This window comes from Phasianus colchicus, chromosome 6 (assembly GCF_987193195.1).
Source record: "Phasianus colchicus chromosome 6, bPhaCol1.hap1.1, whole genome shotgun sequence".
Lineage (NCBI taxonomy): Eukaryota > Metazoa > Chordata > Aves > Galliformes > Phasianidae > Phasianus > Phasianus colchicus.
This window is the reverse complement of record NC_143441.1, coordinates 6,781,631-7,907,108: the sequence shown is the minus strand read 5'-3', so window position 1 is coordinate 7,907,108 and position 1,125,478 is coordinate 6,781,631. Positions and strand designations below refer to the sequence as shown.

The 1,125,478-nt window shown below is 41.9% G+C and overlaps 14 protein-coding genes and 5 long non-coding RNA genes across 76 annotated transcripts; 8 read left to right on the top strand and 11 right to left on the bottom strand.

Annotated features, from left to right (window-relative positions):
* Positions 1-18,437: 18,437 nt before the first annotated feature.
* Positions 18,438-40,381, bottom strand: NME8 (NME/NM23 family member 8). Of its 9 annotated transcripts, none has more exons than XM_090142327.1 (17): positions 38,184-40,380; positions 37,035-37,264; positions 36,375-36,411; positions 36,212-36,269; positions 35,253-35,359; positions 34,577-34,648; positions 33,612-33,728; positions 33,008-33,074; positions 32,042-32,121; positions 29,870-29,962; positions 27,945-28,102; positions 27,122-27,300; positions 25,942-26,086; positions 25,170-25,277; positions 24,384-24,535; positions 19,244-19,388; positions 18,438-18,660 (listed from the first exon to the last, which is right to left on the bottom strand). In XM_090142327.1, exons 3-17 carry the CDS (start codon positions 36,405-36,407, stop codon positions 18,438-18,440), a joined length of 1,737 nt encoding a protein of 578 aa, XP_089998453.1. In that variant the 5' UTR covers positions 36,408-36,411; positions 37,035-37,264; positions 38,184-40,380. The 9 variants fall into 9 exon arrangements, with proteins under 9 accessions (XP_089998453.1, XP_031446297.2, XP_089998456.1 ...); XM_031590437.2 differs by lacking the exon at positions 38,184-40,380 and adding an exon at positions 38,039-38,106; XM_090142330.1 differs by lacking the exon at positions 38,184-40,380 and adding an exon at positions 38,039-38,106 and having other exon boundaries at positions 36,221-36,269.
* A 29,654-nt stretch (positions 40,382-70,035) lies between these two features.
* On the bottom strand, positions 70,036-74,554 carry LOC116226984 (putative G protein-coupled receptor 141). Of its 2 annotated transcripts, XM_090142325.1 has the most exons (3): positions 73,985-74,554; positions 73,339-73,479; positions 70,036-72,544 (listed from the first exon to the last, which is right to left on the bottom strand). In XM_090142325.1, exon 3 carries the CDS (start codon positions 72,527-72,529, stop codon positions 71,654-71,656), a length of 876 nt encoding a protein of 291 aa, XP_089998451.1. In that variant the 5' UTR covers positions 72,530-72,544; positions 73,339-73,479; positions 73,985-74,554; the 3' UTR covers positions 70,036-71,653. The 2 variants fall into 2 exon arrangements, with proteins under 2 accessions (XP_089998451.1, XP_031445889.2); XM_031590029.2 differs by lacking the exon at positions 73,339-73,479.
* A 12,191-nt stretch (positions 74,555-86,745) lies between these two features.
* On the bottom strand, positions 86,746-114,514 carry GPR141 (G protein-coupled receptor 141). Of its 11 annotated transcripts, none has more exons than XM_090142315.1 (5): positions 106,990-107,550; positions 97,366-99,170; positions 96,265-96,423; positions 89,999-90,310; positions 86,746-89,911 (listed from the first exon to the last, which is right to left on the bottom strand). In XM_090142315.1, exons 4-5 carry the CDS (start codon positions 90,305-90,307, stop codon positions 89,363-89,365), a joined length of 858 nt encoding a protein of 285 aa, XP_089998441.1. In that variant the 5' UTR covers positions 90,308-90,310; positions 96,265-96,423; positions 97,366-99,170; positions 106,990-107,550; the 3' UTR covers positions 86,746-89,362. The 11 variants fall into 11 exon arrangements, 8 of the variants coding, with proteins under 8 accessions (XP_089998441.1, XP_089998434.1, XP_089998437.1 ...); XR_016467642.1 differs by lacking the exons at positions 86,746-89,911; positions 89,999-90,310 and adding exons at positions 91,587-92,217; positions 95,125-95,206 and having other exon boundaries at positions 106,990-107,566; XR_016467641.1 differs by lacking the exons at positions 86,746-89,911; positions 89,999-90,310 and adding exons at positions 91,587-92,217; positions 95,125-95,184 and having other exon boundaries at positions 106,990-107,566.
* LOC149917404 (uncharacterized) lies at positions 109,672-130,842 on the top strand. Of its 8 annotated transcripts, none has more exons than XM_090142323.1 (8): positions 109,672-109,750; positions 116,616-116,729; positions 117,297-117,399; positions 118,152-118,184; positions 118,886-118,942; positions 120,639-120,698; positions 121,181-121,239; positions 130,106-130,842. In XM_090142323.1, the coding sequence occupies exons 2-8, from the start codon at positions 116,668-116,670 to the stop codon at positions 130,107-130,109; spliced, it is 378 nt and encodes a 125-aa protein (XP_089998449.1). In that variant the 5' UTR covers positions 109,672-109,750; positions 116,616-116,667; the 3' UTR covers positions 130,110-130,842. The 8 variants fall into 8 exon arrangements, with proteins under 8 accessions (XP_089998449.1, XP_089998450.1, XP_089998447.1 ...); XM_090142324.1 differs by lacking the exon at positions 130,106-130,842 and adding an exon at positions 125,045-125,323; XM_090142321.1 differs by lacking the exon at positions 130,106-130,842 and adding an exon at positions 122,666-123,149.
* A 60,462-nt stretch (positions 130,843-191,304) lies between these two features.
* LOC149917403 (uncharacterized) lies at positions 191,305-197,585 on the bottom strand. The gene is made up of 3 exons (XR_016467640.1): positions 193,844-197,585; positions 192,932-193,018; positions 191,305-192,078 (listed from the first exon to the last, which is right to left on the bottom strand). It is a non-coding gene; the product is annotated as an uncharacterized LOC149917403 (long non-coding RNA).
* On the top strand, positions 197,580-493,561 carry ELMO1 (engulfment and cell motility 1). 19 transcript variants are annotated; one of them, XM_031590444.2, is made up of 23 exons: positions 197,580-198,228; positions 198,825-198,895; positions 243,874-244,023; positions 254,890-254,930; positions 255,831-255,903; positions 269,109-269,159; positions 278,504-278,673; positions 290,222-290,257; positions 297,162-297,261; positions 302,411-302,562; positions 303,453-303,531; positions 306,455-306,505; positions 308,193-308,315; positions 309,588-309,719; positions 329,898-330,002; positions 342,872-342,980; positions 389,716-389,852; positions 465,944-466,107; positions 471,296-471,408; positions 478,712-478,819; positions 481,895-481,977; positions 487,852-487,929; positions 492,228-493,561. In XM_031590444.2, exons 3-23 carry the CDS (start codon positions 243,946-243,948, stop codon positions 492,426-492,428), a joined length of 2,184 nt encoding a protein of 727 aa, XP_031446304.1. In that variant the 5' UTR covers positions 197,580-198,228; positions 198,825-198,895; positions 243,874-243,945; the 3' UTR covers positions 492,429-493,561. The 19 variants fall into 19 exon arrangements, with proteins under 19 accessions (XP_031446304.1, XP_089998426.1, XP_089998427.1 ...); XM_031590446.2 differs by lacking the exon at positions 197,580-198,228 and adding an exon at positions 198,441-198,568; XM_031590448.2 differs by lacking the exon at positions 197,580-198,228 and adding an exon at positions 198,463-198,524.
* A 1,592-nt stretch (positions 493,562-495,153) lies between these two features.
* LOC149917402 (uncharacterized) lies at positions 495,154-496,813 on the top strand. The gene has a single exon (XM_090142299.1). It carries the CDS (start codon positions 495,638-495,640, stop codon positions 496,712-496,714), a length of 1,077 nt encoding a protein of 358 aa, XP_089998425.1. The 5' UTR covers positions 495,154-495,637; the 3' UTR covers positions 496,715-496,813.
* Positions 496,814-512,755: 15,942 nt separating this feature from the next.
* On the top strand, positions 512,756-581,884 carry AOAH (acyloxyacyl hydrolase). 5 transcript variants are annotated; one of them, XM_031590457.2, is made up of 22 exons: positions 512,770-513,508; positions 513,738-513,892; positions 524,323-524,418; positions 527,884-527,944; positions 529,024-529,123; positions 535,053-535,112; positions 540,081-540,151; positions 541,272-541,332; positions 541,840-541,910; positions 542,176-542,224; positions 542,663-542,711; positions 542,983-543,077; positions 550,053-550,144; positions 552,503-552,585; positions 558,932-558,968; positions 559,940-560,014; positions 565,348-565,520; positions 567,866-567,924; positions 568,005-568,064; positions 569,615-569,711; positions 572,663-572,739; positions 578,514-581,884. In XM_031590457.2, exons 1-22 carry the CDS (start codon positions 513,036-513,038, stop codon positions 578,640-578,642), a joined length of 2,223 nt encoding a protein of 740 aa, XP_031446317.2. In that variant the 5' UTR covers positions 512,770-513,035; the 3' UTR covers positions 578,643-581,884. The 5 variants fall into 5 exon arrangements, with proteins under 5 accessions (XP_089998424.1, XP_031446317.2, XP_031446316.2 ...); XM_031590456.2 differs by having other exon boundaries at positions 512,975-513,529; XM_090142297.1 differs by having other exon boundaries at positions 513,459-513,504.
* A 1,586-nt stretch (positions 581,885-583,470) lies between these two features.
* Positions 583,471-609,999, bottom strand: ANLN (anillin, actin binding protein). 2 transcript variants are annotated; one of them, XM_090142294.1, is made up of 25 exons: positions 609,882-609,999; positions 605,100-605,253; positions 604,479-604,763; positions 603,758-604,104; positions 602,830-603,052; positions 601,864-602,057; positions 601,620-601,727; positions 601,017-601,137; positions 600,205-600,321; positions 599,434-599,660; positions 598,711-598,862; positions 598,275-598,422; positions 597,620-597,755; positions 597,036-597,218; positions 594,997-595,123; positions 594,304-594,352; positions 594,168-594,224; positions 592,798-592,836; positions 592,428-592,449; positions 591,358-591,470; positions 589,725-589,778; positions 587,725-587,811; positions 586,143-586,250; positions 584,080-584,252; positions 583,471-583,687 (listed from the first exon to the last, which is right to left on the bottom strand). In XM_090142294.1, the coding sequence occupies exons 1-25, from the start codon at positions 609,897-609,899 to the stop codon at positions 583,564-583,566; spliced, it is 3,366 nt and encodes a 1,121-aa protein (XP_089998420.1). In that variant the 5' UTR covers positions 609,900-609,999; the 3' UTR covers positions 583,471-583,563. The 2 variants fall into 2 exon arrangements, with proteins under 2 accessions (XP_089998420.1, XP_031446318.2); XM_031590458.2 differs by lacking the exon at positions 589,725-589,778.
* A 7,572-nt stretch (positions 610,000-617,571) lies between these two features.
* MATCAP2 (microtubule associated tyrosine carboxypeptidase 2) lies at positions 617,572-643,225 on the top strand. Of its 2 annotated transcripts, none has more exons than XM_031590460.2 (7): positions 617,572-618,163; positions 624,904-625,583; positions 634,696-634,839; positions 636,368-636,500; positions 637,501-637,806; positions 638,261-638,358; positions 640,496-643,224. In XM_031590460.2, exons 1-7 carry the CDS (start codon positions 618,139-618,141, stop codon positions 640,655-640,657), a joined length of 1,548 nt encoding a protein of 515 aa, XP_031446320.2. In that variant the 5' UTR covers positions 617,572-618,138; the 3' UTR covers positions 640,658-643,224. The 2 variants fall into 2 exon arrangements, with proteins under 2 accessions (XP_031446320.2, XP_089998418.1); XM_090142292.1 differs by lacking the exon at positions 617,572-618,163 and adding an exon at positions 623,066-623,293 and having other exon boundaries at positions 640,496-643,225.
* LOC149917401 (uncharacterized) lies at positions 618,367-628,871 on the bottom strand. Of its 2 annotated transcripts, none has more exons than XR_016467638.1 (3): positions 628,468-628,871; positions 623,194-623,409; positions 618,367-619,876 (listed from the first exon to the last, which is right to left on the bottom strand). It is a non-coding gene; the product is annotated as an uncharacterized LOC149917401 (long non-coding RNA). The 2 variants fall into 2 exon arrangements; XR_016467639.1 differs by lacking the exon at positions 628,468-628,871 and adding an exon at positions 623,487-623,589.
* A 3,725-nt stretch (positions 643,226-646,950) lies between the features above and the next one.
* On the bottom strand, positions 646,951-707,417 carry EEPD1 (endonuclease/exonuclease/phosphatase family domain containing 1). The gene is made up of 7 exons (XM_031590459.2): positions 706,236-707,417; positions 673,268-673,319; positions 657,814-657,924; positions 654,722-654,856; positions 653,415-653,547; positions 647,992-648,186; positions 646,951-647,450 (listed from the first exon to the last, which is right to left on the bottom strand). Exons 1-7 carry the CDS (start codon positions 707,087-707,089, stop codon positions 647,254-647,256), a joined length of 1,677 nt encoding a protein of 558 aa, XP_031446319.2. The 5' UTR covers positions 707,090-707,417; the 3' UTR covers positions 646,951-647,253.
* A 5,924-nt stretch (positions 707,418-713,341) lies between these two features.
* On the bottom strand, positions 713,342-754,693 carry LOC149917400 (uncharacterized). Its single transcript, XR_016467637.1, has 5 exons — positions 751,855-754,693; positions 751,512-751,709; positions 750,361-751,047; positions 716,146-716,508; positions 713,342-714,410 (listed from the first exon to the last, which is right to left on the bottom strand). It is a non-coding gene; the product is annotated as an uncharacterized LOC149917400 (long non-coding RNA).
* Positions 754,694-756,101: 1,408 nt separating this feature from the next.
* SEPTIN7 (septin 7) lies at positions 756,102-818,037 on the bottom strand. 2 transcript variants are annotated; one of them, XM_090142293.1, is made up of 14 exons: positions 818,019-818,037; positions 815,142-815,244; positions 781,988-782,094; positions 776,184-776,284; positions 775,561-775,695; positions 772,783-772,900; positions 770,839-770,931; positions 769,521-769,617; positions 767,917-767,968; positions 766,897-767,022; positions 762,692-762,712; positions 760,025-760,160; positions 757,660-757,799; positions 756,102-757,131 (listed from the first exon to the last, which is right to left on the bottom strand). In XM_090142293.1, exons 2-14 carry the CDS (start codon positions 815,149-815,151, stop codon positions 757,092-757,094), a joined length of 1,176 nt encoding a protein of 391 aa, XP_089998419.1. In that variant the 5' UTR covers positions 815,152-815,244; positions 818,019-818,037; the 3' UTR covers positions 756,102-757,091. The 2 variants fall into 2 exon arrangements, with proteins under 2 accessions (XP_089998419.1, XP_031446323.2); XM_031590463.2 differs by lacking the exon at positions 762,692-762,712.
* An 8,481-nt stretch (positions 818,038-826,518) lies between these two features.
* On the top strand, positions 826,519-835,748 carry LOC116227253 (uncharacterized). 3 transcript variants are annotated; one of them, XR_004166515.2, is made up of 5 exons: positions 826,519-828,088; positions 828,374-828,531; positions 829,285-829,404; positions 832,597-832,758; positions 833,440-835,748. It is a non-coding gene; the product is annotated as an uncharacterized LOC116227253 (long non-coding RNA). The 3 variants fall into 3 exon arrangements; XR_016467636.1 differs by having other exon boundaries at positions 828,627-829,404; XR_016467635.1 differs by having other exon boundaries at positions 828,374-829,404.
* A 3,791-nt stretch (positions 835,749-839,539) lies between these two features.
* LOC149917399 (uncharacterized) lies at positions 839,540-863,520 on the bottom strand. Of its 2 annotated transcripts, none has more exons than XR_016467431.1 (7): positions 861,710-863,520; positions 854,813-854,938; positions 850,108-850,176; positions 846,655-846,768; positions 846,259-846,332; positions 844,633-844,729; positions 839,540-841,494 (listed from the first exon to the last, which is right to left on the bottom strand). It is a non-coding gene; the product is annotated as an uncharacterized LOC149917399 (long non-coding RNA). The 2 variants fall into 2 exon arrangements; XR_016467432.1 differs by lacking the exon at positions 861,710-863,520 and adding an exon at positions 860,178-860,670.
* Positions 863,521-864,878: 1,358 nt separating this feature from the next.
* Positions 864,879-885,324, top strand: HERPUD2 (HERPUD family member 2). Of its 3 annotated transcripts, XM_031590467.2 has the most exons (8): positions 864,881-865,331; positions 871,988-872,065; positions 875,231-875,344; positions 877,342-877,499; positions 881,679-881,801; positions 882,116-882,439; positions 883,235-883,349; positions 883,823-885,322. In XM_031590467.2, the coding sequence occupies exons 1-8, from the start codon at positions 865,185-865,187 to the stop codon at positions 883,982-883,984; spliced, it is 1,221 nt and encodes a 406-aa protein (XP_031446327.2). In that variant the 5' UTR covers positions 864,881-865,184; the 3' UTR covers positions 883,985-885,322. The 3 variants fall into 3 exon arrangements, with proteins under 3 accessions (XP_089998417.1, XP_031446327.2, XP_031446328.2); XM_031590468.2 differs by lacking the exon at positions 871,988-872,065; XM_090142291.1 differs by lacking the exons at positions 871,988-872,065; positions 875,231-875,344 and having other exon boundaries at positions 864,879-865,331; positions 883,823-885,324.
* Positions 885,325-914,461: 29,137 nt separating this feature from the next.
* LOC116226986 (uncharacterized) lies at positions 914,462-928,159 on the bottom strand. Its single transcript, XM_090142289.1, has 6 exons — positions 927,509-928,159; positions 925,310-925,432; positions 924,012-924,147; positions 917,714-917,820; positions 916,234-916,531; positions 914,462-915,481 (listed from the first exon to the last, which is right to left on the bottom strand). The coding sequence occupies exons 1-4, from the start codon at positions 927,635-927,637 to the stop codon at positions 917,795-917,797; spliced, it is 414 nt and encodes a 137-aa protein (XP_089998415.1). The 5' UTR covers positions 927,638-928,159; the 3' UTR covers positions 914,462-915,481; positions 916,234-916,531; positions 917,714-917,794.
* Positions 928,160-1,080,934: 152,775 nt separating this feature from the next.
* TBX20 (T-box transcription factor 20) lies at positions 1,080,935-1,118,093 on the top strand. The gene is made up of 8 exons (XM_031590469.2): positions 1,080,935-1,081,998; positions 1,083,272-1,083,506; positions 1,084,676-1,084,840; positions 1,089,789-1,089,897; positions 1,094,441-1,094,599; positions 1,097,668-1,097,744; positions 1,108,860-1,108,969; positions 1,112,774-1,118,093. Exons 1-8 carry the CDS (start codon positions 1,081,872-1,081,874, stop codon positions 1,113,112-1,113,114), a joined length of 1,323 nt encoding a protein of 440 aa, XP_031446329.1. The 5' UTR covers positions 1,080,935-1,081,871; the 3' UTR covers positions 1,113,115-1,118,093.
* Positions 1,118,094-1,125,478: the final 7,385 nt, after the last annotated feature.

The window sequence follows — 1,125,478 nt, the reverse complement described above, 5'->3', positions numbered from 1 at the left end:
ATGGATGAAAGCAATTATTGTACCTATTCACAGCTGAAATATTAGCAAGCAAAAAATTGTAGTGTCAAGTGCTTTTACTCAGTATTACAGCTGCCTTCCTAGTGAGGGTCTTGCCTCTTTTTTTTTCATATAAAATAGAAATGGCTTGGGACATTGAACAGATGTTTCTAGTGAGTGTCTTGCTACCTCCCACACATATGTAGCCAATTTAGTAAGAACTACCATTGAATATTTTTACTGAATGTTCTAACCTCAATTCCAAATGGAATGAAACCTGAAAAAATATTTGTTCTAATTGTGAATAATTGGCTTCATTTTAGAGGGGCACTGTCAATGCAAATCAGAATTCTTAGGAACCACATTAAAAAAAAAAAAAAAAAAAGACAAACAAAACAAGAATAAAAAGAAAGCTAAACATAACCTCCCCTCCAACAGAACTTGAATGACCCGGTCACTTTAATTCAATTCAGCGTTGTAATTTTATTACTTTTGTCCAGTCACTGCATATAACTGAGAAATACTTCCTGAACAAACAAAAGGAAGATTTTCTAGTCCAAAATACTCAAACAGCTCTTAAATTATGTTCTTTGCCGTTGTAACCTAGATTTCAAATGAATGGAACCTGAAAAAATATTTATTGCAATTATGCACAATTGACCCACATTTTTTGGTTGTGCTTAGTAGCTGGATGTAAAAGCACATCTGAAAATGTTTCCTCAACCACATTTTTCCAGTAAACCACATCAGCTCCAATTGACTTTGTTGATAAATACATCGATATGAGTCAACAGTTGTTTTGCCATTGATAGTAGAACGAAGTAGCTTACAAGAACCTGCAAATGAGTATTTCATTTCTATAATGGTTCATTACTTATAATTAAATATAGTCAAGACTTTGTGGAAATACTACATTTAATTTCAGTTGCTGACATTGCATTTCTTGTAACATCTCTAAAATTGAGCATCAGCCTTATTACAGGATGAAACAGGATTTTGAGTTTGCTTGTTGGATATGCAGGAAATCGAGGGCATTCCAAATAACCTATTAATGTCAGAGCTCTTTTTACTGACAGCAGACTTCTGGATCAAACTGTAGAGTAATAAGCACAAAGGAAAGCACCTGAACAGGAGGACATTCTTTTTCTCCAGATGAGAATCCTGAAATCAAAACATAACCGTATCTTACATCCAAAATGCCATATATTACCGATAGACAGTTCACAAACATAGGAAAGTGATGAAGAGATGCCCCAAATAGGCCAACATGTGGGTATTTTGCTTCCTTCTAGTTACAGTTTGATGAAAACTTTCGTTTTTAGATACTTAGATGACATCTGTATTTATTCTCTGAGCAAACTAATCAGAAAGCTGATTATTCACTCCCAAAGAATTGTGGATATAGCAAGACCTGACCTACCAGTGTACCTCCTTCACCAGTCAGAGCAAAGGAAAACCAGTGCAGCTTATTGACTCCATCTTCATGGCAAATAAAGCTTTCTTCCCAGTTTCCTTATTTTATTATACAGAAGTGCAGTACAAATACTAGAATAAGGCATACTAAGGCTTCTTAAACAGTATTGTGAGATGTAGATCTTGCTTTTTTATAATTCTCAAGTGAAACAGATCTTCAATATATACTTAGTTTCAAATTATGATTTCATTGAAGCTCCTAAGCAAGGAAATATGTGGTCTGTTATGTAACTAAACATGCCCTGTTGTTCCAGTTATCGCCTGCTGGGATAAATATCTGAAAGATAATCGTGTTATCTTTTGTTATTGCTGGAAGAATTTTGTCCCATTTCTGCAACACCTAATTCTACAGAGAGCCACAAGACATTATCTAAATAAAGGGTTGTGGCAGTCACATTCTAGCCACATCACATTTTGGCCATGACAACTCCAGGAAACTTTACAGGCTTAGGGCAGAATGGCTGGAAGACTGTGTAGAAAATGAATCTGGAGTTGTTGATTGACACACAATTGAACACAGGCCAACAGTGTGCCCAGGTGGCCAAGAAGGCTAACGGCATCCTGGCTTGTATCAGAAATAGTGTAACCAGCAGGACAGGGAGGTGATCACCCCTCTGTACTCAGTTCTGGTCAGGCTGCACCTTGACTACTGTGTTCAGTTTTGGGCCCCTCATGAGGGGTATATGTACATATGAGTAGGAGTACTATATGAATACAACGCCTAAATGTCGAGATAAATTTTTAGAGACAAAATGTCATGCTTCTGAATGTATGACATTCTGATAATTCTATAGAAGTCTGTATCTCAGAGACACAGCCTTCATGAATCTGAATCTCCATCAGCTAACTTTTACTGTTTTCAAACATATCTTCTAAATTACTCCTTTCCAAAGCTGCTGAAAGACCTTGCAATCACAAACATACTTAGGAGAAACAAATAAACATCAATAAATTAAATGTTCTAATATTTCAATTTGAGTTTGAAATCTTATGCAATCTATGCCTAATATTCAGTAGGCTACATTGAAATATTATGCAAAGATTGCACAATATTTCAGTGTAATCTGTTGAATCATTTTAACCAGGCACAAAACAAGGATCGTGACTGACACACATTAATATATGAACACAAATAAATACAGTCCTTCAGTGGCTAGCAGTTGAAACATACAGAAAAACAAATACTATATTGTTTGAGAGTGATGTAACGGAGGATGAAAAGTGATGGTTAAACAAGCAAAGTGATGGTTAAACTTGGTATATACAAATATATCAAAGTTAATCATGCAGAACTAGCGTAACCCTGTAACTGACAGAAATTTCTAAGACTAGTATGATAGATAATCCACACTATTCAAAACATTTGTAGCATACCTATAAAATATTTTCTGTTTGGTTGTGAACTTCTATCAGAAGTTTTGTAAACTTCTAGAAAGACACAAATACAGTTTGCTGTTTCAGCATTTCTGGTCCTGTAAAAAAATAATTCCATCTAAACTTCCAGTGTTATATTTGTGGTAGACAAGCCACTCAACTATAGCAAAGATCTTGGGAAATAAAATGAATTGACATGACTGAAATCATAATATTCAGGCCTTTTCTGGAACTGCTTCTTGGCTTAAAGTATAACATACCAGCACCCAAAAGATCCAGAGCACTGGAATAATGTGAGGAAGAACAGTCCTAATTGGTTTTTGAAGTAAAAAACAAGCCAAAGAACATATGGCAGTTCTGAGGAATGCTTCTCAGAAGTCAGCTCACTGAGGTGAGATATAAATTCTGCACTAATCAAAACTTCCTACCGGCTCACCTCAAGTAGAGTTTATTGCAATAAAGAAGCTGTAGGTGAAAATGGGCCACCAGGAGAATGCTCAGTCCAACTCCTGCTAGAGGAATGTCTATAATAACAAATTAAGAAATGCCCCATCACAACAGAAATATTTGTCAGGAAGTTCTTTGGAACAGCTAGCTACATTAAATACTGTAGGAGCAGAAGGGAAAGTGTGAGAAGACTTCATTCTTTCTGGACTTTGCATTTATAATCAATGCAATAAAGTAAACCATTAGTTGAATACCATTCCTTAATATCTCAAACTTCAGCAGACTTGAACAGCAAAAGTGAGAAAGCATCAGCTACTGAAGGATAGCTTCAGAATAGCCAACCAAATTAGACTGGAACAGGATGTTAACTCATCAGTTTGTCGAGAATGTGTATTTCAAGATTAGCTGTACATAAGGGCTGACTTTATACTTTGCTTCATCTGATCTTTTTGAGTAAGTTGGCTGGAAAGAACCATCTAGCTTATTGTCCTCTCTGTGACAGAAACCATTAGAAGACGATAAGGAGAAGGATAAATAATACAATTGTTTGTCAGGGCCCTGAGGGATTCTATAGGCCCTGATAGCCCTAAGCAGTCTCTCTTGGGGTTCGCAGCCATGCTGTCTGCTGCGGATGAGACCTGGGCTTAATCCCAGCCTGAGCAATGTTGTACTACTCGTCCCTGGCTCCCTTTCCTGTTGCTCCTGACAGGACACTTGAGTGGGTGTTGGACTGGGTTCACAATCTGCCTTGCCTGGACTGCTAGCGGACCTTGTTCTGCCAGGATGAGGTGTTGCTAATCCACCAGTGAGGACACAGCCTGTGCTACATTCATCTTTGGTTTGAGGCCCACTCTTGCTTGTGGAGTTTTCCCACACTTGCTAATGTCTTCTGTCAGTGTTGTAACTGCAACCCAAGACCTTTCAGCATTTCTCCTTTATAGACTGCACTAGCTAGCTACCTCAAGGGTTTTCAACCTTTTGGTTTGCCTGGACTGCATTAAATAAAGAAGAATTGACTTGGACTGCATAAAAAAATACATAGGTCCCACCAGAAGTAATGTCTCCCATTTATTTTCATACAAACTACAGCAGATCAAAGGGCATAACAACTTTTTGAGTTTAGCCAATATATCAAACAGCCTAATACTGTTTACCATATCTGAGTCAGCACTACCCTGTGCCCTACTGGTTTCATTCCAGGCAGATCTGGTTGCATACTGCTGTGTATTTGCTGTGAGTGATGGGTGCACGAGAGGGGTCAGGCTGAGGCACTGGAGGGGCAGAGGTGCCACCATGACAGTGCAGAGTGGGGGGCAGCCACAGGGCAGGCTGAGCTGGTCTGTGAGTGGGACGTGGCTGTTGGAACTGCTTCTCAGTGCCACCTAGGGAAGGGCTGTCATTTATTTTAAAGGAAATGTTTTGCTTTAGTTATGTGTTTGTCCTGACAAATGCTTATTTTGTTTTTCAGTTCAAGTGCCTGAATTCTTTAAGCAATCAGTTGTGGAGAGGAAGTGAAATACTGTGAGCATTCTGATTCTGCGGAACTTTTCCACAGTCAAAAGGGGATCTTGACTATTTTCTTGATGATGTGTGTGTGTGTAAGATCCTTGTCACGTAGCAGAGGGTGCTGAGGCAGGGCAAGGGGACAGCCTCAGTGTGTGTGCAGTGCAGTGGCTGTTCCTCGGGCTGGCAGTGAGGGCAGCGTGTCCTGCTGCAGGGTACGTTCTGTGTGCGGGAGGCAAGGAGGGGGCGCGGGAACCTGCGTGCAAACTCGAAGCTTCCTGAAGCAGAGAGACAGTCAGTGGTTGTCTTTTTAAAAATGAAAAATTGTTTATTTAGTTTTGTTTTTTACTTCTTTCTCATTTTGAACTGTTAATTGTTGATGGACCAGTCTTGAAGAGAAAGTCCAAAGTCTCTGGACTGGATCTTCCTTCTGAAGTTCAGCACTTCTTCCTGTCTGATCCAAAGTCTGCTTCAACATAGAAACAGGAAGGATGGGCTCATGGGACCCTTACCTGTCAAGAGAGAATTGATGCTCCATGAGAGCCCATGGGCTGGCTTTGAGTTGGGGCTCTCCCTCCCATATAAGGGTAAACTTATGGGATCCTCACACCCCTGCGATGTTCGAGGCCCCCGGCAGTTGAGGTCCCTCCACCAGGCTCGTCCCACTACCCCGGCACAGCAGCTCAGAGGATGGCAGTCCCTGCCCTGCCCTCTTCCTCAGGATTGGTAAAGAAGAAATGAGAGTGATGGAGGGGGGCTTAAGATTCATGAAAATGCTTTCACAAACTGGGAAAAATAAGCTCTGCATAGTTATCAGAAAGAGGAACAAACATGAGGAAGTTGGGATGTCACCAGCAAGAATCGGTTTTTGTGGCGCAATCTGGGCCAGAGGTGAAGAGCCAGAGTGAGGAAGACAACTAACTTCATCCCCAAAGACCACCAGCAGGGACCCTCACTGCACACAACGCATGCGCCAGGGGGAGGGACTTCATGTAAATGAATTCCCAGAAAATTAATGAATATGTAGATGGGCTCCAGGAAATCTATTGAATACGCATGAGCTTGACTTACAAATATGCAACACTTCTGCTTCCTGGTATACAAGATAGGCAGAAAGATCCCGTCTTGCATTTTGCGTGTGTACTGCTGAAATAAATGTATGTGCTCCTGTAAACTACTTTGTGGTTATGGAGTCTGAATCTGGCGGTCAATTTGGCACCCCAGATGGGACCATCTCTGTCTGGCTGCAGGACCAGCTGAGAGGGGGGACGCCTTTGGCGCGCCCCGGGATTTCTTGGAAGGACTCCCCTTTCTCACCTGATCACTGCGGGGATAGACAAGGACCATCTGTCGGTGGATCAGGTATGGGTATGGAAAGGAGAACCTGTAAGTCATGAGGAGACATCCTATGTCAGGTAAGAAGGAGCATGTGTTTTCACCCCCTGGGTGAGTGAGCTCACAGGTTGAGTTGGTTGCTGGCTGGGGTAGGAAAACTCCTTGAGGAGTTCCTACAAAGGGGACCCTTAAGTCATACGCAGGGAAAGTGCAATAGCTCTTAGGTGATTGGTAACACCATTTTGTTAAATAACTACGTGGATTTTTGTGGCCATAGCAGTGGGAATCATAGGCCTTATTATTGCTGTTACGATCTGTTGTAAGTTTTCGGTACCATGTATTTGAGTTGTTGTTATTGAAACATTTGAAATACTGTCTTGAACTCAGATTTTGATTAAGTCGGCATTGTGTGTATGATTGCTAGTGAGTGTGTTGAATACTTGAGATGCAGTGAGTGCGGAGTATAACAGTGATTGTCGTCTGACTGTCTGTCTTTATGTTTTGTCATCAGAGAATTGATAGCCTCATTAAGAATTAAATGATATCGTGAGTTGTTACAGTGGTGATAACAGGAGTCCTAGGTTGTTTAATCGTGATTGCCATTTGTTGTAATTGCTCGATACCGTGCGTATGAAATGCTGCTAATGTAAAATGAAATGCTGCTAATATTAAGCCCAGGTAGAATTAGGAGTTGTAGATTGTAGAAATTGGGCGAGTAAATGATAATTTTGGATTGGGACAAGGAGAGTGGAGAACTATTTGAGATAGATTACAGTGAAGGGCCTGAAGAAAGTTGCCTAATTCATAGAACAACAAATGCTGTCCATTTTATTTTATACTCTGTTTAGATTGTAAAGAATTATATTGAGGAGTCTGGTAGGACTCGTGCTATAAATGCAGGCTAGAGTGGGAGAATGAGTTCTGGGAGTTACTTTGGGGAAATTTTAAGGTATTAGGGGTAAGCTGTGGGGACGTTAGAGGAATAACAACTCAGCAAGCCCGTATAATGGGAAATAGGCAAGGAAAAGAAGTACCAAAGAGGACACCACTTGGGTGTATTTTGGCACATTGGGGGGACATTGCCAGAAGACCCGAGGGTAGTCTGAGTAAGAAGGCTTTGATAAAATATTTCAGTCAGTGGTGGTTACTGTACAAATTGTAGGATGGGAAAAAATGGTCCCTGTATAGGACTCTGAATTATAACATGATCTTACAATTAATGTTGTTCCGGGGCAAGAATGAGGACATAAATGTCATTTTCCAAAGCAGGACCCTCACTGGGATGTGAATAAGAGTGCAGAAAGGGACCGGCTAGTAGCATATAGGGAATGGGTTGTAAAAGGAATGGAAAGGCTATCCCGAAGACAATCAGTCGGTCTGTGTTGTATGCTCTAAGGCAAGGACTGAAGGAAACTCCTTCGGAGTTTCTGCAAAAATTAAGAGATACCATAGAAAGTCCACTTCTCTAGACCCAGGATCAGAGATAGGTATTCAGCAACTCATCATTATTCATAGGACAATCAATGGGAAACATAAGACGAAAGCTACAGAAAATGAAGGGTTTGGATGCACGGAATTCAGAAAGTTTATTAGAGGAAGCATGGAGGGTGTTTAGTAATTGGGAGGAGAAGAAGGAGAACCGCTTGAGAAGGACCAGTGCGCCATCTGCAGGAAAAAAGGACATTGGAAGAGGGAATGTCCACAGAAGGATCAGTAAAAATGTGGGGCATGGGTTAGGATCCAAGCCCCGGTGGAAATGGATTGACGGGGATCTCGGGAATCTACCCTAGCGAATTCTCCGGTTAAAATTAAGCTAGGGAATGAACAACGGAATGTAGAATTTTTGGTGGATGTGGGAGCTACTTATTCTGTTTTAAATGAATTTTTGATGCCATTAAGCGAAAACTTTGTAATGGTAAAAGGGTCCACAGGTCAACCAGAAAAGGCATATTTTTCTAAACTGCTAAAGTTTAAGTTCAGAAAACAGGGGGGAATACATAGATTTTTGTATTTGCCAAATTCACTGAAATCTCTCCTAGGGTGGGACTTATTGGAACAATTGAAAGCAAAAGTAAAGTTTGAGAAAGGGGAAATAAAGTTTAAAGTAAAGGAAGAACCTATAATAAAACTACTCAGTTTGGCCTTAATACCTACCTCCCAAGTATAGGGATCCCAGAAGAAGTAACAGATTAGATTTATCCACGAGTATGGGAAGTCGAAACCCTAGCCGAGCTAAAAATGCACCCCCTGTAGTAATAAAAATCAAACTAGGGAGTTGGCACCCAAGAATTAAACAATATCCCCTGAGGACAGAAGATAGAGAAGTGATATAACCAATAATTGACTGATTCAAAAAGCATGGCTTGCTGAAAGAATGTGAATCAAAATATAACACACCGATATTACTGGTGAGAAAGCCTGATAGAAGTAATGGGGTGGTACAGGATCTGAGAGCAATTAACAAAATAGTAGAGGAATTATATCCTCTGGTAGCTAATCCATATACTTTGCTCACCCAACTATCCACTGAACTAACATGGCTTACTGTTCTGGATTTGGAGGATGCCTTTTTCTGCTTACCACTAGCCTCAGAAAGCCAGCTATTATTCGCTTTTGAATGGGAGAATCCTAGTACAGGATGATAATCACAGCTTACATGGACTGTTCTCCCACAGGGATTTAAGAATAGTCCCATGATATCTGGGAACCAATTGGCTAAGGACTTGGAGCAGTGGGAGCATCCGTCTGATGAAGGGGTATTAATACCACATGTGGATGATCCCTTGATAGCTACAGAGACAAAGGAGGCTGGAGTGGAAAGTTAGTTTCCTGAATTTCCTTGAATTTAATGGGTATCAAGTTTCTCCACAGAAAGTACAAGTGGTTCAACAGCAGGTGACATACCTGGCATACGAGATTGCTGCCGGGATGCCGATGCTGGGGACCACCCAGAAAGAGGCTATTTGTCAAACCCTTACCATGCACATCTAAGGAGCTTCAGACATTCCTCAGAATGACAGGATGGTGCCATTTATGGATACCTAACTAGGGAATAATGGTAAAACTGCTCTACGTGATGTTAAAATCTTGCCCAAAGGATCTGATCTGGGATGGGGAGGCTAGAAGAGCATTCTGGCAGTTGAAACAGGAGCTGATGAAAGTCCTAGCCTTGGGATTACTAGATGTCACTAAACCCTTCCTGTTATTCTCCTATGAAAAACAGGGAATAGCCTTGGGAGTTTTGGCCCAGAACCTTGAGCCATACCGGAGGGTGGTGGCCTACTTTTCTAAACAACTTGAAGTAAGCAAGGGGTGGCCTGCATGCCTGAGGGCTGTGGCTGCTGTGGTAATTACCATCCAAGAGACACAAAAATTCACAGTGGGGCAGAAGATAACTGTATTGGTATCCCACATGGTCTCTACAGTGTTAGAGGTAAAAGGGGGACATTGGCTCTCCCCTCAGGGATTTTTGAAATATCAAGCCATTCTAGTGGAACAAGATGACGTAGAAGTTAACATTAACAAATATCATAAACCCAGCTGTCTTTCTTAGTGGAGTCACGGGAGAACCTGTGTCTCACGATTGATTAGAGACTATTGAAGCTGAATATTCTAGCTGCATAGACCTAAAAGGAGAACCATTAGAGGATGCAGAAGACACCTGGTATATGGATGGAAGCAGCTTTGTTTGACAAGGAATTTGTAAGGCTGGGTACGTGATAACAACTGTTGAGAAGATAATAGAGGCCAAAGCTCTGCCTCCGAACACCTCAGCACAAAAGGCTGAATTAATAGTCCTCACAGGGGCTCTAGAATTGGTGAAGGGAAAAAAAAGATGAACATATGGACTGATTCAAAATACAATGCCTTTAGTGTTGTACATTCTCATAGAGCAGTATGGAAAGAGGACTGTTGTCAGCCCAAGGGAAAGTTATTAAACATGCCAAAGAAATACTTAGAGTCCTGGAGGCAGCACAGCAGCCAAGGAAAGTAGCTATTATGCACAGTTGATCCCACCAAAAAGGAAATAATGCTGAAGAAATGGGAAATGCGCTGTCTGACAGAGAAGCAAAGCAGGCGGCAGAGGGCAGTGGAGGGTTCCTTGATTCCAGATGGTAAAATTCAGGTGGATGGAGAGCCAAAATATTCAAAAGAGGATTGGAATTTGATAAATGATTTAGAAGGATGGGTGGAAGAAGAAGGATGGGATGTTACACCACAAGGGAAAGTAGTTATTCCAGCAGCCATATTATGGGCTGTGGTGATGGCCAAACATAGGAAAACCTGTTGGGAAGCAGAAGCATTATACAAATATCTGATTGAATGAGTAGTAGCCCGAAATTTGTATACTACTATTAGACAATGTCATGGTTTTGTGATTATTGGTTATCAGTATTCCATGTCATAACATCATGTAGTGCACTGGGACTTAAAGCCTTAATGCTCCAGTTCTGGGCACCTGTCCAGAAGAGAAGAATTATATTCCCCAGGGGGTTTTGCAGTCAAAGAGGAAATATAACCCCTGGAAAGGTCACATTCTTCGTCAGCTCTTCGTCATCTTCCTGCTGCTCAATCAGACTGCATGTCTGACCTCAGCATTATAGTGAGGCCTATCCACCTTTTGGATGCACTCTCTCTCATTATATTTGATTCATTAGCTTCAATTCTAATTATATTGTATTATAGTGCGTTATTTTGCAATCAGATCGTTGCTGCTTTTTTCAGTTATTTTGGGGTCCCCTGTTTCCCTTTTCCAGAGGTGTGGATTTTGCAAAATCCCTCCGCCTGCTAGTCACGGAACAGGGCCGAACCAGCCTGTAAACCATTGACAGACAAGTAACCCAGCAATGTGAAGTCTGTCTACAAAGTAATCCTAGAACAGGTCACACAAGGTTCAATAACGGCAAATAGGGAACGGAAATCATCCAGGGCAACAATGCCAAGTAGATTTTTCAGAGCTCCCAAGAAAAGGAGGGTATAGATACATGTTAGTCTTAGCAAATTCCCTTTCAGGATGGCCAAGGCATACTTTTGCAGAATTAATAAGGCTACAGAAGTAACAAATGTTTTGTTACAAGAAGTAATTCCGAGGTCCGGAGTATCAGGGGAAATTTCCTTAGATTGAGACCCACATTTTATTGCTAAAATAGTCCAACAGATCAGCACACTATTGGGAATTGATTGTCAACTACATACCTTATAGGCCGCAGTCAAGTGGCCAGATGAAAGAGATGAATCATTTGATCAAGTTGCAAATAATAAAGCTTGGCCAAGAGGCTGGGATTCCATGGCCTCAGGCACTGCCTCTGACACTTTTAAGAATTTGGACAAAACCCTGAACCAAGGAGGGATTAAGCCCATACAAAATCTTTTACGACCTTATATTGTACAAAAAGGAATTTCTATGCAGGTGGGGGATGAAGTATTGAGTAAATATGTGATTAGTCGAAAGAAGCAATTGAGGAAAATTGAAAGAACAATATTTGGTACCAGAGCACGGGGTCTGGACGATCCAGTGCATGATGTATTTGCCAGGAGATTCTGTGTATGCTAAATCCCTCTCAGATTCCCCTCTGGAGCCACGGTGGGTTCCAGGAAATCTATTGAATGTGCACAAGCTCGGCTTGCAAATATGACACTTCTGCTTCCTGGTATGCAGCATAGGTAGAAAAATTCACCTTTGCATCTGGCATGTGCACCACTGAAATAAACATAAATGTACCTGCTCCTATAACTGCTTTGTTGTTATGGAGTCTGATTCTGCAAGTCAAGAGGACTTGGGAAGGGACGAGGGAGGGGGTCGGGAAGGAAGGGCTCGTAGGAGCCTTGGCATGAAAAGAAGAAGGACCAGGCAATGCAGGCTCAATGCGAGCCCGCAAGATGGCCGTGAGCTGGGGCTCTCCCAGGTAAGGGCAAACTTACAGGACAGGAAGATCAGCACCGGCGTCGAGGCGGCCATTTCACGGGAGGTAGATGGATCCTGGCGCGACCTCTTCCTGGTTGGCCTGGCAGCAGCAGAGGGATGGCCAGTGTGCCCCGATGGAGGTGGATCCACTTCCATCTGCTCATCTTCCACAGGTGGATCCACCTCCATGGGCTCTTCTTGGCTGCCAGGCAGGTCCACCTCCATGGGCTCTTCTTGGCTGCTAGGCGGGTCCACCTCCATAGGCTCGATATCATCATCCTCTTCCAGCAGCCGCCTCTTCTTTAAGGGTGGCTGCTCCATCCCGTTCTCCGAAGTAAAGAGAAGTAACAAGAAGTAACAGGTTTTCACTTGCAGAGCAGTAGAAAGCTTCCGCTGAGTCACCTCAGCAACTGCAGATGAATGCAGTTTGGTGCCTACAACGACAGGATTCTGAGCACTAGGAGCTGACCCAAAGACGGTGGCTGCGGTCCCAAAGTTGGGGCCTGCGGCCATTTCTGGGAGGCAGTGGCACGAATGTAGCAAGAGGGTCAGTCGGGGCAGAGGCTTCTCAAGTACCCTGCAGCTGCGTGGGATAGAGGAGGAGCAAAGCATGGTGACGCCCCACAGGCAGCCGAGGGAGAGGCAGTCATTAAAAACAGTGGAGTTTCTGTTGTCGTGTCGGCTGTCCTTTGCCATCCCTCAGCTCTGGCCCTGGAGCGTGAGAAGGTGGCATCTCTTCTGCCCTGATGCCAAAGCAGAGGGGTGTGGAGGAGAGGGCCTGGTGTCCTCTGGGCGGCCGCACTGGGACTGCAGGGGGTGCGTTGGAGGGCCTGTGAGGTCCTTGGGGCCTGGTGCTGGGGTTTTGCACCCGGAGGATGGGAAGGCTGATCAGGGGCTGCTGTCCTCAGCCTGTTCTCTCCTTGGCCATGTAACAGGTGGTTGAAGGTGAAGCAACCTTCCTATGTAACAAAATGAATGCATCCAAGAAACTCAACTAGGTATTATTTTTAAATGAAAACATAAAAAAGAGCAACAAAAACATGGAACTGGTGGGACATCCTACCTTGTTTCATCCAAAAAGCGATGAGATGATTAAGACATTACTGTAAATTGAAAGGTGGTTCTTTCCGGGCAGATGGGGTTCATAAAGGTCTGACCTTTGGTCAGATTGTTGAGTTGCATGTCTGGTTGCAGCTCTGCATATTCCATTTGGAAATTTGCAGAGAAAGCATTTATGTCATTTGAAAATGGAGTTGCAACTGCAGCAAAAAATGTATGGTTTTTCCGGCACTTTTGAAATCTATTCTCAAATTCCTTTATCAAAACACAGAGCACAGCTGTGTATTTTTTGCTGTTCAAAGGACTGTGTTTAACCAGTGTATCAAACTGCACACCATTATTTGCCACGATAAGTACAAACAAGTTCTGTCTTCTGGTTTTTAAATGATGTTCCTAAAGTGTTGAGGAACTTCAGGTGTTCAGTACTAGAGAGTTGGTATTTTCAAGGATGTGTAATGCAGAAGTGTTGGTTTCCTTTGGAATCTGTTTCCATTTTTGAGAACATGTCACAGGAAGAAAAAAGAATGATTTGGTATTTCAGTGGATAGCCTGTGTTCGAAACAGACTATAGGTAAAATATTATGGCTAATCAGTTTATTAGTGTATTAAACGTACCTTAAAGATTTGTTTTGAAATAAGCCTTAGAATTGCCAACAGCCTAAAGAGAGATTCATAGTTGGGTAAGGATTTTCTGTAACAGATGTTGCAGAATTCTTTCACGTAATTTCTTGGATATTTGCCTTTGTGGGTAACATTTGTCTTTGGTACCTAGTGTTACATGTCATTTTTAATCAAGTCTAACTGTTGTAAGTACCGCAAAGAAACTAAGCTACAGTTGGATCCTTCTGGGTGCCTTCTTTAGAAGGGAAGGTTCTGCTATAGCATTTACCCAAATCAGAAATTCTAGTCTGTCTACTGTATTGATAGAAGTGCCTTAGTTGTAAAGATTGATCTTCAGGGTTTGTGCATTCTTTTCTCTCCCAGCTCCTCCATGTAAATCTGCTTCTGTAGGGGTTACAGGAAAGAGCAGTGCTTATGTTGAAATAGCTCTTTTGTTTTTTTGAAAACCAACTATGTCTTTAGATTCTTACAACAGGTAGAAGAATTCTTACTATGGAGTACAGGCAGCAAGACTTTTGTCATTATTAATTTAATAGGAGAGAATCACATGTATTTAACTGATAACGTAGAAATTCTCTTCAGCAAAGAAACACTTCCAAGCACTCAAAGTAGCAGATGGTTGGAGCCTGAGGAAAGTGAGGAGAAATCATGAAGACACAGAGCAAAGCTTCTAACAGCATTCAGAAAAAAAGTTTCCTGTCTTAAAACCGGGTATTTTTGCTTTCCTGGAGTGACAGAGCTTAGTGGTGTTCCTTGGCCACCCAAACTCTTCATGTTAGTAGATTTACTTTTGCCAAAATGTCCCTGTACCATTAAAGATTGCTTTGTGCGTAGAACTTGTACAAGTCCCATAAGTAATAGTCTTATGCAATATTGAACATCTTTTTGGTCTGAAATTTGTTTTACAGTGTTTTTTTTTGTTTGTTTTTCTTTTGTATTTTGTTTGTTTTGTTTGTTTTGCAAACTCTTTAGAAACTTTGAGGAGAGCACATAAAATATGCATTATTTTGGGATTGGGTTCTGCTCTTGCAGAAGAAGAGAAGTGGTGCCTATTAAAAATGTCAAGCTGTATGACAGGCACTTCAAATTTTTCAGATCTGATTTATTCTTTCTTCTAGGAAACCCCATTTGAGGATAGTGTAGGCGAACAGCTACAAGTTTTGTCACCTACACGAAGGTGCAGCACTGAGAATAAATTAATCAGGCGGCATTTTGTAGTCTTCAGCTCTGAATCTGTCAGGTAGAGAACAGGTTGGAAGGCTGTTAGCAACCCCTCCTGTTCTGTGCATGTTGTGTTCAGATGAACATTATTTTCTAATTCCTGAACTGCTTGCATTTAAAGTGAATTTAGAAAAAATGAATCTCTCTACATCTTATCTGCCGTGTGTCTGTATTAGAGCTTCATGTTCTGCTTTTAGGAGTGATGTTTTGATTTTGAAGCTGTCTTTTCTATTTGCAACATGCAGATTTAGTTTAACACCAAAATTGGCTATGCTAAAAAGTAATGCCAGCATTTGCTCTGAGGACTGAAGTGAATTTGTAGCTGTCAACCTTTAATAGTAAACCACAGTTTGACCTCTCTGCTTGTGAATGCTTTTAATGACAATATGTTACATATGTCACTTGTATGTGTGATAGGAGAGTGCTGTGTGATAGATGTTAAAGGTGATGAGCATAGTCCTTACATCTGTCTATCTCACCTTTTGTTGCGATGTGTTCCTGAGTCATCTCTGAAATTCAAACAATTAAACTCTATAAGCATTTCTTCCTGTCTGAATGCACCAGGTGTTGGAACTACCACAGATGGTTTCTTCTGCAGTGGGTCCCAGTTGTTTGACTGAGTTACCTACAGGTGCAGAGGTTACGGCCCTTTCTCCTCACGTTTCTGAACTTAAGTACCTCCTCTTGTTGCAGTTTATGGATAGTGACTTCCAGCTAAATAGAATATGTTTTTGTAACAAATATGTTTGTTTCAAAATAGATTATCAGATTCACTGGAAAAAAAGCGTGAAAACTGGATACTCAGGGTCAAGCCAAGGAATCCTGGGATGAAAGAACAGAAGGACTTGGGGAGGCTAGGTAGTGAAGGCAGTAATGAGTGGAGGAATGCTATTACTCCGCAGATGTCTTTGATTCGTTGTTGATATTTACATTAAAGGAACTGTTCAGTGTTCCTTTAAAGAGATGGTAGTAACTTCTGCAGTTACGATGAGAGTTGTAACATCAGGTCATTGATACATCTCAAACGTGTACTGTCGTGATCACTCGCTTCATCCTTTCTGAAACATTTGGCCAGAATTTCTCTTTGGAGCAATGATGCAGTAGGTGCTGAAATTAGCTTCATCCTGCCCACTCCCTCCAATATTTATTTTGCAGGTCTTGTTTTGTATGTGATGTTTTCCCCCCAAACAGGTTTGTGCCTTAAGTGGTATTTAATTTGATATCATATGTCATTTAGGCTGTTGAGGCTTTTCTTGGTTGTATTCTTCTACAGCTGCTCCTGCGTGTGAGTTGCTTCACTTTTATAAGAACACAATTTGTGAAAAAATACTGTCTGCAAACTGGTGGGGAAACTTACAGAAACAGTGTTAAGAGTTAAGACTTCTTTTCTCCTTAAAATAAATAAATAAAATAAAATAAAATAATAAGCCAAAGCCCAAGATTGGCTGTAGGCTCTGTTCATATTTACACTGTGGGATTTCACAACTTAACTGTTTCGTTTTCTTTAAAATTGCTGCTCATATCCAATCATTAGAAATGTTTTGAAAAATAAAGTTTGGCAGTCACAAGGTATGTGTGTGTGTGTGTATGTCTGAGGCTGTTCCTTGAAGTGTTCACAGACCTGAGGGTTTCTGTTGTCCTCGTAGTTGATGAGTTTCCTACATTTCTGCGTTCATACTTGTATGGGAACTACTGAATCATGGCCTGAACCTCTGATTGATCACCTGAGGCAAGTAATGAGTCAGCCACAGGAGCACAGGTGAAGGCAATTCACCTGTGCTGCTAGAAGGGGTGTAGCCTGGCTCCACCTCTCCTAGACCCATTTAAGAGCTGACTACCACTGAGGAAGGATCTCTTCTGGAGGTCCCTTCTTTGGAGTTTTGCAGGGAGTCTAGGATGTAGGTCAGTATTCTATCTATTCTCTTTTTGTTGTTATAACCTGCTTAACAAAACTCTGGTTTATTTTATAACGCTTCTCCTGGTTTAGCATCACATGAGCACAATGTTATTTAATATCTTTATTGGTGTTATGGATGAAATGTTACTGGCTTGGAACAGAGGCTTGTGGAATCCCATGAGTGGCACCAGGGCAATGCTGGAGCCATGGAGACTCCCCCACCCAACAGTATGTTTGGTCATTGTGGGACATTTGTAGGGTCACTACGCCACAGCCCTGCGATCTCATGAACCACATTCCTCCTGGACCACTATAAATACATGGACCTGGAACCCAGAACCTCTTTTGCTCTTTGACCAGCGCCTTGACTGCCAGAGCCTTCTGATGGAAAGAGCAGCATTTGAATTCCCTTCCTGTCTGTGGTGAAAGCTGTGATGAAGGGGGATGGATCCTCCTCCACTGAAGAAATGTCGCCTGCAGGAGAGCAGCAGCAAGCCAGAGCCCACAGAGATTGATTCTAGGGAGAGCAACGGCAACGTGGAGCTGATGGAGGTGGATCCATCTCCATCACAGCTGGGTGTCCACTATAAGATCATGCTTGCCCATTGACGTTGCCACATCTGCGAATGGTGCTCCAGGGGCTCTTGCTTTTCATCTGGGTGTTGAGGAGTCACCATCTACCCAAGAGCCCCCGCTGCTGCTCCCTGCCCCTCTTCCTACCCTTCCACCTCTTCTTCCCCAAGCTCTGAGGAAAAGGGAAGGACTGGTACCAGCACCGCATCCCGAGCTGCTGCACTAGGACAACAGGAACGACCTCCCTGTGGCCTCAAAGCGAGCCCTGAGGAAGAGGGCCAGGCCAGGACTGCCAGCAGCTGGAGGATGGCGAAGGGCCCTATGTTCCCTGCAAGGCAATAGTCGCAAAGGAAGGTTTGGCAGGCGCTGCTTGGATATTAGGAAAAGCGTTTTACTGGGAATTTGACATGGCGTAGTAATCTGTTACTTGGATGTAGTGAAATCTCTATCTTTGGTGGATTTCATGACATGATCAGGAAAAAGCCACTGCTGTCCTGATTGATTGTTGGCAGTGGGTCCATGTAAAGCAGGAGGCTGGGCTAGATGATGTACAGAGATCCCTTCCAATCATCTTAACCACTGTTCTATGTCTGTCATTCATGTTTCTGGTCAAATTCAAGGCAAAGAACTCTTCAGTGCTATAAATGTAAAGCTTTGCAAAGCCAATTAAGTTTGGTTGAAGTGTTTACAGCAGGTGTATCATAGCAGTACTTTAAGGACCTTCCTTGATACTGTTTTTAAGATAATTATACACAAAACACATTAGACTCTTGGGCTATTTGAAAAACATGCATTTGTTAAGTGATGAAAACAAACAAAAAAATATATATCAAACATGAATAAATCACTACTAACATCAGTTTTCTAGTACTTGTTACATAGATATTCCTTGTTACACAGAAATGGGCTTATAACAAAAAACAGATGGAGGAAAATAGGTGTGTGTACATATAAGGTTAAATATAGGTGTCTAGGTAGACAAATGTATCTAATGACTTGACTATAAATTTCAAAAAATCAAATACTAATTGCTCAATCTATATCAATCTCACCAAAAACATACTCAATGCTTTCCAGTGCATGTTCTCTAGTAGATGATCCATGAACAGCATTAGACAAAATATTTTGTGCAAACTGAGCTCGAATTGATTCAGGACAGCTCTCTTTTGCCACTTCTGGATCTGTTGGACCCATTAGTTTCCTCCACTCTTGGACAGCATTTTCCTTTGTTAAGACCATCACCACTGATGGGCCCCTGTAAAATCGACAAAAGGAAGTTCTTCCACTGTTGTGAGATGCAGATTTAGCTTTAACTTCAGAGATACTGTGAAGACTTATGGCAAACATTATGTTGTCTGAATAATGTTAAACTGTTCAAATTTTCAAATGTCTTTCTGGAGTGTTTTGTTTAAGACAGTATAAACCTACTGATGCCTATATTTGAACACCACAAAGCTTTTTGGATTTGGACTTCTTGTCTTTAACAGACTCTCACTTAAAAATTTCTGAAGCAGGACAATGAACACTTATATTAAAAGTTATATAAAGATACTACAATAAAAATATTTTACTTGCATGAAATGAGTTCTTTGAGGAAACAAATCCAAAATAATAATTACTGTTCATAATTTTGGAAAGAGTTGTAAATTTTCATTTTAAATGAAGGACACTTCATGCTAAGAAGTCTTCATAAAACACTGAAAAACTGATTGAACTCGCTAGAGAAAGTAACAGTATAAAATCCTCAGCCCACATAGGGAACTGTTTTGTTGGGTCTATATATTCAAAGACATGATGTGTACTTTACGTACCTCAGTACTGTATAGCTAGTTACTTACTCAGTCATACATCCCACCAGGTCTTCAAAAAAGGGTTTTCCTTCGTGATCCTTGTAAAACTGTGTAGCCATTTCACGAGTTAAAGCTGCTTCTTTAATTTTTGAGATAGTAAATCCAGCATCTTTAACCTTTTGCATAATTTCATCTAGAAGAATAAGAAGTAAATTCACTCATGCTTGTTTAAAGTAGCTAGCTCAAATGAAAAAGGAAAAAAAAAATGATGCAAAAAACCTCTTTAAAAGTTTCAGAAGACATTGCATCTACTCTTTAAAATAACACAAACCACCAGTATCTATTAAAATTTTACTTACAGTGTCAAGCAATAGCCGACAACATTACAAGCACTTTAAAATTTCCCTAAAATGTAATAAATCACTGTCATAGAACTAAACTATCTCTGTGCAGGTGACAGACCTGTATTGTTACTAATTATACTAGTAGCATTCATTGCTATTTCTGACACTTGACAGAATATGGAATGTAGTTGTAATGCTACAGCACACATCAGCTGGCCTGATAAAATAAATCTAGATTGTTACGGGAGGGGAAGAGAGACCAACAAAGCCAATTATGAGTTAACAATTGGAAAGACTACTGACCTTACTAGGAAAGAAAAGAATGCTAACAAGAGGCTTTGGTGCCAGAGGTTTAAAAAAAAAAAGTAGGAACAAAAACCTTAGGCAAGATTGCAAATATATGGTGTTCTTTTTACTTTGACCTTTCCTCCTCATTCTCTGTGTCTGAGGGCAAGTTAAACCAAGGGCAGAACAAAGAAAGCAATAAGTAGAATTGCAAGCCTGAACTTTAGGAGAGCCAACTTTGACCTCTTCAAGGAACTACTTGGAGGTATCCTATGTGTTAGAGCATTGGAAGACAAGGGGCCTCAAAGAGTTGGTTGACATTCAAGCACCGCTTATTCCAAGTTCAGGATCAGTGCATCACTAAAAGTAAGAAATCAGGCAAAGGTGGCAGGAGACTTGCATGAATGAACAAAAAACTCACGAAAAAACTCCAATGGAAGATGAAAGTCTATGAAATGTGGACAAGGGGTCTTGCCTCTTGGAAGGAATATAGAAACACTGTCAGGGTTTGCAAAGATGTGACAAGGAAGGCTAAGGCCCACTTGGAATTAAATCTGATGAGGGAGGTCAAGGACAAGTGTGGTAGTGAGGGTCTGGCGCCCGGAAGATATCGCGTTGTACGGGAAGACAGGGTCCCCCTCCCGATAGCCAATAGCGTTCAGTGCCCAGGTTATATAAGGCTGTTTTTCCCGCCAATAAACGCCATTTGCCATCCACCACATTGGTGTCAGCGAGCTGATGGACCGAGCAACTTGGGATAGGTCGCCACGCCTACGATAGGCAACAAGTGGTGCCGAAACCTGGGACTGTCGCCTGGATGGGTGAACGGCGGCTGGAGCGGCAGGACCAGCCCGGCGGGAAGGACGCTCCCGGACCAACAAGGAGGATGGAAGTCCTTGTGAAGGTCGTATCGCAGTTAGATAAGCAGTGGGGTATGATTGTAAGCCCAAAGATTTTACTCTCGCTATTGCGAGGCTTTTGCGAATTGGGGTCATTGACCAGCTGGTGGATATTCTCCACCTCGAAGTGTGGGATAAGTGCACTAAAGCGTTAACTGAGGAGACGAGGTCCTTGGGTTGTGGGAGAAGCCTAGAGTCGTGGGGGAAGTCATGCGGGCCCTGCGCAGGGCCATGCAGGAGCGGGAGAGCTGGAGGGCGGCAGAGAGCCGTTTGTTGGCCATCCCGGGACTGGGAGTCGGGGCAGCCATGTGGACTTTGCACCCCTCTGACGATGACGATTACATGTCCTCTCAATCGAACCCCGACCCGCCCACGGAGGGACAGAAACGTGCTAAATCCTTCTGGGGTGGGTTAATCGAGGAGGCCAGGGCTGCTGCGGAGAAATCAGAGCCTGAGGAAGTTTGGGCTCGACCGCCCCCCTATGCGCCCCAAGATGGCGCCGAGCCAGGAGAGGGAGGGCGGGAACATCGAGGAGGTGTTAGATAAAGGCGGTGGGAGCAACCAGGAAGGTGAGGGGAGCGTGAGTGAAGGGTGGAAAGCCAATCAGAGCGGCCGTCTGAAGAAATGCCACTGTGGGGTGAACATCCTGCTGGGCAGAGGGCGGGACGAACCAAGAGGGAGGGAACGGCCTGCCCGCAAGGGAAGCGGGCGGGGCCGGAGCCTAACAAAAAGGTACGTGAAACCGGAAGTGGCCAATCAGTCGGGCTCTGACTCCGGATCAGAGACTGGCTGCGATGAGTGGTTCGCAATTGACTTAAAATCAGAGGAGGAGGAAATGAATATGAACAGAGTTAAGAGCCGAAATATTCCCATCCAAATTAAAGAGAAACCGCGAGGGGGAAAAATCCCTCTTACAGACTGGAGGAAAATAAAGATTGCATGTGCTGACTGGGCCCCATCGGCCACACTAGTGTTCCCGGTCCGGGTGATGGATGGGGGACAGAGGGTCCACTCGCCGATAAACCCGAGGGATATACAAGCAATTGTTAAGGCAATTGCAGATAAAGGGCTTAACTCAGCTATGGTCTCCACCCTTATAGATGGTGTTTTTGGGGGAGACGATATGCTCCCATTTGACATAAAACAAACCTGTAGACTAATTTTTGACGGAGCAGGGATGATTGTTTTTAAACAAGAATGGGAAGATAACTGTGCAAGACAACTAGCTCAAGTAACTGGGGCGGATCACCCGCTACATGGTTCCAGCCTGCAATGGCTGATGGGTACAGACCCAACAATGATTACCCCCCAAGCACAGGCCCTGGGCCTCCAGCCCCATGAAGTTATGACAACTACTTGTGCGGCCAGGGATGCTATTCGTACAGCCTCTAAAGTTATTGTTAAGCCATCGCTATGGTCCACCATAAGACAAAATGAAAGTGAGAGCTTTACACAATTTGTGGGCCACAGCCCATCCCCCTTTCTCCTCTGATTAACATCATGTTGGTAGAGCACCAACAACTGTTATAAGAATGTTCTTGTTCAGAGCACCTTGTTTTCTATTCGAGTTTTCTATTGAAGATTGTTCTATTCAAGTTTTCTTTTGAAGGTTGTTATATATTGTTATATTTTACCTAATTTAATTGTGCATAGGGAGGGGGGATATGTGGTAGTGAGGGTCTGGCGCCCGGAAGATATCGCGTTGTACGGGAAGACAGGGTCCCCCTCCCGATAGCCAATAGCGTTCGGTGCCCAGGTTATATAAGGCTGTTTTTCCCGCCAATAAACGCCATTTGCCGTCCACCACATTGGTGTCAGCGAGCTGATGGACCGAGCAACTTGGGATTGGTCACCGTGCCGTTCCCAAACCAGGTCGCCATGCTTACGATAGGCAACAGACAAGAAGAAAGAATTCTTTAATTGTGTAGTAGTACAAGGGAGACGAGAATATTTGGTCCACAGCTGAATGACTTGAGTGCCCTGGTAACGGAGTAGACTGGGAAGATGAAGTAACTGAATGCCTTCTTTGCTTTGGTCTTTGGTGCTGAGGCTGCCTCTCAGGAATCTCAGACCCTGAAGGTAAGAGAGAAAGTCTGGGTAAAGGAAGATTTCCCCTTGGTTGAGGAGGTTCTGGTCAGAGATTGTTCAGGTAAATGGATCTTGATGGGAGGCACCTGCCATAAGTACTGAGGGAGTTGGCAGAAGTGGCTGCCAAACCACTCTCTTTGAAAAGTTGTGGAGTATGGGAGAGCTGCCTGAGTACTGGAGGAAAGATAACGTCACTCCAGTCTTCAAAACTGGCAAGAAGGGGAACTACAGGCCAGTAGTCCCTAGGAAGGTGATGGAACAGCTTTTTCTGGACATCATCTGAAGCAACGGGAAGAGAATAAGGTAGTCTGGAGTAATCAATATGGATTCTCACCTAGGGGAAATCATGCTTGCCCAATCTGGTAGCTTTCTCTGATATCATGAGTGGCTGGATGGCAGCAGTATATACCTTGACTTCAGCAAGACTTTTGGCTATCTCCCGTAACATCCTCATGGGTAAGATTTGGAGGTGTGGGATAGACTAGAGAACAGTGAGATGGACTGAGAACTGGCTGATTGGCAGAGCTCAGAGGGTTGTGATCATTGGTGCAGAGTTTAGCAGGAGGCCTGTAGCTAACAGTGTTCCTTAGGAGCTGGTGTGGGGTCCAGTCTTGTTCAACATCTACATCTGGATGTAGGGATAGAATGCATCCTCAGCAAGTTTGCTGTTGACACATAGCTGGGATGAGTGGCTGACACATCAGAAGACTTTGCTGCCATTCAGTGAGATCTGGACAGTCTGGAATCTTGGGCAGAGAGGAACCTGATGAGGTTCAACAATGGCAAGTATAGAGTCCTACATCTGGGGAGGAATAGCTACGTGCACCAGTACAGGTTAGGGGCTGACCTGCTGAAAAGGAGCTCTGCAAAGAAAGACCTGAGTATTCCAGTGGACAGCAGGTTGGCCATGAATCAGCTGGGTGGTGATAAACTTGAACACAGAAAGCTCCATATGAATACAAGGAAGAAATTTTTTTCTTTGGAGGTTACAGAGAACTGGAACAGGCTGCCCAGAGAGGTTGTGGAATATCCTTCTCGAGATATTCAGAACCTGCCTGGATGCTTTTCTGTGAAACCTACCTGCTTTATCAGGGTGTTGGACTAGATGATCTCCAGAGGTCCCTTCCAACCCCTGTGAATCCTTGGTACTATGATACTATGATTGTATAGGAATGAATCTAACTTTGCAGTGGCTCATTTTGAGTCAGTAGAGAAAACTGTCTGAAATCAGTAGTGTAACTTAGGAAAACCTCTCTATACTTAAAAGAACACTGGACAGCTAGTTTGGAAGCGTGCCTGGCTTTTAAACTGTTTAACTTAGCTAAGAATTCTCTCACTTCAATTCACTAGAATTCTTGTGAAGAAAGAGCTGTAGGCTACTTAAGAAAGGAAATGTCTCATTTGAGACCTCAATATGAATTGTGCAAGCCCTGTAAAAGCATTTATCTGCATGATAAAAGCATCTCATAGAAAAAATGTAATGCACCTGGCATGGTTTACTGCAGTGTACATGGCTAATATTTTGTAAAAATAACATATGAAGACACAGCCTATGCTTTCTGGATCACTTACCTTTGTGATTTTTAGCAGCATCAGGTTTGATTAATGCCAAAGTGTGCTCCTGAGGGAAGAAGAACTCTAATTCCTTCTGAGCATCATTAAATGAAGAACTACCATGCAGCTGATTAATAGCTAAGTTGTCGACTGCATACTTCGCACGTAAACTAAGAGTATTAAAACAGTGAAAATATTAAAGGGAATAGTTATCTTGAGCTTTAACTATGACTAACCTTAACCTAATGTATTGAAATTGATCTGGCAAATTAAATGCTCTGTGATGTCTCTGGAGGTGTAAGAATCTGCCTACAGAAAGAGCAATCAAATTTTTAATTAACCACATGAAATACGATCACTTTCCTTCTTGTCATCTTATTATGTTTCCTAGGTAATACCAGTTTTTGCTTAATGAAACAATGCTTCTGGCAATAACAAGTAAGATGATATCATAGCAGCTTATTAGAACAATACTGCAAGCAGGTGAGAAAATAAGGTGTTAATTCATAAAATAGGTGAAAGAAACTCTGTCACAAATAACATAATCCACCAATGAAATTTTTTCTTAATCTAAGAAAACAGGCATTTGGTTTAAAAAATAATGATGCTATTTCAAAACAAAAAATTGAATACTAGAAGTGCTGTTACTATAATACCTTTTATCCGATAAAACTGCAGAAATATACATCAGCTTCCAGATGATGGCACTATAGTTATACCAGTTGGAATGTGATATTCATTGAGATGAAGAATATGAAGGTAAATTAGAAGCTGAGGGTGACAGTTTACTATTTTGTATACTACCTGTTTGGATTTTTCTTCTTTGCCTCTTCAATAGTCTTTGGGCCTAATAAATCTCTCCAGTGTGCTATAGCATTTTGTCGTGTTAGAGCAAGTACAAGTGTTGGACCACTGCAAAATAGAAAATTGGCATCCAAAACATCAAATATTAAACTCTGTGTAACTGGCAAGAAGAATTTGATCACATGTGGATGAGGCAAACAAAGCTTACTACTGAAGGATTTTCAAACCAGTTTCTTTTTAAACAGCTACAGCCTGGTAAAACCTCATGGAGTTTAAAAGAATTTAAATTTCAAAGTTACTGTTACCAAAATGGCAGGAATGTTACAGAATTGGGCTATATCTTTATTATTAGACACAAAAATGCTGATCAAATACTAAGACTTTGTATGCATCCCAGCCACGTTACAACTTCATTGAAAGACAATATCCAAATATGATTGGTTTTTTTTTCCACTCCAAAAGCCCAGCACACAACCTGAATAAAGATTACTCCTATAGACAATCTAAGTGCTGTTTTCCAGAGCATAACTCAACTGTTTTCATTCAAATCAACCAAACTGACCAACATCCTGCAGTTGTGAAGTCGCTGGTAATTTTTAAAAAACTTATTTTTCTACTTGGTAATTATCACTTTTTCTGCAATTGTCTGATTCTGTTTTGAATTTTACTAAACTCTCAGATGTGATGGCCGTGAAATATTCAATTCAATTATTTGTTGTGAAAATTTCAGTCTCATTTATAAATCCACAGTCTCATGTTTCATTCACCTTACCTGGTCATTTGTTCTAGCAGTGCTGGGAAATAGTCTTCATTTTCATGTTCTTTATAAAATTCACGTGCTTGTTCTTCAGATAGGGTTATTTCCTTCTGCATTGCTACCTCAAAGCCATCATCTTTTATGCTTTGCATAATGGAATCTGTTTAAATTATTGAAATAATGCTAAATCACTATCCACTCATCAATTCATACTCTTGCAAAGAAATGAAATGGCCTTCCAATAATAATGTGAATAAGAAAAATAGAAAGCTAATTTTAAGCAACTGCTAGATGTTTTTGGCAGCTGCCTGGATGCTCATAAAGCTGATCCTCACTCTCTTAAGGTTTTCTCTCACTTTAGAAATCTCAGTAGGAATTCCTGACTGAGAAATTTGATATGCGCTGCTGTAAATAAAGGAAGATACGGAGAATTTGTATAGGCAGATATTCATTTAACCAAGTCTTACAAGAACATGCTTATAAATATCAGGCACAAGTCAAAAGTCTGATTCTCTATATACAGAACTGTAAAATGATTCTTCTTAGCAAAATTTTCTTGATAGTAATCAAGAAAATAAATACATGGGAAGATCAAAATTCTAGTTTTACAAATCTTTGTGTTTATGTCAATTCCAATATGGGAATTCTTGAATTTGAATAAGAAAGCTAATTATGATCTACCAAGAAATACAAATATATGTAAGAAACTTGTTTGGATGGAGCTTCATACTAATGGGGTAGATTTTCTGATCCAATCTGTACCTTGTCTGTAGAAACATATTTGTGTGCAGCAGTGTCTTATGCAACATAGCACATCCTGAATCTTATTTTTTTCACACTTGTCATTGGTCTACCCTGGACCTGGCAGTCAGGGACAGTATCAGCTACTTTATTATGGTGGGAAGTATGTTATATTATAGTATACTTTGAAAATCCCAGCTTCTCAGAGATATTTTCCGTAAACATTATAAAGATAGTCTTAAAATATCAAAGGAACAAAATGGTTTTGACATTTGTATTCTAAATATATCAAACACACGAGCCATGTAGTTTTTCCTGATAAAGATTACTGCCAACTTAATGCTGAGCAGAAAAGATGATCTACCTCTTTTCCATTAGTAGAGTTAGAATTCTTGAATTCTAGTATGAGACTTTTTATTTGCTCTAGATGGAAAACGTAGTTACTAAAACTTACCCCGTCTTTCCCTTAGGACACAAGGTCTAATTAAGGCCAGCGTCTTTTCAATTTTTTGTTCTGTGCTCTTTCTATCAAAATTTGGGAAGAAGAAGGCGAGTTGCCTGCTAGCATCTTCTAAACTGTCTGGCACATCACATATATTTGATATAGTCTCATTTTCTTCAGTTCTTTGCAGCCTAGAAAGACATAGTTATGCCACCTTTTAGGCAGGTTACAAGAAGTTATTTTTTGACACTATTATTACTTTGACATTTTTTGACATACTTGACATTAGAGCAAAACAGACATTCCAAGATATCATGAATGTGAACAGCAAATCCTTGCTATCTACTTAGGTATCTCAGTTAAAAACAAACAAACAACAGCAACAAAAAGCCACCAACCTGCAACCTCTCCCACTTGTTTGCTGGCTTTTACACAGTGATCCCAGGGAATACAGCATACTTCAGTCACTGTCTTTGTGAACTAGTATGAAGTGGAATTGCATGGACTACACTAGCTTTGAGGTACAGCACTGTTCCTCTTAGAAAACTCATTCAAGTCCAGTTCTGAATTAGCAAGAAATCAGCGCCCTTTGCCTGTTATCCTGGGAAGCATGGAGTTAGTATGTTCCTCAAGAAGCATATCAGATATTAATGTACATATGTACATACCAATCAGAGACGTAATGATGGTCTTGTGGAAGACCAGGTAAAGAACTCTGACTGCTCCCTGAGTCCCATTCACATAGGCATGCAAAAGTATGTAAGAATAACTCTTTGTTTATTGTTTTTGGAATACTGTAACTTAACCACATATTCCAATTAACAGTGTTATTTACCTGTCTGTCTCTTCAGCCTCAGCCTCACCAGGCATGCTTTCACTTGTTTCATACAGTTCTTTCCAGAGAGGAATAGCATCCGTTGCTTTTTTTTTAGTGATTATCAGAATATGGCACGGTCCACTCATCATAAATTGAACAAAATCATCAAAATCAGGCTAAAAAACATAATTTTTGTTTTGCCATGAATTTCACGAACTCTGTCATCAGAAGTGAAGTCATACTTTGTTAAGTAACAACACTCCAGTTCATAAAAGGCATTAGTATTGATTATTCAAAACCCAGTCAAGCTGTTTGAAAGACTTTTTATCAGTCATTTGAGGAAATAAAACTAAAAAAAGTCTAAAATGCAATTAATTGAGATAAATGAAGTAATAAAAGTAAATTAAGCAAGCACTATATATTACTCCAGTTTAAAGTGCAGATGACAAGAGAGAAAATGACTTAGAAATTAATCCAACTTGATCAGATGCTATGCTTGCAGTAGCACTTACCACATGCTGCAATACAATTTCATGCATAATTTTTGAAACTAAATCAACTATCTCATAGGAAATATAGAACAAAATATTTGCAAGAAATTTGTGTGCTTTTCCATTGTTGTCTTTACCAGATTCTTTCCACTCTTCCAGCTTCAATCATGTGAAAGACATTTTAATCACAAAATAACTTTCCAGGCTCTTGTGATTTTCTTGTACTGGGGGCCAATGACAAATAATGTAACAGGCTTCTCAACAAACACGGGGCCTTCTGAACTGCTCCTGATGGTTCATAGCAGTTTTCTGTGAACCTGACTATTCTAATATTAACTGGGATTTACTGCAGTCCAGTAGTGCTGTAATATATGAAGCACTGTATGCTTTCTCTTTGCCTTCCTCCTGTGTCTCCCCAGTGCATCTAACTAATCTCAATTTCGGCTGCTGTTCTCATGAAGACAACATATACCTGTATTTCAAAACTGCCTCTGTCCATCTAAAGTAGAATCCCAGGTTGCAAAACCATCTCTTCATAATTCCTCGCATGCTCAGCCTGTTACTTCCTTTCTCTGTTTTTCTTTCTTTCTTTGTTACTTTTCTTACTTTGTTTTCCCCTATGGCTTCAGTATGAACAATCTTATTTCACTCCCATTCACTTCTAGCACTGCAGGAACATTTTCTCAGCTTCTTGTTTTGATTATATCAACCCTTTATTTTTACTGTGGTCCCTCTGATAATATCAAACAAACTAGTTGTCTCCTTATAATTCCAGACTACCTTATACACATTTTAAATAGAAATAAATATTTACTCAGATGCACTAATTTTTGTTGTGATACAAACCCTTCTGTATAGTTAACTTTAGCTAACTTCTGCCAAATATCCAGTTGCTTCTTTGCTAAAACATTGTCATTTGATGGTAAACAACATCACTTCATTGATTCCTTGAACTATCTGCAATTTCCCCTGGTATAGGGTAGAGACAGAAAAATAACCTTTTCTGGAGATGTTTTATCTTTCTGCCTGTGCCCGTGCTTATTGCCAGTACTGTCCAGTGAGAAAAAATTGTGAAGGAAAGAAAAAGCAATTCATGCTATCACTTATTTCCTGGCTGGAAGACATAGGCCATGATTAAGGATCAAGCACATTCTGATAAGAGAAAGAAGTAATAAAATATTTTAGTTTTTAATTGGAGTTTAATATAACCTAGAAGAAATGTCAGAGTGCTACCAGGCTATATTTGTAATAAGGTCGGTAAGAAAAAAGAGAGAGAAAATTTTCTTTTTCTCTATGTACTAAATGTCCACTGATTCAGTTCTTCACCATATTAATAAATTATAGTCTAGACATCTAAAAACACATACAGCCACACTGATATACCCTACCCATTCCTTTTGTTCAGGTTTTTTCTTTTGTTTTTGTTTGTGAGTGGGGTTTGTTTTTTCCTACCTGTTCTCTTTTCTTGTTGTAGAATTCTCTGATTTGCTCTTCAGTTAGCATTTTCTCTTCTGATGCTGCAATGCCAAAGCCTGCGTTTCTAATCTGCAATTATTCAGTCATTACTCAGTGGCATTTGATGAAAGATATATATAAAATCCTATGTAACTCTAGAGATGATTGATTATGGATGCTATTTTAAATCTGAATTATCTGAAATATTCCAAATATAACATTATGTTTGCCTAAACTAAAATCCCAGCTTTTCAAAGCCCTTTACTGAATTCAGGATAACAATATTCACCATGTTGAAGTTTTTTAAAAGTACAGTGCAGTGCAATGTATGCATTCATGCAGTGGTCAGTAATCCTTTTATTTAACATCAAATTTTTTTTTTACTATTGTAAATGATGCAACTGCTTCTAAAAATCGGTTGTAATCTGCATTATAATCACAGTAACCATTGAAGTGAGTGTTTGTCACTAACTGTTGCAATACAGACAGGCTGAACTTTTTGTTTACTAGACATGAGGAACAGCAGATATCAAAAATAAGAGGAACAGCAGATATCAAAAATAAAATGCATTTTACGATTAACTGTTTTTAATTACATTACTGCACTAAATTCAATATGCATTTGTGTGATCTGTATCAAAATTCATAGTCTCACCAATAAGAGATTTATACCATATATTTATATTGAAACAAAGACAGCATTATTCAGTCCCATATGCTGATATACAAACACTCTGCTCTTTAAAATCCCCTATGATGCTGTTGAGTTTTCACATTGCATTGCAAAGTTTGTAGGTGGAAACCATAATGGTACACATCTCATAAGGCAACATACAGGTAGAGACAACCAACAGCTGCTCAGCTACATCTAAATTGCCTTCAAACACTGCCTGCTCTTTCTGCTTTTATTGAGCCTCCTATTTTTCTGGTTAAGATGGAGAAAGTGCAGAAACTGGGCATAAAGCACTGATTTTCCTATTTATGTCACACTTTCTCAAAATACTTTTTCAAATTGAAATGTTATCCTGGTATATAGTGTTATGAGCAACAAATTTTCTGTTTGTTTGTTTGTTTGTTTTGCATAGATATTCAAATAACTATAGGAATAATATACATATATACTGTAATACTACAGTATTATATTCTGAAAGGAAAGAGAATTTCTCTTTTCTTGTGTGATGACTTAAATAAATGCAGAATCCTTTGATGTACTGAGATTCTTATTAGTGTCCAGTGTCTGATTATAGTAATTGCTAGTGCACACAAATCAATTTACAGGCATATGCTAAGTCATTTACATGCCTATACACACTATGGCACAACAGGCTGATTAGTTGCTCTATGTGTGCTTACAATTCTTAAAGATGCTGTGCAGTCAGGAAATACACCTTCTGCACCTGAAAGGATTAACTTCACCACTGCAGTTTCTAGATCTCATTTCTATTACAGTATGAGAAAAAAAGGCACCCTTCTGCTTGTGGATCTCATGTGTCAGTGATCTCCACAGTATAAATCCATGTCACAGAATCACAGGATTGTGGGGGCTGGAAGGGATACCTAGAGAATATTGAGTTCACCCCCCTGCTAAAGCAGGCTTCCTACAGCTGGTTGCACAGGAAAGCATCCAGGCTGGTTTTGAATATTTCCAGAGTAGGATATTTCACAATCTCTCTGGGCAGCCTGTTTCAGTGTTCAGTCACTCTGACAGTAAGGAAGTTCCTCTTTGTGCCCCTGTTTCTGCCCACTGCCCCTTCTATTATTGTTACTTGCTACCAAAAAGAGTCCACTCTGCTTTGACTTGATTCCTGCACTTATAAACAGTAATTAAATCCACCCTCAGCCTTCTCGTCCCCTGACTGACCAGTCCCAGCTCCCTCAGCCTTTCCTCATGATACAGTTGCTCCAGGCCCCTCATCATCTTTACATATATGTATATATATATATAATATGTCATACGTTACTTACTGGCATAAAATATTAAAGCAACAGTATCAATTCAAATACTGTATTATTTCAGGGCAAAATTAACTTGCTTTTACTATCCTTAACAGAGACGCATTAATAAGCACTGCTGCAAACCCTGGAAATAAATCAGGATCAATTTGATCTTCTATCTTACTGTGTCACCTAACTAAAAATAGTGAATGAATCTTTTCAAATTCTGCCTACCTTTTGTTTAATTTCCTCTACACGTCCCTCCGAGACATCATCAGGTTTTATAATTCCAACAGAGTACGTGACTTCTTCTTCTGGAAAACACAAAAAATCATGTAGCAATGAATACGTATATCAAAATAAATATATAGCTAAATTTTCCATTACTTACAAGTGACTATAAATACATCACTATTTTAGTATTGAGATGATCAAAAAGTTTTTCCAAGAAATAAGTGACTCCAGCACATAAAGCGTATCTTAAAGTCTGGGGCAGTCCTTGGTCATCTCTAGAATCCACATTCCTGGTGAATTTTGGTTTTTTTTGGGTCATATGGTAGAGAAATGTTCTACATGCAGCTAACTGTGGTGCAAAATCTACAATTTAAGATGAATGCTTTCTCTAGAAATCTTTCCTATGAGCAGGACTAAATGTGAAAAGAACAAATACTACAGTGAAAATCTCCTATAATTATTGGAGACTTCCAGTAAAATGCACATTTCTTGTTAGTAGATGTTGATTTCCTTTGCACTGTGTCATTTGCCATAAATAACTGCTGAAGTAGCACCTACTTGCTAGCACAATCTAACATTAACACAAGAGGTGTTCCTGCTCAGACATGCTATTACAGCATCTGTAGCATACACATAACTGCAAAATTAAAGTGTTCAGAAGAAAATAGAAACTGTATCTTTGTAGAAAGTGAGGTTTACATTTAAGCATTAAAATGTAATTCAGTAAGATTTCAAACATTGCAGAAGCAGTTAATGACAGCTCTAATGGAAACACAACACAAAATTTGTTGCCAATACTAGAAAACACTCAAAGGCACCTGCACATGCTAAGCAATGTATTACAGCAGAGTACTAGTGCTTCAAAGCTTCTGAAGGATTCCTTAACCTGGAGCTGAATCCAAATTTAAACTCTTTGCCCTGCTTTTGTTCTAAAATTGACTTCTAAAATAAATCAAATATATTTACCCTCAGGTACAGTCTCCTCAATAGACTCTTCTGACAGTTTCTCTTCTAGAAAAACAAGTTCATCCACCTAAGGTAATTGTGAAAACAGAAGTAAATCACCATTGTGAATCTAAAATTACAAAACAGCATTAGATCTTTACAACGCTTTTTTTTCTTAAAGTAATAATATATTTGCTACCCAGGAAAGCCTGCAATTTGAAGGAGGACTTTGGGCTAGCCTGATTTTCTGTAAGTGATCTATAGTTTGTTTGAAGTTTCTTTTTACTGAATATGGAAAAAAAAAAGACTTAAAAAAATAAAAAGTTGATGAGTTTGACTGCTTTATCTGCTAGTGACATTTCGTTAGCAATCCATCCCTCCATTTGTCTGAATAATATAGCAATCTATAATTTTCCTCCAGTTCTAAAAAGTAAAGGGATATTTCTAAAAAAAACAGAAAAAAAAGAAAAAATCCATTTACTACAAAGTAAAGATTTTTTTAAAAATTAAGCATTACAGAAAATAACAGGCATTGAGAGAAACCCATAAAATGTTGTAAAAATACTCATTTATTTATTTGTTTGTTTGTTTGTTTGTTTGTTTGTTTATTTATTTTTGTGAGTACCTCGGGGCGTTCCTTCTGTCCAGCCAGAATTTCCCTCTCTTCTTGTACTAGTTCTGTTACTTTCTTACTTATAAGAGGAGCATTTGCACCTCTCACTATTGTAATGATTTTGCCATTCTGTGAAAGAGGAAAATAACACTCATCGTCAGTTCTTGTCTCCTCTTTATGCATTTACTTCAGTTTGGGAACATGCTATATTTTGTGAGTTTTCTGGTTTTTTTAATTTCCCCAGAAATATCACCACTTGTGCCCAGTGAAGTGAATACAAAAGACACTAATTTCTTTGCTGGTTCAGAATAAATCTTTTTCATCTTCACTTTATCCTTTCTTTTTTTGTCTAATTCTATGTTTGTTTCCAGATTTACCAAAAGAAGTAAAAAATAAAATAAATGCAAATAGCTAGCTCACAATTATAAGGGTCAGCCTTTTTAAAATGAAAGAGAGCAGATTTAGATTGCATATAGGGAAGACATTTTTTGTGATGAGGTGATATGACAGTAGAACAGGTTTCCCAGAGAAGCTGAGGATGTTCTGTCACAGAAGTTTTCAAAGTTTGAACAGGGCATCAGTCAACCTGATCTAGTGAAAGATGTCCCTGTTCTTGGCAGAGAGGCTGGAACTGGATCATCTTTAAGGACAAAATATCCATTCCAGAGTAGCTAAATGTTGGCCGTTTATGTGAAGCAACCCCAGAAAAAAACCTGATCTCTCAGTCACAAACTACCAAAAATGTGGCTACCACAAAGCTGTGCTGGTGCTACATGCAAACACAACAGAAATGTGCTCAGGAGACACAGATGCAGACCTGGTAAAAAGCCTTAAGTAAACAACATCTGGTAATAAAATCCTATCTACTGTAGAGTGTAAAGACATGACTTAGACAGTTTTATATTTATTTCTAATCTACTGAAAAATTAATGCAAAAATAGTTGATACATTAATAGAAACAGATGCAGGGTACTCACAACACAAAAGAGAAACACGGGTTCACATTTATTCCTAAATGGTTGCAGAGTCTCAATGCTGTCAGCTTCTGCCTACAGTCAGATGAAGAAAATTACGTACGTACTTGTTTGTATCTATGCATATGTATATATGTACGTAAAATCTTTTCTGCTTGGAAGAAAACTGCAGCCATATAACATGTTACATCACCTCAGTAATGTTTTCTGCCACTTGCTGGTGATGAAGAAAGAACTGGTTTGGTCATGTGAGGTTGGCCTCCCTTCATATTACAGCAGGTACTCATGGAAAAACGTCACACTAGCACTGTTTTTTCCATGTATAAACATACAGAAACATGGAAGTGGTACATGCAGTCTTGACAGAAGAAAATATCCACCTTACTAAGCTCTTTGTGATGCGGTCAACTGAGTGAAAAAGCATTTCAGATTAGAAAATTTGGGGAATATTAACTCTCCTTCTACGATAATTTTTTTCCAATTGTAGTACCATTTCTAATCTGCCTCTGAAGAAAGTCTTATAAGGATATTGTGAAGAAAAGGCAACCAGGCCAAAATTGCAATGACTTAATTGATGGATGTAAGGAAAGCAAAACGAAAACACTGTACATACAGACAGATAAAAAGATGCATTTATCATAAACTATACTTAAGTTCTCTACAGAATTTACATCCTTACCACTGCAAAATGCAGCACATCATCTTCACTAAAGTCATTCTTCAGTTTTCTGAATAAATTTGCCACAGCTTTGCAAGGGCCACACCAAGCTTGATACACATCTATTACTAAAATATAATGTTTTGAAGTTATAAACAGCTGACTTAAGAAACTTTTAAAATTAAACGTACTTATGAGTGTGTTGGAATGGGAGAAGAAGATAGTTACCTATACCATCCAGTCCTCTTCTAATCAATAAGTACTTCATGTATATATTGAGTGGATACATCATGGTTTCCTCTTTTATTTCTATTACTTTTGACAGGAGAGATCTACTTTGCAATACTGTTCGTGATGATTAATCCAAACAGCTACATTTCTTTCTTATTTCTTTTTCTTTTGATGATTATTTTTCCCCCCACTGTTGCTTTTCATTCTTCTCAAACTCTTTATTCTACATTTCCCACCCCAGGAGCTCGTGCATATAAATCCTTTCCCATCATTGCTTTTCTGTATGTACAATCCAATTTCAGATTTGTTCCCTGTATACCCAAATACAAACCCTCAAAGATCCAGGAGATTTTGTTATTGTTCTCAGAGTACTGGAAAAATACAGAAGATGCACTCTGAAAAATGCTGACTGATTAACTGATGAGTATTTCTGCATGGTATTAATTTAGCCCCCATGAGATTTTAGGGAATACCTTCCACAGAAATGCCCTAACAGTGATCATAAAAAAATACTTGAAATGGCACTTACTAAACATAAGTATATAAAAGTGGATAAAGTAATGGATAATATGATTTGTAATGTATTTATTTATTATAAAAGACAACATTTATTCATAAACACTATTTATATTTAAATATATTAACATAATTATTGTTTAGGAGATAGTATGGCACTAGTCTTAGTAGCTTTCTGTATTAGAGATGGGACGATATATGCAAAACTATCAGAAAGCAGTAATAGTCAGTACCTACTACACCTTTCATCAGCAACATTTCATCCCACTCATTTTGGTTGCATATTGTCATCTGAAATAAAATGAATTGACATTTTAACATCTTTGAAAGACAACAAACAAACAAACAAACAAAACTTTTAATGTTTAGAACCGATCGTGTAATTAGAATTTATACCTGAAGCTGGATTTCTTTCTTCTTGCCTGCCATCTCCCTGTACAGGAGGGAATTACAGGAAGCACATCAAAACTTGAAGAACATTTAATAATTTTAAAGAAAAGTGAGCCACATCTGTGACGTGTAGAACTGATTTTTTCAACTTAGCACTGTATTCTGATTCCCTTAAAACTTAACTTCTCTGAAGCTCCTATAATGGTGGCAGTTTGAACTTCACATCAGCATTGTGTGGAGCAATATGAGACTTGCTAGCAGAACCAACACAGCACAGGAAACTGAATAAAAGTTAGCTTCTTAATCTTTTAGGATCTTTAGTATTCTTTGGCCTCAAGCATATTTCAAATTCATAATTGCTCTGATAAGAATGACCGAGGAACCCAGGATGAGATGACAGCTGCTGTGACAGTGAACCATTTCAGAAAACTAATGATTAAAGAGCTTCAACTAAAAATGTCATTAGATCAAGCTCCTTGTCTTCTGGAATATATGTAAAGCAATGATTTTCATGTGTCCCACAACTGAACTGCCAAAATGAATCATGATGCATTCATCGTTCCCATCGTTAATAAAACATACCCTTCTCTCTCTCTCTACCTCCCCCTTTTTAATAGATATTTAACTTCGATCTGAGTGGAAAAAACTATCTATTAAATTACATACTTGGATGAAGTTTGATTTCAGTTTGCAGACGGATGTTGGCTGAATGATAAGTGTGTCACTGGATCAGCAGCAGAAGTGGAGGTTTTCACAGCTCTTGGTTAAGATAGTAGACTTTGTCATGGGAAAAAGGAAAGTGCCACCATGATTGTCACCTCTGTTATCTGTGACAGCTCAATCAGCAAATGAGTCCAGAGGTAGAAGTATCCTGTCATTCACACTGGAGCTGCTCCCTTCAGAGCAAAGACAGAGGCATAGAGACCAATGCAAAAGACAACTCTTGCCTGGTGCCTCCTCTGACTATTTCACACATGAAAATAGACCTGGGTGCACACTCATGTACCCTATCAAAATGACATTAAAAACACACGATCTTTGCATACACACACTCAATACCTTAGCACAGACCTTCATGCACACATATGGGAATGTTCTGGGTTTCTTCAGTCTGGAGAATAGGAGCCTCCAGGGAGACCTTATCACTCTCTACAACTACTTGAAAGGAGAGCGTGGCAAGGTGTGGATTGGCCTCTTCTCCCAGATAACTAGCAATAGGATGAGAGGGAATGGCCTCAAGTTGCATCAGGGGAAGTTCAGGCTGCACGTTAGGAAAAATTTATTCTCAGAAAGAATGGTGAGGCATTGGAACAGGCTGCCCTGGGAGGTGGTGGAGTCACTGTCCCTGGAGGTGTTCAAGAAAAGAGTAGATGTTGCACTGAGAGAGGTGGGCGCTCAAGGGTTGATGGTTGGACTGGATGTGATCTTTCAAACCTTACTGATTCAGTGATTCTGTGATTCTATTATTACCAAGCACTTGTGAGATCAGGCCGTGCCCCTGTGCTTACAAACAGGCAGACACATACATAGCAGCCTGTGCATTGGATCTTGTGTATAACAGCAGATCCCAGGTAACAACCAGCAGTTTAGGACACATACCTCACCACACAAAGCCCCATGTCCACCCCTCATCACACACAGTGCCCAGAGCACCCACATCTCTGCCTCACCTAAGGCCACCTGTCTGCCAGCACCTCCCAGTAGCCCTAATGGCCACCTGCCCACCCCTCCTAACGGCCCTAACAGCCACTTGTCTGCTGGTGCCTCCCAGTGGCCCCTCCCAAAGCCCAGAAGATGAAGGTTAAAGGCAAGTACCAATCTTTGTGGAGCTACAGGTTTAAAAACCACCACAGGTCTAAGCATCTCTAAGCTACACACATCTCAATCTGTGTGTTTTTCCTGCTTCGTGAAACGCCGGTGCTTTTAATTTCCTCCTGAGGCCCTGTCTGGGCACACTGAGTGCTGTGATGTGCTAGCACCTTAAGAACACCTAGTTCTGGTGAATTGCTTGTCACTTTACATAAATCTTTAAAGACTGATCACCAAAGCATGACTTGCAAGGCCCCTTACTGAAGAACTCATTTTATTTCTTGAAACTAATACGAAGAAAAAGGTAGGCCAGTGTCACGTAAAGGTGCTAGAATGGAATTTCTGTCCTAAAGCAAAGTCATCCCAAGCTGAAGTGTGCTCATTTCACAGCAGAGGGAACGAGGCAACTTTTCCACAGAGCTGCTGAAGTTTTCAATGCTGAGACTGTGCTGTGCCCTGACACCTTGGATTACATTGATACTATTTTATTTTATTTTTTTTCCAGTGGAAAACTCCAGCACTGAAACTGGGATAAATTCTGCATTGGCCTGCTTGGAAGTGGGGGAGTGCACTTACATAGTCTTTCTTTCTCAGTGTGAAGTGGGAAAAAAATCATAATAGGCTTACAATATTAGAGCTACACAAAAAAAATGAGAGATTAAACTCACCCTCTAAGCAGAAGTTTAAGCTCCTAAACATAGGATCTGTTTTTGGAGTTTCCTTTGCAAACTGCTTACTGCTCTAGCCAGACCACTTTCTTCACAAGCACATAATTTAAATTATATATATATACACACTAAAAAACTAGTGTTGAAGAGAAACATTAGAAAGAGGTTCTGATGTGTGTTAAAAGGCTGATACAGCCTGTTCTCTACCCACTCAGCTAGAAAGCATTAAGTTTTGGGTATTTTGGATATCACATAATATTTAATGCAAAGGAGTGTCATTTGTAGATTTGGTATTTTAAAATGTTTACCTCAAAAGAAGAGGCTGATGCTCATCCTATTCATTTGCAGAATTTAGAAGCAAGAAGTAAATGAAAGTTTGAGTTGAGTTGTTTGCTGATCTGCAGTGAACCTCTTCCTCTTAGATCTCGTGCAGTAGAACCCTCATTTCTTAAGACTGTCAACATTTTTGACGAGCAGTTATGTTTACATAGTACTGCCCACTAATCGCATGGTTGAAGGTTTGGTGGGATAGGGAAAGGGAAATTAAATTTCAGAGCTTTGGTTATGGAAAAATATTTTCTCCATGTTTTTATCTTTCTATGCTCCTCATTATACCATACTAGTTAGAATTTATTTTTGGAATAACAGTCAATGACTGTTTCTTTTCTTGATCCCTTGGGAGATGATTGTCTACACAGACCTTGATTGAAGGTTGTACCTGATTTCTGTGTCATGTTTTTCCCCACGGGAGATATTTTATTCAGTCAGAGTGTTTTAGCTGCCAGCTTATGCAGTTTCAGTACAGTTTGTTGATTTTATGTGGTGTTATTCAGTGATAAACACTCTTAATAGACTGCAAATCTTCACTTTTGGTGGGACAAGTATAATAAAAAGATGCCTCTTTAGCTTATAGCTTAGAGCTCTGTAGAAGTCTCAGAGAATTTAATAATGACATGCTTAGCTTAACCAAACCAGAATTTTTAGTGGTTGTTATAAACAGCAACAGAGAAAAGGGATTAGGAATTTGCTGTCTTTTTTTTTTCTTGACCAAAATGATTCTGAAAATGTGCTGAAAGTATGTAGTGGATAAAACAGAATGGGTTCATGATGAATGACTGTGCAATTCTTTTGAGTAACTTCACAGCTATTTCACTCCATTTTGAGCTTACCAAATGATTTGTGTGCTCTTTGTCACGAGATATCAATGCCCAGAGTGACACAATTTCAAATGATGAACATTCTTTTACAAAGTAGTGAAAGCTATTTCTAGGCATTGCTGAGATCAGCAAGTAACCTTTGAGATTATTCAATCCATGCCTTTTACTTGATAGATTTCATGGATTTGTGCTGTTGTTCCTCTTTTGCCTTCGTCGGAATTCCCTCGAGGATTGTTAGTAATGAGAGAACCTCTGATCTTCTCAGCTCTTGTGCAGACCTGTTAGCTTGGCAATATAGCAGAGCATGATGTTTGGAAGCTCTGTATGTGTTTACTGTTTTGTTTCTGCTTTGCCCACTGGTAGGTTATGGATCTGAAAGCAGTGGAAGAGCTTTCTGGTTTCTTATTTCCCTTCTTCTTGGAGAATACAGAAAGAAAACATCTGAAAGAGTGAAGATTTTAATATCTTCAAACTAAAAACAGTGATTTTGATTCAGAAAGCTGCAAAATTGTAAGAAACTGCTGCATGCTGTTGCATGTGCAGATCTGCAGTGCACAGCTTGTTGCGGATATAAAAGTTAGAACTGTAGGAGGTAGAACCCTATTGATGAACAATGAAAAACATAAAATAAATGAGCAATCTAGGAAATTCTGCATTAGGACTTATTGTAACATATCAGCATTTCTTTCTCAAGATGAGAGACCAGATGACTTCAAAACCAGGTACTTAGCTTCTAGTTAGTAGTCCAAGACTACTTGTATGTTATAGTTGTAAAGGTTTGAGGGGTAATTAATATTAGTTTCACCCACAGGTGGTAACTAGCACAATGCAATTAAAAGCTTGATTTCAGAGGCTGATGTGGGTCTGTTACTGATAGGTGCATTCCCCTGAAATGCCCTGAAGGCAACATACAAATGTCCTAAAGGATATTGCTAATACCTTTCAGTTTGAACCACAGAAGAGATGTTCATGAATACCAGCATGGAAAATATATATCTTCTATATATGGGCATTAATCCTCCCAAGTAATGTGGCTGTTGTCTTTGGGACTTGATGCCCTGCATCTAGAAAAATCAGGGATATTTTATTCTACATTACCCTAGAATCTCAAAATTATGTGAATGACAATATTAATAGCTGTAAAATAGCAATGTAATTTTAAATTGCTGCTATTTTAGAAGTTTTTACTTAGTTTTGGTCATTCACATGTAAATATTCTGATGTACTTGTCATTCTTCATTTGCAGATCATCTTGTCTTTTGATTGTATGAAACATAAGCAACATCTTACATAATGATTTATAGATTCCCTCCTCTTTAAATGCTCTCTTCAAGTATTGGAAGGTCTCCCCAGAGCCTTCTCTTCTCTGAGCTAAACAATCCAGTTCCCTCAAGCTTTCCTCATAGGAGAGGTGCTCCAGCCTCTCCTATGATCATCTCAGTGCCCTCCTCTGGACCCACTCCAAGAGCTCCACATCCTTCCTGTGCTGGGGGCCCGAGGTCTGGATGCAGTGCTGAGGATGGGGCCTCACAAGAGCCGAGCAGAGGGGGACAATCACCTCCCTCTCCCTGCTGGGGGAGGAAAGTAAGGGTAACATAAAGAAAATGGAGGAAATATAAAGAAACAAAACCAAAGCCAAGCAACACAGCAGTGTTCGTCATCCTAGGAAAGAGCAGAATGGGCTCTAATCTTCTGTCACTAAGTGTAGCAACTAACAGCCAAATGAGGTTATACAGGTACACTGACTACTACTATGGATCAGAATGCAACTGTCTTTCATAGGTCACTGACATCTTTGTGTGCCACCTCACGCCACAGATATCCACACCTTATGTCCACAGGTGATTTTGGTTGGACAGATGCTGAATCCCAGTGGCTGGAAATTTGTATATGAACTTATAAAGGCTTTCTGACATCTTTTTGCTCAATTTACTTACACCTTTTCATCTTCATTAATTTTTGGGAAGAATATTTAATGTCTTCATATCTGGAAGATCTTGTCAAGAACATTTAAACATTTTTTTCTACATCTCACACTGAAGCACACCTGACCCTGCCACTTGATCTATCTAGCTCGCTTTGCCACCTGATCAGTTTATGGAGGCATAGAAAGAAACCTAATATTTTTATGCAGGTATGAGGAAGACTTGAATACAGAATCACAGAATCATGAGGGTTGGGAAGAACCTCTGGAGATCATTTCAAATTAACCCTCACCTAAGAAAGTTCTAATGAGTAAATCTGATCTGGGTCATATCCAGGCTAGCTGAAAACAGACTAATGATTTACTTTCTGGCAGTGTGAAATACACTGATTCACCAGTCCTATGTACAATTTTCCCTCTTACCCGTGTTCTGCTAAGGGCTTTGCTAAAAGAGAGATAGAGAGGACTGATCTTTGGTATGAAATCTCCAAGGTTTACATAAGTGAAGTGAACTCAAAGTAGCTTCCTGCATGTTGCGTAACATAACCCATGGTAACAAGTAACAAAAATCAGATTCACAAAAACATTTTAAATCAAGTTTAACTGATAAAGATAAAAAGATTTCTGGTTTATCTAACAAAAAGATTTTCAAATCTTGTTTTAAAGACCTTCATAATACCTAACGCATCTTTGATGTATTCCTCTTTTGACTGAGAGATTTCATCTGCACAATCTGAACGGATATATGTGAAAAATATTAGTATATTTGTGATTGTAAATCTCAGATGAGTGGAAAAAAAAATAGGGGATCAGACAATCACATCAACTTAACACATTGAGGTGAGAAGAAAAATGTAACTGAGGAAGGGTTTAAGATGTTGGAGAACACCAGACCTGAGAATATTATGGAAATTTATATGACTATTTGAACTGTGATGTAGTCAAGGCCAACTATCTTGCTACTTTCCTGTCATGACACAGGCTAGTATCTGCACAGATGTACTGAGTGGAAATAATAAAGCTTATGAAAGTCTGTTCCTTAAAATGATAAGAGTGGAAATTAAGCAGCATTAAAACAGCCACTGAAAACTTTGCCAGAGACTAATTGAAGTGTTTTTGTGGATATAATATATAAAATAGTCAAGCAGTTGGAGCAAGATTTGGCTGTTTTAAGAATTTGTGCTGGGGTTGTTTTTGAATTCCCTACTAATTGGCACAATGTGGTCATCTAAAAGAAAAGATAGTGGGCAATTTATAAGTAAAGAAAACACAACAGATCAGAGAGAACTGAGCAGGTCACAGTAAGAATAGCACTTAGGCGACAGTAGCTTTAAAACATACGTCAGTATGTGGAAGACTGCTGGTTAGAAATCATGGACGTCAGTGTCACATTCAGAAACATTTTAAGTGTTTGATGCTGTTTCAGATACCACTCAAGACTTTATGGTAGCTCAACTTGCTTAATGGATGCCAAGTTCTGGTTTGTATGCAGCATGTATCTGCATATAGTAGTGTTGTCAATCGTCAAGTTTTAGCTGGCACAGGCCACACTTTTTTTTACTGAGGACTTAGAGGGATGAATGCCATGTGCTTTCTCAGTATATGACAAAAAGATGAAATAAACCACAAGTGGTCATTCCTGTCATATATTCCTGTGGATGGGAAAAGGAAATCTGGATTTTCATCACCATGATCATATATCAAACCTAGTGGTCACTGGGAGAGAGAATAACAGTCACTTTTTAGCAGCCATAAGGTTTTATGTGGCTAGAGATGTATTTTTGTCCATAGATGAGGGGTCCTTCTGGAAAAGGGTGATGCGGTGCAAACCCTTGGCTGGATGACTCACTCTGTGAGCTGCAGCTTGGGTTTATCCCTGGTTTTCCAGTATAGCCTCAATCAAGACAAACATATGCTAGAGGATTAAAAATCACCTTTGATTCTCCTCAAAACCATGCCTACTTTTGCTGTCATGGTTTCCTTCCTGTGTTCTGGCTGAAGACAGCACACACTTCATGTGCATATGAGATGCTTGCAATGATGAGAACTGCTCTTGCAGGCAGCCCAGGTGCCAATGGACTACACAGTCCAGAAGGCTTAACACAGAATTTTGGGGGGTTACAGAGTTGTTTCTGCAGTACTGATCTTGAACATGTAGGCAGACAGAAAGCATGCATACACTCTCTGCAAACTCATGCATAAATATGTATGCAGAAATTACTTGTTCAAAGTTTGCTAACAGCTCTGCCATCGCATTTGATATTCTTAGTTGAGATAGTAGCATGTTTGAACAATTTTTTCTGAAAAAAAATTCTAGTGGAAAATGAAATAAAGGGATAGGATACTGGTTAGGAAGCTAGAGATATACATTTCAGACAGGCTGCTTCTTTTTTTGCTCATTCCAGAGAGTTACCCTCACTGATCAGATTCGATAAACTCCAGAACCAAAGCTGATGAATTTCAATCTGAAAACAAACTGAAAGTTTATAACCTTTTCTCTTTCAATATGTGCTTTAGTTCTAAAGCTCTGTGTGTTATTGATCCAATGAGATAAATGCAATGATATGGCCATCCTGCCTGCTAATAATTTGTTTTAAATTATTTCCTCTCATTTTCTGTATTCACAACCTCTATAGCACTGTAAGCAACTGTTTGATATTTGTATGAGAGAGATTCAAACTTACTGTGATGAATTGTGTAGAATCATAGAATGGCTTAGGTTGGAAGGGACCTCAAGGATCATGATTCTCCAACCCCTCTGCCACAGGCAGGGCTGCCAACCTTCACATTTAATACTAGACCAGGCTGCCCAAGGCACTTCTCCAACCTGGCCTTGAACACCTCCAGGGACGGGGCATCCACAACCTCTCTGGGCAGCTGTTCCAGCACTCACCGTTCTCATAGTAAAAAACTTCCCCCTGACATTCAACCTAAGTCTTCCCTCCTTCAACTTAAAATCATTTCCCCTTGTCCTGCTGTTATCTACCATTTCAAAGAGTTGACTTCCCTCCAGTTAGTAGGCTCCCTTTAGGCACTGAAAGGCTGCAATGAGGTCACCCCGCAGCCTTCTCCAGACTGAACAAGCCAATCTCCCTCAGCCTGTCTTCATAGGGGAAATGCTCCTGCCCTCTGATCATCTTTGTAGCTCTCCTCTGGACCCTGAGTATTGGGGAAGATTAGAGATCTGCCTGCAGATGTGAGGCAATATGAGCTTAGTCAGGAAATGTGTGATAGCAGATGGAAGTGTGGAAGAGGGGAGTCTGCAGTGCTTCCTTGACCGAAAACCTCCTAGTGCAACAGCAGCAGGCAAAAATGCTGCAGCCAGATTGTCTGCTGGCAATCAGCTATGGACCACGTGGACCTCTGCTCCATGCCGTGGCTGGCACCAGGATGGAAAGCACAGTGATGTGCCAGCTGAAATTGACTCTGGCAGGCACAAAGGCTGCCTGTGCAACCCAGATGCACCAGTCTTCCTCTGCTAACCAGCAGCATGTTGTAGCACTTTAAAGAATGGTACCATATGCCTGCAATACATCACACATTTCTCTCACGCATTCCTGGGAACCATGAGCAATAGTGACAAGAATGACCACTGAGCTTATGCAATGCCCTTGAGTGTAGCAAAAACACAACAGAGTCCCTTTCCCAGCACTCACTTCGATCTTCTAACAGTTTCACCCCTTTACCCCATCTGAGCCCATGACTACCCCAGGTGCCATAGTCTGTCTCTTCTTCTTTTGCATGTGAGACTGCCAGGTCTTTGCCATATTCTGGAATCTACCTCAGATAAAATCCTTGGTGGCACAAAGAAAGGGGTTAAATAGACCAAGATGGAATGACATAAGGAATTCAGTTATAAGAAAAATCTGGCTGCCAGGGGAATGCACATCTGTTATGCAGTGCGGAAGGAAAGGTTGCAGGCAGAGAAGGTATAGGTGAAGGTCTGCACATTGGCAAGCACAATTTATACAAGGTCTGTCAAGAGTGAAAGACAAATCTAAGCATTGTAAAAAATGTTAGTAGGATGGCTGCAAGGAATAAGCAGATTCATGCTGTGTTTTGAGTGCTGCAGTGAAACTAGCCCTGGCTTGAACCAAATGCACATAGATGGTTTCATCCACTCTCCTGTCTTCAGGTCTGGGAGACTGGTGGGGCTGGGCTGGGCTCCCAGGTGTTGGAAATCCCATTTTATCCACTGACATTTTGCTATTAAGCTGCTGACAGTGCACAAGCTTTCCACAATATTGTCGTCCAGCCTTTGCCTCAGAGCTTATTGCTTCATGATTATATACATCCAAAGCTGTGGCCTGCTGCATCCATAAAAGTAAAGTCAATGAAGTAGGATTTAATTAACATCAATTCAAATACAGGCATGCTAATATAATGTAATTGGTAATAATATACAATCATTTCTGTACCCAATGATCCAGTAAAAAACACTACTGCAATCACTAGAAAGAGGTGTCAGTGTTCCTTATGTCAACCACACAAGGCTCCTGCCTTGATCTGTTATGCTTGCTACCAAAGCATTATGAAAGTTTACTGTGTGAACTGCAGTTAGGAACCAAATGTTCTTTATGTATCAAATGTCCTTTGTTATGACATAGAATCTATGCTTGGAATAAGACCAAAGATTAGAACTGGCCCGATTTATCACTCTTCTAAGCACTCCTACCACAGTGATTACTACTTCCCTAAATGGTATACCTGTATCCAACTGCACAGTTTATTTGCACAAATATGTATTTCTTCATGGTGTGTGATTCCTGCCAAATGATGGTGAGGCACAGAGTGGTAGTTCATAAGCAAAATCTGCTATAAAATGAGAATCAGACTTCCCTCATACAAACTTCCATCTGTGAGGAAGCAAAGGATGCCATTTCAGCCTTGGGAGAGCATTCCATTCAAACAAGCAGAATGGTTTATATAAATGCTGGCAATGTCCATGAATCTTCCCTTATAGCCCCTGAGGCTTACAGCTATAGCCAGAAAAATTCCTTGCATTTAATGTTTGACTGATTCCTTTCAGATAGCACCAAAATGAAACAGGAATCACACTGAGAGCCCCTGCCCAGTTGGAGGGGTACACTGAGCAAAAGCATGATCAGTCTTGATAGCATGGACTTGAGTGATACTCTCTGTTGTGTCATGGCCTATTGGATTTCTCCTGATCAGTTGTGCATGGGTCAATAAGAGCCAGGACTAGCAAGAGACCAGGAAGTTAACAAACTCTTTTCTCCACCAGGGCACCCAGAATGTGATGTCTGGCATGCAGTGCAGCCACATCTTTGCCCATGGCCCCCATAGCTGACTTCTCACGTGGAGATCACTGTGGAATCACTGGCAAGAATAGCTAAGTTTGCATTTTATGTAGAACTCACTTTTGTCACTTCATCCCCCCCAAAATACATTTATTCTACTCATAAAAAAAAAAAAAAATCAGATTACATTGAAAATTTTCTGAACAAATCCATTACCACATGGCACAAAACTACATAATAATGATCTGCAAGATACTGAAATCTGCATCTGCCATGAGAAGAACAAGTCATTTACCATGGGTCAAAGATGTTTTCTTCTTTTCTAGTTAGTAGAACAGTCTCACTGCAGAAATCATCTGAATTCAGTTTCAAAAAGCCAGGAAATGTGCTGAGCAGTAAGATATAGGCATGGAATATTTTCAGTGACTTAAAGAAAATACATTCCTGGAACACTATTAATTGCTTTAAAATCTTTGTCCCTTCCCTCCTCCTCTCTCCTATTACCTCCTCTCCCCAATTTTTTGGTTATATTGTTCATTAGGTAATCAACTACGTTGTCTTTTTTTTTCCTGCTGGTCAGTGGGATTTTGACATGGTATCCAAGTTGGTATCCTTGATGTATTCCTTGACATATTCCTTGAATCCCTTTCAGAAAAAAAAAAAGCTTGGCTTATAAAAGATAAGATAGAATGTACAAAGGAAATGTAGAGCTTGGGGTAGTGTCAGTTTTTCACTTCTATCCGTGATCAGAAACAGCAGGTAACTCCAAATCAGTCAGTAAGAAACCTGTCTTAGCAGTGCTGTCATTCAACACAGACCTTAGCAGCTGCAGCAGAGCAGCTTATATAATCATCAGCCACAAAAGCAAGCACTATTTCTGTATAAATTTGAAGCTGCATCTAGGAAATACAACTTCCTCCGTGTATCATGAAAATTCAAATGATTTCTAACCCACTGTTGATTGATTTTGTGATTGGTATTAATTACTGCGTGGTAATTTTCTAATCTTTTATGCAAGAAATAAGGGCTTCAGGCAGTTTATTTGCAGCACTGCCTAAAGATCTGACAGTCATGGTTAGTGTGCACCATCTGTAGAATTCACTGTTGGGTTCCTCCTTACTTCAGGCAATCATTTTCTTGATGTCTAGTGGAAACTTTCTTAGTGCAACAACTAAATGCCTGGAAGAAGAATCCAACGATTCATCTGGCTTTAAAAAAAGGCCCAAAGGATGTCATTTGTATACTTCTGAACCAGAACAGAGTAAATGGACAGAGGACAGATTACAAGTGAAGTACTCATTTCTCCTCTCGAGGTCTGCTTTCCCTCATCTTAGACCAATTAGGACAAGTTGTAACAAATGGCTCGCTTGTTTGTTTTGATGAGTTTTTAAAATGTAGTTGGTTTATAAACTGAAGTAACTCAAGGTTGCGTTATATTTTTAGTTTGCAACTTACTTCATATTTTGGCTTAGGCATTTGTTTTTCAGAATCACATAGAAGTGTTTCATGAATTTTCTTCCATTTTAAAAAATGCCTCTGTTGAGTTTGTTGTTGTTCTTTTTTCTTTTTTTTTTTTTTTCCCAAGAGGAGACATTTTGCTTTATTTAGTAAATTCAGTAATTGACATAAGAACTGATTCTTTGGGCAGCAAGCTGTGGAAAACTTGATGCATAGTCAGTTCTGCAATTGCTAAATGCTCTTTTGAGATGCTCTGAAGGTAAACTTGCCTTGTGCTTTTGTTTTTATAAGTTTCCTGTGGATAATTTGTTCTCCTTTAAAAATATATGGAACTGACTATTGCAGACGCTGAAATTCCCAGCTTGGTAAAAATTGAAAATGCTGCTCTGGTTCTATTTTGGAAACAAGAATCTGTGACAACTCTTTGTTCTGTGCTTTCCTCTTGACCAATTGTTTCTAATTCTAAAGTTACTAAATAAATGAATATATCAATATATAACAGTTTATATATTAAATCCCTACATAGCTGCTGGGGAAAGGAATAAATCTCAAATAAGATTTTGTGTAGTACACATTGCCTTATTTGAAATAAAGTTCTCAGTGCAAAACAAGGAGGCCGATTTAACTACGATCAAAATTCATGACAATCTGAGGTACTTCGCAGCTTGGATCTCTTCTTGCAGAAACAAAAAATGCACATTGCCCTTTTAAATACAAATAGTGCTCATGAGTGGGGCTGCTCACAGAAGTGGTGCTTCCTGTATGTAACTGAAGCATTTGTGTTGAAGGTTAGACAAATCCATGAACCTCCAGAAGTGAAAGTCAAGAGCAGTTAAAGGAAATTCAGAAAGGTAAATAAATGCTTCTTAGTGCCCATTGAATGCTGGGAACTTTGATTTCATGTCAAGAGAAAAAAAAATCATTTTTCTTTTAATGGAAAGTTGTGCATTTATGAGACTCAGATGTTGTATAAGAATGATTATTCACTGTATTATTATGTCTCTTCTTTTTTTTTTAACCTTAATTTGCATATGTGGTGAATAGAATTTTTTTTTGCATGGGCAGTTATACCATCAGTATTTTTGATCTCCTTTTGGTTATATTTGCCACAAGATACCACTACAGCTCATGACAGCAGAACCTAGAAACACCCGGCTCTGAATACTCATAGTACTGTAATGACATTAACCTTTTACTACATATTTAAAAAGGCAGATTGTTTTTTTTTCATTGACAAGCAGAATATCTGTAGTTGAAGCTAAGATACATTGTGAAAGCTCTAACAATATAAATGTATTATTCACAATAGCAATGCAAAAGAAGCTTGTATATGAAACATCTGTATGTGTGTACAAAGCCAGAATGTAAATCTACAGGAAGGAAGACATGATTTTTCAGCATTCAAAATTAATTCAGAGTACCAGCCTTGAACTGTGTAAATTTTTCAGTTATGTCACGTTCCTGAACTTCTTTTCTTTTGCTGACTGCTGGCTTTCATTCCCCCTGCCTTGTCTCTTGCTGGAGTTGAAATAAAAATTATTGCTCTAGTGAAATCATTTATCCTGCTTGTTTCCCAAGCGTGCTCTTTGAAATGATTAGGAAAATTGGATGTACACACTTTCAAATAGCTGCTAAAATGTTGCCTTTTGAAAACCTAATGTCTAAACTTACCAAGATATGCCAGCAAATCTTGAAAAGGAATTGTTTGCAACATCATTAACTTGGGGTAAATACACATATACTTTTAAGAAAAAAACATCCTGGAAAACATTTCAAACTTTTCTCATGCCAGAGATCAAAAGTAATCATCTTGGATACCCTTATAAATAAATCAAATAGAGTCATTTCCTATCTCTTAGATAGTGTTCAGATTGCGTTGCACCACTTGCAAGCTTCCTCTGTACATCAATCATTATCCATCAATGATTTTTGAATAATTGAGATTTTTATCAATAACACTTTCTACTTATGAAGTAACTAATCCAATTAAAAGAGCCTCTTCTGTCTTAGAAGGAAGGTAGATACGTTTCGATTGCCTGCTCCCACGGCGGTTGTCAGAAATGCTGGAGATGACTGGAGCACTCTGCAGCAGTTCAGCTGCACAATGTATGAACCCTGGGTCCACTGAAAATGTGTAAAGGTGTCTTTTAAGAGCAGTTTTGTGGGGATGGTGCTTATTATTACTGCAGGTTTGTCACAAAGTTCAGCTATACCACCATAAAGAGCTATGAAGGCATACTTTGAAAATTTCTTCTTCTTGGTGCTAAAACATCGCCTAGCAATCCCCAAAAAAGTGTTACAAAAGCATCAAATTGATTAAGCAGTCAATAGACAAATGAAAAAGTTGTGTCAACCCCAGCATTAAAGTCTTTGCGCCTTCAGATTAGATGTCTGATATTCTTGCAGGATATTTTTGTTCTTTAAATAGTAATTTTCTGTCTCTATTATATATTCAGACCTTTCTGACCTCCTCAAAAGAGTTGGAAGCTACTCTGAGATTTTGCTCACTACTTTAACAATCTTTCAATGTGCTCTCATAACTCTGGCAATTCATTCTCAGCCCTCATGGACAGTACAGCACTGAACCAGATTACATTACTGTGCTATACCCTATTTCTCACCATGGATTTATGAAGAAATCTATTAAAGAGTGGCAAGATTGATTTGTCATCTTGAATCTGGAGAAAGATAATAATTCTCGTTGGGTAAGGGATCTCTTGAAGATTCTGCCAAAGGTAATCACCTTCCATACTCTTTGAATGTGTCCATTGTTGACCTCTCTGTGATATTAGCATAGGAGGCAACAGTTTTCTGCCATAAAGAACCCTATGAGAAGACAAGAGTATATTCTCAGTAAAAAACTATTGAAAGGCAGAAAGACAAGTTTACTCCTAGTTGCTTTATCAGTTAAATAAATATATTCTTCAGTTACAATGCCTTCACTTGCTGTAAAGTGAGAATCAAAATGCTTCATCAAATATGTTCTGCATTAGCTAACATTTGAGTGATGGCAGATATTTCAGTATCTTTGTGTTTTCATCTACTGATTGCTTATCCTTGGTCTATGTCTTCGTCTTTATATCATCCTGTGAGGCTTCATGTTTATATTCATACTCTATTCGTGTTCTTGCATTAAACTCTCAGCTTTGCAATAAGCTGTGCACTCAAAGGTTGCTGCTGTACCAGCAGGAAGGTGTGCCTGATGTTCTGTACAATTCGTTGAGTTACTAAGCACTAGATTATGTATGTCACATCAAAATTAATACCTCCTATTTCCATGAAAACTACATCAGATACAAAGAGCGCAATAAAACTATTTGATAGAGAAACTGTGCTCACATCCACTGTTTGGTCTCCATAAATGTTCACCAAGTGTTGATGGATGACATTGGGTGTCATTTTTTTTCTGCATGGAGGAATTTGATTCCACACCTTTGTTTCATACCCATTTCCATGTCAGGAAAAACACTTGGTCAGACTGCCCCTCTGCTGCCATCTGCCACACAGCTACAAAATGTAATGGAATACTGATGAGAAGGCTGAAACTCTACTGGCATACCACCAACATCCACCCCTGATACTGTGGCCAATATAATAAATTAGAATGTATTATTTTTGGAGCTGCCCTTATACATAAAAAAGCTTCTCTTCTTTCCAAATTGAAATAATTTCAGACTTTTGCTATGCATTCAAACTGTCCGATCATGAACTCATTCTGAACTGTGACATCAAACTGTCACTGAATTGTCTTGGTGCACTTCCTCAAAATTACATGATAGCAAAGATACAAGCCTGGACCTGGAAAGAAGAAATAAACCTGTTGTTGTTCCTCTTTTCTGCCCCTCTCCCTGCTGTCCAAAACTACTTTACATTAAGTTTTTAAAGATTATTTCCTTTCATACTTTGGAAATTTGTCACTCTCAGTGTTATGTTGTTGTTCTTCTTGGTGGGGGGCAGGGGGGAGGGCTTGTTTGTATTGGTTGTTTATTTTGTTGTTTTGTTTTTCCTACAGATGCAGAAAAGCATTCTGTGCTCATGGAGGTAGTACCCTAGGCAACAGCACCAAATCTCGTGTTTCATCTCTTTGCAGGACCTGTATGCATTCATTAGTTAGGTTTAGGACAGTCAGACTGCAAGGAGTGATGTTAACCTTTTCTGCTCTGGAACAGTATTGTTTCCTTTCGATCAAAGCTCTCCATTAAGTTCTATGGTCACTTGTGAGTACAGGTGAACCCTTCTTTCCATGGGACAGAGTCATAGCAATTTCGTGTCTGCCATTGTGTCCCTGAAGAACTCACATCTCAGCACAATTCCCTGACTGAAACAACAAGTTCTCTATTAAATTTCTACTGCTATATCATGAAAAATACACTAAAAAGTGCCATAGTATAAAATGAAATATTTTGCCTATTGCTGCCCCAGTTGGTCCTGCCTAGTGTTTGCACACTTGGTTTTTGCTGTCAAAAATAAGAAACAGTAAGATCAGGAAGTTTCATGATGCTGTTAATATCAAAGCCTCATAGATATGAATCATTTCAGCAGGTTTTTTTGAAGTGGATGTACTCTATCCTGAGCAACTCATACATCACGTCAGTGCCCCAGCAGGATCGGATCCTGAAGAGAAATGTGAATGGCAGAGGAGTGCAGTCAGGAAATGGTGACAGCTGACAGATCAGTAATGAGTTTGTACTAAAACTTCACACTTTCTCATACAGTTCAGAGTGAGAGACATGTGGTGCCATACAAACAGCCGAGTGGCAGTGTGATTGTCAGCACTTCTCCTTTCCCACAGTCACTCAGACTCTTTCTTTAGAGTTGTTTTGTCCTTAAAAAACAGAACCAGCTGGGAAAAGAAAGGAAAAAATGATTGTTGGTTTTTTTTTCTCTTTTAGTTTTCACCATCTAAGTAGGTTCTTCAGATGTGCCTTGTTAATACCTCTTGTTAAAAACCTTTATTTTCACCATGAATAGTTGAATACACTTTGGAATAACTTCTTCAGTGGGACCTCCTTTGGACTTGCATGTTCTGTCATGCTTTCTTCTCTCCCACTGGTCTTGTCCTACAACTGTAGACGTTTTGTCCAGACACATCTAATATAACACAACTGTTTGGGATGGTTTAACGAAAAACTAGCCTGTTTGCATGGTGGTATTGATTTCAACCACCAGGCTGTGTATTGAGACAATCTGTAAATGTTAGGTGTTTCTTTGGAGCTCTAATTTTATCTCAACACCTTTTAGAATTAGAATTCAATAAATTAGAATTTATTGAAGCGAGTAGGATTTGCTGAGTTTATTCCCCAGAGCTCAGAGCTGAAATCTGTAGTGGAAGCCATAAACCAGAAGGTGGCATTAAGTGCATTGGAGGAAAGGATCAGAGACTGTTTCCTTACAGGCAGAAGTTGTAGGAACTTGCAATGGACGTTTTTCATAAACAGGTTGTGCATGATGATATTACAGTGCTTTGATACATACTTTGTGGAAGTCACTCCCTTCTCTGGCACAATTAAAATCATCCTTTCAGCCAAAGACATCAGAGGTGAAATAGAATATGTTCTTTCTTGTACACAAAATCTCTTTTAACACTCAGATTTGAGAAAAAATCACAATATTTTCTATCTACAAGGAAGCCTAGGCGTTTTTTCTTTCAGATATAAGCACAGTAATTTTTAAATAAACTATACAAATAATATTAAAAAAAAGAGATGTTGCTACTGCGCAAACCCACATTCTTCTCATATTTCTTTATCTTGTCACAAAAACAAAAACCATAAACATTCAAATATTGCTTCATGAAAGCAAAAAAGTTGTCACTGTGTGCATAATTTATTTTGTGGGGAAACATTTCTTCTCCATTTCTAGCTTTTTTTCCCCCCAGTCTGTATGTTATGTTTTACTCACATTTTGATTATCACTCTGTTCTGGATTTGGATTGTATCCAAATTGTTTGGAATTGGATTGTATCATCCTTTCATACCTTTAGGGCACTGGAAATCAGGCTGCTGCACTGGATTTCAGTCTTCGTAGTTGCAGTTCATGAGTGTCTACTTCTTGTCTTGAACTTTTGTTTGAAGTAGAAGAATAAGTCACAGCTGAAAAGACGGGTTTGCTTCTTAAAGAAAATTGATTTACAGCCAGTTTCCAATTACAAGTTCTATTTTTCATTTAATTCTTTATTCATGACTCACTGAAATGTGTCTTTTACTAGTAGCTACTTTCAGCATAACCAAACTTTCTGTCATCAATCACATTGTCTGTTCAGCCAGCAGGGAAAAATGTAAAGAATGATAGTGTTGCAGTAGCACTGATGTGGATTCTCAGGGCTTTAATGGAATAAGTGTCAGTACAGATGCGCTTAAACATGAACTACTGCAGCAAAACTGAAAAGTGAAGGAAGAAGACAGCCAAGTTAGTTGACACTTACGTATCTTTGTACAATCTGCTTAGTATTTGCTCTCAAGTGAAAGCAAAAGTGGATAAAGAAGAAGATTATGTACAGCAAAGATCAGGACTCTGAAAACATCACTTACTGAAAATTATTAGTGGAAGACTACCTTTTTTTTTTTTTTTTTTTTTTGAGGAAGGACAGAAAGACTAATGTGGATATGAGAAATTGCTGTGTACTTTCCTAGTGGATGATCATCTGGGCAAAAGATGGGTCAGGGAAGGAATAAATTCTTGAAGTGAAGATAATGCATGAAGCAGCTCAATTACTTACATCTCACCTCTGATACTGGATTTGATGTTTGTTTTTGTTTTTATATGCAATGATGTTTCATATTACACTGGTTTCAAGTATACCGTGCCTCTTGTGATATACTGTGATTAGTGATTAATGTTGGAGAATATATAACTAGATTACACCTCACTATCAGCTTCAATATTATGTAATTAATATTGCTTACAGGTTCTGCGTAGTTCCTTTAAACGAGCTCTGATTACTCAGAAAATTATTGACAAATTCAACAGCATGACATGCATCACGACATGTTAGGGGCTGATCTGCTGGGAAGAAGCTCTTCAGAGAAGGACCTGGGATTTCTGGTGGGCAGCAGTGTGCCCTTGTGGCCAAGAAGGCCAATGGTAGCCTGAGGTGCATTCAAAAGAGTGTGGCCAGGAGGTTGAGGGAGGTGATCCTCCCACTCTACTCTGTCCTGGTGAGGACATATCTGGAGCACTGTGTCCAGTTCTGGGCTTCCGAGTTCAAGAAAGATAGGGAACTTCTAGAGAGAGTCCAGCAGAGGGCCACAAAGATGGGGGGCCTGGAGCATCTTTCTTATGAGGAAAGGCTGAGAGACCTGGGACTGCTCTGCCTAGAGAAAATCAAGAGGAGACCTTTCTAATGTTTATATGAAAGCTACTCCAAAACCAGTGCTCCCTATTTTATGTCAGTCCACAATATGAGAGGCAGATTCTGGTGGTATGGCTGAAGAGGTTGAACCTTCCTGCCAATATTCCGTAACATTTTGTTATTGTGCAACAGATGGCAGTGGAAGAGCAGGCTGACAACATGGTGTCTGACATGTAAGTGACTATGAAGCAAAGGTGAGTCATTTTAATTCCTCCACGCAGAAATAATTGCACCCATTAACATCCACTGATGCTTGCTATACATTTATGGAGACCAAACATTGGATGTGAGCACAGTAAGGTGGTGAGTGGTACATTTCAGCAGCTGTGATAACAGCATGAAATACCAGCCATATTCTAGACAGCCATAAAAATTTTTACAAACATGACATGCAGGCCCTCACTCATCGCTGGTGAAAATAATTGTGGTGAGTATATTGAAATATCATGTTTTGTAGGTGAGAATTTTCTCTACAAAATAGTGTTGTTGTGCTCTTTGTATCTGTTGCAGTTTCCATGGAGATGAATAGGAGGCATTACTTTCAGAGCAACCTACATAAAGAGCTAATGACTGGGAGTCAAGTGGATGGGAACAGGATCTTTTCAGCAGTGCCCAGTGACAGAACAAGGGGCAATGGGCAGAAATGGGGTCATAGGAAGTTCCATAAGAATAAGAGGAAGAACTTCTTAACTCTGAGGGTGGCAGAGCACTGAAACAGGCTGCCCAGGGTGGTTGTGGAGGATCCTTCTCTGGAGATATTCAGAACCTCTTGGACACATTCCTGTGTAACATACTCTAGGGAATTGGCTTTAGCAGCAGAGTTGGACTAGATTATCTGCATCTTCCAAACCCTGTGATTCTGTGATTCTGTACTAGGCAATACAGCTTGCTTACTGCAAGTATTTCCAAGAGATTATACAATTTTATTATTTTATTATACAATATTATACAAAAAGACTACAATTTTTAAGACCTATCAGTTTGGTTGTTAGAGTCAAGTCTGGACAGAGATCAGTTGGGCAAAAGCTGATTTCCCTTATATTGTCAGCAGTATGTGTATTTTCCTCAGCTGGTTTCCAGAAGTTAGAAAGAATAAAGCAGATATCTGGAATCTTTCAGTATATCAAGATAGAAGGGTGCCTTCGAATTTTAATTTTCCTGCTTATCTTGAACAGCTATTTTAGAGAAGGTTAGATTGCCTGCTGGAACTGCCTATCTCTTCAAGGCTGGCTAAAACTGTACAGCTAACTTTTGGGTGGCCACAGTTAGCTGCAGTGAGTGATTTTGTGACGAATGGGAAGTTTAAACACTGGAAAGACGAGGAGAGATAACACCAACCACAGTGTGATTCATTACCACCAAAAGGAAAAAGCTTTTGTAAGCTTTTCTAATCTTTCTCAAAACACTCTGTTAAATGTTATGCACTAGTATGCTTTTTCAGTGAGTGCTTTTCAAACAGAAGATAACCTGACATAATTGTTACATGGTATGAACAGCACTCTAAATTCAAATGTATTTTAGTGGCTTTCTTATCTGACTAAGTACGTGAGGGGTAGCAAACAGGCAGCCAGTCCAAAGGCCATCTTGGATCACTGGTGAGGAACCAGACAGACCTGGACATTCAAGAGGGACTAAAATGTAGGAAGCACAGAAACTGCCCACACAAGTTAAATAATGTCATATGCTGCCTAGGATAGTGCTGGGGAGGAAACACAGCTGCAAGTGTGCAAGAGGCTTTCCTACGGTCTGATGTGTGGTCAGATACATCCAAAAACACTGAAGAAGGATGAGAAGACAGCACTGATGAGTGATTACTCCCACTTGGATCCCACTTGAGTCTTGCATGGCACTGACACCAACAAAAAAGTGCCACGATACCATCAAGTATCGCAATTCTGCTGGAGATGTAGAGAAGAAATATGCCAGAAAGCTTCTGATGGTGGCACATTTTGAGTCATCTAACACAACTGATTATGGTATCAAGCATTCAAAGCGGTTATTGGAAAATATGTCTGAATGACTTGACTTAATAATTGCATTGTTATGAAAGCTTCATAATGTGGCACTCTTCCTGCTGTCACAGCTATTGCCTATGCACATACAACATTCTGCACAAAAAAATGAGCATATCTCTTATCGTGTCAAAGCTGAAGACTTTTTTTGATGTGACATTACAGGAAAAACGACTTGATAAAGCAGGACTCAAGTCAGAAGAGAAAAAGCAGTTATGTGACTCAATTTCCAGTTGTTAGAATGGTCTAACCTATCTACTTTTTAAATCAAAGAACAAGTATGATCAGGTGCCTACAAGAAAGTAGGCTACATGCTAGAGAGCAGATAAAACCAGAAGTATCATGTTATCTGCTGGAGATTTGACATAGGGCAATAGATATTTCTTTGGCACTGAAATTATTGTGGTGGGAGGGAGTTTGCTGCTACCTTTCGTCTTCATCAGTAAATCAAACAGTGTTGGCACTACTGCTTTTCTTGTTTGTATTGGCAGAAATAAAGTGGTTTATAATACATGTTGAAATTTTAATTTCCAGCAGTATAACTGAACTGCCTTTTTTCTTCCTTAGACTTGGTACATTTAACTGTGCTTTATTCAATCTTCCATGTTGGTTGTTTTTTGTTTTTTTTTTTCAGTCATCCAAACATGCTTCAGAAAAGATGCAAAGTTACATTCTGATGCACCATCATGGCTTTGGCAGTTTTATAGCTGGAGATAAGCCACAGTTCTGTTAGAGTGCAAATGTAGCCTTCTGATTCTGATGGAGTTTGACACTTTTGATGGCACGTTTCGTTTGTTGTACAAGGAGAGCACACATCTGAAGAACTCGTAGGAGAGTCAGTATCTTCTATAGCACAGACCCTGCTGCACAGATAACCTCATCATTTTCTTCTTTCTGCTTATGTAACCAGTAATGTGAGGATGTCTTTCTTTTTCCAATATGCTGTCTTTCTCAGTATTAACCAACAGTCTCAATAGTCACAACATGTCTTGTGCTCACAACTGTCCTTCCATTTCACAGGCACCTGGTGCTGATATAAGCCCTATTTGGATTCGCACGTGAAGGAGATTACAACATAAAATGCTATCAACCCATGTGTTTCTTCTGCAAGTCTCACTTTATTTTTCAGGTTCTGGGGATAGTCAAGAGAGTTTTGAAGTCTACAGATCTAAGCTACGGTTTCATCTGTTTATAATTATTTTTACCTCCAAAGTAAGGTCTGCCTTCAGATGGCCCCAAATCTCATCTAAAAAAATAAATGAATTTGTATGTGCTTTTTAAGGTGTTTGTTCATGTGGTCTGCTCTTGGATGTCCAGGAATGCTGCTTGGGTTGAACGGTGCTTTCACATACCCTGAACTGCAGCACTTCTTTCTCTGTAACAAGTAGGTAATCAACAACCTCTGCCACAAGGGTGTCGATAGTCTGCTGGTTACTGTATGTGAAAGCATTAGAGAAGGCCAAAGCCAAAGAGTGGTAGGGTTGCTGTTTGAAACTGGAGTTTCAATTCTCTGTGGGAATTTGTTGGTTGATGCTTCATATCTTTGTAACTTTCAGAAAGTTCTGAAATCGTTTTTTTCACTACGAAAATCCCAGCAATCTGTTCTAGGTGGCATTACTCAAGTAGGTGGTGTAGACCAGATGACATCCAGAAGTCCCTTCCAGCCTCAGACATTCTTTGATACTATGATTTTTTTCTTGCCAATAAACTCGATAGAAGTGTACTGGGAGTCAGTGGGTGTCATGACCCCATCATATCAGGGTTGTGGAGGTTTTGAAATTCCCTCAGATTAAATTAAGGTGAAACAACAACAAACAACTACTTAAATGCTTATTTATTTCCCACTGTGATATTTAGCACAAGATGCTGAGTATGTATATATTTACATATCTGTATCTTACTGGCAAAATGCTATGATTGTGTTACTTCTAATATAACTTGACAAGAGAAAAATAAAAAGAGAGAGGGGGGAAGGGGAAAGGATTACAATGACTCTTCCCTCCAACTGTGTTGGGAGTCATGGAGACCCTGTTCCTTATCACGTAGGTCATGTAGGAATCTCTTGCAACTGAGAAATTGGGACGTGGGGAGAGGAAGGAAGTAGGGATGTCCATCCTCCAATGAACTCTCCACCCTCTTTGGCAAGCACTTTGGGTTCCCTAATTCCAGCTTCAAACTAAATGCACAATTTCTCTTCCTTCTTTGCTTTTAAGCAATGCGCCAATGTTTGAGACCTAGAAACATTTTTAGAGATTGTTCTCAGAACTTTAGATTGGAATAAGTTTAGTTAATCCTTCGTGTCACTTACTCATTGCTGACATCACCAGCACAATTACCAGATCTCCCACCAGTCTCTTCCTTCCTAATATAGCTGCTGCAGGGATATGAAATCTAATCCAACCAGTTTGCATCTATGTCTGAGACACGTAGAGAAACAGCTGCAAAACGTCTATCTTCCCTCAACAAGTGGAGAGAGGAGCTTTAAGCATTGAAGACGAAAAATTAAAGAGGAATTGAAATAGGGCCATTTTCCCCACTGCTGCAACAGAATTATCATTCATCTAGAACTGTTCAGGCTTTGGTGTGTGCTGAGGTAGTGCTGAGATATGCAAAGTAGAAAGGTGTGATAGTAGTGCTGTCATATTGCAATAAAATCCATGCCTAACAACAGTCTTCCTCAATATCATTTAGAATCAAACTGCTACTATAATGCTAATACATGACACAGGAGATTTGGCAAGAAAGGAAGAGGGAAATTCTCTACAGCTGTGATGGATGGAGACAAGAGATGTTAATCCTGTAAAGTAGTCTTAACCTTTAACTCCTCTGAGTGTCTTGAAGATTGATTGTATGTGCATTTCCGTGCTGCCCACTCTTTTATCTGAGGGCATGCAGCACCATAACAGGACTCCGTTTAAGTACAGTGAGTCACAGAGTGACAGAATATTGACATGGTATTGTGACATGGCACAAATGTTCCTCAGTTCAGTGGTTAATGATTTCTTTCCTCTTAAGTCTAATGCATGTTCCAAGAGGTGTGTCCCTGAGCACAGTTGTTTAATGATCAAAAAACTGATCTTTTGGTCATTACTGAGTCTATTTGGAATGCTTTATTAGTACCTTTCTAAATCTACATAAACCTTTCTCAAGTTACAAGATAGATTAATGGCATATTTTGACTGCTTGAAGTCTTACGATTGTATTTTTATGTATTCACATAATTATTTTTCTGACACATATTATTTAACTCTCAGACAGTGTGTTTTGTTGATTCCATTAGCTGCTTAAAAACTGATATTCCCACTGTCCTTCTCAGGAGCAAATACCCAACTGTATTCCATGGGCAACACCTCATAAAACGCTCTTACTGCAAGGATAGTTATTCACCAGAACACAAAGGTTGGGATTACCCTTAGCAGAAAGGAATGATGGATATTCTTTTCTGGTTTTGCAGGAGGAACAAGTCTTGGTGATCCAAAATTGCTGGATAAAGTCCTTTGGACTCTCTTCTAACTCACAAACTCATCAGAAAGATCCAATCTGTACCTTACCTGCCTGCATCCGTGCTCTTTTCCTATGGCCTCAAGAGGTTTTGCAGACACTGAGGCTGCAATCAGTCACTTAACAAAGAAAGCACAGTCTCAGGCATGAGCCAGATTCCCAGAGCAGGCAACATCCTTCAAGTATTGTATCCACTGTTGTGATTTTTTTGCAGTTTCATACGTATCTTGAGTAACTTTTCTAAACTTTTCTAAACTTTACATTTTCTGTCTTTCCCATCTAACAATTGACAGAACCAGCAAATATTAGATGAATTCTGATTTAATTGGATGACATCTAAGGGCCTTATCCCTCTCTGGCTCCTCACTTTGCTCCTGTGACATGATCTCCCAGGCAGAGGTATTGCAGGCATATTGCTGCACTGTGTGGTTGTACTACAAAGGGACACCGCTGAGATGGAAGTATCTCCATAATACTTCAGTGGTAGTGCTCTCTGATGACAGCAGCACAGGGAAACCTCAGCATGAGGAGACAGTACAGCAGCTGAGAGCCTATTACCTGTTGGCAGACAAGGCAGGATACTTTGATCAGACTCCCACTGGCTTATGCCACCAGTGTGAGTAGGAACAGAAGGTGAACTGAGAGCTTTCTCCCAAGAGCTATTTTGTCAGAAGCTAGCTACTGAAGAAATATCTGAAAATGAGTTGCTTTCTTAGTAGAATATGGGATCTAATTAAACAGATTTTATTCCATCTGATAATGACAGAAGAGCTTTCCTTTTTCACTGAATTCCTTTTCAAGATCTGTGAGCAGTAATAAAAGAATAATTATAGAAGAAAGCTGATGGTATTGGGTATGCTATATTTAATGCTAGAGATATTATTCTGATTTTAGGTGACTTCAGGGAGCAGTTCAACTTCTGCAGGTGTAATCCATGACTTTGGTCTACTTACATTCTCCTGAAAATGCTTTGAATTTTTTCTTAACAGTCAATCTTCTCCACTACTGCTAATTATTACTTACTTCCTGCTTATTTCAGTTGCTTCTGCTTATCAGTCAGCCACGGTCTTTTATTTTGAACCATCAGATTTTGCTAGCTTGCTTCAAAAATATTTTTGGGGTTATTTCTTTTGTTTCTTTACCTCTTTTTATATGTATTTCTCTCTTAAACTCTCTATAAACTTCATCATTTTAAATAACAAACAAATCATTATGACTTGTTTCCTTCTCCTTCCACTTTCCCTTGCTTTGTTTCGTTTTGGCTTATAATGATCTGTGTTTTGTAATTGAGCAGATTTTCTTTTATAAAACATAAGAGGTGGGTTTTCTTCTGTTGTCTCATTCTTTCAGACTTCTCAAAATTCATTCATTTCTTCTTGCTCCAATGCTTATCAGGCAGATACTAGTATGTGAAATTATCTTGTAAATGATTCTTACATTTATAGAGCCTGTATTATCAGAGGAAGCAGCCATCAACATTGTCCAGAGATTTAGATAAAAAGCCCATGCTTCTGCACAAAGATTGTCCCATGAATCATGTCCTTTGCATGTACGATATGGTTCTTAGTACAAAGTTATATAGGTAGGGCATTTCCATGGTGGGAAACTTCTTAAATGGCAGAAGTCCCTGCATGCCAGCAGATACCAGGCTTCAAGAGTTTTCTTAAATTAATAAGCTTTTACGCTGTTCAAAGTTTCTGAAAAGTAATTGTAATCATAACATAATTTTGGTTTAAGTTTTCAAACCTTCTATTTTCTGTCGTCTTCATGCCAGAACTAAATTGGCAACAAATCAAATAAATGATGTTAGAATTATTAATATGTATCTAGAAACCTGAACAAATTGTACTGAACATTCTGGTGCTGAGTTAGCTATCTCACCCATCAGCAAAAAGAAAACAGAATCTGGCTATAAAAATAAAAAGAAAAAAAGACGAGGTGAGGAACCACATATCATGTGATGCCCAACTGGACCTTTCTTTAAGACTGAGAGCTATCCAAAGAGCTATTTACAGACCTCCACTCTGGTTTCTTAGTATAGTCACTGACCACCTTGCTTTTCAGTTCCTGCCCAGTTTGGGATTATTAAATCAGAAAAGTATGACCTCCTGCTGGTAACCACAGCAGTTGACTCTTGTCCTGCTCCCTTCCCTGCCTCAAGCTGCTGCTCTACTGGCTGCTCCAGCCAGCTGTCCTACTTCTGCTCCTGCCTCTTGCTATAGCAGCTCCAGTACTGCTGCCTCATCTGGATGATAGTTGTCACTCTGCTATCAGTGCCTCCTACTTCAGCAAAGAGTACACAACTATGCACATGCACGTTCGTACTCTTAAGTACACACCTGCTTTTTCAACTTGGATTCTCATCTTGCAGTAGACCCTTAACATCTGCTATGCATTTTCTTTCAACTTCTGTGCTTTACTTCTGTAAAACCTAGCGTGATCTCTTACTCTCATGTATGGGAACTGCTGAATCACAGCCTGAACCTCTGATTGACCACCTGAGGCAAGCACTGAGTCATCCACAGAAGCACAGGTGAAGGTAATTCACCTGTGCTACCGGAAGGGGTGGAGCCTGGCTGCACCTCTCCTAGATCCCATTTAAGTGCTGGCTGCCCCTGAGGAAGGCTTTCTTCTTGGAGATCACTCCTTGTGGAGAATATTGTGAGCCTACAACATTGGTAAGCATTTTTCATTTATTATCTTTCCACTGTGGTAATCCTACTTAGTTTAAACTCTGTACGCTTATTGATTGTACACTCTTAACTCAAGCACTTAATCCATACTTTTACATGGTTATCTGTTTCCTTTATTATGTGGATGGCTACTCTACTCTTACCAAAGTAGAAAGATGGCTGCTCTACTCTACTGAAGTAGAAAGCCTTCCTAATGAATAAAAGCTAATGTGCAAATTAAGCTTGTACTTCTGTACCTTGTTCCCTTCTACCTATCTTGCTCTCTTCACCAAATATTAATGGAGAGCTCTTCATTTTAGGACTTCCATCTTCCTCTCTCTCAATCATGTCCTGGTGCCAAAGTCCATATCTGTTTAACAGAACAAAAAGTGGCCTTGTCACATGCTAGGGATGTATTCTGTGTTCCCTTCAGTTTGCTGTTGGTTGTTAAAAACTTCAGGAAGATGTAGTAATTCAGGTGTAGCTTTTGCTGATGTTATTCTTCTTAGAGAGAGCAAAATGGTAAGATTTCAAGGGAAAGGGGGGTTTAGGATAAAAAATATTGTCAGTTTTCAAGACCCATGTTTCTGAAAAACGTATTTCTTTTGTCAGAGTTCTAGGACTTAAGAGGCAGGATTGTTACTAATTAGGATAAGTGCCTTTTTATGCTTTTAGAGTAACTGTAGAAGCTAACAGCAAAAATAAAACAGGGGTGTGCCTAGTTACTTAAGTTCTATAGCTTCTTCATGGGAGAAGGCTCCTTTAGTCTGTGTACCTACGTTTCATGTTTCTATAGCAGAATCAGAGGACAGAAAGGGAGAAACTAGGAGCAGCAGAAGAGTCATAGAACCCTAGAGTCACATCTTAGGTTGAAAGGGACTTTAAAACCCATCTAAAACCCCTTGCTATGGTCAGGGTTACCTCCTCTAGATCAGGCTGCCCAGGGCCTCATTCAGTCTGGCCTGGAGCACCGCCAAGGATGGGGCATCCACAGCTTGTGCCAATACCTCCCCACCCTCATCATGAAGGATTTCTTCCTTACATCTAATCTAAATCTACCCTTTCAGTATACAACCATTACCCCTTGTCCTGTCGCTACATCGTGGTTGGCAGGGTATTCATAATTATGGAAAAGTTTTTTCCTGAATTAATTTCTTCATATGCTCCATCCACAATATACAGGAAGGCACTTGATTAGTGTAAGCTTTGGGAAGGGAAGCTGGTATGCCAGTGCTAGGAGTGAAATAAAGCATGGTGTACAGGATCAACGTTACCCCTCTCTGCTTCTTAAAAAGTCTATAGTTCTCCTACCTCTCTGTTTTACCAAGTTCAGTGGCTCTATAAAATGCTGAGACTGGAAGTTGCCAAGTTCCAGTTACTCTTATAATCTAAGGTGAGTTTGGTTGCTTTTTGTTGTGGTTTTTTTTCCAGTTGTAGACTTTTTCTCATTAATCTGCTTGTTTTTCATTGCAAAATTTAGATGAGTTTTTCCACTGAGAGGATATGAAGATGAAAGAGGAAGAATTGCTATAGGAAGAGGTTTTATTTAAAAAATATAGCGGAAGGTTTTTTCATCATATCTTTGAGTAAACATTAGTAGGGTAGTGACAGAGGATGTGTCACTGGATTTATTTAGTGTAAGACAGTTCTGCTGAGTAAAGTATCATATGAAAGCAGCATCTTTTTTTTTAATATAATGTAAACGGTAAATTATTACAGTGACTTTATTTTCTTTTTGTTTGATGGATTGTTGCCATTTGTTGCCACTGAGTAATGGCACCTACACTGTGTTTTACATGACAGTAGAATGTCTTGGGCAGCATAAATCAGCCTCACCAAGTGTTTGAGAGAAATAATGAAAGAAAGAACTGGCATGTAAGGCAAGTGCCTTCCAGTTTGTCTCCTGCAGCCTTCCTTCCTCTGAAACATTCATCATCTTTCTCTTAGTTTGCTGGGATCTGAAATCAGGCAGATATTTTGTTATTAATACTGAAGCAGGGTGTTGAGAGCTGCCATCACATCTTTCTTTAGCTGAGAGAAAATTACTTCGGCTAAAGTTCAGCTATCTCCTGCTATTTCTAAGTCTAGTGCTTCAAAGCTGCATTACCTGGCTTGTATGCTATGTGCACCTTGATGATTCTACATGTTTTATCATAACTGATCATATAGAATTATATACATATTCTTAAAGCAGGAGAGACTCTGCAGGCTGGGATAGAATCTCAGTCCCAAACAGGTCAGAAGCTAGGAGGTAAGGGGTGTGCAGTGCATCTAAAGGGGTAAGAGACAGCCAAGAAATAGAAGGTACAAAAAACAAGGCTACCAAGTAGCTGAGTTTGTGGAGCAATGAATGTATTTGCTGAGGACTTCGCATCCTTTTGGAGAGAATATCCTGGGACTGGTTGTCAGCATATAAGATGAATCAAAATGTGAATCCTCTCAAGAGTTTGCATAGAAAGCATGAAATCTAATGATTCAGAAATAGAGCTGCTCAAGGCACTTGATTTTTTTTTTTGTCAAACTTTCCTTCTCAGAACTCTCAAGAGTTTGTTGTCTATCTGTTCAGCATAAGGAATGTTTTTACTGCTAAGGAATTGGTAAAGCAATTTGCTGGCAGATACCTTGCCTCTTGTTCTGCCCAGATAATGCCAGAGCGTAGATCACTATGAGCAATTACAGTCATCAGTAACAGAATTTAGAAATGGCATTTCTGCTGTTAAACCATTACATTTAACTTCTACAATGCAGATCTTTCATCTGGTACAACATCTTCCTCCTTAGCTATGCCTCCTGCCCTTTCTTTGTCAGTCTGGTTCACCGAATTGCTAGCTGATGAACAAATACTCTGTGTATGACAACAGGAAGTTATGCCTAACTATTTATTCATTACAGCCCTTAACCAATAGCTGAAAATGATGTAGTAAAGAAAACATGAAGAAATGTTGTTTTCTGATGGCCATTTGTAGCTTGAGGGGGAGGCATTTTATTGCTATATTTACATATTTAGTAAATTTAGTAAATTCATTTTTCATATTTCTGTGTTTGTTTTCATCTGATATCTATTCTTTGTGTAACGATCGTTGCTACAAATGCAGCCCTCTCAGAGATTTGTGTAAAGTCACTGTTGAAAACACAAAGCCTTCATTTATGGATAAAAGTAGTTTTTAACACAAAACCCCTTTCACAGGTTTCCTCATGTGTGGTTATACTTTGTGTGCCAGATCACTGCTCCCTGGCTTAGGCTTTATAAAATGCCATGGCACTGAGACCCCAGGATGGATTATATATAATAAAAGGCAGGGACTGTAGTGGGCCTTTATGTATGTGTTGCAAGGGAAAATATATGGTTGTGAAACCTGCTGTTCTGAACAAGGACACCCTCCTGTAAGTGAATCCTTAGTTTGGGGACCAACTCCCTCATATCAGAGTCACGCTGAAATATGGTGTATCAGAATAGCCAGGAGAAGGAATACAGACTCAGACAACGAAAATTCAAGACACCTTCTTTAGTTCTTACTTGTGAAATTCCAAAGGAAATGATCTTCATCTATTGCAGACAGCAGAATGGGCAATGTAAATAGTAACGAGCATCCTGCTGTGAATGAACTTGGCAGCTGAGCCTGTCTGAGGCAAATAGCATTACCTGATTGTGTTGTTTTCTCCACCAAAATCTGTTAGTGTTCAAAATACTAATGCTCGTGTGGAGAAGAAAAATAAAGGAAGAGGAGGGCTGTGGTTCCTCCTAATGAATCTGTGCCTTCAGCTTGTTTACAGTGAGGGCCATTCTCATCTGACAGCATCATCAATATGACCTTACTGTATAAGCAAGCAGAAAGAATAGATGCACACAAAGGTAATAGAGACTTTTTTTCGTTTAGTATTGTCATTCTGGATACTAGCAGATATGAATCACAAAAATATACCCCTAGTGCAGTTTGCCTGTGAGTGGGCTCACGTCACCCTCAGCTCTTTTAAAAAGGAGATGTCTGAGCCAGGTATGAGAGGCCAGCCATTGTAGCACTGTAGCTGTGACAGGAGGGAGTTCCAGAAATGCTCACAAACATTTGGGCATGTGAAGTAAATGAATTTTTTTTTTGTTTTCTACATTTCCATTGAGATGTCCAGAGTGATTTTACTACGGAAGACAGCATTTATACTCTAAGTGTTCAGAGGAACCAAGGCTGATGTGAATGTAAACTGATAAAACTTCCTATTTTTCAAAAGTGCCTGGGCTGTGGTCTATCAGTTCTTCTCTACTATAGCAGAGAAAATAATCTACTGTGTGTGTGTTCTCCAAGCACATTTAATCAGAGAGAATGCAACCTCTGGGAGAGTAAAATATGTACCTAGAGTCCTGTTGACAAATTCTTGATTGTAAGAATTCTCTTACTCTGCCTACGGATTTCTATTACCAAGCTAATTTAGGAAGTCAAGGTATACAAATATGCTTTGGGTTTTCTTTTGTTTACCTGTTCTTCTCAAGCACAATTTCATGCAAACAGCAACACCAGAAGGTGCATTTAGTAGTTTGATGTTCTTTCCTTTAGAAAGTCTGGGGATTTTCCCGATGTTCATATGAAAGCATTAAAAATGAATGGGATGACTAAATGGTTTATAATTTTATATACTCAGTTAACATGAAAGCAATTACTAATGTGTATAATTATCTCCAGAATTACTTAGATTGTATGAATAGCATTCAAGCCGACAATTTTAACTGTTTTCCAGGGAATGTGTTGTTACGTAATACATAATAAGAATAATCTTCTACAGTCTGAACTCAGCTTTATTGCCCTATCAGAATTTACTTCTCAGATTATCTTCTTAGAGAATGATGAGTATGATGACTTTTTATTTTAACCAGTATTCAGAATGCTCACAGATTTCAGTGGGTGATTGGGTTTTGTTTATGGCCTGTATAACACTGAGTCTCAAAGCTAATAACACTGGTATCAATGCTCAAGCCATTGTTCTCTGAATTAAGGGAGCCATATTGAGATCAGTGAGTGGTTTGACCTTACATGGCTGAGCTCTAGTCAGTGAGAGCAGAGACAGAGAAAGTGGTCAAGTATTAAAAAGTGGCTCAGGTTGAAATATAAGGCCAGATAGATCGGTGGTGAAGATTAAGAGATAGGGAGGAGTGTTATTCATGGTCAGAGTGATGGCCAGCTATTGCCAGTCAAATGCAAAGTGACAACTTTGCTTCAGAATCAAGCCAAGTTGAATACAGACATTGTACAAAAGAATGTATTAGCAATTCAACTCCTCAGATATAGATGGATATGAAATTCATAGTGTGATCAACATTATACCAATACAAGGAGCACAGAACACTCCTGATCTTCTCATACCTTCAACGAGGTACTTGCTGCCCCATCCAGGGCTTTGCCAGTTTTCCTAAAGACTTTGGCAGATCCAGCTTAAAGTAACCATTTCTGGTGACAGATATACAAACAACTTGTCTGCAGGCCCTGTCTCTTGCTAGTTTTCATCAAAATTGTCCTGAAGTACCAAAGCTTTGTTCAAGCTTTTTCACCTTGAGAGTCCCTGGGTCTCTTATGAGGTATGTAAGGAGCATCCTACTTAGAGAAAGATTTCAGAAACTGCTATTTTGGGAATCCTCTTTAGAATCTGTCCTTTTGCATTGTATCTCTGTTGTACTCTATTGTATTGTAGCTCTAACTGCTCTCTTTGAGAATCATGGACTGAGAAGACTGCAGTGAGAATGGGAGTGGATCTAGTATCACTAAGGGAAGTATGGGATTTTCAGAAGGCTTTGGGTCTTGCTAATAGTTCCCCGGACTCCCCTTTTTAAAAAGAGGCAGAAAAGATCCTGGAACCAGTGGGAATTTCAAACGAAATTTTAATGGCAATGATTAAAAGTAAAAATATCTTTTCAGCGTTGGCGAAGTCAATGCTTGCTCTTTTGTTAAAAATTCAAAATGCCAGTCTGAGACATCACTGGCATTACTTGATAGGTGTAGCTCTTTAACCCTCTCAAGTCAACTATGGGCCCTTTTGAATCCTGGCATCATAACAGTTCTGTAGAAAAAATAGCGTATGAATTCTGACATCTCATGGTGCAATGAAGAAGGAAATACTGTCTTGGGTCAGTCTGGGGTATCTGGGATGGATGAAATCTGTCCTCAGGCTGTTGTGATGCAGCAAATGACAGTGGGGCCTTAGAAGGGTTAGAGACCTTCTACATTGAGCAGAACAAGCACGCATGGAAATAACTTACACATAATGAGGAGAAACAGACGTTTCCATGATGGATGCAGTTCCTAAAAGAGCAAGACTCAAGTGTTTAATTCCACTTTTCAAGGTCACGAATAATATAATCCATCTAATGGAAAAAATATACACTCCATCGAAAGTTTATATACACATGCAGGAACATATGTTGAACTGATTAAACACAGTTCAGTTAGTTTATTCTGGTTTTGCTTTGTTACATCTATAAATGGAAAAATATGGCATCTGATAATAAATAGCAGGCAAATAAAAGTGACCAGACATCAAAGACTTTTTCTGATCAAGGATTTTTTGAAGTCTGATAGAATATTTCCCCATGTCAGAGAGCAGCTGATCCTTCAGCAGGGTATTGAAGCCACCAGTCTTGAATTCTAGCTCCAGTTATGGGCAGGGAATGATAGTAGCTGTGATAGACTTAGGGAATAACAGCCACCAATTCAGTCCTGGTGGGAGATTAACATAAAACAGTGTGTTGTTTGTTTTTTTTTTTTTTTGAAACCTGTGACCTATTCAACTCTTGCTAATTCTAAAGGTATAAGTACTGCAATTCAGGGGGCTGCTTGTGTTTTTTAAATGAAGCAAGTAAAGATGAAGTTGTTAGATACTTAAATGCTTTCATTTGGTTTAATATACACTTTGTAGAGGTGAAGAAAAGAAGCTTCTTCTAAAATACTCTGCTAAAACTTTTAATCCATGCCCCGTTTCGTGCCTTGAATATGGTTTTTAGTACAGTTTACGTCCTTGTTATCTAAAATCCCTTGTGGAAAAATACTGTAAAGAAATGTCTCTTTTCCTCTTCCCTTTGGCATCACAGCTGTCAAAAGACATTGTTAGGTTTTCACAGTGGACAATTTATCAGACACAATGGCTTGTTACTGAGATGCTCCGAGGGGAAAAAAAGACAAAGGGATGGACATAGTCGTACTGCAATGGTTGGAGAAAGACAGCTGAGGAAAATCTTAATGAAGATTCACAGCACAACATTTAGGTCAAAGTCCAAAGTAAGGTTCATCTGTCTGCCTTCAAGGAAGAAGGTGAAAAACAGTAGCTTCTGAAAGATGTATCTTTCTAGCCTGTAAAAGCCAGAAACTAGTACAACCCTATGTGGCTATGCTTAACACTCAGCAGTCTCCCTGGCCCAGTGAAGTCCTGACACAGTTTTTTCTGCCAAGAGCCAGTACTGGAACTGTTAGTTGGATTTCCTGATAGTTCTTAGTTCAGTGGGCTATGCCTGCTATGAAGCACAACATATCCAAGCAACACATTGATGTTAAAGCTAAAAAAATTTCATTGTATGTGAGAAGTTTATGGTCTTTATCCAGGTGGAAGTTTTGAATATAATATACTCTGAATACATGATGAGGTATAAAACACACTATTGTGACCAAGGTGAAGAAGAAACTCTTTGCCTGAGCCCTGAATTCAACATGGGAGTTGATGTCAGGCCAGTATTTCACAGTCAGTCTGCACATCACAGATAACTGGATTATAGTGAGCAAACCACAAACTGCCAGCAGAACTCCAACCAAGCAGTAGTTTACTACCACCATGGGCATCTCTTTCATCTCCTGCTGGAACTGAAAGCATTGAGAGGAAGGGTATGCTCTAGAGGTGCCATAGTAAGAGAGAAAAATGGGAGCAATCACCAGAGCTCCTAGCATCCAGACAGCTGTCACCCAAATTGTAGTGTAGCACTTGTTGAACTCAAGTTGAAAGAGACGTATTACGATGATAGCAACGTAGAAGGTGAAGGTAGTGTACATATGGAGGTAGACGGTGGCACTTACTAGCTTGCAAGTGAATGTCCCAAATTTCCATTCCTGTGAAACGTAATAGCTGAGGCGGAAGGGGATGCTGAGTAACAGAAGGGTGTGCAGCACTAGGAGGTTGATTATGATGATAATCATTGCAGATTGGGATCTCCTTCGAAACAACTGGTGAGACATCACAAGGACACCAAGAGTTCCCCCAGCTAGATCAATGCTGTACAGGGTTATGAGAATAGAGCGAAGCCTGTCTGAGGTGTCCGGCACTGTCCTGATCATAGAATGATTCTGCTGGGTTAAGCTGCTGTTGGACATCCTGCTAAGCATCTCTTTTGGAGGTTACTGAAAAAGAAAAAACAGGAATTAGTAAAATAGACATGTTTTCTTTGTTTCTTTGCTCCTAACAATAAAGGAACTACTTTAACTACGTTAACTACAGGAATGTCACAGATTCATGAAGTAATATTTAAGTGGACTGTTTGACACTATCTTGCATATACATAACCTTAAAACAGTTCTCATGCTGCATATGACAGCGATAAGCTGCATCTCTTAGTGTTAAAACATTGTTTATAATAATGAAAGTGTTTTCGGTAAGCTGCATGACAGGAAATTTTTTTCAATTATTTGCCTCTATCAGCCTTCTGAAATAATTAAGACACTGGCTGTTTGAAAATTCTGCAAGTTTAATTTGCATCTAAGATTGAAGGAGGGGAAAACAATGAAATGTAAAGAGACTGCACATACAACTTATGCATAATTTATGAAGACACCAAGGCCATATTTTTAGCATTTTGCTGGATGACTGCAGGGCACCCGTAAGGCAGCAACAGTTTCTAGATTTGTAGAGCACAATGATAAGGATCTGCAGATGAGAAGTCAATTTCTTCTTGCTTTGTTTCCAAAACTTTTTGCTACAAAATTTTCCTTGCACTTCTTTATTATGAAAAGTAAAGAGAAGTCAAAAATAATTAAGGATTTTTTTCAAGGAGAAAAACCTATTGGCACCTGTTGAACATAGCCAGATACATCCGTGTTCATATTTAGACATAAGGCTTGCACAGAGTTCTGTTTGCACAAAAGTATATGGATGGTAGCATGCAGAGTATGTGAATATTTTGCTAATGAGGTCTCACCTTATAGAGAATATCAAAAGAAAATGTAGTAATGGCTGAAATATGGTGTCTCGGAGAGGAAATGGTTTCACTCTCTGATTACTCTTGTTTGTTATCAGTAACGTGGCTTTAATCTGCAATCCTTAATTCTGTTGCACTCATCTGTGAAATGATTATAAAGCACATTTCCATCAATTAGGGTCACGTTTTTCCCAGTAATTGATTGTAACCGAAGAACATTTTCAGAGAAAATTCTTACTTTTTTAAGCACCAGTCAAAGCATCTTTAGAAGTATTGGAATACTGTGTCCAAATCTGATCTAAACCATTTCTGTTCTTTTAAAATGCATGTTCTAAGAAGAATTTGAAAGAATTTAAAATTTCTCATGCCCACTAATATTTTTGAGACAGGCATGAGAAATTTGCTTCACTATTGACTTTGCCATAAGAAGTTGTACAAGGCATATGAAGATGACTTTCCATTCTTGGTGTAAAAGAACTTTCCACTATATGTTAATATTTCAAACTGGCTTTAAGTAGGAACAGTCATTTTTTTAAATGATTAATAAATGGTATAATTATAGCCCAGACACCAACAGTTTATGTTACTCAGAAGTAGATTTGCTTTTTTACTCTATTTATAGAAGTAAAATTATTAATTTTTTTACCTTGTAATGTCTTAGTTTGGTGATTCCTCCTCCCTTTATTGCCATTTCATGCATCCGTAGCATACAGCACATATAATCAGTGTGGAAAAAAAAGAGCCTTGATAGTTGCTATTCACCCAAGAGCAACAGAAGGTTTTCTCAGCCCACATACAGGAAGGAAGAAGTCATATTTTAATTTGCAGAGATAGCGATCAAGTAAGTTCAACTTCCAGTATTACTCTATTGTTCACGCAGAAGGAAATGCTGTAAGGTTGCTGAGCTGTCAGAAATTATCACTATAGTTGGGCATGTAGGACAGACTGACTTGGCAGGACTGCTCCTGCCCACACTTGGTCAGTCTTAAGCTGGGCAGTGATTCCCTCAGCTGAACAACTGTTACAAGGTACTGGATTTTGACATTTAGTAAGGAAGTGAAGAAATGCGCATCTGAGTAAGGGATTTTTCATTATAAATGTATTTTATCCTGCACTTGCTCTATATTTAATAGTTTATAAAATGTGCCAGAATAACGAGGTGTTTAGCAGAGTTAAAAAATAGACATCACTTGGACATTCTGTCTTCAAGAATACAGAGGTGGTTCCTCACGGCTTAAGTAGCACGAATAAAGTAAACTTCATATATATAAAGCAACTTAAGAGTTTCTGCTGTTTAAAAAAAACACTGGCCAAGACCAGCAACTACTGAACTACGTGAAGGCTGACCCCAAGCCAAAGCATAGCTGTAAGGCAAAAAGGAAAGCACTGAATCAGGGATTCTCCACAGACTGTAGAAAGCAGTTTATTGATTAGAAATGAAAGAGAAAACAAAATATGTGGTGATTTTTTTTTTTTCAATTAAATTTCTAAACTGCAGTCAGAATGGTCAATATTCAAATAAGAAAGATTAATATACAAAGTCTTGTGAGCACTAGAATAAAGCCACTATTCCAGCAGGGCTGAACTAGCATCACTTCTGCAATTGTAAACAGTCATCTTCTGTGGAATGTGAGGGTAGTTTCCTTTGGGCCACTTCTATTACTAAGTACAGTCATTAGGAAGAACTGGATAGACAGTAAGTACAAAGACACGTACACAAAAACAAGGGCACTGAAAGTCAGGGAGAAAAGCTGAAAGAGTTTTGAGTGTGAGCAAGAGCACACGGGACTGTTATGTGGGACATTCTCAAGATAAATTCTGAAAGCTTTGAGAAAACAGTTAACATTGCATTTAGACAAGGATACAGAGCTAGTGGAAACCCTGTTTTGGAGACTGCATGTATTGGTGGCTTGGGGGTAAGAGAAATGAGTAATTGCTCCAACAGACAGAGTGAGAAAAGAAAACAGCTGTGTGAATGATACTCACCAGGTATGGATCCAGCTGCTTAATACCACATAAGGACAGGCTGCTTCCTGATGTAGTAGTAATAAGGTTTGGGCATCAGAATGATTGGTTGGGTCTGCAGAAACATATAGAGGAATAGGGAGCAGCATGGGTGTCAGACACCAATGCTTTTGGCAGGTAAAAGTGCCTGTGAAGCTACCTACATTCACAGCCTCTGGGTAAAGCAGGGAAATGCATGCAGCCTTGTGGTCTGTCTACAGACAGCATCTGGAACAATCCACATATTGAATCACCAAGTAGCACTGAAGAAGGGAGATGAAGAAAGTGATTTGTTGAAATGACAATTGTGTAACAGTATATGCTCCAGGCAGAGCCAAAGCCAACTAGAACATCAAAAGCTTTGCGTATTCTCTTGCCTTACCCAATCAAGTCTGAGCTCTTTGTATGTATAATAATTCCAAAAACTACAGCCAAAGGAGCACCTTTGGATGACATTGAAACAGATGTGGGGCAGAAACTGAACTTCTGAATTGATGTTTCACATCCCTGATTTGCTATGTCCTCAAAGCATATGATGAAATTTCAGTGTTCAGTGTGTTAAACTTTTATCTTCATGTTGTGCTTAGAAAAAAAAAAAGGAAAAGAAATATAATGTGCTTAGCAAAACTAGGTCTTATATTTTAGGTCAGATTCCCACTAGGGTATAAAAGGAAATCGAGTCATCTCAGCATGTACAAATGAACCTTAAGATTTTATTTCTGCTTCTTTCTTGTAGCATAGTTTGCCAGTGGTGAGAATTAAGACTGAAAGGGAAATGCACATATACATGTCAGAGATCCAGGTCAAGACTAGTATCACAGAATTTAAGGAGGGAAAGAAGACTTGCTGAATGTTCAGAGACTGGATGAGTTCCTCTAAGCAGTAGAATTCTATGTATTTATTTTATTTCTGTAGGATTGCCTTTACTTTCAATGTCACTGTGTAAGAGAATGTGTTTACTGGTCATTATTATAGCAATTATAGTTTGACATGTGAACTCAAGAACTCCTATCTTTATAGTATCTACCATAAAGCCATGCCACTTTGTTTTACTGGATAGATTTTCAATTTTATCTACTTCCAATTTAGTGTCGTAATTACTGGCCATTTCAACTATTTGTTAATACTAAATATTCTATAGCTAGTTTGCTATGGAAACTTAGCTCCATATATGCCAACCATAAACAACATCAGAAGGACAGGGAATGACTGTGTTACATTCCAGCTTACCAGTTTTTCTGTGGTTGCAGCAAGTAGTTCTTGCTGTCACACTCCCAGTCTATCAGAAATGGGTCATCACAGGTACTGGAAAATGAGCAAACCGTATTCCAGCATTTTAGGATAATTGCTTTAAACTGCAAATCACACCCACTCATGCTTCATGAAGAAATGTATAATTTCAGTAAGTGATAAAAAAAAAAATCAGATTTCAGATTCTTAGACTAATCCTCTATTTATTTTGAGAAGTTTCTCAGGCTTTGTCATGATGGAAGAGACTACCTGTTTATTAGAAATAATAACACAACATAGTTGCCTTAGTCGTGCCTATTTAATATGCTTCAAAATATTAAGCTTTACATAAGAAGAAAAAAGCACGTCGAGGAGTTCTACAGAGGAACTTGACAAGGTATATCAGATGAAGGTTACATCTTGCTTTTTGAAACAAAGCTTGCTTCTTCAGTTTGAAGTATGGAGATTATATTCATTATTATAAGCAGAGGAACTTGTGGGCATTATTCTCCTGAGTGGTAAATAGCAGTTCAGTAGTAAGATAGATGACTTACAAAATAGTCGTGTCCTGTTGTTAGCTCTAGTTGTTCTCAATGCTTGTAAAGGCAATTAATGTTTTCTCTGCTTTTTGTTGTTCTAGGAAATTGATAATATTAGCATTAAAGCACCTTTCAAGGAAACAGCTGCAAAGAGCCATGTGTGAGGAGGGCTCTGGCACTGACAACATAACCTTTCCCTGGCCCAAACTTCTTTCCTTTCTGTTGGAACATGCTGCCACTAATCCTCCTCATTACAATTGATTTCTTCCATTTAGAGTCCTGCACTCTTTCTCAGAAGTCTGCTTTTCGATGGCCACCCTCAATACTGTTGCACCCTTTTTCTCTCATTCTTTTACTTGATAAACAGTCATACAGCCACAACAGCAGTGACTTCTGATAGCAACATGCAGAATCTCCAACCCCTCTATAGGGGGTAAATCTTGTGAATTTGTGTGGCACAGAGGCAAATAGAAAGAAAACATAAACCATGTGACTTATTCCAGAAATCAGAGATCCTCATTCCATGGATAGAAGTTTTAAAAGTATTACAGAAAGCGTGGGCCATGCTCAAAACAAAGATGTTGTACTTTCCAAGGCAGGCTATGCTATCAGTTTTGCACTTGTTTTATGTATTAAAATTTACTTTTATATGGTACTTATTAAATAAACACAGTGAGCATTTGGAAAAATAAACCAAAACCACAATGTCATTTCTATTGTCGTCTTATTAATTGGGAAAGTTTCATTACCCATGGTGTTAGCAGGAAGAAGTTAAAATGAATGCCATGCCATATGTCTGTTTATACCCCCTACTCTCACTGCATTGTAAACAGAACATAGGCAACAAATCAAAATTCTCTTTTACTAAAATGATCATGATCCTAAATATCATCAAACTGTCTACATCAGTGGATCCAATAGCTTTCACAATTTCATTGTTTTTTCAGTTCAAGGGTTTGAGAAATTACTGTAATTATAAGAACATTTTCACCCTCAAGCATAGATGGGCCATGCAGCTAATTAACATACTTTAAGCTAACTCTATGAAAATGAAATATGTGATAGGTTCCAAATGAATCATTTAGCAGGATCCTGTTGGACTTATCTTTCCATGCTGACAAAAATAGATTGTAGAAAAAGAGAATGGAGGGGGATGTTAAAGTGATTTAGTGATTAACTTAATTGCTTTTCTTTCAACCACTAGCAGTTCCTAGATGGGAAGGATGGGAAGGCAAAGGACACTAGCCTTTTTTTCTTTTTTTTTTTGGTTATTTATTTTTTTTGCACATGCACCAGGAGGTTACTTTTTCTATAGGTCTGGTTTTCTGTACCTGCTAATTTTGAATGACTGCAAGTCAAATGAATACAAAGTGTCACTAGCTCAACACTTGAATGATTAAAGGCATCAGCTGCTAATTGATCAGAAGGTAGCAAGCAAGTCTAAACCAAACACCTCTGATCCATGTTTTATCCCACTGTAGTAATTTGTCTTGGCTAATTCAAGAAGTTGATAGGTGAACATATTTGGGTCCAGGAAAAGTATTGAATAAATAACATCTAGTGCAAATACAACACTTGCTAGTGATGTGCTACATTCCCAAAGAATAGAGGGAAAGACTGAGGTCTATTCTCTGGAGAGCATCTGCCAGATGCATCACTGTTCCTGAGCCCGAAAGGAGGGATCGAAGCCACAGGATGTTTAGAAATGGATGGGAATACTTGGCTGCAGGGATAAGATTGAGGAGTGAGGATAGAAAAGTTCTTAGCATTAGACAAGACAGATGATAAAACAGTTTAAAAATAGAAAGTAAATCAAAATAAAGTGATATTTTCATTGCTCAAGTAAGTGAGAGAAAATGAGAACTTTCCCTCTTTTTTATCCAGATATAGCAGGAGTTGGATTTGACTGCGCTCATATTAGATTGCTGCAAGTCTGAAAAGGCTTCCATGGTAGTACTACTTCATCCTCAGAGCAAGTGCACATTCTGGAAAGAACTGAAAGGAGAAGCTTGTGGTTCTTTAATTGTAGCCATTGGGCTACTAAGATCCTTGCAAGTCTGCCTAGATAATCTCCTATTTTGTACAGTGACAGTGTTGTCAGTTGGCTTTTCATCCTTCAGGATCTCAGAGGGTCCAAAGCTTTCTGAAGGGAAATGCAGTCATTTGAACCATGAAATAATTGAAAAGGCCCAAAGTCCTTGATCAGCTCCCATTTTAAATAAAAGTGACAAAATGTAATGACTATATTTCTTAAACCACCTCAGGTTTTATAAATCACAACACTTTGACTACCAGTATTCTTCTGAGATAAACAGTAGCCAAAAACTAGCACCTGTGTTTCTCTGCCAGCCTTGGCATCACATGCCTTCCAAGTATGATGGGGCTGGTGGCTGCTCCCCGTGGTCATCACCGACCAATGTTTCCCCAAGGTTTTCTTCTCAAAGAATTTTACTTTCAGTATAACTACAGCCACACACACTTGCACAAGGTGCTAATGCAGGGCAGCTTCCCATGGTCCAACTATCATGTTCATTCACCTTCTCCAAGCATGTGTAACAAACCTTCAGCAGCCATTCACTTGCTCTGAGAAATAATTGCATGAAGGCTTTCCTTACAAGAGGTCCTGTTTTTCTCCTAAATAAATCCTGAACTACTGGAAAATTTATTTTTCTTGCATCTGAGAGTGAAAAAGTGTCTTAAATGTGATTAATTGATGTAAAATGCAGGTGAAAATCAGGAATGGAGTTTATCTGCAGGTTTCAAAGATTTGTGTGCAATTCTGTACGTACTGTATTTCTGTACATCTTTAATGTACAGAATGGCTGCAGTAATTGTGGTAGAAATAACTCTCTTTAAAAATGTTACATTCGTTTGTAAAGCTGGAGGCCTAATTTATCTAAAAATACAGTTACATTCTTTTGCAATCAGAAGATGTAAGGTCTTAGACATAAACCCAGGGATTCAGTCATCAGTTCAACGAAAGACGGTGAGAGGCAATTAATGATCTTGCTGCTATTTTTTTTTTTTTTTTTGCTGTTTGCCTGTTTGCTCTGTTTTATTTCATTTTCTGTAGGTTTTTTTTTTCAGTAGGGATGGTTTAGGCATGACTTTCAAAGCTTTGTCAATATTATTTAATTGTTAGCTGTTAAGGGCTGAAAATTCATTAGTTTAAAAGTTTCTTGTGAAAGCCTTCTGATAATTGAAAAGCCACCTGATTAAACTATGAATATGTAATATACTTTTCCTGTTTGATCTTTTGGATTTTTTTTTTTGCTTGATATGCTCAAATTTATCCATTTGAATAAAAGTATTATTGTATTGAAATGCAATTAAATTTTCTAAACTAAAGCTCTTTGGACTTGGTGCAATCCAAAGCACTGATTTAAAAAGAAAAAATACAGCATTTTAATGCCTTGTTTAAAAATGTAGCTTAATTTTGGAAGTGTAGTATGTTGTCCCCAGCTGGCAGCTGAATTTCCATCCAGTCAGTCAGAGAATCACCTCCTGCTGTGGGAGAGGAGAGAGAACTAGATGAGCAAAACATATATATATGTATATATAAATCGTGGATCAAGATGAAGACAGCTTTATCTGTGAAAGAAGAGAAACAAACAAAAAAGTAAATCAGTGATGCACCAGCAGGCCGATATCCCACTAGTCTTTGAACAACATCTACTTAGGAAACAGGCTTCCCCCTGCAGTTTTATTGCTGAACATCACGTTGTGTGACACGGAGTATCCCTGTAGTTACTTTGGTTCAGCAGTCCTGCCTGTGTCCTCACTCCAGCTTTTAGCCCAACCCCCAGCCAGGATGTCAGATGTGAGGTTCAAGCGTAGCATTGGAAGACCACTGAATGGGATCAGATAGCAACAGGTGGCAATTAACTAATTGCTCCTCAGTGCTGGTTTTGATAACCTTCAACATAGCACAGGCTTTTTAAAAGGAGTTAGCAGCACGACCTTGTGATGTGGGATTATACAGTGCTACATTAGCCAGAGCATGGCTAGGAGATGGAGGAAACTGGGTTTAACCAGGAGAAAGAAGGACCAAAGGCTAAGGGTGTAGCCTAAGGCTAGGCTAACTGGCTGCTGCCTTCCTGTGCATGGAGAAGACAGAGCTAAACTCCTTCAAAGTTAAATGGTGAAAAGGACAAGAGGTGAGTCTTGAGTTGCAGCAAGGGAAAGCCCGAATCTGAATGATGTACAAAAAGAATAATAATGATAATAATGTGAGACTGTTCCAGCTATGGGTCAGCAGCACAAAGGAAGTCTTTGGTGGTTTCTCTGTCTTTGGAAATTTTGACAATGCAAGCGGAGTCCTGAGCAGCTTCATCTAACTCTGATTTTAGCCTTACTTGACTAGGGAATAGAACTACAGGAGCTCAAGAAATCTCTTCCAACCTATTTTTACTATGATTCTGTAGCTTTAACTGGTCTCAGTAAGACAGAGAACTAAGATAAAATTCCTTTCCAAAGGTTTTCTTTGTGTTCAGAGCTTTGTGAGGTTTCAAGATACAAATTATAGTTACTGAATTCACTAACTTGCAGTAATTATTAGCGTGGAACATTTATTAACATAAAGCTAAGTTAACATTTGCTTTTACACACGTTCTGACCTCCAGAACAAGATTTTGTCCTTGCTAATATTTCATCAGTTTGTGGTTCTTTGGTTTTGCTTTTTTTTTTTTTTTTTTTCTGTAATGATGAAAATAGCTTTTAGAAGGTGGAAAGTATTTTAGGCCAACAGATATATATATCACAACATATATATGTGTGTGTGTTTAGTTCTTTATTTTTACTTCACCAGTAGCTGCAGAGGCTTCACACTCCTACACTCTTTAGTAAAAGATATTGTTATGGTGATGTATTTCACACGCTGCATTTTTGCATGTGCCTCCACTACCATTTTGTTATGTCCCTCGTGCAGTTAAATAAGCTCACCTGTGATCAGTTAGGGGGAATTTTGCCAAGGAACAGCTGGCAATTTTCTTTCAGATTCGTTTTTGTCTTGCAGCTTGGCTTTGCTTGTTTGTTTGTGAACTGCTTGCTGCCTAATTTCACTTGTCTGGTTTTTCATCTGTTCTTGCAGTTTTGCTGCCTCATGTAGCTCACATTCACAGGGTGAAAAGTTTGCTGTTATTTTTTTCTGGCTTTGTTTATTCTTCACACTCCACTGTTGCATTGCAAAAAGCTTCATCTCTTCTAAAGCACCAAAGAATGTTCAGCCTTTCAAATTGCTTAATTATTGGAACGTTAATACTGCTCAACCAAAGAGGTATCAGCTCGGGTTTGCAGTCTGCTGTTAGCGGTGGAATGTTGTGATGTAACCACATTAACAGAATGAAAACAGCACCCTCCTCTTGTGGCTTTTGGTGTTGTTTTCTTCGTGTGTGTGACTGAGTTTGCAGGTTACTGTTGAAGTAAAAACAAAATTCACACAGCAGCTCTGGGCTGAGCATATTCTTGAATATCAGGAGAGTTCTATGGGAAATAGTCTCGTTTGTTTTAAGATTGCATAGAGGGAAGATGTAGCAGAGATACAAGAATGTGCATGTGTATGGTTACATTAGTGATGAGAAACAGCTACGTTAATTAACTCCCTCATGAAATTAAATTCATTCAGTAAAATGCATTTAGAATGAAGACAACACAAAACAATACTATATCAGTTTCTGGTTCTTTCAGAAGGCAGGGTGACATGAACTATATCATGATTATGTATTATCTTGTAACGTAATCACTGGTAAAGAGGAAGGGGAAGTTTCTGTTGGTAGACTGAGATTGTTTTAGTTTCCACCAAAGAAAACAATAGCTGCCTTCCTTACCTGCTTTCTCTCCTTCAGTCATACTGACTGTTAAGTTAGTGAACTGTTACTCTCTCTCACTTTTAAGTTAATTTTGGAGAAAAAAAAAATCTTGATAAATTAGCACATGTAAAATCTTTGTAAGTAATGTAAGCTCAGAACCTAAGCTTGGAAACATTTTTTCTCACTGAGCTAGCAATTATTTTTGTGATCAATACAATTGTGATGAGGGCTGTTGGTGACTTTATTTTGCTCTGTAACATTCCACTTGGCTTCCTTGATGGTCCTTTGGTCAGTCTGAGAGAGTCACGTTGTCTCCATCGCTGCCAGCTGGATGTTGCCTTGGCCACACGCTCTTTTCTTGGATGCTGACCTACATTGTTCAGCTGGGCCAGCCTGGTCTGCCTGTGCTCTTTTGTCCCGCTGGTAAAACAGATGGGTTTTGAAGGCTGGGATGCCTAACAGTTGTGCCCTGGACTTGGTCTCTGCTGGCAAAAGGCTACATGTCTTTAAGGTCTATGTGAGTGGAAGTTTCAGATGCTACGGATGAATTTCTCCTAATGGAGACCTAGATGAAGGCTCTGTAACAGCCTCTGCTTTGGTGGCAGTACCATTGGGATCCTTTGGATGTGCTTTGGCTGTTGGGATGGATGGTGCAGCAGGAACAGTCAGCACAGAGACCAGGTCCTCCTCAGTCACTGAGCAGCTCATCACATCTGATGTAAGAGAGGTCAAGGTGAGCTCACATCTGGAGCCTGCTCCAAACAGAGCTGAATATGGTGAACAGCTCATTCTTGAGTGGTGACCTGAGTTCTTAGAAAACTGCGCAAAGCAAATTCCCAAAGAACAGTTCTATTCATTATAGTCTAACGTACACCTAATGAGCATTTGACTTTGAGACTGTCCTGGTTTTCCATGTACCAAGCTGAACTGAGACCACAAATATTTCAGTTCTTGTATGACTTCATTAATTAATCCAATTCCATCATGACCCTGTAATACTACTGGAGCTCCAAAAATTAAAAAGATGTTGAGAAACTGCAGAGCAACCTCAGCTCTTTTGTTATAGAAGTGGATGGAGAACACAAAATTTTGGTGACACCATTATCCACCTCAAGCTGTATAAAGTCATAATTGGCATATGAATATAGTCAATTTGTCCTGTGCTTAGTGCTCCTTGTTTAAAACAGATTGTTCAGCAAACCATTCAGCCAACTGGTTCTTTCGTCTTCCCTGAAACACTCTATAGCTGGTTTGGAAGAGCTCAACATCATCTGATGATGTTTGCATAGGCAGAGGATGAAAGTTTTCTGACACAATCACTGCCATCATGGCCAGTAGCCATATGTCCTTTTTTGATGATACTGAATCTATTCTTGATGCTCACATAATGGAAGATTCCTCTTTTTTTCTGCCTTCCCTTAATCAGCTTCTCAACGTCTCCAAATTGTAGAATTTCATATCTGAAATGAGGGAAATAGGAAACTGTTCCTTCTCAATAAAGTTGTATCTGAAGGGGAAGAGGTAGCAATGTACACGTTTTTTCTTTTTGTTTGTTTTTAAATAAATCCTCCATACTTACTTTGCAAGCAGATAGTATTCACATCTTGACTTTGATTTAGCATTTTGTTTTACCTTTTGCATTGTATTCAGCTTTTGGAATCATGTACTTGGAGTATTTCTTATATTTTTGTAAAGTTCTTCTGTAAATTACTTCAAAGTCCTGAGACACTTTTTAGATAGCGAGTGGAGAAATCTGTTTGACTACTTATTTTATGTAAACTGCTCTTGCACCAGTTTCTGATATATGCTATAGCCACATAGTGAAGCCAGTCATTTTGCAAAAGGACTAAAATCTTCAAACATTTCTCAAAATTACTTCCAGTTATTTTGTAAAATGACAGAAAATAGTAGAAAAGTATTATAAAAAATGATTTATTTCCCAGACTGTTCAGAAAGGCACAATAGATCACAGAACAAATGCTGATTTCTATAATAGAGACTATTGTGAGGTAATTTCTGCTTTGTAAAATTTGGATCTACTTGTAACTTTTATCTTGGGTGATATTTGACCTCCCCTATTAGAACCATACATGTAGGCATTTCATTAAATGCTAGCTGGAATAGATTGCCCAAGGAGGCTGTGGATGCCCCATCCCTGGAGCATTCAGTGCCAGGCTGGATGTGGCTCTGGGCAGCCTGGTCTGCTGGTTGGTGACCCTGCACATAGCAGGGGGTTGAAACTGGATGGTCATTGTGGTCCTTTTCAACCCAGGCCATTCTGTAATTGTGTGACTAGATATTTCAGGTGGTCCCCAAGTAAAGCATGGAGCATAACAATGTGGCCAGTATTTTCTGGAATGATTTATATCTCCAGTCCCTTTTCTGTAATAAGTGGCTGAAACAGGTATTCCTTGAAGGAACTGCAAATTTATTTTTATTTTTATTATTTTTTTTCAGAATGTCTGCTTCCACAGTACCATCAAAACACAAAGTTTATGTTCAATGTGGGTTTAAACTTCCAAAGGCAATTTACTGTAGGGATGACTTTGTTCATGCAAAATGAATTTAGTTTACAAGCCATTTTTTTCTTACATCAGGTGATAAGGGTCTGGGTAAAACTGCCTGAAAGAAAAAAATTGGAGCCTGAGAAGGATGAGACAAGGAGGACTAAAGTCTGATAAATACCCTAAACCAGCATTACTACAAGAAAGCAAGCTTGTCGTATTTATCCTCATATTAACATGATTTTTCATGGCTCACTGGTGAACTACTGGGGAGATTTATGCAGCTGAAAGGATGATGTAGAAATAGGAACAAAGAGTAATGGAAGTTTAGCTTGCTCTTGTCAGTGGGAGTTCCACTTCTTGGCAGCTTTAGGGGTTTGGTAAACAGCATGAGATGATGTCCAGAGACAGTCTATTACCTTGTGTCTGTATGGAAGAAACATGCTTATATTCTGCCTTTCAATCCTCTTCCCCACCACCTTCTGCAGGGCCTGTGCCCTGTATGTCCTGCTGTAATGGAGCTCTTTTTTTGCTGCTGTTCTTGTGTAGTTGTTTTCTAACCTCCTCTGTAACAGAAAGTTAGGAAAATCAGAGTGTCTTTTTAGGCATTGGTGCCTTTGACCAAATAGTTGGTGGTAACTGGAAATTCCCCTTTTCTCTATGGACTGGCTCCTTGATGTTTGCAGCTCCTCACTGCTTCTTCCATCATCACTGTTCACAGGAGCTGCTTGGCTACATTTCAGATGCTGTTCTGGCCCTGTCTACATTTTAATTTTCAGCAGCTTTTCTGACTTCTCCTTCCTCAGCATTGCCTGGCAGCACATCCAATCCCTCTTCAACCCTCCCAGGGAGAGTGGACAGGAAAGGTGCCCAGGAGGGTGGGACAGAGCAAGAACAGAGACCACCACTTCTGTCACCAGCTGGCAGGGCGATTCCTGATAGGATTAACAAGGACTTCCTTCTCTTTGGGCAAGGAGAGACTTTCTCTGCCAGACTCACAAAGTGAGATGAGTGGCTGATGTGAAGTTTGTCAGACTGTCCCATAGAAATCTTAACACTGTATTGACTAGTATTGCCAACTCAAATCATGGAATTGCATCCCCTTAATTCTGCTCATTGGCATCATGAATTAACATTACAATTATTAGCATCAATTTCTATTTGAGAAAAAAGCACCTACTGTGTGGTATTTTTGTGATGCTACGGTATTGCAAATATATTTGCAAAAATTGAACTACTCCCCATTTTAAGACATACAAGATTAGTTAAGCTGTATGACCAGGATGTATTGTTTGAAATATATACTTTATTTTTTTTAGCATAAAACTATTTTCTTTGATAAAAAAGCTTTATTATATAAAAAGATTTATAAGATAGAGTTACAAAGATGCAGTGCTTACAGAACGGACATAATATATTTTTCTTCACCAAAGATGTCACTACAAGAGGAAACAGGAATGTACCATAGAATCACAGGCTGTTCCTAGTTGGAAGGGATCCACGAGGATCACCAATCCAACTCCTGGCTTCACACAGAACCACCCAAAATTTGAGCCCTGTGTCTGAGAGCATTGTTCAAATGCTTCTTGAACTCCAGCACTGGAAGAGGGGTGCTGTGACCCAGGTGCAGAATCTGGTGCTCTTGTTAAACTTTGTGCCATTAGTGACTGCCCATCCCTCACATTTGTCAAGACTTCTCTGCAAGTCCTCTGTACTCTCAAGGGTGTCACCAGCTCCTCCCAGATTAGTGTCACCTCCAAACTTTGCTTAGTATGCTATCAAGTCATGCATCTGAATCATTTATGGAAATATTGAAGAGAGCTGGCCCTAAAATGGAGCCCTGCAGAGCCCCAATAGTGACTGGCTGCCAGCCTGTAACCCCTTTGAGCCCAACCTGGTATATCTGTCTTCTCTGCCTCTATAGGGTAATACAGTTTTGTTCATGTATTTGTGAACTAAATATGGGTCAAAGTAGTTTATTTCTTTTTTGATGACATAAAGTTAACTGGCAGTCAGCGAACTACACTTTCAAGCTGACTTTTTCCTTGTTTTAAACATCTCTGTAGTTGCACTGTTTAATATGGCTGGTGGTCCCCTTCCTCTTTAGCACGATGCTTTTGTGGCAAACACCTCAAACAGTTCTGTCTCAGATTCACACGCATTGCAGACTCTCACAGTTCTCTCTTAACAGCTGTTGTGATCCATGCAGTTTGCTAGGAGTGGGCCATGTGAGCATCGCCATGTCTCCCTTATGAACTTCAGTGATTTCCAGATCACAAATATTCGTTGTCATGTAGCAGCACTCAGACTGACCTGAAAATAATCTCATAGTCACATCTACTGAGAGATGCAATAGAGCTTGAAGCAGGAAGGAAGATAGGGAAAGAAAGAATTTGGAAGAAATAGGATCTTGTGATGTAATCATCTTGGACATCACTCTTTGATGGGATCAAAAGCAATGTAAGATAGCAGTAAGATTGCACAGGTACAGGAAGATCCAACAGTTATTATTTGATTGCTGTATGGTGAGAAAGAGAAGAAGAAGTAGCAAGAAATAGAAAGATTCAGCAATAGGATAAGGTGGATTTCAGCAGCATCATGAGAGAAGACTTTGACTGGAAATTAATTAGCCGTTAACCTATTTGTCAAAATATCAAGATATTATTCCACTGACTAAATTAAGAAGCTGACCTTTTACAGATGTCAAGAGGAAGAAAGATAAATTAGTCATTGCTGTCTTGTATTACAGCACTCAGAATTTTATAGTCTTTTTTGGGATACTGCAAAACAGAAGAGCTGTGAAATCCTAGATGTCTTCCATAGAATTATTTTGCTGATTTTTTTTTTTCCTCTTTTCAAATAGAGATTAATTCTCTCTTCAGAAATAGCAATTCATGCTGTGTCACTGAGATATAGTAAGATTTTTAGATAGACCAGGTTCATTAGCTTTCTCTATCCCTCCAATCCGAGCAGTATTGTTCTAATTTCTTCAACTAGCCCAGGGTACAACATTTATAGAATTGATGTCAAAATGACCAAAAAAAAAGTAATTATGTACAAACTTAGAACTGCACAAAATCAACACGAGTGGAAAAAGAAATGCTTTACATTTACCTTGGAAACATAAAATATTTGTCTTTTTAAGAGAGGACAACTGTTACCCAAATGATCTAAATAAAACAATTCTCAACATTAGTATTTCTTGAAAATTGAACAATTTTGTAGCTTTTAGTCTATACATACAATATTCAGTGATGATGTGTAATTTTTCTGCTGGAGATGTATGGGATAGAGAAGAACAAAACTTTTTTCTGTTGTAATGATAACATCTCCCAGAAGTGATTCTGAGAAAATCTTTTAAAAAAATAAATAGGTAGTCATAGTTTGTTTTTAAAGAGTTGTTTGAGTTGCTCAGTACATTTGGAAAGTTACACTTGTCTTCACAATGAAGTAGAAGACACATTTAAGTGGAACAATAGCTTCATCAATATTTTATGAGAGTTTGCAGGAAATAAATAAGATACGCATGTGGAAAATGTTATGGATCTTTACATTTCAAAACTCTGTCCCAAAATCCATTTAAAAATTACATTTTTTTTGTGTCTGTGGTTTAACACACTCTGCAAATTCTCTTGAGTTTCATTGTGGTGCTTTAGAGTTCACAAATCTTGATGTAAAAAATAATAATAATAAGAAGAAGATTGAGGCCATGCCCTTTCCTCCAACTCTTCAAAGCATATCCACTCCTCACTAAGCAGGGCTGTAAGGAAATCCCAGGCCCCCAGTCAACCATGGGAGATGTGATAGGTGGTTCACCCCATTATTTTGGGAAGCAGGTTTATGTTGTTTCCAGCGCCCGCTCTGACGTGCTGAAGAGTGGATGTGCCATGTCTCTCCAGCACTGAGCTCTGCCAGATTCCAGGTCCCCACACAGTCAGAGCTAGCAGCAGGACAGCCTGCTTCGAAGCATGCCAACCTTTTGTTTGAAGAGACGGCTTCCACTCAGCACAAAGAACAGCAGGTCCAGGCAGCTGAGGGCAGTCAGGCTCAAAAAAACTTCGTTGTAGCTTTCTAACTTTTCACTGTCACTCACATACTTTATGTAGTAGGCTCTAAAGAGGTGATAGGGAAGGAAGCAAATTATGATGACACAGATGAATATCAAGTTCTTCACCTGGGCCCAGAACTCTTGGTGTGACCAGAGAGAAGCGGAGAGTTTTCTTGAAACTTTGACCAGAATAAAAATCTGCAGGCCCAGGAGAACAGAAGTAATTAAGGCGACAGCTGCAATGGTTAGGTAGTTCAGGACTTTCACACTGTCCTGTTTCAGCTCCTTGTGGAATTTAAAGCATGCTTTGTCATCATAGTTCCCTGAGCGTCCATACTGAATGTAGAAGAGTGGCACCATGAGGACGATGACGATGACCCACACGGCGACGCTTGCGGCAATGGCATGTAGCTTCCTATAAAACTCTACCTTATCCTTCCACTGAAAGAAGATCAACCACCGGATCACCAGTGTGATCACGTAGAATAGGAAAGTCAGATACATGTGGATGTGCACCATAGCACTCACCATTTTGCAGAACGGCATGTGGAAGATCCACTCTCTATTGATATAGTAGTGCAGACGGAAGGGGACTGTGAGGAGGAGGAGACCATGTACCACGACTAGATTAATGATGGCTGTGGTGGTCACAGACAGACTGTTCATCTTGACCAGCACAAATGACATTGCAGTGGAACCTATCCCACCTCCAGCAAAGGCAACGGAGTAGACGGTAATCAGGATAGCTCTTGTGGTGTTGGTGTGGGCAAAGGCGGAGAAGGTGTCATTGCTGGCTATGTTCTCTTCAGTAATATTCCTGAAATCTTCCTTGTACATATTCTAAAAATGAAAGAATACGTAAAGACTGAGATAAGATGAGAATAACAGGGAACCCACCTGAAAAGCCAGAAGAGCTTTCAATCTGGTTCTTACTTGAGAGATAATGGTGGAATCTCACACTTGGAACAAGCTGTGATGGTTATTCAAAAATCCTCCAGCCTAGAGAAAAAGGTTGAAAACCTTGGGAGTAGAACCTGCGTTAGATTACAACATTACAAACCATCCTCTTAAAAACAAGCATGATCTTGTAGTAAATGCAAAAAAGAGATCCTTAGAGAAATCATGATTGTGGTGGTTTTGAACTCTACTACTAGTTCACCTTTTTCCTGAGCATCTGAATGTTTCCTTGGTGAACACCAGATACACTGAATTCTGCTAGTCATTCATCCGCTTGTTCATCTGCAGCACAAATCTGCCTTTCCCAAAGCCAGATAATAACCACGTATTTTTTAAATCAAAGCTATACATTTTGTTTGCTACTGTATGCTGAGTTTTATACACACTGCAGTCAGCTCCTTCTGCATCTGAATAAGAAATTAAGTATGGATACGCAGGCTCCATGGAGATCCTGCTCAGATCCTGCCAGCCTGAGCAACGTGGGTGATGCTGGTCTGGTGCTCAGGGCCATTTCACATCTAATACATGGTGTCAGGGTGTTACAAAATAGGATGTTAAAAAATGTTAGGAAAGGCCATCCTGGGTTATAGCAAATAAGATTTCCTGGCCAGATCTGATGGAGATTAATGGAAAGTTTAATAAGTATGCTGTACATTCTTAATATAATGTCATTTCAAAGAGAGATTAAATAGAATTTTGAGAAGTCTAAATGCAAATTCTGTTAGCATTTTTAAGTGTTATAAAAGTACGTGAAAGAAGTAGTGTTCAGGTAGGGCATCCTCCTGAAGCAAGAATCTGTGGAAGTATCAAGAGGATGTCCACATTAGTGTCACAGAAGGAAAGCTTGAAAAACTGAACAATGCTGGGCACAGTTGTACTGCTAACACAACCTGAATAATCTAATTTAAAACTGGTGTGAATGTTGCAACAGAAGGTTTTCTTCCTGGATGAGTTTTTGGAATCTTTTTTCTTTTGATACTTCACGATGAAGTACCTGTATCTCTTTGTCTGGTTGGTATTTCAGGTTGTTTTCATAAATACACTGGGAGGGAAAAAATTATTTAGAAATTCCCTCTCCTGTGGAAAATCTAGGTGGTTTTATATCTATATAAATATCTATATTAGTTTTATAAAGTGGTTTTGCTTACAGTGAGGTGACTATATCTGTAATGTCTCAGATATTTTTATTTTTTTTAGCAATGTTTCTAGAAATTCCCCTCTACAGTAATCAGTATCTCTTTACACACTGAATAATCAGGCGTTCTCTAGTTACGACGGTGATGCTAAGACTTCAGACATTTTATTACATTCAACATAGATAGAACTCCTATTCCTCAAAATCACATGTAGTGTTGGTTGGCACATACTGACCTTTTATGTTAGAAAGTAAAACCAGACACAAAAAAGACCTTCTTCTTAAAGGTACTGCTAATTGGCATATCACACTGTAACTTTTGCATCAGAAACCATAGCAGTTCCTTCCTGTTCTGTTCTCATTTCCGAGATGTTGCATTTCAGCCTCAGTGCCAGGCAAGCCAGAAGACATTAGCAATAGCAACTCATCAGTTTTCCAAGCTGTTCAACTTTAGTTTGAGAAGATGTCTCTACAAAGTGGCATTATCACACTGTTTTAATTTAAAGCGCATATTTAATGTTTAAAAAGTGTCACGGCTCTAAAGGCAACAAGCTGCAAGTGTGGATAGATGTTAGCAGCCCCAGCAGCAATGCTGTGCTGTGAGAGGAAGGACCTCTCGTGGTCACTTGTTCAGAGTCCAGCAATGAAATCTGATCTGAAAGAAGGAAGGAAAAGATGAGCAGAAGTCAGATGACTGACACTATCCTCATACCTATATATTATCCTATTAAGTGGATAGATAGAGACTCCTTAGTGCCCACCTAGTTGCTGAAATATAGAATTTTGTAGTATTGCTAACTTCCTTTATTGTTAGATTCTGCTGGAAATCTCATTTTCTTTAATATCAAAAAAAAAAAAAAAAGGAAATTTACCACCTAATAGGATATATTTAATAAGCTTATGAGCTCCTCTCTGCTACGAGCATCCAGCTGAAGTATCACTGTGTGATGAATACAGAGTATTGCATGATTCGGCGAGTTTCAGAGAGGAAATGCTGCTCTGAGGTAAGATGAAGCTTTCTGTTGTGCTGGCAACCACATGGCTACATCCCACTGATGTGAATTACAACTAGAAGTTCCTTTGGCCAGCATTTTACAGGAGGTACATGGAATGAGAAATGATGCAGGTCTTACAAGAGAGCAATTTCTTATGCGTAGCTGTTAGAGCAGGTCCAGAGGAGGGCCATGAAAGTGATCAGAGGGCTGGAGCACCTTTCTTATGAAGAAAGATTGAGGGAGCTGGGTTTGGTTAGCTTTAGAGAAGGGAAGGCTCTGAAAGACCTCATTGCAACTTCCCAGGACTTTAAGGGAGCTTACTGACTATCACAGGATCTGATAGTGATACGACAAAGGGGGAATGGTTTTAAACTAAAAAGAGGATATTTAAATTAGATATTAGGTGGAAATTCTTTACTCAGCAGAGGTGAAGCACTGGAATGTGTTGCTTGGAGAAGCTGTGGATGCCTCGTCCCTGGAGGTGTTCCAGGTCAAGCTGGACAGGGCTCTGAGCAACCTGATGTAGCTGTAGGTGTCCCTGTTCATTTCAGGGGAGTTGGAATAGATGACCTTTAGACATCCCTTTCAACTCATGCAATTCTATGATTCTTTGACTAGCCATGAGGAAATGATGACAACTACTTCACTTGAGTGCTATAGCAGTTAGAGATCTGCTGGTACCAAAGGCTCAGGGATACTCTATTCTGACAAAAGAGATAACTTGCAAAGAGGCCAGATGCTGGGTACTTTCAGAAATATGATCAGCAAAAAGATTTGTATGCTTTCAAGAATCATCAGTTACCAGTGTGGGTAACACCGTTACGTTCATTTTGTGTTACTTTCTGCACAGAACAGTCCACAGAACTTCCCTGGGCTGCTCTGGTCAGGTTAGAGCATGTTGTTTATACAAATGATTCAGTCTCTTTCAAAAATTTCCCAGGAAAAGCATATTCATTCCAACCTACAGGAGTTTATTTCTCTTCTATCCTATAGTTAATCATCCTTCCTACTGTTTAAAAAAAAAAAAGAAAGGTGAATCATATTTCTGGACAGAACGTTTAACTTTCAGGCATAATATATGCTTATGCTTTTGCCTTTTGATTTAAAAACTTTCGTCAAATCTTTGTTTTCCCAATACATAAGTAGAGATAAGAGATTCTTATCCTCTCTTTATTCCCATCATACTTGTGGGTCCTCAATGAGCTGCCTGTATGTCATCAACACTGTGCTCCTACTCTTTGCTTCTTAGATGAACATCTTTGCATTTCACACTAGCAAAATGCATGCTGTTAGTTTGCCCCCAGCTTAGCAATCCAGATCAGTCAGTCACTGACTTGCCCTCTTCGCTGCTTACTGTTTTCCCAGGCAGGTTCAGCAGTTACCATTATGTTGAATCAACATGATATCAGCTTATCCGCAAATAAATAAATAAAGCACATTTCTCAGCCAAGATGACAGTCCTACGGTCTCTGCCAAACAGTGAGCTCTACTCTCTGTATAACAAGTGTCAGCAAAAGCAAGCCCCATGTATACATCTGCTGAGGGACTGGAAGGCTTCACACGGATTTTCATGTGTTCTGACAGTTGGATTATGCAGAAGAAGCTTTTGCAGCCTGTATTCAACCAACTGAGAAGTTTGACTTAAATTTGCAGAGGGGAAAAGTTCAGTTCAGAAGAAAGACTTCTATTTTTGACGTACTTAACAAAATGGGAAAAGAAACGTTTGTCAAAACTGACATCTCTGCAATAAATCAAACTGGGTTGGTAGCGATGCAAAACACAAATACTGCTTCACAAAAGCCTGCTTTAAATGTGCATTTGTTTCACAAACATCCTCATTTAGTCTCAGAGCTGCTCTCTTTTGGGAGCTTTGTAATTGCTTTTCGATTTGCTCGAATTCCATGCTGTGTCGTGGTAGTGCAGGCTATGTCACTAGAATAATTGCAGTATTCTCTTAATTTCAAAATAACCACACACACCTGAATTTTGAAGCATGGATGTCTGCTTAAAAGGAAACATTACACATTAAAAATAGGATCTCTTTTTTTCTTTTTTCTCATAGATTTTAGTGATTCCTCTAACTTATTCTCATCCTCTGACTCTTATATTTGTGTGTTGTAGGCTGTCATCGTTATCCTGGCCTTTTTTAGTTTAAGTTCAGTCTACTGAAGCATGAATAAGATGGAAAAACATGTTGAGTCCTCTTTTATTTGCAGTTTTCATTGTTTATACACAAAAAGTGGAAACTATGGAGTCTTCCTAATTATTTATCATTCACGTTATTGAAGAGAACAAATTTACCCTTCCGTTCTTTTCTGAGGTTGCATGGTAGCAAACACATACACATGCAAACCTGAAAAAATTAAGAACTACTGGTTATCATTACAAAAAAGGCTGAAGCAATGTCTTCCTGTACTAGGAAATTACAAGTGATGAAAACAGTTGTGCAGAAGAGCTTTGAAAGAAGTTCAAAATAACACTAGCAAATCGGGTTATTTTTAAAGCTGCAAATTCATTTTAAAAGCATTGCCAACCAAGTCTTTTGTTCATTCTGCGTATGCTTATACCTCAGCATTTATCTCCACTCTTCAAGCGTTGTTTACTTGGCTCTTCATTTCATGTTAGCTCTAAGAACAAAAAGGAGAACACCTGCAATTTTAAAATGCCATTGCTTTACTTTGAGCCTACGACAGAGCAGCAACCATGAGCTCAGCTTTGTGAGGGCAAGGCTATCCATAAGCACTCAGCCTCAGGAGAAATATTGGTTGTGTTCTCAGTGACAAGTTCATGGGGAGAAGAAATGGTCTTGTGGCTTACACTTTACTATCTCCTACCACTGATGTGATGTCTTGTCAGAACTGGTTTTTAGGGAATTTAACACGAGGTCCCTTAATTTACAGCCATTTGTTAGCCTTTGGGAGTCTTCAAAGCCTCCTGTTTCTGAGCAGTTCTGTTTTTCTACTGCCTGAAATAAACAAGTTTACACACATGTGTAAACCCCATAGAGATGATTGTTTGGAGGGTTGCTCCTAGGGTAGAAGGGATCATTTGAAAGAGTGTTTTGATTAAAAAACAGCAGTGGTACTGCATCTGACAAAAGAGTGAGTCTGGATATGCTTAAAGGATAGATATCCAAATAGATAGATGCACTTTGAGCCACATCTCATCCATGCTTTCTGCCAAGATTGTTGCTCAGCATTTATCTCTCTTGGGACTTTCTGTCACTGCTACGTGTGTGCAGTGCTAGAAAAATCTGACTAAAAGATTTTAGTAAATAAACATTAGCTATATCAGTATTGAGATCTTATTGGGAGCAGTGGTTGTGGGGTGCGTGTAATAAGAGATGACTTAATGCAGGACTGAGCCTCTGTTCTGAGTCTGAGCAAGGTCAGCTTTGCCCTCCTGCAAGCTTTACTCGTTCCTGTCAGAACACACAGTTATATTTGGGTACAATGCTTTTGAAAGCAAGGGTATAAACATCCAACATTTAGATATAGTCTTATGTAAGAACACTTTAACTGACTACATCCTATTGCTTCACACTGGTTAAAAAAACACCAAGGACATCTGTTCTGTGGTACTTCACAACAGTCTGCTCTTGTGAGAGACCTTCTTTTTCACATTTCGTGGTTTTAATAGTGACCAACAGCAAAAGAGGTACAGATAGTAATAATAAAGTGGTGATAATCCTAATAACCAGCTCTTACCTAATGTCTTTCTTCATTTGATTTAAAGCCCTGTTAAAACATACACGTATAATTCTCTCCATGCTACAGCTGAAAAGCAGAAACCATTGTGGCAAAGCCAGATATAATGCTAGGATATCCTTAGATCAAGTCCTGTTGTCTTTGCTCCTCTAAGTCTTGCTGTAGAACAAACACATGACAATAACAGTGGTAAGAAAGCAATGATAACATTGCAATGATAACAGCAGGTAGTATTTAAAATTTTTTTGATGTTTTATAATATTATTGATTCACAGAATAAGCGAGTGAATACATTTATTACTGCTGACATTTATAATAATTACATAATGTTTGAGTTATATAATATTGCTGATACGTAACGGCGTTACTTTCCTGAGTGATTATCACAAATGGTACTTCCCATGTTAAATTATTTATGCATTGTTTGCACTCTGCAACAAATTTTCAATTCTCTTACTACTCAAAGTGAAAATAAATACTGAATTACCAGAGTTTGCTCTGGGACAGGCATCATTATCTTTGTCTCTAAGTTGTAGTTAGTGTCAGCTCTAGGTAAGAACTTACCTAGAAATCAATATGCATAATTGCAATTCACTTTCCCTGCTAAACCGATGTGATTTTGCTCAAGATTTTATCAACAGAACGTTAAATTTCTAGAGTGTGTTTCTCTCACTGCAGTTCAAATAATAGATTTCAGGCTGACACATTCAGATTTTCACCATTACTATTCTAAGGTGGTGAGAAAATGTGATCATTATAGAACATCATATATCAGCTGAATTTAAACACACATGCTAGAAATGTATATACTCTGTAAGATGTAATTAATTTCTGAGGGTCTGAGCAATATCCCAAAATGTGAAAGGATTACGATAGCAGTTTTGCCTAGTCTCTTTATGTCACCTGTATGAAGCCGCCAACTAGTTTAAATTTGCATGATAGGAACAGATCCTATATAGTTCCTAAACAGTTGAGAGTCTGGCCTAGATTTCAAGGACCACTTGTCCTGAGCTCCAAGTAGCATCAAGGCTCCTTTGCTCTGGATCGTTTGAAAGATCCTTGAGAAATGAGAGCTGTTTGCTTTCTGCTCAGGCGTAATACCTGCAGTCGATGGTTTTTTCAGCTGTTCTGAACTTGGAGATGTACACAGAATAACCATGGCAACCCAGGAGTTTTGATTTTCTGCAGTTATTTTGTCAGAACTCAAGATCAGGAGTACTAATTCAGAAGTAGACAATACAGTGTGGTGGGAAGTATGCAGGTGTGATGGTTTGGTCCTTTGAAAAACTACTTTCCTTCACTTACACAGGTGGCAGAAAGCAGAATATGATTCACCCGAACACCTAAAATTCACTGTGGGTAACCTGACTTAGTTACTTGATGGTAAAGATGGAGTGACATTTTGGGAAACACTGAGCTGATACCATGCAGAGAATCTGGGCTCCAGAGGGGATCCCTAAGCCAGAGAGAGAGTGGTTTCAAAACATTACGTGAAGAGCTAAGGTTGGTTTTCTGTGTATACAAACTTGCTAGACAGATGAGGAGACTTTTGCTGGCCAGAAAACTCTATTACAAGTAGCAGAGTATACCTTAATTATACTGCTAAATTTTACACTGGAAGAGCTAAATCCTTTTGCCTTGCATTCATGAAAGCATCAGGGCTTGAATTACCAAAAACCTATTTTAATGCTTGACACCTAGCCTTCTATGTCTCTGTATATATTCAGAGCCAACACTTCACCTGCATTTATACTAAGCATGTGGGTTGTTCCAAAAGTAGTGCCTCCTATTCATTTCCACAGAAATTGCAACAGATACAAAGAGTACAATGACACTACTTGGTAGAGTAAATTCTCCAAAACACTATTTTTCAACACACTCACGATCATTAGCTCTGCATTTTTACCAGAGATGAACAAGAGCCTGCTTGCCACTCAGTTAAAAATCTGCTCCAGTGGAGGTGACCCACTGTCACTGTCACCACTGCTGAAACACACCACCCACTGCCTCGCTGAGCTCACATCCACTGTTTGGACTCCACAAATGTTCAGCAAGTGGTGATGAATGTCATTCATCATGTCAGTGGGTGCCATTTTTTCTGCATGGAGGAATTCAGTGACACACCTTTGCTTCACACATACTTCAGACACCATTTGGTCAAACTGCCTCTCTGCTGCTATCCGTCATACAGCAACAACATGTAATGCAATATTAATGGAAAGGTTCACCCTCTACTTCCATATCATCAACATCCACCTCTGGTATTGTGGTCCGACATAACAAAACAGGAGGAATTACTTTCAGAGAAGCCCTTGCATAAACTGAGGCATTGTCCCATAGTGGCTCGCTAGTCCTGTAATAAGCCATGAACTTGATTCTTCTCTCTGCTATATAATTTTAATTCAACGTGGTTCCAGTTTCACTGACGGTGCTGCTGGTAGAACGCAGTGAGACAGCAAATTAAGGTCCCGCTTCTTCAATTTTCCCCTTGAGTTATGCCTGAATATAAATCAGCAACTATGGCATGAAGACAGCTTCCTCTGAAACCACTTCCAAAATCCTGCAATAGAGATACCATGGAACTGTCCAGATAAAACAAGGTTTAGTTTCTTGACAACTGATATGATTTTAATCTATCCTCTGATAAACTGGGGGAAAAAATTGCATTTCCATGTATGTTTGATTGAAAGAGCTGGTTTTAATAGACTTCTCTGTAGGATGACAAATCCCAAGCATGGTTGTGTTCCACACACCTTTTCTTATGATGAGTCAGAGCAGTGTCCTCTACAAGGGTAGTGTCTGGTACAAGGATGACGTGGGGAAAGCATCTTCTGCTGCATCCTCCTTACTCAAAGCTGAGATCTGTTCAGAGTCTGTCCTATGCCAGATATGGACCAGGTCCTACTCTGTAAGAACTGGCTGAATCAGTAATTAAGCTCTAATTGTGACAGGTTAATTGCAATTTATCAGTAAGCAAAAGATCAGCTGCTAATAAGAATAACTGAAATTTCAAATGCAGTTAAATTAACTTTTAGTTGCTACTAAGACAATTACATTTCTGACTCATATTTCTCATGTGCCTTATTACTTCAAGCACCTGAATAGAAATATAATAATTATCCATGAAAAGAAAAATGTTCAGTATCAGTATCAGCCAAAAACATTTTGTAGGCAATAGGTTTCTTAAAATGTCTCTATCTGGGTTGTGAAGAAGTTGTGGTTTATGGCTGTCACCCAGGTGGTATAAAGCATCCTATGAGAGAGAAATACTGCCTGTGACACATCTGAAAGAACATTTTGCAAAAAGTATAAGGAAGAAAATGTGACTTGCAATTCCTCATTTCGCACATCTTTGCACAGCAGAGAGATAAACTCAAGCCCCTGTGAGAAACAGAAACACGTCTGGGTTTTCCCTTCTACTTCCCTTTTCTAGAAACAAAACATTCTGCAAGATATTATCCCCAGGCATCATTACTCAACAGACATTAGCTTAAAAATACCTGAGCCAAAGTGGTGTAGAGAAAGACTGCTTCACCCTCAGTCTCTCTCATTAACTTTCCCTTCTTTGCGAGCACTGAAATTGCACCTCACTCCGTGTTGAAGAGCAGTGTATCAGTAAAACTGTCTCAAATTTCTGTTCAGGTCTTTCCCTAACCCAGATCTCTCACTAGAGGACTACAGCAACGACAGCAACAAAACCAAATCCATATAAAAATCTGTTGTACTACTACTTTGATAGTGCGGGGAAGGATCTCAAACCTAGAAAAAAAACCTGTTGTAATTATAATAATTTGCCTCATTTTCTCCATACCTTATGTTTTCTGTTGGCACTCTGCTTTGGCTACAGTGTTTGTTGCCGAGGAAGGCAAGAGCCATCAGAACTACAGACAAAAGCCATCTGTGCTAATTCTGGTCTAAAGGGGTCTTTACAGAAGCTGTGTGATTTATTTTTAATAGCTGCACTTTTCCAGTAGTCTATCACCAGCTTTAATATCATCTTGTTCTGCAGGATTTTACCAGTTCACATCTCTCACATACCAGTAGCTTTTTCAGTAGATTCTTCTTTCATAGGGAATCCAGCACAGGAATTCACTTATCAGAGCTTTTTCTCACCAAGATTTAAAATAATAATAATAATAATAATGGAGGGAGGAGCTGATTGACAAGGAGATGCACTACTCTTGCCATAAGGTTGACATTAGACTGCAGAGAATGAAATCACATGTGCACTGCCATGCAGATCAAGTACGCATACATGTCCTTCTGAGAAGAAAAAGACATTCTCTTCACCTAAAAATATAGTGCTTACTCTAAATGTGTTTGAATTATGTACTAGCCTCTTGCTAACTGCCTGCTAAGGCAGGAAGCGTGCTGTGGGGAAGAATATTTTTTATAAATATACAGCACAAGTCCATTGCTACTTGTCCTGAAGATGTTTCCTGCAATTTCTAGTACTGATTTATTCTCTGATCTTTTGTTTCATTTGATTTCTGACTGCAGATATGAAACAAATGCTATCATAGAATGCAAGAAAGAAGAATCATTACAGTAACTATCCCTTTCCTGATGAATATCTACATATATATAGATATAAAATTAAGCATACTAAAATGTGCTTTCTAGTTTGGCAAAGGAACATACCTCCCTACATTAGACAATCCCTAGATTGTCTGCATAATGAAGTACCAAAAGCAAATCTTACTGCTAGTATTGTTATTTTGATATTAAAGATGCTTCCCCTACATCAGCAGTGAAAGGGAGTACTTCAGTACTACTACTGGGTAAGACAGGAGCTTGCAATTTAGGAATTTAGTTCTTTGTATATCTTTCAGAAATGAGGAATGTACTGTGAGTGAATTGTTCTGCACTGCATTCAAGAAGTATATGTATTTGCAAGAGCCTTTCCTGGCCAACAAAAGTAAGGGTTGTGTAATGAAGTGAGGCACTGTGTGCATGCAACTGCTCTAATACATCGACTTGTTTGGGCTGAAATGGCCCATTTTACTATTAAATCTAGGGACTTCTAATAATAAGCATGATGTATTTGCTGAAATGTGATGCTAATTGTGATAACAGTAAGCCCATTAATTAAGAATTTTGAAAGACTTTTGCCTATTTGAAGTGTGGCTGAAATTGCACAGAATCACAGAATCACAGAATTGCAGGGGTTGGAAGAGACATTAAGAAATCATCGAGTCCAGCCTCTCTGCTAAAGTAGGTTCCCTACAATAGGTGGCACAGGTAGGTGATCAGATGGGTCTTGAATATCTCCATAGAAGGAGACTCCACAACCTCTCTGGGCAGCCTGTTCCTGTGCTCCATCACCCTTACCATAAAGAAGTTCTGCAGGTCTGTATGGAACTTCCAATGTTCAAGTTCTAGGTTTTAGGCCATTGCCCCTTGTCCTATCACTATACACCACCAAGAAGAGCCTGGCCTTGTCCATTTGCCTCCCACCTCCCTATAGATATTTATAAACATTAATCAGATTCCCACTTAGTCTTTTTTTCCCCTAGTTGAGCAGGCTCAGGTCTGTTAGCCTTTCCTTGTGGGGGAGATGCTCCAGGCCCCTCATCATCTTTTTGTCCCTTCGCTGGACTTCTTCTAGAGATCCCTGTCTATTTTTAACTGGGGATCCCAGAACTGGACAAAGTATTCTGTGTCTGAAGGTGTCACCAGGGCTGAGTAAAGGGAGAATATGCAGCTATGGTGCCCAACCAGGAGCAGATGCAGAAACAGCTAGCATAAGAGTTACTGTTTTGGACCATGGGAAGTGTAACCACATCTACCTTTCATCCCACTGTACACCTAATTTGTGTTTCCTGAACCTTTCTTTCCATTTCATTGACACAAGAATCTGAAGAAAATCTTGGGCCATGCTGCTTGTGGCCACAATGCTGTTTTACCACTTGTGATTTGTGTTTCCAAATCTGTTTGGTTTTGGAGCTCTGCAGAGCATAGGCTGCTCTGTGCTGTTACACACAGCATCATTCTACTGCTTCCTTTTCTTGGTTGTTCTTAAGACATCTCTCTACAAAGTAGAATTAAAAACAAAACATCAGTTAACTTCCCTGCATAACTTTCTTCTTTTCATTTCTTATAGGTTTTTTTTTGTTGTTTTTGTTTTTGTTTTTTTTTAATGTAAGTACTGCATAGATTGTCAGTTGCTGGAAAGCATATGCCAAACATTTTAATTCCTTATTATATAAGTCATATGAGCTCTTCCTAAATGAAGCCAGACTGAAGAACAGTCAGTATGTTATTATGAGCCCTTTGAGATAGACGTGAGAAAGAAAGAAAGAAGGAAAGGAAGAAGAAAAGAAGGAAAAGAAGGAAGGAAAGGAAAGGAAAGGAAAGGAAAGGAAAGGAAAGGAAAGGAAAGGAAAGGAAAGGAAAGGAAAGGAAAGGAAAGGAAAGGAAAGGAAAGGAAAGGAAAGGGAAAACCAATGAAAGTTAATCCATCTGGAATCAGTGGAATGTGGTGGAGAGAAAGCACAAATGATAATTTGCTACAGCATGCCTACTGTAGGAGATAGCCCATGTCTACATGAACTGAACAGTATTTGTTAGACTGGACATAACAACATGATTCTGTAACTCCATTGTATCTTGTTCTCAAGTTAGTAAATTAAGTACTAGTCTAAAGACATCCCAGAAGTAGTTTCCCTGTTGATTTCAGTGGTGTTAAGGATTCAAGAAGATAAGGAAAGTTAATGTTTTTAACTGTTCTATTAAATTGGAAATGAGAAGCATCAACTCACTGAGAAGGGATACCCATTTTTTCCCAATCCTTCTCTCTTTGCACCAGGAAATCAGGATCGTTACTGGAAGTGATTCAATGACTTCTACAGCTCTCATGGTGAGAGGTCTCATGATTCACTGTGAAGTATCATTAACACAATGCAGAGTGCAGATACAGCAGTGCCTTCTGAGTGTCCATTGCAGACTTTCTGTTATGCCTCCCTTACCTTGGCTGAAAACTTTTCCTGCTTTCTTTCACTTAAGAAAGATTTCATTCCATTCAGTGAGCTGACAATAATATAATGAATTCAGTATCATGAGCCATCTCCACTTTATTTTCAGATTCACTTTTCCCTAGACGACCTACTGGACATCTCAGCTCATCTGGTGATCAATCCCTTCTCTCTCCTAAGATTATTCTCACATTAACTTAATTTCAGCTGTGTGTAAGAGAGCTCTTCCAGGTGAGAAAGAAATCAGTTAGTTTAGTGAGAGGTTCCAGCATTATATTTTGTTATGATTTTTTTGAAGTACTAGTGCTGCTCCAAAAGTAATGCATCCTATTTTATTATGTTGGCCCACAACATTCAAGGCACACGGTGGTGGTATGGCAGCATAGGCTGAACCTTCACGACAATATTCTGTTACATGTGGTTGCCATGTGACAGATGGCAGCAGAGTGGCAATCTGTCCAAATGGCATCTGTCATGGAAGTATATGAGTCAAAACTGTGCTATTGAACTCCTCAGTGCAGAAAAAATGGCACCCATTGACATTCACTGATGTTTGCTGAATAGGTGTGAGTGCAGTGAGGTGGTGAGTGGCACGTTTCAGCAGTGGCAACAGTGGGTCATCTCTGCTGGTGCAGATTTTCATGAGTGCAGCATGCAGGCTTTTGTTCATCTCTGGCAAAAATGCATAGCTGCTAGTAATGACTACATTTTAAAAAATATTGTTTCTGTAGCTAAGAATGTGTACTATAAAATAATGCTATTGTGCCCTTTGCATCTGTTGTAATTTCCATGGAAATAAATAGGAGGTGTTTCTTTTGCAGCAACCCAGATATTTTTCCCTATACTTTTTTTTTTTTTTTTTTTCTGATAAAGAAACAGCCTGAGCATTTTGTTCCAGTGGCAAAAGAGCAAAACTCATGCAATTGTTTGATATGGCAACAGAAGATATATATTGTAGCATGTGAGTCTGAGGTACGCACACAATTCATAATGCAATGCTATGCAGAAAGATCTTCAGATAGATAACTGGTGGTAAGCCTATGTTGTTGTGATCTTCCCTCTGGTCTAACTTATTCCAGTTTCCTAGACCTAGGGGTTATAGTATATTTAATGCTTCAGGTAGGCTCTACAGAACTAGTCTATGTGCCTCTACGTAACACTGCATGTATGCACATTCAAGTTCCTGGCTGTTGTGCCTGTAGAATCATAAAAACATTTAGATTGACAAGGATCTCTAAAGACTGTATAGTCAAACCCCCTGTTGAAAGTAAGGCCTTAGAACAGATTCTCCAGAGTCCCATCAAACAAAGCCTTTCTATTTCCAACAGGGGTGATTCCACCACTTTGTATTTTTCAGTTTGCTTTGAGAAGGAGACCTGCCAGTCAATCCCCTTTCTTCCCAAAACTGTGGACTACTCTGTCCACAGCATAGGATTTTACTACTGCCTTTGCTAAACATGGTGCAATTCTTGTTGATCTGATCTTTCAGCCTATCACAATCTCCCTGTTTGGTGACCCCTCCTTTCAGCATTTTCCATCTTCCAGTTTGGTGTAACCTGCAAACTTGCTGAGGATGCATTCAAACCTGTCATCCTGAATTTTTATAAAATTGATGATAGTTTTAGCCCCAGTATTGACCCCTGAGGAACTCCACATGTTATGGCTGCCTGTTAATCACAAAGCCATTACCCATCACCATTTCAGCTAGCAGTTTAGCCAGTTTTCCACCCATTTCACAGTCAGTCTGTCTAGTTCATATCTTGTTAGACTGCCAATAGGATGCTGAGGATGACCATGTCAAACAGGTTGCTAAACATCAAGGTAGATGTTGCCCACAGAACTCTCCTCACCTACTTAGCAAATTGTTTAATCATGGAAGGCATTGCAGAAAGACAAATAAAGACATTGCAGTGCTCCTTGTAGGCTGATAGATACTTTCCTCCAAAAGAAATCATTTTAACATCAATCTTTTCACCATTTGATAGCTCTTGGCCTCAAAACTTTCTTCTAATAGTGTCACTAGCACTGCTAATGCTTCTTATAACCTCAAAAATGTAATGGAACAGAATTCCAGCTATTTTATCCAGTTACTGGTATTGCTAGATTTTTGACATATAAAATGGCAGTCTCTATTTCCTTGTGACAACATACTTAGAAGGCCAGAAACTTTACATACCAGAATGAATTGCAAGCACGTAGCATAGAATCATGCAACGAGACAAGGCAGAGTAGCCAACCATGCACAGCACCACTTTTCAACAACATCATGTCCCTACAGCAGTTTTCTTGGCAAGATGAGCCTGTGCTTGACTCACAACCTGCAGAGCAGCCGACACAGATTTTTTGGGCCAAATATAAACAGCATATTCAAAGGGGAGATTCCTTTCTGTGGGTGCTAACGAGGAGATTTAAGCTGACATGTAGTGAGAAGCTCCTGGACAGCAGCAGGGTACTGAGGGGTATATGTGGTGCCATTAAAGTTTATAGCGTAGTTTTCCCTGATGGACATTATTTGTGTGCTTCTACTGGTAATGTTGGCACAAAGATGATACAGTTCAAAGTGAAAGGTGAGAAAATAATCCTGCTAATTCCTGTCTTCTCAACTGTGGGTTTACAATAAGGGTGGGAAAAAAAAAAAAAAAAAAAAAAAGCTGCTACTGTTTGTACAGAGGTAAAAATCATCAGCCTGGTACATGATCAAGCAGCAAAGTTCCAGAGTCCAGGCAAATTACCTGAATTATACATGCATTCATTAGCCAACATTTAGTGACACAGGTCACTTTGCTTGTACCTTCTGATTATTTTTCTCTTCTTTTCAGCCACACCTCTGTTCTATGTGATCTATATGCATCTCTCCATTCTTTTTTTTTTTTCCCTATTCACAGAAGAAGGCACTTAGCTGCTCTTCCTGGCTAGAGAGAAAGCTCTTCAACATCAATAACATGGAAAAAACTGCCATCCACGATTCCTTTGTTGACTTCCTGATGGCCTCTTGCACGTACTGAACAAGAGGAGCAGAGTGATGTAAAATTCAGCATCAGAGCAGATAAATCAGCTACCCAAAGATCAGCTACCCAAAGTCCCTGAGGAAGTGGATGCTAAACAACTCACTAGCCATTCTTGTGGGGCTGAATAAGTGTCTGAAAGCATCAGGGAAGGTGTCCAAAAGCTACACAGAGATGGCAGAGCTTACAGCCCTGTGACTGTCAGGGAGAGTTGGGATTCTCAGCAACTGAGGTGATTGTTTTCATCAAAGCCAGTCAGAGAGCTAATAGAAGTAGTATGGAAACTTCCTTCTTGTTCTTTGTTTAAAGATTACTTGCTGAAATTACTAACAATACTCTTGTATTTCCAGGTTAAGCTTCCTTTTAATAAGTCAATCTGGGGAAAGTGTTTTGGAGGTGGATATGTTGCTTAAAAAGGATCCCAGATGCCTTTCCCTGATGAACATAATACACATCTAACTGTATTGTGCTTTGTGTCAAAAAATCGCACAAAATCTGACATTCACAACTGCCCCAGAGAAGTAAAAACCCAAAGCACTTCTAACTTTGATCCTATAAATTTTCTCCCAGCTTAAAGTTTAAAGCATTAAGCTTACCTCCCACCAAGAACCTTTACGGTCCACCCAGATCTGCAGCCTTCTCATCTGATTTTAACACCATTCCCCTTCTCCAAGGTGAGGGAAGAAGATTTCCCTTTCTGCATATCTAACTTCAGTACCTCTGCTGAGTACCTTTCCAGCACTTACCTGCAGACTCTCCAGTGGCGTAGCAGGAGACTTTCCTCACTCTGCACATCTCCCTGACTTCACAGAAAAGTGTTGTTAATGAGGAACTGCTTTTGCAACAAAGCTCTTTCTTCTTCCTGAAATATCATCCACTGCCCATAAACCACAAGCGTGCTCGGACCAATTGTGTTTGTTTGGGTTTTGTTGTTGCTGTAGTTGTTTTTTCTATAAATTATTCTTGTTCTGTTCAGTGCATATTAGATATTACCATTTAATGTGAAATGTATCTGCTTGTAAGCCATTACAACAGCAGGAAAGAAAGAGCACTATTAAGACTGAAAGTGAAAAAATGCATGTACAGGAATGAGATTATAAGCAGGTATGTGGACTTATGGGTACAGACATCTCTCCTGTGGTGTGAAGGTCATTCAGCCTCTCCACATTCCCTTTGTTGCTCAGATAACACTTGAGTGTCAGCACTAAGATTTTCTGCATTCTGAGGTCTGAGTGTGCCCACTGTGATGACACAGCCCCATATGCAGGATTGATATTGTGTCAGTGGTGAACATATTGACCTGAGAGTCCTTGCAGGCACTTTCTTTATGATGCAGCAATAAAGCATATGTAGTAAACACGAAGCAGGTTCAATGCTTTCCGGAACTCTTGAAATATTTCTGTCTCATTCTTGAATGATAGAGTCTTCCAAAGAGAGAAGTTCTAATGTGCTGTATGTACGCTACAGTCTTTTTATTAATGAAAAATATCGACTTGTTTATAAATGAAAAATAATGTGAGGAGAAGGAGGTTTTGGCAGGGAATTACTATTATAATTTCTCTCTCCACTATACACTATTGGTGATATTCTTAACTGTATTCAGTGCATGTATCTGTAACCAAAAATCTGCCAAAGCAGCAGAGGTGCATGCAAAAGCCTGGAAGAATTCCTTCACCCTCTTTAATTTATGAATCTTGTATCACTGCTGCAGCAGAGTGTCTGCAAAACCTGGCTGCATAGGAAGGAGCAGAACAAACACACTCCTCTTCAAATCTGGAACATACAATCCCAGGAGTTTCAGTATGAATAATAAAAGTATTCAGAGTAAGGATTTCTCTTTCTTCCAATTAAGGGGATATGCTTGGGGACTTTTAAATTCAAAAGCTCATTAAATGTTCTGTGCTATCCCTTTGTCAAGATTTTCTGAGATAAAAAGTAATAGAGTGGGAAAATAGCACTATTCCTAGCAATGTCTAACTCTTCTTCTTAGTTTTAATAAGGAAACTATTGCTCGAATTACTGGTTGAGCTTATAAAATATTCTTGTAAGATTTCAGTGATCTGCAGTTTAAAACTTAAAATAAATTCAATATTAAAATTTAGTGAGGCTTCTCATAAAATAAGAAGTACAGCAATATTTTCCACTACATCTAAATGCAAAAATTCGAAACAATGTTGAATTTATCTCAACTGAGTAATATCCTACTAGTCCTATGTTAGATGTTGAGAAGGTAAGGCATACATAGATCAAACGATTTCTTCAAAGTCACACAGCAAATGTGCTACTGAATCAGGATTAGACTGTATCTCCTAATGCTGTGCCTTATGCTTTTGAGCATAGGCTGCGTTTTGCCTTTCTGTAACAATCAGAAGGGCTTCCAGAACTAAACTTTTCACATTAACTTGTGAAATACAATAACCTGTTGTATTCATGGGTCATAAAGCCTGATCCATGTTCAGAACACTAAGGTAATACAGGATATGGACTTCTGGAGGTCGTTTATTTTAACTTATGGCTCAAAGTAGGCATGTCAGGTTGTTCAGTGCCAGTTCAGTAGTTTGAATAACTCCAAGGATGGAGTGCATATCATCCATGGGCATTTGTTCCAATATTTGATCACTCTTGCAGTGAAAATACTTTTTTTTCCAACATGTAAGTGAAATTTCCCATGCTGCAGCTCATATCCATTGCCTTTTGTCCTATTGCTATGTAAGGCCGGGAAACATCTGGAGATAAAGACAGCAATAAGATCTACCTGTACTCGTGGTAATGCAGCCCAAAATACAGTTAGCTTTTTTGTCTGCCCTGGCTCATGTTCATCTTCTTGTCTACCAGGTACCTCCTGATTCTTTCCTGCAAACCTTGCTTTCTAGAATGATAGTGCACAGCCCACAGTATTTCATGAGTTTATTCAATCCCAAGTTCAGAGACTTGCATTTTCCATTGCTATCCTTTGTGATGTTCCTTCAGCTTTATTTTTCTAGTCAGTCCAAATCTCCCTTACTGACCTTTAGTCTTGCCCTTGAGTGTACCAACCACCTGTCTAATTTGGCAACAGCCTCAAACTGACTGAGGTGCACTCCATCCCATTAGTCATCTCATTAATGCAGATGTTAATAGTATTAACCTAAATACAAGCAGAGGAATGATACTACTTGTTTGTTGTCCTCAGTCAGTCCTTCCTGAATAGTCCTAGATCCCGGTGATCCCTCAATTTCTGTGAACCTGGATACTGCTTCCAAACAGACTTACTCTATAAGTAATTGGTACTATCTTCCAAAGATTGTTGAGATCAACCTTATAATAGTATGAGGAATCTTAGCAACATGAACATCATAATAAACATAATGTCCCGTGGATCGGACCCTGTGGAACATGGGACATGAGAAGTCAGTGATGTCCTTGGTGAAGGTGTACACAAGATGGGTGTTGGGCATAGAACCTTATGGAGGTACCCACTGTTTGCATCACAAAGGCTGGCTACCCTGAGAGGCAGCTTCCATGCAGGTACAGTAGCATCTATGCTTCTGATGATGTAAAAGTGAAAAATAGGCAGTGAAAAATATAAAAGTGAGTAAACAGCTTTTGCTTATCTGCTTTATTTTGGAAGTAATTTGTCTTGGTGGTTTGAGCATGTCCATCAATAAATCACACCAGAAATCTGAAAGACTTCAACTACATGCTTAATCTTTACGAGGAAGAACGGTCTGATTCATGCTGTCATTTTCCAGAGAAGCAACAGAACTGTTTCTCACTATCTACAGAACCATGAAGAGAGACAAAAAAGTTGAAGCAAATATCTAGTTAATACAGCGTGTAACTTTCATGGCTTAACTCTTCTATGATGGTCTCTACTTGCTGTCTAGTTCTACTTGGTGCAAATAGAATCTTACAGTATTGCAAGATAGAGGAGTGAGATAGAGAATATGGAAGATCTGACGTATTGTGACAAGCTGTCTGATGTATTGTAAGTAAAATACTAGCAACATTGATGATTTCCAGGACACAAATGGCTTGGGCCAGCCAGTTTTCAATCAAGTTCTGCTTCCTGCTGTGTGCAGTACAACATCTCTATGGGGACAGTTATCAGTTGCATCTGATGAAAATGAAAGTTGTAAGCATATCTCCTGGGTAAGTTGCTGAGAAAGTTCATTGGGCGTTTACTCTTTGCTTCTGTCTCTCATCTTGAGCAGTGAAGAGAAGGACAGTGGATAAGCCTTTGAGAGGCTCAGCTGGTACACAGAAATCACCTACTACGATTTCTGTCATCCCAGGAATGTTTTGCTAGTGAGTGAGTGACACAGTTCGGACTAGATAGGAGAATACAGCAAGAAGACTGAACTCCCAAGAGATGTCCTCAGCAAATAACATTACATTTCTGTACGTTCGTAGGTCTCATCACACATTTCTGTACGTTCGTAGGTCTCATCACACATGTTCAGTAAATACAATAGATGCTTGATGTTAGCATTAATCTGTGCTATTTTCTCCATTTTTTTTTTCTTACAAATTAAAGATGATTGATAGGGAGATAACTGAATCGTGGGCAAATTGTTTGAACATTGAATAGAGTACTGAACTTCTTCAGAAAAGCCAATGAATTGCCTTCTTAGAGGAAAATGTGAATGATTTCTGCAAGAATAGGACACAGCTATTTGAGCTGACCTTTACTAACCAGAAGAGGCACGGGTCTGTTTTACAAATTTCACATTATTTTCCTCGTTCATAACAAGTCAGAAGTGAAGAAAAGGTAGCGGACACGAGCTGATGCTGAGCCTTGAGTTATCCACCTTAGTGATGAAACCTTTGAGGCTGTATCTTTCCTGTGGTGAGCGTGATATGTCTTTTGCTGCAATGCCTGAAGAACAGCATTGGTTGCTTTTGTGGTTCAGTGCTGTGCAGAAAATGAAATAGAAAGCGTACTTCGCTTTTTATTACGGTTGCCATGTTTGGGAATAGGCTTGCCTACAGGCAGATAGAAACAGTTCTGAGGCAATGACAAACTATATTCTGATGTTTGGACTTTCCAGCACAACTATCAGTGAAACAGTCTTCAGTCAGTTAGGAGAAGGAAGCAACTCAGATATAAGAAAACTCACTAGAAGCAGTGAAACCACTCAGAGAAAGAGGAATGTAAAGAACTTACAACATCAGCTCCTTTGCAATGAAACTGAGTGACTTACTTTCCTAAGGCAAACTGGAAATGTAAGGAGCTGAAAAGCTTTTTGTGATGCAGTCACCTTCTGTTTGTCTCGTCTTCTGGAAGAACCACAGAAGTCTTTGGCTTCTGGGAGGGTTCATCCTCCTCAGCACTCATTCTCTAGCAATATGCCACACCTCTGGTTACCATTTGAGGTGAAAAGCTAATCCAAGGAAAATATCTTCACTTCTATCACAGAACCACAGAATATCAGGGATTGGAAGGGACCTTGAAAGATCATCTAGTCCAATCCCCCAGAGCAGGAACACCGAGATTACACCACACAGGAACATGTCCCAGCGGGTCTTGAATGCCTCCAGAGAAGGAGATCCGACAACCTCTCTGGGCAGCCTGTTCCAGTGTTCTGTTACCCTCACAATGAAGAGGTTTTTTCTAGTATTTATGTGGAACGTGTATGTTCCTACTTGCACCCATTGCCCCTTGTCCTGTCTTTGGATGCTACAGAGAAGAACCTGGCTCCATCCTCCTAACACTCACCCTTTACATATTTATAAACATTAATGAGGTCACTCCTCAGTCTCCTCCGAGCTAAAGACCCAGTTCCCCAGCCTTTCCTTGTAAGGGAGATGCTCCCAGTTCAGTTTCTGGCATGTGGTTATCATGGTCGCCAAGTCTAGTTTAAGAAAAGAATATTATAGGAAAATAAGTCTTTCCTATCACATGGAAGGAAAAACAATATTCTTTAAGCACTGCATCTGCTTAAAACAAGTTGCACGTATCCACTACGAGCATTCATGGCAGACGTTCTTTTTTGCGCAAGCAGACTTGGAAATAACAGGGATTTTTTTTTAAATATCATTTAATAAATAATGAAAACTCACAGTAGATGCAGAATAATGATGAAATCAGATTTAGGGTTACTTACCCATATCCCATATACAAGCAAGATGGATAAACAAGATGCAAATGACCATTCAGCTGCTGTAATAGGACAGACAACTGCACCCCAGAACAGTCAATAAGCTTGCCTTCATGCAACTGGAAGCCACAAGATTTCACCTCCCTCTGGAGGAAGCAACAACAGTTCTGTGTGTTGTTGTGGGTGGCAGCTCAGTACTTTCACAGAATAAATAAAGTGTATTGTCTGTAAAAAGACAGTGATGTTACAGAAAGAAAATAGCCATAACGTGTAAAGGAACACAAGGCAGAAAATAAGAAATTAGAAGTAAAGACATGAAGTCAAGAGTATGACACCACTGAGACTGCAAAATCAGGCGCTCAGAAATCAGGAAAGGGAGAAAACTGAGCAGAAGTTTTGCTCTCCCCATCTGGATTTGTCTGAGTCAGATTCCTCTGTTTGAGATAGAGCATTTTTAATTTGCTAAGTACTAGAAGGATCGAGAAGCAGGGAGAGATGACACTACAGCTACCACAAGTTGCTTGAGCTACCCAGATCAGTATGGGATGTGCAGTCTGAAGACTGTATCTCCCTTACCTTCATATTGTTATGGTGACAGTTCTAGGAGATCTGACAAATGGAAAGTTCGGACTGGTGCTTTTGCTGAGCCGCTTTCAGTTATATGCCACACTGAACATTCAGCTTGAACATATTTTACTTCAAATACAATAGCTAAAATTGAAATCCTCACCTACAGAGGGAGGAGCATTACTTCCCCAGCTCCATCTTCCAAACCACCCGCTCAAGGGGTGTGTGAGGAGCAGCTGCAAGTGAAGACTGAGGCAAAATAGTTGTTGAGTAGCTCATCCTTCTCCTTGTCCATTGTTATTAGCCTGCCTGTGTTGCTCACTACAGGGTGGTATGCCTTCTTGGACATTCCTTTTTGGTTGGTGTAACTGAGAGGCCTTTCTTCTTCACACCCCTTTTGCCAAGCCCAGTTTCAGATGGGGCATTTCTGAGCCCATCCCTACACAGCCTAGCAGCATCCCTATACACTTCCCAGTTACCTGTTCCTGCTTCCAGCACATATGCGTTTTCTTCTTGCTCTCCAATGTGACCAACAGGTCATGGTTCATCCATGCTGGTCTCTTGCCTTCCTTTCCTGACTTCTTACGCTTGGGAAAGGAGAGCTCTTGTTCCCTAGCGAAAGTTTCCTTAAAGATCTGCCAGCTCAGCTTTCTAGCTTCCATTTTGAAAGTAGACTTTCAAAAAAGACTTACTACAGTGCAGCACACTGTTCCTAGAATCTCACATGGAGGACATCTCTAAAATGGAAAGGGGCACAAAAGCAGGCTACATGCTAAGTCTAAAATAGCAACAGTAACGACAGCAAAATTGTTCTTCTGTTTAAAATGAATAATTCACCTGGGGACTAGTGAAAATAATGCCAGCTTCAGCTGATCTGGCATGGACAGAAGCAATAAATTTGTTCAGGTTATTAAAATCACACGCATTAGCATGTAGCACTGCATCTTTCTTTACTATCTGTAGTTCCTCAGAGACCCTGGCTGAAAAATAACAGCATAGCTGGGTTACTCACCGCAGTCCTTTGCAGTAGCATGGCAAATGAAGAAGTGAGCCAGTACCTTGCCACATGAACCACTCCAGCCACAGGGCACCACAGCTTTTGTCCATCACACAGCTTTTGTTGAAAGAGCTGAAAGTTTTTACATTGCAGTCTCCTACTATAGAAGCATGTGATTTAATCTTTGAACTCACTGGGGAAACAGTTTACACTGATTAGAGTGTCTCTGTTAGTCTAAGAACAGTTATAAAATTACTAAACCATAAGAACTCATTTGCAGGTCCATGAGCACTGAAGACTTTTTTTTCTGAGCCCACTCATAGCCTTCATCTGTGTCAGAATAGCTTCAGCTCTACAACTGTGTTATCACTTCTAATCACTATCTTTAGCTCTATCTGCATAACCTTGGAGATAATGTCCTGGCTTTCTTTCTGTTTCCTGTTTCAGTCACTCAGATGTACTTTCTGCTGGCCCTGTTTTGATGCACACAAGAAATCTCAGAATTAATGTGACATCAAAGTACTTGGGTTTTAAATTCCACGAAGATTGCCTCAGGGGAGGAAAAAAACCTCCTTGTTTGTTCTTTAACATATAGTCCATTTGTTCATTAGAAGCATTTGTCTGGTTGTCACCGAAGTTCTGGCACGGTGCATTTTCTGTTTTGCAAGAGTTAGCAGGGGCAAACCAGCAGTTTTGATCTTTGCTATAGTACTACAGAACACAGATTTTTCAAGGCCCTGTCTGCCTCTTTTTACCCTTTTGAGAAAAGAATGTCCAGGACATGTATTTGTTAACTGGTGCTTGTAATGGAATAGATTAATGATTTGATTGTCATGATATAAGACCAATTCTGAAAGTGCATTATTAACTTTAAGCATTAATATTCTCATTCAAGTCAGTCATAATTCCTTTGCTTTGTTGAAGTGGGTCCTGAATATGAGGCAGCCCCGTGCTATAAAATTAATTTTCTGAATGCCTCTCTGCCCCAAGGGCTTAGCTGCTTTGCTAGCAGAACCAGCACAGATACATTATATACACCATGCACAATGAGAATTAGTAGCACAGCTTGACATGACAGCTGCCTGAGAGAATGACCAGCAGGGGAAAGGTTTCAGTGTGAAACTGAAAACCTAACAAGCCAATGAACCTTACAACTTTTTGTGGTCAAGCCTAGTGAGCTGATGAAGGCTGCAGCCTCCGAGAGCAAAGTCCTGCACTGTGGAGTGCAGGGTGAGAAGATCAGACTATGCTGGGGCTGAGGGCAGCTGCCCTCCATCCTCATGGCCCTCAGAGCTCTGCTCACGTGGCAAGAAACCCCAGCAGTGAGAACACGTGGCTGCAAGGGGGAAAATGCCTCCTGCAAAGGATGCGGTGGAAATCAGCCTACCTGCTCCAAAGCTAGAGCTGCAGAAGCCAAAGCAAGTTTCAGATGGTCTCAGTTATAGGTCTCTAATGCCATCAGGATGTAGGTGGGCTCGAGGACAGGATGGTGTGCAGGTGTTGAGGAGGATTCTGGTTGCTTTTTCTGTTTGTTTGCTTTGTGAGCTCTTACCTGGTTTGTAATTCTGATTGCTTATTTCACAGGGAGAGTTTTGATGAATTCTGGGCAGGGATGATGCAAACATCTCTCACTCCCCTGCCCTTCCACTGCTTCCCCTCCCCTCCACAGTGAAAGCATTTACAAGCAAATACAGTAAACAAACTTATGGAAAAATCTAAGGTTGTCTCTCTGCCTCAGTGGCCAAATTGAGGAGATTGAAGGCTGCTTCAATGGGGGAAGAAGATGTGGTATTATTTTCTTCCCTAAGAGCAAAGCGTATGAGTTAGAATTGACTAAGATTGTCCTGCGTTTTAGAGAGTATTCACATGGGCAGCTTTTCCAGATCTGTCCCTCGGTTTGCATCTGACTTATCTTGTCATGAAAACCAGAGGAAGAGCTCAATCCCTTCACTGTTGTATGGGAGCTATTGAATCACGGCCTGAACCTTTGATTGACCACAGGAGGTGAGCAGTGAGTCAGCCCTGGAGCACAGGTGAAGGCAATTCACCTGTGCTATTGAAGGGGTGGAGCCTTGGAGCCTTGCTCCACCTCTCCTAGACCCCATTTAAGTGCTGGCTGCCACTGGGGAAGGATCTTTTGGAAATCACTCTTCTTGGAGTCTTTTCAGTAAACCTAGGACAAGGGTAAGCTTTCCATTTGTTCTTTAGTGTGATAACCTGCTTAGTGTAACTTTCTTGTATATTTCTTAATTATAACATCTATATGTTCATTGGTTATACAACTGTACAAATAGAGTAGCAGAGCCATCCCAGAGAAATGTCTCCAGAAGATCCCTTCTTCTAACAATTGAAGTAATAAATTTAACAGTTTCATTATTAAGGCTTAAAATAAAATTGAAACCAACAGATTTTGTGTTTGCCTTCTGTAGTTTCATCACAAATACAAAATATGTTCTGTTTTATATTTTGTTGCTTTGTTAGAGCTTGCTATAAGGGCTATTTTTCTACAAGCCCATCTCAAATCTGGGGGGAAGAAAAAGTAGCATTAAACACACAAGAGGCTGCTGTGAGGCCTGTCAGACAGGAAGAATTTGGAAGAGGACATCATATAGTCCACCTGAGTATCTCAGTCCAGCTCTGTAGGAGATGAGGCATGACACAGTGTTTAATGCAAATCAACTGATTTTCCTGTGCAAACACTTTTTTAATGGAAACATACCGTTTTCAGATGTGCCCTTATCTATGGAAACTAAAAAGGGGCAAAGACAGACCTCAGCAAGATGGATTCTAAAATTCATGCAGAAAACAGTCAGCCTCTCAGTGAAAACAGGCATTTCACGAGGTAAGTGGTGTTTGAACAGGTGTGCTCATTACTGTGTCTTCCAAAAAAAAGTGAAAAGCAAACAACTTCTAGAGCATTTAGCATAATAACATTGTGAGATAGATGTTTTCTGGCATTACTGCGGCCTGAACGTAACCCACGTACTTCCCAGTACACTAAGAAACTGGGAAAACACTATTTCTTTGAGACTTTATCCAGTTTCTTGTTAGGCTAAAATAAATGTGAGATAAGGTTGTTTCCCAGATATTTTAGTGCATGTACTTTCTGGTTAATCCAGATAATAAAAAGTGTGGAAAAAGATGAATGTGAAAAACCGTTCTGGGGTGTTCATCAAAACATTTCATCAGTCAAAAATGGGATTAAGCTGGTGTTAGCTTTAAAAAAACAAGTTATTAAAGCAAAACTGTACAAAACACCCATGTTAGGTGGGGGAGGGAGTAGAGCAAAAGGTGTAATGTGGAGTTTGAATTTGGATTCTAATGTTCACAGTCCTGCCTTGCCCTTATTCATGTAACCAGAGCAGTCACCCAAGCTGTGATCCCTCAGCTGTCTCTGTGATTTTTGTAGTTTTCAGGCATCATCTGTGTCTCAAAGGATGGAGATGAGAAATAAAGATCTGGGCTCCACTTTTCCAGAGGTCAAGAGCGATCCAGAGCGCAGAATGAACAGAGTAAGGCATTACATGTTGTAGGAATCTCCTTATGTATCTGTGGGCCAAGGACATGCAAAGTGTGGTGGTTCCTGCAGCCAGTTTACGGCGAGGCCATGATCAAGTTGCTTATATTCCCTTGGTATTGTTGCAGTTGGCAGCATTTCTCCAAGTGATTCAAAGCGGATTTCAACCTCTGTATCATACTTAGTGAGAGCACTGCGATGAAGCACAGCTTGTAAGGTCAGGGATATTCTACTTCTAATTATAAAGAAGCTAGTGTTCTGGAGGAAAAAAAAAGCTATTTGTGCTCTCCAAATACTTCTAACTTCCAAACAACTAAAGGTAACCTGAAAATATGACCAAAATATACTTTAAAGTATTTGAGGACTTACCTTGAAAACAGCCTTCATCTTTCTAGTATCATTGCATGACTCTTGTGATCTTAATATTCCAGGCATCTTTTGAAAAGGAAATTATGTCCTTGATTGAAAGCATACCTAAAATAGCAGTTTCTGCAGTGGCACATTTTCAGATATTTTCATACTTCGGTTTCATTGTATTTCTTAATGAAGTCTTACAGGGAATCTTTGTCATTTTTAACAAAAACATAAATCTATGAATAATATATATTTATGAATAATCAAGAACCCCTTGAATAAAGAGAATGGAGGAAAAAAACTACTTCCCACTGCACTGTTTCTTCAGACAAATTTAATTTTTATTTTCCATTTCTTGAACTGTGGATGTATGCACATGGTGAGCGTCAACAGGTTCCTTGTTTGGAGTGCAGAAATCATTTCAACGTAAGTGATCAAATAACATATCTTGCCATTAATCATTTGATAAAACCTGTAGTATGCACACTTCACATTTTGACTTGACACACAAATGTTCAAACCAAGACATCAGTATTTCCTAAGGTCTGGTTAACTTGCACAAGAATATATTTTTGGGGGAAGAAATCAGGTGAAAGATACCCTGATTAGTGATAAAAACAGAAGTGAACTGTGGTATGCAGGGTTCTTAACCAGGATGGCATTTGGTACACTAGGGATTTTTCACACAGAAGAAAAAAAATCCTGTTTCTCATCTAAAGTCTTTGCAGTTTAGATACATGCACAAGAGTACTTGAGACCAGAATTGCTGCTGGTGGTAAAAACAGGCAAGAGGCCTCATTTTTTCTGTTTAGCTGGCTGTTCTAACAGTTCCTACGTGTAACTGCAGTATGGAGACAGTTGTCAGCTGAATGCATGAATAGGCACACACGCACACTTCCTCTATCTTCCTTTGACTGTAAAACATTCACAAATAACTGCCACAGGAATTATTTGATTTATCATTTTCTAAGAGGAGTTAACATTAAGAAAGCTTACAGATAGTCAGTGAGATGTGCAGAGCTCACAGCACAATGTGTGTTCTGTTTCCCATCTTGCCAAACCCACAGCTTCTCCCTCTGTCTCACTTTGCCCAACCTCACCCACTCTTAACATTTTTCCTTTGACAGACGTGCTTACAAGAGCTGGTGCAAATGATGGAAGAAATGGAAAAGGCCATCATAAAGGTACCAAAACGCCCTTATGAGGAAAGAAATTGTCATGAGTTGCAAAGAAGAGTGTGAGAGTCAACTTACAGTTGTTAATAATCTTATAGTATGGACTTCCATCAGAGCACTGAAGACCATGTCAGCGTACCTCTGTGATGCTCAACTCTGTCAAGACATAGGCCTACCAAAGATTTTGCTGCTATGACAAAGAAAAACCCACAATATTGCTGTCACTGATACAGGGATGATGTAAAACCTGGCTTTCATATGAGTTGGAGTAACTTTATGAATTACTGAGTCTCTGTGGTCTCTTCCAAAGCTGCCCTAAGTGCATCGCTAATTAATTGTTCCTGTGCCATAAAGAGATGCATATGGTGTATGCTCTCATGGATATCAGTGTATTTTGTGGGCATAATAGTGGCCCGTTCCAGTAGCTTTTTCTCCTATTTTGATTCTGAGCAAATATGAACGCTTGAGTAGTTAATATCTTGGTTTGTCCCTCCAGTGAACAGGGCATTGTGTTTCTGAACATGAAGCTAGGATCTGAATCAGCCTCTTGGAAATAAAATCTATGTTCCATCGATCATCATAAGACTTTAAAAAAGCACATCAGTAAGCAACATAGACTGCCTTGATTTATAAATGCCTTTTCCTGCCTTCCCTTTTTGACTGGCTGATAGTTTCTTACTGCTCAGTATGCATAAAAGGATTATTTTTTTTCCCAGCAAAACAATTAAGTGCAAGCATTTGTTGTAACAAGGTCTCCAGCAAAGTTCTGAAGTGGTGCATCTGTCTGTGATTTCATGCTAAGTTACAGAAGAGCAGATGCTTTACTTAGGAGGGGCCTCCATAAACCAAGGTAACTTGATTTGTGAGTTAGCAGAGCCGTGAGATCACAGAATAATACAGGGACCTCGTGCTTAAAGCTCAATCCAGAGTGCTCAGGGTTGTATCCAGATGAGTCTGCAAAGCATCTGAGGATGAGGCCAACACAATCTCTAGATCGCCTGGATAATTATCTTGGGAATTCTCTGATCTTGCTCCAGCTCAGTGACATGCATCATGTATTGAGAGCAATGCAGTGTGCACATGTGGTCTAACTAGTGTTGAATAGGTATGGATAATCTCTCTTCAACCTATTGGGCCGTGCTTCTATCCATAAAGGCTGCTGGCCTCCATTGCTGCAGGGGCATTCAGGTGGCTCACACTCAGCTCCCTACTGGTCATCCCCAAACTGCTGTCCTCCTGAGGATGCTTTTATGATTAGGGCATTCTGCATCTCACCAGCTACAGACTCCACAATCCATGTGTTTCTATTCGTTTCCACTGATAATGAGAAAGAAATCATTCCACTGCCTGCTTCTGCATAGAACCTCTGGGGTCTGCTAAAATAGTTCTCCTCTCTCAAAGCACTTATGTCAGCATGGACATTGGTTTCAGCTTCTGCCTTCTATCCCATTTCCTGTTTTTACCAAACATTTCACTTCTACAAATTTCCCTTCGCTGTTGATATCAGCCACAACTTCTAGGGTTGAAAAGACTGTCAAATATACAATGTGTTCACGTAATCCTCGCTCCTGCTGAATACTGGATTAATAGAAAGTCCCTGGTTTTAGCTTTTTACTAGAATCTATTTAAACTTGGAAGTTTAGTCGGTGCTACTGTTTTAATGTTGATGCTTTTTTCCTAACAAGTTATTTTGTTTGTTTTCTAGGAAAAAAGTGAAATATTGAAAGAAAGTGAGCGAATTATAGAACAAGACAAAATCATAGAGGTAAAACATCCCATTATGTATCATGGTACCTGCTCTTTCTTTGTTTAGATCAGTATCGCTCAGTGACAGCCTTTTACTAAATTAATTACAAGGTTGTCAAACAAGCAATAGAGTGAAATACAGTACAGGCAAGCGTGCAGGGAGTCAGACTGCTGGTAGGTAGCTTCAGGAACACAAAAATAATGCAAATCTGTAGTTTAAAAGTTTTGTAGTCCAGAGCCTGCAAACGAGCAAGCACACCTTTAAAATCAGTAAGCTTATGTTATCTGGAACATAAGTCATCGAGAAAGTTGCTCTAAGACAAAATAATACTGTGAGGGCAGATTCTTTTGGATTCCTATAATAGCCAGCTTGGGAGAGGAAATAGAATATTTTCAAGGGCAGCACTGATACTGCTCTCACGCTAATAAACTGTGACTTCACTTTTATTACGCAACAGACTGATGGACTAATATTGTTTCCTTTTCTTTTAAACTTTTAAGGGTATGCAGAAAAAAGTAAACGAATTCTTAGGAGTGCAGAACCTTAAATTTGTTGAGTTGTAAGTATTAATAGTGCCTTCTATTCTGGGTTTATTATTTTATAGTATCCATAATATTTCCACGTCAGCCATACCTGAAGCATGTACTATTGACTGTAAGTTAATACTGTTACACAAAACCAAACAAGTTCCTCAAGTTTATGTAGAATAGCTTCTTTTTCTGTCACCTAATCATCCAGCCAAAGAAATGCAAATGAAATTTAGATGTGGAAAGTCTCATCACACTCTCAGCAGACACCAGGAGCAGTTTATCTTTCCCTCAGAAAATAAAAGTTGAGGGGCATATCCTAGATATTTATTTCAATTCTCTTTCTTTATAACCTGCACCAGGTTCCTATTATTAATTTGTGGAATGAAAAGCAAAAGCAACAGCTCGAACAGGAGCGGTAGATTCTGCAACCACACAGTTATTATCAGAGCAACTTCTCTCTTTTGCTGGCCAGAGTTCAAATTTGTTAAAACCGTGTCCCCTCACCTCACTGCTGGACTGTAGTTTCCTGTATGTAACAAGTCATATAAAAAAATCTCTGAATTTCAAAACACCACATGCTCTCAGCATGATTGAAATACAAAGACCATCTCAAGCACTGAGCTTTTCTCTCTCACTCTTCCCTTTCTCCAATGTTCAGAAAGCCTCTAAATTCAGTAAACACAAGGGGATTAGGTATTCCTCCTGGCAATCACTCCCAAATTAAGCACCAAGTATGAAGTGCTGGCACTGAGTATGAGCCCTGCTTAAAAAGTCCTCTTCCAGTCATGTGGAGTCATTCAGTTTTATGTTCTCTATGTTCTGAGGAGCCACTTAATGACATTATGTATGCACCACATGAAATGTAACAACAAAGGCTGAAATGTAATTTCAAGTTTAAAATAAGAGTTTTCATCTCCTGAGCTGTTTGCACTGGTAGGGCTACTCTACAAGTAATGTATGCCTCTACTTTTATTTATTGTAGCGTCTCCATCAGGCAAAGTTGGAGGGTATCATAAAAAAAAATACCAGATCCTTCTTGCGAACTTGCTGCCATTTTGTCATGAGCTTGATGTTATTGATACAGCAGTACTAATGCTCTCCTCCAATATAATAATCAAAAAAACGTTCTCTATGCCATTGGTATCCGCTTTTATGACAGTGTGGGTTTTTCAGAATTGCAGAGTTTTGCTAATTATCCCAGACTGGATGAACCATATTGTTCCATACAATAATTCATGTTAATTACTACAGAAATCAAGGAGTTTATAAATACTGATCTAGGAGTTTATAAACACACAAGGGACAATATTTCAGTCAAGAAATCTGAGACTCTCTGTAAATGATTGTATAAAATGCAGCAGGAAGATATATAGCACAGCAGTCCCGAAATGACTCTGAGCACAGCTAAGAAGATGGAAATCACTGCTTCTTTTTCTGATTTCAAGAAACTTTCAGATCAATTGCAGAGAGAAGTCTTAGGAGCAGAAAGCAGGCAAAGAAGAAAGGGAGATGAAAATGAATACACAATACATGGGGTTTGGTGGACGGAGAAGTTTGAGTAGTCTGAGTGACCAAAAACCAAAATCATCAATTCAGGCCATTGGCTCAGTCAGCTGACATCATTACTTGGCCTGGAAGTTCAGTGTGTGCCTCTCCTCGTCTCTGCTTTTGCTCCTGAGGGTTGACTCTGACCTGGGAATCCTTACTGCTTCCCCACTGCCCAGATGGCTGTTGGAGAGAAATGGTTTTGGGAATCTGACTGCCCGTGAAGCAATGCTCTTAAAGGCTTTGCTCATAATGAGACGAAGTGGAGTAGAGAGATCATGATCAGCATGAAACGTGATATGTCCTTTAAGAAAAGAAGAATCTAGCTGAACTTAGACACAGAAGACTTAAGATGGAGAGAAATGGAAGGGAGGGAGAAATAAAACATTTCTTCTGAAGTTTTCAAACTGCTTGGCTTTGTCATCAAGCTAGACTTTTTCTTTGCACGGTTTCTGCAACGTTTTTTATGAAGTTGTCTTTGAAATGAAAATCAGTAAGAAGCATCTCTTTGTGGGGATGCATTTCCATTTAAATCCATGCATTTTACTGTCAGGAAACTGTTTCCAACAGTACAGGGCATTCACCTGTTGAAATAATATTCCAAAAGGAACAGTTAGAAACACGTCGGGTTTCTTTGAACAAAACAATGGAGAAGCTATATTAACCAAGAATAATGCTAGGCTGAAAATGAATGCTACGCATTTCACATATGACCCTCAGGCAAATTTCTTCCCTCTGGGCTTCAGTTTCCTACATGTAAAGTTACAATAGTTTTCATTTTCTTCATTTGGGTCTTCCTCATGTGCTCACATCACAAAAACCTTTGGTGGCCAGAGTTGCCATTAAGTATTAAGCACTTGCTAGTGATGGACTCTGTGGTAATATTGCTGGCAACAGGAAGAAAGGAGCCTGCTTTGGTCAGGGCAAAGAAATACAAGATTAGATAAACCAAAAGGATTTAATTGTAATAGAGTTGTGCAGTGTCTCTACTTCTTCTCTGTGCTTTTGTCTTGTTGCAGGAACTATCTGTGGCTGTTTAGCAGGCCCTTAAAATTGTCTGTCTGCTATTTCATCGCACTGCTGTTGTTTTATAAATCCTTACATGTTTTGGCCTGGCTATGTCTTCAACTGAGTAACATCTACTGGCACTACCTACCATGTGAATATCCATACTGATGCAAGAGGATTTGAAAAACTGGCCTTTAGTGGTTACTGTATTGCATCTGCAGAGACAATAAAGCAAAGTAATTCTTAAATCATTTGAAAATGTCTGTGAGAGCTATATTAGACCCTCAGAGGAAGAAACTTAAGTACTGCACATCTCAGGAAGAGAGAGAGTGCTTAGGTGCAGTCAGTCGTGTGCATTCAGTCTGCTTGGGGTGGATCCGAGATGCAAAAATTGCTTCAGCTTCCACGTTCTGATTGCCCTCAAATCCGTAACAGTCCTGCCCTCATCAGCACAGGCATGAGTGCAGGAAATCTGTAATTACATCTAGGTAGGATCTTCTGTCGATGCAAATTGAAATGACCCCATTATGAGTGGTGCAGAGATAATTGATGGGAGCTGAAAATCTGTTTTTAAAAAATGCTTCTTGCAGACAAGCAACCACCATACTGCCTAACCACAGCAGACCTGCAAATGGCTGCTCTTGTATATATATGGCTATATCACTGCACACCCACAGCACTGTCACAAAGGATATGAGGGTGCCACGTTTGCCTACAGTAGAGCTTCTATCTGCAGTCTGTGGCAAGCCTGGGTGTGCTTAGGAGGTGTCTGCCTTGCACAAATCACATGTGTGACAAGATTTCAGATTTCAGATTTGTGCATGTTTCCTGTGTGCTCCACTGAGCGGCCAGGCCAGTCCCATCCATCAGAGCACACAGGAGGCTTCAATCATGCTCAAGTCTCTCCTGCAGGACAGTTCTTTGTGGATGCTTAAAGAAGACTTCAGTACAACTGTCCTTCTGGGCTTGGCTCCCTAAGGATCCTCTATGTCCTAATTTCCACTCTATAGAAGGATATTGTGCACCCTCTGTCCTGGTTTTGAAAAGGATGTGTCAGTGTGTCTGGCTGACAGCAAGTTTTCTCTGCATCCTCCTGGTTCACCACTCACCGCCTGTCTGAAAGCAGCAGGAAAGAGTCCTGCCAGCTGTGGTTACTAAGTCATGCAGCAGTGAATTAGAGCTGCTGAAGATCAAAATACTCCAGAAAATGGTTTTAACTTCCTTCTCATGTTATCTCTTGCCACAGCTATTTTTGCTCTATTTTTTTTTTTTTTTTAACAGATGAGGAGAAGCATGAAAACTGCTCCCTGAAGAGACATTGTCTTACAGGGCTGTCTTGTCATGCACCCTATTGCCTTTCCTGGAAAGTACCTGATGTGCAAAAGGAGCTGAAACACCAAAAGTTGGGAAAGTAAACACACACGAAATGCTTATGACAGAGGGAAAAGTTTGCTGAAAGCAAAACACGGCGGCAAAACTTCCTGTTTCTGTGTAGAAAATGGTAGATTTCAAACTTGAAAAAGAAAATTCATTAAAGCCATGAGAAGGAAATAGGACTGCAGGGACTCCATTTTATGAGACAGATCATCTGTGGGAACTGGTATAGAGCCTTCGTGCGAAAATATCACCTCTCTGACATGAGACATTACATTTTAGACACAGTAATCCTTATGGATCCCTTCCATCTCATGGTATTCTACGGTTCTATGATTCTTCGGTATGTTTTCTGGTGTGTTCTGCTGTCCTGCATCCAGATCACAGTGTGCTTTTAACACAGGCACTCTGTCTGGCACTGTGCTGGCCTCGTGTAACCTGGGGGAAATCTGGAAATGTGTCCTGAGATGAACATCTGTTTGTTACTCTCTCAATTCAAAAAAGCTATTGTCCTAAGCCTACATTATTCCCCGTAATTGCTATAATCCACAGATTGTGATCGTTATGAAAGAAGTCATTAATAGAAGAAAGTGCAGAGGGGAATAATTTTAGTACTGTTGTTCAGCTTTGTGAGTGTGAATCTTTGTGGTCAATTGACCACAGAGTTTAAAATGCAAGAAGAAAGCAGCATGACACCTGATGGTGATACAAAGGAAAAGAAAACGCATTGAACGGCTCAGCTTCCAACTGTGCTAGGTGGAATGAGTGGAGGTTGCTGCAGGGAGGGCATGTGAGGGCAATGGTACAGCACAGGAGAGAGCAGTTCTCTTTTTGCTGATAGAAGCCAATGTAGCCATCCTGTCTGATCGAATGACAGCTGTTCTTTCTCTCCCTGGAAAGGAGGAAGGAAACTCTGAGTAAGCCTCACGATGCCATGCTGCATAGGATGCATAGCAAAACTCTTCAGGTGATGCAGTGGGAATGATGGTGATGCAGGGAGTGTCCTTTCAAACCCCAGTAAATAGCCACAGAAGCACCTGCCTTGATTAAGTGGGTCTGCTAGGAGGGCTCAGTTGGCTGGACCAGGGAACAACATTCTTTTAAATATAGTCATATTTCTTCTGGTGACAACAGCTGTGGCTTTACTTCATGTTCCCTGCACCGTCATCTTTGTGCCCTCCATGCTCTTGGTGTGATCAGGGGCACTGATGTTTGTGATCTCCTTTATAAAGTTTTGTTCTTTCTCCACTTTTTCCACTCTTAGGAAGAAAAGCAGGATACTAAAACCAGATCTCAGCATCTTGAAGGATGATGTGGTCACCTGAGTTCAGACTGAATCACCCAACAAATCCTTCCAAATTTCAATTCTGCTTCTATCTGAACCAGCAGAACATATTTAAGGATTTTCTTTATATACTTCAAACACAATGGTGATGAATACTCATAGTCCCTTCTTGGAGGATCTGGGGGAGGTGTGAGAGGAGTAAAGATGTATAACTAGGCACACTGCATAGCAGGGACCTTTTCCTAGGTGCAGTAGAGCCACCCAATCATCAACACACTTATGGGGCCCCAGACAGTTAGGACAGTTATAATTTCTCTCTTCCTTTGCTGTAGTTGCCCTAGATGGTTTAAAAGTAGGTTAAAAGAAGGCCAGTTAATTGAGCTTTACTACCTTTGACAAGTGCCTATGTAGATGCTGTTCGCATGACCCAGCACAACACAGGCCTTCCAAATGGCTTTCCCTGCCCTGCAAAACTGAGTTTAGGTGGGTACAAAGAGCTTAGACATATTTGTGTCTGAAAGCCTGAATAAGTAGCTGGAAGAGCAACATCTTGAAGATGACTAAATAAGAAAGCACTGAAAGTCCTGTGAGCTGAAAATAGCTGGAAGAAAGCAGTCAGGGGAAGTGCCATGTATTCTTTGTCCTATTCTTATTTTTCCATGGGTCTCTCCTTATAGACACTATTCTAATACACATTCTGCATATTAGATACATTTATCAGTCCTGTCCTGAAAAGGATTGATTTATATGATTTATATAATACCACCTCTGGAGATGGGCTGCCCCACAGGAGTGTATAGACCACCCTGCATGCTGGCCTTATGGACACTGTGGACACTTTGGTCAGCCCATCCCCACTGGTGCCATGGTGGAAGCATGCTGCTCAGGGTGCAAGTTTGTGCAGCAGTAATCTTGCTACAGCTCCTTTAGGTGGATCTTGGAGCATCAGTGATAAAGCCCTCGGGACTTTAGTCAGCAAATGAGCCTACTACAGGTGACACAGTGGGGATGCAGCACTTTCATTTATTCCAGTGCATCTAAGTAGGCATGCTGATGGCTTCCAGTTTAGATATCTGTGTACATTGCCTGTGAAGGTACCTGCAGGCCTGGGAAAATGAGCAGCAGTGATTTATCAGATCTTGTACAAACGCAGCCTTTGTGTTGGCAGGTGAGGATACTCAGATATTAGCAGTGAGAAGACAGAAAGGATGAGTTTGAATAAGTAGAGTCCAAAGAGGAACAGGAAGCCTGTTCTCCTGTGATTACAGTGGGTTACATGTCCAGGCATTTGCATGCATTATCTGAATTATTCGGGAGAAGCTTGAGGCTACAGGAGTTAAAGCCAACGATTTCCATATCAAAGGGCTTTTTGAGAAAGTATCAGCACAGACATTTCTCTCTCTAAGTGTTTTGGGTGCTTTTTTTTCCCTTTCTTCCAGACATCAGACAGAGTAACGGCTTAATCTTCTCAAAGAAGCCTTGATAATTTGTTAAGCAAAAATTTGGCTTTGGGATGAGGTTCATAACTTACAGCCATTGGTGGCACACCTTGAGCAAACAAGAAACGTTCAGACTCAGAAAAAGGAGATAGTTTCTGTCGTTTTCAGGGGGAAATTGTCTAACGTCTTCTAAAATAAATTATACTTTCCGCATTAATTATTTTAATTGCTGAAAACTAAGTGAGCTATACTTTAAAGTCTGAGCCACACCATCTGGTTCTGTCACTTCTCAGTGCCCTAAGCATTTGTCCAGACAGAGCACATTTCTTTTCTCCTTTCTTCTCTCTCCTTTTTTATTCTGCCTGGACTCATTACCTTAGCTTTCCTTGCACTGAATCTATGTGCATAAGACATTTGTTTGCCTTCTGTCTCAATCTGTCTCTGTGATTCTGAACATCACCTACGCTGGACTGGCAACTCCACAGTTCACCTTGTCAGAAAAATTATTCACCTTAATTCATATTCATTCTCCTTAATCATGATGTGTAAGGAATAAAATTGGTCCTAAGGATGCTCATAGTGCCATTTTACCGCTTGTTTGTCATCACCAAGGACCATTTTCATGTCAATTTACTCTTCTGTTTCTCGACTCTCGTACAGAGGAATTACGGTGATAAGGTAAAGCTGTTATCTGTTGATAAAAATGGTTTAGAGCAGCCCTTGTATACACATTTTTTTAACTGCATGGTGCTTCATTTGAGTGAATCTCCTTGAATAAGTCCTTTTTTTCTTGCTGAACAGCTTGAGAAGCACTCCAAAGATCAATTTTTTTTTTGCAAAGACCCCTCACTTGTTCTGTTCTTCAGGTGAGGATCCACAGATACCTCTCTGTCATTGAAAATAAATTAACTTTAGTGAGAAGATGATACTGCTTCACCAATTCTTGTCTCTTGGCTGTCTTGCTGAAGCGCTGTGTTTCCAGCTGTGAACAATTTCTGAAGCCAGGAAGAAACGAAGCTTAATGAAGCTCCAGCTGCCTAATTCTTGCGGCAGTCGTAGTGATGAAGATATTGCCAGCACTGTGCAGCTCATACTTCCATCAACAATCCTTGTTACTTTCTGCAAAGACCTCACTGTTGCAGAGAATGTGGTTAATACTCCTCCCTGTGCTGTGCACAGCTTTCATCTAGGTTTATATCTGGACATGAGGCATCACTGCCACAAGATTCTTATCCAGTGCAGTTGCTCATAGATCATAACACAGAATCTGCAGAATTGCAAGCCACAGTGCTGTATCAGAGGAGGTCTGCTCACAAGTTAGTCTGTTTCCATGGAAAGCAGTTTGGTTACGAGAAGTTAAACAGGTCCTGTACAGCCATCTCACCAGCAGAAACTGGATATTCTCAGTTCTCTTCCTATCATCCTTGGCTAAAGAAAAAACGGTTTTCTGTAGCCCGCAGTAGTCCTTACTGCAGTGATATGTCCAAAATATGGAATCTGAATCATTCTTTTTGCTTCAAGTGAGTCGCTGTGGTGGTATTTCAGTTTTACTATTAATCAATACAGCTCAGCAATATGCAGCAGCGTGAGGATATGTCCTCAGATGATGTGGTATGTCCTTAACAGCAACCAGGACTTTCTTGATAAAAAGGTGTTTAACCTGAATTGGCTGTCACAGACGCAGTAGGACTTCACAAAATTGCAAATGAATCAACACATGGTACAGGCTTGATGTTTTCATTTGACTTTCATTGGTGAAAAAATCTAAAGGCTTGGAAGAGAAATAAACCACCCCAGCTTGAACAGAAAATACAATACAACTGCTCAGTAGGAAAACTGCAGAGGCAGCCTACTGCTCTCAAGGATGAGGACAATTTTGTTGCCTTTCACCAGGAGCGCAGGGAAAGCTGAATGCTGCTGGGAGAGCATTAGCATTACTGGCTATTTTCTATGCAGTGTTATGCCTGCAGTAGGGAACAATAAAATCAAAGCTGATGTCCAACAGAACAGCCAGGAGTATTTCATCTCCCTGGTACGGAAAATGCTGTGTTAAATGTAACAAGTACAAAAGTTTATTTGAAGGAAGGGTGGTCTTCAAGTGAGAGTTTTGGCTTGGCAGTGCAGATATATCAAGTGTCTTTCTACCTCTGCCTGATGCCATGGGCAAATCACTTAGTATCTGTGACCTTGTGTGTCATATCTGTAAAATTCTGACCTTATTTATTTGTTCTGCTGTCTTCAAAGGTGAACAGGAACTTCCTAATTCTGAAATACACAACGCAGCAACAGATTCACCGTGTGTTTGAGAAGTGCCCTAAGCAACTGCGGTACACCAGTGGGATAGCTGTCTCTAGTGAACAAAAGAAGAGAAAACCTCTCCAAAATGAATAATCAGCACCTTCCTGGAAGACCTGTGGTTCTCCCTTTGGCTGCAGAGCAACTGAGGGCCACCACAGCAGTGATGGAGCCTGGAGCCGTGGTGCCTCTCCATAGGCAGACTGCAGAAACGCTGCCTCCTGACATTTGCTTTTCCCAAATGACTGTGGAAGAAGAGAGAAAAGTACCATTTTCATCTGTGTTGCAATTTTTCTGCAAGAAACTGGTATGTTGCAGCCCAGCTCTTTGGCCCACGTAGGCTGGCTGTCACACCTGGTGTGACAAGCACGTGGGCAATAGATTGCCTCCCTCTTCCCATCATCCAGAGATGGCAGAACGCTCACCAGAGTCTATCCTTGCTCCATGAGCATCCCAGAGAGCCCTCACGGTCCAAACAAAAGGCTGAGGCCGTGAAAAACACAGCAGATGCAAAATGCCTTCACTTCAGTCAGTTTGGTAAATTGCTTCTGTTTTGATGGCCATGAAAAATATCTTTTTATGCTGGAAAATTATTAACTGAGTTGTGAGTTGCCATGGATGCAGCATTTGGTTTATTGCAGACTTTGTCTCGTACTGTGCAGGACTTCATTCTCAGCACTCTCCTGGGCTGATAAATATTGAATAAATCGGCCCACTCTTTCTCAAGAGTCAGAGGCAAAATTGCCACTCATTTAGACGTGTGGACTCAAGCTTGTTATATTGCTTTCCTTTTTATTATTTTTTTTACAGCATTGATCACCCCTATTTTGGCAGTATCCTGATTCTGTCTGGCAGGTCAGGCTTCCATTCAGGTATAAACAAATCTTCCAAACAATTTAAAAAAAAAGGAAACTTAAAAATCTACCTGTCCCTCTGTAAACCCACACTGAAAGCCCTTCTCCCTTAGAATGGTTTTGGCTGGGACTCCATGGCGAGCACTCTCGTGAGTATATGGAAAACTGTAGAGAAATTGTCTCTGCATTGCAGTGAGGTATTTGAAGGAATCAGAGTGATCTGCATATCTTGTGTTGTTTAGCTGCAGTAGTTTTCCAGGCAGCCACAGTGTCAGGAGCTGAATTGATGGTGCTGACAGATAAACGTTTGAGAATTTCTTGGACTGACGATGGCTGCAATTACTGTAATGAAACAAAATTTGTCTCTGGCCCTCTCAGAAGTTATTTGCAAATAAATAGGTAGGGACGGGGTATAAATCTGCAAAGCCAATTGGCAATATTGCTAAAAAAATTATGGAAATTGCCTAATACTCAGTTTCATTCTTCTTTCTTTCCAGAGGAAGGAGCTCTGCGGATGCACAGCCTTTTGTATAAATATTTTTTCTCTGCAGTTAGATCTCAAGTGTTTCTTCATGATTAGACCACAAAAAAAGAAAAAGACGCTCAGCAATTTGGGGACACTCTTGAATTTGCAGCTGCTTTTCCTGGGCTCTAGTACAAGCTATCAGACTTTAATTCTCCTCCTTATCCACCTGAGCAATTCCAGATACACAAGGACAGCTTGGACTGCAGTAGAGCATGGGAGCTAACCAGAGCAAGACCTGCTCTGTGAGATGTTCCACAGTGGGAAGCCTGGGGCAGTTCTCATGTAGGCCTGCTTCTGTGCATTTAATAAGATGTCTTGTGATACTTTCAATGGTAAAAACATCTCACCAGAAGTCCTCATTTTCTCAATAACTTTGAATCTGTCTGCAGTGTCCCCCATCCTACTCAACTGACTTTTGCGTGCAAAATTAAATGCCTGAAGGAGAGAACAAGGATAACACAGTGACTTGGCCAAAGTTGCTCTAAGTAGTGGTATCCATCGATACTATTATTTACTCAATTCTGACAGCTTATTTGGCTTATTTTAACAAGGACACAGAGGAAAACATTGCATTTCAATCGTCCTCTCTGACTACCTCTGTAGGAGTATACTGTGCGCAGTGCACAAGCGCTAGGAAATACCTGTGACCTGTTCCATCCTATAATACTTACTCTATCCCAGCAGGATGTCCTTTGCAAGAGCCAGGATGAAGAATCTGGACTCACAGCTTCATGTGATTAAGGTTTTAACCCTTCAGATCCTGCTACACTTTCTTTTTCTTGACATCCTTCCAAAGGCATGCTGTCCATTGGAAACTGGGTATCTGAGTCAGAGAGAATGAGACAGAAGAGAGAATGAGGCAGAAGCTCAACACTGTTTTTTTGCATCTTGGACTTCTCAAGCAAAAAAAAAAGAAAAAAAATCTTTGCAAACTGGAAGGTTTTTGTCCTGCACTGGCAGAAGTTTTTCAATAGTGATTGAAATTTGGGGAGAAAAAGTGGATTCAGGAAGAGAACAGCAACAGCACACAAAGGGCATCCCGAGGATTACTGGACCATACTGGGCTCAGGGCAAATCAAAATACTGTAGACGAAGAGCAAATGCCACCGGACAAAAAAATGGTGTGGGTTTGACTTTAAATAAGATTTCATAAATCCAGGCTTTGAGAAGTGAGAGAGAACTGGGAGAATGAATCATCCCAAGCAATTTCAAGGTAGTTTACATAGTCTGACACTTTATGTCAAGCACCCAGCTCTTCTATTTTTAGTATAACTAGAGATGAGTCCAGAATGTGAGGATTAGCGGTAATACTTCCCAGCATTTGCAGATCTTCGGATAGAGATTTTTGGCTCATCTGTCAGCAAAGATTAGGTGCTTTTGCAGAGTTTGGAAGCAGAAGTATTTAAGGTTTTCTCCAAGGTTCAGGTTGCATTGTGCTTCAAGGCTTTGGATCAGGAAATTTTTGACAAATCAAAACCGTAAGTATCAGAATTGTGAGAACAAAGAATGAAAAGATTTGCACCTGATGATAGGTTTTCTGTTATTCAGTAAAATGCAAAGACAGGATTAAAGCTACCACGTGAAGTCCTGGGGCAAAGAAGCAATTAGCAGTATACCGTTCTTCTTATTTCCTAATTGGGCTGTACAATAGCTACATTTAATTACACCAAAAGTTTGGAAGTACAGAAGAATTTTCATAAGTAATCCCAGTTTGTTTAAATGCAGTTTAATTTTATTTCTGTAAAAGTTCAGTTGCTCAAACTCTCATGGCCTTATCTTAGGCTTACTTGGATTTGAACGGAGATTTCAAACACCCCAAGCAATATTGATTCTTTCATCAGTAAGACCTTGGTCTGCCATGCACGGCCAATGGCTTTCACTGCTTTTCCCATTCTCTGTCTTCGAGTAAAAGAATCTAACCTGTATAAATGAGATAATGTGAAGACTGGTTCATATCTGAAGACTGGTTCAGGGAGAAACATATTTTGTTTGTTTTCTCATACATGTTTTGTCTTGTTTTGCTGTGACTTGAGTTTTTATTCCTGAGAGAGCTGGTTTTTCATGGCGTGAAGTAAGAGCTGGTGTCCTTGACACAAATGCAGTTCGTACTATCAAGGATTTTGCATGGGAGCATTTTCTATTCCTCTTATTAAGCTGAGATGGCACAGCACAAATGCCAGCCCGACTATGGTGGTCACCTTTTGCTGTGGCACCCAAGCATCCTACTTTATGTTACCTGTGGGAAGCCAGGCTGCTCTTTCAGCTACAGAAGGGAAAAGTACAAGTAAAGGGCAGCAGCCACTTCTGGCATCCCTGAACCAAATGACAGGCTTCACCCACGTGCTAACTAGAGAAGATGACATGGGGTAATATAATCATACAGAAATTTTTGGGAGACCAGTCAGGAAAAAAAAAAAAAAAAAGAGTGTTTCCTCCAAGGTTCTTATTCAGATGATTTTACAGTCATTTCAAGTAATAACAAGGCTCCTTTAACCTTGACTTGATTAAATGATTTCACTCCACTGCGGCTATACTCTTAACAAGCACATGTGTCAGAGCTGATTACATTCATACCCACTAAGTGAAGAATAAGTTCAAATGTATGGAATTTAATGAATATCCAGTTTCAAAAAGAAAAAAAAAAAAATAAGAAAGAAAGCAAAAAAGAGTAAGGAAAAACAACTCAAATCCCAGTTTGTGGCTTTGTCTGGGAGTTGGAGTATCTCATACATCCACGCATCTAGAACAGCAAAAGATTAGTTTTGACAGTATTTTAGCTCTTCTTTATGAACGTTTATGGGGGGTGATTGCTTTTGTATTGGAGGGAGGAGAAATTTACTTTTGGCACACTGTAAGGCATGGGGGATTTAAATGAGAATTACCTGGTTAAGAACCAATGGTCATGAGAGTCTCTGAGGAAAAAAGTTCTTCAGTGCCCTGTTCACCACTTTCTGAGATGGTTGTGTTGCCCACAGAGCGAGTAACATGGGATTAACACCAGATATTGTATAGTATATAAAACCTTTAACTGCTTTTAAGGAATTTATTTGTTTTAATAAATCAGCTTCTTCCAGTAGCAGTTCTTCAGGGCAGTTTTTTAGCAGGGAGAACTGCAGGAGTTTGTCTGGAGGCCCCAAAAAGAAGCTTGAGAAGGAAACTCCCAACAAAACGGAATGACCTGTTCTGAGCATATTCCTCCCTGGGAACAATTCCTACAAGGATGAATTTCTGCTAGATTGGCTTTACACTCCCCCAAGGCTATCTCAGCAACATTTTCAGAGATAAGCAACAGATAACCTGCATTTCATGCTACAAAAGAATTTCCCTCTGAAATGTAACAGCACAGGCCCCCATATTCTTACGGGCACTTCAGCTGGAAAAGTCTAATGCAAAATAATAATTGTGTCTCAGAGCTGCAGAATTGTCATACAGGGCCCAGAGGATCTGCATGTCTTGCTGTTACCCATGTGGACAGTGCTGCCTCCTATTAACAACCTATCTGCTACCCACTCACTGAAGCAAGTGCACTTAGAAAGGTATCTGCAACCTTAAACAGTGGGAAACCACAGAGTCTTTTATTATAATAACAATCATTACTGTAACTATTTAACTGATTTCTATCCTTCAGCACCTATTATGGGGGTTTTGGCACGTGTGATAGCAAGGATCTATTTCATTGCTATATTTGCCAGTCAAAATATATTGAGGATGCTGATATTTAAAGTCAAGTGTGTAAAACTGTCATCATCTGTCTAAATTTAAGATATAGGTATATTATGCAGTAAATATTTGCAATCAGTAGAACTGAATTCTTGAAACTGAATCTGATGCCTTCTTTTGCTGCCCCACAAGATGACTCTAGTACAAATTAAAGGGTTGGCCAAAAAAAAAAAAGAAAGCAAGACATATTCTTTGTCACTAAATATAGGAAAACCCATGCACTAGCAGTCTAGTGGCTGAGGTTTGGCACGTTGAAGTATGTCAGGATAATTCAAGGTTATGGTTCCCTCAGCAGCAGTATTTTAGTCACAGAGCATGTATGTAATCAGATATAAAAGTTAGCGTCTCATACTGTGATACAAAATGCTACAGATGCCCAAGGGGCTTTGAGTTATGATTTTTGCTGGAGTTAATTTGGTGCTGTTAGTGGAGTGATTCCTTTAAAGATGCAGTCAAGGTAACATTTTACTTTTGATTTCCCCATTGCCATTCTCTTAGGCCTTGTCAGCTGTAAGAAAAAATCGATGCTGCATAAATCTACGGTCGTGTAACTGGGTGGTAACATTGGAAGATGCACAGCAGGGGGGGCAGAAACATGACTTAAAATACTTAAAACTTGGAGCTTAATAATATGTTGTCTTAAGCATCTCTCTTCCCTTTCCAGATGCTTAACCTCGACTGATGGAAACGTATGAAAAGAGAACTTTGGACAAAATAGAGAGAGGCAAGATAGTTATTTGCCAAGTCTAACCATCAGTTTTTTCTGTTGTTGTCTGACTGTTTCGTGGTTTCACTTTCCAAGAGCCTTCTGACATTTGTCACTCTCTAGCAAGCTATTGTCCATACAGTAATACAGAAATACTTTTCAGGTGATAGAATTCATAATGTGGCTTAAGTAATTGTTCCATCTAGGGAAGAAATACCTAACCACAAAGCCAGGGGGAAGCACTCTAACACTAATGTAGCTGGCATTATTGCCCCACGTTCAGGATGCTGTAGACTGGTTTCTCACTTAGCGATAGACTCCTAGTCCTTCTTGCTCTCTTTCCTTACTCTCCCTCCCTCTTGAATATAATGCTGATAGTAACTGGAATCAGGAAAATCAAATAAGAACGTATAGCAATAGGCTGAGAAAACCTGTTTAATGTAGTCCTTCTGATTGGTTGTTTTATATACGTGACAGATGTACTCAGTGTAACGACCCAGACATGAGCGCATTTCTCAAAAAAGCAACAGGATCCATGCAGTTTCATTAGCAGAGGCACAACAGATGTTCTGTGAAATTTAGATTTTTGAAAAGCAACTGGGATTTCTTGGTAAAGCTCATGTTTCCAACTGATAGAAGAGGACAGCAAGCCTCCTACCACTACTGTACAATCCTTCATCTGTTGCTAACCGTAGCGGCTGGTGTTTTACATATTGCATTTCATCCGCAGAGCCAAACAGCAGTGGGTATGAGTTACTCTCTGTAGTCCCAACTCAATGCATGCAGTAAGTGGAAAGCAGTGGTTCTATAAAACTGAAGACGGAAGCCTGTCTTTGTGGACTTCACCAGGGACAAAATATCATGCCCTACTTAAACAGCTGCAGCTACATTTTCACATGTGTATTACAGAGGCCTGTTTTCTTGTTTCCAAAAAAAGGAGCAAGTTCACACAGACCTACTGGGAGCTGCAAGCACTTGATGTCTTTGGAAAGTAGGTCATTACTATGTTTGTACCTAATCTGAGGTAGCCAAGGCTTCAGCACTGCCCCGATCGCTACAGCAAATACTGTGCAGCAGATAAGTGAGAATACCAGCTCAGTATCCCACCTTCCGGTCCCTGCCATTGGTAACCTCATGTTTTCTGTGGGATACTGATGCAGAGAGAACCTGAACTGACTCTTCTTGATTTTTCTGTGAATCAATATATGTTTTCTCCTTAAGAAAGTACCTAAGCATTACTGCATCCACGTTGAAAGATGGTTTAATCGTGCTTCTGCTCAGAGCACTATCACAACCACAGAAACAGAAGACATTCCTTTTTTGTAATGAGGATTTTGTGACTCCTTTGTCTTCTCCCATGTCTGTCCAATCTTCTTGTTATCTGAGGTGGTGAGTCTCAGCTGATACAGCAATTGCTGTGTGGGTCCACTCTTACCCCTCCTTCTAAAAGCATTGTTATTCTGCATCTGCATCTCTCCTCTATCAGTCTGCTGCTCACAGCTTGGGAAATTCCCACTGCACAGCAGTCCTGAGGCACAGATTTATGAGAAACACAGAAAATCCAAAAAGAGCAACATATGCAGTGATACATTTCTAGAACTGAGTCTCAAAATGAGGGTTGAACAGGATTTTTGTTCACAATTACAACTGAACAATTATCAACTCTCAGGTGTGGATTCACAAAGAGGCTCTGATTATAATCAGTGCAGAGATACAGACTGCATCTCAGCTGAGAGGTCAGCATTTCCCACAGCATACCTTGGGAACACAGTTCTATGAGCATCCAGACTACTGTGTTTTTGGCACATGCTGCAGATCTCTTTTAGCCCATAGACTCGAGCTTCTGTCTAGAGAAAAATGTTGGTCAGGGAAACACTGGGCCAGAAGCAGACTAATGACATAAGAGCTATGTTGGGACTAAGGATGTACTCAAATATTGAAGCTCAGACAGTCCTCTTCAAAAGGCAAACAGGCATCAAAATCTGTAGGCTTCAGCTCAAGAAGAGAGAAATCCGAGTGCTTTTCTGCAAGTAACCCCCATGCCTAACTTGGTCAGCCAGCTGAGGAACACAAGCACATTTTACTTCTGTCTTAGGACTGGGGCTTAAGCCACCAGGAGATATTTAACCAGTGGTTCTTTGGCCCTACCATAAAGCCCAGTTGCCAAAATAATTTGAAATGGAGAAATATCTCTAAATCAATTTAGCCAATTAAGTGCTGGTTCAGCTAGAGGTCAGCGCCTCGTGTAAAAGATACACAAAAACAGGAGGAATTAAATGAGTCATAAAAGTATAAAATCTGAGAAAGAGCGTCCAAGTGAAACCCATGTGTTTGTGAAGCCATTTCTTTTGAGATATTAGCAGGGATCAACTGAGAACCAACAGGAGTAGGGTGAAGAAGATTGTGGCTATTTAGCTGTACGGCCATAATCGTGATGAAGAGCTGCTGCACCTTTTTTGATTCCCTCTGTGTACTGAATATCTGTGCTGTAGCCCAAGGATGAGATGGGCTCCTTGCAGCTCTGATGACCCTTCATCCGTCTCAGGTCACCAAGAGGACCCACTATGCAGCTTCATCCAATTTTATAGAACAATACAGCAATATAAGGGCTCTTCTCAGAAGAATGAAATGACTTTCAGTGCCAAAGGAAGAGCATGGTAAGCAATGTGAGGATGTGTCCTGCCAGCCTTCTGTGCTCAATGGAAGCCAAGGTGAGGCATTAGTAGTCTTGGGTGTTGAGAATCTGTAAATTATCCACATTCAGATAGATGAGAATTGCAGCCAGCATTGCTAATGCTGCCAAGGGCAGGTGCATGAACCCAGTCAAAGAGTTTGTGCACTTCATTTGTTCATGAGCAACAATGGAAGAAAGGCCTGCAGGCAGCAGGCCGCAGAGTTCCCATTTGCTGTTAGCACCTAATGCTGCATTATCTGCTTCTGGTTACTTCAACCTCACACAGTGGTAGTGCTGAACATCACAAGCCTGTGTGCTTGGAGAATTCGGGGTTAGGAAATTGTTTAAGAGCAAATAAATCCAGTGCACATGAGGATCTCGTACCGTGGTGTTTTTTCACAATTAATTACATTTTGCTTAGTGAAATTTGAGCAGGGAAATAAACACTTCACACAGCCTTCATTTATCGCTGAATATGTAGTCAAAACCTAAAAGCGGTCAACCAACACAAGTTAAAAAAACATTATGACATATAAAAGAATACCTATCTCATGAAAGTTATTTGGCAGCGGTGGGAAATGTTTCTCCTGAGTCCTTGGAGACATGGAAACTAGCAGGGGGGTGGGAGGCATTGCCAAAGAAAGGAGTGGGACCTACTGAGAGACTCACAGAGCAAAGGGCAGCTTGTAGGGAGTTTCTCCCATTTGTCAGAGATTAACAGCAGAAAGCAGGGGGGTGCTTGTTAGAAAATCCTAACAAAAAGTAAAATGCTCTTCTTTGTATGTTACGTTGCCAATATCCCTACCTATCCATCTCTCTGTCTCCAGGCAACTGCTGCAGACAAAATGTGCCAGCAATTTGCAATTCAGAGCTTCATCCCTCAGTGACCACAGACTGGTAGTGGTGATGACCTGAATGGTGACCAAAAAGGACAGACAGGCATATTGCAGGACTGTTGCTTTGGAGGAGCTGGAAATAGGTTTTGAGTTCTGGAATTCAGAAGTATTTTGGAAAAGGATGTTGGTGTAGGACTGTCAATATTGTGGGTGTCTTTGCAACTGCAGGCAGCCAGTTTTCCAGAACCTGATGCAGGCAGACTGCTGGCATTCCTGAGCTAGGTGAGAGGCAGCTGAATCATTTGTGCTGTGCACTGTGGTTGATAGAGTACTGGATATTGACCTTGAAGTCAGACATAGTTCTGCCAATCTTTCTATGACACATAAGAGAAAAAGGAATTCAAGAACATCGGGGACAGGAGTGCTAAAAGTAATAGTGTTTCTGTTGCTGCAGCAAGAGAAAACAGAAGGTTTCTGCTGTCAGTTTTCATTAAACTGCAAAGCAGTATTTTTGTGCACTCTGTAAACATGAATATTTTTTCTTTTCTGCCTGTGGTCTATGAATAGGTATAAAACTTGGGTAGATCAGTTCCCAGGAGAGATACAGTCTAAAATATTTTTCCAAGAAACATCAAAAAAGTGTATTCAATAGATGTCCTTCATGGTGTACATACACATACTGGGGTGAAAAGCAGGAATTTTAGCCCAGGCGTGTATCCTGCCTGTGCTGGAAAATACTGTAGATTAAAAATTGCCTGAGTACTCTTCAAAATTTTGGGCTTTTATGGAGTTCTCCATTGCATTTATTCCCCACCTACACCACTCAGGACTCTTCTTGCTACTTCTTTGCTGGTTGCTCTTCTTTTAAGGGATATTGCCTTGCCCACTGATGCCTTCATTGAGTCTGACCTATAGTTTGCAGTGGGCTGTGTGAAACTGGGACCTGCTGTGCAGTCAATGCTCTGGAACTGGAATCCCTGGAGACCCTTTTGAGTCACCAACCGTCTCCTCCTCTGGCTGCACCAGAGGACAAACGAGGCCACCAAACTTCCTCCTTCCACGTTTAAGCTGCATGGAAATGGAGTGCTCCATGCCACATAACTTACTGTGAAATCTCCCTAATGTGGCTTGGAAATCTAGGTGCTCCTCTGAAATACACTCCTATCACCAACGATTTTGGTGCAATGCAATTAGTTCTGAAGAACTAATAGTGACTCATACAAGGGCAAGAGGGTTTTCATTTCCTTTGGTCCTGCACCTCGCCTTATGCTTTGGATGTTTATGCTGACATGGTTTGTTCAACGTGACCACATTTCCTCCCAGTTTGTACCAGTTTAATTGAGGTTCTCCACTGTAAACTCCAAACACCATGGACACTGCCACTGATTTTAGTGACACAGGTGAAAGGCTGAGCCCACTTTTGAAAATGTAGTGTCACCTCCTGCTTTCGGCATCAGAGACACCATTTCAGAACAGAGTATGACATTTATCCAACCAAGCAGAAGTGGGATGGAGCAAAAATGAGAAATTAATGTAACACATATGGCTTTATTTTCCCTGCAAATCATGTTCAATTTAGGCCATAATGATTTATTTTAAAAGTGCGTTTAACTCCAATTTGGTTCCATGTAACAGAACAGATGGGGGAAATCCACAGAGCTGTGCTTTTTTGCATAAATAAGAACGGTTGCATTCATATTCTGATTCTTTTATCTTTTCCTCTCCCTTGCACACAATCTTCAAACATTTGATTTTTGAACTTTAATTCAAAAAAAAAAAAAAAAAAAAAAAAGACAAATAATTCATGTCCTGAATATATGCCATTTGGGGAGGGAACAGAGGGATGAGTTCTCAAATTAGTACATAGCCATTGTTGTGCAAAAACAACTTTGTCATTCTTCTCTTCCCCCTTCCTCCCCTTGTCCTATATTCCCACACAAATAACATTGTTAATATAGGGCCTACATTGTTTTGTGTTCTGCTTGTGAAGAACACACCGACCAGTGGAGAGAGAGGGATTACGTGTATTCCCACAGCTGTGCTGGCACAAATGGAGATGCTGGTGCATCAGCATGGGAGCTATCAAAACAAAGGCAAACAAGGCTGCATTGTTTCAGTTTCATTGAGGAAAACAAGAAAGATTATTTTCTTTTCCAGTCTTGAAAAAAGGAAAGAAAAATAGAACGACTCGTCTTGTGTTATTTTCAGTTAGATTGATCGACATCTTTAGGAATTTCTAGAAAAAGAAAAAATCTTACCTTGAAAAATTAAGACCAAATCAAATACCCTGCAGCTTCCTCTTTCTTTTCTACCCATTTGCCAGGACTTGCTTCCCAGGCCAGCAGCTCCCAGGCAAAGCATGGCTAACAGCAACTGCCTATGCTGGTTCTGTCAGTGCTGCTTCCATCAGAGCTGTGTGTAGGTATCCATCCCAGTGTGGGAACTGCTCGTGCCAGCAGCCTGCTCTGACTCTTTCCAGCAAACAATTTTACTGTCCTGGTAATGACTCTGGGCTGGCAAATGACATTATTTTTATGGTCCATTGCCTCACTGCAGCACTCCGCTCTATATACTTTAAAGTAATGTGTCTTTTTATACACTGTTTTACCACCCTGTTATCTCAGCTCTTTATACAAGCATCCTTCCACAAGCAGTTTCTTACCATGCTGGCAACATGCCTTGACAGCAGCATACATTAGCTTCAGCATCATTCTCTTGGGCTCAGCAGACCAAGGGCGGTCTGCTTGGGGGACAGATGGGAGGGCAATTAACAGGCCTCTGCAAGAGGTTTCCCTCCCTCATGCACACTTACATCCTTCCCCAGTCACTACTAGAACTGCACTTTTGGCTTGTGTCCACAAGTTTCATTGGCCTTGCATCATTTCTAGTGGTCCCTTCAGGCTCTCCTCCCACCCAGAGTGAAATGTAGGCTCAGGTTGGAAAGGGAATGTGCACACGAGAAATGGGAGGGTGAGTATAGCTGGGTTTGGTATAGTTGGCAATGCTTGTTATGGTCTACAGGACTGAGATAACTAAAGGTTATAAACTGAGGTTATTCTTGTTTTTAGGAGAAGAAATCTGAATTCCAAAAGATCAGTGGTTAATTTGCCTCTCTTACTTTACAGAGATCATAAGTTCTTAGCCATTCCTCCACGGTTATGCTGTGCCAAAATTGCTGATAAATGCATAGCTATGCCTTTCAACTCTCTTCAGAATTCCATGAGCAAATTAGGAGTCCAGAAATCTGCTCTTAGAACCCAGGAGTCTTTCTGCAGGAGTCCAGGAGTTCTTATTTCCAGAAGCTGATCCACTAATCCCAAAGAGTAAACTTTTCAGAGGTTCAAAAGTGAAAGACAGTACTGTTGGATGCTTTTAATTACTACTTCTTCCACATGGAAATTAAATGCAGCAAAGTCACATAGAATAACGAACACTCTGGAACTATTAGCTTTATTAAATTTATATTTCTCAGTCAATAGGAAAGGAAAAACAAACGATCAGCTGCTACAGGCTTCTACTCTGGTTCTTGGATCCACTCAGCAAAGTTCTTTGCAGAAATTTACCTGGCATTAGTATAAGTGAAATTACATACTGAGGATATCGGCTCAGCTTCTTTCTCCTTTTCTCTTGGTTGTCCCTAAGAAGAGGAAATTCTGTCCCATGAAAAAGATCTTGACACAAGATGCTACATGGGCCAAGAGCTTGGACTTCATGTCCAACTCTCCCATTAGGGAAAAGCAGTATAAAGATTAATATTGATGAGCCCAGGAAAGACTTAATAGGTTGTAATTCATTCATTACATTGAGTCCTCTAAGTATTCAAAAGTCTTTCTGCATTTTTGACTTGTTTTCAGGCCTGTCCCAGCTGGTTGTTTCCTCCAACTGCATCCTCAGCTTCCTTGATCTCAATTTCAAACTACGTTTCTTCCTGTTCTCTCTTACCCTCCTTTTCTTTCCCTCTCACTCTTCTTCTCATAATTAACCATCTCCTCTAGCTCTGCCCACCCTAATTTCACAAGCACACTGGCCTGACCTGTGCTAGGTTTCCTGGACTGCCTTTCTTGCTGCTTGGCAATTGTTAGGCACATCTTTGCTGCCCAGCCTCTTGGAGAACCATAAGATGGTGGCTTTTCTGCAAATGAAAATGCCACTAAGCCACAGGCTTCAGCCAGTTATGGGAAGTGGTAAATAAATCCAAAAATGATCTGACAGGAAAAACAAATTAGTCACCCCAACCAACAACTCTCCTGTTTCGAGAAAAACAGAAATTGACAAAAACAGCAAAGACTGTTGTGGACATGGTGGCAACAGTACTGAACTGGTGCAGCTTGATGAGTATGCTCCAGAGCATGTGCTCTGGATGCCAGAGTGTCTCAGAACACCGAAATCACATGGACAAGCTAGTGAGAAATAAATGCATTTCATTCTTCCATCAAACCAATTGTAAATCACTTTTATTAAAGACAAAATGTCCTTTCTTCATTTGTCTCACAGAACTGTGAAGAACAGGTACTTTTCATCAAATAAATGCAAGTGAAGTAAAAGAAATAATGATTATTCATCATTGGTGGTGTTGTGTTTTTTTTCTATTAATTTTCACTGGAGTTCCTTTAGGGCTCCTGGCCTATACTATAACATACCTATTGCAAACTTTTGTGGTCCTGGCCCCTTCTCCAGTCTCAAGGCGATGTGGCAGGGGATTGCCCTGGAGTTACTGACTCGATCCCAGATCAGACAACTACAGTTCTTGGATTGTATATCTGCATGTTGTCATATCTGGAGGACACTGAGTTTGCAGACACGTCTCCATGTGTATTCCATTGCTGATAGACCTCTAAATTAAGAATCACGTTCACATGCACCAAACTAACTTGGGCATCCATATAGTCCTGTTTTGATCCTGCAGGCTAGAAAAGGTGTGACTACTTGCATGCCCTGGGGCAAAAATAGCCCAATGGAGAAAGAGGCGGACTTCACACCTTCATTCCTTCCAGTCATGGCTGGTAGGATGTACATCTGGGACAGATAAGCAGGGAGCTGTGAAGGGAATACCAGACATTCCTCAGAGGCCAATATGCAGAAGAAGTGTAGCTTCAAAACAGGAGTGTTCCTTCACTTTCAGAGACCTGCCAACAATTCACTAGCTCAGTTATGGATTCTAGTTCACATGCATGGAGTTTGCATCCCAGCAAAAAATTCAGCAAAAGGGGAAAAAAGAAGGCTAAAATATATTACTGCTTGAAAAAGAAGTTGGGATTTGTCAGGTTTTTTAGGGTTTGACTATCTATTCAAGGAGGATAGTAGTTGAAAAACAAAGTTAGTAAACAGTATGAGAAATACAGAGATAAAAGCAGCATTCAAAATCTCACATTTGCGAGCTCTTCATACAGAATTTGAAATAGTGAATGTATGGAATGAATGGAAGGACTCCAATCCAAAAAGCTGTATGTGTGTCTGATCTGGATATCACGGGGACTGTCCTGTGGTTTGCAGTGTACTCCATTTGCTCCACTCGTACTTGTTCCTAAATGTCTTCCACTATCAGAAACAACGATTCCTGAAAATTGTTAGGAATCCAGGACTGCCGTTTCCTGTCAAACATCTGCATAGAGCTTTGTTCAGCTTCAAAGCTTAAGTCAACTGTGTTTAATATCTGAATTTGTCTCTGAAGCAGCAGTAACAGCAACTGACAGTAATAAAACCCTACAGGAAATAAGCTCAGAGTACAGCATATGTGAGCCAGGTCTTGGTTAGATCTATCTTAAAAGCCAGGATAAAAGGCAAAGCAAAGAGGACTCTGCATCAGCAGGTTAAAGCGTGGTTGCCAATTGCTTGTTGGAATTAAAGGATCTTCTAGAGCTTTTCTATTCATCCCTCTCACACAGCGACTGCTGGGTGTTAAGTCAGCCAAGGGTCTGATATTCCTGGCTATTTTGGTGCATTCTGAAGTTGTTTCTATTCTTAATACTCTGTAGCCATTAAATTACAGCCAGCTGTGTCCTGTCATTGACATTTTTTGCAAACTGTTTTTAAAATGTGGTGCTTGCAGTTTGTAGATTTTTGGTATCCTGGAGCAGGATAGCGCAGTAGAACAGAAGGCAACCCATAAGCTTGCCTTGAAGTATTTCATAATTATTATGAAATGCAGTCAAAGTGGATAAGGGATGAGATGCTGCAGAAAACCCATCATGAAAGGGGTTGTATGGGAACTGTTGAGTCACGGCCTGAACCAGTGATTGATCACCTGAGTCAGCTATGCAGCACAGGTGAAGGCAATTCAGCTGTATGACCAAAGGGGTGGAGCCTGGCTGCACGTCTCCTAGACCCCATTTAAGGGCTGACTGCCACTGGGGAAAGGTCTCTTCTGGAGATTGCTCCTCCTGGATTTGTTGGTTTTGGTGTTTGTTTGTTTGTTTGTTTGTGTGTGTGTGTGTGTGCGAGCCCAGGACACAGGCAAGCTTTTCCATTCATTTTTATTATCCCTTTTCAAAGTGATAATCTTTCCAGCTATGTGCCCTCTAAATATCAGCTTAACCACCCTGTATATTTGTTGATTATATAGGTGTATAAGACATAAAGGAAATTAAAGCTCAGACTGATTTTGCTTAAATGACCAGGAGTGATATTTTTGATGTGGCATTTAATGTTTCCCATATAGCTTGAACTAGAGCTGATGTGAAATCTTTCAAAACATTTTACTTGTGTGCAAAGTGACCCTTTACAACAGAAGGAAAAAAAAAACAGTGTAAAATTGTTGGACAGTTAAAACCATTCTAATTAAACAGTTTATCTGGCCTATGCACCTCCCAGGTAAGAGGCTTGAGGTGCTGCACTGAAAAGACTGCTGCTGGCCTGGGTCTGCTCATTGCAGGGGGATGCTGAAAGGATGAGTTGCAGCCCATCCAAGGCCTGATCCTGTGCTTCAGGGCAGCTTATCTGCTCCTGGCTACATCAATCTCATTCATGGTAGGTGGCTGACCACACAAAGGTAAGGACTTTTTTAAAATGAACTTCTGGCATTGGGGATGTTGAAGTGCCTGCACACCAAGCTTGCAGTGCTCCATGGTATCGTGATTTTCCTGCAGTTTGGTGCTCTGCATTTTCTGGAGATGTGGCTCTGAGGAGTTATGGTGTGGCTGGCAGACAAAGCAGCCCATTGCCTCTGTCAATCAAGAGCTCAAATAAGTGATGACGGGGTCCTGAAGTCTGGCAATTTCTTTTTTTCCTCTGCATCAAACTTCCACCTAAAGCTCAGGTTGCAGAGCAATGTTGTTTGAATGGCACTGCATGGTGCCTGTGTCTCTGGCGCCTTGAAGGCAGCCTTGAAGGCAGCCTTGAAGGCAGCCTTGAAGGCAGCCTTGAAGGCAGCCTTGAAGGCAGCCTTGAAGGCAGCCTTGAAGGCAGCCTTGAAGGCAGCCTTGAAGGCAGCCTTGAAGGCAGCCTTGAAGGCAGCCTTGAAGGCAGCCTTGAAGGCAGCCTTGAAGGCAGCCTTGAAGGCAGCCTTGAAGGCAGCCTTGAAGGCTGCCTTGAAGGCAGCCTTGAAGGCTGCCTTGAAGGCTGCCTTGAAGGCTGCCTTGAAGGCTGCCTTGAAGGCTGCCTTGAAGGCTGCCTTGAAGGCTGCCTTGAAGGCTGCCTTGAAGGCTGCCTTGAAGGCTGCCTTGAAGGCTGCCTTGAAGGCTGCCTTGAAGGCTGCCTTGAAGGCTGCCTTGAAGGCTGCCTTGAAGGCTGCCTTGAAGGCTGCCTTGAAGGCTGCCTTGAAGGCTGCCTTGAAGGCTGCCTTGAAGGCTGCCTTGAAGGCTGCCTTGAAGGCTGCCTTGAAGGCTGCCTTGAAGGCTGCCTTGAAGGCTGCCTTGAAGGCTGCCTTGAAGGCTGCCTTGAAGGCTGCCTTGAAGGCTGCCTTGAAGGCTGCCTTGAAGGCTGCCTTGAAGGCTGCCTTGAAGGCTGCCTTGAAGGCTGCCTTGAAGGCTGCCTTGAAGGCTGCCTTGAAGGCTGCCTTGAAGGCTGCCTTGAAGGCTGCCTTGAAGGCTGCCTTGAAGGCTGCCTTGAAGGCTGCCTTGAAGGCTGCCTTGAAGGCTGCCTTGAAGGCTGCCTTGAAGGCTGCCTTGAAGGCTGCCTTGAAGGCTGCCTTGAAGGCTGCCTTGAAGGCTGCCTTGAAGGCTGCCTTGAAGGCTGCCTTGAAGGCTGCCTTGAAGGCTGCCTTGAAGGCTGCCTTGAAGGCTGCCTTGAAGGCTGCCTTGAAGGCTGCCTTGAAGGCTGCCTTGAAGGCTGCCTTGAAGGCTGCCTTGAAGGCTGCCTTGAAGGCTGCCTTGAAGGCTGCCTTGAAGGCTGCCTTGAAGGCTGCCTTGAAGGCTGCCTTGAAGGCTGCCTTGAAGGCTGCCTTGAAGGCTGCCTTGAAGGCTGCCTTGAAGGCTGCCTTGAAGGCTGCCTTGAAGGCTGCCTTGAAGGCTGCCTTGAAGGCTGCCTTGAAGGCTGCCTTGAAGGCTGCCTTGAAGGCTGCCTTGAAGGCTGCCTTGAAGGCTGCCTTGAAGGCTGCCTTGAAGGCTGCCTTGAAGGCTGCCTTGAAGGCTGCCTTGAAGGCTGCCTTGAAGGCTGCCTTGAAGGCTGCCTTGAAGGCTGCCTTGAAGGCTGCCTTGAAGGCTGCCTTGAAGGCTGCCTTGAAGGCTGCCTTGAAGGCTGCCTTGAAGGCTGCCTTGAAGGCTGCCTTGAAGGCTGCCTTGAAGGCTGCCTTGAAGGCTGCCTTGAAGGCTGCCTTGAAGGCTGCCTTGAAGGCTGCCTTGAAGGCTGCCTTGAAGGCTGCCTTGAAGGCTGCCTTGAAGGCTGCCTTGAAGGCTGCCTTGAAGGCTGCCTTGAAGGCTGCCTTGAAGGCTGCCTTGAAGGCTGCCTTGAAGGCTGCCTTGAAGGCTGCCTTGAAGGCTGCCTTGAAGGCTGCCTTGAAGGCTGCCTTGAAGGCTGCCTTGAAGGCTGCCTTGAAGGCTGCCTTGAAGGCTGCCTTGAAGGCTGCCTTGAAGGCTGCCTTGAAGGCTGCCTTGAAGGCTGCCTTGAAGGCTGCCTTGAAGGCTGCCTTGAAGGCTGCCTTGAAGGCTGCCTTGAAGGCTGCCTTGAAGGCTGCCTTGAAGGCTGCCTTGAAGGCTGCCTTGAAGGCTGCCTTGAAGGCTGCCTTGAAGGCTGCCTTGAAGGCTGCCTTGAAGGCTGCCTTGAAGGCTGCCTTGAAGGCTGCCTTGAAGGCTGCCTTGAAGGCTGCCTTGAAGGCTGCCTTGAAGGCTGCCTTGAAGGCTGCCTTGAAGGCTGCCTTGAAGGCTGCCTTGAAGGCTGCCTTGAAGGCTGCCTTGAAGGCTGCCTTGAAGGCTGCCTTGAAGGCTGCCTTGAAGGCTGCCTTGAAGGCTGCCTTGAAGGCTGCCTTGAAGGCTGCCTTGAAGGCTGCCTTGAAGGCTGCCTTGAAGGCTGCCTTGAAGGCTGCCTTGAAGGCTGCCTTGAAGGCTGCCTTGAAGGCTGCCTTGAAGGCTGCCTTGAAGGCTGCCTTGAAGGCTGCCTTGAAGGCTGCCTTGAAGGCTGCCTTGAAGGCTGCCTTGAAGGCTGCCTTGAAGGCTGCCTTGAAGGCTGCCTTGAAGGCTGCCTTGAAGGCTGCCTTGAAGGCTGCCTTGAAGGCTGCCTTGAAGGCTGCCTTGAAGGCTGCCTTGAAGGCTGCCTTGAAGGCTGCCTTGAAGGCTGCCTTGAAGGCTGCCTTGAAGGCTGCCTTGAAGGCTGCCTTGAAGGCTGCCTTGAAGGCTGCCTTGAAGGCTGCCTTGAAGGCTGCCTTGAAGGCTGCCTTGAAGGCTGCCTTGAAGGCTGCCTTGAAGGCTGCCTTGAAGGCTGCCTTGAAGGCTGCCTTGAAGGCTGCCTTGAAGGCTGCCTTGAAGGCTGCCTTGAAGGCTGCCTTGAAGGCTGCCTTGAAGGCTGCCTTGAAGGCTGCCTTGAAGGCTGCCTTGAAGGCTGCCTTGAAGGCTGCCTTGAAGGCTGCCTTGAAGGCTGCCTTGAAGGCTGCCTTGAAGGCTGCCTTGAAGGCTGCCTTGAAGGCTGCCTTGAAGGCTGCCTTGAAGGCTGCCTTGAAGGCTGCCTTGAAGGCTGCCTTGAAGGCTGCCTTGAAGGCTGCCTTGAAGGCTGCCTTGAAGGCTGCCTTGAAGGCTGCCTTGAAGGCTGCCTTGAAGGCTGCCTTGAAGGCTGCCTTGAAGGCTGCCTTGAAGGCTGCCTTGAAGGCTGCCTTGAAGGCTGCCTTGAAGGCTGCCTTGAAGGCTGCCTTGAAGGCTGCCTTGAAGGCTGCCTTGAAGGCTGCCTTGAAGGCTGCCTTGAAGGCTGCCTTGAAGGCTGCCTTGAAGGCTGCCTTGAAGGCTGCCTTGAAGGCTGCCTTGAAGGCTGCCTTGAAGGCTGCCTTGAAGGCTGCCTTGAAGGCTGCCTTGAAGGCTGCCTTGAAGGCTGCCTTGAAGGCTGCCTTGAAGGCTGCCTTGAAGGCTGCCTTGAAGGCTGCCTTGAAGGCTGCCTTGAAGGCTGCCTTGAAGGCTGCCTTGAAGGCTGCCTTGAAGGCTGCCTTGAAGGCTGCCTTGAAGGCTGCCTTGAAGGCTGCCTTGAAGGCTGCCTTGAAGGCTGCCTTGAAGGCTGCCTTGAAGGCTGCCTTGAAGGCTGCCTTGAAGGCTGCCTTGAAGGCTGCCTTGAAGGCTGCCTTGAAGGCTGCCTTGAAGGCTGCCTTGAAGGCTGCCTTGAAGGCTGCCTTGAAGGCTGCCTTGAAGGCTGCCTTGAAGGCTGCCTTGAAGGCTGCCTTGAAGGCTGCCTTGAAGGCTGCCTTGAAGGCTGCCTTGAAGGCTGCCTTGAAGGCTGCCTTGAAGGCTGCCTTGAAGGCTGCCTTGAAGGCTGCCTTGAAGGCTGCCTTGAAGGCTGCCTTGAAGGCTGCCTTGAAGGCTGCCTTGAAGGCTGCCTTGAAGGCTGCCTTGAAGGCTGCCTTGAAGGCTGCCTTGAAGGCTGCCTTGAAGGCTGCCTTGAAGGCTGCCTTGAAGGCTGCCTTGAAGGCTGCCTTGAAGGCTGCCTTGAAGGCTGCCTTGAAGGCTGCCTTGAAGGCTGCCTTGAAGGCTGCCTTGAAGGCTGCCTTGAAGGCTGCCTTGAAGGCTGCCTTGAAGGCTGCCTTGAAGGCTGCCTTGAAGGCTGCCTTGAAGGCTGCCTTGAAGGCTGCCTTGAAGGCTGCCTTGAAGGCTGCCTTGAAGGCTGCCTTGAAGGCTGCCTTGAAGGCTGCCTTGAAGGCTGCCTTGAAGGCTGCCTTGAAGGCTGCCTTGAAGGCTGCCTTGAAGGCTGCCTTGAAGGCTGCCTTGAAGGCTGCCTTGAAGGCTGCCTTGAAGGCTGCCTTGAAGGCTGCCTTGAAGGCTGCCTTGAAGGCTGCCTTGAAGGCTGCCTTGAAGGCTGCCTTGAAGGCTGCCTTGAAGGCTGCCTTGAAGGCTGCCTTGAAGGCTGCCTTGAAGGCTGCCTTGAAGGCTGCCTTGAAGGCTGCCTTGAAGGCTGCCTTGAAGGCTGCCTTGAAGGCTGCCTTGAAGGCTGCCTTGAAGGCTGCCTTGAAGGCTGCCTTGAAGGCTGCCTTGAAGGCTGCCTTGAAGGCTGCCTTGAAGGCTGCCTTGAAGGCTGCCTTGAAGGCTGCCTTGAAGGCTGCCTTGAAGGCTGCCTTGAAGGCTGCCTTGAAGGCTGCCTTGAAGGCTGCCTTGAAGGCTGCCTTGAAGGCTGCCTTGAAGGCTGCCTTGAAGGCTGCCTTGAAGGCTGCCTTGAAGGCTGCCTTGAAGGCTGCCTTGAAGGCTGCCTTGAAGGCTGCCTTGAAGGCTGCCTTGAAGGCTGCCTTGAAGGCTGCCTTGAAGGCTGCCTTGAAGGCTGCCTTGAAGGCTGCCTTGAAGGCTGCCTTGAAGGCTGCCTTGAAGGCTGCCTTGAAGGCTGCCTTGAAGGCTGCCTTGAAGGCTGCCTTGAAGGCTGCCTTGAAGGCTGCCTTGAAGGCTGCCTTGAAGGCTGCCTTGAAGGCTGCCTTGAAGGCTGCCTTGAAGGCTGCCTTGAAGGCTGCCTTGAAGGCTGCCTTGAAGGCTGCCTTGAAGGCTGCCTTGAAGGCTGCCTTGAAGGCTGCCTTGAAGGCTGCCTTGAAGGCTGCCTTGAAGGCTGCCTTGAAGGCTGCCTTGAAGGCTGCCTTGAAGGCTGCCTTGAAGGCTGCCTTGAAGGCTGCCTTGAAGGCTGCCTTGAAGGCTGCCTTGAAGGCTGCCTTGAAGGCTGCCTTGAAGGCTGCCTTGAAGGCTGCCTTGAAGGCTGCCTTGAAGGCTGCCTTGAAGGCTGCCTTGAAGGCTGCCTTGAAGGCTGCCTTGAAGGCTGCCTTGAAGGCTGCCTTGAAGGCTGCCTTGAAGGCTGCCTTGAAGGCTGCCTTGAAGGCTGCCTTGAAGGCTGCCTTGAAGGCTGCCTTGAAGGCTGCCTTGAAGGCTGCCTTGAAGGCTGCCTTGAAGGCTGCCTTGAAGGCTGCCTTGAAGGCTGCCTTGAAGGCTGCCTTGAAGGCTGCCTTGAAGGCTGCCTTGAAGGCTGCCTTGAAGGCTGCCTTGAAGGCTGCCTTGAAGGCTGCCTTGAAGGCTGCCTTGAAGGCTGCCTTGAAGGCTGCCTTGAAGGCTGCCTTGAAGGCTGCCTTGAAGGCTGCCTTGAAGGCTGCCTTGAAGGCTGCCTTGAAGGCTGCCTTGAAGGCTGCCTTGAAGGCTGCCTTGAAGGCTGCCTTGAAGGCTGCCTTGAAGGCTGCCTTGAAGGCTGCCTTGAAGGCTGCCTTGAAGGCTGCCTTGAAGGCTGCCTTGAAGGCTGCCTTGAAGGCTGCCTTGAAGGCTGCCTTGAAGGCTGCCTTGAAGGCTGCCTTGAAGGCTGCCTTGAAGGCTGCCTTGAAGGCTGCCTTGAAGGCTGCCTTGAAGGCTGCCTTGAAGGCTGCCTTGAAGGCTGCCTTGAAGGCTGCCTTGAAGGCTGCCTTGAAGGCTGCCTTGAAGGCTGCCTTGAAGGCTGCCTTGAAGGCTGCCTTGAAGGCTGCCTTGAAGGCTGCCTTGAAGGCTGCCTTGAAGGCTGCCTTGAAGGCTGCCTTGAAGGCTGCCTTGAAGGCTGCCTTGAAGGCTGCCTTGAAGGCTGCCTTGAAGGCTGCCTTGAAGGCTGCCTTGAAGGCTGCCTTGAAGGCTGCCTTGAAGGCTGCCTTGAAGGCTGCCTTGAAGGCTGCCTTGAAGGCTGCCTTGAAGGCTGCCTTGAAGGCTGCCTTGAAGGCTGCCTTGAAGGCTGCCTTGAAGGCTGCCTTGAAGGCTGCCTTGAAGGCTGCCTTGAAGGCTGCCTTGAAGGCTGCCTTGAAGGCTGCCTTGAAGGCTGCCTTGAAGGCTGCCTTGAAGGCTGCCTTGAAGGCTGCCTTGAAGGCTGCCTTGAAGGCTGCCTTGAAGGCTGCCTTGAAGGCTGCCTTGAAGGCTGCCTTGAAGGCTGCCTTGAAGGCTGCCTTGAAGGCTGCCTTGAAGGCTGCCTTGAAGGCTGCCTTGAAGGCTGCCTTGAAGGCTGCCTTGAAGGCTGCCTTGAAGGCTGCCTTGAAGGCTGCCTTGAAGGCTGCCTTGAAGGCTGCCTTGAAGGCTGCCTTGAAGGCTGCCTTGAAGGCTGCCTTGAAGGCTGCCTTGAAGGCTGCCTTGAAGGCTGCCTTGAAGGCTGCCTTGAAGGCTGCCTTGAAGGCTGCCTTGAAGGCTGCCTTGAAGGCTGCCTTGAAGGCTGCCTTGAAGGCTGCCTTGAAGGCTGCCTTGAAGGCTGCCTTGAAGGCTGCCTTGAAGGCTGCCTTGAAGGCTGCCTTGAAGGCTGCCTTGAAGGCTGCCTTGAAGGCTGCCTTGAAGGCTGCCTTGAAGGCTGCCTTGAAGGCTGCCTTGAAGGCTGCCTTGAAGGCTGCCTTGAAGGCTGCCTTGAAGGCTGCCTTGAAGGCTGCCTTGAAGGCTGCCTTGAAGGCTGCCTTGAAGGCTGCCTTGAAGGCTGCCTTGAAGGCTGCCTTGAAGGCTGCCTTGAAGGCTGCCTTGAAGGCTGCCTTGAAGGCTGCCTTGAAGGCTGCCTTGAAGGCTGCCTTGAAGGCTGCCTTGAAGGCTGCCTTGAAGGCTGCCTTGAAGGCTGCCTTGAAGGCTGCCTTGAAGGCTGCCTTGAAGGCTGCCTTGAAGGCTGCCTTGAAGGCTGCCTTGAAGGCTGCCTTGAAGGCTGCCTTGAAGGCTGCCTTGAAGGCTGCCTTGAAGGCTGCCTTGAAGGCTGCCTTGAAGGCTGCCTTGAAGGCTGCCTTGAAGGCTGCCTTGAAGGCTGCCTTGAAGGCTGCCTTGAAGGCTGCCTTGAAGGCTGCCTTGAAGGCTGCCTTGAAGGCTGCCTTGAAGGCTGCCTTGAAGGCTGCCTTGAAGGCTGCCTTGAAGGCTGCCTTGAAGGCTGCCTTGAAGGCTGCCTTGAAGGCTGCCTTGAAGGCTGCCTTGAAGGCTGCCTTGAAGGCTGCCTTGAAGGCTGCCTTGAAGGCTGCCTTGAAGGCTGCCTTGAAGGCTGCCTTGAAGGCTGCCTTGAAGGCTGCCTTGAAGGCTGCCTTGAAGGCTGCCTTGAAGGCTGCCTTGAAGGCTGCCTTGAAGGCTGCCTTGAAGGCTGCCTTGAAGGCTGCCTTGAAGGCTGCCTTGAAGGCTGCCTTGAAGGCTGCCTTGAAGGCTGCCTTGAAGGCTGCCTTGAAGGCTGCCTTGAAGGCTGCCTTGAAGGCTGCCTTGAAGGCTGCCTTGAAGGCTGCCTTGAAGGCTGCCTTGAAGGCTGCCTTGAAGGCTGCCTTGAAGGCTGCCTTGAAGGCTGCCTTGAAGGCTGCCTTGAAGGCTGCCTTGAAGGCTGCCTTGAAGGCTGCCTTGAAGGCTGCCTTGAAGGCTGCCTTGAAGGCTGCCTTGAAGGCTGCCTTGAAGGCTGCCTTGAAGGCTGCCTTGAAGGCTGCCTTGAAGGCTGCCTTGAAGGCTGCCTTGAAGGCTGCCTTGAAGGCTGCCTTGAAGGCTGCCTTGAAGGCTGCCTTGAAGGCTGCCTTGAAGGCTGCCTTGAAGGCTGCCTTGAAGGCTGCCTTGAAGGCTGCCTTGAAGGCTGCCTTGAAGGCTGCCTTGAAGGCTGCCTTGAAGGCTGCCTTGAAGGCTGCCTTGAAGGCTGCCTTGAAGGCTGCCTTGAAGGCTGCCTTGAAGGCTGCCTTGAAGGCTGCCTTGAAGGCTGCCTTGAAGGCTGCCTTGAAGGCTGCCTTGAAGGCTGCCTTGAAGGCTGCCTTGAAGGCTGCCTTGAAGGCTGCCTTGAAGGCTGCCTTGAAGGCTGCCTTGAAGGCTGCCTTGAAGGCTGCCTTGAAGGCTGCCTTGAAGGCTGCCTTGAAGGCTGCCTTGAAGGCTGCCTTGAAGGCTGCCTTGAAGGCTGCCTTGAAGGCTGCCTTGAAGGCTGCCTTGAAGGCTGCCTTGAAGGCTGCCTTGAAGGCTGCCTTGAAGGCTGCCTTGAAGGCTGCCTTGAAGGCTGCCTTGAAGGCTGCCTTGAAGGCTGCCTTGAAGGCTGCCTTGAAGGCTGCCTTGAAGGCTGCCTTGAAGGCTGCCTTGAAGGCTGCCTTGAAGGCTGCCTTGAAGGCTGCCTTGAAGGCTGCCTTGAAGGCTGCCTTGAAGGCTGCCTTGAAGGCTGCCTTGAAGGCTGCCTTGAAGGCTGCCTTGAAGGCTGCCTTGAAGGCTGCCTTGAAGGCTGCCTTGAAGGCTGCCTTGAAGGCTGCCTTGAAGGCTGCCTTGAAGGCTGCCTTGAAGGCTGCCTTGAAGGCTGCCTTGAAGGCTGCCTTGAAGGCTGCCTTGAAGGCTGCCTTGAAGGCTGCCTTGAAGGCTGCCTTGAAGGCTGCCTTGAAGGCTGCCTTGAAGGCTGCCTTGAAGGCTGCCTTGAAGGCTGCCTTGAAGGCTGCCTTGAAGGCTGCCTTGAAGGCTGCCTTGAAGGCTGCCTTGAAGGCTGCCTTGAAGGCTGCCTTGAAGGCTGCCTTGAAGGCTGCCTTGAAGGCTGCCTTGAAGGCTGCCTTGAAGGCTGCCTTGAAGGCTGCCTTGAAGGCTGCCTTGAAGGCTGCCTTGAAGGCTGCCTTGAAGGCTGCCTTGAAGGCTGCCTTGAAGGCTGCCTTGAAGGCTGCCTTGAAGGCTGCCTTGAAGGCTGCCTTGAAGGCTGCCTTGAAGGCTGCCTTGAAGGCTGCCTTGAAGGCTGCCTTGAAGGCTGCCTTGAAGGCTGCCTTGAAGGCTGCCTTGAAGGCTGCCTTGAAGGCTGCCTTGAAGGCTGCCTTGAAGGCTGCCTTGAAGGCTGCCTTGAAGGCTGCCTTGAAGGCTGCCTTGAAGGCTGCCTTGAAGGCTGCCTTGAAGGCTGCCTTGAAGGCTGCCTTGAAGGCTGCCTTGAAGGCTGCCTTGAAGGCTGCCTTGAAGGCTGCCTTGAAGGCTGCCTTGAAGGCTGCCTTGAAGGCTGCCTTGAAGGCTGCCTTGAAGGCTGCCTTGAAGGCTGCCTTGAAGGCTGCCTTGAAGGCTGCCTTGAAGGCTGCCTTGAAGGCTGCCTTGAAGGCTGCCTTGAAGGCTGCCTTGAAGGCTGCCTTGAAGGCTGCCTTGAAGGCTGCCTTGAAGGCTGCCTTGAAGGCTGCCTTGAAGGCTGCCTTGAAGGCTGCCTTGAAGGCTGCCTTGAAGGCTGCCTTGAAGGCTGCCTTGAAGGCTGCCTTGAAGGCTGCCTTGAAGGCTGCCTTGAAGGCTGCCTTGAAGGCTGCCTTGAAGGCTGCCTTGAAGGCTGCCTTGAAGGCTGCCTTGAAGGCTGCCTTGAAGGCTGCCTTGAAGGCTGCCTTGAAGGCTGCCTTGAAGGCTGCCTTGAAGGCTGCCTTGAAGGCTGCCTTGAAGGCTGCCTTGAAGGCTGCCTTGAAGGCTGCCTTGAAGGCTGCCTTGAAGGCTGCCTTGAAGGCTGCCTTGAAGGCTGCCTTGAAGGCTGCCTTGAAGGCTGCCTTGAAGGCTGCCTTGAAGGCTGCCTTGAAGGCTGCCTTGAAGGCTGCCTTGAAGGCTGCCTTGAAGGCTGCCTTGAAGGCTGCCTTGAAGGCTGCCTTGAAGGCTGCCTTGAAGGCTGCCTTGAAGGCTGCCTTGAAGGCTGCCTTGAAGGCTGCCTTGAAGGCTGCCTTGAAGGCTGCCTTGAAGGCTGCCTTGAAGGCTGCCTTGAAGGCTGCCTTGAAGGCTGCCTTGAAGGCTGCCTTGAAGGCTGCCTTGAAGGCTGCCTTGAAGGCTGCCTTGAAGGCTGCCTTGAAGGCTGCCTTGAAGGCTGCCTTGAAGGCTGCCTTGAAGGCTGCCTTGAAGGCTGCCTTGAAGGCTGCCTTGAAGGCTGCCTTGAAGGCTGCCTTGAAGGCTGCCTTGAAGGCTGCCTTGAAGGCTGCCTTGAAGGCTGCCTTGAAGGCTGCCTTGAAGGCTGCCTTGAAGGCTGCCTTGAAGGCTGCCTTGAAGGCTGCCTTGAAGGCTGCCTTGAAGGCTGCCTTGAAGGCTGCCTTGAAGGCTGCCTTGAAGGCTGCCTTGAAGGCTGCCTTGAAGGCTGCCTTGAAGGCTGCCTTGAAGGCTGCCTTGAAGGCTGCCTTGAAGGCTGCCTTGAAGGCTGCCTTGAAGGCTGCCTTGAAGGCTGCCTTGAAGGCTGCCTTGAAGGCTGCCTTGAAGGCTGCCTTGAAGGCTGCCTTGAAGGCTGCCTTGAAGGCTGCCTTGAAGGCTGCCTTGAAGGCTGCCTTGAAGGCTGCCTTGAAGGCTGCCTTGAAGGCTGCCTTGAAGGCTGCCTTGAAGGCTGCCTTGAAGGCTGCCTTGAAGGCTGCCTTGAAGGCTGCCTTGAAGGCTGCCTTGAAGGCTGCCTTGAAGGCTGCCTTGAAGGCTGCCTTGAAGGCTGCCTTGAAGGCTGCCTTGAAGGCTGCCTTGAAGGCTGCCTTGAAGGCTGCCTTGAAGGCTGCCTTGAAGGCTGCCTTGAAGGCTGCCTTGAAGGCTGCCTTGAAGGCTGCCTTGAAGGCTGCCTTGAAGGCTGCCTTGAAGGCTGCCTTGAAGGCTGCCTTGAAGGCTGCCTTGAAGGCTGCCTTGAAGGCTGCCTTGAAGGCTGCCTTGAAGGCTGCCTTGAAGGCTGCCTTGAAGGCTGCCTTGAAGGCTGCCTTGAAGGCTGCCTTGAAGGCTGCCTTGAAGGCTGCCTTGAAGGCTGCCTTGAAGGCTGCCTTGAAGGCTGCCTTGAAGGCTGCCTTGAAGGCTGCCTTGAAGGCTGCCTTGAAGGCTGCCTTGAAGGCTGCCTTGAAGGCTGCCTTGAAGGCTGCCTTGAAGGCTGCCTTGAAGGCTGCCTTGAAGGCTGCCTTGAAGGCTGCCTTGAAGGCTGCCTTGAAGGCTGCCTGAAGGCTGCCTTGAAGGCTGCTCTTGAAGGCTGCCTTGAAGGCTGCCTTGAAGGCTGCCTTGAAGGCTGCCTTGAAGGCTGCCTTGAAGGCTGCCTTGAAGGCTGCCTTGAAGGCTGCCTTGAAGGCTGCCTTGAAGGCTGCCTTGAAGGCTGCCTTGAAGGCTGCCTTGAAGGCTGCCTTGAAGGCTGCCTTGAAGGCTGCCTTGAAGGCTGCCTTGAAGGCTGCCTTGAAGGCTGCCTTGAAGGCTGCCTTGAAGGCTGCCTTGAAGGCTGCCTTGAAGGCTGCCTTGAAGGCTGCCTTGAAGGCTGCCTTGAAGGCTGCCTTGAAGGCTGCCTTGAAGGCTGCCTTGAAGGCTGCCTTGAAGGCTGCCTTGAAGGCTGCCTTGAAGGCTGCCTTGAAGGCTGCCTTGAAGGCTGCCTTGAAGGCTGCCTTGAAGGCTGCCTTGAAGGCTGCCTTGAAGGCTGCCTTGAAGGCTGCCTTGAAGGCTGCCTTGAAGGCTGCCTTGAAGGCTGCCTTGAAGGCTGCCTTGAAGGCTGCCTTGAAGGCTGCCTTGAAGGCTGCCTTGAAGGCTGCCTTGAAGGCTGCCTTGAAGGCTGCCTTGAAGGCTGCCTTGAAGGCTGCCTTGAAGGCTGCCTTGAAGGCTGCCTTGAAGGCTGCCTTGAAGGCTGCCTTGAAGGCTGCCTTGAAGGCTGCCTTGAAGGCTGCCTTGAAGGCTGCCTTGAAGGCTGCCTTGAAGGCTGCCTTGAAGGCTGCCTTGAAGGCTGCCTTGAAGGCTGCCTTGAAGGCTGCCTTGAAGGCTGCCTTGAAGGCTGCCTTGAAGGCTGCCTTGAAGGCTGCCTTGAAGGCTGCCTTGAAGGCTGCCTTGAAGGCTGCCTTGAAGGCTGCCTTGAAGGCTGCCTTGAAGGCTGCCTTGAAGGCTGCCTTGAAGGCTGCCTTGAAGGCTGCCTTGAAGGCTGCCTTGAAGGCTGCCTTGAAGGCTGCCTTGAAGGCTGCCTTGAAGGCTGCCTTGAAGGCTGCCTTGAAGGCTGCCTTGAAGGCTGCCTTGAAGGCTGCCTTGAAGGCTGCCTTGAAGGCTGCCTTGAAGGCTGCCTTGAAGGCTGCCTTGAAGGCTGCCTTGAAGGCTGCCTTGAAGGCTGCCTTGAAGGCTGCCTTGAAGGCTGCCTTGAAGGCTGCCTTGAAGGCTGCCTTGAAGGCTGCCTTGAAGGCTGCCTTGAAGGCTGCCTTGAAGGCTGCCTTGAAGGCTGCCTTGAAGGCTGCCTTGAAGGCTGCCTTGAAGGCTGCCTTGAAGGCTGCCTTGAAGGCTGCCTTGAAGGCTGCCTTGAAGGCTGCCTTGAAGGCTGCCTTGAAGGCTGCCTTGAAGGCTGCCTTGAAGGCTGCCTTGAAGGCTGCCTTGAAGGCTGCCTTGAAGGCTGCCTTGAAGGCTGCCTTGAAGGCTGCCTTGAAGGCTGCCTTGAAGGCTGCCTTGAAGGCTGCCTTGAAGGCTGCCTTGAAGGCTGCCTTGAAGGCTGCCTTGAAGGCTGCCTTGAAGGCTGCCTTGAAGGCTGCCTTGAAGGCTGCCTTGAAGGCTGCCTTGAAGGCTGCCTTGAAGGCTGCCTTGAAGGCTGCCTTGAAGGCTGCCTTGAAGGCTGCCTTGAAGGCTGCCTTGAAGGCTGCCTTGAAGGCTGCCTTGAAGGCTGCCTTGAAGGCTGCCTTGAAGGCTGCCTTGAAGGCTGCCTTGAAGGCTGCCTTGAAGGCTGCCTTGAAGGCTGCCTTGAAGGCTGCCTTGAAGGCTGCCTTGAAGGCTGCCTTGAAGGCTGCCTTGAAGGCTGCCTTGAAGGCTGCCTTGAAGGCTGCCTTGAAGGCTGCCTTGAAGGCTGCCTTGAAGGCTGCCTTGAAGGCTGCCTTGAAGGCTGCCTTGAAGGCTGCCTTGAAGGCTGCCTTGAAGGCTGCCTTGAAGGCTGCCTTGAAGGCTGCCTTGAAGGCTGCCTTGAAGGCTGCCTTGAAGGCTGCCTTGAAGGCTGCCTTGAAGGCTGCCTTGAAGGCTGCCTTGAAGGCTGCCTTGAAGGCTGCCTTGAAGGCTGCCTTGAAGGCTGCCTTGAAGGCTGCCTTGAAGGCTGCCTTGAAGGCTGCCTTGAAGGCTGCCTTGAAGGCTGCCTTGAAGGCTGCCTTGAAGGCTGCCTTGAAGGCTGCCTTGAAGGCTGCCTTGAAGGCTGCCTTGAAGGCTGCCTTGAAGGCTGCCTTGAAGGCTGCCTTGAAGGCTGCCTTGAAGGCTGCCTTGAAGGCTGCCTTGAAGGCTGCCTTGAAGGCTGCCTTGAAGGCTGCCTTGAAGGCTGCCTTGAAGGCTGCCTTGAAGGCTGCCTTGAAGGCTGCCTTGAAGGCTGCCTTGAAGGCTGCCTTGAAGGCTGCCTTGAAGGCTGCCTTGAAGGCTGCCTTGAAGGCTGCCTTGAAGGCTGCCTTGAAGGCTGCCTTGAAGGCTGCCTTGAAGGCTGCCTTGAAGGCTGCCTTGAAGGCTGCCTTGAAGGCTGCCTTGAAGGCTGCCTTGAAGGCTGCCTTGAAGGCTGCCTTGAAGGCTGCCTTGAAGGCTGCCTTGAAGGCTGCCTTGAAGGCTGCCTTGAAGGCTGCCTTGAAGGCTGCCTTGAAGGCTGCCTTGAAGGCTGCCTTGAAGGCTGCCTTGAAGGCTGCCTTGAAGGCTGCCTTGAAGGCTGCCTTGAAGGCTGCCTTGAAGGCTGCCTTGAAGGCTGCCTTGAAGGCTGCCTTGAAGGCTGCCTTGAAGGCTGCCTTGAAGGCTGCCTTGAAGGCTGCCTTGAAGGCTGCCTTGAAGGCTGCCTTGAAGGCTGCCTTGAAGGCTGCCTTGAAGGCTGCCTTGAAGGCTGCCTTGAAGGCTGCCTTGAAGGCTGCCTTGAAGGCTGCCTTGAAGGCTGCCTTGAAGGCTGCCTTGAAGGCTGCCTTGAAGGCTGCCTTGAAGGCTGCCTTGAAGGCTGCCTTGAAGGCTGCCTTGAAGGCTGCCTTGAAGGCTGCCTTGAAGGCTGCCTTGAAGGCTGCCTTGAAGGCTGCCTTGAAGGCTGCCTTGAAGGCTGCCTTGAAGGCTGCCTTGAAGGCTGCCTTGAAGGCTGCCTTGAAGGCTGCCTTGAAGGCTGCCTTGAAGGCTGCCTTGAAGGCTGCCTTGAAGGCTGCCTTGAAGGCTGCCTTGAAGGCTGCCTTGAAGGCTGCCTTGAAGGCTGCCTTGAAGGCTGCCTTGAAGGCTGCCTTGAAGGCTGCCTTGAAGGCTGCCTTGAAGGCTGCCTTGAAGGCTGCCTTGAAGGCTGCCTTGAAGGCTGCCTTGAAGGCTGCCTTGAAGGCTGCCTTGAAGGCTGCCTTGAAGGCTGCCTTGAAGGCTGCCTTGAAGGCTGCCTTGAAGGCTGCCTTGAAGGCTGCCTTGAAGGCTGCCTTGAAGGCTGCCTTGAAGGCTGCCTTGAAGGCTGCCTTGAAGGCTGCCTTGAAGGCTGCCTTGAAGGCTGCCTTGAAGGCTGCCTTGAAGGCTGCCTTGAAGGCTGCCTTGAAGGCTGCCTTGAAGGCTGCCTTGAAGGCTGCCTTGAAGGCTGCCTTGAAGGCTGCCTTGAAGGCTGCCTTGAAGGCTGCCTTGAAGGCTGCCTTGAAGGCTGCCTTGAAGGCTGCCTTGAAGGCTGCCTTGAAGGCTGCCTTGAAGGCTGCCTTGAAGGCTGCCTTGAAGGCTGCCTTGAAGGCTGCCTTGAAGGCTGCCTTGAAGGCTGCCTTGAAGGCTGCCTTGAAGGCTGCCTTGAAGGCTGCCTTGAAGGCTGCCTTGAAGGCTGCCTTGAAGGCTGCCTTGAAGGCTGCCTTGAAGGCTGCCTTGAAGGCTGCCTTGAAGGCTGCCTTGAAGGCTGCCTTGAAGGCTGCCTTGAAGGCTGCCTTGAAGGCTGCCTTGAAGGCTGCCTTGAAGGCTGCCTTGAAGGCTGCCTTGAAGGCTGCCTTGAAGGCTGCCTTGAAGGCTGCCTTGAAGGCTGCCTTGAAGGCTGCCTTGAAGGCTGCCTTGAAGGCTGCCTTGAAGGCTGCCTTGAAGGCTGCCTTGAAGGCTGCCTTGAAGGCTGCCTTGAAGGCTGCCTTGAAGGCTGCCTTGAAGGCTGCCTTGAAGGCTGCCTTGAAGGCTGCCTTGAAGGCTGCCTTGAAGGCTGCCTTGAAGGCTGCCTTGAAGGCTGCCTTGAAGGCTGCCTTGAAGGCTGCCTTGAAGGCTGCCTTGAAGGCTGCCTTGAAGGCTGCCTTGAAGGCTGCCTTGAAGGCTGCCTTGAAGGCTGCCTTGAAGGCTGCCTTGAAGGCTGCCTTGAAGGCTGCCTTGAAGGCTGCCTTGAAGGCTGCCTTGAAGGCTGCCTTGAAGGCTGCCTTGAAGGCTGCCTTGAAGGCTGCCTTGAAGGCTGCCTTGAAGGCTGCCTTGAAGGCTGCCTTGAAGGCTGCCTTGAAGGCTGCCTTGAAGGCTGCCTTGAAGGCTGCCTTGAAGGCTGCCTTGAAGGCTGCCTTGAAGGCTGCCTTGAAGGCTGCCTTGAAGGCTGCCTTGAAGGCTGCCTTGAAGGCTGCCTTGAAGGCTGCCTTGAAGGCTGCCTTGAAGGCTGCCTTGAAGGCTGCCTTGAAGGCTGCCTTGAAGGCTGCCTTGAAGGCTGCCTTGAAGGCTGCCTTGAAGGCTGCCTTGAAGGCTGCCTTGAAGGCTGCCTTGAAGGCTGCCTTGAAGGCTGCCTTGAAGGCTGCCTTGAAGGCTGCCTTGAAGGCTGCCTTGAAGGCTGCCTTGAAGGCTGCCTTGAAGGCTGCCTTGAAGGCTGCCTTGAAGGCTGCCTTGAAGGCTGCCTTGAAGGCTGCCTTGAAGGCTGCCTTGAAGGCTGCCTTGAAGGCTGCCTTGAAGGCTGCCTTGAAGGCTGCCTTGAAGGCTGCCTTGAAGGCTGCCTTGAAGGCTGCCTTGAAGGCTGCCTTGAAGGCTGCCTTGAAGGCTGCCTTGAAGGCTGCCTTGAAGGCTGCCTTGAAGGCTGCCTTGAAGGCTGCCTTGAAGGCTGCCTTGAAGGCTGCCTTGAAGGCTGCCTTGAAGGCTGCCTTGAAGGCTGCCTTGAAGGCTGCCTTGAAGGCTGCCTTGAAGGCTGCCTTGAAGGCTGCCTTGAAGGCTGCCTTGAAGGCTGCCTTGAAGGCTGCCTTGAAGGCTGCCTTGAAGGCTGCCTTGAAGGCTGCCTTGAAGGCTGCCTTGAAGGCTGCCTTGAAGGCTGCCTTGAAGGCTGCCTTGAAGGCTGCCTTGAAGGCTGCCTTGAAGGCTGCCTTGAAGGCTGCCTTGAAGGCTGCCTTGAAGGCTGCCTTGAAGGCTGCCTTGAAGGCTGCCTTGAAGGCTGCCTTGAAGGCTGCCTTGAAGGCTGCCTTGAAGGCTGCCTTGAAGGCTGCCTTGAAGGCTGCCTTGAAGGCTGCCTTGAAGGCTGCCTTGAAGGCTGCCTTGAAGGCTGCCTTGAAGGCTGCCTTGAAGGCTGCCTTGAAGGCTGCCTTGAAGGCTGCCTTGAAGGCTGCCTTGAAGGCTGCCTTGAAGGCTGCCTTGAAGGCTGCCTTGAAGGCTGCCTTGAAGGCTGCCTTGAAGGCTGCCTTGAAGGCTGCCTTGAAGGCTGCCTTGAAGGCTGCCTTGAAGGCTGCCTTGAAGGCTGCCTTGAAGGCTGCCTTGAAGGCTGCCTTGAAGGCTGCCTTGAAGGCTGCCTTGAAGGCTGCCTTGAAGGCTGCCTTGAAGGCTGCCTTGAAGGCTGCCTTGAAGGCTGCCTTGAAGGCTGCCTTGAAGGCTGCCTTGAAGGCTGCCTTGAAGGCTGCCTTGAAGGCTGCCTTGAAGGCTGCCTTGAAGGCTGCCTTGAAGGCTGCCTTGAAGGCTGCCTTGAAGGCTGCCTTGAAGGCTGCCTTGAAGGCTGCCTTGAAGGCTGCCTTGAAGGCTGCCTTGAAGGCTGCCTTGAAGGCTGCCTTGAAGGCTGCCTTGAAGGCTGCCTTGAAGGCTGCCTTGAAGGCTGCCTTGAAGGCTGCCTTGAAGGCTGCCTTGAAGGCTGCCTTGAAGGCTGCCTTGAAGGCTGCCTTGAAGGCTGCCTTGAAGGCTGCCTTGAAGGCTGCCTTGAAGGCTGCCTTGAAGGCTGCCTTGAAGGCTGCCTTGAAGGCTGCCTTGAAGGCTGCCTTGAAGGCTGCCTTGAAGGCTGCCTTGAAGGCTGCCTTGAAGGCTGCCTTGAAGGCTGCCTTGAAGGCTGCCTTGAAGGCTGCCTTGAAGGCTGCCTTGAAGGCTGCCTTGAAGGCTGCCTTGAAGGCTGCCTTGAAGGCTGCCTTGAAGGCTGCCTTGAAGGCTGCCTTGAAGGCTGCCTTGAAGGCTGCCTTGAAGGCTGCCTTGAAGGCTGCCTTGAAGGCTGCCTTGAAGGCTGCCTTGAAGGCTGCCTTGAAGGCTGCCTTGAAGGCTGCCTTGAAGGCTGCCTTGAAGGCTGCCTTGAAGGCTGCCTTGAAGGCTGCCTTGAAGGCTGCCTTGAAGGCTGCCTTGAAGGCTGCCTTGAAGGCTGCCTTGAAGGCTGCCTTGAAGGCTGCCTTGAAGGCTGCCTTGAAGGCTGCCTTGAAGGCTGCCTTGAAGGCTGCCTTGAAGGCTGCCTTGAAGGCTGCCTTGAAGGCTGCCTTGAAGGCTGCCTTGAAGGCTGCCTTGAAGGCTGCCTTGAAGGCTGCCTTGAAGGCTGCCTTGAAGGCTGCCTTGAAGGCTGCCTTGAAGGCTGCCTTGAAGGCTGCCTTGAAGGCTGCCTTGAAGGCTGCCTTGAAGGCTGCCTTGAAGGCTGCCTTGAAGGCTGCCTTGAAGGCTGCCTTGAAGGCTGCCTTGAAGGCTGCCTTGAAGGCTGCCTTGAAGGCTGCCTTGAAGGCTGCCTTGAAGGCTGCCTTGAAGGCTGCCTTGAAGGCTGCCTTGAAGGCTGCCTTGAAGGCTGCCTTGAAGGCTGCCTTGAAGGCTGCCTTGAAGGCTGCCTTGAAGGCTGCCTTGAAGGCTGCCTTGAAGGCTGCCTTGAAGGCTGCCTTGAAGGCTGCCTTGAAGGCTGCCTTGAAGGCTGCCTTGAAGGCTGCCTTGAAGGCTGCCTTGAAGGCTGCCTTGAAGGCTGCCTTGAAGGCTGCCTTGAAGGCTGCCTTGAAGGCTGCCTTGAAGGCTGCCTTGAAGGCTGCCTTGAAGGCTGCCTTGAAGGCTGCCTTGAAGGCTGCCTTGAAGGCTGCCTTGAAGGCTGCCTTGAAGGCTGCCTTGAAGGCTGCCTTGAAGGCTGCCTTGAAGGCTGCCTTGAAGGCTGCCTTGAAGGCTGCCTTGAAGGCTGCCTTGAAGGCTGCCTTGAAGGCTGCCTTGAAGGCTGCCTTGAAGGCTGCCTTGAAGGCTGCCTTGAAGGCTGCCTTGAAGGCTGCCTTGAAGGCTGCCTTGAAGGCTGCCTTGAAGGCTGCCTTGAAGGCTGCCTTGAAGGCTGCCTTGAAGGCTGCCTTGAAGGCTGCCTTGAAGGCTGCCTTGAAGGCTGCCTTGAAGGCTGCCTTGAAGGCTGCCTTGAAGGCTGCCTTGAAGGCTGCCTTGAAGGCTGCCTTGAAGGCTGCCTTGAAGGCTGCCTTGAAGGCTGCCTTGAAGGCTGCCTTGAAGGCTGCCTTGAAGGCTGCCTTGAAGGCTGCCTTGAAGGCTGCCTTGAAGGCTGCCTTGAAGGCTGCCTTGAAGGCTGCCTTGAAGGCTGCCTTGAAGGCTGCCTTGAAGGCTGCCTTGAAGGCTGCCTTGAAGGCTGCCTTGAAGGCTGCCTTGAAGGCTGCCTTGAAGGCTGCCTTGAAGGCTGCCTTGAAGGCTGCCTTGAAGGCTGCCTTGAAGGCTGCCTTGAAGGCTGCCTTGAAGGCTGCCTTGAAGGCTGCCTTGAAGGCTGCCTTGAAGGCTGCCTTGAAGGCTGCCTTGAAGGCTGCCTTGAAGGCTGCCTTGAAGGCTGCCTTGAAGGCTGCCTTGAAGGCTGCCTTGAAGGCTGCCTTGAAGGCTGCCTTGAAGGCTGCCTTGAAGGCTGCCTTGAAGGCTGCCTTGAAGGCTGCCTTGAAGGCTGCCTTGAAGGCTGCCTTGAAGGCTGCCTTGAAGGCTGCCTTGAAGGCTGCCTTGAAGGCTGCCTTGAAGGCTGCCTTGAAGGCTGCCTTGAAGGCTGCCTTGAAGGCTGCCTTGAAGGCTGCCTTGAAGGCTGCCTTGAAGGCTGCCTTGAAGGCTGCCTTGAAGGCTGCCTTGAAGGCTGCCTTGAAGGCTGCCTTGAAGGCTGCCTTGAAGGCTGCCTTGAAGGCTGCCTTGAAGGCTGCCTTGAAGGCTGCCTTGAAGGCTGCCTTGAAGGCTGCCTTGAAGGCTGCCTTGAAGGCTGCCTTGAAGGCTGCCTTGAAGGCTGCCTTGAAGGCTGCCTTGAAGGCTGCCTTGAAGGCTGCCTTGAAGGCTGCCTTGAAGGCTGCCTTGAAGGCTGCCTTGAAGGCTGCCTTGAAGGCTGCCTTGAAGGCTGCCTTGAAGGCTGCCTTGAAGGCTGCCTTGAAGGCTGCCTTGAAGGCTGCCTTGAAGGCTGCCTTGAAGGCTGCCTTGAAGGCTGCCTTGAAGGCTGCCTTGAAGGCTGCCTTGAAGGCTGCCTTGAAGGCTGCCTTGAAGGCTGCCTTGAAGGCTGCCTTGAAGGCTGCCTTGAAGGCTGCCTTGAAGGCTGCCTTGAAGGCTGCCTTGAAGGCTGCCTTGAAGGCTGCCTTGAAGGCTGCCTTGAAGGCTGCCTTGAAGGCTGCCTTGAAGGCTGCCTTGAAGGCTGCCTTGAAGGCTGCCTTGAAGGCTGCCTTGAAGGCTGCCTTGAAGGCTGCCTTGAAGGCTGCCTTGAAGGCTGCCTTGAAGGCTGCCTTGAAGGCTGCCTTGAAGGCTGCCTTGAAGGCTGCCTTGAAGGCTGCCTTGAAGGCTGCCTTGAAGGCTGCCTTGAAGGCTGCCTTGAAGGCTGCCTTGAAGGCTGCCTTGAAGGCTGCCTTGAAGGCTGCCTTGAAGGCTGCCTTGAAGGCTGCCTTGAAGGCTGCCTTGAAGGCTGCCTTGAAGGCTGCCTTGAAGGCTGCCTTGAAGGCTGCCTTGAAGGCTGCCTTGAAGGCTGCCTTGAAGGCTGCCTTGAAGGCTGCCTTGAAGGCTGCCTTGAAGGCTGCCTTGAAGGCTGCCTTGAAGGCTGCCTTGAAGGCTGCCTTGAAGGCTGCCTTGAAGGCTGCCTTGAAGGCTGCCTTGAAGGCTGCCTTGAAGGCTGCCTTGAAGGCTGCCTTGAAGGCTGCCTTGAAGGCTGCCTTGAAGGCTGCCTTGAAGGCTGCCTTGAAGGCTGCCTTGAAGGCTGCCTTGAAGGCTGCCTTGAAGGCTGCCTTGAAGGCTGCCTTGAAGGCTGCCTTGAAGGCTGCCTTGAAGGCTGCCTTGAAGGCTGCCTTGAAGGCTGCCTTGAAGGCTGCCTTGAAGGCTGCCTTGAAGGCTGCCTTGAAGGCTGCCTTGAAGGCTGCCTTGAAGGCTGCCTTGAAGGCTGCCTTGAAGGCTGCCTTGAAGGCTGCCTTGAAGGCTGCCTTGAAGGCTGCCTTGAAGGCTGCCTTGAAGGCTGCCTTGAAGGCTGCCTTGAAGGCTGCCTTGAAGGCTGCCTTGAAGGCTGCCTTGAAGGCTGCCTTGAAGGCTGCCTTGAAGGCTGCCTTGAAGGCTGCCTTGAAGGCTGCCTTGAAGGCTGCCTTGAAGGCTGCCTTGAAGGCTGCCTTGAAGGCTGCCTTGAAGGCTGCCTTGAAGGCTGCCTTGAAGGCTGCCTTGAAGGCTGCCTTGAAGGCTGCCTTGAAGGCTGCCTTGAAGGCTGCCTTGAAGGCTGCCTTGAAGGCTGCCTTGAAGGCTGCCTTGAAGGCTGCCTTGAAGGCTGCCTTGAAGGCTGCCTTGAAGGCTGCCTTGAAGGCTGCCTTGAAGGCTGCCTTGAAGGCTGCCTTGAAGGCTGCCTTGAAGGCTGCCTTGAAGGCTGCCTTGAAGGCTGCCTTGAAGGCTGCCTTGAAGGCTGCCTTGAAGGCTGCCTTGAAGGCTGCCTTGAAGGCTGCCTTGAAGGCTGCCTTGAAGGCTGCCTTGAAGGCTGCCTTGAAGGCTGCCTTGAAGGCTGCCTTGAAGGCTGCCTTGAAGGCTGCCTTGAAGGCTGCCTTGAAGGCTGCCTTGAAGGCTGCCTTGAAGGCTGCCTTGAAGGCTGCCTTGAAGGCTGCCTTGAAGGCTGCCTTGAAGGCTGCCTTGAAGGCTGCCTTGAAGGCTGCCTTGAAGGCTGCCTTGAAGGCTGCCTTGAAGGCTGCCTTGAAGGCTGCCTTGAAGGCTGCCTTGAAGGCTGCCTTGAAGGCTGCCTTGAAGGCTGCCTTGAAGGCTGCCTTGAAGGCTGCCTTGAAGGCTGCCTTGAAGGCTGCCTTGAAGGCTGCCTTGAAGGCTGCCTTGAAGGCTGCCTTGAAGGCTGCCTTGAAGGCTGCCTTGAAGGCTGCCTTGAAGGCTGCCTTGAAGGCTGCCTTGAAGGCTGCCTTGAAGGCTGCCTTGAAGGCTGCCTTGAAGGCTGCCTTGAAGGCTGCCTTGAAGGCTGCCTTGAAGGCTGCCTTGAAGGCTGCCTTGAAGGCTGCCTTGAAGGCTGCCTTGAAGGCTGCCTTGAAGGCTGCCTTGAAGGCTGCCTTGAAGGCTGCCTTGAAGGCTGCCTTGAAGGCTGCCTTGAAGGCTGCCTTGAAGGCTGCCTTGAAGGCTGCCTTGAAGGCTGCCTTGAAGGCTGCCTTGAAGGCTGCCTTGAAGGCTGCCTTGAAGGCTGCCTTGAAGGCTGCCTTGAAGGCTGCCTTGAAGGCTGCCTTGAAGGCTGCCTTGAAGGCTGCCTTGAAGGCTGCCTTGAAGGCTGCCTTGAAGGCTGCCTTGAAGGCTGCCTTGAAGGCTGCCTTGAAGGCTGCCTTGAAGGCTGCCTTGAAGGCTGCCTTGAAGGCTGCCTTGAAGGCTGCCTTGAAGGCTGCCTTGAAGGCTGCCTTGAAGGCTGCCTTGAAGGCTGCCTTGAAGGCTGCCTTGAAGGCTGCCTTGAAGGCTGCCTTGAAGGCTGCCTTGAAGGCTGCCTTGAAGGCTGCCTTGAAGGCTGCCTTGAAGGCTGCCTTGAAGGCTGCCTTGAAGGCTGCCTTGAAGGCTGCCTTGAAGGCTGCCTTGAAGGCTGCCTTGAAGGCTGCCTTGAAGGCTGCCTTGAAGGCTGCCTTGAAGGCTGCCTTGAAGGCTGCCTTGAAGGCTGCCTTGAAGGCTGCCTTGAAGGCTGCCTTGAAGGCTGCCTTGAAGGCTGCCTTGAAGGCTGCCTTGAAGGCTGCCTTGAAGGCTGCCTTGAAGGCTGCCTTGAAGGCTGCCTTGAAGGCTGCCTTGAAGGCTGCCTTGAAGGCTGCCTTGAAGGCTGCCTTGAAGGCTGCCTTGAAGGCTGCCTTGAAGGCTGCCTTGAAGGCTGCCTTGAAGGCTGCCTTGAAGGCTGCCTTGAAGGCTGCCTTGAAGGCTGCCTTGAAGGCTGCCTTGAAGGCTGCCTTGAAGGCTGCCTTGAAGGCTGCCTTGAAGGCTGCCTTGAAGGCTGCCTTGAAGGCTGCCTTGAAGGCTGCCTTGAAGGCTGCCTTGAAGGCTGCCTTGAAGGCTGCCTTGAAGGCTGCCTTGAAGGCTGCCTTGAAGGCTGCCTTGAAGGCTGCCTTGAAGGCTGCCTTGAAGGCTGCCTTGAAGGCTGCCTTGAAGGCTGCCTTGAAGGCTGCCTTGAAGGCTGCCTTGAAGGCTGCCTTGAAGGCTGCCTTGAAGGCTGCCTTGAAGGCTGCCTTGAAGGCTGCCTTGAAGGCTGCCTTGAAGGCTGCCTTGAAGGCTGCCTTGAAGGCTGCCTTGAAGGCTGCCTTGAAGGCTGCCTTGAAGGCTGCCTTGAAGGCTGCCTTGAAGGCTGCCTTGAAGGCTGCCTTGAAGGCTGCCTTGAAGGCTGCCTTGAAGGCTGCCTTGAAGGCTGCCTTGAAGGCTGCCTTGAAGGCTGCCTTGAAGGCTGCCTTGAAGGCTGCCTTGAAGGCTGCCTTGAAGGCTGCCTTGAAGGCTGCCTTGAAGGCTGCCTTGAAGGCTGCCTTGAAGGCTGCCTTGAAGGCTGCCTTGAAGGCTGCCTTGAAGGCTGCCTTGAAGGCTGCCTTGAAGGCTGCCTTGAAGGCTGCCTTGAAGGCTGCCTTGAAGGCTGCCTTGAAGGCTGCCTTGAAGGCTGCCTTGAAGGCTGCCTTGAAGGCTGCCTTGAAGGCTGCCTTGAAGGCTGCCTTGAAGGCTGCCTTGAAGGCTGCCTTGAAGGCTGCCTTGAAGGCTGCCTTGAAGGCTGCCTTGAAGGCTGCCTTGAAGGCTGCCTTGAAGGCTGCCTTGAAGGCTGCCTTGAAGGCTGCCTTGAAGGCTGCCTTGAAGGCTGCCTTGAAGGCTGCCTTGAAGGCTGCCTTGAAGGCTGCCTTGAAGGCTGCCTTGAAGGCTGCCTTGAAGGCTGCCTTGAAGGCTGCCTTGAAGGCTGCCTTGAAGGCTGCCTTGAAGGCTGCCTTGAAGGCTGCCTTGAAGGCTGCCTTGAAGGCTGCCTTGAAGGCTGCCTTGAAGGCTGCCTTGAAGGCTGCCTTGAAGGCTGCCTTGAAGGCTGCCTTGAAGGCTGCCTTGAAGGCTGCCTTGAAGGCTGCCTTGAAGGCTGCCTTGAAGGCTGCCTTGAAGGCTGCCTTGAAGGCTGCCTTGAAGGCTGCCTTGAAGGCTGCCTTGAAGGCTGCCTTGAAGGCTGCCTTGAAGGCTGCCTTGAAGGCTGCCTTGAAGGCTGCCTTGAAGGCTGCCTTGAAGGCTGCCTTGAAGGCTGCCTTGAAGGCTGCCTTGAAGGCTGCCTTGAAGGCTGCCTTGAAGGCTGCCTTGAAGGCTGCCTTGAAGGCTGCCTTGAAGGCTGCCTTGAAGGCTGCCTTGAAGGCTGCCTTGAAGGCTGCCTTGAAGGCTGCCTTGAAGGCTGCCTTGAAGGCTGCCTTGAAGGCTGCCTTGAAGGCTGCCTTGAAGGCTGCCTTGAAGGCTGCCTTGAAGGCTGCCTTGAAGGCTGCCTTGAAGGCTGCCTTGAAGGCTGCCTTGAAGGCTGCCTTGAAGGCTGCCTTGAAGGCTGCCTTGAAGGCTGCCTTGAAGGCTGCCTTGAAGGCTGCCTTGAAGGCTGCCTTGAAGGCTGCCTTGAAGGCTGCCTTGAAGGCTGCCTTGAAGGCTGCCTTGAAGGCTGCCTTGAAGGCTGCCTTGAAGGCTGCCTTGAAGGCTGCCTTGAAGGCTGCCTTGAAGGCTGCCTTGAAGGCTGCCTTGAAGGCTGCCTTGAAGGCTGCCTTGAAGGCTGCCTTGAAGGCTGCCTTGAAGGCTGCCTTGAAGGCTGCCTTGAAGGCTGCCTTGAAGGCTGCCTTGAAGGCTGCCTTGAAGGCTGCCTTGAAGGCTGCCTTGAAGGCTGCCTTGAAGGCTGCCTTGAAGGCTGCCTTGAAGGCTGCCTTGAAGGCTGCCTTGAAGGCTGCCTTGAAGGCTGCCTTGAAGGCTGCCTTGAAGGCTGCCTTGAAGGCTGCCTTGAAGGCTGCCTTGAAGGCTGCCTTGAAGGCTGCCTTGAAGGCTGCCTTGAAGGCTGCCTTGAAGGCTGCCTTGAAGGCTGCCTTGAAGGCTGCCTTGAAGGCTGCCTTGAAGGCTGCCTTGAAGGCTGCCTTGAAGGCTGCCTTGAAGGCTGCCTTGAAGGCTGCCTTGAAGGCTGCCTTGAAGGCTGCCTTGAAGGCTGCCTTGAAGGCTGCCTTGAAGGCTGCCTTGAAGGCTGCCTTGAAGGCTGCCTTGAAGGCTGCCTTGAAGGCTGCCTTGAAGGCTGCCTTGAAGGCTGCCTTGAAGGCTGCCTTGAAGGCTGCCTTGAAGGCTGCCTTGAAGGCTGCCTTGAAGGCTGCCTTGAAGGCTGCCTTGAAGGCTGCCTTGAAGGCTGCCTTGAAGGCTGCCTTGAAGGCTGCCTTGAAGGCTGCCTTGAAGGCTGCCTTGAAGGCTGCCTTGAAGGCTGCCTTGAAGGCTGCCTTGAAGGCTGCCTTGAAGGCTGCCTTGAAGGCTGCCTTGAAGGCTGCCTTGAAGGCTGCCTTGAAGGCTGCCTTGAAGGCTGCCTTGAAGGCTGCCTTGAAGGCTGCCTTGAAGGCTGCCTTGAAGGCTGCCTTGAAGGCTGCCTTGAAGGCTGCCTTGAAGGCTGCCTTGAAGGCTGCCTTGAAGGCTGCCTTGAAGGCTGCCTTGAAGGCTGCCTTGAAGGCTGCCTTGAAGGCTGCCTTGAAGGCTGCCTTGAAGGCTGCCTTGAAGGCTGCCTTGAAGGCTGCCTTGAAGGCTGCCTTGAAGGCTGCCTTGAAGGCTGCCTTGAAGGCTGCCTTGAAGGCTGCCTTGAAGGCTGCCTTGAAGGCTGCCTTGAAGGCTGCCTTGAAGGCTGCCTTGAAGGCTGCCTTGAAGGCTGCCTTGAAGGCTGCCTTGAAGGCTGCCTTGAAGGCTGCCTTGAAGGCTGCCTTGAAGGCTGCCTTGAAGGCTGCCTTGAAGGCTGCCTTGAAGGCTGCCTTGAAGGCTGCCTTGAAGGCTGCCTTGAAGGCTGCCTTGAAGGCTGCCTTGAAGGCTGCCTTGAAGGCTGCCTTGAAGGCTGCCTTGAAGGCTGCCTTGAAGGCTGCCTTGAAGGCTGCCTTGAAGGCTGCCTTGAAGGCTGCCTTGAAGGCTGCCTTGAAGGCTGCCTTGAAGGCTGCCTTGAAGGCTGCCTTGAAGGCTGCCTTGAAGGCTGCCTTGAAGGCTGCCTTGAAGGCTGCCTTGAAGGCTGCCTTGAAGGCTGCCTTGAAGGCTGCCTTGAAGGCTGCCTTGAAGGCTGCCTTGAAGGCTGCCTTGAAGGCTGCCTTGAAGGCTGCCTTGAAGGCTGCCTTGAAGGCTGCCTTGAAGGCTGCCTTGAAGGCTGCCTTGAAGGCTGCCTTGAAGGCTGCCTTGAAGGCTGCCTTGAAGGCTGCCTTGAAGGCTGCCTTGAAGGCTGCCTTGAAGGCTGCCTTGAAGGCTGCCTTGAAGGCTGCCTTGAAGGCTGCCTTGAAGGCTGCCTTGAAGGCTGCCTTGAAGGCTGCCTTGAAGGCTGCCTTGAAGGCTGCCTTGAAGGCTGCCTTGAAGGCTGCCTTGAAGGCTGCCTTGAAGGCTGCCTTGAAGGCTGCCTTGAAGGCTGCCTTGAAGGCTGCCTTGAAGGCTGCCTTGAAGGCTGCCTTGAAGGCTGCCTTGAAGGCTGCCTTGAAGGCTGCCTTGAAGGCTGCCTTGAAGGCTGCCTTGAAGGCTGCCTTGAAGGCTGCCTTGAAGGCTGCCTTGAAGGCTGCCTTGAAGGCTGCCTTGAAGGCTGCCTTGAAGGCTGCCTTGAAGGCTGCCTTGAAGGCTGCCTTGAAGGCTGCCTTGAAGGCTGCCTTGAAGGCTGCCTTGAAGGCTGCCTTGAAGGCTGCCTTGAAGGCTGCCTTGAAGGCTGCCTTGAAGGCTGCCTTGAAGGCTGCCTTGAAGGCTGCCTTGAAGGCTGCCTTGAAGGCTGCCTTGAAGGCTGCCTTGAAGGCTGCCTTGAAGGCTGCCTTGAAGGCTGCCTTGAAGGCTGCCTTGAAGGCTGCCTTGAAGGCTGCCTTGAAGGCTGCCTTGAAGGCTGCCTTGAAGGCTGCCTTGAAGGCTGCCTTGAAGGCTGCCTTGATTATTTCCAACTTATGTTCTCCTTCCTATATTCCCCATCTCCTGTCCTTTAGGAAACTACTCTCCTATTTAACAGCATTCCTATAAAAGCTAATGTGCTATACTGTCACATTAACTCATGGTGAAGTATATCACAGAAGGCATTTTGAAAAGGTGTTTTCTGTTAGAATCAGCAACTTCAAAACAGCGCAAGTAACAGTTCAGATCTCTTTCACTTGAAAGCCACTAAATAGTAAAGCTAAGTGATACAGAATCATGAACATGCAAACATCCCACAGTACATTGACTGAAGAGCTATTGCTGTGGGACATAAATCAGTTGCTGAATAATTGCCTCACTTAGTGCTATTCAGATTTTATTCTATCCTACAGCTTACTACAAATCAAACATTACCATACTTTCTTTCCTTAGAACTACTCTAAGGTACTCTTAGAGTACCTTACCTTGAAGGCTGCCTTGAAGGCTGCCTTGAGTGAGAGCTGTAGCCCATGTTACAAACTCATGCTTCTGGCAAGATTAAAAGACTGCAAGAATCAAAGGATCTTCAGACTGTGTGAATTGGAGGGGGGGGAAAAAGCACATACTTATAATGCTGAAGCATCAGCTGACATAATTTGTAATGAACAGCTATAAAACAACTCCATCAGGCCATAAGTCAACATTGCTGTGCCTGAGTCCCCTCCAGTGTCAGAGATTGCTTAATATTGATATTCTTCTCATTTTACTCCTATGTGAGTCATGCACTTGGCACGCTTTCCTCCCTGCATGCAGCAGCAGTTGGAGCATGTTCCTGGCCAGGCTCTGAGGGCTTGCTGCCAGCTGCAAGCATGGCTCCTTTTGCAGGAGGGGTTTTACCAATTGCTCCAGAGGGCTCATTTCTTATGCCCTTCGCTGAAGATGCCGAAAAGCAGGCACAGTCTGAGCTCCCTCCCTGAGGAGGTGGGGAATGAACTTGCTCCATCGGTGCAGTTCTCAGGATGTCCCTCATGGTGCTTCACTGAGTCTCACCCTTAATTATGTCACTGATGGAGCTGCTGCTGCTTCTCTGCAGGGATTATGAGTCCTTTTAGCTCTTCACAAGAAATTCTTCTGGACAGCATCCTCTATGATGGGAGAGAAGTGCTTTTCTCTGCAGCAATGTATTCAGGGTTATGGAGAATGTTGGATGCTTTCATAATTTGTTTATGAACAGGCTGCAGGATTTGCTCTGTGCACTGTATTGAGTTGTGCTGGAGGTATGGAGGATTGCTTTCTACCTGGGAACAGGGAAATAAGGGAGAAAATACCTGAAATGCCATTAATTTGTGAAAGCGTGCTATCAGCAGTTACCAGGCATCACATGTCCAGGTGGAGTGCTGCCTGTTTAGGTGGGAACAGTGGTTTGGGAGTGAGAGAATTTCCTTTGGGAACAAAGGAATGTTGATAGCCCTAGTCTAGCTGTGTGAATATCCAGTTCATTTGGTGGACATCATCCCATGTCCTGGGATTATGATGCCCCGGTGGGGTTACAGTTCTGCAGTCAGTGCTCAGACTCAGGCATCTGTGCTCTCCTTAGGTCTTTTGTCACCTCTGTGAAGCCACAGCAGCACAGCTTGGAAGAACATAGCAGGAGACCTGGTGGGAGATGGTGGAGGTTGGATTTTCGTCCCATGCAGATCTGTGCATGGCAGGAGGAAGAGGTCTCAGATACCATGGAAGAACCTGCTGGTTTAGAACATAGAAATGTGGAAATGAAGGCATCTTTCTATCAGCATGGTTTGACAGCAGTGTGTAACTCAGTGTGCTGTCATCAGGTTATGTGGACTGAGATATGCTGTATTTCTGACAAAAGCTGAATGCACTGGACACAGCCACTTCTATTGACATTACTCACCTGTCAATAGAGTCCTCAGGAGCAACTGAGCTCACTTGGGCTCAAGGATAGACGTCAAAAGGAGGGTGCTAAAAGCAAAGGTAGGACTCCATCTTCCAAAGGACTTTTGGCTACAGCTGCTTTCTGGTGGTATTTAGGGGAACTGTGCCTTGAGCTGAGATTTCAGCTACTAAGAAGTGGAAGTCTTCCTCCTGAGGGTGCTGCTTACAAATCCAGGATAAGCCAGTATTGGAGGTGGGACACAGGACAGAGCGTGGATGAATGGATCTGAGCAAGTGATGCCCCTACAAGTAAGAATAATGTAACAAGAGCCGGAGGAATGAAGAGCAGTGAAGACAGCCAGAAAAGGCCTCTGGAATGTTAGTGCTTAGTTTACTGAAGAGAAAAAATAAATAAATCTGTAATCTTGCACAAATGCAAATAGAAGGCAGGCAACTTGGCATAACCCATGAAAAGAATGGGAATGAAGAAAGGGTGTTGAGTAAGAGATGAGAAATTGTGTTAATTTATTATTATGGCTTTTAAGGGAATTTTTCTGAAGCAATTTTAATGAGTAAATTAGGAGATTAGAAGTCATTCTAGAAAACAGCTCATAGAATCGCATGGGGAATCACAGAAAGGCACCCAGCTAACCTGCAGGAACAGCTGAGGAATTTGAGTGGATACCAATAATACATAAGTGCCTGGAAGAGCTGCCCCAAACTCAGTGCCCTGGGACCATGCAGTTGGTCACCTGGAGTTGGTGTCCTTTCCACCATGCAGAAGTGTTCTCCACCAACAGGACATGAGATCTGCTGTGATATGGAGAGCATAGGTTGTACTGCTGGACACCTGCAGTCTGTCAGACCTACCAGGGACAGAGAGAGGACTAGCCTAGGCTCAGTTTCATCTTCACATATATCCTCAGTTCCTGCAACTAGGAGCCTAACAGGAGGGATGCTTTGCGCTGTGTTCAGAATAGAGGAAAGTAAACTGCTTTTCTGGTGATTTCACTTTGCACCCAGAGCATGTGCAAAAGCAGGGATATGTAGTGTTATGTCATTGTTGCACCCTTCTGCAGACCTCTGTGTCCCCATTAGTTGGGGAGAAGGTCTGAGCATATTGGGAAGCAGACTGCTTGATTGTTTGTTTGTGGTCCTCATCGTGCACCAGGCAGGAAAGACTGCTCACTTTCTTCAAGGAGCGCTTTATGGCATCATACAGAGGGTGCTTGTTGCTTCTCAAGACAGAGAAAAGGAATTTGGGATGCAGCTGGGTTGTAAGTACTATTCTGCCTCTCCTTGCCACTTCTGTTTGCTAACAATGGGTTGCCTGTTTCAAATAAAAGGTGATTTTTAGCAAGTTGGCAAACAATGGTATGTGTGATCTGCTGCAGTGCATGAATGTACAGGTGGGGAGGTAATAATCCTGGGAGAGATGCTCTTAGCTACTTAGACCCAAAATCTGAACCCAGACTCACACCTGCAAACAGGCAAGCTATGAGGTCTGTGGAAAACCAGTAAACTGATGATTTATGATCAAAAGAACAGGACCTGCAAGTATTTCATAGACATAAGCAAGGCTCACATTGATACCATTTGGTGGAATGTTCCTGGAGGAGGATGCACTGTTTTCCAAGGAACGTTTGGCTCTGTAGGAGATGGAAATCTGGGGAGAAGAAGGGTGGCCTATTTGCTACGGATGTTTTATTGACTGTGGTCTTTTTTCGGGAGAGCAGCAAGTCGTATTGATGGCCGCCACCCCTCTGAAAAAACATGCCAGTTGATGGGTTCAGAGGGGCTGTTTTGGGATGGGTTCCACCAGCTGCACTTTGGGGTCTGGTTTGGGCTGCAGCACCAAGCTGAGCAAGCGATGCTGTTTTTGTCTGGGGCCTGCTTCCTTCCAGGCTGAGTGCAGGGACTGAAGGAGAGTCTTCTGGCAAGGAGCACCGTCCAGCAGAGCTGCCTGTTCCAACTATGCAGCAAGATAAACACATGGGCTGTTTCCTTTTCCAAAGGACTGTGTTTTATAGGTGTCTGCAGGGCAGACATTTGCACTAACAGCCTGCCACTCAAATCACAGGCAGCGTGCTGTAAAGGTCACCCTGTCACTTATAGGAAGTGAACCAGAATAAACAGTCTCTCTACCAGGCTTTATTTTCCAGCAGGCTGCGGAAAGCTTCAGCTCTGCTCTCCGAGGGAAGTTGCCTGCCGCGAGATGTCTGGGGATTTATCTGGCTGCGGCTCAGCTCACTTGCACGCTTGGTCTCCTCTCCCACATCTGCTTCCTCTCCCACCTCGTGTTTGGCACCTCCTGCTTCTGGCTGTTGAGCACAGAGGCTCCAAAAGCCAATCTGTTGCTCTCTGAGTTCAGATGAAGACTGCACTGGCTATGTAATCTCAGACTGATTTATTCCAGCATTTTCCCTCTGGGAAATAAACCTGTTAAAAGCATCTCACTCCTCTAGGCAGGTTCCCAGTAACTCATGGGTTGCTGTGTACAGCGTGTTTGTGATTTCAGCTGTTTTTTCAGGAAAAGCTGGGTGTGGAGGGATGAGGATAGCTGTATCTTCCCTTGTTCCATACCCGAGGTGAGTGTGGTACTGCTTGCTTGAGCCCTGAGAGCTCAGTGATGAGCTGCATGCCAGAACATCTGCACAGGAAAGGAAACAGGCCCTTTTCTCACTTCCCACTCACTAAAACAAAGGCTTGTTCTCAAGGTTTCATGCCTTTTCCTGAGCTATTTCTCTACAGATGACTGCTGCAGACCAGCATGTACTGATAGCATCAAAGTTTCCCTTGGAAATGCTCCAAGGTGTTCAGCTCTCTGGACCACATGGTTGCTGTTCACACCCTTTGGGAGCTACTGATCTGCCTGCATCAGACTGGACTTTTCCTTTCTGTGCCAATGACTTCAGCTTTTCTCTAGTACCAGAACACGATGAGCATTTCTGATCCCTAGAAGCTGAAATGTATTTATTCTTAGGGCTTTGTGTACTTGGTATGCACACACTTAACCTAAGTACCCACATAACAATGGTACTTTTCTCTAAGACTAAACTCACTGCTTTTCTTTATAAGATGTATTAAACTGTTGCGTGCCCCAGTCTAAAAGGGAAAATTTAGGTGAGAGTCCAATAAGAACCTCTAAGATTCACTGTGGGTGAGATCACCCACCTCCAGAAAGATGTGTCAAACACCCAATGGCTGAACAGTCCTTGTAAAATAGTTTAAGCTATCCTTGCCTTTCAGTTTCAATAGATCTCTCTGTGGTGGCTCCTAACCTAGGGCTTTCTCCTAATTTTCATTGGTTTTGAAGTTCTTTAAGTGTTTTTTCCTTCTTCCTTTGCTTTTTTGGGGATTGGAACTAGATGATGCCTAAGGTCTCTTCTCACTCAAACCAATCTGTGATTCTAAGCCATAAGAAGGGTGGGGTGGCTTGTTGAGTAAGCATCTTTGTGTGCTTTTCTGCTGGGGTTATCTGATGCTCATGGTGGTGTAGGGCTCATAAGAGGAATTACCATTTTTGTGTCTCATCAGTTTCTAGGTCTGTGCTCTTACCCCTTGCTCATGCAGTTCACAGGTCAGCAGCTGCTGAGAAGCAAGAGGGAAGTTTTCCTGCCTGGGCTCTGGTTGCAAAGCAGGCATTGTTCATTGCCCAGAGCAGACAGAACCTATGCTAGCTCAGGCTCAAGCTTTGAGAAAAGTCTAGTTTTTATGTGTGTGTGATTTTACCCTAATGGGACTGCTATTGGGAGAATCCACTTATCTTGGCAAGATTTTTATTTGGCATTTTGTATCACTCTTTTTTGGCAGAAGTGCAGAGTCTGAGAAATGGCTTGGTGGGCCCAGGTGCCAAAGATTCTCTGCTGAGTGAGCATCAGTGGCTGCTAGAGGAGACAGTCATTGGGGGGAGATCAGAGCGCTGGGGCATGGCCAACCCATGGCAGGGTTGGTAGGTGCTTTTCCCTAGGAAGCTGTTGATATCCTATTTCTGTGCATGAGGAGGGAAAGCAGCCTAAAAGTGGTGCTCCTGCCTAAGTTTTGAGCTTGTTCATACCCATTCTTCACTCCAGCCTGGCTTACACCACGCTAAAAACAGTTATGTATTTTTCACTGTATTGTTAATGAGGCCTTAAGTGCTCAAACAAGTCTATTGTAGTTAAGATCTCAGCATGAAGGACTTGAGAAAGTTTGTTAGGAAAGGGTTATTCTGTTATGGACAACTTGTTTAGCAAGTATTCACACAGCAAGTTTAGTTAGTCCTTAAAGGATTAACTCTCACAGAAGGAATGTGAGAGCAGTATCTTGTGGGGAATAGGCTCCTTTCAGTGCACTCTTGGACTGTAGCTTGAAGAAAACAGTTCCATCTAGATAATGTGATAAAGCTGTAATGAAAAATGTGTGCTGGGGTGTGACTGTTGCTACAGTTGTTCTTATTTCTAAAAGTGTTCTCTTGGCAAAGTGTGAGCATCCAGCTCCAGCCTTCTGTCACTGGCTCATGCCAGTGCCCTGGGCACATCCTCTCATTACACTGAGCCCTTGTTTCCAAGTCCTGAGATCCATACAGGCACTGCCCCATACTTACACCAGGCTGTCTGTCACATCCGAAATCAGATGCTCATTCTGTCTTCCTCCTTCATGCCTTCCTCAGCCATTGAGCTGCATTAATTCAGTGAAGCTGCTCATTGTGATGGGGTTTCTGTGGAGTCTGCAGTAACCAGCCTGAGCTTGGAGATGCGTGGGGGAAAGGCACAGTGTCATTACCAACAACTAATTGTGTTAAGTCCATTACTGTTTCCTGCTGGAAGAATCAGTATTCAGAGCCTGATGCACTCCCACAAGAAATCAGTGGGATACAGGGTTTGTATTCATTTTTCTGAGAGCTCAGCTGATCCTTAATGAAGACAGTGAAGGGCATAAAATGTTACTTAAGAAGTGGTTACTGTGCCCACGTAGGAACAAAGTGCATCTTTTCAAACAGTGTGGTTTTATTTCTCTCAAGCAGCAAAAGCTCACAGCTCTCTTTTCCAACAGCTATCTTTAAAAGAGCTTAAATACACTTGAACCTTAACTCCTGTGTGCACCACCCTCCCTCCTTGCCTGCAGCGAGCATCTTCCCCACTTACATTCCTCTTCTCTTTTCCCCTCCCTTCTTTGACTCCTGTTGAAATAAGCAGTTCCAGGCCACATCATCCTCTGCCCAGATTCTGACATTTTTTTATTAATGTTTGGAGATGTAAATTAACATTTTCATTATTCATCAGAGATAATTCCAGCATAGAATACTTATCCTTGTTCCAGCTGCCCTGCAGAGGAACAGCCAGTTCTTAGATGGACAGGAGGGGAGGCTGCTTTATTCACTTCAGCTCTGGTATGCACTGCTGTATTTCTGGTCCTTCCCAGCAATTAGGAAACTTGCCATAAGGATGCCTCACATCTAAGTGGCTGCAGCCCTTTTTCCCAGAACGGGGCACGCGTGTCAAAACTTCCCTTTTCTCAGTAAAAAGGGGAGGCCAGTCACGAACAGTTGGAGGAACTAGAAAAGCAGTGCTTTTTCCGCCATCACCAGCACTGTAAGATCTTCTCTTGCTGAGACCTCACACTTACAGATAAAACCAGCTCAAACCTCACTGAAACATGGTTCATGTGCAGACATCAGTGATTCTACCAGGGACTGGTAACCTCATCGATGCACGTAGTCTCATAGACTTGTAGAATTGCCAAGGTTGGAAATGACCTCTTTTAGGTGTCTTCCTGGTGTCATATGCAAAGTTGCTGAGGGTGCACTCAGTCTCCTCATCCAGGTCATCAGTAAAGGTTGGGGTGACAGGCCTGTAGTTCTCTGAATCCTCCTTATGACACTTCTGGTAAATGAGAGTCACTCTGACAAGCCTCCAGTCCTATGGGACCTCTCTGGTTACCAGGACCGTTTACAGGTGGTGGAAAGCAGTTTGATAATCACCTCTGCTGGCTCCCTCAGCACCTTTGAGTGGATGCCATCTAGCCCTGTGGCAGTCCAGGTGGAGTAGCAGGTCTCTGACTGTTTCCACCTGAATAGTGAGGGTTAATTCTGCTCTGCATCCCAGACTTCCAGGTCAGCATGTAGAATGCCCCAGAATAATTGGTCTGACTTTTAAAAACAGATGTAAAGAAGGCTCTAAGAAACCAATTCTCCCCTCACCCCCTCCTCCTGACTTCACCAAGAATAGAGCACTCTACCATTTCATGGTCGCTCAACCCAAGACAGCTCCTGACTGCCATATCTCCCACCAGTCCTTCTCTGTTTGTGATCAGCAGGTCTAGCAGGGCGCTTCCTCTGGTAGGCTCTCTTATCAGCTGCATCACAAAATTGTCTTCTACACAATCTAGAAACCTAGACTGCTTTCTCTGTGCTGTATTACATTTCCAGTGTATATCAGGGAAAATGAAATTTCCCATGAGAACAAGGGCTGCCGATTGTACAACTTCTGCCAGCTGCTTGTAGAATGCCTTATTTGTTTCTTCATCCTGGTTAGGTGGTCTATAACAGATCCCTACCATAATGTCTGCATTGTTGGCCCTCCCCCTGATCCTTACTCTCAGAGACTCAATCATATTATTGCAGCCCCAAGTTCAACAACACTGAAACACTCTCTAGCATAGAGAGCCACACCACCACCCTTCCTTCCTTGCCTATCCCTTGCAGCACTTCAGTTGTGGGAGAGATCCCACCATGTTTCTGTAGTGGCAACTAAGTCATAGTTTGCCTGCCACATGATGGCTTCCAGCTCCTTCAGTTTGTTGGCCATGCTGCATTCATTGGTGTAGTTGGACTTCAGCTGAGCCATTTGGCTCACTCATTGCATTGTTCTGCCGGGCTTATCTCTAATGAGCTTCATTTTATCCCCTTCCCCCTTCATACCTGGTTTTAAGCCCTCTCCATAACTCACCATAACTCACTAGTATTCAGTTTGTCTTTCCTTAAAGTAGCCAACGGAAGGTGCAGTGTTTGGGTTTGATCTTGTAAACCTTGCTTGTGCCAGGCATGTTGCTGTGCTGGACAGGTGGTTATGCAGTAATCATAGAATCACAAAATGGCTTTGATTGGAATGGACCTTAAAGACTATCCAGTTCCATTTCTTTGCTGTTAGGAACAAAGTTCTCTAGAACTATGGTGAATAATCACACAAACAGGACTGATGCAAAGCTGGGCTTCTGGGGGCACAGGATCAGAAGGATCATTAGCAGGGACCAATGTAATTTCTCACCATGGGAAAGCAATACTCGCTGCTGCCATGTGATATATGTTTTTGCTCCTTTTTTTTCTAAAGCATCTATCCTTTCACTGCTAAGGAGATGATGTAGGATACAGGAATGTTATAATTTCCTATAATATACCTTCTTGATATTTCAGAGAATATAGCATCTCTCCTGATCTGATTCCCCATTGCATTTTTATAATGCAGTCACACTGACAAATACTGCACATTCATTAAACTAGCAGGAGTAGAAGAAGCTTATAAGTATCTTTATTAACTGTGTTGTTGTTCTGCAGCTGAGTCTTTCTGGAAAGAAAATGATCAGAGACAAAATGCGAGTCCGCTTTGCTTCCTTTCCTGGACAGCTTTATTTATCCAGGGTTCATGTTTGCCCTAACCATTCTGGAAGTCGTAATTGGCAAAATATGTGATTCAACCAAGCTGCTGACAGAGCAATTTCTAACAGCAGTCCTTGAGATGGGACACAGGCAAAGAGCTTTTGTTATCTGTGGACCATTGTTATTGGTTCCTGGCATTCAGGTATATAGGAATCCCTAAAAACACTGCTAACGAAAATACACAGCTGATCTTCAAGGTAGAACTATGGATCCCAGCTTACTAGCTCTGTGATAGGAAACTTGATATTTCTCTGTGAATTTTTGTTTAGAGAAGAGAAATTCTATCAATTCATTCAGGATCAAATGGAGAACTTCAAATGATTCCCTCATGTGAGACCTGAAGATAGGTGTCAGGAAGTTACATTTGTTTCACTCACAGGATGATGGAGGAGTAACGACAGTTTGTGCTTTGCAAGTGCATGTGTCCGTTTGTTTTAAAGCTGTAACACTTTAATCAAAAATAAGTCAGAGGAATGAAAAAGTTCTGGAGGAGCAGTTACTGCCCCTGTGCATAGCTACACCAGAATGATGATGTGCTTTCATATCAAATGGAAATTGGAAACAAGGATGGGCTGAAGCACTGTGCTGGCTGCAGGCGTGGGCATCATCTCCTGGAGCACTGCAAAGTAGCTGTGCAGCCTCCATGTAATGCTACTCAGAAACAGCAGCGAGGTGGGCATGGAGAGATCCCACCTGTGGCTTGTAGGACAAATCCCCCAGTCAGCAGCCAGCAAGCTGTTATTTTGACAGGTTTATTGTTCCACTAGTTCTGCAGGGAGAGATGGGCTGAGAACAGGAGTTGCCCAGGGACATTGTGTGCTGCTGGAACAGAAGAAAACTCTCCAAACAGACTTCTAGTTGTGAAGCTGACATACTGCAGCATGCTGTGAGCTCATCCAAGCATTAACAAAGGAGAAAGAACAGTTCCAATAACCTTAAATTTGCCACTGTTGGCATGAAAAGTGCAACTACACCAGATGAAGTTCTGCCCCTGCTCAAAGATAAGACATCCAGAAAATGTACCTCTCTGCCAGTGAAGCGACTCTGGATTTTCAGTAGAGCACATAAATACCAAACTCAGCCCATTGTTCTCTCTTTTGTTCGTGTTTCTTAGACACAGAATAAAACCACGTTCTGTCCAAGCAGCAGCTCCCAGCTGTGCTATTGTACAGGGCTGTGGCACTCAGGGACACACTGCTGGCACTTGGAGGTGTCTCCAGGCAGACATCAGAAATCACAAGCAACTTTCAGAAACGCAGCCCTGCTAATGATGTTAGCGAGGCTGTGGCAGTTCTTGTCGAGATTATTAAATGAAAAAGTGTTTTCATTAGGATGGAAATTCTGCCCCTGCTGAAATCAGAGGTGAGGGTTTAGTTAGGCTGATTGGAGCCTGCATTCCTTATTCGTGTTTTAACAGCTTCGCTGCTCATTCTTCAGGAGAAAAAAAGAAAGCAAATTTTGGGGGAACATTACATTTGCCTTTCCAAGTGATTCTTGTCCCCTCTAGCTAGCAAAAAATCTGCATGTAGATCCCATTTTGTGGGTTACGCTCTTGCCTAAGGAAATAAATGGGGAAAAGAAGAAAAGGGCAGAAATCCCTTTCCATTGCCTAACAAGCAGTTGTGCTTCCAGAGCCAGCAAACCCAGTTGCCTCAATTGAATGAATAACGTTTTTCCACTATTCCTGATCTTCTGTAAATTAATTACTAATTGTTTTCAGTAGTACCCATCTGTGACAAACATGATCAGGAGACTGAGATCACTCTGAACTTACACCAATGCAACAAGAGAGAGGGAACAGCTGTCACAGGGTTTTCTGATGTGAAGTGAAAGGGCTTTGAAGCTGCTTTATGTCCCCAGGTGAGCAGATGTACAGTGCAAAACCATCTCCTGTGAATCACATTGTGTTTCTCAATTGTCTCACTGATGGGCTTTGCAGAATAAATCGAGTTTGCTTTGGTTCTTTCATCCCAGTAACCTTGCTAAAAACTATATAGCCACTTCCTAGGGGCTCTTAGGTTCCCTATTTTCTGTTCCTTTTTTTTCTTCTGCCTTTTCCAGAACTCTCCTCAAGGTTATTCTTTCATTTTAAGGTCTCCTTCTATCTCACATAAAAGAGATGACTGCAAATGCAACACCTCAAAAGGATCTGGCTCTGAACTGCTCATCACCTAGGGAAAATGTACTAAAAGGCTCTTGAGAACAAACTGCAGAGAGAAATTGGCAACTGTAGAGCTGATAAAACTGTGCAGGTACCACGAGTACATTGGGGTTTGTAAAACATGCTGTTTTCAGAAATTTCAGAAGAGAACTGCTACAAAAATGTGACCCTTCTTTGTTACATATTGTACATTTTAGGTCAATAGTGTGCTCTGTAATCCTTTCGTCCTGAGAAAAGACCCCAGAGATTGAGTCAATAGGCTTGGTTGGGAATAATACAGTTTCTCTGATCCTGTGGAAGCGTTCCAGTGTTCTGTTTTTCTTGCAAACACGTACAGCCATCCCACATCAGATAGGTCTGTTTAAGACCTGTGATTGCAGCAGGCAGCCAAGCACCAGACCCTCAGCTGGAAAAAAACAACTGAGGCCCCATGATTTTAATGGGTGGCTGCAGAGTCGTGCCACTCTGGCACCCAGCCCCCTCATCTTGGGATGCAACTAATTACAGCAAGTAATTAGATTTCCTTGTCCCCTCCAGATTGACTCTGTAATCCATCTTTACTATTCTTGCAACAATAGGCTGTCTGAAAATATCCAGAAGCCCCTGCCCTATAGTGTTCCTATTAAGAAAGTCATTCCTATTTCCAATCTCATCATCGTCAGGCTGAAAAACAAAACAAAACAGAACAAAACAAAACAAAAGAATAAGAAATAAATCCCCATGGTTTTATTTGTAAATTCTTCAGAGAGGGAGAAAACAGATTTTCCAGCACCTTCATATTTCACACAGGGCCTTTGGTGTTCCTGTTTTTCTTTATAAAAACTGACTTTGCAACGAGAGGAGAACCTGAAAGAAGCATGCTGACGATGGGACTGTACAAAAGAATAAGAGTCTGGTAACTCTTTGCTTAGCCCATCTCTGGAGGAAAAGTAATGCCTTCCAAGAACAAGCGGCTGCCTGCCCCACACCAAGCCTTAATCACAGCACAGCTGGCAGCACTCGGGTTCATGATCCAACTGCACAGTGCAAATTGGTGTGAACGCTTCCTTCCCAGTCCTCCCAAGGTGTCTGTGTTTTTTGACACACGTACGCTCCTCGTTTTGATACTGTGATTGTATAAAGCAAGAACCAAAAGCCAACCCCTCGGAAAATATTTCTGAAGTGTTTCAGTGAGTCTCTTTTCCACTGTATAGTTTGTAACGGGCTGTTGAGGCAGCTTAAAGGAGAGAAAAAGGAACATTTGTTGTGTCAGATAGCACACTTCGATCCTATGAACATGCAAGGTGCAAAGAGGGCAAACAAGCAATAATCTTTCCTAAAGCACTGAGTGCTGGAAAGATTCCCAAACTAGTAATGTTTGATCTCCTGAGAGAGGATTGTCCAGAGCAGTGGAAAAAAAAAAAAACCAGCAGCCACTGGGGCTGGTTGTTTTAGCATCTGTGAAAGAATTTGCACTGCAAAATCCAAATAGCAGTGCAGAGGACCCATCACCACAGAGTATGAAGCTCTTACAGATGCATAGGGTGAGCAGAAAGATACATTTTATCAGCTGGAGAAATAGGACTCAACTGGGTTTTGCGTTGCTGTGCCTTCATCTTGCTGTTTTATTGATGAGGGTCAGTGTCAGAACCCAGGAGCTGAAGTAATGGGATGGCAACAAGACATGGGAAAGGAGATACTGGGAGAAAAAAGAAATGAAATCACTTGGCTCTTATCTAAATATCTCTTTGATGATGAGATAGGTGACAGAAGAGACAAGGGGGTAAGGCCACAAAGCTGCTGCTGTTCTGTGATCAAATAAGCCTCCCACTATCATCCCAAAACCACAAAGCCTTGGACAAATATGATGACTAAGAAAGAGAGAAAGATGACCTGGTGGCTCATAAAGTACTAAGATGAGCAGGTCAGATAGAGATGAAGGATGAAATACTGAGAGGAAGTATAGCGAGGGAAGTGCACATAAACAAAAAGGAAAACTGCCACCAATATGATTGGGAATAACACTACCAAGGAGGTGAGTGGCAAAAGAATGAGGTTCATCTGTTTTGGGGGACCTCCCAAGTTGTATTTAATTTCCTGCTTACAGAGACTGCAGTGCTACTTTAGAAACTCTTTTGTCTTTTCTCACCAGCAGCTCCAGAGAAATGGGGAAAAAAAAAAAAAAAAAAAGGAGCAGAAATGTGTTTAAATCACCTCAGAGATGAGGCAGACCTTTATAACACTGAGAACCAGCCACAGGGAAGTGAAGCCATAAATATTGTCACACTAAACCGACTGTAAAGAGGCTCACTTCATTCCTCATGATCCAAAGATATTTCTGGGGGTAAGCAGTGCAAGAAGAAGGAATGACATTGAGGCATTCACTGAAGGAGAGTCAAGTGCATGAACATGACACGTCAGAGAAGCAGTGATGAAAGAGCCAAGCAACACAGTTGGAATAAGCAGTGAGGTAAAGGTAGAGAAAGCTTCTGGCCTAAGTACAGTTGAACAAATGTGTTCATTCCATCAGCTTGTTTTCTGCTGTTGTTGGGCTTCTGTTATGCTAAAGGAAGTGCAATTTAGTTACAATCTCTGAAAATTACCAAGACCAGGTCAAAGCTACCAGATTCTGCTTCAGTATCTTTTTTTAAGATTAAAAAAAAACCCTACAAACCAACCAAGAAAAATTCCCACCCTCCCCCTACCCCCAACAATCAAACCTGCGATGTCTGAAATGTTTGACTAACAATACAGGACTCAGAATGAAGTCAAGGCTAATCCTGCCAAAGGAAGTGTAGATAATAATACCACCATTAAAACAAGATATGGTGACATTATGAGATAGAATCACAGCAAGGGGTGCTAGGTTTCCTTTGATGATCAGTTTTTCTTACAAACAAATAACTAGCTGATTTCTCACAAAGACCAGTAGGGAAGGTGCAGAGGAAATTTCAGCCACAAAAAATCCTCAGCCCAGATAAGTGTTTCAGGCTAAGATGTGAACACCCATGCCTGTAGAGTGACTGATATTGAAGTATGTGGACTTGGGACTGCCACCTGAGAATATCCCTCTTGTGTCATGTTAAAACCTACCTGCTACTAAGGGGGGATGAGCATTCATCAAATCAATTTGGAAGCTGGAAGAGTCCAGCTCCTAGCTGGGACAGAGCAGAGTCTCTGCACCATCTCCAAATGGGTGGCCTAATATGGAAGGGCTGTTTACTTCTCAGAGAAAGCTCCTCATCCTTTCTTTTCTCTTGCCAGTGCTTTAGGCCCTGTTTCCCCATAGAAATCCAAAAGTAGTCAAGACCATGTTCACTTCAAGTCAACTGCCAAACCCAGATGCCAGCAGCGCACCCAACATAATACAGGGAACCGAGAGCTGTTCTCAACGCATGTACACCTCACATGCATATAGAAGGACAAAAACTGTGGGAGAAGAAATAAGCAAAACTAACCGAAAATCAAATAATGCCTAGCATGATCAAGCTTTCTGTAATTCAGCCAACCTAAAAGCCTATGGGAGGGCAAATTTCCCAGAAAAGTTTCCGAGGAAACAGCATCATCTAAAAGATGTTCGAAGGGGGAGGATGGGTTATACTGCTTAAAGGCTTAAGAAAAAGAATAAAAAAGAAAAGATTTAACTCTGCCAGTAGGAATATCTTCATTGTTTCCTTTAGAAAGTTTATCTTACTCTTAATCAACGAGTGTACTGCACTGATGTCCATAGGAATAATTCAGACTCAACAATATTGTCCCTTTGAAAGTGGGCAGGCTTGATACATTTAGCAAGTTTTTTGGATTTGCTGCACTCTTTTCCAGTGTTCCATCTCCCACATAATGTCACAGCTGGTGTATAAGAACATATTTCCTGAGAAATTGATCTGAATTGATAAGCTAATTAATAAAAGCTGGAGAGCGGTCTTCTTGCTGTTCTGATGCTGCACAAATTTTTGCAGCAGAGGATCACAGCACTGATTTTTATCATAAATCATAAATCATTGTTGCTTTCTGTAAAGTCTTTGACAGCTTGCTTCGGGTAGTGTAGAGGAATATTCTACACGATGACAAAGCAAACATATGTTCAAGGATCTGTTCAAGATGCTAATTGCAACAGGGCGTGAGGACAGGTGTGGGAACACAGCATAGCAAGGTACTTTCAGTTACAGAGATGATCAGATTCCCCATAGGTTTTTCTGAAGGTACTCTGTAATACTATCAGAGACAGGAATGAGAAGAGAACGCTGAACGGGCAGCATTTTAAGATATTTTACACTACTGCAAGACAGTTGGGAGCCCTGGTTCATAAAGTCAGTCAGTGTTATGGTTTCTTCTCTTTGAACACTCACAGCCAGAACAGAAGCTTTGTCATCCTGTTCCTCCATCTGTACACTGGTTCCGAATGAATCGCCTGCACTAGTGGATGGTGAAGAGAGTAAGTGCTTCCACAAAACAGTGCTTTTTAAAGAAAACCTTTAAAATAAAACCATGGCCATCTGTCAGGGGAAAGCACAGATATGCTTTTAACCTCCAGAAAGCTTTGCAGACACTGACTAATTAGTCCTTGCAACATAAGAGGGCTGATTTTTTCCCAATTTAGAGTGGGAAGTCAGCAGGGGCATCTCGTATCCCGGGGCAGGAATTAAGGCTCCCCGTGAGGCAGGGATATTGCAATCTTTTTGTAGTGGCCAACAACACTTCCAAGTGGGGTGTGTGAAGTTAGGCACTTCTAACCCTGCTTACAAACTCCTGCTAAATGAAAGGCTTGGTTTTTTTTCCACAAGTGCTGCACATCCAGATGCTCCCATTGATTTTATAAATACTAAATGTCCAACTTGAAAAGGAGTTGCAGGTGCTCAATCCTTTGAATATAATGCCATTAAAAAGGGTGTGAATTAGAGCTACTCAACTAAAGTGTCCATCGATTTGTTAGCTGAACTGGAAAATTCTTTCCATGCTCTAAATATTTTTGAGTTGATCTGAAAAATGTTTTCTTTTTAATCAAAATAACTTCTTCTCCCATGCATTTTTATTCTGTGTTGAATCGAATGTTCCATTACATTTTCTGCAGCACTTTAAATGACAAGAACTTTAGGCAGCTTCAGTCTTGAAAAATCACGAGATTTCCTCTATCATTTAGAATTGCCAGATTAAAACCTTCCCCTCTTTACATATATATAGAAATAGATTACCTAAAGCATCCAATCAAATTCATTAATTTTGAGTACATGAACAGTTTTTGTTGACTCAGAACTCCACATTCCAGCAAATAAATCATTCTCTTGTCTATAACTGTAGGCTTGGAAACCATACTGGTCACATTGGCAGAGTGATGGTTGCTCTCCGGTGAGAGCTTTGGATTCATAATCTGCTGGGGCAGCTCAGGACCCACAGGCACTCTCCATTGCCCCTTTGCTGTAGGTTACCAGCTCTGAAGCAGAGATTGTTTGCTGGGGGAAAAGATCACTGAAAACAGAGATAAGAATTCGTAAAAATGGAAAGTAGAAGAAATGTAATGCAGTGCCCATGAAAAATATATATATGGCCCATAACTTCCACAAGGCCTTGACACAGGTAGTTGTTGAATAAGCTGATGATGGCAAAAAGGAAAAGCCTAAAGGAGGTGTGAAAAATGGATGATATAAGTGCCCCCAAGAAACACATTGACACAGGAAAGTACAAGAGTGGTTCATCCCTCCACTGGGTTACAACACATCAGGATATTCCCAACGTGAACTCAGCTCTTCAGAGGAACATAAATGAATCTGCAGTCCAATGGTGATGTAATTGAACATATTACTTAAGTCCTTGCAATTTCTCTGAAGAGTCACATATATTGAAGTGGATTCTTTTGAAAATTGCAGTCCAATTTTGTGTGTGTTTGTCCTAAGTGAACTAAGTGAAAGCTATTTAGGATACGGAGCTAAAGAATATATGTTCAAGGCTTAGGATGTTCAGATGAGTTTTTTGTAAACAGCTTTGAAGCCTAATGATTTTACTTATTTATTTTGCATGGGTAAGAAATGGTTTTCAAGCACGAACACTGCACGTCAAGAAATGTGCAAACCAAAGTATGACAAAATATTTTATAGGCAAAGTGACTTTTCATAATAATGGAATAATAAATGCAGAAAAGGAAAATGCTAAGTGCAAATGCTGGAATGTATTCAGGAGTGCATTGTACAGCTTCTGCAACTGCTGGAAAGCCACATACACGTGTGAATCCATCACCACATTAGGAAAGTGGTCATCCAGGGCACCTCTGAGCAGTGAGCTTGTGCTCTTCCTTACCACTTTGCTGCCAGCAATTGCTTTTGATCAATTACTATTAGGAAAGGATTAAAATGGAAAGATAGAAAGAATAGTCTTTTATTTGCAGCAAGAAAGTTACAAATCCATCAAAAGTTTTGTGAATGAGTCCTTGTGAGGGTTTATTTGTGCAGTATTCTTTGCACTTCAGTTTGGGACAGGAAGATTTGGCCTTGAATAGCAGCAAACCACGCTGTGCTTTGCTGGAGAGGACGTTGTGTTATTTCTGTTACACTCTGTTTTCTGTTGCCTGTTTTCCCTGTGTGTTAAAGCCCATGTTCAAGAGATAGGAAGACATTTACTAGCAGTTTGCATGGTGGTCCATAGCTTTTTGCAATATAAATGACACTGCTGTTACTCAGGAAGATGGAAATGTTTTTTGATATTAAAGATCTGTAGTGAAACGTGTTGTGGCTAGCATCCCTCAGACTTCAACTGCACATACAACACAGCTGCTCAATTGATTAAAATAGGCTGCTTTTATCAAATATTAATCCATGTAGAGCACAAGCTGACTAAAATCTGGTGAACATTAAAGGTTTGCAGCATGTTGAAGGAGTGAACAGCCCCTCAGTTTTGTGCCTTTTCACATTTTTCTATGGTTTATGCACTGTCCAGTGATGTGATAACCTGCAAATCAAACAGAATAGTAAAGTGGTGAAGGAGCAGAAACTTCAATCAAAATGTGCTGAGTTTCTTCACAAGGTTAGGATTATTAATAGTAATTGTGCTGCAGTGGTATCAAGAGACCCTACACAAAATTGGAGCTGAAATATGTGTTACCTACAAATAGAGAGAAAAAAAATATCTTAGAGAAGTTATAGCTTAGACTAACAAAGCTAAAAGAAAGTTTAGAACAAAAGGACTGCAAAGAGCAAGACAGGGTAGGAAGTGCATTCCTAAAGCTGCTATGGTTCACCCACAATTGTATGGGGGATTAAAAGCTCCTGGGGAAATTCCTCAAGTGTCCAGCTCTATCTTTTCAAAAGGAGGAAAACAAGATGAGTAGGAAAGATATTAATCCTTAAATGTGGTCAAAACAAGTAGGAGGCTGTATCATAATATGTTAATCTGATGACAGACATAAGGAATGTCACTGCGTGGCGGAGAAGAAACACGACATGCAGAAAACAACTCTGTTATGTCTTGAAAACGCGATTAGAATTCCTCTTCTGTTCTCTCCAAGGACTTCTTTTACTGTGTCTCCTTTTAGCCAAGTCCTGTCGGGCATCTGAACTTGGAGCTACAAAGGACCCAAGATCCCTTGTCACCTCTGTGAAACTCTCCTCACTCATTACTGCTGGTGTTGCATAGGGCAAGGGGCAAGTATCTGCCAGCATCTAGGGGTAGGTGGCTGCAGCATGTCCCACTCACAGGCACTGATGGAAGTGTTCTCCTGGTAAGGTTCAATGTCATGGGAAGTCAATGGTCTGTAACCTAAGATGATTGCTAATCAACCATAGGTCAAGCACCAACCACTTACCAGTGTTAGCTGAAGATGATCCAGCACTTTTCCTACAAAGAGGGGCCTGTGCTGGTTTCTTGTGTAGAATTATCAGGATCAGAGTCACTACAAGGGATAAATAAATGACAAAGTTATAAAGTACTGCTGCAGTTCTTCCATGCTGTAGATCATCAAACTCAATTGAATTCCTGTTTAAAGTTGTAGAAGTGCTTTAGCTTAGCCCAAAGACACAGCAAAATGCCTGATCTGACTTAAACATTTACGGTTAGGACCAGCTTATGACAGCTTATGACAGCTTATGACACCGGACAGCTCTAATGAATGACTGTTCTCATTGAATCACAGAATCATGGAGTGTCCTGATTCAGAACGGTCACACAAGGATCATCCAGTCCAGCTCCCGGCTCCACACAGGACCACCTATGTCTGACAGCATTGTTCAAATGCCCCTTGAACCCTGGCAGTTTTGGGCCATGCCCACCGCCCTTTGGCTAAGAGCTTTTCCCTAATCCCAAACCAGGCCCTCCCCTGATGCAGCTCCACGCTGCTCCCTCAGGCCCCTCCGCTCCCTGTGAGGAGCTGCAGCCGCCATCAGGCCTCCCCTCAGCTGCTCTGCTCTGCACTGAGCAAACCCAGGGACCTCATCTGCTCCTCATACATCTTGCCCTCTAGATCCTTCCCCATCTTCGTAGCCATTCTTTGGCCACATTCTAACAGTTTTATGTCCTGTTTGTACCGTGGCAATTAAAACTGCACACAGTACACCAATGCAGTGCAGAGCAGACAACAGAAGAGAAGCTGTCTCCATCTGCAGCTTGCTAAGCTTCAACATTGCATTGCTGTTTGTCTCATTTTTAAACCTGTCAAAATTTTTGATTTTCCCAAGCTTCTCTCCTTCAAACAATGTGACAAAATTACCTCTAGACTTACCTGGTGTAGGGAACCTGCTTTGGCAGGGGGGTTGGACTCGATGATCTCTGGAGGTCCCTTCCAACCCCTACAATTCTGTGATTCTGTGATTGTTCATGAGTTCCTGAACAGGTACTTCATAGGCATGCAGAAGTGTAGAACAGCAAGAGAACGCAGTCAGAGCAGTTTGTGGAGATATGTTTATACAAAAGCACAGTAGGTCACTGGCATGACAACTACGAGAGCCACTCTTGGCCTCTTCATTTTCCTGCTTTTATATGCTTGGATTTCATAATTGGTGTGATGACTGTAAATATTACAGCTTCCCTATCGTAATTCTTAACAATTTATTTTATTATAAATCTGCCCAGATGAGATGGTAATGAATCCATAAAAAAATCTAAACTGCTCGTTAGAAAAGCATTGTTCACAGGTTAATTAAAACATGTCTTCTATGTGAAGTATTTATTTCTTCATTAAGCTGGCCATTCTGCAAAGTCTGTCTTCTTTTCCATGTTTTATACAGATGTATATCCAACAACAGATTTACAGGTTGAATAGGTACACTAAACTCAGTCATAATAACCCTCACATCATTAGGGACCTTGAGTACTCTTTGCTAGATGTTCATAAGATGAATATATAAACATAAAACTACACATACAGGCCTGCGAGAGCAAACTGCTGACTCTGCAAGAGCAAACTGATGACTACAATTTAGGACTGGGGTATGGAGATCTGTGAGCATACTGCAGCTTAGAAAAATAAGCTTGAATTTTCTGATACAGTCCATTTTTATTGATGTCACTGTGAATTTAGGTCAGATCTTCAAGACCTACATAGAAATATCTGACAGGTCATGATTGCGTGTATGCATGCAAACATAAATGCCCTCACTTGGACACAAGAGATAGCTAATCATAATAAATCATAATAAAGGAAAATTTAGCTGTGGCTTCTAAAAAGACCAAATGCAGCAGTACTTCATATCGCAGCTGGCACCTTGGTACGCTTTAGTGGTTATAAATAAGATTCTTTAGTAATCGTATTGCACACAATTAAAATACTGATATTATTAAGGATGATGCATAGAGCCCATAAGCACAATATAATCCATCCATCCTTGCCAATGAGCTTAACAGAAGCCATCTTAGATAATCAGTGCCTCAGGAAAGCTTGGCCAGAAATACTGTGACAAAACTCTGCTTCTTCCAAAATTGTCAGGAGCTCTTTCATCTCAGGATCTAAGGTTTTCATTGGCAAAAATGACTAACGGCTGTGATGCTCTCTACATTTTGGGACAGCCACACTGAGGTTACTCCAGGCTGGGTTTCAGCAGGTGATTGGCACCCCCCGTGCTATCCTGACACATTCCTGTTGTCAGAGAGCCAAGCAGGACACCAGTCCTTCCTGGATTTACTTTTTTTAAGGCTGCAGCTGAAATAGCCACATCAATTAAAATGCTTAATTCTGGGTGTTTTCTGTTCCTGCACTCCCTCTTCTGGCTTTCTAGAATTATTTAGCAAACTTCTTACGCTCACAACATCAGAACAACTCCAGTACGTTATGACACAGCATACAGTATACAGTTATAACGACAGCACGTGTTTGGCAGCAGACACCATGGGAAGGACTGCTATTAAATAAATTAGAACATGTCCACAGCATCCACACACTTCTGTAAATATACATTCCAAGCAAGTTTTGGAGATATATACTGCTACTGGAGCAACAGTTGCAATGCTGTCCATGGGTGAGCAGGGGGCTTCACTGGGCTGTGTGCACTGATTCTCTTGCTTGCTGTCTCTCAGGAACATTCAGTATAACAGTGCACTTACTTTTGTCCCCAGAAACTGGAAAATACTTCACATATGTTCTTCTAAACTGAATAACAATAGCACTGTTAAATAAACATTCTCCCACACTGTTTGAAATCGAAATATTGTAGTCATGTACAACTCAAATTGATTTTTTATGATTTTCATTGATGAACCTGAGAGACAAAAGAGGAAGATCAGAAATGTGGTGTTAAAGGTTTGAAATATAAAACATTTAAAGTACTGTTCATTCTTAATATTCTTCCAAGCATCCCTCCAGCTACATGTGCTCATTTTCACTGCTGATGCTAACTCCTAAGAGAGGACACATAGAAACAGCTCCTGCACCAACAGTGGAAGGTGAGGTAAACAAAACTTTCATACATCTCACTGTGTATTCACAATGTCCTTTTCTAAGCTGTAAACACAGCCTGTTTTTATTTCAGGAATATAATACAGGTAGACAGACACAGAAAAAATGTCAATATTACATAGTCCAGCTGCACACTGAACAGCCAGCCATCTGCTTGGGACTGCTCCTGTCCTTCCTTCAGTAGACTACATGTGGTTATGAGGAACTCTCGAGACGGTTTGAAAGTGGCTTTGTTACACAGAATCATGGAATCATTAAGGTCGGAAAAAACCTCCAAGGTCATCTAGTCCAACTGTCAAACCATCACCGATATTGCCCACTAACCATGTCCCTCAGTGCCACATCTACGTGTTTCTTGCACACCTCCAGGGATGGTGACTTTACCACTCCCCTGGGCAGCCTGTGTCAGCACCTCACCATTGTTTCAGAGAAGATTATTTTTTTTTTCTAAAATAATATCTATGTGGACCTTGCATTTTCAGTTTCAGAGTTCTGCCTTAACAAAGCAGTGTAAGAGGATGCTTTGAAATGTGTATTGATCATAGGAACCAACGCATCTCAGTTTGGGTAATGTCTGGCTTCTCTGTGGATTTTACCACTGGGGGAGGTCCCAAAGCCCAGTAGTTCTGAAGAAGTGCCTCATAACTGTGGGGAATTCCTGCCATGGAGATGTCTCAGACGTTATGCAGTCCTATAAATACAGCAGCGCGTGGCTCAGGTGAGTCATGCCACTTTCTGCCTCATGCCCAATTAATTGCTCAGAGCTCGTGTACCGTTACATGACACGTTGCAGCCTGCAGGACTCACTTTTGCCAAGTCCTTGTGCCGCTTGTCCTTCTTGTGACAGGTGCAACCCTGTGTGGTGCCTATGGTGCTGTAGGGCCAGGAGCCCCTGAACACCGCTGTATCTCACTGCCAGCTGTGGTCTGAGGGACTGGGCTCTTCAGGGATGATTTCAAAGAAAGCAGTGGAGCTGTAAGTGTGCAGAGAGCTGCTCTTATGTGAAACTATTGGAAGGATTAGTGGTTTGTTGCACTTGGCCTTTGTATGTCACGTAGTACTTTTGAAGTACAGTTTCTTACGGCAGAGAATCATAGAATCGTTTGAGCTGGAAGGGACCTTTAAAGGTCCAACTGCCCTGCAATGAACAGGGACATCCACAGCTCCATCAGGTTGCTCAGAGCCTGTTCCAGCCTGGCCTTGAATGTCTCCAGGAATGAGGCTGGGCAACCTGTTCCAGCACCTCTTATAAAAAACTTCTTCCTTATGTCCAATCTAAATCTCTTCTCTTTTAGTTTGAAACCTTGTCCTATTGCAATGAACCGTGTGAAGAGTCTGCCCCGTTCTTTCTCATAGCCCCCCTTTAGATACTAAAAGGCTGCGATTAGGTCATCTCGGAGCCTTCTCATCTCCAGATCCAGCTCCTTCAGCCTGTCCTCATAGAGGAGGCGTTCCATCCCTCGCATTGTTTTTGTAGCCCTCCTCTGGATGCACTCCAACAGGTCCACATCTCTCCTGTACTGAGGACTCCCCATGTGGACGCAATACTCCAGGTGAGGTCTCGCAGGACAGAGGGGCAGGATCACCTCCCTCAATCTGCTGACCACGCTTCTTTTAATTGCAGCGATTTTAAAAAGAGAAGAAATTTGACTCCTCCGCTTTTCCAGCGAGTGGCACCGCTGTCAAACCTCGGGGGCCGGCGGTGCGGTGCGGGGCTCCCAGCCGTGCCACTGCCGCCCTCTCCCGGTCGGGCCGGGAGCGGCTGTGCTCGAGGCGCCCGGTGCCGGGCTCGGAGCCGCTCGATAGGGTCGGGGCGTAGCGGCACGCGTGGCAAAGTGCCCGCCGCGGGGCCGAGCGGCGGTGCGGGTTCTGCTGGTTAAAGGAACTAAACTAACCGTATTGTAAAGGCAGCGAGGACGGTGGGAGCTCTCCGCAGGAGCCGTGCGGGAGGAGCCACGGCCGTGACCGGAGAGAGGCGGCCGGGCCCGTCCCGTCCCCGCAGGTGCCGGAGCCCCGCGGGCTGCACGTCGCGTCCCGGCCAGCAGGAGGAAGGAAGAGGAAGTGCGAGCGGCGGCGGCGGGGGACCGCGGGTCCGGGGCCGCGGGATGGGATAGCGCCGCTCGCCGCGCTCCGAGACGCCGGGGAAGTGGGCACGGCGGCGGCTGGATCCGCTCGGCGGCAGCGCGCTGCGGGCACGGGGCTGCCCGCTGTAGGAGGTAAGCGGGCGGGCTCGGGGCTGCGGCGGCGACGAGCGACGGGACGGGGCAGGGCGAGGCGAGGCGGGCGGCGAGCACCGCACCTGCCCGCAGCGGAGCGGGCACGGCGCCCGGGGGCCGTCGCCGCGAGGAAGAGGAAGCGCAGCCCGCCGGTGTCAGAGCGGCGCGGCCTCGGCCGGCGGCCGCGGGCGGGGGGCGGCCCGGCCCGGCCCGAGAGCCCCGCCCGCCGCCCTGCCCTGCCCTCACCGCCGCGGGCCGCCCCCGGCGTTCGGAAGCCGGCAGCGCGGGGCGGCGGGGTGAGTGGCGAGCGCGGGAGGCGGCCGGAGGAGCCCGGCAGCAAGTGCGTGCCGCGGGAGGGGGGCTCGGGGCGGTACGCGGCGGGGCAGCCCCTCCTCCGCCGCCTCCTCCGCCGCTCGGCTCCGGGGAGCGGTGGGGCCGCTGTTGCGAAGTTGCGATCCCGGCGATAGCGGTGATGGATCCCGCGGGTTTCGGGCTGTGCAGCCCGGTAGGGTGGGTGGGTGTCGAGTCCCGAAAGCTGTGAGCGTTCCTGGCTCGGAGCCTTCGCAAGGTTTATTTTGAATATCTTTTCCTTGCAGAACTGAGACAACTGTCCAGCTCTCCCCTGAGAATGATACAAAGTAAATATAGGAGTTCCTGAGAAATAACAGTGAGTATATTTCGAATCAGTGCTGTTTTGTTGTTAACTTTATAGGAATAGCCCGTAACCTGCCGGTGCTCGGGGTGTGAGTGCCAACGATAATAAGAGCGCAGGAAGCCCAGCGCGTGTTAATTGCCTCGGTATAAACATGGTTGCCTGTAGGCTGCGTGTCGTGATACACCATTCACAGTGCAATTTCAGGATGGGGATGTTTTTAGATACGTTCGTAAGCAAGTGGATTCTCTGTGGCTGTGTCCTCAGCTGCCTGATCGCCCCCTGTTACAATATTTATCTTTGGTGGAGAGGGGAAATTGAGTAAGAACTGCACAGAGCTCAGCGCTGTTCTGTGAGGACGTGGTTTCCTTCTCTTCCTCCGAGCTGCTCTCCTCCTTCCCCAAAGGCACAGACACGCGTGCCGTGCCTCCTCAGCTTCATTATGTAACTGTGTGGGCATTTATGGATCTGTCACCGTTCGTGTCCCTTCCATCCTCTGTGCTGTTCCTGCCTGACTGAGGGAGTTTGTGAAATATTGCACAGGAAAGAAAAAAAAAAAAAAAAGGTTTAATTTTCATGCAGTTCCTTCAGTTAGAGCGGCAGGTTTGCTTGCTTGCTTTGAAGGTCGTCTCTCCTTAATTACCCCTTCCCCCTCCTTTTCTGAAGCTGTATAAGTAGGTGGTAGGCAGCTAATCTGATGGCCGGCACCCAGAGAAGGAGGAGGAAGAGCAGCGGTGGTTGCTGGCTGGCAAAAGTCCCTCTCGTGTGCTGTCAGGAAAATACCATAACACACATTTCACAGAGCTATTAGAAGCACTGCAGCAAGTTTAACAACTCGCCATTCAGAAAACAGATTCATGCTAAAGCATGAAGCGTAACAGGTGTTGGAGATGCTGCTGTCAGCATAGTCTGTGGGTTCCTGTGTGTGGATGGAACATTTGGAGATGTACCTGGTGGGCAAGTGTTCCTGCTGGGGAGGCTGCAGGAGTCAAGTTGGTTTGCTTTTGTCTCTTGTAATCTGTTTGAAAGTCACTATGCTCTCTTCTCTAGCTTGCAGCTTAAGTGTGTCATTGAGTGTTGTAAAAAGAACAGGAGGGAAAAAATGAGGTGGTTTATATCCTTACTGTTCTGCTTCCCTTCCCCTCTCCACCCCCCCCCCAGAATGTTCTGCACACGCCAGGAAAAACTTTATAGGTATACAATTCAAATGGATTTTGAGTGAACAGGAAAAAATCTTCTTACCTACTTATTCTGGAGCGGTCTTATGAAAGTATCTGCAGTTCAGTAGTTGTGATTATATAAAGAAGTACCCTGAAAAAACCTTATAATGCCACATAGCTTCTACATGAAGGTGTAACTGTTGCTGAACCGCTGCTGTGTGCAGGGCACTTCCTGACAGCAGAACCACGCTGCTGCAAATTGCAGATGGAGAAACGCCGTGCTCCGCCCTTCCTTCCGCCCTTTGTTTTTTTCTACCTCATAGGAGCCTCTTTGATTTTGAGTTTTGGGCCCACAGGCTTTCTTTTGCACAGTGTCCAGCCTGCGAAGTGAAGTTGGTCTGTGTTCTGTTTTCCATCTTGATGCAGAGGCAGCAGGGTTCTCTTGTTCACAAGATGTGTGGCTTTCTTCTTTCGGTGCCTCAGACGGATGCGTTCAGTGGCGGACTGAGAGGTTTGATGCCTGTAGATGTGGCTGGAACAAGGAAAATAAACTTTCACAGAGTTGTGCCAGTACACCTGCATGATGACACGTGGTACATCCTGGTCCATTGTCAGGCTTCTTTGGAATAGTTTGCCAACCACAACTTTTTCTAATTCTCTGACTTTCAAACAAAGATGTGCATAGGGTTTTGGTGAGGCCATCGATTTTTCCTCTTTGTTTGTGACTTTACTATCGCTTGGTTGTTGATTTTTTTCTAGAAGTAAATCATCTTCTGTAAAGCTTGGTAGGTGTTGAGCTGCGGTGCAGACATACAGCTTCTCATTCTAAAAAATGCCTGTAGTAGAAGCTGGGAATTTAGGTACCCTGGAGACTACAAAACACTGTGTACCCATAGAGCTGGCAGAAGTAACGCTGTCCCTAGTGGTTTATTCACTGCACAGCCATGCTGAGGTCCAGCAGGCTTCCTTCCCTGCTGCATCCCTGCGCTGCTGTGGAGTTGCAATGCTGAGGGAATAAGGCTTTCCTCCCCATCCTGCTATTATTCTATATAAAAGGAGATTTTGCAAGGATGCTTTCTGATTATGAAGTCACTGTTGTTTGATCACTTGTGGCTTGGAAATAGAGCACGATTGGTAACTGACTTTGTAACAACCATCAGACCAACGCTCAGTGTGTTTTAAATATTTCCCTGCTTTGAATGAGATTTTCTGAAAAAGATTCTTGCATTTGTGGCAGCAGGAATGTGCCAAGTACACGTTGTTAAACTCGTGTCAATTTAACAGCACAACTGTTTAAAGGATTTCAGATTACTTTCTTTCTATTGGAGTCAGACACTTTTTTTTTTTTTCTTCCCTTTTTTACTTCTTTTCAAATATAATACTGGAAAAGGAGAGAGATGCTAAAATTGATGGGCAGAAGCCAGCAAGTTGACAAGCACTTGATAGCAGGGATCATCAGAGGTGATTATGCACGTGATACTTTGCACAAAAGAGGCCGTATACTGAGGGTGTTAGAAATTTGCATTTAAGAGAAGAATGGGAGAAGAATTGCAAAATCATGGAGCTGTCTTTCAGTCCACATTTTTGCACCGAGATATTTGCAAGGGTTTGGTTTTGTGGTGTCACTTTTCATTATTGCAACCATTTCAAGACACAGAGATAGACTGAAGGCTATGTGACACCCTTTCTGCTACTTTCCTCCTTTTCCTGGTCACTTACCAGCTAAGAGGGAGTCAGTGAGAAGTATATGCCCCAGGGGATGGCTATCTGGTTGCCTTTCATCTCCATTTACCCACGATAGAGGTAAACTCTGCTGGTAGCACGGTCTCAGCCTGGTGCCATATATGTAGCACCCATCAGTAAGCCACTCATGTTTCCAGTTGCTGAGTAGGTTGGTTTGTAAAGGATGTGCTTGTGGTTAAGAGCAAGGTGAGCAGTGATTCACGTGGTGCTTGTTTGCATGGAAAAGCGTCAGTATATTTCTCCTCATGTGGTTTTCCACTGTGAGGCTTTGGGTCTGACCATGCTGAAGTTGTTTCCAGTGGCTGCTGGGAGGGGAGGTTGGATGTAGAGAGCAGGGCTGGACAAGCTGTTCTTCTGTTCAGGAATAAACCACTCTGTGAAGTGGCTGAAGCCATGACTGTTGGGGGTAACCCTAGAAAGGTGTTGTAGCTTGTGTGCAAATGAGCCTACTTTGGTACATTTCTAGTGAGCAGCCTTTGGAGTTCTTTAATGAACTGAGTATATTGCTTGCAGACCTAATGCAAACATGGCAGGTGACCCCTTCTTACTGCTTTTGAGGACATAGGCCTGCTTTGCTTACTGCTGTTGCTGCTGTGCCCCATTTGCAGTGAAAATAGAGCCAGCAGTGTGAGTGCTGAGGGCAGAGATTGCCCCTTTCAGGTTGAGAGAAGTTTATCTCAAGTGTTTGTGAAATGGCATATTCATTAAAGCGGCTAAGAGGGAGGAAAAAAAATGTTCCCAAACAGGCCTATTACAGCATAATAGCTTATTGTACGTGTTTTTTGGACTTTTGTTTCTGCTTTTCTTCTGGTTTTTGTTTGATTGTTTCATTAATATTTCTCCTGATCGCTCCTTACTGCAGATTTCTCACTCCTATTGTGATCCTTCATACTTTCATCTTTGACATGTTTATTTACATATTTATTTATTTATCCCCGTTTGCTAATTTCACCAACTCTGCCCTGTCCTTAAATTCTTTCCAGACTTCCCATAGCTTATTCCTCATTTAATTCAAGATTACAAGATTTGCAAGACTGTGGACTGCAGTGTCTGTCACCTCCTATGTTCTTACGAGCTCAAAGTGTTTATTGTCTAGTCCTAATTCATGGAGACATACAAAGCGTAAAGCTGTCTGAAATACTGTGTATATTACTCAGTAACTGAGTAATTTTTTGTAGCAACATGAATACTAGTATGATGAAATCCAGCTTTTTTTTTTTTTCCTTTGTTGTGTTTTCTCCAACTGATAGGGAGAATGGGTCACTGCTTCCAGGAGAACTTCAGATTCTAGAGATGTGATGATTTTAAACTGCCATTCTTTAACAGAGCAGGAAATGCTTGCTTGAAGCTACTCTAATCTGAGAGCTTTTTGCAAAACAGAGCCTCTGTGAGTATGAACGAAATGGTCCATCTGGACCTTTTTTCCTTAATGTATGAAGCTGACAACTTGTAGATCAAGCACATTCAACATTTTGACATTAGGCAAAAGGAGGGATACTCAGCGTATGTCAGCAGGCTCAAATAATGAATGCTGACAGCTTTTCAGCCTTCCTTCTTCAGATGAAATTTTAGGTACGGCTCCTGGGTCTAGATGCTTCGTGCTGTTAAAAGGCGTTTTTCTTACTGCTTGTTGTCAGCTTGATGGTAAGAAAGGAAAGAGCTGGGGCTCCTAACTTATTCCATTAGAAACTTACCAAAAATTGAGACCATGATGAAAGTTGAATGTATGTTTTATGTACTTATTTGCTGTCTGTATCTGTTTCTTCTGATGTTGATGCTAACTTCTACATAGTAACAGAAGATGCTTAAATATTCTGAAAGTAGGAGAATGGCTGTGGGTTTTTGTTTGTTTTTTTACATGATGTAGCTGGAAGAATTTTTGCTGTGTTTCGGAGTGATTGGAAAAAGAACTTATTTTTCAGTAAACTACAAAATCTGGATGGTTTGACCCTCTCTTCCATGGATATAGAACTATCTTAGCTCACTATGTATTCTTAGAACGTGCGTGAGTTTTGTTGCTTGAATTTGTAGTCAGTCAAAATAAGACTTACCTGTCCCCTTTCTCTTCAGCCGACTTACATACACTGTGTTGAAGTGTCCAGAAGAGATGTTAGGGCTGTGTGAGTCTTGGCTTAAATGCTTCCCATGAAGCATCCAGGCTTTTGTCTGGCTAGACTGGCCATCTACTGGACAAGCTGTTGTCTCTCACTGGATTGACAGCAGTGGGGGTGACTTTCAACTGCTGCTTCATATTTTAACAGACAGACTAATCTGTTGAGGTTGAGCAATGAGGAATTTATAAACATTCACATAATACCCTCTGGCCAGACAATGCACTTGATTTGCACATTTCTTCCCTAATAATAAGGAGAAAAATCTGCTTATGACACAGGTTGGTTATAATACATTTTTTACTGTTAGTGCCAATGCATATATTTGTTGCATTCCAGTACAGTCTTTTTCATTTCTTTGCTTTCTGGAATACAATTGCACATTTAGTTTTCATAGCAACAGTCGTGGCTTCAGCTGGAAATTGAAACCTGATAAATGCTGGCTCAGTGCATGGACTGTTGGATAAAGTCTTTCACTAATTCTGAGCCAAACCAACTTTAAAAAAAAAGCAAAAACACAACAAAACTTCCCCAAACATAAGTACTGGTCTTTACATTTTGGAAAGGATGTTCCATTTGGTTGCTGGGGTTTTAAAATGCTGGAGTACTAGCCTTTTTTTTTTTTTTTTTTTTTCCCTCCCTTCATGTTTTCTACTTTTTTTTTCCTTCCTTCAAGCACCAGGGCACTCAGCTGATGAAGTTGTGCCCCTTGTGGTTCAAGTGCATTCCTGGTATCAAACTTTTTCACCCCACCTCCCTCTTTGCACATACTCTGATGTCCCTTCTGATAACCAAACCCACAAAGTTCAGTTCTAGATGTGGAGTCCAAGTCTGATCTCTATGTAATGTAGGTCTGTAATCTCTTATCCCATAGATTTGAATACAAGTTTCTTGTTGTGTTTAATCTTCTTTTCTTGGTGGGGGGGAAAAAAAAAGGCAGAAAATTGGAACAAATAAGAGCTTTCATTGGTCAGTGTGAGACTGAGCGTTTGGTGCTGATTCTTAACTACTCAGGAGAGGTTTGTAAAAGAGGAAAAAAGATCCAACTAACTAAAAAGCCTACAAAACTGAAAGAAAATGTAAGTTCTTTCCCACTTTGGACCACTTAATGCAACTTTAACCATATCTGTGGCAGGCAATTAATGATTTAACAGCTGATGCCAGATCCAGAAATGGAGGTATGGTATAAGAAAAACAGCCTACATCTTGAAGAAAAAATACCACAGTGGTTTGTTTAAAATTGTAGCTTGTGTTAGAAGTAGGTCAGACCTTTTTGTGCGGTCTTTTTGAAAAGACTAATTTTCATATTTTGTAGCTCAAGTGAAATTTTTACGGAATTGCATTTGTGGAAAGCAGCATATCAAATTTGGAAAGGGAAAAATTATATCTTCTGCTCTGTGCTGGCCTGAGCCCATCTCTCTGTTCTGGCTTTTTTGTTGGACCTGACTTACTGAATCTTTTGCCTTCATTTAAAATACTGTGTAAAATATCACTCTACGTTTCTTGGTTTTCCTTTAGGAAGTAACACAGACATGACTATATAATAAACTTCTATAATAGGCAGTGACCTGTGCTTTTATTTCCTGGAAGTCAGCTGTTTTTTTCTTCAGCTACCGTAGGAATAAAGCTTGTTGGAACTGCATATGTTTGTTTTTATGCCCAGCACAGTGTTGGGGTGGTGTTCTCGAAGGCAGAGATTTTGAAGACTCCATTCCCTGCAGCTGTGAATGAGTCAGAAAACATATTATGGTAAAGAGGATTTGTGTGGAGAAAGAAGAGAAGAAAATAATCTACATAATTTTAAATCCAAGTTGCAAGTTCAAGTTCTATTTTAAAACAAACACACAAATAAAATGGTCCAGGGCTGTTTGCAGTGGAATTGTAAATTGGTTTCCTGGTCCATATGCCAGAGGGATCAAAGCCTCCACAGTTCAATGGTGGTAGTGCGTGAATTCTAATTAAAATGATGTGTTTTAGGATATATTTTTTTTCTTCTGTTCAAATTTAATGATTTTATAAACATTTCGCTCTAGAAATAGCGTGGCTTTTTGACTATGAATTAATTTATTAATTTAATCTGTAATTAACAGTATACAAAGGTTGAAAAAAGCCCTTGTGCTAGCCTACGGGCTGGTTTTCTGTAATTGAAAGTATGATGACAAAACAGAGAAGAAAAAGGGGAGAGCAATAGTCAAGCTTCCATCACCTTCATCGGTAAATAGAGAACACCAAACTAGACTAGAAAATCGGACCTAAATCAGCCTGCAGATCCTTTGTTTCCAACTAATTGTTCTGGCTGTGTTCACTGGTCCCAATAAGCTTGCCTAAGGGGATAAGCCTTGCTTTCCTGTCTCGAGGCTTTTCTTTCTTGATCTATTGAAATTCAGAGGAGGGCCCCCTTTAGAGAATGTCCTGTCTGTAACAAAGGGGCTCCAGCTGTGGCCATGTGGATTGAAAAGGGAGGTAGCCTCCCAGGCAAGTGATTTGGTGTCATTTAGGAAACTGATGTTCAACCTTGTTTAGAAATGGGAAGACCGACTCAGGGCAGTTTTCAGGCTGTTTATGTTCCAGCCTGAATTCAGGAGGTGCTTGCAGCCTGGTCATGTCCAGTGTGTTCTGCTACAGATTTAATGTCTGCAATACAGAGTTGTAATTAACTGCACTATTAGTGTTAACCAAAGAGAAAGAAAACTGTGTGTTCTAAGCACCCCAATCCAAGTGTATTGCCATTTCACATGCATACTGAATGAGATGGAAGGCATTACTTTCAAGATAATTCTTGGGAGAAAAGTATCATTGAACACATCCAGATTAAATTTTTTGTCTTGACAGAAATATTACCATCGAATAATCAGTTTTAATTCTATTATGAGAGCTGCGACAAGGTCTTATAATCAATAGTAGTCATTAAGGGCAATAAATTCATCTATATATCAATATCTATATATCATCAATATGGCTTCTTGATCCTTGTCAATTTCATGGGGAAGTTAAGTGGGAACAAGGCATGGGTGCGTTCTCTGCTGATAGCCTGAATCAGTTAGAAAACTGCAGACTTTTTGACAAAGTTCAATTAAATATTCAAGGAGAGATAATGGATAGAATCTAGACGCTGTGGGATATATTTGCAAGCTATTTACTGAATTAAAGAGGGCAATTTGCCTTTTCCAGGGAAACCACAGACAGTATGCACCTTCTTTTCTCCTAATGCTTTCCAGACTGTGATGTGAAGTTACTTTCGTAGCTGTGGTGCCTCAGTGAGCTGCTCCAGCCTAACTGAGCAGTTTGCTTCTACCTGTATCTGAAAATAATAGGTTGAAGATCTTCTCTGCTCCATCTACTGAGAGATGGTAGAAGAGCCTCATGGAAGGCATGGGCAGCTCATTTAGGTCCAAGTGTCCGCAGTTTGTACTGATTAAATCTCTGTGTTAAGTGTAAGTAAAAATTCTGGAACTCTTCTAGTGGATGCTGTAGGCAAAGAGAAGAGCAGTGGAGTTCAGCTGGGGATACCTGCTGGTTTGTGCTCGGTTTTTAATCTCGTGCTGACATGAAGTCAAAGAAAAAAGGACTTTCTGGAAAGTACAGATGTGAATGATGCTAGGTAAAGTGCTAATGAGCCCCTTGTAGATCAGCCTCTTGAAGGAGCGTACCAAGGGACCTTATGGAACTGTCTGGACTTTACAAGGGGCAGGCATCATTGGCTCTGTCCTTACTGAAAAGGAGCTGTTCTTTCCAGCAACCCTGTGGGCAACTGCACTGTCTTGTGGTCAGTGTTCTCTGTGTGTTACTGAAGGTTGTCTACAGGCAAAAATAACGAAATAGCAGTGTGATTTAATTGAAAAAATGTTCTTTCTGCTTTCCATAATTTTCTGGTTTGTTTTCATAGTGATTTCATGTCTGGATATCTAAACTTTAAACTAAGTAATTATTTTGCAGAAGAAGAACTTAATCTGCAACTCTTTTCTGGCTTCATAGAGAAAGCTGTTCAGGGAGTTGTGTTGGGCTCACATGATGAAAGCTGGGAGTACTGTACCATAATTTTTCTAATAAAGATGCTAACTCAATAATCCTGAATTGTTGGCGTGACTCAGTTCCTTCTGAGGAAAAACCCATTCAATCCAGTGGATGATTGAGCTTGGCCTTTAGAGGAGGAAGGAAGAATGATCTCAGATGCACAGTGTGGTAAGCGTTGGCTTTTCAGTTGTGAGTGGTGTGTGCCTCACTGTGTAGGAAACAGGGCTGTGCATTCACACCTCAGCATTTAAGTGTTAAATGAAGATATGAGTTCAGGGAAAGGAGGATGCCTTATGAGAAGTTAATGCTGGCCATTAAAATATCCACAAAAATACTTTTTCCTTTATGTGCTCTGGCCTTCAGCCACATCTAATCTCATGGAGGAATTCAAGAAATCAATAGCAGTTGGTGGCTTGCACTGTTCAGCCATCAGAAGAAGGGCAAGGCTGTAGTGGGAAGAACCAGCAGAAGTCATAGCATTTGGCCTCACTTTTAGTTTCTGCAGTAATAGGGCAGAGTTGCTGGCTGGCTATTTGACCTATGTGAGCGTATGCATTTCACAGTGTAATGGCTTTTCCTTCTTCTCCGCAGAGCATTTCTGTGTAGGTAAGAGGAGCGGGTGCTCACTGCTAGCGAGTGCCATTGTAAGCTACCTGCCATTTAGGAAGTGGAAAAACATGGTTTTTCTTCTATTTCAAAACTGCCAATGCTAGCAGCGTGGTTGTTATTTTTTTTCTTTTATTCTCCTTTATAAAACATGATTTTGGACTTCCTTATCCTCTTGCAAAACATGGGTTTACTCGGTGTCAGACTCATTGCTGGAGCTGTGCATTACATGTTCATCAGATAAATATTCCCCAGTAACACCTCATTCCTCCTTAAGCTTTAATGCTGGCTTATTTTTATATAATGGATCGTCCGATCAGGTGCAAAATCTTTAGCTGGTGACAGGAAAAAGCCATAACATGTTCTTAAGCAACATTTACATCTTCACGGGGGGTGGGAAAGGTGAAGCCCTGCTGCAACTCAGATTGTCCTACAGGTCAGGAAATGTACATAATGGCCATTTTTTGAGACCTATAACTCTGGCCTTTGTTATTATTATTTTTTTAATCTCCTCCCAGTCCTTTCTGTCTGCTGTTGCAGAGACTGACTGTGTCCTCAGCAGGTGGCTCTGTAGGCAATCTATCACCAGGATGCAGTGGGAGTAAGAAAGCTCTTGAGTTAAGAAGCTCTTGAGCTTTTAAGACCAATCTTAGATTATTCTGAGTTTTCTGATGTAGGTAGGGGTGTGTGCGTGTCTGGAGGTGGGAAGCATTTTTATTCCCTTTAGATTAAAACGAAACATGCTTAAGCTTCATGTCTTTTTTTTTTTTTTTTTTTAATAATTTTTTTGATTCTTCACAAACCAAGAAAAAATACGGTAATAAATATATATTTTCAGTATATGCATGAATAATGATGGAGAAAATGAATGAAATGAATGCATGGGTCAGATCAGCTGAGTGGAAATTACCCATCCGTGCAGTTATGCTTCCGACAATAGCTACTTTCTAAACATCTTGGAAAGTTTTGCTATGAAGATTGTTACTGTGCAGGGGGATGGAGATGATAATTTACATTCAAGATGCATTCTTTAAAACTAAACATTTGGCTTTTATATCCATGGACACATGTGCGTTGTGCAAACAGAGTATGACAGCGGAGCAGGGCAATAGAATCTTATTTTTTTTAATGGTTGTAATGTTTAGAAATTAGCTATTGGAACTGTAGGTGGAAGTTGAAATCCTGCAAATTTAATAGGAATTGTGGTTGGAGCATCAGATGGTTTTCATCTCATGTCATAACCTTTGGCTCTGAGAATCTCGTATGGCTATTATCCCTCTAGTTGATTATTTGCTATTCATTTCAGAATGCTAATGAAACATGGTTACATTGTGCTACAGAAACCACAAAGCCTGTCTGGTGATAAGGTGAGACATCGTGCAGCCAGGCTGCTCCTGGGTCCTGTGAGCATGTTGCTAGCTTGAGGTTCTTGGAGGTTGGTAAGATGGGTCTTGTACCTCCCAGAAAGTGTTGGCTGTTGAGTTTTGTTTCTGAAGCATCTGTTGGAGGATCTAGTTTTAAGGGCTGAATATGAGTTGTATTTGAGGGATAATAGTGTATTTTCTTGAAAGCTGAAAATGAATGAAATTCAACAGGCATGTGTATGGAGAGAAGAATTTTAAGTTCTTTATCCTCTTCTGATTTCTGCTTTACAAAAGGGTGATGCTATCAGGGTAGTAGACAACATATTTAAATTTTTTCTCTGTTGTGTGAGGGCTATGGAAATGAGTGGGTCCCCAGACTGTTAAAAGAGAATTAATTTTTATTGTTCATCATAAAGCTACTGGTAGAGCACGAAAGTTGCACTAAAGAAAGATGAAGTTTAAAATTTAAACCAGCCTGCCTGCAGTGATCTGTGTAAATAGATCAGTGGAGGTATATTTCCTCTGAAATAAGCATCTTTTTATTCTGGAGGACAAAGAGCAGTGAGTTACTGTTTAGAAGAGAATTGAGCTGATTTTGGATTAACCTGGGGTCTCTTCTCATGCTCACTCCTGAAGAGGAGCAGCACTGATTTAGTGATGTGCTGCATGCTTATGAATTTTACCCTGAAGGCAAGCTAAAGCAGAGAGAAAGCAATAACTGTTTGCTTGTATGACTTGTTGTCTAATAGGAGTGGTGTGTGGGGGGGTAGAATCAGAATCCTTAGAGTTGGAAGGGACCTTTAAAGATCATCTAGTCCAATTCCTCTGCCATGAACAGGGATATGCATGGATCAGTCAGGTTGCTCAGAGCCTGGTCTAGCCTAGCCTTGAATGTCTCCAGGGATGGGACTTCCACCTCAGCTCTGTGCAACCTGTGCAGCACTCTCACTATAAAACACTCCTTAAGTCCAACGTAAATCTTCCCTGTCTTACTTTGAACCCATTTCCCCTTGTCCCGTCACCACAGACCCTGCAAAAGATTCCATCCCTTCTTTCTTACAGCCACCTTTCAGATACTGAAAGGGTTACTGGCACATCCCTTGAGCCATGTGCAGGTTTCTCAGCTCGTGGCCACCAGTGAGGCAGCAAATCCCCAGTGACTAACCAGTGGGCCCCGTGACACCAGCACAAACCTTCTCACCTCTCTGACATGCATTAGCACTCACTGGGTGTTAATAAGCCACGACGAACAACAAATATCTTAAGTAACCTCTCTGTCATTCCACTTAGGCCAAGTGCTCCTTTCATAAACTATACCTTTTTTTTTTTAATCTACTAAAGCCTTTTATTGTTTGAGGCATGAAGCTGAAAACCAGAGAAATGAAAACTTGTCTGACTTCAAGCTTACCATAGCAGGGGCTCTGTACCCCCTACTTCTCATTTTCACCCCCATGCTTGATGATGTGGTGAAACTGAAAAGCTCTTGTCTGCAGCAGTTTTGTCAGTGCAGTGATGTGGACAAACCACACAGTGTGACATATGAATTTTGAAGCCTTGGATGCAAACTCTGTCTCCTCCCCGGAGGTTCACCAGTCAGCAGCCAGTTTCCATTGAGGACAGCACCCATCCCATATGGCTAATTGAGTCAGATGGTGGTGACTGTAATTTCTTGGGACCTCTGTAGCTCCTTTACAGGAGTAGGCCCAAGTTGCTTCACTGTCACCCCACCAACATGAGCCTTTTCCTTTGATTTCCTGTCCTCAATTTGTCTGTGGATTTACGCAATTGGGAAAGATGAGGTCAGAGTGAGAGCAGCTATGCGAATAGTTGATGGGAATGTAACAACAGCAACAGCCACAGAATTGCTTAATTGCTTTGGATATTCGCAGCATAGCCAGGCAATTGAAAGAGGTGATTTTCCTGCTGTATTTAGCCTCAGCGTGGCCTCAATTTAAGTGTTGTGTACATTTCTGTGCAGTGGTCAGACACTGGAACGGGTTTCCTGCTGGGTTGTTAGATGTCTCGTGCCTATCTGTGCTCAGGTCACACTGCTACAATCCTCTCATGGATGTGCTTTAGCCTCTGGTTAGCCCTGGTATGGTCAGGCAGTTGGACTGGGTGATATTCATAGGTCCCTTCCAACTGAACTGCTCTATTTACTTTAAAAGTTCAGAAATGCTGAGGATGGTAATAAATGCTGCATTTCACTGAGACTGGGAGGTGATCTTTTGCAACAGAATGGAAGTGCTACCTGAAATCACATATGAATGCCTCAGATATAGCTAGCTGTCTTTGTTACTTGATGCTTCCAGCATCCATCAGCCAAAGCTTTATATACTTCTGCTGGTGAAATGTGCTGCATGGAGAGCAAGAAGAGCTTCCCTTTCAGAAGCTGGGTCATTCTCCTACCCTTTCATTTTTTAATTTGATCTGTTTAGAAACAGCTACAGAGTGTGTTGCCTCTGTGTATGGGATTTGTCTCTATTTTCTCCTTTTTCTCTCTAGTAACTTTTGAACTGTTGGCTGATTCAACAGCAGAACAATAAAGGTCCCTAAGATACAAAGTTCAGACATTTTTTGGGAAAGTAGGAAACTGGAGCAGAAACTGCAAGGGAACTTTACTGCAAGCCTTATTAAACAGCTGAAAATGTACAGCAGGGATTTGGGTCAGTTTCCCTTAGCCCTGCTTCTTGCAGGGAAGACGTTTGCTTTACTTGGTTAGACAGATGTATGAGAAAGGGAATCTCTCACTTCTCTAAGGAAAATGAAATGCAATGCTTGAAAGCCAAACCTTGTGCTAAAAACAGATTGCCATCTCATAGCTTACCTGGCTTGTACTCTGAAATATGTGGGATGTGAATTTTTTTTTTTTCTGCAAAGACTTGCTGTCAGACTAGCTATAAAGGGGCTTCAAGTTAAGCAAGATTCAGGGTTCTCTACAATTTTAATCAGTTTTTACATAAAAATATTTGGGAGACTTACTTTAAACATAAACTTCAACACTTTCATTAATGCTCTCTTCACTTTCAGACAGTTCTATGCTGGTCATACAGTGAAGGAGTAGAACTGGGGAATGGTATTGCTAACAAAGAAGAATTAGCAGAAACATGAACAAAACCTTACTGCGTATCCATATGGGATAGTGCTGTCCAGATGGTAGACAAATACAAATGAAGAGTTATAAAAACTTGCTTTGTTTGGGGAGCTCAACTAAAAAGTAACTTTTTATTGCCTGGTAAAGATGAATTACAAATTATTTTTATGGCCTTGATAAGGACTCTGTTGGAACTTAATTACCCTACAATATGAACACCTTGCTGTTTAGTTTTCCTTAGCTGTGAAGTCCATAGATAATATTTTTTTTTTTTGTTGCTTCCTACAGGGATGTGGAAAGGAAGTAAATACATCCCTGCCTGAACATGATGGTTAAGGAAAATGGGATGTTAATTGTTTCCAAATGCTGGCTTGCTCGTAAGCTAGAATTTATTGCACATCTCCAACTGGAGTAGCCATGTGAATTTGGATGGCAAGCAGTTTGCTAGGGATCGATTCTGGTGCAGCTTTTTCAGTGCTGACTGAATGGTAACTTCTGTCTTGGCTTTCCTCAGGCCTCGTTTTGTGGCTCAGTTCTTCCTTTTGCCCAGCATTTAGCCAAACCTGGTTGTCTTTTTCCAGCTGGAACTGTGAGAAAGAAGAGTTTTGTAATTCCTTCCTTCCAGTAATAGCATTGCTTAATTCTGGTACCTGTTCCTAGGTGAAATGAATGGGAGCTGGAACGTAACATCTTTTTATTTATTTACTGTTAGCAATGACCTCCCTAAGTTAGCATAAATGCCTTTTTCCATTTGAGGAAAGTGCACTTCCTTGATATTTCATGTGTCTCTCCATTCTATTAAGTTTTTGGTTATACTTTTCTTTTCTAAGCCCCTATGGCATAAAGACTTGCGGAGTGTTATAAACTACATCCACAGATTGAATTGCAGTTGTCATTACTGGCTGTGTTTTAGTCTGCTGCAGACCTCACTGTCTTTTTTGCTCTAGTCTCTGAGGTTTTGGTCTATTCTGCCCTAAGTGTTTAAATTCTCACGTGTCTGTTTCATTTACAGTTCTTAAAATCAGATTTATTTTCAAAGTCCTTTTTGAGAAGGAATGTGTGGAAATGTGTGTATAAACCATAAAATGTTGGTCTTCTGGGAACCACATCGTTTTACAGTCTGTATTCCTACTTACTGATGTCTTTAACTAGGCCATGCTTTTCTTTCCTTCCTTATCATCCTCTCTTGGGGAACACTGTTTGAGGTGAACTTTCTTCCTTTGGGATTTTGAATCCTAGTCAGGAGTTCCAATAGCAGGATTAATCATCTTTTACAGATGTTAATTCTGAATTTTTGCTTCTGCAGCCATCCTGCATATTATATGCCTCTTCTGGGCTTGTGGGTTAATGTTAATTTAATGCAATTGTTTTCAGCTGCTGTCTTTTCCCTTTGAATCCTATGCTGTGCTGTTGTGGTGTATGCTGCTGCCTCTCTTGTTCAAGGTACTTATAATGCAGAATGCACTAACAAAGATCTTCCTGTCAGCAGAACATGACAGTTCATAACGGCCTGCAAGATTTTTCCTCTTCTGAATACTTTTTTTCTTGGCTAAATGCTCTTTTTGCTGCTTCCTTCCTTCCATTTGGAATTCTCTTCTTTTGTGCATTGTTGGTTTTAAAAAAAGAAAACAAATCTTAAATATTGTCAAGTGAATTGCTGATGGTATAGTAGGAAGGAGAGTAAAACTCTCTGGTCTGCTGTTTCACCTTTCCCATTAGTGCAGATTAGTGCTCTGAGTGTCTTTTATGCTTTAAGAACTGGATGCCTGGGATGGTGGAAGTCGTGCCAGTGCTTTACTGTATGACACCTGGATGGTGTGTTGTGGGATAGCTGTGGTGGGAGAGCTCCTGGTGCCATATTGCAACAAGAATTGCTGCACTCTCAGGGCTGGACTTTGCAGATGAACTAAAAATGCCCACCTGTGTGAGAGGGTGCAGGATTCAGCTTGAAGTCAGCAAGATGACTTCACTGCTGTATCATGTAGGAGGAGAGGATTCACTGCAAGGGAGGCAACATATGTTTAAACTTAAATATCGTATAATTAGCCAAACTGGCAAAAGAAACTGTGAAAAACATAAGGAATATGTATTAAGTCCATTTTATGATGTTTGAAGAGTTTCCCACTGCAAGAACCCCTACTCTAATATTAATATTAAAAAAAAAAACAACATTGCTGCCTGCTAATGGATACATTCATTTCATTCAGCAATAGTAATGGCCTTGTTTGCTCCTCTTCTTCCTAAAGTGTGTACATACACCTGCTTGGCTGGGAATAAGCTCAGCTGGGGAAGGGATCCAGGTTAAAAATAAATTGTTTGTTTTTCTTCAGCTGATTTTTCTGCTCACTTGAGGTTTGGACCAGCTCCTTGTGTCACACTGCACATAGTTTGCCTATTATTGCCTCGTGTGATTGAGGGGCTCCACTGAAGGAGGGAACAAAGTGGGAGAGGAGTGGAAAAGGAGAACAGTAACTGAAAACCCTGGGAGCACTGTGTCCCTAAATAGACCTTGAGGGGAGATTGTGGGCGTCAGTAAGAGTACAGCAACTTGTGAATGAGAGCATCATGCTGCTCTTCCAGCTGTACGTATTTTTAAAGAATACTAACAGGTTTAACTATGTAGGTATTCATTACTGATTTGAAAAGATGGGTTTATTCTTGGCATGGCAGATCTCAGTAAAATCAGCCCTTCACTTTCACTAAGGTGTGATTGAAGCCTATAGGCTGTTGCTTCCCAAACACAGTGAAAGGTACTCACTGCCCAGAAGATGAATTTGTGCAGAGATGGAGAAGAATAATGGCACCAAGAAAGAAAGCAGCATGGCCACACTGATAGTGGGATCACAAAATCACTGAATATCCCGAGTTGGAAAGGACCCACAAGGATTGCTGAATCCAGCTCCTGGCTCCATACAGGACCACCCAAAATTCAAACTGTATCTGAGAGCATTGTCCAAATGCTGCTTGAACTCTGGCAGCTTGGGGCTGTGACCACTTCCCTGGGGAGCCTGTGCCATGCCCCTCACCCTCTGGGGAAGAACCTTTTCCTAATCCTCAACCTGAAAAAGTGACTCAGTAGCTAAGTCAGGCCAGGGCTCCTGCAATTGTCTGGCTTCCTACTCCCATCTGCACGGCGCTGCCAAGCTCTCCAGCTTTCTGCAGTAATCCCTTCATTCTATAGAGCTGGGCCTGTAACCGCTGACACATGGGGGAGTAGAGGGAAGAAGCAAGGGCTGTTACTAATAAACTCCCTGAGTAGCGTTTGATGTCTTGAAGTTCACTCATTCTGGATGTGACATCAATTTGTGTCAAATCAGAGGCACGCGTGTGTTTGGCTGATGATACCAGCAACAGCTGCTTGCTTGGAGCACACGTGTGAGGTGTCAGGATGAAAACACTTCATCAGAGTGATCCTGCACCTGCCTGGACTGAGGGCACTTGCAAAGCACAGGGGTTGAGCCTGGCAATGCCAGTGCTTGAATAAGATTGGATAGCAAATCCTCGTCCTTAGTGTGAGCTACGCCACGTGTGCACATGTAATGGAGTTCTGATACTGCAGCCAGACTTGGGATGAAACAGTCATTTGTTTGTCTTGTAGTGAAAGCGTTGCTTCCATATGAGATCTTTATGCTTGTTTGCATCTCGCTGTTATTTATGCAAAAAAGCCAATCTGGAACTTCTCAAACTGATTCTGTTTGTGTATGGGTGCAGTGGAACCACCTGATGCCTACTGTGCAAAGAGCTGTGTGTCTGTTCTGTCAGGTCAGCCTCATGCTGGACCTTCACACTTCCTTATTAGGGGGGTTATTCTGTTGCTTTTAAAGTTTTTGCACAGTTACTGGTAAGCGTTGAAGAGCTGCAAGAAAAGCTTTGCAAAAGACTGGGGACAGAATTTTCACGTGAAGGCTTGTGTGTAGGATGGCCTCTGATAGCCATGTGCCACCTTGTTTTTTGGAATCATGAGACTACATATGAATCACATTTTCATATGGGTCTAATTTATTCAGTAACTACACTCTGCTGTCATGTGTCAGAAAAAGTATATCGTTTCTGAGGTTACTCACAGAATGCTGGCACACTGAAGTGTTTTATTGGGGAAAAAAATACAACACCCTGTACGGTTGCCAGAAGTGTATCTGCTGTCCTTTTCACTTGGAGTACCACCAAGTGGAGAAAAACTAGTCTCCTATCAAGTAAAGAAAACAAACAAACAAAGTCCTATTTAGTCTCACATTTGTAAGTGAGGAGAAGGGGGAAAAAGAAATTTGAGGGCTTGTATGGGTTCAGAATTTGGGAAGAAAAGGACGCTAAGAAAACAAAAACTGATTTGTGTGAAGCCCATCTGTGACAGCAGTGTTTTATATTGCCAAAGTAACTCTTGGCTAGCACACTCACAAACTTTTATAAAAAGATATGACACATTTGACCTCTAGTAATGAACATGCTCCAAAGGCTTGAGAGGCAAATGCCTTAAAAGAAATTACTACTCATCCCTTTTTTCCCTGCTTGCTCTAAACAGCCAGGTACTAAATTCCTTCATCACTTGCCTTCATCAGGTGTGTCTCCAGCTCTTTCCAGACTACTTACTTAATCCTCATCCTGCCTTTGGCTTTCTCTATGCTACTGCTGTGTCTGAGATGCCTTGCCAGTAGTCTGCTCTGAAACACTTGCCCACGTGGCAGCAAACTTGCAGCTAGAACTCCAGCTCAGAGGTGCTGGCAGGAAGCAGTCGAATGCAAAACAAAGTATTCATCCTTAATCAGGGGTATCTCACCGCACCTTGTCTCTTCCCATTTGTCAGTTAATCAGTTTCCTAAAGAAGACAGAATTTTTTATTTAAAAAGAAATAGCAAAGATAGAAAAAATAATAATTCCTATGTAAGAATCCATTTTTACACAAATCACGTACTTGTCTTTTCTGTTACCTATCCCAATATTTCTTCCCAACTTGCAAAGCAGAGTTTACACACTGAAACCTGGCATCTGAAAACTGTATTTTGAATCAGACTTATACATAGATTATATTGTAGTTCCATTTTTTTTGTTGATTTTTGTTGTTTTTTTCCCCTCCATGCGTGCTTTTCTTGACTGGTTATTCCACTGAGGTTAAAGATAGTCCAGTGCTGCCTGGATGGTACTGCACCTTACATTCGGTAGCTCATTAAAACTGTGAAGCCATCTGTTCAGTGTGGATAAACTCAGTCCCTTCAGGATAGCTGCTGTTGGGGAGCTGCCTGATCTCCCTGCCCTTATCTCCCACGCTGTGTTATGGCATTTCTGCCGCTCTCTAATCGATTTGCTGTCTGCTCTCTTATTCTGTGGCAGCCTGGCTCAGCTCTTGCTGTGAAAAGCCTTTGGGAAGGAAGGTCAGCCCACGCTGAACGGGCCAGATCCAAGCTGCATGGCAAGTGTCTGGGCTCTGAGTTTAATCTCAAAGTTTGCATCAGGAAAGTGGGGCAGTTTCTTGTTTCAGGGGAGGTAATTAGTTCATGGGGTTCAAAAGTGCTCCTGATGTGACAGAAGAACTCACAAATACTTCATTCTCTGCAGCAAACAGTTGTGGCAGCATCTGTTGTAGGTTATTCTGCATACATCCATTAGCTGTGTGAGATACTTATCTCTGTTTCGCCAAAGTTTATGCAGTTATTCCAGATTTATGATTGAAAAAATAAATTCCATTTCTCTAGGTTATTGCCTTGCATATGCTCAGTTAAATTGCATATTTCTATCCTCGTTTCACCCCAGATTTAGTTTCTGGTTGTGTTTAATAAGCATGGAGTGAATGCACTTCACATTGTTTGAATCATCTACACATTTTGTGGGGAGTTGTGTCTTTCTGACCTCTCCAACCCAAAGTCATTCCCACGAGAGCAACCAAGATTCAGCCTTGTATGTCACAGGAGCATATAATGAGTTTTGTTGCTTTCTCCTGAACCTGAATAAACTTCTACCTCAGCTCTGTTCAGATGCTGATCTTGCTCCTGTATTTTATGCTTTTTGTACATTTCCACTGGACATGTTTAGCTACTACGTTTTTGTTGACTTAGTAGTTAATGCTGTCTGGTATTGCTATCTAAGGGAAATATTGTGAGAATAAATATGTTGAGTTGTGAGACATTTAATTCTATAGTAATGGTCCACATGAGAATTTAGTGGGGAAACAGATTATTTGCATCCGTTAGGTAAAATATTCAGGAACTCTGGGACTTGCAAACAGTAGAGAATACTTAGATAATGAAAGTAGCAAAAAGTCAAGTATATTGCTGCACATTATTTTATGGATATTTAAAATAGATCTATAACTTCAAATAAGTGACTGAATACATCCATAAAAGATATATCCTAATGTTTGGGACACCTAGTGTGACATATGAAGTAACAGCAAAGCAGTGATGAGGCATTTTAGAATGCATTTAAGTGAGAGATTTACTTGAGATGTTGCTTAATAAAATATTGCGTTCTGTTCTAGATTACAGATCTCTGCTATATAAAAATTTTCTGTGGAGGTGGCTGATAGGAGTGGGATGAGATGCATTTCTGGTTTCATCTGTAGTCTTGAATTAACTATGAAAAAGGGTGGGTTCTTAATTTAACTAACTTAAAATAAAGTCTCAGTGAAATCACAGTTCATAGTCTTCTGCACAAGCTAACAGAGTGAGCTTCAGGCCGTAGAAGAGTCTCATTTACTTTTGCATGCTGACTTGTATGAATTATGCAACTTGTTTTAATTTTGTATGCATTTTACTTTCATTAGTTGAAAATATTAGGAGTGTGTTTTTTTTTTTTTAAATTTCACAATAATATCGAGCTGTCATTCATCAGTTCCCACCACTTTCATAGCTGGGTCTGCTTACCTTCTCATTCAGCTTTGGCTGCTGACCCATTCCCCATTGGATGTGCAGGAGTGTTCTGCCATGTCAGTAAAGTCTGGTAGAACTCCTATGCTTAGTTTCAGGTCTCATTTCACCTGTGGGTGATGTTATCTCACTGTAAGTCAATGGATAGGCTCGTAGTGGTTTGTTGTTAGTGGGCTGAATGCAAGACCTGACCTACGAAACGACTTCTGTGGCTTTTCTGCCCTGGGGTGGAAAGGCAATGTTAGAAAGAAATACATTTCCAGCTGTGGTTGTACACTACCAGATGTTCAGAACTACAAGCCAGAGTATTTCTGTGTCTTACAAAGGAGTTTGTAGACCAGTGGCTGGCTGTTTTACAGACGGGCCATCTTGGTGGTCATCTCATACAGCTGACTCATCTTGGTGAAGTGCTTCACACCTCCTCTTTGTGTGTGTGAGGAAGCTTTGCACACAGAAGAATCAGCCTGCTTCAGTGCCCTCCAGGAACCTCCTGCAAGACATCATCTAGGCACAGGGAAGTCTGGAATACTGATTCTGCAGGAGGAGCATTTCAGTCACGCGAAGTGAGCGCATCTACGTGAAGTTAAATGAAATAAGCTAAAATCAAACCCTCCTACAGAGAGAGTGGTGAGGTACTGGAACAGGCTGCCCAGAGAGGCTGTGGATGCCCCATCCCTGGAGGTATTCAAGGCCAGATTGGATGGGGCCCTGGGCAGCCTGGTCTAGCATTAGGTGGGAAGGTTGGTGCTCCTGCATGTGGCAGGGGGGTTGGAGATTCATGATCCTTGAGGTCCCTTCCAACCCTGGCAATTCTGTATAGCTAACTATCAATCTTGACAAAAGGAAATGAAAGATGAAACGTATGTGAAATCTTCCCTTTGGATTTAAGGGACAGTAAAACTGAAAGGTCTTGTTGAGACTGAATTTTAAACTTTTTTTTTTTTTTTTTCCTGCAGGCAAATGATCAGTAATCTCCATCTATGATGTTACATATAAGGTAGTTCCTCTTTGAAAAAGTGACCTTTAGTGCATGCAGAGGCCTTGTCACAAGACAGAATAGTTTTTCCATGTTAGTACGAAGACGTTCTTTGGAAATGAGATAATTAAAATTACACTGTACTACTACACAGGAGCAGAAATTAAGTGGTTTTATTTTATTTACTTCCTCAGTGAAGTACATTAAATCAAATTAAAAGCAGTTAAGTTTTACGTGAATCACTATAAAAGTTTAAAAGCAGATTACTGAAATTACGTGAGTAACATTTATCTGAATTCACTTAAGTTATTTTCTTGTAGGCAAATGGAGGCATGCTCAAATGAACAGAAGAGATTAGCTAGTTCAGTGTAAATTTGTAGCTCCTATTTCTTGTGCACTACCTTGGTCAGGTTGACCAGTTCTCTGTGCTTCCCTGTATTATCCAATTCAGTCCTCTCTCGTTCTCAGATCCCTTGTTAGTAAATTGGCAATAATGATTTTAACGTCTTTGAAAAGGAACTAAGAATCCTCCATGTGAGAAATGCTAAATAGCAACTTTGTAATAGTATTTGATTAGCATCTGAATGGAAATCTAAAATTTGGTTTTGGCTTTGTTAGTGTAAAGATGAGGATGGAACTGGGGAAACCCAATGATTTATACGACCTTTGCTGATGAATATAGCTTTTTTTTTTTTTTTTTCTGTAAAATTATGGCAGATGTGAGCAAACTGTGGGTTTAAAGTATGAGGAGTCAACGCATTTCTTTTGCTGGATCAGGCCTACTTTATTTATGTAATCATAAAATGTGCTTGTTTTCTATATTTTTTTTAAATATAGATATTTCCACGAGGGAAGTATACTAGCATTACTCAACGGCTGGTAAATACAGGCTTTTTTTTGCCCATAGAGAAACAGAGACAAAGTGAGAGAAACCTCACCTTGGCTGACCAGAAGCTAATACTCTAGAAGCTGGTTTGCAAAATGGCAGCAGTGATTTCAGACCTTTCAGAGGACACTGCCTTTGCTTCATTGTTCAGGGCTTGATGTAAATCCAGCGACATGGGCTACTTGAGAATAGTAAATGTTATGCACGGACGAGAATGAATGGCTTGAAAGTTTCATCAGCAATTACTCATGTTGGCATTGCAGCACGAGGGCTGTATGATGCTGCTGTACGAGCAGACAGACAGTGATTGTAAGTGCTCCCTCTGAACCTGCAGCATGGTGATTTCTGCCGTGTATTTTTCCTGTACGTGACAACATCTAGCAGTGGGCAGTTGTGACATCTGATGATCTGAATTGCCAAACGATGCTTTTACACTCAAATCCATAATAAACCAACCTTTTCCTCTCCCACCCACGGCCCCATTGAGAACGAAACATACCGAGTTGCAAGAAGTATGCCAGATATGCATTTAAATGGCTTGCTTCTCTGACGTTTCATTCGATATGTGACTTTGAATCATAATAGCACATTGTCTAACTCCAGCAGTTTAGGACAGTGTTTGATCTCGGCTGAACAAATGTATTGTTTTACTGCTAAGCAGAAGACATTTGGAATAGGAGAATTCTTTTTATACGTTTTGCAAATGAAACCAGGATATAGCTGTAATTTCCTTTTTCCTGTTGGATTTACAGCCGTATGACAACAAATAAGTAATATTCTCTCAACCTCAGGCTGAATTCATAAATTCTGTGGTAGTGCTGAGCCCCCGAAAACACAATTATTTTAACCAATAATTTCTAAGGTTCTTTAAGTTTTTCTTTATTTCTAAGTTATCAGTAGTTCAGAAAACTGAGATCCTTAAAAACAGACATATTTTAATGACAGTATTGGAAGAGTAACTGTTGATATGAATCACAGAATCACTCAGGTTGGAAAAGGCCTTAAAGATCATCGAGTCCAACCACAAGTATGCTGGTGTTATGGAACACCTAGACTGTATATGTGAAAGGAGGGGCTTGTGGCTTTGCTTACTAAAATGCTTCTGTAATATAGCAAAGGTGAGAACAAGACAATTCTTAAGAAGCATACTGTACAAATACCGTTCTGTGCCAGTAGCCTTACTTGCCATCTTCTGGCAGGACTTGAGAAGTGCTTGCTTTTAAATCATGAGGCATCAGGTGTGGGTACAGGTGAGTCAGTGATACATACAAGCAGATGTGAAATACTCTGTACATAGCAGTAATTCAGAAAATGCTGGCTGAAAATGGCCTTCTGCAAATCTGCAGCTGATGTCATCTAGAAGTGAGATCTGTTGGGAAGCTCTGAAAAGAGAATTTTTGCCCTAAGATCATAAAATTTACCTTCTTTTACTTCCTACTCTCCTCTCCCCCACTCTCCCCTCTAGTTTTTATTTTAATTTTTTTAAATTTTCTTAAATAATTCTAAATTTCAAGATAACAGATTGGCTGGTATCCCTTGTGGATGGCTCCTGGCTGTACACTGTTAGGTAAGAGCATGAGCAAAATGTAAATTCTGTGATAACTCGACTCAAGATACTACTTCATCACAGCTGCTATTTAATTTTTGCAAAAGAACCTCCCACGCTGAATGTTCTTTGAGTTATTTGGGGTAGATTTTTCATGAATAAAATTCTTAGTCATCTTCAGAATCTATGGAATATCTTAAAGAAGTAAAGACTTTGCACATTTTAGTAGTTAGCTGGTCTCCTTCTGTATCTCCTGCTCCCCACACTGCTTGCTGTATATGTGAGAAGCTGCCCTTACAGCTGCAGAGTAGCCTTGAATTAAGAAGCTGAGTGCTAAAATCCTTCCCTCCTGGAAACCAGTGGCAAAAAATAGTCTCATTCCAGCGTGCTATCTCTGCCAGTAACTTTCTGTGTGACCTTGGCGGAAGTCTTATCATCTTAAGCAGAGTTTATTGGATCTGGGTCTGCCAGGACAGGAATGCACTGTGGGCTGCCACATTGTGAAGTTGCCTACAAGTAGATGATGTCTTGGCAGCTGCTGAGTTCCTTCTCCTATGTGGTAGAATTCCTGAGGATGCACAAGGCCCTTCGTGTTTCATTAAAACCTAGATAGGCTACCAGGTGAACAGACATCTTCACCTCAGCTGCAGGTTTGTGCCCTGAACCTCTCTGCTCCTCGACCGTTCAGTTGACACCAGTTGATGTCATGAGGGAGCTTAGGTCAGTGATTTTTGTGACCTAAGGGAGCACTGGAAAGTTGAGCAAATCAGCTCTTCAATTGCTGCAATGAGCACAAGCCCATGCACAAGTCACAGAACCAGTTATCACCTAGGCAGTAGTTCTTATTTGCATGCTTAATGGTACATGCCAGTAATGTGTGAGCTGGGAAATTCCAAAACATGGCTCTGAAGGACTCTGAGGTCGCAGGAAGTTAGCAGTCATAGCAGCTCCTGGGGCTTCACTGCAAATATCAACTCGTGATGCTGTTCTAAAAGCCTGAGCTCCTGAAGCTAAATGACTGCATTAAAAAAACATTTCTTCACGGAGGTAATAACTCTCCTTAGTCTAATTGGTGTAGCTGGAGATGGTAAACAATTTTAGTTGCAAAAAATAGTTCTTGGTCATGAAGTGCAAGCAGCAGACTTCAAAGCTAAATTCTACTTAAGAGAAATGGATCTTTGAACGTGCGTAGGTATGTGTCAATGTCTGACAGGAAAGGGTAACTGCTGCCTGCAGAGTAATGGGCACGATGATAAAGTAAAAGAGGAAAGAAGGCTGTCAGCTATGGGATGGCATGAGTCAACAAAAGGTCTGTAAAACACGGAGATATACCTTATAATGTGCAGTAAAACCAGCACCTCTGGACTTTGAGTTTTTGTAATGCGTTACATAACATTGCATTAAACAGGGCTTGTTTCTGGAGCTTTGGGTTTGTTTTGTTTGTTTTAATCTCCACAGATAAATGGTTGTTTGTATAGGTTTAGTTTTCACTGGTTGCCTATCTGAGTTTGCTCTGGCACATACCAGTATCCATTTAACTCCATCTCATATTGCCATATAAAGCTATTTCATGAAACAGTATGTGTATTTATATATGTGTGTATATATTTGTAGTGGAAATGCTAAGTCGTGGCTTGAAGGAGTGATTGAGCACCTGGTGGGAAGGCAGGACCAACCCAGGGGAGCTCAGGTGCATGCAATGTACCTGAGTGGCCAGAAGGGGTGGAGCCAGGATCCGTCCCTTCCCAGACCTCATTTAAGGGTTGGCGGTGGAGGCAAGGGTATCTCATTGGAGATCCCTCATTATCTGAATTCTTCCAAAGGTAAGCAGCTCTTTTCCTTTATTTCTGTGTCCATGATTGCTGTATCTGGGCTTGTCTTCATTTTCTGCAGCCTAGGACTTTACCACCCTACTGTTATTGCTGTGCTTTCCGTTGTGCTATAGCATTACAATATGAAGATGTAAAAGCAGCAGGATTTAAACAGTCATGGCTGTAGTTAAGATGATGCGTATGGTTGAAAAAAAAAGTAGTTTTTGGTTTTAGGTTATATACTGGGGGCAGCAAGTTGGAATTAGGTTCCTCTATAACGTAGCTATCTCAGCAGAGTGGAAAGAAGTCTGGAAAGCTCTGCTGCAAGATCTGAAAAGCTTGCTCTTTCAGGCTGCTGCTGTTGTTTACTTTTTGGTTAAGCCTTAGGATAACTTATAGTGGCCCAGTGAACTTTGAGACTTCGTACTTTGTAGAGCCACGTGCCTGTTATGTACAGAATGTATGAATGTGGCTGTCTTCTATTGTGTGTGCACATTATTCTGTGTGGTGGAGAGGTATAAAGAACACTCTGATAGGGCCTTAGGGTTGGTTGTTTTTTTTTGCTGGTTTTTCTTTTTGATGGTCCAGATTGAAATGAATTAAAAAAATGAATAAAATAGTAGAAATTAACTGGGCTCCAAGTCTTTTTGTTTCTTCCCTCCACTATAAAGATTTGGGAGTATGAAGGCATGGCCTTTAGATTGGTATCTTGTAGGTTTCTGTATCATTGCAATTGTGGCTTATTTTCTCTTTTTCCGCTTCCCTATGCTGGCTTTAATGCAAGGGGACACGTTGTGTTTAGTTAGGCTCTTTCCTTTGCAGGGTTGGTGTTCTGAGGTCACTCTTTAATCATTGAGCTTTTTGAGTGGTGTGGCTGTGACACGTGCGCAGGATATTTAATTGCTTTCTGAAATGCAGTTTTGTTTTGGTAGTGATGTGTGTTCCTTCTTAGACACCTCCCTGGTGGCTTAGTGTTTTGCTGGGGGAATATCAAAGTGATTCTGTCTAATACTCCATATGGAATAATATAATCTGTACTTGCTTCTAAGAGGTGAGAATGGAACTGAGCAAGCTTAGGGAATAAAAGTTCAAATAAAGCTGTAGTGACTTGAATATGAATTTTCTTTTTGATTAAAAGCTTGGTCACTTAAAATCTGAGTCTATCTTTGCTTTGAAGTAAGGTTTTTGTTTGTGATGTAACTAGGAAGTGTTATTCCAGCAGATGAATGTTATTGTTACAGCTGTTTTTATTTTTTTGTAAATGAAAAGTAGAAAACCTTTTATTCTTACTGTGAAAAGCCAATTACTGTGTTATCAGTAAAAGTTTTAACTAAAAGCATTAAAGGCCCTTGCTCGCTTAGTGAGAGCAGTATCAAATGAATTCCCTACACACAGATCTATAGGGTGATGCATCTTAGATGGAGTTATCTTTAAAACTTTGATTAATCTTGTGTTCTTTATAGTTAGTTAGTTCTGACATTTATTTCCTACATCAGGAGAAATATGGAATATTCAGTAAGTTCTTTTTTTCCTATTAGGAGAACTTTTTTTGTCAACTCTCTGTAAAAAGTTAAGCTATATCCTTTAGAAGTGAGCATATGAATAAAAATAATTAATGAGAAATGCCTTTAATTCTTAAATTCTGAAGTTGGCAGGGCTTCTCTTCATATTAAGAAGAGGTTGGGTAGGCTGGGACCGAGCTTGTTTTATTTTCACGTTGTGGTATGTTACAGTTTTAGTTTAGTGTTATAGGATGCCAGAGGCAAATTAATTGCTGTTGTGGTGCAGAGGCATGTAGGAGTTTGAAGAGTTACGGAGTTTACGTTGTGCTGAACTGGAGTGATGAAGTACAGACAACAGGCCGCAGCTGTGGCCACAAATAAGGCCTCTCCAATGTGATGCTGAAAGTATTGCGTTATAATTGCTCCTCTAGGATCGCCATGTGGAAAGTCTGAATCAAAGCGGGTTCAAAATAAGGAAACCAGGAGCATGTGCTGTGGCATATGCTTGCTGGGGCTTTGCTGCTGCCAAAGTAAGGTGGCTGCTTTCCTAGCTGCGCCCTGTGCTGAGGAGCTGGCTGCTCTTCTCGTGCTTCCACTGATTCCTATGTGTCAGTGTTTCCTTAGAGCTCTCAGAGCTCCTTCATCAGCTGGCCCGCACAGCTCAGGGGAGGTGAGGGCTGCTGTCCCTATTGCTGCTCTCAGACCACCCATGGGTGTGTTAGCCACGTTCCTGATGTGGGATAGGTCAAGAGTCAGGAGTGCGTAGGGTTTTTTGGGAAGTGTCTGCCTGTCCTCCAGACCTGCACAGCTGTAACTGACTCTGATGGGAGTTGCTTCAGCCTGTGATGAGTGGTTTCCAAGATATAACCTGGCAAAAAGAGTCTCTCTCTTCTTTCTGCTCCCTGTTTTTAATGCTAGTTGGCTTGTCTGAACTGGCTGACAGGGAGTCAAAGGGTCAAAGTGGTACAGACTGCAGCAGCACAGCTCTGCTTTATTTTACAAGAACACTTGCAAGCATTTTTACAGTCAGTGTTCAGAAAACAGGAGCGGTGTTCTCAGCAATATGTAGGTAAATGATGCTCCATCATTTTTATAAGAGCTAAGTGTTAGTAGCTACAGGATTTGAGCAAAACTTCAGGCTGCCTTCAATGTGGAGTTGTAATATTTTTTTTTTTTTTATGTGGATATTGCTTGTATGTTTGTCTTCTGACTTTAGAAAGAGCAAGTTAAAAGAGGTAGCAGACTGTGTGGATGGGAGATTCCGTGACCTGTGCTTTCATGCATTTGTATGCATGTATTTAGGTGTATGTTTACCAGATAATATTCTCACAGGATTCCTAGAAATACCTTTATAGAAGCATATTGAAACTACTGTAGACTGGATGAAAGCCCAGGCATCATGATACCTTGAGGATGGCCTCACTTAATTGGCAGGGTAACATTATTGCATTTTTCTAAGACTACATCTGGAGAGAGACTGAATTAAATGCTTTTCCACTAGAGCTGTGAAACTTGTCACAAGAAAAGTTCTTGTATTCTGAAGCTCATTTATGGGTGTGCTCAGTGGATGTGCACTGGAGTTAGAATCATAGAATCACCCAGGTTGGAAAAGACCTTAAAGATCATAGAGTCCAACCACAACTCAAACATACTACCTTAACTCTAACAACCCTCAACATACAATAGTTGCTTCAGGAAGGTGCATTAGTTTTGATCCAGCTGAAGTACTGTGTATAGATCTTCAGAAATGCTGTTTAAATTAAACATTTGGATGGTTCCCCCCAAACTGTTACTGTTGTAGGATTTTAATTTTACACTTAATTATTTTTTTCCTCGTGAGGAAACACAAAAGATTAAATATCTTCATTTTCTGTTGGTCTCCTCAGCATTTTTACATTGCTTCATATAGTCAAGCAGTAGTGCCTTACTAGTAGAAATGCTCAAATACAAAACAAACAAAAACCAACCAACCAGATAAATCCCCCAGATATATAGGCCCATTATCCTGTTTTTTCTTTTTTCTTTTTGGGTTGATTGGCAGACAAGCCACTACTTAAGAATGCAGATGGTTCAAAATCAAGAAGATGAACTGCAATGGACTAGTTGAAGTTGTCACAACTGTCCCGTGGTTGCCATTTCCTATGAATTTGTGTGAGTCATTAAATTCTCCATAAGCCTATAAAAAGAAGGAACAGCTCTGGCCAAGTAAGGGTTGTAAGTAAACTTCATTTCTCTCTCAAACATCAACTGTGTTTAGCATGGGGACTGGAACCAAGAAGACTCTGAGTAATAAAAGGATGACGCCTTGCAAGGTGCCCCCTTCTCAGGTGATCTTCATCAGTCAGTGCAGTTCTTTCCTAGCTTAAAACTTCACTGTCATTGCTTTTGAGCTGGGAGTTTCCTGAATGCCCCACGAAAAGAGTGACACGCTGTGGAATGGGACTGCACTGAAAGGATGCCACCTCTTATTGCATTGTGACTTTTAATCTCGATTTGTATTCCAGCTGAAGTCTGTGGTAGGGAAGATGCTTGGAACATGAACCTTGCAATGTAAGGCACACGGTTGCTCCGTGATTTGAAGATTTTTCCATGCACAACTTGGAATCAGTCATTTCTGACCTTTTCAGGGGACTGCTGCCTCTTTATTGGTAGTACTGTAATATCTCTCAAAAGCATTTGGCATTTTAGTGAATTGATAGATGACCAAGCGATGTCTGCGTACAGCAGCACAAGCTATGTTGCATTTGGGATGTGGTGTGTTATTTTCTGCATTAGCCTATTTTTGTGACTTTCATACTGGAATTCCCATCTGGTCCCTGACAATTATAAATGCGTGCTTTTTGAGAGAGGAAGTAAGATCGATGGCTATTCTAGCATTTGCTGTATAGGACTTTCATGATAAATTGTTTTCTACTGACTCCCCTATTCCAGATTACTTTCATAATCTTGAAAAGCAAAAACATTAATAAATCAAAGTGGGTTAGGGAACAGGCATGTGGTTTTATTTTAATAAGGGATTAGGCTGAAATCTCACTGAGTGTACATTGTTTGCCACTTGTTCTCTGGGACATATGAATTGGTCCCTTCATTACTGCTCTCCGTGTTACTCTTGGTCCTTATGCAAGATTTGTTCAAATTTAATATATGAAAAAAATGCAAGCCTTTCGTGACAATGGGAAGTTACCATTTCAGAGTACGTTCGCTTGTTAGCTTTATATCTGGCAGCAGGAAGGGGATTTTAAGTAAAGGCATAGTAAGCCTGCAATCTAGAGAATAAGGTATAATTTTCATAGTTATCCCTTAAGTGCAAGGGACATCTTTTATCGAAGGATTCAGGGCAAAAGGTGCTTTGAGAACTGTTTGTTGTTTGTGTAGGAAGAAAGGCTGCAGGAAATAAGTGTTTTTCCTTGCCTATTGGTTAGGAGACAGGACGGTGTGCCCAGAAAAGGGTCAGATCAGAGCCTGGTGAAAGAGGGTGAATTAAAAGTGGGATAATTAAATCTTTGTAACCCATCGTCTTATTCCTGCTGCTGCTGTATCTATACATACACTTACTTCTTGGCTTTTTTTAATCCAAATTACTGAAAAGAGGCTGCTAAATGAAAAAACCAGCTTTCCTTTTGAACTTTTAACCTCTGTGAAAGCTCCAGTAATTGGCTTCTGCAGAACACAGATTAGTTGATGTTTAAAAAAAGAAAAAAGAAGAAGAAATCATGAAAAATGAAACACCAATACACACTTAAAAGTTGCTGGTGGATATCTTGTTTCTGTATCCTTCAAAAGCCTCAGAAGAAGGGTGGAGTGTCCCCTGGTGCATCTCAGCCTCTTGTAGTGTCAGGATGTGCTTGGGCTGAAGTTGGTTTTAAAGAAGAAAAAGCTTCATTGGAAGTGCTTGGATGTATGAGTGTAATGTTTGAGAGAGGGGAAGAAGGCTTGAGGAATTGGTCATGTCAAGGGGAATAAAACACTTCCACGAGAGAAAAGAAAAGAAAGCTGACAAAGGTGAGAGAGAGGGGTTGTACTGCCTGGACTGGAGGTGGGTGTTGTGCTTGGATTTTTTTTTTTCTGTGGATGAGTGTCCTGTTTAACAGTAAGTAAATAAGCTGATGTTTCAGTGTTTCCCCACTGTTGTCCTTGTTAAAACGAACATGGTGGAACTCCTGACAGTTTCTACGCTTTCTGAGGGTTGGTCGTGTGAAAGTTTTATATACTAAAAGCAAAGGGAAGCACTTTAAAGTCTAATCCCTGCTTACTCTACTGGGTTTTAAAGCTGTCATCGCTTAGTTGTACAAAAGCAAAAATGGTGTCTGAAATGCAGTTGACTTTTTGCCTCTGATGACTTTTTAGTAGACATAAATAAATAAAAAAAAAATCTAAGAGCAGATATAAGTTGACTCATGTTCTAATGACATGGTATCTAAAATATTTGAAAGCTGCTTTCAATTCCTTGCTTTTTCATCACTATAAAAACATATTCTTTGCAAGCTTGGGGATGTCAGTTCAGAGGGATGCAGTCTGACAGCAGAGACCTGTATCTACCTTCCCACATATAAACTAACAGCTGTGATGTGCACATCACCACACAGGTGGCTGTGCAAATGGCAAACGTGCTCAGCAGGGCTTTGTAGTTCCTGGCTGATACAAGAAACTGCATGGTTGAGCTTTCTTAACAGAAAGCAGCCATACATATCATAGTTAAATTGGTTGGGGACATGCAAAAACTTGCCTTGTTTTTTGTTTGTTTGTTGTGTTTTTTTTTTTTTTAAACTTGATTCTTCTTTCGTAGTAAGGTTGGCAATGAACTGGAATAGATAGTGGTGAATGTACGAAAAGAGCTGTTCAAACCAGGCAGCTCCTTTGTTTGCCAACAATAGTTTAGTTTGATTTGCTAGAGTGCAAGAAGCCTTGGATGTTTTTCCCCATCGTCTCGCTCAGAAAACTGGGATTCTTTGTAGCTGTGGCATTTTTCATCTTGCAGTCACGTTATGCCTCTTCAAAGCGAGAGGCCAGGGTTTCCTGTCATGCGCCTGACTCTTAACATCTGTATTTCCACTTGAGCAATTAAATGGCTAAAAGCAAGGGGGGGTGTCACCAGCAGCCATGTGTTAATCTCACTGTGTAAAACTACAGAAATTATTTGGGGCCAGTCAGAGGTAACTGTCACAGGACAGTGGTCTCTTCCTGTCATGTGTAAGTGTGGAAAACAAGGCAGTTGCCAGGAATGGCTGAACTGAAGAGCCAGACGACAGATTATTTCTCAATTGAAGACACCTTGAGTTTTCAGAGCTCTAAAACCACAGCCAACGGTGTTTTGCAAAACTGCTTGAACTCAATGGTGAAGGCCTGGAGAAAAGGAAGAGCGTGGTACAGAGATGAGCAGTGGTTGCTCACTGGGCTGTTTCGGGGTATTTGCATTTTGATTAGCTCTGAAGGCGTTCGTGTGTGTGCCTCTGGGACTCTTCAGGTGAGGAAAAACAGCTTTATATGTAAAGAAAAATGGCAGTGAAACTTCAGGCTGGTTCTTCACTGCATGTTCTGTGTATTTTCTGAGTTTCTTCTCTGAATATAATAGTGATGCTTTTATTTTGCCTGGGAAATGAGTTTCCCTCGCTAGTTTGTTTTAAAGTAATCCTTAAAACATATTTATCATTTTGTGCTGGTAACAACAGTTCTAATGTGGCAGAGTGAGAGTTAGAAGGCATTGGCTAATAAATACAGCCACAAATGGTTTGCCCCTTTCTGTTCCGAGCCCAAAGTCTACTGCTGATGTTCTTCTGAGCTGCCCTACCTGAAAGGTAACAGCAGCAACGCGCTCTGAAATGCAGAGAAGCACCGGTGGCTTCTGTTACACTGAAGACTCATCTTCAACTTTTACCTTTTTTTTTTTTTAATGTCAGTGTAGTATTCAAATTAATTATGGTAGCAAGAAATAGGGATGTAAGCCAGTCTGTTCTCAGGACCTTGCTGGTTGAGAAGGTTAACATACAGAAAGAACTGGATGAATAGTCTGTCCAAGCGTGTGAATAATAAGGCAGCTGCCTGTTCTGGGTAATCTGTCAGTCTGATTTAGATACACACCCCTGTAGCCTCTAAATGCCTCTCAGCTTCTCTGAGGAAATGTGGTGCCCCATTTTAGAGTTGTAGGTTGGAGACACGGAGGGCCAAAGGGCATGGACATGGCCACACACAAAGCCTTTGAATAAAAGAAAATTAAACACAAGTGTTCTCGGTCCCAAGTTTAACATCACAGTCTTTGAAGCAGACTTTCTGTTCATTTTAACAGCGTAATTACCTATGTGTAGTATGGGCTTTTTCTCTTTAATCAGTGCTGTGGGGAAGGGGAACTTGGTTGATAGGTCTGTTTGCAAGCTCTTTTTTGTCTTTTTGGTTCTTTTTTAATTATTTTTCTCTGGTATATCTTGCACTAGCGGCTAGTGAATTGCCAAGATTACATTCTCTCATAACATGAAGGTCGAACAACAATCTGTTTTTTTTGTGTCTCAGGAGGTTTGTTTTGCAAATGTAAAAATAGGTTTTTCTCCCTTGTTTAAGTGAGAGCATCAGATTTTGTTCTGGGCAATTATGCAACGTGAACTTTGGATACTGCTTCGTTAGAATTCAAGTCAGACCTTCTACCTCACGTGGAGTTAATGTCGTCATTGCTAGGATGGAAAGAAGTTAATGAGATAGTGGGCGAGACCAGCAAGGTAAGAGAGGAAAGCTGAAATCCATCTCATTCTTTACTACGTAACACCCCAGGAAAAGAGCTTGTGAAAGTGTTGGGGCTGGTAGAAATCTGCTCCATTGTTTGGGAAATGGCACATGCGGAAAAGAAACTTGTGAAACATATTTTCCCATGTACGACGCAGTACTCTTGTTTCTTCCTGATAAGGCCACACAAAACAAGTGGGAACTGTATGTTGTAAAGAATATGACTTAGAGCCCTACACACTAGGGTAATCTTCCAAGCAGGATAGGTGGAGGTTGCATTTTACTCAACAATGCAAAATCCAGTGTTGGGTATCGAGATGTGGAATACGGATGGGATTCAGCTGGTGTTTGGAGATGTGGAATCTATCCACACAGAGAGGCTTCTGATGGGCCATGTGAACAGGCCTGCTAGCACAGCACGAAGTCTGCACGGATTTAACTTGGAGCATCAGCGGGCTGCAGGGAGGAATGGGTCGGGCCAATGACTTTTAGTAGAGATGGGCACTACTGCTTTCTGGAAGTGCTTATGCTTTCAATGTATGATTTGAATGTCACTTACTATAGCATAAAGTGAGAAAGTAACTAAGTTCTGTGTTCACGGTTTTCACTATTCTAAACCTGTAAAAGCTGTTTTAGTTTTCGTGGCAGAGCAGAAGTGCCTTACTGAAGGGCAGAAAGAGGAATCCGTTCTGTTTTTAAAGCAATTTATAGATAATCACATTGATAAATTGCTCGAACATTAGAAATCTACTGATGTTAAATTACTCCTGAAAGCAGATTAAAAGCGTGGCAGAGAGGCTGTTTTGTGCTTTGTTTTAATGTTGGCATTTTCACACAAAGGCCTTTTCAGCCAGGTGTTGGCCCTATAGGAAGTTCCAAATTGTGAATTTCAGTTGACAGTTTTATTTGCAAACACTACTAACTGTGTCAGACTGAATTAGGCATTTAAGTGAACAGTGATTTTATTTTTTTTCACCCCTCACCCCCAACTGCACTGACAAAATGTAATTTGGAAACATTAAGCGAAGATGATACAACAGTGGTTGTGTTCACAGGAGCTTTAATGAAGGGCTGTTAGTTTATTTGTGAAAATTATGAACTCTGGCTATCAGCAGAGCATTAAAAATGTACTTTGATTTTTATCCAAACACTTTAATCTTTTAATGTGTGTTACAATTATAAAGGAGCTGATTGAGTTAATGAAACATACTGTAATGAGGTGGTAATTATATTTTACATCATTTTCTGCTACTAATTCACCAAAGTGAATCTCAGCTGTGTGCCCTGAACTCTGCACAGGTGAAATCAATCTGTTTTTTAAGGCTAAGGGTGCTTCCATGACCATTTAAAACAGACAAGTTATTCTTGCTTTCCTTTTGTCTTTACACATACTCAATGATGGGCTTGCTGATGCTTAGGCAAGTGAGTGGGGAGTGATTTTAGTGGGCTAACTTGGCTGCAGATGTGTTGCTTTTGTTTTGTTGGGTTAGTTTTTTTAGCAATCTGTCTTTCTCAGAACCAGTCTGTTGGCCAGGAGTTTGTGCTGGTACTGGAGAGCAGGAGGCCAGACAGTGACACTGGGGTGATGGAGATGTACATTCTGCTAGGGAGCTGAACCTTGAATGGCAGAAGCTGAAGTGTTTTGGAGTAAAAAGATTTCAGCTTAGCAGAAAGCATACAGAGCATGGCTCAGGCTGTTGCTGTGTATTACAGTATTTTTGACGTGGGACAGTTGTGAGGATCTATTTTAGCTATATAGTTAGTGACATGCACATTATTATACAGCAAAGGCATTGTGCCCTTTTGCCTGTGACTGCCAGGCTCTGCCTGTCCTGTGGCTGGCGTTTCTAAGTTCATAGTTGACAAAATACTTGGCAATAGCTCTGGTGTGGAATCAAGAGAGTATTAATACATGAGGCACCCTGTTTGTTGTTATGATAATATAAAACAGCATTGCACGGCAAGTGCCAGTTCATTTAGAATGAGTATTTTGAAAGAAGCTGATTGAGTTGCAGCAGTAATCAGTGACAACTGATGTCTAGTTCCCAAGAAGGAAACTTCCACGAGTCATTTTGCAGAATAATGTGGCTGGCATAGTTCAGTCCTCAGCGTGCAGATGGTGCTGGTTGTGTTGTCTCTGCATGTTTATTATGGGCTGATTAAGCACTCAATTTTTTTTATTAGCCAGTTTGGATGCAGGGAGTGTTCTACTCATTCTTGACATTGTGATGTACGTTCCCAGAGAGGCTGGAGTGGGAGCTTCAACCAGGGTAAGACAGAATAACACAGCTGTGCCATCCTGATCTTCTGATGGTGAGCATTAACTGGAGCCATCTGGGGAATCCTAGAGAATCTTTGTAGTTACAGTTACTTAAGAAACAGTAGTCAGATACCTGACCTCTTCAATTTTTCTTTTTCTTTTCATAGTCTGGGATAATAATATAGATTCAGGGGGGTTTTAAGTTCATAAATGGGTTGTAATTTGGGTGTGAACTCATCAGCGAGAGAAGTTTTCTCAATTGTTGTTGGAAATAGTTACATCTTCATCTTTAAGATCTTAGTTCAAGTTATAAGAGGGTGAGATCTCTTTTGAATGGGTGCTCTTAGATTGCTGAATGGAAGGAGTTACAGAAGCTTGTTCTGAAGTTGTAATAGACAGTCATTTTTATTTTATTTACAGAATACTACCATGACATAGGAAGCAACCTGCTATAAAGCCTGCCATTTTGCTCACTGTATACACATCTAATTGCACAAAATACATAATGTTTGAACGTGGATGGGCCGACTAAGGCTTCAAGATACCTCAGGTTCATTACATCAGTGTACTCAACAGAATGATAGAATGGCTGAGGCTGGAAGGGACTACAGGAAGTTGTCTTGTCCAACCACTCTGCTTGAGTAGTGTCACCTGCTACTCACCAATTTGCAGTACGCATGAGCAACTGCTAATCTGCTGTTTAAAATCCCCGGACTTTCATATATCAGATGTCATGCTTAAGACAGTTTGTGAGGATTCATGCAAGGCTCATCACCCCTGAAAATGGGTTGAGTGACAGAATGTTCTTACGGCTGTTACCTTGTAGTCACATTACTTCTGAACATCTGCTCATCACGCTTCCTAGCATCCCTTCAAAATACCCACTGCGTTCTGTTTAAATGAATCTGGAGCTTGCCCTTAGTTTTTATGGGTTGTGACTGTGTTGACGTTTCCATCCTTAGCATCTCTGTATTTCTGTTTCCAAACAGAGTTTTCTAATATCCACTTAAATGCTAGATTAGTCTTGGCAACTGCTTTTGATAGGAGATAGCCTCTTTAATACAGTGCAGCTCGAGCTTTTTTACATGTTTTAGATACAAACAAGGGCTGTCTTAATTGTTGTTGCTTTTTTTCTGGATGGCTATGACTGTGCTTTCCATGTTCAGTCTTACTGTTTTGCAAAATGTCCTTTAGAGTGCAAGCACTGAGAAGTCCCCAGGTGTAAGGAGCAAAGTGTTATTTGCAAATGCGTGTTAATGGCAGAGGACAAAGAGTCTTGCTACAGGAGTAAATGAAGGAACTGAAGTAGATGGAGGAAGTTGCAAACTAGGTGAGATGTTTTTAGTGTGTGTGTGTGTGTCTGTTAGCTGTTTTGATGCACTCATTTCAGGAGATATGAGAGAAACAGTAGTGGTAGGAACACCTTTGTAGATAGAGCTGCAAGATTGACAGGTGTGTTTGGTGGTTTTTTGCTACTTGGAAGAGCAGTGTCAGTGCCTGAAGCAAAAGTCTGGTGTCTTAAAACTTTTGTGTCCTTGTTAGACTCATAAATTATAACTAGTATATTGTTTGCTGTTTCTTTCTGATGAGCATGCTGATGAGCACTTGGCTCTGCTTATTCACTGTGGACTATTAGTGTCTCTCTTTTCCACTCCTTTGTTTTTCTTTGCAGAACAATTTCTTCAGAAAAGTATTGTTTATTCCACCTTTGATATCCTGTCTGTGTGCTGTCAGCTGACTTGGTTATTTCCTTTAGTATTCATGCGTCTCTGTCCTTTCTTCCTCTCTTCCTCCTTTTGACTACTAACTTCCTGACAATGACATTAGTTCCTCCATATGTCACACACCTTTATAGGGTAAAAAAAAAAAAAAAAAAATCCTTTTTTTGTTTTCTCTTATTTTATATTACTGACTAATCTTGTTCCAGCATGATTTAGAATTCTTCCCAACCTTGAGCTTACTTGTATCTGTTACCTCCTTTGGGAGACAGCCAGTCATCAAGGCCTTGATTCACCCTCTGCTAAAATGAAGCAATAAAATGATGAAGATGCTCTTTTTGTGTGCTCTTTCTTATTCCTTAATTTATCAAAATGGCAGGAAGAGTCCAAGTACCACAGCCAAATGGTGTTAGTGCTGGAAAGGACTGTGATATTTTGTTATTTCTTTACTCTTAGCCGAATCCCATTCAAAATTGCTTTCCTTGATCACAGAACTTTTGATGAACTTTCTCTGTTCAGCCTCTTTTTTTAATGTATTTTCAACCAATCTGTAATGAACATATTCAATTTGTTGTTGTTAGACTCCTTTGGAATTTTTTTTAGCTTAAACATTTCAAAGTCTACAAGAAATTGCATTTATATTGCTTTGCTTCAATTATTAATTTTATAGTACCAATTCCTATTTTTCTTCTCCCCTCAACTTTCATATTTCTGAAAACTTCCATTTTGTTCTTACAGACCTGTAGGAGCAGCAACACTGAATGTAACTGAGGTTTCATCTTCTCTCCATTGCTTGTATCTCTCAGGTTGTTAGACTACCCTGGGAGACAGGTCAAGAAAATTTGCATTTAGCTGGATTTTAGGAGAGGTGGTTGTTGTTGTTGTTGCTGCTTGCTTCAATTTAGAAACATCTGGAGTTAAAGACAAATGACAAAAAACAACCCAAAGCTAACCAGCAAGCCCTGATAAACTGTGAAAAGTTTAGGATGTCTTCTGGATACCTGCCCTGATTGCATGTGCTGGGCAGGTACTCAGCATCTTTTAAAAGTCAGAGTTTTTGTGAGGCTAAATGTGACATCATTAACCACCAGGTTGTAATTTTTTTTTTTTTCCTCGTGGTATAGTCTTTTGAATACTTGAGTGAATGGTTTGGGACTTTCCTGATCTCTAGCCTCAAGAGATTCTATGTTAACATCCTTAATATAGAGAGCATCTTTGGCTGGCTGGATGGTATGTAAGTATTAAATAAATTACCATGGAAGTTCAGATTCCTTCAGTAATCGCAACCAAATTTACAGCACTCTTTTCCTCTAATTATTGATGTTAAATAAAAGTGCCTTAGAAGGAACGTGGTCTTCCAAGAAGCAGAGAAATTCAAATTAAGCAAGTAACTATATTTTTCTGGAATGCTTCAGCATGTGCTCTAGAAGCAAAATGCGACTTGTGTTCCAAGTGCATCCAGGCTGCTTTGTTTTCCTCCACCTTTTCTTTTCAAGCACGCTTTAAAGCTCTTTTTGTTCTACGGTTTTGAAGAGATTTTTTTGTTTATTTTTTTGAAAGCGTCAGCAGGACCTCAAATACACAAACTGTTTCTTAAGGAGTGGAACAGCAGTGCTGTGGGGAAGATAAAGTACCTGGAGTACAGTTGTGAAGAAAGGTGATGGGAATGTGAGAAACAGGCAGGTGATAACCACATGAATATTCAGTATCCTTCCTGTGTGGATTTGCACTTTCCTGCTTTTCACATCCACGTTTCTAAGATCAATCCCAATACTAAATTTTCAGGTGTTTATGAGAGGAAAAATATTGTGTTTAAACCTGGTGGATCCTAAGATTGTGGGGTTTTTTTTGTGACAGTAAGTGGTGTTTCCTGAACTAATTATGTACTGTTGGTCGAGTGCTGCAAGTTAAGAATCAAAGAAATGTTCCCCTTAGGAAGGCGATGGGCAGATGTGAGAAACAGAATTCTGTTGAGTGGCATTAGGTCTTCCTGCAGCATCAATGGGTCTGCTGGGCCTTTGTGATTGCTGTCTAGTTTGAGGTACGTGACGCTGAACCTATAACAAAGAGAAGGCAGCATGAAAGCCTCTAAATGTCTACCAAGTCTACATCCAGGCCCTGCACCTTGTTTCCCATCCTTGAAGAGATGGCAGGATGTATTTACAGCTCCTTGTGCATGGCTGCTCGATCATGCAGTCGAACTCCAAAAATTACTGTATTAGGGATGTTAATTGAGCATTGGATTGCCTTTCTAAAATGGTTAATTGGATGCAGTTCCTAAGGGACCTTTCAGCAGAGCTTGCCACCTGGTTCCCTCTGGCCACATTGCTGGAGGAGGCCTCTGAGGTCTATGACAACAGTTATGTGTGAGCACCAGGCTTTGGGCAGTGGATTTACCCTGATTGGGTTGGATTTGGCCCATAGCTGGCAGGAGGGCCTGCCCATGGGGAGCGTAGACTTGTGCCAGCCTCAGGTTGTTCCCACGTATGCTTCCTTTTTTCTTTTAATGCATTCTTCTGCTTGTTCTTAAGTCATCAACTTTGCTAATTCTGCTGTTCGTGACCTGGTTCTGTGTTTCTGTAAAAGAAGAAATGAGTTGTTGTGGACTGCTGCTTTCATATATAACTAAAACTTCCAGTCACATAACTCCACATAGCCTTCATTTCTCCTCTTGTCTATAGAGTAAGAACACAGTTAATTTTTTCAGAGACGTCTTCTGATAGCTTTAAGTACAGAGCACTTTGAGAACCTTGTATGCTAAGCGGCAGGGTGATTGCAAAACAAGTTTAAAACAAAACGTGTTCTATTGAGAAAGCTATTTCGTACTCCTGTTTTCACATGAGTGTGACATAAGTAGAAGGGGAAAAGTAAATATATTTTATTAATATATGTACTGAATTTATTCCTCAGAGTCAATTAGGTAAAGTGGGAATTTGATGCATTTTTGTAGTAAATTTAACACATTTTGATTTCCAGCTTGAGTGTTTATTACTCTTAGACTGCAGAGTGTGGTTGAGATGCAGAAGTATGCTGTGTGTGGTAATGAGAGTACTTGCAGAATTTGCACTTTAACAGGGTAATCTGTCATGGTTCTGAAAACTGTATCAACGTTAGAAGGAATACTTCTGGTGCTTTTGGTTGTGTAGGTTTTTTTGTTTGGTTTACCTTCAGATTTAAAATAGCATGCTGTGTTACAGCTGCATTGCATGTACTAGAGCAAATTATGGGAGCTTTCCTTTCCCTCCCTTCCTTCACTTCATGCACTCATGCATTGTGTTGCCTTTTGGATTCTAAGTTGAAAATAAATGTAAAAATAAGTAAAGTTGTTCTTACGTATCAGTGCTTCTGAAAAAAAGAGTTGTTCTTGAATAAAGTCTGCAACAGGACCCTTCAGAGAGGTCCTTAGCCTTTTTGCTATTTGACTGCTACTGACATAACAAAAAGCAGTTGACCTCGGTTCTAGTTCTTCATTCACATCGTGTGAAATGCTTCCACTTTGGTAAGCAATTCTCACTAGGGACTATACTTTTCCTTCTGTATTAGGCAATGTGTATCAGTGGAAGAAATAGTTGATAATTTAGAATTTTCAGCAGAGTGTAGTATTTTCTTTGTGGCTGTTAATTTGTGATGAAGACCTATTTTGACTAACAGTATAAAATTCTGATATTGCCACATAGGTAGAACAAACCCAGATTATCTTTCAGGTCCTGCACTGGATTCGTAAGATTAAAATGTAGAGAAAACATCTGTGCCCTTTTGACTGGTCTGCTAAGTAACAGAAACAAAAGTTTGTAGTGACTATTTCATGTATGGTTTTCACCATTCAGACCACATTGATGCTTATGAGTTGTCCTTCTTCTAGTGGGACAAGTTGAACTATCATCCATTTGGTTAAAGAGTTGTCATTTTGCTTTGACTTTTGTAACTGTATAAGAATGCATATATTAGTTATAGTTATGTAGGAGATCTTCAGTGTTAGCCTGCAATAAAGACTAGACACATTGAAATTGTCTTCTGAATGTTGTGAGAGAATTCAGTTGTGCCATGCGTTGGAATGGGAATACTCATAGCTGAATGCGATTAGTTTCCAACCCGTTTTCCTTGACTGTTCTTTCTTAAACCATTTGTCTCCTTCCTGTGTGACTTGTTAAGATGGACCACAACTCACTAAGGGAAAATGAAGGCTAACACCTGCGTTTCTGTGTAAGAGTGGAAGTTTTCTGCAAATATATTGCTGTGTGATGTCATTTTGCCTTCATACTCATGGCCAGTAGTTGTGACTCGAGGCATTTTTTCCAGCATTTGGTGAGCTGTATGGTTTGCTAACATCCCAGAGGACAGGTCCTGTGTCCCTCATGCTGGGGAATCCTCTGCTTTTGTGAGTACCAGGCAGCCCAAGTGGCTTAAGCTTTGCTGACGCTTTCATACCAAAACGTTACCAGATTGAAACTACTGAGGACTGTTCTGCTGTGGAGGTGGGGAATGCTATCACTGTAAGTGTGTCAGCAGAAAGGCACAAGGCTCTCAGTTTCATTTTACTCCCAAGGTGGATCAACAGCTCATTGCTCCTCCCAGCCAAGTTGTGCCACCTCTGGGAAGCTACTTTAAAACATGCCAAAAGCAGACGACTGCATTTTGTTTTCTTCTTTTTTTTTTGCTGGTGAGTTGTTAGTGTACTACACAGCAAGGGGAACACTCATGGGAGATGCAAACAGTGAGGGTGAAAGATATTGGGGGAGAGCTGATGGGGCTTTGTACCGCTTGGGCTCTGATAGGGAAGCTGCAGCTGACAGTATGACTGTTCTTGATCCTTAGCAAGCTAATCACTTGCTTTAATTGTGTTTAATCCTGGTCCCTGGGATATCTATCAAGAGTTTCTGTGCGTGTACCAGTGCAGACAATATTTCTTCATTTCTTAATCATGGTTTTTTTTCCTTTCGAGACATTACCCGCAATGCAGTCTTATTTATAGTCCCGCTTGTTGTCTTACTTACTGCCTTCCACTTTGTTTTGTGATGATGTGTGATGTTGTCAGCATCAGAATTGCCACTGTTGGAAAAAAATTCCTGGTGTTAAAGTTCATACGTAGTTGTTTCTTTTTATCGTATATTGAGAACCCTATGTAGAATGCAGCAGGGATGGAAGTTGAGGAGGGCTGACCATTTTCAGAATGGAGATGAAGACACATGGGTGGAGCCATGTGCATGAAGGATGGGCTGGCTCCCACTTACAGATAGTAGAAGACGAGGTTACAAAACTTCTCAATACAGGGATGGTTTCATGGTTTTGCTCAGGCTGACTGAGTCCATGCTCTGGTGCAGATGGGGAGAGCTCTATTGATAGGCTGAGCTGAGTTGAAGCAGTAGCAAAAGGTGGTCAGAGACTTTGTTTCCCAGTACATGTTTGCGGCTCTTGGATGTCTGGTATGTTCTGACAACTCATCTCTTGCCTTAGCTCTTTCAAGGGGTGTATGTGAGAGCATGTGGCCCATTCGTTAACCACTTCCTTCTTTTTCTGCTCAAAAGAAGAGCTGCACCTCTGGGGATGTCTGCAGCTGCTTTTGCTGTGCTCTATGCGGTTGTGTTCTGCTAGGTCTCAACAAAAGGCATGGCAAACACCATGGTCTGGGATTTAGACTCTGTGTAGAGGGCTTGGTACAGCAGGCAGTACCTGCATGAGTTACTGTGCCTGAGAGCTGCAGAGCTTTGCTACTTGGGTGGCTGTCCTGCTGCTGATGAGCTGGGAGAGGAGTGAGAAAGAAGGAGGAACCTCCAGGAAGTACTGCACTGCTTTGCAAGTTGCATGTTGTTATTGCAAGGTTGCAAACTTCAAGGAGCTTTAAGCTCCTTAGGGACAGAACTTAAATTCTGCAAGCCTAAGGATTTGGCTCTTCCTCTTTCCTTTCCTTCCCCAAAATTCACAGCCTGTGTTGTTTGACATGCAGTTCTGTTGATATTCGTGCTCTTGCAGAACCATAATGTCTTATGTAGCTGCCTGGTGATGTTGTTAATGCATACCATATCTTTGTGTGTTCTTCTAAGATTTACCACAAATCTTTGACTCGGTTAGGTGAGGATGTGTGTGTATGTATGTATATGTGGAAACTGCTGCGTTCTGCCTTCTTCCTGACATCCTGGTTGCTATAGTGCACTGATCTATTTGTGAACACATAGAAGATCACTGCTATAGTTAAAAGAAACAGTGTTTCCTGGCCATGACTTCCTGGGCAATCTTCTTCTGGAGTGCAAGCTGCAAGTGATGCCATCACATTCCCAGGGACCTGAGGAGTGACACCGTAATAACAGCTTCTTCTAGTTTGTTGCTTTTCTCTACCACCGTATTCGATAATATTTAAAAATAGTTTCTCTATTTAAATCTAATGCTTGCCTGTTATTCACTGTACATTTCTGTGCTTCAGCCATCTTTCGAACAGATTGGCTGTGCAGTGTGTCGTGGCATTGTGTCCTATGCTTGCTTTTGTAATATGTGCAGTTCTTGTGCTTCTGCATATGCATATACACAGATGTTTTCATGCACCTGCCCAGCCAGGGAAAACACAAGAAACAAAGCAGCATTAGTGGAGTTCTGTCTGAACTGCTGTTTTTTTTTTCTTCCCCCCCCCTTCTCCCTGCAGGTGTGAATGAGAGAGGCTCTCTGCAGTATTTAGTGTCCAGTTGTGCTGGCTCCGAAGAACAGCAGCATCGCGATGCCCCCTCCTGCTGATATAGTGAAGGTGGCAATCGAATGGCCGGGTGCCTTCCCCAAGTTGATGGAAATCGATCAAGTAAGTGCTGTGTGTGTCTGATCCTATGGACCTAGAGAGAGAATGTGTACGTGTGTGTGTGTCTGTCTCTGGATCTCTGTTTACTTAGATGCACACGTTTCTGTGAGTACATATGCAGTACAAGGTGCTTTTAGCAGAAGGGGTGTAACCCTCTTCCTCTGTGACTGCTTAATTTTTTGATGTGTTCTGCTATGTTTTCAATTTGCTTTTTCTTTTTAAACAGCTGCTAAACTGAGGCATTTACTCCCTATGTGCCCCACTTTAACGCTTCTGTGCCTTAATTTTGTTCAACTGTAAAACTGTGGTAATGTTGTTACCTCCTGGCAGAAAGTCTTTGCAAATTTTTACAGTCGGTGCTTTGCATTTGTAGTGTGATCATGCTGAATGGCTGCAGCAAGTGCAGATATTAGAACTTGAGCAGTGGCACATTCTGAGCAGGGGAGTCTTTGTGGGTATCTCGTGGGTTGTCCTGTTCCCCTGCTTGTTTCTGTTGCAGTGGCTGCATGAACAGAATTGATTTGAGGCAAGGTACAGAAATGAATGAATTCAAGTTTATGAATTAAGCTCTGTAGGTATTTGGGGGAGCAGGGGGTGACAGATTAAGTTATACAAACGCTATGCTTTGCTCTGGACTTCCTAAAGATTGGTGGTGGTTGTTTTTTTTGTGGTACATGCATTCACATTTATGAATTAAACTATAGGTTATTTGTAGTGTTAGGAGAGTGATTAAGTTATACAAGTGCTGTATTCTGCATTCTGGACTTCTCTAAGATTATTCTTTTGTGGCATATGCATTAATATTAAAAGCAATGTCTTTAATATTTAACAGCTTCCCCATAATGTACTGAAAGCCTACATCATGCTACTTGTTTAAAATAATTATTTCTGTAAATAGTATTCAGAGCAAAGGAAAGCTTGCAAGCCTTTAATAATGTGCTTATAACATAAAGTATCTAGGGGCTGAGAACATTATGAAACTCTATGAAGGAGAAAAATCTGAATTTGTGCTGAGAACGTTTTACTGAAATAGGATTCAATTTTCTTTGTGCAGTGCAATCAGTTTCACTTCTAGTTAACCCCACAGTGGTGTGTGTCTAGTATTGAGCACTTTGTACCTTATTTTCCAGACCTGCTGTGCTTCTGCATTTTCACTTGGTGAAATTTTTTAGTAAGCTTATCTGTGTAGATACAAATCTCTTGCCTTCTGGAGTGAAGACTGACTTTTTTTTTCTTCTTACATAACGAATGGCAGACACTGCATGCTATTTCAGAGGAAGATGCTTGTTAGTCATGATGAACATCAGCTCATTGCTATGGAGTACATTGGGGATGAAGATTGAGCATTTTTCAGTCTGCTTTCAAGCACCAGCAAAATAATACCAAAATTATTGCTTTTAATTTACAAAAGGGCTTAAAATAACTCTACAGCCACAGTACATGCTTTCCGCTCTGGAACTTTGTCTTAACTTCACTGTATAAGAATTAGAACAAGAAGAATGAATGCTGACTTGCATGGAGTAGCAGGCAGCTTCCCCATGCCTCTTTGTGGAGAGGGGAAGGAGGAAAATGAGGCTGCTGGAGGAAAGGCTAACAGTGGCCTTACTATTCATGCAGTGACAAGAGGGGCGATGAAAGCTAAGGGGCTCGTCTCTTTTCTTCCTGACATGGAAAATACAGATGTAGTGACAAGAAATGAAGATGGGAGAGTTGTATCGCTTTCCCATACGCGTAAACACAAACCTGCACGTTTACCTTTGTTGAGGATGGGAGAAAAGTGGATGTGAGCCTTAAAAACAGCTCTGCTTTTGCTTCACTTAGTGCTAACTTTTTCCTGATCCGTTTCCCTTAAGATGTGTATTCAGTAGAAAAGTTGGTCTGAGATATAAATCAATTGCTCCACAGAATTGTAAACAGTCAAAAAGGAAAAGGAAGGCGGAAAAGTGAAGTGACTTGACCATTACTGACCAAGCACTGCAACCAGTGTATGTTGCTTATCTCCCAGTTGGGATCTGCTCAGTCAAGCACCGTATGGCACTATTCAGAAACCACCCAAAATTTTATCTTCCTTACCTTTATCCTCCCCCTCTGATCCCTTACCAGAAAGAAAGCGAGCATTTAAAAGAACAGCACTGTATTATTAGCTCCAAGAACAACAGAAGAATAATGCACTGTAGCATAATGCAAGTTCTTCATCTTTCCAGGTACTGAAACTGTTCCAAATACAGAATTAAAAATACCATGGAAAAGACTAGAGGAAAACTTGTATTTTTTTTTAAGATGCTTGTTGGATATTCTTGGAAGCATTTATAACTCAGCTGTGCAGTATCCCTGTTCACCTAACTGCGTATATGAATGTTTTGCTTAGCAGTGAGGAGAATAAGATACTTTCAAAATAGGACATTTTACTGTAAAAACCATATAATTGTCAGTAGGATGTTGGAAGTTGTTGGGCCTGAAAAGAGCTCATGAGTACTTCATTTCCTCCAAATGCTGGTGAACCTTTTTGAATACCTCCCCTTCAAGCACATGATTTCTGATGACATGAATTTGGAGTCACAGAGCTTTTCTAGTTGATGCTTTGTGCTTTGTTTCTGTAGGATTGTTGGCCTGGGTTCATCAACAATGTTTTTAATATTAAGCAGACAGAATTAGTCTCACTGGGGAAGGGGGGCTCTTTGCCTGCATAACATATAATTAAGTGCTTTCCTTAACCAGCCTCTGTGCCTAACCTTTCTTCTCATTCATTGAAATATGCTATTTGATGTCAGGGCTTTGAAACTGCTTGTTTTCTGGAAAGTTGCTTCTTAAATAAGAAGGGAAAAAATGCATATTACTCGCATCCTCCTCTCATTAGAAGGGGTTTCATTAAGTCACACTAAACCTAGCAGCTGGCAGTTGCCTGTATGTGTTAAAGCTCACTTGAAAGCGTGAGCAAACTAGTGTACTTTTCTGCTGTCTCTGAGAGAGATAGACTTCAGTGATTTCAGTCACTCTCTTTCAGAATGTTTTGGTTTTGTCACTTGGGTTTCTTTCTATTCCCAACGTATCCTCAATTAAAAACTTTGGAAAAACTGTATAGAGACTTGTGCTCCTCTGAAGTGTTACCTGTATATCCATCTTGTGGCAGTTAGTACTGTTGTGAAAGTTATTTTTCAATGAAGAAGTTTGATTATGATTTATAGATATAGGGCTGATGATCATTTAGGTCTTCCTGTTATGTAAGCAGAGGAAATGAATTGGTGTCAGATTTTGCATTGGGGTCTTTGGGAGTGACTTTTGGGGATGCGATGTGGGGAAGAAAGGAATGTGTAGGTGCTGACTGCCTGTTACCTTCATCTCCCAATCTTCTGGTTTATTAATCTCAATTAAATCTGGAAGAAAATAAGAGGATGAGGCCATGCGGGCTCTGTACAGGTTAACTGGGATGTTGACAACGTTCTCCAAGATGCAGAGATAGCCTCTTGTATTATGATGTTATTTCTTGCGTTCATATGCACATTAATGTGCTTGAATTTGTGTCCATTATATATATAATGATTCTCAACAACCTTTTTTTAGTGCTTAAATTATTTCTGATAAAGCCAGTGCTAGTTTTGGATAACATGTGTATTCAGGTCTTCACGGTGTGAATTCACAGCTCCTCTCTTCCTGATGCTGGGGAGGCAACATCCAGAAGAGGCACAAGGTAGATATTTGAGGTTGATAGCAGGTTTTGCCTATTTAACTCATGTTTGTGTGGTAATGCTGTGTACTAAAACCAGAGGTTCTTAAAACTCTGCGGTGACCTTCCTGACTGCTGGAGGTAAACATTGTTCCTATGTAAGGAAACAGTTCATAATTAAACTTAGTTGTGCAGTCTCTTCCTCCAAGTTAACTTTTATCTACCAGATCATTAAATTTAGATAGAATTAGCAGATGTGAATCTATAAAATTGGTTTTTTTTAAAAAAAAAAAGCCCCAAACACCACAAACCAAAATCGAAACAAAAAACACAGCTGGGTTTTGCTTTTCAAAGCACAATCTTTACCTGGTAGGCAAAATTAATAGGAGTGCTATCAAATGACAATGTCTTGTTAAAACACTGCAGTGTATCACATAGGGGGTAATCGTAGGCTGCTTTACGTTGATGCTCTCTCTAAGGTTTAGATTTTATCCACAAACTTTTTTTTCTAAGAATGTCTTCCAAGTTACTGTTGTCTCTTTCTTCTTCCAGTGTATAAGTGCCATTTCAATTGCTGTTTTTTTTCTTTAGAGAAGTCATTGCACTTCGCTGCATATTGAAAGGAAACCAAAGAAATCTTGAAAAGGGACTTCTCAGGTAGTTTTGGATTTCAGACCTGAATCTTTTGGGTTTCAGACCTAAATCTGGACACTTGGGGAGTGGTAATTGATTTAGCTCAGCGTTTCACAGATTGTGTGGGGAGACATAGTTCAAAAGCAGTTGTGAAATGCTTAATTAGAGAAAGGAAAGTGGCACTTCACTTCTGCAATGTCTGTGGACTAAGAATAGCTGTAGTTCCTGCGAGTGCTGTCACCAGTATTAGAAGTATAGCAGTACAGTCCTAGCAGTACAGTCCTAGCAGCACGAGCACCAGAATTGCCCAGGTGATGAAGGAGGAAGGAATGTTGAGGTCTGCTTATACAGGAGGCTGTACCCTGAAGCATTGCTCCCTATCTTTAGTGATGGCTCCACATATCATCTCTCTTAAAATCAAGGCAAAGCAGCTCATGGTTAATTTTTTAGAGTGAGGCTTTGTATACTTTTACAAGTTTGTGGAAAGGGAGCAGCATCTCTTTTCCTTTATACCTAAAAGTGAGAAATAGGCCGATGGATGAGCCAAAAGATTGCTGACTTTTCCAAACAAATGAAAAAACCCACTTGACTAACTTTAAGCCAGTAAGCTGAAGTTAGGGTTTATTCAAAGCCAACTTCCATGTTTTAAACAAAGACTGACAATCGTATAGATTTATTGCTTCCTGCTGTAACTGTCAATACTTCAATTTCATAAAATGGAAGATGAAACTGCTTATAGTACAGATAGTAATCAGGATATCATCATAGTGGATGATATTATTTAGCATTTTTATTGCCAATTTAGTTTTATAATTAATAGATTAATTTGTAATTAATAGAACTGGTAAGGAAATCATATCTACTAAGTTAATGTACCATTTTCTTTGTTGGGATAGTGAAAGGTCTAGATTTTATGTTACTGAAGAGCTTTTATTTATTTTCTAGAAATAAGAATAGCATTGGAAGGAGTAATGCAGATTATTTTTTTCAATGCATTGAATATATATATTAATATTATATTATTGAATATAATTTGGTGCACTAAGATGTGCATATGCACGAACAGTACTTTGTTAACATAATCATTGTTAATTGCAGTAGATGGTGAAAAATATGGTTTCTTTTCTTGTGGGACCATAAGCCTGGGAACAATCATCGTGACAGCTTCAGTTCTCTGTGGTGGCAGGCAGCCATCATGGGTAAAAGTGTCATTTGTGTGTTATGATTTATTAATCTGGCTGTGATCTTCTCTGAAGCTGTGCTGCTACTGGTAGATTAGAGTCTTTCAAGGCTGTGAATATCATCCCAAGCTGAGTGGCTGAAAACAGATCCTGAAGGCACGCTTGAAGTAATGTCCCTCTTACAATCATGAGGAAATAGCATCTCAGTATTCCTGATCCCTGGCACAAGGGGTGTGAAGGAAGAGCTTCTTAGGAAACAAGTGGAGAATTAATATTATTTCACCTCTTTTGCCCTGAGTCTGATTTTGTTGGCATGGTTTTTGATGTCTTCAGCTGATAGCCTTCTGCAGGGTTAAGTTTTCATTTGTTTTTTTTTTTTTTTTTGGCTGTTGTTGAATCTTGTGTGGTTGGTTCTTTTTTTTTTTTTTTTTTGAGACAGCAGTAATCTCATCTCTTAAAAGTTAATTCTGCTATATTTAAAAGAAATGTTTTGTGTAAGATGAGATTCCTGCAGTTGCACACCACTTGAATTAATTGTGAGGTACCTCATTCACATTCTGGCCAACTGGAGTATCCAGGAGTACTTTATAATTCAATTATATTCTTCTTCTGGGACTCCAGGATTATACTGCAAAAGAGATCTGCAAAAAAAATCTCTCAGAATAAAGTTTTGTGCCTTAGTGTGGAGTTTTTTGTGCTGGTAGGCCAGCAGTGTGTCAGTCATGAGCTGTGGGCTTGCAGGGTGATTTAAATTTGGTTTTCAGAGGTATCTTCACCTACTAAAGTGGTTATCTGAAGAGCCACATCTTAAAGCCTCACTTCGTAACGCTTGTCCTCTGAGTGTTATTTAAAATATGTGGTGCAAGTATATTGCAAGTGTGCTGTAATCCACTGGACTGTAGGTCCTTAGGTGCTTTATTACCTTTTAGTGCTCTTAACTGAGGCTTTTGTGTCCCTAAGAAGTCCTTGAGGAAGCAGGAAATAATATAGCTTATTAGGATCCCAGCATGTGAAGTAAGTTGTAAAATTCAGTTTTGCTTGTTTTAATAATGTTGTTTTTCACTCCAGAGCACTGCTTCTTTATTTTTACAATTGAGTTATCATCTTAGTATGATCTCTGGAGCAATGCTTAAATGTAGTGAAATAGAGATTTCAGTATTACTGTAGCCCAGTGCCTGAGGAATGAGTCAGGTCTCACTGTAGTTCAATGGCACTCAGTGGAGGGAGTGGATTCCAGCAGTGGCTCAGATCAGAGCAGGTAGGCTGGGCAGGCTGAAGACCACAGCTGCCCAGGACCTTCCCCTTGCACGAGGTTGTCTCTTATACTTTGAGAAATCAACAGCAAGGTGAATCCAGGAGCCAGGCCTCCTGGTGCCTGGCACACTATAGTGGGCAGTCCTGCTGCTGCTGCAACTCATGCAGTGCAACAGGAACAGGTGAAGCCTTTACAGATCAGGAGAAGAGGTATTTCTGTTTTGTAATAATTCATAGAAATGACTTTCACACGAAAAGATTTGTTAGCAGAATGCTAGCGTTAATTACAGACAGAATGGTCTGTTTACTGGCTTGAGATTCTCTTTTTTTTTTTTTTGACAGATGTGTAGATCAGCAACAGAAGTTTGACACTGGATGTTTTCCACTAACAGATGTGATGCATCTGCTGTTTTTTGGCTTAACAGCAACGAGAGTTAAGGTTTTTCCTCTTCTCTCATTAGAAGGTGTCAGGCAGGGAAGGCAATATCCCAATCCTTGTCCAAAACAAACAAACAGAGCTATTTGAAAAGGAAAGGTATTTAGCCTTTGGCCTAAAGGAAGCCATCTGGCATAGCATCGTGGGAGTGCACCTGAACTGCACCTGTAACACAGGCTTCTAAACAGATTTGGGCTTCTGTCGTCTTCGTGATGCACACAGACACTGTCTCTTTGATTTGGAAGTGTTTTAAGCCCAGGTTCGTGTACTTACGATTGAACCTAGCTTGGTCAGCATTAGTCTGTTTGGGGCTTTTGCTCATTCTGCAGTCTCCTTAAAAGAAAACGTTCCAACCAACATGCCCATACAAAGTGCTGCTTGTTTGGGTGGTTGCCTCTGTGGGGAACCTGAGGTGTAGGCATGAAAGGATTAAGCTGGTGGAGAAATAGGGGGGAAATCTTGACCCGTGCTCTTCAAGGTACCACAGAAGTGGTACAAAATACTGCACAGGCAGCATCCTGAGTAGTGCAGGGTTGTGCTGAAGTGGACCCATGTTTGGGATCTGCATGTACCTTAGTGCAAGCAGCCTGGAGGTGTGTCCTGAGAGGCACACAGCTGAGCAGAAATGCTGACTAGAAGTTGCTGCCAGACTACAGACATCAGTATGAGGTGTCAATGCAGATTAAGTTTTACTGGGTGTGCAAATTCTCATCAGTTCTAGCACTGCCTGTACTTAGTGTTCCCTGTGTCCGTGCAGACCAACAACTCATGAAGCTGTATTGTCCTGTTATTGTTTCCCATCACGTTCTAGCTATAAATTTAATATCTACACTAGGGTAACACATTTATACTAACTGATGTGCTCAGTGCAGCGATATGTTAGCTGACGGGGTTATCTCCTAATAGGGAGCATAAGATTTGCTTTTGTCTGTGTTATTTCATGCATTAAAGCTACAGCTTGATCTTCTTAAAGCTTTAAGAAGATCACTGCAGCGTGTGTAAAAGCACACTTCATTTTTGCTAGCATAGGAGAGGACATAAAGGCAAAAATATCCTATCTAAAAACACTAGTACGAAATCTTCACTTAGATGAAGGGAATACTTTGAAATAGTTTTGGTTTATCTGATGATAAGGAGTTCTTTGAAATATGTTAGGTAATAAAGTGAATTTTATTTATTTATTCAGAACTGTAAATGCAACAAAGACCATGTGTGCATTTCCATAGAAATAATTGTGAGAAGATCCAACTGACCAAAACATCAAGCCGTTTTTCTCTTTGACGGCAGGCAAATATTGACAGCTGCACCAAAATGAAACCTGCAGAGAGTGGAGGTAGACTTTTACCTCATCTTATTTGGCTCATTAAAAAAAAAAAACAAAAACAAAAAAACAGCAAACCAACAAGCTCATTGCTCACCCTTTTCCCACTTGTAGAGCAAATAACACAGCAGTGCCTGTCCTACAGCAGCCCTTGTGATGCTCACAGCTGGGAGTTCCTGTGCTGGTGGCTTTTGTCTGCTTGGTGCAGTAGGGGAAAGTTGTGTCTACAGTTACGTGTAGGGGGAGTGGAGCCCGAGGGATTATTAGAAGCAGGAGCTTATTAGGATTGCAAATGTAAACTATTTTACATTCGTTAATTTGTAAAGCTCGCTGTAGTGCTATCAAACTGCTAATGGCAAGCTTTTTGTATCCCAAAAGATTTGCACTTTTTTTTCATTCTGTTGCTGTGAAGTGTGTTTAGTCGCAGTACGGTGCAGTGGTGCACCAGCAGTATCCTGAAGGGCTGCAGGCCGTGTGTGGCCAGCAAGTGAGCCTTGCCCAAGCTCCAGGAAGCCCCGTGCTTCTCCCTTAGCGGGGTAGTTTTCTGCTAGGGATAGAAGGAAGAGAGTAGTTGAGAGCTGGAGTTGATCACACAGGGTTGTTGTTTGTTTCCCTGTGTGTGCGTTTTCTCCTCCGCAGGGAGATGTGATTTTTTGCTGTATGAGGAGAAGCTAGCACTGCTGGAAGCTGCAAAATGCCTCAGAGCGGCGGGACAGAAAGTCAGAGCAACCACACGTAGGTGATGCAGTACTTCAGCGTGAGGAACTGATGAAGTTGATCACCTGTGTGGAGGAAAGCCTTTCTCTCGTGCAGCTGGCTTGGTTTGGCTCCATTTGTGCTCACACAGGTGAAAAGGTGCGTGCTGGTTGTAGCAGAGGAGAGTACTCTCACACTTCTTTCCTTTTCTCTCATGTGCTGGCATTTGCTATTCGTTTAGATAGACGTAACAGGTCAGATGAGGATATGGATCCAGAGGAAGGCTGCTTTTCCTTTTTACTACATCAGTTTTTAGCTTGGTCATGTTCCCTGGTGTCTCATCTGTGTGATCACACAAAAACAATAGTGGCAGTGAGAGAGATGGGAAGCAAGGGTTCAGGGGGTCCAGTAAAGGGGTGCAGGATCCTTTCAGCAGATGCTTTCATTCAGCTTTGATTAAAATGCTCGTGTTATGTTTCTGCCTGCTTATAAACAGACTTAGCTGATTGGACTGTTGAAATAACAAATCCTACCTGAGTTTGACGTGAGCCCATTCCCATTCCTGATTTTCTGTTTGGGCAGTGGTGCAGTTCAGAAGACAAATCCAAGAGGAAAAGCAATTCTCTTTCCCCATAACGCATCCTGCTACTGAGCTGAATTTTAGCCTGATCGGTTTTCCATAAACACTAAAGGGAGACTGCATCTTTTGGCAACAGCGTTGGCTTCGGGGTTGTTTATGGGCTGTTGCGTGTTTTAGTTTATTTTCTTCTTTTTAGTTAAGAATTCGGCGAACTGCATTTGTTGAAAGCAGAGAGAAATCTGCTTTGCTGTTTGAGTGATTTGGGGAGTGCACACAAAACAACAGATCTATGTGATAATGTGTGGTCGCCCGGTCTTGGAGAAAGAAGAGCCTGCAGTTATTCAAAGTGATATTTGGTCTGTTTCATTTTGCCGTGCAATTTCATCTATATTTTGAGTAAAACCCATAACTTCTTTTTCTTTTAGCCACCAGTTTCCCAAAAGCATTTGTATGTGTGCCCTGTATTTGTAGCAATGTTCAGAGCACTGTGACCAGACCAGTCTGCTCCTACTTCTTTGAGACCCAAAGCAGCAGGGCTGTTTTCACCCAGTCCGAATTCTTGTGCCTGCAGATACAGAAAATAAAACAGAACTGATACATCTGAGATCTTAACACCTTCTAGCTAATGCTTTAACAGAGAGGAGCCTGTATATGCATACTCAGTGAGGATTACTGTCATCGTATGAATGATAACTGAAAGGAACAAAAGAAGGTTTAAAAATATTGAATGTTTTTTTTTTGCTTTAGACATCGTTCCTGGAAAATGCTCATGTTGGTATCTGAATGTTCTGTTTCTGCTGGGCAATGAGATGCAGTACACACAAAAGACCTTTTGATTTCTCAGTGTGGAGAAGCTGTGTGGGTTAAAGATGCCAAAAAGGACTGATAATGTCATCAAGAGTGTGCTTAGAATTGCTGTCCTTATAGCTTATGAGACCAAAACACTGAAAAACTTTTGGACCCTTTTAAGCTTAATGTTGGAAAGAAAACAAGGTAGTACTAACTTGTTTTTTCTCTTTGGAATCAGTGCTTTAGGAATTATTTTAATACCCAGGCTATTACAACCCAGTGATATATATATATTTTTCTTTTTTCCTTAACCAGAAAAAGCCATTGTCCTCTATAATAAAAGAAGTCTGCGATGGGTAAGTTCTGCCATATACTGTGGTGTAGATACTGTATCTCTTTCAGTTATTAAATCAACACGAAGATAATAACTATCTGTAGAAAATTTAGGTATTCTTCGTTACAAGTCATTAGGTTATTCAGCCTTGTAGTAGTATGATCTTTGGACTTTGAATTTATAATGCATTTTGGATCAACCACCTGCAAGATGAGGCTCCAAACAAAACATTTCCATCATATGAGAGCAGTTCATTTAGTTGCTATTCTACACAGAGATGCATTTTTTACCATCCTCACCTAATAGTTCTGGTCCCTGCACCTCATAGGTGAAGGAACTGCTGCCCTGGCTGTGGCTTGGATTTTCAATCACTGCACAAATATTGTTCCAAGAAATTGCTATCATAGAGAAGAAGCCAGTTTACATTTACCAAATTGCTGAATTAACAAGGTGGTGGTTTGAGCAATGTTATACATTAGCACTACAGACATTGGGTATTGTAAAAGTCAGCATAAAATCGTGGCACTGTAAATGTTTTTAGTAATCTAGTGACATAACTATAAGAAAGGAATTAGACCTATTTTTTTTGTTGTTGTTTTTAAACAGATCTGGAATGAATATCAGATACTTATCAACTTTTTTTGGAGCACTGAAGTGTCACTGTATTGACAAAATAGGGCTTTGTTTCAGTTATGCAAAGGGGAAATATCTAATTTATGGGATGTATTTTTACTGAAGTTTTCCCTCTATAAAAATGCATGCTTGCTTAAATTTTGGAGCATATCATTTAGAACTATAAATCAGTATGAGAAATACATGGGAGGGGCAGGCATTTATTTGATCACAGTCAAGTTATGCAAAGGATATTTTTTTTAATCTTTGAAATTTCATTTTGTAATTAATTTATTTTCATCTTTTTAAGGTGGTCTCTTGCAAATCATGATCAGTTTGCACTGCAGCATGCTGATAGTTCTAACTTCTACATCACAGAAAAGGTTGGTAAATCATTCAGCACAATTCTTGCAGAGTCTACTAAAATATTTGCTACAATTTATTTTAAGCTAACACACAAAAAATAGTTTTTTTTCCAGAATGTGATACCAATGAGGGTATGTGTACAGAGAGACCTGGTCTAATGATTTTGCACTGATTTCTTTTGTTAGGAAAGTTAAAATAAAAGGTTGAATGTGCAGAGGCCTTCATGTCTATCAAGTTTAATCAATCTTCAGCACTGAGATCTCAACTTTCATATTTCTTCATGTTTAGTATTCTGCCGAAAAGTTTGTGCAGGAAATTGAAATATGTAAAACATGAAGGGCTCTTTGATGTCTGAGGAGAACTTCAGTGCATATTGCTTTCTTCTTTGGCTGCTTACGTGGAAATAAGCTTTGACTGTGTAATATTTGCAACTCCTTCATGCCTGCTGCTTTGTCTCTTTCCTTCTGTGTGTATTCTGTTGCTGCCTTTTTTGTCCCCAGATAGCATGGCAGTGGATGATTCATGAAGTGATGCAATGATTTCAGCACTGAGTAGTGAAATGGCTGTAGATGTAATAAAAATGGAATGTCTAGTCTGAATAAATGGGACATACTTGTATGAATGAGGCGAAGTAGTACATTCATTCCTAGCATCACTGCTAGAAATGTTGAAATTACACACACACACACATGCACATACGTGCATATGCACAGTAATTTGTTTGGGAGGTTGCACAAGGTTACTGCAGAGGATGTGTGCTTGCAGCCCAGAAGGCCAACCGCATGCTGGGTTGCATCAAGAGAAGTGAGACCAGCAGGTCAAAGGAGGTGATTCTGCCCCTCTACTGTGCTGTCATGAGACCCCACCTAGAGTATTGTGTCCAGTTCTGGGGCCCACAACACAAGAAGGATGTGGAGTAAATCCGGAGGAGCACCATGAAGATGATTAAAGGGCTGGAGTACTTCCCCTGTGAGGACAGGCTGAGAGAATTGGGGTTGTTCAGCCTGGAGAAGAGAAGGCTCTGGGGGGAACCTTACAGCAGCCTTGAAGGGGGCCTACAGAAAAGCTGGGGAGAGACTTTTATAAAGGTGTGTAGCAACAGGATGAGGGGAAATGGCTTTAAACTGATAGAGGGTAGATTTAGACTGGGTGTTAGGAAGAAATTGTTTTCCATGAGGGTGGTGAGACACTGGAACAGGTTACCCAGCAAGGTTGTGAATGTCCCCCTCGGAGGTGTTCAAGGCCAGGCTGGATGGGGATTTGAGCAACCTGGCTTTGTGGGAGGTGTCCCTGCCTGTGGCAGGGGAATTGGAACCAAATGATCTTAAAGGTCCCTTCCAACCCAAACCGCTCTGTGATTCTATGACAAAGAGTGTGATTCAAAAGCTACTGATGTCACCATGAAGATCCCCTCTGAGTTAGAGGCTTTTGAACTAAGTAGACCTTTTGAACTAAATAGACCTTAGATATAGAGAAGCTGGTACCTCTTAAACTGCTTTGTTATCAGTTCAGTTTTTGCTTGCTTTTAAACTGAGGAGTGATTTGGTTTTGTTTTGTATTTCACTGTTGTTTAGGAACTGCTAAACTCAGCTGAGACGTGAATTGCAGCAAGAGAAAAGTTAGTTCTTATCCCCACCCAAGAAATAAGGGGAACTTAGACACAGTGGAGCATTTAGAAAAACTAAATTTAGCAAGATTACTAGAGCAGTTGCTCATAAGATAGTTCTGCTTTTATTTATTTATTTTTCTCCAGCAGTTCATTCTTTCATTTAACTGTTTGTCACCCCAGACAACCTTTTCAACGTGTCATAGTCTGTTCTGGGGTCTCTCCCTCTTCGTTCTTTTTTTTAATCTCTTTTTTCAAGTTTCAGTTGACAGACATTCCATGACAAGGAGAACTACTGAAGTAATTATTCTCTGCTGCATTTTTCCTTTATCCAAATTAAACATTGAGGCTGTTTTGCTAATTTTCCTGATTTGTGATGCAACATTCTTCAATAAGTTAGGCACAGCTGAACTTGTCTGTTGGTGTTTAGACTCTGGATTGTACTGTATATGTTTCCAAGAAGAAGGGTTGAGCAAATACTCGGATTTTTGAAGGAATTTGTCCTGATACAGTCAGAGGAGCCTTTCAGGCTTTGCCTCCACCTTTGGTGAGTAGGATCCCGTGGTTTTGGAGAGGATAGACGTTTACTGTCCTGCATAAAAAGAGGTGTGATGCCTTTGCCAGTGTTTAACTTACACTAAGGGTGGAAAAGGGTGGTCTTCTAGAAGAGGTTTGATCGTATTGCTGAGAGGACTTTGGGTTTGTTTATTCCCTACTGAAAATATGCAGCGGCTGAGTCACATAAATAAGAGAGAAGAGCTCTGAATGCCACCAGTATTACTCAGATGTCTGCGACTTTTATTAGATATTGCTCAATGTTTATCTGTTTGTTGGATTGTGGCTGTAAAGAGAGGCTTATATAGGCTGTCACCCCTTCTGCAGACTTTCCTTCATTTGTGTACAGTGAGATATTGTTGCTTTCTGAGTTAAAACATGAGAAATGCTAGGTATGAGGACAAACGCGTGTGCTTCAGTGAAGCTACAGCACTAATGACTAGGCCATTAAAGAAATGTTGCTTTAATTTACCTCTTACGAGGAGACCAGCAGCTCTTTTGCTACAGCTTCTGGTAAGGAAATATTTTTAAGGCTCTCAGAGATTAACATAATGGCACTATGCATAAGTCACCTTACTGCAGAGCCTGGGTAACTCCTAATTAGAGGCCTTGAAAATACCATCATGTTTAAAAATACCAGAAAGAAAAGCAGTTTAGTGAAATGTTGTACGAAGTAACTGGAAACTTGAAGTGAAAATGCTATACAGTGTAAGGCTGTCAGCACATGGCTTACAATTATTTATGTTTTTGGGTGGCAAACAGCGCATCTGTGTTTTGGTTGTCATATGCAGAACTCCTTATCTTTTGTAGCTGACCTATATTTTTCTGATTATACTGTACATAAATGAAAATAACACCCAAACAGTTTTGTCTCTTACTTTTTATTTATGGCTGTACTTGGAAAAATGCCTCTACAGGAGTAGCAGTAACTCCTTCAGACTGCTTAAGGGCAGTCTCCTAGCAAATCTTGAGTCAGGCTGTGTTTCTTCTGGAGGTTGGTCTTATCACAGGAGATGCAGTCTGGACAGCTTCTCCAGGGTTCTGGTTTGGCCAAATCTGTGAAAGGGCAGTGGAAAGTGTTAAGTATTTTTGGCAATTTTTTTTTTTAATTAGAAAGAAAAAGTTACATGAGCAAGATAAGTAAGTAGGCAGAGCTCCTAAGCTTGAGCCTAGCTGGTGTTTTAATCAAAATGCGTTTGACTGTTATGGTATTGTGATGTGCATCTCTTTATAAAATGCCCTTGTTGTCAGGAAATGCCTCTCTGAGACAGGTCAGACATCTAAAAGCCTGACTCCTGAACCAGGATCTCATTGTGCTAGGTGCTACATAACAGAGAATAAAAGTCACCTCTGCCTAGTTCTGTCCAGGTTGTAGTTGAGCAGATGCTCGTATGCATCAGGTGGAATAACTTGGGAACGCTGTAGCAAGCTCAGTTTTAGAACAGAAAATGCTATACGAAGAGTAGAAAATGAGTGTATAATTGTGCTATACAGTTTTCTGGGCTGAAAACCTTAACTTGGATTTCTGCCCACTGTACTCGTTTGCTGGCAGAACTGAGAATCCAGAGATGGATAGCTGAGTGGCTCCATGAAGTGCATTTCAGGGTGAGCCTGATCTTCACATCTTAGGATATGGACATAAGAGTGTCAGAGAGAATGCAGAGAAAGGCTAGTGAAATGATCAAGGGATTTGAGCAGCTGCCTCACAATGCAGGGCTTCCTTTAACATCTGCAGCACAAAAAAAGTGAATGCTGAGGAAACACGAGGGGAACAAAAGCAGTCAGATCATGACCCTGAACAGCATTTGCTACTCTTACAGCTGGAGAAAGAATCTGAGGTTAGATATGACAATGGGCTGACTCAGTGGCAAATGACTTAAGTTCATTTTTAGTCACTAAAAATTTTAATAAGGTGTAAGTTAAGAAATGTAGGTAATCATCAACATCGTGCTTCTTGGCGTGACAGGACTGTACTATTTTAGAAGAAATACTGAGGTAGTTAATCTATAGTAATGTTTATTTTCAGACAGGGTGCTGGAAACAGGGAGACTATCTTATGGATTTTGCTTCAGAATTTAAGGATAGCATTTTCTTTGGGGGGAAAAAAAGCATTGACATTTTGGATGAGTGGAAGCTTCCTGCATGCTGTTTACCTATCACTATTCAGATTTCTGAAGATAGCAAATAAAGCAAATTATACCCATGGTATGGAAGCAGTATGTACCTAATGCTGTCCAACTCTACAATCTGTAAACGGTGCAGTTTTGCATATAACCTTCTAGTGTGGGAGCTACCAATGCTTCTGTTACATTAGATCTGCAGCCGTTCAGCAGCATGATCAGTCATTTAGTCTGAAAGTTGGCTGTTCCTCCTCACTTCATTCACAAAAAAAAAAAAAAGAGAAACAAATCCAGAGCTTTCTTTTGTCATATCCATGATTGGAACTCACCTTCCAGCCATGCCATTACTAGGATGCTAAGGAATGGAAGGCAGTGAAGAAAGAGGTGGGGGTGGAAAGAAAATTCAACTACGTTTTTCTCTGGAAACTTACAGTCGCTTTAGCTTGAATGCTGGTGAAACCAGAAGCCACATCCTAAAAAAGTCCATGCTTCACATTATTTACTCATTTTCAGGTAGAGTCACCTGCAAAACCACCATCATTAAATATCACTTGCTGCGTAGAGCAGCAGTGCTATTATGCTATGAGCAGACATCCTTCTGATGGATTAAAAAAGAAAAAGCAAAAGTTATTTTTAACCTGCGTCAGTTCCCCAAATCAAATAACCACAGACGGTTGTACCCATAACACGGAAGCGGGAGGCAGATAACAAGCAGCACCATCGTCCTCTGAAAACTTAGATCATGAGAGCAGCACCCTGCAAACTAAACATCAGGAAAGACAGACTTAGCTGGGCACATCCTGTTCTTGGTGAGATCATGTGGGGAAATCAGAACAAGGAAGTGAAATGGACAGTAAAAAAAAAGTGAAAGTCGTGTTGAAATTAGTTTTCTGATGCAGTTCAGCCAGTGCATTCGTGCACAGCACCCCTGAGGGCCAGGACAGGAGCAGTGGCTCCTTATCAGATGCTGTTGCTAAGAGAAATAGATAAAGACCTAAGCTAGGATGATGGTTTGCAGTCACTTTTGACAATTGGAATCATAGCTTGTTACGATAAGGTGAAGCCTTGCTTTTCAGTCTCTTGTTCATTCCTACCACCGTTTCTGTATGTGTAAACAGTTGTAGAACTACTGAATGAGTCAGTAAGGGAACTAACCCAGCAGAAAACTTACCGTTTTGATGAATTTGTGATGGAGAAGACAGAAATTACTGTTACAGTGTAAACAGGAAAGAGAGGCAGCTCATCTTGCAAGCAATAAATGCAAAATTGCTCTGAGGTTTGTTTAAGGGGAAGCCTGCAGGTGCTTGTATTTCTGTGATGTGGGCGTCGTACTGCTCCTGCCTTGCTTGTGCCCTTCTTCTCAGACACAGAGTCTGTAAATGAAGCATCCCTTCTCCATTTGTTATTACAGTCAGATTTTGCCACAAGTTCATTCCACATCAGCCTAAGGTAGTTCGATGTCCAATTGATGGACATAGGAGGTCCTAGCTGTTTTTTTTTTTTAAAGCCAAATTTCATTTCTCTTTCCATGCTTCCATTAACTTCTCCTCCCCAGTGCATTCTGTGACAAGATTCCAGGGTCCTGCCCCACACCTTACATCAGATCAGGCAGACTCTTGGTTAAGTGAATGTAATGAATTCAAATGGCATGAGATGATTCCCTCTTCCCACACCACCTGGAGAAGTTGTCCATTAAAAGGTTGTCGCCAGTATGAAGGCAGTGGCAGGATCTCCTGGAAAATGGCAGGAGGAATTAGGACTGTCCCTGTTCAGTGGTGAGCTCTGATGATGGTTCACTGCACCTTATAAAACCATCCATCTTTCTAAATAGGTTCATATTCAAGGATGAAGAATGTTTAAAGAGCATTCTTCTGTCAACCAGATCTCATACAGAACTGCTTCATATCAGCTGAACTGGAACAGTTGCCCAGTGTCTGTAGTGTGATGTGCTTACATTCAAGTGCTGTAAAAAAAGACAAGTATTTTCAGAGCCTTTCCTTCTTAGTTAATTATTTGTGAGGCAAATTTAGGAATTGATTTCAGAAAAATAAATATATGTTCTAGTCCCTCTGTATATATAGCAGTTTGACAAGACAGAATAATTTTCTTTGGAACATTTAGCTTGAACCTGAATTCTTGAAAACCTGGAGTAGCTTGCTTGAGAAGGATGACCGCTGTTCTTGAAGTCAGCTCTAGAGAAGCAGGATTGAAAGTCATATAAACACATGCATAGTCAAATTTTGCTTCTGTCCACTGGAAAATTCACTCATGTCCTCTGTTTTTTGGAGTTTGCAGGGCAGTGTGTTAGTAGCAACCATCAAGCAGGTAGGAGCATGACCAGTCTGACACTGTGTGCTACCTGTAGTGTTAGCAGATTCTGCAAGGCTTTGCAGGTGCCACAAAATAATAAGTAGTGTAGGAATGTGAGGGGAATACTGTGTCACACTGATGGTAGAGAAAAGCAAATGCTGGACACTGGTACAGTTCAAATCTGGTCTGAAATCTGCCATTTATGTATCGTTACTAATGAGTATATTTTCATAAGTATATTTTCATGAGTAATGCTGAGGGGTGGGTAAAAGGAGCAGGTCACTGAATACATTTCTTTAATTCCCTGCTTTTGTGCTGCTTTCCATTCTTATTTTAGGAGTACCTTCAGTGGTTCAGATACCTTCATTATTAAGTCTTCACTGAAATTCAGTTGATCAATGAAAACAGTTAAAATGCTAAAAATGTGAATGAAAAAGCCTTCAAAAACACTCAGCTTTACAAATGATTCACTTCTTGTCCTGCTATTTGCATATACTCCCACACAAGGAGCCTTTAGTGGCAAGATGGAATTTCACATGAATATACAACTACGAGTTGTAGTCAGCAAAAATTCAGTCACGAGCAAAACCACCTTTGAGAATGCACAAGCACCCGTGGCTCCAGACTGCTTCCCAGCTTGGGGAAGATGAGAATTAGAAGAATTTTCCATGCGTAAGTAGAGCAAGGAGCTGAACAATGACAGCAAGAGCAAGGTAGAGGCAGGTCCCTTTGCAGAACAGCACAGAAGTCTCTCAGAATAAATGGAGGTGTCTTAGTGTCTGCTCTGCTCCGTTTCATGCAGTGAGCACATAAGGAGACAGAGGTGGCAGGAAAGAAGGTAAAAATCACAGGGAATCTTGAAAGGCGTCAGGTTAAAAACAAACAAAAAATCCAACTTAAATAACAACTGAATAAAAGTGGATTACAGTCAATAAGCTGTCAGTGAGTAAAATTTAATTCAGCATTTTAATTTGAAACTGTGGCACCAGTATCATTGTATGCTGGGCATATCCTGATGCATGTCACAAAGCTGGCAGCAAGCAAGCTAGTATTTGATTCCTAGTAGTTGCTCTGATGCAGTTTCACCACATCCTTGCCTTAGCAGCAAAGTCAGCATTGACAGCGTTCTTCCTCAGCTCCACACCCTTCCAGTCCCCTGTATTGCTGTTTATCGCACCTTCAGATCTGACAAAATAACCATTTCTGAGCCTGTGCTGTGAGCTAAACAGTGATCCAGGTCCTTTGCCGTCTTTTTGTTCTTAGAGGCCAAGTTTGAGCTAAAAAGGGTTCCTCTCAGACACAGGGCCCGTGGTGGGCAGTGCAGACACACAAACAAATCTAGAGGAGGCAGACTGTGCCTTCAGGGCCAAGATTAAGCAGAGTTAAGGGACCACACGTATGACTGCATGTTCTTATGTCAAAAAGAAATGATGCTCTCTGGTTGGTTTAAAACAGCACTACTGATGGTGCCTAGCATCAGCTGGCTGCTGCAGCGTGCTGAGTCAGTCCTTTAAGAGAGACCTGTCTTCTCCTGAATTGTAGCTAACTCTAGCACCAAGTATATTTCATAACTAATTTTTTGTTGTGTCAATTCGGAGGAGGGTACAGTAAGATAATAGAAGTGTGAAAATAGGGAAGCATCAACTAATGATGTAAATAAGTAAAGAACTTTGTATTTCTTTGCAGTTGTTAGCGTGGTTAGAGATGCCTGTGAATAAGAGTGGGCAAGGGTAAAAGTAGTGCTGAGCAGGCAATAAGCACAGAAACCAATGCTTGTAGGTTTTCCTCAAATATGTTAAGAAAACGTACAACTCCAACCAATTGTAGTGAGCTGAATTATGAGATATTTTCCTGGATATAGCAGGTTATTATAAGACAAAGACATGGCAAAATAAACTTCAGTGTTGTGTGATATTTTTTCTGAAGTGTATCTGGCACAATTGTTTTGGTAGCATTTTTTGAAAACAAACATACGTACCTTCATCCTCCCCAGGGTTTGGAGTACTCTTAATGTTCTATTAACTCTACTGTTTACATGCAAGCCTGTTGTATGAGTTTTGAGCAACTCTGACTACGGCACAATAAAAGCAACATTTTGAGAAGCGACAGAATCTGGTGGAAGATGATCTAGGTTTGTGTTGCTTCAGCTGATGGACTTGGAAGTTAGAAGTTCCTAAGAAGAGAATACAAAGCAAAAAGTCCAGGTATCCTCTACTCTTGCAGTTTTGTAGTTTTTTATATTGTTTATTTGCATGTTGAAAACTCAGCTTGGAAAGCATTGTGTAGGGCTGTGGTGCTTGGAAATACTATGTATTCAGTTACATTCTTGTGAGTGTAGTCTCTTGCTAGGTGTAATACTGCAAGTGGGGCTCATTTGTATCCATAGTATGACTGTTGTCTTATTCCTAAGCAGTGTTTATAACAGATCTGTCTCCTTGTCACAATTTCCTCAGGGGCAGGAACAAGTTACACAGGAATAAGCTTTCTTAATACATATAAACAGCATGAACCATGTCTGCAAACCTTACATACAAGTGAGAAACAGAGAGATCAGAAGCATCTTGGAAGAGCTGCCCCCTAACCCTGCAGGTGGTGGTGCACCCTGTCCTGAATAGCTGCAGTGCAATTGCCAAAGCTAGGCTGCTGAGCTGGAATGACGTCCTGTTATTGTAGAAAGGCAATCCGCAGGATGCTGTCCTTAATGCTAAGCAGATTAACTGTGTATAAATGTTGCGATTGAAATTAGCTGGCACGCTGAATACTGCATCACACAGTTCATGTAGGAAATCCTCTTGGCTTAATTGTGCACTTAAAGGCTGTTTCCTGGTAGGTGCTTAAGTCATTAGTTAGTATGGATAAACAAAATTGGATTTTTGATTGGGGAGCAACAAACCCTTTGCATGTTTTGGCTAGCTGGCTGCTTTAAGAACTTGATGCTTTGGAAACTTTCCGGTAGAAGACTTGAGCAGTATTCCTTAAGCCTTTGTCTAAATCAGGAATTGTAGAAAAACTGGCTATCTCTTGTGGCAACAGTGACTGAGTTTACAGTATAGGACAGGAAAGACTGATGTACTTTGCTATGAGCGAGACATGATTTGAGAAATGTCTTTGCTCTTTGTGGGCTGTGGGCTCTGACCTGCAGTTTTGAGTCTGAAACCTTTGGTATCTCAGATTTAGCTTGGTAAATAAACAGGCCCCAAATAAAAAGTCCAGGGATGCTTTTACATACTGCATGTGCTCTTATTCCTTTGCTATTTTATATAGAACCTGCTGACATCCAGTCACTAGAGGATAGTTTTCTCTTGTTTGTCTGTATGTGGTGTCTGAGCTTCAGCCAGGATATCAGCTTTCCTTTTTACTCTTGTTTTAAAATTCTTCTGACTGCAGAGACTTTTTCACTTGCTAGGTTAGTTGCGGAGTCAGTCTATCCAAAAGAAGTGCTCTGATGTAATTAGAGGTTTGTTTCTTAACCTGTGTGCTTGACTGGACAGAGTGTTTTAGGTTGAGCACAACTTCTTACAGGTTGGGGTTTCAGCTTGTGACAAAACTGTGGGTGAACAAAGTGTCAGGCATGCTTTCAGACTGAAGTGATGGTAAAACAGTGTAATTCAGGTTGTGGTTGACAGCTTGCTTCTACCTGAAAGGGAAGGTGTAATTTCTTCCCCGTGTTTCCCTTGTTCTTTCCCCTTTCCCCCCACAACTCTTTCATTTCTCCCAAATATGTGTTTTCACCAACTTTTTTGTGTTAGTGCTGGTGCTGAGCCCTTGCAGAGCTTATTTCTGTTTATTAACCTGACAGAAAGCTCCCTTTCTTTCTTTTCAAGTCCATTTTCTGCCACTTAATGAGGTGATGAGACTGACCTGTGAGCAGAGCTGCCCAGCGCCAGAGCTGGTGTGAGGTAGACAAGGGAGGATGTATACAGGAGAGCTGTGGGGGAACTCCTCACTCCATTTTATAATGGTCAGTGGAGTCCTCAGGTCTCCTGATATCACAGCGATTGCCTCCTCACACAAAGCCCAGCATCTTGTGTTTGCAAAGGGCTAAGAGTGTTTGCACAGGTGATTGTTGTGGCCCAAAGTGGCTTAATTTGTTACACCACAAGCTTGTTGGTGCAGCTCATTTGATAGTTCGTGTTAATTACAGCAGGAAACAGGAGAAACTCTGTGCTTAAAATTCTGCTGAAAAAATAAGTTTGTGTCAGTGCTCTTATGTTTAAGAACAGTCTATTCACTTAGCTTCAATGCTGTCAAAATAGTATTAGTGGACTAATAGAATCAAGGTCGTCAAGTCCTACCATCAATGCAATGAAACTTTATCAATTCAAACCCTGTCCCAAAGTGCAGTGTCCACACACATCTTAAACATCTCCAGGGGACTCACCACCTCTCTGGGCAGCCTGTTCAAGTGCCTGATGACCCTTTCCATGAAGAAGAATTCTTCCTGATATCCAATCTAAACCTCCCCTGCTGCAACTAGACCTCATTGCCTGGTGTTCTATCGCTTGTCATGTGAGAAAAGAGATGGACACCTCTTCACTGCAGCTTCTTGTCAGGTTCCTGTGGAGAGTGATGAGGCCTCCCCTGAGTCTCCTCTTTTCCAGACTGCCTCAGTTCCCTCAGCTGTTCCTCATAGATCTGACTCCAGTACTGAGCCTTGGAGAACACTACCACTGCTGATCTGCCAGCTGTATTAACCTCCATTGATAGCAACCTTTTTCAGCTCTGCCACCCAGCTGGTTTTTTTTACAGTACATCCACCCAAGCCATGAACAGTTTCTCCAGGAGAATGCTTTGGGAAACAGAATCAAATGCCTTTCTAAAGTCTGCAGCCTTTTCCTTGTCCACTAAGCTTGTCACCACCCAAATGAAACTCCAAACGAAACTGATGTGACTCCATGCCTGCATATGCACATGACCTAACCCAGCTGAGCTCTGGAGGTTTAGCCTAAGCTGCTGATGGAGGCAAAGGTAGTTGACACTGGCTCTCAGTCCTGAAGCAATTATTTTAATTCAGTTCCCCAAACCAGGAAGTGGTAACACTTTAAGCTGCCTTGAGCGTTTGCAAAGTGAGCTTGTTTCAGCACTGATTGAGATTCAGCCACACAAATGCAGCCTTGCCACTTCATAGAGATTCCTTAGGTGTGAGGAGAAGTATAGCTGGATCTGATACTGTTTTTACTACCGGAGGAGCAAATTTGGCACTTTGTTAGTGTTATCTCTGTTGTGTATTTAGCGTTTTTTAACTCTCTAAGGAGTAGAATCTGGCTGGCATCCCTGGGGCTGCTCTGGCAGGAAGGCGATGACACTATCAGGAGGAGACTGCTAAGGGCTGAGATGAGTTAGCTGCATATGTAAGCAAAGATGCCATAAAAAACGTCTCCCTTGTACCCGCTGTGTTGTCTGACACTTTAAGTACTTCATTTAGAGTGAAGAAGTGGTGTGGGTGGACGGTGATCCTGCGGGTAACTAGAACCGATCCCACAGAGGACTGACATTCCAGGAAAGAGACAATGTGCTGGAGTTTTATTTTGGGACTGCTTGTCCTGGTTTCAAGCAAGATTTGTCCTGTTTTTAGCTTTTTGGATTTGAAATGCGTCTGATTGTGAGTTGAGAGAATGAAATGAAATTGGGGGAAACTGGCTGAGAAGAAATGCATCTTAATTTGTTTGGTTAACCACCGGACTGCAGAAAACCTGCAACAAGGTGTTTAGAGCAAAATTAGCTTTTTTCTCTTAATCTATAAGGGATTCCTCAGATTCCTTTGACAACTTAGGGTATCAGAGGAACCATAAATGCAGCTGTGAGTATGCACTGCTCTTGCAGATATGGTCAGTGCCTGTCAGTACACTCACAGTTCTAGGAACTGTGCACTGGTGTTTTGATGGTACAAGAGGAAGCTTGCTGTAAGAGGAGCAGGCTCCCCTGTGCTAACCACACCATGCATTGCCCACAAAGCTGTGAGGACACTGTAAGTGTACCCTGTAGCTTATGCCATGGTAACTTTGATCTACCCTTAGTTTTAGTTTAATTGGACATTTTATGTGAGCTTAACCAAAATAAAATGTGTAATACCCCCCTCTTTCTGCCAGCAGGGCTAGGAGAATGACTTACAGCATGGTTGAACTTTAGTTACTGCTAACAGCAGGGCTTTTTTTACTTGGAGGGAGAATGCAAAGTCGTGGTGGCAGAGCTCAGCGGTTGGTTCCAGTGGTTTAGGTCAGCATGTTCTTGTTGTAGAAAATAGAGAGCCAGTGGGATAAAACTTAAGTTCTGCAGATGTTTAATGACAGGTTTCAGCAAACTTACGAACTCTTTAACTATGTAGCACAGTATCAGAGCCAGGCACTGTGGACAGTACATTTCAAATAAATATTTAGGAGTTGCCAGTGGAAGCTAAACTTTGAAGAATATGAAATAATTCTCAAAAGAGTTCAGGTTTGTTAAAGCTACCAATTTCTTGAAGCTATAACAGGGAAAACACTGCATACGCATTAGCTCACGTGTCAAAGAGGAAAGCTTTTGCATGCAAACAAGGGAAAATACTGTTGCTATTTCAGTAAGACATTTTGTTCAATGAACGTTTCATCTGTTTATATATCATAAAGGGAACTCTATTTTCTTTCTCTTTCAGAATCGCAATGAGATAAAAAACGGAGCAATCCTTCGATTAACAACGTCTCCAGTGAGTTATTGTTCTGTTCCTCTGTCCCTTCAATGTAAAGATTTGACTAGTACAATCACTGTGAACTGCCTTATGTATTTTCAAGCTTTAGGCACACTATATCCCCCTGCATAGGATGGTGATTGTGTGGTTACTAGATAACTTGTGTTGATCTTCTTTTCTTAATTGAGGGGGCAGGGGCAGTGTCTATGAGCGAAATTTTGTGATAGTTGACACAATTGAGTGGGTTTTTTTTGTCTCTCACTTCTCTCCCATTGAGAACACCTTTCATATCTGCTTCCCTGCTGCCACTGCAGCCTCACTCAAGTTCTCTTGTCCTGCCTGAGAGCTCAGAGCCAAGAGAAAGGCTTGTGGGTTGAATCTGGAGAGCTCTTTTGGGCAGTGCAGGTCAGAGCTTCCCCGCTGTCTGGGCTTTTATTGAGTGATCAGCAACTGTAATGTTGAGATATTACTGGTTTTGCTTTATTTTTTTTCAATGCCATCTCCTATACAGCTCCTCAAAATCATAGCAGTTACTGGTTGCCCTTTAGTAGCCTGTTTTCATGCTGTGTTGAGCAGTACCATTGCCACATGCTGAAAGCATCTATTAGTCCCAGAAGATATATTTCTCTGGCAGCAGCAGTCACATTTCCTTACTGACAAACACAGTGTGCCATTAAAATGGTTTACCTCTTTGTGGTGGTGTTGTAGCCTCTGCAGATTCAAAGCAGTCTTAGGGCCAAAGTCTGTGCCCATGTACTGCAGCTCATTTAAGCATGCAAGATGGAGCTGTGTTGGTTTAACCTTTTGGCTTCTGTTGAATCTATTAAGACTGTGGTCAGTTACTGCCATCAGATGTGAAATCATGTCTAGCTAGAAGACGCAGAGAGATCATGGACACTTTTCAGCTTGTAGGGCCTAGCCTCAAAGTAAAGGAACAGAGAAACGTATTACTACAAACTTCTCAGGTCTTCCAGATATCACACTTCACCAGATATCACATTTCACCAGATTTCCACTCTTCCCCTGCCAGCTTAATTTTTTGGTAATTTATTTCAGACTTAGGTGATTAAGTTTGCAGCTCAGGTTTGTGTGTAATTGGAAAGTAAATAAGTAAATAAGCCAATATGAAAATGGATGCATACTGCATTTTTAGTTAAATGTGTGCAATATCAACCAACAGAAGTGTGGCTTAATAACAGAAGGCACATTGAAGCAGCAACCACATGGACAAACCCAAGAGATTTGTATTATCCTTCATGTTTTTAAGGGTCAAATGCAGGTCTTTATAGCTGTCGGAGTAAGCAGGAGCTTAAGATTATGTCTGTGTCAGAGTCTCTGTGACTCAAAAGCCTCTTGCTCTTTATGTTACCACAGTACTTCGTACATGAGAAGCCTCTTACTTGTAGAGTAAACCCCTTCTGGTGGAAATTCCTCAATAATAGAAAGCCCCAGCACCAGTTCCTGGCTTCTGGACTTGTAAGAACAAATATCCACTCCATTGAAAAAGGGCTGTCTGTTGTCCATCTCGAGAAATTAAAACATCTGTGGTTGATTGGGGGTCAAAGTGGTCCAGATGTATTGCATCATTCTTCTCCATGGAGTGACAGCATGAGATGACTCATGGAATCTTTCCCTGTCTAAAATCCACAGCGAGTTGCACCATGCAAAACTGAAAAGAGGCTGTGCTGTGACTCATCTGTGCAAATGGCTGTCTGTCATCATGGTCACTTGTGAAATTGAAAATATGACCTTCAAAGAGAAGGCAAATTTGGGATTTATAGCACTTTCTACTAATAGCTGTGGGCAGAAGGGTTGGGCCTTGCTTAAGACTCTGTTTCTTTGGTAATCTGCCTTAGGTTCGTTCAGCCAAGAAGGGCTCCTTAGGATATTGGGCTTTTGCCTGCTTTCTGCCAAGTTATGGACTATGCTGGCACAGGCCTGCAGTTGTGAGTGACAAAGAGATCCTAATCTGCCATCCTATATTGTGTTTCTAGAAGGCCAGTCTACTGTCTAGTTGTGAGCACTGACCTTTAACCCTAAACTGGATACTTATTCTCAAACATCTTCTGTTTTAAGTTTTTGTTAACTTTTTCCCATAATCATGGCAGTAACTTGGATGGAGGTTTTGAAGGACTGGATTAATTTTGACTGATTAAAGAGCATTTGCATTCTTTAAATAGGGATAAAATAAAGTGCTGCGTATTCTTGCCCTGGAACAGAGCTTTTAAGGTACTGCTGAAGTGGTCATCATAGAAGTACCTAAAATAGATAGATTAAAGACTTCTGAGCTGTGGTTTTTTGACCGCTGACCCACACAATGCTTGTGTTTTACCCTGAGATGCTAACAGGCCATCTGTTTCCATTTTTCCTCTGAAATTCTATATGAAAACAGCAGTAGTGAGGGAGATATTGTGATGAACAGCCTGCAAGGTGTACTTCTGCAATACGGAGAAGATATTTTCCTAGCTGCTAGAGCTGAGTGAAAAACATTTTTCTCATTGTGTGATAATACTAAGGTACTGCATCAGTATGAACCTGAAACTACCTCCTCCTCCCCTGCTGTAAGAAAACCGTAGTGAAAGCGCTTTTCTCAGAGGTGTGGGAATTAGAAAGGAGGGAAAGGAAGATTAAAAGAGTGAAGAGGAGCCACGTTACAGATTATCCAGTGCCTGGGATGTGCCCGTGTAATTTCAGAGAGATCTGAGCTGCCTACTTCCTGGCTATTGTGGTCAGTCCTGAACTTCACAAACCTTTTGAGACTTTCTTTTTTTTCCTTTGGAGAGTTGAGAGGAATGGTTGCAGCCAGTTCTGAAGGCTGCAGGAAGTTCAAATGCTTTTCCAGTTCTTAATTTTTGTGCAGCCTTTTACCATGAGAACCAATAGTCCGACTATACCCATTCACAGTTGCATACCATGAGTCACTGAGACTTGAACAATAAAGGTGAGATGTGATCTTCTGAGTTCTGCTGCCATTAGTCTCAAATTGTGAGTTGCTCATCTATCCAGAGCAGGTACTGTTGAAGATTAAAAGGAGAAAGCAAGGAAAAAGGCAGTTTCATCTAAGAGAAATGCAATAGCATTTTTGGACTGGCTTCCTTAATGTTAGGATTAGAAATCCAGCTCCCCAAATCTTAAGTTAGTGTTTTCTAATCTGAAATTTGGATAATTTTGGGTGCACGTATTAGAGCCTCTTTTTCTGAAAATCACTGTTAATATTGCAAGAGCAAAACCACCATTCTGGTGTGCTGCTAAATCCATTCTAAATGTTTGCCTTCAGAGATTTAGAATGTGTCTATTTTAAACTTCTGCGAGTTAGAACTTTGTGAACATCAGTCGTCAGGCCTGGTGGGAATTTGAACTGCCTCTTTGTTTCTGCAGCTCTGTTTGCTAAGTTTGTGTGATTCTCTGAAAGGCTGTTTTTTTCCTAAACAATGCTATTTTTTCCTCAATAAACTACTCAGCATACAGACACTCTGTTTCCTAGGTAACTTGGGTACAGATTGAATTTCTCTCATATTATCTTTCTTCCAATATCATCTGTCTTATTTATTTTTACCCTCCTATCAACTTTCTTAACAATTCTTCACGCTTTTGTGCATTTTTGCTGTTCTCTGTGACCTGTTTGTCCATTTGCATTTCTGAAGGGACTCATCCAAAGTTTCTTGTGTCTGTATTTGAACATGTGTGACAGTTGAAATGCCAGTTTGCTATTGCTTATTTTTGATACTCGCATTCCAGTGGATGATGGGTAGGTGTATAAATGACCTATAATTGCTTCTGAGTGTGAGACTGTTCCAAAAGGACAGCACTGTCCTGCAGCACAGCAGGAGGAATCCAACCTTCTACTGTCTGCAGCTGTAGCTTTCTTTTGATCAGATCCTGCAAATCCTCCTCATTACAACTAATCATTTTGAAAGGTTGCTAAGACTGGGAAAACTAAGCTAAGAAAACTGCTTTTTTTTTTTTTTTTTTTTTTAAATTTTAATGGTTTTCAATCAGAACTGATTATTTGATCGCAGTTTATTTTAAAGTAGCTCCTTGGGTATTTAGGAAAACAGAGCTTGCTCATAAACCATATGCCTTTAATGTTGAATCAATGGGTTGCCTTTTCTAATGAGGCATTTAGAGTGCCTAATTGTTTGCTTTTGTCACATGCTTTTCTTTGTTTCCCTTGTTGGGGTTCAGCTGAGCCCTTCAACCTCATCCTGGTGTTCTCCCTGAATGCTTTTACAGATGTGAGTCTTGTGTGTTGGGCTTTTTTTTTTCCCTTTTCTGTGATCTGTGCAGATATATATTAAAGAATCATAGGGCTTTTCAACCAGTTTTTACTTATGCATCTAAATACTCAAATGAGTAGAAGTTTGGGGATCTAATCTCTGTGTTCAGTTGACTTAATGATCTTTAAGTCTGGTAGATACATAATTATTTAAAGATCAGTGGTGGTGATTATATTTATCATGTGATGATGAATTCATTATTAAACTCTATACCAAGAGCACTGAGTGTAGAAGTTGGTGAGCTACTTTTATATCTATCTGCTCATAATGTAAGAGGAAGGTTTGAGATGTGGAATTGTTTTCTATCCCTTTGTAGATAAATGTTCAGTCTTTTGTTTTCATGTTTCCAAAGTAATATTTTAAGTAGTAAGAGAAAATGGTTATTTCAAATGCGGGGGAAGGAAAAAACAAACATTACTTCTCAAACATGCATAAGTAGTTACTGATAGCTTTAATGTCTTTTAGGCATATTTGCATAATACGTATGGCTTTGCATCTCTAATGCTTTTATCTTTGATTTAGTACACTACTCTAGATGTGGCCCTGCTCCTCTGTTTCTGCCTTCATAACAACATGTAGCAGTTGCACAGGACTACTCTGTGCCTTACAGTTGTACAGTGCTTCAGAAACAGAAATTATACTTGCTGAGCATTTGCATAAAAATGTCAAAAATTAATATCTTTTACTAATTAAAATGGGATCTCATTGCCTACCTAGCATCAAATGCTAGTCAGGCTCACTGAGGTTGTTGAATCTGGCTTGCGTACAGTGATGGTTATTTAAACATCTGCTCCTCCGTTGCTTCCTGTGAATATTCACTTGTAGGTGAAGTGGAAGTGACGTGCCAGGAGAAGGTAGCAGCTTAAACCAATACAGAGTTTCAACATGTGTTGATTCAAAAGAAATCACAGAAGTGCACATTTGGTTTGAAAAAAGCTGCATTTGGTAGTTAATGAAGGTCTATATGTCCTTTTCTAGCAGAAAACAATGTGAATAATATCTTCAGAGAAGATGAAAGTACTCGTATTTGATTTTATTATTCTTTTTGTAAAGAAGAAAGAGGAAAAATGATCAAGTAATGATAAAACAGCTGCAGAGAGTTTTAATCAATAGAGTCCAGATTTCTTCCCTGGCACACTGATCTTTGGTGGTTGTGTTTGGAATCTTTATCTTCCCTTCTGCCTTGGCTTGCTGTATTTTATATTCTGTGTGCATATGTGTAATAACTTGCTTTCAAAGTTTGATGCACAAACTCTTCAGTGCCAAAAAAGTGATAATTTGTTCAACAGAATCCTTTGTTAAGATGATCTTGGGATTCTTAACCTCCAAGTGACTATTTGAGTCTCTAAGCAAGCCACATCTTGGATTTGGGTCATTAGTTTTTCTTTTTAATCTGTCAATCTCATCAAGCTGTTCCTTTTAAGCACTGCATCTCTCGAAGGGCAACCTTTCTGGCTGTCCTTGGAGCAAGTTGTTCTAGACTAGACATGCAGCTTATTCCTCTTGATAACCTTTTGAAATGCATGGGCTTCAACAGCACGCATTCTACGAGTTTTCTCTCTTCCTGCCTTTCTAAATAGGAGAGCAGTTAATGCTGTCTTTCATTTACTTGACCAGATGTCTTTCTGTTAATTCTCTCATAATAGTTCTCAGTTGGGCAGATTTTATGTGTTTATTTATTGTTCTTACTTGAATGATATTTCAGTAAGAGCAGAGACATGGCAGCTAGTTGTGTGGTTGCTTTAATGAGCTGCGCTCTCCTGTCCATCCAATGATGGGCTGTAAATCATTGAAATATCTCCCTGGTAAGTAGTTAAAGCATATTTCATCTGAGTTTCATTTTGTAATGCATTCATAAATGAACTGTATGTTCCATAAGCATGTATGAATGCTATGGCAACAAGGCCTAGGTGACCTGAGAGAATTGCGTGGTATTCACTGAAGTAATGTTCTCACCCATCGGGCATTTGTAATGACAATAGCCAGCACTCCTTTTGGCCATGTTTTCACTGAGACACGTGCTAGTATTTTTGCTGACAGAAATATTTGTTTACCTGTTTAATCAAGATCTGCTCTGTCATTGCCAGTTCTTTTCCGATGCTAGATGGAGTAAGGTTTGTTGGATGTAAAGCTTGTTCAATATACATCAAGTACAGCTGTGTAGAAACTTTGCTGATGGGACATATTGAGCATTGGTATAGTCTGATATAGACTATGGCATTAGTAAGATCTCTTTTATGTGGCAGGACTCAACCACATTTGTGACAAAGAGACATTGCATTATAGATTTTGTGCTCTGTGCAGGAGACTACGCTGTCTCAGATTTAAGATTGTTTTGGTTTTAGTGTTGTGAATTGCAAACTCTCACCATCTTCACAGAACCCAGGGCTAACACATCTCTGTTGAAAGGCTGGTCCTGCTGCTGTTTGGCAGTGTAGGTGAGCTGTTAACTTGCATTGCTATACTGATATTCTCAGTTTTGGTGAGAGAGAAAGTTAACTTTTTTCCCAGATTCGTGTGCAATGGAAGTCTAGAACTGGAAGCAGCAATTCCCATCCTCAGGTGGCTTTGATTGAAGCAGGGTTTCCCCCCACAAGTGGAAGGGGGAACTTGGCAATTAATAAGCTGCTGTTAATGTGTATGAAGATGAGGGGTTGTTTATTCAGCAGTTACAGCAATGATTCCTCCTGGCACTATTCACATATACTCTCTTGCTTGCTGCTATGCTATACATGAGGTCACCATACCCACTTATCTGGGTCACAGCTCTGCAGCCCAAGTTTCAGCCCCTCCAGTTTGCTGGTTGAATGCTGCTTAGTCACAGTGAATCTGGTGTTTTGTTCATCTTTTTCAATTTCTTTTATTTTCATGAGGTCCACAAGCCTTCAGAAGACCTTCCCATAGAGAGCTGGGAGGACTATAGACTTCAGCAGGCAGGACTCAGTAGGCAGGTAGTGAAGAATTAGGGGTGGTAGTCTCCCAGAACTGTGACAGATGGTGGAAGATGTGCACTGACCTTAATGAGTTGAATAATTTAAGCAACCTTTTTCAAAGTCGGAGGAGGGAAGCTCCTAGGGCAATACTGAGGACTTTCCAAAGTACTTCATTTCTGAGGTAAAGGGGAATTCAGGCGTTGCGTGTATTCTGAGAATGAGAACATCTTCCAGTTATTCTGGGGAGTCCTGAGAATAAATAGCTTCATAAAGGCTTCTTTTTTTTCTGTGAGGTATGAGCTGGCAGTTGAATGTCACTTCGTGCAGTACTAGTGGTTGCCCTGAATTCTTATAGGTGCTTCTACAATAGTACTTCATCAATACTTCCTTACCCACTCTAAAGAAGAAGATTCGGAGGTAGTATTTTGTGAAGCTGGAAGTTTAGTGGAATCTATTTTTATTTTTTCTATAGGTTTTGGCAAATGATCTAGCCTATCAGCTGCTTATGTGTGATTACCATTCAGACAGCCACTGTCATTACAAAGAGAAGGCCATCATTTCTCTACTGCAGTTCAAACCAGTTGATGAGAGTAGCTAACTTAGGTGGCCGAGAGTCAGTTTGGATGACAGAATTCTGCCTTGTTATGGGTAATGTAACTGCTGTGGCTGTACCACCTAGTGCTTAAGGAATAGAATAGCCCAGGACTAAAGATATTCTGTTTCCCTTAGCTGAAGATGCTAACCACAGTTATCTTAATTAGAAGTTATTTCTTCCCTGTACATGGCTTCTTTTCAGCAGATAGGTTCTGACCAAAATCTGTGTGTAGGCAATACATTAATTTTTGTGTAAACAATGGGAAATAATAAATTTTTCTGATCTGGAAGAGCATTGGGACGTTTAATTTATTAATATTTGTAAAGCAGCTAAGATTATGTTGATAGGAATTTTCATCTAGAACAACACCACTGTTTTTTTTGTTTTTTTTTCTCTGTTCTGTTTAAATGTCTAGTATCTGAGGAGAGATCATCTCTTGGTTATCTTGGAGGGTGTATAAATTCCTTGAAAAGAAAATGAATTATCTGTCAGCACAGCCTTTTTTTTTCCCCCTTTTTCATTCTTCTCTTGCTTAGAAAAAATAATAATCTCAGGAAAAATAATTCTGAGCAGAATTTACCATTAATCTGGTTTTCTAACAACTCATAGCTTCTCATTTACCTTTCAGTGCAGATAAGAAGTGAATTTTGGAAAACAGAGTTTCACAAGTATCTGCATATAATGTGGAGGGTGGCTAGATGTATGGGCTAGGCTAGCAATTAAATGATACTTTTGGATACTGTGTTCAGGTAACTGAAAACATCAAATGGAAAATGGGAGATGTAAAGTATTTGTACAGCTCAACAGGAAGGCAATTTAATACTCTTCATTTTCATATCCTTTAAGCTTTTTTCACATTGTCAGTTTGGATTTTTTTTGTCTCCCCTACTGTATTGAAAGAGTTAATGGACAAAGTAGCAGTAGATATTGAACTAATAGTAGTAGTAGATATTAAACAAAGATGTGTGAATGGTAACATCATAGTATGTGAGAATTAATCATTCCTATGCTCCTTGTAGAGAGAATTCAGGGTTTAAAATGGGTGCTGGACAAATGGGAGAGAACTGAGGAGCAGAAGACTTAATGCTGGGTTCTATTGATATAACCTGATTAGGACAGTATGTGGTCTTTGTTACTAAAGGTCACAAGAAGTACATAAACCAATGTTAAACATTCACAGAAAAAAAATGCTGCTGTTGGTATACTGATATTGCCTGATCTGATGTATTTTATTTCTACTTCTATTGATATGACGCATAAGCCCCTCAAGCCAAAGGCTGTTTTGTCTTCCATAATGCTTGAGTTTTGCCTGCCATAGTGGGATATCTGTCCATTGCTCAACTTATCATTTTGCAACTACCCAAATAATTATACATATATTGGTGAAGTAATAAATGAATAATACAATTTTGTAAAAATAATATGCATTTGAGCTACTTGCAAGTGTTATATATCATTAATGGCCATCATTCCTGTTTGTGCTAACATTTTATTTATTACTACCACTGTAATAAACATTACTTTGTTTTTATTTTATACGTTTCATTTTTCTTTTAGGCTCAAAATGCACAGCAGCTCCATGAGAGGATCCAGTCTTCCAGTATGGATGCAAAGTTAGAAGCATTGAAAGACTTAGCCAACTATTCACGGGATGTTACATTTGCCCAAGAATTTATAAACCTAGATGGCATTTCTCTCCTAACACAAATGGTTGAAAGTGGCACAGAGTAAGTATTCCATTCAAATTGTGGTATTTTTCCTGTATGAAATGTGGATTGGCTCTCTCTTGTTCTGATTGCCTGAAGTATTTTTACATACAACTTTTAAGGTGGCTTAAAATGAAAGATCTATACAGTTCTCTGCTGCTAGGAGAGTATATTCATTTTCAGTGAGAATGCATTATGTACTTTTAATTTTCCTTAACAGTGGGCTGGTGGGAGAAGGGGATGAGCAAAGTCGCAAGTACCTACTATGCTGTAAAATACTGAGGAAGGATGTGGTCCTACTTTCTTCCCTTTGAAATTGATATTCATCATTGACAGTATCTTTAAATGGTGATATTTAAGTGATGTGTGAAAACTGTGTTTTAAATTTAATGTTTCTCAGAACGTTGTAGTCTGTAACAGCAAAACTTAGCATCTTATTTCTATTTTTATTACTTCAATTCTGGCTAAGGTTTCTCAAAGGATAGTGACTTAATGAAATTGAGAGCTGACATCTGAAAATATCATCTTTATGCTTTACTGAAACATCTTACCAATTTTCACCACTGGTGAAACTTTGAACTGTGGTTAAGACAACTTTCTGTTGTCTTAATGTGGATGCTACTGCCAGAAATATATCAGATGAATTGTTGCACTATTAAATTATGTTCTAACAGTTAATACTTCAAGTAGACTTTTGAATTCAAGTGAGAGCTTTTAGTGCATTGCAGTGTGAACCTCTGTTACAAGTGAAGAAATCAATAATTCCCTCACATTCTGCTGAGAGAAAGTAAATACTCTGAAAATAGCCTTCTTGTTCATTGAGGATATTCGGTCTTGTGGACTGGACATCAGAAGCCAGTTGCTGCAATCAGTCTAAATCTTTTCAAATGTGCTTGTGTTTCCTTAGGCTTGAGAAAGTGAATAATAAAGGGAGTAAAGCAAAAGTAGTGGATGGGCTTTGAAATATAATCATCTGTTATGATCTCAGCAAGATGTACTGGAAATTTGTCCCTATCCCCCCCAAAAATATCTGCAATCTAGTTTGCTATTTTGGAAAATATAAGAGCATACTCTTGCTGATCACTGCCTGTTATGTTTACAGTGATTCATTGGACTTTGGAGTTAGGCAGTGAGGACTCAGTTAGTTAAACTCCAGTAGTATCCTGGAGTTTGTCCTGGTTTCATCTTGGGTTTATGGTCTTATTTTTGGCAATGGTGTGGTCTGTGGGACATACTATGTTAATTTAGTATCTAGAAGCCTTTTTTGTCCATACGTCTGTCAAGTTGTCTTATGTTCATATACTTTGTGTTTCAGGGCCAAATTAAATTAAAACTAAAGATAGGCTTAAGTTAGTAAAAGTACAAAGTTACGTCCACCACTTCCCAATGAACTAATACCAAATGACATGGAATGGCATGTGCAGTTATTCCTATAAACATCACAAGCAATTTAAAAATCACTGTATCTGTAGTTTGTTTTGTCATGGATTCAGTTAAATGGCTCACTTACTCCACTGCTGAAGGTGTTTAGATGACAGCATTATACTTGATACTGAAACAAAAAACATTTTTTTAAAATTTTTGTTATGTTTCTTTTAGCTGCATCAAGGCTAAAGCCCTCCTCACCCTTTAGACGTATCTGTATTATTGTTTTGTAGCTGAGAGCTAGGCCAAGCTGCACCATACTGTTCTGGATTAAAAATAACATTCTGGAAGGAAAAACTACTTTAACCCAGCACTGATATTGAAAGAAGCATGCAGCAACTTGTCTAGTAACAACTCCTGCTGAGGGCACATGTTTTGGAGTACATAGGAGGCTGGTAGGCTGCACTAGTCCGTTGCATTACTGTTGGTGTTTTTTAAAAGTGCCTTTCATTTGGAGGAATTTCAGATTCTTCCTTTTAACTGGTGTAACGTATCACCGAAGAGGCACTGATCAATGTTTGTCTAATCTATTTTTCAGCGTTTCTGCCTGCGTGGAGAAATGCTGTCTAGTTCAGGCAATGAACAAAGATGCAGATAGTAAATATTTTGTGTGTTGGTGAGCAGTCAGTGCTGACTTTTCCATGCTTACCAACCTAGACATTCTGCAGATTCTGAGTCGTCCATGCTTCTGTATTTTAACCAAGTCTCCTTTTGTGAAGGGACGTCATCTGTGCTACACTGTGCATTCCATTACACTTCTGTGCTTTGCATCACTGTCTGATAAACATGTTTAACAGTACTTGAGATTTAATGAAAGCAGCAAATGCTGATACCAAGAGATTCAGTAACCTAAGCCAGCTGTGGTACTACTACTTCCCTTTCTGGTTTGACTTCAAGCTATTGATCCTGACCTCCTACTTTAGACTCAGTCGTTCATTGGACTTTTGATGTTTTAGCACATTAAGCTGATAGAGAAAGTACTTCCACAGGAGAATCCTTAATAAGTTCCTTTTTTTTTTTTTTTTAACTTGGTTATTACAACAAAAAAGCTTGTCAGAATGACCTGTGAGCAAACTATGTGTGGGACATAAAGAAGAAAAAATATATGGAGAAGAGGGTTGAGCAAACAGCCTTGAGTATTCTGGGCTAACAAGGAAAAGCAAATGGAATTAGTATAATGTCCTCATATGTTCTCTAGTCCTGCTTTTGCTTGGCCCTGTTACAGTACTGTTAAGATGTCCCTCAAGATGCTGGCCAAACTGGATGGCCTGGCTGAAGTCCTCACACCATTAGGTCGTATGCTGGGCCTTCTGGGCTATGCTGCTGACCAGATCGTGGGAATGCTGCAAACCAGAAAGCTCCCTTTTCCCTCCCCCTTTTTGTTCCTCCCTTCCCCCCCTTTTTGTTCCTCCCTTCCCCCCCTTTTTGTTCCTCCCTTCCCCCCCTTTTTGTTCCTCCCTTCCCCCCCTTTTTGTTCCTCCCTTCCCCCCCTTTTTGTTCCTCCCTTCCCCCCCTTTTTGTTCCTCCCTTCCCCCCCTTTTTGTTCCTCCCTTCCCCCCCTTTTTGTTCCTCCCTTCCCCCCCTTTTTTTTTTTTCGCCCTTCCCTATCCCAGTACTTGCCACTTTTCTCTAATGGTATTTTTAGCTGGCCATAGGCTGGCTTACCCAAACGATTATGTTAGCATAATGCAGTGGGGGCAGTCGTGGCGGAGGAAGGAGCAGACAGAAGTTTGAGGAAAGGACAGAAACTTCTTTGGCTGTTTCAGAAGGCCATGTATTTATTTTGTAAAGATACTCTCAACTCAGTATATCATTACTGTGCAGATATCTTACCCACCACTGAGTTACTGTTAAGTGAGCCTTGACTGAGACTACAACTCAACCGTATGGCTGAGGAATCCTGACAGTTTGATGCTGCTATGAGTAGTCCAGCTGGTCCAGCTCCAGGCCCTCTTCTGTGCTAATCCTTGCTCTCCAGAGCAGCTCTTCTGCCTACCTTGAATTGATTCTGCTGTCTGGATACTTCACAAAGCCAATACAGCTTTTTAACTTGAGAAATATTCACTTTGGTTTTGCGCAGATTTTGAGACTTGCAGCTACCACAAAGGAAAAGGACGTGAATAAATGCAGAAAAGATGTATGCGTTTTTGTTTGTTTGTTTGTTTGTTTTTCCTCTTTCTTCTTTGTCTGCTCTGGTATTAGAGCCCAGCGATTGGCATCAAGTCTCTGAGGGGTCTCAGGGGATGAGTCTGATGCTGTTCTGCGTGCAGCCTCTCTTGTGTGCTATCCTGGCTGCCTGTGAGTTAATGCAGCTGAGGAGAGCCCTGTGTTGGAAGAGCCCAGGTTGAGTGAGGCCTCTGTTCATGGTGTGGTGCAGCTGTGCTAGAAAATGATGAATTTTGTTAATTCAAGCTTTATTCTCTATTTTCCCCAAAGGGGCAAACAGTGCTCATTAAAAGTACGATCATGCTCAGTGTAAGGTTGCTCTGAGGTTTTCTTTGCATGTGGAGCTCATGTTAGGGGCAGCTCTTAAGTTATAATTTGAGCCTGCAATTAAATTTTAGAGGGCAGCCTCTGGAAATCAAGACTGCAGCTATAACTTTCAACAAGAGGCCTATGCTGTATTTATAGTTGACTTTATTTATTGTGCTACTTACTAATTATTTCAGCAAAGCTGATCCCTATAAAAGTACAGTGGCCAGAACAAGGGAATTGAAGTCCTGAGTTTTTAGTATTTTGCTGGTGATTTTCCATATGTTATATCCCTGAATATTGAAGGAAGCTAGAATGTATTAAAAAAAAAAAATAATCTTTCCGGTTTGTTGATAATGAAGATTGAAAGATAAACAAACTGAGAGAGGTCTTTTTAGATTTTTTTTAATAATTAGTTATTTATTGTGTATCAAAAGTGCTATCAGTGCTATATGTAGCTACGATTATTTGGGCCAGGTCTCCTTGAGTGCCTGCTGCTTAGAGCAAAGGAACTGTAGGCATGGTGTGTGCTGGGACAAAGCCATAGGGATTGGTGGTGAGCAGATTGTAGGATGGATGGGGCTCATGGGAATTTGAGAGAGCGTCTTGTCAATGTGGATATATTCATCTTATCAGAAAAGCAGCGTGTCTCAAACTGTCCACATCCATCTTAATCCTGCTGGTTGAGGTGGCTCATTTTTGTTTTGCCTTCAGGCTCATTCTTGTTTTTAGAGTGTGTTGTGAGTCTCTTATTAAACAATAACAAAGAAGTTTGGTTTAGGTTGATTTTTGTGGTTCATGTGACCTCTAAGTTATAGGAGAGTCTGCAATACGAGTTAACTCATGAAGAACAACTAAATGCTGATTTCTTTTTATAATTATCCATGATGTTGAATTTATCTCTTAGACTTTGTGCATCCTTATCACAAAAGGGGTGTGTATACAAACAGTTATTTTCCTTAGAAGGGACTTCTTCAGAAACAGCTTTCCATAGCACTCCTAGCACTAGTTTTCATTTGAAGCCCAGTTCCTGCCTGTTTGAAGGAAGCTGAATGTGCTATCTGGTTGGATGTATAGGTAGTGTAAAAGGGAAGGCTAGGGGCTATATTTCTTCTGCTCCTCTCACAGAGTGCAATGCACTAAAAAGGGAGAAGGAAAGCAATGTCAGGGGCTCCTAAGTACTGCACTGACTGATGAAAAATGCATTCAGAGGAGCCAAGCTGGAAGAAATGATCATTTCTTTTTGCTACCCCATCTGAGATAATGTAGGTCACTTAGAGAGATATTCCATAGTCTAGTCCAGAATTGATATTTTTGGAAAATTACAGCTGTATAATCTTTCTGATATTACAGACTAGTAAAGATGTGGTGTTTCTTTCCTTGATGTATCAGATGAGGTGTGTAACTGGAACAGAGTCAGCCTTCCTTAAAAGGCCGAAAAGAACCCCACTGGTTCCCTATAAAATAAGATAAGGAAAATTTAAGTCACAAACCATAAATATTGGAAGACTGGTGTAATGAGAGGAATCTGAATGTATTCTTGTCACTACCAGTAGTAGTAATAACAATAATAATCATCATCATCTCATGACTAGGAAGAAAAAGCAAGAAGAGCTATGCAGAATTTTCAGTACTTTTTTTCTTTTTTCTTTGGCAGTGTTGCTGTCTCTGTCACTTGTCGTTTGGCTGAAATCATGGGCAGTTTTTGCCAAAAAGCTGAGCCTAGCTGAGGCTATGCAAAGCCTGGCTGTCTTGACAGTAACCAGAATAATTTCTGTTGCTTTTGGGAAGGAAGTTCTTCAGGGATCTGCTTCATAGTTGTGGCTATACTGAGTAGCTGTATTGTAGCACAGCAGTGTCATAGCAGTGTGCTGATTGATGCTGCTCGGACATGGTTCCACATTGTCTGGTTTTAATTTTAAGGGAGATGCAGCTGCTTAGTGCACAGATCAGAGGGGAAAAACTTGCTTCAAATAGTGGTGGTTTTTGTCATCACACTACTGAAATGTTATGATAAATGTAGCTGTATCAAATTCAGGTAAACTTTTCAGTAAATGTGAATTTGAATAGGTTTTTTACTTCTCAGCTAAAGTGAGTCATCTATTGAATGGACACATGCAATTGTGAGTTGGCTGCTCTACAACTAGACATCATCAAGATGGCAATGGTGCATACCTTAAAGGACAAATTATATTGCTCAGTGATATACTAGCTCTTGGCATGTCTTACAAAGATAATGCAGTATACCAGTCTACTGGAAAATGGAATGCAGGTTGGAGTTATTCTGACTTTAACACACTTTTTGGGACAATTGCTCATACCTGCTAATATATTTTTCCATCCCAGTCTGATGAGTATTTCAGTACTGCTGTCAAAACACTTAAGCTGCCTTTGCTTGCAGCCACTTGTTCCTGTCCTGCTTTGTCTGGAAAGTCATGCCAATGCTATTTATTGCAAGACTAGAAAACTGGTCTGGATTATTAAGAGTAACAATAAGGTCTACATTTAATAGAATATCCCTTGACCCAGTTTAGCTCCTTTACTGAGCTCATCATGTTGCCCCAGAAAACAGTCATACAAGCACAACTAACTGTCTAAGTGGAAAATGAGTTTCTTTTTCAGAAGATGTGCTCAGTGCTAAGCTAGTCGGTCTTTGCTAAATGAAATAGTCCTTTTCTATCTTTCCCTGCTGCTGACTGCACAGTCCCTGCTCCCTCTTTTGATCATCTCAACACTTGGTCAGCTCCAATGCTCATCTGACTCCTTAGTGTGCCAATTCAGTTTGCTAATCCATTGGAAAATAAGCCAGCCAATGGAGGGAGGAAAATAATTTTTGCTTTTGACAGCACTGGGCTGTTAGGCTCAGTCATTACTGTGAATCTTCACCTGGAAGCACAGATTACTTAATCTGACATTGCTGCCAACATTGATTCCCATCCAACAGGGACTTTGTGCAATCTTCATTTCTTACCGCTTCTGTAATGTCGGGAGTGTGTGACCATTGTCTGTGAGGCAGAAATTCTGAGCAGCATATAAAAATCAGGTTAAGCTGTTATTCCATTGTGTAGATATTAATGATGGGAGAATGAACCATCACACCTTTGGAAGGAAAATGAGGAGAACTGTTGCGGCATTCCTGCATTCCCCTCATCCTACATGGCTTTACTCCAGGATTCCTTTTCTTACTTGACTTGAGCTTAAAAATATTAACATTTAAATGTCCCCAGATAAGTGTTGATTTCAACACCTTGTTGACAGAAACAAGGGAGAAGAGAGGAAACAGTAATGTTGGTTTTGGTTTGGCAACCGCTTTTGTGAAATGTAATTAAAAAGAGACATTCTGCAATGGATTTATGTTTCCAAATATTCTTCAGAGTATCAAGGGGCAGACAAAATACATCAATTCTTCATCTTTTTAAAATTCCATATGAAAGTGCTTTTTTTGTTGGTGTGGGTTTTCTGTTTTTTGTTTTTGAGGAAACAGCAAAAAATAGGAGGAAAGCTTAAAATCTCCACTTCTGCAACTTTTCCAGAATGTTTTTGTCTCGAGTTGTGTGGCGGTGGGTTGTTGTTGTGGACGTGAGAAGTGGGAGTGCTGCTGCACTCCTTCATACTTATTTTGCAGGTTTCATCCAAATAATACATTTTAACCCCCGGCCACAGCAATTCCCATAGACTTTGTTTATGTGACAGCCACACCTAATGCAGGCAGCATCCACAAATGAACTCCTTTGTATCTGTCGTCTTGTGATTCTTAAATACTGCCTCTTACCCAGGACAGACGCTTGTTTGCCTGAAAAGCAGTAACCAAATACGGATTTAATGTTGTTAACAGATCCTTCATCCATTATCCACTTAGTTTTTGTTCTGTCCAGGAGCAAGATCTCATGCATTTCTACCCTTGCTAGCAATGGTCCTCACAAGGAACAGAACTGCATGGAAAACTTTTATGCTCAGTGGTATTGTTCTCTCTCTCTGCATGTATTTAAACAGTGCAGGTTCAGATGCTTGGTTGCAGCTAACTCCAGTGAGTGTGTAATGAATACAGAATTTTTAGCAGTTTCCCCCAAGTGCAGACCAGCCTTTATTGTACAGTGCGTGTTACCCCAGCTCAGTAAGATTTGGGATATCTTTGGTCACTGTAAGTGGGGTTTTTTTTGCACATGAGCAGGTAGAAGTTGATCCAGACAGCTCTTGCTAACCTGGTCTCAGCTGGAAGCAGTTTTTGACATAATGTAACCCGCAGTGCAGTGTGAGTAAGACCTATATGGCTTGGGGAGGTCCGAAGGGAACTGCTGCTCCTTGGGATTCAGCCAGAAATGTATCACAAAGTTCCTCTGAGGCCAAACAGGGAACGTATTATTGTAGCGAAATGTCTAATCCAGTAATTTGTCGTTAATGTTTATTTTGCATTATGTTGGCATTTGCTTTGTTACTTCTCCCCGTATTAAAATTGCTGTCTGCTTTTATGGCTTTCACCACTTCACAAATGCTAGTTAATTTGCCCTCGTAATGTTTATGTTTGAACTGTGGTTTTATTCACATCTGTGCAAGTGCAACTGAGAGACAGCTTCTAAAAAACGATAAATGTAGGCATCAAGTTCATTGCAGTCTTTTTCTAGATCACCAAGATTTTCAGCATTATTGACCATGCCTACGATAAGTTACCCAGGAAGTGTTTTGCAGAACTGGCTGGTTGCTACTGGGAGGAATAGCAGTTGTGTCTATATAGGAAGAAGAAATCTCATGGAGGTGGTAGGCTGTACTTGTTCCTTTCTAGATTGCCTTGCTGGAAGAGTTGGTTTGATTACCTCTTGAGCATTAGCTTCAAGTGTGGCCTATGGGTGACCATGAGCAGAATCCTTTTAATACAAGTTCTTCTACTGTAGGCCTTCAGTTTAATGATGGGCTGAAAATAGCATGCACTCCTTTAGATAATGACCTCCACTAGTTTTGTGGTGAAATAAGTGCATCTGTAACCATCCTGTACAATATTACTGCAGCATTTGATGTTTTTGATCGCTGCTACATGCACAAGGAACAGAGATTGATAGAAATTGTTCACTATAATATGATTATTTTTCCTCTCAAGTCAAAATATACTTCATGTTGCTTCATCAGAAAAGACCTATATAATTAAATTTTCTCCGTATTTTTCTTTTGTATTGTATATCTTCTCACCTCAAGTTAACTAATTGCCAGTTGACTCAAGGTGGGGAAGGATTCTGCAAATGCTAAGAAAGACAATGTCTAAATGTTTTGTTCTAGGATTAAGATATTTATTCTTTAATTCCTGAATTTAGTCATGGAGAAAATGTACCTGATTATAGCCTGTTGTGAACAAAATTGTGCCTGCCTTTTGAAGTTCTACCAGTATACAAACACCACTCTTTTTTTCTCTTTGATGTCAGAAAGACACAGAACCAATTTTGAATTTACTTGCCACGTATCTTAGAAGGATGCAGTGAAATTTTGTTGGCATGTGCTGCATAAGGTTGCTTGGATGCATGCACACTTGGGAGCTGACAAAACACATTTGGGATGTTGTTCTTGTTATGGTTTAGCATAGCCTCCTGCAGCAAGGAAGCAGTCCCTTGGCAGAAGCACAGGAAGGACATTCTGCTCAATTTGGGCTCTCTTATTACATGTAATACTTAGAGCTTTTATGTTACTAAAGCATATTGAGGGGGAACTTTCTCCCCTTCTTACAAACGTATGGTTCTCATGTTTCTTGTTTGCTGTCATTAGTACTAGCTACACAGATATCTAGGACAGAAGGAAAAAAAAAAAAAGCCATGAAATCCAGTAACAAAATCCTGTCATTTTTCTTCTTTGAGCTAGAATAGCCCATTCAGTGCTGGAATACATGGTAACCACTTCCACTGTTACTTGAGCTCACAGCTAGCGATGACTGATTCCAAGCTGCTGTACCTGTGATGCTGTATTTTTGTTTTCTCCATCCACAAAGCTGCCCTCCCTGAGGGCACTTCTTCCTGAAAAGATGTTACGTACATGTGTACAGCCTAGATAGAAAACACAGCATTGCTTATGCTCAAAGGGAATGGAAAATACAAGGTAGAAAGAGCTGCTGTACAAAAAGAAAATAATCTGTTCAAGTTCTGGGAAAGCAAAAGGAATTAACAGTTGCAGAGACTGAAGTCTTTGAGCAACTGTGGACTGAATGGCAAATGCGAAGGGAAAGACGTGGGAAGAAGGTGATGGGGAGGAAGCAGGGATCTCCTTGATCTCTTCTGGGGCGCTGGTCTGCCTAGAAGCTGCATCTGAATGCCTGAAAGAAACCTGTGAAACAGATTTAGGAAATAAAGAAATAGGCAAAGTGTGAGACTGATTTATTTTAATTGGTATAAGCGATGTTTTAGAAGTTAGTCACTTGTGTTGAATGCCGTTTTTACCATTGGTTATCTCTTTACTTCAGTTTGTTTAGCATTATCAGCAGTTCTGAAGCCAGTTAATAGCAGGAGGTTGACTTGCAAACTGTGATTAGTGGATTAGAGCTGACTGAGGGAAGGAATTTTCCTGCTCTATGCTCCTGTGCAGCTTTAGGCACCCCAATATAAGGACATAGAGCTGTTGGAGATCATCCAAAAAGGGCTGCGAAGATGGGGAAGGGTCTAGAGTGAAAGGAGTACAAGGAATGGTTGAGTTGCTGGGTTTGCTCAGCCCAGAGCAGAGCAGCTGAGGGGAGGCCCGATGGCGGCTGCAGCTCCTCACAGGGAGCGGAGGGGCAGCGCTGAGCTCTGCATCAGAGGGTGGTGGGCATGGAAAGGCTGCCCAGGGCAGTGGGCAAGGCCTAATGCTCTCAGACATAATTTTGGGTGGTTCTCTGTGGAGTCAGGAGTTAGACTTGGTGGGCCTCATGAGTCCCTTCCAACTTTGGATATTCTGATTCTATGAATCAAATGCACTTTTTCTCCCTTCCTGTATGGCCTCTAGTTTCCCAAATACAGTGATATATTAGCTTCTTGTTCACTGTATCAGAAAAACCAGGAAATGTCTAAATAAAAAGGCCTTTTAACTGAGGTACATTAAGCCTTACTACAACTAGGAACAAGTTGTTTTGAAGCTAGTAGGGAAGTGACAGCATCGTGCTGAAGGCTGGCAGTGCAGGTGAACATTCTCATATCCGAAACAATAAGTTATACTTTTGTATGGATCGCTGCCTTTTCCAAGTGGGTTGATACAGCACTTCGGGTCTCGGCATGTCCTATTCAACTCAGGCCATTCAATGATTCTATGTCCATCATTCTGTGAATTAAAAGAAGTGAGTTGACACACACTGTTGGAATAAGACTGCTACACGGTAGCTAAGTGTTGTGGAGGTAGTGCAGATGGTTTTGAGCTGCTGAATAAATGCAACTTAATAATTTAAAAGCTATTTTAGAGAAATGTTTATTGTTTTCACCCTATGAGCAGTCTGTTTTCTTTTGCTTTTTTATTAACAAGAAACATTCTGAACAAATATTTAAAATTAATTTTGAATGTAGCTTCCTATAGCAGATACTGAACTACTGTTCACAGGAAATTGTAATTTAATGCCTCCTACTGTGTCTTTTGAATGTTATGAATTAAGTGTGTGTGTCTGTATGCATAGATAAATAGTATGCGGGTGTTTTAAAGTGTATCTCCTCACGTGCAAGTTTTAATTTTACAGACGATATCAGAAATTGCAGAAGATAATGAAGCCCTGGTAAGAACCTGATTAGATCATCACCTTGCACACTTCCTCTTCTTTTGCATGAGTGAGTTCAGGCCCTTGCGCTAATCTTTATATGTAAATTCATTTTGCTTATTATCATTATGCTTATTCATTCAGCCAATCTTCAACCTCTGTTTTCTGTTCTTTGATACTTATCTGATGCGGCCTTTTTTGCTTTGCTTCTGGAATGGGTGCTTTAATTCTATACCTTCTGCAAGGACTTTCACAATTTCCTAACTAAGGTGCTTTTTTATTTTCATTATCTTATTATTTGAGCAATCATTCTCCATGTTCCCCTTTTAAATTTGTCTGACTTACTTGATCAATTTAAGACAATTCTAACTGTTTATATTAATGAGATAAGGGTCACTGTGCCAATTTGGATTCCAGTTATTTTCTGGTCCCAGTTGGTTTTATTTATTACAGATAACTGCATAAAGAGAAAATACAGTATTCTGAAGGGCTTCTTATTAGGAGCTTCTAGGGCATGTTTGGTTGAATTCTTCTGTATGCTTCAAGTTAGGCGCACACTTCATAGGCTTTAATAAATTGGGATCCCAAGGGATGTTGTTTAGTATACTGATTGGCTTGCAATTTTGTCACATCAAGTATAGCTGAAACCCAAGCAAGCAAAAGAGTAATTAATCAATTAAGTGTGCATCTGTCACTCTGATGTGGCTTATCATGCAGGAAATGCAGCTCCCCATCCAAATCCATGTTGAATCATGCTTTCACAAAGCTGCTGAAACGTTAATCATTAAATCATTGCCTAATAAATTAAACAGTAGCAATAAATTTGGCAGAAACCTTAAATCCTTCCTCTACATTCTCTTCCTCAACCTAATGTGGAATAACGTTTCTTAATATAAAAGTTCAGATTCTGAGAAAAATAATTAAAATGCCATGAGGCTTTCAAAGTTCTTGGCAGCATTGCTTCTGCTGAGATACCTCCTGTGCTGTTTTTTTCCCCTCGATGTGAAAGTAGGGTGGCTTTTTTGTGTGTGTGCAGTAGTTATACTCCATCAGCACCACTCTGCTCCCAAATTCTATTATCCTATATAATTTTTTACATTCAATAATACAATTGTCCTCTGAACAGTCTCAGGAAAGTTCTGAAGTGCTGACTTAAAGTTGCTTTGAGCCCTGGTCTAAGCATCTGGCTATGTGATGACCTGAATTAAGTTGTGGGTTTTTTGGTATATTTTGGTCACGTTTACCCAAGGGAGCAAGGCCTTACTAACTCTTCTGGAGGATACTTACTGATCACTGTAGATACAGCACATCAGTGAACACGGTAGAAATGAATGTGTGTGTGACTAAAGTTTATTTAACTTTGAATGCTAAATGGATGAGGTTCAATTTATATCAGGGCACACAGTTTAATATGCTGATTTCCTTGAATAGCAAATGAAACGATACAATTAAAATCACAGTTTTGTGATTGTACTAACGTACCAGACCCACTGGGCAGGCCATGAAATCAGTAGCTTTGGAACTTGGTTTATTCATAACCTTTGAAGGTAAAGAGACACTAGTGATGTATGATTGTTGTCACGCATCTTAAATACTTTTCACCATGTATTAATGGGAGAAAGATTGATGAAAAAAATACAAAAATGATTTCAGCATGTAATACAACAAACAAAACATTAAAACTTTGCAGCCTCTAGCTGCTGTCTTTATTATTAGTTACTCTGCAGAAGCCAAATGCTAATTGAAAGAAAAAGTTACTTTCGATTTACAGGAGGGGATATTTCATAAAGCACAAGTATTTCACGTTATCTCTGGCAGCTTGCACATGCTGACCTGCAGAAGATGACTTAATTAAAACCTCACTTATGTATAGAGGACATGTTTAATACCTTTTATCCACTGAAGGAAATTCATATTCTAAAATGTGAGTTTCTTTTCTCTCTGTAAGCCCTTTTAGTCTTACAGATTCCCATTATGTTTCAGGATTTCCTTTATCTCATACTGGCTAATGTCGGTTTAAAAGAAAATTCCCTGTGGAACAGCTATATCAATTGACTACTTAATTGTAGTCAAACCATGATGACTGGAGAATGATGCTTCTGCGTAGATCGTTATTCTTAGCCTGTTAAGAACAGTGTATCTTTTTATGGAAATTACCATGAAATGAGCACAAACATGAGCTTAAAAGATGGAAAAGAAGAGAAAAAGTAACTCTAATCATCTGCCTGGAGAGCCAATATACAATAGCTCCTCTGGGCTACTTTTCTATGCTGACAATTGCTTAATGTACCTAAAAGTGGATTAAGTCATACCTCATAATAAGAGTATCTACACCTCAATTTATTCAAGAATAGTTAAGTTCTCTTTAAAATTCAAAGCCTGTTTTTGTAATCGGAGTTAATTCACAAGCTTACAGAGGCTCTAATACCAGGGGTACAAAGCTATTTCAGTTTTTTTGGGAATGCAGTTAGTTTAAAATCAGCAGGGTTGATCCTTTGTAATGAATGTAGTGAAACTGTACCAACAAAAATACTTGAGTAGTGTTTGGTGCATTGCAAAAAGAATGATCTGTGTCAATTGTAGTGTAGCAGTTAAGTGCATTTTCTGTCATCACCTACAAAAACAGGGGCAGCTACCTGCAGGTTGTTCAGTTGTTTTATGATGTATAGAGTAAGTAGCAAGTCGGTGTGAATTTGCCCCTAGCCTGATGTGGAGGCTTAGCTTTACCTTTGGAAAGGTTACTTGGAAAAGCAAGGAAGTGTAGAAGCAATGAAGAAGAATCATAGCAATGAAAGAGATTCACACTGTGCTTGCAGAGTATCCTGCTGCATCACTGAGCTTCATTTTAGGCTGAGGTTCTTGCCCTCAATGGCTTTCCCAGAGCCCTTGTCCTCTTATGGTTTAGATAGATTCAGCTTCCCTCTTCAAATTTATTTATGGCCATTTCTACCTGAAGAGTCTCATTTGCAGGGCTGTTTTTACTCTTTGATGTTAATCTCCTTGCAGTAAGGCCCTTTCAGCTGCCCAGCATTGGGCTGTGAGCACAGTTGCTAAATGACAAGGGATTGGAAGTTAACCACTTCCTTAACCCTGCAGCTGGCAGTAGGCTGCATTTCCCTTCTTGCCTCCTGCCCAGTTAGTGTTTCTCTTTGATAGCTTTCCTCTGCACAATTAGATTTGATCCAGAAGTGGGCTTCTAATCCTAACGGGCTGGTAGATGCATCCTGTTCAAAGACATCTAAGGGATTTTGCTGCTCACGTCCCATTAATTTAATTTGAAAAGAAATTAAAATTGCTATAGGCATCTTTCAGGATATCAGACATAGTTCTCTCTATATAAATATATCTCCATATATCTATATCTGTAAACTGCACAGCACAACTGATAAAAACATGGTTGTCCATGTACAGTTGATAATTATGAAGGCAAGTGATAGACACAGTGGTCAGGCTCACATGCACATTCCTTTTCTTTTTAGGAAAGAAAAAATGATATAAAAAATATATGGAATTCCTCAGTTTCAGAAAGTAAGAATGCAGAAAACTCTTAGGAACGTAAATCAGCAGGTGCTGCCTTGATCTTTGCCTAAGACACGCAGGTAAAATAATTTGAAACACAGCTGCAAATTTGTCCCAGGAGTTGAGGTGCTCAGGCCTTGGATTGGAGCAGTAGGCATTCCATGCTGGAATGGCTCACACTGGGTTGGTTGATGGCCTTACAGACCACAGCTGTTTGCTTCTTCTCAGACTTTGGCTGTGAGCTGCCATGGGTGAGGAGGTGTCTCGTCAACAACTCACCCATATCTGCAGTGATTGGGGCCACGTAGCAGAGAATGGGAGACATCATCAGCTGTCCCAGCAGAAGTACACAAGCCAGAGCCCTGGAGAGGGATTGTGCAAGCAGTTTAATGACACAGATCATTAAAACGTCAGCGTTATGAGAGATGAAATTGCAGTTACACAGTGTGTCTTTCTGGTCGCTCTTCCCTCTTGCTGCAATGATGTGCATTAAAAAGCACCTTCATCAGGAATTGCTGTCAAACCATTCGGTCATTTTGCAAGGGTAGCAGGGGCTTGATATTTACAGAACTGTTGTGCCCTGTGCTGTGTGCTCTCCAGAAAGATTTTGTGAAGCAAGCCCTGACGTTTTTCAGACTTCTTGTATGACCAAAAGAATTGCTCAGTGAGATTCTGAGTTAAACAGTGCCGCTTATTTTCTAAGATTGCTACATTTTATGAACAAGCTTTGACTCCCCTGAAATTTCCTGCATCTGCTCAGTCTGCCACTCAATAGTATGAATGTGTCTGCATGTGTGTATTGAAACACAAATGCTTGGAAGTCTATTTCTACCTATCTGCTTGTGTTTAAATACGTATCAATGAATCAACACCACTCCCTCCTACTTTATCTTGCTAGTTAGCCTGGAGATTGTTTTCATGTCTTGCTGTGCTACACCTAATGCTTATCCTTTAAGCCTGGCTTTTAACTTTTGCAATGCTCTTTAGCGTATACATGTGTGTGCCTGTGCCTGTGGATAGATAGATATTTTAAAAACTTGTGCTATGTATATGTGGCGATGCATAATATATGCTTGATTAGTCCCAGTGCTGCACCTCTTTGCTCTTAATAATTTGAAAAATGTCATCGTAGTGACACCCACTGGGGCAGCCTGCCTTGTTTTAAGTTGGAAAGTACTTTCAGTGTCTGGATCCCAGACAATCGTGCCAGTGGTACATCTGCTAAAACCAGGCTTGTATATTAGGATTTTCAGCTCTATTAACCTCGTTTCACATTCAAAGATGTGCAGGGAGATAAATAATTGACTGGATTAATGAAGAGTATTGGAGAGAAGAATAAATGAGTCTGCTGAATGTAAAGGAATTTAACTAAACTGAATTCCAGCCACTGCTGTTCTGGAGAAGAATATATATATGTGTAGGTTTAATACTAAACAATCCCTCTACTCTATACCCATTGCTAATAGGAGTTATCTTTCATTTACAGTTAGTTTATAGAAGAATATTACTATGTAATAGTAATGTTTACTAATAGTAATGTAAGATGTACAAAATACAGATTAATTGACAAAATTTGTAAACAATTCAAAAGAAAATCCAGGTTAGATAAAGATATATCTCCCAGTATTAAACTAAGCAGATAATTTATCTCCTTTTAATCTTATACAACATTTTTCCTAATCCGTGTGTTGTTTTGGTTTTTTTTGTTTTTGTTTTTTTTTTGTATATAATTTAGTCTGGCCTTATAAAATTCTGACATTCCATATATTCGTAGAAGTATTCTGGCACAAATATCCATGCAAGTTTTTTAAAAGAAGCTCTTTTTCCAAGGGATGCATTTTCATTTAGACATTCATAAATAACCATTATATGCAAAAAGAATGGGCTGGGGAGAATGAGAGGACTGGAGCTGATTATATTTCCTACAGAGCAGTATTGTTTTCTTTTTATGAAATCCTTGGTTATTTGGAATGCTAATGATGACATTTTAAGCCTAATTTAATTCCTAAAAGATTTGTTGAATTAAAAGACAAACAGTCATGTATGGCTGAACAAAGTATTCCTTGTAGAATTACAGTGGTTTATTTTTTTTTAAAAGACACTGTTTTTCTTGTTTACTCTTTGATATGACTTTTTCATTTTGTCATAAAGAATCAGACATGGTAGATGCCCTTACTTTGGAAGGGAAGGTGTGTGTATAGTTCATTCCCAACCCAAAATGTCAAGAATGGCAAGTTGCATTTTAGTGAAGGGTTTTGCAGGGTTTTGATGAACTATCCTGAGGGAAGGGGTCACTACAGGTTTTTTGGGTTTTTTTGGTGTCAAGAAGCCTTAATGCAGATTATATCAAATCTGTAAAGAATGGCTATTGGAATTGCTACATTTAAATTGCTTTCCTGCTTTATTCCTTTGTCCTGCAGTGAATGCCTTCCCTCTGAGTGCATGTTCACTAATTTGGTTGGGATGGTACAGGACAGTAGCAGATCAAATGACACAAGGATTATTGAATGCCTTCCTTAACTGCAGCTATTCTACTGTAGACTCAGTTTTCCAACATACTGAGCATTGTAGTTCCAATCTTACAGGTTTTAATTTTGTCTTTTTATTAGGTAAGCTGCTGCATTAAAGTCAGTGGGTCTATTCATGTTATTTAGCTTGATTGCATACTTAACCTTGTAAATGGCTTAGTGACAGAGCACCTTGCAGGCATTTTGGCATGCCCTTAAAGGTAATACACTGCTGCTTTTAGAGCTCTGTGCACTGCTTTTTCTATTGACTAATTAACTCCTCGAATGGTTTCATTGAAATCATTGTGGCTTGGCTGCTGACCGTTGGGTACCATGAGTATATATAGAAATGAAGGTGATCTATAAAAGTTGATTTTAACGTGGAAAATCAGTTTACAGCTAATCAATTTTGAGCTTGTTCTTTATGATGAGTTTAAACCTGTGTTGAAATAGTTAATACAAAGATGCACCGAATCTCAAATTCACAGGTAATTATGCAGTGTAGTGGCTCACAAACTCTGAGCAATTTGAGCTGTGTTCTTGAATGAACAACTGGAAAAAAAACAACATTCTCTCCTGTTAGTTCTAAAATTCTGAATTAGATAAAAGAAGTTCAGTTGGACTGTCTGATTTCCTTGAGCACTGCATGTGGTGTTTTCCTAGGACCTAGCTCTTCTCTTACCAAATTGCTTTCTTTCAAGTGATTATTCTTGATGTCCATGCAAAATTGCTTTGGAGACTATTTGTTGCATGGCCTCTCTTGCTCTTTTGCTGCCTTCTAGTCCGTGTTTGGCTTCGTTTTCCTGCCTTTTTGAAAGCTTCCTGCTACTTTATTCCCTCGGTCGTTGCCATGCTGCATAACTGGTAACTGTAGTCACGACTCCTATCTCTTGCAGCTTTGGAGATATGTTGTCCTTTACACTGACTGCATTTGTTGAGCTGATGGATCATGGGATTGTATCGTGGGATACATTCTCTGTGGCATTCATTAAAAAGGTAAATTTGTGATCAATGCTATGTGTTCTGTACAAGTTTGCTTCTACACTTTAAAGTTGTTGAGGTGAGTTGTGCTTTCTCTCCTTCAGGTGCATTGTTTTAGGTGATTGCTTGGGCAAAAAGGTATATGAAAATGAGATTAATGTCCTATTTAAATGTACAAATACTTGTAACTGCAAGATCTAGCCCAACGTCTACTGAATTCAGTGGAAGTGAAATTGGATCAACACTATGTTAGGCGTATTATATGGGCTGCTGCTTGCTCAGTTAGAGTGTGACCTCCTTGTGCAGATACCAGGCAGCTAAAGCAGAAAATAGTATTTAGATTTAATGTAAATTAAAACGGGTCATAGTATGTATCTTGAAATAAAAACAGCACTGAAATGTTTCCTTTGAGGATAGGAGAAGAAGAGAAATGAGTTAGTTTAATAATTTCAATTTGTAAACTGAAATCTCCTGAGTTTATTAAGCTGCACTCCAGCTCCCTGAATCCTGTGACTAAGGTCTAAGGCTTTGAAAAAGACTTTTCAATGATCTGCAACATTTTTCTTCTTTTCTTGTACGTAGTGTATGCACAAGAGCAGCAAAAACAGCAAAGTACTCTTTAAATGCAGAAATGTAACGGATGTTAGAAAAAAAGATTTTGTTGTTACTGATTTAACCATTTTTATTTATTCTTATCTTAAATATTGGCAGATTGGAAGCAAATAAATTGGCTCTTCTGTTTACAACAAAACCAAAAACTCTTTCCAAGTATTTTTTTTTCAAAACAGGTTGAAGTTGGAATGTATCTTAAATCAAAGAGCATTTGAATGGGTTCAAATGATATCAGAGTCCACTCACTGTAATGATAACATCATCTGAGGGAAAGATATCTCTCCTTTTTAACAAAATATGTCAGACTCCTTGTTTAAATTTGGTTGGAAAATTATTTCCATCTCAAGGAAGCAGAAATTTACATTTGTTGTCAGAAGTGAAAGAAATAAAGTTATGAATTACGTCTTTAAAAACCATTTGGATGTGGTGCTCAGGGACATGATTTAGTGGTGGGTCGTTAGGGTTAGGATAGTACGGTTAGGCTGGGGATGGGCTTGATGATCTTGAAGCTCTTTTTCAACCTGAGCAATTCTATGGTTCTACGAAAAGAGAGCTAGATTTTTATGTTCGATTTTGGTCATTAAAATGATAGGTGTTATTTATGAGAGAGATTAATATTACGTTTTGGACTTTTGTTTGTTAATCTTGTAGGCTAGGTAGATTACGATGATGATCTTAACATGGCAAAGAAGGTAATACACCTGTGTTTTAACTCACTTTGTGAGACTGAAAGTCCAGCCTAGAATGTGTTATTTGCTGGGGAAGCCTACTAACACATATAGGCCACTTGAGGTTGCTGATGGCTAGCTCAAGTGGTTGATGGCAGAATGGATAAGAGTTGAGATAATTTTCTGCTAGCTGAATCTCTGCAACCCTGCTTCAAGTGCTTCTGCCCTTTGAAGCTGTCTTTCTTGTCAAATGGAAGCCGAACTGGAATGGGAATGCATTAAGTTGAATAACTTTTTTTTTTTTAATATCTTGAATCAATAATTTCCTAACTAGAAATGTAGAAGTTGGAGGAGATCTCTAGGGAGCCTCTGAATGCTTCAAATAAGTAACTAGATGGTGTTGAAAGCAGTCCTTCTCCCATCCTGTGGGTATGTTAAGACTTCTAACGACTGCAAATAAGAATTGACACCTTCAAGTAGGGCTTTGTTCCTTATCTTCAGGGAAAATATAATTTGAGAAACTTTCTTACAACAGTATCTCTCAAGGCTCTTTTCTTCCTCATGACAATAAAGCTTGACTGAAATTCCACAGTAGCCTAAAGGATTTGGCTGCCAGCTTCTTAAAATGTGTCATAATAATTTGATATCAAAATAAAATATGAAGATTTGGAACTCTTCGATTTCTACAAGAGGATAAAGAAAATAAAGGCTTGCAGTGTTTGTTGAGGTGTTCTTAACAATCTCTTAGAATTACTTATGTAAGTGCTGTTTCATAACTGTGTGAGGCAGAGTCTCAACCCTGATGAATTGCTTACTCTGCCTTCCAAAATGTGCTGTGCAGGAAAAGTGAATGGCAGTGGGAAAAGTATCTCTGTGTCTCACAGCTGACAGTTGTTCCTTCTGTAGTGAAGTGCAACTGTAGTTCCTTATCTGAAAATGAGATTTGTGCTTGAAAACTTTACTATGCGTTAGGAGTTGACAGAAACAAAACTGCCTTGGATTTTCCTGTTATTTTCATTTACAGACATCAAAATGGTCCAGGCATCTCTGAAAATCAAATCTGTTTCCTTCAGTTATTTTTGCCGTGCTGGATGTGGCAGTTTTTGTTTGTTTCTTTTTTTGTTTGTTTGGCTTGTTTGTGCTTTTGTCTTTAACTTTTGAATTCTTTCCTCACTTTAGGTGATGCTGAAACAGGAAGAGAGCTCAGAATATGTAGTTTAGCTCTCTCTAGCATTCCTACCTGCTTTTACTCCATGTGTTTAGGTCCTGTTTCAGCAGAGCTGAATACGTAAGGGCATTCTAATGCTTCATTTCCCTTGAAACTGCACCCAGTCACTTCTATTAGGTGAGGCTACATAAGGCTGTGCAGATAGCAAGGCTACGAACAAATGATTTTATCCTTAGTGACTCACATCTGTGTGCCAGGTTTTCATGTGAAAGTGTAAAACAATTAGGTTGCTTGTTTGTGGAGAGAAGGCTCTGTTCTTGTGAGCATGCATCATTATTTATCATCAGAAGTTTTGATAAATGAGTTCAGGATTATATTTGGATGTTGAGAGCCCTCCTGGCACATGGTGCTTGGTAAGCAGAGTTCTCCAGAGAACAGCAATTGACACAAATTTGAACTCTTATTGATTCCTTTTTTTTTTTTTTTTCACACCCAGAACTTCAAATATGGGAATATAAATAATTTTAAATGTTATTTTGTGCCCTATGAAAATTGCATGCCAAGTTTATCAGGGTAGACTTGCCTGGACATCTTTTCTAGACATATATTATACTTCAGCAAGGTGGTTTTGAATGTACATAGCTTAGCATGCAAATTACCAGCAGATGCTTTGCATGTATGTTCTGTGTGAGGTGTCACAGCTCTCTAAACACACAGGCTGGCTTCTGCAGTGCCTTGAGCTTATGTTTATGTTAAAAAGACATTGTGGCCCAGGATCAGAAGAATAAATGTGTCTGAGGCAGCCTTTCTTAGCTGAGGTTTCAGCTATCTGTAATTAGATCAGTGCAGCAGGCCCCTGGTGGGAATATGTTATATTGCAGTGAGGCTTTCACACCAGCACTTGAACTATTGAGGGAAAGAGGTGCTGCACAAAGAGTGATTCATGTCAAGGCTTCTGAAGAGGATGAACAGTAGTCTGACAACTCGGAACACATTCTGGGCACATTGCATCCCTGCTGCACAGTTGATCCACGTGTGCCTGGTGACTGAGACATCCAGAGTGCATTTCACTTGTGTGAGCAGCACAGAGCTGATCTCCGCATGCCCGCTGTACGTGCTGTGGGACTTGTGGACATCTGGCAGCCCTGACACAGTGCATCAGAAAACAACTGGATTAGCGTTAGCAGAGCTAAGGTAGTACAGAGCTGAGATGCAGCTTGTCACCCTAAAACAGCACTGTGCATGATGTACTAATGTAAATAATAATTGCGCTGAGGACTTGCGGACAGCAGATATTGAAAGCCCAGAGTAGAAATAGTCTCCTCTCCACCTGTTCCCCATGTATGCATGGGTTGGTTTTCTATTTTTTTTGTAAATCCAATTTCTGGTTCGTGAACGGAGTTGCATTCTGCACAGCATGTTCTTGCTGCAGCAGTGCAAAGCAAGTAGCAGAGCAATAAATGCCAATGCTGTAGAATAGAAGAAAAAGAAATCCATCTCTTTTCACAGTCTCCAACCAAAGTTATTTTTAAAAAGTGGGAAGGGGAGAAGGCAGGAGTTTGCTGCTTCATCATTGCACAGAACGTCACGAGGGCATAAGTATTGTTGTGCATGTGTCAATATTGTGAATTTTACAGTTGCCTAGGCAGCTTTTCCAGGCACTTAGCATGCCTTTCTTCCTTGAAGAAGGAAGATTATACGAGGGTCTAAGTGAGCTTCCAGTATCAAAACCGCATTAGTGTCCTGAAGTGTGACTACTTGAGAATGGAAGGACTAGAGGTTTTCTGGAAAGAATGTATTTAATAGGCTGCAGTGACCCCGTCTCAAGTCTATTACTTGGCTACAAAAAATAAATAACTGGTCACAGGACTTTTTTTTTCTGTTTGTCTGTACTTCCTCGGGTACGTTTTTGCTTGTCTCTGCTGATATTGCTACATCTGAGGAAAACCCAAGCAGTTCTGTGTTCCTTTGTCAGCAGAAGATGAGAGTCTTCCCTGGGAGAAGGCTGTGGAGCGTGCAAAGGAACGCATGCTGCCACATGGTTTCTACCAGTGTGCCTTTCCTTCATAGCAGCTTTCAGTAGGAGTGACAGAAATGAATGCACAAACAGCAAGACTAGATTGTATTTAGAGTTACACAATCAAGTGTGCCAATAAATGGTAATCAAGTGAGTTTTGTAATTTGTAATTTGTAATCTGGAGAGAGCTATTGTTGGTAAAAAGAAGAAAGAAAAATATAGCATATTTTGCTGGAGATGCGTTTTGCCAGAAAGTTAGATGTGAATTTTTCTTTTGCAACCATTGCTCTGAGCCGAGGAGCTTGTTTAGAGAGCTCAGGCTGCACAGATACTGGAAAAAAATGAGCAGAATTTTTGTTATCCTTTCCAAAGTTTCCCTTAGAAAAAAACGCAGCATCTATCGTTCTTTAATGCTGATTTATCTCATGCATAACTTAATACAGAAGCATATATTTTGCGGGTATTAGTATTGACATAAATCTGAGGTGATTCATGCCAGCTGAAAAATCTGCTGCCACCGTGTCCTCTGAAGGTTCCTGCAGTGCCTGGCTGACTGCTCTCAGGTATTAACAGATGCCTGGCATGTCGTCAAGACTACTTTTACTCTCAACACTGTTCTGAGCCAACTCTACAGTTTGTTTCTTCCTTTTTCCCGGTTTTATCAGAAGACTTAAATTCTCTAAATGTCTTAATTTGTAGATAGCAAGCTATGTGAACAAATTTGCCTCAGACATCTCTATCTTACAACGGTCACTAGCAATCCTGGAATCGATGGTGCTCAATAGCCATGACCTGTACCAGAAGGTGGCACAGGAGATCACAATTGGGCAGCTAATCCCTCATCTCCAGGGGTGAGTATATTCAAATGCCACTTGATATGCTGTTGTTTTTTTTTTTTTCATTTTTATTCTTCCAAATGAGCACAGCATTTAGAAAAGGATTGATATAAAGACCAGAAATCTCCTGCATAACTTCCACATCTGTTGTAAGTGGCTGAATGGCAAATAGCCAGCTTTCTGGAGTAGCTTGAACGTAGACTTCTAGTATTATTACTTCTACTACTAATTTAGTTTTTCTTAGTGCAAAGCTGCCTGTGTGGTTAGAAATGGGGAGGAAAAGGAGAGCACCTAGTATTGGCTGTGGTTAAATGCTTAGCACCATCAGCATAGGGATGGTATGGTTTTGCCAGTCAGCCTCTGGGAAACGTGTAAGACAAAACCTGGTCAACTTCTGTTGAAGGTACATTTAGAAAGAGACAAGTCTTTTCTTTAACAATAATGCACTGCTATTCAGTGCATGGAAACCACTTCCTTTAGCACTTTATAATGCATTTTAAACTGGTATGCATACCTCCTGGCTGAGGCATTTTCTACTCACCTGGAAAGCTTTTAATATCAACAAGGGTTTCTTCAGAGCCATTTAGAGTTTCTTCTTCCCAACTGTAGCTGGGGCATCTGGGCATCTGGCTGGAGCTCATTGTCTGAGCTCCTGCTGTAATCAGTGGAGGATTAATGGCACTTTGAGGTTGTTACTCATTTCACCTTTCTTGAATGCTGAGCATCATGTTTCTCTTACTAATAATAGAGAGAACCTGAATGACTAATTACCTAACTTTTATATGAGTAACTCGAAGTGCAAACAGTCCCTGAGCTTCTACTAATAGTAATACAACTGGAAAATCAGTTTCTATAGCTTGTGTGTTCGTGCTCATATCTCATGTTTATTATTTTCTCCCAAACAGGACAGACCAAGAAATCCAGACGTATACCATTGCAGTAATAAATGCTCTTTTCCTTAAAGCCCCAGATGACAAGAGGCAGGTCAGTTGTTGGGGTTTATATCCATGTATTTGTAGGAAACACGCTATATTCATACATGTAGTTGTCCCAGTCACTACTGTCACTGGTGAAATAGTATTCATTTTAGTGGATTACCTCTGTCTTGTACCAGTATTAGGAAGGGTTAAGCATTCTTCTGCGATTCTGTAGTTCCCTGTAACCTCACATGAACCATATTGACTGTGGCTGGCTGTAGTATTTATTGTACTGAACTCTTTGCCAGCACAGCTTGTAAACCCAGGCTATTTTTTGGTAAGTCATTTCCCCCTCCAGATTTCTTAATAAGAAATGTGTTCCTTTTGATAATGGGACTATCTCGGCATGTAAGCATTTCATGAATGTCAGTGCACTATTTTAAGTTAACTTTAGGGCCAGAGATCAGAAGCTTCAAAAGGAAATACTTCAAGATTGCTAGCTGATGCTAAACGATTGAATGTGATGTGTTATGAAATAGAGGAGTTTCATCCATGTTTATCAAGTAATTAGCTTGTGTCAAAACAGAGTTAGTCATTTATTTATTTAGTATTTCCATCACCAGGAACCATGATGATAGTTCTTGTGGTGACCAAAACGAGGTCATTGAGAGCTGCTGATAAATCCTCATGAGGATTTGTCTTAGACTTATTTGCACTTTTCAACACTGGAGAATGTTGAAACGAACACTAACACAAAATATAAATGGAAATAGAAACTGTGGAGTAAAAACTTCACTTGTGCAAAACCTTATTCCACAAGAGCATGTGAGAAATGTCTGCAGATTGCCAGAACTTGAACAAGTTCTGTACTAGTCCTGCACCAAAATGATGCAAGGAGGCACCCTCTCTGCTTCCATGCTCGGGGGACTGGTGTGATGTGAGTGACTGTCTTGCAGTTAAGGAAAGGATTTAAATTCACACTGGTATCTGCCTTTTCTTTACTTTTTTTTTTTTTAAACACTTACACGCCCATTTCTGTAATGCAAAAAGCCAAGAGATTCAAAGTTTTTCTTTTTTAATGAGGATTATCTTGTTGCCTTGCTTCCTCTGCCATTGTCAAGGACTAAATCATCTAGAAAAAATATAGGTTACTTAAAAATGAGGAAAGAGAACTTCATATATTAGAAAAGAGATGTGCAGTGAAATGATACTGTGAATGTTTGAAGAGCTTTTTTGCCCCCCCGCTTGTCTGCATTTTCACGGGGACATGTTGCTATGGAAAATGAGGTGGCAAATTCTGTCACATAATTTTTGTTCTCCTCTGTTACTACAGTACTTTTTTTTTTTTTTAAGAAAAGACAGCTCATCAGCTGCTAATAGCCTTGCAGACAAAGGTGGTTTTGCTGTGGTAATAGGCTTTATGAATTCTTGTTGATCCTGTCACAGTTTTTGGTTCAATGGACAAAAATGATATTCTAGTAACAGCATTTTAACTTCCACATATACGAATCAAGTAACACCTTGATTGTCTCCAAAAAGTGAAATAATTTTTCAGTTTTAGTCTTGAATGCAAAATAAATAAATAAAAAAGAACACCCTATCTCATTATTTGCCTGTCCATCTTTTTGCTGGGTATAGATACACATTAACAAAGCCAGTCTGTGCTGTGCAACATGAGTTATATCATGTTCCTGGCACTCCCCCTGCAGTTCAGTTGGGCATTTCCATAGAGGATTGATGCATCTGTATCATTCATTCTTCAGCTGTAATGTGCAATTGAAAGCAGCTTTGCCAGAAAAAAAAAAAAAAGCTTAAAAAACTATAAGCTGAGATTCTCTTGGTTTTGGTCCCTTCTTTCTTCCTCATTATTCCTATGTGAACAAAATTTTGATGTGATGCCAACTGTACCAAATGATAGTGCATTCTAAGAATGTCCTTAAGCAAGTGTCTGCATTGATTTGCTGTGCTGTATTATGTAGGACTGTGATACACTTATAGATCATTGATTAGAAGTATGAGGGTAAGGTTTGTTATTAGCTGTTTTATTCATGTAAGCAAGCAGTACCTAAATAGCAGAGTGCAATACATTACCCACATTAACCAAATTCATACATTGTACATTTTTCAAATAGGAATTTAAAAATACATGCATGGTAATTTCTAAGTGTTAGTTGCATTGATGTATGAAATACATATGTTAGTGTGTGTTCACATCCATGCAGACACATTTCTATATACATGGAAAATGTGAAAGTTAAAAACAGGATACGTGCTTGTTAGGCACGATTCAGGAGACCAGGCTCTCATGCTTTATCAGTGTAAAATACTCTCTCCTGTGCATTTTAGGGTAGTTTGCAGCATGGTCAGCCAAGGCCAGATGCCTAAGAGAGAAAGTCAAAACATCCTGGCTGATAGGGACTTGGCCGTTACTTCTGGAAAAAGAAACTAGTTGGAGGCAAAACAGTGGACCAGTGCCAGCACTGCTACCAACATACAGGGGAGAAGTATTAGTTACTATGAAAAAACAGCATCGAGTTGCAATCTAAAAATTAGAAAATGTGACTTTGAAACAGTCAAAATATTAATATAAATGTGCATGTTTTTTGATGTCTGATTTTAAAGCCCTGCCTGACAGATTGAAAGGTGTTCATGCTATGTTGTTGAGGAATGGGAGTTGTGAGGGGGGAATTGTGCTTGAAGAGATGTGTGGAAAAAGCACTGTTTAACCTACAGAAGTCTCCTCTGAGATCTTACTGGATCACCAAAGTCTTCAGCTTGATGTACCTTTCACTCTGTCCCCTTTTTCACAGCGAAGTAATCTTGAGTTTGTGGCACCAAAATAACTCTTAAAGTTGTAGTTGATAAGCTGCTTCATTTTGCTTACAAGAAACACTGAAGAAACTTAAGACTTGAACCTTATCAATTGGTATGTTGCTATAGGAATAGCACTAAAATACCTGTTTCTGTTTATTTATTTTTTTCTAAATCAGGAAATGGCAAACATTTTGGCACAAAAGCAGCTCCGCTCCATTATCCTAACTGTAAGTATATCATTTTCAACATTGCTTTTCACTAGCAGGGAGAAAAGCTGGATTGAGTTTTTATGTGCATAGGTTTTATCCTCATGTATTTTAATTGCTCTTTGGATTTTGATACATTTGGAATCCTTTAATGTACAAGATGAAGATCTTGTTATTGAGTGGGTACAAAACTGATGATCTGAAATGGTGTTCTTCCAGCCCAATAAATTTTTATTTCTTCATGACAGTACAGTGCAGAAAAAAAAAAATAGTATCTCAGGGATTTTCTTCCCATTGAGAGTGTGAACTTATGTGTGAAGTCTAGGGAATGTCTGAAGGATGTGTAGTAAGTCCTTTGTGTTAAGTTTTTGACCTGATGAAAACTATGCAAGCCGCACAGGGCTTTCCATTGTGCAAAATCAGCCTCTGTGTTTTTTGGTTCTACAGGTGACTCTGTATCTTGATATCAAATTGCACACAATTTGTTGCCACTTGCACAAAGGAAGCAGAATATATGTAGCCCAGAACGAAGTTAATGAATGTAATATAAAAGCCTTACTTAAACTATCTTGGGAAATCATAGGGATTTTGACATCAACCTTAGCATAGATTAGTTCTTGAAGGGAATAAGGTAAACTTCTTCATAAAAAGAGTGAGTTCAGTATCTGTTGTGAGTTAGTGGGCGATAAAGCAAAAGCAAACAGCAACAAATAAACAAACCTTTTCCCTTTCTCACTCACTGTCATTATTTTAGTGATACATGCAAAAGAAACAGCAACAACAAACTCATACACAAAAAAAGACAGGGAATTTGTTTCATAAGGCATGGTTTTGCTTTGCTTGTGATCGTAAGAAATTTGGTAGAAGCATATGGATAATATTCTTAAGTGTTCATTTACTGTCATAAAATGCTACATCAGTAGCTTTTGGCAGATAGCTTTTATTTTTTTCTCTGAAGCTTCAGTGAAATCCAGTTTCAGTTGTTGTACTCATCTCCTACATGACTTTCCTTATGTCTTCCCTACTGTGTTTGGTAACTTGGGTCTGTTTTCCCTGTGGCTGTTTGGTTTTAGACACAACAGAAGGGATTTTTAAATTACCCACCAGTTGGTAACTGCTTTGTGAATGGGGTAATTCTGTATTGTATGCATAGGCTATTGTATGCTAATGCATTTCTAAGCCATCTTCCTCACGTAGATCACATCTGCTAGAGGTGAGATTGCCATATGACGTTAGCTCTGACAGCAGCAGAAGCACTGTTGTGTCACTGTAACTTTGTGTTGGCATCTTAAGTACTTTTCTGCTGAGGGAGCTACTCTCATAAATGTTTTTGAACATGCTCACTTCTATGATAATGCACATCTCTAACGCTCTTGGTAGGGAGTTAACTTTTCTACAGAGTGGCTCCCTACTATTTTTCTTCTTTGTTTTATTTTGTTTTGTTTTCACCACTTCTCACTGGCTCAGTGTAGTGGCTTAAAGGAGGAAGCATCGGTGCATTGTTAGTGTAAAGTCCCATTCCTTAAAATTTCTTATGAAGCCTATATTTCATCTGAATACCTAAACCGGCGGCAGTAGTCTTGGTGTATACATATTCCAGAAAAAAATTAAACCATTACCTATCAACACATACTTGGAAACACCCGAGTCCAACTTATGTGATTTCCTGATACAGTGGCATTCACTGCAGTCTATCTTTCCTTTACAGCATGTTATCAGGGCACAGAGGGCCATCAATAATGAAATGGCACATCAACTTTATGTTCTCCAAGTACTTACGTTTAACCTTCTGGAAGACAGAATGATGACAAAAATGGATCCACAGGATCAGGTAAGTATCTAATATGATCTTATCAGAACAGGAAGAAGTTAACTACTCATTGCTGTGTCTAAATCTCTTTATGGAGGAGAAGACACTGCCAGAAATGCTTGCATAATCTCTTTCAGGATATGACGTTCAGTTGTGTTTTCTGTATGTCAAAAGATGAACTGACTATTGTATTACATGTACAGAAGTATAGCAAAATGGTCAGGCCTTTCTCTTTAGTATGTTGTTTCATGAACTGAATTTGCTTTCATCCTGATTTAAAGCTCTGAAGTGAAACTTTTCATTTTTATATTTGTCAGAACCAATGGAGATGCATAGTCCATAAAAGTACTCCAGTAAGGCAAAAATGGATGTTTAAATCTAACACTCTAGGACTGAACTCAGCTGGTGTTACAAGCAAACACATTTTTGTTGCTGTGAACCTGTGCAGTAGTTGTTCATCTTATTACTCATTGTGTCCACACACCAGCTTTAATGCTATTCATTGTGCAAAATGAGACTTCCCAAAGAGGTTCAAGTGTTGCTATAGAATCAGTGAGAAATAGAGAAGATGAGTTCTGTTGATTTTTCCTTTTTAAGGCCATGTACGAAGGGGAAGCTGTTTTCATTTTTAGGAGGGAGGTGTGTCAAGACTTACTGATGATTTGAAGAAAAGGAGATGAGAGGGAAAGATGAAAACATAAACTTAAATAACATCGTAATTTTGCTCTTCCTGTTTCTTTAGTTTGAGACAGGAAAGTTTGACTCTTAGGAGAATGTAAATGTAGCTACCTAGTGCATATCTCAGTAGAGGAATTGAGATAGCATTGATGGTAGGGTAGTTACGTCTTGAGGCATTTCCAGTTATGTGTAACTGCAGCAAGTCCTTTCTTGCCCATTTCCTTGCCAACAGAAATGGACAGTCACCAAAAAAGTCACGGAGTGTTAAGCCATTTCAATGTAAGTCAGCAAAGTAAGCAAAGCCCAAGTATCAGCTTAATTTGAAATGGTGGTGATCTCTTGGCTTCTGTAGTTTCATGGCTGTGGTTAAAATGAAATGCATAGTTAGTGACCTTGCTAACATGAGTCCGACTTCCAGAAATCAACATTTAAGCATCTCTGCATGTGAGACCTTCCGAAAATAAGAACCACAAAGTGATTCTTGTTGACAGTCTTTGAGAAACAAGTAACAATTTCAGATTAAGGTTTGAGCTGTTTTGAAACAGTCTTTGTGGAACTGATTATTAAAATGAGAGTTATTTGTAACAATCGTTTTTAACACTTGTTTTGACTCAGGCTCAGCGGGATATCATATTTGAACTGCGAAGAATTGCATTTGATGCAGAATTGGAACCTAACAACAGTAGTGGCAGTATTGAGAAACGCAAATCTATGTATACTCGAGACTACAAAAAACTTGGATTTATTGTGAGTATTTTAACCCGGAGTGATCATACATTGGAAATGGCTGAATGCATCTGTTGCAGTACATTCTCTAATCAGTCAAATCTCTTACTTGATCTTCTGGCTGTTGCCAACAGGAGATCAGCATAATTTCTTCGTCTTTTTGCAAATCTTTTTAACCTCAAATGATTGCTTAGCAGAAGTTAGAGTTAAATGGAAGAAATAACCATCTGAGTTTGAAGCACAATTTTGTATATCATACCATATTTAATTTAACTTCATGGAATCTTTGATGAACACGCATTGTCTAATGGATCTGTGGCAGACCTGTTACTGTGCTCTTACTAACAGAGTGTAGTGATGACCACAGTAAATCAAAGGTAGCTCTCTTTTATGGTATTTACTTGTAGGACCTTGTGTTTTGTTTGCTTGAACTCCTTTCATCTGAGGGTAGGGTTATGGTTAGTATGTGATTTTCTTTCTCCATAGATGAAATTGTATGCTTCACATCTTGCATGATTCATTACTTTGCTGTTGGCATGACAAATATACACTGAATATAGTACAGTAGCCACAGATACAGATGGGGTGGTTTTAAGCACTGGTGCAAGCACACTGTGCAGTTTATGTGCTTTGCTCAGTTCTGGCTCAGGCTGGGGCTGAGCCTGGGGCTCAGTATTATCCAGTTTCCTTGTGGTTTTGGGACGAGATTTTCTGGGTTCTTGTAGTTGTTTTCATCACTGATGAGTGAGGAAAAAATGCTTCTGTATCAGTGCTAATGCATCTGTAAGGAGTCTTAAGTAAGTAGAGGGAAGGGAAAGAACTTGGCATTTTAGAGTTGTAAGTATGGTTGTAAAATCAGTGATATGAGGAAGCTTTTGAATCTCAGTGTGGGCTTTTTTTGTCATTGTCAGTCAGTCTGTTCTCACCTCCTGTGTTACAGAAGATCATTGCTATCTCAGCTTCTAAGCAATTCATGTGTGAGATGAACAGAGGACTTTGGGCCCTTAAAGCCTGAAGAAAAATGCAGGCCCTGGTTTATAGATGTATGAGCTGGATGTAGACTTTCTGCCTGTGATGAATAAGAACAAAAATGGGGCCACACAGACCTTATATTATAGGTAATGGAAAATTAACCACTGGCAAAGAAGGAAATGATGACAAAGCTAGATTAGGGATGGGACAAGAGGGAATGATGAGGTGTAGTAACTTCACGGTGGAAGATTATGTACAAACAGAGATTATGGCATATAGAAAAATAAAAGAAGTCAAATTTAAAACAAGTGTTCTCTAATTGTGGCTGATCACTTTTGGATATCTGCTGTGCACTCAAGTTTTATCAGAGGATGAAGATGCACAGCTCCCACTGTCACTGGAATCTCTTCAGCGTCTTGCACCACTAAAAGCCTTATCTTGCCTTGTTGAAGTTGGAGCTGAAAAACTATGTAATAAAGCATCTGATACAAGCTGCACCAAGACTAGCACGCACATTTTCTGAATTCTATTCCTGTTTCCCTCCTGTTTAAAAAGACTAAATATCAATAGGATTGCAGGCCAGCACTTGTTCTTCCAATGCTTTTGTTTGTCCCACGGGGTATCTGTTGATTCTGCAGAGCTGAAGTCATCATTAACAACAGTGCATTTGAACTGATACCAGTTTGAAGGAGACACTTGCTGTGAACCAAAATGTGTTACTGCCTTGTCTGAGTTTGCAGGAGCTCTTGCTGTGTCTGTGCAGCAGGGACTTTTCTTCATTATTCTCATTTGGGCTGTTCATTAGGAAGCCTACAGAGATCAGCTGTATTCAAGGGTTACAGCAGCAATGTTTGCTGTGCAACTCTGATAGCCATCCAATGGGGAATGGGGGTCAAACTCTGTGAGAGAATGGGAGCTGAAATACAAGCAGGTAAGAAAACATGGAAGGAAAAAAAAAAGGAAAGCGTAACGTGAGATAAGAAATATGGGAATGTGAGCTTTTCAGGGCACCATGACAAGGATCCCAAGGGAGGGAGACAACAGAATGATGAAGTATAGAACCTTAACTGTAAATTGTGAGGGTGGTTACTCTGCTCTTGTACAGAAATTTTACTTTGAGCAGAGAGTACAGGTTACATGTTATATATAACATTTCCCAGAGCTGAAAAGGAATTGAACTTTCACGACTGGGGAAGAAGGGCCTGTTGTGGAGTTCAGGCTATGAATCTGACAACATCATACACAGGATATGCCTGACTAGTCTTTAGTTAGCTTGGCTTCCTTCCCTTTCTCCTTTTAACTCTGTTGCTAAAGTGTCTTTTGAAAATGTAGGTAGGATACATTAGCAAATGGAACTATTCTGTGAATACCAGGGAGTTTCTTTCCCCCTTGTTGTAGCTGTTTAACCCAAGAAGAAAACCAATGAATTGAGTGGCTGCCTTTAAATGCTGTCTTCATTTGTTCCACTGGTAGTGGTGATCAAAATAATTTCTTGAACTGATCAAACGTTCTTCCTGAGTGAGAGAGCAAAACCATGGTCTAGCCATTTGGCTGTTCTTGGACTGCTTGTTCTCTTTCTGCATGGGAAATGCAGGAATTCTATTTATTTTTCTCAGCCACATCAAAAAGTTTTGCCACATTGCAAATGTATTGTCAACAAAAGAGAAAGTCCAGGTTTAGTTTCAGAAGTTCTCAGTGCCATTTGTAAAACTACATTCTTAGAAACCTATATTCAGTTAAAGAAACCACAGGACCATTCCAGATGGTTGTGATGACTTGTGTGAAGTTTATTATGGACAGAGATTTTCAAAAGAGACATTCTTGAGGAGATTTACTAAAACACTGACGAATACAAGAGAAGATGACTCGACTAGGAGATGGAAGCTGCTCTCCATCCTATGAAACTATTTTTCTGAGGCAAGAGCAAATTAAATAGCCTGAATTTCATTTAATTTTGTTTTGGTTTTCTTTTCAATCTTAAAATCTCTTTTGCCAGGGGATTCCCAATCAGTATTTATGTATGGCAGTTCTTATATTAAAGTAGAGGTTTGTAGACTTGCTGATAATAACATAATTTTATGTTATTTCAGAGATATCTGAAAGACGTCTCAGAAAGAAGTTGTAGTGAATGCTTTTAAATTTAGAGGCAGATCTGACCAAATTCAAAACAGTGTAAGAAGTTTAAAAAAAAACAAACTGTTCAAGTATTTTTTTTTTCCAAGCTTGCATTGTGTAGAGCTTTTTTGTTTTTCTTTTTGTTTGTTTGTTTAGACTTTGGTAGCATATACATTGTTTGCATGCATGCAGAATGGAAAATGATTTCTTAATTGTGCCATTTGCTGTGCTGGAATTTATCGGTGTAGAAAAATATAATGAGTACAGGAGATAGGAAGCCAGTCTGACAAAAAGATGATAATTAAAAGGGAAGTTTAGAATGGTCAGAAGTTCTTATAAAGACAGACATGAGCTTAACGTACAAAAAACTAGTGATGGTGCCATAAGACTGAACATATGCTGATGAATTCACCTGATGAAGCAAATGAGGGACACATCAACAAAAGAATCACCTGTCCTGCACAAATGAAGTGACCTTTTGAATCAGAGCATTAGGAATGAAATATTATTCAGTGGTACAAAGTGTAAAGGTGTTAATTTAGGACTAGTGCCAATAATTCCTTTGACAAGCAGGTATCTATTGGAAAAGGCAAAGATGAGAGATTGTGCACCATAGTTACTAAAAAAAGTCAAATGTTAGCCTAGAATATATCTGGAAGTATAATTGAAAAGCAGATGAATTCCTAAGGCCATTTAATATGTTCTAGAGAATTCATCCAAAAGACTATTATTTTAATTACCTATGTAGTGGTTTGTGTGCAGATTGAATTTAGGATGAGTGCAGAGGGCAAATGAGACTTGTGACATGATTAGAGACATGTCTTAGAAGAAGTGACTTAAAAAGACTGGCTTGTTAAACTTACCAGGCTGAAGGCTCTGCAGCTATCACATTCATAAATACTGAGATAAAAGAAGTCATAGGTAAATTAAAATGCAGCGATGGGCAAGCAATTCAAGAGTTTGCTTTTTTTGATTGGATTGATAGGGACAAATTTCATTACTATAGAGGTTGATCCTTTATGAAAAAGAATTATACGTTATGTTTGACAGTGGTGGATTCAGGAAACAGAAGACATTCTCAACTAAAAAATACTGTCTTTCAACATAGTCGCTACCATTAGCTATGTTTTTTTGCTAGTGATGAACAAGAGCCTGTATCTGTGCTCATAAGCATCTGCGGCCAGCAGGGACAGAGAGATGATTTATCTCTCTCTGCTCTGCCCTTGTGAGGCCCCATCTGCAGTGCTGTGTCCAGGTCTGGAGCCCCCAATACAAGAAAGACAAGGAGCTGTTGGAAAGGGTCCAGAGGAGAGCCACAAAGATGATCAGAGGGCTGGAGCATCTCCCCTGAGAAGACAGGCTGAGGGAGCTGGGCTTGTTCAGCCTGGAGAAGGCTGTGGGGTGACCTCATTGCAGCCTTCTAGAACCTAAAGGGAGCCTACTAACAGGAGGGAAGTCAACTGAAAGAGTAGGTAATAGCAGGGCAAGAGGAAATGGTTTGAAGTTGAGGGAGGGAAGATTTAGGTTGGATGTCAGGGGGAAATTCATTACAGAGAGAGTGGTGAAGTGCTGGAACAGCTGCCCAGAGAGGTTGTGTATGCCTCATCCCTGGAGGTGTTCAAGGCCAGGTTGGATGGGCCTCGGCCTGGCCTAATATTAGATATGGAGGTTGGTGGCCCTGCCAGTGGCAGGGGGGCTGGGAGATTCATGAGGTCCCTTCCAACCCAAGCCATTCTGTGATTCTATGATCTGCACCAGTGGGGGTGATCCACTGACACTGAAATGCTACCCACTGTCTTACTGTGCTCATGTCCACTGTTTGGTCTCCATAAATGTTCAGCAAGCATCCTTAATTGTCAATGGGTGCTTTCTCCATGGAGAAATTCAGTGACTCACCTTTGCTTCATATGCACTCTATGTCAGATGCCACTTTATCAGTCTGCCCCTCTGCTGCCATCGGTCACACAGCAACAAAACGTAATGGGATACTGGTGGGAAGGTTCAACCTCTACTGCCATACCACCAACATCTGCCTCTGACATTGACAGCCAACATAATAAAACAGGAAGCATTGCTGTTATAGTTAATGTATATAAGCAAAAACAATTCTTTTAATTGTAAATATTTTTTCTTAAAAAAAGAGGGCAACTAAAACATAAAATCAGTGGGATACGTGACCTTGTTTTTGTGACACTACCACATCACCCTGGTTTGATAGGAGTGGCAGCTGTTCTCTTCCAAGGTGTTCATCAGAGTTTTTTGGAGAAATTTTACTCTTCCTGTACTTTATTGCTGAAAACAAAGGTGCATGGTATCAAACAGTGGTGACATGAATAAAATGTGACTGTGAAGGGTGGGGTATTTCTCTCTGGTCAGATGAGGCTTATAAAGGTCTGGAAGAGAGACAGGATCAGATATTTGAGGTGAGTATCTAGCTGCAACTCTACACGTTCCATATAAAAATTTGCAGATAATATATTTATGTGAACTGAGAATGGAGTTGCAAATATAGCAAAAAAATATTTGATTTTTTTTTGCCGTCTTGAAATATATTCTCAAATTCCTATATCAAAACACAGCAAGGCTGCATGTTTTTCACTGTTCACAGGACTGTGTTTAGCCACTGTATCTAACTGCACACCATTATTTCCCATAATTGAGTCAGCACTACCCCGTGTCCTCCCTGTTTCCTGATGTCAGTCCAGGAACTGCTGACTGCACACATTGTGTGGTGGTTGTGAGTGGTGGGTGAGTGTCTGCTCAGAACAGAGCCACTGCCATGATGCAAGCTGGGGCTGTAGCATAGACTGAGACAGGCTGCTAGAGAGACATGGCCATGGTGAATGTTTCTAGCTACCGCCTAGGGAGAAGCTGTCATGAATTTCAATGGAAATATTTAGCTTTAATTATGTGATTGTCCTGATGAATGCTCATTCTTGGTACTTCAATTCAAGCATCTCTATTAACCAGTCAGTTGCTGAGAGGAAGTGAAATGCTGTGAGTTTTCTGGTTCTGTAGAACTACCTTTTCTGCAGTCAAAAGGGGCTCTTTTACTGTGTTCTTGATGAGGTGTATGTGAAATATCCCTGCCACATAGCAGAGGGTGCTGAGGCAGGGCAAGGGGACAGCCTGTGTGCGTGTGCAGTGCGGTGGCTGTTCCTCGGGCTGGCAGTGAGGGCAGCGTGTCCTGCTGCGGGGTACGTTCTGTGTGCGGGAGGCAAGGAGGGGGCGTGGGAACCTGCGTGCAAACTCGAAGCTTCCTGAAGCAGAGAGACAGTCAGTGCTTGTCTTTTTTAAAATGAAAAATTGTTTATTTAGTTTTGTTTTTTACTTCTTTCTCATTTTGAACTGTTAATTGTTGATGGTCCAGTCTTTCTTTTCAAGTCCAAACAAAGCCTCTGGATTGGATCTTCCTGCTGAAGTTCAGCACTTCTTCCTGTCCAAACTGAAATCTGCTTCAACACGGGAGCAGCTGCGTCTGTGACTTCTTTTTATCCCTTCTCTCCCCCTGGGTAGGAATGAGGGAGTGGGACATGAAGGATGGGCTCATGGGATCCTTGGCTGTGGAGGGAAGGATTACCAGAAAATAGAGTCTCCACGTGAGCCTGTGGGATGGCTCTGAGTTGGGGATCTCCCTCCCAGCTAAAGGTAAGCTTACGGGATCCTTGTGCCCCTGTGATGTTTGAGGCCCCCGGCAGTTGAGGTCCCTCTGTCAGACTCGTCCCACTGCCCCGGCACAGCAGCTCCGAGGATGGCAGTCCCTGCCCTGCCCTCTTCCTCAGGACTTGGTGAAGAAGAGATGAGAGGACTTGGGAAGGGACGAGGGAGGGGGTGGGGAAGGAAGGGCTCGTAGGAGCCTTGGCTGTGAAAAGAAGAAGGAGCAGGCAATGGAGGCTCCACGTGAGCCCGCAGGATGGCTGTGAGCTGGGGCTCTCCCGGGTAAGGGCAAACTTACAGGACGGGAGGATCAGCGCCGGCGTCGAGGCGGCCGTTTGGCGGGAGGTGGACGGATCCTGGCGCCCCTGCGATGGCATTTGGGGCGCGACCTCTTCCTGGTTGGCCTGGCAGCAGCAGAGAGATGGCCAGTGTGCCCCGATGGAGGTGGATCCACTTCCATCAGCTCATCTGCCACAGGTGGATCCACCTCCATGGGCTCTTCTTGGCTGCCAGGCGGGTCCACCTCCATGGGCTCGATGTCATCAGCCTCTTCCAGCAGCCGCCTCTTCTTTAAGGGTGGCTGCTCCATCCCGTCCTCGGAAATAGCAAGAAATACAAAGTATCTCTTTCTGAGAGTAGAGCTGCTGCTGCCTTTGGCTGTGTCAGCTCAGGGACTGGGGTTGAGGGCAGTTGGGTGCCCATGGCAACAGGATTCTGAGCAGCAGGTGCTGGCCCAAACATGGCGGCTGGCAGTTGGGGCCTGCGGCCATTTCTGGGAGGCAGTGGCACGAATGTAGCAAGAGGGTCAGTGGGGCAGGGGCTTCTCAAGCCCCCTGCAGCTGCCTGGGGTGGAGGAGGAGCAAAGCATGGTGATGCCCCACAGGCAGCCGAGGGAGAGGCAGTCATTAAAAGCAGTGGAGTTTCTGTGGTTGTGTCGGCTGTCCTTTGCCATCCCTCAGCTCTGGCTCTGGAGCGTGAGAAGGTGGCATCCTTGGGGCCTGGTGCTGGGGTTTTGCATCCAGAGGATGGGAAGGCCAATTAGGGGCTGTTGTCCTCATCCTGTTCTCTCCTTGGCCTCAGAATGAGTGGTTGGAAGTGAAACTAGGCCTTCCAATGGCAGTGCACAAAGAACAGCTGGATATCAGTCACTCCTCCTGAGAAGTAGTTTGGACAGATTCAATCTCTGCCCTGGAGAGGATGGACATTTGCAGCCTTTCTGGCTGCCTGTTCCATGTCTGAGCACCCTGGCGTTGGCAGTTCTTTCCTTTTGCCTGACTGGGAGTTTTCAGTGCTCTAGTGTGAACCCAGTGCCTCAGGTCCTTTCAGCACTAAGCACCTGGGAGAAAAGCCAGCTTTCACCTTCCATGCTCTCAGTAGGCAGCTGTCATTTATATTTTTGGTCAAATTCCATTGAAAGAATTCTTCACTGCTACAAATGCAGTGCTTTGCAAGGCTTCAAGTCCTATAAAAAGTTGGAACATTTAACTCGTTATCCAGCCATTTGGCTTGTCTTGATTGCATTGAGTGAAGAGAGTTATGGAATCATAGAATAGCACAGGTTGGAAAGATCATCGAGTCCAACCACAACCTAACCATACTACCCTAACTCTCTGCTAAATCATGTCCCTGAGCACCACATCCAAACAGATTTTAAACACATCCAGGGATGGTGACTCAACCACCACCCTGGGAAGCCTATTCCAGCGCTTCACAACTCTTTCTGTGAAGAGGTTTTTCCTGATATCCAACCTAAACCTCCCCTGGCACAACTTGAGGCCATTTCCCCTCATCCTGTCACCAGTGAGAAGAGACCAACCCCACTCTCGCTGCAATCACCTTTCAGGTATTTGAAGAGAGCAATAAGGTCTCCCCTCAGCCTCCTCTTCCCCAGACTAAACAGCCCCAGTTCCTTCAGTTGCTCCTCATAGGCCATATTCTCCAAGCCCTTCACTGGCCTTGTCCTTCTTTGGACCTGCTCCAGCACCTCAGAAATTACCTTGTGTACTAAATACATAGGTCTCTCCAAAATGAAGAGCTCCTATTTATTTTCATGTAAACTAGAACCAGTGCAGCGAGTTCAATAACACTATTTTATACAGCACTTTCTCAGCTAAAAAATACTATTGTTCAACAGGGGTATCTTTTTTTTTTTTTAATTGAGAATGAACTGCATCTTCAGCTTCAGTATCTGAGAGAGAAGTGAAGTTATTGAAGTGGGGTCTATAGTGTTAGGTTGGTTTTTTGTTGATGTTGTTTAGGTTTTGTTTCTTTTGGGAGACAACAAAAAATCCAAATCATCTTACTCCAACAGTAAGATCCTGTTACTGTGTACAATTAAAGAATCCGGAGGGATAAAGAACATTTGTGTCAACAGTGTGCTTTTTAAAGCTTACTAGCCTTTGAATCAAAAAATAGTTACAAACTTTCTGTGGGGAATTGTTTTAAGAAAAGCATTTAAAAGCAGAATACAACAGCAGAATGCTTTGGAATTTGTGTTATTTATAAGCTAAGAAGCTACATTCCCAGGTGAGCAACCACAAGTAGGGGTACTGAAACCTGCATTAAGAAAGCAAAACAAACAAAAAACAAACTTAAATTCAAAGAAAATAGAATAGAGGAAGGAAATATAAGTGAATGATTGATGATACCAAGCATACAACTAAGGGTATTACTACTGCGTACTAATGCTTGGAGGAGCTGCAATTGATAAGCCCAGTTGTTAATTTTATAGTTAGAATTCCTGAATCATTATGGAGATGATTTAGTCTTTTTTTTTTTTTTAATTTCTACTTAAAAACAAGCAAACAAACCCAAACATATCCCCATTACAATTGTAGAAAAACAAAGGAATATTTAAATTTTATTAGCTTAATATTCTAGAACATTGTACAGCACGCAGCTCTGCATTGTAATCCCACAGAACATTTTCTAAGTGAAGACTTAGATCTTTTTACAGCAGTACTGACTGTCTGTCAGGACTGTTTTCTTTAGTTTTCTTCAGTACTAAATATTATGATATTAAATCATCACCTGGGGTTATAAATCCTTCATTTGCTGTGCTTATATGGCGTGACATTCTTTGGAATCCACTGAACCTCGTGTATTCCAAAGAAAGCTGCTACTGAATTTATAGAATCACACAGCAGAGGGCAATAGCATCCTACCAAATGCAGATTGTTCAGCAGCTTACTTTCATAGCATCACTTAGAGAATCATTTCAGCCTTAGAAATACTAGAAACCACTGTTTTGTAAGTTCCCATTTCTGAGTTGAATGCCAGCAGCTGGATGCTGTTTAGCCTAAATGATACCTTGGGGAGAATGAAGTTCTTTTTTTTTTTTGCTTGCGTATTACAGTTTCTTGTAAAACTATAAGCACAGTTTCTTTTTGGTTTACCACATACCGATATTTTTTCCCTTTGAAGTATTAGTTTGTTCCTGTGTCCTAGTGTCTATGCAAGACTAATAAGCACAAAGATAGGGATGCTTTCTTGCAATCTGGATTTCTTTGTTTCCAGCAATCTCTGCAGATCTGTAACACGTGAGATTTTGAACGTAGCTAAAGAGCTAATCACAAATAGGTCTGATTTGCAGAACATGGCCTGAGCTGACATTGAGATCAGCACAATAAAATATCACTGTCACAGCACGTGAAAGCATAAATAGTGAAATCTTTGAGTCTTTGACAGTTTTAAGTTTACTGCTTACTGTATGTAACAGGGGCAGATACTGTTCTTAGCCCAAGTGCTTGCAGTGTTGGGTGTATAATGGAAAATGATCAGAATGTGAGGTGGCTGATGAAAGCCATGAGTTGATCAGTAAATCTGAACAAACAAACTGTTTGCCGTGCTGACTGTGTGTGTTAACAAAGATATACAAGGGAATTACTGCAAAGTGGAGGCATGAGACTTAGTAAGGGGAATCCTGACGAATTTTTTTTAAATAAAAAATTATTCTGTTTTGTAACCAGAAAAGTCTGACCTTACGATGTACCCAACGCTTGATATCTCCGTTTGAGGGGCTATTAAGATTATATAAATGTAGTACTGATGGTCTGAGGCAGTAATTCTACAGGAAGGGGTGCAGGGCTCAGTCATGCTGACCAAGAACTGGGACCAGCAAATCCATATGTTTAAAGCATTGTTCTTGTTTACCATGCAGCTGAGTGCAATTTACCAGAATTGTTAGTCAGAGGCAATGGATATCTAACAATTTGCACACTGTTAACGTGAATAAGCCAGCCTTTTTACCATGTACTGCTGAATTCTCCATAGCTTTAGTTCTCCCAGAAGAGAACAGCTTAAAAAATTGTATGTAATATTGGTGGGCTGCTGGGCTGCTTTGACCTTTCTTATTATCACTATAAGAATGAAGTTAAAACTAATTGGAATGAAGTATCTGTAGTTTTAATCTGTGCGAATGAGTCTGTATGATCAGACTGCTACTATTTTTTTTTTAGTTCTTTTTGGATCATTTTGTACTTAATATAAATTTTAGTTGGAGGAATTGTCCTTTAATCCATTTCTTAATGATAGATAGAGGGCAAAAGAGGGTTTTTTTAGGTTTGTTTGTTTGTTTGTTTAACTTTACTATATTTTTAATTATGAAGAAGTAAAATAAAGGTCTTAAAGTGCTTCTGATTAAAAGAATGTGCCTGTCCTGAAGAAAATCAGTTTAAAAAAGTACATGTCCTAATGTAAAATTAGAGCCAACAGAACATTGCATTTCTTGCATATGTTTATACTGTCAGGAAATCTTGTTTGTCACTCACTTACTGTGAATATCAGTTATCAACTCCTGGGGGCAGGCAAGCTCCATTAATTTGGATGTGGTGGTGGTAATGAGTTAAGAGTGTCATGTATGTGTATCGTTACAGAAGACTTATCTTACATTTACTGTTTTCAACCCCCTTCTCTTAGAGGTGGATCTTGTACTTCTTTTTCCTGATACTTTGTACTGCACATCCCTTAGAATTTGCGAGCAAAAGAAATAAGCTTAAGAAGCAAGCCTTCAAAAACTAATCAGATATAATGAGGTTGTTTTTCTTTGATAGAATGGACATTGTCTGGTTCCCCAAGGTGGCTGATTGCACACCAAATGCTAGCACAGTAATAATGTTAGCTTTGTGAAACGTTGTAAGCTTTATTTAACATTAATCATTATCACAATCATTAATATTTAATGATTGTTACTACAAAAGCTCATTTTTCTTTAAAATTATACAATTTTCCACTGTCTGCATGCATGCATATAAACGTATATATTATTTACATGTACATACTGCTTTACTCTTCTCTTATCCCATTCCTCATGCCTTTTGCTTGATGTAAGATTTAAGAGAACTAAACAGTAAAGCACACAAATTATTTCAACTTTGTTGACTTATGTAGAATTATATCCTGGGTAAGAGATTGTCTTTGAATGTGCGGATTCATTAAGTTAGGCCTGTAATAAATTAAGAGATAACGAGGAGAAGAACAACTCATTTGGGAATAATTGCCTTTTTTTTTCCCTCTTTGAGTTAAAACCATTTCCATATCTGAATTATGAATCTTGTGATTGTTTGGTGTACTTTACTAGTTACATATCCCCTACACTAAAGGTATTGGTATGTATTCCTTTAAAAGCCCCCTAGTTATTTTAATCTTCCTCCATTTCGATGCAACTCCATTCTCTTTTTGGTGTTGATCTGGAATAATTTAGAAGTGTAGCAGAAAAATGCTTAGGCCAGGCAAAACTTATATTCATTTTTTAGAGTGCAGCTCCAGCTCTTCACATTTCCCATTCCTGTTGAGAAATGCAGAAGAAAATGAAAGTCTGGTGAACTGAAATTCCACAGCATAAGGATCTAGTCTTTTTTTTTTCAGTTGCCTCACTACTGAGGGCAAATGAGATATGCTTCAGTATGAGCATACACTAACATTGTTTTAAGACAGAAGCATAGACTCAAAGGTTTTAAAAAAGTATTGGCCTTATTTTCCAGATCCTTCTCTTTGGTATCTACAAAGCCTGTTTGTTTGTTTGTTTGTCGGAAAATTTGGCTGTAGAAAATCAGTTTGCTTATGGGGATTTAGGTTCAAAAGCAACTAAAATATCATAGGTGCTGACAGTTTATTTTACATAGGGTAGTTTTTGGCTTATCTCTGTAGTCACTGAAAGGTTGATCTGGTCATAGATGATAAAAGAAGGGCCACAGAGCTCTGTAGCAGCAGCAGTCTTTTTTAAAATTGTTGGACTGTGGGTCCATATGCCTGGCCATGGATGATGTTGCAGCTCAATTCCCTGGTTTTTAAGTTTTGATAGCTGTTGTATCTGGCTGACAGGCAATAAATAAATTCGTGCGGTTGATTCATTTTGAAGTGGGTTTTTCTCAGACACAGAGCTGCCTTATCTCTCAACCCTTATTTGAACTAAACACAGACTGTCCCCTTTCCCCTTCACATGGCAACAATTTTAAGTAGCTTGCTTGGAAAAGAAAAATCTGAAACCCTTTTACAGAAAACCCTAAAAGGAGAGCAGGATCTCTCCCAACTTTATTCTGAGGTACTTGATGCTGTGTTTAGGTTCCTGTCAAAGTTCACTGTTCTCAAACACCACAGCATGTCAGAAAGCAGTGATGCCCACCAAGTTCTGCAGGAAGTGTAATTCACTTGAGTGCTCAAGGTGGAGCACCCATCTTTTTGTCCTGCTGTTCTGCTATTCCTCCATACCTGGTATTCCTCCATACTTGGTATAAGCATCATATCCTTCACTGGAGCTGATTGTTTTTGTGGTAGGTAGGATCTCATTCATCCTTTCATTCGGGTATTCTGAGTGATGATGTATAGGAGAGGCAACTGCAGTAGTTAAGTCAGCTGATGCCACGTGGGTTTCCCCTCGATACACAGCCTTGTAGTGATTATTTTTACCTTGATTTTACTTAAATTGTTATAATTTAAGTAGGTTTTCTTTCTCTTTTAAGGGAACCAATACTGAAAGGTGTTTCAATCAGTCTGCCTTAATCTCAGAGGCAAATGCTACATCAGAAAGGTCAGGTTTAGATAAATTTACCAGAAGTGTAAAAAGGTGCTCTTGTCATAGTCTTATTCTTAAAAGGCTCTGACTCAGGAGGCCCAAGATTTGGCAGAACGTGGCTTTAAACCTTCCATTTCATTTAATAAAAAGGTCTGGAGATTCTTTTTCTTGTTGCTAGGCTATGGAACTTGCATGTTTTGGCCATAAGCTAAAATAAATATTTATGTACAATTGTTAAACATTTTGTATCATTTCATTAACTTCTAGACAAAATGCCTGTTAAAAAGCTCTGAAATGTTCCTTACTAAGTAGACTTTGAAGCATCAGTCAGGACCATTCATGCTTGTACATCAGCATATGAACATCGGCAGCCATTGTGCTTAAATAATAAGTCACGATGTACCATACTTATCAGGTGTGAAGATTTCTGAGCTGAATAAAGGCTTTTCATGCCTAAATTAGACTTGCCAACATGAGGTGTAAGTAATCTACACATCTCATAGTGTTTGCAAACAGATAGAATTACTCAGGTAGATTTTGTTTGTGCTGCATCTGGCTCCCGATTAGCTGAAGACATTTAACATGTAGTTATTTTTAATTGTCAACTTTAGATGCTTTATCATTATTTTGCTTTGCTACTAGCACTATTCACAGTATTTTCCTATGTCACTATCCTCTTACTAGTTTGATAGTTGTTGTGTTGGTTAGGATGATTATGGTAAGATTAAACCAGTCTGTCCCCATAAAAAAAAGTTCTGAGGTCATGAAAAGGCCCGCATTAATAATAGCATTTCTGTCTAAAATGGGTATATTCCATACCCATTTGTCCCAGTATACTTCCTGACTGCTGTGGTTTGATTAACACAAAAATTGTTTATTGGCCAGGATATAGGCAGTATACTTGCATTATAACTTTAGGAGAACTGGAGCTGTTTAAAAAATTGTTTCTCTTGGTTGCAGTGCATCTGCCTTGCTGTAGGGAAATGCACTCTTTCAGATGAGCCTCCAGAAAGTCTCTTGTGAACAGTCCCAAATTCACTTGAGTGAGAGCTCAGAGAGGTTGTGGATGTTGCCCAAGGAGGTTGTGGATGCCCCACATCCCTGATGCATTCAAGGCCAGGCTGGATGTGGCTCTGGGCAGCCTGGTCTGCTGGTTGGCAGCCCTGCACATAGCAGGGTGAGGTGATTGAAACTAGATGAGCATTGTGGTCCTTTTCGACACAGGCCATTCTATGATTCTAACTGGACTAGGTCATGCAGTATCCAACAGAAGTTCTGTATGAAGTAGACTGACTTTGCCCAAAAGAATGAGACAGGAAATCATGCAGTGTCCACACAGGGGTCTGCTAAATGCACTGGCAATCTCAGGGTAGAGTAGCAATAAACTACTATGGCTTTTAACTTCTCAACTCCATTTAGCAAGTGGATGTTTGACTCAGTTTTCAGTTATACTGAAAACATAATGGATGCTGGGACATGATGTGGTGCTAATTTCCCATGCTGAAAAAAATCCTATTGAAATGACCAAGTCCCACTGATTAACTTTTAACATCCCTGATGTCTAAAGTGCATAGCCTGTTATCACTTGATAACTTTGTTTGCCCAGAAAACATGAAGGAGTCAGCCTTTGAAGTGCAAAACATCTGTCCAATATTAAGTGTGTCATTGTTAACTAAGATGAAACCTAAAAGGAAATTGTCCTGCATTGGATGAGATGTGATTACTCAGTGTCATAGCATTAATTTCAGATTCTTTGAGGCTTTCAAACTATTTGCATTCTCCACAGGGCTTAAGATCTTGGAATCCAAAGCATTAGCTCCATGTAACTGTAAAGCTGCTGTATATATGCTTATAAAATACCAAGGATTATGCAAAAACTTTATGTCTTGCTCACAACATGTAATTTATTGATGCCTGCAAATGTGAGTGCATGTCTTTTCCCATGCTCTGTTAGGCATTATCAGATGATATTAGCTGACTTTTTTATGCCACCATAACATTCAGATTTTGTTAGCTCTGACCACTCTAGATTCAATTCATGAAGCCTGGGGCAGGCTTCTAGTGGTAACATGTGGAGCAGTGGTGCTTTATGTTAAATTACCTAGTAGCTTAGTGAATCAAGGAAATACAATATCAAATTTTGATTATTTTTTTGTTGTTGTTGTTTAGAGGACAAATGATGGGCCGGTTGCACTTACTATTTTTCTGCTGTTGAGTAGGTGGGTCAGTTTTGTATTGGTATTTGATCTTGACAAATATGATTTGTAAGTTCTGTGAAAATTATATCCAGTAGAAATATGCTGGAGTTCCTTAAATGTGGAGAGGGATGTGTTTGGTATGTGACTCACACTGAAATTATCTTAAAAGAGTTTCTGTATATACTTTAAAAGATGTAACAGCTGCTGAGCTTGCAGGGATCTAACTTGAAGTATATACTCGTTTTAGTGTATATATGTGTATATGTATACATATATATATATATATATTTTTTTTTTTTTTAATTCAGAGATCATCGAGACATAATTTTGTGTTGGAAAATTTAAAAAGCTGACAAAAAATAATAATAATAATGATCAGAATATATGCATATTTATGTAACTATCAAGGGGAAAACAAATCTTTGTCAGTTCTTGCTTTCCCCAAATGGGTAGGGGTTGGAAATTCCCAAGTCACTGTTAGATCTCATTAAATTAAATGATGGAAGTTGTGTGCATCATCTCTTTGAATACAGTGCTGTTAAATAAAATGAGAAGATTACTTCCCCATTAAGAATTTTAGCTGACTAACTCTAAGCATTTTTAATGTGGTATTTTTTCATATTTGTAATTCTTGTCTAAATGAGCAGATGGGAACCTTTTGTGTGGAAAACTTCAGGAGCATTTAGGGAAGGAGTAAATTATGAGGTTGTGTACTCACTGGTTCTAACATAAGTTTTTCAATTCATGTTTCAGTGAAAATATAATGTAAAATGTTTCTTCCTTCCTAATTCTGAATTCAGATTGAGCAAATATCCATGTCTGTATTGCTGTAATTTATTCCTATGACCTAAGGGAGATTTATTGTACGCAGTCCAGTGGTTTAGACCTGAAGAGACTGATTGCTTTCCTTCCTAGCCCACAAAACAGTGGTTTAGATTCGGGGAAAAAAAAAAAAAAGAGGAAAATAAGAAAGTGCAAGTAATTAAAGATGGGAGAATGTGATCACTGTCCTTTGCACTGTCTTCATAGAAATATATATATTTTTTTTCTGAAGTTCTCATATCATTGGTTCTTCTACAATCTACATTCCTCCCTGCGAAATTCTGTAGTGTTTTTGTCATACAAGCCTGCAGAAGGAAGATGCACAGAGTGGTGTTTAACCTGAGCTACTTTAGGATTGGGAACACAGACGTTTGCACTTGCATTGAACAGAGATTACTGTGTCTAGCAGTGGCTACAAGCAGCATTCAGGACTAATTAGCATAACCTGGCAACTGATTTACATAGCTGAGCATAGCACTGATGAATAATTTCCGATAGGCTGTCAATATCTGTCAAGACAAAAATAAAAGGTTTGTAACTTTAGTTGTCTGTGGTTACAGGTAAAGAAATGGTTTCTGCCTTTCAGCATATAAATGTGAAAGATACTGTTAGGATTAGTACAAGGAGCTAGGGGAGCTTATTCCATTAGCTGTTATCTACAGACAGTACACCATTACTGTGATTAAGAATCTCAGTGTGAGCACACATTCTTACAACTGAAATCTATACATCCCTCAGAGATTGCCTTGGAAGCCAAGAGTAAGACAGTGGAGCCATTCAAGACAGATAGAGAGGAAAGCTTTATGCAGCTAGGACTGTGTGATAATGCTAAGTTGTCTCATTATAATTCCTACGCTGGAATTTATTCACAATAATGCTAATCTTGTGAAATGTGCTACTTTATTATTATTATTTATTTATTAATGGCATAAACAGACTTGATTTTAGATTTGCATCTTGTCCAGAAGACTGAATTTTCATACCATCCTAAGTTGGCTAATAAATTCTTGGTGGTTTTGGTATGCTAACATGCACAGTGTAAGAGAGTAAGCTGTTAAATACTGCTCAGACCCTGAGGCTGAAAGATAGATTTTACTCAATCTAATGGAAAAAAATAAAAACGACCTGAAAAATTGTAAGGGCAAACCTATCTCCTTTGTATTTCTTGGCTTTTTATAAAGAGACAAATGCAATAGACTTTATACTAAACAGATGTAACTAATTTGCCTGGTTGTTTTCCATATATGTAATAAATTATGTTGTAGGTGGGGGTGTTTGCATACTTTTCAATTATTCACTACGGCATTTTAGATAATTTAGCTTTACATTGCATTTCTAAACCCACTCTCAATCAGTTAACATTTCAACCACAAACATTCAGTGTGTTAAGAAAGAGGTGATTTTAGGAGGGAGGGAGAAAGAAGGAAACACAACAGCTTGCCTTCCTTTTATTTTTGAAGAGTAATTGAAGATAATGTATTGTTTCAGCAGGCATAGCTCCAGCTATTTGACTTAATAGAGTTTTGAATATCAAGTCCTAGTTATCTCGGGATCCAAAGTGACAGAAACTTTGAAACAACTGAAAATAACTGGATATATAGATTTGACTCAGGAAAACATAATGTGTTGATGATGGCTTTTCCAATTGAACAGATAAAAATAATGATGATGGTAAGAGACCAAATGAGCCCTTGTTACTAAATGCAATGAGATTTCTCTTGCCCCCGTTTGTTTTTGTCAGTGTTTCTGCTTAATTTGAGATGCTAGAATGCAATGAAGGAAAGAGCTGTTCAGTCAACACTGGGTTAGATTTTTTTGTTTGTTTTTCACTATACTGCTTTTATTTCAACATTGTTTGAGAATACAATTGTGAAGTGAGTGCTAATGTTCTAATAGCTGCTTAGAGGCAGCTGGGTCTTTGTATTCTCTGCTCGCCAGTATTTATCCAAATATATGTCTGTGCTGTAGCATGGCAATGAAGAGAATACGTGCAGCACAAACCTGAAGTTCTACCTGGAAATGGTATTATAGAAATGGAGCCTGTGAGGTTCTGTGTTGACAGCTTCTCAACAGCTTTCCCACAGAAATGTGCTCATGGTTAGGCTCTACTGGTGTTCCCCAGGACTTCATGCCCGAAATGTGGAAGACTTCAAACGTGTAGGAGTCCTACCAAGTTGTTCATGCTGGGATTGACAGGAGCTGGGGTAGCATTTGTGTGCCTGCCAGACCCTGCCTCTCAAAAGAAACACTTTCTGGAATGCTTGAGAACGTCAGAAAGGGAAATTTTTTTCCCAGAAGCTGAAGTCTGTTGTGCTTGTCTTCTGTGAGAAATGGTCATAAAAGTGTCCTGGCTCATAAACGTAACTTGTGAAAAATGGAAGGTTGAACTGGGGAAATAGCCCTAAAGTACTTCTATCCTCTTCATCTGAGTGATGAACTGATACAAGTTAAAAGAAAGAAAAGCAAGTGAGTATTTCGGAAAACACAATCAACTCAGTAAGCATTTATTTTCCAGGTTTGACTTCTACTTTTCTACTGCATAGCTATTTACCCCATAAAAATCTAGGATTGGAGAATCTTGATTCTCCATTATGAAGTAGTGAGCTTATCATTGTATTGCTTGTCCCGCTGCAGGGAACTAGTGTACATGTAAAATTAATAAACTGTGCATGCTATTCTGATCCCCAATTAAATTTTTAATTCCATCCCTTCAAAAGATCAGTGATGTTAATATGCTGAGGAAATGTGTTTTTGCATGTAATGTGTGAAAGTGAACACTTGAAACTTGTATGCATGTGTGTGGAATCTGACAAGTCTTAGTTATGTTCGGTGTGTTCATTCAATAATTCCATACTTTCTTTTCATAGATTTAGAATGTAACAAAAATTCACCTGAATTCAGCATGTTGAACCTATCTAATTTCTTATGCTTTTGTCTGAGACCCTTTCTGTTCAGGACTCCACAATATCCAATAGACTTAATATAGCTTTTGAATTTAGTAACCACCTCCCTGGGCAGCCCATTCCAGTGCCTGACCACTCTTTCAGAGAAGTAGTATTTCCTAACATCCAGCCTGAATCTCCCCTGGCACAGTTTGAAGTCCTTCCCTCTAGTCCTATCACCAGTTACACGAGAGAAAAAAACTTGGTTGAGTGCCTTAGAAGCATAAATCTCCTTTTAGGAACTCCATTGCATAGTTACAGAAGTGAATGGCTGATAAGCCTGTCTCATAGTGTTTACATTTGGATTTGAAGTTCTTTGAAGCAGGGCCTGTTTCCTTGTTACAGTTTTTCTGCTCAGCAAAAAGTCTGTGTTGCTGGACTCTGGCACAGCATGCTAACTTTTTGCACATCGTAAATCACAGGGATATGGATTATTTATGGAAAAAATATTTATAGGGTGATCTTGTTATCTTTTTTGCAGAATCACGTAAACCCAGCCATGGATTTTACACAGACTCCTCCAGGAATGCTGGCCCTTGACAATATGCTGTACTTTGCTAAACATCACCAGGATGCTTACATACGGGTAAGACTTCTCTTTAAGATCTGTGCCAGTCCCTGTTCATGCTGATTATGTCCTGTTTATGGTTCACTTTGAAGAGGAGGCTCAGAATCCCAATACCATTAACAAGAACTAGCTCTAAGAAGGCAAACCATGTTACGCTAAAGCATGTATCATGTCTGTAAAAGCTGAGCCAAATATTACAGATAGCACTTTTTGCAAATACCCTTTTTGCTTAAGCCTGCAATGAGAAGGGAGACGTGCATTTTTTGGATGCATGGTGGATGTCCATAAGGTCAGAAATGAGTATCTGTGCAGAATTCCATCCTGTGTCTACCAAAACTGTCAAGGTTTTCTGTGGAAAGGAGGACTTGACTAGCAAATACCTTAATAACTGGCTGACTTGGCAGTATCCTGAGTGTTAAGATGCTCCTACTAAAATAACTGCTGTAGGTGAGGTAGTGTTTGTAGAAAAATAGGTAAAAACCATAATGATTCATTTGTATGACCTGTTCTTGCCCTCTGCCCACTCTACTTCCTACATTTATTATTTCAAGAGTAGTTAAAACAAGCTATAAGTTGCATCCTTACGTGAAAAGGATACAACAGAATACTACTGGCAGAATAGGGCAACTTTTAGTGATCTGTGCTGAATTTGAATAATTGCCATGAACGAACCTATTTAGCTCCTATGGGAGCAGAAGATGATTTAACCTCCCTCAAGAAGGTGTGCACGCACAGACCTGCGTAAGGAAGGTTGTTTATGGAGACAGCAGACAGATACATCAATTGTTTCAGTTGAACAGTGAGTGAGCCTTTAATATGAGCTTTTAATTGCTCTACTGTGTAGTTTTTTGCTCAGATTAGAATGATGTCAAGGCTGTAATAGGTTTGTAAAGGGAGTACTGATATCCAGGCCAGAATGATCCATGGGCATTAATGGAAGACCTCAAGATTGTATGTTTTGGTCTGTAAATATTTCTGCTTCAATCTCAACATAACAGTAGCTGTTAGAAGAAACTGTAAAAGCACACAGTACAGCAGTAGCTATTTAATTCCATCAACCCCTGAAATTAAGGTTATTTCCTGTACCAAGCAATAGTATTTTTTCAGGATAAACTATACTGAATCGTGCTTTTCTTTACAAAATACATTTGGATACATTTTCTCATTAAAATTTGGATTTCTCTTTTAAATTTAGTTAAGATCTGTATGGTGTTACTTCATAGACTTCATTTGAAAATTATAAATGCAAAGAATGTGCCTAGTAGAAGCCAGTGTCCTAAACGAGAGACACATGTGTTTTGAATAAATCTGAACAAATTTAAAGAGGACAGAGACCTTCTTGAAAAGGAGCTTTCATTGTCTTTTCAATTTTTTTCTTAGATTGCATTTTTGTATTGCAGATGTTGTTTTGAAAGGTTGATTCAGTGTAGCATGTAATCAGCCACTTTTTAGAAAGGACTTTGGTGCTGGCTCAGCTTTGCTGATCTAATGCAGTATTTTTGCTCCTGCGTTACTGATGATTTGTGTGGTTATTTTGTCTTTATTCTTGTATGATTTATCTTACAAGACTGTTTGAGTGTGCCTCATGTTTTCTCCACTCCTGACAGAGGAAGTGTACACTAGAAATGCCACACCAAGGCACACTTAGATAAAATTGCTTGCCCAAAGTTGTGCTGCTAGCACACCTTGGGAGTATGTTAGCCTACCTGTCATTCCAGAGTCCCTCTTCATGCTCACCCCAGCATTTCTGGCATGATAGTTCCCTTGCTATAATGGCCATTGTAGCATGCTAAGAGCATGCAGAACACATCTGAAGTGCAGGGCAATGCACAGCTCCTACAGTGCTATGAGGCTTTGATTGCTAAAAACATCTCATCTGCTTGACTTGCTACCTGGTGAATGCTGATTCTCTGTGGACTCAAATCTACCTGTTTCCTTGTTTTGAATTCCTTTTCACACCTAACATTATTTAATTTTTCTTCATGTCCTTTGCCTTCCAAAGCTCTCGTAGCACCAGTTTTCTCTACTCGTACAGACTGCTAATCTCACTTAATGTTTTGGGGATGCATTTATATTCTTTTGTCTTAACAGAAATAGTCTCTGCACTCAAGGTGAAATTTCCACAAAAAGACTGTTAGCCATACAGACAAATAATACTTGCATACTGAACAACTTCTTTGACAAAATCTCTTCTCCTTTTTTTCATTACTGATAGTAGGAAACTATTTGTTTCCCAGGAAGAGAGATTATTTCCAACATGGTCTTTTGCAATGCCATTAATTGCTGTACCATAGGTCAATTCCTAAGCCCCAAAATGAGAAAATATCTGTGCTGTGGGATAATTAAAATGAGATTGGAAATCAGCATTGGTTTAAAATGGGAAATACTAAGTTTCTCCTGACAGAATATAGTCTATTAAATGAAGACAGTATCAGAAAACTGTGATGAATTCACTGAGTCCATCACTGTTGCTACATGTAATGGGCAGCACAAATCTCTGTAATCTGACCTCCTAGTTTCTTAAGATGCCCAAGCTGCCAGGCCCTTAGTAAGGTACATTGTATTACTGAAAAAAGTGGATAAGGAAAAATGAGAAGGCAGGCAGAAAGTAATCTCCTTCCTGTTGTAACTGATTTTGCTTATAAATAATTTGCATAATAAATGGATTAGTTAGGTGAGAAGAGTGAATAAAGCTGAAGTTTCCTTCAACATGCAGAGGCAGTGGGGCTTCCAAGACCATTACCAAACAGAAATACTCATAGCATCAGTAAATATGTTTGCAAAGTGTTGAAGAGCATGGGTATGAAGACAGTGGAGCAGATGGGGAACTGCATCTAGAAAGCAGAAAGCATTTCAGGGTGAAAACATGGATGTCACACATTGGAAAAACAAAACAAAAATAAGCAACTTTTTCCTCTCCTATGCGGTTATTCTTGATGTTACAGTCATACATTGCTTTGGGTTTATTGTTTTACTTAATGTTGCTTTTCAGACAAACCATGTTGTTTTTATTTAGATTTTGAGTTAATTGTTTTTTAATATCACTTTGTCTGCTATATAATATGATTGGTGCTTCCAGAAGAAAGGTTTTTATACTGGAGAGGAAAAAATAAGACCAGCATTTTTTCTTTGATTATGTGGTGTCCTTAGCTGTCATATGGATTTTTCCTTTTTAAATTCCTGTTGAATTCATCTTTTATTGAATTAGCTTCTCATTCTTGGGTTTTTTTTTTTTTCATTCTATTAAATGTTTGGTGCTATCAGTGACTTCAGTAAAGTGCATTTCATTTTTTTCATGTTCCATTTAAATAATCAATTGCTATCATCAGGGGCTTTGCTTTTAGAACGTGGTGACATATGCTATATGGAATGCATTGATGGAAGTAATGTTGAACCTCTGCAAGAAACTATAAAAGTTTCCACAGGAAAAAACTGGCAGCTTCCCAAGCTACATAATTATAGGACAGTCAGAGTGTATAATTAAAGATAACAGTGAAGAAAATGATTGGAATAAAGCTTTGTGACAGATAATCTTTTTTTGTTCTTTTGGATCAGACACATCTTCCCCTCTCCCCCCCCCGCCTGGTTCTAATTTGTTCTTTTCCAAAACTACTTCAGTTTCAAGTTCTACTAATTTTAAAAATAAAATTATAAGTTAACATTTAAAACAGACTGTATTCAATGTAGACACCTTGAGATTTTTCTTGCTGGCAACTTGTAGCAGTGTACCTTTGAAACTTTTGTAAAATGAGTTGTAAAATGAGTCTGATGAAAAATCTTTGCATGGAAATCCTCTTATGCCATCATTGCTATCAGTATCTCAACATATTGATATTCTGTTGTTGATTTGTTTGGGAACTCATGATGCAAAAGGATTCAGATTCATTTTCTTTTTAAGATACAATAAGAGGTATAAATACCTGAAACAAATATTTTCTATGCAGGTGTTTGTAGGTATGATTTGTCTGATTTTCTTTTTTTTTTAATTTTTTTTCTTTTAATAGAATCATAGAATGGCTTGTGTTTGAAGGGACCTTAAAAGTGTTCTAGTTCCAACCCTCTGCCATGGTCACAGTTGCCACCATCAGATCAAGCTGCCCAGGGCCCCATCCAAGCTAGCCATGAGCACCTGCAGGCATGGGGCATCCACAGCTTTTTGGGGCGGCCTCTGCCAGCACCTCACCACCTCTGAGTAAAGAATTTGCAACTAACATCAAGCCTAAATCTCCCCTTTTTTAGTTTAAAGCCATTTTCCTTTGTACTATCTCTATCAGACCATGTAAAAAGTCAGTCTCCCTCCTGCTTATAAGCCTCCTGCTTATACTAGAAGGCCACAATGAGGTCTCCCCAGAGTCTTCTTCAAGCTGTGCTGTTGTAAAATAATGAGATCTCTGTAGTTTGTTGTGGAGAGCAAGCTAAAGGAACCAAAACGAAAAAAAACTTGTCTTTATAACCAAGACAAACTTGATAGTTGCTTGTTGTCTTGTGTTTAAGTCTGCCATATTTATGCCTAGGATGTTTCCATAGATACAGTAAGTTTGCAGTTTTAATAAGCTGACTCCTACAAGTGTGGTCAATCTTTGTTTAGGTGTTGTTGATAGCAGGTAGCAAAAACAACACTAATTCTCCTGTTGTGAATGGGGTGCTATTTATCTTGGATCTCGGCTAATTCAAGGGTTTTCAGGCAGAAGGAGAAGATGCCACAGGGTAACTCAATTCAGAGAAACTCCACCTTGCTTTTAAGGTACAACCATTGAAATGCTCTTCCATTCTGTATTTTCCTCACAGACATCTAAATATCGTGGTAACCTGTACCTGGAATTTTGCTAGAGGTTATTGTGTTTCACAGAAAGTGAGTCTCAGAGAAGTCATGTACAGCATTGCCTCTGGTGTGGTCCACGAGTCTCATTCTAAAGAATTTACTTTAGACAACTTACAAGTTGGTGACTTGTCTACATTTTTCCTCCTGGTCTTACAATGAGACATATTCTAACAGATACTGTCTCCTTCCTGGAGTGAGATTCTGCCTTGAGAACAGTCATATTGTGTCTCCTGTTTCTGTGTGAGCACAAAAGATTGGTGAGAAACCACAGATAGATGTAGCATCTCCAGGTCTGAGCACTGGCTGTCCACCTGCTTGGATTCTGCTTAGTTGGCTAAGTTTGCACTCCATTATCTGCCATCCATTAACCTGATGAGCAGGTTCTTCATGGTACAAAAAAATAAGTGTTCCATCAAAAGACATCATCTTACTGTAGCCTGGAATTCAAGTGCCACTTCTGTAGAAGATGTTTCTGCCCTTCTCCTAACAATTGTATCAATTTCATGCAGATATTGGTTAGATATTACATGTAAAACTGGCAGTATAAAGTAATGTCAACAGGGTGGGAGAACAATATTGAAATCCGTTCTGCCGTGTTGAGCTCATTGATCCCATGGTAAGTTTTGTAGTGAATTCATTGCCATTATGTTTTTGTGAATAACGTGCAAGATACTGAGGGGTATGTTACTAAATTTTCTGTTCTTGTATTTAAAGCAACATTGGACTTTGAGCTGATAGTTATTTTGATGAATTGAAAATTAGAAATTGAGCCTGTTTAGGGTCAGAAATAGAAAATCCCTCTGTACCTGCTGAGCTGGAAAATCAGTTATTCACACAGCTGTGATGCAGAGTTGCTAGCCCAGCAGCTATTTGAGCTGCTGCTTTTGAGGTGGTTGAAGCTCTCTTCCCCTGAAGCTTTCAGAAGTCACGCTGGAGGAGCAGGTGCTATTTGTGAGCCCCCGTGATGCAGGCAGGAAGATTGCCCGCGTGCTGCAGAGACCTTTTGGAACTTTAATGGGTTGAGTCACAGGCAGGCTGCGTGCCGGATACTTTCTAACCCATGCAGTTGTTGTATAGGAGGCTGCCTACACATCCTTCCGCCAATTCACAAAGTCTCTTCGTGCCTACTCATTCTATCCTGATCAGATATGAGTAGTCTAACATATAATTTCAGCATTTTCTGAAATAAAACTGAGCCTGATTTCTGCCATGCTTTTTTTTTTTTTTTTTTTTTTTTGCCAGAAATGACTGGAAGGGAATGTAATTTATTTCTGTTCCTCTAACGGCAGTGAGAAAGGCGAGCTTTGTTCTGTGTGTCTTCCTGGTGTGCCTCATGAGACAGTATAATTTTCCACCAAAGGCCTAATCGTCTGTACCTGGTGATTCCCAACTTGATAATGTGTGCTTCTCTTTTCTCTGCTATACCTGGGGAGAGAAGAATAGCTATTTAGTTGCACAATTTTTTCTCATTTGCTCTGTTTGAAGCTCTTGAGATGCTGCGGACCTCATGGATGTGAGATGAGGTTTGAAGCTTCTCGCATGTATCCATACCACAGTAACAAAGCACTAGGAGGGCTTTTCTCTCACTGTGGGGGAAAGAAACAGAAGATTAGAAAAAAAAATTTGCTACATTAAGCAGATACTGTAGGCTCTTGAAAAAGGAGAAGGCTGGGGAACATGCTATCCTGTCACATTTGCACGGGGCATGGAGGAATACTCGGTGTTTAATGTCAAGATGTCAAGCCTGGGCCTGTGGTATGTGAAGACCATACCCTGATGCAGCTTCTGAAGACAGTACAGCAAATGAGCCTTCCCATCCTTCTTGATTCTTGCCACCGAGCAATACTGTGGTCTGGTTATTTTTTTGCAGGGAGTGGCAAAGGAAGAAGGAGGCTATACAACTGTTTAGCTTTTTATAGAAAATGTAGAAACACAATTGTGCTTTACGTTAAGGTGTTTACATGAGATTCAGGGTTGATTCCTAGGTGGAGCTGCTGCTCACGTGGAGCAACTGCAGAACCATCTACATTTCACTTCTCATAGTTTGGCACTAACTTTTGGAAGGGGAAAACTCCAAGATATTATAGAAGAAAACTAGTTGTTGGAAGTAGCTATCTGTGTTAGAAGTACTTTATGGCTGCTGAATCAAACATTGGCTGTAAACTTACCAGGACAGCTTGAATTCACCCTGGTACCTATACATTGCTATACAATAACATAATTTGATTCTCTACCTTTTTTACCCATTTCCCACTCCCAGTATGTCTCAGCTCATCTCTCAAATCCTGGCTTAACAAATGGCAAATCTAGTTCCTACCTGAGGAGGGCAGGTAGAATTGTTGCTTTGTTTTAGTTTTGCTGTGAGGAATTTCCGATCTCCCTCAGGAATCTGAAAGAAGGCTGAAATAAAAGGGGAGAGGAGAGAGAGAAAATTGAAAATAAAATAATGAAGATAACAGAAGGAGGTTGGAGGCGACAGTGCTGAGCGAAGGATCTCAAAAGAATGCTGATGGTGAAGTTGAGAAAGATGAATTGCTGCCTCAGGAGGAAAGCAAAATGGAGAAGAGGATAAATTCAAAGTAAATCTGCCTGCAGCAGAGTACCTTATCCTCCTCAGGAAGCATATCCTTAGGATTTGCTTCCTAGAGTTACTTACGGTATCTGAATGAAATAGGAATGGTAAAGCCTGCCACATGCGATATGAAAGCTTGGGGGAAGGAAAAGCAGTGTCAAAAGTAAGGAAGAGCATCCATGCAATTTTTTTTTCTTTATTAAATAAATCAGATAATTCATCTTGAGCCTTGGTAGAATTTTAGCATATTTAGTATGTAGGTCTCTGAACCTCTTGATACTAACCTACAGGCTGCTAGGAAACTTGGTCTGTGTTAACACAGAATTAATGTAGAAACAGTACAGTGGGATGGACTTGGGGAAATGCTCCTTTTTGATAGTTCAGCAATGCTGTCTGAACTGTCTGCTGTGGGACTTATTATAAGTATTGCTGCAGCTATAGCATACCATGTTGTCTTTTGCTATCTGTATTTACTTCCCAGTCGTAATGAATCTCTATTCTATTGCCAGGCTCTGAGGTTGATTCGGGAATCTAAGTATTTCTTCTGCAGTTGCTGTGGGCAGTGTATTCTGAGTCATTTTCATCTGTAATATGAGAGATTAAGGGGTTGGCTAAGTTGATATTCCCTGTGAAGGAGTAATATTTATGCTTGGTGGTTTCATCTTCCAGAATTCTGATAAGGAAGCTTTTGACTGTTATACCTTTCTTTAAAATTTTTTCATCAGGCATTAACTCTTAGTTGCAAGCATTAACTAAGTTATTGAAGGTGATGCAGGTTTTTAAGTTTGTGGTAGTCAAATATGGAAAATTCTTCATTTAGTCCATTACCTCCCTGAGGAATCTGTTTTGTGCTCCCAAGGAAGTGATGGACTCGATGAATAATTCAATGGAAGATCATAAAGAAACAATGTGAAGCTTTCTGCTGTAAAGTGAGGAAAACTTCTGATTGTGTTTCATTCTATTACTGGAGATTTTGCATTATTTTTCTGTGATGTTGGCGTGGCATTTGAATTTATTTTTTACTCTTGACATGTCACTAGCATGTACCTTGTATAGACTGATAAGCTTTCCCTCAGTGATGCTGAACACCAGTAATTATAATACGAGGGTAGGACAAAAAAATTGCATTTTAAAAATAAGTCAAACATATTCTGTAAGGAGGAATATTCTTTATCTTTCTAAATGTTTTGTTGGACTATTGGATGCTGAAAGAATGCCTTCCACTTTTGGCTTCAGAGGAAACAAGGGTACTTCAGGTAATTCAGACGGCTAAATCCCAAAAGAAATTCAGCTGTCAGCAGCAGCTAACCAACACTGCCTGAAATGTCTACCTTGGGGACAATGCTAAGCCTTCCTTTCTCTTTCTGATCACTTTGTTGTTATTTTTGTGTGTGTTATGTTTTTCATTTAGTTGTTTTTAATAATTTCTTCTACTTGGGAAATGATTCCCTTCCACTTACAACAGGAAGTTGTAAAAGAAAGGAGAAGTGCAAAGGTAGTAATCTAAAAATACTAAGAACTGTACAGACTCGTGTTCTACTACAGATGTTTTCAAATTCCCATGCCTTAACTGGGTACAGAGTTTCAATTGTAGAAATACCAAGTACGTGGGTAACACTGGCTTTCCTTTAAAACTTCAGCTCCTTACATTTAAAAAAAAAAAAGTTATCATCTTTTTTCCCCTTCTACTATTCAACACATCTCATTCTTCTTGCAGTATAATTTTGTTCTCTGTTCTCATTCTATATATCATATCTCATTCTTGACTTGCATGTTTCTGTTTGGTTTTGTTTGTTTGTCAATTATTTCATTTACTTTGTTCTTCTTTCTCATGTCCTGTTCCTTCATATCATTTCCTCACTCAGACTTTCCTTGGCTGCTCTCTGGGTAATATTTCTCCCTTTTCCATTACTTGAGATTCTTGGCTTTTTTTGTTTTGTTTTTTTTCTGTTCTTGGTTTTTTTGTTGTTGTTGTTATTGTTCCCTAACAATATTTTTTCTTTTTTTTTTTTTTTGCCTGTTACACATATTTATTTTCTGCTTTGCCGTATTTTGATAGGCAGTATAGCTTAAAGGAATGGAGAAAGTGAAGATGGCCTGCAGCAATTAGTACTCCTGAATTGTGAGAGGGTTTTGGATTTTGTCTGTGTAACATCTAGTATATTAAAAGTCATATTTCCATGTTGCTTCTTCTCAAGGAAGCTGGCAGAAGTAGATGCCTAATAACAAAGTAAATGCTGCCTAGCAGACCAGAGTCAAGGGAGCATTGAGGGAAGATGGTTAGGGTGCCAAGAGTTCTTCTGCAATGTCCATGGTTTCTGTCTTTAAGGATTTGTTTCCCCCAAAGCAAAACTTAACAACTGTAAATGCCCACTGTGAAGTTTCTGGTAGATCTACAGCTCACTGTGCTGGATTTGTGAGGTGGGAAAAAGGACAAAGATAATAGGGTATAGGCACTTTATGAGTATAAATGATAGGCCTCCATTTGAATGAAGGTTAGGTGGGTTTGGTGAATTTCACACTACTTTTCTTTGATCCAAATGTGTACTGATGATGACTTGATTCACAAGTATTTTCAGTCTAGAGCTCTGTTATGTTTTTCCCTACTACCATTTCCACCAGTATATGGAGAAAACATGTCTATCCCCTGCTTATTTCTCCTCCAGATTGATAAAGGAAAGAAAAATAAAATCATGCAATTACTGGCTATATTTATAGCATTTTACTTTGGAACAGGATATGAGTCGTGAAGTCGTGAAAAGAGTATTACAAATATCCTAATGAGTGCTGTAAATCTGTTGCCAGGATTAGAAATGGTTTCTCCTTAGGTATGTGTACCAAGAAGCTTTTCCTCCCCAGCCCTCTTTTACCATTGCTCTTGCTTAACGGAAGATCCATATCTGTCAAATTTACCTAAAGATATTTAAATGTAGTAAGGGGCATTCCATCTTCCTTTCCTGCAGAAATGTAATATGTCAGCTCTGCTTTGTTTTGCAAAAACAAATTCTAAAAAGATGATACTTAGAGAGTCTGTGAGTGAGGATCATTTCAAAGCTGCTTTACATACTCAAATTGCCATTTAATTTGCTGTATTGCAATATGCAGTTCCTTAACTATTTCTCTGGCATTCTTATTGATTGCTGTAATTCTGCTTTACATTATATGCATATATGGTGTCACCATTAAATATTTATGTGCTCATGAAATGTTAATGTGTCGACTTAATGTGAAACTCAACAAAATGCATTTGCCAGAAGCCAGCAGGCTTGCTGATCTGAATGCTTCCCTTCCCCTCCCCGTTCCCCTTTCATTTTGCCTCTTCACTGATTTTATTACCAGTGTTTCTCTGTTGTACCTAAATCTGTGTCAAAGCAGCCCCCTGCTCCAGTATGCAGATTTTATGTTTTATTATGTGAGAGATAAAATGCATAATAATAAAAGAGGAGACGTGATCCCAGGGAGGTGTTGAGACACAGCCTTGCACTGCGCGTGTGCCAGTCTGTCACCGCTCCTGCATTTGGGTTTAGAAATGTAGCACTGTCCTCCATGAAAGAGACTGGAGCAGGATGACTCATCCAGAATGCAAAGTCGTATTCGCACGTTCCTTGAACAGTGGCTGCTGCAACGTGAAATGAAAATTGCAGGGGTGTTTCTTTGATTTGATACAGCTGTTGCCCAGATGTGATGTGGAGCAATCAGATTTCATTTGAGCCAAAAATTTTACAAGGAAAAGTAGGCCCTCTTGGCAGAGTGGTGAATCTGAGTCTGACACCACCCTGCTGGGAAAGTCTAGCAAAAATTGGCAGGGTCAAATATTTATGAAACCCCAGTAACTTTCTCAGCTTCTGGTGGGAAGTCTAGGTGATAAATAGACAAAGAACATCGAAAAAAACAAAGCAAAGCAATTATTCACTCTCACAACACAAAGAGCAACATTCTTTTCACATCCCTGAGGGTGTTTTAGAAGCAGAGTAACAGCAAGAGGTTGCCCTTTGTACAGAAAGACTGAAATAGATACTTTTGCATGAAAAGATTTGGGCATGCCATGCGAAGCAAATAACTTTCCTATCTGGATTTGGCTTTTCTCTCTTTTGCACACTTTTACTAATTTCCTGACGGCAGAGGTTTGTGCTCATGAGAGGGTATGGATATGTGACAGTCACTACTGAGACCTGGGGAAGTGGGAAAGGTTTTGCTGGCATCACACCTGCTTTCCATCACCAGGTTGTTTTGGGCAAAGTTCCAGCCTTGGAGCCTTTTACAAATCAGGATTTAGTAGGGGCTCCAGGATTTCTAGAGAGGAGCACAGCTGTCATGCTGGGAAGCAGAGGTGTTTTACCTTTTTGGGAAGCTTTCCTTGCTGACATTCTTGAAAGATTAAAAAAATAATTACATGAAAATAGGAGCTAAGGAGACAGGAGGAATGCAAATCAGAGAACAATGTCTAAACACTTGGTTGGAAATAAAATTTAGAGAGCTTCTTTGGTGCTTGGCAATATATCTTACCTTTGAAATTCTTTTTTTTTTTTTTCTCTCTCCCTCACTCCCAAGCTGTGCAGCAGCTGTTTAGGTTGTATTTTTTTCCTCTTTTGAAGCCAGTAGCAAAGTTTGTTACTGCAATGACAATTCTTATTGCAAATTGTTTTGATATATATATTTTTTTTTCTCCAGCCCCTATTTTACTTTCTTTTCAGGTTCACGCCGTCAGTGAAATCTGTATTATTTTCATAACTCATCTTTCACCCACACTGTAACCTCTTTTTTAGTTGTAGTGCTGAGGAAGGATTTATTCTGAATGATAACTGATAGAGCAGAACTTAATGGTGCAAAAATATCCAGGTAGTTATTTTTTCCCATTTCTTTTGACTATCATTCAACTGGGAATACAAATACTTTCCTTGAATTGTTTTTGCTGTGTTCATTGCTTGATGCAAGAGTGATAGTTTGCTGAAACGATTTGCACACAAGTGCAAGTTTCTTCTCTAATGGAGAAACTGAGCACATTGGCTTGAGCATGATTTTTGTCACTTGGATCTTTTGTGGAGCCTGAATCCAGCTGTGTGTCTTCTGTTACTTATAGTTCCTTTTAGGTATACTCATGACTCTAAATCATTTATCTCATTTCCTTTAACCTGCACATTTGATACGAAGTTATTTCTTTCTCTTTTCCTTCTCTTTGGTTTCTGCTGCAATTCATTCTGCTGGTGTAGAACAACAGTGTTGCATAGGAATGGCAAAGCATCTGAATCATCCCTGGAATGGCACCGCTTCTGTGTTGCAGCTTTGGGCACAGGGAGGCAACATTTCTCCTTTAAGACATTTTTTTTGTGTGTTAACTCACTTCTGCCATTTAGCTGGGGAAAAGATTAAAGCGTATGAAAAATTTACTAAATACAGCCTGGTAAATGTTTTGTAAATGTTGGATGTGGAGGACAAAGCTTCAGCTGATGGATTCTTCATACTGATTGTTTTCCATTTTGATTCTTACTTCAGATTGTCCTGGAGAACAGTAGTCGAGAAGACAAGCATGAGTGCCCATTTGGCCGAAGTAGCATTGAGCTCACAAAGATGCTGTGTGAAATACTGAAAGTAGGAGAGCTACGTAAGTTGGCCCGTTTATTTGACCTCTAAGAATCACGGAGTGAGTTCAGTGGTACATGAAACAATAATTTAATTCTTCTCAGTATGATTATATATTGAACACAAACGTTCAAAATGAGTATACCTGTTTTTCCATGTATCATACTAATTTGCAGACATTCCAGGAATGGGAGTGGAGTAGGGGAAAGGGGTATCCTATTTTTGGATTTCTTCTGAATGAAACAGGGCAATGGCATAATTTTCAGAGTGATCAGTTCGTGTCCCACCCAGTGACTTGGTTAACCTCAGTGGAGGAGACCTCTTTCTCTTACCATTCCGTGGGCTTATCTTTAGGTTTATTATATATTATATAGGTTTAGTTTTATGAATAGTACAGTCGTTCATTTTGAGATTGCTTATCTACTCTGTGTCATTTATTCTAACACTGAGAAATGAAATACTGTATTTTGATACAGAGGGAACGAGCTTCTAACTTCTGGAGATACAAGTATTTGTGTTCTAACCTCTTTGTTCTCAGAGTTTTGAGTTGGGGGTTCAGTTACTGTATAAAGAAAATATGAAAGTCATTCTTGCTACCTTAATTTTAGAAAGAAAATTATATCTTTTTTTAGAGTAACTGTACAGTTTGAAAATGTGAGGACAGAAGAAAAACTGAAAATTTTCCCAGAAATAACTCGGGCTCTGGCTGAGGGAGTTTGCTTTTAAATGCCTTAGTGCCATTTCCTTTGGTGCTGTTCAAGCTGCAAGTCAGTGGTTGATGGGTGTGCTTGTTTGCAGCAGGTTCCTGTGGTGGTGCCTTTTCATAGCTCTGTGAAGTAAAACAGACAGGTTTGATGTTGAGAAATGCACTGGTGCTTCTGGTGATAGAAACCAGCTGTAGCACCAGTGGTTTCTGTGAAGTCTCACTAATCCACACCTCCAGATCATCTGTTTCTGAATGTGGCAGTAAGGTTGCATTGTAGCTTTATATTCACAGGGGATGGAGCTAAGGTTACTTCTAATTCATCTTGATGATTCTCCTGTTCACCAGTGTGCTTCCTTAATGGTTTTGTTTATGTGGAATTCTATCTGTAACTTACAAAGGCTGTGAAAAGTACACTTTTACCATGATATACAGGAAACAGATTTTTTGAAAATTACTATCACAGATGTGCATCCTAAGTGACCTGTGATCAGTAGTATATTTTGTTGAGAAGTGCAAACTAGAACTGGCATCTTAGGAAAATGTACATTCAGGTGTTTGCAAATAAATAGTGTATTGATGAATGGGATTGGACATCTTAAAAATCATCAGCTACGGTCTTGGACTGAGGTGTCTCTGCTAGTTCATAAGTGTTGTGTTTCAGAATATGCATTTAAAGCTGCCAGCGTTTCTTTAGATATTCATAACTGGTCATTATTGTACAGGGATATAAAACTTGTTTCTAATAGTTTCTGAAGTCTATAATTTAAAAGCCACAATAAATTACCTTTGACTCATGAAATATTCAACAGTAAAAACTTCCTTGAAGTGCAGAGTAGATAAAAGCTGCCAGACTGTCCATTATTTATGAAGAGCACTTTAATGCTGATTATATTGCCTTTACTCCATTGCATTAAATACCTTTAGGCAGCAGGAAGACATTTTACCATTTCTTTTGGTCCTTTCAAGCACTGCATCCATCTTAGCAGAGGATTAAAGCTGACATCAGACAGTCACATTCTCACCCCAGCATTTGTTCTCATCCCCCTCCTACAGGGTAAGGTTCTTTGACACTCCACAACTCTGATATACTGACAAATTTGCCAGGAGCAGGCCATTTGTATTTCCCCCTTAGTAGCTATGAAAACTAAGGTAACCTCCATCACGACATATATGCTTCAGAGAAGAACATCTTCTCAACAGACACTTGGTTTTATAGGCAGACGGTAATGCTGTAGTTAAATAATAACAACAAAAAAAATTTGCCAGATTTTAGCTGATGGATGAACAGTAGATCAGTGATGTGTGCAGACAGGCAGCTGTCCTCAGTGCTGTCACAGTCTGAAGATGTTTATAAGTCAATATCATTGCATGCCTGGAGTTATTCTATAGTTAAGGCAAGTGAGACTGAGTATGTTTGCTGTATTTTTTGAGCAGGACGCAGATGTTGAACTGCTTATGTTCCCATGTGATTGTTTTGATGGGCAGTGTTCAGGGGATTCTGGAAAATCTGCACTCAGACTTTGACAGACCACGGGGGTCTATGCCACATGTCGGAGATAGATATTGTTCTAAAGATTCTGTCAGATAACATCTTCTCCGGGTATTCTTGCTTTTTTATTGTGGAGAATTTAATTTTCACGGGCTTCTGTTTGACTTGATTCATTTATAGGTCATTTTTCATCAAAAGAAAAGATCTAAATGCCAATAGATTATAACTCCTTTTATGCTGTTCACGTATGTTCTTGCTATAGATTTCATTGCAATTATTGCCCAGGTTGCAGAATTGAAATGGGCATCACTGTCTCTTTTGTCAAATAGAACGTGCTGGGTATTTAGTAGGTATATAGTAATGCTCATGGTTGTGCCTGCTGAGATGAAGGTAATCAAATCTCATGCTTCGAGGAGTAAGCTGATTGCTGCAAGGGCCAGGAAGTTTTTTTCTGCTTTGCACAATCCACAGTGTGCAGTGTAGGGTTTTTTTCTGTTCTGTCCCTGAAACCATATTGGTCACTGCATGATCAGCATTATACACTTGAGGGCATGCCTGGGTTGATTTTTCATTTTGCTTCAGCAAATCCAGTATTTTTATAACTGAATGTCATATTTAATTTTTTTCCCCTTTCTTGAAAGCTAATTGCCTTTTCACCCTCCTCCTCCTCCTCCTCTTAAATTTAAATAGAGAAAAGCCCCAGAAATAGTAAATAAAATTAGATAAGGGAATTTTTAACGTTCTCATGTTTCTTCTTGCTATTTCATCTTCTGGAGACTATAGTATTTAAGGAGTCAGGAGGTGTTTGTTAGGAAGCTGAAAAACTTCTCTTACCAAGGAGGTATTTTGTAAAAGATAGCAATTTAAAAATAGCAATCTCAAACTTTTAATCCTATCCTTAATGCATAATAAAATAGTTAAAAAGAAATTTTAACCTCCTTTATCATAGCTTTTTAGCTGATTCATTCTTACATATACACATAGAATAGAATTACAGAAGCATAGAGTCCCTAGAGTTGGAAGGGACCTTTGAAGCTCATCTAGTCCAACTCACCTGCAATCAACAGAGCTAGATCAGGTTGCTCAGAGCCTGATCCAGCTTGAATGTCTCCAGGGATGAGGCTTCCACCTCATCTCTGAGCAATCTGTTCCAGTCCCTCACCACCCTCACTGTAAAAAGCCTTCTTCCTTATATCGACGTCTTTATCATCTTGCCCAAACAATCACATCTCAGATAACCCTTAGTTGTAGCAAAAGTTCAGCAGATCTTGAGTGAAGGCCACATGGTAAAGACCATTCAGTCAGCTTTGGAAACGATGTCAGTAATGGGGGGAAAAAATCTGAGAGCTATGTTGATCTTCAGTTTTAAGGGTTACTTTGGAAGCATTACTAGCAAATTCCATTCCAGGTATAGAGACATTAAATATACTCACCCTTCTTAATGCAAAATCAATAACTTGTGAAGTCATCTGAGTTATATTTTTGTGTGTTATCGAATTCTCATTTTATCAGACATTCCTCCCCTCCTGTTTGGTGGCACAGTCCCTCAGGAAAGAGAAAATGAAACTTCTTTTTTCCGCAGGAGATCTTCCTTTCTTCCTCTCTTCCTCTCTTCCTCTCTTCCTCTCTTCCTCTCTTCCTCTCTTCCTCTCTTCCTCTCTTCCTCTCTTCCTCTCTTCCTCTCTTCCTCTCTTCCTCTCTTCCTCTCTTCCTCTCTTCCTCTCTTCCTCTCTTCCTCTCTTCCTCTCTTCCTCTCTTCCTCTCTTCCTCTCTTCCTCTCTTCCTCTCTTCCTCTCTTCCTCTCTTCCTCTCTTCCTCTCTTCCTCTCTTCCTCTCTTCCTCTCTTCCTCTCTTCCTCTCTTCCTCTCTTCCTCTCTTCCTCTCTTCCTCTCTTCCTCTCTTCCTCTCTTCCTCTCTTCCTCTCTTCCTCTCTTCCTCTCTTCCTCTCTTCCTCTCTTCCTCTCTTCCTCTCTTCCTCTCTTCCTCTCTTCCTCTCTTCCTCTCTTCCTCTCTTCCTCTCTTCCTCTCTTCCTCTCTTCCTCTCTTCCTCTCTTCCTTTCTTTTTTGATTCTAATTAACCTTTTCTTAATCTAAAAACTCATGATCTCTTCATGTCTGTGGTAAACTTTGGCGTTCCTACAGAACATCCACTGTAATCCTTAAGAATGTGAGCAAAGCTGCTGCAGGCACCTTTTGAGCAAGATCATTCATTGCTACCTCCGTCCTTAGGAACAGTGAGACCAGTGAGATGTTGGAAGGTTTCTTTCTGCACATGGCACTGTTGGCCTCAAAGTTAATACAGTTGCTGGGTTAGTCAACGAGGCAACCCACTCATGTTTTTTTTCCTACTGTCTACAGCTATACATCTCCTTTTTTCAGTCTTTGATCTCTTTGGAGCAAGGACTATAATTTGATTTGTATTGTGCAAAGTGCTTAAGCTTCTCATGTCCCAGATGCAGAACTCCATAGTTCCTTTAAAATTACATTTATTTATTTTTCTATAAGCATGGAGTGGGGAAAAAAGAAAAATCATCACTTTACGGGCAAGAAAGATTTGTGGATGTGAGGGAATTTCTAGAAATTGATTCACTTCTCCAAAGACAACAAGAGGTAAACTTGACTAGGTATGGAGAGCTCTTTCATCTGGCAGTGACAAGGACAGCAAGAACCAAGACCTGGATGTAAAAGCCTGATAAATTCGAAGTAGGAATAAAGTACAGGCATTGTCAGTGAGGATGCTGAATTAGGGAAGTAGCAGAACAAAGCTGCAAAATGATGGAAAGAAAAAGAAACTATTGATTTCCCGTGATTAGTGGGATCTATGTCTTTGGCAAACTTGATATCGTGGTAGAATAAAGTCCATAATTTGTTTTAAAGTGGTCACTGGAAGCAAATTCTAGTATTATTTTTAAAAACTACAATGAATAATGTAGTAAATAGAAGTCTGGGCAGGTGTATGACAGCATACCAGATGACATGGGTAAATCTGTTGGATTATTGCTGAAGGCAAAACCAACTGATTAATGATAATCTTCTGTTTCATTTTGAAAACTCTGCATTTTTTCTAAGCATTGAAGAACTATTCAGGCTTTTGAAGTTCCTGTCTGGAGGTTTGCGTGTTCCTTCACACAGCTGACATATAGCCAAAAATTTGTTTCTTATCTGGAAACATTTGTGGACACTTTGCTCATTGTTAATCCTGAACAAATTGAATGTAAAAGAAAAATGATCTTCAGTCCATTGTGAGCCTCCTTATTTTACTCCCTGCTATTATAATATTGATTATAAGTAAATGAAGACTTCTGTACTTTGTCACAAGTTGTGCTTCTGCTCTGCAGTAACATCTCATGGTTTCACAGCACTTCCCATGCAGCAGACTGGAAATTTTGCAATTGCTCTGTTTAAAAGAGGCGTATAGTTGCCAAATTTATTGTACACAGAATTGAGCAATGTTCAAAAACTCGGCTCGGTGTTGTTTTAGTAGCAACTTTCAGTTGTATTTTATATGTTGCTTTGTGTACTTCAGAAATGCTTGTGTAGGGAACACTAAAGAATTTTTAGGGTGGAAATAGAAAGTTGTGAAAAAGGTGAAAAAGAGGAACTCAACGTTTTGGAAACCCAGAAAGATTTTGGGGTTAGAGGACAAACCCATTAGTAGTCTGCTAAAATGAAAACCAGCTTGAACAGTTTCCTGTGTTTCCTGAGACAAGGCTGTACTTGCAAAGGCTAGAAAAAGTACAGAATTCTGGGAAATGCATAAGATTTTGCAGATGACATCTCTTTTCTTGAGCAAGTGAAAATCCCTTTAACAAGCCCCTGCTGATTTGGCTCTGAGGTAGTTCAATGTGCCACAAATTGTCCCAGGTGCTTCCTACACATGCATCTTCTTGGATGCTTTCATGGCACTGGAGGCATTTTTGGATTGCTGTTGACTGGGCAATCAAGCCCTCTACCAGAAAACTTTATTCTCTTAGATTTTTTTACCTTTGTTTATTCTAAGTAAAAACGAGATAACTTGTCCCTCCTTATTTTTTAAAAACTTTTTTTGCCTCACAGTAAATATCTTTTTAAAAATTGAATCTGTGAGGGGGACTTCAGAGCTTTAAAAGTATTTAAAATCCAACTGGGTTGCATTTTGCTGTTTCATGATGAAGGATTCAAAAAGAGAATAAAGCCACCCTTGTAAAGAAGTGCAGCTCCTTTAGCTGTACTTATCTGCTCTGCATGTGGCATTCTCCATGGCTGGACTAGCAGAAACTTTGCTGCAATTTTAAGGGTATATATCTTTATACATGTCGAGGAAGTTAATTGCTTGTTTTATAACATTTTTGTTGAATTTGATCAATTTTACAGCTAGCTTGTGTAAACCAAAAAATAATTTCAATGTGATTTCTAAATATAAAGCTTTAATGCCTTCTAGTAGTGGAGAGGAAGGACAATTCTGAATTTTGGGAGACGAATTCCAAATAACCTGCAGAGTTGGCTTATGGTACGAAAACAAATGTAAACATGGTGTAATGTCAGGGGATGGAGCTAAGGCGAATCCTGACCTCCTCAAGATGGGGTTGTATTTCCTCAGTCAGTTACAACCCGTCTGTTTACTGCCTCTGTTCTCCACAGACTTAAAGCCATTCATTTTATAGCTAGCATCACTAAAACTTTTCGTGATAGTTTTGATGAAGGATGGCTCTAGTTCTACTCAAGGGCATCTAATTTCTCTCACATTTCTTTCCCTCATCGTACTGGTAGGCCTATCCACACTCTCATGATAGACCCTCAGAAGCCTGCCCTAAGTTCTTCTCACCAGTTTTTTGGTGAAGTAGAACTGTGCTCCTCATAAGCACTAGTTGTGTGGCTGGATATGCTGATAAGTGATTATAGTAATGTAAGTGTGTGCTGCCTACTCCAGCAGCTTGTCACAGGGAGTATTCATTAACAGGGAGATGTGCATGCACAACCCATATAGACTCCTGGTCTTTGTCTTTGAAACCAAGTTGCTGTATGAATTTAGGCTCTCATAGTTCTTAATATTGTGTACTGGGGACATCTGAACAAATTAAACTCTTTGTGGGAAGTTATTAGATGTACAAATGATTTTTTGAAGATCGTTACTTGTCCTCAGATATCTTTCAGTGTACTGTGCTGTGCCCTTTTGTTGTAGAGAGTTGTGACATTTTCCTGGATCTTTCCAAGAAAAAAAATCATGGCTTAAGTTTGAGATAACCTTGTTATTTCTTGTCCTTGAGTCTTGTTCATTACAGATGCATGTACATAGGCTTTATTCTTCTTCCAGCTTCAATTGCTGTGTCTTAACTCATTCAGGACCAAGCATTTTGCTTGGTTTTCCTAGGCCTTTGTATTTCGTATTTACATAGCTTACCAAGCTACTTGCTAATGATGTCCCAAAGTGGCTGGTGGGCTTTTTTTTTTTTTTTTTCCTCTAATTAACACTACAGAGTGTCAGTTTAATTATTCTATTGAACATCTAAGAAAGGACTCATCATCCCCACTTCACATCAAAGACCCACTTGATGTCAGACAATTTAAAAAAAAAAAAAAGCATTATTATGCTTTATATTAGCTAAAAGCATGTATGAAGTGACTAGGAGCTTAAGAAAAGTGTTAGAAACTTTGTTCATCTGACGTAGGTTGTCCAGGCTTGAAATATAATTGATTGTTTGTGTGCATACGAGTACTAAAGAGATTGTTGACATGATCACAGAATCACAGAATTGTAGAAGGAACTTCTAGAGATCATTGAGTCCAACCTCCCTGTTAAAGAAGGTACCCTTCAATAAGTTGCGCAGGTAGGCATTCAGACAGGTTTTAAATATCTCATAGAAGGAGACTCCATAACCACTCTGGGCAACCTATTCCAGTGCTTCATCATCCTCAACATAGAGAAGCTCTTCCGCATGTTATTACGGAACTTCCTGTGTACAAGTTTTAGACCGTTACTCTTTGTCCTGTCACTACAGACCACCAAGAAGAGCCTGACCTCATCCGTTTGCCTCTCACCTCCCTTTAGATATTTATAAACATTAATCAGATCCCTGCTCAGTCTTCTTTTCCTCAGGCTGAATGGACCCATGCTACTTAGCCTTTCCTCATGTGGGAGATGCTCCAGGCCCATAATCATCTTTGTGGCTTTCCACTGGAGTCCTTCTAGGAGATCTCTGTCTTTTTTGAACTGGGGTGCCCAGAACTGGACAGAGTATTCTGAATGTGGCCTTACCAGGGCAGAGTAGAGAGGGAAGATGACCTCTGTTAACCTTCAGGCTATGTTCTTTGTAATGCACCCTCGGATACCATCGGCCTTCTTAGTCACAAGGGCATACTGATGGCTCATGGCCAAACTGTTGTCCATCAGAACATCCAGATCCTTCTCTGCAGAGCGCCTCTTCAGCAGATCATCCCTTAAACTGTGCTGATGGATGTGGTTATTCCTGCCCAGGTGCAAGACTCTACACTTGCTCTTGTTAAACCTCATCAGGTTCCTTCCTGCCCGGCTCTCCAGTCTGTCTTTGTCTTGTTGAAAGGTAGTACAGCCTTCCAGTGTCTCAGCCACTACTCCAAGCTTTGTATCATCAGGAAACTTGCTGAGGATGGACACTATCCTTTCTTTCAGGTCATTGATGAAGATGTCAAGCAAGAGCAGACCCAGCACTGACCCCTGGGGAATACCACTAATTACAAGCCTCCAACCAAACTCTGTGCCACTGATGACAGCCCTCTAAGGTCTGACAGTCAGACAGTTCTCAGCCTACCTCACCATCCACTCATCTGTCTCAGACTTTCTAAATTTCTTAACAAGGATGTTGTGGGAGACAGTGTCAAATGCCTTGCTGAAGTCAAGGTAGACAACATCCACTTCTCTCTCCCCATCTACCCAGCAATGATGACATCATAAAAGATCATAAAAGGTCATACCAGATTGGCCAAGCATGATTTCCCCTTTGAATCCATTTTGACTATTCCTGATAACCTTCTCTTCCAATTGCTAGGATAGGGTATCCAGAACAAAGTTCCATTACCTTTTCAGGGATGGATGTGAGGCTGACTAGCCTGTAGTTTTCCTTATCCTCCTTCTTGCCAGTTTTGAAGACAGGAGAGACTTTGGCTGTTTTCCAGTCTTCAGGCACTTCTGTTCACCTAGACCTTTCAAAGACAATAGAGAGTGGTTTAGCAATCACCTCTATCAGTTCCCTCAGCACATGTGGGTGCATCCCATTGGGGCCAATGAATTTGTGTGCATTGATTCTTTGGGATATACCAATCTTGAGCTCGGAAAGAAGTGGTGTTTAAGTGTCAACCAGCTCTCATGGGTCCCCTTAGCTTCTTACACTCTAGCCTATGGGATATCTCCAAGTAGATCTTTAAGAGGTCAAAATTAGCTCTCCTGAAGTCCAGGGAAGCAATTCTACTTATTACTTTGCTGCTTCTACTTAAGATCTTCAACTCCACTCTCTCATGATCACTGCCCCCAACTTTCACATCCGCTAGTAGCCCTTCCTTGTTATTAAGTACAAGGTCGAGTAGCATATCCCTCCTCATCAGCTCCTCCACCACCTTATATTTACTTTAATAAGCTTCTCACAATAAATCCTGTGTGTAATGAGTCCTTGGGTTGATTGGTTGCTTTTCAACTGGATTACTTTCATTTTTAAGCTTATCTCAGCGCAGACTATAGCTGATATTTTTGTAGTAAAATTAAAAATAAGACCTCTGATAACTTGTTCTTTGGGCTTCTGTAAGCACTCAATAAGAATTAAGCACCAATCAGCAAATCAGAAAAAAGTGATCAACCTAAAACCATACATTTTCACGTGTTCACCTTTGAGAATATTTGTCCTGTGTAATAGCCCATTTGTGATTATGTTTTGTCATGAGGTTATAATCTGGAAGAGAACAGAGTATCATGAGTGTACAATAGTATTTTGCTGATGTGCTGTATTTAAAGGCATTGCAATTGTTGAGGATTATTTGTGAGCTGGTATTGTGCTTTACAGGCAGATGTTTGGAAGGAAGTCCTGGAGTGTGTAGCCATCAGATGTCCTTTCCATTTCCTTCCTCTTGTACTGTAAAGGATACTTCTAATAATTCATTCCTTGCATTTGGAAATTACATGTTCTGATTTTTGTGAGCATTTACCACATCTGCAGGAATTTCAGTGCAACTGATCTAGAACTCAATCTGTTGTATTCCCTGACTGTACTTTATTTGTGCAATGCTGATGTGCCATTTAATTTTCTTTCTTTTTAAATAGCACACCATCATGTTTTAGGAACATTTGAGTTGCATTTTCAATCTTTACCCTAATATTTGCATATTAATAAGTCATTGAAAAACATGTAAATTTTATATCACTGTGAATATGTTATCAAATCAAATGGCCTTTAAGGGTAATTGTAGAAAGCTACTATCAAATGGGGAGATGGAATGTGAGCATGTTTAGCTTTTCTCTTTTCTTATACCATTAAGTACCAAAGTCTTGGAACCGATGTAAACATTTCAGAAATGCCAGTAAAATGCTGGAGGGTGATTTCTCCTCCCTCTCCCTCTCTTTCTCTCCCTCTTCTTCTGTTCTCCTTCTCCCTCTCTTCTGTGAAGTTACAGTTGGATATTTAAAACTATTTTGCTTTAAAGGTCTGGTTTGTTTGCTCCAACTGGGGAACTATTCCAGTCTCTGCGTTCTGCAATCTAAAACAGGAACAACAAAAAGTTGTACACAAAAAGTGTTGCCTTACCAGACAATTCAGAACAAAGAGAAGAGGCAACCTTCCTACAGCATTCTTAAATTAGGAATGGACATCCTAAGACTGATTTTAAAACCACGTAATCTCTCTTATTTGGCCCTTTTTAGACATCTGTTTTTTTTAGATACCTTTCTCTGCATGTGTTGGGATGAATTTAGGAATATAAAATAGAGGTTCTCAATTTTCAACAGCTCTCAAATGTTCTTTTGATTGCAGTAGATTGGATGGAGTTTCAAGGTGACACAAAATAAGTGTGACTTTTTTTATAACTTCTGGATTAGGCATTAGAAACAGTAGGTAATGATGGAGATGTTCAACTGAAATTTTCAGACATCTTCATGAGTGTTAAAGTTTAAAATCTCATTGATTTTATATCCTTTACAATTTCCTGTTAGCTGTAGTAACAAGATCATCTTGCATTACTTAGCTCTGAAAAAGCTGAGCTGACCCTCAGACAGACAAATTTACACATCACTTCAGTGCACTGGAATGGCTATTTCTGTCTCTGCTCCCTGACAATGAACAAATAACCAAGCATTTCCATCATCATCAGTTTCTTTCCTCCTCTTTTCCACCTCCAGATTCCAGGGGTGGGTGGTGACAACTTGAAGTGATTAGATATATTTTCAGATATCTATTCATTTTGAATTTTTTTTTTTAAAAAAAGGTTTCTCCTTGTCACTGCTAAATTATGAATTTTAAAATGTTTTTATAGATGTTTGGTAAAGCTGCCACAGTTACTGTTAAACAGCAACGGACAAATTCAGGGAAAAAAACACCTATTATTCACTCCTGTTTAAAAGTTCTTCTGCAATGTTCGTGTTCCTTTTATTTTCCCATTAAATGAACTTCTGCAAAATCCGATATTATGGTTCAAGTATTAATGGAAAGCAAAGCTTCACGTGCATGAATGGTCATACCACAAGTGGTGTTTTATTGGAGATTGGATTTCACTTAATATAGCTGGGAACAGTACTCCCCAAATGTCTTGCTGGAGCTTTGACACAGAGGCAGTTGTAAAGGATGCAGAAAGCTTTGAGGTCCCTCCTCAGCAGTAGGTTATACCCAGCAAGTTTGTGTACACAGAATGTGCTCTTGCATAATGGCTAATTTGCTCAGATATTCTCACTTCCCTTAGAAATTCAGAGTTGCAGTAATCTTTTGTAGGATTTCTTACAGATTTATAAAATGTTTATCCATTCAGAAAAGAGAAGCAGTACCATATGATTAGCATAAGCAGTTGAATTGCAGTGTATGTGTCAAGTATTTATGATCCCACCACGGTTAAGCAAAACCTATGTATTATTTTTGAAGAGCAAGATGCACTTTATTTTTGCATAGATTTTCTTGTACCTCCTTCCTCATGGGAAAGAAGAGGAAAATATAGGCTGAGTTAACCTGAATTCAGGTACAAACAGAAAAGCATTTGGAGGTGTACAGCTAAATTTCTCTTGCACTCTTCATATGGGCACAATTATGTGAATATTGATGTGTGTCTCACTACCGTGGCTCATTCTCACCAGGCTAAGCAGCCCCAGTGGAGGAAGCCTTTATGTTGGTACAAAGAGTTCAAAATTGCTGTGTTGTACTGGGTTTAAGAGTCTCTTTTCAACCCTCTCTGTGTCTCAATGCTCTTAATCTTCTCCCCCAGCAAGACAGCTTTGTACAAATGTGTCTATAATATCATAAGTTTTTACAGCTGAAATGTCTGTAGTTTACCGGCTTCCAAACTTGCTGTCAATAGCGATCAGCAGTGTGAAGGTTTGTTGTCCTGCATGTTCTTGTGGCATCAGTTCCACAGGAAAGAAAGAACACATCAACAAACCAGGTTAAAAGCTAGGTAGTTAATCTACGTATCTCCTATCAGAATTAAGGATTAAGCAAAGACAACGTTGTGTGCATTAAGGTTTAATGCAGATGCCATCTGAGAAAAGATACATTCCCAGTACTTTTTTTGAGAATCTTTTCTTTGTACTTTGCTGAGATCTGATTCCAGTTCCTTTCCTCGTTTTCTTTATGAGTCTAGCTTTCCTGTATCACCCTCAGTGTCTGATGCACAGAACACTGACTCTTGGAACCACAAAACACATCAGGAGGCAAAAAAGGAGGCCGGACTTGTGCCCTGTGACTTACAACATCTGGTATAGCAACGTTAAAAAAAAAAATACAGTTGTATTTGGGGAAAAACTGCATATAGAGGAAGCCTCTTTTATTTCTTTTTTATCAAGCATTCATTTTTAAGAGTATGCTTCTGTAAATCATCTCATTAGTGGGAGCCCATCTGCTCCCTTTTCTTCCAAGTCAGGCTCACTTTGCTGTGTGCTTGCATACACGCAGCACTCCAAATTCCAGTTCCACTCAGCGCTGACTCCCTGTAGACTTCAGGCAGGAGGAGAAAGATTAATGATGTGGGAAAAGAGAGAAAGTTGCATGCACTTGAAAACTTGTATGAAGTGGTTTAGTTTTTCTCCCTGAAATGCCAGACGTGTATGAGTAATGAGAAATTTGCTCAGTTAAGCTATGGTAACAATACTTCTTATTGGTTGTACCTGGGCTCCAGTGCTAAAGGAAAGCAAGGTTTGTTTTTCATATGCTTACATATCACATACTTTTTGATCTTGTTTTCATTTGTGCCCTGCTCAACATGGAGGGAAACCCATGAAACATACAGAATATTTCAAAGAAAATTTTTTCTACTCTCTTGAGTCTTTCAACATTTCTATCCAGATAAGCCATTCTACAGGTCACCTTGTGGCAGTGTCTATTTTACTGCAATGGAGATATCTGCCCGAGATGTGAGAGAGGGATTGTTTCTCCCTCACTCCTGTCTCCGAAATGAAAAGAATCATACAGCAGTAGAACTTCTGTTTTCTGAATTTCATTTTATTACTTAGGCATTTCTGAGCTGATGTGAGCTATGACTTGAGAATTCCCAGGAGCAAGACTTCAGCTTTTTTCCCATTACCACCTGCATTTCTCATGTGCCAAAGGCTTTTATTATAGCCTGATCAGAAATCTCAGGAGTACCATTCACAGGGAACAGATTGATGGTGTTCTAAATCTTGTGGTCTTACAAATGTATGTTTAATCTTATTTTGGTGCATATATAAAAAGCTAATTGTGGTTTTAAGATGTAAAAGAATCAATTTAGTGACAAATCTTTAATGCTGATAGACTACTTGCATTTCTCACAGATGTATTATCTTTTCATTCTAACCTCTTCATTATTCATTACACCTGGAATTTCAAAGGTCAGACCAAGGATGTGTTCAGTGTTCGTTGATACTACTGAGACCTAAGGAGGGAAGAGAAAGAGAAGTATGGCATATATGGAACTATTTCTCAAAAAAAATCGTCTGTCTTCTGTCTGTCTCACGTGTCAGAAATGAGAATGATGGCTGTCATTCCTGTTCTAACTGATTTGTGTTAGTATTGTGTTAGCAGCAGCTCTGCAATGGGTTATGCTAGGCTTTTTCAAGATTTCATATGCACTGGAAGCTATGTTTATTTTTTAATGGAAAATAAAAGTGGCTTAAACTAGGGGATGCCTTTTAAGTGTAGGCATGGCCACATCATAGCAAAATTAGCTAGGGATTAGGCAGTGGCTGAGGCTTTGTCCAACAGTGACTGGTACCTTTGAATGCCTCAGCTCTGGAGTGCTGTGAGCTCAAAGTCCACAGGGCTCCATTTTCTGTGTGCTGAATCACCTTGTCAGAAAGCAAGACCTTTACTGCTCTTTACCACCCAGAGGTAGAAACTCCAGAAATTAACTTTTGAAAGCCGAGATCAATGCACTCAGTAGAGATTTTTCTGCTCTTGAGACACTGACAGTTTCTTTGAAATACACTGTTTGAGTGCAACTCTCTCCATCTAGCAAAAGTGTAACGCTGACAATATTAAGTATGATGGAGTCATTGCTTCTGGAGGTGAAATATCACTGTTGTACCAAAGTGAAAACTTCTGCTTTCTGGGAAAATACATGAGCCTGTCAGCATCTCATTTCATCTCAGTGAGCAGGGAATGCAGCCTCCTGGAAGAGAGAAGAGTATCCCAAGGAACCAAGTATACAATGTATTTGGAGGGGAAGAACTGCAGGAAGGGGAGGTGTGGGTGTTAGGTGCATGATATAAGCAGTGATATGGACTGCATGTAGCACTAAGATCGTTTTCCATGAAATTCAACTTTTTCTGTCCTTTCCTGTCTCCTGTATTTATAGTCATCCTTTTTCAAAATGGTCGGTTGGCTTACAGATACTGATTTCTCCAAGCCACTTTAGCTTTTGTGTTGATTGAAGATGAACTTGAATAGATACATGGGGCTAGAAAAGGAAAGAACTGATGGATTTTGTCATGGCAGGAACAGAAATCAGATTCTTTTGTGCCACTCAGAGGAACAGAGTTGAGCAGGTGTGATAGTGGACAGCTGAATGAGTATTTAATACAAGTGTGGCTAAGATGACAAAAAGGATGAACTGCATTGTGTGGAAAAGAGTTTAGTCTTCCTAATGTTTGATGCTGTAGGCTTTCACTAATTTATTAAATGATGTAGATTTGCCAGCTTGAGCTCACAAATTTCATTCCACTAATGAAATCTAATTTTTCAGTGCGTGACTTCTAATTGACAGGTTTACAGCCTGCCTATCATTGGCATTCAGTGGCAGAAGCCAGATGTTGATGAGGGAGGTGTTGCAAAAAATTCTTTCAATTGCTATCTTTGTTGTTCAGTTTTCACTGAGCAGCAGCTTCATTCAGCTGAAGCACGTTTGAGAAAGATGCAGTGAAGCTTACATCTACCTAAATATTTTTGTAATAAGTCTTCCATCTTTTTGAAAACTTTTAACTATTTGCAGTGAAATTTTTAATTAATCAGTGGAGAGTTTGTTTGTTATCTTGGGGATGATTCTTGATGGTTTTTTTTTCTTGGTCTTCTTTCTTAGGGCTTTTAGTAAGACATACCTTAATAACTTTAACCCAGTTTCTCTGGAATAACTCATTAATTTACCCAGCAACCTATCAATTGCCTGTGCCAAGGAAGATGAGTCTACAGTTGGGTACTGAGCTAGATAGTGTTGCTTAAACAAAGCTTGGCAGCTTCAGGGAAGAACTGATGTTGTCATTGAAAATATTGTTGACTGGAGTTGTGCATGTTGAGAATGGTGTCCACATGTGCTTGCTGGTGCCATCTGCTTCCTGGGCTTGAAGGTTATGTCTGTTTCGTGGTTGACATGTATTGATGGCACAGTCAATATCCCAAAGAACTGGAGCACGTTTTCATTTTGGCTCTTCCAAATGACCAGTGATGTTTTGTCACTGTTGGTGTTTTTGAGGTGGATATTGACTGTATTCAAGGTTTTCATTTGTTTTTCAATTAAAATCTGGATTTTGTATGTGTGTATACGTGCATGTGAAATTTTCTATTCTCATCCAATTCTTAGGTTAAATAAATCAGGTTACAGGACTATATTGAGTTAAGTTACTATAATAATGGTCATTGTTATTTCCACTATAACGTTATGTACAGTACTTTATATCAGTAAACTACAAAGCTTTTTATAAAGAAGAGTTCAATATTATTACTGTGATTTATAGGTCACTCTGTTGGACATAATAAAGCTAATAATAATAATATCTAGGCAGTAGCCTCCTAATGCTGCCAGTATCACTAAAGTCTTAATGCATTATTGTGTGCTCAAAGTTTATAATGATGCACAGTGGAATGAGAGCTCACAGGTGCTTTTCTCTGTTCTTGGGAGCCTGATTCTGATGGAACTAAATGACCTACCTTTAAGGTCCATTCCAACCCAAACCATTTGGCAACTCTATGGTAAGATTCACAACTAGGTAAAAGTCATGTTCTATTTATGGTGATTAATTTTTTTTTTTTTTTTCCATGACTTAATCTGGCTGTATGGTGAGATAAGAGGGGGATTTGTGTTATGGAAATTGTTTGTTTGGCTACACTTTGGAGATACGTGTGGAATTAAAAAAAAAAAAAGAAATTGACATCTTGTGAGGAAAGGAGCTGAATAGCAATTTACTCTCTGTCTACTGATACTACCCAAAGTAATAGACTTGAATCTGTAGCTGCAAAGAAGTGAAACAATTATAACTACTTTGCATTTTTAAGGGCAGGAAAAGAGGGATTTTTTTTCCCCCAACCTTAAGGTTAAAAAAAAAAAAAAAAGAAAAGAAAAAATAAAAAAGAAAAGAAAGCTGGATTGCTTTTCTTGTAGAGGTTGAGTGAGCGAAGAACTATCCTAACTAGTTAATGAAGGCAAATTCCCTAAAACTGCTATATTTGTGCTGTGTTTGCTTTCTGGTACGAATGTGAAAAGCTTCTCTTTTAATTTTCCCTGCTGAAAGAAACTTGAGAGTGCTAATTCAGCAAAGGCAGCTTGCCTCACTGTCTAACTGTATTCCAGAAGACTTTCTTAAGTGAAAGCATGATTAGAGTCTATTCTCTTATTCTAATTCAGGGCTAGCTTACATTTTTGAAAGTATGTAAAACATAATTAGGTTTGGTGCACCAAATTTAGGCACCTGCCTGATATCTCTATGTCATGCACCTTTCAATTTTCGTTAACCTGTAGTTACTATCGTAACCTTAACAGAACAGATGGTTCTTTGAAAAGCCTTCAAGGAGAATTTCTACCTCTCTAGTTCAGACTCTAAAGTGAAATGGGCATGCTTAGCCCTCCAGGAAACAAAGGCAACAGTTCATTCTTTCATCTAAATACAAAAAGAGCATATAGAATTATTGTAGGAGGATTAGTTCATTAAGCACAAAAAATTTAGGTAAAAGTCAGACACTGAAGTTAAATGAATCCTTCCAATGAATCTTCAAACTTGATTGTTGGCTTTGTTTTGTTTTCCTTTTCTCTATCATGGCTGCTTCTGTATTCTGTAAATTTCCAGAAAAGTGCTGTCTTTTAGCTATAAGAGCTATCATTGCAGTGTATTTTTTGCGTTGCACAAATACGTGGTCTGTGTGGGGACGTGCAATTGAACTTGCTGTAGCAGAGGCAAATTGCCATAGTAGCCGGGTCAGAGCCATCATCTCAATCACCAGACAAGAGTTAAGCTCACGTGGCGATGCCTTGAGAATGGCTCTTCTCTCATTAATAGTCTGATATTCAAATTTTATTGAGGGAATCTGATTCACTGTTGTGAATTTGAGCAGTGCTGGCAATCAGGGACATGCAAAATTCCCCATGAATTGATAACTAGAGGGGAAAAATGGTTACAAATCTAGTGATTCTCCAGATGGTTTAGGAAATGTAGAGGAAAATGGTGACTAATGCAACAATCAGTTCTAGTGAAATCACAGTCCACTTGAGTTTGTTCTCTTGGCTGCTTATTTGAAGTGCTTTTAAGAGGAAACATGACGTCAGTGATAATGCCTTATCACAGTTGAGAAAATGCTAAACTACAACAACAGGCCCTGAACTCATGGTTATTCTATGCTCAGAACACTTGTAACATGGTCCCATGGGCTGTGTCATTAAATTTGAGCTGAGGCATTTAATTTCATCTTAGGTTTTGTAGGAGTGCTTGACAGAGCATGATGTATTGTTATATTGCATGGCTATTAGACTTCAGTGTATCTTCTGTTATGTTCATATATTACATACAATTTAATCACCGGGTTTGCTGGTATCCCTTTAGTTAAAGCATTGAGATATTTTAGGAGAAACTGTTCTATTTTGGTCTTCAGAGCTCACTACTGGCACTAACAAATGCTTTTCTACTTTAGTGTGTTAGATGCTTTGTTTCAAAGGCATGGAAAAAAGTGAAGAAAATCTCTCTCAAACCAAAAGATGTCCATAAATCACTACAGGCCACTCAGTAGTGTTCAGGAGTACTGTAATGCACAGCTGACCCACTGGATGTTGTCTTTATGGTGACCTGAAATGGGACTTGATGCGGACAGAAAAGGATGTTCAGGGCAATTTTTTATGCTTAAAGACAAAGGAACCAGCATGGCTTATACATCACATGCAGGAAAGCTTGCGTAGAGCTTACGAGTCCTATACAGCCTGTTTCCAAAACTGAAGTAAGGCGTGCAGTTCTTCTGTCACTGTAGGAAAATGTGTAGGATCTCAAATACTTCTCTGTAGAGCAGCAACAGATACACCTCAGATGTCAGTGCCTCTTGCTTGTACACCAGCACAGTCATCATCATACTGCCTTGTCCTAAATGCAGCTAGGAGACAGCTGTGAGAAAGCTCAAAAGAAAGTACTGTTTAAGCAATGGACATTGGAACTTAATCCTTCTTTACTCCCCTGTGTATGAATACTGTGATGCTACCAAAGCTTGGTATCTATGCCACAAAAATATTTTCTCTCTATAAAATGCATAATAAAATGTGTTAAATTGCCATCATTTACACAAATGAAAAAAAAAAAAGAATGAAGAATGCATGCACACTGTAGAATGTGAGATCACAGCCCGTGTTTCCTACATATGTTGGGAGGCTTTGCATTGGGTGAGTAATGCAGAAACCTGGATGCTTAGCCGAGAATACTGCAACTAAGCAAGATTTAAATAGCAGTTGAGAGATGAACATAGTCCGTGAGCTACACAAGCATTTTACTTCATTGAACTTCTATCTTCACTGAATTTGTAGCTCAGCGCTTACACTTCTGACAGGGAAGCGTGGATGTATGCAGCCTACTTTTGATGAGCGCCTTTGTGTGTTAACCTTTTGCCAAATAACTCTTACTATTTTAAAATAGTCATTTTAAATGTGGTTTGTGTCTTTTTTGGGCCTGTTCAAATGAGTCAACTCAGACATTTTATAGCTGCTCCCAAATTATGTTGCAGTTTTAATTGTCTGCTTATGAGAAAAGAAAATGAAGCCAGAATTGTTTATATATATATATTTATATAAAATTTGTAGGTAGTACAACTGCAAATATGGAAAGTGAGTAGGATGATAGTAATTTATTTGGGATTCTGTGCAACTTCAATGCATTTTAATGAATTGATGCTTTTCACTTTTCATACGAAGGTTGGAACAAATGAAAGGCCAAACGTGTATCTGATGACCTTACACTACTTAACAATAAAATAAAATATTATTTATGTTGCATCCTAAGGTGCTGGCAAGGCTCAAATGCAGAATCTTTAAAAAATAACAATTAAAAACAATGAATACTTTAAAAACAACATGGCTAAATATTTAATATTTGTGCTGCTTTTTATAACAGTGGTGTATGAAATGTTCCTTGGAGTCTGTTTGGTGTTGTCCCATATCTTACAGAAGGAAAACAGTTACAGAAACTGCAGGATTTCATTTTACAGGGTTGGAAACAAAGGTGCCATGCAGAATTTCATTTGTTGCAGTCCTGAAAAGCTTAAGGACTACTTGCTGATTTAGGGTTCTATTTAGTATTTGGCTTTGAGACATCCAAGATGAATGGATCTGAATTATACAAAAGACAGCCCTATTTAATACTGTGGAATATATTTAACTCATTTGAATTTACATGTAAAGTTCATCCATTGTCTCAATGGAGATTACTTTCTGCTTACTCATGTTTGCTAGATATGTCTTACTATGTCTGAAATAAAAACAGACTTAAAAGCCTCTTGTTGATCTGTTTGAAGAATAGCTCGTTGACTTAAAATCATGGAAGACCTGCAATACGCAAAGCTGCTTTTTCCCATTAATTTATGAAAGAATCTTCTTTGCAGTTAGTGAGTTGATGGTTTAAGCCCATTTTTCTAATTTGTTATATCTTGATTTTGCTGTATTTTAAGCAGATTATGAAATTAAAAAAATAATCTGGACAGACTAGGGATCTCAGCTGCGCAGAATGTTGTTTAATAGCTCAGTGGGTATAAATATAAAGTCATCTGTTTTTACCTTTCAGAGCAAGAGCTTTCACTGCCATCTGCAAGTTTAAAAATAACCTTTTGATTTCAGAGTAAAGAGACAATGGTGCCATACTAAAGGATAAGAGGTAGCATGAACTGTGAGAGAATCAGCACTCATCAAGCTAAGATTCTTACAGCTGAAGAAAGAAACCAGAATATGGGACACTTGTTTTTTTGCTTTAGTAATTTTGTAGTGTGAATATGTTTCCACTGTTTTTCATCGTGGATAGTCAAGTGTTGTTGCATTCATCAGCTCCTCTCTGACAACCCAAGAAACATCTCCCAAGATTGAAGATTTTCATCAACTGTCTAAGTCTGCTTCACTGGCATGTTTTAATCAACTTCACCTCATATTGCAGTACTTTAGAAAACACAAACTCATGTCTCCTGCTACTTACGTTTGCTTTAAGTTATAAGGCAGCTTTAAATCCATGGTGGTTGAAAATAATTCTTTGTGTTGGCATTAAGTGTTGGCTTTTCTTTAGACTTTCTTGCCTTCTCATGTTTCAGCCTTTCAATTTCCTATTTTTCAATTTTATTCGTCAATTACAAAGGCAAGGGTGTTTTTTTTTTATGGTTGTTGTTGTTATTTTTAGTCTTTTTTCTTAAGAAAATGAAGCAAATGTGATCAGATTGTCTCTGCGTACCTGTCCCTGTCCTCAATACTTTGAGTATGAGTCATTTTCAACACAGTTTGACAATGTGGCAATGGAGTTCTGAGAAATTTAGAGGAGAAAGCTTTCTGAATACCTGATTCACTGTATTCTCCTCACTGTAGGGAGAATCACTGTAGTAATCTCACACTTCATTAGATGTCAGCAGATCCTTGTTGCATCTTGTGGATCCAAGTGGACACTTAAATGCACAGAAAGACAATTCTCAATGATGCCACTGTTCATTGAAAAAATAACTTCCACCATGCTTAATTTTTTTATACCACTGACTTTTGATGTGGAATTACAGATGAAAGGTCAGCATTGTTGCCATCGTAGACCAAGTAGATCTGCTGGTTTTTTTAAAGTGATCAAATCAGAGCAGTCTCCCTGTCACAGGCATGAAGTGTAAGTCAGTTTCTTGCTATTTGGCATACTCCTTGTCTATGGGCTCTATCCACTTCATGAGCCTCGAGGTCCAATGGATGTGGTTTCTAACAAAAAACAAAGATGGATAGTAGAGTACATGAGGTGGGTAATGGACTGCAGGTCCTCTGTGTGAAAAGCATTGGAAATAAGAGGTCTTCTGAAGAAGAGACTGTTGAGATAGGGTCAACAGAGTTAGTGTTAACAGCGAATGTCAGAATTATTAAATGCTGACACAGGATAATGGTCTCCCACTGGCATATCAATGAGAAGACATTTTAGGGAAATTAATGTCAAAGCCAGGCAGAGAGGTTTGTGTTTGAAGGAAATATTGATCCTCTGGTACTGTACCAGCATACAATGTCTTTATATCCCTTGTATCAATTGATTGAGGTGCTATCAAGTATTTTATCTGATGGATGTTGGTGCAATTAACATTGACAGTTGTTTTCTTTAACATCATTAAGTTGTTTACTTCACTACTATTGATCATTTCAGTTGGTTTAGATCTGCTCTATTATAGTCCACCATGTACTTTCACATTTAAAATGTACAGTTTTTAGTGCAAGAAGTTTAAAGTAATTCTGTGCAAAAGAAGCCCTGTCTAAACACTTAATCACAGGAAATATTTGTGCTTCTGGAAGGAAGTTGCTCCTGTTGTCAAATGGTTCAATATAAATGGCACCATATAGAAATCTGTTTTTGTATGATGGAACACAGAAGGGAAGATCTCACTATTATCTTTGGTGCAATGCAGAGGAAAGTATACATTCCTTTGGGAAAATCACGTACTCCAGCCTGACTTGCATCCATAGAAAATTATTGATCTAGGGGCATAGGAATGCCCTCTTGTAAATTTGAACTGACAAAATGATTGATGGTAGCACTTGCAAATAGCACTATAAGGCTGGGCAAATTTAGATAAAGTGAAGTCTGTTTGATCTGGATAAAGTAACCTGCTGAGCACTCCCCTTAGATGGTGAGGGACCAGTTGAGCCCTATTTAGACTCCAAAGACCTGCCTTCCTGCGGTGCTCTTTAGAAAGTGGTTTGACCTTTAAGGAGTCATGAAGGGCAGCAGTCTTTCTAGAAGAGGTACACATTCTAAAATGATCTAGAGAGATCTAGAGAGCAGGCCTCCCTACTACATGTTCATGATAGATCTTGAATTCAAACAGGTGAAGTGCACTTTTTTCCTTCCTTTACTCTTTTATGGAAGACACACTTCTGAAAGGTTTCTAGGCCAAGTCAACCTGTGATAAATAAGGTCTTCACAAAGTTTAAGCTTATGGCTACATATTGACAAATTACCCTCATCAACTTTTCACTTCTTGTCTTCCTCTCGGACACAGACAAGGTCAGAGATTTTTTGCATCCTTTCTTCTTTTGCTGAGTGCTGTTGGGATCTTTTTCACAGTCCCAGCCATCGTGTCAGACTTCTATTTCCAGAAGAAAATCTGCACCTTGTCTGTTTTTAAACAAACACAAAAAGCAATGCTGAAATGTATGGTCTTAAGCAGATGGTAATTAGGTAATTGCAATTAATTCAGAGTATGTTTCACATGCTTTTATTCTCTGAAAAAAAATCTCTTTTTTCTCCGCTTTCAAATGTTTTATATTAAATATTGTGGTGGCATTTATGTTTAGCTATTTCAGAAAGACAGTTCACCATCATACGTAGGTTAGGCAATTCTTGTTCAGTGAGATCTGGTTTGCATTTTCTTCCTCTTGAAATGACCTAAAAAAAAAAAATTAAAAGCTTGGAAAAATGGAAAAATTGATTAATTTTTATTTATGATAATAGAAGAAATAATTCATGGAAAATTAAAAAGTAAATTTAAGTAATTTTTCCCTGAAAATGGTATCATGGTTAATTCTTCTCAGGTCATAACCTGGGGCATTTTAAGAAGTTATTCTGTAATCTTTCATGTGTTAACTAAGATACCACTTACTGTATATTGGTTTGGAAGACTTTTCTATCTATAATTTCACCCTTTCTCTGCAGACCAGATCATGGGACTCCTCTCTCATCATTTTTAGCGAAACTTATTCCTCTGCAAATAAGTGAGTCAAAATCTAAGCCTGTACAATTTGACTTGTATTGCCACAATTAGTCCCACACATTTAAGAAAGGTCTCCAAAAATACTATAATAAATCGAAGGCCTTTAAAATATCTGACTGCTATCTAAACGAAGGTTATTCATCTTGTTTGTTTACTATGCAGAAACGAAAAAGCCAGTACCTAAAGCAATGTTTTAATGCAGTTCTTCAAACACTATTTCTAAAAGGCTTCTTGACCCTTGTCGGTTTGCATGTATGTGCAGGAGCAAAGTTTTTATGTGAATTGTCTCTTTGGTTTCTGATGCTAGCTCTTCAAATTAATCAGAAGAAATTTCCTCTAGAAATATTTCCAGGATATACTCTGTCATGAGATTTATTAATCCTAATAGAACTAGAGAAAGTACGTAGGTACTCCTATTTATTTCCATGGAAACTACAATACATACAAAGAGCACAATAACACTATTTGGTAGATTAAATTCTCAGCTACAAAACAGTATTTTTCAACACAATCACCACCTTTAGTTATGAATTTTCCTCAGAGATGAGCAAGAGCCTGCATGCCACAATCATAAAAATCTTCACCAGCAGAGGTGATCAGCTGTTTCACAGCTGTTTTGCCAGCATTGTTGCTAGGAAACTGTTGTCCACGCAGTCTATTTTTCATCAGTCCAAACAGATGAAAGTCATAAAAAGCTAAATCTGACTTTGCAGTGATAGGACAGTCCAGCCAAGATGGGTGATGTGCTCCACAGTCTTCAAACTGGTTTGGGGCCTGGCATTATCATGTTGCAAGAGAAAGTTTTTCTTCTTCTCTGGCCCAAATCTGGAAGTTCAAGTCTTCTGCTTAGTCAGCATCACAATATAGTGGTCAGAGTTGATGATTTGTTGGAGTTCTAGGAAATTCGGAAAGATTTCTCCTTTTCTAAAAGGCAGTGCACATCACTTTACCTGCTGAGGGCTGTGTCCTGAACATTTTCTTCATTAGGGAATTCACATGTCACCACTCCATGGACTTTCCTTTTGCCTCCAGCTCATTAGATGTGACGCCATGACTTGTCGCTGCTAGTGATGTGACCCAGGAAACCATCATCTTCAGCCTCATGTTGGTTCAGTAGGTCCTGACAAACTTTTATACAATGTTCTTTCTGTTACTGTGTGAGCATTCTTGGGACCCACCTGATGCTGACTTTGCAATATTCTAACATTATCGCTGTTGTTTCCAATGCATCGAAGCCAATATTCAACACAGTCCCCTGGTTGTAATTTGCTGATTCAGATATATGGGGTGAGTGGGAAGAGGAGCCTGAAGACCTCATGGTGGCCTTCAGCTCCTCATGAGTGGAGCGGAGAAGCAGCACTGAGATCTGCTCTTGGTCACAGTGGCAGGACATGAGGGAACAGCATGGAGCTGTGTCAGGGAGGGTCTGGTTGGGGGTTAGGGACAGGTTCTTCATCAGAGGGTAGGCACTGGAGTGGGCTCCCCAGGGCAGTGGTCACAGTCCCTGGCTGCCAGAGTTCAACAAGTGTTTAGGCAGTGCTAGCAGACATAGGGTTTGAATTTTGGGGGATCCTGTGTGGAGCCAGGAGCTGGACTCAGTGATCCTTGCAACACAGGGTGTTCTATAGTTCTATGCTTTTCTGGGCTATTATTATTATTAATCTGTTGTGTGTGCTTGTTGTGACTAACCCTGAATTCTCTCTCACATGACTTGGAAAGTACCTGGTCTACATTAATTACAAAGCACCCATCACTTGTACCAGCAATGTCCAGTGTTTCAGCCAGTCCAACTAGCTCTGTCTGAGTTTGATCTAATCTGCATTTAAGAGACATTTTCCATTTTGGCTGTGGATAAAGTACCATAACTACCACAAAATGTTACCCTTACTTATTCTCTACCTTCACAGCACTTGCAAAGTTGCTGGTACTAGTAGTAATGCAATTCAAGAATCTGTGGTTCTTCCACTCTTGGCTTTAGTTGGTGTTCATGTTAAAACGTAATTCCTCTCAAGAAAAGAGGAGGTTCTGCAGAGATGTGTCAGGAGCTCTGTGAGAGGTTCCTCCCTTGGAAATGGGGGCAGTGCAATGTGGCCTGATGTGTCACAGAAATAAGGCTCACTGTGAATTTCAATGCTTTGTTTATACCTTCTGGTATTATCAATAGATTAAAACTGCTGTTCGTTGGAAGTAGTCGTTATCATTCTGCACCGCTGCCTTCATTTTGTTTCTTGTTGAAAAGGAGATATCGTGGTCTGGCAGGAGTTTCATGTTCTGCAGGCCTTTTCAGTTTTGTTTTAAATTGTGCAGTGTTTATGTCCTTTCCTGGGGAAGAATGTCTTGGTTTGATAGTATTCCTTATAGCTAAGATGTTAGTCTGTACATGTTGCGTTAGAAAAGACATTTTTGTATTTATTAGAAGTAATATTTTTTAAGCAAACTCATGCAATGAGGGGAAAAGTTTGGAGGAGATAATCAGATAAGCTTTTAAAAAAAGCTTGCCACATTTTTTAAATTATATCAGAAACAGAAAGAAGATGCTTTCAAGCATCCAGGCTCTGCCTGGAGCTTAAATTTTCTTCTTATTCTTTCAGCACTGTTCACTTGTTCTAATAGAATTGTCTTCCCACAGTTCTTCCTCTGCTTGCATATTAGACCTCTGACAGCTCTATTAGTGCAACATGTAAGATGCCACCTTGGAAGTCAATAATGAGAGAGAGAGTCAGTATTTTGTGTCATAATGGTGAAGCTTGAGTCATTAATGCTATGTTCGTTATTATCAACGAAGTGTACTCAGTAGCAGGCATGCTAATGGACATTTATGCTATGATTCATGCAAAATGTGGATCAGCACCATTCATAGTCAAAAATTGTCTAGAGGATGTTTCAAAACAAATAAATAAGCTTCCCCTGTGATACAAATAGTGGTCTTTTTTTGGTCTTGTCAATGAACCTGCCATAGCTAAATTACAAGGGCTGCTCTGGAATTAATCCTTCTATTTTATTATGTTGTCCTACAGAGAGGCAGAGGCAGATGTTGGTGGTACAGCAGCAGAGTTGACCCTTCCCACTAATACCCCATTACATTTTGTTGTCATGCAACAGATGATAGCAGAGGGGCAGTCTGACCAAATGGGGTCTGACATAGAAGTTCTTCTGAAGCAAAGGTGTATAATGTGTAATTGAATTCTTCCACGTGGGAAAAAAAATGCACCTATTGACATTCACTGCTGCTTTTCTGGATGCTGATGGAGACCAAACAGTGGATGTGAGCACGGTGAGGCAGTTGGTGGTGCGTTTCAGCTGTGGCCACAGTGGATCATCTCCACTGGTGCAGATTTTTATGATCATGGCATGCAGGTTCTTGTTCACTGCTGTCAAAAACACATAGCAGTGGTGACCATATTGAAAAACAGTGTTTCATAGGTAAGAATTTGATCTATTAAATAGTGCTATTATGCTCCCTACAAAGTAGAGAGATTTATCCTATCTGCATGTGTTGGACTGTTCCATTTAGTTCTGCCTCTGGTTCAGAGGCAGTGTGTTCACCTCATAGCTCTTCCAAAAATGTTCATATTGAGCAGATGTGGATTTTTTGCACTCTGTTAACAAACGTGTTTCTCATTTCTGATTTTATAAGGCTACTTGCTGTGATAGTTTATCTCAAATGCTGCTCAGACTTTTTTAGGACTGAAACTGTTTTGTTCCTCCTTCTCCTGAAATAAGTATTGTTAGCATAATTCAGCTGGCTGAAAAGAAGGTGATGTTTGGGTAACTTGTAGCTGATGAAAGTGGAATTGGAGATGCTCAGGAACAGCATTGTTTAAGGAGAAAGGGGGTGGTTTGAAACAGTAAGGAATACCTCAACAAAGCAACAAAAGAGTTCTGCTTCTGGTAGATCCAGCACAAAATTGAGCAGCTGCCATCATTGTGTGGTGCCTGGCTGGAACTGACATTTCCCTATGTTTTGATAATTTGGTAATTTAGAGATTTGTGTTCAAAACTAAAGCACTCACTTTCAAAATCCAGCAGTATTTAAGAAAGGTGACTATGAAGACTTTCTGCAGTGATTTATCAGAGAGGTAATCTCTTTAATAAGAAAAATCTCAATCATCTATTTGGTAACATCGATTAATCTATTTAATAGTAAAAAAAATGTTGCCTCATTTCTAAAGCCTGCTCTTTTTCTGTCAGTGAGAGTCTAAGATGTAGTTTGATTTTACACCACCTTTCTGGAGCAATGGAAAGAGCAGCTGAATGTGCCTCCCCTGGTCAAAGCTGAATTGAATTGTGGATGCCCAAGGCAAAGTTGTTTCTAACATTCTGGTAGATTTATCATGAGAAATGAAACACATTAGAGCATTTAAACAATCACTCTCAAGGGAAGAAAAATACTGTCATTATAGTACACGCAGGGAAACTGAATCCCTGGGAAACTGAGTTTGGTGGTATTATTCTTATGCTAAGAAAAGGAGTTTACAAAGTTCAGTCCTCATTTCTACATCCAAGTTCACAGTTTATGTACAAAGCTTACTGAAGACCGTTCTGTTTGGTCCATCCCTACAGCAGTTGCACTGTGGAGTGAATGAATGTGGGCTTTGCAGCGATGCCCATTAGTCTATGGCAGAGTCCACCTAGAATTCCTACTGCTTTATCTGAGAGCAGAGCGCGGATTTCTAGAAATACACAGTCTTTACATATTGGCAGTTTCTTAGATGTGTGTATGAAGTAAAAAATTTAAAGTGGAAAAGGAGAAAAAGTAACACTGCGGTATTTGTAGTCATTATGGGACTGTTGGAAAGTATGTTTGTATGAGTGCAGGGCGTATGCCTTAGTTTACTTTCTCATTTTATGCATTTATGTGTGTAAGCAATTATCCTTCAGTAAGATAGCCGTGTCATAATGATTGTTGAAGTATTTTGAACCATCCCTGACTTCTCTAGTGCTTGTTCTGACCAGGGATGCAGCACCATCACTGGTGCAATTTGTAGTTTCCAGTAAAGGATTACTAAGTTTCAAGTAAAAAGGCTTCCTGCTGTCGTGCAGAATGAGCAACATCCATTTCCCAAAAGACAGTGGGTTTTTTTGTGTAGGTAATGTGTATGGTCAGTAAATTTTCTTATTGTAATTTCAATAGATGAATATTATTCAACTTGAGATTAAAAGAAGAAGAAGAAGCAGTAGTTCCACACAGCAGCCAGTCGCTATAGGGTAGCTAGCCTAGGCTTAATGATCTAAATGCAGAGAACAGTGCAACTGCAGAACTGAAAATGAGGACTCAAACTGGATCATTGGCCTTTGCAAGTAGCCAAATCATCTATCGCCGTTCATGGATTTATTGAGCTCAATCCATATACTAGTTACTGCTCTTCTCATGTGTGCAAGGGTTGGAAACCTATTAATTTCCAGCTCAATATATTCAGCATGATTTTCAACCTGTTTATCTTTGTGCCAGCTTTGTTCTGTGTTTTAATAGCTCACTTCTTTCTGCTTCTCTCACCTCCCCCATATATTGATATTATTTCATTTCAGCCTTTATCCTGCTAGATTAAATGAGAGTCATTTCAGCCCATTCAAATGTTCTTCTCCATTTTCTGATGGTTCTAATTCTTTGCACTTTGTTCTCAGTTAAGTCCTTTATCATGTGTACAGGTGACCAGAATTGGAGGCATTATTCTACCCATGCCTCATATCGTGGTACTGCCACTTCACTACTTGTATTAGAAATTTCTCAACAGTACATTTTAGGATTAATACTGGTTTTCTTGGGATTTTTGTCAGGGCTATAGCTCTGTGTACAAGGTGCTTTTTCTCTGCTGTTTTTTGTAACTGGTGAATCTCAGAGTTATGGTAGAAATCTTTTTTTATTACTCAAAATCTTTCACTTGTTTCTATTCGGTTTTGTACAATTCCAATTTCTAGGGGTCTTTAAGTTCTTCCTTTATGGCACACTGATAAAATCAGCTGTGCCAATTTCTTTGAGCTCCAGCAAATTTTGTGGAGATACTCCTACATTTTGTGTTTATAATGAAAGTATATTTTAAAAGAGTTCAAAACTAGCACTGGAGAAATCCCAGTAATACAACTCTTTGCTCCATAACTTCCCCCCTTCCTTTTTATTTTTGTCATTTCCATATTTGGCCAGCATCTCACCCACCTCGCCATTTCTTATATCAAATCCCACTTTCTCCAGATGAACTAATGATTTTCTGTCAGGCACGGAGTGTTATATCAAAATATTTTTTTGAAACTAGTCAGGTGCAGGAGAACTAATCTGTCTGCAGCACGGATAAAGTCCACCACATTTTAGTCCTGAGAAACAATACTTATTTTGTCAAAGAAGATTAGATGAGTCAGACTTGATCTCTTCTTAGTACACCTGTGCAATATTTATTACAATCTCTGTCCACCTCAGTGTTCTTTTATTTACTTTCTTTCAAAATGTGTTCCAAAGCTTTGCCTGCTTTCAGAGTAGCTCTGACAATAACCAATTTCACCTTTCTGCCTGCAAACTTCCTTTTTTTTCCTTCTTTTTTTTTCTAAGATGTAAGCCTTCTGTTTGTGTTCCTGTTCTCGAAACATCCTCACACAACAAATGTATTAAAATCTGCCCCTACATGCGAGGGGGGAAGGGCTTCATGAGATGGGGATTAGCCATTCCTTCCACCTGTGTTGAGCACAGGCAATCCTACATATGTTTCTTACTTCAGATAAAGCTTCTTCTCTGCTGTTATTTTCATCCTTTCAGAGCCATCCAGTGTTTGCACCCATGTCCAGTACCATCAGCTCTTGTGAAAGCCCTGGTAGTGGCACATGGTATAGGAGATATTTAATGTAAAGCAGAATCTCCTGAACCTTGTGTAGAAGTTTCATGCATAACTGGATGTCTTCACACGGGTACCTGCAAAAACTTAAGCATCTGTAAGACGAAGTTTTGTGAATGTTCAATGGAACTGTGGTTGTTTCCACATTTAAACACTTTAAAACATTTGGTTTGAACTGTTGGCAAGATGTGAGAGGCCCACTACCTGTGTGAACATGGTGAGCAGTGTAGGCAGTGAGCCAAGGATGTGCCAGGCCAGCAGGCACGTTATGGGGACAGTCTGCAGACTTGTGGTCACCTGGGTGGTTTTATTCCTTAAACTGGGAGCTTCTGAGAGGTGACAGAAACCCCTCATCTGCTCAGACAGAGGTGCTGCCTCGTTTGGGTGAGCAAAGGGGCATTGAGCTCAAGCAGTGCTCCAGCTTGTGAAAACCTCTGGTATTCTGAACTTTTTAATAGATACGTGTGCCTTGCAGAAGGCAGATGTGCACTATGAGACATGCCCCCAGGGTTACCAGCACAGTCTGCAGCTTGCAGGTCATTTTTCTAGAAAAACTAGCATGATTCTTTGTGGGAAAGGAGAAATCAGAGCTACGTCTTGCCAGTGCCCAGAAGGAGCTGTTGGCTGTGGTTACCTTCAGCAGGAGAGAGAAGCTGGCACTGACTGGGTTTTAGTTCCTCACATTCGGTAAATCCCAAGTGGAGACAGGGTGGGATCCATTTTCAGCTGATCTATTACTCTGAGCTGCTAAGGTCAGTAAACTTCCAAATTTTGTGCCTGTCTGTGCTCAGCAGAAGTTTTCTCAGTAATGAACCAAGTTGGAATTCGATTTGGGGAAAAAAAGTCATGTTCTGAATGGCGTCAATTCCAACTCTCTGATTCCTTGCTGGGGAAAATTTCGTGCTGCTGAATTTTAATCTACCTTAACAAAAGCTTCTGCTGCTTCTCTCAAGGTGTAACGGGGGAGGAATTCATGTTTTATTTTTCTCATAAAACCAATCTGAGGCTCCGTTTGCCTTAGTGATTTTGAAACCAGCATTTCTAATCTTTCCTACTCGTGGTGGAGAAATTAAACCATTTATCCCAAAAAGCGTCTGAAATCTCAATTGTTTCCTGTTGAGTCCTGTAACTTGTCACAAGGTGGATTACTTTACGATTTGTAAACAGATGCAAATAACCTGTATGTACAGATGTCTGATCAGATTCATTCAAGATCCATTCAAGAGAGAATTGAAGAATGCTTTCTGAAGGCATGATGATGGCTTTTGCAATGAATTGATGTTGTTTAAGTTGTGTTATGAACCAGTTTCTTTCAACAAAAGCAAGGGTGTTACATTTGTCTCTTATGCAGTGTCTCTTGAGACGTGACTGGGATAACGCCTTGTGAAAAAAACAACTAAGCAATAGTCCTAAATTTTGTGAACTAATTTTAAATTTGAATGCAGGAGCAAAAAGAAGTCTTGTCTGAGATGGTTTTTATTTTTCCTGCCTGAAATTTCCTACTGTCTGCAATGGGAAAAATAGGAGAGAATTTCTAGGCAGCTTAGCTTAGTTCCATTTTCTAAAACAGCCATAGTTCAACAGAGAAATTTCAGCTGAAAGGTTTTGGGCTGTATTTTTTTGGTTCTGAGAAATCACTGTTTTCATCTTTATAAGTCACTGTTCTGTGATCTTCATGCATACAGACATATTTCTGGTGTGAGTAATAACACGCTTGGGAAAATAAAGACTCTCAAGGAAAAATTAAGCCAATTACTCATGGTCAGGGTGTAATAAAGTGATAGAAAAGATATAACTGTCTTCAGAAGCCTCAAGGCATGATGTAAAAATTACTTTATTCAGTTTCTGTAGTCAACAAGGACAAAACAAATAACAGATTTACTATAAAAAAGAAAAAACGCATATCAAATAACAAGGACAACAAAGCCTTAGACTAGATAAGTAATGGAACAAGCTACAGGGGAATACTGTGCATTTATTAACACCAGGGATGTTCTGGCTTTAGAACATGTTTCCTCCTTATTAAAGTAATTCTGATCATTTACAAAGATGTGACTTCTGTGAGTCTTAAAGCCTTTTCTGGGCCTCTTTCCCAGTCTTCCCCCCATTCACTTCATTTATCCTCAAGGTCTTTTATGCCAAGCATAACAAGAAGAAAACCTGCACTCCTTCATTTCTTCAACTAGGTGATTCTCTAAGCTTCTTTATAATCTAAAAGTCTTGGTATTATAATGAATTATGTCTTAATGTTGAATGCTAATGCCCCAGGATATAGAAGAAGAATAACTTCTAATGCTTGTTCTCTCCAAAACACATTTAAGCAAGAGCAATGATTCCTAGACTGAAATACGTTTTAACATTTTTTACCATAGTATGACTGAATTGCTGATTTTATGTTTCAGCCTATAAAGAAGAGCAATAAATTAAAGCAAGGTGATGTTGCAGCCTAATTAAGCATTTCTAAAATGTTTAATGATAGCAGTTTTACCTGTCTGAAACTATGCTCTGGTAGCTGCTGTATCAAACAGTCACATTTAAGTTAGCGAGTGAAGTGAAAACTCCATTGGAATGGCTTATGAGTTGAATGTACCACTTGGAAATGTGTTGTTTAAATTGTTTATCTTGTTGCTAAACCTATGGTCTAATTACTTGATTTTTTTGTGTGCCTTTCAAGAGGTTAAGTTTGACATCTGAAGAATTAATGTTGACTAATGCTCTTCTGGAGATTGATTAATGTTCACAAGGCCATTTGAAGATGCTTGGCACTTACACAGTGCATTATGGTGATGATCTCCAACGTATACACAATCAGCCACTGAGATGCAATGTTTTCTGAGCAGCTTGCTTCCTACCATGTGACTGTTTTTCCTGCTTTTTTGTTTTGTTTTAATTATTCCATTTGGTCTATGTTACAAGACTGTGCTTCAGCAGTTTTATTTTTAGGAATATAGTCCAGATAGTTACAAACATAATTTACAAATTAAGACATGCTGTAGAGGGAGAAGGCAATTTAGGCAGTAGTAGCTAGACAGGAAGATGCAGTTTTCCGAGTGAGTTAATAATCTTCACCTCAATAAGACCAACTGGCTTCCAGTGGTGACTGAGTTCATGTGGAGAGACAAGGTTTGTGTTTCCCTACACACCTCTAGATTGTTGCTGCCTCACCTAGCAGATGGGCTACAGATCAGGAGATGCACCCCACCAGTTCTCTCTGGCTTCTTTGAAAATATATGCTGCAGCAGCACTTGACAGTTTCAGCTTCACTTAGCACTCTTATGGTTTCTTGAGCCTGGAGTGCATTGCACAGGATTTTCTTGGGCAAATGAGTAACCAGTGCTTGTTTTCCTCTTTTCCACATTTCACTTTTACAAACAGGGAGTAAAAATTATTTGACAGTATGCCTAATATGTGTATGAACATGAAGAATCATAGAATAATTTGGTGTGGAATAGACCTTCAAGATCATCAAGTCCAACTATTGATATATTTTAAGGGAAGTACAGAATCTTTGGGGATGTAGAAGGCGAGGGAGGAGTGATAGTATTACTAAGGTGAAGTTGTCCTAAATAGGGCTGGAATAGTAGTTGTGCTGCATATATTTTTTAAAAAGTTGAGGAGAACTTGTAGGTGTGCATCTGCTGGTATTTGTGCAAACAATTTAATCTCAGCACAGTTCAGAACTAGATCTAACACGAAAAATGAGTGACTGTTGCTCAAGGATGTGTGATACAGTGCAATTCTCTCACCTTAATCACGGCAATCTTTTTTTTTTTTTTTGTACTGATACTGATGTTGTCTTTCCCCATGTCTCATTCTTTCACCTTGTTTGGCATTTTGAGTATAGCCAGGTTTGATTCAAAGCAAACGGAGTAATTCTGAGAGCTTTGATTGCCTTTTCTGAGGTGGCGGAGGAGTAGCGTAAGTTTAGCTGGTTTACTTGTTTACTGGATAAGCAATAATTTTTCGTCCCCTAGCTTTGCACTTTGGTAGCTGGCCTGACTGGCTGGCAGGGTGCCAGGCAGCTTGCCTTATAGCCCACCATGTGTGTGTTGGAGGTAGCCTAACAGCTTGTCATGAATGTGCACCAAAGGAGGCACAGCACACGTACCGACACCTCTGACTGTGATACAGAGAGCTTGTGGCTAGTCTGTGCCAGCTCTGCATGGGCAGTTCAGTTGTAACTTCTTATTTATAACAGAAGAATGACTGAGTACCAGGAAAAAGTATTCTCTTCCTTCCTGGCTTGCCTGCGTTTTTGTTGCCTTCTCCATCTGCTCATTTATTTTTCTTCCTTGCAGTTCTCCTGCTGTTGCTCACTTGTAAGATCAAATACCAGAGGGGAAAAAACAGTGTTTTTCAAAGCAGTTGTCTTGCACAGTGACCACATATCTTTTTTACATTGCCATTTTAAACTTTTTTATTTTAATGAAGAGGTCCGTGTGAGGGAAGGAGGAATGGAAGCAATTTCGGTAGCTCTTTAGGGGTGTAACAACAACAGAAAAAAAAAGATTGTAGACTTACCAGGTTGGTGTTTGCAATGTTTTCCTGAAGATTTTCACAGGCTCCTTTAAATTTTGCTTGCAGATGGAGCCCTAGCCAGCCTATTTAGAGCAGAATTAATTTTCAGTGACAGCTTCTCTCTTGTGAATCAAACAGCACGGTTTGTATTTCAAATGGCAACCAGAGTTATCTTGATGAAGTATCTCAGAGAAGGTCTTTGGAGAGGCATGAGCTGTACAACATGTAGTGCAGTCTATGTAGCTTCTCAGATAAAGAAAATGGGCAATTAGTAGTAAGAGTAATCATTGTAGCAAGAATCCCTTCAGGAGGAGAAGCAAGAAGTCAGAGTAAGAAGTGAAACATCAGCAGTCCTGCCCTGAAAGATACTCCGTCAGTATGCTGCCTGTGGGGACAGCAAGGAGATGCACAAGTGAAGGCAGGACAGGTGCCTGCTTCAGCACATGGACATTTCTGTCTCCAGCCCTCAGTGATCTGGGTTTGTGGAGATGCAGTAGTTAACAGAAAGAGTACAGCATTTAGGAATAAACTTTGTCGGTGAGTACTGTAGGACTAAAAAGAGTGGTTTCACATTGTGACTGTCTTCATCTGCTCTTTATGAATGCTGAGAATATCTGCCTCCCCCATTGTTGCTGTCATTCTTCTTGATTTGTCTGGAGATGTGGATAGGCTAGTTTCTTTTGAGCTTAGAGAGGCTCTTACAGGGAAAGGACTAGGCTATCAACATTTAGCAGATGTGATAAGGTGTTTCCTTCATTATGCTGGAGCTTAGTTGGCCTTCTGAAAATGCCTCTATGTAAATCAGCCCACAAGTAGACACACAGTCCATGGACTTAGAAATTGTCAGAAATGCTTTTTTAAATGTTATTTAAGCCTTTATGTAGCCATCGTTGGCCACATTGTGTACAGGACCCTGACAGAGCTATGGAGTCACCCATTGTAAGAAGTTTTGCCAACCATGCCTACTTTTTAAGCACACCTCTGTAGTTTCTGCTTTAAATGTGCAATACCTTTCTGTTCTGTATTCTTACAGAAGTGACCGTAAATATTTCTCAGTCCCTAAGCAAATTTATCACATTGAATTATTAACGTTCTTTAATATTGTTATTGAGAGATGCTGTAGGTACACTGTAGCATAATTGCGGATCTGTTCTTGCATATCTATGTCTCTTTTTCACAAAAGACATTCTTTTTTTGGCATGACAAATAATAACCCTTGTTTTTCATACCGTTTCAGCTCTCACAGTTTTCTCCTAGAAGTGCATGGTTAATGCAGATGAAGTGCTCCCTCACCTCTGATAACAATGCTCCTGTTTATCCATCAGATTTCAAAAGCACGTTTTCTTACTGTTACTGATTGCTGCTTTTTTATACTGGGAGTAGCAGAGGAGAGAAGAGGGAATTTGAGTGCTTTCCTGGTTGGCCAGGAGGAGTGCTGTGACACATCGTAGAGGCAATTCAAATCTATTCATATCTAGCACCTGTTTTATCACAGATAAAAATAGACTTCTTTGAAAAGAGATGGAGAACCCTTATCAGTTCAGCACTGATTCTTTGCAATCTTTTTCAGTTCCTTGTTGTGTATAAGAATCATTTTAGTAACTTTCCTCTCCTTGCACTTTGGCTTTCTGTTTACATTTCTAAATGATAATGTTTGGTCTTCAGGTCCATGGCAAGCAGGAGAAATCTCTGTATTTACAGACAGTTGCAAAAAGAATGATTTATGAAATCAGCCGTGTATGTGGACACTTCTGCTGCATTGGTTTCATTCAGTTGTTTGCCATCAGCTCTGGTTGTAACAGGTTGAGTTTGCCTGGATCTCATTTCTTGAACTTCTTCTCTATGGATGCAGCAGAGCTGTGAGCAGCCCTATCTGTTGATAGCTATAAGTGCAGGCTTCACTGACTTGTACTGAGAAGTGGGAATTCTTCTGTTTTCATTTGGGAAAGTGAGAGAGGGGAATTTTTAAACGAAGGATCCTTTATTTAATGATATCCTGGGGAGGGAAGGCAACTTTCTGATACAGCAGCAATCATCTTCAAAGAAAAACTGGTTAAGTCAATGAAGAGGTTTGGGGCTGCGTGTACTATAGACATCTAAGTCATCTCCTTAGGCTTGAGCCTTTGTGGAATCCTTGCTTTTCAGTGCCTAGTGGAATTTATTGTCAGCCTAGAAAAAGGAAGGCAAACAGACTGTAAGAAGCCTTTTATTTGTACTTTTCTTCCTGTTCTCTCAATTGCTCTCCTAATGAGAAATCTTGTTGCTTTGGAGAAATGCTGTTGCCTTACATTTTTATGAGGAGTTGAGGTTTTACTGTGCTTTAGGAAGTTTGTATCCTTTCTCTTCCAGCTAAACATATGATTAGGTAAGCTAAACCACTGGATGTATCTGGTCTCTTGTACTCATGTATTTCTAGATAATTTTACTTAGCTTGTTAAGAAGGAACACTTCTGCCCTACATTACACAATCAACTCATCACTTTCGCAAATAATGGTGTGTATGCTACTATAGTGCTGTGAACACCAAGTGAATTTTGGGCCCCTTGACTGTGTTTGCACTGGTTCTCGTCCTCTCCAGGACTGAGGGTATCATGGTGTCCAGCTCTGTAGTATCCTCTTTGTGGGAAATGGATATGGGAAGCAAACTGAATTCTTAGTTTTCATTTGAAAAATGGATTTCGATTGGTTCCAGATAACCTTGTCAGGAATTCTGGGATGACATTTTCACATACACACACCTGCTCCTAGAGAAAACTGTGGCACATCCTGCACAGTTCATTGCTCCAGTGTCTTAACTTTTTTTTTTTTTTCAATGCAGGGAGAACAGAACTCTTAAATAATACATAGATTTGGAATTTAACAGATGCAGCTTAGCTCTTCGTATTATTTTACTGTGTCTCAAAGCTTAGGAACTTGCATCTTAAACTTTCAGTTCAAATAGAAAAGACCAGTGGCTTCAGTTCAAATCACAGTCAATCTTAAACTGCACCGTTCTTTAAGAAAGTCATGACTGGTAGCATCATTACTACTCCATAAACTGCCAGAATAATGCAAAATTGGTTGTACAAGATAAAAATGAGGGCCAAAGCCATCGCCAAGATTTTTGGCATGATAGATTTCAAAGCTGCATGTTGATGATTCTTGCCAAGTGTAATCACTGAATGTGGACATCTTTCTTTCTTTTTTTTCTTTTTTTCTTTCTTTCTTTCTTTTTTTTTTTAATAGTGGGAAAGGGCAGAATCTGACAAGCAACTGCTCTCTGCTAAAAAAAAATAAAATGACATTTTTGACATCTTTTTCAATGGTTCATGCACACATCAGAAAAATATATATAAGTGAACATAGCAGGCTTTAGGTACAGTGTTCTAGAAATAATTTTATAAATAATTGATTGTTCCAGTAAGGGATTTACCTGAGAGTAATTTTTTCATGAGTCTATTCATGGCACATTCTCTTATGTGAACTCCAAAGCAAAGATAAAATTTGAACTAAAATATACATACCAAGCAAGCTGCAGTATGCATTTGCCTGTCAGTGAGATTGAGCTCATGCTTTGGCAATTTGTCCCATCTCTAATGTGATGTTCAGACTTACTAATATATTGAAAAGATACCCATAGGGAGGGATCAACGCTGCCACAGCACAGCTCATGCTTGATAGCAGTATGAATCAGGAAAGAATTCAAAAGGGAAGCTGTCTCTTGAAATTAACAGTGTTTTGTTGTTGTTATTCATTCTTTGTATATCTCTAGAGCTGAGAATCTAGAGCTGGATTCTTACAGAAAACCACAGATTGCAGATGCTCCATGGTTTTAACAGCATGGCTTCTGTAAGGCAGTAGCTGTGTGCCCAGGTGCTGATCTACAGTGTCAGCAGTCTTCCAGGGGCTGCTCTACTGGTCCAACCAAAACAAGATACAAAGTGCATCTTGCTGATGGCATAAACAGGAGATGTGCAACCCCTGTTTGGCTCCTATGTGTTTGGTAGGTATTTGAGAAATTTGGAAAGCAGGCAAACATAATAAGTGGTGTTCTGTAAGCTTTTTAAATAATACCCCTTTCTAAAGAATCAAGTGCTTCATCTGCAAATGAGATGCTTGATCTTGAGATGGTGTCTGGATGCAGGACTTGAGTGCATATTAAGTTTGAGGACAACACTAAACTGGAGGATCTGTTGAGTTCTTCAAGTGCAGATTGTCCTTGCAGAGAGATCTTGACAAATGTGAGGGCTGGACAGTCACCAAGTGCATGAAATTGTACAAGAGCAAGTGCCAAATTCTGCTTGTGCATCAAATGGGCACCACAATTGAGGCAGGACATAGCACTGTTAGAGAGCATCCAGAGAAGGGCTGCGAAGGTACGGAAGGGTCTGGAGGGCAAGGTGTGTGAGGAGCTGCTGAGGTCCCTGGGTTTGCTCAGCCCAGAGCAGAGGAGCTGAGGGGAGGCCCGATGGCGGCTGCAGCTCCTCACAGGGAGCGGAGGGGCAGCGCTGAGCTCTGCTCTGTGTGACAGCCACAGGGCTGAGGGAACGGCATGGAGCTGTGTCAGGGGAGGGGCGGGATGGGGGTCAGGGAAAGGTTCTGCACTAGAGGTGGTCAGGCTCTGGAACAGGCTGCCCGGGGCAGTGGTCATGGCCCCAAGCTGCCTGAGTTTAAAAGGCATTTGGACAACACATTCAGAAATAGGGTTTGATTTTGGGTGGTCCTTTGTGGAGACAGGAGCTGGACTTGATGATTCTTGTGGGTGCCTTCCAACTTGGGATATTTTGCAATACTATGATTCTGTGATTGTTGCACTGCCATGGTTGTGGGCCTGACTTGCCTTAAACCACACTGCTTCCCTATCAAGTTACAGAAGGGTGGCCAGAGATATTTCAAATTATTGCCAGCAGACTACAGGGGTCACTGGTGCAAAGAACTTGGCAATTGCAGTATTTCTGCAGTACTAGATGCACTTTTTCTTATGTGCTGTATGTATTACTGAGAGAATTTTTGATTGCGTATATATAAAAATGGTCATGGCAGTACTTATTTTTACTTTATCTCATCTTCAGGGAGAAGCAGAAATTGCAGTGCTCTTTCTCTTGGGAGAGCTAGTGAGAATTAGTTACTCTTTGATTGTCTTCTGTTATTGCAAATAATAATCCCAGAGGAGGCTAGTGGAGATTATATTTCCAAAGTCCATATTGCACCGTTCATATATATATATCTTGCTGCACTTCAGAAACTGCAGTAGATCCCTCAGCCACCCCCTTCCTTCCCTATCAAATATTAACAACTCCATTTTGTGAAATCAGGGACAAAAAGCAGCAGGGATAAATGAGTCACTCAGAATTAAACAGCAGCTTGGTAATAGAAAGACAGATCCGTGTGAAGAGTTGATCACACAGATTCCAGGTATTTTTCAGTCAGTGAAGTGTTTCCAAGCCCCTCTCTCATTGGAGCTTTGCAAACTGCTTTCCCAAGTCTCTGCAGGTCTCCTCATCTCAAAGGCATTTTGGCATGTTTTTCTTGATGAGTTTTGTAGTATGAAGGATCTGCTAATACCACCACCAGTGCAGAGCTTACTTCTTACCAAAGGGTCTATTTGTCCCTTTACATGTGGCAAGATTAATGCTAGGGGACCATATTGCTATTATAAATGTATGTTTTTATATCATAAACATATATGGCTAACTAAATAATTTGACTGATTGAAGCTGGCTGCCTGGTCTTCAAATATTTGAGAATACAGAGCAATGTCATCACTTTCATCATCTTCTAAGCAAAATCTGTTCTACTTGTGTTTTGTAAGCCAATTGTACATAGATGACATCCATGATGAGGTTTTTCATTTGTGATTAGTAAATTCTTTGATGTACACTCCCAATGTGATCGAAAGCCTTACATTTACAGAAGAGTGAAAAAAGCTATTGAATTGCTGATTTGCAGGGAAACTAAATTTATGTATAGTAGAGGAAGTAGACCGTGGAGTTTTATAGCATTAAGCCTTTTTCTTCCTGTATTTCATAATTATTAATCAAAGAATTCTTTCTAGAACACTTAATGTAAGCAATATGCCAATGTAACTTCTACTGTCTCTTCATTCTTAGCAGCAACACGAGCTGAGTGTAAAAATGCAAGCCTGGCTCTTGTGTTCAAGGGTTTGGTCATTCGTTATGTCATACAGTCGTTTAGTGGCCAACGCTTTGCAAAGATTTCTAGGATCCTTGTTTTCACATATAGTAGCAGAACCCAGGCTCTAGCATTACACTTCACCTAGTTTTTTAGGATTTTTAATTTGAGCATGTGTAGACGTGCACATTTATACCTACTGTATTGCCTTCTACAGACAAAATAATCTTTATTTGGCCTGTGAGATGGTATTTTATTTAGTACATCAGAATATTAGTGCTTTTTACTTGTTTCTTCTGTAGTGCAAACAGTGGAGTCAAGATTTTGCCACGTAAGGAAAAACTCTTGGTGTCAACATTTAGACTCCCGAAAAATATGAAGGCTGATCATCTTTGGAGTCTTCCCATGTCTTCTTGAGATGCCTTATGTATTATCTCTTTAAAAGAGGACAAAAATCTTAAAGATTCCTTCTTTCTGGAAAAAGACTTTAAGTTAACCCAAACTTGTTCCCCCTGGCACCAAGGATGCATTTTGAAAATAGTGGGTAGCACTGTGAGCCTGTTTGTTGTTGTAGTTTCGTGGGGAAAGAAGGATCATCTCTGTGTTACTTCCAAGTATTGTGCAAAATAAATTAAAGGAGAAAAAAATCGTACTCAGAGCTTTCCCTCTTCCACGTGGAAATTGCTTCTCAGTGTGTACCTCTAGTTCATTTCTTAGGGTGAAGGAAAAGATGTAAACAGCACCATACCCTGCGACCCGTTTGAGTGTTTAAGCAGAAGAAGTATGAGGGCAGTAGGGGCAACATCAGCACCAGCTGCTTTGGGTTCTTACTGGTTTGGGCTGTAAGAGATGTGTCCCTCAGCCTGATGTCTGTCTGGTGCTCTCAGCCTTTCCCAGAGTCTGTCCTGCAGGCAGAAATCTGTATTGTCTGTATTCTGTTCACCACAGCAACGTTGACATTCAAATCTCTGTTGTACTTCAAACCAAACAGTTATTGAAACATTGTAGTGTACTCGTGCCCTTCCAAGACAGGCGTATGCAAATATGCAAATAACTGCTCTTGACAGAGCTAGAAGAAATTTGTCCCTGATGGTGTTGTTTCTCATGGAAAAGAGCATTCTCACAAAGTGAAAAATGAAGAAAAAAACTTTTCTTTCTCAATTTGTTTTCCTTTTTTCTATTTCCTTTACTAATCAACAGAAGAGCAATACAATATCGTATCTATTTACTGTTTGAACAATCAGGGATGCTTGAATGTCTCTCTCGTAATTTCAGGGAAAGACTAAAAATATGCATTGAAGTAACCACATAAACTCCCAGATAGAAATTAGCTCTTTTTTTTTTTTTCTTTTTTTCTCTCTCTTTTTTTTTTCTTTTTTTCTGCCAGTGCAATTTATGTTGAGAAATGAACTAAGCTTCTTCCTCAAAGTCACAGCTATAGATCAGCTAGAAGCTTGAAGGACTACTTAAATCCTGATAGGTGACACATTGATCTACAGTTTCAAGAACTGTGCCAAGAAAGGAAAAATCAACAAGATCTTCACCTGATTTATGTAGGCTGGAGCTTTCTTCTGTAACTTGCCTTGCCTTTAAAAGGTGATCTCATGGAGGCATAATTAAAACTTGATGATGTTATTAAATAATCATGATGATTTGTGTCCCTGTGTTGCAGCCATATGTATGCTTTTGCATTGCTTACAAATGCAGCTAGTTCCTGCTTGTGAAAGTGAAGGTTACAGTGTACTTACTGGGCTTAAGGCCAGAAATCTTTCATGCAGCTCTTCTGAGAAAGGTCTCCAAATTATTCTAATGCTGGATCTCTGTTTCTGTTTACAATTAGTCAAACTGCAAGTTAGTGGGGAAAAAAAAAAAACAACAAATCCAAGAAGTTTTGACAACTGAGCAGCCTCTAAATTTGCCCACTCAGTGGAGAGAGGCAGTACCTTGACAGCAGAGATACTGACTTAGGGATGGAGGCAGTGGAAGTTGTGACTCAGTATTTACTCTGATCTGAAAACCACTGGTAACTCAGTTCTGCCTTTTTCTTCATCCTCATCTTACTTGAAGAACGGAGAAAGAAAGTGTTGGGTTTCTCTCATTAGATGTTTAGAAACTGAGCAGAACGTAGACGTGACCTGCAGCCTATAGATACGCTCTAAGATAAAGATTGCTGATGTGCTTCATTTACAATGTTCCCATCAAATTAAATTACTTGGGCTAGAATTTTTGAGATATACAAAAAGCTGCCTTTGAAATCAATTCTGGGTATTTTTCTCTACTATCTGGATGCTGGGTGGGAATGTTGAAGAAAGTATGCATCATCTGTCTTTTAATTTTTCTTAGGATTTGTTCTGTGCCTTAAAATTCCTCCCGCTTTCTGACAGGCCTAACGTTCTCCATTTATATAAATAACAGTGATTTTTACTCTTTCATTTTTGAACCAAAAAGGCATAAACCACAATATGTTTACTTGTAGAAAAGATGGGGGGACAGCACCTCTGATTCTGCATGCATTGTTGTCAGCATAGTAGATACAGTTCGGGTTTGATTATGATAAGAAGCATGAGTTAGAACTGATAATCAAGATCATGAGAATCCCCAGCCTTTCTATTAGCTTTGATTTATTGATCTTTATGAGCAGGAGGAGAGATGAGCTCTGGCTCAGAGGAGGACCAGAAAGGCCAGTGTGCAGTGGGGTTATTGCCTTGTTTCACACTGTGATTTACAGTGACAGTACAGGCTGCATTCTTCTGCTTGGTGTTATTTCTTCTCATCATTATAGTATTTCATGACTTAAAGACAAGTGCCCTCTGAGAATCTGTTCTGTTGTTCCTCTAACATTATTACAGGCTGAAGGTCTGATTATTGGAAGTGCTGAGACCTTGCAGCTCCTACTGAATGAATGGAAACTGAAGGTGCTCTGAAAATTAGCCTGAGATGTTTTGTCCTTTTAAAGCAGTTGAGCCCTGCCTCATAAATATAGGTCTCTGCTTTGACTAATTCCCCCTTGTCAGCACATCCTTTTAAGTAAATGCCGTTTATTTGATTAGAATGAAACCTATGCTCCAAAATTAACTCTCATCTTCGCTACGTAGCTGAGGATTTTATTAGATCTTAGTAAATCTAATGTTAAAATTAAGCCTCAAATGTACAATTAAGCTTTAGAGATTTGCTTTGTCATTGGAATATTGCATCTTGAGGAAGATCAAAAACCATATTTCTTGGAGGCTTCAGGTGATTGTAAGCACATCTGGTGTTCCTTTGGTGTTCATAGCAGCTACTAACATGGCAGAAGTTACAAAACGTCCTGGAAGGGTACTTTTGTGGCTAGAAGTACTAAGACCAAGAGCTTGAATCTCATACAAGGAGTAAGCCTACCTGTACCATTCACATTCTCTTCATTCTAATTTCTCTGGCCTCACTGAGAGAAAGAAAATACCATGTAATGATGCAGCTTCTAGAAAAAGGGTATTTTATCCCAACGCTGAATACTACTACCATTCTTCAAGAGGATGAAAAATATCTAAACTATGGCTGCTTGATCCTGAAGGAAGGGAAGATGCTGCTTTATGGGCACCTGAGTGACTATTGAAAAAGACCAGAAGAATACTGGATGGAGAACTGAGAGATAAAACTGAGAGATTTGAGAACAGGGTATATGATAAAGAACTGAGTCAACATGACTGTTCTTCTTAAAGAAGATAAATGTGCAGCCTACTGAGGTGGCCCTCCAAGCCATGGCAGGGTTTAAAAATCCTCTTCTGCCTTTGGCTAAAGCCCCTTTTGTTCCTGGGTTCTCAGAGAGGCCCAGAGTTCAGTGTTACTTCAGCTCTACCCTTAGTTTTTGAAAATACATTCTTCACTCAAGGAGATTCAGAGCAGTCTTATCAAACCAATCTCGGCCTTTCTAGAATCACCATGATACTATATTCTTTTATTTTGCCTTTCTTAAAGCCTGTATTTGATTTTTATAATGTTGTCTGTGTGTGGTGTTTTGTTTTTTTTCTTTGTCCCATCCCAAATAAGGGACAAGTGACATAAGATCCATTTGTTTCCAGTTATTTTCAAAGAACAAATTTAACTGGCTATATTTTCATCCATGTGTCTATCTAGATTTCTCTGTTTACCTCTGTGGTATGTCCATATACAATACAGTAGCTAATCAGCTGTGTCAGCAGAACTTCATATTTCAGTACTTTGATTTAATATTACTTCACCACAACAACCCCAGGCAATGCTACAGGCTTGGAACAGAGTGGCTTGAAGACTGTGTGAAAGAAATGGACCTGAGGGTGTTGGTTGACACAGCTAAATGTGAGCCAGCAGTGTGTCCGGGTTGCCAAGAAGGCCAGTAGCATCCTGGCTTGTATCAGAAATAATGTAGCCAGCAGGAGCAGGGAAGTGATCATCTCCCTGTACTCGACTCTGGTGAGTGAGTACCTTGAGTACTGTGTTGAGTTTTAGGCTCCTCAGTACACAAAGACATTGAGGTCCTGGAGTGTGTTCAGAGAAAGGCAGTGAAGCTGGTGGGAGATCTGGAGCACAAGTCTTATGAGAAGCAGCTGAGGGAACTGGGATTATTCAGTCTGGAAAAGGGGAAGCTCAGGGGAGACCTTATTGCTCTCTACAACAACATGAAAGGAGGTGCTGGCACAGTGGTAGTTGGCTTCTTTTCCCTGGTAACTAGTGATAGGACGAGAGGTAATGGCCTCAAGTTCAAGTTGGCTATTAGGAAACATTTTTTCTCTGGAAAGAAAGGCACTGGAATGGGCTGCCCAGGGAGGTTGTCACCATCCCTGAAGGCATTTAAGAAACATTTAGATGTTGTAGTAAGGGATATGGTTTAGTGGGGAAATACTGATGGTAGGTGGACTATTGGACCAGATGACGGAGGTCTTTTCCAATGCTGGAGATGTTTAGTGTTTGGTTCTCAGCTGTCAATACAGTACACACTGTTAGCAGTCGAAAGATTCTTTCATTGAGGATACCTATGTTTCTGCCTGTGTCTTTCTCTGTCCCGAGAACAACAAAAACTTAGCACTGGGTAGGCACCCACTGAGAGAATATTCAGGCAAAGTGGTCATTGCTTCCTCTTGCTCTTGCTGGTGGTCTCATGCAGAGAAGCACTGTGTTTCATTCACTTTAAGACTAAGGCTAGATTTTCAGGATTCGGTTTTGACAATCTTTGTTATTAGAACTAGGATTCCTGTGAATTATGGTTTGTGACTGGTTGTACTATATGCATGTTTGGGGAGATGTTGTTGTTGTTGTTTGTTTGTTTTTTACTTGTGCCTTTAAATGTTTTATTCCACTACTCCTTGTTTTTCTATTTTTAGCCAGTGAGACGTGCAACGATTTCCATCCCATGTTCTTCACACATGACAGATCGTTTGAGGAGTTCTTCTGTATCTGCATTCAGCTCCTTAACAAGACATGGAAGGAAATGAGGGCAACTTCAGAGGACTTCAATAAGGCAAGAAAAGGGGTTGGGAGGGAATCACTGGGCAGAATGGTGAAACAAGGCTGTGCTTCCCTAGAGGTACAGAGATTAACTGCTCCCACTTCTGCTGAATACTGGGGGGTGTCTTCTGTTCAGATTCTCTGCACATTGGAGGGGCAGCATTTAGAAAGCAGCAGTTGGCATGAAAGGAATAAGAGAAGTTCATAGACCTTTCTCAATCATCTTTAACTGCGGACTGAAAATAAAAACCTGGCTTGAGGCGAAATTCTGCCTTTTTATGTTAGTAATATTATGCTGAAGTGCTGCAGCCTCTAATGTTGTAAATAATGCAGAGATTGCTGCAGTGATAATTCTGTGCATCCCTTTCATTTCGTACAAGCACTAAAGTGGTAAAATATTCAAGAGGGGTCACAATCCTGACAAAGTGCTGTACAGTCTGGCCAGCTGAAACAAAACAGAACAAATAACTATTGTTATTGCACCCTTTTCATTGTAAGAGAAATCTGAAAGTTTCAACCAATCTTCTGACTGACAGCAAAGCTGTTGAGAACAAGGCTGTGTGTCCTTATGGGCCCTAGGCAACCTGGTTTAACTATGTAACATAAGAAGAGGCTGAACAGTATCTTTGGCATTTTGCAAGTAGGACAAAATTGTGTTTATGTGACCTGCTGGCATTTTTATTGTTTTGGGGATCCTTCAACTGAATCTTGAGCCTCTGCCTGAGACCAGATGTTGATTGTAGACATATTGCTTGAGTATGAAAAGTGAGACTGCTGCATTGCATCATCATCTCCCAAAGAAGCGCTCTGTTATCACCAGATGTGAATGTTATGTGTATACTAGTAAGGATGATCGTTCCTAACTTCTTAATGAAATGGTCTAAGCATCCATTTTCCACTGCAGAGGGCAGGTGAATACTTAGGACACAACATGAAATAACCTTTGTTGATTTCTTCTTGGTAAGATACTTCTAGTTAGTAGCAATACCTGAACTCTGGCAAAAAAACGAAGGGAAGTCCAAAATGCAGACAGGATAACCTAGAGGCTTGCTCTTGTCTGGAATTTCTGACACACTTCTCTTTCCAAGTGGTACAGAACTGCAGAGAGAGTAATAGCAAGATAATCTACTGAAGAATGTAGAAAATGAAAAGTAAGGACTTAAAAGTAATAACTTTTTTTTAATAGACTTCTTCATAATATGTGGTTGTTTTAAACAAGTGTATTAATAAATGCCTATTGCTTATAGGCCTTCTTTCTCAGGAGGATTTGTGTATATAACTTTCTACAACTTTAGTTGGAATATTATTAGTAATCCTAGGGAATTCAAGTAAAGGTGGGCCTATTTCTGGGAACAACCAAGATTATCCTAAGAGAAAATACAGAAATTTGCTTGGTAGAGTTAGACTTTGGAACTTTGGAAGATCAGGTAGTTTCTTTTCAGATCTGATAAGTGAGTTAGTTGTGTTTTTATGTTACTGAAAATCTAGTGATTTTACCCAGCACTTCTTCCAGAATGTACAGGCTGGCAGTAGATTCTGCTGCCTGTGTCATGGAAGACATAGGCAGCCTTTAACTCCACGGAATAAATGCGTGTACTCTTGCAGCCCACAAGGCCAACAGTATCCTGCACTGTATCAAAAGAGAGGTGGCCAGCATGGTGAGGAAGGTGATTCTTCCTCATGAGTTCCCATCTGGAGTAGTGCATCCAGGTCTGGTGCCTCCAGCTCAGGAAAGATGTGGAGCTTTTATATAGGGTCAACAGGAGGGCCATGATCAGAGGGCTGAAGCACCTCTCCTATAAAGACAGGTTGAAGGAGCTTGGCTTGTTTATCTTGGAGAAGAGAAGACTCTGGGGAGACCTCATTATGGCCTTCTAGTATTTAAATTGAGATTATAAAAAGGAGTGAAATCAACTTTTTACATGGGTAGATCATGAAAGGAAAAAGGGAGAATGGTTATAAACTAAAGGAGGAGGAATTTAGATTAGATGTCCGGGAAGTTTTTCACTGAGTGAGTGGTGAGGTGCTGGCACAGGCTGCCCAAAGGATGTGTGGATGCCCTGTCCCTGGAGGTGTTCAAGGCCAGGCTAGATGGGGCACTGAGCAAGCTGATCTAGTGCTTAATCTTGCAACTGGCAACCCTGGTCACTGCAGGGGGGTTGGAACTAGATGATCTTTGAGGTCCCTTCCAACCCAAGTCATTCTGTGATTCTTTGAAACATGGGAGTTGTGGTGGTGCTTGAAAGACCCATCCAGGATCTCTGCTCACTCACCAGAGAGTGGTGGAATGCCTCAATGTCCAGACGAGATCAGTTAAAAAACTAAAAGGTTTTTTAACCCTTTTCATTAAAGGGAGAGAATGCTATAAAGTCCTTTGGTTTTCATTTCTAGCAGTTCAGTTATGGTCTGCTTATCTAAATCTTTTCTCTTAGTCACAAGATTTTTCTGCTCTTAGCCACTTCAGATGATGTGTAGTAGTGGTGTGCATTACTCAGCTGATAACTGTCTTAAAGGGATCTGTGAGTAAGGTAAACTGTGTTGTCATGTGGGCTTGTGAAGCACTTCTGGATTTGTGGAGGATGAGATGTTATGTAGTGGTACCCAAAGTTTACTCATCTGGTTGGTACCTGACAGCTGCCAGTGCTGATGACTTTACCAAACCAAACCAAGCAACGTTGTTTTTAATCATTACTTGGCAAGCAGCTTTGGTGATCTTGACATGTTAATATTCTTTCTTCATCCTTTTTACGTGCTGAGTACCTGTTCTTTATGCAGTGTGTTTTGCAAACTTGGCTATCAAAGGCTGTTTAAACCCAGGGAGCATTTGTCCTACCCTTTTGGGAGTAAATGGGAGTAAAGCAGAAACCTTACAGGATGCCGTAACTTAGCTGATGGTGAAGAATTCTCTTTTCTCCTATCTTTATATTACTATTATTCAGATTCAGTAACTTGATTGTCTTGGTAATGTGTGAAACATCACTTGGCTAAAGTCTGCTATCTACCTGAGTGATGGGATCATTTCTTTTCTTCCTTCTTCCCTTCCTATTCCAAAATACACAAGACAAAATTGGAAGCTCTTGGTATATCGTGTGGTAACTCTTTATTGAGACCTAGAAATTCCATTAAAAAGCTCATCTGCTTGCTTTAATCTTTAATCATAATTGAAGTGAAGGAGCTTTAAGAGTTGAATTTTAAACTTTTGATTAGTCTCAATAGATTGCATTGGTGAGGTGGTAGGAGGTTTGTGTGCAAATAGGAAGATTTATTTCCTCACATCCTTCATTGAAGAGTTAGAGGTGCTTCAAAGAAGTGAAGCGATCTAATACATCCCCACAGGTCAGAATCGTAGAATTGTTTGAGTTGGAAGGGACTGTTAAGGGTCAGCTATTCCAACTGCTCTGCAATGAACAAGGGCATCTGTATCTCAGACAGATTGCTCGGAACCCAGTCCAGTCTGACTTTGAATGTCTTCAGGGATGGGGTATCCACCACATTTGTGGCTCATGTCCACTTTGACATCCACCAGAACACCAACATCTTTTTTAGCAGAAAGGTGCTCTATCCTTTTATCCCCCAGCTTGTATTGAATGTGGAGTTTGTCACAACCCAGGTGCAGGATCTTTCACTTGTGTTTGTTGAATGTCATGAGATTCACCTGGGCCTACTGTTTGAGCCTGTCTAGATCTCTCTGGATGGCATCCTGTCCCTCCCAACTACACCACACAGCTCCTCCATATAACGTCCACCCATCAAATCCATATCTTTCCAATTTGAGTGAAGGATGTTATGAGGCACTGTGTCAAAAACCTTACTGAAGTCCGGATAGATGGTATCAGTGTTTCTTCCCTTGTCCATTCATGAAGTTACGCCATCATAGAAGACCACTAGATTGTTCAGGCATAACCTACCCTTGGTGAAGCTATGCTGGCTTCCATGTGCCTTAGCATACATTCCAGGAGTATCTGTTCCATGATGTTCCTTGACTCAGAGGCCAAAGGATTGATAATTCCTTGGGTCATCCTTTTTGCCTTCATAAAAGTGGGTGTGATGTTGCCTTTTTTCCAGTCACCACGGACTTTACCTGACTGCCTTTTCAAATATCATTTTGAGTGGCTTGGCAACTACATCAGTCAATTCCCTCAGGACTCTAGAATGCATCTCGCTGCGACCTATAGACTTACAGATCAGGTCATGAACCTGATCTTTGCTTGTAGGTTCCAAAGCTTATACAAAGATTAAGACTTTCTTTTGGCAATAATATCACATATTATACTTCCATGTTTCCACAGTCCATCTTGTAGAGATTCCTTATAAGTTTGTTGATTAAAAAAAGAAACTTAGTAAATAAATAAAATGGCACTTTATCCAGTTGGAAGAATGTGATGGTGTTTTAGTGAGATATTTATGATCTCATGCTTTGTCTCTCTGATTCTCATTCATTAAAACAGGCACTTTTTGTCAGGTATAACCCCTTGCATTAGCAAAACTCCTTGAATCTCTATAGTGATAGTATGATACTGTCAGACTAAAACCTTTTTTAAAGTCTTTCACTAGACTAGTGGATGTCTGAATAGAATAATTCACTCAGACAGCTAAACATATATTTTGCTTTTGTAATATTTTAATACATGTATAATTCATGTCTGGTGAGTTTTCTAAAGAAATTAAGATACAGTGGGATAGACAGACATGCAAGTGGCAACAATTCCATTTGAAACCTTTTTGTTTTTCTTTGAGCCTGCAGATGATCAAAAGACACTTAACAAGCTCTATCCTCCACAGTCATTTGTGATCAGACAGCATAGTTTATGATTTTGAAAATATAAAGCTCGGAGACAAGATTATATAATTCTACATGTTTTATTGCAGTAGAAGAAAACACTGTGTATAGCTTTTGGAGACAGTGCTGACTGTAAGAAAGCTGAACTGATTTATCTTATACTCCAGCATCTAGAATCCCTCATCACCAGCCTGCCAATTTAAATTGGTGTCCATCAGTCAATTTTTCCTCCAGTAGGGGCCAGCTGTATTCTACTTGGCCTGCTCAGGGTATCCAGGCTTTGCTGTCACACAGGCTATGATGTACTTAAGTTGGCCAATTGTATTTTTAACATGATAGTCCGGTCCCAGACTATAAAATTCCCCCTATGGAGCCAAACTGAAGTATACTCCCAAAGGAAAATTGTATTGATCTCCACTAGTTATAGTTAGCTGAATGCCCCTATGTTGTCCTAATGAGAGTTTACTTAGAGGGAGATATCCTGTGTTACTGATCTTGTAAAATACACTCACTTGTTGTGAGACAAGGAGACTGCAGATAGGAGATGCAGGGATATGATTATCCTCTCACCTCTGTTCTCCAAAGATTTGTCTGCTGCTTTTTATGAATTTGAATTTTACGTACTAACAGGAAGAAAGGTATCTTGTCTTGTTAGACCTTCAGAACAATATGAGATCTGCTAATTCTCTGCTTAGTGCCATCTTAAAAGCAAAACAAACGACAACAACAAAAAACAAGGAAAGGAAGGGTAAAAATTACTGATTCCAGCCCCAGTATGTAAGAAAAAATGAAATTATTTGGTTCACTATCCAAGGTTTTGAATCAGTTTTGTAGAGAGTAAACATAATGATAGCTATTTTTATTAGTCTATAGGGTAGTTTTGGGTTTTTAGATGGCACAAAAATCACTAGTCATAACAAGACAGATGATCTTTTCAACAGAACTTAAGCTGAGCTAACTGAAAAACTGTGGTGTACACTGCTTGAAATCAAAATCTAATGCACTCACTGAAACTATAGGCTTAGGGAATGCAAAAGCAGAGGAAGGTCAGCTAATGGTGCTACTGACGCATTTTCCTCATTACTGAGAATTCAATTTATTTTGCCCTTTGGACATATGTTTGAGATCACTGAAGTGTAAAATACCAATTTTAAAATGTTCTATGAAAATGTATTTTGTATTGGTGTAACACCTCCAAAAATCTCTGTTTTCAGCATCTTGGCCCTAGTCCCATACCAGCAGACCTGCATATCCTGAAGTAGTTGTGCTTATGATGTAGAATCACAGAATCATAGAATCGTTTAAGATGGAACAGACCTTTAAATGTCATTTAATCCAACTCCCCTGCAATGAACAGGGGTACCTACAGCTAGATCGGGTTGCTCAGAGCCCCATCCAGCCTGACCTTGAATGTCTCCAGGGACAGAGGCATCCATTACCTCTCCAGGCAACCTGTTCCAGGGTTTCTACACTTATTGTAAAAAAAAATAATAATAATTCCTTATATCCAGTGTAAGCCTTCCTTCTTATAGTTTGAAAGCAGCAATGACATGTTCTCACAGCAGCGGCTGGCTGTGTATCTGGCCATGTCAGTGACAAGCCAAACCTTGGTGCTGAGTCTGTGCAGAAGAAGGGCCTACTCTGCAAGGGGATGATATATGGCTCTGATGGGTATAAAAAGGAAAGCACTGTGTTGTGCAGTAATCGGTATAGCAGATATTGTTCACAGTGGCAGCAGATGCAAACAATAAATGCCCTACGTGAGTCCTGTAATTAAATACCAAAGCAGACAGTGAGGCACTTGATAACCACAGAAGATGTTTATTGCTCATGCTCAGACCCTGTGAACATTTTTCCTTGCTCTATGACAAGATAACAGAAAAGGTAACCAAGCATAACATAAAAATGAGAAATACTATTTCTTTCTTGCATGATGGTTCAGAAATGCTGCACCACAGGTTTCTCATCTTCTTAGTGTACTGAAGGCAGCTGTAGAATGAATCACTGGGTTCAGAGTGTGACCAAATCTTCACAAGCAGGATTTTAAGGAGGGACACTGTGTAAGTAGTGCTTTGTGTGGAAATAAGTGTGGTGGACTCACGTCACCACAAAGGAGTACAAGCTGGCCATGGGGAAGCAGACATCTGAGGGGTGTGCTTGGAAAAGTTCGGGACAGCAACACAAGGTGATGGTGGTAGAGGAGCTGTCACCTGCTTGCTGGGTGTCCTACGAACAGGGACACTACAGGGGCAGAATGTACATGGATTCTGTTCAAAATGCCCCCCTCACTGCCATCTTGTCCCAATTTTATGTGCTAGGCTGTATCGTGGCAGCTCCGTGGGCTCTGTCTTGCAGCAGGCCCGTAGGGGAAGCAGTTTTCCTCCTGTACTTGGGTGATCCCCTCCAGCAGCAGTAGCACCTCACAATTTTCGCCTTGATAACACCACTTTACATGAGGCAAAGGTATGCAGAGACCAAGTGTCTTGACAGTGAAAGAGCAGCAGGACCAAGAGCAGCAACAGGGATTCTGTCTGGCTGCTCTGGCCTCCTCCATCAAGCACACTGCAGAACCATCCTCGCACAGTGCTTGAGTCTGTCTGGCTGTCTGTTCCCAGCCATGCAAAGGGATGTGGGGAGGACAGTGCCAAAGGGAAGAACTATTTTCTTAAAGAGGTGAGAAAAATTAGTTAAAACAAACCAATTTGCAAGTCAAATCCTTTGGTCTTTCTGTGAACCTGTCTGCCATTTGATTTCCTTTTAATTATTAAGGAGGGGAGAAGGTGGTAAATAGCTCTTCCACAGATGTTCCCCAAAGCATGTGGTGTTTTCTTATCAATGTCTCACTGATCAGAAGCAGATGCATTTATCTTCATTTAAAAGTGCTTTTGGAAGAATTCTCTTTGTGTTCTACTTGTGGGAAAGACTAGGCCACTGGAATGATTACACCTCTCTGTTAGCTTTATTGCACCTTCCCTTGGCAGTGTTTTGTTTATATCAGACAGGAATACTGCAAATAAATTATTCTCACATAGAGCAAATTCAGAATTCCCCTGGCTTAGGGAGATTAGCGCAAATTAAATTCCACATTTTCACACCTGAAGCCATTAGCATTTTAGTAACTTTTATTGGAAGCAAATCACTGCTATAAATATATTATGTCATTAATCGTGTAATGTATGAATTTATAAAAAATTTTCAGAGCACTTAACAGTTTGAAAGTCTGCTGCGTATCTTGTACAGAAAATGTGACTTTTTAATTGAAAAAAAATCACCCTTTGAGTACCAAGGAAATCCCCTAGCAAGGGTAGGGGAGGACAGGGTGGTTGTCAGATCTTCTATTCCTAATCACTTGCTTAAGAAGGGTCTGATTAAAGCAGTGCAGTTGAATACAGCGTAGGAAGAGCCTTTTTAAGATCTTTTCCTAGCATTTGGTCAGTGTTTCTTTTGTGCTTTTTGTGGCCTGGATACTGCAAGTTTATTTCTTCATCAGCTGCTCATTTGGGAACAGCACTGTTTTGACTTCTCCATCTCTGTGCATTTATCCACACCTATCAGATCTCCAAATGTGTCCCACAGTGTTTGTCAAAGCAAGTTTATTACTCCTGTGCTGCTTCTGGCTGCAGGATCTGAGGAGTTTAAGACTCCGATGCAGCTTTCTAGTTACTGAAGGCTCGATCTGTAAAAATCAGCTATAACTTTAAACATTCATATCCCAAAGGTTTGGACTATCAAACTCATAGGAACTGAACAGATATGCTGCATTTTTAGATGTAGTTAGTTGCCTCTTTCTGAGAATTTTTCAATGTTCACTGGCATTGTCAAGAATGCAAATATATTTTTAAAACATTAGAGGTAATTTGTGAAATACAAATTCTTATACTGGATAATGAAGCGGAAGGGAGAGATGTGCTTGCCCTTTCTCTGCATTTCGTAGGGTTTCTAGTTTAAAGATTTTTTTTTATTTAAAAATAGTTTCTTCATTACTTCCTGTCTTTGCCAGAAGACTTTGGAAGTCTTTAGTAGTAGGGGGGTCACATCTTGTTGTTATTGTAGCTGAACTAGCTTTCTCCAGTGATCACACATGCAGTGAGGAGGTCACAGGCTTAAAAGGAAAAGCATTTTAAGACTGAAATTCTGCCCATTTGTGCTCCAGTATGGGTACATTAAAAAAAAAGAGATGGATTCTTCAGCAAAGAAGAATGTCTCAGCAAAGCATCTCTTATTATTTGGAAAAGTTTTTTTATTGTTTTGTTGTTGTTGATTTCTTTAAAAAAAGAAAGAAAGAAAAGAAAAAAAGACTATTTTAATGAAATCCATTCCTTGGTCAAAAAATTTGTTTGACTTATCCATTCTCCAGTGATGAAAATAATTTGTGGTTTCAGCAATGAAAACTCTTATTTCTGAAAACTTCGCCTTCATTGGCGGAGTGGATTTTATCCCACTGCTTTCTAATGAAGTCTGTGTGTTACTGTAGAACACACGCAGATCTGCTTAACACCCTGTAGATGGCAATTTTTAAAACTGTTGGTACTTCAGATTTTCAAAGTGTTCTTCATTTTCATCTCTGTGGGTGCTGATCAAGCCAATAAACATTTTAGCCTTCAAAAAGATGATTGAGTGGTAAGCCTGATAACCAGAGGAGAAATGCTGGGTCCAAGTTATCGGTGCTAACCCCTTCTTTGTGCTCTGCAAGAACATTTTCCAGTAGGAAAGAATTTTTCTCATGTATGCAGGGTTTATTAGTCACTAAGAGGAATGATAGAACTTAACTGGAACTGTCATGAAAGCAGCATATTTTGTGATATTGCTCTTGTCATTCTTGACTTAAAGTGTGGGTAATAATCAGATCTTAGGAAACACTCTTTTCTCTGTTTTTCTTTCTTCTTTCTAGGATATGTTTTTGTAGTACAGTTAAATCAGAAGTGCACGGCATATGGCTTTTTGCTGCATGAATTGCTGCTGATGTGAATGTCAGTGGGCATATAATACCAGATTTTCATTTTGTGAATCACGATGCATGGAATTTAGCCCAAGAGCTCCCTAGACTATAGACCTTATTATAGGCAAATAAAAGAGAGAATGAAGGGGGGGAGGTGGTGTCTCAGAGATTTTGTTTCAGTTGAAATGAGGTTATCGTGATGAACGATGTGGCTGACAATGAGATTTTTATAGCTTCTGTTAGAGTAGCAGAAGAGCTCGTGTTATTGCTGGTTCACTTTAAGTAATTGTAAGCTGAACGGCGTGGTGGTTGAAAAAAGCAGGCAAAATCTTTCTTACATGTCTCGTAAGCAAAGCCAGGGCTTTTTGTCGATTTTGCCTCATCTGTCCTTATACAAATGTCCTTTGTTCTTTGGAATGTACGTCTCACGTATTGTCTTGGCGGAATACGTCAGTCACTACTAAAAAGGCATCTGCCAATCAGTCTGCTGCACGTCTCTATTTTTAGCAGATGAGGTAACTGGCCAGCATCTGACAAAACGCTCCTGTTACCCGTTGTACCAGCGTGAGCTGAGAGCGGGTGGCTCCGTTGCAGCAGAGGCATGCGAGAGGGAGGGCTGCGGGCAGAGGCCGTGAGTGAGAGGAGATGAGTGAGGGTGGGCCCTACCCACCCTACGCCTGTCCTATGCCCTACCCACCCTACCCCTGTCCTATGCCCTGCCCCCTGCCCTTCTCCCTTACCAGCCCTGTCCGCACTCACACACAAGGCCGATGGAAGAACCCGATTCTGGGCTTTTCTTGGGTTACCTGGGGTGCTGGCAGCAGTGAATAGACAACTGAGTTCATCTTGTGTGGATTGCACAAAGCCCAGCATGGGTGGGAGTGTTTATCTGCACGGATAAGCCACCCCAACACATGAGCAACTTCGTAGAGCAAACACATTATCAGTAGAGAGGCCTAGAAAAGCTTTCTGGAAGTATTAGGTTTTGCCCCATAGAGTTTTGGAGCTTGAGATTCTTAGGAATGGGAGGGAAGCTAAGAGTGAACTTGGGTCCTGACACTCATCCATCAAGAGCAAAATAGGGAAGAGTGACAGGTGACCCTTTCAAGGCAATATGACCTGTCTTTCTTTGCCCTTGCACGCTGTCAGTCTGAACAGCCACTTGGGAAATGCTGTGCATTAACTGGTGACTTAACGAGAATTTATTGATAGACACCCTCCCATTTCCTCACTGTTACCATTACGTGTTGGTTGTGGGAAGCAGATAAACAAGGCCTCCAGAAATGCAAATGATTGTTGAGGAATATCAAATTAGAAGCTGAGTAAAGTCAAGGAAAGAGATTTGACGTATACGTATATTAACCCAAACACCAGAGGCACAGGTGAAGAAACAGATACCAAACTCTGTCAGAATTGTTGAAAAAGACACTAGTGCAGACGATAGAAGGTCTTGCTATGTCAGTTGAAGATATTAATGCCTTGACCATGAAACTAAAATGCTTGAGAACCATCCTTGCGTCAAGAATGTCAAGTCTGCATCTGGAAGAATGGAAGCATCAGGGGAAATAGCTTCCACATATGCTTTGAATTTTATGCTAATTTTTTCTCTCTGGAGATGTGTCCTCAGATTTCAAGCATCAGTTTTCTGTCTCAGAAAAACTGGCTGATCTTTATTGTGTTGGTGGTATAAGAACCTCAGCAGCAAGAGCTTAAGAATTGTGATTGAATCTATTTTTCTTGAGTAGTAAAGGCTGCCTGGACCTTTTTGTCTTTCTTACCCAAGAATCCAAAGGAAACTGCAGATCCCATCGTATCATATATTGTCAGCCTCTTCAAAGGCAACTGATCATCCTTTCATATTGAAAATAACATTTCAAAAGTCACCAAGTAGGAAAACAGAACATCCCTGTTTTTGCAAAATCAAATGTGTAAGATGAAGGAAGTAATCTCATAGCTGTCAAGATCTTCGTATTCCTTCCAAGTAGTCTTTTCTATGTAAGCTAGGGATTTAGAAGTTACTAAATAGCTGTTTACTTCCTGGTGAGATATATATATCTATATATATATATATTTATATATTAGAATTTATAATTCTAAATTTGTCTGATTGTCATGTAACTGATACTTACTTTGCATTTTAAGGCCTGCATGTCTTTTTGTTTTTGTTAAAAGCACATTTATAAACTAGGATTAGATTTTTTTTTTTTACTTTTTTTTGGGGGGGAGAAGCGTGTAGAAATCTTACTAGACTTCTCTCTTAGTCAAGCTTTCTTCAGCCTCTCCCTGTTTAGTATTCTGGCCTCCAACAGGATTTTATTCCCACAGACCTTCCTTCTGCCTGTTCCTTTTCCTTGAGAGCAGTGGCATGGCTCATAAAGCCCTCCCACCCTCCTTGACATAAGGAGGGTGTTAATGACTTTTCTCACTTCTGTAGATGAGGTACCTGCTGACTACTTCGCACTGTCACAATTCCTGTCAAGAGAACAGAAAAGACTTTTGGAGGTTGTAGAATATTGGAAGTCTGTTTGTGAAGCTGAGATAGTGTTTACTGGCAGCTATTTTCAGCAGTGGTAGAAATCTGAAGGATAGTGTTGAAATCTTAAAGTCAAAATTGCACGCAAAAAACTATTTCTAATTCCTGTAGATGTAGCTATCTGAACAAACAAGTCTTCACTCGCAAGTAACTGCATAAACACAACATTTTAATAGCAGTGATAGAGATATTCCTTTATCCAGCATAAGTTCATGCACAGTGGACTGTAAGGTTTAGTTTTCTTTGATATACAATCTGTGAATCTAGGAAATAAACCTCAGGTAGAAAATGTTGTATGTGTGCAGCCTGCAAATGGCTTCAGACATGTACATGGCCTAAATGGCACTTCAGAGTGTCCAATCTTAAAGGTACCACCTAAAGGAAAATCTTTAAACTAGTGACCCTACTTAGGAAGGAAAGAAGGACAACGTCTCCATAAACTTATTTAGTTTTGCATGAGTTGGGTGTTTTTTTATTGGCTTCTTGCTTTTAAGCTCCAGAGAACAGAATGTTTCATAGCTGCTCAATTTGCTTCAGTTATTATCATTTGAAAGAACTTGATGATTCTGATTTCCTTCTCTTACACTTCTTAATTTTAGTAGTAGAGTAACACTTCAGTATCTAGTATTGATTTTTACCATGACTAGGGCTTTGATATTAATTTCTGCACCACAGCAGGCTGAGGATATGTGACTGCCAATGCAAACTGGGGGCCCAGACTAATTTCATGTTTTGTTAATATAATTGTAGGTCTTTGCTAGTAGGATGGTCCCTGTTTTGATGAGTATTGCGTGCTTGTGTGCTGTGGACTATCTGCATGCTGAATTGCATTAGCTAATGCATAGCTAGCAGCTCAAAGGAAGTGACTATTCCCCTCCCCCCCTTCCATTTGGCACTTTTGAGGCCAGTTTGGAGAAACTGTGTCAAGTTTTGTGCCCAATAAAGGGGAGAGATTGACCAAATTGAGCTAGTCCAGTAAAAGGCCACCAAGGTGATCAAGGAGAATGAAGTCTGCTGTTCAAGGGAACTGGGAAGGAGTGACATTTGTTCACCCTGGACCTGTCTGAACAGTGGAGGTTGGATCCAGTTGCTGTCTTCTTCCACTACCTGAACAAGAAGCTGTTGAGAAGACATATGCCCTTCTCAAAAGTATACAGTGAAGGGAAAAAACACAGTGGTCACAAAATTACCAAGAAAGTAAAATTTACCAAGAAGGTAACTGTGGTTGGACATAAGGAAAAAATATTTCCAACTACTGATAGTGGTGCAGCACTAGAAGAGGTTGCACAGAGGCTGTGGCACCTTCATTCTTGGAGAAACTCAAAACTCACTTAGGCAAGGCCTTGAGCAACTTGGCTTAAGCTTGACCTTAAACTTAGGTGAGTACGTTTTAGAAAATATTTACTACTGCCTACTACTGCAGCTCAGCTGACATGGTAACTTGTCTAATACAGTAGCCCATTGATGAATTGGAGGCCTAATGCTTAGAGCAGCCAACATGCGTGGCACTGCAGAATGTTTGACTACTAATGGTTCGAGGTGGGGTTTTTTTAATTGTTTTATGAGAAGGATTTAACTAATGTTCCATTACTTACAGGATGTAACACCATGTGCTAGCTGCTGCTTTTGCATCCTGTGAAGCTACAGTTATTGCTTTTGAGCAAAGGTTTCTGAACAAAGGGGAGTGCCATCTAAATAGACAGAACATACAAACTATTAAAAAGGAAAGGTGATATAAATAGTTCTTTAATCAGATAACTAGAATAAACAAATTCTAAAAAATGAAGATATGTCATTCATGCTTTTTTTCAGTGCAGTCTCTCATGTGCTGCTTTAGTAAGCAGTAAAAACCAAAGGCAAGGGCAAGAGAGCTGGAGCTGTCAGAAAATGAAATTTTGGTTAAAATGTCTCTTTATGTGATGAAGAAGACAAAAGTTATAACTGACATATTTCATCCAACTGTCAACAGACAAATCAACCAACATCTATCAGTTTGTACGTACATGGCCACAGCACATGCAATGCTTGCTGTGATTAGAAAGTTGAACTGGAACAAACTGTGCTCACATCAAGCCCAGTACTACATCTGCCTTTGGGTCAGCTTCTGCAGCTGCCACAGCAGCCACAGCTAGCACTGCTCAGGTGTGGAAAGCAAGCAGCCCCTACTGCAAGATGTAGCTTCAGTAGACAGGTTGTCTATGGTGACCATTTCAAAAAAGAGTGATATTGGAAGCTTTGCATATTACAGAGCAAAGCTATTCTGATTGAACTGGTAATTTAAAAAAATAAAGATGCTGCAGAGAGACCAAGATAACCAGCAAATCACTTCTTTTTATTTTTCCAAATAGTACAAAGTGTTATTAAAAGAGAAATAAATTAAGAGCTGTTAAAAATATATTCAGGAATCAAAGGAAGAAAAGCAGGCAGAAAAAATGTGCAAGCACCATTAAGCTGTGGAAATTTTCCTTGGACACGTTGCAGTACCTTTTCAAAGCAGCATATGGGGTTTATTCTGGTGTCTCTAATTTTAACATGAATGAGAATCACGTGGAATACTCCTGGCATACTGCTTTGAAAATATATCCCTGCATGATTAAGGAAGGCTGAAGTCTTTAAGCCTCTTTCTCTCTCTCTCTCCTCTCTCTCCCCCCCTTTCTCTCTGTCTCCTTTTTTTTTTTTTTTAAACCAATTCTGAAATGCATCACAGGAAAACATTAATGGAATGAAAATGGTACAACACTGAATAAAGTGGTAATGTAACAGGTAGAAACACTACTGGCTTGTCACTGTAAATGTCTGTGTTTCAGAGGCTGTGGACTGGGGGGAGAGGCCAGAACTTGCAGTTTATGTCAATTTTTGCAACTGCCTCTGCATTGCTTGACTTTATGAATTTCATTTGGAAGATGAAGTAATGATTCCACCTAGCACTTGCAAAGAGCAGGGAATACATACATCTGTTTTACACCCATAAAGACAAAATACTTTTGTGAGGACATCAGGAAGCGTCCAGGGGTGTCTGTTCTGTCTTCTTTCTGTCATTTGCTACATCAGAGCAAGTTAAAGAAAGACCGAGTTTCATCTGTCAGTTATCTGATGAACCTAGCTGAGGGCAGAGTCCCTACCAGATGCCCACCTTTTCCTTCTCATGTTGCCTCTGCTACAGCAGTTGTTGTAGTGAATGGGGTCACTGCTCCATCAGATCCACGGCACAGATCTGTGCAGAAATTTTGGTCCAAAAATTGCTTTAAAAGAAATTTTTTCCAATTGATGAGCACAATTTTGATACACAATCACACATATTGCATTGGATGAGATAAAAAGCTAGGACTGTTCAGAAGTCCCAAGGCAAGGCTGTGGGACTCCATTAAAAAATCATAGAATCATAGAATGGCCTGGGTTGAAAAGGACCACAGTGACCATCCAGTTTCAACCCCCTGCTATGTGCAGGGTCGCCAACCAGCAGACCAGGCTGCCCAGAGCCACATCCAGCCTGGCCTTGAATGCCTGCAGGGATGGGGCATCCACAGCCTCCTTGGGCAACCAGTTCCAGTGCCTCACCACCTTCTGGGTGAAAAACTTCCTCCTAATATCTAACCTAAATCTCCTCTGTCTCAGTTTAAAACCATTCCCCCTTGTTCTATCACCATCCATGATGATATCCTTGTAAGCAGCCATTCTCCCCCCTGTTTATACGCTCTTTTCAAATATTGGAAAGCCACAATGAGGTCTCCCCGGAGCCTTCTCTTCTCCAAGCTAAACAATCCCAGTTCCCTCAGCCTTTCCTCACAGGAGAGCTGCTCCAGCCCTCTGACCATCTCAGTGCCCTCCTCTGGACCCGCTCCAAGAGCTCCACGTCCTTCCTGTGCTGGGGGCTCCAGGCCTGGACGCAGTACTCCAGATGGGGCCTCACAAGAGCCGAGTATAGGGGGACGATCACCTCCCTCTCCCTGCTGGCCACCCCTTTTTTCATGCAGCCCAGCACACAGTTGGCCTTCCGGGCTGCAAGCGCACACTGCTGGCTCATGTCCAGCTTCTCGTCCACCAGGACCCCCAAGTCCTTCTCCACAGGGCTGCTCTCAAGGTGTTCTTCTCCCAGTTTGTATGAATACCTGGGATAATAATAATAATAATAATAAAATAATCATGATAATCTGAATAATAATAATCCCAAGGAACTTAACTTTTCACTGCAGTTGGGAAGCCTTTTTTGACTTACAGAAAATTACATTGGAAGATGTCTACATCATTCTCTACAGCTACCTGCAAGGAGGTTATGGTGAGGTGGGGATTGGCCTCTTCTCTCAAGTAATAGCGATAGGACGAGAGGTAATGGCCTTAAAAGGTGCACCGGGGAAGATTGGGTACTAGAAATAATTTCTTCTCAGAAAGAGTTGTTAGTCATTGGAACAGGTTGCCCAGGAAGGTGGTGGTGTCACCTGGAGGTGTTTAAAGGTAAATATAGTACTTAGGGACATGGTTTAGTGAATAGTGTTGGCAGGAGGTGAACGGTTGGACGAGATGTTTTTAGAGATCTTTTCTGACCTTGATGATTCTATGATTCTTTGATTCTGTGTGAAGATACTAGCCATATTTTGTGCATAAGTGGATATATCTTGTTTTCTGATAGCATGAAAAGGTCATAGTAAAACAGACAGATTCAGCAGTATTGATTTTGGCTTTTTCCTCCGTAGTTGTAAGGGGTGGGATTGATACAAATGAGGTCATTTAACAAAACCTGATCTTAGAGCATCTCAGAGGCATTTTTTAGCATTGTCTTTTATTAATGTGTGTATGCATTAAAGGCTGAAAAAATTAGCAGCAACAAAACACCCACAAAGCAGTGAGTAAAACTTTCCTAGGAAATTAATGACATGATATTCCCATAAGTACTCTTTGAATTTTTGATGTCTGCATCTGCAGTCAAGAATGACAAAGAACAAAAGCCTGAATGATCGTAAGGAGCTGCCTGCTCCTTTGCTAATTGAACCATTGACATAGCAAGCATTTTTATTCTAATGGATGAGGACCATCATGCTGGCAAATGAGCACAGGGTGAGTGGCAGACAGGACCTACAAGTCAGAGAAGTCCTGGTGGTTTGGTGAGCAGAAGTTCAATCAAAATAGTGAGAACAAGGTGGGATTTGTCTGAGAGATGGTAAGCACTGCTCTGCTGTGTTATTGATGGGATTCTTTAGCGTGTGGACGATTGAGACTGAAGGAATATGCACTCACAGGATCGATTAGGAAGGGACTCATTAGTGGAAAGGAAGTTCCAAGCAGTAGTCCTGACAAAACCCAGAGCCAGAACATGGACAGTGCTGGGCCTGGTGTATGGGCTGAATGTGAAGCAAGGTTGCTGGAAGGAGGTTCAGAGAGTCCTTTCTGACAGCCGGTCCTTCCTACCCATCTTAAGGGAAAACAGTCCTAACAGCTACTTGAAATGTTTTGAAAAGGGTAAGGCAGGAAACGTCCATAAAAAACATACTGTAGCTATGAGCACAGAGTAGAGTCTGGATAGTCATCTGATGTCCTTCCAAAGTTGCAGAGAAGGGGAAAAGTTAGTTTTCATTTCCTAAACCTTTTTTTTTTTTTTTTTTTTTCCCTTCCAACTGAGAATGTGAGGTTTATTTTTGTAATGTCAGTTTTGTGTGGGCTGGTGCTTTAAGTCTTGAGTATCTCCTCTGATTGCAATTTCTTTTTGCTTCATTTATCTCTTTTCCTTTTCACAAAGCCTTAACCAGTAGAATGGTACATCGGGACATTGGCCTTACCTGTCATTCATATCTGTTGAATTTCAAAACAGGGTGTTAATTTGCTTTATTATCATGCTTTGTTTCTCCTGTCATTCTAACATGGTTGCCACTTTCCAGACTTAAACATGAGATGCACTAGGCAGCATCTGAGTGTTTATGTGAGATTTATTTAAGTAAGAGTATTCATTTAAGCAAGCCTATTTATAAAGCCAGGCTATTTATACTCCCTATGATTGTGAATGGGCGTGTGTGGGCCCCCTGCTGCTGTGCAAAGCCACGTGTTTAGGTTATGTATATTGGGCTGCACGCTTCCATGCACATGGGGACAGACTGAAGAAGTGGCAGCTAGTGCCTTTGAGAAGGGGTGGTTGCAAAGCCTGCCTTGCCCTAGGGAGCTTCTAGGAACAGAGAGCTATTAGAGCTGGGCACAGAAGGGTCTGTAGTTCATTTTACATGCTCCAAGTTGCCCTATGATGCCCTAGCTAAAGCTAGTGCACACTTGGTATATTGCTCGTATTAGAGAATACTTGCAAAAGGTAACAACATAGTACACAGCCCTACCAGTTCATTCAGCTTATGTGAGCACAAATTTCCTTTGGTACCTGTGAGAGGTGGAAGGAGGCAGAGCTCATTCTTTACAAAGAAGTGTGTTGGGTACTTGCTGGACCTGTAGACTAGCCTTATGTTTTCTCTTCTACTCATTAACTCTGGTCTTGGCAATTCCCTTCTGCACTCCCAAGCCTGACACTTATCCTTCCCTATGAGTCTGTGATGTAAGAGTAGTGTGAAATTAATGTCTTAAATGATGGATAGGACCTCATCGACAGCTTGTAAAATACTGGTTGACAGGTCCTTATACAGCAGCTGGGGAGGTAAGTCAGGGCACAAAAAACACTGTAATTGAACTGCTTGCAGCATAGTCTCTTGAAACATTATCAACCAGCACTGTCATTCTTAAATGCTCATGATCACACTAATACAATTCCTCGCAAGGGAGCTGTATGTCCCAGTGTCATTCTTAAATAACACAGCACAGAAGCTTTTGAAATAAAAACACATATGTAGAAGTTCTCCAGATTGAAAATCCTAGTTTCTTTTTCCAGAGTGCCTCGAAAAAGGTATACAAGTTGTTTAGAAAACCAGAGATGTTTGCTAATGTCATCTCCTGCACCATCCTTAAAGTCCTGTTAGATAAAACCGAGCACCTCTGCTTCAGGTCTCACCCTGCCAAACTCTTCCCCATGAGCAAAAGGGAGCCTGAGTGTTATGTGTACAGATTTAATGTTCTGCAGCAGATGTGCTGACACATGGGCTGCTACAGTCAGCGGGGTAAATAATCTCCCATTTAAGTAGTTCCTAAGTACCTATTCATTATTAACATATTAAAAAAATTCATACATCACTATTGAAATGGTGAACAGTGGCAGCATCAGAGTAAGTTTAGGCAACTGCATCAGATAAATTCTTCCTTTTTTTTTTTGGCCCTTCTTTATGTTCTTTGGTTTTGTTAAAAGCCAAAATGTAAAATAAATCATTCTGTTGCAGCGTCATATGATCAAGTAGATATTTAATGTGCACCTTCCAGAAGAACATAATGCCCAAATGAATACGAAGGAGGGGAGCTTGCTTGTATGTAGGAGAGGCGAGACCAAATCTGTACATGGCATACTCCATTTCAGCAATGGCAGTAGCATGACATTCATTCCTCAGTTCCTATCCTGCAGAGAGTAGGCATTAAGGGAAGTCTCAGACAGTTTGGATTGCAGATAAATCCAGCTTGTGTCTCTTGTCTGTCAGCCTGAGCACAGCACATGCTGAAGAAATTGCTAAAGGTAGAAGAAGATAGTGGGATAACGATGCAGCAGTGTGAAATGGTTCTGCTATAGCCATGTGTGTTCTGAAACAAGTGAGTGAATGAAAGAATTAGATGAAGATGATATGACTGAAAGTTCTCTCTGCAATGTGGCAAAGGATTTTTGATGCAAATAAATAAGCGTTTGAACAAAACGGGGATGAAAGGAGTAGAGTAATACTAATCTCAATGTGACAGATTCAGCTGAAAATGCTCCCGTAGGGTGAATATCTCAGAACTTACACAGCGAGGTAATTATAGTGGCCCTTGCAGTTCTGTCCTGAGTGCTGTGTAAGGAATCTTGAAGTTGATGATGTGTATATGAAACCTTTTCCTGTCTTCTGTCTAGATTTATTATAATTGATTTGAAGTTCTTCAGTGCCCTCGCACGCTATATGACTGCTATGTATGCTTGAAATGACAAGACTTAAAGGTTGCAGATGGCTGCAGGGGCTTGTGTATTTTAAGGTTGTTTTATATGATAGCTATACAAAAACAAACTAACTATAATTGTATATGACGCTGCCTCCAAACCTAAACATCACATGAGGCTGTTTTTCAGCTCGAGCTTTGCAGTTTCCAATTTTGACATTGGAAATAATTTTGATTAAATCCATTCACTCTGATCCTAATCTTTCTTTTTCTTTTGTTGATACAAAGTTTTTTTATACCTGTCTGTTTTTGCTCTTTTTCCTTTCCATTTGTTGTTTTTGATTGGGGTTCTTTTTTTTTGACGTGAGGATATTCTGGTTCTTTGTTAAACGTGATGTTTTAAATCTTGGAGTTAACGTTGAATGGGGAAATGGAGCATACCATTGTGCTGTCTAGATTAGATCTTCTTTCAGCACCCAAACTGCATGTAATCATTTAGCAATAGGAAAACTGAGGAATATTCATATCAGCTCCTGTAGCCAATTTTGGTATAGTTTGTAGGCTGTCTTTGGCTTAGCTGAAGAACTTCAGTTGTCAGAGAAGATGAAGAATTGCAGATTCAATACCTCTGGAGGTTCATTGTCTGGACTGTTACTGACTATGTCGAAGGCTGTGATCTCTTTTAAGATCCAACTTAATTTTTATAACGTAAGTAGGGATTTTCTTTACCATTCTTCCCTGCATCCCAAAGGTAGAGTGATGTTATTTAGAGTGAGTTCAGAGGTCTGAGAACAGTGCAAAATCCAAACATTATTCCACTGCTGCAGAAGTCTCTGTTTTAGCACACTTGTCACTCCATCTAACGCACAGGCTGTGTGTAACCATCTTTTAATATGGATAACCATCCTTAGAATGATGGCAGCTCACCTGGTGATGCAGGAAAAGATTTGAATGCTCCCTGTGTTCAAAGTATAGGAGGAAGTAGTGAATACTGAACATGCACATGGGTGCTGGGGTGGTGGAAATCAAACCTGTCCATGCTTTGCAGAAGATTCTTTGTTTTTGTAATTCATACAGACTTTTCTGGGTGACATGGTGGCAGATCACCTCTGAAGGTCGTGTCTAATCTGATTTGCAAAGCTGCATTCCTGACAGATTTTTCAGCAGCTTACATGTCACCGAGTTCTCCTAGTCAGATAAGCTCTGTGGTTTGTAGTAAAGCTGTCTTCAAAGGCAGAAAGGATAGATATCACTTTATGTCCTGGCTTAGTGTTTTCATTGTTTCTTTGTGTATACACATTGCTGTGCAAAAGCTTATTTCGGTTGCATTAACATTAAAAAACAAGCAAACAAAAAAAAAATTCCACAACCTGGCTATTTAAAATTAAGTGTTGGGGGTCCTGATAAAGGAGGCATGGGGTTTTCTGATACTGGATTTTGAGTGAAACCAAGATAAATGTGAAACACAGTCTTGAAAGTTTCTGAAATACTTCTTTGGAGTACCTACAGCCTGAGTGCTAACTGCTGCTTGAGAATGTGGATGTGGAAGGGTGCAATTCAGCTGCTTCTGCAAATGGAGTTTTGAAGAAAACTTACTGAGAATTGACTGGTAATTTATGATCTTGAATGAGGAGCTACAGAGAGCAAACCAGCATGTCTGAGATTTAGTCTTAGTAGATTAACCACCTTCTCCATCTAGGTATCCAGGCTAAAAATAGTAAAACTCATGATCTGGAAGGATGAGTAAGCATTATATCACCACTGATTGTTCCTCTGCTCCCACACACAAACAGGTCTTTGTCCATCACAGCATCCTGCTGACAGTGGCTGTTGGATTGGCAAACAGCGTCTTTGGTGTGAAACCTTCCTGGAAATCTTTGATTCTTTCAACAGAACCAGACTTAGAAGATTTTTCACAATTCTTGTTTATTATGTCTCTTTGAAATTGCCTGGATTTTTCCAGCCTTGAATTTTTGATCTCCCTTAAAAGCTTCCTTATGTATTTGTGTCCAGTCCTACTTCAGAATACTGCAAAGTTCTTAATCTGTTTATTCTATATCACAACCTTGAAAGGAAAGGAAATGTAATTTACAGCAGGAATTTCTAAGAAAGTGAGTGGCAAAGGGTGAGGTTTTCTGAAGTTAAGTCTAATTGCTTGCTTTCAGAACAGCCATCTCTGTCACTTGTTTTCCTTTCCTATGGCAGGAAAAGGCCTTAAAATGTGTCTTCTGAATTCTTCACTGGTTGCCCTAATCTAGAATGCAACCTTCTTTCTGCCAGTGGCTAAAATGCAGATGAAGAGTTTCGGAATTTGGGCCCAGGGAAGGTTTTTCCAGGTACTTCAAAGTTGCCCTCATAATCATTATGTTTGTTTACAGTAGTGCTTGGTTAAACAAAACCTAATGGAGGATTTTGAACTCTGGGTGTCATACAACAGAAAGGGATAATTTATGTGATTAGGAAGCTCTCCAATTTAATATTGGCTTAACAAACAAATTTCAGTGTAGGGAACCACTAGGAGCGTGACAGTTGTTTTTCTTCATCCAGAAACGTTTTATTTTATATTTACTTATGGTTTAAGTTCTGCATATTGAGAACATCTTCAGGCCATGAGACACTACAATTAGAGCTCGCAAACTGAACATCGGACTGCTGAGCTATATTATCATTCCCATGTAAAGGGTGGAGTATGTATCACATCCCCAAACCACCCTCTTCCCTGTGGGATGTGGGTGGAGGGAGCAAAGGAGGAAACATGGGACTGGAAAGAAACTTCTTGCCAGCAAGTCCTGTCAGCAAATCTCATCTTCATAATTAGTCTCTCTTCCCCTAAAACGCACATAAATATCTTACTGAAATTTAAGGATTCAGAACTAAAAGAGAGGCCACAAAAGTCTACAGGCTCAGGGTAATTATTACAGAGATGGTGCTGCAGGAAGCCGTGGGTCATGCTGCTTTAGAGGAGAATAAAAAGCTAGAAGTCATTGCAAGAAATGAATCCTTCTAACATCCCGATCCATTGGAAAATACGGCTCTCTTAAGAACTCATCTTTCAGTCAAAACTAATAGAGTGAGAGATGCCTTGAAAAGACAGATGTCCTGGTGCTGCTCTCTGTTCTCAACTCTTCTCTTGAGCACTTGGCCCATGGATTCTAAAGACTTACCTGGGCTTTAGATTAGGAGGCTGGCAAAGGAAATCCAACAAGGGGTGGCCTTCATTCTACCTGCAGGGCTCCAGCAGGCAGCTTTTTGAAACATCACTGCTTACCGTGGTGAATGCAGTGGGTTTCTCTTATTAGAACAACACAGGAATGATTATTTTTAGAGAGACCTTCATTTTTTTTTGTTCTTCTTTTAGTTAAATAAATTTGTTTGGATGACAAAGGAACATCTTCATTTTTTTCCATCTGAACTTGTTCTCTAACACCTTTATAGTAGTATGTCAGCATCTTGTGATCTTTCAGGTTTTATCCTCGTAATAAAAATGGATGCATTTAAATGTTATTCCCCTTCTGCAGTTCAGTAATAGAAGATGAATGATTTGTTCAGATGCCCCCAAAAAAGTCTGAGGAGCAGTCAGAAATGACTCCAAAATGACAAAACCCTTTGCTGACTCCATTACTGACCTGTGAATCTTTTTTCTCTCTTAACTGTTGCTTCCATTCCTCTCTTGACCTACTCATCTCTTCTTTCTGGTATTGTCAGAGTGCAGGACAGAGACCTATGGCTAATAACCCTTTTGTGTGCACAGTTTTCCTGCGGGCACTTCATCTGGCTTGGGACAGAGCTGTGGGCACCCCTTGAAGAGCTGGCTGCCTGCTGACTCAGGTGTAGCCTTCTGAGGGTGTTAGGTGCTGTTTTAAGAGCTTGCTAACAAAACAACAGATTAACAGTGAAGTTTCTTAATACTCTGTCAGATTATGACCCCACTTTAAGGTGGAATTTAAGGAACTGGCAAGCGAAATGTATTATTTTGATTGCCCATTCTGTGGTGTTGGCTTGTATTGGTCCATTACTCAAACTTGAAATAGGAGTAGTATTTGGGCATTTCCTTGGCATATGGATAGATGCAAGTTGTTGCTTCTGGCCATACACATGTGCTTACACATACATGCAGCACAGGGTGTTTGCACAAGGAGAAAGCTGACATGTGCACATCTCTGCCTGCGTCTGCTTTCCCAGTGCATCTGAAAAGAGAAAGCAAACTCCCCATGAAATAAGCAGCAAGAGCAGAGGCAAGAGGCGAGCTTGCTGCTGATCCTGAGCCTGGCGGCAGATGTGCCGCACAAATCCATCCCGCTGCATCCAGGCTGTTTCCATGGCGATGGAGCAAGGAATCGTGCGTCTCCGCTTGGCTCAGCTCGGTGCGCTCCCCGTGTTCCCCCCCAGCTCTGCTTCTCTCCCTTCAGCCCCGGGAAGGGCAAATGGGGGAATCACAGAGATAGATGGACAGCCAGGGTTTTTCTTCCCCCCCCCCTCCCCGTGAGGCTGGGAGAGCAATGCTCTTCCTGAGAAATAGGGTCTCCCCAGCTGCAGAATAAGTGGGCAGGAGTTTCCCCGAAACGGGAGCCGGTTGCGATTGGCTGCCGTCACCCGCCGTGCCAATGGGAGCCTGCCTGGCCGGCAGCACCACACCATAAGCAAAGCTGGGCGGCACTGGGATCAGGCAACGGTGTGCGGGGGCCCCTCTCACATGGCAGCACAAGGGACGGGGACCATCGGAGAGCCTCACCGGGGACCATCTGCCTCTCGTGCGCACCGTGCCATCCCCGAACAGCAGCATTAAGTCATTTGCTTGCGCTGGTGTGGGAGGCGATATGTCATCAGGAAGGATGGAGCTACGGGATCTCTGTAAGTACAGCTGTGCACTTTGTTGTTCTGCTTCAGCCTGAGCGCGGGTCTGTAAATGGTGTTGTCAGTCAAGGAGTGGCGAAAGCAAATTTGATGCAGCTGCAAATAGCATGAAGATTTTCTTGGATTTGTCTCACAAGTGGTGAGATGTGTTCTTATTAACAGGTCCAGGCACCGAACAAACTCGTTAGCTGCTTGCTTTGCCTTGGGTGGCTGCTCAGCCTAATTGAGATGTGTCTGAGGAAGGATGCTGTGTGCTCTGAGGCATTTCAGGACCCTCTGTGCTTGAGGAGAGTGAGCCACATGGAAGGGAATGCTCCCTGCACGGAACTCCTAGCTGCCCATGTATAGTCACCAGCATCTGTACGCTGATAGCAGGTGCACTGGTACAAGGATTTGTAAAGCACTACTGCAGACCCTGAGCCAAGGAAACACGAGTTGCTCATCATTCACTCCAGTTCTTAGCACAGAGAATTGTTGCTTTTCCTGCCCTCTGTTTTTATTTATTTATTTATTTATTTATTTATTTATTCCAAATTAATTTCTCTTTTGGAGGAGGCTTTAAAAAAGGCATGTAATTCCAAAGCTTTCTCGATTGCTGATGAAAACGTGTGAGTCCATGGTGGGTGTGGAGTGTTTTCTTGTCCACCATTGTAGGGCATGTGTTAGAAGTTTATTCCTCTGCCTGCTGGGATTCTGCTTTTGCTTTTGTACAGTGGAAACAGTGTATTTAGAAGTAGGTCGGAAGGCAGGTGCAAATCTGTCCTTCTGTAGCCCTCTGGGGTTACTTGAGTTACACCAACTGTGAATTTGGCTCAGCACTGTTTGTCTTTTATCAGGTATTTGCCATTAGATGAAGAGCTTTGCAGATTTGGGGCTGGGGGATGATTGCTTAACCCTCTCAGAGGCTGTAGTCATCTTATCTGGTTTGGGAAAACATATAGGAGAGAGGACATACGGGAACAAAAGATGTATTAAAAAGTTTCTGTATTTTTACTCTGTGCTCTAGCCTTGGGTATCAGAAATTTCATATTAACCAAACTAAGTGCACAAGTCACGTGAAACTGACTGCCTTTTAGGGATTCTTTTTTTATGTGTGTGTTGTGTTCATTTTAGAAATAAACACAACATTTCTTTTCCCGGTGCTGGGAGATGCTGGAAAGTGGCATTGCTGCCTGGAAACCTCACACTTAGAGTGTGATTTTTTTGGATAGAGCTTAACTGATCAGCATTGCTATTGAGATGGTGCCTTGCAAGTTGCGTCCGTGGAGCTTATTCTTTCTGCTGAAGGAATCAACATCACCTCAGCTGTTGATGCTGAAAGGAACTGTTGATGTTTTCCAAGAACTGTTTGATCCAAATAAATTAGAAAAATAAAGAACGTACAAAGTAATGCATCAATTCAGTGGGAGTGTCTGCTGTGGAAGGGTATAGTAAGCTCCTCTGTGTGGTGTTGAGTGTTAAACCTGATGGTACTACTAAAGCAGGGAAGCCCTTCATGAGGTTTGAATTATTGGCTTTTCTGAAGACATAGATGCAAGGGATATTTGGGTCACCTTTTATTGAAGTGATTGCCCCAGGTATCCTGTGGCTCTAAGCTTCAAGACAATGTTATCTTCCTAATGTGTAAAAGAGAGAACTGTTGGCTCCTCCTGCAAAACTTATTTTTGTTTAACAATGATGGAAGTGCCCCAAATTAAATTTTTTTGAATAGTTATTTAGCTGCTATGTCACCTTCCCCTGGGACCTGTATCATTTACTTCTATTTCCTCAGCAGTGATCTGGATGAAAATCCCATCACATACAGCAGTCTAGGTAAAGAGATGTGCCCACTTCACATCATAGAGGGGGATGTTTTAATCTAGGCTGAGATATTCCATAAAAAGGTGAGGGGAAGCTTGGAATCTGCTCATCTGGGCATGGTTTGTCTTTGGCTCCAACCTGGCCATTTGGTATGCATCAAAAAGAAGCTCCATTGCACTTTTCTGGGTTTTTATTTCTAAACCTACTACCTTCTGCTTTGTTTTCTGATTGATAATGTGGGAGCCTAGGAGAACATTGTTTCTTAAGGTAACCGCGTCTCTAACATGATGTCTTTGTTCTTGTTAATGCTCCAGGGATATAGTTCAAACAATACAAACCTCTTACATTTCGTCGCTGTCACTAGGCAAATACTCTGTGTCTGCTGAGAGTATCTCCCATAACCTTGTTTGAAGGGATTTGTTTACTTGTCTATCCCTGTGCCTTAGCCGATAAAAGGAGGATGATGGGGCAGGATAGAGGCAGCCTATGACTGTTAAGCTCTGGATAGTGCATTATGTCAGTGTGTCTGCTGGCTTCAAACCACATTATAGTGCCAGAGGTAGAAAAAAATTGTGCTGCAGTCAAAGCCACATTTGCATTAGATTTTTTGACCTTATGGTGTAGAGAACAGTTGCTTGTCACTAGTGCTTGGGGATGATCTATGTGGGGGAAGCATTTCAGATTCCCAGGCTATAAGAGTTCCAGCAACAGAGGAGTGAGTAGGCTTCAGTGAGAGCTGTGGCATGCTGGCAGCAGTTGGGAGGATGCAGAAGCTGAAAAATGCTATCTTGAGATAGCTTTAATTGGTTGCATTGGAAAACACTTGGTTCGACAGGCTCATATGTCTTCTAAAATGCTTGGTGCCAGACCAAGTTGGCATTCTTCCCTTGACTTACACTAAAAGCCACCAGGCATTGATCTGATCTTCAGTCTTACGCTTAAATTTTTCTTGGAAGAGCAAGACTTTTGCAAAGGCAGCAGATTATTTCTCCTCTCCCTTTGCCTCAGCAACAATAATGTTGAAAACTTGAGCTGAATGGGTATTCCCCATCTTCTGACTCATTTCATTGTGCTTTCAGCTTAACGTGTTATCCTTCATCTGCTCACAGAGCCTCATTCCCTTAGGTTTGTCTGTACTGGAAATGTAGAGTACGGAGGTTTCATTTAATGAGGAAGTAGGGCCTTGGATGGCTCTTCACTTTCCATGTGTTCAGAGATACTGAATTGGAATATTTCACTATTTCCCTGGATCTTAACCTTCCTTCTGTTTCAGCAGAAACACTGTGGTCATGCTTGTTTTAGGTAAGTAGATGCAAGACCACCACTCATCAGTTTTGCTTCAGCTGTATTTTTATTTTCATCCAGTTATTTGAGTAATTTTTATGCACCCCAGAAACCAAATACTCTTCTTTCTAGACATCTGTACATCCAAAGGAGTTGTGCACTGTTATAAATGGAACGAGGCTAACAGCTCAAATGAAACGTTTCTTATTTTTGTTTTGTGTTCAGAAAATAAATGCTTTATAAGAAAAGTTAGTCCATATGAGACATGGCATACATAGAACCACATGCCAAGTCACAGACAGCTTTCTCTTCCTATTCCATACATTCACTCTTCATCTCAAATGGCACGTGCACACAACAGAGCACCACCAAGCACAGAGTAAAAGTGGAACAGCATAAAACAAAAACAACTGAATCGTGAAAAACGCATTGATTTGCTTGACACCTATTTTGTTCAGCATTGTGCCACTCTAATCTGAAAACTCCTGTGCGTCACAAAAAGTTTTCAGAACAATAGGAACTGTCAATTGCAGCAGATTTTACAGACCTGTCATTATTCTCCTATTGTCTTGAAGCACTAAGTGGCACACAGAAAGATTTTTGGCAGCATTTCAGTGAGTTGTCTTGTAAAGAGGAATCATGTGTCTCTACTTCATGTATGTTACTGTTTGCAATTAGAATGTTGCCCAGCACAAGCCCCTGGGAGCATATCTGCTCCCATTCCACCGTGCTTATTTTATGGTGCTCATTTATTTTGTCTCTAAAAAAACTATAGATTTCCTTTCACATTTTGACTCAATGTCTTGTAGAGAGCCTGAATTGCTAGAACAAATTAACATCCTGCTCCAGCTGCTGCTCCTTGGGAATGGTGGGAACAGTGACAAAAGCAGAAATTTTTACCTATTAGAGCATCTAGGTCCTCACCTGCTTTAGTGTGAGCAAGCACACTCTTGCTCTGCCCTGTGTTCTTTCCCTTGCTCTCCACTCTCCATCATTAGGAACTACAAGCCATTCTTAGGGACGTCTCTGAATAGAGGCAGGATGAGAAGAGAGATTGGTTTTGTGTTAAGGAGACTCAGTTGGGCAGATCATGTAACTGGACAGTGTTTTGGCATTCATAACTACCTCTTCCTAGTAGTATCATCCACATCCCTACCCAAATGAAATTCCAGTATAGCAGGAATCATGACGTTCACTCTGAAAATGAAAATGTGGATTGAGTTACCCACCCTTATTATCATTAGCTTGCAGAACCCATATGTATTGGAAAAAAAATATATATATATAGCATTTTGAAAAGTCTGCAGAACATAGATCTCTTTTCTGTGGGCTTCACACAACAAATTCTGGCAGGTTTCTCTACTTAAGCATTTAATGGTTTAAAGAAATGATGAGAAAGTCGGGCCCCAGGTGAGAAGTGTGACCTTCATATAAACTAGAACTTTGATTAGCTGTTTTGGATGTTTTAAACTCCTCTGTAATGCACAAAATCACTCTTGTAATGGGGTGAGAAAGGAGATCTTCATATTAATTCTAGCATGCTGTCAAATTAATACATCAAATACTACACTCTTATCCTGAGTTGGTGGACTGCTTTTATCAGTGCTTTTGATGTGGCAATGAAAGTGCTTGTTCCATAGCTACAAACCCAACTCTTTTAGTCTTCCCTTCACTTTGAACATCAGTTTTCTTAAGACTTGGAACATAGTTATATGGAGAGCAGCTTTCACAGATGGGTATTTCAAGATACACATCTGAAGGCATATTAGAAGCCACACAAAGGGATCTCTTTTAAACTAGATTTTCAAGTAGCCTTCTGGCTTGACCTCTTGATCCACTCCCAGTTTGCATTACAAGAAAAAGTATCTACCCACATATGGTTATCTCCACTAAGATCAAAGCTGTCACTTTATTCCGACACCTGTGAGAATGAAATGGATATTAAAAAAAAAAAAAAAAGTGGGGGAAATGGTGAAAGGGTTTGAATGATTTCACATTTATAAAAGGCACGCACCCACGAATCTCAGAAATGATGAGAGTGCTCTCAAGATAAGCTGCAGCTCTTCTTCTCAGAAGCAGCAGAACATTTCTTTATTTGTTAGTCTCACCTAGGTAATTAAACAGACTTAAAAACATAAACAATTATAGATTTTCCAGATCATGCAAATATAGCTCACTTTGCTGTGAAAGTTAATAAGGTTCTAATTTCAGGGTGGATTTTCTGCCTTGGTGTCTAATGGAATCCATTGTAAGGGACGGTGTTATTTTATGCTTCCTTTGGAGTCTCTCCTCATGGTGTGATATCTTTCTCTGTTTCCAGCCTTCTCTGACAAATGTGTAGATTGTCATAGATTTATCCCAGCCCCAGGGAGGGGATCCTGGGGATCTGAAGGACTGCCTTGACTGTCCAATTAGAGATCTTCATCGGTAGAAATGCACCTTGTTCGTCTGTTTGTGTTTCGTGCTGACATGCCTGAAAACAGCAGAGGGGCTTTGCAGAACCCATCTCTCCTCCATGTAGATCATGGACATAAGGCACAGAGGAGTCAAGGTGTGCATTTTGCTGGTGTGCCCATTGCCTCAGCACTATAGGAGCCCTTAGCTTTCAGCTAGACAGGATTTGCCAGAACATGCTGAAGCCAATGCCCTGAACCCCCTAAAAGAGCAGCATGTCCCAGTTCTTGTCACCCCAGCAAAGCTATCGCCCCTTCATCTGATATTTCACCACAATGCTGGGGAACATTGTGGCTTGATCTGTAAGAAAACTAAGTCACGTTCCTTGTCTTCAACACAAGGGGCTAAAATGTGTCTCAGGCATTAGCCACAGGAAGGGAAGAACTATAGGTTACCAGTCTTTCATCTTGTCTCCCTCTGTGCCTTCACAAGGGAGCTTCTCCTCTCCCTTTCCCCATACTCATCTTGTGTAGGATAGAGTTCACCCCTGTGGATGATGAAAGCTTTGATCAGCTTGCTTTTCTGAGGGAAGGCTCTACATTGTCTGTTCTACATTTCTGAGGAGCTTTTCTGAGGGAAGGCTCTACATTGTCTGTTCAGGCTCTCAGGATCATGCTTTGAAACAGTTACAGCTGCAAAGAGGAATAGGATGCACTCAGAAGCTCTCATTTTTACACCTCTAGCTGCTTTGGTGCATAAAGTAAATAGGCAACAGTCACAGTTGTTTCAGGGATAAATTCCTGTTTTTTCACTTCATAACTTACTTTCATAAATCCCTTGCTCAAATTACCAACCCATTTCAAACAAGCACAAAATATTTTGGGGGTTATGTTTACAATGTATATTGTCCTATTTTTAGTCACAAATGGATGTATTCTATTTTCTAATACTACAGAAGAAGTACGAGTGAATCTCAAGCAAAATAAGTTTTGCTTGTTCATGCATTAAACTATAAATCAACCCACTTTTGCATGCAGAATTTCCATCATTCATAAGTCATGGACTCCCTCTCCGGGCTGAACTTTGCACCAATCCCAGTAACAGTTTTCACTGCAAAAGGTTCCAGCCCAGTGAATGTCATGATTTTGAATTTTTAATACAGTTATGATATAAATGGAAACTTCCAACCAAGAATTTATTTAATGGAGTAAAGATCAAGCGTTTCGTGCATAGATCTGAGTGCTAGCATTTGTCATTCATTTGGGAAGACAAACAATTGCTGGATCTGCATCAGGGTTTTTTTGGATTGTAAAGCACTTTGCTGTCAAGCTTCAACAATGACAATGAGATAGTCACCTTTCTAACCCTGCTGTGTGTTACTGAGTATCAGTAATTGAAAGGAACTTCAGTCAAAGAGGTATATGACAGATTTGTAATGTGAAAAATATAGGAAAGCCCCACAGCTAATTATATGATTTTAAACTTAAAACATCTGAGCTCAGTTGCTGTGTGTCCAAGAAGTTTGCTGAGCTATGATTGAGAATCCCAGTTTGCAGTAGTGGGCAGCCAGAATATAATCACGGTGTATAGTTCTTGTGATTGTAAAGAAATGTGCACATTTCATCCTCATCTGCATAGGCAGACACCTGGGTCTGAATTCAGATCACTTTGGATCCTGCCCTTGACATGCTGTCCCCATTCATGCTTCTGTGTCATTGGCACTAGAAATCACATAACCTAACAAGGGGAACATGCATCTCTGACACCTCAGCCAGTTTGGAGCATCTGTATCTAGCTGCAACCAATGCTACAAGACCCTCCGTGAAAAGTGAATGCAGTAGGGTGTATGTGACCTGTGGTTCAGGGTACAGCAGTAATCCTTTGCAAATCCAATTGCCTCACTGCTTATTATTCACTGCTTCTGGCAACTTTTTGCTTGGGATGCAAATTCAGAAGCTGCTAAAAAGGAACACCAATGCAGGAGATGGGACCTTGGCTGCATTGAAACAAGTGTTGCAGCTCCCACCAGTTTCAGTGATCCTAGGTTTGCACCCCAGAATCAAGGGCTCACCTTTCCAGTGGAATGAAGTGGCCAAATTGTACCATTCAGTAAGTCAAAAGACACGTCCTCCTAAGGAGAGTGAAAGATGTCAGAGAGCTCTGTGTGAGCCAGTTGCAAAACAAGAAACAATTTTGATTACTAATACATAAAGAAAAATGTTTGTTCCGCCAGGGATAAAAGCTTGCTCCTTTTTTTTTGCTGTCAGGATGCAGGAAGAAAGGAGGAAAAAAAGGTACTTGTAGTTGGCTGGTGCAGCACAGTCAGTCAAGTTGTTTCATCATTCCAAGTCATTCTGTAGTAGCACTGATTTATTTCGCTGCCTTGCAATTGTCCCCTGTTGATAATTTCAGTTTTGTCAAGGCGTAGGTTTTGTTGAAAACCTGCAAGCTCCTTTTACCTGCAGTGAACAGTAGGAGAACAGGGTAAGATTTTCTCTTTTTCATTGATGCCTATAAATAAACCATGCTAACCCCAAAAACCTTAAGACTGTAGGATTTCATCTTTTTTTTAAAGAATGCTATTTCTAAGCCACATTGACTCAGCAGAAAGATGTAAGCACTTTATATGATAACAGGTTGATAGTCAAGCCCTGATGTGAATGCTCAACTCTTTAATTCCAGCTGTAACATTTTACATTTTACTCTCCAGCAGGCAGGTATAGATGCAGTAGACAGAAAGGAGACCACACTTTATTATATGTGTAATAAATATCTTAGTTATGTGTGTTGCTCTTTAGTTTTCTTTCTGTTTCTTCAGTTGAGTGTGAGGGAGAGAGAATGAGAGAAAAAGGAGATAATTAACCAAATGCATTTAATTGGTATCTAGGAACAGACTGCTTAATAATAAATTCTCTAGTTCCCTACTGCACTAAGCAGAACTACTCACAGGAGCCATTTTATGCAATTCAATGGGATTGTTCCAATGTGTAAGTGCTACCCAAGCATGATTTGAGCCACTTTGAAAATTATATGAGGTTTCTTTGAAAACTGAGTCCCTTGGACATAGGGACAGAAGATTATTATTATTTATACAGTGTACGTGTGCAAAAATCCAATTAGAAATTATTGGAAAATGCAGCTTTGTTTTATGAAGTGGGAGGGGATAACCAGGATGGCTGATGCTGCTGGGGGAGGAGGAATGGTATGTTTTGTGTGTACAGATACAATATACAGTCTGGTTATACTTCTGGTTTCCTTTGTAGCCTTTCAAGACTTCCTACTAATGCAGTTCATGGTCTCATCACTGGAAATGTGAATTTCTGCAGAACATGCAAATCTGTTGTATTGCCAGGTTTATTTCTATTCTTCCTGTTATTCTAAGCAGATTCAAAAGGCTTCTTCAAAATAATGTAGCTAAATTAATACACTGTACTGACAAATGTATGAGTGAAACAGGGATTACAACAGCCTAAAGATGTTACCTACCAGTCAAGTTATTTTCCTGCTGCTATCAGTCTTGAGGAGGAGTTGGGCTCTGAAAATTTTTTACCTAAAAAAGGTCTTTGGTATTAGCTCAAAAAGGAAGAAAAAGAGCAGATTTCTACTGTTTCGTGTGTATTTTCAGAGCTGATGGAGAGGAAGATTAAACTGTGTATGTTTGACAGCATCATTCGAGCACTTGAGTGAAATTCTGTCTGCTCTGCTCTTAATCCTGTGGTAATTCAGGATCTGTAACCACTGATTCCTAAGCATGATAATCCAAACCCCCTGCAGTTGGTGGTGTTGGTCTCATCAAGAGCCTCACTGGCCTTTAAATAGAAAGTAGCTTAATCTGATCGACAGCTAAGTGTTGTTGGATTTTCTTTTAAATGAGTTTGGCTGGTTTAGTGGTTGGTTTCAGTGTAGTGCTTGGGTGTCATTCTTCCTCTTTTGCATCTTTTGATGATGGCCTTACCAAAGTAATTATGAAAATTATCCCTACTTAGGAATCTCACCTGTAGTGAAATCTCAGTTAGCATCATGTAAAAGCTTTTCTCTGTATCCAACAGATTTTAGAAATTTGTTCCCTAAGATAAAGGAATTTAGAAGCATAAATACCTGGATATGCTGTATAACTCATGGTCTTGTTTTCAGCAGTTGAGGGTTTTGGAATGAAATCGTAGTTGTTCACAGATGTTAGCCAGTAGCTTTTCACTGACATCAGTGAGCATTCAGATTGCTCCAGGTTACTATTAGAGAGACACGGTAAATTCGATATTGCCCAAATTGATCTTCTGTCAGAATGTACCTTCTAGACGTATCGTAGGAATAATCTGCAGAAATGCACATGATACTAATTAGACAGGTAGCTACCTAGTAAGTGTTTACTGAATTTACATATAGGATATATAATTGGCCACAAAGATCACCTTTTCCTGAGATTTTTATTACACTTTCTTGAAATCAGGAAAACTGCTGGAGGTTTGTCTCTAAGGCTCTGGCAATGTGAAGTCAGAATCACTGTGTGTGTTGCCAAAGCAGAGGTATGGCTGGAAAATAATCAGCAAAAGCCAAGAGAGGAAAGAAAAGTGCAAGTCCTTGCAGTGTTTGAAGGCAAAGAAGAGTTAACAGTGGGAAAGGCAGAACTGCGAGCCAAGATTTGTTGTGGCTAGCAGTCTGTGTTGTGAAGGGAGAACATTCATGCCATGTCCAAAATGGAAATACCAAGCCCAACCTTGAACAAGAAGGTATTCTTTATATTTGGCAGGCATGCTATCTCTGAGAAACAGCAGGGGAGAAAGCACTGTCTCGTGGTGTTGTTGTTGACTAAGTCAGGCTGATGCAGTCTCTTCAGTTCATCCACCTACCACAGACTTTTTGTCCCTCCAAAAACCAAGGAGGAGAACTTCACCCTTGCCTCCATGGCTTTCTGTCTGGGACATGCATGAGCAGTAATGCTATTCTGACATAGTGGGATGTTGCAGATGCAAAATGTAATGAAGATTCGGTGAAATAGCTCAGACAAATTAAAAATAAACTCGCAACTCGCATCTCTAGGGCTAGGATTTCCCTGCAAATGGCCTGAAATAAAGCATAAACCCAATTTACCGACGTAAACTTGTTATATTAGCCAAGGGCTCTTTTATAATTAAAGCATTGAGATTCTAGTTGCTTAAAAGAGATGTGAAATCTTCTTCAACAAAAGAGGCTTTGTAGAGAGGCAAGAATAACCACTGCAAATACATGAACTCTGAAATTGTTCCTGATGCTCATTTAAACTTGTTTCTAACCCACTGGGTTCAAATGAGGGCCATTTTTCCTTACAATTTAAATTTGTCAGCATCAGAGCAGTCAAACTTTGGCTCTGAAAGAGCTGAAATGTGAACAGTTGTACATCACAGCAGGTGTGAAAATACATGATAGGCAATATCTGGGCATTGTTAAGGTTTAGACGAGATCAGTGATGCCTGCTTGGTGAACCATGCTGGCTCATGGCCGTGGGCTGCTTCACTGTTACATGATTGGGGTTGCCCTGCACTGTGACCAGAGCCAAAGTGTCTTTCCCTTGCACACATCCTTTCTCAGAAGCTTGCAGATTGCCTCTTTGAGGAAAGAAGAATGGAGCAACACTCAAAATAGAGAGCAAGAAGAACGGTCTATGTCAGCTGTTTTGGAGGCAGTAGGTAGATCACCTTCATATTCATATTAAAGAGGCCTTTTCCACCTTCTTTTCCTACAAATGCTGGTATTGGAAAAGGTATTTGAGTGATTCCTGTATCATCTACATTTGTGTCTCCAGCAATATTGGGATGCTTTATTTAATCAAAATGAATAAAAGATGATGTAGCATCTTCATTGTATTGGCCAAATAACGATCATCTTTAAGGAAGAAATTGGAAATGTAAAAGAAAGGCCTCAAAACCATGTCCCTGAGGATTAAAAAATGCTGAGTACTGCAGTGTTTCTGTTCATACTTTGCCCTTTCACCTTCTTTTTTCTTTTCCTATCCTAATGGTGGCAGCTGATGCAATAATGGGCTCCTGCACATTTTTACACCTCAATCACATTTAGAACCTGACAGCTTTATCTTTCAGGAATACGAACACTACTTGCAGCCTACAGCTGAAACAATTAGCTATAAAACAGAAAGCAGCTTCATGGAAAAAAAAAAATAAATAAAATGAAAAGAAAAACCTCCAGCTTGCAGACACATTTCACATTTTAAGAATTTATTAAAAGAAAGCAAAAGAAAAAAATTCAAGTAGGTGAAAAAGCCTCAGAGTACTTAGCTGTATTTTATGGGTTTTGTGACAATAAATGATTTAAACTAAAAGTCATTTGAGAATACACAATAGAAGAAATAGGCTTTGACAACAGCAGAGGGAGAAGAATAGAAATAGTGGTGTTACTATATGTGCCACATGGACTAAAAGCAGCAATTGAAGGGAGGAATTTGACCAAACTCTATGAAAATGTATCCCTATAGCTCTTATTAATGAGTTGTTCTGTTCCTTTCCCAGTTTCTCTTGACCCTTTTCTGAGGGTTAAATTAATCCCTTGTGCAGCTCAGCTGAGGATAATGAAGTTCCCCCAGGGTACCAATGTAGCCCTTGGGTTTGACCTACAGAAGGCTGAGCCTCTGTTCTTCATTCTGTTTTCAGGCAGTTTTGTTTATATTGCATTAATTAAAAACACCTTCTCCATTCCCCAGGCTGTTGTGCTCTCCTGCACAGAATAAAGGATGTTCCAGGGCCCAGCCACTTCCAGCCTATCTATGCCTGTGCAGAGACACAGTGGAAAATGCAGCTAACAGGGGAACTGCACGACCCAGATCATATTTGTGAGCTAAAATGTACATCCTAAAATGCACATTTTAATGCACATGCTAAAATGTTCTGGTAGAGCCTATGTGGGCAACCTTTAAGATGTAAAGGGACTTTGGGTTCAATTCCAGCAGGCTGTTCTGGTGCTCATAGTTCATGATTCTGGAACCACAGGTATTGCTTGCAGTTTATCACTGAGGGAGAGTTCAGTTTGTTGGAGGTGAAAGCAAGGCATTTGACCATGTGGTCATCTGGGATTTGCTCTAGGGTGGCTAAGCTGAAAAGTCTGCTCCAGTTCCTACACGCACCTACAGGTGCTTTTTTTTCTTCAACATTTAAATACATCACTATCCACAAATGGTACCAGTTTGATGCCCTTAATATAAGTTTTATCCAGTGTAAGAGGCAGGCTGCATTTTGGTCCAGAGTTGCCTGATTCTTCTGATTATTTTGCCTGCGGTGCCCTTCCTCTCTCGTTTCTCCTTTCTTTTCTCCCTGGCACACTGTTCTACCTCACTTGTCTTTTATCCTTGCATCCTCTCTTCTATCCTGCCAGTGTGCAGATACCTACGTACCACAGAGCAACCAAGCAGAGATGGTGCTTTGCTGCAGAGCATCACTAGTCACATACCACTGAGAGAGAGAAGTTACCCTTATGACAGCAATCGGAGCACAAAAGCTTTTGGCTCTTTCACCTTGTTTTGTCATGGATGACAATGGATGGCCTCTGACATCTTGAAATTCTTCAGAACAGGTAGCACATATCAGGGTATTGAAATTTGCAAAAGGGAAGTTTCCCATAAGGTCATAACCAACAAGTGAAAATTAAAAAGGAATTTATAGGATGTCCTGACCATATCCCAGTGATGTTTGTGATGGCCAGGCTGTGTGCTGGTCCTTTGCCACTGTAGCTGTTGGGTTACTTGGCTGTTGTTTGCTAAGAGGGAGCAGTGGTTGGCTCAGAAGGTCTTTTTTCAAGGTCTTCAGTTGCGTTGCATTTGTTTTGCACTGATTTTAGAGAATGCTGATTAATGTAAATCATCTTGTATTACGACACTTGACCAAGGCCTATAATCATGCCACTACTTCAGCTGTGTCTGACTGACAAGACCCCAGATTAAGCTGAGCACTTACAGCAAGGAGTCCCCTCTTTGCCAGCTGGGAGGCTGGAACCAGCTGCTTTCTGAAATTTGAACGAAGAAATGAAGGAACATCCAAACTGCTTTATAAAATTGTCTCTTTCTCATTACCCTAATCACATAAATATGCTGAAGGCTGCAATCAGGAGTATTTTTTCTCTCTTTTTTTTTTTTTAATTATTTTTTCCCCTTTAAATCAAGCTCAGAAAAAAAAAAAAAAAAAAAAAGTTAATGAACATCGTACTGAAAGGATCACTCAAGTCATCCAGGTCCCATCCCTGCAACTCAGTAGTAGACATTAGAACAGAGGAGATCACTCTGCTTCTGTTCCCTATGTCTTGTTGCATGCTACATTTCCCAGTGCCCTTTAAGCCATGTTGATCTACATAGAAAACTGAGTGCCCTGTATAATGTGCTGTGGTATAGATCAAGAGGACAGATTTCAGTATCCTGAGATATATTTCATTTCTTAAATGAAGTAGTGTCACCTCCGAGAATTACATTTTTGAATGAAGTTCCTAATAAGGTAGAGGAAAAATCCCCAACATATTCACCTCTGAGAATTACATTTTTGAATGAAGTTCCTAATGAGGTAGAGGAAAAATCCCCAACATATTCAGTTACAGTACTACATGTTGCTTTCCCAGCTCAGTGTGGCTGTGATTTAAGCCCATTTTTCCCATTCACTCACTTAGATGTAGCAGTTCCCAATCTTTAGTACTTGAGAGAAGGAAAGCATGGAAGGATTAAGTGATGTATCCAAGATCATACATACAGAGGCATCTGTGGCAGTCAGCAGTTAGATCAGCGCATCCTAAATGTCAGCACGCAGTGTGTAATTTAAAGGACTGGCCCACTTCCTTTGCTTTGTAGTATTTTAAATGAGAAAATAGCCTTTAGATAGTATTCCTAATATGATCCTTGCTAAGTTTTTAGACTTGGCTTTACTAAAGTACTGGAAATTGGTAATACTTAGCCTATATTTAAACAGAATTCCTGGTCCAGTACTTAATCTCAAGCTGTCTTTTCTCATTACTATTGCCATGAGTTTTCTCTGAAGGAGTATTCTTACTGCTGTCAAAGCTTAACAAATGAGGCGTGGTTTCACAGGTGAAGGCTTGGGGCTTTGTTTGATTTCTGGCACGACAAACATTTATCTGATCAACATGGAGCAATGGCAAAGTGATGGCTAAACCAGATCGCACAATAGAAGCATAGATTTTGCAAATGGAATGGAATGAAATACAGTGAAATGGAATGAAAAGCACTGTTCTGGGTGTGGGTTGCTCTGAGTGCAGAAGAACTGGAGGTCCTGTGGCATTCTCTTGGTTTAAGTGCCAAGGACAAGAATTGCACAGTTGTGGAAATGCCTCACGCTCCACTTACGACAAGATCCTTTAATAGCAGTAGTTTGATCCTGTGAGGTCTTGAGCATTATCAGCCCTCCACATTTTCGTTATCAGTCGACAAGAATAAAAATTGACTCCTAATGCAAGGAGACAAGAACAGAAAATTCTCAAAAAATAAATTAAAAATTGACATCTATAAGCCTTTTGTTTTTTCCTTTCCACAACTGGGCATCTCTGCATTGTATATAACATCCCCACTTAGCATAGCAGATAAAAGTCATGTCTGTGGCTCCATTTGTCTAACAAGTCTTCCTGCAGGCTCTCTAGTACTTACCCTGGGGGGAGTTTGTAGACCTTATCTAAGAGGAGAAATTATTTTGTTGTGGCTTTGACATGTTCTTTAAACAATATTCAGAAACCATCTGAAACCAAAGCATATAAAGAGGATCCTTTTTGTGAGTCTCAGTGGAGAAAGCAAGAGTGAGAAATTTCTGTGTGCTGTTTTCTGGCTTTAGTCTGCATCCTAGCCCTTGGTTAGGAAGCTGTTTAAATCATAGGACATGGTAGTTAATATTGACACAAACAAAAGAAGTTTAAAGACTTCCTGCTGCTGTTCAGTGTTCTCATTCACCTGCTCCCCTCATCATTTAGATGATGCCTCAGACTGGTGTATTTAACTGATGTCCTGCTTACGTTGGTGCAAGATCATGTAATGCATTTTTCATTTGACAGAGTAATTCAATCCTTATTCTTCATAGGATCTATTGAAAAATGCTTCCATTGCTCGTGCTCTAAGATCTGCCCTGTTTTCTCCAGCCCTGACTTGTGAGCTGGGAGGATATGTAGATTGCCTTCAGATTGTATGGCAGAATGCTAATCCACTGGCAGATGAGACTCCTTTAGATTTGTACCCAAAGCACTCTTAGGAGCTGGGTTTGAACCCTGAACCACTTTCATTTACTGCAGCAGTTACCCTCTTGCATTAGTTGAAATGGAAAGTTGAATAGAATTTTCTCTCTGATTGCAGAAAAACTTATTTTTATAATACTGACCATCACAAGATCTGTAAGGAGAGAGTGACAGCCTCTGCTTAGCCACCCAGACACCAGCAGAAGCCGGTCCTGCTGCCTTGTGCTGTCCTAGCAGTGCTGGAAAAACTGGGGCAGAAACCAGGGGTTGGTTCCTCCTTCTCACCTACAAGGAGTCAGGCTTGAGGCCGCTCAAACATTTCATTCCCAGGGCTTGGCTGTAAAATTTTAGTTCATTTTTAAAGGAAAATACACTACAATTTTGCTTGAAAAATTCTCCTCTGTTTGAAAATAATGGCTATGTTTACAACAGCAGCAGCAGCAGCAGCCAAATTTTCAGGAAGGAAACCTTGTTGTTTGGGGGCTGGGAAGATTGCTTCTAGTAATGTAAAATCTCAGCTTGGCATTGGCAAGGAAATGGCATGCTGCTACTGAAACAGGGCAAAGAAATGGGCTCTTCAGGGCTGACATCCCTTTAGCTTCCCTGCATTCTGGAGGATCCCCAAGGCCCCATGGAAACCAGATGCATTCCTGCTGCAACAATTACTGTAACCAACCCTTGCTGGAAGAGAACATTTAGGGGGGAAAACGTTACAGTATTTTCTTTTGGAAAATTCCACTATTGACATGAAAAGCAGCAGGGTAACAGCAAAGATGGATTGCAAATTTTGACAGCGCCGACAGGTAAATATTGGCTTTGTGCAAACAAGTTTCTATAAATAACCTGTCTGCTCCAGAAACTCCACAGATGGCAGCGGGGCTGCTGGGGTATTGATTTACCCACTGTGCTCAGTGCAGAAAAGCACAGCTGTCAGCTTTGCTGTTCTCGTTCAGAGTGCTGCTCCAGCTCCTGCTGAGAGCTGCGTGCCTTGTTCACCATTTTTCTTTGGCAAGTGGTGATGAAGATTAAGAGCCCAGAAGAAATAATTTGAAAGAAAAACCTACCGGAGCAACTATGAACAAATGAACGAGGGTAGAGAGTAACTCTAGAAAAAACTATGTGTGTATCCACACTTGCAAAAGCAAGAACTCTCTCTCTTGCTCAGTCTATGTCAGGTAATTTCATACAGCTTACAGGAGCGGTCTGCAGAAATTCAGGAGAGTACAGTGGACTTGAAGGGAGGGTGAGGGCAGCTTGCAAAGGAGCAATAAAGAGCTTATGCATTGAGGAGAAAGAGCCAAAATTGAGGCGTACAACCTGATGGTTATCTTTCAGCGGGCCTTACATGCAAACAGAGGTTCTGCCAAAAATTCCTAACAACTGTCCGATAGGCAAATACAAATAAAACAGCCACCATCTGCTTTTTGGCTCAAGTGACCCTTCAGAGGGCAGCCTAAATCTCAGGATTATGATTTTTGGACGTCAGTCGATGAGCACTATCACTGTCTCATTAGGAAAAAAGGTTCATTTACAGTCATAGTGTTGGGATTTGCATTTTGAAAGAATGCCTCAGATATCATAATTCGCTTCCCTCAAAATGGTTGCCTGTGGTGCAGGTTCACTCTAAAGGCTTGTCAGTTAGCAGAACTATGCATCTCCTACAGTAGACACAGCATGTGCCTTTTGGGGGCACTTTCTGCTGTTTTTCTGTGTAATCTCTGTGTAATTGCACAGTCAGCCAAGATAATGAAGTTCTTCTGTCATTGTAGCTAGATCTGCATCAAGGATTTTTGCCCAGAACAACTGGATGCAGCTTTCTGTTGTTAAATGTTGTGTGGTAGCTTTGGGCACTTTTCTTTGGTCTCATCTTTTAACAAATAGCTGGCATGGCTAACATGGCACTGACCAAGAAGTAAAGATCTGACCTACTTGAAATAAACAGTTAAAAGAAATCTTTTTTCAATTCATTTGTTCAGTTTGTGAACTCAAGTTTAGATGGGGCTGACTGTCATCCCTCCTGAAAGTGCTGAGGCTGTGAGAGTCTGTGGGGCCATGCAAATATCTTGTGATTGTTGGGGATAATTATCATTACTTTGTATAATAAATATTTTCAATATTCAGTATATTTCAATATAGTTTAAATAGGTAAACCATAAGTAACGGCACAAAGTATTGTCAAGAGACTTTCTTAGTTGCAGAATGTTAATAGATTGAAGGAGCTAAATGCTAAGCACTGCTGGAGAGAGAGAATTTCTATTGCCTTAGTTTATTTTTAGGCATTTTAAATGTTAAGGAAGCTGGTATATATCTTGTAGGAGAACTTACGTTGTTGCATACAAAGCTGTTCTTTTCACATACTGAAATTCTGCCTTGCTAAAATGAGCGGAAAGCATCTTGACTCCTGAGCTGTAGGTCAGTAAATTCACAAACACAAGGACAAGTCAAGAAGCTAGGACATACTATTGCCCATCCTGTTTGCAGCTGAACCCCACAACTCACTAAATCCCTGCTACCATCCCTGTTTGCTTCTCCAGAGCATGCTGAGCATAGAGCTGCTTCATCTTTCATGCCTCGATGCATTGATGAGGTGTGCAGAGTACAAAAGGAATTGAGTGTGGTGTGCTAAATATTTTAAGGCCAGATAGACTACACTGCAGTTAGAGAGACTTCAAGCATTTTGTTAGATTTTCCTGCATATATAATGTATAAATATAGATTTCTACATCGTATGTATTTATAAAGATGTATACAATGTAGAAATACATTGTTTGAAATACTTATGTCTCAAGATTTTCCTGAAATCAGAGTCCACTCTGTTTTGGAATCTCCTTTCTCATGTCACAGATGCAGCAGAGGAATAAAATACCAATTCGTGTCTCTCAGAGGAGAGCAGAAAGGCATCCTGTAGGACTATAATGCAGTGTGATGTGGGCTGTCACTGCTGTGTCCTGCTGAGAGGCTTGCTGACCTGTGAGCTATTGCGTCCTCTCTCTCTCATTCCAAGCATAGTTCGTGACATTCTCATCGTCGTGTAATTGCAGTCTTTTCTTAAACCTGACCTGTAGAAAGAGAGGGAAGAGTTACGTTTGGAGAAAGCAGCACCAAAGTATTCCCAGACGACATTCAGCTTCAGCTGAACTGTAATAACTCCATGGCTGGTGATGTGGACTGTTTACATGGACTGGGCATGTGCCTGTCTAGGGATATTCAAGGATAATTACAGACTTTTCCAAGGCCTATTTTTATTTTTTAGAGGAGATGTCTGGGTTTTCGAGTAGATGTTACTCAACAATACGGAGCCATCAGCATTGGATGCAGCTTATCGTAAGAGCTGTGTCAGATCATTTGGGATTTCAACAGCAAGGTGATAAAGCCTCTGAAATGTTAGACGAGCAGTAAATAAACTTTAGAGGTAGAAAGTGATCCCCTACTCTGAATGTATTCACCTAAGGAATCTTAAAAGCCTACCTAGGATATATGTGCCTACTCTAGTTCACAACAGTTATTGCCGTTCAAATAAATGCCATTGTTTTTTCTGCAGTGTGTTCCTTTGGCAAGTAATGAAACTGCTCCTGATTTACGATTGTGAGATAAAGAAAAAGAGGGAAAAGTGACTAGTTTTCAGTGTGATTAACTTTAAGTGAAAAGCTGCACAACTAAAAGGAATTTCTGCATTGCCATCTGAACAAATACAGACGTTATCCATTGATGGCAAAAGTAAGCATATTGCATGAAGGGACATTTAAACTGTAGTGTGTGCTGAGACTGCCTGTACACTGCACAGTAGTATACATTAATATACATTAGTGAGAGACCTGTACATCCTCCATAGTGTTTTCCTGGGACAATGATTTTTTATCTCTCTGTCAAAGTCTGTCATGCATTACAGCAAGTGAATGTTCTCCTAGTTTAATCACTAATCTGCCTGTGTGTCAGTAAATATGTTGCCATGGGCGCTACAATAGCAGAACTGAAAGATGAGCTTTTGCTTGGTTGGAGCTTAAAAAACACCTGTTTGTATTTTTGATACTAACTCGTTCATCACGAATGAGGATAAAGAAGCATATGTTTCTTTAGAATTTAGTTATAGAAACATTTTTCACGTGCACTTTCCAATATATGAATAATATTTACTGTATGTTCGTTACTTGTAGTGTCTGGACAAAGCTTTTATGGGGCTTCACGTTTCTACACCAGATTGTTTTCCAGTAGTGCAGACTTCTACATATGATCGACAAGCAGAAATCACATCCCTTTGCTTCACTCCAAGATGAACAATACCCATCCTGCTTATTGCTGAGTCCCATTATTTAACATTCAGCTTCTTCCCTGAACTATATACTATGCTTCCAGAATAGTGCATAATGAATTACTTAGCTGTGCAGATTTTAATCCCAGACTGACTCATCCCTTAGTTGTTCGTGGCCGTGGGTTTGTTTGTTTGATTTACTTTTCTTTTTTAAGGAAAGAAGATTAAACTGTATTAAACTGGTTTGTTTTGTTAGCATGTGTGGCGATGAGTCTGTGACCTACATTTATGGTGGGTAGTACTCTTGCCCTATATCTGAATAACAAATGACAGAAACATTAGTATGGGTTGACCTCTTTTTGGAATATTTTTGGGGCATTTTATATCAAAGGAAAATACCGAGATAACAATCTTCAATTAAATTCTAATAAAATCCAGAGGAAAAGTAACTAGAGTTATTTCTATTACATAGTGTGTAATAGAATGCTTGAATTGGATGGGGCCTTAAAGATCATTTACTTAATGCATATACCAAATTACTAGGAAATGATTAAAGAGCAAATCTGGAGTCAAAAGAATTGAAGATTTTTTTCTTTCTTTCTTTCTTTTTTTTTACATGGCAGATGCTCAGGGACAAAATGACACAGGTAGAAGTTGCATCCTGCAGTCTGTATCTGTTTTGAAAGGTGCTTTTATCAAATCTGAGCAGTGTTAACAAGTAAGCCTTATAAGCTGGCTTTCTCTAGATGCTCCAGAAAGTCAGTCTAAGTCTGTATGCACGAGTCTTTGGCCTGTTAGTGCTCTGAAGGCCTTAACCTCCAAGAAGTGCACATGAAAACATAGGCATTGCCCTTTCTTTCCCTGATGGCAATGCTGCATTGTTGTGCTGAGGGAAGAGCATGTTTGTAGCCTCTGTTAACACTAATGGGCTTCTCTGTTCAATAGGAGCATCTAACCTCGGACATAGTTTACATCATCAATATTGCTGTCAAAATTGCATATTTTCCCCTTGAAAATTACTGACATGGTAAGCAGTTTTTTGAGGAACTATTCTAAGCTGAAACAAATGAATTACTTCTGATTCTTTGAAAGTAATTTGTTACCCAGTAGGTCTTCGGCACTATAAGAAAAGAATGCAAGAAAAAGGAAAAAAAAAAATTGAAGATTTTTAGTATTCAAACCAATGTGATAGTCTATTATTTGCAATCTAGTGTCAGTAGTGACTCACAATTGAAAAAATGTAACAAGAGGGAGTTCCTCTGGAGGAGTAAATAGCAATTTACCAAGTCTCCATGTCCTTTGGCAGTCCATTTTCGAACTGCTGTCCAAACCAAGGTCTGAGGTTTTATTATTTCTAGAAATACATACTGGCTACAACCTGCTCTGAATTGGAACATATATCAGTGGTATAAATAATGTTCACACTTCTGGGAAACTGAACTAAAAGGTCACTTTTTCAACAAATTTACAAACTGCCAAAAACACACCAGCCTTGTCATTGAATTTTTAGCAGCTTTCTTTTTCCATGTGGAGTCCAGAGGGCAATGTCCCATAGCATAAAGGCAGCACCTGAAGGATGCAGCAGCTGTTCCGTGTAGATCGACTTGCATTTGTTTATTTCAGTTCACATTTGTTGGAATTCATGTGTCATGGGTTTGCTACATATATTCAGCAGCTCTACTTATTTTTCATCCTGGATCCTGCGTATTGTATTTGAAGGCTTTCAGCGAGGATTTTATTCTGCTGGAGAAACACAGCTTGGAGGACCTCAGTTAAAGACTGAAAACAATCGGAAAGGCGGTGGGAAATAAATATTGGGAGGGCAATATGGGGCCTGGGGAATGGTTATTTAATAGAAATGTAGCTGAGAGGTGACTGATAAGATTTTTAGCATAACTGGAAAAAAATCCAAGTTATCAATCAGATGTCAGAAAACCTTTTTCCCTTTGCTCACAGAAAAACGTGCAGCTTGTATTTTTTCTTTCACTTTAAGTATAGCATTTCCAAATCTTTTTGGACAGTAAATTATATAGCCATGCATAAGTCACAAAGACTTTTTCCTTGTGCTACAGTATACGGAGATTATCAGATAGTCGAACATTTCTTTCAGCTTTTCTTTTTCCTTTTGTTTTTGTACACCCTTTGTCAAGGCATTGAGGTGCTAATACAAGAATTTCTAGGACATCCTTAAAAACCTGCTGATTTCAACAACCCCTGCAGGATAGGTGGCTGTGATAAGTGTTCTCTAGCTGCACATTATCTCTTGATCGTACTCTTTCTGAGGCATAGGGAGAAGTCTTTCAGATTCCTTTGTCCTAGCTTCCAGAGAGCTTTAACAACCAGGTCCAGAGAGCTTTAGCATCGAGGACCAGGACTTCACAGAGGTGAAGGTTTAAATTAAAGTGTGAGCTAATTCAGTTGATTCTCATCTACAAGTGCCCTTGAGAAGCCAGGTGAATGGTGCCCAGCTTTGTCCTACATTTATTCCTGCTGCAGCCAGTAGACCTCCTGTATGTGGGCTGTAGAGATGGTCTTTCAATGCAACCTTTTGGAAAAATAATAGGAAATGGTAAAAACACTATTCCTTGTTATTTTTCTAAATTGAATTTCGCATGGTTGGGATCTCAGTGCAAAGGTATGTGGGATTTTCATAAGGATATGCTGATATTTATGGGAACCACTTGAAGGCTAAGGGAGACCTGGATGGAAGTAACCTTTCATAATGTTTCTGAAGGAAAAAATACGCATTTGTATTTTTATTCAAAGCTTAAATAACAAATTCATGGCTAAAGCCAACAGGCAGGTTACATTCTTTGACTTCAAATAATAATTCCAGTACTGTTTCCAGGTTCTGCTTCACCCATTTAAATTACTTTTGCCCAGAACAGTGAGAGTGCTATAATGGAAACTGGTTTATAATAGAAACTGTTATATTTGTTTATTTTGAATGCGCCTCACAATGTGGTTCCTCATGTTTTTCTATGAATTGATGTACTTCCAATTTATCAGGGCATATGATTTTTGTGAAGGATGAGCAAGTAGGGTGGTTAGGGTTTTCGTGGCACGAGTTTTAAATATTCTCTCATCTTACACATACAAACATGCATACTTTGCTTTCTCCCTCCTTAGAAAATCACTGTAAAAGCATTTCATGATTGCAGTTTTAATAACAGTTGATTTTAGGATATTTTTAATAACATCTGGATAGAAGCCTGATTTTTCAGTTGTAGTTTTTACATAAATGCTTACTAGAAATTGTGTCCTGAAGTGGATAATCACAAGTACTGTGAGCTGACTGAATATTTGTACAAACATACTATTAAAGATTGGTCATCCTGGTTTGAAGAACAGTTATGAAAAATGAAATGCTAAAGCGGCAATAGAAATTCAGCAGATGGAAACCTGTCAGCTGCTAAAAGCTAAAAATGTAAACTTGTAGTGTAGGTTGTAATACTAAAGGAAACTTCAACATTGACAGGATTTCTACACCTATCCAAAGGTATGTTTATAAAAGTGGACTCAGGCATTTAAATGAAAATGGTTTGGGGAAGCTAAGGCGTCCTAGAGGAGGCTAAGTGTTCTTCATTGGTGGTAAATTCAGCCATGGTTTTATATTTTAAAGTGAGCTGGGGAATGGGGTCATTGGCACTTGACATCTGTTCCCTTTTTTCTATGCTGTGAATTTTCATAACTTTCATGCCTGGGAAGAAACAGATGAACGTGGAATTAATTACTTAACAAAAGCTCGTTACAACCAATGAAAACTGGGTTGGGAATGAAGCCTGTAACACACCTGTGCCAAATTAATTATTTAGTTGGTATGTTTTCTTGCTCATTCAGTTAAATGGTTCCACTCTCTAGTCTGAAACCTGCTCACTGTGTGTCCTTTTCAGGAGCATGGCACCAACCATTCAGTCTACAGGTAAACAAGGGAGGGGAAATTTCAATCACCAGGGGGCAAGGATTTGTTTGAAATAACGTATCCCAGGGTAAGACTACTCTTGGGATACGATCCAAAGATTGTTTTGAAAACATTTGTATTTTTTCAGTGGATACTTCATGTACAGAATCGTTTTATTTTATAAAGTCTTTTTGCAGTTGCTTTTTAGTGAGTGCTTATGTACAGTGTTTTTATAAAATGAGGAAATTTATATAGTATGCCAGCATACTCTGCTTTGATTCTGAGTTTTCAAGGTTTGGTAGTGTTCTATGAAAGCTGCTTCTATTGCAGAGGATGTGTCTCTTTCCAATGCCCCTAACTTAGCATCTCAGGAGCAGGAGGTGGGAAGTGGAGCACTCTTTGTAATCATTGTGGGAGCTAACCAGGTGCCTGGATTTTGGTGTCTGGTGTCATTTGTGTCCATCTCTGTAGAAAATCCACAACATTTGCTCAAACTTGGTAGACGTAAGATAGAATTTTATCCATCCTCCCGTGGTGGCAGCTGGCAGTCACAAGCAGTGAGTCCTATAAAAACTTTGAAACCTAATTCCTTTTAACTGGATCTCCTGCTAGTGATTTTCAGGGAAACAAAACAAAAAGATGAATGATTTATTTTGTGTGCTTTCTCTGTAGAGATTTGTACTCTTGGAAACAAGAATATTTGTTTATGCTTAGGTATCCTAAGCTCCAGACTCACCTGACATTATCATGTTATCACCAACAGCATCTGTGATTAATCTGGAAGACAAATATAGGTTTATTCAATAATTAACTTGAGATATCAGAGGCTGTTGTCTCCCACAGTAATTCATAGTGTGAATTGGTGCTGTCATATTCTTGAGGAAAAATAGATAACAGAAATTAGATTAACGGCCTACATATCCTAAAAGTTAACCATGCAGGATCTGTCACTTCCAGGCTGTGGAGAGTTAGCAGACCACATCTAAGATTAGAAGAAAGCTTTCTTATAATGACTGAGAACATGAGAAACTTATCCAACAAGAGTTGGCATAGAAGATTAGTAGCAGACTACACAGACTCCCTGACACACGGCTTGCTCTTTATGGTGACTTTATGAGGTGAGAAGTCAATTTGAATTAATGCTTCCCTGTGCTATATTTATGAGTATGTCGTGATGATTACTGCCTGAGTCATTCTTGCAGAAACATACTTCTCTGGGTTCTAGATCATCTGTTCTTAGTGGTTTGCTTATGCCCTTTAACAAAGCAAGACTCTTTCTGTTCTCTGTAGTACATGGTAGCTTTTCTCTAAATCTCCAAACTGACAGATTAATTTTTGGGGTGGTTGTTTCATCTTGTTGAGTAGCAGGAAGGAACACCTGGAAAATGGGATGCAGTCATTTTCCATAGTTTAGTGAGGATTACTGGAAGCAATTGTATCAAACTCTAAATGCTTCTGGGAGGTCGCTGAAGCGCAAGCACCATCTACCACTTCTTTCCAGACCACGGTGATAACGTGGCATGGGTTTTAATGCAGTAATGAAACCATTCTTACAAAGTGGAAAGTTGCTCTTTCAGATAAATAATTATTAAATAATTATACTAAGAGAGGAGATTACTTTAAAAAAAAAAAAAAATTTACAAAGACTTCAAATAGCAAGAAGTCACTAACCGTAGTACTGATCCAGGAATTCCACCTGAAACGTGACTGTTGGAAAACGTGCCAGTTTTGATAAGAGATGTGTATGTGTTGGGTTAACCCTTCTTACTGCTTCAGAAATTGAGATCCTCTGTATAACCACAGTTACAGTGATGTATTAGATAAGGTTTGCATATTTTTCAGTTGCATGCAGCAATAGAACAAGAGGCATTGGGCAGAAACTGGAACACAGGAAGTTCCATACTAACACAAGGAAGAAGTTCTTTACTGTCAGGGTGATGGAGCACTGGAACAGCCTGCCCAGAGAGTTTGTGGAGTCTCTTCTCTAGAGATACTCAAGGTCTGTCTGGACATCTGCCTGTGCAACCTACTGTAGGGAACCTGCTTTAGCAGGGAGGTTGGACTTGATGATCTCTAGAGATCCCTTCCACCCCTATAGTTCTGTGATTGATATCAAAGAAATACAATAACAATGAAAAACGCACTCCTAGGCCATACATTCTGTTTGTCAACTATTTCCTTGCACTTTTCCTGCAGTCTAATGTAGTGGTTATGAAACTTTTGGATTGTAGAATTGTACTGTGATGTACCACAGTTATTTGGTCTTAGCTAAACGTGTCCCCATTAAGTTGAATTTATGCTAATTCTGTCCCAGTTAAACAGCAGATGATGTTAGTAGCTGCACTATTAAATTGCTTTCCTAGAGACATCCCATTAAATAAGCTATGCACCCAAAGTGGAATATAATGAAATACATTTTTAAATAAGCTTAATATGTTTAACATCTTTATGTAATTATGTTCATTATGGATGACAAAAGACTTCTTGGGTCACGTTGTCCAGTTGATGAGCATGGAACTTACCATGTGCCTTGTGTAGTTAGTTTTTAAATACCCTAGGCTGTTTCTTCTACTTGTCTTGGAAGGTGATTCCACAGCCTGATGTTATTTTTCTAATATTTAACCAAAAAGTCACTTCCTCCCAGTGATTCTCTTCACAGATTGCTTATATGCCAAGAGCATTTGGGCACCAATCCATTTAGACTTCTTCAATTATTTGAATAATCAGAGAAAAATCAGAGAGGCTGTGTGAATTTGACCACAGAATTTGCCATTTTGATCAGTTCAGATTTTAGTTATGTGTTCCAGGTTGTATATTCCTCCTGTTCTTGAACAGCTCATTATGCCAGCTGGATCCAAAAGGAGCATTGTCTTCTACTCATTTTGGTTATTGACAGCACCTGCTGGGATGAGGAAAATGAAGTGGAAGTTCTACCAAATGAAGGCTGCCCTCCTGTATGATGTATTAAGTCTGTGTTAAGTGATGCTGTAGTAAATCAGCATCTCAGGTAACCTTTATGCCAGTAATACTCCATTTCCCAATAGACTGATACTGGTTGTAGTTCATGCAGTAATGCAATGTGATGAATTGTAGTGATGATAATTTCAGGGACAAAAGCATAGAGTCAAAATTTTGTCGATCTGGTTTTGTAAGCTGGTTTCTTACAGCTTATGTGTTGATATGGTTGAGCACATGCCATGCAGCTGTGGGAAACTGCAAGAACCAGTATATGGGGCTCAGAGTCCAAACAACTACAGAGGAAACTCAAATTGGCAAGTAAAGAGTGTTTGCTAGACTACTTCATATGCCAAGAGAGATGGGCAGTATGAGGAACAGTGGATTCTGTAATATTCTGCATGTTGAAGGAAGGGCATAATAGTTAAGAGGCCATGTCTCAGGACTTTGCCTCAGGGACGTTTCAGTGCAACTCACATGGAGCTACTGTACAGCCTTGTGAATTCTGCTTCCTCATATATGTATTATACTTTTTTACCTTCATATAAACTATGTCTGTTTCCAGCATGGATAGTAAGTAGCTTGCTTACATGGTGATCAAAGTATCTGGCAATATACCATTACAGAAATAGCAGAAGAATTGGGACAATTTTCTTATTCTCATGTACTCTGTCTAGGTGGCATAAACAAGATGGTGGGATGGTAAGGGATATTGTGTGCCCATCTTACTGGGAAGCTTATGAAATAAACCTTGAGCTGTTAATCTCAATACACAGCTGAAAATGCCAAGGGGTTGCTTACTCAGCAGCTCAGCATGGCACTTTTTGGGGGGGCTCTGTCAGCTCCTGAAGTAGTTTTAGAAACCTCAAATGAGGAAAAAATGATAATGTTGCAGATAGTTTGATATCTACGGAGTGAAAATCAGTTGGCAGATGTAATAATAGGGGAAGTAAAAAAAAAAAAAAAAAAAAAAAAAAAAAAAAAAAAAAAAAGGCCAGAGTACATCCGGCAATGGGGGAATGTAGAGATAGCATATTGTAATGTGGCAGATTGAAATGTATGCAACTATTTTGTCTCTGGGCATTTAAGCATTTGACAAATCACGGCTGGGAATTGGCAAGAATCTTTGTTGTTTTGTTATCTTGTTAGTTGTCAAGGAAAGAAGTCAGAATTTGTTCAAGTTCTACCTATGCAGAGCAATGAAATTCAAGCACATTAATATGCCATCAAGCTCAAGACCTACGTTCTTCCAAATGCAATTTGAAATGTCCTCTGCCAGTCTTGTTATTATCAGGCTTTGGCTTGGCTTATGTGACTGCTTAATATGTTTACAGATGTGTGGAGAAAAATTGCAGCTAGTTCCATTTTGGATGCTGAACTTCATTGAAAATCCTCCAAAACCCCAGCAACTACCTAACCTGAGAAAACACATCAAACCACTTTTGTAGCAAAGAACAGGGAGAAGGATGTTGCAGGGCAGGTTGGGAGCAGACGTAAGGAGCATGTGAGAGCCTGCATTACTCTATCTCAGCACCTTACATCCATGCAGGTTGATCCAAGTGTTGGCAAAGAGGGATTTGCGTGGGAAGAAAGGCTGCCTGAGGCAGCATCTGCATCTTGAATATGTTCCCACAGTAATACCACGCTTTCAGCATGAATGCACTCCCACCTATGGCTGAGACTAAAAAGCATCTAAATTGGGCCCTTCATATTATATATGCCATGTGTTTAGGTATACATTAATTCCTTTCCGTTAGTTAGTTCTGTAATTTTGACTGTAGACAAATACCTTCATCTGAATATATTTCCTGCACCCAAAATAAAAAATAATGGGTTTCAGTAGTTAATGGTACAGCTTGGCATTAATTGCATTTTTTGAAAATCTCTGCCCAATGATACCTGTTAAAATTATTTCAGATTAGTTATACTATTGCACATATGGTAAGGATAGCGATGTTATAAATAAGGAAGTTTGCAATTCTGTAGCCACAAAATGCTGCTCACAGAAGACTGAGCTCTTGTAGGCAGTTTTTTTGACTAGGGAGGAGGGAATTCTTTGGGAATTGCCTTGTACAATTTAGAACATGGAACCAGCTGTAAGAAACAATAGCTGTTGTCTTGGCCTTGTTTAGAGGAGGATATGTGAATCCATATGTTGATGTATGTGTATGAGGGATGAAAAGGGGGGAATTCTAATTAGAGTCATTAGATCTCTTTCCAAGTTCTTTAGCCAGAATGTGAAGTTTTCTCTATTTCATTATAATTTCCCCAATTTTCGTATGTTTTTGCCACTTCACTTCTGTTGAATACAGATGCAGAAGGCCCATTATAGGCTGCTAAGGATTATTGCTAACATTAGAAGAAATGAGATACGAAGGCTGATTAAATTAGTCATACAAGTGGTGGATTCCCTAACTCTCAGTGTCTGCAGATCTTCACCAGATGCTAGTCTGAAATGTTTTAGAGATGCATAACTTACTGAGTTCAGTGCAAATATAGCTGCAGAATATAACAACTTCTGCTGTGGAGGAGTTTCAGGCTAGCTGATCTAATGGTCCCTTCTGAATTCTAAAGCTCTGCAACTTGAATTCCAAATTGCAAAGAAGGCTGAAGAAGGTGAATTGAGGCTTAAAAAAAGGTTTAGTAGACGTGTTTTTTCTCAAGTTGAGAACAAATTTTGAACAACTGTCCTGTAATAGAGGAGGCCTGTTGTCCTTTGGCCACAGCACTCTAGAATACTGACCACAGTTGGGCAGTGCTGGTAGAGATGACAAAGATGGAACGCTCACTTCGTTCATCTGTTGGGACCAATCTCAGTTCAGACAAGGAGAAAAAGAGTCTTGTGACAAGCTATATTTGACTTGGTGTTCCTGCTAAAAGCATAAAGGTAAAACACAGTTCTGAGGCTTGTTTCCTGGAGTTTTCCCTCAGCATAGTTGCTCATAACGTAGCAAGGCGTCTGCGAAATAAATTGCGTATAACTTTTAGCTGATCCAGGTAAGAGCTAAACAAAACTTTGCTGGAATAAATTAACACCATTAATTGTGCTCAAAGAAACTAAGCATATTTCCCTCAAAAGAAAGTTTGGCTAAATGTGTTACAGCAGCTGCAGAAGAAAATGTTAGCAGGCAGGGCAGTCCAGCTCAACAGCGTGCATCATCTTGCCCAGTGGCTATCTGTCTGTACTGTGGGAGCTTATTTCCCTTTGCAATTTTCCTTTTCATTTTCCTCTCCTGTTTCTATACGTATTGGTGAGAAGGCTGCACACTTCTGGTTCATATATAATCTGTGTAATTGCTAGCAAGCATCAGATTTTTGAGCTTCTAGCTCAACATCAGATCTGCTCTACCCAGGAGATTTCAGAGCAGGCAATCAGGGGAGTCAAACAGAGCTAAGTGCCCCTACCAGTGCCCACTGATAGGTTTGTTAATGTGACCTGTAGAACAGCTAACGTGCAGACTTTGGAGCTCCCTGTCCATTTTACAAAGCCATTTTCACAAGTGTCAGATGAACTCCAATGTGGAATTATTTTCCTATTGCAGATATCTCTGCTGACAGCAATAAAGTAAAGAATCTGTCAACCGTACACCTGAGATGGTAAATACTGTCATTGCTGGCAAAAGTCCACATATGCTACTGGTTATAAAAGAATGTAACATAACCTCTCACAGTGTCAGTTCATGTTTCCTGTTTTACCAAACTGCTGGAGACTGCCAAAAATAATACAACGTGATATGCTTGGGATATCATAGTTTATTTCACTGCTCTGACACATTTGAGGTGGCACAGAAAGAACTGATCTGTGCATTCCTTCCCCTCCTGAGGAACTCACAATAGAAATGACTGCAAAATTGTTTTTGAATTCAGTAGGAATTGGCGTGCTTTGGACGTACTGAAAGACATCATGTTTTTATTGAATTAATTGTATTTTATTGATTCGTTTAATGATTTATTCATCGAATTATTTTATTCATTTAATGATAAATGTGTGATTGAAAATAGCAATTACTTCTTGGAAAAAAAAAGAAAGGAACAGCAAGTTGGAAGAACATCATAAAAGCCCACAGAATGGGTTCCATCTTGTCAGAAATAAATGTCTCCATTCCCACAGTTCGCTATGAACAGCTATTTAGCAAGTTGTGGATCCTCATCCCTCTAATCTTCCTTGCTCCCCCACAAAAAAAGCAAAAACTTTTCCTGCTCAGCTGGTTTTGTGTTGAGTCCCTCTGTGCCCAGACATAGGTTATTTCTGTTACAGGGAGGATTGAAAAGGCTGCTGCTTTTTGCTAATGCTTTGCTTTACAGCCAGTGGGAGCAAAATATGGAATATTTTTACTTTACCAGCAAAATAATTACTTAATTTTCAACTAGAACCTGGGCAGAATTCATGACCAATTTGACTGCAACAGTCTTGCATACTCTCCACTGTTCTCTAGCCTGAACCAGGGAACAATCACATTGGATATCAGGAAAAAGTTCTTCACTGGGCACTGGAACAAGCTGCCAGGGCAGAGGTCGTGATATCAAGTTGCAAAAGTTCAAGTAGCACTTGTTTGGACAATGCTCTCAGGCATATGGTCTGATTTTTGGGTGGTTCTCATGTGGAGACAGGAGTTGGACTTGGTGCTCCTTGTGGTCCCTTCTAACTAAGGATGTTCTATGATTCTGCAACCCAATTAGCCAGTTGCCCTGTTCCCCTGATCCCTTGCCAAATTGGTATCCCAAAGAGTATTAGGAAAAACCCTTTAATTTCATCTTCTCTGGATAACTCTTCCTTGATTTGCCTTAACTAAGCATCATATTTTAGAAAGTGAAATCTTTATAGGAAGGGACAGGAATACTCTGTAGAATTCATTGCTGTCCTTTGCATCCAAGTGGGAGCTGGCTTTGCAAGAGGCCGGTGTGAAGGCAGATGATGTAGTGGCAGTCGGAGTGCAGAAGGCATGGTGGGAGTCTTGATATTGATGAGGTTAATTTGTTATGTACTGTGGGACAAAAGGTAAAAAAAAAAAATTAAAAAAAAAAAAAACACTATGGTATAGCCTAGCCAAGGAGGTATTTATACGTGTGTGTATTTGTGTGGCAGGGGACAGCAGTGGGAGGAAAGCTGTGGAGGAAACAAGAATAAGTAAAACAAGATTGATTTATCGGCTCTAAATTGTTCATCTGTATTCCATTCTTCACTGTGCTGCAGAGGAGGAGAGCAGCTCTGGCACCATGGTGGGGGAAGAGAGCAAGAGAGGGGGAGGAAGGTGAGATCTATCACAGGCACCAGAAGCTCTTCATTTTCCAGAGGCTCTGATTAAACAAATGTTGCTGCTGCCTGGCAGCTCTTGCAGACGTTTTTGGGGATAGAATTAATCAGGAGGTAATTTGTCTGCTGCAAGAAGCAGGGTGGCTTGGCAGCACGTTTGTGGCAGGCTTTTTTTTTTTTTCCTAGTTTCCCAGGACAGCTAAATTTCCCAAACTTCTTTCCCTGCCCAAAGTAGTGCCAGCAGCTGGCTTAAGGATGGGGGATTTGGTGATGCTGGGCCCAGCTGGGGTAAATGTTCACCCTGAATAATGATGTGAGACCATTGTAAGTTGATGATGGAGCCCTGGCAATTACTAGGGGAATGGCCAAAAGGAGTGAACTGTAGAAGTGAGAGAAGGATTGCTGCTGTGCAGAACTAGCTGGTTCTGAAGGGGATTAGGCTTTTCACTGTGCCTGAGCAAGGAGGTGGATGCTGCCCTATTGATGCTATTGCACTTGAGCAAGAGCTTAAGGGGCCAAAAGAGAAAAGCCTGGCTCGTAAGAATGATGTCTGGACATGACTGGGGTAAGACCCAGATAACTGGCATAGGCATACCAGTATTGTGTGTGGACAAAGTTGTTCAGTATCTCGCCCATTCACCTAATTGAGATTTGCCTGTACTCAGCTTCAAACCATATTTTTGGGTCCCCTTTAGCAGCCTATTCTGTTCACCCTTGTGAAACTGCTGGAACCTCAGTCAAGGCACAGCTGGGTGCAGGTTGCCCCCATGGCAGTCAGTTCTGTAACGCAGGTGAGGATGAAAGCTGGCCTTCTCTGTGATGTTTTCTGAACTCCCCAAGCGCGTGGACGAGGAGTCATATTAAATGAATACTGCATCCCCCAAAGTATAAAGCTCTCTATATTTACTGACTTTGGTTCTCCTGGTGTTCAGGGAATGAATGGGCAGCATTGCAGTGGTGGAGCTGTAGGTGAGCAAGCAGATAATCTGAATTACCTACGTTACCTGAAATCACTTTGCCTTTTTCCTTTCACCTCTTCTTTTCTTGAATCTTCTAGATAATTCTACCTTCTACTATTTGTCTGTGGTGGGTGTAGAGGATATGTGGCAGTACAGCAAATAATTGCTGTGTTTGAGTTTGCAATGGACGCGCTGTCCAGGAGGGATGAAGTCACTCATATTATGCAGGCCGCTTGCAGGAGTGATTATAAAATCTTAATAGCACTCAGTGAAGGGCATATGTATTATCAAAATCTTATTTCTGCAGGGAATTAGGAAGTTTAAAAATACATGCTAGTGACTGAAAGACCTGATTAACCTTTAGCCCAAATGTCCGGGCTCTTGGGGAAAGAAAGATGAATTTTAACTGACAGAAGACTGCTACTAGAATGGCATGACGTTCCTAATGGTGAGACTGTTGTCATTTTAATGCTTCTTGACTGCATAACTTGAGGTTAGCACTGGCAGCCCTTAAATGGCAGGAATCTTACTCTTCCAGTGTCCTTGACCTCCTTGTTTCCAGGCCTGAAGAGTTCTGAGATCAGAAGGGACCCTAAAGCTTTCTGTTTTGTTGCCTAGGAAGCCTGTTACTCGCTCAGGACTGAATCTTTGCCTTTCTTGAATTGGTCTTAGGTTTGATGTCCAACTTTGTTTGGAGGTTTCCTTTCTAGTGGAAATGAAAAAAGTCATTATTGCATATCCTTATCATAAAGCTTCTGGGAATGTTGCTTGATCAGTTGTTTTCATAAAATAGAATGAGAGTTGGTTGTGTTACCTGTGCAGTTGGGATGGTTGGATCAAGTCATGGAGATTTCTGGCTGGGGGATGAAATAACATCCTCGAAGCCAGTACTTCTTGTGCTTCTCACCCAGATACCATCTTGGCTTCTGTAGGACACAGTTACAAGTATGGAGAGAAATGTGCTTGCACAGAACAGATTTCCCTCTCAGCTGTACTTAGACACATTTGCATTGTACTCAGAAGTCTAAAGTAAGAAGTGGTCTCAGCTGGTCAAATCTGCAGGCATCTCACAGAAAAGCTTTCCCTTCTTCTTGCTTCTGATAAGGTGGAAACTGGAAATTTAACATCTGCTCTTTCCAAGCAGTAAATTTAGTAAGTCTGAGAGAGAGATCTTTAAATATGCAGGTTTATAAACTCAGAAAGCTGTCTGTCCTGTCTACATTCTGTTTTCTGTCCAGTGGAGCCTGAAAATTGTTTTGCTCCATTGAGGAAAACTAAAAGGAAGAGGAAAGACTTGTGTCACACTCTGCTGAGCTCCTTCGGGTAGGATAATATATTTTGCAGTCTTCAAGAATGAAATTTTCTCTGTGTGTCAGAGAGAACCTCCTTTCCAAACTAAAGCTTTGCAGTAGGGCATCCACACCTGCAGCTGAAATGGTAGTTCTGCAGCCGTGCTTGTGCTGTACAACCAATGAGCACGCCAAGTGCTGCTTTCTGCATTTAAGCAAGCTTTCTCATATTGTAGGAGAAAAAATTACACGTCTCTATCACACCTACTTATGCAACATTCATTCAGAATAGCAGCTTTGCTTTTCTGATTTGAAAAGAGAAAAGGAGAACAAGAAGGAGAATGATAGAGTGACATTTATTGCACGTGATGTGTGGCTCTGACCTGAGGAGAAATGAAGGACCTCAGGAAGAGCACGATGCCAAAATAGGACAAGCCAGAATGCCCCACAAACATGGTTTTAGACAGTCAGAATAAAAGCAATAATCTGGAAAGAGTGAAGATCACAGAGCTGCTAGGGCCTCTTGTAGTACCTTGGGTCCCTGGAGTGGAATTGGGTCAGGTGGAGAGTGACCCTAGGTTTTACCTTTGTTTAAAGGGGAATGTTGCCAGGTGCCCCTTAGATGCTGGTCATCACATAGCTGGAAGAAGCCTTCTCTGCTGCTGTGTGCTGATTTGATGTAAATGACTGGGGGATGCTACAGCTGCAGCTCCGAACCCTCACAGGCTGCTGGATGCTTCAGGGGATGCACTGCCTGAAGAGGCATCGTGCCCTAATAGAATTTTTTCTCAGCAGCAAAAATGCTTTTTTTTTTTTTTAAATCAGACACGAAAGATGTAGAGGAAAAGCTGTGATAACTTACATCTCTTTATTCCCCACCATAGGCATATCACAACAGGGCTCTTATTCCTTCTCCATGCCCTCCCTTCCCTGAACACAGCGAGGTTCCTCCCACCTGCCCACAGCCCTTCAGCAGCAAGAGCTCAGCTCCCACTGCAGCCTCCCAGCCAGAGCCTCCCTCCAGGCTCCATCAGCTGCCAGGGCTGCCTCTTTCTGCAGGCTGTGCAGCTCGCCTTGCTCTGAGGCTTGGTTTTTTAAGCTTTCTGTTGAGATATTTTTCCACCTCGGCAGCATTTAGCTATTGATCTGCGCTCCCTCCTCATCAGTAGCATCCCAGTTTGAGGCAGCAGTTGTTGGCAATGTTGCCAATGTCAGAAAGCTGCAAGCAGAAGGAACTTCTCATTGTGGTTAGGACTTTGCATGATCTGCAGCCTCTGTCCCTAATCCAAAGGGCCACATCTGCTGTCCTGCTGGAGTCCTCTAGAAATCATCCCAAATCCATCTGGCATGTGATCTGAATTTACACCTTAGTGCCCCGCGCTCCCCGGAGCTTACTGGATGTTGAAGGCTTGTGCATCATGGATGTGTTTGGGAGGTAGAACCCATCATTCTGGAGACACTTCCTACTATAGGAAGTCTCTCATCCACATGCAGATTTTCTAACTTGGTTTCAGCTCTTTTCATTTTCTGCCACGTTACTAAGTAATAGGGTATTTATGAAAGTGGTGTCATTGGCAGCTCTTTGCTGACTGATGAGTAAGACCTATTAGAAAGAGATTACTGATTTTTATCCAGGCTGTTCTATATCTGCAGAAGCAGTGAGAAAAGAATATCTGATACTCTACTGCCATTTTGTCACTGATTGCCAAAGCCCTCATCTTAAAACAAGAAAATATTCCCATTGTCATCTTCCTTATGATTACTCCTTCATGATTTCCTTTGTTTTAAGGATTGGGTCTGGAGGAAACATAGCAAATAATATGTGGGCTGCAATCTTCCAAAGCTCCACGAATACATTAAGCTTCTGTTAAAGTGCTTTGAGAAGGAGATTGATGATGATTCTTTCTGAATATTTTTTTTCAAATTGAGATACCTGAGTTCTTTAGAGAAAAGCTTTAAGTGTCCTAAAAAGTAGCCCCTATTAGCAAACCCCTTCAAAATAGATTTTACTGAACTATTTGTGTGAACAGCATGTTGATAAAAGAAGAGTCATCCAAATGAACAGAATATATCTGTGCTAGATGTATTATTGCAATACATCGAGGCCCCTTTAACACCAGACCTATACATACATGCAGAAAGGCTTATTTGCAATAGTTCCTGCTGATCTATTGTTTTTCTGCCACTGCTTGCTGTCTCAGAAAATATTGACTTTTCAGCAGAGCTCTTGCCAAGTTCTTCAGCACAGGCCTGTGTTCAGTGGGGCTTCTCAGATGCTTCGATCTAGTCAAAATTACTTCCTTTGAGTCCTTTAGTCTGTTTCTTTCTCAAGTTTTATTCTACATCGTGAGGAGGTGAAAATGCTGGATTATTCCCCAGACTAACTCAGCTTGATGACAGTGTCACCATGGCTCAGTTTGACTCTCTGTTTTCTCTTTTTGTTATCTCTTTGTTGATGAACACCCTATGGCACTGGAAAGCAATCCTTAAAGCGGGTGTGAATTCAGGACATTTGCCAACATGGGAACTACAGCACTTCCCTCACCTTTCTTCAAGCCTTCTTACAGATCCAGCTTTCCACTGCAGCTGCTGGGGGTGGCTCTGCACACTGTGAGAAGCTGTCTTGCTATGTGCAGGTATTTGCTCTGCAGCTTCCCTGGAGTAGCCTGGGTGCAGCAGCAACAAGGTGCTATTAGGGAATCCTGTGTCTTGTGTTCCTTTTGGTGCTGTCCTCCAAAGAAAGCAGTGCATCTGGGCTGAGAGAGGCTTTCCTAACAAGCAGCTGCACTGGTTGTATTTTTAACATCCTATTAGGAAGTTCACATGTCTAAACTTGCTGTGCTAAATGCTCTGTTGGTGATGCCAGCTGATAATTCTGAGAGACGTACTTGCTGCCTGTATTTTTCATGTGGCTACCACCAGTTTAGGATTTGTGAGTTTCATGAACAGTGCAGTGAAGGTGCACGAAGAGCACAGCTTCATGGAGGGCAGAAGGCTGGTCCTTTGGGAAGGGAAGGACTTCTGCATTGTTTCCAGGCTCTAAAGAATTCCCCTCAATTGTCCTTGCTGCTGCACAAACCAGAGTTTTTATCAAGAACTGTGACGGTACACTTACAGGGGATGTCCTAAAAGAAAACTTGAATTCTGTCCTCACTGGGAAATACCTGTTGTGGGATCCTATCCTGCTATTAGTGGAGGTGGCTGTGTAAAACATCAATTCTGATGACTTGTGTTTACCTACAAGGTAACAAGCTATTTACTGTTCTTAAACCTTGCTACTGTCACCTCAAATGTTCTTTTTAACAGGATGGTACTTAGCCCAGATTTCTATTGCAACAGTTTATTGCTTTCTCAAGGAGCTCTAATAGGTAGCTTTTTTTTTTTTTTTTTACCCTGTATTACCTTCTGACAGCTTTAAAAAATGGGAACAAAGCTTTGCAGTTTTGCACCTACGTAAGTCCTTTTACCCAGTGTACTCAGATGTGCATTATAAAGGCTGAAAAGGTCTTATAGTCTTACCATGAGCTGTATACTTTTCTACCTGTGCTGCAGCAAAGTGTGACACACAAGGCAGGTGCAAGTTGCTTTTCCCAAGACAAAGCACAGGTTTTCGTGGTGCAAAGGAGCTCTAAGGAATGAATTTCTCTTTATTTCAGTAATACTTTTAACATATGGCAAATCTGTGCCCTACTTAGACGTTGATGCAGGACTCAGATATAGTGATGTTGCTCAGTGCTGGATCAGGACAGGACTTCTTGTATTTAGCAGTACACAAGGTAATAGTGGTTGGCTGACTCGTGCTCTCCATAGGCTGTCCATCCAGCAGCTGTCACTTTGCTTTGCCTGCTGGGTAGGTGATGGCTGTGAGTTACAACACCAACTGTTCAGTGTGGCAGAGACTAAATAATGTGCAAAAGAAGTTTGCAGGACCTCAGTGCAGCACGGAGTGTGCCAAAAGCCACGGGTCAGTCAACTTTGTGGTTGCGTTTCTTTGCTGGATGTTTCTTTACTCATCAAAAGCTCCATCCTAGCATTTTGCAAATTCCTGTAAATCACTGATGTGCACCAAACGAGGTTCATTCTGAGCCATTCCACAGGAGATGAGGCTGAGGAAGCAGTCAGATTTGACCATTGTCCCCTGAAGAGGTGGATGCTGGTGGCAGATGAGATGCCCAAGGTATTTGTTCCCATGCCCACAGCCAGCAGGGGTGCCTCGCATCCCTTGTGCCTGCATGGCTCGCTCCTCCCTGGGAACCAGCAGCCCCACCAGCCCCTGGGCATATTGCCCAGTTCACAGCTGCTGTGGGGAGCTGCTGCTTTTCTCTTTCCTGCTATAATAGCAGCCTTATAAGACTTCCCCCAGCCAGCCATCTCCTCTAGAATAAAAAGTTGCATGTTTCCGCATTTGACTTCTGCTGTGATATTTGGGTTCATTTATTGGGATCCTGGGAGCTGGTTGTAACTCTAGAAGGAGGGAAAAGAATTGGAAAAAAAAAAAAAAAAAAAAGGGAAAGAAAAATAAAGGCATGCCAGGGAAAAGCCAGTCTGCAGTAGAAATTCAACAGAAGATATTAAAACAAGAGTAGTTTTGTAAGGGAAGACGCTGTGCAGAGTTGTGGGGCAGTGGTGGTACAGACATCTGCCTTCTGCTGGACAGCCATGGTAGCACCCTTTGACTCCTGTCAGGATAAATAGCATCACATTTCCAGAGAATCTCTTGCATTCCTTGCCTGACACGCTGCACTCTAATTCCACACTGTAGCAGATGATTCAAAAGAAGAATAGCATTCTGATATCTTTAACTTCAGTGCTAGCTTTCTCTTACCAAAATGTGACACAGGTGTCTGGATACACCGTGTCTGTGCCCCTGGACCTGGCCTGTTGGCTTGGTTCTGGACTGGGGTGAATTTCCTGAAGCAAATCCTTTGTGTAGTCATGCATGTGGTTGCAGGGGAACTGATATTTTTTTTGTTGACTTCTTCAACCTGGAATGCACAGAATTTGTCTTTGTCTTTCAAAGGAAAGCAAATGGCTTGCATTTAATTCTAAAAATAACTCCTGCCCCAAAACACAAAGTCAGTAGTCATAGAGTTGTAGGAAGAAGGGAGCCTGCTGGCTTGTTAGTATTGCAGATTACTGACAGTGTGGAAAGAAGTGCAGTGATTTATGAAGATATGGAAAGAAGAGTGGTGATAACATTCAAGTTACCAGAGAAAGGGTCTTTCATCACTGAAATTGTAAGCCTTTCTCCATCTGTAACTCATTAGCTACGTACTAGAAGTAGCACTATTTTAAGACATTATTTACCCTCCTAGGCAGGATCGATGTGTTTCTGGAGATGTGTGTGTTTCTGTGCATGTCACTGGTAGTTACTTCTCACTATTGATTGGAAAACTTGAAGCCAAATTCTACAGCACTGTCTTGATCCTTCTGTGAAAAAGTTTCCTTTGGCTCTGATTTAACACGAGTAAAAGGAGCAGGGGAAAAAAAAAAAAACAAAAAAAAAAACTGACATAACAATCACTGGAAGGAAAAAAGTGTGATTTCCAAGTGCTTCCTATACACGTAGTGAAGGGGATGGAGCAAAGGAACCAGCCTCCACAGGTCTGATGGGCATATCAGTGCCACTGATATGTCCTTAGTTAACTTTACATACAGCTGTAGATGTCTTGCCCTTTGCTCATGGAAGTGCTATTCCTGAAGAAAAGGGTTGTGTAACCTCATAGGTTTGTTTCACTCTTAATTTCCCTGGCTAGCAGGCTGGTTTTGTAATCAAGGTGAAGTGATTGAATGCTTTTGTATAGTTGATTTTAGTATTATGTGTGAAATAAATCAGTGTTATCTATCCTGGAGTGTAGTTTATTTTCCTGTACTGCATATAGATCTCAACAAACCTTTCCTTTGATTTGGGAGAGAAAAGATTGCTCCTTTGCAGCAATCAAAAATATAGGTCTGTGAAGCCATAAACCATTCCACTGCAGTTTTTAGAATGAGGTATGGCAAAGCAAGTCTTCTGTGTTTTTTCTTCATCTAAGAATAGTCTAGTTGAATTCTATATATGCTTGGATACACGCCATAATTCAAGGGGAAAAATTATATGCATTGTTCTAATTATTTATATGAGAGTACAGTAGTGATTTAACTACCTTAGGCAAAGGTCTCATCAGGCTTGACTCTGTACAAACTCAATTTAAAAAAAAAAGTATTACTGAGTAATTTCAGAACATTTTTAAGTGGCAATGAAAACGTTCTCTCCTTTTATTTTTTAATCCCAACACACGGACATTTTCTGTACATTTGTCAGTTCAGAGCAGATCTTGGTTTGCAATAGCTCTGACAGCACTTATTACAATCTGTCAAGTTAGTAATTTGTGAGCTCAGGATTTACAGAATAATTTTTAGAGCTAGCATCTAACAAGTCACGGTGCATTTAATCTTTTCATTGCTTCACATATTTTTGTGAATCACTCTGTTAATTCATGCAGCTATTTTTATTCCTGTGGCCTTGACTGGACTCTGATACCAATACAACTATTGCTCGAAACAGTTCTACAGTCATGATTTTCAGCTCACTGCTTTCTTTAGTGACATGAATGTGAAAATAAGGGTTTACCTAAAAATTATGACTGCCTATTTGCTGTAAGTTATGATGCATCAATATTAATAAGTTCATTCAGAGGAACAGCATATTTGTACACTGCCTTTTTGTGCAGTTCACAGATGTTCAGCCCAATCATTTACCATCACTGGGAGGATAAGCACCTAACTGGATTGAATCAAATGGTCCTACAGCATTTTACTGGATGTTTGGCTCTCGCATTGATCAGGAAAAGTATTAGCAAAGCTAGGGGAAATGACAGCACTTTGCATAACTGAGTTTAATCAAAATGAGCATTTTTCATAGGCAGATCTCCTTTTCTATTGAAAGCACATATGGAAACTTGAAGCGTTTGTTTCTGAGATTCCTGAACAGAAATTTCACATTCTGGGAGATACTGTAAGAATGGTTAACTCAGCTAATTGCTAATTGCTCAGCGTTGCAGCTTCTGTTCCATATCAGGAAAAAAGTAAACACGAAAGTAATACTCAGGATTAAAAGTGTGTTTCCTGGACCCACTGTTGCTATCATTTTTTGCCTGACAGACCGCAGTCCTGGGCTAATTAACCAACACCTGCAAGGCTTTCCCTGTTTATTTCAGAGGCAGTGCGTCTCTTTTATTAGTATCCCTGTGAGAATTAAGGCAATAAGTGGGCAGAAAAGGTGCAGAACTTGCTACTCAGTGTCACTAGAGATTGTTATAGACACAGTAGATGGATTTTCAAGGTCTGTTTTGTTTGGAAGAGGAATGCTGACAAAGGGGAGAGAAGCAAGAAGGGGAAAGGTGGAGAAGCTATCCCTGTACTGCCTGGTGCTTTGTGCTAGCTGGTGGCTATGGTTTGTGCTGTTGATTAGGGAGCATCCAGCTCAACCACAGGCCATGTCATAATAGCAGGACTCTCATTTCTTTTTGTATTATGAAGACACAAGGAAGGTACTTTGCCCCTCCTTCCACTCAGATGTCAAGATGGGAGTTCCCCACATTTTTCCTATGTTTCTCTCTACTCTGAGCCTTTTCTTTAATTCATCATCACTAACCAAAACTTGAGATGATTTATCATTATTATTATTACACTTTTCTATGGGAAAATTATATTTTAGAATGTTATCCTCGCTTTTCTTCTGTAGAACCAGCTGACTGCCATATAGTAAAGTTAATTTTCTTGTAGTGTATGCTATTTAATGTAATCATGTGTTTTAAGGGAAAACGCACCCAAATGTGTGTTCCTAATCGTGGGTAATTCTCATGTTATTTTTCTTTAGAAATCACAAGCATGTTATCAGGCATATTAATTGTTAGATTGGTGTATGACTAAGGATACAAATATCTCCTCGTTTTTCCCTCTCCCCTCTTAACATTTTGTTTGAGAAGATCGGTACGTTTTGTCTGTGAAAAGCCCTGGATTAAATGCCACCCACCATAGATTTTGTGCATGCGTTATTTTGCCAAAGGAGGTTGTCAGACATTAGGGGAAGTAATGTAATATTGGTTGACCTAAGACTTTAATTAACTGACAAGGAAGTTTACAAAAACTCGTGTTGACTTTGCACATCATTTTTCTGGGGCAGAAAAGCTTTGTCACAAACCACTCATTTCTTGTTTTGCTTACCTCAAGGCATGAAGGAAATAAAGATGTTCCTTATTTCTGGTGCAAATAGTATTGTAGAAATATGAAAGGGAAGGAAGAGATTTTCTACCAGTCATTCCTGTTTGAGCTTAATACAACCCAAATAAGGTGTATTTGATGTGCACATTTAGATTAGCATTGTGGGCTCAGCTTTGAACTGAATCCTTAGACACGAGGGCAGCACGTGATTTTAACCCTGCAAAAAGCTAGTAGACTACTTTCATATTGTCTTTTACCAAAAACAGTTTATGTACAGTGTTTACATGTTTTCTGATGATGACTGTAAGTCCACATTTTCTTGTAGACTTTAGTCAATCAATTTCAAACAGCTTTTTGCTCACAGCCAGTACCTCTGCCACCCTTTCTGTCTTTGATGGAGCAAATCAGTAGTAACATTGAGAAATAACTGGAGGTCTCCCTGGTCCGTGGTGCTTCTCCATTAGGACATAGATAGGTAAAAATGATCCGTGCAGATAACAGAGTTCTGGGAGCTCATTTGGGAAGTGCCAAATCAATCTGTGGCCACAGGCTCTTCCTGCAGAGGTGGATTAGCCTGGGGATGTAACATAACAGAGTACGAAAATTAGTGGTTCATTTTCACTGAACACAACCTTACAAAATGCTCACATCCAATATCAAAATTAGCCTGGATTTTTTAATTTTTTTATTTTTTCCAGAGAAATGAACATTTTTACATCAACTTCTTCAGATGCAGTCACTCCTCTGACCACTTTCTTGCTTTTTGCCATTCCCCATCTCTCACTGTTTCAGGGTTTCATTGATTCTGTACTCATGGCCCTGGGGCTGCTCTTCTTCCCTTTCTACAAGCTTGGAGTGCATGGAGAAATGTGATGAATCCCTTGTCTACTCTCCTGTAGTCTTTGATTCATGGCAGTCTCATCCCACCAGTTCCCAGGGACCATGTGATATCAGACTGGTTTCCCACACCTGTGATCCATTAGTCAAGGGACAGAAAAAAACCTGAAAGAATCAAATCTGTTCTGAAATGTGCAACAGTTCTTGTTCTTACTTTTCTTGTTCTTACTTCAGCTTTTCATCCTTCACCACTCAGCCAACTGGGTTGGACCTCAGGATCCAATACAAGATTCTGTTCACTCTTCCTGAGCAATGGGCAGGCAATTTGTTTGGGTTATGAGGCTATAAACAAGATTTCACATTGAAGAGTTCTATTACTGCAGCATTAAGATTCCAAATACCTCCCATAGACCTTTTATAAGCATCTTGTGTGGAACTGCTGTCACATCTCCTACCTTTCAGCTCCATCGTTATGTCTGCTAGGTGCTCATTTATTCATATTGGGCATACCTGTAAAATGATGGTCGTTGCTGAACTGGATAATAATAGTGATCCCACATGCGAACAGTCTGCTCAGCTTGATCAAAACCATTGCATTGTGTCAAGCCTCTTTTCTGCAGACAGAAAAATATCTTGGTTCATAGTAAAAATAAATAAAAAATAAAAATGCTCACAAACAAAATATGTATGTATATATACTTCTAAATTAAGAAAGTTAAAAGCTCATCAACTGAAAGTTTTCTTTTTGAAAACAGCTTTTAAGTTCTGCAGAAAATTAAGAGTTAAAATATATCGGAGCTTATACCTGCTAAATCTTCTGACAGCTCCTTCCTCATCCCAGTGCCTGAAAATGAATCAACTTAATTATTCCTGTCATTATATACATTCAGCTGGCTTAGAGTTGTCTCTTTATCGTTGGCTACAGCTACTGTCCTTGTCTTCTAGAACAGTTAAGAAGATTGAAAACTGGTGTGGTTTTTTTTGTTTGGTTTGGTTGTTTTTTTTTATAGTGAGAAGTTTCTTAGTTTAGTGGGTTTTTTTATAATTCTGGAGAATACAGACTGTAATAAAAGAAAAAAATCAGAAATTTTGGTATCTCTTGTCACTGTTTAGACTGTACCAACACTGTGTTTAAATTTACTTCTGTAGAACAGCATGCCTGAATTAATATCCTACAATAATGTGGAAGATTTGTCCAGGCTAAGATCAAGGGACTTGTATAGTGAAGTCATGGATTGCAATACGTGGAGATGGGAAAATAAAGAACAGCATTAAATTTTCTCTCAAGGACCTCTAAGTCTCTCAGGATGACTCTTCTGAGTACTTTGAAAATATAACCATTGATCTACTTAAGACAATTCATCCATTGAAATAACCTAAAAAATTGTCTTGAATTACCTGGTGCAACCTTTAAACATGTAACGTTTTCATTAAAGTGGTTGACAGGTTGCTTGTAAACTGAAGTCATTTTCTTTCCCTTCAAAATTAAATTTTCTTTATAGCCTCCTTTGTCAGTGGGCACCGTTCATTAAGAATGATTTGGTTGTTTCATTCTGCAGCCTTATTTCTTTTGTTTACTCTGTGAGTTTTGCTGAGGGAAATCTCCTTTGTGCCTGAAATTATTAAGCTGAATCTCAGTAAATATGTGATGTTTTCTTTATTTTATTTTTATTTTTTTATTTTTTTATTTTTTTACATTATATAAACCATGCTGCTTCTCCCCAGGAACACTTAGATAGGAGGGAAACTACATATGAATTCTTGGCATACAATTTGGAATTGTATGGAATACAATACAATTTGGAATTTCTCCAGTTTTCTATTTACTGGCTTGTTAATTTTTTGTATAGTCGTTTGGAAAAGTCAATGAAAGCAGCCTTAAAATGTCTTACATCTCAGCCTGATTGTAGAGGGGGATCTCTGGATGTAGAACAGTCCCATGGGTCATCTTTTATCACATGCTGCAAAGAGACGGGAATCGTCCCTTGTAGAACTTGTTAATACTGAGCCAAATTAGGAAAACATTGAACCAAGCACATCATAGTTACATGGATCCATGGCTAATACCTGACTTCTGTAGAACTCTTTGCATCTGTTCTAGCTGTGAGCTGTGAAAGGGATGTTCCATGTGAAAAGCTATCTTATTAAAGGGAAAGAGCTGTGGGGAAGTTATCAGAAGGGTTTATGTCTTGTCTGTTTCTGTGTGGATGAGTTGTGGTGAATCTCCAGCCTTATGGGATGTCCTGGGGGTAGCTTCTGAGAAGGTTGAGGCTAAAAGTTTGTACAAAGAGGGGTTTTGAAGAGCAGAAGGCAGAGACTTAACATTTCCAGAAGCTTGCAAATAACAGTTGGATGTCACAGGTGACAGCCACTCTCCTCCAGTCATGCCAAATACAAAGTTTGCATCAGAATGGCAACAAAGGATATACAAAGGGGTCCATTTTTTGTTGTTCAGAGTTGGAGACATGCTGCTGAAGTTAATGGTCAGTGGGAAGTTGCTATATAGATGGGTCTTGGCTTCAGATAAATTCCTCTTCCTGACGCTGATGCCTTCTCACTCTTTCTCACACTTTTTTATTTTGTCCTCTTAGAGCCTAAATATTCAGAGCTCTGCTCAATCCTGAAAGGCTTTATCTGCATAGATAAAAGTTCTTGTGACAAGAAACAAGAGTGAGGAGGAAGTGTGGGAGAGGCAAAATAATCAGAATGTGATATTTGATTAGGTCAAATAAGCAAAATACAGAGATACACAAAAACATCTTAACAAAAAGATGTATAATTTGGTGATGGAACAGATTGTGCTGGATGCCATCTCCAGACAACTGGAAGAAAAGGAGGTTATCAGGAGTAGTCAGCACGGGTTCACCAGGGGGAGGTCGTGCTTGACCAACCTGGTAGCCTTCTATGATGTTGTCACTGGCTGGGTGGATGGGGGGAGAGCAGTGGATGTAGTCTACCTTGATTTCAGCAAGGCATTTGACACTGTCTCCCACGACATCCTTATAACGAAGCTGAGGAAGTGCGGGATAGATGAGTGGACAGTGAGGTGGGTTGAGAACTGGCTGACTGGCAGAGCACAGAGGGTTGTCATTGGCGGTGCAGAGTCTGGTTGGAGACCTGTAACCAGCGGTGTTCCCCAGGGGTCGGTGCTGGGACCGGTCCTGTTCAACATCTTCATCAATGACCTTGATGAGGGGGTAGTGGCCACCCTCAGCAAGTTTGCTGATGATACGAAGTTGGGAGGATTGGCTGACACGCCCGAAGGCTGTGCTGCCATTCAGCGAGACCTGGACAGGCTGGAGAGCTGGGCAGTAAGGAACCAGATGAAGTTTAACAAAAGCAAGTGTAGAGTCTTGCACCTAGGGAGGAATAATTCCATGCACCGGTACAGGTTGGGGGATGAGCTGCTAGAGAGGAGCTCTGCAGAGAGGGACCTGGGTGTCCTGGTGGACGACAGGTTGGCCATGAGCCAGCAGTGTGCCCTTGTGGCCAAAAAGGCCAATGGCATTCTGGGGTGCATTAAAAGGAGCGTGGCCAGCAGGTCGAGGGAGGTGATCCTCCCCCTCTACTCTGCCCTGGTAAGGCCTCATCTGGAGTGCTGTGTCCAGTTCTGGGCTCCCCAGTACAAAAAAGACAGGGATCTCTTGGAAAGAGTCCAGCGGAGAGCCACAAAGATGGTGAAGGGCCTGGAGCATCTCCCCTATGAGGAAAGGCTAAGTGAGCTGGGTCTGTTTAGCCTTGAGAAGAGAAGACTGAGAGGGGACCTGATCCAGGTCTATAAATATCTAAGGTGTGGGGGGCAAAGTGGCGAGGCCAGACTCTTTTCAGCAGTGTGCGGAGACAGGACAAGGGGAAATGGCCAGAAGCTGGAGCATAGGAAGTTCCGCACCAATGTGCGCAAGAACTTCTTTACAGTGAGGGTGACGGAGCACTGGAACAGGCTGCCCAGGGAGGTGGTGGAGTCTCCTTCTCTGGAGATATTCAAGACCCGCCTGGACGCCTACCTGTGCGACCTGGTGTAGGGATCCTGCTTTGGCAGGGGGGTTGGACTCGATGATCTCTGGAGGTCCCTTCCAACCCCTACGATTCTGTGATTCTGTGAATTTAAGGTTATGAATATGAACCATAGAAATGTAAGACAGATTAGTTAAATAAAAGGCTGGGAATAAGGTCCTTTATGCCATAGATATTTTGGTTAAATAAAAAAAAAAGTTGTTTTTTTTTTTACTTTTTTTTTCCTTCCGTTTTCCTCTTCATGTCTATGTGAAGTTACCTGTCCTTGTCATAATGCAGAACTTGGAATCCTCTTACTGTACAAAAGGTCATCAGATACAAAATGCGCCTTCTAAAACACTCCTCTCTCAGTAGGAGAAGCAAAGTGTAATGCAATTACAACAACTATCTGCAGTGTTTATGTACAGTTATATTGAGTAGAGCATACTTTTAATTTCATTGTAAGGTCAGATACACAAGGAGGATTACTGCTGTCTCTGAGACAGCAGTAATCAACGGCTGGCAGCTCAGCTTTAGAAATTTGGAACAGATTAGAAGATCTTGGCAGTGGATCTCAAATGCTCAGGAGACTCACTGCAACCAACAGCTTTGACATTCTGGACAAGTTAAATATTATTTGCTATAAACATTACAAGGCAATTGATCACCCCTTAAATACTGGGCCCAGGGTGCATGCTTCCTGCCTTCTGTTTTGGGAACAAGGGCAGCCCATAAACCAAGGAGCTACTTGATGATATTCCATCAACAACTTTTTAGATTAGAGCAAAGAAGAGGAATTATTTGCATGTTAACCACAACAGTGAGTAACGCAGAAGGAAAGCAAGGGCTTATGTAGGATTTTGCAACCACGCATGAATGAGAGCATCCATGGTCATGATTGAAGGACTATGTTTGCTTGCAACTCTGGTTTAGTGGTTTAGCAACCGGTATGGCTGCTAATAATAATTAACTGTAATTAATGTAAAACTTTTATATGATATATTAACTGGCAGCAATTAGTAGTCATTGCAAAGAAGGCAGATAAAAGAGGAGAAGGTAATTTTAGGCATCCTACTCCTTGCTGGGCTTGTCAGTGTACTTTTTTTCCACTTTTCCTTTAGCAGAGCTTCATCCATTGCCTTTCCTAAGCTCTTTCAGGTATTAAAAGACCCAGAGAAATCAATAGGAGTATGCCACACATCTCATTGGACAGTATTGTCATTCAGGTGTTCGGATTGTGGTTTCCAAAGTGTGACAGCATGTTTATCACACTTGGGCTGGTGAGACTAAATGTAACCATTATGTAGGCTTTACTAAGCAAGAGGAGTTCACCCTTCAGCTGGGAAAGTAGCTGATTCTCAGCTAATAAAGTGCTGTGAAATATTTGGCTGAATGCGGCCACCATCTGAGAACAGATGGTTCTCTGTGTAAAAGACACACTGCATAGCTATAGAGTAGAGAACTCAAGGTTTCTTTCTGTCTTCAAACTAAGTTTCAGAAGACTTGCACAGGCACACAGCAGTCTGTTCGATTTTTAGGAGTGGATGGACTGGACCTCTTCTTTGTCTGGGCCAGATTTCCAAGATTTACCAAGAGTAAGATCTTGTAAGGGTGCATGGAAATGTGGCAAAGGCATTTGTTATCCAGCTGGGCAAACAGCTTCGTAAGAAACATGTTGCTCTTGGAGGATATATTTAGGATGGATGTGGTTCCTGTAGGCGACTGTCTTCCATTTATTAACTGCTTACTTTCAGCTGTTGGACACAGTTTATGGATTACATCTAGGAAGGAAGTTACATCTAAGGAATTAAAAACAGAAAACATAGTGCAGGCAATGAGAGTTAGAAGATTGAGGCAGCACATGTGAAGCAATGAAATATTCATATGTAAAGGTAAATTTTCAGAATGACTAGGGAACCTCTGAGGGGCTGAGCTTCTGTTTTAAGATACGTGGTGAAGGTAGAAGAAGAAATTGAAACAAACAGTGCAGAAAAAGCTTTTGGCCTCTGTGTAGCAGTTTAATTTTGGTCACATCTGCCTTGATACCATCGAAGTTGGTTACTGCTTCCTACTGCTTTCTAGCTGTTGGATTTGGGTGGGATGGGCCTTTCTAAAAGTGGAAATCTTGTTTCAGCCAGCTTCAGCACAGCATCAGATGTTTCAAGATGTGCGATTTGCACCAGCACTAGGGAAAGGAAATGAATCCACAATTTGGAGAGAAACACAGTAATCTGTCATGTGAAACCATTTGAAATGAAGCCAAGCACTTCCCCTTAGTTAACTGTGTCTCAGCAGTTTTCTCTGATAAAATAATTAATAGTCAGATTGGTGGGTGTTGCCCACCCATCCTTCATTCTTGTTTTTGGTTTGCGTTGTTTATGACATTGCTTCAAAAGCAATGCTCTAATATCTGAGGCAAGTTGGTGTCTTCATTCTGACTAATGTTCTCTGTTAACAAGTTCCCTTTCCTTCACTGTATATGATCATAAAGTGCCTGCAGTGTGGAGCTTTTGCAGGATCACCAAAGGGTTGAGATGAGAAGGGACCAGTGGACTCACCTGGTCTAATCTCTGCTCAAGTCAAGACACCCAGAGCAGGGTGCCCAGGACCATGTCTCCCTTACAAGAGATGTTCCGGTTTCTTTATCACTTCTTGGTCATCTTTATCATCTTGTTGGACTCCTTCCATCTTTCTCTTGTACTGATGAGCCCAGAAATGGACATACCAGTCTCTCTCCATTTGAGAAACCATGGAGATTCATTCATGTTGAACATGCTGAGTATTGAAACAAAATAGCTGCAAGGCAGAAGGGAAGGAGGGGACAGGAAGAACTTAGCACATAATAATGTTCACAAGGACAACCATATGGCCAGACTGTCCCTTCTCTCACTATGACAGCACTGAGGGAAGCAACAGGACACAGTCAGTGGCTTCACACATGGTCAGAAGAGCAGCTTTGAGGTCCAGCAGGGTAGTTGCAAGGTCTGAAAATCTCTCTGCAGTGTGTCCAGTGGGCAACTAGACCCTGCGGCTTGTACACGTCACCTGTGTCGAGCTGGCAGAAGTCAGGATGTGCATCTGCACTCTTGGCTCCTTAGGACATCACAGCTTTGTCATGCTGTTACAAGTGTGTTTTGTACGTGTGTGTGTGCCTGTCCCCAACATGACAGGAGCATTAGCCCAGAAGAGCCATGTTCTTGCTGACAAGAGCACACAACCCGCAGAAAGAGCAGGATTTACAATCCTGTAACGAGATGCTGTAGCTCAGCTGCTCAGGGAGACAGCCAAGTGGTGATTGACCCTCTCCCCACCAGCCTCCTGAAACAATAGTTTTCTCACTACAGAGCAGAAGAGCTTTTTCTGAAAGCTGCATTGTCCTGCCAGAAGTTGAATCCTTTTCTAGTTATGCTATTGAGCAATTGACTTGAGAACCTGATAGCACGAACCAGCTTCTGCACCTATATACTGGCTTCTGGGACCTCTTCCCAGACTCAACTTTGATCTCAATTCCTCTACTTCCTCCTTTCCCCAGGCAGCACAGGAAAATTGGGAATGGGGTTTGTACACTACTGGGGAATCTCTGCTTTGGTGTCCAGGAACCCAATGGAAACTAGAAACCTTGCTGTGATACTGAACAAGACTTGAAACAAAATCACAGAAGATGAACATATGTTTTCTTTTCCTTTTCTTGTCAACCACAGGTAATGCAGGTAGTGAAAGAACAGATAATGAGAGCACTCACTACCAAGCCTAGCTCACTGGATCAGTTCAAGAGTAAGCTTCAGAATCTCAGTTACACAGAAATACTGAAAATACGCCAGTCTGAAAGAATGAACCAGGAAGATTTCCAGTCTCGTCCAATTCTGTAAGTACTGTCTTCTCTCCTAACCCATGTTTGCATCAGAGGATTAACAAATGTGATTGACATTTATGAGCTCTTCAGGGGTAACCTGAGGAAGTAGGCTGCCCAGGGAGCTGTGCTCAGAAACAGTAGTACAGCATCTGCTTGAAGTGTGTTTGATTTCTTCTGCTGGGAATCTCAACTTTTTCATTGAATTCAGTTAAATCAGATTCACCAAATTCCTACAAGGTCTCACATGGCTCATTTGTGTGAAACAGTGCTCTGACATTTCCTGTCTTTGTATGCTTGTGCATATAAATTGTTTTCATTGTCAGTGTTGGCTTTTTTGTTCCATTTTTTTTAAACTTTGTCTTCTGTCCAAGGGACAAAAATTGCAAATGCTACTTCTCTGAGCCAGACAAGTTCAGAATGAGAGTCAATACATAGTGGCTCCAGAAAAGAGTGGGATTATGTATTACTATCTTTCTTCAGGGCATTATCTTTGGTGTTAATGAAAAGCTATTATTTATTTGTAAATGATAACACTGTGGTAGCATAACAATGGGATTCTCATTTCCACGTTGTTTACTGCAAAGAATCAAATGCTAATCACCATCACAGCTCCTGCCTGCTGCTCAGAACACCCTTTGTTCTGTTACATGAGAAATGGAGGCCGTGCTTGGCTCTGGACCAGGGCTCATGGCTGATCTAATGGCACAGGACAAGTTCAGACTCCATGGTGCACAAAGGGATAGCAGGAACCTTTTGAGGTCAGCGGAGAAATGGTGAGGATTCCAGAAATGTCAGTAGAAATGTCATGAAATCTTGATTATGTTTGAAGCATATTGGCTTGTAATTTTCCAAATCTTCATCACAAAGCAAAGCTATAGGGAAGGATTTGGACCAGGACATTTCAGAATTCTGATGTTAGATGCTCGTTTTGATTTGTTTCTGAAGGGTATAGATACATCTAAGTATGAGCTCTGGAGATGTCTTTATCCAAGGGCAGCAGGGCAACAGAGGAAGCATAAGCTAAATAGACTACACTTTAATCATACCATTGTGGATCAAAGGGGAAATGCTTCTTTTATGTTTTCAGTGTTTTAGAAGATAGGACCTAATGCCCAATTATAACTGATGTCACTCAGTGCATCAATTAAGCAGTTACAAATGGTTCCAGTCACTTTTGCATCATTACACTGCTCAAAATCCCCTGCCAATCCTGTGCAGTGCTCAGTGGATCAGAGCTGCTCAGTACTGCTAAGCTTGTCACCAAAGCTGCTCATTTTCCTTGCTTCTGCTGTGAGTCAACTGTTTAGCTATGATACAGGTCAACTAACTGTATTCTCTTGCAGCCTTGCATAGCCTCATGAAACTGGCCAGTTGCCCTCTGCAAGCTCTTTATGTCCAGCATGGCTCTAGCTAGTTGCTGCCCTGGTTTGGAATTTCCTTCCCCCAGGTGACATGAAGGAAACAGTTAACACAGGTAGTGAAAGGAAACTAAAATGTTACCAGACTTATTTCAGATTCAGGACAAAGGCTAAGCCTAAAGGCTATAAAGGCTGAGTAAATTGATAAGGTATTTCAGCAATCACAACTGCATTTGCAGAGATTTGACTCTATGAATTTGCATTTCGATTGCATCCACGATCACTCATTCTTGACAGTGAAAAGAAATGGCTCTTTCATTTTCCCCTTTGATTTGATTCTATGTACTGAACTCTCTCAAATTGCATAGATGGCACAATTGATAGAAGTACAGAATCATGGTCCCATTGTAGGGAAAGAGACTGTGAGTGAAGAGAGCAATCGTGGCTCTACTGTATATTTTAAAGCTTTACAGATATGCTAAAAGAGATTGTGCACAGCTGAATTTAAAGTCAGTGGGCCTTGTTTAATTCTGTGTGAGCATATGGCAGTCGGATGATGGTTTTTCCTGTCTTTAACATGACAGAAATCTTTCTTTTGCTGTTCTTTGTATAAGTACTGATGGTTTGAGTTTTTTAACTTCTCTGCCAGATCAGAGAAGTTTCAGTTAAGTTGGACTCAGTGTAAGTTGGAAAGCATTGCCTTAGATCCCTGTAACTACAGCAACCTTGTTTTGTAAGTAATTGTTTCTTCTGTAAGAGCATTGTTGTATTGTGCACCAGAGTTTCTTCAGATGGGGGAAAATATGAAATTTTTCAGAACAGAATGCATGCAAGAGCTTGGGATCACTACTGATCATCCAAACAGCCATTCCACAGGGCTGTAAAATGTTACTGGTTCATTTTGAATGGCTGTGAAAGAGGGTGTGTTCTGAATCCTGAGATCATCTTGCAGCATTAAATGCAGCAGGGATGGGGTAATAATGGATAAAATTGTGATGTCCATGGCGGAGGCTTGATGGTTAAAGGAGAGTTCATGTCAGTTAGAGAGACACTGCTAGGCAATATCTGAGTGAAAATCAGCACGTACTGGGAAATAGAGGGAAGAAGGCAAGTGGATGCTTTTTGGCTTTTTATCTTGACAGATTTCTCTGCAGTGTTAAAGATTCACTAATGCCTGCTCTGAATGCATGAAGTGATTAGAAGAGTACATAGCTACCCACCAGAAAGACAAAAGGACAAAACCCATGAAAGCAGTCCTGGGATTAGTCTTCCATTACGTTTTAATGATTTAAATGACTACAGCATGCCCCATCCTGGAAGGAGAACAGCTGACAAGAAAGAGTCTTAGTTATAAGCAGAAAAAGCAGAAGATAGGGGCAGGTAGAACTGGTGCTGAATTAAAGCTAGAATCATCTGTATAATTAAAAAAAAGAAAAAGAAAAAGAAAAATTCAGTAACATTCAGATTTGCAGATAATCTAAGTCTGTTATTTTAAAAATATGTAACTGATGTCAGCAGCCTATAGTGCTGAGACCAGTGAGATCAGAAAATCAGCGCTCGTATATTACTCCATAGTTCCATCAGCCCTTCTGTCATGTCAGCCCACTGACTTTTGTCATTCTTACATCACAGGAACACAGTAGGAAGCTAACAGCAATTTTTAAAGCTACTGTCTCCTTCAGCTTTCCTAGTTTGTTCTTGCTCTTCACAAGGCACAGACTGTTCAGCTGATGTCATCTAAAGGAGCATAAATAATTTTTCCAAAAATATATTTGCATTTACGATCTTCCTTCAACTCTTTGTTCCTCTGTGTTATGAAGCATGGGGACTGTAAAACTGAAGGAGGTACTACCTCTCAGCTTCACAGTCCTGAAGGCAAATTATGCACATGTGTAGAGGGGCTCTGGCACATCAGCAAGAAGGCAGAAGGCTCCCCTACCTCCCTTTCTCATCCAGGAAATCTTAGACACTGAGGTACTATAGAGGGGATTGCTTCTTCCTTTTTGAATTGCTTAAAAATGTTCCTCCACTTTGTAAAGGGAAAATGGGACTTTAGAAGACATAAGAGGGAATACTATGAGTAACTAGTCAGGTATTAATGTGCTAGATGACCCAGTAGTTTTTGAATTTTTTTTTCCATACTGTCTTAGAAACCTAATGTTAGGCTATCTTTAGCATGTCTTTAATGATAATAATCTGTTTTCTAAATTAAACCACCGAAACATCACACAGATGTTTATATCAATTTTGAATGCTTGGAATTAGTCTGGCTGTGTCTTGGACTGTACCTTGGACTGCTCAGTCATTGCCCTATGGTTTAGCACTACTTTTCTATGTCCCTGTTCCCAGCTCTTACCTGAGGAATGGGGAAGCTCATCAGCTCAGAAAGGGAAGACATCTGTTCAGTCACAGAATTCTTCTAATCACAGAATGTAACCATTCAGCACATTCCTACCACAGTTCCCAATAAGAAAACAACATTTGAAAATTATCCTGAAGGACTAATTGTATGTTCCTGAGAGGTGGCCTGTTTCTATAGTTACAATGCTTACTTGATTTTTTGACCAGCTAGATTTTCACAGCTTGTAAATATGCATCAGGTACTCCAACCATTTTGTTAGTACCTGTGAGAATTAGGACATTTCTGTTTAAAAGCCTTCATCCCTCTAAGAGAATTTCCAGTGGTTTCAGTGGGGTGTTGGCACATCAGAGTTGCCAGATGCACATGAATGTGGAAATCAGCAAAGGCTAAAGTCCCTAAGTGTTTAAGAAGTGGACAGTTTTATTTTATCCATGGAATAGCACAGTTTTGTTTTCTTTTGATGATGATCACTGGAACATACTGCCACACAAAATGAGTTTTGGTGTTACCTAATGCAATGTACAGCAATGTGGAATTATGGTTCTGACATGCTTCATATTTTATAAACCATCTTCGCATTTAGTTATTTTTTAAATCTTACTAGGCTTACTGTCAAGTTAATGTTTCAACCTGTCTTTTATATATTCTTAATGAATCTTAGTGAGGATATAACTGATTACTTCAGACATCTCTGAGTCCATGTGATGATATATGAAATCCAATTTTAAATATTACATGCATACATTTTACACCTTGTTCTTGACACGTTGATTGCTTTTATCAAAGCAGAATGTAGAAAATGGGTTTTCTCAGGAGTATATAATAATGCTATTAAATGCACTGCTGTTTTTTTTTGCACTGCTGGGCAGAGGTAAAGCTTGATCCTCGAGCAGTCCCCATCATGGGTTACTTTTCCACCAAATTCTGTCAATAATGAATTAGTTGTATGGCGTAAGTTCAATACCAAGAATACAAAGCTGGTCATTGTTTTGCCTCATTAGCATTGTTCACTGTTGTTTGTTTGTTTTTTTTATTCAAAGTGTGTTTTAGCCTCCTTGTGTTGTCCTAAATAATAATGCTAGTAAAGTACGCTAGCAGAGCATCATACAAGAAAAGGTGAGAGACCCTTAAATAAGCTTCCCAGTGTTCCTGTGATGAAAGAGCATTATTTGCTGCAGAGAAGGCTTGTCAGTGCATTATAGCAAGTGTTATTTTTAGCTGCATAAGCTAAGAAACAAGTAAGTTCCCTGAGTCATACGCTGATGCTATAGCAGGGAGATGTCTAGAACAGAGAAAGCCTGACTCCCATGCCCTTTTATAAGAAAACAGTCTCATTCTGAAGCAGGTTAAATTCTGACCTGGGCATGCTTCTGAGTTGTCTCCTCTTTGGACATGAACATCTTGTGAGACTCTTCGTTTCAGAGAGAAAGGGGCAGGTTTTGATTGAATCTCATAAGTGCCTTCTTTATTCCTTCCCAAGGGAACTGAAAGAGAAGATTCAGCCTGAGATCTTAGAACTGATCAAGCAGCAACGTCTTAATCGACTTGTGGAGGGCACCTGCTTTAGGAAACTGAACAGTCGACGTCGGCAAGGTACAGCTCAGACTGCCTGGTCTGGCTTTTTATTGTCACTTTCCTCTAAAAGTTGAGAGGATGAGTACTGCTCCTACTAGCAAGATCCTTGGTTTTATTGCTGTCCTGACTGACTGCTTTTACCAGGGGGCATCTGAAAGCATCTCCTAGTTACAATTGTAGGATTTACTGTTTCACTGGAACTGGTTTGGGCTTCATCTGGAATTCAAGTCCAGCATTTGATGAAAATCTCAAACAGCAGTCTTGCACCCTGAACTAAGTATTTTCATTTCTGTCTGATGTCCAGACTTCTTGTCCTCTCTGAACAAAATCTAACCACTATTACTAATCAAACAGCAGATGTCCAAAATGTGTGTATGAACTCATTTTGCACCCTTCCCTCTAGTACTGCCTGTCCTTAATGTTTGTTGTGTATTGCCATATACATTAAATATATTATAGTCTTTAAATATGCTTTTAAAAACCACTTAGATCAGTAATTTGTGTACACTTAGATGAATAATGATTGACGTGAGAAGATTATTTTCCCAAACCTATGAGTCATTGCTCAGTACTAGATTTACTGCTCATTTTAATACAGTCAAATCTTTATGGTTCTTTTTCCCCTCAGAGAGGAATACTTCTTTCTCAAAACAAAATAATGGGAACATAATGTAAATTCAATAGATTAATGTGAGGTTGTATCAAAAAAATTCCCTTTAGAACCTCTATTTTGTGGGGATAAAGGTTGCTGTTTCCTTCCCCACTGCAAATGCAATGCAAAATAGAAAGTTACTTACCGCAGAAGATCAATATTTGCAACATTCAAATTAATTGTGGAGAACTGCTTTCCTCACAGAAGGAATAATCCCTGCAGTGCCTTAGTCCTAAGAAATAAGCAGGCAAATTTCCTTAATGTGCAGTGGTTATTTTGGAAATTTTTAAGCCTTTATCAAAGAGTGGAGTCACAGAAAATTATGATGCAGCTTTATACCTTCTCTGACAAGGCTGCAAGCCTCTATAAAGCTCTTTGCACAGAGTTTAGGGAAAGAGCATGAATATTCCACTGCAGCTTCTGTATAGATTTCATAGGGTGGCATATTTCCCCCGTAGGAGCATCTTCATGGGGTAAAAGTACCTAAAGTAATATGTAGTATTGTTCAGCTATCAGTAGTGAGGGGTTTTTATTTTATTCCTTTCAGACCCTTAATCCAAATGACTAAAATTCTAGAGAAGGTGCAGAGTCTTTGGCAAACGTATTTGTTTTAGCACATCCCCAAGTTGAAACTAGACTATTTTATTGTTGTCAGTCCATGATTCATAGGATCAAAAACATTGGAGTGTATAAACTGGTTCGGCTTATTTGAGTGGACTTGAAGTTAAAGGAAAATAAAACGAAAAAGAAAAAAATCAACTTGATCTTCTGGTCCACGGTTAAGAAGGCTGCTGTGCATTATGGCTTGGAGTGAACTGTATGGGACATCATATTAATTTCTTTGATGTCATATTTATTTTAGGGCTGAAAGGGTTTGTGACTCTTTGGGAACGATGAAAATGTGTAGTCGTGCCTTGAAGAACTTGTGTATTTTCTCAGAAACATACAGTTGAGCTTTTTTGTCAGATTCGCATGCCCATTTAGAAGGACATAATTCCACATGCCTTAAAGTTGTGCATGCTTTATGCTTGACTTCCTGTATCCTATATTCCCTGAAGCAAAAGTGTAAGGTATTGCCTGGGAGGAAGGGAGGAAGAAAACACGACAGCCATTACTGTGCAGTCTAACGAACAAGCAAAGAATATTAAACATAAACATGTTTGGCTTAGAAGTCATTTAATTGTGAACAGTCCATTTTTACATATGTACAATGCTTGGCATTGTCTGAAAGAGCAAATAATGACAGCTGGCATAAAGTCAAATAAGCTATTCTGAAATTGACTTTTGTCCCTTTGTGTTTCCTGTACCTCAAGCAGAGCGAGCTGTCAGACCAGCCCTCATGATGTCAGGAGCTAAAACATGACCAAAAGAGAACGGAAAGCCAGAGGTTTAGCAAATGATGCTAAACATCAGGGCAGTCCAATTTTTGTATAATGTTCCTGAGTATTATGATAAAAAAATGACAGAAAACATAAATTCCTGAGTATGTCTTCTCTTAGCTTTACCCTGGCTCCTCATCTCATGTCCCCAGCCAGCCCTTCAGTATCTGTGCCCTCTGCTTGCTCAGGGGTCAGCAGGAGCCCCAGCACCTGCATTCTGCTCCAGCTCTTGCTATGGAGTATGGCCGTGCACCATCCAGTTTGATAAAACACAAGTGGGAAACACAGGAAGGCATCATGGTTTGCCTATTATGTAGCAAATTCCTTGTCTTCATGGTAAGATCAGGTAGTTGTTTTACTTCAGCATGTGTACTTGCTTCTTTTACCATTCCTCTGATTTATTTATTTATTTATTTTTTTACTGTGAAACTGTCCTGGTACAAATTTTGCAAGTCTACAGATTACACAAGAGGAACCTGAACATGTACTGCACAGGAGAAGCTGAAAGCATTAAATTGCCTATTTAAAAAATAATTAACTGGCATTATTCCATGATAAAGACTGCAGAGCAAACTTCCATTTAGACTGTTGTTTGAACATGTGGTAGGACACACATGGTTAGTCACATTAAGTTGAGACAATTGACTTACAAAAAAGAAACAAGCAGGGAACTTACAGCCTCTTATGGCCTTTTGAGAAGAGATGAAAAGACTTTCATACATACTTGGTGCTGAAAAACCACAGTCCAACAGGTCATTCTTTGTGGGGAGTGAGGCTGAAGGTTAAGCAGTGTGGTGTATGTAGTCTCTGCCTTTTGCATTTCAGAGCAGGATTATCATTCAGCAGGGTTTCTCTGTAGTTGAAATTCAGAAATACCACTGTTGTCCCAGCAGGATCCTTGCCACTTTCAAAGAGTACACAGCCTTTGCCTTGCAGTGTTTCACAGACAAACTGCAGCACTAACTCCTGTTTTTATTAGGCATTCTTAATCAATAGGAAATGAAATAGTAAAATCCAGTCTTCCCTTCTGGTCACTGTTCAGTAGCATTTTGTGAAGCTCTGCGAATTCCCACTTTGTTCTTTGGCTGTGGACGTCAGCTGACAGACAGCCCTCTTTAGCTTTCTCCTTCCTGTGGTAATTCCTAAAAGAAAAGATGAAGACTAAAGCAAAAGCCTACAAAGCTCTTTATAACCCCAAAAGTTATTTTTTCCCGGTAGAGCTAAGTAGCAGATGAAGGCATTTTATTGATGATAATAGACACTTCCGTGGCTGTCATCCAGTATATTTGTAGTGAATGTCACTGGATGCACTCTTGGAAATAAATTCCCCTTTTAGCTTTATAAAGATTATAGAGAAATTGCATGCTATTGAAGTGGTTTTGCAGTTGAAGACAAGATTTCTTGGATAGATTTTATTTGGAAGGGAAAACAAGCCTGATGATACACACCATTATACTAAAAACACAAGGCAGCATATTTTTTAAGTAACCTGCAAAGAGAAAATGTAAAGTAAAAAATCAAGCAAAGACAAGGTTTCCATGTCATTAGGATAAGTGACTCCCAATTCTGAACGTGAACATTTTGTCTTTTTTTCTGCAAAAGGATTCTGCTTCTACTTTGGTCCATGCTCTGGAAGCCCATAAAAAATAATATCCTCTGAGCATGTGATTTGCTGAGAGAAAATGGTTAACCAAACCTGCCTCCAGCATTGCCACAAGCTAATTAATAGCCAATCATTTTCAATGCTTGCTGGTTTTTGTCTAACCAATTAAGACCAGTTAGAGTGACAGCGTGTCACTGTGGTATCTGAAAGAAACACAGCACAGTGAAAGAGGCTGAGTCCACGCATGTATTTAAAATCTGCGTGCAAATATGTGTTCTTTTACTGACATTAAAACATGTTCCTTTCACTAAATCTGTGAACAGCCTTCATCTGGAAAAAAAAAAAAAAGCAAGAAAAAAAAAGCTTGTTTTTTTTGTAAACTGGAACGTATTCTGGGAGAAAATGTATACTCTCAGACATTTTTCCATTAATATCTGAGCTATTTCCTCCAGACTCCAACACAGAGCACTTCTGCACTAATCACAGCAATTCTTCACTTGGGGTAGCATTGTTAAGGGCATATGAGTCACTGGCTATTAATGCACTTGGAAACACCGTATGAATGGTCAGGCACTCTGCAGCCCATCAGCACAGTGCTCTGTGCTCTACTATTTGGTCACAGTTTTGAATATTACTCTTCCAGCCAAATTTGTGGTTGGTTTTGTTATTAGGGTTTTTTTTTTTTTCTTTAACCTTGTTTGTAGTCTTTAACAATGTGCCATGATGTATTTAACCCACTGACTGCTCTAGCAATTGTTTGAAAATCAAAAAAAAAAAATCAAGAACTTGTTAAAAAGAAAAGAATAGCAGAAAGAATAATTGTTTCCCAAAGAAGGATCCCTAGCATTTAAATTTGATGGCGTCAAAGGTCAGCTACTAAACAGAAAACTCAGTGACAAGTTTAAATAATAGCTCCTGAACATTGTGATGGAATCACAGGCCTTCCTTCAGGTGTAATAACACCTGGCACAAAGCAGGACTTGTGTCTCATAGAAGTGACTGAGGCTTCGTGGCAGCTCTGTGAGAATGCACCTATGTAAACCTGGCTCTGCTCTGAACTTCTGTCCTTCACTCCTTCCTGAGCTGGCAGCTGCCTGGGCTCCAGATATACCCAAGCACAGATCTGCCCACTGAAGGGGCACGGTCTGCCCTGTCTTCAAAGCCTCTCGTGGTATTTCAACTCCACAGACTTGTGTTTACGGGCTCTCTAGGTTTTGATAGGTACTTTTCTGTTGTTTTATAAGCATCGCTTCCTGATAATAGTGAAGAGAACAGAGTTGTCTTTTTTCTTTTGCTTAATTTTTCAATTTCATCTGTTTAGAGCTGAACATAAAAGCTCACCACTTCCCACATCTTGTTGTGTAATTCAGGCTACTTCACCCTCCTTGTCAGTGGGAGCAATTTCATATAGTATTTATTTTGACTGCAGCGTTGCTTTATGCGCACTGCATCCAATGAGGCTGTGTTCAGCACCTGCACCACAGTAGAACAACATCATCCCGTTCAAAGCTGTTCCCCTTGTGCACGTATCTACACAGGATATTGTCTGGTAAACTAGAGGTAAAAAAGAAGCCCAGATAGCCAAGGCTGAGGTGGCTGCAGAGGCTTCTTGGTGCAGTGAGGCCTGCACCCTGCTGCTGATGTGCTGATCACCGGCTTGGCCTGGCTGCAGCTGAGGGAGCCTTGTTAGTTCCACGTATAGATTTCATTTAAGGGTTTTCCCCTTGACAACCTATCTGTGGTACAATGGCAGTTATTGGGGAACCCACAGGAGAATCACAGCGGACGTGCTTCAAGCTGCAGTCTACGGCTATTAGTTCTTTAATTAACCTTGGGTTATGGGGAGCTGCTGGAAAGGGCTCCATATGCCTCTAGAGATAGGTAGGTAGGATTTCTTCAGATAAAACCACCCCTTCCTAAAAATGAAGTACAGAAATTGTCACTGAGCATTTTTCCCCTTTTATTATTGGAGCAGGGGACTGAAATGGGAACGAGGTTACCAGAATCTTCTCACTCATAGGAGGTTAAGGAAAGAACCTTTTCAAACCCTCAGTAAAAACTGCAGCCCTGTTTGTGCTAAGCTGAAAGGAGTTCGTGGCATATATATTTATTTTTCAGTTGCAACATCTTGGCTGAGCTACTGACAAAGGAGTGAGACTGTGTTGGTTTTTATTAGGACAAAAATGGTAGCTGTAATCTTGGTATCTGTATGGTGTATTCTTTTGAATTCTTTTGAGACTGAAGTGAAAGGTAGGCAGAAGAACCTTCTCTACACAGCAGGGTCTTTTCTTTGGGTATACAAGGGGCAAGTTACTCTACCATCAGTTCCAACAGGATGTATTTTTTAAAGCTTCAGGTTGTGATATGTTTCTGGTAGGGTTCCCTGTGAAAGGTCTGAATCTATAAAAGTTTCGTGCACATCCTTCAGAGATGCACAAACTGCTCCAATGAATTGGCTTTGTGTGTGTTCTTCAGGTGAGAGTCTACTGAGTGAGGGTTCCTGCTCTCTCATTTCATAAGCTTTGTAAGTGGATTTTCCTCTTGACTCTATACTGTAATATCATATATTCTACTTACAGTTCAGCATCTCTTTCTTTGTATCACAATATCTCTTCATCAAGGGCTCTCCTACCCCTAAACTTTTTAGTATTCTTTATGTCTATGAAGCAAATAATCAAAATCTTCGCCATCACTGTTTTGTCCCTTTTGTAAGTGTTTTATCACATCTTTTGAAACCTTTCAGAAGGAACATGTGCTCAGAAAATGGTTTGAAATGAGTGGTTTATTTTCCCCAAACAGTTTTACCAACCATGACAAATAAATTTAAAGAAACGTGTGCAAGTCCTCTTTTGCCATTCAAAACTGAATTGCCTTTCTCTGCCTCACATTGCACTGCATTTGAAATCACTGGCCAAAAGACTTTAAGAGTCCTTTCAAAAACTTTGGGTCCATAAAGCCAGCACTCTCCTAAAGGAATCCTTCCTTTGCTAACATCCAGATGAGTACACGCAGGCTGTCTCTGGTGACTGCCCAGCTCCCCCAGCCCTTTATCCCAGCTGGATGTAGATCTAATAAATAATTTTAAGAGAAGTTATATCCTGAGAAGTCAGAGACATAAAATATGTATGTCCTAGCAAGGGATAAAATGCAAAGAGGAGTGTGATATGTATACTTTTGAGGGCACACCAACCACTAAGTCATCTACAAGACAAGGGTGTTAATGTTTGTTTTTTAAATCTTTGCATGTTTGTTGTTCCCAGTCTCTCTATAAATACAGTCTTCTAGTGTGTAAAAAGCTGTGAGACAAAATTTTCGTGTTATGGGATATTTCAAATATATCAGGCGTAGGGTGCCCAAATTTGGCTTAATTTTCACAAAACATGCAAAACATGAAGCTTTTGTGGGTACGTTAAAGTTAGCCACTCAATGCAGTGGTTACTTAGTTTTTGTCCACGAGTTGTTTCTTGCTAATGTTTATCTTAGGAACCAGTGGTTAAATCAAGACAGAAGTGGTAAATGCCAATTTTGTTCAGCCAAGTGAAATTACTGAGCAAAGTCCCTGCCCTACTTTCCTACACCCCCAAACATTTCTTCTAAAAACAAAAGGACAGTCCTTCCCTTAGTGCCTCGTTGATAATGCAGGTGAAAACACGTCACTGACCTTGTTTAATGCATTTATTTTGACAGACAAATTTTGGTATTGTCGACTTTCACCTAATCACAAGGTCTTGCACTACGGAGACTTGGAAGAAAGTCCCCAGGGAGAAGTACCCCATGATTCCTTGCAGGATAAATGTAAGTTATGCACAAGGATTGTGCTGCTTTTGCTTCTTTCAAGCTAGTTCCTCTTTATAACATGTAGTGGTTTTTTTCTTAATACAGGACATTATCAGCAGCTCTTTTATGGAGATAGAGAGCAGAGAACATTTCCTCATGCCTTCAAATACTGCTGTCCTAGTTTTGGCAAGCGTATATGAGGACTGAGCTCAGCTTTCCAATGAGCTTGTAATTTCATTCAATTTGGAAATGTCGTGCATTTCATGGAGAGGAACACAGTTTATTTTCATTCCTCGTCTAACTGCAGATGTCACATTAAAATAGTTTGGCATATTCAGAAGCGCATCCTGTCCATGGAGACAGCTGTTTCTTCTGTTGCAAACAATCTAGTGACTGGCTGAAAAATTAGAGGTCTTTTTCATTATCATAGCAAGTGGGTTTAAAGACAGCACCTTGCTTTGAACACTGTTAAAAAGACTCCGTGTTACTTTGTTGGAGGGGGCATGCCTTTGTGACAGCCTCTACCAGTAGATTTCTTGGGATGTTTTGTAGGAACTAAAGTCATTTTGGAGCCCTTCAGAAAATCATGCTCTCTCGAGAATTTATCCTTGGTCCTTCAACATAACTTACAGAGGTTTAACCTGGAGTTCTGGGAAAGTATTTTTGATGTCTGAGATGATGACTGGTATAGTTCCATCACCAGAAAATGATAACAAAAAAATAAGTATTGAATAAGGAATCATTGCTTTTTATTTCTGTCTGAACTGCCATAAGTAATAAATGCCATTCTTGTCATCATCAAATCAGACCAGCTTGTACAAGAATTCAGGTTGGTAGTTCCATTTCTACCATGGAATAACAAAAAGAATAATTTTTGTAGATGTTAGAAGTTTCTTCAGCCTGAAAATTGAGAAAGAAGAAAATCAGTGATTTAAACTTTCCTTTGTATTGGTAAAACAAAGACCTGTTTCTCTTTTCTGATCCCCAACCTATCTGCAGGCAGCACCTTTTAAAATTTTTAAGTGCTCCCAATCTCAGTCTGTGAGAGAAAGAAGAACCTGTCTGATGTTGAAGCCCTGTCACTTCATAGTCACATTCACTTCTTTTCAGTACCTTCAGGATGCCTCAGGCTCTTACTGCAGTCCTGGCAGAATGTAGGACAGGGTCTCCTATTGCTGCATTGGCACTGCAAGATGCTATTTTACTGGGCAAGGCTTAGAGAAATAGCTCTTGAAAGTTACAGTAGTGTCAGAATGACAGAGGGGGTTGGAGATTCATGATCCTTGAGGTCCCTTCCAACCCTGGCAATTCTGTGATTCTGTGATTCTGTGAAAGAGAGTGAAGGTCACACTTGAATTGCAAGCACAGTTACTAGACCAGCAGTTCTCAGATTTGTTTGCTTTGAGCATATTTCCAAAGTGAAAACCCCAACCCTGACTACAGACTTCACTTTACATTTGTGTTTCCTGCAGGCTCTTGAGCCTCTATGGGAATGCCATGATCATGTTGGGACAGCAGATTTAAAGGCTATGAAGAATGTAAGATTTATCATTGTGCCTCCCTGCTAGAGTTTGATAAAAGAGAGTTGGGAATATTACAAGATGTAAGATTATAAAGCATCATTATTATTCTAAGCATGTCAAGCCAATCTGGATTGAGAATTTGGCAGAACATTTTCCAAAAATACTCAGGTGTTCTTTGGATACACTCGTACTGAATTTTGGATTGCAAAGGTCTGAATATGATGTTTAAGATTGTCCTCCATGTGCAAAATACAATGGCTTGCATCTCTGGGGAAGGATACGCCTTTAGACCTCCTTATTCTTCTCACTTTTCCTGATCATTTTAGGTTGTTAGAATTTGTGAACAGATCAACAGATGAAAGAAAACAGGTGGATGAGAAGCTGGAGGGTTGAGAGAAATAACTGTTTTGTGTGCTTCTTGCCAAGCTTGAATAACTTGTGTCTATTTCCAAAAATAAATGTTTTTTACTTAGAACTTTCCACTTCTGTGGGTGTCATCTCTCTCTTCAGGCTGGCAGGGTTAAACAAACTGCAGATTCCAGCTGGGACAGAAAGCAGCTGTCCTCTTTTTCGGGGCTTTATTTGTTGTGAGCGTGCCACATCTGTGCTCACACCCTCCAGCATTTTGTAGTCAGCTTCTGATACCACTTCAAGTCTTCCAGGCTTTAATGTTATTATGCTGTTCTATACGTATGATGCTTTTCTGAGGCACAGTGGTAATGGATAATTTATAGATTGTAGAAACTTTCTGTCACTCACTGTCCATACTTTTGTGGAGTGTATGGATTCTCCATAATGTAATCATGATTGGAAAATTGAATTCCACTTGAAGCTTAGGGAAATGCATGTTTTAGTGACCTCGCTAGATTTACTCTGTGAATGTGTCTGGGTGACAGCAGCTTCCAAAACTTTTTCCTACCTTTTTTTTTTTTTTTTTTAATGATTTCTGATCATTTTTCTTTTTAAAGCAATTGGAATGGGTTATTATAAGCCTTGGTAGATCCTCATTCCTCTTAATACTTGAAACAACTAAAATGCTGATGGCAGTTAGATAAAGAAATATGTATTTGTAAAATGCATGTAGGCATTAACAGAAGGGCAGCAGCATTCGAGAGAGATCAAGGGACCAATTCACTCAGCATCCTCTGTTTAGCAGAGCCTTTACCCAGAGGCCCTGGAAAGAGTAACAGGACAGGCAGGCATATTACATTAGTAAGAGAGAAATCAGTATATGTTGTTAAGATATACAAATACACACAAAGCCTGTCCAAATGCAGATGCACATGTATATGAAATGCTCTTTCCCAGGGTAGCCTCAACAGGCAAGGAAAGACTCAGCTTTTTATCCACAGGTGTGAAATCTTGTCAAGAATTGCTATTGCTTCTTCTGGTTGTTTTATTACAGTTCTCTTTCTTAGAACAGGCTGGAAATGGCAAGGGGTGACAATTTTAACACATTAGTCTTGGCTCTTTTTAGACTAGCTTTTACGCATCTTGGTTTTAACTCATTTTCTGGTTTTGTTTGTTTGTTTTTGTTGTTGTTGCTTCTTGGATTTTTGCTTTAATGCAGTGCCAGTGGCAGATATAAAAGCTGTTGTGACTGGGAAAGACTGCCCTCACATGAAGGAGAAAGGAGCTCTTAAACAAAACAAGGTATGGCTCTCAAATTCATATGCATGCGCACCTGGAGGAAAGCAAGTCTGGTCAACCCAACCTTCCCTGAAGAAATATTTTCCATTCCAACCTGACACCTTTCTGTGTATGCACACATACTTTGTTTTTACCTCAGACCATTTGAGTTGAATAGTTAGGACAACCTACTGTCCTTTACTCAGATTTCCTGACAGATGTTCATTGTCATATGCCCAGAGCACATTAGGATAGTCTTTAGTAGTGATGTCTTCCACTTCTAAAGCATAGCAGTTTTGACTGCTGCTGCAAAGCACAGCAGCAATGGCTTTTGGTACCCATTCTTCTATTGTCTCTGATAAATAACTGCTTTGTTCCAGCTGTATTCTCTGATGAGTTCACATTCATTGAACACCAGCACATGCCAAAATTGCAATTAATGTCCGGCTGGTAATAACTTGAGGTCCATTCAGGTAGAAAAATAACTGCTAATAAATGGATGTAAGGTAGGTGCTAGGCAATTAATGAGGTGTATAAGGATGTATTCAGCAGTGCATTTGTAAAAAAAAAAAAAAAAAAAAAAAAAAAAATAGGAGACAGTGGTCAGCCTAAATTAGATTTATGCTTCTCTGTCAGAATTTCAAATTGAGCTGACACTAAGACTCAAGTTGTTCAGAGCCAGAGACTTGCACAGTTTTTGTTAGTAAGCATTGCCACCACAGTAAGAAGAAATTGAGTTACTAGCAAACTCTGACACCCTTAGAGGTGAAGGTCTTCATCCATGTTGTATTATATATGTTCATGAAGTTTCAATCAGATTTAACTGTCTGATTTGACAAGAAGGAATCAGATCCCAGTGATGTTCAGTCTGACCCAGAACCACATCATGAGCTCTGGAAGCTGGGTCAGAATTTCAAGTACTGCAAGTGAGGATGTTTGGAACCAACAAGTGATTTTTATGGATAGAATTGTAAAGTTAAGAGTCCCTTCTTCAACACCTTAAGAGCAAAGTGCATACATTCAGCGTTCAAATAAATACTGGAGAAAAGTTGAGAGGAAAGCTATAGAAAACAAAAAGGCACTGTCAAAAGCATGTCACATGATCATTGCAGCTTCATAACTGACTTTTTTTTTTACCTTAACTATTGATGGAGATAGATAGATACACAGAGCATCTCAATTATTCTGTCTTTCTCACAAATGGAAAGTGGTTTATTAGGACACTGTCATCTCTTTTCAGCATTGAGTTTACATGGTGAGAAATAAAAAAAAGTCAAGCCATATGAGAAAAAAAAAATCCCAAGAATATCTTTCCTTGTTGATTTTCTGAATCAGAGCAAAAACACACACACGTTCACAATAGATTACATTGAACTCCTACTTCGATTTACAACTGAACCATCAAGAGTATTTGGCTGGGACATTTCTATGATGCATATAAAGTATTTTTAGTGTTTCCTTGTCTTAGCTCTCATACATCCTCACAAAAAGGAAAGGTAGGAGCAATGAAAGCAGTGGGCGGCTGATGGAAATTTGTCATCTTTATGGAGCAGAAATGTCTCAATAGTATTTAATGCTAAATAGCAATGCTGCAGATCAGTTTGTCCTCAGCTTTCAGCATTGCTCCATTTCCTCAGTAAAATTGTTTTGGATTAGTGTAGAACTGTCTGAGGATGTGAAGATCAGGAGATGATAGCACAGCTCCATCCACAGCTGGAGCATTCAATTTCTGATCCAAGCAACAATGATAATTATGGGGTTTTTTTTACTATTTCTGATTGTTTTATTTTGTTTTGCTTGGTTGTTTTCTGCTTTATTTTGATTTATTTTCCTTTGGGAATCACAGTATTTGGGAATTCATTTGTCTTCCCAAACAAAACTGCACAATATTGCAACAACTTAATATTGCAGCATTGTAGGAATAACACATCGTTGTTTACTGAGTACCAAACAGTGGACGGTGAGATGAAGAGGAAAAAGCCAAGCATAGAATGCAATTTGTCTGAGTTCAGGGCATTAAATCTCTTGCTTCCTGAATTTTCACAATTGGTGATATATATTTTTTAAGAAGACTTTTCAAACCAGTGCATTTTTTTGTGTGTAGTGTGTGTGTGTGTGTGTGTATATATGTATAAGGTGAACACATATATACATATCAACCACTATAATGTTTATTCATTGCCCGAAAGGAAAATTGAATGGCGGAATGCCACTGCTGTGAGCATAGCTGGAATTGGCAGAATGTCCATAGCAAAGGCTTCAGCATCTCATAAATTGCCGGCACATGGCTGTTATTCTTCCAGTGGGGCCATTTAGAAATAAATAAGAGATAAACTGAGTTGGAATTTGCATGCTCATGAAGCTGGAACTACTTGATTGTAGTTAAAAGTCCTCTTTCCGAACTCTTGAGTAATATTAATTAATTTCAAGGAAATTAAATGTTCTACATTTTGCAGCATTTAAAGCAAAGCATAAGAGAATGATTTGGATAAAATATTGCTGTGAATTTGTTATTCTATCAGCCTGTGTTTGCTGATGCAGTAGTCTTCAGGCTTCATGCCCATTTAGTCTGCAGAAATAATTCTGCTCACTTCCCTGTACTCCTGCAGCTTCCCTTTTATTTCGTGTTGGTTGAAAAAGTGCCCTGTCACAGCATATATATATAGTTCTCTCAGGAGGAACTCCTGGGTCTGGCAAGTAACCTTTGTTAAGTTTACTCAGCCTTCACAAAGACACCAGTTTTGGTGACAGCATAGAGAGAGGTCATTCCAGATGCATGGGATCATTCAACCACAGACCCTTTAAATATCTGTTTATCTAAATAGCATTGCTCCAGTTGGCCAAGGTAGCAGGAGAGGGAGGAAAGTTTTTCCCCTTACAAGCAGCTAGGGAACTGCAAGTGTCTGAAACATGCAGGAGGGCAAGGAATCAACTCTTTGAAAGGGTAGATAACAGCAGGAGAAGGGGAAATGGTTTTAAGTTGAGGGAGGGGAGATTTAGGTTGGACGTCAGGGGGAAATTCTTTACAGAGAGAGTGGTGAGGTGCTGGAACAGCTGCCCAGAGAGGCTGTGGATGCCCCGTCCCTGGAGGTGTTCAAGGCCAGGTTGGATGGGGCCCTGGGCAGCCTGGTCTAGTATTAAATGGGGAGGTTGGTGGCCCTGCCTGTGGCAGAGGGGTTGGAGATTCATGATCCTTGAGGTCCCTTCCAACCCTGGCCATTCTGTGATTCTGTGAGTTAGGAGTGCCAAGGTACTGAGTTCAGCAGGTTGAAGTGAGGGAGAAATAAGGCAAAACAAGAAAGGAACAGATTTGAAGGGATGGGAGAGAGTTAAAATCAGAGAGCAAGAGGAAGTGGTGGAAAAGGCTGAAGTAGAAAATGCCGTTGAAAAGAGTTGAAAAGTAGAACAGAAGATGGCAGAGAAAATCACAGATGGCTAGTGGAGGCTACTGGTCCTCCTCCAGGAATTGCTGAATCCTCAAAATCCTCTGTCCTTGATAGAAGCAGACCAAAGCCAGGTGGGTGTCTGACAAGTCAGACAGACCAACTACTGAGACCTCCATCAATATGGAAGACCAGATGGCGACTCCAGCCTTAGGCTTCCACTCTTCTTGACTGTTTGCTGTGCATGAGATGGCAGAGATGCTGGAGCCTGGGAGCTGTAATTCCTGAGCTGTTGGTGTCTGGGACAGCAAACAAAGAAGCCAAACTAAAACCAGGGCTGCCAAACTTCTCCTTTGCACATAAAAGGAAGCTTGGTGCCTTAAATCTAGTCCTTCTATCTGCTTAGGAGTGTCTAAATCTGTGGCTTGCTTTCATGTTCCTCTCTCAGACATGGCTTTTCTCTCCTTTTCCTTTTTTGGGGGATGAATAAAATCTTCAATCCCTTGAAATTCTCCAGAGGACAAACGATGAGAAACCAGGCCAATAGAATTGTTGTTGACTTTCATGAACATCATAGGACAGCAGTACAAGCCCTTTGTCAGTGATATCTTTCATTTTCACAGGCTCAGCTGCATGATTTGGCATGTTCTGATGTCAGTAATTTATGACGCTGTGAGGAGATAATGCCAGCTTTGTGTGGGCAGCAGTAAATTTGTTTCCTTAATGAGGGATATCACTCTTAATAAGGTGTGGCTTAGAGACATGCCTAGCACACAGAAAGGCTATGTGAGCCATGAGCAATTTGTTTGCTTACCATACCAACAGTAGGAGTAGCTGCAGCTTTCTGGGAGATTTAGCAGAGACTTGTCTCCTGTGGCTTGGCAATACTGCAAATTGGACCTAATAACTATACTCAGGGAAATCAGCAGCATTTCCCATGAGATCCTGATCTCTGATCAGCCAAGATTATCCTTAATGATTACAAGTTTCTATGGTTCAGACTCCACTCTTAATCACACAAACTCAAAAATAAAGTAACCCTTACTGAGATCCAAGGATCTGTGCATGTGTTGGACCAGGAGATGATGGTGGGAGTCTAGACCAGCACACATGCTGCAGTCCCTGCAGTCAACTCCGATTTTAAAACTGAGTGTAGCAAATTTAAGAAGCGGTGCTGTTATTGCTGCTTGCAGCATAGAGCTGTTGTCAGCTGAGAACCAGCTGGCGATCACAGAATCACAGAATGGCCAGAGTTGGAAGGGACCTCAAGGATCATGAATCTCCAGCCCCCCTGCCACAGGCAGGGCCACCAACCTCCTCATTTAATGCTAGACCAGGCTGCCCAGGGCCCCATCCAACTTGGCCTTGAACACCTCCAGGGATGGGGCATCTACAGCCTTTCTGGGCAGCTGTTCCAGCACCTCACCACTCTCTCTGGAAAGAATTTCCCCCTGATATCCAACCTAAATCTTCCCTCCCTCAACTTCAAACCATTTCCCCTTGTCCTGCAGTTATCTACCCCTTCCAAGAGTTGACTCCCCTCCTGTTTGTAGGCTCCCTTTAGGCACTGAAAGGCTGCAATGAGGTCACCCCACAGCCTTCTTTTCTCCAGGCTGAACAAGCCCAGCTCCCTCAGCCTGTCTTCGTAAGGGAGGTGCTCCGGTCCCCTGATTGTCTTTGAGGTTCTCCTCTGGACCCTCTCCAACAGCTCCCTGTCTTTCTTGTACTGGGGGCTCCACACCTGGACACCGATCAACTTTATGAGGTTCAGGAAGCCAAGTGGCAAAAAGAACCGGATGTATGATACAGATCAAAGTAGTTCTGAGTCAGCACTCTCCCATTTTAGCCAGGTCTTTTTTTTCCACAAAGTTATTATTTACATATCAGCTAGCTTACAGGTTGAGAAATGGTTGTAGCAGCGTTTATAGTGATGTGTGCAGTAACCACGATAGCATCCTTGTATGCTCACTGTTGGCTAGTGAAAGGCCATTATTTATTCACATTTGTTGGGTTTCCCTGTAGGAACCCAGCTCCAGGTACCCCATAGAGAAGACTAGTGCTTAATGAATTCACTTTGTCACCTATGAAGTTACAGCTTCAACGCTGAGGAGAAAAAAATTGATGGTTTGTCCTCTCCCAAGGTTCATTTGGGTCCTTACAACTAAGTAAGCCAGATAGTTCACTTTGCACCTGCTGATTCTGATTCAGGTAAAGATTAAATGACAGGAATCTTCTGGGAATTAATAATTTCACGGATTTTCAAGTGCACTTTTATGGGTTATGTTGATTTTAGTTTTTTAGTGAGCAGTAGTCAGCAGTGAGTTTTACCTGAAGCATCTGTGTTGGAGTTCCTGCTGTGCCAATCTCTTGCAATGGTCTGGTACTGCTGTGGCTTCGGCCAGGCCAGGGGAGTACCGTAGCTTATTTTCCCATTTGTATGGGGGAATAAAAAAGACCTACATGTATGGATGCCTCTTTTGGAACATTAACATATGTTTCTTTGTCTTTTTTTCAGGAAGTGCTAGAGCTTGCGTTCTCTATATTGTATGACTCAAGTGGCCAGCTGAATTTCATTGCTCCAGACAAGCATGAGGTGAGTCAAGTTCAGAGCACAGAAACTTCTTTGAAGCCCTCTCAACTCCTCAGCTTTGTAAGAACATAGGAATGGTCACCCTATTACAGAGAACAGATCTGTCTGAACCTGTGTCATGTCCCACAACAAACTGAAAGCAGAGGGATTGGTATGGGAGCAAGACCTGCAGTTTTCATGTGTATCCTGAACTGTGTGTTTTGCATTTGTGTGTCACAGAGCACCATGGGGGACAAAATCCAGGACAATATTTCTAAGACCTACTGAAATGAAAACTATAAGTAATGGAAAGAAGGGAGTTAGGGAAAACGTCACAGTTCCACAGACCTGGCTCACCATTTTCTGGTGCAGTAAAGATTTTTTCTTCATCTGGTCTGTGTTAGACACTGAAACACTTTGCTTTGTATTCTATTTTGTGAACTTTAATTCAACATCAATGATTTGTACGGCCAAACTGTTCATGAATCACTACTGTCCTCAGCTCGTCTTGACCATGTCTGTATAATCAAGGGTGGTTATACAAACACAGAGACTCAATTTTATGTGTTCTCCAGAACAGCATATCCTCTTTTTCTTAGTTTCGTGCTTCTTGAAAGCATTTATGACAGGTGATTATAGAAAATCATTTCTCTTGCATCTCTATCAGTGGATACAACAGGGGCTTGCAGCTGGTCTCACTTTTGTATGAAGTGTAAATAACAACAGCAAGGCACAGTGATGGTCTCCTCCCTGCTTCTTTCTCTTACTTGATAACAGAAGGAATTGACAGAATTGTTGCCTTTTGAGAGATGGTGGAATTTATTTATGAAAGTATGTGGAAGCATCACAAGTGAGTCTCTCAAAGAACTTGGAATTTTCAAATAAAAATTTAGCTAAGAAATATTGCTGGTAAATTTTCATCCACGAGCAGCAGGATCCCAGGCATAATGTGCCATTAGAGCTGTTGGTCCAAATCAAACATGATTGTCTTCATCCACTGAACTGGACCTATGTTAGGTACTTTCTGATATGAATTCTCCAGAAATTGAATTCTAGTCTGTTTCAGCTCATAAAAGCAAATAGTCATGAAAGTCAACAGATTTTACTTCTGTTGTAAATATAGCCTAAGGGTACAAGTGTATTTTAATGGTCTGAATGTTCAAAACTGCTACTGTACCACACTGGCTGATGCTAGCATTGAGGTGCACTAGTGATTGTGTTAAAACACCTCTATTATCTTTATATCTCTTTTTGATCTTATGGAGCTTCTTTGAAGCAAAAATAATATGCTCAAAAAGGGGCCAGAGGCAACAATCTCTGCTGCTATTTGATAGATCCCACATGAACATTTTCAAAAGGGCATCTCCCTTCTCCTGTACTTTTTCTTGAATTACAGAGGAATGAGTTATGGTTAGAGTGAATAGTGCAAGTGTACAGAGGAAGCACCCACAAGGAAAGGCAGATAGGTTGTTGTGAACCTCATGATTCTTCATCCAAGTAACTGAGGTAATTGTTGATAAAAATGCTGATTCAGCAACATTGTCAGCTAGGGAGATTTCACAGGTGGCACCTCAAGATTTGGACAGCTTTGTGTAAAGTGCCAGAAATGATGTTAGTGCCTGAGAATTTCAGGTCAGATTTAGAGAACTTTTTTTCTGCAGTCTTTTTGACTGTAGAGAGAGAGTAGGATGTGGGAATCTAGTGTGTCCTAAAAACAGCTGGGGGTGATAGGATAATACAAGTTGTAAGGGACCTTGAAAGGTCCTCAGTTTAACCTCTTGCTCAAAGCATGTCAGCAATGAGCACAGACCAGATTGCTTGAGGCTATATCCAGATGGATCTGGAAAAGCTTCAGAGATGGAGCCTGTGCATTCTTTCTCATTGTCTGGCTCCACTGCTTGACTCCTAAGGTATTTTTTTTTAATAAAATCTCATTACAGAACCAATGTCAATGAGATTTGGACCTCTTTCTTGCACACTTAAGTATGGCAATACCCTTAGCCATCTGCTGGAGCTTACTGCTAGCCAAAGGATTCAGCACTGAGAGATCACTTCATCATATTTGTTTTTCATTTGAATACTAATAGCTGGTTTCAACTACATAGCAAAAAAGATGGATTAATCTTATCCTTGATTTTTGACAGAGAAACTGATGAAGTAGGCTATAATTAGGTTTCTCTGGAATTTTACGAAAATGAATCTGTAGTAAATTAATTTTTCAGTGGCTCTTATTCTGTTTTGAATATAAAAAAGAAAAAAGCAATTGAATGAATGCCTCTGTTTTTCTACCTTCTTATTAGGATTTCTCTCTGCTCAAAATGTGTGGTTTAATTAGAGGCACTTGCCAACATGGAGATTAGAGAGGAATCCCCTTTTCCAGGCCATTGCACTCATTTGAATTCTGGCCAGAATTTAGTTTCTGTGGGCCCTGAATGAGTTATATCTGGAAGAGGAGAGAATCACAATTCTGCTTCCTGGATCACTGGTATTCCTCCACAGAGAAAATCCTGGCCGTACTCACTGAGCAAGTGATGAACGATTTACGTCAGGTGCTGCATCTGTTGAATGGATGCTCTGCACTTCTGTAACTTGAGCAGGGCCCTTTGCCTTCCTATTCCTTTCCTGAAAGTGCATGCTAGGAAAATTTTCCCAAAGAAAGGTTTCAAGTTGGTCATAAAAAAAGATGTAGTATGTTTAAAAATAATTACAGGTCTAGGGTAGCTTTTTTTCTTTTCTTGATATTCTGCATACTCTCCACAGTAGTTGCATGGTTTGCAAGTCTTCAGGGGCACACTTTGAGAGCTTAGAATAAGTAGGGAAGTTGTTTCCTTGGTACTTGTTAGCAGGACAGCCTGAACCCTCACGTCTCTTCTACATAGCTGATCTGTACCCTCAAGTCTCCTTTGTATAGCTAATCATATTAAAGCTGCAGCTTGGCTTACCAATACCCTGAGTGAATTTCTAGCTCTGGTGCTCTTGTGGTACTGACTTAAATGGGTCGGATTTCACTTTGGATGTTGAAGTGTATTAACCATCCTATTTGAAAAACATGCCCTTTTTCTGGATGAAGATATACCCCAAGAGGGGGCTTTCTCTCCATCTTTCTTTAAGATAATCTTCATTTCTGCTGTAGGATGAAGTCAACTGTGGCTATCTTTAGATTTGCCAATATCATGTAGCAAATGGTCAGCTAAATTTAAAATCCAGTTTTTGGCGTGAAATCTAGCAGAAGTATTTGTAAGATAAAAATGTAGTTACGGTTGATTTAATTTTCTCCTGCAAACTAGGACACAAGTTCATGATTGAACTCTTTATTTTTAGATGATAGCATTTGAGTACTTCTGTTCATGGTTGAATAAATGGCCTGTAGTAATAAATGAAAGAGACTTATTTTGATACAAGTTGACTGTACATCACCAATCTCCCACGGGCTTGTTACGTATTTAAAATGGTTATTCAGCCAGTGTTTGTCTCAAGCTGTCAGCCATTGAGGAAGATAGCATCTTCTATTAGGAAAAAGCTAACAATAAAGAGGGGGTTTTAGAGACCAGTTCAGCATTTGCAGCATTTAGAATGTGAAGTAGAGGTTAAATAGGCACAGATTGATTGGTCAGTGAGAGCATATCTCTGCACAGGTTTGTTGATACCACCTTGTTATGATTTTTTTGCTATAGATTAAAGTGGGTAGTTTATAGAGGATTTCTTACAGAAAGAGTCAAGGGGATTTTGAGCTGGAAATCAGCTAATTTAACTTCATGGAAAAATAGAATAGCGTGGGCAAGAGGGGACCATAAAGATCATCTAATGCCAATTCCCAGTAGCTCTCCCATTGGCAGGGTTGCCACCCACTAGTTTTATTTGTCCAGAGCCCCATCCAACTTGGTCTTGAATGCCTCAATGAATGGGTCGTCCACAATTTAGTTGTCCTGGTACAGAAGTTTGACATAAGAGAATCGTGCTCTGTAAGTATGGGGAAGAGGAGGAGGAGAAGGAGACATCTCCAAATATTCCTTATCCTAGGTGAAGTTTCATTCTTTCTCACTTAACTTTTGGGGAATGTTCTACAAGAAGTTTGGAGCAAATATCTAACTGTCAAACCATCTAGAGTTTGACATTTCTTCCTACTTTTAGAGCATTCTTTATTTTCTGAGCAGCTTGTTGGAACATACCTTCTTCGTGATATGAGGGAATAAAATGAATCAACCTCATTTTAGGTCACTTAGTAAGTCCTGAGGGAGCAATAACCGTAGAAGACCAAACCAGACAATCAGTCTGTATCCAGGAAGTCTATTAATGACAATTTTTCTCTTTTCCCTGTGCAGTACTGTGTATGGACCGATGGGCTGAATGCCCTCCTTGGGAAAGATATGTTGAGTGATTTGACACGAAACGACTTAGATACGCTGCTCAGCATGGAGATAAAGCTACGCCTCCTTGACTTGGAAAATATACAGATCCCAGACGCTCCTCCACCTATCCCAAAGGAGCCCAGCAACTATGACTTTGTTTATGACTGTAACTGAGGCTGCCACTGAAACTTGCTTAGAAACTGGAAATATTATAACTGGAGAGATATTAAAAAAAGAAGAGTGTGTGAGAAAAACAGAAACCCACTTGTGCACCTTGGATTTTGGCTTTGGGGAGGGATGTAGAAACACTTGCATTCTTCCCCACTCCCTGCATCCTTTCCTTCCCCATTCCCATCTTCCCCATTGCTCATCCAAATCCACATTGCTTTAATTAACTTTTAATTGCAGGCCATTGGCCTTGCTTAAGGCACAGACTGCCACTAAGAAGCACCCTCTCGAGGACTTTTTTTACATTTTTAATACTGGAATAGACATTCTTAACTAAAGGACAACGCTACCAAACCGCATGCCTCTGGCACCCACTTGTCAGAGCAGAGGCTCTAACTGGAAGGAGGAGGGAGGTAGGGAGAAGAAGCAGCTACTGTAAGCAGAAGATTTCCCCAGATACTCCCAAGAGTTTGCTCACAACTGAATCCAATGCAATGACCAAAAAAAAAAAAAAAAAAAAAAAAGTTAACTGCTTCCCAGTACTCGCACCGTTCATCGCTGTCATTGTTCTCTCCACTGTCATCTCAGCTCTTGTCACTGGCCTTCACCCAACTGATCACCTCTCAGAATGGAAAGTCTGCAGGTTTTTGCTGTACCATATGCTGTGATGCCGCAACAGCTTTTAACTTCTTTTCCTCCCAGCTCTCAAATAGCCCTACACTAGCAGTCCACTAGCACAAGCTGTTTATGAAGCCACTAGTGTGCCCTGTCCCTGTAGCATTCCCTAAGCCTCAACTGCCTCTAAAATTGGCTTGTTGCTACTCAGAGTTATTTTTATTTTCTTGGTCCAAAGTTCAACAGTAATTTCCACAAGCTAATTACAACTACCAGACATTTAGGTTTACATTGTTGTCATTGCTACAGTGTTACAAATTTGCAAGGGATTTTCTTTTGTACGGGTTCTAATTTTATTTTATTTTTTATTTTGCCAGACAAATATATTTAATGAAAACTAATTTCATTGTGAGTACTTTTGGGGAACAATATTTTTACTTAATTTCCATTTGGAACACTTGCCCTGAGGGGAAACACCGATATTCCCTTCAACTTTGCTGTTGAATAAAGATCTGAGTTGTGATGATTCTTGGAACTTTGTTTTTCTTCTGAAATTGTCTTTTATTCTGTACGGTTCCTAATGGTTGTCAAGTGTTTGGTACAAAGAAGAGAGGGAAAGGCTGGCCTTTTTCATCTGCGTCTGATTTCATTTACTGGTTTGCTTGTAGTGACGAGGATGAGGTGAGTCCAGAGATACTCACTTGCTGCAGGTACACAAGCCTTCCTGTGTTAAGGAGCCTTTCAGAAATCTGAAATCAAAGCACACTCACGTGCTTATGATGAATTCAAAGCTGCAGCCCTAGTGTGTTTGCTGGAGTAACTGTTCCTCTACTTCCATTTTCTCTATGAAGAGCGTTTCTTGCTGCGAAGGACAGGTACTGGGGAAGACTGGAAGACTCTCCCAGTTTCTCTTAGTGCTGAGTCTAGATCTGGAGGAACCCACCAGCCGTTATAGCTGAAGACAAATTTTTATTTGTGTTCGTTCCTCTCCTGCTCAGACCCAGCCTTAAAAAGACTGCGAGGGGCTTTTATCAGAGCTTGGACTATGGAGAAACCTGGAGAGTGGCTCCAGTTTAAACAGAGAAGATATTGGTTCAGGTGGCCTTCGTCCGTCAGGCTGTCTGGGACAAGCATCCTGACTGAAATTAGAGCAGGTGGGAAGAGAAGTCCCTCAGGTGCAGTGAAACAGGGGTCAAGGAGAACATCAGGAGCAGAGCAGGAGAGTCCTAAAGAAGGTGCCTTCCCAAAGTGGTGTTTGCAGTGTTTCATGAATGCCTTGGTCCACTGGGAGATGCAAGTTGGTTTAGGTGGTGATGGATGGTCACATAAAGAGTACAAAGTTAATATGGACTACGGCCCGAGAGAAAATTCAATATGAATGAGAATGTGTAGGAAGTGGAAGTTCAAGTTATTTTATTCTGTGGAGTCTTTTAATACAGCGAAGGCAGTCAGGGGTCATGAATGAGTGGCTTGCAGGGATTTGGGGAGGGATCCTGGAGCTGGAGACAGAGGTAAGAACACATTTATTTACCAAGCACTGATGCCTTCCGACTTCCTGAAGACCAGACTCAGAGCAAGACAGAGAATCCAAGTGGTTTTATTAACCTCCTTGACTCAGCTGGGTGAATTGGCTGTGCGTAACCTTTGCTTAGCATTGTTTATGGACTGCAGAGCTGCTTGTGAGTCAGTGGCAAAAGAAATGCCTTTGGCTTCTGGATTGACCCTGTCGCTGCTGCTCAGGGGCAATCCAACAAGGAGATCTTAACAGGAGCACGGCTGTGTGAGCATTGGAGAGCAGCAAACAAAAACCTTCCTTCTGAGGATGGATTCTGCAGGAGGAGGAGGTTACACTTGGCTCTCCCACAAAGGTGAGTGCCCCAAACTGCAGGGATGCTAAATTTGTCCCCCTACGTGTCCTGCCTGTGCCATCAGAAAGAAGAGACTTGGGCTCCGTGCTGGCATAATAGCCCGTGCAGCTATTTTAGCAACACTCCTCCAGCAATGCGAAGGGTCATGGTGCAAACATGAATCCTGCCTCCAGTTTCTAGAGCAGTCACACAGCTCGCTTCACCATTATGAAATTTTAAAAAATGTTTGGTGATGAACGAGCACCAGCTTCAGAGCAGGTAAGACTGCGCTGGGGAAGGGATCTATAGCAAAGAAGCCGACGAAAAAGCTCTTTTTAGGGCTGGTTTTGAAGGCAGCAAAAAGCACGTGGTCGGCGCCGGGAGCTGGCAGCTTGTGGGCGGGCTGCTGAGGCAGCAGGGGTGGAGCTGGCCCAAATCGCGGTATAATTTAAACAGCTGGCCCTTATCTCTTGTACCTGACCTTGACTGCTCATTGGGAATTTAAAAGCAGCTCTTGGGAGGGCAGGAGCCGGCTCCTGCCCACATATCGCTCCAGGTGAGAACGAGGTGTTACCCGCCTTTGACACCGGAGAGGGTGGTCAGAGTGTGAACGCAGCCCACACTGCTCATACATTACTGCAGTAGCTGGTGTGGGAGTTGTGACTTGTGGCAGGACACATCAGTGCCTTGTCCTTGTCTTTGTTCAGGTGATCAGCTCTCCTACTGACAGACCTCGAGACCGCAGGTTCAAACATGGTCTCTACCAGGCGGCGGGCTTCCCCCAAGAGGACTGTGGCGACCCAGACAGAGGGCCTGCCAAGAAATGTAGCAGTTCAGGTCTCTGGCTGTAGGGAGTGCCTGAGCCTGCTGCTGCCAGGGGAGAATGGGAAGGATGCCACTTGTGCAAGGTGCGAGCAGGTGGACGAGCTTCTCAGCCTGGTGGTGGAGCTTAGGGAGGAGGTAGGGAGATTAAGAGCCATCAGAGAGTGCGAGCGGGAGATAGACTGGTGGTGTGACTCTCTGCGTGAAAGACAGAGAGATTGCACCCCCCAAACAGCAGTGGACCCTCTCCCTTGCCACGATCGAAATGAGAGATCTAATTTGAGGGCAGAGGAGGAATGGCATCTGGTCCCAGCTCGGCGATGCTGGCGACCCCCATCCCGACCTACCTCGGTTCCCCAGGTGCCTCTATGTAATAGGTTTGAAGCCCTGAAACTGGAGGGTGCGGTGGTTGAGGGTGAAGTGGGAGAACTGCCTCCAAGTGTTCCCAAGAGGAGGCATCCAGCTCCACGCTTAATAACTGCCTCCTCCAGAAAAGAAAGGAGGGTAATAGTCATAGGAGACTCCCTTCTAGAAGGAACAGAAGGCCCAATATGTCGGCCTGCCCCCACCCGCAGGGAAGTGTGCTGCCTCCCTGGGGCCCGAGTCAGGGATATTTCCAGGAAACTTCCTAGTTTGATTCGCAACTCCGATTATTATCCCTTATTGATAGTCCAGGCTGGCAGTGATGAGGTCACTGACGGAAGCCTGAGAACTATGAAAAATGACTTCAGGAGACTGGGGAGGTTAGTTGAAGGAACAGGCGTACAGGTAGTATTTGCCTGTATTCCTACAGTGGCAGGGAAGGACGCTGAGACGACCAGAAGAACACACCTTATAAACACATGGCTGAAAGGATGGTGCAAAAGTAAGAATTTTGGGTTCTTTGATCATGGGGCGGTCTACTCGGCTCCTGGCCTGGGGTCTGCTGATGGGTCTCACCTGTCTCGAAGGGGGAAACGGATCCTTGCCCAAGAGCTGGCAGGACTTGTAGAGAGGGCTTTAAACTAGATATGAAGGGGGTAGGGGATAAAACCAGGCCTGCTAGAGATGAGCCTGGGGGAGCGGCAATGGGATTAGGGATGAGGCGAGGGGCTCGGCTGAAGTGCATCTACACCAATGCACGCAGCATGGGCAACAAACAAGAAGAGTTGGAAGCCATGGTGCGGCAGGCAAACTATGACCTAGTCGCCATTACGGAAACATGGTGGGACTGCTCCCATGACTGGAGTGCTGCAATGGATGGCTACAAGCTCTTCAGGAAGGATAGGCAAGAAAGAAGGGGTGGTGGTGTGGCTCTGTATGTTAGGGAGTGTTTTGATGTTACTGAGCTTGTGGCTGGGGATGATAAGGTTGAATCCCTATGGGTAAAGATCAGGGGAAGGGCTGACAAGGCAGATGTATTGGTGGGTGTCTGCTATAGACCGCCGAACCAGGATGAGGAGACAGATGAGGTGTTCTATGAGCAGCTGGCAGAAGCTGCGAGGTCGCCAGCCCTTGTCCTCATTGGGGACTTCAACTTCCCTGACATATGCTGGGAATTCAACGCAGCGCAGAAGAAGCAGTCTAGGAGGTTTCTGGAGTGTATAGAGGATAACTTTCTGATGCAGCTGGTGAGAGAGCCTACGAGAGGAGCTGCCCCGCTAGACCTGCTGTTCACAAACAGAGAAGGTCTGGTGGAAGATGTGGAGGTTGGGGGCTGTCTTGGACAGAGTGACCATGAGATGGTAGAGTTCTCAATTCTTGGTGGAGCCAGGAGGAAGAACAGCAAAACTGTTACCTTGGACTTCCGGAGGGCGGACTTTGAACTGTTTAGAAGACTAGTAGGGGGAGTCCCCTGGGATTCAGTCTTAGAGGGTAAAGGGGTCCAAGACAACTGGTTGCTCTTCAAGAAGGTAGTCTTACAGGCGCAGGAGCGGGCTGTCCCCCTGAGCTGCAAAATGAGCCGGCGGGGAAGGAGACCGGCGTGGATGAATAAGCAACTATTCTTGAAGCTCCGGGAGAAAAAGAGAATCTACCTCCTGTGGAAGAAGGGACGGGCAACTCAGAAAGAATACAGAGAAGTTGTTAAGATATGCAGGGAGAAAATCAGAAAGGCGAAAGCCCAGCTCGAGCTCGACCTGGCCACTGGAATAAAAAGAAACAAGAAATCCTTTTACAAATATATCAACAGTAAGAGGAGGACTAAGGAGAATCTCCATTCTTTACTGGATGAAGCCGGGAATGTGACTACTGAGGATAAAGAAAAGGCAGAGGTCCTGAATGCCTTCTTTACGTCTGTCTTTAAAGGTCAGACCAGTTATCCTCAGGATATTCCACTTTTCGACCAGGTGGTCTCGGCTGGAGACCAGACTAAACCACCCATGATTCAGAAGGAAACGGTCAGAGACCTTCTACTCCAACTGGACTGTCACAAGTCCATGGGGCCGGATGAGATTCACCCGAGAGTGCTGAGGGAACTGGCGGAGGTGATAGCCGAGCCGCTTTCCATCATCTATCAGCGCTCCTTGTTGACTGGTGAGGTACCAGAAGACTGGAGGCTTGCCAATGTGACTCCCATCTACAAGAAGGGCTGTAAGGAGGACCCGGGGAACTACAGGCCTGTTAGCCTGACCTCGGTGCCAGGGAAGGTTATGGAGCAGATTGTCTTGAGGGAGATCACGCGGCAAGTGCGGGACAACTGGAGCATCAGGTCTAGCCAGCATGGGTTCACGAAGGGTAGGTCCTGCTTGACCAACCTGATCTCCTTCTATGATCTAGTGACCCGCCTGGTGGATGAGGGAAAGGCTGTTGATGTAGTCTACCTAGACTTCAGCAAGGCCTTTGACACTGTCTCCCACAGTATTCTCCTGCAGAAGCTGGCAGCCCGTGGCTTGGACAGGTACACTCTTGGCTGGGTAAGGAACTGGCTGGAGGGTCGAGTGGTGGTCAATGGAGCTAAATCCAGCTGGCGACCGGTCACGAGTGGTGTTCCCCAGGGGTCGGTGCTGGGGCCTGTCCTTTTCAATATTTTTATTGATGACCTGGATGAGGGCATTGAGTGCACCCTCAGTAAGTTTGCAGATGACACCAAGTTGGCTGGAAGTGTCGATCTGCCTGGGGGTAGCGAGGCCCTACAGAGAGATCTGGACAGGCTGGAGAGCTGGGCTGAAGCCAATGGGATGAGGTTTAATAAGACCAAATGCCGGGTTCTACACTTTGGCCACAGCAACCCCAAGCAACGCTACAGGCTTGGGGTGGAATGGCTTGAAGACTGTGTAGAGGAAATGGACCTGGGGGTGTTGGTTGACGCTCGGCTAAACATGAGCCAGCAGTGTGCCCGGGTGGCCAAGAAGGCCAATGGCATTCTGGCTTGTATCAGAAGCAGTGTGACCAGCAGGAGTAGGGAAGTAATTGTTCCCCTGTACTCAGCTCTGGTGAGGCCGCACCTTGAGTATTGTGTCCAGTTCTGGGCCCCTCACTGCAAGAAAGACATTGAGGCCCTGGAGCGTGTTCAAAGAAGGGCAACAAAGCTGGTGAGGGGTCTGGAGCACAGGCCTTATGAGGAGCGGCTGAGGGAGCTGGGATTGTTCAGTCTGGAGAAGAGGAGGCTCAGGGGAGACCTTATTGCTCTCTATAACTACCTGAAGGGAGGTTGTAACGAGCTGGGGGTCGGCCTCTTCTCTCGTGTAACTGGTGATAGGACTAGAGGGAATGGTTTCAAGCTTCGCCAGGGAAGATTCAGGCTGGATATTAGGAAATACTACTTCTCTGAAAGGGTGGTCAGGCACTGGAATGGGCTGCCCAGGGAGGTGGTGGAGTCACCGACCCTGGAGGTGTTCAAAGAACGTTTGGATGTTGTGTTGAGGGATATGGTTTAATGAGAACCATTGGTGACAGGTGGATGGTTGGACTGGATGATCTTATAGGTCTTTTCCAACCTTAGTGATTCTGTGATTCTGTGATTCTGTAAAAAAACAAGAATTAAAGTGGCAATTTCATTCGCTTGTGCTGTTGTGTGTTTTGAGAAAGCTTTTAAGGCTTTCCCTTCAAGAAGCTTCAGAAATAGAATTGCTGTTGAAGTTTTGTGTATAAATTCGAAACACTAAATGGGTAATTGCTTGTAAAAGCTATAAAGGGAAGAGAAAAAAAAATAATAAGCCTAATTTTAGCTCTTGTTTTTGAAATGACTTTCTCTTTGAAAGTTAATATATTCTTTACAAGAAAACACGAATCTGGAAAAATACATATCTTAAATCAGCAGTTTGTCCTGCCCGGAAGACCAAGGAGAGGAGCAGCAGTGCTGAGCAATCCTGCCCAGAAGAAAGCGATGTGTCATGGGAAGGGCTTTCTGTCGTGGCTTACAGTTCTTCTTTTCCGAAGCAATTCTTTTTTTAGCACAGAGAACACTTCAACATTACAGCCTGCAGAGAAAATAACATTCTCTTGCAGAGCAGCAAGTAGGTGATGACTGTTTTTTGGGTTGCAAAACTACCATGCAAGATCTTGATTACTTTATTTGTGAAATCCTCCTGATGCCCTCTCCAGGATTGCGTTCTGCCTGCCTGAGGCATTGTTACCAGCATTTCTCTCACGTCAGTGCTCCCAGTAGTGAAGATGTGTCGCATGCACAGCCTTGGGTATGCGGTGGACCCACTGCTTTCACACAGACTCTGACTGATGAAGGAAAAGAAGAACGACCCTTCACAGTGCTGAGGATAAAACCCGACACGTTGGAAAGCTCCTCAGAGCTTGCTGAACCAGGATAAGACGTGCTCAGCGCTCCGCACTGGATGATAATTATGGTTGAACACTGAACATCCACGTGGCTTCCTGATTAACAGAGCACTTAGGCTTATCCCTGTGCAGCAGGAGAGCCTTGATTTCAGACTGATGAGCAGCACTGAAATTTAGGTGTGTGCTGGCGGCCTGGCTGGGTGAAGGCTTTGTGGAGAAAGACAATTTTACCCATTTCTGAGCTTTCACGACATGCTCAGAGGCGATGCAGTAACGACTTTGCTGTGCCCTGTGTGATCAGCCTGGTGCCACTGGTTACCTCGTGATGCTGAAGGAGACACTGCCTGGCTACTGAATGACTCTGCAGCTGCTCCACACATCCTTGGAACTTAGGCAGAGGTAGAAGGGTTGAAAGGGAGCCTCCTTTTGGCATGAAGTCAGGCTGAAGTGTGAGAGAGGGTTGTGTCAACAGAGAATTTTGTTGGGGCAGCACCACGTACAAAATGGATGTTGGCAGAGTGATGAATTTTTATTGCAAGGTGATTTCAAAGTGCTTATTCAGAGAGCACACCCTTGTGAGGGCAAGGTTAAAGAACTGGAGAGAGCTTCACACTCACTTAGTGACATATATTTACATTTTATTTCTCCTTCTTGCTGGGAGACTGTGGATGTCTCTGGGGTGCAGAGATGCCCTGGTGGTGCTCAGCTTGCAGAGACACAGGCAGAACCTAGAAAACGTGTCCTTAGCCATCCTTCTGCAAGCAGAGAGATTGCTGTTGAAAACAGAGGAAACTGATGTTTTTTTTTCCAACAGATAATTTCTCGGACATCCCACTCTGGTTGTTGTGAAGAGATCTATAGCTTTTTTGGCTTTATGTGATCTTGCAACAACCAAAAAAGTCTCCTCATGTTGGAAGTCTCACCCAAATGCTTTCCCATTCTCTTTACCACTCGTTTATCAGTTATTTCCTAGAGGACATGGCCCATGGGGCAGTCACAAAACCTGGGGACCCACTGCTGCTTTTCCCAAGCGGATGCCAGCCTTGGTTCGGCCACCAGGCAGCAGTGTGATGAGACACCAAAGATGCCTTGGCCAAGAAACACAGGCAAGGGCAAACTTTCCTTCCTGCAGCACGACATGTAAGGATGTGTCTTGAATGACTTTATTTCAATTGTCATTAGTGGGTTCTGCAGCCTGATTGAGCGCCGCAGTTAAACTCTCCCTTGATGAAACCTCGTGAGTCTAATTTTAATCTTGTTTGCAGCCTGATGTTCAGCATAGCCTGGCTGTGTTCTGGGACTCCTTCAGCTGGTCATGAAGGGGAGGGAGGCTGCTTGTCTTTTTCTTAGTAAGAGGCAACATTTGTTTCCCAAAGTACGTCTGTATCCTCTCAATTTCCCTTGAAAAGTTTTGGATTTGATATCCCCTCCCCACGAGCAGAGGACACCTTGGTGACCTACGCTGTCCCACTGGCAGGCCACACCAAATCAGGAGAAGTAACTTCAAAAATCTGCCAGGCTTCTGCAAATGCTTAAAATGAGGACATCAAGGGCACTGGTGGCTGCAGAGGGAGCGGCAGCAGGCTGTGCAGGCTGCTGACTGCCTGCCGCTTTCAAGGACAGGGATAGGGATAGCTCATCCCCAGGGTTTGCCCAAGGGCTGGCTCCCTGCTCCCCACTCCCACCCCAAAAGGCAGCAGAACTGGGTGCCTCTGCAAAACACGTGAGGGGTTCCTCTGCCAGCAGGATGACATCCAAGCAGCACCAGTAGGATTACTTCTGCCGTGCTTTTGTTCAACTGTGCTACACCCTCTGAAGTATTGCTCAACTCACAGTGTCCTCTGTCAGCCTTGGACCCATCTCCAGGCTCTGGGATTTCCCCCTGTCCCAGGCTCAGTGCTGTAACATCTTACATCTCTCCTTCATTATATCATAAATTGCCCACATGAAGACCAGCAAAGCCAACTTCCACATCAAACACAACTCTCAGGCTTCTCTGGTTCCCCATTCGATTTAAACTCCACTAAAGCTGAGGTTGAGGCGTTGGAATGACCTTTCATCGCCTTTCCATCATCCCACAAAGCTTTGTTTGCAGTCAAATGTTTTCCTTCAGTGAAAACCCTTTAAGAGTCCTCCACTCTCGTCTTCTTGCCACCTTATGAAGTTTTCCATCTCTTCTCAAACACAGCAGCTCCCCGAAGGACCCACAATGCACGCAGGGTTCACATACCTCACATCCATCTCCTCAAAAACAGGCTCAAACCAACACATTTACAACTTGACAGCATTGAGAGGGCATGGAGGAAAATCTGAGCTGGGGGCACCCTGATGGAGGCTGGTGGGGTTGTGCCAAGGGGAGGCTGGGGCTGTGCTGTTGCTTTGAGAAGTGAAACTGTAAAGCTGAAGTGGCTGGAACTTGCTCCCCGTGTTGCTTTTGGGCTGCTGGAGGTCATGGTTCTCTGTGGCAAAGTGCTAGTGTTTCAGTGCTTCCTTTAATTCCAGGAGTCACATAACTGAAACAAAATATGAGGTTTTTTGGATTTTTTCACTTTCTATTAGAAATTAAAGAGCTGTGGGGCTTTGCTTTTTTTATTTCCTTTTCTTTTTTTTTTTTTGCAGAAAACAAGACAAATTGCAGAAGTCTTGGTACCTCCCCCACCAGAAATGCTGGCCTCTGCATAGCCAAACCTGCATTGCATGAGGAACACCATCCTACCTGCCCATGTGGCTGGCTGGGACGAAAAGGAACACCTTGCAAAGCCATCCACAGTAAGTGCCATGGGATGAGTTGCATTATTTTCACCCAAATATTTCTTCTGGTGAAGCAATTTGATGAAGAAAGTAATCCAAGCTTCCCCCTGCCCTTGCTGTGCTGCCAGTTTTGCAGTACACCAAGGAGTGGCCATAGCCATGATTCAAAGCTGTGCTCATGGAGGGAAAAAATATACCAGCAAGCAGTGACTGCCTTCCTTGCATGGTTTGATTTTGACCAAACTCAAGTCACTTTTTAATTCCCATACTTCAGGGGGCTTCTCAGTGAGACTTCTGAAGACAGGTCCCTGTGTTTGGACCGTAATCAAATGATGGGCACCACGAAGGTCATAGAATCAGAATCACCACCCTCTGAGTAAAGAATTTGCACCTAACATCTAACCTAAATCTCCATTCTTATAGTCTAAAGCCATCTCCCCTTGTCTTGACACTACCAGACCATGTAAAAGGTTGCTCCCCTTCCTGCTTATAATCTCCCTTCAAGTACAGGAAAGGCAATGAGGCCACAGTGAGATCTCCCTGGAGCCTTCTCTTTCCCAGACTAAAGAAGCCCAGTTCACTCAGCCTTTCCTCATAGGTGAGGTGCTCCAGCCCTCTGATCACCTTTGGGGCCCTTCTCTACAGCCACTCCAACAGCTCCACACTCTTCCTGTACTGGGGGTGCACAGCTTGGACACGGTGCTCCAGATGGGGCTTTACAAGGACAGAGCAGAGGAGGATATCACTGGCCTTCTGGGCTGCAAGAGCACCCCACTGGCTTATGTCCAGGATAAATCCCATCAGTTGTCACACACCGTGCCTTATTCCAGCACATCAGCAGTGACAAATGTTGAGAGAAGTGCCCCAGCTCACTCCAGCAATGTGCCATACCCCTACAGCAGCAGCCTTTGCCTTCAGCCAGTAGCACAGCACTGGCTGCGGTTTGGCACAGGAGTTATTTGGGCACCTGGGGCGAGGATGCTGAATATTCTCTTGCTTCCTGACATGATGGGGATTTGAGCCAGCCTGCAACTTAGTCCTGAAATGTTCTGGAATGAAAAACAGAAGCTAATCTTTTGGGGAGATAAGCGTGCTTATCTTGAGGGAAGGAACTGTGCTATTAAAAAAGAGGGGATTTGGTTGTGCTGTTGCAATGAAGATAATAAATATTCATCCCTGAAAGGCAGATGTGGGTTCGAGGGATATCATACAGGTGAGCAGGATCAGAACGAGGAGAGCTGAACTGCTCATGGGGAGGGCCCTGGGAAGTGGGGAGGCACTGGGAAGGGTGATGCCCTGTGCACACCACTCCCTGCACCCAAGGGAAGAGGCAGGCTTGTTCTGTCCTGGCCATTCCCCCATCCTGAGCACAAAGAATGGCTCTGGGACAAATGCAGAATTAATGGTGTCTCCTGCTGAACTCATTGTGGTCTCTACCCCCTGGGGATGGGAAGGCCTTCTCAATTAATTCTCCTAATTCAAGTACCTGTAACTGATTTATGTGCACTCCAGGGCCCGATCCTGCAGGATGTCATCTGACTCTGGCAAAGCACGCTGCTTTCCAGACCCCCAGCAGAGGGGTGCAGCAGTGGGAAACCCATGCTGGCTTTCTCCCGGCACAGCCAATATATTGCATTTTTTGGGAAGTGTGGAAATGGCACAAACTATGAAAACCCTGGAGTTAGTTATTGGAGACAGGCAAACTAACAGATAATTCCCCTTCAGTAAAGGGGGAAAAGCCCACTGCCATGCTTTTCTTTGCCTGTAAATGTGACAGAAAAAAATACCTTTCCAGATGGGAATCTTTTCTCCCAGGATACACCCAGCGTGTGTGCAGGGAAAATGTACCATTAGGTGAAATATAACAAGTGACTTCCCTTGGAGCTACTGTTTTCTGTCCAGGAACAGCTTTGGGGAGAGCCAGGATGGGGAGTGAAGCTCTGAGACAGTGGCTCCAGATGGTCATCAAGGGGAGCAATGTCCAAAGGTGGGAATGGAAAGCATCCACACACATTTTAGTGGCTGCGGTCTTGGGTCCCAGCACTTCAACATTGTAAAGCTTGTCAGACTATTTGGGGCAGATAGAACTGGAAGATTTGCTAGATATCCTTCCTACCACAAATCTAAACCAGCACTTCACCCATCTTGGGGGATGATCTGATTTATTTTGCTAGGAGGATGGGAATGATTCATTTTCACTCAGGTACCAACTCTTCCACCATCAAGTAAGCTTTTCTAGAGCCCTTAGAGCAGCAGGCACGCTCAGCAGGAGTGGGACTGGGTCACTGCTCTGATGAGCCTGATAAATATAGACAGGGAGTTTGGGATGAAGGTTACAGCTCACCTTCATCTGCATTGACTGCAGTTATTTTTGCTAGTCATCTAAAGAAACTGCTGAATGTAGGATCAAAGCAAAGAAATGATGTAGACGGATGAATTATGAATTTTTCGTCACAAATTGTTGCCTAAAATAGTGTGATGCACCAAATAGATTGAGGGCAAGCGTTCTCAAGTTTTGAAGGGCTGGAAATGACACCAGCTTCAGAGAAAAGGAATGCTTAATTTCTGAACCTTAAAAAAATTGAGCCACTTTCCTTCGTGTTTGACATTCAGTAGTTCCTAATCTCTGTTTGCAGTTTTTGCCATAGTGATGCTCCTGGGTTTGGGTTGCTCATCCTGAAGAGTTGCACTGGGATGTGATTTTCATAAGGTCAGTGCTGAGAGTTTGCCAAAACCCAGCTGTCAATAGGGAATCAGAGAACCAGATGCAGTGATGCTCAAACCCAGGTGGTCCCTTTGGGGGCTGCCTGCAGCTGTCCTACCTTTTCACACTTGCTCATCACTTAGAGCCCAGAAACTTGCAACACAGGTTCACTACCATTTCCTAACTAGCTTTCTTTGTGGTTTCCATATCAGACTTTGGGGCAACAGGTTTTCTTTCTGGAGGACCTTCAGGGCAAGCATTTGTCTCTGCCTCCCTGCACCAGAATGGCTCCTTGGATGTACCAAGTTCTGCGTCCAGCGAAGGGCAGGAAGGGGAAGGCCTGGGAGAAGAAGAACACAGTGAGACTCAGGTCATTGGATAACAGCATAAATAACTCTGCATATTCAGGCTGCCATGTACCCCTTTTGGTGACCCCGTAGTGATGGGACACCTGCACACCATGTGTGCTCTTCTGTATCCAAGCTAAAAGAAATGTTTGTCTCCTGCCTGCCCAGCTTCAAACACAAAATGAAATTCCTTATCTATCTCACACGTTATCCTTTCTCTGGACTTGCACAAAGACCACTGCTGCAATATCACTCAGAGGCAGGATTATTCAGACTCCTTGCTGGGCACTTCCAGCACCATGCTGCACAGAGAGCAGTGCACTCATATACTGAAAATTGAGATGGAACAGATTTGGGCATACTCAGCTGCATCACCATGGGATTTCTGTTTCCTCGGGAATGCTGCCTCATGTTACTTGGGGTCTGATCACTGTTAGAAGCAGCTGCTGCCTCGTGTTCAATTCAGGGACCACAGCTTTCCAGAGCTACTGAATGGATCCTGATCTCTTGTTTTCTTCCTTGGCTTTATGTGATGGGAATTTAGCGAGGAGAGTCAGACCTGCTGCTAGAGGGTTTGTCTGCTGCCCTTCTGCAAGGCTGAAGAGACACTTTGTTGAGTCATGCTGAACCAGCCCTGCAGAAGCAGTGAAGAGGGTCCTTCTCTTTTGGGCAGCGAGGGACCCTGGGTGGCATGCAGTTCCCACTGTGCTGATCTCTGGGGCACAATATCAGACATGTGCTCGAGTATGAGCATTGTGAGAAAAGACTCCAGTGAGGGGGAGGAGGCTATTTAACACCCTGAAGGCTTGTTGTTAATTTATGTCTGTTACTTTCAATACACATAAACGCTGCGTCTAAATGATGAATTGGCAGCAAACAAATAGCCAGGAGACAAAATCCACAAATACTCTGATGTTAGTTTATTTTCTAAGCCAGGAAGAGGAAGGAGATACCAGTTCTGTGTCACGCTGCTATAACACCCTGGGTAGCATCCCTGATCCTTCCTCTCTCTTCCATTGTGTCAGAACAATTGATTTGCAAGGCAGAAGCTTGTCTGCTCTTCTCATCTGAACAATCTAGGCGGCTAGACTTGGCTAATGTGTATGCCTATACACCTCATATTTAATAAACCTCGCATTGAGAATATATCAGGTTTCAAAAAAGATTCAGTAACTCATTGTGAGATACTGTAGTACTTCTTTATGCATCCAGGGAGAGAGCAGAAAGACATCAGAAATGTATTATAGTGAGATGCACATTTCTCTGAGATGCCGTTCATGTCTCATTGCACCAGCTGGTTAAATCAGCTGGAAAGGACCACAGAAGGCCAATAATGAGCAAGGGAAGCAGCCAAGCAGCCAGCCATCCCTCCACACACAAAGGATGGAGTCCTAATGGATGGTTTAATGACTTCGACACATGCAGAGGGGCTAGAGACCAGGTGGAGAGACCCTGAATGCAGGAGAGAGCTTGAGAGGGAGGCAAATGGGGTGCTTTCTCCCTCACTCAGAAAGAGACAGATCTGAGGGATGTTCAGCCAGGATAAAGCAACAAAAAGAAGGAAGAAAGCTTTTCCTAATGTAGAGCTGCTTTTGAGAGGCATATTTTCTGCTTTACGGAGAGGTGGCTACAAGTAATGATAATCAAAACCAATTGCCCATGTCATCTTCTCAAATACATGCAAGACTCAACCACTGATGTCAAGACAGCATGTCAGCATAAAATCTACCACAATTGAAAAGACAGACAAGTGCAAATAAGCCCTCATTGAATTATCAGTGATAGGTCAAGACGTAAGGGATGACCTGGTCCCTGAGGTTGGTTTGTCTAACACCACTGAGTGACAGGGGGGTGCTGTAACTTAGCCTTTGATTTGTCTGAGACAGTGGGCATGCAATCCTTCAAGTGCTTCGAGCGCTTTCATGCAGCCTGATGTCCCCATAGAGCAGGAAAATTCTGTCCATGGCTGGCTGGCCAGTCACTTGCTTAATTAATACTTGAACAATAAGCCGTGCTGCCTTGGTGTATTTATCTGCGAATGATAGATGCTGTCCCTGCAGGGCCATTTTGCTAATGGAAGCTGTCCAACTCACCTGCAGGTCTTTTATTATTGGAGCAAATCAGTGAGATGTCTCTTTGAAAAGAAAAAAGAATCCTTCAAACTCAGCCCTGTTATTGAACTGTGGAGTGCCATCAGCAGCATGTCTGTCATATAGGCCCCATTTCTGAGCACAGAATTCCCAATGCAAGCCTCCAGCAGTACATTTAAATCATCTTGGGAACTTTGGTGTGTGCTAAAAATGCCTTCTATGCTGTTTGCTCCTGTCCCCAGACCCAAACAGTGGGAATAATTATCTTTTTTTGGCACACGCTCTGTGCTGAGATCAAGAGGCTGTAAAGCTGTGTTTCTTCTGTTTGTGTGATCAGAGGAAAGATCAAATGGAACAAATGCCGTCAAACATTTATTTTTCTTCTCCTTTGATGCTGTGCTCTCCTGCTGTGAACACTCCTAACCTGGCAGCATCTGGGAAAACTTTTCCCAACCAACACGTCCTCAGTTTGTGTGAACCCATGAGCCCAATGGGTAGTTATGTTCTGACAAAACCCAAAGCAACAGCGAGAGCTGTGTGGGGATCAGTGCAGATGGCTGTTTTGCTGAGCAAGTGATGAGCTATTCACGGCCTCACCGTAATGGGAGAAAAACATCACCATGCTGAATTGGTGATGCTCAGCTCTGACTTCTTCTAGGTTTAAATGAGGTGGCAGGGCACTGCTGAGTCTGTCCCAGGCTGCCTGCCTTGTATTTACAATGGCTCTTACTTACTCTATTACCTGAGTGCTCTGAATAAGCTTTCCTAATTAATGCATTCTCAGTAGCAGCACCTTGTTCTCCTTACTGAAAGATTTGTTTCTTCTGTCCCAGTGATGGCAAGAGTTTGTTCTTATTTAGATCTGAAAAGGCTTAACAGTGTGTCCATGTAATTCAAAAGACAAAATCAACACTGGTAAGGTTACTTGTGAATTTATAGTGACATCTGTGCACGGTGAATACACACCAGCCAGGTTTGTGTTTCTGGACTAAAACCAACCCAGTAACAAAATGCAACAGCTATAACAAAGCTGTGTTTTTCACATGTTCCCTACCTAAAAACCCTAGGAGTCTTCTTCCCACGCCTCACTATACCCAAAGCTGAAGAAAGCAGTGTCAGTGGTTTACTGTTCCAAAAGCATAGATATCAACAACTCTTGCAAGCTGGGATAGTTAATTTCATTAAAGGCTGCAGAATAAAGGATAATCATCTCAGCCACTGCTTGGTAATAGTTTGGAACAATTTTCCAGATAGGAGTGTAGGAAAATATTGCTTTAAATGCTTTCCCTGCAGCTTTGAATGACAATGAGTTTGAGAGAGACTCTGAAATGGATGCATAACTTCAATCTCAAGCAGAAACTGGGGCAGAGGGAATGACTCAATTGGTTGTGGTGCAGTAGCAAATCCACATGGGGCTTTGGAAACGTTCGTCCATGCCAATGATAATGCACCAAGCGTGGAGCCGATTATGACAGTCACAGAAATCCTGAGAGCAGCAAGGCAAAATAATCAACGCAACGAGCCAGTGGGAACTTTATCGTGAAGGGACACAAAGGGTGACATTTGGAAAATAAAAGGAAGAGAATCGACTGAAAGGATCTTTGAAATAAAGGCTTCTTCCTGCAGGTTTTATCTCTCCAGCCAGAAAAATCTAAGGCATATGTCTATTCCCTTAAGAACAGAACAACATGTCAAATGGGAGAGATAGAGAGAAGACCTTCCAAAACAATATTTAGTCATCATACAACCACGTGTATGAATGTAACAAAGAGAAAGAAATACATGTATCTTAAAAATAAATATGTAAAAGAAATCTAGCCAAATAGTGTAAGAAGGGAAGGGAAGGGAAGGGAAGGGAAGGGAAGGGAAGGGAAGGGAAGGGAAGGGAAGGGAAGGGAAGGGAAGGGAAGGGAAGGGAAGGGAAGGGAAGGGAAGGGAAGGGAAGGGAAGGGAAGGGAAGGGAAGGGAAGGGAAGGGAAGGGAAGGGAAGGAACACGTGCAGTGACTTGGACAGAACAGGATAGCTAAATACCCAGTGTGGACTGTGATCTCCTTTCGTAAGGTGATCATTTCATATTCCAAGGGAGTGTCTCCCTTCTTCAGCCAGTCACTCCCTGCTCCTGACAGATGATATACTGATGTTTATTTGTCCTGTTTCAGGGCCTCAAGTGAGTATTTTACATCCCCTTTTCTTTTCATGGCTTTTTTCAGTGTGTCAGCCATATATATAAACAGGTCCTCAGGGACCCATTACCAAAAGCAACACTGAGAATAACTCCGTCCTTGCATCTCATTTCACACTTTTAGTAGCAATCACACAAAGCATCTCCTTTGGGGAAAGGGTGACTGTTTCCTGGGAGTGCTGGCAATGCTACCTAAGCCCTCATTCAGATCAGAAGCCTAACTGTTTCATTGCATCTCTATCAGGAATGGAGGCTGAAACCTTACCCATCCCCAAGCTCATTTGTCACCACCACCCAAGCTGTTTTCCATTAGTTGTCAGGACCTAATATTGAAAGACAAGCAATGAAGGAGACTTATGGGTCCTTCAGATCCAGCAACCAAATTCCTGATCTCAGGGCCTGCTCCAGGGATCACGTTTGTACACGGGATGCACACATGCACTGCCGCCTTGTCCTCTGCACTCATGGAAATTCAGACTGGGCTCTGTTCTTCTCCACCTGCTTTGCCTTGGGTTTTTTGGCAACCTGACATGCGTGCAGGTTTCTCTCAGCCCTGTCCATTATTCCAAGGGGCTTGGGGGTGCAACTGCAGACCGTGAGTCAGGAGGTACTAAGTGGGGCCTGCAGTCGTCCATTGGTCCTTGTGGGCCTGCCTGAGGTTTGGCAGCTGGTGGCAACTGAAGCCCTCTCTTAAGGGCCATGCCCCATGCACTGCACTTTCTGCTGGTCTACATGTGGATGTCAGGCCAGTGGTGTTTAGCTGTGTGAGCCTCTAGGCCTTACCAGCTCTGGCCAGCCACCCCAGGACCAGACCAGGAGCCCTGTGATGGCCCTGCATCCTTCTGGGTCTGGTGCCAATGAGGGGACACAAGGATGCTCATAAGCACAGAATGATCCTGCCATATTGCTCAAGGCAGAGGACACCCCAGGCTGCTTTTGGTAAGCAGCAGGTGTGTCCCAGATATACCTTTCCTGGCTCAGATGTTGCACGCAAGCGAAATGGAAGTGTTTATGATCAAATCCTTTTCTTTGGGATAGATCTAATGCTTTTTTTTTTTTAATTATTTTTCACCTTCCATTAACGTATTTCATGTGCTGATTAAGAAGATACATCACCACATGTTCCTTCACTGTTCTACTCAGGCACTATTAGGTCTCACTGTCTTTGGGACTTGAAAGCCATATAAAACCGACTTGGCAAAAGGCAGAACCAGCTATGTGATTTGAGTGGGAGGAATTAAAACTCAGCATCGGCAGGGGGGCACCTTGCCAGCTGGCCTCTAAATCTGTACGTGTAGATCCCTTGTTTGTCCGACCAGATTGCATGTTCTAAAGGTTTCTTTAATTGGTTAAAGAGCTTCATGAATGCACAAGATCTCATGAAATGCAGTTACAAGCAATTCCAGGTTATCTCACTGCTCTTTCCAGCCTCAAATGCAAGACAGTAATCCCACTGATGATGGGATAGAGCTGTGTGCTCTGCAGCTCACCTCGCTGGGGAGCAGCCTTGGAGATATCTATATGCTTTCTAAGTTCTGTTGTGTAGATTCGTGTTTTGCTACAGAGATAAATTGGAAACCATTCTCCAGACCTCAGTGCTAGGAAGATTTTCTCCTTGCCTATTATTAGCACTCTGCTTTTGCAGCAAGCACTCAATATGCACAGTTTTAAAGGACTTCAAAGTGTCATTGGGAACCAAGTGATATGTATGTTAAAGAGGGTTTAATGGAGCTGCAGTCACCGTAGCACAGCAACTTTTTATAGCAAGTTTCTACAGCGTTAAGAAAAACATCCTGCAGATTTCAGCAGGGCTGGCATATGGATAAGATACTTTGCACTATGATTTTTGTATATCAGCTATTAAAAATAGCAGAAAGAGAGAGCCGCTTTGAACAGTGCTATCTATATGAGGAATGATAAGCAGGAACTGTAAAACTCAAGCAACAGCTATTACCCCTACTCTAAGGTTTTTGTTTGTTTGTTTGTTTGTTTGCCTAGAAAAGGAAAAACATGCATTAGCAAGTGGATTGGAATAAGGAATGAGTATGTACCACAATATGCATTCACAATGAAGCTTTTAATAGTCTTTTTATTTTCCGGAGCCAATAGATTACAGAACCATGAATGATGAGATAAATTCTGCTTCCAAGAGCTGATGCAGACTTTCAAGAACCCACTCCCAAGACAAAATAGGTGGGATTCCCACAGAGGGGAAGCTGTAAGAAGCAGTTTGCAAAATAAACATGTTAAACACTGGAGCTGATGGGGTTATGCTGATCCATAGGAATAGCTGAGGGTTCGATGGGGAATTATTGATTTTAAAGTCAAGAAAACACTGATTTATATTGTCTATATTTCCTTCACAGCACTATTTATGATCCTGCTTTAATTACACACGAGAAGCACACTGGGATTTGGACAACACAGGCTCCTCACAGCATCTCAGCATGTCTGAGTGAAGCCTTTCCACATCCGGGAGACCATGATCATCTGGGACAGGGAGCAGCTGGCTGCAGCTTCCCTGCAGCAACCCAAACAGAGATGGGGAAGCCTTTAGCTGTGGGAGTGGTCAGCGTGTCCCCATCCCTGGCGAGGTCAGGGCTGCACATCGAGGCAGCTGCGCCCACTCCAGATGTGCCACTCACTTGGCTTCCGCTGTTCCCATCCCACCAGCAGCTGCCTGCCCATCCCCTGACTCAGTCTCCACCGCCTGCAGCCTCTTTTTTTTCCCCTATTTTATTTTTAGCCCATCCGCCCAAATGGAAACCCTGCTCTAAAGAAACAGAAGGAGATCTTCTTCTTTATTTTCTCTTTTATCTGAGCGGAGGAGGGCTGGGGGGAAGGGTTTTGTCGGGCTTTTTCTTTATGCAACACGAGTTGCTCAGGGGAGTGTCTTGCGTTATTAATGCTGAGTGGCTCCGGCAGCTACTGTGGTTTAAGGTCGTTAGTCACTCGCTGCGGGCGCGCCGTGCAGAGCTGCTCACAGCTCCCTCCTGGTCCCACCAGGCCAGTAGGTCGGGAACAGCTGCAACGGGGTCAGTGGGGCACAGGGGGAGCCGGGGGCTGCGATCAGCATCTAACCAGGGTCATGGGGTGAGCACGAATGCTCCTTGGAGCAGTCCTGCACCAGCTCTTACCCACAGAGGAGCAATAAGGATGCAGGATGCTCTCCGTGCATTAAAGAAATGCAGGCCTGCTTGCGCTCTGCTCTTCTGATCGTTGTTTTTCTGTTGCTTTTCTTAGGATGAGGGCCTCTAGGCAGATAATTCCGAACTGTTTCTGCATCCTCTGGCTGCCACTCCTGCTGAGGGCTATCTCCTGCTCCCCGCTGCCCGCTGCAGAGCTCCCACCGCCCGCTGCGCTCCCCTCCGGGCTGTCCCAGGGACAGACGTGCGTCGGTACGTACAGGCTGTCTGTCTGTCCTGCTGGCTGTTCTTTTTGTTACTGCACCGGTGAGCAGGGAACTGCTGCGCACATCGTAAATCACTCCGTTATCTGCTCCTGTGGCTGTACTGCAAAACATTCAGAGTTGTTGGTGAAATAATCATTCGGGATGTTGCAAGGCCAGCAGCATGTGGCCTGGAACTACTTTATGATTTTGTTTTTGAGTGGCTGCTTCCCAAAGTTCATGTTTTTTGCTCTGCTGAATGATCTGGCTTCGGTGTTCTCAAGGAGCTGGGAAGCAGTTCTCAGCACTGCTGGTGGGAGGATGTGCTGTCCCCCAGCTCATGTAGAGTCTGCTTGGTTATTCCCACTCCTAAGAAATACTATTAAGGATAGCTGGCCATCTTGGCTATGGAGCAAGGCCTGAGTGGTAACTGCCAAAGGTGCTCACCTGCTGCTAATAAAGTTTTCCAGGGACCTGGCAGTATAGCTGGTCCCTGTGCTGGGCCACGGGACCATATGGGGTAGGTGCCTGCAAAGGGGCACTGAGGTGATCCCATCTCCAGCCATGGCCTTGCTGGTAGCCACTCGACAGGGTGCTTCTCTTCTGGTGAGGGTGTGCAGCTGGATTTCCCACATACTCCCAGGTGGAACTGTGGGGTGCATTTTCAAAGAATCATAGAACTGTCTGAGTTGGAAGGGATCTTTAAAGGTCACTTAGTCCAAATCACCTGCAATGAACAGGGACATCTACAGCTAGATCAGGCTGCTCAGAGCCTGGTCCAGCCACTACAGTTTTGGCAACTCACTCTATTGCAGGTAGTGTTACAAGCAGTTAGGACATGGTGCATTCTCAGTGCTTTTGCCAAATATATTCTCAAAGCAAAGCTGGTCATACCAGTGTCAGCACAAGTGTGGGTATCTGTGCATCAGAAATGCTGTAGGTGTGATCCTCAGTTCCCAGAGGGATGTGCTGCCTTGCATTTGTTATGTGCACAAATGTACAGAGCATATCCACCATTTAGCTTATGATTCAGTATTCTACTTCATCTTCTTTTAGCTTTTGAGCCATGTTAGTGCTGTGAACAGAAATTATATTGTCTTAGATGGTAATATTTCAACCAATACTTCAATCAATATTTCAACCAATACTTCAACCGAAAGTATTTTCTTTGTGTCAATTAGGACAATTAGAAGTAACAACTCTAAGCTTGACTGAAACAGGATTTTGACACACAACCATGTCATTCAAAGTGCAGATTTCAGTGGTGAGGAAGTGAGCCAAGTCACAGTGCAGAGGCTGCTCAAGTCAGCGCTTGGTCACCAGACGGAAAATGAAAGCAATGGCAAAAAACAGAAATGGCTGTCAGGATAACTGCTGGGGAAGGCAACGAGAGGGAAGTGGTTCTTCATAATGCTTTGAATGAAACAGGGAAGGCAGGGAGCACGCTTTCCTATAGCTGCTTTACAGCTGAATATTGAGGGGTAGCACTGATTCTGGCGGCTGGTTCAGTGCCAGCCCTCCTCAGCACAGAAAATGAAGGTGAGATGCGCTCATCACAAGGAGAATGAGTGCAATTTCCTTTCAGCAGGCCAACCACAGAGCCTTCTAGCCTTGGCTTTCTGTCTGGGAAGACATCAGACAAGAGCCGTGGGAACTTCCCCTGACTTTTTGGCCATGTAGATCTAAGCAGCATTTATAACATTAGACTTACCTGCTGTGAAGCATACAGGAGGTTTTCTTGAAGACATGAACTTTCTCAAGCAGGTTAAAGTTTGGTCATAGGACTAATGTTTTGAAGGCATTTGCCTCAGGTTTTTAAGGGAAATGAGGTGTTTGCATATTAAACAGTCATTTCTGAGCACTGCTATGCATATGTGACCTGCATGCTGGAGATTGCTATGTAACAGCTGATGCTGGTCAGGAAATAGATGCTCTTTCAGTAACAAAACACAGGAAGTATTTTCTGTCATGTCTTTATACTGAAAACAGCATCCTTCTGGAAGAAATAACATGGAAATGATATGATGGTAGAGCAAAGTGCAATTTTGGTGTGCCTGCTGAGTGCATTATAACTTGGTGGTGTCCTTTTCATGCTCCCCTTGCCTGCAGTGCTCCCTTATAGGCACCATCTGCCTGCCCCAGTAGGTTCTGGTCATACTGGAAGCACACCTAGGGCATTTTTGCTGCAGTTTCTTGAAAAATGTGGCTGCTTCATTCAAATAAACTCTTTTCACAACTGGTTTGCTGTAAAAATGAAGTGTTCCCACCTAGAAAGGGGCTTAATGCTGCTGCCTTTTAGAATTAAGGAAAAGAGGAGGAAAGAAGCTAGTGATAACCATCTTGGTCACAGGATCACTTTCAATATCTAAACAGTTCCTTACCATTTCCCACATTTTAAATAGATACTAGATAGTGGAGCTTCCACATGGGCTTTCCTTGGCCCTGCCTTTGGAAAAGACTTCCCAGCACCTGGCAGTCTCTTTTCTTCAACCATGAAAGCTGCCTCCTGTCTCCGCAGGCGGGGGAAATGCTCTCCTTCTGCATACATTGAAATCAGCCAGGCTCTCTCCCAGGCTTCTTGCAGGCTTTGTGTGCAATACACTCTTCTGCTTTATCCCTACGGCAAATGAAAGGGCTTTGGTAAGTTTTTCTGTTTGCAAATACCCATGGAGCTGCTGTTTTTCTTTGTGCATTGACAGTGAGTAATGGTCACTGCACAGCTCTGGGAGCTGGATCATAGATTTGGCTGTGGTTTCTGGGTTTGTCACTAACCAGCAGTATGGCTTAGGGGTTTTCTTCAGGACAAGAAATGTTTTTGCTGGGAGCAGCCTGAGAATCTCAGTGGGGCATCTAGATGACAAGATGCTGTGTATTTCTGTCTCAAGAATTAAGTATGAATGAGCACTTTGAATAGTCATACCTTTGACTTTCACCACTGTGTTGAGGGACAGGGTTTAGAAAAACTATTGATAATAGGTGAACAGTTGGACTGGATGATCTTGGAGGTCTTTTCCAACCTTGGTGATTCTGTGGTTAAATGAGGAAAATACTGTCCATTTCACAGGGCAAGCACATACTCCAAGATAGTACAGTAACCCCAGTAACTAGAAACAGCAATGTTAATATTTCATTGTATGTAAGGTCTTCATTGAGGTATTTCTGAAAGACTGTTAAAGGTTTTATTCTCCATCCAAACTATGACAGAGCTCTTAAGGGGTCTCTGCAAATTGACCACCACTCCAACAAAGGCAACTTCATCCATAAGTGTCTGAAGCAACCTCAGGAGAGGCAGAAGCTGTCCTAGAAAAAAAAAGTGAGACATGGAAAGACAGGAAGGAGCTGCTGTGTTCATTTCTTCAAAATGGTGAAAAAAAGGAAAATTGAGTAAATATAGGTCAGTTAGTTAAATATCAATTCCTGGAAAAATCATGTAATAGTTAATCCATTTTTATTCAGATTCTTTTCAGAAGTAAATAAGGAGATTTCTCAAGGAGGAAAAGTGTCAGACCAACCTACTTTTCTTTGATGATGAGATAACGTCATGTAGATAGGAAGAAGCAGCAGATGCTATAGCTTGACTTAAGTAAGGCTCTTGGCACCACCTCAGCATTCATCTAGTGGCTGAGAGTTATGTGGCACTGATTGAGCTTCTACAGGGCATGACAAAACTGGTAGATGGCCTTGTTCAGAGATAATTGCACATGACTCACTCTTTAAGTGGAAGGATGTAGAAAATTAGGCCTTTTTTAGTCTTCAACTTGGAATGTAGCATCATTCCCTATTTTCATTAGCCTGGATAATAGTGTGCTATTAAATTAGTAACTCATATAGCACTGAGAATCATCGAATCACAGAATGGTTTGGGTTGGAAAGGACCTTAAAGCCCATCCAGTTCCAGTGGCCTGCCATGTGCAGGTTGCCACCCATAGATTGGGCTGCTCCATCCAACCTGGCCTTGAGCACCTTCAGGGATGGGACAAGTACAGTGTAGGGCAGGATTAGATTCAAAACAAGCTTGGAGTAGTTGCCCCTAGAAAAGACCATTTCCACATGGGTACGTTGAAGGCATTTTGGAAGAAGTAGTCAGTGCCACATAGAGCAGATGGGAACATCCTCAGGGAGGATCAGCTGGGCTTGTAGCAGCACAACAAAGCCATGCTGTCAGGAAGAGCACTCGCCCTGCAGACACCCAGGTGTGCAAACTGGAGCTAGATGTGAAGTAACCTGCTGCCTTTCCCAGTGCTGACAATTCTCTGAAGAATTTCTGTGCTCCCTTCTGGGGCTGTGCATCAAGGGCAATGCAGTGACAAGAGGTTCAGAGAAAGATAAGCATAAGCTATAAAGCATGGCGGAAGAAATTGAAGTTAGTTAGTCTAGAGAAGAAAAACTTGAGAAAGGAGTTGATATCTGCCCTCAAAATTATTAAGGGGCCGTCTATCCTATCTATAGATAGACTTATGCTGTCTGTAATGGATACAGCAAGAAATAACAGAAATAAACACTATTCAGACTAGGGAGGGATACCACAGGTCACTGCTAGGACAGAGGCATGTGCTGGGTGGCCTCTTCCCAGCCAGCTCTCCTGGCTTTCTGCACTGTGACTGCAAGCATTATTTGCAAACAGCAGTTTATTTAATTCCTCCCAGCAGCAGACTGCCCTGCTCCTTTTGCTGATTAACTTTGGCTGCCCTTTTGGAACGAAGTGATCAGACAGGGAGAGCTCAAGGCACCCAGGCAGCTGTGCTTCTCTGCCAGCAAACTGGGATCCTGTGAGTCAGCAGCCAGGGAAGCAGGGTCTCTGTGCTCAATATAATGTCATTCTGAGCAGCCTCTGTGGGTCCCCACTGCCATTCGTCCATGAGAACGTCATTCCTCATGTATGAAGAAGCATGCTCTTGAAACATATTTCTAGTTCTTGTCACACTAATAGGTGTTATGGAGCTGCCAGTTTCTGCCTGTGCTGATTCGTGTGGCAGCCCATGTCCCTAACAGCTCACAGCTGTAATGTACAGCTCGGTGAGCCCTGTAAAAAGGCCGTGCCCAATATCAACGTGATGCAGTCTGAAAGTCTGAGATCAGCTGCACTGTTCACTTTGCTGACAGTGCTCAGTTAACACAGCAGCAAAACTCAGTCTGATGATCAGCAATAAACAACAAATTTCACCACAGCTTCTTTTTTTTTTTCCCCTATGGTTTTAGATAGAAAAATCCCACTTATGAGTAGTGCAGTAGATACGAAAGCCACTCTTCATACAGAAATATTTCCTACAGGGATTTGTATTTTTCAACAGCTGATGGTAAAAATTTCATTTTCAAGGTCAGCCCACATCTTACTGAAAATTTATGTCTGTGAAATGCAAACACAGATCGCAGTGAGAAGGTGTGCCTCACATACCTGCAGGCACGTGTGTGTGTAAATACACACTCATGTATGTGCATATGCATATGTAGGCATGGGCAGTCTTGTGTGTTTTACATCACCAAGCTTTTAAGCTTACTCTCATTTGTCTTTGATAGCCTTATTTATTAGTATTGATTGTCTGACCAGTTGCTGAATGCCACTCCTGTTCACACGTTCGCCCTCTACAGAACTTCAAAACAACCTGCTCACATTGCAGGCAATCATTTTAAATGCTTTTAGGAACTGTAGACCTAAAACAAGTTCTGTGCATCCGGAATCTCGAAATGGACAATTCTTTGCAATCAGGGTGAGACTATGCTTGTGGCTTAATGAGCTTATTGTTTGTTAGACAAGGAAACAGTCCCAGTGTCAAGAGATAGCAAAAGCCCCTCTGCCACTATCCTTGCTTCAGTAAATTTTTAATACCTTTTCTTGATTTGGAAATGAAAAAGTACGTTAATGGTGTATACATACACACTTTTCCTACTAATTAGTGTAAAAAGCATTTCCATTGCAAATGCCTGGGGTTATAGATCTTGTTAAACAGGGTTCTTTAAAGTGTAATGACAGAAACACCAGGGACACATTTGGCTGGCAGGTATGGATACCGAAGTCTTCCACAGATGGAAATTGAATTTTTTGTACCAGCACATGCAGAACTGTATAGAACCATAACAGACACCTCATAGGGTGTCTTAAGGAAGTAGTAACAAATGAACAGAGATCTGAAGCTCGGGCCTGAAATATCTCACTGCTGCAGCATGAACTGCATGAGCGAAACAATGCTGATATTACACTTAAACATTGACATTAATATTTAAAAGATTTGTTAGCCAGTATTCTACATGTAATTTTATGCCCAGTGACAGGTTCATTTAACATTTCCGGGATATTTCATGAACTTGACAAAATTTAGGGGAAAGAAGTTCTTGTACATGCCAATATATTCGAATATAATTACATTCCATCACACCGCTATCTCTGTGAAATACAAGAATGCCAGCTTTAAATGGCATAAGAAACACAGACTGAATTTAAAGACTTGTATACTCAGATCCCTTTCTCAAAGCAACAAATTCTTCAGATGCCAGGAAAAGCAGTCCTACCTTTGCTTATGCAGCTGCACCTGTTGAGCTCACAATTTCCATGCTGGAAGAAAATGTTGAGATTACAGTGGGTTTTTCTTTGAAGGCATCATCTCAGCGTTCAGAAGCAGAAGGCAAAACAGACACTGTGAGGTACTAGAAAAGGTACATATAGTGAAAAACAAATCTTTCCTGTATTGAAATATTGCATACCCATGGTCTGCCTGTGCCTTGTGCAGTTTTGGCCCCCATCTCAGGGGAGAAAACAGTAGACGTGCTGATTTTTTGCTTGCTCCCGATATAAACACTCTTATTTTCAAACAGGAATGTCTTGTTCTGTGTTGAACTGTGGAGAATAGGGCAGGCAACCACAGTTTGAAAAGTAGGTTTTGTGGTGAGCTATTTGTGCTCCAGGCCACTTTCCTTGGCTTAGTTCTTCCTTGTGGTACAGCTAATTTGTGATGTGGAATGGCGATATGGCTGGAGGGACAAGAAAGGGCCCCAGCACCCATCAACATTAACAAAAAGTGGCAAAGAAGGACGCTCCAGGTGTCAGAAATCCCATTTAACTGGACAAGAATATCTACAAATCTGAAATGTAGAGAGGCAACTCTCAGTGTCCAGGCACTCCTTTACATCCACAGGTATCATTCTAAGTATAGATCCTTTCAAACATGTGCAGCAGAAGTGGATTAAGTTAAATAGTCTGCTCAAACTGCCAGGGGCTCCAGGGCAAGGAAATGAATCTCTAGCTCTGACTTTATTATTGGGGTATGATTTTCTCCCAAGCCTATTGGAAATGTCACTTTATTATTACATGCTACTCTCAAATACATAGGGACAAGCACTTCCTGACGTGGGTTTCCAGATTACTGCTTCTGAGCAAAATGGTTATGGTTTTCTCTTATCTCTTCAGAAATTAATAGCAGATAGGACAAAATATCACTAAAAGAGACAAGCATTTTTATTAATTCCAGAGTCTAGTTTCTAATGGCTGGTAGGCATCATACCACCAATGAATTTCTTCCTCAGTCTGACAAGGTATTGAAACCTATTATTACAGTGCAACAGCAAAGAAAATTTCTTGAAACTTGTTTCTAAAGCAAATCACATGCAATCACGAAAAAAAAACGCAGAGCTTTTTTTAACCTTTAATTTGGAAGCTTATCTAGATTGCCTTATATGTGCCCTGCTCATGATGAGAAATAAATCACACGTAAATATCTGCTTAATTAAAAGCAAGCAGCCATTGCTAAAGTCTGTCCAAGTCTGGAAGTGTTTTTTCTACTGATTTCAGAGTATTAAAAAGTTTATCATCTTACTCAGAAGTGATCACGGATAATTACAGCAGTGAGATTCCCACAGCTGTCCTTTTTAGCTATTTTTCATTTTTAGCCAACAGGATTCAGACCTGTTCGAGCTAAGACAACTTGTGAGCATTTCTGATGATTGTCATATTGTTCAGGGATATTTTTGTTGATTCTTTTTTTTGGGGGGGGTGTGGGAGGGGGCGATGGTGGCTTCTTGTGCTGCAGCTAACCATCAATTATTTTCCTGCCACTGAATCCAAAAGGAAGTTGATCTACATGATGAAAAATAGAGATTTCTAGCAGGAGCAGGGGTTAACTTCTAATGTGACTGTACCTATAGCCCAACACAAGAATCAGATTATCCTAGAGAATAAATTACTAACTGGAGGGAACATGTTTTTATCCCCAAACCAGCACTGAGGCTGAGGGCACCTCTACTTGTCCCCCTGAAAATCAGTCATGTCTTTCTCTGTCTAATTGTCTTGACAAGATCTGTGTTTCATCTGGAGCAAGTGCATTTGGGAGAGCATTCAAATAATCACGGTGGGGCCAGTGGGTGTCTGCAACACAGAGAGGGTAATAGCACCCTCTGTGTGACAGTGAAGACTGGTTTATGAGAGCAAACGCCCTGGGGTTCAGCTCTGTGGGTTTTTCGGAGCTGCCAGGCTGTTATTATTGTTATTTATATTCATGTAGCATCCAGTAGCCCAAGGCACTGTGTTAAGTACTTCAGCATCTCAGCGATGACTCTGTTAATTCTCAGGCAAAGCAAATCTCCCTTTGGGCCTGGTTCAATAGGCACAGAAGGGTCTGACTGGCTTAATAACGTGAAAAATTTCCATTTAATCACCAAGAGACCTCTCCCTCAGTAGGGTTACCTGAATGATTGTTTTTGTGATTAAGAATTCTGTTTCTGTTTGGCAAAGCTGAATTAAAAATAGCTATTTTTCCTCCCCTCTGCGATGCTTTGACAAACATGAGAGAGAAACTCTCTTACATCTTCAGTGGAGTCTGTTTTTTTTTTTTTTGTATTCCAGAGGAAAGTGAAGCACTGTGGGTATTTTTATCCTCAGGATAATTTGGGGGATTGTGAACACAGTCTGTAGCACCATGCAGCTGTGCATCCATCAGCTCCTTTCCCTGTGCTCACACCAGCAGAGGAGAGAAGACCTGGCTGTGATAGTGTGAGTCAGCACAACCGTGTCTGACAAGGCAGAGATGAACCTCTTTGCATCCCCACCAGGAGACCAAGTACTGCCATGTTTGTCTTTCTGCTTGGACTCCTTTCTGTCTTTCTGACTTCTAGACAGCCAGATATTTTGACCTCGATAATAGAATGAAGGAGCACATGGAAGGAGTATGTGTGTTTTGTTGTTAAGGCACCATTCTGGTTGTTTAGTTTTTCTGAGTCTCCAGCCTCGTGAATAAAACAAACATAGTAAGAAGGCAGGGGAAGAGTAATTTTGTTTATATGTAGCCTGTTTGCCTATGTTAATAATATGGCCTTGTAAACACCAGAAGAGGCAGTCCTTTTTACAGGTGCTTATAGCGTGTCTGAAGGACCTGACCGCCATCTCAGCACTAAGTGATGGAGTTGGCACACTGTGGCTATGCCCATGTTAGCACTACAAATAAGCCAGGGTCTGTTTTCTATCTCTGGAACCAGCGCAGGACTTGTTTTCCATTCACACAGTAGAAGTTTTTTGAGAGCCACTGTGTTTTAATCAACTGTTAATTCTTAGGTCTAGCTTCTGTTTTGAAGGTGGAGAGAGAAGAGTGAATGATTTGTTTCAGGGTTTTCTCTTGGTGCCAGCAGCCTCCATATACTCATCTTTTCTTCTAGAATGACTAGAGCTAATGGCTCTTAGCCTTATCAATCACTCTGCAGAGGACTTTGGGTGAGAGTTCTATTTAATAAGTATGGAGAAGTGGGCTGTTATCCCTGCAGAAGAGGTGGCAAGTTCACTGTAATTTCCACTGGATTACTGTATTTGGTGTAGAAAAAGTAATAGACAATTCAAAGATTTTGGTCTTATGGCAAGTTCCAATGGTATTGCTTCATCTTTTATTTGTCATTTGGTCCATAGGAGCATCAAAGTTTTTTCTATAGAAAAATGTCAGTTTGATTTAATAGCACATAGGCAGGGGTACTTGGAAGGAATTTAAAGCTCACTTTGAGGAGTCGTGCCAGTCTAGAAACCTAAATATTAATGTTCCTGAGCTCTGCAAAAAGATGTATCTGTATCCACATCCAAACCTTGCAGCTCACCTTCATTTCTAGACTGCCTTGGAGCAAATTCTGAGAACTTAGATTTCTTGTAGCTGAGAGGAAGTGGGTTTTTTTAAGTTTTGATAGCTCTCTGTGAGCTCCAAAGGGTATAAGAGGTACATCCAGCACAGACATGAGGGGTGCTAAGAGGACAGAGTTCCTCTGATGTTGGTATCCATTGTGTGATAAGTCCAGGCTTTGACTAAAGACAGAAATTTTCAAATATTTCCCCCCAGGCTCTCATCTACTGCGGAGCATCCCAAGATACGAAATGCCCAGCAATGCCCAAAGTTCTTCTATTGCTCGAGGTGCTTCCCTACATGCTAGAGATAACTGAGATAACTGCATTCACTCTGTTTATTTGTTTGTTTGAAGGATGTGTGCTTGTGGTCTCTGTGATTGAACAGCTTGCACAGTGGCACAACAGTACAGTAAAGGCAGCCATGGAGAGACTGTGCAACTACATACCTGGTAAGTATCAAATAATGTGCCATATGTTTCATTGGTACTGCCGTACTTCTGTGTTAATTAAAAATTCACACATCGAGACTGAAAAAGCCCTCACCACATCTCAGCGGCACCTCAAATTAATGTGGCTGAAAGATAGCCAGGTGCTATCTGCAGAAAAGATGTAGCTGCAGCAGAGCTGGGATTTCATCCCAGAGTTACAGTGAGCAGGGTTGTGTGAAGCCCAGAAGCCTGTGAGCCCCTTTTCCCCTGCTCTTTGTCTCCACTTTGTCTCTTTGTTAGCAGCTTTGCTGCATGTCCAGACACTCCTCTTCCTTGTCAATACGAGTCTTTATATCAACCGAGGAGATGAAAACGCTTTCAATAGGGATAGGAAGCCATTATTGTAAAATCATTAAAATTATCTGAGGTTGACAGTGATGCGAATGGAAAAGCTATTGAAACGTAACCGATGAGAAAAATTTCAAAAGTGAAAGCTATTCCATATGAGCATATGTGGACTCCCCCTTTTCTGCCTTGTATTTTATCAGCCCAAAGGAGCCTAGCTGTCCAAGCACACGTCTCTAAATAGAGAACAGTCTGAATACCAAAATAGCTTTGTGCTTCACAGACTCTTCCTACAACTGCTTAAGTAGCTAGATCTCACGTTCGTGACATCGTTTTAACTTTATGAATGCAAAAGGGTGGCTTTACGATTTTTCATTATACAGCCTTTTATATAGGCCTTCATGAATTGTATCTCTGAGAACCATATTACTATACAGACCTCAGCATCACGGAGGATGCATGCAGAATATTAATTCCTTCCTTTCCAAGACATTATTTTCTGATATAGGATGGAGCAGGAAGGAAATTGCTGGAATTCATTCATTGACAGAATGATGCTTATCTGATCTCTATTCCATAAGTAGTATCCTTGGTGTTTTAAATTATAGGCACATCACCATGAAGTTGCAATTAGAAGTGGGGATCCTGCTGTTAAAATACAATTTTCCTCTTTAAAATATGACATGCTAGATCTACGATCATGATTCACTCCGTGGACCTTGTTCAGCTGTTGTGAAAGGATATTTCTTTTCAGCTGCCATTCTTTACACACATAAAATCCTATTATCCCTTTAGTTAAATCTGTATAATCCAGTTACCTTTTATGAGATGCGTGGATACACCCAATAGAAAAAAACTGACCCTGAACATGAAAGGAATGAAAAATCCTAGGGATTGTGCAGGAGCTGCAGTGTAACCCAATTTATCCTCCCCCAGGAGGTGAACCCCACATCCCAGCAGCACTCTGCAGCTTCCTCTTGCTCTCTGGAACAAAAGGAAGTCTTTGGATCCTCATGAGGAGCAGCCTATTAAATCAGGCAGTGCCATTTCTGCTGAAGGAACCGTTTCATTATTTGACACATGCCTACAATTGCAAGACTGACTGTGACAAATCAGTGACAATGAGGCTTTTCCTAAGGACAAAAAAGAGAATGAACTTTTTTTTTTTTTTTTAACAAGCCTCCTATTGTTTTGCTTGCGATAAGAGGGGTTGTATCAGACCTTCAATGAAGTTTTGCACTGTTTAAAACCAAAAATATTTAAAGAAGAAGAGAGAAATTCAGTATCGGTCAACCCCATTCAGTCCCATAGATTGTGCAGAAAACACAGTCATGTTCTTGTATGGAAATGTTTGCCATGGCTGTGATCTGAGAGACAATAAAGCACAGCAGCATTATGAATGAAGGCGGCTCTGGAGTAGACAGAAATGCCAGGTCTGGGGAAGTGGGCAGTTTTGTGAAGTACAAAATGCTGTTAGCAAGAATGCATATTTATCTTGATTCTGGCTGTCTATCTGATGGACAAGAGGTGCCCAGTTCCTTAAACATGCTTTGAGATGGTCTGTCTCAGCATTGCCTCCGAGTCAGCTCTGCTTCTGTAAGCCACTGCTGTGCAAACACCTCAGCTCAAGTGCAAATGGCAAGGTGATTAATGCCATCTTTCCTGCAAATATTTATCTCCTGGGTTTCAGCCAGCATTTGTGTTTCTAGGACTACGAAGCTATAGAGAAAACCCCTCTGGGATTTTTATCATGTAAGAAGAGGGCAGTTAGGGGACCTCTTGCCTGAAACAGAGCAAAAGCATCCTCACTTCTGGCCAAGCACTTCTACGTTTTTCTCTAAATTTTAAGTGTTCGGTTAGATTTAAGTTCCTATCTTGGCCCTGAACACTCACATAATTGTCATTGTAATCTCTCTCTCTTTTCCTCTCCTTTGTCATTTGCACAGCTTCTTCCCACCAGAGCTTTTTCTCTGCACTGTCTTCTTCTGTGTGTTCAGCTGGTTTGTGGGTGCCAAAACATGGGGTGTGTCCTACAGGCACTGCCTATGGTTTCGGTCTGTTTTGGCATTGGCATCTTCCAAGATGACTCTACTTGCCCAATATTTTATGTATTTGCCACTCTCACCACCCGCTTTTATCCCTGCATCAGGCAGCTGGAAGCCCAGCTTGCCCCGCACACCAACAAACCAGCACACAGAAGTCCCTGCTGGGGAAGCAACCACCCTCTGTGGGCTGCGACAGGGAGCCAGGAGCTTCCTTCAAGGCTTGCTCCAGGATTCAATCAGACATCAGACTGAAAGCAGCACTAGTGGTGTCTGCAATGCTTTCGTCTAGGCGAACAAGAATCCAATCTAATTCCAGAAGACCAGTTTTTAACTCACACATATCTCCTGAAAAGCGGATAGAGAGGAATTATGTGCCAGAGGAAGCAAAGAAATGAAGCTAATAGCTTGATTGAAGTAAAATATCTGGCATGAGAAAAATCATCTACTGCATCTACAGGAGCTGCCTGCAACACAGAGCAGGAGGGTGGTGGAGTATCACGCTTCCTTTTGGCCATTCCCTGTTTCTCCTGGGTGAGTGCAGCCCGGCCATGGAGAGAAAGCAAATTCCTAGGAATTCTGCCAGGGAATTTGGCAGCTGCCCATTTGTGTGGGTGCAATTCTGCCTCTTGGCATCTTCCAAGGCCCAGCACTGCACCTCCTCTGCAGGGTGAGTGCAGCTCTTCCCTTGCACAAAATCCCAGAGCCACTGAGGCAGGCCAAGCAGAAGCACGAAGTCCTTCATCATTTGCTACACTCCATCTATTTCTTTTCTTTCCTCCCACAAGCCTACCCCCATTTGAGCAGCTCAGAACATGCTGTGGCGTGCGTGATTTCTTTCAGCTTTCACATGATACAATATCTGACAGTATCTCAGTCTTTCCCAACTACTTGCCTAAAGCCAGAGGAGAGCTTCATGTCCCAGCCTAGGTTAGAAATTCAGGTTTCCCCATTCTCTGATGCTACGCTGAAATCTCAGGCTTACATGCGTTTCTCTCAGATAAATCAGCATTCAGCTAAAGTTGCTCCTGCTGTGTTCTGACTGTCGTAAAACCAGTTTCACTGATCTGAGTCACTTAAAAAAATGTTTGTTTTCTAGAAAAACTGCAAGGTTTCTGTTACGTCCTTGCTGAAGTGTATGGACCACACATAGCTGAACTGTGAGTACTACTGTGTTTTCTCAAGCTTTGCTTTAGTTCGTGCTTCAGAAGTATGGATGTATTATCAGACTGAAGTTCAGGGTTCCCATTCTAAAAATCACATGATTCCAAAAGCCAGGATGCCAGCCTGGCATTTGGCACAGCTCTCCCTGAATGAATAAACACAGCCTGCCACCGTAACCACTTCCATGTGACATTTGCCTCTCAGATCAGGCCCGCCTGATGTAATTACCTTTTGAAATTCAGCTCTTCTGGTGGAGAGAGGAATTTGAATAACTCGTGTGCGTGAGGCAGCTCTGACACAGTCCCACTATGTTAATACTTGTCTCTGGCTTTCCCTTTTACCTTTAATCAAGCTTTCTAATTGTCAGCCCCTACATGCTCCCAGCCCTGACCTTGATACGCGCTGCTGGGGAAGGCTGCTAGGTAATGTTGGTGATTAAAGAAATAACATGTAGGCCACTTTATTTCCTTTGAAAGTTCTTAGTTTAATTAACAGAGCTGTTGCTGCACCTTTTTCCTCCCTCGAGTTTTTATTTTTATTTTTAAAACTAGCCAAGGGACTGCAAAGTGCTCACAGGACTAAGTGCTATAATCCAACATTTTAATTTAGTTCTTCATCAGACCAGAAGTGCATCCCAAAAAAAGAAGGAAACAGCCCTAGCACTCGTGCGTGGTGATTAAATGTTAAGGATCTTTGAAGGCTTTCTGGTTATTTTCCTGAGTTAATGACTGAAGATGTGTGCCAAATTGCATATGTATTAACTTTAACCTTTAAGTCTTTGTCAGGCTTGTGATTGATTAAAAAACGCAGCATAACACATTTGATTCAGGTGCTGCACATCAAGTGCAGTGCTTTTTCATCATCCTGGTATCCAATTCTACATGCTGAGTAGGATGCTATGACAGAAAGTCATTTGGGTCTGACAGCACGCTGAGCAGTGGCTATGGGCCACACGGCAAAGCATGCTGAGGTTATCTGATAGTGCTGGGGAGATTTAGCTTCCCATGGAAATTTCTCCTGCTTCCAAACACCTAGAAGAATGTGTTGGTCTCTGTTTTAACACCATTTCCTTCAGCATAGACAAGGAAATGAATGCCGATGTGGTCTGCCATTCCTTGAAGCTGTGCAAACAGGATCCAGGACAACCCCTTTGTCATCTCTACCCTCCTCCCAAGGTGAGTTGCCTTTCAACTTCTTTCAAAGCTGCAGGTTGTGGATGGCCCCTCAGGCTGGGACCAAGCATACAGAGGTTCCCAGGCCATGTGAGTTTTTTGGGGAAAACAACAGCATGTAGAAAGTGGACGCTTTCAGAAAAATGTCTGTTTGAGCAGAAGGTACACGACATACTGTTTGATGTATCAGCAACGTGGTTGCTGGAGAGTGGGAACAACAGAGCCAGGCTCCCCTGTGCCAGCCTGGGCCAGAGAGAAAGACTATACAAATATCTCATTTTCTCCAGACTTTATTGTTGTTAAGCAGTCAAATAGCTCCCAACCCAAAGCTCAACAGCAGTTCACCTATAGCCCCTATAGTGTTACCATGGCACAACATGTTATCCTTCATCTCTGTGACAACATACATAGGGCCAAGCTTCCCATGCAGATGGGGGTTATTTGATTTGGCTCAGTCTGCCATGGGAGAGGGTTAAGCTAACTTGCATGGCCTTTGGCCACAGGCTGGAAACAGGCAGTTAGCAAGGCTTTAGGGATGTTCTCGTTGCACCATGGTGACTTAATTGCCTGTCAGAGTATATTAATGTGTATAGGTGTCTAAACAGGTATACTTGGTTTTGGGGGTATCAGCTGTTGTTTTCAATGCCCATGCATTGCACAGAGACCTGTGAGCAATAGTGGCTGTACGGCAATGTCAAAAAGCAGGTGATTCATTGTGGCATCTAACTTTTTGGAAATATTTTCCTTGTATCTTGGTAAAGTCACATTTGATTTCTAAAGGTTGGCACAAGATGTTTTACACAGTGCAAGCCCCAGACACAGATTTTCATGTGGGCTCCCTTTCCAATGTGAAGGAATAAAGAAAAGTAGAGACCAACCTGCATCTGGCCTCTCTATTAAAAAAATGATCACTTTACTCAGACTTCACCCTCCATTTTAGTGCCTCTTGTACCACAGACAGCACAGGGAGATGGGAGGAGAAGAGCAGTGCCCCACATTCATGCTCAAGTGGTTGATAAATTGCCCACAGTAGCTCTGTGACAAGTCATACTGAGTGAAGATGAATTATGGGTGAAAAAAATTAATGTACAGTTAGAGACACAGATGCATAAAATGCAGTTTACCTCACATTTGCTCCTGCGGTTTGTAATTTGATTGATCACTTCAGTTATATGAGCCTGCAAACGTTGGCTCAGTCCCCTGCCAAGTGTTTGAACAAGACTTAAATACTAATGACTATTTTGTTCGACCGTATCGATTTTCAGGTACTTCGTTTATTCATTTAGACTTTTGGATGCACATTTTCCCAGAATTATTATTGTGTTTGTACTGGCAAAGGGACTGATGTATAAAAGCAGAGTGATTTGCCCTTACAAATCCGTACGATGTTGTATTTTTAATTGTCTTTAAGTGGCATATATCAATATAGAGCTACTTTTTCAGTCAGTCGTTTCTGCTTATTCTCTGTGAGGTTGCTGTAATGAGATCATGTGTACCAAAGAAGAGCCAAGGCTTCAGAGACCCAGCAGGCTACCTGCACGATTTAAGTGCTGCACACCAAGTATATGCAATATGCTCTATATTACATATTTTCCCTGTTTCTGACAAACTACTCAAAATTAATATGTTTTGTGGCTCAACATATATCAGCACAGGACAGGTCTAATGCTGGCTGCAGTACAGACAGTGGCTACAGTTATCCAAGCTTAGGATGACTGGATATTGCTTTAGCAAAAGAAATTTGTTGGCGGACTTTCTGCACCGAGGCTCGTGACAAGGGTGCATAAGAAACCACCACAAGAAAAGGACAGAAATAGGACAAGAGGGTCAGGCACTGGCTGCTGAGCTCCTTTTCCAGCTTTTGGGAGAAAGCAGATTTGCAGGAGGTTCATCTCAGCCTCAATCTCAGTTGTTTTAAGCCAGTTGGCCCGTTCAGTTAAATGGAAATACTTCAATTGATTTTATTGAGCCAAAATAATGGCTTGACTTCAGCTGCCACCAGTCTCTTAAACAATCAGTGTTGGAAGGAGCATTTACTGTTCTTTCTGCCTTTTGGAGGACCTGTTCTGCTCCTCATCGCTTTTCTGCTCCAGGTTATTAGAGACCCTGTGGCTGCAAGCTTCAGCTTAATTGCAACTCGAAGGATTTTACTGGGAGTTATCTTGTATGAGCAAATATACATGTATTCATGCTAATGTCATTTTATCTTACCAAAGTAAGCTTCATAGCCACAAGCACTGATGCTGGCTCCCATCCCTGATACCATCAAGCCTTTCACTGACTTTGTGCGAAACCAGAACCACGTTCTTCATGGACATTACAGTGGGAACTCTTTGGAATGAGCCTGGACTTGCTTGAGTGCTGTGGTTGAGATTCTGGGTGGCATAGACTGTCTGAACGTTTTGATCACGTGTATGGGAACTGTTGAGTCACAGCCTGAACCACTGATTGATCACCTGAAGCAAGCACTGAGTCAGCCATGCAGCACAGGTGAAGGCAGTTCAGCTGTGTGACCGAGGGGGTGGAGCCTGGCTGCACCTCTCCATTAGACCCCATTTAGGGCTGACTGCCAGTAGGGAAGGGTTTCTTGATGGAGATCCCTAGGACATGGGTGAGCATTTCATTTTTGATTGTCTCTTTCTACTATGATAGTCTTTCTGACTACGAAACCTGTAAAATACCAGCCTAACCGCACTGCTCTGGTAATTGTACTTTTGTTGTTTGTGCATCATGTTACAGAGCAAGTGCACCAGTGCTAATGAAAGTGTTGTTCCTATAGAATAAGGACTAAAATTAAGGTGTTTCACACATTTGAATGTGGGCCTCTGGAGTCCTTAGGCTTGCTAGGAGCACCTTATAATGATTCTTTTTGATAAAAGACTGGCAAAAAATGGCTGGGTTAGAGTGATAATGGTGGTCCTGGAGTGTAAACAAGTGTCCCAGTCTGCTCATATCTGCCTGCGTGACAGTCTGAGCAAATTCGGCCAGACAAAGTAAGACTCTGAGAGTCCAAGTCCAAAAGAGAGAAGTTGAGTAAAATAAAACTCAGAGTCATTGCCCAGGGAGGAGGAGGAAGAACCAAGACAAGCCTGGCATGTTTTAGAGCACGGCTTGCAGGGGAAGTCTAGAGCACGTATCATATGGTTTGGCTATCCTGTGTGATTATTATGATTCCCCTAAGGACTTTGCCCCTGTGGGTCTCCACCTGCAATACAGTGTTCAGTCCCAGTGCCCCAAACACAAGAAGGATGCAGAGCTATTGGAGGTCCAGAGGAGGGCCAGGTCGGAGCACCTCTCCTATTAAGAAAGGCTGAGGGAGTTGGGCTTATTCAGTCTGGAGAAGAGAAGGCTCTAGGGAGACCTCGTTGTGGCCTTCCAGTATTTGAAGGAAGCTTACAAGCAGGAGGGGGGGGTGACTTTTTTACATGGTCTGATAGCGATAGAACAAAGGGCAGTGGTTTTAAAATAGAAGAGAGTTTTAGGTTAGATATTAGGAAGAAATTTTTTAGTCAGAGGGCAGTGAGACATTGGCAAAGGCTGCTTGGAGAAGATGTAAATGTCCCATGCCTGGAGGTGTTCAAGACCAGGTTGGATGGACCCTGGACAGCCTGATCTGATGGGTGGTCCTGTCCATAACAGGAGATTAGAAATGGATGGCATTTAAGGTCCCCTTCAACTTAAGTCATTCTGTGATTCTATGATTATCTACAGGATGAAAGAATTAGAACTGAAGAACAAATCCTATTTTTGCTGGTGCTGCTGAACTAGCTCAGCAGTGCTTTGGTACCTTGATATGCCTACTCCTCGTAAAAGAAATAATGGAAATGAGCTAGAAGGGGAACTATCAGAGTGTTTTGTAGATGTCCACTCCCCTGGGAAAGAGCCAGAGACATGTAAAGTTGTTTTGTATGTTCATGATGAGAGATCAAGCTGTTTACGAAAATGTATAGCTTGGGATGCATGAGCTCTGAGGAGGTCACTGAAGGAAGTCTGTGAATGAAATCCTAATGAACCCCATCCTATTCCAGTTCCACCCATGGCATGGGCATCTTGTCCATGACCAAGCTGATCTGGTTTCCTCACAGCTTTGTCCACCAGCTGCCGGAGCTCTGGGAGCCCCATGTCTAGTGGTGCTCACATGTAAAGGAAGAAGGGCTGCTTGCTGAGCTGCAGCAAGAGGGTTTGTGTGGGATGTATGGCCTTCATCAAAGTGCTGATGTTGACCAAGGGCTGCGGGAGCCCGAAGAGGTTGGTTTTCTCCTGTACAGGTGCTTCAGATGAAAGTTCTGCACATGCCACCCTTGAGTCCTGCCCAATGTAACTTCTGCAGTGGGAGGATATCTCATCCTCAGCATTTCAGAGCCACTGCTTAGCTGCATGCACTGTCAATTCAGCTTTTTATTTTCTACACTTCGTGTGCAATTTTACTGTAGCTGTCTGAAGCGTGTACTTCTCGTGCACTGCTGCTGAGAGCAAGACAGGGTCTTCCTCTCCTGCCCAGCAGAAAAGGACTGACAAATCTTACCTCCTTGGAAATTCTTCATTTATCGTATCCAATTTAAAGCTATTTTTCTCATCTAAACCTTGAAGCATTTTATGGGAGAAATAATAGCACTTGGAAACATACATAATATGCAAATACAAGATGCACATTTGGTTTAGAACTTGTCCAGTGGGAAGAGAACAGGAAACATTATCTTGGCTCCCTCCTAGCATCTCTCATTTATTGTTTGTGACGTATCCAGACTTTTGAGATTATCAACACAAGTACATATATACAAAGCATCTATATATAAACACTCAGACATCTCTATTCCTTGTTTCTTGTTCTTATTCTTCCTTATCTCTTTATACTAACTATACATTTTTGAGTCTTGGATCTCTCAATTTGCTTTGATTGCCTCAATCATGATGAGATGCTAAATTTTATCCCCAGTAAAAAATGTTGATATCAGTTCCTTGGAATGCAAGTTTATGCTGCTTTAATATTCCAAGCTGACATATGCTGTTCAGGAAGGTGCTGTCACTTGAGGGATATTTTCTTCCTTTTCCAAACACTTCAGTACTTTTGGTTGGGCATTGTCAGAACAACTTGTTCTTACTAACCATGTTGATCAGAAGCAAGGTACTAATGTAGTTGTTACGCACCAGTGGGATTTTTCTTTCTATGTGAACCATTTTTCAAAAGCAGATTTAAATGCATAGAATTCTATATTAAAATAATATATATAGTATTTAATAAATGCATATATTATGAATGTGGACCTCAGGAGTCCCCAACGTGTTTATGTTTAAGCAGTCATGAAAGCCCATGGAATAGAAGCAGTTATTTCTTCTGAAGGAGGGCAAATGATCAATATTTTCAGCCTTGCTCGAGGTCAGTTATTTCCATAATAAAGAGCTAGCCTTCCTAGATTCCAAATAGAAGATTTACCTCTGAGTTGTTATTCTCTCCTTTGCATGTTCCCACATGCCAACTATTCTCCTGCTGGCAAGTATAGCCTCATCAAATGTTGCCTTCATACCTAGCACAGTATGTCAGACTGGCACTGCAAATCTATTCCCTGACCATCTAATGAATGGTTTGTTTTTCTGCAGAGTTCGTGGAGCAGTCAGTGCTCTGCATCTCACATGCTGCAGTCAGGATATGAATCTCAGCTCTTAAACTGATCTGGATTTTCTTTCAGGAAATAAATGATGCCCTGGAGCAAAATAAATGAACTCTCGCCACTGGAGCTTCGTATGGGGTGATCAGATAATTGATTGTTAGTCCAATAAAAAGTAGCTGATGATGAGTTTGTAGACTTGCACATCATTTTTGTGCTGTGACTGATATTAAAAAAAAAGTTAAAAATGGGGAAGAAAATATTTGTGATTTACTATGATGCTGATCTGTTTGGTTTTTGTGTGTGTTTTGTTCTTGCTCTCCTAGGTGGGGTTGAGTGCTGCAATACGGAAAGCAAAAAGGATTTTGAAGAATTCCAAGGACCTGGTAAGATATTGGTGGTGTTGTGCTGTTTTACACTGTGTTTGCTTAGTGGGAGTGAGTCCTCACTCATTTTGCCCAGTTGTGAGCCATCTTGATCATCATAGAGTTGGATGACTGAATCACTCCTACCAAGCTCCTCAAGTGAGACTAGAAAGAAGGACAGAGAAATAACAGAAACAAAATGTAAAATAGAGGGAGAGCAGATAGCATTTCCCATGAGGTTTTGACTTGTTGAGCAGGGATAACTTTTGATATCTAACCAAGATATTCATGGAGCAATTGACATCATCTGTGGGCTCCACGGTACAGATCCACACTGAAATACCTGCTTGTAAAAAAATACAAGCATATAGATATTTTGTTTAGATTTTTTACAAGGCAGGAATTTCCCCATTCATCCTTTCCCTGTGCCCTTCCTCCTGGAGATGTTCTTCCTTCAAACTTCTTGAGTTATTTATCATTGCTGGGCCTCAGCTCCTCCTCATCTTTGCATCCTCCGTGTCCCTAGCCATCCCTGCCTTGCCCTTGTAGACATGTGTAGGAGGAAGCCTCATGAACGAAGTTGCAAAGAGCACAGAGAGTGCCCTTTGGGGTTGTCTGAAATTCAAGCAATAGCCTAAATGCAAATTCTGCTTGGTTTTTTTTCCTTTATGTCCCTCTTAACTTGAAAGCTGGGGTTGGAAATCTTCCACCTCCACCAGTTTCCAGATTTACAGTGGATCTCTACTCAGTTGCAGATAAGGAAAGACAGCTTCTATTCTGCTGGGTTCACTTAGCCATGGAGTTTGCTTCCAGTTGTCTTCAGGCACTTAATTCAGAGCAAATGTTTTCGCTGTTTGTGAAGAAATTATTGATATCGCTTCTTCCTGAACCCTCACTGTGATGCTACTCACAAAAGTGAAAATGGAGGTGCCTAATTAGCCTTTGGGCAATTGCCAAATGGTGAAGCCAGGGAAATAAATAATGCGCTGGAGAGATGGGTCTCAGCTCCTACAGCACAGCACCCAGCAGGATCTTATTCATTTTCCTCCCTATTCAGTGCTGTCCTCCTGATAGCCTGAGATTTCCTCTCAAATTACATGCAATACCTAATTCCCTTCCCAGGGTGCAAGCCCACAGTCTAATGCTTGCAGAAAGGCTCTCTGAGTTAAGGAGGTCCTCTCTGCTAGATTGAGCTCTGGAGCAGGTGTGGGATGGAGAGGGATGGATGAGCAACTGCTGCCTCTTAGGATGCAGACCTCTTTACCTCCCTTGCATGGGCTTCACAAGCTGAAATGAGGAGTCTGATCCTTTCTTTTTTCTTCTGTTTGCACACCAAGCTGTGTCCCTTGTGTGGCAAGCCATGCCTGGCCTCTGCAGAACATTTTGAGGTCTCCAAAGTAGGTTGGCATGGTTGGCAACAGTCCTTGGTGCAATGGGGTCTCTTTCCAATGTACCAGTGCTCTACCATGAACTCAAGTCTGCTATACAATGCTCCTGTACTTCCTCATTCTCCATCACTATGCCCTTGGCTTCTTCCAGCCCTTAATTGCCTGTTCATCAATGGAAAGGGCAATTAGGAAGTGCCCTGGCTAAGAGCAGTGAGACCCTGGCTTTCTCCAGTCAATGGATTTCTAAGTCTAAGCTTAAACCAAACAGCACGAGGCCAGATCAAATTAAAACAATTATCTTCTCAATGGTTGCACTTTGCAGTTATACCTAGTGTGTTTCTTGCAATGATACTTTAAGAAAAACATGTTAAAGGCAGGAAATTAATAATAGCAACACTTCTAGGGGCATAGCAGGACCTCTTTAAAGTTTTGACCCTTGTTGGAGAGAGACAGCAAGTTATCTTTTTCCTCAGAGCCACTATTTTGGGTGCTTTTGCTTTGTGGTGTGTTTGGAGAAAGAATTCCCCAGCCTTCTGGAGAGGTTCTTGCACGTTAATTGTCCCCATCTTGGCTCAGGTGCTGTGCATGACTGTGCATAAAACAGAGGTGATTACAGCTGGTGCTAAGGAGACTGGGAGGTCTGCCTGGGGATTGTATTTACTGAACTTTTCTTAGGGTCATTGTGGGTTTGGGAAAAAGAGAAGGTATCTTCCAGATGTGGAAATGTGAAAAATGCCACAACCCAAAATATCTAATAAGTTTCTCCATTCATTAAATGTAGTAAGCCATCTGTGAGCAACTCATTTAAACCAAACACCAACAAATATCAGGGGCTTCTTCTTTGTTTTCATAAAACCAATTAAAATAATTACTGGAATGTCATTATGGAATGCTAACAGGCTATGAATAAAATATTGTTATTGGTTGTTCTGATCCTCTCTAGCACTAACTTTTCTTATGAATCCTTGAGTAGGCATCCTTGAGTAACAGCAGAGGAAAAAGTTACTTCAGCAGAAGAGAGTTGTGCCTTTAGTATTTAAGAGAGTAAGCTGTGTGTATGCAATCTTGTAGCTACTACGTGTTGCCTATAACTCACATCCCTGCAGCAGGAGAAGCAGAAAGCCACAGAAGGGAGACGAAAGAGGGCTGCAAGGCAGAGCAGGGCACGAACCAGTCTCCTGCCCACCAACTGCTGCAATCATGGCATGGCTCTGCTGGGAAGATGCTTGCAATTCCCACCAGAGCTGAGCAGTGTTCTGGGGCTCACATAGCTCAGTCAGCAGCACTTTTCACAACTAGCTGAGAAAAATGCAGGAAAGGTTTTATTCTACTTGCTGCAAATGATAAACTTTAAATGAAGCCTGAAAGCAAAGTAAAAGAAGGCCTGCTTTATTAACTTATTTCTTGGAAATTTTGTCTTTCTGGCACAGTTTGGGCTCCGGGTGCCTTAACTTCAAAGGCTTTGCATGCTGTGATTTAGGCTGAAGTAAGAAGCCAACAGCTTAGATGAAGACAGCACAAATCTTAGCACAATGAAAAGTTTTCAGAGCCTCCAGTGCTTTTGCAGGCAGCGTTGAGATTAGTCCTACATGGAGGAGGTGGGGGAAGTGTTGGGTTTTTTTAATCCTTTCCAGGAAGCAGGAAGCTGTACAGAGGTTTGCAAAGCTTTTGGTCCCTAGCATAATGCCAGCTTTGCCATATGAGTCTGACAGAACTAGGGAGAGTTAGCTGGGGTTTGTTGTTTTTTTGGGTTTTTTTTTTTGCAAGTTTCATGGCTCCCCTAATTTTTTCCCTTTTTTTTTCTTTGATTTCTCTGTGGTGTCCATCAGAGAGTGCATTGTCACTACTCCACTTCCAGTGCTGCAAAGCTTCTACAAGCACAGCACAATTTTTTTTTTCATCTTCAGCTGCTGGTGCAAGCATTACCTACTGTCTTTATGTTGCGGGCTTCCTCATCTCTTCACTATTCCCCTCCCTCCAGTTGAAATCCCAGCTGTGACTTTCTGCTGAGGGTGACCTCTACTCTTACTGCTGCGTAGCTCCTTGTTAACTGCCCAAGCAAATGCCTTCCTTCACAAGAGCTGCAGGGTAGTGCACAACATACTGATGAAACCCTGCCTTGCTGCCCTTCAGCACCCTCTAGGAGGTACAGAATCACAGAATGGCCAGGGTTGGAAGGAACCTCAAGAATCATGAATCTCAACCTCCCTGCCACATGCAGGGCCACCAACCTCCCCATTTAATGCTAGACCAGGCTGCCCAGGGCCCCATCCAACCTGGCCTTGAACACCTCCAGAGACAGGGCATCCACAACCTCTCTGGGCAGCTGTTCCAGCACCTCATCACTCTCATAGTAAAGAACTTCCCCCTGACATCCAACCTAAATCTTCCCTCCCTCCACTTAAAACCATTTCCCCTTGTCTTGGGAGTTCTCCATCACTCAGAGCTTTGCATGCTGTGGTTGCTGCCCCTTGTGGTGATAAATAGCTTTTTCTTGTCCTCTCCCAAGCTGCATGCAGTCCTTACCTTCAGTTTTATGTTAGGTGGGGGCTGTAATCTCATTAGTGTGAGGACTGTCTTACTTTTCTTCTGTGTATCTAAAATGTGTAACATGAGGGAGTTGGTCCAAGGACAGAGGTGCTATGGCAATATAAATAATTACCCTCCTTTGCATAAAGTAATGAGTATGTCCATCTGCTCAGCTGTTTCAGATTTATATGCTGAATGTGGCCTTATGAATACAATTAATTAGACTGTGCATCAACTAGCCCTCCATATTTATTGGCCACCTGAACACTCCTGGTGTTTAAAGGCTGCCTGAATTTATTGTGAAACCACACTCACCATGTATTTGTGGGTTTGAGCTGCAATGCACCACAGTGTTTTCTAACCTGAGCATTAAGTAAGAAGAGCTCTTTTAGTTTCTGAATCTTCCTGGTTACCTGGGACCTCCTTTCGGTTGGCCTGTAGTCTACTAATGCTGGAAGAATTCATCCTGCAGCTGCTGGGCTTAGACATCTCAAAACTAGCGATGAGATCCTAGGTTAAAAAAATCTCATTAAAAATCGAAGGCATTCTATGCACGTGCTGGATCCCCCCTATTTCTGCTCTCTTTGGCCCTTGACTTTTTTGGCTTATCCAAAGCTCCCCACCGAGTGTGCAGAAGTCAGCTTTTTAGCCTGCAATGTGCGTTGCTTTCACTAGTTCTGTGCTAAGTACAAGATAGTGTCGTGTTTATTCAAGATGAGAATAGGTGATTTCACAAAGAGTGAAAAAAAATATAACTTTGGTGCATGACAGGAGGCAGTTTGATGAGAGCTGCTTCCTTCCTTTCAATTTTACAACTCTCTGAAAGTAAATGTACTTGGTTTAGAAAATGTTCAGTTGTAATCCCCGAGTTGACTGCTGCGTCAGGTCTAAATCCTCAAATCCTCTGGCATGTGGCATCTTTAGTGGAGTTGTTGGTGTTTTCAGATGCTATTAGGCAGAAAATACATGGTTTAGCTCTGGACTTCACTGGCACAGTATCTCAGGCTATGCTGTCTCTATGAACTAATGTATTCACCTTTTTTTTTATTATTATTATTTTCTTGCTCTCCAGAAAAGCACCGTGGGGTTCCCAAATCTATGTGCATTTCCTCCTCTGGCTGACCTGTGTGAGAGGATTAAATAGTATGTATAAAGTTTTCAGCCCTTCACCAGAAACAGTGTGTGGTACATCTGTTTCTTTCAAAGGAGAAAAATAATCCTCACCTTTAACAAATCTCCCTGTACTTCACTGCTGGTTCTTTCCTTCCTAAAACCACTGCCCAGGCAGTGCATATGGAAGCTGCATAGAGTTTTCAGGTGGGTGAGATTGCTTGGAGGGTTGCCTGTGCTTTTGCAATACTTAAAATATTTGCATGCATTCAGCAGGTCCAAGAGGACAAATATGCTCTGTCACAGAACAGAGCTCTCTGTTACACAGTGATGTGACACCTTAGGAGGTGCTGGCTTTTTCCTGAGATTTCTGGAGTCCCAGAGACATCTCCATTGTTTTGCTCAGTGCCAAAACCCATATTCTGCTAGGCTTAAGGCAAACTAAGGATATGTGAAGGATAGGAATTAAGCAGTGCTTGCAAGTGTAGGAAAATCGCCAGGTATTTAAGAAAGCTGGGTGAATGATGGACGGGAAGAACTGCTTAATGTCATTGCTGAGTTTGAATCAGAGCTTTGAAGAAAGGCTGAGGATATCAGGATATTAGACAGGTTATTTCTTCAAAAGCTGATTTTTACCCAATAAAATAAGCATAAGTTTGTGCATCTACAACTTGGTATAGAAACTGCAAGTCTCTAGGCTAAACGTAACAGAAGACGTGGTGTAAAGTCTTCTGGGATGCACATGAGAATGGGTATATACCATTTGTTTTTAAGAGAGGAAGGAAGTTTCCACCAGCCAAGACACCATTCTGCAGCTCTTCTGCAGGTAGAATATTTCTGCCACTATTTCCTATCTGGAAATAGATTTATAAGATATGCCACACTGAGTGTGGTGTTCACTTCCAAATTGATAGTTACTTCTACCACTGATGTGGTGCCCCAGTTTGTGCTGGAGGCTGAGGGTTTGCTATTGCAGCCTCACACTGGTCCCTCATTCAGCTGATATTGAAGGAGATCAGAATTTGCTACAAGCAGAGAGCTAAAATTGAGCACAGGTTTGCAAACATGGCAGCTGTTACCTGTTCTGAACGCTATACTTTTTCTGAATAGGTTTCCTTCCTTATGTTAACATTGCATTTATTGTTTTTCACAGTGTCCTAAGGAATAAACTGCCTTTTGAAGATTTTGATGGAGATAAATTCAGTACTTTCCCAGTAAGCAAAACCTTTCCTTTGGTACAATAATCCCTTAATACTGAGAACGTCAGTGGGTTTCGTCACGCTTTCTGCAGAGCCTTATTAATTCATGTGAAAATGGTGTAAAGGGAAGTGAAAAAGGGTTGTTTTTTTTTTTTGTCATGAAAGACTTTTTTGCTTCTGGATGAAATCACTGTCATTCATTTATGCCAGCTGGGCAGATACACACATGAAGCTGTGCTCCCAGCAGAAGCAAATTGCTCTGCTGCTAAGTGGTCTGTTTACTGAATTCAGAAGAGGTAAAGTACCAACATGTTAAAAAATAATAATAAATTCCCAGCTTATTTCTTCACCAAAGCGTGCAAGGCGTCATTTATTAAAGCTCAGTAAAAGCGCCCTGAAATACAACCCATTTACTGCGCTTTATTCCTGCGCTTTGAGTTAGATTCTCATTTTAGATATTTTAAATTAAAAGCACCAGAGTAGCGACAAGTGTTCTATTTGTGTGTTCCTCCTGGCTTGTAGACACTGAGGGGCTATCACTGGCGCGGCAGAGACTGTGATGACAAAAACACCACCGTGTACCCTGGCAGACGGTAAAGCTTTTAATTATTTCAGATAATTTAGTTGCTTATAACAATTGTGGCTTTGTAAAGGACGAGCTCCGTATTTTGTTTTTAGGCAATCTGTGAAGAGGGCACAGCGTTTCTCATTGCCTTTGAGTGAGGTGCCCTTCTGTGCAGGAAGGAAATTCTAATTATTTTACATTCTTCATGGAAAATAGCACAAAGCTTCTGATTTCCTCCCCTTCTTTCCCTTGTTTTCTGTAACGTTGTATAGCCTTTTCTAATTCTGTTTTAGTCCTGATAACTGGGATGTGAAAAGCGATTCCAACTGCAATGGCATATGGGTAAGTAAATGAAGTTACATCTTAAAATTCCTTCCTGATTGCTTTTTCTCCTTTTTTTTTTTTTTTTTCCCTCCTTTTGAAATAGTCCATAAACGTTGGGTTTTATTATTCTGGTTTATTAGCTGATTTGGATTATTCCACTTATTTACTTCCTCTGATATTCAAATAAAATTACATTTATTAAAAAATAAGGGAACACAGAGGAAGCAGTTATGAGAGTTTGTTTATCAATGCTTATGATTATTTCAATTATAGCTATTATAGTTAATTGAAATGTACGTAAACTTATTAGAATAATTTACTGGAAGGTGTCATTATTACCATGCAGTGCTTCCGACAGGCAAACATTCAAGACCTAAATTCTAAGCTTCCATTTTGTGTCACCATTCTTTGACCCCTGGATAGAGACGTTCATCTGCCCTTTCCCTCCTTCGACAGGGCGTGGATCCAAAAGATGGAATTCCCTACGAGGAAAAATTCTGCAAAGGTGAGGCTTTAAAGCCAGCACGAGGAACAATGTTTATTTTGTATTTGTTTCATATTTTAGTGCTTTTCTGATCATTGTCAATGTGGGGGGATGACAGCGGTCTTCCCTATCCTCATGAGCAAGGCAGAATGGCGCACGTTCCTTTTCCTTTTGTGCAATCGTGTAGATGTTGCTCTGCAAGCCTTGCTCTCCATGCTCTGCCTTGTTACTCTATTAGGAGGGCTTTACGTGTTGGGAGCGTTTCATGCCATTAACCAAGTGCGTTAATTAGGTGCGGACTCCCAGGGGGTGGTGCTGCTGGGAGACTCGGCTGGAGCGCATTTCCACATCCCACCCGAGTGGATGACTGTCACGCAGATGTCCGCGGTGAGAAACTGCACCTGGCCTGCCAAAATCACTGCTTGCCTTCCCCCTCATCTGTGTTTTCCCTCATCTGTGGCGTACGTGTAATAGGACAGGGCATTCCAGTGCACAGATTCTGTAGCTTGTTGCACAGATACATCTGCAGGCACATAGGGATCACCAGGGGTTTGCAGTGGACTTGTCCTAAAGGAAACAGTTTCTGTAAAGAGTGTAGAGCATCACTAGCACACTGATATCTATCTTTAGGCAGCGTTTCCCATTTTTGAACAGCAATATAATTCACCCAGCTCTGAATTACACTGAGATTCAGCTTTTGCAGGTCACTAATTTGAATGAGGTAACAGGAAAAAGGATCGTCTAAGCAAGCAGTAATTAGAAGGGGGGAATAAATTCACAGGCATGCTCCTGTCCTTCATTGCTGTGTGCTTCCACAAGGTGATGCGGCTCCCTGGCGTATGTCATGTCCTCTGCACAGGGTGAGCAGATCTCCTCTATCCCTGCAGAACTCCCACTACTCCTCCACTGACCTCTGTGCAATATGAAAAATTTCTGGAGAACCAGCTTTGTCCCAAAACTTCTGCAGTTATGGTGTTTTTGTAGGTCTGAGAGTCCAATGCATTTTTCTCTCTTCTGCTCCCAGAGCTGGGCTGATTTAAACGTTGCCAATTAGCTGTTGTTTTTCTTTGTTAAACGTTTATGAGCAATTATTAGATGAATGACACTGATGACAAAGCTGATGATGAGCATAATAAATTAGCACTAATGGTAATTGAGATTATCTTGTCTAATAAAGATGGTAATAACACTGATGGTGATGATGATTCTGGCAGTAACGCTGGTGGCAGCGCTATGCAGGCAAGAACAGTTTTAGACTACGTCAGCATTTTGTTGTTACTGACATGAGGGTTTAGAAAGTATTTCTCTGCTAGCTGGATGGCATGCTGAGGCAGAAGTATCAAGGCCTAGTGCCGGAGTGCAGATGATGTTCAGGTTGCCTGTTGTTACTGTCTGATGTCTGTTGAGCAACTTGCATGGTCCTATCTACGTAAAGTAGAGAATCAATGTTCTCAGAGATGAACTCCAGCTCGGTGATGTGCTGGAAAGAGCAAGGGCTGATCGGAAAGGGAGGAATGGTTCTTCTCCCATAGAGTCGCTCATCGCCTCAAGTTGCACCAGGGGAGATTTAGACTGAAGATCAGGAAAAAATTATTCATGGAAGGGAGAGTTCAGGCACTGGAATGGGCTGTCCAGGGAGGTGGTGAAATCCCCATCTCTGGAGGTGTTTATGAGACATGGGTGTCGTGCTTAGGGATGTGGCTTAGTGGTGGAATTGGTAATGTTTTGAGATGGTTGGACCTGGTGATCTTATGGGTCTTTTCCAATGATTCCATTATTCTAAGTCAGAGCATGAGCCCTCCTGCACTGGGGGAATAAGGACAAATATATATTCACTCTGGCTTTTCATAGTCATTCCATTTAACCACAGTGTAGGAAATAAAAGAAATTAAGGGATTGCTCAAATTGGAGAAGCTAAATACAACTGTATTCAAGCATTTCTACTGAACAAACATACAACAGATACATTGATGCAGAGATGCAGAGTTCAGTGCTGTGAACTAACAAGTGTTTAAACACCAAAATGTTGTTTAATTAGCAGCTAACCCTAACGAAGGAAAGTGTCACCTGTGAACGAAATTACTAGTAAAAAAACATTTGGAGCTAATTCAGAATTTGATGCTGCTTCTCCCTCTTTGTTGCTGCCTATTCCTCTTTCTTGCCCTCTGCATCTTATTCTGCCTGTGTGTAGAAAGTCAATAGCAGCAACTTATCTTGCTTCGAGGTCAAGAAAGTGCAATATGCTTCTTGAGAAATAGTGTTACATCCTGTTGGTAAATGTCCTTCCTGTGTAGGTCTAATTAACAAACTGAAAAAGAAAGCAGTCATTTTGAGCTTCTAAAAGTTCTGGGTGTTTCTGCAAAGAGAGAAAAGAATAAAAACATGTACAGCTGCATGCTACCTGAGAACTTTGCAGAGGGATCTGACGAAGAAATGTCCCTCCCTTCCTCTCATCTTCCTTTCCTCCTCTTTCTTTCTCTCTCCCTCTTTCAAATGCAAAAATGAAAAGGTTAAAGCAGTAGGCCTTGTTTTTCCATTCCTGTAAAAACCAAAAGATAGCAGTGTGCTCTGCTGGTCACAGTATGCCTTTCATGGCCAACAGGCACTCATCCTTTCTTTGTGCTCCCTTCCTTGTGGAGAATTTCTGAGCACACCTAGGGCTGGTTCTGTGACTAGAGAGGGTGCAGTGGGTCTAAATCCTAATCTCACAGAACCATCCTTAATCTGGGACCACAGCAAGAAGAGCCTGACATCTGGGCTCTGCAAGGAGGGGACAGTGCATTTACTTCGTCTACCTGCTCCAATCTTAAGGCATTGCACTCTGATTCTGACAAAATTTCTTTGATAGGACGTGTTGGAAAATTAGTTGATCAAATGGTTTCTTTTGTAGTCAATAGTAGAGGGAGTTCAAAGCTTTAATTTCCATTTCAATGGTGATTCAGCCCTCTACATAGAATTCCAAGTAGGGCTTTTCCCCCCCCAAGAATTTTACTACTTTCCAAGGAAAACGTTATGTGCCTCTTAACCCAGATTCATGAAATTCAGTTTTTTATTACCTTACCAATTTTCTGTATTTTACATATTTATTTTATATGCTTTATATATTTAATGTATTTCATATTTATCCTTACGCGTGTTCACATACTCATGTGCAAGGGTAAAGTAAAATTCACACTTTAACAACTCTGTGGGCCCTCTTGTTAATCAGCACCACATCAGCAGCAGCTGTTAATTCCTGCTTTAGAGCTAATTATGTGGGGAAATAATTTTAGAGGAGAGGTGCTGAGAATTCAGTTAAGAGGCTCTGCAGATCTGGTGCTTTGTCTGATTTTGCTACCACGCAAAGGAGCAGCAAAGTTGAGTGAGGAAAGAATGAGAATATTAAAGAGAAATTTCTACACTGAAGTGGGCTCAGATTGTCATTTGGGTCATTGGATGACCAGCAGAAGGTGACCAGAAAATGAGCACCTGATTTGGACTGAATAGCTTTGGAATTCAGATCCTTGCTCTATCTTCTCAAAGGCTGCTGCTGGGAAGTTACTGTATGAGAAGATATTATATATTGGGCTTTGTATTTCTCCTTCTAGCTGAGAAGTTACCGTCATGTTTAGTGGATGTTCCTCCCAGTAAATTCATTGTGGAAATTGTCCATTGAAAGCTTCTGCTCAGATAAGCACATTATTCCTCCAGATTTGAAAATTAACAACAGCAAAGCAACAACATTAGGGCATTTGTTGTTATTTCAGTTTGGAGTTTTGCACCAATGTAATTATGCTGGGTCCCAAAACATGGCTGAAGTGCAGCAACTCTGAGAAAAGAATGCTGGAACACCCCTGAGGAGATACCTATCTGCACACAGCTCTGTTCTCAACCTGCCGTTGCTCTATTAAATCCCTAAACTCCCCAAGTAGAAGAATTACAGGAAGGGAATTATTCAGCTGTACAAAGGAGATGATTATTTTGGCTTCCTTCTTATCAACCGGTCTTAGGTCTGCCAGCCCTTTCTCCTTTCTTCAGCAAGAACTGAGCTGAACGTTCATTCCTTTGACGTTAAAATTCTGACACTAAAAACTAAGTGTAATGCAGTAGGCGTGCTTTTTATGAGGTTTAACAAAGCAGAAGAAATACTGTTGGTTTTGTCTGAGGTGGATGTTTTTTCGTGGAATTTTAATGTTCAAAACACTGGTGTGTCTAGCCATGGATATTGCACTCCTGCTGCTCTGTCCATCTGCTTGTAATTGACTTCCAAATAGCTACTAAATGCAGCATTTTTCTGTTATATGTCTGGGATAGGAGCTTACTTTTAAATCTCATTTCAGAAAACATTTTATCTGGAGATAAAAGCGCTATATTTATAAAGGAGCTGGAGTTATCCTCTCTAGGAAGATGAATTTAAAAGCTCTTGAATCTCTATTTCATGCTAAATAAAGACGAAAATAAATCCCTCATCTATCTATCTGTAATCCAGTAAATATCTATTTGCCCACAAATGCAATATCTTTGCATATCTCGTTTAAATAACAAGTTACTGTTTTATATTTCCAATGAAAATATAAAAAAAAAAAACCCCAACATTTCTTTACATTTGAGTTCAGGAACATTTATCCTTCTCACTTCTTTTTTTTTTTTTCAACCCCAATAGAAATAACAGCAATTTGGTCTGTGAAAATCTTATTCAAAACATGTTCTAGCTTCTCTGTAAATGTGGTGAGTTGCAGCCAAGTTTCTCCCAGCTAGCATTATAATTATTCAGATGCTGTATTCTGGAGAAATAACGTGATAATGTTTCTAATTTCACATTTATACCTCTTGCAATTTTGCATGCCATTCATGATTTATGAGAAGATGGGATGTTTCTTCCTCAGGAGCTCTAAGCTTATTTTCATAATAAGAACATTGTCTCAGGTACGTAGTGCTGTCAAGAGGAACTTAACACTGCTAAAATGACTATACAAACAAATACCTGATTTTCCTTCAGATAAAGGGGTACTTCAGTGCTTTCACAACTTCTGCCATTTCTAAATGGCTCTGTTATCATTAAGTTTCCGGTGCCCTTTTGTGGTCTGATTTTGAAAATATCTTGCCTTAGCAACACTGAGCATTCTTCCATTTCATCTGACTTTGTCCAGCATGGCTTGGTGTGTCTTTAGCATCAGCCATGGCTTTGCAGTGCAAAAGGAAGAGGAGGGTTTGGGGAGGTGTACCTCAAGCTAGAACACATCTAAGATGTGTAAAGTTTCCTTTGAATTGAGACCCATTTAGAGCGTTTGAGACTAAAATACAGCATTTGAAGCTAGCATGGAATAACTTTCTAATCATTCTCTGCTAAAATCTGGCACATAGGCTGAAGCATGGTTTCTCAGCCAGAATAGGCTGAGAGAATGGTATTTAAACAGGGCTGTGCTGAGAGGAGTTTTAAGCTAAAAGTCAACATAGATCCAACTCTACTGTTTGCATCTAACTCTACATTTGCATCTGAGACTAAGCAAAAGGCAGTCTGTTAGGCTGTGCTTTCCAAATTACAACTCTGCAAGTTCAAGGTCTAGCATTCATCTGAAATTAACCGCTCATCTCCACCTTTCAGTCCTGAAATATCTTCAAAAGTCTGGCTTAAATACTTTGCTGGAGCGGTGTCAATGCCAACCCTATCTACAGTTTTCAAATGCAGCTATAATTCTGGGCTCAAGTGTTCCTTTCCAGAGCAATTTTTGCAACTTAATTAGATTCTGGCTAATTCATATTTAAGCTAAGATTGCAGGGGGAAAACAGTTAAAAATTATTATGGGCTTTGTCCAATGAAAACATTATTCTGGAGTGATAGTATGAAAAAATGGTAGACTTGGTCACAGAAAAATAGATTTGTGCTCCGTATGCAGGTGTATGATGTGTCTGATACAAGACCAGATCTCTAACTTGTCCTATGTTAAGTTACTTCTTTCAATATTTCTGTTGTCTTCACAGCCAATCTACAGGGAGATAAATGCATCAAATGACTAAGTTGAGCTTAACCCCTTGATTAAATGTCTGCTTGCAAATAAAGCTATCACTTTTTAGGGAGAGAGGTTCAGAAGTTCCCTCCAGTCTTTAAAATAAGTACACGTATGCGTATAGATGCATATATGCAGCTACAGGCAAGAACACACATATATATGAGAGAAAAGCCACTGAAAGCTGTGAAGCCAGACCCGTTTTCACCTTGGTAACTAATGCAGAGCCACCATAAGTAGGTCAGATAGGCTGTTACATGCTTTGTGCTGGCATCTGCCATGCATTAGGCTGCATTGAGCTCGGCTTCAGGATTTCATCCCCCGTGCCCCCCTTTCTTGCCTCTCCTCCTCTTTTCCTCCCAGCCTCTTACATATAAAGCCCATAATCATATACTCAAGTAAAGCTCCTATTCACCTAAATGATAATTTTGTGGGAATAAAGGCTTTTTGAGACACCGAGAATTGCTTTCAGTTAATTCTGACCCTGTTGGAGAAAGAATTTCTGCCTGCTTGCTGTTGATAGCTGTGAGGGTTTAAGGAAAACCCTACGACTGATTTAAAAGAAAATTAAGCTAATAAATTAAACAGATTAAACTAGCCTGTAAGTTTTCTTATTTTATGTTTTGACCTTCTTTGGTTATTGCCATTTTCATCAACAGTTTTTTTCAGTTTGAGCACACTGAATTTATACATTTATCTTTGTGATCCCCAGTCTGGGACAAGCTGCGAATTTACTCCACATACTCATCCTTCTGCAGTAGCATAGTTTCTGGAGGCCATTTTTCTCTTTCACCACTTTTGCACTGTCACAAATCAAAAGGTAGGCAAACAGGGTACTTCATTTTGAGTGTGTGACCACACAGAGGCATTTGCAGAGGCAACCATTTTAAAAATAAATAAACTGGGGACAAAGACCAGCAAAAGTACAAGACATCTGCACTGTAGAGGTTTTTAGGGGCTGGATACTCATGCTGCTGGAGATTGCAAGGGAGCTTGGAGTGAGTTCAGCATCATCCTTGCCTTCCCATCCATCTGCTAGAGAGACTGTGGACAAAGCACTGCCACATCTTCCTTTGTCCAGGTGTACTCACCTTTGGAAAGGCAGCAAACAGCTGTTATTTTGGTTGTGTCCATCTGCAACGTGTGATGCAACTCACGAAGAGCTTTGGAATCCTCCAGAATCAAAGAATCTTGGTAGATGCAACTCAGACATCTCGGAATGCCCCTGCTTCTGCTTCTCCCTTCTCTGCCTCTTGGTATGTCCACTGTACGAGTCAGCTTCTTAAATAATTACCACTATAGCCATCATTGTAATTGCTGGGTTTTTTTTGTCTGTAAAGGTGAAATTAGGTTGATTTAAAAATTTATTTTTCAGAAATCGTTTGCTAATCTCCCGATGGCTTTCACCGATGAGCTTGACTGGCCCCAGTTCTCAGAGATCACTGGGTTCCTAAACTCCACCATTGGGTAAGCTAATGGACAGGGAGGAGAAGCCATAGTGAGCCTCGAAAGCAGTGCTTGGAAGAAAAGACAAAAAATGCTGGACAGATGGGTTTCTGAAATCAAGGTCACCCTCTAATCTGGCAACATTTTAAAAACCTTAAGTAAATGTACACTTCTCAGTAATCTAGCCCAGTCTTCCTGAAATTCTGTGTGCTTTTAGAGCTGATCAAATTATAGTTTGGAAGGAAAAAAGTAAAACGAAGAGGTTAAAAAATGAAATCTTGCTTTTTTGAAACTTCCAAAGCAGTGAGAAGGAAAAAATAGATAACAATAACAAAGATCAGTGTTTTTCTTTCTTTTTGCACCCGTTTCTCATGTTTTATTTTTGATCTTGAAACAATAGAATAAGTGATAACCTGTGGTTATTTTGATGGTATTCCTTTTTCTGTGGTTGGGGTGATCTTTTTTCCATCTGCTTTTTTTTTTTTGTTTTGTTTTCACAACTAGTAGACAGTAGCAAAAGAATAGTTTGGAAAATTATATGACTTCATTTGCTTTGTTGAATTTCTTCTTTTGAATGGGGAAGACTGCTGGGATAGATGGAGAAAAGAAGTCTTAAGTTTCAAACAGAAGGGCAGGAACACGAAGTACAAACATAATAAAAACACCTTGAAATGTCAGCATTTTGAAAAGTCGAGTTAAAAAAAAAAAAAAAGCATTTTCTTCAATCATCTTTCTGACCAGCATTGAGAAGCTCATGTCTCTTGCCAGAGTTGAAGGATATAATTCATCAGCAGTGCCTGGTTTTGCCTGGGTTCAGGATGTTTTTTAGTTTATATATCAAAGGTAGGTCATGAATCCAGTGAAAAGCCAAACCAAGAAGAAGCCAAGCCTACAGAGTCCTTCCACCAACAGAACTTATAAATTCTTTTCCAGGAAAAATCTCAGTTGTGCCATGCAGCTGTACTTTCTGCTTCTTTCTGCCTGTGCACAATCTGGGCTCCTTCAGCTACCAGCACAGCATACGTGTTTAAAGGTTCTGTATCACTTCACAAGCTCACAGAGAACATCTATGCAGCCTCTTCTTTCAGGGCTACCAGCAAAACCGGCCTTTACAAATCGATTACAACGTCTGGCTACTCAGTACTCAGCATTTAACTGGGTGGCAAAAGATCCGAATTTAGCAACAGACCAGAGCTTAGCACCGACCCTGGCATTGCCAGCAATAGGCCTTGGATCAGTGTTGAGTTTTCAGTCTGTTTTTTTAAATCTCTTCCATGCCCGGAAAGAAAAAAAGGACTGTTCAGGATTTCAATGCATTTTTCAGCTCAAAATCTCCCAACACGATGACTGAGTCTGCAGGAGACCAGCAGGCAATGTGCTGTGGAAGAGCACTGCTTCCAGAAAGGCTTCCATTCTCTCTAGGCCTGCAGAAATGGAGCCGCAAACCAATGTGGCCTAGGCCCAGCCTTCCCACCCCCTAATCAGTGAGGATCTACATCACTGATTAGCTGAGGAATGTCTGCCATAGCCAAGAAGTTTTCTTTGCTTCCCCTCATCCCCCCACTGCTATGTTGAAAGGCAGAGACCTCCTGCTTTCCTTGTGCAGCCAATTGCATGGTTAATGGTTGGTGTTATCAAGTGTGTCTATGTAGGTAGTTTCTTTTTATTGCTGATTTCAACACTTACTGTTGCTTTATGTCCTTCTGCATTCACCTAAATTGACTGTTCTTGAGCCGTGGTATTGCAATTACCTGAAAGCTTCAGTACCTAAGCTCAAATACAAGATCAACATCCCCAGTAACAATGGCCAGGTAACTGTGACTCACAGCATGGTGTTCTCATCAGCTTCTCTTGGGGTTGTTATCCTTTTCATTGCATTTTCATTTTTCTCAACAGTGCAGGAGAAAACTGATCAAAATCAAGGCAGAAGTGGTCAATCCACCTAAGATTTATGTCACTGGGAAATGAATGCCCTGCCAATATTTTTTCCTTTTTTTTCACTGTTCCACAGCAGACCACTGAAAAGCCAATTAGTAAGCAATCAACAGGATTGTTTTGATAAATAACGTATAACAAGTAGGTTCTTAAAGACCTTGCCTGAAAGATCAGGATAAAAGCATACAGAACGAACATTTCAAAGACACTCACCATTCATTTACAGCTTCTAAGAGAATATTCAGTCTTCCATTTTAGGCCATGTTCTTCAAAATGGTAGAATTTTATGACCACAAAAAAGAGAAATGGTAGAATCGACTTATATTTTCAGCTGGTGAACAGAGTTGTTCAGGGTCAAGAACGTACTTCTTTTTTATAACATTGGATGGGTTTTCACCCACATCATACGAGCCTAGCAGCTTACATATTCTTAATTTATTTCAGAGGCTGGACAGACTCTCTGTATCTACGTTTACGCAGGAGAAATCGCTGCAATCACCGAGACCTACAGAACATTTCCCAGAATGGTACGTTAAGATTTTTTAACCTTTAAAAAGAAATCCTGATGCTTGATGTGACTTTAATAAGCATCTTTCGAAAACTAAGAGAAAACCCTTCCTAATCACCTACATGTCTTGTGGAAAAATAGAGACCAGCACTTGTTCAACTCAGCATCCATCCTTGCTCACTTCTATCTGCACTTTTATGAAACACTTTGCTGATATTTTTTCTTTGTGTGGCCAGTTGAGTTACACCCATTTGACAATTTTGTTGTTGTTTTTTTAACTCGTGGGGCTATTAGTAAAGCTTCCAGTATTAGAGATGTATCTTCTACCCTGTTGTCTATTTCCATTAGAAGTTTAAGGAATGTGTAGTTTCAGAGCAACCTTTAAGGATGTAAATAAAACCTATTTAACTGTGTATTAAATGGCTAATGTTATACTATTAACAGTACTTTGAGGTCAAGTTGCATGCTTTAAGAGTAAAGGATAATGAGAAGAGTATTAATGCTATTTCACATGCGAAGACACGAAGTGATTTACAAGCCATCACAGACTATAGCAGAGCTGGGAATTAAACTCATCTGCCTCAGTTCCTGCATGGTACTGTTGCTCCTAGGCTGTTCTTACCTAATGTAGTGGTTAAATTCTGTAGGCAGCAATAATTTTTTCAGATATCCCTGCTGGAACTATGTTTTGAGTAAATCATCATTCTGTAAGCATTGTTACATGGTGTAATTTGTTGTTATTTTGCTTCTAAGGAGTCAAGGTGCCCTCCTAGTAAACAGTGTCTCAAGGGTGAAGTGCTGATTGCAGCTTAGGTAGAGAAAGAAAGAGTATGGACACTGGAAGCAAGTTCAGGCAATGTGGGAGTACTACAAAGATGCTGTTTGCTATTGCAGGAGGAGGTACGTGCTATGGTAATCTCAATTAGAGTTGAGGCTGGCCAGTAGTGTGAGAGACAACTAAAAGGGCTTTTTAGAATATGTTAACAGGGAAAGAAGGACCAAAGATAACATTATTCTGTTACTTGATGAGGATGGTCACCTCGTGAATAGGGATGCAGACAAAGCAGAGATGTATAATTCTTTGTCTTCAACACTGATGGTGGGATCTGACATCATGACTGCAGTAACGCAGGCTGCAGCCAACCCTGAAATTACATTGGACTTGCTGCTGCATCTGGATGGGGCCTGATAGGATTTATTTCAGCATAATCAAAGAGCTGGTTGATGTCATTGTGAGACCTTTCTCAAGTATTTTTCAATAGTCTTGGAAACCTGGAAAAGTCTCAGTTGACTGGAAGCTGATAAACATCCCAATTTTCAAAAGGGACAAGAAAAAGAGGTCCTGATAATTACAGGCCTGACGGTTTCACTCCAGTGCCTGCTAAAATTATATTTCTACAATTATTATTCTGGGAGTTACTGAAAAACACCTGAAAAGAAATGACATCATTGGTCACAGCCAACATGGGTTCATGATGGGAAAGTCCTGTTTAATGAAGTGAATCTCCTTTTATGACAAGGTTGCCCATCTATTTGACCAAGGGAAGCCAGTAGATGTAATCTTTTTGGATTTCAGTTAAGCTTTTGAAAATGCTTCTCACAGTATCTTTCCAGACAAAGCATCCAGAGTAAGAGTAGACTAAACGTAATGCAGTGGGTGAACAATTGGCTGACAGATCAGGCTCAAAGGGTCATAGTGAAGTTACATCAGGCTGGTGTCCAGGCTCTATGAGATTTCCCAGGGCTCCATTTTAGTGTTTTAATCTGGACGCAGAACTCGAGTGTTATTTAAGTTTACAGGTGATACTGATCTGGGAGGAGCTGTCGACTCCTTCAAGGGAACAGTTTGATGTTAAAACACCTCAGCAAAGATTAAAAGGGATTACTGTTCTGGCTGTGAATTCTTTAAGGTATAAAAATCACAAGGAGAGAAGAATGGTTTAAGCTAAATGACATTTCTGGTACAAGAGCACGGGTTTTCATTAGTTATACCTTTGTTTGTACTGGGAACTTTAAAAATGGTCACTAGCTAAGAGCAAAAATCTTGACTGGCCTTCAAAACAGAAGAGTGGGGGTGAAAAGAGACTATGAGTTGCTTCAAAATGGAGTTTGATTATATCTGTTATGATCAAATTATATTATATTTGTGCTATCTTGAAGGGACAAGGCAATCTCCCTTTGAAATTAAGGTTTATTATGTTAGCTGTTTTGCGTTGGGCTAAATGATTTTCCCAGCAGTATGTTTAAAAGATACTTGATTATTCTGCTATTATCACATTCTGTTTGCATTGTATTTAATTAATTTTAGTGCTTCAGAAATCCAGCTGCAGAAATGAGGGAAAAAATTGTTCTCCTTGGGTGGATAATTTAGTTTAAGGGATATTTCCCCTCACTGACCTAAGTCCTGATGGCCATACGTGAGGAGCACTGCTGTCCCTAATACTATCTAGAAACTTGCTAAATGCTAAATGCCCCCAACCCCAACAGCCAGTTGTCTCACTGGGTGGAATAAGTTTCTCAACAGGCAGCATGAGACAAGGCTCCACTTCAAAATTCAGCTGGGCTTTTCCCTTGGAGAAGTTCCCTTTGGATGCCAGCACCTTTGTCACTGGCAATGCCTCTGTATGCTTTCCTACTTCTTGATGCACGTGGGATGTTTCAGAGACTTTGGGTCTTTTTGGCTGTGTTTTTGGTGTCATGGTTGCTTACAGGTACTCCTGACCTACTCACCTGGCATTTGTAGTTGGTGGCATTCATGGTCACTGTCCCTCAGATAACTTTTTGGGCGAAGAAATAAAAAAAGGCCAAATTAGAGGAGGCCAACCGTTCTCATTTATATCCAGTTAACCTCAGTGTCTGATAACCTATCACCTTTTCCTCTATTTGAGTTAATAGATGTGCCTTCCTTTCTTCTATCTTCCCAATTCCCTCACAAACTTAAAAAAAATAATTAAAAAAGAGATCTCGTTGTATGCACCATTCCTTTTCATACTTCTCTTTCTCATACTTACACTGCAGACTCCTACATGATACAAAAGGAGAGGAGCCTGTGACAAGGCAAAAGGATGTGAAGAAAATTGAGAAGGGAATTTAAAAAGGAGAAAAATTAGAAAAGCGATAGAAAAATCCCAGGGGATCTTCCCTTGGTATCTTCTCTTAATCATCACATCGAACACAATATTGTAAAAGGTTTGCTCTTCTTGCCTTGTTCAGCATAATAGTTTCACAGAATGTGAGGATTTCCATTGGCACTGCTGGTATCAGTGAAAATAAAACTGACCACCAGCCTGACTGAGCGCCAGGTGGGAGAACTTATCCTTCCTCCAAAAACAGTGCTGCCCTAGAGAGATGTAATGAAAGAGAGAAGTTCTGGAGTTGTGGGCCAACTGTGGATGCACAGCAACCAGTTCGCACTCCTAATCAATGTTCTCCATCAACATTTTAATTTCTTTATTCATCCTTTTCAGTATGATTTTGGTGTCTTGACTTCTGGCATCTTCACACGTGCTTGCAGTCCATAGGTTATTTCTGGGTTTTGACTGACTAAGGTTAATCCTAAGATGTGAGAATTGGGTCTGGAAGCTCAGATATGGAGTTGGAATGTGTCCCAGCACATGTAGAAACCCCTTTGATAGAAGCATCCTGTTCTGTACAATAATTTGCTCAAATATTCCAAAGTAACACTAAGTAAACATGGAGAAAGTGAACACCCTCATTTCTAAAGAATCTCTAAATAATTACAGAACAATTCTGTGATTCTCATCCATGTTTTCCATTGGACATTGTACACTGTTAAAGATCATGGTTATATTGTGTATTACTTTGCCACTCATAGTCTGATCTGTCTCTTTGGGATTTTTGCCTCTGATGAGAAAAAATCAGCCATGTTAACACATGCCATGGCTCTCTGAGCAATCAAGAACCAGGTGCCTCACGGTGGCTTTGAAACCAGTTTAGAAAGAATAATGGTTTTGTGGGGTTTCCAGATTTTGGCTCTTAGAAATTCTACTGTGTTCACAGTTCACTTGGGGAAAATCAGAAACTATTTTTCTTTTACACTATTGCATTTCTAATTGCATTCACAGCATAAGGGAGCAAAAGATAAGAAAGCAGAAGCCTTTCTTAGCCATGCAGCACTTTTAGTGCTATCTGGACCCAGACTCTATCTGTGCAGGTCCACACTGCACATTGTCAGCCATACAAGGGCTTGAGCAAGCAAACCAAGAAAAGCACGCCTTAGGAGAATTTCAAGGCTTGTGAAACTTGGGGTTGTGGAAGTAAAACCAACCCTGACTCCTCATCAAAAGTGCCACCAGTCTGAAAATGTTTGGAAAGCTACTAAGGGGAGGTGAGGAGAGGTTCAGGAGGAGACGGCAGTCATTCTGCAGTGCAAGGGTAGCAGAAGTTCAAATAATTGTTCTGCCTGATCTCTTTCTTCTCTCTTGAATGTTTGCATCAGAAATTGCATCCTACCTAGATCATATAAACTTCCTTAATAACTCAGTTTACCCATAAGAAAATGCTCCCCATGAAAGCCCTTCATTTTCTCAGTCTTTTGACTTGATTTATAACTGCGCTATCGCTGAGCTGCTTTTCACTATTTACTCTCATGGAGGTAGCACCTACCCAAGATGAGCCTCTTAGCTTTTGCAAATACGTCTTTAATTTCCAGAGATCCCAATTAATTTATTTGCACTAGCAGTGTAGCCTCAGTTCAGGGAGTCATGTGGCGGAGTGGCTTAACAGAGAGATGCTGAATTCTTGCTGAAAGGATATTAAGCAGAAAAAAACCAGACAGCTAGTGTTTTTTCTGTTCCAAGCCATGTTTTCTAAGGATTGTGTGGAGCTCTTATTCTGCTGAAAAGGGCTTCTCAACAGGAGAAGTGGATTTTGCTTGGACTAGCAACCCTCAAGAGAGACACAGCAGAGAGAGACATTCATTTTTAGCCTGGAAGAACTGGATTATTTAAAACATAAAGGATTTTGTGATATATGCAGTTGGCGATAGTAACAAAGGCACTTCTATTCAAATGCAAAGTGTATTATTGCTACCTTAGGGGTTTATCTCTTAGATCTTTTCACAACACCAGTCCAGCGGAGATTTAATGATGTTCTGCCCACAACTTTCCACCCGCAAACCACAGGAGGACCGGATTTGCTCCTCAAAGCAAGCTTCAAGGCAGTATGCGGAAAAAAGGAGAGAGCAGGGAGGAGCTGAGCAGAGTGTAATACAAGAAGTGGGAGAAAAGAGGAGAGAAAGTGAAAATATGACAAAATAAAAGCAAGTACAATGCATAGGGCCTTCTCTTCTGAAGTTCATGATCCTGAATCATGCAGTGGATGAGCTGCTTGCTCTCAGTCCCGTCCAATCCTGAACAAAGCACCATGCTTCTTCTGGCTGCTTTTTGGCTGCCACCCCTGCTCTGCAGGTGATGGAGTTTGATTTGCGTGCTGTGGACGGCTGGGATGCATACACACAGCCTTTGAAGGCCTGCTAGAAAGTTTTATGCATAAAAGCTCTCTTGATTGGGAAATGCTTTTCTTATTCGAGGCATAAATGAAATGCAGCAGACCTTTACAGATGCTTAGGTTTAGCTGGTTCTTTTCCCAGAGGAGGAAAACATTGCGCCCAACCATTTGGGTGAATTGCTAATGAAATGCAGAGCTTTTATGGAGGGTTGCAGCTGGCCTAATACTATTTTTCATGTCTGCCACTGGTGGCAGGAGCGATGCAAACACCCCAACATCGGTGCCTATTGCTGTAGCAAAGCAGAGAGTCTTTACAGAATCTTTCCCACCACCAGCTGCCTCTCCAGAAGTGCACAATCTCACAGGCATCCTGTGTTGTATCTGCCAATCCTGCTGCAGGCATCCTGGGTACCCTGGGATGTCAAAAATGGCTCTTGGTGCCTATGTTTAGGACCTGAATCACTCCCAGTGTGACATAGCTGTGAGACGCTTAGGAGAGTGAGAACAGTTCCTCTTGCAGTTTATAGGAAAAGTTAAAAGTAGATCAACTGTTGACAAGTCAGGTTGGCTGGTTTACAAGAGACTACTATGTTCAACAGATGGGACGAAGCTGCCAGATCTAGATTAAAAGCCAGATCCAAACAACCCAACACTTGTACGTATCTGACTTTCTATGGTCTGATGTGTGAACTCAGGTGAGTCAGCAGGTACTGGATGCAGCTTTACTTCCTAATGCTGGCACACAAGAAGGTTACAGAGGCACTTGCTGCTCCCTTTTTATTTTTAATATTCCTACATTCTTAGAAATGTGCAGTGAATTGGGTTTTGCTTTTCCCTTTATTTGTCCCTGTAATGATATTTTTACTGTTCCTCTTATTCCCCCTGCATGTGACCAGGTGGTTCTTCACGAAATCTCCTCAGTTTAATAAAAAGGTGAGTTTTTGATGGGATTCTGAATGCTGATTGCAGGTACAGAAGGGTGTGTGGGGTCCTACACCCTCAAATGGAAGCAGCAGGGCCGTGCAGTCAATGCATTATCCACAAGTGCCTCGAGAAGCACTGTGGTCACTGTGCTCTGAAGTGCTGTCTCTTTCCTCTATGGTACCAACATTCATTAAGAGAGGAAAAACTCTTAAAATATGGATGTCACCAACTCCAAGGCCTTGATCTTAAGCCAGTGGGGCATTTCCATGGATTTCAGGAAAAGGTTGAGCTTTTACTTATATCTATCCTATGGGTCTCACTGACCACATTGCTCCTGATTAGAAGCAATGTGATGGACATGGGCATCCCTGGAGTATTATCCCTGGATGAATACAACTGAGTAGCTACCAGACAGCAAGAGGAAGAATCATTCCTTTTCAGATGAATTTGATGGCCATGGAATGGTTGGGTTTGGTTTAGGGTTAGGGTCAGGGTTAGGGTTAGCCTTCTGTATGCTGATGCAGTTCAATCCTGAAAGATTTACAGTTCTCCCCTGCAGAAAAAAAAAAAAAAAGCAAACAATAATGAATCATTCCTCTCTAGAGCTGAACTTCAAGCACATCCTAATTTGATATTGTGCTCAATCCCATCCATAAATGTAGCTGTCAGCCACACATACAGTCTTGTCCCATCTCTAATTAAAAATTTCACAGCTTGATTTATGTCTTTGCCCCGAAATGAAACTACTTGATTTGGCTTCTGAATAGTACAGAGATACAAAGCCAGCAAGAAGGGCAGTGAAAGAGAAAAATCCATAAGGGGCAAAAGGGGAAAAAAAAAAACAAAAAAAAACTAGAACGATAGTCATCTGAGCATTGGCAAAATCTGAACAAACTACTTCCAAACATGAACTCATACAGCATGTGATTCAGGCACTGAGGATGTATTTCCCATTAATATTCTGCTGATTTACCTTTCAGCTTGGCCAGAAACCAACTGTTGGACAATCCAGCCATAGTTATCTACGCTACGATTGGGAATGATGTCTGCAATGGGTAAGGTGGAAATCAAACTTGCTTTTATATGGCCATAAATTTGGTTCTTTAGACTACTCCTTGCTGCTTCGACATTTTATTCTCTTTGCTTTAGGCTTCCCCTCAGTGATGTTTTGCTTTGCTATTGATGCTTGGTCTTTGCTTCATTCTTATTTTCCTGCTGAAAATACTGGTTATCACCTTATCTGCATCCATCATTGCTGCCTACCAGCCCTTATTTAGAGCTCTTCTGTCTTTCTTTTACAAGTCAGTGATAAAGTGACCGAAAGCATGCTTGAAGTTGAATATTTCTTATGTAGCAAGTTGAAACGAAATATTACAGCAACAGGAGAAAAAAGAATAGCATTTATGAGCACGTGTATCCATTTTGCCCAGTATGCCATCTCCCACCAGATGGGGTAGTGTGCCAGGCCTACCTTTTTTGAAGAACCACAATATGCTCTCCTGTCAAGGTCGATTTCCATGCTGCCTATGCTGCACACTGCCTGCAGGCTTTGTTGTGCTCTCCTGATGGCTTTTTTTTTCTTTCTGGCTTTGCTCACATCACAAGCTCAGCAGGAGAATGAACTGAAGCCTTCCAAACTAATGATTCTGGCACTACCCATTATGAACGCTCACAGGGTTGCCCAGAGGTCACTGTTTTGATACTTCTCTTCCTCCCTTAGTGACAAAACTACAGCTAGAAAGTTCACACCTTGCAAACAGGCCAATGCGCAGCACACCCACATCCCAGCTTTGTTTTTGCAAGTGGTCTGAAAGGGCACTCTGTCTATCTAACATTATCTTCACCGTGATGGATTTTCAGATTTTCTCTTACGCCAGTCTCACAGTTTGACCTGGCAGGCAGCTGAGCACCACACAGCTGCTCACTTGCTCCCCACTGCAGTGGTATGGTGGGGAGAACTGGGAAGTGCAAGAATTCACTGGATTGAGATAGGACAATTTAATAAGCAAGAGTTGGAAGGGAAGGTAAGGGAAAACAAAAACCCCCAGTAACAACAAAAAGAATGCACAACACAGGTGATGTCCAAAACAATTGCTTACCACCTGCTGACTAACGCCCAGCCAATCTCTCCAAGCAGCAGCTGCTCCCCAAACCCTACTTTTATTGCTGAGCATGAAGTCATGCTGTATTGGCCAGCCATTTGGCTAGTTTAGGTCAGCTGCTCTAAACTGTCCCCTCCCAGCTCCTTGTTCTCCCATCATGAAAAGTTGAAACATCCTTGGCCATGTGCAGCGCTGCTCAGAAACAACTGAAACATTGCTGTGTTATCAACATAATTCTCATTTAAGTCCAAAACACAGCACTGAAAATTATCTCAGCTGAAACCACAACAGCCAAAGAAATGAATCTGATTTAGGCTGATACTTTCAAACACATATTTTAATATATAATTGTTGCCTTCTCGGAGGAGCCCTCACTAATACCTCCAGAACAAGTCAAGGGATTTTCCCCCTTCCACCTCCCAAGGTGGCAGTGTTCCCACACTCTTCTCTGTCACCAAGTACATCCCCTTCCCCCATCGTATCTAGTTTAAAGCCTTGCTAACATGCAGGCAACACACCTCCCTCTGGGACAGATCCGAGTGGTGTATCAGGTCCGAGGTTCCCCTATGAAAGGAGTCCCCTATGATAATAGCCCTTCTTTTTTCCTGATTGATGCTGTAGCAATACGGGGAGCAGCCTGACTAGCCCTGGGCAATCTCTCCTGTGTGGGAGCCCCCTGTCCCTCCAGCTCCAGAGCCTCATACCTGTTATGTATGGGCAGTTGGGAAGGTGGGACAGGCTGAGAGGCAGTCTGCTTGTTGCCCCGAACAAGGACTTGTTTCCATCCCTCACTGTCTCTGAGGTCACCTCCTCCCATCTGACTGGGAGAGGGTTGCTTGAAGGGTTGCTTGAAGAACATCTCTCCCTCACCCTTCCTGTAGGGATGGCAGAGTGCTACTCCAAAACAAACTGGGAGAAGAACACCTTGAGAGCAGCCCTGCAGAGAAGGACTTGGGGGTCCTGGTGGACGAGAAGCTGGACATGAGCCAGCAGTGTGCGCTTGCAGCCCGGAAGGCCAACTGTGTGCTGGGCTGCATGAAAAAAGGGGTGGCCAGCAGGGAGAGGGAGGTGATTGTCCCCCTCTGCTCGGCTCTTGTGAGGCCCCATCTGCAGCACTGCGTCCAGGCCTGGGGCCCCCAGCACAGGAAGGATGTGGAGCTCCTGGAGCGGGTCCAGAGGAGGGCACTGAGATGGTCAGAGGGCTGGAGCAGCTCTCCTGTGAGGAAAGGCTGAGGGAACTGGGATTGTTTAGCTTGGAGAAGAGAAGGCTCCGGGGAGACCTCATTGTGGCCTTCCAGTACTTGAAGGGAGCTTATAAACAGGAGGGGGAACGGCTGTTTATGAGTGATAGGACAAGGGGGAATGGTTTTAAACTGAGACAGGAGAGGTTTAGGTTGGATATTAGGAGGAAGTTTTTCACCCAGAGGGTGGTGAGGCACTGGAACAGGTTGCCCAAGGAGGCTGTGGATGCCCCATCCCTGCAGGCATTCAAGGCCAGGCTGGATGTGGCTCTGGGCAGCCTGGGCTGCTGGTTGGCGACCCTGCACATAGCAGGGGGTTGAAACTGGATGATCATTGTGGTCCTTTTCAACCCAGGCCATTCTATGATTCTATGATTCTATGATGCATATATGGGTTAAGTCCCCTTCCAATGCTTTTGACGGCTCATCTGCAGGCTATATGATAAAGCTGGAACTATTATGAAGGCTGTCATTAACACATTGCCATTTCAGTGGTCTTAAGCTTTACTTAACAGCATGTTTTTGGATTAGAACTATGCATGTTGGGTGCTGTGCTTCAGACAGGGATGGACAAGAACCAGGCAGGGCTCTCTCTGTCCCTACAGTGCCCAGGAGCCATCTTGATGTGTTTTCTCCCAGGCTTGGCCCAGGCTCTGCTGAAGATGTATTCCAACTCTGCCATTTTGCTAAAGTCACTGCTTTTCCCTGTGATATAGTCCTCATTCTGCAGGTTAATCCTCTCACTTCCCCTGCCCCTAACATAGCTTTCTATTCTTGCCTGAAGGAAAAAAAGAAGCTGTCCACAAGTTCAAATGATTTCAACTTTATGTCATCCATTTGTATTTTACAAAACAGCGTTTGTTACTGCTTTGTCATGGTGTCCATTACCTGCCAGAGACACTTTTGTCTGCTCTGACTCTCTTTGCTGTCTGTTTTCCTTCACAACATCCACAGCATCAAAAGAGATGCTGGCTGCGTTGAGTCCTGTGACTCCAGTAAATGAAATATTGCAGCTGTTATGGAAACATCACACTTCCACTGAATGGGATGGGGAGCACAGCAGGATTTTTTTGTCATCTGGTCACTCTATGGTCTGATAATGCCCAAAGAGGATGTGCAGCATCAGAATGCCTGGCTTTAAGCCACAAGCTAGACAAATGAAAACCTGTTTAGGACATCTTTGAAGAGCAGTAATTTTGTCTTTCTGGCCATATCCTGTATTCTAGCTTCAGACGAGAGTCATGTGCTGAGCACACTGGAGACACAGTTCTTAGCCAAGGCGTGGTTAAAATGCCCATATTCATGTGAAGGGCAGGGCAATGAGTTACATGGATTCTTGTAGAGAAGGAAGATAACGAAACTGAGTGTGTGGTATATGCTCCCAGTAGTCTCCACACTCTGACAATAATGAGCACCACCAATTGCTAACACCACACTATTGCTGCACCTTTTGATTGCACTTGAGGCAAGGCAACCTTCTCCAGCCTCTCTTTCCCAGCTTTGAAATTACAACTTCTATAGCAAACACAAGTGTGACAATGGCCAAACGTGGTGGAGGAGAGCTGGAAAAGCATTGTCCAGTTTGCATGAGACTGTCTCTGTGTGGTACCCGTGGTGTTGAGACATCCACAAGCTGCATGTGTCCATCCATTGTGCATTTGTGTATTGTAGGGAAGCAGGGAGCTTTCCCTAAAATAGCCTGATCCAATGCAAGCATCCAAGCATCCTGTCATTTATGCTGCTTGCTACATGCTGGAATGATACCAGCTTCCAAAGGTTCCAGGGGTTTTAATTTCAAAGCCTGGCACAGAGGAGAAATGTGAAGAAATGCATGGAAACACCTGCCTGGCTTCAGTGGAGAATAACAAGAGAACATGGAGCTATGAATGGCATATCAATTTTATCTCCCTCTGCTGTATTTGCTTACCATAGTGACCTTACATCAGTGCAGTATTTTGAAATCAAGTTCTGCAACACCTGCAGGTGAAAATGAAATAATTTAAGGGCAGAACTAGAGCCTTATCTCAAAAGTACTTTGTTTGGGTGGCTGTCACAAACGTGAACCTGAATCTTAATGCTGTTTTTCACTTCTCTCTAACCAGAAATTCTCAGACACTGCAGGAGCACGTACTGCACTAAGATCAACATCTAGGCCCAGGAAACTTGTCTAATTACTATCTTGCAGGCAAAATGTAGCCTGGCAAGGAATCCCAGACCCTTAATGGAAGAGCATGGCACTGCCACATAGGACTTGGTCCTTCCTGCACTGCAAGCATTTCTAGTGCCTCAGAGCAAAACACCAAAGGTTGTAGAGGCTTCTGCTTTTGCAGGGCACTCACCAGCAAGCAGTCCTGCCTGATTTTCCAGCAGTTTAGTCATCCCCATCTTGAGCTTGCCCTGCTCTTACTCCTGGGGAAGCTGTACATTGGCTATATGGGGCTCACAGACTTTGACAGGGAAGGTCTCCAAGCCCCCGTAGCACATGGAAGGCTTAGGGGTGCTCTTCAGATAAAGGATTCCAGGAAAAGGCCTTTCTTTCTGAAAGCTCTGGTCAAGCTGAGCTGCATTTTCACAACAGGACCAGCATCATCTCCCCAGCCCAAGGGGAGATTACCTGCCTGGAGACACCTCCATTCACCTGTTGATATGAGGCAATAGCACTCGGGAGAGATCAGGAGAGTGCTCTTTATATAATGAAGTGGTTGTTTTATTAATATAACACGAGCAGTTTTCTCTAGGAAGCCTGGGGGAGTTTGGCTTGTTTGTTTTTCTTATGTAAGTTGGAATTTATTTCAACTTCAGAAGTCACTCCACAAAACAAGACTGTGTTTTTATCTGTGAGAAGGCTTTTGTTTGATGAATTTCTGCATTGCTCATTATAATGGCAACAACAACGAGAGTCTAAAGAGCATCACATCAATTCTAGAAGGTTTTATTTAGCTAACCTAATATGGAAGACCAGAAAACAAGAAAGTGCTGCTATTGCACTTGTTTGTAGGCCCAGCATTGCCTGACACAATGCCCTGTTTGCACCCTCTTCTGCAGGAACCAGGACACGCTGGCTCACATGACCACCCCCAAAGAAATGTTCTCCAATGTCATGCAAGCTCTGCAATACCTGGACTCCCAGCTTCCAAACAGCAGCCACGTGATTCTGACAGGCTTGGTGGATGGACGCTTTCTCTGGGATAACCTACACAGCAGATATCATCCTCTGGGTAAATATGAGATGTTGTGGGGTCCTCTTGGTTACCACTCACTCATGTTTCCTTCTCTCCCTGAGTAATTTGTGAGTCTGTTGGCATATTTCAAGCAAGCCTAAGTAGTGGAGATCTGGGAAATGTGAACTTGCCTGTGCAGTTGGATAGTCACCCCCAGCATGGAATAGAGCATCTAGAGGGCAGATCCCTAAACATATGATGCCCAAACCCACTCAGCCCCAACCCCTGCTCAGCACAAAATGTGGAGGTGGAAACAAGCTGGGCACCTGGTGAGCACCTCCACTCTCTGACTGATGGATGTCTTGGTAAAACTAGGTGTGGACCAGAGCAGGATTAAGCCAAGGAGTTGCAAAAGACTGAGTAGATACTAGAGAAATAGATTTTCCACAAGCACTTGGGTGTCTGCCACCTATTCTGCACTTAGCTGTGACGAGTGAAGCTTCACACCACATAGGCATGTTTTTAAGCTTTTAGAGTAAAGTTACCCTAAGGTGTCTCGAGATAATGTTTGTTCTTATTATCCCACAGTCAATAAAGAAAAAACACAAAATACTTCATCCAGGTAGCAAAGAAATCTTTATCGAAATGCCAATAACAGAAATCATAAAATCATGACATTTTTACATGTAGCAAAAGTGTGTTTGGTGTTCTCCATTCAGGTGTAGGTATGAGGAACTGTAGAGGAACCAGGCCAAAAGTGTGTTCCTTCTTTTTGGGTAAAGAAATCTTTCCTGCATCTGAATAAGTAAGAAGTTGTTGCCATATTAGTCTTCATCAGTAAAGGGAGAGGAGGTAAATCACTTCGTTAAGATGGTAGATTATGTCTTCAAATGATTTTTGCTATTTGAGCTTTCAGGAGACTTTGATTTCCCCAAGTTTTGTCATTACCCATAGGCCCCATAGTTTCTGCTTGATATACTGAAAAATATACTGATATTTTGCCCCTCAAAAGTACATTCCTTTTCTCAGGAAGCCTGAAGCCTCCATTTCTATTGTTCTTCTATGATCCCCCCCTTCTACTCTGCCCAGGTGAGGCCACATTCAGACTGCTGTGTCCAGTTCTGGGCTTCCCAGTTCAAAAAAGACAGGAATCTCCTAGAAGGAGTCCAGCAAAGGGCCACAAAGATGATAAAGTGCGTGGAGCATTTCCCCTGTGAGGAAAGACTGAGTAACCTGAATCTGTTCAGCCTGGGGAAAAGAAGACTGAGAGGGGAATCTGATTAATGTTTATAAACATCTAAATGGAGGTGGGAGGCAAATGGATGAAGCCAGGCTTTTCTTGGTGGTGTGTAGTGATAGGACAAGGAGTAATAAACATGAACATAGGAAGTTCCATACAAATATGTGGAAGAACTTCTTTACGTTAAGGGTGATGGAGCACTGGAACAGGCTGCCCAGAGAGGTTGTGGAGGCTTCTTCTATGGAGATATTCAAACCCTGGCTGGACGCCTGCCTATACAACATATTATAGGGAACCTGCTTTAGCAGGGGTTGGATTTGATGATCTCTTGAAGTCTCTTCCAACCCCTGTGATTCTGTGACTCTGTGATCATCACCTTTTCTCAAATTAGCACTGTACTACTATCAAGTGAAAACATAAGGGAAAAAAAAAAAAAAAGGAAACCCCCATTCCTTCTGGCTCAGGGGGAGATGATAACTCTTCAGTCACACAAATGCACTTCTTTGCTTGAGTGCATGTTTATCACAGGGGCGGTTCCTCTACTGGGTGTCTAATTATCAAAGATAACACATAGCATTTTTGGCGCAAGGCAAACCAGGAGCGATTAGCTATAGGGCCAGTTGGCAATTTTTCAGAGGGCTTCAATCACCTTAGAGGGAACCAATTAATCCTCGGCAACATGTTTTGCAGCAAGACATCACTTCTGGCAGTTCTTCCGACAGGTTGTGAGGAGGTTTCCCTGCTTGGCAGCCTATCAGGCTCCACCAGCCGTCATCCTGGCTTTCTGACAAAATACCCACCTGGGCTTGTATGGACCAAACCCATCGGCTGCAGCAGCCATTTGCACCACAGGCCCTCCAACAGCCCATGTCATGACCTGGCACTTGGAACTGTGTGGGTCTGGGACATTCCCACCTGCCCTTGATGTTTGAGCTCTCCTGCTGTTGTTCCCTGGCTGTAGGGTTGAGAGAAAGAGTCACATCTGTGCCATGCTTCTCCTACAAAGCAGCCCGAGGAGCCCATTTCATTTGGGTGCTATCATACTCTGCTGTTCCTGGAACAGCGATGACAAAATCTGGGGACATGTGGAGCCACAAAGCAAAACTCATGGCAGTACCTGTGGCCATTGGGTATGCAGAGCTTCCCTCTCTTTGTTTTTCAGGGCAGCTGAACAGAGACGTCACCTACAGCCAGCTGTACACTTTCCTCAACTGCCTTCAGGTAAGGTCTTCCTTAGGAGCACCCCTGCCCTCTCCTCTCATTTGCTTGCCACTGACCCCATGCCTCCCCTGCCCACCCAGGTGAGCCCCTGCAGTGGGTGGCTGACTGCCAATGAGACCCTCAGGAACCTGACCTCAGAGGTAAGAAGAAACGATACCTTTGAGTTTGATGTGCAGGTCCACTCTCTTGCCCAGAGAGTCTTCCATTCAGCTCTACCCCTGAATCTTGTATAGAATCCTAGAATTATTTATACTGGAAAAGATCTCCAAGACCAGAAAGTCCAGCTATCCACTTGACCTACAAAGACCCACCACTGAACGTGTCCCTTAGTGCCACATCCACAAGTCTCATTAATACCTCCAGGGGTGGGGACTCCACTATCTGCCAGATGAGCCAGTTCCAATATTGAACACACTCTCCATAATGAAATTCTTCCTAAATACCAGGTTTCTTGTGTTATACAACCAGATGTTTTCACTGAAATAGCACAAGAACCATTTCACAGATAAAAATACATCAGTGGAATGCAGAGCAACTAAAAGAATATGCAACATCTCCATATCAAGAGAAAGCTTAAACAGAAACTATGTACTGATCTCTTTCATTTTGCTTCAGTCTTTCATATGACTGTTAGGATGCTGGACTAAACCTGGTATCCCAAATGCATGACATCAGATCACTTTTTCTTCCATAAACGTGGGTGACAAGATGTGGAATTTTCTGTGCCCATCCTTTCAAATATCCTGCAGGCTCTCAGAGCACAGCTCAGCTAATCTGTGTTCATCTTGTGATCCTTCAGCTGTCCAAATTCATTCTTGAGAGACGTTATCTCTCTGAGTTCCCCATGATCTCCATGAGACAAAACCATTCAGGATCTTGCTCTTTGAGAAGAAAACTGCTTTGATAAGGAAACTGCTTACAGGCCAGGGGCTGTGAGCATGATAAGCTGATGGCACAGGTTTTGCTGGCTGCAGGAGCAAACCCCTGCCCAGGGTCTGCACTGATGTCCCTCAAGCACATTGTTCCTGGTGGCATGGCCAACAAAAAATATGGCCTTAATTTTGCCAGGCTTTACCTATGTTTTTCACTGTACGCTCCATCTCTCTTGACTTGTGAAGCACATACCTAAATCTTTGCAGGACTGCACCTTATGTGTTAGCACCAGCATTACAGGACATACAGGGCATGTAACCACTGTCCACAAACAGCTCTGTGACTGCAGGGCACGAGTCAATATCTCCCTTCTGGCTTCCTGACTGAAAACTAGTTGTTTATATGTTATCAGCCAAACTGCATATGTTAAGTATTTAGGAGATCTTAATCTCTGTTATGTCTGTAGAATTCACCCTGCATTGGGTCAGTTGCTGATGGAGGTAATTTACTCCACTGAGAGTAAGAGCAGAATATGGCCTGGCTAGCTGAGCATTAATACCATTGATACAGCAGCAGGGAGAAAATGGGAAAGGAAAACATTTAGCCCCTATAGAAAGTTTCAGTCTTCCTTAAGAGGAACTGGGCTGCTACTCATCAAAAGACCCCTGCAATGAGAGGGCCTGAATAGTTATACAGGAGCAGGGCCACTGCTAAAAGAATTTTCTGGTAAAATAGCTATGTGTCATGTTAGTCTTATTATCTGAGTTGGTGCAGTCTGCAATAGCACAGTGCATTGTGAGTTGTCTGATTTTTGCAGAGAGCCTTACAACTTTCCAATGTCCTGAAAGAAATCACCAGAACTCAGAAGTTTGCCAACTTTGATGTTTTCTACATGGATTTCCCACTGAAACAAAGTAAGTGGCTTTTCCCTCCCCTCTCTCAAGTGGTGCTCAAACCTCATGCCAGGATGCTAACCCATCCCAATGTGTTAGCTCTGTACCAAGGGCAGGTTTTCTCAGTCAGTTTTCCTCCCTGAGAAATGCAGCCACCTTCCCTTAGCTCAGTGCTTCCAAAAGCATCTTCCTCAGTAGGAACTAACTTCTCTCCTGTGTTTCCTTCCGACCAAAATACCATTCTACACTGACTTGAGGGTCTTGCAGCACTCACCCTTATGTGATCTTAAGTGGCACTATGTCAGCACATTCCCTAAATCACTTTCTTCTGCTGCGGACATCGTACAAACAGAACTTACAGCACTACATATCACAAGGAAAGCAGAAGCTCTCCTGACAAATCAGTGGTAGAAACAGTCTTGTCACCTCCCTGCAGCAATGGGGTCATTGCCATACACTCTGTAGCCACCTCTTCCCCGAGGTGACCATCTCCATCCCTCAGCCCACAGGGCTCCAGTTTGGCCATCTTGGGGCCTCCTCATGGACTTTTAGATTCTATATATAGTACGTAATAATTAAATAAAAAAAATCTGATCTGCATTCCCTTATTTTCATATTCACCAAGAGGTCCTGCTTGAAAAAATTATGCCTGAGGACCATATGTTCCTTTTTTTTTTTTTTTTTTTAATGACATTTTAAATCTCAGAACGTAGACAGCTAGAAGAGCCATGAAGGGACAGAAGCAGTTGGCAATACTTCAAGGCATACATCTCCAACACCTCTCCCCATCAGCGTCTGCCCATCCTCAGTAGCACAAAGCTGCTGAGGCACTGAGGACTATTGCAAAAGTCTCAGCCGGAGCCAAAACCCATCAAACTCACAAATTTATTTTATTCTCCATGACCCAGTTCTGGGAACTGGGCTGGGTCTCATGCAAAGCACACAGAGGAGGAGGTAAAGCTTAGGATGGGATTTTTTCCATCCAAAACTGAAAGTCAAAGATGCCGACCCCATTGTCAAGCTAGGTATCATAGCAAAGAGTTTCAAGGTGGCCAAGTGTTTGCTAATTAATATTTAAGAAGATGTTGGGATTTGAAACAAACTACCTGCTGGGTAGGCAAATTACTTTAATAGGTTGAATTGCTAACTTTAGGTTATTTATTTGCTTTCACAAAAAGAAACACTCGATATAATTTGCTGTTCTTGATTACACTGCATTAAACAAACGAGGCAAACAAACACACGTGCACATACAAACACCATCACTGACAGACACCCTGCAAAGTTTCCTGCAGCCCTGGAGCCGGCGATGTGCGCTTCCATCAGTAAAGCTGTCAGCTCGTGGATGCACTCAGAAACGAGCTGAGGCTGCTGACCTACTTTCTGCTCTCCTCCTGAAGCAAGTGCAAATCCTCCCCGAGACTCCCCAGACATCAAATATTTAGCAGTGGTTGCAATGCTGTGATGAGGACAATAGTTCTGGGCGGGCACGTGCCAATATCTACACAACTGCTCCCAGCCTTCTTGGATGGAGCCTTCTTGGGTATAGAGCATTTATTTGAGATTGAGGTGGGCATTCCAGTTGAGATGTTGCCTTTGGCTTAAGAACTTAGTGGTTATGTAAAGAAATGGTGCAGTAACACAGGCTGGTTTTGACTTCTCCTGGTGTGGATGTGAGCAAGCTCTGGCCTAGCCTAGCCTAGGAAATAGGCACTTTTAGGGCAATCTCTGGATGCTCTCAGTTGGTATCTATTTGTCTAAGAACAGCTCTAGGATTTTCGGAGGGCAAGTATAATAGTACACTAAACTGACCTTTGTTGCCAGAAATTTTGCTCACCTTACTTGCCTGCTGTTTCTGGCATTGGAAGGGGAGTCCATCTAAAGTACACAGCCTCATACCCAGTGTAAGAAATCATCTATAAGGAGCTGGCCAAGCTCACACCATGTGTGCTGTGTGAACCCAGTCCCTGCTGTAACGTAAGATGAATGTTTCATTATGCCCAACACACTACAGTTTGGAAATAAACCTCTGAGCCCTGTTCTTCAAAACAAGTCACTTTGGTGTCGAATAAAGCATCACAATTGCATTTCTATAGTTAAAGCAGGAATGCTGCCAATCCATGAATTCAAGGCCAGAATGAGGATCCATGCATCGCTACTTGCCACAACAGCCGGAGTCCATGGTGGTAATTCTAGGTCAAAACTATAGCACTTGAAAGGAGAATACTTTTCTCCTGACAGGATGCCTACATAACGCCATTAAGAATTCTTAATCTGTCATTATAAAAGAAATGATGAAATTGACAGTCTGTTAATGTTGTATCCGCTGGTCCCATGTTTGATCACTGCAGCCCTTTTGAAGTAGGCGAGCTTTTTGCTTCTCTAATGGCTCTGGGGCTCACAGTAGAGCATCATTTGCATTGACTGTTGTGCTTATGTAATTCAAAAGGTTATTTTGTTGGAGTTGAAAAAGGCCACTGGAAAGAAATGTAACAGAAAGTGACATCCCGTTCCTGCAGCCATCAGCCCCTGTGAATACTGTGTTACCATCTCTTTCTCTGAAAAGCTCTGTTTTCTTTAGCTTTTCCTTTCATATATGTATTTCCTGCTCTGCGTAAGCTGCAACCAAAGTGAAAAATACAAAAGTATTGAATCACTATTAAATAATTTATAGCTTTACTCACTACAGCACTGGTCTTATCGGAGGGAAAGGGAATTGTTTTACAATCATTTAGGTTCAAAGCACTTCCTTGCTTAAATATTTCAGATTTTAAAAAACAACAATAAAATCTTAAATACTGCCCCAAGGAGATGGAGATTGTATGCAGTAATGGCTCTGACAACTTTACATAAATTATCATAATCTTCACTCAGCGTTGCTGCGAGCTTAAAAGTACTGTGGGCATTCAGAGGAGGATGGGGGGTCCTACCTCAGTGCAGTGCAGTAACCCCTCCTCTTTTGTGCTCTGCAGCAGCCGAAGAGTGGCACAGGATGGGTGGTGAGTCCTGGCAGCTGATCGAGCCAGTGGATGGCTTCCACCCCAGCCAGGTAAAATCCTGAGGTGATGGCAGGGAGTGGTGTGGAGAGTGAGATGCCAGTGTCTGTCTGCGGTGTCTGGTTGTGCTGCAGATGGGATGGTGGACTGTGGGATTTCTCTTTTGTAAGAGATGCTGATTCAGTCCCTACCCCTAACCATGACCATGATGTTGGCCCTGCTTATACCCATGTCCATGCCTGTTCCCCATGTCCATGTCCCTTTCCCAAGCTCCTCGTCCATGTTCATGCCCCTGTATCCCACATCCTCATCCTCCAAGGCCACAGATCCCCCTAGCATATCCCAGATCAAAGCGTTTGTTTTGAAGCTACACATGTAAATTGGCTTATGCTCTACAGCTATGTATTGTGAAGAACTTCTCTCCCCATTTCCTTGCCTCCAAGGAGGGGTGGCAAGGGAAGATTTGCAGTCAGAAGTGGGTGAAAGGAGAGAAGAAACAGCAGCTTAACTGTAACCCCATGGTTTGGGCTCACTGGTCTTGTGCTAGGTTTGCCTAGTTTCCATCATGTTTGCTTTTGGAGTACTCCTTTCTGAACCTGTACAGTGTTTTTAAGAGCAATCAGCTCTTAAATCCTGTGATCAACTACAACAAAGCAATTCTTTCTCCATAGCTTCAGGTTTCAAACACACACGTATTTGGAAACAAATACATACTTGAAATTTGAGAAGTGAAGCAAAAGAGTGTCCCATCTTCCCAAAACCACCCTGCGTAAAACTGCCCCTCAAATGACAATACCACATAGTTGTTTCCCATGCTCAAAAGAATTTAGGAGGGAGATTTATAATGGAAGACAACACCCCACATATGTTCACTCCCACACCACCACCAATTAACCCAATGCAATGCTAGTGGAAAAGAACTCCTAGGAAAGAGTGGAGGAGTATTTCATTGGGCACACATTCCAAGAACTGCATTCCGAGCTGCATTTCAGCAGCTTCCACACTAACTGTCTCTTCAGCCAGTGGAGAGCTGCATGGGGAAATCCAAAGCCAAAATAAGTGTTTTTCTTGATATCCTTTACATCTGTGATGATCAGGTGAAGCAAAATGGTCTCTAGCTCACCCTTGCCGTGCCACAAAATCTTCCTGTTCCCAAAGGGACTCTTTCACGTCAGCATTAATGCCTGCTTGGCTACCAGCTGCTGCCACAAGATAGCTGCAGGGAGACACAAGATTGCAGCCTGAGGACATGGGGAAAGTGTGCCTAGATTTTTTGCTGCCGGCCTTTTGAAAGGAAGCAATTAGAGAAAACTTGGCAAATGAAACGGGTGTGAAAACAGCGATGAAATCAAACCCGTTTCCAACCATGCCATCTGGGGAAACTGCTCGTTGAGAGAGTCTGGAGGTGAGCAGATAAGCTATTTGTGGCTGTTTTACACCTTAACCTGAGGGTGTACATGGCCACCAGCAAGAGACCACCACAGGAGCCAGGCTCTCCAGGTCACAGCCTTTCCAACACGCTCCTGCCTACATCCTGCAACACAGCACAGCATGGAGCCCAGCAAGCACTTGCCTTGAAGGGAAGCTTCCTAAGCCAGAAGAAAATGACAGAAGGGCATAGAAGGGCAGCTGCAAGCCTACACACATCCAACTGCTGCCGTATTTTCTCCCCCCAGGCCCAGCATCCTACAGTCATTACATTACATTCTCCCTCTCCTGCTGTTAGGTTGACATTAATGCTTTTATAGGTACGTTTTCCCATACAGTCAAGGTGCCAGCTGTAGATATGCCTCACTTCAAGTGAGTTATTTCCCTTCTAGGGTTTATTAATTAGCCTTATCCAAACATCCACCGCTTTAAATCCATTTTTCTTTTTCCTGCTATTATACACAAGCCTGTTATCAACACAGAACTATTTGGGCTGAGACACAGCACTCTGCTCTGAACGAACAGCTCTGGCAGTACAAAGCAGGGGAAGTTTGAGCACAGCATGGTTTTTAAGAGTAAGCTTGAGAGAGATGACAAACAACTCACTCACTCCTCATACAAGTTTTATTTAAGGTTTGACTTCATACCAGCCTCTGGCCAGGTACAATTTTAACACCACTTAATGCTGCCTAGCACAAAAGAGTTGATACCCTGCAGCTTGCCAAGGGATTGAGGTCTCTTACCTCCATCTCTGCAGCAATTCCTCACTCATCATGTACAGCTCAGCAAATAAATATGATGAAAAAGTCCTTGCCTGGACAGTTTTGCTGCATTTTTCTCAAAGCAGATCTCAAAGCATTTGAGAAATATTCACAAATATTTGAAGTGAGCAGCACTCCGAGGAAAGCATAGGCATTTTAGCTGTTGCTAGAGGGACACCATGATTGATCCCCAGTGGTAGTGAAACTCCTTAGGGCAGGAGAAGTCTGAACTCTGCCCTCGAGTTTCACTTGCCCCTTATCTGCTATCTCATTAATGACAGAAAACCATAACTCAGTGGTATAACCAGGTGTATCTGATAGATCACTGGTCCAACTATACAGGAAGAGAGCGGAAGGGAATTGCATCTTTCCAAAAGCCACATACAAATCACTGCAAAGAGAAGGAAGAAGAAAAAAAGAAAAAAAGACAATGATACGTACGTCCCATCAGAGCTACTCTGTTTTCTCATGCATTGAAAAAGGCTAGCTTAGGACACTTCAGTTAAATAGTGTCCATAGAGAGTAATTGATTCTTAAAAATCCTTAAAAGAAGGGAAAAACACCAAGCACTCATTTGTTTAGCCCAGCCAAGAATTGTGTCCTATAAAAGCGTTCCCGGGGGACGAAGGGCATTTTCCTGTGTGTTTTCATTAAGCTGCAAAGTTGAAGACTGTGAATACACATTCTTGGCATAATCCTCTATCTCAGGTTTCAAAGGTGAAATTTTGCTCTGCAGATTTTGCATCTTTTATTTATTTTTTAACCAAAACTCACAGACCAAGCTCTAAGTGGACAAAAATCACACCATTTAACACCTAAAATCAAGGCACGTAACTCAGTCCTCTTAAGATCCCTCTAGAGTAATATCTCTGAGACAGTGCTCCCTCAGGTCTTGCTCAGTTGCCCTTGGAAGAAATCTGACTTTCTCTTCCCACTGACTACAGGGGGAGCCCAGGGAGTTTTTCAGTATCTCTTCCATTCTACAAATCTCACTGCAAACCATCCTGAGTGCCAGATGGTTTCAAGGACATTGCTTCTCTCTGGAACAGCTGATTGCTTTGTTTGTATGGAACAGCCATGCATTTCAACAGGATCCTGTACAAATTGCTTCATTTCTTGCTTTTACGAAGTTACCACAGAGAATGTGAAAGCCCTGAGCATCACAAACTGTAAACTGAGATGCTTGGAAGAGTCTTAATGGTTATGTACAGGCAGGAAAGCACAGCTTGACTGTGATTAGATTCTCCCTTTTTTCTTTCGTTAAGTCTGAGCAAAACACATTACAGCCAGGAAAAAGAAAGGAAGAAAAATAAAGGGAAAAGCTAAAACAACACACATCAGATTAGTTGTGTATTTACACTTTGCTGAGAAGCGTTTCCCATCCTCATCTTTGTGCAGAAGAAAAAACCATCCAAAAGCTGCTAACACAGCACAGCCACCTCCCAGTCACGGTCACCCAGGGCTACACAAGGAAAGGGCAGTATTTGCTTTAAAGGCTGATTAGGATTTGTCAGCCTCATAGAAAATCATCATCATCACAAAAACCACATGATTTGTAGCTGGTCTCAAAGCACGAGATGTTTGGGATTGAAAAAGGGTCTACAATTTCTCTCATTGTGAGGCCTTCTGTCTGTGCCTCACTGCTCGTCCAGGGTAAATTATCCAAACCATCAGCACCACACGAACTGTTGTCTGAGCAGGACCTGCACAATTTAGGGCATTCTGAGTACGTGTGTCTTCAACTGCAGCCAACAGCAGCCTGAGCACTGCAGAGCACACCTCCTGTGATACTTTTTCAGAGGGCGCATCATGAAAAGACAGTGTGTTTTCTTCCAAAAGCAAACAAAATCACTAAAGGGAAGGCTTAGGGACTTGTGAAGGTGGGTTGGAGACTCCCATACTGGGGCAGATCCCTCTGACATAGACAGGTCTCAGCCATCTTGAGGCTTAGGGTGTCCTAAAAGAACTCTTTGGTCACTTTTAGGAATTGCCCCAAGAAAAGACACTGTGTTTCACAATTTCCCCTATCCCTCTCCCCTACCCAACGTCTCTGCTTAATGAGGTCGCAACCAACAAGAATCTAAGAGCTTCTACCCCATAGGTGTGACTCTTTGTGCACGAGCTCTGAATAAAAGAAAGTTTTCTTCACCTGGTTTCTCCAGGCCCTCATTACTTCAAAAGCACAGCATTACCAAGAAGTGCATAAAACTTCCCCAAAGGTTCCAGCCTGTTCCCAAATGTTGAAACTTTAGTTCAAACACTTTAGTTCTTTGAACCCATCTTGGCCCTTAACAAAATGGCTTTGTTAGCCCTGTTTAAATCTCATAGTTAATGTTAGCACAAGCTTTAGGGTTGAAAGTAAAGTTACCATATAATTGTAGAAGTTAAAACAAAAAATGCATTCAGCAAAGTGTAAAAACTTGTTTAAAGGCGAATCAGGCTGTCTCCTATTTCCCTTCCTCCTTGATGTTTTTCACCCTAGCAATACAGTAGAAACAATTTCTCTCTAGTGAATAACTTCTAGGGCAAACACTCCATGAAAAGCAGAGCAGTTCTGGTAGTGAGAAGAGCTATTTTACCACTTCCAGCAGCTCTCCTGGGAAAAGGCTCTGTGAACTCAGAGAAGCAGAGGTGGTTGGTTTTGATCCATAATTAGACCTCTTTTTCCCAGCACCTATGGTTTCCTTATAGGATATCAGAGCGAATAGTTATTAGAAGTATTAGAGGAACTCAAGAGCTTGAAAGCCTTTGGACTGGCAAGAGATTTATGCATTCTATCTGAGCAGTGCTTTTGTAAAACTTTCATAATTGTTAGGAGAGCCAGATCCTATGGCTTTAGAATAGAAGTTTGTTGCCCAGACATCATAGGTGTCAGGAAACCGTTGGAGACCTGGCTGCCTGCATTTATCATCTCTCTACTTTTCTGTAACTGACAAAAGAATTTGCAAAGACAAAAGACAATACGTTGTTAATAGAAGGTGGAACTTTATGCTTGCAAACTGCTTCCAAAAAAGAAAATTAATATAGTAATTTACATCTTAAGAAAGAAACTTTCAGAGGTCATATCTTTATTTTCACTTTATTGTTGATAAATCTAGTTTTGGCACTGGTCAGGGAGGTGCAGATACTTAATCTTTATTTTATTTTCACTGTTCAAATGGATTTTCCCCGTTAAAGCAGCTGGATTGAGCTTTTCTTTGAGGTTACAGTCCATCATGTTTAGTCTGGAGAAGAGGAGGCTCAGGGGAGACTTTATTGCTAATTGCTTTATTGCTGAAAGAAGATGGTTGGCAAAGTGGGGGTCAGCCTCTTCTCCCAGGTAACAGTGCTAGGATGAGAGGAAAAGACCTCAAGTTATGCCAGGGGAGGTTCAGTTCAGGTCATAGTAAATATTTTTTCACAGAAAGACTGGTAATGTGTTAGAACAGGCTGCCAGGGAGGTGGTAGAGTCACCGTTCCTGAACCCATTGGGGGTGGGTTGACTGTTGGACTAGATGACCTTTTCCAACTTTAATGATTCTATGATTCTATGTGAACATAGAGAGGAGTTTTCTTTCTAGTGGGGACTCCTAAGTGCTGGTATGAAATGTCAATTTCTGTCTCTACAACACAGACAGTATTATCTGTGATGTTTACAGATTGCTGCAGCCCTGGGAACAAGCGTTACCTGGCAGAAGGCACTACACGAATGGCCTCAAGTGCTTGGAAAGGAGAATCCATTCAATGATCAGATTGAAGCTATATTCAAAGATCAAGGTGGACATTGATTCCCACTTTGACAAAGCCATGTCTTATGGTGATGCTTCCGAGTACATTCCAGGAAACAGAATTATTAGAGACCAAAAAACAGAAAGAAAGAAAAAAGAGGAAGCAAGTTATCAGAGCCAAACTTTTCTGTTCTTCAAAATAGCAGTACAGAGAGCCAACAGTGCTGAAGTTAGCATGACTGCATTCTTTTCAACATTGCATCTCAAGCTCCAAAGTCATCCCACCTGCACAAGTAGGCAAGTTTTTCCGTGGAGCTTCAAAAATAAAAATCAAAGGATACCTGCCAGCTAGACCACTTATTGTGCCGGTTTGCAAATCCAGAAGATTTTTTTTCAACATAGAGCAAACCTCATTGTTTTCCTTACGGAACATCATTTCTGGACTTCCCATTTGTACTGTTTTAACAGCTAATCTGATCCCAAAAGGACAGGGGGGCACCTCTCATTTTGAGACTGTATGTGTATTTGCCCTGACTATTAGTACATTATTTAGCTGCTGTTTGCTTATTAAAGTGTGCCAGGAGTAACAAGGCACTAGGAATTAGATTTGCCTGGCAGCATCAGGTCAGCCTGAGCACATGTTCTCTTCCCCACCATTAGCAAGCTGGTAACCTTACAATCTTTAATGTATTTAAAACAGATTACTTTTTAAAGCTCTAACACATCTTCACTCTTCTGCTTCATAACAAACACAAGATGCTCTCTCCTGCTTGTTATGTAGGCATGCCCTCAGGAACCACCGAAGGTAACAGGCAGCTCTTACTTGCTCTACTTCATAAGTAGGATTGAAGACTGAGAAATAAAAGTGGTCTTAACAGCAGCTAATCCAATATTACTGGAAAATAAAAAAAAAAACAAGAAAGAGCTCACTACCACAACAATAAAATATCCAATCAAGATTAGAGACAGCTCTGCTAGCAGCCCTACTGGTTGCATCAAGTTGTACTGATTACACAGGGAAAATCATGGTAAATAGAAGGTGCTAGCGTGGCATGACTGAACCCATCAGTTAGCCAAAGTTTGGGTGTACTTGGTCTGCTTTTTGTTCTGGCAGTGTCCTCTGCATAAGGCTGTGTCAGCTGTGACCCAGCCCTGAGTCTGCTTGACAAACTGAATGAGGTGGCCTGGCTGTGCACGGACCTGAGCACTCTGGCTGTGTCTGCACGAGATGCATCTGCTCAGCAGTTTGAATAGGCATACAAGGACTTGAAAATGTTATAGATCTTCTGTTTGTTTGTTTGTTTTTTTAGTCAGTGCAACACCATTTATTATGGGACTTATAGGACAACTGTTAACATTTATAAAAATATTCTAGTTACCTGTTTTAGGAAATCAGGAGGAAATAAATTCCTTAATTGAATTATACTTACTAATAATGTTCCCATTCATTCAAGGCATTTAGGTGTTATCAAAATATCCACCATCTCCCAAGAAACAGTTTGAACCCATCCTTCCTCACACATGCCTCTGCTATCAAGCGTTAGAGATGGGAAAAGGAAACCTGCCTGCAATACAAAAGCTCTCTGCCAAAGAGAATAGTGTTCAATGTATGTATGCCAAGCCAGCCTCCCTATCTTTCATTAAAAGCACCACCAGGACAAAAATCAAGTGCATCCACCTCTGGTTTTGCTATAGAACAGATACAATAGGACAATACCTATGGAACTGTGTCAGATAATCTCCTGTATACCCATAAGGAAATGAAGCAATTAAAAAGGGGGAAGAGAACAGCATGTGTTTAGAAGCCAAATTTTCAGGCAATCTCATTGCAAATCACTCTGTTTCATTTTAGGTTAGGTTTTAATAATGTCAATTAGGAGTTATAAAAGCTAGTGAAAATGAAGTTTCCTCAGTTAAAAAAGATTCATTGCCCAGAGCAAAGCGTTTTCCATTTGTAGAATTTCTTATTAGTAAACATCATGAAATTGTGAACCATGGAAAAAGCCTTCTTACAAAATTAGAACATCCTCTCAATCAAGAGAAACCTGAAAGCTCCAAAGGCAAATCTCAAAGCTCTCAGATTTGCCCTAGCAGTGTTACTGCTGTGTGCTTGATGCAGTCCTTGAGGGACTTCATAAAATGGGCTCACCCTTGGCTGCAGGAGCCCTGAGCAAACCTCATCCTCATGCCTCAGCAGCAAACTCTGCAGTTCAGCATTAAAATCAGGCTAGATGCAAGGATCAGATTTGTAACTAAGGCAGTAACTATTTGCAAATATAGAGGAGGGTTGTTAAGCCTCTATTTGCATCTCTGTTATTTAAAAATTATTTAAAACAGCTGAAGACCTACAACCTCAACCAAACACTGGTAACTGAACACCATATATTGAAATAGCTGATTCTGGCAAAGCTTAATTAATCTAAAGCAGCAGCAAATGATGAATTGTACTCTGTTCCCTTAATTTAACTGTTTTGATGCTTAGATTAGTCGATTATGACAAACGTTACTAGTAATTCCATTTGTATTTTACATGAACTTAATGCTTTGTCATCTGAGTTATTTTTGAGATAAAGAACTGCATCTGTATCTACCAGGAGCTATTTGAATGCCCTTGATCTGGCTTCTTCCAAAAGGCTCAACTAAATACAAGAAAGTTCCAACCTGTAGAGCAGACAAGTCTCACCCTTCAGTGACATTTGTCTGAATCTTTTCAAACCCTGGAGCTGTATTTGGGTTTCTGCTTCAGCAAAAGCAGAGATAAAATCCTAACAACCCTGCAAGGTCTATGCAGAAGAAAGAGCACAATCACTTTCTAGTGTTAAGAGTAAAAATTTAAGTAGAACGATTGCTCTTGTATTTCTGCTTTCAACATTCATCAAGGCTTCAATGCACCAGCAGCCAAAATAACAGAAACTTACTCCCCCTCACACCAGCATTTTCCTTGCTCCCTCATGCCTACCTTGTAATGCCCAGAAAATAGACCACCACTTCTGAGAAAGAAATGTCACTGCTCACCTCTAGAGAAACCATGGAAGTCTGATAGGAGAAGGTTCACAGCAGCATGGTTCAAGGAGTGTAACTGGAGGACTTCTGCTAAGCTTGTGTCACATTCTTCTGCCTGCAGGCAACCATCACTTGCAGCTTGTGCTTGGAACTCACCATCAAGGCCAGCTTTTCTATCTTGTATAAACTGTAACAGGTGACAAATTTCCTTGTTGAGAATATTTTTCAGCGTAGGCAATGAACAAATGCTAGTTTCTATAGTCCTTTTAACCTAAATAAAAGTATGCCACTTACCTCTATGTTTATAGACTCTTGCTTCATATCTAATGATTTTTATTAACATCTTCTTGGAAGAATAAGGTAAGTGGATGGTCTACCATGATTACATTTACTCTTCCCCTACTTACGTTGTATTGCTACTCTGCTGACAAGTCTCTACCATAAGGGAAAAGAACCCTTTCTCCTTGTTGCACTCAAACTGCTGGTCTCTATCAGTCTCTACACCCAGATGTATTATTCCAACCAGTTCATGGTAACCACCCATCAATAATTTGGTCTCCCATTGCAAAACTCAACGCTAGGTACCCCTGAGGCAACATCTTCCCAAATAAAGATTTCAGGATACATATACTGAATAGAATCCTTTCCCAAATATCATGTGGAGTCTATCTTCTCTTCTTTAACCCACAAACTAGTGCCTCAAAAGCATAGATGACATTAGAAGTAGTTACATAGCGTTTTATTTTTTTATTTTAAAAGGATAAAATAAATCTCAATACATAATTTGGAAATATTTAAAGACATTGGAAAAAAGAAAAGTAGATTTAAAAGCAAAAGTACAAAAGTGGCAGTTTGAGATAACAGAATTTAGTGTTTCAAGTGTGAAAATACAACAGCTAAACAAGGATTCCACTATTGCATTTGTAATAGTGGAGTAATGAGATAGTATTTCACTAAGAACAGTGAAAAGCTATGAAAATGGCAGATTTTAACTGAGTAGTTTTGGCATTTTATGATGGGTCTGTAGTACTGTTTTTATATGCAATTGCAGACATTTATGGCAGGAGGAAAACCCATACTTTCTGCCAGAGTATTAGTTGGTAGATAGCAGCTTTATAGTGTCTTACAGAAAAAGCTATTTTACAACCTATTCCTGGCCCTCAAATGGAGTAGAATTCAAGCTTGTACGAACTGTGAGGTCCAGGAAATACTAACATACACAACCCTAAAGCTAAAATTTATTTTTAAGATAGCAGTCCTACCAAAAATATTCAAGACCTTTCATTTCTATCAAAGTGCAATATACTGCATACATAATTCCACACCTGTAAACAACATAGTATACATGTCATACACTTATCCATACCAGCTTGTACAAGAAACAACAAAAATATTTAAAACAGAAGAAGCATGAGTATTGTGAATATCTCCTGTTCTGACCACAAGGATACTGTGCAAGCAAGAAACGCCTATATTGCATGCTTTAGAATAAAATTTAACTTCTATGCCTGATCATTATGAAAAAACCCTCCAACGTCAAAGTTCCTGCTTCAGCACCTTTCTTCTCAGAGAACTCTGAACTACTCATTCAGGGAGCTGAGTTAGCTAGTAAGCTTGTGTTTTCACTAGCTCCCCCCCGGCCCTGAGCCCTGAAGTGCGATTTCCTGCAATAATTTAGTTTTTCAAGAAGAGAAAGTACTTGGCTAAAAACACATCCAAAAAGTTATATAAATATTTAGCACATTTAGAAACAGCTAATTGCTTCCTACTATACTCAAAAGCTATGAAATGAGTTTTAAAATCCTTAAAGTGAGACAAAAATACTGCATAACAGCCCTATATAAAGGTATGTACTCTCTCAAATTTAAAGCTTAGGTGATCCAGATGACTTTCCACAGATTTTTATTTAATTTTTTTTTCCTTTTTAGTTCACATGGCCTTCTGCATAGGTATTTTCTTCATGTTCTCCTTCCTGTGGTTAAAGCTTTCCAATTGGTTTGTAGCAAGCATCAGGTTGCCACATACGAAGATCAACAAGAACTTGATTTAGCTTTTGCATCCAGAGGTTACGTTCTTCCTTAGTGTCAGCAGATAGCCAATTCCTAAAAAGCAAAGAACTCAATGAATTAGATATCTTCCCCCCTCTTCTACATAGATTCAGAAAAAGGTCAAGCTTATCTACAGAATCCCAAATAGCAAAGGAAAAAATGAAATAAAGTGATCCAGAATTCTGTTAAGTTCCACTAAACCACCTGGCATTTCTACTTTTAAGAACAGAGAGAACTCAGAATTTCCAAAAGATTGAAGCATGATAATAAGACAACACAGGACTAAAAGTGAACAAAATTTAAGTGTGATCCCCAAAGTCTAAACATTTAAATGAGTGCTGCATTGGCATGCCAAAATAGTAAAGCTATATTAAAACCATGACACGAGGCAAGACAATCCCTCCCTTTTCATAAAATACATGAGGTTCCTGATTTTATCCACTTACTTTGTAACACAGAGCGTGTCTCTGCATTGGCTGACAAGAGTCTCTTTATCATCTTCCCTCTGAGGACGGACAGTTATTAGTTCAAAAGTGTTGGGACGGGCACAGAACTCCCTGTTGACAGCTTCAATCTGACGATTAGTGCAGTTAGCCAAGTTTATCCGGCCCAAAGGATGCTGAAAGTCAAGTTCACTCATCAGCGAAGAATACTGCTATAATTAATAATTCTGATCATGTTTTAACAATTTTTATTTTTGAAATGAGATCTCTCCCTCAATAAATAGAAGTAATCTACTTTCCACATTGAAAAGAGCCATAGGTGAGGAAAAACAGACAGTTTTTCAGACAGAAAGGGAATACACCCTTCCATATACAATACAGTTAACAAATCTATCCCTCAAAGGCTTAGCCTTTAGAAAGATATATTCACACGTTTTCAAGAGAAGCTTTGCTTTGAAACTCTCATTCAAGGGAGCTTCATAATAAAATCTAACCTGATTGAGCAAACGCTATCAAAGCCTACAGAAAGCAAGAACTTCAGGGATGCTTGCATCATTCCTGTCAGTCTGTAAGCATATGGATTCATCTGTAAACATGCAACTAATGCACTTAGCTGCAGAGACTAGCTGCTTTAGCTCCCTCTGTAGTTAATGGCTAGCCACTTTTAAAGAGCATTTTAATTGTCAAGGTGGTTATCCCTTTTCACTGAACATGGCTAGTTCATGTAATTTAGGTTACAGGAAAAAGGATAGCTCCATTTCAACTAAAATTAAGAAAGAATATATCCATCAGAATGTGTATTCCCAACACACAAAGCTTATTTAAAATAAAATATCATTTAAAGCAATAATTGCCCAATACTGATATTTCTGAGCTATGTCTACCACACGTGATAGAACAGACATAAAACATTTACAGCAATGGTAGAATCTCTCTTTAGACAGTAGTCAGGTATATTCTTTTATATACCTGTATCATTCTTTTAGTATATCTCTGTCACTCTAAGAAAGATAAATCTAGAACATTTTCAAGAACAAAACAGTCTGGAAGGCAAACCAAAGCAGCTTTGGTGGACTAAAGGAGAATAAGAATTTTTTTTCTTGATCATATCAATTTTCAGTTTGTTTTTTTTTTTTAATGTTATTACTACATTATAGTAAACAGATTATTTTCCACTCTCCTGGCAAGGAAACAGAGTACACTGATATATTTTGGCAAATATCAGCATTTGTCTTCCTTTGTTAGCTGGAAAGAAACTAAATTCGGGCATCTTGATTGGCATAGAAGATCCATAAGAACCAGAGTTTGTCACAGTTTGGGGGGAAGAAGTGCTGTGCCAACAATCAAGCAAGTATTTAATGGTAAATTGCTTAAGTGAGTCAGAAAAACCCTCTTGAAAGCAGTTCTTACAGTAACTGGAAACGTTTTAGTGCATGTCACAGGAAGGGCTAAGGAGACACAAGGTTCACCTTAGTGACAGATGAACCTCTCTGATTTGGCTCATTAGCCAGACAATAACACAGGTTTATGTAAGAGCCACTTAAAAGCACCAATTTCAGTTATAAAAGAGAGATCCAAGAAAGCAGCAACTGCAAACAACATAGTCCATAATTACAGCCATGCTTACACAGTATAGAAAGATTGTCCAATCTCACTTTTCACTATATTGAGTGTTAAAGTCAATGTTTAGTCTAAAATTTAGGGCAATTGGATACAGCCTGCTTATTAACCTGTACAAACTTGGTCAATTTCAATTAAATAGCCTCTGCATTACTCATTTGACAAATACAGTAGGAAGTTTTAAGGCTAAAAGGGTAATTGAATACAGATTTTCTACTAGTTTTCCCCTTCCCCAACAGATAAAACAGTCAGTTTCTACTTTTGCCCTGGTTTATGTCACATTTATGAAGACAAGCCTTCTCCATCCCCAGAGGAAGCTTTAGAAGTTTGAATCTCATGCTCTGCATGTAGTTACCTGAAACCTAAAGTATCATTTATTAAAAAAGATCAGCAAATAGCATAAAGTATTACAGAACATCAGTCTTGAGCTTTATGGCCAGTACTACCTTCCGTTTTTCATCATCTGGGTATGTCCAGTAAGATATACAGTTTCCAGAAAGCACACACCAGCGCCTGTGCCATGCTCCAAATCCACTAACGTCTTCAAACATAGTCTTGTAAAAAAGAAAAAAGTGTTAACGTTATACTTTCAGTTTGGTCTGTACTCAACTATTTTTTCCCTACAGAATGGTTCTGCTAATAAAACCCTTCACTGCAGTACACTTAAGTAGGAGAAAATACCTACTGGGAGGGACTTCTAATATGTACTTATTTTCCAGATAAAGTGGAAAATCAGTTTAAAGCTATAACTCTCAAGCCTTTTGATCAAAATGCACCTATCACTGCTATTACAAATGATTAGATTTTTAATATTGACAATGTTAAGCATTCCCATTATTTTCAGATAATGGAGGGTAACATATAAAAGACACTTTCTCAGTGGTTCACAGACTATGTACTAGTATAGCACAAGCTATTGTGGTTATGTATTTAAGTTACCTTGATTTAAAGTCAGGATCACAAAGTTTATATCTGGCTATTCCCCAGGCTACACTCAGGAGTCCACAGTTTAAAAGAAACGAGAAAATAATCTTAAAATAAACTACCAACAAAAATATTTATGGGACACAGGATTATGCTTGTTTCAAGGCTCATTTTCTTAGTATTACAATGGAAAGCTTACTGTCTCCCTTCTCTCCCTGATTCTTCATGAACTTGTACAAAACATTTTCTTCCAATTAACTTTCGTATGTTGTTTTCTACTTTTTGTAATTTAGATAATACATTTTTTAATAAGGCAGGGAGTTTCCAAACCTTCACTTTGGAAAAAAAAATACATGCACTGCTCTCCAGGTTTTCCGTGTAACAGAAGTAAACAAATATGTTTGAAAAGCAGCATACAAAACATGGGATATCAAACACTACAAGCACGTGAAACGTTTGCATCTAATCAAAGCTGAACAGACTTCATTAAGAGAGACCGAATTGCTTGAAAAAAAATTATGAAAACACTAGAATAAAAACAGTTTGATGGCTTGCTGAAGTATTTTCATAACATATTTACTGCCATCTGCTGGATACAATCTCAACAACTCCATCTGTTAGACCAAGTGTATTTTCCAAAGCCCGGCTTGAGAGAGAGAACTGCTTAAGGTGTCTCTAAAAAGTAGCTTAAGTAAAAGCCTGTGCATACAGTGAAGTAAGCATCTTTTGCTAGAGATAATCTGTTCGTACCAGAGCAAAATAAAATCCAAGATGTCTCCTAAGAGCTTCTGGCAGTGAAATAAGAATCTCATGTCACATACAAACAATGGCAAAGGAAGTTGAATTGAAGTTTGGAATAACAAGCAAACTGTTAATAAGAAAAATGTATACAAGCTAAAATGTTAACAAAAGGGAACAGAAGGAAAGACAGCTTTCATTGAGGCTGGTTCAGAAGACAAAAGAAAGGTTTGGGGGTTTGACTCAGGAAGAACAAATATAGTCAGCTTTGTTAAGTTTTATTATCAGGTAAGTTAAAATAGCAAAGCGAGTATATTTAGTAAGACCTGTTGTTTCCAAGGAAGGAATTTGAAGTGAATACTTTACCAAGAATCCTTTTTCCTCCACAGAAGAGTCCACTTGGCATTTTAACTTTAGATATATATGACCTTCCAAAGGAGACAAAACAGGAACCTGCAAAAGGGTAAAACAATTAGTCATCTAATTTTGACACTCTCCAACATCTGCTCTAGAACTCAAGCAAGCCACCTGCACAAGCATGTTAGCATTGTCTTGTTCTTAGGACCTCCAGCCAGAAAAAAGTGGTCAGCCTCAAGTAAGACAGCAATAATCACTGATTGTTTCAAGATCATTGAGAAGGTTTGAGAGACTTTTTGCTTATTAGCAAAAACTCAGGATGTAACACAAGCATGCTTCTATCTAGAAGCAACAGGCAACCCAAGCACTGTTATAAACAACACATGGCAGCAGTCCACATCCTGCAAGCTTCTGCCTCGGTTTGACATTAAGCTGCTTAGAAAACATCAAAGTGAGCTCAAAAAGGATTGGTGCTTAGATGCTATAAGCACTGTTGGTAGATATTGATGTAATTGTGACTACGCAGATAAATATTTGTGCAAAAAAGCCTAGAAGGGGAAAAGTAATGAAAGCAGTTTTTCCTGATTCCTTCAAGGTGCTGAAGGCCTGTGCTAAGTCACCTTTAAGTTCCAAACCCTACCTTCAGCAACTAAGGAAAGTAGAAGGAAAGTAGATTAACTACTGCACAAGAGGCCGGCTGAGGGTAGCTCAGTTTCCAAGAAGCTTGAGGAAGAACATGCAATAAAAATTAACTTTGGACTTCCCCCAGCCCCTCCATGCATAGCATTGCAATAGCAGTGAGTGCTCCTGTCACTACTATTAAAAAAAAAATCACAGCCGTTTTTCCTACAGGCAAAAAGAGAAGTTACTAACTAAAATAAAAGAATTCGCAGGGCACTCCACATCAGAACAAAAAATACTGTAATACTATTTTGTGTCAGACAGAAGCACTTTGGAGATTTTGAGAAACGTATTTGTAAAGAGTTGTGTGACAATAAAGCAAAAAGGTTGTATAGCAAACCAAACTTTTCAGTTATGCAGAGTATGCAATACTATTAGTAAACTTAAAAAGGTCTCAGAACATCCTCCTATTCATATAATAAGAGAATGTTATATTCTAGTCAGCAATATATCCATTTCAGAACAAAGTGGAGAAGGAATGGGGGGGAAGCAATCTGTTGAATAAACAGCTAAAGGAAGAGTCCCTGACTAGGCTAGCTTGCCTTCTGGTGTGGTCATTCAGGTATCTGCCATAAAAAGAAGCTGGTTTGCTGTAACTGAAGATTATCTGTAATGAATTTCATGATAACCCTCAAGTCATTAAATTTATCACGTCCTTAATTTTGAGAAAAGAAAAACATTCTTTTTTTCTGAGATGCAAGGAGAGTTAACTACATAATGCTACTTTCAGAGATAAAGACCAATTATTTAAGTACATTGTTTGATGTAATTCCTAGAAACCTAAAAAAATTTGTGTACAAGTAGGAACTTCACTTTTTGAGTACTTCCACAACTTTTGTCCTCTTTAAAAAAGATATAGTTCGAAGAAAATTAGAACTGCTCACAATGACAGTTAGCTGAATTAAGCCAATATTTAGGTTGCTAGTGTCTTTTTCCTTGGCCCCTCATCAGCAGAGTAGCTGATCTTACATTGTATGCAGTTCATCAAGAATTTGGCTTACATTTCCTGACTAGCAGTCTTTAAGAGGCATCAGTTTGATTCAAAGCCTCCCTCTAGTGATCTAGAAAGATAAGACACACTAGTGAAGGAAAGCCCTAAATGTTTTAAATAAATGAATTCTCACAGCATCCTCAGCACTGTACAATACAAGGAGTAGAATTCTGGTTTTAAAGGCTCCTAGCATCTTGTTAGCATCTTGTAAGCTTTTTTTTTTTTCCCCCTAAGAAGAATTTTTAAAACATGCATAAGATCAGAGGGCAGACATATAAGCAACATGCACTAGGAAGCCAGATTCCTATTTAGTGATAAACTGAGCAATTATAGCAACCTTGTCCCGGAACATATAGCCCAACAGTTCTCTTTCCTCCCCTTCCAAATTCATCTATGAAAAAAAGAAATATGCTCAGCATTGTGAGAATTTAAAAAAAAAAAAAGAAACCTTAAGAAATAAAAGAGGGTGTGGGGAACAGTTATACAGGAATTGATTTTTGTTCTTTCTAGTATTAGAAATGCATATAAAATGACAGGAGTGAGAATCGAAACCCGCTGAGTTAGTCAATTTCATATTAGAAATATATGGAGTAAGTTCATAAACAGATGTTTAGTACAGTCAAAGGCCAAGGTAAAAATGAAAGTCTGCAGAGATCGTAATTTCACAAAAGCTCTCCAACGAAAAGGGGGCTTCTTATTCACAGCTGTCGAAGTTAGGCACCTGGAAACTAAGCCACGTTTTCCCTAGAAGTCTGTGTGAACATTGTTCCATCCTAAAGATGAATCTAAAAAGGTTCAAATCCAGATTGTCAAATATAAATTAAAAGCTGTTTCCCCTAATTTTCAGAACAAGGGGTTTCCAATGACTAAACCACGTGCAAAGTAAGACTTAAACATAGCTCTTGCTAAGAAGAATATTTATGCTGAAGACTCAAAGTCAGTACTTTTATATAGCAGCAGTGCCATTCAACTGCAAGTTCTCAGACGGTTTCAGAAAAGGAATCTGGATCTATACATAGAAGATAAACCTTCTGAAAATCAAATTGAGATTGTTCTGATATTTTGTTTTTAAGCCGTGCACAAACCACTACCCTTATAGTCTCATCTCATCAGAAGCTCTTGTTGCAACACTTCTTTCATCACAATATGTTAGTTAGAATTCTAAGAGAAAACTTCTTTTGATACTGCTGTTTGGACAGATAAAATTGCAATTCAATATCAGCATAAACCACAGTAGCTTGTGAATTAACTTAAGCTAGTTTTAGGACAGCTGCTGGCATTAACCTAAAACTATTTTAATGTTTAAGACGTTACAAGGTTACAGTTTCTAATGAATGCAAGAATGTAGTTTTTCTAACTTGCAATGGCAAGAGCCAGTGAAGTTATGTGGACAAAGGACTAACAATATAAAACTTGGTAATAGCTCTTGCAAAAAATATTGCTTGTTTTTTAAAAAGCTAGTTGGGCTGTGAAAGGAAACCCATACTCTTATCTGAATTCATACTGAGGTTTTAAAGTCATTAAAATGAACTTTAAATACTTCATCATTACAACACAGTACCTTATTTATCTATTCAGTAATAAGCTATTGATTAACATAAGACAGTAAAAGCAACAAACAGCATGAAGTCTATGTACACAAAGATGTCAACTGTATACATCAGTTTTGTCAGAGACAGCAATCAGTAACCAAATGCTGACATTAGCTTTGCATAACCACACTACACACTGATCTTACAGAGAAGAAAACACCTATCATGAGAGCATACCTTTCTTTCTGATGCATCTTAAATTGATGTTTCAGTCATTTGAAGCTAGTATCAGTAAAACCACTTGCGTTCATACATACACGTGTATATGATTTTTTGCCTAGATTTTCTAGAACTGCAATTTTACCCAGGAAGAGTAAACTCATTCTTTTTTTTTTTAGTGGTATGTGATTATCTTACAAAGACAGTAATCTCCATTACCTTGTCCAATGCAAATTTGGCATGTCCTACAGAAGACAACGATAGCTTGTGGGATCCAACAAGGATGAAATTAGTAGTGCGTACAGCAGTAGGGCCACCTGGACTGGCCATGGCTGTGGAGAAAAGTTCAAGTCAAGCTGTAACATTACACACAACCAAGTTGCTCTAAGGTGTAAGCAGGCTCTATCTGTAATACTGTGCAAGTGCTCTACTCGATATTCCAGGAGCTCTCTTTGCAGCATAGCCAAGGCATACATTCAGACAGAATCTTTGTACACTCCATTCCTTCTCCTCAGGATCCTTTCTTTTGGTAAAAGGCTTTGAAATGTTCACAGAGGATAAGATAAATTATCTTAAGAGGCCTCAGGAGAAAAAAGAGCAGTCTGGGGCATACTGCAAAGCACATATATGACCTGCAATAGGAACTTGAGGAGAAGTTAGAGATGTGAAATGATAACACTGCAGTTTTCAGAACTTGACCATTTCTCTGCACGGTATCAACAGAAACAAGCCGTGTAGCTCAGGCACAGGAATCAGACTAGATGTAGCAGTTTTGTAGACATTTCAGAGCTTGCTCATGAGCTTATTATTGCTTCAGTTTGTACTAAGGCTATTTCGAATACCTCATGCAAGGTAGACAAGCGTATAATGAATTTCAGTGATATCAGAGAAAATAAGATGCTGCTATCCTTCTTGCCAAGTGTCAAAACAAATATATTGTTGAAACACTACAGAGAAGCAAAATTTCATAATCTGATCATACATTTAACAATTTCCAAGTTCATTCTATATTATTCTAATATCAAAACAATTTAAGTCTCAAAATTTGAGTTCATCTTTGTAGAAGGAATTTTAACTTCAGGCATTAGACACAAGACACAAAATAATTTTGATTCTGCAAAGAGAGCTTCCACCAATCATAAATCAGATGTAGCAACAGTAGCTCACAAATTGACACTTTCTCTTTATTACATGCAGTTATTATATTGCAAATATTATTTATTGATAAACTGCTTTTGATAGTAATGCTGCTTATTCATCTTGGTATAAGATGCTTAGATTTTGCTTACCTGGAGTAAGAAGGGTGCTTTTCTAGAAAGAGAAAAACAAAAGCTTAGTGAGAAAATAGTTGGAGAATTTCTACAGAAGACTAAGCTAGGTTACAGAGAAACTAGTTTTGAAGTTTTCACATACTTAAAAACAACTAGAAAATGAATCCAAATAAGCATGTACTAACTATATTTTCAGCTTTATTTATTTTTGAGCTGATACCAATTTCTTCAGCTTTCTTGAGCTGATGCTGAAGATTTTGGTAGAAATTTGCACTGTTATAGTTTCAAGTAAGGGACATAAAAGCCTGATACAGATACAAGCTCACGTGGAAATACAGCCTTTGTAAGCTATACACAGAGCTTATTACAGTATTATATTCATGCTTACAGAGGTAATAGATGTCAGTAATCTCTTTGGAGTGATAACCTGCAAGAGAACACAAGAAAATGAATGCATTTGGATTTCAAGCTACTGTAACTATTCATTACATTGCCATGAAAATTATATTTGAAGACTTAGCATTTAAATTAATTTTAAATAGATGCTAGCTCTTGTTATAAGTACTTGTTTATTGAACCCAGACTCAATGCAACAGCTTGGAACGCATAGCATGCACTTGAAAAAGCAATCTTAATAGACATTTTTCCTTCCTGTAATAAGTAAATGCAACTTGTTAACAATAGATGATAACAGCACAAGAAAAGAGCCAGTGTCCAGCCTCTTGTAACCTATATTTTCATGTGAAAGTATCAAAGTTTAAAAAAAAATAGTTTATTAGAAATTAGAATTATATATGTATCTGTTCTTGAACCTGAAAGATGAAAGCAGGTACAAGATGCCATTAGCTCTGTGTTAGCAATAGTGCCACAAAAACATTTAGTATTAAATGAAGGTTCCTGTAAAATACTGCACAAGAAAGCAAAATCCTGGACTTCTTAACTAGCCTTATTAGCGGATAACACGAGAGTATGTTTTCACTATGCAAAATGAAAATAAAGATTTTTTAAAAAAAAATCTTCTCTCTGGTGTGGGATTTTAGAACGTATCCCATTACCTTTGAAAGACGCTCAAGTTTATTCACATTATTTTTTCCGGACTGACAGATATCTTTAAAAGAAGGAAATAGGACCTAAAACAGGCAATAAATGCACACCCAACTGCTGGAATGGTAAGTGAAAAACACCTCTACAAAGCCACTGGCTTGTTGAGGGCTAACAAAGCCTTAATAACTTACAAACACCTGAAATGTGTATGTTATTCATGCTTAAACGTTTACTTCCAAGAGATTAAAGCAACATTTGCTTTAAAAATATGCAACTATTGCTTTTACTTAATATTAGAAAGAAAAAAGCATTATAGATGATCAATAGAGCTTCAGGACCAACAGAATTGCAGGGTAGGGCATACTGACTTGTGGACTTCATGTAAATTGGAGAATAAGAGCACTAGATCACTACCAGAGGCAACCATATAGTAAATATATATTTATTTCCATTCTGCGTTTTGCAAAACAATTAAGAATCCTTCTTCACTTTGTCCTCCAATATATTTTAGACCCTAAGTGCTGCAAGCCCAAACCACTAATACCTGCAGGACTGCATAACTCATCTGTTACTGCAGACCTTCTTAGAAAGAACAAGAGGAATAAAAGCAAGCAACAGATTGTTTAAAACTATTATTCAGTTCTTCCTGAAAACTACGGTCTTCTTAGTGTACCCTCTTGAAACATAACACAATGAATTTTGTGTTCCATTTACCTTAGATTTATTTGCTTTTTTCTTTTTATCAGTGCTTGGAGCTTCTTTTCTCTGCACCTATAAGGCAAAAAGGTATTAAGAAAGTACAACACATCATTCTCCCTTACACATCCTCTTGACATGGACCAATACATACCAAACTGTAGACTTCTATATTTATTTCAAAGTCATTTGATACATCATGCCTAAAAGGGATGAAAGAGAAAAACATTTTAAGTCATAAACTGCAGAAAAGATGTTTCTTTGGTTTTTTTGCTATTGTTACTCATTACTACTTACCACCTCCTCCTCCTCTTGATCCCCCAAATTCATCAAGAATAGCTAAGATCTACTCAAAAGAATCTTAGCCATGGTGCTTACTAATAGCTAGTATTTCTTATTAGTATACTTTAGGTTGTCCCTGGAGGTCTGAACTCCTTTCATTTCTACAGCAGCACTCCCCAGTGCAAGCAAGCAGTGTTGCTATTCCAAAGATCTCAGTATGTTACTACTCAAAGTTGCTTTCTAGAACTCCATGAAAGAAAGTATAGAGAAGGTAGGGGGTAGGTAGAATACATCTACCATTTCTCAGGGCATATTCTTCAGTATGCTGCTGGCAAAAGTTTCTAGAATACAGACTGCTTTTGCTGTAATTAGCCTGAAGTGAAAACTACAGTTGTGTTGGACTTGAAAAACTGAGTTAACTTAAAAAAGATGACAACATAATAAGATGATCTCACTCAATTTGTTTGGAGAATAAGGCAAATATGAAGATTTTCAGTGACATTTTTATACATGCTCCACCAAAGACAGAATAAGTTCCAAAATAATATTTTGTACTTATACTTACATAGTAAATGTTGTAGTAAAAGTAAGAGCATCTCCATTCAGGGAACTGGCAGTACTTGCTAAGGGAGTTGCAACCATGTTTTCTGCTCCAGATCTCAGTATTATCACATAGTAGTAGTTTGCTGCTTCTGTAAATACATTTCAGATGAACAACTCTTGAATAAAGAAAATGCATAAGTATCTAAAAGTCCTCCAGTATTGCATTACTATTAAGTGTGCCTGTTTCACCTAATTTAAACACTTTGTTAGTCAAGATTTGCTCACAAACTTAATCTGAATGCAGATTGTTTTTTCCTATGGTATCCATTGGTAGAATCATCTCCACAGAAATCACAAGTGCATTAGCATCTGGAACTCTTCAGGCCAGACCTATACTACCTAGTGCATGAGACAAAGGAGGATGAACTTGCAATCAGACTCAGCGATTAATCTTAGTTCCCTATCCTCTAGGCCTACCAGCTTAGCAATACATCAGCTTTTGCTATTGCCCATCTTTTTTTTTTCCCCTCCCATCCTATGAATGAATTGATACCGAGGCAACTTATTTCCCTGACTTCTCATGTAACAGTGAGAAAAAGAAAGACCACCACCACCACAAGAGCACATTTCAATAGCATCAGATATTTGAAGGTTTAGGAGTATCTGCAGCAAGTTGATAAACAGTAAGACAAAAGTAATGCATAATATTATATCACGTTAAAAACAAAAGTTTAGTTGCTCTGCAGTAGAGGACAAGTCTCAGCCTTCAGAATAACTGGCCGAGAGTCCATTGATTTGTAGCCTTTTTATTTCTGAAGAAAGCATCAAATAAGTGATTTATAGAGTTTGTTCTGGTACAAATGCTGCACTTCCAGAACAGTATTTTCTTTTACAAGTTTTCAGAATCATAGAATCGCTCAGGTTGGAAAAGACCTTAAAGATCACTGAGTCCAGACACAACCTTAACCATACTATCCTAACAGAAATTACTGAAAAAAACTAAGTAATTTTGTATTAAACAAGCTTATAAAATGAGCAATTTGTTTACATGGATCTCTCTCATACAACCACAACATGTCAAGAGACTAAATTATGTCAGGTGTTTCCATTTATGTTCTTGGCTATATAAACATTTTATGTCCTTCCTAATATACACTTGAAGATATTAAAACTTAACTTACATTTTGCAATACAGTTAAAAAAGGAAACAAGGCTACATATGCATTCATTAATAGTAATTTTGGAACAGATACTAAACAAGAACTGTTCAGTAACTTTTGCTCTTACATTTTAGTGAGGTACAAAGGAAGAACCTGTCAGAATTATCCAGCTAAATGAGATTTTGTAACAATATTTAAAAATAACACTGGTTACTGTGGGCTTGCAGATTCTTGTAAACAATCATTTGAGAAAGAAACTTACTATGTTCCTGGCTGCCTCTAGACCTACAAAGAGATATTTCAAGATACTGTTCTAGAGCAAAAGAAACTACTTGACATTAATGCTTTAATGATTTAAATATGACAGCTTAATAGATGCCTGGTGTTTTTATACATAGAACTACAGAATTGCTGAGGTTGAAAAAGACCTTCAAGATCATCAAGTCCAACCGCAACCTAACCATACTACCTGAACTCTAACAACCCTGACTAACAAACTGTTTTTAGGATTGAGGTGCTGATAGGATTGAGAAAAAAAGAGGAAGTGATGCCCTTACCATTTTAGAATGCCACAAAAGTCAGAATTTACATGGTGATTTTTAGTAGTGGACTTGCATCCATGAAAGAAGTCCAAGACAGGAAAAGATAGACCTGAGACAAAATTTTACTTCCTTCCCAATAAGTTACAGAGAACCATGGAAACAATTATTCTAAAGATTGGCCTGGGAAAGTCATACAAGTTTCTTGAACATCACAGGTTAAAAAAAGAATGCTGCTAAGAAAGACAAGGGAAACAGTAAAAGCCAACAAGGAAAGAACTAAACGACAGATGTATCTAGTGAGGGAAGGAGAACAGCAAAACACCAAAGAAAGGGGTATAACTTCTAGTTGCTACTTTTACCTGGTTTTTGAACTGTACCACAAACAAAGTCTGCTTTTAGAGGTAGACGCATTTCTGAAATAGAAACAGATCCCCTGGATGGAGTAAAGTCAGAAGACGTTGATGCAGCTTTATTTCTTTTAATGAGAGGTCCCTCAATCTTCAGTTTATTTAATTCTTCCAATAAAGCAGTTCTCTTCTCAGCTGTGTAGAGAAATTAATGAATTGTAGTTGCAATTAGGTAAAAATAATACTAAACATGAGCACTGAGATGCTGTGGTTTTTGTTTTGGGTTTGGTTGGTTCTGGTTTGTTTTAGTTTTGTTTTGCTTTTTTCTTTTGCCATAGGTATGTAAAATGCAATATAAGCATTAAGCAACTTCCAGAATAGTAAAAATATCTGGGACAAGAAAGGTACCAAAAAGTTCCCCTGCCTACTGGAGAAGGCAAAACAGAACAGATGTTATCTTCTCCTGTTCTCCAAAAGGAAGAACTGAAAATAGGTAGGTACAAAACAATGCTGTAAATTAATTGCAAGAGCATATCACAAAAATCTTCACAAAGTGTTCATGCTGTAAAGAATCAGACTAAAATCTAAAAACCTACTTGCAAGGAGAAGTAGTCTCTCTGCTTCTGCTTCCTCTTGTGACCCTTTTCCGTGTTCCTCATCAAAACAGCAGTTCAGAGCTTGGCTGGCTTGGTAAATCACTGTCTGCTGCATGTTGATCTCATTATTCAGCTCCTAGAGTAAGTTAGTTAGACAGATAGTAAGCTACAAAACATCTTGCAGTTCAATCTTATTTCTGCAAGAAAATACTCCAGCACAACTTTTTCTACCTCAAAGGGAATTTAAATGTGATACAGAGTGAATGACTACAGTGTTTGTATGCTCCACATCCAGTCTAGCCTTCCCTTTACCACTGGAAGCAGCAACTAACCAGAAATTCATCAGTATAGGTGATGAGGCAGCAACAAAGATCAGAATGCTGCTTGCTGAGATTGTGCTTGCAAATCTTGTCAAATTCAGTAGTGGAAATGAAATAATTCCCCGTATCCTATTCAAAACAACATCTTGTGTTCACCAGACAGTTGTAGCATGACCCAATCAGAAGGTGTGTCGGTACAACGTGACTTGAGCTATTACATACTGTTAAATGTTAGAATTGCAAAATCAGTTTATGTAGTATGTTAACATGTGGTCATCTGCAGGGTGAACTAGACATAGGATTAGGAAAACTATTTTTAAAAGTATATTAGATACCTGCATTTTCTTTTTGATATTGACTTGATCACATGGACCATTCTTTTTCATTTCCAGTTTGGAAGCAACATCTTCTTTGCGAACAATGACTTGCTTTATTGAAGGACGATCTGTTTCTTTAAATCTTTGAGATCTGTATGCATCAACACTTAAAACAGAAAACTGGGTTAGAAAGCAAAGCGTTTTCCATGCATATCAAGCTTTACTTATTTACACACACAAACTTCATTCATTAACGCTTTCCCAACTTGACATTAAAATAAAAGCACTCTTCAATACATTTTAAGTTTAGACAATATGAAGAACTACATAGAGGCAGACTTTGGTAAAGGCTGACAGTTCCAAAAAGAAAAAACTACTTTTGTAGTTTAAGAAAAAAGAAGAGCCATGCCACATTCTTAGTTTCTGCACTTAAGACAATCTTTGAGTTTATTACCTATATGGGAGGCTGCGATCTTCTGACAAAGAGCTCATACTGTCTCCAGATTCCGCCCTGGGAACTTTAGTCCTCTGGAACTTCTCAGACTTTTGACTTACATCACTGACACTGCTATCCTCACCAACTGACTTACTAGGAGAAACAAAGACCTGGCAAGAAGACGATGTTGGATGATGAGTGACATGGACAGATGTTTGAAATACATTTTCTCTTATATTTACTTGTTTTGAGATTACATATAAGCAGTAAATTCAGAGGGAGCTGAATATTATTTAGCAGACTGTTTACAAATATTTTCTAGAACACAGAATAAGCTATTTGTTTATTTTTAAAAACACCAACAGATCACTTAACTCCAGAATATTTCACCCTTAGTTTTCAAACCTGTACTGTTAAATAATTACTTAAGATTTTCACAGGTAACTGCTTCAATAAACACACATATACAACTACAAGCCCAGTGCAAGTAATATATCTATATATTAAAACTGGATTTTACAGGAACTCGTTTAAGGTAGCATCTGACACACAATGTTATTTCTAGGGGCAAAAACAAAAACTTCAGAAACTTTATGTTGTTAAGTTTTCATTAGCAAAATGTTATTCAACTTCAGTATGTGACCAGGTATCACAATACACTAAAATAGCACACTGTTCACAAGCAAATGGAACAACTTTCTACAGTAAAGTCATCCTTCACCATCTCCCAAGAGCTCTCACCTCTGGACCAACAGATTCCACTACAGGGGTTAACAGAGACATTGATGAAATATTTAGTGACTCTTCCTGCTCATCATCATCACTTTCACCCTCCAGGCTCATGCTCATTTCCTTCTTCAGCTTTTCTATGTCTGGACCATCCTCTTGAAGAATTTCAAAAATTTCATTTATCACTTTTGAGCTATTCATTTCATCACCAGCCTTCATTTCAACTTCACGTTCTTCATCTGAAAGGTGATGTTTTATAAATATTAGTAGCATCTAAATTAAATGTTTGTTTATATAACAAGACTGAAGAGTTGACAGACAAGCCATCCACTTCTGTTTCTCAAGTAATGTTAATTCAAAAGTGCTTATTGTAGTCAGGCACGTGAGAACCCTGAAGTATACTTCCATCCTTATTTCAATATACTTTTATCTCATGTTCTGCATAAGTGATACAGGGAGGTAATACAAAGAGATGTGTGTTAGACAAGTTACAACATTTCAGCTTATACAAGTCTGAAACTGCAGTCCTCCACAGAGCAGCCATTTCTCTGCTTTCCCAGTAAAGTTTACTATCAGCTTTAATATTTCTTGAAGACTTAACATGGAGAGAAGAATTATAAATAAAAGCTTCCTGATTTGTTTTATATAAACCCAATTACAAAGCAAACACGAGTGTCATCCGATACGCAGTGAATTCATTATTCAGTCTTGAAGGATATTAACACTGCTAGACAAGTGGGAACAGATAGCTAAGCAAATAAAATGCATCTCATCAATACAAACCATCTGGTTTCTCAGCAAGTTGTTCAAGTTTTGACACAGGCATCGCTTCTACAGGGCTCTTCGACTGAGTGACTGTCACAGAACTGGATTTATCAGTCTCTTCACATTTAGGAGCACCTAAGAATTTTATAACAAAAAATCAATGAAGATATGCTATACTTCCAATTTTATTTACTTCTTTCTTAGCATTGCGTTTCAGAAAACTGATAATATAGCTGACAATTTACAAAAACAGAGGAATGCAGCTACTTGAGAAAAAAGTGGAATTAAACAGAAAACATAGCATACAAGCCCAATCTAAGAGAAGCATACCCTGCATTTATAGAAGCACATTGGAGAGTCTGTTTGCCCGTAGAGTACGTAAGGAGCATTTAACAAAGTTCACTCTGCTTTCATAGAATTGAAGGCTCTTTCAATCCCTGAATATTAGATAGGATGTCACAGGTGTAACAAATCCTTTCACATCCCCTACTGTAAGAATTAATTCAAGGGAATACTGAAGAGGGAAGTGTTTGTGTAAATTTGGTAAACTCACATACAAATGAAATCTGTAGCTGATTGTTTTCACACGCTCACTCTAAAGTCAGCATAGATGAAAATACAAAAACATTGGTAAACCTACTGAGAAACAAAGGCAATCTGTCTTGCCAATACTTCAAGCAGCAGAGTATTATATGGGAAAATTCAGTCAAGTCAGCAACCAAATGAGTGTGTACATAGGTCCAGTTCTAAACAAGAGTACTACTAACTTCTTTGACCATTTATGAATGCTACAGTCCTGCATTAGCCACAAGCCAAAAACAAATTCTCACCTGAAGATTCTACACTGGGAGATTCTACTGGCCTGTCACCTGCTGGTGTGTCTTCTGCTGATCCATAAGTAGTAGTATCTGAACGAGGAGAACGTTTTGGACTACCCTGAGATGGACCATCCTGTTCAAACCAAATACAGGACATTCAGGTGGTAACATTCAAAGTGATTAAAAAAGGTTAGCTACCTATCCAATATGAAGGAGGAGGCTATTTATGCAAGAACGTCAGCTGAAGTTCCAAGTTGAAATAGTTGTAAGAAGAGTTTCTAGAAGTTGGAGGGTATTGGCAGGGAGAAAGAATATTCATACATAAGAAATAAGCATACTTATTTCTTAGATAATACTGTAGGAAGTAGCGCAATAACCATCATCAAAAACTAAATCAATCAGCTCAAGTCAGTATCATTTGTAACTGATTCTACAGAAAAAAATCCAATACTTCATTAATAATGATACAAGCTACTTGAGAAGCAGTCTTGTGTAGCCTAGGTATTTACAAACCTTAGATTCCCATCTTTTACCTACATTTGTGCCAAAATACCCATGTTTAGAACACGTTAAAACAATTCACACATCCTTTGATGCAAGCAGCTAACACATTACCATTTTAGCTTCTGGAAGTTTTCTCTTAGAACTTTCACTTCTCTCTGCACTCCACAGATTGCCCCTATCAAATCGGCCACGAATGCATGCAAGTTCTCGTTCACGTTCCTATGCAAATAAAGGGGAATGGGAGAAGAGTAAACAGTTTTAAGACATCAAGACATTGCAAACTTACCAGGGAGGGAAAGAACAGTAAGAATCTTCACCGAGCTTATAAGCAAGCTATGAATTTAGCAAGCCATACCTGCTTAAGCTGAAGTGCTAAAGTGGCAGTAGAGGAATTTTCATTTTGTTTGAGAAGCTTTTCCTGGATTGTCCTTGTATTTGGGGTGACGATGGGTGTTCTGTACCCCGCAGTATTCGTAGAAGGACTTCGTGCACCGTTCTCTTGACAGCGCTCTCCAAAACGTTCCAGGAAGGGCTTAATTCCCGATCCCCCTACAAGAGCAATTATTTTGCTTTAAAAGAAGCTCTCAAACAGAAAAATTACACTGTAGTTTTAGATCTCACTGATGGTTCTCAATGAAACAATTAAGATGCTTCCTTTACAACTTACTGTTACTCTTTATACAAACTTAACCTGAAGCGCAAACCACTGCTGTAACAGAACACTGAAGATATTAAAGCAGTAAATCAGAGCAAACAGATGCCCTCCTCTTTACAAAGAACCACACGTGACCCTGTTCATTATTCCAATTGGTTTGATTTTTAAACATTTCTCACTTGCATCTTTCATCTAAACAAGCATTCTAGTACCTAAGGGAGATACGCTGTTTGGAATCCACCTAATTGATCATTAAAAAGAAAGACACTACGCAGCTACATGGTCTTCAAAACTGGAAGCACTTCTTTTTGGTTTCTAACATTCAGGCTCTTTTTTTTCTTTTTTTAGATAATATCTATTGGATATATACCTTAGCCAACAATTTGAAAGACACTTTCAATAGCCTGCCATCAACTGATGTTAACAGCATACTTTTCAGACAGAACTACTAGATTGGTTTTGCTCTCAGGAGTTACTAAAAATACATTCAGAAAATACTCTTGCAAAATATGGAAGCCATACAACTTGCAATTACACAGACTTCTTCAACGAAGAGGTTAGAGCAAGAAATATGCATTATGCAACATGCTAACTAGCATATAGTTTTCAACATAGGTCACTTCAGTGACAGTTCTTTGAACTCACTAAAGCTGAAGAACAACTTACCTGGTGTTGTGGGTTTATCCTTAGGTTCAGGTTGCACATGTGTTCCTTTGACTGTCTCTTCTTTGGACTGAACCGACTGAGGCAAAGTTGATTGTACCGTCTGTGTGCGTTTCTCAGTCTTCTGAGGGCTGCAGGGATTCTCTGTTAGCTGTTGTGGTACTTTAGATTCCTTACAAGCAGGAACAGTACTGCTTGAGGACTGTGTTATAAAATTATTTGGATCCTTAAGGAGAAAAAAAAAAGAATAATGTTAAGCTGAGACTGTACAATGTTAGTCGTTCTCTCAAGAGGAAAAAAAAGAATGAAAACATTATGCAGAACATACTACAAAACAAATTGTACCAAAACAGAAAGAACTGACAACCACTGTTATGAGCTATTTACAGCATCTTGATTCAATGTTTCAAATTGTTTCAGTATTGGATTCAACATGTTTTCATCAGATACTTCAGGTAGCTTCCCACACTTCCCTAAACCAGATAGGGCACCAGATTAAGTGGCATAAATGGAACAGTAAGCATTTGGTACCAATAATTTCAGCATTCTGATTCCATTGTTATTCAGCATTAATATTCAGAGTTTCAATCAGCTGAGAAATCAGAGTAAAATCCAAAAGGGTTGTCACTTTAAGGAATCTCTTTTCAATAATCAAAAGATAGCAATCAATTACTTCGACTTCAACATTTACAAGACTTATATATACATTCAAGTATAGTCTCAAGGAATTCTAAACTATTTCAGATCTGCTGCTTAAAAAAAAGAACATGTGAGTTCTTATCAAACAAAAATAGTAAAGGAACCAAGATTACTCACATCTTTAAATCTTTAAATTTGTTACCAACATTCAGATTATTAAACTGGTATGAATTAATACTTCTCCCCCCAGTACTCAAATCAATCCTTAATCAGCAACTAATCAGACACTCACCGCTATCTTTGAGTTTGCTGGTTTATTAATAGAAGCCTCAACAAGCCTTTGAGAACAGGATGCAGCTTCCTGCTTTACACTGCTACTATTGATTCTAGCAGATGCTCCACTTGTAGTGGACAATTTGGATAAACAAGTAGTGCCAGGCTGTTCTTGTGCATTGTTTTGCTTTGCAGATGGATGACTTAGGTCATCTTCCCAGGAGCCAATTGTAGCTGCAAGGTTAGCTAAACGGCCCCTTCTCCCAATAGGGGTACCACTTGCCAGATCATTAGTTGCCCGCTTAGGTGGAGAAACAGACAGGTCCTTTGACTGGAGGGGAGACAGACGAGCACATTCAGAGGGATCTGGAAAAGAGAACAATCTCCTTAGTAAAAGATATTGAGATACATTTGAATTTCGCTCTATTGTGAGTTTATCAACAGTTAGATGCTCTGAAGGCATTGAGTCTGATCAAGTTAAATTAAAGGCAACACAATCTTGACCAAGTAGTTTACTAGGTTGACATCACTGTTGTGGTGAGCAAGGCTTCACACTAAAAGGCACACACAACACTCTGTTACAGTCAATCTACTCATTTTAGGCTACATCCAGTGCTGTCTACAAAACTTCTGTACAAAAACATTAGCATTGTCTCACAAAAAAACCCTGCCTGCTAGCATACCCTATCATCAATGCAAACACAGAAAAGCAGCAATACTATTCAGCAAGTAACACATACCCTCACTATCCCAGCAGCGTCGCTGTTCTGCCAGTTTCTGCATACGTGTTTTGACTGAAAGGGTTGCAGGAGTTTCTGACTTGGTGCTTGTTTTTCCTTTCTCAAGAGGTTGAGCCGGTGAAGCCTTGTTACACACAGTTCCATGCAATTCCGAGTTCATTGCAGGAGAACGGTGGCTTGGGGAACTTGAAGGAACAGGCTGTGTGTTCTCTATAGTGGAAGCTTGGGTCTCTATATTATTGGAGCAGCGTCTCTTTGATGGTGATGGTTTAGTACTAGGTTTCACTGTACAAGTCAGAGTAGTCAAACAAATTAGTATTCTAACAGTCTCAAACATCCTCAGTACAAAACTGCAGTGCAAAGTTATGATGTATGAATAACCTGCCCTTTTCTATTTCCACCAATTACAAGGCATTAAGTAATTATCTTTAACTAGCTTACTAATCATTAAGAGCATCTGCTCACAGATAAAGGTAAACACTAACTATACCCAGTCTTAGTGGACTGGGTAACTGCACCCACTGCTGTTTACTTTAGGATTAACACCGACAGGTTTTCACAAGCCATCAAAATAACAAGAAAAAAAAAGAATGGAACAAAACCATCATTTATGTAGGATACCTTCTTCATTAGGAAGAGATGCCTGGTTACCAGTCTCTAACAAAGGCTCTCTGACCCTCTTGGTCTGCGCTGCAAGTCTCGCTCCCATGGTCGGCCGCTCAGCCATTTTCTTCTGCAGGTTCTCCCTCCTGGCACGGGTTCGTTCAAGTAGTTTCTGAGTAGTTCATCAATCACATATCACAATACATTTCAGTGTGTTAACAGTAACAGTTCAAAATCAAAATACTTGAAGTTTTTCTGTAATAAGCTTGTTTCTGGTATTGTGCCTGTTGGTACATGTAGCAATGACTAATTATACTGAGACAAATATGTCTCTCAGATGTTGATAACTGACCTACTGTAATGCACTGCTATGGAAACATTTAAAGCTTGATTTTCTGTTTGGTTACCCCCTCCTACTCCTGAAAACAGGAAAACGTTTTCTACACCACCATCTATTTGATTTTTCTGTCTTCCCCCTTTCTCTCGCTGCAGTAACTCCTGAACTCCATACTTCTATTTGACCATTGCAATACACACATCTTCTCCTACTTTCAGGAAGTTAGATCAAAGATAGCTCACACTGCAGCAAATTCCAAGCTACCTTCTTGCTATCCGACTGGTTAGTTCATGTTTGCAGGGTATCTGAAGATCGTTTTGCCTACTGGACAGATAACAGGTTCCAGCATTTCTTTCAAAGGGGCATCGATTCCAGCCTTATCATCTAGACACAGACTGTCATGGAAATTGGTGAAACAGTGAAGTTTGAGACATCTACTTTTATATCAAAAACCAGATAAAGCTACCCAATAGATTACAAAGTTCCAGTCATTGGCTTCCTAAGGAAATCACACTAGAGAGACACGAGCAATGCCAAAAAATGAGGGAAATATATTGAGCCTGAAGTATTCAGAAACATTTGAAGGTAATATTTCTTCCCTGAATCACCACATGATAAACTTAAGTTAGCAAGTCTGACTAGTGGGTTCTTGACCTGTTGCTGAAGAACATATTTAAGATATCCAGTTGTCACTGATCTTTTATTTAAAAAAGTTAGTGATCCCAATGTGTCCATAAGAAAAATAACTCAACAAATTAAATCCGTGCTGTTAAAGTAGAAAAAAAGGAGCTACTGCAGCATCAAAACCAAAAGCAAACTTCTGTTCTGCAAGATTAAGTTGTGAGGAACTGATGTCTTAATTGTCCAAATACAGAGATAATTTATCACTATCTTGTACAGGGAAAAAAAAAAAAACACGTGAAGAGCTGCCAATTACCTTACTTTATTAAGTTCTTACATTCACTAAATTTGGGGAATTTGAATAGTGTAATCACACTGCACATGAAATAGCTGTTTCAGTGAATGTTTTACACAACTAGTGTGAGATTCTTTATAACATCCAAGTTTGAAATAACATTTTTTAATGCTGCATTCGTAAATCAAGACCACAGTTTATCCACATGTAAAGAACGCCTAATTCTTACTTTGATCAATATTTTAAGGCACTTTGAAACAAAAAAATTGTGCTATTGAACTAATGACCTCTAAAGGGAGGCATATAAACTGCACTTGTTTGGTAGCACATAAATTATTGTGAGAACTGTGCCAGCCATTATCTGTCCTGTCACATAGCAATTAAATACACATTGCACATTTTTAACTGTCTAAGGCTGAAGTCTCAAACAATGTTTCATTGTAGGGCAACACAGGACAAATGGAATGTCAGTCCCAACGATTCTCTGTCAAAGTATAAATGCCGCTTCTCTAACTTCCATGGAAGAGAAGTTAGAGGGAAAAATATGTTTAAAAAGGACACATGAAGTGCCTGGAATGCGTTCTCTATGAGTTGCATCCCAGTTGTTTCCACGGGCCAGTTTCCTTATTCCAATCCCCAAAAGGCAGAGCTATAAAGCATTCAAATAGTACACACATAAGTTAATACACACATTTTAAGTTGATCTGTATAACTGTTCTTTTGCAAATTCAAGTGCACTGTCTAAGACAGTATTCCTACAGTTCTATTCAAATGCAGTCACATTCCTTTCTGTTTTGTTAGTCCAGTAAGACCGAGCTTCAGTTGTTACAAATAGGATGTCATTTCACAGGAATGCACGCCTCTGTTGTTGAGCTCCAACTCCTACTGGCTTTTTCCATGCAACCGCCATAATTCAAACTGCTGTTACACACGATGAGTCAGCCAGCTACCAGAACTTGAGGCTTACTTTTAAGCTCATCATAGGTGTTCATTACTAATAGCACATTCTCCACACATTCCAGTAACAGCCAACATTTCAGAGTAGGACAGGCTTATTTCATTTTATCTAAGAATTTGAAAACAATTAAGTTGTACTTAAAGGATCATGGCTTGTGTGCAAGAGCACATTATCAAATCAGAAAACACCTTCCTACTTTAAATGTTGATGGACAGTCCTGCTTTAAAAGCAGCACGTGTCAAGTTACGTACAGAAGGTGTACTTAGCAACCTTAGAGAAGACACACAAGCTTATGAGTGATTACAAGAACTTGTTGCTGCTACCCTGCTTTAGAAGCAGAATACTGCAGAAGGAGCAAGTTTCTGTGACACTGAAAGAACAACTAACTTCAAATTTGATATATGCAAACCTTTCTATGAGCGACTGTCTCACTTATTTCTCTTTGGTCATCTGTCACACTGGGAAACAATACTGTGCTCTACAGTAAGTACTTCACAATATAAATAGCCTAGACTATTCCTAATGTTCTGTACCACCAAACACAGGCTTTTATGCAAGAAAGTGAATTACACAATTAACTTCTAACTAAGAGCCACAAGCATGCTCACTGGGATCCTAAAATAAGACTCCACCATCTCCTCAGTGGATCATATTAACAATTCGGCTGACACCCAACAGGTTATTAGATTTTGCTTGTAAAATTAATTTAAAAAAACATTATTTTAGAACTGTTTCATTTGAAAGCATTGAAAGCACTGAATCTTGCAGCAGCATCTATTTAAATTAATTGAGACGAAGAATTTTTATTCTAAAGGCAAGTGATCAGCAAACAGCTTTGGCCAGGTAACGCTTGAATTAATGCTGCTTTACCTAAGCAACATTTATAATGCCTCACCAGTTCCCTGCAAACAGAACAGTTATTTGGAAATATTACCTGAAAATAGCTAAACTAATAAAACTGATACTTAAAAGAAATAAAAGTTAGGACATAAATACTTCACAGCAGGTGATAATAAAGCTTCCCTATAAAAAGTCCTTTTTGAGAAAAGTTAAACTAAAATTCTGATGCACTAACAGTGGTCAGATTCTTATACAGCAGGGGAACATCCTCCACAGCATACGCATTCCTGGCAAAGCAATACCTCTCAGGCACTCTGCAACACCAGCAAATACTTGAATGAAGTTTACACTAAGGAGTGGCCCCTGAGTTGGTCACAGCATTTCAAAGTCAGTTAACTACACAAAGGGTGTGTTGAGATTGGAATATTTCCCAGCATGCAAAACCATTTTAAACTTGATCCAGTATTCTGGACTTGTGGTTTATTTAAGACTAGTCTCATCATGTCACCCACTACCAATTAAGGAAGGAGTTTTTAGATGTTTACACTTAGCAAGCCTTACATGGGAGTAGCATTAATCTGCCTTGACACATGCAGATCAGTATCTCACGTGTGATTTCTTAAAGTTGGACCTTGCAATCCTCCCCTGCTGCAGGCACCTGATTTATTTACAGGATGCCTATTTGAAATATAGATTATTCTTTCCTCCTTGATAAAGCAATGTACTTGTTAAAGATTTTTATTTCTTTTTATGATTAGGTTTGTGGGTGTGGGTTTTTTTAAAAATTAATTAATTCAGGCTTTGGTTAAACAGGGCATGCATTAAAAAGAGCATGGCCAGCAGGCCAAAGGAGGTGATCCTCTGTCTACTCTGCCTTGAAGAGGCCACATCTGGAATACTGTGTCCAGTTCTGGGCTGCCCAGCTCAAAAAAGACGGAAATCTCCTTGAAAGAGTCCAGCAGAGAGCAAAAGAGATTATAAAAGGCATGGAGCCACCTCACTTATGAGAAAAGGAAGAGAGACCTGAGCCTGTTCAGCTGAGAGAAGACTGAGAGGGGATCTAATCAGTGTTCATAAACATCTGAAGTACAAGAGGGAATTAGATGAAGCCAGACACTTCCCAGTGATGCACAGCGACAGGACAAGATGCAATGGCCAAGAAACGGGACACAGGAAGTTTTACACAAATATGCAGAACTTCTTTACAGTGTGTGTGACAGAGCACAGAAACAGGCTGCCCTGACAGGCCGTGGAGTCTCCTTCTTCAGAGATATTCAAGACCCATCTGGACACCTACCTGCGTGACCTGCTGTAAGAACCTGCTTTAGCAGGTTGAGGTTGGACTCCATGATCTCCAGAGGCCCCTTCCGACCTCTGCCTTTGTAAATCTGTGCATTCAGAAGCATTCACTTTTATTGAGGTATTTCTGAAAGCCATCACAAGGCAGCCCCGCGCCTTTATTCCTATCTCACATAAAAGCAGAGCACAGAGCAGCATCCTTAAGAAGCCTTCAACCCAGCCAATTCCATTTGTGCTTGCCCCATTAAAAAAAAAAAGAAAAAACCACACATGGAAAAGGGCCTCCCTTCCACCAGCTCCTGCGTGAATAACCCCTCTGTCCTCCATAGCAATAAGGCGGAACGGAACAGAGGGCCGCTCGCAGCCTGAGAGAAGCCGTAAAGCAGCCCGGCTCCCCGCGGACCCTCCCCGACTTTCGCCCCCGGCCCTAAGGACTAAAACTCTCCCCACCTCAGTGAACGGATCCATCACTGCTACTCCGGCCGCTCCCTCACGTCGCCCCGGGAATTGCAAAATCCTCCACCCCAACCGCTCCGGGGATTTGAATTTCAGCGCCGCCTCGAGTGCGCATGCGCAGGGACTGAGTCACTCATTGGCTCGCCAACGCGGGGCGGGCGGGAGGGAGGCGGAGATTGACAGAAGCGCTATCCAATCCGACAGCGCTCTGCCCTGCTTTCCCGCCCCCTGGCAGTTCTTCGTTTGTCCGCCTCAGAAGGCGTGAGTGCGCGGATGAGGAAAATTCATCTAATTTCCAGCCTGATATACTTGCACTCCTTTATACCCATTTGCCCGTTCTTTAGATAACACATAAAATATATGTTATAAATATCTAAAGTGCAAGAGGCAATTAGATGAAGCCATATATGTTAAAATATATGTTATAATGTATATAACGTCCTTTATACCCATTTTATACCCATTCACTAGCAAGCATGAATGCTCTTCTCCCTTAGCTTTTTGCTTCCGGCCTCTGGGATTACATACAGGCAGCAGTCATTTCCTCTTCCAGCCCAGGCCTGCCTGAATCACACAGCCTCTTAACTGTTACTCATTATAAAACCTCTCCAGTGCCTTATTTGCAAACGGCGCGGCATCTACATGCAGCAGAATTCAAAAATCCAGTATTGAGGAGTCAGAAGAAATCTTCACAATGGGACGCTGCTGCCAGCAGCAGCCCTCACATGGCTCTCAGATGCGTATGGGTTGGAGCAGCCTGAGGTCTGGGCTCAGAACTGGGCTCAGAACGTGCTGGTGTGCTGGGCTGCATGCTGGGACCTACCAGATGAAACCCATCGTGAGACTCATATGTAGTCTCTGAGCCTGCCTTTATAGTGAAAAGAAAGGGCAGGCTTTGTTTCCTTCAAGATAAACTAGGTGACGCAATTACCGGGAAACTATAGAAACATTCCTTTAATGGAGGAGTAGAAAATCAATGCTGGCAACCACCAGAGAAAAAATAGGCAATCTGGAGTTAGTTCAGTACTGTGAACTGAAAATTAAAGGAGAGAATTACCATTCAGTCATTTCTCTCTCCTGCCATCCAAAAAGAGGAAAAGTCATGCACACTTTTAGCTCTTTCTTTAATAAAACAGAGTTATTGCAATTTAAACATGAATTTGTGCTTGATGTGGTGATCTGTAAGATGCATATATAGCAGTTCCTGTTGCCTTTGGTCATTTCCAAACGTGTCTCCATCCACTGCTGTCATTGCTCTAATGGCAGGGCAATGCCATTAGAGCTGATGCTCTGCCTCAGGGCCTTATCCAGGCAGTCAAAATAGCGTGAGCTGTGCTATCAGCATCCAGAACAATCTCATCTGCTATGTAATATTAAAAAATGAAGGAAACAGACATGTTTTATTCTGTAAAAGAAGTTTCCCATAAAAATTATTTCTATAAAGTTTATTCTGTAAAACGAAATTAAGATGCTTAGGAGTATATAATTGCTTACAAGGTCAGTGCAATGTGCAAGTGATGAATTTCCTTTCCTTTTGGTCTCCTCAGAGCTAATGATTACTGCATCATTTTGATCCAGACTCAGTGAGGCCCTGCTAGAAATAAATAAAAGCAGTAATTTTCTCAGCTTCTCAGGGATTATGTCTGTCTTCCAGAAAAGCAAGGGACAGTAAGTGTAATATTCCTATGCCATTCTAAAGAGCCCAGAGAGGTTGGTCTTTTTCAAGACTGGTGCTGCAAATTGGCTGCAAGGTTCATAGACTGCAGAGTGGTGGAGGGCAAAGCAATGAAACTTTCATTTGGGGTTATTTTTTTGTCCTAAGAATTCAATAGAGCCATTGGCAAGTTGCAATGAGGAAAAAAATAAAATCAAATCAACTGATGTTTTGCAATCTGAAAGCATGAAATAGAGGGAGAAAAAGAAAAGAATGTCATGTTGAAATCAGCAGGACAATGGGCCAGCTCTGCCTACTAAGCAGATTTACATTTTATGCCAGCTTTCAGCATTTGAAAACCATGAATCACACCTTTCACTGTCTCCTCACCCACATTATATGGTTTAAGATTTCTTCTTGCTGAGGTTAAGCTAATGAAGAATAATCCCTTCTGTAACAATAAATAACACAGCACAGAGTGCTTCTGGAATGTTTTTTTGCTGGCTTGCAGTTTTCATGGGAATTGGAGGCATGGATGCAGAAGCCTGTTATTTCTTTCTTAATGGGACAGTAAAACATTTTTATTTTCCCAATTATTCTTTCATATTTTTTGAAGCATACTGATTGTTTTCAGGGGTCTTTTCTTTCAGAGGGTTATACACCTTTTTACTAAAATTTTTTGCATACTTTTTAACTAACAAGGAGAATGGTAGCCAAAGATTTTGTAGGTTTGGCTTCTTTGCAATGCAAAAATAATCACAAATGTAAGATGCTTTTTGCTTCTCTAGTGACTTCCACAAGCAGAATTGCTTCCACAAGAGGGAGTTTCTTTTCAGAGCATCCTCAGGCTTGCTCTCAAATGCTCAGTGACTTGGAGAATCAAACTCTACAATCCACATAAGGTTATAAAGCAGGTATGTTTATTACAGCACTGGGAAGCACAGGGGATATTTCCACCATAATTGCTTCAAAGATCACATGATTCAGAGTCCACTATAATTCCACAGATAGTGCATATTCATCAATTACACGTGAGACAATTAACATATATCTTAGGTAGTGATTTATGAGGTCTTCAATCTTCTATTCCATGGTCTTTTTTACCATCTAGCAACCTTCTAGCATCATGACAGTCCAACTGATGGTTTTCTACTTCATCCAATGATCTTCCTTGCTTTCTCTACATGAACTTTCTTCATGGACACATGCTCAGGAGAATTCCAAAATCATAACATCTGCTCACTCAGCCATTATTTCTGGACATCTGCTTGTCATTGGATAGAGATAAGTTTGGCAGCCTGTCTTTTAATGATACATGCTGGGGTGCAGAAGATAAGGAGGATAGAGGGGAGTATCTTGATGCCTGTCTGTTGCATCCCAGCCTAATCCCAGAGTGAGACAATTTGGCCTTGTGTGGAGGCCCTGGCTTTCCTTATTGTGTTTCTTTTGCAGAGGGTCTCTTATCAAAACAGAATAGCCTACAGCATGTTTTCTAGTGTATAGTAATACATCCATACCATTTGCAACATCTAAAAGCTACTGCAGTTTTGCAAGCAGCTATTTCTAAAAACAAGTTACAAAATACTTTGTGCTCTACTTCTTCAAATCATCGGTCTCGTCCTTGGCTTTTTGGCCCAGGTTTTGCTGCAGGCTCTGTTGGGAGGCAGGCGTGTTGCCTGCTGTGCTGCTGGCACCTTAGCTGAAGGTGCTCCTTGGGCCATTGCGCACTTGTAGCTGCTGCTTGGTCAGAAGCTGTGGCCCATCCCAAGCCCATGTGCTTTTCAGGAGGCTGAGAGCGCAGGCTGAGGAAGCTGGGCTGATTCCTGGAAGCTGTCAGAGCTCAGCGTCTTGCTGCTCCAGCTTCCATCCAACGTGCTGCTACCAAGGCCTGTCTTGACTTGTCCTGCTTTCTGTGGGCTCTGCCTGCAGGAGACACTTCCAAGCTGTGTTACTAAGCACAAAGATGCCCTGGGCTGTTAGCATGGCTGTCTCCCCTTGTCTTCTCTCTGCCACCACACAGGCTGGCTTGAGCCATGACTCTTCTGCTTCACTGCTGTTATCCTAAGCAGCTCTAATCTGACTGGCCAGAGAAGTGCCATCCCTGCTTTGCATATGGAGAATTGAAGGTTAGCCTTGGTCTGAGGGCTTCTCCCGTTGGGCATCATTCAGCATTGGCAAGACTAACGCCACTGATAACAAGGCACCAGCTGGAAAATACTCCATTCCTCTTTGATGTAGCTTTCTACTTGATGATATTGAGGATTTCTGTAAACTCTTGTGCTGCTGAGGGTTTTTTCTCCCCTTCGAGGAAGGTATGGGTTCTTTTATGAAACAGCCCAGAAACAGGACAGCAGATGTAGTTCTGAAGAAGATGGATGAGCAGTACCAGAAGTATAAGTTTTTGGAACTTCATCTTGCTCAGAAGAAACAAAGGTAAGTTATGTTTCTGCAGAAAAATGAGAAATGTTTGGCACAATTCTAATTTTTTTTAATACAGTCGAGTTGATTTCAATATGACAAGAAGAACAAAGTTGGCTTTAAGAGAGCTAATATTGGCAGTACTTTTAGGATAAAGAAACAGCTTTCCTTTTCTTCTTCCTGAGAATCACGTGCAACAAGAAATGGCATTACTGCTGATTTGGTAGGGAGCCTCTAAGGCCAAAAGTCCTGCACTTGTTTTGTTTTGAATCTGTGGTTTTTATCTCTGTTTTTGCAGAGGTTTCCCTCTGGCCCATCGGGACCAGAAATACCAGAAATTGGTCTTACATGGGTTGACTTTTTTTTTTTATCTTTCCTTTCTATCTAATTCCTCTGAGAAAAAGAAAAGAAAAAAAAAAAAAAAAAAAGAGATATATTCTGTGCTGTAGTAGCATGTCCACACTAGAGGGTGTTACTGAGACAGGATTTTAGGATGAGTTTTGCTTTGAAAGTCTGTTTATCTATGTTTGGAAAAGGAAAAAAAAAAAAAAAAACCCATATCTGAAATAAATTGCAGCAGATGCAACGGGGATAAATTCCACTGAAATGTAAAGAAACATTACAAAAATGTAATGGTGATAATATTTTCCCTCACAAGGCTACTCACAAGGGACACTGATAATATAGTCATCTCTGCTTCAGTAGGAACTACAAATATAGTTACTCTGAGGATGTGTTAGAGAGGATTAAACGTACCAGATATTTTAGACTGCTTGCACTTCAATTCTATTTTGACAGAGAAGACATTAACTGAAGGAATATGAAAATGAGTTCATAGCTCCTTTTGTGTGAGAGGGACAGGGAAAGCCTTTGGTGGTTCCAAATCCCAGTATCTGTTGGAGACATGTTACTCATATGCCCATGCTTTCTTTTGTATCTCCCCATCACTGACCCCTGGGCTTGAAGTCCTTGCCCTGTCACCTCCCATCTCAGCCTGGTGGACGTGCTCTGCTCACTGTGTCTGGGTGCCATGGGACTGCTCCATTCCTATCACAGTGACTCTTGGCACCTGACTCACACCATGATAAGGGGGTTACCCAGAGGATTTCCGAAACCAGAGATGAAATGGAGAATAAAGTCTGAAGGCAACTTTATCATGCCTTCTGCATCTCCCAAGCCTGAACAGTAAATACTTCCATCAGCTGAATGGACAGGCACCACTTTAAAGGGATTCTTCACAATGGAGCAAATAACTCAAAACTGATTACAGTGGGAATTAAAAAGAAGCAACATTACCATAAATCATGGAGGAACCTGCACAGTAAAGCCTGGGAGCAGTCCCAGGCATGTACCTGGTATCTGGAAAAAGAAAGCGGGCTTACACCCTGGGATCTGCCCTTAGTGAGCCCAGTACTCTTCCTTGCAAACAAGACTCCCAGAAGACCACCTTCTCCAGGACAGGCAAAGACCCTCCTTCTCTATTGATCTGTCCTAGATGAGAGGGTTTAGAGGTCCTATGAAGTGAAATGTTTTGATGAAAAAGCAACTCACTGCTCTTTCCCCAGCTGCTCACCACTGAAGTTAAGTGCAAAGGGTCTCCTCTTGCCCACAGAATGGGCTCCAGCTCCAGGAGACTGCTGACCTCCATTCAGCCAAGCACGATAGAGCCTCATCTATTGCTGCACAAATTATGCCTTGCAAAAATGCTGCCCATATTCAGGCTACTTTTATGTTATTGAGCTTCCTTGGCATAAAGCAGGAACAAATTCAGTGGATAAATCAACATGAATAATGTAGTTGTATCAAGCTGTGTTCTGCAAGGTGTCTTAAAATAGCAGTCCCATTGAACAGGAGCATTTGTATGTGTAACAGCTCCCCACAAGCACATGTTGCTGTTGCCACGTACTAGAAATGAAAGATGCAGCTGCAGTCAGCTGGCAACGTCAGATGTTTCAGTAGGAGTTTCTAGAAAGAGTACAAGTGGGAGGGTGGTCAGCTGGTGAAGTTGCATGGTCAGAAGATGTGCAGCCAGTGAAGTCATTAGTTTTGGAGAGGGGAGGCTGACCTTGCCCTTATTTGGCACAGCTCAAAACTGCCAAATTACACTCAGTTCTTTAAGGACTCAACTTTCCCAGTTCCTCCGTGATTCTTTTTTGTTAGCACAGAGAGATTGAAGAAGAATGTGTGCATGAATGTGACATGTGAGAGTGGAACAAAATAAAACAAATGTTAGTGTGTGTATATATATTTAATATATATACAAGAAATGCGCATATACATATATACATTTATATGTTACATATACTTGAGTTTTTCAGTATTATCTTCTCATGGGCTCAGAGAGGCATGAAATGCTCTTCCAGATTCTACAAGCATGCTACAGAGATAACTGATGCTTTTATTCCTATAAGGAATGCAAGGTAGTACTGTTGGCCAGCTAAATATGCTGGAATTATCTCTGAAATAAATGCTGTGTTGAAGTTGAGCTTTAAAAAACGCACAAGCCAGCTTGAATTCTGTCTCCTAACAATGAACAAATCCAGATAGAGATTCAGTTCATATTGTGGAACTGGGTTATTTAAGATTATTATTTAAGCCACAGCTTGGCTCTTGTCAGTACCTCACTGTTTATCCCCATGTACCTTTGCCTTGCAGCAGTGCAATTCATGGCAGCTGCACGTCAGAATGATTAGAGGTACATTAAATGTATTATATATATAGCTTTTTTTTTTCCTATTGAGATACTTAATAGTATTTTTGTTGACTGAGCTTTCCATGTGATGCTGGTAATCACCAAACGTGACAAAGCTTGCTCAGAGCCAAAGAAGAATACAAGGGCAGCTGGCCTTTTAGCTTCCCTCCTCTGTGCCTTCTGCTGCTGCTTTTGTCACCCTCCTGCTAGAGCCAGGAGCTAGCATGACCTAATGAAACCTTCAAGCCATCCAGCAAAGCAAAAAGGTTGGCAAAGTAAAACTAAAAAGAAAAAAGCTGGAGGAGCAGATTCAGGGGTGAGTGACTGCCCAAGCACTCGGTGAAAAATGGCTCACCAGCATCAGGGAGAAGGGGACAGGACATGGAAAACATGGAGGGGACAAGCCCTGGAGGGAGCAAAGAGAGGGACATCAGCACGTAACTCATATTACAACCTGGAGTTAATGCTTCCATTGCTGTGGCTTCCAAGCATAAGAATGGAGAGTCTAAGCAGCAAAATGAACTGCTGTTATGACAGTGATATCCTGCCTTCATACTGCAGCAGCCATCCACTGTTTCTTTATCTGCCATGCGGATTATTTCCACTGCTTGAACCAATTCACTAATGGATTTTTTTTTCCTGTAATTCTCATATGTCGCAAGCAACCTGCAACTGATTAGTGACAGCTTTATCTAGCTATATTTAAAACTGTTCAGCTCCTGCAATCTGAGAGTTGGCAACAAGCCTGCGGGTTCCTTTTTCTAGCTCCTTTTCTAGCTGTGCTAGCAAAGAGGTTCTTTTAGGTGAAACTTGGGCACGTTGACAGAGCATGCATCATCTCTCTTCCTGAAGGAATTCAAGCTGAAGAGGATGCTGGGTGTGACAGCGAGGTATGGCTGCACATCAGTGACAGAGAAAAATGGAACCTCAATGTCCTCATAGCTGGTTTTGGTGCTTCAGTCTTGTCATAGATTGCCTGAGGGGACCCTGTCCTCACGTGTGAGGTAGGACTGAGTAGAATACGCGCCTTCATGTCTGATTCTTCATTTTCTTTGAAGAAAGCCAGAAGTAACAGATGAGCAGTCTGTGTGGATTGCTGTGTGTGTGCACGTAAAGAGTGCAGAGAAGCTCAGTCAGGCAGGGCAAAAAGAAAGAGGGGATCCTGGATGGGACAGAAATAGGGCTTTTCAGCAGAATCAGCGCACTGTGGGCTTCCCAGCCCTGCTACGAGACGATACAACCAGCTCTCCTGCCTCACGGGTTGACGCCATGGGGAGCAGCTACAAGTATTCTGTGTCTGGGTGGTGACCCATCGTACTACAACTCCCAGCGTGCACCTCGGCCCTCCCGCGCGGGGCACGCGGGGCTGTAGCGGCGCGCTGCACGCTGGGACTTGTAGTCGGTAGCTGAGGGCGGGCGCTCCGCTGGGGCGGCTGCTGCCGGCCGGCCAAGGAGCGGCCGGGAGGGCCTCGGGACGGCGGAGCGCCATGCTGGAATCCATCCGTGTCACCGGTGAGTACCGCTGCCGGGGGTGCTGCCCTGGGGCTGGGGCTGAGGCGAGGCGGCGCCGTTTTCCCCGCTCCCGCTCTGGGCAGTCGGCGCCGCGTGCGGGAAACACGCAGGGTGGGTGATGCGAGGAGATGTATTTTTTCCCGCAGCTCTTTTCCTCGGTTAAATTCGAGAACCCGTTACAGCCATCACACCTACAGCCACGGGTCTGCTTCGTTCGGGTGCCTGTTTGTTGCAGAATATTCTTTCGACAGCCCTCCGCAGCCCTACATCGTTAGATCTAATTAACTTCATATGGCTTTTTAATCTGTTCACGTTACCCGAATAGCTAAAATAAAGGTTTCTGTAACGTTACTGTACATTTGCAGGGGGTACCGAAGGAGGAGTGTTACTTGTTACAATCTTATATTCTCATCTTTTGGACTTCACTGTTTACTTACAGACAAATCACAAATTATTTGCATTTTTATAAACCTGAAAATCCAAGCCAAGGCATTGGAAGCGTTTCCTCGTTTTGGACCACTAAATTCAAATATATTCTAAAATGGTAGCACAGAAGTGAAAAACAAAAGCAGTGACTCGGTTGGTTACATTCCTAGGATAAGGGAACCTCTCCAATAACATCTTTGCTAAGCTCTGTAAGAAGCACACTTCGAGTTTGGACAGGATTTGTCCATTATGCATATATAACCCAAGTGACAGCTGCTCAAAAACCACAGGAGCCCACTGTGCTTCATAGAGCTCATCCACCTGAGCAGAGATTGATCCATGCCACAAATACCTGTCATCATTCACCTTGTGCCACCTATGGAACAAGTGTATTAGAAGCTTGTTGGATAGTAGAGACTTAGTAGCCTAAGTAAAGAAGATTTTTTTTCCGCAGTACTGTCCAAAATCTGGGGAAAAAGAAATCTTTCATGGAGCTCTTACTACACATATCAACACAGTAAAGTATTAGCTCACTACTTCAAAAGGAAACCATCAGTATAACCTAGTTTCTGAATGTTATAAAATATAACATTTCTTCTAACAGCCTTGACGAGATTAGGCAAAATCTGCAATGCCACAAGATCCAAAGATAGTGAGTGTTAAGAAGCATGCAACTTAAGCATGTAAAGTATTTCCTTAGTGCAAAATTATTATGAAGTGTGTAGTCCCACACATGTGCTGTTGGCAGATTTGGGGTGCATCCCTTCTCCAGTACCACCGTGATGCTGGAATAGCTGCACATTCAGGAATGAAGGTATGCAGGAGTAAAATTCCCCATAGTGACAACAAAATCATGGCTGCTGTATATTGTGTGGTTTGTATATTTGTGTGCCTGCAGTACAGAATAAGCCCAATATTGAAAGCTCCAGCAGGTACCTTGAAAACGATGGGTTTTGAGATGGGGCAGGACCTGGTTCTGCTCTTGTGGGCAGGGAGGAAAAGCACATCCTTGTCCCAGACAGAGTGGAACTGGCTCTGGTAACCTCACAGGGCAGCAAAAATCAAACTCAGCTTATCAAAAGAGGTGCAGAGCAGTGTTCTGACTTAACAAAGATGATGTTTCTACTGAGAAGGAGGGTTTTCCATCTTTTGGTACCCTATCAATGCCAAAATGGGGACAGGCAGCTCATCTGTGCCTTCCTTCTTCTTTCTACAACCTCCCAAATCCAGATGCTTGTTGAGTTTAGTAATTCAACAGTATGTCTGGGATTCATGTTTTTGCAGCTCCTGTAGAGAGGAACAAGATATAAATAGATGAAAGTAAACATGCTGAAAAGGTCTTTCCAGGAGAGATTGTGCTGATTTTGTTATTTGTTTCTCACAGTTGATGGATTTGGGGCTTTATGACTTCGGAGCCTGCAAGCTAGATCAAAGGAGACAATCTATGTGCAAACATTAGGTATTTTTAGTGAGTTCTCAAAGGTAGCTGGGAAGTTTGGGCACATGCTATTTGTTTTCTGCTGCGTAGATGGAAATATAAAAAAGACATGAGAATTTATACACGTCAGAACAGCTTTATATGATTTATATGAAATTTATTTTAAATTCACATACACATTATAGAAATTTCTGTAAGATGTATATAAAACTTAAAGTATTTAAAACTTATATCAACTTTATGTGTGTTTTAGATATAAATTAGATGCTTATAGAACTTGTATGTAAATATACATTAGATAAAATTTACATCAAATTTATATATTTATTTAGAATTTATATAAAGTTTGTATACAATCTCTATAAGATGCAAATGAAGTTTATGTAGAATAAAAGTTTATATAAGATTATAGAATATAGTATATAAAGTTTATATAAAATTAATATAAGATGTATATAGTATGTATATAAGAAGTAAAGAAAATGCATATACATCACAGAATCACAAAGGTGGGAAAAAGGCCTCCAAGATCATCCAGTCCAACTGTCCACCTACCCACTAAGCCATGTCCCTTAGTACTACATCTAAACATTTCTTGTACACCTCCAGGGATGCTGACTGTACCATCTCCCTGGCCAGTCCATTCCAGCACTTGATCATTCTTTCAGTGAATAATTTTTCCTAATATCCAACCTGAATCTCCTCTGGTGCAACTTATGGCCATTCCCCCTCGTCCTGTCACTAGTTATGTCAGAGAAGAGGCTGACCCTCACCTCATCACAGCCTCCCTTCAGGGAGTTGTAGAGTGCTATAAGGTCTCCCCTGAGCCTCCTCTTCTCCAGATTAACCACCCCAGCTCCCTCAGCTGCTCCTCATAAGACTTGTGCTCCAGACTCCTCACAGTTTCACTGCCCTTCTCTGGACATGTTCCAGGGCCTCAGTGTCTCATAGTGAGGGGCCTAAAACTCAACACAGTTCTTAAGGTACAGCCTCATCAGGCCTGAGTACAGAGGCATGATGGCTTCCCTGCTTCTGCTGGCAACACTGTTTCTAATACAAGCCAGGATACTGTTAGCCTTCCTGATCACCTGGGAACACTGCTGGCTCATGTTCAGATGAGTGTTGACCAACACGTCCAGGTCAGTTTACAGTCTTCCAGCCACTCTGCCCTAAGCCTGTAGCACTGCCTGGGGTTGTCGTGGCCAAAGTATGGGACTCAGCACTTGGTCTTGTTGAACATCATCCCATTGGCCTCAGCCCAGCAATCCAGCCTGTACAGATCCCTCTGTAGGGCCTTCCTACCCCCAGGAAGATCAACACTTCCTGCCAACTTGGTGTCATCTGCAGTCTTACTGAGGGTGTACTTAATGCCCACATCCAGGTTGTTAATAAAGATACTGAATAGGACAGGCTCCATTACTGACCTTTAGGGGACACCACTCATGACTAATCACCAGCTGGATTTAACTCCATTCACCAGCACTCTCTGGGCCCAGCCATTCAGCCAGTTTTTTACCGAGGAAAGAGTGTACTTGTCCAAGCCACAGATTGCTGGCTACCCCAGGAGAATATTGTGGGACAGTGTCAAAAGCTTTGCTGAAGTCCAGATAAACTACATCAAGAGCCCTTCCCTCATCCACCAGGTGGGTCACTTGATCATAGAATATGAAGTTAGCCAAGCAGGACCTGCCTTTCATGAACCTGTGTTGGCTGGGTCTGACCCAGGTTGTTCCACACATGCTGTGTGATCTCACTCAAGATGATCTGTTCCATAACCTTCCCTGGCACCAAGGTCAGGTAGACAGGCCTGTAGTTCCCTAGATTCTCCTTACAACCTTCCTTGTAGATGGGAGTCACACTGACAAATCTTCAGTCCTCTAGGACCTCTCCATTGACCAGGAACACCAATAGACAGTGGAAGGCAACCTAGTAATCACTCTGCCAGCACCCTCAGGTGGATCCCATCCAGCCCTACAGGCTTATGACAGACCAGGTGGAGTTGCAGGTCTCTGGCTGTTTCCACCTGAATCAGGGAGGGTTAATTCTGCTCCCCAATCCAGACTTCCAGGGCAGGAGGTGGAATACCCCCAGAATAATTGATCTGACTTTTAAAAACAGGTGTAAAGAAGGCATTGAGAACCTCAGCCTTTTCCTTATCCCTCAGTAGTCTCATTCCCCACCACATCCAGTAGGGGATAGAGATTCTCCATAGCCCTCCCTTTACTTTTAAAGTATTTATTGAACAGTTTTCTATTATCTTTTTATTGTAGTGGGCAAGTTGAGTTTAAGCAGGGCTTTTGCCTTTCTAATTTTCTGCCTGCATATCCCAGCAGCTTCTTTGTACTCTCGAGTTGCCCATCCCTTCTTCCAGAGGTAGCCTCAGAAAAAGTTCCCTGTTCATCCATGCTGGTGTTGTTCCCTTCTGGCTCATCTTACAGCACAGGCAGACAGCCTACTCTTCTAAGACTTCCTTCCTGAGGAGTGACCAGCCTTCCTGGTATTTATATTGTTTATACAAAATTAATATAAGGTGTATATGGTATGCATATCAGAAATAAAGAAAAATTATATAAAGAGTATAGAAAAGTACATATAAAATGTATATTAGATGTATATAAAGATGTATTCAAATTTATATCAAATTTTGATAAATATTCGTAAGATGTGTATAACATTTATGTAGGATTTATATAAAGCATATATAAACTTTATATTTCATATAAATTCTATATATAGTGTAGTTTATGTAATTTATATATACAATGTATATAGCTTATATGCTATAATCATTTATACTGTGCTTTAATCATTTTGAAAATCAAATTCATAAAAATATATAGAAGATGGTGGCAATGTAAGGCTCACTGCTCTGCTCTTTGCAACTTCTGAGAATGGATCCAGAGGGAAGGAGCAGCACTACTGCCCTTGGTATCACATCATCCATCTATGCTATTTGAGATGTAGGCCTTGAATTCCCACCTACAAATTTGCCTTGTAAGCAAAATCAAATGTTCTGGACACAAATGTTAACTCCTTGCCTTTCATGCATCCTTCTCAAGGATTCTCATCCTGTTATACTTAGCACAGTCCCAAAAATCAATCTCCAGTACTTGCCAAGAAATACTCAAGTGCAAGCATGGTGTTGTCCAAAAACACCTCTTATTACCTGGCAGCTGTTTGCAGATGGGAGCTCATCACACAGTCTGCTGATTGTATGGCTGCTACTCTCCTTGAGATGGTTCCTCCCCAGCCCAGGGAACAGCAAGGTGAGCCAGGTGGGCTGGCTGTCACACCAGCAATGGCAGTGATCCCATAGCATCTGATCAGAAACACCAAGGCACTCATTCCTGCACCAAGCTTTGGAACAGGATTCTCAAACCTACTGCCAAACAAGCCCAAGCTTATGTTAGAAATACTTGCTTTAGCAAAAGAGAATAATCTTAACATTTCTACCTCTACCTTCTGATAGAGTAAGGTCTTAGGCTGATGTTCCTCATCATCTCTTCACACAAATTGGACCTGTCTTTTTGCTTTTCAGAGCGCCTTCGGACAGGAGAATTGAGGAATGTAAGTTAACATTGCACTGGCAGCTTCAAAAGTCCGGAATACCACAGAGCTTATGTTGAGAGGAAAACCTAATTTTCCTGTGAAAATAAAGCTGAATTAAACTACTATTGATTTATTTTCCTTGGAGGCATTTAATGATCTCTTGCTAATATTCCATTCAGAGTATAATTACAGAGATGTAAAGCAATTACAGCTCTGCTATGTTTAACTATGGACTGAAGCTCAAATCCCTTCTGGGAGCCTTTAATCAGGCTCTGGCCATATCTCCTATTCTGTGAATCCTCTTACTTTAAATGCAGAAGTAAAAAGCATTTCTTTGTGGCAGGAAACATTTGTGCATTGACTTTGGGCTCACCCAGTGCTCCAGGATGAGCTCTCTGCTGAGGGAAGGCCAGAACCAGTAAAGAGGTCACATCTAATGAGCCAGCACAGATGTTAAATGCAGTCTTAATGCTCAATGCCTTTTGCATGCTGCAGGGACCTCCCTCCCACGTAGCCCTTGGCAGGGGTGAGAGCTGGAGGAGAGAGCTCCCTTGCTAAAGGAACCATGTTTGCCTCTTCTGTACTGGTTTGTAGTACTGCTTCTCCTTAATGCTAGCTATTGTTGTAGGACAACTTTAGTAGGGGAAATAACAGTGTTTTAAGAATTCCTAGAGGTGTACTTGAACTAGCTGAAAACTTTTCTTTCATTTTTCAATATTCCTTCTTAATACAGAAAACACTTCACATATGTGAAGCACTGAGGCCTTTAAAATTTACACTGTTGTTTGCATGGTGTAGCAAGCTGCCCTCTGCAGTGTTCTCATCCTTTCTGAGAGGAAGTTCTGACAATCAGATTTAGCAGATGAGACCACATCAGGTTCCTTCTATCACTGCACCAATCCCTGTGGAACATCACTGTGAACAGTATCCATTTATTCCTTTACTGTTTCCTATTTTCTAAGTTGCTCATTCATACAAATGTTTAAAAGTTTGTTGAGAGTGCACATGCATAAAGCCACACACAGAATCTCATTATACACAGGTCAGTGGTTTGGCACAGACAGGTCACACTCAGGTAAGATGTGTGTTTATACATGGAGAATTAAGCACAAAGCATCTGTTTGACTTGATATCACAAATCCATACAGAAGTGTTTAAAGGCCAGACACTCACTCAGACTTCTTCCATTTGTCTAGAAATTCAGTTGAACGTGATGAGACCATAGTTAAGACAAGCTGTGCATTTCATTTATGTTGTTGAGTCTTTTAAGTTGTGAAACAATCAAATTTGTTTTCAGCTTCTTTCTTTTTCCTCCTCATAAATGCAGAACAACTTCACTGGCCTAAGCAAGAACTTTCTAAGAAATCCATCCTGAGTCCAGAAGAACATAAACTGAATATCAATAATGAAAAAAGCCTCCAGCATCCATCTCCTGGGGTCCTTAAGGACATTTTTACAACAGGAACCAGTAGCTACAACGTCCTTCTGCAGAGCAAGGAAGAGAAGAAGCACCATGCTCAGAAGCAGTCACCTGCTCACCACAAGAAACACAGAAAAGCTACAAAGTGCTCCAGCACCTTGCGAAGCAGTGAGCACCGCAAAATCAAGGTCCCCCTGCCCTTGCTCAGCAGTGGGTGGTACTGCTCAGACCAACAGCCCTCTGTCCTCATCTCCAGCCCCATCTCTAATGGCATGAAGCTTGCAAACAACATTTCAGCTGCAGGGAATGGCATAGGACTGCCACCTCGACCCAGAAGTAGAGCTAAGAGGCACTGTAATCAGACAAAGCCAAAGCAATCTCCATCAAAAAGCCATGGGAAAGAGGGAGATGATTCCGGTCGAAAGCTCTGTTTGCTAACTGCAATCAAGCCTTCCAACGTGGAGAAAGAGAAAATGAAGTTCTTTAAGTCAGATTTCACATACAATCCTCAGTTTGAATATGCAAACCCTGCTTTGCCAAACGTATTAGCTAAGCACAGCCAAGCATCTGACAGATTTCTTAAGCAGGTATGGTTACATTTTTTTTCTCCTTTTCTCCTATTTCTTTCACATTTATAAAGGTGGTGCTTGTCTTTGTAGCAGATGGAAGTTGCACCTCTTTGCCTTTCTCCTGTGTTGTTTGAAAAGTGCATCAGTGATGAGTACATAATACAGCTGTCTTTTTGACTAGAAAATGAAAGCCTGCCTAATATTTAAAAGATTTAATAGGCAGAAGGCACAACTGCTCATAAGTTACATTCCATGTAAACCCAGTTAAGGCAAAAGAACTCTTTAGTCAATGAAGCAGAGTGTAGAACAGAACTACTACTAAAGCATAAAGAGGTTTTAATAAACAGAGGGAAAAAAAGCAGTGTAGAAACCCTGCCAGTCCTCGTGGGTGACACAAAGATTGGCAGGAGATGGCAGTTATTTGACGTCATGGTTATTAAATATATTCAATATATGTTTATTTTCCTTGTTTTAATTGCTTTTGAAAGGGTATCTGCATTACATTAAGCTGAACTATGCACACATCAGTGCTGTGTCCTTGATCCTGACTGAAATTCCAGTCCAGAGATAGATAAAAGAAACCCTTTTTCCCCATTGTATGCAGCCACAATGAAATCCAAACAGGTATTTCTTCCCTTAACCTTCAGCTTGAGTACCAAAAAACACAGTGCTTACCTATGCAAGAAACAGTTCTTCTCCACTTCTTTTCTCCTTGTTTTTTCAAGAAAATCCATCTAAACTATCATGTTTGACAAGCTTTTCTAAACAGTCTCGTGTTACAAGGAATGCACTGCTTGGGAAGAAGTCTTCCCATTTTATGAGATTCATTTATGTGCAATATGAATATCTGGGTTCAAAAAACCCAAGTTCTTGATGCAAAATGTATCCTGAATTAAGTTACAACGAGTTCTTGTAATTGACTTTTACTTTTGAAAGATCTGACATTTACTTTCAAATCCAAGAAAGTACACTGGTGGTGTTACCCATTAATTTGGTCACCATATTGGAAGACAGAGTCTGTATTATTATGTTTAAAAAAAAAAAAAGAAATCTGTCAGGGTTTTATTAAGAAATTATTTTCTTTATAGAAGAGCTATTCTGTACTTAGAAATGAACTTCCATTTTGCTATGCTTTGGATAACAATGTTAATAACATGAACCATTTCAGCAAATCAACACCAATCTTCCAAACCACACCATTATGAAAATTCCCCCTTTCATATAATGAATTCTTCCTCCACTTCTGAAGTTATTTTATTGTGAAGTTTCTAGCAAGAAAAGCATTTCATGGAAGTTTCAGCTCCTAAAATACTGAACAAAATTCTGCACTTCACATAAATACAATATAATATATTGCATTTATATAAATAAATAAAAAACAATTTTAGCACAGTTCTAAGCCCAGCAGGTGGCACTCTTCTTTCATTTACAGCTCACTTTACAAATTCTCGTCTCCCCACACCCAGGAATTTCATTTCCTGCAAATTTACTGTCCAGAAAAATGGCATGAATCAAGATTTCAACCAGTTTCCTAGCAGAGGGTCTGGGACTTCAGTTCAATGAGATCAAATCCTGACATTTTCAGAATTTTAAAGGATTGCTAATGATTTCAAAATTATTTTCACCCACAACTGTGTATTGCCTGCAGGACATTAAGACAGGCCATGTTTTCCTGTCCTCCTTTCTGCTTTTGTACAGATCTGTGGAACTGGTTAATGTAGCACTGCAGAAACATTTCTGGAAAGTGAATCACACTGCTTGCTCTTTTTAAATTAAAGAAAGACAAAGAACAGCAAGGACTTGCAAGCCATTAACAGTTCTGCAATGGGGATACACAGGCCTGTGAGCTTCCACATCTGTTGTCATGCCTTCAGTCGAATCAAAGAAGATTCTCAACATCAGGCATAGTCTCTCTCTTTTAATAACTGATTTTGCATGGTCATGCAGTAAATATTTTTTAATTATTAACACATTTGAAAATAGCAATTCTAACATCTCTTTACTTTGCTCTGTTTCTTTGTTTCTCTCTTCTTTTTTCATCAGCTTTTCTTCACAATAAAGTTCTTTCAGGAGTCACACAATGTGTGCTCCTAGGGAAGACAGCTTGAGAAATAAGAAGTGCTATGCAGGCTTATAGTTTTTCACTTCAATTGACCCTGTAATGTGTTTCAAGATCAGTGTAGCAACTTTGTGCTATAGCAGCGCTATGAAATTTCTTATTTGCTCTCCTGGCTCAGATTACTTGTCCTTCATTGTTTATTTTTTTAGAAACCAACACTTAAGCCATGTGTTTTTGCACATGTGTCATAGGTGGCAACACTTAGCTAGAAGTAATTATCCCCCCAGACCACGTGCAGGGCACATGACTTAACAGTTGCAGTTTGCTGAACCAAAATCAGCAGAGAAGATACAACTGCAAGTAATCTGCCTGTGAACACTTCTATTTCTTGAGCTGTACAAAAAGGCAGGAAAGCTGCCTTTTAAAGTAAGCCATCATTCTGTTGAGTGAGTAATCCATCCTATGAAAGAGCTATACATCCTTTTCCCTTTTAGTCATAAGAAAACAACAGCCTTGAGTTAATAAATAATATCACCATGTTCTGTTTGCATTGTACACCATACACATTTGCCAGTAGAATTAGCCTGCAATTAAGTGGAGCTGGAAGGCTAAGTGACTAGACATTCAACACAGTAACCCTTTGCAGTGTACAGGTTGGGTCACAGATGAGGTATGTTGAACTCCCAACAATGCAACACTGGCCCTAAGAAGCACTTAACTGTGAACCACATCATTCTCTGCTACTAACTAAATACACTCCCAAAATAAGATTCATAAATAAACTGTAGGCTTAGTAAGATTATCAAGATGGAAAGATAATAAAACAGAAATGAAAATGCTCACCAGTGTTGTAGACTCACAGTTAACTCCACAGAGGAGGAATCTCCAGCAAGAGACCCTTCCCTAGTGGCAGTCAGCACTTAAATGGGGTCTAGGAGAGGTGCAGCCAGGCTCCACCCCTTTGGTCATACAACTGAATTGCCTTCACCTGTGCTGCATGGCTGACTCAGTGCTTGCCCCAGGTGATCAATCAGTGGTTCAGGCTATGATCCAACAGATCCCATACAACATGCAACATGAGGCTGATGGCATCACCTAAGTAGCACAGTTTTTAGGGTACTACACAGGCTTCCCTCTTCCACATAGTGGTATTGCTGTAGGGGCAGAAATTTGTTTCAGGACACAATGTCATTAAAAAAAAATGATGAGTATTTCATTAGGGATATTTCTGGCAGATCCAAATTAGTTAAAAAAAAAAAAAAAAGCCAGTGTAAACACTGAATAAAACGCAAATACTACAGGCTGTACAGGCTGTCCTCAGAGCACTACACTTACCTCTCTCCAGTTGCACCCAAAAAGGAGATGCAGCCACCGCTTTATGGCTGTTAATAAGACCAATATGTTCAATGTGTTACAGCCTACTGTTCCCCAAGCATGCATCTGGGAGGTTTTTCCCCTCACTTCACACACAAACATGCTGTGCAGGGGAGTAAGCAGTGGTGCCTGCAAGCGTTGCCTGTCTCACAAATCTCAGCTCAGCCTGATAGCTGAATGTGGGAAGCTGGCCTCTTGGTCACTGAGCCCATTTTGTAAGTTGGTTGCCTCAAACTATTCATGAGTGTGTCTTATCAGTACATACAACTACAATAGTTTTTGAGTGACTAAGTTATATTGCTACACATGGATGATTTGGGATTCAGAATGCTACTTGGCTATAAATAATTTCAAGAAGCCAACACTACCAAAACCTAAACCTGATAATTATACAGAGTTTTGCTTTGTTCTCATTAGTTCTGTTTCATTACTTTCATGATCATCAGCAGAATTTGTTGTGCAAGGGGCCTTGTCTTGTAAATTATGTTCCTTTTAGCAGTGATGAAAGTGGTTCAGTGAGACACTTTAGACAGTAGTGAAAAGAACAGGGCTTATTTCTCCTAACCAGTGACCCAGTACAGTCAAATAGTCCTTCTTTTGTTCTGGTCCTTTCCATGTTGCTTGAGAATTTGTCTCTGTGAACAGTGGTGAGATCACTAACTTACTTTTCCTTACTTGGCCCAAAGGCCAGAAAATAAGCTCACTGTTGTGTGCTGGAAGGGCCAAGAGCTGGCATCCTGTTCTGTATTTTCCCAGCAAGTTCTTGCAACACTTGACTTTGAGTCATCTCAGAGACAGGAGTAGAAACCCACATGAGGGGTTCTGTGTTGTACTCAATGCCTGAGATGCTAAAAAGTCCCAAACCTTTTCCCCATCACTTGAATTGATTGTGGCAAGTGTCCAAATCGGCAGCATCACTGGGACAAGTCCTGTCTACCACCTCCCAGAGATTTGTGTTCTGGGAGAAGTGCATGTGTGGCAGCTCTCACTGTTGTTTCAGTGCTCCAGGACTTGTTTTGCTTGAAGCAGTCATGGGAGAAGCTGATAGTGGTGAGCACCCTTTAAGTAGTTTTGAAGAGAATACATGTTCAGCAAAGAGGAGGCTTAAGCTTCATGACTTTCTCAATGAACGTGTCTTCAGACTCACAACATGTGTTTGCATGTGTCTGAGCTGTCAGCATATAGGTTACTCCACATGGTAGGTGTAAGAGGAGATACTCTTCTTCATGCATCCTACCCTTCATCTGGAAGCTGCAACACTTACCTGTGATTGAAGTGGAAGAGGACAGAGCTGAGTGTGGGCAGAGCTCAGGAGGGCAACCTGAAGGCATGGAGCAGAAGCAAAGATGTTGGTCTCCTGACTCCCAAACTTCTGCCACCTCCTTTGGTACACCTAGGGTTCAGCACTGGGGAGTCTCCTTGTATGGAGAGCCAAGCAGAAGGTCTCATGCATGTTCAGTGTTTTTCTTGCTATTTTTTGTGATTAGGTGGTTTTAGAAAGTTCATTGCACGCCATGTTATGTTCAAACCAACATATAAAAAGCTGCACCTTGTATAATTTATCTTTGCAAACAGTGGTGAAACAGAACTGATTACTGAAGTCTACACACCCTCCTCAAATATTCTTTTTTATATGTGTTTTCATGTTGAGAAGAAACAATGTTTGTCAGTCCTCTGCTTCCTCAAACTTGCTCTCATCAATCAATTCTCCAGTACCAATCAGTTCTCCAGATCTGTCCCCTTTTCAAGAGGTATGGAAACGGGGCTGTATCACAGGGACAAGGGATGTGATTGTCCTTCTCTCTTCTGCCCTCGTGTGGCCCCACCAAGTATTTCATCCAGGTCTGAGGCCAACAGCACAGGACAGAAATGGAACTATTGGAGTGGATCCAAAGAAGGCCAAGAGGATGATTGGAGGGTTAGAGAACCTCTTGGTTGAAGACTGGCTGAGAGAACTGGGTTGTTCAGCCAGGAGAGGAGAAGGCTTCAGCAGCACCTTATTAACAGTCTTCTAGTTCCTAAAGGGGCCTACAGAAAACCTGGAAAGGGACTCTTTATTGGGGAGTATACTGATAGGGCAAGGGATAATGCTTTTAAACTGCAAGTGTAGATTTAGTTTAGACACAAGGTAGAAATTATTGGCAGTTGAATATGGTGAGGCACTGCAACAGGCTGCCCAAAGAAAATATGGATGCCTCACCCCTAGAAGTGTTCAAGGCAAGGCTGGGTGAGGTCTTGGGCAACCTGTTCTAGTAGGAGATGTCCCTTCTTATGGGCAGGGGGGTTGGAATCAAATGCAGGGAGGATGTGTGACGAGGCTCCTGCAGTAGCCTTTCTCTTCAGAGTTTTTGGTGCAATCAAAGCCAAGATTCTTCTCCTCCACTCCAGCACTGGCAACGGTACCGGTGTTCCTGCTTCTCTGCAATAAAAAAGTCTGTTAAAAAGACTTGTTCTAGAAGAAAAGATGGAACACAGCAAGCTCACTTGTCCAAGTTTTAGTTTGGCTGGAAGTCGGTCATGTAATTTAAGTAGAGAACAGGAGCTGATTTCCAAGTCGTTTGTTGACTTTCTCCATGATTTCTTAACAAGGCACTGTTCAAAACCAGCTAGACTTTAGCTGTTACTCTCACATGTTTCTCTTTCCATGTTGCCTGAGCAGGCTGCAGCTAATGTGGTCAGGGAAACTGCAATGCTACGGACATACTAATAAATAAAACAATCCTCGTCTTGTTTTCTGGCCCAGAGGGCAAACGACAAGATGTGACTCATGTTCTTATGGCTGAACACTCCACATATAAAATGCAGTGGCCTCGTTCCCACTTCTGTTGGTAACACAAGGACTGTAGGACCTCTCGGTCAAGGCCAAGTGTTGCCTAAAATTGCTGGTTTGCCTAAGACAGTCTTGCCTGTGGCCTTCTGACAGCTAAGCTCAGTGGATGGACCCATTCCAGCAGTAGAGCCGGTGTCCTGGCCTTATTGGATTTACTGGTAGAGAAATATAGCCTGAATGATGGATACTAAAAGATGCCTTAAGATTCCTTAAAATGGAAATGACCAAATCCCAGCCTCTTTGGAAAATGACATCCATCCCTGCATAAGTTTCTGCACTAAACAACTTTCAGAGAATATAAAGCCAAACAGTCCTACCCACAGCATTTACAGAATTTCAGATCACATTACTGAAAACTTTTGAGTGGAATTTCCATTCTGTGGCAACCATACAAAGTACATTTGAATGCAGAAAGACCCATCTCAGCTGCCTGGGGAATTGCAGTTCCCTGGCTTTGGCCTCATGGGAGGGCTTCAACTCAGGCCTGTGCAATAACTCAGACTGATGCAGCTCTATTACATCTTGCATCTTCATCTCTCTCATTTTTATAAAAGTCCTACTGAACACAGCAGGGTATTATTATTATTACTATGAAGCTGACATAGATGTGAAAGGTTTCAGACATCTTGTTTGAGACAGGTTGCCATGTGGGTTGAAGTTCATGTTCCAGGTGCTGTTAGTCTCCAGAAATATTATGCCTGTAGTAAGGGATTCATGTAAGAAAAATCTCTCAAGCCTTTATTTATATAATGCCCTTGCATTTATACAAGACCTAGTGTAGAAAGAAGTTAAGTAAAGTCCCATTTACATCATAGCTTTCCAGTACAGGTATGTAGGCCACAGGGGCCAGCTGCTAACTTTACTCTTGGAAAAAAAAAAATCAGAGTGGATCAGAAGGCCCTTCAAATGTAATATTAAGTATGAGAAGCAAGCAAAGAAATGCTGAACATTAAGTGCAGTATTTCTTTGTGTTGTGGTTTGATCCAGCAGGTGGCTCAGCATCACGCAGTCGTTATTGGCTCACTCCCCTCTCTTCCCAGTGGGTTGGGGGAGAGAATTGAAAAAAAACAAAGCAGAACTCATAGGTTGAGATACAGAAAGACTGTATATGACTATATATATGTGAATGTATATAACAAGAGATGCAGAAGCAATTGCTCACCACCCCCGATCGATGCCCAGCTAGCCTCTTGAGCAGCACAAGGGAGTGAGATGAACTCCCACCCCCTTGAGAACTCCTTCCACATGATGTCATATGGTATGGAACATCCCTTTGGCTAGTTTAAGTCAGCTGCCCTGATTCTGTCCAGTTCCAGCCTTTCGTTAGTATGAGCTGAGAATATGGAATGGCCTTGGCTCACTACAATACTGTTTAGCAATAACTAAAAACATCAGTGTGTTATCAACACTGTTTTTCTCCTAGACTCAAAACATAGCATCATACCAGACATTCTGAAGAAAACAATTCCATCACAGTTGAAACTACTTTGGCATTCATTCTGGTAATTCATCTTTCATCAAAGAGATACGTGACTACAAAACATGCCATAACTAGCATCTATGGCTTTTGTGACAGTTACTCAGAGTTGCTTAGTTTCAACTTGAAAAATACTAGAATGAGATTCTTAGTAGCTGTGAGAATCCTCTTTTTGCAGATAGTAAGCCAGTCTGACAATGCCAGAATTACACAGCTGGAGACAAGCGTGTTATCAGTTTGGTGCATAGGTATAACTGTAGAGTGTAAAAAGAGATTCAGTCTACGAGATTTCCACCATCATTATTAGTGGCATTTTCTTAGCAAGCACATTCATTCTTTAAAGTAATACCGGTCGTATTTTCTTTCTGATGTTCCTGGGAGCTTCTGTTATCCTATCTATGAAAAAAAAAACAATTCCCTGTGGCTGAGCTATTGCTGAATATTCTAAGCTATGTTTTCTTTTAAGGATGTGAAATAATGTATTGGGAAGTAGATTACTGGGAATGAGCGTTGCACAGCCCAGCAGTAACATCTTCAACATGCAGACTTCAGATCACTTTATAGGCATCGTGCTCTGCTTCTTGCCCACAGTGAGACCATATTGCTCTCTACAACTCCTTGAAAGGAAGTCGTGGCGAGGTGGTGGTCAGCCTATTCTCCTGTGTAACTAGTGGCAGGACTAGAGGGAATGGCTTCAGGTTGCACCAGGGGAGGTTCAGATCGGATAGTAGGAAAAATTTCTTCTCCAAAAGAGTGGTCAGGCACTGGAATGGGCTGCCCAGGGAGGTGGTGCAGTCACTGTCCCTGGAGGTGTTCAAGGAACATTTAGATATTGTACTAAGAAATGTGGTTTAGTGGGGAAATACTGGTGGTCGGTGGATGGTTGGACTGGGTGATCTTGGATGTCTTTTCCCACCTTTGTGATTCTATGATTCTGTGATTCCTAATTAAGAAAATAACAAGAATTGAAATAATACGATATCAATTGTTCGTATTTGTAAAATTATTTGGAAAATCATAAAAAAAAACGTGCTGACAACTTACCAACTTAACCTGCAAATGTCCTTGTGACCTGCTGTATCTGATTTACAAGACAGTCGTACAACTTTCCCAGGACTGAAGAGAAAATTTCACTGAAGCGATAATCATCAGTGTTGTGTTTATGTACACAGATTGAAGATGAGTGAGTCAGAATCATTTTTCAATCCTTTGGTATTGGTGTCTGAATGTTTAAACTGGGTTTATTGACTGCAGTTTCATAGAGACTCCCAGTGAATTCAAAGTTAGAAGAAAGATGAAAAAGAGAGAGAAAGAAAAGAAAAAGCAGATGTGCCAGTCTGACACAGGGGTCTTACTGTGTTCATATTTGCTATGCTTTTGTATTTTGTAGTCCATTAACATCATGGAGCGGACGCTGCAGAAATATGGAAGCTATGAAAAGTTTGAACAGGCCACCGGTGGCAGCTTGCTGACCAAAAGCCGTATCTGGAATCATGTTAGGAAATACATGGTGAAGGAAGGCTGTCTTGGTGAGGTAAGCCGTACAGCAGATCAGGAAAGGAGCATTTATTTATGTGTGAGGCATTTCACATTGCACATGGAGGGACCTGACAGTTTGTGTGGGAGGCCTTTACTCCTTAATAACAAGAAAATTCCTTACATCATATTTTTCTCATGGTTGTGTTCAACTCTTGAACAATTGAAATGATGCAAAGTCGTCGTGAATACTTCAGCCATCTCTTCAAGCCTGCTTCCTGGTTCATTTATGCTTATTATTAAAACCAGCTCTTCTGGGATTACCCGAGAGCAACACCCTTCCTTCCCTCCTTTTACAGCTTCTTGTAGAGGAGCACATTTCCATTTATTTGTCAGTTCTGTCATCCATTCTCCTGTATCAGATTATTTACACCAAAGGTAATAGGATTAAGAAGAGGCCAAGAAAAATAATCAGCAGCCCAAGAGACTGTTTTCTAAGAATTTGAAGAAATGAAAGAGACATAAGTGAATAAAAACGTCTGAAAGAGGATTAGCTGGCTTAAGTGATGTTTTCTTCCTGACTTTTAGCATTTTAGAGTCCTGTGCAAACAAACTTATTTCCTATCCTTGAGATTTTAAATGTTGAATTGCTTGGAAGAGTAAGATGAAAATGGGTGTAGGAAAAGTGGATTATTCCAAACAAATCACCAGCTGACAGAACCCCAGGCTTAGATGAGGTCATTGGCCATGAACAAGAGAAGACTGGAGTGGGAGATAAATAGTAAAACAAATGGGAAAAAAATATTTGATAGGAAATAAGGTTTAATTAATTAAAAACATAACAGTTCTGGATAAACTGCTAAACTCATCACACAGATGTGCTCATATTTGTTTTGATTTGTTTTTGTGGAAGCAGAATCCTAAACCCTCATCAAATATCCTATGTCATCTTATGAAACTTTCTCCAGAAGTACAGTTAATACATCTACCTGGTATTGTGTAAAGTATTATAAAAATACTCTCTTCAGCTGAAGAAGCTTTAATAAAGTGTAGTGGTACCAGTACTTTAAATGCTCTAGCACTTACCTTCCTTTCCTGAATCTTAAATTAGAGTTTTATTGGACTGGTTGCTGTTGGACTTGGAACTGAATGATGGGGTTTTATCATATAGGGAAGTCAACACTGGTAGTCTTATGCAGCCTTTAATTCCTGGGTCCTTTCTTGTTAACATTTTTCAGTTCTCAGTAATACCAAGATAACGAGAAACTGTTTGAAAACATAAGTTTCTCTGGTTTACTCTCCATTTGGTTACCCTCCCAAACTGGTCAGTGTTACCACATTCAGTTTTGCAGTCTTGTACCTGCCTGCGTTAATCCTCGTGCAAAGTCCAACTCAGGTGGGAGGTTTTCTCAGAAGCGCGGATGATGGATATCTCAGCTGTCAGAAAAGTCTCTCAGAGGGAGCAAGGAAGAGCAGTGAAGGGCAAGGGCCCCTCCAAAAATAGATTGAAAGGGCCACAGGAAAGCATAGAGTGGTAACAGGGACAAGAAGAGAGCTCTTTGATACCTGGCCTCTCTCATCTTCAGATTGTGGTCCATCTCACGGAGGACCTGCTTTCTCGAGCCTCAATGACAGTGGTGAATGGCCGCCCCACTCTCACTATCAATATCTCCACTGCGAGAGAGCACTGGCTGGAAGGGATGCTGAGACATGAAATTGGTATGAGCCTACCATCAGTTCTTCAGACAAAGGGGAGTACTTGCATGCATTCTTACTTATCTTGCACTCTTGGACCAGGCACTATACATATACAGAAGAAATGAACAACATCCCTGTCTAAAGGACCTGCGCCATAGGTCTGCTAAAAGGAAGGAGAAACTTATTTTACCACTGCAAAGTGCAGTGCGGGGAACACAACCCATCTGAGGGGTCCCTTGGTTGCATGTACATGTCAGGGACATGATGTTTGTGAGATCAGCCTAGAGTCAGTGTTGGTTTTAAAAATGGAAACAAAAATAGTGTGATTGTTCCAGTTTAGAACCAGCCATTTCAGTTTAGAAATCTACTTCTGATACCATGCTCTGCTTGCAAATGTGGGCATACTTTAGTACCTAGCAGGATTGCACTGATTTTGCATTACACAAGGCTGGCTAAGCCCTGTGGAAAATTTCTATGAACTGTTCTACTTAAGTACATCAAAACTGGATAAGTCTGGGTAGTGTCTGAGTTTCAGCTGAAGAATAAGCCCTGTAATTGCCCTGGAGCATCATTTCTCATGTTGTAATGGAACAGCAGTCTCTTCCAAGGCAGCAGTAGGGTCCTTAATCAGTTTTAAGAGGCAATTTTTCTGCTCCCTGAGCATTTCTTTTATTTGATTCTCCTTCCTTCTGTTCACCACAAAGCCTAGGCCATGTTTGAGGCAACCAGCATGTAAGGCACTTTTGAAAATTCCTTTTCATGGATTTAGGAACTCAAGTTCTGCTGACGTTTTTGTACCTTAGGCATTTTCAGGAGTTTCATGTTGTGGTCAGCAGATGAATATTTGCACTGTGTATCTACTTCTGACAACATACTCTATTGCAAACTGTGCTAAATTTGGCACTTTCACCCAAGCCCAGTCCTACTAGTTCAGAGTTCTGAAACCGGCCCCAGCTTTAATATTTTCCCATTTTCAAATCATTAGATGTTAATTCTAAGTCTCGTATTCCTTTCTTTTCAGGAACTCATTATTTTCGGGGTTTTAACAACAATAGCCAGCCTTGGTGCAACTGGAACGGACGTAGAAAACATGGGTTGAAACCAATCAACCCTACAGAAGAAGGGCTGGCAAGCATTCACAGCGTCCTGTTCCGCAAAGACCCTTTCCTTTGGAGGGCTGCCCTGCTCTACTACACTGTCTATCAGGCCAGCCAGATGTCCTTCAGTCAGCTGTTCCAGGACGTGGGGAAATTTGTCCAGGATCCCAATACCAGGTGGGATTACTGTGTACGAGCCAAGAGAGGCTGGACTGACACATCACAGCCAGGTGGGTTCTCTGTTTATCTGATGTATTTTTGTGCTTCAGGGAGGTTTCAGAATGTGCATAGAGCTCCTTCAGCAAAGTAAAACTATGAAAGGGAGAAATAGGCATCTGTACTTTCTGAAATGAGGCCACAGGATTTCTGCTATTGAAAAGAAGGATGGAAATGCACTTTTTCTAGACATTCACTCTGATTTAGTAAAGGCTTTTTTGCTGAAAGAGGGAATGTAAAACCGAAGAAGCTCAAACTCAGTTTGATTTCCTTGCATGTTTATTTCAAAACTGTTGCTGCAGATGTTCTTAAAGACTGTCTTCTATTTTCTTGGTAGTGGGTTTAGCATTCTAGTTATTTTGGGAAAGGTTTTCAAACTCTGGGGTAAAAAGTTCCTTTTACCATGGTGTCTGAGAATATGCCTTCAACAAACCCTGAGAGAATGCAATTTATTTTGGTTCCTTTCAGGCTGTTTCAATAAGGATCAGGTGTACTTAGATGGCATCCTCCGAATCCTGAGATACAGGGAGTCCATTGATTTCCACCTTCTGACAGCACTTGGCAAGGTGAGTGGACTCGTCTTTAACCACAGGATCCAGTTTTACCATTTGAGTAAGCTTGTTTGCAAAGATTTATGAGTCGTTGTGCTTTGTTTTACTTTGATAGAAATCTCTGTTCTGTACAGCGCCGGGTACACACAGTGCAGGTTAAAAATATGATGAAGTCCTAAGAATTCCTACCAGTTTTTCTTCATTCCTTGTCTATCAGATTAAGATTTTACTGTCATATTTCTCCTTTCGTCCTTTTATAAGGTGCTGCCTGACTTGCCTTGAGCAAGCAGGCCAGCTGCTAGATAAGATGGTGGTCCCAGTAGGAAATGAAATTTACAGATTGATGCTAAGGCCATCCCCTTCCTCCACAAAGGAAAAGATAACATGTTTTTCATCTCAGAGTCTTATTCACTGTTTTTCATAAGTTAGAGTCTGTCTTTTCCAGAATACATGATGTTTCTGCATTCAGAGAACGTTTTCTCTCCATTGTCATTGCTTGTTTTATCTGAAAACAATACACAAAACCATACTGACTGCAGAAACTGTCAGTTACTGAACCAGTTCCTTGGGCTGCTAAGTTTCCACAGTTCATAAAATAGAGTTCATACTCACATAAAGGAGGACTCACATTAATATTACTGTGCTTGCATTTAGAGCTGCTACACCAACATTTTTGCCTGCTTGGCAATCCCTGGGTGATAAAGGGCACATTACAATAGAAGCTTTCGGTTCACAGTGTTGGACCAGTGTTGCCTGTTATGCCAAAAAGATTATATTGGTGATATTCAGTTACTATGTGTGTAACTGAACCAAGTTGGAAACCTCTGAAAAAAAATTGCACTGTGTCAAATAAGATTGCAGCTTTATTCTCTGAAACTTCCCACTTCTCTGCTGCTGAAGACTCCACTGTCTGTGTCAGGTGTTCAGTTATTTTCAACCCCCTTTGTGGCCCTTCTCTGGACTCACTCAAGTATCTCTGTATACTCTCAGGAAAAACAAGTTGTATTTTCCTCTGGGTCAAGTTTAGCAATCTGGATTAGGCTCTCTTATCTCTCCAAAGTACCCTTCCATGTCCCTTACACGCTGGTGGATCATCTGTGCTGGCTCTAACCATTTCTGAACAGGGATCACCACCTGCTAAGCAGGCAGGCTGTTTGCAGCGAGCCCTGACAGCACAGTGCTCAGCTCCTTAGAAGAAGTGTAGGAGTCCAAAGGTTTGGCCACCTGGCACAAACCTGCTGGGAGGAAATAGGATGTGCCAGTTAGCACGCACAGCCAGGCTTGTGTTTCTGCCAGCACATATGCTTCTGTCTGTAGGGTGCTTCAGCACACGCAGTTCAGAGACAAAGCAACAACCACATACATTTCATCATGAGGTATCTGCCCAAGGAGACCTGTTCTGTGTTTGCAGGTCAGCCTGTGTAATTATCGTACAGCCAAAGCATTCATCTTCTTCTGGACCATCACTCACAGCACCTTGAGCTATTGTGACCTCAAGACTTGAGGTCCTAGCTTGCAGAATCATTAGATGCTGGTGAAAAATCTCAGCTTTCATTACTAAAAAGTAGCAGGCCCTTAGAAGCTGGAAAAAGCTTGAAATTGCCACTCCTCTACCCAGAAGGCTTTGATGCCTAGAGGTACAACTAATCTCCACCCTGCTGTCAAATGAGAAAAACAAACAGAAAACCCACAACATTTTGGGACGTGTAAGGTTGTCAAAACAGGAGTTAGTCACTTGAGGTGCACTGTAATGTAGCTTATCACAAGCACATTTGTTGGTGAGAATCCCCACTTCTTCCTCACCTGTCCTGCAGAGTTTCCAGTTCCTTGCTCTTGGGCACAGTGTCCTCTCCATTCTTGTATCAATCTTTGAGACTGACTGAGAAAAGACCTCAGGACTCACATGTGCTCCAGCCTTCTCTGTTCCTGTAGCTGTTGTAGGTCGGTGTCGTTCAGTTTTCTCTCAATCTATTCACTGATTTAATCAAAAGCAGAATCTGGAAGTTTACAGACGTTTGCTAAAATTACACTTTTTTTGCATCTTCCACTGAGGCTCACTGAAACCTTTTCTCACCTACAAAGGGTAACTTACAGCCTCAGCAAAGAAGTAGCAGGGCTATAATGCAGATCTAACCCACGTCCTTCCTTGCAGATCTCATATGAAGACGTGGACCGTCTGAAAGGGTTGGCTGTGATTGAGAACATGAGGGTACCACACTTCCTGCAAGACCATGCCCGGTATATGGAGCACTTGGAAAAGATTATGGAGGTCAATGAGCTGACTGATGAGGAGCTCCAGGATCTCATAGACTAAGAATACCAGCCAGCTGCTCAGCCTGTGCAACTGAGGATATAGAACTGGACTTCTGAGAGCTTGCAAAAATGGACTTATCAGGGGTGGAGCAGGAGGAAAAGGCAGCCAGAGTATGTGGAATTCAGAAAAAGTCCCTTTGTGTTCCTTTTGCATTGTGATTGTATACTAATGATTTTTTTAAAGAGTCTGTGCATATTTTAGTCTGGTTTAGGAATCCCTTTGCAGTGACCGGTCCAGCCACCTGCTCTGCTTTGCAGGCTAGGCATAATGCTTGTCACTTTCTCTTGTGATATACTGCCTTTTCCCATCCAGATTTAGAGGTGGAGGAAAGGAGAAAGAGGGGAATTTCCCCTTTTGTCTACTCATGTACCCTTTGCCTTTGGTCATCTTTCACAGCTTGTAGAGATAGCACTGTTGTAGTTATGCTACCTCATTGTCTGTGTGACTCTTTCTAATTTGTCATCATTGCAACAAGAAGTTTAAAGAAATGATCACAGTGCACAGAAGCAGGTCTTTGTGCAGCAGCTCTGTAACACCATTAAAAAGTTGTTTGTTTTTTTTTTATTAGGAGATTCAGCTTTAAAGAAAAAAAAGAAAGAAAAAAAAAGACAGGTATTTGCTGTTTTGATGACTGCAAACAGGTAGCAAAATGATCTTTTTTATTATTCCCCCAGATTGTTACTGTTCCACATCTCTGTATAGTACATGTTTAGGAAGCTGAGTCCTGGAAGGGTTTCTCTCCTTTGAGGACAAGTGTATCATGGCTAGTAAGTTCTATAGGGCAGCATTTTGGAAGAAAGCTTGGGCAGAACTATGATTTTGTGACTTTTTTTTTATCAATATGTTCAGGAACGTAGGGACATAAGTAAGCAGGCAGCACTCACTTCTTTTTTGGGTCTCCAGAGCCTACAGAGCATCAAGTCACTTTTTGAGCAGTATCAGGCCTCGGTGCTACAGTAAAGTTGTGCTCATTGCAGAAATGAGATGTGGAAGGGGAGAAAAGCAGACTCACAAGTGCCCTGTTCCTGTGTTCCTACAGGACTGCTGCACCACTTTAAGCAAACTTACCTCTGTTTTATCTGCCGGTGCTATATCCAGAAACAGGTAGAGAAAGTGTGTTTCTGTGAGGCACTGCTGGCCACATGACACAGGAGGGCTCACTGCATAAACCACATTTTCTGAATTCAGAGTATGATGGATTGTTGAGGCCAGCTGAGTTTTGCACCTGTAAGTACTTTGAGAACCAGTTTGGTTTTAGTAGGCAGCATTTTAGCAGCGCTCCTCTGAGCTCCTGGGGAAGCAGCTGTGATGCAGGAGGCTGTGCAGGAAGATGGGAGCTCCCAGAAGGCTTCTGCCAGTTCTTCCCCTTGTGCTGTGACCCACAGATAACAGGCCCAGCACTGAACAAGGCAAGTGGAGACAAGGTTTCCTCCACAGGGGCTCAGAGGTCTGAAGGTTTTTGAGTGACCCCATGAAACCAGCTGCCTTTTGGGCAGCATGGCAGGTGTGCTCACAGCAGCTGGCTCACAACTGCTTCAGAAAACAGAATGTGTTCAACAAGCATAAATTTACTAAATTTGGTTATTTTCAAGGCAGGGACCAAGAACCCCTCACAGTAGCCTTAATTTTATATTGTTAGTCTTGTTCACTACCTGGAAGCCTTTCAGCCTCTGTGTGCAGAAATAAAAACCTTTTTTTTTCCTTTTCTTTTACAAGTTTGATCACTTGTAGCTTTGCCTGCCCAGCTTTGATGAAGAACCAAACCCAGCAGATGTAGCATTGCAGCAGCCCTGTGGGAACAATCAGCAGTCCTGCACCCACGCTCTCCAGATACTGGCTTATTTGCTGGAAGCAGCAAGAAAGCCATGCATGGCAGGGGTCGAGTCAAAGATCACAGCCAAAAGGCAGCTTCAGAGCAAATTATGTGACTGCAGAGAACTGGGCTCACTTTGCTGATCCAGGGGAACCTGAGGGCCACTCCTTTGTGAAGGGGACAGCTTTGAACGGATATTTTCGTAACTGTAGATAATTCCTTATCAATGCAATTCTACATCAAGTGTCCCAGTAGTTGTGTGTTACAAAGTAAGGGTATTACTGTCACAGGTCCTTGGAAGCAGGAGACTGTGCCAGCTTCCATGCAGTGCTGCAGCACTCCCTGCTCACAGCTTTTCCTCCAGCAGCCCCTGGGCTCTGTCACTGCACCACCAGATGTTCCTGCAGCCATAGATGCTTTCCTTCAGGACCTGCGTCCCGTCTTTTCCAGAGCAGTAGCTATCATTGGACTTCTGTTCTTTGTTATCCTAGAAGTAGGTTTGCCTAGAGCAAGGTTAGAGTCTGGAAGTGGTCTGTATGAAGATGTTACCTTACCAGCAGGTGAGAAACCTGTCCGCTTCTGTTTTCAACACTTATTTGTCCTTCTTTGTAAAAGCGGTTCAAATTTTGAAGTGTACCTTTTGTAAGTTTTCCTGATATTATTTTTTTTCCTGGTTACTAAGTCATGGTACAAAAGTTCTGTAATAAAGTTTTTGGACAGCAGTGCTCGTGTCACTACAGAGTATCGTGATGTCAGTGTCACGATGACAGCCTTTCATGGCTTTCTGGTCCAGTTGCTTTGCTGTACATCCATGTCTCACTACATCCATGCTATTCCTATACAGAAGCCTTGTCAGTGTTGGGAGACTCACCCTATTTCACCACAGCAGTGGTGGAGATGGCTTTCTGACACAGTTCTGGAAGGCACTGCTTGGACTTGGAGTCAAAGGGTCTCCATGTGTACACGTGGTAGAAGCTGTGTGCCAGGCACGGCACCCTCTCCTTTGCTTCCCCTTCTCTAGGATATGGCCTGAGCCTCTTGGAGGCGCTTGGCTGTGATTTCTCAGCACCATCCATCTGGGAAATGGCAGTTCCAAACATTCTGCTCTCTTTGAGGCACACCCTGTGTCTCCTTGCTGCTTTGCTTCAGGGCTCCTTGTCCCCTCTCTGAATTGTTTTTCCGCAGGGAGTCCTGCCTTTGTCTTGTGGCTCAGCTCCCTCATGTACACATAAGGATACTTAAGGATTGTGGGTGGGTTTTTTATTATTTTTTTTTCCAGTAGAAATACTTCTGAAGGCACTGTACGATGTGCCTTGCAAGATAGTGGAGTACTGTTGCATTATACTCCTCGTTCCTCGCTAGGTGGTTTGGAAAACTAAGACTAGGATGTGGAGGGGGAGGAATGCAGAGAAGAAACACCATCACTTGGGCTGGCTTCCTGTTGGCTGTGGCACAAAGGCCGACAGCCCACAGCCCCATGGCTGGCACAGGGCCCAAACACCAGGAAATCCCTCGTGGCTGCCATTCTCTGTGCTTCTGAGGGATACCGTGCTGATTTCTACAGTGCCAGCCCCACGCTGTGAGCCCCGTGTGATGAAGCTCACATCTCTGCTGTGCCTGGATGCACCCAGCGTGCTGCTATCACAACTGCATCCTTGCTGGGATTTGTGTTTGCACCAAAATATTCCTGCTGTATCCCAGCTCCTTTTTTAGGCACTTTACACCCTGGTTTCACACCACCAAAGCTGGATGACCAAACCCACACCTGCTGAGTAACTGACAACAGTGTAACCCCAAAGGACAATGCAGAGGCTCTGCCCTGCAGTGAGCAGGTGAGAGCAAAAGGGAGGAGAACCATTTTGATGTATGTACCTCAGCAACCAGGGGAGGTCAGGGCTGAGTCCTTTGCAGAGATGCTTAACAAAAACAAAGTTATGTTTGAGCACTCCATTATGCATCATAACGTACCACTGCTATCTGAGTTTGCTCCCACAGCGGCAGTCACGTGAAGGCAGACACAGGAGAATGCCAACCACTGCTTAGCTTTTGGGCCCACCTCACACAACCAGTGCCACCAGGTGCCTCTAAATTCCAGGCAGGAAGGAGCCTCACTGCCCTGCAAGGATGTTGTGTGCAGAAAGCGAGGCCAGGTTTTCAAGAAGCAGCACAGCCATCCATACGGTCAGGCTCTGCTGGTTCCCAACACCCAGGTGCTTTCCTTGCACTGACCCTTCACAGCAGCCAAAGCTCCACCAGCAGGCACCAAATCTCTCTTGTCCTTTCTTTCTGCCCTGTAGGATCCATCTCACCCCAAGGCACCCACCCATTCACCTCCCAGTGAGCCAGGCTGACTGCTCCAAGGTCAGCAATAAGGAGGAAGGTGATCCAGCTCATTCCCTCCAGCTGTACTGATAAACACATCCTCACCGTTCTGCTGGAGCAAAGCTTCTGCCACACAGGGAGCTGCTGCCAGCAGACCCAGTATGGACCAGCCACACGCAGGCACTCCTCAGGCTTTTGCACAGCTGCACCACTTCACACCTGCAGCAGATTAAATGGCATCCAGCCTTGGCTCAAAATAAGGGGATCCAGCAGCACCATGCCTGCTGGAAATGGGCAAGGCAGCAGCAAGGAACCAGAATCAAGCGGGGTCCAAAGCAGCAGCCACATGCTCCTGCTGGCTTCTGCAATGACCCAAGACAAATGCACACACCTCTGGTTTTCAACACTAAATGCTTAGAGAAAGTAAAGGCACATTTTTGTCTGATGCTCTGAAACCTCCACTAAACCATCTGCAATGTCAATGAAACCTCCTTTACTGTGGTCTGAGTGCAGTGCCTAAAGAAGAGGATCTACCACGGCAACACCAGCTATCACTTCATCTGCACACACCCTGCAGCTGTGCCCTCCAGCACTCAGGAGGCAAGAAGACGTTTCCATCCTGGCAGCAGTTCTTGCTGTGCCTGAAAGCCAAAGGTAGATCACTGCAGGACTCCAAACCTCTCTGTTTCCTGCAATAACCTCTTTGCTCTTCAGGGCCCACTGATCTGAGCTCACTTCTTTGACCTGTGCGATCACCTCCTTTCTAACCAACAGTTTTCACTGTGATCTGAGAGGAGCAAGAACGGAAGGCTCTCCAGCTGTCTCATGACAAAGAGATTCCCACTCCCCACCTGCCCACAGGGCTGAACAAGTTGGAGAGCAGAGTCACACCCAGGCCATCCCACCCTGCTCCAGCTTTAATTTTGTACAGAAATTAAGACACACTGATACATTCATCCATCTGTGTTTCCATGCAAGTTGTTGCTTCCTGAAACGAGGCCGTTATTTCAGTTCAACTAACCAAGCTGCTATGAAAATACTGCTCTGCTGTGCAGCCCTCATTTAGCATGTCCCCTTGGCTTTGGCACTGCTGTCAGGAGCATCTTTTGACAGCACTACAAAGCACATCAAAGAGCTTTCCTTTTCACTCAGCATGAAATGAGCTGGGCTAGCAGGAGCTCTGCACTCTTTACACTCATGTATTGCTCTTGAAGGTGCCGAGTTGTTTTTTCCAGTCCTTATGATTTCCCCTCCAGGTCACTGACTGTTAATTGCTATTTTACAATGTCATGCACTTGGGGAATTGAATGCTCCCTCTCAGATACCTTGTTGGCTGGTTGCTCCCTGTTCAGGACATGCCCAGAAACAAACTTCTATAGGAGAACCTATGAGCTCACCATCCACCCTTGCTGTATAAGTGATCACCATACACTGCACTCAGACTCTATGCTGTGGTGCCTGAAAGTGGCTCATGAGCTCAGGCACTGGATGCAGTGTTGCCTCCCAGGAGGAGCAATAGAAAATACAGCTCCCTGAAGAATCAATGAGCAGAGCCAGGCGCAGCACGCCCTCCTCTTTGATCCTCCGTCCTTGCTCAAGAAATCTGCTGCAGTTGCTGTGCCAGAGGAGTAGGGTTTTTCCTGTGAGATCCCCAGCAGGAAGCAAAGCAAAGGGCATTGCCTTGAGTGTCGGCGGGTGGAGGAGTGAACCAAGTTCTACAAAGGCATGAGTCAGAGTTTTCCCAGCTCCTGAAAGCTAACACACAGAGAAAAATAACAGTGAATGCTGCACAGCAAGCTAAAAGCCAAACCAGGCTCCACAACTCCCGTCTGGGACAAAATGCACCCTTCCCAGAAGCACAGAGAGAGGAAGGTGAGGAAGAGAGGTGTCCATATTGACACTGGGCTGAGTAGGCATGGTGTTTCTCTGGGCCATAGGGACCTTTTGGTCATATAAGGGTCCAGCACCTCTCTTGTTTCCCAGAATTAGCAGCTTTTGCAAGTGCTGAGCTCACAAAGGAATTGCCAAGAATATCCACAGAGTGGATCTTTGTGCCCCTTTGCTATTCCCCTCAGTTTACAAGGAAGCAAAGAAATGTAACCATCACAAACACCACCACAGCAAAGCCCTGCCTGGCAGCATTTTAGCCAAAATCCTATACAGTATTAAAAGTACACTTTATTTTCTGTACAGTTCTCATCCAAATCTCCAGGCATGGAGATGGGTCCATCACATCCCTATAAAAAGTTACAGGCCACTCTATTGCCGTGGGACACCCCAGAGCTGTCCGTAAAGGGCACGGAGCGAGAGCCATCGAAGGCAAGTGCTGATGTTTTCTGGACATGGGGGGGACAGGTGAAGGAGGAAGAGGGGGAAGCAGCTCTTCTGCTCCACAGCTGAGTCTCCAGCAAGCAGAGCTATGGGCTGACCCCTGGAACAGGAGAGACACCTCCCGTTCACGTCATCGTTCATGTTTAGTGTTTGAGTCGCGCTCCACGGTCACCCCATTTCCATTCCGCGTCACCTCCTTCCTGTTCCAGTCCTTTTCCATGTAAAATTCAGCTAGCACGGGGCAGTGGTCCGAGGCTACTCCACCCCAGGACCAGTTATCAGGGATCCACGGGTTTGTAAGACCTTCTCGCACAACAGCCCAGTGGCCTGCAAGAAGAAGAATCACATAAAAAGATCAGTATGAAAGAGGTGCCTGGATTTAAACACAGTTCCACAAGCTTGCAAAAGAAATACTTAGTATGCTAAGGAATTGAAGGCAAGCTATAGGAAGTCATAGCATCATAGGATCAGTAAGGTCAGAACAGATGTCTAAGATCATCTAGTCCAACCACCAACCACCATGCCCACTGTCCATGTCCCTCAGTGCCACATCTACACGCTTCTTGAACACCTTGATGGACAGTGACTCCACCACCTCCCTGGGCAGCCTGTTCCAATGCTTGACCACTCCTTCTGAGAAGAAATGCTTCCTAATACCCAACCTGAATCTCCCCTGACACAACTTAAAGCTATTACCTCTTGTCCTATCAGTTCTTACCTGGGAGAAGAGATCGACCCATCCCACTACAAGCTCTTTTCAGGTAGTTGTAGTCCAGCAATAGTGGTTGTATGCCAAGCAGTATCACCCACATTTGACCCAATGCTCACCTCACACAAGCTATGTGACTTAACCAAAAAGAAACTCTACCTGTGAAAACCTTCTTCAAACTCCGGCTGATCCACATGTTGTCCAGCGACTTTGATCCCTGGGGGTTCTTTGTGCTGATGTTGGTAAACGTATTTGAAGGGACCAAGTGATGGAACTTCTCCTTCCTCAGTATGTCATGGTCGCTGCTGTCAGGAGCCTGGTTAAAATCTCCCAGGATGATCACATCTTTTTCCCCTGGAAAAGAGAAAAAATGGAAAGAAAAAAAGAGAAATGAATGGAAAGAATGGACACCCACAGCTTAAAAGGAAGAAGAGGAGGAGGTATACAAATGAAAGGAGGAAATATAGAAGTACTTTGTAGCAAACCTGACTTTACTATGAGATTCTGAAAGCAATGCTGTTTGCAGTGAACTACTTACTGCTACTGACTGACTGACTACTTACTCATGGCCATCCTGTCCAACTTGCAGCAGAGAAGGCTCCTCATTGTGGCCGCTCAGCGCATGCTTCTTGCCTGTTTTTAATATCAGCTTGATTATACTGGGATCCTCTGCTTGCTATTCACAGTGACAAATGCAAAGAGTAGCATTTCTAGTCTTGAAGGTTTGTAGGAATCTGTGACTTTGTCAGCTTTTTTTTTTTTCCTTCTGCTCCAAAAGTAATGCCTCCTACTTAATTATGTCAGCCCACAACATCAGAGGTGGATGTTGGTGGGATGGCAGTAGGGGTTGAACCTTTTCACCAATATTCCATTACATTTTGTTGCTGTGTGACAGATGGCAGCAGAGGGGAAGTCTGACCAAATGGCATCTGACATGGAAGTGCAGATCAAGCAAAGCCATGGCACTGAATTTGGAGGAGCCATGGCACCCACTGACATTCATCAACACTTGCTGAACGTTTATGGAGACCAAGCAGTGGACATGAGCACAGTGAGGTGGTGGGTGGTGCATTTCAACAGTGGCAACAGCAACATGAAAGACAAAACACATTCTGGACAGCCACGCACAGCTGTCACACCACAAAATGCAGAGCACCTTGATCAGCTCACACATGTGAATTGGCAAATTACAACCAGGGAGCTGTGTACAGAGCTGAATATCAGCTTCAATGCATTGGAAATGATGGTGGCAACATTGGAACGTCACAAAGTTTACATCAGGTGGGTCCCACAAGTGCTCATCTAGGATCACCATATACAAGTTTGTCAAGACCTACTGAACCAATACAAGGTCAAGACACAGCCTTCAGCGGGTAAAGTGATGTGCACTGTCTTTTGGGATAGGGAAGGGGTGAAACCTCTGGATTTCCTGGAACACAGATAAACCAGCAGCTCTGACTGCTACATTACAACAGTGACTAAGCTGAAGACTCCAGAAGACACAGTTTTTTGCTAGTGTATATCAGAGCCCCAAAAGTGCAGTGCCTGTTCTAAACCTGTGTGTTGAAGAAATCTCAAAGAACAAGTCTGAAATGCAGCCTGCAAACTTTTTGGCTGCAGGTTAGTTCACAAACCATGCAGACACTCAATGGCTATAGAAACTCTCATTCTCCCAGATGACTGAAGAAATACTGCTGAACTTGGATATGTTAGAATTTGACTAGGGCCTAATTTCCAAAGAAACCAAGGAAATGACATGAAATGCTTGTCCAAAATGCCTTCTTTCTGTGGAAATAAGATTACCTCACTTATATTTTATTTCCAACCCTGAGAAAGAAAAGAAACTCTGGGCCTTAATTTTATATCCACAGCATGTGCTCTCCATGGCTCTACAGCTGGAGATGGAGATATCCCAGCTATGCAATGGGATAAGAGGAGAATGGACGTGCCTGCTGCCCTGCTAGAAAGGTGTGATGAACTCCAGGACTGTGATAGCTGAGCAAAGACTGCTGCAACAGACCTTGGTACTGTGGATGAGAAGGAGGAGTCTGCAGCAAGGATGCACAAACACACCAAAAATGATCACAAAGCTGATTTCAAAGAAGGCCACTGTTATATTCTCTAAGTGCCTTTGTTTTCTGTGGTTGAAGTGTGGAGGAAGAGGACTGAGAGACTGTTCTATGAGTGTAAGCAGCACTCATGGATAAACCTACCTGCTGTGTGCTGTTGCTGTACAAGAAGCTAGCCAAAAGAGGGAGCACAAGTTAAACAATGAAATCTATTGCACTCTTCTCTGCCTGCAGTTCTACAAAGATGAACTAAGAGAGGGCAGGAGGGCAGAGAGACTGATGATTTATGATTTACAAAAAAAATACCAATACTTCTAAACGTGCTGCTTGCTGAGATAACAGAGAGGTGATGAAAACATAATGAAACTACTTGTAGTTTCTGCCCTTTGCGAGCCATGCTCATATTGAACATGACACGACGTTTAAACATTATTCTGCAAAGTGCTAGTGATACTGACCTTCCCACTTTTAAAAGAAAGAAAAAAAACAAGCCTGAGCCCAAGTTATTTTAAGATTTGTCAGAACCCAAAAGAAAATCAGTGCTTATCTAATGGGGAAGCACGAAGTCCCCTGGAGAGAACTGGTTTGCTCTCATAACCTGAACAAAGTGCTTTCACAGCGCCTCTGAAATGCCACCTTCCGCTTCTGCAGCTCTCATCTTGGTGAAGCAGGCAGGCTTCCCTTCCTGCAGCACGCCAAGCAGCATGCTTGCTGTGAGCTGGCAGTGCAAAAAAGCTAAGCTCTGGACAAGCAAGATGAATCTGATGGTTTCATGTCTGGGCGTCATGATGCTGCAGGAAATTGCAACGAGTGCAACTGCTGCACTGCTGCAATCCTCCAGACTAATGTTTGCTTAATGGCCAAGGCAGTGTTTGGATCCTGATATAAAGGGAGGAAGGCCACTCTGGAAAGGTCTGTGGTGCACCCTTGATGGGGATTACAAATTACAGACAGGCAGGAATCCTAGCAACAGCATCTCGATCCTGCCCAAAATATTTATTTTAGCAAATCCTCCAGCCTTACGTGAAAAATGTATTAAAAATCATAATCACAAATGGAAATTTTAACTGACTGCTCAGTTCTGAACCACTCAGAAATAGCAGAGCCTAAAATAATCAACACCTAGATATGTTCGTGGAATCAGGTACAAAGTCAGTCTGGTGTACACACAGGAAATGAGTCACTCTATTCTCTTCTGTTTTAAACTTTCTCATGCAAAACAGACAAGCATATAATCATAACACAACATAAAGTAGACAGAGAAGGGATAAACGGGGTGCAGTGAGCATTCAAGAAGCCAAAACTCCATTTTCCAGCCCATCACCAAGGGAAAGGGTCTCTTTCTGGTCCCCTCAACCAAAAGCTCCTGGTGCTCCACGTACCTGCAAATCCCTAGCAGAACAACTGTGCAGCAGACATCTGCAGTGCTTCATTTTGTTGTCCTGCAGCAATGGTGAAACCCTTGGTTGTTCCACAGCAGTACAAAGGGACCCCTGAAGGACACTCTCCCTTGACTTCCACATGCCCTGAATCAGTCCCCTAATGAATTAAACTGACACCTAAACCCCCACGTTCTTCCTGAAGAGCACGAAAACCAGATCATAGAAAGGATGTGACAGCACTCATGCTGGTAAGAAGCTCCCTACCACCTCTCAGAGGTCTTCTAGGCCTAGCTTCTGATGCATGGGCACTTTGCAATATGGCCAAGCCAGATGGGAGAAGATGACTAAGCCAACCCTGGGTCCAAGCACTACAGATAGTGTCTGCACAGTCATGGTCAGCACAGTGGATATGAACAGGTGGAGTGCTTAAGAGAAGGCAGAAGGGTTGCTGCCGAGTTAGCTACCAGCAGCAAACAACCACCAAGTCCCTCTGGTACAGCTGAGAGTAAAGGAGGACAAGAATAAAGCAGGACTCACTCATCTGATGGGAGAAATATGGGTACACAGCTGCTCTGGGGGATGGAGATGTTACAGGAGACTGCCTAACTGTATTTCTTGAGCACGTCCTCTTTGTAAGACAGCAAAGAAGGTGCCTGTTAGCAAAATGGGATCAGAAATATGGACTGATTGGAATAGCAACAGGCAAATCAGCCTTAATTAATCATATTTTATGGATTGGCTTTGAAAAAAAAAAAAAGACTTATTTTAAAAAATGTGATTTTAAGCCTGCCATTGATTTTGGCTGAGTAATTCAGTGCTCAAAACAACACGTGTGCACAAGTATTTATTTATGAAACAAGACCTGCATCCCACACGTTAGGAATGTGAACTTCACCTTTTGTGAAAGATGAAGTCAAGAACAAACACGTTCCAGTAACGTGCCCACCACATGGCAATGAAAACAAAAACGAAAAGAAGCCCTCATGTCAACAGTCTAAATTTAGATGCAGAGGAAATGCATCTCTGTTGACTTCGGAAGAGCAACACAGTTATCTGCATCCCGATTCAGCCTTCTGGGATTAAACAAATAACCCTTTTGTTTGCCTTCATCCTTTTCTTTCAGGAGGTATGTGGACAAATACTTAAATCTGTGGCACTTAAAAATAGCTCTGACTGACTTCTTGCAGCTCTAAAAGAAAAACAAGGGAACATGCATAAAAACTGTAATTACCTCTTGTGTTATACAAGAGGATTTTAATGCTTTCAAGTGACTGACCTTGCAAAACTATGCCAAGAGGAAAATCATCATGACTGTAACCTTGTAACCCTTTTACTTCTTTGTTAAGTGGTAAGCAAAGGGCTGGATTTTTCTATTCCTATGAAAAGATCACCAATGCCAACACCACTTTGAATCTGAAACCTGCTGTTCTGCTCCACTGGAAACTGAGTTAAATCTGCAAGAATCTGAATAAGAAGCAAAAAAAAAAAACAAACCAAAACCTCAGAAACCAGGTGAAGAAATTCAGCTGTCTATTAAATTGCTCAAGTTGAGATACAAATTCTGGTGTCAGTCATCCTGGGCTAAAACCAGAGCAACTTGTCTGAAACCAACAGAATTGTTTCACTTATTACATCCATGTACCAAAGCTGGTTTCTGGTCTGCTTTCTCATTAGCAAGCATCTCCTGACTTCCACTGGGTTTTTCAAAGTGTTTCCAAATATCCAAAAATAAACAAAGAACAAACTTCCTTTGGGAAAAAAGCCAGCAAGTTTTGTTCTGATATTAGGTAGATCCCATTTCCACAAACACAGTTTTAACCCAGTATCTTTTTCTTCTGTTTGTTTGGATTTGCTCTTATGCTAGCATAAAATCATAAGGAAATTCACTTGAAAAGCATGGTTGAAGCCAATAGGATCTTCTGAGGTATTTGTGTTAATTAGAATAGATTGTAAAATATTGAGCAGAGAAAAAGCACATTTTGCACGCTGTGTACCATTCAAAGAAAGGTAAAGGCAATGTACAGCTGATGAGGAAACTTGTGAAACCTGTACTAAGACAGTTATATCCATATGTTAAATTCCTTTTGATTAGGTACATGCAGATGCTAACTGGAAGGAAGAACCACCATACCTTTCAGAGTCTCCTGCAAAGTCTGTGCAAAGGTTGCTAGTTTGTGGCTGTCATGGTTCTTCCCTGCGTTGTCCCCCAGTGCAGGAGCCAAGGCCAGGTGAAGGTTAACCAGCGTTAGGTCATTCATCCCAACCTGGGGGAGGAAGGAGGGAAATCAGTGCAGCACAGGGCAAAGGGAGGTCAGAGAGCAAAGATATTCACCTGTCCCATACAATTTTGGCAGTAAGTCCTGGTGACTAGGACCCATTTCATGCTGCATACGGTCTGTTGTTTTGTCTTGGTGTTTTGGGAAGACAGCTCTATTTGGACTACTGTGACAGCCCTTCAGTTCTGGGGAAACTGATTTTTGTAAATATGTGGTTTTTTTCTACAGCAGCTGCAGAGAGAAGCTGACTCTTTCCAAAAACCAGTTTATGCAAAACCAGTTGTTATTAAGCTACAAATAATGGCTTGGTCATTACATCAACTAATTACTGCTCTCCTGTGATCTGCCTTGGCCTGCTACAGAGATTAGTCATGAAACTTAATGTACCTTGAAATGAGCCGCTGGCTCCCTGTAATCTTCTGCTTACCTTCTGGGACTCACTTTGTCGCGTGGCACAAGTAATGCTTACTTCTAATCTTGACCTGTTCTTATTTATTAGAAACTTCTCTCTAAGCATTGGCAGAGATGTCAAACTCCCTAAACCGGATACAGGCAGTGCAGGGAAGGGGGCTGTACATTTACTCATGCATACACACAAGAACAGCTTGGAAAGAGTCAGTTTCCAAATTGCATGAAGTTCTCTAATACAGGTGCAGCCTAGTGAAAAAGCTTCAAAATGGAAACTCTGCACTATGCCAGCAATGTAAGAGAGATCAGCCTGAGCCTCTCCGAAGCACGATGCCTTCCGTGTACATCTGTTCTGCTTACACTTACCCCAACTCCACCCATCATTTCTGGCTCTGACCAGAATCATGGAGCCGTGGCTGCTTGCTTCTCAATACTCACCTCTCTAAAAGCTGAACAAGGTGACTGGTGATTTCTGTCACTCTATCAGACTGCAGGCACATGGCCTCATGTGCCTAAATGCTCCCTTGCAGCAGGGCTCCCTCCCACAGGACCAAGGGAAAGGACTGACTCTGGTGATACACCTCACCTATTAAGATCACTAAGCACCTTCCTGTAACTGAGCCATAAGAAACTGATGAACATGGATTAGCCTCATGCTAATGTATTTTTTTTATCTGTTAGGAGACTCTTTCCAGCTTCTTGTCCAAAACTTTTAAATAAAAGCTCATCTCTGCAAGAGTCAGAACTGAGTTACCTTGAAATGTGCAATATATGGGTGAGGATATGAGTGTCTCCCATTGCCATTAGTCTGTACGTTCTCCTGAGAAGAAGCATCTTTCAGCTCAATGCCAGCCGTTGTATCCCAGAGGAAACCAGAATATTCGACTCCCTGCAATTAAAGCAAGAGAAAAGCCAATAATAAGATGTTAAAAATATAACATTCTGCCCAAATTATGAAACTTTAACCCAAATGTTTCAGTCAACTTGGTACTGCTGTTGGCAATGGTGTATTATCACTTCCCAAATAAGTGGAGGTTGTAAAAGCTGTCTATTCTGGCTTGGCACCTGCTGAGGGCAGGAGGTGGATCTTGCTGTGCACCGGCTGAAGGGAGAAACAACACCCCAGGGCAGATAGAAAAGCTTCTTTATGTCACCCTGGCCCTAATCCCCCCCTACATGTGGGAAGAATGGGCAGTCCCACTGAGCACACCGAGTTGAAGTGCATATTGCCTTGCTACTCACACTTGCATGCTGGCTCTTGGACCCCCAGGTAGGCAGAGCACTGCTTGCTCCATCCAATACTTTCATAAGCTGCTCTATCTTACACAGGCAGAGCACGTTCAGGACTGCTGCAGTGGTCAGAGATTTAGCTGCAGCATCCTGTGTGCATCTTTGGACTGACACATGCCCTACATTTCCTGCTCCTCCAGGCAAGAACCTGATTCTTCTTAGTGTGGTCAATAATAAAATAGTTTATGTCCCCAGTATCCCCAGCATCCCTCCTCTGCCGCTGGTCAGTGGAGAGCTTAGTTGGGGTGCATAGTTCCATGTCTTTCTCCTGACAGTCTCTTCCAAGCACCAGCACATGAATGCAAGAATCCTTTCCCATTCCTTGTCTCCACACCACAGGTGATCTTACAGACTTCTGTCATGCCCAAGCTAAAAATATCCAGGCTCATTCAGCCTCTTGGCAAGACATCTGGTCTAGACCTCTCAGCCCTGTCAATTCTCTCTGTCTCCTCTCCAACTGAAGTGATTCATGTTCAGGTTTCCAATTCTTTCATCCTAGTGTCTATCACCCTACAAGGTTTTCTTGGACTACTTGGGAATGTGGCATTTCCAGAAAGCTGTCTGCCCCCTTTACACCAGCAGCAGTATCTAATTCAAAGCCTGTCAAGCATTCCTTCTCATCACACAGACACAGTTTGCCTTGGTATCATTCAGACCTAGTGAATCATAGTTAAATCCATCTCAAGGAAAAGCTTTCCATTTCAGCTGTAAAAAAAAAGTGTTGTCTGTTCTGCTGTATTCCTATGAGCCTTGAAAGAAAGTATTATGTTTGGCTAAAATCTTTTGGTGACATCTTTGGCCAAGTCACCACCAAACTCCAGTCTAATGTCTGAACCCTGAGTAGGCTATAAGAAAAGACATGGAAGAATAGAAGAGCTGTCAGCAGTTCCCCACAATTCCCTGACTTCAGATTTCTCATTAACACAGTGGTCCAAATCAATGTTTGGTAGGAGGCGAAATGACTGGGAAGTGTGGAAGCATGAGTGTGATGCACTGTCCACTATTTAGCACTGCAGATCATCCCATGAGCAGATTGTGCTGAAGGTGCTACATATTAAGAGTAACGCTGCATTACTTCATTGCATTGTGTTTGTGTACACAGTGTCCAAACCTGATGAACTCATCAGGTAACCTAAGGGACAGAAAAGGCTTTTTGGCTTTGTGAAGGGTGCTGCAGGGTAGCCAGATTTCTCTTCTGTAAAAGCACCTAAAGGGAAGAATCAGTAAGTAACATTTCTGGTTTTAGTTTGGCCTCAGACTTCTCCCACAATTTGAGAAATCCTTCATCCTTACATCCCTACCAAAGTACATGCTGATTTTTAGTTATTCAATCCACAGTCAAAACTTTTATTGTTATCTTTGAAAATACAGCTCAAGAAAGAACTGACTTAATAACCTACATGTAACACAGAAACTCCGAGACAATTACTAATAGTTCTTCTTATTAAGGCAAAAAAACATAGCAAAGAGAACGACTCCACACAACTGTTTAAACTCAGTGCCCTAATGACCTCATATAATGAGAGATCCCAAAACAAAGATTCCACCCAGGAATAAAAACATCCTGAAAGGGATTTGCTCTCTGCATTGGAAATAGGAGTGTCGTCCTGAATTGTGCATTCAGGATACAACTGGAGCCACTTATTTAATAATGACAGCACTCAGACTAGATGAAAGTAGCTCACCGTGTGTTTCATTACAAGTCTCAGCTCCTGCTTCCACTGCACAACAACATTCATGCTGTAACAAATGCATCGTGACAGTGATCCTACTTGATACCAGTAGCCTCCAGTCTCAGAAGGACTTTGCTCTGAAATCCCATTAGCACCCTTGAAGAGAAGAGGTTTCCCTTGGGACAGACCACCTCTGGCTACCATTAGTAAAGTTCAGTTCCATGCAGCTCTTCTCTGAATACTGTCAAGGGTGGCAGGTGCAACCATCACCACCTTGGCATAGTACAGCACTGTGCTGTTTTTCAGTGGAGTCCAAGGAATATTTCTAATACGTGTGCAGGGCACCTTAGGAAACATGCTAGATAAGCTCATCTGGCAGATGAGGACAGCCTGCTGAACAGCCCCTCTGTAGAGTCTTCGTTTGTAAAGCTGTAAAACTGGAAGCTCTTCCACATTTCAGCCAGTATTGTATTACACAGCAAGCTCAGCTGATTAGCAGAAAAAATTCAGAAGAACTGCAGTGTATCAGGGGCAAAACGAAGGGCTCTTTCCTTGTCCTAACACACAGCCTTTCTTCTGCATTTCTGTACTGTTTTTATCTGTTATTCATCCCCAAAACGAACGGGCACCTTTCTCCTTACAAGCATGCCATAGGCTGGGAAAAATAATTCTCCCAAAATATCAACAGGACACTCGAATTCTATATAAACAGTCAGCTTAAAAAATAAAGAAAGAAAAAAGAAAGTTACCAACCTCGCCAAAAAAGATTTGCAAAATGTTCTGCCTTAAACAGGTGATTAAAAATATATCCTTGGTGTGAGGGAAAATAAATAAATAAATAAATAGAAGGGAAGCAAAAGTTCAAACATAGGGATTAATGTACCTTAGGTAGCTGGCCTGAGGGTTTTTCGGAAACAACACCCTTCCAACATCCTCTAGGGCCCTTCCACTTGCGGATGTTTGGCAGCGTCGGCTGGTTCAGCTCCATACAAAACTAGAGACAGAGAGGGAGGTGGAGGAAAAAGATCAGCTTTGTAAGACTTTCAAAAGAACTGCAAAAAAGCATGCAAAAAGACATCGATAGAGCGCACCGTGGAATACAGACCGTAGTCCCTACTGAAATGTTAAGCAGTGCCCAGCTACAAATCTGAGGTTGTTTCTGCCTGAGGCCAAGGAAGTTGTATCAAATTGCTAGCTACAGAATTTAAGCTCTGGTTTTTAACCACTGCAGTAGCCTAGGCCAGTCCCAAAAGGGAAGCTTGCTAATGTGGAAAGAACAAAAGCCAGCTTTCAGCACACATGTGGGATGCAAAACCCCTGCTTCCCAGGAAGGCTCACACAGGAGGAGGTCTGGGATGGGCCCCAGAGACGTAGCATCAGTGGAGGCTGAGTTAAAACAATCCTGCAAGCAAAAGGTACTGGAAAAATGCCTAAGTTTCTTCCTCGGGCTCCTTTTCCCCCAAAGCACCAGCCTGTGCTGGGGAGCTGGGCAGGGTGTTTGGGGGCAGGAAGCAGCAGTGCTGGCTGCTCTCCAGTGATCCAGAGGGGCCAGAGGAAGGGAGGAGGCCAGACTCAACAGCCTGCTCTCAGCTGACAGAACCACTTTGGGGTTTACAGCTCCAGGAAGTGCTTGTGGCTTGAAAGGAGGTTCTAAAGAAACAACAAGTTGGCATGTGAAGAGCTCAGGTTAATAAACCTCAAACAAACTAATGAGCCAAGGGCTGTGGGTACGGTGAGGGCTGATAAATCAGAGGAATGAGATCCTCCACGCTACGAGGCATGTGCATTTCAGTGGGAAAGTAAAAAAATGACAACCAGAAAACAGGTATCAGAGCCCAGCTGTGCACGCAATACACCTGCTGTAATAGCACCCGATGCACTGACTATGGCTGTGGAATGGCAAATGCATTCTGAATGCTTGAGACTTCTTGTTCACGCAGGGACTGGCTGCACATCTGCACACACAGCAGATCTTTGTGATGCTGCCCACAGATACTGGCTTTCCTGGCCACTGCTGGGCAGCCACAGCACCCACACACATTTTCATTGCCACGCATGTGGTCACAGAGCTACAAAGCCTGCACAGTAACACACAGCAGAACAAGGATGCTGGAACTGCGGACACATTGGAAAGAACTCACATCCACCTGGATATGGTCTTGCAAGTGAAATAATAAAAATAATAACAACAATAAAGGCCACACATTGGAAAACCTGGAGCCAGGAGCCCCTTGTATGCAGACATTACGAAATACTTTTTGCCAGCAGTTTCAGGAGCTTCCTAGGAGAACCTAGCGCCCTTGGCAAAGCTGCTGTCATAGAATCAAGAATCATTGAGGTAGGGGAAGCCCCCTAAGATCACCAAGTCCATTCATCTGCCACTAATACTGTCCACTAAACCATGTCCCAAAGCACTGAGGAGCCCAGAACTGGACACAGTGTCTGCTATGCACAGTGGTCCTCTGTGGTGGGACACACCTCTGGCCAGAGTCAGTCTGAAGAGCTGCCATCTCTTGGCAGATGGTGGGATGGTAAGGATGATATATGGGCATAGTGAAATGGAGAAAGGCTACCACCCTTCCAGCTTGCCAACTACTTTGCTTCTCATGTCTATTTTACCTTCAGTTTTAAAAAGACAAATCAAACTTTGCTCTTTTACTGTCTTACCTGTGAGGTCAGTATCCCAGATGCTGAAGCTGTAAGCATATACCTCTAAGATACACACAACCCAAAACCAACCTTTTCCTATCTTGGAAGGCCAAGACACATTTCAATTTTTTGCTCAAAAGAGTGAAAACTGACAAACGAATTAATTTCTCTCTGGATTGCTGCTGCCCAGCAGCCAGCACAAAGTGCACGGCAAGGCTGAGTAATGTCACAGAAACCATCATGTTATTAAAAAGAGCATTGGCAATCAAGTAGTTTGAATATTTTGTTTCCACCAAATTGATTTTCTTTAACTTTGCTCAATCAGAAAGACAACAAATACGATTATATGGTTTGTTTGGACAAAGCCATCAGCCAGTTCTGGGTACAGTTTCAGCAGCTGAGGGCTGTCCCTGCAGCAGCTGACTTTAATTCATGCCCATTTTCCAGGGCCCTCAGGCACACAGATTTTGAAGTGCACTTGCTTAGGTCATGTTTTTTGCTGAACTGAGAAGTGTATTTCTTAAAACATGTTGCTCTGTCTGCAAAGCCCAACATCAAACAAGATTACACTTTCCCTTGTACAGTAAAAATCTACAGACTAGGCATGGAAAAAATAGTCCTCCTCCTTTTGCAAAGTTAGATCTACATCAATCCCTTTGAGGAGCTGTTACTCAAGTGGTAAAGAAAAGACTGGAATGAAAACCTCAGTCAGAGCATTTCTTTCCCCTACCCCCACATCCTCATAAGGAGAAAAGTTCTAGCTTTGTGTTTCCTCACAAGCCTTTCAGCCTGCAGGTTTTCTGGAATGAAATCAGCTTTCTTCATTAAGTCCTGCACAAAACTGATTCAAAACTCAAGCACATACTGTGTGTTATCTGCAGCAGAAGGGCTCCTACACAAGGACCCCTCCAGTGTTGTGGTCGCTCCTGCAGCTTAGTGCTAGCTGTTCTGTAAGTGCCTCTGGGCTGCAGGAACGTACTGCACACGGGCTCTGGTTGCACTCCAGGCCAACAGTTCTGGAAAGGTGACCCCTAAGACAGCCACCTGCCTGCCACCAACGCTTGGAGCCAACAAGGGCCACCATGCCAAGAACTGGGACAAGCCCTGTGGCCTTTGCTCGCCATCAACCCATCATTTACCCAAGCAGGGAGGATCTGAAGACGTAACTGCTGTTTACCCTGATAAGGAGCCTGTGCCTACTGCTGCCAGCCACTTCAGAAGCAGACAGGAATAAGGTTATGACTAACAGAGAGTGGCTGGAAGAAGTTAAAGACATGCATGTCTGAGCAGAGACTGAAGAGGGAAAGCAAGGTGCCCTGGCAAGTGTTAATTGCGCAGCACAGGTGCTATGGAGCACACTGAGCCAGGTATGCTTGTATCCCTTGCCTAAAAAGAGGATGTATTAGTCCTTTGAACGTTTAGGAAATGAAATGCGACCCAGGAAAGCAATGCCTAAGGGCTCAATAAAGTCACATAATTATGCATATCTGATCAGCCAGTGATGCCTCTTTGGAGGAGGCCTATTTCCACACCTGAGTCAGAGCACAGGCTGCAAAGAAGGTGAAAAGACATCAGATGGAGGAGCCACAGTATGAACCAGTTATTAGGGCACGGTGTACCTTGTCTCAGTGCACCAATCATTGCCTAAACTTCAGAAAAGTACTCAAAGCAATTAACTGTTCATTTTCTTCAATTACCACAAAAGCTTTCAGGCCAAAAGGGTGCAGCAGCAAACGTAAACGACAGCTTGCTTCTTCAAAGCAAAGGTGGTGTTAGTGCTGCTTAAGAAATAGGATTTTATCATGTCGGCCTGTCACATCAGAGGTAGATGCTGGTGGTACAGCAGTAGGGGTTGAACCTTCTCACCAATGTTCCATTCCACGGTGTTGCTGTGTGATTGATGGCAGCAGAAGGGCAGACTGACAAAATGGCATCTGACATGGAAGTGTGCATGGAGCAAAGGTGTGTCACTGAATTCCTCCATGCAGAAAAAATGGCACCCACTGACATTCACAGACATTTGCTGAACATTTATGGAGACCAAGCAGTAGCTTTTGTAGCTGAGAGTCTGCTCTATCAAATGGTGTTACTGTGCTTTGTATCTGCTGTGGTTTTTTGATGGAAATAAATAGGAGGCATTACTTTCAGCAGGACTTACACATACAACACAGTCTCAGTGTTTTTAAGAGACACTGGGGGAGTAAATTCCATGACTAGATGAGGGGCATATGAAACTTCTATCAATTCCTTAGCATTTCAGATATGTTAAGGGATGGCACATGAGTAAAGATTTGAAATCATCATGGTGAAAGAGTACAAGCAACAAAGAGCGAGGGAGTTGGCAGCAGGAGACTTTCAGCCTCAGAAAGAGTCATTTAACTGTGTTATCATGTCAAAACTCACCACCTTTTTCAAGCTGTAGATCCTGAAAAAATCTTGAAGTAGAAATCTGGACCTGTAATTCAAGTGGTCTGATAGAGGGCCGTGCAGTTGTGTCTGGGTTCTCACATAACCAAACATAACAGCAGAGAAGGAAGCATTATTATGGCTAAAGCCTAAAACAGACTCAACATTGGATCCTTTTTCCTACTGCCAATAGTGTAGTCTCAGGCCTTCACTGCTTGTTTGCCTTTCCCTGAAGCGTATCCGTTTCCTGTTTGCAGAAGTAGCCAAACCCTGATCACTCCTAAAAACACACGCCATGGGGATGCAGGCGCCGATGTGTGGGATGCACTGCAGCCTCCTGTCAGAGGAACCACAGAGATAATGCAGGGGAAGGGGGTGGCCCTGTGCTGTTATGACTAATGTTTTATACATGCCCATTCGATTACCGTCTTCCAGGAAGACCTCATGGAAGGTTTTGTAATACTTACCGATCGTGTTCTTCAAGCACTGATAGTACAAAAAGGCAAACAGAACCTGGCAGGTAGATGGAGGCCTGCCAGACAGATAATTATTGGCATTTTCAAAGGAGAACAAAACTCCACAGACAACAAAGTTCTCAGACATATTGATACATTTTGTTATGGAAAAGGGTTGCTCTTTCTCCCTCTCATGAATAAGTTTACAATGAAGAAATAATGTATTTAAAGTGTGGTTTATAGAAGCCAAGTAACAAACTTTAGGAGAAAAACTGTTTGATGAAAGCTAAGATAAAGAACAAATCTATTGAACATGCCACAGACGCAGTTACTCCTGGCAAGGCTACCAGCCCATCTTGCCATGTTAGTGCATCCTGTTCATGCCACGTCATCCAGACCCGGGGCAACATCTTCCATTCTGTACTCACTGGCTCATCCCTCCTAGAGCTAAATCAAAGCATTAAGATTGATGATTAAGTCCAGCCATCCTCCATGTTCTTTGTAAACATTATTTAATGCATCCCTCCAACAGCTCCAGAAACTCACTGAGAGCAGCAAAACAGAGGCAGAGCACTTGAGCACTGCCCATCCAGCTGCAGCCTTGACCAGCATCTCTCTTCATGCATAAAACTGCACTTACAGGCACCATCACACCATGGACAAAGTTTGTTTGCTGTGATAACATGTGTATACACACATTATGTTGGAAAATACGAGCTCCTTCCAGACCCAGTGTGGTGCAAGTTGATAGAAGTTTTCTATTGCCCTACCTCCACCACGGGGCTCCAGCTGTGCAACCAATCCATGCTCTATCAGTTAGGTACAATGAGCACAGTTCAGTCTTGTCTGGAAAACACGCTGCTTCTGCTTCTCACATAGCAGACCAGTATTTCAGAGAAACATCCACAGAAGAAGGATTTCTTTTTTTTAGCTCCTGACAGCTTCAAGCACCATGTTATAGGCTGGAGAGCAAGCATCTACCACGCCATAGCCTCATCACCCAGAAGCTACGTGGCAACCTTTGTCCTGAATTCCAGACTCTGCTGTAAAGATCATTTCTAAGTTCAATACAGAAAAAAGGAAATCTCCTGGGTTGAGTTCCTCAGAGAGACAGGATGAGGAAGGCTCACTGTCTAAGCCCAGTTATGTCCAGCATAGGCAAACAATCAAGTTGTTGAGATCAGGGTAACTCTGAGTACACACAGAGGCGTAGCTCTTGTTACCAGAGGAACACTAAAGCAAAGCATGGATCCCAACATTTTTAAAACAAACCACATCACCTTTGCAGGAGGTATGGGAGCACCTTTATGAATTCGGCTGTGTTTGGAGCCAGCCCATGGATTTGAACCAAACTGGAACACGAGGCTCTGTTCTGCAGCTGCTGTATTACTCACCCATTGTATTTCATGAATGTGCGGGAAATAATTATGCTGATAAATTTAACATTATCTCAATTATCAAAAGTTTATAACGATTTGTTTCCATAACACAAACCTGTCTGAATCAAAGCGGATTTTTATTTTTTTATTTTTTAATGAGGCTTTAAAGGATCGGTTGGGGAGTGGTAGGAACATTAGTTTGCACCCTCAAGTTATTTGTTTTTCTTTCTGAGTACTTATTTTGGAAAAATTCAACAATGAGCTTCTACACTGTCCTCCCAGATGAATTACATACAGCTCACCACAGTCACTCGACTGCTTAATTCCTTGTAATATCTGAGAGGAAATTACATACTTTATCCTTGACAATATGATTGAAAAAACAGACTGTAGCCTATAAAAACAGTTCTGGGCTCATCTTTTAATCACAGTGTTCCTGGGACAACAATTCAGATCATTCACTGGCTGTCCTTCTAGCTTCATTCTAAACACTAGTTATTATTTATACAAACAGTGTCTTTTTATGGAGTTTGAAAAGGAAGACATGGAAACCTTTGGTGCAGAGCAGCAAATTAACTGAAAGAGGCAATGCAGTAACTTAAGTTCTGGGGGCACTGTTAAAGGTGGATATATGATGCTCAACTGCATGTTGTCAAAATAGGGCATGAAACACCTTTCAGTCAGGCTGTCATTTAACAGGAAGCAATCATAATGTGTGCTTGGCAGAAATCTATGCTGCCTTTTTGCTATGAAGGAGAACATCCATACCGGCCAACTCGTGCACACCAGCAGTTTTGCAGGTTTTTAATTTCTCAGGTTTCTACTACAAGCCGAGTTTTTTCCTTGTCCTTCAAGGGACAGACTTATTTTGCAGAACACTCTTCCTGAAGACTTATTTTCTTACTCTTAAGAACATTATTTTAAACGTAATACCAGAATTAAGGCTCAAGTGCTTGTCAAGGAGGGGCACAAAGCCTCGCAGTTCCTTCCTGAAGCCTTTTCAAGTAAGTGTTTTTGTCTGCATAAGTAGGCAGTATAATCATTAACAGCAAAATGGCATGCTAAGGGAGCTGATATGCTATAAAGAAGAACAAAAAAGAAACCTTCATGATTACAAGAGTATCTTTTTCATCAAGCTGCTTTTACAGGAGATGAGTGGTTGAGTTTGAGCACTTTCCCTACATTGTCATAAAGCAGTCTGCTCAACTGGTTGGCTCTGCTAAAATCATAGCCGCAACACAGATGAATTATTTACTTATTACTATGCTGTCTGCTGTAAATGTTCAGTTGCTTATTCATTTTTTCCATCTCATTATTTCCAAACAAAGAAGAAAAGTTTCATTTTGCCTTCACTTCAGCCATCAGAAAAAAAAAGCACAGAGCATCTCTCAGGGAATACACGCATCTGCTTAGGGAAGCATTACTGAGATTATTAAAGCAATGAGGCAACAGATTTTTTTTATTATTTTTTTTTAATATTACAAGCATACTGCTGCAGAGAGTGCTTGAAGCAGCAACCAGAGCTCCAAGTCTTCCATGAGGTGTGCTACTGAATGCTTAGCCAGAGCACACAGAAGTACTTTGTGTTGTACCATACCCATGACAGGAAGGCTAGAAGCTGATGATATTTAAGTCCCTTCCAACTCAAGCCATTCTATGATTCTGTGATCACAGCTACCATTTTAAAGAGCCACAGCCTGCACAGCAGATGTTTGGAGAGCTAACCTGCGCATTCAGATACGAGGCAGCAGGCAACCAGGAGTCAGTATCTTTCTGAGAACCCTCTTTCTCTTTAATTTTAGTCCAATAGTTTGCTCATGCAACTAGGAAGCTCCTATCAACTTCCACGGTGTGGTGCAAAACCACTGGGACAGCAACCTTACTCACCCAGCACAAACCACGACTACAAGAGCTGAACATCAACTTATCAGAACTTAGCCCTTCATATAGAAGGCAAATAAAAGTCTGCCTATGAAACATGGGACCCAAGGTGCTAAGAACCGGTTTCTTGTTCACCAGTTAAAACCAAACAAATGGATCCAGTGAACTGTTTGCCATGATCTGAATCCGCTTACCTGCACATAGCTTTGAGCCAAAGGAGAAGTTATGGGAAGACATTGTGCCAAGACAAAGAAAGAACAAAAGGGAATGGGGAAATCATACAGTTCTGAATGTCATTTATCAAGGAAAGCTGCACAAGCACAGGAGATAACTAGGTCTCAATCCACTGACAAAGTTTACTCATTTTGACAGATGCAAGTAAGATTTTTTTTCTTGAAGCTTCTGGGATATACAGAGAGGTAATGTTGGACTGTGCTGATATGCATCACGAGCAACAATAAAGCAGTGTGTTAGGAGAACTGCTCTGACACAAAGGAGAAAGGAACAGCCCTCATTATTATGTTAGCTTGGTCACCTCCTCTATAAAGACCTCCATCAAAAATAATTATTCACAGGGCATTTTACTTCCATCCATTCCCTTCCTGCTGTTATATTACCATCTTCTCTGGCTGGTTTATGTCTTTGTTTAGAACAAACATTCTCTTTCATGATAAGAACCCAAAAACAAGGAAAAGAAGAGTAATATAATACGATTCAACCATTACCAGTCTCAAACATTTATTCTTCCCTCAGACATTGATTACACCACATTACAGGACACATTCTGTAAGGCTATTTGTATCTGTCTTGTATCCTATTCCATTATTTATTTCTTGGATATTTATTATTAGGAGGATCTCTTTCAGGCTGCTATCATTAGGACACCCTCTCACCATTCTTTTTTAAATCTCATATGCTTCTTAATTCTTTTTCACACTTCTAGTTCTTAATTTAAAGAGTCTGATTTGACACTCATTCCTCTCTGAAACAGCACATTCTTTATTTAAAGGTTTGTATGAGTCATACATGGTCTTCTGTCTTCACCCTGCAGCACCCACCCCTCCCACAGAGGCCACACACTGTTCTCCAGTCCTGACCAAAGCTGTGCTCAAATAGATGCAATGAACTCTGGCTCCCCATAGAGAGCACACACATCACTTAATTCTCATAAACAGCCAAAAAAAAAGATTTAGGATGACATTACAAAACTCTTGCTGCTATGAGAAACTACTAAACAGGGGAAAAGAACCCCACAAACATAAATAACCTTACTCAAAATGCTTCAAAATCAGTCCTGTTCTATGAACTGGTTTTGTCTTCTGCCATCTTACAAAAGAAAGCAAGGAAAAAATGACAGATCAAGGACTCTTCATGTTACTCACAGACAAAACTTAAACACATCTGTAATCAGACATTTTTCATTTCTCCTTGATCTGGAAGCATAAAGAATGATTTAACTGATGGATAAGATCAGCTTCTGTCTTGGGACCAAACTAGATGCCTCACAAAAAAAAGCCCATCTGGTATAACGAGCAGTCTCCATATCACTTGTTGTCACAGATGCACAGCTATGCTTCCAGACAGAATAACAGAGCACCTCCTAAAGAAGGGCATTTTAAGAGCCACCTGTGCCCTCAATGGCTCCCAGTACTGTGCACAGCAATGCTTCATAAGAAAAAAGATGGAAAACACAACTAGAAAAAGCATTCAACCAAGACAAGCCAGACATACAAGTAGGTGTGATCATGTGCTTCCTATACTGCAGACCACATGGATGGGATAACCTGGAAGAATTGTAAGAGGTGGTGTCAACAATTCAATAGCAGAGCGTTGTGATTCCCATGAATGCCATCAGGTATGTCACTTCTGAGTGAGAGCAAAGTTGATGTTGACATCCATATGATACACTTCAATTGCATTTCAACTTCTACACATTTCCTTTACACCCTTGTAAAGTCTGGGTTGAGCTCATGGTTTCCCTAACAGTTACTGTGACAGAAACCATGGCCTTGTGCTCCAATCAACTGAAACCAGTTTAATGGCATAGGTATATAATAGGTATTCTTCCCTTTATCCTGAGGTTTCTGGACCTAGGGATGAGGTCTAAAAAAGACTGCACTCCTGAGCATTACCCGTGCACAGGATGCAAGCAAGAGAAAGGAAAGAAAGAAAACAGGAAGGTGGCATAGCCCACATCTCCTTTTCTTGCTCTCTGAAAACTAGACTGCTACTGTAGGGAACATCCTAGCATACTTAAGTTTCGAAGGGATCAACCTCTTTCTGAAAGGGACAGTTCTACATTTACAGACAGTAAATGTAACTGCTCTCCAGTGACTAATTCATTCACTGTCCAGTACCTTATATTTTTTAATCAGCAGTTCTAAAGCCAAGGAAGGTTGCAAGAGGCTAGGACAACCCCTATCTCTCAGAGACTGCTGCAAGATGCTGCTCTCCAGAAGATTCAACAGCAGTGACAATCTCAGAATCACAGAATGGCCATGGTTGGAAGGGACCTCAAGGATCATGAATCTCCAACCCCCCTGCCACATGCAGGGCCGCCAATCTCCCCATTTAATGCTAGACCAGGCTGCCCAGGGCCCCATCCAACCTGGCCTTGAACACCTCCAGGGACAGGGCATCCACAGCCTCTCTGGGCAGCTGTTCCAGCACCTCACCACTCTCATAGTAAAGAACTTTCCCCTGACATCCCACCTAAATCTCCCCACCATCAACTTAAAACCATTTCCCCTCATCCTGCAGTTATCAGCCCTTTCAAAGAGTTGATTCCCCTCCTGTTTGTAGGCTCCCTTTAGGTACTGAAAGGCTGCAATGAGGTCACCCTGCAGCCTTCTTTTCTCCAGGCTGAACAAGCCCAGCTCCCTCAGCCTGTCCTCATAGGGGACAACACAGGATATTTTGGCTGCACAGGCAACAGCTACGCTTCAAGTGGTTTAACCTGCAGAGCTCAGACAGCAGTCACAGAACCTGCAGTGGGGATGCCCTGTGCTTCCCATAAGAGTCATCAATGGCAGCTCCCAGGCTTCTGTTGGCCTGAATGCGATGAGTCAGGTTTGCTTGCAAGAGCAGCATTTAGGACATGAGCAGCCACTTAGCATTCTTACCAAGATGATGGGCCAGACACATGGCTCAGGTGAGCAGTTGCTTCGTGTGAAGTCTATTATAGTGCAGCTACAACTAGTGAGTGCACATATTTATTGCCATGCAAGCAAGAAGTGATGTGCTTGTGCTTACCCATGTATATGGAAAACAGGAGCTCTCTTCCAAACACTGCAAAGCTCCTACAGATAACCTTTCCCAAATAAACAACCTGCACGGCTCTGAGAGGGATTTTATAAAGAACAGAGATTACAATGGATTTAATCACGATTAAACACTGATCTGGCTCAATCTACTCAAAAGCAGACAAAAGATAAATAAAAAACCTCCAGCAGATTCATTTCATACTGGAAATTCTGGAACCTCAATTGACGTCATACTTTTTATGTTCAGATAATATCTGGAGGAAACAGTACACTGGATCAAGAAAACAAAAGCAAATTTCTAGTTAAAATTCTCTGTGCGCCGTGTAGAAAGGCAAACACTACAGCAGGGATTGCACAGGGCAGCTCAGCATTTATAAGCTCATTTTTCACAGTAGCTGAAATTTCACTGTTAGCGTGATGCCACTGGAAAGAAAGAAGCAACCCCTCCTGTCCTGATCTCTTAGGTTTTACTCTCTAAAAGTAGGTAAAATTACTCACCCTGTTCAACACTTAAAGGCATTTCCCCTCAGACAAAACCCACTTCTGATTGCTGGCAGGTAGCTACCAAGCAGCAAACTAAATTCTCTTACTAAATAATGCCACCTCCTCGGTGTCACTTCAGTTGTGGCTCACTGATTTGTCAGGCATGGTATGAAAATTCTACATGACAGGAAGGCACTGTACGTTGTGAGCATCACCCACATACAGGCATCTACTCTTTCCTATGAGTGACAAAACATAGGAAATGGGCTTCCCATCACAGGAGACAATTCCAGCCACTGGTTACTGCTGAGGAAAAAGTCAGAAAAAATAGCATAGATTCTAAGATTTGCTTGCTTACATTTGCATGCTAAGCTTTTATTTTTATTCAATGGGATAAAGATGCTCTCTTCAAGGAAAGAAAGAACTTTTTGTACCAGGAAGAAAAAATTATCTGGAGAAGCCTGATCAATTTACTCATTTTATCATCCCAGCTCTTTGTGTCCACACCAGCATTAATGCCTTGTGGACAAACATATAATGTTTGGCCAAGAGATGGAAGAGATCTCTTCAATAGTAAGTCATCTAGAAGCTATGTGGCCACATCTGGTGCCTAACTAATGCATCCTACACCTCATAGCTACAGGACCTCAACACCAGGTAAAGGACTTTCAACCCCTTTTTATTTGTGACTTCCAAAGCTTCACCAGTGAAGATGAAAATCCCCAAACAGAGAATGTAAGCCTACTGGCAATTAATTTCTCTTTTTACTCTTGTTTAACTGACCTCTTGGACCAAGCTCACAAAACAGAAATTTGCAATCAGTGGCACAGACAAAATTTGACATGAAACTTGTATCTTGCAGCTTGAAAATCTATCAACTTCAAAAATGTTATACCTGAAAAAAATGACAGTTTTCACTCCAATTCCTATCTTGCCTAAACCTACCCGGTGTATCTCGAAATCACTCCTCACAGCAAGAGAACAATTGTCATTCTGTAAATGAATTCCAGGCTTCTAAAAACTGCTAAGCAGACAGAATTACACAACTTGTGCTTACTAGGTGGGAAATGAGCAAATTGCTTGATCTTTGGAGTAAACTGGATGTATCTTTCTCATCTCAAGTAACAGTAGATGTATTTATTTGTTAATAAACAATTAGGAACATAATGGCTTACCATTACTTGATCCCAAAAGAAAGCTTACCTTATAAAATGCTATCAGTGGTTTACTAAACAGAAAGCTGCTGTACAGATTATTTAACTTTCCACAGTAACTTAACTCTCAAGGAGAGACAACTCAAGAACCAGAGTTAATGCCTGGAGGGCTGCATGAGGAAACTTTTGACAGAGTACAAGGATATTTTTAGCTTTGTATTTTACCAAAATAGTAAGTTTCACAGAGATACAGTCAGATGCAAATAAACTACTTACAGGTGACTGAAACACAAAATCACAGCAAACGTCAAGGATAACACCCACACCCAAATTTAATTGCATGGAAGTACTGATCCAAGGCTGACTGCAGCTAATGGGAGCATTCCTACCTATTTCAGTTTAGTCCCCTGCTCCACATATGCTTAAGCGTTGCTTTTACTGGAAGAAATGCTGCAGAGGTTTCTGCTCACCCCGAGCCTGCTGTACATAGGATGCATATCCCAATAGATAGGATGTCTATCCCAAACTGAAAGATGAAGTATGTGCTCCCTGCAGTGGGCACACAAAATATGCAGGAGAATGGAGAAGTCCAACCCAAAAGCACTATCACTACTTCCTTTTAAACATGCAGGTTGGAGGAACAACAAACACAAATTTAAGTATATCTGCTGAAATTAAGCAAAGGTGAGCTAATTTACTACAGCTGAGAACGTGGCCCCAGATTTTTATCAGCAGTGCCTTTAAGAGAACACACCAAGTTAGTAGCAAAACAAAGAAAAAAGTATTCTGAAGACAACTCTTCCTATGTGTCCGCTGGCATCAAGCACCAATGACTGCAACTGTTTTGGCATACTTGTTGCATTAGGAAATGCAAAACGGATTTAAATACTGTAACAGAAACCAATGTGAAATGTCACCTGGCTAGGTGCCTCACTCTTACTGTGAGTGGTTGTTATCTATAATTATCTATCTGGTTATTATCTAAAAAGAAAGACCCAGAGCTGTGCTCCTGGCAGAGGAAATGAAGCTCCTTATAGGATGAGGAACACCTGCACACCTGGGTACCTAAAATACTTTTCTCTGCAGCCTGGATGGCCTCACACCCTTGTGGGAAGGAGACTGTCATAGAGGCAAGCCACCACCTGGCATCCTGCCACCCGAATTCATGACTGCCCTGGGCAAAAGTCTGTGGCCCTTTTGCAGCAGAGGAATGCCAGCATGTCAACAACACCATCCTGTGACAGCCAGGGTGAGCTGGGTTAGCAAGTAAACATGCTTGCTGTGCCATGTGGGTATCTGCTGGGACAGCCTGAGGGACTGTAGCCAAAACAAACACAAACAATCCCAACTTCCACCCAGAATTTTCTCCAAGTAGAGATGACTCTTGTATTCTCATGCGACCAGGCTGTTTCACAGAGTTCATCAATTATTTTCCTGTTTAACTAATGGGCTGCTGTGGTACTTACAGGTGCCGGCAGCACTCCACAGAGACAAATGCCTGATGAGCAGCATCAAGGGTAAGACGAGCTGGTTCAGAGCCAGGACCTATAATTATACCCTATCACCCCTTCTGACTTCGCAACTCTCAGTGTAAATGCAAAAAATATTGGTAGACTTTTGGTCAAATTTCCACTGACAGACATCAGGGTTTTGAAAACTTAGCAAGCTATGTTTTTGCATAACACAAAGCTTCTCATGGTGGGATCATTTTCAGTAGCCAAGGTGGGAAAATGTGTAAAAATAACAAAATATGTAAGACTATATATAATGGGAAAAACAACATAGATCACTGTAGCCAAGGAAATAATGGCACACTAGAAATTGTGGTGCAATAATTTTAGGTTGTTATGTCCATAGCTAACTTACAGAAATCTTCCCATGAAAAAAGAAACCAACTGAAAATCAATCTTGTAATGACTATTAAAATATTATTTAATAATATTCTGCATTCCTGCAATATCATGCAGATATATGATTTACAAATACAAAACTCAGCATGCATTCTCAAGCCTGAACCTGCAAGTAGACAGAGCGAGGAATCTTGTTCTAGCCTACTTTTAGCCTCCTGTATTTAACAAATAAAGACAACTAAATTTCTTTAAACTTACATAATTCCATACTGTTGTTTTCCAGAGGGATAAACCGGCCTTTTAAATTCTTTAAACTTGGCACTGTATGAAAGCAGATGTCAAATATTCAGAGCTCAATTTACAAAGATCATTTTTCTGTTGCAGAGTTTTTCTGAAGAGCTTCCTGCACAGCTTCAAACAATGGCAAAAAGAGCAATTCCCACCAGGTCATTTTTTCTGGCTAAGCCTTGTTTTTGGAGGCCTTGGGCCAAGGGGAGGTGCACATCTGACAAAAAGGTGAGATGTTTACTGGGTGTGAGATGCCAGAGAAGCTGACTACTGCAAACAACGACAGTTTGGTAATATTAACCTGTTTTGCAAAAGGAGTGGCTGTGAACCTTTCAAGATTATTTTAAAAACATCAGAAACAGACAACTCAGACAAAGTGTTGCCCCCTCAACTACATGTGCTATGTAGGTAGAAAGAGGTCCTGTTTTATGCCACATGATTTTCCACAGAGTTAAGAAATCCTAACAACACAGAGTGCTTTAAGAGCTCCAACGTATTACTACTGTTGTACTAAATACATTTTAAATACCTTTTCCAGTGCTTCTCTATCAAGCAGCTCCTGCACAGCCAAAAGCTTGATACTGTAAGAAAAAAAAAAAACAAAACAGAAAAAAAGAGTGAATCACTCCATTGCAAGCATTACAGAAAGACAAGTAACAGCAGAACTGAAATTCTCCTTTTAGTTTCACTCTTAGAAGAAGTTTATAGAAGTATAGATGAAAAAGCACTCAGAATATAATAAAATAAAGCAACAGAGAAACAGTATTACTTTGCTTTGATTCAGCTGTCCCACAGAGATTTTCTGGTTTCTGCCTTACGTGCACATCTGAATCTGATTTACAAAGAAACTGCATTAATCATTACATTTTTAATACCCTAAGTTAACACGGAAGGAGCTTCTGAACAGTAAACACAGGGAAAGAATATAAACATTCCTATCATTTTTAATCAACTCAGTTCGTCAGTATCAACAACTTCCATGAGTTTTGCAACAGCCATTCCCAGGGATTTACAGTATTACAAATGAGATACAGTAACAAAGACAACCTCAAGAAATTTCAGGGAGATAAGAGGAAAACATGCATAACTGTTTGAAATGAGGCTAATAGAGATTGATCAATAATTATTCCGATAAGGCCACTTGCTAAGCAAACCAAACTTTCTCACCTACTAAATCTTTCCTAAGTTTGCCTCCAGAGGCTAAAAACTGTTCACTGAACTGTGTTTAACAAGTTGTCCCAGCAGGATTTTGCCCTGTAAGACCAGTTACTCAGATAAAATCACTGCTAAGCCAAGGTATATAAAAGAACCTTGTACAACATCTACATTTTCAATGTCAGTTTAATGAGTAACAGCAAATTACCTGTTCTTCATCAAGATCAGTTACTTCTACTTGTCCTCATTTACTGCAAAAGCCCAGTCTTGCCCAGACTAAGGAATTTCAGGAAGAGACCTTACTGCATCCCCACCAAGCTGAAGGCCTCGAGGATGGAGAGGAACCTGAAAGCAGATGAAACTCTACAGATGCTCAGACCACTACCAATCACATCTAACTAAAATCAAGAGCATGTCTGGGGCAGGGCCTACTGTCAATTCCCCATTCTTTTTAAGTCATTGCATTCTACACTGAACTCATCCTTCAGTATTTTCCAGTACAAAACAACAGTGATTCTTCCACAGATGGAGCCCGACAGATGCACAATTTAGGTAATGACTTCCCTTGATGACCCTACCCAGTCTTAAAAATACTTGCTCAGTACATTACCCTTGCAGTCCCAAGGAAAACTTCCTTTACTCAGGGTTACACAAACCTTTGTGTTGCAGTGGAAGAGTCAAATTATGCATATAAATATTTGTTTCAGTTACTCTCACGACTCTAGGCAGTCACAGCAAAGAGCCACTGCAATAAAAAGCTCATATTCAATAGAGGGTGCAGAGCTGCTGTAGCAGTCTGCCAAAGGACATAATCTGCCATGCACTACTACAAGAAGTTTTATCAGGCTTTCTGAACCTCAGAGCAATGTTGCATAATTCTGGAAAATCCACCAATGTCCTATTCATTCATTATGTATGTCCATCCTCTAACAGCAGCCAGCAAAACTTTAGTTATGCCCTTCTATTGTATTACAATGCTTTCCATTACAAGAATTCACAGCCCAAAACCCTCAACGCAAATGTCTTTTCACTTTAATGTATTTCTAGTCTTCAGACATCTTCAAAAGCATCACAAAAAGCCCACATCTAGAGAATTATAAAATAGCCCCAGACCATCAATTTCCAACCTCTAGAGTCTATTAGTGCCAAGACAGAGAAAACTGGAGGTGGTTCAGCAATGGCTGTGGATGCTCCATCCCTGGAGGTGTTCAGGGCCAGGATGGAAGGGGTCCTGGGCAGCCTGGTCTACAATTAAATGTGGAGGTTGGCAGCCCTGCATATAGAAGGGGGGTTGATGATCCTCGAGGTCCGTTCCAACCCAAGCCATCCTATGATTCTATGAACAGGGAGATAATCAGGAAGAAAAGGTATTCCACTGAAGTACAGAAGCAGTGAGAGACCTCCATTTAAAAATACTGTAAGAATGTGCACTACCTTGAAGTTTGGAAGGAACCTTGTTGATACATCATGGATATCACTATTCTCCAAATAACATAGGAGGTGTTGATATAGCTATGATCAAGGCCTGCCTCTTTCAGGGCTCACCTCTTAGTGTTGGGTGCCCAGCCTCTGGCGCAGCACATTTTGGAGAAGCACAGGAAAGGCCAGAGGGAGGAAGTCTAGCATGCATGTATGCAGAATTCAGAGTGCTGACAGCCAGTGGGAGTTGTACAAAGACTGCTTCACGTCCATGTGTACACACAGTGAAAGCTAGCAATTTGCCACCCCCTTTCAAAAGCTGTACAACAGCTTTGTAATTACGCAAATTACTTTTTTATTTTCCTTTTGAAGGCAGTCATTGCCTGACACTTTGAACGCTTGATCATTAAAGGTAAAATTCATCAACTGATGCTGTTGATGCTTCTAACAATTTACTGATCTGTTTCACAAACATTAATTGTGGACTATCTGACACTCAACAGCTGCACAAGAAAGACAAAGTAGACAGCCAAAATACAAGTAGAGGTAAACATCTCATTGCACAGTTCTTCCCTCCCATTTACAGTCAAAAATCCCCACAAAATCCCTTAAGCCAGTGTGTTTTTATTTAAAACAATTTACACCAAGTTACAGAAAAACAAGTAATAAAATAGAAGTATGAATCCTTTTCACTTTATCTCACCATATTTACAAGGATGCTGTCTTGCTTGGAGGTGAAGAGCTCCCCTCTAAACATTCACGTCCTGCAGAGATGCAGCAAAAGTGAATTCTAAGCTGTTGCAAGATTTGCAACAGTTTTGGTGGTTTGTGTTTGACTCTCACTGAGGAAGGACTTTACTGTTCTAAACTTATAGAGATCAATGTTTTCTAAGTATCTTATGAAATCTCCTCATTGTTTTCCACTCAGGTGACATACACCTTTCATATCACACAAGAAGCTTCTTTCCTTGGAGCACTGTCACTGAAGCACTGCCTGGAAAACTGTGCTTGATAGCTAGTTATTTACTATTTCTTACAGCAACTCCAAGTAATGTTTCTACATGCTGCTTTCTGAAAGGTCAGCTTAGACATGCAATTCTTTCAAAGATGCTATATTGGGGGTTTCATGCTTTGAGAGAAAAGAAAGAAAATCAAGCTGTTTATTTAGGCACTCCAGCAATCCCACAATACTGGAAGCAGCACATACCCACATGTGCTGTTTGTAGCTTACAAGTGTGTTGAGGATTTCAGAGCAGAAGGGAACATTGCTGCTTGGCAACTGGGGGACAGTTCTGATGTAGCAGAAAGGCAAAGTCAGTTACGAGAAGATTCACTGCTTCCAAGCTCTTGCTGTCTGTTCAATACTGCCTTTATGTGCTCTGTCTACATACCCTACGGTCTTTTATTTCATCCTCAACTGCAGTATGTGAACACTAACTCATGAGAAAAGCTGGAGAAAAATGAGTTCTCTAAAAAAAAACTTTTTGGTTACCAGAGCACCTGCTCTAATCCACCAGCTTTCAAGTACGCTAGTAATAGATCCACACTGCAAGTAACTGTACTGACATGACGAAAGCAGCCCTGGCTCTATCTGAAACTATTCTAAAAGTACTTACTGACTCACTTGCTCTGTGATCTGTTCAAACAAAACTACTGAAATTTAATATCCTTGCACCTTGACCATACTCAAAATACTTGAAAGCATGCAGTAATCAAAACGAAGAACTTTCCTACAGCAGTAAAAATACACAAATATGATGTGCTGTCAAGGAAACACATGACTACTTCTTTTTTTGGCTGAGGGTGATGCATGGCATTCCCTCTCTAAGGGAATTCCTTTGAGTTTCCAGAAGATTAGTCATGGTGCTGAGTGAATGCCTATAGCTACACAACATTTCTGCTCCTCTGGGCAATGTTGCAATCCTTTCCTGAAAGTATTCTGCTTATTAAGAAGTAGGACTGGGCTCCTCTCTTGAATCCTATCTACCCTAGCAGGAATAATGAAAGCTTTTTCCACTACCACAGACTTGCTGATACATTCCTTGCTGGCTGGGGCATTCCTGGTTACCACAAGCCATCCTCACATATTTGCGCTGCACTTCACTCCCCTACTTGAGTTATCACTACATACAAGCTGCCTTTGCTCTTGCAAAAGGGAAAGTCATAAGCCTGACTAAAGTTAACAACATCAAAAAAAAGCTATTTAACTTCTCTTTGTTTTCTGGACCCTTCCTCTGAGAATGGCTGTATCAAATCTCACTTCATCTAGTATCATAGAATGGCAGCCTCATGTGGGGATTAATGCAAACAAGTAGAACAAGGCTCCCCCTAGATCATAAATTGTCTGGGCTGGAAGGGACCCTTCAAGGTCATCTATTCCAACTCTCCTGCAATGAAGAGGGATATCTACAGCTACATCAGGTCGCTCAGAACTCCATCCAGTGTTTCCAGGGATGGGGCTTCCACCCCATCTCTGGGCAACATGCTCCAATGCTTCACTACCCTCATTGAAAAAAATGATGTGCATGAGAGTCAAAAAGCAACACTGGAAAAGTGTGACTCAGCTATGCTAACAGTCCTGGATATCTTGGGGAAACCAACTACTGAGGCTTTCACCCCAAGGGTAATCATGGCAATGCATTATGGAAGTGGCTCTTGCAACTACTGCTTACTGTGGTGTTTGGGAGATGGAGGCACAGCCCACTGCAGTCAGGGCAATACTAAGGACTGTGATTAACTGCTTTTTCAATTGTTTTAAATACTGCCAGAAGCTGAGGAATCAAGCATGTGCTTCTTTGGCTTCTTTCATGCAGGGTGGAGAAAGAAAGCAGCCAAAAACTGACACACAGAGAAAAACCAAGACCGTGCTTCTCAGTCCGGGGCTTTGGGAAGCTGCAGACCCCCAGCAGCAGCAAGACCAACATCCAGCACCAGGAGATGCCTTGGGGCACACAGATGAGCACCAGCCCCAGCTCTGGCCCTGGGCAGCAAGCTGTGCCGCTGCCTGGTGCTGACCACAGTGACCTGGCAGGCAATGAGCTCAGCATCATGCCTCCAGCTGTGGTGACAAAGAGGCCACATTAATGCACACATCACGAAGAACCCTCTGACATTTTTGCTGGCGTGTTCAATTGGCAAACTTCTCTTTTCCCTCACAAGTTCCAACAACTTAAAGGAAAAAAAAAAAAAAAAGCCAACAGTAACAAGAAAAGTAGACAAAACAACAAAAGCAGCAGTAAGAAAAAAAGCAGACTTAATGACTTTCATCCTCATGAACTTCCTCCATCTACACATATGAAGTCTGACAGGGAAATAAAATCAGTTTCTCCTTTTCCACTAAAACATCTGTGTCTTCTCAATCACTCCTTAAATGGAGGAAAAAACCCTGCCTGCTGCCAGGTCCAACATCTGCTGGAAGCTACCAGAGAGCTCGTGGAGAAAGCTTGACAGCCTTGGATGGAGGCACCATACCATAATGCTGGGAGACCATGCCAGGTAATGACACAATGAAACACTGTGGAAGGGTCCTCAGGAAAAAAATACATCTCCAGTAAGCAGAAAGCTGGGTAAAACCTGGGAACCACATTTTCTATTTACATAAAAGAAAAATGTATATGTATATAGATATAAACATATACACACACACACATACGTATCTATTTAGGGGAACTCTCCTGCAGTTTCCTGTCTTGGATGAAAGCAGCTGTTCCTCGATGTCTAGTCGCCACTGATTTGCCTTCACACAGGTTTAAAAACAAAAAGCACATCAAGGCTCTGCAGCTGGGAACGGAACCAGAAGTAAATGGAAGGAACAGAGAAGTTGAAATCCATCAGGCAAATTCCCGGCATAATGCCAGGCGGACAAAAGCTGCTCCCTCGATGTTTGCATTCATGGATCCTATTACATTATGTGAGTGGCTGGAGTATTTGTTATGGAGAGAAAGGAAGCTGTAATGGAACTAAAAGGGGGAAAACATGAATTATGGATGCTCAGCATCAGAGGGCAAAATGGCAGCATTATCCAAGCTAACAGACTGTAGGCAACTGAAGAGTTTACTACCTCCTTTTCCCCCTATTTCAGCGATTCCCTAGGTCCCATAGTGCTCTCTTAATTTTCTCTTGCATGCAGATCTCTCCTTGCCATGCTCCTTCCGGCACCTCCAGAGGTGGGGCCATCATTTTGCAGGACCAACGGCCTTTATACCAAAGGTCTGATTTATGCTTAACTAATGCTCTGGCCTCAGCACAGCTACGCTGTTGCAACAGAGGTACAATGATTCATAAACCCTGGTCTGCAGATATTCCAAAGCACGAGTGCACAACAGAAAGTAGAGCTGCACGAACACCAAACTTCTCCCTAGCAGCCTGGAAGGCAGTGAGGCACACTCATGAAATAACCCAAACCACAACCAACACTCGCTGAGGATGGCAGAGAGCTCTGGAGTCACCTGCCCAAGCAGGGACACCCACAGCAGGGTGTTCAGGCCCACGTCCATGTGGCTTTTGGTGATCTCCAAGGAGGAGACCCAGCAGCCTCTGTGCATCCTGTGCTAGTGCTCTGGCACTTGCACAGCAAAGAAGCGCTTCCTCATGCTTAGATGGAAGCTTCCTGATGTTTAGATGGAAAACTGAGACCTGCACATCTTCTTTACATCCTCTCAGGATCAGCCATTCCAAGCTTTCTCCAAAGGGACAAAATCTGGGCTGCTACAGATGTTTCTTATGTCAGTAAGGAAAGTAGAACCAGATCCATTAACACCAAGGCAGGATTCACAATCCAAACCACTGCAGAAGAGCTTGTGCTCTATTTTATAGCGTTGCTGTACCTGGTGATAACAAATCAGTGGCAGAAAATACATTATTACTCTGCAGTGTGCTACAACAGTAAAGATGAGATTTACAGCAAAATTAAGAAGGGAGCTGCACAAAACTCCCAGATTCTCTGTGACTCTAAAGATACTAATTTCCATTAGAACACAATTCCTTTTCTTGTCCAGAAAAGGTTCCTGCAGAGTAGTGAGATGCAGATGATCAGCACAGCCCTCCTGTAAATTCTGGAGCTTTCTACTGTAGAGGGGACTAAGAGCAGCACAGAAGCATCCTCTTTACATTCTCCCCCAGATATGTGATCATCTCCCAGACATTACTCTTTCTTTTTTCAAGAAAGAGAGAAGGAGAACAGCTATCACTATTAATTTCCTCCCTTTCTGAAGATGACCTCAAGCATTTAAACTATAGGAAGTAATAGGAGAATCTTTTCGGGTGCATGCAAAATTATTCAACTTTTGCTCATCGTGTTCACACATTTGCTATCCTATCTCAGTTCAGGGTACTGAAAGCAGCAGCCCAGAATGCACGGCACTTTCCAGAATCGCTTTGCTGAGTTGGATGCCATCCCACAGACTTTTCTTCTGCTGTCGACTTACCCTTTCCTGTTCTTCTCCAACTGTGTCTCTGCAAGCTGGTGCAATGCCAAGACAGTGGCAGCAGTTATAAAAGTAAGTGTCGTGGAAGCCTTCCAAGGTCTTCGGAAGGGATGTTGGTTGTTAAGGGCTGAGATACACTGCATTTGACTGAACAGAAGCAAAACTGATTCCTGAGACGCAAAGGTTAATTGGACAAATGGCTCAAAAGGATCACTCTGTTCTAACTCATTATTTGTTGTTGTTGTTTTTTTTTTTTAATTTAAAAAGAGATTTTTAAATCAACTACGCAGCTGAAAATGATCCCCAAATTCCCAAATGCATGAGATCAAACCACAGAGGACCTGAGACTGCCAGTAATACAATGATTATAGAGGAGCAGCCCAGTAAATAAAAAGCAAGCAAATCAAATACATGTATTAAATTGTACAGAATTTAGCAACCTTGTCTTCATGTATCTTCTAACAGGAATCAGGTGCAGACAGTGGTAACACAGCTTAACTTCCAAAGTCATTCATAACTCAGGGTGGGCAATACAGAAGGCTTTTCCATCACCACTTCCACCTACTCCTTCACGCATTATTCCTGTGCCAAGGCCTTGACTACACCATAATTCAGGCAGCACAAGAGAACACTACTGTAAGTTAGAAAAGCAATCTGATGACAGTCATATTTACTCAGAAAAAATTTACAACTTGTTTCAAATCATCTGTGACAGAGAGCAAACAACAACAACCAAAAATAACAACATACTATGAAAAGGGAGAGGGTGGCTTTTCATTTCATTTGTAGTGTGGTGAAATGCATTCTCCCTCTTCCATGTCACATTTCGTATAATATTCAGCTAAGGAAATAACATCACCCTTCAAACTGATTTGTCTTATATCCAACAGACTTCAAATTATGGAAAATGCTGTATATAATGTTCACAGTTTTAGGATAATTACTGGTTTTTTAAAAAAATTTTCAAAGCAAGTCTGCTTCCTCATAATCCTGCAGGAAGACAGCAGCTTACAAAGAACGTTGTGTTTGCAGCAACACTGATTTCCTCTGAGTCATTCAAACTGGACATGGGCAAGTTACTTAACTTGCACTGAATTATTCAAATCTGTCCAACAATGGAGGAGACCAAGATTTAAGAGAAAAAGTAGAAGCCCATAAAATCAAAGGTGACTTAGAGCTTCCAAATATAGGCATTATCTGATAATGTAAGTGGTGTCTGGCATTTGGCTCTTTTTCTGGCTCTTCTGAATCATTCCCTGTCTGGTAGGGCCTCCTTGTTCCAGAAATGGCACCTTTTCCAGCTCAAGTCTGCTGGAAAAACTGACTAGTCCTTAATTAAATCACGTGAAAATGTTTGGGAGTGAGCATAATGCTACACTATCATCCTGCCACACAGAACAAAGCTACGGATAAAACTTTGGGGGGCTGGGATGCAAAGCAATTAACAGGCACTGTATTTGCTGGATTTACCTTTGTGTCCCTGCAAAACAGAGTTAAACTTGGGAATCAATAAAATGCGATCTAAGATATGTTAAATATGTTAAAGCTCCTGTTGTTTCCTTATTCAGGCTCAGAAACTTAATGCAATATTACCTTGCATACATGCATATACACATCCAAGAGATGTTTGCCATTTAAAAACCTTACTGCAGGTCACCCTGCTAAACGTGTCCCAGAGCAAGGCTGTAGTTTGGTGGTACATAACCAAGACTCAGTTGCTGGTATCTGAGTGCCAGTAAAGTTTAGTCTGGCATTACATGAAGAGTGTTGAAGCTTCCTGGCTGAATCTGAATACGGAACTTCGAAGTCTTTTATAATACACTCTTAACAAAGAGATTAACCCTCGAAAGTTGGCACACACTTTTAAGAGGCTGGCAGAGTTCCACAGTTGTGAATCTCATATGAGCGTTTTATTGAGAAGACTGTGTGCCAAGGAATTGGGTAAGGAGTGGAAAGGCTGAACATCAGGGATTAAAACAGGAGAATGTATGCAAGAGTTGCTCAGAGGGACACTGGGAAACAGCTGAGGAGAGGCACTGTGAGAATGGGAGAGAAGCACTAGAGAAATCAAGAGCAGTGCTTTGGTCAAGAATACTTTCCTTGGTACTTTCACCAGCAGTTTTTGCTGTCTTAAAAATTCAAAGGCATTTCCAGAAAAATGATAAAGTGTGCCTTACGATAAGTAGAGAATAAAGAAGAAAAAAAAAAAAACATACCATACACAACAGAAGACAGAACATATGTCTTAAGGACTTCCCAATGCATGGCTGAAAGCCAGTGGAACCGAGTTCACAGAGCAGAGCTCAGGGAGCTCGTGACACAAGCTTGGGGCTGCAGTGCCCTGCAGGAGCAAGGGGCAAACCTCCAGTGCTCACAGACCTTCCCCCACCCCTGCATTTTATTTTCATCTTCCTTCCAAAAATCTATATGCTGCCCTAGGAGCCATTCTGGCTTCTTCAGTGATATTAAGGAAATGACCAGTAAGACATGGGAATTAGTGATCATAAAGGAAAGCACTGACATAAACAGTAACAAAAAATAATGTGTGTGTGTATGCATGTATATATGTAGATTTGAACATGCCTGCTGCAAGATTATCATGGCACTGTACTATTACCAGCACCCAGCAGATATTTAAAGCAGAAAATAAGTCCACAGTCCTGACCAGCAAGGTCTCATCCACAGCTCACATCAGGCATAACTAAGACAGATAACTGTGAATCTGATTCATACAAGCTCAAATCTGCCTCACAAAGCCCAGGCTGACACAGCCAAAAGCACAAAACTCAACACATGTGCATACACAAACACAGCCCTCGTGAGCTGCATGTACCTCCTCCATGTTTATCCACCTCAGTCAGCATCACATGTGCCGTGTGTGTGCCAAAGGACAGAGAAAAGCTTTGTCAAGGTGACCAAAACCTTGCCATTACTGGCAAATAAGTAGTTTTCAGTATAGATCTACCAGATCACCTGACAAAACAACGCTCCTGTAGTCCTATCCTGTCAAAGCCCCCAGTCTACAGCAGACCTACCCTTGCAATGCAGTATTTCCACTTTGGTGGGGCTTAACGTGTCAGTCAGCACATCTATCCACGGCACAACAGACACAGATGGTGGCAGGATTGACTGCTAACAACTGCTTTGTTCTCATTATAGTATCTAAGCCATATGGTGGAAAAAGTACGTGATAGACAAGACTTCCTCAAAACTGACACTTGACCAGTCTGCTTTGCTTTAAAAAAAACAATATGAAACCACAGTAATTTGGTACCCAAGCTTTGAAGCTATGTGAACTAGCATGCATCCTCCAAAAATTGAGGTCAACTACACATTTCAAAATGTGAGGAAATTGAAAACTGTGAAAAGAAGCAGGCCAGAGGGAGCAAAGGCAGAAAACCCAAGTCTTGCACAGGTGGTACTCCTGCATTTTGCAGGCAGCCAAGCCTGTCACTTTCAGGCACACCACCAAAGCCAACTAAATTAGACAACTCACAAACGGAGCTGACATCAAATCATAAGGAATTTTGCTCCCACAGATCCTACACACTTAGGTGACCAGAAATGCTAAGATTTGTGTTCAGAAAAAAACTATCTGCCATTACTGAGGTTGCACCTGTAGAAAGTACAAATCAGATAAGAAAAGCATCTGTCACAAAAGGGTAAGAAGCTAAAAGGCAGGAATTAAATACAAAATATCCTATCAGCTTTATATTGCATCAGAACAGGGAATGGAGCTTATAGGCATTTGAAGTCTCATTTACAGGCTCACCCGAATAGCAAACCAGACAGTCTGTCAGTCCAGTTGTTTCCCCTACAGTAATGACTCCAAAGAGTGATAGGGGTTACACACAGCTCATGCTTCAGGTTAGCCAAAAGCCACAACCTCACATAGCCTTTGCTCTGAGTATCTCAGGTTTTCATTTAAACCTGCAGGGGATGCTTCACATATCTGTAACTCTAATCCAGGAGTTAATGTCATCCTTCGCTGGTTCTCAAAGTCAGGATAACTGGCAGACTCCACACTCTCACAGACAACTGCTGTCTTCCAAGCAGCATCTGCTCAGATTGCTGGCATGATTTTCCAGAACAGCTATACACTAAGAAGGGACAGACTGCTCAAAGTGAAAGCATGCAAAAAGTGCATAGCAGAGCAAGCTATGGCCTATTTCACAGAGTACTACCATTCACTCTTTCTCTACTGCTGCTCAGAAAACTCCTAGAAATTCAGCGTGATAAGAAGAAGAATCCTCCAGCAACCAAGTCCTGAATGTCTGTCTCCACGAGTAGCAGAGAATCACAAGTAAGAAACACTGGTCAGAAAGGATCTTCTGAAGCAACAACTCCCTCAGCATCGTGACTATCACGGGGAACTATCATTATGTCAGCTGTGGCTTCACCCAGCTGCATCTTGAGAACCTCCAAAAACATAAGACACCCTGTGCCTCAACATAACCTCTCCAAGTCCTGCACCAGCCTCTGAGTAAGGAAGCCAGCTGCCCACTTGAATTAAAGCAAGGGGTCATTTCACCCACAAGTGCTAGGCCATGTGCTTCCTGTAGGACTTCATAAGGTGTCTGTCTGTCCACTCCTGTTTCTCCAAGACCTGGATTGAAGGGTTACCATCTGTCACTACAGCCACTCCCTTAGATTAAACGCAGTTACAGAGCATAATACTGTATTACCCATTATAAAAGAAAATAACCCTGTGCAGCAAATGCACACTGCAACAATGGTCTTTATTGGCACAGGAATAGCTTCATCTGACTAAACAAGTGGGTTAAATAATGTATTCCTCTTTCTCCCCTGCTACAATTCTTCAGATTCTTCAAAGGTCAGAGATACTCAGCAAAGAAGCCAAGAAGATTCTGCACTCCCCTCTCTGCTATCTCACTGTCTGTGTTACCATCTCACCTGATGCCTCCCAAGCTTCCTAGGTTGGGAGCTGCTGTCTAGATCAAAGCTGCTCTCTGTGGAGGATTATGTAGCCTTGTAAAACTTTCCAGACAAATACTATAGAAGGGATGTCTCACCCTTCACAAAACTATGATCCCACCACACCTTAGGAACGTGGAGGTGCCTCAAATAAAGGTGCCTCAAATAAAGGTGCCTCAAATAAAGGTGCCTCAAATAAAGGTGCCTCAAATAAAGGCTGCCTAAGCCTTTATTTGAGCTTCTCCTGAGCTGCTAAGCAGCACACTGTTTTCTGGCATGGATTTATTAATATGCCATGTTAAAAATTCCCTGGAAAGAATAGAGCTGACAGTGTTTCCCTTATTCTAATATGTACTTAGAAAATAGCACAGCTGAATTACTTTACATTCACTTATCACAGTAATCTTTTTGTACTGTTATCTCACGCTTTGAAATAAGGAGCCTTGTGAGAAAGACCTGTTTCTTCTCCTGAAGAAAAATACAAGGTTTATTGCATGGAGGGTACCAGTGACATTTTTTAATTGTCAAATATTTGTATATGGAGTAACAATTTCCAAATAGCTTGCATTGCTAGCAGTAATTGGTGATATTATGAAAGCAGATTAACTATCTTTCAGTCAGTGACTGCAGAAAAGCCTGCGTACACCGAGACACATAGGAAATGCCTTCCTGCAGTTGAGGAATGTGCATAAGAGCAAGGCAGCTCCGTTTCTTCTAAGTCAGAACAGTTGCAGTTCTCCACCAAAGCTCAACCAGACTGCCATCAGAGTCTCCAGAGCCTCGAGGCAGAACAGCAGTGAAACTAGGACTGCGTGTGCTTCCAGAACAATTTATGCCAGTTCAAGGGCATCGGAAATGACTTCCCCACTTCTTTATGACAAATACAATCGTTGCATTTGTCACCATAATAAAAAAAAAAGGCTGAGTGCACTGCGGTGTCAATCTCCGAGCGATCCAATCTGATAAGCTATCGCACTGTGCAAAGAATCAAATGGTGTGGCTGGACCTTGTCAGAGGAGCAGAGCAGACTGCTGAACAATGTAACCTAACTGCATAGCACCGCCTGGCACCACATCCCTCATGCCAAAGTCACATCCGCTCTCCTGGAAGAGCTGGTGGCCTAGATTTAGGTCCCCACAGGGCAGCAGCAGGACCATAGGAGAACATCACAGAGTAGATTTGTCCCCATGCCACTTCCCTGTCCCTGAGCAGCTTTCCTGCTGGAGTGCTTTTAAGTTGGAGCCTTCACATGCTACCGCTGGTAGACTTCCAAGTGGTACCAAAGGATCCCAGCAGATACAGGTGGGCAGCCAAGGCACAGCCCAACCATCTCTTGTAACGGTAGGCAAAATGCTTCAAGCAGTCACTGCTCCCATCCAGTAAGCTGCGTTCAGCAGCCATCTAAGTAAAGCCAATTTACTTCACAGACAGGCAGCTCCCAGATTAACCTGGATCAGCTCCGGGCACTTAGAAAGAATAACAGACAGCTATGGGGAGGATCTCAGAAACACTTTTCTTAAGCAATGCTGAGAGTATGCTTGAAGCAGCAGAGAAGACACTCGTCCAGTGTCACATCAGAGATGGGGATGGAACAGAACCATAGCCTTATCCTCTTAGACCACTTCACTTTTCAATGCATCCCTTAGACATTTCACAATGCATGAAAGCATATATATTATGTAAGCAATAATTATATAGTGCGAATGAATCCCACTTCAGATTTAAGGAAAACCTTAATGCATTATTCATTACTTCAGCATTTACTCTTCGCTGTTCAGATCATGGCTCCTATTTTTTTTTTTTAACAGCCTTCCTGCTTATTTTTATCTTAAGTTCCGGAAAAATATTTCCTAGCTATATTTTTCACTATAATGTGGGGATGTAAAGGCAGGCTATCAGGCGATTTGTGAAGGTGGTGGAAGCAGGGGTAATTGAGCAGAAGCCTAAAGCATTTTCAGCAATACTCAAAAATGGGGCACATGGAATTGAAAAGTTGTAACTGCTGGGAGAAGAGAAATGGAGCTAACTTTAAAACTCGGAAGATCTAGCCACCAGCCATTCTTACTTCGCAGCATAAGGCCAGCAGAACCAAATTTATTTAACTGGACAGATTTTGCTGACATTCAGCACACGGATGAGCAGTGCTGTGTTAGAAGCACAAGAAAGCACCAGGAAACATCATGGTTTTCCTAAGGCACACAGCAGAAGTTTAAGGCTGCCTCTATCTCAAAGTGTGTCAAACCAATCCCCAAACACTGAACAGCTACAGCTTAGTCTTAAAAGGTCATGCACTATTTAAAAGTAAAAAAATTAAAAATTAAAACCCAAAGCAGAGCACTAGAGGAATCACACAGGCTGTGTGAGGACTGCAGTGGGCATTCTGCTAAACATGTGATTCTTGTCATCTCTTTTGCCCTGCTCATGCTGTGTATGGCCAGTGCTTCAGGTGCTCTGCTGCCGAGTGGATGCAAGCTGCTGTGAACTTCAGGCAGAGCAGATTTGCTGAACTGAAGTAACCCTGCCGGCAAGGATCCAGCCAGACATCTTCAGGGTTACTAGGATTCATGCTTAAAGAAGAGAAATGCTGTCTCTCTAATAAAAATAAAAATTGCCAAAGGCAGATGTCTCAGTGTTCAGTCGGATATGACGTGGTTGGGATTGCATTGCCACAGGATTTAAGAAGGGGAAGTTCTCTTATCTCCCTTGGTTAGGCAAAAAATATATATACATCAAAAACAGAAAAATACAAAATACGTATTTTCAGCTTTAAAGAGAAATGAGAAAAATAGCTGCGACCCTGCGGCCTTCATACTAGTTATTCCTCTTACTAAGAGAGGAAAGTGCCTGACATTATGCAAGTCTTGACAGTGTAAGAAAGGTTAATAGAGTTTATTGGACTTCTAATAGGGATAATTACAGCATTTCTGCACAGCCCATACGCACCAAAAAGGTGATTTCATTTGTTTTCTTATTTATTCCGCTATTACTAAATTCAAGGCTTTCTATCTCCAAACTCATTTTCACTGATGAGCCAATTACCAGTTCTCCTCACCGTTCACTTTGATAAAGCAAAGCATTTTTGTGCAGTCAGGCAACATATATGAGGCTTCTGAAACTTCACAACTGGGCAACACATTAATTCCTCCAATGGGATTGCTTTTGTTTTACAGCATTGGTGGCTGGGACATCCAATGAGGAGGAAAACCTTGATCTCTCACCCTGGGGCATCCCTTGAGCAATATTTTGAGGGGTGCCTGTTCCCCCACCAGACTGAATTCTCCGCCAGCACGATGCAACAAGGCTTGGAATGTGGCGGTTGCATCAATGTCCTGATATGGACTAAGTGGAACCTGACATATCATGAGAAGAGAAGAAGGGAGAAGAAGATAGCAGGCCCAAGAGGATGATCCTTGGAGAATATGGCAGCAACTGTGTCATACAGTAGACCTGGTTGTAGCCCCTTGGGTGTTCACGAATTTTTTCACTAGTTTAAACAATCTAAAAATTATTCAAGTGACAACTGCTATGGCCTATATATGAAATATATAAAAATCATCCCGTCCCCAAGGCCTCAAATCTCAAACACAGGAAAAGACCAGCCAAGTAGCAGAGCCTGTAGGGAAAAAAAAAAAAGAAAAAAGGCAAAAATGCCAGCATTCATGAGCACTTCACTGAAAGAAAATGCCAAGGGCAAGACTGCGATTCGGCATCTTGCTCTGAATGAGGTCACCATGAAGCAGCACCATCCTCTGGGAAAGAAGCTCAAGAAAAGGGCACATGGTGACACAGGAGGAGGACGAGGACACGGGTCCACTTCAGAAAGGAAGGCCCTAAAGAGAAAAGGCAGTTAGCATCCCCTCCTAGCAAGAGGAAGAGATGACAATGCATCACATGTAACAGGCTCAAGATGCAATCACACCAAGAGCAGCTTTCCCAGAAAAGCAGAGTGTAAGAAAGAAGCAAAAAGGTGAATTTCAAACTTTCTTTCTGATCTTCAGAGAAGAGCAAGAACAGGTCAGCCACAAACCTTACTCTTAGAACTGAAGCACAATTTTAACAGTTGGGACAGACAGAGCACTATGTGGAAAACAGGATGACTGATGACTAGAGCACAGCCTTCATGCAGGTCTTTCTTCCCTGCAGAGAGCTAGGGGTCCCAGTCCTCTTTCCTCACAGCCCCAAACAAGAGGAGGAAGAATCAGAGAATGGCTTGAGTTGGAAGGGACCTGAAAGCCCACCCAGTTCCAACCCCGTGCTGTAGGCAGAGCTGCCACCCACCAGATCAGGCTGCCCAGGGCCCCATCCAACCTGGCCTTGCACATCTCCAGGGATGGGGCACCAACAGCACCTCTGGGTAGCCTGTGCCAGTGCCTCACCACTCTCTGGGTAAAGAATTTCTTCTTTATAACTAATCTAAACCTACCCTCTTTTAGTTTGAACCCCCTTGTCCTACCTCCTGCCCTCCCTTCAGCTGAAGTCTGGCCAACCAGACAGGCCAAACATGCCAACAGCTACCAGCAAGTTGCACCTCCTGTTTACACAAAGACACCTGCGCTATTCGGTACCAGGTACCAAATTACGAAAGATTAAATCAAGGTCTTTTCCACCTTTATGAGAAGCAGTTGTTCAGGTGTATATATAGCCCCAATGGAATTTTGCTTGGTCATAAAAAGCATTCAGACAAATCTAAGTTGCCCTGCAGTCTCTTGCAATGAGTAAGCAGGGGTGACAGCACCAACGCAACGGGAGTTTGGTAACAACACGAGGTCAGCCAATACTCACTTGGGATCAACAATCCAGCAGAAAAATCCAGCTGCTGTAAAGAGTTAGTCAATATTGCCACCCTTCCAGCTCTGTGCTGAAGAAACCTCTCACATGGTGTGCAAATCACCTCATTTCCTACGTGAGCAGAGTTGGGTGTTGGGCTTTTTCTTTCATCCCCGCCCACCCCCATGCCAACACTCAACAATGTTCTGAAAGGCTCTTTCAAGAAGGGAAACGCCCATCACATCTGCAGGATGTGAAATGTGGGCTAACTGGAGGAGGTGCAGCTGAGGCAGAACACAAGACATAGCCCACAGCAGGCAACTATGCATTCAACTCACTGGACATGGGATCTGGCTGGGAAACATCCTGCTCGCTCTATTTCAGCCTGCTTTGAGCAGACAACTGCCTTTGCTCTTCCACCAGGCAATGCTGCAAGGGAGGAATGCGAGAGATTTCAGGTTATGGATCACAACAGTCTGAACAAGTGGTACCCATAGCTCCAAGTCATTAATCCCCTTGTTTTTAGGAGCTATCTTCATAGTTTATGAGCTTTCAGCACTGGCAATGCCCAGCCTTGCAAAGGTGATGCCATACAGATGCAGAAATCAATTTAGGGATCCCAGTGTAGCTGACTGGTATCCATGGGTAAAGCTTATCCCAGGTTCTAGTAAACAGGAAGAGGCATCCTGAATTAAAATCAAACTGCTGAGCTCCTCTATCACACCTCAGACCACAGCTTTAATTCCAGCCCAGCCTCCTCTCTCCTCAAATCAATTCCTTTAGCACTCCACATGCCCACAGCTAATAAATCACATCAGAAAGGGAATGAGAGGGAACAGAGGCAAAGCACTGCATACTAGAAGTAGTTCTAACTCCAAAGCTCCTTACCTGTTTGAAGACAGGAAAAAGGGAAATAACCGTATGTGGGATAAATTCCTTTTTCATCCCTTATTTGCTTTGTCTCTTTGTGTGAATGCTTCAAGAACTGTATAAGGCCTTCTGGAAAAGCAGTTTTCACTTCTGCTGCCTGGTGGGCTGGCCTGGAGGCCACTTGAGATCAACAGTACAACTATCTCAATTTAATGAGATTATAAATAACATAATCCAAGCTTCTAAAGTCAAATCTCTGCACCAAAAGATGCCCTTGTACAGTCACGTGCATACATATTTTCTATTTCAGCAACCTGCTCTTCTTCACTGAACTAAGGTTTGGGAAGCAAAAAGGCTAGTTCAGTACAAAGCCCTATTCTCCCTGCTCTATTAACCTGCTTTTATTTCCCCTGGCTATACGCACACAAAAAGAAATAGCAAACCAGCAGCAAATCCCCCGAGTGACTGCAAGCAGTGGCAAGAAGGAAGCATCCTTTCCTCACGCTGAAAAGCAGAACGTCCACAGTGCCAAAAGTTTCTGCTCCTTGATGGCAGGCCAGCAAGCAGGCACGCTGAGCCCTGCTCAGAGACAGGCCCTGGTAGCTCAGCATCACTGTGGGAGCGACCACTCATACCACCATCACGCCATGCCACTGCCCTCTGTCTTGGCTCCTCACTGTTTCAGGGTTACGCTATTCCCATGAACTGCTGCTTGTGTTTCTGCACAGAAAGCAAACAAGAGAACATGCTATCCTCCATACACATCATGCCCTGCAAGGAGGAGGAGGGATTAGGAGCAAACAATGTCGGAGTGTCTTCGGCAAGCTGGAAACAGTCCCAGCATCAAACTTTACAATGACACACAGGAAGAAGTTCTGAAAGCTTCCCAGTCAAAGAGTAGCCCTGCGTGCCAGGCTCAGGGGTGTCTGGACATAAGAATGGCCTTTAAAGCATAAGGATGCAAGAGTACTGCACACAGACAGCCCTTGTGAATGCAGAGAACAGTGGCCTGAGCACAACTCTGTTACTTCTTTTTTTCTCTCTCTCTCTTCTAGCATTCAGTGCTAATTGTGCAGTCCAGCTTCTTAACCTTATTTAGGTCAGAAGCTTTAATACAAAATAGCCTTAGAAACATTAATCTTCTGTGGGGATGGGAAAGCCTGCTTGGCCAGAAGCAGAGCTCTCCAGGTATTACAAGCAAAGCCCAATCATACTTTAGAAAGTGAGGATGGGAAGATACAGTGCTTCGGGCATGGGGCTGGGCCAACAGTGCAAAATTATGCCTCGTGCAGCTTTGTTTGTACATGCTTTACACATTTTGTGGGTAAAGTAGCCCTTTGCAAACAATATGCACAATGTGCACCAGAGCAGTGAGGATGCCTACAAGATGTTCCCTGAGATTCTACCCTGATATCCTGCCAGTAATACTGTGCCTTCCTCCACCTTGTCATGCTGCAGACTGCTTTCTTCTGCAGCCCGAACAGGTGATAACACAGTGGTGGAGTGGCAAGGGAGGTAACACAAGCACTCCTCATAAGCAGAGGTGACAGCATTACACTCTGAGCCCTAGTAATTGTTTTACCAGATTCAATACTGGGCTTAAAGCAACACAAACACATCTCTGGTGGTTTTTCTCAGGGGTACTTACACACCTGCAGGTCTACAAAGTGCATGAAGCGGAAATTATACCCATTTTACAACGACGTTCTCATTCCCATTTCTTCATTAGTCTGAGGATAAACTAATCACTGCTCTGCAGAAAGCACTTCACCTTATTTGAAGATGTGTGATTTGTGCCAGTTTTGTTACCATGACTTCCTCCTGAAGTTGTGCCATAAAACCAACTTGTAAAAACAATCAAGCTCATAATTTAATATCTACAGGCAATAACACAGTACTACAACATTGAGATTGCCATGCATCACATTCCTAAGGAAAGCAACAGTACGGAAAGAAGGATGAAAAAACAGCACAGCAAGGAAACGGGCAAAAGTATTTGATGGGCTGCAACAGACAGGAGGATGGAAGGAGGGAATAAGCAAGCTGCAGAAAGCTGTGTCATTAGGCAGCATTTGTCAGGTTCAATTTGTTTCCCTGCTGGAGTTCAGGTGGCACTGAGATGAAGAGAAGTTCAATAATTCTCCTTTAGTACCCAATTACTTCAGCAGGGAGAAAAGTGCCACCACTGGCTGGACAGCCATCTCCATTCCTCATCCCTGCTCCTCACTGAGGCAAGCACAGCAGCCCACAGCCTGCTCAGGAAGAGTTGTATGTGCTTTCCACATTGTACTTGCTGGGTTTGCTCACATCGACCAGTCCCAATGGCCTCTACCAGTCCTATGCTACCACTACTTCCACATTTCCAGATCACTCAAAGAATTGCTTATTTCACAAGAGACAATGCTCTGGGATTTGGCAGTATTTTCAGAAGCAGTTCAGTTCTGAGGAGCAGACCTGGGATGTACAACCAGAGCCAAACACCAGCAGTAATTAAAACAGAAGCAACAGCCTCAGTGCCATCTCGGGACACTGAATTGAAGCTAGTGCAAGACCTTTGATCCCAGACTACATTATATTGCCCTGTAGTAAATAAATATATATGTGCAAAGTTTATGGACAACATTTGATTAATATTAGGATACAATTACTCTGTATCACAGGGTACAAAATCATAGGAACAGGAAAAAAAATATCCAAAACATACAAGTAACAACAACAAGAAAAATGACAGTACAGACAGCTGGCAAGCCTCCAGAAGGAAAGAAGTTTTCAGACTATCAATTGACATTCCTGCTGAAAAACACACCAACTAGGACGGTACTCATTAGCTGCTCTGCCTCTAGGTTCCAAATGATCCCTCAAAATGCACCATTAAGTACTTCTAAAACTAAGCTACAAGGGGTTTTGTACAGACAACTCACACTTACTCCTACAAATACCAAAGCCAAACCAAGCCATATCTACACATTGAAGATGAATGACTCCACGATGACAGAGCTGAGATTCCTTCAGTACTTTCTATTTTTAAGAGACATGCTTAAGCACTGTGTTGGAGAGCTGCTAAACAAGAAGATCGTTCTGATATCAGTTCATTAGTCTTTCCTCCCAGAGCTGATATCTCTGGGCACTATCTTTAAGGCAGCAAAATGCAGATGGGGCAGCAATTTTCAGTGTCACTGTGGCACAGCAGAATCAGAAAGACTCAAATGAAGGCTCAGGGAAGAAAAAATAAATCTGGAAGGTTGTGCTGTTAAGCTCCTAATGTACATACTAATTCCTTTTAAACAACCACTCTTGTGAGTTAAAAATAATTCCATGTCCAGCACATCAGGAAGTTAAAAAGGCCTTTTTCTTTGAAGCCTTAAGCCCATCTGAGGAACAGAAATCAAAAACATAGGGACTTTCTTCCCCTAAAGCACGGGTCCAGGAGCCTCCTCTATTTCCTTCCCCAGAACAAAAGGCAAGGCCGCAATTTTCAATCAGGTTTTGCCTGAAACTTGAACTATCTTAAAAGGTTCTGATTTTCAACCTGCCTGGGGAGAGGCTTCAGCAGAGGAGACAGAAATACCGCAGCATATCTTGGAACAGAAAGCAGATTAGAGTGATTTGGGGGAAATACCACAGATGATCAAAGGAAACTGAAAGTCCCTGGCCTCATAGACGGGTGATATCGTAACTCAGGCCTAATGGTTTGAGAGCAAAGGCTCAATCAAAATGCAGTTGGGCTAGCTGGAAGCACTCAAGGTGTGGCAAGGCAATTTAAGAGGCAGGCAAAGCCATTGAGGAGCGTTCAGTAGGACAGGAGAAAGGGTGAGGAAGGAGGCACATTCAGATCAAAAGAGCAAGTCTGAAGGTCAGTCAAAGATCGAGCCAATTTCATTTCAACTGACAGAAACTCACTGGGCAGATTACTGTGTATCTTTTTATTTTCAGTTGTATTTTGCCCAGTTTGGGTGCACGGATGTGCAATTTAGAGCTGAAAAATGTAGCTGTCTTTCAAACAAACAAGGCTGTCCAGGGAACTGGTAGAGTCACCATCCCTGGAAGTGTTCAAGAAACATGCAGACGTGGCACTGAGGGTCATGGTTAGTGGGCATGGTGGGGATGGGCTGACAGTTGGATTGGATGATCTCAGTAGTCTTTTCCAATCTTTTCTATGATTCTATGAAAAAAAGTCAAAAATGAAACGGGTCTGGAAGCTCCTTGCAGCAGAAGGTGAAGCGAGCCAACCCACAGCAAAATGCAAGTGTGCTCAGTTTAAAAAAAGAAAAGGGAAACATCACACGCTTAGGTGGGGCTTTGGCTTGAGCACTTCAACTTTCATCTACAGGTATTTTTTCCAACATTTTTACAGTCAAGTGCTCAGTGTGGATGTTGTCCAAACATCTATTAAATCCATGAGCTGCTGATGGAGGACTGCTCGGTCCCAAAACTTCTTTTCTGTCCTTTAAGCTATGATTTCCTTTCCTGTGCTAATACTTATCACCAGAGAAATCAAAAGTGATTAAAACACGCAATTGAGAGTTGTTTTTTTTTTTTTGTAATCAAAGAGTAATCTTTATCAAAAGATCCCTCTGAGATATGTTGGAAATATGGCCAAGCTGCCTGTCAGTAGCACTGACCCATTCATCCCTCCCCAGAGCTCACATCTTAATCCAACCCCACATTTCCACTAGCTGGATTCAGGTCCCTCTGTACAGTCCTGGCCCTCAGTGCTTATGCTCAAACCTCACTCATCTTGTCCTGCTGCAGAAAAAGCAGGTGTGATGCCATCCTGCTTGTTGCTCAACACCCTGTTTGCCTTGGGGAGGCCAGTGCAGAGGACAGCTGGCAGTACACAGTTTGGGCTGCATTGATCATGAACCGGGAATTTAAACACAGCGAGAGATAAGGCAAGGAGTAGGACAAAGGAACAGCAGGAAAATTTGTGTAGGCAGATAGCAAAAACTGCACTGCTGCTGCTGCCAAAATCACAGGGTAACTCAGGCTGGCCTGTATAAAGGTTCAGTAGAGGAATAAGGCAGTCACTTTATGTGCTGTGATCAGTAGGTTCAGCAGCAAAGCCACAGAGCTTCCATTTTTTTGCATAAAAGCAACAAATTCAGACATTTTACAGCTAATTTTTCAGTATCAAATTAGAATCATTTCTGACATAGCATTCTGCAGTTCAGCGGCAGTAAGCTAGAGGCAAACCTTATTTGCTTAAAGAGAATATACAGAGACAAAAACAGGAATCCTAAGTTAACACCTGCTGTGCATCCAACAGCAGACCACCACCAGTTCAGCAAAAAGCTGGCTAACGCTGACACCAGCCAAACCCCAGAGAGGTCACTGACCACCAGTCACCGCGAGCAATGCTGCAGAAACATCACTGGAGCAGGACAGTGTGCGCTTTCTGTGACCGCAAGCACACGCTGAACAGACCAACAAGGGAGAAGTGGGGAAAAACAGAGCTATAAATAAAAAGGAGTCAAAGGAGAACTCCCAAAAAGCCACAGTCTCTTCCTCCTGTATCCAGAAGAGGTTTGTGCTTTTTCACCTTTGTTAAGCAAAGGAAGGGCATATCATTTTTGCATGACTAACAGCATATTAGGAGTGCAAGGGATTCAGGGCAGGAAGCCTGCCACCACACCACAAAACAAAATCCTTGCTGATTAATTAATTAGCTGTTCAATAACCCATTACAAACCAGCTCAGCTGTTGGACAGCTACTTCAGCTAAATTTGTACGGTAGCTAGACAACTTCACCTGAAATACTTTGAAGAAAGGAAAAAGGCAAGAAGAAAATATTCCAATTCTTTCTCTTCCCCTTAAATCTAAGGCAAGAACTGTAGCCAGGAATAGCATTATCTGGCAGGACTTTTCCCCAGATGACCAGAAGGGCATCACAGCATCATGTGCCAGACTCACCACCCCAGACACAGAGCCAGGACAGACAGCCCACATGGCACCGAGGTGCCCTCACACACCAGACATGCCTATGCTATGTACAGCAGCACTAGAGATGGGGACCCAAACCTATTCCAGGCAAGCTGGCTGGATGCTGCAGACAGCCCAGCTGCCTCACTAGCCAGCTCCTGGGGAGAGCCACGAATGGAAACAAGGTCAATTAGCTCAGCTGGAGCACAGGAATAGCTCAGTGATCCTTGCTCTGATACTCACCTGAATTGTTCAGAATAGAGCTGGGTGTCCCTGCACAACCGTGTTATTTCACACAGATGGTCAGTGCAACAGATTATAGAATCACAGAATGGTTTGGGTGACCATTAAGATCACATAATTCCAACCACCCCACTATAAGCAGGGACATCTCCCACTAGACTATGTTGCTCACAGCCCCATCCAGCCTGGCCTTGAATGCTTTCAGGGAGGGGGCATCCACAGCCTCACTGGGAAACCTGTTCCAGTGTGATACCACCCTCACGGTAAATTTCTTCCCCCTATCTAGATCTACCCTCTTCCAGTTTAAAACCATTTCCCCTTGTCCTGTTGCTATCTGTGCTTATGAAAATTCCCTCCCCAGCTTTCCTGTAGGCCCCCTTCAGGTACTGAAAGGCCACTATAAGGTCCTCCTGGAGCCTTCTCCAGGCTGAACAGCCCCAGCTCTCAGCCTGTCCTCATAGGGGAGGTGCTCCAGCCTTCTGATCATCTCTGTGGTCCTCCTCTGGACCCGCTCCAACAACTGCATGTCCTTCTTGTGCTGGGGCCCCAGAACTGGATGCAGTAATCCAGGTGAGGTCTCACAAGAGCAGAGTAGAGGGGCAGAATCACCTCCCTCGTCCTGCTGGTCACACTTCTCTTAATGCAAACAAGCATACAATTGACCTTCTGGCCTGCAAGCGCACACTGCTAGCTCATATTGAGTCTTTAATCAAACAACACCTCCAAATCCTTTTCCTCGGGGATGCTCTTAGCCATTCTCCACCCAACCTGTGTCTGTATCGTGTGCTTGGGATTGCCCTAACCTAGTTGTAGGACCTTGCACTTGGCCTTGTTGAACTTCCTGAGGTTGGCATGGGCCCCACCTCTCAAGCCTGTCCAGGTCCCTCTGGACAGCATCCCTTCCTTCTAATATGTCAACTGCACCACTCAGCTGGATGTCATCTGCAAACCTGCTGAGTATGCACTCGATCCCACTGTCCATATCACCTACAAAGACGTTAAATAACACCAGTCCCAACGCCAATCTCTGAAGAATACCACTCGTCACTGGTCTCTACTTGGACACTGCACCGTTGACGATAACTCTGAGTGTAACCATCCAGCCAATTCTTTATTCAGGGAGTGGTCCACCCATCAAATCCATTTTTCTCCAATTTGGAGACCAGGATGGCATGCAGGACAGTGTCAAACGCTTTGCAGAAGTTCCAGGTAAATGACATCAATTGCTCTTCCTTTATCTACTGAAGCTGTAACTCTACCATAAAAGGCTACCAAGTTCATCAGGCATGACTTGCCCTTGGTGAAGCCATGTTAGTTATCATCAATCACAACATCTTTATTTTCCCATATGCCAACAAGCCCTGCAGCACAGTCCATGCAGAAGTGCAATACTTGAGTAGGGAGAAAATAATACTGATACTAATACACTGTGGACTATCTGCTGGATTCATCCCACTGCAGATGGAGTGAGTTCAATAACCAGAGTATTTAGCATCTATAACAATATATTCTCAAATGCATTTTTTCATACTAATTAACTTTTCTTGTTATTACTTATGCACTGTTCTACTACTGGAACATCTGCCCACACATGGGGCGCAGTCAGCTCAATCACTTTTTTCCAGTAATCTCTTTATTACCAGCCTCTACTGGTATTATTTCCACCAATAGTGGAAATAATAGTGCAGGGCTGAAGTCTTGCTCCTGCCCTTAAAACCTCCCCACTGTGAGGATGGAAATTAGGTCAGCAGCACTCATTCTTCTGGCTACTCTATGACACTTGTTATGTCTGAAAGCAATACCAGTCAGGAGCAAGGATTGGATGTGCTGCCCAGGAGAGAGGTAGCAGGAGAGGGTGAGCCCTGAGTAAGGGGAAGCCATCCCCACCTCTGGCACGGGGCTTAGGAGCTCTCACCTGCACCTTGCTGCAGCCACCAAGCACTCAGATGCTCTGTCACCAGCAGTATCATCCTGCAATGGATTAGTGCTCAAATCCCAGCTGGCACCATCCCCTCTTGTGAAAAAAAAGAATAAAAATTAAAGAATCTGGAAACAAAGAAGCTACTGCATTCCTATTTTTAACCACCATTATTAATGCTGTGCCACAGTTCTTGTCTCCATCACCCTACCACACAAAAGCACTGAGAAATGACTGCAGCCTGTAGTAATTATTTCACGGTGATGCTGTGGCTCAGTATGTCAGCTTACACCTGCACTGCCACCAAGAACAATACCACTTAAAAATAAGTAATAGACATGCTATAATCTGTGCCCTATCAACTTCTCCCTGCTCATCTGGCTGAGCCTAGAGATCGTTGTTTGGGCAGGGCTCCCAGTAACTCTATGCAGCACTAATTGCAGGCTAGAGCTGCATAGCCCTCCCCACACCACCACACAAGAACTGAGCTCCAGCAGCAGGAAGAGTGCAGTTGAAGCCCTAGAACCAGCCTCCTCAGAATGCCCCAGCCTCATGCAGCTGGAGATGCTCTCTGCAGAGACTGTCTTCCCTCTCCTGGGCAGAGCTGAGTGGGATTCCACCCACACAGTCCCATAGATCTGCAGCATTTAACGGCTTTGTTTGCGGCCCCCTGGTTTGCGTTCCCCCTTTTCCTGGTGAGACAACGGCAGCAGCATCTTTAGACTTCAGGAGTGCTCCTGTTGCTCTTAAGGCGAAGCTACAGACCCACTGCTCCTGAGGCTGTGCTGTGAGCTCCAAAACCGCAGTAGAGTCAGAAAGCGATCTAGATTTCTTCTTACAGGATGCAGCCCTGCACATTGGCACTATTCTGCTTCCTGCAGCTGGGCTGGGCAGCACAACATCTCTGAAAAGCTGAGCAGGATGAGGTCACAGTCCCACGGGCCCTGAAGCAGGCAGCAGAACATCGGGTGCTGATCGACTGCCACGAATCAGCCGATCCATTCGATGTTTGCTGTGCGGGATACAGCAAGCCCTGCAGAATCTGCAGGAGTAATTTGGCAGCTCTGCTTTCCTAAAGTACCTGCAATCCGTAACTTGAATCCAGTGACGCGCAACAAACAGGCAGCAAAGCCCCGAAGGCATGGAGTGAAACTATGCAGACATTAAGTGATGCCAGATGTATCAAGTACACATGTTGGAAATTTTATACATCTGAAGTAAATGCTTGCCTCCCTGATCCATCCAATTCTAGTCAGGCTTTCTGGGACAAACTGCAGAGGCACAGGAAGGTTAGAATAAAAGACAAGAGAATGTTTGCTTTTATTTTACATTGATGAACTGACATTTAGCTATACCGCTCCTCCAGCCACATTCTTATCTTTAAAGGGGGTATACTGGTAAAAGTAGCTGTTTAGATATAGCTGCACAGATGCTCAAGGAATGCATTCAGATGCTCAATCGTGGAAGTAAAGCAAATGCACAGATCGCTCTTTAGAAGTGACCCTGCTAAGCTCATATAGATTGAGGGCAAACTAACAACAATCAGTTCTGCCACACAATTATTTTCATCTCCAGAAGTATCAGAAAGTGCAAATTAATGGCATGACGTGCCTCCATACTTCTAGTGTTCATTAAAAAAATCACTTTGCAAAGCACCCCTAGAAGATGTCTAAAAAACTCCTTTATTCTCACGTTTTTTCCTGAGGTAGCAGGAGGCAGGATTTCCTACACATTACATAAGGAGGGGAGGGTGTATTTGTTCTTTCGCAATTTAAGACTTATTAGCACAGCCGAGTTATTTGAGTTGGGCCTCTTTCCTGCTCTTTTATTGCAGGGGAATTATTCTTGGCAGGGCCCCAGCACAGCAATGGCCTGATAGAGGAAAACCAAACAGACCCAGAAAGAGAGACATGGAGCAGAGATACCTTAGGGCTATACTGGGTCACTGAGAGTCACTGTGACAGAGAGAAATTACAAAGGAAGTCCAGTGCAGAGCCTCCAAGGCATGCAGGTATGGCCACTGCTGCTACTACCAGACCTTGCTGCAAGCAGAAGCAAAGTTGTGTAGTCTCTATTTGGAGACAGGTTCCCCTGCCATCATTCTGACTGCATCATGCCAAACTGAAAATGGTCAGCTGGTTACAGAGCTGGGGGCAGGGGGCTGAAGTGCTCCACAAGGGAAACACAGACACCAACCCTCAGGGAAATGGAGCCAAGAGAGAGAAACCTCTGCAAGTACAAACCTTACATTGCTACCTGTATTTGTTACTCTACAGCTATCAGTCCAGCACACATTAAGACTGTATTGCAGATCCTTTCGGCATCAGAAAGAGCTAACTGTGATAAGAAGGAACAAGAGCTATGCTCCATATAACATGAGCCCAAGACCTCACAGCCTGATGCTTCACCATCTTCCTACCATATGTATATTTTTTATTTTTAAAAAATTGGCTTTCAGATTCTCTGTCAACTTGTATTTATTGAATTGACAAGCATGACTACAATTTAAAAAAAAAAAAAAAAAGGTCTTCATAAGGTTACTGCTCAGTATTAAAAAGTATGATTTAAACCAGTTAGAAAACCTCCCCCTGAAAACGTGCTGGGAAACGTGCACAGTTAATTACCGCCCTTGGCTACCAGCATGCTTTCAAGTAAGTAATTAAACTAGAGGATGCACCTCTAGCGTGCTCTGTGCATCAGCTGGTGCCGCATGTACCTGTGTCATGTTCAGTGCTGCAGTCACACAGCAGGTGCTCCTGGCACGTACAAGCTAGACAGCAATCATGGACATCATGGCAATCATGAGTTCAGGTGACAGAATCAAGAATCACAGACTATCCCAAGCTGGAAGGGACCCACAAGGATCTCAGTGTCCAGCTCTTGGCTCCACACAGAACCACCCTAAGTTCAAATCCTGCATCTGAGAGCGTTGTCATACATTCCTTGAGCTACAGCAGCCTGGGGCTGTGACCAATGCACTGAGGAGTGTGTTCCAGTGCTCGCACTCTGGTGAGGAACCTCTTCCTAATGCTCAATCTGAATGGCCAGGAGGGACAGGCCTGAGACAGGTACAGACTGAGAATGGAAAGAAATCTCCCCCCAGGTAAGGGGATAACCCTCCTGGTCCTCTCCTGACCTCTGCCAGAGAAAACATCTTCTCTGGGGCTGCTCGTCCTCCCTATGAGGAATCTCACTGCATTTTATTTGACCTCAGCAGTCTGTCATGATCATGCCACCCAAGCACTATATTTTCTTGAGGTGAGTATAAACCACTGAAGACATTTCCCCAACCCAAGGGTTGCTAGCAGCAAGGAAGGTCAGCTCTGCCCCTGTTTTAAACATTGCCATGTTTGCTGTACCATACCTGCAAAAAATACCATGAGTTTGGACAATTTCACCCACATTTGATACTTTAATCCAATTTGTCACGCTCGCCTCCATGTTCATCATGTTAATCTCTTCTAAAATTACTCTCCAGTCCTCTGAATGAAAATACCTCATTCCTCCACTCCAAACAGTCATAAACATAGATCCTTGTAATGTAAGAAAGAGGCTGAGGGCAGGGCTGTATTTCTCTATTTTTGCATTGCAGTGATGCATTTCAAAATAGCTTACCAGTAGTAGTCATACTTACCGATTTGGTACACATTCCTCTTGCTGCTATTCTTAAGAAATTTAGCACTTTTGAGAATGTGTGGATTATTTTTTCCCCTCCTTCAGCAGATTACTCCATGTGAAGTTTGACCTTTTCTTTCTTTTTTTTTCTTTTTTTTTTTTGGTTTGTTTGTCTTAAATAAATGAGGGCACTCTTTCTTTCCTGTCCTGCAACACCGTTCTTTCAGTGCAAAACTGCCCAGGGCCTGAAGAAAGCCTCATCTTCCAGCCTCACCTGGAAAAGAGCAGCAATTTTTCCCATTGCTAATGCCTGACAGAAGTCCAAGAGGTCTCAAAGTTGTGTGAATGGGGATGAAGAAAAATTTAAATAATACATATTTAAAACCACACACAAAAAAAAAAAAATCAGCCTTCCAACTGCCATGAAAGCTCTTATACAGAGATCAACAGCTCAGATTAAGATTCTTCACTGCTCTTTACACATTATTTATGACTATCTATCTTCTTGACTTGCTGTATGTTCTTGGGTTTAGAAAGTAAGAGGATGCAGGCTGTCACACAGGAGCCACGCTGCCACCAAGCAGCCCCTGAGACCACATAGAGTTGCATGACTTAGGTACGTGTGGATGGCAGAGCACAAAGTGCATTAGCAAAAAGGCAGCATGCTTACGAGCTAAGCTGTCAGGCTAACTAGACTTCAGAGCAATCAGGAAAAGCTTGCTGCTGAAGTTCCCTGCTATGACCAACCACTGGGCACCTTAAGCACACACCTTCTGTAGCACACTGATTGTGTTGGGCCAAAGCACTGGGAAGCCCCATGCAGCACCAATGTGTTCCTAACTAAAGAAGATGAGTTTTCCCTGCCAATTATCAATGGGAGGCAATTCACCTGGGTAAAGATTAGTTTGCAGGCCATTTTATCAGCTTCCAGGGTTTGTAGCTAGGGGAACATGGACTTCACATGCTTCTGATCTCAGCAAAGCCTCTTACAGCAGCAAAGCTCCATGGATCTCAGCAACACAGCACAAGCAAGAGGAAATTCCTTTCTGCTCCTCCCTGACGTGCTGAGTAAAACTTTTCTCAGCGTATACTTCTTTTTCCCTGCATTGTATTGATTTTTCTGTTCCCACATTTACTTTCCCAGGAAGCTTTCACAGGCCTGTCTGTGGATGTACATCACTCACTCTTTTCTTTTCAGCTTATCAGAAGCGTGGTCAAGTACTGAAAAGAATTGTACAGTGCGTATTTGTGCAATTAAATGGAACAGGAAGAAAAAACTACTTGTATCGAGCTCCTTCAGAGTTTCAGAGAGCGTTCGCTCCACTAATCGAGTACCTGCTTGGCTACACTGGATAGAAAGAAAGTGACATGCAAGCTAAAATCAGAAACTCTACAGGGACAGTGTGCAGCCTGGGCCAACACGGGCTTATGCTGTAAGCCACTTTCTCTGCCTTTTTCAATAGATGTGTTGTTTTGGGTTGTGCTTCTCCCCCAGTACTGCTGAAGATGCAGAAGTGAGGGGCAGTTAACAGTTCACCAGAGGAGGACCTAAGGTAAATAAGTAGAAATCACCAAAAGCACTTGTTTTGTTTTTTTTTTTCCCCCTAAAACTGGAACCCAACAATCCTAAGATTGGAGGGATGAAGAGATGGGTGCTCCCCAGCAGCAACACCTGTCCCTGACACCCAGCTCCATGAGACCTCACCCCCAGGACCACCCCAACCAGCACAACTGGAAGCGCAATCACTGAGGGAAGGGGGAGGTGTGGGGTGTCTGAAATAGCAGCACAGCCAATGAAAGCTGAAAGCGCAGCATCTAACTCCTAACTGGACTCTCAGCTCCATTTTGGCTTCTGTGTTGTCGTGGCTGGAGACCGATAGACATTTCCTATGCAAGAGCATTGGGTGCCACCATACCACACAGCAAGCAGGAGCAAAGCTGCAGAGGTGTTCCTAACTGGGGACACCATACCACAACACCAGATGCCAAAACACTGTTACCATCTTTCCAGTGTGCCTGACCTCTGTGACCACATGGACAACAGCCATCATTCAGCATGGCAGCTCAGTTACAGGGAAGGAAAGGGCTCCTGGCACCACCAAGCATAACGGTTTGTCAGCATTTCCTTTCCCCATCATAATCTCATATTAAGAAGTCTGAGAGTTACCCTACTAATTTCCAGCTGGAATTCTGACCAGAAGCTGGAGAGGAAAGCAAGTTTCCCAATGCCACAAACTTATCAACAGATAAACTGGGACAGATTTAACATGTGAAAAGGAGAGGGCAAAATTACATCAAAATCTTCACTGCATTCTTACAGAGAGTTTAGCAACAAAGTTCTTTGGAAAAGAGGCACCCCAGCACTGCTGCGTAATTACTTACAAAAAACCACTCCTGGCTTTGCGGCCGTGAAACAGAAGTACCAGCCTAGTTTGTTTCAAAGGTCAGCTTGGCCACTGACCACGCTGCAACCAGATCATATCCAGTGTCTCTAAACTCAGTGAAGTCTGGGCTGGCTGCCTGCCTCCAGCAGGGTTTCAGCCCTGCCACCAGCACAGAGGGCAGAGGCAGCCAGTCATATCGGCATGGCACGGGGACAATCCAGGTAGCTTCCCCACATTAAGCACTCTTGCAGATGAGCAGTTCCTCCAGCATAGCAAATACTCAGCAAATGCTTGCTCATTACTGACCTGTGTCACCCTCATGAGATGAGCTGCGGCATTCCACGCTCATTATACAGCCCAAGGCATCCTGCATGCTCTGAAGTCTTTTGATCTCCCCCCCTAATGAGGAGTAGGCACAAGACAGAGCAGACTACAGCCCCAACAGTGAGGTTAAGGAAGTCACAGCCCCAAGCAAAGCATTTTCACTTCTGGTAGGAAAGAAAAGTCTCTGACATGTTCAAAAGGCTCTCACCTTTTGCAGAACCAACCCTTGACCATGGCAACAAGCCCTAACTGGCCCACTGTAACCAACTATAACCAATAAGCATAAATACACATGCACTTAACTGTGTGGCTCACCATTTGTCAAGGACTTCAATAGCTTTATCTACAGACAATCACCATACCCCCCAGCATCAGGACTCAATCAGTGATCCACCACAAGGAGCGGGAATGGAAGGCAAGAAGGAAGAAGGTACTAGGATCACAATGGGACACTACAGCACCTAAAGCCTAGAGGTATTGACCAAGGGAAGCTGGTCCAACAGAACAAATGCTGCCTCTTACCTGTTCTCCAGCAGCGTCATGCAGATGACCTCCCGCACGCCAGGGTTGTTGGCTTTCTCGATGGAGCAGCTCTGCAGGTTCCACGTAGCCACCCTCAGCACGGGTCTGCCATCCCTCAGCCCCCCGAACATCTCCACAGAGGGGCGAGTGGAGATGATCTGGGTTGGGCCCCCAGGGGGAAAATCCAAGTCCTCACTCTGGAGGCTGAGAGAAGTGGGGCTGGGATGAGGCTTGGCTGTGAAGTTGAGGCCACCGTTGGTGTTCGTTGAAGGCGGTCGGGACCTCTCTGCAAAAATCTGATGCCGGATTTTATCTAGGAAGGAGGAATTGATGCAGTTCATCCTCACCAGGTCCTCGATACTTTTGAAGGGCCCGTGCTCCTTGCGGTAGTCCACGATGCTGTTGGCGATCTTCTCGGTGACGCCGCGGATGCTCATGAGCTGCGCCGGCGTGGCGGTGTTGATGTTGATCTTGGTGGCGGACAGGTGGTGCTCGGAGGCCGGGTCCTTCCGCAGGGAGCTGGGCGAGTGCTGCGCCGAGCTGCCCTTACTGCTCACGCAGATCTCGAACTTCACCTGCTCCAGCTTGGCCGCCCCCACCCCGCTCACCAGCGCCAAGTCCTCCACCTTCTTGAAGCCACCGATGTACTCTCGGTACTCCACGATGTTCTGGGCCACCGCTCGGGTGACCCCGGGCAGCGTCATCAGCTCCTCCTCGGTGGCCGTGTTGATGTTGAGCCTCTCCTGGTTGACCAGGATGTTGCTGAAGTTGCACGCCGCGCTGAACTTGCGGCTGTGGCACAGGTCGGCAGGGTCCCGCGGGATGGAGCGGTGACAGCCCAGGCTGCCCCCCATCTCACCGCCGCCGCACCAGGGCGCTGCCGGAGCCGGGGCGAGCCGAGAGCCCGGGCCTCATGGACCCCGCGGCGACCGCCGCTGCCTGGGGACAGAGCCGAAAGGCGCTCAGACAGCCCCTCAACAGCCCGTCCTTCCTCCTCCTCCGTGTGCCACACGACGCTCCCCGGCCGTTCGCCGGACAGCGGGGAGAAGCGACCGGAACGCCCCTATTCCACTCCCGCCCCCAGCACACGGCGCGGCTCAGCCCCGCTCCGCTGCCGCCCCGGGCGCCCAGCGCTGCCCGCGCCCCGCCGGCGGGAGTTGTGGTTCGCTGCGAGCTCCCGCCCCTCGGCCGCCGGGCGGTGCCTGCCTCATCGCACCGCCTCCCGGGGCGGGCCGAGCCCCTGCCCCGCCTGCGGAGCTGAGCGGGGCCGTGGGCCGGGCTGAGGAGAGTCCTGGAGGCCTGAGCGCCCCGTGCTGCTCGTGGGAGCGCAGCCCTGCCTCAGCTCGTTTCCTTAACTCAGCACCACCGTCCTGCCCCGAAATCCTTCTTGCGTAGCGTCTGCGTGGCTGAGCTGGCTGCGAATAAACTCATTGTCTGCCTGTGCTGGTGAAGCTTTCTAGCGTGCAGCCGGCTGCCGCGCTGTGCCCCGTGCTGTGCTGGCAGCAGAGCTGTAGCCGAGTGCGCTGGGTGGAATACTGCCCACACAGCATTGACTGCAGTGTCAATGAATCCTACGCATCCTCGGTGGGTGTAATGAAAAGGAAGGGGGAGGAAAGCTGAAAGAAGGAGCGATGTATGCTTGCAGATGCCAGCTATGCACCCGGGTGCTGACAGTACACGTACATTTCTTTTACCCAGACAGAGCACGGTGCGTGAGTGTTTTCAATATAAAGACTCTACATTGGTCCCCTCATTAAAATTAAGCTGCTTGCAACAGTGGCTTAGCGTTTCCCGTGCTAAATTAATGAAAGTTATCTGGGTGCACCTGAAATAAAAGGCTGAATTTGTGCAGCTACTTGGATGAAGAGGAGGGGAATGTGATGTGGATGAGGGAGCTGCACCAGGCATTCAGCTTGCACACGGGCACTGCAGCTTTGACATTTGCACTAGATATTCTGCTGCGGATCACACATTTCTCTTCTCTTTGCCTGAGCAATAGAGTTAGCAAATTATCATTACTGGAATGGGTACTTGCTGCATTAAGGCATTGGCTCTTTGCTGACTGCTGGAGCGGTGAAAGTGCTCGCTTAGGTGATTAAATGCTTCCCCGTCTGCTGGAAAGTGCTCTGTGCTCTGCGATAACACTGGCCAATGCAGCAGAAGTCATGCTGGGCCTAATTCTGCTGGGATGATCCTAGCGCAGAGCTGGAAACAATTAACCACTCAAATGAGTATTCTTTGTGAGGCAGTGTTATTACAGTAATAGCTCCGCAAGCTGTTCTCTCAGAGGAGAACATAGCCTTCTGCTTTCTACCATAGGTTGCTTAGAATTCATTTAGGCTCATTAAATAAGTTTTGAAGCTGAGAAGTGCCAAAATCCTTTTGAGGTGTGTCCCGTGCCTGCAAGCAGCTCCAGGTTTTCTGTGTTTTAGAGGGAAGCAAAAGCATCTCCAGAAAGAAAATGACACTCACCACTCTTGTCCAGCACTTTCTATTGTCAGCAGCTACTTGGCATTTTTTGCAGCATGAAGTTAAGTGCCAGGACACAGCTGCAGTGCTGATGAGGAAGCGGAGCACAGAGTGGTGCAATGGGCATCCCATCACCCTGCTCTGAGTATGATCCATGCTAACGGCGTGCAGCAGTCGGTAAGGGAAATTCATCTCCATTAGCCCTTTAACCTGCTTCTTTTTGGCAATATTACGAAAAGGCAAGTTGCAGGGAGTTTGCTGAACTCTGAGTCAACTTATGACACATTTTAGTATTTTCTGGGAAGTGTCAAAAGATGTGAAGATGTGCAGCTTTCGTCTATATTTTTTTAAAGGTTAAAAGAAAAGAGATGAGTTGACTGGCTTGACATCGATGTTAGGCAATGCATTAGCATGAGAAAGCTAACCACCAGGTGCAGCCAGTAAATGACTGGAAAAACAATAGCAAAAATTACTGACAGCCAGTGCAGGCAACAGAAAACAGCTCTTGTGAAATTCATCAGGTAGATGTTAGGGTTTATCTTCAGCCCAATCGCAGGCTCAGTGATTGATTACGGCCTGCTGCTGCAGGCTGGCAGGGAGCCTCCTCATGTGACACCACCTCATGCGACAGGAGGCCACAGAGCTGGGTTTCCTGAACCTCCATCAGCCCAAACAGGTTGGAGGGCTCCAAAATGCCGTGGGTGGCTTATTCCTCAGGATCTGCAGCTTGCTGCTGAACTGAGCAGCTGGCTGCTTGACAAGTCTGGATTAAAATCTTCTCAGTGCTGGCAAAATCGAGTTCTGCTGCACTGAAGAAGCCAGGCTGATGAGCATCTCAGCAGGCTTCCACAGGGAGGGGAGGTGGAAGGACACCTGCAAAAGGCCCTCTGTAGCAGCCATCACCCATTGCACACAGTGCTTTCACATATCACTGTATGGCATAGCAAAATCCATGGTAGGGCAGTGTCATCTGCTTTCTGGGATTCTTCCCTAGTAGGAATGGTTCAAAGTGGAAAGAAAAAAAACAAACTAAACTTTCCATAAGATGGAGGTTCTCCTATGCCTTCAAATGAAATGTTTAAGAATGACATGGAATTGCCTAAATCCCAAACGATGGACTAGATGAAGATGCTGTATTGGTGCAGATACCGCTAAGCAATGTTATTGACTTTAATCATGTAAAGAATCAGTCTGGAGGGCTCTACATTTTACAGTCTTCTCAGCATTTTAAGATGGTCTTAAAATCTGAGTCTATCTTCATATTTTCCAAGATGCATTATCTATGTTGCAGAGGTGCTAAGCCAATAAACTTTCATAAGGGACAGAAGGGGCCAGGAAGTGTTGCTCAATGCTTTCAGTCCTCAAGCAGCAGCTGCCATGTAATAAAAGTGCCTTTTCCAGTTCTTGCTTGCACGGACCTTGGGAGGCATGGCACTTAGGAACAATCAGACATCACAGAACTCAAAGGAAAATTCCATGTGCTTGGCTGTTCCTAGGCTGTTCTAAGTAGAAGTTGCTTGCATGCCTCCTTCTCAGAGAAAGAAAAGGTGATCAACTGTGGTGTGCTTGTAGGAAGCCACCTGGAGAGTGTTTTTTCAGACCTGCCACACTGGGCTCTTAATGGGCAAGGACCTGAAGAGGAAACTGAATAACTGCAATGTTTGTATTTTTATTAAAAGGAGTTATTAAAATAATTGGTTTCCTTCTGAGAGAATATCCTCAGAAACATTTATAACAGGAGCCTGAGGCAGAAGGCAGTGTTACTAAGACAAGTAATAACAAGTAGGAGTTAGCAATTTCATGAGCAATGGAACTTAAAAAGTCTGATTTCTGATGGCTCTTTCCTCTGTTTATTTTCTGATGTAAAATATTAATGTCGAATATACATCAGTCTTTTTATGGTGTTGCTATCTCAGATGTCTTCTTTCTACTTGGCCATTAATTTTTGTAGCAACTGTAGAAACTTGGTATTTTGAGGCATTCAGCCTCCCTATCAAATTTGCTTGAAATAAGCCCATGTTGCAATAAAATCCCTGGGGAATGGATGAGAAACAGAGTAGCAGAGAACATAGCCACATGAATGTTATTTTCTTATAAATGCAATGTCTGCGGTGTGAGCTCTTTTTCTTGTAAGGCATTTTACATGGCTGCCAAATGTTGCAAAAAGATTAAGTGATGTCATGGATGCTGTGTTGCCAAGTTATGAGTGTCACATCCTCCAGAAATACTACACCAAAAGGGTGAGCAAAAGTGACTCATCTTTATGCCTTAGTTAGGCCTTCCTTTTGGTAGCTGTTGGGTCTGAAACCCAGATCTCTCCCTCCCACAGGAGCTCTTAACCTCTGGCCCACCGTTTTCTTTCATTAGTCCATGGTGGAGCAGTTCATCCTGGAGGGAAGCAAGAGAAGGACGCTTAGAGAGGTTCTCCTACAGAGCTAGGAGACATGATTTTCATTTTCCTTAGACAGCAGCAGAATTTGGTTCTCAGTCCCCCAAATCTGAAGCAACGCTGCTAATTACTTGGATATTTCCTGAGTCACAGGGCCAGAAAGGAATTCAAAATGTAGGCCTTCCTTTCCCCCAGGCCAGGTCACCAAGGTCATGTGCACAGAAGCTGGCTTGCTCCTAGCTTCCAGGAGTGACATCTCCTGAAATTCCCCAGCAAGGGATACAATGGGCCTGTATCACAATTGGTGTTTTCTTTCAGGCCCAGTAGGGCAGATCTCTTGTAGGAATGGCCATAAATCACCCTGTTGTGGTTATGGCAGGGGAAAGAGGCAAAACTACTGACTTGCGAGCTTGGTGTCTCAGTTGTCACCTCGGGCAAGGTTTCAGTGATTCCTCCCAGAATGGATTTTCATGAAAAAAATGTGGGTGAGATTGTATGCATCTCAAGAGCTAAGCATATTTAATGCCAGAAGTAATGATAAAAATTGAAGCTTATCTCCCAATCATTTTGTTATTTCACTGAAGAAATTATTTTGCATCATGTATTACTTATTCATTACCTGTAGGTACTTGACTGCCTTCTACTAAATGAAGGCTTAAAACATTACCATTAGTTTTCTTGTTAACGAATTTTAAAAGTATGTTTAACAAAATTCATTTTATGTTCACTTTTGCCTTTTCAAAGAGATTCAAGAGCACTAGTTAGTCAACTCATACAGGGAGCTCCTTAACTGAAAGTGGTTCTGCAGCCATTGTAGTAGCCAATGCAATTCTGATTAACTTGTGCTATTTGGGGTGTTGTTTTTTTTCTGTTGGTAGGTGAGTTTTTTTAGTATAAAACCAGCTCAGTCTCTACATCTCATTCTAGTTGTTCTTTAGACCCTGAAACTATTCACAGAGGCAAAACTTGGACACGGTTATCCTTATTTTCCTTATATGCAAGGAGCAATCAGGTCTTCAAGTTGTTTGCTTGTGCTAAGATTTGTTTCCTTCCTCTGTCTCTACATATGTAAACTTTTGTTTGTTAAGCAAAAATAAAGAAAACAAAAGAGCCCACAAAGTAAAAGTATTTTTTTCCTTAGCCTCAGAGTCTCAGATGAGATCTGTAGAGGGCAAAGCCCCAGTGCAAATCCATAGCTCTGCTCAGCATCAGGTCGTTTGTTTATGAAACAGAAAATACATTGTGTAAGAGTTTTCACGCAAAACATAGCATCTTGCTTACATGAGAGTCTTTCCATTCTCTGCACAGCTCCCTTGAGAAAATCTCTCTTGAGAAAGTCTCTCACTTTTCAAGTTCTGCACCAACAATTAAAATGGTTTCATGACTTCAGCCACTCCCAGCAGACTTTGAACTTCTCTGGGGAGACTTTCAGACAAGCGACACCTAGCTGCATGATCATTACAACGTCTTCTGTGAAGGTTTGATCTAATTCCCATAGACAGGGGAAGGATGCCCGGAATGATTCAAGATGGTGCTGTGGTGATTTATGTGAGTGTGTGGACCCATGCTGTTGATAGAATTAACTAGTATAGTATTCCATGTGAAAGTCAGGCTTGTTCAAATGTACACATAAAGGACTGTATAGAGGTGTTCCTCTAGAATCAGCTCCTTTAGGATGGCTACTTAGAGAAGTCAGATGTGCTCAGGTCAGCAGCATCTGATGGAACTGGTGGCAGAGTGCATGTGGAACCAAGCTGAGCAGTACTGAATTACTAGGACAGGCAAGTCCCCAAGCACCTGGAGCTGAACAACACTGATCAGGAAATAAAGGACCTATTAAACCTAACTTAGGTCTCTAGAAAGACTGTGGCATAAACAATCCTTTTAAGTACATGGAAGGCCATTAGATTTAAAAAAATAAAAAGCATCAGAGTGGCTTCACCAGCCTCGCTATTTTCTTTGATAGGTCAACTGACTTGAGAGACAGGACAGAAAATGACAGGGTGATGAAAGACAGTGTACTTACAAAGGTTGCAGGTGGCACCGAGCTGCAGAACCTTCAAGGACTGTGGCAGGTGGGGTCAAGTCTCAAAGTAGTCTTCACAGGTGAGACGGATGTTCCAGAACTGACAAGATAAGCTTTGGTAGAGGCCTACAGAAGAATAGTCCACAGTATCTATATCCACAGATACAGCAGGAGAGGCTCACAGTGTAAACAGGAATCATCAGTGTATCCTACTGGGTAGAGAACAAAGGCTGTTTCTAGCTGATCTCATTAATTCTGCTGACATGATTAGGAAGATAGCTATGCAATGACACAATTACCACCAAAAACATGATGCTTAGAGACACCGTGCCAGAGAACTGGTGAGTTACTAACTAGCTGCCAGATACTGTATCAGTCACAAAAAAACATGCAGCTCCCCCAGAACAAATCCCAGAGCCCTGAAGATCTTGCTTTTTTAAGACCAGGTCTTAGTTCTTGCTTATGCCCAGTAATGTATACTCTGGTGAACAGCTTAACTGGAATCACAGGGACTGAGAAGTGCTGTTGAACATGAACAAAACTTGATGAATGTAGCCTGAGGTGAGAAGTTTGCTGACTAAATAAGGGCTTAAATCACATAGGACATCACAGCATTCTTTCTGTAGTGCATGACACTACCAGAGAGGTTACATCCACAACTCCAACCCTTATTCTAGCCAAGAATTGTCTACTTCAGACATTTTTTTTCAAAGTTTGAAGAGCCATGAAAAAAATCACCATTGCTATCTTACACAAGCTTTTGTGTGGGGTGCTTCTGTTGCTGGCATTATGCAGAACATTCATTCCTACTCACCTGGTACATTTTTAAGCATGGATCAATATAAAAACCACACAGCAGATATAAGATAACTGTGATTTCTACACATTATTCTGAACGTTATGGGACTTAGGTTTCTCCTTGGACAGATTCTCAGACTTTGCTGTGGATCAAGAATGGCTCTGAGAACCTCCTGCTTTAAAAACAGTCTCACTACATAATGTGAAACTAGCTTTAAATGTTTCTCCCAGGTGTCCCAGAGCACGCAGTTGATTAATTCTGATTTCACTCTGCAGAAAGCCATGTCACACGCACACCCTTGCCACCTAGTACACTAGCCACATTCTTCCCCTGTTAGTCATGGAGCATGTCTGCCTTTAACTTACAGTTGCAGATAGTTATGTGCACGGGGTGCTCCTCCCATGATTCAGGAGTTCCTGTCTCCTGATGCTGCAAGGTGTCGAGTGTTCCTACCCTGTCACCTTCCCGGTGACCTCAGGGGATGCATGACTCCTAGGATAGGACAGGAGGAAGATGAGACACTCAGTAAGGATAATAAGCTCGGGGAAATGGTTGGGAGAGCGACTGTGCTTAAGCTGCCTAAGGTTCCATCCCAGTGGTGCCAGTTGATGACTTGGACTGGATGAGGTTTACCTATCGTACTGTTAGATCAACCAGGTATGAGTCACCCAAACTAAGGACACACGGCTGCTGTTAGATGCAGTACAGCCTTCATGCTGCTCAGAGTGGGGAATCTGATTCTCAGCAAACCCAGATTTCCTGCAGCATTTTCCACTGCACATCACTGTTTACAGGCATTACTCCTAATAACACAGGACAGTAAGCTTTTAGACAGGCAGGTTAAAAGACAACTCAGTATGGTCTCCAGTAATTTTGGAGAACTTCACTATGGAGACTTTGTGTCAGTAGAGGCCTGCAGGTTTCTGATGGTTATTCACTCAGCTCCATGAGGTCTTTGGACCCAAGCCTGCCATTGCATGATGTGTATGAGGATGTGCCATCTGCATTGCCCTCACTGAATCCAACTTCGTGTAGAATGATTATGTGTCTGGAGAGCTGCAAGCTGCCCAATATGAAAGGTTTCGGTACACAGCCTTCACAGGGCATGGTTGAGATAGGCAGCCATGTATACTGACAGTTGGCAGAGACACTAAATGGCATCACATCAATTGATCTTGATACCATCTGGCTTTCAGAGGGGTTATTCTGCCAAGTGGCTCTTGCTATCCTTGGGGTAGATTGAAGAGAAATGGGGAGGGAGTTTTGCTTTGTCTGTATTCTTTTGTCCTCGCTGCTTTTAGATAAGGTGACACAAATTTTCCAGTTCCCTTTGGATTTAAACTGTTAATTGTATAAGGCACAATGGTGACTCTGTATCACGGGAACAAACGATGAAAGAACTGTTAGAAAAGAAATCCCTCAGTGAGGGAAGGTGCTATAGCTTCCCTTTTCTTAAGCTTTGAATTTAGTTTGGTTCTGCCAAAGCAGAGATCCTGGCAGGAGTAATTTGGGGTACTCTGCCCAGTAGAAACATTTCACCAGCTTACTGAAGACCTAGGTGAAAACTCAGAGACAAGTTCCCTCAAGTGTCTGCAAGTTCCTCAGTAGAACCAGGTGCATTCTTCCCTTTGGATTTCAGGAAAAGTTAGATTCCAAGGAAATCAGATCTGGGTTGGTGCATGGAAACAAAAAGGCAGGACAAGAACTGATCTTACCTTAAATCAAACAAAAGCCGAGAAAACAACTAAACAGCAGCAACAGAACAATAGCCACTTTCATAAAGTCCAAAACAGGAGTCTCTCCCATTCTCTGGGAATTTCCCAGTACATTCTTTAACACACATTTTTTAATTGAATTGTCAAACAAAATTGTATCAAGTAGTTTGACTTTCTAGAATGGAACATTCAAAAGAAGTTAACTGTGATCTCAATTTAAAGTGTTGAATTAAACCTTAAGAAGATTCTTAAGAAAGAGGCATATCTCAACAAAATTTACTCTATATATAATTTACCTCTTGCTGAAAGTGTCAGACAGCAAAGGCAAACAGTTGTGCCAAGCTCACTGTTAAAAAATAAAAATAAATAAATAAAAAAACAACAACAAATAAAGGTCTTTAAAGGATTTTTTTTTTCTTTCAAGCTTGAAAATCTTGAATATTTGACTGATCAAAGCTGTTAAGGAAACCATCTATTAAAAGAAAAAGCATCTGAAAAGTGATTTGCCTCACCTTGCTGTGTCACTTTGTAGGACCAGATATTTAATGTTTACATGTTACAGTCTTTGGATTAAGCATGGGAGCTGTCTACAGATAAGATACACAGCTCTCTTCACTCTGTCTCCTAAATTGCCCATGGCTTCCATTTACAAATCCATGGATTATATGATGGTGTCACAAAAGGATCCTATTCAGGCCTACAGAGCAGCATTTAAGATCTAATACCATGTTGCCCAGACGTTTTTTTCTTTGCTTCCCATCTTCTGTGCTGCCTACTTGCCTTCCTCTTGGCATCCACTCCTGCTCTTTATTCCTGTACTCTTTACAGCTCCTTGTGTCTTGGATATATCAGTGGCAGCAAATGAGCAGAAATGGCTGAAAGGGATGAGAGAAAGGAAGCATCAGATGATGGAACAAGGGTTTCTCTCAGCACCCTGTTGTCCTCATGCACATGATCATCTCGCTGAAGGATGTCTTTGCTTTAACTGGGATACTATGTGATCTCCCTTACATCCTGAATTATTCTACAGTGTGTTAGATGGTGGTCTCGGACTTGTTGCCTTGGTACAGTTCTTAGTGAGCTGCAGCCAGCCCCACTGTGAGAAGTCAATATAGGATCAGGTGGTGTAGAGCTGGTAGTCTCATTTCCCTTCTTGGCAGATCTGTGGGGATAACCATTCTACTTTAAGCTGCTTAACTATCTTCCACTTGTATATTTTTGATAGTTGAAGAAAATAGATAATCTAAACTGGATTAAAAAAAAAAAAAAAAAAAAAAGTAAAAAATTTCTGTTTGTCTTCTGTCTGCTCTCAGATAAGTTAAGTGGGATCTTTCGGTTTTTTTTTTCCCTTTCCTTTCTTTCTGGTTCTGCAGAAATCAAGAGAATGGTCTGTCAATAGCACACAAGTAAATCTACAAAATCTGAGTCAAAGCTCTTTGGAGATGATACAGCAGAGAGAGCCCCTAGTCAAGGAAAGGATTTGACTCTTCTGCCAGCAACATCACACAGTTTATATTCCACTGTCATTCTGCATGATACATGGAGTTAATCTCAGAGAGATTGACTGGCTTTTTTTTTTTTCTTTTGCCAAACAGGGAGAAGTTTGATCACTTCAGAACAGTAGAAACAGAGAGAACGCAAAAGAATTATTAATCTTGTGGATGGAATCTTATTTTCTAATGCAAAGAGCAAGCTTTAAATGCAGCAAGTTGAAACAATAAAATATTTCTTTTGCAAAAAAATTGAGGGTTTTTTGTTTGGTTCATTGGTTGGTTTTGCTTTGTTGGCTTTGTTTTTGATGTTATTTTATTGTTATGATTGCTATGGGAAGGGATGTGTGTGCTTAAGAGTCCAAACCATTATAGTAGGATTTATCTCCAGTCATCTGTTTTGTAGGAAATCCCATTCTTGACAACAAGAATGTTTTCCCTTAACTTACTTTTGTCCTTACTTTAAAGACAGAACACAGATACTGTGGTGGGCTCACAGTCATTGCACAATATACTACATTAACACAAGAAGTGACTATTGCTTCTGCTTCAGGAGATGCACCTTTTTGCCATTTGGAAGCACAGAGTATAAGAAAAGTAAAACAAGCAAATCTCCATCTCCCGCAGTGAAGAGTGTCTGCCATCACTCAGAAGAAAAAAACCTCAAACACTAAAGTTACATTAAAATTCTGCTCCACACTAGATGAAACTGTGAATTCTTCCTAGCTTGTAGTTATTATGTTTGGTAGCATCTATATTAAATAATTAAATTATGACTAATTGCACTGATAGGATAGCCCTGTGATACAATACATCACTCTGGATAGTTTTTCAGCTTTAAAGTGTCCACCATTTGTTCCATAGCTGTGCTTTTCTGCATTTTCCTGTCCTGGCTGGGTACACATGGACTGGTTCCTGGCATCCCTTTTGCAAACAGACATTCTAAAACTTGAGGAAGCTGAAGGAAAAGGAGTAAACTCCCACACTTCTGTGAGGCTTTCTGAGCATGAAAAATGCATGCTGTGTTTGTTAGAGGCTGAAGTCACATTAGCATTTAATTACATTAACATTTAACGCCTAAAAATGTCAGGAAAATGCTGAGAAAAAAGAATTTCAGAACTCAGACAGATCCGAAGCACGCACGTTTAAATGCCTGACTTGGATTCCTGATGAAGAACCATTTCCACTTTTCTTGCCATGCAGTAAACAAAAATCTAGTCTGTTCCATCCTAAATGCCCCTCCACCAACTTTCTTAACAAGCTGAGGTGAATCAAATTGAACTGCTCTTTCCAGTTGTTTTTGTTCTTTGGAATGCTATTTGACAATGAAAATTGCAATGGAAGTAACACGTTCTTCTGAGGTCTCAGAACTATCAGACACACTCCATTTACCCTTAGCACCCGCTTGAGCAGGAGCTACAGGATTTTGAGGGGAGGACAGATTCAAGCCTGGTGTAGCAGCCTTCATCATGCCTTCTCTTCTCAGAGAAGCTGTGTGTGCTTGGCACCTTGGTTCTTTAAGCCACATAGCAATTATTATTATTATTATACTCTCAAATCTGAGTGAAGTTATCTACAAAGTAAAAGCTCTACCAAATACATTCTGTAAGACACCAGAAATCAGTGCAGCCCTAGAACAGAGGTATCATGTTGCTGCAACTTTGGGATTTTGTAGCAAAAAGAACTTGCACATAGAAAAACACATAAAGACACTAAACAATCCAACCTTTGTCTCTTCACTGCAGCACTCAGCCTATTGCTTCTGTAATGACACTTCAGGCATCAGAACAACTGTAGTGCAGAGCTGTTGTAGCATTTCTACGCTGGAGAGATTTCAGGTTTTTGGTTACTTCACTTAAGAAATTATTTGATGGTAATGGATATTAAGGAAACTAAAGTGCCTGGAAGATTTGAGAATAAATGTTTTTTCTGTGTGGGGCTAAGGACTATATGGTTTTCATGAGCCTTCTCTCTGCACAGAAAGCCCCAGGAAGGACTGATTGCAGAGCATAGCGGTGACCACAGGACTGAGGCAAATGGAGCAGAGGAAGATGGATCTCTGGAAAGGGCCAGAGAGGTCACTGGAGCTTACAGAAAGCATGCCATCTCCTCTTATTTTTTCCTAAAAGTAGGATTCATGCCCACTGCATACATCCCCTTCCAGGAAAGGATGTGCAGGAAGCAAATCCTTTGGGAAGATAAAAATGAAGGTATTTCTCTAAAAGCTGATGATCCTGGGTCATGGAACAAAATGCTTGGAGGTTCTTGCACTGCTATACTATTCAAAGGAGCAGATCTGAGCCACAGTAAAATAACAGTGTGGGATTGGGCATCATCTGCTGGGGTCCCCACCACCACAACCATTTCTTTCTAATCAAAGCACCTAGAGTCATTACAGAAGTATTTTTTTGTAGCACCTTAGTTACAGCCGGAAGTGTCATTAGCTTCTTTTTCAAACTGAAAACCTAGAGAATAAAATGAAGTGCCTGGACACAGAGCCTGATATGTCTCAGGCTTTTCCCTTCGCCCTGGAACTACTCCATTGCATATGTTATGTGCAGACGATGCTGTAAAGCCAGACAGGAGAGAAAATGTTGAGAACTATTTGTCCAGACACTGCATTTATTCTGTGTGCATCAAAGAAAATATTTTTCTCCTTCACCACCCTCCCCTGCCAGCTCTCGGATTTTCCAAAGCAATATCCACAAATTGGAATTTCTGCATGGACACAAAAACAAAACATTACTGCAATAGCTTTTGACATGGGCATGTATTGCATTTGAATAATTGCTCACAATTTTATTTCCAAACCGTGAAATCTTCACCACCTGACTCTTGGATTAATATATTAACAGGATAAAGCTATATACCGTAAGGCTTCTCAGATAAAAAGCTTAGCTATGAGAAGGCTTCTTAGTAACTTTTTTCATCCTTGACTATGTCAGAGCGAATTGTAACATCTAACTCTTCAGCTAAAACCTCTATTCAGTACTTGCTTCTTAACAAATAGGATAATATTCATTTTATTTTGGAGTTTAATTTTAGATGAGGTGACGCAACAGAATTGAGAGCAGGCACTGGATAATGGTGTCCTGCTGTGTGATAAATGACTGACTAATGCAGAGGCAATTAAAATAGGAATACCTCCCTGGAAGTTGGCACCCTATAGCCCCATGACGAAGGGGCACCAAGCAACCAACAGCTTCAGCTATGTTTGTTCATGCAGTATGCTGCTCACATATAGCCATGCTGCAGAGCCTGAAGGAAAACGATCCACACGAGGAGAAATCTGGTCTATTTCTTCCACACAGAGGGGCCTTCCATACAGCAGGCTCCCCTTCTGGATCCATGAAGTCACTCTAGATCACAGAGTGCATCCAACTAAACTGAAAGACTTTGTCCTAGATGAGACATAATTCTTCATGCAATAATGCTTTTAAAACTTATCTTGCAGCATAAGTCTTACTTTTTGTGACTTTACTGGCTTTGTGGTCCTATATGCACAATTATGATGTGTTTTTTGGGTTTTTTTTTTTTGCTGCAGCAAGTCCTCTTTCACCTTTTAAGCCTAGCAATGCATGCAGCAGTTACTGGCAGTGTCCTCTAGAAGAGATGGTCTATGCCACAGCTATGAAAAGCAGTAAGAACTGTCAGACATATGGATTAAAATAAATAGATAATTGGCCATGATAGAGCAAGGAAAATAGGAAAATGCTACGTCTCTTCCAAGTTTAGATTGCAGGGCAGGAGAGGCATTTGGCAAAGCCTGTTTCAGAAACACAAGCAGGCAAAGAGCTGAGATACCCCTGACTCCTAGTTTCATCTCTGTTAGCTAAGGTGTCATGTAGTCTCAACTGTGACAGCTTTTAAGTTATCTCACCAAGGCACTGTAATTAGTCATAAAACAGAGCATTATAATTCATTCTGTCAAAGCTATTTTTGTTCACTTGGAGCTGTTGTTACGGACTGACATAATTGGACAATAGGTGCAATGAGCCTCTGTTGTGATATTATCTTCACAAAGCCAGGGACTTTGTGGTAGGAGAGGGTAAAATACTGAGTTCTGCCAAGCAACATGGCATGGAGAAAGCCTGCCTAACCTGGGGAAACCAGGAGGCCATGGTCTTCTGTCTGGTAAGCCCATACCAATCCTCCTAATGCTGCCTCACTGTAAGGCTGGCACAGAGTCAGAGCCAAGGACTGCAGTGTGCTCCATGCAGTTTCCCAGAATCCAGTTCTAGACAGAAGGCATGGGCAATATATGGAGAAAAGGGGAAAAAAAATAAAAGAGGAAGAGCTTTCTGATCTAAATGTTCACCTTTTGGATAAGCTCCTGCTGTAGGCAACTGGCTTTTCCATACTCCTTCATATGGTTCCACCTGCAATCCTGACCGTACTCAGCAACACAGTCTCATGGGGCATCAGACATCAGCACAATGGGTTGCAGTCACCTATTTACCTTGTCACCAAAGGAGAAGCTATAAGATCTGCCATCTTCACTTATCTTCACTGAGCCAAGCAATATCCAAAGCGAACGAGAGGTTTTCTGAATGTCATCATTATCAATGTGCTCTAAAAGGAACTTTTCCATAGTGCTTCCCATCTCCCTGACTTGTATTGCCCTCATTGTGGGAATCAATAACGTGCAGCCTCCTTTCATCCCATGGGCAGCTCTGTCAGGGAGATGAACCTCTGTGGCCACACAGGGCTGCAAAACTCTGATGCCTGGCACACTGCTCTCTGTCTCAGCAAAGCAGCGCCTACACAGCCATGAGACAACCAAAACAAAATGAGACATTTACCTCCTCCTGATTTCAGCCTGATTTGCACTAAAAATCTTTTGCAAACTGTTTCTAGCTTTGCTCTCAGAAACTGCTTGCAAGCAGTTGACAGCTGAGGCTTAAAAGCTACACTGATTAGAGGTGGCTCGGGCTGAGCTGGAAAACCTGATGCTTAAAAAAGCCAGCAAGCATCTCACATCCCATGTTGTTAGATGTTTTCCCATAGCACTTAATGAGCTGGCACAGTGCTGGCTGTCGGTGGGAGCTCCTCATCTTGCTGAGATTGCCTCACGAGCTGCTCTGGGCACAGACAGCTTCTCTGCTGCAGTTAGCCCTGCCTGGGAACAGCAGAGGCTGCTATCATGCGAGTAAGGAAAAAATTGCTCTGTGCTTCTGACACCAGGAGAACTCATTGCCCTGCAGTAAACAAGGCGGTGATAATGCTTGCAGCCCTAATGGGGACTCCTGAAATGTCAGTGCTGGTAGCTGCCCTTTCTCTGCCGACAGGATAGTTAGCCCCAGGACAGGAAACAAATGACTGAGGTGCTCCGTCTGACAGCCACTGAGCTCCTCATTAGAAGGCTCAGCATCTCAAGGTAGGGTTTTTAAACAGCTTGGTGTTGAACAGCAAGCTGCTAAGCGAGCTCCTGTGGCATGCAGCAGCTCTTCCTTGAGGGAAGCTTCTCCTTTAAATGCTTCCAAATCCCCGGTAAATAATGGTTTCCATTCTCAGTGCTTAGCTGTACTGTTTGGAGCTGAGTAGTGTTCCTGTATTTATAGATAGCCACTTTGTTTATCAATTATTTTAAGTATTTTCAGGAAAGGGAAGGAAAACCTGGGAATACTGCAATTGCCTGTCTGCCCTCATTAGCCAAGTAATTATTTCACTGTAATTCAATTGTTTCCTGTACAAGCAATAGCTTACAAAGTTCCTCTTGCTTTTCTTTTTGCTTCTTTCTCCGGAGCTATTCATCTCTGCCTCTGTATCACTCCTCCCTCCTAGCTAAGGCGTACATCTTGGGGTCTTTACTGCTGTGCATTGAATCAGAGCTAAAAATACTTTTCGTCTCCTTTTTTTTTTTTTTTTAAACCCAGTTCAGCTGACATTTTTCACGGTGGGTACACAGCAGAAGCTAAATGAGATTTATCTTGTTTTATTCAAGTTAATAAAATCTGCAAACATGGTGTGACCTGTTACTGAAACTAGGATACTTTAACATTCGCATCTGTGAATGCTCAAGACTGCATCAAAGCAAATGCTTTGAACTACATGCCAGTTTTTGGTGCTCTTTACTACAGCAGTGGAGTTCGGAGGCAGAAATGTAGATCCCAGGTGTACAAGCATTCCATTATGGGTAGGAATGGCACAAAAATATTCATGTAAGTTTGAGGTTCTGAAAAATACCAGCTTCCTTCTGCTTGGACCTTAAGTAGATTCACTGGGCAATTGAGCAGATAACCAGGTCTGCCCAGCAGGCATACAGTATTTTGGGGCTGAAAGCATCCTATTGTCTTCATGGCTTTGCCATGGCCAAGGGTACAACCAGGTGGCTCTTGTTCACTTTGGATTCCGCATAGTATCCCAGGCTTACTCCTAGGGTGCACCACGAGGCCCTGTGAGTGGTGAAGGCATCCCCAAGAGATAGTAGCTCAAGGAAGAGAAGTCTGTGGTTGCATCTTACCATCCTATCTGACACTCCTTTCACTGACAGGTACAAGAACAGAACTGTGTTGAAAAAAGCCGTCTTGACTCTGGTACTACATTCAGTCAGGTAATAACCCAGTCATGAAGGAAGGGAGTATTTTAATATAGATTTAGTGTCAACTTTGTCAGTGCTATTTCCTCAGCCAGCATATGTTGAACTGTACGGTTTTCAAATTGTATCTTAGCTTAATTGTAAAACTAAAATGATTAATACTCCTGCTCTTTGATGGATTTCAGAGCTCAAAGAGTTCTCCTTACTGGGGAGAGAGCTGTACATTTCTGCTCCTCCTGACACGTCTACCCTCACTTATACCTTGCCAAAGGAACAGCATGGAGCTGCATGCCTTCTGCAACATTTTCCTTTACTTATTTTCTTTTATTTTTATTAGTTCTCCACTTTTTCAATGAAACAGTATCTACCTCCCCTCCTTTGCACCAAAGTCTCCATGTTCAGGTCCGTGGCACTTAAGTTACCCTTTGGCAAGCTTCAGTGACCTTCTCTGTGCATTCCTGATCCCACCACAACTGCAAGATGCTGAGAGTGAACCTGCAACAACTGACATGCTGCTGTGAAGTATCAATAAAAGCACATCATGTGGGGCCAGGGATTTAGCTCCAGTATGGGGAAACCAGCTCTGGCTTCACCAAGACTAAATACCTGCAAGGAGCATTGGTTAATCATGATAAGCATAGCCTTTCTCAGAGAAGCTGGGATGTTTTGGGAATGACACAAGAGGAAACATTGCCTGACCTCATTAATGTGTCCCAGAGTGGAATAACAAGCAATTTAGTTGCTGAACAAGGCTTTCTGATTTACCAGGTTGTGACTTGCCTTAACTCCCATAAACACTCCAAATCCCAGGAGGTGAGGGAGAAGAGGAAGAGGAAAAGAGAAAATGAGTAGGGGGAAAAGACACAGGGAGGCTCTCAAGCACCAAGATTGACTAATTATTGGTTTACTATAATCCATTTCAGTGACAAATCTTCCATCAGACTTTCTCTCCCCTGAGACTTTTCTGGGGGCTCTTTTTTAACTCGCATCATAGTTCTGAGCTGGAAACTTATGTCCTTCCAGGCAGCGTTACCAGCTATGTGGAATATGTGACATGAAAAAAGGAATGGTCCGGGCTTGGGGAGGGTGAGCCACAGAGAGGGATGACCAAAGCAGAGTGGAGATGCCTTCTTAAAAGAATGTTTGGAAGTTACCAGGACCCTCTGAGGTGGCCTCAGCCCTATGTCTGTGCATCTGCAACCAACATCGCGGCCATGGGCTGTTCCCATCAATGTTCACGTCTTGTTGCATTATATGTATGCACTGTTTCTTCTGCAACGAAGCTCTCCTTGGTGCTTCACAGTTTCTTAAGGGAAGTGCTGGACCTTGATAGTGTATTGCCATTGTTTTTGACACTGCATTTAATTATTATTAGTTAATATCCAGTTGGGAACAACTTATCTTGCAAAGGAACAAGAGGGACATAAGTCCTTGACTGTAGGAATCAGTGCCGTTCAGCTCTTTGCACTGAGCCCTGTCTTGGCAGCAGTGAAGGACATTATTCTTCATGTTCCAAAATCACTGAAGTTGCCTTTGTTTGCAGATTTTCCTTCCTGCTCAGTGACAAGAAGACCTGCAGAAGAAAAAACTGGCTCCAAGGCAGCATCCCGTGCCTTTGAAGCAGGAAGAGCTGCTTTTGCCCATCTGTCACTGGAGACAAGGTCATTTTCGAATGACCTTGATTTGTAAGGGGGTGACAGCCATTCAGACCCAGCTGCCTGCTTTGTTACAGCAACGTCATTTCCAGATTTACTGCAATGAAAGTGGAGAAATCCAGCATGGCATCCTTCCTAGAGGGTTTGTGACTACAGTGAAACCCCCAGCAGTGGGATGGCTGCTGGTCTCCCTATGCTTGGACTGAATCCATTTAACATGTCCTCAGTTCTCTTTTCAGAACTGCAAACACGAATCATCTCCAACAGGAGCCTGTAGCATTTGCAGCATGTCCAGCACTGCTGTACAGCAACAGGATTATCCTATGGGAATAGCTGAACTTTTCTGACCTAAATTCAAATCCCTTCAGATACTATAAATTGAAAGTTCATCTCAGCTTCATGCATTTCTCTGTGCAGTGAGAAAACAAAGTAAAGAGAAGGCACAAAATGCAGGGGAAAGTGTTACTCAGCCCATGAAGCAAACCAGATAAAAGTGATCCTGAAAGTAGAAGCCAAGAGAGGTAAAAGAAACTTTCTAACAAAACCATAATAATGTGTGCTGTATGAATAATGTGTATGGGCTCCCAGAAGGAAAAGGAAAGGTCATTTTATCCCTGTATCATCATCTATCTTCAAATTAGAGTATGTTCTCATTGCAGATTAATGGGCCACCATAGAAACCATAAAATAAAACAATGTGAAAGATAAGTAGATTTGTAAACCTCTTCAAAAAGTATTTTGAGCAGTTCGTAAAGCCCTGTGATCCTACCAGGATTTGGGAAGGCCACATCAGATGAAGCCAGGCTTTTGCTGCAGAAGGCTTTCTTTTTTCTTTTATATTTTAATCAATATTCCTGACACTATTCCCCAGCAGCATTCGCATTCCTGGCTGCTTCCCTGTCAGGTCCTGGCATAGAGCAGCCCTGGCTCTCAGGTCACAGCTGACATGTGCACAGCTTTCCATCCGTATTGGGTTTTGCAGGTGGAAAGCTGAACAGTGTCAAACGACTTGCTAAAGCTATGCAGCTGGTCAGGGATAGAGCTGGGAATCAAATCCAAGGCTTTTGAGGTCCAGATAAATGCTTTTTTGATCCTAAATGCAGGTGTCTGAAGAGGCAAAAACAAAATCAGGATTTCCTACAGGCTAGAGTCCCAGTGTGAAATTTTCTTTTACATTTGAATTCAGCAGAAACAGTTTGGATCAGTGAAACTGAGAGATACTTTGAGTAAAAGCTGAGGTTTGGGAGATACTGCTGAGCAGAAGGAACTGGCCAAAATGGATGTGCCATCTTTGACAGATGGAATTCATATATTGACCAAGAGTAAAATCAAGTCCTGGCTGTCTTCTTCCAGTACCTGAAGGGGACCTACAGGAAAGATGGAGAGGGACTTTTTATAAGGGCATGTAGTGACAGGATGAGGGGAAGTGGTTTTAAACTGGAAGAGAATAGATTTAGACTAAATATTGGGAAGCAATTTTCTTTACTGTGAGGGTGGTGAGACTCTGGAACAGGTTGTCCAGATAGGCTGTGGATGTCCTCTCCCTGGAAGCATCCGAGGCCAGGCTGGATGGGGCTTTGAGCAACCTGGTCTAGTGGGAGGTAACCCTGCCTATAGTGGAACTATGTGATCTCAAAGGTCCCTTCCAATCCAAATCATTCTATGATTCTACGGTTCTATGATTCTTCCAGGGCCCAGGTAGGAGCAGAGCAGTTTCAGGGCCTTTGCTGCTCACCAGCTCCTGTCTATGGCTGGCAAAGAGGTCTGCATTTGAAGAAATAAATTTCTGAACATTTTTACTTCCGGAATTTTCATCCTTTTGGGACACTCTCCCTGATTCCAAGATGTGTTTATGAAGTGGCCTTTTTCTCGGTATTGGATTTCACAGTCTGCTCTCGTCTTCCTCAGAGACCTTGGGAAGGAATCAATTTATTATGAGCACTTATTCCCCGTGGGTCTCTCAGCACCAGGTCAAGCTGGTGCTGCCTCACTTGACATTTCTGATTTTATCTTCTGAACTGCTAAGAGAGCATATCAGCTTCCTGATTTATGATGGGTTGGGCAAATACTATCACCTTTTCTCACCTAACTGGGGGACAGCAAAGGCCATCTGGGCTTTGAGGTCAGGCTCAGAATTGGAACAGGAGAAATGTGAAATCGCACCCAAATCTTACATTGGATGGTTTTCTACAGCTCATTTGACTTGCAGAGTTTCCTGGACAAGCCTCTGAAATCTGCCTCAGATAGCTGAGTTCTTTCCAGGGAGAAGTTAATGTTTTTAAAGAAGAGCCCATGGTGCTCTGGGGAGAGCTTAGTCTCGACACTGGTGTATGTAACTCTGTGGTGTATGTAAAAGTTGGGTGTGTAAAAGTACAACTAGTAAAAAAATGATAATGTTACTACTTCTGGGTCTACCACAACTTAGGAGAGAGCAGTGTGGTCTCTTGGAGAGGACCAACCCTGCAGCATGCAGTGGCATCTGGGACCATGTGGTGACAAGGCCAAGCACAGGCTAATGGGCCCATTAGCTTTTGGTGGTTCCCTGGATCTCCTCCTTAGAGGATGAGAGCTGCACAGAAACGTGCTCATTCTGTTCAAAGACAGCCATTAAATTCCCATTTAAGAACTTCTTCTGGGGTAATTCAGCATTATCTGTAAATGTGGAATACCGACTTTGTGAATATTTTACAATTTCTATTAGTCATTTATATTTTTAGAAACTGAGGCCATAAAAAATTTAAGTCATTTTGCTTCAGTTCTGCCACAAAAGAGATCTTTTTCTCTAGGTTACGTTTCATTAAAGTCTTGTACATCTGATGAAAGGAACTGGAGTGAAGATAAAACAGAGATCTGCCTGTCTCTAGTGCTTTGCCAAAATACCTGAGTGTATATAGTTTCACTAGGAAAACAGAAAATTCTCTTATCTAGATCTCCTCTCACTGCTGATTGCCCTAAATGTCCCACTTTTTACTCACTTTGTTCACCTAGGGCTTATTCTTTTCCTTCATAAAAACACACCTTCCAATTTAAAGTCATACATTTGCACACAATTATATATAAAACCCTAGTTTTTCTAACACACTTGTATCCCTGCACCATACATTTTCACTGTCTTGGGCATATTCCAGCACAAGGACAACAAGGAGGATGCTTCTGTGCCTGACAGAGAGCAACAGGAATGAAAAGGGCAGGAGGTGAGGACAGGGCGCATGGTGCAGCAGGCACTCCTTGAGCTGAGTACAGACTGCGGGCCACCTCCTGTCTGCTTCATGGGTAGCTCATGGTATTCCAGTGGCCAAATATAACCCTGTAGCCTGATGCTGGGCTGCTCCTTCTGCTCTAAGCCTGGAGATGGAGCTTAGCTGCAGGCTGCTTTCCTCCTGCGTGGGCATGATGCCCAGTAGATCTTAGAGAATGTCCAAAAATCCAACTAGCCCATGGCTTCCATCTTGGCCAGCCTCTCCTCTGAGCACTTATTGGGTTGGACTGGGACGTGGGGAGAGATTTAAAGAGCAAGACTATGCTGCTTGGGGCTCGAATGATCCATTATCATGGAATCACAGAACATCCTGAGTTGGAATGGGACCCACAAGGATCACCGAGTCCAACTCCTGACTCCACAGAGAACCACCCAAAATTATGTCTGAGAGCATTAGGCCTTGCCCACTGCCCTGGGCAGCCTTTCCATGCCCACCACCCTCTGATGCAGAATCTTTCCCTAATCCCCAACCCGCCCCTCCCCTGACACAGCTCCATGCCGTTCCCTCAGCCCTGTGGCTGTCACACAGAGCAGAGCTCAGCGCTGCCCCTCCGCTCCCTGTGAGGAGCTGCAGCCGCCATCGGGCCTCCCCTCAGCTCCTCTGCTCTGGGCTGAGCAAACCCAGGGACCTCAGCAGCTCCTCACACACCTTGCCCTCCAGACCCTTCGCCATCCTAGACATTATCATGTATTTCTTCTATATCTGATCACAAGCAGGCCTGGATTTTGACACTAATGAGCTCTGAGCACAAGGATGACCCATTGCCATCAGTGTTTGGGACAGTTGTGGTGAATAAGGTGCTCTGAAAAGTTCAAGCAGAACCAAGAAATAAGGCTGAGCTTATGCTGGCACTTTGAGCACACAGCTCACTGCAATACCCTCAGCAACAGAAGATTCCTCTAAATTTTATCAGATATAATAAACTCACTGTGTGAGTTTGCAGGCAGAAGATTCTCATGTTTGCTCCCAGCTTTTGGGAAAACCAGACAGATCTTTAGCATCATGCAGGTCCTATTCAAAAAAGTATTACTCACATTCTAAAATAATTTATGAGGGAGTTGGAAAGCATGTTGCTGACATTTTTTCAGCTGGTGATCTGCTAAATGAGATGTTATTTCATTCTTTTTTCCCGAAAGATATTCTTCTGTAACTAGCATTTGGCTGCTCAGAGGTTTGGGGTTGCTAATGTTATGTGTCATCCCAGTGCTCACAGTCATCTCAAGCACAGTAGGTGTCACGAGATGAGCATGGACCTGGCCTCATTAGCTGCACCTCATCCTTGATAGATTGATAGATTGAGATAGATTCTCCCAACATACACTGCTACTTTTCTTACCAGTGTTTTGTTTCCTGACTATTTCAGAGTGTGGCAGGTCGCGGTGAGAACAGAAAGCCTGATTTCTAAGAAGGAGGAGGAAAAAGTGACCAGAGTTTTCCCAAAATTCACTAAGTGCAGATTTGAGAATGGGCCGAGCACAAAAATGCTGGTGAGATTCCTGTTCAAGGGGCAAAAGGACAGTTTCAGGTAGTGACTCATGGAGGTTCTGGCTGCTTTAGACAGCATGTAGCTGTGTGCTGTTGGTGCTCCAGAGTTCCACATACATCCAGCTGGCCCATAGATTGTGAATGAAATTTGGGAACTCTTACATTTCATACCCCGGCTGCTCAAAAACGCAGAGCAGTTGCATGCAGGAACCCATTAGGTCGTTTTTTCCCCTGTAATGTTATTGCTCACAGCTGTTACAAGTGCACACACTCTAGCTTCCAAATATAGTAAATATGCATTCACTGTATAGCTCCCACCACACTCCCATTTTTCCACAGCTTGCTTTATATCCTCCAGACCCTCATTCTTCCTCGAGCTTTGTATTAATTTCTAAAACAGACTGGAAGACCTGGGAGGCCTGTGATGGAAAGTCAGCAGTTTTTCAGCTCAGCAGATATAAGGTGAAGGAATACTTCAAGCAATGCTGGTTATACCTCTGAAGTGCTCTCATTCCTCTTGTTTGACATTCATGGTTGAAGGAAAAATTTTAACACAGGGACAAAGGGAAATGAAAAAAATCATTGCATTATAAATCTCTACCAGTTCTGCCCAGTCTGGCTGGACCTTTTCTTTTTAAAAACCCTTTACAGCTTACACTGTTTTAAAGGGAATCTCATCCACAAACCACATGATTATAGTTTCAATTAAGACTCACAATCATCCTTCAGACCTTAACCTCCTGATGCAAGATATAGGTAACACAGACAGCACAGAGATACAGGCAGGTCACCATTTCCAGCCATGCATTTGTCCGTGCTGCACATGGACCATTCTCAGAGGCGTGCTGCTATGAGGAAAACACAGTGCCAGAAATGACTTTTCTATGGAGTCACTTTGAGTGACCTCCCATGGCAGATCTTAGAGTACAACACTGCAGCTACACAAGAAGGGGGAAAAGTAACTCCAATCTTTTGATGACAATGTGATGGGATAAATGCTGTGAGATCCTTCCCACAGCCCTGGGTAGATTTCTCTACCCTTTTCCTGCTCTCCTTTGCATATTTTTGTAGATGAAAACAATTCTTTGCTGCACGGGTGTCAGAGCACTGGCACAGGCTGCCCACAGGCTACAGAGACTCTTCCTTGGAGATTTCCAAAAGCTGCCTGGATGTGGGCCTGGAAGCTCTGCTGTGGACTTCCTTGCTTGGGCAGGGATTGGAGCAGGTGGACCCAGAGGTCCCTCCTTGCAACCTCAAACTTCACGTCAATACATGAAAAGAACCACAGAGTGAGAAAGCAACTCTCTTTTTCTATGTTATTTATCTCTCAAGTACTGCCTCATGCATGCATGAGCCAGATTTTACAAATTCCCTTACATCAGAAAACAAACCTACGCAAAAATATCCCTGTGCTTGATGAGACATCTGAATACTGCTTTCTTGCTGAGAAGCTGAGAAGTATCTACTAGCTTCTCTGTGCTCAAGTTTCTTCCCATAATTTGTGCCAAAAATCTAGTTTTGAGCTCCTAAAATTAGCTGGTCAACAGCACAGGATCAGTCCTTCCAGACTCCATCGCACAGAGCAGGGAAGGTAATAGATAATAGAGCTTCTCCACCTTCTTTATTTCATCATAGTTTCACTGGTGGTCCAAAATATTCATGTGTCAGCTTTGAATTAAAAAAAATAAATATAATTAAACACGCACACACAAAAACTGAACAGCAACACCTTGGGGGTGATTAAAAAAATAACACCTCAAAGATCCATCCATCTGAGAATCTTTTCCATTGATGCAAGTGGATGAAATTTGTACTAGTAAAACTGCCTCTGGCAGAATAAATGTTCTGTGTGTTTTAGACAGTCTCAATTGTATATGAAAGTAAACCTCTGTAGATATGTATGTAAATTTCGCACATCGCTTCCTTCCAAAGACTTGTACTAAGTAATGTCCAGGAAAAAACTGCAAAGCTTATGATATTCCAGTAGTTGAAAAGATTTGCTTAACTTAGGGCTTTGGATGACACTGACCTTTAACATGGTCCCACACTACATCCTTATCTCTAAATTGAACAGAAATGGATTTGAAGGGTGAACTATTCAGTGGATAAAGAATTGATTGGATGGACACAGCCATAGGGTTGTGGTCAGTGGCTCTATGTCCAGGTGGAGGCTGGTGACAAGTGATGTCCTCCAGGAGTCCTTCTTGGGACCGATACTCTTCAGTATCTTAATCAGTTACATGGATGTTGGGATTGAGTGCACCTTCAGCAAGTCTGCAGATGGCATCAATCTGAGTGGTGCAGTGATACAGCAGAAGGATGGGATGCTAATTCAGAAGGACCTGGCAAGCTTTGAAAAAGTGGCTCACAAGAATCTAAGGAGGTACAGCAAGGTCAACTACAAGGTTTTGCACTTGAGTCAAGGCAGTCCCAGGTATGAGCACAGGATAGAAGAACTCATTGAACGCAGCCCTATAAAGATGGGGTTCTGGTGAATGAAAAGCTGGGCATGAGCCACCAGTGTGCTCTTGCAGTCTAGAAGCCTACAGTATCCTGGGCTACATCAACAGAAAAGTGGCCATTGGTGAGGGAGGCCATAGTCCTTCTCTTTCTGCCCTAGTGAAGACTGATGCGGATTACTGAGTCCAGGTTTCTGTCCCCAGCACAGGAAAGAATGTTGGAGTGTGTCCTGAGGAGGACTGTGAAGGTGATCACAGGGCTGGGACACCTTTCCTATGGAGACAGACACAGGGATCTGGGCTTGTTAAGTCCAGTTGCTGTGCCATCTCCCCCAGAGCCATCCAAAGGACCTTGGTTGAAATTCCTTGCCTTGGCCTGCTTTATAGAAGAAAGTATCAGATTAACCACCTCCTGTTCCCAATTCCCACATCTGCTCAGTGACCTTAGCAAAGGCATTTCCCCTTCTACTGCTGCTATGTCCACATCTGCAAAGATAAATGATAAAGAAAAGTGGCATGTGAATGCAGAGCACCCTAGGGAGCTGAAGTACTGCAGCACTGAAGACACTGCTGGTGTTAATCAGCACATGAAGACTGGACAGTAAATGAACATCTCTGAAGAACTGTTGCTTTTTGCAGTGCTATTTCTCTTGTCATCCAGCATTTTCTCTCCAAAGTGTTTGTGTTTCTAGCAGGAAAGTTTGCAGCCCCCACGTTTCTGAGAGATGAATTTTAGTTCTATAGTAACAGCATGGAAACGCTCAAGATGCTCATATTTCATTCTCTGTGTGTGAGACCTTTAAAAATATAACCTGACAGTGATGGGAAACAGCTAATGGAGAGAGATGTTGAACTCAAAGCACAGGTTTTCATAGCAGCATAAAATGGGAAGGGGGAAAGCACACAGCATGAAGCAAAGCAGTCTTCTGGGAGGCTGCAGGGAGCTCACATGTGCAAACACTGTTGGGGCATACATGATGGTGACAGGTAGCCAAATGTACAAGCTCTCAGAAGAACCACCCTGTACTCCCTAGGCTGGAGAAACAGCCCTACCCTGACCCAGGGGTACAGCAGGCACTGTTCTCACTATTCTCACTGCCTTTCCCATTAGAGAGGATCAGCAATGGGTGGAGTGACATTTGCCAGAAATTATCTTGTGCCTAAAGGGAACCCTGAAGGCCTGGGTTTACAGCTAATAATATCACCTCCTATTAACCTGCTTGCTGTGCAGAAGAAGTTTTAGCAGAGAAATCTACCTTGTTGTAGGGCTTTCATCTGATGGCTTCTCTGCTGCATGCTGCAGCAGAAGATAAAAATAGGAAGGTGTGAGAGACATAATTAGCTCTGCTAACTTTTGCTGCCATCAGTCAATTAGGATGAGTAACGACTGCTTAATTCATTCAAAACAACATCTCTGAGAAAGGAAACTTTAAGCCTGATTAAGAATGAAAACTAAAAGGATAAGTGGACCATAATGCTTCTGATGCCCTCCAAGCCACCTGCATGGGATTTCAGCCAGCAGTGGAGCAGCCCTGTGCAACACCTGGTGATAGCTGCAGGGACCTCTGAAGCTTGGCTGTCTGTATGGAACCTTGCATTGAGAGCTGGATGGCAGATTAACACATGATCCATGTGTTAATCCAGCATGGGGAGATAGGAGCCCACTCTTCTCCTTGCCCCATGCCTCCATGCCAACCACTGCTTGTACTGTGTTTGCAAGGCAGCTGGGCTGGCTGAAGAAGCTTATAGGCAGCCACTGAGTGTTCCTAGTGATCTTACTAGCACTGCTGTGTTCCTAGTGATCTTACCTATTTTGGTAGGAGTTACAATGCTTTTGAGAATCCCAGCAGTGACTGTTTGGCAAGAGAAAGCTCCTCAAGTCTTATAAAATGCTTTCCTCTTTTCACCATCAAGTGCTGCAGGAATTAATTTGGGTAAGTGTCATTCTGGACAGAGCTCAGGCTGCAGTGGACAGATGGACAGCTGGATGCCACCAGAAAAAGGCACTGAAAAATTAATTCAGTTTTGCTCTGCATTGGACCATAGCCACTTAGAAATGCTGGAGGTGTTTTAATCCAACATGAGTAACATTCTCCACTTACAAAACAAATCCAGTCTCACACTACTTGGGAAAAAATGGAAAAAAAAAACCACCTTAAAACGCCTTAGGTATTTTCACAAATTATTTGGGGACTTTTTTTCATTTGAAAGGAGACACTCTTAAGAAGTGAGATGTGTGAAAAATTGAATCTTCTGTATCTAGCAGTAGGATTGATGGAAACCATGGAGAGAGCTTGCCAAATATGTGCATCCTATTCGATTTTCGGTTTGTTGCTAGCACAATTCAGAAATGGAAAGTGGGCAATTGCCATGGGTGCATTTGATAAACAGGACTTGTGGGATGTAAACTCAGAAAGTCCATTTATTTCTGAGATGTGCATCCTTGTTAGGCCATGTTGTAGCACAGGAGGGCTCTGGCTTGTGCAGTAATGGCCATGAAATATTAAGACATACCCAAACAAATATCAAACTGTCTCATTTTTTTCAGCTTTGGCTCTGGATTAGACACAGGCAGGAAAGCAAACCTGTTACCGACAGCAGAGTAAAACATCACTTTGGAATGCAGCCCCTTTGCTACTTTTTTAATGGATGTAGATCAGCCTTGAGATGATAGAGCTACCAGGCAGCTGTGGCTCTGAAGGTTGCTCTGGTCAATGCAACACTGACCAAAGAGACATTGGGTTGAATTTTTCCTTGATGGCCTTATCACCTGGCTGTAGCCCAGCCCTTGACATCTCAGCCTCTCTCCAGCCAGAAGGGAAATGCTGAGCCATGGCCAAAAAGCAAAACAAGGGAGGCAGACAGTTGTGGAAGGGCATTAAGGAAAAAATACATATCGTATATATATGCACACACTGTTACATAAAAGAGATTAAGCTGCTTCTTCTGTGGCTCTGAGCAGCCTGGTCTGGTGGTTGGCAACCCTGTCTATGGCAGGGGGTTGAAGCTAGATGATCTTTGGGGTCCTTTTCAACCTAGGTCATTCTATGATTCTATGATTCTTGATTAAAGGAGACCATGGCGTTCTCATATTTAACTGAAGTGCTCCTGCACTGCTTCAGTGACAAGGCATCACCAGGATTAGTCCTGTGATTGTTCCATGCTTTAGTACTACCTTCAGACAAAGGCATAAAGGCACCATCCAAGCCCCGCATCTGCTGGCCACCAAGACACAGCCCCAGCCCCTGCAAAACGTCCCTGTGATGCATCCTTTCCACAGGCAGGAATGTGTGAAAGCCAATTCTTTCCAGAATATACATACACCATATTAAAAAATACAAGTACAAAGCAGGGATTTTTCTTTTTTTTTTTTTTTTAACTCTTCCTCAAAGTCCAAACTTCTCTCCCACCCAGAAAAGCAGTACCTATACAGGATCGTATTGGTTTTAGTCAGTTCTCTTCCTTCCTGGTCTGCTTTCTGCAGACCTCATATACAAAGGCAGGACAGCAACAACAAGGGGCTTTAGCTGGATAATCTGCTTTTGCCCCCAGGGAAACTCCTGGAGGTTTAAGTTATTGTTTTCTTCTGCTTGGCTGGGGCCGTGGGTAAGTCCCTACATCCCAGGCAGTAACTAAATGATTGAATTTTTGAGCAGTTATTTAGCACTGGCTTGGGACTTCCCTGGTCTTTAATGGGGGCGGATGAAGTGAGCCCTGTCAAAATAACGTCCTAAACAGGTATTTTCCTCACAAAGTACATAATGCTATTAGAGACCTAATCTTCAGCATTTAGCCATAAACAGTCACAAGAGCTGAGTTTCTTCCATTGTGTATTCCATAGGGCATCATTCATCCCTGCTCCTATGCATTTTGTTTCCCTTACCTACGTTTCACTTTGCCCCCTGATTTTCACACAGCACCAGGGCAGCTATTTAGAGAATATTGGCTCTGTTAGGCTTCTAATTCACTGATGATATGGGCACTGACAAGCTTCCAATGCAGAAATCATTTGTTACTGGATGACATACACGTATATGGATACATTTTGTTAGTATCATTTATTATCTCTTAAAATATCTGTTTATCTCTGTGTCTGTAGGTGTATCTATATATAGTTCTCTGCATTTTTCTGCCTGCTTGGCACCTCCATCAGCCTCCTCTTAAAAGTAGCTCCAAAGCCCCCAAGCCTCTGACCTCCCACCCACGTCTTCTTCCTTTTCCCTTCACCTCTCCATCCTCATTCCCCAGTGTGTCACCCCTCCACCCCTCCCAGCCACCAGTCCCCTCAATACAGACCCTCAGCTGGACAGTCTGCACAAAGGCAGCTTTCTCATCCTGTGGCAGAGACGGTAGCCACAGATGAATGAGAAAATAAAGATAGCACTAACCAAACTCTACAACAACATAAGGAACAGTTTTGTATGTTTTTCAATCCTTATAGCATTAGAATGCCTCTCTGATTTTTTAATAAACCTCGCAGTTTATTAAAAATGGGTGAACTAAAGAAAAAGAATGACCTGCAGGCAGCGTTGAGTTGAAGCAGAGAGAGCCTGTGTCTCTTACAACCTCCCCTCTCGCTGATGCTGTGGGAAGGGCAGGCAGCAAAACTGCTCAGGTTCTGCCTGCCCTCCCCATCACTCCCCCCAGAGTGGCCAGCACAGCTCCCCAGGCACTACATGGCCAAGAGGAGGAGGGCAGAGGGCAGCCCAGCTGCTGGCAGCTAGAACTTGGTGAGCTGGAAATGCAGAACACCCTCCTTGGTGTTGTGTAACCAGAGCCAGCTGTGCGCTGGGACGGAGCTGGAGCACTTGATAGAGCAGATCTGGGTAAACATCCTCAACCATGCACTGGGAGGACTGGCATAGCTCAGCAGGGCGTTGAGGCATGCCCAGGGGCTATAATTAGTGGGTCACTCAGTGCCCTGGGCCGATGGTCCAAAGCAGCTGGTGTCTCCTGCTATAAGCAACAGAGAGGTTTTATTTCAGACAGGATCCATTCCCCAGACTGGGTATCCCAGGGGCTGGATGGCTTTGGGGTGCGTGCAGAGGTGGCTTCTCCCTTTGCTTAATCTACATGGGAGGATTTCAATTAGATCTGAAACACGATAAAGAAATAAAGAGGGGCAAATTCATCACATGACTCATTTTCCTGGAGTCAGCAGCATTACTCAAAGTGTCAATACTACCCTTTGTGCTTTTCTTAGTCGGGTTGTGAAATAGATAGAGCAACAAATAGCTGTTTTGACTGGAAATAGATTTCACCAGGGAAACGTTCACCAGTTTTAGTACCAGTATGACCCAGGACCACAGCAGCAGCAGTGTTGGCCGCAGAGCAAAGCGATGGCTGAGCAAATTCTTTTAGTGGTTTGCATAGCTGAGGCCCCAGATGGCCGCCACCACCCCTGAGCTATTAATAAGGACTGTTTCGGAACAAATGATCATTTTGCAAGCAAACAATACTATTTATTAGCATTATCATCATTAATCGCCAGCTGCAAGGTGTTTCAAATCCCTCTTGCATTGTGCTGCAGTGCAGATGTGTTCTGACCAAGAGAGGCAATGGTGCAAGGCAGGTTTATGAGTTGCCCCTCTGCACAGTCTTACCATTGGGAAAAGTCTTAAGGCACCTGTCTGCCTGCTTGGCTCTGTACCAGAACAACCTGCAGCAGCAATTAATTTTTCATTGCTCGTGATAAGAGTTAATGCTGTTCAATTATCCAGGTTAGCTCCCTCAGGCATTGCTGCTTTTCTTCTTACTGCATGCTGCAAATGGAGTTTGATAGCTCTGAGTGGCAGAGTCGGTCCCAGCTGAGCTGGGCTTCAGCCTACTTGTTGCTTTTTATAGGTTTGAGCTCTGGCAAAGTGATGTATTTTGCTTGCTGAATAAAACCACAATAAAAAATAAAAAGGGAAAGCAGGGAACAGCACCAGACCCATCGAGCACCCCGAGAGGGATCCCTGTTTCACAGCCACTCTGAAACTTTTGCTCCTTCACATAACAGAGCAACAGTGGGGTTGTTGTTGTTTATATGCTAGTGTTATCACTGACTTCTGTTCTCAATGAAATGTGTTCTCAGAAATGGTCTTTTGGCCTCTTAGCCCTCACCAGCATTAGGAGCTATCAGAAACAATAGGACAAAGACTAATTGTCAGCCCAGTTTTCCTCCCACCGTGGTTCTGCATCGGGTGTAATGTGCAAAGGGTAGAACCCAGCACTCACTGGGATGACAGCCACCATTTCCAACCCCATCCCAGGCACAGGGTGATGCTGCCCCAGGCACCCTGCTCCAAAATCCAGCTACAGGGAAAAGCAGAGCAACCACACAGTGCGAAGAGCTGCCTGACTGCTGGTGCTGCAGCATCTGTGAAGCCTTTTGTGGGTTTGGGGAGAAGCCAAAAGCAGGCTTATAATGGAAGTTCAGCCACAGCCTTCAGAATAGCTTGGCAGCTCTGGTCCTATAATAAAACCCAAAGCACACGTGAGTCTACAAAGCAGCACCGTGAGTTCTCTATTCCTGTCCGCAGTATTTTTAGTGGACAGGCTCATTTTTAGACGTTGTGGTTTTTTTTCTATTCTGATAGAAAGAGGTTGTCAAAACACGGACGCTGCTCGCAATGCAAGGAGCAGTTGGTCAATTCCTACAGACATCCCTGGCATTTCAAAACTATAAATGCTCAGCAATCACATTCTTGGCACTCTGCGAGATGCAGAAATGTGAAGCTGTTACCTATGACAAACATTTCTTCATTGAATCTATCACAGGACTGAAGTGAGGAAACCTAAACAGGAGGGAGAAAGTCAGAGTTTGTCATGCAGACAGCTTAAGGGAAAGGAATCCTAAGCCTTGAGCAAATGTTTGTTTTGCATTGTGGCAAAAAAAAAAAAAACAAAACAAAACAAAAAAAAACCAACCATTTGTTTCCTAAACACAGAGAGATTACAGCACGATCTGTGCTTCTGTTTAAAAATACTTTTCCTACTGTCTGGGCTGCAGTGTAAACAGGATGCACTGACATTTTGGCCCCGCTGAGCCATTTGCCATGGCAGGCACGCGCTCATGATTGTAAATCTGACCCTCCCCTCCAAAATAGATCCCACTGGCCATATGGAGCTGATGTTGTCTGCTCCAGGGGAACTGTGGGGACAGGAGCTCGATGGCTGCAGCTGGTGAGACTGAGGGCAGCAACCAGACCAGAGCTGGGGACATGAGGGCTTCCAGCCAGAGCTCACACACAGGTGCCTCCTTGTGCCTCTGGGTTAAATCCCTCTGTCCATCCCTGCTGGGCATGGAGCCTGTCTGATCCTCAGCTGGCTCATCCCAAAAATGTCGAGAAGAGACCAAAGTGTTCATCTTTGGCTGCTGTTCAGTATGAACTTCCAGGACTGCGAGAGAATGTCTCATTTGCTTAATTTTTCTCCATTAAAAGATATGTGACAGCGATCTTGCAAACCCCTTGGGCACAAGCACCGTCTTTGCTAGCAACAGGCAGCAGCTGAGACACTGGTGGCTTCCCAGAATAAATTTGAAATTTAAACAAAATGCTGCTGGTTCTGGACCCAATCTGCTGCCACTGCTCTGCACATTTGTCTCTCAAAAGTTGCCCCCATTTAATCTTCTCAGCAGACACGTGTGCAACCTACGAGAAGCCTCTGCTATTGTATTACCGATTTTCCACAAGCTGCTGGTGACAAGGGCACCTCCTGTAAGTGACACTGCCTCAGTGTCCGTCAGGAACAGCTACGATTTCCTTACAACAGGCCTTGTGCAGGGCAAGCATCTTCCCTGCAAACGCTGCTGCCAAAAGTCCACAGCAATAAAAATAGATTTTCCTCCTCTGTTTCCTGAGCTCTGGTCCAACACAGCAGGTGAAGACATGCTTGACTTTAGGATCACACTAAAACTAAGGGGATCCCAGCTTCTATAAGGCTTGTCCTGTCAGGGCCACCAGTCCAATATGGCAGCCTCTCTACAGATGGGAGTTCTTGGCTTACAAAGTTCCCAAAGAAGATTCCTTAGGGGAAAAAAAATGTTTCTTGGACTCTCCTTGACATCAAACACAACCTTATATGTTACGCCTGTGACTTGGGTCAACAAACATGTTCAAGAGCTTCTCCACTCCAAGATCTTATTCAGGTATGAGTTACATACAGATCAACAGAATCTGAGTCTGTTCCTGCGTCCCAAAGGGATGACACGAATAGCAAAAGGTGCCTTAGTAGGCACAGCCACAGCAAATTGAATTACCCATTATCCCACAAGCCTGTGTTCCTGCTGGGTTTCTTAAAATTGATGAACAAGTTTATTGTCTCCAATAATGGCGTCCAGTCAAGCTAAAACTGCGTAAAAAAAAAGGGTTCAGGGAAGCTTACTACACTCCACTGTCATCTCTTCAGTAAATAAAATTCCCAGAGAGCCAGCTGGGATTTTATGGAAAGCCATTTGCCAGTGATAAGTACCTGGGCTGTGAGAAAATATTTATTAGCATCTAACAACTATGAAGGCTAAGGATGAAAGTAATTGCTTAGAAAATGGATTCACAAAATGTAATAAAGGTACTTGTTTCAACTCAGTGAGCATAAACTGTCTCTTGAATGAACTATCATCTTCTATTTTGTGTACTTCTTCCTGGTTAATGAATGACCAACTATGCTTGTTTTTCAATATGTGGCTAACAACTATAAACACTACAGTCCCTTGAAGCAAATCTCAGTGTTTCAACCCAAAAATTGATGGGGAATGTAAAGCTACTGCTCATTTTCTTACAAATAGCTGGAGATCTTTTATAAAACACGTTTATCATTAAGATATTCCTGGTGCCTCCTCTCTGAAAGGCCGCGCTGTACTCCAGCATGCAGTGCTACGGCTGCATAAATATTTGCATAACAGATCTTTTGTTTTCTGCAGCTCAAGTCAGTGTGCAAAGATGGTCTGTAAAGTAAACATACATTTGCTAAAATGCAGCAGGTGCTGAAAGGTGAACAGGGAGAAAAGCCATAGAGCTTCCTAATCACTTCAAAGCTTGCCTAGCTACAAATATCCCAGCATCATAGAAAAGAGAAGTATCTGCTCCTGTACATCCTGATGAAGGCTAAGGAATGCCAGCTAGGATGGCAAGGATGCCTTAAATGGGGTGGCAGGTCAGGAGCAGCACTTGGAATTCTGCTGGCAGGTTTTGGTGAGCTGGCAGGTGCCAGAAATGTAAAATGAGAAGACAGCAGCAGCAGAGGGCAGGAATATTTGACCAAGGACTGTGTTTACCACTTCAAAACAAAATACAAGTAGGTAGGCCAGAACGGTACCTAAAAACATCATTTCTTTTCTATTAAGCTTTCACTTAGAACAAAGAGATGGAAAAATCACAACCTGGTTGGAACTGGCTTTATCTCAAGGAGGTGCTACAGCTGTAGAACCGTAGCCAAATTTCTCTCCTCAACCCAATGTGGAGTTCATTTGTGCATCACCTAGGAGTTGTACCACATCAGACGTTTGGGTTGAGGTCATCCCAATCCAACAAATGCAGAAGAGGAGTGCAGGGTCTGCACACTGATGGAAGCCCATCGTCACCTGAGGTTTTCCAGCCCTCCTGCTGACAAAGGAGTACTCAAAGATGTGCCCTAATCCCCTGAGGGAGGAAAGTAAGAGCCAGGCCTTTTTTGTAGCTTTTTCACACAGATTAAGATGGTTTTAAACCAGCCACATGATGTCTGGTGAAGGATGGACTGCCTCACGACTTTCAACACCAGGAATTGGCAAGGCAGCAAAGGCAAAGAAGTTGGCATCCAAACCTGCAAAATGAGTGCCTTTTCCCTTTCCCCCTCCCACTCTTTCCCTGCACCAGATGTCAGCTGGGACACATTGCAGTGCTGCCATCCTCCAAACGCCCTGCAGGGAAGGTCCTTGCCAGTTCTCCCCCAGCTGAGCCATCCATGCTGAGGAGACATCTGTTCTCCCAGCCCTCTGTCCTCCTCCTCACCCCTTTTCCACTTGCCTGCTTGTTTTGTGCTACAGGGGTGCCATGCAGAGCAGACAGATGAGGAGTGCATTAAAAAGGTTCAATGAAAAATCAAAGCAGGGAGAAATAGCTCCAGAGGAGCCTACCAACAGGGAAATATTTATCATTTCTGATTAAGTAAAACATGCCTTCCTGTCAGCTTCAAACAGACAGTTTCCTTCTTTCTCTTCCTTGCTCTAGACTTAAATCTGCTGGGTTGGTCTGCTCCCAACAGAGAAGGTTCCTTTGGAGCATCTCCATGTGAAACACACAGAAAAGTAACCAGCAGACTTATGATTATCAGAAAGGTCTGGGCTGAACAAGGAGCAATCTGCAACCCACAACTAAGGTGGTTTTAAAGAGGCAGTATTCCTCCAGGCTGCTTCCAGGAAAGTCAACTGGAGTTTCAGACCTGTCTCTGGGGTGTTCTGCACACAGGAGGGCAAAAAGAACCCTAGGAGTCAGAGAATTTATCCAATTACCTTTGCTGTATCCACAGACCAACTGCAGCACGAGACATTAAAGAACAATTAGATCACATGAAGCCAAGGAAAGGGGGAAAATATCCGTCTGAGCTCACCAAGCATGACACTGAGCAGGAGCCATGTTTAGGAGGAGCATCTCTCCATCAGTTATGGATGTGCTGGAGGAGGTAATACAACTTCACTCTTAGAGTAGCTTTTTGCCATGAGCTCAAGGACTTTGCAAGGGGTGACCTCCTGCCCTACATGAGCTCAGCTCCCACCTTGCAGGGAAACCACATGCAGGCAAAAAGGCCCTTCATTACACAGCAAGAGCAGATCGTGGTTATGGAGAGTTGCTCTGAGTAATGAGAGGAGGTAGCTTGGGTTAAATACAGTCCCCTTCACCTCCACTCCTGCATGCAATTGCTGATGGAGAGCAGCAAGGAGAAAGCAGAAGCAGAGAGACTGCAGGGGCTCTGGAGGGGAGCTTGTGCTGGTCACCATGCCTGCTGCCAGCCACATCTTGGGCCTCATTTTCAGAAGAGATCAGTGACTTAAGAGGATGCTTTTTTGGGGGTGCCCAGGTTGCAGAGAGTGCTTAATGTTTTGAAAAAGCAGGATCCTGGCAGGGTACCTCCAGTTGCTTGCCCAAATGAGCAAACCTGAACACTCTCTTACTTCATCACTGATGAGATCACAAGATCAGGTGAGGAGCCAACGCTCAGAAAACTGAAAACTGGTTGGGAAAACACATACAAAAACAGCAGCAGTGACCACTTTTCAAAACAGAGAGCACAGCTATGTGAAGAATACACTTCAATGTCAGCAAAGAAACTCAGGCAATTCCGTTAATTAAAAGCATCAGTGCACTGACCCACTATCCTGCTCATGTGACAGGCAACAGCTGTTCTTGCTTTAGAACACCAGCCAGCAGTGGGCCCCATCATGCAGAACACAGTACAGAGAGCCAGGAGACAAGAACTACTAACCTTTCATCACCAGCCCTCCTGCGTGCTTCTCCATCTGTGAAATGTGCCTCTCCTGTCCTGCAGCATCTCTGAGCTCTGCTGCTGCAGAGATACACAAGATCAGCAAATACAGAGGATAAGAGCAGTAATGGTGGTGACATAGGTTGGTCTTCCTTGCAAGTGGCTGATGCACTCCTAACATTGCTCAGGCAGGTAGTGCACAGTTTTTGAAATAAGGGCTCTTGAAACACAGGCTTGCAGTAGAACAGGCTTCCATCTCAGAACTTTAGGTTTAGAAGAGTCTTTGCTTCCCCATGTGATGTTTGCCAATCTAGTTCTTCAGAATCACCTCAGCTCAGAGAAAAACTTTGCAGACAGAACCAGCAGCCAGGCTCTTTGGGTCTGGCCTTCCCTGTGCCACTTTCTGCCTTCCACCAGCCTCTGACTCTCGTCCAGGACCAGTGGCAGCACTTCTCCAAAACTTCCTGCAGGGCTGAACTTTCCACAAACAAATGCTAAACAATGCTCTGGCCAGCCACCAGGCAGCACTTCTATCTCCTGAACAGCTCGTTTGTCATCCACAGCTGACCTGCTGACTCTGCTTCTGACCAAGAACACCAAGCTGACAGGGTTATTGCAAGAATATCAGGTCTCTGTTCACCACAGGGCCATCAGGCATGGATGAGGAGGGAAGCACAGCCCCTGTGAGTCCTGGGGCACTGCTGGTGGCCTGGGCAATCTCCTCCATGCTCCCAGCCTCAGCCCATGATGGGGAATGCACCAGCAGTTACAGACATCAGCCCTGGTTAATGTGGGCTGAAAGCACAACATGGGCTGAAAGCACAGGACTCTTGCTGCTGCCACTGCAGCCACCATGATCCCAGGTGCATTGTGACATTTGTTTATTTTTTATTTTTTTAATCATGTGGTTATTTCCTCTCTAATAGGTCACATGCAATGAAGCAGCACCTCAGGAATCCCCCTGCTTTACTGCTCTGCTGAAGTAGCAAATAGCACAGAGAGGTGCCAGCGACTCTGCTCATCAAAGGTGACTGTAATACCTTCTACGGAGACAGCTGAATCCTCTTCTCACACCACATACTGGCTTGCTTTGCCATAGGATTACACACAGGACACCCTCCCTCAGAAGGACTGTCCATGGGTTGGGATGTGCAGAGATGCTCCTGCTTGGGGACGGAGGTGAGCAGGCACACCCCAATGGCCAGGCTGGATGTGGCTCTGGGCAGCCTGGTCTGGTGGTTGGCAACCCTGCACATAGTAGGGGGTTGAAACTAGATGATCATTGTGGTCCTTTTCAATCCAGGCCATTCTGTGATTCTGTGTGATTCTGTTCCACCTTTCAATTACCTGCTGTTTGCCTCTCTTTACAGTATTTCAACACTTGAAAGAGGCTTTCAGTGAGAAGGCACTTGCAGCATCCTCAAAATTCTGTGCAGTGCTTTCCCTGGGGGCATCATTGTTTTCTTCCCTCCGTAGCCAGAGGCACTTCTTTCTGCCAATGAACAACTGCTGTGCTCCTATCAAAAGGAGTTTGGTTCAAGCAGCACAAGAAAAACTCATCAGTAGTCAGTTAAGGCTCTGATGGCAGAAACAACAGCTTGAGGCTGGTGGAGGTGATGGGTCTGATGGCCTTAATAGGATCAACACTTTTCTCAAAATGGTGTAGATTAGGCACTCCCCTCTGAGAAAGGCTGGCCTTGCTGTGAAGGTTGCCCCAGGAGTCAGGGGAGATATCAGGTTCATTGACTCATTGAGCAAACGAGGCTCAGCTAAGCCCACCTCACATCACCTGCAGTCAGCCAATGCCCTGATGGAGAGGTGAGCAGCAAGGCCAATGCTCACCCTGCAGCTCTCCTCCACTACTCCCAGCAGACTCAGACAAGCAACTCCTCCAAATGACATTACTGGAAACTGCTTAAACAAATGCAAAGTTCAGAACACGGCAAAGAACTCAACTCACTCGCAAAAAAATTACAAAACATCAGCGTTTGCCAAAAAACAAGTCTGCACAGCTCACTTGGGAGAAAGGGATGAAGATGCCAGAGGCTGAGGGGAGGACAGATGAGGAAGGATTCAGGTCCTTGCCTAGACAGGACTATTTGTTGGCTAGTTTTGTTATCCCTGCCCAGTGAGGAAGATGCAGGGTCACCCAGAGCTGCACACGCTGGTGGGGCAGAGAAGGCTGCGGTCAGCGGCCCCGCGGGTCTCGGCCTGGTGAGGCAATGTTTGGCTGCATTGGCCGCTCGGCTGGGTGGTCATCGACCTCAGCGTGGGGCTTTGAAGTCTCACATCCTCGTGTGGGTGGTAGCTTCTCACACAATGATCCCAAACAACTCAGGATAGGGAGAATCACTGAGGTAGGAAAGACCACTAAGGTCAACCATCAGCCCATCCCCACCATGCCCACTAATCACGTCCCTCAGTGCCACATCCACACGGTTTTTGCACATCTCCAGGGACAGTGACTCAACCACTTCCCTGGGCAGCCTGTTCCAATGCCTCACCACTCTTTCTGAGCATAAATTTCTCATGGTATGAAGACATGACAGTCTTCTACAATCTGCGCAGAGGAGAGAGACAAGGAGCACAGACAACAGTGCTGGTGCAGATGAATTTTACCCCAAAATCCCCCACTGAAGTTCAGGAACTCAGCCCCAATGGTTTGGAGGCAGAGCTGGAAATTAAAAGTCTGTCTTTTAGCCATGGAAAGAGAGTCTCAGATGAGGTGTGATTGAGATGGCAGGGTTTGCATTAGTAATGTCTGCCTGCTCCTGAGCGTCACCAGGGTGCTGGAGCAGCAGAGATATGGCCATTCCCCGCTCCCTTGGGTGTGTGTGCATCATTTTTGTTCATTTTCTTTTCAGAAGGACAAAAGGGAGGGCTAGCTGTATTGAAAGGAGGGGTCAGCCTCTGAGGAGCCAATCACACTGGCACAGAAGAAGTGGAGCAGGTCAGCAGCTCTGATTCCATGCCCTGAGAATCACCTACCCTTTGACATTCAAATTGCTGTACTGGAAGCTCTTCTTATAGTAGTGCATAAATAAACCTCCAAGAGATGGAAAGCCAGCAGTGGGTCAGCAGGAGTTACACAGCCACCTGGAGTCATCCAGTTTGGAGAAGACCTTCAAGATCAGCAAGTACAACCACCAACCAAGGCTCATCACTAAATTGTGTCCTTCAGCATCACACCCACATAGATAGAATCGTGGAATGATGTCAGCTGGGAGGGACCTTAAAGTCCCACAGTTCCAGCCCCTGACAGATAATCTCATGCCTTCCTGAGTTGAGTTGCACAGCAGCATGCATACAAGTACCCAGATCCACACACACCCTGGGTCAGGAGCACTGCCAAACCCAATTCAAGCAGCTCCTCAGTCAATCTACGTTCCTCTACACGGTTTGGTGCATTAAGCAACCATTCCCAAGGCTGCTTTCTGAACAATTATTTTTAGTCCCTCTCCCACCAGAAACCTTATTCTTTACAGCTGGCTGCAAGGATTTCCTGGAGAGCCATAAAGCATCTCACCACACAGCTCCTTCATGTAAAACTTTGCTTTTGGGGCTATATGGAACAAAGAGGAAAAGGAATGTTTTGGGGCTAAAACCTTTATTTTTTCCCTCCTTGCCCACATTTGAAAGGAATTATCTGCCATCCCTGCTCTAAAGGTGCCGGAAATCTCTCTTCTGAGGTCACCAGTGTAACAGCACCCTGGGTGTAACAGCATCAGGTCCCTATAGAAGCACAGCCCACAACCAGCAGCTGCTGGGGATCGTGTCCCTGCTGAAGGGGTCAGCAAGCACTCACAGCACCCAGAACAGTGCTGGGAGCTCCATGTCTGGGAATGAGATCAAGATCTTTTTGCTCAGCCCAGAGCAGCCATTTCCAGAACATGCAGAGCCCTTGCTTTGCTCTGTACAATAGAAGTGGTGCACAAAGCTTGGGAATGCCAGCCAGCCATCTTCTGCAACTGAGCAAATGGGCTAATTAAACAGGCCATTAAGTGGTAACGAAGATGCACGGACTGGAGAAGCATGACAGCCTCCCAGCAGGGCCCCAGGCATTACAAAATGGTGATTTCTTCTCCATGGTTGCCCAGAGGAAATCTCTGGGTAGCATCCCTGCTGCCGGAGACTGAGAGCCAGCCCATGCATTGGCCTGCTGCCCCTCATGGGCAGGTGGGGCTGACAGTTTGGGGTTATTTATGGCTGGCTGGAGAATTTGAGCTCTCCTTTAGGTCTGATTCAAGGACAGCCGTTGTTGGCCATGCTAAGCCCTACTGGATAAGTGTGGGTAGCTGGAGGACTGAAGTACCTCACAGTACTAAGCAGTTGCATGCTGGTCATGTTGATTGAGGGCAATCATCAGGAACGGATGGGACAAAGAAGTTCCCATAAACACCACTGATGGTTGCTATAATTAAGCAGGAAGGGTGCTGCTTCCTAATTTACAGTTCCTGTGATTTTCTGCCTGCCCGGCTCGCTGGGACGGAGCTTCCCACAGCAGCTGCTCCCTGCGGACAGACAGCTGATGATGTGTGGATGAGCACTTTAAGGTTATTTGGCTTCTCCCTCCCTTAGAAGTTAAGACATTGCAGGTCAGCACCACTGAAGCCCCCTACATTAAAGCCTACCTCCTAACCCACGTCCTCTGGGCAAGAGTTTCTCCTCTTGTCCATTTTGAATCAGGATCACCAACACCCAAACTGGGAACCCCCTCTGAAACCATGCTGAGGTTTCCAAGACACCCGTATCCTGCTGGATTTCAGCAGCAGCCTGGGCAGTTCTTGGCTTTGGGAAAGTTTGTAATGCTTCTACCCAAAACCTGGTGCAGCCTAAGATCTGGGTGCACACATGGCATCATTGCTAGGGGTCTCCTCACCCTTACTCACCGCTCCCCATCCTGTGACAGGCTGATGAAATATGGAGAAATGCCCCAATCTGGACTTGGGCATTTCTCTGGGGGCAGGGTGTAAAATGCAGTGAGGTGAATGGGGGTCCCTATTGTTGGCACCTTGGCCACCCTGGCTGGGATAAGAGAGCTTTTTCCCTGTGCAATGAGGCATCAGCCAGAGAAACAGGCACCAAAAACGACATTTTTATGAGTCTCCTTCTCCTGAGCCACCCTGCAGATGGTGGGCTTTGTATCTCCCATGTGGGAGTCAGCTGTGAAAAGCAGACCTGTAAAAGGTCAAAGGCAGGGAACCCCAGATACAGCCTGCTTCACTCGAAGGATACCCACTGCGTGCGTTACAGGTGAGGTTGGTGGCCTCACCAAGACAAGTCACTCATGAACTAGAGCTGCCAAGAACACAGAGTCCATCCTGCTGCATCCTTGACTCCAGCCCTGCTACATTTTGCGACTCAAACAATGGCCAGCCTATCTGAAAAGTTAATTCAACACTAATAACTCATCTTACCAGCACTTTCTGCAACTAGTTGCTTTGTGCTGGGCCTGAGGGAGCAATCTGCATCTGTATTATCCCAATAGTAGCAGCACAGGAGACAATGTGCGAGGCATCACCTCCACCCAAAGGATGGTGGCTTTGGTTAACGTGCAACACCCAGCAAAGATCCCACTATCTCCATAGGTAATGGGATTCACGAAGAAAGGAAGATGCAACAGAACTGCAAAATTCCCCCACACTGTAGGCACGTTCCAGTAGTCCCAAACCTATGTGCTGCCTTGGGCAGGTGCAGGGCTCCAACATGGGCCCTGGGTCAGGAATGATGTTGATCTTGCAGCCAGGATGTCCCATGTGGAGCTTCTGCACAGTGCTGACCCAGCCATGGCACTGCTCTGCATGGTTGTTCTCTGGGGTCAGAGCTCAGAGTCAGCCTAGTAAACAAACACTGATAAGGAGAGGAAGGGAAGGGCAGCGAGCGTGGGTTGAGGACAAAATGCAATATCAGTTATTCTGCAGATGAACATGATCTGAAGTGCCCATGCAGCCACACCTAGAGTCAGGCTCTCAAGGACTCAGCCATACACAGAGCTGGCCAAAACCCAGTGAGGAACAAGGCCTCCAGCAGCTCCCAGCACCACAAACCAAGCTTTCCCATCCCAACACCACCACCCTTCCTTGTGGCACTCCAGAGAAAAAGGAAACAATCCTTAGGGGCATGGTTAGGATTGCAGGATCAGTCCCACCCAGACAGCCCCTTTGCCTTGCTGAGCTGCAGGGACAGCCAACATGGGAAAGCAGCAGAGACAGCCTGCCCCAGCCCCCAGCCCCTGAATTAGGTCAGTGGAGCTGTAACATCTGGCAGCATCCTGCTGGAATTAGGCACAAAATCCCCCCTTATGCTTTTATGTAAATATGCCACGATGGGGCTGGTGGATGCAGATGTGCTGAACATCTGCACTGTCACCCCCTTGCAGCCTGAGCAGATCATACCTCAGCTCCTGCTGCCATCCTCTTCCTGCACCAAGCAGGCTCAGGGCCCCTGGTGCTGCCCAGCATCCAGCCCTTCTCATTTGTTTCCTCTTCTGCTTTTATAAAAATGCAGCAACACCTTCAGATGATCCCTGTGTGACACTTTGAGCTGCTCACACTACTCTGGGGCTTGGGGGAGAAACTGAAGCTGCCAATAGGAAGCAGCAGGTGTTGCACTCGAGCCTCTTGCTGTCACAGAATATTCAATTTTTACATAAACAGGAGCATTTATTTGTGTTCTTCTCCGTGCAGCTGTATTTTCACAGCTCCACATGGGGATTGTCCCCAGATAAAGGCCAGAAGACACCTTGGCTGGGTATATGTGGGAAGCAACAGGAATGCTGAGGCAAACAGAAAACCAACAGAAGAGTAAGGCGAATCCCACCCCAGAACGATGGTCACTGCAAGTGCTTATTGAGGAACAGAAAGGAGAAACGTCCTTGTTGCCAGCATCCATGCTGAGCAGTGATGCTTAAATCACGTTGTGACTCAGTAAACCGGCCTCCTCACTGCTATCCAATGTCATCTGCTGGGCTTTGAGATGGAGATGGTCGGCATCTACTGCTGAGCATTTGTCTTCACGGACAGAAATATTTCAGTGAGTGTTCTTCGCAGGAAATCATGGTCCTACATTTGCTATCTGCATAGCTACAGAGATGATCACAGAATCACAGAATCACCAAGGTTGGAAAAGACCTATAAGATCATCCAATCCAACCATCCACCTATCACCAATGGTTCTCGCTAAACCATATCCCTCAACACAACATCCAAATGTTTCTTGAACACCTCCAGGGAAGGGGACTCCACCACCTCCCTGGGAAGCCCATTTCAGTGCCTGACCACCCTTTCAGAGAAGTAGTATTTCCTAATATCCAGCCTGATCTTTCATCTACAACACCTCACAATCCAACTCAGTTACCTGGATGCTTCGTTCTCCACCACATGCTCAGTGCTTTGTTAGCTCCTGCGGTCCCAGAGGAGAGAGGGAGAAAGAAGTGCTCCCCAGCTTCCCTGCAGGATGTGTCAGCTATGGGAAACTATCTGCAATTTCCCAAATTCCCAAAAATCTGCTAAAATACAAACGTATGCATCAGCAAAAAACAACCTACCTTCTCCAGCCAGGGACTATGGCTTTAATTCAAGATACTTGCACACTGCGTTTCCAAATTTGCTTTGGAGCAAAGGCAAACTGATCCTACGAAATGCAGAGGCTGCAGGCAGAGCCTGGTGTTTCCTCAGCTGCAGGAGAGGAGAACCCCTCGGCGAACACGGGCAGAATCTCATAGACTGGAGGATGTTGCCACCTGCTGTTTAAAAGGAGGACGGGCTTGACTGATTTGCGGTAATTTCTGGGTTCGAGCAGCTGTGCAGCTGGAGCAGCCTGGTGGGTGCAGGAGCACCGCACATCCTAAGCACTCACACTGACTTTCTATGCCGTATCCCAGCTCTTACCACAGCTTCTCCTCCACTCCAGCTGGCAAACACCACCCGTGGGACCCTCCCTTCCCCCCTGCAGTTTTCTCCCTGTGATCAGAGCTGCAGTGTCACCAGCAAAGCCCCCTGAGAGCCCCTATGGCTGCTCAGGGCCACCTCTGCTCTGCTGCTCCTGGGACAGGGTGAGGGTCTGGGGATGATGGGAACCAGGCTGGGGTCCAACAGTGCATCTGATACAGAAGTATTTATTGGTTTTGTTTTTGAAGAGCTATAAAAAGCACTTAAATACAGCAGAAGCAGGTGGTGAACTGCTGCCCTGATTTGCAATTCAAAGAATGAGGTCATGGTATTAGAGCGTACACAAGTACGCACATTGGGCAGGATTTCAAACAAATAAACAAATAAACAGGGCCCATGTTTTGCTGACAGGTGGCTCGGCCCAAGGTAGAAGCAGCTCGTGCCACTGAAGGTGCAGCCAGGTGGGAGTGCTGTTCCTAATGGTGCAGTGCTGCTGGGAACCAACAACACCTGTGTGCAAGGGAGAGGGATGCTGGGGAGGGGAGAGCAGGGCTGCAGTGAGGATGGCTACACTGAATTGTTCCCACGTTTTAACAGCATCTCCTCCAGCACAAGTGAAGTTGAGATCAGCAGAGACCTCACAACTTTATCAGCATGGTGCAGGAAACCAGGGACAGCATGAAGCAGGAGCAGGGCTTGCTGTACTCACTGGGTTAAAACAAAGCAGGGAGCAAGCTGCACCTGGAGCAGGGCAGTTCTCACCTGGAAATGCACAGCCAGCCCCAGACAGTGCTGCCCTTGCAAGACAAGGACGCAGCCCACTAAGCAGAGCATCAGCTGCTACAAGCACAGGATGGGCTCTGTAACAGCTGAAGCCATGGCACTGGGCAAGAGATGATTCTGGGCCACCTCTCCCACACAAAGTGTTTGCTGCTGCTCGCAGGTCTCATGAGAAGCAGCAGCTTGGGAAGAAGCAATGCAGCAGCTTCCAAAAGGAACTGAATATTTTAATATCTACCTGGAAGCTTTTGGCAGCAGAAAACATCTCTTCTATCCATCTTGAAAAACCCTACAATCCTCCCCTTACGTTGCCACACAGCTGCTCTTTCCATCCCATTGGCTTCCATAGAGGCTACTGCTAGCTGACTGAGGAGGGAACTGGAGAAGCCAAGGGAATAACATGTTCTTAATAACGCAAAACCACAAGTTTGATCTTGATTTACACAGCCTGGCTATCTTAGTGAACACAGAAAGATGATCACCTGCATTAGGAAATTACCCTGGCAGCACAAAACACGTTGTGGCTGCCTCAGAACTCTCTGCATGACAGCACCGAGGTGATACATTACACAGAGATAAGAGAGCTCGAGTTGCACTCCCTGCCACGAGAAGGGATAAGATTTCTATTCTATTTGGCAATGTCTGCCAGCAATTTCTTACTGTACTGCTTGAAACAAGACATGATGGGAACAGATGTCGCTCCAAAATCATGAGGCGGTTACAGCCAGGGGGCGAGGAATCCCACTGCCATCCTCTGAAGAATATTTCTACCATTTCTATTAGAATATAGTTCACATTTCAGAAGAGGAACATTTGGGCTTAGCTGAAAGTCACACAACCTGCCAGGAGCGCCGGCTGCACATTGCCTTGGAGAAACAACCATGTGGTCGCAGGAAGGATGGGTGGGAAAAACCACAGTACAACACAGCATTTCACAAGTGCTTATTCCTCAAGGTGCGTGAGCAGCTCCTTTCAGGAGTGGCAACACAGCAGGTCTTCGTGATGGTTGGCCAATAAACCCAGCAGCCACTTGGCAGGACAGAGTATGGGGTGAAGCATGATTGGATTGTGGAGGAGGGAATAATTGCCTTTAGCGAGCCTTAAAAAGCATCAGGTTAGGAAAACTGAGATGCTGGCAATGGGGAAATGTAAGCTGTATCAAGAGAAGCTTGGATGCATGAAGGATACCCTGGCAGGAAACTTGAGATTTGCATGCAAAAGCCAGTCCTTGAGGGAAAGGCTGCCCTTAGCTTGGGCAGGTAACTGCCTGCCCTCACCACCCAGGGACAAGCAAAGCCCAACACCACTGTGCAAACTAGGAAGATGAGCCATTAATACACCAGCTGGCTCCACAGGCTCAGCTACACTTTCTGCTTATTCCCCAAGCATAAGCTGATAATCTCCCACCCCATTCTTGGTTTCCATGTTGATTTATTTGCACTGGTTTGTAGCTAAACCAGATCGAGGTGCATATTGAACCAGCAGGACAAAAACAACCTTCTTGTCAAACAAGTGCTTCTTCATGCTTATTCTGGATATTAAGATTGCCTCACTCCCTAGGACGCCAAATAGAGGGGTGGTGTTAGCATTGCCTAAGCATTTTGAGTGCATGTGTCACTGCTCAGGTGATGTAAGGTCATAACCTGAACTCCAGAGGCACAACACACAGCCTCTGAGTGACTACAAAGGGCACCAACTGGTCAGTGACCACCTAATGGAAAACTGCTGTGAAACTGAAACCTGTAACACTGCTACATCTGAACTCAACAGCTGTGCTTTTTGCTGGAAGCAGGAATGTCAGCAACCAGATCCTCGGGATGTTGAAGCAGAACTCTGAGTAGGCAAGATAAGCAACCCAATGAGATTCATACCACAGCAGGAAAAAAAAGCCCTACATTTGTGGTCTATACATATATACACACATGCTTCTTCCTATCTCTCTCTATACAAAGTAAATGTAAAAACAGAAATGTGTGGGCTAATGCAGCAGCTGACACGGCAGCCTGCTTGCAGTGCCATGCACAACAGGACTGACCACAACTTTCCCATCCTCCCAACCTGCTTTACACGTTCAAAACTGAATTGAGATCTTCTTAAAACAGAAGTAGTAGCACTGCTAGCCTTATGACTGCCTGAAGACTGCATTACTCTAAAACAATTAGCGTGGACAAAAGAGCCAGCTGAAGTACAGAACTGCTCCTAAACACCTCATGCTGTGCCTCACCTGTGTGGGAGGCATTTAATGGCACCTGGTAAGGGATGGAAGAGACATACAGCGTGAGCCAGTGATACCTGGGTGCAGTAAGCTGCTGACCAACTGTGATCAAAACGCTACAGCATATTTATGTGCCCTCATACGGAAAGCCTAACCAGAGCATAACCTCATTTCTGATTATCCCAAATTTGTATGGGGGAGGAGTAAGGTGGGGACAAAGAGAACAGGTGTGATTAAAATGGTTTGCTGGTACGTTAAACCTCTGCTTCAGAGCAACTGAGAATGGTAAAGCAGAACTGTTTCCACAGAAAGTATGCCCAGAGTTTTGACCAGTTCTTAAAGCCATTCAGAATGTCAACTTCTTTTCCAGGCCGTAGCTTTTGCCTGTTCTCTACATTACCCAATTTCTTGAATTCCACCAGAGCCCAGTGGGGCAGGCACAGGAGCATTCTCTGTGAGATAGTAGAAGATGAGGGAATTTTGCAGTTCTGTTTATTTCAAAGCAAAATCTATGTCCGTTCAGTGATAATCACAGTCTTTTCTCTGAAAAGAGAGGGGCGATGTATTTAAATTAGTCACAAGGAGTCTCTTACACAGACCACTGAAAAGCTCTTCAGTGGGAAGCAAAGTGAATGAATGACATTTCTGATACGAGTATCTCACGTGTAAGAAAGTATGGTAGCAGGAGTAATACAGTCTGCAAAAATGAGCTTTTCTTCAGTGTTTTGCAGGCAAATCAAAGACAGAAGTCCCCAGCAGTTTAAGAAGTTAGCTGTTCTTTAAACACAAGTTCCCAGCTACTGCTTTTACTAAAATGGACTCAATTCACTTAAACAAAAGGAAAGAAAAAAAAGAAACAAATGCTTGCCAATGAACCTAACAGAAGTCCCTGAAGAGGTGCACATGTGGTACAGCAGCCTTGCCAAATGCACATAAAAGCTGCTGGGAGGCATAGCAGAGATGCTGCAGAGCTGAGAACCCCTGGATCCTAGGCAGGTCGGTCGCAGCAGGAGTGCACAGACAGCTGCTGCCCTCTCCTGGGCAAGAGGATTCTTCTTTCACCAACACAACCTGCTGCTGACTTAAATGAGATGCACAGACAGCTTACAGGCATTTTCTGTGCCTTAAAGTGATTCCTCAGACAAATCAAAGCCAGATGGCAATCATCTCCGGATGGAAGAAAAGTCAAAGCACTTCCCAGTTTAGGTACTTGGCTACACAAGTCCTTTAAAACTGCTGACACAGCACCGTGTAACATCACAACATTGTTTATTATGTGACTTTTTACAATACAAACAAAAATACAGAAATGCAGTATATGAATACAGCTAAATGCGAAACGGTGATTTCTTTTTCTTGAGGCCATATTCCCATTTCTAGTAAAATAAAGAAAGACTGCACACAGGTAGAAACAGGTTGGTAGTTAACTCCACAATTTTGCCTAGAAATGACCTATAAATGCGTTTTCCTGCTACTTACCATAAAATGTAAAAAGGGAGTTAAAGGAAAGATTTACTCACTGGTTCCTACCATATGAAAGAAGCTATACTCTATTTAGGAGTGCCAATATATGGAAAAATATCTAAATTAAATGTTATTACAAAAATGAAGCAGTAATGAGATCCTTCTGGCTAAAGAAGTTACTAAATGAGAATAGCATATATTTAAAGAATCCAAAACATAAAAGGGTTGTTATAAAAAGCTTAGGTGCACTGTAAGCCTACAACTTCTGTTTTTCCATGTGTACTTTTAAACAATGGAAGTGTCAAAAATAGGGTCAACTGTGTTAGACTAAATTACATTATTGTATATGCTGCGCTGAATGGAATTCTTGTATTACAATGATAGGGAAGCATCATTTGCATCATTATTATGGCAATTTATCCTGGCTAAAAACCGTCTGGAGTCCTTGCATTTCAGTCTCCTGTAAACCGTCAAACCACCAGCACATGATTGTACAACAGTAAAATGTTTCCTTTTGCATTAAAATGACGTCTGTTTAAAAAAAAAAGAAAAAAAAAGAAAAAAAGGTACTTAGAGCTGTTACTTTTCCAAGTACACAACACCCTAGACAATTCAAGGCATCTCATTCTCCATCAAAATGAACAAAAATTTGTCATGCTGTTAAATCCATTACTATGGATACAACTGGTGCAAAATTAGTCAAACGGATCCAACAAACACTGATGTCCAGGCTGGCATATTGGCAACTAATACATAACTGGTGGTCAAAGTGATGCATTTAAAATATCTTCCCTTTCTTCTTATTCTTTTCCAAGGTTCTACAACAATATTAAAAAAAAAAAATGTTAAATATTGAATAGAATACAAGTTGTGTGTCTTTTTCATATACAGATTATGCATTCTGCCACATCTCGCAGGTTGTGATGCACGGTGTGAAAATTTATATCAAACTACAGCAAATATAGTAAAGTAAACTTAAGCATCCATCACAGTATTCCCCCAGCTATGGACTACAAGATTTAAATGATTAATTCTTGAAGCCTCAGCTCTCTATCCTTCCATAGTCCAATAAAATCTAACTTTCAAATACAAGTAGTTTTTTTTAAGATAGATCTAGTTATGTATGAAGACAGTGTTTTTCCAGATTAAAAACATGCTTTAGAAGCTAACAATATTCCCACTGTGTCCAATACTTTGTAATTAAGTGCAATTTAAGATTTCTCTTGGATTTTAAGTGGTATTTGCACAATGGTCAAACACCACTGACCATTATCAGTATGGAAGTTGCTTTTGAACAGAAAGCTACAAAACGTATGCTGTGAACTGAAGAGCAGGAATCAATTTACCTGGAGGAATTCTGTTGTTCCAAAATACGTTGCTGAGCTTCCCAGTTTGCTTTCTCATCCTCAAACTGGCGACGCTTTTCCTCTAATTCTTTGTGCTGAGCCTCCAAATTCTTTTTCATTTGCTCGTGGCGTCGCTGCAGCTATAGAAAAAGTCATGAATGGATTCAGTAAGGACTCAGAACACAACAACTATGCATTTACAGCAACAAACGTCAGCAACTAAAGTGAGAGTGCTGTAGTTTATCTCTAGAGAAAGTAATTCTTCGACCAAAAGCACTAAGGTTAGAAGTACCAGTAACAGATTTAACCGAGCAAAAAAACAAACACCAAAAGCCATCACATCTCAGAGCTCACAGAAAACACTGCAGATGCTTCCTGAGTTACAAACAGGAGTTGTGGGCAGTTAGATGCTGCAAACAAAAGTAATCAAGAATATTTGATACCTGATGTACATGTTAAATTACAAAACATTGAATATCAGTAATGCATCAGATAATAGTATCTCACTGTTTTCATCCTACAGCGTTAACTACGTTAAGGGTCTGTTTGGAAAAACATTATTAATTTATTGGTTTATTCCCTAATTAATATGAATTAGTACTAATATTACTAATGAAATGAATTAGTAGTATTATGAAGGTGAGTTATCTGCACTGTCAGTACAGCATAACCAGTCTCTCCTGGACACTTCTGTTGGTAGGAAGTGCAATCAAATGCCCCGAATGCTAGAATGGAAAAGCACTGTGAGGAAAAGCAAAATCCCATTCCAGTAGTCTAGCAAGTGTTTCTAAATGAGATAAATAGAAACACCTCTTCTCCTTCTATCTTCTGAGTCTTTGTCTTACACAAACCCTTCAAAACACTTCTTTAAAAAAGCTTCAAACTCAGAATTATCTACTGTCTACTTTTGAGCATATAGAAATATAATGAAAAATTATGAAGTTAAGAATGGAGGAGGTAGAAAGAATGAATTACACAAACAATTAAAAACTGATACAGAGGGACACGACTGGTGAAAAAGCCAGGAAATAGTAAATGAAAAACAAAAATAAGAGCTTTCTTCCCCTTGTTTTTAATATCACAATTTCACTACAGGCTTATTGCCACAGTACTCTGTAGAAGCCAGAAGTATGAATGAGTACAATAATATTTAAGACAAAAAAATAAAACAAATTAAAAAAATCAAGGTACTTAAACAAAAGGAACCCTAGGTTGATGGTTTTGTTCTGGGTTTTATGCTTTGTTTTTCCCCTCCCTCTCTCTGATGCAGTAAATCTTGGCTCTTTACAATACCCAGACTGGCAAGCATTTCCAACTACTCTGCCAAATTTCCTCTTTCCCTCAAATCTGAAGCCAAATTGTCTTCAGGAACTTTGACAGTTTTGAACTCCTCTACTGAACAGGGAGCCTACAAACAGGAGGGGAATCAACTCTTTGAAAGGGTTGATAACTGCAGGACGAGGGAAAATGGTTTGAAGTTGAGGGAGGGGAGATTTATGTTGGATGTCAGGGGGAAATTTTTTACAGAGAGAGTGGTGAGGTGCTGGAACAGCTGCCAGAGAGGCTGTGGATGCCCCATCCCTGGAGGTGTTCAAGGCCAGGTTGGATGGGGCCCTGGGCAGCCTGGTCTCGTATTAAATGTGGAGGTTGGTGGCCCTGCATGTGGCAGGGGGTTGGAGATTCATCATCCTTGAGGTCCCTTCCAACCCTGGCCATTCTGTGATTCCGTGAACTCCTTGAGAGAAGCTGCCTCTTCAAAACTTAACATTTCTTTTCTACCTAAATGCAATTTTATACAAATCTCTTAGAATGAGCACTTCAAGAGGTGCCTGAAACCCATACAAATTATTGCACTGTCAGGAGTTCAACTGGATGAGACAGAAATTAAGAGTTAAATATGTGTAAAATTCACATACGTTCAAATGACACAGAAATACTGCCAACAACACACACTTGTCTTTTCACCTCATTACTTTCATTTGGATGCTCTTAGACATTGTACCAGCAATTCCTGAAATGCTTCTTCAGTATATGAGGCCAATTGTTGTTACTAAATCAGCTTGTGTAAAACCATGAAAGTCTCAAGAACATTAAATACAGTGAAGAAAACAGGTACAAAATACTCCAGGAGGGAAAAAGTGGATAAGAAAATTATGAAGTACTGTGACAGTGAAAATAAAAAGAACATGTACGTGACTGTTAAAATTACATTTTAAGTTTGTGCTTACACCATTTCAGCCAAGACAAGAAGATGGTTATTAAGAATAACCAAGTTTTCTTTAACCACGAAATGCTGGAAGACCTTGGAGAAAAGAGCCATCTCTGTATTTGCTCAGCTTCAAGGATATTTAAGACATTTGATTACCTCAGCTTCAGAGTCCTTCAGTTTCTGTACTTTTTCTTTGACTTTCATCTCAAACACCTGTTCCATTTCCATCTCCATTTTTTTCATTTTGGCTACATGCTCTCTCCTTTCCTCCTCCATCTGTGCCAATGGGCTCCTGCCATAAATACAGAAGAAGTTAGCTAATCACTTTTTTTTCCTGTTCTGTTAGGGCATCTGCAAGAAAAACAAGATAAAAATGCTGAAGCACTAAAATTAACAGCACAGCTGTATGCACAGCTAGCTTAAATTATTTTGTATTATTTTATTAACTATTATGCTTTCTACAAAACACATTGCATACAGTATCTCTCCCCCAGCTGATATATCTTGCATTAAAATTAAAGAAGCTCTTTTTTTTTCTTAAATCTTAGGTAAAACCTGGTCATGCATAGGGAAGAAATCAAAGTAATAAAAAATATTAGCATCTTCCAAGTGATCTTCAGGCATCTTGTTCTTTCCAGTTCAAATATATGCAAAAATTAATGGACAGAAATTTTATGTAGAACAGCTTAATAAAAATTTTAATGGTGTTGCAGACAAAAGTCTCAATTTCTCTCTAAATTTTCACTGTTCAAAGTGATTGTAAGTGTCAAGTTAGCATTACAACTGTGTTGAAGGTGCTGGTTTATAAGGAGTTAACTGAGCAAAAAAAAAAAAGTTTTGGGCAACTGAGCATCAGTTATTCATGAAGGTGTTAATTGGATGACTTGACTCTAGAAAAATACTATTAAACAATAAAAATAATGCAGTTTTTTTTTCCTTGCTGAATTTTTTAAGATGTATGTAAAGCTTGTATCTCACATTAAAGTGATACAAGTTTTAAATGGCAAGTGTGACATTAAATACCCAATAAAACAGGGTAATTTATGATCCAGTGATAACTTGTACACAGTCCTATCAACAGACTTTCCTGCACTTCATCAAAGAACAACTCCTGGCCTTATTCCACATCTGAGTAACTGTGGCTTTAGAAAACATCAGTTTTAACCATTTCAGTGGTAAAAATGGAGAACTGTTGAATATATAGGGAACTGTTACAATCAACAAGCAGGGGGTATCTGCTGTAATTATGCAAAATTCACTCAGACTGGTAAATTATAAATTGGTGGTGGCAAATCTGCACTCTACCAAAAATGCTTTTGGTTTCAGTGCTTAAAAACAAACAAAAAAAAACCCCAAAATATTCTTTAAAAACAAAACATTCTAAGAGGACATCTAATTGAGGAACTTCCAATGATGACTGAAATAAAATCAGCAACATCTGTTTTGATTTAGTTTGTCATTCTTAAAGGAATGAGTATATATACCAAATTGTCAAGACCTGTTTGGACTGTTAATGGCTCAGTTTACCATTATGATTTATATTCAACAGCTAACCACAAAGTGAAATTGAAATATGTCACGTCAAGGTCACATGAATGGTTTTTTAAATACTGGCATTTTTAAATATGCTTCCAAGGTGATAATTGAGGGTGGTAAGGAGGAAGAAAATGGCTCTTCTATTATAAAGGTAATTTAAACCTGAACTTTTATTTGCAAAATTTGGAACAAACACGCAGAATTGAAAGTGATCCTCAGTCTAATTCTTACTTTAGCCTTATAAACAGCCAACTGATAGCAACTTTTGTCAAGGAGAAATTTTGTTTAAGCATGGGTCACATATAAAAATACACAAAAAATGTTTCACTGAAGAAGATGATGAAAGAGAAAGTAAGGAGCAGTATTTCTGTAAGGTAATCTGCTGTCAAAATCAAACTATTCAACTGTTGTTATTTTTTAGGATTATGAAGTTCTCAAACATGTCTGCTCTTAGATTAACCTGGGACAGAGCTGGGAGCAGTACTGTCCTGCTGCTGACAGCCTGGCAGTCTGAAAGGGATGTCATGCAAGCTGTATTTGATAGAGTGGCAAAAAGTAGTCTGCATAGAAACTCTGCTGAACTAACAAGCAAACATTTATTGTTTGAGATCTTTTCAACAGAGGTCACAACTCGTTTTTTGTTAGGGCTTAAGTACCTGCCATGGGTTTACCTTCTATTTCAGGTTAAAATAATGCAAATATGTTGAACAAGTAAGAGCTCATACACACAGCAAGGATGTAGAATGTTCTGTTAGATCAGTTAAGTGTATGGTAACACAGCCCTCTGTTAAAAGTGGAACCTCTGCAAGCCAGTAATAAAATAAAACCATGGTCAGAGAAAATTAAAGTGACTGACTTCTCAATCCAGTGAAGATGGGTAAATTTACAGGTAAGCATGAAAATTCCACTCATTCTTTATTAGCATCTATTAATAAGATGGATCTTTAAATGGAAACTGGAAGAATTTCGTAATTTATGAGCTGAAACAGCTCTCTACTCATTATTAAAATTTGACCATATTTGTTTTGAGGCTTAGCCAGGAAGTTTCTAAAGAGAAAGAACTTTACAGAGATATCTGTCACTGAAAATATTTATTACTTCTCAAAGTTTCTATTAGCATAGCTTTAGAACAACAAAAACAGCTAGGGAAGGAAAAAAAAAAAAACAGTGCCAAGAGTTGGAAAACAGAAAACTGTTTTGAATTTGAACCATTAAACAGTAAAATCCTTTTTGTGTTTAAAGAATTTTTGTCTAAATTTTTTTGGAAAAATTTAAATGACCACTTACATGCCTTCAACTGTGTCAAATCTAAAAAACAAAAAATACAGAGGCTTAGCTTAGCATGCTTAAATAAAACCACAAAACCAAAAAGCAGTAATTTAAAAAGTAAATTCATTATTAATAGATTCCTAAAGCTAATTATGTGCTCCCACAAAAGCAAATTTTTTTCCACACTGAAAGGAAAGTGTTAGTTCAAGCTTATTATATTTAAAATTCAGTTAGTAAGTCACTACACCATGTCAATATTAATGCAGATTTGATGTGCAGATATTTTCAGGAATAGTTTACCTACAATACGTAATGCTCTTAAAGCAATTTTAAATATTTTAGTGACATGAACAACCACTTGCTCTAAACAAGTTCTATAAACCCAAAGCCATATTGAAGCTTATATACTCGTTAAAAGATTGTCACCTAGTAAAGGTAATTACGTTAAAATCAAGCTTTAATGTTCCTGTGCTGCAAAAAAGAGCACTTCAGTCAATGGCCAGCAGAGGTCTCACAGGAGGTTGTGCTCAGCTCTGCTTCACTGCTGCTGTTACTTCCTTCCAGCATGATGCTTCACCCTACCTTTCCTTCTTTCTGGTGAAAAGGAAGCAGAGAATCTTGGTGTTTCAATAAGGCTAACAAAATATTGAGAATATGGTCAAAAGGAGTTAGTAGTCGTCTAAGCTAGACAGTTGGAAGAATCTGTGCAAAATTGTGTATTTTGTGACCCACTGTGCCAGTTGATTGAACAGAGGAGTAACCAGATAAGGATCATCTTTACAGTGTACAACATGACTTTAAACCCACTGAAAACATCAACCTCATATAGCAAACTGTAAAGATTCATCAAATTGAGAACTGCAAATTTTCAGAGCAAAAGCAAATTTCAGCATAGTGCTCATGTACAATTACTGCAGAGTGTTATTCATATACCTGAAGATTACCCTTGATGATTTATTTTTAAATTAAGACAGAGATTATCTCAACAATTTGAAGAAATCAGACACTAAACACAAGAAGGTAACATCATCATGGTGCATGCTGCAGACTGCTCTTAGGCCAACGTGTCACCTGTACAACAGCTGATTACAGTTTCATTAAAGCAAAGGAGAGAAGTGAAAGAAAACTGCATGGAACACATTGCTTCAAGTCACCCACACAACACTCCTATGGTGCACTTATACTCATTTTCACATTTGTACTTTTGTTTAAAAAAAAAAAATGTTAACTGTTGCATGTAGAATAAATATCTCTTAAGCTCTTTATTTCTAAGGTGAAAAGGTCAAGTCAGTCTTCACCAGCTGCCAGGAGGAGATGCTTTTGGAGAAGTCCCAGCACCACAGCTCATACAATCTCTTACATACACTCTCACAGTTTACAAAAGGGACAGCAGCACAGGAGTTTCCAGAGCCAGAGTTTGTATCTGTGTTTAACAGGATGCTTGTAATACAGCCAGACAGCAGCAGAGCCAGTCTCCATCCTCAGATAGAGACACAGGATCTGTCTCCCATTAAAGAATCAGATTTCCAGAGAGCAAGTTCAATATTACTCCATTTTGAGGCAGACAGTTCTTTCAAAAAGCAAGCAAACACAGCATTCCTCAGGGACACACAGATAAAGCATTAATATTTATTCCTCCTCCTTGTAATTAATTTCCAGAAAGACACACATGGTTACCAGGAAAGTTTTCTTTATGCTGTATCAACTATCATAGATTCAAATGTACAAAAGCACATCAACACCAAAAGAAGCACATTAAAGCTTAAAAGAAAAAAAAGGATGGTAATTAAACATATGGATAAGGCAGCAAGAGAAGAATAGCATCAGCTACTTCATAACCACTATGTGCACTCATGATACTTTTAAATTTAAGAAGTCACCCAGAGTTTGAAGAAAATCTCTAATGAAAGGTTCAAAATACCTGTTACAGGTTTGCTGTCTTTCAGATGGATTAATCTAACTGATAAGTTATTCATTGAAGGAAAAGGAAAAAAAAAAAAACCAAAGCCAATGGCTAAATGTGCCACTTGTATCTGCTCACCTCAGAGATTCAGTGCCACAACGTTCCCAGTGAGAAAACTGGCTTCAAAAGGCACTTCTAACTGTCAGGAGTTTGGTAGGACAGCAGAGTGATTGAGACTGCAACTAAGCATGCTTCTGAAAGCAGAGTAGTTCCAGGTATTTGGAGCATAAGCTCCAGTGAAAAAAAAGGTACAGAGATGACCTCAGTAACTGACTGGCAGAGATGGACAATGCAAATGGTTTTGAAATTGTTTGGAACTGGTATTCATGCAGAAATGTATCTCATGTTCACAGTAAGGGAATAAAAAACTTTTTTTTTTAAACATATGGTACCTCAGATATGAGCAACAGACAAAGCTCATAGGTACAGGCTAACAAAAATATAAGCAGGCACAAAACACAAGAAATGGGAAGCATTCTTACCAAAGTCAAGATTTTTCTAAATCTAAGCAAGCTACTGAGATTGGGAAAAGGAGACAAAATGCTATGAAACACCATATAAAAAAGAAAATCAAAACCATTTTCTCTGATATCCAAAACTGCAATTGAAGATGTTTTTCTTTTTCAGTACAGTGAGAGCAAACAGAAAAAAGAAAGAAGTGTAATAACAGCAAATTAGATGATCCTGAGCAAGTGAAGAACTTTTTATTCTGTGCTGTCATTCACACATGATCACCTCGGTGAAGAGAAAGGAGGCTCCAGTTCTTGCACTCAAGTGTGTTTCCTTCCCTGCTGCACTACTTTGTTCTGAAATGCACAAGCTGCCTCACATCCGCCCCACTCTTTTCCACAATGACTACATACCTCATTTAGTAATTTCAGTTCTGAGAGCTCCTCCCCTCTCAGCCCTAACACTGCAGTGCTATGAATAGCTTGAGAAAATTCTAACACACTTGCTACACATCTCCAGAAGCTCTGAGTTGCAAATCAGTACTGAGATGGCAGTGAGAAGTTAGCACTGTTACAGTGTGTATCTAAGTGTATAATCTAAGATTTGACTCCACTACAAACTTTACCTGAATTTCAGTACTGTTTTTGAAGAGTTGATTTAACTGACACATTCCATCCTAGTTTTGTTAATGCCAAGCAAGGAAGCCTCATTTTCTCTCATTCTACATGCAACTACACTGTGCTCACTTAACTCACTCTCTCACTGTAACTTTCAAAGCATGAAGATACTGTCAAGTAGAAAGTGCTTTACTGAAAGAATGGCTTTGAAGCGTTCACACAGATGAAAATAACAGCATTTTTCATGTTAATGGTGGGTAGCTTTTCTTTTTTCCTTCCAGGAAAAACAGCTGTAATTTAGCATATCACGGGCTGAACAGAAGAGCATCCTGTAATTTGGTTGAGAAATTTATATCTAAATATGTCACAGGAAAGAAGAGCATCACTAATTAGTAATAATTTAATCATTAATTATTGTTGATATGTGTAGAACTGAGAAAATGCTTATACTTAAAAATGTGGCTATTTTTAAATAGCCTTGTATGTGAAGAATACAAGAAAGCTTGTTTTATATCTTCCAATGATTTCATCAGGTTGGCAAACAACTTGCTGTCAGAGGCAATCAAGATGAGGGTCAGAAAGCAACAGCCACCACCCCCTGCACTGCAACCTTACTCCCACAAAAGATAAAGATGTTGCAATAATTTCACCAACACAACAAGCACCCCTTGAACACAAAAGCACCCTTGAAGCAGCCAAGGCTGCCATTCAAAAAAAAAAAACAAACCAGCAACAGTGTCATCGAATGCCAATGGCCACGATTTTTAAATTAAAGTTTCTAAGCAAAGTATTAACCCACTCTTCTCTCAGAAGTTCCCTGTGTTGATGATTCAGCATTCCTAAGTGCCCAAGGTAGCATATATTCAAAAACAGAAACAGTAAGGCAGTAAAACTTTCCATTACGCACCACTGATATGTAACTTACAAACAGAAACACCAAAAATGTTTCCTCTTCAGAACTAATTCCAACTAAAACTCATGGTTTTTAACCTGTTCAGTTAGATTGGCACAGATCTTAGTGAACAAAACAAAACCAAATAATGAATAAGCCAGAAGTGCAGCGTTCAGACCAGGATGCAACTAAAAGGTAACTGGCTCAAGAATAAAAAAGCAAAATAAAAAACTCCCACAATAAAACCAACAACAACAACAAAAACAGAGCAAACAGATTAAAGAGCTGAACAAGAACTTACTTTGTTAGCTGCCCTTTATTTTTATTGTTGTCAACACCGTTGTATGTAACAGCTGCCAGTTTTCTGCTTCTGTAGTTCTCATAATGTACATTGTTAGTGACATCCTTCAGGTCCTGCATATGAGTTCTGTCAATAAGTGAAATTTATCAGCTTAGTGCATAAACACAAAATACTACCTGAAAAAATATTACATGTGCCCTTTACAGATGGATTTAAGCTACATTCCTCCATATCCCACAATGTCATCATTCATCCATTTAAACTAGAGCTGCCCAGACAGCAAAGTCATAGAAATATCAGGTTATTTTCCACTGAGCTATCTTAATTTTGCAGTTATTCCAAACGTTATGTGAGGAAAATGAGAGTTCTGAGAATAAACGTGCAAGTATATGAAGAATAAATAAGATAGCTGGACATCACTTGTATAGTAGGTACTCATAACTACAGCAGGCAAGAAACAAGCCAAAACCTTCTCGTTTCTATCTTTCAAGTGTGCAAAAGATAAATGTAAAGTTCAACATCAACACAAACATGAGCTTCCTCTAGTATTTTCCCATCATCACTCTGAAGAATAGTGAAGCTTAAAAGTCAAACTAGTCATTGTTACAGCAGGTGAACTTACTGAACCACTGTGAATATAGGAAGAAAAGCCTCCCAGCACCTAATACCAAAAACACAGGAGTCTTGCTTTGGAAAGTGCCAGAAATGAAAATTTTAACAGATGCCTGCAAATAAGTACACATCAACACTAACAGACAACTTGGATTTATATGGTGTATCACAACTTAAGAACAAATAATCAGGGAGAGAGGATTACTTAAGAAACAAAACACCAACCCACTAGCATCACTTACCAGACATGTGGTTAAATGAGCTCTTACCAAAACTGAATAAAAGCTTACACTTAAAAATGAAGGGTTTCTATAAATTCACTAGTTCAAATCCTTTTTTCCTCTGATACACGAATTTCCAACTTGTTGTACATCTTAGAAAATCTGATGTTACCCAGAAGTTGCTTACCTTATCAACATGTTCCTCAGAATTGTGAAGTCACAGTGTTCCCCATTTTCAACTGTAGAAAGAGATGAATTTTTTTTGTTAAGACTCCAACCAAAAAACGTGCCTTTCTCAGAGGTAAGGCTTTTTAGATATCATCCACATTCTATACTCATTCCAACAACAGATCTCCTCCAGCCTTTTTTCACTTGCACGATACATGCGATACCAGTAGGAGAGCATTAGCAGCACAACTTGTATCAGTGCATCCTGCCAGCCGAGTTCTTATGTTCCTTGAGGCCATACTACCACAGCAGAAACACAGTTTTGTCACTTTCACCATCTTTATGATCCTTTGGAGGCCCAGTCGGTACAGTTGTGTGATTAAGGAGCAGACATTAACTGAAGACCTCAGCCTAGATCCAGCTATGTGCAAAATCTTTATTAGGCAGACTTTGTGAAGGCAGTTTTTCCCTCCAACACCACAAAGGAGATGCAAAGCCTTCATCTGAATTTTCATGCAATTTTGTTATTCACCAAATAAGCAAATGAAGGCTGTACATTTAATTTTGCAAAGCCATTTAAGACGGTCCTTTTAGTTAGGCTGCAGTTGTTCCCTTTCAAAAAAATCATACAATCACTTGAGTTTGAAACATTTCTGAAGTTTGTTTTAAAATAAAGAAGAGCTGCACCATTTTGTACATTTCAAAACACTAACGCAAGAGCCTTAAAATAAAGCTTGATCCATTCTGGTGCAGCTGGTTTTTACTTTGTGCCAAACCTCATTTCCTGCCAGACATGCACTTCAAAGAGCTACAGCATTGCTCTTTAAAGTACTGGTCCATACTGTGCTTGGTTTCTTTGCTGTTTTACACTGCATTGAATTTATAGTCCTTTGAAGGCAAAAAATGTGAGAAAAACCTTCTCTTTATTCAATACATGCAGACTATGAAAAAAAAAAATGCAGACATCATATCATCAAGGAGAACAACACGAGTTTATAACCTTTATTTCTCTATCTGGCTTGGTGCAAGCTTTATTTTCCACGTGTCATTTCAAGTAGGTGAATAGAGTTAAAATACAAGTAATGGTTGCCAAAAGAACAAGCCATTATCTTAAAAACTTATTTTCTAGAGTAGCAGAATTTTAAATGAACACGAAAAAGGGAACTATAAAAACTACTCAATTCAATACTAAGTACCTTCCTGCTATTATTCCTCAGCAATTAAGAGGCAAACATTTTAAGAAAAAACATCTGTCCATAAATTTTAAGTTGAACTTATGCTAGTCAAGCACATCAAATTAACATTTATAACATGAACATCCTGGAAAGTAGAATTCAAGAAATGAATATATTTCATATAAAAGAAATTAAAATAAGGATACTAGAGAAGACTTATTTTAAGCCTCATCTTACGTAGGAACTGCAGTAAGTTAAAGGTTTACAGTTCCTCAGTGAAACTTCAACAAGACTCTGCTTGTGACATTATGTGTTGCTGAACCTTTACCTTGCTCCTGTCAGAATAACAAAAAATAGCATACTCAAAAACACATTAGCCCTTATTTGAAATGCTTCATTTAATGTCCTAATATGCTTCAGATGGCTACAAACAGCAAGAAAGCCTTACCTTCTGCAACACCCCATGGGTACTGTCTTCCTCTAACTCTCTTGCCATTGACTTCAATGATTGTATTACTACCTACCACAGCCAGAGGTAAACGGTCCTACAACAGAAAGCATTGCTTTAAGAGAAGTCATTCAACATTTCTAATGCAGATAGCAAAAGCACGGTCATGTATAAACTAGACACAAGGCAGTTCAGTGTGGTGACACAGCAATGCAGTTTGCCCAGAGCACAAGAACATTTGTATTTCCTAACCTCCAAGTAGCTTATTACACTTTTTATACACATGCACACTCCTTTGAAATCTGTAGACTGACACATTCTGTAAATCTGGCTAAGATGTACTACTGTTGTCTGGTGAGCTAAACAGGCAAAACCATTTCCTATTTAATCTTCTTGCACAGAAATTATTTATCAACTCCTATTGCCACTGGCTACAATGATTACTACTTAGACTAGATTGTCCTACTCAATTTTCTAAGATTTGCCAAAGAACTACTTCAACTTCTTGTTTTCAGCTGAATCAAAAGATCTCTCAAGTGTAACAAGCAAAGCAGCCAAGAGCAGCTTCAAACAGCTGAAAGGAACAGCATACAAAGATCAAGTATTTGGGTTTCATTCTTGCTTTTATTCTTCCTCTTCTCCTTTAGGCCAGCATATCTTAGTCCCAGGATAGCTTTAATTTGTGCTACTTGTGTTTTATTTGTCTTAGGCAACTCCCACAATAACAAAAGATGTAAAAGCTTTTACAGGCTGCTAAAGAGCAAAAAGAAGTAAGGCTGCAAGTTGGACTTCAACATACGAGAACAAACCAAAAAACACAAGTAAACAAGAAGTCTTTCAACAGCCTGATGGCCCTATGGATTATCTTTAGTCATTCATCTCCATTAAAGGTTCAGAAGATCAATTAGCCAGACAACATTTCTAGTAAGTGTAATGCACACACTTCATGCCACTGCACACCTTTCTGACAGAGGATCCTTGCTTCTTACTGAGCTCCCAGTCAGAACGTGGCAGGTGGATAAAAGTCAAAGAGGGATGGAATAAATAAAAAGCAAGTGATCTTTAAAAGTTAATTAATGAGAATGTAATCTAGTGTTCTCATTCTGAATTTCACCAATGAAAGGGCTTAAGCAATGTCAGAGAAGAATTTCATTCCCTCAGATGGAAAGCAGCAATTCTCAGAACAGCCTTACTTTTTTTTTTTTTTTCCCACCCTCTAAAAAGTCTGGTGAGCTCCTTGCTAAGGACAAAGCTTTTCATTTTCCATCCTCCCTCCAAAGAGAAAAAGACAGCAGTTTTTGAAACAAGAATTTGTTACCTTTATCTTTTTAACAATCTTGTTTTCTTCTTCATCATCTGTTTCTGGAAATTCATATATTTTAATTTTGTGTTCTTGGATTTCTTTCATTATCTAAAAACCAAAAACATTATTTGTTTGAGAAAGTCACACTTTTATAATAACTTATTTCTTGCTGCCAGCTGATTCTCCCTCCTCCTATTTGACCCACAAGACCTTTTTTACTTAAGTTAACACCATGAAACTTGCACAGGTTTAACACCATGAGGCTACTCCAAGGGATTGTTAGCATGACCATCACTTCTTTGGCAGGGGAACACAGCTTAGCACTGGAGACTGCTCATGGAATGCTGTCCATCAGTGTAAGGTAGCAGAAACAACCATCATTTTCTACGCCCAGGCAAACTAGGAGATTTATACTGCTATATGTGCAAATGCAAAAACTAATACAACTGAACTTAAATTCTCAGGCTACTATAGGAATTGGGTAACCTACAAAACAAACAAACAAAAAACCAAACAAAAAAACAACCCAAAATAATAACAACAAAAAGCCTGCAGGCATATTTCAATCCTTTGAATTCCCACATCTATAATTTTCTGTTCCTAGCTCACTCAAGCCTCACTTGCTGGAAGTAAGATCACCCAGTTTAGTCAATAGTTTGATTTTAGCAGCAAGATGTATTGAAAACATTTGCAAGCACTAATTAAAATTTAAGAATAACTGACAGCATCATCATAAATGAGGCTGTACTGTTTTGGTGCCTGATTTGTATGAAGCATAATTTTAGAAACAAACTGATTAGTTTCACAGAATTTTAGATGGAAAAATATTAGACCACTTAGCTTTCAGCTACACTGCATGGCTTTGGAGAATGTTTCTGATTCACAGGTTAGTAATCTCATAAAGAAGATCAGTTTCTAGTTCAGTCAAGGACTTATTTTCAATTTCATTTTGGAAAGCCTGCCCTAATTAACATCAGCTCATTGATAACAGTGTGCATGCATTAAGAAATACACTGCATTCTACATTTTTTTCCTTTTATATAGGGTTACATCCAAAGAAAAACCCAATACATGAGAAGAAACCAAAACAATCTACAGCATCTTGACCAAGCTTCTCCAAGGCAGGAAATGTCTTTCCATATTCAGTCTTGTATCAAGAGTTTTACACGCGGCATCTCTCTTAATATCAACATTTTGAAGAACCTGTTACTTTTAAAACTAGAACTGGACACAGTTTGATGAAACCAACCTAACATCTTGTTCTATCATGTTCTGTGTCCTCCTTATCCTCCTTGTACAGGAAAGCTTAAGTGTTCTGATCACACAGTTGAAATAAGCCAATTGGAAGCACTACCACCAAATTAGTAAAAATGCAAAGCAACAATGTCAATTGTATTAATGTAACAGTTATCTTATCATCTTTAAAAAGTGCTGCTACAGACAAGACTGATTGGCAGGTATACTTTTTCTCATCTACTACCTGATGCAACTTTAATACATCTATGGCAAACACTTTCACGTTGACATGTTAGTAGTAATAATGTATTATTTTAAATACTGGGTTTTTTGCGTGCAAGTTTTGGGGGATTATTATTTTTTTGTATTTTTTTCCCTTTTTTCCCTTCCTTTTCTCTCTTTTTTTTTTAAAACAACTTCTGTTGGGCACCTAAATCTTCAAAGGCCCTTCCTCCCTTACCGATTTTTATCTCAGCAGTGATATACTTCACCTGTCAAGAATCACGTTACACTTAAATCATAGAATCTTCCCCCGAGGACAGAAACAAGATTATTTCACCAAGAAATACAATTAAATCTAGAGATATAAATTACTCAGCTTTGCTGTCTCAAGTCACTGCTTCAGGGTTTGAACCTTGCATGTAAGAAGTTAAATCTCACCATTTCCATAAGGACCAGGTTACTAAGTTATCCCACAGTGTAAATATGAATCTTTCAGCTCACCTGTTTTTTAAACTGTTGGCATTCCTCGGGTGTAAGTGTGTCTGCTTTGGCAATAAGTGGAATGATATTCACTTTTTCATGCAGGCGCTTCATAAACTCTATATCCAAAGGCTTAAGTCTGTAAGACAGCATTAATGAATATAAATTGCAAGGCTTTAAACTAGAACATACAAATTACTTGAGATTTGTCTTGACAGCTATTCTTAAAGCACTGATTTATAAGTGACAGATGCTTGAATTTCAAAAGACTACCTGTAATTGCAATAGGAAATCCCCTACTATTGTACAGTGTTAGAGAAGCAAGTTGTCAGTTAATGTTACTAGTAGACAAGAGACTTCTGCTAGAGGAAATTACACTAATTTAAGCATGTAATAAAAACTCTCCTACTAAGGTTGCAAAGTTCACGAGTTGTTTTTTAATATTGTGTTGATGAAGACAGTTAGAACTGCCTTTGTGCAATCAAAGTAGAAGCACCTCATCTCCAAAGTACTGTGTTTAACAACAGAGTGTTAGCAAAGCTGGTGATAGTAACCCAAAGGAAACATCCACCATAAATACATAAATAACACCAGTGCAGGTCAAAATCATCAACATTTCGTGCTTGCTAAAGTAAAGCCACAGGTTTCAATGCATTAATGCCTTAGAATTATAGCAAGTTTAGTCAGGCTTAAAGGATTCACTTAACGGATTTAACAAGATTATTTCTCATATTAAAGAAATTAGGATTAGCAACAGATTCAATTGGTATTCAAATTTAGCTTCTCCTTTGAATCACATACACACATATATAAATGAATAAAGAAAAAGCCAAAGAAAACATATTTAATTTCACTTTAACATTTTCTACTTGCTACTGAATTTCCCAGCTCCTTAGCGTGCTTCTTTTCAAGAGCTAACACTAATGGCTGTTGAGTTTAAAAGCACTGGTGTGACTATCTGTTCAGCCAAATATGCTTTCCCTCCCCTCATCTCAAACAGCTACCAAAGTCAACTCCATGTCAACAGGCAGATGTCAAAGCAGAACAGTTCCAACTTCAGCACTTGAGACTCAGACATGAAGACTTCATGTGAAGATCCCAGAAGTGCAGGAAGAGGCTGCAATCCATCACCCATCTACCAGCCTCTTCTTTCTCTCCTCCTGTCCCATACAACCTAACTTGTTAGTTCAGATGTTTGTGTGGATACCAGCTACCAACAGTGAGACACATTAAATGGAAGGACCAGAAGTTGCAGCAAGCCTGCTTTTTGCAAGGGTATTAAGTCATTAAGACAAACAAAAGCAAGTTCACCTACAAATGCTTTAATTCACTGTAAACAGATACATGTACGAAGGTGACAAGTATTTGTTTGATGAGTTGTATGGGTTGCTGTCTTCACAGGAAGTACAATGGAAGACTGCACTACCACAAAAGCCAGGTAGGAAGTGAGTAATGTCCTTTCAGAGAAGAGAGCAGTATAGAAGAGGAAATTAATGCTAACGGAAGCACTGATTCTCTCTGTGTTCCATTAATTTCCTTAATTACAGAACAACTCCAATCATTTACCTCTAAAATTGAAAGACACAATGCAAACCTAACTCAACTTTGAACTTTTTTACTATAAGGAACATTTTACCAGCTTCTAAACTAATATTCAAAACTAAAACTTGATTTATCTGCTTTTTTCCATGCAAACAATTTGTACCAATGATGGATTTAAAAGTCCTCAACAGATAAAAGCTGGGAGAAAAAAAGACTTTTTTTTTTTTAAGAATCTCAAATATATATTCAAAAAGTTGATTAACATGAAAGAAGGTTTAGTCTCCCTTTTATTAACATGAAATTTTAGTTTGGCCCAACTAATGAAGCATTATCTGCCTAACATTCAAATATTTGCATTTAAAATTGAAACATACATGGAGTAAAATTGACATAACAAACATGCATGTTGGTGAAAAAACATTTAGGGTAAACCTACACAAGAAAAATAGCCTTTTTTCACTGCCAGAGAAATATTCCTCAGAATTTCTTCTGTCACTTCCTTTGCAAAAACTTTACTACTTTTGATCCATGCAACAAAATACCCTACTTTTCTCCTCCTCCTGGTTTTGAAGGTACTACTTTAAGAGCCTCTGACAACATTAATCAGTTGTAATATATGATAAAATGCTAAGCAACCAAACTCAAAGCCTGCATCTAATACACTCTGGAAATGCAGTTCTCTCTTTCTACCACTAGATAGAAGTCTGATCAAGTTAAAAATGAAGAAGTGGAACACTGCATAATAACTGAAAAAAAAATCTAAAATGCCAATATTAGAATTGTCACTAGACAAAGGATTACTCCCCAGGCGTATGCTTAAAAGGATGCCAGAAACTCTCCATCTTCAATTCATCATTAACATCAGATGGAAGGGGGGAAGAAAAGAGAGCAAAGAGGGAAGGAAAAACTCTGTTGCTTAAAGTGTGAGCCAACTTTTACAGCTGAAATGTATTATTGTATGTAGCAAGTGCATGAACAATGACACAGAGCTAAGAAGTAGCTTTAGCACTTTTGAACACTTCTGTATTTTTAATTGTTCCAATACTATTTTTTCTTGTTATGCAACTGATGTGCAAGCACATTTTCTGGTGTTCTGTCTTACCACCTGTAAAGCTTGCTGATGTTCAGCAAGCCAAAGTAAGCTCATCCTTGCAGTTAGGCACTGTCTGCAGGCCATTTAGGAAAAGTTCCTAAATAAAAATGTCAGAGTGTTTACCTGAGATAAAGACAGAGATAGGAAACTTAACATATACTAACCCATGTCCTGAAGGAGCAATGAAGTATAAACAGCACTGAACTCTATTATCTGGCATCTGACGTCTGTTCACACGAGATTCTGCATTCAGGTAGTCCTCAAATTTACTGTCAATGTAGTCAATAACAGGCTGCCAACTGCAGAGATGACATGAATAAAAACCTGTAAGTTACATCACTTAGGTAAAAACTCTGTCTTTGCTAAGAATTAGTTGACTGGAGTCAACAGTTCACTGGAAAACCCTTATATACACAATTACCTTCATCATAATAGCATTAAATAGAATACTTAGAAGAGTAACCAAAGGAAGTGCTTTGATGGTCCAATCTTGTGAGAGCATATAAATAGGTTCAGCATACTGGAAGTGCTGATAAAGAGCTAAATGTTCTGTCCACTTTAAAGGCATTAAGAGACAAGCTGATAGCATTTCCATCAAGTTATAATGGTAATGAAAACTACAGCAAAGTTTCCAGTTAATGACAAAGTACAGGCAAGTTCAAATACATTAGTTTTTTAACTGAAGATCTAGGCATACACTTAAACTCACAAGGTATTGTATCACACACATAGAAGAAGAAAAAGATAATCCCATATTACTGTGGGAGAACAAAGACTGCCTTCTTACCAATTACTATTATCCACAGCATCTCCAAATCCTGGTGTGTCAACTATTGTAAGTAGTAACTGAACACCACCTTCTTTGATTAAAACTTTTGACTGCTCCACCTGTAAAAAGAATCAGATTAAATGCTTCACAATATAGTCACCAGTTTAAACAAAAGGGAAAAGCACTCAGTGAGTAAGAAACCCAACAAAAAGCTGCCAATCTTTCTACCTCAGGGCAACTTGCTTTGCTTGTAAATCCCAATTTTTTTGGTAATCATTCATTTGTACATCAAAATGGATCGAATTTTAGAAGAAGAACCCATTTAAGTATATTAGATATCCTAATGTTTTATCTCCCTTAAAAACAGGAAAAACCCTAAATTGATGTCAGCACAAAGATATTCTGAGATATCCAGACATTTTCACAAACCAGGTATCATTCTCAATGAAATTGCTAACTTCAGTTATTTTAAAGAAAACAGTTTTTTAGAGCTAAGTCCCACCACCTGCCCAAACCATCTGAAATGTTACATTTCTACTTCAGTTCATCTCTTAAGAGGGTGCTCATTTGTGTTCACCTAGCATAATGCTGGGGAAAGAATCCAAGAAAGTGACTGTTTCCTGTTATAAAGGCAGCAAGACTGGAAGAGAACACAATCCAGCTGCAGTGTGCTGCACCACAACTCACATGATCATCCTGGATTGGCTTTCTGGTAGCTCAGGTCACTGGTGGAAATCTGCCTCAACAAGACAACTGCCACAGCACAAGATCTGATGCAAGATCTGGGTGTGGGAATGCCTGCTAAAGCTCTGACCATCCATATGCAGCACAGCTCTGTGAGCTTGCAGGAAGCTGGTCAGAAAAGTTCAGGCTGAACAGCAAATTGACTGCCAAGTCCATTTTTTCCTCTTTTTTTTTTCCCCTCACATGATGTAGCAATATCTCAGTAATTCTTGGCAATGCCAGTATCAGGTGTATCCAGCAATCAAATTGCATTTGGTGAAAAAAATGTGCTATAATCACTGTCATACCTGTCAATCTGATCCACAACAGTAACAAATGACAAAATCACAGTAGTATTGTGACTCTTTTGAACTGCTTGCATATTTAATCACGCTTTTCCTGATATTATTAGTAATTCAATAGAAATTGTCCTGAAGCTGTTTTCCAGGTACAGATTTAATAAATCAACCATTCAATTTATTGCTCTTAATAGCAAGCGACTGCACACAGCTTTGCAGACATTTATGCCACAACATTGCTTAATATATTGCTTAAGCCTCTTGATCACCAACTACAGAAAGAAAATTCAGCTATATGGAACTACCTGCAAGAACAGCAATGAGCTGTCAGAGTAGCAACTTGGATGGAAAGTTCTTTTTGGAGAGCTCCTTGACCTGCTCACGATTCGATAGATCCTTCCAGTGATACTTAAGAGCTTGCACGTAGCTATTTGTGCAGGTGAAACAGGCTGGCTTACACACACACACACACCCCTGAAAATTGTTGCAAGCACTTTGCAATCATTGGCTATATGATTTAACTTAAAGCTGTAAGACAAATAATCACTCTGCAGAAAGACAAACTAAATACGTCTTGCATAAGTAAAACACTCATAATTAAGGATATACAGAAGCACAGAAAACAACAACAACTTCAAAGAAGTTGCAGCTCCATATTTAACCTCTAAGTATGTAGAAAGCCATTTTTTCCCCCTTACTTATCAGTAAGTATCCTATCCAAGCCAAATCAATCCATTTTGCCTCTAGGTCTGAAGAAAGAATTCAGCAATACCCTGACTGTCTGCAGCATGCAGCCACCATGAGCAGATTCCTCACCCAATAAAAAGACAAAAAAATAAACTCAGTAAGGCATCTTCATAAGATAACTCTCAGCACTGGAATTATCTGGACGATGAGTTATAGGAGAATCTGGGTTGGAGTGGACTTCAAGGCCACCCATGTTCTCCTTCTTGAGCATGCCTAACTGCAAAGTTAGGAAAGTTTAAAACAAAATTAAAAAAACAAACAAACAAAAAAAAAAACCCCAACAAACCAAACACACTAAAACCCACCCACACCCAGCCTAGACACCACCAAGCCATCCTTCCACTAACTGCACAACTTCCATCGTTCCAAAAGTGTCCAGTACAAAGCACAGAGAATCTGTGAATTCATGTAACGTTCTAAAATGTGAAGTTTTAATTATAGTGTGTAGATTCTTTTTCCCTCCTCGAGAACTCCATAGAGAAATTTTCTTGTACACAACTATGCCAGAACTCAAGGCAGTAATCCCCAGGCACACAGTCAACTCAGCCAAGAGTTCACTACTCACAAGCTTTAGCATGCAGAAGATTAACTTCTGATTCCTTGAATTCTTTTTGCTATCTTGCACACAGTAAACACACAACGTTCCTACAACCAAGCTCTCTGCAAGAATAAGAAAGCCATTATGTTTTCTAAATACTACAGATGATAACATTAAGAACTGTACTCTTGCCAAGCACTACAAGGTATCAACTTTTATTCTTCAGCAAAAAAATTCCCAGTAAGTCATTAAATTCTTATGCTCTCATAGTGGAATGCTTTTACAGGAAAAGCAATTAATAAGGAATAATCTTGAATGCGTGTTTATAACAAAGAAAAAGGAAGGTCAGGAGTTCCTTAGAAATGCCACACTAAACATTTCTCTCTGAGTGCAGCTAAATTTCTGAAGTCACCTTCTGACAAATGCCTGCCTTTGTAACTGAATCTCTGCCCACAATGCTAACATCTTACTTGGTGGGAAGGATTGAAATTCTTACTTTTCATCAATTCCTGTAAACCCTACTGCAATAGCAAGGCATTTTCAAATACCTGCTGAATAAGAAACTTGGTCAATCTAATTGTTTGTGAGCACGATGTGGACAGTCAGACCATACCCACCACACAGTGGAAAGGGACAGCAGGTAAAAAAAAGACCTGCCCTACAGCCTCTGGAAAGTTACATTTCTTTTGTAATTTAAATGGATGTGCCCATAGATGGTAAAAGGCAAAGAAAGCAGCAGCATCTGGAAAAGATCCAAAAAATCCCTGTAAACCAGTGTCATTCATAGTTAAGCATCCAAGTGTATCCTATCATCTGGTTTTACAAGTATTCCCAAGGGATTCATGGAAAACATTAGTTCAAGCCTTGGAATTTGAAACTTTTAATAAAAACCCTACTCCAAACAGCCATTTTCCCATGCACTCTGGTTAACTGGGTCACGCTGGTCTATCCTGCAGAGCTACACAGAATTCTGTGACACCAAGCACGTTACAGCTTGGCTATTTTAATGGATTAAACAGGACTTTGCATCCATCTGACATCAAGTCATTTACTATTAACTGCTGGTTTTTGTGTGTTTTCCCTGAAAGGAACACAGAAGATGTGCCTCATGAAACAACGTAAAGCCACTATTGCTTGGGGAATGCTTGAAAACTACAGTTAGCAATTATTTAAGTGAGACTCCTACATGTTTTCTGATTTATGACTCCCATCGTATCAGAGCAGGGAATTATTACCACTGAGGGTTTAGGCTGCTCTCATGTTATGTCTTATCTCCACCCTACAAAACCTTAGCGTTCTGATATTCAGCTTAAAAACACTTATGCAAGTCAAAAGTACAAATCCCATGGATCCAAATACCAGATTTTGTTACAAACTCTTTGATTTGTTATTTGCTTGAAATCACGTACAAACACAGTTTCCAAAACCGTAGTGGCAAATTTTTATTCTCACTTAAAAATTGAAATAAGAGACTTCTGTCTTTGAAGAACACAACAGTTCAGGATAATTAGATCATCTAATTTTGCTATTTAGCACATGAAAAAACTTAACTGAGACTCCAGAAACTCCACGTGAACAGTTTTTAGTTTTTCTTACGCTGGTCCATCATTAGTCAGGGATGGAGTGAGTTACCTTTGAAAGCTGTTTTGTTATTCACTTGCTTGTTTTTAAGTTTGAATGTAATTTTTTTGTTGTTTTTTTCCCAGTTAAAAAAAATCTTCCAATGACAGGATGCCAACTCAGCCTTAAGTTATTTAAAACAATACATGTATGTGAACATAATCTGAATAGGTTTAGCTTCAGCTACCAATGCCACATCAACAATAACAGTCACACCAAGCTTTTCCTCCAATAAGAAAAGTCATCCTATGCAGTCTTCCAGCATTGACTGAGCTTCATTATAGCTCATTAATAAGTTTGTTTTATTAGAGCTAAACTATTGGCACACCTTTTCCATACGACTTAACAGATCTTTAAACCAGGTTCAATCAGCTCAGCCTTTCTTAGTGCTCTAATGCTCCTAATAACAAGCAGGCCCATGGCCCATTTTGGTCCTGTGATTTATGAAATACTTTGACAGACACAGCCAAAGCTTAGAGAAACATACTGTTCACCTCCAGATGTTCAAAAGCTACCCTCCACATAAAAATAAATAAACAAACAATATTCTGTAACAAACACATTTTATGTTAGCATTTGAGAGTTGGAAGTTGAGATAACCAATTTCATTTAACCTTCTGTAGTATGAGCACAAGCAAGTTTTTCCTGGTTATCAGCTAGTGTCCTGAAACAGGATAAAAAGGAAAAAAAAATGATTTAAAAATGTGACACCTATAGCTCCAGAAAGAAAAACAAACATCCCCACAAAATACTAAGGTCAGTGGATCACAGCACTGGAATAGTGCTATCCAATTCCACTGAGCATTCAATTTTAGAATTTCTGTTTAGTGTTCCAAGTACCTACTAGCTCAACACAAGGTTTTCTAATCCCCTCTTGACAGCTCTGTCAGTACACAATCACTTTGGACACAGCTGAGGTGATCCGAGTGTCACACTCTGCAGTTGGAGGAGCTGTGAGGGACAACAGCAGCAGTCGTGAGCCATAACCTGGTACTTGGCAGAGGTGTGTATTAAGTTGGATTTATCATAAGCTGTCTTCACCAAAATCTTAAGTGTCTGACAGACATCAAGAGAAATGAGTGGAGCTAGTGTGCTCTTATTCCTTTGTGCAACTGTGGAGGCAGAAAATAGCTGACTGAAGAGCAGTTATTTCCTAAGCTACTAATGACACCAAGAAGGCATTTAGTTATTTCTTAGTATTAGGTTGCTTTGTTTTTGAATAATATCTTTTATAATATGAACAACATGCTCCTCTTCTCGAGAAGAAAATATATTTAATAGCAGCAAAATATTACAGAAAACAAATAGATCAAGTTCTGCTTTTTCAATGTGACTAAGCATTTTAGTTGTAACACACACTAGCAGGAACATATTCTTTGCCTACAGAGTCTAGTGCTTAAAGTCAGCCAGGTCCACCCTAGTCCAGAATAACAACTTCTACCTGGTAGAAAATGTACCACAAAGAAGATAGGTTGCAGAATACTGCTGTGTGCTGTTTGACACAAAAGATTTGCAGTGAGTGGAAGGACCTAATAATACAGTTTCTGAAAGCCTGCTTTAAAGATTTTTTTACTGCACATTTATGTATTTCTGCCTATACACTCAATATCTTAATTGACAGTAAAACATTCCACTTCCCAGCAGGACTGAAGCCATATGATATTCCTGAAGCACAGGCAGCATACAAGCTCCCACACTTCAAAAGGCTACAAGTTTCATAGCCTGAAAGTTTGGTGTAGTTACTGTATGCTGGGCTACACACTAAGTATTTAGTAGTGGTTAACACTATGGCTGCACTTCTTTAAGATATATGTACTTATCTGACAACTGTATCACCTTATGTCACTAAATTGCAAGTTAATTTACTCAAGCTGCAGTCTTCCCCCCAGACATACCTGTACAGTCTTTTTAATTCTGTGTGAAGGACCTGGATACTCCGGGGAATATAATTCTGTTAAGAATAATGAGTTGATTAATGTTGATTTTCCCAGTCCAGATTCACCTAGAAGAAAACAGAACAGTTTAGTAAAACATAGCATCAGAGATGGTATAAACACCTAGATGGATACTTCAAATACTCTTAAAATATAATACCTGAAAATATTCACTTCTTTCTGAGGGCTTGAGATGCTATCATCTTCCAGATATATATACTTTTTTTTTTTTTTTTAAACAGCACATCAAACTGTCACTGTTAGGTTCTATAAACATTCATTTTCCAGATCACATTTTTAGTAATGCTAAGTGCATTTAGTACTTCTTCAGAGCTCCTGTTAAAATATACAAAGGCTGTACTGCCCCAATTAAAGTTTATTAACAAGTCACCACCCTGATAGTAGTTTGTGTCATGGTATCAAAGTGAATTAATTTATCTCCTTTATGTTGATTTGAAGATCTTACTATGGGGCAGGGAGTGGTGGAAGGAAAGTAAGAACTTGAGATTATTTTGTTTTCATTACTGAAGTCATGAGAGCTAAAATGAGGTTTCAAACCTATGTGGTTTGCATGGCAATTTTGTTGGTGGTGCTGCAGCATGGAAGGGGAATGGATTTTATTTGTGGTAGGTTTATTTGCTAAATTGGTCATGAACAACAGTAAACCAGCCTTCCTAAAGAATCTGGAGACAGCATTGTCACGACAATCCAAATGAATATATTTACAAATCCCATCATAAAAATTACCCCCATTTATAGTTCCAAATAGACAGGAGCAAGAATTCCAGATCAACTACTTGCATTACAGTACTTAGAAATGCAAGTCTTTTACTTAGGTTTGTATCATAAAAGAGTTACTTCAATGCAATAATGCACACCAGCATGAAAGTAAGCAAAAAGAGATTCATTCTTCTTTACAGTTTTCCCTATGTGGTGGTTAACAGTGACACAAATTTGCTCTTGAGGCAATGCACTCAGATACAAACCAAAACTAGCCTGCTACACCCTGTCCACCATCCAAAACACTGACGGTTTTAGAGACTAAATTTCAGGCTTCAAAACTTGTCTCAGTGAGCGTCCTATGTTAACATAAGTAATCAAGAGCTACAACACAGAGAGCAGCTATGAGCTTCAGCAGACAAGCCTGTGTTTCCGCTGTAATCGCTGGCTGGATTTCATCCACCAGCTAGTTTATACGCATCAGCCAGCTCCATTACAAGCACGGAGCTCCAAGTCTCCGTGGTACTGAACAGAGCAATCTGATTAGCTGTACTGTAACTGGATTAGCAGCTGTTGAAATGCTGCAAGTGGAGCTCCTGCAGTCTGGCTCTGCTGTGAGCAGCGCTCCTCCTGCCCAGCCCACCCTGCCTCAGAGCTGAGCTCGCCTGCAGGGATCCATCATGTGGGGAGCATGGGCCAAGGAGACCCCCCCAAGTTATAACCTCAAAGCAGAACTGCTGCGAGCACAGACCCCAGAACGACAGCAATCCAAAAGCTAGGGGGGATGAGTTTGCTGACAAGCATTTCATAACTATCATTGCAGATTTTGCCTTTTTCTGCAGCCAGATCTCTTAGATGTTTCACTGCGCAGCAAATACATTGCTGAGAAGTGCCTGGTTGCAAGAGACACACATACACTGATGCTCTTCACTTGCTCAGGGCATGCCCAGCTGCATTTCCAAGGCTCCCTAGTAAACCTGCAGTGGACAGAAGCTCCCACAAAGCTCAGCTTGCCCACCCACCCAATGCTGCAGCCAGTTTGAAGCTCTGGATTCCTCCCACTGCTCTGCTCAGGACACACGCATCGTTCCAGGTAAGCTGGAGGATTATTTATCCACCCTACTGAACCCCATTTTGCAATTTATAAATCATATTCATTAGCTGATCACTCCTCCCTCTTAGCTGACCATAATCTCCCTAAAGGCTCTCTGTGCATGTTGAAGAAGCTGCAGAAAAACATTTGCGTAGCCAGTTCAACTTACATATATATATATATAAATTGTCCCTTCTTTCCTCTCAGGCTTACTGCAAGTAAAAGTGGAAAACGCAGCACAAACACTCCTCTCAAATACTACACTGCTTGTTGTAATACCACTGAAATCCAACATATGGAAATGAGATCTTTAGCTTTGAAAAGATTTGATGAAGAGCCAAGCAGCTCACCCAAGATGGCTGCTGCAGCTGCAGTACTGCACACAGTCTGCTTTCTGACCTACTGCAGCATCAGGAGCTGACAGATTTGGGGTTTCCTTCCAAGGATAGGAAGGCAGTTTTCAGCTGAAGTCAGCCAAAAGACAACACATTAATGACATTCATGCACCACCCTGTGCTCAAAGGTGCCCAGCCACCTGAAAGCACGTACTGATACTAACTTTAATCAACCAGTGCAGATTGCAATAGTTCAGACTGCTCAACTACTACACCACCTTACAGTTAATACTTGTGATGGCAGTTAAGGCTCTAGTGGCAAATAAATTACACTGAAACCAACTGGAACATTCAATTCTGTACTATGGGGAGTCACACTGCTCCCAGTGCTGTCCAGTAGGAGATTCTCTGGTGACTGCAAAGGATGCAGAATTAGAGAAGCTAAATATGTTCAAGCAATTCTAGCCAGCCTCACACGTTTAATTATTCTGATCTTAGCTAGAAATATGTTAAACAAAAAACCTTTGCTTTTCCCCAAACAGAGGCTTGTTCAATGCAAATTCAGCTGAAAGGACTCCCTGCTGGAAAGGCTAGAAATGCAGCTTCAGACGATTCAATTGGCTACAAATACTACAAACAAAACATAAGACAAAAGGAAAAACAAATTGAATTTACTTTGCTTTAACATAAAAAGCACATCCACAAAAGACATATCCTCCCCACTTTATGTAAGCATTTCTGATGAGATTTTGGACTGTTAACACACCATAAAGAGGCAGAAGGATACAAGATGACAGAACCTTTTCAGTGGTCCTACCTTCCAATTGCTCTGTGCATCATGACACATAACTAGATCCAGCAGCCTAATCAAGAGTGATTTTTAAGAGACTTTTCTGTTTTCAGCATAAAATAATTCACTTGAGAAAGGAATATAATGAAATCCTGAGACTTTGCAAGGTAATTCTGAACCCTGAAGTTCAATTACTGTTTATGATGTTCACATGGTGCTGACTTCCTTTCCTGTGCCCTCACTCTCCCACTAAATGTTTCATATATGCTTCAGGTTTCTTCTCAACTTTCAATTCTCCCTTCAATATTTTGTGCCCATGCTATCAGCAAGTTAGTGCTTTAGTATTCCAACATTTTCCCAAGCTGCTTTTCCTTTGAATTCATACCCTTATACATTGAGTTAGCCATCCCATTGGTAGAATTAAGCAGGTGCTTCTGTTATACAGACCCACCAGTCTTACAAAAGACCATCTTTTGCTAGATTGGAAGAACTGGCAAAAGTTCTGACTCTTCACACGTCTATGAATGTCTAAGTGTCTGCAAACATTGCAGCTTCTCCTCACACTTTGTTAAGTTGTATATATCCAGTGCCTATTTTTTCTCTAGCTCAAATTCTATCCATCGGCTCTTGTTCCAACTTTGTTACTTCAAAGGAACTTAGGCTGCAAGCCTCTCCTCCCTACGATAACAGAAATGAATTCTTATCCTTACATCTTAATGACACTGCTTTTTTTCCACCATTCATTGTTGTGGCACGTTGAGAATGTGGCCTATTTCCAACCTCCTCCAACTTTTCAACCTCCACCATCCTTATTCAATCAAGTACAAGAGGAACGGGCACGCACTCCAATCCAGCTTCCAGCTTTACATGTGATTGCTGTTATATTCCTAACTCCAGCTGGAGAGCACTGTCTTCCCATTCCACGCTCCATTCCCTCAGAATGCACCACGTATCATCTTCAGGTCATCGTATCACCCTGAAAATCCAGGATCAATTTTCTACTGCCATCTCTTCGTGCTTTTAGAAATCTTTTTCTAAAATCCAACCCTTCAACTCAGAAGGACGACTCACACACTTAGATTTATGCGTGTGCATTAAACATGATCCAGATAACTAATCAGTGCTGAAGATTCTCAGCGCGGTCTCTGCAAGTTTCATTTGCTTATTCTACTCCCTCAATGAACAAGAAAAATTACTCTTGCAGATTTGACCAGAAGTTTGCTTCTCTTCACTAACAATTAGCAGCTACCACCACTGCAGCAGCATTTCATGTTCGTGCCCTATGACATTCAATTACACCACTGGGAATGTGACTACACACACTATCTGTGCCCAGGAATTTCAAGTTGCTTTCCCAGGCTCCAAGCAGAACCCATAAATTCACAGTTAAGCTGCCCTGAGAAGCTTCATGCACTGTCACCAAGATGACCCAGCTTCAGCCACTGTATCTACGTAGAGCAGCAATACCTGCAGATTCAAAATCACAAACTGTGGTGGGTGAGAGAATCCATAGTCACCTGAGGTGCCTCAGACTTTAGCAGAGACAAGCCAACAGCACCTCACGTTCCAGACAAGTTTTCTACTGCACATTTTTCCCAAAGCTCCACTGCATTTTAAGAAGACTGTATTTAAGACTTATCAGTGCAAACCAGTCAAATATTATGCTGCAGAGCCTTTAATCCAACACATTTCTTCTCAGACACAGGGGTAGAGATTTTTAGCCCCAGACAGACATTTAAAAGGGATCAAGTTCAACAGAGTAAGTGCTGTACTTCCCAACAAAATAACTACACAGAATATTTACATCAAAGCATATTTTATTTTTAGCAGGTATGTTAGGCTTCCGATGGAACCTCTCCCATTATATAATTTCTAATTCAGTTTCTGCTTAAAATACAGTCCCAGCAGTTTGATGTTGCTGATTCAAAGGAGGAAAAAGCTTGTCAGAAGACAAAAATCATGCATTTCCTTTCATCCCTATACAATCATAGTACATGCTCACGACAGCACCTGCAGCTTTATGCAATGGCCCACGTCTTTGATGCTGCTGTACCACAGTTTTCAGTTTTTACACAAAAGTGAAGCTAGATGAATAATCTAAGTTCATGAATAACCAAAGAGCAGACTAACAAGCAGCGCTGAGAGCAAGCAGGAGATGGAATAGGCTTCTCACAAAGGGGGAACGATGCTCTGCCACATGTCATTACAGATGACCACAAAACGGAGGCTACAAGATGCTTTTAATTTTAAGTCTAATTTTAGAAATTTTCATAAAGGCTGCTTCCTGCCTTCACAGAACTCTGCAAGACACAAAACAATGTTTCAATGCACGTATCAGAGCATTCAAACGGACCCAATGGAAGCAGGGCTGGGCACACCACCACACTCTACAGCCTCTCCCATCTATCTACAGTACCCTGTAGGACGTTGTCATGTGAAATCTTGCAGACAGTTCAACTTGGTGTTTTGTAGGCGTTCACAATGGGAATAAAGCCAAGGCTCCACCATTTCGTTATTTATGCTCCAAATTCAAGTTATGGAAGTAACATCTGCTAGAGCCACAGAGCTGATCCTAGCAAAACATTGCTGGGAAGTTTGCTAGCAATAAATTTGCTTTTGCCTATCAGCAACTGCGTCAACAACAACAAGAATCTAACATTCAGTATACAAGGAGACGATTTCATCAACTTTCTTCGAGCATAACTTAAAATTTAAGTGCAATAACTGAGGACAGTATCTTGGCATATTGTTCTGGCCACAGATCCCATCTAAATAATTCAGAAAAGCCAATAAAAGCAGGGAACTGAAGTACTTCGGAAGAATACTGCAAGAGATTTAAGATAGCTTTTCTCAAATAATATTAATTCTTCTAGCTTTCTGCAACTTCACAGTTTAAAATGGCTGTGAAACACTGGATTTATCTGATCAGATTTTGGCTGCTGTCAAAAGAAATGCCCCCCTACTCCTAACCACTGCTTATGCTGGGATTCATCCTGCAGCCTGGCGAAGCAAGACATGATGTCCAGTACCTGAAGGGGGCCTACAGAAAAGATGGAGAGGGACTTTTTATAAGGGCATGTAGTGACAGGATGAGGGGAAGTGGTTTTAAACTGGAAGAGAGTAGATTTAGACTAGATATTGGGAAGCAATTTTCTTTACTGTGAGGGTGGTGAGACACTGGAACAGGTTGTCCAGAGAGGCTGTGGATGCCCTCTCCCTGGAAGCATTCAAGGCCAGGCTGGATGGGGCTTCATGCAACCTGGTCTAGTGGGAGGTGACCCTGCCTATAGCAGGGGGGTTGGAACCAGATGATGTTAATCGTCCCTTCCAATCCAAATCATTCTATGATTCTATGATTCAGCTAACCAGGGCATGAAAATTTGTGGAAAGGAAAAGGAGGGAAAGTAAACACGATTTGCAAGATAGCTTCTCGAGTTAAATGTCTTACTTCGTCAATCATGAGGCAAAGAAAGCTACTTGTCAGCATTGAACAGTATCTAGTCCACTAAAACCAAAGAACTGAAATCACTCATTTCTGTTCAATCAAAGCTCTTGCACGTGACTGCAGATGGTAAAAACAGCCCACACTGTTGGTCCATCCAAATCTAGCACCAGTAACAGCTGAAGTGTGACAAGCTAGAATTCAGCATCTAGGCTGTATGCAGCTTCAGGTACTCAGCTAGTGCAGCAGCCCAGGCTTGCCAAAGCTCACTTTGATTTGTTTTTTGTGCTAGTTAGAAGAAAACCCTACGGCTGATAAAGATGTATTCACACTGCAATGCAGTTTAGAAGACATTACAAGCAGTAAGGAGTTGTCAAAACTGACCTACATGGAAAATCTAAATTCACAAGCTCTCTGTGAAATAACTGGGTTGAGGGATTCAACTGAAAATGACAAACTGCAGAGCTCCAAGACAACAATCTTTTGTGGTTAAATCCTATAACCAGCACACACCTTGAATTTTCACCTATCTTAATGAAAGCAAAATGAAATGTCTTCATAAAAGAAGGAGAAAAATATCTGGGTCCAAAATGAGAAAAGGAAAGGAACAAAGACAGTAGTGAGAGATGCTAGAGGAAGATGCTCTGTAAGACTATAAGCATACACCTTAGAATACCACTGCTATGTTTAGAAGAACTACGCAGCTAGAGAAAGCTGCAGAGCTGGACATACACTCTGAAGAGAGACAAAGCAATGAATATAATTCATTGAATTTCCCAATTATATGAAATTTCATTAAAAATAGAAGAGAGAGGGGAAAGACAATAGGAACACAATTTTTATCTATACATTATTAATCCACTACTATGCATTCCTATCAACAACTAACTATATAGCATTTTCAGCACATACTGTAACTCCTAAAATAGCTTTAGCTCTTGAGTCAGCAGATGTTAATCAATATCACAGATTAATTAGTCACAGAAAGGTCCTTCATTACTTGAGCAGAAAAAAAACCTCACACAGCTCTCTATATGACCATGAGGAGATTTTAACAAAAAAGGGATTTGGATTTCTTAACATTTAAGGATAAAAAGAGACCGCAGTACAAACAGGGGATCAACATCTTAGCAGCCCACATTACTTGCTTTCTGCTTAAAACCAGCAAGTTCTACACATCAGCTCAGGCAAAAGGAAAGAAAGGTGAAGCCTATTAAGCAGGACCTTACTCAAACAAACAAACAAACAAACAAAACAATTTTGATAGAACTAAGGCAAGAGCAACAGTATCACAGAAGATTTGAGAAGGACAAAAGTAGATTTTTTATTTAAATAGAAATTAATGAGTCTTTTGCATAAGTCTAGAAAGAGCACCCAGACTGACTTACTCAACACTGTTGTTCTCTTTCAAATTACACAAGTGCATAATAAAAACTACTGGAAATAAGAGCTGAGCACTTTCAAAACATCCCAGGTGAAAAATTCTATTATTAAAGCAATCCATAAAATACGTCAGAGGACTAAACAGATTTCTGGTGCCTGTCAAAATTCCCCTTACCACCTTATACCTCATCTTTCAATGCCTTCTATTCTTGATGTCTGCGTAAGCACTTGTTATTGCAGGCAGCACAAAGGAAACTATGTTAGGACAAGGCACTTAACAACTGGCACAAGTGGCAGGAGAAAGATGGACAGCTTACTTCCACAAATTTACCCCTGTAACATTGTTCTGGGGTGATAAATAATGAAAAACAGGGCAACAGCCTCTGCAAGGGAGGGAATTCTACGTGTGCTTTCCAGTATTGGCTTAGTGTTAATGAAACAATGAGTAGAATAGATGCAGAGATGTTATCTGTGGGGTATGCTGCTACCCCTTTTGAACAGTCTTGGCAAAACATATGTATTTAATACCTCATTTACTTGACATTTACTATGTCCTGTTTCCATGAGGTAGGTCCCCGTGCACTCCATAAAAATGGGTATTTTTCTTTTTAGGAAGAAATATGTAAGCTGAGGTAGGTTAGAATCAGCTTGCACTGTCCAAACTATACCTTTTTTAATGCCAAGAAGAATTTGTGTTGCTTAAACTCCATAAGTCATTGCTTCGAAACTGCTACCACAGCTATTTAGTTTTCTAGTAATTACTCAGAGGAAAACTGAGATGCTTTTGTAGCGAACAACAGGAGCGAACATTTAGAAAGGAGAAAGGGAAATGGATATGCCTGCTGATAAGGTGATACCCTAAGACCTGCCCGGTGTGTTCACTCTTAGTGAGCTCCCTGTGTCTCTTGGTGACTGAATGTGAAAGGGGACTTCTGAGCTCCTTAGAACTAGGGAGAACACAGAGCCAGGGATGCAGAATGAGGCAGTCACAGGCTTGGTCTCTGCAGCAAATTATAGTGATGTATAATGAGATTAGGCAAATGTTTCCCCCTATCAATTCTTCAATCAGTCAAATGCAATATTAAAAATAAACAACAACAACAACAAAAGCCACTGACTTCACACCAGCATGAAAATCTGACTTTGCCTTCTTTCTCAATGCCTGTGAAGCAGTTAGCTGCTGGTTTGTGCCATGCCTGGCACTCATACAGCAATTTCCTCTGAATTATCAACTCTGAATACACTCTGCATTCTGGCCAACAGTGTATCCCTCCAACACCTAAGAAATAAAAACATCTTGCTATTTCTCTTCTACCACAGTGTGAAGGTATCCTTTTAAATCAGTCTTTTTATATAAAATGTAACAAAATCTCACTTTGTCTCCTGTTTGAATATCTGCACTACTCTAAGGCTCTGGGTCCCACTGGGGATTTTAGGGTTAAGTGCACCTAGCCTCACAAAAGTAAATCAAATATTCTGGTAACTTTCATACTCCATAACCCAAAATATGAGCCTAATGGCTTTGGATGATCTATAGATCATCCAAACAGATTTGATGATCATGTAAAATGGAAAAGCTGAGTCTGAAGTAGCTTGTCCACAGTGAAATGCTTCTCATCCCCTTGTGCCACCTTGAGGAGCTTGTTTTAGCAATTCCCAAACAGATTCCTGTTCAAGTTAGGTGCTGTAAGCACGTGGCTCATCATCTACTGGTTTATACTGAAATCAATGAAATAGTCATTTACTAACAGCCTACAAAAAATTAAGAAAACCTTCAGTGATGCATGGAAGTCCACATAAGATACATCTGATTAATATGCAGCCATTTATTAACAGTTTAACACATTAAAATGTTTCCTACTCAATAAAAACTCAGAGTCACCCATAAATATATATAAGTAACATTTCCATAACTAATAAATGTTTTGTTTGAACCATAGCCTAAAAAAACACATACAAAAACAAGATTACACTTGTGCTACCTATGTGCTACACTTGTACTTATGCTAAATAATGTGCCATTTATAAAGCAGGATAAGTTTTGTTTGACTTACAGTGAAGACTTGCCTTCATCCTACGCTGACTGGACGGATCAATGGCACCAACAAGGCACAGTGCCAAAGCACAGATGTACTCACTTATTAACAAGAGCTAATCTGATGCATGACTGCAGCTAAGCATTGCTAGAGGATGTGCTGCTCTCCTGAGCTCTCAAAAGTTTCAGACTGCTACAGATTTCACAAAACACCATTTCTAAATATTTACCTTGGATTATTTTTCAGAGACGTCCTACAAAAATTGAGGATCTCCATAGGATGAGCATCCCTTCCAGATAAAAGGGTTGAACACTCCTCAAGGAAAAACATTTCAGATAAACATAAATCCTTCATTACAGCCATCACGATACAGTCAGTGATTCTGATGTTTTTAGACTTTTAGACAAAAATTCAGAACAATTCCAAGAAAACCTAAGCTCATTTTGACAAGTTTCTGAAACAAATGACTAATTCCCAAAGTGGTATCAACCAGGACTGCTACCAAAGAAAAGAAATCCCAAACTCTGCATCACCCATTCCTTGTGTTGACATGAGATTTTGTCACATAGACCACCCCTGCTTGCTGCTCCCAGAGGACTGTCCAGCTGGATTCACATGCTGATCCTACCTGGACAAAGCACGATTAGCTGTTTCAGCAGCAGAACAGACTTCAGGCTGGCCAAAAAATGAATTAAAGCCTGAAGAAACAGTTGCTTTTGTTGGATGACAGTTTTTCCTAATTAAACCAGCATGGCACTTAAAAATGCCACTGAGACCAGTGTGCCTCTTTAAATACTTAGAATGATGGATAACCACTTCTGTGGTCTTACTTACATAAGAGACGTCCCCCCAATGCCAATTGAATGTTCCCATCCAAGCATCTTTAAAAGACTGCCTGTTATATTAAGAAACAGTGTGAAAAAGGAATCCCAGCATCTGTGCAAAAACAGAATCAGTTTTAAAAAGCTCCAGACAGAAACTAGTCAAGAAGAGGCTGAACACACATGGAATGAATAGTTTAATTTTTCCCCCTTCACATTGTTCTGTTTTTCATTACACAAGAAAACTCTTCAAGGCTTTGCAATGGAAGGCACTTGTTTCCATAAAAATCAGAGTAACCTGGTTAGAAAACAGAAAACCTGTCAAATGCACAGTATTGAAAATATTGCAGATTTTACAGTTTTTGAAGATGTGCAATTACTGAAAGGCTATCAAAATGAAAAAAAAAAAAAAAACAGAAATAAAGAAATAAAAAAGTCCAGTGTTGACTCCAGTACTGCATTAAAAATGGGTTTCTGTACAGTGTTTTATCCATTAACTTCTGTGAAGCTCATCATCCTTGCCATGTTTTGTTGGGAGATCTCGTAAAGGAACCACGGACTTTGGAAATGGCAGATCATCGTATTTTCCAGTGGTAACTTTATGCTAGTTGCATTACTACCAACTTTAAAACGATGGAAGGAAAAAAAAAAAACAGTTTGCTACATCCAATTGGTTGGTGGAAAAAGAATCGTGTCAAAGAAATCCTTTGGCATCAATAATAAATTGTAAAAATTATAATAATAATAAAAAAAAGGCAACTAGATGAGTTAAAGAACTTCAAAAACAGAGTTATGCACTGGCATAGACTCCCCAGGGAGGTGGTGGAGTCGCCATCCCTGGATGTGTTTAAAACCATTTGTGGTGCTCAGGGACATGATTTAGCAGTGGGTTGTTAGAGTAAGGGTAGGATGGCTACGTTGGGGTCGGTCTTGATGATCTCTAAGGTCTTTTTCAATCTGAGCAATTCTATAATTCTATGGCAATGGCTGCCAAGGAATTTGCATCAGTCCTACTGTACGTGAAAAGATGCAATTCTAGATTCTTCCTATTTGTTTCTAAATACTAAAGCTAAAAGTGCTCATTGGTTAGAACACTGTCCTTGTAAAATGGAAAAAAATAATCCCTTTACAAATTCAGTAGAGACATTTAGTGTTGGAAATTACTATTCCAGCAACAAACAAGGCACTTTTTGTACTTGATTATATGTAGAGCTATCAGCAACTCCATTCTCAAAAGCTCTCTGAACAGAGCTTCCCAGTGCTAAAGCCATGCAGAGCAATCACTCTGCAAGCAAGGACAGAGTTCAGACTGGCTGTCACACAGGGGAAAGCAGCACGAGCCACCCCAGCACCCATAACTGGGTTGAAGTCAAATAGTGCCACAGACAAAAAAGAAATCAATCAGAAAGCTGTGGAAAATGGTTTCAGGCGAGATTCAGACTTCAGCAGAAATGTCTGTACGATCTCTAATATAAAATAGATAAATGAGCCCTTTGCTCTCCCAAGAACACTGCTTACAAAAATAAGCTCACCACAGACAAGCACGACAAACTTCATTACGTTATGCATTTTAGTGGGTTTTTTTTGTTTGTTTGTTTGTTTTTACAGTTTGCTCTAAAGTCATCTGTACTGTAAAGGAAAGAGATCAAAGTTGTCACTATCACCCTCCAAAACATCACATTTCCTTCCTTGCACTAATTAAAAAAAACCCAACCAATGAATGCTAACAATGAATTATAGGGGTAATGTGCTTCAGAGATAACTGAGGTCTTAAAGCGACCAACTAGACTTGCTCCTAACTGAACATAACTTGCTACTTGTAGTACCCAAGTTATGTTCCACAACACCTCCCATCACCCCCTCAGGCAGCAACACAGTACTGCAACTGCTACCATGGTGCTATACTGCTTTTTTGACTAGACAGGCAATTCTAGAAATTAAAAATAAACAATTCTTTGCTAACTAGCTTCCTAATTACTGCAAGAGGAGTCTCGTCCCAACTCCATCTCCCTCCAAAAAAAAGAGATGCACCCTCCTACCTCTTCTAACATCCAAGGCTACTCTCCTCTTGACATCATAAGCACAAGCTGGGTCATTTCCACTGCTTAAAACATACAGGTAACCTATTCCTTGGTCATAAATTCCTTAAAACATACTTAACTATGATTCTGAAAGGAACCGTTTAAGAGAATTCAATTAAAGATTTAAGTTATTTCTTTAAATTAATTGAATCTGCCAACCCTGAAGTATTTGCACTAGTCCTGCTAACAGTACATCAGGACAAAACCAGATCTCTGTGGGGGATTATCTTATTTCATTTTGAAGACTACACTGGAATAACTCTAAGAGTCACTGCAAGTGAGGGAGACCAAATAGAGCAACTTGGATGGCTTCTTTACATGTCTACTCAAACAAAAGCTGTGATCAGGAAAATTGCCTTATTTTCAGAGTCCATACAGGCTTTATTCCAACTATACACTCACAAAACCAGCTAGAAGTTTCGCCTTTCTTATTGTACCAGTTGTTCCATAACTGGCTCTCCTAGAAACCAGTTACCCCCACTTCCTACCAGGCCATTACTGCACCTTCCTCTTCCCACCCTCCTGCTCTCTGCCAGAGGACTGTCCTCAGCAAACACCTCAGAGCAAGCACTTGCTAGCTAGTCTGCCAGCTAACACCAATTGCAGAAGGAAAAAAAGCCCATTTATACTGCACAGCAGGGACAGAAAGCCAAGTAGTCCTATATAAGTTTTATAAAGAGTGTCTGTATACTGACACGACATTTTTAATCTCCCTGCCCCTTGAAATTCTTCAAGAGGTCCCAGTGTTATGCAGGGAGAGGGGCAGAAGAAAAGGATCTGGTAACTGGCGGTGCAAACATGCTGCCTTCTACCCACAAAGAAGGGCAACAAACCCGCTGGAGTCAGAAGAAAAGGTATGGGGAAGACAGGGCTGCTATTTTACACAGACATCTGCAATCTCAAGTTGAACTACAAAAAGCACTAACCTTAAAACTTGTATGCAGAATACTCTCCCACTCTCAAGGGGTTCTTCTGCATGATCACTGCCAGCCTTAGTACCTAAATGATTTTTCCTAGATAAACGACCCAACAACACAGGCAGGCTTTTATGCTTCAACTCCAAAAGTAAACAGTCTTCCTTTTTCCTCTTTTCCTCAAAACTTTAGGGTTTTTCTTTCCACACACAGGCACAGGAATGAGTAAAAAAAGCAAGAACTTCTATTTGACCAAGAGAGGAACACACCCTTAGTGACCTTTTCCTGACATTTCATATAGCTCTGTATTAATTCTTTTGGACGCCGGCTTTCTCACAGGGGTCTGTCGGTTTGCTCTCTCTCCTTTGGAGCACTGAAGCACTGTTTCACCTACAGCAGAGCAGTGCTTTCCAGTGCCCCCAGACTAAAGCAACTTACCTCAAAGTGAGGAGCGACTTTCTCCCAAAACACAGCGGAGGTTTGCCAACCTAGGAAGCTAGATTTAAAGTCAAAGCTGAGAAATATCTATTAATATTGGGGCCTTGGAGGTGGGATGTAATTATTTAGAACAACCAATCGACTCTGCTATCAAATTGACTGGAAATCAGTTCTTTTAAGTCTACACAGGAGTTCTGCCCAAGAAAGCAAACCTGAAATAGCCAATGTAAACCTCTCTGATTTTTGCAACCACACTCCTACTCTCCAATCTCACATCTCATAACCCCCTGAACGTGTTTTATTTACACTTCTAACATTTGCCCAGACAGCAATGAGCCACAGAACACTGTTAGGCTACTTTGAGTAATGTTTTGTAAGACATACACTCAAGAAGAACAGGAATTTAGCACCTTTGGATTGTAGGGAAGGAGACTTAACACAGTTTCTGTCCTCACCATTTTGAAAAGAAAAAGTGGCTCAGTACAGGTGTAGCAAACCTACCATCTCACCTGGGTTGTTATGCACCACATCTCATAAGACTTCAAAAAAAAACCAATGCATTTAAGAATCTGTTTGCATACGACTTTAACATAAGTCTAAAAACAACCAAAAATAACCCTCCAAATACAAACAAGTGCAGTTTCAAAGCTGCCCTCATCTTATTCATTTACTCACTTCTTTCCAAAAGCCCTACTCGACCCTGAGAACAGAGGAAATACTATTTTAGAGCTTTGGTGCATTTAACCAAGAAGGACCAATGTTAAACAACTACTATGTTTCACATATCCTCAAACAGAACGCCAAGAAAAACATGTATGTAACACGACAGAAGGCTCTATTAATCCACACTATTCAGAACATACACAAACAGTGCTTAGTTCTGATTTCTGACCAATGACTGGCTACTGATTAGCAGGCTTAAAACTGAGATATTAAGAAATCTGCTTTCAAGAGAAGTTGGAATAGTTTCAACAATACTTGAGCAGTTATCAACACAGTCACCCAAACGCAGCCAGCAAGATACACAGAGTCAGGAGAAAAAACACCTTTTGAAAACAGCATTACACAAGATCGATGCCAATTAGAAAGGTAAAATTTTACTGCATTTTAGCATGACTTGAACTTTGTTAGGAACATTTTTCCTCCCGAGTATCCAATGTATTCTTTGCTGATTTATGCACAATTTCTACATCCAGGTTTTGTTGATGAAAAAAAGTAGATTTTGTATTTCTAAACTAAAGGCCTCTGAAACTATTCTAGAGTGAAATTAAATGCCTCAGAAGAGCTGGAGAATGCAAAGCACTTGTTAATAGCTTCAATGCATCTTTTGTATTTTTTTCAGCAATACTGCACTTAATAAAAGGCTCTGCTGTTCTGGATGGAGCTTTTTTTTTTTTTTTTTAAATAACCTATGGCTTTAAATGGAGACTTCAGATCAAAATGTTATGCCAAACACTCTTCTTTTGAGCCAGAAAACCAATCCAGCTACTCAAAAAGCCATAAGGGAAAAAAAAACAACACATAAACAGCCCTTCAGAAAGAAATAGTCAGTATATCCACAGCATGATGCAGACTATAGAAAAATAGACCACCACATCTGTGCAATAACTCCCAAAAGTTGGAAATCTAAGTTCCCATTTTCCAACAGTTACACAACACACTGACACATCTGTGATGCTCACTAAAGAAAAGGGCAGGCCCAAAACAAGTTTAATCCTTCAAGAAGAAACAATCAATTTGCTCACTGTGTGTAAAATTTCCCTCTCTTGCAAGGGCTGGAGAGTGGTGGGACCACTCCCATGACTGGAGTGCTGTGATAGATGGCTACAAGCTCTTCAGAAGGGTTAGACAAGGAAAGAAGAGTGGTGGTGTGGCCCTTTATATTGAAGACTGTTTTGATGTTGAAGAGCTTGGGGTTGGGAATGACAGAGTTGAGTGTCTATGGGTAAGGATCAGGGGGAAGGCCTGTAGGGGCGATATCTTGTTGGGGGTCTCTTATAGACCACCTGATCAGGATGAAGAGATGGATGAGACATTCTATGAGCAGCTCGCGGAAGTCACGCGATCGCCAGCACTTGTTCTTATGGGAGACTTCAACTTCCCTGATATATGTTGGAAGTATAATACAGCACAGAGGAAGCAGTCCAGGAGGTTTCTAACCTTCCTTATGCTACTGGTAGGAGAGCTTACCAGGGGTGGTACCCTGCTAGACCTGGTCTTCGCTAACAGAGAAGGACTGGTGGGAGAAGTGAAGGTTGGGGAACATCTTGGGCAGAGCGACCATGGAACTGTACAATTCTCTATTCTTGGAGATGTCAGTAGAGTGACCAGCAAAATTTCTATCTTGAACTTCCAGAGGGCAGACTTTGATCTGTTCAGGGCGCTTGTAGCACAGGTCCCTTGAGAGTCGCTTCTTAAGGGTAAAGGGGTCCAGGAAAGTTGGACACTCCTCAAGATGGAAATCTTAAAGGTGCAAGAACAAGCTGTCCCTGAGTGCCAAAAGGCGAGACATAGAGGAAGATGACTGGTGTGGATGAGCCAGGAACTACTGTTGAAACTCCAGAAGAAAAAGAGAGTCTATGTCCTCTGAAGAAGGGACAGGATACTTGGGGAGATTACAAGGAAGTAGCTAAGGTATGCAGGGAGGAAGTTAGGAAGGCAAAAGCCCAACTTGAACTCAGATTGGCCACTGCAGTAAAAGAGAAAAAAGAAATCCTTTTATAAATATATCAATGGTAAAAGAAGAACCAAGGAGAATTTTCATCCTATACTTGATGCAGCAGGGAATGTGGCCGCTGAGGACAAGAAGGCTGAGGTCCTCAATACCTTCTTTACATCTGCTTTTAATAGCCAGACCAGTTATCCTCCAGCATTTTACGCCCTGATCTGGAAGCCTGGGATGCTACTCAGAATATACTCCCAGCGATTCAGGTGGAGACAGTCAGAGAGCTCCTCCTCCATCTGGACTGTCACAAGTCCATGGGACCGGATGGCCTACACCCTCAGGTGCTGAGGGAGCTGGTGGGGGTGATTGCTGAGCTGCTCTCGGCCATCTGTCAGCGCTCCTGGTTAACTGGAGAAGTCCCAGAGGACTGGAGGCTTGCTGATGTGACTCCCATCTACAAGAGCTATAAGGAGGATCTGGGAACAACATGCCTGTCAGTCTGACTTCAGTACCGGGAAAAGCAATGGGGCAAATCATCTTGGGTGAGACCACACAGCACGTGCGTGGTGTCCAGGGGATCAGGCCCAGCCAGCACGGGTTCATGAAAGGCAGGTCGTGCTTGACCAACCTCATCTCCTTCTATGACTTGTGACCTGACTGGTAGATGAGGGAAAGGCTGTTGATGTAGTCTACCTAGACTTCGGCAATGCCTTTGACGTGGTCTCTCACAGTATTCTTCTGGGTAAACTGGCTGCCTGTGGCCTGGACAGGTATAGGTATACCCTTCTTTGCGTAAGAAACTGGCTAGAGGGCCATGCCCAACAGGTGGTTAAATGGAGTTAAGTCCAGCTGGCAACCCATTACAAGTGGTGTCCCCCAGGGGTTGCTGGAGAGCTGGGCAGTAAGGAACCAGATGAAGTTTAACAAAAGCAAGTGTAGAGTCTTACACCTAGGGAGGAATAATTCCATGCACCGGTACAGGTTGGGGGATGACCTGCTGGAGAGGAGCTCTGCAGAGAGGGACCTGGGTGTCCTGGTGGACGACAGGTTGGCCATGAGCCAGCAGTGTGCCCTTGTGGCCAAAAAGGCCAATGGCATTCTGGGGTGCATTAAAAGGAGCGTGGCCAGCAGGTCGAGGGAGGTGATCCTCCCCCTCTACTCTGCCCTGGTAAGGCCTCATCTGGAGTACTGTGTCCAGTTCTGGGCTCCCCAGTACAAAAAAGACAGGGATATCTTGGAAAGAGTCCAGCGGAGAGCCACAAAGATGGTGAAGGGCCTGGAGCATCTCCCCTATGAGGAAAGGCTAAGTGAGCTGGGTCTGTTTAGCCTTGAGAAGAGAAGACTGAGAGGGGACCTGATCCAGGTCTATAAATATCTAAGGTGTGGGGGGCAAAGTGGCGAGGCCAGACTCTTTTCAGCAGTGTGCGGAGACAGGACAAGGGGAAATGGCCAGAAGCTGGAGCATAGGAAGTTCCGCACCAATGTGCGCAAGAACTTCTTTACGGTGAGGTGACGGAGCACTGGAACAGGCTGCCCAGGGAGGTTGTGGAGTCTCCTTCTCTGGAGATATTCAAGACCCGCCTGGACGCCTACCTGTGCGACCTGGTGTAGGGATCCTGCTTTGGCAGGGGGGTTGGACTCGATGATCTCTGGAGGTCCCTTCCAACCCCTACGATTCTGTGATTCTGTGATTCTGTACTGGGGCCTATCTTGTTTAATATCTTTATTGATGACCTAGATGAGGGGATTGAGTGTACCCTCAGTAAGTTTGCAGATGACACCAAGTTGGGAGGTGGTGGGAGTCGGCTAGGCTGAGGTGAATGGGATGAGGTTTAACAAGGCCAAGTGCTGTGTCCTGCACTTTGGCCACAACAACCCCATGCAGCATTATAGGCTTGAGGACGAATGGCTGGATGACTGTGAAGAGGAAAGGGACCTGGGGGTGTTGGTTGATGCTGGGCTGAACATGAGCCAGCAGTGTGCCCAGGTGGCCAAGAGGGCCAACGGCACCCTGGCCTGCATTAGAAATAGTGTGGCCAGCAGGAGCAGGGAGGTGATTGTCCCCCTGTACTCAGCACTGGTGAGGCCACACCTCGAGTGCTGTGTTCAGTTTGGGGCCCCCCACTGCAAGAAAGACACTGAGGCCCTGGAGCGTGTCCAGAGAAGGGCAGCGAAACTGGTGAGGGGTCTGGAGCACAAGTCCTATGAGGAGCAGCTGAGGGAGCTGGGATTGTTCAGTCTGGAAAAGAGAAGCTCAGGGGAGACCTCATTGCACTCTACAACTTCCTGAAGGGAGGCTGTGACGAGGAGGGTTTGGCCTCTTCTCCCAGCCAACACACAGGACCCGGGGAAATGGCCACAAGTTGTACCAGAGGAGGTTTAGGTTACACATGAGGAAGAACTTTTACTCTCAGAGTGGTGAGGCACTGGAATGGCTGCACAGGGAGGTGGTGGAGTCACCATCCCTGGCAGTGTTCAAGAGGTGCCTGGATGAGGAGCTGAGACATGGTTTAGTCTGTGGTAGCAGTGGTAGTGGGAGGATGGTTGGACTAGATGATCTTACAGGTCATTTCCAACCTTGTGATTCTATGATCCTATGATGGCTGCAGTCACCTCCAAGGAAGATCTCAAAGCGGTGCCGTTCAGCAAGACGTAGAGGACAGAAACCCTTTAGGTCCATGCTGTTTTAAAAACATTTTTATTCATGAGAACTCAACATGAATTTTTGCAAGTCAGAATTTACTGCACCTCAAAACTAAGCAGCAATCAAGTTCTCTTTGCCTTATACTTTCAACCTCTCAGTACCTTCCAACCTGAGAATATCAAGTCCTTACTTTCTCCCAGAATAGCTTCAAGAGCCATAGCTTGTGCTTGCTTCTAGAAGCAGACTAATGCAAAGCTACACATATGTTCTGACATATGCAGTACTGCGTTACAAAATGTGGAAAGAGCTGAAGATGTTTTTGAATACCCAGTAATAAAAAGCCTTCTGGAAAGGATCCAAAGTACATCAACAATGAGCTCCACTCAAATCTCAGAAACAAGATCTCTGGACATGAAAGGATGCTACGTGTACCCAGCAGTGGTGCTATGAAACAGCTCCTTGAGCAGAGCAAGGCACAAGATAGGGCCTTTAACCTTCATTCTTGGCTGCACAAACATCATCTGCACACATTTCAACTGAAAAGTTATACAAGAACCTTTACAGAAAGAGATTTTTTCATTACAGCATTGTTTTCTTAGCTGGGCAATAAAGATTGCCAAAATGTAACAGTGTACCCAAACCTATGCTGAACTCAGCTCAGGACACTTCACATAAAAAGTCAAAAGGGAAATTTTAGGTAGCAAACTGAGACTGTGGTTCTGACAAGCAGCAGCTGTTTATTTCTCTCCTCATACAGAAACAGCAACAGTCAGTAACATTTCTTGAGGCAGTCGCATCCCATCACTCAGACAATACTTCAAGTACTGGTATGAGCTCCACGAATCTCTCACATCACAGAACAGGAACCTTAAAGAAGGATACTTCATGGGAAAATTCACAGGAGAGGAAATATATAGCAAGAACTGACAACCTAAATTTGGCACATACGCCCACTTCCCTAAAAGATGCCACAATCTACATAATTTTTAACTGTGTCAAAGTGAGTTCTCTGTATTCTCTGCAGAGTTTAAAGTGCTAGAGGCTCCCAAACTGTTACCCAGTAATGACCAGCCTCAGATTTGATCTAAAGCATGCTGGTAGCCATTGCTGTTGGAACAATACGCCCACCTGAAGGAAACAAGCAGCTTATAAGAATGACATGTATTCAATAAAGTAGGGGCTCTCTTCATAGAATCACAGAATGGGCCAGGGTTGGAAGGGACTTCAAGGATCAATCTCCAACCCCCCTGCCACATGCATGGCTACCAACCTCCACATTCAGCTAAAGAAGAGCCAATTCCACAAAGCACCAGTATCAACAGCACAACAGCAACTACGAAATGTGAACAAGCTATGAAACGCCTCCCAAAGCAGGGCAAAATGCAGACTGTCTCTATTCATAACCTAAAGGCTAGTCCCAGAGTGCTTATTTTTCAACTCAGCAAGTTGAAGATAAACCTAACCTTTGGAAGACAGATCTAAACTAACCCACTTACAAGCATGCAAGCAAGAAAAGAACACAACAGAACATAAAAATCATTACATTTATTAAAATAATCTATATCAAAAGTCACACAGCTTTGCATACTGAAATTAGACTCATCCACATAAGAACTACTATTAGATTACATAAAGCTGAAGAACAAATACTGTTCTTGCTCTTTATTTTTCAAGTAAAACCTCAAGTACTCCAAGTATCTGCAAAATTCATAAAGCAATTCCTGAGTCAGTTTTGTTTCATCCAGTTATTTGAATGCTTGCTGTTTGACATCTATCAACCAAAGCAGATAAATTATGTCAAATAAAAATGTGAAAAACATACTGTCTTCAGTTCAAACCACAGTCTAACAGCATACATAACAGATCAAAGCCACGTCCTTTTATTTGCTGCTGTGGTAATTCAAGCTAATATGCTGCAATTTAGGGATACCGAAGACTAAAATCCTAATCTGATTATCCCAACTCATTTGTTTGCAGTCAGTACAGAAACCTCATCATTAAGCAGTATAAAAACATTACACATTAGGGAGAAGGATCCAAGTGCACAGAACAAGAACTATGTACTTGACAAAACACTTTTTATTTATTATTCAATTTTCCAACTACCAAACCAACTTAACCTGCTAATGGAATTCGTAAGTAATGAGAATTTGATGAAATAATGCAATCTGTTTTGTAACAAGAGTAAATTCAAAGCATGCAGATTTTGCACAATCACTAACAGAAGACCTTTCCCTGCAGTGATAATTGTTTTCATTCATTAGCTTCAGTTGCTCAGGAAGAACTGAGAGACAAAACATAATCTTGAAATAACTATACAAATACAAGTCTTATGCACTCTGAGCACCTCAGACTACAATAAGCTACAAATGGAAAAGTTCTGTAAGGCCAAGATGGAGTAAATGAATGCAAAAAGCTATCCTTATCAATTCAGAACCCTACATATAGGAAGAGATGAGGTGTAGCATGCAATGAGGCTCATGTGCTGCGAGGTCTGGTATCATCAGTTTCCCTAAAGCTTATCAACTGGCCATAAAAGCTTGTGCTGTGAAACATACATGTGGTGTGGGAGAAGAGGATCCCTTTTTCTTCCTCAGGCTAACGCCCTCCTTAGCTGCCTTCACACAGGCTTCAGAGTACATGGAAAAAAAAGTGGTTAGCATTTTGTTCAGCACTATTTCTTACCATCTCGGAAGAATCATGCTAACAAAGTTATCTTCAGCAAGAAGTGCCACATACTAAGTGTCTACTAGAAGGTGACATCGTTTAATTCCTAACTCTGAATTTCTTGCTTGAAGCAAGAAAGAAAGGTTCACCACAAGCCTGAATTACCATTTCAGTGGTTTGAAGGTTTCTCCAGTCTTTTGCCAGAAGCCTAAGATACAGAAATCCTGGCAACCAAAATGTAGCAAGCTGAGAAGGGAAATATCCCTAATTACAATTAAACTCTAATGTCTTATGTAGTCGGCACTGGTGAGGCTCAAGTACTGTTTTCAGTTTTGGGCACCTCAGTACAGAAAGGACATTGAGGTACTGGAGCAGCTGCAAAGAAGGGCAACAAGTCTGGGGAAGGGCTTAGAGAATATGGCCTATGAGGAGAGACTGAAGAAACTGGGGCTGTTTAGTCTGGAGAAGAGGAGGCTGAGGGGAGACCTTACTGCTCTCTTCAAATACCTGAAAGGTGATTGCAGAGAGAGTGGATTTGGTCTCTTCTCCATTGGTGACAGGATGAGGGGAAATGGCTTCAAGTTGTGCCAGGGGAGGTTTAGGATGGATATCAGGAAAAACTGCTTTACAGAAAGGGTTGTTAAGCACTGGAATAGGCTCCCCAAGGAGGTGGTTGAGTCACCATCCCTGAATGTGTTTAAAAATCATTTGGATGTGGTGCTCAGGGACATAATTTAGCAGAGATTCTTAGAGTTAAGGGTAGCATGGTTAGGTTGTGGTTGGACTCAATGATCTTGAGGGTCTTTTCCAACCCAAGCAATTCTATGATTCTATGTTTCTAACCTCTCCATAGGTCGTTAAGGAAAAAAAGCACTCAATATTATGCAAGATTTAAGCAAACTGATGATCAGTGCAAGTTCATCCTCAGATCCTTAGAAGAGCCCCTTCTGAGACTAACTTGTGCCATTCTATATGGAGGCAATGCTATTTTTACTGCAGGATATTTATTGCCTCCATTGCTCAAAGGGTTCTTTGTCAGACTTATTTGTTACAAAGCATTTTCTGGGGGTTTTAAAATAAAAAAAAAAATCTGCTTTATCAATGGAAAATGTAAATAGCTAGTAAGGAAAGCAGTGAAGAAAAAAAATAACAGGAAACAGACAGTAAACTTTCTCATACCTTCACCAAGCACAAACAGATGGTAAAAGAATTGCTGACTTTCAAGACAAACAAAAAAGTTTACTCAGAAAATTCGTATCTCCCTTTCAACTCTGCAGGACAAACTCAGAGTCTCCTCGTGGGAAGGCAATGCAGACACGAAAGGAAATTAACAGATTAAGAGTTTAATACAGATATTAATTGAATGCAATGAAGGTTATTACCATAGCGTTTGAGGTAGCGTTTTATACATGAAAATTCAACCAGCTCTTCACTAGAATACCGTGCACCCCACTACACTTGGGACAATAGTTCAAAACTGTTTAACCCTGTGAACCGTTCTTCTGACTGGCAAAAAGCAGATCCTTGATAACCTTTCCATCACAGTGAAACAACAGAATGTTTTGTTGCATCACAGGCAAGTAAAGTTCAGGATAAAAAAAATCAAAAGTCCCCAGATGTTAGGTAAGAACAGATCAGTTACAGTAAGATGCAAAATATCAGAACAAACAATGGATTTCACTTCTAAAACACACAGTTCCCCATTGTGTTTTTCAACATGAAACATTACAGTGAAAATAGGGCAATGTGGATCAAGGTAGCAATAATAACCAATGCACGTACATAATCCATTCTCATTCTTGCATTTGATGCTTAAGTCTGTGCCTGTTCAGCCTATCAAGGGTGACCAACTGCCTGGCTGATAAGCACAACATTTTTCAGCATTTTTCAGTGGTCTGTTTTGCAGTTCTTCACTTCCATACAATGCTTGCTAGTCTCTTCTGGAAAGTGCTCCACAAACATTCCAACAGCTGCCATCAGACACTGATTTACTATTCAGCTGCCTGTGTCTACCTACAGAAAACAGACCTGAGATTCAGGACCAGCCTATAAATTCAAAACCTAACAGATGACGACTTCAGACTGCAAAATTGCTATTTACAAGAGAACAGCAGCTTACAGTTAGAGAGTCCTCTGGGAATGCTTTAGATTCTTTACAAGCAACCGAGCAGTCACCTCACACAGAAAACAGCACAGCTCCACGTGCCCCAGGTACAATACCACAGCCAGGTACTGCACGACCAACTTGCTACCCTTACCTTGTTCCATTTCTCTGGGTCCTTCAGTTGTTGTTTCTTTCCATTCTGAGAGAGGCCAACAGTCTAACATCTATTAACCACAGCCTATTTTTGCCTTTCCAGAGAACCATTTGCATCATGAAGAACGCTTGGTTTTCGTTCATGGAAATATCTGAATGATGTAAATTGCATTAGCTTTGACACGTTCCAAGTTTTGCTACAAGTTGCCAGCAGAATTTCTGGCTCAAAGCCTCATTAACGACAAGGACTAAGCAAAGACTGCTTGCGAAATTAGAAAGTTGGGCCCAACCAAAAAAATAATAATAATCTTAGTTCCTTCTTTCTATTAAGCCTGAAGTACGTTATCACAGAATGGGCAGGGTTGGAAGGGACCTCAAGGATCACGAATCTCCAACTCCCCACATGCAGGGCGACCAACCTCCCCATTTAATACTAGACCAGGCTGCCCAGGGCCCCATCCAATCTGGCCTTGAACACCTCCAGGGATGGGGCACTATGACACACTTTATAGACATTATATTAACACAGTGACAGAAATCCATCACCATTTCAAGATAAAGTTTAAGAATTCTCCCATTTGCATTTTCAGTGCAAGTAATAAAATAAGCTAAATTGAAAAGCTGGATGGAAAGTAAAGGTCAACAATCCAAACAAAAATTGATTTGACATTACAGTCAGTAACTTTTCTCGTCTTTAAGTATTGATAAATCTGAATACTCTGGCTTAGGTATCATACTACAGTAAATGACTGGAGAAAATAAGCTATAATAGCACCAGATCAGAAGCGAAGGGAAATTCTTCTTAGAACATACTGATACTCATTAATAAAAATAATTCTAGACAAGAGTAGGGCGTAAACTCTAACTCATCATAAACACGCTCAGAAGCTTCATAGAAAAGCACCAAAACCAATAACCACATCACACACAGTCACTGGGGAAACAAACAAAATCTAACAGCTCTGAATGGAGTCACAGTGAAGCTGTGACTTGCTCTTGCAAAGTCAGCCCAAGGGAAAACACAGCTATAGCAAATCAGAAGAGTCACATTTAACAGAGCACTGTGGATTTACTACAATTGGAAGTTTAGACCATAAATAGTCCATCCAAGAATATCACTTTGGTCACAAAGTTAACCTGTTCATTCATGAAGTTTGCTGCATTTCTTGATACAGCAAGCAAGTCTAACACAGCCAACAGGAAGAGACAGGCTACTTTCAACCCATACAGCAGGGGGAAAAGACAAGATACCTGCTTTGAACCTCTCTCCAGGCTTGTGGCAATGATGGCCCCAAAAGCAGTCCAACAATAACAGTCACCTGATAATCTAAAGCTACTGGAAACAATGCTAACCTGACAGCATTCTAACACATCATTACTTACAAGATGGGCAACATTTAGATCATACCCTACCAGTACACCACAAGAGCTCAGGACTATGATGTATGGTGGATTTTGAGGGTAGAATCAAATGTCAGCCACCTGATAAACAACTTCAGAAGCTGAACATATCCACCAGTAAGGCATTTTCTTTAAGTCTAATTGTTACACTAAACACCACTGCATCCAATTACCTACAGTAGATTGTCTGGAACATCATGCAGTGATGGTTAAACCTAGAAAGCCCAGCTTTATTTATTTCAGTTAAATTGCAATTTATAAACCTGTAACCAACACGAACCAGATTCAAATGCTCATCTCAATATAACAAACAGAAGTATGGTAATTTGAAATACCAGCATGCACGTTTGTGGATGTGCACACAAGTACAGATGTGTAAAATCAGCAAGGACAACTTTTTTGTAGAAATAAAATGAAAAAGAGGTTACCTAACATAAGGAAAATAATCTAAAGAAAAATATTTATTTACAGACATGAAAAAAGTTACAAAGGACTTGAAAACAGATAGCTCTAGGAAAAGGTAATCATATATGCAAGTACTGAAGAACTCCACAGCTTATTAAGACCATGAAGATGGCACCTACACAGTGCACAGCATCTCAGTATGTTCTCATGGAATTCCCTGGATCCATCTATCAGAAATACAATTTTAAGTATGGACAGAAGTGAAAGAATTCATAAGATGATGCAAGACTGACAAGGAAATGAAATGTCAAACAGGAAAAAAAAAAAAAAGCGTTTTTCAAAGAATTATCATTTATTTGAAGAAATAAAAGCTGAAAGGGTTACAGGCAGTTTTTGCCAAATGTTGAGATCACAGCCACACAATTTGGTAGAAGTCCCTTCCCTCAAAACCTGTGCCAGGATGCAAAGAAACAAAAAAAGTACAATAGAAATCAGGCTTTGACCAAAATGCTGCCATAGCAAGAAAATATTCAGTTCAGTTTAAATACATCCAGCAGGGTTTCATCAAACCTTCCCTTGGGTGCCACCTTACCTCTCAAAACAATATTTTAATATAATAATATGTAGAATTTAAAGTTAGTCAACAGGTCTCCGCAGTCACATGGATGCAAACTTCACAGATGTGAGCAAAAGTACCAAATGTGCCTGGCCTTAGCCAGGGCATCCAGGAAGAGACACCAAGCTTCAGTTGGTTTTCACACAATCTACTCACAGAAAATGGCATCCAAACAGCAAATAAAGAAAAATAAAAACCAAAAGGCTATTTGAAAGCTGCACAGTGAGCACTACAATTCCAGCTAACGTTGGAAATTGCTAAGTTAAAGAAATCGAGAATTGAAGAGCAGTTATTTTAAATACCAGTTTCACTGCTTAGCTCTTCTAGTCTATAAGCACTTATGTGCAAGTCTTATGTGTTGCACAGTGAGCATGGGACAGGCTTAAAAGGAGTTTAACAAAAATAGGTTATGAAAGTGTTTGTTTTTTTTAATTTTTCCATTATGGATTGATTAAGAAAAACAATGCTATGAGCAACTTGTGAGTACTTAAAGAGCCATGGTTTCTAGATAAGCTTAAATATTTAGACTGACTTTCAGCAACACTGAATTTCAACAATAATACAGTGTAGAAAGTTTCTCTTCCTCCACAGGTTTTGGTCTTACCACAGCACTAAAAAATGGAGGATGCAAAGTAGTACTAAAGAGGTGAGGAGGGCAAACACACTGCAAATGTCTGAGTTTCATTGCTCTACAAAAGAAAAACAAAAAAAAGAGGATGAGACAAGAACTATTTGAAGCCAAGCAGCTGCGTGAACGAACACTTCCAAGTTCCCACCTAAAAGTAACTCAGTGGAAGAGTGTGCAATGCAGGCTAGTAAGCTCAGATTAGTGACCTTCAACACAGTGAAGCAATACAGCCTTCTCTGCCACATCTTCAGAGTTCATTTGTTCTCCCTTCCCAAAGAAACCCTGATTATTTCCACAAAAAGCAGTGATGTACTCACTAGTGAGCCGTTACTCCATCAACAGAAATTATTTCCAAGGAATGTGGCACCTCTAGGAATCCCTTGGCTCCCTACCAGGCTCCATCAATTTTCTGCACCTTTCATTTTTATGTCTGCAAGCTCTCCCAAGTTCAACACGTTTTGTTTCAGGGTGGGACAGGGGTCTCACCCATTATGTGCAAGCAGTTAGCTATGCATTTTAACACTCTGGAGGACCATCACTGCAATGCTGGATCCACAGAACTTGTATGTTAAATGTAATCATTTTTCAGGACGAATAATTTTTCATATTTCTGTACCTCAGTGAAGTCTCAAGATCCTGGCAACAGAATGCCTGAACTGAATACTCTATTTCTTCACTACTGCTAGGAAGTCAAACAGAAAGGAGATACTGAAGCCCAAACACGCACTTGGATACTATGGTAGAAGAAAAACAACATAAATCTTACTTAAGAATATTTCAATACATGGCAGATCGATGACAATTGGGAACATTCTCCAGAAGGGTACTGTCTATCCATGTGTTATTTTGCACTTAACTCTTCTTCCTATCCTTTACTGAATGGCTTCTATCCCACCTATGAGGCACAGCTGGGAAGGAAGGGCATCGCATTGGCAAAGAACAAGTACACATGAGCATCTCAGGCAGTGGGTACACTTGCTGGACTTATAAAGCCATACCAGACAGTGAACAGAAGGGTAATTCTAATCAGAACACAATCCATCATCAGAAAAATACTACTATTATACAAGTCAAAGTCTTCATCAGGGACCAGTAAAGGCATTTTTCTCAATAAAAACTTCAAGTCCTGCAAAATACAGCCTTTCCATTTGTGCCCAAGCCAAAAAGCAATGTTTAAACCAAAACATTTTAAAGCTTGCATATAATTACAAACAAAACACCATCACAGTACAGTATGATATTTTCCTTTAAGTTGTAATCCACAGGTGATCTACAAGACTAAAGCAACAATTAGAAAACAAAACAGTCAATTTGCTACAGGAAAGGATTCAAAACTGCCTTCAGAGTCAAAACTACCAAACAGCTGGTCAAGAAATAGGAACTGAGTAGAAAGGTCCTCTGCAAAGTCACTTGACTGTAGGGGGTTCTGCACACATTGCAGATCAGATGAGTCTTTTCCAACAAAACTTAGAAGTCCAACTGCTAAAAAGCATCATTAAACTCAAATACCTCAAAGCACACTGCTCTAAGCAAAGCCACCTCAAGAAATGAAGCTCAAGTACCTGGAGACTATAGGTAAAAAGAATTCTAGAATAAATTATGACTTGCTATCTTCCTGCACATCAGCTCAAATCACTTGTTACCAGCATAATTTCTGTACAAGAGGGATTTCCTGATGCAGGCCTTTGAAGAAAGAGAGCAAAAAGAAACTATTTGTTCCACACTTCTCATTACACTGAAACAAACAAAAAATTTAAAAAAAACCCCACACCTGGTACTTAAATACCTGTAATTGTATCAGTAAGCAAAAAAACAAAATTCATAGTTGAGATTTTCTTCAGCTACTGTTGTGTTACTTCTGAAAGTTTTCTTGTGGGGTTGACTTTGGCAGGTAATTCCCTTGATTAGGAAAAAAAGTAGAAAAAGACAGAGACTACAGACTTGATTCCATACAGATCACATATTTATCTTGGACCCTCAAACATTTCAACATCTATCTATATTTGATGAGATTACATGGAGTTATCTAGAAAAGAGCCTGCAGAGACTAAGCTGAAAATTCTTCCACTGGTGGGATTTCAATATTCAAGATGTAGAATTAGTTGCTTTATAAAATCAATTGAATATTTTCTTTTGAAAGCATCAGGGTTTAAACTTTCAGTGCCTATTTCTGCCTGCTTGACATCCTATCCTTAGAAAAGGTTCTTAGTGTCCATTCTACAAATGCAAATATCAGAAATAAAATTATTTCATTTGAAATGCTGATCAGCCTTTTAGAATACATCTATTACAGGATTAATGGTTCCACAAAGGTTTTAAACAAAACAATGTCCAAATCACAATCCATTGAGGGGAATCAACTCTTTGAAACAGTAGATAACTGCAGGAGAAGGGGAAATGGTTTGAAGTTGAGAGAGGGAAGATTTAGGTTGGATGTCAGGGGGAAATTCTTTACAGAGAGAGTGGTGAGGTGCTGGAACAGCTGCCCAGAGAGGCTGTGGATGCCCCGTCCCTGGAGGTGTTCAAGGATGGATGGGGCCCTGGGCAACCTGGTCTGGTATTAAATGGGGAGGTTGGTGGCCCTGCATGTGGCAGGGGGGTTGGGGATTCATGATCCTTGAGATCCCTTCCAACACAGGAATAAGAAGGGCTACATTTCAGTCTTCAGTTTCTTAAGAAAATTTTAGAATCACTACCAAAGGAAACAACTGAATTTAGAGAAAACATGACTATAGTTAATGAGGCTGAAAAACTGAAACGCTTATAGTGGCTAAACTTTAACAGGAATTGGAATTACTCTGCAAAGTTAACTTTTCAATGATACTTAAAACATCAAACGTGAAACATTTTTTACATCACCTGTTTTTAAGTACTTCATAAACACATCACCTTTTAGTTACATTTAATGCAAACACCAGAACACTTGAGAATTAACAACTACACTTTCAGAAAATACTTCACTAGAAACAAGCTCATTGCACCAAATCTAGGCTTGGACCAAATTACAGGACAGCATGCTGGCCCACGTGGCTGAAATGGAGCCCTTTGCAAAGCTATGCCCTGAAGCACCTTCCAGCAGCTCCAGCAAGGAGCATTCACATCCTGAATCCACCCCAGAAAACATATGCCAGGTTCTTCAGCAATCTTGTGTTCACTGTTTTCAAATTCTCCAACATCACCTGCCCAGCACAAACACAGGAAGCAAAGTGACTTCACTGCACACATTAGGGATACAGTCACATTTGACACACTGGACAGAATCTGTAAAACTGATACCTCCCTGACAGCTTTCTTATTGGAACAAGTAGTTTGGATTTGTTGGATGCTGTACTTAATACCTTTTCAGTGAAAAATGGTATACAGAGGTAAACTGAAAATTGAAGTGTTTCTACAACAGTGAAACTGTACAACTATAATGACAAGTCCCTCCAAAACACCAATCCAGTGACTTTTTATAGAACACATTTCAAGACAAAGAAGCCACGTGTCTTGCTGTATAAACCCTGTAAGCTGTATTGACAATCCCAGACTAAATGAACAAGTATCAGTATCTATGAAAATGCATTAGCTGCACATTAAAACCTCCCAAACACCTGAAAACCTGCTGGATACAGAGATGGCAGATCCCAAACGAGCTCTTCCTTGGATCTGTTTACCAAACTGATTTTTCACTTCAGAACAAACAGCTAACTTACTGACGTTGAAGTACCTATAAATAAAGCAGAACCAGCAGATTTGTTCAATCTACAGTAAGAGGCAGCAATGCAGACATGGCTCCTGGCAGCAGAAAAGAGCAAGAAAGTATTTTAGATTTTCAAGAAGAGATGATGCAGTTCTTAGCTAATTAGCACCAACCATAAACATAACAGAACATAATGCTAAAATGTTTAAAACCAAATATGCAGACTACAGGTCATTTCATTAACTCTTAGTAAATTTTATCCTACTGGCAGCCAAAGACTGCAAACTCACATAAGCTTACAGTACCTCAAAGCATGAACACAGTAATAGTTAATTACTTCAATTAAATTGCAGGTTAGAGTTCAACATTTAAAAGCAAGTATTCAGTAAAATGCAAACTATCTCATGTTCATAGTTAAAATGGATGCATCTTTTCAGCACCAGATGAGTTACCCTGAAAATTTCCCATCCAAAAATACTCCCTCACACACACACAAGCTACTAGTATGAAGAGATCATGTACTATTTGGTTCCAACACTCACGTCCACACACACAGACCTTCTGTATTTGAGGTATGGTAAAAATCAACACTCAAATTTAGAAAACTGCTGGCAATTCTCTGAGTAAGCTTGCAGAAAATGCAACAGATTTGTTCACAAATAAAATTAAGTTCTAATACTATACACAAAAACAATACTAAACATAATAGTAGTAACAAAATTTTCTAGTCAAGATCATCTTTTCCATCAACTCTTCTTCTCAAAAGACATTTTCTTCTGTTTCCCTAAATGCAACTGCATTAGACTGCACTACAGACAGAAGTAAGACCACAAATTTAAATTCACCCACTTCCTATAGTTCTAATATATGTCATTATTTGTGCTTTAAGTGACTTGATCCTTGCAAGATTGAAACAACAAAGAGCAAATTATAGCCCATTTTGGCTTAAACTTGAAGACAGTCTTTCCTTCCCATTCGCCAATTCCCAAGAGCAAAAAACCATATTTTATTCAAAACAGTAGATTTCTGTAACAAATGAATTCTGAAGTTGGATGCTAGATTACAAAGGGACTTCTAGTTCCAAGATAATTAAAAAAAAAACACAACTCAAATTTTAAAACGTTCACTTTGTAATCAATAGAAAATAACTGAACTACAAGTATTCACCAATTTGACCTTGGTTTCTAACTTTGTCAACAGCACTTTTATGTAACATGTACATGATGACTGCACAGCATGTTCATTGTATTGATGACAAAACAGCATTAAAGCTATCCAAATTACAAAAGACAAAGGCACAGGCATCAAGAAAGAGACAGATGGCTATTACAAAATTATTTTGTGTTGTTTTGACCATTAGCATGACAAAATTGAATTACATAACCAGTACATATGCTTCAGTACCAAACTGTAATGATGATCTACTACCATACTAATACACTGATGAGAATATAAGGGAAATCAGATGACCTATCAAAGCAGATAACAATTGGGGTGATCACTGACACCTAAATGAACTATTATGTCCAGCATTTTTCATCCATACCAACTACAGTTTCAAATTGCCTGGAGTCCATAGGGAACCCACTGTTTACATTTGGTTTTCATTGCAACCATACAAACTAGAAAGGTTTGTTTAAATTAAAGCTTTGATTTTGTACCACAGCTTTGTGGCCACAGAAATGTAGAATACACTGGGTATGGTCAAATGGCAGAACCTAACTCTGCATTTGGATTCCAGATTCTCATGCTGCATTCACCATTGTAAAAGCAGTTCCGTTTTTATTCAGATGAAAATGTGAGCTCAAATCCCTTCTATTCTGTGATACATGCAAGTCATATTTTAGACAAGACCCACATCAGCTTTTTTTTTTTTTTTTTAAGATTATAGAAACTGCAGATTTCTTATTCTTTGTTTTCTTCCTTATCTACCTGCATAAGACACGTTCTTTTCGAACACTCTAGATCTAACAGCCAAGAAGACAAAGATCCTTGTTTTCTCAAAAGACCATGCAAAATAAAATTTAACATGATAATGTATATCTTAGAACTAAGTCCACATCCAGCAATTACTACTCAGTGAATAAAGACACTTACCTACTACCATGAGCGTGAACTCAAATCCTCTCTTCACAGACTTCCGGTAAACTTGATTTGGAAGATTTGCAAACCCCACATATCCTTCAAGGTTCTTCTGTTGCTAAGACAAGAGATATTCACAAGTTTAAGAAGCTTCCAACTTCTTAGTGGGATTGTATTTTCTTAGAACCCAAAAAGGCGATGTCTATCCTACCTCTCAACATCCTGACCTGCATACATCAAAGACAGTGCAATGTACTGCAGCAACATACAGCAGTATCCAGTAGTGTTGCACAGAAAGTGAGCTGTGTTAACTCTATGACTGTGCAAGCACAACAATGTACAAGTACAAAAGTTAAAAACTTTGTTCCATAACTCATTTGAAACACAGGCAAGTTGTAGGAGTATATTCTTGTGAGTCTTGGTGGTACTGCCCTGATTTTTCTGGGACTAACTTGATGCACTCTCTTTCTGCATCACACAACTAGAGGCCATTTTTAATCCCTTTGTGGTCAATCTATGCCCAGTGTTTGAAAATGTAGCACATGTTGCAACAAACCCTTCACAAATGTAAAACTTCAGTTGCTTTTTACTGTGAAAAAGTCATTCATAATATCGCCCTACTCCGAAAAGAGATGAGAATTTTGGATGCTAGCCATTCTTTCTCACCACAAAAATGAAAACGTTGGAGGTATTTAAAATGCTGCTCCCTCACTGTCCTAGAGCTGGCAATCCTCCAGACATCAGCCATGTTACTTTCAAACCATTCTTCTAGCAGAATCCTAGAGATGTGTTTGATGATGAAACTGGTCTGAGGATCTTCTTATGAGACACAACAGTTTAGCTCTCTTTTACAGAAAAGGCGAGAATAGTTTTGACATTTTTTCTACTGAAAGCAACACCAGATACTGTTTTATATGGAACAATGGCTTTAAAACAGTAGATTATGTCCAACCAAAGATGACAGAACGTGACTTGATATTGCCTCAATTTCACAGTTTAAGAGTTATTCGCATCCAGAGTTGAAGCACTGTTTGCCAGTTTGAATTCCCCTCTCCAAGACTAACTTCAATAGGACAGAGATTCTATGAAAAGCCACACACAAATCTGTTCTACTACAGGCACTACTGCCTTAGAACTTGACTGTATGGGATGGAGTATGGTTGATTCAAATTTGTACATGGTTGACTCGTGTTTTTTTGGATGTTTCTTCTAAATATTGAAATAAACAAGAAAAAAAACCCAACACGTTCACAGTAGCAACACCTATACTTCAAAAGAAAATGTTTTTTAATTAAAGCAAGCATTCCTTGCAAGTATAGAAAAATGCTATCCTTTTTCAATACACACAATGCCCTAAGAACTAGCTTATTTGCAATCCCAAGGCACTAGTCAATTAATTAATTTTGTTTAAACTGACATAACTGCTATCTCCATTTGGCAGAGACATCCTTATTCTCAGTGAAGGCTACATCACTATAACACAAACTCAGTGATAGCAGCAGTGTAAGTAAATCTGAAGAGGCTGAATTTAGCAGAACTGCTTACGAAAGAAAGATTTAATCCCAATACTAAATGATTATCAGTTCTCATTTAGTGATAATACAATGCATTAGTTGCCTTCCCATTTTTAAAAAGACAGTGTCTTTTAATTAATTCACACAGAATAAGAAAGGAATATTTAATGACAGTCTGCTAAAGCTAGATATTATAGCTTCAAGTTCAAACACACACAGAAACAGATGTTAGTACTCTATATGTGTGATTTTTGCCTGTTGTCATCAAGAAATTCTAAAATTCTATTCTGCTTTTTGTTTCATTTCAGTCTCAAGGCTCATCTGAAAAGTTTTAGAAGATTTGAGTTCTAAATTATTTTTTTTTAATTAATTCAAAGATTGTTTTACTTTTCTAATCTATCACTACAACACATGAGAAATATAATCAGCTACGCTCTAACAAAGCTAACCAGAAGCCAATGCTTCAGAGATAGTAACTCTCACTTAGTTGGATGTTTTTTAAGTTATGAAAAAGTTCCTCAGTAGGGCAGGTCCTTAATAACTATTAAACATACGTAATTGCTATTTATCTCACAAGATATAAAAACACTCAGACACTCCTTGCAGTTCTACTTGTCAATTTGCACATACTTTTTAATGTAAGCCATTCTTACCAGAAACTGTTCTTAAGCAAACGAAATAACTGTTGCTTTGATTACATTAATTCTTATTTCCTTTCCTTCTCCTTTACAAAAAGTTGCACAATTGGAATGGTATTACTACTAAGAATTTTAAAGAAATCTGAAAATGAAATGCTAAACAAGACTAGACAGCAACTTTCAGCTGTTTGCTCTGTTAAGCGGATGTATAATGTTTACATTCACTATTTGTTTTAATTCAAACAAAATAGAGATGTCACTAAACAAAAGGATGTATGAAGTGTCAAATCTGAACGCCATGTCTAACTCAAGGGCTTATATTCCATCAACAGGAAAGAGCCTTTGTAAAAACCAAAATCAGTTGTCAAATTCCAGTTTCTGAAAAGCCATCATCAACTAAAATTGCACTTTCACTGTACTGACTTGGAAGAGATCTGACTTGTTCATACACCTTCTACTTTTAAACAAACCAAAAAATAGGAGGAATCAAGTTTCTTAAACTCCTCCAACAACTTTTAAAATAAATTATTACTTTTCTTGTTGTTGTTGAAGCATTACATTCCACTGCATGGATCATTGTGCAGGGCAAGACTTCACGTCTCCAATACTTACCAGAGGATCTCCTTAGCTTTCATCCTTTCCTGACTTTCACCCACCTCAGTTCAACTCACTTCCTAAAGCCTTGACATTTACTGTGTTTCACAAAAGTTGTAACATATCTTTATCAACGTAATACTTACAGCTACTTTGTAAACAACGCATTTCCATCATTTCCAGTGTTGAAGACATTGATAGAATACATCCAAAAGTAGATGGGTGGAACAGTGAATTTGAGCCATTGCAGCAAGGAGCCCATTCAGGTACAGCAGCAATCCAGGAAGAGGAACAGGTAGCATGAGGAGAGAAAGAAAAAGAGAAAGTTACTTACATTTGATCAACAAAGTTACTCACTATTCTTTTAATCTCGTATGCTCAGCGCACAGTGCTTCATAAAACAGTGATTTGCTCTGTTTTAAAGAGATAGCTTCATCTCACAGCAGTGAGCTAAACAATCTTCACACCATTTTCCAGTACAAGCAGTTATTCAATAGTCCTTTTTATTCTAGTTGTGCAGTGTGCTTTCAATTATCAGATGCTATCTGAACCCACAACAGACTCAAGCACATTTGTTTTCTTCATAGGTGCACACCACAATACATGATCCCATTTCACCATGCTATTGCACATTATTTTTTAAGAGTGAAAAAGGTACAAAGATCAAAGCCATCATCATCATAAATATCTCTGAGGGTTTTGTATTTCTGTAAAATTCGCACATTCACTGAAGAGCACCAATTCACTCCTGAGCATTAATGCAAACTGTGACATTGGTTGGATAGACAGAAAATAAAGAACAAAATTAGGGTGCAAAAGTTAAGTGTTTGCTCAGCATCACTTAACTATGGGTGACAAGAGATCCACACTAGCTCTCCAACAAAGCACTTAGAGAAACTATAACAACCATCCATAACATAGAATTCTCTTCACATTTCTGGGTTTTTGGGTTCTTTTTTCCTCCACTAAGCATCTTCCGGTGCTTGACAGTTCCATGATAATGATATAAAAGAGAAGGACGAAAATATATCTTGTTATCATGTTTTAAGATTGCAATCACTGATGCTTCCAAGCCCTAACATTCAATTTTTAACTATTTTCATACTCTCAGAGCCTATTTCTAGAAGATTGACACCATCATGGATACTAGCTCAGAGCAGCACCGAGGTTCCCTTTCTCTTTTTGCTATGATGCATGCCTTTGGCTTTTGCAGTCCCCTCATAGCCTATCAGCCCTCATAGCCACAAGATCTTCCTCTGATTCACCCCACATTGTTAAATGGAGGTCTTTCCCATTTTGAAATTACCTCCTGCTAGTTAGCTGGCACACCTGCGTCAGGAAACAGCCTTACTAACCCAACATACTTCAAGGAGAAGCAGCAGTTTCATGCTTCTGATCACCTCTGCAGCTCTTCTGCAACATTCCTTGGTCTGTAGTCTTCTAGAAAGATCAAGTGAGATCAATGTACTATCCAAGGAGAAGTCACACATCTACATGGCCTCACCACACGCCATCTCTTGTTCTCAGCTCCTTCCTTACTTCTTCCCAACATGTCATTTGCTCTTTTGACCTGTGAGGACAGAGCTGATGCCTTTGGGGAATTGAACCACAGCCCCAAGCCTTTGCTCCTGGGCTGCAGCAGCTGTTCACAGCTCACTTCTGATCACACAGCACAAAATCAGTCCATGTATCCATCACTTTATATTCCCCTACACTGCATTTAACAGCCACTTTTTATCAAGCAGCCGTTAATATTCTTATGCAAGTCCTCGCTGTTGTTCATCATCCCTGTCCTAACGGAGCACAAATGAAAGCAAGTCATATGAGAAATTATACTATTGGCCTTAGCTGACTTTTGATGCATCCACTTAGTGCACTCAATGTTATTTTAATAGAGGTTTGCCCCAAGCAAAATGTCAAAGCCCACATAAACCAGCAGCTGAGCGGGAGCTTTCAGATCCATCATCTGAAGCAATGGATTAACAGCCAACAGCAAGCTGCTCTGTGCAGCTGATGAGAAGAAGGGAAGGAAGCAGTACCTTAGGAAGCTTTTTACAAACAACAATTAAAAAATCTTAATCTCTTTGTCATCTGCCCAGCCTGTCTATCATCTCTGTTGTTGCCCACTCTCTGCAATTTACATCTCTCTTTATTCTGTGCTGATCGTATCCAAGAAAAAAGTCAATCTTCAGGAAATACCATCTGGGCCAAAAGATGGCTGGCATAAGGTCCACTACTTGATGAAGCAGTGCACCCTCTTATCAAGGAGAGATGCAAGCCCGAGGCAAGCTAAAGCCATTCTTGCCTCTGCTGTGTGCAGCCTGGGAGCACAGCTCAGAGTCTGCCTGCATGGTAAGCACAGCTGCTGGGCACTGCCAGCAACCTGCAGCCTGGCACAGGATGTTATGAAAAATCTCAAGGATTTATGACCTAACCCATTCAATGGCAAATATTAATGAAGACAATTGGATAAAACAAGAAAGCAGTTTGACAGTGTCAGAAACACTCATCTTTCCAACCAGTTTTTTTCCATTAAAATGGGGCTTTGGAGCTTCCCAAAGTTATTCTAAAAATAAGAAATGCAATTCATCCTTCCCTATTGTCCTTCCCAGACCTACCATTTGAAAGTTAGCTAGCATGCCAGAAAACTCAGAAATCCAACCACACTGAAAGGAACATCAGCATGGTTACTCATTGCACAAGGCATGGGCCAGCAATGGCACTTACCAATGATGTAAATAGAAAGCAACATTTTTAACTTAATTCACACATTTGGAATGGGGGACACATGTCCAACATCTTTTCTAAATTGTGTATTTGCTGTGCAGTCAATTTGCTCTTGAAAGGTACCTCAACATAGGGCAAGTTTCCTTTCTGTTTTGGAAGCTTCCATATCTTCTCACCTGCTCTGGTGAAGTTAAAGTCATCTCTCAAGAACTTCCAACTTAAATTCTGCACACTCTTCAGCCACACACATTTCCATTTGGTTTCTTATCACTATGATTTTTTTTATATTTTTTCTCATGTAGTTCAATAATTATACAAATTTTTAGTTTTCTACAGAAAGGCTGTTCTACAAAGCACATTAGGGACTTCTATTTCCTTTAATATACTCAACACAGAAACTTACAAAAGTAAATAAAATCATCCTTTGCAACAGTGCTGGTTTCTCAAAGTCTCCATGTCAGTTCCTCAAAGTCTCTGAAGCCTATGGGAAGGCCTAGGAATTACTTTACATCAAGATCCCTAAAGCTTGCCACAGGTAAAGCCTACATTTCCTCCAGCCTTCATAAAGCACACAGCCAATACATACCCCTACCTTGCCTTGCCACATCCCAGAGGCCAACACTAACTGCACACTGACAGCTGTTCTTGGAACAAAAGCTCTCTGTAGCACTACTTAGGGCAGTGATGCTGCTGGGTGCCTACAGCACTTGTTCTTTTTTGCCTTTGTTTTGTTTGTTTATTTCTTTTACACAATAGAGAGTACCTTAACTTTGTTTTTAAAACTTTAAGATCTACTCTCTACTTTTAAAACAAATGCTGGATCTATAAAGCTGGGGAAAGGGAGAGGGAAGAAGGAAACTCATCAGCTACAATTGTAAACCTAAACTTAAGCTGACCATCTACAAACTTGTTTTTTCTTTCACTACTGAAAATAAACACCCGCTGAATCAATAACACCTGCCATAATCTGCATAGCAGAAATCTAGTGCAGATGGACAGGCAATTGGCTCCTCGAGTCCCTCAAGCAGGCATCACCTGCAGATAGAAGACATCTATCAAAAAATCTTATTTAGGAAAAATACTTGGCTTGCAAGTGTGAACTTGTGGTCTTGCCTGTATTAGAAAGAACTAAAACTCCTCAAGAAGGACCCAGAAGAGAACCTCCTTTCAATGTGTAAGTGCTATTAAGAAGCCAGGATCTCTTCAGTCCCTAGAAGCAAGCTGATTAAGTCAATAATCAATAACTTCAATCACTGATCCAACAACTGCAGTTGTATTTCAAACTGTTCCTCAAAACCTCACAGGGCACAGTCAGAGTCAGCACCCATGAAGTTAGCTGGCTGTAGGCTCTCTTTTTTCCTGTGCTATCATCACTATCATCTGCTTTATTAACAGCATTAAACACATGCGAGTCCTAAGAGTAAAAGGATTCTGCAATGCAGAACATCACAAAGAGTAGATAGCACAACCCATCCATTGAGCTACAGGCAACATGGAAAGGTGGAAAACCTCCAAGAAAAGCAAAAGGGATCTAACAAGGACACTATCAAAGCTTAATTCACCTAATTAAATGTGTGTGTGTGTGTATAGTCATAATAATAAAAAAAAAAAAATAAAGCCAGCCATCAGGCAGACAACTATAGGATGCAACACAGAAGGCAAGGAAACTTGCACAAAGTGGGAGCCAAGAAGGAGCCAGAGGAGCTGGCATCAGAACAGCTGCACACTGAGCACCCTCCACACAGTATGGGGGATTACCTACCACCATTTCTGACCTTCTCCTCCTCAGTTTTGCTGTCACTTAATGTTTATTCTTTCTCGTGGCTTGAAGATGAAAGATGCAAAGGTAGAATACTCAGTAAAGTGCTATGAATGATTCCTCTATATAAAACCTCCCAGGAAAAAAAAGAAAAAAAGAAAGAAACTAAACAAAGAGTGATCTGCATTCAGTTTCATAAATGTCACATCCTTTGTCTCTTAAGTTCCCCAAAGAGATGTAAAACAAAAAAAGATTCAAACAGACAAACAAGGTGGTGGGAACTTCCTGGCAGTTTTACCTCACGCTGCTCTTGTCTCTCATCTCCTGGGAAGTCAATTAAGCTCAGTGTTTGAGGAGAGCCATCTTCAAGGAAACAAACCAGTCACTGCAGTTACTGCCTCACTTGGGAGACCATTTCAGGAGTCTCACTTTGCTATGGAAACTTTGGAGAAGAAGCAACAAAGCACAGTAACAGTTAGGAAATACATGGAATCGTTCTGCTGCAATGTATCAAGTTCGCTCCTTTGCTATACACTCCTAGTCTGGAGTTACTGTTGAACATGTTTTCAGTTCCTTCAGGTTTGCTAACATTACATGTTCATTCCGAATCTGCACACAGCAGTCAGTGACACAAGGATTCAGGTGATGCTAGATCGCATTTTATAGGCTTTACTCTATAAAAGCAAACATTAATTCCCTCATTCTCCTACCCCAAATCTCAGGGCAAAGCAGTGGCAACAGCCAGAGCACATTACATCTGCCCCAACACAGAAAGGGAACTCCTGCAACCAGACTGACCGTGTTATAACAAAGATGCTGAGAAAAACATACTTGCAAACACGCACTTTGTGCCCACCTCTCTTCTATGCCTCCAATTCAGAGCTGAGACCATTTGGCTCATGGGGAAGCTGCAAGGTTGACAACACAAGGAATAGCAGCCCCCTGCACTTACGTGTGCAACAATACGAGCCCGTCTGCTTGAATTTCTTGAGCATGCAGCTGCAGGAGAGCTGCTGAGATAGCTCACATTGCAGAAATGCTCCAGTACCTTCACACACAGCAGTGCCCCCAAAACCCTGAGAGAAATTACAGCATCTCACCTCTGGTGTTTCTGTTAACACCAGGAATTCTCATTTAAAGTAACTAAGAGGAAGGGCTTTTACCATACATTTCTACATGGTGGATGCAACTTGTTCCCATATGGAAGCCATCTGTTCTTGTGAATATTCTTTTATTTTCCCCTGCGCTGGTTTCCATACCGAATGCCTCAAGTTCTGACTTGCAGAAGGCCTGTGGGCTTCACCACGACAGACACTTGGAGCTAAAGCTTTCTGAAATATGTCCTTGTCACTCATCTTTCAGGCTTTATTGCATTTTTGTGCTGCAGCAAAACAGCACTCCAGACCAATGAGAACTGAGCGTTTTGAAAGCAATGGACCCTTTTGTCTCAGACTTTGGAAAAATTAACAAAAGAGGGTATCTCATCATGAACAAGATGCTAACTTCAGGAAGTTCCTAAATCACTACTATTTAGAGGGTTTTATTTTTTAAACTATTTCCACACTGCCTAAGGAGTTTTGTATTTATAATACAAAGAACTCTAATGAGACCTAAGAGATCAAAATAAGAATTGGGTGCTATTTTAAAGAACGATGGCAATTCAGAGAAACAGTCCATGTGCAAAGCTCAGATGTTACAAGTTTTGAGACACGGGAGGCTGTCAGCACAGTTCTGAACCATCTATTTTTTAAGCTGCAGAGACACCACAGGAAGATAGCATCCATTGTTAATTACTGTGTAAGAAAGACTGTCAGTAAAGGCTGTCCTCAAGATCTCACACTACTGCAACCCTGGGGTAAGCAATCTGACACAAAGAATGGCCCACACTGATAACATTAAACCTCAGTGATAACTTCTCAGATTATTACTATATATATTAATTGGTATCTTACAGATGAATGGTAATTATAAGTAAGCAGCTAGAAACCCAAAGTTTTGCTTTCACTCATTCCATGTCAAGGAACGTATTTTCAGCCCAGCTATCACCATGTGTATTTTTCAAACCATCTGATGGCTCTTGGGCCACCAGCAGCCTGCTTCCTTCAGGTACAAAGCTGAAGACTGCACAGACTAAAGCCATAGCTCTGTTCTGGTAATCAACACCACCAAATCTGCTGGTTTCTCAACCTCCCAACTGCCTGAACTTGTGGCATTAGTAACAAAGCTGGCTGTGAAGACTGTGCATTACACAGCCCAGTATGTATACCAACAGAGACTATGCTGCACCATTAGCAATGCTCAGTGTGGGAATTCCACACTACGGCCAAGATCCACCACTAGGAGCACAATTCAAGAGAACGAGAAACCCAGGATCATTTTTACCACCTGCAGAGAAAAAGAATTGAACACACTGGAAGAGTCACCTTGAGCAAAGGGGATACTGGATGCCTTGCAGGCAGGATGCCAAAGGCACAAAGCTAGGAAGAGAAGAACCATTCCACAACCGAGTCAGAGGCTGCTCACTGATGTTTCTTTTTAGAAGCTGTATCCTTATCTCTTTCAAAGTCTTCTCCAAAAGATCAATTCTTGCATCCATCTGGACAACCAAAACATCAGTTTCCCTTCCCTGCATTACCAAGGCTTAACACTCACATAGCATTAACTTGATACACATGAATGATACAATCTTGAATTTACTTACTGAAAATTGCAACTGTTCAAGGATTCAGAGTACAACAAATCTTGAGGACCTTTTACGGATGCCCTGTTAAACACCTAAACACAAACACCAACCAGCTGAAAAACTAGCCTGATAACTAAACTTAAAACTGCTTGTAAGGAACAACTGTTTACAGGATGAGGGCTTAACATTTCCACCTTCTCCTCCCTTCTATTCTGGAATCTAATAGATCCCTTCTAGGACCTGTTCTGGAGCATTGTTTAGTACTTGTAGCATTTTAAGACATTCTTCCTTTACCTGATTTAAAAGGAGGTTCCCCTATGTTCAAAGTCCTCGACCTCACAACATATAAAGAAGGACCAGGCAACCACATCCTCTAGCTTTGGCCCCAGTCTCTTAAAGCGCTGCCTGCTGTTACTTACAAACTGCAGGATCCTTCTGCTGCTCTTGCAGGTTTGCAGACATCCACAGAATTGCAGATCAGAGCACCGAAGTCAATACTTGGCAGAGCTAAAGAGTAGAGATGACCGTGAGCTCCAGTAAATAGTGCTGCAGCAGTGTGAAAGCTACTCCTTCCTGAAAGCTCTCACTGAAATACACGCTAAAAGAATTAAAAAAGAAGGCAACAGAATGTCTCCCCTTTGCCTGTGATCAAGAGATTACTCTGACCTTAATTTCACACCATCTGGCAATGCCTTCCAACAGGAAGTTAATTTAATCTTGAACCTCTTGGTTTATTAGTATACCTTTACTAACTGCAATTAGGAAGCTTTTGTTCTTCCAGAGGCAGGGAAAGAAATAAGGAAATAAAAAGATGGTTTTCTTGGACTCACCCTACTTCAGAAATTCTCACTGCACCAAACTTGAAACCACTCAATTACACTTAAGCCAGCAATCCAGAAGTCAAATTCTGAGTCATAAACTCCAAGTTTTGCATTCTTGTTTGGAAAAAAAAAAAACTACAGGGAACATTGGCAAGATTGTACAATGAGAAAAACCTCTGCTGCCAGAAAGCTTCCAGAAAAATTACATTTCTCCAGCAGCAGCAGCTGCTAATACCTCCAACCACTGCTTTTGACAACACGACAATTAAAGCCAGTACCTTAATTTAGTTCAGATATCAGCGCAGTAGAACCTGGTCAGGACTACAAGGCCCACTGCACTGCAATATTCTTTGCACTTACCATCAGCCAGGGCCTTTGCTTTGCACATCGCTCAAGAAAGCCCTAATGCTAGTGATACACCACAATGCTGCCATCACTTCTGTACCCCTGCAATACCAGAGTTTCAGGGAGCTCAACTGATAGGAAACAAAAAAATAATGGGGAAGAAAAAACACCAAACAGGCAATTCCTAAAAGCCTGACTCCATGAATGGTTACGGGGCACTGCTGCACGAGCAGGGAAAACAGCCCAATTGCTTCCCTTCAAACCACTGCCAAGAGATTTGATTAGCAATTGTACCACCAGGGTGAGCTTAGGCTTCCCTCCTGTGAGCCTGGTAATTATTCAGCTAGGGAACAAAGCCAGATCAGCTCAGATATCTAACCAAAAACTACCCCACACTACGTTAAGGTTAACTGCCATACGCAACTGCAAGCTCATCCAGTCATACCAATTATAGGAACACCAGAGGTAACACGAAGTGCAAGAGACAAATACACAATCAGGAAAGTTTTTTTCAGCTGCAGTCCAGTTACACAACTGTAAGCTATGGAATCTTATGATAAAAGCATTTAAAGAAGGGAACTGAAGGGAAAGACCACCAGCAATGTTAAAGGGAACAAGGCCTGAAAAGAGAACAAGTATACAGCTTGCATTTCTCTCTTTCTAGTCATTGTTCCTATCACACTTTGCCCCAAAGCACCCCCGAAACAGTGAAAAGCTCAGTTAGTCTCATCCAATAGAACATAATTCTAGACAGTGTCATTCCTTGGTCTTTTTTGTGGGCAAATAAGAGAAGACTATTAAAGTCAGATTTATTTTTTGTTTCTTCAGATCTCTCATCTTTCATGATTATAATGCAACCTTTCTATTCAGAAAGCTCTTTCAAAAACGTTGACGCTAAAATATGCTCTATCTTAATATTGATCCTCCTAAAGCTACAGGGGTCAAAGGAAAGAGAAATCTCCTTATGTTTTAAACTTTCCTCCCCCTTGCCTTTAAGTCCCAGCTTCATTGCTACTCAGATGAAGAAACAAGAGCACACAACATTGCAGTTTGAAACAGACAAGCAAACTAAAAATCTACATCTTGAGGGGTGATTGTCACCACTGAGTAAGAACTGATTTTTTATGTCTCCTATGCCACTGAGAACTAACCAAGTCACCATTCAGTTATACTCAGAAGCCAATAAGCTTATGCAACACCCACACCGTTATCGTTCTGCAACATTGCTTCCGAAATAATTTGCAATTGCATTTTGAACAGCTTTTTTTTTTTTTAATCATTTTTTACCATTTTAATTTATGGAAACGTGGCCTAAAAATGGCTGTTCAGAAAGCAGTCTGTAAATAAGATAGAGCCACTAAGGCACAATTCTGCCACGAGTGGTTTCCTGAAGGCCAGTGATGCAATGCCCTGCTGTGTCACACAACCTGGGATGTCAGGAAGGCACGCTGCTCGTGCACAAAAAGCAGAACAAGTAAGTGGCTTTTGTGGGAAGGAAATCCAGGATGCGTATCAGAACAAGGACCAGTCAGGCACAAGTTGTATCTACCTCTAGCACAAACTCTGCCAGCGGACAGTGGACACATACTGTCTTTTATGACACTTATGAGCCCTGGTGGTTACTATTCCATTGTTAACTGTGATGCAAGGAATGTCATAATGTTACAACATATAGCATCTTAACAGCCATGTTCAACCGAGGCAGTGAATCACTGGTTTTGCAGGGCAGCTGATTGGATTCTTTACTAATAAGAAAACCAGAAGAGAGAAGAGCTGCTTGATGACGTTACGGAACTATCACGATGCTATGATTAAACTCAGGGGCAAGAAAGAAGTCTAATTTGACTCACCACTGACATATGCAGAACTGCCCCTGACAAGGTGAGCAGGAAGGTATTGGTTTCTGTGAGCTGAGTTTCCAGCTCTTGCTGTTGAGAAACGTCCCCATCCCTCCTGTGTCACCATCCCCACCTCTGCAATACATCTTGTAAACATCAGCTCAGGGCTTGCTTCCCTCTGTAAGGACAGCTTGTGTCCGCCTAGAGATTAACACTACCCTGAATTTGAATTACTAACTTAAATGAGACTTAACTAAACTACTTAAATGGTGACTAAATGCCTATCTAATTACAGTGAACACATTTGCAATTAACTGGTTCATTTCAGGAGCAAGAAAACCAACCCAGAGCAAACAGAACATCACTCATACATACCCATTCCTGGTCTAGACAGGTTAAGTGAACAGTCTGGCAACATGTTAATGCTAAAGATGAACCTCACAACACAGCTCTGAGAAGAAGCCTCTCCCCTACACCCTCTCCAAGGTACATTTTCCATCGCTGACTGTCCTTAAAATGTGGTTATGGATCTTCAGCCGTTTTGTTTTGTAACTATTTGTTGTCTTAATGCACGCATTAAGGTGGCACTGAAAGAACAAGAACAACAAGCACTGAGGAACTTACTGAAAACTAAACAGTTTAAGCAGCCTGGCCCATTGAAAGAGAGCAACGAAGATACTACCAGTTAAGGAAAAAAGGAAAGAGACAACTGCTGTCTATGTTTAGACACACTTCTCATGAAAAACAAAACAAAGCAAAATCTATTGTGCTTTTGCTTACAGAGATTCTAAATCTGATCCTTTATCTCTGCTTAAGACAAACAACAATCTCTTAGCCATACATACAGACAATTGTTTGTCATATTGAGTATACATCCACAGCACCATTTTAGCTGTGACAAGTCACTTGTCCTTGTGGGTCAACCAAAGGAAATGCTCTGAGTTATTATCAACACACAAACTGCTACTGCTTCAGTACATCTCCTTCAATTTCACTATGACTACGGAGTGAGCCTTTCTCCTCAGCAGCAATCAGTGAGGAGCAGGGGATGTGCCTGCATTTCAATTCCAATTTCTGCATGGTCCATGCAGTTATCAACCCTTAAAGCAATGTCTTTTTGAAAACTGTCCTCCTAAGGAAATATTCTAGTTATTGGTCCCTGCTATTCACACGTCAGCTACAAGAAAAAAAAAACTGCCACCTGAAACCAGAAGGAAATAACATTTCTATGTTCACCAGGCAGAGCTGCTGGTAATCTCACAGAACACGGCAAGCACTGCAAACTGGGCCGCCATCAAATGGAAGATGTCTACTGATACACAAAACTGCATTTTCTCAAGTTTGCCAACCTTTCAGCCGGTAAGGTGATGTTATTTTGACTGGAAGTCAGAAATTAAGTACTTGAAGGGAACTTATAAGCAAGAAGAAGAGTGACTTTTTACACCTCCTGATAGGGATAGGACAAGGGGGAATGGATTAAACTATAAGAGGAGAGATTTAGGCTAGATGTTCGGAAAAACATCTTTACTAGAGAGGGTGGTGAAGCGCTGGCATAGGTTGCCCAGAGAAGCTGTGGATGCCCCATCTCTGCGGGTGTTCAAGGCCAGGTTGGATGGGGCCCCAAGCAGCCTATCTCACAAGATCTAGTGAGTAGTAATCCTGCCCACAGCAGATGGGTTGGAAACAAATGATCCTTCCGAACAGAGCCATTCTATGAATCTATGGTAACACTGAAAAGGTGCTGCTACCAAAAAAAAAAAAAAAGAAAAAAGAAAAACCACCAAACCTGCATGAGAAGGCATGGTCTGCTTTACAGTTAAGATCTGAAGCTATGACCCATTAACTTTCCAGGGAGCTGAAGCTGCACACGCTCAAGCTGATTTTCTTTTAGGTCTCAATATTAACGCAGACAGTCAGTATTTCTGCACATGGAAGCATGTGCAAGCCAGCATTGAGCAAAAGGGATTCCTTTGGCCATCCAAGCAGCCTCTCCTGACAACCTCCTGCTACCCACGTTTCGTCAGCAGGAGGTGGCACACCAACTGCGTGCAGAAGATTCTTGAACGCTGCCGTGCCACAGAATCACATCTGTACCCAACCGCTCCTTCGGAAGCCGAGAGCACCGCGTTGAAACGAGTAGAGCCGCCTTCCCCATGCCGCCCTCTCCCAGCGCCACGGAGCAGGGCGGCGTTACGGGGGAAACCCAGCGGGCTCCGGAGGCCTCGCTCAGCCCGAGCCCCAGCGGGAGGGCGGCTGCACGAAGCCGAGAGGCAGCGGGAGCCGGGCAGGGCGAGGGGAAGCGGCGGGCGGCGGGTTCGTCCCGCGCATCCGTCCGCATGCGGCCCTTCCTCTTCTTCTTCCTCCTCCTCCTCGCGGCGAGGCGGTATCGGTCCCACCCGCTCCTCTCCTGCATATTTCAGCGCTGCTTTAATTCCTGCAGCGAATTCCTCCCTCCCAAATTTGGGCGCAAAAGGAGAAAAGGGGAGGAGGGACGCGGGGAGGGTGGGTAGAGAGGAGGGAAAAAGAAAAAGGAAAAAAAAAAAAAAGAAAGAAAGAAAAAAAAGAAAAGAAAAAAAAACAAGAAAAAAGCGAGAGAGAAAGGAGGGAGCAGAAGCTCTCCGGCATTTTCGCTTTCTCGCGCAGCCCCATTAATACATTATACAATTTCGGCCGGGCAGGAAGTGAGCGCGTGGAGGAGGGGAGCGCGGGCGGCGGCGCGGGGCCGAAGCCAGTTCTGAGGCGGCGGAGGGCGGGGGGCGCCGGGCCGGGGGCCCCGCGGTGGGGCCGCACCGCTCCGCTCCGCTCCGCTCCCGGCCGCCTCGCGCTGTCACGGCCCCGCGCCTCGGCCCCGGGCTGGAGACTCACCCATGGCGCCGGCGGTGCGCTGCAGGCGCTGGGCTGCGGCTCGCTGCCCTCCCTCCGCCGCGGCGGCGCGGACCGAGCTGCCTCCTCCTCCTCGTCGTCGTCCTTCTCCTTCGCCCCGCCGCCCTCTACGCCGATCCCGCCGAGGGGCCGCGGCTCTTCCACACGGCGCCTACGCGCGCAGGCGGCCGGACGCGCTTAACGGCTCGGCTCCGCGCTCCCGGCGCCGCCTCCTCCGTCCCTCGCCGCCGCCTCGCACGCCCGCTCGCACGGCCCCTGCCCGCCTCTCCCGACGCGCAGCGCCGGCGGCTTCCGGCTCGGCCCCTGTGCTCAGCGCGGAGCTCCGAGGGCGCTCGCCGCCGCTCCCCGCGCCGCTCCCTTTGCCCCCGCCTCTCCGGCGCGAGGCTCGGCTGCTATTTCCTCCCCGCCCGCCCCCTCTTCGCCGCGTCCCGTGTCAGAGAAAAAGGGTCCGCTCGGCGGCCATTTTGGAAGCGGGCACACGCCGGAACGCCAAAGCCGCATCGGCGGGCCGCGGGGTTTGCCCGCAACAAAGATGGGTGGCGGCTTTGACGGCTCGGGCGGGACGGCTGCGGCCGCCCTCCTTTTTCTGGAACGCCGTTACCCCAAGCGCGGATCGCGGAGTCCGCTGGGCGCTGAGGGGAGGCGGGCGGGGAGCGGTACCCGGAGCCGCTCCTCGGGCACGGCTGCCTCCGCGCCGCGCCCTCACAGCGAGTCCTGCCTGGCACCGGGCTGGAAGCGGGCTCTCCCGTCCTCGCAACTGCCTCCAGCCCTCAGGAGCTCAGCTGTGGTGCTGGAAAAGGGGCACGCCAAAAAAAAAAAGCAGAAAAAAAACAATTGCGTTTGACCTTCCCATTCAACTGCAGACCTCACTGTTGCGTTGTGCTTTCATACCTGGGACGTCTCTTTGGAGCCGTTTAAACTCCCGGGTGTTTTATGCACACGCTGAAATGTTGGTACCTGTGTTTATGATGTGTGATCTGAAACCTTACACCCCTTTTGTGTTTGGGATTTCTGAGCGTGGTCTCATGGTTCCTTGGCTTTTTCTTGCTCACAAGACAGTGCATTTCTCGAGTAAAGTACTCGGCAAAAAGGGAAACATGCTGAATGTGTTGTATTTCATTTCTACTATTGTTAAGGGTACGTTTTAAGAGCGCGATGGGGTACTAGAAGGATGAAAGTAGAAAGTTCCATTTCAATAGCTGAAGCAGGCATGCTGTTAAAGCAGTAGTTGTGTAGGTAGTCGCAGCAAGGCAGAAAAAACAGCTACGAAGAGGCTAAGACAGTCCTTGGTTCTTTTGCTTTCCACCCAGTTCTTTCTCATCCAGTGCCTTACATATGATATACAAATACTTCTTACAAATCTAACTGAGACAGGGGAGGTTTAGGTTGGATATTAGGAGGAAGTTTTTCACCCAGAGGGTGGTGAGGCACTGGAACAGGTTGCCCAAGGAGGCTGTGGATGCCCCATCCCTGCAGGCATTCAAGGCCAGGCTGGATGTGGCTCTGGGCAGCCTGGGCTGCTGGTTGGCGACCCTGCACATAGCAGGGGGTTGAAACTGGATGATCATTGTGGTCCTTTTCAACCCAGGCCATTCTATGATTCTATGAAATCTGAAAACTGATCTTTTTCTTCTTTTTTCTTCTTTTTTTTTTTTTTCTTTCATAAAGGTATGCAGGCCAGCACAATGTGGTTCAATGCTCTTTAAGAACTGGAAGTGTTACAATATTCTGTGGTACTTAGATGCCCAAGGGAAAGAGATTTTTTATTATCATTGGTCACGGGACTGCCAAATGTTATCTCATAAATCTGTGTCTTTCACAATGGATGAGGTAAGAAATGACCTTTTTTTCATTCTGGTTGGTTTAGGTGGTAATGTCCATGGCAATGAGATACAGCTACATTGCTTTCGTGGTTATTTGAATACCAAAAAGAGACACTTTGCACCACAGAAGTTGTCCATTGAATATATAATATGGTCCCCACAACTCTCCCGTAAAAATACATTGTGGGAAAACAATCAAATGAGTAATACTTGCTTGCTTTCTTGTAGTAAAGGCTTCAGATTGCCCCCCAAAAATTGTCTTGGTCTTCAGATATGATGAGAAAATGGCCCAAAGCATGTAGCTGCTGAGGATAGCTTTGAAAAGGGAACTGTAGCTTTTAAGGAATTTTCTTTTAAGTATTATTTCACGGATTGATCACTGAATGAAAAAAAGAACGACACAAAAAACAGTGAGCTTGCACCTTTGAAATCTGCTCCAAAATTGGCACAGACTTAATGAGGGAGCAAGATGCAAGCCAGTGGGTTTTATGTGAGGTTAATGTCCTGTTTTTCTGTGTTGTGAATAGCAGGGGGGTTCTCTTTTCATAAGGTAATTTGCAGGGTTCAGGAGATTCTACAGAATTGTGTATATTTTGAGAATAAAGCAAATGCAAATGGATCCCTGAGGCTTAAATGATATCACATTCTGTGTAAAATATAACAAATTCCACCTCTCACATTTCCGTAGTGATCTGCCATTCTTCTTCAAGAAGAAGAGACTTCACTACATCATCAGCAAACTTCAAGACTCTTTCGGTTCTACATAAATTGATACTTTTGAAAGAAAGTAAGATATGATTTTTGACTTTTTTTGTGTGTGTGAAATCACCAAAGCACTTTGCCAAGTTCAACATAGAGGGCTATCTGCCATAGCACAGAACCTGCTCGTGTCCTTGTCCTCAGACACAGATACAAAACTCACTCACCTTATTTAAAAAATGTGCTAACTAGTGTTGCTGCCTGGTTGGTTCCCAGCCAGCCTAGCCAGTTTTCATGCCTTCCTGCCAATAAGACATAGGAAGACTGTTTTGTTTTGTTTTATTAATGTGAGCAGGTGTGACTCACTAGGTGAATTAGCTCCAGCATGGGATGTGTTGCAAATTATGGTGCATGTGCCCTGTTGACTTTCTCCTGCATGGAAACTCCAGTGCCTCCTGGGTTTGTAGGATACACAGTGCATTTCCAGGTTGAATCACACCTCTCAGTCAGCACCACAGTGTGTGCACCACCCTTCTGAGCTCCTGTGCTAATGTAACAGATCTTTGCATACCAAGCAATCGTTTGCCAAAATGAACCTGTTTCATTATACCTACTGGTCCTAAACTCTGTTCCCATAAACAATCTACGTTATGCAAGTAGTGATAATGCTGGGGATGTTCAGCAGTAAATAATGAGCACAGTATTCTTCAAACCCGTCCTTAAATCTCAGCTTTGCAGTAATGCCTTTCAAAATCTTGAAAGCTCTTTGATCGCTGCTTGTCATACTGACCAGTAACATCTCCTGTCCTTGTATTCTGTTCCCTCTTTGACATCTGTTGCCCTTTACATTTGATGGTTTTTGTATAAATACTGCCATTCTGCTTTGTTCCCTAGCACAAGAAACAGCCCAATACAATGGTAGTACAAATACTAACAATAGCATGAGGCATCTGGTGTCACATCTGATTGGGCCCCTATGTCTTGTCCATCAGCCTCTTCCTATTTTGAGACATGCAAACTCAGTGGGACCACTTGTCCAGAATCAGGCCTGTATTTGTGTAGCTGTTCTGTATTCAGAGAAGGCTCTCATGAAACAGAAAGTCCTTGCAAAACTCTCCAGCAGCACAATAACCAACTATCCCTACTATTGCTGTCATTGCCATTATGGCTGTTTTCTTTGACTGCTACCTATAATGTTATTTAGGAACATGCAAATGAAGTTAATTAAAATGTATCCCTTTTGATCCCCTTCTGAAGATTCACCATTCTTTGACTAAAAAATTGCTCTGCAGCAGTAAGAAAAAGTTGTGTTCATCAGCAAATGCTCATACTGTAGAAGTTACAAACATAGGTTTCTATTAAACAGTTGCTATGACAAAAAAAAAAAAAAAAAAAAAAAAAAAACCAGCATCTCTTGTTTTGTAGTATGTTTACTGTATTGTCCTGGTATACATCCATTACTTCAATTATCTAAAGAAAGAGGCTTTGATAGATTTCAACCCAATGATGTGATCCTTGTGAGAGGCACACACATGCACTTATTGTTGAAGGTAGAAAATGGTTGCTTTGTGCAGTTATGGTTGTGTAGCTGGGAATATAGATCAGTAGAAGCAGAAAGGCAGCCTAATCATGTACTCATACTAATAATGATTACTTTGTTAAGTGAGTTGAGATCCAACCTTGGTGGGAGTTTATCCAGTGCTCTGCAGCATTTTGACTGGTGAACAACCTGTGGCTTGGGAAATACAGATTTCCTGTAATGTTAAGCTATGTGAAAAATGCACCATCTAATACTTTGTTTGCACAACATTCAGAGAAATCAGTGAACTGACAGATCATGAGATAGATTTCTTACTTCAGAGAGTCAGAGCCTGGAGCAAATGCCCCTCTCCCCATCCACCCTTCCACAGGCAGGCAGGAGTGACTGCTCAGGAGGACCAGAAGCAATATCTGCAGTCCGTTCTGGTAATTCCAGCTCTCTGTTTGTTTATTTGTTAATAAGTAAGCCCCACTGAGGTTGGGTAGGTCCTGGTCAATCCTTAAGAGACTTTCTGTACGCCCAGATGTGTAATCATTAATACGCAGTGCCGTGGCCAGACGTATAGACTGTTGTGCCTGAGCAGAGTCTTGGGGGCATGAAGGGTCTGTGCACACTGACACCTCCACACGAGCAGGGCCTTAGGAGGTATCGCCTTCCTGCCCATTTGCATTAGCAAGCACTTCCTACTGTAGTATGAGGCACTGCCATCATTCCTTGCGTATCGTACTAGGCAACAAGCACTTAGACACTTAATGCAATGTGCCATTTCATTATATCTTTCTGATTCAAGGAAAGAATTATGTTTTCTAAAATTAAAATAATTTTTTGAGCTTAGAATGAATTTCCTCTGCAAAGACGGATTCTTTTTTCATTCTAGAAGTAAAACAATGTAGAATAAAAGCAGATGAATTCTCTATATATAGTACTCAGCTTTTTTACATTGTTCTCTTTACTATCATCTGAATGTTGTTTCTGCAAGAAGTAAAGTAAAGGACTGGTTGTGATAAGAAAGTAGTACTGTGTACTTTGTGCTGCTGCTGTGCTTTGTATTTCCCAGCTGTACTCTTTTGATTAAAGGACATCGACTTCCCTCTAGGAATACTGAATCAGGATTTGTCCTTGCAAACACTAGAGCAATAAGTTAGACTCGAGGTAATAGTATGCCAACTCAAGGACTCAGGTGCAGCTCACATCCAAGTTAAAGAACCAAAGCAGTATGTTACAGATTATACCATTTGCTGGCATTTTAATCACTTTGCCAATTTGTTGAGAAAATGAGGCTTTGGCCTCTAGCTCCAATATGGGGTCCTCTCTCAATCTCTGCTTGTTCTTCTTACCTACACGTGCCTTCACTCCCAGTTCCACCCTCTGCTGCACCAAGCACTCGAATGAACCGAATAAGCAACGTGAACTGCTTATCACAACCATTGGGAGTGCAGCACTCCGCAGAGGGGAGGACTTGAACCTCCATACCTGCCTGATTTACCACAGTTACACGTGTAATTTGCTCCACGTAGTCAGACCGTCCTTCCTGTTTGCTGAACACCTGCTTTGTACAAACAAAATTGTTGATGCCTTGACATCCAAACATCTAGCCTGCGCTCCCCAAAAGTCACTTTTCAGATATTCAGTTGCACTTTACAATTTCAGCCATTCAATGAACTTTTTGATCGTTAGGTTCCAACCTAAAAACAGGTTTTGGAGCCTTTGGGCTAGAATCAATGAATACAGTCTTTACAGTTCACTGCTTGGCTTTGTCTCCTGCTATTGCCAGAGGATGGCTTATTTGTACCTGTCTTTGGAGCTTTGCTGATAGTTTATCTAGCAGCATGCAATTAAGCTGGACACACCTATGTATGTAGCTTCAGTTTATCCAGTATCGCTACTCACTTCTCCCTTTCTGTAAAGAGTGACGTGGAACACTTAGCAATAAGTGAAAAACTATTTTTCAAAGCCATGTTAAGAATTGCTGTCTGTTTACACATGGGAATGGCTGAAGCCTGCTGGGACTGATGACAGTAGAAATTTTGTAGTTGGTTTTCAGGATTGCAGTACATTTACATCCCATAGTCAAATCTGTTATCAGAAAACATCTTTCAAAACTGTTTTCTAAGAAAACAGCCGACAGCTAAAATATGAATGTAAAGTATGTAATTATTCAAAACATTATAGTTCAATCACTTAAATTATGAGCACATAATGCAGAAAAATTAAAAACTGAAATTTAAATCAAAGAAAACACTAAAACTTAATTCGGATTACTTTTGCATATTTATGAACTGAATTACATCATGCCAAACTACTCTTTGACATAAGGAGAATAGTACCCAGAGATTCTGCTCTGATGACAAAGCAATACTTGAAATAGAAAATAGTTCTTAAAGAATCGGTTATTTGGACATTTGGGATTCATAATGGAAGATAATGGTCTTTTTGATGATGAATCCACTACATAAGCCAAGAATATTTCAAGAGCTTTTTTCAGAGTAGATCCATTAGCATAACCTTGGACATATCTTTGGTATTCCAGATAAGAAAAGTTATCGTATTGTTGTAATAACAAAGTTAGAGTGTCAGAGAGTTTTTGAATTGATAAGGTACTTCATACAGGCAGGCTTCAGACTTGGTTTCTTCAGTGTGTATATTATAAAGTAAAAGGCATCATCTGGGTTTGTGTAGAAAAAATAGGGTTGGGGTTATTAGCATCACATCACAGATATGTTTTAAATAACAGATATTTTCTTCCACTTCTGGATCAGGGGGTCATTAAATGCCTTTCTCAGACTATCTGGCAGCATGGACTCTTTCTACCCTGAATGCTTCTCTTCTCTTCTCTTCTCTTCTCTTCTCTTCTCTTCTCTTCTCTTCTCTTCTCTTCTCTTCTCTTCTCTTCTCTTCTCTTCTCTTCTCTTCTCTTCTCTTCTCTTCTCTTCTCTTCTCTTCTCTTCTCTTCTCTTCTCTTCTCTTCTCTTCTCTTCTCTTCTCTTCTCTTCTCTTCTCTTCTCTTCTCTTCTCTTCTCTCTTCTCTTCCCTTCTCTTCCCTTCTCTTCTTCCCTTCCCTTCCCTTCCCTTCCCTTCCCTTCCCTTCCCTTCCCTTCCCTTCCCTTCCCTTCCCTTCCCTTCCCTTCCCTTCCCTTCCCTTCCCTTCCCTTCCCTTCCCTTCCCTTCCCTTCCCTTCCCTTCCCTTCCCTTCCCTTCCCTTCCCTTCCCTTCCCTTCCCTTCCCTTCCCTTCCCTTCCCTTCCCTTCCCTTTTCCCCAAACTGCCTAATGTAATGCCCAGTGATCTGTAAAAACTGTGGCTGAGTGTATATGAAGCATGCACTGTTATAAACTGATAGCCATTTTTGATAGTTAATTTTGTGCTCTACTGGGTGTGTGGCAACACCTCTGTTCTACAGTTTGCTAAACAAAACTGCTCTTCCTTATATACCTGGAATTCCTAGTTGCATTAATCCATGCCTTATGTGCATACTAATACTGAGGATGCCCATGCTCGTGTTCAGATATTACTTGTTTTCATCAAAGACACTGCAGTAGAAATCATCTATTGGATATGACACTTCCTTACAGACTCATGGCAGCGTGTTCTTTATTTCCTTGAAATACCTAGCTGAGAAATTGAATGTTACTGCAAGTGGGTTCAGTTGTGTAGGCAGCAAATATTCCCCACGTTACCCTTCTTTAACAAGTGTTTTGACTACTTTCACTGCAGAAAGAATTGTAATATTGTTCTACTTGCAGTGTATTTATTATGCAGCTCAGGTAGTTAATGCTGTGTTGACAATGCGGACCAAAAATTCAGTGTATTTAATTCTAGTTTGCAAGACAGTTATCTCCCATTTTATATCACTTTATTTCTTGGTGGTTTTCTAGTTTATTTTATTTATCTCAACTATTTAAAATGTCTGCAAATATCCCCATGGCAATGGAATTCGCTTGGCAGCAATATATAGTTACATGAATCATGACTAGACAGTAAATAAATGGTTTAAGGCATAACTAAAGACCAAATGCAAGCTGATGTGTTTGGTAACAGCAGAAGGTGTTTATTGTGAATATATTTCTACACCATTAATAATCTTTCCTGGAAAACCAGAGTTCTGTAAAAAGTTTGAGAGTTTTATCCTGATTTTGGGGGGGATGCTGACCAAACTCTTTCCTTTTAGATGGATGGATATCCCCACAACTCTGCTGTGTCTGAATTCAGAAAGGAAAGGTGGCTGTGGTAATTCTATTTGAAAGAATTCAAGTTCATTGCATTTCTTTGATTATTTGCCTATTAGAGCTATGGACTGTCCACAGCAGATATATGGAAAAGTAACCTTGTAGATGAGCATTTTGCTTGAGGCCATGCCTTTGACACACAGCAGGCTAAAGCAGCGTTTAGGGACTTTCAAAAGATCTCCTGTACATATATTTAACTTCCAGGGAATAAACAAGCCACTGTTTTTCTTAATGGTATGTAATGGAATAAGATGGCTGAAGATCTGCTGAGCTCTTTTATTTGTTTATTTATTTTTTTGCAAGAGAACACTATTTGATTTTCCTGGCATACAATTGGCAAAGAAGCCTTTTTCAGAGTATTCGTAATTACCGCAGCTATGAAAAACGTGTCCATTCAACTTAATGTCTTAGATGGACCCATTAGCTACTGATGTCTTGTTGCATAAATGCACACAGTTCCAAAAGTGACACAGGTTTTTAATGTAGGATGTCTTAATCCATTGTGATAGCTACGTGGCTTCTCCTTCAAAACATGGAGGGGAGACTGTGCAGCCAAGGGTGTTTTAATTCCGTATCTGAAGTTCAGCAAATGGAAGAGCAAGCATTCAAAGACTTAAAATAAACCACAGCGTGATAAATCATAACAAAGTACAAAATGAAAACATTCAATTTATTTAGAGAACATTCTCAAAGAATGGAATACATCAGTCTTGGACCAAAGCATACATTTATCCAGACAGCTGTTAATTCACAGTTTATTTATAAAATGATTCAATTTTTGATAACATCTATGTATGGCAAGATGCCCAACCTCTGGGGCACAATGGGGAGAGGTTGTTAAGTTAGCATCCTCCTTTCTCTTTGTCTGCTAGCAAAAAAGTTGGAAAGAATCAGTGTTACTCTGCTGACTCAACTCCAACAGCAATGCCAGGTGAGTCCTACTACTAATTTACATCCATCGGAGAAAAGAAAGATCCTCTCCAATGGGGAGAACAGGAAAACTTCACAGGAGGTCCTCAGAACAGCCATCCAAAGCTAGTAGACCTATTTTGACACAAAGTCAGCACTTTGCCTTCTGTCACAGAGGAAATTAAACAAAAGTAATCACACAGAGTGACTAAAATCAGGAATTATATGTTTTGTGTAAGTTCATGATGGGAAATCCAGGTGTCTACAGGCAGCACAAACATTATAGCTATTATTATTAAGTCCACTTTTCTGATTACTTGAATGGAAAAGCACTAACATAATTTCTACTTGTGCAGTTTTTTGAAAGAACAGTGAATGCAAGTAGCTAATGCATCTACAAGGCAAAGTACTGGTCTGGACTGAAACAGAGTTCTTAAAATGTGTGTGTGTACAGAAGTTCCATTCGCTGTGTATGACTTACAAATTTAGCATGGCTGAAAAAAGAAGTTGCCTTGGCCACAAAATGTTTGTCTCTAATAGTAATGACCTAAAATACATATTTGATATTGGAAAAAATAACATATTGGTCATTTGTCTGACAGATTTTACCGCTTCCTGACTGATTATTGAGGAATTCAGAATGCTTTTTGGCAAACAATAAGTATGCCTACACTGGGGAATTTCTTGTTCTTTTTTTTTTTTTTTTTCAGGAAACACAGCTACATTAGTGCTATGAAAGCAGGCTTTCTCATCACCATTTATCTAATGCTGTCTGGGCTCTGTGGCTTTTCTAGATCCCTTTTATCTGCTTCATAGCGGGCTCCAATCCTGCAATTAATTCCCCTTGGTAGAGAGGCTGGCAGTGCTCACTGCAGAGTCCCAGCCATTACCGATATCTTTCTGTAAACACGGAGGTGATAGCAGCACCTGAGCTAGCAAATACCAAGCTGGCACTTCTGCATGGAGGTCAGATTAGATGCACTGAGATGCAGTGCCACGAAGGAGCCGTTTGCCCTTCAGCATGGCAGCCACTGGGGCAGAGGCTGCATGATCCCAGGGCAGGGAGGTCCCCACCCTTGCTGCTGTGTTTGATGGCTGATGCAATCAATTAGGAAATGAAGATGAGAATGGGCCAATCTGGTTTCTGTTTTATCTTCTCCCAGTGTGAGCTGAAGAGGTATTTCGCTGTTCTGGAGTTTTCCTGTCCAGGTCCTTCCTTCCCTCCACATTTTCATTTTTTAAATGAAATTCTAATTTCCTACGACCGAGCACTTTTATTTAATACAGAACAACACATCAAAAAAATGGAGGAGTGTTTTTAAGGCTTTCTTCCTCAGCAAACTGACTTCCACAGAGCTCCACACATGCCCCTGGTAAATAAATGAGGAAATAAAGAGCATTAAACTCATAAAACAATTGCAGTATTTTGCTGAGGGCTGGCATCCCTGCAGTACAGCTGCTTCTCCCAGCCTCCTGGGAGCTGGGAAAGGGACAATAGTGAGCTATGTAATGTGACTGACATATCTTCTAGTCCCTCATCCTAAAGGCATACACGCATATATTTACCCATACCATCAGATCTGAAGCATTTCTGTAGGCTTAGCACCATCTTAAAAGACTTTGTCTCAGCCAACCAGGAGTCATTGGCTTCATGTGAGAATCCATTTCTGAAACTCCTGCATGAGCTTACCTGGGTTGATCTTAACAAACTCTTTTGGCCATGCAGTCAGTCACTGAGAAGACAATCTGATGGCTTTCCCCAGAACATGCCTTTTTATCTTGTTAAGCATCTAGCCTAACAGGTGTGGCTGTGCCTGCAAGCAGCCCAAAACAGCCAGCTGTGCTTGCAAAGAAATATTAAAATCTGCAGTCATAAGGGGAGAGAAGTTTTCTCCGAAGACTGTAAATAAGAGGAGAAGAATGCAGTGGTTTTGGGCCTTCTGCCCAAGCAGATAAACCTTGACTCTGTTGTGCCTTTGCTTTCTTAAGAAGCCCCAAGAGTTATTTCTTATTGGAGACAAAAGAACTCGATTGTTGTCATTGTTGTCACAAACGGCAGCCATTCCCACAGCTGGAGCTCACACTTGAGGCCAGCGATTCCAAACCAAACCCATAGCATTACTTCAGGCTGTGGGCAAGGCCCAGCATTCTTATCTGTACATAGCCCCTGGATGCTCTAGCTTGATCCTACACATTTCCTCCTCCACTGCAGATTTATGATGGCTTGTCACACCCTATTTCCCAGTGCGTGTCCTGTGACAAACCCTCTGCTCTCAAGTGGGTGTTGAAAAGGCAAAAGGGAACAGGAAGGTAGTAAGTAACTAGGTGATGGTTAATTAGCTTGGCCTTCCAGGAGCTAAAGGACAACAGATCTCACACCCTATAAGGAGAAGTCACTCCTCAGGAAATCCTTGCAGATCATTGTTCCACTGGAGCAGGAAAACAGGCCTCTCACAATAGAAAATATCTTCCCATCAGGAGCATTAGAAAATGATAAAGCAACCAAACTGTGATAGAGTGAGTCATCACTCAACAGTTTTTCCTCTGTGCTTTCCCAGTGATTGCTTACAAAAGCTGTGGGTTGCTAAACCAGAGTTTGGAGGCTGTAAGATGGGGAGGGCCATCAGAGAGACCCTATGTAATGAAAGTGCTGGCTTCTAAATTTCAGTTAAGCTCAGAAGTATCTGCAGGAAGATCCATCTCTCTTATTCTAAATTAAAGATGTGCTTTTTAGCAAATCTGAGGGAAGTGTTGTGGTTGCTATGGACAAAATGTACGTAGGATCCAAAACTCAGAATCTTCTCTTTTAGTAGATAAAAAGCAAAGAAAGTAGAAGAAGTTAAAGGAGTGTGATGCTGTCACATCCCTTGCAGAGCCACCAGATCAGAGTTAGCCCCAGCCCATATCATGGAAAGTAGCTTTAGACTGCAGCATCCCCCTGCCTGTCCTGGTACCTGGCTCTAGAATCCTTCTAGCCCACTGAAGTACAGAAGGTCTTCAAGCCATCACTCAGCTCCCCCTTCATTACCCATTCAAACTGTCGGAGTAATTCATTTACTACCTGTAATTATCTGATATGAGGAGGAATTGAGCTTAAAAAAGGAAAGCCATGGGATTCTGAAGTCCTACAGAGGTATCACATTCTCTTCCTTCCTGCAGATGTAAGCTGTCAAAAATAGCCACCCTCCTCTAACATGCAGTTATCTCTGGTATAGCAGGCTGCCTGTAGCTGCACTGAGAACAATTAAGATAAGACATCAGTATTTTATCACTGTGTGGTCTAACCTTACTTAAAGCAAGTCTGGTTGATGTAGTAATGAAAAAATATCAACACCTAACAGTACCTTTCTTGCCTTGAAGCTCATACTATTGTTATCAACAACCCAGCTACAAGGGATGTTCCAACAGTAGAAAATATAATGGAGAAAAGTCTGGTGGAAACCCAGGTTTTGGAGTCACAATGGAGCAAGAATCATGAGGAGAAGAAGAAATTGGAACTAGATTTCATGTTTATTGTGCTCCTGTCTATCTGCAGTATTCTTGTGGAAAATGATAGAAAAATGCTTAGGCATTGTTAATCAACCTAATCATTAGTGACTTCCTGAGCTATAGGGAATTTAGAGCTTTCATGGAATTCCCTTTGGTTTTTCTTTCAAGATAGTTGGGAGATTGTTACATTTCTGTGTTTCATGATGGCTTCGTATGCTGTGACTCCCTGCTCTGAGAGCAATGGGCTGTGCTGTAGCAGAGCCTCTGCTCTGAGAATGTCCAGACATGCTCCATACCTCTAATGAGATTATTTTTACTGTCTTAAGGGTATTTTAGGTCTTCACAGAATTGGAGTTTGGCTGCATACCTTACAGGCATGTTATATATCTAAAGACTGATGTCAGCTGCATACACTACTGCATAAAGTATGTCAGAGATATGTAGTGCATGATAAACAGAAAGATGTGCTTGGGGTTTCCATCATCCTTCCTCTTAGTGAGGTATTTCAGGACTTCAGCTAAATGCACATGTCTTACATTAGAGAAGCTTAGTGGGCTCAGAATATGTATATCCCCATTTCCCTTCAGCCTGTGAAGCTGCATTACTACCAAAGCTGAGTAAAGTATCTTTATTGAGTCACTGTAAACAGCTCCTATTCAGCTCTCAATCCAGCAATCACACTACTGAGCTCTTTTTTTCCTTTTCTTTTTTTTTTTTTCCCTGCTGTTTTTTTTCTTTTTCGGAAATAAGAACTTTTTCATGCATGTTGATTTCATCATTCAGGAATTTAATTCAGCAGTCACCTTAAAAGGCCATTCATTTTGAGTTTAGGGAGGAGTGCGTTTGCTTCCTTTGCAAAATGTGATGTCAAGGTTTATAGATTTCCCCCCTCCCACCTCTTAATTCATCTTAAAATAGGAAATGCAGAAAAAGCAATATAGTAGAACACAGCACACATTTATACGGTCAGTTAAATGAACAAGGCCAAGAGGCTTGTGAGAGGCTTGCTTCTTACTAACCTGAGCACACTGGGAGATCTTTCCAAGGGTCACAGGTACAGATGGAGTCGTTGCCCTACTTGGGCAAGCTGCTGATTCAGGCTTTGCAATTAGCCAGCTAAAGAGATCAAAGACAAAAAATGAAAAAAATCCAGATGAAAGCTAGGTGCTGGTGTGGCTGTAATTGCTCTCCAAAATATCTGGTTCCCAGATTGCAGTGCTCTCTGGCTGTATCTGCCACACTTCCAAAACAAAGGCCTGTTATTATTATTATTATTATTATTATTTTTATTATTTTATTATTTTTTTGTATAGATTTCTCCAAATCTGATCAGTGATTGCAGGTGAGGCTGATAGCTCCAAGTGCTATTAAAGTTTTCTACACATCTCATCACAAAGTCCTGTTTCCAGCCAGTTGTAGCTTTTTCAGAGTTCAGCTTCTGGAACTGGGCTGTTCAGAGGTGATCAGCTGCACTTGCCACATCACAGACACACGCATGTATAGGTGATGATGCTTTTCAGATACAGGAAAAAAGTGAAATGCATTTCACTCAGGTCAAAGGTTTCTGGAATGAGTATTTGGCATTTGGTATCAGGAGGTGTGGAGGAGGAAGTGAGCTTTCTGAAAGAGTACCATCTTTTATGGTCCTTGAGCAAATTCAGCCAGGGTTAACTAAGATAGGCCTTTCAAAGCTTGCAGCTCACACATGTTCAGCAGAAACCTTTAAAATGTTAGCAGTTAACCTCCTTGATGATTTGCTGCCTTGAGCGCATCTATCCAAATACAAGATTCTTTTATTTTTTGGCATGGTTCAGGCAACAAGCTGTGTCTGTGTTTGCATCTGATGTCTGCAATGCACTTATCTTGGATTTTCTAGGGCCAAGGATTTGCTGTGCGAGATTAGGAATGTGTGGGAAGTTTAAGGAGCAGAGGTGAGGGCTGGTTAAATACAAAGTACTGGACTTACAACTGAGGGTGAGGAGAAGGTGGAGCAGTGGAGCAGTGGTGGAGATAAATTGCTCCTGGAGTGTGAATGCTACCTTGGACTCAGTCCTGCTGCTCCAGAACTCCTTGCTCATAAGACAGAATTTGTGTGATGGTACCTGGATGCTCCTCATTTCCTTGGGGATCAGTGTGATTCCTGACTTAAAACAGAGCCAGATGCTCAGAACTATAACTGAAGGCAACGGGGGCTGCATTTTTAGTATATGCAAAAAACACCTCAGAGATTTACAAAGAATTGTTGATGTCTGTGAAGTACTCATAGATTGTAATATTGTCAATTGAAAAAAGTACCTTGGGGAACAAATAAGAGAACAGACAATAAAGTCTGATGCCACATTAAACTATGAGGAGAATACAAATCATGCAGTTGTTGCTCATTTCATGGCCACTTCTTGATCTGAATACTGGAAACAGCAAATTACTCTGAAAAAATAGTTATGTAGCATGTCACTGGGAGCTGAGTCATAGTACCTCCATGGAAGTGTTAATTGGAAAAACACCATCCCTTTCATTTCATCTAATAGTAATAGTGTACAAGATGTGTTTTTTCAAGCCTTCTCCACTTATAGATCCCTAAAAGCTTTGCGGGAGAGATGCGGACCCTTGGATAAGAACAAGATAATGGTTTATTCCATGGTTACCTCTTCTGAAGCCCTTGGAAGTCTTCTAGATCTCTCAGAGTCTGCAGACCACATGTTGAAACCACTGTTTCTGACTGTATAGCTCACAAAGGAAAAAAAAAAGAAGAAAAAAAAAGCCTGTTAAATCAAAAATCATTCTCTTGGTCTTTCTAGTAACATACACTGTGTAATAATTAAGCATATGAAACGTTCAGTGCCCTCACTGCTAGAAATATTCTTGAAAGAAAGAAAGGAGTTTGTTTTGACTGTACTGTATCAGATGTCCTGCCTAAGACTTTGTCTCTTTCTTTATCTGTTTAGTTTTTTTTTTTTCCAGTTGCCACTGCTCTGTTTGCTCTGGCCAACCACCACTCCTGTAGCCCTGGTCTTAGTTAGGGTTCCTGTATGTTGGCTCACCTCTGCCTACTTAGTCCAGCTCCTACCACATGCCAGGTAGTGCCGCAATCTGCTTTGAACGTTCACGTACTTGAATGTTTCCATTCCACTGCAAATTGAGGGTGTTATTTGATTCTGCAAAAACAAATATTACAAAGGTGTTTCCTCTTGAAGTTTTGGAACTTCTGTCACCAGTGCATAAGGATCTGTAATTACAGCAATGTACCCCTCCATCCACCACAGCTGCCTCCGGCAGTGTTCCCCCTCATTAGAAATCTATCCTATAATTTCAGATTAGAACTGGAACATAAGGCAGTAATTGGCCCTTTCTGTTCTAATCTTTGCAGATTTTACACTGTCAAGATGAGGCGTTTGTTGTTCTTAAACCTTTCCACCCCTTGGCAATAGGTCTTGAACTTCATTTTGCTTTGCTTCGCCTATGTTGGCAGTTGCCCTGGTTCAGTTGCTGTAAGAGCTGGCTGCAGACAGCTTTTCTTCAAGAAGAGCAAGCCTCTGATTCTCTTGGTAATAGTACAGCCACTGATTTATTTATTTTTTCTCACCACTTGACATTCAGCTTTTTGCTACACTGGTGAGCTGAGTCACTTTCCCATTGCTACTCTGGCTGTGAAAATCATAGAAGAAAGTGATGTGAAATGGTAGGCTTTGTCAGTGCCCTATTCTAAATATCTTCTTTCTGGAAAATGGAACAAGGTATGTACCTCATTATTCATTATTTTTAAAATGACAAATCCTTTAAAACTGTGGTTGTTCCCTGTGTAGGAGAGAAATATGAGAGACTTTCTCAAGCTCAGAATATGTCATTGCTGCCTTAGTGCTGGTGAGGTTACATGCAGAGTGCTGGGTCCATTTCTGGGCCCCCCAGTACAAAAAAGATACAGACATACTGGAAAGAATCCAATGTAGGCCTAAGGTGATGAAGAGGCTGGAGCATCTCTCCTGTGAGGAAAGGCTGAGATATCTGGGCCTGTTCAGCCTGGAGAAGAAGCAGCCCAAGGGGATCTCATTCACATCTATGTACAGCTGAAGAGAGGGTGCTGAAAGGATGGGGCCAAGCTCTTTCCAGTGGTGCCCAGAGCCAGGACAAGAGGCAGTGGACACAAACTGGAATAGAGGAGGTTTCCTCTGAACATCTGCAAACACTTTTACAATGCACAGGTGCTGGAGTGTTTGCTCAGCCTCCCTGGAGACTGTGGAGTCTCCTTGAAGATCTCCAAAAGCTGCCTGGACGTGGACCTTGGTGCCCTGCTGTGTATGGCCCTGCTTGTGCAGGAATTGGACCAAATGGACCCAGAGGTCCCTGCCCACCTCAGCCATTCTGAGATTTCATGATTCTGTCTGAAAGTCTTAGTAATAGGTGCTGGGCTGTATTTGCTAGCTTAACATACAACATATAGATAATGTAAATTTGTGACTGAGCTCCTTTTAGCTGTTTATTTTGATTTCAATTGCCAAAATACAAAAAAGCGTTTCTTATTCTGGCCTCCAAACTCATTTAACAATAGATTAAAAAAGCAGACCAACCCCCTAAGAGCTTTAGCAAACCACGAGCTTTTTCCCAAATGCCAGGATGCATCATCAGATTTTTCAAGAGAAGCAAAATGGACAAAAAGGGCTCTGCATGAGTGGGCTGGGGGCAGAGGTCTATATATATGTACATGGAGCAGCAGCACTTAAAATGTTTCCTTCTCTGATCTTCCTGCCTCTTGCCTCAGTGTCTGCAGAGCTGAGGTGTGCACACATATGCACATGTGTGTATACATGTATCTGTTGTTGATACATGTGCAGATATATGTGCACTGGGAATTATGCTTTGACTGGCTATGTACTGTATTAGCTGTTCCTGATGTTTCATGTTCCAGTCTTCCCACCCCTGAACCACCAACACCAATTCCCTTCTGCTTTATTGCTGCCAACACACCATACAATGCCAAAGATAAGTTTTTAAGTTCCACAGGTAACTCCATCTTTCTTTCTAATTACCCCCAGTTAAGTGGGGATAAACATTTCCTTAGAGGGTACAACGTTAAACCACATTCCAGTATTCACCTCAACTTCCTGGTAAGGCTTTAAAAATTGGTCTTCTTCCTAGTGGGAAGCAGAAAATTCTGTCCTCAAAAGGACTTGTGAAAATCAAGCCTTTCTTTCTGGAGGAAAGTGTGCAGCTTGCAGTTGCTGACTCTCCTCATGTGTTCCCATGAGTGAAGATGGCCCTAATCTGACTTTTCCTTTCTCATCATACTCGGTGCATTCACTTCCTCTATGGGCTGTGTTTGAATGTGTTTGTTTAGTTTCTTGCTGTTTGCCAAAGTTCTTTATTTTTTTCTTCAGGAGTTTGCTGCGTGTTTTATTGCAGTTTTGATTCTGTACCCTGCTCTGCTTTGTTTGGGTGGGTTTAGCATGTCAGTTGTATGAGGATGTGCCTTTGTGTCATTTTCATGTCTTGAACATTAGTGCTCTGTTGAAGATTGAGACTGCAGGGGAAAGTCCAAAAATTAAAACTGTAAAGCAAAGCCCTATTGACAGCAAAGGGTAAATAAAAAGAAGAATGAAAAAAAAAAATTGTATGCATAAGAAAGATTAATAAAACAGGCATAGGATTAAAAAAAGCACTTAATTTCTTCCCACAGGCTGAATCCAGATGTAACTCAATAAAAGAATAACATTTAAATACAAAAGAATCATACTTATTGCATTGTACAGTCACTTCATTTTTGCAGTAAGAAAAAATATGAAAAATCCAGTGTTAGTAATGCCCCCCTTTCATAAGAATCCAAATCTTAGCATGGTTTAAGGCCATTGTGCAATATGATCCTCTTATCTCTGGTAAAAGTCTGTGAGGTTTATCAGCAGCTTTTGACACAAATGAACTCAAGATATTGCTGCTTTTCCACAGAAGCTCTCTGGGATCAGTGGGGTCATTCTGATGATGAAAACTAACTGCTCTCCCTGCAGAAATACCTGAAAGGACCATAATGGTTATCTGCCTTGCTTCACATCCCCACATGGAAAGCTGGTTGTCAGTATTTGTGTCAGTGGCATTTCATTTTCTGAGACATCTCAGATTTTAAAATAAACAGTTCAATGTATCTCATAATTGGTACTGAACAGCACACTCACCAGGCTATAGCCCAGCCTGGGAATGGTGGATGTCAGAAGGAGAGAAAAAAATAACTCAGAATAAGTTTGAAAAAAAGATGAGTAGCACTGACAGATGGTACAGTCCTTTTAGGAAATCACGACTTTTCCCTCCTTCTATCAGCTGCTAAATAGAGATTACATATGAGAGAATGATCAAGAATATCAGCAGTCAGGTAGCACTTAATGCTGACTGGTCTTGGGCACCCTTGAATCCATCTGACACAACTTCCATCTTATCCAACCTGCTTCTTGGATGGTGGAATTCATCTCTGCAGTGCTTTATTTCTATGTGGGAAGGGAAGAATACTCTACCTTTTAGACTGACCAGGAGGCTGCTCAGATGCATTCCCCTGTCCACCGTGCAGCTGTGTGTCTCTTGAACTGCAAAGGCAAATGGGAACATGTCAGAATACATTTCCCTGTAGCCTAGTGACTGCACATGCAGTAGCTGCTCTCACCCAGAGCAGTGATCTTTCTCTTTGCTTTCCATGGGATGGGATTCAGTCCCATTAATGACTGAATATCCTTCCCAAGCACTCCAGGGAGACTTGCCAAGAGACAGTGATGTAAACGGTCACAATAGAAATGAAACTCAGATGAGTTGAGGGGAATGAGTACGAAGAGCATGCATTTGCTACAGAAATTCATCAGGCAAAGAAATAGAAAAAAGAAAAAAAAACCAAAAACAAACAGATCACTGCTTGCTTTGAAAAAAAACATTGCAAAATGCATATTGTTTACTTCAGCCTTCCTTCAGCAGAAGCAGTGACATATTGTCTGCAAAATTACCACCCGCATCCATTACTTTAACTGTATTATATCCAATAATTCCTCCAAAAAGAAAAGCTGTAGATACCTTCCAGACATACAGTCCTCAGAGCTGGACAACGCCACGTTTACAACAGGCTCCTCCCAGGGACACACAGAATGCCAGAATGCTACAAAGGGACAACAGGGGGGCCATGGTCCCTCTGCTCTCTCATCTGGGATATAACTGGCCCTCGTTTCAGCAAAAGGGTGGAGAAAATATCTTTTATTTGGTAGCCATACACAACAATGACAGTTATGATGGGAAGGGATAGGAATTAGTGATGAGCATACTGGAGAACTCCCTTACTTAACAACTGGGAGCTGCCAGCAGAGGTGTTTGCACGTGTAGGATGGAGTCCCTCATCATCATGGAGAGGGATGCAGTTACATGCTGCAAACTAATAATTCATGAAGGGCCCTCTGAGAGGCTAAAAAGGACCAGGCTTCTCCATTTCTGTAGTGAAGAGCACAAAAGAGAGCCCAATACACCTCTTAGTGTTACTGGAAGAATCCATTTTGCAGTAATATAAGCAAAGTTTAGGTGATTGTCAGACAAACATGCTGCAGATTAACTATATGTGATTATGACACGTGAGATGGAAGGCACAGAAAAAAATGAAGACTGGGAGAGCTGGCAAGGAGGAAAGGGCCAGTGTTGGCAGCTGGAGAATATCCATACATTTTATGGCTACAGAGCAAGATAATGCAAAGCAAAGGTTGTAAAAGTAACTAATATAAACATAGGCCAGTAGAGAGAAGGAGCAGGGTTGGCTAAATGCAGCAGCCACTGAAGACATGCTTTTGGGCTGAAGTACAGCAGTAAGCATGTGGGCAGGCAAACATCACTCAGGCTTGTTCCCTAGACCTTCTTCAGGATGCATGGCCTCTCCTATTTCCTGTAACAAAGACTTTCCCATCTAACATTCCTCTTTTTTCTTTTTTTTTTGGCTTGACTCTGACTGTAACGACCTCACTTTCAGGCTGGCACAATATGGTTCTTGTTGTGTGGTCTGTAACTTTCTCAGCCAGGCTGTAAGCTCCATGGTATGCTTGCTACTCCAGCTGAATTTCTATGCCTGGCCTTCTATACTGTGCTGTGCAAACCATGATAGCAATGAAGTATGAAGCCCAGACTATGACAGTACCTACATGGTATCAAAACATATGTATAACAACTTACACAGCTGTAAAAATGAGATGTATGGGTATATTACAAAAGGGTGGGATTTACAACTTGTACACATGGAACTATTCTTGCAGCGGCATAGCAGTTGTCTAGGGAAAAAGTAGTAATAAAAGAAAGTTAATTTTAATTTTGAGAGGACTTCCTGTGCAAGAAGAACACTATGTTATGTGCATGCAGAAGTGAGTGGTGCCACTACAAGAATAAAATGACCTAGATGCACTTGAGGTCTGGTCAAATTCAGATACAGTCAAGAATTTTAAGCATCAAAATACACTTTTTTTTCCCTAAAACATTTGTAGCTCACAGAAAACCTCCACTTGGTGAGAAGCCATGATGTATTTCTAAAGCATGAAATATCTCAGGCAGAGCTGTCACCAGTGAAAAACAATTTGGACTCAAGTGAAAGAAATGGTAAAAAAAAAGTGTAATAGGAAGCCATTATAGGCACTGGGGGAGGATGAGAAAGCAGAACAGGAAATGTTTGTGCAGATAAAGGAAGCCTGCAAAGCAACTACAACAGGGATCATAGGAATTTCAATCTGCCTGTCACTGTGTGGAATTGTAATTAGGAAATATCAAATGTGTGTGAAAAACTGAAGACTTAGCTTAGCCCTGAATGACATTTAGACAGTTATTGGGTGTGCAGCTAGAGATATAGCTCAGAAAGCTCACAGCCTGGAGGTCCTTGCTTCTCCCTCAGCTCCAAACGAGAGCAGGTCAGAAAGCATCAGTTCATTGACCTTCTGGGTTACACCACCGCCTGTTTTCTCAGGCCTGCTGCAGATGGCTGGGGGCTGACATGTTCACAGAGGATGTCGTTCGTTTAGCTTGTGGAGATTGACTCTTGTCATGTTTGTGGAGTGAATGAACTACAAATTGTTGGGAAGATGACTTTGTAAACTACAAGATGGTTGAGTCTTTATTCTTCTGGAAGGTATCACGGTTAGGGGTTTTTTGTCACTTCAGTTATTCTTAAACAATGATGGAATATATGATAAGCAATACCTATCATTTTTGGAAACTACAATATTCACTAAAAAAGTTCCTTTTACAGTTAAAAAAAAGAAAAGTCAGATACAAAAAAAATATTCTGCTGCCATCAACACCATCTTGGCTTTTGTAAGGTGCAAATTCTCCTCTGCAAAAATGCATTAATGGATAAGAAGCTTTGGGAAAACTTTTATTTGTTGCAATTATAAGAAAGTATTGCTAAGTGAAAATTACTGGATGTTACTCAGGTGATGTTATAGCTTCAGGTCTGGCATCACTGGTTTTCTGTCTGTCCCCAGCTTCTGCGTGCCTTCTGCTCAAGCTCTCCGTGTCCTCTGCACTGCTGCAGCTCTTCCTTTTCCCACCTGTTCCTTCCATTGACCACTCAATGCACTTGATGCATACCTCATCCAAAAAAAAGCGTGTTCTGCCATGAGACCACAATAAATCAAGTGGAAGTCCCCTCTGATGCTGGACTTGAACAGACTGGAAGAACACCAGCCCATGCTAAGAAGACAGTTGCCAGGAAATACAAAGTGTTGCAAGAGTAACCACCAAATATTTATGGGCAGCAGTTCAAAGCGTGTTCTTCTGAGAAGCTGAAGCTGTAAAATTCACAGTGCTAGGCTTCATTTTTGCAAAGATGCATCTGAACAAGCATCCACTATGTTCTCATTCATAGCATGGGCCTGCTAGTGGATAATTCTGCACAGCAGTAATCACTTCAAGATTTCTCCTGACTATATCCAAGATTTCTGCTATCAATGCAAATTGTTCCTCGGCATCTGCTAATATGGATAACACATTTTATTTATAGTTTTACCTTTTCTGGTCTTCATTTGTCCCGGTGAAAGATGATCTAGTTTGATATTTCTCAATACATAATTGTTGTGTCTGAAGTCGTGCTTGTTTGTGTAACAGGGACTGCACTTGAGAGCTTTGCAGGAATGAGAACGAGCACTGATTTCACAATGAGGCTGAGATTCACTAAGGTTTTGGTGAAACAGTGGGAGAAGAGTGCAGATAGTGAATTCCACTTCCCTCTGCTGCATGTATACATCGGTTTCCAAATGCTCTGCAGACAGGTTTTCAAGAACTAATTGGAGAATCAAACTTTTTCCTTGGAAACTCTCATTAGCAGTGTGCAGAAATGCCTGTTTTAATTTAATGAGCCTTTGTAGTACTATCACACAGCTGTTTTCATAATCTCAAAGCTCTTCTTTAAATAGCTGTGACAATCAAGCCAATTATGCTCCCATGGACCAATTTTTAGTTATCTTTGGTTTGCTTCCACTAGAAACATATTTGTGTCCCTTTGCTGTCATCTGAAATGTTTTTTTGGAATTCAGAATTATTTTTCTCACTAATTACTCTTTAACTTGCTTTGCTTATTTTTACAAATTTCCTTTTTTTCCCCTACTAGATTATTTATTTTTTTTAAGTTTTACTCCTTATTGTTCTACTGACCTGTGAGACTCTGAGGCTCTGGGATATTTTTCCTATTTAAAAGTCAAAAGAAGACATTTCAATTTCCTTTTTTTTTTTTTTCCTCCAAATATTTTCTGCCAGCAATTCCCTTTGATAGGATTGCTTAATTTGGTTTCCCCGACTCATAGAAATTTATGTTAAAGTGGGAGTAGAAGAGATTCTTTTGGCAGCCTGCCTGCTGAACTCTAGAAATGCCACTTCACATAGTCCACACTTTGGATGGTTGAATGAGTTCCAGGGAACAGAGCTAGGAAGACAAACCTGCCGACTGAAGCCTTTTAATCCGAGGAGAGGGGAAGCCAACCTCTAGAGTGCTTGATCCTAATCATCATGTCTGCTTTATTTTGACTGCTTCCTCTTGGCAAAGTAACTCATTCTCTTTGCCACTTAATTTGTTGGTCACTGTGATAACTCAGCCAGCAGGCACTAATGGTGCCAGTGGATTTGGTGACACTGACACCCGTATGCAAATAAACAGAGAAGATAATGCCATATAGACAACATGCAGTTACCAGGTATTAATGACTTTAGAGTTCTGCTTACCTAGATCTCCTCTGAGACAGGAATCTGGCAGAGAAAGCATGACCCTGTTGTTACACTGTGGTCATATCCCAAACAAGATGATCCTCATTATACGGCTGAGAAGTCCTAAAAGCATTTCTGTCTTTCCTAAGGGAAAAATAAACTGCAGGTTAACACATGATCTTTGTATGGAAAATGTTAAAATTCACAGATTTCCAGACGTCTGCTTCCCAACTGTTTTTAAAATCTAGGTCATTATATATAGGTGGCATCGGATAAGTCTCCATAGAAGTTTCAGAATGTTTTAAACAGAAAAATGAGTCAGATCCCTGTAAGGCTGGTAACTGTCTAACAGAAGTGTTTCATGTGTACAGTCCGAGGAAGGTTAAATATCTTTCTTGACCTCTCATTTTTAACTTGAACTCTGTGAATTTTTAACTTGTCATGTTCTCACAGCTGTGTAAGGTGGTATTTTGCAGGTAAAACTGCTATTTCAGTCTGTTTGCAGATTTTTGCCATCCAGTGTAGTAAAATTAATCCTTCTACCTTGTTCCAAACCTTCACCATTCACTTCCACATGCTGTGCAGTCACTCCTTGACTGAAGGCATTTTCCATGAGCTGAAATATTTGATGTGCATGCTCATTTACTACGTTTCCTTTGATTTTGTTAGTGTTATTTTTCTCCACATTGGCCCAGTCTGGAACTAAAAAAGCCTTTCCAAAATGTGCTCCCCTCCCTGGATGCTCCTTTATGCAAATAATTTCTGCGCTCACACGCATGCCTGCAAACAATTTTCAGATTAGCCAGCAGGACGCACTAGGGTGAGCCATGGCAGAGCAGTGGAGCAGGACAGTGATGTGCTGGAGGGCCTCTGGGCTGGGTGCTGCCAGGCACTAACACAGGGACTGATGAGGGGATATGGATGCTGAGGCTGCCAGAGCCATCGGCAGGGAAGCAGAGAGGCACTGGCCCCAGGTATGCAGGTGATTTCAGTCACTGTGTCAAGGCAGTAGTGGATGCTCTGAATCGTGCACTCCATACAGGTAAAAGCTACTTGACCTGCGAAGCAAAACGTTGGAGGGGATCCTGATATAACTTCCTGCAGACATCGGCTTGGGAACCTTTATCCCGGTTCCTTTGGCCTGGATCAGGTCCACTGCTTCTGGGCATAATGCATTACAGGCAGGACTGGATTCCCTGCCTGAAGAACAGAGCCACGGGGCCCCTCACAGCCCCAGGACAGCACTGCAAGCCAAAAGCCTGACGCATTTTCCCACCGCCTGAGTGTCTGAGAACTCAGCTGAGAGCCAGGCCAGCTGAGAAGGTCCCCGCTAGCCTCAGTAAAATGTGTGACATTTGCCAGCTCCATTGCTCTATGGGCTATTGAGACACATAACAATGCTACCAGTACCTCCAGAAGACCGTGGGTTCATCTCCCATATTGCTTTCCATTGTGCCACGACAGCACCCCAACAACTCTGATAATGCCACCACCTTCTGAATGTAAATCCACCTGCATCTGCAATTGTTTGGTTCCTTTATTCGTAAGCTTTTTACATTTGCTGTTGCTCATTATTGCCAAAGAATAAAGTTGTCTCTTTTTTCCTTTCTTTGAATTGTGGCAAATCCGATCTCCTTGTGCCTGTTGCAAATTCTTCTACCACTGAGCTCTTCTGGCATCATGCTGGCTTACATTTTTTTGGGGGCAGAGAGGAAACTTTTTTGTGTGGTCATTTAATGCATGAGAAAACTCATGAATAGACTTTCTTGGTAACTGAAATGCTGTTTTTATCTGCAGAATAGAGACAGCCTAACACTGCAAGCTTCCTCCTGCTGCCCTGGCAGTCTCCTGCAATTCCAATTTGGTGCGGCTGCTTTTTTTGGAAGGAAAAAATAGCTAGAACTCTGTGCTATTTGCTCTCATTGCTGGGGCTAATCAATGAAACAATTGTACTTTTGGTGGTGTGAGCACCGGTTGTGCATTTAAACTGCTAGGAAACCACTCGTATGTTGTATCAGTGAGCCAGCAGGTGAAAAGCAGGATCCAGAACAGTGCCTATAAACACGGACCAGATCTGAACTCACAGCATAACTGAAGAACTGTGCAGACTATTTTCAAACAGTTGAAATACCCAGTTCCTCCATAAGGGCCAATTTGTGATTTCACAACCTGCTGCTGTGGAATGTCAAGAGCAGATCATAATTACTTCAGCTAGGGCGTACAGAACAGCAACATATAGACTGCTCAATCAGAATATTAAAAAGGCTTTGTGCAACTAACAAGTAATTAGATAAAAGTAAATGGAGGAAAAATATCCTGTGCAAGTTAAACCATTTTCAAACAACAAAGTGCAGAAGTCCGCGTGCACTGTCAGTGGCTCCTTAAATCTCTGGGAAAAGGCCCTCTTTCCTCACCACAGATGTGGAATTTCTTTCCTGAAGATGGCTAGAAGCAATACAGCCATCTACTGACTGACACGGTTAACCACAGCATGTTTATGTGCTTGTCTTTTAACTCAGCCTCTTATTTTCATCATCAAAATTGTGGCCTGTGGAAAACTGGTTTTCAGCAGAAGCTAATTACTGAAGCACACAATTAATAGCTGATTAGTAACTTGCTGGCTCTCTTTATTACTCATTGCTCTGACATCTGGTCAGGTAGCTGCATGCATAGGCACCTCTGTTTAAGCCTAAGATGGCATTATCATGCAGCTGACATGCAAGGACGTCCTTGCCACTATCTCCACTGCTCTGTAGTGCTAAGAGAAAATCACAACCTTCCATGGACGAATGAGACACGACTCCCTGATGTCTGTGGCTACCCTGTTCCCCTTTCGATACGGCAGGATGACTTTGATGAACGCCAATCCCACTGCAGATGTCAATAAATACTTCAGACGCTGGTGACTGAGAAAGGCCAACTTCTCATTGATGGAGCACCTGGTAAGGTGGTGGGAGTGTTTGACTTGGGAACTACGCGTGATATTTAACTGTGTTTCTCTGATAGCTGGTCGTAGGCTGCCTGATGGTGCAAGTGTTTGAAAATGGAGACTGATGTAAATATGGTACCTATGGCCCCTGTATGGTACTTGTCCTGGGGCCTCTTGTGTCCTAAAACCCTGAAAACTTGCATGAAGTCTTGCCATAGATTCTCATTAAAACAAATAACTATTGCAAAGCATTTTGAGTTCACACAGCAGTAATAAAAGATGCAGAAATAGGAACAATGTAAGTGGATAAAATACTACTTTCAATGATGGTTCGTACCGCACCTACATCCTGGATGGATGTCAGGAGGTTCTCCTTCACCAGAAGACTTTTCTAATCCTTAAAGTAAAACGAAGTGCTGGTTTACAATCGTGTAACACTCAGCAGGAACAGTGTCTGTGTCAGCAAACTGAAAAAAAAATACCTGGCATACTTGGTGCGTGAGTAGTTGGTTGAGCAGTCCAAAAGGCACTCCAGAAAATGTGGTAAGACAACACACTATGTGCAAATATAAAAACAGTCTTACATTGCAGTGAAATGACTGTTGGGATCAAAACTGACCCAAGCCTGCAGAATGAAACTCACAGCAGTTTATAGGACATGGTTTTTACAAATGGTGAATGAAGTTCCTCAATGCTTCTACATCCTCCTTACAGGAGGAGCCGTGTAACCTGCAGTGCTGCTGTGCAAGATCTAAGCACTCTGTAGGCAGAAAGAAGGCTGATTGCAACTGTTGGAGCTAGTTGACCTACATAGGCACATATGGCTCCTGCCCTTACTGGAACTGGAGCATCAAGATTTATGCGACTAACACTTCTCTTTGAAGTGTCACTATAAGGAAATTTTAACTGTGTTTAATCCCTTACACAACATATAGGCTGAAATCCCCTGTCGCAGTTTCTAGAACAACCAAAAGCTAAGGCAGCAAGAACAGACAACATATCACTTCTAGGTTATCTTATTATATCTTCCAATTGCAGGTGACATGTTATTACAGACTGTCAGAACACACTGAAAAGCTCCATACATACAAATAGCAAGTATTTGAGACTTTAAACTGGAAGTTGAGACTTTCCCTATGATTCTGAAGAACTTGTGAAATTTTCTTTAAATAAGGGTGTGGTGCTTAATGGACAGAGATAAATATCATGCTATTATAAAATCATACAGCTACAAGATTAGCATTTCAGACTGAGGATATTGTACTTTCCAGAGGACAGATGTCAGGATGATGCCTAAACAGACAAACAAACAAAGAGAAGCATTTGGAAGCAAAGTATTTGGAAGCATTTAGAAGCAAAATCTAAAACAGCTTGTTTTCACTCAAAAATAATTGAGAACGTTATCACAACAGATATGAGACAATGGCTCAGACAGAACAAATTATAAATATGCAAATTACATGAGTTTCTAGAACAATTGGATCTTGATTTTGTAGATATTTGTGCACAAGTGGATGTACTGAGTTTCCTGGGAATGTAATGTTACTTGATTGAGTCTGTAAGTCTGTAAGTCATGTACAATGACATCTGCAAACTTGTAGGATGGGGAGTTCAAAAATGATTAATTTCTCTGAAGAGCCATGGTTTTCTTCCTATGGTCTATATAGCACTTAGCAAACATTTGGTCATTTCTGCTATAAATAATGAGCCATGTGTATAAATGATGAGCCATGTATACAAAGATATTAAGCACAGGCTCAGAAAAGACGAGGCATTTCATAATCATTGGACTGGCAGGTCTTAGAAGTTTTTCCTCTTCCCCTCACTAAGGTACCTTCTCAGCTTTGCATGCTTTCTCAGCAATTTATGAATTTTTATGGGGCTGTTTTCAACCTGTAGAGCACTGACACATGGCATAGAGTAGCACAGGAGAGAGAAATGCAGAGAGCAGAGCTGGGAGGGATGCTGTCATGCTGTGCATTGTATACGAGCAACACTGCTCTGTTCTGCCCTTTCTATTTGCTTCATGCAACATCTCAGGAGATGGGGAGGCTCCTGGAGACAAACAGTGCTGTAGCAGTTCGTGGAAGAACAATCCTTTCTGTAATAAAATGCTGAGTAGTCACTTGCATATCTTAATTCTTTCCACACGCGTCCTTTTTTGCTCTCACCCTCTAAATTTTGTTCAAACTGAAAAACAGGAATTTGGCCCCGTGTCTGGGACCTCTGGGTAGCTAACAGTCTGACTGGATCTGCAGTAGTGCAGATCAAATGGTGCCTGTCTTGATAAACAGCCACTGCTCATACACTGATCAGCTGTGCTTAAAATGAATGTATATCTGAGGTATCTGTAGCATGTCACACTTAATGCACAGATGCTACTTATCTAAGTTTGTGCCAGCACAAACTTTATGCAAGATAAGATAAAATGCTTTTAGAACATATCACAGATACCTTGTAATGTACATCAGTGACTTGATGTACAAGTTGCAGAAGTTTTCCTTGCAGCATGAAAAGTACTGGCTACCATCAAGTCGCTTATTTTCCTTCCTTGAAACTGGCGTCTTTTCCACTGGGCTGTTCTGAGACAGGAGAGAAGCTGTTTCATTTCATTTCCCCTGTAAGCTGTGCTCTTCCCTAACCGATTTCTTCCTTACTTTGCCCCAGCACTGGGGCTTGGCAGTATCTTGAGTTAACAAGTTTCATGGGCTAACTACAGGCTACTGTAAAAAGAACAAAGAAAAAGGGTCACATTGTTTTTAACTTTGTTTCTCGGTTTATTCTCAGTTTATGAGATATCCCTTAGGATTTATTATTTCTATGGTTTTGGGATCCAGAGCTCTGGGACAGCATGTACCATACCAGGATGTCGTGCACAGATAAATCCCCTGTCTGCAGACTGTTATGCATCTACCTCATTTCATCCTTGTCTGCAGGGCACAATGAGGTAAGCACCTTGCCTACACCTAGGCACTGTGCAGAGAGGTCACTGCCCCAGAGGGCTTATAACCTCAAAAAAAAAGTCAAGCAAATAACAGAAAACAAGGAATCATTCAGAGCTGGGAGTAGCATCCCAAGTTTCAGTATCGCTTTATCAGATATTACCCTATCAGCATCTGCATAGTAACTGACTGCAATTGCTTTCATGTGGGCAGCCTGCTAGGTTCCTCAATGTTAATGGGGAATCTCATGAATAAAGAAAGCTGAGGATGAAAGAAGACATTGGATCAGAGCAATGATCTCCTGAGAAGCCTTTTTGGGGCAATAAGGTCAAAGGCTTTTTTTTTAAGTTAAAAATTAGTTATATTACTAGATTATTATTATTTTTTAATTCACTGCCCTGCAGAAGAAATCATCCTTTGTACCCATGCTGATTTGCCTCCAGTTTTTCTTGGGACTGGCTCAGAATATTTGGAATTTAAAAAGACAAATAATTTGTAAACAGAAACGGTATTTTTTTCTTGCAAAGACAAATGCTCTTTTGAAACAATTCATGGAAGTGCCTCATTTTCCTGCAGAGCCATTTTAACAATTTGTTTTCAATTATACGTTTGAAATTGTGTTTCTTTAGCATTCTACAATGAAACAATTCGTAGATAACTTAATATCGCTTTGATAGTTCTCGTAACATTTAGAATGGGTGAGAAATTATTGAAAAACAGGTGTCATTTGAACACAAGCAGTAGGAAGAATTAAAAGGAAAAAAAAAAAAAGCCAAATAAAATTCTCTACTAGATTTGTAAGCAAAAAGCCATTCCACACCACAGTCCACGTCTGAGATGAAATCATAGATCTGGTCTGAGAAGGCATAGCACACAGCACTCTAGCTCTTTCATTCCACAACACTGAAGTGTAAAGAAGGGTCCATTCAAGCTCTGTACCAGGAAGATACTGCTCACTCAAATGCTTTCTAACCCTTATGTTTAACTGGCATCTTAGCTGTTTGATTTTCCTTGAAACAGTAAAACACCAAGACGCTTTCTTACCTGTATGTGTCTTCCGAAGCACTTCGTGCATAAGAGTGAGGGAAAGACTACAGATAACTGCTACTCTTCTTCAAATCTTGAAGCTATTACCAGGGCAGGAATATCCACGGATGAATCACGTTCTTATTTCACCATTTCAGGTTATTCCTTATACATTTGTTGCCAAATGAACCACCTGTGCTAGGACCACTGCAGCCGGTAATACGTGTTTTCAGGATTAGTCAATGAAAATCACTTCATGCTATGCTGGAAACCAGGTAATTGGTCTTGCAACATTTTCTTACCTAAGCTAATTGTTGAAACCATATTTTGGCTGAATTCATTGAAGTCCACATCCATGTTGCAGTACATCCACAAGCAACCGCTTGCAAATTAGTGGGGCCTTAACCTGTCCTGTTCTCTATGGGTGATTTGCATGTGAACGCAAGGGAAGCTCCCTATTTCCCTCTCAGCCTGCTCCTCTTGAATTCTCTGATGGCTAGAAGAGAAAGCTCATTAACTTTCTCAACAACAGAGAGTTTGTAAGGTCTCTTATTCTCTTATTAGCCACTAAGTCCTCAAAACCTTCCGTATGGTACCAGCTTCTGCTGCTCACCCTCACGAAACTTAATGGAAATTGGTCACTGGGCTCAAAAGTTAGTGGGAGGATTGACTGGTGCATGTAGAGAGCATCAGTCTGTAAGTCCTGAGAAACAACCAAGAACCCATTATTATATTTAAATATATGTGCATTTCAGCTTGTTTACTTACAGAAGTATCAGGACTGACAAATCATATGCCCCTTGCTGAAAGACTCAGGCATGTAGTCAAACCTGTCTGTCAGTGCTGCTAATATAGCTACAGGATTTCCAGAGACCTTCTTGCTCATGGAAATCCATTATGGAAATTCCTACAGTGCTGTTGGGAATTAGCAAAATTTCTCATTCGGAGGAGGTGCTATTCACTTCCAGAGTGACAGAACCCATGTGAACATGACCTTTCCCTTAGTGTTCTTTGGGAATAAACCTTTCTGGCTTCATGTATACAAGTGAAAGAAAAAAAAACCAGGGCAAACCCACTCTTTCCTTCTTGTACCTCAGGTTTTCCAGATGATTAAACAAATGTATAATGATTTTCTCAAATTTGCTTGTGCTAAAGGGGGAAATGTGGGAATCCTTGTCATTTTTTCATGGTCAGGCAGACATTTCAAAAGTGTCTTGGAAGAAACTAATGTTTCTAAGCATTCAGATTCTCAAGTTCGTTCTGGTTGTGATCCCGCCTGCAGGTCAGTAATTTCACATGACCCCAGCTATTAGTAGAAATAGCAGAAGAGGCTGAATTTGTTAGTGACATCGCAGCTTGTAACTGCTATGATGTTACAGCTCCTAGACTGAACCCTGCTGGTTTGTGTAAGGTAATGAAGGAAAAAGTCAGTCTAGAGTTTTTAGACTGCATGCTCACAATCCTATCAGAATATATATATATAAGGGAATTGAGACTACGTTTTTTGTGGCAATAACCGGGGGTTTTGACCTATTCCAACTTGACAAATGGATATCAACATAGATTATAAATACAGTCTAACTTCTATGGCTAACTTAAGTGTCTAGAGACACAGGATCTTAGATGCTCGGAATTGCCCTTTGTGTAGACTAATGGCTGTAGGAGAAGCCTAAACCCTCAAATCACATGCCTGCATTAGGCACTTGCAATTGGAAGCTGATCCCCTCAGCCTCTCATAACATTTCAACATATGAATTCCTTTATTAAGAACATTCACTGATAATACCATGCAGTGTATATTCATAAAATGTTTTCTGGAATGTAAATTAACGTCAGATTTTTTTTTTTTTTTTTTTTTTTTTAACTGATTTTAAAGTTTTATTCCTACAACGAGATTACAACAAGAGTACTTCTGGCCTCGAGAGCCTGTGCACAGTACAGGGATTTGTGCTGAGAGCTGGCATACCATGCAGTTTCTAAAATGACACCATGTAGGTGAGGTCATGACTTAGGAGATTACTTGGTCATCCCAAGCATGGAATGTTTCATAGTAGCCTATGTGTGTTATAGGAGCACTATGTGAATTGTCAGACAATGAAATTGCAACCATCCAAAGCGCAAGGTTTTAATCTTATAATTCGCCTTGATTTTTGCGTATTAACCCTTGCAATTGCTTCTCTAGTCGATCCACTTTGGCGCATCACCGTGTGTACAAATATTTGACCAATGCTTGGAAATTCTATTCTATTCTTGGAAATTCTCAGGCATTTCAGTTGCGTGCTCTGGTAATGACAGCATGTTCAGAATTCCAAGTGCAAAATAATAGTTCCTTAACAAGGGAGAGAACTGGGAAACCGATACGAGTATGTGAAATATTACGTTTGAAAATGTCAAGTACCAGTTGTCCACACATAGGACTTGATAAGCCCTCTCAAGGAGAACAGGTGCTGTAGAAACACAGCGGACACGAGGTTTGCAAAGGAGCGCTTGTAGGGGCAGATAATTACGTGTCAATAAACATAAAATTCCAGAGTGTTTTCTCTGCCTTTGTTACATTAGCACCCTGGTGTGTTTAAAAGAAAAAAAAAAATTAGGTGCTGAGTGCTAATGGTTTTTCTGCAGAATCCTGCGTTCATCTTTCCGTTGGGATGCTGGATTTCCTTCGGGTCCTCCTGTACCAGCAACCTTTGCTGTGCATCTTGCTCGTGCTGAGATTAACTATCACTTTGTAGCGACATGATCAAAAGTGTTTGAAACCGCAGCGCCTTCCGTAGCTACACGTGAAGAAGCGCAAGGACGTGAAGACTGAAAGAACTACGGGGAAAGCGCTGTTTATCGCCACCAAAGGTATTTTAAAGTGTTCTAACAAGCCATTTATTGCTCTGATCTAGATAGCGACAATGCCCGTGACTGTAGAAAGAATTACACGAAGACACCCCCCCACACCACGCTGACGGATGCGACCACCTCAGCAGGGCGGCTCTGCCCACACAGTTCCTCCCGCCCCCACAGCCGCCACGTCACGTCACACCTCCCCCCCCCTTCCCGTTCCCGCTGCCCGGCGGCGGGTCGCAGCGCGCATGCGCAGTGCCAGCCTCCCGCGCGGCCTGCGGGCGCCCCTCAGCGTCCAGCGCGGGAAGCGCCGAGGGCGGCGGAGGAGGAGGAGGAGGAGGAGGCGGATGAGGAGGGAGGCCGCGCTTCCGGCCTCCATTTTACACAAACAGCAGCGGGCTGGAGGTCGAGGCTGCGCGGCTCAGCTCGGGCTTTCCTGTGGGTGCGGGAGGGCGGCGGCTTGCTGAAGGTGGGCGCGTGTCTGTTGGCGCCGCGCCGCCCCCCCGCCCTGCCCTGCGCTGCCCTTCCCGCCCGGCGCGGTGATGGGCGCCCCCCGCCGCCTGCGGAAGTTCCGCCCCGCTCGCTGAGCCCATCCCGAGCGTCCGCGGCTCCGAGCGGCTCCGTGTGCCGGGCGGGGGGACAGGGGGCCAGGCCCGGCGGCATGGAGCAGGGCGTGGTGGGCCATCCGGTGACCCTGATCATCAAGGCGCCCAACCAGAAGTACACCGACCAGACCGTCAGCTGCTTTCTGGACTGGACCGTGGGCAGGCTGAAGTCGCACCTCTCCGACGTTTACCCCAGCAAACCGGTGAGCTGTCGGGCGGCCCGTCTCGCTGTCGAGGTGGCCTCTGTGGCTTCTGAGCTGGGGAAGTGGCCGTGCGCGGCTCAGGGCCTGCGCTGGGCGAAATAAACAGGGAACGGTCCCGCTTCCACAGCCGGTTGGATCGGCTCCCTGCTAACGGGGGAGTCCGAGCATAAACAGCTGCTCTTCTGGGTGCTTTAAGGAGATGGCAGTTCAGTGTGCTGCTGGAGGCCACTAGTCTTGCTCCACTTAACTTCCCTAGAGCAGCGTTTTGTAGCTATTAATCAAATCTAGGGCTAATCTCTGTAAATGTGAGCATTCTGTCTGCAGTGATCGCAGTGCTCCTGGCATAGCCAGGGTACTCGGGGTGGGACAGGTAGGTGAGCATTTGTAGTGTCATCTGAAACGTGGGGTTGAACAGCCTCTTGAGAATTCTTTCCTCTTTTCTTTTGGGGTGCCATTTTTTGAGGTGGGGCTGGAAACTGCCATCAGCTGTTTTCATAGAATCGCTCAGCTTGGAAAAGACCTTAAAGATCATCGAGTCCAACCACAACCTAACCCATACTACCCCTAACTCTAACAACCCTCTGCTAAATCATGTCCCTGAGCACCACATCCAGAAGGTTTTTAAACACATCCAGGGATGGTGACTCAATCACCTCCTTGGGGAGCCTATTCCAGTGTTAAACAACCCTTTGTGTAAAGAAGGTTTTCCTGATATCCATCCTAAACCTCCCCGGCACAACTTAAGGCCGTTTCCCCTCATCCTGTCACCAGTGAGAAGAGACCAACCCTGCTCTCATTGCAATCACCTTTCACATATTTGAAGAGAGCAATTAGGTCTTCCCACAGCCTCCTTTTCCCCAGACTAAACAGCCCCGGTTCCTTCAGTCTCTCCATGCAGACTTGTGTGATGCCAGTGGCTGTATTTTGCAGCCGTTAATGTGAAAATATACAGATTTCTATTCAACATGGGAAATACAGTTCTTTCCCAAGTTAAGTTCTGAATTTGGCTAATGAAAGAGGTTATGAAAAACCATCCTCGTAATGGAAACATAACACCTGCTTAGAATGGCAGTCGTGTAGAATAGCATATTTGATTCTTCTGAAAACCTGTTCCAGAAAACTGAACAAAGACAGTGACTGACTTTGTCTCTGCAGTACAGTGACATGTAGGGCCTGGACTTTGCTGTGCAAAATGCCTGACAAAGGTTGCCTTTATATTGTAAATGATTAGTGTTCACCTAAGTCGATAAAGTAATTATTGACAGGTTTTTTTTGCTGTTTTTGTGGGAGTAGGGAGAGGAAAACATGCCTGAAATAGTAGCATTGTGTCTGAAAGGGATTTCTTCTGAAGGAGAAAACAGGAGAAAAGCAGTCAGAAGTTGCATCACTTATGCTATGTATTTGAGAACTTGTGGACTTAGTTATTGCTTTTGTTAGCTCCTTTCTGAGAGGCTACCCACAGCAAAGAAGACAAAGACACTGCTTCAGTTGGTTGCTGCCTCTTCCTTGCTAGAACGTCCTCTTGTGGGGCATTTGTATTCAAACACTCATTTTCTGATTCACCCTACAAGCTTGCTGAAATGATCTTCTAGGAGGAATCCCTAATGAACAAGAGGTTTTTATGTTGAGTTGCATTAACCAGTGTTATGATGTTACGTTTCAGTTGCCTGAAGTGTCTGTCTCCTGTTAAAAATTGAATCCTCAGTGTGTCTTACCTTACTAAAATGTAGTTCAGAAATTACTGCTCGGTGTTAAAATGAACAGTTTAGAATCCCCAGAGCTGTTCTGGGTTAGATAATGGCAGTTTCTTTAGTGAAAATTATCTCAATATTTCAATTTAATTTGGCTTTAATGTACTTACTAAATTGTTTGTCATTAAACACAATATTGTTACTTCATAGAGCCTTTCAAATTAATAACACTGGAATGTAAGAAAAGGATCTCCTCTGTATGGTCAAATTGGAAAGCTTATCTTTTGTCTGGTTTTGATGTAGTCTTGCTGCTTTTATAGTTTTAATTTAACATTTATTTACACATTTGTGCTTTTAAGATCCTCTATTTTTTTTTTTTTATTTTTGAAACAGAGCAGCATCAAAAACTTGTCAGTAAAATGCCTACCTTCCATGGATGTGGTATGTCCTGGAAATAACTTCTCCACGCTATTTTAAAAGTGCGAGGGTACAGCAGAACACAGCTGCTGCATGCAAGTATTGCAATGTCCTCAAAGCAAAGGATGCAAAACAAATCAGCTGCTATCGCTGCAGTACAATCCTGCAAGTTTCCATGTGTGACTTGTACCTTGTTCTCCTATCTATATCTAAATTTAGTTTCTTTTCTAATTGGTAAACTAAAGGTGAATTTGGTAACAGCACTTAGAGTAACTGTTTACTGAGGGCATATCTTCAGAAAATGTGATTGTTGAAATAGGCAAGTGAGAGGCTGGGCTATGAGGCAGTGTTGTTTGTGGCTACTAGGTACATTCATGTGGATTACTTCCGTGAGTATGTATAAATTCCAAATACAGGTAGTTCTAAATTGAGTTAGTTGTTGTTAAAGCTGGAATTTGTACTTTGTAGAATCACAGAATCACCAAGGTTGGAAAAAACCTTCAAGATCACCCAGTCCAACCATCCACCTATCACCAACAGTCTAAACCATGCCCCTCAACATAAAATCCAAATGTTCCTTGAACACCTCTAGGGTCGAAGGTAGGCAGCCCATTCCAGTGTCTGACCACTCTTTCAGAGAAGTAGTATTTCCTAATGTCCAGCCTTAATATCCCCTGGTGCAGCCTCTAGTTCTATCATCAGTTATACAAGAGAAGAGGCCGACTCCCAACTACAACCTCCCTTCAGGTAGTTATAGAGCAATAAGGTCTCCTCTGAGCTTCCTCTTCTCCAGTAGGTCTTCTTCAGTAAGTCAGTGAATAAGCTAGAGGTTTAAATCGGCTTTAAACTCGTTTGTGGATCTATACTAAGGTTCATATTTATCAACTTTTTTCCCAACTTGTCCAATCTTTCATTTGTTATAGGGAGTTATAACTTCCCTATATAGTTATCATAGAAGCATAGAATGGCCTGGGTTGAAAAGGAGCACAATGGTCATCCAGTTCCAACCCCCTGCTATGTGCAGGTCGCCAACCAGCAGACCAGGCTGCCCAGAGCCACATCCAGCCTGGCCTTGAATGCCTGCAGGGATGGGGCATCCACAGCCTCCTTGGGCAACCTGTTCCAGTGCCTCACCACCCTCTGGGTGAAAAACTTCCTCCTAATATCCAACCTAAACCTCCCCTGTGTCAGTTTAAAACCATTCCCCCTTGTCCTATCACTGTCCACCCTCACAAACAGCCATTCCCCCTCCTGTTTATAAGCACCCTTCAAGTACTGGAAAGCCACAATGAGGTCTCTCTGGAGCCTTTTCTTCTCCAAGCTAAACAAGCTCAGTTCCCTCAACCTTTCCTCACAGGAGGTTCTAACTTCCCTAAAATAAATGCTTATTGAAGAAAAGACTACTTGGAAAGTCATCTGTGCATCTCAAACCTGTTGGATCTTGCATTCTGAGTCTTAATCATTGTTATCAGTTATGCCCATAAACATTAATTTATAACTCCTGTTTCTCATTTCCTGTAGTACCTGTCACCTAGCATGTATTTTTCCCACAGTTCTAACCATATGTGGTTCTTTGGGTTTTTATTTCCTATGGAAGAGGGGCAGAGAGGTTGAATGACCTGAAAACCAGATGTCTTGTAACTGTAGCTGGGGATAGGTCAGAGACTGTACGTTTCTAACAGACCTTACTTCATTATCTTCACTTTAATGGTTTTGGAAACTTTCTTGGCATATTTAATTTGAATCAAGCACTGTAAGAGTCTTGCTTGAAAAACGTAAGAAGAAAAGCTGATAAATTGCTAATTTAAAATTCATAGCTTTTGGATTATGATCAGAAAACTGTCTTTTCCATCCCAAGTTTGAGCTTTAGCTTTTGAATCCTTGAATTGTTTTATCTCGTGTTTTGAATTTGCTTCTGAAACTGAGGCAGCAGTTAGTATTTTGAAGTCCTTTTCCATGGCAGTTCGATGTTTGGTCCAGCAGCAAGCATGTTGTTCTTTCAGGCGGGAGCTGGGCTGATGAATCCTCTCTGGCAGAGGATGAGTTGAATGCCTGTTCAGTTTGCTTTGGCATATATATGAATTGATAAAGATGAAAACACAGCAATTTCTTCCATCTCCAAGTATTAATACTAAAAAAAAAAAAAAGAAACAAAAAATTCTCAGGTTTCAGGATTCTAGGATGGGTTTAACCTTGAGAATTACAAAGGATGATTCGTGTAATGCACAGTTAGATATCTAAGCTATGTAGGGAGGAGCATGGAGTTCAGGATGACTTCTTCCTGCATTAATGTCCCTGGTGTAATATGTTCAACAGCATTCAATTTTTGTTAAATTAAGCTATAAGCATTTTTTTTAAACTGTTCTTTTCATCTGGGTAGTCGAAATACATTAGTACTATAGTAGTCAGATTGGAGGGGTCACTTTAATCCATCTGTTTCTTATCTGTTAAGGATTTATTTATTAAAGTACTTGTATTGTGCTTGTGAAGGAACTTTGTTATATGGGGAAGTCTCTATCTATGATATTGAAGGAAAAGATCTGAATTGGAGCATGTAGGGTATGGTGTTATGGGCCAAATACTGTGCTCCTGAGCTGCTGTTGGATGGTGGTACAAAATTCTTGGTTTAGGGTTTCTTCTTGTTTGTTTTTGCTTCGTTTTAACTGAGCCTGTCTCAGGACCTAGCAGTGGTGTCTGAGACTTCTTCCTGGTTCTGCTCGTGATTTGTAAGCGACAGGTTTCTTCCTTAGGAAGTCACAGCTTTATGCAGTCTTAATGCTGTGCTGCAAATTGTTGATGTTCTGAGAAGGCCTTTCCCAGATATAAAATCCAAGTCAACTTTTGTCCTGCTAGGAACCTGTTCCTGACTGAAACAAGCAGTCAATGAAACAGAGTGGTGCAAAAGAATTTAGTCGGATTTCAGAGACTGGCTTCTTGTTGCTGTTTTAAAAGAATAAGTCAGTAGAAATAGTGCAGTGATGACTTACAGTTCATGGCACTGTTTAGCCAGTGGAGCTGGAACTTAATAGCTCTGTGTTGTCAGGCTTAGAAAAGTGGTTTGCTGTGTCACTAATTTAAAATGTAGGATGAAAAAGAATATAGAAAATGCTTCTTCAGCATAAGTGACAGAAACAGTTCTGAGCTACGTGTGGCAGGTTAGTCACTCATAATTTAAACCCATGTACTTAATCATGTAGAACTAGTATGACTTCGGATGACTATTTAGTTTTTAAAGCAGAAACTACTCAGATTTAATGCATACTTAAAATTCTTGGCTTAAAGTATTCCTAAATCTTGTGAAATATCTGGGGGAAGAGTGAAGTTCCGTAATTCTTCTGTTTTCTCCTGGTCTCTGGATGTCACATAAAGGTTATTGCCAGGAAAGAGATTGTCAGGGCTTCTGTGATTTACCTTTCAGCTGTTTGGGCCTTAGTGTTACTGTGCCTGCAGAGAAAACAGCTGGGGATGCTGGGGGAGGTTAGAGAAAGAGAGAAGCAGTGTAAGGCTGGCTGTTAGGATGGTGGGAAGATTCTTCAAATATTTCATGCTGATAATGTGTGTCAGTTCCGCTGGTGTTAAGCTAGATTTCTTCATCTAGCATTTGGTTAGGTTAGCATTCTTTCCAGTGATAAAAGCTTTGGATTAATTTGCAGTACAAGCAGGTAGCTAAACTGAAGTTGGTTAACAGTTGGGTTCTCTTTTAAAAAACAAAATATTTGTTTCTATATGGGTGAACATTTAGAAGCTTTTCTCAGGAAGGGAACTGTTTATTCACAAAGTTACAGCAGCTTAAGTTATATGCATTACTAGACAACTGTGTCAACAGGGTACCACAAATACAACAGCTGAGAGTATTTAAATGTTACTGCCTTATAAATTGAGCACAATGTATTTTTAAATCTTTATTATTAAACAGTTCTGAAGTGTGGAAGTGCTAAGAACAGGCAAATAAGTTTATTCAAGTTTGAAGGCTCCTTGTAAAAAGGAAAGTCCTTTTGCTTCTAAATGTTCTTTACTAGCTTCCCCTGTATTTCTTCTTTCTGTTTTATGTTTTCTTTGGAGGGCTGATGGGTGGTGGGAGATGGAGTTGGTAATGGACAGATTAATAACAGAAATTCTTTACAGAAAAAAAATTGAAACCTGTCCTCCTGTATCTTTTAATGACTGTTCCATCACTGTGCTAATTTTTTTTCCCCTTGCTCCAGCCACTTCTCTGTCTGCTTTCCCAGCAACTGTGTGGGAATGGGAGCAGGGAAAAGAGTGAATCTTCTTGAAACGAAGGGGATTTTGAAATGTACTTAATGGTTGTCTTGAGCAGCATTTACCAGTTAAGTGTTGTTAAATGTTAGGGCACTCTTGGTGAGTGTGTAACAGCAGACCTTTTTTTCAGAAGTAAATAGTCAGTTGGACTTGGACGACCTCTGAAATGTTTTAAAGACTGTCCATTGGTGGTTGGAATGCTAAGGGGTGCATCTGCAAATGTTATCACCAGCTGTATGTCTGTACAGCTGGAAAAAGCTAAATTCCTTTCTTTGTCCCATCTCCTAGTCCACAAAGGATCAGAGACTGGTGTATTCTGGCAGACTGCTTCCCGATCACCTGCAGCTGAAAGATGTTCTCAGAAAAGTAAGCTTTATATCAACACCGTATGATTGCTGAGCAAAAACACGTTTTAGGAAATAGGAATTTAGTCTGCATTGTTTAACTTCAAATTTTAATAATAAGGCACAACATGTGACCAACTGAATAATGTTGTTATATTTTTGAAAATGTATTTTCAAGTATCCCTTGTTTGTATGATTGTAACGCTTGTGGATTGAGGGATGTTTCTGATTGATGAGAGATTGATGAGCCTGCCTAAGTCCCAAACAAGTGACGTGTAATGGGGAATGACTTCTTGGACATTTCCTGCTTTGACTCAAGCAGGATTATTTAACAGAACTCAAAGTTTTGGACATCATTTCGTTTCCTGTATTTACTTAAATCCAACAACTTACGTCTAAAACACAGAAACCAAAAGGGACTTGTGAGCAAGCTAAGGGTTTTACATGCAAGTAAAGACTTTTAAATTCACTGATGGTTTTGCTGGGAAAACTATCTGTTGTCCTGGCTTTATTCTTCAGGAATTAGCTGTTCCTGATGTTTAAAAAAAAAAAAAAAAAAAAAAAAAAGCAAGGACCAAGGCATTTCTTTATTTTGCTGGCTTATCTGACTTTGTGTTCCTTAGGCAGCGTGTAGATTAAATCCAAATCCTGAATACTGATGACATCTGATGTATGACATCTTGAAATACACATGATTGCTTCTCAGTTTGGATTTGCATAGCTTAAGTGGATGCTATTGAGTAATAGAAACTTCTTTTTCTATACATTAAGAACTTTACTAACATAATGAAATACTCTAAAGAGGGCAGAGTATCGAGGGCTTTTTGTGTTTCGATTTTGATGCTAACAGATAATCTAGTGCACTGTTAACTATTCTTTAAACTTCCAGTAAGCAGACCTGGGTGCATCAGTAGCTGTATTTAGGAAATGTTTTAAGTCACTAACAGCTGTTACATCTTGCAAGCATCAAATGTGTACGGGCACTAATACAGTTCATGAGTGTTGGTAGTGATACTTTTTAGTAAAGTACTGAAGTTAAATTCAGTGTAAAAATTGTAGAGCTGAGTTACGCTTTTCCATTTTGTGCAGTGTAGTCTCCTCCAAAGAAGAATAATTTTTTAGTAGAAGTGAATAACTGAACTTGCATGTCAAATATGGAGAAAGTGATGGAGTCCTGAGTATTGCTTAAATAGGCTGCTGCTATTCCTTCACCATCTTGATTCTGTAGGAAATCTTACAAAGTTGGATTCACCTGCTTACCAAAAATGTGATTGTATTTACTGTGTTTAAGTTTACTACAGAACTGAACTGAATTATTGCCAACTGGAATCTTTAAAGGTTTGTAAAAATATTTATCTAATTTTGCTCAAAGCAAAGATTGTGATGGACAAAATCAAGTCTAAGCCCCTTCAATTCACTTGATCTGCCTACAGCAAACTCCCTCACAGTAGATACAAACTGTGTCAAGCCTTGTTAATATGATAGAGAAACTGTCTTCCTTCAGTATTCAAGGGATATTTTTGAGTATTTTAATTGGTGTAGGCCTTAGGTTCAGTTATGGAAATTTACTGAATTTAGAAAAATATCCATCAGCTGTAAGTACAAAGGATTTCAAGGGGGGGGGGAGGGGGAAAGCTGCGTACGTTTTGCTTGAGCTTTTGATTGTTCTTGATTGCAATTTCAATCTGTATTCTTCCTATTCATTTAACTATAAGTTCCTGTTATTCTGAGAGGATTTACTAAGTCTTTAGATTAGCTCTGTGATCCTTGCTTTTTTGATACTGAACGATGTCATTTTGCTGATAAGAAGCACCTGGAGGCTGGATGGCTTCAAGCATAGTGATCTTCAATGTGCTGTATATGAATAACATGTTTTAATAAACAGTCACTTTCTGCCTTCCTTTACCTCCCTGAGTCGCTTAAGTTCTTTTGTAGAAAGAAGGTAAGTAGTAGTTAGGTTCAAGGCTTTTGACTTGGTAGAATGCTGATGGCTTGTGTTCAGTGCTGTCTCATTATTGCTTGCTGTCACCAAGTAGTAGGAAGTGAGAGTGTAACAGTGGGGCTGTGCTTCTGACTAGAAACTGATTTATGCAGAGGAGTTGCAGATTGCATGCATGGAGAGAGAGGCTATGCTAGCCAGAATGCACAGTGGTGTATAAAAAGCAGTTATGCAGGGCTTTTTTATTCCTAAAGGTCAAAACTGAAAAATGAGTAAATGCTTTTTTACATTTTTTTTATACTTTAAAAGGAACAGTATTTCTAAATGTCATTACGTTGTATGCTGTAGCCTGACTGCACTGCCCTGATTTCAGTAGGTGATAGCTTTTTTTTCTAGTATATTTGCATATAAAATTTGATTACAAGGAAGCTGTGGTATGCAACTTAAGTATGCATAGCTATTTTTGTTGCTGTGGCCAAATGTTTTCTTTTGGTATAGTAGAACAGATTCAGATTGAAGTTTGTTATGACATTTGTGTTTTGTAGGGGAGCATATTCACAAAGAACTGGTGTAAGCTGATTACTTTCATTGCTGACATGGCTATGAGTGGTCCTGTTGGTTCACTTCCTCACTTACAAGTATTTAGGAATACTCAAATCTGGTTTGGTGTTTTGCATAGCATTTTCAGAGTGTGGAATATCTTAGCTGGGTGGTATCTGCAGGGTAGACTTGAGTTAAGCTTAAACTGCAGTGGCTAGTATATTTTTCTTATCTTGTCCTGCTTGTGGAATTCTAGCTCCATTCTTTGTTTTTCCTGTTACTGAATAACTCTCTTCATTAAATCTTAACACAAATGAAGGCATTCTTAGCATTTAGGAAACTGAGCACTGTAAAGACTGTGGGTTTTTTGTGTTTTGTTTTTCAACCCAAAATAAAAGTCAAAGCCTAACCTGTGCTTCCTCACATTTCTCTTGTGTGTTGTTTCGTTGGTTCTGCTAGACTGCAGCATTAGGGGAAAATGTGGGTAAGTGAATGCTTAGCATGTGATTGTGGTCAGCTATGAAGAAAAAGTCCTGAAACAATAAGTATCTCTTGTTCTAGACTTGGTTTTTGTTTTGTGATCTCTATTTTGTGTAATGTATCATTACTGATTAAAAAGGACATTTTGAAAGTGGATTTTTAAACAGTTTTTGCATGTAAATTTTGCAAATATTGTTGTTTTAGCTCTTCCATCTCTTTGATTTTTAGCAAGATGAATATCATATGGTTCATCTGGTGTGTACTTCCCGGACACCCCCAAGTTCTCCAAAACCAAGCACCAGTAGAGGTGGTCACGGAGCTTCAACCTCCAGCAGTAGCTCAGTGAGTTTTTTTTAATATTAGGACATGAATTTCTTCTACACTGAGGAAGCTTTCCAGCAAACTATCTTCTCATTTCTAAAATTTTACTGTAAAAGTGTGTGGTGAAAGCAGAGTATATCTTATGAATGTGTAGCATTATACTTTTAAAGGTGCCACTTTATTTAATTAAACAAACTGTAACATCTCATGTTTCTTAGATGCACTGCTTCCCCTAACCTATTATTTCTTCCCCACTTTATGGAACAGTATGCCTTCCTTTCCTTCCATCTTCCCGTATCCCTGCAGTTCTGATTAGTTTGTGAATACCTTCTGTTGAAGAGAGACAAGTCAAATTAGTGCCTTCCTTTTGAGAATGGTGGAACTTGGCCAGTGTTCATTCTGCCTGACAAGAACTGGCCTGTACTTAGGCAGTTCTGAAGCAATCAGTAGCGTTGGTAGGCTGTAAGGAGATGAGGAATAGAAAGCATTTGTAATGTTGTATTAGTAAGTTGTTCATAGGTGGTTTTTCTTGGTACATTTTGAGTTCTGTTCTTCATCCTTCTCATCTCCTACACTGGAAGTGATGTTGTTCTTTAGTTGTACTCAGTTTTAACAGAAGGGAAAGTAACATTTCTGCTGATGATGTGCTGGTTGTCACTGTAATCTTCTTGGCTTTTCCAGAGCTGGTGGTATGAAGTGATCCACAAAGGTTAGTCAGAAAGGGGAGTATAGAAAACTGTTACTCTTCATCTGTGGTGTGTTGATAATCAACACGTGAAATACCCTTTCAGTCATAAGCTTTCTGTCTTGATTATCTGATTGATGCTGTGATGTTTCTGACTGCTATATGATGTAAAAATTGACAGTTCAGTGGTAGAAGAGTGGATAGTCAGTGCAACGTCTTTCCAAAGACTGTTGTACTTGTGAACAGCAAAATAAGTACAAAGGGGTCTTTTGTTTTATTGCTATGTAGATTAGTTACAAGTGATGTTAATAACTGTGTTAATGAGTACTTAAAGCAGTCAGTGTGTGCATTGTTAAATTTATGATACATGGAAGGAAGCAACCAAATTCCAAGGCTTGAATGGCCTTTGTTCTTCCATTTGTTTTTTTTGTTTTCACTACTGTCTAGTGATAATTTTTTGTTTTCTTTTGTAGGGCAAGTATGATAAAGATGTCTTAAATAGTTGCAGCTTCTCAGTTACTGAGTTGTCAGATTTGAAGAGGGTTTTTTTAATGAGTAAACATCACAATAATGCTTAGCAATCAAATTTGGGCATATAATAAAACTAAAATAAAGCATCTTGGTAATCAAATTACAGTCTTGTAGTGGTGACAAATGATATAGGAAACCCACCTGTTGTCCTGCTTCTAGGATTAAGTATTTGTTCTGGAATGTGTTGAAGGCCTGAGACCCTATGTAGGTGATCATGGGAGCCTGCAGAGTTCCTAGGTACTTTCTTGTTATTCCCTTCCTCTACCACCAGCAGCTGGCACAGTAATTTGGATTGGTAACTGTCAGGTTGAATATGATGATTAGAAGAGTAGAATGGGAAACTGAAGACAAGGGCAGAGAAGAGTGTTTTGTTCTACAGCAGGCACCTCTTGTCTCTAAGTGTAAAGCCACAACCTGGGTTCATAATTACATCTGTTAACAATGTGTTAGCAGTAGCCTCTAGAATTTGCTGCTGCTAAGTATTATTATTTTTTTTTAATTAAGCTTTTGTTTCAGCTTTTCAAAATCTTGTTTCCCAGTGATTTATGAATTTCCCTTGGAGCTGTCAAGTGTTGTGTGCTTCTGAAAACTTTACTTTATGTGCAGTGAATGCAGTTTTCATATTTTTTTAACTAAAACCTTGCCAGAGTATATACAACCCCAGTAGTCTTGCTTGTTATTTAATACACAACAGAACAGTTATAAACCAAAGCTTTAAAGCAAATAATTTTTCTAGGACATGGTTGTAACTTTTGTTATTGTGGTAAAAATATCCCTAACCTCAGTTTCATTTATTATGAAGAGTTTGGACCATTCTGGATCAACTGCTGCCTCACCCACAAACCAAGAAGCTTCATCTCCATCTTTGAACACTGGTGCAGATGGAGTGAGACACCGTAATCTCCCACAAGCACAGAGTGATCCCATACCGAGCCACCAGTTTCCTTATTTAATGCAGGGGTAAGTGAGACTGAAAGAGCTAAGGATTGCTGTATACTTTTTAGAATACTCTTAAATGTTCCCTTACAATTATGCTTCTTTAGCAATCTTCAGAATGACTCTGCTGTTTTGTCTCAAAGCATAAGTCACGTTTAGAAGCATTTTTTTCATGTGAGCATTGATGTTTTTAAGCCAGGAGTGCTTTCTGCTCTTGATGTTCTGATGATGGGAGCAAGTGTTTATCTAGTGGCTGTAGTTAATGGATGTAACTGATCAAATTATTGTCTGGTTGCTCTTTCTTGTCCTTTATTGGAATCAACGAGACTAAATTTTTACCAGAATATGATGATTCTTGATTTTTTTGACACATACGAAATTCAACTCTTCACTTGTTCACACTGGATTCAATTTTAGAAATGAGGTGTCTGGAGTACATGTTTCTGAATGTACAATATCTGATTTTCCTGTGTGAAAAACAACCCATTTGTGCACTTCTTGATCTGTTAACTTTCAAAACCCCGTCTTTTTCTTTTTTGTACTTACAAAGTAACTTTCAGAAATCTTATCCTGCATGATCTTTACAGCTTCTTATTAATGCTGGTTCCAATGGGAAGGCAGGAGGATAATATATTCTTACATGTTAGCTCATCAGGGAATGCTTTCAAGAATTATTATTTTTTTTTACAAGGTGTTCTCCAATAGTGCTGAGTATAGTTTGCAGGTATTTTTAGTGAATATTGGGGGGAGGCCCACTAAAACAACCTATGAATCTGCCATTGATAATGCTTATTTTCCTCACTGAGGAAAACAGACAAGCACTGTTAAAAATGTATTTAGATTTGCTTCAATTAGTTACTGTTCTGTTAGAGTTAACCTCAACTGTTCTCTTTTCATCCCGAGTTCTTTCAAGTCCATTTTATTATTCATCTGAAATGTGATCTCTCCTGAGAAGAGATTGCTTTTTGCATTCAGTGGAGCATTCATGTTATTCTGACCACATCAGAACCACTCTGTGGAAGTGGTTATACATGCCTTTATGACAAAGCTAGATGACAGTAGGTTGACTGGCAGGACTATAGCTCAGTGTGCTGTAAATTAATTCCAGGAGCAATTCTTGCATATTATGTTACTCATCTGTAAGATGTTTATTTTTCTCTTAAAATTAACTTTTCACGTAAACATACCCTGAACATGGTATTTTTTTCTGTCATTGTGCATGGTGAACTGAATAGCCTGCAGACTTCAAAAAAGCAGAACTGCTTATTATGCTAGATGAAATAATTAAAATACACTTAGGAAGAGTCAGTTCAGAAGTCATTAGTGTTCAAAAAATGATTTTAAGTTATTCTAAGACTGTATCTGTACTAGCAGTTAATGTGGATTGAGAGGAGGGATTGTAGACTGAAAGAGGTACTGAGAACTTGGCATCAGCACTTGCATATTTCAGGGCTTTCTGTCTTATTTGGATTACATCTACTGTGATCAGCTAGCATGTGTGCATACCAGGCTGGATTGGCTCTGGGCAGCCTGGTCTGGTGGTTGGTGTCCCTGCACATAGCAGGGGGTTGAAACTAGATGATCATTGTGGTCCTTTTCAACCCAGGCCATTCTGTGATTCTATGATTTGTTGCTGAAGTGCATTAGCAGTGCTTCTGAAGGACGTCTTTCAATTCAATGAAACAAAAGAAATCCAGGTGGTGATCCAAGGGCATTCTTTGATGCAGTTAAAAGAATAGTAAAAGGAAATAAATAACTGGGAGATTTGCTTCAAGAATACAGTCCTGATCTAAACAGAGATGCCAGAGTAAATGCATATTAAATAATCCTAAGTCGTCTTGTAAGACTGAATTAATGGAACAGTCTGAAAAACTGAGATCCTTTTTTTCTTTGGGCTGCTAGGAACTGGCTTTGCTCTACTGTAATAGCTGGTCTGTTCCAGTGTCTGTTGTAGTCTGTTGTCTACTTGAAACACCTTTTTTAGTTCTGTTTGTAGTCTTCTCAATTAGTGTGCTGAAAAACAGATGCATCTGCTGCCTCTGTTCCAGGAATATGAAATACCTTCTGTTGTTTTAGATATTCTCTTAAACATCTTGTGATGCAATGAAATCTGGCATTAATGTAATTCTTATATAGACACCGACTTGTTACCAACAGTGGAAATTTCTAGCTGAAACTTATGTTGCTTTGTGAATTGTTCTTGTTGTTTCATGACCAAACATAGCTTTATTTTAGCTGCATGATGAACTATAGACTCTACTGATGAGAAAAGGTCTGCATTCATGAGGGTCCATTCACTTGAGCATTTTGCAACATTTTAATTAGTAGAGTAATTAGTACAAATAAATAGCAGAAATACTTGGCAATGAAGTGTTGATTTCTTGGTGTTTTTTTCAGTTCTTGGCACAAAACTTCAGTGTACAAATCAAATCCTCTGAGAAAACAGCTAAGTCGGATTTTTCAATTTTGTTCTCTGTAATATTTCAACATTTTCTCTTGCTTTGAAGTTTTTATAAATTGCATTGTCTAAAAATCTAGATTTGAGATGGGTCTGGACAAGCTGTCTGCTTGTCTACCAAGTCAGTCTTTCTCTGTGGAGGGCAAGAGCAGTGTTGTCTGCTCCTATGGACTTAGTTCAGGGCTCCAGTGTGGGTGAGACAAGCAGAGCAGATGGATTCAGTCTTGAAATGGCTTGTATTTCAGATTAGAGACTACTTGAAAGCAGTAAACAGATGAGAAACATGAAGGTGGTGGGATTGTTTGTCAAGTGTGGGCAGCCCACCTAAAGGAATGTTTTTGCATTGTGTGCATTCTAATGGTTGAAAGCAGGCGACAGAATGACATACAGACAGCAAACAGAATGTTCCAGAACACAAATACCAGCTTTGCTTTGTTGGTAGCACTTGCTTGCTGTGTTGTCTTAAAGAAGCAAGTGTATCGTGCAGGATGTTGAAATAGCACTTGGAGTTAATATCCTAGTCTCATATGAAATTACTAGTAAGTGTCTTTGGCCAAGGGTGTTGAACAAATGCATTTCTTGTCAGTGATGTGAGATGACAAAGACTTTATCAAAATAAGTAATGACTAAATCCAAAAACAACAAGCTGAGTTTTAGCAGAGTTGCTTGGCAGGCTCTCATCCAGAATGACAGTGATATACTTTCTCACATATAAGATGGAAAAACGTTTGGATGCCTTCCTCCCACCTTCCTTTCTGTGTGTGTCTGATATACTAAGGAAATCTCTTGCTGATACCTTTGTGGGGAGTGCCTAACTTAGAGAACAGGTGTAGTTTGTGGAACTATTAGAATCATAGAATCACGGAATTGCTCAGGTTGGAAAAGACCTTCAAGATCTTTAAGTCCAACTGCAACCTAACCACACTACCTTAACTCTAACAACCCTCCGCTTGCTGCCTGCAGTCTGAATGAACTTCATGCTTTATACTCTCATGCTATCCTGAAAGATGTCCTTGTTTACTGCAGTTCAGTGAATCAAAATCTTTAGGGGAAAGTGTTAGAAATCTTGCCAAAACACACTGTGTGATCGAGGAGGTAAGAGCAGCCAGAAAGTTTAAAAGCAGACAAATAAACTTATGAAGTTCCTACATGTAAGTTTTTATTTCTTGCATGTGAATCGGAGTTAAAAACCTATAGGGAGGAGAGTGCCTTATGCTATTAAGTATGCAGTGGGAAGATTAATGCATTTACAGTGTTCTCCCAGTTGTGGTCTGCAGACTCTGTATCTGAAAGATGAGTTTTGATCACTTTGCTTATGTTCAGTCCTTTGGCAGCAATCATAATGGTATTATTTCTAAAAGAAAGCTACAGAAGCTTGTAAGTTTTACATATCCCATAAGAACTTAAAAGGAATTAAATGGATGAATTTCTGCAGTTACACACAAAATTTTGCTGAATTGACAGCTTGTTCTTTTTGTCCCAGTGATGAGGCTAGTGACAGAAATCTCAAGTTCAGAAATGCCAGTTTTCTTCATATGGAAATAACTCACTAATTTACTGTATGAAAGTAAAGAGCTGTTTTGGAATAGTCTGTTTGACCTTGCCATGTTTCAATGTTATTTAAGTGCGTTACTTCAGAAGGACAAATGAAATGAGAAGTGTTACTTTAACTATTTTTTAGTACTGGGGCATTTTATAAATGTGGGAATACAGAACTGAATATTTTTCTTTTAATCCTTCCACAGCAATATAGGCAACCAATTTCCAGGCCAGGCTATTCCTGCTGGATTTCCTGTGTATCCTGCATTCAGTCCCTTACAGATGATATGGTGGCAACAAATGTATGCACGTCAGTACTACATGCAATAGTAAGTTTACATTATATTAGATGGTGCTGTGTTACAGGAATGAAAGGAAGATCTCAAATACTGTTTGAAGCATCAAAATGTTTGTGCTTGCTTTGCCTGGATGTGCTGTTTTTACATGGACAAAAAAAAATTACGAAATCCAGCTCTGGATTGGAATTAAATTATTGTATTAATAAGTAAAGATTTAAGAGAAAAAATATTTTGACCTGTATTATATCTGAAATTATGTGTTCAGCAATGCAGGGAAGAAGACAAGAGTAGGCTTAGAAACTGTTTCATGCTTTTTGACAGAAGTTTTGTATTTGAATCTTTAGCCAAGCTGCTGTTTCAGCCCAAGTGACATCCAGCACTGAATCAGTGAGATCTGCAGTCGCTCAGGCTGTAAATTCCCAACGTGCTCCTGCAAATGAGCCTGCAGCAGTGCCGAATGTAGCCATCCAGGAGAACAGGCCTGTGAACCCAAATGTTCAGATGAACGCCCAGGGAGGCCCTGTGGTGAATGAGGAGGACTTCAACCGGGATTGGCTGGACTGGATGTACACATTCTCTAGAGCAGCTATTCTTCTGAGCATTGTATACTTCTATTCTTCCTTCAGTCGGTTTGTCATGGTAATGGGAGCCATGCTACTGGTTTACTTGTGAGTACAAAACTTAAGTATAACCACAGATTAGATATAGGGAATATAGTGCTAGTGTACAGTCTTTAAACTGTGAGTAATGCTTCAAATACAAAAGTTTAGTTACTGTTCCTTCATTGTAAGGTGTGTTTAAATTTAAATCTCAAATGAGAAGAGCCAATTTGGAGGGTGGGGGAACGCATTCATGAAATGTTTTTACAGTAACTTGGATACAGCTTAACACTTGACACACAGTGCTTTTAAATATCAGTGATATTGACAGAGTAGTATTGTAGAAATGTAGAATTTGGGGATGGAAATTAAGAAAGCAAGTGTTGGGGAGGGAAGTTTGTGTAATAACTCAGAAGTATTCTTGTGTAAATCTGAAAACTTTACTGCTTCTATTTGAAGAGAGAACTGTGGAGCTAGGCTTATTTGTACATGAAAAATGTGTGAAATCTATGGAACAAATTGTCAGGCAAAAATAAGGGCTTGACACTTTTGCTTTCATAATGTATCATACAGACCTACACTCCGCTCCATTTGTTAAGATGTATCAGTACTGTTGTTGTCAGTTCCCTTACTGAAAGAAAGTACATCTTCTGGCTCAAGTGGCTGGGAACCTCAGTAAGACTTTTCTTAACCCAGAAATCAAGGAATATTGATTCTATTTTTCTTCTATCTTGAAGATAGACTTCTGGAAAAGTGCATACAACTTGTTTTTTTGAAAGCACTTGTACAAATTAATGCAATGGCAAAGAGAAAATTATCCTTCCTTTTAAAAGAGATTCTCAGCTACTCCATTTTCTTACATAGACACCAGGCGGGATGGTTCCCCTTTAGGCAAGAGGGTGGCCAGCAACAAGCAGCCAATAATGTGGAAGGGAACCGTGATGGACAAAATGCAAATAATCCTGATCTTGAAGAGATGGTGAGTAGAAACATACATACTTCACAATATAATACCTAGAAGTCTTACAAGGTATATGCAACTACCTGTTGATAATAATAAAAAAAAAAAACCAACGATTTTGAATTGAGAATATGAGAATATGTAAGATGGAAACACTGTGGGAGGTGCTTAAATCTATTTAACCTGTTCACACTGGAACAGGTTGCCCAAGGAGGGATGCCCCATCCCTGGAGGCATTCAAGCCAGGCTGGATGTGGCTCTGGACAGCCTGGTCTGCTGGCAACTCTGCACATAGCAGGGGTTTGAAACTAGATGACCTTTGTGGTCCTTTTCAACCCAGCCATTCTATGATTCTATCTTTTCAGTCTGACTGTTAGTCTCTACTTCAGTTGCATACCTTCACTTACTTACTGCAGTACAATATTGCTGTTAGCTTTTGTTGGGGCTCTGAAAGGAAGTAGCTGAATTGCTTTAATTTCTGTTTTTTAAAGGAACGACTTATGGATGACGGGATTGATGAAGACAGTGGAGAAGATGCTGGTGAAGATGCCAATATAGAGCAGCAACCTGGATTCATGGCTTCTGCTTGGTCCTTTATCACAACTTTCTTCACATCACTCATCCCTGAAGGGCCTCCACAGGTTGGCAATTAAAACGAAAGAGGAACTGCATCAGACAGTCTCAGTAGCCATATGTAGAAGTGGAGCAGACTCTAGAGAGTGTTTTAAACGCAGTGCAATTTCATAAAATTTATAATGTTATCTTTTTGATCACGGTGTACAAACATGTGTATTTTTTTTCTTTTGGCTTTCTCATGCATTATGTATTTTAAGCACAAGTGGACTACTAAATGCTTTCCTTAAGGTTCTTCTTTTTCTGAAGAATGAAATGTAAAGATACTGGTCTTCCATGTTTTATTTTAATTTCAGATGTGTATTACACTGAGGCAAAAAGCTTGTACTTAATCTGCACCATTACCTCTTTAAAGAGCTGTTAAAAATTATGAATGTTGACAGATTTTCCTAAATGCTGACTGAATAATTTCAGTGTATCTTGAGTTAGTTCCATGCAGGTATGAATTGGGATTTGGAGTTTGCATCATTCCCAAAAGAATGGTGTAAACACAAGGTTTACTTAGTAAAGGCATGTTGTCCTCATGCTGCAAAATACAGAGCCTCTTTTTGTATCTTTAGAAAGCTGAAAGCTTTTTATAGAGGCTGCAGTGAAGTTCATTTAATGTAGAGATGGCTGACAGCTCTTCAAAGAGAATCAAAAGTGATGGCATAAACCTTAAATGTTTGATACATACAGTACTTTTTAAAAAACATAGCTGTACTGGGGGGAAAACATGTAAATTAGTTTTTTTAATAAAAACTATTATGGCAACTCTTTTGGATGTTTATATGCATATTTGAATGCAGACAACTAAACAGTGCATTGTTAAGAGGAGGATATGATTGAGAGTGGAATAAAGTTAATCACGGTGGCATTACTGATACTGTCTACAGTGATGTGTTTGTAGCAGTGCTATAACACTACAGATAGGAGCTCAGCATCGTGGTGTCTGTATTCTCTTTGTGTTCTTTTTAAAATAAAACTGAAACAAAGAAAGGTTTACATAAGAGAATGACAGTGCTGCTGTCAGTTTTCAGTTTACTTCAGATTTTAGACTGTTCGCTTATATTTTTCCTTAATTTTGAAATTATCATGTTTTACCTAACTTCAGAATGACTGCTGGGATCCTGTTAATCTGTGACCAAAATTAAACCAGATGTCTATTTTTCAGTTACAAAGCAAGGCTCTTAAAGGTCTGAACAATGAAGGTTTTGTTTTCTGCTTGCTCATGACAAACTGCTGAAGCTGTGCAGTGAAGATTTAAGCTTGCATCTTGTTTGGTTTAATATTCTTGAAACTTTTGTCAGGTTTTCTAGGCCTTGTGCAGAGTTGAATTTCAATCTGGGGAAAAAATAAATGTGAACTATGATTTTTAATTTAAACAGCTTAAGAGTTTTTTGTAGCTCATAAAACATTCTCTATAACGAATCCTTCAAGGAGGATCTTAAAGAAGAAATAGATGTGTCTTTAAAGCATCAATCATTTTCTGGATAGGTAGCAATGATGAATAAATCACATTTAATATGATGTTTTACTCCCCCGTTACTGTGGACAGCTGCTTTCAGTTGAGAAGAACTATCATAAAGACTTCTTTTTAAGGAGTGACATGCAGTGGCAGTCTTGGCTGCCATTGGACTTGCTTGATCAAAAACTGGTAAGTTCAGAAACTTGTTTATGGGGTTTTGAGTAATTTAGCCATAGAATTGAACAGCGTGACATGTGGTGATAGAATAGAGAAGAAAAGCCTAGGAAAACAGTTCTCTATATCTTTGTAGGAATTGTCTTACAGAATAAAACAAAAATTATACAGTGTGTGGCTGTATGCAAAGCTAGATTCTGAATGGTAGCAAATCTTTAGCATGGGATGGAATGAGAAGCATAAGAATTAAGGCAGCATAGGATGTGCTTTGGTATTAATGTTTCTGTAATGTGCCTGTGCATCACTTGCTGTTTTTTAGTAGGAAGAAATGGTTGAAATTTATCTTTCTTTCACCTTACAGGAGGGCATAAAATGGCAGATACTTGATATTTAGAGGAAGTCTGTGCACCAACTAGCAGATCTATGCCAGCATGTTCAGGAGCTTCGTAGTGTGGTAAGGTAGAGATGGAGAGTGCTCCATCCATAACATTTGGTGTGAAGAGGCAGATGAGATCCACAGTACTGATGTGGGAGGTATACGAAAGGAGCGTATGCAGTACTGAGGAAATAGAGCAAGAAAGGTATTGTTGGCTTTCTCCAACACACTTTAGAACTGAGACGTGTCTCTATAGGCTTACAATGCCTTTTTGATCACAGTTCACGCTCTATTTAGCAATGCCACTGTTTAACAAACAAATGTAGTATATACCCAAGCCTTTTCTAGTTTAAAATAATGAGTGGTTGAAGGTTATTTTAATTTAAGAGCTTACAAGCTCTTCCTGGTGTTACTCCTTGCTGTAGAGACTTTGATGGGCAGCCTTTACATTCTGCTGCTTCCTGTTGCACTGTGGCTTATGTGAACAATAGAGCAACTTTAGGAAAAGGCAGCTTCTGCCTTACATATACTCTGTTGTCATCTTACCCCAGCAGAGGGAAAATACTTCATGATGTGAAGTTCATAATGGTAATAGGTGATGTGAAAGCACTTTGTTGGGGGGATATGATGTGAATAATCATGTTTCTGCTGCTTGTTTCCCATGTAATCTGAAAGTTTTCTAGCATAAGGCTTTTCGTCAGCAACCTTTGCTACTGCAAGGAAGTCCAGAACTTACACCATCATGACTGTGAATCTACTTGAATTTTTTGGGCATGTCTAGATAGACAGTCACAGGTAGGATTGCAGCCAAAGTACATGTGCATGTGCACCAGGTTGGAATGCATTTACTTCTGCACAGGCTAGTTGCCAAAGTATCCAGGCTGATACTGTATTGCTTGTGATTGGAAAGCTTTGATGCATTAAGTATTGGAGTTAGTTTAATTAATGTCACTGTGGTCTTACACGTGGATGATTGCAGTAGAACTATAAGCAGGACAATGTGGAGTGGGATGTGAGTTACCATACCACAACTCTTGTTTATTTCAAAGCCACTGCTCACCTGAGTAATAAGATAAAGTGAGGTAATAAGTCTCAAGATTTTTGTTCCAAAATAATTCCACTATTCTGTGTGGCAGTGGTTCTGTGTGAGTTCTGGCCTCTAGAGTTCCTGTAATATGAGAGGCAGCTTCGTGCTGTCAGCTGGTTTTATTCACTGGCTGCTGTTTACAGAAGCCCTTGCTTTTGAAAGAAGAGAGGGAGACAAATTGGAATGCTTAGCAGTTCAAGTGTACTTGAAAGACAGTTTGTTCAGTAGTGCTTGTTGGTGTAGAGGGAAGTGCAAACCCAGACCTGGAAGAACTATCCATTGGGAAAAAAAAAAAAAAAAAAAGCTGGTTAAGATTTTATCCCCCTTAAAAGTTAAAGAAGCAAGCAGTGTCCCATGGCAGAATGGGCAGAATGTGCAAAATTCTTCTATTTGTTTAATGTAAAGAAACCATATTTGTGATACTGATACACTGATGTGATTTTATTAGAATTGTTTTTAGGATATGGGCTGAGGAAGCTAAAGTCATTCTGCTCATCTGTGTTTAAGCTTAGGTTTAGTGTTCTGGCCTGTGAACCTTACTGTAATAAATTTTTTTCATGGCTGCAGGAGGAGCAGAAGTGAAGGAGGAATTATAATCCCAGGCATTCTTTTCAACTGCATGATATTAACTGTTAACTTGTTCTTACCCTAACTTAGTTTTGGCTATCCTTGGAGGAAAAAATGCAGAAGCAGAAGTCATTTTTGGAGCAGAGGGCTTTCCTGAAATGCTTTCGTTAGTAACTTGGTGCAAGGTTAAACTGTAGTGATAAAATAACCACATTAATGTGAAAATACGTTGCTGTGAAAATAAATGAGCAACTTGCCTAGCCAGCATAAGCCTGATGCTCTAATTAATCCGAGATAATTAGGAAAATGAGTAATAGACAAACTAAGAAACACATTGTGTGTGATGGAGTAATTCTCATGAGCCTTTCCTGAGCGAGGTGCTGAGGTCACCCCACTCATTTCTGGTTTCATGCAACAAAACCTTGCAGAAGAAATCTGTCTGAGGTGGAAGGGCATCCGATTGAAGACAGTAGCACTTCTAAAATTCCCCACTAGATGGTGGCACAACACAGCCCCTGCTACCGCAGCTGCCTGGTACCAGACCAGTGTGGTCCTTGGAAAGCTTTTTATTGTTTTTCGATCTTGTCTCTTAAGAAAGAAGACATTAGCCTGTGCGAGTGGGTGCTCTTGGTAACAGAAAGATACAGCATTGCAACCTGAGTCTGGCCTTGGGTGACAATCAGCTATTCAAGAGAGTTGTAATATGGGTAGAGAAAGCAGTGTTTTGGAGCAAAGTGGTGCGGGGTCCTACTGGCCTAATGTTTCACCTTGCAAAAGGTCAAACTTGCCTAGGGATAAGTTTTTTTTTTGAATACTGAGGGCTTGGGTAGTTTGTGCTAGAAGTATATGTTCTATGTACACATCCATGTCCCAGGTTCAGTGTAACTACTATCTTATTTTAGGAGAAAACCCTGGTAAGTGATTAATTTCATTTAAAGATTGACAGTGACAATTTTAGGAACTAATAGCTGTTTTATTTGCATGTAAGTTCTGCAGACACTTGCAGCTGTTCCTTTCTATAATCATCCAATATTACAAGTCAGATCTCAAGAGAAAGAGCAATGTATTCTATGCAATTAAAACTCAATCATAAATTATTAGCAAGCATTTGTACTCCTCTTGCATCAGGGAGTCACACATGGTAGTAAATGTACTGAGTGGACACTGTACATTTAAAATACCTTCCCATGCATGACAGTGATCTGCCTGAGATAGCTGGTGCCTGGAGGGAAGGCCAGGGAGTTTTGCCTTGACAAAAGAACCACCAACTAAACCCTTCTTGGTCTCAATTCCTGCTAGAAATAAGAGTACGAGGTATGGTGAGGGAGCTGTGAAATTGCTCCCATTGCTGTATCTCATTTCTGGCTTGAGGGCTTCATAGTCAAGGTTCTCTGAACAGTCCTATTTGTAGCAGTTAGACTTTCCCATTCAGAAGCATATGGTAATGCTCCTGCTTGGTGAAGTATTGCTGCAACAAGTTAGGCACCCTGCTGTCTTCATCTGGTTGGAAAAGAAAAACAGCTTCCAGATTGTGACACAGAGCTGGCTCTGGGAAATGTGGAATCCTTGGTTTTTTGGTTTGTATGCTGTTGATAATACTGTTTGTTTTTTTCTTCTTGCTACAGGGGTAGGTGGAACACAAGTTGCAGCATGAATGTCAGTAATTAGGATGATTATGTCTGACTTGGTCTTGATTTATCTTAACTTACATTTCCTACATCTTAATTATAATGCAAAGGATGGCATGTGTCTTCCTAGCAACCAGCTATGATGATACATGACACTTCAGAGCAACTAACGTTTTTAATTGCTGAAGCAAACATTTGTCTCAAGTCATCCAAATAACTTCCCCCTAAATAAACTGCAGCTGGTGGAGGACAACTGTCACCTTCGTGATGTTGTTTTGCCAATTGCATTTAGTTGGTGTGGGATGGAATTCAGTCAGAGCACTTGAGGTGCATTGCAAGGCGAGGTGACAGCATCTAAGAGATCCAGTTCTGTACCATGTAATACTGGTGACATATGCAGCATTACAACGTGGCACTGGTCTGTAGAAGTTGTCATTCTTATGGTGCTTAAAAAGACTGTCAGTTACCTGGTCCAGTTCCCAGTGGGGACACACAGCAGATCTTTTGATCTAATGGAGTGGCTGCATGGCATGACACAACATGAGCACCACTCAGTGACAGAAATATCTTAAGATATTGTTGCTATGAAATATACTATCTCATGATACCAAAGCTGTTGTTCTGAAGCACTAAAGGAACTAAAGCATTAAGCTGATCTGGACAACATCTTGGTTTTGTATTTCAAACAAAATGCAGATGAGTGAGCTAGGCAGAACACTGAAACTGTTGGCCCTACTCCTTATCTGCTGTCTGTGCATCATATGGTGCTGGCTAAATAAGCTGTGTGGATTTGGGCTGGCTTGCACTGTACAAAATTCTGGCCCCAAGGTTATTTGAGCTAATACTCTTTAAGCATCACAGACTTATATGATTTTGCATGTACATGAAATATATAATGCTTCGGTTACTTTCTACCTTGGAGTGTTTGCATGTCTAGAGTTGGTCTTCTGTCCTCTTATAGATGACTAAAACCACTTGAAAGAATTTTGGTGGGGAATAGATCTCAATTTTCTTCTGTCTTCCTTTGTATTGGCTTCATCTTCCTCTTTGTGACTGCAATTCAGGGACATTTCCATATGTGAAATGCAAGGCAGATTATAGTGACAACTGCATGATTAAGGTTTGTTTTCCTTGTTCTTGGATTGCTCTCTTGGTTAGACTGGTGCAGCATGAAATTGGCAGCTGTGAAAAACAGTTTCAGATGGCTCAGCTGAGGGACTGTGTTGTGAGGAGGAACCCTTTCTTGAGGGAGTCGCTTTTTGCTATGTGTTTGTAAGCATTCTTAGATGTTTGATGTCTATTTAAGAATTAGGACTGTAATATCTATTCAAGCAGAATAACATCAGACTTTTTTTGAGAACCAAGCTGAGAAACTTATGCAAGAAACTGTTATCATAGAATCATTTAGAACCACAGAATGGCTTGAATTGGAAGGGACCTTAAAGCCCATCCAGTTCCAACCCCGTGCTGTGGGCAGGGTTGCCACCCACTGGATCAGGTTGCTCAGGGCAATCGCAATAATGATTTCTTTCATGATAAATAAGGAATTATCAATGATTGTCTTTTTTCATTGTTTGTCTGCTCTATTGCACATATCTAGGATGATTTCTCTTTGGGTAGTGCAATTCCTTATGCTGCTGTTGAGATATCTTTTAATGTAGACAAAGATCCTGGCCTCATTTGTGCATTCAGAGCTGCTGTTGATAATTTGGGAGTTGGCTCTTGTGATGTATGAAGGCACCAACTGATCTCTTGGGAAAGTCTGTGCTTCTCCCCCTGCCTTTCTCTCCTCTCCTAGCAATTCTGTGTCAGCTGAAGATCTGGGCTTACAAATGACTTTAAATTGTATCGTGGCTATTATGGAGAATTTGGCAATATGAAATACCACTGATTGAGATGGAGATTGGGAAAGCACTTCCCATAAGATATCAGGCCAAGCTCCCTATCTGTGGTTCTTGGGGAGGATATTTCAGTTTCCATGGTATAATTACCCATCACTGAGGGCCTATAGTGTCCCAATAGTCCAAAGAACAGCAAGATCACAGATAGAAGTGTGTCTTTTAAATCTAGTATTTGAGAGCAAGAAGTAGCACTGTTGAAATAAGTTCTGGAGAGCTCTGTTGGCTGCCCTAGTACTGGGAAATTTTACTTTGTCCTTAATCTGAGAGCCTGTTTCCTTGGTACCCACATCACAGATAATAATGCTTAACATTATCTGGCTTTTTTGATGTTAAAAGACAAAGAAATTAGGTCAAGGAACATTAAGGGTGAATTATCATGGTTTTTTTTTTTTTTTTTTTTTAAGTTCAACAGGAAAAACTCCAGTTTATTTCACTACATTTGCCTGTGTAGAATTTTTCCATTTTTAAGAGGAAAAATTGTAATTGCAAATGTGGGTAACAATCATTTCTAAAATCAATTTGATTTTGATTTTAATGGCTACATTAATGTTTCTCCCTGTTGTAATTTAATAGCTACAGTGACCTTCTTTGTAAGGATAACAGACTGACTCACTCTGTATAGTCACATAGACACATATGCACTCACATTCAATTACACATATATCTAAGGAGCTGGTGTTCCCATCAGTATAATCTACTCACATACATTAGCAGAATCTGCTCAGACATGTTTCCATTGTGTTGTTCTCTTGTTGTTTTGTATACAAGAGGATGAGTGATTTTCTGCCTTAGTTGCAGTAAATGAACTGCTGGGTTTCCATGAAGGTATGGAGCTAACCTCAGCAAAAAACCCAAATCATGACAAATCAGGGGAGCCCAGCATTTAGAGCCATGAAGTTGGTATGAGGGTGATGCATTTTTATTAAAGTTGTATGTCAGGTCAGGCTTGAGATAGTAAACCAATGATGGCCTGTAAGCGTAGCTGGACATAATGGTGTAGTTTAGTCATGGATTGGATAAGGTAGCAAGCACTCAGAATTTGAAGATAGCATTTGATGTCCGTTCCCCAGTGGAATGAACCAAAGTGACTGATAGATTGATAAAATGGCCGTAAGTTACAGCACTGGTGGTCTGCAGTGTGTGAGTGTGTAACTCAGGAGGGATGGGCAAAGCAAGCTAATGTTGCTGTTCTTGTTGCTGGTGGCCCAGTGGTGTGTTGGGAGTACCTGGCCATGGGAAAGCTTTCCTAGGCTCTGTGAGTGATGGCCACCACTGCAGATCTGCATGTGGGGCACTGCTTGGAGGAACAGTGCTGCTAGCAGAGGGAGATACTAGTGAGCAGCAGAACTGAACTAGTGATTGCAGCCTTTGGGAGGCTGGGTGGTGTCTGAGCTCAGAAGAAACTGAGATATAGTGGATACAGTAGTAGTAGGTACAGAAATACTGGGTCTGACAGTATTCAAGTGCTGGTTTGTTTTGTTTTTTTTTTTGAGACCACAGTCAAGGAAGTGACCAGAAATTAAAAAGGAATAATCTCAGTTAAAGAACATGGCATTTGTATTATTACAGAAACATTTCAGTTGTTAATAGACATCCAGTCAAGGCTTGATGGTATTAACACAAATATGTAATTAGCATTATTGCAATATAGGCATATGAATTAGTAGTGAATAACCTCGGTGGTACTGGAAATACATTTTGAGAACAGATCATAAAAGAAAGTGGGGTATTAGGGGCAATGTTCAGGAAAGATTAGTAAAGCTAAAGGTATCAGTATTTGTGGTATGGCATGATAAAGAAACAAAGGTAACAGTGGTCAAGAAGGCCCATTTTGCATTAAATTTTTATGACAAGGATGGTTAAAATAGAAGCTTAATGGTGTAGTGTTGGGAATCTGATAGATCCCCTGACTTAGATTAAGAAATGGGTAGACTTCTACAATTAAATTTGAGCTGAAAAGTCTAGGCGGGGGGAATACAGTAGCTAGAATTACTAAGATCTAGGTATTCCTGTGTCCTTTAACTGGCAGATTTCTTCCACAAGGAGGCATTGGCCTAGTAGGAGTCCGTGGAATTGTGAACTCGTTCATGTTCAGCAGCAAGGATGTTGTCAAAGAATGATCATCAAAACTGAACCAAAGTCCTTGAATTGACTGAATGCCATACAAATCTCTTTAAACCAAATGGCAGGTAAAGAGAAGGAAAAGCTTTGCGAGATGATGGGTAATAATGAGTGGAGTAAGGGGGACTACTGGGACCAAGGGCTGGGCTGCAGAGGAGTTTTGAAACTGTTGACAGCAAAAGTGCAGGACCTGTCTTAACTTTGAACGAAAGCAAAAGTTTTATTGGGAAGTGCTGTGTAAGCAACAGGAACGTGAAATGTCATGTCTAAAAGAGGGGATTTTGTTGTGCTTTGAGAGAATTTATTAGTTTAGATAGATAAGATGGGGAGGGATCCGCAAGCTAGATAAAGAAGAGGAAACAGGAAATTCTGTTGATGGGGGGGGATTTCAGGGCTGGAGGCATGTTTTGATACATAGCCTTGAGGAAAAAATTTGTATTGAATAGTTCATGATCTTGCATAAAAATCAGCATCTTCAAGGACAGATTAACATAGGCAGTCAGAGGATGATGGGGGTAACAACCATTTCCCTTTGTCTTTTCCAGTGCTAGGTTATATGTTGCAGTTACAGCTGTTCTCACCAGAACATGGCCATGCTCTGGAGTGCCAAAGAAGTTTGCTCCTAAGATGATGTTATGATCATGAGCAACATCAAAAAATTGGTGTTGTCCTTCAGTGAGGACTGAACTAATGAAAGTAGGATGAAACACAGCAATGCAAAGAGTTGAATGAAAGAATCTGTGGTTAATTTCAGGAATTAGTCTTAGAAGCCAAAAACATATCGCTTCAGCAAAGTATGCTGAATTTATTAGATGACCAAAGGTTCACAAGGAGTCACAGGTTGAAGTAACAATGAAAAAAAGTATTTGTGATCTCAGTATTTTAAGACACTAAGGTACTGGCAGAAGGGAAGAAATTATTAAAGCCTCTGTTCAGGCTGTTATTGTACAATGACATGTACAATTTCACTTACCCATTTTCACCATAGGTTATCTCAAAGCTGGAGTGAGCATAGAGGAAAAGGCACTTGGATGATTAGGAGAATTTTGAGAACTATTCATGGGAGACTTAAGAAGCTTAAATCATCTAATAAGATGGAGGCTGAGAGATGACATGATTGTTGCCTGTGAATATGTCAAAGGAATAAAATCCAGCAGGGAAAATAGCTCTTTAGTATAAAGAACTGTCATGGTTTTATGATTTCTGTTATCAGTATTCCACATCATAACATCAGGTAGTGTACTGGGAGTTAAAGAGTGCTCCAGTTCTGTGGATTGTTGATAGTTCTTGGGTATATCTTTCTCAGAGGAGAACTACAGATCCCAGAAGACTTCACTGTTCCATTTCTGTTTTCATTCAGAGGGAAAGATAAGACTCTCTGAGAGTCATGAGACTGCCCTTTTTTTTTCTGCTCATCTCTGTGGTGTGTGCTCCTTAGCTGTGTTGCCTTCAGCATTAGAGTATGGCCTTCGGTTTTTGGACACTCATTTATTAGCTTCAATTCCCATTACATCATATTATAGTGTGTTATCTTGCATTCTGTTATCATATTTAGTAAATTAGTTCTCTCCTTTAGCTTGTTGCTGCTGTTTTGTTTTTAGGCCCATCTCCTTATCCTTTCTCCTTTTTCTCCCTTACCCCTTTCCTAGGATGTGGGTCTGTGGATCCCTTCACCCCATTAGTCATGGAACTGGGCCAGAACCTCAACAAGAACAAAACTGGCATCACGAAGAATGAACGTAAGCTCCAAGACGTAAATCTGGACCAGGAGATTATTTCTAACTATGAAATGGTATCATCCCAAGAAGAGTGGTAGGGGTGAAAGTTGCAGGGAGGTATAACATGATGCTTGAGAAATCTTGTCATGGGGCAGAAGTCCCTTTGAGTTCTCCATTCTGCTGTCCTCCTACCAGTGTGTGCTTGCACAGTTTGCAGTTTTTGAGAAATTGTACCAGCTATACCATATCTCACTGATACATCCACAGCACACGAGAGCTGAAATTTAATTTTCAGATTTGGAATCTGTCCTCAGTACCAGAAGTAATACTTGCTTATGTGAAAAGTGAAATTAGAATCTTGAAGATGTTCAGTGAATTGGATTTTATTTTTATGCATCTTCTGAAAGGTTAATAATAGTTACTTTGGGATCTTCAGGGATCTCTTATTTCTTATGCTAATGTTACAATCAAAAGAAGACTTTGGACTGGCGCTAGATAGAAAAAAATACTAGATCCCATCAGTTTAAGTTGGATTGTGTCTGGATGGATTTGTGTGTGTGTGCACCTGATGAAGCCTATTATTAAGAATACTGTGAATGACTGGTATTATATTTTTAAGCAGTTTATTTTGTTTATAGATAAATGTAGCTCTGACTGTCTTGGAAGTTCTGCCTATTAAAATGCTGATAGACAAATCAGTTCCTGTGTGCAGTAGACTTGACTTGATCTTTAACTCACCTGCTAGCCTTATTATCCAGCTCTGTACTTAGATTAATAACCATGTATCAAGTATTTTTAATATCAGTATGGCAATATTCTTCAGCCTCACTATCACTTAAAACACTGAAAATTCAGAGTTAGAGCTCTTATCAGAGGGTTAACCTCTTGAAATGAATTTTTAAACTCTGGAAACAGGGGTGTCTAGTGAATTGCCTGTGCAGTTAGGCTGCTCATAAGCTACAGACAATTGCTGTCACAATCCTGCCATCGTATGCCTGTGGTTGTACAGGAGACCTCTTCTGCAACCATTGGCACGTTGGCTTTGGAGGCTACCGAGGTGATGGAGTCCTACATCTCAGATGCAAATAAGAAAAGACACAGATAAGGAAAGACAAAGAAATGTAGAAGACAAGAAGGATGTAAAAATGCTATAATGAACTTGTGTGTCTTGAGAAAACCTCTAATCTAATGAGAATAGATTTGGTTTGAGAGATAGTAGTAGTACAATTAATTATTCATGGCAGCGACATCATTAGGATTTCATTTTATTTAAAGGCCTCTAAGTGACTTGGAAAATTTTGTTAAGCTGAAGAGGCGCTTTAGGAGAGAGACAGAGGAAAGCTTTTCATTTTATTGGCTTTGTCTAGTATTTTCTAGAGAGTTATTAGATGTATAAACAGAAATTGCAGCTGAGGCCTAAAATTTCTGCATTGAGTGTGGGCATATATTTGAACCCATTAATACAAAATCTAGGCCAAATGAAAATCTAGCTGGCTTTTCGTGGCATCAGCTAGACACCATTTAAGTGACCACTTAGGTGAAGAGTTGCAGTGTTTCAGCATTGCATATTAACACCAACCAGTGATCGGTGGCTCCTTGTCTGCATTTCCAAGCCTGGAATCCTAATGTCTCCTGGAGAGAGGAATATGGGACTATATAGCTTTTCTTCTTGGCCTGTAGTAGCTTAAGTATAGGCACAATCTGAGAACCATGGGCTTGTTCCCCTAAAACCAAAAAGGCTTTAGCTGAGCTACATCCAGAATAAAGTTAGCTGTCTTTGCCTTGCTGCAGTATAAAGGAAGGACAGAGATGTTCCCAGAGACCAGCAGCAGATAGACCTCTACTTTACATGCAGTAGCTCAAGCTCTTTGCAATTGACCAAACTCCTATGTGTACTGCCCATAGTGACAGAAAACCTGGAAAATACAACCTGTGTCTAACAGGAGGGGTTGTGTGCCCACAAGGAACAGTGTCCTGTCGCATGAAACTGTGTACCTTGCAAGGCACTGCTGATAGCAACGTGGCAAGGATTAGCCTTCTCTGCCCCCCTGGTAAATCTATATCTGATTCACAGACTGTACAGCTAACACTTAAGTGCTGTTGAGTTTTTATATAACACATGGATTCTAGCCTGGGAACTGTCCAGGACTCTGAGTGTTTAAAAGTCTGGTTCTCTTTTTCTTTTTGTAATGTTTATTTGTTCCTTTCCTTGTCATTCTCCCTTTTAACTCATGGACATCATTCAGGGACAGATTTAAATCGAAGCAGACAGACTCCAGTTCTGCTCTGTCCCCCGAACAGTGGAGATTTGTTTTAAAGCACTGTCGGGACAGCGCTTGGTATGACTGGAATGTTCATGGCTTTATTTTTCATTTCATATCACGTGCAGAGTAACCCTGCTAACTCAAGATGCCTGTTCACATGGCCATGGTGGTACCATCTCTGCTGTGGCTGAGGGCTATGTAGATTATTTATAACAGCTTGCTGGAGATGTTCACAAACAATGGATTGGCCACCAGGAGGAAAATGGGAGATGAAGCTCACATGAACCTAGACTTGAGGCCCTGAGAATTACATTGGGCAACGGCTCTTAAAAATGAAAGAAAATGTGTCTAAGTACTGATCTGGATCCAGTTTCAGGCTTGGCCTGAAACTGAGAAACAATTGCTCTCACTTTGATGTTTGGAAGGGTTTGTTTCACAATGTTTATATGTAGCTGACACTGGGAGGGAAAATTCCTATTGAAATTTTCTAATTAAGAAGACATTTCAATAAGGCAATTGTCGTTTGTCCTACAGTCCCCAAGCCTTGTCTTGCATAAAAATCAATAGCAGTTCCAAGTTGCCACGTCCTTTCTCACCTGGAAACTATGCTGGGCCACTGCAAGGTTTTGCTGGCATGATAGGTATCATCTGGTTGAATCCTGAATCAGAAGGAAGAAAATGCTGTTGTATCTGATTTGCTAAAGGTGTGACTAGCCAGGGGCATCTCCTGGGTGGTATGATGGGCATCTTGCTGTAGCAGCCTAGCCATGTATTTTTTTATGGTGCACATTGAATAAGGGCAAGAGATGGATGTGTCTGTTCCTTCTGGTCATGGACACAAAACTGCTTATTCTTCTCCAGCTACAGCCAGAGATGACTGGAAATATGTCTTCCCACAGTGTCTCATATTAATCAGACCAAATAGATAATTGGGGCTGAGAAGTCTCTCCCTTGCTTCTCTGTGGCCCTTCTCATAGTGCTCACCTAGGAGAACCTTTGGGCTTACAATTTCCCCAGACTTCTACTAGGTGGAATGTGTCTGCAGTCTTACTGTTTATTTAGGTTTCAAGGAGAAGGAAAAAAAATTACTACAAATAATAAAACCTTTTTCTCCTGATGACTTTTTGATGACATTATTTTGGTGGCTAGACACTTGAATTTACAGTATGTAAATATTCAGTTGTTTTCCCATGTGAGGAAAAAATTCAAGTCAAATAAATTTCAGTCAATTCACGACATCCATTTATCGTCATTTTCAAAAATCCTTATTATTTTTGCAGCTAAGTAATGTGTTTGATTAACCATACTTTTTTCCCTGTGAATGACCTTGGACAAACACAATTATTAAAAAAACATAGGTGAAAACTAACTTTGCAGTACAGCCATCCTAGCACAAAACAGTTCTTTTATCATTCACGGTTTGTCATAGCAAATGTAAAGCTTAATCCTGCACATGAAAGGTAACTGAATGAGTCTTAATTTGGGAAAATGGTTTTCCTTTAGTACTGGCTCACACAAATGTGATTGACTCTTCCTGGGAATGTAATGGCACTGTTCTAGCTGTTGAAGAGCTGTGTTGTTTTTCTATTCATCCATTATTAAATCTCAATCATCCAGGCCCTTTCTGAGAGACCCTTCTGAGGATTTTCCTTTAGCTCTGACCGTATTTTGACCCAAGTGTATTTGTTGCTTTACACAGATCCAAATTCTTCCACTGGGTGTGCAAAGTTCTGTGTTTATGGACTCAACAATCTGCTTCAGTGAAACTTGCACGCTTTGATCCTGTTGACTTCAGTGAGAAAGAGCATCTCCTTTGGTGCAGGCTTATCAGTTTCCTCATTTGGGATGGATTTTGATATGTCCCCACCTTGGAGTATTTCACAAAATTCTAGGGGCTGGAAGGGACCTCTGCAGATCATTGAGTCCAGCTCCCTGCTAAAGCAGGTTCCCTACAGTAGGTCACACAGCAGGCAGGCATCTAGACAGGTCTTGAATATCTCCAGAAAAGGAGACTCCACAACCTCTCTGGGCAGCCTGTTCCAGTGCTCTGTTACTCTGACAGTGAAGTTCTTTCTTGTGTTTTATGGAACTTCCTGTATTCTGGTTCCTGCCCATTTGTTTAACAAGTCAAAACTGTTCTTTTGGGAAGAGGCTTTCCTTTCCTCCTTGTAAGGAGGAACACTGTGTACTCCTAGGACAGGAATTAGTGCTTGCTGTGGTTCCTTTAACTCAAGGAACCCAGACTTTGGTTCCCTGTCTAAAAATTCTGTAGTGCCAGGTAGCTACTAGTAAACCAGGGAAAATCTTCAATAAGGCTGACACCTTTATGTTTTGCCTTGTAGGAAGAAACATCCCAACTGAAGGTACAAATAGTATCTACTAAGCTCCCTTATCTCTGGATGAGATGACTTGAAAAAGCACCAGCTGGGAGAAAGCTGGGTCCCTGCTACAAATTAGCAGGCCTGGCAGGAGCTTGGGGGAAGTCCAGAAGCTGTGATTTTGGTCAGCTGGCAGCAAGGGATTTAATATTGCTGGATCTGTGGGGGATTGTGGCAGTTGGGGTTGGTGAGGTAGTTGGGCCAGCTTAGCCTGAGGTAGAACTGTGAGCAGCTAGGAGGTTCCTTGTCCTTGAAGAGTAAATTGATCCACTCAACTTGCAAGAGTGTTAAAGACCTAGCAGTAGTGCTGTGCAGGAGGGCCGTGGACCAGGGGCAGCCTGAAGTGTGTGAGGAAGGAAGGGGGAGGGGAGGAGCGCTGGGCGCCATTTTGTGGTGAGTGCAGACCTTCGGCTTGGGGTTGGCAGCAGGCGTCAGCTGAGGCTGTGAGGTGTGTGGGAAACTGATCAGTTCTGATGGAGGCTGATGAGAGAGGGGGTAAATGCTTTCCTGAAACAGAAAGGTGTAAAAGCTGTGTGCAGCTAGCAACTTGGAGGTTGGGCAGGGAACTGCACAGCACAAAAAACTAAGGCAGCAATCCTAAGCTTGAAGTTGCCTTGTTAAGGCCTCTCTCAGGCACCTGGGCATCTAGCACCCATCACACCAGAATTGTTTAGCTAGAAAATGCTAGAAGCATTCAGACTGAACAGAACCAAAGAGGAAAGGGAGAGCGGATAAAGCCATGTTTTAGGTTGTTCCATTTGGTTCAGCAGAACAGGCTGCTAAAATGTGCCTTTAGCAAGCTCTGTTTGGGCTGCTCCTTCCCCTGAGAGCTGCGTGATGCTCCCTTGCTCCTTCCTCTCAGCTCTTGCAGGCATGGACTTTCCCCCTAGGCTGACTGGTGTTAGTTTGACATCACACCTTGGCAGTGATGAGCATGTGCCTGCTTTCTTTTTGAGCTGGAAGCTGTTTAACTACATCCGTGAGGCACTGTGTGCTGGGGAGCAAGAATAATAAACTTCTGGAAGCTGTAAGCTCCTGGCTGGTGCCAGGAGAATGAGTGATGAAGGATTTTGCCTGCAGATCCCAGTGTGAGCAGCACCTCTCGCTTTGGTCCGGTGAGTCTGTGTGGATGGGTGTTGGGATGGTGGGAGCTTTTCATATATTATACGGGAACAACTTGTTCTGCTGCTCCCACCACGTGTCTCTGGACAATGGGAGCAGAAATCCTCACTATTTGAAGAAGAGAAGAAAAAAAATGTACGTGTGTAGATTTAATGAAATTACAAGTTCTGCTGTTCTTCCTTCAGCCCATGCTTTGTCTGTTTGCTTGGCTTTGTTAACACGAGGGAAAACTAAGAACCATGCAGTGTGGTGACTGATTCTCAGAAACTTTTAATGTAGACCTCCCTAACGTATATTGCTTATAGTCTTTCTAATGCTTTATTAAACAGATAGGTACTGAAGTTGTATGGTGCATCCTGATGTTATTCTCCTGGTTTAGCATGTACAGCTGGCTGGATTGCTGTATAGTTCATATTCCTAGCAGCTAAATGCATAGTGCAGAGAATTGTCCCTGTAGGAGCTAGCTCATCTCCCAGTTGAATCTCCAAGCTGGGCCTCTAAAATTCATAGAAATTGGAAATTGAGACCAATGTTCTCATAACTGCTGCTGTATTTCAAGTACTCTGTAGCTGTACTTGGACTGTAAACTGCCTACCCAGGTACGTGCAGAAATTAGGTCTGATCTCAGTAAAGATTGAATGCTGAAACCTGTTACTGAGCTGAATTTTGTATTAGAGTACTCTGCACTGAGCTGCAATTATAGTAGTGACTGCAGTTTGGGTGTGACACAATTAGATACAACTGAATATCCCATTAGGCATCTAATACTATGCAAATTTTACATTTAAGTCATCTGGGTGCTTTCTGTGTTACAGCTGTGGTGCTTTGAAGTCCTCCTCCCAAGGCTGTAAGTCTTCAAACTCAGTATGTGCTCTGCTTCTAAGTAGAAAAAGCAGTAAATCACAGAATGACTGAGATGGGGAGGGCCTTCTGGGTCTGTCCATCTGGATCAACCCCTGCTCAAGCAGGGCTATCCACTGCAGAATGCTAAGGGCCATGTCCAGGTGCTTTTGGAGATCTCCAAGGATGAGGCCCCACAGTCTCTGGGCAGCCTGTGGCAGGGCTCCAGCAGCTACACAGCACAGTACTTCCCAGTGTTCAGAGGGAACCTCCAGTGCTCATTTGTGCCTACTGCCTCTTGCACTGGGCACCACTGGATAGGGCCTGGCTCTGTTGTCTTTGCAGCCTCCTGTCAGGTATTAATATTTGTTGATGAGAACCCCGTCAGCCTCTTCTGCTCCAGGCTGAACAGGCCCAGCTCTCTCATCCTCTTATTGCACAAGTGCATCAGGCCCTTGATCATCCTGGTGGCCTTCTTTTGGGCTCTTTTCAGTATGTCCATATCTCTCTTGCACTGGGGGGCCCAGAACTGGACCCAGCAGTCCATACGTGGCCTTGGTAATGCTGAACAGAAGGATCACTCCCATTGATCTGCTGGTGATACTTTGCCTAATGCAGCCAAGAGCCTTTTTAGTAGAAGGGCACTGTGCTTACTGATGTTCAGCTGGCTGTTCACTAGGACTGCTAGGTTCTCTTCATCAGAGCTGCTTTGCTGGTGGTTGGCCCTCAGTATAGGAGGGTTTGGTATTTTGGGGTACCTTCTGCATTTCTAGTACTTTTTCCCCAGTAATTGGGAGCTTGCACAAAAATACTCTGTATGTGAAGGAAGAATATCAAATGCTCATCTCGCTTCTCTAACTTCGTGTTAGTGATCATACAGTGAGTGACAATATCTGGCTGTGCTGCACGACACCAAGGACATATGCGTCTCTGCATGGCAGTGCCATGGAGGTACCACAGGATGCAACATGGGTAATCTTACCTGGGAACTGTCTTTGGTTTTGAGGTAAGGGCATTAAACCAGATCTCTGAATATGGCTTATATCTCGCCAAAATTTGGTGCCTGTTCTGTAAATTCAGGATGAACTTGTGTAGGTGTGTTTCGCAGCAGAACTCCTATCCAGAAGGATAGCTGCTTAGATGATTTGAGTTTTGTACCCAGACAAAAGTAAATAAATGCATATGCACTTCATCAGATCTGCATTTCTCTGTTAAAATACAGGGCTTTCTTTCTTTCTTGCCTTCTTTCTTTCTTGCCTTCTTTCTTTCTTGCCTTCTTTCTTTCTTGCCTTCTTTCTTTCTTGCCTTCTTTCTTTCTTGCCTTCTTTCTTTCTTGCCTTCTTTCTTTCTTGCCTTCTTTCTTTCTTTCTTTTTCTGAAATGCCACTAAATTACTCCTCTTCTTTAACTTCTGTTAACAGAAGCAATTAAAATCTACTCAGTGAATTTATGTGTTATTCCTCTAGTTTAATAACTACCTCTGGCTAAGTTCCTCTACACAGTTTATACCCTAAACAGCTAAAAGTTTAGTTCTTAAAAATAATCCTCCCTCTTGGAGCCAAATGCTTTCCTTTCAACACTGTTTCCTTCATACCAGGGTGAGGGTGGGATTCCCAGCCTCAGGCCGATCTGCAGCTCTAGACTGAAACTAAATACAAAGGCCTGGGACCAAGTCCCATCATCTGCAGAAGTTGGGCAAGAGGAAATGTTTCTTGTGTTAGCTCAGCTTGTGGCCACACTGGGAGAATTTGTTTTCACACCAAACAGTTGGCTGCTTGGGGAGAGGAGAATGGGGGACTGACCTCAGAGAAAAGATCCTACCTTAGGAACGACTCTTTCCATAGACATGCTGTTATTTTTCAATAGCGTATGTAGCACATACATAAAATATATGCAGCATGTGCATAAAAACTTCACTAGTAGTGCACTTCTGCATTGGAGTTGAGGAGGCTTACTTACATTTGCTTCTCATTGTCTTTAAGCCAGCAGACAAGTAAGGCAGGGCTTGTGGTGCACGATTCTTGCTTGGCTCTTATTCCCAGAGCTTAAATTTTGATGGTTTGGTGACAAGGGTTGGGTGGCTTGCATTATGAAGCCCAAAGCTATTTGCAGAGTGTTGCTCAGCTTGTACTTCTGTTTCAGGTTGACCTCGAGGTTCAAAGAACAACATATTTAACATGTTAAACGTTTAAAATGATATATCAAATTTTTAACCTGTTTCCCCAGTGTGGCTCAGTGGTATCTTGCCAGAAACAGCCGTGGTTTGGTTTCTGACCTCCAGTTGTGCAGGGAACTGAGAGCCCTCTGGGGTGCTGCAGCTTGGTCTGGCACAAGCTGAAGTGCTGAGCCCATCTCCCTGTGCGGTAACAGGGCTGCTGCTCCGGGCTTGTAAATCACCAGCAGTCAGGGACAAAAGGTGAATGCTCTTGTCATCATTGTGGCAAAGATTGAGAGTGAAGTTTTCGCGTCTCCCTCCTGAGTGATGAGAGAGGACATCACAGACATGCTTGGTTTACTTCTTTATATGTGTGTTTGCTTATTATGCATGCCTGTGAATTTGCTGAGCATGTTCTTTAGCATTTGTTTCCTAAACAATGTTGCAGCTATGCCAGATACACATCAATGATTTGCACATCTTCATACCCTTCATTTGAAGCAGCAACAATTTCTGGTTACTCATTTTCCAAGCAAAGCATTGGAGTAAGAGAAGTAGCATCTGCAGATGAACAGGGCACTTGCTAATATATGGCTCTGCGTGACTAGATGAAACGGTATGATTGGAAAAAGAGATAAAATGTTTTCATTACAGTGCTTAACACCTCCCTTAAACTCTTGCAGTTCTTTGTCTATTATTTGTTGTTGCTTTTGCTTTTGTTTTTCCCCAAACTTTTCACATGGTAAAAACATTAGCATTGCATTAGAAGACAAGGTATATAGTGAGTAGAGACTGCTTTCAGACTATCTCAGAATTATCTCCTCCTTTTGGGAGAGATAAGAGAGGAGCTGCTGGGTCTAACTGTCAAACAATTTTCAGTATCTAATTCCCACTGTTTAGTGACAATTTTAGATGTCTGATGGGCAGCATGACCACTGTCATGCTCTAGGCAGTATCCATGAAGAAGAAAAGAGTGCTGCCTTATAAAAGCTGCTCTAACTCAAACGTTGCTCTTGAGTTCTGCAATACTGAACAGCAGCTCAAGCCCAAGGTTCTTGCCTTTGGGAAAGTGATGTGAAAGAAAATGTACATAGTCAGTTGTAACCAGGAGCAGGGCATATGAAAGCTGGCAAATAGCTACTTCCATGCTACTTCTTGCACGCAGATAAAATATTCTGCAGCCTTTGTTTGGGGAACACGCTGCACTGAAAAGTAAAGCAAAGGGCCACTCAAGGAAATCTGTGCCAAGTGATTTTTAACTAAACTTTTATCATCAATTTGTTAGGGGTTCCTATAGTAATTACATAATTATATAATATAGAAGTGGCACAACAAACTAAGCACCGATTGCAAATATGCTGGAATGTTTGCAGCTTCATACAGAAAGTAACTCTTGACTATCTCAGTGAAGTGCATGTACACATGTTGGTTGCACCAAGCAGTGGGTATTTGGGTATAGCAAGATAGGCTAGTAAGATGCCTGGGAGCTGCAGTATCTTCTGTGCTGCCCATTCTCAGTACCCATTGTGAAATGAGAACTGTGGCACTGCTGAACAGCGTAAGGATGGTCTAATCCTAGCAAGAACTCTATCTTCCAGCTTCCTCTGAATAGCTGGAGATGAGAGACTTGTAAAAATAGAAGACCTTTTCCCAGTGCATTCTGCTAAATGTAGGGTAAAATGGCTCCACATAGCTGGGTGCTGGGCTGAAGTCAGGCATCTCTAGCATAAGCCATTCCAGGAGGTGACTAGCTCATGTTCTTTTCATCATGTGGGCAGAGACTTGCTGAGAAGAACCTCCTGTCATGAGAAGAAATAATAGTGTGTCCAACTCACAGGAAAGCCAGTTAAGACTAGATTCTCTTTTCCTTAGGGGTTCAAGTTGCTACCAGGTCAACTGTATAGTCAATAACTGATTTACCTTCATTAACTCTTAGTGAATGCAGTGCTCAGAAGCATGTTCAGTTGAAACAACTCATACTTCATCTGACCCTTTCTTCCAAACCTACGGTTTTGACATGCATGTCATAAATGAATACCAGGTGGATGCTAGCTCAAAAATGGAAGTTTGGATTAATCTCGCGATAAGCTTTCAGAGATATCGGTGAAACTGAGTTAAACTTTGCTTTTTGCTGGGCCCCTAGAAATAAGTTGAAAGTTTGTTATAGCTAAGCAGCATGAACACCGAATACTGAATAAATCTCCAGTTAAATCTTCAGGGAAAGGCTGTATTATAGTAATAGAATGGGTTGCTTGTACTAGCCATGAAACAGTCCAGCTGTTTAGGATGAAATATCTGATTTGGTGTCAGCAATCTTGATTTGGGCTGGATGATGATCTTTGTGGAGCCTTTATAGGAGTTAATTTTCTCCCAGTGAAAATGCAGCACAGGAGCACAGGCTTAAATCTTACTGCAACATAACATTGCAGCTCCCCGAGAGAGTGGGTGCTTTTGTAAAAACACAACAGCCCACTTAGGGATGTGTAGAAAGGGTCTATATTTAAATCAGTGCTTAACTGAAGTAGCCCTTCCTTAGGCTTTTGGGGTATCTAAGTGCCTACTGCATCCTGAAGGCTAGGTAGCTTTGAAATCTAGCCTAGAGGATCCTGACAAATGCCTTAGGTAAGAGAAGACAATGGTGGCACTGCAATGTTCATTTTGTGTGCATTTCTAAACTTAACCAAATAAACTTCAACCTAGATAGATCATCAGTTCAGTGGCTTACAGCAAAATGTAATAAATTGAATAACTGTAGGCTTGAATAGAATCTCATACAATTGTATTACTGCTCAATTACTTTTTTGACCTCTTTAAAGCTATGCTTCCCTTAAAAAATGCACATGGTCTGCAGTTCTGACTGTCCTCTCAGCATCTTCTGTGCTGAGCAAATTGATAGATAAACTCAAGTATTGCATTGTCCTTCTGGCTCCTGTCTTTAGGAGGCTGACAATGTGCAAGGCACGGTGTGTGCTAGGGGAAGAGTCCCTCTAACTGATGCCTGCAAGTGCTTGCTCACATCCTAGAGAACTGAAGACAGCTATTTATTTTCCTGAAATCAGTAAGCAAATAAGGTAATTATCCTACTGTCAGTGGCCAAGCTTCTTGAAGTCAGTAAGCTATTCCTCTTGACAAATAAAGGCTACAAATCTTGTCACCTCATTCACGAGCAAATCCACTCAACAGCTGCAGGTACCTTCACTGACTTTAAATAAGTGTGAAGGGATGTCATCTGGCTCTGATTTAGGAAATGACTTCAGCACCTTCCTAGTTGTTTTCTTCCATGAAAATGTTTTGCATGAGTTGATGCTTGGAAGAAAAAGACTTTAAGACAGCAGCTGATACTGGAGAATCTGGAAAAGGCATTGAAGACATGGGTTTTAGTCTCTAACTGGTATGAAATATGTTGAAGGGTTTTTGTTAGCCTGCATAATATGCATCACCATCTCTCTTGAAAGTCCTTGTATACTACTACTTGAAAGACAGTTCTGTATTTTGTGCAATTGAGCAAGGGATCATTAAGAGTAAATGCAGGTATTTTATATGGACTAAAAAAATCCCAGGCATCTTGCTTTAACATCACAATGGTTAAAGATTCATTCAAGAGCTTAAAGGTGTGCAGGATCAGAGCTGAAGTGTTAGATATCCAGAACTTAGGCTGAACTTACTGCATTCTTGAAGCAGAAATGCAGGGAACGAATTCAGCAGCTCAGTGGATCACATCTGGAAAAAAATAAATAAATTACCTGAAGGAGTAGAAGCCACACAGAAAAGTCTAGAAAACTGAGAGCTGCAATGTAGCTCGAGATTTGCTGTATCTCAGGCAGCATTGGTAATAAAAACTTGTTTCCAAAAGCCAAGCCTCAGAATGTTCTAAATACTTACAAAATTGTAATGAAGTGGGATTTTTTTTTTAATTAAGAAATGAATATTTAAATAGTTCAGTGTTGTCGTGTAGATAATATTTTCTTTTGTTTTTTGTTTTAAAGTGTGGGTTGTAATATTTCTTATCACCTTCCAGTAGAGAATTCAAGTGCTTTGAAGAATTCCATTAAACGCCATTGCTCTCTCTGAAGCTACCCAGCTGAGAATTGATACTCAAAATCAGAAGGGATGCATAGAGAAAACTGTGAGCGTGCAGGATGTGGCACCCAACACACAAGGTGTCATGCAGGAGGTTTCAGGTTCATGTTTCTTAGGGGTGTCTCGAATCAATCTGATAACTGTGACATATGGCCTGTGGTGATGTCTGGCAGAAAGAGACCTCTGGGAGAGGTGAGACCATTGGTACTACGAGTCTCAATGTCTGCTGATGTGATTTTCTTCAGTGTGGCCACAGAGCAGGAAGCTCAGGGTTGATGCAAAACATCATTAATGAATGTTTTCTAGTTTATTTAACTGCTTATGTAAAATATGTTGGGACTCTGAGTTTCATAAGGGTTGCTGCTACCTTTTCAGGCTTTTATTTTTAGTGTTCTTTCATTTACAGATAGAAGAGATCAGCTACTGTGCCGGGATTGAGTGAGGTTTCTCTGTCTATGAAGGGAGAGACAATGATGGATTTGTTTCTTCTAGCTTAGCGTTGTGATTAAGGTTCTGAAGACAAGAGTAAGGCTGCAAATATCCCTTTCCAGGTTCACTACTTTCCCTAAGGAATAGTAACAGAAGGGGAAAGATTTGAAGTCTAAATGCTTTGTGCCTTTGAAGACGATGTGCCCCAGAACTTGCTCATTTTTCCCAGCTATGAGAGTTAGTCTCTTACAATATAGTGGAGAAAGAAAGAGATTTAAAAAGAAAACAGCAGGGATGATTGCAGTGAAAAAGAAATATTGAATGTAGTTTGGAACTGGGGGAATCTTTGTTTTGTAGATTATTTTCTGGCTTCCAGCCTGATCCAAGAAACCACTTCTATCAAAGGAATGAAAGATTAAAGCCAGAAATTTAATTGCTTAAGAAAAAAGATTTACTGCCCATGAAGCTCATTGGAATCCAAAATAAGATCTGTTCTGTAATGTATGCTACATCTCAACCACGTTGAAAACTGTTGCAGGGAAAAAGAAATCCTTGCATCTCCAAGAGCAGGGTTCTAGTTGCACCACAAGAAAGTGATTTCTCAATACCACTGGAATGTGGTTTCTAGTACAGAATTTCTGCTTACAGTATTCTCCTGTCATCTGTTGAATTTAAAGAATGAAATTAGAGGAGGAAATATTTTGTTATTATAGATCAAATAAATTAAGTCCCAGTTAAATTAATAGCTTGTTGAGTTATCCGTAAGACATTTTATTTTTCTTTGTGTCTCATTCATACAAAGTAATATAAATGTTGCTCTTCTGCCTATTAGCATGTGATGCAACACATAGTATGTTTTTGTAGGGCAGTGCCAAAAAGATAGTTATTCTAGAGCAAAATTATGTGGCCAAGAGACTTTAGAAATACCAATTCAGTGTTTTCCAAGCTGTGTTCTTATTACTGTGACTGTTATGAAAAAGGAAGGAGGGGGGAAAAAAAAAAAGAGGGAAACAAAACCACACAACTGGTGTGGTTTTAGCATTTGGAGATAAAGCAAACTAACAAAAGCAAACCAAACAAACTGAAAACCCACCTCACTGTGTAGCAATTGTATGTGTTAGGACTTTGTACTTTGAGGGAAAAGTTACCTTGCTATGCAATACCAGCCTAACAGTGTAAGACTTTCCTTCCCCAAAGCCCAGCAACAAAAGCAATGGAGTAAAAATCCCGATCTGTTCTGTGGGTTACTACTAGATCTTTGTGTTACCAAAGAAAATAGAGCCTCTGACAGAAACTGTAATCTGTCCAAAGCTATTTGGAGGAATAGAAGGCTCAGATGGAAGCTGGGAAGGAAAACTGGGGAAATAGAGAAGCAGTGTAGGTATCTCTGTTGCTCAGTAGCTTGAAGGTCAATTTTGCACTGTAAAGCAAGGCTTTGGACTTGCAGTCCTCAGCTTGACTGTGCCCTTCCAGGGAATAGAGGATGAGTCCGTGCTTGGAGGTATTCCTGCCCCCATGCTGATGGTTTGATCCTACCAGAGAAACAGGTCAAAAGCATTGCTGAGGGAAAGCACCATCCAGCTTTGATCAGTGAAGAACATCATAGTAAGGGAATTTCTGCACTTCAGAGTGTAGTCTACTTCTCTTCCGATAGCACAATCACAAACATCCGTTTGGTCACAGCTTTTACTGGAAGTGGGCAAATTGGCAGAAAAACCTTAAGGCGGTGCCAAGCCAAGGCATCTGGTTTGCTTCCAAATGTCCAAACACCAGTAATACCTATAAAGCTATCTACAGACATGTAAGATAGAAAAATATATTAAGTGGTATACATGTTAAAGTTGTTGCCGAGAAATAATGACAGTAATTATTTTCACTGGCTCGCTCTTTTCTTTGGCATGCCCACATCTGTGAGCCTGGAGACAAGTCAGATCTGGAAAATGTGTTGGAGTTTGGATTTCAGATTAACCACCTTCTCAGCAGTCCTTTGGCAACAGGTTGGATCCAATAACTGATGTATGTTGTGGTTTTGGTATGGACCTCATGAGTTGGGAGCTGCAGAAGTTACCTTCCTCAAATTAACTTTAGAGTAAGTCTTCCCTGGATGGGACGATGGAGAATTATGGTTCTATTTAAAATCAAGAAAGGAAGATTAATACTGACAAATACAACTACCAGTTGGATCTGTTTCAGTATTCATTGGCATGAGTGGCTGCTCTCTCTCTCTCCTTTTCCAACTCAACCAGACAAACTCTTTTGTAATTAACAGATTGGTGGCTGAAAAAAATCTATTCATCTCATCAGTTTTGATGTTTTAGAAAAGCTTACACTGAAAAGAGGATAATATCTGGGTTGCATTCCATGGGTACCCTCACATATCCTGAGCACAGAAGAGCAGTAGTATGTCGTGTAAACTGGTGTCTGAAAGTTTCTCATTAGTGCTTTCTAGGCTATTAGCATTTTATGACAACTTTCCTTTTTTTTTTCTTTTTAGGATGTTGTTGTGATTTAACTAGAGAACTTGTCTCATTTTAGAATAATATTAAGTTCTTATCACTTGACTGTATGTCTACATGTAGATTTGGGGTATTTAAATGAAAGAATCAGACTGCTGAAGTGATGCTTTCCTGCATCCTGTTAGCTCCTTCACCAAGGATAAGGTAATATCTGAAGGATCCTTCTAAAGTTGTGATGAAAACCAGTACAACTGCAAGGTTTTGTCTTCTGTACCTTCTACATCACGTAGCTTCTTACATAGCAGAGAAATAGAAGGGATCCCTTGCTGTGTATGGCACGTGTGCAGTGATGCTGATTTCAGCAGCATCCATGGTAAAATGTGAGAGGGGAATATGATTTTAAAAACAGTAGCAAAGAGCAAATCAAAATGCCTCTGTGCAAGGCATGTGCAAAGCTGTCTTGTGTGTGGTAACAAGGTCTCCACCTGGAGCATGCTGCTCCTTGCTGCCCTGCAGCCTATCTGTGCCAGGAAAAATGTGGGTTCTTGACTTATGCAAAAAAAGCTGTTTCCTAGCCCCTCCTCCCTGCCTATAAACATTTATTCTCCAGTAAGCATAACTGGCCTTGGCACTGTTGAGTGAAAGCATTCTTGTGCTCTTGAAAGCAGTTGGCATTCTCTAACGAAGTCCCATGGGATCTGTAGGCACTGCAGGGCTAGTACACTCTGCTTTAATAATTCACCTTTCCTGGCAAGAGGAAGACATCAGTGCAGAGCAGGGTGTGAGCCAGGAGGAAGGCTGTGCCAAGTGTGCTGATGCTGTAGTCACCATCACCACTGATGACAGAGTTGTAAGGATATGCAGCTGAGATCAGTGATAGGCTGGGGATGAAGCTCCTCTGTTAGATGCTGCTCTATAATAGGGTAAACTCTTTTAAATTGTCTTGTTTAAAAAAAAAAAAAGAGACTATTTGACAATGAGATAAAAGCATAGTGATTGGTCTGGAAAGACTTCTTCTACCTACCTATGTACTTAGCATACTTTTATTAAGAAAAAACTTTTCAGTTAGTCAGCTAAAAGGTTCTTATTTGTTTTTTCCATTTGACAGACACATGGAGATCTAGGATGTTTGGTGCTATGTTTGGGAAATGGGACACATGGTCTTTGCCTCAGCTAACAAGAGTACTTGATAAGTACTGGTACTTCATCTCTGTCCTGCCACTGGTGTCACCAAGATTTCCATTGTCCATCAGGCTGCTGAAATAAGTGAAAAAAAACAAACAAAGAAAAACCAACAAATCAGGGTCTTCCTTTGAGCATAGTGTATCAAAGTGGTAAACCTTTATGCAGGAGGAAATCAATACTATTGAAATGTCAGAATTTACAGGGAATGGAAATGCTGAGTGATCTGTGGCAGATTCTTGGGGTGCAGTAATACCACAGAGGCACTAAAAGAGGCAAGAGCCAGCTTCATGCTCACACACTTCCCTTTGGAGAGACCGTCACTTTCTGAAACCTGTGCAGACAGAGGGTTGTAAGACTTTCCCACAGACTGCAGACCTTCTTCTACTTGAGGCTGGGGGATGCAAAGGGGACCATCCTAGTTCTTGGTCATCTTTAAAATCATGATTTTCAATTATCAGCAATCTCTCTGGAAAGGTTTAGGAGCAGTGCTGACCTCTGCTGTGAAAAATGGCTGTGATGACTGCCCAGCTGTCATGCAACACCTGCAGAATGCATAGATGAGAGAGACTGGGGAACAGTTTGGACAGTCTGATGCATGAAGAAAGAATATTCTAAGAGCAGATAAAACTGAAGGGTGTAACTTTCCAGCCCTGTATATTTTTACTTATACCTGTGCAGTATGTGTATGTTAAAAAAAAAAACCACAAAAACAAAATAGTGTGGTATACCCTACTTTGCAGGGATTCAGTTGATGAAACAGTGGTCAAAGCAAAAAGGAAATGGGACTTGCATAGAAAATAGAGCAAAGCGAAGGAAACTGCTTATAGTTACTTGTTTATTAAACCTAACCATAGCATTGTGAGATTTAATATATATCTTATTTGCTTACTTGCTGTCTGTATAACTGCTTCTGGCTTGAGTGTAGCCCATCAGATGTATTTGCAACTTCCACCCTTTCAGTGAGGAACAGCGGTGGGAGGACAACTAAAACAAGAAGTCTTTCTGCTCTTTGAGCGCATGATCCCTGGCAGTGACCACCCCAAAATGGATGTCATTTCCACTATCAGTGGTGGCAGCTGGAAAGCTGTCGCAAATCTGAATGCAACAAGGAAAACTGGAGCAGCCTCTGCTTTGCAGAAAGAATGTTTTTGTTCACAAAAGTCAACGCTGACTTAAGAGTGAACTAAAAGGTGCTACCCTCTGGTCTGTGCTGTGTTACTCTCTTCGATTCATAGAATTACAAAACAAAGTTTCACAGAATCATAGAATGGCTTGGTTTGGAAGGGACCTCAAGGATCATTAAGTTCCAACCCTCCTTCCATAGGCAGGGTTGCCAACTGCTATTTCAAGTACTAGATCAGGCTGCCCAGGGCCCCATCCTAGATGTCTTGAACACCTCTAGGGACAGGGCACCTACAACCTCTCTGGGCAGGCTGTTCCAGCACCTCACCATCCTCTCAGTGAAAAGCTTCCCCTGCCATCTAATACAAATCTCTCTTAGTTTAAAAGTATTCCCCTTGTCCTATCACTATCTACCCATGTAAAAAGTTGATTTCCTTCCTGTTTATAATCTCCCTTTAAATACTGGAAGGCTGTAATGAGATTACATGCTCTTGTTTCCACTGCCTATATATGCCTTTCTTTCCCATCAGTTTGACCAGCAGGTCCTTGCCAAGCCATACCAAGCCTGCTATTCTGAGGGGTGGAGAGCTCTTGCACCCTCAGAAAGGCATCCTTAAAGAGTAGCCAGCTTTGCTTCACTCCTTTGTCTCTAAGGACAGATTCCCAGGAGGTCTTGTCCAACAATTCCTTTAACAGCTGAAGTTCACTCTCCTGAAGTTCAGTGTCCTGACCCCACTCTTTGCCAGGCCCACATTCCTCAAGGTCATGAACTCAACCAGCTGCAGCCCAGGCTGCCTCCAATCTTGATGTCTTTAATGATCTCCTCTGCACTGGTGAGCACCAGGTCAGCAACACTTCACCCCTGGTCAGTCTCTCCAATACCTGAATGAATGTTATCATCGATGGACTCCAGAAGTCTCCTAGATTGCTTGCAGCTTGCCATGATGTTTTCCCAATGGGTATCCAGGTGATTGAAATCCTCCATCAGGATGAGAACCTGTGAGTGCAACACTTCCTGAAGCTGAAGCAAGGAAACTTCAGCAACAGGCTCCCCACCACCAGCTGTCCTTTATTGAGGCTTTGCTTGTAGACTCTAAGCTGATGTTACCAGCAAAGGGCCCACTGAGCTTAAATGGAGCAAGAGAGCACCCAGGAGACAGATTGATCACGAGAAAGCTTTCCTATGTAAAGCTCTGGATATCAATGCCTTACAGATGCTGTGAAAGAATTATGTATGCACAGGGCTGTCAATGGAAAAGCAAGATCATGATGTAAATGTTGCTGGAGCGAGAAACCTTACCTATAACAGAGCAAAAATAAAAATGCATAGTCAACGTTGCCAACCTAAACTAGACAGCTCTTGGAATGCAGGGGAGCTGTGAAATGAGCACCTGGCTAGAAGAAAAGCCTCAGATGAGATGGCTGTTGGCTGAGCTTCAGCATGGAAACAAAGGCTATAAATCAGAAACCTTTCTCACTAGTATCAGTGCCTGCATTGGGCCTCAGCAGTGTTTGTCTCCCTGGAACACGCAAGGGTAGCTGATCTCAGAGTAGGTGGTCTGAAACTCTCATTGTTCCTCTGTCTCTCGTTGCCTTCCTCCTCCTGACAAGTGAGGCATAGATTTATGTTGGGAGAATGGCCCAAAAGCTCTACTAAAGCAGTGGGGAAGCTTTCTGCAGGGTGTAATCATCTAAGGAACAAAGCAGATATTTGGTGCTGAGGAGCTTTGGAAGCAGCTGTTTCCCACCCCATACCCACCATGTGACAGGACCTGGCTTGCTCCTCCTAGTCTCAGTGGCAGCATCCAGCAGAGCTACTCTCTTGTGGCACCCTTCAGAGTCAGTTAGAGTGCTGAGGAAGAGGCGAGGTGCTGTGGCAGCGATGCCTCCATTTCCAATCCCCACTTAAGGGTTTAGGCTGGTGTCTGCTGTATTCTTACCCTGATGCATAGAGGGGCAAGGACGAAATCTAGATGTCCTGTGGTGGCTGCTGTCTCAGCAGGACCTGTTCATCGTAGTGTTTGAAATGACAAAGATGTGAAAGAAGTGCACAGTGATGGCCTGAAGTGCAAATGGGCGAAGGGTGAGTAGAGTGAGCTGATCGTGGACCCGGGCCTGTATTGCAGTGTGGGCTCAAAGGTCAGCACCCTGGTGTGAAGCCTCTTCTTAGATTTTGCAAAAAATCTTTAATCTGTGTATATATACTGTAAACACGAGTATGCAGTCAGAAAAATAGGAAAGTATGTTCCAAGATCAAAATTAACTTTAGGTTAATACATCACAGCAGCTCTTACTGATTTATATATTTATATGTATATATATATTTTCATCTATGCTCATTTCAGGATGAATAGATTTATGCAAGATTGACCTCATTTCCATTTTGGATGATTGGTGTGTTGCTTCTTATGAAGACAACAACTGATCTCCAATAAAGCAGGAGTGTCCTTGTGCTTCAGAGCTGGTACCTGAAACAGAGGAGAAACAAAATGCAAATCAATTCACTTCCTCTGATCAAAGACAAATATGTACGGAGGAAAAGCTAAGCAAATCCTTTTCTTCCTACTGAATCTTATGAAAATTTTACTAGGTCCAAAAAAAGTTTTTACAGTGGAAACTTTCTACCTTTAATACTGCACTTACTATGTTTTACATCTCTTCATCTCCTAGGCTTACCACCTTCACAGAGGGATTTATTGGATTTGCTGTCTATACGACAAAAGACAGTACAAGTCTGTAACTTCAGTTTTCACACTCACTTTGAATTCCAACAAAGGCAGTTAAAAAGGCTGCATTTAAATATTAAGTTTTCAAGCTTAGTAAAGGCAAATGGGCATTTACCCTTCTTTCTCCTACATAGAAATTATGTACAAAGTTTATAGAGATAACATCTGGGAATCTGGGAAGATTTCTTGAACAGCACAGTTCCCACCAACAGGCAAACAAAAGAGAAGCCATAATGATTAATCTGCAAACAGGGTACAAGCAATCTGCATTGTTTCCATGTGTTTGTTGGCTAAAATACTGCTGGCAAATCCTGTCCCTTTATCACCTTAATCCTCTGAGTCTGGAAGGAAAACACAGAAGCGCGCTTCAAATGGAGAAGCACCCTCAGCCCCTCTCTTTGTTAACAACTTGCTTTTCAACATTGCATCATCTCGGGGCGTTATTTGACTTAATGTTTGAGTTCCCATTAGTATATGTGAAACAGACAATTTACCATCTCTAGGGTCTTGGCTGACAATTATTCCCTTGATGCAAAACATGGATTTGCTTTGTGTATGCGTGCAAGATTCTTCCTACCACTGCACTTTCTCCTGGGATGTCACTCAGCTGCTCTTTGTTCAGGAAATACTGCCTTTTGAATCTGGGAAATCAAACCACCAAGGCAATGCATTGTCTCAAGTCACGGTCTGTACATCTGAAACAGAGAACTTTGCTGGAGAAAGCAGTAGTGTAAGCTGTGTTCTTGCTTACTTGTTTGCTTTATTAGTTGCATGCATCTGGTGCTCTTCTCACTAAAAAAAAAAAAAAGAAAGAAAAAATGGCACAAGAATCAAAATCATGGATGTTGTTTGCTAGCAAGCATCTCATATTTCCACCCTAGAACACAAAACTCTTCAACAAAATCCAGCACTGCAGCCCAGTGCTTGGTGTGTTATCACACCCCACGTCTGCTGGGCAGGCACAGAGAAGCTGGTGAGAGGAACAAGAGGCTCAGTAGAGGCTCCTTCACACACAGCCTGGGTTCCTGCGGGGGGATAAGCAAAAGGAAGCAAGACCTGGTGCACTGAGTGGGGGTGTTGCAGAGGGACTTATCAGTCAACAGCTGTGAGCCCAGACTCCTTGCAGCTGATAACAGATCTGCTCATTCAGCCTGACCACTCATGCATGGAAAATCAAAGAAGATTAGGATCTGTTTAGAGACAGGGAAAGGATTAAAAAAGCCTCAGTAAACTCCAGGCTACCAGAAAACTCTCCTCAATGCAATGTGTGTAGTAGAGGAAGATTATGATCTGCTAATGTTCTATGATACAGAAGGTCTGCTCACCCCTTTCAGCCTGAAATTAGGAATATTTATATCTGAGTTTCACAGTTTGAGTTCTAAGTCAGTAATGTTTTATAGAAATACTGATGATCATTGATCTATAATTACTGGTGACCACAGAACCCCTTCAAAGTGGGGAAGGGTGCAAATCAAACCCACCTTTTTCCAGCACTTTCAGTATTAATATTGCAAACATTAAAAAGCTCCCAGGTCTATAAAACTGCACACAGCATTACAACTGAGTGCATAAGACTATATAAGGTATAGTTGCCTTTTTTTCTTAATGAATTTCTGCACTTACGTCTATGTGTTTCGCCTACCATGTTCTTGCATGCTTGGAGGTGCATAGTAGCTGCTGCCAGACTCTGAGGGTGCTACACAGGAGCCAAAAGGATTAGCACCTTCTGGGAGGAAGATCTGTTGCTGTGTCATACTAAGTTATGGTGTAAGTTCCAAACACCAGCCTTACAGAGCATCCTGCACCCAGTTAACACCCTATTTAGAGAGGCCCCTCAGAAGCACCCTCATGCCAGAGCTTGACATCTCCTGGCCTGGGAGTTTATAAAGTCCAGAGAGCACTTTCTGTCTGAGAGACACTAACAATGCAAATACAACCAGAGTCATTATCATTATGGTCCTTTCATGTTCTTACTGAAATCACTGATGCACCTTCTGTGTCCAGCTGACCCAGCAGTATTTCTTGCATTATAGGATTCTGATTCCACTTCCATTGTTAATGTTCATTACTTTCTTGGAGAGCTGCAATTTCATTATTAATACATCAGCGTAAGAGAGCACAGATTACATAAAAGCATTTCTGAGCATTAGTTAAATATCAGTTTTAAGAACAAAACAGACTATCTCTGCCAATAGTGTGCTTCTTCTTGTACAAATACTTTATCACTAAAATTGCAGAAGTACACAAAAAAGGCTTCTATTGTCTATAGCTGTGTAAATAATTGTTTACTCTCTCCTATTGCTAAGGAAAATCAACATTGCAAGTTTGATAGGTGGTCATCATGACTGCTTGAATCTGTCCAACAGTGATACTGGTAAATCTGAAACATGCTTGGGATTGTTTTTCTATGAGAACTGAGGGGTGAGTTCCTTGTTTGAGCTACGTGACCTGTGGCTACAGTGTGGTCCTCTTGAAATTTACTGGTCTGAGCAGGGCAATGGCTGTGCTCTGCTGCAGGCTTAGGGGCACCAATTGTAGAGCCAAAGCTGATACTGTTCCTCCTGCATTCCCACAGCCTGCTCATGGGGGGTTCCTGGTGTCCTTTGGGTCCATTATCCCAATGAAATGAGAAAGTCTCCACCAGAGATCCAAGGTCTCACCTCTTGAAACTCAGCAGAAGGTCTGCTTTAGAAGAAAAGCTCCTGAGCTTCAGCGCTCATGCCATGCTTTCATATTTTTGCCTTAAAACTAAACTCTGGGGTTATTCAGAGATCCTTGCACAGGAACCCTCTCAATCCATGCAGGAAAGCCTTGGTGCTTGCACTGCTGTGCTCCCTAGTTTTAGCTCATTGTCTGGGGACCTCTTTAAAATGCAAGCTAGTTATGCTATCTCCTTCATAGATATTTGTGAGGCTGATGCTCTGGATTAAATTATTTTATGTGCTGTAAACATTAGCTGAAGTGCTGAGGTTCTTTTTTAATCAGGGGCACCAGATTAACTCGCAGTTAGTCTTTCAGAAACTCACTTACTCTTAACAAGTTTACCATTATATAGGTCCACAAATTTCCTGTCTAGCTTCTTTTGGCGCTCTCAGATAAAAATGCCATCTGGGAAGGAGATTTATTGGTTTTGAGATGATGTCCCTTTCTTATCACCTTGTTTTGCTGGCCCTGAGCTCATCCCAAGATAGTGGTACTTACCTAGACAGCATCAGTTTCTGTCAGACACAAATTGTGGAAAAATTAGTTTAAAATACCTTGACCTTTCTACCCCAGTAAGATAAGATTTCTTTTCCATATTAAAACCTCTTGCTAACATAAAATGTTTATATATATGCATTTATATATATATATAAAATAAATAAAATGCATACAAATACAAATAAAACTCTTATGTCTATCTTGCAACATTCTGCTGTGCCTTTACAGTAAATTCTGTCTCAGCTTTGTTGTGGAAGGATTTATATGTTGTATCTACATTTATTTTTGCAGAAATTAATTTGGGGCTTTGAACAGCATCTGTTGCTGTGCACTAGGATGCCAATGCCAGCCAGCAGGGATTCTGTGGTCTTTTATTTGAAGACCTTGAGCTCAGCTCACTCTTAAATATTAAACTCCCTGCATATGGCTTTTCCAGATGGTGCTCTTAGGGGGCAGAACCTGGGCTTTCCCTTGGAACAAGAGTACTGACTTTGAGAAAGGAGGCAGGTGCTGTGGGTTTTGGTGTAAACTGAGGAAAGGGGATCACTCTGTCAAGGTGCTGTTATGGTTTGGTTTGGGGCTTTATTAATATCAGTATTTTGGAATTCTGCTTTGTTTCTTCCAACCAATTTACCCGAGCAACAGCTGGATTGGCCCTTGACCTTTCCACTTCCCTTTGTGTCCATTTGTCTTGTGGTTGCCTTCTGCAGGCCAGCAAGGAGCTCCAGCTCAGATGTGGATGGAGAGACAGGACTGAAGGTTTACAGAGGAGAGGAGCCTGGGGCTGCTGGGCTGCTGGGCTGCTGAGTTGTGCTGCCAATCTACCTCAGCCTTGCAAAGGGAAACTCTTCTAGTCCCCATTGGGACTAGAAGAGAAATAGACCTTGGTGAGGCTCAGGAGGAGGTGAGGTCAGTCACTTCACCTCATAAACAATGAAGATCCTTGGCTGAGCTGAGGGATAAACGTTCCCTGGTTTTAGTTCCCTGAGTTTTGTTCCTGCATGGATTGTGACTGTGGCTGCAGAGATGTCTTTCCTTTAGTGAGTAAAGAAACACTGTAAGAATAAATGGGTCCAAATTTTCTGAAACGTGCAGAGAAATACTAGTGCATGGATCAGGGGAGGATGTAGTCTTTTGCAGTGGGGTTCATAGCATTATTTATTAATTGCAGTAATGGTAAATTGTGACAAGACCTTCAGCAGTTTATAGTGTGTCCTAGTTGTTCGTGGCTGGCAAAACTTGGAAGGTCCCTAGACATTCTGCCTAAGAGTAAAGCACAAGGTCTGCTGGAATAAGAAAAGAAAAGAGAAGGGAAGGGAAGGGAAGGGAAGGGAAGGGAAGGGAAGGGAAGGGAAGGGAAGGGAAGGGAAGGGAAGGGAAGGGAAGGGAAGGGAAGGGAAGGGAAGGGAAGGGAAGGGAAGGGAAGGGAAGGGAAGGGAAGGGAAGGGAAGGGAAGGGAAGGGAAGGGAAGGGAAGGGAAGGGAAGGGAAGGGAAGACCACCCCAAAACATGTGGCAAGCATTGCTTTTGTGCACTCTCCTCCACCATAGGACGCTTCTTTTCCTGGGGGGATATTTCTGGATATAACACACTGAAGCTGGTGGGGTACACAGAGCTGAGACAGGAGGGTTCTTTGTCCCACCCATGATATAGGTGGGACTGGCCCACTGCTTTCAGTAGATGCTTTTATGATAACTTTTTTTTCCTCTGAAACTTCATAGCTAGAGAGAAGGAAGTTAACATACAAGCAAAGTTCATTTTTGCTTTTACTTCCTGTAAAGTTTGTACTTACTAACAATCTCTTATTTTCGTCCATGTTGTGTTTCTACCACCAATATCTTAATTCAATCAGCGACCCTGCTTTCACATAGTGTCTCAGCTGTGACGAGCTGACGGTGCTTCACGCTGGCCCCATACACTCCTTAGCTTCCCATTTAAGAGCATTTGACTCTATTGGTGGCTCTAGACATTGGCTGGAGAGATAGGGTGATTTTTACAGGACTCTTTGATGAGTATTCTGTATTTGTTGCTCTGCTAATGGAAGATGTGAGAGCCACATTGCCCCTGCCCCAGCCTTCACAAGGGGAATTATCGTCATGTCAAATTACAGCTGCTGACTCCTGCCAGACAACCCCTTCTGCCTTATCTTATCTATCTACATTTTTTAATGCCATGCTCATCATCGTGGCATCTAAGTGCCTTAAAAGTTTTCCATTGCTTCAGAGGAAAAAATACATTTATGGGTGTGTTAGTGGAAAACTTTCCCTAGTTCTGGCTATTCAGTCTGTCTGTGTGAACACAGATGATAAAGGTTAAAGTGAAACAGCACCGAAAAAGCGACTTTCCTGTGCAACAACCTTTTAATGGACAAACCTGATCCTTGTTGACAGTTTGTTCAAAATGCAGGGTTATGTTTAGGGATTAGCTGGATCCTGCAATGCTTCTGGCACCCGCAGTGCGACAAGATAGCAAGCGCTAACATGAACCCACGCTCTGCCCCAGTTTGTGCTCTCTCAGTATTAATCTGTTGTCTTCAGCTGACAGTGATCTCGGGTCTGATTTGAAGCATCTGAGGGTTTTTGATTTCCAAGCAGATGGCACATGCATTGGGAATACAAGAGTTTGGCTTCTGCCTTTAAGTTTCACTTAGCAGTACAAACTGTAAGAAATCCGAAAGCAAAGGCTGGTGCATGCTAAATAAGGCAATTTGAACTGGGAATTGCTGAGATGGCAAAAAGCCCACAAAGGATTTCTTCTTCATTAATCATATTTCTGAACGAGACCATCATTTATGTCTCATAAATGTTCTGGGACATCAGTTGTACCTGACTGCTGCCTATTTTTCAACCTGTACCAAAAAGCATGAGAATTTAATATAAGGGCAGACAGGTATGTATATGTGTATGTAAGCATGCATTTCTATTTGTGTGTGTAGTGCCAGCAAGCTTTCCAGAGTACATGTGTGTTGCACTGCCCTCAGCTGACTCCCAGCCAGTCCCTAGTCTGGTCCTGTCCAGAGTGATGCCTCTGTCCTTGTGACATCTCACAGCTTTCAGGTTCCTTATATGGCTCCTGGGATACTGGGTCTTGCCTGTGAGCTGGCTGTAGCTGTTTCCCTGCCTTTCCTAGAGGTACCTCCTGGTGAACTGTACTGTGTGTATCTGCTGCCCTGACCAGAGGTATGGAACAGGCTGGGAGCGCTTTGATCCTCTCCCCAAGTCGCAGCTGATCCACTGAGAACCCAACATGATCTGACAGCTCTACATGTTTTCACCCCTTGACCCAGAGCTGTGTTTGCAAAGTTAGCAGGCCAAAAGCAAGCTTTTGTTACTTGCAGCCTCTATCCAGGCCCATTTTCTTGTGACAGTGACATTGTTTGAGCTCCTCTTTGAGCTAGGGAGAGTGGTGCGTGCAGCCTTTGCTTTGGTGATAATTTGGATGGGGGCAGGTCAGAAGAGGAAGATATTTCAAAGATGTTTTGCTATTCTGTCCTTCTGCTATAGAGATTTCAAAGCAAACAGTAGTAAATGTAGACTCTCAAGTCAAAAGGAATTGCTGTCTGGCAGAGTGTACTTTCATCTTTCTAAACCTCAGGGTGGGGGATCATAGGTGTCTTAGTGCCAGTGAAAACATTATTCTAACTCTCTTAACATCTCACTTAGCCGTATTGCAGATTGCCTTTTAGTATTTTAGTGCTGTAGCAACTTGCAAACTATTCCAGCATTTCATTTGCAAATCTCTGCATTGTCAAAAGTCAGCTTCTTCTGCTGATATGCTCAACAACAAAAAAAGAAATAAATACAGAAGAACACAAGAGGGAGAGAGCTTAATTTGGCTTGCAGATTGGACTTCATCCCACTCAAATGTAGTCAGTGTAAAGCAAATAATGTGCAGCCATGTGGATTCGGCTGTAGGAGCTAGCATGCTGCCTTTGATCTTGAAGAAAGTATGAACCTTCTGGATGTGACTCAGCAAGGTTCTCACTCACATGCCTAATAAAAAGTATGCAAGCCATCCTGTTGAAGTCGTTAAGATCACCCATGAGCCTAAATTTAAGAGTGTGCTTGAGCATCCTGCTGAACTGTTAATGAGGGAGGCTCCTATTTATCTTAGACAATGTTGCTTAGACTTCCACTGAGCTGTGCAACAGCAGAAGTTGAGAGAGAAAGGGAGATTTTTAGCCCATGTACTTCTGATGCAGACAGTTTTCTTTCCAGAGACACACTTGCTAAGTACTGCATGGTTGGGTTTGCTGCATGCTGAAAGATTGCTTCCTCTGAGCTCGTGCTCTAATTTCCTGTCTTGTAATTAGCTCTTCCACATGGTTACCTCAATGTGCACAGCATGCAGTCATATGGTGAGCTTATGCCACAGGGCATCCTCACTGGGCAGAATCACAAGGCAGGATCTGTTGAGCCATAACACGGGTTGACAGCAGTGGGGGGGCCTCCCTGTGAAGAAACAACTCCTGAGCCACACTGCTGTGTTGAGGGATGCGTTCTGCAGCAGTCTGTGCTTCTAATCATGGAGGAGAAAGTGAAAAGAGATGGACTCTGTGCTCAGAAGTGGAATCTGAGCAACTCAACTCCCCTGTGGTGGTTTGGTCACTTAAGAAAGGTAATGCTGGTTCCCCATGGATAGCTGCTGGCTGGGGAAAAGCCTGCTGCCTCCAGGGCCACCAGCTTGGCCTTTCCCACTCATATGGCTGGCCTGCTGCTCCTAAAAGCCCTGGGCAGTGCTCGCTTTTATGTGCCCTTAGTTGAGTTTCAAGGGCCTGGTCTTACAGTACCAACTGGTATCTCTCTGTTAACTTCCATGGATGGCACCTGAGATCAGCAGGAGAATAATGAGGAATTATCCCTGATTTTGCCAGATCTGACTTGGTCTGGGTTGTCCAGGTTTCTCTGCACTGAGGGATGCTGGACTGAAGCAGAACAACTTTGACTCCAGCATTCCCAAAGCCAGATTTTCCATCTGTAACCGAGTGACTGAGTAACCGAGGTTCCCAATTAAAATATTAACCTGAGGTAAAGTTTCAGTGAAATCTCTTCCTTCAGACAGCAAGGATTACCTTTTGCGCTATTTGCTCTCCTGTAGGATTTCAGCTTCTTTTTCTCAAAGCAGCCCTCGGTGTCTTGTTGCTTTTGTGTCAGAGCAACCGGGAGCGAGGTGACCTGAGCGCTTCCAGAACCATGGTGACAGCAGAGCTGATAAAACAGAAACAAGGCTAATTCCAAACTTGTGAATGATGTCAGATCAGCCTCTTGATGAGAAAAAAGATGAGGTGAGAGAGGAGGGAGAGTCCACTTGAATGCACTAACCTGGATATGGTAAAACATCTTGTACACTGATTTAAAGCTATTTAAAATGCTTCCAATGTGTTCTATAAAATATTGCTTGATGGCTAGATATTTGAGGATACTTATGGAGATCTTTATCTCTTCCTAAGGATGGCCTGTGTCCTTGGGTGACTTTTAGCCAGTAGGAATAAGTCTTAGAGACACACTATGTTGCAGGATGGGTGCAGCTCCTTGCTAGCAAGCAGCAGCAATCTTCCCCTTCCTGTGCCTTTCCCCCATCATGTGAACTAAAACCCAGGTGGATGGATTGCTGCATCCTTACCTGCACTTCCAGTCCTTTTCACCTAGCTCTGCGCATGTGTGATGCTTCTCTGAACACAACCCAATAGGTGACAGTGCAGAAAAGAGCACCCCATATACTGCTCTTCTTGTGTCGTATGCAAGGGAGTTTTGTTTGTGGAGAGCTTACCCTAACACTCTGTACTGCCTTAGACTAAGCAGACTAATAGACTCTTTCGACACCTCTGCAGCATTGCCTGCTGGGGTAATCATTCAGCGGTCGTGGCTCTCTGCAAACAGCAGTGCTGAACTCGCCTTTCAATTACCAGTTTATTAGCCTAAGATGTCTGGGGAGTGGAGTGGTGATAGCCGTATGCCAATAGGGCTGTGGGCGGCTTGTGAAGTTCCTTGTGGGGCACCAGAAGCAAAGCCAAGGGTCCGAGCAGTTCTGTTAGGCTGGTGACTGACAGCATCTGACATAGGCTTAAAATAACCCACCTCAGAAAAGAAAACACATCCGCCTACACGTGAAGGAGTCCTGGTAAGGGGCAGCTAAGCTTGGAGGTCACTGCTTGTGCTCCCCCTTTGGCTGGGAGTCAAGGTCGAGGTCCTAACCTACCAGCAAACCCTGCATTTGATGATGCAAGTCCAGCACCTGGGCTTGTGGGAATGTCCACACACTGCTTAGGGATGGATGGGTGGCCTCAGGGCTTTTGTGAAGTGACTGTAAAACCCTTTTTTTTTTTTTTCTTCTCTGAAATTCTGAACCAGCATGAGAACCAGTCCTCACCTGGGGCTGATGAAAGCTGGTGATGACATGGCTGCAGCTGGCTCTCACGCTGCAGCTCTCATGCAGCACTTTTTCTGGGCCAGGCCCCACAGTGGTCCTCGGAGGAAAGCTGGGGCACAGAGGCTGAAATAACAAGAAGCCATCATCGCGAAAGCACATCTGCTGGGTCTGGAGTGTGTGTGTAAAGTATGACTGCTTATTACGGGCTATTAAGCAAACCTCAAACTCTTCTGTGGTGCTGGAAAACCAAGATCCCTTGAAATACTCAGTTATGCCAAGAAAAAATAAGGATTTCTCTTTGGCTACAGAAATTTGAGGAACCGTCTCCCAGAACTTTATTCACACCTACAAAAACGCCCATACAGAACAATTTAGCTGCCTATGACTGGATTATCACATAATAATTGCTTCTATAATGTTTCCATTCACTAAGTAGCTTTCTGTGACTGTTCTATATATTTTTTTCTTTTGCCTCTCATCTCTGATTGATAATTCTCTCCTTGAAGATCTTTAAAGACCATCTGGACGTGGTCTTGGGCTACCAGTTCTAGGCTGAGCTGCTTGAATAGGGGTTGGCCCAGGTGACCCCAAAGCACCCTTACAACCATTCTATGATCTCTCTCTGATCTTCAGTATTTTTCTAAATGATTGCTTGTTAGATTAGAAAATGGAAAACCATGTTGGAAATTGCCTTCTTAACTGGTAAAATCTAAAGGAAAATGTTGTCACTTCTACTGGCCAAGATGCAGAATTGCTCCTTCTGTTAGCAGGAAGGCATCCAAGGGATTGTTTATGAGCTGATTTGGCCTGGTTCTGTGACTAGCAGGGTGGGGGGACCTATGGTTCCCGCCCTGGAAAGAGATAAGGGAAAAGGATAGAGGGATGGGCCTAAAACAAAACAGCAGCAACAATCCAAGGAGAAATAAACTAATTTACTAAATAAGATGTTGGAATGCAGGATAACACACTATAATGCAATAAAATTAGAATTGAAGCTCAGAAATCAAATATAATGTGAGAGAGTGTCCAAAAGCCAAAGGCCTCACTCTAATGGTGAGGCAAGACGTGCAGTCGGGATGAGCAAAATGGAGGAGGGTGAGGTTCCATGACTTTGCCAGGCATTTTATCTCCTCTCTGAATGCAAAGTCCTCTGGGGTATGTAGTTCTTCTCTTCTGGGACAGGTACCCGGAACTGGAGCATTAACTCTTTAACTCCCTGAGCACTACATGATGTTATGATGTGGAATACCGACAAAACCAAAAATCATAAAAGCATGACATTCCACCCCTTATTCCATATCACTACATCATGCTTAATATGTACAAACAAAAAACAATAATTAATAAGCATTAAACACACACATAGATATATGTATATATATATACATGGAATTACTGACTGCACTCCCCCAATATCAGATTCCCTTGTGGTACACATTGAACATCCACATTTTTCTGCATCACCCACAAAGTGGACCCAGGTCCCTGGTCAAAAACAGTTCCACGAAGAGGTCTGCCCTTCCCAGAAGATGGAAAGACCCAAACCACTTTTCCCATCGTGCTCTTCACATGTGTTACAGGGACCTTCTCTCCCTTGATAGCATGTAGGGAGCTGGCAGGACCATCAGGACTGATAGATCCTCGAGTGTTGACCAACCAGGTGGCCAAATGCTTCTCCCAGTGCTTAGATTTTCTGCCATCAACACAGTTTTTGACAACCCATTGTATCATTCAATTTTACCAGAAGCTGGTGCATGATAGGCGATATGATAAATCTACTTGATGCCACGTTCTCTGGCCCACGTATCCACAAGTGAATTTTTGAAATGAATCCCATTATCTGACTCAGTTCTTTCTGAAGTGCCATGTCACCACAGGACTTGTTTCTCCAGACCCAATGGTTATTTTGCTGTTCTTCAGTAGCCCGACTCTTGGGCACATGAGCATCTACATGGCGCACCTTGACAACCATATTCTTTATTCGGGCAGCAATATCTTTCCACAGTTCAGCAGCCCAAATAGGTTTACCCCTTCTTTGCCAGTTATTTTGCTCCCACTGCTGTAACCACCCCCATAGAGCATTTGCCACCATCCATGAGTCAGTATAAAGATAAAGCATTGGCCACCTCTCCTGTTCAGCAACACGTAAGGCCAGTTGGACAGCCTTTACCTCTGCAAATTGGCTTGATTCTCTTTTACCTTCAGTAGCCTCTGCAACTTGTTGTGTAGGGCTTCACACAGCAGATTTCCATCTGCGATGCTTCCCCCCAGTACAACATGATCCATCAGCGAACAGGGCAAATTTCTTTTCATTTTCTGGTTGTTCATTGTATGGTGGGGCCTCTTTACCACTTCTTCTTCTGCTGGTGTTCCAAACTTTCTACCTTCAGGTCAGTCCATGATCACCTCTAGGATTCCTGGATGGCTGAGGTTCCCCATCTGAGTTCGTTGTGTAATCAGCACAATCCCCTTACTCCAAGTGGCATCAGTTGCATGATGGGTGGAGGGAACCTTAAACATCCAGTTCAGCATTGGCAGGAGCTGCGTTTCAGTACCGATCACTTTGGAAGCATCTTGAACCCCCTCATACACGGCACCAACACCAGGCACAGTGGAAGTCCTAAAATCATGTAATTAATTTAAAGTGCTAAACAAGCGTGATATATTGCAACACCTAGTCTTGAGGTTTTTACTTATTTAAAATCCACCAGTCAGAACCACTGTAAGACAGTTATTTTGAGTTTCCTCATGCTAACTTCCTATCCTCAGCCTAAAAACTGAACTGAAACACATGATCAGAGTTTACTTCTGTTCACCAGGGTTGGAAAAGACCTCTAAGGTCATCCAGGCCAACCGTGCACCCATCACCAATATTTCACACAATGTCTGACCAAAATAGATATTTTGTCAAATCTTCAGAAAAAATCCTTTTTGCTGCACAATGAGGCTACATTAATGAGAGTATGAAAATTTCCATTCATATTTTCATTAAAACTGTCTGCTGTACAAGCACACACCTGTGCATTTATGTGGTCCGACTGATATGCCTACAAGTGGATGCAAAAGAACATATGTAAGGTGACCTTAATGCAGAAACATAATTTAGTGACCTCGGTAGGGGGGATGAATCTGCTGCATGCTGAGCAAACTGTTAGCAGCGAAGTAAACCGGTGGGAGCTCGGCATGCTTTGTAGTGTAATGCAGCTTGCAGGTTTGTACTGCAGATGTCACCAAAATACATTGCTCCATTTGTTCAGCAGCACTGCCTAATAGCAAGGGGCACTTTAGGCAACACATCTTCCTTTCAGGGCTCTGGCAGCAACTCAGTGCTTTGTGCACTGCACGTCCAACTCCTTCCATTATTTCATGTGGAACAGGGCTGGAGTCCCAGATTGCTCCTGGCACAACAGTGAAATCAAACACTTGCGCAGAGGTAGAAATCTGGGCCATACTCAGGAGGAACAGGATGTGATCCATGATGTTATCCCCCTTGTTTATGTTTCGCTCTGTGGTTTGGATGGCAGGTATTGCAGAGGTACCTAGAAGGATTATAGTCTAGCTCTGTCACAGAGTGTTCAAATTGCTTTTTTACCTTGCACTGCCTAGGAGACTGAAATGTGATGCAAGTGCCCTTTCTCCTCCCCAAGCAGGCACTTCTGTATGCACCTCCTTCCTCTCCAGTGGAATTGCACCCGGGACTGAATGTGGCTCATTTCATTTGCTTCCAAGAACCCAAAGGGTAGCTCCTGTTGCATCTCGTGGCCACTGCTTTTGGTCAGTGTTAAAAGTGACTCTTGCACGGTCAGCAAATTCTTCAGAAGGAGAAAAGCCGCCCTTAGTCCACATGCATATTACAAAGGGTATTTTCAGCAGCGTGCAGCTGTAATCAGCAGAGCTCAGCTTGGCAATTTTAATCCTCTGCCGTCTAGTTGGGGGCTGCTTGTTATGCAGTCAGCATTCACTCAACATAATGGTTGCTACCTGCCAATGTGCTTTGAGGGATATTGTTAGCATTAAATTTGCCATTTACATTTTCATGTTTGACATAATTGAGGAATGAATGCTCTTATGAAAATTAAACTTGTGGTCCTCCTGGACTACAGTAACCCTGTTAAAATGTAATGCGATTCTTGATGCGTCTTCTTTAGGTTTTTATTAAATAGAATATCCGTATGACTAATTCCCCTGGCCTTAATGTAGGCTGGGAAGGAGCATTATTGATAGAGCTGAGCACAAATGGCCCTCTATACTCAGCCTCTAATGGCCTAATAATGCATTATACTTGAATCAGAAATACTTTGAGTTGTAGTGCTTATTGCCATTATTGAAAACACCTGGATGCTCCATTCATCAAGGTTACATCAAAATGGGCCCATTTGTTTATTAGTCTGTCAGTAAACATCTTTATTTAGTTTCATGTTCCTCTGCTCTCGGTAACATCGGGGAGGATGAGACAATGTAGTGTATCTTCCTGTGGTTTCCTGTTATTAGTTTTTCTTGAAAAAGAAAGATAATGAAAAGTTTGGATGGCTTCATAAAGAAAACATTTTTCATGGACATCTTTTTATTTTTTTAATTTTCTTTCCCTATTTCAAGAGGAAACTGAAAAAAAAAAAAAAAAGCACTGGGTATGCAATCAGGATGCTCTCACCAGATCGCACAAACAGGCAGATTTTTCCAGACTGGGATTTTAATGTGTATTTAATGGCAGACAGCCTCCAGAGTATTTTGCTCCCTCTGCGACAGCCCTTCTTTGCCCAGCGGGGTTTGCAGTGGGAAAAGGATGCTAAGGGACTCGTCCAGCTGCTGGGCATCACTGGCACTAATAGCCAGACACCTGCACAGTGCAGACAGGCGTGTTTAGGAGTGAAGGAATGGAGTATTGCTTAGCTCTGTCAGCAGGCCTCCTATGCTCTCGACACCGTATCACTCAGTCGCCTTTGCCCCTTTTCCTTTCTTTTTTCTAAAAAGATGAATTAATTTGTGTTTGCACAGTGTTTTGGGGCTGGCTAGGGTAGAGGAAGGCTGTTCCAGTTTCCACTAAAGAGGAAAGAGTCGTTGAAATATTCTGGCCATGCAAAACACCATCTCTTAGACTAGCTGAAATATTTTTCCTTTGTCAGCAAATGTTAGCTTTGACTATTTATTCAGGATTTCTTTTGAAAGGGAAAACTTCAAACATGACAGCTTTGACTGTCATTTTGAAAACAGTGAAAAAAATCAACATTTGAGACTCAAATGTTTCTTTTTTAAAACTGAAAAATATTACAAGGCTTTGTTTTGATATTTCCTAATCAAAATTCTTTAGAATCTGTAATTCTGTGGAGATTGTAGCTGGGAATTACCACAGAGAGCTCCAGTACCACCTTGGAGGTGAATTTAGCTCTAGCTGAACCAGGGTTTTCCTTATTTCAGGCTGGACACCACACTGTTATTCCTGTCACACCTGGTGACACTAGAAGGAGTAGCTGGGGATTTTTTCCTAACATGCTTATTGTTATTTTTATTTGTATTGTTAAACTGTTGATTGCCCAGCCTTCAAAAAAAAGTCCAAGTAAAGCATCTGGACTGGATCTTCCCACTGAAGTTCAGCACTTCTTTCTGTCCGAACCAAAGTCTGCTTCAACACAGGAACAGCTGCATCTGTCACTTCTCTGACCCTTCCTTTCCCCTGGGGAGGGATGAGGGAGGCAGACAGGAAGGATGGGCTCATGGAAGCCCTGGCTGTCAAAAGAAGAATTATTAAGAAATGGAGGCTCCATGTGAGCTCACGGGATAGCCCTGAGCTGGGGCTCTCCCGGCTAAGGGTAAACTTATGGGCATCTCGTGCCTCTGTGATGTTTGAGGCCCCCAGCAGATGAGGACCCTCTGTGGGACTCCTCCTGCTGCCTTGCCCTCTTCCTCTGGACTTGGAGAAGAAAAGAAGAGAGGTCTTGGGGAGGAACAAGGGAGAGGAACAGCAACAATGGGCTCATAGAACCCTGGCTGTGAAAAGAACAAAGGAAAAGGAAATGGAGGTTCCAGGTGAGTCTGCAGGATGGCCCTGAACTGGAGCTCTTCCATGTAATGGTAAACGTACAGGATGAGAGGATCAGCACCAGCATCGAAGCAGTCACTTGAAGGGAGGTAGACAGACCCTGGTACCCCAGGGTTCAGGTATGCAATGACCTCTGGGGTAAGATCTCTTTCTGGTCTGCCTGACAGTGATGGTGTAGTGACCCATCTGCTCTGATGGAGGTGGATCCAATTCCATCAGGTCGTCCTCCAGAGGTGGATCCACCTCCATGGACTCTCCATTACTGCCAGGCAGGTCCACCTCCATGGGCTCGATGTCACTGCCCATTTCTATCAGTCACTTCTTCTTTAAAGGAGGCTGCTCCATCCTCACTCCAGAAAAGACAAACTTCTTGTCTATCTCATTTGGAGACAAACTGCCACCCACCAGCTCAGTCCACTCAGCGACTGGGGTTCTGGATGCAGGGTCCCCATGTTTATAGAGCTCACTGGCCATGGCAACAGGATTCCAAGTGCCACATGCTGGCCCAAACACAGAGAGAGTGGGCAAAGCATGCTGACACCCCACAGGCAGTCATGGGAGATGCAGTCAATATAAACTGTTGAGGTTCAAGGGTTGCATCAGTTGTCCTTTCCCAATTCTTATCTCTGCCCCAGGAGCGTGAGAAGGTGGCATCTCTTCTGCCCTGATGCCAAAGCAGAGGGGTGTGGAGGAGAGGGCCTGGTGTCCTCTGGGCACTGCACTGGGACTGCAGGGGGTGCGCTGGAGGGCCTGTGAGGTCCTTGGGGCCTGGTGCTGGGGTTTTGCACCCGGAGGATGAGAAGTCCAATTAGGGACTGCTGTCCTCAACACGGTCTTGTCTCAGAATGGGTGGTTGAAGGTTATGCCAGGCCCTCCATGACAGCATGCAAATAGCTGGATATCAGTCATGCTTCCAGATAAGCAGTTTGGACAGATTCAATGTCTGCAATCTTTAAGGGTCTTAGAGTACTTAAGGGCAGAGGCACAGGTGTGTAGCTGGCTGTCCCCCACCAATCAACCCCAGTGTACTTCAAGCAGCATGGAAGAGTTCAGACCCTACCATCAGGTGAAGAGAAAAGGGAAGTGTTGGTTTCCTGTGCAGTGACTGAATTGCAAACGATGTGCCAAGAACACACACAGATTGCTGATGAATCAAGACCAAAGCCAGTTGTATTCATGTGTCAGGTGATGGCTTGCTGTGCCTATGCTAACATGTACCAGGTGATCCCAATGTGCCCCTTTCTCCTGGATGTTTGCACTGTTTTGCTTTCATGCCTTGTATGGATGGCAGGAGGCAGCAGCAACTATTAAGCCACCCAATGTACAAACAAAGGCAGGTTTCCCCTCTTAGCTAAGTCATAATGTTTCTCCCTTCGGCTCATTGTTTTTTTGTGAAGGCCTCTGTTGCATATTCGGAGGACTAATTGTTGGTGCCATGGGTTTGATTCAGTCAAGCTCAATTAATTTTGGATACCACAGGGAGGACAGAGACCTGCAGCCTCTCTGTGTGCCGGTTCTACATCTGAGCACCCTCATGGTGTCAGTCCTTTCCTTTTGCCTGACTGGGAGTTGTCCAAACTCCAGCATGAGCCCAGTGCCTCTCATCCTTCTACCACTGAGCACCTGTGAGAAAAATCAGGTTGCACCTCCCATGCTTCCAGTAGGCAGCTGTAGTCAATACTCAGACTCTCCCTGAGTCTTCTCAAAGCTAAGCAGAGGCAGCTCCCTCACACTGCCCTGGGATGCCATGTCGCCTGGGCCCTTCCCAGTCCTCAGGCCCTGGGATGGGCCCATAGAAGGACAGATAAAATGTGAGAAGGATAAGCCTTACTGCTCACTTCATCTCCGCCTGTCCAGGTCAGGAACAAACCTCAGAAATGACCTCACATATTAGGTGTGTTTCCATGCCCCCACATAAGCTGCTACTCTGTTTTTGAGCTTGTGTTGAGCTACTGGTCATGTGTTCTTTTACAAACAGGTCATTCTTCAACCAATCCTATGCAGTTCCTGGTATTGTCTTCCCAAAAACATTACAGAATCTAATCTCAAGAGAAGTTTTATCTTGATCTGTCCTCTAGTACAGGATAATTTAGTACTGAGGATAATTTCAGAGTCTCTAATAGCTTAATGCATTACATACAGTGTCCTTTTTTCAGCACAGGGACAAAGTTTGTGTGGCAGATGTTAGGAATCGTTTCTAAATAGCTGCACAGTCAATATCAATAATATAAAGGCTGATCCAAAAGTCATGCCTCCTATTTTATTATGTTCACACACAACATCAGAGGCAGATGTTGGTGGTATGGCTTTAGAGGTGTAAGCTTCCCACCAATATTCCAGTACACTCTGTCGCTGTGTGACAGATGGCAGCAGAGGAACAGTTGGACCAAATGGCATCAGTCATGTCTGAAGCAAAGGTATGTCATAGAACTCATACACGTGGAAAAAATAGCATCCACTGACATTCACTGATGCCTGCTGAACTTTTATGGAGACCTAACAGTGGATGTGAACACAGTAAAGGTTGGACTGTATGGGCAACATTTTTCTAAGAGCTATGAAACAGTGGGTCACCTCTGCTAGTAGACATTTTTAGAAGTGCAGCTTGCAGTTTCCTGTTCATCTCTTGTGAAAATGCATAGCTAATGGCCTGATCTAGTTCAACTCCCTTGCTAAAGCAGGTTCCCTAAGGTAGGTTGCACACGAAGCATCCAGGTGGGTTTTGAATAGCTCCACAGGAGACTCCACAACCTCTCTGATCATCTTGTTCCATTGCTCCGTAACCTTCAAAGTAAAGAAGTTTTTCATCATGTTCACACAGAACATTTTATGTTTCAGTCTGTGCCCACTGCCACTTGTTCCTTTGCTGCACATCAGTGAAAAGAGTGTGGCCCTATCCACTTGACTCCTGCCCATTAGATATTAACTTGTATAAGTTAATATAACTGACAAGTCGTCTTTTCTCCAAGCTGACAGTCAGTCCCATCTCTCAGCCCTTCCTCATATGGGAGATGCTCCAGGCCTCCAATCATCCCTATGGTCCTCCACTGGACTCTGTCCCTCTCTCTCGTGAATGGTGGAGCCCAGAATTGGGTAAGCATGGCCTCACTGGGGCAGAGCAGAGAGGCAGGATGCCTCCTCTGGTGAGGCCACACTTTTGTGAATGCACCCCAGGATACCGTCGGCCTTCTTGGCCAGAAGGGCACACTGGCTCAATGGCCAACCTGTTATCCAGTGGGACACTTAGGTCTGTGTCTGCAGAACTCCTCTCCTGCAGGTCAGCCTCTAAGCTGTACTGATGCATGCAGTTATTTCTCCCCACGTGTAGAACTCTACACTTGCCCTTAATGAACTTCATAAAATTCCTCTCTACCCAACTCTCCATCCTGTTCAGGGCTCATTAAATGGGAGCACAGGCTTCTAGAGCATCAGTCGCTCCTTCCAGCTCCATATCACCAGAAAGCTTACTGAGGGGCATTCTATCCCTTCATCCAGGTCATTGATGAATATATCTGAACAAGACCAGAATGCAGAAAGCCTCCTGTTACAGTGTATGTGAGCCAGTAGGTGACATGAAACCTAAGAAGGCAGAGCTCTTGTGTGTTTATCTGGGTTCCTTTTCCAAGGAGATTGGAAATTTGAAGACTGTATGACCTGAATGGAGGTCACAGAAGAAATTGGCAGGAAAGTAACTGAGTTTTAATTTCTGAATTTGTTGTCCTTGCAATCCTAGATGGCCCCACAATAAAAAGAGCAAATATTTCTGCAAGCTGCTTCGACAGGCTTGCTGTTGACACAGCTTCATGTAAGAACAGTTCTAGATCATTTGCCTGATGCTGGTAATTAAATGCTGGATACAGTACTCCAGGTGAGGCCTGACAAGAGCAGAGTAGAGGGGGAGGATCACCTCTCTTGACCTGCTGGCCATCCTCCATGCTGCAATAATGCACCCCAGGATCCCATTTGCCCTTTTGGCCACCAGGGCACACTGCTGGCTTATGGCCAACCTGTCATCCACCAGGAATGCCAGGTGCTTCTCCGCAGAGCTCCTCTCTGCATATTTTTGAATCTCTTCCCTTCCTGTGAAGAGGAGTAATGGTACTTCTCCGTCTCATGGAGGAAGTATTGTGTATTTATGCAAGTAAATAAGAGGGATGTTGAGTGAAACCAACACTATTTCATAGAGTCTGGAGTTGCACATGAGCCAAGGCATTAACCCACGCTTCAGGAGATAAAAGAAGCATGGGGTTTATGTATACAATGAAGCACAGATATGGAGCTGTGTAATCTACATTAGATCTTATGAAACTGAGGCAATTTTACTCTGAAATACAGCACATTTACAACCTGGATGATGTCTATAATTTTAGAGAAGCATGCAGTGTACAGGAGGGATCCTCCCTCTGCCTCATGCCCCCACAAGAAATGTTTCTGCAAATGTTTCTGGATGAATTCAAAAGTAGCCCTGTGGTAGGCACTTGACTTGCTAGCAATAGGTCTAGCAATAGGAACTCCCTCTTACACCTTCTTGTGTTTGCTGCACAAAGCTTCTGGAGGGCTATTGCAGACTTAATGCCTCCCCCCAGACTCCTCCTTCTTCATATCCATCCAACTCAAATTCCTCCACTTTCTGGCAAGATGCATTTCCTGGAGGTTCTTATTCTTTTGTTGCTCTACGCTTTATTTTTCCCCAAGCTTAGGAGGATACAGCACAGAGCACAATGAGAAACAAGACAACTTATACACTATGGAATATTTTGGACAATCTACAACTGATTTTAGTACATTTGAGCTACAGTTTTATTTTGCAATATATATGGTTTTGTTCAGAGCATGAGAAGATAATTAGAAATTGAAACACTGTAATCCTTAGAATCTATTGAGAGGAAAGAAAAACCTTGCTCTGAACTCTAGCAAAAAAAACTGCCATATATTAGTATTGGCTCCCTCACTGCTCACATCTATTGAGTTATTTTGATTATTAAAAGAAACAGCAAATACCTGCAAACTAACCCATCTCTAAATCAATCTTCTTGGACAATAGTTCAAGATCAAGTAAGTTCATGATGTTGGAACAGAGAGTGATGTGGCAAGCTATAAGGCAAGCAGTGCCACAGATCACTAAGCACATCTCAAGCACCTGCTATCAATTACTGCCATTTCTAGTGATCACTTCACTAGAAGGGATTTGGAGACAGGGACAAAGGTGATTAGAGATCTTCAACTACAAGTGGGAAAACACAGCTTGAGGGTAAATTAGCATTCATATGAGAGACAGACTGGATGCTAATATACAACTAGCCCAAAGATCTCAGATTTAGAGCCAGTTTTGCAACTCTGTTGTTGAGTATTAGACAGAATTCCTGTGTTCTACCCCAAGTTTGATTTAGGCAGGCTCTTCTTAGTCACTTCTTGGGTAAGAAAAAGGACTAGTATGCCTCCATGTGCAGACTCCTGACAGCTTCTCCTCTAATCTGAAGTTAATGAAAATCACTAAGAGCCACAGGTTTTAATTCAAGAAGTTCATAGGTTTGTGAAAATTGTTTCTGGATGTGTAAATGCATGTCAGTCTGACAGCTAGGTTTGGGCAGGCTACTTACACTGTCCTTCAGTACACAAATACCAGAGTCTGATCTCTTGCTACTCTTGAATTCAAGCTAGCAGTGAAAGCATTCACGCAAACAGTAGGCAGGAGATCAGAGCTCCCTGCTGAGGCTGTGTTCTGCTTCCTACTCAGGCTTCCCAGTCTTGCTCTGCCTCCTTAGAGTCAGTGCCTACGTGGTAAGTGCAATGCCATGCCTTCTGCTAGCCTTGCTGGCATATCTGCCTGGTGACAAAGCTCAGGCCTGATGGCACGCCCCCAGGCAGCTGGATCCTGAGCCTCGACAGCCTTTTCTGTCCTATTCAGAGCTGTTTGTCACAAGAAGTCCTAACAGTTTATAAGATTTCTAGGCTTGGTTGTCACTACCTCTTGCTTCATGCCCCTGCTGAGCCTGGGGGAAAGAAAACAGGACCATGACCTGGTGCTCAGGGACATAACTCTACCCTGTGCAGGCTGCTGAGGGCTCTTTGGTTACACAAGATGGATGAGAAGCAGACACCTCACTACCACATGAGAGGGAGCTATGGCATAGGCTGCTCCTGCCTGAGCTTCAGGTGGGAAGAATGGGCTGCAAGTAGTGGAAAAAAGTTCTAGGCATCCTTATGTGTTGCTGCTCAGGGCTGGGCTGTGGTAGCCACATTCCCCATCCCCTGGGGGTTCCAGGAGGAGAGTGTGTTAAGGTATGTCTGTAGCTGTACTGATGTGCTGGGCCCAAGGGGAACACGGGCGAAAACGCCTGGTTTCAGACTCATCCAGAGAGGCTAAAGCTGGTGGGCATTTCCTGTTGCTTGAGACGGGTCCTGAAACAGCTTTGATCGGTGACCTCAGCTCAAGTGATGCGAGCTAATTTGGGAGAGAGCCGGGATGGGTTCTCTCAGAAGGTGAAGGCGAATCTCGGATGTGCTGTCTCAGCACGCAGGTTCTGCTACGTCCTTCCACACACCTTCACGGCGTAACGTCTCTATTTCGATAACCTCCGCTCTCCTAACCCCGCTTACAGCCGCTTTGTGAGCAGCCGAAGCACAAACAGCCCCCACACGCGCAACAGCCGCAGCTCAGCCCCAGCGTGAGGGCACGAGGCAGCCCGCGCAGCCGCAGGCGGCCGCCATTTCCCCCCCGCCGCCGCCATTTGCTGCCGCCGGCGCTAGGTGGTGCCCGTACACAGGCGGAGGGCCCGGCGCTGCCCGCCCTCCGGGGCATGGAGCAAAGCTGGGAGCCGCTCTGGGCAGGGAGTGCGGGGAAAGTGGCATCCGTGGGGTTCTCCCCAGAGGAACGGCTCTTGTGTTATGCCATCAGATCTAACTTGAGTAAATGAGAGTTTTAAAAATTGCTTTCCCTTCACTTATCTCAAGACTAGAAGGCATTTGGTTTGGCACAGGCAATTGTAGCGAATACAATTAAAATTGATTGAGTGCAAATGTTTTAATTGTATAATGTTTTTCATTGATGTTCTCAATAAGCTAATTTAATTAGGGATAATGGGAATGTGTTTGGCGACTTTCAGGACCCGTTCAGCCACAATGGGTTCAAAACATCTGACCAGAACCAAATTGCAGGCATTCATCGGCAGTACATCCACTTATATAAAACTTTGAAGGTGCCCCACATGCCTGCCGTCTCTCCCCTTCCATCTCTCCCCTTCTTAGCTCCTGCAGCATGAGATAGCAGAGAACTTGAGGCAGGAGTCAAAGGCTTCTCCATTCACCTGGTTGTTGTGCTGGAGATGCTGCAGGAGGGGCCGGCTGGGTGGGACTGAGCTGGCTGCAGGGTGCAGCAGTCCAAGGCCAGGCTGTTTGGGAAGCTCCTGGCCAGAGGACTGGCCCTCAGGGAACCGTTTGGCTGCACTGTAGATCTGGAAGCTGCTTGAGTTTAAAGTACCCTCATCCGAAGGGGAAGATGACAAGGAAGGGTTGCACCTTCCTTTCCTCCCCTCTGAGTAGAGGTGAAGCAGGGGGCAGTTCTGGTACGAGAGGAGAGCTGAAGGTGAATTCAACCCCAGGTCCTGTGCTCAAGTGGAATCAAAAAGCAGGCATGTTAGACCCAGAGGTGTCCTCATGGTGCAGTAATAGGGCTTTCTTATTTGTGTGTCAAGAGGTGCACCCACCTGTGTCTGTAGTTCAAGGGCATTTTAATTTTAATCCCTCTTCCCATTCTTCTCCTCAATCTGTGGCCCTATCAAGTCCTGAGGACTTTATTGCTGACTTCCAATTCCTCCTGCCCTGGGCCATCCACAGCACAGGCAGAAAGAGTGGGGTGGGGGCTGTTCTGGTAACCAGGTGACCCATTTCCATTCTCTCATCTGGACATGACTATATGGAAAGATTCATGCTTCTTCCAAATGTTCTTCCAGCTTCCAACTATTCCAGCTTGCCATTTATTTTATTTTTCTTTTTAGTTGGCTGGTTTTTCTATATATTTAGAGATCTGTAGAAGCTTTTTTTTTTTTTTTTTTCAGTACACATGAGGATGAAACCATTATAGTTTCTTAATAATTTCCAGGAGAGGCTATTTCCATAGTTCAAAGTAATTAATCTACCCTGTGTGCCTTTTGCTCTAAGAAAGACAGACAAGAAAAAGCAGGGCATTACATATTGAGTCCTGTCGCTATGGTTTTTCTATAATCTTATTGGAAATCATACACTAGATCCTGATAGTAAAATTTTGTGGAACATTGGTCTCAGAGGACCAATTTAGTTTTGCAGCCCTTAGTTTTCCTTTGGTCCCCTTTCCAGCTCAACTCAAACTATAGTTCTGGGATTTCTCTTTTTCTCTCTTAGCCTTAAGGTTAACCTTAGCCATAGGCTGACTCCTTGGCTAGTGTCCCCACCCCACCCACAGGTTCAGCACATCTCTCCAGGACTTGAGTACTAAATCTTTTGTTCATTTTGGAGAGTTCTTCTCAACAGTCTTACATTAGTAACCGTGGGCTTTCTCTTTCAGTCTTTCAGGCCCCCTCCTCTCCCACCCAAAAGCTACGTCATTTTGGACCATTCAACCCAGTCCTCCTTTGTCTGAAAGTTCCTCAGGGGGCAGTTATTTTGGCCACCCTGGACTTCCTCTGGCAGCCTCTTCCAGTCTTGCTTCTTATGTAGCCCCTGGAATTTCTGTTAGCTCCAACCGTAATCCTAGGCTGAATAACAAGCTTGGATCCTCCTCTGTGAGTCAGAGGAGATTGACAGCGTTAGACCTATGTATTTATTTATTTATGGAGACTCACAAGCATTGTTGCTGCTGGTTTTCTTACTAGGAACCCTAATTCTAAACCTAAATTGATCTACATGCCAGGAACTGTACTTCGTCTTCAGACTGCTCCATGTTTATGAGGATCCTAGCCTCAGCCCTTCCTTTATTCTGTGCATCTCTTACTATCTTACTACACTCCTTCCCATTTTTTTCCCCCAGGCCATAGATGTGGATTTTGTCATTTTCTCTTTCTTTACTCAACACAAAGTTCTTTAATTTAGTGCAATTCCATGAAAGCCTCTTCAAATATACTGGGGCCCTTTTTTCTTCAAAGAAAGCATAATGAAAAATCAATAGTTACCCAGTTTGGAGACATCATGCTAAATGAGCAAAGACTTGCCAAGTGATGTCTTGGTGGAGACTTGGCATTTTCTAAAGCAAATTGCTCGTTCATATAAACTGCATTCTATCTAACACTTCTATTAAAATTTAAATGAAGTGAGTTAGCCAGCAAGCAAATGCAGCATGAATAAGCCATGTTGTCTTCCATGAGAAGCAAAACATCCACTACATGTCGAGGCAGTCTCAAGCATTCAGGAGGTGCACGTGAGCCAGTGTTAGTCAGCAGCAGGTGGTTTCCAGCAGTAACAATTCAACAGTTTGCATCCTGGTTTCAACTACTCAAAGTCTACCATAAATCTTAGTGACCTGAGAGGAGAAAACTAGAGAGATGTGCACCACATTAGCAGCTGAGGACAGAAAATCAATATGAAGTCCTAGAGAACTGGCGATTGAGTAACTGGCTAGAAATAAAATCTTTTTCCTTTGCTGCTCTCTGGAAACACTGAAGTTACGATAAACCCTGAAAGCAGATCATGAAAACAATGGGGGAGATCAGCTCCAGCTAGAAGCCTCAGCAAACCAAAAACCAAAGTGGTACCATGATGTAGATGTATATAGATTTGAATATATCTAGTTTTGTAATCTTCTATCAATATTACTTACATATCTGGATATAAAACAGCATGGCTTTCTATGTAAATTAAGACTATATTCACTGGAGATGAACACACAAAATAAGTGTTGCATCAGCAAACTCTTCAAACGTACATTTTCATGAAATACCAATGTAATTAATTGTATGTAATCTATTGTTTAATATGTTATGTTCCTAGATCATTAGCATCCATGATTTGTACTTACCTTGAAATTACTTTTCTTTGTCGCTTGTACCCGGGCAGCAACCTTAAATCTTTGAATGAAAACAGAACTTTTGATAGCTCTGTGTGAAGGCTTCTTAAGATAGAGAATTGATGTTTACTGATATGAACAGGAACTGATCTGGAAGAGATCAGTCAAAACAGATCAAGAATTAGTACTTGCATATGTAGGCCTTTTTTTTTTACTTTTACCCTTAGGAATTTCTCCAGCTTAGTCCTAGTTATTGAGGACTCCCATGTAAAACCATTCTGCACCAAGAGGAGACTAATTCTCCTCTTTTCCTAAAGTGAGAGTTTTTGATTCAAGGCACCTTGAATCAAACACAGAGTAAAACCTGAAGGAAAGCTTGTTCTGTAATCCTGCTATAGTATATAGTAGTGTGAATCAACCCCAAAACAAAAAAAGAGAAATTTCTGTTCTGTCTGGCAGGTACTACTCAAGTGCTCCCATCACTGCAGCTTGCCTAGATGTGATGCATGACGGAGCAGTGGGATAACGCATCTCCTCACCCCAAAGACTGAGTAAACCACTACAGCCAGACCCACATACTTTGCTGAAGCGGCACTGATTTATCCCAGCTGACTTTCTGTCCTTTCAAGTGTGTTTAGCTATAAGGATTATTTTCCCTGTGCTTCTTGAGCCCACAGACTCCTGCCCAGAGGAGCAGTGGGTGCGGTGAGCAGAGTGCCTGGTAGCCATGTTTTGTGTGTGAGAGGAACAGGCCTCTTCTCCACACGTTTCCTCATCTACTCCTATCCTCCATATTGAAAGAGCCAGGGGGAAAACTTTATGTGAGGTAAACATCCATTTTTGCCCCGTCCATGGACTCTACTATATTTTCTTGGAGATGAGCTGTTAATAGGCACGGGAGTTTATCCAAGTGCTTTTATCTGCTTCAGATAATCCCTTAGATTACTTCTTCCCTCTCTTCCTTTTACTAGAAAGTAAATATCTTTGAGAAGCCCCTTTCCCTTCATTTATTCCAAACATACAAATATGTTCTCGTAAAGACAAGACTGACTTCCAGTTTTATGGGTTTTTTTTCTGCTTTCTGGTTTAATACTCATTAACTAGATTGTTTAGAAAGTGGTTCTCTCTCTTCATTACCTCAAGGAATTACATGCTCTTTTTACATAAAATCAGAGGCATGTATCAAACATATCTACTGTGAGTTTGTCCCTGAAGGAATATTTTACAATGAGCTGAAAATTACATGGCATCCTATAAAAAATAGAGAGAAATGAAACTTAGGCTTTCCCTTTAGGAAAAAAGTAACAGTCAAGGGAATTTATATGTTTTAAGCAAATTCAGAATACTGAGTGAAGCATGCTGCTAGTATTTAATGTTGTTGTGTCAGCCTCTTTCACACATTTGTGCCTTTGGAAACCAGTCAACATTTTTCAGTGGAGATTTTTTTGGGAACAAAGTGCTGTTGTAGTGGTTAAAATAGCTACTGCTCTCTGCTGTCAGGGAATGGGCACAAAAGAGGTATAAATGTGCATACAGAAATCTAAGTGATGATCCCATTTGCTAAATGTTACTCACATGCTTTTCCATAGCCATGATTTTTTGCTAGCTTTTTACATGACCTGATTTTATTCCACATTTCAACAAAATGTCTATTCTAGAATCTTTTGACACACCTTGAAAAAAAAAAGAGAGGGGAAGATCTAACCCTTTAGATATGTAGCTGGTTGGAAACAGTACAGTTTTCAGTGAATAACTGCTGAGCTGGAAATTGGTATCAGGGGGCTCTTTTCTGGTTCAGGTGGTATTTGGTGTTTTCACTAGCAAAAATGGGTGACAGAGTAGAAAGCATACTGATAAATATGGAACTCATGAGAATGGCTGCAGACATACTGGAGAAAGGACTTGATGGAAATGAGGGTGTAACCTACCTCAAAGTGAAGCTATAGAAAATGTCATCTTTCTTTACAGGTCCAGCTTCCCTTTGAGAGATGCCTGTTTGACTGTTGCCATCTGCGTGTCCTTTGCCTTGCATTCTTTGTGCCTCTGGTTGGTCTGCCCATGGAGTTCAGCACTCCAACTCCCAACTTCAGTCATTCTCTTGGGTGTCCCAAAGGCTCTTCTTTTTCCCCTGGTGGATTGATTTTAACTAAGTGGATGCGAGCAGGAATGCAAACATTCCATCCTTACAGGGGAAATCTCTTTTCTGCCTGTTGAAGCAATTGGAGACCAAGGACAGTGGGTGGGCAGGTGGTATAGGGGTTAAAACAGCTCCTTTGCTTGCATGAAGCCATATGCAAGTATGAGTCAGTGCAAAACTTTTCCAATTGCCCTAAGATATACATCACCAAAGATAAATAGAGAGGATTTCTTTGAAGGGCTTTCTGCAAGGAGCTCAGTGGAAGCCTGGACAACTGCTTTGGACAGGACACAACTCCTAGATAGTTAAAATTAACAGCAACATATCTCACCCTGTGTGTATACACAAAAAGAACAGCCCTTGTCTGGGAGAGCTTACAGTCCACATCTAATTGATTGCAATATGTTTTTCATTAGGACTCATTGTTAAAACAGAAAAAGGAACAGTTCAGTAGCGACAAAATGATTTCAAAAAGGATTCAAAATACTTTTACCTAGCTTTTGTCTTCAGATATAGTTGGCCAGGGAGAGCGGTGGAGTCAAACTGTCCTCTGCTAGCAAAGCTTCTGACAACCTCCATACAGGATCCTCCTACCCAACCCTCCCACACCATCCAGCTCCCACTGAAGTCAATAGCCATTTCATGAGGGTCATTGTTTGGTATCTCTTTGTGTGATAACTGAAACAGATGGAAGCCATAAATTGCAAGGCACACCCACTGTTCTTTTCAACATAGAACTTGAGACTATCTAGGCCAGGGGAAATCTTTTCTGCCCACGAAAGTCCTAGTTTCCTACATTATGACCTATATCAATAATATCAAAGCTTAAAGCTATACTGTTACACTGATGACTTGGTTCCATTGACTGTACAGCTAAGTCAGTACATATAAAATTGCAGGATGCATTTAATGTAATTCGATTAGATTTAATCGAATTAAAACTATTATTAAATTCAGCCAAAGGTAAGTCTATGGAATTTTTTTCTAATAACTCAAAAAGCTCAAGTCTGGATGAGTTTAAAATAATAATCCTACAAGAGAGCATGATTGAATAAGTAAGAACATACAAACATTTAGAAGTCCAGCTAGATATGAAGCTGAACTTTATATATCACATAAATCAGTCATTACAGAAATGGAAATCAATTTGGGAGGGTTCTCTCAACCTAATTTTTGCTCTGCTTTTAAGTATTTAAAGAAAGATTGATTTCGTGCCATTTTAATTGGCTTAATTTAGCTAAGTATGGAGGCCCCTGTGTTAATGTTACAAAACATCCTTTATCATCTGGCTATGGGGAAACTCTTAGAGCTGTTTCCCTAAGTTTTAACAGCTCCTGGTATTGAAGACCTGTCTTTTATTTCCTAAGGTGGATTTTAAGCAGCTACTCTACTACAGTTTCTTAATACATGAAGATATACTGATCAAAATAGTCAGTTTTCAGTCACATGTTCTTTTCCTTCCCTTCTGGCTTCTTTAGTTTCTTCTCACCTGAAGACATATAATGGAACACTCAAACAATAGGAAAATGAATTAATGAGACTGCAGTCTTAAGGTTTTTCAGTGGAGGCAGAGGGGCAATGAGGAGTTCTTCCTGTTGCCATTGCTGAGACTGCAGATGTTCAGACACAAGATGCAGTCACCAGAGGAGAAATAAATATCAGAAAAAGTGCCTGACATTGCCCTTAAAGAAGTACTTGCACTGTTCAGTAGGTAGCCAACTGTACTAGGTACAGCTTGTGTGTCACCAGCAAACTATGGGCATACCCAGGTACCCAAGGGACAGAGGACAGATGGAAGGGACTCAGGTGGGCAGAAGCTGTATGCTGAGTCCATGACACTGTGTACCAGTCAATACAAGTGTCTTCCAGCAGTTACTCATAACTAATGTGAGGATGTAGTCAGTGGCAAACTAAAGGTTTGCTGTTACTTTAGTTGAAAGTTAATGGGAAAATGTGTCGAAAGTAGAAGAGTCTGAGAGATTCTGACTCACAGAACTTCTGTCATACAGAATATATTTGTGTAACTCCCATCCTAATACTGGCAACATAGCGTTTGGCTGCTCCTTCCCTTGTGCTGCTGGATGGCACAGGATCATGCATTGCTTACTCCCATCTATGTCCCTACCAAGCTGAATAGTTTTCCTGTAGGTGGCTCTGTTTTCCTACATAATTTCGGGAGTGCTGTTGCTTTAGAAACAGCATATAAACAAGACAACTCTAGGGTTTCCTTTCCTCCTTCTAGTGGATGTGATATTCAGAAAGTGATGGTTGAGATTCAATGTTCTTTAACACTCCAGCTCTGAAAGTAGCTGCACTTCTACTACTCAGCCATTTTCTACCAAAACAAAACAAAACAAAACAAAACAAAACAAAACAAAACAACACCTCAACCAAACGTTCTTTTGGTGCTTGGTTTTGAACAAAAATTTCTGAGAAAAGGTTCAGCCCAAGTATGTAAGAACCCCTGTTTGAGATGACCTGAAGTGCAGCAGCTGGTATCAAGATACTGACCTTTTCTCTCATCTCTCCTGGCCTGCTCTGGGATTCTCTGCTGCCTGTGGCTTCTGCAGTGATATGAGGTGCCTGGCTTTAGGCAACTGTAATGAACCCAAAGTTTCAACTTTGTGCATGTGTATATCTGTAAAAAGGATGTCTTCCTTCTTAAGAAAAAGAAAAGGAGCGTTTTCTGGCTGCCAACTTTCAGCTGAAAATTTATTTGCTGATTTCAGGTTCAAAACGCTTTGGATCTTTCCCCCATTTTGTAACACTTCATTGCAACTGCCTCTCTGCTCTGTCAAAACAGGGTTTTTAACTCACATTGTAACAGAGTCCCACTGCAAGTTACTTCACCTTGTGTTGCTTTGGGACATGTTTCCTTGCCCTTAGTCATACATCAGTTTGTGACTGCAGTTGTTCAAAACCAAGACGCAGCTGCTCACTCATCTTCCTCTTGGTACCTGCATCCAAAAGCTGTTTCTGTGGGATGAGTTGGCATTGAGACTGATGACCCTTAGCAAAACTAAAATATTCAGTGAGATGTTGCTTCCTTCTCTGGATCCAGCAACTTGGATGCCCTGGCATGGTGTGGCTACTAGGCCCGGAGGAAACAGATCTTTGTTGTTGAGCTTTAAGGAAGATTGGGAGAAATCTCAGTATGTGAGTCCATCAGACAGAGGAATTAACTTATTTAAATTGTGTTTGGAAATGAAGTCTGAACCCCAAAAGAAATAGGAAGGCAGAAGTAAGTTCTTTCTGGAATGCAAAACAGTGTCAGGGTAAGGAGCTTTAGTTGATTCCTGCTGAATCAGAGAATTACATCAGGAGAAGTAGTGTAAGTCCCCCCACTCCAAAGACAAGTGCACAGTGGGTGTTTGATCTGCTGGTTCCAGAGATGTTCTACTCTCCCTCTCCCCCACCCCCCCAGCCTCCCCCAAGATCTTCATTCAAATAATGCTGGACCCTATTAATGCAAATGAAGTAGCTTCAGTTTGAGGGACTGAAGGCCACAACTCTAGCAGAGGTATGGAGCACCATGAGCATCTCAGATACTTGCCATAGGAAAGAACAGCCTTCACAGATCATAGAATCATAGCATCATTGAATTGCTTGAGTTGGAAGGGACCTCAAGGATCATAAAGTTCCAACCCCCTGCTTGAGTTACATCAGGAGAACATCTTCATTTTGTGCTTCTGTGAGCTGGTGGTAGAAAGTATCATATGCTAGTACTGGCAACACACCTGAGTTCATCTAGCCCCCATCTGCTAAAACATAACCCACTCTTGTGAATCCAGAAATACCTGGGAGAAATGATAAAGCTCTGACAACTCCCAGGCTCACAAACTGCATTTTGGCACTGACACCACACCAAGCTCCATCTATCTGTTCATTGCTTGCATGAATTTGTGTCTGTCCAGCAAATGTGATAACTCAGAGATACTGAAACTAGAGATTATTTCTTCTAATTTCCATTAACAGTAAGAGAAGCTGGTGAGAATGAGGTACTGGATGGGACCTACCTCCATGAGAAGGAGATGAAATCACTACCCACAGTCATTGGGAGGAAACACTGGAATAGGTGTGACTGCAGATTGGAACTAATTGTGAATGTAAACCCTGCCTTGAGCTGGGGTACTTCCTAGAGTTTTACCCCAAATACATCATGTATTTGAGGCTGAACTTGGTCACTCTTCTTTGCAAACAACAAAGGTAATTCACAGAGGCTTTGTTTTCTTGATGAATCTTACCAGCTTAGAAAGGATAGGTAGCAGAAGGAACCTAGTTGGCTAAACAGTCCCAGACTTTCTAAAAATTAAATTATTGTAAATTATATGTTACTTCTAAATGGATTCCTAGAGAGACCTGAATACCCAAGGACTTTTTAGAGAAGGCAAAGCAAATGATTAAAGGTTGGAGACTATTCCATGATAGGAGAGATTAAAAAGATTACAGCTATTTAGTTTAGTAAAGAGTCTAATAAGAAGTGACATGACAGAGGTATATAAAATAATGTATGGCACAAAGAAGGTCAGCAGGTGCTCCTATTTATCCTGTCTTGTGAAAGAGGCACAAGAGGATACCTAATTAAATTAAAAGGCAATAAATTTAAAACTAGCAAAGAAAATGCCCTTTTATGTCACATATAGTTAATCTGTGGAACTCACTGCCACAATAAATTATGGAGGTAAAGACTTATAGTTGAATTAAAAAATGGATTAGATAGATAAAAAAGACAGAATTGTCAAAAATATTCAAGTTGTGTATTCAGAAGTAACTTAGAGTCTTATGCAACAAGATACGTGAGGTCTCTGGTGAACTCTTTCCGTTGAATACCTGCTGAATAACACACAAAACTATCCTCACAGCAAGACCAGAGTGCCAAGTTCTTGGTCTTGCATTTTTCAATTAAAAAGTTAAACTTTCTTTCCCCCTAAGTGGGAAAGAAAGGAGTAAAACGTCCACTCTTGAGGCAACCAGGAAGTTTTAGGATGTATCTCTTGGAGGGGCACACTGACTCAGTCAGAGAAGGGATTTGGGCTTCCCTCTGTAAAGATTTCGCTATGATTTTGAGTCACCATGCTGCATGTTCTGAGCTCTCAGTTTGCATAAGGGCTTCTTTATTTCTTGGAGAGTCTCGTATGGCTGGTGTGTACAGGTGTGACTTGAGCATCTCTACTAAATTCTCATCTTCTCAAAGCTCTGGGGATTGAACACCTGATTGAACACAGCCAAACTTAGCATAGGCATGAAGTGAATGTCAGCTGAAGTTGTAATGCTTCCTATGGGCGCATGCCACCAGGAACACTGATAATCATCCACAGGTGCTCAAGGAAGGCATATTAGGAGCTTCTTAGGAAATGTGGGCAAGTTAGGAGGGCAAGAATATGGATAGTTGAACTGTGATTTTTGTATTGTATTTTTGCTATCTGTAATTCTAGTTTTGGTATCTTGATTCTGTACTAGATTCAGTCGTATATGTCTTAATTAAAAAAAAAAAAAAAGATTTCAGCACTTAAGCAAACGTTTTAGAAAATGTTATACAAAATGAGACACTGTCGTCTTCATGCTATTCTAATGGAACAGTGAGTCTGTGTAGGAATAACAGGAAGCATGGGAAAATAGGAGACAACTTCCTCAGGGGTGTGCAACTTTTTGGTGTCTGCTTTATGCAATGGAGACTGCCATGGAGCCACACAGCTTCAGACCTGAATGGGAAGTGTGTTTCCTGATTCAGCCTCCTCTGACTCATTCAACTGTAGAAGCACAACACAGGAAGGGAGATGTTCACACAAATTAGGCGATGTGGGGAGAATTGGGAGAGGTGAGATCAGTTTCTGGCTTCTGCAACAACTGCACAGATTTACTAATCTCTCCTTTGTTTTTCATTTCTGTATGTTTGAAACATGCACGTTTGTTAAGCGATCTTTGGTCATGCTCATTCAGTATATTAATACGAGGAAATGAGAACTCAATACGTGAATGTAGTGCTGTAGTCCTGTATAGAAACAAGTGTAAAAATAGTGTCTGGGATTTTAGTCAGTCAACTAATTCCTACCCTTTGAAATTCCAGATAAAATATTACTGTCACATGAGCAATTAGTTAGATACAATTAGTAACTATTGTGTATTATGTTTAGTAGTTTTGGGCTCAGGATGGTGAATCATGGGGTCCAGACTCCTGGTATTTCAGGCAGTCACATCCTATATTCCTCTTCATTTATCAGGCTCAGTTTTAAAACTAGTTAGGATTTTTGCTCTCTGCCCCGTCAGAGCAGTTGAGTCTGTTCCAGAATCTGGCTCTTCTAGTGGCTGGAAACTCTTGAAACATGATGTAGAGGTCAAATAATGGTAACAATTAATGACTGACAGAATTACTTATGAATTGTTTCTTATGTGACATCCTGTAAAAAGGGAAAATAGAAGGGTAGCTTGGGATTACATCAGGTGATTCATTTCCAGCAGAGGAGAAAATACCAATGGCCCTGTGCAGAGCATCCACATGAAAGGACCGGATGGAGTGAGTGTGTTTCCAGTGCAATGAAAACCCTTTGCTAAAACTGAAAGAGCAAGATGTACTTGGCCTAGCAAAAAGACAGTTATGAAGAGGCTATAAATAAGATCAGTATATGTGAGGGGAGCAACAATCAAAGAGGAAAAAAGTGTGGTTTAGCCTAAAATAAAATGTTGGCACGAGAGCAACGGACAATAAACAAGTTTGGTTGGAAGTTTGAAGAAGGGGTATTGAAGGCAAGGGGCTGTGTCATGATTTATCAGTAGGACTAGGGACATCAGCACGCTTACCTCCTCTTAAGATTGCCCTTGATCAGGCTCCAAAAGTTTGAATTTTCAACTTTTGACAATGGCAGCCTCAGGTATGTGAAAGATTTCTCCTAATCTTATTTTTAAAATACATGTATGTAAATTCCACAGAAACATTTTGCAAAGCTGGTTTTAAGTATTATACCAACACTTACACTTCAGCATCCTCTCTTCTAACACACTGTGTTCTGTGTTCTGCTACAGCTACAGAGAGGGAGCAATCACCTCCTTTCTTCATTCAAAATACAAAGCACTATTTATATGATATACTTGCTATATCAAAGTCATTGGTTCTGTGATCCAGGCTAGTTTGAATGGCTATTTTGTGGCCATGAGAATAGGCAGAACAAATATTTTGGCCCATCTTTGGAGCACAATTTTTTACCCACTATCATTTTAATCTTCAGAATTGTAGTAAATTTAGTGATTTAAATGAAACATATAATTAATGCATGTGAGTTGACACTTTGCTGAGGCTGGTGTTAACACAGCAGACAATAACAGCCTAATTCTAGCTTATTTTCAGTACTCTGTCTTGTAAGGGTAATGGCAGACCTCTGGCAGTGCTGATGGTTGCAATAGTAATATATATTTCACCAATTATCTCTTTCAGATAAGAAACTTTCACAATTAGGAGAACCTTCTCATTTTATATGAAGATTTGCCACTTCTGAGATACTTCTGGATTTGGGGAAGCAAATAGGTGCGTTTGGAATTTGAAGGCAGTAAAAAATATACCTATTAATTCACTTCAGTAGGTGTAAAAATTTATCCTTGTCACAGATGGATGCTTTCTATGATCCACAGCATGCAGTGCTGAGTTATGAGCCTTAGTGACCAGCACTGGTGAAATGTCCCTATGCCAGAAAACAAGATGTGAACCCATGTCCTGAGACAGAAACCTCATTACTGAGAGGAAAGAGGTTGAATTTCAACTCCTCCTTCACAAAGTCTTGGGTTCTGCAAGGGCATGTCATGAAAATATGTATACAGTTATATAGTCTTTATAACTTTTGTGGAGAACACATGGCTAGCCCACATGGGATTACGTCTGCCAAGGCCTATCTCTATTTCATGTGTGGTAAATCTGGGTGTAGTTTGTTAAAGGATGTCAGTGCTGCTTTAATGAGACACATGGGAAGTTGATGAACATTGGAAATACGTGATTTTGCTCTATATGGCCATGGCCTCTCCATATATATCCATGTGGTCCTGACCTCCGCTTCCTTTTGAGGTCTATATGATTTCAAATTCAGTTCTACAGCTTGGATGTAGAGACAGAAGAGAAGGCAAAGGAAAGCCACACATAAGAGTTAGGATCTCTATTTCTCATGAGTTTCCCAACAAGCAAAACAGAGGAGTGATGCTTTTGTATTGTGGCAAAGTTCCTTCAGAACCGAGTACAAAATAAGGACTGTTCTTCTGGAAAATCCCATCCCCAAATCTTGCTTACATTCCCAATAGAACCTTGTTGCATAACTCCTCGTGGAACACTGTGCACTTTTAGTAAAACCAGAGTTTCTCTTTGTACACTTGAGGTTTTAAGAAGGTTGTAGGCAGACAAAAGGCATGTAAGGCCAGAAATGGACACACCTGAAGTTCCTGACCTCGGGGAGGGGGGATGAAATGTTGCTGTCTGTTACAGAGCTTCCTTAGAGCCTGATGCCTACCCAAGCACTTACACTGCTGTGATAGTCCTTAAAATCAAGGTCCTGGACTGACATCACTGCAACAGTTCTAGAGCATTTGCTCCCTCTCTAGTATGCTGCACCAGCCTGTGGAGGCAGAATTGACAGAGGAGTGATGTGGAACACACATTTCTGGTGACATCAGGAAAGATCTTTGGTGCATACAAGGAAGTGGTGGGTTCCCAAACTTTCCAAGCCCCTGGGATGTGCAGAATTTGTCCTTACAGAACCTAAGAGTGGAGGTTGCTGGTGTGGCCTGTGGGCTATATTACATTTCTGGGAGCCTCTGTCTTTCTGCATTTGCAGAGTGATTTCAAAACATCGGTTTTGGCCCTTTTTTTTTTTAAGTAGGAAAAGACACAAAACCTTTCTCACCATGTGGCCTCTGAAGAAGCAGTGAGGGCTGTGTGGGGCTGGGGACACTGGAGTCCCATCAGCACGGGAACAGGAGGAAGGCACAGCAAGCTTATGGCTGCCCATGAGGGGAAGCACTGACCTGTTCCTTGTGGGGGTTACAGAAATCTTTCCTACTTTCCCAGCCCATATGGAGGTTTTCAGCCTGCAAGAGTTCCCACTGACAGCCCTAAAGGCACCACAGACCCACAGAGAGAAATTACAATTGTCTTTGCTCTTTTGTCTTACGATTTTTCTCTTTTTTCTTGCTGACTTGTTCTCATCAGGAAGACTTTTTTCTCCACAATTCTGAAAGGTGATCTTTCTTCATGCAGGAAGAGCAAAGGGTCAAATCCTTGCCTTATTGTTGTTTTTCTCTCTGTATGTTGGATGTGTTTGCTGGCTCCTATTCCAGAGTTGTGATTGACATCAAAACTGGCAGTGACAATTGTCTCTACCGATCTCTAGACTTCATTAAATTAGGTAGTTAACATTCAGAAAAAGCTTTGCTAGTTTCTGCCAAAGTGAATTTCCTTGACTTCCACTTCAGCCTTCCCCCCACTTCTTGGCTCTGTTACGGTTTTCTGAGCTGATACAGAACAGCAATGGCTTTTTTTCTGAATTTCCTATGGGTCACCTTTCAGTTCTGAGCTGGTGCAGAAGGTGGAGGAGAGGTGCAGAAGGCAGGTGGGACTGGAGACCCTGCAGGTAAATACACAGCAAAAAATGGCAACATTAGCAGGGAGTGAGACAATGCTGCTTTGCTCTCTGCAGGCACAAACTTGTTGCTTTTGTGATAAAAATTCTTCTTAAAAACTCACACTGATATCTTTTTTCCTTAGTATCTCATTAAATCTCCAGTACTTCCATACAGCACCATGTGTCATGAAGCACCTGGCAGGTGGCAGGTTTATTTTGATGCTGGGATGGACAGTATTCCTTTTGTGAAATATTGAGAGTTGGCAATGATGTGGAGGGTTTCATTCTTGTCACCCCAAAACAAGTTCATGGAGCTGACCCACAGGAAATTTATTTTAGCACTTTAATATTCTGTGAGTCCATTTGGGAAATCATTGAGAAGTAAGTGTGTAACTTCTGTTATGAAAGCAAAGTTATTGTGACGCTTTTTTCTGAAGCATGTGGAAAAGCTGCCAAAGGAAAACTATCCCTGAACTTTGAATTTATAAGTGACACCTTCACACTTCAGCCCAGTCAGTGGTGCTGCTGGGCCTGCAGACAGGTCACACTAATGTTTAACTTCAGCCTGTATTACTGCTTTAAAGCTTTGTTTCCTCCCATCTAGATAACATCATTCTTTCCACTTCCCAATAGTGAATACACTGACCCCATCTCCTTTCTGTCTCCCAACAAGTCCATTCCTTCCATTGCCCTTCTCAGATCCTCTTCTTGAGGCCTCTCTTCCTCTCACTTGCTATCTCCTCTCCAAAGGAGTCACATAATATAGGACTAGACAAACTAGCATTTGAAACTTCCCCAGCAGAGCTGTTGCATACGTAGGAGGATAGAAGTTGGATCTCAGTCTTGAGTCTCAGTTTAGCAGTGCAAATCGGAGTAATAAGTCGTAAAAACACTTACTGAAATATATGCAGGGCTTGTGGCACACAGTATGGTAACTAAAATAAGCTGGTTTTGCTGATACACTATTACTGTGTGAATCTGATTATTGACAGGTAAGCGATGGAAATGCTTAGACATGGGAAAATAGGAGATATGGATCTTCCACACAAAAGGTCCATCCTCTTTCATCACCTTCTGTTTGCAAGGTTGTGATCTTTTATGCTTATAATGGGGGAAATTTAAACGTTATTGGTAAGTATTCTATGCTAATTATTGTTTTAATAAAGGTGACCTTTTACCAGGCAGAAACCTTCCTACCCAGCAAGGTGAGCTGTTGTTGGAGATACTGATTGTCCTCCTGCAAATCCTCTCTGCAAATGCTTTATGGGCTCTGGGTTGTTTTTGCTTAACCTCTGTTTAAAACTATAAATGCACAACAAAGGTATATGTGTATACTGACTGGGTTACATAAAGGTGACCTCCAAATTATAGCTGCTCTTCCTGGGCTGCCAAAATGTAGGCTGATCTTTATATATGATTTGGCATCTTGGCTATGGCTGTGTTTTCTCTAGCATTGTACGAGTAGCCTGGAACACATTAGGCAAAGATTATGTCTAGTGCAGATGTGCCAGAGGGCCAAAATGTGTGTGAAACTGGAATGGTAACTGAATTAGGCTTTATGATTATTTTTAGCCTAATTTCCTATGGAAATAAAGCGTAAGCCATCCCACTTCCTTTGGGTATGCATGTGTGTCTGGCTTCCTGCTTCTCAGCTGCTTTCTGAACCCATTGTCCTGGTCTGATGGTGAAGTGGTGTTATCTCCAATTTAATTAATAAACACAATTAATGAACATGGCCAGAGAGAAAGGGGGCCATGCTGGGCTCTTAAGAGGAGGGGCTGAAAGATGAGCATGGCTCTTGCTTGGCATGGGATGTACCCAACCTGGGACACAGAGCCCTCAGGGACCCTACTTCTGTGCTTCTGCCATGCCCATTCAATATTTATGCATTTTTACAATAAGAATCATGGTGCTTACTTTCTTAAGTGTTTTTGATAGTCATTCTGATGGAGCAACTTGTTCTGGATGTCATCTCTAAACAGTTGAAAAAAAATAAGATTTTCAAGAGTAATCAGCCTGGATTCATCAATGGCAAATCATGCTTGACCAATATGGTAGACTTCTGTGATGTTGTGACCAGCTGGGTGGATGAGGTGAGAGCAGTGAATGTTGCATACCTTGACTTCAGCAAGACTTTTGAGAATACCTCCCATAGCATGAGAGTGTGGGATAGACAAGAGGACAGTGAGGTGGATTGAAAACTGGCTGACTGGCAGAGCTCAGAGAGCTGTGATCACAGGTGCAGAGTCTATTTGGAGGCCTGTAGCTAGTGGGTTGCACAAACTCCACGGGTTTGTGCTGGGTCCAGTCTTGTTCAGCACATACACCAATGACCTGGACACAAACTGGAACATAGAAAGCTCCATACGAATATGACAGAAAGCTTCTTTACTCTGAGAGTTACAGAGCAATGGAACATGTTGCCCAATGAGGTTGTGGAGTTTCCTTCTCTGGAGATATTCAAAACCTGCCTGGACACTTTTTTGTGTAACCTGCTGTAGGAAACTGCCTTAACAGGAATGTTGTACAAGATGACCTCCAGAGGTCCCTTTGAACCCCTACAATTCTGTGATTTTATCCTGGGACTGGAGACAGGCACACTGAGCCCAGCTTGTCTTCAAAAAGGGATGATTTGGGTGAGGCTGATGCTGAATGTGCTGACAGTTGCCATTCCAGCAAAGCTATGGTAACCTTCTTCCTTTAGAAATGTCAAACACTGTGCTCAGGAAGGAAAGTGAGGATGAGTGATGCTGTGGAGCAGCACATTTACAGGTTCACTCCGACTGCAGAATGACCGGTGCTGTGTTGCCCAATATAAGGTGCCATTTTTAATTATGAAGACTTATCCTGGTGGCTTTGAACTAGATTTTGTTCAGTATGAAATACATTGTGTGTCTCAAATATTATGCTGATCTTTTTTTTTTTCTCTCAAAGAGATTGAAGGTGTCTCTTTACCTAAAAAAAATAAAATAAAATTTATATCTCCCCAAGAGAGAATCAGAGGATCAATTTTTCAGCATGGGATTATACAGTTTGGCTGTATAGGCTTAAGGTTTTTAATTTGCTTACACATAGATAGACTTACTTGAGCTCTATACATCACCAGATCAATGTAAATCTATTTACTAGAATCTTGGGTCAATATTAAAAGAATTCCATTAACCAGCAATAAGGACCCTGGATTAATATGATTACTATAGGTTTTGAAGCACACAGAAAGGATCAAGGATTTTTATTTCATAATAATCTTAAACAATGCCATTGTGGAAATTCTTCCTCTGCTCTCTATCTCCTGGAAAGCAAGAAGGAAAAAGGATAGAAGAGGCTGTGAAGATAGATTTATTTATTTCAGTAATATTGTCTCTTTAGGTTAGCACCTCTGATGCACACTAACAGTGGATGCTTCTGCAGCTTCTGGTAGAAAAAAGGTGGATGGGCAGAAACAGTTTGTGCAATTACTCCAGGGGAGGAAGAGAGAAGAAATCAATGGACTCTGAAGGACAAAAAGCAAACGTGACATTTCTAGAAGATAAAATAGATAAAGTTGATTTTTACTTTTTTTTTTTTTAAATACCATGGTGACAAGGGAAAGTAAGACATAATTTTTCTGTTGTCTTGAATAGGAAGTCCTGCATTGTGGTTGTAATGGATTTACTTTTGAAGGATAATTTTTCTGTGACTGCTGGTCACAAATATGAAATCTGCAATGCAGAATATTATTTGGAGATCCACAGTTTGGTAGTAGAAAATCAAGATCACTCCAGGGAAAGTTACCACTTTCTAGGCTCTTCATCAAAAACCCCTCATTTGGCCTTATAGGTTTCTTAAAAACTTGTAAAAGAGACATCAGCTAACGTGACCCTTTTATAGTTAGATAAAGTCTTGGTGTTTCCAAATGAATTGGAACCAGGGTGCATTAACTGACTGAAATACAGACTTGGGTAACTAAATCACTTAGGCCACCTTGGGTATATTGTTGGAACAGGCTGCCCAGAGAAGCTGTGGATGCCCCATCCCTGGAGGTGTTCAAGGCCAGGTTGGATGGGGCCCTGGGCAGCCTGGTCTGGTATTAAATGTGGAGGTTGGTGGCCCTGCATGTGGCAGGGGGGTTGGAGATTCATGATCCTTGAGGTCCCTTCCAACCCTGGCCATTCTGTGATTCTGTAATCACCTCTGATGGAAACAACAAAATAAGAACTGGCAAAAACAGATACTGGGATGAAACAAACATCTGCTGCCTGTACTGCGCTGGCCACAAAATGGTGGCATCTGCCTTTCCATTGGCTTGTGTGTGTGAGAACTGTTGAGTCACAGCCTGAACCACTGATTGATCACCTGGGGCAAGCACTGAGTCAGCCATGGAGCACAGGTGAAGGCGATTCAGCTGTATGACCAAAGGGGTGGAGCCTGGCTGCACCTCTCCTAGACCCCATTTAAGTGCTGACTGCCACTGAGGACAGGTCTCTTGCTGGGGATCCCTCTTTTTGGAGTTTTCTATTGTGTGCATAGGACACAGGTGAGCATTTCATTTTTGATTGCCTCTTTTCACTATGATTTTCACCATGATAATCTAACTACAAAACCTGTAAAATACCAGCCTAACACACCACTCTGCTTACTGTATATTTGTTGATTGCATGCTTGTGCTAGAAACTTGAAGGTAGAAGCAAAACAGAACAGACTGAAATATTTACAAGACACAGAATCAGCTGCAGATGCTGTAGGCCTGCATTTCACAAGCCTTTGCTGTGAGCTAAAACAAGATTTTGAAATGAGGCTTGGGGAAAGACTGAAGATGATGACGCAAGTTTGAAAAAGGTGAAATCATGAGTTTGAATTGCAGAAGCAGTCTCCCACGTTTCCAGATCTGCTGGGCTGGCTAGGAGAGGGGAGTTGATGAGGGCTTTAGATCCACCTTCAAAATTCACATCTGAGATGCAGCACCTACAAGGTGGAGAAGGATTGGGGAGAGAAACAGAGTGACTTGCACCAAGATTCTCTTCTGATGGCCTTCAGATCCTACTATAGTAATAGATAGAGGTCACAGCCTCTATTTTCCCCAATTTCCCTAGAATTTCTGCCTTTCTCTGGATATTAAGCTACAAACTGTTATAGCGAGTCAATCTTCTTTCTCAACTTTTGAGTTTATTTTTTTTTGTTTAAAGCAGACTGTGTAGAAATCCTGATTGCTGCCTCCCAGGACATTGCATAGTTTCAAAACACTTATGAAACTGCGTCACTGGGCTTTTGTGCAAGAATGCCAAGAATAGTTTCAAATACTGAGATTTTAATTGTCACCAGCAAGTCCAATGCTGTTTCCCATCAGGTGCATGTACATGACATGGCATCAGCTTCACTTGCACACCTTGGCTTTTTTGCCTGAATGAACTGTGTTGTGCTATATCAGCCCAAAGATCCTTGTGCTTAATGTAAGGTTGGGTTTCCAGCAGGGCAATTGACTGGTAGTTCTGCAGTTTCCACTTCTTCAGCAAGCCCTTTCTAGTATAGGCAAGGCTGAGATAGATGGAGTTCTCCAGGCTAATTTAAGCGTTTTTCTCTTCTTGCACTTTAATTTTCAGTCTATATTTTTCTACTTGGCCTGCACTTCTTTAAAGAGAAACCTACTACTTTAGCCTTGTCCCCAACCACTGCTCACTCAAAGCATCTTGGATTGGACCTTATGAAGTAAAATGACTTCCTTTGCATTAACTCTTTCCTTTTTGAAAGCAGTATTTTTATTTTTTGGAATTTCTATCCTTCTCCTACCTCCGTGTTATATGACCCCCTTCTTCTCCACAACTCTTAAAAGGAAGGTCTATGGAATGAGAAGAGGTACTAAACATTCCTTCTTCTCTGTTTTTCAAACCAGCAGCTGAGCTGTGTTGTTCCAGAGAAAGCTGAAAGAGCTAGATTTTATGTAGATTTAGGAAACGGGCTGTCTGAGAAGTATATTTCTAACAAAAAGTAACTTTTATTAGTGTATTAAGGATTACGTGTGTATGTATTCTGTGTCTCCTAAATTACAATGTGGGGTAGTATGTCCTGGATGATAGGACTCTCTTTGGGTTTTGAGGCAAGATATTTATTAGGCTGTGAGAAAGCATATTCTGGAGGTTTTTCACACCCCCCCAGCCCTGTTGGTGCTGGGAATCAGGGTCTCCTCATGTGAAGTGCTAATGCAAAATGCATTGGCACTTGCTGGTGAGAGAGTTGGGTCTGCTGGTATGGGTCACTCGGTCCTTTTCATCCTGTGGGACACAGATCAAACCTCTCATTACACTGAGAGAGAAGGGCAATTATCTACATGCTTGTGTTCATGATGCTTGACAAAAACAGTATTATTTTAAGCTATTTCTCAGTTGTTTTCTCTATCCTTTACTTGTCAGTATGGATATCTTTCTAGCCCCAATTCGGAAACTGATCTCTATAAATAATAAGTAGAGTTTGTCTCTGCTGTGCAGTGTTTTAAGACTCTACTGTTGAAAACTGGTGTCTATCAATAATGTTAAGTACAAAGATTTTAACAGCTCTTGCACAGCAGGGACCGTCTTCCTAAGGTGTTCAGGCCCTGGTGTAGCTGTTTGCTCACAGTGACAATTAAGGCTTTTTCCTTGCCCTATAACACATGTTGTGAACAGCTAAAAGGCTGATTTAGGTCTTCCTTTTATCTCTTGTTCCTAAGTGCTATGCCTTAAGCAGGCCTTCTGGAAGGGTCTTGTTTTTTCTATTTATTTTTAAATCAAGCTACTTTCTTTCAGGTTCCTCAACAGGAGTCTAGATAGCTCAATGGGTAGCTTCACAATCCTGCCCTTATTCTCCTTATCCTGCATTCACCTGTTGAATCACATCCTCCCTGATTTGTGGGAAGAGACACAACCCAAATCTGCAAGTGATCTGCAGTGTAGGTCCTATCACATCTAGGATATAGGATGTGCACTCACCTTATAGGTGGGTCATCCATGGTGTGTTACCTGGGAAGGGCATGGTTGAATTTAGGCTACTATTACTGAATACGTGTATTGGAAATACCAAGTGATTTTTCTATAAGCAAAGTTTTTTTGAAGGGCATGGCTAAAGCTAGCTATTTTTTTTGGTATTCAAATCTAGACATGTAAGTAGAAAAGACCTGGATGAATAGCATCAGATGTGCAATTGGAATCTGCCCTCCCCCCTCTAACCTGAAGATGCCGGAGCATCTTCAAAGCCCAGCCAAAACTGGAACTGTGGGCTGGGCACACAGTTGTTTATCATAGGGCCTATGATCTAAATCTAAGAGGACATTGTTGGTCCAAAAATACCTAGGCAAGGTGTTGTCTGCTTCTTAATACTGTTTAAATACAGTCTAAGTTTACACTGTTCTTTGGAAAATAACCAAAAAAGTCAGATTTGAAGGCATTTTTGAAACTTTTCTGCCTAGTGGAGACTGCCATTTTGTTCTGTAAAACAAATCTGAGTATTTGAAATCTTTCCTTTCAAAGTCATAGCACAGCCTGCTTTATCTAATGTAACCTTTAATGAAGCTCCCACTGGTTCCTTGACACACTTCCTCACATCAGCTATGTCTCATTGCTTGAGAATTTGTCCTGATAAACAAATGTACTATGCTTAATTTCACTCCTGTATTCATAATGATGTCCCTTTGGACCACCTACACCCTCTCCATAGAGCCCCAGAAGGCTGTGGGAGATGAAGACTGTTTTGTGAGCACATTATTCCAGATGTCCTCTCTGCCTGGTGCAGTGTCAGAGCTCTTCAGTACAGCTCTGTGGATGTTACCTCTCAGTTTAGATTTTCAGGTGACTCTAAGATTAATTGCTATTTTGACATCACCCTTCTGGGAATGCTGGTTACTTAAATGCTGTCATTGTTGACTTCACTCCTTTCAGCAGCTTTCTATCTCAAAATGCTTTGCTTTGTATCTGTCTCAGAGGGTGTGCTGTTTAAAAATGTTTTCTTGTTTATTAAAACCTCATGGTCTCTTGTGGCAAGAGGAATATGAAAATATACTGTTTTTAAGAAAACAGGCTGACAATGTGTGGGAATGACTCCTTATGGTGATAGGCATTCTGGATTGATTTAATGGCGTTTTCTCACCTGGGAAAAACAGCTATTGCCCTAAGACAGAATTTATAGCTACACAAATGATTTTCATTTCTAATGAAAGGGAACAGTGTTAAGATTTCAAAGGAACATTTTGCAAAAGTGTAGTGAAGTATAGCAGAAGTATAGCATTTGAAAAGTCACGACTTGAGATGCAGCTAGAAGAGTGTCAGTGACACAGGCCTGTACACCTCTGCAGTGCTGGGCAGAAAAGAGAATATTCTGATTGCTGTCAGAGCTGGTAATCCTTGTGGTATTTGCTTTGGTTGTTTTGATTGTTGTTGTTGTTGTTGTTGTTCCTAACACCTGAAAATAGGTTGCTTTTTTCACTCAAGTACTTTCTTAACACTAGAATAATAATCAATGTGTCTTTTATGTGACGTGGTACCTGTGGGATTTGGCCAATATGGCTAATATGTGCTCAGGCTCAATGTAAATGCTGGTAAGGATAATATTTATTGCTAAGTACTCTGTGATTCTGGCTAAGCAGAATGCACAGCTGCTATTCTTTGTAGTTGTTGCAGAGAGGTTCAGGGCCAACAGGTTTTTATGCACAGTTATATTAAGTCTATAGATCTTGCACAAGTGGAAATCCATGAAATGCAACAGGTGAAAGCTGATTAACAGGTAACAATGACTGTAGCTTACAGCCTGAGGAATTCAGACATTTCTAATCACTTTTGATTACATGACCCATTCCTTCAAGGAATGAACAGTTCTATTTTCTTGTCTTTTACTTATCTGGTGGGGATAAGTGATTTAGATAAGTGATCTAGATGCCCCAAATAGTTGTGCTACTGATGCCCCAGTGCACTCTTCCTTCTAATCTATTGCCCTCGATCACTGGCAGGTGTAAGGAGCTCTTAGTCCTCTCTGGAGCTGCTCTCTACCAGCATTTCCAGGCAGCCCTTCAACACTCTTCTCCATTCTTTACCAGCAGGCTTCAGTAGTGAGCTACCTGCTAGTGGCAGGTGGGAACAGACTGGAACAGGGAAATACCTTCCATCTCTAACAGCACCTTTGCAGATCATGTTCTTGTTTACTATAATTTTGTCTCTGCTACTTTTTAGCCTATCTTCTTTGTAGCAGAGTTCCTTATCCTAAGATTGGTCTTTGGTGATCGAATCTTACTTTATTGTTCAGCCAAGGCTACCAACCGAATGGCAAAAATCAAAGAATTGGGTTTTTTTGGATGAGGGCAGGGATATACCATTTTCCTTTTATGACTTTGTGGTGCCATCTGTTTTTACACCTGTTGACAGTACAGATGACTACATGATGTTGGTACTTGAAAGGCTTTGGATTTGAAATTTCGGGCAACCGGCAGTGAACCTTTTGGTGTTTCCTTTTTGGCATGTGCTATCACAAATGTCTCCATGAGATCTGATGTCTCACCCTTTGAACATTAGCCTTAAGGAAGATAGTCAGTGTTATGTTCTGGGGTGATAATCATCACAGCATGGTCATAAGTGTCCTTTTTGGGTAGGTGCTACTCATTACTTTTATTTTACTGGTATTCTTTTTATGTGACTCATCAAATTACTCAAAGAATTTGGCTCTCCCTTTACACACTGGTATTTTCCTAGCTTTTCTGCACAAAGTTTAGAACAAGGAAGAGAGATTCTGTAAAGGCAAAGCTTGCTCATGAGACTCCTATTGTAAATCCAGGCTAATTTAATTGAAGCTAGTGTTGTTCCAGACATACCACAAGCAGAAGTGAGCCTCTATTTTACAGATTTTTAGAGTCTGCAGTAAAAGAGCGATAGATCTTCTTTCTACATGCAAGTAAATTACTACTACTGATAAAGTCTATTAGAAGGTAAACGTATATGGTGGTTGCTTGGAGTCGTCTTCATGATATCTGATACTGCAAGTTTATAGTAGATGGGTAGATTACTACAGAGTTACAGCAGTGTTATCAGTTAATAAAATGAATCAAGTGGAAACTTCTCACATAGGAAAACTGAAGCGCTGATGGTATATGAGCAAACAGCTGCACTGTACAGAGCACAGGGGCAGATGCATGTCCCAACTGGACCACAAACTAAAGTGCTGCTTGTAGGGACCTTCTGTTGGGAGCAGGTGTCCAGAGCTGTATCTTTAGCTCTGGCCCAGGACACATCCATCCTCTGTGAGAGCTCTCAGGCACTGGATGTTCTGCTGATTCATTTTATGGGACTGCAAACCTCAGTAGATCTGCATGGTTCTGTTAGTGCCACTCTGTCACCAGCAGTTTTATCACAGATAAGGAGTCTGATAATTACAACCAAAGCCTTTCTCTCTTCCTGCCGGATTTGGTAATGGCTCCTACTTGTTACCACGTCTGCTTTTGTCTCCAGCTCCTGTACTGAGATGGGACGAGAAAGAAAGACTGAGTTTCTCCATAAATAATCTCTTTTTAGCCTATGCTAATCAGAGTGAGTTATTTTTCCTTCTGCTTTTCCCAGTGCCAGCAATCTCTCTGCATAACCTCAGGCCTTCCTCTCTCTCCAAATTTTTGTCACTGAGCCAACTTTCCACTCCTACTTTTCTCTTCTTTTCTAAAACTTCTCCTGGCTGGACTCCACCTTACGAGGCCTCTTCATTCAACTGCTGTAAATGGAGGCAGGCACTACATCTGGCTTGGAGTTTGGCACTGGGGCAGTGCACTATGAGCTTGGACCAACTTCAGTGACCATCTCTGACCTCCGCTGCCAGCACGAACCTGCAGCAGAACCTGCTGGGGGTCCAGAAGATCCTGGGATGAACTCGATGCCACAAGCAAGATGGAAGAAGCACAGTGTGGATGATCTTGATGTTAGCTGTAATAGGTTTTAGAGGCAACTCTATTATAGGACTTCATCTGATCAACCCTGTGGAACAGCCCATCCTTCTCTTGCCTGCTGTCCTTCTCAAGCAGTCATGTCCTCTTCATGCATGTGGTCTGGCTGACTCTCACCATGCTATATGTGGTCATAGCAGTGGCTACAACACCATTCTACATAACTTAGTAGGTGCAAAGTTCAGGTTTAAAATCAACTTGGGGGAAGACTAACAATGCACAGACTGCAAAACATTGTGTATCTGCAGGGTAAGCTATTGGAGGATGGTTTCCTACCTCACTGCTAGTTCTACCACCCATCTAATCCACTGAGATAGTTAACATGAAATACTTAATGAATTTAAAAATGAGCTTTGGGGAAAGGGTAGCCTTTTGTTTCTTCATGCCTACCTCTCCAGCACTTTTCTAAGGCAGCCTTAAAAAAGAGGCATCAAGCAGGTATGTCCTTGTGCCCAATCAATCAGAGTGCCCAGCAGAGGCAAGGAGCCAAGAAGGCGCAGAGGAGCTGTCTTGCTTCCTCCTCCCTCCCCCCCCACGCTTCTCTTGATCTGCTGGTGGCTCCTAAAAGGATTAATTAGAAAGATGTGAGCAGGGGTTGGAACGTCAAAAAACAATCGTCACTTTCATATCTGACCCCTATCACCAGCTGCAGAATTAACAAATTGAATGTCGTCAGCAAACAGGAGTTGCAGATGATATGAAGTTCATTACTAGCAGCACAGGGCTTGTGTTCAAAGCCCAGTTTAAACAACTCTTGCTGATTAAATTCCTTGCAGGGGCTCCTGCCAGACACGTTTAGAAAATACGGACATCTAACAACTCTCTCTTGCTTTCTCTCCTTGTCTTCTTTTCTTCCACCTCCTCCTTGTCTCTGCCTTGTATTTTTTTATTTTCTATTTCATTTTTTTATTCCTTCTTTTTTTTTGTTCCTTGTTTCTTAACATGTGCCAATTATTTGTCTCCTATCTGCAGGTACTGGCAAGTATCAGTGCTCTGGCCCCGCTGTCTACAGCCTTATCCATTTGGCGCCTGCTCCAGCCCTCTCACATTACCAGCAGTGGGGTCTGTTTTCAGCTGTGAAAAGCTGTGAGCACAACTCCCTCTTCCCATCCTCCCACTGCAGCCTCTCTCTCCATTTTTTTTTTTCCTTCTTTTTCCCCCTTCATTCTTCTGCTCTCACAGCTCCCTTCAAGGGCCAGGAAGCAAGAAGAAGACGCCCAACAAAACATGATAACCTCCTAGATGATGACACTAGGGGTTCACAGCCTCTTCCCCATTATGGTGATTGTGACAACTTTTGCTGCCCAGGTGTGACAGTTCTGATGGGGAGCCTCTGACTTGAACCTCAGATCCAAAATGCACAGGTTCTTATTTTCTTCCCTTTTTTTTTTTCTCCTTTTGTATTTGGTCATCTTGTGTTCTTCCTTCTTATGCATTTGGGATTTTTCTCCACTGTTTCCCTAGTGAGGATGGAGTGACCGCTCTGGCTGTACATCCCACAGTAATTTCTGGACTTTGCAGATTGGGTGAAAACCCAACTAGAAAAGTTAAGATTTTAGAGGTAGACTTCTGCAAGTTTGAGACACCCTCCAATGGCCCTGGAGAGTGGAGCACCAGATGTCTAACTAGGAAAAGTAGTCCAGCCCATGCTGGGGAGCGGAGGAATGAGAGTCTCAGGCTGTGTTGGTTCTACTGATGTTACCTCTTAAGCTGAATATCACAGGTAAATACACTGAGAAAACTGGGAGAGCTTTCAAAGGTGCCTAGGAAACTCTGTGAAAAATAACTGTCCTCTGCAAGTCACGTAGAACTAAGGCCTTGCTACTTAAGCACCTTTCCTGTGGCAGTCTTGCTCGATGGACAAATGTCAGATTATTCAAGAAAAGCAGTCTCCAGCTCTCCCTTTCACAGTGAAACACAGGTATCAGCAGTAGGAATACAGTATATTCTTCAAAGAATTTTGTAACCTTTCTTGTGTCATTTCTGTATTTTTGTGTGTGAGAACTTTTATTTTCCAGCCATCCTTTGCACCAACCATAGCAGTTAATTCCTGCAATGACTGCTGACCTCTTCCATATGGGTGAAAATTTCACAGAGATTTGCCTACACTGTCAGTAGGAATTCTGGATTAGGGAATGTTTCATGCAAGAAGTAGCTCAGCAGCAAAGTTACTTTAATTTTTTGTTGTCCTGTGCAGGAAATCTTTAAGTCATGGAACCACTGACAGTTAGTCATAAGACACAGAACTGCCCAACATCACCTTCCCTCTCTAGAAACATCTAATGATGGAGAGTTATTAGACAGTGTCTGATCCATAGCAGTATGTCTACTTCTTGCATTCCTCATACTTAGGCCTGCTTGTTGTACTGTTCTTTTTTCTTAAAAAAGAAAAAGCTGTTCCCAAAATGAGTTAACACAGGGCATCTTTTTGTTATCTTGAATTAACTCTTTTATAATGACATTCGACCAACATTTTTCACTTTCAAAGTTCCCACTGATTTTTTTTTTTTAATTCTAACTGTAAAAACAGGGTTTTGCAGATATCTGTCAGTGACCGAATCTCATTGTTTCTTTGAGAAGCATTATGTACTTGCAGTGTGCTCACCCAAAGCCCACACTTCAAGTTTGCTGTTGTACACAGGTAGCATCCCTCCATTATTGGTGTTTGCCATGATTACTGCTCAGCAGTTAAGCATGAAAATGCACTAGGTGATTCTAGCAGACAAGAAGTTGTTTATGCAAGTCTGCCATAGTATGCTGCACTGCTCAGCAATCAGCATGAGATGTCTGCAGTACTTGAGGAGAAACTGACTCCTAACACACCGTTGCATGTATGATTGGAATATGAGCTTATGAGAAATCTTGCTTTTAAATCTAGCTAAGCCTATAAGATAATGTATTTCCCAGATACTGGAAATTCTCAGCAGGTCAGAATATACTGACCTAGTATTCTGTGCCTGCATTCAGTCACTTCCATCAAGATGAGAGGACGAGTTATGTGCAGAGTCCCTGGGATAAGAGAGGGCCCCTATATTGGTAGAGAAAGGGATGCAACTTGCAGCGAGGATTACAATTGAGGATACGGTTCCTTGCTCAGTCTAGTTGGATCTAGAAGATGTTGTCTCCCTTAAGCAGAATGGCTGTTTTTCATCCTGTCATCCATTCTATCACCATTTTGTGAAAGCATCTTTTGTTAGGCTGGCATGTTGAACCTAGGCCATGCCCTTGGGGCACTGCTTGAGGTGGTTTATCTGCACATTGCCCTATTTGTAGCCCTTGGAAGAGCTTGATTCATGCTGCTGTTGAAACAGACCTCAGACAAATTGCAAGCTATCACCCACCTGAGGGACCAGACTATTTTTTTTGGTTTTGCTCTTCTTAATCACCTTGTTCACTCTTGATGGTATCCAGCACCTCTGGGTGTGAGTTGATCTCAGACTAATTAGCTGTTGGTGAGAAAGAGACATGCAATCACTTGGTGCCAGAGTGCATTTTGGGCACTTTGAGGTCTCTGTAAAAACATTTGTTTTGACATGGCTTTCCTAACTGCTTTTGGTTTGCTAAGGTCTTGCTACTGAGTGCCTCATCTCTGTTACAACTTTTGCTTCAAGCACAATATTGTTTAGATATGGGATATGAAACTGTTTTATTTGTAGAGGGGCAGCCTGATGCAATTTTGTTTGTGACAGACAATCCCTGCTGCCCTGAGAGAAAGAGGAATCAAATGCTATGATACCATTTCTCTTGAACAGTCTGAAGACTCACTGTGGTAGTGCTTGGTCCTACTTCTTGTAATGTTTTCCAGAATTTGGCCAAACGTGCCCTTCTTGTCCTTTAGTCTTTTTTTCCATGATTTTTATTGTTTCCAACAAAATAGCAGCAACATTTCTCTAGCCCTGAACTTTTGCTATTGTCTGTTGTAATCCAAGTCTCTGGAAGTGTTTGCTGGTCTCCTAGTGATCCAGCACACTGAAGAGCTAATTTCTGCCATTTTTTCTGAACAGAGGCTGAGGATTATGCACCAGGGAGTTATGTTGGAGAGTGGGTCAATGCAAGTAGAATGGCTAGCCGTAACACCTTGCACTATTGGCGTTACAATGCTTTACAGGTCCTAGAGAAATGCAGAAATGTAGTCAGGATATCTGCACCAAGCTATTTGTGTCTCATTTGTAGCCCATGTTAAAGGACCTTGCATTAAAAAATTAGTTAGAGTCCTCCTCCTCCCCACACCTCTAATCTGCTGTAAGTTGTAAAGAAAATTACTTGGAAGGAAATGCATTAAGCAGTCTCTAAGAGGTGTGACACAGTGCAATAGAACCAACCCATGGTTCGGCCCTCCAGCAGGACAGCTCCTTATTGGAGGGGACACCACAGAAGTACCATGTTCTGTGGCTATACAGAATACTGTAATAGGGTTAACTCACAGTAAAAGTGTAATTAATGTCATGTAATACAAAGATTTACCACTTTCTCTAAGGACTTATCCCCCAGGCAGCTCCCTTGCATCATTTGGTACTCTAAATTAAAATGACCTTGCCCATTCCCCATTTCTTACCCATTTTCTGCCTGCGTGCTTGCTCCCAAAGATGTTTATCATGGGGTGCCACTTCACCAGAGGGGAATTAGGAGAACATTGTGCAACAGTGGTGGTGCTGCCTTCTTTGCCTGTTGGGTGAAAAATGAACTTATTTATAGCTTGTTTGGGGTTTTTCTTTCTCTTAAATCTTTTGCTGTGTGATTTCACATAAGATTACTCTGTCTCCCATGTTTCTTATCACCATGAGATTGTTGCAGTTCATTCTGGGGATTGCTGAGGCAACAAGCTTTCAATGCTACCTCTGTTTAATCCAAAAATAGGGCTTCTGAAGGGGAAATGCGAGGATGGTTTTCTTGACTATCTAAAGGGTCCTCACTTGGTTTATGCCTAGTTCTTGTTCAACCCCTCACACCAGGAGGTGTTTGCCTCAAGTGAAATCCAGTAACTCCAGTGGGGAAAAGCTGAAAGCACTCTATCACCAGCTGACACTTCCATCTCTCTCCTTTTCTCTCTTTCATCTCAAGAACAAGTGCTTTGCTAGATTATTTATGCTCCATTGATGAGAACTCTCTCCTAAGCTCACTGTAGACAGTGAGAGGCTTTTCAATGTCTTCCTTTTGGGACCAGTCCTGCATTTTGACCTACTTAACTGAAGTAGGTTGGGAGCTCCTCTTCACAGAATGTTACAGTGGCCACCCTTATTTTGTATTGAAGGCTGAACTGCAAAACTCAGTTAACAGTCAGAGTTCTACTGTCCATAAGTAAAACCCCAGTGGAAGTGTCCCAAATGAGCAGCTAGAGACATCCTGTGCCCATGTGCTGAAACTTAAAATACTGTAGATCCTAGGTTGAGCCATGGAGGCCCTTTCTTTTGAAGCCTCAACTCAGGTAAAAGCCATGCACCACCACACAGAGAAATCAGGTTGTGCTTTCCTCCACTCTCCTCACCACTACCCTTGAAGTCTGGCTTTGTGATGGATAGCTTCTCCATAGTGCTTCCTCCCACTTCTTTGCTTTCCTCACTCTTTGCCAACCAGGAAAAGGTTTTTCAGACTGAACTTTCCTTATCTTTTGATTCCCTGTGCTGGCCAGTGTGAATTGCTTTAGAAGACATGCTTCTCTGCAGTGTAACTAGAGAATAAGGAGAGGCTGGCTTGCACCATCAGCCTTTCATGAGGCATTCAAACTCAGCTGATGGCTGATTAAAACAGTATGAGATCTTTACTTTTGTTTGCTTTTCCCACCTCTGCCCTCTCAAGACAACCAGGGTGCCTAGGGCAGTCATTTGCAGGTGTTTTAGCTCTACCGCTTTGATTGCAGCTGCAAGAACAGCAGTTGTGCAGGTGATCAAGCGGAGCATGCGAACCTCTCATTAAATTCAGAAGTGGCATCTGGGCATATGACAGGGACTAGAAATACAGCCTGGCAATGCTGTGGCTCTGTTGTGTGCTATCAAATTAATAATTCGTTTGATTTTTCCATCTCACTCTGTATTTCCTTGCACCAACCTGGTGAGAGACAGCTGCAAGGGGCCATTTGCATCAAAAGCTCCCCAGTCACTCCTGATTAGAGCGACCACATCTTTTCCCAGCTAATGAATTGCTCCCATCTGTGAAAGAACAGTTACTCACTCTTGTTTTGCTGAAGTGAAACCCACAGGCCTCGTGTGGTGGGCTGCCTGCAGCCTCCAGGTACCTGCACCAGTGGTGTGATGCTGAGCCAAGGGTGAGCATGATTGCTGTGGCTGTTGTGTTGTCACAAGGCAGTTTGTCTGGACTCTGACAGGGAGTGTATGCAGAACAGCCTTGGCCTCACCTGAACTGTCCAGGCTCTGCATAGACCTCCTGGAGACCCAGGACTGCGATGAGCTGCTGAGATGCTCCCTGCATAATGCTGCTCTAGGAGCCTGACCTATTGATTTCCAGGAGTCTCAATAAATTTAGATCGCTGGTTTGTAGCTGTGCTCTGTATGTGGGGTAGGACGATGATGAGCTGCAAAGATCAATATAGGGGAGTCTTTTAATCGACCATGTAAAACATGTTCTTCATCACTGATGGTGTGTTAATTGGGATTTAATTCTTGAGGGGGCATTCACCTGTCCTTCCCAGCAGTGTTCAGCCTACTCTTGTTGAGAAATTCAGGATAGCTTGAAATATCACTTAGAAAGATGGAGAAATATGAATCAAGTTTTTATTGTTCTTGTAACACTATTTTTAGTGTATACTATCAATCTTCAAGCTGGTGAAACACACATCTTTCTCAAAAAGGCAGCGGTGTTCACCAATAGGAGTGAATCTACTGTCCTACCAAGCTCCTGCTTTTATCAGCCCAGGGCTCGAGAGGAGGGCAGTGTCAGTCTCTGACTCTTTGCTGGCAGCCAGTGGAGCTGTGTAGTTCCCCCAGGTGCCCAGAGAGGTAGCAGCCCAGGTCACCAGTGTACCTTAGCTCTCCAATTGGGCACGCATCCCACAGAGAGGCTTACAGCCATTCCCACAACTGATCTGTTGTCTCTTGCTGATACAACCTCCCTTGTATCCTTGGCTTTCAGCTGCTGCTCTGCTTTTGAGTGAAGAAGGGGTTACAGAGCTCTAGTTTTGTTTTTTTTGTGAAGTACTATGGGAACCGTCTTTTGTCATTTGAAATCTAGAAAGAAAGCTCTCTAACTCCAATGTGGTGTTAGAACTTGTCCCTGGTTTCTTCAGGAGTGCCCCCCTGGCCTCTACCTTCTCCTTCAGTGTTGCAGAGAGTACCAAGGCCAGGCACGGGCTGCCTTTTGTGGCTAATCCTGCCAATCAAATGGCTCTTCAAGGACAAATTTTGTTGAGGCTGATTGGTAGGAATGACACCACGTGTGAGAAAAGGGTATTCTGCCACACACACAAAAAGGTGGTTATTCAGTTTTACCTTAAGTCCCGTCATGTTGTAGTAGTTGGCAACGGAGTTTTACTGTGTTGACCACAGAATTGGCGAACATACTGATCTGCAAGGGATCCATAGGCACCATCAAGTACAACTCCTGTCTCTGCACAGGACCACCTAAAATTCCAACCCTATCTCTGAGACCGTTGTCCAAACGTTCCTTGGACTCTGGCTGCTTGGGACTCTGCTCACTGCCCATGAGGAAGCTGTTCCTCACCCCAACCTGACCCTTCCCTGATGCAGCTCCATGCTGTTATCTTGGGCCTTGTTGCTTTCTCCAGAGAGCAGAGCTCAGTGTTGCTCCTCCATGCCTCTTGTGCAGAGCTGAAGGCTGCCACGAGGCCTCCCTCAGCCTCTTCTCCTCTGGGCTGAACAAACCAAGTGAACAAATTAACCTCTGCACGCGCCTGTTCATTGTGAACAAATCTGGGATTGTTGTCTGTCCTTGCAATTACCCACCGTCATAAGAAAAAGTCTTTTTAACTCTTTGGTTTCCTCTGGGACTTTTCAGTTCAAGTCTTGGTTAAACAAATTGTGTACCTGGCTGGAAAATGGAAGCAGCAACATCCCAGCTAAAAGCTCAGACATTTTTTCTTATTGTAAATTCTTTAATCTCTTTTAACGGATGACCTCTCTAGGACTATTGTATTACCTTCCTGCTAGTCTGCTGGCAGGTCCTCTATTTAACTAAACCAATAAATATGTATATTTGCAGCATGTATTTCAGTTAGCCAGTGTAACTGTACAGGGTATTCATTACTCACTAACCGGCCTATATTTAATATTGAAAGGTTATTGCAAACTATATGACTGTATGCATGAATACAATTCGTGGATATGACATCCATGGAATTTCCCTGCTGTGATTTAGCTGGCTAATTGATAAGTACTGAAACACAAATTCCTTCATGCTGCAAAGTATTTTTGGGGGCAGAGGAGTGAAGCAAAGCAGCAAAAGGAATCTCTGCCAGCGCAGACACAGTTACATCTTCTGTGAGCTCAAGGTGGGATTTTTAGCACCAAGGGATCTTGCAGAAAGTGTGGAACTATCAGTGATGGCAGCTGTAAGGCAAAGGAAGGAGGCTGCACCAGTGGTGCCACGAGTAGACCAGAAGCTCAGGGTGAGATGTTTTCTGTAGAGGAGGTATCTCCTCGTTTCTAGTGGGAGCTGAATGTGGAAAAGCAGCAGAAAGATGAAGAAAACAACTGAGGAACATTGGGCAACTGTGCAGGATGGAGGGAGCAGGCTGTCCTCATCTTTCTGGAGATGTTTCTCTTTGTGTGCCTGCTGTGTATGATGTCTGTCATCTTGACATTGCTTTTGTGTCCTCTGCTTTGAAGTGGGGTGACTGGTGTGGCCCTTGGACCTGCCTGCTCACTACAGGGCTGTTGCTTGTCATCCACCAGTTCTCTTCCCTACCCCTTTTCCTAAGCATGAGGAGGGGGCTGGGGGAAAGCAGTTGAATCCTCTAATGCTTTCTTCCATGATGGGATTAAGCAGGACCTGCTCCTTTAAAAAGTGTCCCCTTCCCCATCATCCTCCCTCCTTCCAATTACAGCACTAATTTCAGTAATGGAGCATTAATGGAGTAATGGACTGCTGAAGCTGGCCTGAAGGAACTGTAGTGCTCAGCACAAATTGAGTAAATAAACCATATATTAGATTTCTAAACAATACTTTTAGTCCAGTCCCCAGGGAAAGAGAGTTGTCAAGACTTACTTAAGTCAGCCCAGCAAAACGTATGCAAAAGATCCATCCATTCATACCCTAGAAAATGGCACTGGTGGGCCAAAGTGTCAGTGAAAATCTCTCACATAAATCTCTGTAATCCTGATGGAAAATGCTTTTTTGTTGTTTTTTATTCCAGTTCCCCTTTTTGACTTATTTACCAATAAGCAGCATTGTGTCTGTCTCTATTTGTGTCTTGCTAGAAAGCTGTCTGTGTGGAGGGGAGCTGCGTGCTGATAGAGAATGACTTCCAATTGCAAGGAAGGAGTTATCACGGAGCCAAACAAAGTGATGGATGAGAGTAGTGCTCTAAACAGTTTTCAGCCTGGGAAAGTCCTGATTATTTTTTTCTTCCAAAATCAGCAGCCCTCTGTCAACATTTTTGTTACCGTAAATTAAAAATAGGCTTTGCAACTACCACAGCCAAATAAATAGAAACGAGTAATGAAGTGCTGGCTCTCCAAAGCTACTCCATTGGCATCAGGGCGACTAATTGTAATTTAGTTACCCTTGAATGCACGGGCTGTGGTTGAGGTTTTCCTAAGCAGTGTGCAGAAGATGGGGACAGTAAAGTGAGGCAGAGGCACCAAGTAGCAAAATGAGCAAACCTTTTGTGTCCTTAAGAGGCAATCATGAAAAGCCATAATTCCTAGAGGGCAGCAACTTGTGGGTGTTCAATATACCACAAGATGATTATTTACTTTTTATGAACTTCAGTGTGATCTGAGAAAAATCTTTTGAGCCTCTGTGGCAGAAATAAGTAGAGTTTCTTCTTCTTCTTTTCCTTCCTCTTAGCCCCGATGCATGCAAGAAAGACTGACGAATGGTGTAACTCTTCATATTTACAAATTTCATTCAGCACCCCATGAAGGCACATAACTTTTAACCTAACTTACTCTCCTTAATTCATTCTACCATTACTAAGAACGAACTGAACATCTTGTTAACCTTGAATTGAAAAAACAGAGATTGCTTTAGTCTTGTGATCAGCTCTGGCCCATCATGTTTTAACAGAGTGAGTTTTATGCAGATATTATTAATCTGTTTCAGCAGTCTGACACCTAGAATTTGGCTTCTCTGAAATAACTCCCTCACTTGACCTCCAGATATAGCATGTGAGAGAATCAAATACCACTGATTGATACCAGACCAAGATGCTGTAATGTCTCTCAGTGCTGTAATGCACTGTTGCTTGCATTTCTTATTTTTTCTGGGGCTAATTTTGAAATATGTATATACATGAAGCATTTCTACTGTACTGGTTAAAGTGGTTGTAATTAGAGTTATAATCTAGAGTACTTAACCATTAGCTCCTGGAATCTGTTTTTACAACTGGCTGGAACAGGTAATTTGGGCTTGTTCTGTCTCTGTGCATGTCAAGGAACTGCAACACTTTTAAATCTGTGTGGGAAGATTAATGTATTGCTATATTAGTATTTTTTTGGGCATAAGAACAGGTAAGTCCCTAAGAGTGATGAGCTCATCATTGAACACTCACATCTGGGAAGATGAATGGAAAATCTTGGAAGAAGTCTGTGCATCATTTGAAGTAGCACACTGGACTCGTTGTAAGAAATTAATTTTTTTAATAATGTTTCCAATGAACTTGTGAGTTTACTCTTTTCACAGGATTAATGGTCTTCAATCTAATCTTCAGGCTGCCGAGCTCCTCCTTTCGTACAGTCCTTTTCCAGAAGCACATCTCTGATTTATCCAGCTTGGCAAAATCGTAAACCTGCAGTTGTCATGTCCTACTGTTAAATGGCTTGTATGCATCTCCATCCTCACCATGCCTTCTCAGAGAGCACTGGTGTAGCACATCTCTCCATCCCTCCGAGGTGCAATTGGCCTTCTCTGCGATTCCTCTCCTTCCCTTCTTCCTGATACAGACTCAAGTTTTAAAAATCCGTTTTCTTTCTCTGAGCCACCACTGTGCACCAATATTTCTCTGCTCTTCTTCACATGCCACCACTTTCCTCCAGAACCTATCACTCTCATTTGGCTGCTTAATTGTGTAATCATATGAAATATTCACTCTAATGAGCTCCTGCTGTGGATACCACTTGATCCTGTCTTGTTTTCCTTCTTTTTAACTCCGACCTCACTAACTGTTCTACTTAGACTTGCCTTCTCCCAAATTTCAAACTGCTTCTTGAAGCTGCACCATACTCGCGTATGTATAGCTCGTACAACACATGTCTTTTCTGCTAATTCAGAAGGAACAAGGACCATCTTGATGGGAATTTTCAGCAAACACCATGTGATCAGTCTCGGACAGCTGCCATGGAAACTTCATCCTGAAGTTTTGCAAAGTAGATGAAACTAAAATTTTGTAATGAAAAATGTCAGGGAACCTAAATAGCAGACTGTTGCTTGGTGGTTAGTCCTTTGGCAATTGGAAAGCACAGAGCTGCCAGCCCTTCAGCACAGAAATCAGCGTATGTGGGGCGAACAACCTGATTAAATGAGAATGATTTCAGTTTTCGAGTGAAAGGGAATCCAGAAAAACTATCCTACTTGTGGCTTTAAGTGCTGAACTTCTAAATAATACCTCTGTGGTTTTCTATACCTTTGTGATGCGCCTAACCAAACTGACAGATGAAATGATAGCCCTGGAGCCTGGAGGTTGCTGCGTTCACATTTTGTTTGCTTTGCTCAGGATGGAAAAGCAGCAGGGTTGGGAAGAGCCAGCTGCAGAGGATGCTTTTCTGACATGGAGGTTTGTTTGATGGGCCTGATCTAGAGCTATCTGGCATAATTAAAATCTGAGAAAAGACAGCCTTCTGTCCCTTCCCCATGAATCTGTGCTTGCATTCAAATGGTGAACTGAAGTATTGGAGTGTCGTCTTTTCAAATTCTGAAATTTTGCAATTGCCAGAATAAATACAGATTTATCTTAAGGGTGGTTGTTCATTTTTTCCATTTTCTTCTTTATTTTTTTTTTTCTTTTTCTGAGAATTTCTAGCAGTTTTGAGAAACTCTCAGGGTGCTGTGGGAATCTCTCCTTTCCACCGCTCCATTGCTCAATGTTCTCACAGTCTTGCCCATTCCTGTTTGCCTATCTAACTGCTGTTTGGGATAATCTGTGTTTCCTATCCAAAGCCATGTTATCAGGTCATTCTGCACTGAAATACTGCTGTCCTCCAAGACAAAAACAAGTGTGTATCAGGGATTTTTATCTTCCTTCTGCTGAGAGTTCCCAGTGGTGAATGTAAGAAAGTGAATCATTTCTATGCAAGGTGAGTGCTTTTTTATTGTCCCCTGGCATATCTGGAACAGGACACTAAGATTTAGATACCTAATATGCCTGACACAGTGTAAACAAACTATTCATGCGTGAAATGCGTCATCCTACAGACACCTCATGGGATCTGTTTTGCTTGAACTTTTGGAGGCAATGTATTTATTATTCCAGTGGACAAGATGGGATGAAAAAAAGTGGTTCGTAGATATGTGTGTATTCATATTCACCCTTCTCCTATCCCCAAAGCCTGAACATTTGTTTAGAAATACATATTCCCCTAGGGAAAAAAAGTCCACTGGAAGTCCCAACAAAATTTTAAGCAAAAACTTTAATAGGATCAAATCCAACCTAGGTTGGTTGCTGTAATAGGGAGAGCCCCTGGAGTTTTATCTGACCCTGGGACTTATTCTAGATTAAATTATTTTCAATTTTTTTTTTTTTTTTACTTGTTCTATTAGTGTTTTGGGGGCAGGATATTTGTTTCTCCATTGCAACGTGGCTCAAGTGAGAGCACTCATCAGTGCTGGCTGCCAACCTGAGAAACAATGTGGTCCTGGTCAACCCCATCTGGTCCTCTCCATTCCTTGGCCCCTACCAGGCAGGCTGTTAAGATGGGGAAGAAAACTGGGTGAGATGACAAGAGCCAAAGGATTTGCTGAACATGGCTGGCTCAATAGTGGCACTGCTGGCAGGTGACATTGCTCTGTCCAGTGTGGACGCATGGAATATATCCTTCATGCAAGAGAAAAGCCCAGGATGTCTCCACAGAGGGAGCCGTGGTGCTGTGGGTATTTTTTTCCTCCTATGTGGTGTGAAATTGGCTCTTCTGCCCATGATTACAGGAAGCTGATATTTTACTTTATTTTATTTTACTTTATTTTATTTTACTTTATTTTATTTTACTTTATTTTATTTTACTTTATTTTATTTTACTTTATTTTATTTTACTTTATTTTATTTTACTTTATTTTATTTTACTTTATTTTATTTTACTTTATTTTATTTTACTTTATTTTATTTTACTTTATTTTATTTTACTTTATTTTATTTTACTTTATTTTATTTTACTTTATTTTATTTTACTTTATTTTATTTTACTTTATTTTATTTTACTTTATTTTATTTTACTTTATTTTATTTTACTTTATTTTATTTTACTTTATTTTATTTTACTTTATTTTATTTTACTTTATTTTATTTTATTATTTTGCTTGTTTAATATTAAGGCCTGTTCCATCAGCTTGCATTTAGGCTTGGTTGTCTTGCAGGTCGCAGAGACCTGCAGGGCTGTTACCACTTGCGTGGATCCACCACTGAGATACAGGGCAGAAAACCGGCTCGTGGCAAAGGAAAAGAAGGGCATTGAGGAACACAGTCCTGCAGAGGGTGTCGTGCAGCTCTCCCACCCCAGATGGCTGCATGGCACAGAGCCAGGGTAGGTGCAAGGCCGGGAGGGGAAAGGCGATGCTGAGGAATGTGCTGCCGCGCATTTCCGCAAGTTCCCCCTCCCTGGCAGAGCTGCTTTAGGACCGCAGACTTGGCAGGCGTGACGGAAAGCTGTCTGCCCTTGTAGATCCCCAGGGACCTGCCCTGGCACTTTGCCTGGCTCTGGGCACTGGGCACTGCGGTGGGTAGCAGAGCTCGTGCAAAGAAACACTGGGTGAATGTTGTGCACGCGCCTATGGAGGGCAACGCGAATTTCCCCACGCGTCCCTCACTGCGCTGGAACTGAAGGCAAGAAGAAACTGTGGATAACATGACTAATTAGCATTGCACCCAGGGAAGTATCACTGCTTCCAGCGCAGCGAGGGCCCCACTGCACTGCAGATTCTCCAAATAGGCAGGACGTTGTGCTGTGGAGACTCTCAGGCTTTGCACAAAGTGAGCAGGCTTGAGGCCCAAATTAAAGTCACAGCAAGAACTTGCCATTGTGCTAGCAAACTGTTTCTGGAATCACTGTTATAGAGATTGAATGACATTTTGGGCATTGTTTTTAATTTGTGGGAAAATAACTGTAAACATTTCTACAGAGTGAGTTTCCAAAATACCACAAACTAGAAGAAATCTTAAAATCTCTCTCCACTGCTGTTATACTTTCTTATGCAAAATGTTTTAAACCAGACTCCCAAAGGAAACGACACGGAGCCCCACGGTGCATCTTGCACGCCTGTGCGTATGACTACCTTTATCTCAAAATCATAGGGCAATATCAACCAAACTGCTGGAGGATGTTTAATCTTTACAGGCTACGTGGCAATAAATATCTGATTAGAGGATGGACAGGGAGTGCATAGTCACCAATGAAGGACGTGGGGACCACAACTGTTTGTAGATGACAGAGAATGCAGAAGTGCACATCCTTCTCAACTTTAGGATCAGTTCTAGTATAGAATTTTAATTTATTAAACACCCAAAAAAATGCAACCACGAGATGCAAGATGTAGAAAATCAATCCTCATTACTTCCTGTACTTGCAGAGCTATACTTTCATAAGAGACTATGACTTCCAGAAACCCTTGCACACTTTGATCCTGTGGTAGCACTTAGCAATTTCTATCTCCTTTTTGGCTTCTGTAATGAATGGGGCTGTGGCAATGCTTTGAGGAAATGGTTGTACAAGTGGATGCCTCTTTATTTACTTTCCCCTTTCTTGTACTCTTGGGTGAAATATAAACAATCAGTTAAGTGTACTCTTCAGTCACAGTAATTATTTGCCTGAAATCCCTCCCAGACATACCTTTCATTCAATATAGTGAATTTTATGTCCTTCTATTCAGTCAGTGGGGAGAAATTGACAGTTGTCATTGCCAATGTTGTGCTCTGGGGTTGGGACGAGAGAATGAGCCAGCAGCCTCTGTGGTCTGAGAGGTAATGTTATGAGGGCACCACATAAGCTCTCACTTCTCAGCTTTCTCACTTACTCTCCACATTTCCTCTTCCAGCACGTGTAGTCTATGTCAGAGTCTGGAAGAAATTCTTCATCCTTCTCCCATCGGTATTTTATCTGCATATGGGTCAGCTTTTGGAAGCCCTCTGTTTGCTCTCTGCATCTGTTATGCTTATGTTTTATGAGGTGCTACTGAACTGCTAGCACTCCTGTGCACCACCACAGAAGCAGCATGTCCCTGCCACACTGCCAGCCAGACAGGTCCGGTTCTTTTAAATCTACTTTGCTGAGATTTCTCTTTCTCCATTGAGAATCTGGCCAGAATTCATTTTTGAAGGCGTTTTGCTCTTTTATGATGTTGCCTTTTGTGAATGTCTGTGAACTGTGCCGATGGACTTAAAATATTTTCTTGATGTATCACACCCCTCAGCATCACGTAAGCGAGGAGGCCTGTGGTTTTTGTTTTATTTTTTAAATTATTTTATTTGATTTTTAATTTTTTATTTTTATAGAGGTCCGTGTGTTGGTCACATGTTGAATATAACTTAGGTGTGTGGATTGTTGCAGTCTGGAAAAACAGGCCAAGACTTAGCTGGAAAAGTTGGGTACTTGGAAAGCAGGAGTGGAAACTTTAGTGGTGAGAAGAGGTAACCAAGGCAGAAGGAGCCCTCAAACAAAAGAGGAGACCCCAAACCACGGTGTGTATTTGTCTTTGATGCTGGCAGAGTTACACAGGCCCTAAAGGAAGCTCTGCACTGCTGGAGGGCTGCTTTCATATTAGACACTGGACCCACGTCCTATTTTTTCTGGCTCTGGTGGCTGTCCAGGAGGAAGTGAGAGATCCTATGACACTTGTTGGAAGACAAGGACATGATCCCAGTGCTGTGGATAAAGTTTCCATCTGGCAATAAAATACTTTGAGCTCTGTGGATCGTGTTAACAGGTGCCAACATCAAGCTTCGCAGGCTGTTTGTTAAAGTTGCACAGTGCTCAGCTGGTGTAAGACTGAGATGGTGGAGCTGCAGGAATTTTTCCTTGTTCCTTTACTGGAGAACTATTTCTTTCCTCTCTGTTTCTAACATAAATTTGGCTGAGAGTGGAAAATGAATTATATCATCATCATCCAGACCTGCCTTTTAAGGGTAATGATCTGAACGGAATTTGGTACAAAAAAGCCTCATGATGTACAAGCATTTCTAGGAAGATGTGTAGAGTAGTGAAAGCAGAGAAATTTTCTGGTGCATCAATGAAGTCCTGTAAGCTGTCAGAAATGAGTACCTTGTGAATCCATAATAGGCCTTGAAAGGAACAGCAGCATGAAAGAAGGGTCTGTGCGTGTGAAGATGATTTGCTGATTATCATTTAAAGCATTTTGATGTCTAAGGTGAAGGTCAGTCCATTGCTGTGTTTCTCTCTCTCTCTCTCTCTCTCTCTCTCTTTTTTTGCAATTAGCTGTGGCATTTTATATGGAGTAAAAATATGAATAGCATCTCTTAAAATTAATGCTGAGGTGGGTGGAAAGGAAAACATGAGAAACAAGCAGAAAGTTATTTAATAGACAGGTTGCTGAATGCCTTGACTCAAAGCGTTGTGGCTCTTAGCGTATGATTTATTGCTAATGCCCCTTCCTCTGGCTGGCCTTCAGCCTTTGATGTCAGTCAGCTCCGAATCCATTACTTTGCAATGCAAAGTGAAAGTGCAGCAGGTTCGGTTTGTTCCCTGTTCCTTCCTGAAATTGCTGTGTTGTTTGCCTCTTCGTGTTGCTTTGCTTTCTCGCCCTCCCCACGTAGCACCTTCTTGTCCATGAAGTTACAGAGCTGGAGTTGTATGCGTGCACTTTGCATTGTCTGGCAGTAAATGGAGCCTTTTAGCCAGGGCAAGCAAGACTGATGTAGGAATGTAAGAGATCGTATCTGGGGGAAAAATCAATATTAAGATGTACAATTGCTCCCATGGTATTGAAAGAATTAGTTGATCTACATGCCAAATGACAGCCCCCTTGATAACAGGGATTATGTAGCCTGTCTTTCCAGGCTGTGCTCTGCTGGGGCTGCTCTCTGGGTCCCTGAGGCAGAGATAATCTAATTAGTGCAACAAAGACCAGGGCGAGGGAAAAAAAAGGGGGGGTACTGGTGAGAGGGGCTGTGGGGAGGTGGATTGCAGAGTCTAACAGCCAGAAGCACACTCCAGAAAAAAAAAATTGCAGGGGAGGCGAAAGCAAGGAGTGCAGTGTAATTGTGGCTTTGGCTCCACAAACATTGGAAATGTGGGACCACCGGGCTATGGCCAGACAAGCCCAGATTAGGAAGTGCTTACAGCCTTCACACGCACTTGTTCAGTCTCACCCTCACATAAGAGGGGGCTGAGAAATAGGACGGTGGTGTTGGTCTGGGTTGAACAGGGATGTGCTCGTGCATTGCAAAGTCACAGGCACCTGCTGTAAAAAAGTGCTTGCAAACAATTAAAATTGCCAGCATCCCCCACTGACCCCCATCTCTAGCAAGTGTTAGCTGCAATGAGAGCTAGCATCCCCCCATGACTCTGCAGGAGGTTTTGCAGGCATGGTGTCTGCTCTGTTGGTGCACGCTCAGCCCCATCAGCACCAAGTTCCCCTGACTGCTGTGACTGTTTTCAGCCAGATCTGGATGCATGGAGCTGGGGGAACATCCTCAGTGGGTGCACAGTGAACCGAGAGCCAAACAGACTGAATCAATGATAACGACACAGAAAATAATCATGGAAGCCTCTCTCTGGGTTTGTTTTTGTCTGACTTCCTGGCAGCATGTACTAGTACCTGAAAATGTTCAGTCTTGCTTTCACTGCCATTTTTCCCTGAGCAATTTGTACACCACAGCCTTAGGCTTTTGCAGTCCATTCCCAACCTTTTCTTAAGTGTAGTTCCTGGATTTATCCTTTGCTTTACGAACAATTCCCTGAAGTTTAAATCTGAACTTAAGTTCAACTTCAATTCAATACCAACCTGCTTGAACGCTTTGGTGGTTGTGTCTAGGATTTTGGTCCAGTTCTCCCTCCAAGGCAAATATTGCAATTGCTCTACCATGCTAATGAGTACAGGCATTTTTTCAGGCTATGTAATCTTGCAGATTGAGGAGACTGAGTGGCTGAAGGAAGGATCTCTCGCATCTGGAATCTGCTTTTTTTTTTCCTAAGGATCGTGAGCACGAGGAGTTCAGGCATTTTTGCACAGCTCCCCACTGACCCTCGAGTTCATGTCATCAGACCCAATCTTGTTGTGTTGGCAAGTACTCACACAAATAAGAGCGTACAACAATGGGGTCTTTCTTCTAGCAGCTTTCCTCTCCCTCTCCCCTTGTCCCTTGCTGCTTCTCTCTCCTGCACTGGAGATACAACATTTGGAGACAACAAGGATGAGATCATTGCCTTGCAAGGAGTGACAAGAAAACTGGCTGCACTGTGCTGGGCTCTGTGGAGCCTTTTCCCAGGGAGGAGATCTGATGTTATTTCCCTATTCGCACATGCACAGAGACATCAGCACTCAGGAGATGGTGCTTGCCAGCCGCTCTGGTAGGAGAGCAGATAAGGCACAGAGACGAGGAGCCATCGAAACACAAACGTCTAGCCCAGACTTCACATTCCTGGCTTTGCTGTATTTACTTACTTCAGTCACACGAGCTTATAAAATGTCATTAGCAAGGCATGGAGTCCTGACCCGTTTTGGAGATGTCTGTGAGTTCACATAGTCCTTCACTTCAGGCGTGAATGCAGATGTATGAATTTATAAACAGTTGTTAGATTTGCACTGTCCTTTAGAAATAAACAAATTTATTCCACAAGGAGTGGAACTGAGGACACCAGATTTCATATGGATTTCTATGCCAAAACTGCCTCAAAGCTGCAACTATAAGTTATTCCCCACACACGTTTGGTAGAGTCCTCCCCTTCCCAGCACCGTGCTGCTGCATTCACCTGAGCTGTAAGGTAAAAGCCTGTGTCCCAGCCCTCATCTCAGCTGGTGGTATAGACCAAACTGGCCAAGGGTCTCTTGGATTTGTGCTACAGCCTGTCCTTCAGCAGAGACACTGTATATGCTCCCTCTCCCCTCTCCAGTCCCAGTTTTCACCAGAACTGCAGGAATTTCCAGCACTGATCGTCTGGACTCACATGTGTTTTTTCAACTGTGTGCTCTCTGTTTTCTCTGAAATAGAATAAAAACAAACCAGCAGAAGGTAATTCAATAAAAATAGTATTTGATAGACCCAGAAAATTATTTTTTAGAGAAAGACTACAGTTTAAAAGCTCAGATGCAGATATTCCTTGCCATCCCGCTCCCATTGAAAGTTCAGATTTAAATCACGTACCTTTCACTTCATTACGTTCAGCAAAAAGCAATTTGACAGGGATTTTCTCAAGCATCCTGACAATGGTTAAGAAATTCTTCACGGTTTACTTTCTGGTACTGTGCTTTTATGTGACTATTAAGGTCTGGGAGACATTGAGATTTTTATTTATTTTTTTTTCCACTGTGAGCACTAGACTGCTGCTCTCTAGCTGAGGATTCAATGTACCATTGCTAAAACCCAAGAAGTTGCCTTGCTATGGGATGCTATGCCATACAAATATCTCTTGGAGAGCCGATGCCTTTTGTGCAACCATCCCAGCAAAATGTGGGCTGCTGCATGTTCTAGTGAGCCTTTCTATCAGTCAGGAAACTGCCATTCTCCTTCCTGTAGGACCTTGCACTTTGTTATACTTCTGTAATGAAGAGTTTTGCATCGAGTGACAAATCGTTGCAACTGCTCTGGCTGACTGTAAGCAGCATGTTCCAAGAGCAGCTCCTTCGTTTGGCAGACAGCACAACTCTTGATAGAAACCATAGTAAATTACCACATTATTTAACAATTACTTACAGTGCATTCACTGATCGTTCGGTGCCTTGGGATATTGTGCATTCTGACTAATTGCAGTTTAAACAAAAATGTATTGCAGTCATTATGCCATTATGTGCGCAGAGTATAAGGAATAGAATGGAGCAAATCAGATAAAGCTGGGTGAGACTTAACTGTCTGCATGGGAATGTTAGGAACTGGGTCTCTCACCCTTGCAGGCCACAAAGATAATTTCTCAGCTACTAAGCAGTAGCTGGTTTTTTTTTTTTTAAATCTATTATCTTCTCCGCACTGTAAGGAAACCTCTATCAGCAAAACTGATTAGAGATAAGGGTAAGCAGATGTCAAAACAGAAGACCACCAAAGAATTTTGGTTCCGAAGTGAGTGGGGAGAGATGCAGCAGGTAGTTAAAGGGGGGTGAATTGTTATGACCTGATCTGGTGCCAGTCTTGCTCTCCTTTCAACTCCAGGGAGGATTTTGGTAGAGAAAAGATGTTAAGATGGTCTCATATCATAGAATCATAGAATGGCCTGGGTTGAAAAGGACCACAATGATCATCCAGTTCCAACCCCCTGCTATGTGCAGGTCGCCAACCAGCAGCCCAGGCTGCCCAGAGCCACATCCAGCCTGGCCTTGAATGCCTGCAGGGATGGGGCATCCACAGCCTCCTTGGGCAACCTGTTCCAGTGCCTCACCACCCTCTGGGTGAAATACTTCCTCCTAATATCCAACCTAAACCTCCCCTGTCTCAGTTTAAAACCATTCCCCTTATCCTATCACTATCCACCCTTGTAAGCAGCTGTTCCCCCTCCTGTTTATATATATAGGTGAGAAGAAGTCTGCCTTCCACAATATTTTGGAGCGATTTGCATGTGCATGCATGCTTTGCTTTGCTTCACAAGCTCTTTCTTTAACCTAAACAATTGAATGGAAATTAAAGTGAGAACAAAGAACCCTATGAAGATATCCCACAGAATTTCTTCCTTCTGTAATCACAGAGGAGCTGAATGCAAACAACCTCCCTTTGTAGAAAGAAGTTCTCTGTAGGACTCTGTTTTGTCGCAGGCTTCAGCTAAACAAGGTCTCTGATATACGGGATGGCATAAGGCTTAAAAAAGGAACTGACACTTTGGTTAAACTTCCATTGCAGGAGCTGATCCCTGAATTTCAATATGTTGGAAGAATATGTAGTCTTTATCAATATTTTATAGAGGAAGTCATGAGGATAAATCATTTTATTATGCAAGTGGTTCCTATTGGTCTGGAATGAAGTTTTTTCACCCAGTCTTTATCTAAAGATGTTAAACTCCAGGTTTCATGCTTGCTCCCATTCACTTGCCCTCCTTTGCCAGCCAGTGAGGTGTACTGGCACTGTTTCCAGAGAGATGCCCACATGCCATGGAAAGAAGCTGCAGGCACCCCTCCCATCTCACTGAACTGCCCTTTTGGCATTGCCAGAGCAGGCCTGAGAGGTGTGAGAGGTGTTCACTCACATTCTTCTGAAGTTTTTCCACTTGGCTTTGCTCTTTGGCCAAGGAGATGAGAGCTGGTGGCCCAGAGATGGCAGAGAGCAGGATGCATATCCCCAGCCCTCCCTGTCAGCCTGTGGTCATGCCAGAGCACGAGGCAGCTCACAGCCCAGCCTCTCCCTGGCTTTTTCTCCACCTGAATCCTGGGACTCTCATGTGAGGATGCGAGGGGGAGCTTTTCCAGGTGCAAAGTGTTTTTGGCACTGGCTCTGCCTAAACAAACCGCATGCTGTCAGTGAAACTCTGAGCCTACAGCCCATCACTCCTGAGGAGCACTGAAATGTGGAACCAGAAAATCTGGCCACACACTGCTGGCAGGTGAGCTCCTGCAAGAGACGGTAACCGAATCCGTGCAGGCTTTTCCACTCAGCCTCTGCATGAAAGGAGCTGGAAAGGCCAGACAAATCTCAGGCAGATGCTCTGTGTGTTTTGACAGCAGTTTCCAGCTTCCAACAGGAAAATCTACTTTGTTTTGCTGAAAGTGAAGCTAGATCAAAACTGCAGATTTTTAAATTCTGAGATGTGTTTGTCTCCTCTACAGCACTGCACCAAAGTGGGACAAGATGAACTACAGTGACACATCCTCTTGGCTTAGCTTGTACCTGCATTTTGCAGCAGTTGTGCCTTGCACCTGCTTGAAGCTGTGATATATCAGGATATATGGTGGCCATCCAGGAGCCATGTCTGCATTTCAGCATGCCCACAGCAACCACATTCCTCCAGCCCTCCCACCTCAGAGCTTCTATGCAGCCACACAGCCATCAGAGAAGATTCACCTGATCTTCACAAGCACTTGAAGAAAAATGCTGTTCTGAGCACGGGTGTCAGCACTCCTGTGCATCTGATGCAAAGGTGGGGGGGAAGATGTCCTGTGCCTTGGCACAACCTTTGTCCTTGGCTATCACTATTTCTTTGAAGGAAAAATGGGAATACTGACAACAAGGAAAAAAAAAAAGTGCAAATTACTATTTTTAAATATTCCTCGATGTTTTTCCTTAAAAAAAACAAACAAACAAAAAAATAATGCAGAGTTTCGACCTGACTGCTGTTAGTATGAAAAAGAGAAACTGATGAAAGCCACAGTAGATTTGCTTCATTGGATAACATAATACATCATTCAAAAGGTAAGTTGCAAACAGTAGTCCTAATTTAATAACATTAACCATAACCTCTGCTCCTCCCCCCAAATCCCAGCCACTCTGAAAAAAATCTATCTTCTTGTCCAGTGATAAGTGATTTTTTTATTGATGTGATATATCCAATAGTGAAATGGATTTCCCTTTTTACAAGGTATGACACTTTTTGCTCCGGAATATTTCCATTACAAGAGGTTTTTTGATTGATTCAAGAAGAGTCCCAGATAATAGCAGGCTGATCAAGAATAAATCGGCCTGAATGTTGATGCAGAGTACTGTTTCTAAGTGGGTTAATACCATTCTTACTAAGAATGTGTAATGTTTGGAAAGGTTGCTTCTTGTAAAACAACTGCAGCCTTATATCATTTGCTATCCCCTCAGCTTGGCAAATATTCCTATTTTTCATTTTCCCTTCAGGGAGAAATTGTCCGTATGACCTGAAAAACTTTGGTCTTTCTTAATGACTAAAGTTGAAAGCAAACAGTAATGGCCTATGCCAAATATTGATCTGATCCTGAAAAGGGCTGGCCAGCTGCAAGCTGCTTTAAATGGAAGCTGTATGTGGTTCAAGCTGCCTTTTGATCAGACTGCATCGCTTCCTGTCTTATTTCTGCATCAAAAAAACAGATCTGTCTTTTGCAGGGAAAGCTGAACCATTCCTCCCTGCTTTTCTTTCCTCTCAGCCTGGAAATTGCCCTTAATTCTTCTCTATTTACCTGCTCCCGCACCAGTTGCTAGATAACAAACACATGGCTTATTCTGCTTTTTTTTTGTGTGTGTGTTGCTTAGGCAGAGAAAGACATGCATTTCTGAAGACAGCTTCTCTGAATGGCATGATTCAGGGAGCTCCACTGCAGTGCTCAGCAGTGATGTATCCCTTTTCTTGGTGCAGTGCCTGCTCAGGTAGAGCACAGACTCAGTGGGAAGGTCTGCCAGAGCAGTCATTACAAAGGCACTATCACCTATTAGAAAGCCTTGCACATATAGAAATAGCTAATGAATTTATTTTGCTGTCTCGTGCTGTTGTTAGAAAGCTATGCATCTCTTTACAAACTTTGTAAAGGAGATTGGGAACACTTCTCTCTGTGTTTTTGCCCAGAATGGGAAGTTATGGTGATGGAGCCATCACAATTGCAGTTGCAGTAATGATTTTAACTTGCCCACACGTAGAGGCAAGTCCCATGCAGACCCATTACACTTCTTCAAGTCCAGACTGAAATCTGGGATGGCAGTGGCACTTCTCTGGGTCTCTCATACCCCTGAGGAACGCTGTTCATTCGCCATTAAACCAAAGGAGACAGACCCACCCTGAGCTGGTATGGGATCAAAGGGCTCTGCTTCCCCACTTGCTTGGCTCTGACTAGGAGCACAAGGGCTGTGAGGCACAGGAACCCATCCACCTCTTGGTGCCACCAGGAGCGCTCATCGCCTCCTCTGTGTTTTGGAGGACAGCCCTGGGTGCAGGCAGCCCATCAGTGGCTGAACAGGAATTGGTGCATGCAGCCCAGCGCCAAGCACAGCTCTGCCTATAACCGCACCGTGACCACAGGCTGGGACCAGCATCACTCCAGAACTTCTTGTCTTAATTGCGGCTATTTTAGTGGAAAATACGGCTCCCGTGGGAGTAAATATGCAGGAGTTAGGAAACGCCAGACAGAATCAACTGGAAAAGTGAAAATCTTTCTGTTGGCATCTTTAAGGCATGATTTTAATTGTTGAGAAGCCATTTCCTTTCGCTTACACCCAAGGACAGTCGATGCAATGGAAGTGCGGCTTTGCTCCAAAACGTTCTGGATTTGCATAGTCCTTTATTACTTTTAAGACAAACTGGCTTACTTCCAAACTCATAGGCCAGAGGCAGAATGAGCTAAATTTAAATACCAGAGTATTTGAGTATTTCAAATGGGTATTTTACATTAACAGCAATCTCATTTATTTTAGTTCAGCGATTTCACATAGTCTTTCAAAGTTAAGCTAGGCTCACTGCGTAAGAATGAGTGTTTCATTAATTTTTATAAGAGTTATAAGAAGCATATGTTTTAAAGCTCTAGCTTGTAACATAGCAAAGTATATTTTAGAGATATTTATTTACATAATGGCCACATTAAAAGAAGTTTTCATATGGAAGAATGTAGCAATACCAAGCAACGGTTACCACAAAAATATTAATGATATGGAATGAAAAGAAAGAGGAAAAATCTTAAAAATGAAATGAGAGGATGTGATTTTTTTTTCATAGTGAGCACATTTCCACTCCTATCACAAAGCCAGTGGAAGCAGAGCATCTACAGCAAGCTTTCATGAGAAATCATGAAAAAAAGCCCTCCTTTGAAAGAACTGACATTTCTCACTTGGAAATGAGATCTTCATCTTGAAAATGTGAGAAATATTGGTTTTGGCATGGCTATTCTGATCAGTGTCACTTTTGCTTACATTTTGTTAAATGTGCTATGCAACATATATACATATATATATACATACACAGCAGTAACTGAAAAATAAACAAACTTAAATAATTTGACAGTATCAACATAAAAGTCGACACAACATGACCAGGCCTCTTCTGATGAACAATTCTGTGAAACAAAGTTTTGACAAAAAAAAAAGCATTTCTCTATGGGAAAAAAAGAAACCAACAAAACACAAACAACACAACACACCAGCCTTCCCAGCATTTTATCAGCTGAAAGTTACCACAAATATCACTGAAAAGTGTTATATCTAATGAAGGTATTACATTATCACATCACCTTACAAATAATTAAACCAACAGCTACTGTAACCTCCAGGAATATTTTGAAGAAATCATCAAAACATTGTAGTTTTACAGCCTCTCAGAGGCCTTGCTTTAATAAGAATTTGAATTATCACCTAAAATAATTTATATGAGATGCTGGGAGAGCATCACTAAAACCAACCAGAATTCTGCTTACAAAAAACCTACAAGATTGATCTTATTGTGCCCAAGACCTATTGAATCTGTTAGAGAGTCTCAACCCATCAGGCTCAAAAACCACTAAGCATAAGTAAAACCCCCCAATAACTGGAGAGTATATAAGGAAAGCAATAAAATTGTCATTGCCCTACTATTGCAGGGGTTTATTTTTTCATCAAGTAACAACACTCTTGACTTGTCCCTGCAGAAAGTTGAATAACGTCCTGCTCCATGAAGGCACGCATTCCTGGAAGAGCAGAGGTCCTGAGAATGTCAAAAGCTCTTGAAAACAGGTCCAGCTACCACTTTGCCAGACACCATGACAAAGACTTCTCTGGGAGCTAATTTTGGATAATGAGCAATCAGCAGGGGCAGAACATCCTGTAAGTATCTATAGCTGAACCCTCTTAAACGAGATTGGGATCACCCAAAGCTTTTCTCATGGGTGTTAATATGGTGATTAAAGTTTACAAGAGGCTTGTGGTTTTATTTTTGTCTTGTCACATGCAATGGCAACTAGGCAGGAAAGCTGTGTTAATGCATTGATGTTTGAGGGCCAGATGAGCAGAATACAAGATATGCCTATGTTGCAATAACTGCTCTACAAGTTTAGTCATGATTATTGTATAAATAGGGTTGGGCAAAGTTGTGGCAGCATCTGCAAAATGTTTTTGAATAAGCCTACTTTCACTGGAACATCTGCTGTAATTTACCAGCATGTCTTGAAGTAAAAACTGTATGTAAACCAGAAAAACTCTTGGACATTTGGAAACTGCGAATGTGTGCTCTGTCACTATGAGATACACCTCTTCAGAGTTGGCAATGAGTGCTGATAACATTATATACTAGCAGATTCTCTCACCTTTAGTTATGCACGCTTTTCCACGCAAAAGCCAACGTGAGACGTTCTTCTCTTCCTTTTATGCAACGTTTTTAGGAGGGAAGGAGGGAGCAGGAATCGCCAAGGTTTGGAAGGTTATCTAGTCAATAAAATATGTAGGGTTGTTTCTCCCACCTTCTGTTTCTGTTCTTTCTCACCTTTGTATTTAAAAGACAGTCTCGAACAGATAGGATCCTAAGTGAATCTTATCAAGGTCAGAGTTTGTTCTGGCACAGATTTGAATATGAAACCTTGTAGATATCTGATTCCCAAACATGTTTGAAAACCATTTTCACTACTGCCAGCTTGCCTGTAATTGTGGTCAAATCCTGACTTCCTTTATTTCATTTCCATTTTTAGAATAGGCATACAATTTAGCTTAATCTAATCAAAAGCTAATTTAATTTATTCAAATCTAAATTTAAGAGAGTTGCATGAACAATTTTTGGTTTTGTTTCAGATCCTGTTTTTTGGCTACTGAGCAGGATGCTAAGAATAACTTTCGTTTCTTAAGATGATTAATTTAAATATTTTCACATTTTCCTCTCTTAAAAGTGCTTGAGAATAAGTTGCTTTCACTTGTTTCAAAAGAACTGAGCTTTTTTTGTTTGTTTGTTTGCTTATTTGTTTTCAGCAATGCAGTCTAACAGTAGTTTTTGTCTCAAGGCCAGCTACAATGCTCACTGTAACCAAAAGGCATTCAGGCACACAGAGCCTCAGATACAGGGATATGGTACAGCTGGGAAAAAAGTTTTCCCTCGTTCTGCCTCTTGATTACATTTCACTATTTGTGAGGCACCTACATGTTTCAGGAACTGGCACTCACCTACATGTGGAGTAGTTTAGGAGAGGCATTCATTTGCTGCCGGTCTCATTCACCATATAACTTTCATACAGTGTGGAAAGCAAATGCAGAAACTACTGGAAAATAATCTCTGCCTTACATCAGCCTATAATTTGTTGATTTGCACTTAAATCAGTCAAATGTGCTCAAGTAACAGGATAGATATACTAAAGAGTGCTTTATTGAAAACCACTTGGTGAACTTACAGCAATAATTTCCTTGCACACGTTGCCTGGCTTTATACAGTTGTGAGGTGACAAGTTTGATTGAGTTGCTCAGCCATAGATATCTACATGCTGTTTGACATGCCATGCCTGCGGTGTACCACACCGACTTTCAGCTGCTGAGCACTTGGCCTGTGTCTCCCATACATTTATATTGCACCTACCAGCCTTGTGCTAATGTCCCAGGTGCTCTGGAGCATGACGGGTGAGCTCCTAAGCAAGGGTGGTTGCTTTGACTTACTTCTGTCCATTGAGTCTTGAAAACAGCTACATCCAAGTAGCATTAGGTAGCTGAGCATAAGGTGCTTGTCCTCCTTCTCACTCTGTTTTATCTTTAGTCGAAGTTATTTTTACTGTTATTTTTATGAATGCAGAGTCTAAGTAAAGAGATGAAACTACACATTTGAGGCAAGAATTCTTTGGGTAGAATGGCACATAAAAAGAGAATGGCAAACCAGAAGTGATTTGTTATGCAATTTGTCCCAAAAGTAGTTTACAGTTGTTAATACATAGATTTTATATATTAACTGCTCAAATTCTTTGCCTAAATATAGGGTGATGTGAGAGAGGAGAAAAGCAATAAAGAAACTAAGCTTTGTAAACATTTTCAGCAGATGTTCTTGAAGAAACATTGAGGCAGTTCTCATGCTCAAATCTGTGCTGGATCAGAGGGATGTCATCATGCTCACCTGGGTGTTTTGAGCATGTTAAGAAGTTCAAAGAGAAGAGAAAACAAGGGGAGAGGAGGTTATTTGTTTATCACAGGAATGAAAGCAAACATTTATGAGATGCCAGCTCAAATGCTTAATTTGTCTGCCTTGATTTGTTGGTAAAACTTCAGGAGAGAGACAAAGCCCTTCCTCATTTGTGCCTGCAGTGCCAGTCCTTATCTTAGCCCGCAGGTCACCCCAGCTGTTAAGGGGGTGAACTATGTTAACTTTTACAGGGTTGTATGAGTTTTCAAATACTTACATCTGTGCAAATGGATGAATGTAATAGCAGGGTGCTACTAGTGGCAATTAGCATTTGTTGAAGTGGCAGTCCTGAACAGGTATAACTGTCAGTAGCTATCCAGGCGCAAAATGAAATGCCTTCAGTTTTTGATCTATGGATGCACCCCACTTTGCTACCACTTCTTTTGTCCGAGCTTTTTGACCCAAACTGGACATATCCACTTTGTCTAAAAGGTGCTTTCAGGGTTGATCAAGAGTCCCTTTCACATCATCTCGTTTTGCCTTTGTCCTTTTGCTGCTCTGTGTCAAAGACCAATCAATCATGAAAGGAAGAGTGTGGTCCATTTCCAGGATGAATTTACTTCTGATTAACTTCTGGTATAAATGAGCAGGATCTTGCATGCTATGTTCAATGTGGCAAGGTGACCCCTGTATCTAATGCCTCTCATCATTATTCTCAGCACTGCATTGTAGTCAATGAAGCAAGCTGCTATCATGCCTCCTGCCACATAGGAGGTGGCATCCTCCATCTGATCTAATCCATCTATAATTGAGAAAGGTTATGTCCCTGTATGTGCAGGGGATAACTGGCTGGAAAGTGGCTCTGACTCTACAGAGGAGGATCATGAGGTAAATAACAAGCTGATGATGAACCAGCAAGGCATCTTCATGGCCAACAGCATCCAGGGCTCCATTAGGATGTGTGGCAAATAGGTTGAGAGAGGTGATCCTTTCCCTAGATTCCATACTGGTGAGGCTGCATCAGGAGATCTGGGTCCAGTTCTGGGCTCCCTAATAGAAGAGGAATATGAACATCCTGGAAAGAGTTCAGCAAAGAGCCACAGAAGTGACAAAGGGACTGGAGCATCTCTCCTATAAGGAAAGGCAGAGAGGTGGAACAGCCTGAGAAGGAAAAGCTCAGGAGGATCTCATCAATGTCTCCAAATATCTCACAGGATGGAATGAAGGGCCAGGCTCTTCTCAGTGTTACCGATTGTCAGGACAAGAGGTGACATATTCAGATTAAAACAACAACATTCCAACTTAATATCAGGGAACACCTGCCACAGGTTGCCTGGTGAGGTTGTGGAGTCTCTACCTTTGGAGATCTTCAAAATCCAAGTGAACACAGCCTTGGGCAAACTGCTTTATGTGACCCTGCTTGAGCTGGGGCAGATTAGGTGATGTCAAGAAGTTCCTGCCAAGCTCAGTGTTTCTGTGATTCTGTGATAAGGTCATGCTTTGTACTCTGTAGCTCTAAAGTGGAATACTTGTTTAGGAATACCCTCATAACTTAGAAATCCAAAATATGTATTGCTTTCTTCTCACAGAATCACAGAATGGCCAGGGTTGGAAGGGACCTCAAGGATCATGAATCTCCAACCCCCCTGCCACACGCAGGGCCACCAACCATCCCACCTAATGCTAGACCAGGCTGCCCAGGGCCCCATCCAATCTGGCCTTGAACTCCTCCATCCATGGGGCATCCTTCTGTGAGGATATATTTGTTGTTTTAAAAATATTGCTGATATTATTTGTTATAAACTTGATACCAAGATGAATGAGTTATAAACAGTGGGCTGTATTATGCCTTGCCACGAAAATATCTTCTGGACAGGATAATCTTTCAACATCATCCCCTATGGTCTCTGAAATCTTCCCTGCCTACCTTCTTTAACCACAAAGACTTTTTAGCATGTACTGAAGAGAAATGTTGCTGGTGGCTGTTGCTTCATGCTCAACAAGGATGTTAATGTCCCATTGAGTGGAGAGCAGACCTCCTCACAAGGGTCCACTACATCCCACAGGGTTAACACCAGACCTTAAGCACCAAAGTGACAATTAGGATTCAACAGGAGTTGAATGCAACAGATTCTGGATGTATTTGTCTCATATTAAATATTCAGAAACATCCAGAAGTCTCCAACAGTTCTTGGAAAAAAAAAGAAGTCTAGTGGATCTTCTAATTCTGAGAGTGTTTTTATAACATAAAACCTTTGCTGTGAAACCCTTGTTTGGTCTTCTCCTGTGAACGCATTTCTGAACTGCAATTCTTAACCATGAAGAATGTTCATATGTTTTTAAGTCCTTATATGATAGCCACAAACACCAAAAGTTATTAATGGAATGGCATATATTAAAAGCATGAAAAGTGAACCCAGAGGGTTCACAACTGTTAACTTCAGAAGCAGAAAAGCTTTTGAAGTTGAAAATTTGCTAGCTATGGAAGCTTCGTCAACCACTTAGCATTTATAGTTTGCTCTTTAAATGTGATGCTGGTGAAAGGACTGAACAGCTGGAAAGATAGTTATTTTCTTGCCAGCTCTATGGACTCTAATTAATAACACATGACTGCATGGCACACTCAAGTGACAGGTTAGACCTACAAATAAGCTCTACTGAATGTATATCACCAGTCATGCACTTCTGGGATGAGAACACTTGCAAGTAACCAGCACTGCAGCAAAGTTTAAAAAAATGTAGCTTATTTTGCTCAGAAAGGAAACAGCATGTCACATTCTTCCCTCTTATTATTATGAATATAATGTTTTAGTACTGCAAAATAAAATGGATGATGCATATGGGTTAGTGTATATGCACATAGTAAGTCTATATGCACACAAATACAAAAACATATATATATACACATGCACACATCTGCATATATTTCTATGGTCCCAGTATACATAGAAGACTATAGCCAAGCTGTACTGGACTTGTCCCAACTGTCCTGCCCATATGAAGTAAATCCTTTAGAATATATTAAAGAAATAATGAGAAAAAGAAGTTAATGCACTGAAACCCCAAGGTATATGGCAAGTTTTACACACTTGGTTGCTGGATGGGTTGCATCTCCTTTTCAGAAAGTGCAGCATTAGTAACTGTTAGCTATCTGCCATTTTTTTTGTATATGAAAGTAAAACCCATGTAATTCAGACCGCATTGTTTTCATGTTTACCTTTTAAAAAAGCAGCAGAATAACAATAAGCAAATAAGAGTTTGCTGTTTGACACTATAACAATTATTGTGGTTTGTCTTGCATCAAGGTGTGCAGCACAGCAAAGCCTGACACCTGGTACCATGCTGCCTCACAAACAAAGCCACACAAACATTTGGGCTTACAACATCTCTGCAACTGACCTGCTGAACAAATGATAAGTATTTTTCATCAATTTCATGCATCAGAACAGCTGCTTCAGATTTTCTCACTCTCCATTAAGTCTAAGCTTCAGAATTTGAAGGCAGAGAAGTTTCTGCTTGATTTTCACTCTGAATCTTGGGTAAAACCAAACTGGAATCAACTATGCCTTCAGTCATTTCAGAAAATGCAGCTGTAGCTGATGAAGTTGTATTAATGAATTGGTGTTTACTTCAACAGCAGTTTTAGCAATAACACAAAGTTCCTTCTGTGGTACCGTTAGTCACAGAGCAAACAGGGGTAGCAGAGTTGCCTCTTTAGGGCATAAATACACATAGGAAAATTATTGACAAGCCTATGGGATAGCAAAAAAGCAATCAAGAGTCTGTGGAATCAGATATTGAAAATTCTACTTTCATCTCCTACTGAGCCTCACTGATCGTTACTGCTCTCCATCTTTCCACCTTTCCTGCATGTTCAGCAAGTGCCAGGACAGCATTAGCCAAAGGATTTTTCTGCTTATGTCTATTCTAGCCGACAGGGATGATGACAACAACCCCTTATCTTGGTTGCCACAACATCTGAGGAGCCTTGGACAAGGATCCTGTGATGTTCAGATTGGTACAAAATGTAGAGACTGTCACTTGGTCTGCCTCAAAGCAACCTCAGCCCAAATACATTTCTCAGATCTCACCTTGTAGACGACTGCAGTGAGTGGATCACCCCAGCACTCCCATACTCAGCACCCGCTATCAGCACTGGTAGTGCCATGGCACTGGGTGCAATGAAATGCCTGCCCAAATGAAAGCTGATTTCTTGCTCCTAAAGCAACGCTAGTGATACTGCACTACCAGTATTACATTTAAGTCAGAATTTAAGTTAAAAGATCTGGTTTTGGCAGCAGAGACATCTATGAATCAAGATGAAACTTCTTATACCATTAATTACATACAGCTCAACGTACAAGCTCAGGTAATACTAGATGCACATTTACAACTGATTTCTTTATTTGTGGATGTGTTGATATTTCAAGGAAATTAAGCTGCCCATATCCATACCCTCAGGCTCTAGGCTCTACTATTGATTGCTTTTTTTCCCCTGAGTTCTGGTGATACTGAGTTGTTGTTGCTCTTTATTTTTGGGGGTTTATATTGCCACATCCTCAAAAAACGTATACAACAGACAAAACACCCAAGCCATTTATTTTTTTTTTTCCATACGGATATCCCCACACTTACTCACCCATCCATTTAATGTAAATAGAATAGGTAGGGAGATAGCTGTCAGGGAGAATGTTGTGTTTTAAAATCATTGGAGACAGCAAAGTTATGCTCCCTCTCTTTAATAATAACAAACCAGTGCTTATAACTCTTATCAAGCAGTCTGTGCAACGTCTGCATCCTTTCACTAATTTCAACAAACCGTCCTCGTGAGTGGGGAGATTAGCTGTGGGGTTGTTTATTCTCAGTGGAATTATGGCTATGTTCTCCTCAAGTGAGAGAGATAGGAAAATAAAATCTTGTTTGTATCTCATCTTTCCTGTGTTCCCGCAGCGGGAGAAAAAAATGCCGAGTGAGTTAAAATGCAGGCAGACACTGGGCTCTGCCTTGTTAGAGGGCTCTGCAGCCATGTGGGCATGGAATTTCATGGAATATTTCTTGGAATAACCCATATTTTATCAACAGCTGAAACTTTTCCCTCTTGCTAAAAAAAAAAAAGAAGAGATAAATTATAAGACATCGTATAAGACATTGTCGCTCACTTGTGTATTGCATACAGCAGCCCAAGCCTGAACTCACATCATCTCTCACTCCTGTAACGTGGCAAGAGAAATATGGTGGCAATGAAAACGTGGAGTCCTGGGTCCAAAACTGCTTCGTTCTTTGCATCCAAAGAAATTTTGTAGGATGAAAAAAGTTACAATGGCTGAAATGTCAATTACCCCATAGCATGTTATTGGGGCAATTACATGATTGGCATTAATAGAGGACCTCTGTTATTTGTTTTTTTAAGGTTTGGCTGTTTTTTTTTTTTTTGGTTTGGTTTGTTTTTTTTTTCTGGCTCAAAAGCTGTTTCCTCAGCTTCATAAATGCAGCTTTAGACCTCAGAGCTTGAATGTTCATTGTGGGTTATTTCAGCAAGGGAGGAAGTAGAGGATATTGTAAGTACTATAAGTCAATAGCTGACCTTTTTTTTTTTTTTTTTTTTGGTTTAATGTCTGAAGTAAGAAGGAAAAATTGTTCAGGGTTAGCTCTGATCTAAATAAAAAGGAGATAATTTTCTTTGCGGGTTCTCCCTCACTTTCTCTGTTCTTCTCTTTACATGTGTGCATATGTCTGTATGTCCATTCAAAAAAACATATCTTCAGGTTGTACTGTATAAATTGTTTAGGCAATTCTTTCATAATTTAAAAAATGTGTTTGATTTTGAAGCAAATGGTATTTTGGATGAAACTTTAAAAAAAAAAATCTTTTTGAAAAATGTGTCATTTAGGAAAAGTTTTAGATATTGAAATCCATTTCTTTTCTGCCTCTCTTTACCAAGTTAAACAGGATTTTAGACAGAAATTTGTTTTTAGCTTATATAACCACATGTTTCAGGCATTACATTAGTGTGGAAATTTTATTGAGCCCCGCTGGGGTCTGTAGTGATTGTAAGGAGTTCACAGTTATCTTTTTTTTCTGACAGATCTATGGAGTAGGTAGAGAGGGGTAACTTTGACTTCGGCTTCCATATCACGGGGCAGGCTACACTCTGTAGTGTAAACTCTGCACTGAGGGGGACAGTGTTGGAAGGCAGTAAACCAAAAGGAACTATGAAGAAAGTAAGAACTTGGCTTTATTGATGCCGAGCTTACTTCCACATGTTTTTCTCTTCGTGCAACCTTGTCCTCCATTTCAGCATTCAGTGCAGCACATTGCAAGCACCAGTTTGAGACCTGCAGCCCTGCAAACCAAGCGAAGCCAAATTTTTGCCTGCAAAAGCTGTGCTGTTATTTTTTCTCCAGCATTGCTGAGGGAGTTCGCCTCCGCTGCGTTTATCTAGGGTGGAAGAGGAAGCCTGCAGGCAGCTTGATGCATGGGCAGCAAGGGCCGGCATGATGTCATAGCGAAGGGGAACAGAGCCCGGCTGTGTCGCACACTCTGGGCAGGGAGCAGCCACCTTATCAATTAGGTAATGTCTGGGGAAGATTGGGGGGAATTTAGCTGCAGTGCCCTGGGCTGTGTTGCTGATGGGACCTCGCAGTTTCTCGGCAAACGCCAAGCTAAAAACATCACGCCGACATGACCGAGCAGGGGGAAAAGACAAGGAAAGGGTAGGAGTGAGAGATGACTTCCTTCCAAAAAAACCTTCATGAGGGCTTTGCAACCTGTGGGCTTCTCATTGAGATGTGGTGGAGACACTGCTGGGTGTGCTGCTTGATGGGGGTAGTGCAATGAAACAATGTGTTTGCCCAGATAGCCTGGGTCTGGTGGCAGAGCTGCAAAGGGCTGAGCGCTGCTGAGAAGCTGTCCTTGGGAAACCTGCAGGGGCCCAGTGCAGGGAATTCTTCCTTCCCCTCTTCCTTGTAGAGAAAGACCAGAAAATAAAGAACTGTGAGAGGAACAACAAGGAAACACTAGTGACAACCTCCCTCCCCTTTGTAAAGGGAAGATTTGAAAACAAATGTATTCCTAAGGAACACATCAATGCTCTATTCTCTCTTCTACAAGAACCTCAAAGCCGCCATAAATGAACTGCCTCTTTCTTCCAGTACCGTGTCAGGAAGGTGTGTGAGCATCACCTGGCTTGCTCTACAAAACGACACGTGTCTCAGTGCTGCCTCAGAGAACATGTCCTGAAGGCCAGGGCTGCTTCATGGTGGGGATACTTCAAAATGGCTGCTGGTTTGGGTTGAGGTGCTTTAAAATGGCGGCTGATTTTTGGGGCCTAACCTCAGCGCAAGTGACAGAGGAGCTGAGCTCAAGCCTGAAGTGAGCACTGCTGCATCTTGCAATTAATCCTCCTTTCCCTAGCTCCCAAGAGCACTTATTGAGCCCCGGTAGTGTTCAGTGATGCTTTGGAAGTGTAGGGAGAAGCTTGCCCCAGTGCAAGAGTCTAGGTGATAGCCATGAATTTTGCACCCATCGGTGTGAGGAGGCTGCGACCTTCCTCCTCGTGAGCTCTGTCCCCATGACTGCAGGGCTTCACAGAGGCTGCTCCCAACAAAACCCAGCATAAATCAGGATTAGTGCACGGCATCTGGGGAGCTGCGCCAGCGGCGCGTCGACGCGAGAGGGAAATCAGGCCTCACTGAGCAGGCTCCCCAAGTGACATGTTTATTCCTGCCAAACTCCCATTCTTTATCCCCAGCACAGAGCAGCCCTGTAAGCCCCTCTAAGTCCCTGGTATGTTAAACTGATAGGGCAGCTCTGCTCTCGCCGTGCTGGGAGGGAAGGTGGCAGGAAGAAGCCGGTGCTGCTTCCTTCAGCCCAGGCCATCACCTCCTGCCCTGCCGTGGGACCGATCCTTGTTTGTGGCCAAGGTGCAGCCTGCAACCTGCTCATGGAGTGGGAGGGAGCAACAGGAAAATGCTGAACAGAGCAAAATCGTTCCCCCTTGTCCTCCCTCCTCCCTCCCTTGCCTGGCAGCAATTGATTTAGGAGCTTTTCTTAAGTAAAATATTTCATCACGAAAGAGCTTTTTCCCCAGAGCTGCTGAGAAATTGTCTCCCTCCATCCCTCTTATTTATGTGTATATATATGTGTATATAGGAGCATACAGCTTCTCTGACCTGCGTTGCTGGTACTCGAACTAATGGGTTGATTTTCTCTCCCTGCCTGGAAAATCATAGGTAGCTGTAGGGCATAAGGTGGCATAAAAAATGGCCAAAGCATTGTTGCTGAATGTTTAAAAATTTCTCTTGATGGATCGCAAGGGATAATAACCTTGACCTTTCCTTTAAGGCTGGGAGGAGAGCTTAGGAGATGGCAAGTAGGTTTCCTAATGTGTTTAACATTAGGATTTCAATAAAAATCAAGTAAATCTACAGTCTAGGGGATACTCTTAAAATCCATGGCATTACGGAGATAGGTTTTGGGTTGCTTCTGATTCCTCACTTATCTTTCTGGAGTTTGAACACAGGATATAAGTGCTGCGATGTGAGACTTGTTCTTATGTGCCAACACCTGAGCAGGGCCCTTCTGAAGCACCCAGATGTCCCACCAAGGTATCGGGGACTCTACCCCACTCCTACTGAGTGCTTCGTAGGGTGAAGGCTTCAATGCTCTGTGTTCCACCATGATATTAAAAGATATTTTTAAAAAGCCCTTAGAAAAAAAACATGAATTCTATTTGTTTAGAACATATCATACCTATAAGTGTATCCAGATTTGCAAAATATGAAAATGTCTGAACTTTCTTCAGTGATTTAGGAAGTCTTGTGACATATAGAAAACTACCTTCAGGGACATTAGAGGAGGCACTCAGTATTTAAAATCATAATAACACATGACTGGCATCCAAACCTGGACTAGACCCAGTAGAACTTACTGGAAAAAACAGGAATTTTCATTAGGAAAATTCCCGTGTTAGAATATTTGAAAAACAAACATCTTTCTCTTTGCCCTTACAGGAAAATTAAGACAATTTAGATAGAGGACAATTCTGCTTTCTCTTACCTTGTAACTGTTTTCCAACACTTGCCTATCAGACAAGAACAAAGATGTTCAAAAATATCACTTCAGCTGTTCAAAGAAGCTGTTTAAACTGGAGATGTTAGTCTCTTTCTTAAAATGTTAGATTAGTAATGCACATAATTTTTCTGCCCTGAAAGAATTCATCGTCACTTAAGCCAGACTTGCAGTGAAAGAATGTCATTAGAAGTTACTTACCTCCAAGGTCTGTGCACAGAACGCAGAAATAATATGCACTACTTTTAAGGTAATTCTAGTTTAAGACCAAATAACAGCACCTAATTTATTCAAATTATTCTGCCTTTGCAGAGAATTTTTAGGAAGATGGAATTTAAATTAGCTGGTAGCATTAAGAAATAATATCCAACCAACAGCTGTACCAGGGAATGAACTATTAATAGCTCTTTCCAGACTTAGGTATTGATTGATACCCAAAGGTAACTGGGCCTGAAATGGAGCATTCTTGAATAGCAGGTGGAGATTTTCTGGGGCTCTGAGCTCTCCTTTCACACCACAAAAAAAGAAAAATAGAGGCAGCGATACTGCAGAGCCTGTAGCCACGTCCCTGCAAAACTCTTTGTTTGCTGGGGTGAACATGTGCAAGGTTTGAGTGCACTTAGTAACTACTTTGTGAACATTTATTTAAATCAGCTGCTTTTATAAACTTTCCTGGCAGTAAATTCCTTATTTTAATTAATTGAGGAAATTGAGCGTGAAAGAACAATGATGCAGTAATACACTAATGAAACCTTGTGTTCAGGAAAGAGTCTGATCTTCTTTAATGGTGAAGTATCAGTTCTGCAGAATATCAGCTTATACCAAACAAGCCAAGAGGGACTGGAAGAGCAGCTCACACAGCCAAATGGTGACTGAGACCCCGGAGACCAGCAGGACCCCAAGCAGGCATGTTAGAGGGCAGAAATAATACTTGGGAATGGCAGTTCATGAAGTATCGGGGAAGAGATGGATGATAATCTGAGAGACTACCTAAAAACATCCAGGAGTGAAAATATATGACCCTGGCATGGCTGCATGGGCAAGGAAAGGGAATGAGCCAAAGAGAAAATTGTAATGATCTTTTCCCCAAAGAATTGCCCGCAGTCCACCATCAGTATTGACACTTGGATTCAAATTCTGGGCACAAAACTTGAAATTAATGTAAATGTGCAAAAATGCCTAAGATTTTTAAAGCTGTAGAAAGAAAAAAAAAATCATAAAGCAGAGAAATCAGAAGATTTGTACATATTCCAATTGATGGAGTCTGCTGGGACTCACAATAAAACTACTTCCATTTGATGCTTTGCTCTCTAAAGAACCCTGTCATTAAACCAGAATCAGGAAGATTCCCCCTTTGTTTACTCTCCTGGAGCCTGGGTTTCTTAATGAATGTGTTCCACTTACAAGGTTAAAAGTTGCCACTGCAATCTCTCATGTTCATGCCTTCCTCAAAGACCACAAGAGCTGCACTGACTTCAGGAGCACTGCTCACGATAATGAAGCTGAGCCACGGAGCAGTTTCCAGAATCTGGACAACTATTCACTGTGCTCTTAGTCTAAAAACAGTTAATATAGACATCTCAGAATAAACACTTCTTAATCTTATTGCACAATATTCATTTGTAAACAGCTTGCACACATACAGTAAGAGATATAGGAGCAGTTGATAACAATCCCTTCCTGCGCACAGTGAGGGAAGAGTTTGCACGAGACACAAAGTGCTTCCCAACACTGCTTTCTTGATGCGATTGCTCATTAGGGAGCAGCCTGAGATCCACCTCTGGCAGGGGACACGAACCTTGAGCCAGAAGATATTGAAACTCAGCATCAAATCCCTGTCCCACCTGATGCAGGAGAAAGAACATCTGCTCCAGATGTCTGGTTGCATTGTTGCACATAACCTGTGAGAAAAATACCCATCCAAAGAGGAAGACAGGGAGCCTTTTTCCTCAGATCTGGTGAGGAATGAAGCAAGGCTGTAAGAAATGTGTGGTGACGAGTGTTCATTGTGGCCTTCGCTCAGGAAGGCTTTTAGGAGATACACACTGACGTGAGAAGTATTACCTACTGTGTGCAGGGTGCCTGTGTGGTGGGGTCACTTGCCACTTTCAGGTGTTAGTGTAATGAGGGATAGCAGTGTGTTGGAACTCTTTCTTCTGTAGGATGCTTATGGCATGTACGTGAGTGTCTGGTGTGCATCTTTCTATGGTGGTCTGAGTACCACTGGCAATAGCAACATATAATCTTCCTTGGCCCTGACTTCAGTGCAAGCTTCATGCCTAAGGAGTAGAGAAGTGATGACTGAACTATGAAATGCTACTTGCCTGGCACTTTAGTGGATGGGGAGCTCTCATGTTTCTGTTTAATCAATGTACTCTTGGGTTTTGCTGGTCCTTCCATGAGTCAAAACTAGCTTTTCTTCATTTAAATTATATTTTAGGCAATGTAGCTTTACGACTGTGTCTGGCCACTTGTAATTTGTGTGCAGTCCATTGATTTAAGTAGAATAACTATCCATTTTCCAAGTTTTTTGTTTTTTTTTTTAACCTTTAGAAAGCTAGATTTAAGGAAAAGAAATGTCTCCTTTATTTTCCTCCTCTTCCTGAAATGTCCAAGTCCTTTGCCTTCCTGGCCATATCTGCCTTGAAATGCTTTTGCCTGTTGGTTTGTGTGTGTGCGTGCACACATGCCTGCTGCAAATTTTTGTGTGTGCATATTTATATCTTGGTGGCTGTGTTGCCAAGGAGCTCTGAAAGAAAGCAGAGCTGAGATAACTTCTAATCCACCTTTCTGTGATAATGTGGCGCAAGTGAAAAAAGCCAGGGGTCTCTCTTCTCTTTAGCTATGCTCTAGGCTTGGTAGACTGGGGCCTTTAACAGACACTTGGGACTTTGCTCTCTCTGTCTCAGGGTGGTGCGTGGCAGAAAACAAATACCAGGATGATTGGAAACTATAGGTCTTTGCTTGAGGGAGACTCAGAGTTGGATGAATGTCTTTGGTTGGATGCAGACAGGCTGGAGCACCTCTCCTATGAAGTTAGGTTCAGGGAGTTGGGCTTGTTTAACTTGGAGAAAAGAAGTCTCTGGGGAGACATCCTTGTGGCCTTCCAGTACTTGAAAGGAGCTTCCCAGCAGGAGGGGGAACCGACTTTTTACACTTTCTGACAGTGACAGGACAAGGAGGAATTTCTTTAAACTAAAAGAGGGGAGATTTAGGTTATATGTTAGGCAATTTTTTTTACTTAGAGGGTGGTACGAGGCTCTGGAACAGACTGCCCAGAAAATCTATAGATGCCCCATCTCTGGAGGCATTCAAGGCCAGGTTGGATGGAATCCTGGGCAGCCCAATAGAGGCTGGCAACCCCATCCTTGGCAAGGCGGTTGTAACTAGGTAATCATTAAGGTCCTCGCCAACATAAGGCATTCTATGATAATGTGATTCTATGGTGACCCTTTCTGCCTCAGAAACTTTCTTTTACATCAAGATATCAACCACGCTTCAAGCATGGCTGCTTTTACCATACTCTCACAGAATAATTTTGGTTTTGGAGTAGCCATTTTCCAACAAGTGTTCTTCATCATGCAGTTCCTGACTTGGCTCCTTTTGCATTCTTTACATGTACATAATATATTTGCTGGTAGTAGGGATTTGCAGAGCTATTTGCTGATGTTGCCCCTGTCTAGCAAATAGAAAGAGACAGTTTGACAGAGAATCTTTGGAGGATAATTAATTTTTCAGTTTGACAAGGATTCCAATTAAGTGTGTTACTCTTCTTCTTCTGGGTATTATGAATAATGGGCCAAATGTTCCCATGGTGTAAGTGCATTAATGATTTCAATCATGATGTAAACATATGCAATATCTTTTGAAGTTTTGTCATATGTAGATTTTCCAGGATGTTCAGTGCTTTTTCTTCATCTGCATTCCTTATCCAATGGAGTTGGCTTGGCTTTTTAGTCTTATGGATGCATTAAATTTCAAAGGTTGACTCTATCCATCTGGAGCACTTGGCATCTAACTATTGGCATTACTGACAGGCTGATACTATTCTGTAATTTGACTTCTTGGAATGTTTTTGAATGGATGGGTGCCAGTACAAAGGCAAAGCATCTATTATTGGTCAGGTCGTCAGAAAAAAAAAATCAAAAACCAGTAAACTAGAACAGGTGATAGTTTTATTGCAGGAGCTGCTGTGAGACTTAGACCAAAAAAGGATCTTACCAAGCCATAAGATTTCCTATTTTGCTGTTGTGTAGTATTATGCTATGTGAAACAAAGGAGATTGCCTTATTGAAAACATGACTTTCAGATTGAGAGAGCATGGGTTATTTGTTGTAAGTATGGGTGACTTTAATTCTACCCCTTTTTAACATTTTTTAAAACTTGGCTTTGCAGCCTTTTCTTTCTACCAATATGTCATATGAGTGGTAATTTCCTTCCAATATAGCTTATAAAGCATGTTGAGAATGATTAAATGTCGTTCTTTAGAATTATACCGATTTCCCCACCTGTTCCTGATAGCAGCAGTGGGACCTATGAGCTGATGCACTGTCTGGCAGGGGAGGAAAGGCAGTATTTTGAGATGCTGACTCTAGGCTCTAGCTGGCCAGGGTGGTCTCTCTTTATTTCTGCTGTTCAATATCATTCCTCTTAGCTGCTGCCCTTACTGTCCCTATGTCCATATCTGCTACTATCTTTCTTGTATCTCCTTTTCCATGTGCTTTCCTCACTCATCTGAGCTTCATCTTTGCTTCTCCTTCTTCCCCTCTTCTTATTCACCCCTCTGCACCTTTGTCAGGCTGCTCTCATTCTTCTCTGCCAAAACATTAACAAGGAAAGTGGAGAGCACAGCTAAGGCAGCTTCCCTGCTGTCAGCTCTGCTGTCTGGCTCCACAGAGGCCCCAGATAGGAGGAAAGACTACAGGAAGAATAATTGCAAAAAACATTTTGCTTGGCCCTTTAGCCCTGGGATGTTCTGTGGAGACAGCATAATCCGGTTGAATGCAAGAGCTGAGAGAGGTTAGAGCAAGGGACCATCAGTGATCTTTGCAGACAAACTAATAAGTTCCAGCTGAGCATTTGTGAACGCTAATTTATTTTTGCTTCAAGGTTGAGCCTTCAAACTTGACCAGAAGCAGAAAGCAATCAGGGTTGACAACGAGCTACTTCCTAAATGCTAAGCTCTGTTCCCAAGCTCGGGAGATCCTGGAGCTCTGCATACAGCTGAGAGATATATCCCTCATCCCCTTCTCTGTCAATGAAATTACTAAATTTAGGGTAATCTTACCTGAGGTGTGTGTCCAGAAATGCCTCAGAGTGGCAGAAGTAGTAAAAAATGCCAGCAAAATGAGCCTCCCACCAGTAAGGTACCGTATGCACACCTTCCACTCTTGCCGTTGGAAAAATGAGGATGATTATCCCCTTCGTATTAACTGTCTATGTGGTTTTAGCAGCAGTTCTTTCTCCTTCATACATACTTCTCATACTTTCTGCTTGTTGTTTTTTGTTTTTTTTTGTTTTTTTTTTTTCAGCATGTTTGTAAGTCACCCTAATGAAGTCATTTTCATTAGGGTGAAATCACTCATTTTCAGGCCTTTAGAGACAAAGTCAATAAAAGTTAAAGCTTCCCTGTGCTTGAAAAGTCAAAAAACTTCCCTGCTTCTTGACAACATTTCAGTACTGCTCACTTGCAGGACGTTGGGCTCCCTTTCTCCTGTGACTGGCATGTTGCTCTTGGTATATGACCGGTTCCTGGTTGATTGTTTTGGAGCTTGTGCTATTCCATGCTCTCAGGTGAAGTGGCTCTGCCAGCAGTGTTTTTGAGTCCTACCCTGATGCTTTTCTAGGCTGTGGTCAAATCTGATACCCAAAGTTTTTTGCTCATGCTGCTTATTCCTCTGCCAACTTGATGTGTTGGCAGAAAGTTGTACAAATTCTGTGGTAGATACTATAAGGTAATAATGGGAAAGGTTTGTGTTGTCTGCACTATGAACTGGATCTTTTGATAACCATGGCCTTTGGAAGGGTCAGCACACTTACCTATCTAGATGAGAGTTTCAGAATTTTGTCCCTGTAAAAGGTGGCCTTATCAGGAGTTTCCATGAATAGCTAAAGTCATCATGGTCTTTCTAGGGTTGTGTATCACCTGAATGTCACACAAACATCCAAGCAGATGAAGCTGTGACACTGCAATGTTAGATCTGGAACCACAGTTTTCCCCCAGCATCTTTCTTCAAATCTACTCATTTTGCTCATATTTTGTGGGACTCTACACCACAACTTTCTGAATGGAAATCCCAAATGCATGGATGCTGACTGTTTTGCTTTGTTATGAAGCCTTTTGGACTGGATTTGTGTCAAAGCCTGCTCTGTGCACGCAGATGTGTATAGAGTTCAACAAGGACTTAAATAATTGACTCAAAGATCTGTCTTAAGCAAGTAGGAATAAACACATATCTGCATTGAATGTGCCATGCTGGATATTGCTAGAGGAAGAGCAAAGTCTTCAGGATGTTATAGCTCAGCCATCGTCCTCCAGGCTGATGTATTGATGATAAAAAATTCAAGTAAAGAATAACTAAGTGAGCAACGATGGGAGGTGAAGTGTTCAAAGATTAAAAAATCCTGTAACAGGGGAAGAGTGTTATTAGACTTTATCATAACTGTACTGTGAAGCAAAGCAAGTAAAATGCCTTCCTCAATTATACAAGCTTTAATGCGGAGAGCAGAGTGATGCTCAACTGAGGCAAATTCTCAGACATTTGGGAATGAAAAATTAGTGCGTCTTTATAACAAGCTTTTGCTGTAGCTGAGTAAGAGTATCATGAAGTAGCAAATGGAGCATTCCATATTTTAGAATAGAATGGAACAGTGTAGTATTTATTAGAAGGCTTGGACGCTGAGTCCACTTAGAAAAAAAGAAAAGGCTCTCATTGGAGTTTGACATCTGCCTGGTAGCTGGATCCATTCCTCCTTTGGCAACCGACACAGAGTGACACTCTGCAAACACAACATTGTCACCTGAACAATTCACTCAACAGCTCACTGTGCTGTCAATCAGAACAGACTCATTTCTTCTAAAAAAAAAATTTTTTTATACCCTCTTATTTTTTTCCTTTTGTCTCCAAGCCTTTGTTGATGTTGACAGCTCATCCTCTGGCCATCATTCATCCTGGCTACTGCAAACTTTGGAGAAAATAAAAACCCTGCTCCCCTAATCAGATTACAGGGCCTGCAAATTGAATTCAGCCCCTCTCAGTGTCCCCTCAGCTGGCTGTCATTAGGAGCAAAGGCTGGCCTTTGGCAGAGGTCCAAACACCAGCTAACTGAATTTGAGATGCTAGAGTCTTGACAGGCCAACGAAGGTAATTGAAGAGCCGTGGGGATCTTGTAAAATTGCAGGCATTGGGGATTACACTTGGGGGGATCTTTGGGACTCATCTGTAGAAGGGACAGTGCACTGGAAAGCTGTTCTATGCTCTTCTTTTCATTGTTAAGACTGGCTCAGATGAATAGAGAAAAAATACCGAAATGCAAAAATGAAATTTTCAGCATACTGACTTCTTTGCTTCGACTGAAAACCCATATCTGAATGTTATCCAGTGGCTGTAGTTCAGGAATATCCAGAGGCCTCAGGCATAGCATAAACATGCTGAATTAGTAAATTCTGTGTTTGAATAATCTCATTTCTTAAAACATTAAGAACTGAAAACAAGCCTAAAATGAGCCTACAAACTCATGTTTGGGTTTATTTTCTGAAGTATCTTATACTGGAGTCCGTGTAACTCTTCCATCTGTATGACTTAATGTTTTAGTTCCAGTTTTGCTCTGTTTAGGACCAACTATCTTGCAGTGAAACTGTATTGTTTTGGGGGCTGATGTCTCCTACTGACACAATTTACTAAATACATCAAGGCAGAGGGGAACTCTTTTTTTTTTTTGCCACTCTTCCAGCACTTGTAAATACTTAAATGGGTAAAAATGCGTTGGTTTTATCCACACATGAAGAGGTTCTTAGAAAAACATCAATATTCAGGTCCGTCATTACTTATGCATTTGGAGTGCTTTCACAAATTGCCCTTCCAGAAGATAGATACCTGAAGACAGGTCCATGAAATAAACATGTTGAAACTGAGCTTGAACTGAGGAAATCATACAGAGGGTTGGAATTGTTATAACAGGCAAATCATTGTCAAGGAACCTCTGAGACACTGATAAAGATTGTTTCACAAGAGTAAAGCTGGACCTAAATGGGCTCCTGCACCTCTTCCATGTAGCTGCACCATGCGGAACATGGCAGAGAAGAATCCTGTTATAGAAGGCTCTCAGTGCTCTTTTTTAAAAAGACATTAATTTCTGCTGGTACGTATTGGCCTTAGCATAACAAAGTGCCATGAAGTGTGGAAGCAGATGCCCAGCGGGCTGATCTGGTTCCAAGCACCTCTCATCTTGGTATCACTTCAGTTATTGATATATTAATCGCATCCTTCGTTAAATCATAATGTTCATTGGTTTTAAAAGTCGTTATTTCTTCCCTTACTGCATCCCTGGATAAAAAGTTGTTTCACAAAAGAAAACTGTATCTAGGATTCTGGGGCTGACACACTCTTGGGACACTTCATCTGTTTTTCAGCCTGAAGCCAGCTCTATGCCAGCTACATGGCTTCAGCTGAGCTACTGGTGCATATTTGCTCTCTCACCATTTAGCATCGTTATCAGCTGCTTCAGCCTCTCATCCATCATTCAAAGTACAGTTTAGGAAATCAGAATAACACAACATACATTACAGGCAGTCCTCTGCTTCTGTAGAATTGTATAGCCCTGGAGAGGGCAAAGGAACGATGCTGACTTTCTATATTTTTCTCTAAAATCTTGTACTGTTCAAGTAGCAGCAGCAGTGTTATAAGTTGGACCAAAAGTCTAACCTTTTCCTGAAGTTCTTGAGCGAGGTCCAATCCTCAGTTCCCATTATTTTCTCAGATAATATCCCCTTTCAGTACTAAATGTTTGCTTTGGATAGATTTAATATGATAATGGGGCTCTAAAACCTTTAGCTCTTCTGACTATCTGTGTAGAGGACTGCCTGATGCCATATGATATTCCCAGTGTGCCTTTGCTCAGTTCTCTCTGCAATCTGTAAAAATGCAGTAGTGTTCTTCTTCCCTATATCTGAGCATATACTCCAGGTACTGAATGGGTTCTATTCAACTGAAATGTTGAAGGTGATGTAATATATTAACACCTATGGGCTGATCTAAGGGTTGCAGAGTAGTCACGGTTCTGGTGCTTCCCATCTTGTGAGTGCTTAACTGCATGATCCCATGATCCTTCTTGTGTGTTTTTTTGGTGTGGTTTTTTGTTGTTGTTGTTGTTTTGTTTTGTTTTGTTTTGCTTTTACTTTAGGGCATAAGGTAACCAATCACAGTGAGGGGCTGAAGGGAGGAAAGAAACATGGTTGTGGTCAGAGTACTTAGCCATATAGAAACAACTGAAACTGCAGAGTTTGCTTCCTTTGCCATAGGTGCAAATCCATCTTTCTGGAACATCATCTACTGTAGGACTTCTGAATATTCTAGGTAAAATTAGAGGTCTCTCCCTCATAACTGAAAATATGAAGTGCAGATTTTTATCAGGGGTGGTGCAGAAGGCTGTGGCTCTTTTCCAGAGGATTTGCTCTGGGAGAAACAGCTCTAACATCATATATCCAGAAGCCTTATGACCTTCATCAGTAGAAGAAAACAACAAGGAGGATTTCAGACACCTTATAATGACCTGTCAGAACATAAAAGTTAAGTCCTTAAAGCCCAAATATTTGCTTCTATGAATCACTACATCATGTGGAAGATGAGTTCTGCATCTTTGGTGTAGATGCAGAAGAATTGAGACGGTCCCAGAAACACATTGATCTCTCTTTGTTTTGATGGGTCTGAAATCACTTCAAGGTGACCACAAAGGTCTCGAAGTAAGGTCAGGCAATCCTTTCTGGTGAAGGACAGCAATGTCTTTATATATACTAGACCTGTAATCTTAAGATAGAGTTGCACTGAATGCTTTCAATAGTCAAATAACAGAACTGGCTCCTAGATAGCAACAGGCAATATCTCAGATCTGTACTTGAATGTGCTACATTTACAAAAAGCAAAAAAATATGGTTTAAAAACCTCTTGTGTTCACTTGAATCAAAGTCTTCTGATAAACTGAATGTGGTTACAGCACCCTTTTGTGCTAGCAAGGCTGTGTGACTTCAAACTATTGAACTGTCTGCTTTTATGTTTCCCATAGCCCTTCCTTCTGCAGACTGCGCTCCAACTGGATGAGCATTGTTTTCTCTATTGTGTTTCCTTAAAAGCCATCTTTCAGTCACTATTGAGGGAGTTGGTTTTTTTTAAACATAATAGGCTGCCATATTCCAGAAGGATTAGTATTTGGGAAGTTTTAGTACTGTGTAAAATAACTTTTTTTTTTTTTTCCTTAAACCTCAGTGTTTTCCTCTTTCAACCCTTTTCAGCCTCCTGCATTTAGGACTACAACGAGCAACAGCCCTTGACATGATGTGGAGCTCCCTACTCATCTGCTCTACAAAAACAAAATTAAAGCTGCAGTGGAAATGCTAAGTCATGTCCTGAAGCAGTGATTGAGCACCTGGTGGGAAGGCAGGGCCAACTTAGTGGATCTCAGGTGCATACAATGTTCTTCAGTGACCAGAAAGGGTGGAGCCAGGAGCCACCCTTCCAGACTTCATTTAAGAATTGGCTGTAGAGGTGAGGATATCTTGCTGGAGATCTCTGCCAGTCTGGGGTCTTCTGTAGGTAAGCAGCTCTTTTTCCTCTATTTCTGTGTCTGTGGCTCCTGCATTTGGGCTTGTTCTCATTTGTTGTAGCTAAAGGCTTTGACACACTGCTATTATTACTGTGTTTTCCATCATGTTGTAGCATTACAAAAGCTTTCTAAGATGGAACTGTTGGCCAATAACAGACAAGCTTGAGGAGATGCACAGAGAGGGACTAAACCTGTAGAGCCATAGAATATCCCAAGTAGGAAGAAACTTAAAATAATCTCTGAGTCTGACTCCTGCTTCCACGCATGGTGACTTAAGATTCAAACCCTGTGTCTGAGGGTGTTGTCCTTACTCTCTGGCAGGCTTGGGGCTCTGACCGCTGCCCTGGGAAGTCTATATTGATTTTGGCAAGACTTAAAAATAGGTTTCAACAGAACAGATCGTATTAGTCTCTTTCCATGCCAGTTAAATGCAGAACTCCTCGACTATCTGGAGACTGTGCATTTCAACCACTCAGCCAGCTCCTTTGGTTACTAAATTTATGACAAAGCTGCATGATAAAAATCAGACATGAGCAGATTGTGGGACTCTTTCTCATTTAGCCATTTAGAAAGCAGTTGGGAAAACTATGCAGTTTTCATATGTTCGCATAGTGCTCTTTTTATATTTTTATCTGTGCTCATTATACACTAAAGATAAGTGTTTCTGGTAGTATTAATCTGTTATAGGTAAGTAATATTTGAATGATAGGGTCATAGAACTGGAAGGGACTCACAAGGACTGTCCAGTCAAGTTTCTGGCTCCATGCAGAAACACCCCAAATTCCAGCTCTGTGTCTTTGAGCATTGTTCCAAAAGTGTTAGCAGTTTAGGCTGTGACCACTACCCTGGGCAGCCTGTTCCATGTCCGCTGCCCTCTGCTGCAGAACCTGTTCCTAATCCTCAGTCTGACCCCCCACTTGATATAGCTCCATGCTGTTCCCATAGGTCCTGTCTCTGTCGCTAGACAGAAGGGGTCGGTGTATGTAAGATGTAAATGAACTCTGGGTGGCTTTTGGCTTGGGTGTGTTGTGATATTCCAAAGGGGTTCTGCCAAACATACTGCAAATATAGTACCTGACTGCCCGCTGTTCAACCTGGCCAACACATGCAACAACTGGTAGATATCAGTATATATGTATAACTTTTTTCCTTTGGACTTATTATGATGTATGTAGTCTCCAGAGGTGAATGCAGAGAGGTTGGAGAACTACTTCGGACTGCTTGAGGAGCTGCTGATTGCTTTTATGTTCTCCTTCTCCGTAAGCCTTACTGTGAAACTAATTTGTTATGAATATCTTTAGGGTAACTTGTCACGAAGGTGGGAAAGCAGAATCTCCTTCAAGGGTTTTTATTTTTCAATACTTCTTCACGTTTGCGTCTTCTGTCTGCACTAGTACATTTTTTGTCTTCTAAAACTTAGGAGATAGTCGTCTTATAATACTGAATTTCTAATAGGCAGCCTTTCCAAAGTAGCCTTGTTTGCTACACAGCTGAGAGGGAGGCCTCACTTTGTGTAATGGTTTAATTATAATGTCAATGTGGATTCATTAGCATGACAGCTGTCACTGTAAATGGCTGACTGGGGAGGCTTTTGGACCCCATGGGGTCAGGGTAATTGATGTAGTGAACAGAATACTGTATTCTCTGAACAATGGGATGGGTCCCCATTCTGACCTGGGAAGGGCAATCAGTGTAAGCAGGGAATCGATAGCAGCTGAATTTTCGTCCATGATCAGATTGATTCAACCATGTTAACCTCCTGTGCAGATTATGCAATGCTGGAGCCTGGACGAGTCTCTCACACCCAGAAGGTGACCAGGCAAATCCTCATGCTCTAATTTTTGACATAAATTTTGACCAAACACAGGTACAGCTGCAGTTCTGCTCTGCGACTGTTTGGAGGAAGAGAGGATCTGCCCGAACATCTGGAGGCAGTTCCTTACATTTGTTCTGCCGTTGCTTCCACAGCTCTTACTCTTCTTGACATCTACTGTACAGCTTGTCTTCTCTTGCCAAGCTTCCCTCTGGAAAATGAGCTAATAGCCTAGTATTGCTTGATTTCCTTGCTCCCATGGGAGCAGCTCAGTATTTGAGCTTCCTTTATAGGAGTCCTGTTAAATGTTTGTGATCTGTGTTATCTACTACTGGCTTGTTCCTCAGCTGGTCCATCACAGATCCTTCTGTTGATGCTTCTCCAATTGCGGGGTGTCAAGCTGATGATTGCTTCCTGTAACTTATGCTCATTTGATTTGTTCTTGTCTATTATTCAGCATGCTCATCTTTTCAACCTATGCAAAATGTGTGAGCAGAGGTATATTTTTAGAAACTACCTAGATTAAGAAAAATAAGGTGTTATTGTAGAGTAAGTAGATGCTGAGTCTGTAAAATATGAAAGATAAATTGAATACTAGATTAACTCCTCTCTGGTAATAGGAAGCTTTTTGGGGAGGGGTCAGGAAAAAATAATTATTTCATGCTTAAAGCCTGCAGTGATATAATTGATCTGCTGCAACTTTTCTTTCTTTTATCTTAGGATAAGAAGTATTCTTTACCTTCCCTTCTGTCTCTGAGAACAGTTAGAATTGTACGTACAGAGTACAGAGATCTTTCTACATCTTTCGTGGGATGTATGGATTTATATTTTAAAAGGAAATTGTAGTTTTAAATTCTTTTGAGAAATAACAATAGAAGTTAGGAGAACCATGACAGGACTCAAACAGCTTACCCTTCTCCTTTGCCATCCATCAACCACAGCTCCGGTTGCAACAGGGAAGCTGTGTTTATTCATTCAGGGGAAAAGTGCACCCAGGTGTGTGCAGCTCACCTGCTGCTGTGTGCCAAACATGCCTGCAATCCTAGCTGAGTTCTGCTCTATGGAGGCTCACCTACAACAAACCAGGAGCCTGGTGCTGCCCAGCCTTGTCATTGCTGCTCTGAGCACCACTCCCTGCCTCTGTATGTGCTCTGGAGCTCAGGTGCAGTGAAAGATAGTGCAGACCACTTATGTGAAAATATTGCACACTAATGCTGAAAAGAGGAAGCCCAAATAGTTGGGGTTACAAGCAGGTAATTAATACAAGTACCAGGAAGGAGTAGTGCAGGGAATCATGCTGAGACCAGTAAAGCAGAGTGACACAGGACTCAAAGTGCATAATGTAAAGGGAAGTGTCTAACACTAGGATCTGATGAATGACAGCTGTGTCACTGGTTCCTCTCTTGCACTCAGGATTGCCACAAGCACTGGCTAGACAAAAGCTCTTGGCAAACCATTGCTCAGCACCCTCAACAGGGATCAGCTTCCCATGCAGTGCAGTGGTCAAGAGCTCTATTCCAGGGCTGCGAAATGGGGCGAAGGAAGAAGGAGAGATTTGTTATATTGGCATCTATAGAGCCCTTTCAGCAAATTCCAAACGCATTTGAAGGCAGGAATTGCACAAGGAATCAGTATACTCAAAAGTAACACTTTTCTGTGTTAACTGCAAGTGGTGAGACGCTTGTAACAACCTCAAACATCTTAACTTTTCTATCTGTGGAGTTTTCAAGCTGGCTCTATTTCTTAGCCTGAAGAAGCTCATGCATCACCAGATACTGAGGTACACAATACAGCTCTTTGTTCTCTGTTAGCACTAGGTGTCAAGATCTTTCTTCTGCAGGGACATAAGGAGTTTTGATTTGGTGGACTTACTCATCTGGTAAAAGGAGGAGGATAAGAGTTCTTCCTCCCCATGGCCCATCCAGCAAAGTTGGGATTGCCAAATGTGATAATTTGCTGTTCTTCTGTCAAACTGTTCCTGCCAAGCTTGTACATTTAAGTACAGCTGTTTCGAACACAAAAAGCTGTCTGGGTATGTAGAAATGTTCCCTTCCCAAAGCTGGGATTTTGCTTGACTGAAGTCACCGAGGAGGGCCAAGAAACTCCAACACCTGTCTTAATCATGGAATGCTTAACTTTTCAGAAGATTGCTGAGAAAATGGACTGAGATAATCATGTACTGTGTCTAGAATGACAGTCTTGGTCCTGTCTGTCTCTGACTGATTGCCTTGGCTCAGTGATATAGGGGGTTCCGCTTTGTTTCTGTCAGTGCTGTCTCTACTTCTTTTGCTGACTTTCAGAGCAAACATGGAGCAGGTAGCTGCATTTGTTAGCTGGAAAGCTCGTTACTGGATTTTAGAATGTCTCATCTGAACAAGAAGGTAAACATTTCCAGAAGAAAGCACTAACATTTGAGAAGTGCTGAATAAAAACATGAACAACAGCAAGTAAGACCACCCTCTAGTTGGGTTTGAGGGAACCCGCTCCCAAAACAAAATCAACAAACACCTTTTCTGAAAACTGGGAAGAAGTGTCACTGCAGAGTTGGTTCCTTGCAAAGTAAGGGGAACCACTTGACCCTATAAGCCTGCACAGGGGATGTGGATATGCAGGTTTAATCCAGCAATCAAGGAACATTGATCTGTTATGACTTCCATGGAGAGTCTACACTTGTATAAAGTCATCAAAAGGGCATTCTCTGTGCCTTTTCCACCTGAGGTGGAAACTCGTGTTTGAGAGAGATACTGTGGATGTAACCCTGCACCGAGTTAAAATGTAAGAGAAAATGATTAATACTGATAATGGATAGAGAAAGGAGAAAGTAGGGAGAGGGCACACTTGCTGCCTCTTGAGGAGGCTTGTGTATGCACACGCACATGGTGTTGCCTCTGGTTGCATAAGTGCTTTTAAAATAATGAAATTACTTCCATCAGAAAGAGGAGAGAGATGCTTGCAAGATATGGGTTTTGGGGAGGAGGGAGGGTGAGTAGGAAGGTTTGCTTTTGTGATTTAAAAATATGTATGGCTGTATTTATACCAGCCAGGGAAGTTGTGTTGCCAAGTCTTTTAAGACTCGCAGAGGAAGTACACCACAAAGCAAGGAAAATATCTGTGGAAACACTTTTAGAATGAGCTCCAGAGGCAAAAAAAAAATATAAAAATCCAAGTGCTTCATATTGTGTGGTCTGTAGAGGACTGCTTTTAGGGAAGGAAGAAGAAAGTCTGTGTAGAATAAGAACGCGTGTACATATGCTGCCTGGTAACCTGACCTGAAGGTTGTGACCAGAAGCAAGAGACTTTTGAACTTTCTGTTTTCTTTTTGGGAAGAACGAAGGAGATCTGCTGCAGTAACTATCTTCCTATGTCTCTGTTCTGAGTACTGTCAGGATTAAAGGGAACACCAAAGCAGGAGGAGTTTCACTTGGTAAAACGGAGAGCCCTCCAGTGAATGATCTCTAATTCAATTAGGCTTTGGTGAGCAAGGTACTGAAAAGCCTGGGGACAGGTGTAGAGGGGTTGGTGACAGATAGTTCTGGCTGGTGCTCTTATAAACAGAACTGGTAGGAGCAGCTCAGGCTTGGGCTGGGGTGATCTACAAGTTAAGTGCTTGCCTGGTAGTGTGAGTTAGAAGAGACAGCAGCAGTGCACTCAGTGATAGCGCAGCTCCCTTCAACTTCCATGTACCAGCCTGAAAATGGGGGCCATGCAATTGGGTAGAGACTTGTGGGCTCTGCGCACCTGGGACTGTGTTATACCAGGCAGGAGCAATGGGGTAAGTGCCTACATCAGCCCTCCTCCCTTTTTCAATTTCCCACTTTGATTCCTAACCATTCTGCTGGGTTTGATATTGTCCTAGTGAATGGTCTGGCTGTTAATGTCTTTCCTTGGGGAATCCTGGTAGTAGATGTGTGTTTTTGTGATGGGAGACCATCTAACCAGTCAGGAACTGCTCAAGTATAACTGTGCTAGATGATCCTAACTTACCTAAAACTTTTTTCTCCACAGTGAGTTAAGAATTCATCTCTAGTAACTAGATGTGAGCACGTATTTTGTACCCTCCAGATAAACTGTAGTTAAACACTTCTTATTTTTGTAATGACACATGCTTGCATATAAACTTGCACTGCAGTAAACATACCTGAGCCCTAACCTTAGCTTACAACTATCTTGGACCAGCACCTCTCCTCTCACCCTCCTCCCAGCTAACCATCCAAAATAGAGTTCACTGCAGCTGATGCTAAAGGAGATGTGTTGTATTTGCAGCAGTGGTGGCCTGCATTTGGCACTTGCTATCTGGGGTTCTGCTGTACCACTGAGCTCTTGGAGAGGATAACATGGGCAGCTTCGAAGCCTGAAAGCATTCCTAGCAAGCCAGCCCTGTGGACCAGCTACATTAGTGCTGCTGCCTTGGTGTTTGAATGCTGAGCTCAATGTACAGCTGGCATTTACTTGGTGATCTGTCTTATTCTGACAAGCTGTAGATTTAATGTAGTAAGTGACCTTTTTTCTACACGATGTATCTATGAACATCTTTCCGTCAGTAAGATGGACAGTGTGATTATGTGTAATGCACAAGCAGATTCTTTCTGGTCAGGCTTCTTCTACCACTGACCTTTATATAAAGGACTCTTGCAACAGAAAAATCTGTTAAAAATAAAGCGAAGGCCTTCATTCTTCTTTAAGAGTCCTGTTTTCATTTCCCTCTTTCCCCTGCGACTGCTCAGCAATCTCCCTGAAATCCTGGGGACTGTCAAGAGAAATGATGACATGCCTTCTCTTACAAGTAGACCAGAAGTCTGCAGTGGCAGAGTCAGAGCTGATTGCCTATCTTATCTCAAGTCGCTAGTCTCTAATTCAGGCTTTTACAAACAACTACCAGTCCTATGTCTTTCTGGAGCTACAGGTTAGTGTTTAATGTACTGCTTTCCTGGGGCTTTGCCTATCAAGTTGGAGGAAAAAATCCTTTTGCCTTTTTGATCCCAGCTGGAAAGGAACAGAAATCAAAATTCAAGGGCCAGAGAACCCTGAAGGGGAAAAGGTGAAGGACAAGGGGATATTGCCCATCACTCAGGACCACTTTTTCTTGAAATCATCCTAGAATCAGAACAGGCTGTGACTTACTGAATACTAGCTCTACTTCAAATAAGCATTTATTAAAAAAAAAATTGAACTAACTTGAGGAGTTCACTTTATTCTTGGCCAGTAAGCTGCTGATTGTTCTAAAATTTGTTCATTTCTGGGCATGTAAAATTTGAAGTTGTATCTGTGAGGATGAGGGCTGATTGAAATAATACTAAAGAAAAATTTCCGTGGAAATTATCTGACTTACCTTCATTATCAGGTCATGAAAAAGGTTTCTGAGCAATTTATGAAGATTTGTCTGTCTTTGGAGAGACACAGGCTGCCCTCCAGAATGGCAGTTGCAAATAGGCATGTCTATATGCCATTACTGCCGTTTGGTTTAGTTCAGTGTTACACTTTTTCTGTGCTATGAGACTTTAGCAATTTACTCTAAAACTCGCAAAAGAGCTCAGCATAGCATGCATAGTCTCTTTTTCCCAAGTTCTGGACTATGGGTTTGTGCTTCTTGGTATGGTAACAGTCTGGTTGCTTAGGGAAAAAATGGTGCAACCAGCTGCGTTTTCTGATAGTATCTATGTGAAGCATAGAAGCTGCTATGAAATAAGACTGCAGTGATCCTGTTAACAAACCTGTGGGGCTGCGAGGCTTAATTTGTTCCAGTGCATTTTTATATCTACTTCTCACTCAAAATGAAGTGTTGCTCCTTAGGAAAAAAAACAAAAAGGTCAGAAAACTGCTGGTGGAGAGTGGAATAATTTTATTTACCAGGAGGTGATCACAGGTATTTCCTGTTGCTGGTCATAGATCGTTTCCTTATGTGGTAGTTCAGAGATGCCATGAAAACTATAAACCAGTGCAAGCTTTCTGATTAGCATGATGAGCAAACATCTCATGATTGCTGGGAATAATGCTCTGACCTCTGGGTGTTGAATATTGGACATGTGCACTCATGTTGTGCAGCATCTCAGTTCGTCCTGCATTGGTCATGAATCAGTCCAGCTCCTGAACATGATGAAATCAGTTGCTGAAATAATGATTCTTTCTTTTTCTGAAAGATGTAATTATAAAATCTGCTCTCTCCAGCTTGTTTGACTTGGATACGATTTTAAAGTCTAACATCAAGCTGATATATATATTTTTTTGTACTAGCTACTGCAGTATTTTGCAGTCCCTAGGAGAAGATCAGTTACATCCCTGAGAGAAGATACACTGCAGAATAAAAAACCTTAATGTTTCAAAACAGAATTTTTCTAACTTCTAGACAAGCTAGGCTGCATCTACGTTAGCTTATCAGTGCTTTTGAAGCCCATCTCCTACATCCCCACTTAGTATGCCTTGCTTAGTGTTATGAGGCAGGCTTGAATGTCACAAGGCATTTCTTTTTGGATGAGAATGAAGCAGAATGTGTTCCTGATGCACTCCAGCTAATGGGTGTTGATTCTGGGGGAAAGCAGATGAGAGTGATGCTGAAGCTGCCTCCAAGTTGCATGCAGGGTGCAAGTTGGGCTCCCACCACCACTTGCTCTACTTTACAGATCCTTCCTATTGCAGAGTTACTGCCTGCTAATGTAGAGCTGGCCTTAACATTCTGTTGGATTTTAACTTAGAGTCTATGTTTTTCTCACTTGCTTCCATTTTATTACTTTGATAATTTCACAGATCAGTGAAACTCAACTGTCCCAATCCAGTTGTTGGTTTTGGTCGGTTGGTTTAGGCTTTCAGTGGGTTCTGGTGGTTTGGCTGTCTTTCCTTTACCACGCTTTTACCAGAAACTGGACATCTAAAGTTTATTTTGGAAGTATATCAGTCTGCTGTTTCTACCACAACTCAAACACTTTAGTAGCTGCATATATATTGTAGTGTATGTTAATCAGTCAAATCTGCTCTACATATCTAGAATAATGTTCTTGTCTGCAGGCCTGTCACACGCCTGATGGTGCAGGAAACTTGCCCAAGGCAAAACCTCTGGACGGGCAAAGCCACAAAGCATCTTAATGGCACACTTATCTGCTCTTTTTTCCAGTTGGTATAGAAAAAAGCAAGGCCTGGTGGCTGTGTACACAGACTGGCTTTCTAACACTAATAGCATCAGTTCTGTGGCTTCTGAGGGAAGCTCTACTGTGATCTCAATTAAGTACATTTTCTACTTAATGCCAGACTTAAAACTCATAATGAGGTATAATACAAGATTTATTGCTGTTTGTGTCATTATTTGATTCATTGCGATTTTGCTGTAGCATTTGCTAATTCACTACTGCTGTATGCATAATGGGTGGGGTTTTCAGTAGGGCTCTCTATCAACCTGAACCATTTTCTGTCGAGGCTTATGAGGGCTTAAATTGGCTCTTATTTCAGTCAGTAAGTCTCAGCACTGATGATGAGAAATAATTGTAAACAACAGTCAACACTTCCTCAAAATCTTTCTCCATGTAAATATGAATTTCTCTTGTTCTCAGCCCCGGGGAAAGTATTTCTATGTTGGTTCTCCATGGACAGCCTTCTATCCTTGTATTGATCTACTTTGCAATGTGTACTTGCATATACTGCTTGAGTACACACAATTAATACTTTGTATACATGCAGTTCTGGCTGTCTGATTTCAAGAAAACAAGCTGAAGTCTACACCCTTGGGTTTGAATGCTCTTTTGCCAATGTTGGTGTATGTGCAATGTTTCAGAAGCACACTGTAAACAACTTCTCTGATTTCTCATTATCAGCCTGAAACTGTTCAGGTAACTCACAAGTGAAATGCTTTCTGTTAGTAAAATATAGTAATATCCATCAGCACGTAATATGAATGTTAACTTGAGCACAGCCACAGCATCACACACCAGAGTGACTGAATCATTGCAGAAGTGCATTCAGAACCAGCCTGCTGGAACTAGATGATCTTTGAAGGCTTTTCCAACCCAAGCCATTCTATGATTCTTTTGCTTCTGGCTCCTGTGGTACCTCGGGAAACTTTCAACAAATACATTGCTTCCCTATGGAGCTGAAGACTTGTTCATGTTTTAGTCTGCTAGAATGCAGGTCTTGATCCAATCCCAAGCAGTAGGAATTGTACTAATATCTGCAGGCTAAGACCTTAAGATATCAGAGACTTAAGTACCAGTGTAAAACAAGTTATTCTGATTGTACTTCACTTGTCCCTCTCTCTCCCCCTCCCCCAAAAAACCTCAGTTTTGCCCATCTTGTTTAATCTACCAAAATATTTGAACACTTTCCTCATTTAAAAAAAAAAAAAAAAAAAAGCACAGCTCTCCACGTCATCTTATGGCTTCTACTACTGTAGTTATCAAAAAATGTAGCTGGTTAATTTGTTACACTTTGAGATCTCTGGAGTGTAAAAGAGCTAGGGTTTAGATCTTGGGTGCTGTATGTAGGTGACTAAAAATGAATGGATTTGTCTTGGTGTGCTGTACTAAACATTTGAGACTGTTTGGTAAGCTTGGGGTAGAGCACAGGATATGAGGACCATGCATGGAGTGAAGACTTCTTTCTGAAGCATCGTGTCAAGGTGTCCTTGTGACACTGCAGATAACGTATTGAAAACCTAGGGATGATCCTCATGATTTCTCTTCAGAGTAAAAATTTTGCCATTTAAATCAAGAATAACTCTAAATACATGCTGATCTGAAGATGAATGATCACTCAATCTCATCCCTGTGAGGCATAAGTAAAAAGCCACCAGCCACCATGTGCTTCTAACTCAGAGGGTGATATACAAGCTAAAGCTAAACAAATGAAGAGATGGAAAGGTATGTTAATGCTAGGAAAATGGAAATTGGGAACTTGTAGGAAAGTACAGAGTTGTGTGTACTCATACTTGATGTGTATTCCTGATGGAAAGAGGTAGAAACTTTATTTTGGCTTGGAAGCAATACATTCAAATGTAAACCTAAAATCTAACAAGCTCTTTAAGAGAACTTTGCTCATATATTTACTCATCTGTGTTTTCTTTCCTGGAGACTGGACAAAGTCTGCTAGCAGATGCTAACAAATCAGGAGAAATCCTAGTGCCAGTCAATTCAGAATACAGACAATGCTATTGTAAGGACTCTGATATAAATACGTAGTGAAGCTGTAATGGTGCCTAGGAGACTGAGGTGGTTCTGCCCTTGTAAATTAGTGTGCTTTTGAGATGATGGTGCTGTGATGGGATGGTGGTGTCAACCTTCCTGGTCAGGTCTGGATGTGGGTTGCTGAGGCAAAGTCTTGAGAGATGTGTGGTCTTGCGCCACAGTGTGCAGGAACACCTGGGATCTAGATCTCTGCTTTCTCTGTTGGCTGCAAGAGGAAAACACAGGTTTTGAAGGTAGGTACAAAGGTAAACTGTTCAAAACCACCTACGTCTTCACCAGTTCAGCTACTGTACTCGGGGTGATGAGGTGTAGTTTGCTTACTTTGCATCCTCAGGCTGCTACAGCAACACAGGTAGTCAGTCCTAGTTTCTGCACGTGTGACTGAGTTCTGAGGCTTTTGAGCCCCAAACACCTGGCTCCTTATATCACTTGTTGTGATTCTTCTGACTGTACCAGCTCATGCGGTCCCTTAGATGAGTACATCTGGTTTTTTTTCTTCCCTTTTTTCCAGCTAAAAACAACTGAAAATACTTAGCCGCTTCCTCCTCTGCAGTGAGAATTTGGCTGGGATCTTCTTGGGAATAACTATCAGTCACTTGCAAAAGAGTCCTACCTCTCTGAGCCTGCTTGTGAGCCTAAGCTTTTATCAGGGCGAGTTTAATTCTCAGTGGCTTTGCTGTGAATCCTTTTCCCTCTCATTGCCTTGCAATGGGCTACACAGTGTTATTTTGGCTGGGGAAGGTCAGAGTGAAGGCGTCTTCCCCGAGGGAGGTGGGCAGCTGAGTATGCTGAAATTTTTTGTTAAATCTTTGCGCGTGAATATCTCTCCATGGGCAGCACCCCTTATGGAGTGCCTCTGGAGTGTGGCTCATGTGCAAGGCAGTTCTGCTCCCAGCAGCCTTAGGTGGGATGACCGTGGCATTGAAAAACAGCTCAGCATGGCCACTGTGACAAAGGCTGGATTAGAAACCAGACAGGGGCTTGAAAAACAAGCCGACCTTGAATGATACTTTAATTTTTTTCAATGCAGAGAGAGTAGAATACAGCAGATCTTTATTTTAAGTGTTGTTAAGATGTGCTGGAGAATGGTTTGCTGGGAAACCCATTCTGGCTGCTGGAGAAATGAAGTCAGGAGCTTGGAAGAGTTGGGGTACCCATACATCTGCCTGACTAGCTATTGAGGAGCTCAGCCTCTGCCTTACCAGGGCTGCCCTTCCCCTAGACTTGAGCTCCCAGCTCCCCAAAACTCATCTTCAAAGTTCTTTGTCCAGTTGCAGACAGAAAGCCGTAAATCTGTACCTTTGTTTAGTGTGGCATGTACTCTGCCTCTAATCCAATTTCCCTTCTGTTTGTTCTCTGTGCAGCCTCATTCGGCCTGACAGCTATTTAATAAACCTATTTGCTTTTCTTTGACATGAGGCAGAAGTCGTGGGTGTTGAAGAGCCATAAGGCCCTAGTGGACAATGAAACCCTTTCCCACTCAACACTCTTCCAGCTCAGCACAGATAAATTGTGTAGAACTGGGAAATTAACCCATCCTATCTTTAAAAAAAAAAAAAAAGGAAAAAGGCATTTGCAGGCTGATCCACAATCGATGTGAGTTGGTTGCTTTGCCCTCTGTAATGAGAAATACTCTGTCTGTTATGAGATGATTGGGGATCACTTTTGCAGCTTTTGGCTGTGTCACCTACAAGAAGGGAAACCATTCAGGAATAATTGCATTAAAGAAAAATACTACAACCCCTAAGGGAACAAAATTATTCTGAAATTTGAGGGAAACTTATTTGTTCACTTATTGCCTGGGAAAATGCGTAACAATTTCCAACCTAAGATTATTTCCATTTGGTTTTGATGCACACTATTTGTGTGCTAATGTTTCTCTGTGTGTTTCTCTCTCAGTAATGTTAGGTAGCATGTGGTAGCAAATATCTTTCAGGTCTATACTCTAGGGAAGGGAGTAGGAAAAAGTAGTTGGGTCTCTTATGGCACAACTGGAAGACATGAAGACTGCAGTGGTGAAGGTGATGAAATGGTAGGACTTAGTTATATTTAGGAATGAGAAGGAATTTGAATTTGCTGAACTTCATATATATGTGCATGTATATATGAATGTTGCATGTATACATATAAAAGTGTATATGTAAATAGCAAAAAATCTTACTGCTTACTAGCAGTCTAACTGAGGCTTTTTTAGTAGTTTCATCATCTCTCTGAATGATGTGGAATATGTATACATATGAAGCTCAAACAACTGCTATCTAAATTCCAGGGCAGTGGAAAAAAGCAAGTGTGGGCTGTTGAGATTGCTTTTTATTTCTTTCAGGTCTTGAGTATTATATAGGCTTAGTGATGCTCAAATGACAGATTAAGCTAATAGAACATGCTGCTATTTATAACTAGCTAATTTTTCTTAAGTGAACCTTTGTGTTTTTGCCTGTAGACCTCTATTTTGCATGAGGCTCTTACTGAATTTGATGCTGTATAGAAACATGGTAGAAGAAGGTCTTTCCCAAAGAAACAATACTGAATATCCAGAAGGAGTTGTTCATTTGGCAACCCAACCCATAATCAATGAATGCTGTAGCCACAAGGCTGTTGTAAATCTGAGTGATATATGGATCTAGTTGCCATTCTCATTTTTTTTTAATATATTGCATTAATTCTGCTAACCATTGAGAGAATTAACATCCCTTTTCTGGGTCTCTCAATTTCTGTTGTGTTGCTTTTAGATTCCTTTAAATTTTCCTTAAAAGCTGTGTTTACTAGCCTCTGCTTGGTACCTCTGTGCCCTCTTCCAGACTCTGCAGTCCATATCTCTTCTTGCAACAGATCCCTACCCCCATGTAAATTGTAGTGGAGGTGTGTGTTGGTCTAGAAAAAGGGAAGATACCCTAGGAAGAGAGGACATATGGAAGGGCTCAGCAGTAAAACAGCTTTAAAAGGATGACTTTCGGCTAACCTTTCCCCATCTTGGACCCATTTTCCCCTTCAGTGAAGCTGTTTTGTAACTGCAAATGCATTTTGCCTGCAGAGCTGAGAAATCTTGAGGTAGCTTTGCCTTGTAGCAAGTACAGCACTTGATACCTAATGCAGCACTCCAGCTGTGTGCTGCCAGAGGTACAGGCAGAGCTACGTGTTCCAAAGATGTCTCTGCAGGGCACACAGCATGGCTTTCTGAGTGGCCTGCAGCCAACTGTAAGCCTCAGTTCCTTATCCATCAGATTGCAACTGCCTCCCATCTTACAGTTGTTTGACAAGTGTGATGGGAATGGCTCCTACTGAAATATTCGAACATTGCTGTTGGTTTCAAGAAAAAAGATCTTTAAGAGTTAGTGTTGTAAACATACTTGGCAAATACTGTCGTTGAGGTGGCTTTGCAGAAATACTGATGCTCTTCCATATCTCTGCTGCTTACTTCTTATAACTATTCTCAATCCTAGGAAGGCTTTAAGTATTTTTAAGTATTTACTTCCAAAGCCATGACTACTATGGCAAGACACCATTATTTTTGAAGTTGCTGACTTGCTTCATTTTTATTGCGGAGGGGGAAGGTCAGCATCAGCTGAAAGAAACAGTGCTGCTCCCTGATGTCATGCGGGAGCTCTATCAGCTGTGGCAGCACCTATCCACAGTGAAAGGCCAAGTGGCAAGCTGAAATATGTTAGAGGAAAGACTTGCTGGCAGATTGATGGAGAATGCTGACATACTTCTGTAAACCACAATACAGAGGGAGTTAATCAAGATCAGGAAGAGTGTCCGTCTTCCTGAGAAGTCATTTCCCACCTCAATTAGCTGGTAGTTTTGGCAAACATACACAATGGTTGGGCCCCATCGGTCTGAGTGATGCTTTCTTTGCTGGCTCTGTCTGTGATTATGCTGCTGGCAATTGGCAGGCTTTGTCAGCAAGCCAATAAATCTTTATTGACAGGCTGAGCTCAGTGTTTTGCTCAATGTCTCCTCTGAAGACAGAGAGGAAGAAGAGGAAATACCCAGCATGTCTATCAGAGGGATGGCAGGAGTTAAATTTCTGTGTTACATTAATTGTTGCATTTTATGAGGGATCCTGTGCATGTCTTTGTTGCTGGACTGGTCTTGTTGGGATTTTTTCTCCGCTCATGCTGTTTGTGTGCTCATTTGGTGTTTCATCTCCTGGAATGACATCTTAATTCTGTGCTGAAGTCCACTTCAGATCTTTGAAGAAAAACAACATCTTGTACTAAACGATGACAAATATCCCCCAAACTACTGATCAAGAGGAAAAATGAGCCCTTATGCTTTTAAGTCTAAGCAAAGGCAAGCCATAAACATGTGGTAGGAAGGGATGATTTCTTTTAACCTTTTTACTATGGTCTCTGATATTATCCAGTATAGGTTACAGTCCTTTTGTTTTTCACTCTGAAATTGGCAGAGCTCTGCTACAGAGCTGCATTAATGTGTTTTTCCACTGTCTGTTCTCCAGTTTTTTGGTGTCCCTGAGCATAATGGAACTCTGTGCATTTTCTTCCTGCCTGACAAGTACCCTGTTATTGTTTTGGACCACACTGGAGGCTCTTTATAGTGAAAGATCTGGGCAGCAGCATGTGATACACTGACAAATTCAATAGCATGTCTTGAGGCTATTAGTTATTTATTCCTTCCACCCCCCTTCCTCCACCCCCCCCCCCCCCCCCCCACTGAAGCCACCCTTTATTCTAGAAGTTAAGTCAGAGCAGAATCATATTTTTCTTCTTGTCTATCGGTAATTAGAATCAATCTAGCTGTGGTAGGTGAATACCCTGGGCAAATGTTGCCATTAGATATAAGTATTGGACTGGGTGATGACAAACACTACAGTTGCTCTGCTGACCATGATGCATGAGAGGTTGTCTGATTTACCACCTGTGAAGTGAGATGCTCTAACTACTCAAGGTCAAACTCGGGCAGCTATTGCAGTCCCACTACCTATATTACTCATACAGCTACCTTTTATAATTGATAGGGTGCTCATCACATTAAGAACTGTAGAAAGTGGTGTGAATTCAGTCAAAGGCTTCCTCTATGCTATGCTTTGTGTTTTGAGCTATTTCGTTATTGGGTATAAGGTAGTATTTAGTAAAATCTCCCTGCTGGAATAATGTCCTGTAAGATAACATGCTATCCCTGCTTATAGAAGGGAGGTTGGAACTAGATGCTCTTAAAGGTTTCTTACACCACAAACCATTCTATGAATCTACTCTGTTTTTGCATTAGGGATAGAAGTTGTAGATCTATTGCAGAAAAAGCTCATGCTGATCTCTTACCTCTTACCTCACATCAAAATAGTGGATGTGGCATCACCAAGGTACTGCAAAGAAACAAATGTTTTGCACATGGCAACGTATGAAAATACTGATATGGCTGTACAATCTCCTCCAAGGTAACTAATGATAGGATGAGAGTTAATGGCCTAAGGTTCTGCATGGGGAGCTTCAGGTTGGATATTAGGAAAAATTTGGCAGAAAGAATCTTTGGGCACTGGCACAGGCTGCTCAGGGAGGTGGTAGAGTCACTGTCACTGTAGGTGTTTAAGAAATGTGTAGATGTGACACTGAGAGACATGGCTTAGTGGGCATGATGGTGACTATGGGCTGACAGTTGGACTGAATGATCTTTGTTTCTAAGAATGATAAAGGTTGGAAATAACCATAATGTCTGTCCTGATGTGGCTGGCCTTGTAAGAGATATACTTGAGTGTATGTGGTACCATTGGGTAAATGGAAGGGCAGAGGCAAATACTCTTCTGTACTGCATGCAGTGGTTTCTCTGTTGCAGAGGAAAACCAACAGGAGTACAGTTTTCTGGCATTTGCAGAGCGGGCCCTTTTGACTTGTCAGTTTGCACCCCTATGCTGATCTTTCTTGATATCCCCAAAAAACCTATGGTCAGGACAGTGCTCTTGCTGCTGTCAGACAGAGCAGTCACAGAGGTGGTTTTGCAGGGAGTGGGAGGCACAGCAGTTAAGCTGTAGTGGAGCCTCATTAATTGTCTGTGCCAATGAAGAGTGGAAGCCTGTAGCCACAGGGAACTAAGTCAAGTCACTGCTAGGGGAAGTCATACTCATGGGGGGGAAAAAAAAGGAGTTCTTGATTGCCGGCTCAGGGAATGTTTTCTGTCTCCAGTGAGCAGAGGAAGCATGCTGCTCCATCTGCCAATCCACTGGTGGAAGGCACCAAACTAATTCTGTCTTCCCAAGGAGCAGCTCCTCCCAAAGACATTAAAATATCACTGGTCCAACATATATTTCTATCAGCATAATATTCTCCTCTTGCTCTCCCTCATCTCCCAGCTTCTACTTGTTCCACCCCCACTGCCTTGTTACTGCAGAAGTAAGGCAACCAAGCCACCTTCATGTGTTCCTCCAGTCTGCCACGGCCCCACCAGCCCTTTCAGGAGGCCTTGCTGCTAACTGGAAGCATTATCACTTAGTGAAGGAGCAGTAGGTCTCTGTGAAACATCTCACACATTGCAGAGTGAAGCTGCCTCATTTGCGGTTGATGCCATCCTGGGAGGGCACTGGCAGCATCCTCTGGTATTGCTTGAGCTAGGGAAGCTCGTTTTAGGGCTGGAAGTCTGTGTGGAAATCACTGCTATCCTGCACTGGAGGGGAAAGGAATTAATCCCATTTTCCCCTCCCTTTGTGGGCTGGAGGACTGCAGAGGGCAGGCGAGTGAGCCGGAAGGAGGGAGTCATGCCAAGAAGCATGGCCAAACCCAACTTACAAAACCCCAAGTGCTTGGTTTCATGTGGTCTTTGCTGCCAAAGCAGTGCTATTTTCTGGTATCCATCAAGGCTGCCTTGTGCCTGGCATTGGGTGACCCCCATGCAGGCACACATCTTACCACACAAAGGCATCACAAGAAGCAGTTGGTTAACTATGGGTTTGCCTCCCCATATCTTATTCAGCATGGGCAGCACGAGCATTTCCCAGGGCTGTAATCGTGTCCCAGTCCTGGGGCTGGTGAGGGCAGTGCCCATCTATTGAAGAGCTTCTGTGGGTGAGAGCGAGCAGCTGGGAGAGTGCTTCATAAAGGAGTGTGATGTGCACAGCCTTGTTGTATTCAGAGAGAAGATTGGAAGGGAAAATGTATTGGTGTGGGTAGGTTCTTCAGTCCTTGCATCAACTTCCCTGCAACAGCAGGGCAAAGCAGCTGCAGTAGCTTGCAGGGAGAAGATCTTTTCTTACTGATGTTTCCAAGAATTGGAAGGCATTAACATTCACATGAAACAGAGATATGAACAACTTGGAAATGCATGCCTAGACTCCAGGGTTAGTTTGAATCAAGAACAAGAACAACACTTTTGAAATCCTTTTTTCTCCTTTTCAGACACTTCCTTGTTAACATGTTGCCCCAGAATACTGGCAGCACTCAAATGCAGGACTTGTTATTATTGCATATTTCTGCCTTAGAGCTGGATCCTTGCAGCATCATGTAGTTTTTTTTCTTGAGTAGCTCATCTGTTTGGAACTCCTTGAATGCAAACAGTGAGAAAGATGCCTCCCTTAACTGCTGAGAGGGGCTAACACAATATTGCAGTTTGTGGAGCATTTCCTGTCTGCTTAATGTGAAGTAATGATAATTGTACAAGATGTCAGATCTGCAGTTATTGCGTATTATGTCCTGATGACAGCATCCTGTGGGGAGCTCAGAACACAAATATATAGAAATAAATTGAGATGAATCTTGTCGCTCTCAGAAGTTGAGGGTGAAATGTTTTAGCCTGCTAGGGTATGATTGCAATCTGGGAGAAGTGCAATAGGGACAAACACTGCTACACTTCCAACCATTGCAAGAGGATCAAACATCCAGAGCAAGGCTTGCAGATGGAGATACAGAAACTTTAGGTACCAGCCTGAGCCCCCACAGCATTTCCTTATGTTATCTCCCCAGCAACCTCACAGCCTATTGCATTTCCCATGGGATCTGAACGCACGGCCCAGAGAGTGAGTGAAACTGGTCCCAAAGCCAGGCCTCGCATCCTGGTGGAGCAGGGACCCCATCCCACTCAGCATCACTCAGTAACCAGCCCTAAAAGAGTCGCTCTCAGTTTGGTAAAATGTGAACTTTGCAAGAAGGCACTTTCTCTGAGGGGTTTTGCAGCTTGAATTAGTGAGGTGCTCGCTATCAGCTGGCAGAGCTCACAGCCTTTTCCTGCCCAGTTGCAGGCAGGGAATTGCTGATTGCTGCTTTGAGATCTGTCTCTTGCTTGGAGCTGATTCCAGAGCTACCTTGTCTGGCGCAGCTATAAGCCATGGGAGATTTATATATTTAAGTGGGAAGGGGGGAAAAAAAAAAAGTCAAACCTAACATCCAATTCCTCTGGGACTGTGAAAGGAAGGTAACTGGAACCTATTTTCCTATTTCTTTCTCAGCCTTATCCGAGAACAGCCAGCCTATCTGTAAGTGGCAACTGTGGAAAATGTGCTCTGGCCACTTGGTGTAAAAGATAGGCAAGACTCCTAAAAAATCTTCTCTGCAGCTTATCACCTTTCTGCTGGCTCCACAGCAAACTAGTGCCCCAGTGCAGAAGGAAACTGGCTGTCTGTGGGGCTGGACAGGGCCTCATCAACAACTGATAAGCTCCCTTGTGAACATTCAGACTCTTCAGGGCTTACTGTCCTTTCAAATACCACAGAAGCTCCAGCTGGATATGTTCATATAAAGCCAGCAGTAGAGCCAGCATTTGGGGATTGTGCGTCTGGTTCTCCCTTGCTCTTCCTGCTGTTTCAGGGACACTGCTCCTGGTTCCTACAAATGCATTTTACAAAATTGGGTAGAGTTGTCTGAAGGTAATTCTCCTTCTCCTTCCGTCGTACTAGTGCAAGACTGCAAAAAATTCACCATGATGCTGCAACAGCAGCAGAAAGGAGGACTGGATGTGTGCAAGAAAGAAAGTGGTGCCCACAGATTGATGCCTGGATGTTCTGCCAGAATGCAGGCAGTGGCTCTAACTTACTATCACTGGTGCCAGGGCAAGTGTGATGAGCTGCTGACTAAGTTTCTTTTTCTGCTGTGACTTATAAACAAACACTAGGAAGAATCGCTCTTCAGCAGAGCATTCCTGCCTACTTTGGGGAGGGCAGTTATATGGTATGTAGGTAGAGAGCAGACTAAAAGATGCTCTTAGGGGAAAGTAGCAAGGGGGGTGGATGCCTCGTCCCTGGAGGCATTCAAGGCCAGGTTAGAGAGCCCTGAGCAGCCTGTTCTAGTGCCTGATTTAGGGTTGCCAGCACTGCCCACAGCAAGTGGTTGGAACTAGACTATCTTTGAGGTCCCTTTCAATCCAAGCCATTCTAGATGCAGGGACATAGCAAAAAGTGCACTAAAGTTCTGATTTTGAAGAGCAGTGCTGTAAGACTTGACTTACTCCTACTGAAACTTCAAGTGAGCAAAGAAGCAGCTGTGTGGCTGTGACAGGACTTGATGCTTCCAGTCTTTGGAGTTACTGCTGTCAAACTACAGATCCAGTTTTACTCCAGTACACTTAGTGGATAACTTGGAGTTACTGTTTGGGATGTACACAGTCCTGCTCTTGTGGTGAGCTGGAGCAGTCTGGGTTACAGCAAGAGTGCTGGGTGTGTTTCATGGAGCTTGCTGGCTACTCTTTCAATGATTGTGAGCAGTTAATGCACAGCTGAGAATCTCACCAAAGCCCAACTTCTCAGGGTTTCTCTCTGCAATTTGGCTAGGGAATTATTTAGGTCAGTAACTTATAAATTTGAACAGCTAACAATAAAACCGCTCTATCCAATAAACAAGTAAACAAAGTTACAGTAAAATAAATAATTTCCCCATAGGGCATTGTCAGTGTTAAATTGCCATTACAGCCACAGAACATCAGACTCCAGAAGTTTTACTCATTCAGATCCAGAATAAACCGACTGGAATAACCAGGTATATGACTTTGTGCCAAAATATGAGTATTTCTGTGCTTGAGAGAGTGCAGATACTGGGTGTGACTAGTTGTCAACGAAGAGAACAAAAAAAGGAGAAAAGGGAACAGAGCTGAGGATCATTATGTGAGATGGAAACCCTGTTGGGCAATATTTAGTCTGACAGCCAACAGTTTGTGTGCACCAAGAATAACATTGCAGGGAAAAAGGATATGGCATTGCTGATAACTGCTGGTATTGCAATATCAGCATTTTTTTGTAGAGCTCAGGTAAGGAAAGTAAGTGTTGATCCTTTCCTGGTTTGAGGTTTTTGTTTTAAAACCACTGTGAAAAGTAATTCAAGTATAAGGGGCAATGTCTGTAACAGGACATATATTAAGAAGCTGGAAGAAATGATCGCTGTATGGAATGAAATTGTGCCATTAGGACATTTCAAGGTGATTATGTGAGATGGCTGTTACTGTCTCCTGAAAAGCTAACACAGACATATATACTTTTCAATAGAACACAATCGTGAAATGAGAGAGACTGAAGAACTGCGAGGTTAAGCAGAAGTGAATAGTAGCATACTCTTCTACTATGCAAAAAAAAAAAAAAAGTAATTATTACAAAATAAGGCGGTCAGTTCTGACATGTGATCATCTGAGTACTTCTAGAAACTTAGTTTTGACTGCTTTGTGTTGACAGAGATCAGCTGTATTTGCAGGTGAGCTTTTTATCTGTGATTTTTGTTTTTTAAAAAAATCTCAGCATCTCTCGTTCCCTCATCTCTAATGCTGTATTAGATCTACAAACTGTATTTTTCCAGATTAACAGAGGGAAGTTCTATATTCTGGCCAAGAATTAACTGGCTTTGATCAAAGGTTCAAGAGGAAGTGGGTACCAAAATTAAAATGTTTCAGATTGTGCAAGGTTTGGTATAAAATGGAGAATAAAAATATGTATATTGCTAAAAATTATTTTATGTCACATATGATTTAAGTTACCCGATCACTTGTGTTCATGCATTGCTTTAAATTAGGTCAAGAGGGCATGAGTATCAGAAAGGACAAACTTTCTTGGTCATGTCAAAACACACCACTTACATTGTCAATGAAAAACAACGCCAAATATTTCTGGGATTGTTTTTCCCTTATTTTATGAAGATAGAAATGGTTTTCAAATGGTCGAAAACCATTTTCAACAGAACCTGAACGTACTCTCTATACAAAGGAGTGGAAACCTCTCTGCAGGCTGCAGGGCAGCAAGCAAGTAAACTAGGTAGTTCTATACTGAAAAAAGACACTGTACTTCCTTAATATGTATGTGGATGGATATTAGACCATTAAGCAGAACTCAGTTTCTGATCACTTTTTTTCCACTTCATCTGGCATTGCAGTTGTTGGGCGATCCTTAAAAATATACTCATGTTTATTTTTTATATATACTTATATATTTATATACTCATGTATATAATGAAACTGATCTGCAGTTTCATTTCCTGCAGCCTGGAGGTTATGATGCATGTTGGTGCACAATTAATTCACTCTTCAGTGACACAAATTGTGCATCTAGGATTGAACTGCAGACACTCTGCACAGTGGCCCTGTGGAAGTGCAGACCCAGGGAGAACTCTGCCTTTGCCTCTCCGTTTGTTTTTCTCTTGTGCATCTTCAACCTGGCTCCGACTGGCATTTCCATAGTCTACTTTAAAACAGCATAGTAGAAAAAGTCATTAGGTCTGCCAGGCAGCCTCGAGGTTACTCAATTCATCCATCTAGAGCTTCTTGCAGAGGTAAGGAAACGTTTTGCTGTTCAATATAAACAAACATATCTGAGTCACTCTTAGAGATGACCCCAACAAATCCATCCCACTTAAGTGCTTGCCTGACCTTGTGGCAGCAAAATAAAAATAAAACATAATTAAGAGGTAGATTAAGCCAAGAAGCCTTATAATACGTGTTACAGCTTGCCAAGTGGGGGCTTTGGCAGGTTATTAGGGGCAGTGAATTTTGTGGGCTGGAGTTTTGGCTGAGGATATTTTGTCATGAGTTTTGAAAGCAAGCTGAAGCAATATATTCAGTCAAGGTGCTGGGAATAAAATCATCCTTGCAGTGGTCCCACAGCAGGAGTGGTTCTCAAAAGGAGAAGAAGAAAATGTTATTCAGCACTGCAAATATTCCTTCTTTCATTTTTTTTCCACTCATTTGGGCAACAGCAAATGGTGAAGCTGTGAATTTGTCCTCTGGCTACTAAAATACTCCATTTGTCCCTTTGGACCAGTTACAACAGTTATGGAGGCTAAAGTTTTATAGAGGAAGAATTGCCCTGCTTTCTTAATGAGAGCGATCAGTGTGTCTGCTGCTTTTCAAGAGGACAATAACTCATTATGTTAAATTGGTGGGATGTTTTTTTGGTGAGAGAGATGTTGCTTAGTGCAGGCATCTGATTGTTTGCTATGGTGTCCTGCCTGGTGTCAGGAATGATGGGGATCTGCTATTTTGGAGAGAAAAGCACTCCAGAAGCTTCACTGATCTGTCAGCATAGAAACCCTGGGGCTTTATCCGGAATCCAGTCAATAGTCTCTCTGGTTTCAATCATATTAAGAAGTTGGTACTTAGCACTCTTTGGAGTAGATCACTATTCCTGCTTAAATTAATGCATGCGTTGTTATATTTGGAATGGCCTAATGCTACCTATGTGATATAAAGTGAAGGAGAAAGGTATGTGCATCTCTGTTACACATCAAAAGCAGGTGTGACAGTACAACTATGAGGGCTGCTCTAAAAGCAATGCTTCTCATTTTATTATGTCAGCCCAAAACATCAGAGGCAGATGTTGGTAGTATGGCAGTAGAGGTTGAACCTTCCCACCAGTATGTCATCATGTTTTGTTGCTGTGCGACAGGTGGCAGCAGAGGGGCAGACTGACCAAATGGCATTTTTACATGGAATTGTGTCTGAAGTAAAGGTGTGTCATTGAATTCTTCCACGTGGGAAAATTGATCATTAGCACTTGCTGAGTGTTCATGGAGATCAAACGGTGTTTGAGCACAGTGAGGTGGTGGGTGGTGTGATTCAGCAGTGGTGACAGTGATGTGAAAGACAAGGCGTATCCTGAATGGTCAAACACAGTTATTGTATCACACCATGAATGAAGACCTATCAGTCAGCTCATCTGTACGGACTGTCTCATGGTGATGACTATGTTGAAAAAGTGTTTTAGAGCAAGCTCTCAGCTACATCTGATAGTGTTACTGTTCTCTTTGTATCTGTTGTAGTTTGCTTGGAAATAAATAGGGGTCAGTACTTTTGGAGCAACCTACATAATGATAACATTCAAACAGTACCTAGCTCATGAAATGGCTGGGGCAGAGAATACTGCTCTTTGTAGAGCACCTCCAGTGAGCAGGCCCAAGTACTGCTGTTCTGGGGGCAGAAGGAACGTGCTATCACAGAACCAAAGATCTGTGTTCTGCTCTTCTTTCATCACCTCCTTTTCTCACCAGGCAAGTTAGGAGGAAGTCAAGGGCTTCTGTTGCTGCATATGTTCCATTTTCATTATTATGGGAACGTGTTTATATGTTTAAGGTTGATTTCTATCTTCAGTTTGGTTCTCCAGATGAAATGTGGAGTTCTTGAAAGAGAGCAGAACAACATTTTTGGAGGGCTCGCAGGAAACAGGTGAAGCTCGCTCAGCTTATTATCTCTTAGTACACCTTTTCTCTGGGACCCAACAGAGTGGTATCTCACTTCTGCTTGCCTGTTTTAGCATACTGCTATTTCTGCATGTCTTTTTTAATATGACAATGCCAGTGAAAGACACTGATCTATTTTTGTTGTGTAGAGAGCAGCTAAAAAACATCTGGTAATGGGCAGAGTAAAAGCAACTGGTCCAGCTGAATGGTGAATTCAAATTTTGGGCATGATTTTTTTTTTTTTCAAGAATAGCTTAGAGCTGGAGGCACAGTATTAGAATTAGTTTTATTCTGGTCTTGGTTGAGCATGGGCAGGTGACATCCTCTGTCTGCTCTTGCCCCACTGAAGTGGAAGTATCTCTTCACTGATGACTTTGGCAAAATGCAGCCTAACTCCCTAGAGGAGGCAGAACTATGATGACCTGTACCTCTCTCTGTAGACCCTGGAAAGTAGATGCCAGTGGGAACAGGACATCAGAGGAGATGCAGAGCAAGCAATTGACTGAGTGTGTGGAGCCCTGCAAAATGATTTAGGGAAATCTGGGATTTTACTCCAGCTGCTGCCATAGTCCTGTGAGAAGCTCAGCTGTTCCCTCACTCCTCCTCCCCTTTCTCTCTTTTACCCATTCAGAATGTGAAGCAGGAATAAAAAAAAGAAATCTTGATTCTGCCAGTGCAAATAATAATAGCAGTGATGATAGCCCAGCACAGCTGACATCCTGTGTGATTTAAGGTAAGTGCAAAGCCTTTGTATGTAGGAGTTGAACTGGGAGAGGAATCCTCCATGAGGCTGTCTTTTTAAAATACCTGGTGCTGGAAGGAATCTGATGCACTCAGAAGGCAACATGCTTTGGCTGCTCTGAAGCACTTTTATGATGTCTGGGATAAATCAGCTCTGGAAAGTATGAGTTAGCAGTAATCAGAGGAGGGAGGGAGCTTTATCCAGGATGTGGGAACCACTGCAGCTTGCTTGTGTGGGAACAATGTGCCAGGATAGATTTCTGTGGATCCCACAGCAGTGGTCCTTCACCCCCTTTGCAAAGCCAAGGATGTGCATGGCCGTGGTGCTGTGGAAAGCTGATGAAGGCTTCGGATTGGGCCTGGAACATGGCTATCCCATTGAGAGAGGGCTTACCTGGCTCTGGTTGGAGGCAGTGTGGCTGCTGAACAGAGTACCCAGGTTTTGTCATCATGTGGGTTGCTGGTAGCAAGAGTCAGACAGGAGTGAGAAGAAATAGGGTCAGAAAAAGGAAAAGAACTGTGGAAAATGTCCAAATTCCAACTGTGAAATCAGCTGCTTTCACACAAACCACCAAAATTACATGTTCTTAGCACACTGGCTAATATTCAAAATATAATGATGCTGTATAGGCTCCACTGGATTGTTGAGGGCTGGTCTGAATAGTTGGGGATCTACAAAGTACCTTGGTCTACGTTTGTAAAGGTGTGTGGGTATTGCCTAGGTAAACAAAGCCCATCTCCTGGATGATGCCCAAGTGATGGCCCTGGTGCACACTTATAAGATGCTGAGCTGTAGCCCAGACCACTGGGAAGTGTGGTGTGCATCTATCAGGGAAAGCAGGCTGTGACAGTAACGCCTGTAAGCCACTCAGGGATGAAAAACGTGCTGCAGATTAGGTATCTGATCAATCTGCATTTCCACGCTGGGACTGTTATCTCAGGCCCCGGTTTCAACACAAGTTAAAAGACTGATGCACGTTTCAGGTAAATCCCAGCTTCTCCTTGCCACAGCCCCAAAAACGTTTTTAAATTTGGTTACTTTTTAGAATTAATTCCATTTACACAGTGAGGAACAAGATCCCCAGTGAGACGAAGTACTTTGGCTTCACTCGTTCAGGCCAGCTGAGAATTTGGTCTGCTGTTAGCAAGTTACTATATGAGAATATTATTTGGGAGTGCCCTTTGGTATTTCCCCTGGTGCTGAGCATATTATGTACCAGAAGTTATCTGGAGATTAAAGTTGAAGTCAGGATCTTTGTGCAATTCCTCCAGCTGTGTTCTTTCTGGTACAGTAAGTTTTGGAGCAAATACAGGCTTTATCAGGCAATGCAGCATATGCTGAAGGGGAAGCTATCGAGGACAGTGAGATTTCTGCTTAAGTAACAATTTTGACATGTCGAAATTGGACCTCTGTCAGTTTTGGCAAGTGTGACCCAGCCTGGGTCACCACTGGAAGTGGAATGTGATAGTTTTAAGGAAAAGGCCTGGAACCCAACAAGATACTGCAGGGTGACAGGCAGCCCTGTGGGATGGATGCGGTGCGATCCCTGCCGCCGTGTGTGACGCTCAAGTGGGAGAAGAGCTGATAAGTCCACTGCCTGGGGCTGCCAGCACTGGAACGAAGGACAAAATAAACATGTCGTTGTCTGCGTGTGTCTTTCTGACCTGAAGATACCCCACGGTGGGTTTAATTCACTGGGGTAACGTGATTAGTGCTGCTCTAGACCTACAGACTCCAGTGCAGAAAAAGCATCTTCAGCCATAAGCCAGTCACACTGGCTCAGTAGCCATTTCTCATGCAAAATGACTGAAGGATTTAAGTGTTCTCAAGTGAGGATAATCTACCGTCGTGTTAATCTCACCAAGTCACCTCACTCCCTGCAAAGTCGTCTGATTTTTGGTTCCCGTGGCTTTTAAAATTTGTGTTTCAAGACCTTTCCTGCTAAAGACCCGTCAATTACTTAAGTAAGGCCGCATGAATGTGGTTCTTTGCTTGCTCAAGTGGTTGCAGAATAGGCATCTTTAGACCGTAATTATGCGAGTGTCAGCTCATCTTATCTGAGACCACAGCCGACCTGGGACGTTCTGTAAACTGCCAATATTTACATATTAAATAGACAGTAGCCGCGAGAGTAAGTGGGATAACTTAAACCAGCTAACCTAACATCAGACGCAGTCAAAAACGTGAATGGATTTCTATGAGGCTCTGCTAATTAAGTATTCAAAGACAGAATAAATCTTGGATCGAAGCTGATTTCTTTCTCTGCTGGAAATCATGAAGTTTAGGAAGTAATACAATGTTGTAAGACCTGAGGCACGCCACCTTCCCTGCTATTTTTTCGTAAATTAGCATTGCACATTGTTGATAAGGTGTACGTTAGACTAAATCTTGAAAGAATTTGAAGGTAAATGAGGAATTTTAATTGAAGGTGGATTTTTCTGGTTTGGTTGAGTGGCAGTTTGTATTTGAGCTGGCAGCTCAACGTCTTTATCGGTGATTTGAAGTAAAATAATATCCTGCAGATAAGGCAAAGACTGTCTGAATGGTTGGAGTCAGGAAGACGAAGCATGAGTGACTTCTTAAATGCAGCCTAGTGAAGTGAAAGGAAATGCAAGTTGGTATACCTGAGAATAAAGAAATACAGGCCTCATCTACAAGGAAAGGGGTGCTGTTCCCTTAGAAAAAAAAGGGTTTTTTTTCTGGTTATATTGGACCAGAGAGCAATCAGAGGGTCACAAAGCATTAAGTTCTCTTTACCAGTGACATTTGATTAAATAGAGTCATTTCGGAGCTCATCTGTAGTTACAACTTATGAGAATGGTGCTGAAACACTGCAGGTTCTGCCTGTAATACCTGTACCCAGAGAACACAAGCTGTAAAACACAATCAAGGGTGAGAGGGAGAGACTTAGATGGAGCTGCTTGTGTGTGTTTATATTCCATAAAGGTACTCTTGAGAGATGTCGTTGCAGCAGGAGGAGGCAGAACACCAAAGGGCTTTACAGAGCAGTGAAGCAAGGCGTAACCAGAGTCTGTGGCTGGAAGCTGAATCTGGACAAATTAAGCTGAAAATAACATGTGTTTCTATTAGAGCGAGCCTAATCGCTGGAACTGGAGGAGGAGGGTGCATTCTCTGGCTCCTAAAGTCTTTACATCCAGACGGATGTCTTTCTGGAGATAGTCTTTAGCAAAACACAAATTATTGGACTCGATGCAGAGGGAACTTGATGAAATGTAATGACCTGTGATGTATAGCAGGTCAGACTGGCTGACAGAGTGGCCCCTCCTAGCTTGCAGCATTACAAACCTATGAAAATGCAAACTCTAGAAAATTATGACAGCGAGCTATAATATTTTATCTGCTGAGATTTCTCCAAAACTCCTAAGTAAATCAACTTAAAGCTTTCTAACCAGCATAGTAATACACGGGCAGACTTTTTTTTTTTCTTAAAGATACGACTTTAAAAAGAATACTCTTGATTTTTGGAAAAATGATTCTATAAGTTGTTTTTATTATTATTTTGTTGTTTGTTTGAGCATGGTTAAGAGGCTCTGATGCTAAAGCTTTCCCACAGCAGGGAGAATCTATATGCTGCATGTTAGACCTCATCAGGTTATGTTGTTTTAACACACTTCCCACAGTCATCTGCACTTTCTGCACACCGCTATCTTGGCTGTAACTGCAACTGCACCACGCTCTAGGCTGCCCATCCTCTGCCACAAATTTCATATAGAATATAATATTTTAACAAAACTGGCTGATGTAAGAACCACGTTGCCATGTTCTGATAAGAGGGAGCTGCTTATCTATACACTTCTGCCAACTGTGGCTGGGGTCAGGAGTTGTCTATGGCGTACTTTCTCTCCTTGTTTGAAGTGATTGATTTCATGTTATCAGTAGAGCTGCTCGTCTGAGGCTCAGGAGATGCTCTCCATGCCAGTCTCTCTTCTTGGAAGACCGTAGGGAAGAAAGGACACTAGATCCAACCAGAAACAAAGCTATCTGCAGCTCTCGTTGAGGAAGCGAGTGCTTAACTTTAAATAGGTGCTGAAGCCCATCAATATAGGGTAAATAAATAACCAGTGAAACACTGCAGCATTTGCTTAACTGTGGCCCTGTGCTGCCAGTTTTAATGAGTTACGACTTCAGTCTACTGAAGCACTTAAGCAATTGTGTAATTCGCAGTACAGGAGAAATCCCTTGACTTTAATGGGGTTTATGTGCTCAAAACCATCTGCCCACGTAAGTGCGGAGCGGGGATAAAGTGCTCTGGACAGCAAAAGGCTGAGTGGAAGAGTGTGATGAACACACAGCACTTACTTTACTGTCCTCTGCTTGCTGGCCGCAGCAAGTCTTGGGAAGGGATGGAAGAGTGCGAGGACCTGCGATGGCCTTTTCTTTGGGAAGGAGCAAGGTGATGCTAGAGGAGAAACAAAACCAAATTCAAATATTTTACAGTGATTCCAGGAGTAAATTAAAGCCTGGATCTTAGCTTGGTGGGAACAAATGAGTTTTCCTGTGATACTCAATGCCTGAGCTGTAAGCAAGGAATGAACTCTCTCCTGACTCCTTAGGCGATAGATTGATGGCTGTTTAGTTTGTTGCTAAAGAGACAACGGTCGTTGATTCCCATCTTGTTGTTCTTCCCTTGTTTCTCCTCTCCCCACTTTACAGATAATGTAATTATTTAAAAACATGCCCCCCCCCCCCCCCCCCAAAAAAAAAAAGTAGAAGAAAGTTTAGCTTTTTTTTTTCTGCAGAGATTATTACTCCTAATGCTGTGTTAACATAATCTCACAGCTGACTGAACACTCCCCTCTGACCTTTCCTTCCTTGGGGACAAACTTAGGTTTAATTGACATTTGTGTCTGTGAGCTCTGCTGAGGAGAGATTAGCAGTGGCTTAGCTAATTAGTATTTAAATGTTCACTAATGTTCCAATGGATTTGTCAATTACAATCATATTAAAAATTGATTCAAAGATTTCACTTTTTGGAAAAAAAAAAAAAGAGGAGATGTCAGAGCTGATTGAATTTCTCAAAAGGATTAAGGAAAAAATCAAATCTGCTATTATGATCTTTTCAGTCGTAGTGGAAGGCAGGAAAATATTTCAAATCGTAAATGGCCTGTATGTTTATTGAGATGCAATTATGCTCAGTCCTCACTACTGCATTGAAAAAGGTGGGGACAGGTGAGATCTTGTTAGGATTATTTGAAAATATTCACCTTGTAATTACTTGTGTTGATGTTCTTCTATACCAACAAAACTTTCACAGGTTGGGGAAGAACCTTCCCAATTAATGTATCAGGTAACATCACAATAATTCTGTTTTTTCTTTATTGATCATGTTGTAGATAGTAACACCTTCTACTTGGTGCACTGAGTGTTAGAGATAACAGTTTTTTAACCAAGAGGTGTCTGTTCCAAACTCAATTCACAGTTGGTACAATAAATGATGAAGGCAGCTTCTGGCTGTGGAAAATTGTTGGCTGATCAAAACAGGTGCAGGTTGTTATAAGCTGAAACCCTCCTTGTGACTTGGTTGATGAAGGAAGTAAGGTAATAAGACAAGTTGGTCTTCTACCCACTTTCTACTGAATTACTTCAACACACAAAGCAAGTAAGCAAATATATTGTGGATTAAAGTTTGGAATTTGGTGCACTAGAGGCAATATTAGAAATATTAGAAACCATCCTTTACCCTCAGCTGGTTTGATTTTTCTTCCTTCAAAGATGACCTGGTAGGCTCAAAGGGAATTTCAGCTGTTTAGGGGATATGCATGTCCTCTGAAAATGAAGCTGGTGTCTTTGGAAATGTAACTGTGGATTTACCAACTCATGAATATTAAGGAAATATTGTCGTGTGCATTCAGGAATACTAGCATCACTGGAAAGTCCAAGTTCATTGACTTTCCATGCAAGCAATGCTGTGTCTAACCTTGAGATACAAGAGTCAATGATTATTTGTTGTTTTTTTTGTTGCTGTTGTTTCTTTTTGGCTCATGATTTAAAAATGAATTAATCTGTATCAGCACAAAATTACTTTGTTTACTGCCTAATGAAAAAAATCTGAAACAAACTGATGTTTTATTCTCATATCCTTTGTTTATACCTAAGCCAGGAAGATGTAGTCCAAAATATGAGAAAATAATTTTAGTCATAATTTTAAGTCATAATTTTACTACCTTTTACTTAAAACACTTGGAAACTCGCATCAATTTCAGAATTGTTATAATTTGCCCAGTATGTTTTTCATGCTGAGCTCTGCTTCCAAGAACCCAAATTGCCTTTGGGAAAGAGTTATAAATTCAGGAGTGCCTGTGTGATTTCCAGTCCTTCCTAACACCCCTGAAGTCTGATGCCATGGCCCAGACACTCTGACTCTTTTGGACCTTAAGGGTCAGTAGGTCATTTTCCAATAAAGTTCTCAGGAGCTCTCATTAAAGGGGTTTACACTAAATTTATTACAAGAAATTCTTGGACTACCAAGGGAAAAGCATTACGAGATCTGCTCTTCCCACACCTGAGCAATACCTCTGTCTCCATCTCTCTCTTCTTCCACCCACCATTCTTGAGGTGTCCTCTTCATCCCTATTTCACTACCTTCTTCAGAAAGACGATATGCAGGACACATCAGCAGTGATGTAAGCAGCACGTGAGGCATATAGACCTGGGGACATCAAACCTCAGACCACTGCAGCTCTCCACAGTCTGTGAACTGGCGAGATGCTATGCTGTATCCTCTCCAAACATTCCCCGAAAGCCATTAATTACAGTTATCAGGGAAAAGAGTTTGGTGCTGAGTTCAAGATACTGAACTGGAGACGTGGGGAAAGCCAATTCAGAAAGAAAATCACCTCTGCATCCTACAGCACTGTCTGGCATCAAAAGGCCTCTGCCCTTATGCTGGAAAATGGATATTCAAGGTAGTCCCAGGACATAGCTCTGCCTCCCCCAAACCCTGATACTGTGGGTGTTAGAAGAAGCCTTGATAGGGGGAAATGTAAACAGAGAAAGACGTCTGGGGACTGTAGCCAACAACTACGTTTTGGTACTGCAAGCCAAACCACAGCCTCAGCACTGCAAGGGGTCATTGCTCTCTGGGAAGAACCACATGTGAACAAATATCTCCCATCCCCACTGGCTGTTAGGGGATGGGAGCAGTGAAGGGGGCAGTGGCATCACTAATCAGCCCAGATGGGTTTTGTGAAGAGAGAGGGCACCAACAGAAGGCTGTGGCTCTGGCTGCAGTCATCTAAGATACAAGTGTCATCCCAGAATTCATATGCCAACTCCTGCCAGAGTGAACAACTGGTCAGAGAGCCCTACCTGCTGCTGCTGTGTCCCTGCAGGAGCAGTGCAGCTGGTGGCATGTCACATCTCACATCTGGAACTGAGAGACCAGCGGGGCCGTGCTGAAAAGATGGGAGATGGCCTTCTTGTTAAACATATACATTGAGAAAAATGAATGATGAAAGTAATGTCTCTGTTGCTAAAATCTAGTTAGCTTCTGTTTTGCTTTGTTGTCTTCATTCCCCAAAATGTCTGTAGCATAGGAAGAGCCAGTCCACTTCCTGGCTTCTTGCATAACGTAATGCATTACCCCTAATGCTTTGTCTGATAAGAGATGATTAGTCAAAACTCATAATAGTCCTGCAGAAAAAATGGGTCAGTCTGTCCTGAGACTGGGCAGGAGGGAGATGACAGCTGGATGAGGAGCTTATCTATGCAGTCAGAGGAGACTGACAGCATTGTACAGATAGGTTTATAAAAGCAATATGATCCCTGTAACCTAAATCAGAGCTAGTAAAACCCCATGTGCCAAAAAGGGAAATACAGTAAGAATGTATTGAATAAAGAACCAAGTTAGGCATAGCACTGTTTAGCTAATTTAACTGGCACATCGTCAAGCTTACTGCCCCATCCTTTTTTACAACTAAGAGATTTACTTTTTGGTTCCACCAGGCTATGGCATAGAGCCCTACTGCCCAGATCCGACTGCTTCTAGCAGGTATCAGGTAAGACATGCAAAGAAAAAAATAATTACTGCTCTGTCTGTGAAATTAAAGGGAAAAAGTAAAAGAGAAAATATTCCTTTTCACACGAGTGAAGTGCTGCGTATTTTCCATTCACTGCTTTTAGAAACAAAGGCTAGCACATTTTATTTTGTGAAGGGGAAGGGGAAAGAACCATGAAATCAAGTGAAAGGGTTACAGATGGGCGGAAATCACCATCCTCTTCATTTTTGAATGAGTAATAATTGTAAACGACATTGAATTAAACGTGAGGTCACTTTTATTCACTGAAAGCTTCAGAGAATCCTGAAGTTATGAACTCCCATTAAATTAAATTGGCTCTCTATTGAAGCAGGCTTCCTACATGACTTTAAGTGAAACTTGAAACGTTCATCCTGAACTTGAAATTTGACCTGGAATATTTCATTATATCGCAAGTGATGAGTATCTGTGTATGAAAAGTGGGCAGCCCCATCTCCAAATGCTCCTCACATCGCTGCATGTGCACATGTTCACAAAGTGCAGGTCCTGCATGGAAGTAGGATCAGTTGGCTGCAACTGCATGGCATAGAGATGAAAGCTTATGAAGGATGCTCTTATTTTAGATATTTTCACTGTGATTTTCTGCTCGGATGAAGGCACAAGGAAACTCTCTTGCTCAGTGTTTTGCACAGCCAAGTGTTAAATCACTTCATATCAGAGCTGAACCTCAACCTCATCACTGCTAATCTTCTTGATTGGTTAAGTCTTTGCTTTCTGTCAGAAGAGCTAAAATCTGAGTGTCAGCGATCAGCACATGAAGATTTTCCAGCGGAGAAGAATACCTCCCCTTTCCCACCCCCTTTCCTCTGTTGCTGAGGGGAGGGAACATCCTCTTGACCCCTTCTTCCCAACAGATCTGTTGTTTGCACTCTGCTGTTTTCCAGCTGTACAGTGGGCCTGGGCTGAAGTTAAATCCTTGCAGTGTTTACCCCACCACTCAACAAGGCTTTTTACTCAGGTAACGTTTGTCATTAACCCACACCAAGTAGTAGGAAAAACGTGGACTTTCTTGGGTGTGTGAAGGTATCAACTCTTACATTCGAACATCCTTGTCAAATGAAAATGGTACTGTAAAGAAAACACATCTTTAATCCCAGAAGCCAAAGGCAATTTCTGCTCTTATTTGTGTACCGTTGACAGAACTGGCTTTCTTAGCCAAAGGCTAAATCCTGGCCCTTAGTGGCAGGACCTTGTCTAGGTTCCTATGTGGCTGGTCACCCCTGTGGGTGAGAGATCTCCTGTGTAGGCTGCAGAGCCATCACTACTGCTGTCTTAGGAGCTGCTCCATGGGTCTGCAAGCTGAAAGGCCTCTCACTGCTTACCCTGCCATGCCACTGCTGCTCCTATCCTCAAAGCAATCCAGATGGACTCCCGGAGAAGAGAAGTACTGCAGACATCATTCATGTTGTCAGTCTTGCTTCCCAACAACAGAGGAAGTCATGATGTTCAAGGAAGAAAGAGGATGTTTTGTTCTTAATTCTGACTTCTTGCCTACTTGTCCATCAAATATTTTAGCCAGCCACTGTGTCACCTAAGCATGCCATCTGGTGCCTTAATCACAAGGTATTATTTGTTTATTGATTGAATGATTGAAAGATTTATAAAATGAATGAGGCATAACAAGACAGGTATTGTGATGCATGAACAAGCTAATGAATGTCGGCATTAGGATGATTAATAGATACATCTCAAACACAGACATCAACAAAACTTTGGTGGTGTAAACAGACCATTAGCAAATAAAAGCGAGGGTGCAAAGAAGGTTGAAGAGGACAGCTGCTCAAGAATCAAATGAACGTCTGAAAGCAAGATTTTGTGAATAGATTCCAGAGAAGAAACACCAACTCCAACATGCAGCAAGACTTTCTCGGGCCACTTTTGTGATGTGTAGCCATAGGAGGTTCACTGGATGGAGAAGATCATCTCTGCAATTACCATGACTAATGATGATCCTACTCTCAACAACAGCCACTACACTGGATGCCTCACTGAATAAAGCAGCCCAAAACCTTGGTTACAATCTGTGGAGTACCATTTCTCTCTGGTGCTCTTCCTTGCAGCTTACCCTCACAGAGATGACAAAACCACAGAAGAGCTTTTGCAGAGCAGCTTCAGATGCCTTTGGAAGGCGTGCGTCTGGTTAGAGCTGGGATATTTCACACGGAGGATAATGTTTGCACTGAATGTCAATGCACATTTTGGTTTGGTCAGAACAATGCCTAGCCAGTGACCTTATACAGCCCCAATTAGCAGATAACTGCTGGGGAGTCCCATTCTTTATTGTTAGGAGTGAACAAGGCAATCATGGAAGGAAGGCAGTAATAATAACAGCAGCTAATTAGGCAGCGAGTGGTGCACAAGGCAAAGAAAAGAGGAAGATATGAGAGTTTCTATGTGGTGTCGCTGCCAGCTGAATGTGAAGTAAAGACCTGGAGCTCAGGATATGGGTCAAGTCAAGGTTCAATTCCTTCTACCTCTACAGTCCTCTCTTTCCACTGTCCACTGTCACTTTGCAACACAGCATCTTTGCAGCAGTGCTTGGATAGGCACAATCCTTGTGGTGCAGCATGGCATGAAGTAGAGCTGCCAGGTCTGGCCTTGACAAACTGTACTTGCAGCATCCTGCCCAACCCCACTGTTTCACTTCTGGAGAGGGCAGTGGTCTTCCTGTGCTGGCTGTGGCCTGCTGCTCTCCCACAAAGAAGCAGTAGCACCCTTTTCCTTGTGCACCATTGGCGTGTGATGATCAATACAACAGGGAGAGCTTGATTTGGCTGCTTTTGGGACACAGTGGGAAAAACTATATGTTCTGGGAGAGCCCACTCCAACACCTTCAAAGGATGTGGAATCCACTTAGGGATTTTGTGTCCCATTGCATTTAATATCAGCAGCACTGATAGTCCTCAGAACAGGAAAAGACCTCTTTCTGAAATATAATTTTGAGGTTATTTTTCTGCGTTAAATATATAGATCTGCAGAGAAAAGCATCAATCGGGGAACCTGAGGGAACTGTTGATACTGCCAAGATTACTAGATGAAGGGAAATATTTTGGTCTGATCCTATTGCCACAGTCAGATCTTAGACTTCCTTTATGGTTACTCCAATTCCAGTCTGTAGTATGTAACACAAGAAATAAATTTATACTTACTCCAGCCTACTCGTGCCTACAGAAATACCCAGTTACAGTAGTATAATGCTGCTGGAACTGAGAGCTTACTGACACACTCCTTCTGCAACTCCTGTCTTTTTTTGTATGTCTGTAGGAAAGTCACTAGCATGGCATTTTTTTCTTTCAAAATGTTTGCTGTGGGCTATATCCTACTCTCACTAACCCTCATAAAATTCAGTAATTTCCATTAACGTTGATGGAGCTGACCTGGACTTGCACCTAGCCTAGATAATGGAATTTGACCTTAGGTATCTATAGGAAATGTAATCCTCTACGTACTGCTTCAGATGAACCATATTTCCTGAACTGGATGGTGGCTATAGTTGGAGGGTCTCCTGATTTTAACAGAGAACTCTGGGCATTACTGTGAGAGGGATACAAATAGGTGCAACTCATTAAGCAGAAAAGATAAAGCGGCACTTAAGGGACCCTCTGACAGATGCGAGTGTGTCTCTGCAGCTCTGAGCAGGGAGAGGGTTGGGTGCTTGCCCCTTCTGCTGCTAAACCTCCCCACAGTGCCTACAGAATAAAAGCCTGATGGCATAATGGTGGCGGTGATGACAAGGGTAATAAGGCTCATGATAATAAGGACAAGCAGGGTTTCCATTTCCATTACCAGCGCAATCGATTGGGCTTTAATTTTTTTTTTTCTTTTTTTCTTTTTTTTTTTTCTTCCATCTAAAGCAAGTTCTGTAAGGGTCATGAGATAAAACCCTGAAAAAAGGGGCTTTAAAAAGGTCTTTGGAAGCAGCGTGGAATTTTAAAATCGAATCTATAATTTAAAAAATGAAAAGTAATATAATTGGTACACAGTCCATTTCCATTAGAAGTAGAATGCCACTCAGTCATTTCATCTCAGCGTGGCTTAGGTTAAGCATACAGGTGAACTGCTTACTTTTTTGTAATTCCCCTCCCTAGGGAATATGCATTTGCAGTGTAGCAGATGCAGGTTTTGGCTTGTTATGTACACACACCCGGATATGTCACTCTTTGGGATGAAAAGTCACTCATTCAGTGGGGGTAAGGAGTTGCTATGGTCTGGAAGTTGCCTGCCTATAGAAGTGGTGGCACCTTGATGTGAGCTCAAGCACAAGCTGGCATCCAGCACATCTGGCTGGCATACCACCCAAGGTAAAATCATGGCTTTCCTCTGTGTGAACTGGGAGCCAGTGCTGAAACTGGAGCTCTACGGGAATAATCCTTGCCCAAAGCAGCTGGCTCTATTTCAGGGTAGCAACTGTGAATCAAAAATGCTTTTGTGTCGAGGCTTACTGTGGTCCATTTGTTTTAGCTTGTGGCTGGGAGGAGCGCTGCTCGGATGGGTAATGATATTTGGGAGCTTGAGGATGAACTTGGCTTCCAGAAAAGTGTTCTCTGTGCTCTGCTGCCCATTGCTTGCAGCAATGAGGTGTCTCAGGCAATGTTTGCGTTTGCTGTGATATCCACATTCATCAGACAGGCTCCTATGTGGATACCATTGCATCTGCAACCTCCTTCTTCCTCCCTCCGTACTACTGGCTGACTAGATTGTATTTGGAAGAGCAAACCTCAAGCAGATGAAACAAAAGACAGAGAGGGATTTATCTGCTGAGTGAGTGACACGTTCAAATGGACATATTTCCTCACTACTGTAGACAAAAGCCAACCTTTTTCAAGATCTAAAGTGCAAGCAGGACTGTGCAGAATTAATAAAAATTTAGTAGCATGGGATTTTTCCAAGGCTTGTAGAACAATAGAGGGAGGAAAGCTAAAAGCAAAAGGGGCACGGTGGGGATCGTACACAGACAAATAGAGATGTTGTTCCTAAAAATGATCTTAAATGGAAAAAAAAAAAAAAAAAGATTCTGGAAGAAGCTTGGGCTCTGAAGCACTGGGTGTAAAACTCAAGGCACTTACACAGAAAGAGGGGCTGAGTAATGAGGGGTGTGTTAGGGGAAGAGCTCCCTTTAAGCACACGTTCCACCTCACACCCCCCCTTACATGTACAGAGGAAAGCCCATCTCCGTTCCAGTAGGCTGGGAAGAAAACACACAGCAGCTTTAAATGGCTGGGATTTCGGAAGAGTCTGGGGAAACAGGAAGTTGAACGCCCTTGAAAATCTCAATCCAAAGCATTTTATTGAAACCCCTGCCACAAATCAACGATGTTTTTGCGACGCTCGTTATGTTCTTGCTTGTGCAACATGTTATTTTTCCCCCTCTCTGAAACTGTGACTTAATGCATAGTAATGGCATGTCAAAGGCAGCAGCATTACAGCCCTGGTCCTGAATGCAATGCTGAGTCTCCTGTCATGCGTGGAATGTAATTACCATTAAGGTTGAAAAATGAGGGAGATGAACAGTAGTGGCAGTTTTTCTCAAGTTTACATAAACACTGGCTGCAAGAAGAGGGCAGGAACATTAAAATCAAAGAGTTCCTGTCACATCAGTGCTTTAAATCTCTAAGCGGCTCCTTGAAAATCATCTGGCCTCTGTGAACACAAACAGCCGATAAAACCTTCAGGTCTGCTTTTATCTGCTAATTTCAGGGCAGTCCTGCCCTTACTTGCTGTCCCTAGGAAAGTAGAGATTTTGGCACTTTTCTGTTGGCTTGCTAAACTTCCTAGCTGGAAAAGAAGTGGGGATGAAGGGGTTTGGGGTCTCTGTATCACTGGTGGAACGCTATGGGGGAACTATTGAGGGAACAGTCCCAAGGCTTTGCTTCAGCATCCTTGTGGTTAAAGGCTGGGTGACAGGAAGCACCACGTCCTCCTGTGGTGCTGGCTGTCATCTCTTGGGCACGATGTACCAAAGTCAGACCCCAAAACTCTGTAACGTGGGCAGCACCTCTCTCCCCCTTGCTCCACACTGCAGGTTCATTGCTTACTGAAAGCACTGGAACATAACCATGCCTTGGGGAGTTAGAAGTGGCAGAAATGATGTTTTAAGATGTTTTGTCTGTTTTTTTCCTGAGTCATTGGAGTAGTGGTTCCCTATAGCTGTTCCTAGCTAACAGCCAACATGTAAGCCTGTGGGTTTCAGGTTTCATTATGAATGTGAAACTCTGAGCAGATTTGCTCAGAGGATGTTTCAAAGGTAAATTTTCTGCATGAAATAGAGCTGATTTATTATCTCTGTGGTTTTATGGAGAGTTTTTGGCTTCTGTTCTTTTTTTTTTCCTTTTTTTTTTTTTTAATGTGAAACCTGATGGCTTAAGCTGGGATTTGTTTTGTGGCTTTGATGAACTGAAGTCTGCTCCTCCTGCCACTTTTAATGGGCCAGTGTTGTAAAGCACTTTATGTTCAAACCTCCCACAAAATCTGCTCTTGCTAGAAAATGTGTACATCTTCTAGGTCTTCCACATTGCTCTGCCTCTCCAGAATCCTATAAGGGCTTCACAGAAAGAGATAAAATGGTGATCTTCTCCCTGACTACCATTTCACACAGTTGTTTCAATGCTTGCTTGACCTTCTAGGTGAATGGTTTCCTTGGGTCAAAATGTGTTCTTCTCATTCAAACTGCTGAAAGTTAATTTAATCTAACTATCCAACTTCTAATGGTTTAGCTGTCCAGTAACAGTTAAACAAGGAATGTAAAAGTTTAATGGAATTTCACGTGCGGGTCTCAAAAGCATAATCTTCTGTTTTTATCCATGCCTTCTTCTTCATAAGACCATCGCCTTCTGTGAAGCATTTTTCATGGCAAGGACTTCTCCCCATTCAGCATTTGTTTCTGATAGAAATCTCTTTCTGGTAGAAATCTGTAAGAGTGAAATGTTTTGGGGAGGAAAGATTTTCCATCTGAAGGTTCTAGATGAAGTCAAAATGAAGACTTTTTATAATACACTCTTTAAATAATATTTTAATTCTTTTTTTGTTCATCAGAATTTGGATCTCCAAATGGGTTGAAGTGCAGAACTTCACATTGATCATTTATCACTCTAAAAATGCTTCTAGGCCCTTAATGGATAAACTTTCTGGGGTTAGTCCCAAAAGGCTGAGCTGAGAGACCAGGTTGCTAGAGCCTATGATGATAAGGCAGGTCCTCAGCTGAGTGAGGAATTCAGGCTCAAGCACAGGGTTTGTAAGACCAAGCACTGGGTCAGGAAAGCAAAGGCACAGATGGAACTAAACTTGGCAAAGGATGTGAAAGATAACAAGAAGAGATTCTACAGGTACATTGGTCAGAAAAGGCAGGCAAAGGAGAGTGTAGTCCCTCTGCTAATTGAGAAAGGAGGACAGACTTCAACAGACATGGAGAAGGCTGAGGTACTCAGCGAGTTACTTGCATCAATTTTTACTGGCAGTTAGGCTTCCCATGTCCCTCACATCCCTGAACCTCTAGGAGAGGGCTGGGGAAGCAATATCCCTTCCACTGTAAGAGCAGAGCAAGTCTGAGACCACCTCACAGGACTGAACGTGTACAAGTCTATAGGACCAGGTGACATGCATCCCAGGGTTTTGAAGGAATTGCCCGATGTGTTTGCAGAGTCACGCTCCATCGTGGCTGAAGTCATGGCAGTTAGGTGAAGTCTGGTGACTGGAAAAAGGGAAACATCACTCCCATATTCAGGAGAGAAAGGAAGACCTGGGGAGCTGCAAGCCAGCGAGCTTCACTTCTGTGCCTGGGAAAATTATGGATCAGATTCTTATGGGTGATATGTTAAGGCACATTAGAGGAAGTAATCTGAGATAGCCAGCTTCACCAAAAATAGATTATGCCTGACCTATGTGGTAGCCTTCTGTGATGGAGTAACAGCATCAGTACACAAAGGAAGGACAATTGATGTCATCAACATGGACTTGTGGAAGGCCTCTGACATGGACACACATCACATCCTTATCTCTGAATCGGAGAGATACGAATTTGAAGGGAGAACTAGTAGGTGGATGAAGAATTATTTGGATGGTTGCAGTCAGAGGGTCATGGTGAACAGATCTATGTCCAGGTGAAGGTTGGTCATCGGTAGAGTCCCCCAGGAGTCCATCTTGGGACTGCAGCTCTTCAACATATTTTTCAGTATCATAAACATCCAGATATAGTGTGCATACCCTCAACAAGTTTGCTGATGACACCAAGCTGAGTGGTACAGTTGATAAGACAGGAGCAAGGTATAACATCCAAAGGGACAGGCTTGAAAAGTGGTCCCATGGGAACATAATGAAGTGTTGCATTTGGGTCATAGCAGTCCCAAATTTCCGTACAGACTGGGAGAAGAACTCTGCTGAGAAGAACATGGGGATTCTGATGGACAAAAATCTGGATATGATCCAGCAGTGTGTGCATGCAGCCCTGAGGGCCAACCGTGTCCTGGGCTTCATCAAAAGAGGGGTGATCAGCAAAGAGATGGAGGCGATTGTCTATTCTGTTCTTGTAAGGTCCCTTCTGGAGTACTGTGTTCAAGCCAGGGTCCCCAGCAAAAGAAAGATGCAGAGCTGTTGGAGTGGGTCTAGAGGAGGGCTGCAAAGATGATCAAAGGGCTAGAGCACCTATGAAGAAAGATTGAGGGATCTGAACTTATTTTCTTGGAGAAGAGTAGGTTCTGAGGAGACTCCATTGCAACCTTCTGGTACTTAAGGAGAGCTTATAAGCAGGAGGGAGATCTACTTATTACACAGTCTGATTGTGATGGGACAAGGGAGAATGGTTTTTAACTAAAAGAGGGGAGATTTAGGTTAGATGTTAGGTGGGAATTCTTTACTCAGAGGATGCTGAGGCATTGGAACACGTTGCCCAGAGAGGTTGTGGATGCCTCATCCCTGGAGATGCCCAACTCTAGGCTGGATGGGGCCCTGGGCAACCTAATCTAAGTGAATGCCAACCCTCCCCATAGCAGGGAGGCTGGAACTTGGCAGCTTTAAGGTCCCCTTCCAAACTAAGCATTCTGTGTATCTGTGATAAATATGAACATGGCAGTAGTGTGGCTCAGGCAGAGACCAGGGGTGGGAGCCTGAGCCTCAGTGCAGCTCAGCAGTGTAGGTTTGTGTAGATTCTCAGGGCCAGACCATTAGGATGGGGCGATAGGGCACTATCAAAGGTATATTCACCCTTTAAAGCTACAGGAAGATGTTTGCAATCCTAAAGCCCAGAGATACTCTAAGTACTGTAAATCATTCAGGTATTTATGTTCTTTGGCGATAGTAATCAATATGAACAGCTTTCATTACTTGCTATTCAGTCAGGACCTCATCTAACCTTAACCCCAGGTAGATGATGAAAAACACCATCCATTAAATATTAACTTAAAGACATAGTTGGGATAAATGTATAAATGTAAAAATCACAGCACTTAAGTGGAGTAAAAAACACCCCGGAGGACAAGTATTCTTCAGTACAAGTGAGACGAAAATTGGATACCTCAGAAATGGTGAGAATGTTTTTGAGTGTATTACCCTTTTTGCAGTGTCACACAACTAAGCCAGACTTTTAACAATCCACTCTGGTGATAAAAGCCTGGAATTGAGAAAATCAAATGGAAGAACTGAAAGTGGGAGGAGGGTGTTAATAAAGCCTAATGTGCCATGTATTTGTTTTTAACCAAGTTCTCTATGTGACTGCAGTAAAAAAATATGACAAGCTTCTTCCATTAATACTTCATATTCTTAATAGAGGTGTAATTTATTCATGCTGTGTTTTCTGAATAAAACAACTGGGGGTGGGTGAGAGGAGGTGGGAAAAGCAGAAAGTAGAGGCCACGTTGGAAAGCAGAATATTCCTCTGAGTATTCATCCTTTATTCAGTTTTTCATTCCATGTGTGAAAGCAAAAGAACAAACTGCAGTTCTCTTGTTCCCTAAAGTACAGGAGGACAAAATGGGTTTGACTCCTTTCCAATATAATGGAATGAGATCATTCTGTTTTTTTATTCCTTCATCAAATTTTTCACTTGTACCCAAGTTCATTTTTGCCTCTGTTTAGTTTTAGACCATTTGATCCTTCAGATTTGATCATCAAATAAACCTTTGATCCTTGAGTCTGATTCAGTACATTTGGAAGAGACGTGGTTTAGCTGCTAGATAAGATGTTATTTTAATTAACATATACATATGTTAATTAAAAATGCAGATGCACATATATACGTTAATTAAAATAACACCTATATAAAGTTCTGAACTTTGCTAGCGTAAGCAATGTCAGGTTCTGGATCACTGCTTTGCCGTTAGCTCTGCTAGCTGGAGTGAAATGCAAACAGAAGGATGCATTTCAGGAGCTAGCTCAAGCAGAAAGGGATAAGCTCCGAACGAAGAGGAAATCGTGATGCTGGCAACAATTTTTGCAGTCTTAAGGGCAGCAGATGAGAAAAGTTCCTTGTAGTATTTCAAAAATATAGGCTTTGCGGTTGTGATCCGAGAGAGAGAGTGCAAAAAAAGAGAGACTGTGAACTTTCGTGTCTTTCTTTGAGTGAGTTATCTCCTGCCATGTTAGCTCCTTTCTGGAGAGCTTCTTGGGAATGTTTGTGTGGTGGTGTGTATTTAAAGAAGGCAATCTATGAATGACTTTGACATGACGAAAAGGAAAATCCCTTACACGTGAATTGTATGAAATGCTTGCATATTTGTTGTTTCAATAAGAGATGGTGCTGGGTGGCTTGTCTGAACAGATGAACCCAAAAGCTTGTTGTTTCTTCCACTTTTTTTTGGTCTGATAATGTACCTCCTCTTAAGAAAGCTGCCCAATCAGTACAGTTCAGGCACTGAATATCAAACAGTGGCTGCGGACTTTGTGTTAATCTTCTGCATATAAAGGCAGCAACATAGAAGATGTTAGATTTTCAAAAGAACATATATTTTGAAGGGAATTATAAATTGCAGGCAACATTCAATTCTCTGTTCCTTGTTTGTTTCATTGGGATTTATTTCTCTGTTAATCTGTACGATGTTTTAAAGGAAGAACATTGAAGAATATAGTGGTCTATAATACCACCTATAGATAAAAGCACAGAACAGCCCTTTTGCTGCTCTGTGACCTTCTTCACTACTGCCTCACAAGTTATATGCTGTGTCATGTGCAGGAGATTGTTTGTGGCACAGGGCACTCAGATGCAGCAAGTTTTTTGCTTATATTATCCAATTTTTTTTTTCTTGACTATGACATTGCACAGGTAAGGTAATTCATCAATCAATTTCAGCTCACAAGCAGCTGAAAGTTGTTATTAAAAGGTTTTTACCCACATATACACACGATTTGTCACTGTATCAGAGGGTGAGCGAAACATTAATTATACAGAAACTTAGTGAAGTTTCCCTCTCTCCCTGAAAGTAATTTGCACAGACGAGTGTCTCCTCAATTCCCTGGGAGGTCGTCCCTATCTCACCGTTTGGAGAGGTGAAATAAGTGCAGATCCTTTAAGAGGAAGAAAGAAAGCCTGATTTTTCAGTTCCATGGACAAGTGTCCTCAATTAACACTGACAGCTATTTAATTTCATTTAAAATAAGGTGGTTTAAAATATGATTCTTATCTCCCCACCGCAGGATGGACTAAATCTTTCTTTTATAGTCACCCAGCAGTGGGTATTAGGGGAAGTTGGTTATATTTCTTTCTACGGAAACCTGAGCTCCATTAGCAAAATATAGATTTGAGCAGATATGAACCCAGCATCTGGCCTTTTAGAAACAAGATAAAACTGTGAGGAGGGAATTAGAGAAGTTCCAAAGCTCACTTAAATCAATAGGGAGGCTTCATAACCTTCAGCGGGTTTTGGATCCCGCTCAACAGAATGGAAGAACTTGTTTACAATGAAGTAAAAAATCATCAGTTCACTAAGACCTCGATTTTATTTCTTTTTTTTCTGCAAAAATCTCTTACTTCTCCCTACACCACTGATTTGCTCTTTTAAAGAAAACGAACCACAAGCGATGCCATGGTTGAGAGAAATGAATGTTGTCCCCCATGACAGAGTCATCTAATAGTGTAAACTACTGGGGGTCCCACCCCCAAATACTGCTAAACTTCTAATTATATGGCGTGCTTCAATAAGTCTGGTGTTGGTAACGTAACAAAACCAGCTACTGCAGGGGAAAAAAAAAAAGAAAAAAAGTTTTTTCAAATTGATGGATTCTTACATGCAGTCTCACAGCCCAATTCTGCGGGCTTTTCATTTCTCAGGCAAAACCGCTTTATTTATTTACATATTTATCTTCAAAAATATGCTGATGCTATTGGGAAAAATTCTCATAAAAATCACAAAAACCATCTGGAGAAGTATAGAGTGGAAATACCTTTCTCAGCCGTCTCTAGATACCTCTTTAAGAAGCTTTAATTAACTGAAGTGAGAACAGCTGGCGTTGAACTGGTTGCTAAGAAGGTATCATGTAGCATATTGGCTTATATTAACTCTTTGTTTGTGGCTATTACAAAATAGCTTATCTCTGGGGATGTGCAACTCCTGAAGTGTAAAGCTTGAAGACACGGTTACTAAATTAATGCCTGTTGAAGACTCACAGTTTTACTGAGCTGTACTCAGCTGAAACGTGTACCCAGGTCCCAGGCCCTCATCATTGCACGTTGATGGCTTCAAGGCACAAGTAGACAGGGAGCTGGATAATCTCACCTGAACAGATCTTCTATAGAAGGCTGAGCCAGGTGATCTTTTTACATCAGGTCTCAGTGGAGGTTGTTACGTGATTCGTAGCAGCCCGCTAAGAAACCAGAAACACAGCCTTCATTTCTACTGAGATGTAGACACCACTGGTGAGGCTTCTCTAAGATGCACTGAGCAGCCTGCATCTTGACCAGTTTATCAACCATGTAACCCAGTTCTAGATGACAAAGAGCTTTGTCCTTTGCCACTAATGAAAATACTGAACACCTGCAGTGCCGCAGCTCTTCTAGATAAGGGAATGTGATGAAGACCTCCTTGTGTAGGAGAGTTCTGTGAGGGTAAGTAGCCTTCTTCTGGACCTCAGGTATCCCTGCTTTCCTTCTAAAGCTGAAAATGATAGAGAATAGTTTATTTATGCTTCTTGTATGCAACCTGTGCCTATGTACTGTGACAGTATAAATGTCTGTGCAAAGCATCTCCAAGGATGACTGTGTGCACATACTTCTTGGCTATGTGTTTTATCTAGTTGGTGTAGCGTTGTTCTTTTATCACCCAGGGTGCCTGCAGGCACTGAGGTTATGGCTTTTATGGCTGTGGTTATCAGGCTCCTGAGAAATGCTGGTAAAAACTCAAGTTGATGCTGTATGTTTTAACATAGACTCCCATTAATTACAGTGAGTTGAGTGTAGCGGTGAGGTTGAAGAAGAGCTTGCCGTTAACTGGAAGATTGTTTTTCTGGATCTTTAAGTTAGAATTTTAGTATGATGATGAAACTGTGCTCCTTTTGATGTGTCTTTGCCTTGTAGTCAGGGTGTTGGTGGCATCTGGCCGCCTTCTTTTCCACGTTCTTTGTTACATATTTTTCAGGATATGTTTGCTTGGGTTTTTTTTAGCTGAAAGAAACACTACTGAAGATACTCTTAAAATACATCATTGTTGGGTTTTGGTCTTGTTTATAGTTCTAAGACTTAATTAAGAAAAAAATTAATTATTAAAGTCTAAAGCTACCAGTAGGATTAAATTATTCTCAGGCAGGATTACCAAAATAGACAACGACAAACAAAAACTCTAAGGGACAGTGGCTGAATTGGTACGCAGTGGATAGGTTTTTAACACAAACCTAGTTTTGAATGATGATGGCTTTCTTTGCAGTAGTTTCATGTCTGCTATTCACGTGTTCAGTAACTGCAAATATTACAGCAAGGCACTATCAACAGTATATAACTTCATGTTTAAACAGCAAGGAGGCAGTAAAGAAAAGGGGAAAATATACTGGTGAATAAGAGAGATGAAAAATTTTTGGGGGCTCTCAAAAGCATGAGACCTACTGTGGTGTATCAGACTGGAATATGCATGTAAACTTGTCCAGCCAGCTTGTAGTTGCTGCATACAAAGAAAGAGGGATCATTTTTGAGGTCTCCTTTCCTGACTTATGAACATGAATGTTTTAAGGGTTACTGCTTCTTTGACATGCATGGGATATATCTTGTGTGGATTTTCCTAATTCTTCTCTGAACGTGTTTTCTTAGTCACAGCCTTCTGTGACAACCAGCCCCAGAATTTATCTATTTGTGTGGGAAGTGCTTCTCTTCCTTTGCCTGTGAGGTTACAGTTGGATAATTTACTTTGGTGCCTCTGGGTTGCTTGGGTGCCGTTTTTCTTGCTCTGAGGAATTCAGTTCCACATCTTTGCTTCGTACGCACCTCCATGTCAGACACCGTTTTGTCAGACCTCCCCTCTGCTGCCATCTGTCACACTGCAACAAAATATAATGGAATATTAGCAGGAAGATTCAGACCCTACTGCCATGCCACCAACATCCACCTCTGACAACGTGGACCAACATAATAAAATAGGAGGCATTATTTTAGCAGCACTTGTACTACAAAATAATCTGCTTCCCGGCACTCTATCTTTGGGAAAAGAACTATTTAAAAGCTACTGAAATTTAGCTCTTGCATTAAAGAAAATGAAATATCCCACCTACCTGTGTAAATGAATCTTTCTTTTCTTACATCGGCCCCACTATAAATGATATTTAATGAATACTTGTTCTCAGTTTGTTGCTTCTGTGGGGCAGCGGTGTATACAAAGGGTGTGTGGCAAGTTGTACCTCAAATGAGTTTTTGCAAGAGAGTTCATTTGGATGGATCCTTTGACTCGCTTGCTCCCTGCCATACAGAAGCTCACATAAAACTGTAGTGCCTGGTTTAATGGTGGAGAGTGAACAAATCTCTGCCTCTCTGAGATTCCGTCACTAGTTTGGTGTTACAGGAGAGGCCAAAGCTAGGAAACCTATTCCCCTCTTCTTCTTGTGTGGTCAACACAACAGCAAGACACCGAGGAGATCAATCTTGTCCTCCTCTCCCATAAAGGTGCCCCTCTACCAGCACGGTCTCCATAGCCAGTTGTGGTCTACTTGAGTTAGCCTAGAGTTGTGGAAGGACTGAGGGAAAGAAACAAACTGCAAGCTGAATGAAAAATTAGCCCAAATTGGCTTAATAACATCCCGTACTGTTTTCAGACTAATTATTGATTGTTTATTCTTCGATGCAGTACAGTCAAGCTTTCTTTAAGATCCATTTGCTAAAATAAATATTAACTTTCAAGAAGTGTTCTGTGTTGAGATTCTTACACAGAGGCCACCAACAGGCTTTTGCATCATTTTGAAATAATTTAATTATAGAAATCCATTCACAACCCAGATTTCAATTTGCAGTAACCATGATTGGGTGGGGGGAAGATTAACCTCTTTTAAGATGAGAGGTCTCTTGTATTTAAACATCTCCAATTTGACATAGAAAATACTATGGTACTGCTGCTTGATTAGCCATATACAATTTCTGTATCTGTTTAGCTCAAAAGTTAAATATATGCTTTTCACTTTCATTCACATATATGCTTTACACGTGAATTATTTATTATTCATCATGCTCTGCTAGAAAACTTAAAGTGAAATTATAGTATCTTGTAATTACGTGCACTTCAGATTACTCTATGGCCTCTCAGAAGGCTGTGCTCATTTATTAGCGGCAATCTTACTGCTGTGATCTGACTTTTGGATGCTTCCAATAAATAGCTTTCTACTGCTGCATCATGCTTGTATTTGGAACTGCCTGGACTTCTCTGACAAGCCAAAACTCCTGAGCAGTAGCTAAGACCAATTGGCACAGAGGGGAGAATGCATAAATTGAGTGGGTGGAATGGTGTCTTCCCTTGGGTTTGTGCAGGCTGTTGCTTTGCTATAGCTGAAGCACATGCATCAGCTGAGTTAGAGTGTTAGAATTTCTTGGAGAAGGGGAAAAAAATGTTTTTTTTTAATAGGGGAGAGAGCGTAGCATGAAAGATACCTGAAACTGTCTAGAAAATTCTGATATGTCCAACCTATGACCAAGACAGACTGGAAAGGCTGGGATATTTCCAGCTTATTAGAGTGAGTGCCCTAAGAGTCCCAAACCAGAAAATAATTGAACAGTTCTGCATGTCCTGGACTCCTAATGAGGGTCTGCTTATGTCTAGCTAAAGATAATCCCATCTCCTCCTGACTTAGCATGAGAAGCTGGATGATGGGAACTCGTAATATTCCACTTCTCAACCCTCCTGTCCTAGAGTTCAAGGACTTCCCCAGTACTTCTGATTTCTGACACTTTTCCAACACATCGCACCCATTCTTCAAGTCCCTTCCCCAAACAGTTCCTATTCAGAGCTTTCTGTTCCTTTTCTCAGAACTATGACTTCTCATCGCCATTTACCCAAAGTACCCACAGTTCTCCCAGCTCGTTTTCCTGGCCCTGCTCGATATGTGTTGCAATAACCTTTCAATAATAGTTTCAGTAGCAGTCTGCTTGGCCAACTCTCCTTGTCTCCTTCCCTCCCTCCCCAGCGATTACATCTGATGAATGGATTTTCAAGTATTCACTCCCAACTGTCTACAATGGGAGCTGTTATATGTTGAAATGTTCCTATAAACCTCATCCAAATAGGACCCTAATGTACTAATGAACAAAGGGAAACGGCACAAATTCCTTCCAGCAGACAAAAGATTGAGGGTTTGGGTGTGTGTACTTGTGAACATCTGGTAAAAAATGATCTGGTGATGAAAGTTTCCTTCACGTGGTCAAGTGTCAACAATGTCACCTACTCTGTAGTCTAAACTTCTATTTCAGCGAGTGGTATGTTTTTGCTTTCAGTGACCTTGTACCTCGGTCAGAAGCTATGCCACACACTGCTGTCTCCTCCCTGCACAAGCAGGCTGAAATTGAAAAATGAAGGTTGGAGGCCTTACCACCCTAATATTCTGTCCCCGTTGTTGTGCTTGAGTTTGTTATTGTCACACTGAGAAACCAACTTTTCGGACAGATGATCTCTGGAATATCAAGAATGTATTTTCATGAGATGTCTTTAAATAAATACTTGCAAAAGTCCTTTAGATGGGCTGCTTCCCATGTAACCACATCAAGAAAACTTTTCTTCTGCAACGATCTTCAGGAAACTTTGTGTGATGAATGCATTCTGACGCAGCCCTAATGATAGGACCTAAACAGTTGATCATAAATTGGCATCAGAATTGCATTTTATTTCCCCTCGCCTTGTTTTGTTTGAGAGGGAGGACAAAGAGAAGGAGGACAAAAAAGAAAATAGCACACCATCTCTGCATGGAGAATTGTTATCACAGATATAGGAACTCTAGGATAGGAGGATAGTAGCATCCAGCATTCTGGTTTTTTGCCTGTGTGTGTGTTTCTGAGTGCTTGATGCAACAGGAGGTATTACAACCACACAACGGCGGCTGTACTCAAGTCAGCTTTACTTCTCAACGCTCAGTGCTGCTGTCTGAACGTTTTCCAAACATATGGGAATAGGATGCAAGTAGCTATTCTTTCGCAGATGGGTAGAACTTTACCACGGTTCTTAAAACAGCTTCAGGAAACTGGGAGAAGAAAACAAACAACAGCAACAACAAAAATACTTCCTTCTGTATTTAAAAGGAAGAGAAGAAGCGCTTTACTGAAGGCTGCATGAAGGCTCCCTGCAACAGGCTTTGGAGTGAGTTCTTTGACCTGAGTGCTGACTTGTATTCTTTCACTATTTGTTAGTTCAGACTGGGCAGCCACCTACAGCAGGGCTGGTGATGGTAGAGAAAGAAAGAAAGAAAGAATAGATGGCAGCCTTTAATCTACATGCTTTTAGTAAGGCTGGAAGAGTCTGCAATTCAAGAGAACCTGCGAAAGTTGAAAGATGAGAAGATTTTATTTTGTGACATCAATAAATGTAACGTCCTCTTTTTCCTCTCTTCTTTCTGATGCTTTAACTTTTACTAAAAGTTGGACTGGAGTAGCTAGTCATCTTCTTACCCACACTGGTAGATGCTTTTGAATTGTTCTGGAAAAGTATTAAGAACATTTGGTTTTATATATTTTGTTAATATATGTTAGCCTCTAGCTCTGTCATAATTCTTAAATCAGACTGGACCCATGACAGTATTTTGCCTGCATGAACTCTCTCATTTTTCTCTGCTTTCAACTTTCTCTGATATCTCCTGCCTGTTTGTGAAGCACACTCTTACTTGAAATTCTTTCTGAAGATGGGAGAATATCCTAAGTATGAATGTTTTTTAAATGATGTATCTTGAAAGAAAATCTGAAAATCAGATGGAGTGCAGTGTAAAGCCCCAAATACTTAAAATTTAGTAGTGACTTTTATAAGGAAGCTGACATTGACCATACTGTAGTGATTAGTACATGTTCCCTGCCTATCTCAAAGACATTTCAAAGGCTGGAATTTCACAGATCTTTGGTAATTGCCTACCTCTTGTCCAGCTGATTCAACATCTGCAGAATTAATATTTTTCAGAGTTTGAAATATTGTATGTCTATCCCTCCTACTTGCTTGTATCTCCATGCACCAAGGTGGACAGAAATATTTTCTGTGCTGTCTTCAGAAATAAGCTTTTCAGTTGTCCAAATTCAGTGCTGCAAAATAAGAGCGGGGAGACATATGGTTGTATGCATATGTGCTAGTGTGGATATTTAACTGGACAAAAAAGTGAGAGCTGGGCAGATCTTACTTAGTGTTTCCTTTGGAGTTCATTGCTGGCTGTTAGGGTTTTTTGTTTTGTTTGTTTGTTGTTGTTGATAGCATCAAAAGTTTGGGTCTCCTTTGCTCTTTCTTTACCTCCGAGATGCACTGGATAGCTGAAGTCCTATGGAGACCATGTCTGAAATCAGACCTAAAGAGTCTTTGTTCAGCTGAGAACTTTACTGTCTCCCCCAGAGGACTGCACACAGCACGGAGGAAAGCCTGTTCGCATTGCACAATTCCAACTTTTTCAAGTTGTGTTCTGATGATGTTCTCACGCACAAAGAAATTTCCAAGCTGTCTTCCACTGAAATCAGAAAGCTACGACCTCGCACTCCTGAACTCTCTTACTGAAATTAAAAGCATCAGAAAGAGAGGGGAAAAAGCCCAAACATCAATTCAGATCTTTTTCTCTCCTCTTTTGTGGAGTTGTCATGCCTCAGTTGTAAATTAAAATTTTAGGACTTTCGATGAGAACGGAGCATTTGGCTGCCTCATTTCATGCTGGGTCAGGAACAGCACAGGAGAGCGCTTGCTTTGCAAGGATCGGGATGGGGACTGCTGCCCAGAAATCTGCCAGTTCTCTTCTGCCTGTGCAGCTCAGCTCCTTTCATCTCAGTCCCTGCTGCATGGTAACACCTGCTCTGGAGCTGCACAGGGAGCAGAGCCGATAAAGGTAGTGTTTTGCAGACCTGAGTGCGCTGGAGCGCCTTAGCTTTTTGGATGGCCCTGCTTTCTCTGGCCCGGATCCAATACACCACTTAGACATCTGCTTAACTTTAAGCATGTGAGTATCCCCTTTGAAGTCCTATGTATATTGTTTTGGTGGACTGAGGTCAATGAGCTCAGTACCTTGCAGGATTGAGCTCCTGAACGTCAGATTTGATTAAATGCTCCCCCTCTGCCCCCTCCTCTCCTACCATGATCAGAGCTGAAACAGCCTCAGAAAGAAAAAGGCAGCTGGTGGGAAGCGACTCGGGCTCAGCTGTGGTAGCTTGGTCTTAAATTGTTGCAGACTTAACCAAAAGAAAAGTAGAGCAAAAAGTCAGAGCAGAGATCTGGTCAAAAATGAAACCGATCTCCACTTCTACGAGCGGACTGTGAGGTCTCGAACAGGACCAGCTCCTCATCCATCACGCTGCCTCTTTCTCTTCGAATCCCTCTTTTTGTCGCTTCGGGGTCCAGCCGCCACTTCATTTGAGTGGTGACTGCCCCCTGCTAATTGTGCTCCCGTTTCCTCTTGTGACTCGGCTCCAAAACGCGCGCTCTGCGAGCGGAATGAGCTGCGCGCTCTCCCAGTCTGCTGCTTGTCAACTCGCATCAGTTTCAGGTCAGGAAAGCTAACCGGGAACAAGGCTCTGCAGCATTTGAACTCAACCTTGCTTTCCAGAGGAACAAACTGACAATTAGTACAGGGATCAGCATCAAAAAAGAGCAACCCAGCATGAAGCCTGTCTAATTAGTCATATGAACGGAGGGCTTCCCCTCCACTTCCTCAAGAACGCATGCCTGTCAGATCTCATACCAAGAGACTTCTCTCCCTACCATAATACCGAAATTAGGTTGAGAACAGGTAGCCTGTCTGAAGGGCTTGTGTAAGCAACGGGAGCTCAGCTGCAGCCTTTAGCTTCGTGTACGTGTCCATTCCTGCAGCATCTTCGCAATCACTTGCTTCGCAAGTAATTGCGGGGTGCTTCTGTCCTTGCAAAATGCACCAAAAAAATAGCACTGATCTTGTTGCTAATCCTCTCGATTTAATAACACTTCTTGTTTAGATGGAAAAATGAGCAAAGGAAAAAATGAGAGATGAAAGCTGAGTGGCAGTCTCCTAATCCCAGAGAATTGTGCTGTTCGAAAGACTCTGCATCTGACTTTTTTTTTTTTTAAAGTTGCTTTGTGAACCAAACTGTCTCATGCAGTCTGCAAGACAAAATATGTAGCAGTAGAGCTGTGATTGCTTTTAATTTTGCCATAGTGTCTGCGTACTGGCTCAAACTTGAGGTGAAGTTGTGACCATGAATGATCAATCTGTGAATAGAAGAGAAGACCAAAGCTTGTGAAGCTTATTGGCTTGTCTATGTGGGGACAAATAGAAAAAGCAGCCAAGTGAATGAAAAGTGTATGTTTTATTAGCTAAGCTCCATTTCAATTCTTGAGTCAAACTCCTAGTTCAATTTGTCTTTTATTATGGTTCTGTTTACTTTGGAAGTGAAGCAAATGAGATCAAATAAAAGAAACCTTGGTTTTAACAAGAATTCACATGGAGATTGAATATGGTTTAATTAATCTGCTTGAAAATTTCATTCAGATCAATATTCTTGAGTAGATCCTCACTCCCAATTTTTCAAAAAGATCTTTGGGACCAGTACTGTGGTGGTACTTGTCTAAACACCAAAGATATTTTAGTAATGCAGACACAGTTCAGGTGCTGGAATGGGTGTTTAGCTGTATTGCTTTAAGCACTCAGCTATATCCTTGTTTGCTGGTGCAGTAAATTTTAAACCTGCACTGGAAAGTGGGCTGCAAAAATACTCTGCATAGGGTTTGCATTTACGTAGTGAGTAAAGGAGGAAAAAAAAAAGATTGCTTGCTGTGTTGTAGTAGTCAGTGTGCAGTGTGCCTTGGTTTCTCTGTCACAGCTATCTATGTCACATGGGACAGAAACTCTGCTCCTTCCCTAGGGGCTGCCAAACTGCTTTGCTCCTGCAAAGTACCCCGTTCTGTTGGTTGTGTCTCCAGACATGGCATGGCAATAGAACACACGTTTGTATTCAGGTAGCTCTTTTGGCTGTGTACTGAGAAACATCGTTGCTGTTTTCTGATTGATTCAGCTCTGGTCTGAGCCTCGTGAGAGGTAAGCACACATCCTACCATGGTGTCCTTCCTTTAGAAGGCAATACTGGATCTAATCTATGTCGTTTTTTCCAGACTATCATAGTAATTTTCCTTACTTCCTAAGGAAACTTTCCTTGCAAGTTGTACCACTGGGAAGTAGTATGACAGGCCTTTTCATCATTATTTATTGTTGTTATGGTTGATGCAGAAGCACTGCCTTCTGCAACTGAAGCTAAGGACATATTCTTAAGAAACACTACTGCACCCAAGCAGAGTGTCCAGGAACTGAGACTGCAGTCAAGCTCTTTGTTTCTCACATACCAGAAAGAGAGGGACAATGACCTCCCCAGTATTCAGAGTGATATGGATGCAACGCTGCATGTTTGCTGGGTCTCTCTAGTAATTAAATGAGCACTCTCTGTTTCATTCATGCAGATTCTCTCTGCATTAATTAACTGACATTAAGTGTGCAGTACTTTCAGCAGCTGGTGTGTTAGCAGACACTTGGTGGCACACTTTCTCTGAAGAGGGCTGTGGGATAAAGGATGCTTTGCTTTTTGCTTTCTCCCCTTGTCCCCATGGTGTGTGCTTGTAGGCTCTCAGCTTTGTACTCTGGCTCTTGCACCTTACCTGCTGAGTACGGGGAGATGCTTTTAACAAACAAGCAAAGCACTTCCCCGCAGATCTGTCCCAAGAAAGAGATTTGGCAGCTACAGCTTTCTGCAGATGTCAGTGGCCAGCTGTGTGGTCTGAGCTCAGCTGAGTTTCCCTGTGTTCTGCTGGTGCTAGAAATCCCCAGATCCTTCTCTCATGGACTCCTCAGGAATGCCTACCTACTCCTGTATGGCTGCTGTCATTATCTGTGTGCCCCCAACCAAGCAGTGATCAGCTTTTGCATCCTGAGGATATGTATTTTGGCTATGCTCAGACCTAGCAAAGAACCTTATTTTATCTAAGAGAGTGGGAAGTACTATTTGTACAAGCAGTAGGAAGATGAGCTTTATTGCCCCTCAGGCTCATGAATGGTCTTTACCCTGCTGCCCTTCTTACATGAACGCTTGCCTAATACCCTTGCTCTGCCATAAAGCTTACATTTGCATTCCAGCAGAGTTCAGTGGAATGAGCTGGCTAATACCAGCACCATCTCTCAGAATCTGTATTAATGAGTCATTAAAAGAAGAACTGTGTGGAAGTTGTACTACTGGCCCGATGCACTCTATTGCCTTCTTGAGGTGGCTGAAGATACTGGTTGATATGCAAAGTATGTGCAGTACTGAATGCAGTCTAGTCAGCCTGCAGCTCTAATCACCTTTCCTACTCACTTTTCTCCTGGCTGGTGCTTTGTCAGTGCAGTGGAGTTGTCAGGATTGGACACAGGGCTCCTACTGGCATAACTGAAATCTCTCTTCTAAAATCCACTACCATGAAAGTACAGTTGTATAGAGATGGCCACAGTGCCAGATCTTTCACATAGTTAGCCCTGAACAAGAACTAAGGAACAGGGGAAGTGGAGTAATTGTATGTTACATTTCAGAGAAGTGTGTCATACAATGATGAACTCATACCTGGTTCCCTGGTGCTTTTCCTACAAGTTCCCCTTGTCCTGCAGGCCTTGAATTAACAGACCTGTAGTCCCAAGCCATCTTTACTTCTCTGCTCCCTCCCTGCACTGTATTACAGCATTTGCTGCTCCACAAAGCTCTGAGGACTTCTTTGAGGAGAAAAAGAAGGAGCAGATTTCATTCCCAAATAATCTAAAACTTTCTATGGAAACAGAGAGCAAGTATAGCCTTCCTGACATTCGCATGGAAGGTTTCATATGCTACAATAGCTTATTTCCAGCCTTTGCAGCTTTGATTCAGATCTGTTAGCCATTTCTTCAGTGTCCCTCTGAGGGAACGCTGGTGCTGCTGCTGCTGACTCACAAAAGGCTCCACTTCCTTGACACACAGCAGTGACTGCAAAGAAAGCCTTTCTCCATGTGAGCCATGCTGCAGCTCGGCCTGGTTCTCATTATGTTCCTCTCCGTACCATTATACTTCTGCATAGATGTGGTACCCACCCAACCGGGGTCACGTTGGCTCCTAACAATCTGCTGACATATTAGATAAGTTATATGGGTTTCTTCACTGTTGCCAAGGGCAAAATATTCCCACATCCACAGTATTTCATTATCTTTTTTTTTTTTTTAACCAGATGCTGGTCAAAAAGCAGGACAAGCTCCCGGAGTATTGCGTTCTTACCTCAATAACGCTGTCCTTTTTTCTCCCCTGAACGACAGGACGTGAAACGATGGGGAAACACCAGTCAGAATTTCTGCACTCAGTCTGCCCCGAGTGCTTTTTGCCTTTTGCTCTTTTCTGCATCCGTCCGACAGGGACGTTATGCAATTTGCTTTCAGTACCTCTTTTATTTGAGGAGGTCTGTCCCAACGAGTCACCTGCGGGATCCTCATCTTCCACACTGAGCTGTTAGGAAAACATCTCCATGTCTCTCCTGGGGCTTGTGACCCCAAAGCCCGTATTTGTTTATATAACACAAAGCAGATATGCTTGGTGGCTGTGATATTACCATGAAGGAAATTTGCCTGTTTTTTTTTTTTTTTTTTTTTTAAAGCTGGCTTACAAAGCTGAAACTATTCTGCCTGTCTGCCCCTCTTCCAGAAATCCGTCTGAACTACATGGCTGTTTTCAAATAAATGTGAAAGTAAGGACAGGATGTTAATGCTATTAAATGATGACGTGTTTTGTGAACACAGGAAGCTTCGTATAGGAGGTAGAGATTCTTTATGGAAGAGTTATTGACACAGAAAAGTTTATCAAGAGGCATAAATCTGCGTGTGATCTGCTTTCACTGATCCTGCTGCTTAGGCAAAGTATTTCTTTTCTGTGCCCCTTCAAGACATGCTCTGAAGAAGTTGTACTGAAATTTGCTCACTCTGCGTGCATCGTTGTGTCATGGGGTAGCAGCCTGCTCCTCCACACAGCCAGTACGGAGGATGCTGGTATCAGCAGGCTTGTTCCTTGAGCCCAGGAAGTGAAGCTAATCTCCCTACACAGAGAATTCTGTGAGATCTGGCGTGTTCTTCTTTGCTTTGATTAGAGGGGTTTATGCAATGATTTCATCTGTCGCAAGCTCTGGTTTGAAAAAATAAGAAGTGAATCCTACTAGTGAAGGAGAAATTGATGGTAGCTGTGCTGCATGTGTTATTATCTCATCTAACAGTAATAGTTTAAAGCTCTTCCAAACCCTGACTATTGGATGGCCACAGCCTGCTAGGAGCTCCTCATCACCCTCTTGCACGGGATGACACCTGGCCATGTCTGAGGTGGTGTGGTGTCCTTGTGGCACACTGATACAGTCTGCTCAACAGACCGTAAGTCTGGTTTCTGTCTTTCTTCTGAAGAAGGGAACCCAGCTTTTGTAAAATCTGGGTTCCATATGCAGAGCCAACTATGAAGTCTTTCCTTTCACAGGAAAAGCCTGCATCGCTGTCCTCAAGCTTTATGAATTCTGTTATTCCTCTCATGTCCCTTCCTCCCCCAGGAGCAGTACCCATGCTTTCTCATGCTGTCTCCTCCTCACCAGAGACAGACAATAACATGAAAGTCCCACATGCACTCTATCAATTAACAGAGAGGCTCGAGGCCAGAAGCAGTGGTTGTGCTGCAAGGACCCGGGTACACCAAGCAGCAAATAATCACAGCTTCTGGTGTGAGTCGGTGAAAAAAAATGTGATGGAGTTATGGACAGCTTATTTGTGTAATTCACTTTCCATTTGGCTGCAGAAGTGTTGCAGTCTTGCCCACTTGATTTATAGCTCTGAGGAGAGGTTATTTTAAGATACCAAGAATCAGTCCAGGAATATTGCTAGCTGCTGAAATGACCCCGTCTTTGCTAGGGCATGTATGTCATGCTTCTGGTGGACAGCAGAGCTCCACTCGCCAGGAACTCTGGGTTTTAGCAAAGCTCCAGCTAAATGGCTGCCTAGGTACATAATGCAGTGAGAGGGTGATGAGGTGCTGGCACAGGCTGCCCAGAGGGATTGTGCCCTGTCCCTGGAGGTGTTCGAGGAGAGGCTGGATGTAGCCCTTGGCATCCTGATCCAGTTCTTGACCTAATGTTGTCAACCCTGCCCACAGCAAGGGGGCTGGGCCTGGATGATCTTTGAGGTCCCTTCCAACCCAAGCTGTTCTGTGATTCTATAACGTGCCGTGGGAAGAGCACTGAAGGGTGACCACCTATTATTACTGTCTCTGGAGATGAGATTGAAAGTGGGGATGTTTCAGCTTTGCCCCGAAGCTTACGTGCTCCAAGAGGGACCTGAAATGTCACAGAAGAAAAAATTGTTTTTTCTTCTCAAAAATAAGGTAAACTTAAATAGGAAAATGAGAAGCAAAAGTAAATTACGGATGTCAAGGACTGCAGGCTTCCAGGGATGGCTGTGAAGTAGCACTCAGATGATCTATACGGTCATTTTAGATGATCTCTGCAGTCATTTTAAATCAACTGAAGACTATTTTGCTTAGAGAAAGATGGGAAAGAGAAAGATGGCTTTCACAAGGGCTAACCCTTCCTTTCCACAGCTGCATGTATGACCTCTCTTCTCCATCCCTGTCCCCATGAAGCTCGCATTTATGTCTCAGATACACTCCAAGGTCCTGTCTTTTTGTTCCCAACTTGCTGTCAAATCTCTCTCACATGGCAATTAGTTCTCCAGCATTCAGCGTGGTGCAGCTTTCACGACATGCATTCTTCTGAAAAAAGAGGGGAAAAAACAAGAAAAATAAAAGGGTAGGAGAGGGGTACAGAAGAGATTCTGCTCTGCACCGTCTGCTTCTCCAGCCCCCATCTTCACTATCTACACTGCTGTCAATGGGGCACGTGTGCACTGCTACCATAATTCCACTGTCATCGATACTGAAAGCTCCATCCCGTAACAGACACAAATTTTTAGATAAAAGAGCATAGTTTAGAGATGAGAAGTACCAAGGCTACCTGTTATTTAAAGCTGAATATACTCAGGTTCTAACGGAGAAGCTCAGCAAAATGAAGGTGACCATTGTGTTGCATGTGAGCGCAAGCTGTTCCCATTCAGTCTCCCGGTGCTGAGGTCACACATTAGAGAGGAATCAGTCAGTGCAGATTAGCACATGTCATCCATTTTCGTGACAGCAGAACTAAGTAATACTCCTTTTCCTGCAGCAGTCAGTGGCTTCTCTAAAGACATTTCCAAATTCAATTGCCATTCGGTTAATTCCTCTCCTCTTATATCATGCTGCAAACTGGACAGCTGCCTCAGCTGGTGTCTGAATCTTCAATGGAGAAGAGGTCAGAAAAACTGTTTTTCAGCGTTTAGCAGAAATCCACTGAAACTGTCAATTTTAGAAAGCTGATGGCAAGTTGTTTGACAGATGCCACGTGGTAAGAGCCCAAATTTACTATTGGGAATGTTTATTTGTGGGCATAATCTCCTCTGTCAAACTGAAGAAAAGGCTGCCACGCGGGTTGCAAATATTAAGTGACTGATTTCGTATGGCATTTCTTTTGCTGAAAACCTGAGTGCATGTTAAAAGTATAAATGCACTTCCCAGTCTTCAGAAACACATCAGTGCAGAAGGCTCAGTGCCTTGTGAAATGAACTCAGAAAGGGTTCAAGTTTTAGCTGCTTTGATAACAAAAATATTTTAAAAGCTCTCTTAAATCTGACCTGATTGAATATGAGAGTGTCATCGGCTTGTAGGGAGCACCCACACCGGCTTTAGGAAGAGGCTCTATCTTCTTCTGTGTGAAAGCTTGGCCAGAGCCCACAGATCATTTGTCTTCTGAAGATCCCAGTTAGCGAGCAGTGCTAATTCCAGCTCTCCGTATGGCACTTCTGATACAAAGCCCTCATTGATCAGGCTGGTGGCACTGCACACGTTTTTGGCAATGAGCAGAAGTATGGGAGCAGTTGCAATCCTGGGCTTCAACCAAAGCTTAAATCCCACTCGTTTTCTGGTCCCATCTCGCATGGATCAAAAGTAAGCACAGCACTGCCAACGAGGGATGGAAACACAAAACCACTGGGGTGGTCATAGAAGCTCACTGTGTCAAGAAGGTGTTATCCCAGCACATGGTTGCTCTGGGACCTAGACCAAGCATCCTTGCTCTCAATCATTGGCCTTAATTATTTTTCTATGTGAAGTCCAAGCAAATCTAACTTCCCTTCCCTTCCCTTCCCTTCCCCTTCCCTTCCCCTTCCCTTCCCCTTCCCTTCCCCTTCCCTTCCCCTTCCCTTCCCCTTCCCTTCCCCTTCCCTTCCCCTTCCCTTCCCCTTCCCTTCCCCTTCCCTTCCCCTTCCCTTCCCCTTCCCTTCCCCTTCCCTTCCCCTTCCCTTCCCCTTCCCTTCCCCTTCCCTTCCCCTTCCCTTCCCCTTCCCTTCCCCTTCCCTTCCCCTTCCCTTCCCCTTCCCTTCCCCTTCCCTTCCCCTTCCCTTCCCCTTCCCTTCCCCTTCCCTTCCCCTTCCCTTCCCCTCCCCTTCCCCTCCCCTTCCCCTCCCCTTCCCCTCCCCTTCCCCTCCCCTTCCCCTCCCCTTCCCCTCCCCTTCCCCTCCCCTCCCCTCCCCTCCCCTCCCCTCCCCTCCCCTCCCCTCCCCTCCCCTCCCCTCCCCTCCCCTCCCCTCCCCTCCCCTCCCCTCCCCTCCCCTCCCCTCCCCTCCCCTCCCCTCCCCTCCCCTCCCCTCCCCTCCCCTCCCCTCCCCTCCCCTCCCCTCCCCTCCCCTCCCCTCCCCTCCCCTCCCCTCCCCTCCCCTCCCCTCCCCTCCCCTCCCCTCCCCTCCCCTCCCCTCCCCTCCCCTCCCCTCCCCTCCCCTCCCCTCCCCTCCCCTCCCCTCCCCTCCCCTCCCCTCCCCTCCCCTCCCCTCCCCTCCCTTCCCTTCCCTTCCCTTCCCTTCCCTTCCCTTCCCTTCCCTTCCCTTCCCTTCCCTTCCCTTCCCTTCCCTTCCCTTCCCTTCCCTTCCCTTCCCTTCCCTTCCCTTCCCTTCCCTTCCCTTCCCTTCCCTTCCCTTCCCTTCCCTTCCCTTCCCTTCCCTTCCCTTCCCTTCCCTTCCCTTCCCTTCCCTTCCCTTCCCTTCCCTTCCCTTCCCTTCCCTTCCCTTCCCTTCCCTTCCCTTCCCTTCCCTTCCCTTCCCTTCCCCTCCCTTCCCTTCCCCTCCCTTCCCTTCCCTTCCCTTCCCCTCCCTTCCCCTCCCCTCCCCTCCCTTCCCTTCCCTTCCCTTCCCTTCCCTTCCCTTCCCTTCCCTTCCCTTCCCTTCCCTTCCCTTCCCTTCCCTTCCCTTCCCTTCCCTTCCCTTCCCTTCCCTTCCCTTCCCTTCCCTTCCCTTCCCTTCCCTTCCCTTCCCTTCCCTTCCCTTCCCTTCCCTTCCCTTCCCTTCCCTTCCCTTCCCTTCCCTTCCCTTCCCTTCCCTTCCCTTCCCTTCCCTTCCCTTCCCTTCCCTTCCCTTCCCTTCCCTTCCCTTCCCTTCCCTTCCCTTCCCTTCCCTTCCCTTCCCTTCCCTTCCCTTCCCTTCCCTTCCCTTCCCTTCCCCTCCCTTCCCTTCCCTTCCCCTCCCCTCCCTTCCCTTCCCTTCCCCTCCCTTCCCTTCCCTTCCCCTCCCTTCCCTTCCCCTCCCCTCCCTTCCCTTCCCTTCCCCTCCCCTCCCTTCCCTTCCCCTCCCCTCCCTTCCCTTCCCTTCCCTTCCCTTCCCTTCCCTTCCCTTCCCTTCCCTTCCCTTCCCTTCCCTTCCCTTCCCTTCCCTTCCCTTCCCTTCCCTTCCCTTCCCTTCCCTTCCCTTCCCTTCCCTTCCCTTCCCTTCCCTTCCCTTCCCTTCCCTTCCCTTCCCTTCCCTTCCCTTCCCTTCCCTTCCCTTCCCTTCCCTTCCCTTCCTTCTCCTCCCTTCCCTTTCCCTCTTCCTTTTTTTCTTTTTCAGAATTAATCCTTTATTTCCCTTTTAGATATAACATACCCCTTTCAAAATGTGCACACTCCAGCTCTCCCCTACTGTTGCAACCTACTTTATGCTGTTATCTTTCTTCCAGTGCCAGTCTCGGTTTTGCTCTCTGCTTAGTAGATCCTCCTCATTTATTCTGGTATGCTAAAGGGAATTTTTCTCTCAAGTTTCATTTATTCTAGGCATTTTTAGGCTACCCATGCTAATCGTGGAGAACAGCTCCAGTATTTTGTGTACTACATAAATAGTGCTTTCCATAGAATCACTTATCTCCAAGTGTTTCAATCCTGAGAGAGCAGGTTTGTCTTAGTGGCTGCATTCATTGTGCTCTTCTTTCCAAAAAGAAAGAGATACCAAAACAATTTTTCTTGCATTATGCTTTGGCTGCTGCATTTTGCACTGGAAGATGTAAAACAAAGTTCTGTGCTCCATACCTGCTTAAGGACTTCTTCAAAAGAAGGAGGAATGTGAGGATTTGTATATAAGAAGGGTTGTGCCTTGGTTTTCTGAACAACACTTGGCCATGCCAGCTTGTGCTACACCTTAGTTCTTGGTCACATCCTTACCTTGCTGAAAAGCAACAACATAAAATAAGTTTTTAATTTGAGATGTATTATATTGGTATAGTTTAAACAATAATTTCCGTTAAAGGAAAACAATTAATGAAAGAGATCTATGATTTGACAAATAATTTTTACTTTGATTTCGCCATACAGGTGGCATTACAGCTCATGGCATTGTGCCGAATTTCATCAATCCCTCCATCACAGAAAGATCTCTTCAAGAGTAGAGAAAAAAGAAAGAAAGAAAAAAAAAAAAAAAACATGAGAAAATGCCTGACCCTGCATTTCAGAGGATACTGTGGAATCAAAGCAGGGAGTCCCTGGGCCACGCTTAGCACAGATGTGAGCAGTGGGTGATGGTGAAAGTACACTCTGTGCTCTCTTGACTGGCAGACAGAGAATGTAACTGACTGAGTGGAGGTCAGGGCTTCTCTTGCTGCTGCTGACCACCAACTCTGTGATGCTGGGATTTGCCTTGACAGGTGATTATTGAGAGCACAGGAACGCCTGCAGTTTGCTTGGAGGCAGGGATATGAATGGGGGCTCAGGGATGGTCTTTGTCTCTGATATTGCCTTGCATGAGAGGAATTCCTTCTGCTCCACAGTTCTAAAAGAGAGTGCTGGGCAGATAATGCAGTGCCATGCCTGCTCAACGGAGTCCCAGAGTGAGCCCAGCAATGCTGATTTCTCTCATATCTCTGATTTGTGATAAATGATCTCTTTCTTTTGGTGGAAAAGAGCTATTTTCACATCTTTATGCTTCCTATTGATTTGATCCCTAAAATATCCAACTTACATGTGCTTCTATAAATTATGGTTATATGTATTGGTTGTGTCTAGTAAGCCATGATTCTATCCACCCAGTTACTTTTGCTTCATTCATGTATTACATAAATGCAACATCAGTCACAATTTTGTCAAATGTGGCAAATCTCTCTGTATCTCAGCAAAAACCAAGCCTCAATATGCATTCCATGAGAAGACTTGAGGCCAGTGCTTCCTCATTGATTAGACAGACTTCCAGCTAACAAGTTCAGGCACCACAAGGCTACGCGTATCCCTCCTTAACAAAACCCACATTCATAGGTATACTACATACAAACCATTATAATTGTTGTGTTAGTTTCAACGTCACCCAGAAGTCTCATTTTCGTTCTTGCTCAGAGCTTTCATATAGACCACAAATATTGCGTTACCACCAGCAAGTCTCAAAAACCCACTGGACTGGTGCTTAGCGTTTCCTCCTATATCCACACTAAGCGAACTGTTAATGTGAGCAGGGCTGGATTTTCACCTCTACACGCCAGCAGTGACCAGAATGGCTTTTGGGAATGTGTTACAGCTGTGGTTCCAGGTGGGCTGGTTTCTATGTGCTCTGATGGAAGCAATGGGAGCAGGCAGGGCTGTGTTGCAGGGCTGGCGGCCGGGGCAGGAAGCACACAGCTTGTACACTTGTCTTCACACCGTTGAAATGAAAACGGTGCGGGTGCCAAACTGCCAGCAGACCTTGTGCAGAGAGCTGCACAAACTTGGGAACTGCTTTCCCCCAGCATTATTTATGACCAGCTTATTCTAAATAAGCCCTGTTTTACCCAACAAGCTCAGCCATTGCCAGATAAATCAGCAGTATGTTATGGGTACTGAAATATGTTTTCCAAGCCCTAATCCCGAATACTTTTGAAACAGCAGGCCTTTGCACTGCACACTTTAAACAAAATCATTTTCATGCCAGAACACCCCATTGCAGCTCCCCATACTGTGCTGCCTCTCACTGGGCTGCAGGAATGCTCTCCTCAAATCCCTACGTGGAATCACACCAGCTTTGCCTGGCCATGCTCTGGCTGTGCTCTCTGTGCTGGGGCTGCAGTCACCACCGTGGTGCTTCGGGCAGCAGATGGGGCTGCTCCCTGCATCTCTATGCTTTCTCGTTCTTTATATTTTGGAAATTAACAAACATTTTCTTTTGCCTCTCTCAGATGAAATCTGGGACACAAAGTCAGCATAGTGCATCACTGTGCAAAAGTTTTCAAGAAATGGCCCATAGTCTTTTCTTAATTCCTTCTACTGCCAGCCCTCGAAGCAAAACCCGTTGTCTTTGGGTGTGCTCCTGCTGCTGTGCGTTTGCAGAGGGAAAATGTGCAGGGGTCAGCAGTTTCAGAGGCAGGCTCTAATTTTAGGTTCTCAGCTTTAGATATTTTGGGACGGAACTTGGGAGACAGCAAAAGAAGTGTTGAGGAGCCATAAATCTGGATGAAGTAAGCAACACCCAGCACCTCGCGAGCTGAAGACCTAAAACCAGAGACGCTTCTATTTAGAAGGGGGAGAAAAAAAAAAAAAAAAAGTCTTGGCATTGGCCAGATGCTGTTTTTCTTAGTTCTTGAGGTTTCTGTCCTTCCCCACACTTCCCGCTATTCCTATTTTCGTATCGCCGTCACTCTCAGCACTGACATTCACCAACCAATCTATGGCCTGCAGAAGCCAGGGGAGAAAAACTGCCTCTTCTCTGAGTATCCGTGGGACCATCACAAGAGTGGTTCTGAGCAAAGGCTGATACTTGTTTCTAAAGAAAACACGCTCTTTGAGATGGCACCAAGCTGAATTTGCTCTGGATGCTTTTAATTGGCAACATGTTGCTTGTTAACGTATTTTAAATATACAATTTATTTTTAAAAAATAAAACAAATGCAAAGTAAACAAATTTTTTATATGCCCGTCGTGTAATACAGTTTTAAAGTGCTTATTAAATAATTCTTAAGTTTAAAATTAAATACGAAGCTGTGAAAATACGAAAGGACAAAAATCTGAGATGATGAAAATACGAAATAGCCAATAGCTTGAAAAGCATAATTCCCAAGTTTCCCATCAAATATCTGTTGCTGCTAGCAGAAAACAAGAACAAGCCCAAAGAACCGGTCGTTCTTGCGAGCGTTGGAGCATCGCTCGGGCAGCCCCGCGTCCGTCCGCAGCGCGCAGCAGCCCGGTGCCGGCTCGCCCCAGCTCCGCCGCAGGATCGATCCACGGCCGGGATAGGGGGAGCTGCCCCTTTTTTACGTCTTTAAGATGAGCTCTGAAATGCAAGAGTGCTGTTCGTTTTGCAGGAAAACGATGGGGCGAAGGGGCGGTTTCAGTGTGCAGGGTTCAGGCTGCGCTCCGCGGAACGTAACGAAGAGAGGGAGTATCGCCGGGCAAGCTCGGCTGTAGGGCGCAGCTATGTGCATACGGATGAACGGACGGATATATCCGTAGATGGACAGATAGATGTAGCTATAGTTACATATATAGTTGTGGTTTTGTTGTTTTTTTTTTTTTCTTCAAGTTGAATTCTATTCCCATTTGAATTCTATTCCCATCCGCTAAGTGAGCGAGCCACGTTTTGTGATTTTGAAGGACATTTCTCAATGCTTTTGTGTGTGTGTGTGTGTGTGTCAAGAAATGGAAAACGCTTTATTTCGTGCAAACAAATCACGCGACCATCCTTCCAGAGAACACCAAAGCCCTCTCCCTGCCCTCGAAACAGCTGGGACCGCGCACATAAAATGCGGTGCATTGAGTTCTTTTGGAGCCCTTCGCCGGGCGGGGCGGGAGCGGTGCGGGGCCGGGGGAAATGCGGATCCCGTGGGCGCAGCGTGGGTGCTGCCGAGCCCGGGCCGGGATAAGAGGTTTGCAGCCGTTCCTGTCACAACGCGAAGCGATCACGATTTGAATTAAACGAGGGTGCCCGTGCCCCCTGAGCCGGCCGCTGCTGCTCCGGGTTACGGCGGCAGAACGCTGCGAGGGCAACGCCGGCTGCGCGTCCGTTCGGTGCGCGGAGATGCTTCAACCCGACCTGAAATCGACGGGAGCTGCACACGGACGGAGGTTTAACTCTTTGACAAAGTGTCGTCTGTCTCGTTAGGAGCGAGGGCTGACCCGGGAGCGGGTCTGCTGCGTGGGTCGGGGTCGGGGTGAGGGACGTTTTGGTGAGGTCCTCCCGCCTGGGAGACCTCGGGTGTGTGTGTGTGTGTGTGTGTGCGTGTGCGTGTGTGTGTCCCCGTGCCCGCTCCGCGCACACAAAGCCGCTCCCGTCCGCCGCCTGCGATGTGCGAATAATTTTCGTCGTGGAGTTACACGGAGCAGGAAAGCTTTTAGCACATTATCCGCCTGCAATTGGGTTCTAATCTCATTGCCAGCCCTCGGGTATTAATAGAGCCTTTTTCTTCGCAGCATTGGATTTGCATCGGGGAGATACCGAATTGGCCGCCTCTCTTGGTGGCGGCCGTGATTTCCACGGCAAAAGGCAGCGAGGGGTCCTCGTGTGATGGAGAGGAGGGGAGGAGGTGGAAGTGTTTTTAAAGCTCGGGGGGGAAGTATAATGAAATGGCTCTGCCGTGCCCGAGGGACGCCAGCGGCAAACCCCTGGGTGTGCCAGATAGAAAGAGCTGCGGTGCGCGTTTCGTGCGCTTTGCAGCACTGACGGATTTCGTTCAAACGGGTTCGCGGAAGGCGAAACGCTCCGTCCCGCTCGGGAGAAGCGGTGCTGCGAAGGGGGGCAGCGGCAAAGAGCGGTGGCATCCCCGGTGTTCGGGGCGCGGTGGGCACCCCCAGCCCGACATCCCTAGCCCCGGGGATCCCAACACGCATCTCCTCCAGGCCCGGGTGGGGCGGCCGGAGCCGGACCCCCGTTTGTTGCCCCGGAGAGTGGGGGACCAGACGGGCCTCGTTCCCTCATCCTCATCAAAACCGAGAAATTAAAGGTTCTCGCCGGACGGAGCGAAACCTTGCCCAGCTCGCAGATTCGCTCTCTCTCTCTCTCTCTGTCTCTCGGGGAAGGACTCCGTTTGAAACAAAACGAAGCCCCACTCTGCGCACACCGCGCGTTGTACCGGCGGGGTCCCGGCCCCGGCTTCGCAGGAAGGCGCGGGTAGGGCCGGGTCAGCCCCGCACCGTGAGCCACGGGCAGCGCCGCACCTGCACGGCAACCTCCGCCGGGCCGGGCGCTTTATTGCCCCGCTGCCCTGGACGGAGCGGAGCGGCCGGGCGGCAGCGCCGCTGCTGTTGTGCGGTGGGCGCTGGGCTCTCCGTTCGCCCCATCCGTGCGGGTGGCGGCCCAAAGAGCTGCCGGATCTCCGAGGCAAAGCGAGATCTCCTCTGTACATTTTTTTTTTTTTTTAATTTTATTTTTGTATTGAATACCCATTTGTCACACAGTGTATATATATGTTCTGAGGGAGTTCCGCTGATGCAAGGGCAGCTCCGCGGATGCTCTTCAGCAATCTCAGCAGCGTGCTGCCGCCCCTGCAGCACTCCCGGACCCCGTTTTGAGTTTAGAAGGTGGAACTTAGCGATAAATTCGCGCCTGCCCTTGAGTCGTTTCGGGGAGCAAAGCCGTTCTGTTTCTTTTATTCGAAGGACTTCAGTTACATTCCCGCTTCTTTATTTACGGACAAGTGGTCACATGGTGCTGTGCGGAGCTGGGATTTGGGCTCTACGGTCCTTGTGGGCCCCTTCCAACTCGGGACATTCTGTGGTTCTGTGACTCTGAGAGTTGAAGTGAGCACGAGTCCGTTCCATCGCCGCCTCAGAGCAGCCCTCAGCTGTGACTTTCCTGGATCTCCTCGCTCTGCGCGCTCCACCAGCAGCACTCGGTGCGGGGCTGCGGCCGCGCTGGGACTCCGCGGGACCGGCACAAAGCACGGGGGATTCCGCTACGGGGAAAACCAACGCCGAGAGCGGGGCGGCCCGGGGGAACTCAGCGCCCGCGGAAGGAGCGCGGGGGCGGCCGCCCCCTGCCCACCCCTCCTCCTCCTCCTCCTCCTCCTCCTCCTTCTCCCGCATCCTCCTCCTGCTCCATCCTCCTCCTCCTCCTCCCGCCTCCGCCCCCTCCTCCGCGGCCGCGCCGAGCCCGGGGCCCTTGACGTGTCCCGCCGCCGATTGGCCGCCGGCCGATAGCATCTCGGCGGCCGCGCGTTAAGGCGGGGGAGAGCGCGGGCCCGGCTGCAGAGAGTCTCTGCGACGGGACGGGACGGGACGGGACGGGACGGGACGGGACGGGACGGGACGAAGCGGAGAACAGCGGAGCCGAGCCGCCCCGGCGGGGCTCGCCATGGAGTACACACCGCCCCCGAAGCCGCAGCTCTCGTCGCGGGCCAACGCCTTCTCCATCGCCGCCCTCATGTCGAGCGGCAGCTCCAAGGACAAGGAGGCCGCCGAGAGCACCATCAAACCGCTGGGTGAGAGCGGGTGGGTGGGCGGCGAGCGCAGGTGGGCGGCGGGGCGGTGGGTGAACGGGGCCCGGCTCACGCCTCGGCCCGGCTCTGCCTCTCCCCGGCTCCCCGCGCAGAACCGCTCCGCCAAAGCCGCTTCTGTCTTTTTTTCGTCGCTTTCGGGAGAGGCTGCTCAGAGCGTAACCCCTTTCGTGGGTCCCTCCGGGTTCCATTCCGCTGTTTCTTTCTCGGGTTTCGCTATTCGTAGAATAATCTCACGCCCCGAGGTAGCCGCGTTTCTCTCTTCTGCTGCGACATAAAACGCTTAAGTATGCAAAGCGAATCACCCATAGTTCTCAAAGTCAAAGAAAAGAAGCTCCGGGGTACACAGGGAAGGACAAAATTGCCCGCAGCCCCTAAGTCCCTCGCTCCCAGCGGTCGCTGCGGGCTCCGAGCGGCAGCGTCAGCCTGCGGCATCCGGGCCGGGGGTTGGGGGTGTTTCTAGCGATTCCGGGTGACTTTCGGGTGAGCGATTTGGCTTCTTTTCGATCGCCCGCATTCCCGTTCCTGAAGGATATTAAAAAGACGCCTTCACCCCCCTCTCCGATCCGTGCGCTTTGCGTTCCTTGCGCGTATCCAAGAGAGTGCAGACCTCTACAAGAAATCAGCATTGCGCTCACAGGGCCACTACCCGACGTGAACCCTGGGCTTGGGGGCCGGGAAGGACCGCTCTCTGTATTCCGGGGATCCATCGCGAACTTTATTTCTTTGCTGAGGCACGCTGCAGGCCGGCTGTGTCACAGTGCGCCTGTTGGGCACATTTAAGCGGGCTAAGCTTGGCTATTTCTCTCTCTCTCTCTCTTTCTTTGTGATTACTATTTATTTTATTTTTAGAAATGTTCGCTTAATCGTTTTTCCAATTTTTTTAACCCATTCCCCCACGCCATTCACTTAGAAATCTAAGCGAAACGACTGTCTGTACCCCGGCTTTTATTACCCGGAGATTTGGGGGAAATCCCCTTTCCAGTCTCTCCCCGAGGCCGCCCTCAGCCGCCGCGCCCCACAGTCGGGATCGGCTCCGGGCATCCTTCTCCTCTTTTGGGGTGGATGAAGGGCTGGAGCCAGCTTCCCTATTTTCTCGCTCAAATCACCGGCTGGAGGAGCAGCGCGGCTCTGCGGGAGCGCTGGAAGGAGGGGCCCGACCGAGCGAGAAATGCCTCCTTTTTGGAAAGCTCTTTTTGCCGGCAGCCCACTCCGGCTCAACGTCCCCTCTCTGTCTCCTTTCCCCCGAACCCCGCAGAGCAATTCGTTGAGAAGTCCTCCTGCGCGCAGCCTCTGAGCGATCTGTCCGGCCTGGAGCCCCACGGGGATTTCAGCGGCAGCCCCTCAGCTCTGTGTACCGAGCCCCTCATTCCCACCACCCCCATCATTCCCAGCGAGGAGATGGCCAAAATCTCCTGCAGCCTGGAGACCAAGGAGCTGTGGGACAAGTTTCACGAGCTGGGCACGGAGATGATCATCACCAAGTCCGGCAGGTACGGCTGGCGGCGACCCGACAGCAGCGCCGGGAGGGGGAAGGGGAAAGAGTTGCAGTGGTGAAAACAAGAAAAAGAGAGAAATTTTAAAAATAAAGGGGGTGGTGTGGGGGGAGTGGAAATAGAGATGAAAAAAGTCGCAGCTCCCGGCTGTGACCCGGAAGCGCAGCGCGGATAGGAGAGGGAGCAGCCCGCGTACGGTGCGCGCTGCGCTGCTCGGGGTGCGCAAGGAGAGAGCCGTGCGGTGCGGTGAGCTTTGGTTGTGCCTGGAGCTGCCCGCACGCTGCTGCGCCGGGCTCCCGGCTGTGAGTGCGGGGCTGTGCCGGCACGGACACGGCACGGAAAGCGGGGATTATCCTCGCTTTCGTTTGTAAATAGCGCGCAGAAGGACTCCAGGCTTTGCTGTCGTCTCAAACCGTTTTTCCAGGGAGGTTTTAGGGTTGATTTGGCTGCGCGGGGGAGCCGAGCGTCTGCTCGGGGTTGGTCCCGAAGTGACTCGTTCGGAACGCAGTTTGTTGACTGTTTCTCTAAGGAACGGCTCCGCCAGTATTTGTTAAAAAATAACCCTAACGGATGTATAAAATCTGGAATTTCTAACTCATTAAAAAAAAAAAAATGTCGAAAGTTGTTTAAAGCTGTTTCTGGTCTACGGCAAAAAGCTGACACTCAAAAACTGTGACATTTGTCAAAATGTTAATGCCGAAGGGAGAGCTGAATTCTCAAAATGCCTCTCAGAAATATTGTGGGATCGCATCTAGGATCGGTGAGCATGTTTGCTGAATTAGCTGCTGCATTATTGCTCGAGCTCCAGCATGTATCTCATTAAAAATAGATTTGTACCTGTATTTCTTTGGCGCAACCATTTTCTGGAAGCACAGCGTGCTGCTAATAACCAGGCAATAATGGTTGTCTCCTTTACTTTTTCACTTTTGCCATTTCTCCTTTTGCTTTAAAGAAATCGTTTGAACTTCAAGCAGCACTACTGTGCATATCATAGAGGTGTACAGGATGCAATTTCTGTCACACTGCAGCAACATCCGTAGATGCTTTCATTTTATTTTATTTTTTTCTAGGAGTTTTCAATAGAAATTTCCATTGTAGCAGCTTTTCTTAAGCACTTCTTTCTGTTCCCCGTCCCCATATTTATTTCCTGCTTTCCTCTGTTCCAGGAGGATGTTTCCCACGATCAGGGTTTCTTTCTCGGGGGTGGATCCTGAAGCCAAGTACATCGTGCTAATGGATATCGTTCCGGTGGACAATAAGAGATACAGATATGCCTACCACCGCTCCTCCTGGCTGGTGGCTGGGAAAGCCGACCCTCCGCTCCCAGCAAGGTTTGTGGACTCTGCAGCTGGATTTCCTCCCTTCTCTTCCCTTTATTTATTTATTCCCCCCCCTACACCCCTCCTTCCTGAAATACATGCTGTTAATTTTTGATGCCGTTTGCAAACAGTGCTCTGAGAGCTCGAGTCCGTGCCCGACAAACTCGATCTCAGAACTCTGATTAATTTCTGTGGTGTGGAGTGGGGCCTCAGATCTTTGCTTGAGGGCTGATTTATACCGAGTGTTCGAGGCTGAACGGGGTTTGGCCAGAGGCTCTTGCGTATTGTGCGTGCGTTTCTAAAGGAAGCTGCTGGCTGAAGGCTCTTTTATGTCTATATGTATTTTTAAGTGAAGTTTACCTCAATTCAGATCAGAAAAAAATTTCAAAAACCCATTGCTTTGTCCCTGGGTTTGTTCTGCCCTCCCCGCTACGTCTGACCTTATAATTTAACGCTATCCAAATCCGGCAGAGATGCCACGTTTCAGCACAGCACTGCTTATGCTTAACATTATATTATTTCTTAAAGACATGTCCAGTGCTTACTGACCACTCTTGGCCTTTAGTTGTCCCTTACACAACGAGTGAAGCATGGGTCAGTCCTATGGCACAGAGTGTTTCTTGTTGAGGATCTGTAGCAAATTTTGAGACTTTAGGGGACAAAACCAAAATAAAACCCACCGACAAACGAAACTATTTTCTCCACACCAACACCTCTCCGTACAGAAGCAAAATGCTGTAGGAAACGACTCTCTGTGAGCATTCCCTTACTGCTGTTGATGAATATGGCTCTTCCCAGCACGGGGAAGCCGCGGCTCCGGGCAGAGTGCAGCAGTTCTGTGTCACATCCCCTGCACGGCACGGGACCACAACGCGACCGGCGCTGCTCAGCCGGAGCTGCAGCTGTATGGGGGTAGAGCCTGGCTCCGCGCAGGCATCGCAGGCAGCACCAGGTGCCTTAGCCTGGGGCTGAGATCTTACTTATTAGAGAGAGAGATGTTAGGAGTGAAGGAAGGAGTGGCAGCGCTTTGTTTTGATGGGTTTGTTTGGGGACCGAAGGCTGAGAGATTTCCTCGTCGGAGCAGCTCCGCTGAAATCCTGCTGACTGCTCATCTCTGAAGGCGGCTCGGGGAAGTACGCAGGAGGCGTGCAGGGCTGTTATTAAAGCAGCAACCCAGGAGTTATGGCAGCTTTGTTTTCGTGGCCAAAAGCTCCTTCCTGCAGCGTGGTTGGCGTCAGAGGGCTTCATTTGGGGTATTGTAATGGGCACTGATCAAACTCCACGGAAAATAGATGGGTCCTGCTCCAAAGGAGTCAGCACCAAAAGAAAAAATAGGGGAAGGACAGAAATAGTTTCAGGGCAGGCTTCTCCCTTTAGCATTTGCTTGTGGGGCGCCCTTACATAGGCTGCTGATCTGCACATCAACTGGGTCAATGGGGAAATATTCACAAGAATATAAGATAAGAGACTGATCCTTTGAAATAATGAGCAATTCCTCTCCTGCTAGCTGCTATAGGGCTGGGGTCAAACCTTGCTGGAATTTAACATTAATTACCACCGTCTGGTGGCAGCTCTGTAAGGTTCCTGTTGGGTCAGTGCTCCTCTGTACAAACGTGTACCTCTGCTGCACATCTCATTTCATTTTTGGGATGTTCAGCCAAGAGACTGATGGCAGACACAGGTTCCCTCTCCTTTGTATGCACGGTGCCATGTACATGCACATGCACTTCCTGCTCTTTTAATTATTTGGTAAGGAAAGCTTGGCAAGAGGTGGAGGTGTTTGCATTACTGATGTTGTTGGCAGAGTGCTGGTACAACTTTTGAGGTAGGAGGAGGCCTCCATCCTGCTCAAGCAGAAAGCAGCACCATTCCCATCCTGAATGGATCTGCTCCTGCTCTGATAAGAGTAGCCCTTCCAGCAGCATTCTCTCACACCCCCTCCTCCCCAGGCACACGGCTGTGTCTCTCCTCACCTGAGCAGGTCCCATATCCCTGTGGGTACCACTGCAACCTGAGATTGCTCAGGAGTCCCCTTATGCCTACCTGTAAGGCTTTGCAGAATCAAACCCGTGAGTCGCTCTGCTCTTTCTTATTATAAAACTAACTTTCAGTGCTGAGCCAGCCTTCCTCAGAACTGAACAGTACGCTGTGATTCCCTCTGAAAGATGAGCCCTTCAGGGAACTTGCTGCAAGAAGCAGTAATATCCCTGCCTTCCTGCTGTCAGACAAGTTTGTGCTGCAACGAATGCTTGCATATAACTACTTTTCAGAGAATCCTTTGTCAATCTGCTAGGCTGCTATCTGGAAATAGAATTCCTGTGTGATACTTCATGTTTGTTCTTCCAAATTGCTGAGGCTGTGAGAAAGAGAGAATCATCAGTTTCATAAGTTTCAGCATGTACATTTGTTTGCCCCTTTTCTTTTTTCATCTTCTTTCTTTCACTTACGAAGTTCTTTTCTCTCATCCCCCCCACCCCACACACATCCATCTACGTATTTTATTTGGCTGCAGTAAGCTGCCCATCATCATTTATTTAATGGAATTGTAGTGTTTGCACGCTTACAGAGGAAACTTTTTAAAAGCACTGTACGTTGAAAATTATCTGTTTGGGATACAAATGTAATTAAAAGCAACATGTGTAAAGCTTTAGGGCTTGTAGGACCAGAACAGCTGCTAAACTAAACAGAAGCAGAGCACTGCCGCGCTCCCAACTATGCTAGAAGGAAACCGTACCAAAACCTGGGCTGTATCATGAAACACCGTGGAGCAAATTCACAACCAAATAAGGCTCCTGAAGCTGCAGTGAGCTCGTGCGAAGGATCCCCGCATCCGGCCGTGGGCAGCAGAGCTCACGCAGCTCTGGGGCTGTTTTAGCGTGCAGTGCAGGAATGCACGCGTTTATTTCTCTAATCCACCCGCATCAGCTTTCCCTGCCTCAGAGGGCAATGCGTTTAGCTCTGAGCCCTCTGCTGTAGGGTCGGGCTGCAGGAGAAGCGTGCGGGGAGGTGCGGTCAGCCAGGTGGAGCCAGGCGTGCAGCGGGATTGGAGGCATGCGGTGCGTCAGCATGGAAAAGCCAGGTTTATTACACGTGTGCCTAACCAATATTCGGGTGCCAATGCTGCTTCTTTCTTGCTAGCTCGTTGCTAACTCGTTCACAGCATGAGTGCTGTGCCAGCCATTAACTGCGTATGGCATAAAACAATGGTGCTCGGCTTGTAGGCACACAAAGATCCTGACTCGCTCCCCGAGTGCATATTTGAAATAGTTTGGCTTTTTGGTCCCAATTAACCAAACCTTGCTGAGCCTGATGCTCTGTGATCACAGTAAACAGCATTAGCTATCCAGACATGCAAAATTAGGAGTCAGGCTCCAAAAAAATCATGAGACTGGCTGCAAAGATGCAGGGGCTGGAAGCGATACGGTCAGGATTGTTTTTTCTTTGCTTTCTGTAATTTGAAGCTTTGAAAATTCACGTTTTGACTGTTTTATACAGGAAAGCAAAGTGAATTTTCATAAAAGATCTTAGGTTTTCAGGTACACTGTTATGTCCTCACGGGCTTTGCTCTACAGCTGGGAGCAGGGAGGACCCTTTGTGTTGGGTTCGCTGGCACAGCATCCCTCCCATGGGTGCAACTGCACCAGCCAAGCGGTGCTGTGGATCAAGAGAAGGAAAACATCCTGCCCGCCTGGAGCGAGCCGTGCCAGTAAAGCTTCAGTTTCACCAGCAGGATTGTGCCTTGTGGATTCTGTTGGCAAAACAGTGAGCCCACGATCACATCTCTTTCCCCTTGGAGCAGCAGAGCGGTGCCTCAGGGGGGCTTCAGCTCAGCTGTTTGTTGATTGGGGACCTGCACGTTTCCTCAAGCAGTTACGCCTCATCTTTTTGTGGGTTTTCTATTCTCCTTTTGCTTAGCTAGAACCATGGCTCAATGAAAAAAAAAAAAAAAAAAAAAAAAAAGCAAACAAATTCTCTCTGTCAGCCAGCATCTCAGCTCTGCGTGATAGGGGGAATCTCTTGGTGTGGCCAAAAACACTGTCTGCAGAGAGCCAGGCCCTCTGCAAGTGATAACGCGCACCGACAGCAGCAGAACCAGCCTGGTTTGCACTGGCTGAAGCTCTAATTCAGCCCTTAATTTGCTATCTAAAAAGCACTTTCAAGTTAAATCATTTTTATCAATGTATTATTCATATAAAATCATTGTTTTTAAATAGCCCGGCGCTTGCATTGAGTCTAGCCATAACGTATATATCATTCTATCTACATGTCTTCCTTACTTCCTTTTCTTCTGCTTAATTTCCTAGGTTGTGGGCTGTTAATTACAGAGTTGCAATTAATTTCTTTCATGTCAGACCACTGTCCTGGACCGCAGCCCTCAACCTCTTATAAACACACGTCACCACAGCCAACGTGTGATCGAATGCAGGTTAAAATCATTATCACGGCTTAATGTTACATATAAAGAAAAATGCATTTTTATCTGCATTCCCCCATTATCTCTCTAATGACACTGTGTTTTTTTTCTCTTGGAGCTGTAGTCATTGTTATTTTAAGTGCTTGTTAGTACAGCTGTGGGGAAAGACGATCAATTTTTCATTTGGGAAAAGAAGCAACAGTGACCGTTAGTTAATGTCTCCATTTTAGATAACTAGATAAAATAATAGCTATGGCCAGGGAGCAATCTAGCACTTGGTCACAGAATTCTTCATTATGTTCCTGTGAACTAAACAACCTCAGGCATCTGCTTTGCTGCCTTTCATTAATGACATTCATTCATTTGGGCAGATCGCATGCTTCTTGCTGTACTAGCAGATCTGTATTCCCCAGAGCTCTCAGGAAACCTACTGCTGTGAAACCATGCCACATCTTGAACGCAAAATCTTGCTTTGGATTTTTCTATGGAGACAGTACCTATTTGAGTCGAGTTTTCACGCAGAGGCCTTTTCCCTGTGTCTTTTAGGCTGTACGTGCACCCCGACTCCCCGTTCACAGGTGAGCAGTTGCTGAAGCAGATGGTGTCATTCGAGAAGGTGAAGCTCACGAACAACGAGCTGGATCAGCATGGCCATGTGAGTAGCTCTTCTTGGGGGGAAAGGACCTGGAGAAACAGCTCTCTGCCACCACAACCAGTGGGGATGGGGAAACACTTGGGGTGGAGCTGAGCATTTCAGCGAGGGAGAGAAAGGAGGACTGAGCTCCTGCCTTTGCCTTGCTGAGACTTGGCAGCACATTTAGCCACCCACTTGCAGGCTTGCCCCTGAGTGCTTGGAAGATGCCTCTCATTGCAGGCCATCTCTTAGGGTTGAGTTTTTCCACAAGAACTCTTCTACCTCCAGACTCAACGCAAGTTGGGCGTGGAGTTAGCAGAAAAGACCCCACAAGAAGGGATATGGGATTATGAAATGTGCCTCAACAGCTCTTGAAATAACTGTGGGATGCCTGAAAGTCAGCGTACCACGGCATTCACTTGGTGCTCTTTAGAAAACTGGCCCCGAAAGAAATTTGGTCTTGTTGGTAGCAGCCTGGTGTCACGAGACCTAGCTGGAACCCAGTGGATGGGCTTATTGGCTGAGAATGGGGGAGTTAAAAGGAAAGAGTCTAAATGCAGGGTCAGTAAACGAGGTGTCAGGATGAGGGGGCTCATTTTGAGCTCTGACACATGCTAGGAGGTAACTGACTGGTAAAGAAGAGCAACAGTGGTGTCAGCAAGGCCCCCACAAAGTGCTGCTTGTTGCTTTTGCTGGCTGAGGTGGTAGCCGATCGCCTGAGCTGCGCTTGGTGCTAATAATTCTCATGTGAGGGAAGATTTGTGATCGTTTCAAGACCTAAAACTTGAACCACAATAATTTGCATTTAAAAATCCTCCTAGAAACAAGCAACCAAAAAATAGTTTCTTGAAAAAAAAAAAAAAGCTCAGCTAGATGCCTATGTGTCGTTCTTTGTTAAGCTCTGTGTGTGGATATATTTTTCTTGCATCCACTTCCCAGCACTGCTGCTTTCCTAGCAGAGGGACCAGCAGAGGCTGTCTTTTTTTCCCCCCCCCCTCTTATTTCATAGTCTGGAGAAGGGCAAAGCTGAAGATTTGTGGGCTCTTTCACCGAGTGATGATAGAGCAGTATACGTGCGCATTTAAAAAGAAGCATTTTTCATCATAACAGGGGCCATGTGTGCCTCTAATAAAGGGCTTGCAGCAGTGTATCGCGCACTAGTTAGGAGCGGCGCAGTTCCCAGAAGCCCAGATGAGTATAAAAAAGAAGTCGGTCTGAGAAGCTGTCGGGAATAGGGACACATAACAGAGCAAGATGTCAGTGTTTTGCAGGCAGGCAGCAGGGGAGCACGGCCTGCAGCGGGTGAGGTGTGGCCGCTGGTTCATTTTCCAAGTGGCGGAGGTGGAACGCTTTCTTTACACGAAGGCTTCGGATGGCTGAAGTGAATGGAAAGTTTTGCACATTTGGTTAAGAATAAGCCTGGAAGGCTTGATCCTGTGTTGAGATTTGTGTGACAGTTATGATGTTATCGTGGAGCGCTCCCTTTTTAGTGTTTTGCCGTGTTTTATGTTCCAAATGAGGGTGTCAGGTTTTACGCGCTGCCTTATGAAGCTGTGTAAATATCATGTCTGGATGCTCTATAGAACGAAGGGGGAAATTCTTCCTCTGAAGCCTTTAAAGGATGTTTGCTGTGGCATGGCCAATGGGGCTGCTGAGGTCCAAGACAAGGGAGGAATGGAAATGCCTCTCCAAATTTGCCTTTCTGTTTGAAAGAACTGTGCTTTGCTGATGAGATCTTTTTAATCGTCCTGCTATAATGTTAATTACGTTTGATGAAGCGTGTCACTTCCTGAGGAAGCTTTAATGACCTAAAACCTGTCTTTAAATACTAGTTATGGGCACAGCAGTTAGAACCAGCCTAATTTCAGTTTGTTCTAGCGGCTTGCTTTCTCCATCATCCAGAAGACAGTTTGGGTTGTGAAGGTAATTGCGGTGTTTTATTTGTAGAGTGGCTCGTTTCCTGAAAAGGAATCTGAAGAAAACAGAGGCATTTGTTTGCCTTACCATTTGTTTGTTTTCTCTTATTCTGAGACTTCTGGAGTTGGCAAGCGTTGCTGCCGTGTATCTTCAGCAGCACACATAACCCCATAGCTATGTACATTTTCTCCCCAAGCATCAAGCAGAAGTCTTATCTCTGTGTGCATGACATACAGTTTGCACCATGGAAACACTTGCAGATATCCTTACCAGAGAAAGGAAATGGCTCTCGCCTCTGGATTTCTGCAGCGGAGCAAGTAATTCCTCTTTCTTTCTGCTTGTGATACACTGATACACGACATTTTTCAGATTTCTGGTGATGTTTTTCACACTGGCTGTTTTTCCTGGAACTTTGGGTTGCTCTCAGTTGTGGTGGCATTATTTCTGGTTTATGGTGAGGTGAATCATGAGTGTATGCATTATCATAATTGCTTTTCTGGCATTTATGATAGCAAAACTTAAACAGATGAATGTTTGCAAAAGCAAACACGGAGGTGTGAACACAAGCAACTGTGAAAGCTGGGATTTCAGAACAGCCACAGGCGGTTACGCCCAGGTGTTTCTTAAAGTTAACCTGGCAGAAGTTAGGAACTTACAGGCTTTTAAGAAGCAAACCTTGCCCAGAAACTCTCCCTGAGCTAATGTGGAAGGTGAATTCCCAGCACAGTTCCCAAATTCTAAGGATTTTGCATCTGGCATCCAGATTGCCTCTGGTGACTGGCCTCCCATTGGTGGGAGCCAGTTGCCCACAAGGTCCATCTGGCACCTGCTAATCCTAAAAGGACTTCTGGCCACCTCCATATCTGAGGTGTCAGCACGGGGGCAGATGGGATGGCTGGGGGCCTGTGCTGATGCTGAATGACCAGTAAGCACTCAGTGCAGCCAGCTCCCCCAGGTTGTTTCCATGCCACCCAATGATGCATTAAGGTGTTACCTTTGTGCAGTCTCCAGTGAGTGCAGCCTGTGTGGGGATGCAGGCAGAGCACCGCATGCAGAGACTCTAACAAGGGCCCTTCACCTTGGCCAAGGGTCTCCTGTCAGTTCCTGGCTGCATTCAGTTGTTTCGGGGCTGATTTGTCTCTGGGGGGAATGTGTGGTGTAGAAAATGGCGGCACAGGTTGTTACTTGTGCGCTTCTGGATTTTGGAAAGCTCTCATAAAGAATGACATGGGGTTGTTTGGGAAACAGAGTTTCTTTGTCAATGACCGATGGTCACAGAGGAATGAGGGGAAGGGGAATGTGTGGGGCTGCTGTGTCATGGCCTGCTCCTCCTCCTGCTCGGCTGCTGCTCAGACACGGTGCCAGAGCCTGGATGTTGTGGCCATGACAGACCATGGTCCGTGGGCTGAGCCCTTGGTAAGCTCACACCATCTCCACACTGCCCTTTCAAACATCTCTTCTAGCTGCCTAGAACAGTCTGAGACCAGGCTGGTAAGACAGAATCTTACGGAGAGACAGAAATGTGTGGAGGATATTAGCAGCAAAGTCAGTGACCACTGTGTGCGTGTGATAAAACAGTGAAGTGATCTGAAAAACGATCTGAGTTGGTAGGGGCTGACATGAAACACTTTAAAGGACATTGGCTCCCATAGTGACTTCTGAAATGTGCATCCCTCACCCCTGCAGTCTCAGTGAATGTCGTAGCAATATTTGGCCCCAGAGGGAAAACAAAGACATGCAACCTTTCCTATTTACTGAGCTAGCACAAAGTACTGCCCTGCTTCTACTGTGTTTCAGCTGAAGTTAACGCTTCCCAAGGAATGCACATTAGCTATTCCAGATGTACAGAGCTGGCTGCAGTGTAGTTATGGCCCCCGTAAAATAGAACCACCCACTCCTTTGCCAATTTAGTCTTGTGACTGTGATTATATCCAAAACAAGGACTGGTGCAAGCCGAACTCTGTATTTAATTCTTATATTGTAATGCTGTGGTTAGAGGCAGCCAAAAAGGCCTCCATCCCATGGTAATTCAAGCAAATGGGAATCGCTGTTTGACGCCAGTGAACATTGGAATTGGTTAGTTGGTACGTTCAGTTTGGAATTATTTCGGGGGCCCACAAACAAGAATTAATAAGACAAAATGGAAAAACTTGGTCATTTGGGGTTTCTGTGCTAGTTTCCCTTCTTTCATTTTTGGTAGTTTATGGTGAAGAACATCTATCACGTAGGTTGCTTTAAAGGCTTGCTACAATATAAAGATCTGGGAAGTTTTATTTTTTGGTCAGACAGTTTGTGCTGGCAATGGTGGTATTTATTTTTTTGGGGAGGGGTGATTCTTGACTTTCTACATTCTGCACCTGCATAATTTTGTAAACGTTTGGTCTTGGTCATACACTTTCAGGAATAAAATACCCACATTTGCAGGTGAAACCTGCAAACTAGGTCCCATACGAGCAGTAACGTCATGTAGGTAACACACCTCATCTGTAGGAATAGGTACGTATGTTCCAAAAATGGATGCTCACCAGTAACATGGGAGGCAGAGGAAACCAGCTCTTGAACTGATTCCTTCTACAGCTTCATTATAGTCTTTAAGGGTCTTGTTAATCTTCCTCTCAGGGCAGCGCAATGTAATTCTTTCTTGCAGATCATTTTAAACTCCATGCACAAGTACCAGCCAAGAGTCCACATCATTAAGAAGAAAGATCACACGGCTTCTTTGTTAAATCTGAAATCCGAAGAGTTCAGGACGTTTATCTTTCCAGAGACAGTTTTTACTGCTGTCACAGCCTACCAGAATCAATTGGTGAGTATAGTTGCTAATTTGCACAGATACGGTTAAATTCCATCCTGCAAAAAATTCCTTTTTTCCCCGGTCTCATCTAGGAAAGTTTCTGATACAACCTACCTTTCCATTCTAATGTTTGTAGTGGCTTCATTCATATTCAGAAGTCATTCTTATGTACACAGATAGTTCTGTTAACTTCAAAGGGACGTAAAGATTATTCACGGGAATAAAGATGACATGAAAGGAGCTTTCATTTTTATTCCTTTCTTTCTATACGAGGCAGTTTGCGTATTATCATTCTGTCCTTTTCAAATTGTAGTTCATTAAAGAACCATTTTTATTTGAAGTGATCTTTCACGCCGTGAGCAATTAGCTGTGCAGTACACTGGTTTGCACATCATGATTTCATGGGTTTAAAAAGTTGACTGATTAAGCTTTAAGGCTCAAATCTAAAGGAAATCACCCAGAGATACGCTCTTCAGAGGCTGCCCAGATTACATCCAGATGTTTGAATTTCAATTTGCATGCCAGTGAATAATGTATACAAAATGGAGGAGATCAAAACAATGGATTGCTAATGAGTAATTTTAGGAAGTGTATAAACAATTGGAAAGCAGAGGCTTTGCTTAACAGTGGGTAGAGCTTCAGTATTTAAGTCAGTAGAAATATGTCCTTGGCTTCTGTGCGATTCAAAATGTATTTAAAAGGATGAATGTCTTCTGCATTTCAAAAAGACAACCCTTTCCATCTCTAATTCCCCCAAGCTCAGAAAAAATTTAAGAAGTACTGTCCAAACATGTGGGCAGGCAGCATCCTAGAGTCAAAGAACCTACTGTTTTCTTAAAGAAGTCTGCACTTCTTAACATAAAGAAAAACTAACTCATTTCCAAATGCCATGGACAAAATGAAGCTACAGCTGTGGATGCAGCAGTAGCAGTGTTAAGTTAGTTCTTGTGACAGACCCCACATCCAGCTTTAAAGCTGCAACATCTGATGTTTTGACTGTAGACTCAGGCTCAGCACACGACAATCTCAACACATATACAGTTTGAACATTTGGTTAGATTTTTTCCTTTTAACTTTCTGTAGAAACTGGTAGAACACAGGAGGCACTAAACTAGCTAAACCTGGCATTTATTTCTATAGGATAGATTTATGTTTACCGTTGATATTTATATAAGAGATGTTTCCAAACTAACCTTCCCAAAGCACATGCAATGAGTCCTGGAAAATTTCTCAATGGAACATCTCCGGAACCCCTAGAGGTTGATGCTGTCATTTTATTTATGACTAATGAAAATGGAGCCTTTTTTCATTTTTGCCATTTCTTTCAGAACTGTTTTAAGGAGGGGTTGATTACATTTCTGGAGGTTATTAGATAAAAGCTAAATACATTACACTTTCAACAAACTATCTCATAATTTAAGATTTAAAGGGCATGCATTTATTTAAACAGTCAAACCACTGCCACAGAGTTGAATTGTAGGTCAAATTTCATTTTAAAATGCTTTCTAGCAGATGTTCTCTGATTGTTTGTGAGACAGTCTCTCAGGAAAAATATGGCCATAAATGATTGCGAGTCTCATCTGGCTTTGGTGAATACAAAAAGTTTCTCTTGTGATGTCATACCAAATTTTTAATATTAGGAAAATGGAAGTATGATTGGTGAAAATACACTCAAGAGATGAATAGAAATCCTCGTGATCCTGCAGTACACTTGGCTCAGTGTGCCAGTGATCTAAGTCAATCGAACTAGTTAGAGCTTGTCTTTTTGAAAGGTAGCTCTCAAGTCCTGCCGCAAAAATGTTCCCCATATGCGAGGCACCAACCTGCTGCTCTTCCCAGCATTGCTGCAAATCTGGCACATAGACTTCTCAGGAGGTGGGTGACACTGCACCTGGCTTGCTGAGCTGTTGCAAAGCTAGTGTTGGGGATAGTTGTCACTGGGTGCGTTTGCAAGGCAGGACAGCCCCAAAACCTCAGCCAGCTCTGAGGTCCTGTGCCATTTGACCAGCCTCCAGTGAACAACCGTGGGCTTGATGGCAACATGATTATCTAAGGATTTGGAAAAGAACCCTTTCCTTTCTGAGTCTGTAGGGCCATTCTTTAAAAAAAAAAACGGAGCTTTTGTGACACAGGGTTTTGCGTTTTTGTTTTTTTGTTTGAGGAAAGTCAGGCTGAAACCACTGCTCAGTAGGCAGTGTTGATTTCCATCAATTGTAGCTGAAGTTGGTGGCAATTGCTGCCCTTCAGGTCAGACCCCATGTTGTCCCTCTGCTCCAAGAAAAACTAACTCCCACTTGCTGTTTAGCATAAATGGTAAATCTAAATATTGTTTTGATTGTCACAGAATCACAGAATCACAGAATGGCCAGGGTTGGAAGAGACCTCAAGGATCATGAATTTCCAACCCCCCTTTTCCCTTTTCCCTTCCCTCTTTCCTTTTCCCTTCCCTCTTTCCTTTTCCCTTCCCTCTTTCCTTTCCCCTTTCCCCTTTCCCCTTTCCCCTTTCCCCTTTCCCCTTTCCCCTTTCCCTTTTTCTCTTTCTCCTTTTCCCTTTCCTTCCCTTCTTCTTTCCCTTCCCTTCCCTTCCTTTCATCTTTCCACGCAAAACCAGCTAAACTGCCCCTGTGTGATGGGAGGTAAATCTGGCTGAGAATATTTGCATGACAGTTAAAAAAAAAAAGAAATAGGAAAAAAAAAAATGGGGCTGAAGTTTGCAGGCAGCTGCCCTCAGTTTGGACATAGCTGATGTGCAGCTCCACTGGAGAGGCTCAGATGCTCGCAGGGTTCTGTGCTTTCTCATGGATAAAAGCTACCTGATTTGTGTTGTCTGGAAGCAATATGTCTCATGTGGGTGGGTTACTCCTGCTCCGGGTAATGCAAAGTCTGAGCCTGCTGTACCCTTTGGTCTTTCTGCTCCCGTATAGATAATAGACATGGCTTTGCAGCACCTCAAGAGTTGTGCACACACATAAAGAACGTGGATACAATTAGTGGTGAGGTCAGAAGAATGGATAGGCAAACACTTTGTACGCTGCCATACTTTAACACAGTTTTCATGTTGCTTTTTTCTGTGTTTCCAGATAACCAAGTTGAAAATTGACAGCAACCCTTTTGCCAAAGGATTCCGCGACTCTTCCAGACTCACTGATATCGAGAGGTAATGGGGACTTTCTGTTTACTTTCCATGCAGATAAGATAAAGAGAAGGGAGAGTTTGTAGGAAAAGCATCCTTTCAACTCCTGAGAAGCTGTGCATTTTAAAGTTATCTTGTTGCATATAGTAAGGCTCCTGCACCTCCTTTAAAAATACTTACAAACTTTACGAAGAAAGAGCTGTTTTGAGTTTTGACATCTGTTCCAGTTGGGGCCAATATATTCATCTTCCTGATGGGGCTTCTTGAAGGGGGAGACAGTTGGTTTTAAAACTTTAGAATGAAAAGCTTTTTTCTTATCGTGCCATTTAATCCTATTGAGGGCTGTGAATTGGGTCACTGGGAAACAAGGGCAGTGGTCCTGTGAAAAACATCTTTATAGCTCCTCACTGCTTCACACAGTGGAAAAGAGAGGGGAGAGCTTCCCAAAATACACTTCAGCAGTCCCAGACACTGAAGTCAGCAATTATTGCCATCAGGACAAATCCCATAACTCCCACTCTGACGACAAAGATGCCATTTTTGTTTCACCAAAATTGTACTGCAGGCTTCATCAGGGGAAAGCTTTATCTGCAAACTGTGGAGTTTTGTGTGTACAGATCATTATAAGCAACTGCTGCCATAGGGACAGAAGCATTAACCCACAGCTGAGTAGGAAATAAACTTCAATCTCTTGGTAGCTCTCCAGTGCTTCACATTTTTATGATATCGTGTCGAATGGCTTGGCAAATGAAGTAAATTTAGCAGCCTGTGTCCTTTAGGCTGGAAGAGAACTTGGTGGAGATGGATATAGCACATCCAATTTTTCCTATGAGTATATGATCATGAAAGTAAATTGGGAGAGGCCAAAACCCTCCAGGCTCCTATTTGGGGATATCCAGATGTATCTGTGATTCATTTTCCATGGGTGCATATAGGGGACAAAACGGAATATAACTTTATTGAGCGTATAGCTAGAAAATCTCCTTACAGTACTGCAAAAGTGCGTAAATCCCAACAAATCTATGGCTGGAAAGTGTTGATATAGCTTATGCTTTACTACTACTGGATCATTAGTGATCTGCTAAGTTGCTGGGTGACAGAACAGTAATTCTGAGAAAAAAATAAAAGCATGTGAAAAATAATGCATGCTTGCAAAGCTGTTGAAAATTTCTTTCTAGATGAAGGACTTAGATGAAAATGGAGAAAAGTAACATAAATACAACTAAAATAGCATAGCCTGGTTTCTGGACAGAGCACTAGAAAACAAGCAATGTGCAGAGCTCAGGCAGGAATGCAGCAAATAGTCAAGAAAGGAGCTGTAGGAAGAGAAGAGAGCTTGATCTTCGCATTTCAGCTTCCTTGTTTTACAGGCAGGCAGCATCTAATGACACAGCTTTGCAAGAGTCGAGAGAGTCTGAATAGATAAGGGGGAAGAAAAACTTGAGTTACCTCTGTGCTGATGAACTGACCATCGTGGTGCTGGGTATGAAGGGAATTTTTCCAGAGGACATCTTATTATAACAGCACATGGCACGAAGTCAGAAATGCTGAGCATAAACCACAGTGCCCTTTTGTTTATTGATAAGAATAGAGCCTGAGACAGGCAGCCTAGCCCAGGCATGAATGTTGCCACGAAAGATAAGGTTATCCAAATGTGAAACCTACAATAAATACAAAAACGGACTGTGGAAAAGTATTGACATCCCATGAAAACTCTGCATTTGAGGGTCTAGGTTTGGATATGATCTTATTTTCACTTAAATGGGAGCATTTAGCTCTGATTAGGGCACAGTGGTGTTGAAGAAAAAAGATCTGCTGCACTGTTTATCAAGTAATAGGACAGTAAATGTGTGATACACAAGGGGGCTAGCTAATAGGAGATTGAGAATTTCCTAAGTTATCAGATATAGTCCAGACATACCAAAGGTTTTATTCATTTCCAGCATTAAATAATCAGGCCCATAAGAATGTCATTTTCAAAGTGCCCACTGTTCTACAGCTTTCATCTTAGCACCAGCAATATTACTGAAATAAATCTGATGTGAAGCAGGAGAGATAGCAATGCGAGGTATGACACAGGAAGGGTTTCCGGGCTTATGTCCAATGAGGTGAGCATTCCAAGATGCAGGGGATACGCAGGATGGAGCAGTGTGACTCTCACTCAGTCGAGTTGGAAATGTGGTACGTTTGGTAAGACGACTGTCTGATAAAAAATACTTGTAGATACATGTGTGTCTATGCCAGGGGAAAGATTATGTAGTGGAACTGCACGTTTGCTCAGCTCTTGAAGAATGAATACTTATCTAGAAGCTGTGAACCTGTTTTCCATGCAGTTCTTCCTAAGACAGCTTGCATACAGCGTGTGCGTGCATCATCTGCAGCGCTGCACGGTGATCTTAACAGTTTCCTGTAAAGCTGCCTGTGATGTTAGGGCCAAGAGAGCACTAATTTACCACAAGTTCCAGCTTTTCAGAATGACCTAAGTAGTGTGAAAGCGTACAGAGCTTTGTATTTCATTTCCAGGTATTTAAGCCTTGCTTTTTCCTAAACAGCCTTTGGGGAGGGAAACAAATCAGATCAATTGATCTTTAGAGACCTAAAGAAATTAAATTAGTCTGGAGTCAGTTACTGCACTAAACCATCCGGTAATTGGATTGCTCCTTGTAACTGATTGAAAACAGCCCCTATCTGTAACAATATAGGGAGCTTTTCTTTATAGTAGATCTGAGAGAAAAACACATCTTTTTATGACATGATGACAGAAATTGCACTTTTTTAACCTAATTGAATATGATTTTATAAATATGTGACTTTAACGATTTCAAGCTTCCCATTCTAGATTTACGATCTCTATGTAGGAAATTCGAGCTGCAAATGCCTTTAGGATTAAATTTGTTTGCATTATATGTGTTGGAGTTATAATATACGTAAAGGTAGTCAGGTTTGCAAAATGATAAAGGAGCTCTACAAATGCAAAGCTATTCAAGTTCCTACATTTTCTTTTGTCGTTGTCTAACTGCCTTACAACCATTTGCTAGTACTCATAGCTATCTCTACAAAGCTTTGAACTGTTGAAAAAATCTTACGTTCGTTTGGTATATATTGAATTTTCAGTAGGATGTGAGATTCCTTCCTTCCACAATCAACTCTTTCCATACTTGTGGTAATCTATTTATGGCAACGGGACAGGCTTTATCTATGGCTACTGAGATTTAGATAAGTTCTGACTCACCTTTTGATCTTTTTATGTGGTATTTATTTCTTTTTTTTTTCTATTATAAAGAAGGCTTCTGCAGTGGTTGCGATAGAAAAACCAAACATTTAGCTGCAATTACCAGACTGTGTAACTTGATGTTCTGTGGCGTTGACTACAAAATGCCAAACACAGCAATGCGGATGATGAGAAGTCTTTTTTAATGGCAACCTTTGTTTAATAATAATAATTAAAAAACAAAACAGAACAACAACAACAACAAATAAACCAAAAAGTAATGCATGTTCTATGAGCAGTTCACTCTGCGGATAGGTTTTAAGGGAATATCTTTATGCTTCTGCATAAGTAAAACTGCCAAGCTCATAAAAGAGGTAAAAACCAAATTCAGACAGAATAGATTCAGAATTTGTCTTCTCAGTTATGATAAAGGTGGCCTTTCAAAAAGAAACAGGTAGTTAAAGAAAGCTATTAGAGTTAGGTGTCATACAAACAGTCTGCGAGTGAAATGAGTGATTGTTTGAAGAGCCTGAGTTGCCTGAACTACTGAATTGTAACCTAATGATCAAACAAGAATTGACACAGCATAATTATGACTTGAATGCTGCTGGGCTATTTTCTCCAGCACGTGATAGGCAAGTTCAGGTTGTGAACTTGAGGCTATTAAGGACAGCTAAGGGAGTATATCCATGCATACAAGCCTTTCTGGGAGATAGAGACTTGCTTTAAGGAGCTAATGGGAAAGTCTGGCTGCACAACCAAGTGATTTCTAGGCAGAGAAAGCAAGGACTGAGGGCTAGGGGAAGTAAGAGAGCCACAACCCAGCTAGATTTGCATAGTAATCAGATTCTGAATTTTCCCCCGAGGAGCTTCATGTCTGAAACGTAGAGATACACTGTACTGCCTTACAAGGCTGCAAGTGAAATGGATGCTAATGCCCAGATATAGGTACTGTCTTGCTGAAGTAGCAGTCAAACCACGTACTTAACATGCTGTCAGCAGCTGTCTCTGCTCCCATCCCTTCCTTGTTTGCCCTAGAGAGGCTACCTTCCTCCCTGCTCCCACTGGTTACTGCTAGTTTGGAGGAAAGGCCCCAACCTGCAGCCAGAAATGCGTGCCCTCTGTCCATGATGAGCAGGGCTTTCCCATGGCTGTTGTTTACGTGGGGAGAAGTGATGTTCTGAGCTTAAGGAGAGACACGGTACAGCAGTACCTAAACGCCTGGTGACTCATACTGTTGCAGATGTGCTGAGGTTATTCCAGCAGCTGCTGCTGCAAGGGGCTGGATTGATTACCTGTAGCTTCTGTATCAATCTTTCCAGACCTTGCAAGGAGGCTTGAATGGCTTAGGGTACATAGTGTGCAATACCTGCCTACATTTAGGCACCTGGAATAGCTGAAACCTGAAACATTCCCTTCAAATCCTCTACTTCCTGCTAGCAGTCAACTCTTCCTTGTCTCCAGCATAAACCCTTCCTTGCTAAGGGAAGGTTCCCAAGATTGTAAGCAACAGCTTATTTTCTAGTTAGGCCTGCTTTTCTGTTATCTCCTTCTTGTGCAAAGTCGTATAAAATAGTTTAATTTGCTAGTATTTTCCACTTACCTCACACAGGTGCAGTGCATCCTAAGCAGGTGGGATGATGTCAAATCACATCCACCATTTCTATCCTAGGGAAAATTTTCCAGGAGATTTCCCCAGACACGTGTCATGGTGCTGCTCTGCCTTTACCTTGCATCCTCTGCCTGACAGTCACAAAGAACTGGTAACACTCAATGGGTGAAATGGAGCTTTGTGGGGCTGCTTATCTGTTGTTGTCACCATATTTTGTCACCATACTGTGTAGTGGTTGGCGACCCTGCACATAGCGGGGGGGGGAGTTTGAAACTAGATGATCATTGTGGTCCTTTTCAACCCAGGCCATTCTATGAAACATATTTTGCAGGGAAAAAGTTACAGAGAAAGAGCTTTGATATGCATTTGTAGTGGTTATGCTTTTTGGCAAACCAGAGGAGAAAAAAATAAGCTCTTTTTTTTTTTCTTCATTCTCTGTATAAAGACTTATTTTTTTTTTTCAGCTGAGAGATGTAGAGTATACTTAATATCCTCATGTTCCTCCTTCAGTTATTACTTTTCCCATGTTATGGCTTCAGCCAAGCTAAATCACCTCCGTGTTACAGCTATTCCATAACTGTCATTGGTAATCAGATGTTTACTGTGAGGGTGCCAGTGAGTACCACCTGGTGATGTACTCATCCTCCTTAAATCATCTAGAACTAGTTGTTCCATAACTTAATTTTCCTTTCACTTCTCTTTTAAAATTGCATGTATTCTTGTAGAATTGCTTTCATCCAACACTTGCCTGATAGTTTTGACTTTGAGTGAAAATGTTTGGTGCTTCTGTGCTACATTTTGGGCCAAATTATACTCGAGATCATGTGAGCCAATGTAGTTTGATGAGCCCTGGTTCTCAGCTGGTTAGAGTTGGTTCAGCTGACACAAGTGATGTAACAGTGCTGCTCTGGTCGAGGATCTGCTCCATACCCCATTGGAGCTGAGTTAGGTTCTGAGGTCAACCTGCAATATTAATCTGCCAGTGGAACCAGCAGTGTACAGTGGACGAGATTAATCTGTGTCTGTATGTTTGTACATGCATAAGGTAACAGCTATAAGCCATGGAAACATGAAGGCTGAGTGATAACTGAACAGTGCTTCTGACAGTTTTTATTGTTCACTCCTAGCTGCCGTTATAGAAACGTATTTGTTCCTCCTGCTGTTTTCCTTTTTTTTTTTCCTGTTTTGTTTATTTTTTTTAAGGCTTGTTTTTAGCACTTGCATCTTGGACAAATTAGTCATATTTTCCCTTAAAAAAAGAAGTCTACTACAGTGCGACTTCCGACAAGTTTATTTTTATACCTTCTCAGCCCATTTATCCCATCTGTCTTCACCTCACCTCACTTCTGATGTCTTCTGTTATCTGGGCTTTCTTCCAAACATACTAACTGGCAGCTACAAAAAAAAAAAAAAAAAGGAAACCTTTGAAATGCAGAACTAAAGAAGTCATTCAGGCCACAAACTGATAATTCATACACTTTATATCCTGTTCTGTATTTTTCTTTGCGTTGAATGGAATGGCCAAGTAAAACATAGTTGTCAGGTTTTCTTACTTTCTTTTTTATGAATTTTCTTTAGCATTGCTTTTCTCATAAAGAAAAAGACAAAAACCACGACAGCAGGAATAGGGAGTGGATTCTGAGGATATCCTTATATTTTGCTTACCTATCACTTGGATAGTAAGGGCAAATAGAGAAAATGCTAACAGGTTGCTGTACTCTGCTCTGACATTTGTTGCCCTACATAACTAAGAAAACGACTTCTAAAGAGGATGTGAGTCTGGAGTCCCTTGATCTACCACTTGCTCTGTATCACTTTTGCATTTTGTTTTCAATGGGTTTTGAACCTGGCTTGGTGGAATGGTACCTGAATATTATATGAACTCCATCCTCTCTGAATCCATGATCTAGATTTAAGATGGATACCAACCCTGGCCTGGCTCCAGCAAACTCATTCTGGATTAGATTTTCTAACACCTTCTGCCAAAACCAAATATATTGCCCTTAGCCTCCTCATCCCAAAAGGAAAAGGTAGACTTCCTGTCTCCATCTCCTTGGTGCTCTCTGTGCAAACTCAGGAAAATCCATAGCTTCAGGAGCGTGTTGCAGTGTTGATGGGGGCTGTTGTATTCATGGGGAGTTGTGGCCAAGCGAGCCCTCACTGATAACAGCAGAGCTCACCATCACACACCTCAGGATCAGGCAGTTCAAGGTCTTCCTCTCTACTTTTGACCCTCTCAGAGTACTCTGTATGTAAAGTGCAATGCTAACTAAATGTAGGCAAAGACTCGGCGTGTATTTACAAGGCATAAAGCGTCCTGCCTGTGTACCCTGCAAAACCATGCAAACTGATCATTTCTCCTTTACTTCCTTACATTTCTGATCCAGGACTCACTGGTTTCTTTCTTGCTTTGTTTCTAAAAAGCACAGGTGTGTTAGAAGGCTCAGGGCATGCTTCTGTCAGAAAGCAGATCATTTGGATCAGCCTAAACTCCTTTTCCTTATTACCTCTTCTTATTTTTATCATGCCTTAGTGTTTCCTTGGAGGGTGTGGTAGCCAGTAAGTGCTTCTTCTTTTCCTCTCCATTTGGCACGTGATCATCTTCTTTCTTCACCTTCAGCTCCTAACTTGCTCTTCTCCAACTTGTCATCTGCTATTACCCAACTGCACATGCAGTGTAGCTAAAATCACAGCAATATATTATGCCTGTATATTGTTTATTACCTCCTCTGAGTATTCATGAAGGAACTGCGAGTTAAGGAGAATTCTGGGAGAATGAAAATTGTTGGTAGATCACACAAAAGGGTTTGACAGAAAGAACACATCCTCCTGGTATCCAGCTGATAGGTTTTTTTGGTTCCTCAGAAATCAAGATTATTGCTCATAAAAGAAACTGTAGCATTTTAAGTTACATTAGAAGATGCAAATTGTTAGATCTAAGTATTAGATAATCAGGGATCATAAATTGAATAGCCCAGGTAACAAAATGGAGCAACTGGAAATCACTTTCCTCTTCAAGCAGATTAGCATGGATCATGTCTGAAGAAACCAAAGGAGAGCTTTAAAAATCTCTACCAAATCTCATTTTTGTTCATAATTTCACTTATCATTTTCTTTTTTCTTTTTTTTTTGAGCAGAGCCAGAATGGTAAATACTGATTTATTGCTCATTAACTTAGAAATTATTTCCATAAATCCTTTGAAATGTGCTGAAATGTCTGAAGATGTTGCATAGGGAACTGCAAAGCCATGGGTTTAAATAGATGAGTCTTTTCATATTATATTTTGTGACTTCTAAAAAAATGTTTGTTTTATTGGCCCACTCTATAGGGCATCATACTCTAGTTATTCTAAGCAGTACAAACTTTCATAAAAAGAATGCTTAGGAAGATTCTGAGGTTTAAGTCCTTTTGGTCCAGACTGATAAAGCGATGTAAGTAGGAACCTGTAGTTCACATTGTCAGTTTTTTTGTTTTGTTTTGTTTTGTTTTTGTGCATTCTGAACAAGATTTCACAGCCACTTAAAACCTGCTGTATTGCTGTATAAGTTTAGCTTTCTCTTACACATCTACTTCAGAGCAAGTACTACTAACTCCATCTTAAATGGGTTGAAGAGATTAACCTTCTCTTTACATGTTTCCTCAGATTAGATGAGTTCCAACCATTTTCTTTTCTGGGAAGACTTGATCTGTGAGTGGTGGTCTCTGAGTGTGAAATAGTTGAGCCTCGTGCAAATGTCACCACCTCTTCCCTTTGAAACACACAGAGAAGCAAAGGTTATCCCTTGATTTGGTCGTTAGGTCACTTGTGCCAGATGGGGAAAACCTGAGTGCAGATTTCAGCTCTTGTTTTGCTAGATTGGAGAACTCAGAGATAAGCTCCATGTGTGGAAAAAATGCACCATTTCTTGCTGCTCTTTGTTTTCTTTTCCATGCTTAGGTGTTCTCCTGCTCGTGTTTTTGTATTTTGTTAGGACTGTTTAGTGTTGTAAATGCAGCAGGTGTGTGTGCAAAAGGAGAATGTCCACGTGAAGGCTGTGGTGGCCAGGTACCTAAATCCTGGTGTGAATCTCACGTACCCATGATATAAATGAACGCTTCAGCATCCAAAATGAAAAATTACTAGGTGTGATGAAGTTACAGCTTAAATCACCAGCATAGTTAGGCTAGATAAATGCATTAAATGTTGAGCTTTAAATCCCAGATGCACAGAAGGAACTGTTTTTGCAAAGTGAATTCCTTTCCCTTATCCATACGTTCAAACCATTCCTTCTGCCATAAAAATCCTGGCCTCTTGTGCCAATAAGTGAGATTAATCTTCTAAAATTTTAGCATAATACCTGCAACATTACAACATTAAATAAACAAACAAACCGTATACTTCTTTGTTTTCAGACTTTACAGATACAGGGTTCACTAAGAAGTCATCTCTTTCCTTTAAGAGAAGACAACCGTATAGAATAATAGAATTCTAGCATACAGACCCATCTGGAAAAAATTTAGTCTGTAATAATCACGGGCATTTGATTTAACTCTAAATCCCTGTAGGTAATTCAAACATAAATTTATTGGGGTGAATTTATCCCCCAACTGATCCAATGAGGTTAGAGATGAACTTGGCCCACTGCACTTAAACTGGAGTATGCAGTCTTTCCATTGCATCCAAATATTGCGGGAATGCCTGTCATTATAAGCAGACCCTTACTAGAAATAAAGTCAATAGAGACAATGCGGGCAATCACCCGAATTACAGTTATTTTTCAGATCTTTAGAGATCAGTAATTATTTGGTTCTGAATATATAGACCGGTATTTAAATCGATTAGAAAACACTGGTCTAATTTGTTATTTGTTAATTCTGTATTCATTTGAGATAGTCTGTTTAGTTAAGTACAATTCGTTGCACTTCACATTGTACTGCAAAAAAAAGAATAAAATTCAAAAGGCATTTGGTACATAATGTAAACAATACCATCTGTCTTTTTCTTTGTAAAATCTTCTTTGAGATAGCCCCGATATGCCTACTGTTTTCAATCACTTAAAAGGCAGTAATTTAATTATATCATCCTCTATGTAGGAACTGCCATTGCTTTCAGTCCCCTTCCAGTCCTGACACAAGTAAATCATTTTGATAAGATCCACTTTTTATTTATATTTTTTCCGAGGAGACTAGCATAAGTAATGATACCAGTGATAGACCAAGGACAGAATGACTATAATGGGCTTTTTGCAGGAGAGAAAAACATGTGCCGTTGTGATTTACCCTGTTACTTAGAAAATGTTTTTTCTTGGAATTTCTGCAACAGCCACTCTCTCATAGCGAAGGGCATTAAGAAATATGAACAAATAAACGGTGAGTTCAACAAAATCATCATGGAGCAGCAGTTTTAAGCAGCTGTCACTACTTAAATTTCTTAAATGGGAACAGAAGTCAGACACGTTTTGAAAATGTGCCTAGGTTAGATTCATCTTTGGTAGAATGCCACCTACTTACACAGAAACATGCTGGGTATGTGGTTGGATCTTCCCTACAAACTGCTATGGCTTATCAGAGGCAGATATGCCTTCCTTCTATTTAAAAAATTGTGTGGGTGAATTCAGTGTGTTGTGCCATTGGCAAGGCATGGGCCTGGCAGGCACTTCTACCTTCCCAGAATAGATGCTGCACGAGATCTGCAGTGTCTGCAGACTTCCTGCTGCAAGTTGGCCTGAGCCCTGGTGTGGAGAGAACATGTTCAGAGGTGAGCTGTCCCTGGATAGATCTTTCTCGTGCCCCTAATTGCAGAAAAAAAAACCCATAGGATGCCAGATGAAGTGGCTACATATGACACAAAAACTCGTTTGAAAGGAAGTGAGTCGTGTGTGTCTGAACCTGGACTGGTCACTGAACATTAACAGCTCCAGAGCACAGGTTTTATTGCTTGCATTTTCACGCTGGTAAGGAGTTCTGGTTTTGTATTTGCTGTCTGAGACCTTCCTCAGGTATTGTAGCAAGAAGCTTACTCTAGTTTGGCTGAAGAAGCAGCACCATGCAGTAAGAGGTGATCAGCAGTGTTCAAACACCACAGGCCAAGTGTGGTGTTTCCAGCTGTGAGGAAACCTTTTGGGTAAATTATTTTGGAGAGTTTGTGTGAGAAAGGTGTGATTTGGGCAGGAAAAAGGCAGCATGTTCAATGTTTTTAACCTAACTAATTATTCTCATATTCCCAAGGGTTAAACTTGTGCTGCCAAACAGAGGATGACGACTTGGGTTATCCTGTGAAACAGATAAGAAGCTGTTTAGGATGTTATTGATGTAGTATGTTGTTTCCTTTCACAGAGAAAGCGTGGAGAGCCTTATCCAAAAGCATTCCTATGCCCGATCCCCAATTCGAACCTACGGTGGAGAAGATGATCTGGGAGATGACAGCCAGGCAACGCAAAGCAGAGGTAGGAAAATCTGCTCACGAGGTAAACTGTGCTTAAGAAAAGGAGGATCACGGCCAGTGCTGTGGCACTCTGAAGCATTTCTCTGGTGTCTGTCTCTGCTATAAATCCACAAAGATTACTTATTCCCGTATTGCTCTATTGGACATTTGATATGCCTATGGATTGGAGTGGGTGGCTCAACTGAGGAGACAGCTCTAGAAATACATATATATCTAAACTGCCACCAGAAGAAAATTAATGCCGTTTCCATTTCAAGACAGCTGAAAAACTGACAACTTCATTGCTGTGGTGCTGCGTGCAATCTCAGATAACCATCCTTTTGTAGGACTTGAAAGCTGTGGCTCAGCATCAGCTGTAAAGTACCATGCAGATGTGCCCTTTGCTGCCAGCAAAGGAATTGGTTCAGGTCACTTTCAGCCAGCCTGTGGTTAGCTTGCTTTGCCTCTACAGGGAGAGAAGCCCATAGCTGCCTGCTGAACTGACATTTAATTGTTTGTCTTATTTCTAAAATGCGTCCTTACTACTTGGGCATTTCAGCTCAAATACTTCAGGTTTGTCTGCTTTAGCAGTCACAAAAGTAGCAGTAACACGAAATTGTTCTTTATGGGGTTACTTGCTGGACAAATTGCATCTGCCATAATTTGCCACTGGAAATAGATCCATACTGCTGACTAGCATAAACTTGTGCTACAGTGTGCTTTGCATGTTGACTTTGTGACCTGTCTGATATGCAACAGCCACTTGAGGTAAGGCAGTTCTATTTGCCTTCTGACTGGCAGTGCCCTTGCCTTGTCCTCTAACTTCATACAGCGTTGCTAAGATAAGAGCATTATTTCTGGGCATAAACTATTTAGACTTGTGCAGGGAAAACACACTTATTTTTAACTACAACTCGCTCTTCAACAAAATGTGATTAGTTGGGTGCGTTCACACACGTCTATTCTGAGAGTAGTTCCATAGATTGTGGAGTTCCTAGAGTAACTCCTTAGCTGGTACCGTGCCATCCTTGCGAATTCTTCTGGGGGACTCTGTGTTACGTCTCCTTAGATCCTAGGACACTTATTGTTGAGAACAACATAAACTTTTCACTTGACAAAAGTGCAGAGCAAGGCACCTTCCCTCCGAGATCTGTGTTTCTCCCCGGGCTGATGTATTTCTTTGAGACCGACAGAGTAAGAAAGGTGAGTATTAGTGTGAGCGCTGGCAGTCAGAGCCATTCAGAAGAGAATTGTGAAGGAAGGTATAACAGGAGGATAGGACAGTTTATTAAAATTTATTTTTTTGTAAAATATATGCAGGGCACACTTCTGCATTTGCTTGCAACAGGACATCTGTGTGAGGAAGACGATGAGATATGGCAACCAACTTTTTTCTAATGCTGCCTTTACAAACAAATTAACTTGTGCTGCCTTCACTCTTCGTTTAGATCTGGTATCTTTAAAAAATCCTCCAAGATATATAGAGAAATAATTATTTCATTGAAACTCCTCAGACATTTTTATTTCTTCTGATGCAGTTTAAAACTGCTTGGCACACAAAATGGAGGTGTGTCCTTCCTGACAGCTAAATACATGCGTGCTGCTGGGTGGTGTGTGTAAGGATCTCACTGTTGGAAAACATTTCTTTGGTGACAGCAGATGTGATACGTGAGACTTCTTGGAATACTAAATTGCAATTGGGGACCACTGTAGTTGGAGGAGAAATGGGCATTTCTGTTTGTTTCTCAGGAGAAGTAATGATACACTTCGTTCTGTGTAGAAACAAGGAAGTTTATCACTGCGATATATTTCTAATAACTTCAACACTCATCCAGAGCCCCCTCATCTCAGCCCATTTCAGCTGCCTAAAGATAGAAATGGCTAGCCTTCAGTAGTACGTTTATCAGAGAAAGTCTGTTTCCAAAGGAATTAACAGATATGAAATAAAACAAAACTCCTCAGTGCACAGTGTCTGGGTGCCTGTACTCCAGCATTCACACTCAGGGTTGATGGTAGCCACCTGAACCAGAGCCAGATGTACAACTTCTGCTGAAATCCGGATTTACAGCCAGCTTTCCCACTAGTGCAGCAATGCTCGGAGACTCCTTGATTTCTAAAGGGCTTTGCTCTGGCCTGCATGTCGTTATCTGTACAGTTTGGGTCTGGATCCTGATTTCCCAGCAGTTAGGATTTGGTTCTGCGGTGGGATCAGGATCTGGTTCAAGTCCATTCCTACTGCTGAATGGACACAATTTCTGCTTCCTCTTACTGCGCCGTTTCACTTGTTCCATTAGGCAGAGGAGGAGTTAATCAAAAGCAGCACTCTTTCTGATTGGAGAATCTCTCTCTGATTAGATATATTTATTATTATCATAGTATTATGTCTTTTCTTTCTGTTGTTCTTTGCTACGGTTTTGAGTACATGGCCATGACTGCTAAATCTTAAAAAAAAAAAATGGATGTCTTTATATTTCTTCATTTTACTGTTTGGATGAACCTGCCTTCTAAAAACCAGATTTATGGAACTAATACCTGTAATAACAACTGCAAAAATTCTTCTCTGGACATTTTGCATTACTGGCTTGAAATTATGTTTTGGCAAAAAAATAATAAAAAAAAATTGCCAGTACATTTATTTTTAAAGTCAGAAACATTTTCTCAATGGACGCGGTTGGACAAGAAATAAAATACAGAAGGGACAGAAGTTAGACTTTTGTTTGAATAGGAATAAAATTAAGAGTGTATTTATAGGATTTTGTTTTATCCCCCCATCTCTAGAAGCCAGACATCTGATGATAACCAGATGCTGAGAAGAACTGCAGAAGTGAGGGGCAATATCTTCATCAGATTATTTGAAAATGACTGTTTATAATTATCAATACAAACTATCTATTGATTTCCCTCCCCCCTCCCCCCCCCCCAAAAAAAAAACCATCAAAATAAATAAGATTCTGCTACTTTTGGAGAAGAAGTTTTAGAGGGGGACAATTTGTGTAAACAGAAATTTTTGGAACTCTTCAGATGGAAAAAAATATCAAAGAAACCACATTCACTGGATTAAAAGTAGATATTTGTCTTGGGAATAAGTTTATCATATTTTTATGTACTAAGAAACAGCATCTCAATATAAGTCAGTATTGCTGCTGTTCCTTAGAGGACTATACACAGTTGGAAAAATAAGAAGAATGTTTTGACATTTTAGAGCTTTTTGGAAAGCGTAAATTTGAGTGAAAAGATCTGCATCTTGACATGCTGTTGAAAGCATGTTGACATGCTTTCCTGTTGTTAAATGAAAAAAAAAAAAAAAAAAAGAGCCAATAAAACTAATAAAACAAAACCCAAAAACTTGTAATGCAAATGATATTTTCTTGTGCTTTTACCAGACTGAAATTTTAGAAGAATTTAATCAGTTCTAAATTGAAAGTCTGTTGTAGAAAGCTACAAGCATGTTTTCACCACAGGGATCTGATGCAGGGTGATTCCATGTTGCAGTAGGTGTGTCAGAGTTCCTTCATGCCAGCATTGCAAGGTGTCTCATACAAAAAATGTCCAATGTGTAAAAATGATTTTACTGTTCAAGCCAACTGCAACCAGCTTCCTGTAACTTAAGTTTGTCTAAGATTTAGGGATAAAGGAGACTTAAGTGGCAAATTACTACATAAAGAAAGATGTGATGAAGAGATAGAAGAATTTGGGAAGTATTCCCAGTGGCAACTCATAAATATAATTCAGCCTTACTGTGAAAAATTATTTTCTGCTTTTTGCTGTTCTACCAGCTTTGTATATTGCAGTGCAAATGTCAGGCATTCTTTCTCTTCGCTTGCAGGATCAGCTTTTACAACATCTGATAACCTGTCCCTCAGTTCCTGGGTATCCTCTTCAACCAGTTTTCCTGGATTTCAGCATCCCCAGCCTTTGAGTGCCCTGGGTACCAGCACTGCATCCATTGCTACACCTATTCCTCATCCAATCCAAGGATCCTTGCCTCCATACAGCCGCTTGGGAATGCCTCTTACGCCCTCTGCGATAGCCAGCTCCATGCAAGGTACTGGCCCCACTTTCCCTTCTTTCCACATGCCAAGGTACCACCATTATTTTCAGCAGGGTCCTTATGCAGCCATCCAGGGACTGCGTCACTCCTCCGCAGTGATGACACCATTTGTATGACTGATGTCAGGTGGTAAAAACATAAGATTTTAAACGTGCAAGCTTGGTATGAAAAAATACAAGGGACCTTCTCAAAAGGCTTGTGGTGGGAGACTGCTGAACTCAAACCAGCTAAGGAAATGCATTGTGGAGATTGATTCCTCCATTGAGGGATGACAAGAAGAGAGCATGCAGCTTGGAGCTGCTCACAGACCTATGTGTAACACAGTCAAAACAGATCCCAGAGTTCCTAGGATTTCTGGTCACGTGCAGGTTGTTCCAAAGGTTCATTATGCCTCGTGGAAAGAGACTATGTTTATGCAGCAGTGTACAGATTAATTGTGTAGAAGTCTTTTTCTGTATGCTAGAAGGATTCTGAAAAAGGCAATACTCTTATTCATCCTCACCTCTTCTTGTGACTAATGACATCTGAACAGAAAAATGTATCACTGTAACTTTGAGCATGTTTTAGGCTATCTCAGCGTGCGTTTGCTGGGAATGGGACAGAGTGGAGAAGGCCACTGTCCTTTTTAAAAGTCTGGCTTATACTCACCAAAAGCAGTATTTCGTAATTGCTACTATAATCTCATAGAGAAAATCATTAGCAAGTATTTATTTATTTCTTTTATCTTTCTTTGTTTCTTTCACAAAACACATAACAGCTCTGAGAAGAGCTGTGTTACAGGCTGGTAGTAGTAATGATGTATTCTGTTCTGCTTGTCTCATATCCTAGGAGGAGCAATTTAGCAGTCCATTCAGATATGATGAAGGAAAAGACTGAGTTTTAGAAAATCTGTTGCTTTTCAACTTAGAAACTCAAGACACTAAATTTTTAAGCCAAAGCTACTGTTTGCTGCTGTGCTTGCCATGTGTCCAGCTGCAAATGAGTACCATTATTTAACAGAATTTCAGGTTAGATCAGTCGATATCTAGACTCTAGATCAAACTATAATCAGTAGATTCATACAAAAATAGCAGTATCTTGGAGTGTCTTTCTACTTATTCTGTTTTCTTCGGTATGGTCATAGGTGTTGCCAGACAAGCTGTTTGGCCAGGACACAAAAATAGTACTGTTGAGTTTTTCAAGTCCCAGTTTCCTTGGGAAAATATCACTGATGAGATTTGCCTATAATTTTTTTTTTATTCATATCTGCCTTATTTTAGTTAGTAAGAAGAGTTCTCATTGAAAATACTGCCTACTTTTTCTAGTACGTTGTGTCTGATGCAACAGAGGATCTGTGGATTCATAGGAAAAAATAACCTCTGCAGAGAGCTAGCATGAATCCTTTGCACTGTTGAAAAGAGAACTGGTGTGATGCTGGTTTTCTGCCTGTAAATAAGTCAACACCGATTTTCTGTGTGTTGCTGCATCCAAGTTGTAGGTGGTAACATCTATTAGAGAAAAAAGGACTTGCAATTCAATCTTATATAATAAAAGATTAGTGTAGAGCTGGAACAGATAGAAAGACATCTTGGCAGTATTCTCCTCTACTCTTGAGCAGTGGATGTTGGTGACATAAAATGAGAAGTACAGTGCAGTACACTGAGTGAAGTGCAGGGCAAGTCACCAGCTTCTGTTGTTGTCCCTGTGCCTCATCATACCAGCCCAGTCACAGACAGCAGTGACAACATCCCAGTCTTTTCCCAGCTTCTATTATAGGCCAATGCATACATTGATAGATAAGGACCATCTATGTATTTTCCAGTAGTTAAATTTAAGATCTTGCAAATTGGCCGTTACAATCACCTTAGTCATTTGCAGTATCATCCTAATTTCCCTTTACTCACTGTTGGGCATGCTAATAAAAAATGACCTGGGAAAATCTGCAACTTTTGTGCTCTGCACGTGAATGAAACCAAACTTCTATTTGCAGCCTCTGGGTTTAGCACTACTACAAGCAGGTCTGTAAAAACATACAATGAGCCAAGCTCTGCAGTTTTTCAGCAGTTTAGAATCAGACACTGACTAAATTGGCTTGATATATCTAAACATTAAATTTTGCTATAGATTCATCTGGAAAGTGCACATTGCAAGGTTGTGCATACTCATGGCCTGTTCTAAGATAAAAATACTATTTTTCATGAAATTACGTGGTACTGAAAAAATCTAGATTATATTAGAAGAGTGCTGCAAGAAAATACCTCCTTAAATAAATATCCAGTTCTACATACATAAAAATTTCAGGGGAGATTTGGAAGGAAACTTTAATGTCTCTTCTTCAACTGCTTGACTTCTGTTTAAAAACAAACAAACAAACAAAAAGTGCAGCTGTATGAAGGTCCTGTGGTGAAGTTCACTACAGCCTGTGGGGAAGTTCTGTTTCTCATATCTATTTCCTTCTGCAGCTCCATTCACTTATCTGAAGCTGCAGTGAATATGGTTAGGTCCAGAAATCAATTCAATAGCTGTAATCCTGATACTTATACTAGAAGGTGGTCAAGTAGGAAGGCAGCTTTCTCATGGCTTCAGAAGTAAGTTTGCAACAGGCAGGTTGGTATAGGAAAGCTGTTCAAGTCATCTAAAGACTGCCCATACACTGACCTTTCTTTGTGAGTCAAATTTGGAGAAATAAACTGTACAATTTTTAGCCCTTCTCCAATCTCAGTTCTAAAAATACCAAGTTTGGCATGTAAAAATTCTCCTGATACTGCTTCAAAGAAAATGCTCCAGGTTCTTCTTGAAGGAATGAAACCAGACTTTGACATCATTTACAAAAATATCAAATGAAAGACAAATGCTTTTCATTGTAAGTAAAATGTGTTGCATACCTGAAAAACATGGCTGTGGAATTCCACTGTATAAAAACATGGTAAGGCCAACACCTTCCGAATTTTCTGTGATGAGGTTTACATTGAAGATGACCAAGAAAGGTTTCTGCAGAATTATCTGTCAAATCCACAGATTTTTCCAGTCAGGTCAAGGCTCAAGACCTTCCCTCCACCCAATTTCTTCTCACCCTTCCGTGGGCAGCAGGAGAATGATTCCAAGATGAGATTCCTGCTCCTCTTTAGTGGTAAATTTCTTGACTGTTGACAGGATTTCATTCATATTTACATTCTTTCCTAAAAATAAAGTCTATCTGTGTGATGGTGGTTATGATAGCAGCAATACAGGAACTTTGCAGAACAGACTGAAAAATAGCTATTAAGCAGCTTCAGCACTGAGTGCATAACTGAAAAAACATTCATGTCAATGTGTAATTAATTGGTTAAAGAAGAAAATTGTTTTGCCTCAAATTGTACTACTTTCAAAATAACTCAGTAATTTATTGAAGGAGTTGCTGTACTGCTGTCACAATTCTATCACTGTCAGGATAGAACATCTGTTGCTGGTAGATGTTCTAGGAATGCCAAATGTAATCTAGAGTTTATTTTCCAATATAATTCACATTTTATATCCCATGAGAAGTGCTCTTCACCTTTATGAGCTTGGCTGAGCAAACTGGTGCTGCTTAGTGGGTTTTTTTTTATTATTGTTTTATTGAAGAAGGGTGGAGAGAACATGCCTGAATGTGCTTTTCAAAAAGAATGATAAGATTACCTTCCAAAGTGTTAAAAGTACTTTTGGGTGTTTTCTGGATTACCCTTTTATCCAAAGACAGTTAACAGCCTTAGGTCTTTTATCCAACAAAAGCATCCCAAGACTAACAGAACTGACATAAATATACGTTTCTATATACATATTTTTTCTCTTCTAGTTTTGGACAAGAAATTTGGCTGTTTGTTTTGTGGTGCTGGTTTACATGGCCCGAGGAACTGTCAAAGATTAAAATTCAGTCTTGCTGGTTTCAGGGTACTCTCCAGATAGAAACAGGCAAACAGGCACACGCTAAGTGGATAAAGGTGCAGTTTTTAATGGTTCAGCTAAAGTGTGCTGTATGATAACTAACATCATTGCAGCGCAGCCTAAAAAACGCAATGGAAAAATTGTCCCCAGAAGGCTTTATTCTTGGATAAAGGATACACACATGCAGTGTGCACCTGAAGGCTGTGACACTGTATGAACATGTATTCACGTGAAGATGGTGCAGCTTCCAACATCCAACAAACATTAACCGCTATTTGAAAATGAACCTCTTCTAAATTCAAAAAAAGTCTGGGCTGGGAACTTGACTATATGCTACATCCTCTGTATGCACGTGTATGCTATAAAGAAACAGAAATATCAATGAAAAATATTGCAAAAACATGGGGAGCTTTCCAAAATTGGAAGGTAATGAAGCTGTGGTAATTCCTTCCTGGATGAGGGGTAGAGAGACGGTGAGATCAGTGTAATGCTTTGGGCTCCTTATCTGGAAGGAAGTCTTGGCCTCAGAGCTTACGCTCATCATCTGCAGAGGGGTGACGTTCACTCACTGCAAGATTATGTTTCATTTTGCTGAGATGTTTTTCTCACCACTCCTTACAGAGTGCTTTCTGCTGCAGAAGATGTGGTTCCTGTACTATTTACTTGCTGGCCAGAGGATTTATGTGTTAACTCTGTGATAAACTGTCCCCAGATATAGTCTTTAGTTTATAAAATAACAACTTCTTTTCCTTTATCTTTCTAAAAGAAACTAAGCAGTGATTTAAATAAACTTTGACTTAACTTCTTGTAATACTTTGAGGACAAAAAATACAGTTTGCTGTATTTTACCTTTAGCACATTTAAACAACTTTTTTTTTTTTTTTCCCAATTGTACCTTCAGAAACATGAGGAAAGATTTGCTTTAAAAATAAGGAAGGTAAAAACTGGATGTAATCTCTTTAACAGAATGTACCACAGTTCTGCTGTTTGCTGTGTTGACTTTGTTGTTTATAATGCGTTGCGTGAGCACATTCACCATGTACTGAAGTGTGTGTTTGTGTGTACGGGGTGGGGTAGGGGGAAATCTTTTTATGGAAAAAGAAGTTATGAACATAAACTATGAAGCGACATCTAATGAAAAGTTTCTTTTTAAGTGCAATATATTTATTTCTGCTAGAAATATAATATCGACATTATGTAATATTTGAAGCATTAAATGTTATTTGTAAACAGCTTAAAATTATATATATATATATCACAAAAATTGTACAGAAGTGCAAATGTGTGGATATTCAGTTTCTTTCATTAAAATATTGGGTGTTTTGATATATCATTCTTATTTAGCCAAAGCCATTTCTGCCTTTCTTCTTTTTCCTCTAACTGTGACACTGAGTCCAGTGGGACAAACAACAGATTTTTCATACAAAATTTGGAAGGTTGCAAAAGTTTGTCTAAATCCTAAATCCAACACGTGGAGGATTAGTTGTACGGTAATTAACTATAGCTGCAGTTTGCATATCGTTACATAAATAGGTCTTTCAAAGGGCTCTGTGATTATGTTCAGAGAAATTGCTGTTTTGGCCACTAGGGTACAACTAAATAGTTGAAATATGGGGTTCCCAGGATTCCCAAGATAATAGAGACCTAGAAAACACTCTCTAAGAGGAAAATTGAAAAGAATTTGGTCTACTTAGCCTGGAAAAGTTAAAACAACAAAAAGATGCAATAAAGTTTTCAACTGTACATAGAATGCAAAGAAGGAAGGAAGGAATTCTCCATATCTACCGCAGGATTTAAATAGGCTTTTATTCAGTAGGATTTTATTTCTATTTAAATAACCTACTAAAGCATGGGAGAGCCACTTGAGATACCTAAGATATTCAAAGAAGAGGGATGGTGAAACACCACGCTGCCTAGAGTAGATAAGGAAATAGAAGTCTTCAGGAACGGGTTGAACATACACTACTGGAGAAAGGTGTGAGTAGAGCCTATTTTGCCTTAGGACAACCAAATGATCTCTTGAGGTGCCATCAAGCTTTTTGCAAGAGCCATACCTTAAAGAGGTTCTAACAAAAACCTTGTGTTGCTCCAAAGGTTTCCATTACACACCCGCAGTTCAGTTTTATCCTCAAATTGAGATCAGCTGTAGAGCCTTTTTTTGCAGCTAGTTCACAGGAGTTGCTGACTTACGGGGAAACCTGACATAGTAGAAGAGCTGTGAGGTTCTAATGAGCAGCTGTAGTGCCGCCTTAATTTGGTTTCTGTCTGAAGGTGAGCAAGGAGAGAACAGCCTGAGGTAAGCCAGATGTATCCATTTTCCTTTTGGAATATTTGCAAATGAGAACAGCTCATTGAGTTGACATAACTGCGTATGATGTCTTGTCTGTGTTGTATTTTTATGACTTCTTGGTAGCCAAAAAGCATCTGTTCTCATGGATATTCAGTGCTATAAAAGTCTTTTGCTTAACCTCGGGCTAGGGGGCTTTTTGCTTACATGTAGTGTTGAAGGTGTGCATTGGTGCTTTTCCTGGGTCAGAAATAGGGATGGTGTTCTTCTTCAAGATGTAGTTATGCCAAAGGTCTTCCTGAAATCAGTAGTCTTAATTGAATCAGTTAAATGAATGCTTAAGTATTTCACTGGCTTTGTAACTGAATGCTCCTTGTGTTTTGTAGAGTCAATTTGTCCACGTGACAATTTGGTGGAGCCTTTATTTACTATTGTCAAGAAGGAAACAAGAGATTGACAGTTGTCTAATGCCTGAGATCCCTACTAAAGCCAGGCATATGGACATTAGCATTGGTCAGTGAGGTTTGTAGGGACCTTTAAGAAAACTGCAGTAACTGGTCCTTGATCTTCACAGTAATTACTCGAGGACCTAAAACTCTTCTGTGGGGATGCTTGCCAGAGAGGTATTTTTTTGTCGTTGCTGGGTTTGCTTACTTATTTATTTTTGAGAGTAGCATGATAACTTGCTCACCCAAGTGCAGACAGTTGTAATTCACCACTGCGGCATTTTTAGCTCTGTTAATAAAAAATGTCTTTGCAAACAGACCTAGCAAAACCTGGTAATTTCTTTTTTTTCTTTTAGGTTTAAAAACAGGCTTGATTACAGAGACTAGACTAATTTAGTTGATCACTTCCTATTATTGAATTAAAAATAGAGTAACCATGTTAAATTATTCTGATCTACTAGTTGACTTCAACTTGTTTTTGTTGTCATTGCAAAGCCTACTAGGAATAGCATAGTTATTTTTGAGAGGCATCCGTGTCCTCATTTCAGCTCAAGGTTTCCATGGCTTGATACCAGTCTTCAAAACTCATGTGTTCTCCTGTTTTTGGAGAAAGATGGTTAGCAAAAACGGTGCTGAGAGGAAGCATTACCCCTCAGCACTTTGTCTGCTTTTTTTTCAGCCAGGTGTTGTGAGGGGACTTCAAGCAGCAAGATCCATTAAAGAAGGACACATGACTGCAACTGAATCTGTAATTTATGGTGTTTACCCCCAGAGATGGAGGTGACAGTTTCTTGAAGAGCTGCAGCTTTTCTCTGTTTAGATGCTTATCTTCTAGTCAGTTGTTCCTAGAGTTTCTTCTACATAGTGCATCCTTGCTATGTCAGCTCAGACATATTGCTCTTGTGCTTTTCACCTGGGTCTCTGCCTCAAGACATCCTAAAATGTCCTGAAAGCAATAACGTGGGATTTCAGGACCTGCTTACTTAACACCCCACACTGCCTTCCAGTCAGACTTTATGGACAACACATACCATAATTTTAACTATGAAGTACTAAATCACTTGGGGATATGTTATCATCAGAATTCACTTTTTTTCTTTGAGTTATTACAGAACTGGAATGAGCTGTGATTTTTAAACAGTTAGCCTATGCTTAGCAGTAGCTACTGGAATTGGGCCACCTTTCGTCAGGGGTCTTCCTACTGAAAACCATTCCTCCTTCTGTTCTGTCATTGTTTGTTTGTTTCCATGAGGCAGTCTGTTTGTCTTCACTGTTATTCTCTAGTGGGAAAGCTGCACTGGGAGAGAACAGTTTTTTACTTTCACTTCCTATCTTAAAGTCATGGTTGATACGCAGTCGCTTACAGATTTACTACAGTTTATTCCTGTGCTCTCTCATAGACTCATACCAGGGTAGCCAAAAGAATTAATTTTTATCTTGATGCAAATTTATGCTTGTAAAATTTGCATTGATTATATTTGAAAGCGTACCCACGGCTTTGGAATGGCAGGCTTCCAATTAATTCCCTCTGAATGTCATAGCTTTTACACTCGAGGCACCAGTCATGCTGCTCATCTTCGGTGATATTACAAATAAGTTAGCAGTACTCAGGAGATTTATCAGCCTGACTTTATTTAATCACTCCCATTTTCAGTTAACATAGTCACCCCAAACAGTGCATTGCCAGAGGATGATTAGATTGTTTCAGATGGTTAAAGACTTTGGCCTTCTTTGCTCTTTGATTTTACAAAGCCTGGGAACATCCTGCGTTTTTGTATGCACATATAAAACTCTAACGCTTGTGCCCCCTAATTTTCTTTACAAGGCTTTACACGTTTTTCAGTTGTTCTTAAATGAGTTAGAGTGTACAACATAGCTTACCTAGCACTTAAGACAACTTGGCATGTTTTCCAGTAGTTCTGGACAGACAACTACTTGTGTTCTAAGTCACAGGGAAGTATTTTCCATGTTACATGCCTGATGAGGGAAGACTAATAAGGAGCATTGTAGGCTGAGATTTCAAAGCCCCCAGGGAAAATAGGTGTGCAGCTCCCACTAATCTTAGCAAGAACCATGCTCCTAAATCCCCCTGTCCTGTTTTGAAAGTGTTACCTATGGGGCTTGCTATTTTGGAAGTGTTTTTTTTTGTTTTGTTTTGTTTTCAGAGACCAACCTAAAAGTTTTATCATCGTTCTTTCCTGAAACAGAATTCTAAAGCTTCTTTTGCTCTGTGTCTTTGTTCTCCTGGTTCTTCAACAAGCCTGGCCAAATTTTAGAGAACACATACTTCTTTTTCGTTTGCTACCTCAATAATAAGAGCACTTATCTAAGCTGCAAAGATGAATTTCTCTTCTCTGTTTATGTGGATCTGAACGCGTTTTCTTTGTGGATCCTTCTCTCAGAAGCTTAGTTCTCCTTATGCAAAGCAGAAGAAGAGTCTATGTACTTGTCTCAAAGGTACAGCTGCCACCCCAACCGCATAGGCAAAACTGAAATCTCCCATCCCCAGTAGATGGGCTGGAGTTGTCTTGCCTCAAAAGAAGCTGGGAGAAGCCAGAATGCAGAATTACGTGGAGGAGAACAGGATGAGCAAGCCCTTAACACAGCCAGCGTGGGCTGCTTCCAGCCCTGTTCCTCAGCTGCTGCTGCTGCTTGGTACATTCAGCTTTCTCCCAGCAAAAACAACACATTTTTCTCTCCAGGGCTTTGGTATAGGCAGCATGCAGGTAGCAGGATTGGGACTGGTTGGTTCCACCTCTATTCATAAACATACAAACACACCAGATGGCGTTCAGGTGTCGTGTCTGCCTGGAGCCACTCCAGGTTCCCTTGTGATCTCTGATGTTCAAGTCTCTCTCTTAGTTTAGTCTTCTAGCTGTACGTTTGGACCTCTGTTAAAAATCCTAGCAGAAAGCTATGAGGGATATGGATGATAATTAAGTGCAAACTTTAGAAAAACCTTGGTAAAGCCATTTTCTTTTTTTTCCCAAATAGTAACATGTCCATAAACCTGACCTTCAAAATGTTGCGACTTAAAATATTTTTAACGCTTGTATTATTCTGGAAATGTGAATCCACAATGCAGCTGTGGTGAGATGGATGTGCTCGCCAGAATGAACACACTGGAAAAACTAGAAGGGCATAAATAGCAACAGTCTGGATGTTACAGCAGAAATAAATTGGAAGCTGATCATAAGATCCAAGTGGGTATTTAGAGTTAGTGTAAATAGAAATACCAAATTAAGCAAATAACATGTAATTTTGAGATGAATTGCTCTATGTGCCAAGCGTAAAACTTTGCACTCAATTTGTACGGTATGATAACAGGAGACCATGGAGACATTTTGGAACCTAGAATCACACGAGAAACTGTAAGCCACGTAAAATAATATGTAACAAAATCACACATGCAGTTTGATTGTAAACAAAACTGCAATATGGTTAAAGAAGACAACGCTAGCTTAAGAAGAAGGTTTCCAGTAGTGTAACCTGAAGGAAAAACAGACCAGGCATCCAAATTCCAGCCGTACCAGACGCCAATTCAAGAACGCACTAAAAATCACACATAGAAGTATATCCAAAGAAGGTGAAATGAGTGTTTCACCTAATTTTCATGTTACAGTCCCCTACTACTCGCTGTTTTACTCATTGGTTCTGGAGCAGGTCCACGTAAAATAATTTGCGTGGCTGAAGCTAAAATGCAGAATGACAACAAAAGGGATTTTTCTGCTTTATCTGTGATTCATGACCATGGCTGAGCGTGCATCCAGATGGAGAAATTAGAGAAGACAAAAAGAACCCCAGAAAAGGAAACAGAGAATTGCATATCATCTTCATTTAAATAATGAAAGCCATAAGAATTAATAACTGTACCAGGCTGTTGGAATAAAACTGAGAAAAGAAGCGGAGCTCTGCAAAATTTCCCCCACTATTGAATATGACATAAATAATCTGAGAATGAATAATGGCTTCACTTTTGTTTTGTTCCACACTTCACTGATGTTGCATTAACAAATGCCTTCGAATAGTTTGCTCCGTGCGAAGTTGCTTTGAAAGGCAGCACTTAAAAGAAGCATTTTAAGCTGGTGAGGAAATTGCAAGTTTAATAAAAATGCAGGCAGTTACAAAAGTGTTACGTGACGCTCTGCACTTACATTAGTGAAGAAAGCAATGATTTCAAAACATGATAAAGTTGAGGCATAAAACATTCTATCAGAGCACTGTATTTGCAATGGAAAGGACTGGAGCAGGGAGCTTGTTCAGAAGCTGCAAATGTGATTTCAGCTATTTTTGCTGAATTGCCTTATTTTTAATCTGCAAAACGTTTAAAACGAGCTGTTTCACTTTGCTCGCCCAAGCTCGCCCAGATGCAGAGCTGTAGGCACAAAACTCATTTTAAATTTGACCATGGGATGGCTGCAATCCCCTAAATCTAATTTTAAAACTGAAACATTTCGCTTCAGCATTAGGACGTTTTTTTAAACCTCCAAGAGACCCAGTGCTTTTCTTCTGCAATTTGACTTGAATATTGTAATATTTCATTTTTTTTTCTTTGCTTGTTTAAAAACATGCCCTGGAGACCCGAAATTTCATGGGGTGCTGTGTGAAGATGTGAAATAAAACTGCTCCAAAATTGAGGATAATAGCATCCTAAACACTATTATGATTCTTGTTAGGTCTTGATTTTTTTTTTTTTTTTAATTATTTCTTTTTAATATTTGGAACTGGAATTGTAGAATAACTTCTCTGTTGTTGCTATGCCAGCAAATACATTTATTTCTAATATAATTTATTCCAGCTACACAGCCAAAATAAATGACAATGGCAAAATGACTTTTTGTCAGTGTCACTCTTTGCACAGCTCAACTTTCAAGTCTTAAGAAGTGGGTTTGAGGGTGGTTTTTGGCTGATGGACTGAATAATCAAGGGAAAATTCACAATGAATTGAAAAAGCAAAAATTGACTTTGGAAGAGTACAAAAGGCTGATTTTTAAAGAACGAGAAGAGCCGTGGAGCCATGCATATCTGATAAATCTGCAGTGGATGTATTCACTCAGGATATTTGTTTGTATCCTCAGGTTAGTTATCACTCAATTTATTTCTTGACAACAATTTCAGAAGGAAGCAGAAAAACACGTTATCACCCACTAAAAGAAAATTTGTTGTACCTGCGATATTCATTTTTTTTCCCCCCTCTTTTTATTTTATTTCAATCTGAAAGTCATTTGGTCTGAATTAAAATTTGGTTCCTTCTTTTAAGAAACTTGCTTGTCAGTGAGCTTCCTGGCCAGACAGGGTCTTAAATCCCTCTTCCTCATTCAAATATCTCATCTTTACATCAGTGTACTAATTAGTGTAGTATGTATGTATGCTGCAGGAGGGGAGCCATCAGCTTCAGTGGGTGCTGGTGGGTTTCTTTTCTCTCTAATACTCAACCTGACCCAAAGCTACGTAGACACAACAACAAATCCCACCTTTGTTTCTAATCTAAGTGCTCATCCTGGACCTGGGAAAGCAAAAGGCCACTTGGAAAACACAGCTTTTCGACTTCTTTTCACACTTGTTCTGTTGAGCATAGAACAGGCTCCCCAATCACGGGCGGTCACAGCCCAGGCTGCCGGAGTTTAAAAAGCGTTTGGACAAAGTTTTCAGACGTAGGGTTTGAATTTTGGGTGGTCCTGCGTGGAGCCAGGGGTTGGACGCTACGATCCTTGTGGGTCCCTTCCCACTCGGGATATTGCATTGCTTCTGGATTCCTGACTTTAGGTAGGCTTTCTGTGCCCTCTGCCGGCTGCAGGAGGCAGGTTTGTGGGCAGTGCATCCTGGTTGCCCGTCCTGGGAACGGTCCTTGGTGGCACCGGGTGG

Coding starts and splice junctions, on each gene's coding strand:
- MATCAP2 (XM_090142292.1), top strand. CDS start 623,164: ATGGTGTTGTCCAAAAACACCTCTTATTACCTGGCAGCTGTTTGCAGA. Junction 637,807..638,260: donor GACTGACACATCACAGCCAG/GTGGGTTCTCTG, acceptor GGTTCCTTTCAG/GCTGTTTCAATAAGGATCAG. Junction 638,359..640,495: donor TTCTGACAGCACTTGGCAAG/GTGAGTGGACTC, acceptor CCTTCCTTGCAG/ATCTCATATGAAGACGTGGA.
- HERPUD2 (XM_031590467.2), top strand. CDS start 865,185: ATGGAGCAGGGCGTGGTGGGCCATCCGGTGACCCTGATCATCAAGGCG. Junction 875,345..877,341: donor CAACCTCCAGCAGTAGCTCA/GTGAGTTTTTTT, acceptor TTTATTATGAAG/AGTTTGGACCATTCTGGATC. Junction 883,350..883,822: donor ATCCTGATCTTGAAGAGATG/GTGAGTAGAAAC, acceptor TGTTTTTTAAAG/GAACGACTTATGGATGACGG.
- LOC116226984 (XM_090142325.1), bottom strand. CDS start 72,529: ATGCTTAGCAGGATGTCCAACAGCAGCTTAACCCAGCAGAATCATTCT.
- LOC149917404 (XM_090142316.1), top strand. CDS start 116,668: ATGGATTCTAAAATTCATGCAGAAAACAGTCAGCCTCTCAGTGAAAAC. Junction 120,699..121,180: donor AACAAGACAAAATCATAGAG/GTAAAACATCCC, acceptor TAAACTTTTAAG/GGTATGCAGAAAAAAGTAAA. Junction 121,240..123,774: donor AACCTTAAATTTGTTGAGTT/GTAAGTATTAAT, acceptor GTCTTGTTGCAG/GAACTATCTGTGGCTGTTTA.
- GPR141 (XM_090142312.1), bottom strand. CDS start 90,307: ATGTACAAGGAAGATTTCAGGAATATTACTGAAGAGAACATAGCCAGC.
- LOC149917402 (XM_090142299.1), top strand. CDS start 495,638: ATGGTCTCTACCAGGCGGCGGGCTTCCCCCAAGAGGACTGTGGCGACC.
- TBX20 (XM_031590469.2), top strand. CDS start 1,081,872: ATGGAGTACACACCGCCCCCGAAGCCGCAGCTCTCGTCGCGGGCCAAC. Junction 1,094,600..1,097,667: donor CAGCCTACCAGAATCAATTG/GTGAGTATAGTT, acceptor CTGTGTTTCCAG/ATAACCAAGTTGAAAATTGA. Junction 1,097,745..1,108,859: donor AGACTCACTGATATCGAGAG/GTAATGGGGACT, acceptor TTCCTTTCACAG/AGAAAGCGTGGAGAGCCTTA.
- LOC116226986 (XM_090142289.1), bottom strand. CDS start 927,637: ATGAACAACCAGAAAATGAAAAGAAATTTGCCCTGTTCGCTGATGGAT. Junction 925,433..927,508: donor AGTTGCAGAGGCTACTGAAG/GTAAAAGAGAAT, acceptor TTGTTATTTCAG/CCTCTGTGCCCCAGCTTTCC. Junction 924,148..925,309: donor CCAGCTTTCATCAGCCCCAG/GTGAGGACTGGT, acceptor CTGTTTTATCAG/CTCTGCTGTCACCATGGTTC.
- NME8 (XM_090142328.1), bottom strand. CDS start 36,407: ATGGCAGGCAAGAAGAAAGAAATCCAGCTTCAG. Junction 29,963..32,041: donor TAGAGGAAATTAAACAAAAG/GTAGGCAGAATT, acceptor GAATAATTGCAG/ATTAGAAACGCAGGCTTTGG. Junction 18,661..19,243: donor CTGGTGGGATGTATGACTGA/GTAAGTAACTAG, acceptor TCGATTTTACAG/GGGCCCATCAGTGGTGATGG.
- ELMO1 (XM_031590444.2), top strand. CDS start 243,946: ATGCCCCCTCCTGCTGATATAGTGAAGGTGGCAATCGAATGGCCGGGT. Junction 254,931..255,830: donor ATAAAAGAAGTCTGCGATGG/GTAAGTTCTGCC, acceptor CATCTTTTTAAG/GTGGTCTCTTGCAAATCATG. Junction 330,003..342,871: donor ACCAGGATGCTTACATACGG/GTAAGACTTCTC, acceptor TTCTTACTTCAG/ATTGTCCTGGAGAACAGTAG.
- AOAH (XM_031590456.2), top strand. CDS start 513,036: ATGGGGAAGCCTTTAGCTGTGGGAGTGGTCAGCGTGTCCCCATCCCTG. Junction 513,893..524,322: donor CCAGGGACAGACGTGCGTCG/GTACGTACAGGC, acceptor GTTTGTTTGAAG/GATGTGTGCTTGTGGTCTCT. Junction 550,145..552,502: donor TTCCTAAACTCCACCATTGG/GTAAGCTAATGG, acceptor AATTTATTTCAG/AGGCTGGACAGACTCTCTGT.
- SEPTIN7 (XM_090142293.1), bottom strand. Junction 770,932..772,782: donor GCCAACAGTTTAAAAAACAG/GTGAGCTGAAAG, acceptor TTTGGTTTTTAG/ATAATGAAAGAAATCCAAGA. Junction 769,618..770,838: donor AGATTGTTAAAAAGATAAAG/GTAACAAATTCT, acceptor TTTCTGTTGTAG/GACCGTTTACCTCTGGCTGT.
- EEPD1 (XM_031590459.2), bottom strand. CDS start 707,089: ATGGGGGGCAGCCTGGGCTGTCACCGCTCCATCCCGCGGGACCCTGCC. Junction 673,320..706,235: donor ATGACGCTGCTGGAGAACAG/GTAAGAGGCAGC, acceptor TTTTTCTTACAG/TATCAAGCTTTTGGCTGTGC. Junction 653,548..654,721: donor CATATATTGCACATTTCAAG/GTAACTCAGTTC, acceptor TTCCTCCCCCAG/GTTGGGATGAATGACCTAAC.
- ANLN (XM_090142294.1), bottom strand. Junction 594,353..594,996: donor TTTACTACAACATTTACTAT/GTAAGTATAAGT, acceptor CATCCCTTTTAG/GCATGATGTATCAAATGACT. Junction 584,253..586,142: donor CAGATGATGAAAAACGGAAG/GTAGTACTGGCC, acceptor CTTGACTTTCAG/CATCCTTTGGGCCGGATAAA.